Source organism: Pleurodeles waltl, chromosome 3_1 (genome assembly GCF_031143425.1).
Source record: "Pleurodeles waltl isolate 20211129_DDA chromosome 3_1, aPleWal1.hap1.20221129, whole genome shotgun sequence".
Lineage (NCBI taxonomy): Eukaryota > Metazoa > Chordata > Amphibia > Caudata > Salamandridae > Pleurodeles > Pleurodeles waltl.
In genome coordinates, this window is record NC_090440.1 from 1,394,111,773 (window position 1) to 1,395,265,205 (window position 1,153,433).

At 44.4% G+C, this 1,153,433-nt stretch overlaps 1 protein-coding gene and 1 long non-coding RNA gene across 2 annotated transcripts; both read left to right on the forward strand.

The window, feature by feature from the left end:
- The first annotated feature begins 176,391 nt into the window (after positions 1-176,391).
- SDC3 (syndecan 3) lies at positions 176,392-657,267 on the forward strand. The gene is made up of 6 exons (XM_069224924.1): positions 176,392-177,024; positions 349,164-349,238; positions 516,730-516,850; positions 522,452-523,044; positions 617,347-617,605; positions 650,469-657,267. Exons 1-6 carry the CDS (start codon positions 176,968-176,970, stop codon positions 650,633-650,635), a joined length of 1,272 nt encoding a protein of 423 aa, XP_069081025.1. The 5' UTR covers positions 176,392-176,967; the 3' UTR covers positions 650,636-657,267.
- A 263,811-nt stretch (positions 657,268-921,078) lies between these two features.
- Positions 921,079-925,289, forward strand: LOC138283358 (uncharacterized). The gene is made up of 5 exons (XR_011201215.1): positions 921,079-921,259; positions 923,436-923,529; positions 923,646-923,771; positions 923,866-923,980; positions 925,040-925,289. It is a non-coding gene; the product is annotated as an uncharacterized lncRNA (long non-coding RNA).
- The last annotated feature ends 228,144 nt before the right edge of the window (positions 925,290-1,153,433 follow it).

A 1,153,433-nucleotide genomic window follows, 5' to 3' on the forward strand; every position in this document is an offset into this window, starting at 1 on the left:
ACTAACCTGTTTCCTCTTCGTGCTTGATTTCAGTTTTCCATTTTACAATGATCTGTTGGTTTAAAAGAGAAAATGAAAAATCCTGAGTGCAATGTAATAAAAGTGTGCATTATTTGCGTTGACAAAATTGTGTCTGGTAAGAAAAAATATATTGTAGTTGATACAGTCTGTTGAAGGGTGAAAATAGTAAACTTGTTGGAAAAGAGAGAAAAGTATGTGCTTGCTAGGGTTATATTCTGTGGAAAGAAAGTTGTTAAGATTAGAAAGAAAAGCATGAAATATTTGCTGATTGTGTTGACGTTCTGTTTTGACTGCAGTTAATATTTTTATGGAATTATTTACCTCTGCACTGTTGAATTTCTTGAAATATGATGTTTGATGTTTTACAAAATTTGATCCCCAGTCACTGAATTTTCTTACATTGTAATGCATGGAAGTCTAAGGAAAAGGAAAAAAGGTAAGTAGTAGGTGAAGTTAAGTTATAATAGTAATCTTGTCACCCAGTCACTGCCCAGGACCTTCCCTGAGGTAAATACTTAGAGGAGTTAGAATAGTAATTTTCCCCTCAGTCACTGTCCAGCAATTACCCTGAGGTGAGTACTTGGTGGCCTTAGAATAGTCATTTTTGGACCCCAGTCACTGTCTAGTGCCTTCCCTGATGTAAGGCTGTGGCAGACTTAGAATAGTAATTTTTCCCCCAGTCACTGTCCAGCAACCCCAAGGTAAGTACTTTGTGGAATTAGAAAAAAATAATTAATTCCTCAGTCGCTGTCCAGCACCTTCCCTGAATAGGTCATAGTTTCTACCTAAATTATAATTTTGATATAGAAAAGGGGGTGATTGGTAACTTAAAATGTTCCAATAGTTGTAAGTGGATCAAAGATAGGGGTTAAAGATAACCTTCAGAATGTCTGTAAATTTAAAATATATTTTTTTAATCAATTGATCTGGTTTTCTAGTTAGTATTGTAATAGGATGATTAATGGTAAGGATATACTTAACTGAGTAAATAAATGACATAGTTTGCAAATGGGTAGAATGCACTCTCCTGCTCTCAGGGGTGTGTGTGATCACGTTAGGAGGCAGTATACCACTGAATACAAAATGGTGGAAGGCTTATTCTACATGTTTATAGGGGGTATTCGATAATTTACAATAAAATATGTGTGGAAAAGTGTTTTTTGTGAGTTAAACTGTCGCGTAGGCTCTCATTATTCTAATGAGACTACTGGATTTTGAGCAGCAAGATCGTCCACAGTGTGGGAGACTGCGTCTGACCCACAGTGGGTGACACCTGTCGCTCTAAATCCGGGTTTTGCTCCGGCTAACTAGCAGTGCCTCGTCTCTCCCGAAATGTAGAGATGATTGGGCAGCCGAGCGCATGACATATCATACTTCTCAGGGAAGTCGTGGTCACTCAGGTCGCATCCGGTTCTCTCATCCACAATTCGGTCTCATATATAAATGACAATAAAAGCAGTATAAGTTTTAAAGACTGGTTTAATAAAACGACTGCATTTTAGATAGCAAAGCGTGAACTGCAATAACCAGAATGACACAACATGACAATATTAAAATGGTGACGATGAGAGTGAAGCATAAGAACAACGCTATCATATTGCCACTAGAATCGATGGACTATTTCCTATCTGAGTCTTAATTTGAGCACAGCATGTTAAACTCTAATCCTGCCCTTCTGGTTCCCCCGGGAGGACATCGACCCTCATACCTGAGCAAAGGCCTGTAGCCTGCGTTAGTATCTGCAGCAAAGCATTCAGCATACAGTCGTGGTTCCCTGGCTGGAATCTCCCTCTTGACGTGTAATGGGACTAGGAAGTGTTTTTATAATAACACAGCTAATGTTCTAAGAAAATGTCCCTATGTAAGGATGTGTATTTTCTACGAATGTTGGAGACTAAACTTCTACCACGTTCACCGGCATTATACCAAACTGTAGCCTTGACTGAAGCACAAAGGGATCAAGAATGTCTTGTTTTAGAACACAGTGCTGGGCTAAGCAAAACAGTTAGATAGAAGAAATTAAAACAAGACCGTAAAACTGGTTATTGTAAAAATAACAATGTGAAGCCGAATAAAATATATCTAGGTCATAGTGCACAGCGGCGTAGTGTATTAAACTAACGTGCATGGAGCTATAACTAAAATGGCTACACAACACCCTCCCCTAGACGGTTGAAACTGGTTCAATCAAAACTAAAATTTATCAACCTAAGATATATATAAAACCCTAGTCAATTTTGACAAGCTTAAAGTGACACACAGGCACACTACTTGGCAATTTAAAACATGAGCATGTGGCTTATAATTCAATGATAATGTCAATTTAGAAAAGTTCCAAATTAAGTACGAGTCATGGAGAGCAGGAGATCTTGTACTTCGGAAGGGGACAGAACTGGAAAGTCCACACCAAAAATGATCGAGGAGCAAGTGTGTTCCACAGCCCCAGTGTCAACCAAGGAGGCATCCCGTGGAGTGCCCATAGATGAGTTGCTGGCGACTTCCTCCAGGAAGGGTAACTCATAATTAGCTACACGTAGCAAACGCAGCCTCGGTGCGCATGTCTGGTAATGAACCCTCAGCGAGAACATCAACAAATCAGCATCTATTGCTGGGGGGCACTGCTGTGAAAGACAAACTTCCAGTGCATGTTCAAAAGAGCACCGGAACAGGGCTGCACACAATACAAAACCGGTCTGAATGACAAAGACCAGTCACACTCCAAATGCTCCAGGAGTGTTGCTCCAAAATGCAGCCTCATACGTTCATGACACAGCTGCGCTGATGGGAGCGCCATCATTTGTCCTCGTTGAGGCGGGACAGCCATTGCGCATAAACAACAGCAACAACAGGATGCCAGCTAATAAAGCCAAAGTTATCGGAAATCCCCCCAAAATACTACCGAAAATTGAGTGGATAGCTGAAGGTATCAAACCGAATATGGAGGAAAAGGTGGGAACAAAACCAGAACCAACAGCTTTGAAAAAATGTGCTATTCCAGTCGTGCTGGACGCATTAAATATCTATCCCATGAGTTCACCAAAGTGTCTCGGAAAGTTCATATTTAACAGGGACTGCATTTCTGCTGATGACCTTGCCACTTGAAGTGCGTAGGTCTCGAGTGCATATGGAAGGGCCACATGCTTTTGAAACAATAAAGCCTTGAGTCTACTTAGCTTGTCAAAATTCACGTTTGAAGTAGCAATGTAAGGCCAGATATCAGCTACCTCCTTAAATTTAGTGGGGGGAAACAGTACGTTCCCGCAGCATGTAACAACCTTAGAGACCGAAACAACGTAAACTATTCCGGCTCACATGCCACAACAGTCTTCACTATTGAGAAGGACGTAGCTACCATTTGAAAGAACCTGGAACGTAGGTCTAATCAAGGGGACTGGAACTCCCTTAAGATAACAATCCAAGTTTGCAGCCGAGGCGTTACACGCCCCATGCAAGGACAGCTGTTTACAAATCATCGAATGACTGACTGAAGTCTTGCTTTCACTGCCGCTTAGCAAGACCTCTTTAATGCCATTGAAGCATTTGTACGAGAAGGGAAGCTCCCACACCTCATGGATGTAGCTATCTCCCAGCTTTTCATATCTGCCTACTGGAATGTGTTTTAAACAGGAGGTGAATTGTAGTGTTGAAATAGGCAGATTAATAACCTGTGTATTAACCGCTCTGCCGATGGTATTTCGGCCACAGTGAAAGGCAACTTTTCTAATTTCTCAATGTTAAGCATGACATAAGTCGCTTCTTTTTTAGCCATTAGTTGTTGTTGTCGCGTTAGATTAAAAGAAGAAAATATCTCCCTTGCACTGACGTGCTGCCATGGAACGCGACCCGCCTTCAATGTTTGAAGCGTCCAACCCAACTGCATAATGGACCTGATCTGACTGTGTCCATGGTATAAAGAAGACATTTGAGATTGTATAATGACTATAGCAGAAGAGACAATGGGGGTCATTCTGACCCCGGCGGGCGGCGGGAGCCGCCCGCCTGGAGGGAACCGCCAGAATACCGCTGCACGGTCAAAAGACCGCCGCGGGTATTCTGGGTTTCCCACTGGGCTGGCGGGCGACCGCCAAAAGGCCGCCCGCCAGCCCAGTGGGAAACACCCCTCCATGAGGATGCCGGCTCCGAATGGAGCCGGCGGAGTGGAGGATGTGCGACGGGTGCAGTGGCACCCATCGCGTATTTCAGTGTCTGCAAAGCAGACACTGAAATACAAAGTGGGGCCCTCTTACGGGGGCCCCTGCAGTGCCCATGCCATTGGCATGGGCACTGCAGGGGCCCCCAGGGGCCCCACAACACCCCTCACCGCCATCCTGTTCCTGGCGGGCGGAACCGCCAGGAACAGGATGGCGGTGAGGGGGTCGGAATCCCCCATGGCAGCGCAGCTTGATTCCCAGGGCAGCGGAAAACCGGCGGGAGACGCCGGTTTTCCTGTTCTGACCGCAGCCAAACCGCCGCGGTCAGAATGCCCTGCGGGGCACCGCCAGCCTGTTGGCGGTGCTCCCGCCAACCCCGGCCCCGGCGGTCAGAATGACCCCCAATGTTGTTAATTGTATATATCTGGTTGGACAAGGTGTTAATCCCATTATCCACAACAGCTAATGCCTTTTTTTAGATTTTCCTGATCTATTTGCCTTAACCGGGCAGCAGCATCTTGATGGGAAAGTTTCCATATTTCATTGTATACTGCATATAAGAAAAGCTTCCTATGTGGTGTTCTGGGGCCTGACAAGAAATCTTGTAAGTCAGTGGAATTAGACAGAAGACTGAGGTGTTCTTTAACCGCGTTCAGTGAGGATGATTTTTGCCATTGTTGGCATAATTTTCCTACACTATGGGGGTTATTCTAACTTTGGAGGAGGTGTTAATCCGTCCCAAAAGTGACGGAAAAGTGACGGATTTACCACCAGCCGTATTACGAGTCCATTATATCCTATGGAACTCGTAATACGGCTGGTGGTATATCCGTCACTTTACCGTCACTTTTGGGACGGATTAACACTCCTCCAAAGTTAGAATAACCCCCTATATGTTGTAATGATATCTGCATGTTCTGGAGATATATAGTGAGGGTCTGGCCTACTCGTCCTAAACCCCCGGAGGAGTTAATAAAACGTTGATGACACCCATTGGTATCTATTGGCCACAATAACCACCCGCCTGGACGTGTCAGTGAAGCATTAAACGTACCATTCAGGACCCACTCATCGAGCTCATCTTTAGTTACATTCGTGTATTTTTGCCATTTGTAAAATTTCGCAGGGGCAGGTATACTGGGTGTGTTTAATTCCCTGATTGTTGCTAAGCCTAAACAACTCGTTTGGTGCACTGTTTCATTTAAGAAGATCATTTGAACAGGAATAAGACATGCTCTAAATAATGTTTCCTTTTCCTTAATTTGCCAATTTTTTGTTCCTCAGACACTTTTCAGATCAGTTGATTTGGACCAATATTCATAGCCTTCTATCGATAGCCGGGAAACAAAGGATTCCGAATATATAAATTTCGTATTAGTCAATAACGTGTATATCCTTAGTAGGTGGTACCTTAAAGTAATACGACTCAGCATTCTTTTGGTTGTGCCCAGAAAAATATGCAAACTTTTTAGAACACGTTTTAGAACTCTCTTTCGGTGGAGTTGGACAATGTTCCCATTGCATGTAATTAAATACCATTTTGGGACTGCTCGCTCTATGTATGAAGTGGTGCCCATAATAATTATAGCAAAATATACCACCATAATTTTCTTTGAATTGGTAAACATCTTCATTTTCAAAGACAACATAATATTGCAATTCTGTCATCATAGAATCAACTGTTTTCACATCCCAATCATCAGATACAATGCCTGGTATCACTATATCATTCATTGATAATTTGAATACATACGGTATTTGAATAATTTCCGTGGGACCATATATATCAAACATTACTTTGTCCCAAACAATCCCATCAGGAATTGGCTCTGCGGAAATGTTCACAAAGGATAAATCTCTTCAGACTTTGTGTGACGAAAGATGTGGTTTCAAAACCTCCTCCACCTGTTCAACTGTTGATCTTTCAGGAAGAAAATGACCATGTTTTAATAAGAAAAAGGTAATAACAAAACCAATCTCAAGTAGAAAGGCTAGGACAGTCAGAAAAAGCCATATATAGTTCCATGGAAAAATGAAATACGTTTCTTTAAGCCAATTTGTTAGCTTACGTGCACTTGACAAATCAGCTGTCGAAGAGGCGAATGAGTCTGAGAAGTCATCGTTGAAGTCGGCAAAATAACCAGAGACAGTTTGTGCAAATGGTATAGCCGTTGTCAGTGGTGGAGTTGGTGTTTCCTGTGGTGGTACACTATAGACCGCACCATCCGCTTGGCTTGTAGTCGAGTTGACTTGGTCAAATGTTTCTAAGTTAGTTGACATTAGTGGAACTAATGCAAGATCATCTTCCACCCTCCCCAAGCTCGGAGAGGTATTGGTGTTGGTATAAACAACTTGTAGTGGAACTTCTTTGCCAGTAGTGGAAGGGATTCGGGAACTACTGGATGTTCCTCTTGGTCGGCTGTGCAGGATCGGCCACATGGTGTAATTTGACATTGTCAATAGAGACAAAACGATTTTCTTTGGCACCTGCCAAAGGTGGTAGCTGGTACCGTGTATCCTTAGTACAGGGACTGGTGCTCGATAAGAAGGGCCAAATTCCTTTTTCACTGCGACTTTTTCACGTACAAGATCCCCAGCTCTGGGAATCCAGCCGGTAGATGTTACTGGCACATTCTTAATTCCTGTGGAGGCGGCACTTTCTGAAGAATTATCATCACGGAACTGTTGCAATTCCTGTAAGACAGTGACACGTTAATTTATGTCAAAAGGTGTTTCTGCTGCCTCAACGCCAGGACCATCAAGATCCGGAACATACATTTGAGTTCTGAACAGGCACTCATATGAAGTATGACCCCCCCAGGGACCTTCTAGGCAGGTTATTTAGTGCTCTCTGGACTCCATACAGGTGATTAATCCAACTACGACTCGTACCTAGGACTCTGGGGGTCATTCTGACCTCGGCTGTAAAAGGCTCTTACCGCCGGTCAGAAGACCGCCATTCTACCACCGCGGCCGCGGTAACCCGCCACGGTCATTCTGACCAACAACTGCCAAGCCGCCAAAAACCCGACATCCACGGAAGGCCGCCTCATCAGCGGGCAGCGATAAACTGGAGATGACCAAACCTCCATCGCCACGCCAACACAAACACGCCCATGCCATTACGACCCACCAATCCACGCGGCGGTCATTCAACCGCGGTATTTCATTGGCGGTACACACCGCTGCGCTCAAAATACACCCCCAGCTCCAAAACCCAGCCACATTGGACAATTTGAAATACACACACCTGATACACATACAAACACCACCCCCACACATCCAAGCAACTATAAAACACACACCCACATCACCCACAAACCCCCACTAGTTGGAAATCGGAGAGAAGGCGAGAGAGAGAGAGCGAGCGAGCACATCAATTGAAAACCCCAACACACACAGGAACCCAACATCATCAACCACACCACATCTACGCACACATCACCACACACCACCACTCACATCACCGCAAACACCACCCCACACCTCATCCACACCACCCCATGGCACCCCAAAGACACCCCAGGTTTTCGGACCAAGAACTCCGGGTCATGGTGGAGGAAATCATAAGGGTAGAGCCCCAGCTCTTCGGCACACAGGTGCAACACACCACAATAGCCAGAAAGGCGGAGCTATGGCAGAGGATTGTCGACAGGGTCAACGCTGTGGGACAGCATCCCAGAAACCGTGAAGACATCAGAAAGCGCTGGAATGACCTACGGGGGAAGGTACAGTCGATGGTCTCCAGACACAACATCGCTGTGCAGAGGACTGGCGGCGGACCACCACCCACCCCTCCCGAATTCACAGCATGGGAGCAAGAGGTCCTTAACATCCTGCATCCTGCGGGCCTCGCTGGAGTAGGCGGAGGAATGGACTCTGGTAAGTCTAGTCTCAACTACTCCCCCCCCCCAACCACCAGCATGCCAACCCACACCCCCACCCTCACCCCCAACCCCCCAGCACACACTCTCCCTGCCAATGTCTCACCAGCACAACCCACCCAACCCAAAACCAAACCCTGAATGGCAACACAAACCATGGACACCCATCACCTATGCATGACCACTGCACATACCCATTCCCCCCACAAACCACCATCACAACTCCTGCCACAAGGGAATGCCAGCACTGGGGGGACAAGGGCACCCACAAATCGCACACCATGGAACACACAGAAGCAATAACCATACTCTTTCACCCCTGCAGGGCCCGAACGCCAACACACCGGCCAGGAGGGTCCAGATATGTCCATCCCACCCCCAGAACAGGCCCGCAGTGAGGACAGCAGCTCTGTCGACCTGGAACCTGATGACCAGCCCGGACCATCGGGGACCTCTGGACAGTCGGTTCCCCACACACAGACACAGGCCACAGCAGACCTAACCCCCTCTGGGAATATCAGCACCGCTCCCAACCCAGCGGGCCCATGCCTCTGTCTCCAGGACAGGTCAATCAGCGGTGTGTCCACCACTACAGGGCACCCAGGCTGACCCAACACCCCAACAACAACAGGGCACCTGGGGGCAGTGGTAGTGGGCACACCGTCCAGGGGACAGAGGCCCGGGGAAACAGGGCAACTGGGAGGGCTGCAGTGCGACGGGGGGGAGGACAGGCCCAGGGAACCGACTCTCCAAGAGGCCCTCACCACCATCATGGGAGCATACCACCGCTCCCAGGAGACGATGGCGACGGTAATGGCCAGGTTCCAGGAGATCCAGGCACAGCAGGAGGAACGGTACATGGGGTACAGAGAGGAGCTCAGGAACATCGTCCAGGCCCTGAACCTAATAGTCACCACATTGCGGGACCATGTGGCACCCCAAAGGGCCCCTGTCACCAGCCCGGACCAGGAGCAGCCTACCACGTCCGCCGGCGCTAGTGGACAGGAGGCCCCCACACAACGACGGGCCACCAGAACCCCATCTCCTGCTGAAGATCAACCACCCCGCAAGAGGAGCCTGAGATCACAAAGGAAGACAGAGTAGGATGCCAAGACCCCCGCCAGCCTAAGATCCCCCCGGATGTCATTCCACTGTCCCACATCGTCACCCTGTCCAACCTTGAACTGCCCCTGCTCCATCCTTCCACAGGCATATGGACAATGCACCTGTGCGACCGAGAACTGGACTCTGCCATGGACATCACTCCACCCCCACCCATCACCGTTTTACTATCATGGACCTATATGTAGCACTTTAAATAAATCACTTATTGCACTTAAAACACTCAGGAGTCTGCTTGTATTCTTAACAAATGTATTACACATAACGGTTCAAAAATGTACAGTTACATTGTGATGACAACATACCAATGTCAATTTGCTTTACTCCATGGCCGAACAAACCAGAAGTCACGCAGTGGGTCATACAGCTCTGAAAAGCCAAGGGAAAGTCACAATTCAGTTGAAAGGAACTGGGGGGAAACACAGAAAGTAGAGATGCAGGAGGCCAGAAGTAAATGTAAAATGCCGTGGGGGATTCTTACCTGGGTGCTAATGAAAATACTGTTGTATGACTGTGTCCCTGTTGTCCGTGTCGTCCCCGTCGACTTCCTCCTCTTCACTCTCCACAGGCTCCACAGCTGCTACAACACCACCATCTGGACCATCCTCCTGCAGAAAAGGCACCTGGCGTCGCAATGCAAGATTGTGAAGCATACAGCAGGCCACGATGATCTGGCACACCTTCTTGGGTGAGTACATTAGGGATCCCCCTGTCATATGCAGGCACCTAAACCTGGCCTTCAGGAGGCCGAAGTTCCTTTCTATGATCCTCCTAGATCGCCCATGGGCCTCATTGTACCGTTCCTCTGCCCTGGTCCGGGGATTCCTCACTGGGGTCAGTAGCCAAGGCAGGTTGGGGTAACCAGAGTCACCTATTAGCCACACACGGTGTCTCTGTAGCTGTTCCATCACATAGGGGATGCTGCTATTTCGCATAACATACGCGTCATGCACTGACCCAGGGAACATGGCATTTACATGGGAGATGTACTGGTCAGCCAAACAGACCACCTGGACATTCATCGAATGGTAACTTTTCCTGTTTCTGTACACCTGCTCATCGTCTTTTGGGGGTACTAAGGCCACATGGGTCCCATCAATGGCACCAATGATGTTGGGGATATGTCCAAGGGCATAGAAGTCAGCCTTCACAGTGGCCAAATCACCCTCCTCAGGGAAAATAATGTAGCTCCGCATGTATTTCGTCAGGGCAGACAACACTCTGGACAAAATCTTAGAAAACATAGGCTGAGACATCCCTGATGACATGGCCACTGTTGTCTGAAAAGACCCACTTGCCAAAAAATGGAGGACTGACAGAACCTGCACCAGAGGGGGAATTCCTGTGGGTTGGCGGATGGGGGACATCAGTGCTGGCTCCAGCTGGGCACACAGTTCATGTATAGTGGCTCGGTCAAGTCGGTAGCGAAGTATAATATGACGTTCCTCCATTGTCGACCGGTCCACCAGCGGTCGGTACACGGGAGGATTCATCCTTCTCCTCGCAAGTCCCAGCGGACGGTGCCTAGGAAGGACAACATGGAGCACAGAGTCAAGCAACCCACAGGTACGTAACTACAGCTTGCACAGTACACGATTGTCAATGCATTGAATGGCTTGTATGAGTGGCAATGCAAGGCCTAGGCCTGTGTGACGCAGTAGTAATTAAGCCCTGTGGTCCCTTGTAATGGCGGCTGCCTGACCTGAGAAGTGTGACAGTGGGATGTGAGGTCAATGCGCTGGCGTGACACACCGTGGCGGTCGAAGACCGCGGCGCAAAGCCGCATTGGTTAACATCGAGCCCTATGGGTTTCACGAGCCAATGACTAGCTGCACTGGCGGTCGCGGAACGCACCGCGGCGGTACGCGCCGCGGCGGCCGTGACCGCCATTTTCTATCTGGTTAATCACTCGAGACCTGATCATCCACAGGAGAGGACCTATACTGCAAGTGCTGCTGTGACCTCGGTCTGGGAGATACAATGGCTGCTGCGACTGGGTAAAGGGCCCCTGCCTTCACTACAGAAGAGTTGGAGAAACTTGTGGATGGGGTCCTGCCCCAGTATGCGCGACTCTACGGTCCTCCAGACCAACAGGTAAGTACACTGTGTGCACGTTGAATGGGCTATGCCTGGGTTGTGTATGGTGGATGTAAGATGGTGGGGTGGGGGGACAATGACGAGTGCAAGGCACGACAGATGAGAGCATGTGCCACATGGCAAGGTTGGGGAGGGGGGGACAATCGCATCTATCATGCGGAAAATTAATGATATTTCAATTTCCACCCTGGACATGTCAAATAGGTCAGCGCCCATCAGAAGATCGACATTTGGCGTGCCATCGCCAAGGAAGTCCGGACCCTGGGGGTCCACAACAGACGGGGCACCCACTGCCGCAAGAGGTGGGAGGACATCCGCCGCGGGACCAGGAAGACCGCAGAGTCACTGCTGGGGATGGCCTCCCAACCTAGGAGGGGTGCCAGTCATACCCTGACCCCCCTGATGTCCCGGATCCTGGCCGTGGCCTACCCCGATTTGGATGGGCGCGTGACGACATCACAGCAGACACAAGGGGGTGAGTACCAGCACATTCAGCTATCTTTACGCGCAGTGGAGGTGCCTGGGTGGGGGAGGAGGGCTGTGGGTGACATTAGGCCAGGGCGCTTTCTGTATTGTATTCCTCTCCTTTAGCCATGTCCCTGTGCCCCCGCCCCCCCACCTCTGTACGGTGACAGGTACAGCTAGCCATGGTCCTGCATCACCCATGTGCGCGTTTGTTGTCCCTAGACCTGTTGGCCCAGTCACAAGTACTCAGTAGTGTACCCCGATTGCGCGGCTTAGTGCATGAGGCTCCTGTGTCTGTCCTCTCCGCCAACGGTGTTGCCAATGCATGTACTCAACCTTTTATTATGTCTCCCCCCACCCTTTTTCTTTCTCTTCTTGTGCATGTGTGCTTCAGCATCATCAGGCGGAGGAGACTTGGCACCGGAGCACGAGGGAGCTGCGACTCACAAGGCCCCGGTGGGCCATGGCACAGACACCGAGGCCACCAGTGATACGGAGGGCGAGGGGAGCTTCACAACGGGGAGCCGTGGTGAAACCAGCGACACCGACACGTCCTCGGATGGGAGCTCCCTAGCGGTGGCGGCAAATATCCGTGCCCCCGCCTCTACAGGTACAGCCCCCACCCAGCGCACCAGCTCCGCCCTCCCAGCAGCCCCTCAGCCTACGCTCTGTGCCCGCTCGCCCAAGAAGGCGGGCATCTCCTTCGCCCCAGGCACCTCAGCCCCTGCCCCTGTTACCCCTGCTGCCCTCAGTGAGGAGGTCATTGACCTCCTGAGGACCATCATTGTTGGGCAGACTACCCTTTTGAATGCCATCCAGGGGGTAGAGAGGGAGGTGCATCGTAGCAATGCATACCTGGAGGGCATTCATTCGGGTCAGTCTGCCCATCAACGATCGTTCAATTCTCTGGCCTCAGCACTGACGGCAGCCATTGTCCCTGTTTCCAGCCTCCCTCTTGTAACTGCCTCCAGTCTGTCTCTGTCTCCTGTTCCTCTGCCTATCCCATCCACACCATCAGACCAGCCTGCACACACCTCAACACCCAAGGGCAGCTCATCCAGACATAAGCACCACAGATCACACAAACATTCACCCAAGCAACACCCAGATGCAGACATGCCAACAGCCACTACCACCTCTGTGTCCCCCACCTCCTCGTCTCCCTCCTCCCTCCCTGTGATGTCTCCACTCACACCTGCATGCACACCACCAACAGCCAGTACACCCATCACCAGCACACCCTCCAGTACAGTCCGCACACGTGCAGTCACCACCCCCACTGCCATTTACGCGTCCCCTGTGTCCTCTCCCACTGTGTCTGTCACCCCCTCTTCCAAGACACACAAATGCAGGCAGCCACCCACCCAACAGCCAACCACCTCACGACAGCCTGCAGCCCATGCACCTTCACCCAAGGACAGCACACCTGACTCTCCTACAACCACCTCCTCTTCCTCCACTCCCATAACCACTGCACCTACCGTTTACCTTGGTCCTAAAAAGTTTTACCTCTCCAATCTTGACCTCTTTCCCTCACCTGACCCACCCCCTCCATCTGCTAAGAGTCCCAAGAGCACCTCAGCCACCACCAGCCCGGGTTCACGTGTCAGCGTAGTCCATGGATTGTGGAGTCCCCCCTTTGCCAGCAGTGAGACATCGGTCAGCAGCAAGGGGACAGCCAGCCCCCCCCCTGGAAAGAGGACCCGGAAAGTGAGGGGCCGCCGCGGGAGGAGTGCCACGGCTGCCCCCAAGGACCAAAGTTCGGACACTTCACCTGCCACAACATCCAGGGGAGGCAAGGCCCAGAGAGCCACAGCGAAGGAGGGCCAGGGCAGCAGGGCGGAGAAGTCAGGCAGCAGGAGCGCGGACCAGGAGGGCCCCACAAGCCCCATCCCGGGTGTGAGGGAGGACACCCAAGGGCCCAGGACACCGTCACCGAAGGGTCCAGCAACTGCACGGTCGGAGGGCGACTGAGCAGGGAGTCCTGCCCAGGTCTGACTCCCTGGAATTACAGGAGAAGCACTGCTGAAGAGGGCCCCGCCGTGCAGGCAGGCAACGCTGAAGAGGGCCCCGCCGTGCAGGAAGGCACCGCTGAAGAGGGCCCTGCCGTCCAGAAAGGCACCGCTGAACAGGGCCCCGCCGGGAGGAGCACCGCTGAAGAGGGCCCCGCCGTGCAGAAAGGCACCGCTGAAGAGGGCCCCGCCGTGCAGGAAGGCACTGCTGAAGAGGGCCCGCCAAGACAGGCCCCGCTCCGCTGGGCCCTTCCTGTCAAGCACCGCTCCGCTGGGCCCCGCCGTCTCAAGCACCGCTCCGGTGGGCCCCGCCGTCTCAAGCACTCCCCAGGATTGAACAGTGGGCATGGTGGCCCCTTCTTGGATCTTGCGTCGTGGACTCATGTGGCTCTGGTGCCCCCCCTTCCCTTCCCCCTGAGGTGCCTGTAGTTTTGTCATCTGATGCCCCTGCAGTGTTCTCTCCAACGGACTCAGGTCTCCTGTGTGGGCTTTGCCCATGTGTTGATACACTTTGGCCCACGGACATTTGCAATTTCTGTGACTGTGCGGGACTTTCTGCCTCTATTTCTCGGTCACGCAATGTTTACATTTGAAATTTTTTGCTTCATTTTCCTATTTTACCATGTCTTCAATGAACCTATTTTTAACATAAATGTTGTTTCTCACTTTAATCATATCTTTTCGTTATTCCGGGGGGTTTGGGTGGGGTCACTTTGACTTGGTGCTCTGCATTGGTGTGTAGATAGTTGGGGGGTGGGTGTGATGCGTATGTGTGTGCCCGTAACCCTTCCTCCTCCCCCCCTCCCCTGTGTCGTAGGTGCGGTACTCACCGTAATCGTCTGCGCCGGAGTTCGTACTCGTGGTAGATGAGCAGGTAGACGAGAGCGGGTAGGATGTGTAATTCGGGCTCCATGCTGTCCTCCGTCCTCGTGGAGTGTATAGAGGTGAGCGTTTTCCCGTTCGTAGTCTGTTTCCGCCGTGTTTTTATCGGCGGGGCTCCCGCCCCGGAAAAGGTGGCGGATTGGTGAGTTGTGATAGGGTGGGCGGTACATTGTCTGCCGCCTGCCTGTTGGCGGTGACCGCCGCGCTGTTTGTCTGTCCCGCCGTGGCGGTCGGAGTGTTAATGTGGCGGGCCCTGTTGGCGGTTCCCGCCAGGGTCAGAATTCCATTTTTTGAACCGCCAGCCTGTTGGCGGGTTGGCCGCCGCTTTATCACCGACCGCCAGGGTCAGAATGACCCCCTCTGGCTGTTAAGGACCACAACACTATTTCCCTCGGGATGAAATGGAGCCGAGTCATGGAGTTGGACCCCCAACGAAGCCATGGTGTCCCTGAATGCCCTTGAGGCAAAGGCAGGGCCCTGGTCCCAATGGAAGGCCGCAACTGCATATGTACAGATAAAGACTCGCAAATCTTTAATAACAGTCCGAGCGTCAGCCGAGCGTTGTGGCCACACCCATACAAATCTGGAGCATGAATCAACAGCGACTAGTATATATTTGTATGCACTATCAGGTGTTAGCGGACCACAGTGGTCCAAGTACACACACTGTAATGGTTTGTTTGAAATTAGGAGGGGTATCCGCGGCGGGCGCTTGGCAGTGGAAACTTTGATTTGTTGACAGATGTCACAACAAAGGACATACTGCTTAGTTTCTTTGTAGAGACCTGGCCACCAATAACGGGCCTGTAAGATTGAAATTGTAGCCGCCACACCGGCATGTGCAGATGCTACCCCTTCATGCGCTGCTTTAATCAATTGTGGTCTTATATCTTTGTTAGGGATGTCTCATACGCCTATGCCTGGTATCTTAACTTCAGCATTCAGCATACTTCCCATATGATAATGATATTTGTTAGAAAATCCTCTAGGATGGGGCGTGCCATCAGCCGTAGCTTTCACGGCAGCCCAAATGTCTGCGTCTGGTTTGGAACTCGAGCCAGTCACTGCAGCTAAAGTGACTACTGCCACTGCTGACTTTGCGGCTTCATCAGGCAATGTGTTTCCAGCAACATGTATTCCACGCGCTGGTGTCCAAGTGTAAGTACAACATGGACATTCGGTAGCGTCTCTTTCAGGTCAGCTACTTTCCCCCAAAGTAGTCTGTGTTTAATGGTGTTGCCTTTGGAGTCTCTGAACCCATTCTGGCACCAATAATGCAGGTATTCATTAAAGGACTGGACACAGTAATACGAATCACAAACGGATCCGTGTGTTCCAGTGCCATCAGCAGAGCTTTTAGCTCAGCCAATTGTGCTGTACAATCCCCCAGGGTCTGTGTAAAGGTATGTAGAGGACAAAATGTATCCCCTTCCATATAGCCACTTACAACTGCGTAAGCAGCAGAATATTGATTTTTAGTTCCAATTGCAGGTTGTGCAGAGCCATCGGTATACATGACTCTATGATACTGATCAATAGGCAAGGTATTTGCTGGAACTGGGTATTCTACTTCACATTGTAGGAATTCCTGAGTTTGTAACTTTAGATCAAAAATGTAGTCTACATCAGTGGCTGTCATAGACGTAGCCCATTGTATCCAACGTGGATGTAGTGCTTTTGTGTTTGGAACACTAGCTTTTGTAACAGCCTCTAAGGCTGGGATTGGAGAAACAACAATAATGCGTTTTCCTTGGGCAAGAGGTCTTTCTTTAATGACAGCCATCTGTACAGCAGTGAGTATATTCTCTGTGGGAGCATAGCGTTGTTCAGCAGCTGAATACAAATGTGATTTGTATGCAATCGAGACTGTCTCACCTTCATTAAATGTCACATAGGTGAAACCGATGGCCCCAGCTATTACCCTGATGACCAAATATGTTTTGTTGTCCCTTGTGTGTAAATGTTGTGCTGCAAGCATGTCTGTCTGCAATTCTCTAAGAATAAGTGTACGTTCAATTGTCCAGAATTTACTTGAAAAATCGGGCCGTATTAGGTCATATAAAGGTTTTATGCGCGTAGCATAATCTGGAATGTAGGTTCTGCCAAAATTTAAGAAACCCAATAATGATTGGAGTTTTTTAATCGTATTCGGTGGTTGTTGTAACTGTGCGCACTTTTAAAAGAATTGTGCCGTCAGGCTCTTCCCTTCACTTGACAGCTCATATCCTAGAAACAGGACGCTGAGGAAGGCTATTTTTGTTTTTTTTAAATTAAATTTGTAGCCAAATTCGCCAAACCCTACAACAATGCGGGCTACCCATCTTAAATGTTGTAGTAATTCATCATCCTTGAGATATTTATCATCTACATAGGACAATGCCTCAGGGTCGATCTTGTGTAAAATGGCAGTGACACGAGCCGCGAACAGTCCTGGGCTGTTCTTATACCCCTGAGGTAAACAACAGAATTTTTTCTGAGAGCCTAGTGCGCTAAAGCTTGTTAAGTCTCTGCTTTCAGGCGCTATATTCTGGCAGAAAAACCCATTGGAAATGTCTAGTGTTGTTTTGTACTTTTTACTCACTATGTTGCTCATTAGTGCAGTGCTTTGTGAGTTTTGTATAACATAGGTGCGTGTATGACTATTCAGATGTCTGTAGTCTAAGACTATTCTGTATGAATGGTCTGGTTTAGCTACGGGGAATAAAGGGTTATTCATTGGCGAGACACAGGGTTCAATAACACCCTGGTATTCTAATTGCGTGAGTATTTCTCTCACTGGTGCTTTTGCTTCATGTTTTATAGGATACTGCGGTTGTGGCTGAGGTTCACTTTTAATGGGAATTACATGGTAGGGGGATTTCTTATCCCACCCTACATGATTTCTGTACAATGCAGGTGCTTGTGCAAGAGCCCATTCAATGGAATAGGATTCAGCGAGTTCCTCTGGAACAAGCGGTGAGAAGGAAGGCTTAACGACATCTTCTCCATATGGGCAGGTACGGACAAAGTTAGGCGGCCAATCTTGTTCGGCCAACAAGACATCATACACTTTGACTATGCGATCCCAAAAGATTGCGTCTATTGTGCGTTCAATGTCTCCTTCTAATTGTAGTGTTACTTTGTACACGCTATCAGGCTTGGAGACATGCATGTCCGCTGTTTCTACTTGTATAAAGTCATCAGTTGCTTTCACCTCCAGATGCTCTAGAAGATTCCGGCAAACTATTGTGACCTCTGCAGCGCTGTCTAGCAATGCTAGAGCCCAATTCTTGGTCTTCAAGAGGACCCTCTTCCTGTGTTGCATGCCGGACTGCGACTGCTGCCACCTATTTCTTTTTAAATTGTTGTTTTTGTTGGGTGGGTTTCTCTTCCTTTTTAACAGAAACCTCCGAAGAGCGTTGTGATTCTTGTCTCGGTTTCACGTACTCTGTTCTTCGCTCTGATCGCCCACCTCTCTCATTTCTCTTTTCCGATGAGTCCTGAAAGGAACGAGATTGGCGTGTATCAGTATATTGATATTTATCAGGTGTTTTGATATTATCTCTATTTCTGAGATTATACCTTTTCTGTGGGGTCTCCGTACGCGGAGAGTCTCCCTTTTCTTTTTTAAGCATTTGTTGCTTTTTATCCCAGCGTTTCTTACTATCCTCAGGTGCTTGCTTAGGGTTGTCTTTATTTGATTTACCCTGAAATTTAGGTTTTTGTGGTCTGGCCCCTAGGCTATCTCGACCAATACTTGAATAGGTCTCTGCTATTATCTTAGGCAGGTCTCTTTCTTGATCTTGTTGCGGAACGTCACGAAGCCGCATGCACACTGCAAGTGCGACTGCTTCCCCTTTAAGATTACTTAAAATGATTGAGGATACTGTGGCAAAATTGCCCATCAATTGCATCTCCAAATCTAGGGCCGGGGCAGCCCCATATTCATCTTGACTTTGTTTCAGCACTTCCGGTAAATTGGCAAGTATCGGTGTACCATGTGCGGTTGTGTAGAGCGTGGCAAATACCGTGCCCCATGAATTACAGTTTTCTACTGTAGGGACCATCCCAAAGGGCAAGCACATTGTTAATATTCTATGTTTATCCTGAGGTCCCGTATGGGGAAACACTGCCTCCAGCGTACTAATTTTCTGTGCTAACCAAAACGGAGTTTCCTCTCGTTTGGCGGGTACTTTACCCATAATCGAATGTGCAGTCGCAGGATTTATACCTGGCATTACTGCATGTGGATGTGCTGGAGCAGCATGTGCTGGGTTTGTATTTAATGTTTGCATCACAAATTGTACTAATCGTCTATATATTGCTATTAATTAAATGTATAAGCGACGAACCTCAGCCACTGCTAAATTTCCAACCACAGGATGTGGTGTATAGGTGGCCAATAAAGGCCAGGTAGGACCATCATTGTTTAGTGGACCTAACCTTACTGGTAATATTGTATGGGGTAGGGTGCCATCAAGCCAATTATTATGTTCTTGATAAGATAGAGGTATCTCTAAATATGCGTATGCTCTGTATTGTCCAGGCGCATTCGCAGGTGTATATTAGTGAAATGTATTAGTGTTCCCATCAACTGCTGGAAATGTGACCCAAGAGTAAAAAAGTTCTGTTCTATAGGCTGCATGGGCGTCCACCACGAATGTGACTGGACCTCCCTGGGCCATTAGGCCATTTGCTAGTAAGTGTGCTGTTAGAGGTTGTCTCATATGAACAGCTATTTGTACATGTTGGGGATTTGCCATGATAGTAACTATTAGTTCAGAGAAGGCACACCAAAATGGGGTTTCCTTTTAAAGTTCAAGCTTGAACAACCTCCAGTTGTAGTAGGATTACCTACACAGCTGTGGTGGAAATCCTCAGTACCACGGACGTCTCCGGATACAGCATTGAGGTGTCATTATATATAATTAGACAGAGATACTCCGGAGGACCTGAAAATTAGAGCCTGACCAAACGTTGGCAGTGCCATGTCGCGTAGGCTCTCATTATTCTAATGAGACTACTGGATTTTGAGCAGCAAGATCGTCCACAATGTGGGAGACTGAGTCTGACCCACAGTGGGTGACACCTGTCGCTCTAAATCCGGATTTTGCTCCGGCTAACTAGCAGTGCCTCGTCTCTCCCGAAAGGTAGAGATGATTGGGCAGCCGAGCGCATGACATATCATACTTCTCAGGGAAGTCGTGGTCATTCAGGTCGCCTCCGATTCTCTCATCCACAATTCAGTCTCATATATAAATGACAATAAAAGCAGTATAAGTTTTAAAGACTGGTTTAATAAAACATCTGCATTTTAGATAGCAAAACGTGAGCTGCAATAACCAGAATGACACAACATGACAATATTAAAATGGTGACGATGAGAGTGAAGCATAAGAACAACGCTATCATATTGCCACTAGAATTGATGGACTATTATCTGAGTCTTAATTTGAGCACAGCATGTTAAGCTCTAATCCTGCCCTTCAGGTTCCCCGCAGGAGGACTTCGACCCTCATACCTGAGCAAAGGCCTGTAGTCTGCGTTAGCATCTGCAGCAAAGCATTCAGCATACAGTTGTGGTTCCCTGGCTGAAATCTCCCTCTTGACGTGTAATGGGACTAGGAAGTGTTTTTATAATAACACAGCTAATGTTCTAAGAAAATGTCCCTACGTAAGGATGTGTATTTTCTAGGAATGTTGGAGACTAAACTTCTACCACGTTCACTGGCAATGTACCAAACTGTAGCCTATGCTGAAGCACAAAGTGATCAAGAATGTCTTGTTTGAGAACACAGTGCTGGGCTAAGCAAAACAGTTAGATAGAAGAAATTAAAACAAGACCCTAAAGCTGGTCATTGTAAAAATAACAATGCGAAGCCGAATAAACTATATCTAGGTCAGAGTGCACAGCGGCCTAGTGTATTAAACTAACGTGCATGGAGCTATAACTAAAATGGCTACACAACAAAACCATGGCTGAATGTATAAATGTTTTTTGTGTGAAAAATTCTGCATTTTTGACCTTCTGCACAGTATGAGACTGTCATCTTGATTGGAGACAAGGGGAACAGCTTATGTTGAAATGAAAGAAAGATGAATATATATGTGTTAGAGACATTACACTGTGTTATAAAATGTTTGTACTGTGCTGAGATGTGTTTTCCAATTTTTACTTACATTTTGAAAATGTTGAGCAATTTTTTTAAAACGCTGCCATGATTTGCATTATGTTGCATCATTTTGTTTTAATGTTTTAGCAATCGCGTTGGGATGTATCATGTTCGATAGAGATGTGCCACACAATGCAAAATCGACATGCATAATTTTTAAATGTGAATGTTTTGCTAATAAACAATATAAAGTCTTAGTTTCATATATATATATATATATATATATATATATATATATATATATATATATATATATATATATATATATATATACATATATGTGTAGCATTTTACTATATTCACCTATTAGTATTTATTTGTTCTATGATTAGTACTATTTCCAAATAAACAAAAATGGCCTGGTAAAAGTTAGCATGGTCGTGGTATGCATGGTAAGGGTACGCGTGATAATGATACTTATAATGTACCCGATGTATGTTTGTGGTAATGACATGTATAGTAAAGACGTACATGTAGTGGTATATGCATGGTAAATACTGTGTGGTTAAGGCATGTGTTGATAGCCATCAACTATCATCACATCTGGAATCAAACAGCCTTCTCAGTGACTTTCAGACAGGTTTCAGACCCCTCGGGGGCACAAAGTTAACACTGCAGGGAAGCGCTACTCATTACCAGGACCAAGGAATACTCTGCAATCCATGACTTTCTTAAATCTTTTGGCCACATTTTGACACCATCAACCAAATGGTCCTTCTCGACAGTCTGTCTCATTTGATTGAAATCAGCATAATAGTGCTATTTTAGCTTACCACCTTCCTGTATATTGTTTATGTAAAGTACTGCATAGAACCTTCTGGTAGTCTCAGAGTGCCATGAATCAGATACACGGAATAAAATGTATTAAATTATGTTCAGTAATTGAACATTGCTTGGAGTGGCATACTCAAGTGAAGGAATCCATCAAACACGTATGTTGATAAAAAAGTGATGAAGCCTTGGTGAAGAATTTGCAGGACGAATGGGTGGAAGCTGTGTTTAGGCATTTAACCAAAAGACCTGAGGAAAGAGGGAGAATATTGCAGACAAAGGGAAGACTAGTCAGACGTCTGCTTCAAGAAATGTGTTTTTAGCAGTCTGCTTCTTAATGTGACAAACCCAGATTCCACTTAAAAGGACAGAGACAGAGAGCTCTAGACAAATGAGCCTTGAACATGAAAAGTAATTTCTTTGAACTACATGTAACAAGTTAGAAGTTAGTACAGTAAAATAAAATTGGAAGTCGGACTGAGGAGACAGAGGAGGCTCTCAGCACTTTAGAGAGCCCTCAAAAGACCAGGCGGCACTCATGGGACTCCCAGAAGACGGGTACAAAGAAGATGCAAAGTACTGTCGTCGCAGCACTACAAAGGAAGGTCCCACACCAAAGGAAACCAACTCAGCGAGTTGTGCGTCGCAGGTTGGTGTGCTGGGGACCTGGGCTACACTGTGCACAAAGGATTCTTGGAAAAAGTGCGCAGAAGCCCAAGGAGCTGGAGTAGACACGGTGCACAGGGGTACTGTTACAGCACAGGGAGGCAAGCTCTTACCTCCACCGAATTTGGACAGCTGGACCTTAGGACAGTCTGGGTCATGTCGGTCCACCACCTGTGTTCCAGGTAGCAAGCTCGTCGTCAGGAGAGGAGTCCCAGAGTACCCTCGTCATCGCAGAAGGATGCCTGCAGAAGTGAATCTCACTCCACGGGATATTCCTTCGGTTCTTCTGGTACAGGATGAAGACAGGCAGTCCTCAGAGCGTGCACACCTTGGAAACTGTTGCAAATGCTGGCTGGAGCTGAAGTTGCAGGTCACAGAAGTCGTCCTCCATACTTTGTTGCAGTTACAGCAGTTCCTGGAGCAATCTGCGGTTGATCCGACGGTCAGAAGCTGAAGCAGGGGATGCAGAGGATTCCTGGAGGAGTCCTGAAGATGAATCTGAGGAAACACCCTGAGGAGAGACCCTAAATAGCCCTGAGAGGGGGATTGTCTACCTACCCAGGTATGCACCTATTAGGAGGTTTCTCTGTCATCACCTGCTGGCACTGGCCACTCAGGGGTCTCCAGAGTGTCCCCACACCTTGGAATCCAAGATGGCTAATGCCAGGGACACACTGGAGGAGCTCTGGGCACCCCCCCCTAGGGTGGTGATGGACAGGGGAGTGGCCACTCCCCTTTTCTTTGTCCAGTTTCGCTGCAGGGCAGGGACTGGGGGTCCCCGAACAGGTGTAGACTGGCTTATGCAAGGAGGGCACCATCTGTGTCCTTCAAAACATTTCCAGAGGCTCTGGAAGGCTACCCCTCCCAAGCCTGTAACACCTATTTCCAAAGGGACAGGGTGTTACACCCTCCTCCCAAAGGAAATGCATTATTCTGCCTTCCTGGGATGAAGCTGCTCAGACCCCAGGAGGGCACAAACCTGTCTGTGAGGTGGCAGCAGCTGGGGCTGCAGTGCAAGCCTCGGAGAGCTGGTTTGACAATACTGGGGGTCCATGGTGGAGCCCCCAGGGTGCATGGGATTGGCCCCCCAATACCAGATTTGGAAAGGGGGGACAATTTCATGATCTTAGACACTTCATATGCCCATATTCGTTACCAGTGTGACGCTACATATATGTATTGACATATATGTAGTGCACACGTGTAATGGTATCCCCACACTCACGAAGTCCGGGGAATTGGCCCTTGACAACGTGGGGGCACCTGTGCTAGTGCAAGGGTTCCCTCACACACAGTAACTTTGTACCAAGCCTTCAGTAAATGACATATAGGTGGCTTATAAGTTACTTAAGTGCAGTAAAAATGGCTGTGAAATTGTGTGGGCACTATTTCACTCAGGCTGCAGTGGCAGCCCCGAAGAAAGGTTTGTCTGAGCTCCTTATGGGTGGGAAAAGAAATGCTGCAGCCCATAAGGATCTCCTGGAACCCCAATGCCCTGGGTATCTAGGTACCATATTCTAGGGACTTATAAGGGGGGTCCAGTGTGTGCCAATTGGAATTGAAATATGGAGTCACTAAACCATAGTGACAAATTTGGTAAGTTGAGAGAGCATAAGCACTGGAGTTCTGGTTAGCAGAACTTCAGTGACACAGTTAAGCATACGGACAACACACACATAGGCCACAAACTATGAGCACTGGGGTCCTGGCTAGCAGGATCTCAGTGACACAGTAAAAACACACTGACAAACAGGCCAAAAATGGGGGTAACCATGCTAGAAAGAGTCTACTTTCTCACAGATAGGGCCAGTGAGACTGCTGACCACACTCCTCTTCATGATGAGGTGTCACTGATTGACACTCGGCCCTGGGCTCTTTAGGCGTAAAACTAAAGCGCCCAGGTCCGGAACAATTGGTGATGTTCCCCCCTCGTCATGAGGGGGAGGGCCTCGAGGCACCTTTGTTAGGCTGAATAGGTCACATCCACAGGCCTGTGACTTCTTCAGCTCAGCAAAGTTCAACTCAGGCAAACAGGAGTGGTCGCAAACAGCATATGTCTTTCTCCTGGCTGCCTGACCTGAAAATGAAGAGTGTCTGTCAGACTGAACTTTGCTCAGCATGACAGACACTCTTCTTGAGGGGCCAAAGGTGGTGGGGGCTTGGCCTCTCAGCCCCAAAGGACGTGCCACGGCTGCTGCTACTTGTATGTTTAGCAACTAATGTTTTGGAAATCCTGAACCTGAGGCGATGTTAAATAGTGTGTGGGAGCCGCGCTTAACAAAGTATATTCCATGCATTTTTTTGTTTTTGTTTGAAAGTGTGCTTTTCCATAAGGTGTTCATTCTGTGAAGATGTGATATACCGCTGGGTTGAACTCCTTTGAAAATTAGAACTCTTCTAAAAATATAAACCACAGTGCTCTCATCTGCACATTTTGGAATTCTTGCATTTCCACTAGTACATTTAAATGTGGTGCTCTGTGATGAAAGGGGGGTCGCGCCAACAGCGTTTTTAAATTCACCAGATGAGCCTATCACAGGGTAGGAGGATTGGAAATAAGTTTTTTCAAGCTTATATGGAAGCAGCTGGGGAAGATATTTTTACCGCTTCTCATAAGTTGGCCACGCTTAAACATTGTTTGGGAGCTGAAGGATGATGCATATTGAAACACCTTCCACCTTTGTTGGAGGAGTGTCCCCACACCTTGGAATCCAAGATGGCTAATGCCAGGGACACACTGGAGGAGCTCTGGGCACCCCCCCCTAGGGTGGTGATGGACAGGGGAGTGGCCACTCCCCTTTTCTTTGTCCAGTTTCGCTGCAGGGCAGGGACTGGGGGTCCCCGAACAGGTGTAGACTGGCTTATGCAAGGAGGGCACCATCTGTGTCCTTCAAAACATTTCCAGAGGCTCTGGAAGGCTACCCCTCCCAAGCCTGTAACACCTATTTCCAAAGGGACAGGGTGTAACACCCTCCTCCCAAAGGAAATGCATTATTCTGCCTTCCTGGGATGGAGCTGCTCAGACCCCAGGAGGGCACAAACCTGTCTGTGAGGTGGCAGCAGCTGGGGCTGCAGTGCAAGCCTCGGAGAGCTGGTTTGACAATACTGGGGGTCCATGGTGGAGCCCCCAGGGTGCATGGGATTGGCCCCCCAATACCAGATTTGGAATGGGGGGACAATTTCATGATCTTAGACACTTCATGTGCCCATATTCGTTACCAGTGTGAAGCTACATATATGTATTGACATATATGTAGTGCACACGTGTAATGGTATCCCCACACTCACGAAGTCCGGGGAATTGGCCCTTGACAACGTGGGGGCACCTGTGCTAGTGCAAGGGTTCCCTCACACACAGTAACTTTGTACCAAGCCTTCAGTAAACGACATATAGGTGGCTTATAAGTTACTTAAGTGCAGTAAAAATGGCTGTGAAATTGTGTGGGCACTATTTCACTCAGGCTGCAGTGGCAGCCCCGAAGAAAGGTTTGTCTGAGCTCCTTATGGGTGGCAAAAGAAATGCTGCAGCCCATAAGGATCTCCTGGAACCCCAATGCCCTGGGTATCTAGGTACCATATTCTAGGGACTTATGAGGGGGGTCCAGTGTGTGCCAATTGGAATTGAAATATGGAGTCACTAAACCATAGTGACAAATTTGGTAAGTTGAGAGAGCATAAGCACTGGAGTTCTGGTTAGCAGAACTTCAGTGACACAGTTAAGCATACGGACAACACACACATAGGCCACAAACTATGAGCACTGGGGTCCTGGCTAGCAGGATCTCAGTGACACAGTAAAAACACACTGACAAACAGGCCAAAAATGGGGGTAACCATGCTAGAAAGAGTCTACTTTCTCACAGATAGGGCCAGTGAGACTGCTGACCACACTCCTCTTCATGATGAGGTGTCACTGATTGACACTCGGCCCTGGGCTCTTTAGGCGTAAAACTAAAGCGCCCAGGTCCAGAACAATTGGTGATGTTCCCCCCTCGTCATGAGGGGGAGGGCCTCGAGGCACCTTTGTTAGGCTGAATAGGTCACATCCACAGGCCTGTGACTTCTTCAGCTCAGCAAAGTTCAACTCAGGCAGACAGGAGTGGTCGCAAACAGCATATGTCTTTCTCCTGGCTGCCTGACCTGAAAATGAAGAGTGTCTGTCAGACTGAACTTTGCTCAGCATGACAGACACTCTTCTTGAGGGGCCAAAGGTGGTGGGGGCTTGGCCTCTCAGCCCCAAAGGACGTGCCACGGCTGCTGCTACTTGTATGTTTAGCAACTAATGTTTTGGAAATCCTGAACCTGAGGCGATGTTAAATAGTGTGTGGGAGCCGCGCTTAACAAAGTATATTCCATGCATTTTTTTGTTTTTGTTTGAAAGTGTGCTTTTCCATAAGGTGTTCATTCTGTGAAGATGTGATATACCGCTGGGTTGAACTCCTTTGAAAATTAGAACTCTTCTAAAAATATAAACCACAGTGCTCTCATCTGCACATTTTGGAATTCTTGCATTTCCACTAGTACATTTAAATGTGGTGCTCTGTGATGAAAGGGGGGTCGTGCCAACAGCGTTTTTAAATTCACCAGATGAGCCTATCACAGGGTAGGAGGATTGGAAATAAGTTTTTTCAAGCTTATATGGAAGCAGCTGGGGAAGATATTTTTACCGCTTCTCATAAGTTGGCCACGCTTAAACATTGTTTGGGAGCTGAAGGATGATGCATATTGAAACACCTTCCACCTTTGTTGGAGGAGTAAGATAATGAATCAGACTGGGATACCTAAGAACAAGAGTTGGTACAATTAGATCAAAACTTTGGGAAAAGGAAGAATGAGGCTGGAGAACGATTCAAGTTTTGAAAGAGAACTCAACTCCCAGGTGAACCTGTGTGTAATTTTGTAGTGGCATTGCAGATGTTGGCGTCCACTTGCAATTACAAGGATTTTTTGGATGACATTCTGTGAGATCAGCTGGTGCAAAAAGTGTATGACAAAAGAATACAAGAAAAACTTTTAAATACAGACAACACTACAGAAGGCCATATAGAGATTGCAAAAAGAGCAGAAATACTGAAGTAGGGCTAAAGGCGATGGTGGCTAGTGACTCAAAGAGAGTGGAAAGCGTGCAAGGGGTAGTTTGCAAAACGTCTGTGAAACAGAAACAAACAATGGTTTCTTCAAGGAAGAACAGTTAGCAGAATGGGAAAAATATCTTTTGTTACAAGTGGGGTTTGAAGGGGCACGTTGCTATAGACTCTTGCTGCCCTGTCATCGTTTGGATGAGCAGAAAATGTGAAAAGAAGGGGCATTTTGCAAGGATTTCTAAAGAGTAGGAGTGAAAGGTGGGCAATAGGTCAAGATATTGGGGTCTCTCAGTGTTTTAGATGAGGAAAAATCTCAAAATATACCTGAAGAATTTCTGTTACAGGTGGGTGAGGTTGGCAGTCCTAAAGATAGAGATCTCAATTTCTGTACCATCAGAATTGATGGAGTTGAAGTGCCACTGATGGCAGATTCGAGTGCACATTACACATTGATTGAGTAGTGTCTTGGTAAGTTTCCAGACTGGGTATTGAGCGTTCCTGACATTAAGTTGGTGGCTTGTGGTAATAAGCTGATTGATTTAGTGGGAGGGTTCACTGGAATCCAGGGAGTCAAATCTAATTCCAAGGTGTACTTTGCCAAATATGGTTAATGTCTGATGGGGATGGCCACAGCAGAGGTACTTAATATTAAGGTTGGTTCCTAACCACCTGGATGAGGTTCCGGGAGAACAGGCAAATGTGAGTGCAGTTGATAGCAGGATGTAGGAATAGAAATTTCCAAGCATATTTACAAATGGATTGGGTTTGCATAAGGAGTTTGTGCATGAAATTATGTTGAAGGAAGGTGAATGTCCCAAGGCGCATAAACCACGCAGGTTGTCGTTGGTTATGAGAGAACCTTTGCAGAAGGAACTGCAAAGATTGTGTGAGGAGGACATCATTGAAGAGACTGAAGCCTCCAAGTGATTGGCGCTGATTGTTTTGGCAAGGAAAGCCAACAAAGATCTACAAAGATCTTTGAGATCTCAATACGATCATTAGGGATTAACTTTTTCTCTACCTTGGATTTGTAATCAGCGTAGCAGCAGATCCCTTTGCATACAGATTCTAGACCACTTACATAATTTATCACAGTGAAAGAGGCCTATTAGTTCGAATGCATGCCATTTGGGCTAGCATCGGCCATGGCCGTGTTTCAAAGGGCGATGCACCAGCTTTTCAGGGAGGAAATAAATGTAACGTATTTCCTGGATGATATACTGGTGTTTGGAGAAAATGAGTAGGATTACATTCTGTGTTTGAAACGCTGCAATAGTATGGACTGATCATCAGGTTGGATAAATGTATAGGTGTGAGGGGAGTTGAATATTTAAGACACTGTTTGGACGAGAATGGAGTGGCACCTAAACTAAAGTTGGTGATGGCTACTGAAGATGCTCCTTCCCCACAGAACAAAGACCAATTTTGATTGTTCTTGGGATTAGCGGAAGATTATTCTTGATTTGTTCAAACGTTTGAATATAGGACCAAGTGCATGTGAAATTTGATGATTACAAAATTTCAAGTTTGGATGGGGTGAAGAGTGTGAAAATGAGTTGTGCAATTGAAAGGAAGCACAGCACAGGCTGCAGCTTTGGCTCCTTTTGACACATGTGACAAACAGCATTATTTGCATAGGTGCAAGCAGTGTGGGTGTGGGGATGGTCTAAATCCAGTACAGGGATGGCAAGGAGGTAACCATATTTTATGCTTCAGGACCTTTGAGAGGGGCAGAGTTGACATACTCCATGATTACAAGACACGGTTTGGCATGTTGGTGGGGTGTGAATCACTGTAGGAAGTTTATGTGGGGAACTGACTTTGTGATTCGCACTGACCTTCATCCTCTATTAGATGTTTTTGACAATAAAGATACTTACCAGGCCTATTCTAGGATTACGAGATGGGTCTTGAAAGTGCTTTAATTCAGGTACTATATGGAATTCGTCCCGAGCAAGAATAATGTTGTTGCTGATTGCCTGTTGAGGCTACTAGTAAATATGCTGGGTGAAGTTGGTGATAATGGAGAAGAGTGGCTTGTGGCAAGGGTAAGGTCACTCACAGAAGGACACATTTCCTATGAAGAGTGGGTTCAGGAAGTAAAAGAGGATGGCACATGGCAGGAGGCCACGAAATACATGGACAATGGTTGGTCTGCCAAAGGAAAGGCGTCTGATGGTGTGGAATATTTCCATAATGTGAGTGCAGTGTTGTTGGTAGAGGGTGAAGTGATGTTAAGAGGAGAGCTTTTGGTTGTACCGAAAGTGCTCAGGAGTCATAATTAGAGGTTGGAGAATAAGGGGCACACAGGCATGAGTTGAGTAAAGCTTAGGATGAGGTTTGAGTATTAGTGGCCAGACCTAGACAGAGATGTGAAAAGAGCAATTAGAGAATGCGTGCCTTGTGCTTGCAGTGACAAATCACAAAACACGGTGGAGTGTCCTTCAGTAGAAAGTGATAAGACTGATGCCCCGTCGAGGAAATTGGTCTGGCTATTTCTTGTCCCTATAAGGTTTAAGGTTCATGTCTCAAATATGCTATTTTAGTTTTGGACTACTTTTCAAAGTTGCAAGAAGTTAAATTTACTGATCGTGTAACCACGCAAGACGTGATCTAAGCAAACTGTTGTGAGGTAGTTTTAGCATTTACGTGGGCACATTATTTAGCCCTGGGCCGGAGGCCTGTACCCTCTCACCTAGTTACATTTTACTTTGATTCCTTTTATTATTTTAGCAAAGCTTTATCTTAGTGGAGATCTTTTTTCATTATTTTTATCATTTGCCCTTCCATGGATAATCTGTTATTCATTTCTTTGCACAACATTTTCATCCTGTGCTCAACCCAAAGCTGTACACAATATTTACTGGGTATTGCCGGTCCAAAGTGTACAGTGTCTACCCTACATAGAAAAATACGGGTCGTCACATCAGGGCAGTTCTTAGAGTATCAAATTTGTTATCATAAAACATCATACTGCCCACACCAGGGTAGAGGAAACATTCCAGCCAGCTTTATTTCATGCTGCATGTGGTTGCAGTTTCTGCAAAAACCTTTTGGTTCCCCTTCATCTATGTGGGAGGACTCCCAGCAGACTTCTTCACCTCTGAATGCAGGTATGGGGGTTGGGCTTCCTTCCTCAGACCAGAAGGGTGGATTAGGGCTACCACTCCTATTTGCTCTCATATAGAAACTTGGTAGGGTAAATAGGGATATTAGGGACACTATGGTGGAACTCTTTTTGTGTTTCACTTTCCTGGTCACTAATGTGATAACACTGTGTTTCATTATCCTCTGAATCACAATTCATGCCTGCTTAAGTAGAATGCAGTTGCTTCAGTAAACTGTATATTGAACCAAGATCCTGCTCCTGTTGTCTTTGCATGTATGAGACTTGTATAACTGAGAGAAAGGGTTAAGATCTGTTACACCATGACTTCCCTAAGGAGTCTGAGTGGCATGTGATAGGCTGCCACAAATTATTCTTGCCTTTGGTTTTGGTGAGGTGCTGCTAGCTAGTCAGAAGGGTTAGGCCAACAGCTGTCACACGGTGTGGGAGCAGACGCAGTCCTCCATACTTGGTGGGGCTGCCGCCCAAAATCCATGGGGAGTCTATGACAAAACGATGTGGAGCAAATAAGATCATCCATACATTACTCCCAATGTAATGGTCTCATGGAGAGATGGAATAAAACTCTCAAGGAGGGTTTTCAGTTGGCCTTGAGTCAAGGTAGCCAGTGCAGGAGTGCTATGAGGAAATTGGTGTGGGTTATATTGCAATACACTGAACAACATAACTGGCAAAGCCCACTTTGATGTCATGTGTAGAAGAACACCTAGAGGGTTGAAATCAAAGAGAGTGGAAAGGAAGAAGAGGATTGCAGGGGGTGTTGGCAGGCATCATGGAGAAATTTGAGGCCGGAGAGTGGGTGCGTTTACGGAAGGGGCTAGATTTTCAGAATCATTGCAAGTGAAGAAAGTGTATCCCTACACAGTGTTGTTGAGTGATGGGAATGTGTGGAATTACAAAAAAATAATAAAGGCTGCAGACTGTTTGTTGAAGAATGTGGTTAATGGGAATGAAGGTATGCTGTCAGGTGAAAGGAGGATGCAAGGGGAAATGGTTTGAGGCAAAGAAGGACCAGGCAGGCACCTGTCTGGCTTAGCGATTATGTGGTGGTTTAAATATTATTGTTAATAATTATGTGTTAATGTTTTTTGTTATGCTGATTGTTGTGTTTCTACAAGTGGGGAGATGTGTAACATCCTAGGGTTCTCTAGAGAATGTCAATGTGACGTATTGACATTCTCTTGGAGTGAGGTGTGTGAAATCTTGAAAGGAATGTAAGAAAGAAAAATATTGTTGGCGGACTGCTGGCTAGCACCTCCCTCCTTGTCTCCGACGGATTTTATACACTAAAGAACCTCCTACTACTCACCCTGTCCTGTGTGAGTATTTTTTACACTGGAATCTAGGAGGTAGGGCACAGGCTGGATGGAAAGAGGCAGAGTATGGGTTGAGGAGATAAGGTGCAGAAATGCCAAGGAGCAGCTGAACACAGGTTGGGTTAAAGGCTGATAGGCAGAAGAGGCATGAGAAGAAGCCTGACCCAGGCTGCACTGAGGATGGCCCAATACAGATTGCGCTGTGGGGAACCAAACACCTATTGAAGTGAAGGTTGCATTGCAGAAGGATCATTAGAAGAGGCTGGGCTCAGCTTGTACATAAACTAATTGCATGTAACTGGTCATATGCTTGAATACTTGGATAGTGCAGCATTTAAACCCATCTCCAAGACAACCACTCCTCTGCTCTAATTGTAAGACACCCTCATCACCCTCATAATACTTAATCTGGTAATAACGGCAGTTGTACATACTTTATCAAACTTCAATAAGCATTGTAACGTTTGCTTACACTTTTGAGCACACCAATGTTCACGTGTAATGTTGAGTTCATCAGGGTTTGCAATGGTTCTGAATCTGAGACCGGGTGGCACGTGGAAAGCTGACTTTCTGAGCCCTACTCGTGGATCCTTGCATTGGCTCCCTGGTGGGCAGAATGTAAGACATAAGGCATTCTGACTTGGTCACCAGGCGATCTACCAACAAAACCTCTCTGCTTCACCCACCAAGAATGTGCTAACCATGTGCCCGTGTTTGAAGGGAGGCCATCAATAGCCATTGATATCAAGGTGATAAACTGTGGATATGTCCAACCTCAACACGTCTGGGTCTCAAGAGACAGACACCCTGCTGCCAAAACGTATTTTCTCTTGGCGGTTCACCTAATTCCTAGAGGTGACATAGAGGCAGCAAGATCTCTTTTACAGTGAGTCAGCACTAAAAATTTACAAGAAATACAAAATCTATGCAGTTTAACTTGGGCTGTCTGGGCGTGATCCCTAGCAGTTTTGTTATCCATGACCTTCTGAGAGCCACAGCTTGCTATTAAAAAACACACCCTGACCTCTGAAAATGAAAGTCTGTAACGGAAGTGGTAGAAATTTCATTTTGTTCCACACCCTAACCCAGCGGTAAAAATAGGTTCTTGCACCATCAAAATTAGGGGATACAGAGGAACTACGTATTATTTTCACATACCATTTATAATTACATCTGCACATTCTTTCCTTCAATATTTTGAGTGCTAATGTTTGATATTTTTATTGACCTTATAAAAGGTGTCATGAGTGCTATAATATCTGGGGTAATTAGCAGTACTTGGCAGGGGTGCAATTAAGTTACCTTAGGCTGTGAGTTATAGTTACTTGAAGTAACTCGAACAATAACTGCTGAATTTCTCTGGTTTTGGCGAGTAAATTCAGAACCTAATTATAACATCCCTACAACCTTTGTTTTTTTCTGTGAATGTCTATGGCTTTTTTAACATAAAGTAATTTTCATTACTATACATTAATCCAACCACCACCGCACAGGTCTTTGGCTGTGCGTGGCGGGAGATGGCCGCCTGCAGCCAGTCCCCATAACCACCCAACCCTGCGCACTGCCTTTGGCCATGATCAGCAGGATTTGGCCACAGGGCTTTTCTCTGTGTGTGTGAGAATAGTTGTGAAAGGGTGTCTAGGGGTGTGAAAGTAGGTGTGACATTGTCTATATGGATGTGAGAGTGGGTATTGGAGGGTGTCTCTGGGTGTGAGAATGCCTGTAAGTGGGTCTGTGAATGAGTGCATGAGTCTCTGAGTGGGTCTGCGAGCGGGTGCGTGAGTGTCTGAGTGAGTCTGTGAGTGGGTGCGTGAGTCTCTGGGTGGGTCTGTAAGTGGCTGTGTGAGCCTCAGTGGGTCTGTGAGTGAGTGCATGAATGTCTGAGAAGGTCTGTGAGTGGGTGCATGAATGTCTGAGGGGATCTGTGAGTGGAGGAATGAGTGTTTAGATGGGTCTATGAGTGCGTGCGTGAGTCTGTGAGTGCATGAGTAGGTATTTGAGTGTCTGTGGGTGTGTCAGTAGATGTGTGAGTGACTCGACCACAAAGGAACCTCACCTGCCCTTTTATCCAACAAGAGTCCACAGCTTTGCAGAAAATATCTAACCAAGTGGAGTTCTTTCTACCTCCTTAGGTAAAGGTCCAATGTGTATTTTACACTACAGCTGCGTAATGGAGCATAAGGAAATGTCACCAGTGACCTTGCGTGCCTTTTGGCAACATGGTTGTTCTTAGTGCATCTTTTTCTTGGACCCCGTGATAACATGCATACTCGCTTTTATCCATATGAGGTAAGTGCTTCTTTGTAGAGATGTCCTCATATTCCTTGGCATCAAAAATGCACCACCAAAATCGGCAGCAAACTCACTGGGGGGCCCTTTGGTGAGCTGTCCATCATCCTGGCAAAATGTGTTAAGACCTTTTTATACTACTAAAGTTTACACTGTAGCTTCCAGGTGATTTGCACATTTGCATACTCGTAGCAGTTTAAAGGAAGAATCATGAACTCTGCTCTCACCATGAGAAGACAAGAAAGAACCCACTTGTCACAGTCACATAGAGAATGTACTCCAATAGATCAGTGATGCAATCACCTTCTCGAAATATTTCAGATTCTTAGAGAGGAGGGGGGACCCCCTCCCTGCTCCGATCTCAACCCCAGGGACCCCATACCCCAGGACCTCGGCCTTCGTTCAATAGGGGCAGGGGGGCATGTGCCACCCCTTCCCGGGCCAGTCTCTGCCTTATGGACCCCATCTGCTGGGGCCCATCCTTAAAATATTTATTTTTTTAATGTGGGAGGGGGGCTATGCAGCTTCCTCCCTGGGCTGATTAGAGACCCGAGGACCCCATCCCCGAGCGCCCCGCCTTTGAATATATTATTTTTATTGGGGAGAGGGGCTGTGCACCCCCCTCCCTGGCCCGATTTCAGCCCTGGGGACCCCATCCTCCGGGTCACGTCCTTAAAATATATTATCTGGTTTTGGGGAGGGGGGCCATGTAGCTCCCCTCCCTGGGCTGATCTTGGCCTCATGGACCCCATCCCCCAGGGCCCAGCCTTAAAATATATTATCTTTTATTGGGGAGGGGCGGCATGGGGCCTTGGCCCCTTTCCCCAAGGCCCGGCCATACCACCTGGGTGCCCTCCAGGGCACTCAGTCAGCAGTGGTGGGGACTGTGCGGGGAGTCTGAATACCTCCGCTGTTTCAGCCAGCTTCCCACCTCTTGCGGGAGCTGGCATTGCTGTCATGGACAGGGAGCTGATAAACATGCAGCTTCCTGTCTGTGAGAGCAATCCTCTCGTCAGTTTCCCTGCCCACATCTCTGCGGGCAGGAAAACAGATGAAAACTCCACTCCAAGCAAGTCAGAGCTGCTTGACAGCTCTCACTTCCTGGGAGCGGAGTTGTGTTTGCTCTGACATGGCGGGAGCTGTCAAAGCTCCCACCAAGTCAGAGCGAACAGACATGTCCGAAGGATAGACACCCCAGGACATAGCAGGAGCTGGCCGTACGGGTGGCAGTCCCTGTGGCCATTATTGGCTCCAGGAGGGGGGGCCGCGCATGCCCCACTCATTCTCTGAGCGTGGCCCCCCTCCTACTTTCAAAACATATTTTGTCCCTGGTAAGGGGTGGTCCCTGGGCCAGGAGGGGTCCGCGAGGCCCCCTATTTTTTTCAAGTTAGCCACCCCAGTGAGGTGGTGGACCCTGGGGCTCAGGGGGTCCGTGAGGTCCCTATTACTACTCATTTGGCCCTGGAGAGATGGTGGTCCCCAGGGCCCAAGAGGGTCCAGACGGCCAACCATTACAAATATTTAGCACCGCGAAGGTGATGGTCCCGGGGCTTATTGAGCCTCAGGAAGGGGGCCCTGTGCTCCCCCCTCATTTATTAAACAATGTCCCCAGGACCTGGCCAACCCAGAGACTTCTTCCAAAGCAAGCGTGAGAGCCTGTGCTTGTTTTTTGTTTTTGTACATTTTTGCCAGATCCGCGGATCTGCCGTAACTCTCTGTGAATTTTTTTGGAAACATGCTATTTTAACCTGGCGGGATCCCTCTGGGACCCCAGCACCAGAGCTTTTCCAGGGACTCAGGTGAAGTCGAGTCCCAAGATGGCTGCCATCACTTTCTTGTAGAAATGGCGTTAGCCAATCAGATCTCAGCACAAGATTGGGAGGGTTTGCAGAGCCTTCGTGTCACTATGTGTACAAATTTTGATTTTCTTTATTATCTCAATAACTACTCAACAGATCTACACCAAATAACAAAAAGGGCGCTTTCTGTCAAATGTGGTGTAATTCTGTCCAGCATCTGGGCTGTAGTCCTATTGAAGTACCCAATGAAAGAATGCATGGGAAAAACGTGTTATGGGACCCTCCTTTTTTGCTGGCCCCCGCTTGACGGATACAGCCCAAACTGCAGAATTGCATCAAATATGGCAGGAAGCTACATCTTGGTGCACAGATTATGTTATTTGGTGTAAATCAGTTCAGTAGTTTTTGAGTTGTTAAAGGAAAAAGAAGTTTGTGTATCTGGGCAGAGTCCAACACAGATCCCATGGTGTGATCTGATTGGCTGTCAGCACTTCAACCAGAAAGTGCTGGCAGCCACCTTTGGACCAATATACATGATAGCACCCATTGTAATGCATTTGTAGTGAATGGCAGGTTTTGAGGGTCACAAAAAGGAGAACATATAAGAGGTGAAAACAGATTTTAGTTCAAATATAAATCATTTGTTTATGGTACCATGCAAATTTTAGGAATTGCAGTGTGTTCTAAGGTGATTTTATTCTGTGAAAAAGCTTTCTGCTGGAATTTCATGAAACATGTTTGAGAGAAAACGGTTTTCTCATACTTTTCCCATAGAGCTTATAGAAGGTGCTCCAGAAACTAAAATTAGAGCATATTTTCTATAAATTCACATTATCCTTCTCAGTCATATGAGAATGAAATCTGACATTCACAGTAAAACATGTACTCCCAACAAGAACAGCCTGTCAGTTGATTCCCTTGTGTTCTAAAGAACAACAAGAGCGCTAACAGGCTTACTTATGACAAAAGTGTGGCACACCTGAAGCCATCTTGATAGAATCGAACTGGTAAAACTTAAAACATTTAGCAGGTCATTATGAACTCGGTGGGAAAACTCGCTGAGTTCAGCGCTGGCGGTCTACAAAAGACCAACAGCGCGTTGAAGACCCGCCGGCCACATAAAGAACATTCCGCACGGCCGGCGGATGGAAACAGTGTGTCTGCCAGCCGGCCCAGCGGAATGCAGGGCCTGTACATTGCGCCTGCTCCACATGGAGCCGGCGGCAATGTAGCAGTGCGGAGGATGCAGCAGCACCTGTCGCGCATATCACTGCTCTTAAATCGGGCAGTGAAGTGCGCGATAGGGCTGAGCACGAGGGGCCCCTGCACTGCCCATGCCAAGTGCATGGGCAGTGCAGTGGCCCCCATGGGGGCCCGGAGGCACCCATTCTGCCAGCCGTTCCCTGTCGGGGTAGACTGCCAGGGAAAGGCTGAGGGAAAAAGGTACATTATCTGGCGGGCAGCGCTGCTTGCTGCGCTGCCCTGTCCGATAAGGAACTCCTCCATCGTCAGGCTGCCTGGTGGCAGTAGCCCGGCAGTGGCAGAGTTCTGCCTGTGGCGGTCTCCACATGATCATTATGTGGCAGTCCTGACCGCCAGTGTTCGTAATGACTGCCTTAATTTGGAAAGCAACAAAATGAAGGGGTTCATTTTCTCATAGAAATTATGGGAAGTGCTGTACAAAGAAAAATTAGAACACACTCTAAGTGAGTTCTCAATTATCTTCTATTTCATCAAAACATTCTGACATACAGACTGAACCATGCATTTTCAACACCAGCAGCAGATTGAGAGTTAACTCCCTGGTGATCAGCAGCTTTACTACAGTGTTCTAATGAACAATTAGAGTGCTTACATTCAGAATTTCTTCTGAGGATACTGCAGAAATTGAGAAAATTAGGGAGCTCCATAACATATAAGTCTCCCAAGATGGCCACCACAGAAGAAAGAGTCCAAATATGTAACAAATATCACCCAAATGTAGCCCAAGTATAGCCCACTCACAGAAGTGGGCAAACACTTCATTTTTTTGTGTTTTTCTATGCAGTTTTAACAGAGGGCAGACGGTAAAGGAGAGTGTAGGAGTAGCAAGCTGACCATGGAGGGCAGGTAGGATGGTCACTGGAAGCACTCCATGGAGGGCAACAGTGAGACTATAATGGCATAGACTCAGACAATGGGAGGAGGATGTGAGGGGGTCAGGGGCAGCAAGCAGGCCATACTGGGCAGGTTGAAGGTTCTGTAACAGCACAGAAGACCATGCATGGCAAGCAGGAGAGTTAGTGGCACCACAATGGCCATGTTGGTCAAGAGGGAGGGGGCAAGGTCATGCACAAAGGACCATGGAGGACAAAAGGGAGGGGTAGGGGCTGGACACAGACCAGAGATGGCATGGGAAGGGGCTTCACAACAGACCATGTGAGACAGGCAGGAGGAGCAGTTGCAGAACAACAGAGCATGGATGGCAGAAGGGACTGGCACCTAAATGGACCACGAATGACAGGAGGGAGGGGGTGGGGCATGGAATACGGACAGGCGGGGTAGAGGTGGCAAGGACAGGCAGCAGTCATCTGACCCTGCAGGGCAGGTGGGGGGCATTGGCAGCTCAACAGAATGCTCAGAGTAGATCGGAGGGGCAGTGGCAGGTCCATGGAACATGGTGGGCTAAAAAGAGGGAGCAAGGGCATGCACACAGACATTGGAGGGCAGGGAGAAGGAGGGTAGGGGCACCAAGCTAAGCAAAGAGCCTAAGCAGGAGGGCAATGATGGGGCATAGAATTGGACAATGAAGGGTATGAGGTGTGAGCAGGGACATCATGCTAAATAGTGGGCAGTGGCAGCACATAAGACCAAGCAGGACAGGAGGGAAGAGGCTGGGACACGGGCTCGGACAACAGAGGGTTCAGAGGAGATGGATGGGACAGCAAGCTAACTGTTCAGGGTAGGTAGGAAGGGAAGTGGCTGGACAACAGCCACACAGCTGTAATAAGCGAGCTGGGCCATGGACTTGGACAATGGGTGGTAAGAAAGAGGGGGGTAGGAGCAGCAAGCTTGGGTTGGGCATTAAAATGCCAGGCCAGGCCCTTTGCCCATCCCCCTCCACCGTGCATTGCGATTGGCATCTCACTTAATGTTAAAAACCCTAGAAATTCACTGAAACAACCAAAGTTTACAGTAAATATGCAGGTGTATATTTAGAAACTAGTCCCAATAAATACAAATAATCACTAACCGCTGGATTTGCCACTAAACATGGGTGTTTCAACGTCTCTTCAGGGGGTAGTCAGCACTATTTCAATTCAATTACAATGCAAAACAATACATACCTTTGTGGACGAGGCCCTTAAGTCAATTCATTGCTCTCCCCTTTCATTTTAATATCTGACATGACTTTCTTGTACTAGAGACACTGAAACATGGAGAAAGTGCATTTCTGAGAAATTTCAGACAAAGTATTTTTTCCTCTATTTTTGTGCTGGCTTTGCATTGTGGTATCTATTGAAGGCACTTTTCAAGTGTGGAACTGCTTGTCAGCATTTTTTAGAAGTGTGTTTATGTTTGATGGGTATTTCCACTTCCCTACATGGTGTTATGTTTTTAAAGAAATCTTTACAGAGAAGTGGAATACACATTTTGAAAAACCTGAATATGTAGAATCTGTGCCAAAGATCCAGGTGGTGTCAGGTTCAGATAAATACAGAGACACCCACAGCTTGCAGATATAGAATGCCCACCCCATCATGAGTAATGGTTTCATTCCCATTTAGGCGGTGTTAATGCTGACATTCTTAGGGTAGTCTCACACCACACTTTTTGCCTTTTACCTCCTGTTTTGCTGCTGTATCTTTTTATTGGTCTTAGGACTCTGACACTTTACCACTGCTAACCAGTGCTAAAGTGCATGTGCTTCTCCCCTAAACACAGTAACATTGGTGTATCCACAATTGGTATACATAATTTATATGTACATCCCTTGTAAAGTGGTATTCCATACACCCAGGGCCTGTAAACTAAATGCTACTAGTGCCTGCAGCACTGATTGTGCCACCTACATGAGTAGCCCTGTAAACATGTCTCAGTTCTGCCACTGCAAAGCCTGCAAGTGCAGTTTCACTGCCATTTCGACTTGGCATTTAAAACCCCTTGCCAACCCTTAACAACCCCTTTTATTACATATATAAGTCAACCCTAAGCGAGGCCCTAGGTAGCCCATAGGGCAGGGTGCTATGTAAGTAAAAGCCATGACATATAATTTTAAGTTTTACATGTCCTGGTGATGAAAAGCTCCCAAAGTAGTTTCTCATTACTGTGAGGCCTACTCCACTCGCAGGCCAGCATTGGGAGTTCCTTAATATACGTTTAGGCTGTAATTCGTAATCAGAAAGGAGTAGCTGCATCATGTTTCACATCATTGGAATGGTAATAATAAATCCTCTTTGCTGGTGAAGTCAGATTTATTATTACTATTTTAGAAATGCCACTTTTAGAAAGTGGGCATTTTTCTGCTCTCACTGCGTTTTGTGCCATGCAAAGGTTCTCTAATACACGTCTGGGCTAGGTGACAACTGCACTTTGTGCCTTTCCCCTAGACAGCCACAAAACACAGGAACGGTGGATGTGACAAGGGCCTCATCTGCATTCTGATGGGCCTTACTGGGCTGAGGTGAGCTCTCAGATACACTTCAACAGGGAAGTGCCCGTCCCTACACAAAGAGCTGATTTACCCTTGCTGATAGTCTGGAGCCTGGGCTGGGATGAAAGGGAAGCCTATGTACTTCAAGGAGCTGCTTTAAAGTCACCCCACTTCAATGGCACTTTTTGGTATAAGTACTGGGGTTCTGGCCCGAAAAACTACTAGTGGACTTGGGAAGAACTCTGCTGGAGTAAGGACTGCTATGCTGTAAGGAATGCAACTCTGCCTGGACTGACTGTTCCAAGGAAAACCTTCTCTTCATTGCTGAACTACTATCTGTGAGTCCTATCCTTGCCTGAGGTGCCCCTCTCCAGTCCTGGGCATCAGAAGTGGGTTCTGCAGCTGAATTCTGCAAAAACTGGCACATTGCCTTGAATGCGTGTAACATTTCGCCACATCTCTCCTTCTACGCTGATGAAGAGGCTGCTCAATGACTTTGGATCCACAGCCTATGAGGTTCAACAATTACGCATTGCATTCATCTCTACAGAGCCCGACAATGATGCTGTGACCCAAATGCATAGAAAATGCTGAATCATCGTACCCTCTGCATCAACGCTTTGCTCCATACATGGTACTTTCTCAGTGGAACCTGCGTGGGTTCTGTAGCTGGCCTACCCTCCATCACAGTCAGCCTGAACTTTGGGTTTGCACTAGTCCCTCGTCACCTTTAATAACCTTTTGACCACTGGTGAATTCTAAGAACTGTTTCACATTTAGAGCCTCATTTCAACCTCAGCGGTCTTTTACCAAGACAGCCGAGGTACTGCCGTGCTGAAGACCGCCAGTGCAGGCAGTTTTCCGCGCAGCGTATCATGACTGCTGGCAGCCCTCCACCCTTTTCCGAACAGAGAGCCACCAGCAGCCATACTGGTGGTCAGCGGTGAAGTGGAGGCTGCTCCACCTCCACCACCACGTCATCAGAACACCGCCCACTGAATCACAACCCATGTTCGGTGTGGCAGTGTTCTCTTGACGGGGGAGCTGGCGGCGGAGCAGCCCCCATGGATCCCGTTCCCTCCCAGAGGATCACTGGACCAGGTAAGGTGATCGTCCGTTAGGGGAGGAGGTGGGGAGGTGTTGTATGTTGTGTGCGTGCATGGGGGTGTGTGTGTGAGTGTGTAGAGGGGTTGTGTGAGTGCGTGTATGCATGCAGGGGGTGTTGTGTATATAGAAAATGTCTGTGTATGTCTGTGTGTATGTGTGCGTGTATGTCTGTGTGTATGTGTGCGTGTATGTCTGTGTGTATGTGTGCATGTATATGTGCGTGTATGTGTGCATGTATGTGTAGTTGTGTAAGTGTGCCTGTAGGGGGGTGTGTGTGTCAGTGTTGGGGGGTGGAGAGGGGGGTCCTACCACCTTTGGGGGGTAGTAGGGGGGTTGTGGGTTTGGGGGGAGGACTCTGGGGAGGGGGAGGGGGTTGGTGGAGACCCCTATCAGTGCCAGGGAATGTGTTCCCTGGCACTGATAGTGCCTACTGCCATGGATTTCGTGGCGGTACAGAACCCCACGAAATCCATGGCGGTATGCAGGGTTGTGATACCGCCGGCGGTGTAGTGACGGCTGCCGTGCTGGAGACCGAAGTCTACTACACTGGCAGTCGGAGTGGAGAAGTGGCGCTTTTGCATGGCAGTCACCGCCATGCTTGTAATTCCATTTTTTTTACCGTCGCCCTGTTTGCAGTATTACCACCACTTCTCCACCTACCGCCAGGGTTGTAATGAGGGCCTTAATCTTTAAATATTCATATCTTGACTTCTAATGATTGGATGTTTGTTGTTAGGCAACCTTCAAAGTAACGTCTTTTGGGTGGAAGTGTCCGCTCCTCCCTCCCCATTCTAGCTCAGGAGACTCATCAGGATATGCAGGACACTCCTCAGCTCCATTTGTGTCACTGTCTAGAGGGAATTCACAACAGCCCAACTGTCAGTCTGACCCAGACATGGATTCCAAAGGCAGGCAGAGGCACATAATAGTTAAGCAAGAAATGCCCACTTTCTAAAAGTGACATTTTCAAACTGACAATATAAAAAACAACTTTACCATAATATGTATTTTTAAATTGTGACTTGAGAGTCTAAACTCTATACATCATGTCTGCTCCCAATGGGAAACTGCACTTAAAAGATATTTAAAGGCAGTCCCTATGTTAACCTATGGGAGGGATAGACCTTGCAATAGTGAAAACTGAATTTGACAGTACATGTAAATCACACCAGTACATGTCCTACCTTTTAAATACACTGTACCCTGCCCATGGGGCTACCTAAAACCTACCTTAGGGGTGAGTTACATATAGTAAAAGGGAAGGTTTGGGCCTGGCAAGTGGGTACACTTGCCAGGTAGAATTGGCAGTGCAAGACTGCACACACATGCACTGTCAGTAGCAGGCCTGAGCCATGTTTAGAGGGCTACTCTTGTGGGTGGCACAATCAGTGCTGCAGGTCCACTAGTAGCATTTGATTTATAGGCCCTGGCCACCTCTAGTGCACTTTACAAGGGACTTGTTAGTAAACCAAATTTGTCAATCATGGAAAAGCCAATTAGAGTTACAATTTACACAATGACCGCTTGCACTTTAGCACTGGCCAGCAGTGGTAAAGTGCCCGGAGTACCAAAACCAGCAAAAATGAAGTCCAACACACCGTCACAAATACAGGAAGCAGAGTCAAAAAAGACAGGGGAAACCACACCAAGGATGCCAGGTCTAACAGTTGGCTCTCTGGAAAACATAGAGATTAGAGAATAGTATCTGACTGAGGATAAGATTTGCTCTTGCTGCAATCAGAAAGGAGAAAGGTGAGTTGACTGCATAGAGAGGAGAGAATGTTCCTAAATTCTGCCCAGCATCCAATGGTTCCAAAGGCTGCAGTGAGATTTGTATACTAAAGAATAAGGGCCTGATTTCGATATTGGCGGACGGGTTCCTCTGTTACAACTGTTATGGATAACCCATCCGCACAAATCTAAATCCCATTACATTCTATGGAATTTAGATGTCAGCAGACGGGATATCCATCACCATGGTGACAGAGTAAAACATCCGTCAATATCTAAATCAGGCCCTAAGTCTGGTACATATACTATTAGTTTCCTTGAAAATGGCAAATAGACAAGCACTTTGAGGAACTGAGCTGTAAGCTTCTGAGTGGATTGATCCCTATCACCACAAATGTCTCCATTTTAAGGTAAACAGGGGACCTTGGGCACACACAAGAACTACTTAGGGGACCCGTAATACCTAACCTACAAACATTGGTGGTGCCTTGTTATGTGGTTCCCACTAAAAGGATGAGTCCATCTACACCATCAGAAACTGTCGATCCAACTCCTAGCTAGTTCAAAGTGCATCACCTTTGGCACTCTTGAACATGACACTCTGATTCCCCACGAGAACATACCTCACCCTTTCGTTGTTTTACTCATACATGCCCAGGGTAAACACAAGAAAGATACAAATAAAGGTTTTCAAACATTTATTGAAACAATTGTATTCTTGCAAGAGGGGAGGAACTGGAAATATTAGGCAGATAAAAAACAAAGCATTATAACCAGTGTTACTAACATGGTGAAAAGAATAAACAGTCCAACCATGGTAATCCTAAATCTATATCTTCCTATCTATCATTACTTATACTCAGAGAGCAAAGTGGGTGTATCCTCTGATTTTGCCCAATCTAGGAGGCTAGCTTGAGACCCCCATTCCTGGAAAGCTGAGCCAGGGAGACGGTCTAGGGTGAAGTTGGCAATCTTTCTCTGCAAGATAGAAGATCAGTGACAACAGAGCTGCATGCCGAACACAGGATTCGTTCCAGGATGGTTATGGTCGGAGTGCTCCTCTGACTCCTATAGGGCAGTGCACCGTTTATAGAACCACAACCACACTGTGTTGGAGGAGCAACTTTGGTGTGATGATATGTCTAGGTTTCAGGAGCTGTTTTATGTTTCTAGCCTTGAACAGAGTGTACAGATTACATGTCAAGAAAGGCTTCCTAAAAACAAGTAGCGTATACAATGGATTCTCAGAATAGGATTGTGTAAGCAGAAATGTGTAAAATGTCATAGTTAAAAGCAAGGTCAACCTTAAATGTGTAAAATATAAAAATAAGCTAAGTTGGAGAACTAAAGTGGGTCCAAGAAGGCCTCATGACAGAGAGCAGCCTGTTGAGTCATCATGGTTAAGTATGAAGTACTGCATACGATATAGTTAGTGGCTGATCTGACGAGATGTTAAGAAATCCGTCCTACAACCACTACAAAGAGTCCATGCTTTGACTATGCTATCTGTCACCCCTGCATAGGATATGATCTTCACTACTTATACCATGAGGGACTATGTGACTACTGCGGCACTGTACAACTACATAGAAAAAATAACTAGGCAAGGTGCTGTTCACCTAAAAGTAGACCCAAGGAATGCCCCATACACCTACAATGTGGGCTGGCATGAATAAAGATTTTTTAGAGCGCAACTGATACCCAGGAAAGAGCCAGGGCATGTTAAGAAGCCAAGTTTTGAGTTTCTTTCTGAAGATAGGTTCAGACTTTTAGGGCGTAGGTCAAGGTAAAGGGGTTGCACTTTGGTGCTGCTCCAATTCAAACCCCTTTTTTTTTTAAACAAAAAAAGGGAGAGAGGGGTGCTGCAGAAATTAGAATTGGATCATCTCAAAGGTCAGGTATGCTGGTGGGATAAATGTGTCCTGGAGCATTTTCATCCTTCACAGGTATCATTTCTCATTGAGTTCAAAGGACCTTTGGACCCATCTAAGAGTGTGGTAGAACCATGTTACAAAATGTCAATACAAACCAATTACTTTACACAATATGACTATTGTGGCCATACAAGCAAAACTCCAGTCAGGAAAAAAAGTTAAGGGGAATTATTAGAAACATAGGCAACGAAATAGGTTAAGATCAACTAACATTAGGAGAACTAGACATTCAATAAAGATAACACCAAACATCAACAAAAGGATCTGATAAACAGAAAACAAGCATTGCTCAGATTAACAAGCTTCAAGGCAGTTCAAATCATCAAAGTTCAATTGGTCTGGGCACAGGGAAACCCTACAGATTAGCCAATCAGGGGAAAACATGTGTGGGGTTAAACACACCTGGGCAAAAAAACAAAAGAATTTGGAAAAAGATAATCTCAGACATCAGAACACTAACTAAGGTGGACAAAAGAAAAAAAGGGGGAACGTCAGCATGTCAGAATCTCGGACTTCTCTTCTGTGCTAGGGAAAAATCTCTAAATATCAGCAGGACATTTCAAAGGGGCAGGAGCAGAGAGGAAGATCCTCTCCAAGGGGCTCAGCATACCAGGAAGAATAGCAAGGAAGGTTTTGTTTTCAGTTTCAGGGGATTTCTCTCCTCCAATTCTCTCTCTGACCAAAGTCCGTCTGGGTATCAATATTTAAAGTTCATATGGCAATCTGATTTATCATGGAAACAGTTCATTTGACGTTGGCAGGGCATCATCCAATAGCAATCGATCATATGACTACGACTTGAAACAGTTCAATATTTTCCCAAGTCCATCATGGGAACAACATTCATCTATGCAGCTCCACACGAGATTGAAACAAATATTTGAATTGCTCATCCACAGTCCAGGATGTCCACATCCAAGGTCAAATACTTACAACTCGTGTGTAAAGCAATAGACATCTATTACCAAACTAGTCTTCTCATGTAAATGAAATCTGAAAGAAAGGTACACGTTTACAGAATGATTTAAGATTTTTTGTATAGTCATGAAATACAGGTCCTAGCAGACCTCACTTAGACTAATGCAAATTAATTATTACAGCTCATTATTATATTCAAATAAAACACATTTTAATACACAAACTGTTATTAATAATTCTTCATTAGCATTCATGTTACAATAACTTATACCAAAATACCTTTGTCAATACATTTACATTAGTATGGTGCATGAACTGCATTTTCTCTAACTTTGCACACATTTTTGAAACACTATTTATTAAACATTCACTATTGTTTCAATGCAGACACTTAGTTTAGAGTTGAAAACATAACATAATACCATTAAATCCTCCAAACATTTAGTTAACCTTTAATACCACTTATGTCGAAGTCTAGTCTAAACAAATGCACACTTAAAAGGGCTTCTCAGTGTTTCACTTTACAAGCATTTATTAGTACTTTAATTAACACGATGCATATGCTGTATGCTCCTTCTAGTCTCCATCTCAATCTCTTCCTTTCTCTGTTTACTCTTGGATCTTTTCTCTTTCAACTTCTTGAATAATTTGTAAGGTTCAAATGCAGCTAAGGCACACAAAGCCATTGCCATTAGGGGTCTCAAAATGGTTCCTACAATTCCTTTCACTAGATTTCCAAACCACTTTCCAATCGCTGAAAATCACTGTCTAATGCTTCCCATGCACCTGTCACTGTTTACTTTTTCAGGTCCTGCTTTAAGTCAGTCATGTTTAAAGTGTATTTTCTTATCTCCTTACCATTATCAGGAATGTAAGTACAACACTGTTGAGCATATAACATCTTGCAAACCCCACCTTTCTTTGCAAGAAGAATGTCTAACACAAGGCAGTTTTGTAAAACCATTGATCTTACGGCAACCACTTCTGTGTCCATTAATAACATGGCACCTGCAGTGTCTGTAGGTAACTTATTTACCATCCTTGACAATTTCCTAATCTTGAGATCATTCAGGATGACACCTACTGATGGAATCATGGCACCAAAAATATCTCCTACAATCTCTGAAGCGTTAGCTTCTCTCTTAACTCTGGTGGTTGATTTCTCATTCCAGACTGGATCATTAAAATAATCCACATGATAAATCTTTGGAAACACTGCTATTAGGTAACATGTACCATACCAACATTTCAGCATCTTGTAATAGGCATTCCTTCCACATGTGAAATGAACACCTGATATGGTGCGGTCTTGTCCAGCTAACGCAAAACTCCATATACTTAAACAAAAATACATGTCTGCAATCACTAGTTCCTACAAAATGTGTCAGTCTTTGATCTAGGCTTATATATACATAGCTTCCCTACTTGATGCCATTCTAAAGCCAGTAATCCTTGATTCCCAGCTACTGAATGAGTTTCATCTTTTCTCCAATTTTGTAAAACTATTCCCTTTTTTATTTAAAACTTCATAGCTCTTCTCTTCAACTTGTCCGATGAACTCCTTCTCCACAGGGCTAAAAATGCAGGTCAAATTATTCTTGTGAGCAAAAATTATACCAAATGTCAATGTGGACTCAAAGAAACTGTCTGTGTCAATGTTTCCTGTTTGTGCTGTGTTTCTCAAATGTTTCATGATTGGGACAAATGAAAACACAAGGTCATAATTTGATTAAAAATATGATAATACTCCTGCTGATACAAAAGTGTTAGTAACAAATTACAGGAAATGCCATAGGTTAGGGGAAACCTGTGATAGGTGGTTCCTTCGCTCACCGAAGAAGGCAACTGTGTGCATACGCATCAATCTCTAAATTACATGTTGTCTGTGTATTCATATAGCAACTTATAATAAACTTTTGCACATAAATCTCCTCTGTGTGTAAATATTTCTCATCATTGTATAAGGGATCCTGATCTGCTGTGAAATTTTCTAAGTTCAGGGCACTTGTTAATTAAACCTTCTCTTAATCACTTGTTGTGGGTTGGCTCAATCTAATGAGCGATAATATAATCATGATAACTGTCACTACCACTAAACCTATACCTATGTATTTACATTTACTACCTCTATTTCAATTCGAATCCTTGAGTTCTCTAATTGCAGATCAAAAATCCAAATTCAAAAACCAAAAATATCAAACATGCAAAGCGGCTTTAATGAATCACTGTCTTTCTACAGTTCTTTTTCTTTGTGAGCAAAGCAAAAATCAAAAATAGTTTCTTCAGAAGTTAAAATTTTCCACAAAACGTTTCTTGATCTTCTAGAAAGTTCATCAAGAGTTTCTCTATTTTCAAATGTTCAACAGCTTCTACTAAATGTTCAAATGTGTCTAATAAAGGCACAGCTCATAATCACTAATAATCACTTCCAAAATGTTCTGTGTTTGTTCATCAAGCGGCAATGAGATCTCAAGGGTCAGCTCCACTACAGTTTCAAACTCAAGAATATTGAATCTAGATTCGAATTGCTAATGCAAAAGGTTGCAAACTCCTTCTCCCAGTCATTTGCAGCAAGATATGTCCATTCATGTGCTAAGTATTTTTGGCTTAGTACTCTCTTTTTTTTTGGATTTTCTGTTTACCTACTCCTCAGCATCACTATCATTTTCACTTGTGTCCTCCGTTTCTTCAGCAATTGTTTGAGGCACTTGTACTGCTGGCACTGTTTGTTCACTTGGCCAATTGTCTCCTGGTACAGCTCTTTTACTCATAGCAAATGATCCTTCATCAGCATCCGAGCTCACATGAGTCAACTGATTCTGTCTCAACCCTTCTGTACAATCCACTGTCGTTGACTCCCCCAGGACCCTATCAGACCATACTTGTGCTGTAGCAGCCACTTGTCCAGCCCCAGTAGCATGACTAACCTTATCCCTCTCTCTCACTGTAACCTACCCTTCTGGAACAGATGCTGTATCATCTAGGAAACCTGGAACTTTGTGAGTATAGCCCGCGTGTACCCAGTTAGGGAGGCCTGTGCTCTTCACAGCTGTAGTAGTTACCCAAACCACCTCATAAGGACCTTTCCAATGTGGTCCCATCTGTAATGTTCACAAGCACATTCGCTGGCAATCTCATGGCCCTTCCCATGATAACCTCACGAGGGGACAAATCAGTCTTTCTGTCTGGTGTACTGTGCATGCTCATCAAGACAAGAGGTAACACGTTTGGCCATTTCAAGGTGGTGGATGCTCATGCTTTTGCCAATGTGGACTTCAGTCCAGAAGCCTCAGATCTGTAACTGCAATGAAGTCTTTGCTCAACTTGCAATGCTGTACACAATATTTTCAGGACCTCACTAATGAAGTGTGTCCCTCGGTCTGACTCTAGAGAAAGTTGGGAATCCAAACTGTGGAATCAGCTCTCTCAGTAACAACTTTGCTCCTGTGAGACTATCGTTCCTCCCAGTCAGATAGGCTTTGACCCAGTGTGAAAAAATGCATACAATAACTAAGACATATCTTGATCCATTGCACATAGGCAGCTCTATGAAATCCAGCTGCATCAGGTTGAATGGTCCTCCTGATCTGACATATATGACTCAGTGTAACAATTGTGCATTTTCCTACATTTATCTGCTGGCATGTGACACATCTGTGGCTCACAACTTCTGATCATTGCATCCCTACCTATATGTGGCCATCCATTATAATATCTAACCATGGATGACAACACACTATTTGGCAGCACTGCGCTTCCATTACATGAACCCCAAATATCATCTTCATCTCTCTTGATGCATCCTGCTCTAACTCAACTTTGCTTCTCTTTTTCTATCACTTTTTCCTGCAATAATTTAACTTCCTCCCACATATCAGCAGCAGTTAACAGGAAATTTTGACTTGTCCCATCATTTGTCTCAATATTCCATTCTCTATTAAAGGAAGTACAACTTAGAGTGCAATATATCATCACTTCATCAGCATGCGTTATTACCTAAGGTTACATAGTCAGTAGATTTCTTATGTGGAGTAATTTAATGAGAGCAATTTTTGCTGGCAGCGGCAATGCATTCAACATATTGTAAATCTTATCACCGTTGCAGATAGTGGCTCCAGAGAAGGTCATAAACCCTCTCTGGGACCATAACTCTCTGAAATTATGAACAACACCAACACCATACTGATTATCAGTGAACATTTCCACTTTCAGCTATTCAGAAACACAGCATACTCTAGTAAGAGCAACTAGTTTGGCTACTTGGGCAGAAAACACTCCTTGAACCCAGGAGGTTTCAATCACACCTGAGACCATGCAAACAGCATATCCAGCTCTCAGGGTACCATCTTTATCTCTTGAACAGGAGCCATCAACAAACATGACATAAGGCCTAATTTAGAGTTTGGCAGACCGGTCATTCCATCACAAAGGTGACGGATATCCTGTCCACCCTATAACGATCTCCATAGGCTATGATGAGATACCCATCATGTTTGTGATGGAGTATTTCCTCCACCAAGACTTAAATCAGGCCCATAGTCATTTTCAGTTAGGGGAATATCAGGTCTTGGTTTGGAGCACAGTTCAGTCACATCGAGACAGTCATGCTCAGCCTCATCCACCATTTCATTTACATGTTCAACCGGATTTGGCAATAACATAGCAGGATTCAAAACAGTGCATCTTTTCAAGTTGACATTGGGTGAAGCAAGGATAATCTGCTCATAGCGGGTCAAACACGCACTGGTCAAGTGTTTGGTCTTAGTTCGGGTTAAAAATATCTCCACACAGTGGAGCACAAAAACATTCAGGGGATGACCCATAACAATGTTTTCGCACTAGTCGATGCTGACGCTCAAAGCAGCAACCACCTTCAAACAACCAGTCAGCACAGAAGCCACAGGATAAAGTGTGGCAGAAACATAAGCCACTGGCTTATTTGCAATCCCATGGAATCATGTCAAAACTGAGAGAGTACATCCATCCCTCTCACAACAAAATAAAACAAAATATTTGTTATAATCAGGTATTCCCAGAGCTAGGGCTCTACATACAGTTTATCTCAGCTCTGTGAAGGCACATATGCAGTTGCTATCCAGTGGTACCGGATCAGTCATTTCCTTGTGGGTCAGCCTCTGTAAAGTCTTGGCCAAATAGAAAAAGTTTGGAATCTACTGCCAACAGTAGGCAACCATTCACAGGAACATTCAGAATTCTTTCTGTGTGGCAGGGAGATTAATTTTCATTATTGTTGAGTTTCTTCCTTGCCACACTTTCCGCACGCCTTTCTCAATATGGTGACCTAAGTAAATGGCTTCTTTCTTGCAATACTGCAACTTAGCTGGGGAAACTTTATGTCAATGTTCTCCTAAATGATTTAAAAGAGCAATTGTGTCTCCCCTACATGCCTCTTGAATGTTTGATGCAACCATTGGGTCATCAATGTACTGTACTAAGATTGAATGAGAGGGCATTTTAAGTGAGACAAGATCTGGTTGAAAATGGATGGACTTTCGGTATACCCTTGGGGAACTTGGCATCATGCCAAAACACATCTGCCAAATTGAAACAAACTTTCCTCATGCAGCTATATTGAGAAACCCGCTTGCCACAGATCGATCTTAGTGAATCATTCTGCTTCACATGGAATTTGGAATAAAATCACTGCAGGATTCGGTACCTTGGGACAACATGGAACAACAGTTTCATTTATTTTTCTCAGGTCCTGGACTATGCAGTACTTTCCAATGGGCTTCTGCAGCCCTAGAATGGGAGAGTTACATGGACTTCCCATTATCTCTTTCAGGTACATTGATCAGGTAAACTATTATGCAGGGGAGTAAATTCAGCAATTGTCTTGGGTGTCATATTATATGGGGATGTTTTGAAACACTGCATTTGGCTTCACTGTTATTTTATTGGGCTCAACTCCTTTGATGAGTCCCATCTCCTTTCCTGAAAACTCCCAAACCTCAGATGTCACTGTGTCTTTTAAGTCTTTGGGCAATTCATTCCATGACAACGTTGGGTACAGTGTGACACTCAAGTACTGCTTCATAATTTTACAGGGCACATATTCTTTATTTATTACTCGAAGTGTGAAACTAATGAAACAATTTAGCTTACACAGTTGTGTCCAAGCAAGCTTACTGGACTTGAATCACAGACCACAAATTGGTGCTCATCTTCGAATCAATCTATTTTCAAAGGGACATTTTCTGTTACAGGGTTGGTTAACTGCTTATTTGCAATTCCTACCAGTTGTATTCTTTTTCCTGAAAGAGGCAAATTTGGCACTTCTGCTGTTCTGACAGTGGAACATGTAGCTCCAGTGTCAACTAAGAATGACACATCATAACCAATAACATTGGCATTTACATAAGGACCACGTTGATCTACTTCTAAGGATGCACCTAGCATGCAGTCCTCTTCATCCGAACTATCTGCATGAAGAATCTCTGAAAATTCCTCATTACTCAAATCTAATAGGGGAAACTGTGATATTGTTTGATCCACATTTGCATTTGCAATTTGATTTGAATTCTGTTGAGGTACAACCATTTGCTGTTGAGTCATTGGGGTGTGCTCTGTCTGCATCTGCTGTCCTGGGGACACATTTACATTTTGCACTCGGGCCTTTGAAATCTTTGAATTTCAATTTGATTATTGTCTTGTACTTGAGCAACTCCAGTATTCTGTACTGAATATTTACATTACTAAAAGAACTCTCCCTTCGCCAATGACCCAAATTTTCTCACACGTGAGATGTATTAGTTCTCTTCAAAGTCTGGACATCAAGACCATCTTCACTTTGATCTACCTGAACACCACGTCCTCTACCTCTAGGCTGTACAACATTTATCTTCCGAAGCACTCCTTGTATACCACCAGTGTTCACTATCATCTGTGGACTCTGACTTGCTTTCTGTGCAGCGTTCAATTGCATGACCATCACTTTCTATTTCAACTTTTTCTGTTTCAATTCCAAATCCTTGCTACAGGATTTTGCATACCACAGGATTTCATTAATTTTTTTGTTCTGCCAACAAATCAAATGCTGCTGAACCATCTCACTTATGTCCGGTTTCAATCCTTGCACAAATCTGAACACAAAATGACCCATATCTATTGTGTCTCTACCATTATGATGCTTGAAAGCCTGCAGCAATCTTTCATAGTACCCATGGAATGACTCTTGGGCTGCCCTATCAATCTTCTGCCAATCGATATCTTTTGGTGACACCTTGTTGTTCAAAAAGATGGTGCACCGTTACTGGGTCTCTTCAAGGCTCACAGTCAGGCCAATCTACATTCACTTTACATTCAGTCCACAAATCAGTTGAAACCACAATGTCAAACAATGTATTCAAAACCAAAACTTTCAAATTTTGAAAGTTTCACAAATCTGTGTGCTTGTACCATTCCACTGGTTTCTCTCTCAATCTGAGGTAATCATTTGTGAATGACAAAATATCACTCCTACTCCAGGGTACATGAACATATCCTCCACCTGGAATTTCCCTCATGGGCAGCATTTTTACATTTGCCTCAGCTTGGTTCACTCCTGCCGGAAGCACATTTGGCTTTGCTTTCTTCTGATCTTGTTTCTTTGCACATCTACCGTCCCACTTGACTGTAGCTTCCCGTTTCTGAGTATATGTAATCAATTCCTAAATGTGCAGTTTCATTCTAGAGGATCTCATGTTGACTATATCTTTTGTGCTAAGCTCCAGTCTGTAACATCTCTTTAAGGGCTTTGATTTTTCCAAATCCACATCGTCTTCCTCAGCTGCTTCAGCTAACTTTTCTTAAACCTGTCCTGCATGTTGAGTAACATCTTTATACATGAACTGTAGTTCATCTTCAGTGTAAGACTCCAATTAGGCTGTATCTAGCATCCCCAATATCATTTCATTGAAATCCCATTAAATTCTAATTCCATTTTCAGACTGGGCACATTTACCGATCTATCTCTCTCTGGTGTCTCTTCTGTTCTAGCATTGCAGTTTGTTATACCTGTTGCACCTTCAGGACTCCAATGGTTCAAGCAATTAGTCAGATGTTGTGCAATGAAACCTCACAAACCTATATTATTATTCTGCAATATTTTTGTTCCTAATGGTTCTATATTCTGTTGATTAGGAGTGTTAAAAATAGACATATTCTCTAGAGTGTTAGAGGGTACTCCTTGTGGAGTACTGCAATTTGCATTTGGAATCTGATCAGGTCTGGGAACAAAATATAGTGAGGTTCCCTGAGGTAACCTTGCATTAGGGGTAAGTCCTGTCTGACTTGTCATTAGATTTGGATCTGCAATTCGTGTAGCGGTTAGCAGTCTCACAAGAGTACAGGTTCTCTCCCTCTCTGAGTTGCTAGAATATACTGATCTCTGCATTCCAATTGGTGATATCCCAGCAGAGGTAAATAGTGTATCAGGAATGGTCAGGGCATTTATCGACTTACATTATTACCATAAGTACCTGCAGCATACAAGGGAACAACTGGATCTATAGTCACAGGAACTGTGAATGCACCTGGACCAATATGATTTTTCTGATTCATTCCCACACTCTGTCTTGAGAAGACAGTACTGAAACTTTGTCCAGCTTGTGTCGGCAAAACATTTAATATTGCCTGGACGGAACATTTGCACAGGTTGGTTCGGAATATAATTTGGCACAGGCGGATTCACATAAGGTGTCTGCATCACCTGGTTCACATCAGAATTCAACACACTCTGATTCACAATAGCTCTGAACTGGTTGATTCCCTCCAGAAATTTGTGTCACTAAAATAGCCGGTGTACCTGGCGCTATCGGATTCAGGGCCTGTGTAACAAGAGCAGTTGGCACATTTTGGGTTACATTTTGGGCAGCTTCACTTCTTGCTCCAACCTCAACTGAATGGTACAGAGGCAGACGATTTATCAAGATCTGATTTATAAACTTGGCATCTGAATCACTCTAGTATGCCATTGTCTTTCTCTTCTGTATCTGCTGTCTGTTGTGCCTTTCCAGTCTTTTTCTTAGTCTTAGGTTTATTTCTTTCACCATCTTCATTCCAAATAATCAGATACATTTTGACTCCCTCAATTATGTCTGTTCTCTACATTTTCTGTTCTGCATCCCATCTAGCCTAAGCAAGTCTTGTGATTGCTTTCTGCATTCTTTTCTCAAATTTGTTTGTCATTCTCTCTTGTGCTATGAGTTCCCAAATACTAATGGATTCAAATTGGAGGTGGTTTCATCTCATACAACATTTGCCTCAAATTGCCTTAAATTTTCATGTTAACCTTTCCTTATTTGGAAATGCTAAAGCACCTTCTTTCCCAGTAATCCTGCACCATCGTTCAAGCCAAAAGCATGCATGAAATCCTTTTACAGACAACACATAATGACCAGGAGTACCTTCAGGTGGGGTCTCTAGAATAAACACATCTCCTCTTAAGACACTCTTCAATACTTTAAAGAAATTAATTTTATATCAAATTCAACAAATCACAATAACTTTTTGATCGAATAAGAAAGTAATTTCAATCTAACGATTCTTTTCTTTCGATGTTCTCGACCAATAGCAATAAAGCACTGTCCACTAGCACGGCTTCACACTAACCGACCTACACCAGCACAACTCACAACAGCGTCACACTCACTCTTTCAGCAATTCAGTAGCTTTGAAATTGTCTCTCACACAATTGCTCACACATACCTAATGCAAAATATTGCAAGCAAAATCCAACAACCTGTCTGCACTCTATGGGATAGGAACTCAAACACTTCAAAGCCATACAGATGTACACTTTCCGGCTGTAGCTTTCACAATTATGCAATGAGTGAAACTTGACCAGCAATTCTCACTCTGATTGATACAGATCCTCCATGTGCACTCATGATTCACCTTATACCAACCAATAACTAACACTCACTCAAGGAAAACTATTGGCGCTGTCAACGGCGTTTCATGACATGCACCTCGCTGCAGACAATAAATTAACCAAGTGTCTTCTACACTTGTGCGTTATCCTTGGATCTTAGGCCACAACGGGCCCATCAACAACCGCAGACATTTTTCAGCAACAAACAACACAATGAAACGAGTATGACTACTCCGCAAAACACTTCACAACGAAATCTTCAGGCCAAAAGCAATGCAAGTGCAAAACCGTAATAATACTCACACTTTCGTCTCTCGCAGGAACGATACTGGAACTTCATCAGTCTTCAGAACCAACCATGGGACAGAATTAGGGGTGGAAAGACTTTGGATGGGACATTTGCAGTGGACAAATCCTATTTCCCTAACACTGTACATAAACGGTTCTCCCTCTTGTGGGACAAATGCCACTGCACTGTTTCCATTGGGCCTGACCATCAGAAACCTCCTAATATGGAGGTTTCTGCCGGGAAGCCCAATGAAAACAACATAATAGAGCCGGGGGAGACCGCCAGCTCAGCGAAACTCTCCTCCCCATGGGACTGGCGGACCGGTGGTCAGCCCACCAGCCTCATAACGAGGCCCTAAGTTTTTAACTACATTATGAGTTTTTGACTGGATATAGGGGCTCTATTAGGGAGTGGGGGCTTAAATTACAAACAAAGAGAATTGAAGATAGGATGCCTATGTATTGAGAGCCAGTGGAGCATTTTTAAATATGATGCAACCCACTGTCTGTGAGAAAAGTTAAGAATGAATAGTGTTTATCTTCAATAAAAGATTTTAAAAAAAGAAAGAATGAATAATGCTACTGAGTTTTGACTAATTTGAAGCTGCTGCATCAAGTACTTTGGAAGCTCGAGGTGGAAATAACCGTAGTCGACTTGTGCTATGATTGATTAAGGCTTGGACAGATAATTATGATGAAGAGCATATTTTATGGTCTGAGGCCATATTGAGTGTAATCAAGTAATGAATTAGACTCTAGGTAGTGAGATAGTTGAGTGGTCATTTTTTGAAGGATTTAGAAAGCATGGGAAGCAGATGGGATGAAAGGTGCTCTGGGTCAGACTTTTTAAGTAGGGGAATTACAATTTCCATTAAACAGGAAGAGTAGGTAAATTGAGGAAAGAGTCATACAGGTCAGTGAGAATGGGCTTTAAGCAGTGGCATAACAAAAGTCCCTGCAGCCCCTGGCGGTGGAGGGTGGTACGAGCTCCAAGTGGCCTCCTCAGCAAAACTGGTAGGTCGTGGGCAGGGGAGGAGGGGGGTCCCCTCAATGTAATCTGTAGGGGGCCACCCTCAAGTTTTGTTATTCCACTGGGTTTATGGTGTCAAAGATGAGGTACATTTTCAGAAGATGAACCCTGAAAGAGTTATGAATATGGACTCACAATTAGGGAGAGAAGAAACAGATTGGTAGAGGATCTAGTGCCAGTTCTGCTGAGAATACATTATAAATGTTAGTGATTTTATTCTGGAAAAAAGGGAGCCAGATCTTCACAAAGTTGAGTGGCAGGGTGATCTTCTGACCAATGGATGTAGGATTGAGAAAGATCTGAATATAGTGAGGCTTTCACAAGAAGGGCTGTTTGCCACCTTGACTCTTACAGAATAGTAAGATGTTCGGACAGCAGGATTTTGTTTCTGGTAGTTTTTAATTGCTGTCCTGTGTATTTGTTTGGCTTCCTCATCATAATTAGACCTCCATTCATTTTCAAAACCTTTGCAGTGCTGTATGACTGTGTTAAGACTTTCTCATATGTAGGGAGCTGATGATGTTTTAGGATCAAAACGAATACTCTTGTGAAGGGCAAGTGAATTAAGCACTGAACTGAAACAGTTTAAAGATATTCTACGTCTACAGCTACCTTTGCCCCACTGACACTACATTTTCCCTAGGTGAAGTAAAAAGTTGTGAACATGTACGATAAGGCACTGTATCACTACTAAGATGCTACACAAAAACATGGAGATACAACAAAATCCTCAAACACCTTCAAGGAGTGTAACATGGGTGAACCCCACTTATGTTAATGCTATAACTAGGCTGTACATGGAGTATGATATTTGCAAACATAAACCTTAACCCCTTCGCTGCCAGGCCTTTTCCCCCTCAGGTGCCAGGCCTTTTTTTGGCTATTTGGGGCAGTTCGTGCTTCGGCCCTCATAACTTTTTCTCCACATAAGCTACCCACACCAAATTTGAGTCCTTCTTTTCCAACATCCTAGGGATTCTAGAGGTACCCAGAGTTTGTGGTTCCCCTGAAGGAGACCAAGAAATTAGCCAAAATACAGCAAAAATTTTGTTTAAAAAAAGAAAATGGGGGAAAAGGGCTGCAGAAGAACGCTTGTGTTTTTTTTCCCTGACAATGGCATCAACAAAGGGTTTGCAGTGCTAAAATCACCAGCTTCCCAGCTTTCAGGAACAGGCATACTTGAATCAGAAAAACACATTTTTCAACACAATTTTGGCATTTTACTGGGACATACTCCATGTTTACTATTTTTTGTGCTTTTAGCCTCTTTCCAGTTAGTGACAGAAATGGGTGTGAAACCAATGATGGATCCTGGAAAGCTAAACATTTCTAAAAAGTAGACAACATTCAGAATTCACAAAGGGGTCATGTGTGTAGATCCTACAAGGTTTTCCTACAGAAAATAACAGATGAAATACAAAAATATTGAAATTGAGGTGAAAAAAACAGCAATTTTTCTTCACGTTTTACTCTGTAACTTTTTACTGTGAGGTCAGATTTTTGAAAGCAATATACCATTATGTCTGCTGGACTCTTCTGGTTGTTGGGATATATAGGGCTTGCAGGTTCATCAAGAACCCCTAGGTATGCCGAGCCAATAAATGAGCTGCACTTTGCAATGGGTTTTCATTCTATACCGGGTAAACAGCAATTCATTTGGTGAAATTTAATGAGTAAAAAATAGGTATCAAGAAAACCTTTGTATTTCCAAAATGGGCACAAGATAAGGTGTTGGGAAGCAGTGGTTATTTGTACATCTCTGAATTCTGGGGACCCCATTTTACCATGTGAATTACAGGGCATTTCTCAAATAGACGTCTTTTTTACACACTGTCTTACATTTGGAATGAAAAAATGTAGAGAAACACAAGGGGCAATAACACTTGTTCTGCTAGTCTGTGTTCCCCCAAGTTTCCCGATAAAAATGGTACCTCACTTGCGTGGGTAGGCCTAATGTCCACGACAGGAAACGAAAAACATGGACAAATCCCATTTTCCCAAAGAAAACTGACATGTTTTTTGAAAAGTGCTTTGCTGTAGATTTTGGCCTCTAGCTCAGTTGGCACCTAGAAAAACCTACCAAACCTGTGCAATTTTGAAAATTAGACACCGAGGGGAATCTAGGATGGGGTGGCTTGTGGGGATCTCACCAGGGTCTGTTACCCAGAATCCTTTGCAAACCTCAGAATTTGGTCAAAAAAACACTTGTTCTTCACATTTCGAAGACAGAAAGTTCTGGAATCTGAGAGGAGCCACCAATTTCCTTCCACCCAGCATTCCCCCAAGTCTCCCGAAAAAAATGATACCTCACTTGTGTGGGTAGGCCTAGCGCCTGCGACAGGAAATGCCCCAAAACACAACGTGGACACATCACATTTTCCCAAAGAAAACAGAGCTGTTTTTTGCAAAGTGCTTAGCTGTGGATTTTGGCCTCTAGCTCAGCCGGCACCTAGGAAAACCTACCAAACCTGTGCATTTTTTTAAACTAGACGCCTTGGGGAAACCATGATGGGGTGACTTGTGGGGCTCTCACCAGGGTCTCTTACCCAGAATCATTTGCAAACCTCAGAATTTGACCAAAAAAACACTATTTCCTCACATTTCGGTGACAGAAAGTTCTGGATTCTGAGAGGAGCCACCAATTTCCTTCCACCCAGCATTCCCCCAAGTCTCCTGATAAAAATGGTACCTCACTTGTGTGGGTAGGCCTAGCGCCTGCGACAGGAAATGCCCCAAAGCACAATGTGGACACATCACATTCTCCCAAAGAAAACAGACCTGTTTTTTGCAAAGTGCCTAGCTGTGGATTTTGGCCTCTAGCTTAGCCGGCACCCAGGGAAACCTACCAAACCTGTGCATTTTTTAAAACTAGACACATAGGGGAATCCAGGACGGGGTGACTTGTGGGGCTCTCACCAGGTTCTGTTACCCAAAATCCTTTGCAAACCTCAAAATGTGGCCAAATAACACTTTTTCCTCACATTTTGGTGACAGAAAGTTCTGGAATCTGAGAGAAGCCACAAATTACCTTCCACCCAGCGTTCCCCCAAGTCTCCTGATAAAAATGGTACCTCACTTGTGTGGGTAGGCCTAGTGCCCGCAAAAGGAAATGCCCCAAAACACCATGTGGACACATCAAAATGATCAAATACTAAACTACCTGTTTTTGCGGGGAGTGCGGACCTACATTTTGGGTCCTGGGCTCAGCAGCCACATAGGGAAACCTACCAAATCCAAACATTTCTGAAAACTAGACACCCGAGGGAATCTAGAGAGGTGTGACTTGTGTGGATCCCCCCAATGTTTTCTTACCCAGAATCCTCAGCAAACCTCAAATTTAGCAAAAACAATTACATTGTTCCCACATTTCTGTGTGGGATCATCGCACCGGGACACATTTTCTACCACCCAACGTTCCCCTCAGTCTACCAGTAAAAATGATACCTCACTTGTGTAGGTGGGCCAAGTGCCTGTGACAAGGAAGAGACAAAAACATGTTGAAATTGAGGGGGAACCAAAGCGGGGCCAAAAGGGCAGTTTGGAAAAAAGCATTTTTAGGCTGACAAGTGTGGCAGAATTTTTATTGGTATGGATGAGACAATGCTGGGTGGTAGGAATTTTGTGGATTCCTGCAGATTCCGGAAGGTTCCAACACAAAAATGTGGGAAAAATGTGTGATTTCCAAGAAAGTTGGAGGTTTGCAGGGCATTGTGGGTAAGAAAATGGAGTGGGGTGCATGTGAAGCACACCACCCTGGAGTCACCCAGATGTTTAGTTTTCAGATGTCCCTAGGTCTTGTGGATTTTTTTACATGCCAGCGTCCCAAAGTCCAAAAAGTGCGCAGCCCTCACCATTCCAAGTGGGACGATTTTGAGAGGTAGCTACGCTGTCATGGCCTAAATGTAGAACCAAAACCCAAAATAATCAAACGTCCTCTTGGTTGCCGTAGGATAAGATGTTTTAATGTGCAGGGGAGAGCTGAAAGACTGTTACCCCCTTCAGTTGGGGTGAGGTCATAACCAGGCCCATACTGGTTGGTAGCCACCACCCCACAATTTAGTTTTTTTTTAATTCCCTGGCGTCTAGTAGACTTTCTGCCCCCCACCAGGGTGTGGATCGGGGGCAATTACCCCATCTGCCCACTGGTGGGGAGAACAACTTTGGCCCCATTTATTTGGGGTGGGGATATGGCCATACCTTCTTATTTTGAAAAAACTAAATCTTCCCTGATCTCTGGTGGGCTTTCTGCCCCCTTGGGGGCAGATGGGCCTTCCAAAAATAGGCCGATCTCCCCCTAAGGGGGACAGATATGGCCAACAATAACGTGCCCCCATGGGGAACGACCCTGGCCTAAAATAAATTTTCCTCCCCAGGGGAGCGACCGTTCCCTAAGGGATCGCTCCCTTTGCGTGAAATTGGCACCAAAAAAAATCCCTGGGGCCTAGTGGTTTCTGCCCCCAAGGGTGGCAGATTGGGCTAATAAAAATAGGACGATCTGCCCCCGAGGGGGGCAGAAATGGCCTAAAATACGTTTGCCCCCTAGAGGACCGACCCTTGCCAAAGGAGTTGCTCCCCACATATAAAAAAAATAAAAATAAAAAAAAATCCCTGGTGTCTAGGGTTTTCTGCCCCCGCGGGCAGATCGGCCTAATTACAATAGACCGATCTGTCCCCAAGGAGGGCAGAAAGGGCCTACAACAAATTTGCCCCCCCATGGGAGCGCGCCTTGCCTAAGTGGTCGGTCCCCTCACATAAAACTGACAAAAAAAATCCCTGGTGTCTAGTAGTTTCTGCCCCCCTTGGGGGCAGATTAACCTAATAAAAATAGGCCGATCTGCCCCAAAGGGGGGGAGAAATGGCCTAAATATAATTTGCCCCCCAGGGGAGCGACCCTTGCCTGAAGGGTCACTCCCCATTTATAAAAAAAGAAAGTAAACATTAAAAAATATATCCCTGATGTCTACGGTTTTCTGCCCCCCGGGGGCAGATCCGCCTAATTATAATACGCCAATCTACCCTCAGAGGGACAGAAAAGGCCTAAAAATATTTTGCCCCCCTGGCGATCGGCCCTTGCCCAAGGGGCCCTCCACTTATGTATACATATAAATAAAAAACAAAACTCCCTGGTGTCTAGTGGTTTCTGCCCCCCTTGGGGGCAGATTGGCCTAATAAAAATAGGCCGACCTGCACCCAATGGGGGCAGAAATGGCCTAAAAGTAAATTTGCCCCCAAGGGAGCGACGCTTGCGTAAGGGGTCGCTCCCCACATATATAGAAAAAAAGAAACAAAAAAAATTATCCCTGGTGTCTAGCGGTTTCTGTCCCCCCCGGGGGGCAGATCGGCCTAATTATAATAGGTCAATCTGCCCCTGGGGAGGCAGAAATGGCCTAAAAATAAATTGCCCCCCCGGGAAGCGACCCTTGCCCATGGGGCTGCTCCCCTTATTCAATAACAAAAATAAACAAATTCCCTGGTGTCTAGTGGGCATTTCTGCTGCCCGATCGCATCGCAATCAGGCAGCAGAAATGCAGAGAGAGACATCAAAGGAAAGGAAAGTCCTTTCCTTTCCTTTGATGCCTCTCTCGGCCCCTCCACATGATCAGAGGAGAAATGCTTTTGCATTTCTCCTCTGATCCGCGCTGGAAGCTCTCATGAGGTCAGTGCGCGATCGCGCGCTGACTTCATCAGACGCCGAGGGGGTGGAAGGGGAAGCAATTCTCCTTCCATCCCTGCCCAGGGGAGGGGGGTGCGAGGCCCCCGGGGTGGGACGCTAGCGCTTCCCCGAAGGGCCCCTACTTGGACGTAACGGTTAAGTCCTAGGCACCCGAGCGGTGCTGCTCAGGACGTAGCCGTTGCGTCCAAGGCACCTGAGGGGTTAAGAGACTATACCACAAACAAGGCACTATACATCAACTTAGGAACATTAAGTAGAAGCAATTTTCGACATGTGACGAACCCCCTTTTAGGGTTAACTAAGAGCTCCTCAGTGAGTGGGTCCTCAGATTCATTGAGCTAGACTCTACAAGGAACTGTGTGCAAGACATCTTCTGCTCCTGGCCTCCGAAACCGCTGCTGGTCTGCTTTGGAACTGAAACACATCTGCTTCTGGTGGGAAGGCTCCCACTGCAACATTGTTTCTCTGGATCCCTCAAGCATTTTGCATCATCCAAGGCTATGCATCCTCCTGGATCACAAGGATTCTGTTTGCACCTGGAAGAACGAAGGAATCTCCCTTGGAGTGAAGGAGTCACTCCCTTGCAACTGCAGGCACCTCAAGACGCCGTTGATCGGATGGGGGGGCCTGCTGTCCCACTGACTGTTGCACTTGCCAAGACTTGTTGACTCTTCGTCCAGGAAATCTTTAGGCACCAACAAGCCCCAACCTCCAGCACTCTGCAACGTGAAGATCAGCCCTTGTCCTTGAACTCCAGCGACATGGGACATCGGTTCTGTTGTGCTGGTGAGGTCTCTTTGTGACTCCCTATGACCATCGCCTGTGGTTCACTCGTGGGCGCTCCAACAACTTCTGCTGGCCTTCCTGTGTGCTGAGGGCCAACCCTGAGTCTACCTTCTGGTAGAGTTTCCTGTATCTTGCTGGTCCCAAAAACTTTGCAAACTCTTCCTTAGTTCCTGTTTGCATTTGCCAGTACTTGATGGTGACCTTGCTGGTCACTGACCCTCCTGCAACCTGCCGACCGTCAAGGGACAGCTCATAGGTGACTCCTGGGATCTTCTGCAGCTCCTGGACCCAACAGCTGGATTTCTTCTTCCACCAACTTGCAAGAACTTCACCTTTAAGAGTGTGGGCATTGCCACCTGCACCACCTGGGCACCTCCAAGAGTGCTTGACTCTGTCCCCTTCCTTTGCAGGTTCTTCACATCTGGAATCCATGTCTGTGTTCATCCAGCCTGGTCCACGGGTCATGACAGCAGCTGGACAATTTGAGGCTTCCACTGACTTCAGAGAGAGTCCCATCTTCCCTCTGCATCAGGGTCCCTGGTGTAGGTACTCCTGTCTTATGAGTATCCTAGGGTAGAGGCACAGTGCATCCATCCTCCTGCCTGCTGGTTTCCTCAGGGTCCACTGGGAAGAGTCCTGAATTCCACAAACTCCAACCACTACTTTCTGTGTTAGCCTATGGGGCAACTGGGTGGGTAACTACCTTGCACCTGGTTGCTGGGGACACTTACTGTACTTACCTCTGGTGTTTCTGTCTGCCCCCAGCCCCTAGCTATCTACCACACGTACCTTGGTTGGGGTCACTATTTCGGATTACACTGTTTTAGTATATTGTTTGGTCCTCCCTTAGGGCCCTGTGAATCTTTATGCTATTTCTGTTGGTTATTTTGTGTACATATTGTGTGTACACAAAATAACCAATCCTAGTCTAATAGTAGTGCTGTATTTAAGTATCCTTTATTATTGCAACACTTATGTGGTTCTTTTTTGTAAGTGAGTTACTGTCTGACTACAGTGCTATTGCAAGTGCTTTACATTCCTCCTGGATAAGCTTCAGCTGCTCGTCTTAGCCACCCCTAGAGATATTTTGCTATCTGGACACCTATTTACTATCACTAAGCGTTGCCTGGACTCAGTATAGGGTGCCACACCATAGGTGGACATCATAAACAGGGCCAACCTTCCACATGCCTCTTCTGCTCCTGCCCATTTCAGTAAGTCTTTTTTCCAGAATGTTATCTCAGGGGGGTGAGAACTCAACCAGTGTATAGCAACGTGCCTTTTTGCTACTATGAGGCCTAATTGTTCAAACTTCCTGCTTAACATTTTTTGGCTCTATCTGGCAACAATGCCAACCAATACTGCTTGAGGGTGTGTGCAATCTCCCACCCTGTGATTGTTTTTATGTGAGCCAGTATTTCCACCCAATATATTTTAATAACTGAGTAGTTCCATGTCACATGAAGAAAATCGGTATTTGACTCTCTGCATCTAGAGCAGTCAGAAGATCTGGTTGGGTAAATATTGTGTAGCCTTTTTGGCGATAGGTATGTCATATAAACAAAATTATATTAAACCAGTTTAAACCTAGTATTAAGTGTGATGATTTTTTGTACTGTTTCATGTATTTTACTCCACTCCTAGGTGGTAAAAGGCTTATCACTGGCTTGCTGCCAGACCTCTTCCATTCAGAGCGGTGGTAGTTGTATCTGCCCCTAGGGCCCGATACATAGTGTGGTTAGTTTATGACCTCCCAAGTTGACAACTACACTTGTCAGTCCCTCCAAACACCCACAACACTGGATACTCAACTACATCTGCATTCATCTGCATACTGATGGGTTTTCCTGGGGAAGAGGTTGGGAAGGGCTCACACTTACACGTCACAGGGTAGTGACCAGAGTCTACACACCTCCCACTGGTAGTATGGAGCCGGGGCTGTGCTGAAAGGGGGACCTGTGCACTTCACAGAAACCTTTGAAGCCACGCCCCCCCCCCCCCCCCCCCCCATCAAACGCACTTTCCAGTATAAGTACCGGTTCTCTGACCCACTCAAGGTAGTACACTTCTGCACTGAAGAAACTTGCTGGAGTAAAGACTGCTGTGTGCCAGGATGGCCACCTTGCCAGGACTGACTGTTGCCAAGAGACTGCTACTCTGCCTCCTTGTGCTGCCCTGCTGCCTGCTGATCTCTGCCTGGCAGGCCAGAAATCAACCCCTAACCTCAAAGTGATTCCAAGGGCTTGCTGACTTGCCTTTGGTTCTACTAAAAGTCTCCGGGACATTAAAGACACAGAGCGGCTTCAGTGCACTTGGCCGCCCGCTTCCACCAAAAACACTGAGTGGCTTCATTGCACTTGGCTTCCATCTTTTACCAGGAACCCCGAGTGCCTTTTTTCAAGTGTTGCTGCCTTCTTTCATCAAAACCCCTAACTAGCTTTGTTGCACTTTGCTGCCTGCTTTCATTAAAAATCCCACGCGGCTTCGTTGCTATTTTCTGCCCACTTTCACCAGGAACCCCAAGCGTCTATGTTGCAATTTGCTGCCCGCTTTCACCAAAATCCCTGAGCGTCTTTGTTGCACTTCACCACCCGCTTTCATCAGGAACCCCATCACCTTTTTTGAGACTTGCCGCCTGCTTTCATCAGAAACCTCGAGTGGCTTCTTTGAGGCTTGCTGCCCGCTTTCATCTAACACCCAGCACGGCTTCCCTGCAGCCTGCTGTCCACTCTCTTGAGGATTGTCGAGCGGCTTCCCTGCAGGTCTGTTGCCCGCTTGTCAAGGAGAGCAGCCAGGCTGACCGCCGCCAACCTAAACCTTCAAATCATGTGCCCGTGACTTCTCCTGGTGCCGCCGGCCCCCCTTTACAGTTCCCTTGCGGTCCTACCAGCTCCCTTGCGACCACTCAGGAGAACTACCTTATTTGAGGACATAACTTCCAGCTCCTTTCAAGGAAAAGCGCACCCTGGATGCTCCTGTTTTATATTGCAACAAAGCGCAGAGTGCACAGCCTCATCTTTTTTTGTCAGATAACCGATAATCTGCACTGTTTTGGTTTAACCTTAAAAAGTGAATCTTTAATAATTGACTAATTGGATTTTTGTTGTTTTGGTCTTGATTGATATAGATAAACAACCTTTATTTCCCTACACTTGTATGGAGTCTTTTTGTGGTGTAACTATTGTGATTGTGGTTTGTGTGTTGCACAAATACTTTACACATTGCCTTCTAAGTTAAGCCTGCTTGCTCTGCACCAAGCTCCTAGAAGATGAGTGCAGGTTAATTTAGGTGGTGTAGTTTGGCTTACCCTGACTAGGATTGTGGTCCCTACTTGGCCAGGGTGCATTACCGCTGCCAACTAGAGAACTAATTTCTAACAGGCTGTGACTATTGGGCTCATATTTAGGAACAATTCATGCAATGCAGACAGGAACTAAAATTGCTGCACTCCGCTGTGTGAAATGGTAGCGCATCGACTAAAATATGCTGCTTTTTTAATCTCTACCAGCACTTAAGGCTGCCATGTGCCAATACACACAAACTTGTGCAATAGGGCAAGCATGTGTGTGTTCTATAAGGAATCATTTTGTATTGGAAGGAGAGCCTTCCAGTACAGAAACTATCCTTTAACACTTTTCCTGCTTTGTTATGTGTGCTCTATAAAGCAACATTCAAGCAAAGTTTAAAGAAGAAGACTACTGAAAACATTTTTCCACGTTGTGGCTGCTTCGAGGCGGATATGATTGTGGCGGATATCCCTAGTAACGGATGTTTGTAGATAGGGATGTGCATCAAAACCAATAGGTGGTTACTTGGGAATGCCCATGTGCCACCCATGGAATGGCACCAAGATGCAGTGTAACACAAAGCAGTGCATAGAGCAACTTTGCATCACTTTAGGAAGCTACCCAACACAAATCCTGGTTTGGCTTGGATAGTAAATGTCAACATAACACAATGCGCTGGGGTTGCAATACAAAAGTATTGCAAAGTGCCAGTAAATAAGGGCCTTGGTTTGTCATGCTTACATGGGCAGACCCTAAAAAAGAGACCACAACTTCCAGAACACTCCACAAGGCTCATAGCATGTCTCTCAGATGTGTGACAAAGCAAGAGCGAAAGTACAAGAAAACAGAGGCACGCAAGCAGGCTCACTTAGAGAGAATGATTGCAGCATCAACGAGTGTGAAGAGCCGGTACTGGACACCATGGCTGGTAAAGCCACTGGCTTCCATTACGTGCCTGGTATGCATGCTGTAACTTGAATTAAGTTTGAAGCTGGGTTGAGTCCCTCTTTTACCATATTTATGTAACTTAGTAAGTAAGATTACTTGAACTGAGGCCTCCTGTTCTGAGGGCACTGGAATTTTGGGGTCTGCAGGACAGCAGACACAGAGTGGTGAGGTCTTACTAGACTGCTGTCACTTAAAAGAGGGCATACCCACAGCGCTTCTCTCTCTAAAATTCTATATGAGTGATCCACACATTACTCTAGGCCAATAACATTTTGCACTGTCTGTCGCACCGACTCCAACAATTTGGGGCGACTGGTTGCAGCTTTCTGCACATTTCGATGGCTTCTTTTATTGCTCAAATCTAAGATGGGGGTAGAGAAGAAACCTTAGAACACTACATGCGAGGAAGCATGGGCGCAGTACCAAACATTGGCCCCAGGCAGCAACAGCCACAATGCCATGTTGCTTGTTGCAGAAATCCCCATGGTACCAGACTTTGAAGTGAAAGCCCAGTTTAGGTACTCATAGAATGACATGTACAATTTGATTTAGTCAGGCACACATTTTAAATTCAAGATAACCCCTCTGAACTAGTTGTCTAGCTGATCCTGCAAGGACATGCGCAGTTCACTGTACTTGTGTGCCCAGTGAGGGCTGGCTTTTGGCATGGGCAGGCTGGGTCCGGGCCCAGGACACCTTTAGGTAGAGCAGGGCACACATAGATTTTACTCTAGGCCACTGGTTCAATTCATTGCTTCCAGGCTGTCTATAAAGTGGTGTTTTCTTTACTCTGATAAGTTTCCCCCTCTTACGTACCTCCCACTCCCCATCCCTTCTCCTTCTCGCACTCCCATGGACTTTCACCTCCAGTTTAGATACTGAATAGCTGATTAAGTTGAGAGGGACAAGGGGTAAATGTCTATTAACAGGTTGGTCACTGATATGGGGTATTCAGCCAGGAAATTACCTATGAGCACAAAAGGGCCCCCACTATGATCACAAATAGGAAGGAATTAATGAGAAAGGGTGGGGGAGGATGTGCTCTTCAAGTGCTCATTTCTGGAGGAACATCATGTGTGGTACTGGCTGTGATTCTGAATTGACATGTACTCTATTGATGTAGTGGATGCTTGTTCTTTGCGTTACATTAATATCTGATAGTTTACAAATGCACAACTAGTAGTCACAACACTTCTGTGCCACTGGCCCTGTGTCCCACTCCGGAACAGGAACCAAGTCACATACCAGATTTTTTTTTAGAAGGGTCCTCTCCTCAAGGAGATTGCTACACACTTAGACAGAAATAATCATTTTTCAGGTCCACATCTCTTTTCATATCCAGTCTTTAAACCAACCACTATGATTAGAGCATTCCACTCCCTAGCATGATGATGTTAGAGAAGGTACATAGCTGTGAGAAGAGGGGATAATGCCCTACATTTTCTGGAGGGTTGTAGGCCACTCTTCAAATCAAACACAGCAACCACCAGAGGAAAACTAAGCTGATGGCCACCAACTTCAAGTACAAGAAACAAGATTTCTTGCTTGAATGGACATTCCAACCCCTTTCTGAATTAAGAAATACTGAACGGTGCAGGATCTAGAGGTTTCAGAGAACCTTTACATCAATGCCAAGAGTTTATCAGAACTTGGGAGTAGCAATATGTTTACTGCAGTCAGGCAGTATGTTGTAAGATGCTGTACTCAGAGCATGGCAGGGTCTTTTTAGCCTGGACTACACTACCTTTCCATTGTCGTGGTCACCTGTAGCGTTGTTCTGCATTCAATGCCAACTGTCATACGGCAGGGCAGCCATAGGTCTTTAGACTGTGCCCCTGGCAAAGTATGTCAAACGTGGAGTTCTTCTTTACAGAAAAGAAGTTGGTCTGTTCTAAGAAGCAACCCGGCACTTGCTAACCACTCGGACTCTTTTTAGTCCGTTTTTTATTTCCACGAGCCAACGTTGAAACAACGCGGAAGCAACTAGCTTCGAAACCGCGTTTATAATGTGCCGACCGAACATCGGCTCTCCACTTCCAGGGTGAGCACGCGTGCGGGTAGGTGTCTCAAATTGAAGACGCCTAAAGCAAAGTAAGTGTGGGGGTTTTTTTACTTCGAGGATAGCGCTCGACAAAGACTAGCTCTGCACTTTTTCACCAAATCAATCAATTCTTGACCGAGTGAGACTGCTCTATCCGAAACGATGGACGAAATATACTTTGATTCAGATTATTACTATTAACATATTGATTCAGTTGCCCCACCAGATATTTGCTAAAGACAAAAAGGAATTTATATATGGCTCTGTTACAGATATGAGATTTAGAAACTATGATGATGTCAGAACGATGTAATTTAACGTTGCACAGTATATTAACTTATTTCGATGCCAATACCTTTTGTTTAAAGGGTTTTTCTACTGCAGATTTCGTCAGCCACTTAAGTTTGACATATTTATATAGTTTTCCATGTACTAACAACTCGTTACCCCTACCAGAAGCTATAGGCTGGACCGTGCTACTCCCTAAGGGGCCCCCTACACGAAGAGGGCGGGTAAGCAAATGTTGTGTGTTTTTATTTGACACCACTTTTTGCACAGATTCACATTGGGGGTGAAGGCTAAATAACCGTGCTCTCAGTTTTGTGTGTATTATATGTTTTTGTTTTCTAGGGTGACCTTTTTTGTTTCAGACTACTGACGAGACAGTTCACATAAATGTAAGTGACTGCTATGTACCTTCCATACACATAATTAGATAGTGTTTCTTTCTTTTTGTATATAGCCAGGAGAAGTCTAGTTTGATGTAGGTCCTGATGAAGCGTTAGAGGATCTTTCACGACCAATATTACGCGAAACATGTTGACCAGACCCTAGGGGGCAGGTGACAATTTCCCAGTACTCCAGGCTTTTCTTAAGTGGTCGAGCATTATTCTCAGATTCCACTTAATAGTGTTTTTAATCTTGATCATAACCCCTCTGGATAGATATTAAACAGAATAAGTTTAGGGGTTTCTAATCAATCTTAAATTCTTTTCACTCTCCTGCCATTTATAGTGTCTGACCTCCACAACTTCAACGGCAGCCACCACATACCATAAAAGATCTCCGGCAAAGAGCCACCGAAAGGGGAGCCCGTCAGACATTGCACCAGCCGGTCTGACGAGGAGCTTCCCGATGATGAAGCATGACACCCTCTTGGGTGTGTGAGGGTTCTAGCTCCTAAACTTTAACTGTTCACCCTATATTCAGGAACAGTGTACCTTTGTTGTTGATTACATGTATAGGGAGCATGTACACTGGACCTTTAACTCTCCCGATCCCTCTCTTTGTTGATACTTCTGCACGGTGGCCCGCAGGGCATTCTGACCGCGGCGGTTTGGCCGCGGTCAGAACAGGAAAACCGGCGGTATCCCGCCGGTTTTCCGATGCCCTGAGGAATCCCCCATGGCGGCGCAGCTTGCTGCGCCGCCATGGGGGATTCCGACCCTCTCACCGCCATCCTGTTCCTGGCGGTTCCGACCACCAGGAACAGGATGGCGGTGAGGGGTGTCGTGGGGCCTCTGGGGGCCCCTGCAGTGCCCATGCCAGTGGCATGGGCACTGCAGGGGCCCCCGTAAGCGGGCCCCACATAGAATTTCAGTGTCTGCATTGCAGACTCTGAAATTCGCGACGGGTGCAACTGCACCCGTCGCACCCTTCCCACTACGCCGGCTCCATTCGGAGCCGGCGTCCTCGTGGGAAGGGGTTTCCCGCTGGGCTGGCGGGCAGCCTTCTGGCGGTCGACCGCCAGCCCAGCGGGAAACACAGAATGGCCGGTGCGGTCATTCGGCGGTTCCTGCCAGGCGGGTGGCTCCCGCCGCCCGCCGGGGTCTGAATGACCCCCTAATAAATGTGATGTTATTAGCACCTAATTCTTAAATAAATCTCTGTAGCAGAATTATTTTTTGAGAGGGACATTTTATTCAGCTGAATGACAGCTCGATGTCAGTTGTTCCAGTAACGTATGACACACAGGTAAATATACCCTACTTCTGCAATGGAACTTTACCCAACATTTTGCTCTCACACAAGGAGAACAGGTGAGCATTAATTTAACAAGTAACAACTCCTTCTTGGTATAACAAATAACATTAGCAAAACAGGATATCCTTCTTCTGCAGATACAAGTCTTGAGAAACATTTTTGAAGGCTGAGACAAGAACATCATGTCTCACTTCCTAATGTTCCCAGGCTGCAAGTAGCCATGCTGTGTAAAATATAATTTTAATGATACGTTTCTGAAGCCTATGTGGGCATTAGTGCTGCAGCACTGCAGTCACATGATTTAAACAATATTGAGTTGGTTAGGTATCATAATTTCTGCTTAGGTGCTCATCACAATTGTCTCCTGTTGCCACTGTGTGTCAAAGTTCACCATTCAGTATCAATTAAATGCCTATCCTCCTTGTGAAATTCATAATCTATTTTCAGTTCTTCTTCCCTAATCCCTGTCTGTATCTTTTGGAATCTCTACAGCACTTTCCCACATTAAGGCACGTTAAACTTAAGGTAGCCTCTAAGCATGTTAGTAATAATAAAAGAAGGAAAACCATAGCTACTGCCCTAGGAGTCCTAAAATCCACTTTCCTAGTACCTAGGTACCTAACCTATCCTCTAGCTTTTCCCGAAATTCTGGCTTTGTCATTTCATGTTGTTCCTGCTGAACCACTGAAATGTCAAATATAAGATTGTGCACATTCCAAGTGCTATGAGGAATAAAAGTGGAGCACTGGGTGCTTATCATTTTACCTACCCCGCACTGTTTGCGATCACTGCCGTATTCCCATTTTTTAGCTTATAGGGTCCGCTATTTTGCCGCGCTGCATTGTGTTTTGTGAATTTGAATTTGAATTTGTATTGATTAATTTATTGGTTTTTTAGGAATGAGAACTATTGTATGTTTACTTCTTATAAAGTGCTTTTAATTTTGGGGCTGATTTAATGCATTTTAATTCATATTAACTGCTGGGCTAATTACCGTCCTCCTTCCCTGAACAATACGGGATACGGGATTGAGAAAGGGAGATACGGGATTGAGAAAGGGAGATATTTTGAATTGATGGTCCGTTGAGACCTTGATCTCTTCGGTGCAGGAAGTGGGGCTGATTACAGCCCACTTCCGGTTTCGGGGCAAAAAACCGCGGTTCGCGGTCTAGTGGTTGCTGTCACTCCAAAGGGGGTTAAATGCCGGCTCAAACGCGGCCGCGCAGACTGAGGTGAGTGCATTGTTTGCGATCACTGCCGTATTCCCATTTTTTAGCTTATAGGGTCCGCTATTTTGCCGCGCTGCATTGTGTTTTGTGAATTTGAATTTGAATTTGTATTGATTAATTTAATGGTTTTTTAGGAATGAGAGCTATTGTATGTTTACTTCTTATAAAGTGCTTTTAATTTTGGGGCTGATTTAATGCATTTTAATTCATATTAACTGCTGGGCTAATTACCGTCCTCCTTCCCTGAACAATACGGGATACGGGATTGAGAAAGGGAGATACGGGATTGAGAAAGGGAGATATTTTGAATTGATGGTCCGTTGAGACCTCGATCTCTTCGGTGCAGGAAGTGGGGCCGATTAGAGCCCACTTCCGGTTTCGGGGCAAAAAAACGCGGTTCGCGGTCTAGTGGTTGCTGTCGCTCTAAAGGGGGTTAAATGCCGGCTCAAACGCGGCCGTGCCTAAGGCAAGCCCGTCTGTGCCCGTCCGCGCCAGGACGGGCCAGAGGGCCAGGTACCCTGCATCTTGCTCGGGAAAAATTAGTTACACCTTAGCAGAACTTAAGAAGCTGGCAGGCCCCCGGTGTACCCACACCTGGATCCCTGACATTGCGCCTGATTACGCCTGGAGGTGTGCGCAGTGTAACTAGATGGTATCTACACCATCTTTGATGAGTAAGCAGGCATCGCAGGGAAGTTGGGGAGCAGGAGGGAATAATTGTGAATATGCTGCGGGTGGAATCGAAAGGGACGGTAGAGCGGTGGGCTCTTTCGCTCTTATAAATGTTAGATCCCTCCCTAAACATAAATTTGAAATCAATGATCTGATTCTCTCTCTCGACATAGACTGTCTCTTCCTTACAGAAACATGGGCAAGGCCGGATTCGGATCCTGATTTCATTGAGGCAGCCCCAACCGGCTTCTCTTTTTATAGGGTGGATAGGAATACGGGCAGAGGCGGAGGCCTGGCCATTATCTGCAGGTCCAAGTTCACATGCACCTGGAATAGTGCTAGTCACGTTCCAGAGGTCTGTGAAGCTATGATCTTTAAATTATTTCTTGACAAATGCCTGATCTTAGAAGGCCTGTTAATTTATCAGCCTCCCGGCCCCGTTTCTAAGTTCCTCTCGATATGGCCCTCTATCCTGGAACCTTTAATTATGGCCCCTAAAGCAATCATTTTGGGAGATTTTAATATCCATTTTGATCATACGTGTGATCTGTTGGTGGCGGAATTCCTCAACCTTATGGAGATTCTGGATTGGGTCCTAAAGGATGGGATGGCCACTCATAGAGCTGGCCATACCCTAGATGGGATTTTCACCCACCCTGAGGAAGATCTGTATCTTTCTACGACCCCATTAGAGTGGACGGATCATGCTCTCCTAATGTTCAAATTTCTGGCTAGACAGCAGCCCATAATACCCATTCCCCAGAAAAAACTGATAAGAGCCTGGAGAAATATTGAAGCAGAACAATTGAAAGTTACTCTCATACATAATTGGAATGATCCAAAGGTGTCCATGCTGTCACCACTTGCTAGATTTAATCTGGGCATTAGTCAAGCTATGGACACGCTAGCGCCGGCGAGGATTTCTGCTTCCGGCACCAGGAAGAAACTCAATCAACCTTGGTACTCTCAAACCCTTAAAATTTTACAGAGGAGATACCGGCAGAAGTAATGCTGCTGGAAACTTAGCCGGGGTGAAGCCGAGAGGGTGGATCTTAAGCTCGCACTAAACAGTTACAAAGAAGCTTGTCGGGTAGCCAAATCAGACTACTTTACACGTAAAATTAGCGAAGCAGTCAACTCTTCTAGAGAGTTGTTCAGAACCGTTAATGTTCTTACCACTCCCTTAGGCACTCCTAAAGTTGAAAACTCTCAAGATTTTTGTAATAAAGTAGCCAAATTCTTTGAATGTAAAGTTCTTGATATTTACTCTAGCTTTAGGGTGGATAAGAATCCAGCTAACTTGGTCTACAGGCTAACTAAGAATCTGTACCCAGGGGTGACAATGAATGAGGTGCCAGACAAGCCATTTTTACTCTCAAAGTTCAAGATGCCCTCTCAGGAAGCTTTGTGTAAACTGCTCTTGGAAGGTAAATCTGGCTCCCCTAGGGATCCTTGCCCCCCTGCTATCCTCCAATTAGCACCAGAACTAGTGGTTTCTATGCTTGCCCCTATTTTTCAGGAAGTGCTTGTAACGGGCTTTTACCCTAGGGAATGGAAGGAAACCACTATCATTCCGTTAAAAAAGAAGGCAGCTGGTAAACCTGATGACCTGACGAACTTACGCCCAATAGCCCTTCTTCCTTATGTGGCCAAACTTTTAGAAAAACATCTTAATAAAGAATTGGTTGATTTCCTGTCTGCTTCTAAGGGCTTAGACAGCTTGCAACATGGCTTTCGGAGGTCCCACAGCACTGAATCAGCTCTCATTGCATCTTCAGACACTATACGCAGATTGGTGGATAGGGGGCAGGGAGTTTTTTTGGTGCTGTTGGACCTGTCGGCAGCTTTTGACACCATTGCTCCCCACATCCTGTTAGACCGCTTATATCAGGCAGGTATTAGAGACCAGGCTCTGAAATTGATTGAATCTTTTCTGTCTGACAGGTGGGCCACAGTTAGCAGTGGTGACTTTAGATCCCCTGCCTATCTCTTGCCGTGTGGGGTTCCGCAGGGCTCCTCATTAAGCCCGACACTATTTAACGTGTATGTAGCTCCGTTGGCAGATCTGGTCCGCTCTTTTGGCTTTATTCCTACTTCATATGCAGACGATACTCAAATTATTATCCCTATTGACAAAGATCTTGAAGAAGTGGCTTGCCGCTTCAACGCCTGCATGACAGCAGTGAATCATTGGATGAAGACCAACTGGTTGAAACTCAACTGTGAAAAAACTGAGATTCTGTGTTTTGGTACAGGAAGGATACATTGGTCTTCTAGCTGGAGGCCTGAAGAATGTGGGACGCTTCCTGTTCCACGGTCTACCTCAAGAAATTTAGGAATAGTATTTGATGAGCAATTGTCATTTAAACCTCAAGTTAACTTGACAATTAAGACCTGTCTATGGACTATGAAGAAATTTAAAAAAAAAATTCCTTTTATTCCTCAAACCTGTAGAACTACTGTCATTTTGGCTTTAGTCATTTCCAGATTGGATTATGGAAATGCACTTTTACTCAAACAATCTTTGCACAAAATGCAGTTGATGCAGAATACTGCTGTTAGGCTACTATTAAATTTACCTTGCGTGGCCTCTGTTAAAAAGTGCCTTAAAGATTTACACTGGCTTCCGGTAATCCAGCGGATCTCTTTTAAGGCTCTCTGCATCACCCATAAGGCTGTCCATGGGATTGGGCCTACGGATCTAACCACAAAGCTGCAATGGCATAGGCCGAAGCGATTGTTGTGCTCGGCCTATGCCCACCAAATTCATATATCCCGCACGAAGAAAGTAAAGTGGGGAGACAGAGCATTTACCAATGCTGCGGCAAAAATTTGGAACTCTCTTCCATTGAACATACGGCAAGAACATAACTATCTAACTTTTAGGAAATTGGTCAAGACTTGGCTGTTTCCTCAATAAGTTCGGGAGTTTCTTGGTTAGTCACCCCGCCTCACTCAGTTAGCGCTTCGATGCCCTTGGGCCGGAACGCGCTCTATAAATACTTCATACATACATACATACATACATAGCCAGGGTCAAATCTAAAGTCATTCTATTCTGTACAACCATACTACGCATTGCTGCCATCTCGATTGGTAATATTAGAAAGGTGGTGACTGTGTCATTAGCCAGTCACTAGCCATGTTATTAGCCAGTCTATCAATCAGCTGGGCTTGCTTTATTATCCTTGATACATTCAAAGCTACCCCCACAATAGGGTTTATTTCTGGAGAAAAAGGTCAAAAGTATCTTCCTCTGCATCCCCCCTCTCACTTTAAAAATAGATATGTTTGAATTGTTTTGTTTGGTATATGTGTAAAGCCACCAAAGCTAAGTATCAGGAGCCACTCCATTCTAATGATACTAAGAAGTGAGCTCTTTTTCCACACACATGATAGATATCCCCATAACTCCCTACCTTGTTATAATACATAAAACTTGGAGGCATATTAAAAAGGTGCATGCAATTACTTTTGCATTCTCTTATAATTCTCTTACGGGATATACAAAGGTTTCCTGTACTTTAATGGTGTAGATTTAGAGCTATAAGTGTTAGTAGAAAATCTTTCTCCCTTGAAACCGGTTCATTGTAGAATCGCAACACCCTTTCTTGTAGGTGTGGATAACGTCTAGTATCATGTTCATAATCTCCTTCTCCCCTCTGGGCAACATGCATTGCCTATCTTTAGTGTGAGGAATTGGGTTGAAATCCTACTCAAGCAACAGCCACAATCCTTGTCAGGGTGACCACACAAAGTCACCAAATTGATCTATGTTTAACTGTGTGTTACCTTGGCACAAAATCAGTCAGGCTTACCTTAGAGGCAATATGTAAAGTATTCATGCAGCACACAAACAGCAATAAAGTGACAACACAACACATGAAAAACCCCGGACCAATTTAGAACAATAGAGTACAATTCAATAAATTATTTGACACCAAAACAACAACAATCCAATCATTAGAACCAGAGATATGCAAATTCAAAGTTTTAACGTAAGCATAGTGCTAAAAAGCACTGGGGATATCTGGTCACGCCTGACTGGAACAAATACACAAATTTAGGCCAACTGCGAAGGAGCATGGGCTGGATACAGTGACAAGATTAGACCGACTGACAATTTTACCTTATGTCCTTGATAAGGGGTGTTATTTTGGCTGTGTTGGTTCCAATGAGAGCACTGATCATGGGCTGCAAGGTGTTGCGGTGCGAAGTTGTTGGGTTGAGCTGCGTTGAGTTTTCATACTGCATTGGTTGTGAGGGATCCCACAGTTGGGCCAGAAGGGGTAGACTCTGATGCCAGCCAAGAAACCCCCATGGGCACCTCTTGGCATCAGGCCTCACTCCAGCAGAGCCCAGCATCAGGTCTTAGGTATGTCCAGTTGACTCTGGGTAGCTGGACAGATGCAGGACAGGTCTCTGGAGCTTGTGATGCCCCTGTAACTCAGAACAGGAGGCCAGTCAGCTAACCCTTGTGTTAGACCTGGCATCCTTGGCATGGTCTCCACTGTCTTTTTTTTGCCTCTGCTTCCTATGTTTTGGCTGTGTGCTGGACTTTGTTTTTGCTGGTTCTGGTACTCTGAGCACTTAACCACTGCTGACCAGTGCTAAAGTGCAAGTGCTCCCTATGTACATTGTATGTGTAATTGGCTTTCCATGATTTACATATTTAATTTACTGGTAAGTCCCTACTAAAGTGCACTAGGGTGCCCAAGCCCTGTAAATCAAATGCTAATATTGGACCCGCTGCACTGGTTGTGCCACCCACATGAGTGGCCCTGTAAACATGGCTCAGACCTGCCACTGCAGTGTCTGTGTGTGCAGTTTTAAACTGCCAATTCTACCTGGTAAGTGTACCTACTTGCCAGGCCCAAACCTTCCCTTTTTATACATGTAAAGCAACCTTAAGGTATGCCCTAGGTAGCCCCATGGGTAGGGTGCAGTGTATGTTAACGGTAGGACACATAACAATGTGTTTTACGTGTTCTGACAGTGAAATACTGCCAAATTCGGTTTTCACTGTTGCAAGGCCTATCTCTCTCATAGGTTAACATGAGGGCTGCCTTTAAATAACTTTTAAGTACAGTTTTTCTTTGGGGCGGATAGAGTTGTGGAGTTTGGTGTCTCTGAACTCACAATTTAAAAATACATCTTTTGGTAAAGTTGTTTTTAGATTGTCATTTCGAAAATGCCACTTTTAGCAAGAGGGCATTTTCTTGTTTAAACCATTCTGTGACTGTACCTGCTTGGTCATTCCCTGTCTGGGTCAGACTGAAAGTTGGGCTGTTTTTGAATCTCCACTAGACAGTGACACAAAGGGAGCTAGGGTGTAGCGTGCATATCCTGATGGGTCATCTGGGCTAGAATGGAGGAAGGAGCTGACACTTACACCTGAATAAACTGTGCCTGCACTCACAGAAAGCAGTATCCAACGCCATGGTGTGTGTCTAGGGCCAGGCCTGGGAAGAGATAACTATTGTGGGGGTGAATAATGAGTATTGGGCGCTCTTACTCTCAAAATCAATCTCTACAAAAGTACTATGCCACATGGTGCCAAATACCAGGGTTGCACCCTCTCAGTCCCCATACATGATAACGTATGTTATCCCAGTTACTCTATGAGTATTAGCACACGTGAACACCAATTATTATAGAAGATTTATAATCTCCAAAAGTAACTAAACTCATTTACAAGATCTCTGTACATTAGCAATTGTACATATTTACAAACTAAAATGTTCTCCTGATGGCATAGTTTCAAATAATAAATTGTAAATTTCAAATTTTTTATTAATCGAGTCCTCCACAAATTTGTCAGTCCATCAATAATCAAGATTTAAATGATCCAAATTTACTCCATTCATCCAATACGGTCCATTGTATACAGTTGCCACTTCCCGTTCATCCAACTCCGTCCCAACTCCGTCAACACGTGTTTCATCCGGGGCGTACCCCTGGATTTCATCAGGACTTCCTTCCAAACTAAAATGGGATGTTGAATACATAAATCAGTGCTCCCTGTTATTTTCAAAGTCTTCAATGTATCTAGCCATTTAATTGTATCCTCCAACTTGCATTTATATCAATGTAAGGGGCCTCTCAGTTCCAGCCTCGAGTGTGAGCGAGTACCAAGGCGGAAATCCACTCACAGGATCGGTGCAGGGAAAACTTTGTCACACCACCTGCAACGTGGCTGTAAACACGACGCACCACCTGAATCGTGGCTGTGAAATCGACGCACCACCTCCATTGCGGCTGGGAAATCAATGCATCACCTGAACTGTGGCTGGAAAAACGAACCAACACCTGCGTGGGGCTGCTGAAATCGACGCAACCCCCAAGCAGCGCGATTCTCCATCACTGTATGGCCGGATTTTGGCTCGCATCATCGCTGGCATCTAAATCAACATGAACTTGCCCAGACCCAAGGTGCCCGTCTGGAAATTGATGCATCGCTCTCTTGTGGGAGAGAAAAAATTACGCATTGCCTACCCGACCAGAGAAGAAACAACTCACGGCCTCACTTGCGAGTGAGGAATCAACACTTTGCTGACTTTTTCAATGCACGCTCACCCTGGTGGCTTTATTTTTTATGCAAACCAGGTACTTTGTGTAACAACAATACATCCATTGTTTTCTATGAATTAAGACTCTTTTTAATTACAAAATTCATAACTTTACTTGTGAGTGTTGTATTTTTGTTGTTTTGATCTTGTATGATTTAGATAAATTTTGGCTATTTTTTAAATTGGTGCGGTGTCCATTTTGTAGTGGTCTCACTGTATCACTGTGTGTGTTGTTACACACACTTTACACATTGCCTTTGAGACAAGCCTGACTGCTTGTGCCAAGCTACCAAGGAGGTGAACAGGGGTTATCCTAAGTGTGTATCTCCATTACCGTGACTAGAGCGAGGGTCCCTGCTTGGACAGAATGCCTAGTGACTGCCAACCAGAGACCCATTGCTAACACCTTGTAATCACTCTGGTGGTTCTGGGTTCAGGGAGCAGGCCCACTCATCCTTCTTTAGGCAGCAGGGAGTCCTTCTTGCAACAGGACAGTCCTTCCACCAGCAGGGCAGCAGAGCAGTCCTTTTTCTGAGTCTTCCACATTTTCAGAAGTGATCTGAAGAGTTGGTCAGAGGGTCCTATGACCCTACAGAGGCGTTTGCAATGTACTGTCTCCCTGCCCTTGTCGAAGTCTGTCTGCAGTCACAACAGGCTAGTGTGAAGTTATTTGTGTATGAGTAATGAGACAGTTTCTTTGTATTAAAAATGTGACAGGTGACAGCTCCGTCCCCCTCATCAAGTTAGAATGGCCCATCATGCCAACATCCAGACCCTCTATTGTGTAACTGTCTGGGAGTAATGTACAAAGGTCAACTACACCTAATCATGTGACCCAGAAACAGGCTGCATACGCCAAATGGTTACTATAAGAAAATGCAACTTTCTAAAAGTGGCATTTTTAAAATTGTGATTTAAAATGTGAATGAATAGTCAGCATGGGCCCGCTTGACATAAGTGTTTTCTTTGTATTCACTTTGACGATGAGTGTGCATGCCATTTCAAGGGCCCAAGGATCATTGGCATCCTCATCTGGTACTTTCACCTTCTTTGTATGTCATGCATGTACTCAGGTTGGCCGCTTTTCACATTTCACAAAGTGTTCGTAATGAGGAGGACTTGGAATGATCCTTTCCACCTTCCATCTTCAGTAGAACTCAATCTCCAGGCTGTGACATACAACAGTCAGTGGAATCAGGGTAGCTTGTTGGACCCGGGGGCTGGGACTCTGCTCATTAGAACTTCATGTGGGGATATTCTTGTCTTTCTGTTTAGAGTTCAACAGATACTCATAAACACCGGAGACAGGGCATCAGGCCACTTCGAGGTTGTGGATGTGCCCAGTGTTTCCCTCAATGTCCTCATAGCTATTTTCAGTGTAGCAGGGTTAGCTGTAGATTGGAAAGCACTGAAATACAATATTAAGGTTAATACATTCTATTGCCTACTAGGAAACTCCTGCAAATGTGGACTTTTGAAATATTTATTGCAAGACAAACTCATGAGTGAAGTGTGATATGTAATACATATTTTGGAAGTGGATTCCAAGAATCAAAAGGCTGACCTGTTTCTGTTCAAGCTACAATGATACGACAAGTTACAAGAAGTATTTCCTGCAACTGCCCAGCTGATCAGTGATGAGTAGACCCAGACTTGACTCAGTCTACTTCCCTGTCGGTGTCTAAGTGCCTACCTTGAGGCAGTGTACTGCTTTGGTGTACTGCTGTGGTGGACTGAAGAACTAAAGTCAGAAAGTAAAGTCTTTGTCCACAGTGTACCTTGTTAGTGTATCCAGCCCAAGATCAATTCTGGTCAGCATCAACTTGCACCTAGGTCCTCTCCTAATGCAGTCATTGACTATCATTGGTACTTTGTGTTTATTGGCACTATCCTTTATTTAATTCTTTGAAAAGTCATATCTCCCGTTCTCGTTTTTGGATTTTGCCATTTTGGTGTCATTGTGTGTCTTACATTCTACTCTATCTTTCTAATACATTTTTTACTTTTATTGCTTGCATTTTAATTGTATTACTGTTTTATTACTGCATAATTACTTTACAAATTACCTTGTGTGCTATGTGTCATAGTTACTAGCAGCTTGAGCTCAGTTTTTTTTAGTGAATTTAATAGTTGTCCCTCAGAAGAATGGTGATTATGACCCAATTTCTTACACATAGGTCTGGTTGCCTTCTCCCTTTACTCCGCCCTGTGGCCCTTTGCCTTCTTTGGCCACCTCAACTTCTCCCCCCAACACCTTTGGGTTGGCCTTGCTGTACATGCAACACTATTGTCTATGGGCTTGTGGCACTTGTTGGAAGAATTCTGTTTTCACTATTATCAACTTGTCCTTGTCTTTCCTCCTTTACAAATCAGGATTTGGTCTTCAACAGTGGTTCCAAACCTGTGGTCCGGGGACCACTTGGGGTCTGCAAAACCTCCTCAGGGGGTCGGTGACTGCTTAGAAAATTAAATAATATTAGCAGATTAGGTCCCCAACTTTCAGTAATGACTCAGTGGGGGGCCCTGGATTACAATAATGATTCAGTGGGAGTCCCCAGGTTCTAGTAATGATAAAGTGGGGGTCCACAGAAGTCAAAAGGTTGGGAACCACTGCTCCACAATAATGTGAACATGCCAACATTTCCTCAATTGTTTTTATCTTGCCAACACATTACAGACTGTTGCACTTGGGTCCTAATATTGGGTTACAGGCCCATCACAAAAGCTAACTCCAAGACCAGCATTCCCCACTGAGTAGCATATTCTACTGGGTTTCATATACACCTGTAATAACTTCTCATAATATGCATCCACGCTCTCATTCTTGTTTTATGTAGTTTGCATACCCTTTAATCAAGCCACACATTGCAGCAGCACATTTTCCCTCAGATATTGATTCACCACATTATACTTTTCCATTACTTCTGGAAAGGGTTTAAACTTGGGACCCGAATGATGTGGCTCTGTCTCCAGCCATCTTACAATCACCTTACAACTATCCCACAAATCTTTGGGTACTACAATAGAACATAATGCATCCGGATTCGTTCACAACAATTGTGTTATCGTTTTCCCTTGTGTACCACTTCTTGAGGGCTTCCTGCAAACTTTGTGAATCCTTAGTAAAAGACTACAAATGATAACTGGTCCAAGGCGCATGAATATGTACTGATTGACTTTCTGGCTCAGGTACCTCTCTAGGATGGTACTCTGGTTCAACTCATTTAAGTACATACACCTCTGGGATATCACTTTTATCACTGAATCCCAGAGCATGCTCCTTTGACCCTCTTTTGCTCCATCCTCCAATTTTCTTATCCTTTCTATAGGTCATCAAACCAGTGCCACAGCATTATCAAACTTTATTTCCTAATTTCTCCTTCATTCAAGTGCAAGAGTTGTGACACCTAAATCCTTTTTGTCTGCAAACTCAGTCCCTATTTTACTGCCAGAGCGAGAAGTTGGTGATACGCTGTTCTTGCTCTTTCACTGGCTTACACAGTAAATTCGACAAATTCATCTCCCATTAAACATTCCTGTGCTGGCCTCTTTTTCCACTGAGCCTTTCAGTAATTTTCTCACCTACTTTTTAGGCACGTGCAGAGGGTGAACATTCAACAAATCTTCAACAAGTTGGTCTTCTTTGCCCTCCAGCCCCTCTGTAGTCGAATGTGTCAACAGGGAAGGAAAGAATATAATTTCTTGCACAGCATTCTCTTGCCAGCATTCTTTTCACTTTTGAAGTGCTTCCTGTCCCATACCTTTCAGCACCTTGCACACCTGTCCTTTACCTTGCTCTCATTTGCTTTGTCTTCTACTCGCTGTTCTCATTCATTCAATTCCTTAAATCTCTGCAGGTGGTAGAGGTTTTGTCCCATTATTCTCACATCTACGCAAATAATGCAGTCACTTCACTTTCAATGTACCATTTTTAGGGATTATAACTTTGGATCCTTTCTAGTGAGTTCATTGCATTATTTGAACCACAAACAGGCATGCATACTGACCTTCTCAGCATTTATTGTGCTAGCATCCCCCTGGGGGGACTTCTGTGCTTCAAATAACCTAGCGGCGTCCACCGCAAATGTCAAAGGTGGGGACGACGGGAGACAATTATCGTTCTCACTGCCGCCTCCTTGCTCCTCTTCTGGTGCCCCAGCATTCACTGGGACACCAGCACAGGCTCCCCAGTAATCCTGGCATTACCCTTGTGCTAAACCAAGCATGAGAGCAGCGTCAGGATTGGTCTGAGCGGCTTGGACTGCCGCTCAGACACTGCCCTGGGGTCTGTGCAGTTTCTCCATCCTTGCTGTTCAAACCAGCTGGGTTGGAGAAACCTAAGTGCGAATGTGTGTTTGGCCGGAATGTGTGTTTGTCCGACCTGAGATGGCTGGCCAAATACACATGCGCACGTAGGTGCACTCTCTCCTCCTCCCCCTCCCTTGGCTCAGCCCTACCACTCCCGGCTGGCTGAGCCATCAGATGAAAAATAAAACAATAGTATGCAATAGTTTTATTTTTTATCTGCTGGCTCCTAGCCAGGGGGGCGATGCTTCACCGCCATTGCGGAGGAGCCACCCCACCTACCTTTACTGTTAAACTCACCCATTACTTCCAGTGGGGAACTGACTGCTCATATACCTGGAGGGTAACCGCTCCTCCTAAAAAGAAAATTGCGCTCTCACTTGTAGGGGAACCGTCCTTTCTAAAATGCTTTCACACTCTCACTTCTAAGGGAAACAGGGTCACAGTTCATTTATCCTCCTGCCTGTGAGTTCACCTGGGTATTGGAAAGGTTCTCAGTCAAGCCTGTCTGTAACCTCTTATCAACTTTCACACCTGAATGGCCTACTGCTTCAGCAGGTTCACTCAGACTCCTGGAGAGGTACCACCTCTCCTCAGAAAAAAACGCACACACTTTTTATTCAGAAGTCTGCCCTTCCAGTTTTATTCCATATGGGATGGGAAAAGGAAGAACAAACTAATTCCTTTCACCTCCCATAGCCCATCTACTTATTCCTCAGTTATCCTTTACTCCTATCCCCCGCCATGCATCTCTTGCTGTTCTCAAAGTACTACTAGTGTTACATGCGTGCCTCTTACCCATGCAACCAGGTCAGGACTAGGAGCAGAGGTCAGAACATTAGCGGAATATTACTTTGTTTGGTGCACCTCCCGTGTCTGCTGGGATCACCACGATTTGGCTGCGGATCCTCCGATCTGACGATGTGTCCAGGCAAACGTGCGCTTCTACACCAACCAGCATCTACTTCTTAAATAAATCTTGATAGCAGGATTATTCTTTAAGAGCAAAGCTGTATTCAGCTGAATGCCATTGGGAGCTCTGTGGCTTCAGCAGTGTCTGACACACAAACTATGAGCACAGACACCTTCCCTCAGCAATGGAAATGTAACCTACAGTTTGGCCCTCAGGCAGGGAAAAGAGTTGTGCGTTGATTAAACATACAACTCCTCCCTAGAGCTACTGATAACATTAGCAAACCAGAGCATCCTCCTCACTGCAGCTAACACCTTCAAAAACATTTTTGAAGGCTGAGATGAGAACATTATATCACTCTCCTCAGTCTTCCCAGCTAACCAGTAGCTGAGTTCTGCAAAATACAATTGTATTCATTAGTTGCTAAAGCCTATGGATGCATTAGTGCTGCAGTAATGTGTTCATGTGATTTAAACATGAGGTATGTAGTTGATTAGGTGTCATAGTTTTGATCTATATGCTCACAATGTCATTTCATGTTTCAATCATGGATAATTGAGGATTTTACAAGTGATGGATGGATTGCAACACATTTCTTGCATTTTTGACACATTTATCACCTGCTTTCACTCTTTGTCCCTTATAGTGGAAGTTTCCTTTGAATCCCTTACTGGATGTCTTTGCCCAGGTCTTTCTTCCTCTCTGGTGTCGGGTAGAGGCTGGTACCTTGCTATTTACTTCCACATCACCCTTCATCTTCAATCAAGAACTACAAGATGGCCTGGGACCCTCAGAGGAAGTTATGTGATACCTTTTACAGGAAATATTCCGTGCATGTGGTTGCATGCTGGCTACTACGAAAAGTCACCCTTTTCTCGGATGATCAATAAAGAAACGTACCACACCTTCTCAGCATCTGGATCTTGGCGAGAAGTACAATATGACCGAACATGCAGAGACTATGGGGGTCATTACGACCCTGGCGGCCGGCGGTATGTTGGCGGTAACACCGCCAACAGGCTGGCGGTGTTGCGCCAGCAATTATGACCGTGGCAGAATTGCCACGGCCATACCGCCGGCCCCTCCATTATACCGCCAGGATTCCGCCTGGCGGTCATAATCCCCAGGGCAGCGGGGATTATGAGTCCCCGACCGCCGGCCTGTCCGTGGCGGTACACACTGCCATTGAAAGGCCGGTGGTAAGGGGACTTGGGGTGCCCCTGGGGGCCCCTGCACTGCCCATGCACTTGGCATGGGCAGTGCAGGGGACCCCATGCATAGCCCCGTCGCGCATTTCACTGCCCGAATTTCGGGCAGTGAAATGCGCGACGGGTGCTACTGCACCCGCTGCACATCAGCATTGCCGCCGGCTCTATTACGAGCCGGCTGCAATGTTGATGTGACATTTCCGCTGGGCCAGCGGACGGTAACACTGTTACCGTCCGCTGGGCCAGCGGAAATGTCATAATAGGGAGACATGAATACCGCCAGCAATGGCGGTATTCTGTCTCCCGCGGCCTCGGCGGTCTTTTGAAAAGACCGCTGAGGTCGTAATGTCCCCCTATATCTTAGTCTGTGCCCCTAGTTGGGCATATAATTAGCTAGCTTAACTTTTTTTAGGCACTAGAAGGCTTTTGTATTCCCTTCATCTTTGAGAGCACCATATTACAGCTACTTCGTTATACTCACAGGGAAGCCCTAATACTCAAGGGAGGTTGACAGGTTGCAGCATCAGGCACCTCAGAAAGGGTCCTGCACGCCCTTTATTTTTCTTTAGGCAACCATATATTTCCTCCCACCCTGTCTTTTTCAGTTCCTCTCAGATGAGATGCCTTGTTTAAAGTCAACGAACTGTATTCCACTTGTGTCATTTCCTTCAGTGGGAACAATGCTCTTGTCGGTGGTAGGGGTCAAGGGGGTCCTTGTTGGCATCTACAGAGTAGGCTTCCATTCTCCCAGGGCTAAGCCAACAGTCTGACAATCACCTTATGTTTGTATCTATGTCTGCTCTGCCCTGACATTTCCATGGTGCCAATCTGTAAGTATCAAACACTCCATAATAAAAACTACGATTGAATCAGTCCTTGGCATATATTATAAAGTAGCTTTTTCTCTCGGCGTCTGAATTATGTGTATTAAAAAATAGAACATTCGCTGGCTTACTGAGCGGACGGTGCATGCAAAATACTCACGGGCCCAAGCACCTACTGTGTGAAAAAATAATAATGCTTAAGTTGAAATGTAATCTTGAATTATTTCATTATGCAAATGAGGTAAAGACGCCAATATGCTGGCACAGTGGCTCTGTGAGTGAAGATTTTTCTGCTGACATTTAAGTATGACCTGCAGGTCAGATCTGATTGAAAGTTCAAAATTGAAACTGAGAAAAGCCAAAAGTTGGAACGAAGAAGTGAAAAGCTGAGAGTTTGAGTTTGAATTAATTTCATTCATATCTAGTTTTAACGTTGGGTGTGGCATAACGGCCAGAGCTGTGGACGTTAGAACTGATGATCCAGGACCGACTTGTAGACACGTGGCGCAGCGCTGCATTCAAAGACCATGCACAGACCCTTTTGTGTTGCAGCCACACTCGGAACTGCGTCACCACAGTTCCGTCCTTTATTTGTACCCTCGTGCTCCGTGCCCCTCCCGGACACGTTGAGCACGTTAACGTGATACAGAGAGCCCGTACGGCTCTCAGTTCCTCTTTACATCTCCCCCATGTTTTACTCCACATGGGGAGAGCTTAATCACCGGAATTTAAATAAACAATAAACGTAATAACGCTACACACTTTTAAATGCCACCCCCATTCTGTTCATCATGCAGGGTATTTATGCTGTAGCAAACTGTTCACCAAACGAAATCTTTTAGATGACTACTCGGCGCCGGATTAGGGCGTAAGTTATATCTTCCCTTTCTGGTGTTAACACTTCCATGTTCCGGAACCGAACCAGGTCCCACCGGGTCGATCCCAGCAGGCTCGAGGCCATTTTTCCTCTCTTCACTCAGAGTAGGTGACTCCTCAAAGGTGTCCTCCATCTCTTCACTTTCGCTGGTGAACTCTCGTAGACCAGCCCTTTTAAAATGTGACACATTTCTCGTGACTCTTTGTCTCCCTCGCGCTGCTGTTATCATGGATCCTTTTATGCCGATCACCTCCCACACCTCAGGCTCAAAAGGCGTTCGGAACTTCCATCCTCCGCGGCGACATCGCACAACCACTCGATCTCCTTCTTGGAAACCCCTAAACTTTGATCGACGTTGGCTACTCGCCCTTAGGTTGGTGGCTTTTCGCTTGTTTTGAGTAGCTTTTATATCCAATGCTGGAGGTTTCCATTTAGGGTAGGCGGGAATGTAATCGCGCGGAGACACCTTGAACATCAACGATGAGGGAGCACAACCAGTCGTGCTATGAGGGGTTTGACGGTAAGCACTTAAAAATTGATAAAGACATTGTTCACTGTTCTCATTTTTCTCCACTCCAATCCTAAGAGCCCTATTCAGAGTTCGCATGAACCTTTCTACGTCTCCATTGGCTTGAGGCCAATAAGGCATTATCTTACGATGACGAATCGCCAGTCCATCGAGATATGACTTAAACTCTTGTCCATGAAAAGGGGGACCATTATCCGTTCGGACTTCATCCGGCAGACCAAACAAAGCAAAAGTCTTTTGTAGAATGGGTCTTATATTTTCAAACGACGTCGACGCCACCACCTCCACCACTGGGAATTTGGTATAAGAGTCGATTAACACTACCGTCAGTCTTCCATCTGGGAAACTCCCAAAGTCCATGCTTACTTTAGCCCACGGTTTCAGAGTGGCCGGTTCAGTTATTACTGGGCAAGTCGGAGGTTCTATAGACGTGATGACACACGAATGGCATTTCCCTACCATCTCATCCACCTGCGTATCCATTCCTGGAAACCAGACCTTAGCTCGTAACCTCGCTTTTGTTTTGGCAGCCCCTTGATGTCCTTGATGAGCCAAACCGATGACCCTTGACCAGAGACACTGTGGAAGCACAATTCGTCGTCCTCTTAGAACTAACCCATCACCATCCGTAGACAGCTCATCTCGCACCCTCCAGATGCTCTGCATGGCCACCTTTTGCACAGGGCACGACACCTGGGTCTTCTCTAGAAAATACTTCCATTGTTTGCGACCTAAGGCCTCTTTGATGCTATTCAACAGCATATCGTCCCGTGTGGCACTCACAATGTCAGTCACGAGGAGAGCATTTGGACATGCCGACTGTACCACCATGCTCACAAAAACTTCCGTATTCTCTTCTTCTTGTTTCTGGTGACCATCAACAATATCAGGAGACGGATGTCGAGACAGATAATCCGCTGGATTATTAGCACCAGGCCGATACACCACTGTGAATCTATACGACTGAAGCAAAACAGTCCACCGCTCTATTCTCGGAGGTGCAAGACGCGGACTTCCCATAAACAACGGGACCAGAGGCTTGTGATCGGTTACTACTGTAAACTCATGTCCATACAAATACAGATGAAAATGGCGGCATGCCCATCGAATTGCCAACGCCTCCCTCTCGATCTGAGCATATCGGGTTTCCACCGCCGACAACGCCCGGCTGGCGTATGCAACAGGGATCCACTCCTGATGTCGCTGTTCCTGTAAGAGCACGGCTCCAAGCCCAACGGGGCTCGCGTCAACTACCACTTCCGTTTTCCTACTTGGGTCAAAATATGCCATCGTTGCTTTATCTAGTAAGGCATTTTTAATCTCTATAAAGGCCTGCTGAGCACTGGAAGTCCATTCCCACCGGTGCTGCCCTTTCGTGAGCTGTCTAAGCGGTTCAGACATGGTGGCAAGTTGGGGTATGAATCTTCCACAATAAGTAGCCATTCCCAGAAAGCTACGAACTTCTGTTGGGTTCAGCGGAACAGGGGCTTGACGGATGGCTTCAGCCTTCCTGGGATCCACTTGCAAACCTTCTTTAGAAAACACGTACCCAAAAAACTCTACCGAGTTTTGAAAGAAAGCACACTTCTTCTTATGCAGTGTTAGCCCTGCTCCAGCCAATCTTTTCAAGGTCGCCCTCAGATGACGATGGTGTTCTTCTCTAGTTTTAGAGTATATCAGAATGTCATCACTCAAGTTAATGACTCCTGGTAATCCGGACAGTGTTTCTCGAATTGCATTCTGAAACACTTCGGCAGCTGACGACACTCCAAAACTTAATCGTTTGTACCGTCGCAGCCCTACATGCGTCGAGAAAGTAGTAATGTTCCGACTTTCCGGCTCTAGTTCTAGCTGATGGTAACCGGCATTAAGATCTAATTTGGAAAACCATTGGGCTCCGTTCAAATCGGCAATAATATCGTCCATAGTAGGGGTTATATGTCTCTCTCTCTTGATAGCCTTATTAGGCAAGCGCATGTCTACACACAGACGGATCGCCCCCGGCTGTTTGGGTTTCGGCGCTATCACTAACGGTGACACCCATGGTGTCGGCCCATCCACTTTTTCAATGACTCCTTGTTCCTCCAAAGACAGCAGCTCTTTCTCAACAATCGGGCGAAGATGAAACGGCACTCGACGATGTCGCAAAGCCACAGGGACTACATTGGGATCTATATGCAATTTGATGCACCTTCCTTTCAAACGACCCAGTCCTTTAAACAGCTGCGGAAACTCCTGGAGAAGGCGTTCCACTTGATTATCATATATTTGACGCGCAAAGAACACCAACTCCAAATCTTCGGCCGTGTGACATCCTAGCAATGTGCCAGGATCTCCAGCTACCACATAAAACTTCGCCTCTGTCGATCTGTTTCCACTACTCACAGCCACTTCTACCGTTCCTTTAAGGGGGAGTGGATCTTTACCCCCATAATTGTATATTTTAGTTGCTGTCATGGTAAGTGGCGGGGCAGGTACCAGCTTTTTGAAGAGGGTTTCATCCATGACATTGACAGACGCTCCCGTATCAATGAGTACAGACACCAGCGTGCCATTGATGTGCACCTTACTCATGGGTGGGGGTCTCCTTTTCCCCGGCTTTCCTCCCGTAAAGGATATTACAAAAATGTCTTCTTCGTCGTCCTCTTCACAAACTGGACCACTCGCCATCGCTTGATCCCTTGCATCCTCCACACTTTTCGATACAGCCCGGACATTCGTGTCCCTTCCTTTCGGCTCTCCTGGCTTGTTCCTCCTGGATCTGCACACCTTCGCAAAATGATTAGCTTTCCCACAGCGATTGCACGACTGACCTTTGGCCGGACACCCCGCATTCTGTCGATGTTCATAACCACAACTCCCGCAGACTCTCTCACCGGGTTTGCTGGGGTTCATCTTGCGAGGTGTGGCCGGACGTGTCTGGATAGCCTCCACTTGTTCCTCTTTGACTTGAACTGCACGAGTCGAAGAAGCAGCAGCCAACGACTGTCCTCTCACCGCCGCCATCGCATCAGCTCGCACTGCCGATAACTCATGTGACCTCGCTAAAATCAGAATATCGTCAAGGGACATGCCCTGTTGCCGAAGGATAAGCTTTCTTAAGGCATTGGACCGACATCCTTGAATAATCTGCGCTCGGATTTCTTCTTGCTGGTTCAGTCCCGTGCACGAACTCGCTAGTTTCCTCAATCGGGCGTAAAACATATCCATAGACTCTACTTCAGTCTGTTGCGCCTGTCTCAGTTTGAACCTTTCATAATCCGAGTTAAGCTGAGGATCAAAATATCTATTCAACGCAGTCACTGCTGCATCAAAGTCCGACCTTTCACCTGTATCCGGCAAAGAATCAAACAACTCTTGTAGCTCGTCTCCCCCCATCAGCAGCATCACCGACCTGCGCACTTCACCATCCGTTTCTCGGGTTGCACAAAAATAGTTTTCTAGGCGATTAATCCATAGACGCCACCTTGGCGCAGCAGTGGCCGGGTCAATCAGTTGGCTAAACGGTGGCAAAGAGGTAATCGAGGAGTGAACGCTATTGTTTAGTGGAGCTGGCAGACGGGGATTCCCTGGTGGTTGAGGGGGATTGGCATTGTTTGCATTGTCTGGCGGTGGTGCACTCATTTTTACACCCCTTCAATATAGTGTCTTTCCCGAGTCAATAATGTTCTTTTCTATTCTTTTCTTAACTGTGTTTAAACTCGTTGTTTTGTTTGTTGTTCTTATTTTTTTCCACAAAAAAAAAATTCTTTTTTATTTTTTTTTAATTTTATTCAACACGCTCCCACATGCGTGTCAGTTTTACCTCTTCAGCACATCCGCTGCCTCCTCCAGCAAGCGGAGTGCTTTTTACGGCCTTCCAGCCCCACGTGGCAGACGCGCTGCCTCGCTCCAGCGAGCTGAGCGCTCTTCAGGGCCTCCCGACCCCACGTGTCAGACGCGCTGCTTCGCTCCCGCGAGCAGAGCGTTCTTTCCTTTTTTTGTTTTTGACGCGATCACTGCCCCACGTGGCAGTCGACACAAAGGCGGGGCCTGGGCCGGGCTTCAATTTTCAGCTGCTCCGATAGCAGCGAGGACACGCCCGACGGGGCGGGGCAGGGCTCACCGTCTTGGGCTTCCCCGATCGGGAAGCCAAACCGCACCGCTTTCGCCGACGTAGGACTCTACACGAGGCGCCCGGGCACCACCAGCGGCCTTCGCCTCCTCCCAGCGGCCGACACCACACCACGTGGTCTTCTTTGTTTTTTTTTTTCCGGGGCCAACACCACACCACGTTTCAGGTATGTGTTACACCTCAACCACCTTACGATAGTCGCTTAAGTGTAACGCAATGTCTTCGATTCCAATCGTCGCCATTGTAGACACGTGGCGCAGCGCTGCATTCAAAGACCACGCACAGACCCTTTTGTGTTGCAGCCACACTCGGAACTGCGTCACCACAGTTCCGTCCTTTATTTGTACCCTCGTGCTCCGTGCCCCTCCCGGACACGTTGAGCACGTTAACGTGATACAGAGAGCCCGTACGGCTCTCAGTTCCTCTTTACACGACTCTCGTTCTTAGCCCACCATCCTTATTCTGTTTAATCAGTTAATATCTCCATGCCTAGAAACATGACTGTGTAACTGGTGATCTTGTAACCCTCTCCAATACGCCTTATGTAAAACTGAGAATCAATAATCAAAAAAGTAGACAGTTCTGTATATTTCCATTCTTCTAGAACGAAGTATTGCTTTTACAGTCACTCCCCGGTGATGTAAAGTGCCATAACAATGAACTCCACCTATTGCTCTAATAACAGTTTTCAAATGTACTTGTTCGACCAGGTAGACCTGTGGTACAATATGCAAGAGCACCACACGGCCAAGATGGCACTATTGTTATCGTCCTCAGTATAAAGGCTGGTTTCAATTTCCTCTGCAGGCTCGATCCTGCCTGCAAGTCCCAGCATGCAAAGTGCTAGGGGGTCAAAGGCAATACAGGGTTAAGACGCATTCTGATGACAATGGAGGTTTTCAGTGATATCCACAACCCTCTTGTATAAGAGATAAAACGGGTAACTAGGGAGTCAGTAAAGCCCTCGGGGTTCCAGCATACGGTGGGGGGTAGGCAGACTATAAAGGCGTGGTGGTCTTTGAATGCTGGCAATGTCTATTTAGCTCTTTACAACAATAGCACGACACAAGCTGCACGCGGCTTCTGTCCATTTTGATTCACCCTAGCTGGGTGTCAATGGTCCCGCTAAATGTTAGGGCCCTTATCATTTATCAGCTTCCTAGATGTCTACAATTATGGAACGGTTCGTTAACGGTGGACTGCTGTCCCGCCAACGGCGACGATTTCCTCGCCCCGCTACAGACAGGATTCCCAAGTATCTGATTGAATCTACTCTGGTTGAAGTATAAGGGGATGGCTAGCATTGACATCATTTCATAAGAATGCCAGGTGTGCGAAAGTGTCACCCACACTTCTTTTGGACCATCGATGACATCGAAGAGTTGACCCACTGAAGGACTAGGTGAAGGGCAGAGACTGAAAACTACTGAATTTCAACAAGGTGCAAAAAGCCTTCTTTCCTTTTTAGATCTTGCTTAGACAGCATAAGCGCTGTCTCTTCAAAACATTTGTTTACTGTCAGTGGACTCACAGTCTGCCCGTCTCTTACCATTGGTTTGCTCTATTTTCACTCTCATATGCCTGCTTCTATTGTGGTCAGCGCATGCCAGCCCGACTTCCTTTTTCATCTCCTGAACTCTCTCTTGGAGCATGGCCCGAGTAATTGTGACCTTCCACTGATTCTCTCTCGAGGGAGCTACTCGAGCTGTAAACAGTCCTTACGAGTGCACATCACCCACTTCCTGAGTTTTAGCCTTTTTCCCGACATTGCCCATTAATTTCTTTATGCTTATGTATTTCTTTATTTTTAAACCGTTTTTCGTGCAACCAAAGGCATCATCATCATCATATAATCTTTATTAGTTTTTGACCAGTGCTTTATTTGGAAAATTAGAAGTGCCGGTGCTTAAAGCGCTGCTCAGACAGTGATGGTTGGGGCTATAAATTGTCAGATCGTGAATAGCAAGGGTTCAAGCAAGGCACTCCCTTCTCCCATATCTCAATCTTACAGGTGTCAGCTTTCTCTGTTGGCAACGCATTTTCTGTATTTCTCTTCCGCCATTTTTTTTGTTTTTCACTATGTTGGTCTTAGGAAATGTCTAATGTGGAGAAATAAGTGCTGACCCCCAAAAATAAGTGCTGGTGCCCCCCATGGCAACACATGGCTCACATTAAGCACTGGTTTTGACAGAGTAAAAACATAAAAGACAACAATAATAAATCAAATACATCAATCACATAGTAAAAATGTCCTTAGTCGGACAGCAAGTGATAACAAGTATTTGCAATGCAATAGGGTCTTGCATTTCTCAGAGTTACAGCTATTAGCAGTTATAAACTCCCAACCCGACTTTTCTTGCCACATTAAATGGAAAAAAACAGCGCAATTGCGCTGCTACAGTCCACTCGTACGGACAGTTGAAGACGGCATGCAGGTAGAAAAAAAAAATGCAAAAAAAGAGTGCGATCGCACTGTCATAGTTCACTCGTAGTGAAACCTATCAGCAAAAGTGCAATTATGTACGAAACTGGCAAAAGTGCAATTAACTATGTAACAGGGTCGATGTCATGCAAAGCGCTGGACTTATGCTAAGCGAGATCACACTGCGAAAAAAAGATAAAAAGTAGTAGTCCACAAACTGACGGGAAACAGCAAGCATCGCATGTTTTCAGTACTTGGTCGCTGCGCTCAAGGAGGGCTAACCACCGGAAAAGGCATGACGTATGCGTGCCTTCCACCAAGGAAAGCAAGCAGTTTTTGAAAGGCAAGCCCACGAACCAATGAAAGACACTGACGTTACATGGACGGGGCTTTTGTATCTACTAAAGCGTCTCGCAAGTGAAACGCATGCGCAAGCACATGCGACGCAGGCTCGACCCTAAAAAACAAGCCAAATTAAAACAGGTATGCACACCAGCCCGTAAGTGTTAATAAAACACAGCAGGTCGAGCTTGTTTAAAATGCTTGACGCAAAGGGAAAATAAACGACCTAAAAAGTGTTTTTTTTATAAAAAAAAGAACAAAACATGATAAAATGCAGGGTGTCATGGATGGAAAAACAGTCACATCTTCATGGGACAAATGTGGAATCAAACGATCTCCCCAGAGGGATAGTCAACTGGTGATGAAATAAACTAAGTCAAAAGTGAGCCAAAAGAATCAATGGTGATTTGGCATATCAGACATTAAGTAAGGCTCCATCGCCGAAGTGATTTGTAATGGTACAAAGGCTCTGATGGAAAGCTTATCCATTTCAGTTATGGTTCTGTCTTTTGCTTCCCAAGCCTTTAGTGACGCCTTGGTGCATGCAACATCACCAGTAACTGCAGAATCAGGATTACTAAAAATTTCAGACCATCTCCATTTGCTACAGTACACTTTAACAGAGCATAGCCAAGCTATAATAGACACTCAATCAAGGAACAGACAATCCCTCAATATAAGATGATTAAGGCTCTTTTCAGGTCTCAGCAATACAGATAGTCAAAGAAATAACAATCGCATCTGCAGACTATCAGTCAAAAACCTTAATCCAAGTTCCACAAGAATAATATAAGATGAGCAGCTTTCATCTAAATAAGTGTGTAAATGTGAATGATAATATTACCGTTAATCCAAAAGGTTCTGGTTTTAGTAAACCAAGGGCCAATCACCATAACATGAGATGTAGTAAAATTGGTGCTCAGGTGAAGGCTGTCTATAAAGTGCACAAAAGGTTAAACTAGCACTCCAACCCCAGCTCTGTCCTAGAAATAAGGACATCATTTTGGGCATAGCTCAACGCTGGGATCCAGGGATGCCCAATCTAAATGATTTATATATAGGGAAAATATAGGGTAAATAGGAACTGTGTCAGAATACGGCCTTGGCGCACCCACCGATTCAATGTAAAGTGCTCAGTGCATTTGCCATTAAGCCGATAACAGACTGAAGTTTTTAGTTTTCTATGCCCGGGTAGTGAAAAACTCTTAAATTCAAATTTCACTACTGAGAGGCCTCCCCCCTCTGATTGGATAACATTGGGGATTCTGTATTACATTTAATAAGCTGTCATTCCAAACTGAGAAGGTGCAGATATGTCATATTTAGTACCTATGGGATTGTAATAACAAATCCTTTTTAATGGTAAAGTAGGATTTATTGTTACAATTTTGAAAATACCACTTTTTTAAAGTTTGCATCTTTCGGTTCCTAGCCCTGTGTGCCTGCAGCCTGTCTTCAATACACGTCTGGGGTGGGGGTGACAGGTGGGCTTTGTGCATTCCCTCTAGGCAGTCACACACAAAGGAAGCTTAGGTGGGACTGATGGGCCATCCACATCCTGATCGGCCATCCTGGGAAGAAGGAGCTGGCACCACTTACACTCACAGCTGAATAGGCTGTGTTCTGTCTCCACACAAAGAATTGCTTAACCCCCTGTAGTGAGCCTGGAGCCAGGGCAGGAAGGGAGGATCTCTGTGCACTTCAAAAGCCTTCTTTGAAGTCTCCACCACTTTAAAGGGACCACTGGGTTTAACAATTGGAACTCTGAGCCTACCAACTCAGTACACTTCTGGACCTTTAGATAAACTGCAAAGAAGAAGGACTGCTGTGCTGCTACAAGGACTGCCACTCTGCTGAACTGCTGCTCTAGAAGAACTGCTTTCTTGTTGTGCTGACCTGCTGCCCTCCTTACTTGGGTGAGAAGGACTGGACCCACATCACTTGAACCTAAGACCCAGAGTGAATCCAAGGGCAGCTGACTGATCTCCTGTTTTCTGAAGTCTCAGGGACACAAAAGACTTCAAATTCACCTGCTACAGCACCTGGACTCTGCCAACTGTGAGTCTTGCCTGCCAAGTTCACCCCTTGCGGCTTTGCTGCCTCTTTGGTTACTGAATTGTTCACTTTGGTATTGTGTTATTATGCTCATCCTTGTTTAACTCATCTTTGTTTAATCTTGTTCGAGTCGTTTAGTTTTGTACTGCCTTAATTAATTTCTTTTGTTTCTCCGAATGCTCGCTTTCCTGACGTTTTTCACACGGCATTTCCCTCCCCCTTCGTGCTCTCGCAGGCTCTGCCCAGCACCTTCCAGTGCCTCTCACTCCTCCCAGGACCTACTTAATGGAGGCTGCAGCATGGCCACGTAGCGGATGTGAACAGCCGGCATGCTGCTAGCGCATCAAAGGCGTACCAAAGGCAAGCTCATCTGTGCCCTTCCATGCCTAGACCCAGTGCCAGGAACACCCTGGCTCTCCTGCCAAACGCTGTTACACCAATGCAGAGCTCTGAGCCCTGGACGCCAGATTCTGCAATAACTGCTGCTGCACTTCTCCACGATCAATGGTAGGATCTTTTATCTGCCAGCATTGTCTCGTCTCCTGCAACACCAGAGCAGCCACGTACACAAAGACCACCACCACGTGACCACTCCAACCAAGACGGCTTTGGAACAACTCCACTGCCTCCTGCTCAATGCACAATCATTCTGAAAGCAGGCCATGGAGATTTGGGACACCATCACCTAACCCACCTTTGACATCGTCTTCCTCACCGAGATCTAGCTTAACTCCACATCGGCTGTGAACGTCACCTCAGCAACTCTGGATGGCTGGAACGTAGCCCACCCGGACCATATCCACAAACATGGAGCTGGACTTACCATCATCCACAAAGAACCCAACCACTGCACCACCGCCACAGACGACATCACACCAATTGTGAAACACCTCAATTTCCAACTTCAAATCGACAGCAAATCCACCATCAGGGACACCCTCGCCTACAGACCACAGGACCACACCCCAATTTCTGCGACAGTATCCCCAAACCTGCCAACCTCCTCCAAAGCATGTGCAACATCTGCCTCACCCAACTAGTCACCAACCCTACACACTACGCAGGACACACGCTCAACCCCATCTTAAAGACCAGCGACAGGGTCAAGTATAGCCATGTTAATGAGCTCACCTGGACAAACCACGCCATCGTCCACTTCACCATCACAGCATCCCCCGGCACAGCAACTAATCCTCCCAGCACCTTACACTGCAGCTGAAAGAAAGTATCAGAGAGCCAGTGGACCGATGCCCTCAACACTTCCCACCCTCACATCACAACCAACCTAGAACAGACTGTCAAGAACTTCTCCGCCTGGATCACCAATTGCGCCAACAGAGCCGCACCTGTCAAGCCCCTCAAACTCGAGAGACCCACCAAACAAGACAGTTCATACACCACAGAACTGAGAACTGCCAAAAGCAACTGCAAACAACTAGAAAGGGAATGGTGCACCAGCAAGGAGCCCACAGGGCGAGCCATCTTCAAGTCGTCCCTCAGCCAATACCACCAACTACTGAAAGAGATGAAAAGGAGTACCCTGGCTGACCGCATCGAAGCCAGCTCTAACCATAGCAAAGAACTCATTAACATTGTCAGGGAGTCCCCCAACCACTCAGCCACCAAAAACATAATTACCCCTTATCAGGAACTCTATGACGCCCTGGCAGACTTCTTCCATGACATGATCTCCACTATCTACAAAAACTCTGAACCCCAACCCACCGCCGCTGACACCCTCAGCCTCCTCGCTCCAACGGATGCAAACCCTGATGCTATCTCCAAACACTTGCTCACCGTGTGGGACTAGCTCATCACACAAAACACCACAGCCATCATGAACTACGTCCATTCAGGAGCACCCACAGAACCCTATCCCCACCACATTTTCAACCTCAGGAGCAAGATGATCAGCAGAGAGCTCACCGTTCTCTCCAACTCATCCATAACCACACCAGGAGCAGCTCCTTCGCAATGACGAAGGAGCATCGCGCCACTGGCTAAGAGCCAGCAGCTGACAAATAAAACAATAATCTATTATCATCTTATTTTTCAGCTGCTGGCTGAGCCAGCATGTGCAGGGAGGGGCAGGGCTGGGCCACGGGAGTGGGGAGGAGGAGGAGTGGAGTGCTCTTAAGTGCACATGTCCGTTTGGACGGCCGTTGAGATTTGTGGTGACTGCCGATGAACCACAGCCACCATCCCCGAAGTATGGAAACACGCCAAAGTCAAACCCCTTCTCCAGAAAACTTTTGCTGACCCTAGCGAACTCAAGAGCTTCTGTCCCATCTGTCTGCTTTTCTTGGCTGCCAAAGTCCTCTGAAAGGCCATCAACTGCCAAGTCACAGAACACCTGGAGATAGGCAGTCTTCTCGACCCCTCCCAATCTGAATTCCACATCAACCGCTGCAGCAAAACTGCCCTGATCGCTGCCACTGATGACATCGGAACCCTCCTCCATTGGGGAGAAACTACAGTCCTAATCCTCCTTGACTTCTCAGCAGCATTCAGCCCTGTATCCCACCACACCCTTATCAAGAGGCTTCATCACATTGGAATCCAAGGAGATGCCCTCAAATGGATCACATCCTTTCTCACCCGAAGAACCCAGAGAATCTGCCTACCACCTTTCACCTTGTAACCAAAAAACATCATCTAGAGCGTCCCTCAACGCTCGTCCCCCAGCCCTACACTGTTCAACATCTACGTGACCCCCTTGGTTACATCAAGAGAACCCATGGAATGAACATCATATGCTACACAGGCGACATCCAGCTTATCCTATCAAAATCAGAAGAGCCCTACACCACGAAGGCCATCTTCTGCAGGTCCATGACAGGCATCGCCAACTGGATGAATAACAACTGCCTAAAGCTCAACACAGAAAAAACAAGAGTGTTGATCTTTGGGAACACCTCCCTTTTGGAGGACTCCTGGTGGCCTAGGACCAGCACCCAATCCGACAGACCACGCTTGCAAACTTGGCATCATCCTGGACAGCAACATCACCATGAAAAACCAGATCAACGCGGTCTCCTCTGCCTGCTGCCTCACTCTTTGCATGCTTCGTAAGATCTTCAAATGGCTCGCTGTCAACATCCGATGAACTGTCACTCAAGCCCTAGTCACCAGCTGGCTAGACTATGGCAACACACTCTACATATGAATTACCACGCACCCCCTGAAGAGACTACAGATCATACAGAAATCAGCAGCCAGACTCATCCTCAACCTCCCCCCCTTCAAGAAGCTCCATTGGCTCCCCATTCTGACGAGATGTCAATTTAAGATGCTGATCCACACCTACAAGGCCCTTCACAATCAAGGACCAGCATACATCAACTACCGCCTAAATTTCTACCAACTTCCCAGACACCTGCGCTCCACTTCCCTCTCCCTCACACACACCCTGCATCTGCCAGAGCAACAGTGGAGGGCGCTCCTTCTCCCACCTCGCAGCAAAATTTGGAACAACCTCCTCTTTTACCTATGGACTTCATCCTCTCTTCTGGAATTCAGGAAAGGGCTCAAGACCTGGCTGTTCAACTGAACCCCTTAGCAGTTATGTTCTCGGCACATGGATACCTGTGCGGGTAATTAGCCACACTCTATAAATCCTGTTGATTGAGTGACTGAAGTGGTGCCAATCCAGTCCTCAGACCTTGGAAGTGGGTTTGAAGTGCTGCTCTAGCCAGAATAGAAACACTGCCACTATAACCCCTGCATCGCCTCTACTACGAGGATCAACTACGACACATCGCCGCTCCTGCAAGGACAGAAGCAGCACATTTCCTTTGGAACCGCCTCACCCTGAGCCACCGCACCTTGTTACCTTCGCTGCTCCATGGGGAAAATTGATGCATCTCCTTGATTGTGTGGGAAAAGTTGGCACATCTCCTCTGCTGCAGGGTTTGACACCAGTGTATCGCCTCAATTGTGCCCTGCATCTTCACCAACACAACCAGGATTAAGGTACTTTTGTTACACGTGCCTCACTGAACCTGGGTATATGGAGCTAGCGCATGCTCAATAGCGGTCAGCCTGAACTCTTGACTTTGTTCTGGTCCAGCGCGACCAGATATCCCAAGTAAGCCCTATCTTACCTTCATTCTTTAAAAATTCGCGAATCAAGTTCTGCTTATTGAATGTTTTTTGTTTTGGTCTTGTTTCATATATTATATTAATTTCTATTTTTCTAACCAGGTGCGTTATCTTTTTGTGTAGTGTTTGAAGTGTTGGACAGATACTTAACTCATTGCCTTTTAAGTTAAGCCTGACTGCTCTCTGCCAAGCTACCAGGGAGTGAGCACAGGTTCACTTATGTTGTGTTTGTGACTTACCCTGACTAGGATTGTGGTTCCTGCTTGGACAGGGTGCATACCTTTGCAAACCAGAAACCCAATCCTTAACAATACAAATGAACCATCATTCGCTTGGAGGTCACATGAACCAGGAACAGGTTTGGGCACGTCATATATGGCTTTTAAATGACTGATCCAAAGCTCTGGCAAAATAGAACCAAAAAAAACGGCAGGCTCCCCAAAGGTCTTAAATAAGGGTTGTTTAATAATTTCTAAAGATCTGGAGATATTCCTGAATCTGCTAACACACAGAAGTTAATCCCATGCCTCCTCATGCAGAAACCTTTCATGATCCTTTAAAATTCTCTTATAGGAGGCACAGCAAGTAGCAACCCATGTACAATCTCGAGAGGTGGCCTTGGCTGCCTTTCAACAATACTTGGTCTGACCTAGAACATTGATTGTCAAGCCATTTATAGGGTTGAAGAAGTTGTGTGGGTTCCACTGGGTAAATTTAGTGTCTTTCATATAGGACTCTAAAAAAGCTAACCCTGTCCGCCTTGCTTTGGATAATGTTAGATTTGTTGTGTTATGTGAAAATATGAAATCCTTGCTGACTTGTAATTATACATCCTCAGGCTAACCTCAAAATTAAAAAGAAAGTTAGCCATGCGTGAGGAGATAAAAAAGGTTATCAATCACACTGTAACAACCTCTACCTACGAAAGTGAAAAAAAATTCAACAAACGAGACCTCAGTGTGAAAAAAAGTTGAAGATAAATTATAATCACACATGACAGAATTCATAAGTTCCCCTGTGGAGTATGATTAAAATAACGTGACCGTGAAAAGAACATCACCCCCAAGAACAGGGGTGTAAACTAAAATCACCAGCTAAAATAATAAAGCTGTTATCATGATTACAAATTGTTTATCAAAAAAATCTCTAAGGACCTGAGCTTGACCAGGAAATCTACAATGAGAAAAAGCAAATTACTACAAATCAACTAGAAGATTTAGAAAATGTTGGCAAAACAACAGCCAGATTTGGTGAGTTGATGTTAATCACCTGAGCTTTAAGCCTAAGGCCCAAGTCTACAAGAAAATGATGCAACGTGGCACCGCATGCCAGCTTGCTGTGCTGTGCCATTAGGAAAGTGCAGGGATGTGTTGTATTTACAGCAATATGATGCATCACTGTAACTTTCCTTTGGGTTGGCGCACAATTGGCTGCCTAGCACCAATGCAGGCACCCTTGCACCATGGTTCAAGGGTGCCTGCATTGCAGGGATGATTGTTTATGTGCAGGAAGGGACACATTAATGGTGTTTTTCTCCTTCTATGTCTTCTATGATCCACCCCTGGGGTGGCGTAGGAATGTGACGCATTTCAAGGTTTACAAAACCTTGTAAACCTGTGAATGAATTAGATTCCATGGGTGTTACGTGACAACACCCACAGCAACACCCACGGAAAGCCCCTTTCATGCAGAATTATGTGTGAAAAGGGGCCATACTTGCAAGGCCATGAAAAGCCACGCAGGGTGGCTTTACGTTGCTTTGTAAATATGTGCAGGCACACTGCACTGCCGGAGCATCAGAAAAATGACGCTCCAACAGGGTTGTTGTGCCGCAGTGCTGTTGTACATATACCTCTAAGTTCAAAGAAATCAAGTCAGGAAGACCACCAACTGCCTGACCATGGGTTGATGGTGCAGAAATAAATGAAAAAGAAGAGTAGATTTAAAAAAATAAATTTAAGCCTACATCCCTAGTTTCTTGAAAGCACACAGTTTTACATTTCTGTGAGAAAGAATACAAAACCTCACTACCCACTTTGTTGGCAAGCCCGACAATATTCCAACTTAAAAATGTTAAGGTGTCAGGAGACTCAAAATGAAGTGGGTTACCTCCCAAACTACAGGACAGGCTCTCATCTTGAATAATAAGTAGTCAGTCGTTGTCATGCAAGGAACTCAAGGGTGTATATATATTGGAAGTAGAAATGCTACATTCAAGCAGAGGCCTGATGTTGGAAATGGATGGAATAGTTGGAATAACTCGAGCCATGCTGTCGACTAAACCACTTAATGAGAGGGGTTTGTGAAAGGAATCTAAGGGAAGTGGAAAATTGCCAGTAGATGTTGCAATACTAGGCACCAAATTGGATAGCAAGAAGCCAGCAGTATTAGGATTATCAGAATTAAGCACAGCACAATCACCGTATAGATATCAAGTTTGAGAACCCACCCACGGGACCCTCCTCAGCATGTTAATGGACTTAAACTATTGTAGGCTGCACCCCAACTGCTTGTGTATCCAGTGAACCACTTTATTTTTTGCTGGTAATAGTTCCTCATGAGAAATAAGGTTAGTAGGCTTCTGAGAAAAATGTGATTCCACAATGTTGTTTTGCCCTCGAGCACCTACACTCAAACGTGAACTACCCACCGATGGAGCGCGGTCAGAAGGGTTAGGGGCATTAGATAAGAGCTTTATTCCAGCAGATGGGCAGGTGTAGCAGAGGAAACACAGACTTCTAATCAGGCAATTGAATAACAGGTAACCAACCCAGGCCCTGCTCCACCATTAATAAACAGAGTCTTAAATTGATTGGAAAATGTGGATAGCATCTCCAATCCTTGAAAGTCTCTAACAGAATGCAAGATAGAGGGTCACCAAAGACTCCAGCTTCATGACAATCATGAGTCTATCAATAAAGAAATCACAGCAATCATCAGTAAATGGAAGAGCTGAGGCACCTCCTGAAGGAGGCTTTTGACCAACTTAGTCAAAGGGCCCCTGGCAGGTTTCTTTTTTGTGAAATGCAAAGGAACAGCTAACAAACCATCTACTGCTGCATGCACATCGGCTGTGATTAAAAAACGTGAAAACCAAAAGCTAGAGCATCCTGAGAACTAGAAGAAATAGAAGGACTTTTGTCACGAGGTTGTAGGCAGTTCCATGGTTGGTGGCACCAACCTCACCTTTACTGGAGGCCTGGGCACCTAAACCAAGCTCTACCTCCACTGCACTGATTTTCTCGGAGACAGCCCCCACAGCAGATGTTAAGAATGTCATAATGTTCTGACCATTGCGAGGGCGCTTAACTTCGCCAGGTACAGTGTTTAATTTAAGCTTACCTATAGTGGAGAGGTTCGAACACCCAGCAAAGATGGAGGGCTGGCTGCAGGCAGGCACAGATAGGCCCGGTCTTTTCTCGGCATGTCCCATGCCACGGCCTAAGGTGCCAAACTAAGGCCCATTTTTATACTAAATGACTCAAAACTGCGCTAACACAGTTTTGCATAATTTTATTTAGCACGAGCTAGCGCTATTCCATAGCATCAGCCGTGCGCCATTTTTAAGGTATGATGCACAACCGCGCCAAGAAATAGTGAACATCCAAAAAACTGACTGTAACCATTGCACCCTGTTGTGAGGAAAAATTACGTTAAGTGGTGCAAGAGTGTCTCGCGGCATGTAAATATGTCCCAAAAGGGTCAATGCCGTTTTTACCCGGCATTAGCGTCAAATTTATATGTACAAGCAGGAAAGAGTGCAATTGTAAGAGAAGATGGAATCATTAGGGAAGGAGAGACCCCAGGGAGACCCCAATCGCCCATGCACCAGCCAGGAGGATCCACAGAAGTCCCTGGAGAAGGAGAAGAAAAAGCACAAGTGTTGCTTTAGTGAGGAGCACGGCATCCTTGTCAGAGAGGTGACGGAGCACCAACACCAGCTCTTCGTCACCTCCAAATTGCCAATTGGTAAGAGAGAGACTATATGGCAGCAAATAATGGACGAAATCAACAGTGTGGAAGAAGTGAAGAGAACTGTCACTGAGTGCAAGAAGCGCTTGCATGATTGCAAGTGCAGAACTAAAGAGAAATTGGCCAAGAACAGAAAAGCAGCACTGTAGACTGTAGGTGGAAGACCTGCAACACAGGAGGGCCTGGATGCGTTGGAGGAGATGGCTGCAGCGGTCATGTCGGAAGAGTTGGTCACAGGAATCCAAGGACAGTACAGCGCATACTTCCAATCACCACCACAAATGCAGGGTAAGTTGCATAGGGGAAATGATTGGAATCTTACAAATGCCAGAAGAGGTTGGGGTAGATAGGACACACTCAATGCATGCCAAAGGATTGCATGGAGACACATTGGACATGAATCAAGATGCCCCATCCCGACACAAACAACACATGTACACACGCCTTGGTTGTGCTATACACTTCAACATATACACAACATGGACATACGCCAATCACCAGGGCTATACTCCACCATGTAAATATACAGAACATTGTCTGGAAGGGACGTGTAATAACTGTGCCTGTGCCATCACAACACCCCTTGCATATTGTCAATGCTCCTGTACTTACACAACTTAGACATCTGAGACTAGGACGGAAGTCAATACCATTGAGTGGGGTCAGGCTAGGGTATCTCACAAAAATGCTCCCCTACCACCTTGTTGCATTGTCATTACATGTGTGCCTCATCTTGCAGCACACCTTGAAATGCCACCTTAGCTATCATGACTGGTACATGTGCAGGAACGGACACCACCCTGCACATAAACAATTCATCCCCTCAAGGCAGCCACTCCTTCATGATGCTGCAACAATGCCTCTCTCGGTGCAGGGAGAACGAATCTGTGCAGCCGAAGGGAGAATTGCAGGGCTGTTTCGTATCCCTGTGGTAATGGCACTTCCCTGTGTAACTAACCTGGTACAATGTTGAGCTACACATATTGGTGCTGACTTGAACAGTGCCACAAGAGAAAAATCTGCACTAAAGCTTGCCGCCTATGGAACAAAACACATACAGGGTAAACCCACAACAACTCAGACACAACCATATTACCCACATGGGAATGGGCAAACAATAAAACAAATACAACACATGGTATATGTCTGTGAACATGATGGTGCCCATTACGACTGAGCCGCCCGTCAAAGTCCTTAGTTGGAAAGACCACCAGTGCAGTCTTCCCTCCACAGCAGTCATTACAAGTTTCCCGCTGGGACGGTGGGTGGAAACTGTTTCCATCTGCCAGCTCTGTGGGAAACTCAACACAACATTGATGCTGCCTCGTAATATAGCCAGCGCCAATGTTGGCATGCGCTTTTCACTGCCCGTAAATTGGACAGTAGAACACGCAAAAGACCTGCCCATGGGGGTCCCTGTACTGCCCATGCCAAATGCATGGGCAGTGCAGGGGGATCCAGGGGCACCCCAAACCCCATTACCACCAGCCTTTCCATGGCAGTCGGACTGCCATGCAAAGGCTGGTGGGAAAGTGGGATCATAATCTGGAGGGCAGCGCTGATTGCAGTGCTGGCCTGGAGGATTAAGACCGTGGCACCGCCAGCCCATTGGCTGGCAGCAACCTAGCAGCATTGGACTGCAGCGCTTTCACCATGGTCCTAATGTGCCAGTTGGACCACTGCTGTTGATGGTAGTCCGATCGCCACGGCAAGTCTGGCGGTCATAGGGCAAGAAACTGAAATTGCAATCTGTTTGGTCCATGTGGCCTATGGAATGCAGCACACATAGACAAAGGAAAACATGAGGAGGAATTAAAGTATACATCATCATTGTGCCTTACTAATGCCACCCCTGGGGTGGTGTTAGATATTGGCGCTGCCTCAGGTCTACAAAAACACGTAAATCTGGGGCACCAACGAAATGGAATGGGTGTTGGTGTGGCCCACCCACAACAACAGCCATTGCATGCCCCTTCCACGCAAAGTGCTGCATGGGAAGGGGCCGTATTTACAAGGTGGGTCAAGCCACAATAAGTGGCTTAATGCCACATAGTAAATACGACGCAGCCCATAGTGCCACCGGAGTGTCCCTTTACGTGACTCTCTGGTGACACTAGGAGCTCAAAAATATGCCCCATAATGTACAATAACAGCCTTGGTCCTTAAACTTGTCACTGAGCCTCCATTACCAAATAAATGATGTGCCATGTCAACTGCCACAACAATCTAAGATTGATTTTACAGTATCTCACTGCAGAGGTTACTGGCTTTACTCCTGCCAACCTGCCTGTCCTGGATTTCATTGATGACCTGGATGACCAGCTGACAACGATCTATGAACCAACTCTCCAGGATGTCTTAGGATGCTTCCAGACACCACCTCCAGAGGACACACAGCATTGCAGGGTCTCCACATGAACCACCCAAAAACCAAAATGTATGCTACCTGCCAGTACAGACAAAGCCCTGGACTCCGAGGACCCAGAGACCAGCTTTCAGAGTACAGTGGTAGGAGTCCAGCAGGAGCTGGCCAAGCAGGTGCCGGTGGGGAGGGAGACCATGGCAGACAGCCTAGAGGGAGTGTGGACGTGCCTCATTACACCTAATAAAAAGACAGCTGCCATCCGAGGCACACACTCCCCACTGAATGGACTCCAGCAGTCCCTGACGGAGATAGCTGCTGCCATGAGGGAGAGGCCACAACAATTGTCCTCCCAAACTGGCAGCAGCATAGCAGACAATAGGCTGGAGTTCATTTAGCGGGAAGTGGCCTCCATCAGGGAAGACATGGCTGCCTACCACTGCAATGTTGCAGCTATTTAGTGTGTGTGGCCACCTCTACCTCTACAACAGCATCAGCTATGGCACAGGAGGCACCACACACATCAGAGGATGAAGATGTGGAATAAATAACTTTCAGTAGGAAAAGTACCCGGTAGCACCAGCCTGTGCCACATGAACAATTTCTCCTTAGTTCTGGGCTTAAGATCATGCCAGTATTGTGACAGTAGGAAATGTGCTCTCTTCACCAACCCACTGTTGACTTGTCTGCTATGTACTGTCATTGTGTCTGACATACCAATTGGCAGTTTTTGTTCCTCCTCACTAATGGACACTAGTCCTAAGTATATCTCATGACATGTCCCGCAACCCTGGACTCTGATTGTGTCATATATCTATGACTTTCACTAATGGGGCTCTTATACCTGGACATTGTAAATAATTCACTTTAACACTTCCTCCTGTAAATAAACACCTTGTACACATTTAACATGTCTATGTTTTCTGTGATCCATCTACTCAGCTAAAAGATTGTATTGTGTGAATCCATGTCAATGATTACAGAATAGCAGTACATGAGTGCAGGACTGTGGGACACAAAGCTACACACAAGGATCCTAACAAGAGAAAGGTGTATGATGGTGTTGTCTGATACAACCAATTCACTGATTATGAAAACAAAAATAGATACATATATAATTTCCTTTTGATATATGGCAGGTATGGCTGAGAACCAGGTCCATGGCAATATAGCCAGGTGAGAGTTCCAGAACAACTCATTTGTGTGGTACAGAGGTAGCTAAGCTCATCAGTGATGGGCACCTGTCAGTGTTGCAGGATACAGTTCCAGTTGTGCCTTTTGTCAGATGTGTCACAATTTCTAGAATTGTAACTGCAGGACCCCACCAATGACAGCTGAAGTACCAGACTTACCTGTCCAAGGCAAAGTATACATAGACATTGTGAATGGCGGGTACACTGGATGGAAAATGCATGGACCAGTAGATGTTACGTTGCAGCCAATGTGACAGCTCCTTCGTCAATAGGGGAAACACATGATAAATCAGGGATTTCAAGACAGTAAGGATTCCATAGGCCATTCCTCCAAATTGCCCAGTGCACTCATGAGAAGACACAGATACTCAAGCAACATATACAAAATGTTTGCAATTATAAACAGGATTTATTATAAACCCATTAACCTATGTATTAACTAAAACCTACCTTACCCTAAACTAACCTATACTAACTATACTTATCAAACAACTACATCTATCTAGCCTATTCTAAACTTATCTTACACATGGAACACCACACTCTAAACATTGGCCTCCCACCCCCTTAAGGAACAAGATACAAGTAGGACAACAATTACTATAACTATACATGTACTAACTTATCCTATGGCCTCAACATATATACATATTTCTTATATATTTTTTATATTTGTTTTATAAACATAAACATGAACCCCCACCAATAAAAATATAATAAGAAGCCCCCCACTATACTTGACCTAACTTATGCCTACAATACACTAACCTAATACTAACTATTTAAAGCCCAACCTAAAATTTATCAAAACTTTAAAAGGGAGGGGAAGGAACTGGGAGGTAGTCCACAAGTTTAATTGTTCATTTCTTTCCCTTTTTGTACTACAACATCCTCTTGTTGTCTGCTGATTCCTGTCCAGTCTCTTGAGGATATTATTTAGGTCCCTTCTGAGGTCTAGCTCATATTGTGTAGGACCACTGGCTGCTGGTGGCAGTACTTGTGGCTGTGTGGAGACAGGTGGAGCTGATGTGGAGGGTGTAGGTCCAGCTGTGACCCCCTGCATCCCTGAGGAGCTTGCTCCTGTGTCCTTTGGTGCCTGCTTTGTTGGTCCGCCATGTGCAAAGGCTCGCCATTCCCCTGAAGCTTTCTCATGACAGAATCGCTGGCCCTTTTTGCAGTATCCCGCTTCCACCTCAAGAATGTGGCGGTAACGTTCTGCCTCTGCTCATGAGTCATGTTGGATGCTGAAATATGAGGACAAGAAAGCATCAGTATCAGCATTGGGTGGAGTTTGTCAGAAATGTAAAGTACACTGCAACAGCATATAACACATACAGTCCAACACACATTCCTCAACAATGACTTCCTCCTCATCTATGTCTATTTCCATCCAGACATCACCAGTATCATGTACATGTCAGTGAGATGATGGCAATCCAATGTTAATCTAAAGGGCCCAGAGCTGATAGGAACAAATAAAACCCTGATCAACATTTGTGTCTTCTAACTGGTGAAGATCAAGTGCCTCTACAGGTCTGGATTTCCTGTCTCCCTGGGCATAAAGGGGACTGGGCATGCAATCCATCACCTCGACACCCCTGGTGATACATCAAGGCTTGGCCACTTGTTTTAGAGTCAAGGTGTGGCCCATATGATTCTAATCTGAGGTTTGGTAAATCTACATTAATGTGTCCTGGTGTAAGATCTGTCCTGAGCATATGATACAAGGGGCCACGCCATTTCCAATGATGTGCTCACAAATACAACTGATGGAATGTTGGCAGAAGAAAGGTTGGGCAAAGCCTGAGCTATACATCACAGTTGTCAACACATTATCGAACTGAAGTCCCCTACCCTGTGATATGTAGTCCTACATAGGTTAAGTGGCACACACATGGTGGCTGTATGGATGCCCTTAAGCCTAAATTGATTTTGGCACTGCATTGGGTGCTGCAACTGTATCCTGAAGCGTGTTACACCATTCGAACATGCATGTCAGACATCATCAAAGTACCAGGTACACACACATTTCACATCAAATGCATTTGTGTTGTGACCTACACCAGTCACAATTACCATGGTGGCAGGACCATGTTGTGAAAACATAGACTTTTCCCACAACCATCTGGAGTTGTCAACAATTTGTGTATACTACTGACTGTTGTGCAGCACATTATGGCTCCTTGCAGTACTACAAACCCAATATACTGAGGCACCTGTGGTGTGTGTGTCTCCTATAAAAGTACCATCTTGTCAATAAGTGTTTGCTATGTGTGTCACACAGTGCTGACAATGGTGCTGTGACAAAGTGGTTGTCAACAGACATGCTATTTACATAAACAGCTGCCCTGTGACATATAATGGTAGACAGCAATGAATATGTGGTCAGCCATTACTATTGCTATTACACACAATTCCATGCTAACACATGTTGGCCCTTGAACTACATGCAAGCTATTCTCACTGCACAACATTCCAACATACATGATGTCCCCATCCATCTTCCTATGATATCAGATCATTGGTCAGCCAAAAATGTCTGTCATTGCATTCCACACTTCTGACTGACACAATTCCCTGGACTTGCTCACAGGACGCACAATATGACACTTACTGGATGCATCAGGGTCTTGAAAACGCACCACCTCTTCTATTGTGTAGGGTGCTGATCCACCTGCAAGACATGAATGGAAAACGTTGCTTAGTGTAAATGCTACGTTTCAGTAAATGGACAACATTGTTCAGTCTAAACTTGAAGGGCTGAGTGAGGAAATCATCCCAGTGGTAGAATATAGTAACTGACAAACATCTATGATCACTGAATCACACATACTCTCAGATAAGGTAGACCCACGCACCTACAAACCATCGCTGTCCCTGGCACTCCTGTGGTGCTTCTCACTGCACCATTTATACATGGCATTCTCATGCAGCTGACTGTTGCATAACACCTCTATGACTATTTGAGACTGCTTGATTATGTGTATTCCATTTGAGGGGCATGCATTGGTTGTTGCAGTGCCTGGGCCATTGTAACACCCTTAGCATTTCAGCCTGCATCAGATATTGTATACATCTACATCATTGTCACAGCAACTGACAAACTGCTACCCTGATGTTGTGTGGGTGTTCCAAGGTGTTGAGGAATGGCATTATACTTCCTGTAATGAAGTAAGTAACATGTGTGTGACATCAAAAGGCACACATACTTTCACAATTGCTAAGGGAGTGTACTCATTTAAAGTTGGTGTACCTACCAGCACATTTACTGAATTAAATCATGGCCATAGTGTCAATAGTGTGCCGCCTGCCATTGTTGCCATGGTATACCATTGTTAGTCCAGTGAGGGATAAGAAAATGGACATAGGAATACAGCTCAACACAGGCACATTTGCTCAGTGGTCAAAGGATGCATCTGATGGTGCAAGTTAGTGAGTGATGTGCCAGTGATGGAGGTGATGCAGGGCAGCCCCATACTGTCAGTGAAAAACTGCAGGCCTGTGGAACTGACTCTGCACATGTGACTGGTTATAGACAATATATAGGCTGTCTGTGATACACAATGAACTGGAAAATGGAACTGCCAGTAGTCTGGGCCAGTGCATGATCAAGCACCCTTACATGGCCTTGGCTAATAACACAAAGAGGCCGATAGAACTACAGTGGTGCAACACCAATTGCATCTATACTGTCCTTGTGGCCCTCAGTGCACCCCTAACTCACCGCCATTTGTGTGCGTAGTCAGAAATAAGTCACAGCATGATGCAGGTGTTGTCCAACATCATCTATTCACGTGAAGGTCAATGATGCACTCAGCAGGAGATGCAAAAGATCATCACAACTTCTGCTGAGTACATGGGGGCCCTTCTCATACATTTATATGCCCACATTACACAGCTTCTCTCAGCAGCCGTTCTGAGTGCTTGAAAATGATACATAGGGTATTATCTTCTGACTCAGAGGATAATACTTTGTTATCCCAACAATGTTTTTGGACCCCCATTCATGCATGTTGCATGGCACAGGCCTCATTTGTAGCTGCTCATTACCTAGTTACACTATGCATGCATCACACCACTTTCTGATGGTTGTGCAGGGTAAATGATACATCTGTCCTGCATTTGCTTCATTGTTGCACATTTGAAATGAAGCCCTAACGTGGGGCAGGGATTCTTCATACAGGACGCACGACATGTCCACAACCATTGCATGCAGCACTCAAACTTATCTGCAGCTGTCATGAACATGCAAAAAAAAGAAGATTGATTAGCTATGGGAGACTTAACAACTGTTACACCAATCTGAGTTTCCAAATGTTTGAACAGATCCTGCTCCCTTGGCACCAGATCTGCCCAGCGAAGCATTATTTGGTGGCTGTTCCTTCCAATAGCAAATATCCAGGTAAGGTGGTGGAGCACCTTTCCCCACCGCAGCCGCCTTGCCTCCGTAGGGTAGCCAAGTATCACCCGGCCATCCAGTTGCAGCATCATGGGGAGGAAATGTGCCACAAGCCAGGTGAAACCCCAAGCTCATCTGCAGACATCCGGCTCATCCTCCCTTTGCCAGACATTCCTTGTGGTGAATGGAGTTCACCCAAAAAAAAAAAAAAACTTAACCCTTACACCTACCCCAACTACCCAAACTACCCCAACAACTAAACTACCCCAGACAAACACCCCACAATACAGAGACAAAAACAGTACACTTACTGTACAAAATACAATTTATAAGACAATTAATGTACAAAAAACACATGACACAGCACAATGTACACTACAAACACAGCAAACACTCCACAACTCCACCAGCACCTAAACCACACAACCTCACACAGTCACAGAGAAACAGACTGTGAAGAGAAGGTGAAACCACACTCACTGTAGCATGTTTGCATGCAGGATGTCCTGGTACATCACTTCCTGGGCGCGTGCGTCACGTTTTTCAGTCATGCGATGTTTTTTTGACGCATGACGGTTATGCATTGTATTTTCTCACCATTACCGTGAAAAGGCTGGTGGATGTGCAATAGACGCAGAGGGGCTATGCGTCTATTAGCTTAGGGGTATTATATTGGATATGTGCATGCATGAAAAAATGACAATGCATGGATTTTTGCATTGTGTGCCTTGAGTGAACCCTGAGTGAATTCACATGTTACATGGGGTGTGCAACAATGGTGTATATGTGGTATGGCAACATGTTGGTGAATGTCCAGTGCTGTCATTACGGTGACAATGGTATGTTGGACCTATGGGTTTGTTTGTGAGTCGACTGCATGCAAATACTCAATACCTCATGCACGTGTGCATGTGTAGCTACACTGGGTCTACAGACATGTTGGCACATGTGTGCTATGTGTGTATACATGTGTACGTAAACTAATTTGGGGGTGGACTACATTGTTATGTCAGAGATACCGATCTACACATACCTACAACACCAAACGTGTTTGGTGGCCTATGTCTAACACGTGGTAATGCATGTGACAACCATGAAAGTTTCTACACACAGTACTCAGTGGACTTGGACTGCATTGCCATCACGTCAACCGTGCCAATTTGCCTTTGCATGTGTGTTCACTCTGTGGTGTGTCGTTGGATTTCCCTTCATGTTGCTCTGCTACACGTGTGCCATTTGTGCCCCCATGCACCGTAGTTGTAGGAGATGTTATGTACCCATGTGGTGGGGAAGATTGATATCTGCTGTGTGTGTATGGACATGTGTTTTGTGATTACAGTCACATATGACAACAGTGGTGTGTTCATGGGATGTGAAACCTCACATTACTAACTTCCTGCATGGACACATGTTGCCATTTGACAAATGCATGTGTTGTCACATTAGTGCCACCTATGTTTACGTATGTCAGAACACACATGAAGCTCATTTCTGACAGACACTGATCTAGTGATACCTATGCCCTTATTTTTGTGCTAGGTTGTCTTTTGCTCTCAATCCTTACACATTTCCATGCCTGAGCCAATACAGTGGTACATGTGTGCTGACATATGTAGCATATGTGTGCATGCCATCAATTAGGTACCCATATTTGTCCACATCATGTTTGTATTGACTGTCACAAACAATGGCATACCACTGTGTTACAGTGTTGCAGTCGGCAGAGCTGCCAGCCTACTCGTTATCACAACAGTGTGGGTTTCTATAGCAACACAAATCCATGGTTGCGTGTGAAGGGGAAAGTCAATGGAGTCCCAGTTTAATCACCCCCCTGTGCACATGCATCAGGCTCCTGACAATGTGATACATTCACGTAGCTAGAACAGTGGTGTGTGGGTTCATTGAGCAGGGACCTAGCCTCTTCATGTTTGCTACTCAGCAGTACTATGCACCCTCCCCAGCAGACAGACACATGCACAATTGTGATCTTACAGTCCAGGGTCTCATACTTACCTCTACCATTCTTGGTATCAGCTTTCCCCTCTCATGTACAACACTCGGGTCTTGCTCATTTTGAACATGTGGCATTTGTTGATGTCCTCAGCAGTTTCCTTGGGCATCTTTTTGGGCTTGTATCTCTGTTTTGACTTCAATATTGGAAACGTGCTAGGGTACAGATGGTGTTGTTTGTCACAGCCACCTGTCATGGTGGCATGCGATGAGCACATACCATGGGATGCTAGTGGCCAACATGACTGGGTGATGTACTGACGTGGCCATCCTCTCTGTACATATGTGAAATGTTGACATGTAGACATTGATGTCTTGTACAGTCAGCGTTGGTCTATGTGTGTCCCTTCTCCATGTATTCCTGCACTACTGGGAGGCATTTATTATCACCTACATTGCTTCCATTCTTTAGTTTGTCTGCACTTTGTTCACATCTTCTACAGCAACATTGTCTATTCATACATGGACATAATGCAACATGTGACATGTTCATCGAAGATGTTTACATCTCCTTCTCCTGCCAACTTGATAGGTACGGTTCCATTGACGGTATTCTTGAGTTGTCATGAGTTACACACACACAACATCACTCCTGCCACACCACTTGTGTTGTCTGCATTTCATCTCCTGTGCTGTATTTGCAAGTATGTGTGGGTGTCTGGAAGCAGTCCATCCAGAATGTCCATTGTACGTGTGTTTGCATTCCTTCCAGAATGGCAGAACCTTGGTAACTCTTACCATGACTTACTGAAATTGAGGTATCACATCTTCTCAGTGCTGGAGAGTTCATTTGCCAGATGCAACATATATGGGTAGGTCTACTCCCACTCAGTGTGGCATTGTGTCTCAGACATATTTCAACAATGCTGGACAGAATAGACATCCCACACCTGATTGCGATGTTGGAGGCCACGACATGTATAGACTATTTGTTAATGTTGCTATCATGCACTTGTTCTGTCATGTGGGTGACAATGGGTGGTGTGTATTGCTTTGTGCTGCGTGATGTAGTTGTACACAGCATATTAGATATACATGCTGACACATCAAGCATTGTTGATGCTAGCAAACCCGTTGCTACCTAAAACATACACTCATACATCAGTCTGCACATGTTTACCTAGATTTTCTCTAGCCACATGTCAGGACAGCAGATTTGTGTGACAAGTGTGCACCTTATGTAGATAGTGAATATTTGCAACTCTGCCTGCATGCAACCCAGTTGAATATGTGGTGGTACTTTGCCCCAAACAATCCATGGATGGTGATCATGGGTCATGTGTTTGGATAGTTATTCTGCATCCATAGCTGATTATGTAGTCAAGCCAACCCATTGCGCGCTCCACAGCCAACGTCTGTGTGTCATATCTGAGGTACAGTCAAGCATGTGCCAGGATTGTGCACATTGGCAGTGCTGGGACACAATCCCATGGATGCACTGTGCAGGCTCAGCATTGGACATTGGTTACAATCTCTGGGCATTTACTGAGGGACCACAGTTCACAATGATGTTCCACCCTTGTCACACATGTACCATGCAGGCAGTGCTATTGTCACCATGAGTTGTGACAGTGCTATGTTCCTACATAACTTGATATCTATTTGTTGACAGCCCCTACCTCATGTGTGCCGTCTTGCATTTATCCTGTTATGCATGGTATTATTGTGGTGGATGGGCTAGGTATTAGCACCTTGCCCACTTGGAGGGACAATATATGTGGTGGTGCATGGATCTAGATCTTCAGGAGTCACATGCCCGCAAATTGTGTGTCACTGATATTTGAAATGGTGGCAGTAGACCTACTTAGACCACAAACGTTATTGCTAGCATACTGGTCACCTTTGTGTTACCTACCTGCTCACTGAGGTTTAAGTCACCTTCCAATGGTGTATGTAGTGGAGAATGAGTAGACCAAGGAGATTCAGACGCAGAGTTATTTATTTGTGCTATTTGCAATGTGATGTTTAAAGTATTGTGATTATGTATAGAAGATCTCCACAATGTGGCGTCTCCCACAAACTCTTGTGGCAGTGTTCATTTGTTCCCCCTCCATATTATCTGCTCCATAGTCATCCTCATCCTCATCCTTACTAGGTACATCATCCTGTTCATCCCAGGAGATATTTGTTTGTAAACAAATGCTGTGCAGGATTGCACATGCCAGGATGATCTTGCAAACAAGTGGTGGAGCATAAAAGAGGCTTCTTCCTGTCAGGGCCAGGCACCTGAACCTGGATTTCAGTAGGCCAAATGTCCTCTCCACCACATTGTGAGTTTTCATGTGTCCCTGGTTGTAGGCCCACTGTTCCTCCTTTGTTGGATTGGCCAATGGGGTCATCATCCACGTCTGTATGCCATACGCTTGGTCCACTGCAACGGATAGAGAGGAGATGTGTTGGTAAGTGTTGATACTGGTTTGGAACATCCCATGGCAGTTGTACTTTTTAGTTGGAGTAGTGACACAGACTTCCTTGTGGTGTAGTGTATGTTCCTGTTCTTGTATAATGGTTTATTTGGACTGTGTTGATGGACATGACAAACTTGGGTAGTGGCTCAAGGGCCTGGGAAGTTTTTATGTTGCTCCCAAAAGTGATGATTATGATTTAGGTACATGTATTGTGTAGTCCATATTTGAAGCAGTGTTCTATTCTTACATGGTACATACCACTTCCTAGCAGTACAATGGTGTCAGATGTTCATACAGCATAGCTGCCCTACAAAGCTAGACTGTGTCATCCATATTACCATGTTGCACTATGCATGCAGCGTGAGACTTAGGGACATACTTATGAGCCCCTAGCGCCACCGGAGCATCACTTTTAGTGATGCTCAGGTGGTGCTATGCCCTGCACCGTATTTACAAGTTGGAGTTAAGCCACTTTTTGTGTGTGCTGCTTACAATCTGCAGCACACACAGAAGTGCCAAATCGCCATTAGTGATTGTTTATGGGACACCTTCCTGCACATAAACAATCACACCCCTCAATGCAGACATGCTTGCACGATGGTGCCAGATTGCCTCCATTGGTGCTGCCAGCTAAATTTAGCATCAGCGCAGGGGATAACACAGGGGTGCGCCATATTCAATTAAATAAGGTGCCTCCCTGTGTTGTGAAAATGACAGATTGTGGCGCTGCCAATTTTGGCACAGCGTCACGCTCTGTCATTTTCTATTAAATATGGGCCCTATTGACCCTTTGTGGCAGATGATGGTTGTGCCAGCCATCAAGTGTACAGGAGTGTGTGTCCCACATTGGTAGGATGATGTAATTTGGTACAGTAGTATCTCCTAACTTCTACTACATGATTTCTGACAGACACTTTCTACACATGCACAGTGCAGGCTCTGGGAGGGGACACAGCTATTTTTCACATGGGTCCCTTAGTACGGCGCATGTAAGGTCAGGTATCTTCACTATACTCTTACCGCATCAGACTTCCCCCCTCCAAAATACCGCTCCGCGGTCGCAAGACCGCTGAGGGTATTTTGGCTTTTGCACTGGGCTGGCGGGCGACCGCCAAAAGGCCGCCCCGCCAGCCCAGTGCAAAAACCCTTCCCACTAGGACGCCGGCTCAGAATTGAGCCGGCGGAGTGGGAAGGTGCGACGGGTGCAGTGGCACCCGTCGCGTATTTCAGTGTCTGCAATGCAGACACTGAAATACAAAGTGGGGCCCTCTTACGGGGGCCCCTGCAGTGCCCATGCCATTGGCATGGGCACTGCAGGGGCCCCCAGGGGCCCCATGACAACCCATACCGCCATCCTGTTCCCGGCGGGAGAACCGCCAGGAACAGGATGGCGGTATGGGCTGTCAGAATCCCCCACATGGGGGATTCCCAGGGCAGCGGAAAACCGGCGGGAGACCGCCGGTTTTCCTCTTCTGACCGCGGCTGAACCGCCGCGGTCAGAATGCCCTGCGGGGCACCGCCAGCCTGTTGGCGGTGCTCCCGCCGACCCTGACCCCGGCGGTAAGGAACCGCCGGGGTCAGAATCACCCCCATGGTGTTCTTAGGGGTGCTTGTGAGGTGGAACTGGAGTAGGTGCTGCCCCATTTCTCATGATTCAGCCCCATGGTCTTCAATGGCAGACATTTTTGTATACATATGTGTTGGACACAATGCAGCAGACAGGTGTATGTGCGCAGACTACAGGTATGTCAGGTATGTGTAGCTGATATATAATTGGTTATGGCATCAGTTGGGTGGCATTGAATTTAGCTTCTGCCCGAGGCTTGCACACCATGGTTTACGTGAGACTATGCCTATGTGTGACTTCCTCAACATGACAATAACCTATGCCATGTACATGCCTGTGCGCTTCTTTGTTTTGTGTAATGTGGTGTGTGTGATCTGCTTTTAGTTGTCAACCTGTGGACACTTGTAGTGGTTTGTGAGTGGCTTCTTTAAGCAAAGGAGACTTGGCTCCACCTGTCCACACATGGTTTGCCAGTCAGGGTGTTGCTGTGTTATGTAGATTTGGGTATGTGTGTTTGTGACATGCAATGTGTGCAGTGTAGTGTGGCATGTGGCTTATGTGTTGTTGCCTGTACATCTCTGTGGACCTGCCCACGTGTATTTATTTTGGTGTTTGTCTTGTTTGTCTTCAATGGTTAGTGTGTTGTGTGGTATGATTGGTATGGTGGCTTATCTACGAGTAGCCCATTGCCATATTCGCCTTCCTGGAACCACTGGTTGATGGTATAATGGTGAAAGATGTATGCATCATGGACGCTGCCAGGATATTTGCCAGGATGTTGCTTAAGAGCCCACAGTGGTCCACGATGGCCTACACATTGATGGAATGTGTGTTCTTGCGGTTCCTGTATAGGTGTTGTGTTGCTGCAGGTGGCACCAGTTGGACATGAGTACAGTCCATTGCATACAGCACATGCGGAAACCAAGCAATCTGACAGAAACCTTGCTTGGTCTCCTGCAGCAGCTGCTGGCTGTTTGGGAAGCAGATGTGTTGGGGCGTGAGGCGTAGAATTGCGTCCGGGCCCTTTGGTAGACAGACGGAGAAGGATGACTGGGAGATACCAGCCACTAGTCCACCCGTTGTCTGGAATGATCCTCACGCCATCATGTGGAGGACAGCGAGGAGCTTTGTCAAGGGTGGAATGTTATCGGGAGTTTGCAGCCTTGCAATGATGTGTGGCGCTATCTGGTGCAGCAGGCGTACGATGGACTCCCGGTTGAGTCTGTACATCCGGACCACATCTTGTTCCCTCATTCCAAAGATTGTTATGCAATATTTAAAGATTCTCTCCCTCCTTCTGCTCTGCCTCTGTGGCTGCTGTGGTGGGGTTTGAGGTTGCTGCGGTGGTGGTGGTTGGATTTGCTCTCTTCGCTGACGTCTGTGGCGTGTACCAAACTAGAGCAGTAGCACTTCCATGTTGTCCTGGCAGTTTCCAAGACTCCTTCTGTGTTTTTTCCTTGAGTGGTGGTGTGTGAGCCTCTTTTTAACGCCTGGTCTGACCAGCTGTTAAAATTTGGTGCTAATTGGACTTTGGGCCATTTTTTGAGTCTGCTTCTTTCGTTAGTGTTGTTTTTGCATATGGCGCTAGCGGGTTAGCGTTGTGTTAGGATGGGAACCCTACCTTGCATCTCATTGACGCAAGGTGGTTTCGCGCATTCTAAACATGGCACTAACTCCAATATTTTGACACTAGATAGGTCTAGCATCAACATATAAATATGTAGTTAGCTATGCACCATTTTAACGTCAACATTTTGGATGCTAAAATGGCACAAGCCAAGAATAAATATGCCCCTAAATGCCCCCGCACAAAACTGCAGATCCCCCTCCTTCTCCTACCTATTGCTTAGTGTGTGGTGAAGTTCTTCCTCCAGCAACTCTGTGGAAAGTATCCAGCGCCGTGGGGTAGGGTGCCAAACTAAATGCACCTGCAATGCGCTACAGCTCCTCCTCCTCCTCCTACTCCACCACCTGTCTACTGCCTTGTGGGGTGGAGTCCTTCACCCAGCGTCAATTCAAGAAGAAGCGAAGGGTAGCAGAAGTGACATCACATACCCTTTGACCCTAATGACATCGCTGGATGTGACATACTATGACTGTTGATCCTGCTGATATCCTACCAAGTGGCGACACATGGCCTTTGTTGTCATGGCTGCAGCCAGTCAGCACGCCCCCTCAACAACCACCTTTGTCCCCTTCCATGAGGCTAACATCTTTTTATGCCATAGTCTCCAATGATTCCCCAGGGAAAGGGAATGGGCAGTCCTATGCAGCTCTTATGTTTCCACTTTGGAACATGGACAATGCTCTTTTTCATGGAGAAAAAGGTAGCATTTAGAAATCCCACTTTGAGAGCAACACGTGTGTTCATGGAGAACCCCTGGAGACTGTGCCATTGGCTTTGGCAGCATCCAAAAAGGCCAAAGTCAACAAAAGTCTTCATGTTTGTACTCTTTACGTTCCATTTTTTTAATTAGTAAAACTTCCTTTAAATATGCCAGATTCTTCTCTATGCCACTCCACACTATGCCAATCCCTTCTACGCCACTCCACTCAACGCCACTCCACTCTGCGTCACTCTGTGCCACGCCACTCTACACCACTTCACTCTGCGCCATTCTACTCTACGCCAGTTCAATCTGCCACTCTACTCTCTGCCACTCTGCACCAGTCTACTATATGCCACTCCATTCTATGCCACTTCACTCAATGCTGTTCTACTCCATGCCACTCTACTCTAAGCCATTCTTCTCTACTCTACATGATTCCACTCTGCGCTACTCCTTGCTAATCCATGCCATTCTACTCTACGCCACTCCACTCTACTCCACTTTATGCCACTCCACTCTACTCCCCTCACCGACACTCTACACCACTGCATGGCACTCTACGCCACTATACTCTATGCCACTCTACTTCACTGCACACCACTCTACACCATGCCACACCACTCTATTGCACTCCATGCCACTCTACTATATGCCAAACCAATAACCTTTAGTCATGGTAAACAGCAGCCACGCAAGGCAATTAGATCTTGTGTAAGTAAGGCCTATTGGCATTGCCAGTGCTTGTTAGGTTGATGAGTAGTGCTGGCCAGCAGACGCGGTGTGAAACACGTACACTCTGTACTCAGGCCGTCTGGGTAAAACTATGGTCATAAAGACACAGGCCCACCAGTGACAATGATGACATATCTCTCTGTCCTGCTCCTTATAACCCGTCGTTCAAGTACCCCGAGTGGAACCCCGACAGCTATGGAACAAGGCACACTTTGCACTCTAGCGCCGTAGCACACCAGACTACACAAACAGGATGACAGAGTACAGGCTTCTGACCCACCTCGCTGCACAGACCGTGATACTCAAAGAGGGCAGTAATAGTGCTTAGAGATTTACAGAAGTCCACTGCCCTGAAGCAACCTGCTATTAGTTGAGCTGAGAAGGAACGCCCTGGCCCTGACTTCCCCAGTGGCCCTGACTTCCCCAGTGCCCCCTCACTAGGTCGAAGCACTTGCTGACACAGCAGCGAGAGCTCGGGAAGCGTCCCTCGTGCTTGAAGCCTGCTTGCCTTGTGCGCTCCCCTTCCCCGCCGACTCTGTATGATCGATCCTGCTTTTATGCAAGGATCGTTACTAGTTTTCAGGTTGTTTCTAAACGCAACCAATTATGGCAAATAAGGGAGAACGGACCCCCAGTATCAGATGGCCACACCTCTTAATTCACCCTCCTTGGGCGTGTCTCTACTTGTGATCATCCGAAGATGGTTAACGTCTCCGATGAACTTAAGTGGTACCCCTCCCAAACATTGCTCTTTCCATTAAGTTAAAATCCCAAACTGAGCAAAAAACACACACGATCACACAATTGAGCTAAGCCGGAAGTCAGCATTAGAATGTAGGTCTCCTGGATACACAACCATCAAGATGATCACTAGGTTCCTGTGAGGGGGACTAAATGGGAACGCAAAGCAGCACTAGCAAAACATGTTCATAGCATCCTCGGGATGCACCAGCAAGGGATGCAGAGGCTACAGGGAGCTTTATTCGGGGCTCACCCAATATTGAAGCCACATATTGCAATTTACAGCATAATTTGACGACTATGGTGTTTATTACCGCTAGCTCTTAAGGAGAAGTAAGGGAATAATGCAGTCCTTTAGCACCCGCCACAGAGTGCAGGCCTAAGGATGTATGTTAGTCTGTATGTGGTATTCGTGTGAACCTGCCCAAAAGGTAGCAGAGCGCTATACCCGGTCAAAGGAACAGATAAAATGATTAAAAAGAGGGTCTGAGAGAAAGGTGGACTGTTACTTCATTGTAATGTAGTGTTCTCTACAGACCTGTATCTTCAGTTCTTTCCTAAATTGAAGCAGTGTCCTGGCTGTGGTAGTGCACTGATTGTGAGCTTGTCAGCCAGATAAGCCTGGGTGTTGGTCATGCTGGCTTTGTTAGTGATGCAGCTGGTTTTGCAGATGTTGTGGTGGTGACCGGAGGCTGTGGAACATGGCCTTGCCACCAGCCAGCTGCGAGAGTATTAGGGCTTCTATAGCAGTTCTGAAGTCACTTACTGGGAGTAATGGTTTCACTTTCTTCAGCAGGGGGAGCTGACTCCAGACTCCTTTAGCCTTCCTGATGATGAGTTCCTTAAAGAGTTGGGTTTGTGACCAGGGAGAATGAGAGTGAATTGGCATTGGTTGAAAGTTGGGGTCCATACCAATCTGTTGTTAAGCCAGGTTTACACCTGTTGTTGCGTATTGCTCTTGGCATCTAATAGGAATTCTCTCTTGGTAAGGTTGAACTTCAGGTAGGTACTAGAAATCCCTGTGTGAGTGTAGTGCAGGCAGTGACTGTGATGTTGGATATCTGGAACAGATGAAACGTTTAAGTAGAGTTGTGTGTCATTGATGAATTGATACATTTTCATGTTCTTATCAGTGAGTAGAATCCCAAGGTATTCCAGGTGGAGGCTGAAGACACAGGGCAAAGTGGAACTCTGGGAGACTCCTCATGTAAAGGGGACTTTCTTTGACCCTAAGGAGCCCAAGTGAATGAAATAGTGTTGTAGAGTTGGTTTGATAAATAGGATACGAACAAGTGAAGGACATTATCAGTGATTCCCACTTGAGGCTTTCAGGGTGTTGATGAGGGTGTGATAATCAACAATAGTATAGTTGGCTGAGAGATCGTCACCTTTATATGTGGCCGGGGGGGTATTGCCTATAATCTGTAATATAGCTGTTGCCATGCTGCAGCATGGTCCATTGCCAAATCGGTAACCATGGAGGAGATGATTGGCACTGATATGATCTTGCAAATATGCATAGACCTGTTTTTCATTGATCTTACCAAAGAAGAGCACGTGAGTGGCGGGCTGGTGGGTTGTGAGGTCATCTGGGTATCATGGGGATTTCTTCAGGGGACGTAATATCAGGCCTGTAATAAGATCTTCTGGGAGGAAGCTTTGAGTGAGGGTGGTATTGACATTAGTGAGCAATGGTGAATGACATTTTCTAATCGGAAAGGACTTTGATGAAGGACACCTTCATAAGAGGGAGCTTTAAAAGAGCACAGGATGTCAGTGAGGTCTGCAAGAGACAGGGATTTGAAGGATGTCTGTTGTCCGATGCAGAGTATTGGGGTAACTGTCAGAGAAGAAGTAGGTTTGGTGTTGTCAATGAGCTGTCAAAACGTATGTATTTCTTTCACTGATGGGTAGCTTGATGACAATGAATGTGTCGTGGAATGTGGGATTGGTGAGTCAGGTAAGGATTTTATGCAGTGTTTGTTTTGAGAAGTATCCTGCTTCTTTTGGCAGCTAGATTGATGGTGGTGTTATACTACTTGGCTGATGCGATTTGATGAGTTGTCTGGGTTTTCTTTGGAGGAACTTCAGGAAATTGAGTACCACAAAGCCGTCTACCTCTGTTTTTAATCCTTATCTGTTTGCAGATTGAGCATTTGTTGTTGTCAATGTATTTAGAGTATCATGGCGTTGAAGGGTGTGGTTTGCACTGGTAAGTTTTAGTTTGAATGTGGGCTAACAGAGGTGTTTTCAGAAATACATTGTGGTTGTTAAGAAGGATATTGACGTTGACTGAGGAGGTAGCAGGATGAAAGAGAGGAATTTGAGATTTAGGTTGTCACTGTGGAGTATTTGAAGGGTCTGAGGGTTTGTTTTCTCTTTTGCATGAACCTGTATGCGTTAGCTGGTTGATATGGATGATGAGATAGTTGGTCCGTTCGATGGCTATTGCTGTACTCTTTCTCACTTTCAGCACATCATGCACATGCCTAAAGATAGTTTACATAGCTAACAAACGTACAGAGTGCTTAGGAGGAACATGTATTTGTGCCAAGGAAGGAGTAGCTGCCAGCCTACTCGTTATCACAGCAGTGTGGGTTTCTATAGCAACACAAATCCATGGTTGCGTGTGAAGGGGAAAGTCAATGGAGCCCCAGTTTAATCACCCCCCCGTGCACATGCATCAGGCTCCTGTCAATGTGATACATTCAGGTAGCTAGAACAGAGGTGTGTGGGTTCATTGAGCAGGGACCTAGCCTCTTCATGTTTGCTACTCAGCAGTACTATGCACCCTCCCCAGCAGACAGACACATGCACAATTGTGATCTTACAGTCCAGGGTCTCATGTTTACCTCTACCATTCTTGGTATCAGCTTTCCCCTCTCATGTACAACACTCGAGTCTTGCACATTTTGAACATGTGGCATTTGTTGATGTCCTCAGCAGTTTTCTTGGGCATCTTTTTGGGCTTGTATCTCTGTTCTGACTTCAATATTGGAAACGTGCTAGGGTACAGATGGTGTTGTCTGTCACAGCCACCTACCATGGTGGCATGCGATGAGCAAATACCATGGGATGCTAGTGGCCAACATGACTGAGTGATGTACTGACCTGGCCACCCTCTCCGTACATATGTGAAATGTTGACATGTAGACATTGATGTGTTGTACAGTCAGCGTTGGTCTATGTGTGTCCCTTCTCCATGTATTCCTGCACTACTGGTGAGGCTTTTATTGTCACCTACATTGCTTCCATTCTTTAGTTTGTCTGCACTATGTTCACATCTTCTACAGCAACATTGTCTATTCATACATGGACATAATGCAACATGTGACATGTTCATCGAAGATGTTTACATCTCCTTCTCCTGCCAACTTGATAGGTACGGTTCCATTGACGGTATTCTTGAGTTGTCATGAGTTACACACACCCAACATCACTCCTGCCACACCACTTGTGTTGTCTCCATTTCATCTCCTGTGCTGTATTTCCAAGTATGTGTGGGTGTCTGGAAGCAGTCCATCCAGAATGTCCATTGTACGTGTGTTTGCATTCCTTCCAGCATGGTACAACCTTGGTAACTCTTACCATGACTTACTGATATTGAGGTATCAAATCTTCTCAGTGCTGGAGAGTTCATTTGCCAGATGCAACATATATGGGTAGGTCTACTCCCACTTAGTGTGGCATTGTGTCTCAGACATATTTCAACAATGCTGGACAGAGTAGCACATCCCACACCTGATTGCGATGTTGGAGGCCATGACATGTATAGACTATTTGTTAATGTTGCTATCATGCACTTGTTCTTTCATGTGGGTGACAATGGGTGGTGTGTATTGCTTTGTGCTGTGTGATGTAGTTGTACACAGCATATATTAGATATACATGCTGACACATCAAGCATTGTTGATCCTGGCAAACCCGTTGCTACCTAAAACATACACTCATACATCAGCCTGCACAAATTTACCTAGATTTTCTCTAGCCACATGTCAGGACAGCAGATTTGTGTGACAAGTGTGCACCTTATGTAGATAGTGAATATTTGCAACTCTGCCTACATGCAACCCAGTTGAATATGTGGTGGTACATTGCCCCAAACAATCCATAGATGGTGATCATGGGTCATGTGTTTGGATAGTTATTCTGCATCCATAGCTGATTATGTAGTCAAGCCAACCCATTTCGCGCTCCACAGCCAACGTCTGTGTGTCATATCTGAGATACAGTCAAGCATGTGCCTGGACTGTGCACATTGGCAGTGCTGGGACACAATCCCATGGATGCACTGTGCAGGCTCAGCATTGGACATTGGTTTCAATCTCTGGGCATTTACTGAGGGACCACAGTTCACAATGATGTTCTACCCTTGTCACACGTGCACCATGCAGGCAGTGCTATTGTCACCATGAGTTGTGACAGTGCTATGTTCCTACATAACTTGATATCTATTTGTTGACAGCCCCTACCTCATGTGTGCCATCTTGCATTTATCCTGTTATGCATGGTATTGTTGTGGTGGATGGGCTAGGTATTAGCACCTTGCCCACTTGACGGGACAATATATGTGGTGGTGCATGGATCTAGATCTTCAGGAGTCACATGCCCGCAAATGGTGTATCACTGATATTTGAGATGGTGGCAGTAGACCTACTTAGGCCACAAACGTTATTGCTAGCATACTGGTCACCTTTGTGTTACCTACCTGCTCACTGAGGTTTAAGTCACCTTCCAATGGTGTATGTAGTGGAGAATGAGTAGACCAAGGAGATTCAGGCACAGAGTGATTTATTTGTGCTATTTACAAAGTTATGTTTAAAGTATTGTGATTATGTATAGAAGATCTCCACAATGTGGCGTCTCCCACAAACTCCTGTGGCAGTCTTCATTTGTTCCCCCTCCACATTATCTGCTCCATAGTCATCCTCATCCTCACTAGGTACATCATCCTGTTCATCCCAGGAGATATTTGTCCGTGCACATGCCAGGATGATCTTGCAAACAAGTGGTGGAGCATAAAAGAGGCTTCTTCCTGTCAGGGCCAGGCACCTGAACCTAGATTTCAGGAGGCCAAATGTCCTCTCCACCACATTGTGAGTTTTCATGTGTCCCTGGTTGTAGGCCCACTGTTCCACCTTTGTGGGATTGGCAAATGGGGTCATCATCCACGTCTGTATGCCATACGCTTGGTCCACCCCAATGGATAGAGAGGAGATGTGTTGGTAAGTGTTGATACTGGTTTGGAACATCCCATGGCAGTTGTACTTTTTAGTTGGAGTAGTGACACAGACTTCCTTGTGGTGTAGTGTATGTTCCTGTTCTTGTATAACGGTTTATTTGAACTGTGTTGATGGACATGACAAACTTGGGTAGGGGCTCAAGGGCCTGGGAAGTTTTTATGTTGCTCCCAAAAGTGATGATTATGATTTAGTTACATGTGTTGTGTAGTCCATATTTGAAGCAGTGTTCTATTCTTACATGGCACATACCACTTCCTAGCAGCACAATGGTGTCAGATGTTCATACAGCATAGCTGCCCTACAAATCTAGACTGTGCCATCCATATTACCATGTTGCACTACGCATGCAGTGTGAGACTTAGGGACATATTTATGAGCCCCTTGCGCCACCGGAGCATCACTTTTAGTGATGTTGAGGTGGTGCTATGCCCTGCACCGTATTTACAAGTTGGAGTTAAGCCACTTTTTATGTGTGCTGCTTACAATCTGCAGCACACACAGAAGTGCCAAATCGCCATTAGTGATTGTTTATGTGCAGGAAGGGACACCTTCCTGCACGTAAACAATCACACCCCTCAATGCAGACATCCTTGCACGATGGTGCCAGATTGACTCCATTGGTGCTGCCAGCTAAATTTAGCAGCAGCGCAAGGGATAACACAGGGGTGCGCCATATTCAATTAAATATGGTGCATCCCTGTGTTGTGCAAATGACAGATTCAGACGCTGCCAATTTTGGCACAGCGTCACGCTCCGTCATTTTCTATTAAATATGGGCCCTATTGACCCTTTGTGGCAGATGATGGTTGTGCCAGCCATCAAGTGTACAGGAGTGTGTGTCCCACATTGGTAGGATGTTGTATTTGGTACAGTAGTATCTCCTAGCTTCTACTACATGATTTCTGACAGACACTTTCTACACATGCACAGTGCAGGCTCTGGGAGGGGACACAGCTATTTTTCACATGGGTCCCTTAGTACGGCGCATGTAAGGTCAGGTATCTTCACTATACTCTTACAGCATCATACTATGTCATCCATGAATGTTAATGTTTTTTCAAAGACTCAGCACCATGGTGGACCATTTCTGGTAGTTGGAACAGACATGGTGTTCTTAGGGGGGCACTAGGGGTGCTTGTGAGGTGGAACTGGAGTAGGTGCTGTACCATTTCTCATGATTCAGCCCCATGGTCTTCCATGGCAGACATTTTTGTATACATATGTGTTGGACACAATGCAGCAGACAGGTGTATGTGCAGACTACATGTATGTCAGGTATGTGTAGCTGATACATAATTGGTTATGGCATCACTTGGGTGGCATTGAATTTAGCTTCTGCCCGAGGCATGCACACCATGGTTTATGTGGGACTATGCCTATGTGTGACTTCCTCAACATGACAATAGCCTATGCCATGTACATGCCTGTGCGCTTCTTTGTTTTGTGTAATGTGGTGTGTGTGATCTGCTTTTAGTTGTCAACCTGTGGACACTTGTAGTGGTTTGTGAGCGGCTTCTTTATGCAAAGGACACTTGGCTCCACCTGCCCACACATGGTTTGCCAGTCAGGGTGTTGCTGTGTTATGTAGATTTGGGTATGTGTGTTTGTGACATCCAATGTGTGCAGTGTAGTGTGGCATGTGGCTTATGTGTTGTTGCCTGTACATCTCTGTGGACCTGCCCACGTGTATTTATTGTGGTGTTTGTCTTGTTTGTCTTCAATGGATGGTGTGTTGTGTGGTATGATTGGTATGGTGGCTTATCTACGAGTAGCCCATTGCCATATTCGCCTTCCTGGAACCACTGTTTGATGGTATAATGGTGAAAGATGTATGCATCATGGACGCTGCCAGGATATTTCACCAGGATGTTGCTGAAGAGCCCACAGTGGTCCACGATGGCCTACACATTGATGGAATGTGTGTTCTTGCGGTTTCTGTAGAGGTGTTGTGTTGCTGCAGGTGGCACCAGTTGGACATGCGTACGGTCCATTGCATACAGCACATGCGGAAACCAAGCAATCTGACAGAAACCTTGCTTGGTCTCCTGCAGCAGCTGCTGGCTGTTTGGGAAGCAGATGTGTTGGGGCGTGAGGCGTAGATTTGCGTCCGGGCCCTTTGGTAGACAGACGGAAAAGGATGACTGGGAGATACCAGCCACTAGTGCATCCGTTGTCTGGAATGATCCTGATGCCATCATGTGGAGGACAGCGAGGAGCTTCGTCAAGGGTGGAATGTTATGGGGAGTTTGCAGCCTTGCAATGATGTGTGGCGCTATCTGGTGCAGCAGGCGTACGATGGACTCCCAGTTGAGTCTGTACATCCGGACCACTTCTTGTTCCCTCATTCCAAAGATTGTTATGCAATGTCTAAAGATTCTCTCCCTCCTTCTGCACTGCTTCTGTGGCTGCTGTGGTGGGGTTTGAGGTTGCTGTGGTGGTGGTTGGATTTGCTGTCTTCGCTGACGTCTGTGGCGTGTACCAAACTGGAGCAGTAGCACTTCCATGTTGTCCTGGCAGTTTCCAAGGCTCCTTCTGTGTTTTTTCCTTGAGTGGTGGTGTGTGAGGCTCTTTTTAACGCCTGTTCTGACCAGCTGTTAAAATTTGGTGCTAATTGGACTTTGCGCCATTTTTTGAGTCCGCTTCCTTCGTTAGCGTTGTTTTTGCATATGGCGCTAGCGGGTTAACGTTGTGTTTAGGATGGGAACCCTACCTTGCATCTCATTGACGCAAGGTGGTTTCACGCATTCTAAACATGGCACTAACTCCAATATTTTGACACTAGATAGGTCTAGCATCAAAATATAAATATGGAGTTAGCTATGCACCATTTTAACTTCAACATTTTAGATGCTAAAATGGCACAAGCCAAGAATAAATATGCCCCTAAATGCCCCCGCACAAAACTGCAGATCCCCCTCCTTCTCCTGCCTATTGCTTAGTGTGTGGTGAAGTTCTTCCTCCAGGAACTCTGTGGAAAGTATCCAACGCCGTGGGGTAGGGTACCAAACTAAATGCACCTGCAATGCACTACAGCTCCTCCTCCTCCTCCTACTCCACCACCTGTCTACTGACTTGTGGGGTGAAGTCCTTCACCCAGCGTCAATTCAAGAAGAAGCTAAGGGTAGCAGAAGTGACATCACATACATTTTGACACTAATGACATCGCTGGATGTGACATACTATGACTGTTGATCCTGCTGATATCCTACCAAGTGGCGACACATGGCCTTTGTTGTCATGGCTGCAGCCAGTCAGCACGCCCCCTCAACAACCACCTTTGTCCCCTTCCATGAGGCTAACATCTTTTTATTGCATAGTCTCCAATGATTCCCCAGGGAAAGGGAATGGGCAGTCCTATGCAGCTCTTATGTTGCCACTTTGGAACATGGACAATGCACTTTTTCATGGAGAAAAAGGTAGCATATATAGAAATCCCACTTTGAGAGCAACACGTGTTTTCATGGAGATCCCCTGGAGACTGTGCCATTGGCAGCATCCAAAAAGGCCAAAGTCAACAAAAGTCTTCATGTTTGTACTCTTTACGTTCCATTTTTTTAATTAGTAAAACTTCCTTTAAATATGCCAGATTCTTCTCTATGCCACTCAACACTATGCCAATCCCTTCTACGCCACTCCACTCAACGCCACTCCACTCTGCGTCACTCTGTGCCACACCACTTCACTCTGCGCCATTCCACTCTACGCCACTTCACTCTGCCACTCTACTCTCTGCCACTCTGCACCAGTCTACTATATGCCACTCCATTCTACACCACTTCACTCAATGCTGTTCTACACCATGCCACTCTACTCTAAGCCATTCTTCTCTACTTTCCATGACTCCACTCTGTGCTACTCCTTGCTAATCCATGCTATTCTACTCTACGCCACTCCACTCTACTCCACTTTATGCCACTCCACTCTACTCCCCTCACCGACACTCTACACCACTGCATGGCACTCTACGCCACTATACTCTATGCCACTCTACTTCACTGCACACTACTCTACACCATTCCACACCACTCTATTGCACTCCATGCCACTCTACTATATGCCAAGCCAATAACCTTTAGTTATGGTAAACAGCAGCCATGCAAGGCAATTAGATCTTGTGTAAGTAAGGCCTATTGGCATTGCCAGTGCTTGTTAGGTTGATGAGTAGTGCTGGCCAGCAGACGCGGTGTGAAACACGTACACTCTGTACTCAGGCCGTCTGGGTAAAACGATGGCCATATAGACACAGGCCCACCAGTGACAATGATTACACATCTCTCTGCTCTGCTCCTTATAACCCGCCGTTCAAGTACCCCGAGTGGAACCCCGACAGCTATGGAACAATGCACACTTTGCACTCTAGCGCCGTGAAACACCAGACTACACAAACAGGATGACAGAGTACAGGCTTCTGACCCACCTCGCTGCACAGACCGTGATACTCAAAGAGGGCAGTAATAGTGCTTAGAGATTTACAGAAGTCCACTGCCCTGAAGCAACCTACTATCAGTTGAGCTGAGAGGGAACGCCCTGGCCCTGACTTCCCCAGTGCCCCCTCACTAGGTCGAAGCACTTGCTGACACAGCAGCGAGAGCTCGGGAAGCGTCCCTCGTGCTTGAAGCCTGCTTGCCTTGTGCGCTCCCCTTCCCCGCCGACTCTGTATTATCGATCCTGCTTTTACACAAGGATCATTACTAGTTTTCAGCTTGTTTCTAAACGAGGCCAATTATGGCAAATAAAAGAGAACGGACCCCCAGTATCAGATGGCCACACCTCTTAATTCACCCTCCTTGGGCGTGTCTCTACTTGTGATCATCCGAAGATGGTTAACGTCTCCGATGAACTTAAGTGGTACCCCTCCCAAACATTGCTCTTTCCATTAAGTTAAAATCCCAAACTGAGCAAAAAACACACAAAATCACACAATTGAGCTAAGCCGGAAGTCAGCATTAGAATGTAGGTCTCCTGGATACACAACCATCAAGATGATCACTAGGTTCCTGTGAGGGGGACTAGATGGGAACGCAAAGCAGCACTAGCAAAACATGTTCATAGCATCCTCGGGATGCACCAGCAAGGGATGCAGAGGCTACAGGGAGCTTTATTCGGGGCTCACCCAATATTGAAGCCACATACTGCAATTTACCGCATAATTTGACGACTATGGTGTTTATTACCGGTAGTTCTTAAGGAGAAGCAAGGGAATAATGCAGTCCTTCAGCACCCGCCACAGAGTGCAGGCCTAAGGATGTATGTTAGTCTGTATGTGGTATTCGTGTGAACCTGCCCAAAAGGGAGCAGAGCGCTATACCCGGTCAAAGGAACAGATAAAATGATTAAAGAGAGGGTCTGAGAGAAAGGTGGACTGTTACTTCATTGTAATGTAGTGTTCTCTACAGACCTGTATCTTCAGTTCTTTCCTAAATTGAAGCAGTGTCCTGGCTGTGGTAGTGCACTGATTGTGAGCTTGTCAGCCAGATAGGCCTGGGTGTTGGTCATGCTGGCTTTGTTAGTGATGCAGCTGGTTTTGCAGATGTTGTGGTGGTGACCGGAGGCTGTGGAACATGGCCTTGCCACCAGCCAGCTGCGAGAGTATTAGGGCTTCTATAGCAGTTCTGAAGTCACTTACTGGGAGTAATGGTTTCATTTTCTTCAGCAGGGGAGCTGACTCCAGACTCCTTTAGCCTTCCTGATGATGAGTTCCTTAAAGAGTCGGGTTTGTGACCAGGGAGAATGAGAGTGAATTGGCATTGGTTGAAAGTTGGGGTCCATACCAATCTGTTGTTAAGCCAGGTTTACACCTGTTGTTGCGTATTGCTCTTGGCAACTAATAGGAATTCTCCCTTGGTGAGGTTGAGCTTCAGGTAGGTACTAGAAATCCCTGTGTGAGTGTAGTGCAGGCAGTGACTGTGATGTTGGATATCTGGAACAGATGAAACGTTTAAGTAGAGTTGTGTGTCATTGATGAATTGATACATTTTCATGTTCTTATCGGTGAGTAGAATCCCAAGGTATTCCAGGTGGAGGCTGAAGACACAGGACAAAGTTGAACTCTGGGAGACTCCTCATGTAAAGGGGACTTTCTTGGACCCTAAGGAGCCCAAGTGAATGAAATAGTGTTGTAGAGTTGGTTTGATAAATAGGAGACGAACAAGTGAAGGACATTATCAGTGATTCCCACTTGAGGCTTTCAGGGTGTTGAGGGTGTGATAATCAACAATAGTATAGTTGGCTGAGAGATCATCACCTTTATATGTGGCCGGGTGGGTAATGCCTATAATCTGTAATATAGCTGTTGCCATGCTGCAGCATGGTCCGTTGCCAAATCGGTAACCATGGAGGAGATGATTGGCACTGATGTGATCTTGCAAATATGCATAGACCTGTTTTTCATTGATCTTACCAAAGAAGAGCACATGAGTGGCGGGCTGGTGGGTTGTGAGGTCATCTGGGTATCATGGGGATTTCTTCAGGGGACGTAATATCAGGCCTGTAATAAGATCTTCTAGAAGGAAGCTTTGAGTGAGGGAGGTATTGACATTAGTGAGCAATGGTGAATGACATTTTCCAATCGGAAAGGACTTTGATGAAGGACACCTTCATAAAAGGGAGCTTTAAAAGAGCACAGGATGTCAGTGAGGTCTGCAAGAGACAGGGATTTGAAGGATGCCTGTTGTCCGATGAAGCGTATTGGGGTAACTGTCAGAGAAGAAGCAGGTTTGGTGTTGTCAATGAGCTGTCAAATCTTATGTGTTTCTTTCACTGAACGGTAGTTGATGACAATGAATGTGTCGTGGAATGTGGGATTGGTGAGTCAGGTAAGGATTTTATGCAGTGTTTGTTTTGAGAAGTATTCTGCTTCTTTTGGCAGCTAGATTGATGGTGGTGTTATACTACTTGGCTGATGCGATTTGGTGAGTTGTCTGGTTTTTTTTGGGGAGGAACTTTAGGAACTTGAGCACCATAAAGCCGTCTACCTCTGTTTTTAATCCTTATCTGTTTGCAGATTGAGCATTTGTTGTTGTCAATGTATTTAGAGTATCATGGCGCTGAAGGGTGTGGCTTGCACTGGCAAGTTTTAGTTTGAATGTGGGTTAACAGAGGTGTTTTCAGAAATACATTGTGGTTGTTAAGAAGGATATTGACGTTGACTGAGGAGGTAGCAGGATGAAAGAGAGGAATTTGAGATTTAGGTTGTCACTGTGGAGTATTTGAAGGGTCTGAGGGTTTGCTTTCTCTTTTGCATGAACCTGTGTGCGTTAGCTGGTTGATATGGATGATGAGATAGTTGGTCCGTTCGATGGGTATTGCTGTACTCTTTCTCACTTTCAGCACATCATGCTCATGCCTAAAGATAGTTTACATAGCCAACAAACGTATAGGGTGCTTAGGGGGAAGATGTATTTGTGCCAAGGAAAGAGTAGTGTCTGTCAAATATGTTTTTATGCGCCAGATGCAATTTTGGCAGACAAAAATCATGTCTCAATAAGTAACAAACATTTTAAATCCTGCACAAAGACATAATGCAAAACTCTGTTCCCATCCCAGTTATTTGTAAATGAATGTTCCAAAGAATAAAACTCATAAGGGGTGAAACCAATACATGCTATATTGTCAGATGACATCAGAGATGCTCAGATATTCCATGGATCTGCTCCAATATACACTGTTTCCCTCCCTTGCAGGGGTGTCTGATGCACCGGTCGTCTTTCCTATGTATGTAAGTTCAAAGGAAAGGTGACACTGGTATACAGCTCCAGGAGACCAGTGTTGGGATCATCTCCCAGTAATCACAATTATCAGCAGAGGTAAAGGTGCAGTGCCTACGCCTCTGAACTATATTTCCCAGAATCCATTGGCCACGATAACACCTCAGGGACAGAGGAAGCACGGGAAATATAACAGAGGTGTTTATCCTTTACCGCATGCTCCAGACCTTTTCTTCTGGATTTTGTCAACTACCCCCACCACTTACTTGCTTTGTACTTCGGGCTTTATTTCTACAAATGAACTTCCAATGTCTGCGCCTGGCTTGTTTCTGCTGAGTCGTCTTTCTTGAAGTGCTATTTCTGAATTTTCCCTGATGAGCCTGCTCGTACTGGGTGTTCAGTGTCCTAAAACGTATTTGAATTCGTTTTCTGCCCATTTTATAACTATTATTATCGACTGCACTTAGGATTAAAACTCTGTTGACTCAGGATTTCTCGGATACGTGTATGTATGTACATTATGTATGGGGGTACTTATATATCACAAACCTAGTTAAGAAAATAGTCTTGTATAGTCCTCCTGTTGGTCCTTGTGAAGACCAGGTACCTCTGGTCGCTGGAGGTGACTCTGGTACTCACCTCTTGGGGTTCCTTGTTCCTCCAACTACCCTCTAACAACTCCATATTCTTGGATGGGGTACTGTATCTTGCATACCACTTTCTCAGTGCATGGTGTGGTCCTCCCCTGGGGCCCTTGCTATTTTTACTAAGTATTGCCAATGCTTGTTGTTTCTATGCAATTTACTGATTGCTATTGTGTACATAATCAGTGTGTACTTACCTCCAGTTGGGGGGAACTGCCTATGCGCATTCTAGTGTTGTATTACTACCAGTGCTTAATTTGTAAATAAAAACATGCGGGTGCCCAAAGCCCTCCTCTTAAACACACGGCGGCTGCAATTAAATGTGGGAACACGGAATACTGAGGTAGCGTAATCCGGAAGCTATTTCGGGCCTCTTAAATCCATATAAAACCACTCGCTGCCCCTTCAGCTCACTCTAGCAGCTTTCTACTTTCTTCCTTTGTGAAGCTTTTTCGTTTTTCCCTTCTTCTGTCTTTCCCATATGTGTCTTTTGCTCGCAGCAAATGCTTTAGGAAGAAGAATAAGCCCCTGCCCTTAAAAATAAGTGCTGGTGCTCAGCACTGGAAACAACAAGCACAAATTAAGCACTGATTACTACAATAAAGTACCTTTATTTTTGTAACACTGTGGTTATTTCATGTGTGATACGTTGCTGTGCGACTATAGTGGTATTGTATAAGCTCTGCATGTCTCCTAGATAAGTATTGGCTGCTCATTCACAGCTGCCTCTAGAGAGCCCTGGCTTCCTAGACACTGCCTACATTCACTACTAGGGGATCCCTGGACCTAGTATAAGGTGATAACACCATAGGTGCTCACCACACACCAGACCAGCTTTCTACAGTGAGCTCCTCCCACCCCTGTGCCATCGACATGCACTGGGCACTGCTGTCGCCAAGCCCTGGTCCTGCCAGGAACCTATTGCTGTGATCACTGTCAACTATGCCTCTACTCCATCAGGTCACTTCCTTTTCTGTGCCTCAGCCACTGCACATCTAATTGGCACTCCCTTTCACTCCTCCCAGAGGGTTTCCACTTAAATAAGGCCTGTTGGTCTCCCAAGACACCTGATGCCAGCAGCTGTACACAGGCAGGCAGTGGGAGTGACCGGAGGGATGCCTAAGTACCTGTAGAGAAGAGGAGGTGCATGTCCTTTCTTCGTTCTTTTGGTGCAGGATTATGTGAACTCCAAAGCAGTCAAGGACCTTCTCTGGTGTATGTCTGATGTGTGGCAGACCATTCTCCCCGGTATCTCTGTGCTGTTGGATGCCTCCACTTTAGGCAGAGTGGCACTGAGATGACATGGAGTTCGGGGACCTCTGGTCTCCCCACAGACAGTGGCATCACATCAGCCTTGTGGCTCTTCATGCCATTTATTTGGCCATCAAGGGCTTTGGTCTTCCATTAAGGCTGGTCGATCCACGTGCTCATAGATGACTGCCATGTGGTAGTTCGACTTGCAGGGTGAAATGGAGACCTTTGCCCTCTAGCAGGAGAGTATAACGCTGTGGTGATGGCTAGACCTTCACAAGGTCTCCCTGACAGTGAATCACCTAACTTGATCTCTCAATATCTGAGTGACTTAGCTGTGCATGGGTTGTTGCAGATCACAAGGGAATCTGGGAGTTGCACAGAGTGACTTTGCCAGATGGACTTTCCCTCACTAGGTCTTTTTTTCTGCCTCTGAGAATACTCTGGCCTTCGTTTTGTGCTGTAGAGTTTCCACCTCGAAGGTCTCTAGGGGATACCTTCCGCCTTCATTGGAGTCATGGTTTCCTGTATACACTCTGAAACCTTGCATTTTGCCAGGAAGGCAGGATACTCATAATTGCTGGCCCTCTGCATCAGCCGCTCCTTGAGCTTCCTCAAAGGGAGTGTTTACTGTCTCAGCAACAGGGGAATGTGTTACACCCACACCTCCACTATCTACATCTCATTACGTGGAGACTGAGCAGAAGCAGTTAAGACCTGCCATTGGAAGTGATGGATGTGTTTTTGGCTGCTTGCCACCCAGCCACAAAATTGATTGAATCTTTCTGTTGGTCAAAGTTAATCACCTTGTTCAAGGATAAGAAGTGTGGTGCTCTACAAACTAGATCGTCCTTTTGTTCGTGTTGCCTTTGGTCCAGCAAGGCTTTGCCGTGCTCACTGTTAAAGGTTATTTTTTGGCCCTTTTGTCCTTTGTTCTTTCACCATCTCAGTCCTCTTTATTCAAAACACTTGTGATGCTTTTCTTGGAATGGCTGCAAGCAAGCATTGGCAATGCACTGGTGTTACTCTATGTGATTGACACTTGCATTGCTATAGCTTTTGAGTGATGTTCCTGGAATGAAGCTTGCTCTGGTGCTGCTCTGTGTGATAACAGATTGTAGTCTATGACTTTGAAGTGATGTCCCTGGAATGAAGCTTACTCTGGTGCTACTGTATATGATTGATGCTTGCACTGCTATGGCTTTTAAGTGGTGTACTTTTAAGGAAGCTTGTACTGGTGCTACTCTGTTCGAATGACACTTTCACAGCTATAACTTTTAAGTGATGTACTTTTAAGGAAGTTTGCACTGGTGCACTTCATTTTATTTAACTAAAGTATAAATATTACAAAAATGTTATAATGTTTGTTTCAAAATTTGATAAACCATTAACGGTTTATTAAATTTAAAACAAAAACTATTATAACATTTTTCTAATATTTTACAATCCACTTAGAAATAAAAAAACAAAGGCGAAACCTATTGGCTTTGCCAATGCTTGTTATATAGTGCACTCTTGAGCGAGAAGGTGTTGGAGTACTTTACATGAGCACCAGTTAGAAACAAAAATTAATGTGTCCTTTTGTTGTGTGAGTTCCTCCCCGATATTCTGGAAAGCCCTGGACATTCTTATTCTGTTTGTACTCTGTCTTTTTCTGTGGCCAACATCTTCTTCAATCAATCAATCAATCAAAAAATGTATAGAGCGCGCTACTCACCCATTAGGGTCTCAAGGCGCTGGGGGGTGATGGAGGGGGGGCGAGGGAGGGAGGGAGGCTCACTGTTTGAAATGTCTTTAGTTTTTTTCTGAAGAGCCGGAGGTCCTGGGTCTTGCAGAGGTTGGTGGGGAGGGAGTTCCAGGCCTTGGGGGCGAGGTAGGAGAAGGATCTGCCTCCTATGGTGGTGCGTTTGATGCGGGGGATTGTGGCGAGTGCGAGGTCCGCAGATTGGAGGTGGCGGATGGGAGTGTGGAAATTCACTCTTTGGTTGAGGTAGGCTGGGCCGTCGTTGTGGAGGGATTTGTGCGCGTGGATGAGGATTTTGAAGGTGATCCTCTTGTCGACGGGGAGCCAGTGAAGGGATCTGAGGTGTGGTGTGGTGAGATATGTTTGTGGCTAGGGAGGTCCAGGATGAGGCGTGCGGCTGTGTTCTGAATTCTCTGGAATTTGCATTTGAATTTGAGTGTGATGCCGGAGTAGAGGGCGTTCCCGTAGTCTAGCCTGCTGCTGATGAGTGCGTGGGTAACGGTCTTTCTGTCTCTATGGGAATCCATTTGAAGGTTTTTTTCAGCGTGCGGAGTGTGTTGAAACAGGAAGAGGTGACGGCGTTGATTTACTGGGTCATGGAGAGGGAGGGGTCCAGGATGATGCCGAGGTTGCGTGCGTGGTTTGCAGGGGTAGGGGCGGGGCCTAGGGCAGTGGGCCACCAGGAGTCGTCCCATATGGTTTTGTTGGGTCCAACAATGATTATTTCGGTTTTGTTGGAGTTGAGCTTGAGGTGGTTGGCAGTCATCCAGGTGGCGGTGTCGAGGAGTGAAGCGTGGAGGTTGGTTTTGGCGGTAGTAGGGTTGCGGGTGAGGTAGATGATGAGTTGGATGTCGTCTGCGTAGGACAGGATGGTGATTCCGTGTGGTCGGAGAATGTTGGCAAGCGGGGTCATGTAAATGTTGAAGAGGGTGGGGCTGAGGGAGGATCTTTGGGGGAACATCGCAGATGATTTTAGTGGCAGTGGATTGGAAAGGAGGGAGGCAGACTTTTTCGGTTCTGTCGGTGAGGAAGGAGGTGAGCCAGTCTGGGGCTTTTGTGTCGAATCCCTGCATTGTGGAGGCGTGTGTGGAGTGTGTGATGGCAGACAGTGTCAAAGGCCGCGGAGAGGTCTAGGAGGATAAGTGCAATGGTCTCACCCTTATCGACTCTGGTTCTGATGTCTTCAGTGCATGCGATGAGGGCGGTTTCCGTGCTGTGGTTCTTGTGGAAACCGGACTGGGAGGGGTCGAGTGTGTTGTTTTCCTCCAGGAAGTGGGATAGGTGTGTGTTTACTAGTTTTTCCGTGACCTTGGCGGGGAAAGGGAGGAAAGAGATGGGGCCGTAGTTGGAGAGGTCGTCCGGGTCAGCTTTGGGCTTTTTTAGGAGTGCAGTGATTTCTGCGTGCTTCCAGGGGTCTGGGAAGGTGGCGGTGTCGAATGATGTGTTGATTATGTCGCGAAGCATGGGGGCAATGGTTGGGCTGGCTTTGTTGTAGATGCGGTGGGGGCAGGGGTCAGAGGGGGATCCTGAGTGGATGGAGTTCATAGTTGTTTCAGTTTCTTCGATGGTGGTTGGGACCCAGGTGGTATGTAGGTTGGGGGGAGGTGAGGGTGGTCTGTGTTGGGCGGGTGGGGGTGTGTGCAGTGGGTGAGTGTGGTGTGAAACTATTGTGTATGTCTAGGATTTTCCAGTGGAAGTGGTTTGAGAGGGAGTCGCAGAGGAGTTGTGTGTGCGTGGGGTCTATGTTGCTGGCTTTGGAGAGCTCTTTGATGATGGTAAAGAGTTCTTTGCTGTTGTGGGAGTTGCTGTCTATGCGTTCCTTGTAGTATGCTCTTTTGGTGGTGCGTATGAGTTGTTGGTGAGTGCGGATGGTAGTTTTGAGGGTGGAGAAGTTAGTGGTTGAGTGTTCCTGTCACCAGGCTTTCTCAGCTTTGCGGCATTTGCGTTTGGAGTCTTGGAGTTCAGTGGTGAACCATGGGGCGTTCTTGATGTTGCGGGTGGTGGTGTTTTTTCTGAGGGGAGCGAGTGTGTCTGCGCAGGTGGTGATCCAGTTTGTGAGGTTGTGGGCAGCAGTGTTGGGGTCGTTGGTGTGGGGGGGTTCTGTGCCAGTTGGGAGTTCAGGTGCTCTGTGGGGATCTTGTCCCACAAGGGGCAGGGTGTGGTGTTTTGTTGGTGGTGTGTGTGGGGTTTGGCGAAGGAGAAATGTACGCAGTGGTGGTCGGTCCAGTGGAGTTCGGTGGTGTGGGTGTAGGTTATGTGTTAGCTCGAAGCGAAGATTGTGTCTAGGGTGTGTCCTGCTGAGTGGGTGGGTGCTGTGACTAGTTGTTTGAGTCTGAGGTTGTTGAGGTTGTCTAGTAGGGAAGAGGAGTTGTGGTCTTGGGGGTTCTCTAGGTGAAAGTTAAAATCACCAAGGAGGATGTAGTCTGTGGAGATGAGTGCAGGAGGGCTGATGGTGTCGGCGATGATGTCGCAGAAAGGGGTGCGTGGCCCTGGGGGTCTGTATATGAGTGTCCCTCTGAGGGTGGTATTATTATTTATGTGGATTAGGAAATGCATGTGCTTTGCACTGTTTTGGGTGTTGTGTGTGTTGGTGGTGACCTTAATGGTGTCTTTGTGCAGGATGGCGATGCCACCTCCTGGTTTATTTAGGCGGTCTTTGCGTTGGAGTTTGTATCTGTTAGGGGTGGCTGTGGCTATGTCGGGCTCAGATGAGTGGTTAGTCCAGGTTTCTGTGAGGAAGACGATGTCAGGTGAGTGTGATGTGATGAGGTCCCAGAGTTCTATGGCGTGCTTGTGTTGGGATCAGGTGTTGAGGAGTAGGCAGTTGAGATGGTTGTGGGGGTTTTTGTTGTTGTGTCGTGTGGTGGTGTTGGTGTGGGTGCCTGTGGTGTTGTTGTGGGGGTGTTGTAGTGCCTTGTGTTGGGGGTGTGTTTTTTTTTGTGGTGGGGCCTGTTGGGGTGTGGGAGGGTTGTGCATGAGTTTGTTGTGTTGAGTTTGTGGTGTTTGGTGTGGGGGGTTGAGCCCTGTTATAATTCTGTTTGTACTCTGTCTTTTTCTGTGGCCAACATCTTCTTGCCCCTTGGGTTGTGTTCTTTAGCCCCAAGAAACCTTTGGTAATGGTTGCAAACACTCATCTCAAACTCAAGTGGCAACAAATCTTTCTTCACAAGCATCTGGAAATTCCACTACTTTTACTTGCCCCACTACAATTTCCTGAAGCTCAGTGTCCATACTACTTACATTTATTGACCGCACTACTCCAATAATACTGTATCATTTCTTTTTCGGTGCCATATGGATTCTGACCACCCGAGCCAATCCTTTCAGTTGATGCTTTTGCTGGCTTACCTGCCTTTGCCTATCAGGCCCTTTAGTCATACGGTAGGAACAGCTTTGGTCAAAAGACACTTGACAGTGAACGTGTTTCTGTGGATGCGTGAGTAAGTGTTTGTGAGAACACCCGTCTGTTTATGTGCATGCAACTATATGCATATATGTGCGTGATAGGGTCTTGGCGTAGACATTGATCCCTCCCTTGCGTCTAGCAGATAACCCTGCCAGCTGACGGGTAACCTGTGCATACAGGACACTATGATATATGGTAACCACCCCTATTATAATGTGTGAGCCCTGTTATAATATTGAAGCCTCTGGTTAGTATATTTACCGCTGAGTGATCATTGTTGGCATAATATAGCCATTCCTGTCATAGGTAGCCCAGTACAGTGATAGGCTGTGCAACAGGGTATATTATTTACGTTGGATAACGTGATTTTTTTTAAAACTCCACAAAACAGATTTTAGAATTAATTGACCGTGACTTGTAGCATATCACAGTTACCATCGTATGAAGGAATTTCGTTAGCGCACTCTTTACTCATATGTTCACATTTTATTCATCACATTTTTGTTACTGTGTGTGCGTTCTGGTAAAAGATTAACAATATCCAGTGTTTGAACTCGATTTGGACAACAGATGCTGTGTCTTTTTTTTGTTTTTATCCCATAATTCTGGTAACCCTGAGAAAATGGTACCACTAAGTCAACTCAGTAGCCTTAGTGGCTAGAGTTTAACACGTGTTGGTACTTACATGTTCAGTTAAGAGACAAATTTCAACAAGTAGCGTGGGTACTTATGCAAAATAAATAAGGAAAAAACTGCTGTCAGTAAATACATCCATCAATGGACTAGTGATTATTTAACATACTGTGGGAGTGCTTGAACAACTGACTCACAGGGATCTCCTTGTTACCAGGTAGCCATGCCAGGCCCAAGGGAGAGTAGCACCTCAGCTTGACAAACAATCATGAGCGCACACAACAACAAAGATTGGGCAGTTCAACTACTGGAGTAGTCACAATCCTACACAGCACACTGAGTACACAGTTGTTTTGCTGTTTTGGGCTGCTTTACAGAGCAGGATCACAGGACTACCCATTTCCTGAATTCACAACAGTGTCAGGCTGTGTGGATGCAGCAGAGGTTGCAGGATAATTCTTTATACACAGTTGTCGTATTATGTTGTATTGGATCATACCAGACTTGATTATGGCAAAGCACTCTGGGCAGAAATCACCAAGCAGCTCCTAAAAAGGCTCCAAAGCATCCAAAACGCCGCAGCAAGACTGGGTCTTAAGCATACCCTGTCGCATCCACACCACCCTACACCTCAAGTAACTTCACTGGCTCCCCATACACAAGCGCACTCAGTTCAAAGTCCTCCAACATAAGTACAAAGCACTACACTACACAGGCCCTGCCTACCTCAACAGCCGCGTACATTTCTACTAACCTTCCAGGCACCTCTGCTCAGCCATTCTTTCACCAGCAAATGTTTCCCGCATACACAAAAACAGATCCAGATGCCACACCTTCTTGTTCTGCTCCCCAAAGGATGGAACGACCGCCCACATGACTTCAGAGCCTCCTCATCGCTTCTTGAGTTCTACAGGAAGCTGAAGACCTGGCTCTTTAAATGAGAGCATCAGGGAGACAGCCGCCATCCGCTGTGCAAAGCACCTGGACACCCCCATGAGTGGTTAGTGTGATATACAGATCGACATTCAACATATTGCATAGCTGCCCCAAGCACACAGCAGTATTGCCGTGTTTTTTTGTCTGCAATTTGGTAGGACGATCTTGAATATGCAGCTGTCCTGTATTCTATTTCAGAACATATTTGTTCTGAATACACAATTATGTTGGTATGTTGGAGAACAGAATGGTCATAAATAAATAGTTTGGTTGCTGTGCTTTGTTAGCCAGTGAGTTTCCCCTGAATACACAATAGTGTTGCTGCGCTTGGTTGTGTATGAGCACAGAAAGGTCTTGGATGTGCATTTGTGTATTTGTCGGGTGTTGGAGCCCAGGATGGTCCAAAATACACATGTATCTGGTTAGGCAGTGTTGGTGCGAGGTATTGCTGGTCTCTTCTGAATACACAGTAGGGTTGTTGTTCGATGCTGTGTTAGGATTATAATTTAGAATACACAGTTGCGTTGCTATGCTTTGATGGAGCACAGAACTCCAGCACAGCACTGGATTCATGTAGCAAGGTGAAGGCATATGGTATGACTAGGTGGTCTTACCATGGAATACCAACAAAATACCCAGTAGTGGACCTCAGATTCACTCTCGGCAAACCCTAGCTCAGTCCTTGTAGTGTGGCAAAGAGCAGTCAGGCTATTTAGAGGAACATGTGTAAATCATTACACATTACCAACATGGATGAGAAGTAAATGACACGACTCAAGAGAAATCTGACACCAATTTAGAAAAACAGATTTGATTTTAATCCTCCTAAACCTCCTTACTGCTCAGGCTCTTTGTCTAACTTCCTGCCAAGGTGCTGGCACTATTGGCAGGAGGTCCGACTCTTGTCTGTGGTAGCAGCAGCAAAGGAGAGCTGGCCAAAAAAGTACGGGACTCGATAACTTGGTGGGCACCCTCTAAGGGTGCCACCTGGGCATCTGCTTTTTAATCCTAAACATGGGCATCATGTTCAGAGTTAAAAAGCACAATGTTTGATACCAAACATAGTGGGATTTGGCTGGGCCATTGCAGAGCTGGACATTTGAACAGTGGTCAGCTGCCAGTCCATGTTATCCAACGGACCACTGGTTACTCGGGCCAGCATCCCATTTTAAATGCCAGCACTGGGGCATATGTGTTCCTGCACATATGTCCTCACTCCTGGTACAGTGCACCCTGCCCACTGGGATAGAACAGGCCTGCCTTAGGGGCGGCTGACCTATCCATGGGCAGTAACAGCTACTCTGCTGGCACTTGATGTGGGCAGAGTCTTACTCCATCTGGTGTGTGCAGAGTTTGCCTTTTTTATGCACTCTGCTGTGTGAGAAAGCAGGCCTAGTACATAATCCACAATGACTTTCTTAGGCTGCTTGAGAGGCTTTTCCCATCCCTCCTTCACAATACTCAGAGGACCCCCTACAGGGTGTCCAAACAGAAGTACAAAGTGGCTGAATCCAATCCCCTTCTGAGGAACCTCCCTGTAGGTGGGCAGGAGGATTCCAATCTCCTTCTGAGTCTCTCTGGGAGTCCCATGATTATGCCCTTAAAGGTCTTGTTCAACCTTTCAACTAAGCCATCAGTCTGGGGGTGGCGAACTTGTAAATGTCACACCACATTCATCCCACATAACTGTTAAGTATGCCGATATGAGATTTGTCCCTCTATCAAAGACCACTTCTTTAGGAAACCCTACCCTGGTGAAGATACCCAGAGGGCCTTGGCTACTGCAGGTGAAGTGGCAGTCCTAAGTGGGTTTGCCTCTGAGTACCTAGTGACATGGTCCACTACCACTAGGATAAACATGTTTCCGGATGCAGTGGGTGGGTCAAGGGGACAATCCATGTCAATCCCTACCAAATCAAAGGGGGTCCCAACCACAGGCAGTGGAATTAGGGAGCCTTTGGCTGAGAGCCTGTTTTGCCACTGGCTTGGCAGGTCACATGGGAGTGACAAAACCTCTTCACTCTCTCAGACATTTGAGGCCAGTAAACATGGGCCACTAACCGATCCCAAGTCTTGGAATGTCTCAGATGTCCAGCCATTGGAATATCATGAGCCTAAGTGAGGATGAATTCTCTCTACACCTGGGGGACCACCACTCTCCTGGCTGACCCTGGTTTGGGGTCCCTGGCCTTAGTGAACAGTAGATCATCCTCCCAATAAACTCTGAGAGTACCACTGGCATCTCCTTGTTCTTGCCTGGCAGCTTGCTGCCTAAGGCTCTCAAGGGTAGGGCAACTTTGTTGCTCCTTGCAAAGCTCCTCCATGAAGGATCCCCTTGCGCCGAGTAGCTCTGCGTGGCATGGCCAGGCTTCCTCCGTTGTAGTTCCCTCCTCAGGCATCAGGGGCCCCTTTGGGGTTCTCCCACTCATCCTGTGTGGAATTAGAGGCTGGGTCAGAAGTCCTCTTGCCCTTCTTCTTGCTCTTATGGTGCTGGGCCATAGTTTCAAGCTCCAGTTCCGTATCTTTACCCTGACATTCAGCCTGTGCCCTTATACTCACACACACTCATCCAGGGAGGCCCAGCTATCTGAATGGAACCTCTTCTCAACTTCTGCTCAGGCAGAAGTTTCCAAACCATTTCCCAACAGACACTCTACTGGGATGGCAGGAGACACAGCCACCTTCTTTGGGCCAGTTACTTATCCCCCACTCTAGGTTAACAAAAGCCATTGGGTATGACCTACTCTCATTATCAGCTTTGCTAATAAGGTGATTCTCACCAAGAATCATCTGGTCTGGGGAAACCATTTTGGCTGTCACCATAGTGACACGGGCACCTGTATCTCTGGGAGCCTCTACCTCAGACCCATTGATTCTTGGCCACTGTCTTTACTTTTTCAAGTTGGAAGGTAAGACAGGCAAGGGTTCAATGCCCACTCCATCCAGGGAAACCAAAGTAGCTTCAGTGTAACCTCTGGCCTCTCCAGAGTACACTGCTACTTCCAACCCAACACTAACAATGCCCTTAAGCTGCCCCTCAGTGGGGGCTTTTGGTGGAAACTGAATCCCCTCACTTATGCACTGGCTGATCACAGTCAAAGCATGCCCCAGACTTCTTGAGATCCTAATTCTCACCCTGATACCCAGTGACTTTGGTCTGGGAAGAGTCTCTGGGCCCACCCTCCCTGGAAGTTTTGGGGGACTGGTGAGGACTCTGTCTTTTTGCCCTTGTCAGTGCTATTACCCTTCCCCTGCTGATAAGTTTGTGAATCCTTCTTGGAGTCACCTCCACATTGGGATATGGCCTGGTTTACCCTGGACCTAACCCACTGTAGGAAAGGTTCCTCTTTCTTGGCATGGTTACCCCCATTTTCTGCCTGTTGTCGGTGTGTGTGACTGTGTTCACTGGGATCCTGCTAACCAGGACCCTAGTAATTATGCTTTCTCCTCTAAATTTGGTTGCTACTAACCTTTTCTCCCCACAATTGGCATACTGGTGCCCCCATGTACCTCCCTAGTACATGGCACCTAGGTACCCAGGATATTAGGGCTCCAGGGGATCCCGATGGGCTGCAGCAGTTATTCTGCCACCCATAGGGAGCCCATGCAAAGGTTTCTGCAGGCCTGCCATTGCAGCCTGCGTGAACCGGTTGCACGCACCCGGTTTCACTACAGGTCACTGCACCAGGTCACTGTAAGTCAACCCTATGGTAGGCCCTCTCAGCCCGAAGGGCAGGGTGCAGGTACCTTTGTGAGGGCACCCCTGAACTAGAAGAGGTGTCCCCATGAACTCCAGCTCCATTTTACTGGACTTCGTAAGTGCAGGACACCATTTTACGTGTGTACTGGACGTAGGTCACTACCTATATCCAGCTACCTAATGGTAACTCCGAACCTGGGCATATTTGGTATCAAACATGTCAGAATCATACCCCAATACTGTTGCAAGTATTGGAAGTATGATCTCATGCACTCTGGGGGCTCCTTAGAGGACCCCCAGCATTGGTACCACCAATCTTACCGGGTTTTCTGGGGCAGCCCAGCTGCTGCCACTCCTCAGATGGGTCTTTTCCCTCCTGCTGCTTGTTATGATCAAGCCCAGGAAGGGAGAACTAAGGATTTCCTTTGGGAGAGGAGGTAACACCCTCTCCCTTTGGAAATAGGTGTGACTGGCTTGGGAGGGGTAGCCTCCCCAAGCCACTGGTTTTGCTTTGAAGGGCATATTTGGTGCCTTCTGTGCATAAACCAGTCCACACCAGTTCAGGGACCCCTAGTCTCTACTCTGGCGTGAAACTGGACAATGGAAAGAGGAGTTACCACTCCTCTATTCATCACCACCCCAGGGGTGGTGCCCAGAGCACCTCCAGAGGGTTGCTGGGTTCTGCCATATTGATTCCAAGGTTCCTGGAATCCAGAGACACTTCTGGACTTAGTCCCCTCTCTCCACAGGTCTCCATCTTCGGTTTTGCACTGCTGGTTCCTTGCAGGGTGTTCTGGGTGTCTTCATTTTTTTCTTTTCATCCTTTGCAGTGGTTTTGGGGGAAATCCAGTGTTTTATTCCTGCATTCCTGGTCGCTGGGGTGTACTTCATTACTTACCTGTGTGGTTACCTAGAACTCCCAGGTCCCCTCTACATGGTTTACTTACCTAGGTGGGAGCCCTGTGTTTGCATTCCACTTTCTTAGTATATGGTTTGGGCTCCCCCTTGGGCTACTATTGCATATTGCTATTATTGCTATTTTACACTGTTTATATATATATACATTTATTTATATATATATATATATATATATATATGTATATATATATATATATATATATGTGTGTATCTATGTGTGTGCATGTATGTGGAAGGATAGAATCCTTGTGTTAGTAAAACTTTTTTACATTCATCTGGAAGTGTCCTGACCTTTCTTGTGGTTACAAGAAGTTGTGGTGATTCATTTGATGGGTATTCCCGAATCCATGATCGGACCGCTACTCTTTTTAGAGCCTCAGTATTTCGGGATTTGTTTTTGTATATATATATATATATATATATATTTATATAGTGTATTTACTTACCTCCTATTGGATGGTTGACTCTCTAGTATTTTCTGATACTGTGTTCCAAAAATAAAGTACCTTTATTTTTGTACAACCAAGTGTTTTGTTTCTTGTGTGTAAGTACTGTGTGACTGTAATGGTATTGCATGAGCTTTGCATGTCTCCTAGATAAGCCTTGACTGCTCATCCACAGCTACCTCTAGAGAACCTAGCTTCTAGACACTGCCTACACTTCAATGAGAAGGGGATACGTGGGCCTGGTATGAGGTGTAAGTACTATAGGTATCCACCACACACCAGGCCAGCTACCCTACACCCACGTATCAGCTATCTTTACCAAGTCTCTGAGGAGAAGACAACTCAGACTCTACCAGATGCTGTCACAATTTCTCCATATAACAATTAGTCAGGATATGCTCTTTCATCAAAAGATTGTATAGCCCCTCATAAGTGTCAACTTTATTGTCCTTTATCTAGCCCTCTAGTGATTTGATTGCGGAGTCTTCAAAGTCAATCCAAGTATGGTCTTGGCCTTTTCAGGTGTCCCTAAACTTGACTCTGTACTCCTCTGTGGTGGATGTAACTATCTCCCAGCTTTTCATATCTGTCTACCGGAATGTGTTTTAAACAGGAGGTGAATTGAAGTGTTGAATTAGGCAGATTAATGACCCCCTGTATTAGCCACTGAGCAGATGGTATTTCAGCCACAGTAAAAGGCAACCTTTCTACTTTCTCGCTTTTAAGCATGACATAAGCTGCTTCCTTTTTAGCCATTAGTTGTTGTTGTTTTCGCGTTAAATTAAAGGAAGAAAATATCTTCCTTGCACTGACATGCTGCCAGGGAACGCGACCCGCCTTCAATGTGTGAAGTGTCCAACCCAACTGCATAATGGACCTGATCTGATTCTGTCCATGGTGTAAGGAAGACATATCTGATTGTATAATGTCTATAGCAGAAGAGACAATATTATTTATGGTATATCTCCGGTCGGACAAGGTGTTAATCCCATTATCCACAACAGCCAATGCCTTTTTTAGATTTTCCTGGTCTATTTGCCTTAACTGGGCGGCTGCTTCCTGTGGGAAGCTTCCAAATTTCCTTATATACTGCATATATGAAACGTTTCCTACGGTGGCTTCTGAGGCCTAACAGGAAGTCCTGTAAGTCAGTAGTATTAGACAGGAGACTGAGGTGTTCTCTAACTGCGTCTAACGAGGATGATTTTAGCCATTGCTGGCACAATTTACCCTCACTATATGTCGTGACTATACCCGCATGTTCGGATGATATATAGCGAGGGTCTGGCCTACTAGTTCTAAAAAACCCCGAGGAGTTAATAAAACGTTGGTGACACCCATTGGTATCCACTGGACACAATAACCACCCGCCAGGACATGTCAGTGAAGCATTGAATGTACCATTCTGGACCCATTCATCGAGTTCATTGTCAGATGCATTTGTATATTTTTGCCATTTATAAAACTTTGGGGGGGGGGCAGGTATACTGGGCATGTTTAATTCCTTAATTTTAGCTAAGCCTAAAGAACTTGTCTGTTGTACTGTTTTGTTTAAAAAGATAATTTGTACAGGAATAAGCCATGCTCTAAACAAAGCTTCCTTTCCCTTAATTTGCCAATTTCTTGGTCCCCATGTACTTTTCAGATCAATCGATTTCAGCCAATATTCATAGCCTTCTATAGACAACCGGGAAACAAAGGATTCTGAATATATACATTTCCTATTGGTCATTACATATGTATATCTTTAGTAGGTGGTACCTTAAAATGATATGGCTCAGCTTTTTTCACATTGTGCCCAGAAAAATATGCAAACTTTTCAGAGTATGTTTTCGAACTCCCCTGTGGTGGAGTCGGACAATGTTCCCATTGTGTATAATTAAAAACAGTTTTGGGGCTGCTAGCTCTAAGTATGAAATGGTGTCCATAATAATTAAAGCAAAACATATCACCATAATTTTCTTTAAATTTATAAACATCTTCGTTTTCAAAGACAGAATAATAGTGTAATTCGGTCATCATAGAATCAACTGTTTTCACATCCCAATCATCAGAAACAATGCCTGGTATCACTATATCATTCATTGATATTTTCAACACATATGGTATTTGAATGACTTCCGTGGGACCATATATATCAAACATTACTTTGTCCCAAACAATCCCATCAAGAATTAGTACTGCAGAAATGTTCACCAAGGATAAGTCTCTTTGGACTTTATGTGATGAAAAATGTGGTTTTAAAAGCTCCTCCACCAGTTCAACTGTTGATTTTTCAGGAAGAAAATGACCATTTATTAGTAAGAAAAAGGTAATGACTAAACCAATCCAAAGAAAAAAGGCTAGGAGAGTCAAAGAGAGCCGTAGATAGTTCCATGGAAAAACAAAATAAGTTACTTTAAGCCAGTTTTTTAGCTTACGTGCACTTGACAAGTCAGCTGTCGAAGAGGCGAATAAGTCTGAGAAGTCAACATTGAAGTCCACAAAATATCCAGAGGCAGTTTGTGCAAATGGTGGAGCAGTGGTCAGTGGTGGAGTGGGTGTTTCCTGTGGTGGCACACTATAGATAGCACCATCCGTCTGTGTTGTAGTTGAATCAACGTGGTCAAATATTTCTAAATTGTTTGATGTTAGTGGAACCAATGCAAGATCATCTTCCACCCTCCCCATGCTCGGAGATGTGTAGGTGTTGGTATAAACGACTTGTAGAGGAACTTCTTCACCAGTAGTGAGAGGGATTTGGGAGCTACTGGATGTTCCCCTTGGTCGGCTGTGTAGGATCGGCCACATGGTGTAGTTTGACATTGTCGATGGAGACAAAACAATTTTCTTTGGTACCTGCCAACGGTGGTAGAATTACAGTTCTGGTACCGTGTATCCTAGAACTGGGACTGGTGCTCGATAGGAAGGGCCAAATTCCTTTTTCACAGTGACTTTCTCACGTACAAGATCCCCAACTTTGGGAATCCAGCCGGTAGATGTTACAGGCACATCCTTGATTCCTGTGGAGGCGGCACTGATAGAAGAATTATCATCACGGAACTGTTGCAATTCCTGTAAGACAGTGACACGTTCATTTATGTCAAAGGGTGTTTCTGCTGCCTCCATGTCAAGACCATCAAGATCCAGAACATACATTCGAGTTCCGAACAGGCAGTCATATGAAGTACGACCCCCAAGCACCTTCTAGGCAGATTATTTAGTGTTCTCTGGACTCTATACAGGTGGTTAAGCCAACTACGACCCATACCTAAGACTCTGGCTGTTAAGGATTGCTTTAAATCACGGTTTAATCGCTCCACAACACTATTTCCCTTGGGTTGAAATGGAGATGAGTACTGGAGTTAGACCCCCAACCAAGCCGTGGCGTCCCTGAATGCCCTTGAGGCGAAAGCAGGGCCCTGGTCCGAATGGAAAGCCGCAACCGCATATGTACCAATAAAGACGCGCAAATCTTTGATAACAGTCCGAGCGTCAGCCGAACATTGTGGCCACACCCATACAAATCTGGAGCATGAATCAACAGCCACTAAATATACTTGTATGTACTGTGCGGTGTTAGGGGACCACAGTGGTCCAAGTACCTACATTGTAATGGTTTGTTGGGAATTAAGATGTGTGTCTGCGGCGGGCGCTTGGCAGTGGACACTTTAATTTGTTGACAGATGTCACAACAAAGGACATAATGCTTGGTCTCTTTGTAAAGACCTGGCCACTAATAACGGGCCTACAGGATTGAAAGTGTAGCCACCACAGCAGCATGGGCAGATGCCACCCCCTCATGTGCTGCTTTAATCAATTGTGATCTTATGTCTCTACTTGGAATGTCTTGTACACCTACGCCTGGTATCTTAACCTCAGCATTCAGCATACCTCCCTTTCGATAGTGATATTTGTTAGGAAATCCTTTCGGATAAGGCGTACCATCAGCCATAGCTGTCATGGCAACCCAAATGTCTGCGTCTGGTTTTGAACTCAAACGAGTCACTGCAGCTACAGCGGCCACAGCTTCATCAGTCAATGTATTTCCAGCAAAGTGTATCCCAACGCGCTGGTGTCCAAGTGTATGTACAACGTGGACATTTGGTAGCGTCTCTTTCAGATCTGCAACTTTCCCCCCAGAAGTCTGTGTTTGATGGTGTTGCCTTTGGAATCTCGGAACCCATTCTGGCACCAATAATGCAGGTATTCATTAAAGGACTGGACGCAATAATATGAATCACAAACAATCAGCGTAGGCTGTGCAGGATTCGTGTGTTCCAGTGCCATCAGCAGAGCTTTTAGTTCTGCAACCTGTGCTGTGCAATCCCCCAGGGTTTGCGTAAATGTATGTAGAGGACAAAATGTATCGCCCTCCATGTAGCCACTTATGACTGCGCAAGCAGCAGAATATTGGTGTTTAGTACCAATTGCAGGTTGTGCTGAGCCATCGGTGTACATGACTCTCTGATATTGTTCAATGGGCAATGTATTTGCTGGAACTGGGTATTCTATTTCGTATTGTAAAAATTCTTGAGATTGTAACTTTGGGTCAAAAATGTAGTCTACATCAGTGGCTGTCAGAGACGTAGCCCACTGTATCCAAAGTGGATGTAATGCTTTTGCGTTTGGAATGCTGGCTTTTGTAACAGACTCTAGGGCTGGGATCGGAGAAACAACAATAATGCCTTTTCCTTGGGCAAGAGGTCTTTCTTTAATGACAGCCATCTGGACAGCAGTGTGTATTTTCTCTGTGGGAGCGAAGCGTTGTTCTGCCGCTGAATATAGGTGTGATTTGTATGCAATCGGGACTGTCTCACCTTCATTGAATGTCACATAGATGAAACCGATGGCCCCAACCATTACTCTGATGACCAAATGTGTTTTGTTGTCCCTCATATGTAAGTGTTGTGCTGCATGCATGTCTGTGTGCAACTCTCAAAGAATACGTGTATGTTCAATTGTCCAGAATTTACTTGAAAAATTGGGACGTATTAGATCATATAAAGGTTTTATGCGTGTAGCATAATCTGGAAGGTAAATTCTGCCAAAATTTAGGAAACCCAATAGAGATTTGAGTTTTCTAATCGTATTTGGTGTTTGTAACTGTGTGCATTTCTCTAAGAATTGTGGCACTAGGCTCTTTCCTTCACTTGACAGCTCATATCCCAGGAACAGGACGCTGAGGAAGGCAATGTTTGTTTTTTTGAAGTTGTATTTGTAGCCAAATTCAGCAAATCTGAAAAGAATGCGGGCTACCTGTCTTAAATGTTGTAGCAATTCATCATCCGTAAGAAAAATATCATCTACATAGGACAATGCTTCAGGGTCAATCTCGTGCAAAATTGCAGTAACACGAGCCGCGAACAGTCCTGGACTGTTCTTATACCCCTTAGGTAAATGACAGAATTTTTTCTCAGAGCCTAGTGCACTGAAACTTGTTCAGTCTCTACTCTCAGGCGCTATATTCTGGCAGAAAAAAACATTTGAAATGTCCAGTGTTGTTTTATATTTTTTACGCACTATATTGTTCATTAGTGCTGTGCTATGTGAATTTTGTATAGCATTAGTGCGTGTATGACTGTTTAAATGTCTGTAGTCTAAGACTATTCTATATGAATGGTCTGGCTTAGCTACTGGGATTAATGGATTATTCATTGGTGGGACACAGGGTTCAATTATGCCCTGGTACTCTAATTGCATGAGTATTTCTCTCACCGGTGCTTTTGCTTCATGTTTTATAGGATACTGCGGTTGCGGTTCACTTTTAATTGGAATTACATGGTAGGGGGATTCTTTATCCCATCCTACGTGGTTTCGGTATAATGCAGGTGCTTGTGCCAAAGCCCATTCAGTGGAATAGGATTGGGCTAGTTCCTCTGGAACAATGGCCGAGAAGGACGGCTTAGTGACATCTTCTCCATATAGGCAGGTACGGACAAATTCAGGTGGCTAATCTTGTTCGGCCAACAAAACATCATATATGTTTACTACGCGATCCCAAAAGATTGCATCTATTATGCGCTTAATGTCTCCTTCTAACTGTAGTGTTACTTTACACACCCTATCAGGCGTGGAGACACGCATGTCCGCAGTTTCTATTTGTATAAAGTCATCAGTTGCTTTCACCTCCAGATGCTCTAGACTCCAGCCAACTATTGTGACCTCTGCCGCGCTGTCTAGCAGTGCTAGAGACCATTTCTTGTTCTTAAAGAGGACCCTTGTCCTGAGTGGCATGTCGAACTGCGACTGCTGCCACCTTTTTCTGTTTGAATTGTGGTTTTTGTTGGGCGGGTTTCTCTACCTTTTTAACAGAAACCTCCGAAGAGCATTGTGATTCCTGTCTCGGTTTCACGTACTCTGTCTTGTGCTCTGATCGCCCACCTCTCTCATTTAGTTTTTCCGATGAGCCCTGAAAGGAACAAGATTGGCGTGTATCAGTATATTTATTTCTATCAGGCGTTTTTATATTATCTCTATTTCTAAGATTATGGTGGTCATTACAACCTCGGCGGTCTTTTAAGAAGACCGCCGAGGGACTGCCGTGTGGAAGACCTTCAGTAGTGGCGGTTTGCCGCGCGGCGTATTATGACCGTTGGCTGCCCTCCGTTGTTTTTCCGACGGAGAGCCGCCAACAGCCATACTTGCGGGCGGCGGGGAAGTGGAGGTTGCTCCACCTCCACCGCCACGCCAACAGAACACCGCCGAGCTAATCACATCCTGTGATTCTGCGCGGCGGTGCTCTGTTGGCGGTGTGGTATTGGCGGAGCTGCCCCCATGGCTCCCGTCCCCTCCCGGAGGATCGACAGAACAGGTAAGTCAATCGTCTGTTAGGGGAGGGGGGTGGGGGGTGTTGTGTGGGTGCATGGGCGTGTGCATCTGTGTATGTAGGGGGTGTGTGTGCATTTATGCTTGCGGGGGGTGATGCGTGTTTCGGAAATGTGTGCATGTCTGTCTGTATGTATGTCTGTATGGGTGTGTGTGTGAATGTGTGAATGTGGGTGTATGTGTCTGAGTGTGTGTGTGGATGTTGGCATGTATGTCGGTGTGTGTGCGTGTATGTGTGTTGGTGGTGCCTGCGTGCGTGTCGGGTGTGTGTCAGTAATGTTATGTTGGGGGTCAGGGTGGGGAGGGGGGCCCTGCCACCTTTGGGGGGTGGCAGGGGTGATGGGGGGTGTAGGGAAGGGAATCGGGGTGGGGGTGGGGGAGACCCCTATCAGTGCCAGGGAAGGAATTCCCTGGCACTGATAGTGCTTACCGCCATGGATTTCATGGCGGTTCCTACCGCTGGAAATCCACGGCGGTAAGCCGGGTCACAATACCGGCGGCGGTATTGTCACGGCCGTCGGGCTGGAGACCCAGGTCTTCAGCCCAGCGGTCGTCTCCGCCCTGGCGGGCGGAATGGGGAAGCGGCGGATGACCATGGCGGTAACCACCATGGTCATGATACTAAAAAAAAGACCGCCAGCCTGTTGGCGGTCTTACCGCCGCTTTAACACTGTCCGCCAGGGTTGTAATGACCCCCTATATCTATTCTGTGGGGTCTCCATACTCAGAGATTCTCCCCTCTCTTTTTTAGGAGTTTGTTGCTTTTCATCCCAGCGTTTCTAATTACCCTCAGGTGCTTGCTTGGGGGAATCTTTACTCCATTTACCTTGAAATTGTGTGTTTAGATGGTCTGGCCCCTAAACTGTCTCTACTGATACTATAATAGGTCTCTGCGATCATTTTGGGCAGATCTCGTTCCTGATCCTGTTGAGGAACGTCACGGATCCGCATGCGCACTGCAAGCGCTACCGCTGCCCCATTAAGATTGCTTGAAATTATTGAGGACACTGTGGCAAAATTGCCCATCAATTGCATCCCTAATTCTAGGGCCGGGGCAGCCCCATATTCATCTTGAATTTGTTTCAACACCTCCGGTAAATTTGCAAGTGTCGGTGTACCATGTGCGGTTCTATAGAGCGCGGCAAACACCGTGCCCCAGGTATTACAGTTATCTACTGTAGGGACCATCCCAAAGGGCAAGCACATTGTTAATATTCTATGTTTATCCTGAGGTCCCGTATGGGGAAATACTGCCTCCAGCGCATTAATCTTTTGTGCTAACCAAAACGGAGTTTCCTCTCGTTTGGCGGGTACTTTACCCATAATCAAATGTACAGTCACAGAATTTATAACTGGCGTTGCTGCATGTGGATGTGCTGGAGCAGCACGTGCTGGGTTTGTATTTAATGTTTGCATTACAAATTGTACTAATCATCTATATATCGCTATTAGTTCAGTATATAAACGACGAACCTCAGCTACTGCTAAATTTGCAACCGCAGGATGTGGTGTATAAGTGCCCAATAAAGGCCAGGTAGGACCATCATTTCTTAGAGGACCTAACCTTACTGGTAATATTGTGTGGGATAGGGCACCATCAAGCCAATTATTATGTTCTTGATAAGATAAAGGTATTTCCAAATATGCGTATTCTCTGTATTGTCCAGGCACATTTTCAGGTGTCTATTCGTGAAATGTATTTGTATTCCCATCAACTGCTGGAAATGTGTCCCAAGAATAGAAAAGTTCTGTTCTATAAGCTGCTTGGGCATCCACCACAAATGTGACTGGACCCCCCTGGGCCGTTAGGCCATTCGCTAATAGATGTGCAGTTAGAGGATGGCTTATATTAACTGCTATTTGTACCTGCTGTGGATTCGCCATTGTAGTGATACTATAAGTTCAGAGAGGGCACACCAAATAGGGCTTTCCTTTTAAAGTTCAAGCTTGAACAACCTCCAGCTGCAAATAGGATAACCTACGCAGCTGGGGTGGAACTCCTCAGTAACACGGACGTCTCCGCATACGGTATTGAGGCGTCATTATATATGATGAGACAGAGATACTCCGGAGGACCCGCAAATTGGAGCCTGACCAAACGTTGGCGGCGCCATGTCTCGTAGTCTCTCATTATTATAATGAGACTACTGGATTTTGAGCAGCAGAATCACCTGCGGTGTGGGAGACTGAGTCTAACCCACTGCGGGTGACACCTATCGCTCCAATCTGGGTTTTGCACCAGCTAACTAGCAGTGCCTCATCTCTTTCAAAGGATAGTGATGATTTGGCAGCCGAGCGCATGACATACTAGGCTTCTCAGGGAAGTCGTGGTCACTCAGGTTGCATCCGGTTCTCTCATTTACAATTCAGTCTCATATATAAATGACAAACAGAGGCAGTATATGTTTCAATAACGAGTTTTAATAAAACGACTGCATCTTAGATAGCAAAGCATAAGATGCAATAACCAGGATGATACAACATGACAGTATTAGAATTGTGACGAGAAGAGTGAAGCATAAAAACAACGCTATCATATTGTCACTATAATCGATGGACTATTTCCTATCTAGGTTGTAATTTGAGCACAGCATGTTAAGCTCTAATTGTGCCCTTCAGGTTCCCCTGGGAAGACATCAACCCCCATACCTGAGCAAAGGCCTGTGGTCTGCGTTAGCATCTGTAGTGAAGCATTCAGCAATCAGCATATAGTCGTGGTTCCCTGGCTGGAATCTCCCTTTCTCCCTTTCACGTGAAAGGGACAAGGAAGTGTTTATATAATAACACAGCTGATGTTCTGAGAAAATGTCCCTACGTAAGGATGCATATTTTCTACGAATGTTGGAGACTAAACTTCTACCATGTTCACCGCCAATGTACCGAGCTGCAGCCTTGAATGAAGCACAGAGTGATCAAGAATGTTTTGTCTTTGTTTTGCTGGCCTAGGCAAAAACAGTTAGATAGATGAAAATAAACAAGACCGTAAAAATGGTCATTGTAATAATAATAAAGCGAAGCTGCATAAAATATATCTAGGTTAAAGTGCACAGCGGCCTAGTGTGTTAAAATAATGTGCATGGAGCTATAACTAAAATGGCTACACAACAGTGGTAAGCCCAAACCCTCCAAATGGGGTCTCTTTCATATGATGCTAGGACTCAGCCATTTCGTCAGGTAGGGTCAGAAGATTATATGACGGAACACCGAATTAAAAACAACTACTAACCTTAACAACGAGGTCGGAACACCGACCTCGTCCTTACTACTAATGATTTTACCACGAATGCCTTAACAACGATATTTCGTTGTAAAGGCATTCCTGATAAAATCATTAGCAATAGGCACCATTCACCCTACATCCCTCACCGCACCCCCGACCCCACCCTAAAACCTAAAACCCCCTGACCCCCCACCCACTCCCCAAAACCAAAAACGCCCCACCCCCTAACCCCACCCTAAAACCTAAAACCCCCTGACCCCCCACCCACTCCCCAAAACCAAAAACGCCCCACCCCCCAACCCCACCCCAAAACCTAAAACCCCCTGACCCCCCACCCACTCCCCAAAACCAAAACCGCCCCACCCCCCAACCCCACCCTAAAACCTAAAACCCCCTGACCCCCCACCCACTCCCCAAAACCAAAAACGCCCCACCCCCCCAACCCCACCCTAAAACCTAAAACCCCCTGACCCCCCACCCACTCCCCAAAACCAAAAACGCCCCACCCCCCCAACCCCACCCCAAAACCTAAAACCCCCTGACCCCCCACCCTCTCCCCAAAAACAAAAACGCCCCACCCCCCAACCCCACCCCAAAACCTAAAACCCCCTGACCCCCCACCCCCTCCCCAAAATCTAAACCCACCACTTACCTTTGCCAACTCCCTTCTTTGTACCTTAACTACGCATGTTCGTTGTTCAGAACATACGTAGTTAAGGCACAAAAATACGAAGTCGTGGTTAAAAAAAGCGTTGTTACGCTTTCGTTAACCACGACTTTCGTAATAAAAAAGTCGTAAAAAAGGATGTTTCCCGGGTCAGAAGTCTATCTCTGTCCTTGGCTGGGAATAACTCCCAAAGTAGAGAGCCTTAGTGCTGTGGATGAACCTTCCTCATTCTGCACCATCTCTCAAATGCTGGAAACCATTTATCTATGTCATCTCCTGCACTATATGCTGGGACAATCCCTTTGGGGATCTTAGGGCACAAGAACCCTCACTTTTCTCACTCTCTTTGCTGCCACCATCTCTGGGAACTAGTTCCAACTAGCCCTCTTCTCTTCTAAGGCTAGTCTCTTTTCGTCAAATTCAAGCCTCTTCTCCTCCAGGGAGAGTTGCTGAAGCTTGTCATCAAGGACCCTACTCCTTCTACCAGTGGGGGGGGGGGGGGGTTATTAGAGTTACTCAGGACACTTCCACTGGAGAGGGAGGTCTGGGGAAAGATAGAAGGTCAATGTCCTCTCCACATTCCCCTTCATTTACTGGGACTAAGCCCTCCTCCTCCTCCTTCAGACTCTGGTTCGGAGGAGAATGCCTCTTCTCTATTTCTTTCCTTTTCAAAAGAGGCTAGGGCCTCTACAAGGTCTCCTCTCTTGGCAGTAGCCTTACATCGAATACCCCTAGCTCTGCACATTGCCCTTAGATCATTGATTTTGAGGATGGAGAGGATGGGATGATCGAGACTCAGGATCCTCTCCATTGTGCACTGGTTTATCTAAGCAGTTGGTGTAGGAAGGTAACCTCTTTCTAGCCTTGTTACCCCCACTTTTAGCCTGTTTGTGAGTATATGTCAGGGTATTTTTACTGTCTCACTGGGATCCTGCTAGCCAGGGCCCAGTGCTCATAGTGAAAACCCTATGTTGTCAGTGTGTTTGATATGTGTCACTGGGATCCTGCTAGTCAGGACCCCAGTGCTCATAGGTTTGTGGCCTATATGTGTTCCCTGTGTGGTGCCTAACTGTATCACTGAGGTTCTGCTAACCAGAACCTCAGTGTTTATGCTCTCTCTGCTTTCAAAAAATTGTCACTGCAGGCTAGTGACTATTTTTTACCAATTCTCATTGGCACACTGGAACACCCATATAATTCCCTTGTATATGGTACCTAGGTACCCAGGGTATTGGGGTTCCAGGAGATCCCTATGGGCTGCAGCATTTATTTTGCCACCCATAGGGAGCTCAGACAATTCTTACACAGGACTGCCACTGCAGCCTGAGTGAAATAACGTCCACGTTATTTCACAGCCACTTTTCACTGCAGATAAGTAACTTATAAGTCACCTATATGTCTAACCCTCACTTAGTGGAGGTTGGGTGCCAAGTTACTTAGTGTGTGGGCACCCTGGCACTAGCCAAGGTGCCCCCACATTGTTCAGGGCAATTTCCCTGGACTTTGTGAGAGCGGAGACACCATTACACGCTTGCACTATACATAGGTCACTACCTATGTATAGGGTCACAATGGTAACTCCGAACATGGGCATGTAACATGTCTAAGTTCATGGAATTGTCACCCCAATACCATTCTGGTATTGCGGAGACAATTCCATGATCCCCAGGGTCTCTAGCACAGAACCCGGGTACTGCCAAACTGCCTTTCCGGGGTTTCCACTGCAGCTGCTGCTGCTGCCAACCCGTCAGAAAGGATTCTGCCCTCCTGGGGTCTGGGCATGTGAGAAAGTAGCCTCTTTCTAGCCTTGTTACCCCCACTTTTGGCCTGGTTGTGAGTGTATGTCAGGGTGTTTTCACTGTCTCACTGGGATCCTGCTAGCCAGGGCCCAGTGCTCATAGTGAAAACCCTATGGTTTCAGTATGTTTGTTATGTGTCACTGGGACCCTGCTAGCCAGGACCCCAGTGCTCATACGTTTGTGACCTATATGTATGTGTCCCCTGTGTGGTGCCTAACTGTCTCACTGAGGCTCTGCTAATCAGAACCTCAGTGGTTATGCTCTCTCATTTCTTTCCAAATTGTCACTAACAGGCTAGTGACCAATTTTACCAATTTACATTGGCATACTGGAACACCCTTATAATTCCCTAGTATATAGTACTGAGGTACCCAGGGTATTGGGGTTCCAGGAGATCCCTATGGGCTGCAGCATTTCTTTTGCCACCCATAGGGAGCTCTGACAATTCTTACACAGGCCTGCCACTGCAGCCTGAGTGAAATAACGTCCACGTTATTTCACAGCCATTTTACACTGCACTTAAGTAACTTATAAGTCCCCTATATGTCTAACCTTTACCTGGTAAAGGTTGGGTGCTAAGTTACTTAGTGTGTGGGCACCCTGGCACTAGCCAAGGTGCCCCCACATTGTTCAGGGCCAATTCCCCGAACTTTGTGAGTGCGGGGACACCATTACACGCGTGCACTGTGCATAGGTCACTACCTATGTATAGCTTCACAATGGTAACTCCGAATATGGCCATGTAACATGTCTAAGATCATGGAATTGCCCCACCAATGCCATCCTGGTATTGGGGAGACAATCTCATGATTCCCTGGGTCTCTAGCACAGACCTGGGAACTGCCAAACTGCCTTTCCCGGGGTTTCACTGCAGCTGCTGCTGCTGCCAACCCCTCAGACAGGTTTCTGCCCTCCTGGGGTCCAGCCAGGCTTGGCCCAGGAAGGCAGAACAAAGGACTTCCTCAGAGAGAGGGTGTTACACCCTCTCCCTTTGGAATAAGGTGTCAGGGCTGGGGAGGAGTAGCCTCCCCCAGCCTCTGGAAATGCTTTGATGGGCACAGATGGTGCCCATCTCTGCATAAGCCAGTCTACACCGGTTCACGGATCCCTCAGCCCTGCTCTGGCGCGAAACTGGACAAAGGAAAGGGGAGTGACCACTCCCCTGACCTGCACCTCCCCTGGGAGGTGCCCAGAGCTCCTCAAGTGTGCTCCAGACCTCTGCCATCTTGGAAACAGAGGTGCTGCTGGCACACTGGACTGCTCTGAGTTGCCAGGGCCAGCAGGTGACGTCAGAGACTCCTTCTGATAGGCTCCTTCAGGTGTTGCTAACCTATCCTCTCTCCTAGGTAGCCAAACCTCCTTTTCTGGCTATTTAGGGTCTCTGCTTTGGGGAATTCCTTAGATAACGAATGCAAGAGCTCATCAGAGTTCCTCTGCATCTCTCTCTTCACCTTCTGCCAAGGAATCGACTGCTGACCGCGCTGGAAGCCTGCAAAACTGCAACAAAGTAGCAACGACGACTACTGCGACACTGTAATGCTGATCCTGCCGCCTTCTTGACTGTTTTCCTGGTGGTGCATGCTGTGGGGGTAGTCTGCCTCCTCCCTGCACTAGAAGCTCTGAAGAAATCTCCCGTGGGTCGACGGAATCTTCCCCCTGCAACCGCAGGCACCAAAGAACTGCATCACTGGTCCTCTGGGTCTCCTCTCAGCACAACGAGCGAGGTCCCTTGAACTCAGCAACTTTGTCCAAGTGACTCCCACAGTCCAGTGACTCTTCAGTCCAAGTTTGGTGGAGGTAAGTCCTTGCCTCCCCACGCCAGACTGCATTGCTGGGAACCGCGTGTTTTGCAGCTACTCTGGCTCCTGTGTACTCACCGAGGATTTCCTTCGTGCACATCCAAGCCTGGGTCCCCAGCACTCTAACCTGCATTGCACGACCTCCTGAGTTGTCCTCCGGGGGCGTGGGACTCTCTTGTGCAACTTCGGGTGAGCACCGATTCACTCTACTTCGTAGTGCCTGTTCCGGCACTTCTGCGGATGCTGCTTGCTTCTGAGTGGGCTCTTTGTCTTGCTGGACGCCCCCTCTGTCCCCTCACGCAATTGGTGACATCCTGGTCCCTCCTGGGCCACAGCAGCATCCAAAAACCCTAACCACGACCCTTGCAGCTAGCAAGGCTTGTTTGCGGTCTTTCTGCGGGAAAACACTTCTGCACGACTATTCACGACGTGAGACATCCATCCTCCAAAGGTGAAGTTTCTAGCCCTTGTCGTTCGTGCAGAATCCTCAGCTTCTACCATCCGGTGGCAGCTTCTTTGCATCCACAGCTGGCATTTCCTGGGCATCTGCCCACTCCCGACTTGATCGTGACTTTTGGACTTGGCCCCCTTGTTCCACAGGTACTCTCGTCAGGAAATCCATCGTTGTTGCATTGCTGGTGTTGTTGTTTCTTGCAGGATTCCCCTATCATGACTTCTGTGCTCTTTGGGGAACTTAGGTGCACTTTGAACCCACTTTTCAGGGTCTTGGGGTGGGCTATTTTTCTAACCCTCACTGTTTTCTTACAGTCCCAGCGTCCCTCTACGAGGTCACATAGGTTTGGGGTCTATTCGTGGTTCGCATTCCACTTCTAGAGTATATGGTTTGTGTTGCCCCTATGTGCCCCCATTGCATTCTATTGTGACTATACATTGTTTGCACTGTTTTCTATTGCTATGACTGCATATTTTGGTATTGTGTACATATATCTTGTGTATATTTGCTATCCTCATACTGAGGGTACTCACTGAGATACTTTGGCATATTGTCATAAAAATAAAGTACCTTTATTTTTAGTATATCTGTGTATTGTGTTTTTCTTATGATATTGTGCATATGACACTAGTGGTACTGTAGGAGCTTCACTCGTCTCCTAGTTCAGCCTAAGCTGCTCTGCTAAGCTACCTTTTCTATCAGCCTAAGCTGCTAGACACCCCTCTACACTAATAAGGGATACCTGGGCCTGGTGCAAGGTGTAAGTACCCCTTGGTACTCACTACAAGCCAGTCCAGCCTCCTACAGGGCAGCCCTGGCCCAGAAAGGCAGAACAAAGGATTTACTCTGAGAGAGGGTGTTACACCCTCTCCCTTTGGAAATAGGTGTGAAGGGCTGGGGAGGAGTAGCCTCCCCCAGCCTCTGGAAATGCTTTGATGGGCACAGATGGTGCCCATCTCTGCATAAGCCAGTCTACACCGGTTCAGCGATCCCCCAGCCCTGCTCTGGCGTGAAACTCGACAAAGGAAAGGGGAGTGACCACTCCCTTGACCAGTACCTCCCAGGGTAGGTGCCCAGGGCTCCTCCAGTGTGTCCCAGACCTCTGCCTTCTTGGATTCAGAGGTGTTGGGGGCACACTGGACTGCTCTGAGTGGCCAGTGCCAGCAGGTGACGTCAGAGACCCCCTCTGATAGGCTCTTACCTCTCTTGGTAGCCAAACCTCCTTTTCTGGCTATTTAGGGTCTCTCCTCCGGGGTATTCTTCAGATAACGAATGCAAGAGCTCACCAGAGTTCCTCTGCACTTCCCTCATCGACTTCTGCCAAGGATGGACCGCTGACTGCTCCAGGACGCCTGCAAAACCGCAACAAAGTAGCAAGACGACTACCAGCAACATTGTAGCGCCTAATCCTGCCGGCTTTCTTGACTACTTCCTGGTGGTGCATGCTCTGAGGGCTGTCTGCCTTCACCCTGCACTGGAAATCCTGAAGAAATCTCCTGTGGGTTGACGGAGTCTTCCCTCTGCTAATGCAGGCACCAAACTTCTGCATCACCAGTCCTCTGGGTCCCCTCTCATCTCGACGAGCGTGGTCCCTGGAACACAGGAGCTATATCCAAGTGACTCCCACAGTCCAGTGATCCTTCAGTCCAAGTTTGGTGGAGGTAAGTCCTTGCCTCCCCACGCTAGACTGCAAACCTGTGTACTGCGTGATTTGAAGCTGCTCCGGTTTCTGTGCACTTTTCCAAGGATTCCACTGTGCACAGCCTAGCCTGAGTCCCCAGCACTCCGTCCTGCAGTGCTCAACCCTCTGAGTTGGACTCTGACGTCGTGGGACCCTCCTTTGTGACTCTGTGTGGACTCTGGTTCACAAATCTTCTAAGTGGCTGCTCTGGTACTTCTGCGGGTGCTGCCTGCTTCTGTGGGGGCTCTCTGAGTTGCTGAGCGCCCCCTCTGATTCCTCCTCCAAGGGGCTACATCCTGGTCCTTCATGGTCCCCAGCAGCACCCAAAAACCTTTACCACAACCCTTGCAGCTAGCAAGGCTTGTTTGCAGTATTTCTGCGTGGAACACTTCTGCAACCTCCAGCACGCTGTGGGATATCATCCACCCAAAGGAGAAGTTCCCAGCCCTTTTCGTTGTTGCAGAATCCTTGGCTTCTTCCACCCAGAGGCAGCCTTCTTGCACCTTCATCCAGGGTTTCCTGGGCTCCTGCCCCCCCGGACACTATCGCGACTCTTGGACTTGGTCTCCTTGACTTGCAGGTCCTCAGGTCCAGGAATCTGTCTTCAGTGCTTTGCTGGTGTTTGTGGTTCTTGCAGAATCCCCCTATCACGACTATTGTGTCCTATTGGGTTAGTAGGCGTACTTTACTCCTACTTTTCAGGGTCTTGGGGTGGGGTATCATGGACACCCTGACTGTTTTCTTACAGTCCCAGCGACCCTCTATAAGCTCCCATAGGTCTGGGGTCCATTCGTGATTCGCATTCCACTTTTGGAGTATATGATTTGTGTTGCCCCTAGACCTATGTTCACCTATTGCATCCTATTGTAATTCTACACTGTTTGCATTACTTTTCTTACTATTACTTACCTGTTTTAGGTTTGTGTACATATAATTTGTGTATATTACTTACCTTCTAACTGAGGGTAGTCACTGAGCTACTTTTGGCATATTGTCATAAAAATAAAGTACCTTTATTTTTAGTAACTCTGAGTATTGTGTTTTCTTATGATATTGTGCTATATGATATCAGTGGTATAGTAGGAGCTTTGCATGTCTCCTAGTTCAGCCTAAGCTGCTTTGCCATAGCTACCTTCTATTAGCATAAGCTGCTAGAAACACCTCTATTCTACTAATGAGGGATAAGTGAACCTGGCACAGGGTGTAAGTACCACAAGGTACCCACTATAAGCCAGGCCAGCCTCCAACAGTTGGGAACCTTTTAAACTTTTTTGAAAACTCTTATTACCTAACTACCTTAGCTTCTTTTGAAAATTCTTTTGTAAAATGTATGGCCTATTGTAAAGGGGATGTAACACAGGGCCCTGGCATTTGCAATTACCCTACTTTTTTAGAAAAAATCTAAAAAATATTTTTTGAGTCTTAAAGTCAATGAGGATTTTGAGAGTAGTCAAAAATATACTTATCTCTCAGTGGTAAAGGGAAACACAAGTTCAAGATCTTAACCGCTGTAACACCAATTTAGCAAAGTGAAGGCATTATAGGGTATGACTAGGTTGTAATACCAACACAGTACCAAGTAGTGGACCTCAGATTCACTCTCAGCAAACCCTAGCTCAGTCCTACTAGTGTGGCAGTCAGAACAGTCAGGCTACTTAAAGGAACATGTGTAAAGCATTTCACATTACCAACATGGACGATAAGTAAATGACACGACTCAACAGCTGTCGAAGGCAGTTCCTGGTGCTTCTGGCTGGCCTGAATCCACATTTATCTGGGTACACTAGGGAGGGTAGCACCCTTTTCAACCTGGTAGCCAGTATTGCAGATAGAATCTTTATTTCAATATTAACGAGTGAGATGGGGTGGCAGGCGGAGCAGTGCATTGAGGGAGGATGGGTCTTTGAGATCACTACAATAGTTGGCTTGGTCAAGGTCCTAGGGGAAACTGCCTGTCTCCTCGGCTTCTGCAAACAGGCCCAACAAGTGTGGGGAAAAAAGGTCGCTGCACTTACGATAACCCACCTGGGCCTGGGGTCTTACCCGGGGCTAGAGCTGAGATAGCTTACCTAATCTCCTCTAGCACTGGCCTCATCACGGTCCTGCATCTTGAGATTCTAGGGAAGGACACGTCAATCAACAGGGGGGCCTCCCTCTCCAACTGGGGCCTTGAACGCTCTGCATAAAGTCTTGCGTAATAAGCAGCAAAGCTCTGAGCAATAGCTTGGGGTGTTCTGGAGGTAGTGCCTGAGTCGTCGATGATTTCGGGGACCACCCCACCTGCTAGGGGTCGGGTTGCCAGCCAGTGTGTTAGCTTTCCATTTTTGTCAACCCACCCATACATGCGAGCTGTCGAGGCGTGCCACATGTTCTTTGTAGTTTCGAAGGTGAGATGATGGATTTCTTCCCTAATTAGGTCTAACTGTCTGGTAATAGATGTATGAGTGGCGGGGGAGAGCTGTATTTCCAGGTGCAGTGCCTGGGCCTTGAGGCCTATTATCTGCTGGTTCCTTACTCGCTCTCATACCCGGAGAAGATGCCTGGAATGCCCCCAGAGGGTGGCTTTGCAGGCAGCCCATATCATGCATAATGACAGCACGGAGCCTAGATTGTTCGTGAAGTATTGGGTGAGTTCCTCTCTCAGGGCCTGGACATAGTCACGGTCCTGGAGGTACCAAGCGTTCAGCCGCCACAGGGGGCGTTGGGCCTTGCCAGTGTCATCCATCTGTACAAGGAGTGGTGCATGATCAGAGATTCAGGGGGTCATTCTGACTCCCGCCGGCCGCGGTATCCGCAGTGCCGGCGGGAGCCGCCAGAATACCGCTGCGCGGTCACAAGACCGCCGCGGGTATTCTGGGTTTCCCGCTGGGCTGGCGGGCGACCGCCAGAAGGCCGCCCGCCAGCCCAGCGGGAAACACCCTTCCACAAGGATGCCGGCTCCGAATGGAGCCGGCGGAGTGGAAGGGGTGCGACGGGTGCAGTTGCACCCGTCGCGATTTTCAGTGTCTGCATGGCAGACACTGAAAATCATGGTGGGGCCCTGTTACGGGGGCCCCTGCAGTGCCCATGCCATTGGCATGGGCACTGCAGGGGCCCCCAGGGACCCCACGACACCCCATACCGCCATCCTGTTCCTGGCGGCAAAAACCGCCAGGAACAGGATGGCGGTATGGGGGTCGGAATCCCCATGGAGGATTCCCCAGGGCAGCAGAAAACCGGCGGTACACCGCCGGTTTTCCGTTTCTGACCGCGGCTGTACCGCCGCGGTCCCCGGCCCTGGCGGTCCATGATCGCCAGGGTCGGAATGACCGCCTCAGTGTGGTAGTATCTCTGCACTCGTGACCTGGGGGACATCCAGGGCAGGCATGAAAAGGAGGTCTATTCTCACTTGTGTATGATGCGCCGCCAATCTGTGCTTGTACTGTCGCATTCTGGGGTGCCAAACCCTCCAGACATCACAAAGGCCCAGCCCATCTGCCCAGCGGCTCAGCCGCTTAGCTCAACTGTTCTAAATCACCAACGGTGTACCCATGGCATCGACCTCCAGGTTCATGACAGCATTGAAGTCACCTCCTAGGATTGTCAAGCCTGGTGGGAGCTGTGCTAGAACCTCCTGGAGGATCTCCAGGAATTGTTTGAATGCCCTAGGCGGGTATATGCACTCAGGAGATTGACCGGCTAGCCACTGAGTGTACCAGACACAGCAACATATCGCCCTTGTGGGTATAGCTTGGTTGTAGTGATCACTATGGGTAGCGAACGGTGCAGTAGAACTACCACCCCCTAGAGCCTCTAGAGAAGCCCGCGTGGTACAGTATACTCTGTCATAGCCGCCTCGCAAGAGCATAGAGCAACAGGTGCCAAGTAAGTGGGTTTATTGGAGCAACACTATAGAGGGAACAAAGCGGCGAGTGGTGCCAAAAACCGCAGAGCACTTGATCTTGTCTAGGAGCCTATTAACATTCCAGGAAAGAACGTTTTTAAGAAGCTCCAACGTGTGCGGGGAACCAGTATTTGAATACATATAGTGCTTTGTATGCCGTGATTTCCCCTATGGGAGAAAGCCACAGGTAGGAAGCCCCTCTGGGAGGGTTGTGTGTGTGATGCAGACCTAAGGGTGTGATGTGACCACATGGAAGAAAACCGTTAATACATCCGAAACACAGCCATAACATGACTCTAAAATAGTCTGCAAGTACTTCCCCACGTGCCCCCAACTGCCCTCCACCCACACTTCCATCCCTGAAGCATCTGTCGCACATGGACACATCTGAAAACACAAAACCAAGGTGTTGATAATGGGTGTGGAGTGGTGGACCCCTCTATATAATCGGAATTCTGCAATGACAAGGCCCCTGCCCCCACATACACTCTCGATCAGGAGATCTACCCCCTGCTTTTATATCTTTAGGGATTAGTGTTGTCTCTGGACCTCACAACGAGGGGGGTGTCTGGCTAAGGCGGTCTCCCACATGGTCCGGCACTGGTCGCTCCTCCTCCAGGTAGCGGCTGGCCTCTCCAGAGCTGATGGTCCCGTCGACTCCGCCTCAGGGGACCGGGCAACATCACTTTGACTCCTGCAGCAGGACCGGATGCGCCCCAGTCTGCCCCTCAATCCCAGCAAGTCTTTGCGCCGGGTGGGAGGGGGTCCTGTTTGGGCAACACGGTGCTCCTCGGTGAGCCAGTCCCAAGCAGTTTCCGGTGAGTCAAAAAAAGAAGGATTTCCCATCCATTAGGACTTTGAGGCATGCAGGGAACAGCAGCATTTAGGACAACTGCATCGCCCTGAGCTTTTACTTAACTCCCTCGTAGGAGTAACATTTATTTTGCACCTCACGCATGTAGTCTGGAAAAATGAGGATTCTATAGTTGAATGTCCCAACGGAGATCCGGTTGCGCTCTCGCTTCCCTGAGGATGGCATTAAGGAGCCTAGCAATAATTGGACTTCTGGGCCCCCCACCCCACAGGGGGCCTGGGTGCCAGTGCTCTGTGGGCTTGTTTGATTGCGAACCAGGGTGACAACTTTTGCTCCGGTATCCAGGACCGAATACAGTGTTCCAGAAACTCGGCCGCCTTGGTCTTCTCAACTCCTTCTGGAAATCCAACGAAGCGCAGATTGTTGCACCTGGAGCGATTTTCGGCATCCTCAGCTCTATGAGGAAGTTCATTTGTACTGGTTAGTAGATGGACAACTTTGGTCTTGAAGTCTGTGATTTCATCTTCCGCTAAGGAAACTTGGTCTTCTAGTTCTTTGATGTGGCCCACTGCTGTCCGCAAGTCCTGCCGCAGCAGGCCTACGGTCTCCTGTACTTCGCCAATTTTGGTCTCTATGGCTAGCTGTGATGATCGGATAGCTTGCAGGATAGTGTCCAATCTTCTTCTGCAGGGGTCCCTAGCGCCAAGGCGCCAGCTCCCTGGGGTGCTGGCTGGGTGGTGAACTGGTCAATGCACTGCTGGGACGCGGGCGGCTGTCTGCCAGTTTTGTCTTTCCGCATGTCAAAACCGCGGGCCTCGGGCGTCACGGGCCCACTGGCGTACAGTAAGGGGCTATCACCCTGGAAGCTCTGACCACATTTTGCCTCCACAGGGGAGGTGCCCCGAGGTCTCATCCAGAGGAGTCTGGCTCCGGATGGGAGGGTCAAACAGCTGCCAGTTGCCAGAAGGAGGGGCAGGGGTGGAAGGAAGGCCCCCAAAGTTCCTGGAATAGCAGCGGGCCCACTGCTGTTTCCATAGCCCATTCTTGATTGGGCAGCATCCCTCACCAATCCTCCAGCCTTGCTCTCACTGCCGCTCTCCAGCCGCCGCAGTCCGCCTTCTTGCACTATCCAGCATGCGTCACCGGGGGGCATGGTGCGTGGTTCTCCCTCAGGCCCGCTAGGACACCGCATCCCTCATCGCCTTGGCCCCATTGCGGGCTCTGCTCATGCGCTCCTCAACTGCGCTCACATGGTTCCGACCCACCGGGACATGGGCCTCAATCTGGCATCTGCACCCACGCTGTGGCCCTGTCACAGGCAAGCCACCCCCGGTCTCGTCTCTGCACGGGGCCACACAGCACAGGTGGATGGGTCACTGAGGCACTCTACCAGCCTCTGAGCCACTACACACTGAGCTTTACGCCTCCATTTTGGCCCGGCCGGACCAACCAGGCCCTGGACCCAGGACAGGCCTGGCAATCTCTCCTCAATAGACTAGATTTTCATCTTAATTTAGACACCAAAATGAACTTTGTATCTTTTGTATAACCAGAGTTGTGAATTTTTAAGTCTTTAAAAAATACAGCACTTTGTAGATTTAAAGGGCTTCCATTGATGTCAATGGGGAAAATAGCAGTGTGCACACGGGCACTTGTAGGATGAGTTCAGACGAACCCACGGGAATTTAAGGTTCTGCGGATTCCTAGACCAAGATTCAACAGTCAGACTTTTATAACCTTGCCCAGAGAGTCCGGTTGCAGAGGTGACTTGGCTGTCCTTGGTGCTGAACGATCTGCAGTGGCTGGTGCATTTTGCACTCCAATACAAGACTAGAGTTGAGGGTGGACTCACACTCTACCCTTCGGATGTAGAGGTCTACGGGGAGGCAGGACCAGAAATCGACAGTAGGAACTTCACCACCTCGTCCGGTGGCTCCGGGTGCAGAGGTGGCTTCTAGCTGTCACTCACCGGGCTGTTTGTGCCAAAGAAACTTTGCTGCTCCAGTCAAAGTCACTTCCTTCAGGCTGCAAACCCACAGGAGACGGGTCGCTAGCGACGTCATTCTCTATGCTGGGGAGGGGGTGCCCTGGAGTCAATGAACATTGTGTGGCCGTCGGTTTATGGGCAGGCGACAGACAAGCCTTAGTAGCTGCAAGGGTGGTCCACAGGCTTTCTGGCAGCTGGAGGTCCTTTAGTGGGGAGTAAATGCTTGAAACTTGGCATGGGCCTTACTCCCACTGTTTAGATGCTGGGCACTGAGTTTCTTTAGAGCTCAGACTTGCAGTTCTTCGATCTCAGCCCACCTTTACTCCTGCAGGTTACAGGGGACAGGTACTACCAGTCAGGGGAGTCTTACTTGGATTCTCTGTGTCCACTGGGGTCCCTCTTGCTGGGACGAATGAGTCTTCACCTCGGGCACACGTTGGGCACGCAGTTCCAGTACTGGCCTCCTTAAGTCTCCTTGTGTCCTCTTCTTTGTGCTGGGGCTGAATTACAAGTCCTGTTGTTGGAACGGACATCTCTTAGTGCATCTGTCTTCTTTTCCGAGTAAGATCTGAGTTCTGGTGCCAGGGGAGACCCTTAAATCCTGGTTTAGGGGGTGTTTCAAGGGTGTGAGGGACAGTGGCCAATGGGTTATCTAGTCCTTGTGGCTAATTCGCCCCTGAAGAGACGACTTCCTGTGGGAGTACATCACTTTTCTACTCAGAACACACTATTCTTAGGGTCTGCCAAGATGGCAAGACCCTCCCTCGACTATGCAGACCTCCTAGCCCACCCTCAAGGTGTGGCTAGTCCTTTGGAGATGCACACCTCCTGCATAGCTATTTTCCTGTCTGCCTTGCTGGGCAGGGCGGGAAGGGCTTTGTCCTCCACTGGGGAGACAGTTACTTATGCATCAAAGGCGGGAGAACCCTTTGTGGCTCACCACCCTGATGCTTATCTCACTTGCCAGCCCGGGTAGGAGGAGGTGTGACCTCCTTCCTGCTCAGGCCCTTTGTCTTAAGTCCTGCTAAGGTTCTTGCACCACCAGCAGGAGGTCAGACTCTTGTCTGTGGTGGCAGCGGCACCACCAGCAGGAGATCAGACACTTGTCTGTGGTGGCAGCGGCACCACCAGCAGGAGATCAGACACTTGTCTGTGGTGGCAGCGGCTCATGAAAGCCTGCCAAAACAGTACAGGACTTGATAACTTGGTGGCACCCTCTAAGAGTGCCACCTGTCCATCTGCTTTTTAATCCGAAACATGGGCATCATGTTCAGGGTTAAAAAGCACAGTGCTTGATACTAAACACGATGGAATTCAGCTGGTTCATTACAGAGCTGAACATCTGAGCAGTGGTCAGAGCCAGCCCATGTTATCCAATGGACGGCCAGTTACTCAGGCCAGCATTGCGTTTCAAATGGCAGAACTAGGGCACATGTTCTCCTGCACATATGTCCTCGCTTATGGGACAGTGAACCCTGCCCCCTGGGCTGGAGGGGGCCTGCCTTAGGGGTGACTGACCTGTCCATGGGCAGTCACAGGGATTCCCCTTGCACCTGGTGTGGGCAGAGTCTTACTCAAGCAGCAAGCTGCTCATGTAGGCTGACATGGCAGCTCTGCAGTCTCTCTTTTATTTGGGGTACCTAGGGTTGCACAATCTGTGCAGCGGCCCTGGTGATCCCCTTTACCACCCTTGCCCTGTGTACCCTGGGTACCATTTACTCAGGACTTACACGGGTGGTAAGGTCCTTGCCAATTGGTCTATGCAATTAAAGGGAAAGAGCATTGGTACTGGGGCCTGTTTAGCAGGCCTCTGAACACTAGCAGGTCCAAAACAACAGCCTTTGACAGCAAAAAGTGTGGGGGGGGGGCATCCAAGCAGGGACACTTTACAACAATCCTCAACTTGCATGTTTGCAGGAATATCCCATTCTGTTGCTCTGCTGTGTTGGAGCATGGAGCTGCAGGCTTCCCTTGGGGTTACCATCTGGTCGTTTTTACCAGCCTTTTGTACCCCTGCTAGTAAAAAAAGATGGGGAAAAAGTAAAATCTGGTATTTTTTACCTATTTAAATATAAACCTAAAACAGCAAACGAATTAAGAAATCAGATCAAACGCCTGTTATCGCGTTTTAAATAACTGTAAATGATTACTAAAATAAACTGAGAGTTACAAAGAAATACTGAGAATTTTACACAAATTCTGTTCTACCTTGCAACGCTTAATCCGTCCAGTATAGCAAACCGTAAATGGTACTTTTACTGACCAAAGTGGCAACTTTACATGGTGTAAACACTCACTGCAGCACATATAATTGCAATGCAAGCTTCACTTATTCATAGTACAAGTCTGGAACATGCGGCAGCGACACAGATACCGAACGGGCGCCGGCGTTAAAGCTTCGCTCACACACAGATATTGCTCGCAGGGAGCACACAGAACACGTGTACTTTTCCCACACACCGCGATCGGGCAGTCTTTGTTAGAAGGCATGAATCTCCTCCCTTGCCTCGCTTAATCTTCCGTTAATTTGATATGAGACAAAGGCGCCAGCCTATTGGCTTTGAGGCACTTATCTCCGGAGAGGCATCACGTTGCTTCGGGACAGGCAGCAGGGGGCAGCATTCTCCTGCATCCTTCTGTCCCCAGGCCAGCATCTTTGCTTTGCCTAAGGCCGTGCGGCAGGGGGCAGCGTCCTTCGGCATCCTTCATTTCTCAGAACCAGGCATCCTTGCTCTCTGGTTGCAGGAGGCGGGGCGGGAGCAGCTTCCTGCAGGAGGAGGGCTCCCAGTCCCCAGGACAGGAGTGAGAGGGAAGGCAGCAGCCTGCTTCCAGGCACCGACCGAGCTGCTCCTTCATCGGCCGTCCAGTCGAGGGAAGAAGAGTCGTGGACTGGGGGGCTTGGACACATCGGAATCAGCGCAAGGCCTACTGTATTTTCCTTGTTTATTTATTTTTCTCGTGGGTGGAATTTACGTGTCCCCATCGCTGATAATTTTCCGACTTTCCTTCAAAAGCGAGCTCCGAGAAAATCCTCATCTCCACAATCGGAGGCGCCTCTGGGGGATTGGATTCCTCTGGGAGACAAAGGGTTGAATTGCGGAATTCGCGGTCCGGTTGTTGCCGCTGCTGGTGGTGGTGCTACTGCTGGTGGCTGTTATTTGTGCCACTGCTGGTGCTGCCGCTGCAGATCCTAATTGACTGTTACTGGTGGGATTTCCTGCGTGGGACCATCTTGTGTTTCTTGTGCAGAGGGCCTCACTGCCCCATCCCACCTCACGCCAGCATGGTGCTGCTGCCAGGGTCCCTTGCGCTGTTGCTGGTCGTCAGCAGCGCCTCGCTGGTGAGTTGCGTTCTTTATATGCATTTATATATTGTTATTGAAGCTGTGTTATCATTTAGGAGCATGGGTGCTGGTGGTTAGGTGGCGTAAACTGGAGGGCACACCTGATTCAGATAAAACCCTCTATTGATTTCCTCGAATCTCATATCCATCCTGAGGGTGACTCCCATCCTAGATTCCATCACTCACTCCTCTCCGCATGCAACACATGCATGAAGGTTCCACCACTGCCTTCCTGGTTTGTCTACAGCTTCCTTCCCACCGCGCGCACGCACGCACGCACCTGAATTCAAAGACATACCTGCCTGAAGCTCTTGGGGGCATCTGCATCCTTAATCATACCAGTCATTGATCCTAAGGAACACCTTCACTTATGGTCCGCTGCCCCACACACCTCTCCTCACCCCCGCACCCACAGATCCCATCACGCAGTACCTCACACACTTCACCAGCTCCTGAGACTCTTAACTCCCCTCTGGCCGTTCATTTTGTCTCCTACTTCTTTTTCACTCCATGGCACACTCAAACCTCCAATCAAACTACCCACTCAGACCTCCAGCCCTTTTCATCACCATCCCATGACCCCACATTTCCTTGATCTCACTCAGTTCTCTGGCATATTATTCCGCACATCTCCCGCCCGCTGAACTCCTTCTCAACTATAAACCATCATATCCGCACGGCGCACCCCCTTCCTTCATGGTGCATGTGGTCCATCGGACGCCCTTGACCCTCACGCCACCATCCTTTGATTACAGCCCGAGGCTTCCATCCCTTCATCTCCATATATCCCACACACCTCTAGTCCCTGTGTCCCTTTCAGACTTGCTGCACCCTTACACCCTCAAACATGCAACCCTCATACCCTTCTTAACTCCAGCCTTCAGGAGCCCTTATAGCTGCATTTCCTGCTCACCTCTATCTTCCACGTCTCCCTCACTCCTCCTAGCGTCATTGGACCTTTCTCAATCTGTCACCCTCACAGACCCACTCTACACTGCCCCTTCCACCCCCCGGCACTCTGATCGGGTGCCCCAGCCAAGGCTTGAATTGCCTGTAATCTTCTTCCTGGTTCTAAAAGTTGAGTAAAAATGTTTTATTCATATATGCAGTAAAAAATAATGTCTACTGTTAACCTGTAGGTGTGCGCCCCATGCAGCTTTCCTCGGGTGGGAGAAGGATCATGGGACCCCTGGATTGTTGATGCCCGACAACACCTCTCTCGGGTGCAGGGGTCCAACTGTGGAGTTGTGTAGTGGTGATCCTCAGTGTATTGATGTTTTCACGAGGCAGTGGGTGTGTTTTTCTTGTGTGTTTTGGTGGATAATTTTCTGTGTGTTTCCGTTCACCTGATGTGTGTTTCCATACACTTGATGGGTGTTTTCCGTGCTTCTGAAGTGTGTTTCTGTGCCTTATTTATTTGTGGGCTCCTCAACTCTGGTGTATGCTTTTGTGTATCCAGTGTGTGTTGCATGGACCTCTGTTGTGTGTTTCTGCTGATTGTTTCTGATATATATGTGTGTTTCCATGCCAGCACATGATGTCTGTGTCTATGCACCTGATATGTGTTTCCATACAACTGGTGTGCTTCCATTCAACTGGTGTGCTTCCATGCACCTGATGTGCGTTTCCATATACCTGAGGTGTTCCCATTAACCTGGTTGTGTTTCCGTACATCTGATGGGTGTTTTCCGTGCATGTGATGTGTGCTTCCGTGCCTCTGGTGTGTGCTTCTGTGTATCCAGTGTGTGGTTCTGTGAAGTATATTGTGTTGCATGGACCCTCTCTGGTGTGTGTTTCTGCTGATTGTTTCTGCTATGTATGTCTGTAGAGTTTTTTTGGAACGTGTTTCCAAGCATCTTTAACTGTGTGTGTTTCAGTGGATGGTTTATGGTGCTTGCCTCCATGGATCTGGTGTCTGTTTCTATGCCTCTAGCACACGTTTTCTTGGATCCAGTGTCTGTTTTATTTTGTCCAGCGTGTATTTTGGTGGATCTGATCCAGTTTATTCTTCAGTGGATCCTTTCTAAATTGTATTTCTGTGGATCTTCTAAGGTGTGTCGTCGTGGATCACATGTGGTTCCCAGGAGTCTGTGCGTTTTTTCCCATGCTCGTACCACGATTATTTAAGGGAACTCTAGAGCCCCTCGATTTGTTTTTAGATGAGGTTGTGCTCAGTGTGGCCACCAAGGAAACATTAGAATATGCATTTTATTGGATTATGGCATCTGTGCCTTGCGCATATCCCCGATTATAGAGTGTGGGTTTAAATAAAGGCCAGTGACTGCCACTGCTCTCCATCCACTTTGTTCCTACGGGAGCTGCCAGTTATTTCTGATCCAGATCTATTCATGTAATATTTTCAGGAGTGGCAGGCTGTAGGAATATATATGTGTATCAGCCTCCTCACTGCACACGGGTACTTGTCCTTTCAGCATGAGAGCCCTAAGAGTGTCGGTCAGAAATGTTCCTTTCTTGGAGCAGATCAGCAAGGGAGGAACTCGCTGGGAGTCACATTTCACATGTATGTGCAAACCAACAGATCATGATGCCTCTAGCGTGCAAACCACACAGATCACACATCTCGTGTTCGAAGCACATAGATCACGTGCAAACCACACAGGTGTCACATTTGAAATTAGAACCCTAAAGATCCCTCATCTCATATTGGAATGACAATGAACACACATTTCTTGTGCAAACCACACAGATGGCACATATCACGTTCAAACAGTTCGGACCACGTACCCAGCAGTATGTGCACATCGCACAGATCACACATCTCAAATTAGAAGCGCGCAGATAACGCATTCAGTGTCACGTGAAAACCACACGTCGCATATGCCAACTAAGCTAAACACATTTCAGATCGGAAAGAGAAATCATATGTAGTAACTCATTGCTTTAAATGGAAATATCTTTAGAGTACATGTTTGCTCATGAGACGTGTTTGCACTCTCCTATTAAATATAATACAGCAGTGCTGAGAAGTGCAGGTACTCACCCATTAAATGTATTACAACAATGCTGCGAAGTGCCGGTACTTTACCTTGCAAAATAAAGAGGTGCAGGTTCTCGATACCGGACAGAGCCTGTTCATCTACGCACTGTAGTGACAAGATACGCCTTGGTTTGACGTTTTGCATGCCTACCATGTGCAAGAGCACCTTGAAATCACAGAACCGTCGTTTTTAGCCTTATAAAACACTTACACAAACATTTGATTAAACAGTTATTTATATTTACTTACTTTGTGATAAAATGAAATCTGTTCACATTAAAGAAAACACCTGTTGAACAAAGTGTGAACTGTTTTACGTTTACTTATTGTTGGAAATTGCCCTTTCTGCAGGGTTATCCCCAAACCTTTTGCCTTTCACCTCCTATTCTTCTGACCCTCTTTTTGCTGGCTTTAGGACTCTGGGCACTTTACCCACTAATAATCAGTGCTGTAGTGCATGTGCTCTCTCCCCTAAAACTTGGTATAATTGTCTTGCACCTGTTTGGCATATTTAATTTACCTGTGTAAAATGATATACCATATACACAGGGCCTATAAATTAAATGCTACTAGTGGGCCTGCGGCAATGACTGCGCCCCCCTACCGAAGTAGCCTTTCAAACTTGTCTTAGGTCTGCCACTATAGGGCCTGTGTGCGTAGTTTACTGATGCATTGACTTGGCAATTCAAAGTAATTGACAAGTCCTAAACTCCCCTTTTAGTATACCTAAGGTCAGCCCTAGGTAGCCTTATGGACAGGATGTTGGATATGTAAAAGGCAGGACATATACTCTTACGTGTTAAATGTCCTAGTAGTGACAATTTGCCTATTAAATTTTTCACTACTGTGAGGGCTGTTCCTCCCATAGGGTAGCATTGGGAATTCCCGTATATATGTTTAAGTGGTAATTTCTGATCTGAGAGAAGTAGCGTCGGCATGTGTGGAATGGTAGTGAGAAATCCTACCTACTGGTGTAGTTGCATGTTACCTTACTGTTTTAGATATGCAACTTTTAGAAAGTGGGAATTTCTCTGTGCTTGTAACTTTAGTGTTTTACAACCTGACTCCAATCCACGTCTAGGGCAGCAGAGTGACAGCTACACTTAGTGCATACTTTCCAGACACCATAACACAGCAGGGGCTGGTTGTGACAGAAAAGGCATTTACATCCATCTGCATACTGATAGTCACCCTGGGCTGGGGAGAGGGAAGGTCATTTACATCTTCCATATCAATAGGCTGTGTCCTGCCCTCACACAATAGGCTGATTACCCCCTACTGATATTTGGAGACATGGGTGGTTCGAAAGGGGGTTATGTTTCATTTGAAAAAGCTTCCTTTGAAGTCACCACTTTCTTCAAAGACATTTTGGAGTATAAGTACAGGGGCTCTGACCCCACGATTTTTAGAGCACTTTTGGAACTGGGACTGAACCTCTGTCACAAGGACTGCTGCACTGCCCCAAAGGACTCATCCGGACTTCTCTCCCATTGTTGCCCTGCTACCTACTATTTGCTGGGTGGCATAAAGGACTCACTAGATTGCTTTTCTGCTTGTTTCCCTTCTGCCAGTGGCTCCCTGACTTAGAATTCACTGGCACTGCTGGAATGCCCAGAGGAACCGTCATTTGGACTATCTGCTTTTTTGTGTTGACCTGCTGGATTGCAGGAGGAACTGCCACCTTGCATCTTGTCCTATGTGCTGGCCTGCCACCTGCCTGTCTGATGCTGCCCTGACCCCAGTGGTCTCAAAAAGAGCTTGTTGGCTCCCCTGTTCACAAGGTCATAGAAGAGTTCATCCGGTGCAGCAGTGTGTTTTGAGGGAGGACTGTAATTGCCGGCTCTGGGTTTCTGCCTGCTTCAAATCCAGAGCATATGAAGCTCTGCTCATTGTTAGCACCAGCACTTGTGCAGCTCTCAGGGCGGCGTGTTCATGTGGGTCAGACCTCGTGTGATACATCAGCCGCTGCCTCCACATTGCGAGACAGGCGCTTTAGTGTTGCGGGCCGGCACTCAGAAGGAGAGAAGAGGTTGTGCCGCGTGTAGGTGAGTATTGCGGGGAGTTGGCTCTGAAATCCCGGGAGTCACAACATAGGAGCACCTCTCCCGATCCCAGGGACTGTCTCCCCCGGCTTGCAGTCAGAAGGGGCGGCCTCGCCCGAAGGAAAATACTAAAGCCCTGCAGCTGCACAGCATGACAGCACGCAGCAGAGTTTAGACGTTGGGGGCAAGGTCTGCCCACGCATCTGCATGTGGGCGCTTTCCCTATGCCGGAGGGCCTGCTTCCAGGAGATGCCACTAGTCAGCTCCTCCATTATAAGAGAAAAACCTCGGGTGGGGACCCCAAGGGAAGTGTGGAATCGCTTTTAGGAAAGCCCTTCGTGTATTTGGAAACCACACTACCGTATTATAGGTAGTAGGTGACTCGAAACGCGGGTGCCCTACCCCCACCAGGCTTTCTCTCAGAAGTACTGTAACCCCACTAGTAGGAGGGCAGGGGTCCCTGGTTCTATGTGGGCTCGTTATTCTTGGTACACTAGTGAGGATACCGAGTGATTTATGGACCTGTGATTGTGACCAGTCATTGATGAGTGTTTTCTAATTTAACATCTGCATTATCTACCAGGATGATTTGATCTATGTTGTTCTGAATACCTGCATGCCAGGATAATGGGTACTACATCAGGTGCCCAATGCTCATGATTTATGTAATGTTTGGTCTAAGATGTACATATAGATATGTTTACAATATAAGGAGCATATTTTTATACATAACCCTGAGTGGAGTCTCCTTTGTTGTGTATTTATTGTGTCACTGGTGTGAGTGTGTTGCAGAAACGCTTTACACACAACCTCTGAAGATGAGCCTGACTGCTCTGTGCCAAGCTACCCGGGGGTGAGCATAGGTTATCTTTGGTATGTAACTTTCTTGCGCTGACTAGAGTGGTGGGTTCTGCCTGGCTTACGTGCATATCCTAGCCAACCAGAAAGACATGAGGTAAAGCTTACATGTTTACACCCCTTTGTAATGTTTGATTGTCTGCTAAAGGATATGAATATAGGGAAAGTGGACAGTGCTACAGTACATCCATCACACATTATGTTTCTGGCCAGTACATACCACTTTCTATCGTTGTTGCGCCATTGCTACTCAACCTTGTTTTGAGCTCTTTCGAACTGACCTGGGAATGTCATTGTTAGAATTAGTCTGTTTGTTGGTGTTTGGTTATTTCAGGTTAGTAGGAAGTTCGTTCGGAGTTTAGCTTAAAAGTGGTTGTGTAGGTTTGTGGGATTGTAAAACAAGTGAGATTGAGGTAAATATCTTTGTAGTGTTTTATATGTATCGATGGTTGTGCCAAAAGGTGCTAGAATTTTTTATACAAAACTCTTAAGATGTGTGATTTCAGATGTATAAGAAGAGCTGCTGTTCCAGGTGAGGGGAATAGGTCCTTAGTGCACTACCTGGTACTAGCACACAAGCGCTCAGAATAGTCGCCTGGACTGCTTATGCTTTTATTTACTGTGCTATATACAATATAATAATGTGCTTATTCTTCATCATCTCAGTTTAAATCTTCAGTGTTATAACGTTATGATGTCATTCAAAAGCATGATGGCCATCCAGTAGATCATGGTGTGTCCTCAGTGCTTTTCGGACTGGGTGGCCCCTCATCAGGGCAACACGCCTACTGAATCTTACACAAGCTTAAGGTTGGCGATGGGGTGGGTCACAGAGTAGGACGAGGATCCAGGCACATTGGAAGAACTCCAACACCGGTGCTCTATCTGAGGATTAAACCGGTGTCAAGATGGTGGGCCACCCGCCATCCTCCATTGTTAGAGCTGTTTCAGTCTGCACAGAGTAGCTGACACTAACACCGCGGGGAAAGCAATGCAACTATTGGAATTGGTCCCAGGAAGGGGAGTCCATAGTAGGGACCTGTGTGCTTGTATTTGGTTACAATTTCAGGTATGTAACCACATTTAATGGTAAGTAGGACAGAACGTGGAAGATAGGTTGCAAGTTTTTCTACTGTTTTGTTTTAATTCTTTCGTCCAGCCCAGTCCATTGTGAAGACTGATGCAAAGTAGGTGAGTTGTAGTCCATTTTGAGGAATTATAATTTTATTAGCAGTCTAATCTTCTTGTGGGATGTCTTGCCAAATCTTCAGTGTGTGGTCAGAGTGGATCTTTATTTAAAATGTGAGGTTTTAAACAATGGTCTTGTTTTGCTTCGAAAATCTGTATGTCCGCATGATGTGGCCTTATTGTTAATCAGTTTGAAGGGTTCATTCAGTGATATATGCCCTTTTGAGAATGTGGCACGATTCAAGAAGTAGCCATTTCAAGGTCTTTAGGTCAGTTGTTATTAGGTCATTTTTAGGTGTGACTTTTGAGACAGATTAGCCGCCATGCAAGAATATAGTTTTTTCCCAAAACCTCATACATGATTGGTTAGCGGGCTTCGTTCATTGGGTTGTTAAATTGTTTTTCACACTTTGCTTACACCCGCCACAGCGCATGCCTGGGGCAATGGGTTAGTCCAGTTTACCCAGTTCTCCCTTCAATTTGATTGACTGCACAAAGCCTATGCATGTTGTTCCTATCAACTTTAAAATAGCATATTTCTCTTCAGTTGAAAAGCCGTTTCAAAATGTGTTTTTAATTGGTTCATATTAACCTTAAATAAAGGCTATTTATTTTGCCTGTTTTTCTTTTAAAATGTATCTTCTAAATCTAATGTGTTTAATTGACATTGGAACATTGCAGCTGCCTGCAATTTGAGTGCTTGGTTCTGTGGTAATTTATTCTTGTCTCCTTCACAAGTAATAATATTTTAATGCATGACGCATTTGAAAGCTTGTTTAAAAACATCACTCATTACGCAGCGTCTTCAATGAATGGGTATTATATTTTGAATTTGTATGCGAGCATAAGGTGGCCACATTTAGGTGGCATCATGTTTTCATTTTCTCCTTTTCTCTTTATTTGGGCATGGGTTTGCAATAAAAAACACAATCACACCAACTTTCCAAGCGCAGACTTATTGGCTTTGCTAATGCATTTTTTGGAATGGGATGACAAAATTAAACGGAGAGGGGGCGTGGGATGCAAGTTGGCTGCACTCGAGCCTTTTTTACTAAGGTAGGTTCTGTAGTCCATTTGGGAGATGACCTGGGCAGGTAGCTCATTTCCAGAGGAAATATTTGATGGTTATTTGACGTTTCAGATGATAGTAGACTGTTTTGTCATGGATTTTACTTGAGAGGCCATGTGTAGTCTCTTATTAAGTAATGTGATGCTGGTAATGGCTTGAGGGCACATGTCCGTACTTTGGAGTATCTTAGCTGTTGGTCTTGATATTAATGAAAAGAGCTACATTTGGGGAATGGAAATATGTTTTATAAGCACGGCTGTGTGAGCTACTCACAGCGGACAATCTTTACATTTTCCTTGGCAGTCACAACTGTGAGGCTAAGCAGTTGATGGCTTCTTACCATACCTTACCATGACCATACTTCCGTCTTACCGCACCACACACAGCAGTTTTGGGTCTTCTGACAGAGCCTTGAGATGTGGCTATGCAAGCCTACTGTCCTAGCTCTCTGCATTAGCACCCCGGGAGCTGCATTACGGAAAGTGCCCCGGGGGCTCAACGGCATGTTCGCCCGCTTTGCATGCCGCTGGGGCACTTTGGCATTAGAGAAAGGGCCGCAAATGCTTGCGTAGCCCTTTCTGTGATACAGAAAGCGCTGACACTATATGTGCACCAGTGCTATCACCAGAGGGTATTCCCTCCTTAGCATGGGGTTGTGGCCTTCTAAAAATGAGGGAATCCCTTTGCCTCTGCCCCCTCTCATGTTAAAAGTGCGGGCGCAGAGGCAAAGTAGCCGTCAGGAGGTGCACTGTCATTGTGCCTCATAAAAGGTGGCGCACTGTCAGTGGGCTCCTGATGGCAGCCCTCTGGTGGGAGAAAGGGGTCCTATAGAACACCCGGACTTCGACTTACAGGCGGGTGTAGTCACCCAATGCACCCGCCTGCGAGGGGCTCTCTAACCCCCACTTAAAACTGCAGGCAGGTTACTTCCTGCACAGTGAAATGCGTAGCGGCTTTAAAGCAGCTGTTGCGTTTTTTACTTGAATGCGCTGCCCCCCCGGGCAGCTTGAGTTGCCGGCTACCCTAGGGGCAGCACATTCAAGGTAATAAGGTGCATTTTCTCTGTTTGCGCCTGGCGCACCTGTTTTAAGAGAAACTGCCTTCTCTCTGTATTCTGGCCCTTGGCATCCTAGATTGAGGGATCTTGCCAGCACGTCCCTGGGGTTAGCCAGGGTTAACAGTTGCAAATCCATTTGTTTCCCTTTGGTACTTTTGTCACAGTGCTTGCTGGCCCCTAGTCTCAGCAGTAAGCAAGGCAGGGCAGGAACTCCAAGTGAACCTGGCTCTGTTCATGTTGTACTTTCCACTACTGCACTTCCTCTATCACTTCTCTACTTTCAGCAAATATGAAGCTTTTTCTGAGCATGGACTGCCTCAAAAGGTCAAACATAATGTGATTGTGTGTGGAAGGGTGTGTAACGTTACTTCCACAACCTGTGCCCTTCCTGTGAATAGGCGTCTGTGAGGTCTTGCGTTGCACCATGTAGTGGATAATTAGCTCGTCGGGTCTAGTGTTTCATATGGTCTGGCTCTTGATGAGACCTTTTGATTTTACTAAAATTGTATGTATAATATACTTACTGATAGGGGCCTCAGCCAGCCCTCTTCATCCCGTGGTCTCTTATTGTGTCCTTCACATTGTACTTCTGCGTACTCCAGCATACACCATAGAGCGGTAGGTCAACCAACTTCAGCCACTAGTCAACATCCCACTGTGTGGTGTCATTCTGCCCTTTCACAACGACCTCATCTGCACACAAAAGTTGTTCCCTTCAATGCCAGAGGTAAATATGGCAATGTGTGCTTTTTTTTTAGACTAAAACTATTTTTTTATTTTAGCCATTTGTCCTATTTTAGAAGGATGAGGGTCCAGCAGCTTTTCCAACCATAACTTCCTGCAAAAACCCTGACAAAACAAAACTGCACTGACAGAGTCAAAAGAGAGCGTCAGCCAAAACCAGAACTGTTGGCTTTGGCAATGATTGTTTACTTTTTAGGACCAGTCTACCCGTCCGCCCCCTCATCTTACTATCTTTCTGTCTTTTCTCACTGTATCTCTGTCTCTTTCACTCTCAATAGACAGTACCTGCTTTGAATATGAATATACAGATATCTGCATTAGCTTGAAAGGCTATACAATGGGGTTCGCTTGACTATATTTACCGACCAAGGGGTAGTTAAAGCCATAGGGGGTTGTTGCTTGCTCACAGGGCTGTATCCTTCAGCCTGGTTCATAAATTGCTTCTCTCTGCTAACCCCCAGTAACTTTGGCTACACCCAGTGAGGTGCCCAGCACAAACCATAAAGCTTTCGATCTGCATTGAATGCACCACCTAACCCATGCAGGCAATCCCCTACCTGCCGTCCTGACCAAATAATGGGCATCATCTGATTTACAACAACTTTGGTGCAACCCTGTGATTTGGGCAATGACCCAGACTGGCACGACTGACTGCGTCAGCTCAGAGATCGTAACTGCTGCCACCCGTGACCACGGCCTCCCCACACAGTTGCCCCAACAGGCACACTCAGAATCTATATCTTGACCTGCCAGTCAATTCACCTGTGACAAGCCCAACTCACTCTAAGGGAGGAAGTTGGAGAATATGACTACTCCCTCGCCACCATCCGCTTGCTGTGCAGACATGCAGGGCAAGGAGGAGAGGCATCCTAAGATTTAGTCGGACACCTACAGATCCTGCAGTGGAAGGGTCTTTGTGTACCACTTCTGGTGGTCATGGCCTTCACTGGACAAAACCCACCATCTTGGCCTACTGGTTGAAGCTAATGCTTATCTGAGAATGTTTAAGTCCCTTGGGACTGGACTGCCTGTTGACTATACGCATTTGTGTAGCACAAGGGCATTCGGAGTCCACCTTGGACAGGTGATCACCTTCCAGCACATTCCCTCTGATGCATGGAATGTACCCGCACCTCACATGAGACAGCTGCAGATCGCTCCTTTCATCCACATTGGATGCAGACATATCTTATTTTTTAGCATTAGGGAAAGGTGCCCTGTGTTTTAATTCCCTCACCAGGTGTTGTTTCCAGGTGGCAAAGCTTGACAAAGAAAACTGACATAAATATACTTAGAAAACAGATAGGGCCTGATTTAGAGTTCTACGGATGGGGTTACTCCCTCACAAATGTGACGGATATCCAGTGACTTATCAAAGACCCCCCCCCACCACAGCCTCTGCAGTGCAGGGGGCACCCTAAGCACCAGGGGGACCCTCAGCACAGTACCCTGGCGTGAGGGCTCCTGAGTGCATCCGGTGGGGGGGGGGGGCACAAGGTACTTTGCAGGGTGGCCCCTCGAGTATTGTTACCCCACTGCAGATATCCCATCCAGTGTGTTCTGATTCCATTATATCCTATGGACATCGAAATACAGCTGATGGGATATCCATCACGTTTGTGACAGAGTAACCTTTCTGCCAAACTCTAAATTAGGCCCATAATATTCTAAGGGCGGCTTTGAGTAAAATTTGCAAAATGTGAATTTAGAACTTGGAAACTAAAAGTGCATTCAGTCAAATGTGAAAATTAGGAAGTGCAAACCACCACATACCAGTGACGGAAGCACTATCCAAGGACGGCTATGTTCGTGCAAGGTTGAGCTTCCCTCAAAATAAAGATCAATGACTTTTTGCTTGTCCTGTGTAACCGAGGCTTAAATAAAGCCATTAGGCCTAGTTTTACCCTCACTAGTGGAAACGTCCAAAAGGAAGATTTTGTTTGTGTAAGAGTACGGTCGGGTAGAGCAATTAACCGCAAAAACAGTGTTTTAAAATATTTTGTGTGTAACACTAGAGATCTTTCCAATAATTGTATCCAGAAGCACTTTATAATGCCATTGAGACCGCTTGTCTTTGAAAGCCAGATTCAGCATTTGTGTTGCATTTGCTAGCCAGGCGAGCTGCGCCCTGGGTTTTTGCTGCGGCATTGTTGTCGCCATGGTTACCTCAAGCGACCCTCTCTCTCGGCGGGGTGGGCACATAAGTCTCCTGAAAAGGGTTTAGATCTTACGAGAGAGCGTTGTTCAGTCATATTATTGCACAACAGCATTACAATCCAGTGGCACAGCAAGGGATATTGGTGAAGCAAGGGAACCATGGGCCCTAATGCAAACAAGGAAATGGACAATTCTGCCTCATTTTCAGTAGTAAACAAGCATTGGCAAAGCCAGTAGGTCTAGTGTGGCTGTCAGCCTTTTGACGTTGTTGATATTTGTAAGACTTTATCTTAGGGCATGGGTACTCACAAACTTTTTCTCGGGGGCCAAAATTGCAGCATGGTTTGTGGCCGAGGGCCGCACTGAAGTGACAGCGGGGGGGGGCGGGGCTTAGAGGGGGCGGGGCTTAGAGGGGCTAGATTTGGCACGGATAGACTGCTTGCTCCTGTCACCCTGATGGACACAGATGGCACAGCTCGGAAACACAAATATCACGTGCTCCCGGGGCCATTTTACGATCCTGTTTTCGCTGGGTCTGCTGTTCGTGTTTGTCCAGCGCGTGCATTAACTCGAGAAAACTCCCACTGTGCATGAGCTGCGGACAGCCACTGCCTCTTTGCATCAAAATAGAGCACTTTTAACTATTTTGGATGCTAGTGGTAGAAAAGTGAATATGATTCATAAGGGAAATTCTGTCACGCTTGCTCTGGGTGGATTGTGAGAAAGCGTGAGCCTCACAGCACAGTTGACCATGTAATTGGCATTAACAAGGAACCATAAACACCACAGAATTCATGGAAGGGTTGGTAAGGGCTGACTCTGGTTGACAGTTCACTATTATTACAGATACATATTTTTCTGTAACGAGGAAATGAAAAAAAAGAACAAAATGATATAGGGTCTTTAATGTTTGAGAACAGTAGGATCCGAATTATTAGATTCTAAGTATTTAGTATTTGTTCACAAAATCTGTAGATGTTTGATAAACGTTATTTGACAAAATGGGGAACGACCCGGGGAATCCGGCTATTAGAGCTGAACTAGAGCCGAAAATGCCCGTGTACTGCATGAGCACTGGTGAAGCTGGTGTTGAGTACATTCTTAACAGGTATACAAAACTTTCCTGCAGCGAGTTAGCGAAAGTTGAGAGTGTTTCACACTCTACTTAACTACTCAAAAATCATTACAAGAAAAGACCACTGGAGCGGGTAATTGAAAAATGTGATGCTTCCGGGTGGATTTATTACTTTCTATGGGGCTTACAAATATGTAAGGATGCCACTCACTCGCGGGCCGCCAAGATAGGTCCGTGGGGCCGCTGGCGGCCCGCGGGCCGTACTTTGAGTAACGTCGTCTTAGGGGGAGCTGTCAGGCACTGGCCAGTATGGGAAAAAAGTGGCTAAAAGTAAAAATATTTTTTGCTTGCACAGCACAATTTTTTGAGGGCCGGTGTACTCCTCGTAAAAGAACAGAATGCTGTCTCTCACACTGAAGTTAGCCAGTGGCTGAAGTGGACTGACCCCACTGCCTCATTCCGTGGACACTGTAGTGGGCATAAAAAATATTTGAATGACATAAGGCGGACCAATGGGTGAAGAAATCTGGCTAAAAGCCCCTGTAGGCAAGGATTTTTTATATTTGATTTTAGTAAAATCAAATTTTTTGTGTGACGGGAGACCTAAAAATACATTCTGCCCACTTCCTAAAAATGGTTAATAAGGATGTTGCTATGTTGCAAGAATGTGGCGACACTGTTCATGGGGGCTGCGGCGCTGTTATGTGACCGGAGTTCATTTTCAATCATTGACAGCATGCAAGGTATTCACTACCGAGAAACTATCTAGAGTGGACTAGACGTTTCAGACGTGTTTTTTCACACATTTGTTCGAGTGGGGCTGAGAACTGTGAAATAAGAAGAGGCCGCTTCGTTTCTACTGGACGGGCGAAGGCGGGAAGCGGGGAGGGCTGAGCAGGAGAAGGCGGAAGTAGGCCGAGGTTGTATTCCCTGTAGAGCAATATAGGGGCGTAATGGAGAGCAGCTGCTCATAGATTACCGAAACAGCAGGATCTGTGCTGCGCCCTCGACCCACACTGGCCTCGTGTGGGGAAAACATATTCCGAACTGAGCCCCAATCCCCTCCGACTGCTAGGCTGGGGCTGTGACGCCAACCCAAGGAAGCTGTTCACATTCCCGAATATTACATTCGCTGCTGTTTCATTACAAATTAGAGCATGAGTATTGAAATGCGGCGTGAGGGGTCTGCATAAGTATAACGATGAGAGCAGCAAAACAGGCACCTTTTTGGGTGGCGGACCAAGGGAAGCCTGGTCTGAACAAAAGACCTGCTTACCCACAATTCTGTGTACAATCTGATGTCCAGAAATTCGCCCCTGTGGCATCGTTGCTGTGTTTGGAACAAATATCTGACTTTCTTAAAATTAGGCAACAAATCTTGGCGTGTCTCTTGAAAGCTACAGTTCTTAATATAATGTGTGAGTGTGGTCACTCTTGCAAACTTTTTTTTTCTTGTTTCTACCTCTCTAAATGGAGAAAATGTTTCTAGGTGAGAACCAGTTTCCTACGCCTGCCACAACTTTTTGGACCATTCCATCCATGAAAACAAAGGGGTTTACTCCTGCTGTTAAGAGGAATAAATCTCCAACCGCTTTCAGCGTTAAACTACCTGCAAATGTTTTGTGAATTCCAACCAACTTTCAAGTGTGTGTCTGTCCACCCACATTACAGGTGTTCACCGTTGGAATACCTACAACCTACCCCTACGAATAAATGTAATTGCAGTGAAAATTACACCTAATCATGCAGTTTTACTTGTGTCGACGAGCACAGCCACGTCTTGTGTATAAGAAAGTTACATTTTCACTCGTCGATGCTGCTAACTTTGCCCGTTGTCACTTTGAGTCTTAAAAAGCTTTGTGAATCCGACCCCTAGATACTTCACTTAAATACCATTTAGAATTCAGTGTGAGACAGAGGCAGACTTCAGTCGGATAGAGCGGCAGTTCAAAATTAACCCTCATTTGATGTTAAATTTGAGTTATTTCAGAGAGAAGAGTGCATTTAAGAGATGTTCTTGTTAGTGCGTCAGTCCTTAATACGTAAACTTACAAGAGGACGCGTATAGGTCGATGAACCTTTTACTCATTCAAGATGTTCTTACCATAGTTCCAGAACAGAAACCATAATCAATACACAATTGGAGTCAGTAATTATCACACACCATGAGTTTTCGGCCATGAAAAACCACACCTTTGGTAAAAGTTTAGTAAGTTTATTTCCCTTATATTAACAATGCTAAAGTCATGTAGATTAATCTCAAAATCAAATGAAACACATATAAAAACAATACTGGTTGACCAATGGACAAAAGAAACGCAATCAAATCAAGGGTTGAATCTCCATACATTCTAAAGCAAAGGTACAGATCAATAGCAAAGTCAGTTGCGATGAAGTAATCGCATACATCGAATTCAGCAAGATAGCTTGTCAAACATTTGTCCCTGTAGTTTGTCAGTTGTCATGTGAATAGCCTCAACTAACCCAGATTAGCATCAGCATGTGGGGCTTCATGCAAAACAATTTAGAACACAAATTTAGGAAAAACATCTAGCTAAGGAAAACTATTAAGATAGCGCAATTGGTACCTAGAAAGAAAAGGCATAAAAATACAATTCAGTCATATTGTCATATCTACCTTTCCACGGTATGGGTCAGCAAACAGAATCAATCTTCGTCCTCAGGTCATCAATCGATAAGCAAAACATCAGGCTCTCAGTCAGAGTATGAGCCCAATGACAGAATCTCGAATCTTTTGTAAACTCTCTTCTTCTCTCAAAATCTGCATAAGTCGAATCTGAATCAGGTCTCCCTGTCTTTTCGCTCTGTCACGTTGTCAAAGTCACCCAAACTATCCCCTAATTCTCAATTGGTCAGTTAATTGTACATTATTACTCTACCCAGTAAAATTCTATACCAAATCTATGAATTCTAATATTTCTTCCTTCTCACAACATTGATTGGTCTGTTTTACGATGTTCTCATCATCCAGCTCGTCAGGTATCGAATTTGTTGCATCTTCACCAGTCAATGTCTTCATTGTTCATGTCCTGGAAAAGAACCTCTTGCACATATTACACACAGCTCGATACATTTTAAGGAAACTGTCTGCTGTTAGTTGGTTCTCATGGAAAGCTTCTGCTAAGCATCTTAACAAGACAATGAGCATTTCACAGTTAGTTCACTCTGTCAGCATTTTTATTCAGCGCTAAGAAATACAGCTTCTGCATGAGGCCTGGCAAAACTAGGCCAAGACTCTTGCTAAGTTAAAGCCTACAATTAATAAACTAGAGTATACTGCACAACCCTAAATATGACGTATTACTACATTAATCTAATACATTTTCAATATTTCATAAGTGTTAATCATTAATTAGTGAAATTCGTGAACACTGATGGCCATTCTTCGAGGACACAATTTCAAATGTGTACATTATTTTCTCTACGTTATTTATTTTATACATAAGTCATTATTCAAAAATACATAAACACTCAATTTTCTAATTGAGACATCTGCTTCAGCATTCTTAATCACCATCTTTATATTTTTTTGCTTAATGTATTACGTTTTAGAAACCTAAAGGTTCAACTGATTGAAACAGATACCTTTTTGAAGTACCGCTCTTAGTCTGGTGGCGAACGTGATAGAATAGAATCTCTGATGTGAATGCTGCCAGTGCAGAGTTTGCAGTCTCAAGTACCCCAGAGCGCCGCCATCTTGCTTCTCAGGAGATCTGCGGTGCACACTTCCGCACTGGAATGGCTGGATTTTTCCAGGCAGAAGTCCCCACGTTGCACTAGTGACCTATGTTGGACGCACATGAGTGGCTAGAGTTTGTTTACTAAGTGACTGAGTAATTTCCTGCAACACAGAAGGTGTGCCTCTAAACTCCACTTTCTTACTTTATTTCATTAAGAAGGAATGTAATCGTCTGTATTGAAGCTTCACTGAAGCAGCCTAGGATGGAGTCTCAAAACCTTGAATGTTGCTCTGCAATCAATAGTAGATTGAGTTGTCAGTCCGCCCTTGCTTTTCTTTTCCCATAGCCACCCCTCTATCATTTCACTGTATTTTTTGAAACTGCATAAAACAGAGAAAGTGAATAATCAGTGGAGGAGGCTTCTTTGCAGAGCAGACTAGCAATACACAAAACACCAACTAAGCACGTTATAATGAGCGAGGACATGAAAAATTATTTTCTTTTCAAAATCCACACTATTCCTGTACAGCCAGGAAAACCGACTTCTATATTAAAAAAAAAAACTTTTGTGAAGCTATTTTTGTCACGCAAAAGTCCTAAAATAATCCTATGTTTGGATCCAGGATTTTTGTTGTCACCATTCCTGTCGTGGTAACCCACCTGCTGCAAAAGCTTTTACCAGCTCTCGCGGAAAAAGGAAAGAATCAAGTTCGTGGCTCTTGAATATGCGCCCTCGGCCTCAAAGTTGAAGCTGTGCAGAAGCACAGGCACGCCCCCTAGAGGGAACTGTGGTCGATGGTTTTTTCTCCACTAGGCTTTATGAATGATGCCCAGACATTTTGAATTGCATTCTTGAGTTCACCAGGAGCTAGTGTGGAGCCTTCAATGCTTCTTGAAACTTAGCTGACCAATCTGATTTTGCATCCCACTGATAAGTTTCTTGAGGCCATATGTATTAAACCTTTTTCCCATAGACCCAGAATAGGTAAAACCATTTGATACATCTGGCCCTTAGTTCGCCAGTGTATACGAAGAAGCTTCTGTAAAGGCACTGTGTTCTATAGCTCGTGTTAGCTGCGTTCTGTGTTGGACTTGAGTGAGATTGAGGCTATTCCTACTGCATGGACAGCTGGAAATTGACAACTTTTGCCACTTCATTGGTAGAGGAGGCAAAGCAGAACTCTGTGTGACACATGGCCCCTGCACCCAGGGTTTTATGCCCTGCAACGTGTTCTGCAGCGATTATGGTTCTAGCTCTAACAAGCAGAGGAGGCTTCCTTTAATTCAATGGTGTAGCATGCCTTTCTACTCATTCTGCAGGCTGATGAGAATTTTGATGTCAGATGTGTACTTTTTTAAATGGACTTTAATGTCTGTGCCAGAATGCAGATTTTGAGCATTGGTGAGAAAGAGTCTGAGGCACACTGCATGTCCACTTCCGAGCATAGCAGCAGATCACACCTGTTAGCTACATTGAACGGAGTGGACTCATTTGATGCAGTCTGTCAGGCTCTCCGCTGAGTACAGAAGTGTTGTCCATGTATCGTATGCCAGTGAATCAACCCGTTTGAAGGTGGCTAGGTTGCCTTCTTTCCAGGGAGGCAAGGAGGTCTTCCTATGCGTCAGCTAAGGTGGTGCCAGTTCTCCTCTTTGGACTGAGATCTGATTGCTGATCTTTTAGAATTATTTTTTGCTCTTGGTGTTCTTGCAATTGTGTTGTAATTGCTTTTGTCCCAAGTGTTGCGTTAGATTTGGCACTTGCCAGTAGTTTGACAAGAGGGGAGTGCATGCTGTCAGTTTAGTCAAAAATGGAGCGAAGTCTTCAGATTTTAGGGTGCTCAGTACTGTACCTCTTGAGAATGATCAGTCACTCGTTTAGGAAGAAGTTGCTTCAGAAAGGATGCTGATGACTTTGGCCCTCATTCTGACCCTGGCGGTCTTTGACCGCCAGGGCGGAGGACCGCGGGAGCACCGCCGACAAGCCGGCGGTGCTTCAATGGGGATTCCGACCGCGGCGGTAAAGCCGCGGTCGGACCGGCACCACTGGCGGGGTCCCGCCAGTGTACCGCGGCCCCATTGAATCCTCCGCGGCGGCGCAGCTTGCTGCACCGCCCCGGGGATTCTGACCCCCCCTACCGCCATCCAGATCCCGGCGGTCGGACCGCCGAGATCCGGATGGCGGTAGGGGGGGTCGCGGGGCCCCTGGGGGCCCCTGCAGTGCCCATGCCACTGGCATGGGCATTGCAGGGGCCCCCGTAAGAGGGCCCCTAAATGTATTTCACTGTCTGCTGCGCAGACAGTGAAATACGCGACGGGTGCAACTGCACCCGTCGCACAGCTTCCACTCCGCCGGCTCGATTCCGAGCCGGCTTCATCGTGGAAGCCTCTTTCCCGCTGGGCTGGCTGGCGGTCTGAAGGAGACCGCCCGCCAGCCCAGCGGGAAAGTCAGAATTACCGCCGCGGTCTTTCGACCGCGGAACGGTAACCTGACGGCGGGACTTTGGCGGGCGGCCTCCGCCGCCCGCCAAGGTCAGAATGAGGGCCTTTGTCTCAATAAACCCAAAGCATCAGATCTGGCCAGTCTATTAACATGCTCCACTTTCACTGATTTGGATAAAGTCAGCTGATTAATTCAATGGACGGGAACAAGGTGGGGCTGGTTGTGACAAATGCCCTGGTAGATCAAGATGGGTTCCCAGATTCCTTCTGATTTTTGTTCAGAAAATTAGAATTGGATGTGTTTGTTAGTTGATTAAAATAATAAACATTTTCTTGGAGGGGATGCCTCATTGACATGATTAGTAAGAATGCGTTTTCTGCTCATTAGGTGTCTGTCACAACCTGTCTGTGATCTGAGTTATTGCTATCCCAATTGGTCTGTCCCTGTGCAGTACAGACAATTTTGTATTATGCTTCTTGTGTTTTGTTTGTCCGACAGATTCCAACAAATCCTATGCGGTGGTAATATTGATAAGATATTTTAGTGCTCTCTTAGGGTCTGTAGTGTTAAGGTGTTGAAATGCAATTGATTTGTGGGCTTCAGCTCAAGTGCTCCTTTTGTAGATAACTCTTACGTTGTACATATGCCTGATCAGAAAGGACTTTATTAAGTTTTAATGCAGGGTGCTGTAGGTTAACTAGCTGAGGGGGGTTAGTGCATAGGCCGTTCAAAGTTGCAGTTCCATTCCCATTGAGATATAAATGGATGGTGAAATCGTCAAAAGGTCCTGACAAAACATCATGCATTTCTTTCTTTCGTACCAGGCAAGGCTTCTGTGTGGCCAGAACTTAAGATGAGTGGAGGTGGCAAGTTGTTTCTTATGAGCGTTTAAAGTCTAGTGGTTGTTTCAGATGATAGAAAAAATGACATATTCCTCTGGATGCTGGTAGTTGGTGTTAATTTTATTGTCCCTGACATTGCTTTAGTCACTGCTTAGGCAGCATCTTTGATTGCTGCATCGTGACTGCTGTTGTTGCTGCTGGGGTACTTTCTGCGGTGTTAGATGTGGTTGCTGCTGTACTCACCACAACAAATGCATGCCAACGTTACAGGAAGGCCTGGGGCCAGGAATATTGGACTGGTCTGTCATGAGGACATAGAACGCAAATGACCAATTGACCAGTGTTGTCTATGTAGGATGTGGCTGCACTTGTCCCTCCTAGAAACCAGGATGTACCAAATTAAAATGGTGACAAATTGTTGGGGACCGGATGACTTACGTGGTAGGGGGACAGAAAGGACACCTCTTTTTTCCGGTAATATGAAATAAAGAGAGAGCAGAGAAGATTAAGGGCCTGAGAAGTGGGGAAAGAACATCAACAAGGAGGAGACTGGGCCTGTTGCAGGTACACAGGGAAGGAAGCTGATTGAGACTGACATTTGAGGAATAGAGCTTAGTAAGTATACCAGTTATAAGTGTTAGTCATTAACAAAGAGGAGGTAGCGTAGACAGTTATATGGGTTATAATTCACCTGTTAGTTCGTCTTGAGGGCTTTAAGTATGTAGTATGGTGCCGTCTGCTTGCTTCAAAAGACAGAAACCTTTCCCATAAAACTAAAGTATCAGAAGTTGTTCTTCCCCAAATCACTGTTAGAATCTGGTGTCTGTGTTTGGTTGTGAACATTGTACCCAAACACAGAGTTGCTCATTTTCCCTCTCTTTATTCCCATGTGTTAGTGTCTGGTGACACTGAGATGGGGTGACTGACTGTGACCCCTGTACCAGAGATACTCCTGTCAGCTCAGCAGCCTTCTCTGTTTCCAAGGTCAGTGTGTCACTGTGCACCAGCAACTGATGAACACATCTTCAGGAGGGTTTGTTTTCGGAGTGCAAGGGGGAGCCCCCTGTACCTGTGCCTTCATTGAATCATCTTTGGGGTCAGAGGTTGAGCAGCCTCTGGCAGATGAGCAGGTGTTCCAGGTGGCAGGTAACTGGAGCCCTTGTGTGTGACCTGACACTCCTGTACAGGTGGCACAGCAGCGTCAAGGTGCACCCTCCGTAGACCAGGGAGCCAGGCTCTGGTTACCTGACACTGGGAATATCTGTCTGAGCTCCTTTTAAGGTGATGCTCTCACCTCCTCTCTGCACTGTAAGAACGCCCCGATAGCCAGCACAGTGCCATCTCAGGAGGTGAACTGTGCAGTTTCTAGCACGTCATAGCCACAGCCTGGCCCGATTCTTGCTGTGGGAAGCCAGACAAGCAGACACCTTTGTGCAGCACAAATCCGTCATTTTTTCTAGGATTGAAGTCAGGCCTCAGCACTTACCTCTGAAGACCCCTATACTGCAAACAGCGTGGCGTCGGGACACTAAGAGCAGGCTGTCCTGGGTGCTTCACTGCATAGGCGGCGTGCTGGACTTAGTCAGAATAGACCCTTGCAAGGCAGGATCCTGCTGCCTGGGCGGGCTAGCCCTGGTCATGCTTGCCCGGCTCTCCTACTGCAGTCTGAGTGCTGGTACTCCTAAAATGCAACGCCACCGTACGTTCACTGGTGATGCTACTGGGCTGATAGGAAAGAGATGGAGCATATAGACCAGCCAGCTTAAAACAAAACGGGGTGGCCCTCAGTGCTGACAACTGCCAAGTAGGCACTTATGCCCACTTCCCTCACCAAACCCCTCCCACCCCTTAAATAAAAGCTTGCTGAGTCTTGTGCCGGTGTCCTGGGGTGATTTCACTCCCCTTAATGGTCGTTGACTTTTAATAGTCTCCAAAAACAAGCTGAAGTCCACTCTTTGTAGCGGTTTCCAGTTCATTTTTCCTACCGCCCTGTGAAATTGGCTCCTCACCTGGTAACCACGTGAAGCAGTTGCAGTGGCACTCCAGGCTGTCCAGATGTTTATAAATACCGAGCACGCCTGGTTCCTGACTACATGTTTACACTTCAGACAGACTGGAAGGGAGAGAGGTACAGATGGAGTACAGGATACGAGAGAAATTAACAATAAAGAGAAAATACATAAAAGAAAAGGAGAGGGTTGAAGAACAGAGAGAAGAGTAATAAGTGACGCAATAAAAGAAGGAAATAAAATAAGTATGTGTGAGAAAGAAGATAAGGATGAGGAAAATTGAGAATAAGAGAAGAAAGCATCCAGAAATAGGGATGCCGGTAGGGAAGGGAGGAAGGTGATGAAGATGGGAGAAAGACATGTAAATGGGAGAGATACAAAGGGAGGGGATAAGAAGAAGAGCATCAAAGTGATGAAGAAGATGAGAAAGGGAGTAAGAGAGGCAAGATGGAAGGGAACGTGGAATGAGGATCTTAGATACCTGTAAGCAGGGGTGTAGCTATTGTTAGTGCAGCAGCTGTAGTGACTTCAGGATGCAGGGGTGTCATTGAGCGACTGCAACCTCATTGATATTAGTAGGGTCATGTTTACTTGTTGAGCGTACAATTGACCCTGGTTGGGCATATTGGCGCTTAGAGAAAGGGAAGATGCCCTATCCACGGCCTATTGGAAGACCCATAGGCTCTTCTAATGCTGACCGTGCAAGAGGGCATGGCTAGTTTACTTGTACCATGTCACCCAGGTTAGCCACTTGGGAGATTGCTATGGTAAGGGAAGAGGACCATCTGTGGTGTGCACTGGCAAAGACAAACGAGGAGGGTAGTTGACATTTTCCCTATAATTCCAATGGTGCCATTAAGCAGCCTTTTCGTTTTGTTACTCTTGTATTGCTTATATTTACTTTTTCCATCAACGCACAAATAAATGTGCAGCTAATGCCTTATGCTTATGCTTATGCTAATGCCTTAGATGGCCTCACGGCGCACTAAACACATTTTGTGCAAATGTCAAAAATTGCTTCCAAATCTGCTTCTGTTGCACGATAAGTAAAGTGAGAAAATGAAAATAAACGCGATGCTGCAGAAGCGTGGGTGGGGTTCTCTGCTTTTGGTTTAGTTAGATTTTAGCGCCTCCCCACTGTTATTTTACCAACCGCTACTGTTTTTATCACAGCCTTCACATCCTCTATCCATTAATTAGTTAATTCATTCTCTCTCTCATTAATGCACCTGTGCGTGAGCTCTTTTTGGGGGAAATATAGCTTCTCTTGTGATTATCACTGACCAGCCTGCCTCCTGTGGACTGAATACAAAATTCTGGAAGCTTGACCATCATGTAATGATCTTTATTCTGTGGGGTTCCAGTTTTACGGAACTTCATAGATTTGAGGAGGACTTTCAGCTTCCTTGAAGTTTGTAGACCACCAGCGGCTGCTTTGCTGATTAGTAGAGGTGTTAAAATCTGTTTCAAATGTTTAACTTTAAGATAAATGTGGAGTCATCCAGTAAAAGTGGTTCTGCTTTTGTGGTGAGAATGGTCACAATGAATGGTCGGTCTGTTATTGTTTAGTTAGGTTTTGTTTGATTTGGAGGCAAGTGCTATTGAATAGTGGCTACAAGACTATTGTATTGATTAGTGATAGATATGGTCGATGTTATGAAATAGTAGTCCGTTAGATCCTGTTATTCATCCGTGTGGAGCATTGTGTGCTTGAATCCATGTGCTGTAGGGGATTGCTGCGTGTTTCGTTCTGCCGGATATATTCTTGTCAGTTGCCGGGCTTCTGTGCGCATTATGAATTAGATTGCTTTGCTGGTATTCAATTTGTTTCTGGGTGTTGCAGGTTTAAGTTAGCTTCTACAGGATGGTTGATAGGAAGGTGGTGAAAAGACAGAGATATGACATTGGAACTTGAATGAATGTATAGCTCAGGTGGCAAATCCCTAGCTAGCTGGATGGCTTATAACTGTTTTGTTCACATGATCGTGCGCAACAGTTTTTCAATGTGTACTATTGTTGTAGGCCAATGTGACATAATTGCTTGATATGAATGTGCTGTTGAAGTGCAACTGCTTTGTGAACTAATTGACTTGCAGTGTTGCACCACAACTCTCATTAAAGAATCCCTGTGCATTTATCACGTGTGGCTCCTCCGCTATGGCGGAGGAGCATTGCCCTCCGCCCACTAGCAGCAGCAGCTGCAAACCTTTTACTATAAAATGATAATAAACTATGTTTATTTATTGTTATGTAGTAAAAGGGGCTATGACGGGGTTGGAGGGGGAGTGCTCAGCATTCCCCCTCAGTGCGAATGTATGTTTAGCCGGCCATCTCAGGTCGGCCAAACACACATGCGCACTGGGCTCTCTCTAACCCGGCACTGTGTTGTCGGGCTGGAGAGAGCAGGCACAGGCTCCTAGTCTGCCTGGGAGCGCACTGGCTGGGCGCACCAGGCAATCCAAACACTGCTGTCATGCTGCCTGCAGCATGCCAGCAGCATTCGGATTGGCCACAGGGCAGGCTGGGAGCCCGTGCCTGCAGCTGCACCAGAGGAGCGGCATGGTGGTGACGGCGGCAATAAAGGTAAGTTTTTTTTTTTTTTGCTTGTTGTTTTTTTTTAAATTCTTTTTTGTTTTTGTTTTTGTTTTTTTTAAACAACCCCCCCCCCCCCTCCTCACTCCACATCCCTACAAAGAGCCGCTCCTGGCATTTGTATAGGAAAACAAAATGAAGAATGTGTATTTGAGTCTTTACATGGCATGGTATGTTTTCAGTAAGAGATAGAGAAAAAGGAACAAAACTTTTAAAAAAAATCCAATTAGAGCGAAGTGTTGAGCGCTAAAGTGCGAGTGAGTTATGCCACCTTATTTTTAGCATGTATTGATGGAAATATTCCTCTTTTAACATTTATACCCTGGAAACTAGGCTTTCAACAAAACCCTCTAGTGTTTCAAAAAAGGTCTGGAAGAAATTCACACCATGAACTCAGAGCTGCATGTCAAATAATCTGAAAGATCCTCTGCTACAGTGGAGAATTTAATTAGGGTTTCACATTATGGTGCGTGACACTGCTGGTTAGCTCTGGCTCACTGCAGAGTCCTTCACTCTTGCTTTATTCGTTGATGGTCTGTCTCTTGAAGTGCGGAGTATGATTTGTCATGCACCTTCACAAAAGAATTATGGTTTGGAAGGGTGGTGCAGCTCTTGAGTTTGGTAGGGAAGCACAGATCTATAGTTTGGAAAGATGCTGCAGATCTGCAGTTTTGAAAACTTGGTGCAGATCTTCAGTTTGGGTGGTGGCGTAGAGCTGCAGTATGGTAGGGAAGCACAGATCTATAGTTTGGAAAGATGCTGCAGATCTGCAGTTTTGAAAACTTGGTGCAGATCTGCAGTTTGGGTGGTGCAGATCCGAGGCCCTGCAGTTTAGAAGCGTGTCGCAGACCTACAGTATGGAAGGGTGGCATGGATCTGCTGTTTGCAGATGTGCAGTTGGAGGTGGATGCTGACACAGATCTACAGATCCTGCTTTGATCTGAATGCAGCACAAGCTTGTTTTGACTTAATCTGCTTCATTGCTGGTAGTTGTCTCACTTACTACTATTGTCCCCAAAAGCTTGGCTCCTTGCAGTGTAGAATGTTGGTCTCTGCTTCATTTATTCTGTTAAATTGTTGTTTTCTTTCACCTCTGAGATCCCGAAAATTCGTACATTGGCGCACCAGAACTGATTTTCGGTTTCTTGAAGTGGGTAGCCTTTCTGCCTGAAACTGCTCAAGTTGGCTCATCTCTGCTAAACTCCTCAAATAATTTCAATCCTTCATGAGTTCTTCATCCTCCGTTAGAACGCATTTATTACTTTAACATCTTTCTAGAGTACTGCTGCACTCAAAGTTCTTATTGTGTTTTTTGGTGAAACAATTAAACTACATCGAAATTGAAGATGTGGTAGTACATGGAATTGTAGTAGAACATTTCTGAAACTGAGATGTAGCAAGAATGGAAATAAGACATGACAAAGAATTTCGTAGGTACAATTCAGAAATTTTGAAGTAAAACTAAATTGAAGGAGGAATACGGAGGAGATTTTGTTTCTGTTATGCTTACCTGGTAGTCAATAAATATGAACTTTCAGCATTTTACAGAAAGGCAAACGGTTGGTATAGCCTCTAAGCTGACAGAAGAAACACATATGGCATCGCTCCACCCGCTCACTCTCCTAAGGCGGCACCACTTGGGCACCTTTCCAAGCTTTGAATGGATTAAGCTTGTTTAGTCTGACAAATAGAGCTAATTCTTCAGCCAAACGATAGTTGTGAATAGAAAGTTCTTTATTTGCTGCGTACTCGAACTTTTTAATTGAAAGCACTGAATGATAAGCCAAAACCAACGTGTTTTTTGCGACTTAAAGAATCATAATGTCGCTTCACCAGGGCTTTTAAGCAAACGTAAACACAGCACGACATACCTTGTTTGATAAAACAAAACTGAAAAGTTACCTGTAAAATAGAACAATTGAAATTGATGTAGATAATACTTGTATTCCGTTAAATTCGGTGTTTTTTTTATGCAGAAAAATGCTTTTTAACGAGCACAGCGGCAATTAGCCTTTCTTAAACAAAGCTAAAAGTGTCCGAGTATTTCTTTAACTTGCCTTTTTCATGTGGCGTTTGGGGGCAGGGTTTTCACCCGACCTCCTAAAAGTGTGCTCTTATGGGGGTGGGGCTTCTGGAAGGGGAAATGAGGATACACTCTAAACTTCTGTTTACCTCTCATCTCTGCTGGGTCACTTGAGACATTCATGTAGCAACAAGGGCATGGCCAGCCAGCCCTTAGCTTGAAACTCTGGGAGGCTGTCCTTTAGAACCAACCATGACCCATGGTGTTGCCTCTTACCCCTAACAGCCAAGAAAGGACTCTGGCTTTTCTAAAAGCTGTAGTGCCATCCCCCTCTGCATCCCGCAAACTCAGTTTCACAAACTTAGATATGAACTTGACGAAACAGATTACATAAACTACCGTAAATCCTGACAATTTAGCAGCAGTCAAAAAGTGGGAAAACGACATTTGCGCAGACAGAGGAAAAAACTCAATTTTGCCCAAGTCACTCGTGCTCAGTGTTGTTTTTGCACTGGATGGTTGGTGCAAAAGAAAATCAAAGGGAATACTATGTGCATGCAGTCTGTTTGACAAAATGTGTGAGATTAACAAAAGATGTCTTCCGTGATCACTAGAGAGGCAATAGCATGAGATGATCGTCTGTGCAGGTTCTTGATGTTTTTGTGTGTGCGAATGGTAGGTTCTACATATTAAAGCCATTGGCAAAGCCAATAAGTCTCGCCTTTGTGGCCTATTGGTTTTGTCAATAGCTTTTTCCTTTGCCTTACAGTATCCCAGATGCTGTGCAGAATGGATAAATAAAAAAAATAGTGTATTACATCATTTTATAGATGCTGCCAAAATGATGCTGCCACTTGTTTTTCATTTGTTGATCCATAACGGATCAGCAAATAAAAAGGAAAAAAAACTTGTAAACATGTTTTTTTGGTAAGCAGGCAGGGAGAGCATAAACAACATGGTGGCAAAGTGTGGGGGGCAACATATGCGGGAATGCTGACGCACAAGGGGTGGGGTTATTAAACAACACAGGGGTATGGAAGCATCACAGAGGGCACAAGTGGGGGGAAGCAATATGGAGGGTGTGGAACAGCAAACAGTTAAGAGGGAGAACCCTGTGTAGCATAGAAGGCAGAGGGGAAAAGCAAATGGGTGAGAGAGACAGAGAACATTTGGAGCTGGGAGAGGGTTGAAGCATACAGGTGAAAAAACAATCGGGGGGAGAGCACACAAGGGTAAGCGCTTCATGGAAGGGGGGGAGAGAGCAGTGTGGAAAAGGGAAGCACCCTCAGAAGGCAACTAGAAAAGACATGCACTCTTATACAGAACCTCAACAAAAAGAACAAGCATTTACATAGCAATAGATCTTGCATTTGCTTGAGTTAGAGCTATTGGCGTTATAAATACATTACTTTTCTTGCCACATAAATTGGTCAAACCTGTTGCATATTTGGGTCCTTTTTGCCACATAATTCCAGTGGCCTTGCATATAGCTAAAGCACTTCCATTTACCTTCTCCCTAAAGCAAAAAATGGAAAAAAAATGTAATTATTTGTTACATTTTTTATATTATTATTTTGGGGTCCACCACCCTAGTGTAGGGACTCTGAAATGACCTAGACAGAAAGAACAGGTCTTGCAGTGAGTTATAGGCAAAAATGTTTTGTAAAAGGAATGTCCTGCAAACAGAGTGCAGTGAATATCGTAGTATCTCAGAACAGCCCCTAAAGGGCACCTCTATAAATAAACATTTGTAAGAAACATGGTCATGTAACTTGTCTATAATGTTTTCCTCTAACCTCCGATTATTGATCTTGTGCTGAATTTCTTTTTTGCTGGCTTTAGGACTCTGGGCTCTTTACCACTGCAGACCAGTGGGCCTGCAGCACTGATTGTGCCACTCGCATGAGTAGCTCTGTAAAGATGTCTCAGGCTTGCCATTACAGTATCTGTGTGTACAGTTTTGTACTGTCATTTCCATCTGACAAGTGTACCCACTTGCCAGGCCCAGCCTTCTCTTTTTTACACGTAAGTCACCCCTAAGGAAGGCCCAAGGCAGCCCCATGGGTAGGGTGCAGTGTATATAAAAGGTAGAACATCCATTGGTGTGTTTTACATGTCTTTACAGCGAAATACTGCTAAATTATTTTTTTCACTCTTGCAAGACCTATCTTTCCTATAGGATAACATGGGGATTGCCTTGAGATGTCCTTTAAGGGCAGTTTCCCATTGGGAGCAGATAGAGATATGGAGTTTGGGGTCTCTGAGCTCACACTTTAAAGAAACATCTTTTGGTGAAGTTGGTTTTTAAATTGTAAGTTTGAAAATGCCACTGTTAGTAAGTGGGTATTATCTTGTTTAATCATTCTATGCCTCTTCGTGGCTGCGGAATACACGTCTGGGTCAGACTGACAGTTGAACTGTTTGTGAATTCACTTTAGAAAGTCAAACAAAGGGAGCTGGGGTGTGTCCTGCAGATCCTGATGGAACTTCCTGAGCTAGAGTGGTGGGAGGAGCTGACACTTGCACCTGAATAGGGCTGTGCCTGTCCTTACGTAAAGCAGTCTCCAACCCCCTATAGTGTGTCTGGGGCCAGGACAGGGAGAGGCAGGGTCTTGTGCACTACAAAAGTCTTTCCTTTGATGTTTGCCTACTTCAAAGGCAGACATGAGCATAGGTATTGGACTGCTGACCACACAACTTCAGAACACTCTTGGATTGAAGACATTCTGCCCGGGCAAAGAGCTGGATGCTTGAGGAGCACCTGCCACTCTGCCTGTTGCTTTGCTGTGCTGGCCGGATGCTGCTTCTGCCATGGGAGTGAAAGGACTGGACTTTGCTTTATAGATCCTGGTTTCCAAGGTTCTTCAAGCACTTGAACTGAACTTGCCTCCTGTTGTGAAGTCTCAGGGACATCAAAGATTTCATCTGCCAGTGCCTGGGCTCTTCTGCTGAGAGTCCTGATTTGCTAAGTGGTGCCAAATCCAGTCCCATGGCCCTGAAAAGTGGAATCTGGAACCCTGAATGAAAATCCACACACTGAAGCCGTTGCAGCAGGAAAATTGACGTAGCACCTTTAAATCTATGCAGCGCCTGTCTCCTGGCTGCGAAATCGATGCAACGTCTGCCTCAGCACAGGTGCATCATTACCATGCATTATCCCTGGTAGTCAGATCTTCAACATCACCCGCATGGACAGAGGATGCATGTCTGGAAATCGATGCATCGTCCTTCTGCGGGGAAAGAAACAATGCTTTGCCAGCCCGGCAGGGAAAGAATCAACGCACAGCCTCACTTGCGAGTAAGACATCGAAGCATTGCTTGCCTTTCTGATGTATCCCCTCTCTAGCGGCTTTATTTTTGATGTTCACCATGGACTTTGTGATAAAACAATGCAAGCATTAACCTTAATGGGTTAAAACTCTTTTAATTTTAAACCGGGATATCTTTACTTGTGTGTGTTGGATTTTGTCGTTTTGGTCTTGTTTGATTTAGATAAATATTGGCTTTTTTTCCAAAGTGGTGTGGAGTCATTTTGTGGTGTTTTCACCGTGTTACTGTGTGTGTATGTACCAATACTTAACACATAGCCTCTGAGATAAGCCTGGCTTCTTGTGCCTAGCTACCAAGGGGGTGCGCAGGGGTTGTCTTAGGTGTGTGACTCCTTTACCCTGACTAGAGTGGGGGTGCCTACTTGGACAGGATGTAAATTGACTTCAACTAAAGACCCCATCTAACAAGAGGTTACTATTTTGCCCCCCCCAAACCTAGTGTGGGGACTCAGAGGTGCTCTTGACAGAGTGCATTGTGGTAAACATTTTGATGGTGATCCCATTGTCCTAGAACCACCACACAGTGAGTTATGGCCAACAATGTTTTGTAAAAGGAATGCCCCACAGAGCATTATGGGGCGATTTTTCAGGTGCAGCAAATATTGTAGTATCTTGATTGTAATGCTCAGAACAACCCCTAGAGTACACCATAATAAAAATAGCATTTGCAAGAAACATGTTCATGGAACCATAAATAGTCAGCCCCTGGAGGGCCTAACGACATGAAAACACGATGGCAGAAAGTAATGCAGCGTAACCATATATGTTGCCCCAGAGGGCAAAGTGCCTTACACGTTTTCAGGCCTAGAAGGCCTATTGCAATACTATTACAAAGAATGTCCTTAAAACTCAAAAGTTCTAGCTGTAACAAAGCATAAAAAGACACTATATGGTGGGAGAGGTTACTAATTTGCCACCCCCTCAACCTAGAGTAGGGACCCAGAGATAACCTAGATAGAAAGAAAGAGTGGGTTGTGCTAAACGGTTTGGTGGTGGGCCCATTGTTGTAGGACCACCACAGGCCGAGTTATGGAGGAAAATGTTTTGAAAAAGAAATGTCCCACAAGCATTATGTGATGAGTTTCTCGAGTGCTGTGAATATTGAGTATCGGCTCTCCCTCTGTGCAGGTAGAGCCGCTTTGAGGATTTCTGTGTTTATTTTTGTTGTACATGCTCCAGTTTTGTATATTTTTAAATTGCTAAAGTTGTAAGGTGGTCCTCACATAAAGCACTCTTCTGATGGAGGTCGTGCTATATGAAACTTCATGTAGTCATGTAAAGCGCTTTTCCGATCTAGTTCACGCTATATGAAACTCCATCGCTCCTTCGATCGAGTTTGCGCTATATGAACCTTTTACAAAATGTATTGAATAAATTTAAACGAACCCCTTTACAGCTTGTAGCCTTTGTACACAGACACCAGAGAGAAACAGCGGCATGCCCAAAACAAGGAAGAAGATGAAACAACATACAGCCATGCAGCAGCAAAAGAAAAAAATTATGCGCCACACTAAGGTATCTGGCCAATGGTGCAAAAATCCATGTAACCGGATCAGTCTGCAGGGTGTAACAAAGTAGCCTCAAGGCGGGACAAACGGCAAGCATTTACTTACAAAATCAAAGGAATTTTGAAAGGCAGGGCCAGGAACAAATGAAAGTCATTGGCATGAGATGGGCGTGGTTAGAGCCCACAGACTAGATTACTACAGGTCGAAGAGCAGCACTTGCACACTGCTAAGCTCGACCTAAAAAAGGTGGCACTTGAAAAAGTGATCAGTGTAAGGACATAGTCATGCATCCACGCCCCAGGGGAGGGACAAACACAAGAAGAAGGAGGAAAGCCCACAAACGCTAATGAATAAGAAGCAAGCAAATGAGATTTACAATAAAGTTTAGCAATGGTAAGCAGTGGGTGGGCTCAAAGCCTACTGTAGGCTAATACTCCATCTCACAACATTCGCTTTCTAGTAGGCAAGAGCTAATAAAGGACAGATTCTATGCAGCTGATTCATTTAACCCCAGCTTGATGTGACAATCCATCCCAAGGCACTGTGACGTTTAAAGCCAGGAGCACTGTGCTACAAATTGTTGGCCTAAATTACCTGTCACCATTAGAATTAATGCCTAAGATTTGCTTCTGCTAGGTTTCAAGATGGGACAAACTTTAAAAAGCCTCACAAATGTCTGATTTGCATCACAATAAATGTCAGGTGGTTCCACTGGATTTAGTGTCAATAATTGAAATGTTTTGTGAAACAGTTTACATTGTCATTAAGAATTGTTTCAGAGTTTGAACAAATGATTTGTGTTTTTCAAAATAAAACATTTATTTTTGGCATCATCCCAGGTCAATTGGAGGTGACTTGTAATCCTTTACAGCGTGAATTTTAGAACAACATCCTACCATTTTTTTTGTGTTTATTAGATTGACCCATCCTTTGTTGCTCCTTTGGAGGTGATCAAATCCCCAAAGCCACCCAACTCTGGGCAAGCGGAATCAGTCACGTGCCAGCCTTGTCCTGCCCTTCCCTCCATGGTCAGAAATGAGCCACCGTAATTTGGGACGAAATCTTACTGCCCCTGATTGCTCTGAGCCAATGTGTGTCCGACTTATGCTATCCACCCGCAGGCCGCCCAGGGGCATAATGTAGGGCCTGCAGCACTGGGGGCCCCTTGGCCCTACATTGAGGCCCCATTCAGGCCAAGGCCAATAAATATCTGCAAGACAAGGTAGACTCGGGGCCCTCACCAGTTTCTGAAGGGGGGGCATCATTTTGTGTTACTCTACTGTGTCTGTCCACATATTTCCATTGTAGAAGTGCCTCATTCTCTTTCCATTCCTGGTTCTCTGCCTGCAGGCAAATTAGTGATTTATCTGCCCATCTGGCCACCTCTGTTGATCCCCTGTAACACACCAATCGTCTGGGGGATGGGAAACTCCCCCATCCCTGCCAGCAGCTGCTTTGGGTGGGTAGTCCCCTATGCTGGCGGGTGGTGGTTTGGGAGAAAATGTTGAAGTAAAGGTTTTCAGAGCACAGAGAATTAAGTTTTAGCAACTGCTTTTTAAAACAAGCTCTGACTAAACATAGAGCCCTGACTTTGGCAAGCGTGCGCATGTTATTTTTTTTTTACAAATAAAGCCCAGCCCTGGCACTGAAATGCACACTTTTTCAGGTGGGTATGCACAGTGAGGAGAGAGGAAACGGGCTGTCTCCTTGCCACATGCTATATGCTGAGGAGGACAGAAGCAAAATGTTAATGATAGTTATGAGTGGACTTAAAGGGCTGAATAAAAGTTCACTTTTTCATTTCTTGACGCAAAAGCGGTGCAAACTTATAAAATTCAATTATATTTTGTAAGTTTGCGCCGCTTTTGCATAAAAAATAACACAAATGCGGTGCTAAGAAGATATAAATCAGGCCCCCAGGGTGTGGCCTAAAACACGTGGACTAGAGTGCTGTCTTTGGCGCAGTATTGTACCGGACCGGTACTTGGGCGACAGTAGACGCGTTTACTGCTAGTTCATCAAACGCATCACAACACAATGAGCACAGATGGCTAAAACAAGCCATGCCCATTTGCTTTCTAATTCTTTGGCCCATATTTATACTTTTCTAGTGCTGCATTTGCGTCATTTTTTGACGCAAAAGCGCCGCAAACTTACAAAATTCAATTCTATTTTGTAAATTTGCGCCGCTTTTGCTTCAAAAAATTACGCAAATGCTGCACTAGAAAAGTATAAATATGGGCCTTTGTGTGCTAATTTTTTAAAATCCCTAATACCAAATACACGGGCGACAAAAATGGTATTGCTTTGAATAATTAGATTTGAAAAAGGTCCAGTACTCAAAATGAAATGCTGAAAATTTCAGAAAACTGGACTGTGAATCCTACATTATGAAGGTCTGTAGAACGGAATGTACCCCGAGTGTCTCCAGCACTCCTGTTCACATCACTTTCCAATGCATTCTCTCTCCTTGCGTTTCCCCTCACATCGCTTTGTGAAATTCTTCCATCTGATTGTCTCGCACTTAGGGGGTTATTACAACTTTGGAGGAGGTGTTAATCCGTCCCAAATGTGACGGATATACCACCAGCCGTATTACGAGTTCCATAGGATATAATGGACTCGTAATACGGCTGGTGGTATATCTGTCACTTTACCGTCACTTTTGGGACGGATTAACACCTCCTCCAAAGTTGTAATAACCCCCTTAATCTTTTTTATCGCTGTCTTTTCACTCTCTCCTTCTGCATGTAATTCCATTTGTCTCAACTTTCCCATGCCTTTTCGCTCACAAACACAGCTACTCCCCATCTTTAAGCACTACATGTCATTTTCCTCCGGTCAGTTTTTTAAATACAAATATACCTTAAAAGGGACTTGGAGGACGGAGGCTTTGGTCTCCCGGACATGCAACTATATTACTTTGCAGCTCACCTGCAGCAAGCAGCACATTGTTTAGCAGAGCATGGCAATTGGGAAAAGAGGCTGCTCCGAGGCATGCTTGGAAACGACACATTGGATCAATTCATAATTCAAGGGGGTTGATCGGGGTACCCTATTGCGTACTTGCTATGGCACACCGTTGCAATATGGGAAACAGTGATCAAGAGAGTGCTGCGCAGGGCACCCCTCGACAGGGAATTGTAGCTCTGGGATCTGGCGCCGTTTCGGGTGATTGCCACTGACCCGTCCATGGATCAGTGGAGAGCAGGGCGTGGCAGGAGACCTATAGGGTCACACCTATAGAGGTGTTTCTTATCTGCCATGAGGCCCTGGAGGCATTCGGTGTGAGACCTGGCCACTTTCTGCATTATGCTAAACTGGAATGAGTGGCAAGGAAGTGTGGAGTGGGTTCCCCCTGACACCGCATCCTTTTCGGGTTTTGGGGGATTAATTCAATGAGGGTAGGGACATCACCTAATTATTCTCTTTTATAGGGCCCTTAAGGTGACTGTGATACAACCTTCCTAAAAAGCCAGGTGGACGTAGGAATCAGAGCTCGGGGGACCCACCACAGATATGGACTGGGTGCATGCCTGCGAACTTGTGAGAACCGTGTCCTGTAATAACAGGTTTCAATTTCTGATCTGTAACTATTTGCACCACACGTAGTTAACCCCTTCTCAACTCAACAAGATGGATCCCACTAGGGCAGCAAGATGTGTGGGATGGTAGGTGCCTCCTTTCTGCACCTTGCCTGAGCCTGTAATACGGTTCAGGAGTTTTGGAGGGAGGTGGTCCCTAGGATCAAGGTGGCCACTGGCATCAAGACCCCCCATGCTCCGACTGCTGGGTATGGTGAGGAAACCCTTATTAGGGATGGAAGATCCCATACATACACTCCCAGCTTGCACTGTTGCTGGCCAAACACCGGGTTGCCATAGGGTGGTTGGGGATGAAACTGATGCAGATGTCCTCTTTGCTTATGGATTTACTCCAGTGGGTGGTGGCGGAGGAGCAGCATATGCATCTTTCCCTTACGGATGACAGGGCTACAGATGATGTGTTGGCATGGAGGAAGCTCTTAGACAAATGTAATGATGAAGGGGAATTCAGTTTTGGACCCTGGCTAGGAGGGTGAGGTGTGACGTGTGCATGCTGTGTATTGTTGTGACCAGATGATGTGCCAGACAAGTGTGGTAATGTTCGGTCTCCTTGTGTGAGCCATGCTTGGAAACTTCGATAGAGTGTTCTTGTATTCCTTAATGTGTTTCCTGGCTGTGCTATACTGCCTTGTTTGGAGATGTTCTTCATATATACATGTTGCATTATTCCACTGGGACATAAGTGCTTGTGCAAGAGACGTTTGCACTGCTTCTTGTGTTGTTTTTTTCTTTGTTTTGTTTTTTAAAAAATCACATCTATAACTACAGGCATTCACTCTTTGGAGTACCTGCTTGCTCGTGATAAGTGCCGGAACTCTCCTATTAAATGTATTGAAGGAGTGTTGAGTTGTGCAGGTACCCTCCCTTTCAAGTAAAATAAGTTCAGGTACTCAGTACCAGACATTGCCTGCCCATTTAAAACACTGCCTGTGGCACTTATGATATTTTAAGCTGTGTATCTCCTTCACACACTTCCCCGTTGGCTTATAATTACAATTGTCATATATCTGATCATTAAAATGTGCGCTCTGCATTGAGGCTAAAGACTGCATGAGCATGTACCTGGAGACTTTTATGAAGGAGTGACAGGCACTGTGAGAAACTTACACTGCCATCAACTTGAACCCTGTAGCTCTCACTCTTGCTGCTTTATGCACACCATCCACACCCGGGACTCATTCAGGCACCTAGAGGCAACTCAGTTTGCAGTATGTTATTCAAGTCTCCCACAGTGCGTGATAAAAAAAAAAGAAACCACAGGCATCTGGGAAAAGAAAATGGTCTTAGGCAATAGGGACATGTATACCATGCTTCATGAAGTAAACCATGCAAAATGTAAATGGACTGCATTGCTGACTTCCTAGAGCAGTTGTTGAGAAATGGCTTAGTGTTTTTTGTAAAGTTAACAACGTGAGAGCCTGCTACTTATATTAAATGCCAGTTTTGAGGTCACGCGCACAAGCGCTCTGACCTGTTGTAAGTACTGTGGGCTTTTAACCATGCCCACCTCATGCTCATCACTTTCACTCGTTTGTGGGCTTGCCTTTCAAAAATCACTTGGTCATTGGTAAATGCTTTGTTTGTCCTGCCTTGAGGCTGTTTTTGTCACGCCTTGCAGGCTGCGACTGTTACATGGATTATTGCCTCACATCACCAACAGCGCAAACTCCATGGGTTTTGGAGCGCTGGTCACATTGTTCACACTGTTACCTAATCAGAGACATTTGTTTTGGCTCTTCCCCTCATGCACCATAGCTTTCCCAAAAACACTTATAATTGATAAATGTTTTACTAAAAAACATAGAAATCTGCAAGGGTGCTTTCCTGGCACGGTGGGAGAGCTGATACTACAATATTCTCTGCACTCGGGAAAAGTCGCCCCATAATGCTTTGCAAGCATTCTTTTCAAAACAGTTTTGGCCGTAACTCAGCTTGTGGTGGTCCTAGGACAATGGGACCACCACCAAAACATTCAGCATGACGCACTCCTAATCAGGTAATCTCTGGGTCCCTATACTATGTTAGTGGGGATCCCAAAATAATAATCCCTCCCACCATTCATCCCCTTTCTAAGTTCTCTAATGGCTGGAACTCTTGTTTTTACAGCTTGGAGTAGTGTGTGTTTTACGGGTTTTAGTATTGCAGTAGGCCTGCTGTGCCTGAAAATGTGTAAGGCACTATGGGCCTCATTACAATATTGGCGGGGGCAACCGCTGCCCGCCAAGTTGTAACTGCTGTACGGCCGCACTCCCGCGCTGCCCATTATGACATCCCCGCTGGGCCGGCCGGGGAAACAGAGTTTCCGCCGGCCGGCCCAGCGGGGATGTCGGCCGCAACATGGAGCCGGCTCCTAATAGAGCTGGTGGTGTTGCGGCCGTGTGACGGGTGCAGTTGCGGCCGTGTGACGGGTGCAGTTGCACCCGTCGCGCTTTTCACTGTCTGCACAGCAGACAGTGAAAAGCAGTGTGGGGCTGTGCCATGGGGCCCCTGCACTGCCCATGCCAGGGGCCCCACAACTCCCCTTCCTGCCAGCCTTTCCATGGCGGGTCCTACCGCCATGAAAAGGCTGACGGGAAGGGAACTAGTAAACCCCTGGGCAGCGCTGCAAGTAGCGCTGCCCTGGCGGATTAAAACCGCCGGGACCACTGTGGCAGAAAACCGCCGGGACCACTGTGGCGGAAAACCGCCGGTCCCGGCGGTGCGACCAGGGCGCTTCCACCGCGGTCGTAATACGCGAGTTTATACCGCCAGCCTGTTGGCGGTACAACCTCCTAAACAGCCCTGGCGGTCTTTGACCGCCAGGGTTGTAATGAGGGCCTATGTCCTCTAGAGGCCAAATATATGGTTGCACTACATTATGTGATTATGCCTTCCAGGGGTTAATCATATGCTTACATGGCCATGTTTCTTACAACACATTTTTACTGTGGTGTTCTGTAGGGGCTGTTCTGAGCATCACAGTCAACATATTACAGTGTTTGCTGCCCTCAGTCGTCCCATAATGCTTTGTGGGGCATTCGTTTACAAAATATTTTTGCTCATAACTCAGCCTGTGGTGGTCCTAGGAATATGGGACCACCTTCAAAACGTTCACCACAACCTGCTATTTCTGTCTAGATCATTCCTGGTTAGTGGGGACCCCAAAAGAATAAACCATCCCTCCATTCAGTGTGTTTTTTAATCTCTCTGGTGGCTGGAACTTTTGTTTTACAGCTGAGAGTAGTTTGTTTTAATGGCCTTGTTTGTAATATCATTGCAGTAGGCCTGCTAGGCCTGAAAATGTGTAATGCACTAGAGGCTAAATATATGGTTACACTGCAATACTTTGAGACATTTTCTTTTCAGGTGGTTATCCCCTCTAGAGGCTAACTATATGATAACATGGCCATTTTTCTTATTTCTTAAATACTATTATCATTGTGGTGTCCTCTAGGGGCTGTTCAGACCATTACAGTCTAATGCCAAATGTTTATTTCTGATAATGTTTTTTATTGGTTTATATGATAATTGTATATGTTTTATTATTCTCTCCTTATTGCCTTTATGACCATGATTCAGGCCAACTTATCATCCTTATTTCACTATGACTGTTGGAACACTCTTGATATGTTTGGGTGACCCTTCTAATTTATTTCTCTCGTTTTCCTTCGTGGCTGTCTTGTTTTGGGAATTGTGTTAGCCAGCCAGCAACTCTGGTGGTGGGGTGGTGAAAGTAATATTCTATTGGAATTAGCAGGGCAGTTTTAAATCAGGATTCTAAATGGCAACATTTTCATTTTTGGCTGCAGACAGAGGAAGAAGGTAAATGGAAGTGCTTTAGTTATATGGAAGGCCACTGGAGTTATGTGGCTGGAAAAGACCAAATTATGAGGCAGGGTTGACCACATTTTTAGTGGCAAGTTAAGTCCAGTTATGAATTTACACCGCCAGCAGTTCTAATTCAAGCAAACGCGTGATACATTGCATTGCAAATGCTTGTTTATTACTACCAGTGCTGAGCTTAGGCAGCACCCACCACAATCAGTCTGCTTACCTGTTGTATTGCACCTCATACCCTGACCAGGCGCCAAGGAGCATGTGAGCAGTTGAGTAAGGGGTGTACTCTGTTTCTCGTGTTTGGGCGGTCAGTGTTTTCAATGTATCCTATGAAATGGGCCCCTCCTGCAATGATTCCTCAGCGGGTGAGGCCTACCACATTTATGTAATGTCAGTTAATAAAGACCGTCACACACTGGTATTATGATATGGGTGTAAATACCCTGAGCAGCCTACAACTTTTATTTATAACCTCTGGCCACGCACGGCCTGAGGGTGTATACCATTCATATTCGGGTCACCTGTAACAGTCCGGGTGGCTCACTACAGCCGTGGGAAGCACTGGGTGTCGTGCGTGAGTTCAAAGGGATGCTCCAATCCTGTCACGTGAACTGCGGCTGCGCTGTGCGTGAAGGGAAGCGGACACCTGTAATAGCCATGGAATCCCACTCGTGCTTCCGTTTTTTTTTTTTTGGGGGGGGGGGGGTGGGCAGGTGAGTTATATAGTGTGACCCCAAGTCGAGGGTACGGGGCACTTTACATGAGTCCTTACGCAACATAATCTCCATGGTGCTTTAACTTTATATCAGCCTCGCCTGTGGCATGTTCCTCGCAGGCATGCAGCGTGGGCAACGTCAGAGCCGTCTGCACAGCGCTTTACGCGCTCTTCGCACGGTTTTCTTTCCGTTGTGAGCCCTGTGCTCCGAGTTTATCCCACGGGGAGCCAGCGCGCCTCTATTTTAAGCCCCAACGACGGTAGCGCCAATTAGCTTCCTACACCCCGGAAAATGCGCCTTAGCTGTGATGTGTGCTTATTTTTAATTCAGGCGCTTATTATCACAGAATATTCAGAGTCGAGTCAACAAAAGGCGGTCTCGTCCCACTCACGTCTCTGGAGCTGACAATAGGCTGCAGAATAATTAAAATTCCTGCAATATTTATTCTGATCCCGGGGAATGCGAAAACGTGTAATTCCAGAAAAGCTGTAGACCGTTGGGCTCCGATATATCAAAGCCCCACAGTAGCTTTTGAAGACTTCGCTTTATCTTAGGTAGTTTATTTTGCCCGTGACATTTTTTTCGAGGTTCTCTAATAAGGATACGCCCATTGGTATCTGAATGTGACCTCACCTTGGGTCACCGTGCCCCCGAGAACCTTAAGCAGGGCCTCATGAATTATGTGGCATTTGAGGACCAAATTATGCGACCGTGTTAGCTAAATTATGGGGGCAAAAAAAGACCAGTTATGTTGCATAATGTGTCACATTTTGTGACAGAATTGCTTCATTATTTTCTCATTTTGATACTGTCTGGGCAAATATTTCACTTTATTAGTAACAGTTTAACATGCCAAATACAGCAGCAAGTACTTGAAAGATGACAAGTCAACCCCTGGGAAGGGCTTTCCAGTCCACAGGACGCGTTGCCACGTTTTAGTAACTTTTGATCCGTTCGAGCTATAAACAATTTTTCTTTGTTAAAGATTATTTGTCAGATGTGGCAAATCCATAAATATGCAGAAAACGATGAGGCCTCAGAATCGCGTCAATCCAGCGGACACGCCCCTTAGCGTCTCTCTCTCTCTCTCTCTCTCTCTCTCTCTCTCTCTCTCTTCTCTCTCCTCTCTCCTCTCTCCTCTCTCCTCTCTCCTCTCTCCTCTCTCCTCTCTCCTCTGCAGATTTCACATGGGTACCAGTGTCACCCTGATTCTAGTTGGGGGGTGGGGGGTATAGTAACTCAATGGAACACGATGCATTGTTTCTGGGATTTCACGGAATGCACTAGGCTCAGGGCACAAGTCGGGAGTACACAAGGGTGGACAGTGTCCGCCTACTATTTTTATAGGGTGGACGCCGTTCACCCTGCTAAGACGTTGGTCCACGCTTAAAAATATGCAGGGGCCCTTCTTGTTTGAAACTGCATCGGCGCCCATAACAGATTTAATTTAAGGGGCCATCAGGCCTCCTTTTGTTGGAATATCCTGCCCTGGAGCCATCTGGGGCTTTACACCTAGATGCAAATGCAGTGGAAGGGAAGGAAAAGCAGACAGCTTGCTAGCACTTCACATTTACTCAAGAGGGACTAAATTTTGACTTTGTTCAGTCCCTAAATATGCGTTCACTGTAAGCATGTCAGATATCTGACTCTGTCCCAGTGTTTACACAAAGTAATTTAAGTACTTCTTTTAATTCTTTTATAGTGCTATTCATTCCAATGCAAGGGTCTAGAAGGCTTTACATCACGCGTACACATTACATTGACAACCAATCATACAAGTTTGTAAATCAATGTACAGAATGTATATCATAAGGCAGTAAAGGTTACAGTGTGTGGGTGTAGGCTATCGTTCATAGCTCACTGTGCTATATTGCGATTACAATGCAACTGCAAGTAACAAAAAGATCTCTGTTTAAATGTTGTACCCCGCTTACATATGTACATAAAATAAAAAGCTATTACAGATCTTGCTCACAAATGCATTAACAACTAGACTTATCTTACTATTATTATTTTTCCCTCAGATTTACGGGGAACACTAAGATCTCTGCAACAGGTGCCATAACCTGATGAGATATTTTAAAATTCAGACTTTGCAACCATCCAAGCAGAACAGATTTACTTTCATGTTTCTCCTTGTTGCCTATTTTTTATTTGTGGCTGAGTTTTTAAATATTAAATATGTAACATGAGGCCCAGATTTTGCAGCTGCATTGTCACTTTTCTGACACAACTCAGATGCAAAATCCCTCTTGGATTTTAAAGTACCAAACACAAATCAAGTTTGCTTTGCTCTATAAAGAAAAACAAACTAACACAGGCAGCACATTACCCTGCCATGCATTACCTTACACCAGGTAGGCACTGCATGCGTGATGCCTGGGTGTTCCCATGCATCTACCCATGTATATTGACGCAAGCCCATATTTGCAAAGACTTGTAAGCATAGATTTGCACCAAGCTGCCTGAGGTTGACAAAACAAAGAGACATTTCTTTATTTCTTTTTGTTATTTCCTTTTTGCATGTATGCTGCATCAGACAGCACACATACAAAATAGCCTCATAGGATAGTTTTTGCGTAGCTTTGTAAAAAAAAAAAAAAAAAAAAAAAAAAAAAACTAACACAAGGCAGAACATTACACTGCCTTACATTACCATGCATCAGAGACGCATTGCATGGGTGGTGCATGAGCTTTCTCATCCATCCATCCATGTATTTCGTGTATAAATAATATTCATAGTCTTCCTAAGGCAGGCATACTAGCTTTCTCTGGATTAGCTCTCCCATCCCACTTCCCTGTCAAAAGATCATGATTATTCCCTGTGTATGTGAGGCGACGTTCCAGCTTCGCCCTGCTAGTGAGTTCAAGTCTTAGAAGTTCCATGATTGCTTTGGGATAGTCAAAGTACCTCCCCGCCACAGCAGGTCAGTCAAAGCAAGTTGCCCCAAGGCCTAGCAGCCCGGTATTTAGTCTTACCCGCTCTCGCTGGAGAGGAGGTTCGGAATACCCCAGCCCTGGATGCTACTGTAGAGGTGCTCCGCTGCCTGCAGGTGAGCATTCCTGAATTCTGTGTCAGGTCTTGGATCCTTCTGAATTGTTGATTAGTTGGAATCGGTGCTCTTCTTCTGTGGGCAATTGCTTGCTTCTCCTTCAGAACTTCACACGTCTTCAGGGTGACAACCTTTTCACTTCATCACTGCCCCTCCTGGCATAAGGTTTTTATAACAGCTCACAATCAATTACAGCCCCCTTCTAGTCACCGCATTGCACAGGACAATGGTTTTCTTCTTGTTAGAGCAATGCACCAGAGCGACAGCCCTCAACCATCACAGCCCCCACTTGGCATACAGCGATCATGGGCAGCACACAGGTTTTTTCCATTCACTTTGTGCAATTTATCCACTAAATGGACATCTCTTTATTTCTCCTCTTTCACATTAATGGTTAATGATTTGTCTTTAATTCTTGGTGCATTAGGGTAAAGTGAGGTTGGCAGACAGAACCCACATGAAAGTCAAGTGTATCCTAGATTCTCATTATACATGATGCAACATTACAGCCAATTAAATCAAACATAAGGGATAGATTTTGCCTATGTTCATACAATTTGGTCAAGCTGAGAAGCTGGGATTGATCCCAGGTTTTCTGCTTTCACATTGTCATTTTATTTATTACAGATGTACTCATGGTGTATATCTTACTTCTCATTAGGGCCAAACCCATGTGTGGTTATGTGCCCTCAGGTAGTTTGATTATTAGTGAATTGGTATACTGTATAGGCACCATGTTTTTAGTAATGCATATTTTAAAAAATGTTTCTGTTTTGTGTTTTAGATACGATTGCTGTGAACAGTATTTTAGTTTTTGTTTATTGTGTTTTATATGTTTTTCATCAGCCCTGAAGAAGCACCTTTGTCTTTGTGTCGAAATGCTTTGGCTGCGTTTGTCACCCACATTGTGGCTGTGATTGCCATCTATGTTACAAGAAAGAACTACATAATGTCACTTTGACTATCTATTTGAAGTATTGATCTATTTAGTTTGGACTTAACATATGGAACATTTAGCTTCTTCTTTGACAATTTAAGAGTTGTGCCATCATTCAAGGAGTGCCTCTCCCTTATTTTTGTATATCGTCCCTGGTATGTTTTAGTTTTTCTGAACGGTTAACCAAGGCATTGGAGCACCTGTGTTGTGGAATGAGTTGGAGTGCATGTACACATTCCACATCCGTTAGCAGCTTTTGAGATTTTCATTAAATTTTGCCTGGGGTACGAGTGGTCTTGTTTTTTGCCCTTCTCACGCGTACATGCTGAAGCGACGCTGCAAAGTTTGCAATGTACTGCGTTATAACACAATAACGGAAGGTAGTGTTGTTGTTATGATGCTCTTAGGTCTGGGGAGAATGTTGTCATTCAGAGTTATGCCATCCATGAAGTGAAAGATCATGTGTGCTTACGCAGGGCTGACTCTTTCAGTTACAGTGAATAGGCGAGCCCACAAGTCAGTGTAACTATAAACAAGTAGGGTAAGTAGACTGTCTCCAGCGCACCATTTTGGTAGTGTAACATGTTTAGGATATGCACATTCTTATTAGTGAGCCCAGTCTAGTGTATATTCTGATTACTGGCCATAGTTTGTGGTGTTTCTCGCTGTTCCTGCGTCTCTCCACTTGGGTAGTTGTTCTATGCAAACTAGCAGTATTTCCTTCTGACGGCCAATATCTTCTTAAAAGTGCTGGGTGGGACTAAAATTGCATGTGCATTTTGCTTGTGAGTTACTTTTTTCACAATTCCCTTCTTATTTTTGGATGCTAGTTGGCTTACACTGATTTAGATGTGAACTACTCATACATCTTACTTTGGAATCTATAGTCCATTTTTTGTATGGTTGTTCTGGTTGTACTGATTTCAAAGTGAGCTGTAAGGATGCACTGGTGAATGTGAGGCTGGCTTAGATATAGTTATGCCACCTATAAGAACATGAGAGATGCCTGTTGCTAAATGTGGAGGAGACCCTTTTAGACAGCAGCTTGTAGTACAAAAAACATAAATGCAGAGCCCCAAATTTTTCTCATGGCCCCACTTCTGAATGCCAAAGCTGCCATATCCTTTTTCTTTCAGTAGTGAACACTTGCTTGTTCTTTTTTTTTCATTCCCTTTTCTGCCTTCACCATTGTTTTCTTATCTCTGTTTCTCCTTTTTCCCCTTTCTGTCTTCCTTTGGATCTTGGTCTGTTGGTGAAAAATGAGCCTTAATCTTCTAAAATAAGTGCAGGTGCCCACCACAGACACATTAAGTGGTTGGTAGGGCTGAATAAGCATACTTTGCTTAGGAGAGCGGTCTCACCTCTGGAGAGCACAGGCAGCCAAACAATCACATCTACATGGAATTATGCTGTATATGGAATATTGGAGTAGGCTGGCGGTGGAGTTCATTTATTCAATCCATGGGCAAAGGGTCCTTTGCGCTGAGAAAAGGCATCATTGTTTTATGTGTAGCCTACAAAAGCATGAGTCTTCTACCTAAATCAGGAGTGTTTGCATATATACTTGTAATGCACTCAAATGTACCTTTGAAAGACCTGCTAAGCATATGTGTGAGGTCTTAAGATCTGATGTCCCTTTTTGTGATGTCACTTCCTGTATAGTCCTTAATTGTGATGTCACTTCCTGTGGTGCCATGTGCGATGTCACGCGCCATGATGTCACTTGCATTATGCTTAAATTTGTTAGTCTTCCCACTTTTTTTTAGGACTTGTGCCCTGACTAAGCCTGGTACTGTGGTTGCCACATATTTGCACAGCTAATTCTTTATACACAATCTGGATGTGGTCCTGTTCCTGGGTTCACTTTACAGGCACTGGGTAGAGGGCAGGTGTTAGTGGACTGGCATTCCTTCCAGTTTGCTGTCACTCACGGCCATCCAAGTACGCTTTGCCGTCGATTCCCGTCATCACTTTCCCAATAGGAGGGGTATTCTGGTTTAGCCTGAAGGAGTTCCTATTTTGTTCATATATATTTCTTAACCATGCATGGAGTTTGTAATGAATTCTTACAATTAAGGGGGTCATGAGGGACCGCCGTGCGGAAGACCGCCAGTGGTGGCGGTTTGCCGCTCGGCCTATTATGACCGTTGGCAGCTCTCCGTCCTTTCATGGACGGAGAGCCGCCAACAGCCATTCTGGCGGTCAGAGGGGAAGTGGAGGTTGCTCCACCTCCACCGCCACGCCAACAGAACACCGCCCAGCGAATCACGTCCTGTGATTCGCCGTGGCGGTGTTCTGTTGGCGGTGTGGTGTCGGCAGAGCTGCCCCCATGGCTCCTGTCCCCTCCCGGAGGGTCGTCGGACCAGGTAAGTCGATCGTCCGTGAGGGGAGGGGGTTGTTGTGTGGGTGCATGGGGGTGTGCGTGTGTGTATGTAGAGGGGGTGTGTGAGTGCGTGTATGCATGCGGGGGTGTTGTGTGTATGGGAATGAGTTTGTGTATGTCTATGGGTATGTCTGTATGGATGGATGTGTGCGTGTATGTTTGAATGTGGGTGTGCGTGTATGACTGTGTGTGTGGATGTAGGCATGTATGTCGGCGTGTGTGAGTATGTAGGTGGTGCCTGCATGCGTGTTGTGTGGGTATGGGTGAAGTGATGTTGGGGGTCGGGTGGGGAGAGGGGCCCTACCACCTTTGGGGGGTGGCAGGGATGGTGGGGGGGGGTAGGGGAGGGAGTCAGCGTGGTTTTTTTTTGAGACCCCTATCAGTGCCAGGGAAGGAGTTCCCTGGCACTGATAGTGGTTACCGCCATGGATTTCATGGCAGTTCAAACAGTGGAAATCCACGCCTGTTAGCCGGGTCCAAATACCGCCGGCGGTATAGTGATGGCCGCCGGGCTGGAGACCCAGGTCTCCAGCCCGGCGGGCGGAACGGAGAACCGGCAGATGACCATGGCGGTAACCGCCATGGTCATAATTCCACAAAGTAAGACCGCCAGCCTGTTGTCATAATGACCCCCTAAGTATTTTTGTTGGGGTTTAACCTACAATGCACATCTAAGTTCCATTGACATGCTTTATTTCAGAAAATATCATGGCAGAACTGATGAGACACCCTGGTGGAGGAGCCGTGCCTGGTAGAGGCGGCAGAAAATATGTTTTTTCGCCTTACAATGTGTTTAAAACTACAGTACATCATCGTATTCGTGCAACATCAAGATACGGTTTATAAAGTGCAGTTAGTACCTAACTCAGCTCAATGATAGAAAGTGCAAACAGAACAAAAATGTATCTTTATTCAGTCCTCCGTGTGGTAGAGACTTGGCCATCTCATGACCTTCCATGCTGCATGTATGTAAACAGCTTAAGGTAAAAAGATAGCTTCAGTGTCTGATTCTTAGCAAACTGACCGGGCCTCCCTGCAACATCTGATGTTATAACTTATAGACAGTGGCCGCAGGTAGAGCCTCTTCAAGTAGAGCGACACAAAGTGCAGAGTAAAGTGCATAGTGGGCCTCCAGTGGGGCAGTAGCATAGGTGAGTGCCAACAGGCTTCTTATGCCAGGCTTTGATCTAGGCAAGGACAGGAAGTGTCCCAGTTCTACATTTCAAATGCAATGCCCTTGTTTCCTCTGGACAAATATGATCAATATAAGATTCATAAGAAGTTCCTTTTTATATTTCCAAAAATTGTGGCAGCAGTTTTGATTTATTTTAATTAGATCTCTCCTCTGGATGAAGGCCCAGTGTTGTCTCTTAATTAGCTGACTGCTTGCTTTTGTCATTAGCTCTGGCATTTGTCGTAGGTCATAACACCCTGTGAGCGAGTAGTTTGGCGACATGCCTGACCCAGGGTACTGAAATGTACTCTGCAGTTCCACGAAGGTCCTAAAGACCTAAAGATCTTTAATATAAAATTGAGAGTTCGGTATTGGACCACAAGTGGGCCTAGTACAAGACAGGCTGGAATGCAATAAGGTCTTCATGTTTTTTGCATGATAAATACAGCTGTTAAGGCTGTCGTAGATGCTCCTGGGCTAAGGCGTGAAAGGCAACTGAGGGTGTTATTCTCCATTGTTTGCAAGCAGATTGGCCTTTTGTATGGAAAGTATTTTAACCACATCTTTTTAAAACAAGTAAAACAAATTTGGGGCAAGGACTCATTCTTGCATAACTCGAGTATTTATGCTGAATATCCCGTGTACGCTCATCTTTTGGACTGTACCAAACCCTTGCTTTGTCCTCACTGTGATGGTTTACCAGAAAGTTACGCCGCGTATCTCTTAGGCTGAAAGCTTTGAAAGTTTTCCAGGGACATTGCTCTATTCACAGAATCGATAACAGTCATCAGCTCGCTAAACCCCATGTATAGAGATTCATTTTTCAATACAATGTGCTTGGAACAAATGAGATGCAACCTCATGACCATGTGAAGCCGGCTGGTAGAGGTGTTAGGTTCTTGCCGGCATCCATCCACTTTTCCATCCTTGCAAAGAGTAATTTGGCAAGAGTATTCCAGCTCCATCCAGTAGTGAAGTGGGTTGGTAATAAGCGGGGCCCTTCCTTTGCCCTTTCTTGCACACAATTATGACAGACCTCATTGAGACGGGCGTCTCCTTGGTTGCCCAGATACAAAGAAAAAGAGATGGCATATGGCGCAGAGCTACCAATCGTTAGGTCTGGCCTGACAGCCCAGCCAGCCATATGTAGACTTATTGCTATCAATTCTTTTACATATATATAGTGGCCAGCCATGCAGGACTACTACCCTCTCATCCCATGCTATTGGCAGTTTGGTGTATCATTACACTCCTATGGAATTCTCGCATTTCAATGCAAAGGGGACTATTTTCCATCTCAAAAGTACACAGAGTTATCACAAATTATCTTCTTTATCTCATAGATGCATGTCCACATAAAACATTTTTTCATTGCAGCAGGATTTTAAAAATATGTTTAGTTGGGACTCGAAATGCAAGCCAGACCTATTGGTTTTGCCTATTTTTGCTTGAAGATTGGTCTTTCCCCTACAGTCACGTTGGCTCGGCCATCATACACACAGAGTACTGAGACAGTATGTCACACTTTGTGAGTTGAGGAGAAAGTGAAAGGGGACAAACTAACAAGCATTTGTAATGTAATGGGTCTCTCATTTGCTTGAGTTAGAGCTATTGGCATTGTAAATTCATAACTGGACTTTTCTTAACACATACATTGGTCAACCTTGCCTCATAATTTGGTCTTTTCCTGCCACATAATTCTGCTGGCCCTTCATATAAGTAAAACCCTTCCATTTACATTCTTCCTCTATCTGCAGCCAAAATGAAAATGTTGCCATTTAGCATCCTAATTTAAATCTGCCATGCTAATTCCATTAGAATGCCATTTTCACCACCCCACCATCAGACCTCGCTGGATAACACAATTTCCAAAACAAGACAGCCATGAAGGAATAACAAGAGACATAAACTCTAAGGGTTACCCAAACATATCAAAAGTGTTCAAACAGTCATAGTGTAATAAGGATGTTAAGTTGGTCTGAATCATGGTCCTAATTGAAATAAAGAGTGATGAATAAAGTATATACAATTATCATATAAACCCAATATAAAACCTTATCAGAAATAAACGTTTGGCGTTAGACTGTAATGTTCAGAACAGCCCCCAGAGGACACCACAATGAAAATAGCACTTATAAGAATCAAGGTCATGTTACCATATAGTTAGCCCCTAGAGAGCATAACCACACGAAAAGAATATTGCAATGTTACAATATGTTTAACCCCTAGAGGCTGTACATTACACATTTTCAGGGATAGCAGGCTTACTACAATGATATTACAAACAAGACGCTCAAAACACAAACTCCTCGCAGCTGTAAAATAAAACGTTCCAGCCATGAGAGAAGTTAAGAGGACACTGAATGGAGGGGTGGGTTATTATTTTGGGGTCCCCACTAACCTAGTGTGGGGACCCAGAGATGACCTAAACAGTGTGTGTCACGTTGAACATTTTGGTAGTGGTCTGATTGTCCTTGGACCACCTCAGGCTGGGTTATGGGAAAAAATATTTTGAAAAAGAATCCTTGCAAAGCATTATGGGGCGAGTTTCCAGAGTGCAGTAAATATTGTAGTATCAGCTCTCCTGCTGTGCTGCGAGAGCTGCGGTGTGGATTTCTGTGTTTTTTAGTAAAGCATTTATCTATTATAAGTGTTTTAGGGGAAGCTGAGGAGCGAGAAGGGGAGATCCAAAAGAAATGACTCTGATTATGTAACAATGTGACCAGCGCTCCAATACCGCTGGTGGAGTTTGCGCTGTTTGCACTGTGAGGGCCATGGCTGCTATGGAGCACAAAGGGGAGAGACCAAAGAAAAAAATAGTTTGCCCACGCTGAAGTATATTGGCAGTCATGCAATAATCCATGTAGCAGGGTCGGTCTGCAAGCTGGTAACAAAACCGCCACACGGTGGGACAAACGTAAAGAAATTACCAATTAAATCCAGGGATTTTTGAAAGGTAAGCCCACAAAAGATTGAAAGTTACAGGCCTGGGGTGGGCGTGGTTAAAAGCCCATAATACTTATAACAGGTCAGAGTGCTTGTTGGCTCGACCTAAAAACTGCTCCTCAATGGGGTCTTCTGTAGCTAATCCATGATTAGTCAACATTTGATGCTCTCTTTTCTGGAGTAGCATCCCCATAAACAAGGAGTCATGCCCTTCGAGAAGAGGACAATAAGCCAAGCACTGTTGCTGAGAAAAATGGGAATGTGATTGGTTAAACAAAGCATATATACATTACAGCTTTTTTACATTAACAGCGTATGACATTTTAATGGCTATGGTGGTATATTCTGAAATTTATAAATTTACACTGCATTAAATTGTGGCACTGATCTTTTCGATATATTTACACATTTGTTAAAAATTCCAGTCGAAAACATGTTTACAGAAAAAATCTTCTGCTATAAAAATCAGTGTGTGCATTTTTCCAGCAAAATGAGTGGAAAAACTCCTTTAGGGTGTTTTGCATATTATACTATGAATCGCTACGGTTTAACCTAACAGCTGCCTGTTTTTACAGGTTTTGTTTCGTTGGCAGCAAAACCCTTCAACTGCAAGGTGATGAAGCAAAGTTATACAATTTCGATGGCTTCTAATGTATTTTCCAATGAAGGAATCATACATAATAATTTAGCTTGGAATTGCTTGTGATAAATAAGCTGCAATTAGTGTGGTATTGACAGTGTAGAAAATGCAAACACGAGCGGGAAACATTATACGCGCAGGTTTCCAGCTCCTGCTCTGTTCCACCATCTTCACAATGTGAAGGGAGTCGATATTGTGTGCGCTCTCTGTGAATCTTGTGTCCAGTGAGGCAGTAAATGGTGAGAGGTTGCAGAGTGCGGCTGGGGAACTGTGATGAACAGTCACTAGATTCCACATAGCGGTAATGTCATTAGTGTATTTATTAAGTCGGAAGTCAGGAAGAATAAGGGTTTATTTTATCACACAACAAGAGCGGTGATGCAAAACGGCTCTATCCACTCGCACCTCAAATCTGAGTTCCAGAACACAGAATGGTGCCATAGACTACCACGAGGGACCGACGGTGTAGGGTAAGTATTGGAACATTACATTATTCAAACAAGAAGAGGAAGCAAGTATGATGGCCAGGGATCAAGCCAAGTGTCTGAAGTACAAGGGAGCTGCAGAGCGCGGAAGGTTCGCTGTGGTGATGATGGTGGAAATCCAGGGTGCAAGCTGGGGAAGAATGGAGGACCACATTGTTTTTGTAGCACTGAGTTTATTGTAGACTAGTTCCATATTGGAGGATTGTACTGAGTGGACCACGTTTTACAGATGTTGAATTACTTGTGGGTGGTAGACGTTGGCACTGAGATGATCCATTTAGAGAGGCTCTCTTCATTGCCAAAGTGAAACATAAGGATTTGGGTGCAGGGGCGCAGCAGATCTGGTCCAATAGGAACAGAGATGGATCTGTGGAGGACAAGTAATTGATTTTCTTCTTGGCAGGTTTGAGCAACCAGCAGCACATGTTCCTCCGGTACCTGAAGGTGAAGGTGAAGGGGACCTGAAGCGAGACGTCAGGGAGAGGAAGGAGACCAGTATTTGAGTATGATCTGCAAAGACATGGTAAAAGTTTCTTTAGAGACAGTACTGTGGGTAGAGAATGGTGTCCAGGACAGAATCTTGGGCACACTGACTGTGGAAGGTGGGCACCTGTTCAGTCATGTACCCAGGAATTGAGTTGGCCCATCTGTAATAGAAGGAGAGCTGGGAATGCTCTCCCGGTGTTGCCAGGGTGGGACACATTTTTCAAGAATATGAGGTGGTTGCTATGTTAAAGTCAGCAGAGAGCTGGAAAACGACATGGACGGTTGTGGCTAGTAGCCGTGGTACTGTTGGAAACGCAAAGGTCATTTACGGAAATCGGATTATAGTGGGCTGTAAAGGAGAGTGGTGTGGATAACAAGTCTGTTAAGGAACCGATGTCTTGTGGATTTTAGCAAGCAGGGTCAGAAAGCACTGATCCACTGGAGCAATGTCTGTAGATCCCATTCAGTAGGAAGGTGAGTTTTAGGTACAGGGGGTTGCTTCACAGTAGCATCTGTTTTGTTCTGGTACTGCTGTGCCAAAGGTAAAGTAGCAGAATATTATGGGGGTTATTCTAACTTTGGAGGAGTGTTAATCCGTCCCAAAAGTGACGGTAAAGTGACGGATATACCACCAGCCGTATTACGAGTTCCATAGGATATAATGGACTCGTAATACGGCTGGTGGTAAATCCGTCACTTTTCCGTCACTTTTGGGACGGATTAACACCTCCTCCAAAGTTAGAATAACCCCCTATGTGTCTATTGCATTGCTTGCAGCTTTTGGCATAGTTAGGGTTTATAGGGGTGGGTTTTATGCGATATTGCAGAGAAGAATTTGTGTTTTGACAAAGCTGTCTGGGTCTTTGGAAGATGACTGTGTGATCTGACATAGATGAGTATGTTGGTAGAGGCGCGTTTGTGATTCAGCATGAGTTGTTAGTGTTTGTCTTTTGATGGAGGTAGTTTTGGAGAAGAGTGTTTGTATTTGAATTTACGGCTAGTTCTTTTTGTTGAACTGAATTTTGTTTAAAATATGACAGCCGTAGAACGAGATGAATATGACAATTTTCTGAGCTAGTTAAAATCCCATCTCCATAGTCCCATAGCTTTCCGCTGTCTCTATGAACACCATTATTGTATTACATAGTGATGTACATGGATATTGATGGCACGTGAAGACCATTGGGCTCAACAGATCCATTCATCTCCCTGCCTTGTTTTACCTCAAGGATCTACATGGAGCCTCTGTCATTGCTGAAGGTGCTTTGAAGCTGCCAGTATGTACAGCTTGTCTAAATCTGTCTTTGTGCTTTTGTGTAAAGGTACAAAGTTAAATATATATTAGTCAAATATAGGGGCCACGGGGTCCACCTGTTTTGATACTGTTCTTACCTGCATTGACTTAATATACTTTATCTTCCTTTTAACACTATTTGCTCTAGCACTACAATGATGCCTTATGTACAGAAGAGTAAGCGTGTGTCTGTGATTGTGCATGTACCTGTTTACTTGGTCATTTTAGGACTACCCTTTAGCAACAGTCTGCTGTTGCTAGCTCTGTCTTTTGACCTCTGGCTATGATTACGCCTTGTGTGTGTGTGTTTGTGTGTTTTTCCCTATCTTTCTCTTTCTCTCCAATAGGCTCTCCAACAGGCCCTTGTTAGGTCGAGCGTTAGCGTTCGGCCTGCTGTATACTTTTAAGTATACTATAGAGTGAGTTCCAGCGTTCTCATTTGTTAGTTGCAGTGTCCTTCAAAAATTCTTGCTTGCTAGTGGTCAGTTCTGCCTTTTTTCACTTTGGGAGCAGCACAAAGTACTGTGTATTTACGCTATGTCTTGTTTATCTCTTCTGTAAGGGTCTTTTTTCGGCATTTGCCTGTTTCACCTCAACAGTGTGAGTGCTTGTTCAGTTACTCCTCCCCACCAGCTCCCTCTGTAAACATAAACCAACAGCAGAGGGGGGCTTTTCCAGGGCCAGCTCACTCTCGCTCTCTTCCTTTTGTTATTTTCAGTCTGTGTGGCAATAAAAGTCCAGTCAGTAATTTACAACGCTATGAGCTCTAACTCGAGCAAACACAAGACTATTGCATTCCAAATGCTTGTTTTTCTATTGTCTCCAGCACTATCTGCAGTCACCAGCGCTGTCTTTGGTGCTGTATTATTATTACATTAAATAAAGAGATATTGCTTAATTCAATGTCACATAAGTCCGTGCAAACCTAATGAGGTTTCCAGTCTTCTTGCCTGCTGTTACCCTATAAATCCAAGTTAGGCCTTCATTATGAATTTACCGGATTTGGATGCGAGGATATGAGAGACGGCTCTCTGATTCCCGCTGGCATCCCTGCATCAGAATCCAATAAAGTTTGGAATGAGGAATAACTATCTCCAGTGCTTAATTTGTGCTTGTTGTTTCCGGTGCGGAGCACCTGCACTTATTTCTGACGGCCGGCGCTTAGTTTTCTGCCTTAAACATTTACTGCGAGCAAAAGACACGTTCGAAAGACTGAGGAAGAGAAAAAGGAAAATGCGTCAGAAAGGTGAAAAGCAGGAAGCTGACAGATGCAGCTGAAGTGGCAGGGAGTGGCTGTAAATGGACTGAAGAGGCCTGAGGTGGTTTCAGGATTATGCTGCCTCAGTATTATGTGCTCGCACTTTTAATTGCAGCAGCCGCATGTGTCAGAGGAGAGCTTTGAGCTCCGGCACCTTTTTATTTTCAAATTAAGCACGGACTATCTGTACCCAAGAATACTGTGTCCTTTTTCAGTGCTTATTCCTCTGAATTTGGGGAGAAATCTGTTGATATTTTCTGTCTACTTGGAGCAGGATGAAGATGTCTGTGGGACGGGTGGTTGGGCAGGGTATCTGGTCTGGATAGGAGGGTTTGTGGTGGGCCAGGGGACACGATCTGCTCTCCCGTGGTGCTGCAGGCATCGAGTAGAGGCCAGGCTCTGCTCCTGCCTGTCCCTGCAGCACTTTCATTGTCACTGAATGTAGATCTGCGCCTGGCAGAATTATGCCTAGAATTATCCGAATCAGAGACACCAGGCTATCAGTTTCGGCCAGTCGCGGTATCCCTTTGCCTTTGCTCTTGGTGCTTTAAAGCTGCCAGTATGTAGTGCATGTATATGCTAAGAAAACAATAGTAAATTATCTGATGAACAGCCAAGCAGATTTCATTATAGGGCATAGCGGTGTGGAGTCATGTTAGGGTTGTGAGGTTGAGGTCATAGAATAGAAAACAGAGCAGCCCCCCACACCTCTACACTACAAAATGCAAAGTAAAGCACTTACAATCGGTGGTAGTTAAGGACATTTCAAAATGGTGAGGTTTAGATCAGTGACGGCCGTTAATGCTGGATGCATTTATATGTGCTGCCCCCGCAGTCACTGCACAAAGCGACATTCCAGGAGAGTAAATCAGTGGCTCTTGGTACTTGTAGCATGGGGAGGGGCAGACGCAACATAATTTGAACACATAAACACTGATTCACACCTATGCATTCACACACTTGTGCGCGCACACATATCCATTCACAACACTCGTTCCCATATATTCATGCATGCAGGCACACACCAGACATTAAAAAATAAAAAGTCACACTTACCTGCAGCTCTGCCTCATAGGTCCCAGAAGCGTTGGGACTGTTCCTACTCATCACAGAGTGAAATGGGACCAGTGAGAGTTGTTGACACCACCCCACTTCGTAATGAAATATCACTGATTGACACTGTCTTGGGCACTTAAGGGCTTAGGACTGAAGCACCCAAGTCTGAGGCAATCAGTGATGCCCCCCTCGTCATGAGGGCGACGTACCTGAGGTGCTTTTCCAGGCTGCAGAAGTCACGCTCACAGGAGATGTGACATCTTCAACCCAGCAAAATGTAGGTCAGGCAGACAAGAGCCTACACATTTTAGTGCATGTCTAGCTCCTGGCTGCCTGACCTGAAAATAAAGAGTGTCTGTCAGGCTGACCTTTGCTCAGCCTGACAGACACTTCTTTTCAGGCAAAAGGGCATGGCTCCTTCACCCATGAGGATGGACCATGGCTGGAATAAATACTGCTGCCCTACAGCACAAGAGCAAGTGTCAGGGTCACGGTAGAGTGTTCTCCCAGAGGCATTGCATTCAGAGACATCTATGAGCATAAACTCTACGACCCATCAGAGCACAGTGGATGTCATGGTCACAGCAGTGGGAGGATGGTATAGGAGGACGGGATAAGCAAGAACAGAAAGCGAGAAAAATGGACTGCAAGCACATCTACTCATATAGTTCTACACCTATAGTAAAAAAAAAAAAAAAGTACCTCCAAAAGTGAGCATGGAAGGACACTCGACAAGGAAGAGGTACTTGGCGCATGCTCCTGGCAAACCAGAAGCACATGAATAGAAAATGAATCTGGCAGTCACTGACCAAAGAGTCGCAAAGAAAGTAGTGACAGTGTAGCCAACCAGTGGTAAGTAATGGGTGGCCTCTAAGCCCTTCTTAACGTTTTTGTCTTTTATATTAACAAAAGATTTTGCAAAGTGTTAGTGCATGCACTGTCTCAGGCGAGACCTAAATATACACTATCAAGCCGCACATTTTTAATTTAAGACTGTTTGAATTAGATTGTATATCTGTACACTGACACTTGCCTTTTCAGCAAAATTATGAAAGAAACCTGCACCTCCACAAGTCAAACAGTTCGACTTAATGAATCTTTCTCCCACTTCTCATTCAGATAAAAGCCGGACTTCTGTGGATGCATTTCTCTTTCATAGTGTGCCATGCTGTGGTGCAGTTTTCCTGATCAGTCTGGTTGCAAATACTGTGGTGGCATTGGCAGACACGGTGCTGGGGCACAGCGCATGCAAGAAGAAATGCAGAAAGGGCACGGGTCCCATCTGGTCCCACCCTTGCAATGCAAGTTACTAGGCATGTGGAGAGTCAGGGGTGCTTGGGTGCACAGAGGATTTTTGATTTTTTTTTAAACTAAATCTCTTCGTTCGATTGGGATGGGGGTCTCCTGCAGCACTGCCTTCAGTTTTGGAAGCTGGGACTGTTGTGCTCGGTACTTCAATGCCTCATTTACAGTACCATGCTCAGCTCTGGCAGCCTTACTTCCGGTGTTTACCTTGATTAGGATGTTTCACCTGTGCCTTCGTGTCCAGTTCGGAAGACCTAACCTCCATTATTGTAGCTTATCCTAGGGCCTCGCGCAATGTCAATTCAAGAACATTTCGAGGCCTCATTTGGTGCATTTTGACCACGTAACAGGTTTTTGTTCTTACAATATTCCTTGTGTTCTCTTGCTGGTTCTGTCACAAGGGGTGTCCTTCTTGGCTCTAGTTCCCTTATGTCAGTGCTGTCACAGAGGATCTATAGTCTAGGCTGTCAAGCCACCAGTCACTGCTCGCGGAGGTTACTGGGGGCGGGACGACGTGGGGGGGCAGCGGGGGGAAATTGGGAATATGAATAATCCTAAAAAATATAATTTTACCTGCACACTGCACCACCAATTCTTCATCAGCAGCAGGCAGGCACAGGCTCCCAGCCTGCCCTGCGGCCAATCCTGATGCTGTTCAGAGCAGTGTTAAGATTGGCTGGGAGCACCCAGCCAGGGCGCTCCCAGGCAAACTAGGAGCCTGTGCCTGCTCTCTCCAGCCTGGCAGCACAGTGCCGGGCTGGAAAGAGCACAGTGCGCATGTGTGTTTGGCCAGCTCGAAACGGCCGACAAACACACGCGCACGCTGAGGGGAGTGCACAGTGCACTCCTCTCACTGCTTGCACCCCCAAAGCCCCCCCGCTTTAACAACGAAAGGATAATAAACTTAGTTAATTGTCCTTTCGTTGTTAAAGGATTTGCAGCGGTTGCTGCTGGCAGGGGGCGACGCTCCTCCACCATAGTGGAGGAGCCGCAACTGCAAGCCAGATGGTGCTTCTCAGATGTTGGGTTCCCCTGTGGTGCTGTCCCAGAAGTACTGCTTCCTATGCCCTCCTCACTGGTGCTGTCATTGGGCTTGTGCCCAGGACCATGTATGTCACAACTATTCCACTCGGGCCTTGTACCACTCTGTCAGTGCTGGCACACACGGGCTTCCCGTGCGTTCTGCCCCCATACAGGTGCTGTGAGAAAGGCAGTGCTGGTATTTCGGCTCCTTGGCCCCGGTCCTCTCATGACTCCACTCCCTGGGTCCTGTTCTCTCACGTCTGTGCTCCAGGGGCCTTGTTGTACCCATGTGTCACTGCTGTCTCACACAGTCTGTGCTCCCCTTGCACTGTGTCCACTAGCAGTGTTGTCACAGAAACAGCCCCCCGCGATGGAACTCCAGTGTAGTGCGAGTCTGGGAAAGAAAGCTCCGACCTGGTTACGTCCGCAAAAATGAAACTGCAATTGGAAACTAAATATAAGAACACGCAAAATTCGTAAATATTAGTCTTTTCTCGTGAAGCCGAGTATTTATAGATCTTTTAACTGGTTAAATGAACGTTTCTCGTCTAAAATAGATGCACCTCTCTGCAGTAGTATCATTTTGTATGAATTCTAAAATATTTATGTTGTGTTCGGAGGGTTAATCGAGGGCACCCTCCCTCTTACGGTGCTACCACAGAAGGGAAGGGGAGAATGTTTCTGCTGAGTTTAGCAAGTTTGCCCCTGTTTTCCCACGTTGTTTCCAGCCCTGACTGAAAATGTAGCTATATTCTTTTCTCAGGGTTTTGTTTATAACTTTTACTGTGACATGTCTGCGGATTGCACATTTTCAGAAATTGGTGCCGGCTCTCCGGCGTTTGCATTTGCTCTAGTTATTGTTTCTGGATTTAGTTTGTGACTTTCCGGAAGTAGAAGGGGCAGCTATGCAATTAGGTGCACATAGGGGGGAAATCACTTTCATGCCTACAGCCAGCTTTGTGCTGTTTGTTGTTGAAGGCTTGTTCTGGACAATACTAATACTTACAGTGGGCGTTGGGTTAACCCATCGCTCACTATTGGCTACCTTTCTTGTCACTCTCATTTGCTTGCTTCTCATTCGATGGCTTTTCTTTCTCTACTTGTGTTAGTCCCCTCCCTTAAGCATAGCTTCTTTACCATCCTTTTGATTAGATGATTTGTATCCTTCTACTCCTTAAATTGGGTTACGTACTTTTTTCTTTTGCCTTTAGCAGTCCACATAAGTGCAGGTCTTCTTGCTCAGTCCCTCATGGTGTGTGTGGTTCCCCATTGAAATCCCCTCAATCCTTGTTCTTCCTGTTGGCCATTGCTTCTATTCCACACTCGTCTGTTGTTTCTCCTGCCCCCATAGGTCCTGGAAGTAGGGGTGCAGATGGTGCTGCTGCACCCCCAAAATAAAAAAAAAGCAGGAGTTCAGAAGTTGAATAAACAATAAAGATGACTTGAAATGTTTTTTTTGTCGCATTTGTTATGTGTTCAAAAACAGAGGACGACTGTCGGGCTATGTCCTCTGACAGATTGCTGCTTACTCATTTAACATGAAGATTGGTGTCTACTTTTCTTAATCAGACTGCAAATTTAAATTATTTTGCAAAGTGAACCACTGAACAATCTTGCTGTGCTAAAAAGAGAATGAAAGGATGTAGAATGTCAGAAGTATGATGAAGGGGTGGCTCCTCCGTATGGGCAGAGGAGTGTTGCCCCCCTCCTCCCCAGCAGCCGAAGCTGCAAACCTTTCACCACAAAGGGATAATAAACTGTGTTTATTATCCCTTCCTGGTGGAAGGGCGGGGCCATGGGGTGCCGAGCACCGAGGGGAGTGCACTGTGCACTCCCCTCAGAACGCATGTGTTTTTGGCCGGCTGTCTCATGTGCTGTAGGCTCTCTCCAGCCCAGCAACTAAGAGTCTCTGAGCAGCATCAGGATTCGCCGCAGGGCAGGCTGGGAGCCTGTTCCTGAGAAAGAAGACTGAGGAGCGGCGCATGTGGAGCTGGTACGTTTTTATTTTATTTTTATAATTAATTTTAAGACTGCTCCGCATGCCACCTCCCCCTCCCGTGCGCCACCCGCCGCCCCTGCCCCCTCCTCATTAGGGAAGCAAGCCACGACTGGTAGGATGTCACTTTTTTTCTAACGCACAATAACATTTCAATACCTGTAAATTAAATGTACATATACTCAAAGACACATCAGCAGTTAGGAAAGCACACACGGAGCACATTTTTTTGTAATTTTGAAGTGTGATGGAAACAAACATGTAAGATCAAAACAAATCAAGACACTTCACTCGATGATGTGCAAATAAATATTTGCTTAAACTTGGTTTCAACACATCAGATGTGTGCTACTGTTATCAGTAAAAGTGCATGGCAGTTCTAATTCTGTTACTATTTCAATTGAAAATGTGCAGTCTGTAATTGGCTGTGCGCTACCACACCATATTTTAGTAATGTTTTTGCAACAGTGTGCTCCAAAAGGCGCCACCAGATACATACTAAATCATTACCACTCTACTGCGGAATGGGTGTGGCTCATTTGCTATACTTGCTATTTGTATGACACTTGGAATTTTAACAATCTCTTTGACTTCAGTGATGTAACATTGATTATCAGCACAACCCTTTCTGTCTGTGCCCCGTGTTCTCCATATCTCTCTCTTTACTTCCCTATGCTGCTTCCACTGCTCGCTTCATCCCATCACTGCTCCACCATTGCTACCCCTGCTGGTCTAGTTTTTAAAACCCTTTTGGAGGCGTGGCAGCTGCAGTTTGCTGCCTGGGTGCTTCTTTCTAGTAAAAAAATTGAATTGATACAGTTGTAATGTGTTTTTGTTTTATGCCTTCATGATGACATGTGTATCACTAACTTTTATTTTTTTTGCTGATGCTGGTTATCAGCAAAAAATGTTTTTGTTTTTGCCGATGATGATCTTTATTGACAAAAAAGCACTGGCAAGGCCAATAGGTCTGCATTAACATAGCCAGCAGGGGCGCTATATTAGCTTTGCAAATGCATGCTCACTATACCTTTTGCAATGTCGTTGAATTCATAGGACAATACCTGGCTGGATAATATAGTTATAGTTTTTCTAGAATGGATTTTGTCGGATTTCCATTGAGAAAGAACACCAACTCCAGATATTGGAACCGCAGGCTGTGAAAGATCTGTGTGGATGAGACTGAGTCATTGACATGCAAACATCAGCATGCACATAAGAGCAGATGAAAAAAAAATGTTCCTAAGAACGAAGATTCCTGCCAAGTGAGATACGTTAATATCAATTAATATTGCTAAAGCAAGAAAACGTTTTATCAAAAGCAGAGTTTACCTAATTTACTGAGATTATGTTTCTGATTTTAGATTCAGGCCCATATTTATACTTTTTTAGAGCCGCATTTGTGCCGCTTTTTGATGCAAAGGGTTACAAACTTACAAAATACAGCTGTATTTTGTAAGTTAGCGCCACTTTTGCGTCAAAAAGCAGCGCAAATGCGGTGCTGAAAAAGTATAAACATGGGCCTCAGTCCTTAAAATCAATGAAATGACAATTGACAACAGCCACGTATTTTCAGGTTTGAATAGAGAAATTAGACCTAAATCTGACCATAATTGATACTTAGTGGATACAGTGAAGCTTTATTAAATCTAAAAACAAATCAGACCCAGTCTGTAAAGGAAACAGCGGTACCATGGATTACTGAAAGGTGCTGCAGTGTCATGCGTATGGCAAATTGTGCGTTGTACAAGCTCTAAATAACAATATTAGTTCTTCACAGGAATTACTTTTGGAGCTGAACACAAACAGTACTGGCACAACGCAACCAGGAAATAATGTGAGCAGAACTAGAGAATGTTCAAAACAAGCCTTCAGCAATAGAAACTATAATGCACTTCTGCTCATTAAGAAGTGTACCAGAGCTGCCCAACAGTGTCCCTTACACATAACCCACCCTCCTGAGTGTGATTTCATGAACCCAGGAACAGTAGCATTCTAAGCAGTGCATGTGTGAACAGGCGGAAATGTAATCTATGACCAAGAAAGGCCGGTTCAACCAATGGAGAAACACAATAGGACGAGTACAGAAAATGTAATTTCACTTTGTGATGCACAGTAAGAGATAAACAATGGAAAGGGTGTTTGTACTCAAGGCTTTTATGTCGAAACAGCCAATTTTTCAGAGGAATCTAAGCGGTGCAGGGTAGGTCATGGTTTTGCACCTTCGGCCCATGCAAAGGATCTAAGCCTTAGTTCTGTGTCAGATCTCGGCTGACCAGCTCACTGTGGAATCCACCACCACGAGAATTTCTGTTTTTGTAGAATTCAGTTCAAGGAAGTTGGTCATCATCCAGATGTTAATCACTATAATATGTGAGCAGAAGGTTTATTTCAAATCCACTGTGCAGTGATGCAGTCTGAAGCTCAGTTCTGTATCATCTGTGAAGCTGTATGTCCTAAATTCGAAAAACTGGACCAGGAACAGAATAGATTGCAAATAAACACTTGGGAAAAGAGAGCAATGAAACGGCTGAATCCTGAGACATGCTGCTCATCTCTAGATAAGGGAAGACAAACGATGGTATTGTGGTTATCTGGGGTCTGTTGGATCAGCTCTTCTGATGTGAGTCCCATGCCTTCAGAAAGGAGGATAATGTAGCTGATGGTGTTGACAGCAGCAGTGAGAGAGAGTTAATGGAATTAGAGTGCGCTATTATCAGCGGCTTGTCGCTCAAAGATCTGGTGACACGTACTGGTGTGTGGTATAGAAAGCAGAACCTCAGTGATGAGACTCCGGAAACTGTATTCTCTATAAAAGTCTTCAGTTGATTTATAAACCAGTGGTTTACTAAAATAAGATAAATTAGATATTGACTGCTAGCTGGAAAGGTCAGCAGGATCAACTGTATGTTTCTTTAGCAAAGGACTACCTACTGTCAGCACCACCAACTTAAGGGAGACAGCAACCACTAGATAAATCCTTTAAGAAAACCGATGACCTGTGGGTACAGCTCTTGCTGTTTGACACCAGTGGCAAGATATGCGTCTCCCATAGAGCATGAGAGCTTGTGCATGGCTGCAATAACACTGAATGTATTGAGCTGCAGAGGCGAAGACTGATGGGGCTCTTTCACTCAGATGAGAGGGAGCTGGTCCAGGGAAAGGTTAATTCGCCTATGCGCTGAGCTTATCCTCCGTGTTTGAGAAGATTCTCTCATTTTTGTTGAACGTTACATGTTATCCTACAGCTGACATTTAAGATCTTTTATGTAAATGTTTAGATGATGTGGTACAAGATGTTGTAGAGCAAGCTATGGTGTGCTTGTTAGTTGTCAGTAGCTTAGTTTACTACTTTGCAATATACATTTTTATAATAGCACTGTATTTGGCAATATATACAGTACAATTAAGTGGGCACAAATGATTAAATGAGTAAATGAACACTTTACTACAAAGAATAAGTAAACATTTTAAAGGAGTTTAAACAATGGGTATGTTTGATATCTTAACAGTTTAAGGTGAGATACAAGTTCTAAAATAGATGTTACCACATGGTGGTAAAGTCCAAATAAAGTTATGTTATTATGATCTGCTGTCAAAATGAGACTATTAGCTGTTGGATCAGTAAAATGGCAGTGGCTGTGGTTGAATGGACCAGGCACAAAATTTGGTTGATGTATGTACACTGAGTGGCATATAACTAATGAGCACACGATTTCCTGTGAAACAGTCAAGTCATCCAATGAATGCTGGTTTCTGACACAAGCATCCAATGGGGAGGTCAATGACATAACCATTCAAATGGAGTTATTACTGGCATAACCATCCAATTGGGTTTGATTACTAATGGAGCAGTGCAAAATACAAAATTAATTAAATACTTCACGCCACTTCTGGCCCTTCAGTGGATAGACCTTGGAAATCAGAGCTAATAGCTGCAATACGAACTTGTATTATGTGTGCATTTTATCTCTATTTGAGTCAATAATCAGGGTTTTAGGTTGTAGTTTTAAATTGTATTTAAAATAATACAATTCATCTTGTTTTATTAATCAAATAAGTTTCACAGAATATAGCATGAAGTGTCCAGAAAATCTATCCATATTCTAATATTCCAACACTTCAGTCTAGTCAGTAAAAGATATCAGTACTCTTAAAAAATACCATGACAGACTTTGATAGAAACAGCCTAGCCAGCTGAAAAGAAAGTATGAGAAAGCTACTTCTCAGAAGAAATCAAAATGGTTATTCTCTACTCTATCTTCCTCTCATTCAGCCTCACAGTCTATCAGCTTGAAAGTTTGTTCTGATCTCTTCTCTGATATGGTCCTTGACTGACTATTCCAGCAGCAGCAGCAGCTCACAGCTTCTTTCTTCGGACACTTTTCTAATAAAATTTTGAAAGAATTTTTTTTAACACAAAGTAAAAAAAAAATCATGTTCTGCTTTCTCCATGATATCAGAAGACATTTATTTGGTGTAGCTTTTCACAAACAAAGAACGGTTCAGAAATGGTTTCTTTGACAATGAATTCGCACATGCGCCCAAATTCACGTACGCTCTGCCTTCTGAAAAACAAAATACTTGTATAAATTCAGAAGTTTATTTTCTCTCTTCATCTCTCTTTCACACACTTCCACGCTATAAGCCTGTTCATAAAGATGTATTAATATAGATGAGTTTAACTAATTCATGAATTCTAAAGGAGGTCAGGAAGGAAGAAAAAATAAAAGAATACTTATGTTTGTGTTATAACAGGAAGAAATGATATCATGCATAGGCCATGCAAATTTTAGGACAGAAACATTTATGTTGAGTTAAGTTTTAAAGAATATGTTAATGTTAGCAATTTAGCAAGTCAAGCAACACAAGTCATGCAAAGTGCACGATTTTGCAAAGGTATTTTTGGCAGTCCTAGTTGTCACTCATTCAGGTTAAGTATATTCATTTTTATATTTTAATGAAAGAGTTCGTACTAACACAACCATCCATTGGGGGCTACTTACTGACACAATGGAGGCTAATCTTCGATGCAGCTGGCTAATGGGTGCTGGTTGAGGACACACCCATGTTTTAAGGGGTGATTACTGACACACCTATCCGAGGGTGGTAGGGTAGGTGTAGCTAGCTGAAACAATCTAATATGTAGCACAAAAACTTATGAGAATTGATTAAAGGCATAGTATTAGATGATTGCTGACAGATGTTGTGTACTTGTAGATGTCACCTAAGTACTGGTGCAATAATGATCTAATTTTTAGGTGGATAATTCTAACAAAAAATATGATCGGGTTTGACTGTTTGATTGAACTCTGACACTTCTTCTGCCTGTTTGGGATACGTTGTGACACTTTGGAGTTCATTCTGGCACTTTACTTGCCTATTGGGTTGTATTCTGGCACTTAAGCTTCCTGAATAAAGTGAATTATTGCTCATCATCCGCCTGCCTGGAACTTATTCTGGCATGTCCTCTATCCTATATAGTTTGAGCAGATGCAATTCTGTAATGGTTGTGTGTTCACTGGCAGAGATACGATCGAACATAATACCTTGTCCAGATGTCTAATGAGAACACCTAGTGCTTCCTCGGAGACCTTCAGCAGTATTGTTTCGTGCCTCACTTTTGATCTTTGGCATATGTATTTTGTATTTATGCAAGTTGAAAACATAAACCGAATATAGAAAATCACTGCCTATAAAAGTTTTCGTACAAAATATGGAGCGATAATGAAAAACGGACCCATGTTATAGTCTTATGTTAAATCTTTCAAGGACAATAGGCCGACCTAGTTGATATGGTGTTCGTCAATTACTTGACGAAAGGTTATACAATAAGTAAATGCATTTGTCTGATTTATTTTATCAATATTATTTTCCAAAGTTGTATCATGTAAATTATAGATTATTCCAATATTGCATTTGCATTTTTAAATCTGATCGGTTTATAAGGCTTTTGGTGAACGAAAAAAACGTATTAAAGGTAAACATGGTAAAAACTGGAATCAGAGTAAAAGAAAATAAATTATATGCAGACTTTTTTTCAAAATGTTTGTTTATTCACAGGTAGAAAACGTCATACATACAATAAGTCTATTTTGACAATCCATTTTAGTCTACACCTGGAGCGAGTTACCAACATGATTCATATAAAAGTTGAAAAAAAACACATTTTAATCATTCATTGAGATTTTCATTCAACCTCGTCCTAGGTATATATTTCCAACATGATATAAGATACCAATAAGGGTCCTCCAATCTCTTCTAAGCACAGAGGACTGCTTCTATCAAGGACCATATCTTCCTGCTAGCCAGTCATACTCGATCATGCCAGTCATGCCAGATCTCTTTGAACTTTTTGAGAGCTCCCACCCTTTGAGCATAGAGCTCCTTAGCATGTCTAACCAAAGTCATCTTCGCCTGTCATGAACTTAAGGGCGGGACTTCAGAAGACCTCCACTTTTGGAGTATCAAAGATTTGGCAATCAATATGGCGAAAGATTGGTGCTTGCGCACCGTTAGCTGGGGCAGGCTGCGTAGCTGGTCGAAGAGAATACTACACAAATCCACATCAATCTTAACTTCAAGCTTGTCACTAACTGAGTCTAATATCGCCTTCCAAAACTTTTGAAGAGTGGGATAAGTTGCAAATACATAAGGTCAGTCAACCTTCTCATGCCACCATCTAAAGCATGGTGCAGAGACAGAGGGGAATATTTTTTGCAATTTTGCAGGGGTAAGATACAGCATCCATCTGGAGAGAAAGATGGTTCTTTTAAAGTTGGCCCCTCGGATTGCTTTACATGCCATTTGATTATAACAAAGCACTACCTGCCTGTAAAATCCAAAGTCCATAAGGGCTTGAACATTATCCAGAAAGGTTGGAAGCACAGTGTTGCCTAAGTCCTGGGAAAGTAAATGATACCAATTTCCTATCCCAATGAGGCCAGTCACAAAATACGCCCAACTAATATCCTCCCACAATTAATTTTGGGGGAAACTGTATCCCCTTACAAATTGCTAATTTGTAGAAAGGAAAATATCAAATTAGGGGACAGGGGTGAGATTTTAATATTAAATTGTTTCCAGGACATTACCTTATCTAATAGCATAAAATCACAAAGCCTTAAATACCCCACCTTTTTCCACTCCGTAATAGATGAACTCTCCAGCTGCAGAAGATAAAAACAATCTGAAGGATTAGAGATATCCGTGGAACGTACAGCCAATCTAGAAAGGCCACAGAGTAATACTTTTTCAAATTCAGGAGAGCAAGACCCCTCCTCCTTGTGCTTCAACTGCAGTGTAGTCCGATTTGTGTGCGATTTCTTACCCTCCCACAAAAAGTGGTGAAGGATAGTATCAAAATCGCTAAAAAAGCATAGGGAATTTTAATCATAACATTTCTAAAGATAAAGATGCAGAAGGGGAGACTTGCCATTTTTACCAAAGGTATGCGTCCTTATATAGAAAGGGCCAGATGTTGCCATTGCTGCAGCAGGCCACGAGCCTTATTGATGGTAGTGATGTAATCAAATCAATACAAGTCTGCAAAGCTATGAGTGACATATCTACATAAGTAGCTGATCAGACATGTGGCAGAATATTGAGGCGCCATTCCAGTAGCTAAGAACCAAAATTAACTTTCAAAAGGAACGTCAAATTTAGTATGATTTATTTTATATCCCCAAAGGTCTACAAATTCTTGAATCCTAGCCAGAGCGTTGATGATATTGTACTCTTCTGCCGCCAAGTAGAGAATCAGATTGTCTGCAAATAATTTCAGCTTCATTGCTCCTGGCATCGGGGACCAGATCTCTACGTCTAGTCCCAGGTTTAATGAACAAGCAAAACAGAACTGGTGACTTCGGATACCCTTGCCGTGTGTCTCTCTGTTTAGAGACACAACCTAGCATCTGGGAGTTGATTATGATTTCCGCTCAAGCCTTCTGATTAAATTGTTTTTCGATTAAATTGACAAACTTACGAAGGAAACCAAAATTCAGCAAGATTAAAAACAGAACTTGCCATTCAATGAATCAAAAGCCTTCTCAGTGTTTAACATTATAATTGTTAGTCTGGAAGTTCTTATTTCCGTAAAGGTTAGAAATTAGGTCTCTAGTTGGCAGTGGTTTGCACCTTATCCAAGTAGGGACCCTCACTCTAGTCAGAGTAAAGGAGTCACACAGCTAAGATAACCCTTGCTCACCACCTTGGTAGCTTGGCTTAACTCAGAGGCAATGTGTAAAGTATTTAAACACACACACACCACACCAATTTAGCAACATACCCTATATTTATCTGAGTAACACAAGACCAAAACAACAAAAATCCAACATACACCAGTAAAAATATGAATTTTCAAAGATTAAATCTTAGTGTAGCGCATAGAAGCAACATAGCTCTAACGGGGCATTCATGGTGTCTTAAGGTAGTTGCTCCCAACAGTCCAACACCACTCGCGACACAGCACTCAGGTCTCACGCTGTGGCGGGACTTCAGAGGCGGGCCTGGGTAGCAGGTCACAGTTGTTGCACTCAGCAGGGATCACGGCTCCGGTGCAGGCAACGGCGCGAAGTCGGATAGCAGCGCCAGTTTCGAAGTCGCTCTGGAGTCGATGTGCTTGGTTTCTTCTTGGTTGCGCCAGAGCTCACTTCCAAAGGCCCAGGAACAATTTGGCACCACTTGGCAAGTCAGGACCCTCAGCAAGCAAGCCCAGGCGCTGGCAGGGGAAGTCTTTGATGGCCCTGAAGCTTCTTAACAGGAGGCAAGCACAGTTCAAGCCCTTGGAGAACCATGGAAAGCAGGATGTGGAAAGCAAAGTCCAGTCCTTTCACTAACAGGACAGAAGCAGCAGGCTAGCAGAACGAAGCAACAGGCAGAGTGACAGTCCCTCTTACAGCACCCAGCTCTTCTTTCTAGCAGAATGTCCTCAAGCCAGAAGTGTTCTCACTATGTGGTGTTAGAGGTCCAGTACTTATACCCTTTTCTGTCTTTGAAGTAGGCAAACTTTAACGAGAACTCTTTGAGGTGCACAACACCCTGCCTTTCCCTGCCCTGGCCCCAGACACACTCCAGAGGGTTGGAGACTGATTTGTGTGAGGACAGGCACAGCCCTATCCAGGTGCAGGTGTCCGCTCCTTCCACCACTCTAGCTCAGGAAGACCTGTCAGTCGGGTGATGGGCCATCAGGATATGCGGGTTAACCTCAACTCCCTTTGTGTGACCATCTAGGGTAAATGCACAAACAGCCCAGCTGTCATCCTGATCCAGAGGTGTATTGCACCGACAGGCAGAGGCACAGAATGGTTAAGCAAAAAAATGCCCACTTTCTATAAGTGGCATTTTCAAACTTACAATTCAAAAATCAACTTCACGAAAAGATTTTTTTTTAAATTGTGAGTCCAGAGACCCCAAGCTCCATATCTCTATTTGTTCCTGATAGGAAATTACACTTAAAAGATATTTCAAGGCAATCCCCATGTTACCCTATGGGAGAGATAGGCCTTGCAATAGTGAAAAACGAATTTAGGAGTAAACACACCAATGCATGTCCTACCTTTTAAATATACTGACCCTGCCCATAGGGCTGCCTTGGACCTACTTTAGGGATGCCTTACATGTAGTAAAAGGGAAGGTTTGGGCCTGGCAAGTGGGTGCCGTTGCCAGGTCAAAATGGCAGTTTACAACTGCACACACAGACACTGCAATGGCAGGCCTGAGACATGTTTGCAGTACTACTCTTGTGAGTGGCACAATCAGTGCTGTAGGCCCTGGGAACGCCTGGTGCTCTATAATAGGTACTTATTAGTAAATCAGAAATGTCAATTATGGATAAACCAATTGCCAATACAATTTAAACAGAGAGCATATGTACTTTAGCACTAGTTAGCAGTGGTAAAGTGCCCAGAGTCCTAAAGCCAACAAAAAAGGTCTGTAAAAATAGGAGAAAGAAGGCAAAAGTTTGGTGCTAACCCTGCAAAAAGGGCCAAGTCCAACAGTAAAAAATTTATAATCGCTCTTTAATAAACTTACGGGGCAATGAGAGTCAGGTGTATCTGATGGCTTGTCCTTTTAAAAAAAGCTTAAGATGACAGCTTGGTTAAAGGAACTAGGTAGCTCACCCGCTGCTATGATTTCATTGAAGAGGATAACTAAGACCTTGAGTATTTGGGCTTTATAGACTTTATAAACTTCTGCCAACAGACTGTTGCAACCACGGGCTTTGCCGTTTGGTGAAGATCTAATAGCATTCTGCACTTCAAAAGACAGAATGGGCAAAAGTATGCCAGCCTGGGCTTCACCCGCAAGCATCCCCCCAGAAGAAGCATAAACATTAGTATAGTGGTTCAAAACAATTTGCCCACCTGTTCCGATTGAGTAAACTCCCTGCCACTCCCCCCACCCCCGACTCATCATAAATTGCCTTAATGGTCTCAATATTTCTTTTTTTGCCAAAAAACGACCTATATGTTCGCTTTCTTCATAAGGTTTTTGAAAGCAAGTTTGCTGGTTTATGATTTCTATAGATATTAAAAAATCCTTAAGATTCTGGCGTGCTTGGAGAAGCCTAGTATATATTTGTGATGATTGGCTAGAAGAGTGTGCAATTGAAGCCTGATCGAGTTCGAACTGGAGAGCCGTCACCATTATAGGCAGACTTGTTCAGAAAACGAAACAGTTTTCCAAGTTAAGAATTTCTATGAACAAGCTTTGACTTTTGAAGCAAATTTCCACAGATGGGTCCGAGGTGTAAAGGATGGTTGTCAGAAGAAATGCAGAGTTTACATCTTCGAGAAGTATAGAACTGGTGCAATGCTGCCAGAAGGCATGATGCAGTTGCTACAGCTGTGGGCCATACTTTTTTCTGCATCATTTAGGATTTTCACAAATAATTGAAAGAACATCAGTTGACTGCTGATGGTGTTCTGGGCAGAACCAGGTCTAGAGGTTTGGGAGACGAAGTCTCGTCCATAGATTTCTTTTAATCGTTTGTAGAACACATCAAATGAACCTACAGTACCATGCATGTAGAATACATTTCTAAACGGGTATGCAATATATAACACAGGATACATTGATGCCGACCATGGACAATATAAGAGTGAGGCTCTGAATATGTATTCTGTTACCTCTCTCTACCTTAATGACCAAATTGAGCTTTTATTTTAGTTCCAAGCGAGTTAAAAACTAGATAAATGTGACAATGCAGCTGGGGAGAAAATGTGCGGACTTTTCAAAGTCTGTCGATGAGAGGTTATTCGGGGAAGATCAGCAGGTGGTTGTATTCAGATTCAGCCACTGATATTTCTGAGTATGCTTAAAAACACAAACCTTTCTCCCCGATGAACAACAAGCTATCATAATTCGGGCAAACAAGCACTGGCAAAGCCAAAAGGGAGCATCATAATGCCTTTTTCAATATTTTTTAACCATGCACTCCCCCAAATCCCCCCCCCCCCCCACCCCCGCCTGTCCTCTCTCACACCTGCTTCCTTCCCTCTGGCTTTGCCCTTCCTCCATGTTGCCTCGTCCCCCAACCCACTCCCCCTTTTATTTTGGGAATGGTTTGGGGGACGAGGCAACACGATGGAGGGGGAGTGGGAGAAAAAGATGCAGGTGGGGGATACGACAGGTGAAATGAGAGGGGGAGCACGTGGACAAGAGCTAGGGAAGAACACAGAAAACAAAGGGCGGACAGGATGGGTGGATCAAGTACATGGACAATGGAGGGTGGGCGGCAAGGGAAGCAAATAGAGAAGCACAAGGACAATAGAGAATATGAGGGGTTGGGAGAAGCACATGACAATGGAGAGTGTGCAGAAGGTTAATGGGGAGAAACATCAAAGGGTGAAAAGTACACAAGTAGGACAGCTGGAAAAAATACACTTGCATAGAAACGCTCAAACCAAAAGAAAAAGAAATGGCTGAAAAAACTAGTAGTGGAAGACAGAGTAATGAGGCCATGCTCCAGGTAGGGGACAAAAATAAGAAGAGGAAGGAACCCCCACGGAATCTGATAAATTAGAAGTAAGCAAATGAGTGACAATGAAGCCAAGCAATGGTTAGTTTTGTGCAGGTTCTAGGCCCACGGTAAAATAACAAAATGTCTCACAAAAGACCGCGCATAGAGGTCAGACCGAAAAACTACTATTGCCACACTTTTTATACTGCGATGTAAAAGAGGGTTTTCATAGCCTGAAACACTCGAAGGTCATGAAGGCCACATCCGAGTCACACCACTGATTCTTAATCAATCAGAGAAGAAATTTAGTGCACTCTATTTAGTTCACAAAGCCCTGAACGGTGAGTGCCCCTCTATCATCCGTGACTAATAGTGCTGTAGCAATGGGCCTGCTGCCTTGAGACGGCCACCTATTCCGCCACCAGATCCCTAGACGTACAAGGCACCTCCAAAAAGCTTCCTGCATAGAGGCACACTTTGTTAAAATTGCAGAATGGTTGTAAAAAGTCCCCACTTCATAGGCTTTTGGATTGCCTATGTTTAATCCCCTGAAGAACAGTGGCGGCCGGCAGCTTTAGGAGGGAGGGGGGCTGGCGGGACACACACAAACACACACACACTCTCATTCTTTCACACACGGGCATGCACGCACGCACATCCATTAACATCACTCATACCATTCAAACATGCACGCACGCACCAAACATTCATTTTAAAAGATCACACACATACTCACACACACATTTACCTTCAGCCTCCAGGTCCCAGGAAGGTTGGGACTGCTGCCTTCCCCAATGAGGGAAGGCAGCAGTCCCAACCTCGTCACAGAGTGGGATGGGGTCAGTGAGACTGCTGACCCCACCCCACTCTGTGACGAAGTGTCACTGATTGACACTCGGCCTGGGCACTTCAGGGCTTAAACTGAAGCGCCCAGGGAGAGTGTCAATTGGTGACACTTTCCTCGTCACCCAGGGGAGGGTCTCGAGGCACCTTTGCTGAGCCAAGGAGGTCACGCCCATAGGAGCTGTGACCTCCTCAGCCCTGCAAAGTTCAGCTCAGGCAGCCAGGAGTCTGCACAAATCGCGCATGTCTGCTCCTGGCTGCCTGAGCGGATCATGGAGAGTGTCTGTCAGGCTGACCTTTTTTCAGCCTGACAGGCACTCTTCATGAGGGGCAAAAAGTTGGGGGGCGTGGCCCTTCCGCCCTAAAGGACGGGCCGCCACTGCTGAAGAGATGTTCTTTTGGGCCCTGGCCAAACAATGTCAGTGGGACTTTGACAGTGGCATGTTGAGCCATGTGTCCGCCTCCCCCTCACCAAAACTTACTCCCACGTAGATGCAGAAGTGGAGTATTCTGCACAGAAGTTGTGATAGTTTTCAACACGCCTGGGCTTATTAAAGGCTAGATGGGTTCAGGTAGAATCAGTCACAGGTCATGTGGCTTGACTGCCTCTGCTCGACTAAACTTTTTAGAACCATCAACTTGCCAGGAATTCTTTCGATAGCCTCGTGTATCAGTTTTCCACGTTAGATGATTACATTTAGTGGATCATCAAAAATAAGAGCATAAGAGTGTGCCTTTTGCTCAGGCCCTTATGGCTTGTCGAGGCCCAGAGGTACTTCCGAGCGGCCATTTAAGGGGCTTTGTTTGTTGTGTGTGAATGGGAAGCATTGGGGTTTGAGCGCGAGGTTCGAAGGGATTCTCCAGTCGTTTCATAGGTGGATTGAGGCATCACTTACCCATAGAGGGTGAAGAGAGATGTGAGAGACAGAGGTTACATTTCAAGGTGCACACCCTACGTGTATAAGAGGCTTTCCCGATTGCTGTGCTTGGTTCGAACAGTAGAAGTGTGTAAACTGCCCTGTGGTGATATACAGTGGACTGCTCTACACCAGCATCATGATTAGGCCCAGTTTAATTTTTTGTTATGCCATTGTAATCTTCTATGATTTCTGGCTTTTTGTGTTATGTTTGTTATGCAACATTTCTGAATTTACGCCACATTGCGTAATGCAAGCCATGTTTGGTTAAAAACCCTATAACATGAGCATGGGAACCGCTTAAATGAACAAAACGTGCACGGCTGTTAACGTCACCTTTGCTGTTTGCCAGTGCTTTAAATGGGCCGGCACTTTTTTATTTTGAGAGGGAGAGTACCTGCACTTCTCAAGAAAAACGTAATACTTTTAATTGGAGAGTACCGGCAATTTTAAGAAAAAAAATAGGTGCTCTGGTACAGGGTGCCTGCACTTCTATTTTTCCATTTCAAGCACTGCTGTTTGCTCTATTTATATAGAAAGAAATGCACCCTCGCGTCCAAAAAGAAATGCAGGGACTCAGTTCATACTAAAATCTAGCTCTAAGTGCCAGATTTGCATTTCATGTAATTTTGTGTACACCCCGCCTATACTCCCTTTTGTTTTCTCTCCATTATTTTAATTGGAGTGTACCGGCACTTCTCAGAAATAAGCAGGTATTTTTCCATTTCAAGCACTGAGTTCCGCCAAAGATTAGCGCGATAGCAGATGACTTTAGCCAGTAGATTGAAGAACTGTATACCCAGAGCGTGAACCTGCTGATCTGGCGAAGACCAGCCTCGGCTCGCGGGGGGTGAGGGGCAGCGGGATGATAAACTTGGCACCCGACTTTTACATTGGCCTGACTCCACCATACCAGGTTTGGTCGAACGGAGTGACGTGTTCGCTAGCTTTGCAGACTTGAGTGTTTGATTTATCCTGACTGACTGACTCGCTGTGTGCTTTTGGACTCATCCCTTTACCTGTGCTTTAGTCACTTAGCTGTACATTACTGCATTGAGCAGGCCGCAGGGCCTGGCAATGAGAATGGTGCCAAACAGAAACCACCTGCCCTAGCCGTGAATACTCTTGGCCTCAGAGGCTGCTCTAAAAGCCTCACACCGCCTTTAAACCGGTCTGTGTTTTAGCCCTGGTGCCCCCTACAGCTGCTCGTGAATGTGACCTTTGGCCTTTCCACGGCAGGTGAGATGAACGCATCCTGGCTGCTAGTGAGCACAGGAGCTTCATTGCTGGGGCACAGAGAGGGTCGTGTTTCAAGCCCTTCATGGAGGAGCCTGACAGAGGGCTCTTTGATGAGGGGTGGATGGGGTGGGAGGGTTCTCCCTTTAGGGCTTCCCTCTGCAAAGTGATGTCATGAAGCGATGGTGCGTTAGAAGGAAGGCCCCAGCAGGGCCTCAAGATTAACAGTTTACGGGGGGGGGGGCACGGTTTGCTCCTGAGAAGTGTACTTGTTCTGTGTGTGCCACAACCGCGGGTTGATTTAATACTGTGAAAGAAACCCACTGTCTTCCCGCCCGAGAATACTTCTCTAATTTTTATAATCAGTTCTGATATTTCATACATCGAATTGCAGACCACTTACAGAGTGGATTCACCCCTGTGCTTGCTGTACACATGCATCCAGGAGCCCGGACACCAGTCACAAACGGAGTTGTATTTTGGTACTTGAATAATTTGTGTTAACCTGTGTTTTGTTTTTGGGATTTGCACAGCGCACGCATACCAGTGGTGCGGTCACTTATTTTGACTGAAGTTGGCGTTGCTTCACACCTTTGCTAACTCAGCCTTCGGTCTGAAGAAATGAATGAACGTGTGGGATGAGTGTTGGGAGTTGCGTTTGTGTTACATGCTTTGAATGCACAGCTTTATGTGCCTACTGTGCGTGAGTTTGTGTCAATGCGCCGAGTGCTTTTTCGATAGGTGTAATTGTTCTCTCAAGTAGAGCGTGACCAGGGTCCGGGTTTATGGGGTTGATGAACATTGCTGCTTGTGCAGTGCTCTGCTTCTTGTTTGTAGCCAGTGGCTTGGAGAGAGCCGTCTAGTTCATCATGCTGTTGGAGGTGATTGCTTGTGCAGTGCTCTGCTTCTTGTTTGTAGCCAGTGGCTTGGAGAGAGCCGTCTAGTTCATCATGCTGTTGGAGGTGATTGCTTGTGCAGTGCTCTGCTTCTTGTTTGTAGCCAGTGGCTTGGAGAGAGCCGTCTAGTTCATCATGCTGTTGGAGGTGATTGCTTGTGCAGTGCTCTGCTTCTTGTTTGTAGCCAGTGGCTTGGAGAGAGCCGTCTAGTTCATCATGCTGTTGGAGGTGATTGCTTGTGCAGTGCTCTGCTTCTTGTTTGTAGCCAGTGGCTTGGAGAGAGCCGTCTAGTTCATCATGCTGTTGGAGGTGATTGCTTGTGCAGTGCTCTGCTTCTTGTTTGTAGCCAGTGGCTTGGAGAGAGCCGTCTAGTTCATCATGCTGTTGGAGGTGATTGCTTGTGCAGTGCTCTGCTTCTTGTTTGTAGCCAGTGGCTTGGAGAGAGCCGTCTAGTTCATCATGCTGTTGGAGGTGATTGCTTGTGCAGTGCTCTGCTTCTTGTTTGTAGCCAGTGGCTTGGAGAGAGCCGTCTAGTTCATCATGCTGTTGGAGGTGATTGCTTGTGCAGTGCTCTGCTTCTTGTTTGTAGCCAGTGGCTTGGAGAGAGCCGTCTAGTTCATCATGCTGTTGGAGGTGATTGCTTGTGCAGTGCTCTGCTTCTTGTTTGTAGCCAGTGGCTTGGAGAGAGCCGTCTAGTTCATCATGCTGTTGGAGGTGATTGCTTGTGCAGTGCTCTGCTTCTTGTTTGTAGCCAGTGGCTTGGAGAGAGCCGTCTAGTTCATCATGCTGTTGGAGGTGATTGCTTGTGCAGTGCTCTGCTTCTTGTTTGTAGCCAGTGGCTTGGAGAGAGCCGTCTAGTTCATCATGCTGTTGGAGGTGATTGCTTGTGCAGTGCTCTGCTTCTTGTTTGTAGCCAGTGGCTTGGAGAGAGCCGTCTAGTTCATCATGCTGTTGGAGGTGATTGCTTGTGCAGTGCTCTGCTTCTTGTTTGTAGCCAGTGGCTTGGAGAGAGCCGTCTAGTTCATCATGCTGTTGGAGGTGATTGCTTGTGCAGTGCTCTGCTTCTTGTTTGTAGCCAGTGGCTTGGAGAGAGCCGTCTAGTTCATCATGCTGTTGGAGGTGATTGCTTGTGCAGTGCTCTGCTTCTTGTTTGTAGCCAGTGGCTTGGAGAGAGCCGTCTAGTTCATCATGCTGTTGGAGGTGATTGCTTGTGCAGTGCTCTGCTTCTTGTTTGTAGCCAGTGGCTTGGAGAGAGCCGTCTAGTTCATCATGCTGTTGGAGGTGATTGCTTGTGCAGTGCTCTGCTTCTTGTTTGTAGCCAGTGGCTTGGAGAGAGCCGTCTAGTTCATCATGCTGTTGGAGGTGATTGCTTGTGCAGTGCTCTGCTTCTTGTTTGTAGCCAGTGGCTTGGAGAGAGCCGTCTAGTTCATCATGCTGTTGGAGGTGATTGCTTGTGCAGTGCTCTGCTTCTTGTTTGTAGCCAGTGGCTTGGAGAGAGCCGTCTAGTTCATCATGCTGTTGGAGGTGATTGCTTGTGCAGTGCTCTGCTTCTTGTTTGTAGCCAGTGGCTTGGAGAGAGCCGTCTAGTTCATCATGCTGTTGGAGGTGATTGCTTGTGCAGTGCTCTGCTTCTTGTTTGTAGCCAGTGGCTTGGAGAGAGCCGTCTAGTTCATCATGCTGTTGGAGGTGATTGCTTGTGCAGTGCTCTGCTTCTTGTTTGTAGCCAGTGGCTTGGAGAGAGCCGTCTAGTTCATCATGCTGTTGGAGGTGATTGCTTGTGCAGTGCTCTGCTTCTTGTTTGTAGCCAGTGGCTTGGAGAGAGCCGTCTAGTTCATCATGCTGTTGGAGGTGATTGCTTGTGCAGTGCTCTGCTTCTTGTTTGTAGCCAGTGGCTTGGAGAGAGCCGTCTAGTTCATCATGCTGTTGGAGGTGATTGCTTGTGCAGTGCTCTGCTTCTTGTTTGTAGCCAGTGGCTTGGAGAGAGCCGTCTAGTTCATCATGCTGTTGGAGGTGATTGCTTGTGCAGTGCTCTGCTTCTTGTTTGTAGCCAGTGGCTTGGAGAGAGCCGTCTAGTTCATCATGCTGTTGGAGGTGATTGCTTGTGCAGTGCTCTGCTTCTTGTTTGTAGCCAGTGGCTTGGAGAGAGCCGTCTAGTTCATCATGCTGTTGGAGGTGATTGCTTGTGCAGTGCTCTGCTTCTTGTTTGTAGCCAGTGGCTTGGAGAGAGCCGTCTAGTTCATCATGCTGTTGGAGGTGATTGCTTGTGCAGTGCTCTGCTTCTTGTTTGTAGCCAGTGGCTTGGAGAGAGCCGTCTAGTTCATCATGCTGTTGGAGGTGATTGCTTGTGCAGTGCTCTGCTTCTTGTTTGTAGCCAGTGGCTTGGAGAGAGCCGTCTAGTTCATCATGCTGTTGGAGGTGATTGCTTGTGCAGTGCTCTGCTTCTTGTTTGTAGCCAGTGGCTTGGAGAGAGCCGTCTAGTTCATCATGCTGTTGGAGGTGATTGCTTGTGCAGTGCTCTGCTTCTTGTTTGTAGCCAGTGGCTTGGAGAGAGCCGTCTAGTTCATCATGCTGTTGGAGGTGATTGCTTGTGCAGTGCTCTGCTTCTTGTTTGTAGCCAGTGGCTTGGAGAGAGCCGTCTAGTTCATCATGCTGTTGGAGGTGATTGCTTGTGCAGTGCTCTGCTTCTTGTTTGTAGCCAGTGGCTTGGAGAGAGCCGTCTAGTTCATCATGCTTCTTGGAGGTGGTTGCTTGTACGTTGGGCCGCTTCTTGAATGCAGCGGGTGGCTTGGATACAGGGGTTATATCAAGGTGCTTCTCGAATGTGATTGCTTGTGTTTCCTCATGTGATCCTGTTTTGTGGTATTTGCTTGGGGTGGTATGATAGTTTATGGTACATACGGGATACATTGGGGTTGCACTTGCAGGGTTCATGGGGGCATGCAAGCATAAGTCATCAAGAGAGACTAGTGGGGCTTTGTTGGGCCTGGGGGAGCGGGGGAAAATTTATTAAAGTGTGAGAAAAAAAATCCAAGGTGACCAACAAGTGTCAGCAGGCGTGCACCTGTCCACGGTCGAATGCTTTTTCTTCCGGTGAAACACCGTTCCCAAATAGCTGCCACAGCATAAGCACATGAATGCGTGCTGATGCCCTGGATCCATCTTGGAACTGTATTGCCTAAAGTATTATGAAAAGCATTTGAATGTGGCACCCGAATGAGCAGCAGTGGCCTTCTTGGATTACTTGATTTACACTTTAATATTAATTTACTGTTCCAAGGTGACAAAAGGCTATTTTCATATAGCAAAGTAATAATAATAAAGAGTACTTCATGGTATTGGAAAAAGGATATTGACAAACTATAGCTCTGCACCTGACTACCAGATTAGCTTTGTCAATGCTTGTTTTGTGAATGGGAATGTTCAGGCAGACCCTGGGGTGTGCTACAGCAGTTGTCACAACGGATACCAGAAACCCCCAGGGGTCTATCTATAGTGGGCTATTGTCCGGGTAGGATCTCAGGAATCCTCAGCCTTGACGGAGTAGCACACACTTTTGTTGGCACTTAAATAGCTGAGACGCGTTGCTCAGGAAATGCTCCCGGGTGCGCGTGAAGCTCTGAAGAATTTAATTATTTCAAGTGTTTCTCTATAGTACTGCCTGTTAAAACTGTGACTTTTAGTCAGTTATTTAAAACACGGTGAGGGTGTTAGCGTCGCTCACTACGAGGGCTTGTTTTGTGCCGGTGGAGGTCCATATTTTTGGGCTTACCAATAGCTCAGTCCTGTTTTTTTTAAAAAAAAATACGTAAAATCATCTAGTGTCTTAATTCCAAAGGGCCATACAGATGGAGGGTCTGATTCACAAAGGTAAGTTAAACGTTTCAGTAAGTTTACACCTGGTAGTATGTTTACCACTGTTTGTATTTACAAACACCGAGTGTCAGCAGTCTACTGTAAAACCAAGAGCTTTCGGATACGACAGTGTTGTTTCTGAATATAGCACTCAGCCATCCCACAGAGTGCGATAATCATTCTGTTATACTGTACACCCCACAAATTCTGACACAATGTGAATAAACCCCCCTGGTTACAACTCACACCAGTTGGGTATACTCAAACCTGGGCATTGCTCACAGTCATCTCTGCAAGGGCCGGACAGGCCTTTTATTCCACCTGACATTTCCCCAGTGGACTAGAGCCTTTGGAGGCAGGCCTTGAAAGCCCAAGGCCGACCCTGGAGCCTCTATCGACCCCCAGGCTATTTCAAGCAAGGATGGAGAGGCATCCAGAGATTGGGGGGGGGGGTAGAGAGACAGCGATCAGAGAGGGAGAAGAGAGCAAGGAGGGAATGAGAGAAAGAGAATTAATGGATAGAAAGAGACATTGCAAGAGGAGAAAAAGGGAGTGACGCTGGTTTGAACGTTTTGCCAGGGCTGCTTTTGGTTCCCCAGTCCGGCCACTGTCACCCTAACAAGTGTGGAGATAGTCATTGCTTCAGAGTTCCAAGGGAGCATAGACACCAAAAAGACTAACAGACTACAACACATGCACTCTGCTGAGGATTCCTGCATGCAGGCATGGAGCATGCTTGACACACAGCTACCACTGCGCACAAGGCAAGTGCCATGGGTTTACAGTGTGTCACTGTAGCAGAGCACCTCCGGTGGCACTAAGCCCCGGATCATCCTTAAGCTGTGATCAGGGTGTGCACTGATCTGCACGGGTGCCATAAGAAGAAGCTGCAGTGGGTGGGGACTGCAGCCTATACTTAGCTTCTTCTCCTTCTCTAACATTCAAACCTCCAGTGACTTTTGTGTTTTTGGAGTTTTATATAGTGCACACTTGACCCGAAGATATTGGAGCGCTTTACATGAGCATCAATTACATTACACAAGGTTGCATTCATTTTTTTAGATATGGACAGATTAAGTGATTTGCCCAGAATCACAGGATGTTGAGCCGATACCAAGACTCGAACCTGGATCAACTAGTTCCTAAGTCAGTCTTCACTGTAACATTGACAGCAATTAACTGAGTACTCCTGTTTTGAAAGTATATATCTGGTGAAGGTAGTTTTTGCTGCATGTATGTCTGTACAACTCTCTGCTTTCGGGAGTCTTTCAGTGCTGTGGCGGTCCGTGTTTATCTTTTGTAGTATTGTGTGTACATGAAAATGTCTGTGGTTTTGGACTCAGCATTTCAGGCTGTAGGCCTGCCTGCATGTGGGCACGTACACTTGTGAGTTAGCTCTACGTGCTTGCGTGTAGACTTGTGATTTGCATCATCACGCACAGGAACAGATGTCCATGTGCATGAATAGGTGGGTGTCCAGGGGCGTAGGAGACAATACATTTCTTGGGGTGACAGCAACATCCTGGGGGACTTTTCAGTTAACCCTATACAAATTGCCCGTTGTTTGTGAGCTGCAGGCTCCAATAGTTTGGAGGTGAAATAGGGAGCAAGGAAAGCATTTTGTCACATTTTGAAATAACGTTTTATTGTTATTTACATTCACAAAGTATTTGGACCAGATGTGAAAAATACATGTTGATTAACCTTGCATCTTCATGCACCAAGCAAATAAAGGTAGGAGGGAGAAAAGGAAGAACATCCCTTTTGTGCACCCCCACCGATCGTGCCCCTCGCCTCATGCAAATCGCAACCACACTGGAGATATCAAAAGCGATCAGGTACAATAATTGTGAACTGTGCTCTGAAACTGTAGTTCTAAAAACACTTCTCCTATGTGCGATTTTGGCCAGCTCCACATCAGTCAAAACTGGGAGCATTTACACTGAAGAAGCTCTTGGTGTTAGAGGCTATTTATTACATGGGATTCTGTGATCCCTGTACAAACAGCAGTCAATAATTTCTATATAATCAGATACTTCTGATACATCAAGTCACCGATTATGAATAAAAGACATCAGAACTCCACTTTTATAATGTTATTACAACTGAGTTCTGACTCACAATGCCTTCTGCCAGAGCCAGCAGCCAAGGTGAAAGGCAGGTCAGGTCACGGAGTATACTTAAAGCAGCTGTTTAAAGCAACAAATGCTTTTCTTTCTTCTGCTCTATTTTAATAGCTTACAGTGACAGAAGCTACACAGTAAGGTAGTGGTTCCCAACCTTTTGACTCCTGAGGACCCCTACTGAATCATTACTGGAAGCCGGGAACTCCCATGGAATTTGTACGATTTAAATTTCAAACATTAAAACAGTAATCCACAAAAAATACACAAACAAGTTCACACCAAACTAATACTTGAATTACCAAAGATACAATTATTTTATATTGAAAACATATGAAAAAAAACAAAAAATGTTAATGGGAAGGTTGGCACTGCATCTCAGGCGACTATCTTTTCAATGTTTGGTCTTATTTAGGAATGCTGAATCCTCATGTCAGATTCTACATTTCCCAAGCGATTTCTGTTTTTATTTTTAGGTACCTAAGATCTGAGAAGGCTTTGTTCACATAAATATGTGGTGGGGAAAGGAAGTAAAACCATAAGGGCTTCTAATCTCTCCAAAGCCTCTCTGTCACATGTAATTAATGTGTTTTATAGCACCTCTCATAACAATGTAGGGTGTCAGAGCACTTTACAGGGGACTACAAGGTGTAGGATTCACATGTCATCCACACTGGTAGGCATTTTCTAATAGTGCTTGGTCTGGAGATGCACAAACTCAGGATTCAGAACATAACACAGTGACTTTAATAATAAGAATACATTTTTACACAAGCAAACCTTTTTTAGCAGCATAAGGAAAATTAAAGGCTGGGGAAAAAAAAACTAACTTTCTAATTTGTGACATGCAGTTTGCAAGCAGCTCTTTGACAGCAGTTCATAGCTTACTGTGATAGATTACGATTCTTTGTGACAGAAGTAGTAACTCACTGTGCTATGCACATAAAATACTTTACTTTGCATTATACATGTTCCTTGCAGCAGGCATATTAACCATCTGCACTACCTTAAATGAGTCAAACCTGCCACTAGATAAAACTCCAATCTCTCTCCAGCAGGTAAATTAATCCAAGTATCAGTTACTGACCTACACAGTTATCTTGATGCTTTTATTTTTGCCGTAAAGCAGCGGTATGTACAAGGAACTTCACAGTGCTTTTAAAACTGCTGCACAAATGAAGTAATAAATATAAAAATGCACCTGTTTCTAGAGGCCCCAGCTGGAGAAGTGCCTTCCTGCTGGCCCACGCCTGTGAATCCCCTGGGAATCTGTCACTGACCCCTTGGGGGGCCTCAGACCACAGTTTGGTAACCACTGCACTAAGGTTTTAAGTGGTTTGTGGGAAAGTTGATGGTGTTACCATGTATAATATGGACTATTGAACCCCCTGGCATAGGTGATAAGGATACTGCAAGTCACCTTGAAGTTCCATACTTCATAAACAAGCATTGGCAAAGCCAATAGGTCTCACCTATGAAGAGCTATTGCCTTTGCCAATGTGTTTTAACCATCTTGTAACTAGCATGGCTATAAGTTAAAGGCATAAAGGAGGATGACGTGTCATAGAGTGCCGTTGATTGGTGTGGCAAAGAGTGTTGGAGGGTGAATAAAGTGTTGTAGAGTGGAGCAGCGTCATAGAATGGAGTAGAGTGTTATAGAGTGGGGAGGCGTAAAGAAGAGTGGAGTGGCTTAGGGCGGAGTAAGTAACGTGGAGGGTGTAGAGAGTTGAATAGGGTGTCATTGAGCATTGTACATTTATATAGTGGAGTGGAGTAGAGTATCATAGAAAAGAGTAGAGTGAAGTGGCATGGAGTGGCATAGAGGAACCTGTGTAGAGAGTTTCAGAGTTGAGTAAAGTGTCCTAGAGTGGAGTAGAGTTTAATGTCGTAGAGTGGCAAAATTGAGTATCATGAGTGTAACGTCGTACAGTGAAATGCCATAGAGTGGTCGAGTGAAGTGGTGCAGAGTACAGTGGTGCAGAGTAGTTTGCCATAGAGTTTTGCATTGGTTTTTAGTAAAGTGGTGTAGAGTGCATTGGTTTAGAGTAGAGTGCATTGCTCTAGCAGTGAAGAGTAGAAGGGCACAGAGTGAAGTGGCACAGCATAGATTGCAGGGCTCAGACTGCAGTGGTGCAGAGAGCTGTTTCTCTGCGTGATGCAGAGAAGAGTGGCGTAGAGTGCAGTGGTATTGAGTGCATTGGTGTGGGGTGCAGTGGAGTGGCATAGAGTTGGGCGGTGGCAAGTAGAGTGCATTTGGCAGAGTAGAGTGGCGCAGAGTTCAGAGGCAAAATGTGCAGTGTTACAGAGTAGAGTGTCATACAGGACAGTGGTGTAGAGTAGAGTGGCATAGAGTGCACTGGCCTAGAGTGCAGTGGCATAGAGTGGTCTAGAGTAGAATAGAGTAGCGTACTGTACAGTGTTGCAGAGCAGAGGGTCGTAGAGTGCAGTGGTGTAGAGTGCAGCGGTGCAGAGTAGAATAGAATTGCATACAGTGCAGTGGTGTAGAGTTGAGTGCTGCAGTAAAGTACAGTGGTATCTACTAGAGTGGTATAGAGTGCATTGCTTGAGACTGCAGTGGTGCAGAGTAGAGTGGAGTGGCCTAGACTTGAGTGGGGTAGAGTGCATTGGCATAGCGTAGGGTGGTACAGAGTAGACTACAGAGGTGCAGGATGGAGTGGTACAGAGTAGATTGCAGTGGCATGGAGTGGTGTAGAGTAGAGTAGAGTGGAGTCGAGTGACAAAAAGTGGCGTATGAATAGTGTGCCATTACAGGCAACAAATCTTCAATTGAAATTGCCATTACATTTGAACAGACATAACATTTTACTGCTAAAAGTATACAGCTCACAGATGTTAATGTGTGGAAAGGTCATTACCAAGTGTACTGAATTGTGTTGATCATCTTAAAATATTTGTTTCCCCCACACTTATATTCTTAACTACCTTCATATTTCATTTACAGACATTTAAAGTTTGTTGTATGGTGGAAAAGATAGCATTTTAAAGCCTTCCTCCACTACACCCCCAGTAGCCAGCATGATTGTCACATAAGTCCTCTAATTTTGAAGCCAGATAAAGACAGATAAACACCAAGCCCCATGGGAAGACCTTGACAAGTGAAAAAAGATACCAAAAAGATTTAAAGACTTACAGAAATCAAACTCTGGTGGGAGTATAGAGTAAACAAGGGATGCTCTATGGGAGGGCCTAATACAAATACAGCTAACAAACAGAAACCAAGCAAATGTGAGTTACAAACCACAAAGTCAAAGTTAAGCAATGGGTGGAATACATTCCTAGGGAAGCTTTCCAAATGTCCCCTGAATGTCTTTAGCATACCATATAGATGTGCTGTCTGGTAGGCTTTGACCTAATGAACTCAGCCTTAAACCTTGTTCCTTTATATGTTTATGGAACTCCTCAGTGACTTGCAATATCCTTATACTGTATGGCAGGGGGTACTTTATCTTGGGTGCTCTCAAACATCTACCCAGGAGTCACAAGGTTTGGTCTGTGATGTGACCAAGGGCTGCATTGATACTAGCAGAGTGCCAGGGGAGAAGATGAGAGAGTGCTGGAGGATGGTGGGGGAATGATAGTATGATGGGTGTGAGGTAAGCGAAGCATATACATCTAATGCCTGAATTGCACAATTTGGAACCCGAAAACCTGTGATTAATCCTGGCTTCCCCACTATACCAAATTGCATGATCCTAGGCCATTGTTTATTTCCCTTTCCCTTCTTTTTCTTTATTATTGCATGTAATAAAACCTCAAAATACATACCTTCAGTATTTACGCTGTACAAAACCTTTTCCTGTGTTTCGTTTGATAAACGACATTGTTGTTCATGTATAAAAGGAGCCCAGGCTGCCCATAGAGTGCACATAACAACTGACTCGCCTTTGTTCACTATTGCCATTTTTTTCAAGGGGGAGGTAATGAATATTTCAGCATTTATGTTTGAAAACTATCACTTAAAAAGAAAATACTTCTTAATGCACTGATATACTAAGATGAAATGTCTCTTCATGTTAATGAAATACACTTTTTGAGTTTGAGAGAAGACCTTATCATAGTTTTACACTTTAGCTGCAATATGTCTTTAAAAATAAAGGTGTTCCCAAAGTTAAAGGTGCATGACAACCTAGTTCCTTTCTTTCTTTACCTTCAATTAACATTTAAATCAAAGTGTTTCTGTTTATTGTATATCCTTTTGATCATAGTGCTGCGTCGAGTAAACAGCAGCCCAGTGCTGCTTTTGACCAGGGGGCCACATGTAAAGGTCAGGAGGGCCGCATGCGTCCCCCGCTCCGTACTGCCTTATTGTCAGAACTGTGTATTGAAAGTTATAACATCATGCAAAGCTTGGTGAGCTTGCACACTGACCCTCCGTACCCCCTTAGCATCCACCACCCTCTACATCACTTGGAGAGGCGCTGTGTGAAATGGAAAATTCATGATGAGCCAATTAGGATACACGTCAGAAAATTGACTTAAGGGATCTTGCCCTCTATAACACAGGCTAAAATATATACAGAATTACCACTTCCTTCTTTGAGACACAAAAAGATATCTGAGGTCCGCTATGTACCTTTTTATTCCACGTTGCTGAAGATGAGGATGTTGAACCATCAACCTCCTCTGGCCTAACCCACACATCAGAGTAAGGTGCTAAGCCCATGAAATAAATGCTGCCACTACTCGGAGATCTGACGTACTAGAATACAGTATGCCAACTAAACACTGCAGCAGTGAAACAGTATCTTGCTATTTAGGGCCTTTTACACACTCTCTTATGGGCATGGACTGCACTCATTGTATTTTCCAGTAATAATATGAAATGTGTGCAGATTTATGCAAATGCATTGATACAAACACTGTATTACTGATGCCTTATTTGGCTATTACCAGGGCCACTTGACTAACGCGATTCTGCTCGGCAATCCATAATTGTGCGAGTTTTTCCGCATAATTATGGATTTGCCCCATTTGCCATAAAATCTGTAGGGTTAAACAAAAAAAATGTTTCTACCTCAAACGGTTAAAAAATTACTAAAAGGGCAGCAACACATGTTGGTGCACAGTGGAAGGCCCCTTTGCAAAAGTTGACTGCTAACCTTTCTTTGGCTTGTTGCTATATAAAGGTGTTAACCTGATACTAATGAGGTGCAACCTAAGCCCAGAGAGTGTTAACAAGTGTAACAAGCATTTGCAATGCAACGGGTCTCGCGTTTGCTCATGTTAGAACTGATAGCGTTGTAAACTCCTAACCCAACTTTTCACCTATCGGCAAAAGTGCATTTATGTACATAACCCGAAAAAGTGCAATTAACTGTGTAAAGCGCTCGACTTCTGCCAAGCGAAATCGCGCTAGTAAAATAGAGAAAAAAAGTAGTCCACGAGCCAGACAGAAAACAGCGAGCCTCGCATGTTTTCTGTACTTGGTCGATGCGCTCGAGGAGGGCTAGCCACTGGAAAAGGCATGGAGTATGCATGCCTTCGACTAATGAAAGCAAGCAGATTTTAATAGGCAAGCCCACGAACCAATGAAAAACACTGATGTGACGTCGACAAGGCTCCGAGCCCTTTTCTAAACCCTAAAGCGTCTCGCTGCGACATGCAACGCAGGCTCGACCCTAAAAATGACAGAATAATGAATTACTATGACAAAATGTGTTAGTTTAGGCCGCATAATTTGCCTCTTCTTGCTGCATAACTTAGTCAACCCTGCCACACAATTTGGCCCTCTCCTGTTGCATAATTCTAGTGGTCCTGATTATCATAAATATATCCTTGTGTAACTGTTATTCTTTATTTGCCATTTTTTACTGTCTCTACTCATAAAAAAGAAAATTATTTAAAAAAACTTATAATTCAAGTAATACGAGAATGTTAAAAACAGAAAAAATAATATACTTCAGAATACTTCGACATGCTTAAGTATGTAACAAAATCAACAACATAACTAATAACGCTAGGCAAAACTGCCCAAAATGAAACATGGCTTCTCCCTTTTAGCCACGCTGTCATCCAACTAGTCATTACTTACATAAAAAAACATTATGTGTAAATGTTAGAAAGATATACCCTTCTAGTAGCTAAATTGTACAAGTGTGAAAAAGTAAAATCTCACCATCCGTTTCACCAAATGGTGTGACCCTAGGCAACTACAATACTAAGGGCACAAATACTAAAAAAAGAAGTAGGGGACTAACCAAGTTAGGCAGTATGCAAGTGACATCACAGCGTATGATATAATAGCGCGTGACATTGCACTTAGCATCACAACCCATGACCTCATAAGAAGTGGCATCAGATATTAACACCTCAGACATATTTTAGGCAGGTCTATCATGAGCACATTATTATATTTACCAAATTAGATTTTGCTTTGGGGTTGTGCCAAAAAAGTTATGCAACCTTGACACAAAATCTGGGCATCAATTTATAATTGTATTTTTTAAAGGCTCTGCCACAAAGAAATTTGCAGAGAAATGTGGCAAATCAGCTCTGCTTAATTTGTTGTAAGTCTGCATCTTAAAATATCTTGTGGGGTTAAGGCACTTGCTGAAGAGATCTTTGTGTGCCCAGTATATCTCAGGGAATAATAATATTAAATAAATAATAATGTTTATGTATGATGTAAAGCGCTTAGACACCCTGCATTGGGATGAGTAGCACTATAAAAGAAATAAAGCAAAATTGTGGTATTTATATTATTTGTGTAAATACTGGGGGAGACCAACACATCAGATATTCTTACAGTGTATACATATCTCTTATATGCAGGGACTGAACAAAGTGAAAACCATGTTTCTCCTAGGTACCTGTGAAGTAACACAGCTGTGTGCCTTTTTTTCCTCCATGGCAGCAAGGTGTGAGGCTCCAGACAGCTTCCTGTTAGAATAAACAAACAAAAGGAGGCCTGATGGCCTCTTACTTTTAGCCTTTGTCCTGGGCCAGCAGGAGTTTCAAATCGGAAAGCCCTCTCCCATGCTGCCCAGAAGGAAGTGCTTGTGAAAGTGTGTGCAGGCGCTACTGAAAATGTCCCGCTACATCTGGACAAATGTGCCATAGTTTACTAGGGCCAAAGTTCTTGGAAGGGTAGACAGCGTGCACCCCTGACTTGTGCCCTGCAAATACTGTGTTTCACAGAGTCTCCTTTCTAGCCTGCAGAAGTCAGGCTGAGTGGGACTCTACCCTCTTAAGATCTTCCTCATATTCCCTGCAGGGTTCGACTTCAAGGTAGCAGGTGGGGGTAGGGCTGAGGATGGCCGGATGCAGACAGCAATCAGCAAGCAGGTCCATTCTAAGTAGCGCTTTTGCACAGTATATGGCCCTGCGAATAATACAAATAAATGGGGAAATTTTTTGTCCCGTTCTCACCCCTCCCCTCATCACCCCCCCTCCCCTGATTCCGTGGAAGGGCATATTCACATTTTTATTACACTAATAATAAATAGTGCTTTATTTTTCACTATTAGTGTAATAAAAACTGGCAGAAAACAAAGAGAGCGGAGCCCCAACTGATGTCCATATGTCTGATATCACTGTGTTCCTGTCACTGAATTTGCCACCGTTGTACCCAGGATCTTAAAGACCGTGCCAGGGGTCGCATGCATGAGTGACTTTAGGTGTCTTTATCGGGGTGGCTCTCTGTGAAGGCATAGGTGTGTACAGATGGCTGGCTGGTAAGCATCGTTTTGTGTAGGTCTATTCTATGCCTGCCGGATGAGAGGGGGGTCCGCAAAGGTCGTCTCTCAACAGGATTCCGCCTTTCGTTTCCCATTCATCCGCATCCGGTGCAGTGCGTGTGAAATGACATTATACGAATGGAAATGATATTAAAGGCACACGGGTGCCCAATTACCGCTCCCTCTGATCCCACCGCTGGACCTCCTCTTCCGCCAGTCAGAGCGGCCCAGGTGAGCCCGGGTTATATAAAAACATGCACAGACCCTAATTACCGGCCCCCTAGATCCTCGCCTCAGTTCCGCTCCATCCAGGCCATTCGTCTGGGGCTCATTAAATTCCAGGACTCTACGGTTAATACATGCAATTCCCTGACCAAATCTTGGGGGAAGGGTTACCATGTAGGACAGTTGCCATGCCAACAGGCGCCATTGTATAAAGCGATTAATATCCAAGGGCCGCCAGGCCGTAGATCACATTCCGCCACTCTGCGGCATGTGGAAATTATGGCTAATGGCATCACTGCCGTGCAGCATGGCTTCAAAAAAACATTGGCAAAGTCAATAGGTCTCGTCTCGAGGGCCATTGGTTTTGTCAACGTTTTTAGCCACATTATACAGCAGTCATGTCTGAAAATAATAAAACAAATAGAGCTATGATGCGGCTATCGCTGGTTGCATCATAGCGCTTTTTTTTGTTTAAATAGCTATGCTGCAGAGCAGCTATACATTATTCAAATTACCTGTCTGCAAAGGGTAGGGTTGCTGGAAATAACGGGGCCAGCAGGGATTGTAGCAAAGCAAATCACACAGCACAACATTATACAGATATTTCCATAAGTCAAATAGTATAAGTTTCATGGAACAAAATTAGCCAGTCTTTTTGATGTGAGTTAAACTCTTCAAGCCCTAATAATTTGCGCCAGTCTTAATTGCATATCGAAATCCCTTTATTCATGTGTGATAGCACTCCACATTAAGCAATATTATGTATGAATAAATAACAATCAAGGGGTAGGGAGAGGGCATTCCGGAGAGGGAGTTTCCCTTGAAATTTTGGGCACCCCATAGGAGTTTCTCTAACTCCTCAACACACATAGCCAGAGATACACTACTGACAAGGCAGGAGTGTACCACGTAGAGGAAGGAATTTGTACACGTAGAACAATTTTATTGACATGGAGAAAAAACACATCCCATTCCTCAAATTGATTATTTTCACCAGGTGTAAGTGCGCCATGTGTGCATGGAGATCTGCCTCCATGCTGTGGCAAGCAAGAATTCACAGAGGTTGTCCAGAAGTACGCCTGCAAACCTGCAGCAGTAGTACAGATTGAAATCCACAGCTAGTGCGGGCTTTCAAGGGTACATCTAGGAAATGTGTGTTTCAGAAACTCGTAAATGTACATCCAAACCTGGTCCTCGATGTACAGTTGTGGATTAACCACGTATTTTGTGGATCGGGCTCTCTAGCTATGCGGGTCTGGTAGTTTAGGGGTGGTGTAAAAAAACAAACACCCTGTGACAGCAGTGTCCTGCTGAGAAGGTTCCTTATTGACACCCGGATCCAATAGATGGTCCTTATCTTCCTTTGATGCTGGAGGAAGTCCACATTTGGTCCCCTCATGCTGCTGCATACCCCTTAATCATTACACTCTTACTGCCCCACTTCATTTCTGAGTATTGTTATACCAATACTGACCCACGGCGCACCCTTGCATCCTTACACAGCTAGTAACGTGCAGTAGTACCACTGTTCCTACATTTGTAGTGCCTAGGATGCCCCCCAGAGTCCTTGCAGCTGTAATATCTGCTGTGATTCCTTGCTCTCTTTACAAATCTATTGACACAAAAATTCTAATTGTTCCTTTACATGTATCACTCCGCGCAGTTACCTTTGGCGACTTTAAACCTACTTTGTAAAAAGTTCCCAGTGAGTCTTACAATAGGAATCTCCCAAGGTGTTCCACGTTGATGGGTTTCGACACAATAAGGCCCCCATTGGCATGTATCATTAATCTCACAGAGACCAAGGTTCACAATTCCGTAGTCAGAGCTGTCTCCTACAGAGGCAATAAACTGGGCAGCTCTGTGCTTTAGCTGATGTCATCTCCTGGTGGCTAGTACTGGCCCATCACATAAGGGGGTTTGACCTGGATCCACAGTGCGATAGCATACAGTACTTAGAAACATGTGCATGTATCCCAATCCTGTGAGAATTGCCATGGTCCTGTGGCATACTGTACCTATTGTGTAGGAACGCCTACTACGCAAATTACTCTCTCTACCTCTCCCCTTCCAATGCGAAATTTTCCCAGTTATGTTTGTACCACTGCTTGGGAGGTGTTAATGTCTCCCTGGCACGAGGGAATCTCTACCTGTCCTGTGTGAATCTTACCCTAGACTTTGTGAGAATCTCACATATATGCGGATCTCTTCCTATTCTCTGTGAATGAAAATAGGTGGAAACTTAATCAATTTCTATGCATGTTAAAGAAGAAATGGTATGCACAATTGACAGTTTCGAAATGTAGGCAGTACGATGCTGAGCTGAGGCACTTAGGGCCATATGTAAGAACACATTTTCCCATAGACACAGAATGGGTAAAACCCTTTGCTACATCTGGCCCTTAATCCTGTGACACCCACATCAGAATATGTGAATAGCACTTACATAACAGTACGATTTTCAACTTATTGTAACGGAGGATTGGTCTTTCCAGCAGTTCAAGAAACACTTTTTAAACTATTCATGTAAATGTGATATTGATTTATGAATTATGCATACTGTAGATTCCTTTTCTGTAGTGCACATTTAAATCGTGAAATTGCGACGCCAGTGAATACAATGTGACTTCTTGAAAGACTCCCTGCTCTGTTTACATCTCTCATTATCATATTCCATTACATCTCCATGCAATTAGCCTGTACGACTGACATTGCACCCAGAGTGAATGTCTCCCTGCCCTGTGCAGACCTCTCGATATTGTCGTGAGTCTCTCCATAGCCTGCGTGATTCTTTTCCTATCTTTGTGGATCTGTCCACAGCCCGTGTGAATGTCATCCAAACGGATGTAAGCATGTACCTGCCCTGGGTGAATACCTATGCTTGTGTGGGTCAGAAACAGAACGATTAGAGCTTTCCACATTGAAAGTATTGGTGCAAACGGGAAGTCCCCAGAGCAGGACCCTGGCAGAGTCAACCGCATGTCCAATGCTTCTAACAGACAGCCCTGCAGCTCCTAATTTAGGAATATACCACTCTTTTCTAGGTCACAGGTCGACACCACCTACAAGACTACACTGCAGCCCTTCTGATGACACCACTCCAGCACTTGCATGGGGAGAACCCAGCTTCTCTCCCGTATTTGTAAAATACCCATGCAGCCCTTCTCCTTAGGACACATCACCAACCATTATATCTAGCAAACCTCTCCAGCCCTGATGTGTAGGGCTTCAGCCCAATCCACATTTGTAAGACACCGATGCTGCCCTTCTCTGTAGGATAACAGGGCATCCCTTCACTATAGTACATCACTACCAGGCTTTATCTGTAAGATACCACATCACCCTGTACCTAAGCACACCTCATACCCCAAACCTTATCAGTACCCTTCCAGGACAAGCTGTATCTGTATCACCAACATACCACCTGAACCCTTGCACGTAAAATACCTTTTCAAAATGTCCAGGGGTCTCCAACTTTTTTCTGTAAGAAGAGCTACTTATACTCAATGGAAATCATGCAGAGCTACTAATTTTATCAGTGTTATATAGACAACATTATGCTTTGGCCACCCAAGGCCGCCAGTTGTGATTACCTCAGTCCATCAGGCAGGTTTGCAAGCAGTAATGAAAGAAATGTTTAATCCCCTTGGAATACAGATATATTTTGGAAATTTGACACTTTCTCTAAACAAAAATTTAGGAGCTCTGCAAATGCACACAGTTTCGTCTTGAATACACATTTTTTATTTTTGGTAAGCATATATTAATTCATCCAAGCAATAACCTCAAATTTAGTAGGCTGGGCTGCACAGAGGAGGGCTACTTATAGGTAACTGGACAGCTGCCAGTAGCTCATGAGCTACTTGTTGGAGAACTTGACCTATAGCATGCTACCTCAACCTTTGTCTGTGAGGTACCATTTCAAGCTGTGTCTATGATATTACAAATATTTTTGTATGATACTGCTGGACGCTGCATCTACAACATACCACCGCAACCCAGACACTTAAGATACCACTTCAAGGTGCAACTCTAACATATCTTCACATCAACCCCTATCTGTAAGATTCCTTTTTAGCCTGCGTTTGCAACATGCTAACCAGTCGCGGCTGCTGACTTTAAGAATGGTGGGGCATTACAATAATTCAATAAAATATAAATACATGAATACAATAAAAGAGACTTATCGAGACATTCTTCTACTGCAAGCACTCATCGTCCTGAGGTTAATCCTTCCACCTTGCGATGTGTTTCCAGTCCTGGACGGGAAAAGTAAGCCACAGCTTCCCAGCCAATCCAAGCACTGCTCTTATGCTGCATATAATACTAAGCAACATAATAGCAGTGCTAGGATTGGTAGGGGCATGCACGCACAAAGCTCCATTGAAGACCAATGGAGCTGTGTCTTTGCTGACAGAGTTCCATGGTAGTCTTCAATGTAGAAGCCTGAACTGCGCATGTCAGGTTGACCACAGCTAAAATACCGGGCAGTCTGACATGCGCAGCTCAGTTTCACCCTCAGCTGCTCGTTCCACCCACTGAGAGCTCTGTAGCCCTGCCCCAATAGGAATTACAGTTGGATGGAGGTACGTATGGGGCTAATTTAATTTGCAAAAAAGAGCCTGGGAGTAGTGGCTTGCAGCAGTAGGGGGCCCACGCTGCTGATGCTAACTCAATCCTTACCTGCAAGATATACATGTCTTCAACGTGTGTCACAACCATGGCAACTCAACATTTGTATGTAAGATACCTCTTTAAGCAGTGACTACATGTCGATTGAATCCTTATCTGCAAGATATGTCTTCAACATGTGTCTATATGATGTCAGTTCAACCCTTATCGATAGCACACCACTCGGGTCTTGTCTGTGGTATATCACTGCAGCCTTCAGATGCAGGGTACACCAGCATTTATTAACTGGATTACTGCCTCACCTGTTACCTGTATATCACCACCTCAAACCATACCTGTGCTGCAGGGTGTTTCAGCTGCCCTTACCTGTATGGTAGAATTATAGCCTGGTGTGTATAAGGCCACGTCTGCTCTCTTATGCAGGGTCCCACTGAGTCTCTCAGATGCAGGGTACCAATGCAGCCTTCACACATAAGCGACCAGTCACACCCATAGATTTAGGGTACCACCCACATCCTTCTATGTACTGCTTATATATGCCGGGTGCCACTATTGCCCGTATATGCAGGGTTTAACAGTAGCCTTTGTTTGTGGGGTACAACTGCAGCCTGCATAGGTAGTATATCATTGCCACCCTGATATGGAGGGTACCATTGCCACCCCTATGTGTAGGGTACCACTGCCATCCTCCTTCGTTGGGTACCACTGCCACATTTACATGTGGGGTACAACATCAGTCATAGAACATCACTGCTGCACTCCTATTCAGTGTACCACCTATTCTAAGCATCAGTACTCCCCTCTTTTTGAGACCCCACCCAGCCTCTGTTGAGCAGGGACCTCACCTGCCTGCTTGCAGTGATGCCACAAGCGGAAGTCAGGTTTCAGTACAGTGCCTTCTGACTCACCTTCTGTCATCTCTAAGTTATTCTGGAGTAACGCTCTGCATAGGCTGTACTGTTGACTCTTCGTTTTACTCGAAGATGACTGTTTATGTGCATTGCTGCCATGCTGATCTTCAAAACCTACAATTACAGAAGCGAGGCGTGGGTTGCCAGATGACGCGCACTCCTGGGATGCACTCTATGCCATCTCATTCATGCTCCCTGCCAGTCTGCGCCTCTTGCCACCTTCTACCAGGTAATGCATCATCCGAAGTGTCCTCTGTGGCAAGTACTGTGCCACGGAAACGTGCAGTTTGGCTCCTGATACACAGTCTCTTTACTGTGAACAGTGCTCGCCGAAACACACAAGGTTCCCTCTGTAACATGCGTTTATATCCCACGTAATATGTGTGTCCATGTACCCATTATGTTCCATGTACGAGGCATTCTGCAGCAAGAAACACTGTTCTTGATAACATACAAGGTGCTCTCTGTAAAAGGGGTTGTGCACCCTCATATGCACTATGGCTGTGAATAGTGTTAAGGGAAACGTGGCTTCTAATACCCACGAAGTGCACTTTTTATCATGAGTGGTGCTCTCTGTAACATCTTATGTTAAGTAAAGTCGAAGGTACAGGTGCCTAGAAATGAAAATAATTTATTAACACTTCGCTGCCAGGCCCTTTCTCCTCCTGTGCCGAACCTTTTTTTTGGCTATTTGGGGCAGTTTCAAATTTGCGTCCTTTTTTTTTCCAACATACTATGGATTCTAGAAGTGCCCAGAGTTTGTGGGTTCCCCTGGAGGAGACCAAGAAATTAGCCAAAATACAGCTAAAATTTCGTTTTTTATCAAAAAATGGGGAAAAAAGTGCTGCAGAAGAAAGCATGTGTTTTCCCCCTGAAAATAGCATCAACAAAGGGTTTGCTTACAATGCAAGGGTTTATCCAGCTTTCAGGAACAAACAGACTTGAATCAGAAAACATTTTTCAACACAATTTTGGCTTTTTACGGGGACATGCCCTATTTTTACTATGTTTTAGCCTCCTTTCAGTTAGTGACAGAAACTGGTGTGAAACCAATGCTGGATCCTGGACAGCTAAACATTTAAAAACATAGACAACATTCTGAAATAATTTGTGTGGATCCTTCAAGGTTTCCCGACAGAAAGTAACCACTAAAATAAATAAAATATTGACACATCACATATTCCCAAAGAAAACTGACCTGTTTTTTGCAAATTGCCTAGCTGTGGATTTTGATCTCTAGCTCAGCAGGCACCTAGGAAAACCTACCAAATCTGTGCATTTATGAAAACTAGAAACCTAGGAGAACCCAGGATGGGGTGACTTGTGGCACACTCACCAGTTTCTGTTACCCAGAATCCTTAACAAACCTCAAAGTGTGGCAAAAAACACTTTTTCCTCACATTTCGGTGCTGCAAAGTTCTGGAATCTGAGGGGAGCCACAAACTTCCTTCTACTCAGTATTCCCCCAGATCTCCCAATAGAAATGGTACCTCACTTGTGTGGGTAGGCTAGTGCCCGCGACAGGAAAAGCCCCACAACACTACATGGACACATCAAAACTTATCAAATACAAAACTACCTGTTTTTGCTGGGGTCACCTGCGTCTTTGGTCCTGGGCTCAGCAGCAATCAAGGGGAAACCTACCAAACTCAGACATTTCTGAAACTATACACCCAAGGGAGTCCAGGGAGGTGTGCCTTACGTGGGTGCCCCAGTGTTTTCTTACCCAGAATCCTCGGCAAACCCCAGATTTGGCTAAAAAATCACATTGTTTACACATTTCTGTGTGAAATCACCATTAGCGGCACAAATGTATTACCACCCAATGTTCCCCTCATTCTCCCGATAATAATGATACCTCACATGTGTTGGTGGGAAAAGTGCCTGTGACAGGGAAGAGCCAAAAACATGTCAAAATTGAGGGGGAACCAAAGATGGTCCAAAAGGGCAGTTTGGAAAAAAATGTTTTTAGGAGGACAAGTGGGGCAGAATTTTTATCAGTATAAATGCGACAATGCCGGGTGGTAGGAATTTTGTGGATTCCTGCAGATTCCGGAAAGTTCCATCCCAAAAATGTGGGAAAAATGTGTGATTTCAAGCAAAGTTGGAGGTTTGCAGGCCATTGTGGGCAAGAAAATGGTGTGGGGAGCATGTGAAGCACACCACCCTGGACTCACCCAGATGTTTAGTTTTCAGGTGTGTCTAGGTCTCGTTGATTTTTCTACATGGCAGCGTCCCAAAGTCCAAAAAGTGCAGCCCTCACCTTTCCAAGTGGGAAGATTTTTAGAGTTAGGCAAGCTCTCATGGTCCAAACGTAAAACCAAAACCCAAAATATTTAAATTGTCTCTTGGTTGCCATTAGGATAAGATCTTTTAGTGTGGGGTGGGAGAGCTGAAAGACTGTTACCCCCTTCAATTGGGGTGTGGCCATAATTATGCCCATACTGGTTGGTAGCCACCACCCCACTATATATATATATATATATATATATATATATATATATATATATATATATATATATATTTTTTTTTTTTTTTTTTTTAATTCCCTGGCATCTAGTTGGCTTTCTGTCCCACCCAACCCCACCCCCTAGAATCGTGGATCAGGGGTAATTGCCCCATCTGCCCAACGGTGGGCAGAACAACTTGGTCACTATTTATTTGGGGTGGGGGTATGACCATACCCCCACCCCCGTTTAAAAAAAAAAAAAAAAAAAAATCTTCCCTGGTGTCTTGTGGGTTTTTTGCCCCCCTTGGGGGCAGATGGGCCTTACAAGAATAGGCCGATCTGCCCCCAAGGGGGGCCGAATTGGTCAACAGTAATGTGCCCGCATGGGTAGCGACCTTTACCCAAGGGTCTGCCCCCCCCCCAACAAAACACACACACCCCCCAATCCCTGGTACCGAAGTGGTTTCTGCCCCCCCCCCAGGGCAGATTGGCTTGATAGAAATAGGTTGTTCTTTCCCTAAGGGGCCAGAAATGGCCTAAAATAAATTTGCCCCCATAGGACGCTCCCCTCCTGTAAAAAAAAAAAAAAAAAACAAGTAAATAACCCCTGGTGTCTAGAGGTTTCTGCCCCACAGATGGGCCTAATTAATATAGGCCAATCTGCTCCCAAGGGGGACAGAAATGGCCTAAAACATAATTGCTCCCCTGGGGAGCGACCCTTGCCTAAGGGGTCGCTCCCCTTATGTCAGTTTCTTAAAACACAAAAATCCCTGGTGTCTAGTGGGCATTCCTGCAGCCCGATCGCTATGCAATTGGCTGCAGGAATGCTCAGAGAGACATAAAAAGGAAAGGAAAAGCCTTTCCTTTCCTTTTCATACCTCCCCTGTCCCCGTAAAGAGGAGAAAATAATCTGTTTCTCCTCGGTCACGCTGGAAGCCATTCTTTCTGCATGATGGGGTCGGCCTCTGATGAGGGCAGTGCGCTGACATAATCAGACGTCACTGGAGGGGGGTCAGGGGTGGCAGGGAAGTGCTTCTCCTGCCATCCCTGACCGGGGGAGGGCGGTGGGAGGCCCAAAGGGGTCTAGTGCTCCCCCGGTTGGCCAGGTGCAGGACGAGCTGGACTCGACCTCGGAACAGCAGCGTTGCAGCCGAGGGCAAGCCCAGCTCATCCACGGCACTGAAGAGGTTAGGCACAAACAACGACCCCAGAGGGTATCCCGGTGCTAAAACACGGTTCAAGCCTGAAGCTCAAACTTTGCATGTCCTTTTTGCTCTGCTCCCACCAGTGAATCAATAGTTGTAGGCTTGGAGACGGCTGTGCCAGTGTTTTGGTATTCTTTTTTCCTTGAGATCAGCAGCACTCAAAGTCCTGATACATGTCCTCAAAATCAGTGATGACATATTCATTTTGATCTCCACCTCAGTCCTACACATGCACACCCCACAGGGCAAGGACAATAGAGGAACTTATTGTAGGAAGCTGGCTCTGCATATACTATTCCAAAATGAGGTATTGTGTGCACAGAGTCCAGTGGATCCCCAAAGGTCATAACAGAGGCTAAAGTAGATAGTACTAATGCTCTCTTTTGTTAGTGTGGCTGATCTGAGAGTAGTGCGAAACATTTTCTGACAAGAAATGAGGCACATACTCAATGACTAATTCCATGCTATTGTTTTTATATAGCAAAAATATATGTTGTTACTTTATTTCTAGAGCCAAAAGGATCTTTGCTGCAGTTAAGTACAGTTGTGAGTTCGTATCAAGCATATATATATCAAGTGCACTTTGTTTGGGTTTTGCAGATGAAACTGTTTACAAGTAAAACTTTTCAATTTCAAAAGTAGACACAAAGCAAATTCTGCAGTTCTAGGGAAGGAAAAGTGTTAGCACAGTTTACAGTTAAGTACTCAACTTACGATCCCAGTCTTCGGGGTTAGGATGTCCACAGGTCAAAGTTCAAGTTGACCTCAAAAGTGCACCACCAGCAACACAGGGCGGCCCGGTGCAGAGGTCAAAGTTGTCAGGTTTTTCAAAAGAATCCTATGAGCACTGGGGGCACTCAGAAAGAAACAAATTGCAGGTAAGTATCTGTGACTTCAGGGCACAGACCTGGGGGGTTTAGATGAGCACCGGGGGGGCCACAGGTCAACACTAAACACAAACCCTCAGCGGCACAGCTGCGGCAGGGTGCAAACACAGCGTCAGGCACTGAATGCTTTTCAAAGGGGAACTCCGGGGGGATCACAAAGATGCTGTAGGCTGGGTCTAGGGGGTCGGTTATGAAAAAAACAAAGGCTAGACAAGTAGAAGAGGCACCTGCTCGACGTTGCTGGACCATCGGTCGGATTCTCCAAGACCCGGAGGGCAAATGCAGGAGTATCTTTGGGCATCGGGAATGTTCGTTGGATCTGGTCGCGGTCAGGGGGTCCTCTGACTTTAGGCTGCAGGTGTCATCGCGCTGGCCAGGAGGGATCAACCCAGGGTGGACTCAAGGTTGGAATCACCTGGGGACCTTCTCTAGATCGGTGGGCCACCTGGACTCGGGTCATGGGCATCTGGTGCAGAGTGGTCAGGGATTGCGGATCCGGAGCAGTCCTGGAGTCCATGGATGTTTCTTGTGGACAGGGCCTTTGTCCTGAGGGGTTCTTGGTCCTCTAATGGGCAGGCAGTCCTCTGGGGGTTTGTAGAGGTTGCTGGTCCTGCAGGATGAATCACCTTCTTGTAGCAGGAGTCTTGCAGCTGCAGACAGGTCGGTAGGGCTGGTGCCAAATCAGTTGTCGTCTGGAGTCTTCACTGCTGGGGTCGATTCTTCAGTCCTTTTTCTTCTTCTTGAGGTCACCGTGAATCTGAAGAGCAAGGTTCGAGGGTCCCCCTAAATACTAGATTTAGGGACATTACAGGGGTCAGAGGGCAGTAGCCAATGGCTACTGTCCCTGAGGGTGGCTACACCCTTTCTGTGCCCACTGAGTCTTATCCCTTTTGGCTACTGTCCTCCAAAGCAAGATGGAGGATTCTGCAAGAAGGGGGTCCCTTCAGCTCTGGACACCATAGGGGTGGTCCCAGCTGCCAAAAGTGGGGCCTGGTCCGGGGGCGGGCATCTCCACTGGCTTGAGTACCCTAGGACACTGTAACAGGAGACCTGAGCCTTTGAGGCTCACCGCCAAGTGTTGTAGTTCCTGCGGGGGTGGGGTGATGGAGCACCTCCCACGAGAGCAGGCTTTGTTACCGACTCCAGAGAACACAAAGGTTCTCACTCCATGGGGCCAGAAACTTATCTGGTAGTGGCCAGCCAGCACAGACTGGTCAGCCTTACACTAAAGGGTTGGGTGGAATACAGGGGGCATCTCTAAGATGCCCTCTGTGTGCAATGTACAATAAATCCAACACTGGCATCAGTGTGGGTTTATTGTGCTGAGAAGTGTGATACCAAACTTTCTATCTTTAGTGAAGCCGTCATGGAGCTGTGGAGTTCGTAATGACAAGTTTCCAGCCCATGCACTTAATATGGCCACATTGTAATTACAATGTCTAAGAATGGACTTAGATACTCATGCACCTATGCCCTCTCCTGTGGTGTAGTGCACCCTGACTTAGGGCTGTAAGGCCTACTAGAGGGGTGACTTACTCATGTCAGAGGTGGTGGTTGGTAGGCATGGCACCCAGAGAGGAATACCATGTCTCCCCACCAGCACACATAAGCTGCAATGGCAGTGTGCATGTGTTTGGTGAGTGGTCTCTTAGGGTGGCATAATACACGCTGCAGCCCTTAGGGACCCTCCCTGGCCACAAAGTCTTTGATAACACTGGTAGCTTTTAGAAGAGACTTAGCTGTGTGCCAGGTGTGTGCCAATTGTGGAAAGAATGGTTTAGGGAAAGAACAGTGTTGCTGGTGCCTGGTTAACAGGATTCCAGCACACACTCAGTCAAGTTAGCATCAACATCAGGAAATGAGAGGGGTACCCATCGAAAAGGGGTACTCTCCTACATTTATGGCCTAATCTAAACCTTTGAGAACAGAATAGAGTCTTCTGCGGTAGTGGAAGACATTACGTCTGACACTGTGATTTAACGATCACCAACCAAATTCAAAGATCACCACTGGTCCATCCGTCATTGCGGTTCCTATCTAGGTACAAAACGTTTGTTAAATGGCTGCCTTTGGTTTTCACGGCAGCTAACAAAACTGTACCAACCTTTTTGTTTTTCATCTGCATCGTCATCAGTGACTTTATTTCGATCATCGAGGATCATAAAAGTGCTGATAAGAACAAGGTAAAACCAACAGTTGTTATAAGACAGAACACATACAAATGGGAGTCATTAGCAAGAGGTTTTTACAATAGGGTCAAAAACTCTTCCTACAATACATCATATCAATTGCATAATTTGAGTATAGAAATAGTTGTCCTCTTAGATAAATTTGTAGTGAAATTGTAAAGTTTCCTAATAGACCAAAAGAGAACCCCCACTGGCAGCATTTTTATACCAAGATGTCCTTTGCAAAATAACAAGAGGCCACTGTACAATAAGGTGCAAAAATTGCATTGGGCTTCTTGGCAAAAGCCTGTCAAACCAGGTGAGAATAAAATGCCATTTGATTTAAAACATTGCTGCGGAAGACCTTAAAAACATTGATTAAAATACAAATAAAAGCAAGGAAAAATTATTATGCATTTATCCTTGCTTTTATTTGTATTTGAAAGAGTGTCTACTGGGCTGCCTACATGGGCTTGCGGGGGCTTGGATACAGTATATGAGCAGCCTCTGCCTAGCCATCACATATGGTATACACAGCATCTCAGAAGCTCCTATTTGCACGCTTGGATGTACTTTAATCACCATATCCGGCATACATAAGGAGCCTGGAGCAGTAGGTCCTTAGGATCCTGAAAGCCTCCAAGCGACTCCAGTTGTGCCCAACCTTCTGCACATGGCCTTTTTTTCCTCTGTTGGCCTTATGCTGCGCAGAAAAGAGGAATATGGGCAATGGTCTCTGAGGGCCTTTTACAGGGCGGACACCTATTTCCCCAGATGAGCCCGGGCCCATTTGGTACAGAAGACTCTGGTGGGGAGAGATTGGTACCTGAACTGCAAATACAATTTGCAGGTCAAAGGGGGCGAAATTTTATCAATAGGCATCTCATACACTGGAAACGGTTTACAATAAATAAATTGTGTAGCTAAAATGCCTCTATTTCCACGAATGACTTCAACAGAAGCATACTCTTAGTACAGTGATTTTATATCCATTTTAGACCGTCAATTGGAATTCCCCCGGAGCGCTCCCAAAGTCTCTCTAGGCCCAGTTTCCTAAGTAGAAGCCTAACATGCATCAGCCAAGGTATTTCTTGAACACCTGGAGAGGCCATAAGATCCCTTAGGGGTTCTCTGTAGGCTCCAAGAGCTGTTGAGGTCCAGAGCCTATGCCAGTGTAATAAGGGACTGTACTCAGCTTTCAAAGAGATTTGCCTAAAGGCCATATCCAGATATAGGGGGATCAAGGACGAACTCTTTGGACGAACAAAGAGGGATCTAAGAAATCTGTTTTCCCCGTTAGTTAATATGTTGCAACTGACATGCCCCCATATCTCGGAGCCATACAAGACGGCTCCCAGGGGTATTTGCTTTTCAAACCCAGCTTCCAAAGTGGGAGCTTGTCCTTGAAGTACAAATAACAATGAGCCCCCACACTCAAGGAGTTTTTAGCTGGGTGTTGTGGCCATTATTTTTTTTTGTTTCTGTCTCTCACTGCCAGGCTTTACCTGGTGGTGTGCTACAAAAAAAAAAAGAAAATTACACCATTTACTCTAAATAGGGCATACAATGTGATGCCCCTCCTCCAATGCCCGTACTCCGTCATGCTATCTGAAGAAGATTTCGGTCGACAAAGCCAAAGGGAGATTCACCGACAGAAAGCTGGCAGTCCATACAACCCTGAATTGGACTGGTGGACCTTTGGTTTGGTGAACAGGATACTCTGTCACTTTTGTGACGGAGTACCCTGTCCATCACTTTTTAAATCCAGACACTTAATAACACATACGGAAACCTTGCTATGGGTATACTGAGTTACACTTGAGAAACAGTCCAGGTTTTAAAGCATCTTCCTGCCATTTCCACCTTTAAAGAAGATCAGTGATATTGTTTGTTTTGATCAGCTACTTGGAGGTTCACAGACACTCAAAGTAAAATTATTTTTGTTCTGACGTAGAGGTGGGAGGGGGAGTATACTAATGTCGCTCTGTGTGTTGCATTGAACAACAATATAAAATGCTCTCCTTGTATTTTTATGATTAGGGCTGGCATACTTACTTCTATATGGCCTGTGGTTACCAATTAATTAAAAATTATATTGAGTGGGCATTGCCTCCACCCAGAGGAATACTCTATCATGTTATGCGGCTGTTTGATGTATTGTCCCTCCTCCTATGGTGTGTTCAAATTGCAAAACACAAGTAGCTAAGTATTTGTATTTCAAAGGTACACTGAGGCATCACACATTAAATATTATATTTTATATGCATTGTATTAAAAACTGTCAGTTTTATTTTTTGTTCCACTGTGGCAGGCTTTTTAAAAAAAGTTTTAGGTCTGAAAATGCAAGTAAGACCTTTTTTTATAACAGAAATTTGAAATATAGCTAGAGCCGTCCATATATATGATTCTTTCTATCTGTTGGCTTTTAGCCAGAAAGGCCTGACCTTTTGACCTGCACACTAGAAAGTGTTTACCCACTTTACATCTTGTATTTTTAGGTCTTCCTTAGCACATAGCTTAGACTGTCTGGTTTAAAAAAAACTATTGTGTGCCTACCAAAACCGTACAGGGTGATTACTGTTGGTCGGCCTTAAGGTCACTGTCATTCACTTGCTTCTTATTCAGTAGCCTGCCTTTCTCTTTCTCGGTTTTTCCCTCTAGCATATCCTCCCCGGAGCATACACTTTTTACCATCTTTTTTTGTATCAGATAGCTTGTATCATTACTCTGCCCGCATTTATGAAACTGTTTTTTTCTTTTGCTTTCAGTATCCCATGAGAGTGTGTCAGTTTCCCTGCTCTTGCAATCTCTCATCCTTATTCTACCTCTCTCCCCAAACACCTGCTGCCCCACACCCTTTGATGGTTTCTATCGTATGCTGCTCTCTCTCACATATGCTTCTCCCACACCCTGTGCTCTGCGTTTCTCCCTTCCTGTTGTGCTGCTCTGCACCCCTCCCCATCTGCTTCTTCCCCCTAACTAATTGTTGCCCTCCTATGCTGTTCTACTTAGACCTTCCACCACTTGACTTTATTTTTAGGTTTTGCCTGCACTATGCACGCTGTTCTTGCGAAGTCTTTTGTTATTGAAAAAAAAAATCTTAAAAGGGGCTTAAGAACCCTCCCCTTACCTACACGAACTTACCATTGGTTTCCACCAACGTCGCTCTAACTGACGTGCTTCTCATTGGCCAGCACATCGTTCTGCACGTCGTTGCTTGCACTTCCTCCCACTGTTACTTTGCTGTTCTTGCCTGCTTGGCTTTTGGATCAAGTACTGCTTCAGTGGCCAGTGTCCATCTGCTGCCTACATGCCCTGAAGGTACCGGTAAACTCACAACAGTTAGCAGGCAAGGGATAAATTCAATGATTATTACGAACTACCAATATTAACTCTTGGTTTCAAGGGGTAAATTATTTGCCCTTATTTATTCCATTGATTCACAACATACAGCATCAAGCTCATTTGGAGAGTAACTTGACTCTTATTCTAACAACATGGCGAAAATATATACAATTCTAAATGCATTCGTATTTACAACATCTAATTCTTATAAACAATACACCAATAATCACAAACATAACAAAAATCTGGGCGAAATTAAGAGAAAACGTGCGCCCATTTACAAGATTTTTTACAGATAGTCACATAAATACAACTCACAATGTGATCTGATCTCATCTGGTAACCAAGGGTCTTGCACCCAGCTGTACAATACCTTAATGTTTTTTTGAAAAGGTATTATGTAGTGCTAAACTACTTATGTTTAGCAATTCATTATCACTCCAAGCCCTTGATTCCACTAGTAGGATGTCGACGCGTTTCGGCCTTAACACTCAGGGCCTCGTCAGGACTGTCAGGGGGCACTGGCACCACTACAAAGATTAACGAACACATTACAATCATCCTCATTCGATAAATACTTCCACCAACCAACACCAACTGTGTAAAGTATCAGTAGCAAACTTCCACCAATGACTCCCAGTGTGCCTTAGCAAAAATCTATGGCATGCTCTTTAAAGGGGAGCCCAAACTTCCATTAATATCTATATACCATTAATTTATGTCAATTACTGTTTAGAACAGCATCACCAAATCTTTAACAAGTGTCTGAAATAGTCACCCATGCAACTTTAGTCATAGATCCCATGTACTCATTCCAGCTGTAAGACATACCTTTCTCTCCGTTATGATGTATATCCAACCTTATGAGTTAATATCCTCTTCCTTTAGTGATTCTACTCCCCCCAAAAAATATAGAGAAGGAAAGGACCATACTTATTATGTAAAAAGCAACACTGTAGGTGCCATCCAGAGAGATGTTATCATATTCTTACCTATTTACTCGATCTTAATATAACCGTGCATATACTGGGGCGTAGACTTCTGTAAGCAACATAAACACAACTGCATCAAGCCCCTCAAGTCTTTAGAATCATTCTATACCCTCATTAATGGCATTTCATAGCTTCCACAGCTCGGCGCTCGTACACTTACTTTAGATGCTGCTCCAATCTCTATGCGTTAACGGGCCTCGCGTCGCCTGGATAATGCAAACCGCTGCCTTCTATTATTTTGAAAAGTCGCGTAAACTTGACCCCACATGCGCATGCGTTTTATGTTGTTTTCCAGCTTAAAGCTAGTCCGCGTTTGTTTTTTTATTGTTGTAATATCATGGGCGCCATCTTAGAAGTACTGCGCCGCTTCTTATCCAGTGTGTGGCCTCAGGCATCCCGCAGATTTATCAGCTTCCTCTTACTAGACGGAGGCTGAAGTAGTTGGTACGGTCACTGCTGCTCAAATGCAGAGTGAACACAACTTAAACTGTTTACCTATTATGGAAGTAGCTGGCTCACAAAGAAAAGCTAACAAAGCAAGCAAAGCTGCAGATCTACTACTATTTATGGCGGCCATCTTAAACAGGCAAAGATCGCATTAGTCACATAGGAATCTTACTTTAAAACTTATTATCCTGACACTCCATTCCACTTATGTAAGTCTACAAACAGCGAATGACAGACATTCGTATGTGAAACCTCCCTATTTTGTTCAATATTACAAACAATTATACAATGTGCATGAAGGTACTTTCTCAACCCTACTTTCATTTCACTACCGGTAGGCCTTCTGTTTCAAACACAGCGCCCCTTTCCTTGTTCTGATAGAAATGCATATTTCCTCCTTTAGAACCTTACCATTTGCAAGTTTTCAGAAAAGCAAGCAACGTGTAGGGAGGACATGTTGTTCAAATAGTGAAATGCTTACATTTTTCAGTGGTGAAGCAGACAGACCTTGATGCACAGTGGTATAGCAACAGTTGTCGTGCCCGATAAAAAAGAATGGTACTGCTTTTGCATAAGATTAAGTCAGTGCTTTAAATGGAAAAATAGAAGTGCAGGTACTCTATACCAGAGTACCTGCTTGTTTCTGAGAAGTGCCGGTACTCTCCAATTAAAAGTATTACGTTTTTCTTGAGATGTGCCGGTACTCTCCGTCTCAAAATAAAAAAGTGCCGGTACTCAGTACCGGAGAGTACCGGCCCATTTAAAGCACTGGATTAAGTATAAAAAACAAAGAGGCGATGTTGCCCAGTGGCCAGAGCTGCCGACCCTGGAACCAAGGAACCTAAATCTAATCCCCACCCAATCTGCGTTTCTCCATAATCTGTCCAGTCACTCCCCCGGGAAGGGGCTCATACACGTTTTTATTTTGAAACTCCCTTTTATACCTTGTTGCCCAGGGGCACTTCCCGCAGCGATAGTAAAGGCCTCCTTTTCAGATTTTTCTTTTCCAGTTATGCTCTTTCCAAAATCTTGTGAGATTACAGGAACTGCGGCAATATTGGGGGCGTGACTGTTTATAACCACACCCTAAAGGCGGTGCTTGGCTGACTCTGTGAGGTGGATCCCTCGAAAACACAGAGCACCCTGACCTGACAACCTTGTACTTCCTGCCTGAGGACTCCCACCCCGCTCTTGCACCCAGTATCTCTCAATACCGTCTCTGGCCCAGAAAAACCTAAAATAAAGAAATACAAAATCATTACCTCACCCTCGTTTCTGTTATGCAGCAGCACGTTCAGGCTGCTTAATCCTATTTCGTGACAGTGAATATTGCCTTGATAAGAATGTGAAGCAACAATTTCAACTGGCATAAGGATTAACAAAAAACACAGTCAGAACCAGGATGAGGATTCAATGGGAAGCAACAACTGGAATTGGCATACAGATTAATTGTGAAGCAACACTTTGATTTCATACGTGGATACATTGAGCAGCTCCTAAAGAGTGGTGGACAAAATTGGCTATTGCAAGGTAGCCCTGTGGATGCGCACTTTCCCGAATGAGTCCTCAAAAGTTTACCCCTGGAGCAGCCACATGAAAGGTCCAAAACCCACCCACATGTAGTATACGCATCCAGTCAAGGGAGAGCCAGTTGGGTGGTATGGTATGTGGCTAAGATATGGAACCCTTCAATGTTAACTCTAGCGTTTGTGTTTCAGGGGCATCGCTAGAAGACCCTTTCCAGACCTCCGAGGTGGAATCACACGTAGGTCCTGCCCTCTCCTCTCACCATCCTGAGGTTCAAGCTCCAGTATGAAGCACCTCTCTTTATTCAGAGGCAGGACGTTCTGTGCAGCTCAGCATTTATTTTAAGCTCTTGAGAATAATTTGACTCAGTCAATAGCATGGTGGACCTTTTTATATTGTATTTGTTCAACACCGTGCACCTGCGCATTCATTTTACGCAACAGAAGTCTCCGTAAATGCAACACAATGCAAGCCTTTGTTATTTGTATGCAGTTCAATTCCCCATTAATTCTGTGCAATGTAGCTCCTTGTGAATTTTAAACAGGCCAAGCCCACGTTTAACTGTACGTGATGCTTGCGGCCTGCATACAATGCACTCTGTATGATTTGCTTTCAAAATGCCACTGAATGAAATGTTTGCAGTGCAGCGCTTGGTGAATTGTGTAGGTCACAGCTCGACATTAATGGTTTGTAATGCAGTTCTCTTTTTAGAGTACACAGCGCAGCTCTCCTGGAATGGTTCGTAATACAGCTCTCCCTGAATGGTTCCTAATACAGCTCTCAATGATTTGCATAAAACGCAGGAACTTATGATGGAACAACGCATGTGCCAACTATGCATGCCTGAACAATGCAGTCAGAACAACGACTGCGCTGTTCCCACAAATGCCTTTACCACGCATGCCTTTACAATGATTTTTCGTTGTAAAGGCATGCCTAGTAAAGGCATGTGTGAACTCATGCCATCCCCCCACCCGCCCTAAAAATACAACTACCCCGACCCCCCCACCCACCCCTAAAAATTACCCCGATACTCCAGCCCACCCTGAGCCCTAAAACCTACCCCGACCCCCTCACCTACCTTAAAAACTGCCCCACCCCAAAAATAAAACTGCCCTGTCCTAAAAATAAAACTACCGTAAACCCCCACCTGCCTTAAAAATAAAACTACCTGACCCTCCACCCACAAAATAAAACTTCCCCCTAAAAACAAAATATCCTGATCCCCCACCCCCAAAAACACTAACTACCCCGTACCTCTCACCCCCAAAAACCAAACTACCCTGACCCCCACCCTCAAAAACACTGACTACCCCGTACCTCTCACCCCAAAAACCAAACTACCCCGACCCCCCACCCCCAAAACCAAACTTCCCTGACACCCCACCCCCAAAAAACTACCCCAAAAACCGACCCCCAACCCCAAAAAAACAAATGACCCGATCCCCACCCCAAAAAACAAACTACCCTGATCATCCACCCCCAAAAACAAAAGTACCCCGACCCTCCACCCCCTAAAACAAAACTACCCTGACACCCCACTGCCTCCCCTAAACACAGAACTGCCCTGATCCTCCCCGCCCCTAAAAACCAGAACTACCACGATCCCCCCCACCCCTGCACCTAAAAAAACAAACTACCCTGACATCCACCCACCCCAAGCCCTTAATCCACCCCACCCCAAAAAACTACCCCAAACCCTGCCCCAGCCCCACTTACCTCACCGCGTCCTCTCCCGATGGTGACTTCCCTTTTTCTCTGCCTTAACCTTGCATGTGCGTTGTTCAGCACATGCTTGAGGCAGAGAAAAAGGGAGTCGTCGTTAACGCAAGCATGGTTCCGCTTGCGTTAACAACGATGTTGGGGTTCCTGAGTTATTCCGGATCTTCCCCCTAATTAGTATGTGATGCTGTTGGTGCGATTTGTAATGCCACAAGTATAAGGTGTGAACAAGTGACAGCAAAAATATAGCAAGCATTGGCAAAGCCAATAGGTTTCACCTCTATGAAATCTATTGGTTTGTCAAGGTTTTTAGACGTCACATACCAGCGTTTACTGTGTCATAGTGCTTTTTTAAAAAACTTTAAGCCATGTTGTACAGCAGCTTGCACTGCTGTATAACGTCTCTAATTAAACACTGACAAACCGTGTGGAATTGACTAAGGCAAAACCTATTGACTTTGCCAATGCTTTTTTATTTTATCCCCTATTGCTACCTATTGCTTCATCACCCCATGTGGGCATTTTTTTATTATGTATAGTTTTCTTGCGGGGTGGGGGCGGGTGCGGCAGATGGCATTTGCTGCCAGGTGGTCAGCTACATTAAAACAGCTTTTTTGCACTTGGCATTTTTTTAAATTCAAAATCTATGTGGCATCTGAATCGGTCAATAAGAAAAAGGAAAATGGCACTTGCGTCATTCTGTTGTGGTGAGTCATGTTTGCCTACAGAATTATGCATCTGGCAACAGCAGTTGCATCATCATGCCTTTTTTTAATTTATCCCTTTTTTTGGTGATGCAGTCAGTCGAGGCAAGGGGGGCAAAACAAAGGAAAACATTAAATAAAATAAAAAATTGTACCTGACTTCACGCTACCGCGCTACTCTTCTGGCGCCACTTGCAGGCACAGGCTTCCAGCCTGCCCTGCAGCCAATCCTAACACTGCTCTCATGCTACTGGCAGCATGAAAACAGTGTTAGGATTGGCCAGAGCGCCCTGGCTTTGTGCCCCCAGGCAGACTGGGAGCCTGGGCCTGATGTCTCCAATCCGGCAATACAGTTCCGGGTTGGAGAGAGCTCAGTGCGCATGTGTGTTTTGCCAGCCCGATATGGCAGGCCAAACACACATGGCCCACTAAGGAGAGTGAACAGCACTCCTCCTCCATCTCCCCCATGACCCTGCCCCTTTAAAAATAAAAGGATAATAAACATCATTTATTATCGTTTTGTTTTTAAAGGTTTGCAGCTGCTGCTGGCGGGGTGCAACGCTTCTATAACATAGCGGAGGATCCGCCGCTGAATGCAGTACATCACCGGCTAAAAACATTTGCTTTTGACCAGTGCTGGACAGCATCAGCAGTCAGTATTGGCAAAGCCAGTAGTTCAAAAAGGCGAGAGGTATTTTGCTTTGGTAATTCTTCTTGTTCCTAGGAATTCATTGTGTTAAATGCTAGAAGACTCCTTTTTCTACCCCTTGATATCGGATGGAAGTGAAGTTTGCTTGCATCCTTCCTCATGCTTCGGGAGTTCGCTTTCATTTCTGCCATTTCAAACGAACACATTTTGAATGTTTTTCTCTCTACTAACCTCTGCTCTCACAAGGGACCAAAAAGTATGTTTTTTGACGAATCACCGTACCTACCTGTTCATCAAACTTTGCAGTGTAAAAAATGTTTAATGTACAAGCTAACTGTAAAGTATACTATCTAGGGTTGTCAGATTTAATCTCCTTCTGTTTTGTGTAATCTTTTGTCAACCACACCAGTGTGGATAATGTTCACACCAGGTTTGCCCTGCTTCTAAGGCTGTCTTATGATACTAGCTGGAACTGATTTGCTTTCAGCAGATGTGGACACATCTTACACGTGAACAGACGTCAGAACTTTTGTCACCGATATGACGCGCTGTCCAGGACTGGCTCGCGGCACACCTTACCCGGGTGCACACCTGCTCAGTGCACCGTCTCCAGAGCAGACACGAGCTCGCGCCTCCCATGTGGGCGGCACATTAATGGCAGACAGACGTGCTACTTCAGACCAACGGGTGGCATTTCACAGTGCAGCTGGCATTCCAGCCTGCTTTTCAAATGTGAAAAGAGATTCCACCAAAGGCGGATGCAGTGAATGACCGCGCCACTTGTAGGTGGAAGCCTTGGCAGTGGGGTCCATGGAGCCCCCTGTCTCCCTTTACAAGGGTAACCCAGAAGCGAGGGTGTGGTGCACTAACTGTAGGTAACCTGAATGTGTCGCACCATGTGTGCTCCGACATCTGCTTGGGCGCTGCACCCACATCTGTAATACAACCCGGACACAGACGAGAAGTGTTTCCTCATTTGGGTCACTCCCGATGCACATGGAGGGATGCCCCTTGTGATTGTGTCTGCATGCAACACTGGCGCGATACGAATTACAGAACAAGCTGTGGAAGCGTCTGTCGCCACTTCTGTGATACCCAGGTACCCCCAGGGTTAAAAAAAAATGGGCGCACAGACCAGTTGCACTCCAGTGAACGTCATGCGAAAGGGCCACACCAAGCTACTGAGCTTTGTAAAATGTAGTGCGTTTGTAACCAATAAAGAAACCCAGCTTTATCTTGTTTTCTGTGTTTTCGAGGGCACATTTGAAAAATGAATGTGAATGTATATGTAAATGGCCCAGACTTCAGAAATAAATAAAGCAAATACTCTTATTTATTTATACGTGCTGAAGATTGCTGAAGACCTATTTACTTTACGGTACCCATTTCTTCTTCTTGGTATCGAACTGTCCGTTGTAGGGTGGCCAGTGCAAGCACATGGAAGCCTTTTTTATTGACATTAAGCACTTTAAACTACTTTTGTTCTAAGTTGTTTATAATTTGCGCACTGTGTTTAGTGGACAATACATAGGTATACCCATTTGAGGTATTTCAAACTTGCAGGGCTCGGACGTGAATTTCATGTACACCCTAGTAGGAAGGAATGTGAAACGGGAGAGGCGAGAGCTAGCTCTGCTGTAGTAAAGCACTTTGAGGGTGCCAGAAGTTCGTATTTACCTAGGGTGGTTCGAACTAGTAGCCACTGAGTGTTTAGCAGATCTGTTGAAATGGCAAGGAGTAAGATACTTTTGTGCCAGCACGTTTCGCATATTGGTAAAATAATGTGAGAAAGTCCATTGAAATCTCCAATGGTGACGGAAAAGTGGGAATTGGGCAGTAAAATGCATAAATATGCAGAATAAAATTGTATTTTCAATGTTTTAGTGATGAAAATACTCATTGGTGTAGATTTGTGTTTTAGAAGGGGCGTGAAGTGATCTTGAATTTTAAATATCAATGCAAATCCATGATATGTTTTATGCACCAAATTAACCAAACCAGCTCTATTTTGACTGTATGACCCAGTGTAGCACGGGTGATTTCTTTTCATGTTTGTCCTAACTTGTTTTATTTGAGAGATTTATTCAACGCAGTGTTTAAAATTGGTTATAACTGGTTAACGCATGTGCTGTTAAACAAGTGAGGTACTTATTCTGCAACTGTTGGCGCCCAACTGGTTGTATGGTATGATTTTTTAATTAAAAATGCCTAGCAGTAGGGAAACAACTTGATTTCATATCAGCAGGATATCAGTTTTCCAGGCCTTCTTTTTAGGTCGAGCGTGCAAGCGCTAGGACCTGTTGTAATCTAGCTGTGAACTTTTAACCACTCTCAGTGCACGCCCATCACTATCACTCGTTCGTGGGCTTGCCTTTCAAAAATCCTTTGTTATAATTGGTAAATGCTTTACGTTTGTCCCTGTGTGGGGCGGTTTGGTTACCACCTTGGACATCAAACCTTTTACATGGATAATTGCACAATTGCCGATATATTTGACTGAGTGAAATTATTTTTCCTTTTGTGTCTCTCCTTCGCACTCATGCTCATGGCGGCCATGGCACTTTGAATTGGCTCGCTTATGTCAACTGTTTTACTTTTCATTTTCAATTTACTTGTCAAGAAAAGTCCAGTTAGGAATTTACAAGATTAACAGCTCTAACTCGAGCAAACACAAGACCCATTGCATTGCAAATGCTTGTTGCAAATTGTAGTCATCAGAAGCATTGGCTTGAAGCTCTGAAGACTTCCATTTATTTGTTAAGGGCTGCCTTGGCCCCCAGAAATCGTGTCCCCGTTATATGGCATCATCTATTAAACACCCCCTAACCCAACGTCTACTTTCCAACAGGCGCACCTTTTGAGCCTCCTTGCTTTGAGGTCGAATGTATGTGATTTTGGTGAAAATCATACCCGATTAAACCTGTTCTGAACTGACTAACCCTTTTCATCCAATTTATTTAATCTAATTTTTCAACTTGAATCAAATTTATCAAAATGACTAACCCAACAGGGCGAAAGCCCTTCTTGGTGAAAGTTTTTTTCCTAGCAACTGGCTGTTCATTCATGTTTTCTTTCTTTTCTGCCACGTTCCCTCCCATAAGCCATTGCTTGATTTTAATTTTGGATGGTGTGTTCCCAAAAACGATTTCCTCTTCTCCGTACATTTTCTTATGAGCGTGGTTTGCAGTGCTGAATTTGTAAAAGAGTAAGTGTTGGTGCCCAAAGTTTTGCTCAGAAGTCGGTGGCTGGTGGTGTGAATTACGGGGGTGCTGGCAATATGAATATCAGGATGCCGAATACTAGACTTGATTCCACTTCATGCCTCTTTTATCCATCACCAGTAACTCTTGAAAGTTCTTTTCGTCCCTGCTATCTCCATTTCCTACTGATTTCCATCCTTCTCTTCCTTTCTTCTTTCCCCCGTTTGGCTTTTTCTCCATTTTGCTATGGATCAAAGCCTGTAATCACTTGCACGAGTTAATCACTGGTGGTACGGATCACTTCATTCCTCCTTATGCCCCCTTTTAAATTTATGAGCACTTTACCCTGGTGTCCCTCCCTGCCAAATTACTGCCATTCCGCACCCCATGTTCACAATTTTCCATTCCTTTTCGTTGGATAGAGCTTGCATGGCCTCATGTCTTCTGCCTCTCTTGACTCCTCCTTTCCTATTGTTTACCACACGTCTCTTATCTCTTTCTACTCATGGTTTTGGGAGCACCGTGTGGCTTTTTTATTTTTCCTCCTTATGCTCCACTTGCCCCATTGCCTCTAAACCCCTGTGTCCCATTTTTTCTTACCTTTTTTTGTCAGGTCAGCTATGTTTGAATCTGGTAATATTAAAAGAGTTACTATTTTTAATGAAAATGTTTCCAGCAGGGGCGGCTCCCCTGCAGTGGTGGAGGAGCACCTCCCTTCTGGCTAAGAGCCAGCTGGTGCAGGGAGAGTCGGGACTGGGCCACAGGAAGTTGGAGGGGGGGGGATGAGGAATTGAGTGCAATAAGTGCGCATGTGTGTTTGGACAGCCTAAGATGCCCGTCCAAACACACATGCACACTTAAATTTCTCAGCCAGTCTGGAGAAATTGCACAGGCCCCAGGGTTGTGCCTGAGCGGCAGTCCAAGCCATCCAGACCAGTCCTGACACTGCTTCCGTGCTAGCTTGAGCATGAAAGCAGCGCTGGGATTACTTGGGAGTCCGTTCTGGTATCCCAGTGAATGCTGGGACACCAGAATAGGAAAGGAGGATGCGCGAGGCGGCAGAAGAGGATGGCTGCGGTGACGAAAGGCAAGTCTTTTTTCTTTTACATTTATTTAGTCCCCCCCCCCCTTTGATATTTGCGACAGCCGCCACTGGTTTTCTGTTGTGTTTTTGTCAGTATAAGATAGACCCTTCTGGTCGACTACTACATTTGAAACAGGAAGTGCCTTGTGGCACACAGGATTGTCATGAATATATAGGCACTACGAGCAGTAAATCAGCACCATTTAAACAAACTTGTTAGAGACAGTTCATTTTGTTGCATATACCCTTTAGTTGAAACATTTCTCATCGTTGGGAGCGAGAGACGCAAATTTTGTTTCTGATTAGTATAGCTCGTCTGCTTTAGCTATCCATTTTCAGATCTTGATAGATATCCTCCAACAGGAGCTTTGTTTTTTCTGTTGTGCAGCTAGTCACATCAGTGACGAAGGGTTGAGGGTTAGTAATATCGATGACATGGGGTCCTTAAAAGTGGTTAGTTGGTCGAGAGTAATGTTTCATAGATGAGGAGCCATTTTAGCTGCCCTTGGCGTATCAGCCAAGTTTTGGTGAGAAAAAAAGCTCTACAGATTGCATCAAACCATCAAAGAGAGAGCGCGTACTTCAGATGTTGGCAGGTGTGAAGTAAGCATCCTGACATGTCCCTGCTGATGAAAGCTGCCTCGGTGAAATGGACACGGTGTAGCGAGCACCTGTGCCCGCGCCTGGCTCTGCAGGTGATCTCTGTGCATGTCTTTGCTTCACATTGATGTCTCTTTCTTCTAATTGATGGATTCTTTAGAACATGCAAGTCTTTGTCGGCTTTCAGAGCCAATGGGTGTATTATGTGCTGACATCCAGAGCAGCGTCAGTGAAGACAGAGATGAATACACCTTATCAATGGAGCAGTCGGTGAGGCTGAAGTGTATGTTATAGAAATATCTAAAGATAGACACCGAAAAGCCACCGTATGTTTCAACTGCTTGGGCTCTTTAGCACAAAGATGTGCAGCAGCCTGGATGTGCTGTTCACACAGAGCTCTAGAACCTTCTACCTGCCAGATGTCTACGTCACGAACACAGGAAAACCTAAAGCGCACAGGATATGGAGTAAAATTAGGTTCACCAATTTTTTGAATTAGAAATTGGACATTTTACAAGGAGAGAAGAAGAGCTACGTTTTTGCAGCGAGAGGGCTGCAGAGAGTCACTTAATTGACAGCCTTCACAAACATAGAAAATACAGAGATTGTGCCATTTGCCGATAGTTAAATGCAGCGTTTACACAAAGTATCATTTGCGTTCACTACAGTCCATTCTGTTAGAGGCGGCAAATTCTGCAGTGGAACACATCAAAAGTGGTTGATTTGGCGAAGTTACTAAAATTTGCCAGAAAATATGTTGAAAAACCAGGACTGTCTCAGCAAATTCGGAAAGCCTGGTCACCAGTACTCAATTTGAACCAGTGGTTGCATGCAACGCCCACCAGCACTTATTTTTGGGAACTGGCACTTATTTTTCCTCATCAGTTTGGCCCAGAGCAAGCGTGAGACAAGCACAAAATGGGGGAGGAATAAGAAAGAAAAAGATGGATAAACAGTGACAAAGGAAAAGCAGGAATGAGTGATATAAAGGAGCATGGTGTATCTGGTGGATGAAAGAGGCATGAGGTGAACTCAAGACTACACAGCCTTGGTATTAAGCATTCTGACATTTGATAGCGCTGGCTTACGGCTTCTGAGCAAAATCTAGGGCTCTGGCACTTATTTGTTTACAAATTAAGCACTGCTGTCCCCCAGGTAACAACGGCTCTCGCCTGTCATTTGTACACACCAAAAAGTGAGGCTCAAGTTGCCAAGATGCAACATATTATTTAACAGATACTGCTGCTGCCCATGTAAGAGCACTTGGGATTGTGTATGTGCATGCATAAGCAGGGCTGCACCACCCTCACGGACCAGCAGGTTTTTCTGCCACTGTTTGCATATTTGTTTGGGTTGCACTACAGTTAAGCAGTGGACTCACTCCTAGATGGCACTTTGGCCCTTTCTAGAGGTGGGGTGGGGAACAGGCGTGTACACCACGAGCACCCTTTGGCAGATTTTTTAAAAGGAGATGCCAATGTTGAGCGCTCTGCTCTACCATTCCCTTTGGAGAGAGCCCAATTGGTCAATCCATCAATCAATCAATCAGTCATTTGTAGATTGCGCTACTCACCCGCTAGCATCTCAAGGCGCTGGAGGGGTGGTGGGGGAGGTGCTACTATTCGAACAGCCAGGTCTTGAGGCGTTTCCTCAAGGTCGGCAGGTCCTGGGTCTATTGTAGGTGGATGGAGAGGGAGTTCCAGGTTCTTGGTGGCAGGGTGGGAGAACGATCTGCCGCAGGCTGTAGGTCGGTGGATGCGAGGAACGGTGGTGAAGGCGAGGTTGGCGGAGCGGAGTTGACGGTTGAGAGTGTAGAAGGTGAGTCGCTTGTTGAGGTAAGCAGGGCCGGTGTTGTGGAGTGCTTTGTGAGCATGGGTGAGGAGCTTGAAGGTGATCCTCTTGTTGATGGGGAGCCATTGTAGATCTCTCAGGTGGGCTGAGATGTGGTTGCGGGGTGGGATGTCGAGGATGAGTCGTGCGGAGGTGTTTTTCTGGAGCTTGGCCATGGTTTCCGCGTAGAGCGCGTTGCTGTAGTCCAGTCTGCTGCTGACGAGGGCCTGGGTGACCTTCCTTATGGTTAGGATGAATCCTAAGTTGCGTGCGTGGTTGGTGGGCGTCGGTGCGGTTCCTAGGGTGGCCAGCCACCAGGAGTCGTCCCAGGCAGAGGGATTGGAGCCGAGGATGAGGAGCTCCGTCTTGTCTGAGTGCAGTTTCAGGCGGCTGCTCTCCATCCAGTTGCCGATGGCCTTTATTCCGTCGTGGAGGTTGATGTTGGCGGGGTCCTTGGTGAGTGAGAGGATCAGCTGGGTGTCATCGGCATAGGAGATGATGTTGAGGTTGTGTGATCGGACGATGCTGGCGAGCGGTGCCATGTAGATGTTGAAAAGGGTTAAGCTGAGTGAGGAGCCTTGGGGAACGCCGCAGATGGTCTCGTGGCTTAAGGAAGGGAGGGAGGCAGACTCTTTGGGTTCTGCCGGAGAGGAAGGATGTGATCCAGTCCAGGGTTATGTGGTCGATCCCTGCTTCGTGGAGGCGTGAACGAAGGGTGTGGTGGCAGACGATGTCGAAGGCAGCTGAAAGGTCTAGGTTGATAAGGGCCGCAGTTTCGCCTTTGTCGAGCATGGTCCTGATGTCGTCGGTCGTGGCGATGAGGGCGGTCTCGGTGCTGTGGTTGCTACGGAAACCAGATTGAGAAGTGTCCAGCGTGGTGTTGTCTTCGAGGAAGCGGGTCAGTTGGCCGTTGACTATCTTCTCGATGACCTTTGCCTGGAAGGGGAGGAGGGGGATGGGCCAGTAGTTCTTGAGATCTCTTGGGTCTGCTTTGGGTTTCTTTATTTAGCAGGGCGTTGACTTCGGCATGCTTCCAGCTTTCCGGGAAGGTGGTGGTCTCGAAGGAGCTGTTGACGATCATTCGGAGTTGGGGGGCGATGATGGAGCTTGCTATGTTGAAGACATGGTGGGGGCAGGGGTCGGAGTGTGAGCCGGAGTGGATGGTGTTCATGGTTTTGATGGTTTCCTCATCATTGATGTGGGTCCTGGAGAGCAGGAGGTTGGTGTGGCTAGGGTTTGGTGAGTCGGGGTTTGTGGTGACAGCGGCTGTCGTGGGGGTCGAGGTGTTGAAGCTGTCGTGGATGTCCGTGATCTTGCGGTGAAAGAAGGTGGAGAGGGAGTCGCAGAGGTCTTGCGAATGTGGGGTGTTGTTGGAGCAGGACCTGGGGTTGGCGAGTTCCTTAACGATGTTGAAGAGCTCTTTGCTGTCATGAGCGTTGTTGTCGATGCGTTCCTTGTAGAAGGATCTCTTGGTAGTTCGGATGAGCTGGTGGTGCTTGCGGATGGTTTTCTTGAGGGCGGTGTGGTTGCTCTCTGTTTGTTCATGGTGCCACTTCTTCTTGAGTTTTCAGCACTCCTGCTTTGAGGCCTGAAGGTTGGCAGTGAACCAGATGGCCTTAGTGCTGGTGCGTTGTTGAAGGGTTTCTTGATCAGGGCGAAGGTGTTGGCGCAGTAGTCTATCCATTGTCTGAGATTGAGGGCGGCTTGTAGGAGGCTGGACTGGCTTTTAGTGAGTACCAAGGGGTACTTGCACCTTGCACCAGGCCCAGTTATCCCTTATTAGTGTATAGGGTGTCTAGCATCTTAGGCTGATAGATAATGGTAGCTTAGCAGAGCAGCTTAGGCTGAACTAGGAGACGTGTGAAGCTACTACAGTACCACCTAGTGTCATATGCACAATATCATAAGAAAACACAATACACAGTTATACTAAAAATAAAGGTACTTTATTTTTATGACAATATGCCAAAGTATCTTAGAGTGTACCCTCAGTGAGAGGATAGGAAATATACACAAGATATATGTACACAATACCAAAAATATGCAGTATAGTCTTAGAAAACAGTGCAAACAATGTATAGTTACAATAGGATGCAATGGGGACACATAGGGATAGGGGCAACACAAACCATATACTCCAAAAGTGGAATGCGAACCACGAATGGACCCCAAACCTATGTGACCTTGTAGAGGGTCGCTGGGACTATTAGAAAATAGTGAGAGTTAGAAAAATAACCCTCCCCAAGACCCTGAAAAGTGAGTGCAAAGTGCACTAAAGTTCCCCTAAGGACAAAGAAGTCGTGTTAGAGGAATAATGCAGGAAAGACACAAACCAACAATGCAACAACAATGGATTTCCAATCTTGGGTACCTGTGGAACAAGGGGACCAAGTCCAAAAGTCACAAGCAAGTCGGAGATGGGAAGATGCCCAGGAAATGCCAGCTGTGGGTGCAAAGAAGCTTCTACTGGACAGAAGAAGCTGAGGTTTCTGCAGGAACGAAAAGGGCTAGAGACTTCCCCTTTGGTGGACGGATCCCTCTCGCCGTGGAGAGTCGTGCAGAAGTGTTTTCCCGCCGAAAAAACGCCAACAAGCCTTGCTAGCTTCAAATCGTGCGGTTATCGTTTTTGGACGCTGCTGTGGCCCAGGAGGGACCAGGAGGTCACAAATTGGACCAGGAGGTAGAGGGGACGTCAAGCAAGACAAGGAGCCCTCTTAGCAGCAGGTAGCACCCGGAGAAGTGCCAGAAACAGGCACTACGAGGATGCGTGAAACGGTGCTCACCCGAAGTTACACAAAGGAGTCCCACGTCGCCGGACACCAACTTAGAAAGTCGTGCAATGCAGGTTAGAGTGCCGTGGACCCAGGCTTGGCTGTGCACAAAGGATTTCTGCCGGAAGTGCACAGGGGCCGGAGTAGCTGCAAACGTCGCGGTTCCCAGCAATGCAGTCTAGCGAGGTGAGGCAAGGACTTACCTCCACCAAACTTGGACTGAAGAGTCACTGGACTGTGGGAGTCACTTGGACAGAGTTGCTGGATTCGAGGGACCTCGCTCGTCGTGCTGAGAGGAGACCCAAGGGACCAGTAATGCAGCTTTTTGGTGCCTGCGGTTGCAGGGGGAAGATTCCGTCGACCCACGGGTGATTTCTTCGGAGCTTCTAGTGCAGAGAGGAGGCAGACTACCCCCACAGCATGCACCACCAGGAAAACAGTCGAGAAGGCGGCAGGATCAGCGTTACAGAGTTGCAGTAGTCGTCTTTGCTACTATGTTGCAGGTTTGCAGGCTTCCAGCGCGGTCAGCAGTCGATTCCTTGGCAGAAGGTGAAGAGAGAGATGCAGAGGAACTCGGATGAGCTCTTGCATTCGTTATCTAAAGTTTCCCCAGAGACAGAGACCCTAAATAGCCAGAAAAGAGGGTTTGGCTACCTAGGAGAGAGGATAGGCTAGCAACACCTGAAGGAGCCTATCACAAGGAGTCTCTGACGTCACCTGTTGGCACTGGCCACTCAGAGCAGTCCAGTGTGTCAGCAGCACCTCTGTTTCCAAGATGGCAGAGGTCTGGAGCCCACTGGAGGAGCTCTGGACACCTCCCAGGGGAGGTGCAGGTCAGGGGAGTGGTCACTCCCCTTTCCTTTGTACAGTTTTGCGCCAGAGCAGGGCTAAGGGGTCCCCTGAACCGGTGTAGACTGGCTTATGCAGAATTGGGCACATCTGTGCCCAAGAAAGCATTTCCAGAGGCTGGGGGAGGCTACTCCTCCCCTGCCTTCACACCATTTTCCAAAGGGAGAGGGTGTAACACCCTCTCTCAGAGAAAGTCCTTTGTTCTGCCATCCTGGGACAAGCCTGGCTTGACCCCAGGGGGGCAGAAACCTGTCTGAGGGGTTGGCAGCAGCAGCAGCTGCAGTGAAACCCCAGGAAATGCAGTTTGGCAGTACCAGGGTCTGTGCTACAGACCACTGGGATCATGGGATGGTGCCAACTATGCCAGGATGGCATAGAGGGGGCAATTCCATGATCATAGACATGTTACATGGCCATATTCGGAGTTACCATTGTGAAGCTACATATAGGTAGTGACCTATATGTAGTGCACGCGTGTAATGGTGTCCCCGCACTCACAAAGTTCAGGGAATTGGCCCTGAACAATGTGGGGGCACCTTGGCTAGTGCCAGGGTGCCCTCACACTAAGTAACTTTGCACCTAACCTTTACCAGGTAAAGGTTAGACATATAGGTGACTTATAAGTTACTTAAGTGCAGTGTAAAATGGCTGTGAAATAACGTGGACGTTCTTTCACTCAGGCTGCAGTGGCAGGCCTGTGTAAGAATTGTCAGAGCTCCCTATGGGTGGCAAAAGAAATGCTGCAGCCCATATGGATCTCCTGGAACCCCAATACCCTGGGTACCTCAGTACCATATACTAGGGAATTATAAGGGTGTTCCAGTAAGCCAATGTAAATTGGTAAAATTGGTCACTAGCCTGTTAGTGACAATTCGGAAAGAAATGAGAGAGCATAACCACTGAGGTTCTGGTTAGCAGAGCCTCAGTGAGACAGTTAGGCACCACACAGGGAACACATACATATAGGCCACAAACTTATGAGCACTGGGGTCCTGACTAGCAGGGTCCCAGTGACACATAACAAACATACTGAAAACATAGGGTTTTCACTATGAGCACTGGGCCCTGGCTGGCAGGATCCCAGTGAGACAGTGAAAACACCCTGACATACACTCACAAACAGGCCAAAAGTGGGGGTAACAAGGCTAGAAAGAGGCTACTTTCTCACACAACCCCCCCCCCCCAAACGAAGGACAATAAGGCTAACCTTGGCCAGTTGAGACTTTATTGTCTAAGTGGTGATAAGTAGAGAGTAGCTCTGCAATAGACTGGTTACTCCCTTTATCATCCACTATATGGTTACTTCCCTGTGGGGATGTAAACCACCCTGTTTGAAGTTTTTTAGCTAAGCAACAATGTGAAGATGTATTTTCAGAGTTTCTATCAGTAAGTTTTAGTTTAGAGCAGTGGGAATTGTCCACTGAACCTATTTGTAGTGATGGAAATGCCAGACAGGGATGCTGTCTCAGAAAAGCCATAGCTGGGCAAAAACTTTGTCCATATGGCTGGAAGAGAGAACAGGCATGCTGTTTCTCTTGAGTTGGAGCAGGGCAGGGATGCTGTCCTATGAGCTCCACACTAGGGCAGGGATGCTGTCCTAAGTGTTGTGAGGCAGTGCAGGGTTTCTGCACTAAAGTTTCTCTGGGAGGGTTGGAGGGATGCTCCATGTTTACTGAAATGGTGATCTTTTTCTCACCAATGTTAGTTATCCCACAGAGAGGTACTTCTACCTCAGGGAGTACAGCTTTGCCAGCTGATGTTTCCCTTGGAACAGGTGCCACTCCAGGAGAGGTTTCTCCCACCACAGGAATGGTATCCTGAATGGTAGGGTGGTTAGGGGATACTGTGATACCCTTTTTACCTGTTGATGGAGAGGGATCCTGAGTTTTCAGGCCTTCTCTCCTTTGCTTTTTCATTTCAGTAGAAATGAGAGGGAACAATTCCTCTGGGATGCCCAGCATGGCTGCATGGGCATAAACCTCTACATCAGCCCAACCTGAGGCCTCTAGGTCATTACCTAAGAGACAGTCTACAGGTAAGCTAGGTGATACCACCACCTGCTTAGGGCCAGTAACTCCACCCCAACTAAACTGAATTATAGCTAAGGGAAGAAACTTAGTGGAGTTATGGACATCAATAATCTTATACTGTTGTCGAATGATGTGTTGTTCAGGAGGCACTAGGTTTTCAGTCACCAAAGTGATACTGGCACCTGTGTCCCTGTAGGCCAAGGCCTCAACACCATTTATTGAAACTGTCTGCCTATACTTATCCATTGTAAGGGGACAAGCAGCCAGTGTGGCAAGGCCAATGCCACTAGGTGTGACAGAAACTGTCTTGGGACTGACTACCCCAGTTTCTACTATGGACCCATAAGTGAACCCAACTACACCCTTAACTTGACTGTTGCCAGCAGTCCCACCACTAGTACCACTACTGCTAGGGGCACTAGAGCTTGATGTATTAGTGGTGGTAGGCTCAGGGGGTCTACCTGGACAGGACTTATCCCCTGGCCTATGGCCTCTATTTTTACACACAAAGCACCAAGGCTTTTTAAATTGTGTAGGTTGAGAAGAAGAGGAAGAATTTGTTTTATCCCCACCCCCTGAAGAGTGTTTAAGATTTGAAGTGGAATCTTTGGTTTTACCCTTATCCCCATGCTTATCTTGAGATTTTTCACCATCTTTCCTCTTGTTGTTCTCTTTGTCACCCCCTGTATGAACTTTTCTGTTCACCCTTGTTCTGATCCATTTGTCTGCCTTCTTTCCCAATTCTTGGGGAGAGGTCAGATCAGAGTCCACCAAGTACTGGTGCAACAAATCAGACACACAATTATTAAGAATATGCTCTCTCAGGATCAAGTTATACAGGCTGTCATAATCAGTAACTTTACTGCCATGTAACCACCCCTCCAAGGCCTTCACTGAATGGTCAATGAAATCAACCCAGTCTTGTGAAGACTCCTTTTTGGTCTCTCTGAACTTTATCCTGTATTGTTCAGTGGTTAAGCCATAACCATCCAGGAGTGCATTCTTAAGAACTGTAAAATTATTGGCATCACTTTGTTTCACAGTAAGGAGCCTATCCCTACCTTTTCCACTAAATGATAGCCATAGGATAGCAGCCCACTGCCTTTGAGGGACATCCTGTACAACACAGGCCCTCTCAAGTGCAGCAAATCACTTGTTAATGTCATCCCCCTCCTTATAAGGGGGAACTATCTTGTGCAGATTCCTGGAATCATGCTCTTTTGCAGGATGACTATGGGGAATACTGCTGCTGCCACCATGGGTTTCTAAACCCAGTTTCTGTCTCTCCTCTACTTCTAAGGTCTGTCTATCCAAATCCAACTGTTGCTTCTTGAGCTTCAGTCTGGTTTGTTCCACTCTCAATCTATTGAGCTCCCTTTCTAACAATCTGTCATCAGGGTGGGTGGGAGGGACATGTCTTGAAACAGAAGTATGGTGAGAATGGACAGAAGGAGACCTGTCCCTTACAGAGGGCACCCTAACAGCTTGGCTAACAGAAACATCAGTACCACTGTGGTGAGAATAAATGCTTTTGCTATGATGTGAGACAACACTATTTGTATGGTGTGGCTCTCCATCATTACCAACTATGCTAGACTGTCTAGTAATGGGCAGGCTAGGGAGTTTCTTTCCTGAATCTTTTCCTGGGGGAGTCCCTGGATCAGATTGGGAACCATTAGCTACTTTTTCTACAGATGGGGCACTTCTAGCCTTATCCTGTTCTCTAAGCATGTTAAGTAACAGTTCCAAGGAAGGATTCTTCCCTACACTCAAACCTCTCTCTACACAGAGACTCCTTGCTCCTTTCCAGCTAAGGTGGTCATATGCAAGTTTGGACAGATCAACATTTTGGCCTGTGCCAGACATTTTTAGAGAGAGTTAAAGTGATAGAAAAAGAGAAAAAAGTTTGTCAGAGCTTTTTGGAAAGACAGAAAAAAACTTTTTAAACTTTTTAGAACTTTTTGAAAGTTTAGAAGTACTTTTCAGCACTTTAGAAAAGAGTAAAAAGAGGAAATGCAAAACTTTTTAGCACTGTGTACACACACTGACCTTGTTTTGTATAGTTTTCTCTTATGAAAAGTACAATGACAAGAGTGGTAAGTAGTCTCAAAGCACTTATCCCACCGCTGCACAACCAATGTAGGAGGCTGGACTGGCTTGTAGTGAGTACCAAGGGGTACTTGCACCTTGCACCAGGCCCAGTTATCCCTTATTAGTGTATAGGGTGTCTAGCAGCTTAGGCTGATAGATAATGGTAGCTTAGCAGAGCAGCTTAGGCTGAACTAGGAGACGTGTGAAGCTACTACAGTACCACCTAGTGTCATATGCACAATATCATAAGAAAACACAATACACAGTTATACTAAAAATAAAGGTACTTTATTTTTATGACAATATGCCAAAGTATCTTAAAGTGTACCCTCAGTGAGAGGATAGGAAATATACACAAGATATATGTACACAATACCAAAAATATGCAGTATAGTCTTAGAAAACAGTGCAAACAATGTATAGTTACAATAGGATGCAATGGGGACACATAGGGATAGGGGCAACACAAACCATATACTCCAAAAGTGGAATGCGAACCACGAATGGACCCCAAACCTATGTGACCTTGTAGAGGGTCGCTGGGACTATTAGAAAATAGTGAGAGTTAGAAAAATAACCCTCCCCAAGACCCTGAAAAGTGAGTGCAAAGTGCACTAAAGTTCCCCTAAGGACAAAGAAGTCGTGTTAGAGGAATAATGCAGGAAAGACACAAACCAACAATGCAACAACGATGGATTTCCAATCTTGGGTACCTGTGGAACAAGGGGACCAGGTCCAAAAGTCACAAGCAAGTCGGAGATGGGCAGATGCCCAGGAAATGCCAGCTGTGGGTGCAAAGAAGCTTCTACTGGACAGAAGAAGCTGAGGTTTCTGCAGGAACGAAAAGGGCTAGAGACTTCCCCTTTGGTGGACGGATCCCTCTCGCCGTGGAGAGTCGTGCAGAAGTGTTTTCCCGCCGAAAGAACGCCAACAAGCCTTGCTAGCTGCAAATCGTGCGGTTAGCGTTTTTGGATGCTGCTGTGGCCCAGGAGGGACCAGGAGGTCGCAAATTGGACCAGGAGGTAGAGGGGACGTCGAGCAAGACAAGGAGCCCTCTTAGCAGCAGGTAGCACCCGGAGAAGTGCCAGAAACAGGCACTACGAGGATGGGTGAAACGGTGCTCACCCGAAGTTACACAAAGGAGTCCCACGTCGCCGGAGACCAACTTAGAAAGTCGTGCAATGCAGGTTAGAGTGCCGTGGACCCAGGCTTGGCTGTGCAGAAAGGATTTCCGCCGGAAGTGCACAGGGGCCAGAGTATCTGCAAACGTCGCGGTTCCCAGCAATGCAGTCTAACGAGGTGAGGCAAGGACTTACCTCCACCAAACTTGGACTGAAGAGTCACTGGACTGTGGGAGTCACTTGGACAGAGTTGCTGGATTCGAGGGACCTCGCTCGTCGTGCTGAGAGGAGACCCAAGGGACCGGTAATGCAGTTTTTTGGTGCCTGCGGTTGCAGGGGGAAGATTCCGTCGACCCACGGGAGATTTCTTCTGAGCTTCTAGTGCACAGAGGAGGCAGACTACCCCCACAGCATGCACCACCAGGAAAACAGTCGAGAAGGTGGCAGGATCAGCGTTACAGAGTTGCAGTAGTCGTCTTTGCTACTATGTTGCAGGTTTGCAGGCTTCCAGCACGGTCAGCAGTCGATTCCTTGGCAGAAGGTGAAGAGAGAGATGCAGAGGAACTCGGATGAGCTCTTGCATTCGTTATCTAAAGTTTCCCCAGAGACAGAGACCCTAAATAGCCAGAAAAGAGGGTTTGGCTACCTAGGAGAGAGGATAGGCTAGCAACACCTGAAGGAGCCTATCCCAAGGAGTCTCTGACGTCACCTGGTGGCACTGGCCACTCAGAGCAGTCCAGTGTGTCAGCAGCACCTCTGTTTCCAAGATGGCAGAGGTCTGGAGCACACTGGAGGAGCTCTGAACACCTCCCAGGGGAGGTGCAGGTCAGGGGAGTGGTCACTCCCCTTTCCTTTGTCCAGTTTCGCGCCAGAGCAGGGCTAAGGGGTCCCCTGAACCGGTGTAGACTGGCTTATGCAGAATTGGGCACATCTGTGCCCAAGAAAGCATTTCCAGAGGCTGGGGGAGGCTACTCCTCCCCTGCCTTCACACCATTTTCCAAAGGGAGAGGGTGTAACACCCTCTCTCAGAGGAAGTCCTTTGTTCTGCCATCCTGGGACAAGCCTGGCTTGACCCCAGGGGGGCAGAAACCTGTCTGAGGGGTTGGCAGCAGCAGCAGCTGCAGTGAAACCCCAGGAAAGGCAGTTTGGCAGTACCAGGGTCTGTGCTACAGACCACTGGGATCATGGGATGGTGCCAACTATGCCAGGATGGCATAGAGGGGGCAATTCCATGATCATAGACATGTTACATGGCCATATTCGGAGTTACCATTGTGAAGCTACATATAGGTAGTGACCTATATGTAGTGCACGCGTGTAATGGTGTCCCCGCACTCACAAAGTTCAGGGAATTGGCCCTGAACACTGTGGGGGCACCTTGGCTAGTGCCAGGGGGCCCTCACACTAAGTAACTTTGCACCTAACCTTTACCAGGTAAAGGTTAGACATATAGGTGACTTATAAGTTACTTAAGTGCAGTGTAAAATGGCTGTGAAATAACGTGGACGTTCTTTCACTCAGGCTGCAGTGGCAGGCCTGTGTAAGAATTGTCAGAGCTCCCTATGGGTGGCAAAAGAAATGCTTCAGCCCATATGGATCTCCTGGAACCCCAATACCCTGGGTACCTCAGTACCATATACTAGGGAATTATAAGGGTGTTCCAGTAAGCCAATGTAAATTGGTAAAATTGGTCACTAGCCTGTTAGTGACAATTTGGAAAGAAATGAGAGAGCATAACCACTGAGGTTCTGGTTAGCAGAGCCTCAGTGAGACAGTTAGGCACCACACAGGGAACACATACATATAGGCCACAAACTTATGAGCACTGGGGTCCTGACTAGCAGGGTCCCAGTGACACATAACAAACATACTGAAAACATAGGGTTTTCACTATGAGTACTGGGCCCTGGCTGGCAGGATCCCAGTGAGACAGTGAAAACACCCTGACATACACTCACAAACAGGCCAAAAGTGGGGGTAACAAGGCTAGAAAGAGGCTACTTTCTCACGCGGCTGTGTTGGGGTCGGTTGTGATGGGTGGCGGGGCGAGGGTGGAGATCAGTTGGTCTTCAGCGATCTTGTTCCAGCTGCGGTGGGGGATCTGTTGTGGGTGGTGGTGCGTGGTGGGCTTTTTGAAGGTGAAGTGGATGCAACGGTGGTCGGTCCAGTGGAGTTCGGTGGTGTGGCTGAAGGTGACGTGGCTGCTGGCGGAGAAGACTGGGTCGAGCGTGTGGCCAACGGAGTGGGTGGGTGTCGTGACGAGTTGTTTGAGACCGAGGTTGGTGAGGTTGTTGAGCAGGGCGGTGGAGTTGCTGTTGTTGGCGTTCTCGAGGTGAAAGTTTTCGAGGTGAATGGTCCTTTTTATTCACAACCGAAAGCACATGGGTAGTTCTCTCGACGTTCTCCTTGTCATGGGTGGCAGATATTTCATGTAGCTCCTGGGGTGCCTCTGTCTTACAGTGCATGCATCCGGAAGCTGAGTATGTGCAAGTGCCAAAGGGATTCATTCATTTCATAGATTCATCCTATTGTTCCTGAGCATAGCTACCATTTTGCCCCACATACATTATTGACAGCTTTAGGCAATTCTGTTTTCAGCTAAATCACCTTTGTATGCTGGGACTTGTAATTTTATGTCTTCCATTACACATCCAGCTAAGAAATGACTTTCGTCAGAAACACAGCTCACCATCTTGCACGGCCGAGTATTTTGAAAAATAGTCCCCACACCAAAGGAAGAGTAAGACACACTAGCGGGAAATCCAGCTTTCAATGAACAACTCAAAAACAAAAAAAATCTAAAACTCCTAATAATAATGCATTTTCTGGTGCAGCTTCAAGTATGAGTTCTACCCTCCAGCAAAAGGCCTTGGGTAGTTTTTTGTTAACGATTCCAGACCTGCCCTAATCAAACATCAGCTTACAACCATCCTTCTATATGTCGGAATCCCATAGTATGGGTGAGCCTCTGTCACGAAGAAATTGCGCTCCTTTGCCCCTAAACACCACACCCCCTTCTTCCAGCACCAACAGGCTCAAGCCAGAGAGGGCATTCCCCATTTAGCTGTCACTGCGCATCGCAACAAGACTTATGCCCTTTGCATTGACCATAGTGTTAGTAAGAGCTGAATCATCTCTTCTGGTGACCCTGCACTCGGCACCACATAGTATGCAGAATGCTTTTAACAAGCACTTACAGAGATCATATGGTATCCCACTCAGACTCAATCAGGCCTCATTAGCTCACCAGGGTTGTTGCTTGTCACTTGGTGCACGACCATCTAGGCAGAGCTTGTGCCTCCCAACAGCAATGAGCGGCTTGTCTGTGATGTATGAGTCCAGCATACATGATGCTTGAATTCGAATGGAGCAATGTGCTGTATCTTGTGTTTCTGTGTTTGTATAAGAAGTGTGGTGTGTTGCATATTGTGTATGTATTAGAATGCAGGTGTCTTGTGTTTGTAAAAGGGTGGTGATGCGCTGCATTCTCTGTTCCGGGTATTTTTATAGGTATTGATGTGTAGTATTTTTTTGTTTTCTTAAGGAGCAACATTAGCTGTGGTACCCATGACTACCGTCTCTGTGTGATGATGCCATGCGGTTTTGATCCTTTGGAATGGTGAATAAATGGCTGCTTTGCCGTACCGTCATGTGGAGAGTAGAAACGAGAGGCTTTGGGGAAAGTGTGCTTGCTCCCACTTGGACGTGCTACTGCCAGCTTAGTTAGAGCACTATAATAGAATAAATAGATAAAATGGATAAAGATAGATACCATTTTTAGGTGTCCCTCAGAGACAATTGTTAGCTATCTGTTGAATAATTACTTTTTTGTGGACCAAAACAAAAACTTACAATGGCTTACAGCTAGCCCACTGCTTACGATTAGTTGCGTTTCTTGCCATTCACATTTGCTTGTTTCTAAGTCAGTAGTTCTCCACTCTCTTCTTGTATTTATTCACTTCCTGCAGTATTGCGTATTTCTTATCCTTTTTGGGTGGCCTGTATCATTCTACTGCTCACAATAGGAAGGGTGCTTTGTTCTCTAAGCACTTAATAAGAGTGTGGTATGTTTTCTGCATTTTCTAGATTGCTGCCTGGAAATTATGCTTTGTAGACCTCTTGGAACAGGACTTTGTCAGTGTGCCCAGACAGAAAGCCAGTTGGAACATTACACCCCAGACCTCTGATCGGTATTTAAGTGGGATACATTTCAGGAAGCAATCAATCTTGAGAAACATCCCAGAGATGATTAGAGGAACCTAAACCATTTTTCATAGTAGAAAGCCACACTTAAGAACGCTAGGACACAATGGATGCATTTTAAAGATTTATTTTAAAATTAAAATCTTATCCTAGTGCTCACTACATGAATTGTAACTGTAATAAAGCCAACATTAATAGTTGCTGCAGTGTTTGCGAGCAATGTGAACAGCAGACAATTTTATGCGCTATTTCGCTTTATATCAACCGATTTCCCAAATCTTTGGATTACCAAGCTAAACACAGCACCAAAAGAAAAGCCCAATTTAAGTTTAAAAGATGGTTCACACTTTAATAATTGCATGAAATAATGAAGTTATTGTTCAGTATAATAGCGCAGCCTGCTATTCAGGTCTCTGCTGGAAGGAAGGCTGATTAGCCCCCAGCAAGTGAAGGCTGAATGTGCCTCCTATTAGCCTTCAGCGAAAGTAGGTTAGGAAATCGTCATGGCCTGTCTTGTCTTGGTTTTCTGGCACCAAGTCCTCTCCCCCCCTTCACACTGTTCCAAAAATATAACATCAGCAGGCCATTGTTGAATCTTTTAGAATAAGCAAATAGGAGAATGTGGTCTCATGCTCTCTCACTTATTTTCATTCTGTGAATCCATGCTCTTTAAACAATGAAAATAAACGCGAAATTAAATTATCAGTTTTCATGAAACCTTATTCACAGCTCATCAAACTTATTTCAGAACAGAGAATTCTGCTCAGATTAAATAATGTGAGCAGACTTGATTATCACATTGCGAAGAAGTGATGTTACAAACATACACTCTATATTTGTCATTCATACGTAAATGAGTAACAGATGTAACTTTAAAAAAGGATATCTGGAAGTAAAAATATCTGTATCATGTGCATTCTCGCTCTCTCCAGCATGTACTGCTCCCCCCGCACAAATAATGCCCTCACTGCTACCACTTGCTTCCCCATCAACTAGTCCTATGGCATCCCCCCCTCTTATTTTTTGTTTTTTTCTGTACTTTGTATTACCTGCCCAACCTTAAGTTCCTCAGTTGCTCTCCCCCAGGGATGTTCTTCCTTCTTATTGATTTCTTCCCCACTGACTCCCTGCACCTCGTTTACTCCTTACCCCAACAAGCATTTCTTTTTGGTAATACTGCACAACGTCAGCAAAAAACATTGTCAAATTCAATAGGTGAAAAAAAGCGATATCTATTGGCTTGTCAGTGCTTGTTTACACAAACTATACATAACAGGGTGTCTCTCTCAGCCAATGGAGTGCAGGATATTTCACAGCTCGTTCCGTGTAGGGTCTCTCAGCCTCTCATCCAGCACAGTGCGGGGTAATCCTCAAAATGCACATTCCAGGCTGTCTGTTGTCAACCTGCATCGTAAAGGATGTCCGTGAATTTGGAAAGCGCAGAGTAGCTCTCAACCTGTGGGATGCAGGGGATCACCCCAACTGCTCAGCTGATGGATGTCTCAGGTAGACAAGGCTTGGTATCTCTCAACGCATACCGCTAGAGATTTATGAACATGTAGTGTTGGGGTTCTCAACCCACAAAGCGGGCACTCTTCAGCTCATGCATGGCCGGTTATTATTTCACAGCCAATGGATCAGGATACCTTTAAACCTGCATACTACGGCGTAGCCCACCGTCCTGACAACGGTCGGCCGTGGATGCAGTGGGAAGTCGCTCTGTTGGCCTCAAGCTCTTCCGGAGCCCGGCTTCACATTGATTTGATTCCTGGTGGCCTTGGTGCTTCATTACTTGTGATCAGATCGATGGCTGGAGCAGAGGCAGGACAAAGGCTGGCTGCCAGGTGGACATTGAACGGTATTGACTTTTGCTGCAAATATTTGACCGAGGAACCGTGCCAAAACTTGCTTCGGGCCCGGACCCACTAGAGGTCATTGAGATCGGAGGATGTCCCCCTGTGCCATAGATACCATTGAGTAGGCGCAGTTGTGGCAACGAAAGGCTGCAAACAGTGCTTAATTTGTAAATAAAAAGGTGCCGGTGCTCAAAGCCCTCCTCTTAAACACGCGGCTGCTGCAATTAAATGTGTGAACATCGAATACTGAGGCAGCGTAATCCTGAAGCCACTCGGCCTCTTCAGTCCACATAAATGCACTCCCTGCCCCTTCAGCTCACTGTTGCAGCTTTCTATGTTCTCCCTTTGTGACGCTTTTTCGTTTTTCCCTTCATCCATCTTTCCCATATGTGTCTTTTGCTCGCAGCAAATGCTTGAGGCAGAAGAATAAGCCCCGGTCCTCAAAAATAAGTGCCAACAACAAGCACAAATTAAGCACTGTCTGCAAACCACCCCAGCCCCTTACCTTAGTATGGTGGTTGGTAAAACACAACTTGCAACCATGGCCCAAGGGCAGTGGTTGAACATATTGTTTAGCGGTGGGATACAGACTAGCAGATTCAGTACCAACAAGCTGTGTAATCTACTGGACACACATACTGGGGCGTGTGGGGCGTTAGTATTGACGCATATCACTCTGCTGTCTTGGAGTGCTTTTCTACACTGTTTTGTTCAGTCTCACAATCTCAATGCCTCGTGCTGTGGTACTTGAATATTTTTTGACCAGCAGTATGTAATCATGTGCTGTTCATCATAGGCCTACGTAATAGTTGTTATTGGTTTACTGGAGTAGAGCCTAGGGGTGCTTTTGTGTTTTTGCAGTGTTCTGGATTGTGTCTTTTCTGCCTGAATGAAAAGATGTAGGGATTTGTTGTTTCTCTCCTTCTGACAGAATGTTTTTTCATGCTTGGCCAGTTGTTTTTTGGCTGTCTTGTTGGGGGCCACCCTGTTGACAGAAGAATGCTGTGGTCCTGCGTTGTGTGCTGGAGGTTGGGTGCACTGTCTCTTGTTTCATGTGCTTCTCGCTTAGCATTGGTGTGTGAGAGGCATGTGCTGTACACTTAGGGCCTGATTCACACAGGACCCCCGCACTCGTGGTGGGACCTCCACAAGGGGTAACTGCAGTACAGAGGTCTCACCACGAGTGAAGAGGCCCTTTGTAAATTAGGCCTTTAGAGAGTAGCTATTAGTTGGCTGTACCTTTTGGTGCTACTGCACGTGTGCAAGGGTGCAATGAGGTCTGTGTAACATGTTGTCTCTGTTCTGTGAATGTTGGTTGTGTGACGATAAAGCTGTACTTTCGCGATCCTTGGTTTGCCAACTGTTTGGGTTTGGTGCATGTTTAGCACTCTTACACTGGCATCTCCAAAAAATGGAAGTGGGAGAGAAAAAAAGCAAAAATAAAGATGTGATGAGAAGAAGATAAAGACCACTCAGATACAGAAGAAGAGAAGAGACACTGAGGAAGGGAAGACAGACAGACGAAAGAGAGGGAGGAGAAAGGAAAAGCAGGGAAGCAGATGAGTGAGAGAGGGACTGAGAGAGGGAGGGAAGAAAAGGAAAGATGTGTAGGGTAGACTTACATAAGCAGGGGCACAGAAAGCATTTGTGCAGCAGGTGCAGTGACATTGGAGTCCACAGTGCGAGGGGCCCAGTGCACCCCAATTATGTTGGTATTTTTTACCACCAACCCGGAGGACGCAGAGGAAACCAATGGGAGGAAGGCAGAGGGTGATGTGACAAGCAAAATAACCATGGATCAACCCCAGATCTGTGACTGAGGGTGAGTGTTTGAAAAGTTTCAACACTCCGTCCATCATTTTATATTGTGGTGTTGCTATGTGTGCCCTAAGTGGCTAGGGTGTGCCCTGACGTAGGTCCCTTACTAGCTGCACCACTGTATTCATGCTAGCCTGGCTGATGAGGAGTGATACCCTGAAACTGGTAGCAGGATGCTTGTTTCTGGTCAAGGGAGGACCTGGCTTGGCAGTTCGGGCTGGACTGTTCCTCTGGGGAGCAGGATCAAGACTGATTTGCATATGGCTTGGGCCAAACTTGGGTGATGTGACGAGCAAAATAATAATGGATTAAACCCAGATCTGTGACTGGAGGTGAGTGTTTGAAAAGTTTCAACACTCAGTCCGTCATTTTATTTTGTGGTGTTGGTAGGAGCTGGTAGAGGGCTCATCTAGTACAGACCTGCACTGTCACCTTACATCCATGATCAGAGACTTCTAAGGGGGTAGTTTTTACTCCCAGGCACCTACGAGCATTGGGCCCTGGAGAAGTTGGATGGAAAGGCAGAGTCCAGCTGAAGGCCCTGCTCAATGAAAAATGTATTTTATTTTTAGTTTTTAGGTATAGTTCAGTCTACCAATGTGTGAGATGTAAAGGAACTGTGAAGGGATTGCCAAGTGAAATGTTCCATTCTTCCAACTAAATTTCCATGCCCTGCCGAACCCTCTGGAAAATGGATGTCCTCCTCTACACAGGCCCAAGCTTGAGGCAGCATTTTAAAGTTTTTGCTGTGCGGAAGCTGCCCCTAGGCGGGATGCCTATCAGCTTCCCAAGGAAAATTAAGTGCAGAGGCCTGAAGCTGATTTGGGTTAGGGGTGACCCTTCTTATTCTTGTAGAGGCGGATGCAAATCTTTAAAGGCACCCAAGGTCCATCACAGCGAGGCGATAACTAACACATGAGTCAAAGTTTTTGAAAGGCTTGGAAAAAAAATATGTTACTCCATCTGTATGCAGAAGTGGTTGGTGCCTATGCCTGGTGAACTATTTCCTGCACTGAGCCACCTTTAATTATTTTTCTCTCTCCATAATCTGGTTTGATGCAGAGGGCCAACTTTTTCTTCCCCAGCGTGCTGGCCACACTATGTTCTTGTGGTTTAGACTGTTGCCTCCCCGCTTTTTATCTTCAATAGTGGACCTCCACTTTCCCCTTAGAGCAGTGGTTTTCAAACTTTTTAATGTTGCGCCCCACCAGTTGCATATGAGTCAACCCCCTTCAGAATTTTTCACAATTATTTTATTAACATGACAATGTTTAAATACCTCTTTACGTATTTAAACATTGCAGTTAAATACTGCTACCTTTTAAAAAATGCAATAACATGTTCCTCCTTAAAACAAAGCACAGTTATCTGTATAATGTTTTTTTGGGCCAGAGCCTGGCGCACCCCCTTGGATCACTTGAGGCTCCCCGGGGCTGGGGGGGATGCCCTTTAGTTTGAAGGTCCCTGCCTTAGAGTGTGGAGCCAGTGCCCCGTAATCTCTAGGTCCACCACATTTTGTAATATCATTGCCATACAGGGCCGACATCTAATCAAAACCGGGGAGTAGGGTTATCACTTTACTTTCCAGAACTTCAAGACAATCCCTATTTATTTTGTAGGTTGTTGTTGCACTTTGATGAATTGTCACAGTATTTCCCCTTGTCTCAGCCATTTTGTCAGGATTCATTATCAACAGGTTGTCCAATTGCAACATTTGCAAATTCGTCAAGAAGAAACAGGGCTTTGGGAGGAGAATTGTGGTCCTTATGTTCTTGCTGTTTGCTTTGTGCTCGTGAACGATACTTGTTGGTGAACATGGCTTACTACCAGTGTTGAAGTGTTTTGCAGAGTGACCACATTCTTCAGAACCGAATGTTAAATGTAAATAGGTAGTAAATGAAGTAATCTGTGCCCATTTTCCTCTGTAGGACTAGTTACGGTAATTTTGTTAAGTTTGTGCTCTTGTGATGGTATACATTTACTCAAGTGTTTTGACCATGGATAGGCTTACTGAGGTAGATTAGAAAAGGGAAAGAAGTGGGGTGTTACAAGGAGTGGTGGATCATCCCACTATTGTGTAGCATTCCCTTTTCCATTGTGTGCTTTTTCCCAGTTCACCTTCACTTTCACTGTAAATACATTTCCGTAATTCGCTTCTTGTTCTTAAAGTGTTGTGCATCAACAAAAATGCAGAATCCTGCCAGACACTTGGGGCAGTTAACTGCGCTGTTCTGTACCTAGACTCATCCTATACCTTCCCCTAGAGCTCGGACTTGACTGCTAGTCCAGGACAGCCGGAGAGTCAAGAAGGGTGAGGCCAGCTTTCCATCACAGGCCCGGATACCCAGGGTCCCGGTTAGCGGCACAACAGGCGTGATAGCGTTGGTGGTGGACGATTGTCCCTGCAAGACAAAGGATTGATGGGTGAGCAGGGCACCTGCCGGGTGTGAAGGCCCTGTGTGTATACTGTGCACTTCACTTTGTAAAAGTCGTCTTTTCTTTCGGCACAGGCTGCTGTTTATGATTGGAAATCTCATGCATTACGCCTATAGAAGAGGGAAACTGCAAACAAAGGCAGGGGCGTGTAATACACGGCTCGTGCTCTTTATTTCCATGAGCGCCTGTGGGACAGGACTGTCTGGGCCCGCCCTTTCGGAAGCTGAGCACTGTAAGGTTAGCTCTCAGCTCCCTAGGCCTGCGGCCAGTCGCCTTTTGCTGAGCTGCCCCCTACAGGAATTAGGATAAGACCTCTTGGCGTCCTGCCAGGGTGCAGGCCCGGCTTCTGGAGCAGGTGCAGTCAAGTGACAGGCGACGGAGCACGGAGGTGCAGGCAGATAACCACTCCGGCAGGCCTGGCGATCAGACCTTTATTTCAGGCGGGGGTTTCCAGTGCTCGGCACCTCCACTTAATTGTCAACACTTGCGACAGCTGACATGGTAACGCTGTTTGGGAAATGTAAAGATGAGCAGAACAACAGTTGATTATTATTTCAATATAAATTATTATCAATTAATACCTGCCTCCAAGCTATTCTTATAGCTTTGGGAGCCTAGAACAGTCTGAACCGGCACCCTTGTAGCAGTGTGATGGTTAGTAGTTATGTGGACACTGTCATTGGCGCGCTGGCAGTGGCAATGGGTGGTCCTGTCGAGGGCCCTGGCACTTATTCTCTTTTATTTTTACTAATTAAGCACTGCTGGCGACGGAGCACCGAGGTGCAGGCAAAAGCACACTCTAGTGGGCCATGGCGACTGAGCACGGAGGTGCTGCAAATGCACACTCCGGTGGGCCCCAGAAACGAATCAGGCAGATGCACACTCCAGTGGGCCCTGCCAATGGAGGTGTAAGCAGAGGCACACTGGTGACTGAGCGTAGGCAGATGTACAGCCCGGTGGGCCCTGGCACCTGAGCACGGATGTGTAGGTAGATACACACACCGTGGTGGGCTCTGACGACTGAGCACGGAGGTGCTGGCAGATGTACAACCCGGTGGGCCCTGGCAGCTGAGCACGGTTGTGTAGGTAGATACACACACCGTGGTGGGCTCTGACGACTGAGCACGGAGGTGCTGGCAGATGTACAGCCCGGTGGGCCCTGGCACCTGAGCACGGATATGTAGGTAGATACACACACCGTGGTGGGCTCTGACGACTGAGCACGGAGGTGCTGGCAGATGTACAACCCGGTGGGCCCTGGCAGCTGAGCACGGTTGTGTAGGTAGAAACACACACCGTGGTGGGCTCTGACGACTGAGCACGGAGGTGCTGGCAGATGTACAGCCCGGTGGGCCCTGGCACCTGAGCACGGATGTGTAGGTAGATACACACACCGTGGTGGGCTCTGACGACTGAGCACGGAGGTGCTGGCAGATGTACAGCCCGGTGGGCCCTGGCACCTGAGCACGGATGTGTAGGTAGATACACACACCGTGGTGGGCTCCGACGACTGAGCACGGAGGTGCTGGTAGATACACACTCCGGTGGGCCCTGGCACCTGAGCACGGATGTGTAGGTAGATACACACACCGTGGTGGGCTCTGACGACTGAGCACGGAGGTGCTGGCAGATGTACAGCCCGGTGGGCCCTGGCACCTGAGCACGGATGTGTAGGTAGATACACACACCGTGGTGGGCTCTGACGACTGAGCACGGAGGTGCTGGCAGATGTACAGGCCGGTGGGCCCTGGCACCTGAGCACGGATATGTAGGTAGATACACACACCGTGGTGGGCTCTGACGACTGAGCACGGAGGTGCTGGCAGATGTACAACCCGGTGGGCCCTGGCAGCTGAGCACGGTTGTGTAGGTAGATACACACACCGTGGTGGGCTCTGACGACTGAGCACGGAGGTGCTGGCAGATGTACAGCCCGGTGGGCCCTGGCACCTGAGCACGGATATGTAGGTAGATACACACACCGTGGTGGGCTCTGACGACTGAGCACGGAGGTGCTGGCAGATGTACAACCCGGTGGGCCCTGGCAGCTGAGCACGGTTGTGTAGGTAGATACACACACCGTGGTGGGCTCTGACGACTGAGCACGGAGGTGCTGGCAGATGTACAACCCGGTGGGCCCTGGCACCTGAGCACGGATGTGTAGGTAGATACACACACCGTGGTGGGCTCTGACGACTGAGCACGGAGGTGCTGGCAGATGTACAGCCCGGTGGGCCCTGGCACCTGAGCACGGATGTGTAGGTAGATACACACACCGTGGTGGGCTCTGACGACTGAGCACGGAGGTGCTGGCAGATGTACAACCCGGTGGGCCCTGGCAGCTGAGCACGGTTGTGTAGGTAGATACACACACCGTGGTGGGCTCTGACGACTGAGCACGGAGGTGCTGGCAGATGTACAACCCGGTGGGCCCTGGCAGCTGAGCACGGTTGTGTAGGTAGATACACACACCGTGGTGGGCTCTGACGACTGAGCACGGAGGTGCTGGCAGATGTACAGCCCGGTGGGCCCTGGCACCTGAGCACGGATGTGCAGGTAGATACACACAGTGTGGTGGGCTCCGACGACTGAGCACGGAGGTGCTGGTAGATACACACTCCGGTGGGCACCGGCAGGCGGCCCTTGTTACCTTGGTGATAAATGCAGGAGTTCCCGCTCCCGAGTAACAGATCCGTAAGCAGTGGAATGGGTCTGGTTCGAAAGTCTGCTCTAGCGGAGACACCCTGGGCGGGAAAAGGAGTTCGCCCTGTCGAACTTTGTAGATTTGCCGTGCTGTCAGGCCACCTATGTTTCTTAACCAGATCCTGCATTTGAGCGTAGTCTGTTGGCCCTCTCAGAAACTCATATATAACAGGGCATCCTCCCTTAGGGCGCATCCCTCCCGGTGCAGTCTCGCTCCCCTCAGGTAGTTCATCCATGTTTTTTCATTCTCACACCTTCCCTTCCGACTAAAGCCATCCAGCGCATTCTCGCTCTTACTTCTCGGCATCTGCATTCCAGGGCAGTCTCACAACACCTTTACAACGCATGCATTCCACTGAAGTCTCACCCCCTCACCTCCCAACCTGCCAAGCATTTCAGTACAGAGGCTTTCTCTAGCTGATACCTCAGTGCGGTCTCACTCTTGCCTCGCTGGTAGATGCATTCCATCACAGTCTCACTTCTCCGTCGCTGCTCACGCATACCAGTGCAGCCTCACTCCGGCTCACGCTTTTCAGTAAGGTCTCACTTCCGCTCATTATTTCCCGTGGAGTCTCGCTCCGGCTCACGCTTCTCAGTAAGGTCTCACTTCCGCTCATTATTTCCCGTGGAGTCTCGCTCCGGCTCACGCTTCTCAGTAAGGTCTCACTTCCGCTCATTATTTCCCGTGGAGTCTCGCTCCGGCTCACGCTTCTCAGTAAGGTCTCACTTCCGCTCATTATTTCCCGTGGAGTCTCGCTCCGGCTCACGCTTCTCAGTAAGGTCTCACTTCCGCTCATTATTTCCCGTGGAGTCTCGCTCCGGCTCACGCTTCTCAGTAAGGTCTCACTTCCGCTCATTATTTCCAGTGGAGTCTCGCTCCGGCTCACGCTTCTCAGTAAGGTCTCACTTCCGCTCGTGATTTCCAGAGAGGTCTCACTTTCTCAAGCATTCCAAACCAAGCTCACTCCCTTCAACCTGCTCGTGCATTCCAATGCAGCCTCACTCAAACTGACTGATTCATTCCAGTGCATTGCCCTTCCTTCCTCACTGACAGATGCTTTCCAGTGCAGTCTCACCGTTGAGGTGCTCGGGGAAGAGTCTCTCAGGTATGTAGGACTCCACATGCTTGTCCTGCCAGGGTAGCATCTTCTCATAATCTGTACTTGACATTTTGTTCCCTCTTTTTTTTTTACTGTGCTGGGCGTGGCCTATCAACCCAGAGACCTTGTATGTGAGAGGATGGTGTCAGTCAAAGCTAATATACATAACTTGACCCACTGCTTTAAACCGCCTTTGCCTTTCTAGACAGTCCAGTAAGATGGAGGACATTGTGGTAATCTACACCCTGCTCTGAATTGAGTAAAATATAAACTAAAGCTTGGGTGTGTTGGGATTGACTTCTCTGACAGTGCCTCAAAGCAAGATAAGTACTGGCCACCTTGAGCCAGGATCTTCTACATAGTGGAGCAATGATTGGGATTTTAGGGTGTTAGGCATTTTCTTAGTTTTGAATTTCTTGATTATTTTGAATGCCATTGCTAATTGATTTCTCATCATTATTGGTATTGGTTCATTTGTATGTTTCTTCATTACTCCTTCTTCATTTTGACTTGGATGCCTACTGGGCAGCAGACCAAGGGGAATGGTCACTAGATAAACAATCATTAGTCCCTATCTGTTATGTTAAGTTTACTTGTATAGCGCACAACTCGCCCGAGGGTATTCTGGCTTTGATGCGGGGGTTGCATGGGCCGATCCAGGATCGGAGCTAAGGGAAGACCAAGGTTTTCAGTTTCTTTTGGAATTGAGGAGGAGGCTGTGATGTGCAGGGCAAGGTTGTTTGAGGCTTTAGGGTGAGGGTAGGAGAGGGCACAACTGTAGGAGAAGACTAGAGAACTCATGCTACCAGTTGCTGGATCCCGCAGAGATTTCTGATGACACAGAGCACTTGAGGAAGACCAGAATGCTGCTTTCACAGAACAATGTAACAATGTGTTGCTACTCATATGATATGGGCCACATTGCAAAGATCTGGAAACCACAGCTGCTACAACTTCTTTAGGAAACAACGGATCCCTTGCGAAATCTATAGTATTATATCCACAAAACTATGTGTTCCCAACCATCTCTCAAAATCCACATGAAGGGTCGCCAGGAAGAGGAAGGATTCATTTGAGGGCAACATCCAAAGTTCAGCACAGTGAAGAAGGCGACAAGGGAGAATCAAATATATTTTGCGACTATGGCTGACTTCCTGCGCCCATGCGCTCTCTAGACGTTAAGCCCCCACCCCCACTCTGCCAGTGATAAGTAAAATATCACTTGTTCTCGAAGTTAATTATTATGGGATGCAAACGCAATATTGCAGTTCCTGAAACTTACCTGACTCCAAAACGCAAACAGTTTAATATTCAAAGTAACCCTTTCACAAGTTGTGCTGAGCTAATATAAACCATATCACTTTCATTTTATAGATCTTTTCTGTCTTCACCAATGACAATAATCGGAAATAGTGCAGATGGATGTTACTGACTACAAAGTACATTTTAAATGTTTTTGCATAACTCTTCATTATTTTTTAAATTAAATAAACATGCGACATCGTACAGGCACCAGTGATCAATCACAGTGTACGAGCACATTTTTGCCGTTACAATTAACCCTCTAATTCCAGACAGGCTGCAGCTCCCACATAAACAAAACACTCAATTTCCATCAGGTAACTAAACAAGGCACCGCAATCCCAAATTTCCCCCATTCAGACAGTAATGAGTGCCCTATAAGGGTCAAGAGGGTTCTGCCAAGTATATTTGTAATTATATTGTTAATGTAAAATTTGTTGTCAGTATGCGATGCGAAATGTTTTACGTATACTGCTAAATGTAGTTCCTTCTTTTATCCACGATCACAACAGGAAATAATTGGGAGGCGCAATCTTGAGAGGGACTGACTAGATATATTTAGAAATAGGTGGGCCTTTTTGCCCCTTGTAAGCAGTGGGCGAATGGGCTGGGGCGGAAGAAGAGAGATCGCCGAGCTACAGGGTCCCCCGTAAGTTGGGCTCAAGAGCATTGTAATGTTTTCCCAGCAGAGTCCTGCCCTCTGACCTGCCTCCATGTGACGCAGGCTGGTGATGGGGACGCCATCTTGGCATATGTTAATGTCCTCCTTTAGGGGGGGCCTCGTTTGGCTCTGAAGCTGTAGGAATGCCTTGTTAACTGAATTGTGGATGCGGGGGGGTTGGAGCTCCCCCACGATACACTTTAATGCCTCTCTGCAGGGGTCCCTTGTGACTGCGGCTGTTGTCTGCAGATGGATTGAAAGGGGACGGGCCTGGGCTGCCTCATTAGGGCTGGGTCATCTGCCTCCGTGCCGGGTCGCCCCCCTCGGGAAGAGATGCTCATTTGTGATTGGGGTAGGAAGGCGCAGACTCGGGCACTTGTTGCTCCGGGCCTGTGGCGAGGCCTCCGAGTCTGAGGGCCTCCTTCTGGGGAGCCTGAGGCCTTCCTTCGGCCGAGGGATTGCCGCCTGCAGGCCGTACTGCTGCGAAGAATACATCTGGGCGCACAAAGGAGAGTTGTTCCTTACAGAGTAAGACCGCTGTGCACACGGTAGAGCGGTGGAGGTCGTTGTTGCACTAATGCACAACTGATGAAGCTTACGTTACACACTTTTTTTGGGTTTCTTTCAACACAGATACAACTGTGCATGGTTCTCCCAAGCATACATATGCACACAGCGAGTACACTCCTTTCATGTATGCAGATAGGGTTTTGCAGGCCCTCAAATATAATAATTTTCTGAATTTTTTGCATAGTGCTTCATATCAGTGCCAATCTCTGTGCGCTGTAAAATTACACGTTGCCCAATTTATTGCCTGCCCATTAACTCGTACAAGCTTCTTGCACAGAGACATAATGTACAGATGCGGTTTGCTCCTGCTTGTACAGCGTGTAAGCGTCTGTCACACAGGCGTGTTTGCAAAAGCTTCCTACACACATGGGTATAGTCTGCATGCTTCTCTCGCGCACGTGCCACCAAGCAAGCTTATCTGAGAAGCACATGAAGATCTGTGCAAATTCTTTAACAAGTTTGTACATTTAGTTGAAGCTTCCTGCACAGATGTGTATATCCGTGCAAGCTTTGCTCACACACACACACACACAGCTGTGCATCCATTAAGTAGCCTACATTTACAGTCTTGCAAGCTTCGCTCGCACACATTCGTATATTTTATAAATAAGCGTGTAGGCTTGGCTTATGTGCAAATCCTATAGCATTTCAATCTTTCCACGTGTGCTGTACATTTTCAGCACACCTGGTAAAAGTAAGGAGCTCTTCAGAGAGTAGACATTACAGCACAGGCAATGAGGGAAAGTAATACTTTTAACTCTTAAAAGATGTGTATTACACTGATTATACAAATTTACAAAAAAAACCTTTGTGTGCCTGATTTGGCCTTTCAGAAGTTCACGTCTTAGAAAATATTGCATTTTCAGCCACTCCTCTTCACAATAGCAGTTGCTAGCACAATAAGTATTTTTCGGATCTTTCTCTTGTAAATATATCTATACGATACACTGCACCCTCTTAAGCGTTCTTTATTCATGCTCGGCCTGTCCTCGTTATTTTTCCGCTGTTGTTTCCGGAAACTAGGCCACGGCACTATGGAAAGGAGCACGTTGCTCGTCCCACATATGTAAATCATATCTTATGCCGTCTCCCAGACATGACAGCTGCACACCCCTACCCCGGGCAGTCAGCGCTTGCAAAGGCCTCATTTGAGGTTGTACGTTGGGGCTGAGTGACACGGGTTGTCCAGCAGGTGATGGCCCATCGGGACGATCCGGCCAAGCGACAGATGTGCCCTCAATGTGTCTTCCTCAATTGGGGTGGTCCGACAGCTGCGCAACATCAGTGCCCTGCGGGTTGTCACATAAGAGACCCCGTTTGCTGCCCGACGTTCAAGGCCCGGTCTGAACCATCAATACTGCTGAGGTCGATCCGAGGCAGCGCTACCACATCCGAACCAATTTTTATGCAGAGCTTCTAATTTGCATTAAAGTAATTCAGACAGAGAGAGATGAATAATTGACCCAAGAGCACGCTGTGCGTCACTGGGGTATAAGGACATAAGTGCATGAAGTGCTATGTAGTGCATGAATTATTCATCTTCTTGTGTTAATGTGATGGCCATGCTGTGGGATGTCCACTCAAGGGTGTTTTTTAAGGAAAGCAAGATTAGATACACTATCTGCTACCTCATAATTCTGAGATCACCTTATGTAATGCTATGTCCCATACAGGAGTGAAGCCAGTGAGTTTTCATCTCTTTAGGGTAAGATTTCTGGCACTGTTTCAAGACATACTAACTATAGAAGGCATAACATGACTGGGTGGATACTCACTATAGAAGGCAGAACATGACTGGGAGGCCTCGAGTGGCCCCGGTAGATGCAGCCTGCACACTTGAGACCAAGAGCGCTGCAGTGGTGCTTTTGAAGGAGTAGTGTTTCACACACACTAACTGGGAGGCTGAAACTGGCCCAGAGTAGATGTCCTGCATAAGTGTGCTTAGACCTTCACAGGGCCAGGCTGGCCATCTCACTCTCAGTCTGAGCCCTCGTGATCATAGACTGCATGCCTATCCTTTGGCCCTCAGTCTGATCAAATGCCTAAGACGAGACCACAAGACCAACCACTAGTTATTCCATTGCACGCAGTTCTTCATCCTAACCAGCCCTTCACTATCCTGTCCACAGTGGTAGCTTGGTGAATTGCTTTAACTCGGAAGTAGACACTTTTCTTGTCTTATCTTCATTAGTGTTCTTTTGATGGCTGTCTTCATGCCACCCCCTAGCCCCCGCCTCAATGTGCTTTGTAAATACATTATATAAATAAATACATATATGAATAAATAATGTGAGCACACTTGCAGTGAAGCAGCCCCAAATCTGTAGGGGAGAGGCTCAAAGTTGCTAATACTGTCTACCGGTCTAGGATTAGCCAGATTGAGTTAACAGTCAGTCTGTCCCTGGTGGGAAGAAGTTTTGTGGTTTGTACACGGCTGGAAAAGTGCTTTTGAGGTTTGGGAGTCTGAGAAGTTTGACCAGGTTGCTCTTTGACTGGAGGATGGACAGCTGAAACAGTGCTGGAACTCTGAGCTCTTACAGGTTCTGCAGCGTCCTCGCAGAGGCACGAGGTAGATGCTGTCATGCTTTCTCGCGGTACTGGGGGCAGTCCATGTTGGTGTATGTCCACTATGTACATGTGATAGAAGTCAGTGATGGGGTATATTTTGCTTGTCGGCGCCTATGATATTATAGGCGATTAGTGATGGCACCACCGTCCTACAGGTACATTCTCCTGTGACTCGGGTGACCATCTCACTCCAGGTCGTTACAGAATTCCACCCACGAATCATTGTTTTCAGGTTTATTAATTTAATTAGGTCAATAGAAACAAAATAAGACCACAACACCAAGAATGCATTCGGATATCACATAAAGGCCCAGGACTGGAAATAGTATCTTGAATGACCTGAAGGGAGGAGTTACCCTGACCCACACCGACCTCACCCTCTGGCAAAAGCTCCTTTACTTTTATTTTCTTGGTTAATCGTTATTCCAGGGAGAATCAAATATTAAAAGATTTCGAAAGGGAAAATAGACGCTGTCAGCATCATATTCTTATGTCAGGCAACCTGTGCTGTAAAACCGCACATTAACAGTAGCAAAGTGCCCCAAGTTTGTTCCTAAAGTCAATTGTTTTTTTGTGGAACATCTGTGAGCCTTCTGTCTCCACCAAAAAACACACCCTTGTACCTGGTGTGGCTAATAATTGTCCTCATATTTCTGCAAAAAACGATTGTCCTCCATTTCTTTTGTATGTACGTATTGAAACAACTATGTAGGAATTATTAACTCTCGATTCCATTCCAGCATTTTGTTAGAAAATGTTACTCTTGATGTTTTTAAGATATGCTCTTGGCGAACTGTACTGGAAGAATAGAGGAGTATATGCCTGGCATTGCCTCTATTCCATTCCAGCATTTTGTTGGAAAATGTTAGTCTTGATGTTTTTAAGATATGCTCTTGGCGAACCCTGCTGGAAGAATAGAGCAGTATGTGCCTGGCATTGCTGCACAATGCTGGTAATAAATAAGCAAAAAAATACTGCAGCCTATAATGTTAAAGCATTTGACTTTATTTATTTCTTGATATTTGGTGCCTAGGATCCCAACTTCACATGCCCGTGTTCCATGATATTATTTGTTAATTGGAGCTACTTAAATCTCTGTGCCAGATTTGGGGCGTAGTGCAGGTAGATTAATACCCGCGGGTAACCCTCCCCCCATGGCTTTTGATGCAAAACGGTATCTAATAGTAGACAAGGTTTTGCGCCAAAAGTTAACGCCATTTGAAAGCAGGCGTTAAAAGGAGAAATGTTTTAATTTCTCCTTTCTTTTCCGACTTTGCGTGCGTGCTGCACTGTGCAGCACGCATACAAAGTAGAAAAGGTTTTAGAAGTTGTCTAGGCCTAGGGTGACCAGATTTTGAGGAGCAAAAACCGGGACAGGGCAGACATAAAAGAAGGACTAAAGACATTACTCTCACTTTTATACCTGGCCTGTCCCATTTTTTTGCGTGTGTGTGTGTGTGTGTGTACGTACATATGTATACACACACACACACACACACACATATGTACAAACACATTTACAAGACTACATATATAAAATAAGCTATGCCATGATCTCCTACCCTGCACCCCCAACCCGCCCCCACCCACCTCTCTCTGCTCCCCACTCCCTCTCTCTGCTGGGAGCAGACAGGGGACTGTGTTGCCTGACAGTAACAGATAAAAAAAGCTAAAATACTTTAATTATTTCATACTATGTAGACCTCTTTAACTTATGCTCCCATGGATGATCTAACCTTTGTCCCCAAAACCGGGCCATTTATTTAATAATCTGACCTTTGTCCCAAAATACCGGGACATTTATTTAAAATTTAGAGTCGGCACTAGAGAGAGGGGGGCGAGAGCCATCTCTTTGTAGCTTTGGTGCTCTCCTGCTCCCACCCTGCCACAAAGCGCTGCGTTCTATGCATTTTGTATATCTGGGCCTGAAAATGAAAATGAGTGTTTATATCCTTCTGTCTGCATGACTGAAATCGCATTTTGTACACAAACGCTAGTGTCTTTTACATATGTTTGCAAAAATGTTTTTTAAATAATCGCAGGCTTTCCATGAGTGTTAAAGTGAAGACGTCGTTGGTATTTAACTTTAGGTCTGGCACAAGATATGACCTCTTGATTTTTTTAAATTATTTGTGTAATATACTTAGTTAAATAGGCTTTCAGCAAGCTTTCTTCACCGATTCATCTGTTCTCATCCAAATTTCACTTCTATCCAGAACAGCATTTAGCATGGAGCAGCGACCTGTCTAATTCAGCCGCTACCTAGCTCCATTTTTTACCCTGTTACAAGGAGTAAATCCGCACATAAAGTAGTTCATTTCAGTGCTAGAGAATAATATAACAATGTGTGCTTTTAGAGACCAAAAATTATTTTAGCTTTTAGCCGTTTTTTTATATTGGAAAAGCCAGGTAGCTCCTCTGAAAATAAAGTTTTATGTTAACCATGAGAAAACAAGCATTGGCAAAATGCCTGGTCTGTTACCTTTGACAAAGCCAATAGTGGCAGTGCCTGTTTGCGGAGGCACTGTTCTTGGTGAGTTCATGCCTGCACTTTTTGTCTCGGTTAGCCTGAGCAGAGTTTGAGCTGCTAAAGGCAAGTAAGAGACTTGGTAAATATATCTTTGCCTAAATGTTGAGCGGCGTGTCACCTCTGGAAGGCGCTCTGTCGTTTTGACAGTGGTTCACCGAAGTCTTGAGTGTATTGAAGTGAGCGCTTTTCGTTACTGGTTTCCATTTTCCTCTTGAAACGTTCACATCTCCTCAGTGATTGCTCAAGAGCCTCTGGGGCTTCTTGCTGATTGCCCGAGACACTGCAGAGAGAACATTGAGTGGTGGTTTATGCGTTTCTGAATTCTCTCCTCTTTCGCCGAAACGCACAGTGATCTGTTTTTTGTTAACTAATTTAAAGTTCAGTCATTCCATACATCCACTTCTTGCATGTTCCCAATTACCTGCAATTATAGAAATGGAAAATAAATATCCAAACCTTTTAGTTCTTCCCGCCTCCTCCCACCAGAAGAGTTGAGTAAACTGATGCTAAGCTAGAGAGAAGAGCATTACAGGGGAATGTGCAGAATTGCAAACATGAAGTGCCATGGGTACAACTTTCAGGCTACTTCTGCTCAATTCTTGGGCTAACACTGCCCTCATAGTACCCTTTGCATGAGCACGGGCCTGGCGTACCTCTTGCCTTACCCAAAAAAGCCTCACAATAGAGGTTCCTCGTCTTGGTCTCAGCTTAGCACCGCCACAGATGCAGTCTGTGTAGAGGCTGCAGACTAAGGACCTGATTTGGATCTTGGCGGAGGGAATAGGCTGTTGCAAACGTGATAGATATCTTGTTTGCCATATTACGATCCCATTCTATCCTTAGGGGATAATAATATGGCGGACGTGATATCCGACACGTTTGTGATGGAGTATTCCTTCACCAAGACCTAAATCAGGCCCTGAATCTTCATATTGTGAGCCAGGCGGAAGAGGTGATGGTAAAACTGGTTTTGCACATAACTGGAGATAGTCTGGTAGGTGCAAGACACAGTACTCCCAGGAGGTTCTGCACTTCTAAGGCACATTTAACAAAGTTGTCTAGATGTCATTTGAATACTGTGACTTAAAGTACATTGGAATTGCAGAGACATGTAGTTTCCCAGAAACAGAGGCTAGGAAGTTGTTCACAAGCACTGCCCAGAGATGCACACAGTGACAGCCTGCAGCACTGGCTACATTAACAGTACAATATGAGGAGGAGCTGAGAGAGTATTGTTTGTAGAGTTTGACTTATTCACTTAACCAAGAGACGCATAATTGATATTTGGAAACCCACAAATATTCCACAAAAAAAGAAAAACTGAACTTGTGGAAGAAATAATCCAGGGCATGTGGAGGGTCCCAGTAGAATGGTGGTGCCTGTACAGTGGAGCATGGAATCCAGGGCCAGGCAGCAGTGTGGTGCGTATAGTATGTAAAGTACTGCCAGTGACTGATCGAGACATGGCCAGCCACGGGATGAACTGCGATGTACACTGCCTCACACAGGCAGTCTGCAAGACACGTCAGAAACTGACTGGACGGGCAATGCCACAGAGGAAGTTCTTGGTGTCACTAGAATAACATGTGAGTTTATAGTGACTTTATACTTTGTATAGACAGTGTGGTGGCATCCTCACAGTACCATGCTAATCTCCAAGAAGCTTCTGGACTCAATACCTGGCTTATGGTTAAAGTGAACGTAGGTCACGAACGTCCACAGCGGTGAGGAAAATTCTGGAAGTGAATGCTCGCCTTTAGAATAATTAAAATGTAATATTAAGGAACATTTGAAGGCTCTAATTGATCAATGTTGGTTATGGTGATGGTCTCTACCATGGCTTACAAAAGCAGACCTTGTGTAGCGTTTGGAAACCTGCAGTGGCACATAGTATAGGACATTCAGGGTTGACGGCCATATTAATTTGAATCTGCAATTATTTTTTGCTTGAAACTTTTATTTTTTATTTCGGGTAGGAAAACAATCACAATTTGTGTACATTTACTGCAGTGAGGAAAATCTGAAGCACAACTCCTGTTACAGGTTATTTGGTTTGTAGGAAAATGCCACTGTTGGCATGGTTACCCCCCAGCACATTTTGCCTAGTGTTGATGCCAACTTTGATTGAAAGTGTGCTGGGACCCTGCTAACCAGGCCCCAGCACCAGTGTTCTTTCCCTAAAACTGTACCTTTGTTCCCACAATTGGCACAGCCCTGGTACACAGTTAAGTCCCTTGTAAAAGGTACCCATGGTACCAAGGGCCCTGTGGCCAGGGAAGGTCGCTAAGGGCTGCAGAATGTATAATGCCACCCTGGGGACCCCTCACTCAGCACATGCACACTGCCTTGCAGCTTGTGTGTGCTGTTGGGAAGAAAAAGGCTAAGTCGACATGGCACTCCTCTCAGGGTGCCATGCCCACAAACCACTACCTGTGGCATAGGCAAGTCACCCCTGTAGCAGACCTTACAGCCTTAAGGAAGGGTGCACTATACCACAGGTGAGGGCATAGCTGCATGAGCAATATGCCCCTACAGTGTCTAAGTCCATTCTTAGACATTGTAAGTTCAGTGTAGCCATATTAAGTATATGGTCTGGGAGTTTGTCATTACGAGCTCTACAGCACCATAATGGCTTCACTGAATACTGGGAAGTTTGGTATCAAACTTCTCAGCACAATAAACCCACACTGATGCCAGTGTGGGATTTATTGAAAAATGCACACAGAGGACATCTTGAGATGCTCCCTGTATATTAGCCCAACAGCTAGTGTAAGACTGACCGGTCTGTGCTAGCCTGCCACTTTCAGACGAGTTTCTGACCACATGGGGTGAGTGCCTCTGTGGTCAGAAACAAAACCTGTCCTGGGTGGAGGTGCTTCACACCTCCCCCTTCAGGAACTGTAACACTTGGCGGTGAGCCTCAAAGGCTCTAGCCTTGGATTACAGGGCCCCCAGGGCACTCCAGCTTGTGGAGCTGCCCACCCCCCGGACACAGCCCCACTTTTGGCGGCAAGTCCAGAGGGAAAATTAGGAATAACAAGGAGGAGTCACCCTTTCAGCCAGGACCACCCTTAAGCTGAGAAATCCTCCATCTTGCTTTGAAGGATTAGGACCAATAGGGATAGGAATGTGCCCACCCTCCCCAAAGGGATTGGGCACAAGGTGGGTGTAGCCACCCTCAGGGACAGTAGCCACCCGCTACTGCCCCTGCTACTAACACGCCCCTAAATTTAGAATTTAAGGGCCCCCTAGCCCAACTCACCAAGATTCCTGACAACCTCAAGAAAGAAGGAGGACTTCTGAGCTGAAAACCCCACAGAGGAGAGAAGGAGACAGCAACTGACTCGGCCCCAGCCCTACTGGCCCGTCTCCTGCTTCAAAAGCTGCAAAAGAAGAGCGACACGTTCTGCAGGTCCAGCGACCCCCTGAAAAGCCTCCATGGGATGGCCTGCATCACAGAGGACCAAGGAACTCCTGTGGACAGCGGACCTGTCCAACAAGAAGGAAGAAGAAACAGCTTCTAAAGGACTCCCAGCGAGCCTTAACCCACTCTGCACCCGACGCCCACGACCTATGTCCAGGTGGTCCAACTAGCCAGAGAGGATCCCCAGGTGATTCTGACCAAGTATCCACCCAGGGCTGACCTCTCCACCCGTCCGCGCCGCCGCCTGCAGAGGGAATCCCAAGGGCCCCCCTGACTGTGACTGCCCGGAACAAAGATATCCGATGCCTGGAAAAGCACTGCACCCGCAGCCCCCAGACTCGAGAGAAACTGACCACCGGTGCAGCTTCAACCAGCAGGCGGCCCACCTCCCTATCCAGTGGTGGCTTGCCCGAGAAGCCCCCCTGTGCCTTGTCTGCAGCGCCTAAGTGACTCCCAGGGCCCTCCTATAGAGTTAATTTGGAAACCTGACGCCCTGTTTGCACTCTGCACCCGGCCGCCCCTGTGCAGCTGAGGGTGTAGGATTGGTACCTACTTGGGGCCCCTCCAGTGCTCCTCTAAACCCCCCCTGTTCTGCCCTCCGACAACGCGAGTACTTACTTGCAACCAGCCCGGAACCTGAGTATCCCCTGTCTCCATAGGGGCCCATATTATTTTGGCTCTTGTTTGACCTCTGCACCTAACCGGCCCTGTGTTGCTGGTGGTGGGTGCTTGGGGTTTTCTTGAACCCCCAAAGGGTGGCTACCTATGCCCCGGAGACTAAACCTGTAAGTTTGTTACTTACCACAGAAACGGTACTTTACTTACCTCCCCCAGGAACTGTTGAAAATTGCAGTGTCCACTTTTAAAATCGCTTTTTGCCATTTTTAAGAAAACTGTGTACATTGTTGATTCCATTCAAAGTTCTAAGTATTACTATGCAAAGTACCTTTCCTTTTATGTACTTACCTGCAAATAGAATCCTGTGGTTCTAGAAATAAATTAACAAAATATATGTTTCTATATATAAACCTGGAGTTAAGTCAGTGAGTGTTTCTTCTATTGCTTGTGAGTGTACAACAAATGCTTCACACTACCCTTTGATAAGCCTAACTGCTCGACCACACTACCTCAAATAGAGCACTAGTATTATCTGTTATTGCCTCTGTCAAGTCTCTGGGGAATCCCTGGACTCTGTGCACACTATATCTCATTTTGATATAGTATATACAGAGCCAGCTTCCTACATGGTTCAATCGCACTAACTTACAGAATACGTTACATCAGTTGGTAATTGGGATGTGCAGCCAGAGCTGATAGAGTGGTATATCAGGGCTATGAGCTATTATGTGCCTCCAGTCAGCGTTATGGGGTATATAATTCACTGGGACGTCATCCTAATGTGCAGCTGTCACATTCAACATAGTCCTTCTATTTCTTTTTTGGCAAGTCCCTTTTTTATTTCTCAGTCATTATTTAAATGGCATACTCAATGTATGCATGCAAGGAATACGATCGACACCAGCCATACTGGCATAGGACACCAACAACAAGGTGAGCACGCTGTCCGCTATTATCGTAGGCATGAGGACAACCTCGCTTTTTTTTTGTGCTTAAATATGGCAATTTTTGCCACCAAATTTTGCTTTCACAAATACCATGCCATTTCTTTGTGAAGCGTTCCAAATTGCCCCTGTACAGGTTACCATCCCACTTGCAATAACGAGGAATACTATCCTCTCTTTCAATTGTTTAGTTTTTTACATGACTAGTTAATGTTTGTTGGCCTCCGCCTCAGTTGGACTCTTTTGTTTGGCTACCGCGCCCTCGCTCATTTTCACCAATAGCCTTTCGAGAGCGACAATCATATCGGCTAATGCTCCCGGTTACAGTCGGAGATACTGGTCACTATGCATTTAGCCAATTGATTTTTACTCTTCTACTTTTCTGGGAATCGCAAGTCCTTCTTTCTGTACTGTTTGTATGCTACAATCAAAAATTTCTCTTCAGGTTTACACTTACCTTCGAATAATATGTTACAATTTCAGATATATACTCCACACACTAGCTTCAAGGCCTTTACGTTTTTTTGCTATCTAGGTAGCTCCCTTCAGACCAACTAATCTATTTTTGTGTACACACCCTCATACTAACGTAAATACTACACATTTACACCACTATGCGTATTAAATCTCACAACTCTTAGACCTCTCCTTTCCCATTCAAATTGTTTTCTTTAGGCTTATCATGACCATACTATATAGATTTACTCTATAAAAGACAACCAGGAATCTGCTTCTGAAACTACAGCAATTATTTGCTACGGACCCACAATTCTCATCCTCCGAATGCAAACGGGAACCTACTTGATTATCCCATTGCTTGAACATTTTCTTCTAAACAACATGTCCTTAGGTATGTTTACTACATTCCTTTGAATTTTTTAACTCTTCACCTGATCTTTGGTTCACCACAACCACAATAACATTTTACTTAATATATGCACGTTTAGTAATTCTATCACATCCACATCGGCATCTTCTATGATCTCTTCCTTCACAATGGTCTGTACTTCACACGGAAGCTTTACAATATTAACCATCTTTCACACTGCTATTTTCTTACTACTAGAGGGCATGATCATCATCATAGTCTCTTGCTTTCCTTCATGTCTACACTTTGTATCACAAAAATCGCCTATCTTTTTTGTTATTATTCTTATTGTCATCCTCTGTTTTTGCATATTTGATTTACAGCCTTGAGAAAGTCAATGTGACAAAACACGTATTGGCTGTTTGATGGACGTACCACTTTTTAAAAGGAATAAACCTTAATCAACCAAATACCAGTGTTTTTTTAACTTTTAATTTACTTCTCCACTTGAATTTACACGTTTGGACTACATTGGTGTGCCCTTGTTTATATTAACATAATACCAGAGAACGTTTATGGTTTCTCTTATTTAAGTTTACATAGAGATACCATAGACTATAAACTTTTTGAAATCGTGATATAGGAGTCCCTTTTCTTAAATCCCTTTGGGAGGTTCAGGCTATACTATCAGAAGCATACAGTATATCATACCATCCGAGAGAGACTGATTTGGAAAACACCAAATGGAACAGAGTATAAAGCTGGATCTACAGTCAGAATTGGCACTAGAACATAAATTGTAATATATTTAAGGCATTGTGCACATAGGGACATGGGTTTTAGGTGGTGGGTTCGGGTTGCAAGAGTGTGGATATCATAGCTGTGCATTGCTTGAGCTTCTTAAGATAGTTGGTGGCCCAACATCTGCATTTCAGTCATGGGTCTTGGCGTGTACAAGGAGATTTCCTAGAGTTTCAAGAAAGGGGAGAGCAAGATTTTCATTCTCATCTTTAACTTCATTCACAAAGCAAGAGACTTCATTGCGATCAGACCAGTAGGGGAAATCCTACACAGATTTCTATAAGGTAAACACGCTGGTCGTATTTTTTTTTTATAATTTCCCCAGTATGGAACACAAATTATATTGCCACACTGAAGCCTGATGCTCTCATGTCTGTATTTTGGCCAACCTTCACTCCTAGCTATCAGTAGAATCCAGATCCCCTAAAGCCGGCACCACTGTAAGATCCAGAACCAATTATTGTTGTGCTTTGTAGGAGTTATAAAGATATTCTGTCCCACTTACAAAGAATTGAAGGCCTAGGAACTTGGGTATTAGTGGGACTTAAGTAGTGATACAGTATTACCCCAACATGCATAGACTTGATTGACTAGCAGTGACTGAAAGAGCAAAATTCAGCACCCTTAGTCGAATCCACATAATTCTTCAAGAAGATTGGCATCTCTGGAAGAATTGAATCAAAATGGATTCTCCCTGACAGTCTTTCCAATCCCAGGACAAGACCTGATTAGAGATCACTGGCATCAAGCAGAGACAACTGCTTCATGGTATGCGGTCCAAATGGTGAAGTGCTCCTCAGGAGCTCAGAAACACTGCGGGGTTTGAAAACGTTAAGAGTAGGTTAAAACGCTTCTTTTTCAGATCTCAATTTATAAAATGGACTTTCATGCTGTGACTCCTTGATAGAAAAGGGTATTTTGGCCTTATAAATGACATTGACCTGACATGTCTTTATGATATTTTCCTGTTTGAGGGACTAAAGGGATGGGAATGGAGGTGGCGGGGCATTATCTCAGGTGTGTGAAAATGTGGAGCAGTGTGTAGAAGGGCAACTTGGTCAAAGTTACTTTGGGTTCAGGCTGATTTAACAGCTTTGTATTATGAGCAGAACTGAATTACAGATATCGATGTCTGAGGATGAGTTGGATTGGTATGGTGGACTCTCTTCCCCCTTCATCTGAAGGCACGTTTTTGGTGTTTTTGCAAGCGGAGAGACAAAGACTTTAAACAGTAGACTGGAAGGATATTTAGAACACCCCACTGCCAGTTGACCAAAGAGTTTAGCAAAGAGAAAATGGTCAAAATACTATGGTAAGAGCATGCATTGTGGAGAACTATAGCTACGACTCTGAGCTCCCCTGGACTCCAAGCCATTGGTCTCAGGCCCTTGCCCCTACCCTTACCCTCACTCTGATCCTGCACCCCTCTGAGTTATTGGCTTTGCAACCATGAACTGTAGATGTATCTCCCGTGGACTGTGGGTCTAACCCTCCAAACTCTGGTTAAACACCCCTGGACTGATTCCCACTGCACTTTGGGACTAGCCCCCAAACTTGAGCCCTCAGCCTCTGTACCTAGCCCCTGGACTATGGGTCTCATCCTCTGCGCTCTGGGCATAGCACCTCCCAAACTTGGGTACTGGCCCTTGCCCAGTGGGCCTAGCCTCCCTGGAATCGAGGCCTAGAAACACCCCATCCCAGGGTTTCAGGCCTTAGCTCCTTTGATCTCTAAGCCTAGCACTCAATTCCTTTATCTTTAGTCTTTACCGTCTTGGACTCTTGGTCAAAACCCAAGGCTTGACATTTCACCTCCCGAACTCTGGATCTCAGCCTATGGGCCTAACCCCTCTGGAATGCGGAAATCCCCTTCCCACCCCTGCCGAAATCTAGGCCTCAAATCGACCCACACAAACTTAGGGCCTAGCCTCTCACTACTGAACTCTGGTCTTAGCCATCTGGAATTCGGGTCCAGCCACCCTCTCGAGCCTGGGCCCTGCAGTCCATGGTCGTTTGCAGAGGCTATTGACTTTGACAATGCTTGTTTATTATTTCTTTAGTCAGCCTTGCGAGTTCAAACTATGTTCCCAGGTTACTGTAATCAAAGCATTTTCTTTGCATCAATGAGAATCATATTTTCCTCAAAAGTGTAATTAAACTGTTAAGGGTTTTTATAATTTTAAGTTCATCTGCGTCCTAGGAATCACGCCTTCCGTTCAATTAAATGAATAACTCATTTATTTATAATTTATTTTTTATTGCGAAATATGGCTGCCGCGTGTTTTCTTTTTTTTCCTTCGTTTTTATTTTCGTTTTAGAGCTGGCCAGACCTTATATCATAGCGAATGCTTGCTCCCCTCGGACGAACTCTGGGAAGTTTCCTACGGAATCTCCATGGTGCCATGAGAGCAGCTTCGCAGGCAGCCCTTGCAAGGCCCGAAATCCCATGACCGCCCATTATCCTCCGACTGGAGCGCGCCGCCGGTAATTATGGTGTAGCCATTCTTAGCGCGGATATTAGATTATCGCAGCTCCAGCTCAAAAGCCAGACCCCCCTCCCGCCCCCACAAGAAGCCTTTCCCGCCTCAGTACACCCTAATTAATGCCTCTTACTTAGAGCCAATAAAGAGCACGTTATGAAACGTAATTTATGCGGCAGGCATAGTGCACGCTCTGTTTAAAGTGCCAGCGGTAGTGTGCCAAAGGAACTCACGGGGGTGAAGCGCTGCCTTCTCCGCTCTGTCACTCCTCCATGTCGCTGATTTCTTCATCCATACAGTATTCTCTTCCCTGCTTGGGAGATAGTGGTGGATATGTCATAGAAACTCAGTGCTATTGCACCAACGTAATCAGGCAGGCTGCCACCTTTTGATGAAACACATGCATATTTCCAGCATTTGATTGGCTGAGCAGCGCGAAAGTGATAGCTTTGGTATATAGAACCGGTTGTATGAACGATTTTATCTGGGCCTACTTTGGTCTGCGGAAGGATTTCCCATCGGCCACCTACCTGCCTCGCACTTATGTGATTGTGCGCGGGCCATGGAAAGACATTGCGGAATGCTCAGTGCGCAGAGAGACAACGGTAACACCATGTGGAATGACCCATTAGGGAGGGATTTGGGCCTTAGAGGGGCGTGGCCTTGTGCCAAGAAGTACCCAAGAGATACTTTTACCCCCACCCAAGCCCTAAACCCCCTTCTCAAAAGAAAATCATGCTGAGGCTGCTACCCATGTCCTGAAGTTTTTTCACACCCATTAATGGATATCTGTAGGTGAAAGCATCCCACAACGAGCGGAATTCATCTCGTTTTCCCTGCCACTGTGTGATATTGGTTCCTCACCAGGAGACTATGTGAGGGGACCTAATATCGTGTGTCACATGTGGCACTGTGTGAGATTGTAGGTCTGCATTAGCAAACATCCAATTGTAAGACTTTGGGCAATGGTCAATGTGCAGAAATGAAACAAAGACAGCGCAGAATGCACAAGAAGCAGACAGGCAACGGTGAGGCTGTGCAGTATTTTGGGGGCCTGTTCGGAACAGGTTTGAATTTATGATTGTTTCAGCTCTTTCATGCCCTCTTTGGCTAGCTCACTAACAGTCCACATACACTCTCATCCAAATTTGAAATGTGTTGGAATTTAATATTCAGGATAGTGATGTGTGTTTTTAATATTGTAACACAGGAGCAGCTCAGTAATATCACTGCAAATAATCTCTGCTACACCCTCCCAATTCTCATGTGTGACTTCCGGTTTTCATTTTTCAGATAAGGACTGGGACACTCTTTTAGCATACCCTGCTAAAGTTTCTCAAAATTCGAGGTTTAAGTTCATTCAGTGTTCCATAATATCCAGAGCATCTCTCACCCCACACAGACTCACCCAAATGTTTCCATCGACCTTTTCCGCATGCATCAGCTGTTCTATGGAGAACTCCAACATCCTACACATGTTATGGTCCTGCACCTCCCTAGCGGCCTACAGCTCCAAAATCACTGAATCCCTGACTGACTCGAAGGGCATCTTACCCTGGGACACCCATGCATGTGTTCTCTTAGGACTCTTTCCCAGACCTAAAAGCTTTAAAGTGGCCCTGCGTTTTATTGATTTGGCTCTTTTATTAGCAAAACAACTGATAACTAGGTCCTGGAAATCCCCTACTGCCCCATGAGTTTCCCTGTGGCTATAGGAGCTCCTACACAGGGACAGGCAGAGAGTAGCGCATTAAGAGGAATACAAGGGACGGTGGAGAATGCCTATCTCCCTTGAATGGGACACTGTCCTAGAAAGGTTCTATTTTTAAGATGAGGCCTCAGATGAAGAGAAGTGACTGCCTAGACTGCACTTATGGTGGGGATATTGAGTCTGGATTACCCTCCTGGTATCCCCCCTATGGAAATAAAAGTGCACCCTTCCCCCACCCATCCTTCCTAGTGATCTACTGCATGTACTGCCGGATATTCTGTATCACTGGGACACCTGATACCCATCATTACATTTGTTGAGACACCATGCTCCAAGACCACCACTAACATTTGTTGTTATCCAGCGAGATTAGCAGGTGACAGTGTCCATTTACTGGGTGGGTCTGGTTAATTGTTATTGCATGGATTTATAACATGTATGATAATCATGTTTGCAAAACCTGTACATAGCATTCTTGCTATGTCCCTTATGTACACATGGTTTACAATGCAGTTTGTAAGATGTGATTTGACACCGATTGTAGGAAGTTGGCTCTGTATATACTATCTCAAAGTGGAAGATAGTGTGCACGGAGTCTAGGGGTTCCCCTTAGAGGTTGATAGTGGCAATAATAGATAATACTAATGCTCTATTTGTAGTAGTGTGGTCAAGCAGTTAAGCTTATCAGAGGGTAGTGTTAAGCATTTGTTGTACACACACAGGCAATAAATGGAAACACACTCAAAGACTTAACTCCAGGCCAATAGTTTTTTATATAGAAAAATATTCTTTTCTTAATTTATTTTAGAACCACAAGATTCAGATACCAAGTAAGTACATAAGTTGTAAGGTACTTGGCATAGGTAAATATAGAACTTTCAATGAAAACAGTAATGCACATAGTTTAGCATAAAATGGCAATCAGCTATTTTAAAAGTAGACACTGCAAAATTCAACAGTTCCTGGGGGAGGTAAGTAAAGGTTAGTTTGTCAGGCAGATAAAGCACTTACAAGTTCAGTCTCCGGGGCATAGGCAGCCCACCGTTGGGGATACAAGTCAACCCCAAACACCCAGCACCAGCAACACAGGGCCGGACAGGTGCAGAGGTCAAAAGGGGCCCAAATAGCATAGGTGCCTATGGAGACTAGGGGTGCACTGGTTCCAGTCTGCTAGGAGGTAAGTACTTGCGTCCTCTGGGAGCAGACCAGGGGGTTTTGTAGAGCACTGGGGAGGTCCCAAACAGGCACACAAAATACACCCTCAGCTGCACAGGGGCGGCCGGGTGCAGTGTGCAAAGTAGGTGTCGGGTTTTGAATAGAAATCAATGGAGGGACCCGGGGGTCACTCTGGCGATGCAGGCAGGGCACAGGGGGGATTCTCGGGCCAGCCACCGACTGGGCAAAGAGGAGGGCCAGCTGCTGGTCACTCCTGCACCGGTAGTTGGTTCCTCTCGGCCCTGGGGGCTGCGGGTGCAGTGCTTCTTCCAGGCGTCGGGTTCTTTGTTACCGGGCAGTCGTGGTCAGGGGGAGCCTCTGGATTCTCTCTGCAGGTGGGTGCAGGGAGGCCATCTCAGGGTGTCCATGTCATGGGAGTCGCCTGGGGGTCCTCGCTGCAGTGTTGTTTTCTCTGGACATGAGCCAGGGGCGTCAGGTGCAGAGTGTTGGGGACTCATGCTTCCAGAGGGAGGCTTGAGTCCCTTTAAAGTTGATTTCTTCTTTGTTGTTTAGACAGAGCCGCTGTCCACAGGAGTTTCTTGGTCCTTTGGGTTGCAGGGCAGTCCTCTGAGTCAGCAGAGGTCGCTGGTCCTGCTGGATGCCCGCTTTTGCATGTTGAGTCTGGAGACAGGCCGGTAGGGCTGGGGCCAAGTCAGTTGTCCTCTCTGTCATCTCTGCGGGGCTTTCAGATCACCAGTCCTTCTTCTTGAGGTTGTCAGGAAATCTGAAATCCTGGGTTCAGGGTTGCCCCTAAATACTGAATTTAGGGGTGTGTTAGGGTCACAGGGCAGTAGCCAATGGCTACTAACCTTGAGGGTGGCTACACCTTCCTTGTGCTCCTTCACTTTGGCGAGGGTAGCACATCCCTATCCCTATTGGGCTAAATCCTCCAAAACAAAATGGAGGATTTTGCAAGGAGAGGGTCCCTTCAGCTCTGGTCACTTTAGGGGTGGACCTGGCTGATGGGGTGACTCCGCCTTGTTTTTCTCATTATCTCCCCGGACTTGCCACCAAAAGTGAGGGCTGTGTCCGGGGGGGGGGGGGGGGGGGGGGCAATTTCCACTAGCTGGAGTGCCCTGAGGCATTGTAATTTGAAGCCTGAGCTTTTGAGGCTTACTGATAGGTGTTACAGTTCCTACAGCGGGGAGGTGTGAACCACCTCCACCCAATGCAGGCTTTGTTTCTGGCCCCAGATAACACAGAGGCTTTCACCACACGGGGTCAGAAACTCGTCTCTCAGTGGCAGGCTGTCACAAACCAGTCAGTGCTGCACTGAAGGACTGGCTAAAATATAGTGTGCATTTTTTTTTCTATAAATCCAGCACTGGCATCAGTGTGGGTTTATTATTCTGAGAAGTTTGATACCAAACTTCCCAGTGTTCAGTGTAGCCATTATGGAACTGTGGAGTTTGTTTTGACAAACTCCCAGACCATATATTTAATATGGCCGCACTGTACTTACAATGTCTAAGAATAGACTTAGACACTGCACAGGCATATTGCTCATGCAGCTATGCAGTCACCTGTGGTATAGTGCACCCGGCCTTAGGGCTGTAAGGCCTGCTAGAGGGATGACTTACCTATGTCACAGGCAGTATTTTGTGTGCATGGCATCCTGAGGGGGGGTGCCATGTCGACTTTGCCTTTTTCTCCCCACAACACACACAATCTGCAATGGCAGTGTGCATATGTTAGGTGAGGGGTCCCTTAAGGTGGCACAACACATGCTGCAGCCCTTAGGGACCTTGCCTGGTCACAGGGCCCTTGGTACCACTGGTACCGTTTACAAGGGACTTATCTGTGTGCCAGGGGTGTGCCAATTGAAGAAACAATGGTTCATTTTTAGGGAAAGAACACTGGTGCTGGGGCCTGGTTAGCAGGGTCCCAGCACACTCTGTCAAGTCAGCATCAATATCAGGCAAAAGGTGTGGGGGGGGGGTAACTGCAACAAGGAGCCATTTTCCTACACCGATATCTTAAAATACAATAATGTTTGTATTAAAAAATGGGGCCTGTTTTGATCTAAACTAACATTTTTATGGATGTTGCATGAAACATAAACGCAACATTTCTGTGCAAAATGTCTATTATAGACTACTTTACATCACACACATTAAAAATAATTGAAAGGAATTTAAACCAATCTTTAGGAATTATTCAAGATCATCAGGGCAAGACTCTCAGCAGAACAGAGCTGACCCTATCGGGGATGGAGGTCTGAAAGATCTGGGTCCCTGGCCAGAGCCCCCTTTGCCCATGCCTTAAAACATCTCTGCTATACATATTAGTAGTGCACCTCTCTGTAAAACGTTCTACTTTTGGGAACAGCTAGTACACGCAGCCCCTACTAAGTCTGCTATCCATGAAAGGGCAGGAGTAGTCACAGGGAGCAACCGCTTTGATTAAATCACCCCTTTCCTCATCATGTTCCAGTGCCTACCAGTGGAAGGGCATCTTGGTGCACAAAATCCTGTACATTGATTCTGCCCTGGAAAAATCAGGTGGGTTTATGTTTTTGGGGGGGAGCCTCCACTATCCTGCGAGCTTCAAGGCTCTTATTTTCAAGCTCTTTTGGAGCCTCTGGAGTTTAAAACAATGTATCATGGCTTAAGTCTTTCTCTGATTGTACTACCAAAATATGACATTTATTCCTTCCTTCTTTCAGGACTAATTCTGCCTCCAAGAGTGATGTAAATTCCTTTTATATTACCAGCATTTCCAAATAATTGCACTCTAGTCCGCTCACCCCTATGATCTCCCTTACCTGTCTGCACACAGATTTCTTTACACGTGTTTTACCTTGCTTTGTCACTGAATTTCTCATTTTAACTTATGAAATGTATTTTTAACATCTGATCGCTTTAGGTATTCCCATTAAGTCTCATTTGTTTTGACGTAATTCTCTTTATAATGATATTGGTACTTTGTAACTAGATGCTCGTATGTCCTCCTTGTCACCATGTAAAGCATTCTGATGCCCACGGGCCTGGTCTACACTATACCTAAAACTACAAATAGATATCTAAGTGTCACTTGTGGTTTAAAAGCCCTCATCGGGAGATCCATAATTTCATTATCCTGTAGGCCGGAGCGTCCTTATGTATTTTTTGAAGGGGAACACTATGAAAGAGAGGCAGGAGCTCACCAAGGTGACTGCCACAGACTGTCCCCATCGGACATAGGAGAAGGCTGAGAATGTGATATTGGAATGCCCACCAAGGTGATCACCATGACTTGCCCTCCTTCAGGTGTTATTTAGTGGGTGGCAAATGTTCGTCACCTTGACCCTTCCTGGATAATGTTTTCTTTAGGAGTGAGCAAAGAGAGAAACACTGCCTGGGTGATAGCTCTAACTGTCCCCTCTATAAAGTCGTCTTGTACAGAAGAGCCTTCCTTAGATGATTAGATGATGAGAAGCGGCCTTGGTACTGTCCTGGCCATGCCTTCTTGAAGATCTTATATAAAGCTAATCAGATGGTGAGAGGCCACTTGCATGACTGCCCCTACCATGCCCGCTACAAAGCCTACTGAATAAGTGGGCAGACAGAGAAAAGTCTTATATAGTGGTAGACTGGGTGCTAGATGTGTTAGATCTTGCATAGCTGGTGAGCAGAAGCTTGTTCCATCCACGATTTTAGCCTCATATTCTGTCCTGTATATCAGCTCTTCCCAAGTTAAGGTGCTGTCTGTTCTGAGACTGTATGTGATACAGACTGTATATTGTGTAGGAGGTTGATTGTGGAAGGGCCAATGTAATCTATAGCTGCGCAACTTGTTGAAAATTAAAGGGGAGGATCCCAGCTAAATTAGTTTTGATCTGGCCTAGAGACAGCTTTGGATATTGTTATCCTTTTCATCCATTGGCCTGACTCCTGTCATAAACGTGTTGCTTCCCTCACCACTGCATCCAGCATGGGGCAGTTGGTCGGCATTGGGTCTCTAGCAATGTGAGTGACATCATTATATCTGAATACTTCTGCCCATCTACCTAAAAAGGAATGCACTTCTATTGCAGGTCTGGTAGGACAATGCTTTTTCATTTTCAATATTCAACTTTTTTCCACTCAACATTTTTTGTCCAAACTATGTATTCAGTTTACAAAAAGAATCATCTTTCCCTATGAAGTGAATTAAATCTAAAAAGGGGTCTATACCTGTTCGAAGCAGACCTACCTACCAGGAACCAGGAGACACCCTCTTTGTCAAAGTGATACACAACGGTTAGTTAAAAAAGCATTTAACGTTTGTATTGTAAACATACGGCTTTCATGTTTGAGAAGGGGCATGTCTTATTTGTCATGGTACATGCTTGCAAAAAATATATAATAATCACACAGGCTCGTTCTGGCCAGACCATTTGGTTTTGATAATGCTTCTTTTAAATAGCTAATGTCCTCTCTATGGGGGTCATTCTAACCCTGGCGGTAAAAACCGCCAGGGCGAATGACCGCGGTAGCACCGCCAACAGGCTGGCGGTGCACTGCTGGGCATTCTGACCGCGGCGGTTCAGCCGCGGCCAGAAACGGAAAGTCGGCGGTGTACCGCCGACTTTCCGCTGCCCTTGAGAATCCTCCATGGCGGCGGAGCGCGCTCCGCCGCCATGGGGATTCTGACACCCCCTACCGCCAGGATGGCGGTAGGGGGTGCCGCGGGGCCCCCATAAGAGGGCCCCAAAAAGAATTTCAGTGTCTGCATAGCAGACACTGAAATTCGCGACGGGTGCTACTGCACCCGTCGCACTCCAGCAACTCCGCCGGCTCCATTCGGAGCCGGCTTCATCGTTGCTGGGTCTTTCCCGCTGTGCTGGCGGGCGGCCTTTTGGCGGTCGCCCGCCAGCACAGCGGGAAAGCCAGAATGGCCGCCGCGGTCTTGTGACCGCGGTGCGGTCATTTGGCGGTAACCGCATGGCGGGCGGCGACCGCCGCCCGCCGCGGTTAGAATCACCGCCTATATGTCCATCCCCAGAGGTTTTACATTTATTTTTTGACAACTTATGGGAGAAGATGTGTTTTTGCTCAAGTTTTGGAACTGAGTCTGGAGCCCTCATGTTAACTGAGGCCACTTTGGTGCTGGGGTAGATTTTCCACTGTTTGTGCTTTGGGGGTTGGAAGAAGACCTCTACGTTGGCCCGGGTGATTCTGTCTCTGGCGGGCTCGGGTTCACCACCGCTGCAGTGTTCTTCATAACATTTGTCCATGACTTGTCCACTTTTGCACGGCTATTTGTTGTCCATCTTTGCAGTGTCTGTAGGGTTTCCGCTCTGCGGTGCTGTCTAGTCATCTATGGCACTTTGGCTGTCCACTTCTGCAGTGCTCTGGATTATCTATCTCTGCAGTTATCTCCATTGTCAACATCCGTGGTGCTCTGGTTTATCCACCTCTGTGTTGTCAAGCTGTGCAGTGCCATGTTTTTTCCACTTTTGGAATGCTCTGTGTTATCCACCTGTACAGTGTCTTGGGTTGTCCACTTCTGCAATTCTAAGAGGTTTTTTTCGCTGCAAAGTTATGTGTTGTACATACAAAGTCAGATTTAAGCATATATCTGTGTGTGCATGTATATTTAAAACCTTTGTGGGTGCCCTCGCTTGTTAAAGGAGTATCGGTACTTAGTAGCTGACCATACTTGCTGAATTTAAAGTAGTGGGTACTCACAGGCCGAAAAAGCTTAACTATGCTTTGTAACGCCCGCTACTTATCCCTTGCGTGAGAGTTTACCCGCCATATTTGTCCGCTGTCTTGGCGTAGATTAATAAAATAAAATATATTTGTGGAATGCCCCACGCCACTCACAGCTTAATCTGGGTTTCCATCAAAGCTTTTGAGTGAAAGTCTCGGCTGAGCCATGTGGCTGGCTTGTGAGACTATCTTGGTTCTCTGCTGAACATTATTACCTCGGCTATTCCTTCAGAGCTTGTGGAATCTGCATTGAACCGTGAATACAGGCCAGCGACACTCGTAATATGATATGCATGGACTGGCACTGTGTAACTGAGCGCCCCAGATTTCCTCCAAAATCACGTCACCTAGGCCACGGTGACCATGGACATCGAAATATCACCATGTCGGGTAACAAGTATAGCTCCTTCGACTGTATTAGCAGAGCGGCCAAGACCGGATGGAGCATGGAATCATAACTCCCCTCCCCCACCACATCTGTGGTAGTGCTCACTGCGCAGGCAGGGGCACAAAGGAAGCTTCACGCCTCTTTTGAAGAATTCGATGTTTAGTTAATAAAACACACACACATTTAGGTACAGCCTGGCGTGCAGGCCCACAGTGCAGTGTAACTCGATGGCCGCCAGTGTGTTATACTGTTCCTGGTCGGAGGATGGATGATGGTAACATTGTGCCTCCCCCCAATCCACTCCCGAAAAAACCTTGAAAAATTTTTCAGAGGACGTCCATGATTCCGCACAGAAGAACAGTTCACCCATTCATAGTCATGGCGTGAAAATAAGTGTAATTTAGTTTTTGACGTCTGCTGGGCCTTTCTGAGCCCTAACGCGTTATAAAGAAGTACACATTACCTCTAGAATTGTGGCAGCGCCGAGCCTGGAAATGTGAGGTTGATGTAGCCTGGGGCAGTAGTCCCACGCTGAGATGTATAAAGTGTTTCTCCAGCGCGGAAGTTGTAATTTTGCCCGTTATTTACTGCTGCGTTAAGGACAAATCCTTTCGAGCGGCCTCAGCCGCCGCGTCCTCCGGCATGCACCGCTCTGCCTCCCCGTCTCGCTACCGCGCCCGTGGCCGGCTGTTTCCCTGACCGAAGCCGTAGCCTGCTGTTTGCTGAAAGAGGCATTAATCCGTTGCTGTAATTCCTTTTCTAATCCTGCTGCTGGCGCTATTGAGCTGCAACCCCCCCCCCCCCCCCCCCCCCCCTCTCAGTGACCGTGGAGGAGAAATGAGGTCACAGCTACGTTCGGAGAGGACCACTTCATACCTCTGTCCTTGCCAGGGGACGAGCTTCCATCTCGTGCATTCTCCAGAGGAGTTTGAATGGTGCAGCTTTGAGGTCTGGGGTTAACCAATACCTTCTGATTTTACTAAAGGTTTATGTTAAATATAGTGGTAGGAGCTTGCAGCTAGACCTCTTCAGTTAGTCTTTTATTGGATCATTCACATTTTAATTCTGCCCACTATAGCATACAGCTTGGGAGAGTGGGTCATGCCAGCCCACTTTAATCACTAGTTAAATTCACTGGGAGTGAAGGAATTCTGATGGAATGCAGACCGTGTGCAGTTTTTTTTGCCAATGGACATTTTGCCGCCTGCACTACTAATTAAATAGCGCTGGAGCTAGATGTGGCAAAACACCAGTGGGCAGGGTGGGGAAGAGCGCGAGGGCACCATTACTGAGTTTGGTGTTTGTTGTGAAATGTCCAATCGATTCTGCCCTTTCACAAGGAGCACATAGACATAATCTAGCCAGTTTCGTGCCATGGATTATGATTGCAATACTTGCTTTTTTGAGACCAAAATATTATTGATTTTCAGATTGATGAGGCCACGTAGCTTCTCCCATAATAAAGTTTTGCTAAAACCATGATAAAACAAACCTTGTCCAAGCCAAATGTCTGAAGGACAGTGCTAGATATATTGTCCTTGCCAATGCTTGTTGCCTGTTTGGGCTAGTGACCTTCATTACTGGAACAGGCTCCACCTTCCACCTGCCTAGAAGTCCTGGCCTGGATGAAGTGGAACAGTGCCACCCTTCTCCTCCACTGCCCCTTGAAGTCATCAGCTTTACCTTGCACACTTTCATCGATTTACTGTGATCCCCTCTCATCCTCCCAACGACCACCGAGAAGGTTAGTCAACCACACTCCACCTTCCTCCATGCTATTAACAAAGTCCTTTCTTAAATGGTTTGCAGATGTCTTTGTCAATCCACGAACATTCACCTCCCTTACTCGGCAGACAAGCTTATATAACCTCCAGTGCCATGCTTTCTGGGGAGCATCAACTTCCCTCCATCCGGTGCCCTGCGTTCGGGGAGACACAGGGCTTTAAGTGGGCCATGTCCCCTCCGGATCTCAGGCCCTAAATTCATGTTCTTAACTTTAATGACAAATAGCACTGACCTATTTTTTAACACTTCGTGTAAAAACATTAAGGTAAACCATATCCGCGATTTATTACTTGTTTATTTTTCACGTTTTTACTTCACCTTGCACCAAAATACTGGTTGGGCAGCACACTATAAGGATCACAGAAATGTAGTTTGCATGTTTAAGCCATGCCCTTAATGATGTAGGTTACGCCTCTTCTAGAACCCCCCACTGTTTGCACCGCACGTAAAGCCCCGGTGACATCATTTCCTGGCCATGCACAGGTGCAGCATCAGTGTCTGAGGCTTTACTGCCCGCTGGTAGAATGCTTCTGCTCTGACGCCGCCATCTCTTGGCTCGCTGCTTCACTTATTTGTTCCTGGTTTCCACCAGGAGCATAAGTCTGCTCCCTTCGGTGGTCATTGTTCTATTCAATGTTTCGATTTGTGTGCATTTCTAATGTGCAACTTATTAACGGAATCTCAGGGTCGTTAAAATTCATGAAAATGTACTTTATGTTCTCATTTAAGTAATCGGGGGTTGTACAACACCCTTTTTTATAAGCGTGGAATTGTAGCACTGTATTAATCGGAGCCACCTTGTAAGAATAATGTAAAAAATATAGTACACACAGTATCTCCCTCATTCTCTTGAAACCACCGACGACCAGTTGGTTTGTACCCTATTCAATAAACAGTACACCGTGTCTTGTCCATGTACGACATTCTGTAAATTAATCCTATTAATGACAAAATGTATAGTGATTTGGTATGATCCTCTTTCACAAGTTACTGCTTCAGTACATAATTACTGTGAGTGGTGTGGTACCGTGCACCTTACAAGCTAGAGCTGAAGTACACTTATGCTTAAAGAGGTGTATTACTACACTCCTCAAGGGCTAGAGCTGTGGTACATTTAATATGAATGATATCAAACTTCTTTACAGGCCATAGTAGCGCACATTTGCTGTGGACGGTGTGATGTGCTCTTCCATTGCAGTCTAAAATTTGACCATGTTCCTTCTTTTATTAAGAGTCGAAGTTCATCACATTTTCTTACAGGCTGCGACTAGAGTAGATGTGTACTGTGAGTGAAGACATGAAGCTCTCTGGCATGTGCCCCCTCTACTGCCTTCCACTCCAAGCCACACAATTCTACACAATGCCACACAGTTCCATGCAGTCCCACAAAATTTCACTCCTTGCTACACAATGCCTCACAATTTAACTCCCTGCCACACAACTCCACTCCACACCGCACAATGGCATTCCAATCCACTCCACGCTGCACATTTCCGCTTCGCTCCATGTGACAGTTTCACCAAATGCCACTCCACTCCACATAATCCATGTCCACTCCCCTCAATAACACAGTTTTACTCCACTCCTCACAATTCCACACAGTCTCTCTACTTCACACCACACAGTCCCACTCCATGCCACTTCACTCACACAGTGCCACACAATTCCACTCCACGCCACACACTTCAGCTCCACTGCATGCCACACAATTCCACTCCATGCTACTCCATTACATGCAACACAGTCACTGAAGTCCAGTCCCCTCTATACCACACAGTGCCACTCCACGCAATTCCACTCCACGTCACACAGTTCCACTCTACTCTACTGCTTGTCACAAAATATGACACAGTTCCACTATAAGCGACTCCACTGCATGCCACACAATGCCACTCTTCCACTCCGGGCCACACAATTTCACTTCACATAATGCCACATAATTTCACTTCTCTACTCCACACAAGTCCAATCCACACAATGTCACTAAAGTCCACTCCACTCCATTCCATGCCTCCCAATTTCACTCCACGCAATTCCTCTCCACTCTGCACATTGTCACATAGTTCCACTCCACACAATGCCACACAATGTCACTCCACTATGCAAAATGCTACACAGTTCCACTCCACACAATGCAGCTCCACTCCATACCACACAGTTCTACTTCATGCCACACAATGACACACAGTTCCGTTTTACTCCATTGTACTTCACACAATACCACTTCATGCAATGCCACTCCACACCACACAATTCCACTCCATGCCCCACAGTCCCACACAATACAATGTCCCTCTGCTCCACACAGTTCAACTCCACACTATTCCACTACACTCCAGACAATGCCACACTATTGCAATTCATGCAGCACAATGCGACTCCACCTCGTGATACACAATTCCACTCCCTGCCACACAATGGCACTCCATCCCACTCCATGCCTCATAATGCCATTCCATGCCACACAGTGCCATTCCACTCCACACAATAGCACACAATTCTACTCCATGCCACTCCACTCAGTGCTGCTCCTTACCACGCCACTCAGTGCCACTCCACTCCCCCAGAGTTCTACTCCAATCCCCCACAGTTCTACTCCAATCCTCTTCACTCTACCCCACTATTCACAGTTCCACTCCATGCAACACAGTGCCACTTCACACCGCACAATCCTTGCCACAGAATGCCATTCCACTCCACAGAATGCTGCTTCATTCCACTCCACTCAGTGCCAGACAATACCACTCCACTCCACCTAAGGCTGTTCCACTCCAGAGAATGCCACTTCACTCCACTCCACACAGTCCGACTCCATTGGGAGACAGTCCACTCATCTCTGTGCCTCTTCCCTTCACTCCAGTCAGTGCCACTCCACTCAATTGTAATTTTATCTATATAGTGCATCCCAACCCTGATGAGGCATAGAAGCACTTTGGGCATGCAACTGCACTCTACTCAATGCCACTCTGTGCCCTGCAGTGCCACTCCACTGTACTCACTTCCACTCCACTCAGTGCCACTCAACTCCACGCCACTCAGTGCCACTCAACTCCACGCCACAAAGTATCACTCCATGCCTCACAGTATCACTCCATGCCTCACAACGCCACTCCACATCTCACAATGCCACTCAATGCCACACAATGCCACTTCACTCCACCCCCAAACAAAAGGACTCCACGTTACACAGTAGAACTCCACGCCACACAGTGCCATTCCATGCCACTCAATACCACACCACTCCATGACATTCCCCTACACTCCTCCAAAGCCAATAGAGCTCGCATAGGCCTTGCCACTGCTCGTTTATTTTCATCCTTACGCCATGTTCATATCCTCCACTCCGTTTTCATCCCAACAGCGTTTGCATGCACAGTTTTCTTAGCTAATGGTAGATTTTTCTGCCATTGTTCAGCCCCACCTTCGCATCGTTCTCCTGCATGGAAAAAAAAAACTGTTGTTGCCCCAGTTTGCCCCAACTGTGGCCTCGCAGAGGCAAGTCACATCACATGATCAAACACTAATTTTATCAGGCACAAATCCTCTGAAGTGTCTGAAACGCGATTTCAGCGGAAATTCTGATAAAAGTATGACCTCACTTCATTTGGGGGCAATGTTGCAATGTACTGTAACTATAGAGCTGGAGGCTTCATGGTTAATTTGCAGGGTCTGATGAGTAACATCCCCTGGGACTAGATGTGAGCTGTAGATGGGGGACCAGGGCGCTACTTCACCCATTTCCTAACATTTCCCCCCCCCCTCTTTTCCCCCAGATGGAAGCCCAGATGATGAGCCGAAGAAGGGGGCAGTTTTCCAACCTGGACGGCGGAGGAAGAGGTGTCATGATGGTCAGTTTACTTAAACTATTAATATATTTATGATCGTCTATATTGGTCCCCACGTCATTAATTCGGTTGCAGTCCGATGATGTGGCCCCCACCATCAATAATGGAGGGGAACTGAGCGTTGAGCTGTGTGTTTCGGCCATCAGAAGAGGAACAGTCGCACTCAAAATGCACCTTTTTGTCTAACAGGCCTTAGCATACCTCAGAAGTCCCTAGAAACCCGAGGTAACTGGAAAAGAGGCCAACCTTCCGGGCGATATGTCTTCGTGAGATTGAACGTTAACATAAGTTATGGTATTTCTTTCACCCTGGTCAGTGTTTTCGCTTGTCTCTACATTTTTTTGGGGTTGGCACTTAAGGAGTGAATTCAAAAATAGTCCTGCCTGTATTCCGAAGTACTGTCCTGTGGGCCGCTATGGAGCTGAGAGCTTTGCGCCCATTGACAGGTCCGGGTGACAGAAACCTGTGACGTTTGCTTTTGAAAATAAACATGGGTGCCATGGCTTGGGCGGTCTCTTCCAGGGTTCGACGGGGCGGGAAAGAGGTGCGACTTTCACTCCATTGGTGGACACAGCACTCTGTGAAAAGATACCCGAGAAACATGGAAACATATTTGCTTACACATACATGCAAATATTGGTAAAATGTAAGAAAAGACCGACTCAAGGAGCAGAATCGAAATTACACTTCAACGTTTAGCTCCTAAAATGAATTTAGCTCTTGAAATGAATGGAATGCAGCTCTACAGGGGACCTTTTTCTAAAACCATTTTTATTAGATAGTAGTGCAATTTTTCTCTTTGTCTCAAGGGCCAATCGCTTAAAATTCCGCATGTCCAAATATATCAGTATCTCAGACACACATTTCTAAATTGACGAAATGTACTCCCTCAGATTACCTCAGTTAATGGGTTCCTGCGCACATTATTCTCTATTAGTGTTCAAACAAAGAAACAACATTGGAAGGTCTAGGTTATTTGTAGTCTGTGAGTGCGATTTATTTTCCTAACTCCAGAGTCAACGTAATGTGCTGGAGGTAATGATGTGCGGCGAAGAGAAAGCAATAGACCTCTCCAATACTTTTCTGGTTTATGTTCTGTTAAGCGACGTTTCTGTTGTGCCAACCACGAGATTCCCAAAGCCATTACAGCGTATGGGTTAGTAGACAAAGCACGGGGTTGTTTATAATACGGGGCCCTAATACACATCGATCTAGCACATGTATGGCAGGCAGTGCGTTCCAGAATCGTGGTGTGGGTGTAGCATGGAGGGCGGGGGGGGGGGGGGTAGCTGTCACTAACTCTGAATATGAAGGCCCCTCTACTACAACGGGAGCATCAGAACCAAATATTTCAGCAACGCGTAATCTGTGCCCCCTTTCTGGTTTATTGTGGTTCGCATGCGTACGTAGGATTTTTAAATGTATGTTTGCGGTTTTCAGTTAATGTCATGCCTCGGCTGTAAGTCTGTGTACTTCTCTGAGGACTACACATATGTTGCTGCTGGTCGTCTTATGCAGCTGCTTCTCTTGTTCCGCGCTGATGATGAGGATGGGAGTGAGTACTGTGAGCTCCAGTCATTCAAGTCATCACGCAGTTTCGTTGGTTGATTCAGGCGGCAAAGCTTGAGCGGATTATCCTCATCTGCCAAGAGAATGAGGCCAGTTTCAATTACCGAGTAGTGTCTTGGAGTAATTGGAGGGAGGCGCGTGCATTGCAGACCTTCCACGTGGGCTCATGGCTTCTGTCTCCGTGTGGCTGTTCCGTGATGTGCAGGTGTGCAGTTTGTCCTACATATGTTGCCTCTGCAAGAAGGGCATCAGCAGGACATCATTTATTTATAATGTCGACATATAAATACGATCAAAGACTTAATAATCAACAAACAACGGAATAGTTAAGTCAACTTAGACAAAAATAACAGATATTGTACGGTTTAACTGCGCCAGTCCTGAGGTTGAAATTGACTTTAGCAAAACATTGACTAAATCGGTAACAAACACTGCAGTCGTGTGCATACAGTGAGGTCACGATCACCTGTTGTATTCTAACTGTCCCTTATGTCACTCACTCATGTATTTGCTAAACTGGATCTTTATCTAATGCAGAATAAATCGCAGGCAGCAGAATAATGCAAAATGATGTGACGAGGAGTGACTTGGATTCCTGCCACCATGTTGTTACTACCCAAGAGCCAGCATGGACAACCCTGTAGCGTCATCTCATTCATATGTAACAGCTCCAGGGCAAGCCTCTCTGAGTGTTGTCCACTCGCATTGCAGAGTTTGCAGGGTCACATGATCACAGTGTACTTCAGAAGCCTTAGCAAGTGCCACATTCTTTCTGTGCCTTAGCTACAACACCACGCAGCACCTATTTTGTGCCGTACATTTCATATGGTGGACATAGGTACTTATTTTTAGGTTTCGCCTGCACAGCGCTGGCATTGTGCTTGCGAAGTATTATCTTAACAAAAAAATATTTAAAGGGACTAAGAACCTATCCCTACTTCGCCCCTTACGTACCTGAACTTCCTGTTTGTTCATTCAAACGTCGCTCTAATATCGCTTGAATTTACTTGCTTTTTAATGGCTTGCAGGTCCCTCCCTGCCCTTCTGTTCTGCTTTTGCCATCGTATGGAGCGTCGTCGTAGTATACCTTCAGTTTTTTGGTGATTGGTTTATTTGTTAGTGTTTGTACCCTAAAAGATGAACTGCAAGCAAGTCAATTTGCTTTGAAATGTGCGTAAACGTGTCGGCCATCTTTCAAAGTAGAATAAAGTGCAGATTTAAAGCAAGCAGCGAGTGGGCTGATGTTGTTGTGTTTTTCATTACTTAATAATTACATTTCTGATGAATAATAGTTGTAAATATTAAAAGTATTTGTGTGTTTCTTTCTTAAATTACCCCTCACTCATTTTTAAAGAATAGTAATTTGTATAATTGGGTGACGTTTTATTTCGAATTGTTATTCTCTCAGTGACTTATTAATAGGCAGTCAGAAGTGCACTTATCTTGCCAGCACTAGGGTCATGCTTTAAATGGTGCAGCAGGTGCATTTGCATCGGGCCACAGGGTGTCACAACGTTTCTAAACACAGATTGCCAAGTTTTACTATCAAACAGGCTGTCACAAGTGCAGCTATCTAGCAGGCACCTGATTCATGATTTCAATGGTGCAGCAGGTGCAGTGGCAGCGGGAACAAACGCTCTAGACACCTCTCTAAACACTTATTATTGCTATATTTTACAATTAAACCGGCAGTCACAAATGCAGTTATCTTGCAGGCACTAGGGTCATGGTTTGAATGGTGCAGCAGGTGCAGTGGCACTGGGACCAAAAGTTGTCATAACTCTTATAATCACCAAATATTGCAATATTTTACTGCTATACAAGCAGTCACAAGTGCAGTTATCTTGCAAGTACTAGGACCACGATTTTAATGGTGCAACAGGAGCAGTGGCACAGCTGCCGCAAGGAGTTGGAATCCGTCTAAGCACAGATTATTGCTAAATGTCACTACTTAACAGGCAGTCACAAGTGCAGTTACCTTGCAGGCATTAGGGTCGTGGTTTGAATGGTGCAGCAGGTGCATTGGCATCCGGCCCAAAAGTTGCCAGAGCGCCTTTAGGCACCAAGTATTGCTATATTTTATTACTAAACAGGCAGGCACAAGTGCAGTTATCTTGCAGGCAGTAGGGTCATGTTTTTAATGATGCAGCAGGTGCAGTGGCATCGGTGGCACACAGTGTCAGTACCCTTCTAAATACAAATTACTGCTAAATTCTACTACTAAACAGACAGTCATAAGTGCAGTTACCTTCCAGGCACTAGAGCCTGATTTTAGTGGTGCAGCAGGTGCAGTGAAATTAGGGCCGAAAGCTCTAGGAACCCCTTTAAGCACCACATATTGACACATTTTACTGCTAAACAGACAGTCACAAGTGCAGTTATCTTGGAGGCACAAGGGCCATGATTTGAATGGTGCAGCAGGTGCAATGGCACCATGTCCTAAAGCTCTAGGAAGCCCTCTAAACACAAATCATTACTAAATTTTACTTCTAAACAGTGCAGTGATCTTGCAGGCGCGAAGGTCATGGTTTTAATGTTGCAGCAGGAGCCATGGCACCAGTGTCACAAGATGTCAGAACCCCTATAGACACAGATTATTGCTAAATTTTACTACTAACCAGGCAATCACAAATGCAGTTATCCTGCAGGCATTAAGGTCATGATTTGAATGGTGCAGTGGCACCGGGGGCAAAAGTTGTCATAGCTTCTCTAAACGGTTATATCTCGGAACCACGGGTGCCTAAACCACCCGTGGCTCAACAACGAGGTTGGAACAACAACCTCGTTCTAACCACTAATACCTTTACCACGAATGCGTTTACAACGATTTTACCGTTGTAAACGCATTCTTGGTAAAGGCATTAGCAATCAGCATGCACGACCCAGCATGCTTCCACCCCAGCCCCCCACCCCACCCCTTAAACCTAAACCCTGAACGCCTCGTCCCCCCTAAACCCTAATCAGCCCCACCCCAAAAACTAAAAATACCCTGAGTCCCCACCCCTGCCCCTAAAACCTAAACCCTGCTCCCCTAAACCCTAATCACCCCAAAAACAGCCCTAGTCCCAACCCAACATACCTCCTCCTTCACCGCGTCCACTCCGACTCCCTTCTTCTGTACCTTAACCACACATGTACGTTGTTCAGACAAACATGGTTAAGGTACCAAAACCAGGAAGTTGTGGAAAACGAAAGCGTTGTTTCGCTTTCGTTTTTCACAACCTTGTGGTTCCGGACTTGTTCTTCTGGGTGTTTCCCCCTCTAAACACCAGAAATTGCTATATTTTACTACTAAACAGGCAGCCACAATTCCGGTTACCTTGCAGTTAAAAGGGGCATGCTTTGAATGGTGCAGCAGGTGCAGTGGCACTTTACTAACTACACATTACTATACAATGCCATAAGGTACAGATTACTACTTTGGAACCCTGGGATATGAATTCAACATACGTCACAATATAAACAGCTAATAACCGTTTATTACATTTAAAAGAAACACTATTATAACCTTTTTCTAATATTTATAATCCAGTTAGTAAGACAGAATGCAAAAGAAAAAGCAAAGGCCAAACCTTTTGACTTTACCAATGCTTGTTTATCATAAGAATATGTCCCAGCACAAGAGCAAGAAAAGCTGAAAAGGGAGAATGATGGATGAACTAAAAAGGTGAAAATAGGGAGAAGGAAGAAATAAAAGAACCCACAAGAGTACAGAGACAGTGTGATTTGGATGGATAAGAGGTGTGAGATTTAATCAAAACTAGGCAGCCTTGGTAATCAGTAATCCAGCGTTCAGCAGCACCAGTGGTGGGCTCCTAGAAGAATCTTTGTGCACCACTCGTTATTTTCTTTTTTTAACAAGATAGGCACCAACACTGCTTGACCAACTCACCTTAGAGTCAAGCTCAAATTTCCCAAGTGATCATTAAGAGTAGAAATAGGTGCTGCCTCGCTACACAACAGCTAGCATATTTCCAAATACATTGATTTTGAATTTGTTTCTGTTGTTGCCCAATACAACCAAGGAAAACACACCTTTCTGTAAATTATTAAAGGAGCCAAGATTGCCCAAGATTTTGAGTTGCATTAAAAGGCATAAATATGGCAGACAGAAGTGTCCAATAACTCTCGGCTTTCAATTTCTGACCATAAACATCGTGGGTGCTGGGCCATTTCCTGAAGAGAAGCTGTATTTCAAGTCAAGAGATTGTGTTTTAAATGAAGGGTACTGGTGCTCAACTTCAGTAGGCCATGTCTAAAACATTAAACTATTGGTCTTTGATGATCATTGATCAAATCTTAACATCTGCAGACTATATTTAATATAATCAAATGTTGTTACTTGATTAATGTGGACACATTCTTAAGCCAACTAGGCTTTATTTACTGTATTAGAAAGTTACGACTTTATTATTGACCATCTGTCCCGTATTCCTATTGGCTATATTCAGTATGCTAAGAAATAATTATTTGCGTACTTGAGAGTGACCCTTTAGTCCTGTCATCTGTATTTATCATATTGTGAAACTATAGCTTCATTAATGGGTGTTGGTTTTGAATTCTCTAGACAATGCAGCATTGAACTTGAAGATTGCATGTTGATTGCTCATCATTGTTTCTGGTCATAAGTATTCATTTAATCTTAGATAAGGTTCTTAGACTCGCCATTTGTGTAAAGGACCTTAATTCCGAAATTGTTTAAGGTCAGTGGGTTGTGCTTCATCCTTTAATGTTAATAGGATTAACAACCACTTATTTCCTAATCTCACCCATTAAAAAAGCTCTATTTTGCTATAGTTAATACTTTTCTTTTGATAATCCAATCTGCAGTGTTATCAGACGCTGACAGTGGAAATATTGTTTTGCCATATCAATATTTCAGATTCATATTTTGACAAGGATTTGAAATGCATTGATAAATCATCTCCAGGGCAAGCAGAACAAAACATGTTAGCCAATGGTGAGTCCTGATATTAGCTTTTGGAGTCCTGGAAGTGCATAGCTCCTTGCACGTTATCTTGCTTCTATCCATAACTTTTCAGTAAACCCAGTGCAGAAAACCCTACAATCCCAAGGAACTAGGGTAATTGAGTAATTATAATTTATTCTGTTCCAAAAGCAATCATGCGAAAAAATATACAATTGATAGAAAAAAATAATTCCTACTCATAAAAACTGTGACAAGCAAAGACATTCAAGATTTAATGATTGGATTAATCATATTCAAACATCTTCATATGTAAATTCCAACAGATATCCTTAGGGGAGACGTAGATGTACTGTTAAGAGGAGTGGAGACTTTGCCATTGGCTTGAACGGCAAAGTCAAACTCGCAGTGTTACCACTACCCTTCCAGTCCCCAGTGGCAGGCTGGGAGCCATTATGTACTTTGTCAAATACAAGGTGACACAATCAGTGCTGCATCCCTGAGTGGACACTCTGCCTTACATGCCCAATGTACCATATGCTAGGGACTTATAAGTAAGTCATCTTAAGCCAATTGGGGGTGGCCAATTCATACATACTTTGCAAGAGGTTAGAACTCTGGCACTGAGGTCTGGTTAGCAGGCCTCGGCGGACTCTCAGAGTGAGAAACTAGCAGCATCAGTCAAAAAATGTAAAGGTGAACATGCAAAAACAGGCATTTCCTTACATTGTCCTTCTCAGTAACAAGAATACATTTAAAATAAACATTATAATAGTTTAGTGTTGGTATATATGAATATTGTTGCATTTATTATGATGAGTAATGTTGTGATGCTAAATGAAATAATTATATTTACTGCAACAGTTATAATAGTGTTCATTGTTATAATTAAATTAAAAAGAGAGCACATAGACACCCTTGGGCCATGTTAATCTACTCTAATTCATTTTTTTAATTACATAAAAAAGACAGGACACAGGCAACCTTAGGCCATATTAGTCCAGTCTAATTATAAAAATTGTTCAAGTATGTTTTTTTGGGCTAAGAATTGTATGAACAGGTATTGATATACACAAGTTTTCGTATCTCACAAATTATGTCTCCACATGGTTTTTGTGAGAGGTCGGAGGCTCAGTAAAAATATGAAAATAGTTTTTTCCCCCCAACAGAGAAAAAACTCTATTGAGTGTTGGATAAAATATAAGTAGAAGACAGAAAGAGTCAAAATATTCTATATGTTTTCTGCATATGCTTGGTCAAAACAAAGCCGGGATGGATTTAAAGTTGCAGGACGTGTGGCACGTAGACATGTTGCTAATTAATAGTGTAGCAATTCTATATTTGGAATAGTATCTGGAATGTAATCCATTTAGGGCTACTGAGACACTTTAGGTGCATTTCAGACCTCTATAACAAGATTGTTCCATGTAGGTCCAGGAGGGCTGGATCAATGACAGATTTGCAGGATATCTAGATAACATACATTTATATTCGATTAAACACACTGGAATTCATTTACGTAGTGGTCATCGAAAAAATATGGCATGGATCTGGGTGTACGCTGGACAGCTATTCCTTATATCTTTCTATCACATTTACTTAAATTTTAAGACCTTTGATGGAGAATCTGTCTGTGTGGAGCTCCACATTTAGCAATTATACTCCCACCTTCTCGATTTTAGGAATGAATCCACCATTCTCTGACTGGCATTTTTAAATATTAGTAAGACTAGCCAGTGCATAGACATAGGCACATTCAAAGGATTTTAATTCCTTCTTTCAGGCCGTTCTAGATTATATTATAATTTTATTGTCTCACACAAATCGCTCCACATTCTCTGTTCAGCGAGAAGAAGCAGCTGCTGGACAGATGTATAGGTTTCCAATTGTTATGAAGCTATACAGTTGTAATTTCAACTCCCAAAATATCTCCAACACAAGTGGCGTCACCTAAAATATCTGTTACATTATTCTGGATATGGCATGAGTTATCTACACGCTAAAATATCAACGTGAAAAAATTGTCCAAACACACCATTAATCAGATGTCCATAACTATGCATAAACGGGAAGAGGAAAAGTAGTTTAGCAAGGATTGAACGAGGAGGGAGTACTTTTGAGGGATTTCTAATTTTTTAACCTGTTAATGTAATTTATAGTAAATTCAGTTCGAGATTATCGCCGTAGATTCATTTGCTGACAATATTTGTGTAGTAGTAGAAATATTGTATTGCCTCTGTTATCCTACAATCCTCAAGTAGCTTGATGGCCTTCAAGGGTGAAACTCATCATACTTGCCATATAATCAAAGATGAATCACTCGACTTTTGTATTTTACAACCATTGTTCTAAGTTACTTGCGCTGTGGTGGAAGATGGTTGTTTTTGCAGCTCCATAAGAGATTTAGGAAGACTCCTATCACTCGGGATGCTGTTGCCCAGAGGCGGCACTGCTTGGAGGTCTGAAGTAGGATTCGGAGGAGGAGGTGGTCTTGCAGGGGTCTGCGCTCCTCATTTCAGTCACTTGTAAGTAACTGAGCACAAAACTCCACAGATGCACCATTCTTAGAAGTTGCGCCTTAGCCCACGCAATGCCTATTGTAGAACAATAGCAGCCTCGGCCCAAAGATGGTAGATAATATTGGTATTGGTATTTTTATTGTTATTATTCTTGTTGTTATCAGTTACTGATATTTTCTTCATTCGTTGCTGGAACTGTCATGCATCATAGGAGTGGTTGACCTTGGAAATCTTAAAATGTGTTTTCCTCATTGCATCGGTACGTGGTTTAACAATACTGATGCGATGGTACACAAAGCTGACCATAAAACTCAAAACTTCAAATAAAACTGGAAAAGTTTGGATCCAAAGTTACAGTAATAAGACAAATATTTTGATTCGAGAGTAGTTATATTGTGGGCTTTTGTACAGCTTAGTATTCTCTATTTCCTTGATTGATAGTACTTTTGGGTTCTAGAGAAAGCAGGTGGAGTATGTGATTTGTGGGTTTTCACAAAAGAATTTCTCTGTAGGACAGATGGGGTCATCAGGGTTTTTTCCTGTCCCAACTGAATGTGGGTGAAGTGGCTTTTAGGGTGAGTTTTCCATATGAGGTGCATCATAGAGGGTAAATCTTGCAACGTTCAACCTACATCAGCTCTAGCAGTGTTGCTTGACGCTTTTGGGCTCTCGACAAACCACGATCTTGTGCCCCTCTATATTTCCTGTGTTAGAGCATGATATATTTATTGTAGTGTTATTGACATTTGTTTCCGATTGAGAAGATCTTTGTTTGCCGACCCTTGTTGTGTTAGTATCTGTATCAGCCTAACTCTTTGTCCCTGAGACTGACCTGCCCACTACTCTTACTAAAGCAACAACAGTAAATCAAAACTCTTGAGGGATGGATTATGACATATTCAATATATCAACAATAACACATTAGTTATTTTTGGATCTGTAATCGTTATTTAAACATATTTTATTCTAAATTCAAGCTTATGTCTAACCAAATCACAATACAAAGTCAGCACGTCGTACTTCAATGCCGTGGTTTGGTGAAAATTGGAAAAAATACATTAAAAACAAATCAAGAAATGCACACTTGTGTCAATAAATCAATAAAACAATCGCACCAAGTGTAAAGAGAAGATAAAATACACACTAGTCCTTATAGTAATAACATTCTGAGACAATGGCCCGCAAATTTCAGTCCTTTTGTGTCCTTTTAACTCTACTCTTTCTAGGTCCATAATGTTCTTCAGTTTCATGCATGCCCCAGTGTCCCTCCTGTACTAGTGTCTTCTGTGAAAATATGCTCATCTCCGTCTCTGCCTGTCCAGTGATGCCTTTACACAAAGGCGTGGTGTACCTGGGCTCAGTGTCCAGACACAATTCCATCTCCATATCTTTACCATCCCAGGATCTCCCTATCTCAGTGTTTTCTTCTGTCCCAATGTTATTATTTCCCTGTGATTGCGTATCTGACCAGAGATGTTTAGTTATACCTTTACTATGATATCAGGTTAATTAGAATGAGCATCGAATGCCGGAGTTAGGCACCACACTGGCATGACTACACTGCTGCATGAGAACCAACATGTGACCAGAGTAGGAACATAGTGGCAGTGTAGACTACTGAAACTAGTTTTTGTAATAGAGGTGATGTTGATGGTCCCTAGGGATCACTAAAGCGGCAGAGGACCGTTCACCTGCATTTTCTGAGATAGGCAGAGAAAGCTGGCATCCTGAAATGATGGATTACCATAGCAACGTCATTTACCTGCCAATACTTTTTTTTTTACCTTGGTGCATTTCAAGCTGTGTGTGGGTGGGGTGAGCAGGAATTCCTTTGCTTGCCAGGATGGACGGTACTGTGGCCTGTAGCCGAATGTGAAGATTCTTCAAAGGCCGTGGCCTCTGGAAGACATGGGCTTGTCTCTGCCCAGCCCTCCCATGCTTTCAACGGCACCAACTGTACTTGCCTGAGTCCTCATCTTTGCCATCACTGACAAGACCACTACAATCAATGCCAGAGAGTAGCTGACAAAAACCCCACGGACAAATGTTTTTAATAACAGTACTGTGCCTACCACAAGAAATCTGCTGCAGTAGATTAGAACACTGGAATGTTGGGAGCTCTCTTGAAAACAATAGTGCTCCGGTCTTCTAATGGCCGGCAGAAGCCTGGAGCTCCAACATTCTAATGTTGTTCACAACTATTGCTGTGAACAAAGGCCTCACGGGGCCAGAGGGAATTTTAACCCCCTCGAGTAATTAGTTCTTAGTAATTAGAACATTCGTCCCCCTAATGGTAGAATATTCTAATAGCCTTAGAGCCTGCCGTAGCGGGCTATACCGACCATTAAAGGCCTGCTCCCTTAGCATGCCTTTAATGGCCGTTATAGCCTGCTGTGACGGACTCTAAGGCTATATTAGAACATTGGAATTTTGAGAGTTCCATTGAAGACAACAGAGTAGCTCAGGCTTATAATGGCTGGTATAAGCCAGGAACACCAACATTCCCATATTTGTCTTCACGTTTCTCCCTTTTTAATTCAGAACTTTCTACCCTTAGTGGGTGGAATGTTCCAATAGCTTTATAGACCTTTTGTCTCTTGATATACCGTTTGTTAGAGGGCCTCATTATAGTCCATCGCCGCTTGGGTTTGGGGCCTTTAACAGCTGCCACAGCCCTCGGCAGTGGGCTTTAAGGCTATATTCCACTACCACTGTTTGGGTTTGTACTTTATATCAACTCACTTGCCTTAGTCTTGACTACAACCCCTACTAAGATCCTTGAACATACATACTCTACCTCACATCTGAGTCTGAAGGGAATCTCACTCTCTACCAAAAGAACCTGTGAATGTAAACCTTTTCCTTGAAGATCCAGTTAATAATGCCATTTGCGCTGTCAAATGCTGAGGAACCCCATCCTTTGCGTGGAAGGGCCTTGGAATTACACCGTCCTCCAAGGAGGGTCATCTGGTAGCATAGGGAAGATTTATTGTTGGGAGTGGTGAAGGTTATGTCTCCCTGAATCCAGAGAAAGTCGGGAGAGATATACAGTTTTCAGAAACTCAGAATCAGACACTGAACATTAGAAAACAAAATGTGAAGATCAACTATCGGTGTAATGTGTGACTGTGGAGCACACGTGGAGCATGGCCCCTTGCACCAAAGAGTCCATTGTGGGCGCATCCAATTGCCCACCCCCTAAGGCTGCTTGGGACAAACTTGACTTTGTCTGTAAATCTGTGGCAAAAACAGCCAACACCACAAGCCTAGCACAAAGCTCAGAGCATAAGCGGTCTGCAGAGCACAGCCGCTGGCCCCCTTCTGCTGAGTAAATGAAATAAAATATAAATGCATGAACTGCGCTCTTCACCGGACGTCCAAGGCCCTAACGAATGTGAGGCCGACCACGGGGGAACATTGTGACAGAGAAGCTCCTGCCAGTAACCTACTTTTCAGGTTTCGCCTGAATGTTCTCAATTGAGCAAATGAAAGAAGAAGGAAGCAGAAAGAGCCAAAGCCCGGAGAGTTATTGAAGCAAACGCTCTACTGCTCTGTGGGGAGAAGTGCAGCGTGGCTGGAAGAATCAACTTTTAATGTGATATATTTGCACTGGAGGAACCCAAGTCCGCTTGCCTAGAGTCATCAGTTACTGGCCCAACAGGATTGATTATGAGGGTCCGGCAACATTTTATACCCGGGCATAGGCTACCCAGAATAGTGTTCCGTATATGAGTGAGCAAGGGGAAGCGTATAGTGCAACTCTACAGTGTGGACTTGGTGGTGGACGTAAAGTGAGCAAGGCTTAAGTTTTTAGCAAGTGAAGAGAAGAGTGTTTCACTGTTGACCTGGTTTTGTGGAAAAATGTCCTCTTTTGGGGGTACCCCATACTCTGATTGTGTTGAAGTATAGTTTTGTAAAACAGGGTAATGATGTGATTTTTGTTGCTAGATGATTGGGTGCTTTTCTCTGGAAGCACTCATGTTTGAGGGAGATGCTGTGATGATCATATGGAAATTCACCAGGTGCCAGTGGGCGACCGACAAGTTGACAACATGGAGCGAAAACATTTCATGGCTATTATTGCATTTTCTGTTGTGATTTTCGCCTGCCCTGATAGGCACATGACTTTGTGCAAGTCTTAGGAGACGGGCGTTTAAAGAATGTATTGTGGTGCATTCATTTACATCAAGGATTGTGCCTTAATGAAACACCAGTACTAAACAGATTGTGTGCAGCAGTAATTGAAGAATGATGGCTGCCGATCTGGGGTGTTTATTTGTGTTGCATTTAGGAGTTCCACCTTCCTTTACTATATTGCGCTGTGATAAGGCAACTGTGAGTTCGCAATATAGGAACGTCTGGATAATATTTGCCTTGCCATAAAAATAATCCACTAGCCACTGGCCTATGATCTCGGAATGTCAACTTGAGGATTCTACTCAGAAGCTGTTTTGCATTACTTTGCACACCATGATCACATTGCTGCTAAATTTCACATACATCCTTATGCCACGCCATTATAGCCATGCCTCTATCAGCTATTCCATTCTACAGCACTCCACTCTGAGACTCCACTCTATACCACTCCACTCTATTGTATTACAGTGTATGCAACGCCTTTCTACGCCACTCCAATCTACTTCACTCCACTGGATGCTACTCCATTATACACCATTCCACTCTGCCATTCTACTGTACGCCACTCCACTCTGCCCTATTCCACTGTATGCCACTCCACTCTACAACATTCCAGTGTACGACATTCCACTGTATGCTACTCTGCTGCATGCTACTCCACACTACGCCACTCCAGTGTATGACACTCCACTCTATGCCACTTCATTTTACGCTATTCAATTAGATGCCACTCCAGTGTACGCCACACCACTGTATGCTGTTACAGTCTACCCCATGCCACTGTACACCACTCCGGTCTACACCACTCCATTATATGCCACTCCACTGTACGCTATTCCACTATACACTATTACACTCTGTGTAGCACTCCACTGTACAACACCCAGTCTACGGCACTTCACTCTATGCTATTACACTATACACAACTCCACTCTACGCCAGTCCACTCTACACTATAACACTGTATCCAACTCTACTTTACCACTCTTCAGTGTGTGCCATTACACTGTATGTCACTCTGCTATACACTATTCCAGTATATGCTATTCCACTCTGTCACTCCACTCTATGCTGCTCCACTCTAGGCCATTCCAGTGTATGTCACTCCACTGTACCCCACTCTGTTCAATGCCATTCCATTGGATGCCACTCCACTGTGCGCTACTCCACTGTTACATACTACCCCATACAAGTGTGTGCCATTCCAGTTTATACCACTTCACTGTACACCACTGCACTGTAGGCTACTCTACTATACTCTATTCCAGTCTGCACCACTCTACTATACACCACTGTATGCTATTCCACTATCTGCCACTCCACTATACGCTCATCCACTCTACAACAGTCCAGTGTACACCACTCCACTGTACACCACTCCATTCTACACTAGTCCACTAAATGCCACTCTACCCTTCGCCACTCCAGTTGTAAGCTATTTCACTCTACCCCACTCCACTGTACAGTACTTCAGTATACACCACTCCACTGAATGCCACTCCATTCTACGCAGTTCTACTCTATGCTATTCCTCTCTATGATGCTCTACTCTACGCTACACCACTGTACTCCACTCTGTGCTATTCCACTGTACGCCATTCCAGTCTACACTATTACACTGTATGCAACTTCAATCTTTACCCCTCTACTGTGTGGTATTCCACTCTAAACCACTCCACTCAATGCTATTACACTCCACCCCAGTTAGTGTTGACTGGTTAGCGAGCTGAAAAGAGTGCGCAACAAGGTCCTCCACTTATAATAATTGGGAGGTGGTAGGTATAGTCCAAAAGATGTACAGGAAGGGCAGATTTCTAGGTGGTTCAACTGGCACAGGTTACAGTAGGGACAGCAAGTTTAGCTGAACTTGTGCGAACACACACATGCTTCTGATATCTTCTCAGGTTATTGTTACAATGGGTTTCTTCACTGCAGAGCTTGGAGATAGTTGCTGTTCGTTTAATGGAGTACTGTCCTGTGTAAGATTTCGAAGACATTTTTGTCATGTACTTTTATAGCGTAAGCCAAAGTGATTTGTCATTTCTTTGTTCCACAAGGTCAAATAGATGTTTGTTCCCCAGTGGTTTGTTTTATTGTGCAGTTGGGGTCATCCTGCTGCTCCTTATAACGCTCAGCTGGTGTGTTGCGCGTGTGGTGGCATAGATGTGTGGTCTAATATTTAATTGTATCAATTTGAATTAGTATGTCAAGGAACATTGGAGCACCTCTTAGTTATATACATAAGGGAGCAGATGGGCAGACTTCTCTTTGTGCGAACTGTCTTTGTTTTGTATGCGGGTGTGAGTAGACTGTCCTTGTGCTGTGTGTGAGGACTGACATTGAGACCTACACTATTACATCTTGGTGCACATGACTATGACTTGATTACTGACTCACCTGATTATTGACTCTGTACTTGGTTTTATTGCACATGTTAATGAAAACACCATCTCCTGTGATAATGTATAAGTCCTGAAGAAGTTCCAGTATTTGAAGGAACGAAACATGTTGGCTGATTTTGATCTTTTATTAAATGAAAAATAATAGAAGATTCAATGCCTTGATTCTTTTACAGTGTGCTCTCCTTACCTCTGATTTTACTTCCTTCCTGGAGGTGATTGAAAGTTGTGTTGCCTTCCAACTTTCTCTACCCATCCAATTGAACAGTCTCTTTGTCACTTTTCTATCTGGATTCTGACCAGGATGTAGCATGAGAAACCGCCCATCTACAAGTTTACACTGCGCTTACTGGACTCAGAACATTCCAACTTACTTTTATTCTAGATATATCAGCTCCCTTTGGTAGGTCAATCACATCTATCTTATTAATATCACTAAGAAACATATTAGCATTGAAGTTGTGATATTAAACTGGTTGTTGTCTTGTCAAACGGAACTCAAATTGTTACATTTGGTAATGCTTTAAACAAAAATGTCAGTGTACAACTAGAGGTTCTCAAGGCTCCATCCTGTTTCCAACTCTTTTTAATCTTTATCTAGAACCATGTGAATTTACCATGGGAAAATCTGGGATATTGTACCATCAATATGCTAGCAATATCCATATCGTTCTGAAGATATTGGTCTCAAATAACATTTCTTCTGAAACACCCTGCAATAAATGCAAAGATGAGTTTCACCTACAAATCAACCACTCAAAAAGAGTTTTTTTTAATATCAAGTAAAAAGTTCAACCTATTGTAAACTTTAAATCATATCCTGTACTTTCCTCAGTTGTTATATCGGCTGTCTTGAGCACTGCTAAATTGCTGGGTGTCATCACAAAGTTAATCTACCAAAACAAATTTCTTCTATGGCCAAAAATGCACTGGTGTACCTGACAGTTTATTCCTGACCATGTTTTGAAGACTTTAGCAATGGCATTTGTTCTCTACGGACCTAAATACTGGAATTAGCTCCTCATTGGCTTCCCATACCTCATCTAGTCCTCCTTAGGTCAGTTACACGTGCTGCTGCTGCTCATTTTGTTTTAGGTTGCAAGAAACTCAACAAGATTAGTGTAGTCCAAACTGGTGTCACATTGAAAGAGCACAATTTAGAGCATCCTACATCTTACACTTACAAAGTCCTGACCACGGTATTTTTTCTTCTGTTTGGCACAGAACCTGAAAATCTCTGTTGGTGAACTTGACTAAAGAAATGCTCAATCCTATCTCGCCCAGCATCCCACATTTAGACAAGAACAACGAATTACCAATCCTTCTGGCAGAATGTGGAATTCACTCCCCGAGATCTCTATACCAACCCTTGTGTTGCAGTTTTCGAAAAATAACATAAATTCCACCTTTTTTTGGTTATTTGAGGCTGGTTAGTTCTTACCTGAAAGTAGATTTTTCCCCTTTATTCACATTGATTTATAACCTTCATTTAATCTGTTCTGAGTGTGTTTCTTACTTGTTCAATTCATATATCAATATGTGTGTTTTTACTTGGGCTCATGTGCCATGGTTGCGCCACAGAACACTACATAAACCTACATTATGTTTTCTGTTACCTGTAAGTGTTTATGTGTTCTGCACTCAGAATATCGCAGTGTTTCTTTTTGCTGTTCTGTGTATGTAAGGGTATGTTAGAAATGAGGTCTCTGGTTGGCTAGGGTATGTACCTCAGCCAAGCAGAGTCCACCCACTGTAGTTAGGGCAAGTCAGAAATACATCTCAGATTAACTTGTGCTCACCCTCTTGTTGCTTGGCGCAGAGCAGGCAGGCTAAACTTAGAAGGCAGTGTGTAAAGTTTTTGTGACATTTCCCCTCACGGTAATCCAATGTATGCCCCACAAAAAGATTCCACATAGTAATTAGAGAAAATATGGAATATTGTATATATTTAAAATGTCCTCAAAATAACGATATTGATTAATGATAAATATATGCGTTGATGTTCAAAAATGATAATAATTCAATTAAAAAGTACTTTAGGATAGGTCACTCGATAATAACTCAGGTTAGCAGTACTTCAGGAGGTGCCACACTGTATTATTTTACTTAGCACAGTGTCAGGCGCATTCACAAAGTTGTAAGAGCATTTTTTAAGGCGCTTTACCCCTGGGGAATACGGTAATTCCTTCCCGCTGTGTTCTCTTTCCCTTGGCCGGTAAGGGTATCCCCAGCTGAGCCCGGCTCCTCGGTGATTATAGGAGGCGCTTCACCTCAGGTTGTTGAACTCTGTGCTGATCTCGCTCTCCTTGCTGGAGCGGCCGGAAAAGGGCGCCCCGCTAGAGTCAAGTGATGAGGGGGTGTGCAAGCGGCAGAGATGCTTTGCCTCATGTAAATACGGGCGGGCAATTGGTGGAGGCGCTTCGCCTCGAGGAATTACGACCGTACTCCGGCTGCGCATTCTCCTCTGGAGCAGCCGGGAAGGAGTGATGGGAAAGGCCGCTGCTGAGGCTCGTGTGATGCAGGCTCAGGGAGTCGTGCATAGGCCGCCCCCGTAGGGGGCATAGAGGGCCGGCGCCTTAACGGCCGCCTTCTCCCGGAAGGGACCGGTTAAACCGGTTTGTGGGGAGGGCGCGCACCAAGTATGTGCCAACTCACCCCCACCCCTGTGGAGGCCAACAGGGCGGTCTGGTCAGCTTGAAGCGACCAATTGGGGGGGTTTGCTGTGGTTCAAACCCCTCAATGGAACCAAAGTATGGGGGGGACCAGGGGGCTAAGGAAGGGGATTTAAAGCGCGTTGCCTGCATGGCGCCCAAGTCGAGACCAGGACAACGCGCTCGCTACACTGCTGCAGGAAAGAAATACAGGAATTCAGGAGGACTCCGGAGGGTCCTGCCTTCCCCTCGCCGTTTGCTATTGCCTTCCTTAGCCTACCCGTGGGGGTTCCACACGCCGTTCCACATGCCACGGGGTACCGGTTTTTAAAGCGACCCCGCAGCCAGGAATCCCCCGGTAGGGCTGCGCAGGATCAAAGCACTGCGTACTCTCACGGTGGGGGGACCGCTTTTTTAAAAGCGCCGCGCCCCCGCAGTGAATTGGGACGGGTGGCAAGCACCGGGCACGCTCGTCCCGGAAACGACTCCTCTGTGTTTCTCTGCCTGTGGGGGACCGCTTTTGAAAAGCGACGCGACCCTGCAGCGTAACCAAAGCAGCAAGGGCTAGCAACAAGCACCGCGCACGCTCGTCTCCGAGGCGAACGATCGTCTCTGAGGCGACTCACCTTTGCCAGCAGCACACCACGTTATCTCTCAGCCTGCGGGGGACCGCTTGGAACAAGCGACGCGACCCCGCAGCGAATCCAGGCGGCTAAAGACCGCCGGGACCGGCAGCGCGCCGGCGACGCGCCACGAGGACGGCACAACACGGGTTCTCAACGCTGCCGGGGAAACGCGACCGACCCCGCAGCGACCCCTTCCGGTAAGGAACGACAAAGAAGCCCGCCGCTCAAAAGCAGGGCCCGGCAGGCACGCCACTAATCTGCACCAGCTGCGGGGGACCGCTTTACAAACGACGCGACCCCGCAGCGACCCCTTGGACTACACGCGCCTCACAGCGAGCCTTTCCCCTTAGGAAAGGAGGCTACAGCAGAGAGACCAGTGGCCCATAGCCACGACCCCAGACAAAGGGAGCAAGCACAAACGCTTCAGAGTTGCCCCCGTGGTTTCCCCACAACAGGCACAAGGGCCTGCAACACCAATACAGAACCCTGAGCTGCATCTGAAGCGGACTAGACTCTCCCCTGAGCTGCAACTAAAGCTGATTAGACTCACTTCTGTACATCGTGGCCATAAAGCGGGCAGACTCAAGCTCTAACTACTCACCAGGGGCTTCATAGATCATTGATGAAGATCAAGTGGTCGAGCAACAAGATGACCTTGAAAGATTGATCGCGCACATGAGGGCGGAGGCACTGAAACGCGGCAAGGACTGGCTGCGGGCAAAGATGGAGGACAAAGGGGGTGACTCACAAGGTCGCAAGGTGGTACCAGCAGCCCCCCTGAACTTGATTGACAACGCAGGAGCATCAGAGCATACTACGCCCCCACAACAGAAGGCAACCAAGCGGCAGAGGTCCAAAGGAAAGCCCACAAGGAAACCTGCCAAGAGGGCAAAAGTCGTGGCACAGGGCACCGAGGAGTTCGCAGCAGCAACACCAGAGGCCAGCAGACCGCGAGCGCCAGCAGAGGGTGAGCATATAAGCGCGTTAAATAAAGAATACATTAAATCACTTGCGCCGCTGCTGATGAGGGGCGAGGGGGCTGGGCTAGTTACAGAGGGAAGTACACCCACAAACAAACAAGCAAGCACAGTGACAGTTAATGGAGATCGCCATTCCCCAGGGGACCCCTCACCAGCCTGGAGTGCAAACACTAAGGTAGTAGATACAATGACAAACAGAGGTAATCCGCCCGAGTCTTACACACGCCCATCCCTGGGTCCCCCCTCCATGACAACTAGAGCTGCCGGCCTGGCGACAGCCATCCCCCTGACAGTAAAAGAGAGAATTTGGAGAAAATAATTTATAGATATCTTCACACTGTTAGAAATCCAATTAGAAGGTTTAGACCTTACTGTTTGTGATAAAAAAGATGATGACGGAAGGGAGAGGAAGAGAGCAAGAAAAGAGAGGAACTGTGAAAACTGGTTAGATGCTTTTAGAATTATGGCCTGTGTCAGAGTGGAGAAATTTCCACACTGCGCCGCCGACCTCTGGCTATACGAGTCCAAAATACATGAAGCACATCGCCACTTCCCGGGGGACGCATGGCTAGAGTATGACAAGAGCTTCAGATTAAAAATGCAGGGGCACCCAGAGATGGAGTGGAACCAAGAGGATCTCTCTAGTTACATACACAAAATGATGGTAGCAAAAGAAGTTAGCTCATGGGCAGGTAAAGGGGACCAGTCCTTTCGAAGCACACATCACAAAGGGAGGCAGGACAAATACAAAACACCATATAGACACAAGCCCTGGCATAGCGGCAAAGCACAGGGGGACAAGGGACCACAGGCCATTTGCTTGAAGTTCGAGACGGAGAGTGCACCTGGGGGCAGAATTGTAAATTTAGACACTCTTGCTCCTCGTGTGGGGGCGAACACCCAGCATCAGCATGTAGAAAACACAAGCACAAGTCAGAGAGAAAAGACAAGAAGAAAAAACAGTAGATCCGCCCCCTCAACGTACCCCATGACCAACCAATTGAACGTAAAACTGGCCAAGTCCCCAATCAATACAAAAATGTTGAGAAAATTAGCTAACGAATACCAGAACAAACAAGATGCAATCACGCTAGTGAAAGGTTTCGAGGAAGGCTTCATTATCCCAGTAAAGGGGCGGGTAACTGGAGGGACCCACAAGAATTTAAAATTAGCCATAGAACAACCAGAGGTAGTCCAGCAAAAAATCGATAAGGAATTGAAACTGGGTCGCATTGAGGGCCACCTCACAGCATCCCTGCCTTTAGACCTAATCATCTCCCCACTGGGGGTGGTACCCAAGAAGGAACCTGGTCAATTCAGACTAATACACCACCTATCATTCCCTGAGGGCACATCAGTAAACGACAGCATACCAGAGGAGGCATTTACAGTGGGTTATGCCACACTGGACGATGCAAAAGACATGATCAAAACCGCAGGCCTAAGGGCGCTGCTAGCAAAGGCAGACATTGAGACAGCATTCCGCCTGCTGCCAGTCCACCCGGATAGTTATCACTTGTTGGGGTTCCAACACAACGGGCAGGTGTTCATGGACAAGGCCATGCCAATGGGGTGCGCTATAGCATGCGCATACTTTGAACAATTCAGCTCATTTTTGGAATGGGCACTGCACAAGAAGCATCCCGCGGGGGGAAGATGCACTACTTGGACAATTTCCTATTCATAGGGGGGGCTGATGATGGGGCATGCGCCAGCCTATTAAAAGCTTTCCAGTCATTGACAGAAGAATTGGGGGTCCCCCTAGCAAATGAGAAGACAGTAGGCCCCTCAACGTCATTAACATTCTTAGGCATAGAGCTAGACTCAGTTGCCGGAACCTCCAGATTACCAGCTGAAAAAGTGGCGGACCTGAGGGCAGACATCAAATACCTGTTCAGTAAGCAGAAGGCAACCCTCGGGGAATTGCAGAGCATGGTGGGCAAACTTAACTTTGCAACAAGGGTGATCCCAGCTGGCAGGGTTTTCGCCAGGCGGCTAAGCAGGCTGACAGCAGGGTTGCGTGAAAAGCATCACCAAGTGAGACTAGGCAGAGGGGTCAAAAGAGACCTAGCCATGTGGTACTCCTTTCTAAAAGAATTCAATGGCCAACTCATTTGGAGAGACGGCTGGCTGTCTGCCAGTGAGATCTCGCTCTACACGGACGCTGCAGGGGGATGCGGTTTTTGGGCCATTTTAGGTAGGGAATGGTGCGCAGGTAAATGGACGCCAAATCGGCATCAGTCAGGGATCACCAAAAATATTACATTTTTGGAACTATTCCCCATCGTGGTGGCCCTGACGATCTGGACAGCGCAGTTACAAAACCTAAAAATAACTCTGTGGTCTGATAACCTAGGGGTGGTCATGGCCATTAAAAGAGGGTCCGCCTCATGCCCCAACACATTGAGGCTGCTAAGGCGCCTGGTACTCATCCAGCTTAAAAGCAACCTTGACATCAGGGCCAGGCATGTCCAGGGCACAAAGAACTCACAGGCAGACGCCCTTTCTCGTTCCCAGATGGACAGATTCAAGATTCTCACGCTGGATGCAAGCAACAAGATGACACCTTTTCCAACAGAGCTATGGGATCTGGCGGAGCAGACCTGTCCTTACTAGTACAGAACGCATTTACAACTGAAACACAACGTAGATATACTAAATACACCAAAGTACTCATGGACATTGGGGGGCTGAGGTCATTAAACGACCCAGCTGCGACCAGAGCAGCAGCAGCACATTTCATTATGTGGGCTTTCAAGCAGGGAAAATCAAAGTCCTGGGCCCAAGCACACTTGGCGGCAGTAGCTCACCACTCAAAACTGCAAACGGGCACAGACCCTACCGCCTCTCACTACATCAAGACGGGGATGAAAGGTTGGAAACGCATCGAAGGGCCCAAAAAAGACACAAGACACCCCATAGATTTTAACAAACTGACTCGGTTAATAGATTCACTTCAAACTATTGTGGTCAACCAGTACGAGCTATTAGTTTTTCGAGCAGCGTTCGTCACAGCTTTCTTTGGGGCATTCAGAGTGAGTGAGATAGTTGCAGCGGCCAGGAACGCCGGGGGCAACAGTTGTCTGCAAATAGAGGACTGCCGGCTAGATTCTAGTGGGGTGCGCCTCACACTAAGACGATCCAAGATGGACCAACTGGGAAAGGGCACCGACATTGTGCTAAAGTGCATAGTATTGCCCTGTGTGCAGTTTAAGAGATTATGTAGAGGTACGCCCCGCGGGACCAGGCCCTCTCTTCAGAGATGCCAATGGGGACCACCTGAGCCGATTCCAATTTACTGCGGTCATGCGGAAAGCAATAGGGAAAGGAGGCCTGCTCCCATCAGAATTTAGCGCTCATTCTTTCCGCATTGGGGCAGCCACCACAGCCACCAGTCTGGGGTTAGACGCAAACGCAGTCAAAACGGTTGGCAGATGGCGTTCCAAAGAATATAAATGGTACATTCGCCCACATCTCCTATGATGGTATCTTGTCATTACAGTGGCAGGTGCAACCACCAAGCTCGTATGGATTATAGGCCACTCATTCATATCCAGGCTTCAAACATGGTGGAAGCAAAACAAGAAACCCGGCACAAGAGGACGACCGGCGGTTGGGATCAGATGGTGGGGAGTCCCGGGTATGAAATGGTCACAGCTCCAACCGACCATACAAAACATAGTGAAGAATACTCAAAGGCAACCGGACACCATAATCGTGCACCTGGGGGGGAACGATTTGACAACCCTAGGAAGAAAGGTACTCCTGAACAACATCAGGGAGGCGCTATGGGCTTGCACCAGGCTGCTTGGGAAAACCACCATCATATGGTCAGAAATAATCCCCAGAATCACGTAGCATGGGGCAACATCAGACAGAGCAATAGATCACTCCAAGAGGAAGCTGAACATCGCAGTCGCCAAGTACAGTAAATTCAACGGGTTGGAAAGCATCCGCCATGGGTTGATCCACCCCAGGCGTCCTGAACTTTACACGCAAGACGGTGTCCATTTGTCATCAGAAGGGATGAACATCTTCTGGTCCAACCTGGCAACAGCAATGAACTACCAATGAAGAGAGTAAAAAAAAAAAAAAAACAAACCCAGGAAGAGGGGAGCAGCCAGTAGACGTGAGCCTCTCTGGCTGCGTGGCGGAAGTTAACAAGGTTTTACCAAAGAATTGATTGGAAGACACACCTAGTAAGGGGGTGTGTGAGCAAAAACCACACACCTGGGGATGCCTTACGGCAGGGTGTAAGGTGGCCAAGTAAGGGGAGTAAGCGGAACACGGCACTCACAGCCCAGACCCGCCACTTCGGATGGTAGGGCATAGGATACGCCAGGTAGCGAGTTGGGCCTAATGCAAAGAACTGGAAGCTACCCCCTGAAACAACACAAACATGGTAAAACAAACTCTATTGGAGTGAGCCCCTCCAAAATCAAAGGCGGGACTGCCTACAAATCGAAGGGCAAAAGGAGGCAGGACAAATGGAGGCCAGGAGTTGAAGGCCCACCAGTCACTCACTGTAATCTTTGAAAATCATAAACTGTGATGTATCAAATGAACAATATATCTTACTATCATAGGTACAAAGTTTATTGTCAGTGATAAGGCCTCAGGCCCAAATATCTCATAGCATTGGGCAGTCACACGCTAGTCCACAGTAATAAAGCGGCCAACTGTTATCCACTATATAAAATGTGTCAAAGTCTGTTTCATGCATGTATGTCGGTACAAGGCGTAAACATGATATGTAAAGTTTCAGTAATGCCAGCTCTGTAGTGTGACAAGTGCGGGTGTTAAAGCCCCTGACGGTGCAGGCAGTGACCACAACTCCTTGGGTCGAGCCTGGCCACAGAAGGAGGCTGTGCTTCAGGGACTCGGGATAGCGCATGGCTGGGTTAGCCTTCTGTGCTTGTGACAGTCTCCTTGTGGCCACCACGTAGCGCCGCTGTGTCCCTGCATCCTCCAGACGGGTTGATTTTCATCAGGGGTTTCTCCAGTAACTCTGTTAGTAGGGGAAGGGACACAATGGAAGGGGGGTCTCCCTGCCTACAGTGACTGCTCGCTGGGCAGAACCGGCAGTGGAGACTCAGGCTATGGTGCCGACCAGCAAAGTGAGTCTCTGCAGTCCTAGGAGACGGCCCGGCACCGCTGGTCGGGCCTTTAGGGGATGGAGATTTTAAAGGGATATGCATGCTACAAGGCTTTGAAGTCACCTGGACTATATCTTGAAAATTGTGTGTGCGGGACAAAGCTCAGCAGGCCACAGGGCAGCGCAGAGCGACAGAGCAGCAGCTCCTGGGAATAGTCAGCACTTTGCCGGGGCAATCCTGGTGTCGCAGCACTCTGTACTCCTGGCAGGGTCTCTTCTGGGTGCAGTAGTGATCTACTGAATGAATCAAGGGGCCCACTACTTCTACAGAAAAGTGCCTTTGATGTGGGGGATGACTAACAAAGAAGGCTTGTGAAGTGTAGAGGCTCCTTTTCAACTCAGTCTCGGATCCTGACAGCCAGTGGAGGGTAATCAGCCCTTTTGTGTGGACCCCAGCCCTTACCCTTTGAGACATAAGTGTAAGATCTTCCCCATCCCTTCCCCAGGAAGACTGATGAGTATGCAGATTTGGCTGAGTGTTCTGTGTAGTGGGTGTCTGAAGGGAATGCACAAGTGGAACTGCCACCCCACCCAAGCCAGACATGTACAAGAGGCTCACAGGGCAGTGAACGCAGAGAAATTACCACTTTCTAAACGTGGCATTTTTACACTAGTAGTAATAAACCAAACTTACCAGTAAAGAGGATTTATTATTACCATTCAAATGGTACTAAACATGACCCAGCCACTCCTCTCAGATCAAGAATTTCAACTTAAGGTTATGTTAAGGAATTCCTAATGCTGGCCTACGAGAGGGGTAGGCCTCACAATAATGAAAAAGCACTCAAGGGGTTTTTCATTACCAGGACATGGAAACGCCGAGGTGCATGTACTGCCTTCTACTTACGTAGCACCCTTCCCCCCTGGGCTCCCTAGGTCCTACTTTAGAGTTGCCTTACATTTAAGCATACAGGGAGTGTAAGATTTGGTAAGGGGTTTCAAGTGCGAGCTCAGGGTGGCAGTGGGACTGTGCACGCAGGCTCTGCAGCTGCCGGCTTGATAGAGATTTATAGGGCTACTTAGGTGCGTGGCACAATCAGTGCTGCAGGCCTACTAGTAGCATTTAATTTACAGGCCCTGGGTGTATGATTTACCTCTCTACAAGTGACTTACAGGTAAATTAAATATACCAATTGTAAATATACCAACGTTACCATGTTTGTTGGGGAAATGCACGTGCATTTTCGCACTGGTTAGCAGTAGCAAAGTGCTCAGAGTCCTCAGGCCAACAAAAAGATACAACCACAAAACAGGAGGGGAAGGCAAAAAGTCTGGGGTAACACCACCCTTAGGATGTAATAGGGTACAAGCGGACGGTCTGTTTTCTCATGCTTCGTCAGGTGTTGGCATGTTTAGAGAGTGCATTTTGCCGATGGTTATTAAAGTAAAAGCCAGAAATCCGATTGACACCACACCAAGGCACTCGCAGGAACTGAACCATTAATATTAATGAAAATAAATATAGCTGGAATCCGCCATTGGAGACATTTTACCATAAGAATCTGGGCCGCCTCTCCCCTTTTCAGCAGAAAGGGACCATTATTTCCTGTGCTGTATTCTAGTAACCAGGACCCCAGAGGCTGCTTCGAGTAAAATGCCTGGGAAATGCCTCCATTCTGCGGTTTGAAGCCTGTTAAATTTAATTACTCTGTCTTTACGATTACAATAAAATCCCAGTTGTGCAGAGAGGCCTTTCCCGAGCCATATTACGTCAGAGCAGCCGTGCAGCTGCAGGATGGGTGAGTAAGTAGGGGTGCCCAGCTTCCAGGGAGGTGTAACCGGGGCCCATGGTGTTATGTGACAGTGAGGATCAAACTACGTAGAAGGGTTGACTAAATTATGCCACAAGAAATGGGAAATTAGGCATTTTCTTGTTTTTTTTTATACTAACGTTTGTGATATAGTGTTGCCATTTTAGCATATGGACACTGTCTGGACAGTGGTTTCTCATCATTAGTACCAGTTTAACACCCAAATGCAGCAATATTGTACTGAAACCCGACAAGTCGACCTTTGTGAATGTATCGCCATGTTTTTTTTAGTAACGTTTGATCTATTTGAGCTGGACGCCTTTTATTAAAAAAATCTGTAAAGTATGCAGCAGATGAGTGATTATATGGCATATGTGGTAAAATCTATAATTATTGAGCAAATGCCACAACTGCAGAATTGCATAATTTCAGGGGTCTTGAGTGAAACCCATAGATCTTGCGGAGGCATCCAGTAGAGTTAACTCTGAGGTACCCTACCAGAACTGGAGGCGGCTTGAAGGTTGGACAGAGGTATCTTCAGTAGAGGATCTCCAAAGGGTTATCTGGAAGGGAGGACTCCCAGCTCTGTAGAGGTGCACAGCGCGGAGAACTGGAGTGTGCCTCCCAACTCAGCAGAGGTGCCCAGCACGGATGTCAGGCGCATTACCCCCAGCGGTAATCCTCTGACTCCGCCACCCCGGAGAGACAGGCCTGTCTGTCCTAGCCTCGTGGGCGGGAGCTCAGTCCAACCTTCCTTCTATGAAAAGTAGAAAATACTTTTAGTTGGGTTCGACACAGAAGGGCGATTGCTTGCTGGTGGGCACAACTGGAAGTCACACGGCTTTGGGGGCTCCAAAACCAAAATACCAAACCGGATGTTATCAATCAGAGGGAGGATAAAATGCTTAATTGATGCAGGGCTGGAAAAAGAGAACTGGAACTTTTCTTGGCTGTGCCATTTAATAGTGGTACGTGTCAACATATTCCAAAAGGTGCAGAAAGACAATACTGAGGCCTAGTTGGGAACAGGTACGTTTTGAAATCTCTAGACCAGCCCACCGCTGCTGTAGTGACTAGCACAGGAAGGTGTAACGCAATTTATGTTTACAAATTCGGCCATATAATGCGTTTCCTTCACGTTAATTCAGTGCTGTCCGTTCCCGATTACAATCATCAACGCTCCATTGATCCAAGCGTCCGGGGACGGAGAGGCAGGTGCTTTGCAGAATACTTTCCCTTCAAGTCACGGCTGCTTCCTAGAACCACATTTTATTGAGCTGTGATGGAAGGTCCAACCGGTGCCGGCCACGGGGGACGCACGCTTGAGAAATCAATTGCGTATGTTTCCAGGCCGCATCTATGTGATAAATTACCCCTTCCCAGAATCCGAGTCTTTCTGTTTTACAGCTTCACAACCAAGTGTGCAGCGCTTCCTCCTGGACAGACGCATTTCTGACAGACTGAGAACCTGAATGTGACGCAAGCTCACTTGAAGCCCGTGCCCTGACCGGAGTCCTTTTATTTCACACCGGTCAATTATTAATATTAATTAACGGAAATGACACAAAAAGAATGTCAATACTCGGGGGTTGAGGGGAGTGGAGGCGGGCCGGAGAGTTGTTCGGGTGAGAGTCAGGTAGTGACTGAACGTTTTAGCCCTGTCCGGTCTAGAAATGTAGTTGTATTTTCGTTTTTTTTTTCTCCTGGAATTAGGCGGTAATAGAGGTTTAAATTATGATGCAGGATTGAGTAAATTATGCAGCGGAAAAGGCAAATTATGTGGCATAATTCGGTACATTTTGCAATAGCATTACTTCATTATTTAATAATGTCACCTCCTTAACTCTCAAATATGGCTATATACAACAGAAAGGTGAAAAGGGGCTTTCACTGCGCAATAACCCCTGTCGCTGCATTTTTAAAAACTTTTGAAACGTTTGAACTACAAAAATGTTTTATGTTAGATTCTGCAGATTATGTGGCAGATGATGGATTATGTGCTGAAAGCAACAAATCTCTAATTATGTTAAAATCGCAGGAGCTGCACAATCGCATAATTCCAGTGGCCCTGAATATAAGTGCCAGGCACCAAGGTATTCTACAGAAGCTGGCACCGTCCACATCTAATGGCAGTGTGACATTTTAGTTTGATACACGTCATCCCTAAACTGTAGTCACCCCTAAACTGTACGGAATGACCTAGAAGTGAAAGTTGAAACATTTATTTAGAACGCTGAGTGCCTAATCAATAGTGTGTGCTAAAAAATTAGGCTGAGGGCGCCACCATGTGGTATGTATACGCTCATAAACAATTGTTGTTGTTTTAAAAACAAGTGCCAGTGTCAAGCACCAGCAAACACTTGCCCAAATTAAGGGCTGCTCTGAATTTGGTTTTCACTAGATGTGGGCAAGCCACTTAAAGCTTGACCTTGAATCCTGGCTCTGGCTCAGCTTAAGGTCCCTCAGACCCATCACAAGCCAAGCTTTCATGTGGCATCTGACTGCCACCCACCTTCCCTCTACCCAGCTCTGGCATTACGGCCAAAGCTGTTGACTTTGGAGCTGGGGAACCAAGTTTGAGCCTCTGCATTGGTTCAACAAGCAATCAGTGTGACGTTGTGTAATGTAATTGGGGTCATGTAAAGCACGCCAGTACCTTCAGGTCAAGTTTGCGGTATATCGATACTGCAGAAAAATGCCCAAAGAGGTAAAAGCAAAGCACCATCACAAGGAAAGACAAATATATACCTATTTACTGTCTGATCTGTACAAAGAGAGATTTGGATAAATATTTTATTTCATCAGAATTCCTTTTCTTCATTATCGTGTATGAAAGCACTTTCAAATACGTGAGTTCAGAATACCAGTTGTACAAAAACCTATTGTTTGATTTAATAGACTATAATGTTGCTCTATAATAACGTGGGCCACGTACGTTGTTTATTTGACAACTGCTTTGCCTCTCAGTTCAATAATGGTTCATGTTTAAAAACTGTTGCTTTTATGAAATACTTCTCAGTGCATTGCTATAATGTAGCTTTTTAATGGTAAATCTTTTACATGGTAAGACATACTTTTTGAATGTTGAAGAGACTTTATTCCATTTTACGTTTGTTGTAAGATTTACATAGTCAACTTTTTCAGGGCTCGGCTTGTGCTCAGGCTCTAAAAGCCGAGCCAGACCCTTGGCTCGGATCTGCTCTCCCAGTTAATTTGTTGGCTGGCCCACCTCCAGTTTTGAATAATAGAATTAGGAAGTGCTGGACACATGCTGAGGCCAAATATCGTGCAAGTCAATGTGATTTTTTTGTTTGTTTATATTCTCTGAAGTACTTGAATTTTCTGCAGATTTGTAGGAGTTTGGAGGACTTTGTTATGAGATGTGTGGACAGACATACATTTTTGTGCAATTTTATAAAATTATTCGAAAAAAATCATGAAATTACAGTTTCAGAGCAAAATATGGTTTGCCCTATATCTTATGAGTTTTTCTTAGTGATGTCCACCACTCATGGACAAAAAAATAAACAAAAACAAACAAAATTGCACAGTCTGTAATTCTTATTCATTTTTTGGAAATTCACAAAACATGAAATGTGCAAATTTCGCTGTCATAATTACACTTTTGACAGGCCTACTTTCAATTTGGATTTACATCCCAAAGAGGAATCGTGTCCCAAAGTGGTGCAGGATGACCCTTGCACTGGCTGCAAAGATGACACTGTGGGCAGGGTCATGTTGCTTGTGTTGGCAGGTTTTCAAGGCCATAGATGACAACGCTCTCCTGGAATGTCCGAAGGTCAGCTGCTTTCAGGAGTCTGTCTTTCCCTCGTTTGTCTTTATTTGACTGTCTGAAGCTTAACTTTTTCCTTTCCTTTCTAGTTATTGTATTTTGCCATATGTGGGGGTCACCATAGTTCCCCCATTTCCTCAGGCCTGTTTATTGATCACATGAGCTTTATCTTCACCAGTATGCTGACAGCACTCAGCTCGAGCTGAATCTTAAGTGGCAGAATTAGGCCAATGGTGCGATCTATTTAGCCATCTTTTCATGTATGTTGATGATACTTGGGTTCGAGCGATTGAGGCGTGGCTTATTTCGTTCTCTGAGCTCCATCTTTACATGTATGCAGATGACCGCTCACCCTGAATCTTCACAAGGGCATCGAAACCTCAGTGGCAAGTTCCAGACTTTGCATAGCTGTGATAAGGAGCTCAATGGGCACTCATTGACTCAAGCGGTACACACATGAAATGGAAACCATGCGCAGGGGTAATGGGACCTTGTGGAACCGATGTTTCTTTCCTTCCGAGATGCAAATAGGCCACAGAATATCAAACCTGTTCAATTGGCTTCCTATTAATTTTTAAATTGAAGTTTAACCTATTTTGCTCTTGGCTGTCTTTACCCAGTATGGCACATCTTCTATTGTTAAGGTGTTAAGGAGATTTTTTTCAAAGTTTTCACACTGTACAACTGCAAACATACAGGCACGTGTACTTGCATGCATGAAATTTCACCACTAAAAACAATGTACATAGACATTAAAAATGTTTTAGCGTAATATTTCTCAATAAAGGGCTTGCGTTTGTCAAGGCATCAAAGTATCATAGTCAAAATAATTTGAACAAATCAGTTGCAACCGTTAAATTAATACTGTATACATCATATGTTGTTAAGAACTTTTATTAAAGTGGAAAGCAAAAAAAAAAGAATAGAAAAGGTTTAACAAATCGGCATCCAATTGTATAGGAAAGAGAATGGAATCATTATGAAATCATCTCAAACCCAGGTTCAATTTTGAGGTGTAAGATTTGTGAATCTCCAGTTATGGTGGAAGAGTAGTAATATGCTTTAATGTGAACATCTAAATACAATTGCCTTTAGTTTGTGTCCATATTTGTTTATATCTGGACCACCGCTCTAAACCAAGACTTTACACTGGCCCTAAATCCCAGATCCTCCTCTAACTGGACGAACAGTGACTGCCGCACTCAGAGATTTATTCTACAATGGCAACATCAAGTCGTTGGATCAACGCTCCCAAGAATTCTGCATACCTGAAAGAACAAGACTCCATTGCCGCTGAGCTCTTCATTGGACTACGCGAGAACTGAGGCCGTTTGAGACCCTCACAAGGTCTTGCTCCGGTACCAAAAGGCTGATATCTCAGACTTATAAAACTATTCAAGCTTCCAAGCGACCTTCCCTAACACCTGCCAATCCTGTTGAGACCTAGCCCTGGGGAAACAGATTGGAATGAAGGCTTGGGATCATCTATGGAGGGACATCCCTAAAACACTGTGCAGCACACCACAATGTGAACCTGCCTACAAACTTATGCATGAGTGGTACCTTACTCCAGTCTGCCCCCACAGAATGAATCCGAACTCTGCGATTATCTGGAGATGTGGCCGGGCTGAGCGGACCTTCCTGCACATTTGGTGGGAATGCGCTGTTATAGCCAGACATTCTGGAAGGAGATCCCAGGCCACATTAGAAGTAAGTTGGGTTACCCTATACCTACCTTCCCCCTAACCACCCTTCTCGGCATTAGGCCTACTACCTTGAAAGGTGCCACGCACCATGATAACACCCTCATCTTTCTAATGCTAGGGGGTGCTAGGCAACTCATAGCACTTCTTTGGAAAACGTCAGGACCCCCATCTGAGATCCACTGGTTTCACACGATTTGGCAAGTGCTCACCATCTGACCTAGATGATCATTTACTAAAGTGTGGCAGCCTTTTATCGATTGGATAGAAAGTTTAGAGATCCACTATTTTCAAACCCAGACGCTTCAAGCCCTCCTCCTCTTACTCTAAGTTTCACATTATTGCTCTCCTCAGAGCTGTACTTTATAACCTCCCCCACACCTCCGGGTCAATGGGCTCTGGAATCCCCCCTCGCCTACCACCTCTTTTGGTTAAACACCTAGTGCTGGCCCCGTGTCTACCTCTCTCTTGCCCATCCCCCCTTACACTCCCGGGAGGCCAGCCCACACCTTCCCTTCATTTAATCTAAAAAACGGGCCTAAACCACCAACAATTTAGAAGCTTGGGCTGCACCAACCACTCAGTGGTACCCCCTTGATCCCCCTCTCTTCCTCTCCTATCTCCTATATTTTTCTTATTCTTCCAATCCTTTGCATTTGTTCTTGTAACTGTTCAAAGAGCTCTGCAGCGGCTGCCAGGTGTGCCATGTTATTGCAGATACACCCATGTTCCACCTCCGGGATCATTGCCCTTTGTCATACTGTGCTAGAAGTTTTGGAGCTGATTTCTTCTGTTTATCGTATGTATATTTTCTGAAAACCAACAAAAATATTTTTGGGAAAATCTATGAACCACACGCATTCATTTGGATGTGAGCAGAATTTTGAAGTTTTTGCAACAGTCATTGCCCCTGAAAGACCTATGGAAGTAGCACCACAGAGCAGTAAGCAGGGCTTGCAGCACATCTGAAGATCTGCGTGTGTTCGAGTATTTCCACAAAGCATTGGTCATCATGAGCAGCAATATTTCTATAGTGCGACAAACCCAAAGTCCTGTTAGTAGCATTCTGGCGGTATGTGGTGGGTACATAGTGAAGTAACTCAGAATCAATATTTTACTTTATGGAGTGACTCTTTGAATCTTTTGTCCACAGGATTCTTAATATGATAAGCTCTTCCCTTTCACTGGATATAGCCTGTTGTGGTCCTTTGAAATAGCTAAGTCTTACTGTCTGAGGACAGTCTGTTATTTATATGGTTGTTACGAATAACCTTGTTGGAGAGGATCCTGATATTAATGCTGTGTAACTTCAGCATGTGGACGATTGGTCTTGTGATGGGACTTCCTGCACATCCACCGCTTTGTAACGAAGAGGGGCTGTAGATCTGATGCAGTAGGTTTGTATAGGGGAGGGTCCATGTGCCTGCTCTGTAATGGATGAAAAGTCACTCACTGTATGCTGCATCTGTTATGGTTCTAAATATGTCTACTGCGGGGATTGCCCAGACTTTAACTCTAGGATGGAGAGCCCTAACTCTGTCAAGGGGTCGAGCATCGCCAAAAGCCTTCTTCCATCCCGAAGACCCCCAGCATTCCCAATCTATCATCTGCATGTTACATGATCTGTTTTGCAGGAGACACATTAACCTTCTATCCTACTTTGATTCAAATCTGGGTCTGCATAAAACACTGATCTCTCCAACAAATGCGTTAAACTCAAGAGTTATCTCACCATTATTATTATTCCCTGATAATTCCTGGACACCTCTTCAGCTGATGCTTTAATCACATGATATATTTTAAAATGCAGAATTTGTAAACAATTAAGCAGAAGAGAGCTACTACCACACTTTTCCTTGTTGCCAATATCTTTGTGGCAGAGTTCTAAAAAAAATACATGTATTAGTTGAGGCCCAGATTTTGCGTGGGAATTGCGCCACTTTTTTGGTAGAACCAGACGCTTAATCTAATTTGTTAAATCTAATATTGTGCTTAAATGTACTCATGATATACCTGATAGACATATGTGTGAGGTTTTAATATCTGATGTCACCTCTTGTGATGTCACTTCCAGTGAAATCACCTCATCTGCAGTGTCACGCGTTGTGACGTCATGCGCTGTGATAGCACACACCATGATGTCACTTGCATACTTCCTAACTTGGTTAGTCCCTCCACTTCTTTTTTTAGGACTTGTGTCGTGACAGAGATTAAACATGTAAAGCGCTGTGACCTCTAGCGAGGTTTCCTGACTTAATCACATGTAATCACTCAGCATGTTGGTCTGAAATATACCAACTAAGGTGCTACGACACCCACTGGGGTTAAGAAGCGCTACATAAACAACGAAGAGAACACCATCTCGAGCATGTAAACTCTAGACCGCCAAGAACCTGCTGGCCACAGCCCCTTCTCCCGTGGCACTCACATCTGTGAGCAGAGAAGAGTGCTCAGGGGGAGAAGGGCTTGTGGCAGGGAGGTGGGAGAGAGAGGCATACTCCTCCCACCGCCATTAAATCACACCAGCCAGGCAGCTCCCAGAGACGTCTGAATGATTCACTCACAGCATAACCCCCCTTTAAACCTAAAACTCATCATTTACAGCCAGAGCTCTCTGGGGACTCGTTCGTTTATATTCCGGGGGCGTCTTGGAGCTGGCAGTTGGGAGGGCTGGGGGTGTTAATGTATTTTCCGATGCCGGGGAGAAGGGGTGTGGTGGGGGGCGGGAGGAGAGGGGTGAGTTACAGTGCTGGAAAGGTCCCTTGGCAGACTGAGTAAGTAGCGGGGAGGGGGGTGGGGTCGCGTCTGAGGTGGGGGTAGGAAGACACTTGTTTAATTGCCGGCCTGACTCTGGCTCGCCTTTATGTGTATGTTTATCTTTGGGGGTGGGGATATCCTTTGTGCAAGATTAATATATTATATGGGAAGCTAGTGTGCTGCAGCCCCCCAAATGTTCTCAACAGTAAATATTTCTATCTTAAATCATCTATGATTTTTTTCGTTCTCACCTTTTTTTGTACACTTGATAGCTTCAAAATTTGCGATACTACTACTGGACTAAAGATAGATATTATAAAAAGGTATCAGCGGTGCAGGCCTCCGGGGCCCATTGCCAGCAGTCAGAAGATAACCGAGTTCCATGTTTTCCCTCACACTGTACAACTTGTAGTACTCCATTTAAGATGACTGTATCGAGACGCAAGCATTAGGTGACCTCTCACCTCTGACATGGGGTGTTTGGAGGTCTTCCAGTTTATTATTTTTCGTGCACTGTGGTGGCATTTGATTAATATAGCACTTGCCACAGCTTAATTGAGCTACAAATATGAGCTGTGGTCATTTTATCGACTTCAGAAATGCTATAGATTGAATTGACCCAGAAGGCATTGGGAGCTCGACCTGGCATATTATAGAAGAATAATACAACCCCTACATCACCAGACAGGACTCTGTGCGTACCAAATAGTTTGGTGTCAACGTATTCACAATAGCAGTAACCACCAGTTAGAGCCGGATGAGACACTCACGGTGACTCCGGCTCAGGTCAAGTGAGAAACGAGCCAAGCCTCCATTTGGCTTCTGCTAGCTGCCCAGCCGTCCTCTTACTTCAATCATCATGGCCCCCGCCACTCACGTGGCAGAGGAGGTTCTGCCCAGGGCTGTGCTTGTTTTGCAGATTAGTTAACAGTGAAGACCCTGCAGCACGATTTGAAAGTGCTGGGAGAGGGATGTTATGCTAATTATTTTTTCCTAGCACATTCAAAGTGCTGTGCAGGGTCTTCTCGGTCAGCACATCGGAAACGCTGCCCCCACCTGATAGGATACATGAAAAAAATTGAAAAAGCCAGCAGAATGGGGATTTTTGGGGGGCAGCTGACCACAGGTAGGTCTGTCCCCAGGGTTATTGGGAGGGTGGTGCAGTACAGCGACTGTCATTTTGCTTGGACTTCATCTCTATAGTAATATATCCCAAGGATTTTATAACAGGATTTTTTGGACACCCTGCCATCATTTAAGGTACAGGTGACCTGGTGACCGGTGGCATGGAGCGTCAGCTGGGAATCAGTTTGTCTCACCCAGCATCTATCCTTTTCCTTAATTTTGGGGGCCTTGATTTTCGGCTAGTAATTTTGTGCCCTTCGGGCTCCTGGCTTGGACAAGTGCACAACTGGGGGTCGTTTGGCTATAAATAAATGTTTGTCGCTTGAGACATACTTGGCAATGGCTTGGAAAGTTTTGCATGAGTTTACAGACGTTTGATTGGCTTTGCCATTGGCAAACCACATGGAAAGGGAGGGGGTGAACAACTTCTCACGTAGACTAGGCAGGAAGTTAAAGGTTAAGTATAGCAAGTTAAGTTGGTTTGATGTTAGGACATGCAGTCATAGGCTGCAAGGGAAAGTTAAGGTGACAAACTGTAGAACTACAGTACATTAGGAAGTAGATCGTTGTGGGGTTATATATGTGGGTCGAACGGACAGGGTGAGTGTAGAGGAATGGATAATTAATTTGATGCATAGCGATCCTTTAGTTTTGTAAGGCAGAATGCCCAGGAAAATATTGTGATGTGCACATGTCTCGATAAAGTGGCCTTTTTCACACAATACAAGTGGTCAGTGACCTGCGCTACACCCCTCTCTCCCAATGAGGAGAAGATATGGCGTAACCGACAAAGCTGCCGACTTTGGAACTGGGGAACCAGGTTCGAGATTTGATGTTGGTTAAGCATCTTGTAATTCTGGGCTAATTGCACTATATAAAACTGCCAAAAATGTAAGCTCTGTGTGAGAATCTGCTGGCAGCTAAGCTCTGGACTTAACTTGTGTTATATGAACGGCATGGGCTCTCCCTGACTTTTGTTTCCTTAATGCGTGCTATTGCTTTCTCTCAAGGTGTTGAGCCTTTGCTGGAATCTCCTGAAATCGCCAATGTTAAGTCAAAAGAAGCAGGTGATATCAACATTGAATAAAATATCATGCTTTTCCTTAGTGTTGTATTATTTGTCTTGAAAGACTTCTTATTGCAATGTGATTTGACATTCAGTACAATATTTTGATGTATCGCCCTAAAATAATTAAAGGCACAGCTTTAACTTTTGATGTAAAATGGGAGAGAGAAGGAGGTGCCCGGCTCGTGGCTTAATTGCATGTGAAACAAGAAACCTGACACTCATCCCGGCTTCATGACTTAACCAAAGTGAGTGATCTTAGGCAATTTCTTTATTTCACTGTGTCTCTTTTTCTTTATCATTACATTTGATAGGACTTATTTACATACATAAGTTTGTGCGCTTTACAAAAACCTCTTGTGTATATTGTTTAATAGGCTATAAAGTTGCTCCATCTATCATCACAACCCACCCCACATACATGACCAATTACCTGCTAACTAATGGTATAGAGGCCTGGGCAGTGGAGGGAAGGTCATGTATAATTGTGAGTTCATGTTTAGAAACTATCAGTTATGGTAAATGCCTCTAAATGCATTGAGAAAATTTAGTGTACCAAGGTGAAACACATAAAAATGTTAAAGAAATACACTTTTTTGAACTTTGAAGAGTCGTTCTCATTTCCATATGTCGGTTTATTGTATGCATGACATGCCAAATATGTTGATGGCTCAAGTTATGGCTCAAGCAACAAAGCCAGACCATTGGCTCAGCTGAGCACCCCCTATTAACTTGCTGACTCCCTGCCTCCACTATTATTACATACCAAACACCTCATCATAAAATGACATATTAAGACCAGTCTCCAATTATATACCTAGTTTCAGCCTCAATATACAATTACCTGTTTTTTTTAAAGGAATCGAACATCACTTGCTACCATCCTGTACCTAACACTTATGCATTTTCTGGGCAACTGTTACTCTTACTGCTCAAGGATATGCATAAGCAGTTTGATACATCCTTTCATATGCTGACCACTTTTACAAAACTGAATCAGACTCGTGTCTGTGATGGAAATGTTTGGGAAGTCATACCCCAATCTACCAAAAGATGCTGCAATGGCATAATAAAGGCACTCTGTTTTCTGAAGAAGTGTCAATCAACATTAAATTACATTTTCATTGGAAGTCTTAAAACACTAGACTTTCTCCCTGACGAACAAGCTACTTACCTTTGGTAGTGCCTTATCTGGTAGAGACACAGACTAGTTGCAGATTCCTTATTCTCCCCCAGGCATCAGACTGGATCTGGAAACTGTTCTTCAGCAGCACCTCTGCGTGTCAGTAGAGGGTGTTGTGCGACTCCGTAGTGACGTTGGCCCCAGATATGACATCAACAGAGTCCATATTGTCCCTCCCCTGACGCGCTGATGTCAGTTTCTTCTGTGACTGAAACCACACAACTATGCGGTGCCACATAGAAACTGGCAATGGAACAGTGTATACTCCAACAACAGTGGACATAATCATGATGTAATAACCACCAAAATTAAACAACACAACAAAAGAATGCTCCGAAGCGAGACTGAAGCCAAAGAACCCAGTTCGCAAAGCGGGGAGGATGGGCGGGTCGATAAGGAATCTGCGGCTAGTCTGTGTCTCTACCAGATAAGGTGTTACAGAAGGTAAATAACTTGTTTATCTTATAGAGGCAACTAGCCACGGATTCCTTATCTCAGAATTAGATACGAAAGCAGTAGCAACCCAGAAGGAGGGCTTCGAACACATCTCACCCAGTCTCCCAAGAAGGAACCAGTCAACTAAGGAGTAGCAGACCAGCTATGAGAAAGACAAAAGTGAGAAGTATGTAGCGCACCCACAGAAAGTAGAAGACCCACATATCACAAGCAGAAATGAAGAGTTATGGCCGTTAAAGAAATGGCCATGAACTAGAGGTGGAGCCACAACAGGTAAGGACTTAAGGTACTCCCAAGAATTAGCTGGATGAATAAGGAGCAAAATCATCCATTATGGAGCTATACAGAACACTGCTTGCACCAAAATGGTTGTTGAAATCTGCAAGAAGCAGAAGCATCACACTGAAAGGATGAACCTGACAGCAAAATGGACGTGTGTAGGAACACACAAAGAGAAACAAGCATTTGCAATTCAGTGGGTCTTGCATTTGCTCGAGTAGAACTATTAGCATTGTAAACTTCTAACCAGACTTTTCTTGCCACACAAACAGAAAATGTCAAAAGTAAAGCAGTTTAACATAAGCGAGCCGACGGCTACCATGAGCGTGAAGGAGACACACAAAAGGAAACCGAAGATCATTTGCAGTCAAACGTATTGGCAACAGTACAATTACTCATGTAACCGGCAAAAGAGCAATTATCCATGTAACAGGGTTGATGTCATGCAAAGCACTCGACTACTGCATAGCAAGATCGCGCTGGGTAGGAAAAAAAAAAAACCAGTCCAGAAACCATACGGAAAACATGGAGCCTCGTATGTTTTCAGTGGTTTACCTGTGCTCTCGAGGAGGGCTGAACAGCAAAAAAGGCATGATGTATGAATGCCTTTCACTAATGAAACCAAGTGAATTTTAAAAGGCAAGCCCACGAACCAACCAAACTGATGGGCAAGGTTAAAAGCCCACAGAGAGATTACAACAGGGACAGAGTGCTTGCATGTTCGACCCTAAGAAGGGGTTTTAGACAGAAAGCAAAAATGGGAGGCATTTAGACAGAACACCCTAAAGGTGCACCAAATGCTCGTACCAATGGGTAAAATAGGATTACTGGAAGACCAGCGATGAAACCCATACAGAGGGGTGGACTTGTAAGAACATGGATATAACGAAGCAGAAATTGTCCAGAGACATACACAGGCTCCAGACAACACCAATAAACAAAACAGAACATCATAAAAGGGATTGATCGGAACCTTCAACTCTAGATGCATAACATCAAAGGCACAAAACCTGAATATAGAGTTGTGCTCCTAATGCAAGAAAAGAAGAAAGTAGAAGGTTGTGGAGGAGCGACAACACAGGAGGAAAATGAAGAGGGGAAAAATAAAATATCCCTCAATACAGCAAAAGCAACGAAGGCTGAAAACAAGGCAAGTACATCAAAGGGAGTAGATGGTGGAGACCACCTGCTCTGATAAACTGACCCATACTGTGCGATACAGTAAGAACAGAAAGACAATGCAGAGAGACAAATGGAAGGAATTTGATGAAAAAGAACAGACGGAAGAGTGGTAATTCCCAGGGAAGAACCAGCGCAGAGATTAGCGGCCAAGTGCAGACCGCACAGAATAGTGCTAAAAGGACTATAGAAAGAACGATTACCAGAATGGAATCTAGATACCAGACCATACAAAACCTGCAAAGTCAGATGGAATGTGTGATAGAAAAAGAATAAAAACCTTAACGTCCCTGACCCAACAATAAAGTAGCAATGCTAGGGGTAGAAGCCTTTAGTGAAATACCTGCAGTAAGTGACAACATGTAACTAAGAAGATACAGACTGAAGGGGAAACAACACTGAAGGACAGACACAAAACCAGTCATGAAAGAATAGGGGTCAACAACATCCCCTAGGTGCACTATATCCCACCCTTATGGAAGGAAGGGAACTAACGGCAAGAGCCATCGCATAAACCAGTGGTGGTATACAAGTATAACCCTGCCACAGAGGACTTAATAATCAGTAAACATGTCCATGGAAAAGGTGGGGTATGCCTGAAAGGAAAAAGGGTTTTGAAATCAAAGGTGAAGTGGGGAAATTACTGAAGCATATGCAGAGGAGAACCCTCACTACTCAGTGGGAGCATCTGTGAGCCTGGCCACGAAGTCACTCAGGAGCGCCCCATATATTTCCCGTGAGGGACTGCCACCATGACCACAACTTCACTGTAAATTACCATGCACAAAAGGAAAATATGACACTAAAGATATTGTTGTGCAGAAAAACAGAACAATAAGGGATGGCCGTCACAACCACACTAAAAAGGGTAACAGGAAGGGGAAAGTAGGAACCTCATAGGGCAACTGCCGGGGGCCCTGAGTATTGAGAAAAGAAAACCAGAAAGAAGATCTGGAATAAAAGTAGAAAATTAATTGACTAATGGAAATGTCGTGGAAAATTAACAGGAAAAAACCTCTTCCATACAAAGAATGGAAAAAGAAAACATGCAAAAGCAGATGTAGAAATACTTAGGATAATAGGAAACAAACAGCTCCAGTAGAAGTACCAAGGAAGTTCCCCATAGGGAACAAGAAGCAGGTAAAGAGTAGCGGAAAACGTACACAATGGCTCTGAAGAGCAGTGTATCAACACAAAGCACCATAGAAATCATAGAGATTGTAGGCGACCCGCCTATAAGTAGACCACAACAGAAATCATGCCATAGGCGGAAAGAGACTCAGACCTCGTGTGAAATAACCACAAAAAGAACCACCATGTGTGGTACGACAAGGCGAAAAAATGTATTATAAATGTCATTAGTGGAACAACCGCTGAACAGAAATGGTCAGCATCACCAGATGCACGTAATCGTGCCGCTAAGTAAAATCTCCATGATGGAGGAGAACATGATATTAACTAGTGAATGTACAAGGAGCAGGAAGTACTCACTGCAGGTGAACTGACAACAAAAACACACTCCAGAATGACAATACAACAGCTAAAGGTGGTGTACGTGTACGGACACTCATAACTTAGTGGGAGGGTGTGACACCATGAGCAGAATGTCATTGTAAATGCTCCTTACAGAAGCACTAGAAGAGGATCTAACATTAAGTCCCACCATGAGCATCTCTGAAGCGACGCAAAGCTGAATCGGCATGCACGCTAAAAAGGGATTTGCCATCAAAGGGCATATCAAGCAACAAACCACGTCCGGGTTGTGAGAAATTAGAAGAACGCAGCCAAGCCCTTCGCCATAGCGCTACCAAGGAGGCCATTATCTGCCCAACAGAATTGGTGGTGTCCATATGACAGTGAACACCACCTTTGGCAGCCTGCTGACCATCCAGTATCAGAGGTTTAAGAGCAGTTCTATTCTCGTCAGGCAGAGAAGGCAAAATACTCTCCTTTGAGTCCCACAGAAGATGGGAGAATCGAGCAAGTACACAAGAGGTGTTAGTGTAATGCATGGCCAAACTAAATGAGGTGAATATCCTCCTACCAGAAGCGTTCAGCTGCCTGGCTTCTCGCTCTGGTGGAACAGGATGAATCTGCATAAGGCTGTGTGCAGCCAAAGCAGTTTGCACCACAAAACTTTGAGTCGAGGGGTGCCTGCGAAAGCATGATGAATCCTTTGAGGTTGGCCTGTGTCTGTGAGAGACAAAGCCCTCCACAGGGGACCTGAAACTGGCTGGGACCAGACTCCTAAGAGGATATTATAAAGAGCCTCACAATAAGGAAGGACTGGCTCTACAGAAAACTGGTCAGGATGTAATATGTCAAGTAACGGATCCGTGGACAATCGCACCGTAGGAAGCTGTAAGTGCAACACCTCCGAAACCTGTTTCAACATATCTGCAAAAGCAGAACTAGCCTCAGTAGCCAAACCAGGGGAGAAGTAGAGGACCCAGTAAATGAAGGAACATCCAACTCCAACGGTGTCGTTCCCGACGTCAGTGTTGATGCTGAGAGGGAGAGACCTCGACCTCGGAGATGGCGTCGTCCGACTCCAGGGAAACAACAATAGGGGCATCGGCCGAAGTCGTATGCTCCACCACTGCCGAGGACAGCTCCTGAAGGGAGGAATCCATTGCAGTCAATGGGAACTGCAAGAGGCTGTGCATCAGCGCAGATCTGACTCCGGAGTCGAAATCGAGGTGCTCAATGGGCACCGAGGATGAAGCCGCCAGTGAGGACTCCGTCGGAGCACCTGCCACCTCCTTAGGGCCCGAAGGCACTCCAGAGGGAGGAGGAGACCCAAAATCAGCATGCAAGGATGAATAACAGTCCTGCATTTGGGCCAGAGTCGCCCCAGCGCCAGGATAAGGCACAAGGGACGGGGTCAACTCTCACACAGACTTGTCCTCAGAAGATCTGGGTGAATCGTGCAGGGGGTGGTAAAGTCAGCGGGGGACGCGACTTCGCCTGAGGACACCGCTTACCTGGAGGCATTGTCGGAACAGGAGACGTACAGAGAGCCACACACAAACGACTCTGAAAACGGTCTCTGGGATGCAAAGAAGAAGATGGACTACAACGCCTTCGAGAGTCTTGGGAAGACTGCAACATCACATGCAGACGGAGTAGGGGTCCAGGACATCTGTCGAGCACGTGATCTACAGGGCGGGCATAAACATTGTTCCCAGGAAAAAATACTGTGAAAAAGGTGAAGGCCAAAAATGGCCGAAGGAACTGCTTCTCCAGATCCACGTTGCTGCGTGGAAAAGCGGAAACTGATGTCAGTGTGTCCAGGGAGGGACTACATGGACTCCATCAGAGTTATATCGTGGAACGACATCACTATGGAGTAGCACGACGCCCTTTACTGACACGCAGAGGTGCTGCTGAAGAAAAGTTTCCAGATCCAGTCTCACACCTGGGGGAGAATTCTAAGATAAGGAATCTGCATCTAGTTGCCTCTATTAGATAAGGCCACCACATGATTCGGATAGTCCTCTTTAGGAAAGGGATATGTCAGGAGGACACACCCCTCTTTGAAATTCACCCCATTCAATCTTTTCTTGCCACAGACAGTGGTGGTCACTCTTTTGGATAATGGATCATTTCCTCTGAATATATATGTATATTCATATACCATAATGTGTTTTCTTTTATTGTATAACTCGGTTACATACATATGTGATTGATCAGTGGTGCGCGTGATTGCTTTGTGGCCCACGACATTGGTTGTTACCTTCCGGGTGTCAGTTGTCTTGGTGCATATCACTTTCTGTCAGTTTCCACATTACTGAGTCCATCAGAACTAAGGCTGATTATCAGGGCAGACAGCCTGCATGGATACAGTTGGTGAGCTAAGTGAAGACAATTCTTTGGTTTAGTTCTTCAAGGAATGGGCCATTTTGCATCATTCAGTTGCTGACTAGATCTGCTGGATCAAGGTGGGCCTTGGTGATCGGTCTAATGTAATACATTTTGAGGATGGATTGAAGATGCCTGCCATTAGAGAACTGTTGAGGGTGGGTCAAGCTGGGCTTTGACAAATCTTATTAATAGGATTGGAAAATCATATACTTTACCAACGGAGACTGACCTTTCAAAGTACTAAGTACCCCTTTTAAAGCAACATGTGTAATTTACAGAGATTGTTTTTCGTTGTGTTTAAGAGAAAAATCCGGAGTACTTCCATGACGAGTTTCAGCATTTCTTTTGTGTTGTGAGGTATTCTAGACAAATGTATGCATGATGGCACAACCAGGATGGTCCATTTCAGTGCAGGACCAGTGGTGTAATGAAACTTGAGGCGGGGGGCTTTGCAAAGTACATGGAGAACCGCCCTCCAAACTCACTCGGGAGCTCTCAGGGCAGGGCACTGTGCTGAAGGCCCCCTCCTTCACCACTGGGGGCCTTTGTTACACCACTGTGCAGGACACACCAGACGCACTTGTGGGAAGGTCTGTCATAAGTGCCGGTGCGGACAATAAGTGCTAGGGCCGAGCACTGGTAACCACCAGCTCAAATTAAGCACTGGACTAGTTTTCTAGTTTTTTTTTTTTTAGAGCTTTAGAGGTTAAGTGTGTCTTTGTATATAAGTATACCTTTTTTAGGCTAGGGTGTGTTTGTGTTTATGATTAAGGAGTTTTAGGGGTTACCCTCAAACGTTTAAATATTTACATTTTAAAAAGTTTAAAACATTAAATATATTTAATGATTTTTTTTTTTTTTAAACACAACAATGGTGTCTGAAATTGTGGTACATAATTATGGTAATAAGTTGAATTTTCAAAATAATGGCATCAGAAATAATGGTATGCAAAATCACGACATACTACTGCAGACATAATTAGAACATGAATCAGACCTGGTTAGGCCACAGCATTTTACATGTGGCCCATTATGTGCTTATTGTAAGGAGTTACAAATTCCCACTGTTAGAAATTGGGCCTCTGGTTGGCAGAGGTATGCACCCTGTTCAAGTAGGGACCACAATCCTAATCAAGGTAAGTCAGTTATATACCATAAATTTCCCTGTGCTTACCCTCTGGTAGCTGCACAGAGCAGGCAGGCTTGACTTAGGAGGCAAAGTGTAAAGTATTTGTTCAACACTTCAAACAGTAAAACTGTGAAAACACCACACAAAAATAATCCACACCAGGTTCAATTCAGAAAAATATAACTTCATTTAATGAACAAAACAAGACCAAAATGACACAATTCCAATAAGTAGTAGTCACGATATGATTTTTTAAAGAATAAACTGTGGCTATCAGGTCGCCCTACACCAGGTGAAATCTGAAAAGTCAGACTGACCGTGATGGACTGTGGATTGGTTATAGGGACCAACCTTGTCCCGCTGAAAAAGTACCTTGTTGCACAGTCGGGGGGGGGGAGGGGAATGAAGAGTGGAGCAGAGGAGGCGCTGCATCAGCGTCAATCTCACTGGATGTAGAGGATAAAATCTGTTCTGAGCCCCACAATCGAGGTGCGGTGGTTGCTTCCTTCAGTGTAGGTGATGTGTTGTCATCGGGACACACAGTTGGCAATGTGATGTCCTTGAAGCAGGCGATGAGTCGGCGCCAAAGGAGATTGTTCGGTTCCTGTTGGCACAATGGCATTGATTCACAGGTTCTTTAAATTCTTTAAATTGTGATTCCCGAGACACCACACTTGGGAGTCCTATCTCTTACCAATTGGAAACTGCACTTATAAAATGTTGTAAGGTAATTCCAATGTTGACATATGGGAGAGACAGACCTTGCAGTAGTGAAAAACGAATTTAAGAGTTTTTCAATAACTGAACATATAAAACTAGAAAGTACATGCCCAACCTTTTAAATACACTGCACCCCACGTATGGGGCTGTCCAGGGCCCACTTTAGAGGTGATTTATAGCTATTAAAAAAAGAAGGATTGGGCCTGGCAAGAGGTTTATATTGCCAGGTCAGCATGGCAGTTTGAAACTGCACACACAGGCTCTTTAATGTCAGGCTTGAGACATGTTTAAAGGGGCTACTGAAGTGGGTTGCACAATCAGTGCTGCAGACCCTACAGCATAATTTAATGTACATGCCCTGGCCACATGTAGTGCACTTTACCAGGGACTTATAAGTAAATTAAATATGCCAATTGTGGATAAGCCAATATTGCTGTATTTTAAGTAGGGAGCACATGCACTTTAGCACGGGTTAGCAGTGGTAAAGTGCCCAGAGTCCTAAAGCCAGCAAAAATTAAGTCAGCTTAACAGGAGTTCAGAAGGCAAAAGTCAGGGGAGACCACGCCAAGGATGCCAGATCCAATGTCCACTGACAACCTTTTTTTACTTTAGTTTCTCTTTAAATGTTCTTCTTGTCTTCAGCTTCTCCAATAGACACCACTTCTAATGCTGTATTTGGTGTTGTCTCCAAAACACCTCCACACTACTTTCTTCTATGCTATGCTTACAACGCACCAGTTGGGGAAGTATGTCAAGGAAGCTTTTGTCTACCCCTGAAACCTCCATACCCCCAGATGGAGAACAGTTGTCCTCTTGTTTAGGCATGTACTTGTGCCAATGGCATTGAGCATCTCAGCACCAAAGCTCCCAGTTATGCTCAATGGGGAATCCCCGTCAGTAATCTTATTGTAAATCAGTAGTTGTCTTCTTTGCTTCCTGGATAGACCAAAGGCAGCACACCTTGGCCTATGTTGGACACTGCCTGGATATTCCCGCCTTTGTCTTGTGGCTGTTTACATTATTGAGTTTCCGAGTTGAAGGCTGAAGGGCTCTGGGCTGGGTGCCAGTCCTTGGCATGATGCCCACATGTGAATAACTTTGGACTGTTGTAGAGGCACTCATTGACCCAGTTTAATGCCAGCACCTCTGAACATGGCACCCGTGCCAGACAAGTGCCTGTATAAAAAGTCGTCTTAGATCAATTAACAAAGGACTGTTTGCTAGGACAACTTGGGGAGGGTGTCAAAGGATAAGACACCTGACTGGTTGGGAACAGTGGGCGTTGCATGGCTGCTTTTTATAGCAACTAATGGATGCTGGGTGACATGGTTGGTCATTGCGGATACTTTTGGAGCAAGAAGAATGTGAGCGATACAGTTTGATGTCCAATTCAATTTTCTGGCTCTAGAAAAAGTGCAGCTCGCAACATGTAGCATAACTCAACACTGAATCTCAACTGCTCAACCTCTGAACCTCCCACACAAACATGTCCTCTCTCAATATCGCTTCAGCTCATTCATGTTCACTATCACTCATTCCTCAAGCTCATTTGTAAAGGAAATAAAGCATTGGCAAAGCCATTAGGTCGCACTAATGTTTTTTGGCATTGTATATACAACATCGTGGCTGCAGAGCAACATCGCTAAAAAACAAAAGCACAGTGACGCCTACAAAATGACACAGTTGTTGTTTTCCTTTTTATATATCAATCATAGATGATCCGTAATTTAAAAAAAACAGATAGTGCAAATGCACCTTTTTTAAAACAGTGCAAAAGCAATTAAAAAAACTAAAATATATGAGTGGGCTGGGGAAAGGGTGTGGCGTGAAGCAACACGTCTGGCAAGGGCAGAAGCATCACGATGGATAGCGCACGAACACAAAGGGAGAAACACACAGGCTCAAGAGAAAACGGTAGAGCATGGCGTAAGAAGCACAAGGGTGAGAAAGAGCAACACAAGTGCAGGAGTGGAAGAGAAGCATGTGCAAAAAGAGCAATGGTGGGAGAAAAGCACACAATGGAGACTGCAGGAAAACACAGGTACTCTCACGGAGTGCTTAAACAAAACAAAAACAAGTTGTTCTCCAAAAGAAAGCAGTGGAAGAATAGAAGCCAGCCAATCAAGGAGCTGATCAGGAGGCTATGCTCCAAAATGGACAGGTTGAGACAAGGAAAGCCATTAAATACAAAGCAAGCAAATAAGAGTGACAATTAAACAAGTTACTGGTTGGGCTTTAAGCCTAAGTAAGATTTTGAGCAACCACAGTATGGCTTTGCAACCAGATTGCTGTGCTGTCTGGTAGGCTCGACCTAAAAATACATTAAAAAACATTTGTTTCTGGTGTGGTGTCCATGCTCACGAGAAATTACTTCATGACCTTAATTCTATTTGTTCTTCACCTTTTTACGTTGTACGTGAAGACCTTCCTCTATACATCCCATTGCTGACCTTTCTGGCCTTATTCTGCTATACATATGGAGTAATTGATCTTGAAGGCGAAATATAGGGTATAGAACTGGCAGCCTTCATTACATGCACTCCCGATTTACTCATTCTCCTCCTACCATGATACGCATCACAATGTAGGTCCCATAAGTGTTGCTCGACACCCAACTTCAGCTCGAGGACATTTGGGGCCCTTGCAAACTGATGCCTTGACATTTGGGTGCTTCCTTTCCTTTATGAGCTGGGCCATTCCTGGGGTCATTGGTTGTAATCTGGTACCCTCTTGAGGTGGCGCCAAAAGGTAGCTTACTATAATTTTTTTGTTCATGTGGTGGTGCAGCCAGCAGTGGAGGGAGGGGCAGGGCTGGACCACGGGAGAGGGGAGAGAGAGGAGGAGATAGTGCACCTAAATCTGCATGTGTGTTTGGCCAGCCGTCTCAGGCCGGCCAAACACACGTGCACTTAGGTTTCTCCAACCCGGTTGTGTTGAACAGCGGGGCTGAAGAAATTCCACAGCCCCCAGGGCAGTGTCTGAGTGGAAGTTCAAGTCACTCAGACCAGTCCTGACGCTGCTTTCAAGCTACGTGTAGCATGAGGGCAGCGCCAGGATTGCTGGGAAGCCTGTGCTGGTGTCCCAGTGAATGCTGGGACTCCAGAAAAGGAGCGAGGTGGCAGCTGGCAGTGACAGGAGGCGGCGGCAAGAACAGTAAGTGTGTTTTTTTTTTTTTTCAGTTGTTTCCCCTGTCGTCCGCCTGCCCCCTGTTGACATTTGTGGCCGCCACCGCTGCTTGCAAAGTTAAACATATAGGTATTTGTAATTCAATTCACCATCTGGTGGCTGTGGATAGATTCACCAACAGGGTGAATCCAGAGATTCCATGAATTAAAAAGCTAATGAAGGAAGAGCGAACGGTAAATAGCAACAGCATGAAAAATGCCTGCCTAATGGGGAACTACCCTCAGGAATGCGAAAAAATAACTAAGGTGCAAATGGAAGGGAGGGGGGATGCAAACGAGAATGAAGAAGCCCACCAACACAAGGTTGCTGGGCAAACCCCATATATAAGAACAGCCCTTATATACTATTCCCTCTGTTGTGACCCGAAAGAGGAAACTGGCCCTTTCTTGCATAGGTATGAATCTTATTTCCTACCCACTAACTTCCACCATCTTAGAGTGGTTAAGATGTCAGTACTTGCATGCACGATTCTCTACCCTTCATCTCTGTGGTAGCCATTGTTGTTATGTCACCAGACTGAGGGATGTACCCCTTATTCTACTGTGCGCTTGCAACCCTGTCGAGTCTGAACTGCGAACTTCGGAATCTGTCGTCATGCGAGTCCTGATTCAGAGTTGCCCAAAATGTCTGGAGGCATTGTTATGTTACCTTGATTTGTAGAATGCAGCAACTCACCCAGGAGGGTATCCAGGCACCAGAGCATGTGAGTGAGGGTGTAGTCTCCTGCGGAGTTATTGGAAGTGCCAGGTCTTCAGCTTCTGGTGGAACTCAAGAAGCGAGGAGAAGGCTCTGATGCGTTAGGGGAGGTCGGGCTATGTTTTGGGTGTGATGTAGGAGAATGAGTGACCTCCTGCCCTATTTTTGAGAATGCAGGGGGGGTGTGCGAGCGAGAGTGAGGTAGAGTGAAGGTTTCTCGGCTGGTGAATGTGTATGAGGTTGTTGGGATATGTGCATTCACCAGCACAAAAGCAAGGTAACATAATAGAATTATTATCGTTCGACGGCAACACAATTCTTGGATTCAGCCCAACATATTGTTCATATCAGCTATTATTTATTGAGTGACCATTCTCAATACTGGCCCATGAAGGGTTAGGTGCCGGTCCTGTCCAGCAGGAATGTCCGGAGGTGGCTGCACCCTTTCCTTGAGGAATGGGGAATTGAGTTAAACGAGACTAGACTCTGAAGAATCAGGCGCCAGCCCTGCAAACCCACCACTGTGCTGGAGACCTGTACTTCTGCCTCTCTGATAAAGGGAGGGCAGGAAGGAAATGGAGACAGTTTCAATTCTTTATGAGACTGTAGCAAAGTTTAGCACCTTTTCTGCATGGATCTGGTGCACAAAAATCTCATAGTCAGTGTTTGCTCTCTTCGTGAATGATTGCAGATGCTGTTGTAGTCTGACTTTGTTTGCTTTTGAGCCAGTTTGCCAGTTTGATGTCAAGAAGTAGGGTTGTGTCCATCACCAAACAATTTGAGTACAGTGATGCGAAGTCTTTGTGGTGTCAGTAGGTCTTTACAAGTGGTTCACAAACCTCTCTGTGCCTGTGGAACAGTTCCTGGCTATGTGTAGGGCAGGAAAGACTGTTCTCCACTGCAGTTTCTGAGTCTGTGGAGGTCACTGGGGTTCTGGGCAGGCGAGATATAATTTCCACTTTTCGTGACCATGCAGGAAGATCACCGGGTTACAGTGTTTAATTTAAGCCGATGAGGCTCAAGAATTTTTCACTTTGGTCCTGATGAAGCGTCGAGGGATACGGACGGACCATTAGATGCGAAACATGTAGACCCTTACTTTAGAGGAGCCACTTTTGGGTTTACCCTCTTTTACATATTGTATGTGCGAGTAGATGAGCATTATTACTCAATTTTTACTCCCAGTTTGTTTTTATATTTGGTCTCCATCACATTAGTACTGATTAAAATCATGATTCTTGATTGTTGATGGATAACCAATTTTATTTTTGCTATGTTTTCTCTCCTATATTGCTCGGGCATCTAGTAACCAGATACCCTTCTATATTGATGTTTTTCTAACCAACTGTAGAGCATATACGGTTTAGAGCCCCCTCAGTGGAGCCCGTTAGGCATTGCAGCACCGGCCTAACGAGGAGCTTTCCCAATGATGAAACCATACATCCAAAGTGATGCTTGAGGGTTCTCGCTCCTGTAGAAACTAATCCCAGTGATTTAGTGTTTGGAACAGTGTACCCCTTTTTTCTTATTACTGTACATGGGAGACTGTACACTGGACCACTAACCTCCCAGGTCCCTCCTCTTTGTTTTTTTGGGGCTCACATCACTCATCTTTGGGGACAGGCACTTATTTTTCCTTATCAAATATTCAACGAGAGCAAGAGAGTGAACGCACATAAACAGGAAAGAAGGTGGAAGAGAAAGATGGAAAACCGTTACAAAGAGAGAACGCAGGAGCCTACAAGAGTGAGATAAAGGGGGAGGGAGTGTTTAATAGTTGATTTAAGAGGCATGAGGTGGATTCACAGCCTTGGTATTCGGCATGCCCGCATTTAATAGTGCTGTAGCAGGCTGCTGAGCAAACCTTTAGGCACCAGCACTCATTCTTTTACAAATGAAGCACTGCCAGGCTATAATCAGTGGGTCTGGGACAGGTGCAGAGGCTCACAGCCATAGAGTAATATTGTTCCAGTGACCACAAACCTGCAAAATGTCATTGGGGTGAGTCTCTCCCTCAGTGTTCAGTGGATTGCAGCAGGTGAAGGTGACCCCTAGGTAAGGTGCTGCATTGTAGTCACATATACCGGCCTTGCACCCGCCATTATTCATGTTGGAGTGAGTTTCTTGCTCGGGGTGGGCTCCCTGCAAGAGATGGTGATTTTCCAAGACAAGGTGTGGTAACGGAGCCACACTTGCCAGGCTCTCATCTATGATGATTCTCTTTATGGAGGGGGCCAAGTGATGGGTCAGTTTCTTTGAGATGGACCGGGCAGTGGTGGAGAGACTTAGTCCGCAGCCGCATAGGTCTTGTCCTCATTCCTAGGGGTATAGTCCTTGTCCCGTATAGAGAGATCGCTTGTCCTCGACTCCTCTACACAGGTGTGCAGACCATCCTAATTAAAAGGTGACCACTGGATGAGCACAAAGCGTCAGCTTATGTCCAGTTGTGGGAGGTGAGCCTGAGACCGACCGTTCTGTCAGATTCAAAGTTAGCCACATACATATGATGCTGACACAAATGCTGACAGTGCATTTTCTCTTTAGATGTGACACAGCTCCCGAGGTCCTAGCAGCAGGAGGACGGCTTCTGCTTTTGTTTCTGTATTTGTTCAGACAACTGTCTGGCTAATCAGGTGTTATTGCTGTGGCACGCTCCTACAGAACATTTTTGGGGATAGGCAGGTAGGTCATCTATGTGCACATTTGTTCTCAGTACCTTTGGTCACTCAATTATTCAGGTGTTGCTCAGATAAAGCCGGGGACTGATCCACCTGGAACTAGCTTGTTTCAGACGCAGAGACCAACATAAAATGCTCTCTGCTCCATTCACTGGTCATGTATCAGAAAGGAGACGTGCACAATGAAATATACAGGGTAATCAGAGCAGCAGGGCAGGGGGCAGGTGGGAGAAAGGAGACCGCACTTCCTTCCAGTAAACATTTTGCAGCACCCCACAGTTTGCTAAGCTATGATATGGTATTTTTTCAGTGTTCCTAGCACTGTGCAGGTGTGGTGCTGGACTCCGTGACTCTTAGTCGAAGACCTAGGCCTTCAGCTTTTTGCGGAGTTCCAGAAGGGAAGAGGCAGGAAGGTGAGCTTCTCTTTGACTACATCCATCCAGAAGGACCCCCATACTCCATAAGCCCTCAGGAGTTAACCAGAGGCCCCATTCTGGCGTACTACCCAGATCTACCAGGTAGTGTCAGTATGAAGTCTCCTCACTGGGGTTCAGATGCAGAGGCATGCCCCAACAGATATTCTCACGAGGGTTAATCTTGCGTTTAACAGATATCCCGGAGATAGATGCTATAATCAGCTGGCATCAACCACTAGTCAAGTCTTAGCCTAGTCTCCATTATGGTAGCCACCCGTGTTAAAAATAATATCACATGGGGTATTGCCTAAACACTTGTGGTACTTTGTTGGTGGGTGACATACAAAGTCATCTCTGAGCACTTTTTCAGATGACTTGTGACTGGGGGTTCCAGCAGAAGAAAATACGCCTGGTCTGCTAGAGTGATAAAATGAGGAGCATGTTGTCACATGGACACACCACCAGGAACTTTTGACCCGATAGTCTCTGTCCTACCAGTGGCCACCATGGGTGGGAGAGAAAACGTGGGAGCCTCTGGTTTTTGGTGGATTTTCTAAAGGTGTCTGGAAAAGAGGCATATGTTAGCTTGAGGGGAGGACCTTCCAGGGGTTAGGCCTCAGGAGTTATTTCAGGTAGTTTATGACACAATGATAAAAAATAAAAAAAATCCCGTCAACTGAACGTGGCATCTTTGTGTTACAATTGAAAAAACCATAATGGTCGCATTTAAGTCTAAATAGACCATTACTGGAGCTTCTAGTGGGCAGATGTCCTTACAAGAGAATAGAAGTGCCCTTTAGTTTTGATGCACTTCATAAGCAAATATTATTGTTATTGGGGCAAGGAAAGGGTAGGATTGGCTTTGAATGTTTGTTAGCTGAAGACATACTTTAAACACACAGAAAAATAAAAAAGGATAAAGAATGAAAATAATAAAAAAAAACACTGCAAAGTAAAGCATTAGCCCACCAATCCCGATAATGAAGTAAACTTCTTTTCATCATCAAAATCGGGTTTCAATGTACCTATAAAACAGCAAACCGTAAAAATATTACCGTAAAACATTCAAACCATGCACAGAACAATAGAAAAGATGAGAAGACAGCAAAACACCCTAACTGGTATATGCATAGGGTACATAAAAGTGTTTGCACTTATATAAGAAATGTCCTTCAATGGCTAGCATAGTACACTAGTTAAAGCGCTTGTACTTCTAAAAATTGTCAGTGTAATACTGTAACCATTACCTAAGTGTTACAATAAAGTTAGAACAATACAAGAATAAAAACGATAAAATCAGGTCCTAAATAAAATAAGTATTCAACACTGATTATAATAATAATGGAACAAACCCAATTTTCAAGTTTCATATGCCCTTGAAATATACATATATAAAGTGGAACAATGAGGTAGCTATTTAAAGTGGGCTACCTCAACTTTTTCTTATGAGCCAAACCTGCATATAAGTACCTGCTAACAATGAATGTGATAAACCTTTCAGTATTTGATCACATTATTTTCGAGGCTGTTTGATTGGTTCTTACCCCCAAGTTGTTACGGGGGGCTTCACCTATTTCCTTTGAGGATATTTGTACAGAGGACAAAAAAAAAGATGATCAATATCTTCACGGTTTGCTCCGCATAGGCAACAGCTGTGCGTGCCAACCAAGGGTTAGACCAGTTTTTTGTATAGTGGCCAATCTGAAGTATACCCAATCTGCACTTCTTTTCAGGTGAATCAGGTAAAATGTAGTCACTGATTGTTTAAAAGAGCCAATGGCTAAAGTGGACTGACTCGTGGCCCCAGGCAGTATGCTGTGGTAGGCAGACAGTAATGTGAGTGAAAGCTGAACAGACCAATCAATGAAGTGGGCTGGCCCCAGAGCCCTTCCGCTGAAATGTGTTATTTGTTCTATATTTTTTTAATCACATCAGGCTGGCAAGACCTTATAATGGCGCTCTCTGATGACTTTTGTTGCTTACTGGAGGTCACAAGTTTGAACCCAGTACGGCCATCTCAGGTTTTGATTCTTCCATGGTGGACAACTGAGTAACAGTACCTTCAAAATGTTCAATGATTACAGCTAATATTTTCAGGACTTCGAGCCCGCATAATGTCACTCACAGACGTTTCAGCTCTAAGCAGGATCCTAACTGGAAGAGAATGGAAACCGGATGAAAACTAGTAGCTATTCTTGAGCTAGAACAGCATTTCAGGCCATCCCCAGTACCATGAACCAATGCCTGGACATGGAGCGGGTCTGTGCGTTCAGGTTACTGTTTAGTATGACAGCCTAGGTATGCCTCACCTTCGTGGACAGTTTTATACGTCATGTTCAGGTGTTGTCTGGGAAGAGAACAGTTGGGGATAAGCGCAGCACAGCAAGAATATCACAGCTCACCCACCCCGAGCCATTCTAGCCAAACAAAGGAATCTCTTGTGCATAAGTTCACATGTTGCTCAAAGATAAAATGAGATTATAAATTGTTTTTGACTTTCTCAAGCTCTGGGTGTATTTACAATAAGTAGGTTTGTAATCCTGTTAAAACTCTTGGTTATGCCGTTCTGTGGTTGTAAGTACACAAATCTTTATTCAGCACATAATGCCATCTGATTTCGATTTCTTGGCACTCACTAATAAGTGTTTACTAATGCCAATTGGAACCAATTTTATTGATATTCAAACAATTGAGTTCGAGCTTGCAAGGTTTCTAACGTATTTATGCTTTGCATGTAGGTTAAATGGAGCTGTTTGAAGCAGATACATAACTGAGTTAATTTATCAGGATTATAAATTGAGATAAGTGAGGATCTCTGGAACAGAATGAACCTATAATTCAAAGGAGTGACCTGAACATACCTGCTATGCTCTGCATCACAGATATGCTTCCAGTGAGTGCATGCCTACCTCGGTAGAAAATGAATTAGCCACTAAAGTTATCTACCTATCATTATATATTAAAACTTGCTGGAAGTACCTAGAGCTCTTGGCAGGAGATGCTTTAACAACCTAAATTATCTAAAAAGTATCCGGGTTGTGACCAGTTGAATAGGCCTGAAGAGTTTTCCTCTCACATTCCACATTGCTACCAGTGTCTCTTTAGGGGCAGAGTTTGTAAAACAAAAAAAAATAGTAATACATAAAGCTGACTGTTTTTCACTCCACCCTCCAGAGAATTGCCCCTTATAACTCTGTCCTCTAAGACTCCAACCCTTCTACCACACCCCTTATTTATTAGTTCTTGTAGTCAATCTTAGGTCTCGTTTACTAGACAGGGCTTACCATTGGCCTTTGTTGTCACTCTTATTTGCTTGCATTTTATTTGACAGCTTCCCATATCTACCTTGTGTTTGTCCCTCCCCTTCTTCTGTTTGTCTCTCCTTGGAGCATAGCCTCTTTACCATCCATTTGATTTGATGATTTGTATCTTTCCACTGCTCTGATGTAGGGAACTACTTTTTCTTTCAGAACTCCATGAGAGTTCATGTGGTTTCTAGCTCTCTCCCTTGTGTGCTTCTACCCTCCACCTAATACCTGCCACCTCTGCTCTGCTGACAGATACCTGCCCCTGTGGTGTGTGGTGAAGTCTCCCCTGGGTGCTACTCTCACAACAGCTCCCTCACAAGCCTCCCACACACCGTTTTGCTCTCGCTCTCAAGTGCTGCTTTTCATCTCCTCCCAACACCCAGTTTTATTTTTATATTATACCTCCCACTCCCAGTTGCTTCCCTCCTACCTCTCTTCCATTACTCCAACACTCATCGATCGGGGTGTTTCAGTTTTTTATAAGTTTCAATTTTTTTTAGGAGCCCCCACCCCCAGCTGCCATTTACAGTTGGACACTCCACTACAGCAAAAGGTCTTTAGTAAACATAAACCTTTATTTTTTCATTTATCTATCTGCGTGGCATCCAGCATTTTAGATTAGTCAATTAAAAAAAATGGAGCCCATATCATTCTGTAGAGGTGCCCCGTGCATAGTGATGCAATAGCAATTGTCTTTTGTTTTTTGGCCATTGTGGCACAGCATCAGAAAAAGCAATAGCACAGCAGATAGGTCTGTAAGGCGAGACCTATTGGCTTTGCAAATGCTTGTTGTACATTTCCAACACGAGTAGGCCTTGGTGTGCCATTGTAAGAGAGGAGGAAGGGGGCTGCTAGACCGTGCAGCATCCATTGCTTCACAGCACGCAATTCCTATTTAGACTTTTGGCAGATGTGGCTGTGCTAGGCCTGTTTGTCAGAGTGGCGTGAAGGAGTGGAGGCAGTAGTTTTAGGTCGCAATCATGAGCTGAAGGTCAGGCATAGCGATATTAAATCTGCCCTCTTTGTTTGGGGTTCAACAGATTGGTCCGCAAAGGCGATTTTGCGCAGCACAGTTTGGCATGAAAGAGACCTCCTCCTACTCAGTAGGAATGCCGGAAAGGACCTTGCAGTGCTTTGTGTTTGAAATAAAATACCTTCGGTCGTGAGACACGTTTGGGATTTTTATGTATTTATTTGTATCAGTTTTTATATAGCACGGTCCCTACCAAACGGACAGCAGAGCGCTTTATAGTAGATCACTGTCTGCCCTCGCTTCTTGTCAAGAGAGAACCGCGTGTTATAATACCGGAAATGAACCTCTGTTCTCAGTCTACAAGCAATAAAATACATAGGTTAAAGTGCGTTGAAAACGACGATATGAAAATACATTGAGGGAGGAATAAAATATTGGCAAGGGGATTGCCAACAACGTTGTCAATGCCACTAGGTTTGGCTGTTTTATGGTGCATTTACACAGAGACTCCTAACATCTACCCATAGATCAAGAAAGGTCATCATGTATGCGCTTACACACATGCACACATAACCGAGAAGCATGTCTAAGAAAGCCTCTCACTCACAAACCAACATACACAACACACTCAGGCACCCATGGACCATAACCTATAATCAGTCGTGCAAACAAATCAATTTTTTTTGCTACCCTATACAAACCTTTTTCAGTTAGGAATCAAATTTCTTGGTATCCATACAGATTATATAATTTCCTCATCTCTCTTCTATGCATAATTTAGATTTAAAATTGCACACCTAACTCATAATGAAATTAATATACTCACAAGAGACAATAAAATAGCCTTTATATAAAACAGAAGAAAATGGCAGGTCCAATCTTTCATTCAAACCTACTGGGGCCACGTATCTGGCTTATCCATCCACCACTGCTCCTGCTTTAGGGGGAGGACAGTGGCTTTATCGGGCCGTGGGTGCGAAGTGTTTTCACCAGTCACGGGGGGCTGAGAGCCGTCTGCTGTGCGAAGGGTCACGGAGGGTCAGACCAAATCTGCGTATCCTAGGCGGGCGGCAGACTCTGACACGGCCGAAGAGGGCCAGCCATGCCACACCTCTGCGGTATTGTGCTGCGAGCACACACGGGCCCCCCTCGGCGGCGAGATGCTCCCCATCACGGATGTGTGCCATCTGCCCGGGTCTGCCGGTGAAAGTGAAGCTTTTCCTCTGTGTGCGCGACCATTAATCACATCCTTATGGCCATTTCTCCATTTCAATCTAGGGCGGACTTTCATTCTCTCCCCTGTGATTGATTCCTTGCTGACGCTGGGCCTTTACCTCTGTGAGCTCAGTGGTTTGCTGAGCTGAGACCAGCTCTCCAGCTGCTGGTGCCCTCGGCCCCTCATCTTCGGCCATTCACCCTCGAAGTGCCTTTCAAATATGGAAGCGATCTGCTTTGTTCACCAGCAACTTTTCCCTCTGTTTCCCCCTCTTTCTGTTCCTTCCCTCCCATTTTACCTGCGTATCCCTCACACTTGTTCTCTCTCTCCCTCCCCATACCTGCTTCAGATCATCTTTCTTCCCTTTCCCTTCATCATTCACCCTCCAGCCTCCGCCTTTCATCTTCTCTCCCGCTTTTGCCAGTTTTCTCTCTACTTTGCACACTTCTCCATTCTCTCACGTTCTGTGTTCCCTCAGTTGTGCGTCCCTCACCTCCTCCTCTCCTTCCACCTTTTCCTTACCAGACAGACATCTTATGTTCCCTTGTTCTCCCCCTCACCTCCTCCTGTCTTTACCGTACCTGACAGACATCCTCCGCTTTGAGCTGGTGCAGCCGTTTTCTTTTACGCATGCCCTTCCCCGTCTCCTGAAGACTCCGTTTCCATGGCAGCCACTGGTCCCGTATTGTTTAGGGCCTGACTGATGTACATAATTTTAGGTTTGTGCGCTGTAAATGCAATAAGTCACTCCAGCCCCCCCACAAGACCCAGGCGAGGGCCTGCGAAGGTGTCCGGATTATCCGAGGTGTCAACAAAGTATGCATGGGAAGAACATAGACCAGCCCCGAACTTCTTGTCTATAGCCCACGTATTACTGGTGGATTGTATGGAACTACTTTTTGGGTTGGCCAAGGTCTAGCTCTCGAATGCACCCTGGGGATCACAGTCTGGGACGTCTAGCACTGTAACCCCCTGTTTATCTGTGGCTATGTGGGTGTGATCAGAGTTACAAACGAGAGTTTTTGATTGTGGTCTGCAAGGTCGAGGTTTGCTTCCCCAAGGATGTTGAATGGAATGAGGCGTACAATTGGTTGAGCCAGGAATATGCGCCTTCAAAGGATGACTGAAGGTGCCAGCTGGGAAACAGGAGGATACTGTGTGAATTTTGAAAGGAACAGGGACAGTGTAGTTTACTCATAGAGGGCTGGAGAGCCACAGGGTATGAGGGCTGCCCATCCTCTAGCGGAATATGCAAGGTGAGTGTGAGAGGGTGGCATGGCATGGCTGCTATGGAGAGTCTTGCCTGCCCTGGGCGGAATTTTTAAAATATGTGCCCTCGCACCTCCCTCTTCAGGGCGTTTGGAGAGATACCCCCTCCTCCCCTTCCAAAGTCATCTTCACCTTTTCTAAATAGTGTGCATCTCCTTCACACTTGAAACCATCACACGCCCAGGGAAACTTTTTTAAATACACAGCAAGGTATGTTTATTATCCCCCTTAAACTTGAATTTTTCACTGTCACTGAGTAATGTGCGTTCTTTGTATTTTTATAAAAGCAAGGATCTGTGCAGAAAAATACATTCTGTTTTATGTACCCGATGACAAACCTATGAACACTGTTATTGCGATGCACAGACGCACAATTGCTGCCGACCCCTCATACATGATCCTTGAAAAATCACAGGAGTAAAGTAATCAGCCAGGTAAACAGCTTTTCCTGGAGGGAGACGGGCCAGGTCAAAGGGCCGGCGCTGCGTGCAGCAGATTCTTGGGGTAGACACTGGGCTGTCTGACTGTGCAGCCGAGAAGGGGGCAGTGGGAGTCAGAGGGATTTGTGATACATGCTGCTTCAGTGTCTTCTCACATAGCACTCCACAGGCTTGGGGAGATATTTTGGGAACTTGCAGCTACTGTGTAATAGGCAAGAGTTCCTTGGTAGCTGAGCTGAGGTGACGGTGTATAAACTAGTGAATGTTGCAGTTTTTAGGGGGATGTCGAAGTTGGTGGCTAGGAGAGCAAGACTAACCCAGAAGTCTCAAGGATGGCAGAGAATGAGGACCAGCCAACACATAGGAGGACACCGGTGCTGGACAAGCCTTCCGGGCAGTTTGGCGGTCACGCACTGCCAGATGAACCAGCTTGAAAGGTTTTGTGTGTTGGCTCCTTTTTATGGTTGGTCTTTGCAGCAGCTGTCGTCAGACAGTTATGTGAGCATCGCAAGAGAGGGGCTTTGGCCCCACCCACATGTTGAAGCTAGGAGTACATGTATTGATTGGGTTCATTTGTTTATTTATATAGCTGCTTGAACTTTCAGGGGGACACGTGTTGTAAATATGTCTTAAATAACATATTTGTTTTTGTCTGGCAGCGACACAGATAAGAAGAGGGCAGTCATTTACCTACATGGATTTTAAGGGTCGAGCCTGCATTGTGATAGAGCGGTCCGTAGTAATAATTTACCTGTGTTCGGACGCTCTTTAGGCCGATGAATCTTTTGACTAAGTGGGAACTCTCTGTACTCTTAATCAATCAATTTCCTGAACTCAATAATCAATAACGAACATAAGCAATACCTTGATCAACATAACACTTAACAATTAATCCAGAATACATTTCGGCGAACCCTGACCTTTCAGTCAGGAATAACCACACCAGTTTATTGCAAAGTTAGTGAATTTATTTCCCTATATTAACAAAGCTAACACAATATATATATTTGTCTCAACACCAAATGATAAACCTAAATGAACATTAATAGCTGTCCATAACGGCGAAACAAGTGTAATCTATGTAGCATTTGAATCACAAGGCATTCGATAATGGCAATGCAAAGCACTAATACGATAATCTGTAATGAACTAATTGCATACATTTAGTCAGCATAACAAAATCTCAAATTGCATCGTGCGACATATGGAATCCTCATCTAACCTCAAATTAGCATCGGCATGTGGGACTTCATGCAAAACAATTTAGCAACATTAATTTAGAAAAACTCCTAGCTAGGGCTCTTATCAAAATCAGCAGTTGGTTACCTAAAAGAAACAATGCAATTTTACAATTTCCTTTCATATTTACCAATTACGATCAGCATACAAGGAAGTCTTTGTCTCACAGGTACCGTTCTTCGGTCATCATGGGTACCGTTTCGATCAGCATAGGACGGGGCAAAGGGGCAAGGGTGGACGGGTCAATTGCCTCACGGCGGCAAGGGTAAAACTACTACTTCATGCAAAGGGATCAAAGTTAAAGTCTCTAGGGCAAGAATCATTAAAGTCTCTTTCTCTCGATTAGAGAAAGCACCAAAGTCTCTCAAAATGGCGTCGCAGCAAAGTGGGCCACAATAGCTACGAAACGACGCAATGTCGGGCAATAGCTGGTAATGGCTGATAATAGCTACCTTCTTCTCGTGCACCTGGTTTTTATAGACAACAGTTCGAATCCAGTAGGGTCTTCCATTGGAGGGTTCATAGGTTAGCTTCAAATTGTCCAATCAAAAACGACAATTCTCAAGCTTTTACTTAAGCATACATTATCCTTGGAGATGGGTACGCAAGTTGCAACATTGTATACCAATTAGTTCACTTTCAGAGCCTCCATTGTCCGCACCTGCAAGTCGACCTTGAAGTAAAGAGAAAATATGCCAGGCTGGCACGAAACTTTAAGACAAGCATGTGAACAGTTTCTGTGGAAAAGTACAGCTTCAAGCAGAAATACACGTTTAATAGCACATTGGAAAAATACGAGCATCTAAACCGTGAGACCAGGCCACTAGGCCAAAGCCTCCATTAAAGTAATGCTAAGCTAAAGCATTTCAAACAAGCAAATCGTAGCACACGTTTATGATTATGTCGGATTAGTGCAATTCTAATACACCACGTTATATAAAGCGCGCTTATAAATGTTGGCAAACTACTCTAAGGGCACATTTTGTCCCCGTACAATCTTTATTAGTTCGGTTAGAGTCACACATAATTATTTCACACTACGTTTAAGCGCTAATAAATCAAAACCTTCATTTTCTGCTTCATCAATCCCTCCTCTGATGACTACTTGTCATCACACAAATTAAGCCCACAAATTTTATTCCATTAAAATTCTGTCAGTTCTCTTTTCCTTTTAGTTCCCCTAGTTTGCGCTTTGTATTCTTCTGCCATTCTTTTCATAATTTTCTCCTCCTTTCTTCTTTTTATTCTTTCCATAACCATTATTATTCCCCTTTTTATTCCCCAAATTCCAAATACACAAATTATCATTATTAAAATTCCCTCTATTATTTTTATCAATATTCCATTCCAAATTCCCCCAATCCAATGTCCCACTGAAGCAAGTCCTTTTCCGACCTTCTCCCACACTCCTGGTTCTTTCAGTTCCTTCAAATCTGCACTTTCTTTTGTTAGATTAGCAAGCATAGTTTTAATTTTCACACTATTGTCAGGTATATAGGTACAACAGTGTCGTGCAACAAGCATTTTGCAAACACCGCCATCCTTTGCTAAAAGAATATCTAAAGCAAGCCTATTTTGAAGAGTCATAGCTCTTTCCGCTGCAAGTTCAGCATCTATCAGGATTATAGCACCTGAAAACTTTGTCAACATGTTATCCACTATAGTAGACAACTTTCTTATTTTGATGGAATTCAGCACAACTCCCAATGAAGGAATCATGGCTCCAAATATATCACCTACCACAGCAGCTGCGGTCTCTCTCTTCTGGATACGATGGGATCCAGATGTCTTTTGAATCATCGATAGGTCATCCAGTTGATAAACTTTTGGGAACACTATACCCAAATAACATCTTCCCCACCATCCCTTCGGAAGACGATAATAGGCATTATACCCACAAATGTAATATACACCTGGAATGACAGGGTCAAGTCCGTCCATCATGAATGTCCATTTGGCCTTAAAGATAAACGTGTGTTTACACTCACTCGTTCCTACAAAAATGTTGTCATAATAAGATTCACCTCGATATATACAAAACTTCCCTACATGCCAAGCATCTAAAGCAATTTTCCCTTGTGTCTTTATTGCAGCAAAATCATAATTATCTACTGAAGTCCTCTTATGTAACTCCTTTTCCAATTTCGCCTTCATTTGAGCCCTTCTATCATCTGTGCGATCTAAAAAGCTTATTTCTACTGCAGAGAGCGAGCAGGTAAGATTTTCCCTATGAGCGTGAGCCGTTTCAAAAGGTTGCATTGGCTCGAAAAATTCCCTCATTATTTTAGCATCCCAATCTTTAGCAATCTGGCTTAGCTGCGCTATTATAGGAACATAAGCAAAGGTAACATCATAATTTGAGTAAAAATACTGTATGTTAGTTTGACCATAAAACCTAGACATTACTATACTACATGTAATCCCGTATGTAAGAGGCATGTGGTGATATGTCACCCCTTCCTTCACTGATGTCGGTATCTGGGTACACACATAACAATCTTTCGCATCCATTGTCTCAACATATTCTGTTAGTAAGCGATAGAAAACATTATACGAAAGCTCTTTCCTATCATGCAAGAGTCTCTCATCCAGTGCTAGGCTTTTCAATGCGGTTAGTTCAGTGACAGTAACAGGAGCAAAAGTAGAAGCCTCAATTCTCTCATTCTCAGTTTTACCGCGTATTCCAAGCACAATTGCCATTACTATTAGTACACATGTAATTACCAAGCCTATACACACATATTTACAATATTTCTTTCTATTGTTTTGCGTCATGATCTGTATAGAAACAGAGAGCTAGAAGCACTTATAAATGAAACTTATTTAGCAATTCAGTTACAAAGCTGAGCGAGCGCAATGTTCACACCGTCTTCTCCAAAGGCCAATCACTTATCGGTTAGCAGCATTTGTCTCAATTCGGCAATAACTCAGTCTTTATCGGTTTAGCAAATGTCTCATCCGGTTTAGCAATGTCTCAGCTGGTTGTTTGTTTCACTTTAGATTGTAGCAAGCAATATCATTTATCACCCTTTCAATCAACACTGTCCATAAAACTTTTCTTTTCTATTGGTATCTCTTCCTCTTCTTCGTTCTCGATGCTTAGAGATACAAACTCGTCAGTCCAATCGTCATTGACTGCATATGCCCATTCTGGACCGGAATACCTTCTGTTCAGTATCCTTTTCCTTTTCAATTTTGCTTCTCTTTTCGATTCTGCCTCGCTGGTACTTTCCTCTTTTGTCAAGTCTTTTTCTTCACTCGAGGTTGGTACCACGACAGACACTTCTTTTCTTTTCTCTTTTACTTTTGGCCTTTCTCCGTCGTTCAAACCTTCTCCAGACCTTTGTTTTACTGGTGATATACTTAGTCTCCTCTTTGCACCATGTCCATTTGATGGACCTGCGACCTTTTCTGTAGAGGTTTGAACTTTTTCGTTCTGCTCTGCCTTGTCCCCTCCTTCAGGGGAATCGATCACGTTCTCTTTTTCTTTTTCTGTATCGTCTGTTTCTGGGAAAGCCCTCTTCTGATCAGTCTCTCCTGCTTTTTCACCTTTTTCGAGCCCTTCCTCACCGTTACTTTCGTCAGGCTCTGTATCGCTTTCAGCTGCTTCAGGTTCTTTGTCACCTTCGGCTGCTTCAGGCTTTTCGCTACCCTCAGCTGCTTCAGGCTCTTTGTCACCTTCAGTTTCTCCGTCGCTGTCTGAACTTTCTCCTTGGTCTTCCCCAAGTGTTTCGGACTCTTCGTTCTCCAATAATATCTCTCTCTCTCCTGCTTCTGCCTGTCCGTTTTCAGTTCGATTTTGTTCTGTCTCAGCACTCAGCACTGTTTTATCAGGCACTGGCAGTTTCAGCGCTTCAACTTCCTCATCTGTGGGACACAACACCTTCTTTGTGTGACTGGCGTGAATCCAGTTGGGAACCCCTGCACACTTCACAGCGGTAGTTGTCGTCAGGATCACTTGGAAAGGGCCTTTCCAACGGGGTTCCAGACACGACTTTCTCACGTGCTTCTTTACCACGACCCAGTCACCTGCTTTCAGTGCGTGTCCTGGACCTTGGATCGGTGGCAAGGTGGTTGCTTCCACCTGGTGTGAGAAAGAGCGAACCACGTCAGCCAGACCTTTGCAGTAGTCTAACACCATATCATCTGTAATATTCAAAAGCGCGTTTGCGGGAACTGCAGGAAGTCTCATAGCCCTGCCCATGAGAATTTTGTGCGGAGATAATCCAGTCTTTCTATCAGGGGTGTTTCTCATTGACATTAGCACTAAGGGTAATGCGTCAGGCCATTTCAAATTTGTTGATGCACATATTTTCGCCATTCTTGATTTCAGTGTACCATTCATCTGCTCCACCAGTCCTGATGCTTCAGGGCGATAGCTACAATGCAGTTTTTGCTCAATGTTCAGCGCTTCGCAGAGTAACTTTATCACCTCGTTATTGAAGTGACTTCCCCTATCTGATTCTAAAGAGATCGGGAATCCGAAACGTGGTATTAACTCTCTCAACAATAACTTTGCAACTGTAAGGCTGTCATTTCTACGTGTTGGGTATGCCTCTATCCAGTGACTAAAAATGCACACAATCACCAACACGTACTTCAGACCTCCATGCACAGGCATCTCAATGAAGTCCATCTGCATTCGACTAAAAGGCCCGCTTGCCCTACCAATGTGGCTCGCGTTCACAACTGTTCCCTTTCCTGGGTTCATCTGCTGGCAAGTGACACATCGATGGCAAACTGCTTCTGCAGCTTGACGAAATCTGGGGTTAAACCAATCAGTTTTGAACAATCTTATCATGGCATCTCTCCCTAGGTGAGCTTGCCCATGATAGAACCGCGCAAGCTGTGATAAGAGACTGTTTGGCAAAACAAATTTTCCCTCATTTGAAACCCATAACTCGTCTGGTCTCTTTATACACTGTGATTTAATCCAGGAATCTCTTTCATCCTCCCTGACATTATTCTGTAGTGCTTTTAGTTCCTCTATTGTATCTACGACCTTCAAGGCAAATGCTTCAGCTGGTTCGAGTTCTGGCTCACTTATTGAATTCCATTCATCTCTGAGTAATATACAGTTCAAGGCACAAAATCTTGCGACTTGATCCGCATATGCATTTCCCAGAGAAACATAGTCCTGTCCTTTCGTGTGAGCACTGCACTTTACCACTGCGACTTCAGCTGGCACTTGAATGGCATGTAACAATTCCCTTATCCTTTCCCCGTTCTTCACTGGGGATCCTGAAGAAGTCAGGAAACCTCTCTGTGACCATAGTTGTCCAAAGTCATGCACAATCCCAAACCCATATTGGCTATCAGTGTAAATGGTGACTTTCATCAATGCAGACAGTTGACATGCTCTGGTAAGGGCTACAAGTTCTGCTACTTGTGCAGAATAGACTCCTTGGAGCCATCCCGCTTCCAAGACACCTGTTACAGTACATACAGCGTATCCTGCTTTCAAAATCCCCATCCCGTCTCTTAGACATGAACCATCAACAAAAATAATTTGGTCATTTTCATCAAGCTTAGTATCCTTAATGTCCGGTCGAGGTTTTGTGCAAAATTCAGTCACCTGAAGGCAGTCATGCTCGACGTCTTCAGCGTTCTCAATTTCAGCATTTTCTCCAGGGAGCAAAGTTGCTGGATTCAACGTAGTGCACCTTTTCAGCTGCACATTCGGTGAGCCCAGAATTATCGTTTCATACCTTGTGAGTCTTGCTCCGGTCATGTGTTGCGTTCGGGAGCGGGTCAAAAGTATCTCAACTGAGTGAGGGACCATGACTGTTACTGGGTGTCCCATCACTATTCCTTCACTCTGAGTGAGGCTGATACCAACTGCTGCTACGGCGCGCAAACACCCTGGGAGTGCTGCTGCGACCGGATCCAAAGTAGCTGAAAAATACGCTACTGGTCTGTTTACGCCACCATGGGCTTGAGTCAAGACAGACAAAGAACATGCATCACGTTCATGACAAAACAATGTGAAAGGCTTTGTGTAATCAGGCATACCTAAAGCTGGAGCCCTGCACATGCACTCTTTCAATTCAACAAAAGCATCCATCTCATCTCCTTTCAGTTCAATTTGATCCAAGGCATCCTTCTGGGTCAGTTTCAGTAAAGGCTTCGCTAGAGTCGAGAAGTTGGGAATCCACTGGCGACAGTAGCCCACCATTCCCAAAAACTTCCTCACCTCCTTTCTCGTCTTGGGCGGACTCATTTGAAGTACACTTGTTATTCTTTCCTTCATTATTCTCCGTGATCCCTTCTCTATCTGGTGACCCAAGTATTTCACTTTCTTCTGACAGAACTGCAATTTGGAAGGAGAAACCTTGTGTCCATTCCTTCCCAAATGGTTCAACAGAGCAATGGTATCGGCCGTGCAGTCGCTTTCTGTCTTTGATGCAACCAGTAAGTCGTCAATGTACTGTACTAGGGTTGACTCGAATGGCAATTCTAACTCTTCCAAGTCTTTCTTTAGAATCTGATTGAAGATTGACGGTGACTCAGAAAACCCTTGAGGAATTCGACACCAACTGTATACTCTGTCTAGGAATTTGAAACAAAAGAGGAATTGGCTGTCCTCATGAAGAGGCACAGAAAAGAATGCTTGTGACAAATCGATGACCGAGAACCATTCGGCATCGCAAGGAATTTGAAACATTATCACAGCTGGATTCGGTACTACTGGGCAGCATTTGACTATGATGTCATTTATTTTCCTCAAGTCCTGCACAAGTCGGACCTTTCCACTCGGCTTTATTAGTCCCATTATTGGTGAATTACATGGACTGCTTAACACTTCTTTCAGTACCCCCTGTTTTACAAATTCGTCAATGAGTTGGGCAACTTTCATGAGGGTATCTTGTGCCATGTGGTATTGTGGGGTCTGGGGAAAGATTGCATTGGGCTTTACAGTCACTTTCACTGGTTCCACTACTTTCATCAATCCCACCTCTTTCCCTGTCATGTCCCACATCTCCTTTACGACTGTTTCCCGTAATTCAGCTGGAATATCTTCTTCAGTTATCATCGGGAAAAGACAAATCAGAGGATATTCTTCATCTACCGTTTCCATCTCATCCCCCTCTACACTATCCTCTTCTTCCCCATCACTGCTCGTCTGTATCGTTATTCCTTCGTTCGAACACATGATCGAACAACCCAATTTGCACAATAGGTCTCTCCCTAACAGTGCTATCGGGCTTGAGTCACATACCACAAACTGATGTACCCCTTGATAGTTACCGATGTTGACTGGTACCAGATCTGTTATTGGGTTCGTCAGGTGCCTGTTTGCTACTCCCACCACTTGAACTGTCCTCCCTGAGAGTGGCAAATTTGGTACTTCACTGCTCTTAACAGTTGAACGTGTGGCTCCCGTGTCCACCAAGAATGAAACACGATGACCCATTACTCTTCCCTCTACGTACGGACCCTTTTGATCAACTTCCAAGGATGCTGCAAGCACACAATCTCCTTCTTCTTCTGAGCTCTCACTCTCCCATACATTGTTTATTCCACTCTCACTGTGTAATGGGAACTGTTGTACGGTGCCATTTGTACTCATTACCTGACCCGAGACCTGTGGAGGAACCATCACTTGCTGCTGACTCATTGGTGCCAAGGGTATTTGCATTTGCTGATTAGGTACCATGGGTAACTGCTGTTGCATTGGCTGCATTTGCGTCATCTGCATACGAGGCATCTGCATCTGCTGCGGCTGCATAGGTTGCAATCCCTGCAATTGATTTACGGTCTGAAAATTTGGGTTTGGACCTCTCATTTTCGGTCCCCTCATTGTCTGAAATGCATTGACATCATTGTTTTGCTGACCAACACCTACACCGGCACCTGCACCTTCCTGCACCACCATCGGGCACTCGCGTTTCCAATGACCGACAATTCCGCACACGTGACACGGCATCACCTTCTTCATTGCCTGCACACCCGTCACAACAGTGTTTAAATCCGGACCATTATTCACAAAACCTCCTCTGCCTCTGCCTCTGGCCTGTGGCTGAAACGACATGTTTCCCTGCAACTGCGGCTGCGGTTGCGGTACCTGCTGTTGGAACCCTTGCATCCCTTGCAAACCTTGCAGACCTGTCTGAGCTGCTTTAAGTTGCATCATCATCACCTTCTCTTTCAGCTTTTTCTGTTTCACCTCAATTTCGTCGCTACAGTATTTCGCATAATTCAAGACCTCATCAATCGGTTTCGACTGCCAGCAAATCAAATGCGACTTTATCATCTGACTTATCTCTGGTCTCAACCCTTCCACAAATCTGAACACAAAATGAAGCATATCCTTCGCCTCGATTGTTTCCGTGCCACTGTAGTTCTTAAACGCCTTCAACAACCTCTCATAGTAACTATGAATCGATTCTTTAGCCTCTTGGGCAGTTCGATCAATCTTCTGCCAATCCACATTTTTCGCGGCAACCTTCGTCTTCAAATGCTCAATCACCTTATAGTACAAGCTCATCACCATGGGTGATGGTGCACCCGTCTCCCTGTCTCTCTCTGGTTCACTTGTCGGCCAACCTACAGCTCTTTTGCAATCCTCCCACAAATCTGCCGGAACCACGATCTCAAAGAGAGTGTTCAGGTCTTCCCAGAGGCATTTTGCAAGCTTCACAAACCTATCAGTCTGTTGATACCATTCAATCGGCTTCTCTCTCAGTTTGGGAAAATCATCCGTAAATGACTGAATGTCGCTTCTGTGCCATGGTACATGTATTAATTTTCCCCCTGCTGTCTCCCTCATTGGTAACATGGTTACTGTCTCGCTGCTTTGTGGTCTTTTCTCATTATGCTCTGTAGCACTGTCCCTCCTCTTTTCCTTCCTCTTTACCCATCTGCTTTCCCACTTGTCTAAGCACCTCCACACTTGTGCACTCTGTAGCAATTCTCTAAGGTGTGTCTTCATGCCTGCTGACCTCATGTGTTCAAAATCTGTGGTCCCAAAATCCAACCTGTAGCTTCTGCTCAAGTGTTTCATCTTGTCTATGTCAACCCCGTTTCTGTCAGCTGCTTCCTGCAAGCTCTTATGTAGCTTGTTCACTTCCTTCGTAATCCTGGGACATAGATACCTCAGCTCTTCTTCCGTGTAGGACTCTAACCTATTTACACCCATAGTCCCTTCCACCAATTCTTGTGCTTCCATGTTCAACCTGACCCTATTCATATAGTCTTCTCCTTTCCCACTGGCTGAACTTTGTGTGGAATTTAAACTGTTGAACCACTGTGTCAGCTGTTGCGCATTTACCCCCATCAGTGTAGCATTCACATCGACTGCCATTGATGGTTGCGGCAACTTTTCAGTATTCGATGTTAGAGGTATTATCAGTGGGGGACTCGACCTCACCAGTGTAGACTGAGCACATATGGGACTAAACTCCATCAAGGATCCGGGTCCAGTTGGCTGAGCCGCTATCGGAGTTATCCCTGGAGTGTTTTCTATGCACCTCCTCTCTGTCCCATTCTGCAGCATTGATCCCTGGCTGCTCATACCTAAGTTAGGCTGACTATACAAAGGTATTGGTGGACCTACAGTAATGGGTAGCGATATCGCATCTGGGTTCTGTCCATTTCCCATGTTCTGAGGCATGTTCATTCCCATACTATGGGTCATCATTGCCGGCATGCCCATCTGACTCCCTGTCATCTGATCATATGCGTTTCCCCCCTGCATCTGCTTCTGAGGCATCATAAACTGAGTTGATTCAGCCTGTGTCATTGTTGGATTGTGACCATTCTGTACTCCCCTTACGGTTTGTTCTAGAACCATTCCTCCACTATTGTCACTGCTGTAGTACCCTGGCATCTGCGGCTGATAATTTTCTGCTGGTTTCAACATGGGCACATCTGGATATATTCTCCTAACCTGCGGTATCTGCGGGGTAAACAGTAAACTCGGGTCCTTAGATCCCGATGACGCTCCTGAACTCTGAGTTTCACTGTTCCGTACCGATGCCGGAGGGGCAGAACTGGTACTTGGACCTTGTCCATTCTCCGCATAAGGTGGTGGACGGTCGTTCAGTAATTGCATTATTAACTCCTCATCCTCTAACTCCTCTTCTCTTCTCAATTTTTCCTTGTCCTCTCTATCCTTGGAACACTTCCTGTCTGTCTTACAGGTAGCTTTCTTACCTGTCTCCTCTTCTTCCTTAGTAATTGCGGGAAACAATTTTATCCCCTGCAATACATCTGACCTCCACACCTTCTGCGCATTATCCCACCTAGCATCCGCTAGTGTCTTTTCTACCTTCCTCATCCTTGTTTCAAACTTATTTTTCTGTTGCTGTCTAGCCATTAATTCCCAGATTGCTAGAGCCTCAAACTGGGCTGGCCTTGGAGGCACCTTGATGTCATACATCGTGAATCTCAAATTCTCTAGGATCCTTATATTGAATGTCCCATGTATCGGGAACGCTACGCTCCCATGTTTCTCTGTCAGTTTGTGCCATTGCTTTAGCCAAAGACACGGAGCTACCCCTTTTTCCTCCATTACAATGTAAGCTGGTGTGCCCTCGGGCGGCGTCTCCTCTCCTACGCTCGCTTTGATGTAAGACTCCCCCTTCATCGCGCTCCTAAATGCTTTAAGGAATTTCATTTTCTCGTCTTTTATTTCACAAAGTTTATAATCAATAGGTCACTTTTATTCCACAAAATTTGTAATCAATAGGTGACTTTAATTCCCGGAATACTCTTCGCCTGCCTTTCCCCTTGCAATCGAGCCCCACGGACTGCGCGACCCTTCTCTCCAACCAACCTATCCCAGCGTGGCTCCTAGTGACGTCACACTCACACACACTGCGGCTGACAAAGCCTCGCGGCTAGTCTTCCTTCACTCAGCTCCTCTCGTAACAACTTCTTGCATGTATCGCGAGCTACCAAAAACTAAAACAGATCTGTCGGTTTACTACAGGAAGGGTAACACAGTCGCTTCAGGACCTTAGGGACCTTTCACCAGCCACGGCCGCTATTCCGTCTTTCTCGGTCCCCACGTTCGCAAGCAAATCTGACCTGCAGACCTACTCTCAACTTGTCAATGATCTATTCTAGTGCACTTAGAATCTTGTCAAAGCCCGAAGTCGAAGTTTCTTTCACTCCCTAACACACGTACCGACTCGTTGACCACGCCCGATCAACCTACTAAACCGCCCAGACCACAACATGGATCAACATACTCCGGAGTCTCTTGACCTCGCAGGGCCCGTCTCAACAACAACAACCACGTGGACCTTTTTTTATGCACAAAGCGCCACACGCACATGAAGTTCGACGACTTCCCTACTCTCACACTCGGAGCCGCACCTCCGCTATTTCTATGAAGTTCGACGACTTCTCTACTTCTACACTCGGAGTCGCACCTCCGCTATCCTCTAAAAGAAAAAATCCCTCGCACCCTTTTCACACACCCTGCGGCAATAAGCTGTGCAAGCGCAAAACCCTAACTTCACTCATACCATCACTAGTACCGCCAACGCTGTTTCCACACCTCCGTTCTCTCCATACGCAAGCTCCGAGATCCCGGGAAAGTCGCGGTGGACCTAGCCCATCATCATTCTGTCAATCAGTTTTATCCAAGAAAAAATCTAATTCAACTTCTCGAATAGGGTCTGAAAGGGCGTAACCGTTAATTCAACACCATGTACTTTAAGAGTACAGGGTCCCAAAAGACGTAACCGTCCTCTGCTACCATCTACTGATAGAGCGGTCCGTAGTAATAATTTACCTGTGTTCGGACGCTCTTTAGGCCGATGAATCTTTTGACTAAGTGGGAACTCTCTGTACTCTTAATCAATCAATTTCCTGAACTCAATAATCAATAACGAACATAAGCAATACCTTGATCAACATAACACTTAACAATTAATCCAGAATACATTTCGGCGAACCCTGACCTTTCAGTCAGGAATAACCACACCAGTTTATTGCAAAGTTAGTGAATTTATTTCCCTATATTAACAAAGCTAACACAATATATATGTGTCTCAACACCAAATGATAAACATAAATGAACATTAATAGCTGTCCATAACGGCGAAACAAGTGTAATCTATGTAGCATTTGAATCAAGGCATTCGATAATGGCAATGCAAAGCACTAATACGATAATCTGTAATGAACTAATTGCATACATTTAGTCAGCATAACAAAATCTCAAATTGCATCGTGCGACATATGGAATCCTCATCTAACCTCAAATTAGCATCGGCATGTGGGACTTCATGCAAAACAATTTAGCAACATTAATTTAGAAAAACTCCTAGCTAGGGCTCTTATCAAAATCAGCAGTTGGTTACCTAAAAGAAACACAATGCAATTTTACAATTTCCTTTCATATTTACCAATTACGATCAGCATACAAGGAAGTCTTCGTCTCACAGGTACCGTTCTTCGGTCATCATGGGTACCGTTTCGATCAGCATAGGACGGGCAAAGGGGCAAGGGTGGACGGGTCAATTGCCTCACGGCGGCAAGGGTAAAACTACTACTTCATGCAAAGGGATCAAAGTTAAAGTCTCTAGGGCAAGAATCATTAAAGTCTCTTTCTCTCGATTAGAGAAAGCACCAAAGTCTCTCAAAATGGCGTCGCAGCAAAGTGGGCCACAATAGCTACGAAACGACGCAATGTCGGGCAATAGCTGGTAATGGCTGATAATAGCTACCTTCTTCTCGTGCACCTGGTTTTTATAGACAACAGTTCGAATCCAGTAGGGTCTTCCATTGGAGGGTTCATAGGTTAGCTTCAAATTGTCCAATCAAAAACGACAATTCTCAAGCTTTTACTTAAGCATACATTATCCTTGGAGATGGGTACGCAAGTTGCAACATTGTATACCAATTAGTTCACTTTCAGAGCCTCCATTGTCCGCACCTGCAAGTCGACCTTGAAGTAAAGAGAAAATATGCCAGGCTGGCACGAAACTTTAAGATAAGCATGTGAACAGTTTCTGTGGAAAAGTACAGCTTCAAGCAGAAATACACGTTTAATAGCACATTGGAAAAATACGAGCATCTAAACCGTGAGACCAGGCCACTAGGCCAAAGCCTCCATTAAAGTAATGCTAAGCTAAAGCATTTCAAACAAGCAAATAGTAGCACACGTTTATGATTATGTCGGATTAGTGCAATTCTAATACACCACGTTATATAAAGCGCGCTTATAAATGTTGGCAAACTACTCTAAGGGCACATTTTGTCCCCGTACAATCTTTATTAGTTCGGTTAGAGTCACACATAATTATTTCACACTACGTTTAAGCGCTAATAAATCAAAACCTTCATTTTCTGCTTCATCAATTGCATGCGCTCGCGCATGTGTATCGCAGCGAGACGCTTTAGTGTTTAGAAAAAGGCTCCGAGCCCTGTCAACGTCACGTCAGTGTTTTTTATTGGTTCGTGGGCTTGCCTAATAAAATCTGCTTGCTTTCATTAGTCAAAGGTACGCATACGTCATGCCTTTTCCGGTGGCTAGCCCTCCTCGAGCGCAGCGACCAAGTACAGAAAACATGCGATGCTCGCTGTTTTTCATCGGGCTCGTGGACTTCTTTTTCTCTAATTTACGAGCGCGATCTCGCTTGGCAGAAGTCAAGCGCTTTACATAGTTAATTGCACTTTTTCGGGTTACGTATATAAACGCACTTTTGCCCGATAGGTGAATAGTCGGGTTAGGAGTTTACAACGCTATCAGCTCTAATATGAGCAAACGCGAGACCCGTTGCATTGCAAATGCTTGTTAGTTCTGTCATGGCTTGAGGCAGGTTACCTGACCTATTAACATAAACCAATATTATTCTACAGATCTTTGCTTACACACAAATACATATTAATTCCCATGCTATTTACTTGTAATGCTTCACTTTGCCATACAACATTCCTTTAAAGCTAGACCAATTGGCATTGCCAGTGCTTGTTTTGTCCTGGTGGGCCATGACAGGATAAAAAATAGCCCACGCACTTGCCCTTCCGAGGTGGCTCATCTGGATTGCCCCAGAGTCCAGACCAGCCAGGGGCGGCTCCTCCAAGGGGGCGGAGAAGCGTTGCCACCCCCACCAGCATTGGGGGTGACGAGTAGTGAGGGGAAGTGCTCAGCACTCGTAAACTGCTGACTATGCAGACCTTTCAGATTTCAAAGGTGCAGTCTTCAGTTCACAGGTGTACAGGTTTCCATTCAGAGGTGCAGGTCACCAACCCCGTTGTTTACAAAGAGCACAGGGTGCAGGCTTCAGTTCTCAATGGTGTAGGATACCAGTCACTCAGTTTACAAAGAGTCCCAAGCAAAGGCATCAGTTTACAAGGGGTTAGAATATTAGTTTCTTAAATGACAGACTGTAGCTGTGCTGATGGATCAAAATGGTACTCAGGTGCATGAAAGCAGGGTGGGACTGGGACAGAAAATAGGCCGGGGCACCAAAGTATAAGTGGTCCACATTAGTGAACTAGATAGCTAAAAAGTGACCCCTGTTTGCACATTGGAGTGGTTTTGAACTTGTAAAGGCCCTGTATGAGTGTTTTGCAGTATGTAAGACTGCATGGATTTGAGCTATCTGCAGACTGTATTTGTTTAAATATCTTGGAAATCTAAAGTAAAAACCAACCCAATGGACAATAAAACAGGCACACAAAAAGCCAGAAGACTGTCCCACACACAGACCTGTCAGACCAGCCCTTTGGGCTCTGCCTGATTGCCCTATAGGGCAGTCCAACACTGCATTAAAGTGGGGGTACTTCTTACAATTGTTATGCCCATTCTTTATAAGAAATGGGGGTGCACCTATTCCTCCACATAGCCAGAAAGGCCTAGCGCAATGCGACTTGCCCACTGCTCTGGTATGGCTTTTACAGGTGTGTGGCATGTCCACTGTTGGAATCTGGATCGCCTGGTGGGAAAAATGCTTCCAGCACAGCCCAAGCCTAACTCCTAGTCAGGCAAAAACAGATTCACCGAGACAGCCTCATCTACCACTTAGAAGGGCAGAGGTGAGATTGAAGCCCTCTTCATAGATTGTGTATTAAGGGTTAGAAGTACCAGCACAACACTTGGATCAAGAAACCACTCAGTAATGCCACCAGCCCACTTTAATAAAATCAAAAGTATTTTATGTTTTAAAAAGGCCAAAATGACAAACAGTGACTCAGTCACTGCTAAGTAATAGTGTTTGAAGGTAATAGTTACTCTCTGCATGGCTTCTCCGTTCTACAGGGATTGTCAATGAGAGTTCCTGTGTAGTGCTTACAAGTGGCCACTTGAGGCTTCTTCACACTCAAGTAACACAGCACGGCTCCCAGCTCCAGGCTGCCTTTTGAATTCAGTCAGATTGGAGGAGCAGGATGAGAGTTAGTTTGTGTAGGCAGGCACAGTTTACAACTTCCAAACTTCAGAGAGTTCTTTTGGGGGTGTCTCTTGCGTGTGTCAATGGGAGACAGAGTTTCTTTAGTCATTCTGGGTCAGCCCAAGTCAGTGCATGGTACCCTCTCCTTCTCAGCTATCAGTTCCCTACTTGGTGTTGGCACCAGAGTCCTTGCTTTCCTCTTCCCAGATACCAACTCGCTGTGAGGGTAAGTTGGCCTTGCCATTCACTGTCCAGTTCCAACAAATAATCTTCACCAAGTTTAGTGACAGGCCGATCAACTGCTCTGCTTCATGGGAAGAGTCTTCTCGCTGACACTGATCCTTTTTTTTTTTTTTGTATTTTTTTTTTTTAGAACAAACCACACAAGTCTTGTTCCTGCACACATCCTGCTGTGCTCTGTCTCTTCGCATCCGTACTAGTGTCGGGTCGGTAGCTAACAGACCACAAACAACCTCTCACTACTTCTTTCTGTGCAGAGGGACTGTGTTTCTATTTTACAAGCGACCGGCAGATAAATTATATCTAAGGTACCCTTGGGTAGGTCATTTGTATGGTTCCCTCCCATAGATCACCATGGAATACCAAGGCTAGTCCTCCCCCCCTATGGTTTGGTGAACCCCGATCTTAGGCTTTCGTGAAAGAACAGGCCAGAACTACATTTCTCCCCATCCGCGGTCCTATAGTCCTTTAGGTTTGTCTGTAGCAGTGGCCTAGCTCTCTCATCAGGGCTTCTTAGCAAGGTGCAGTCACCCCGTTGTGCAAAGAAGAGGCAGGTTGTGTGCCTGCGGGTGAGACACTAAATACAATCACCACACATATCACAAAGGAAAAACGCGAATTGATAAATAGCAGCAGTATCTAGAGAAAATGGAATGGGAACCTTGGGGAAAAGGGTATTTTGTACACCTGCCTCTTATTCGAGGCAGTAAGCAAAGCTGGTGGGGAGGGCCTGGTGAGCTGATTGTTCTCACCCGCTTCCTCTGAGGGGTGCTACTCCGCAGCCCCTCTTGTTCATAACGCAGGGTTTAGAGGGCTGGAGATCAAAGTGGACCTACTTACTATGCTACTTAAAAAAGCAGAAAGTCATAATTAAATATACAAAATTGGCTTAGAAATAGTATTCGATATCTACAGGAGCCATTTACTCTATAATACCAAGCGGCATCCTTTTGTTCGTGCTTTTAAGATGAAGGTAGTGCTGTGGAGTTCTATAGCAAATGGGTTACAAATTACCAAGGATATCCTGGCACAGTGAGCATTAAATAATAAACTCTTATTTAATTCTAAGGATCCGGCATAGATATTGCTAACAGCTGTAAATACCCAGAGTTTCTGATGGACAGCAAGATCACTTGAAGGCCTTACGTGGATTAGTTAAAGCTACTTTAAAATAGTTTAATGCATTTACCTCTTGAGTCCACAGTATAGAGTTTATTTCTTACGCCTGTCAATAATAGTTTACGGAGCATAGATATCCTGACAATCCTGTACGATACAATCCTGACGTAATGAGCCCACGTATTGCATTACAAAGTGAATGATCATTTTAAAGGGCCTGTAGGGAAACAATTGGGACGAATGAGGTCCACTCTTGTGCTTAGGAGGTCGGCTCATCGATTGCAAGTCAACTCGACCAGCTCTATGGACAGCTCCATGCTGATTTGTGCTTTATTTTGAATTAATCAATAATGTCCAAAAGACACAGAACAGAGATATTTGCATCATTCTGCAGTCTTTTGTTATCCCTTTAAATTTAGTCAGATCAGTTCCTAGATCCTTAGACGTCCACTCAAGCATTCTAAAAGGGTATTATTAAGACCGGATTGATTTGTAAAGAACCCTAATCTTGTGTCTTCCTTGTGTAAGTTCTGTGTGCATCCTACTTGAAGGCCTGTACTGAAAATATTTACGTTTCTGTTTTGATGAAGGAATGTTAGCACATACCCTAAAGTTAATTTATGGAATGTTTGTTTGATGATATCACCACACCTAGATAACTGAGGGCTTATTTTTATAATTACAATAGGTTACTGCTGCAGAAGGTGAACATACCTATTCCAAACACCTCTTGAGAGCTGGAGTCTGTATGTAGTCATAAAACTGCAGGTCCTCAACAGATGTCTGCTCCAAAGCTGATGGGACAGACGACAGAGCATCATTCGTGCTGAGAATATGAAGGACTCAGAATTATTACTTCTCAAATGCTTGGTCCCAGTCAGCTCTGCAATGTTCTAGGTGAGCGGGAACAAGGAGTTTTGTTGTTTGGAAAGTTTGTGAGTCAGGCCAATTTGTGTGTTTGGACTCCTTGAGGAGATCTGTGGACTGAGGCGGTGAGCCGCGTGTATGTGGTTTGGACTGTGGCTCATGCCATTGCTGATGCCCAGGTATCGGCATTGGAGATCTGAAGCCAGGAGCACTGGAAAGGAAATAATTTTGATGTGTGTCCTATCTTTTTAAGTGTAGGTAGACAGTGTAGGTAAACAGAGGGAAGCAAAGTGCACAAAGATAAAAAAAACTGTGATATAGTGGGGAGAGGAAATTGAGATCAAGTGTGAAGAATAATCAGTTATCAGTTGCCACAATAAATGTTGCAGCCCATGGGGAGAGCACAATCACTGGGGTCCTAGTTAGCAGGATCCCAGTGAAAACAGTCAAAGCATACTGATAGCAGGCAAAAAGTGGGGGTAACCATGTCAAAAAGAGGGTACTTTCCTACACCCAGGGCCATGAAATGGTGTAACGTGGGAGGCTATGGACAATCGCTGTAGCAGGCGTCCCAATCCTGTCTGTACACCCCACAGCTCCCAAATCCCCGGTTTGAGCCAAAGGCTTCCAATTCCATTTTGAATTTGCCTGCTCTTATATTCTTGATACCACGGTTGTCCACCTGCTTTGTGTCCAACATGACTCCTTCCCTGCCAAAATGCTTCCCCGAGTGAGGCTATCTACAGGGATAGGCAAAAGTAAAATTCTTCCTGGATCCCAAGGAAAAGAAAGGTCTGGGATGCAGGCGCATCGGAGGTCATCAGAGTCAACCAGGCAAAAACCAGGTAAGGTGAGTGGGGATGAGATCCCCTTTTTAACTCACCTGGCTGCCCCTGCCAACTGCCCAGGCACCCCCATTACCCATCTGCCAGCTAATCACAAAGTTTGCAAGATGCCTGCGAAAACTTGAAATACAGTGCCTACAGTTGGCCGCAGCCCAGAACTGGTCCAATCCGGCCCAAACCTGTCTTGGGCGCCCGCCATCAGTTGGCATTGCCCCTGGGCCAGAGGCGTTGTCCCACAGTGCATCATGCTTCGCTAGGAGTCCACACTGACACTGTTCGGATGAAACATATCTGTAGACCAAAGTCATACGTTCTCAAACTCCATTACATTTCGACAGCCTTCGAAATTGTCAACCATTGCAAACTCTTACCAGCTACATGAAGCCTGTCATCACTAGCTGTGCTCTCCAGTTCTAACTCTGCGACCAATCCTTTTCTATGTCCTGGCGTTTCTTCAACACTACGCTCACCACACTACTAAATGGTGCTTTCGATGGGTTGTCCTCTGACCATTCTTTTTGTCAATCTACACAAGCTCTCTATGTGAGGTCATCTCATCATTCATCTTGAAATGCTATTTTTATCCTAGTGGCATTCGAATAATCTTTACTACTTTCATGCACAATTAGTCCAAAGACAGAGGGCAAACTGCCTCTGTGTGGTCCTATAAATAATCCTGGTTGGTCCAAACAAGACCCAACCCTCATGTTCTCTTTTTTTCGCTGCTCCCAGGAACAAACATTATTGTATCTTCCACTCCCAAGAACGTACCCTACTGCCACTACCTATTTCTTCACATCAACAATGGAATTAAGATTTTTGTGAACACCATCTCTGCCCTCTGTTCATACATCACCACCAAACTATACCAACATCTCACCTTCCTGCCAGCCACAATCCTTGTGTACTCGCACATTCTGGTAAACCGGATGGCTGCTACAGGCTTCTGCTTCACTTCTTTACCTACTCGCTGCCCTTGGAAAAGAACTCCGTTTAGCTCCTGACCACTGCTTGATCTCCTAGGATCCTCCTAAATAGATTCGCGGATGTCTCTCTTTTTTTCTCCGGAGTTTTAATCACTTTCACTTTCGCAGGCGACTGCGTTTGTAGCAATAATCACTGGAACCTACTTTTATAATTATTTTTTCTGCAATCTCTGGAAAATATGTAGTCTTTTTTGTCCGACCTCTTATCCATATGCTGTTTCAGTCATCCCCTTTATTCACTCATATAAATCTTTTTATCACCCATTGTTTGCCAATATTCTTGCTTTTAATGCTACCTTTAATGGGTACCTGCCGGCTGACTTTTAACCTCCCTTGTTTCTGCTGTCATGTTTTTATACCTGGAGTGTTTTGGACCTCTCAAGATTAGGCGGTGATCAAGTCATGTCACGGTTCTGTGTTCTAATGCACACTGCATACACTGCCTGCCTCCACCATGTCGTGCATAAGAAGTTTCCCTGTGCATTCCACATATCTTATCACCACCATCCCACAGTTTCTCAATATTCAGGTTATTTGTCTTCCCTGGTTTCATTTCACTGAAATGCCTAAGCCCTCGAGAGAAGAGCTTCCACTACACCCAGCACCTTGAAAATCAGCCTCAAACACCCCATTGTCCCCTCTGCTGCAGAAGAGGTTTCACCTGCTGACTACTCTCTAGTGTGGCAAGTCTGGACTTCTAGAGTGCTGCAGAGCCCTAACAAGTACTCAGCCAATGTATTCTGTGTTAAGGCTGGACATGAGCGGCCCGCCTCACTTTATTAATTTCCTCTTCTATGCCCAGCCTCTGGGGTGGGTACAGCTGAGATCACTAACTTGTGTAGGGGCTGGTGTCACACTACATCTGTTCCCAAGCTGGATCACAATTGTAATCAGAACAAGACAATCTGATTAATCGATTGTCATGCACGTGTGACGGGGGACTGGTTCCCTCTGAAGGAGGGGCCTCATGTGGTCTGTCAAGTGATTGACCTCTTAAAACTGCTTTGAGTATCTCAATGTCATGGAAACTTGGTGGGTTTCCATTAGGAGCATTATTAGGGTTTCACTCACATTCATTGTAACCTTCCACCGGTTTTCTTGGCTGGCTTTTTTGAATGTCTGGTTTCTCAGTGATCTCAGTAGTTTTCAACATCTTAATTGGAGGTACGTTGCTAATAACCACTTCAAAGCCTTGTGTTGCTGTGATCATGGTTCTCTTTTCTGCAGTGAGGATTATGTGACCCCTCTCAAATGGTTTTCTTGACTTCCACTCAGGATGTCGCTCCTTGATAAGGAATGGTACAGAGGTTTGTCCTGTGCCTCTGACAGGCCAGACGGTCAGTCTTTTCTTTCCATTCTTCACTCACCGTGGTATCTATACAAGGGATTTCACTGAGGTGTTGCTGGGATGGTTTCTTTGGTCAGCTGCCCCAAAGCAACAACAAGAGGAGAGGGGGCCCAATTGCCAGAGTTACTGACTTTGGAACTGAGGAGCCAGTTCTAAGTCCAAGTGCTGACTCAAAACCCTGTGTTTCTAGGGAAGTCTTAGTCACCCCGTGTTTTAAAAAAATAATAAGAAGAATCTGACTGGGTGTAATGTTATATATGGTGCTCATGCAAAGTGCGCTAATGCCATTGGGACAGGTTCATGTTATATATAAACTGCAAAAATAAGACCAAGCCAGGCAAAACCCAATGCAAATATTGTGGTGCAAATATACACCAACTCAAGTGTGTCCCATGCAGGACAAGAGGTACTTAAATTGTCTGAAACTCAAGCACTTTGCATATATTTGCAGAGGTAGCTGTTGAGGAAAAGGGCTCAGGCTGGGGCGTAGCTTGGTCAATGTGATTTGGGGTTGTGAGTTTAAGATTTTCCAACAATCACACTGCGACATCTTGTTAAATCATATTATATGAGAGGCAGGACATGAAGTGGGCTGAAGCAACAGTGGAAAGAGAGGGGACTGCGGATTGCTGGGGCACTTAAAGCACAGTATGTTTTTTAAAGCTATCCACATTTTCAAGGCTTTAAAAACATAAGAGGAGAAAGAGAGTTTGTGTGTTTTTGTCAGTGTGGCATGTAAAAATCCCAGGTCAAATCCGACATACACTTCACATTTTTTAACTGAAAGTGCTTGACCCACCTATTTAGTATAGTTTTTTTTTTAAGGGGGTGTAACACCCCAAACACCCCTCTGGAGCTATACCCCTGGGCTCAGGAGACATCTGCACCAGTCAAGTCCTAGTGCACTATATCCAAGAGGGCTAGACCTGAACAGAGGCTTCATCAGCCTCAGTAGTGAATGGTGATCTTGAAGAGAAGGACGAGGAGGTGTTCCTCATCTCATATGCCGACAGGTCAGAAAGTGGAAGAAGGCGTCAACCCCAAATCTAAGGATTTTTTACAAAAGTTCTCTTGGTCTAAGAAGCCTCAGTCGGTGTAATGGACAAAGCCCAGTTTATGCAGTTGAAACCCATGCTAAATTTAACGCCCATCAACCCAAAGGGTTGACCTCACCTTCCCTTGCTGGAATGTACACAATAATGATCAAATAACAGAACACTAGTGTCAGGGTAAAATTCAGCAGCACAAATCAATTAGCCGGTGTATACCAAAATTGGGACAGCTTAACATAATAGACTAGGATGGATGTCTTGTGTTTGTCTCCCATATGTTGTGTTTTGTTTCCTAGATGTATTGTTTTTATTAATCTTTTTGCAGTAGTTTTCTGTCAGATTTTTAATAGTGGTTTTATCTTTTTTGTATTTATATGGGATTATTGATTCAATAACTTTCTAGTATATTCCTTTGAGACTGATCATTTGAGTGAATGAGTGTTTAAAGTGGTATATTGAGTGGTGGATAATTTTCTGTTCCCCCTGGCGATTTTTTCTTATCACTGTGTAATGGGGCCCTCTCTCCCTTTCTTGGAATACAATGAAAACTTGCACAGCTTCTCCGTGTGCCGTCTGCTCTATATGTACTAGAAGCTTGCACTGCTGCTGCCTGTGCTGTATATGATGAAAGTTTGCACGGCTACTGTACATGCTGTGTCTGCTCTCTGTGTACGTGAAGCTCACATTGAGGCTGCCCGTGCTTTATACTATAAAGGTCTGCACTGCTGCTGCCTGTGCTATTTATGATGAAAGTTTGCACGGCTACTGTACATGCTGTGTCTGGTCTCTGTGTACTTGAAGCTCGCATTGAGGCTGCCCATGATGTATATGATGAAAGTCTGCACTGCTGCTGCTTGTGCTCTGTCTCTCAAGGCTTGTAATGTGGCCCTGCTACATCCACTCTTTCTGAGATGGAAGCTTGCACTGCTGCTGTATCTGCTTTGTGTGTACTAGAAGCTTTCATTGCAGCTGCCCATGATGTACATGATGAAAGTCTGCACTGCAGCTACCCATGCTGTATATGATGAAAGTATGTGCTGCTGCTGCCTCTGCTGCACCTGCTGTTTGTACTAGAAGCTTGCACTGCAGCTCCTGTGACGTAAATAATTAAAGCTTGCACTGCAGCTGCCCATGATGTATATGATGAAAGTCTGCACTGCAGCTGTCTGTACTGTCTGCTTTGTGCATGCTAGAAGCTTGCACTGCAGCTGCCCATGCCTGTGCTTTCTCCCCGTGTGTGCTAGAAGCTTCCACTGCAGCTGCACGTGGTGTATATGATGAAAGCTTGCATTGCAGTTGCCCGTGCTGTGTATGATGAAAGTATGCACTACATCTGCTTCCTGCATGACTAAAGTCTGTAATGCTGCTTCATATTCTGTCTGCTCTGTGTGTACTAGAAGCTTGCACTGCAGCTCTCTGTGATGTATATGATGAAAACTTGCACTGCCGCTGCCCGTGCTGTATATGGTGAAAGTCTGCACTGCAGCTGCCCGTGCTGTATATGATGAAAGCTTGCATTGCAGCTGCCCGTCCTCTATATGATGAAAGTCTGCACTGCTGCTGCCCGTGCTTTCTCCTCCGTGTGTGCTAGAAGCTTGCACTGCAGCTGCACGTGCTGTGTATGATGAATGCTTGCATTGCAGCTGGCCGTGCTGTATATGATGAAAGCTTGCATTGCAGCTGCCCGTGCTTTGTATGATGGAAGTATGCACTACAGCTGCCCGTCCTGCATATGATTAAAGTCTGTAATGCTGCTGTGTGTGCTGTCTGCTCTGTATGTACTATAAGCTTACACTGCAGCTGTCCGTGATGTATATGATAAAAACTTGCACTGCAGCTGCCCGTGCTGTATATAATAAAAGTCTACACTGCAGCTGCCCGTGCTGTGTATGATGAATGCTTGCACTGCAGCTGCCCGTGCTGTATATGATGAAAGCTTGCACTGCAGCTGCTCGTCCTGTATATGATGAAGGTCTGCACTGCTGCTGCCCGTGCTTTCTCCTTCGTGTGTGCTAGAAGCTTGCACTGCAGCTGCACGTGCTGTGTATGATGAATGCTTGCAATGCAGCTGCCCACGCTGTATATGATGAAAGCTTGCATTGCAGTTGCCCGTGCTGTGTATGATGAAAGTATGCACTACAGCTGCTTCCTGCATGATTAAAGTCTGTAATGCTGCGTCGTATGCTGTCTGCTCTGTGTGTACTAGAAGCTTGCACTGCAGCTCTCTGTGATGTATATGATGAAAACTTGCACTGCCGCTGCCCGTGCTGTATATGATGAAAGTCTGCACTGCAGCTGCCCGTGCTGTATATGATGAATGCTTGCATTGCAGCTGCCCGTGCTGTATATGATGAAAGTATGCACTGCTGCTGCCCGTGCTTTCTCCTTCATGTGTGCTAGAAGCTTGGACTGCAGCTGCACATGCTGTGTATGATGAAAGCTTGCAATGCAGCTGCCCACGCTGTGTATGATGAAAGCTTGCAATGCAGCTGCCCACGCTGTGTATGATGAAAGCTTGCAATGCAGCTGCCCACGCTGTGTATGATGAAAGCTTGCAATGCAGCTGCCCACGCTGTATATGATGAAAGCTTGCATTGCAGTTGCCCGTGCTGTGTATGATGAAAGTATGCACTACAGCTGCCCGTCTTGCATATGATTAAAGTCTGTAATGCTGCGTCGTATGCTGTCTGCTCTGTGTGTACTAGAAGCTTGCACTGCAGCTCTCTGTGATGTATATGATGAAAACTTGCACTGCCTGTGCTGTATATGATGAATGCTTGCATTGCAGCTGCCCGTGCTGTATATGATGAAAGTGTGCACTGCTGCTGCCCGTGCTTTCTCCTCTGTGTGTGCTAGAAGCTTGCACTGCAGCTGACCATGCTGTATATGATGAAAGCTTGCACTGCAGCTTCCTGTGCTGTATATGATGAAAGCTTGCACTGCAGCTGCTCGTCCTGTATATGATCTATGATGAAAGCTTGCATTGCAGCTGCCCACGCTGTATATGATGAAAGTCTGCACTGCTGCTGCCTGTGCTTTCTCCTCTGTGTGTGCTAGAAGCTTGCACCTTAGCTGGCCGTGCTGTATATGATGAAAGCTTGCATTGCAGGTGCCCGTGTCATGTATGAAGGAAGTCTGCGCTGCGCCTGCCCCTTCCCCCTGAAGTTTGTACTGCTGCTCTGCCTGCTCTGTGTGACGGAGCTGACACAGTGCTCTGCTGCGCCTGTACTGCGTGGGATAGCTTGCGCTATGGATGCATTGATGAATGAATGGGTGATAGCTGTTTCCAGCATCCTGAGCTCTAAATTAGAGTCCCATAAATAACCTGCCTCTCTCCTCTCCAGGGCGAATTAAATCTTCACGGAGGTTTCACCTTAATTACTTGGGCAGACAGCCAGGGTTTTTAGCAGGCGTCGTTATCTCGGCGTTGGCTCGGCGGACACGAAGCCACGCACCCCGTGTTAATTTCATGCTGCCTGATCCCGGAAGCTTACAAGCGGCCGTACAAGGCATGATAACACCGCCGGCAGGTGACGGAGCTGCAGGTCGCTGCCCCTCCCCGCCCCCCGACACACCCTCGAATATCCAAACATACACTCACAGTGCACTGGTAGAAATGGCAAAAATACTCGGATATCCCATCTCAGGCACTGGGAGAGTGACTGTCAATTTTGATATTTATTTCGGTTTATTTTTAAACTCTGCCTTCCAATGAAATTGGCAACAACACCGAACGTGATAGTATTTCGTTTTATCTGTCCTTTGTTGTTCAATTGGTCACAAACAGACTTAAAATGGTCTACGGCGTTGAGGCACCTGCTGCAGAGATGTGTGCGAGCCCAGCAAGGTTGTTGGTATACTACCTGTATGATCATTCTTTGGTTTAATGCGCTTGTTTGAGAGATCTGTGCGCGCCTAGTTGGAGGTTTGATTCCACGAAATGTAGATGGCTAATGTGTGAGAGCATCATGCGGGCCACTGCAATTACTGTTGAGCCGGAGGACAACCTTCATGGAGCCCCAGCAGCCTGTCCACAGGATACAGGCGCAGGGACCCCTCACCAAGTTCTGCGGGGGGTCTTTATTATTTTGCCTTATACCAGTGCTGACGTGCCTGCTCCAAAGCACAGAACTGTAACATGCAGTTGACAGGTTTGTATTTTATGTGGATATCAATGGGCTACTGCTTTCGCTGCAGATATCCTGGCGATACCCGCAGGTCACAAGTTACAATTCCCGGAAGCATGACTTAAACATGACTTAATGGGCATAACGAGTCATGAACCAACACCAAGGATTAACATGCATACTGCAAGGCTTCAGTTTACAAACGTACTCATCTTTTTCTAAATATTTTATTATGCTAAGGTTACTAAAAAGTATTCATTTGGGTAGTAGTAATCACTTCTTGTAAGTTCTATGTAAATTGTTAGTGGTACAGTTACTCCTATGTCCATATACATTTGACATTTCTGAATTGCTTTGTTTGCTCGATGGCTTCAGAGTGTTAGTTTCCTCTAACCTGTTCCCAGTCAGATGTGGCCCTGATGAAGTAAGAGGACTCCCTCCCTCCACAGAGGTTGCTGCTCCGCAGTGGCAGAAGATTGCGCTGGGACAGGGTTCACACACATCGGTGGGACTCGGTAGATCCCGTATCTGTCAGTAGTAGTTGTCGGATCTGTGATCGAAATGGATCTCCCTCATTTACAGCACTTTTACAGGTATATACGAAAGACATTTACCAGAATGGCACTATTTTTGGTCAAGTGCTAAATCCATCCTCTTCCAAGGAGTGCAATTGAGCTACAAGGACGCAGCCAATCCTCTCTGTTAAAAACGATTATGTAAAAAAAACCTAAGAAGTTGCACCATGTAATATTCCCACCATTCTAACAACTAGGTAAGCTGTGATTTAATTGTTCTTATCAGAGCTGGTCGCACATAAGTGGGGCGGTGTACACAGGGCCGGCTTTAGCGTTGGTGGCGCCCGGTACAACAGTCTTTGTTGCTCCCTCCCAACCCCCAAAAAACCTCCTTCTCCACTAATTTCTTCACTACTAGTCTACACTGGGGCTCCTAATCTCTCCATGAATTTCTATTTGCTTTATAGTGTTACTCATACCAGTGTAGGGTGTCAAAGCACTTTATATCATACACATTATACCGAGCCTATCAACCCTACATGTGCAAATCAGTCTATACAAAATGTTACGTAAGACAATGTTACGTAAGACAAGAAGGTGTATGAGCCGTATGTCACTGATATTAGTAAGCAGTATATTTTAAGAGTGTTTGGTCTGAAGAAGCACAAACACAGGATTTAAACATTCCACAGTGTACGGCTTTACTAATAAGAATGTTTTTCTACCCAAATTAACCCTTTTTTGCAATATTCGGTTAATGAAAGACTGGGGAAAAAACATAATGCTCTAGCCTATACTGTGCAGTGTGCATGCAGCTCTTTGATGACAGCTGATAGCTTTTCTGTGCTATATTAAGGTTTTTTTATGAACTGTGACAAAGCAGTAACCCACTGAGCTACTGCCAAGAAATTAAGTTTGGTGGTTTGCATGGTACACGCTATTGGCAGCAGGCATAATAACTCTCTGTGCTACTTTATCATGTGTGGAAACTACTAGACAAAACTCCAATCTCTCTCCAGCAGGAACGTTAATCACCAGAGTTATCTTGACATTTTTATTGTTGCCTGAAAACTGATGGATACAGAAGGAACTCTGTGGCAGTTGCTTTTGAAACCCATGTTATTTCTAAACATGGGCCCCTATCCCCTTGAAGTCAGCGCCAGGTGTGGCTGCACCAGACACACCGCCCTAGAGCCAGACTGGGGTGTACAGTTACAGACTGAAAAGTAAAAAATTCTTTAAAAGAACCCCACTTTAATTTCTCGAATAGCATCATTAGGTGTCCTTGATGAGACTTTTTACAAAGACTGTTGAGAATAAAGTTACACTTGAGCGAAATCTGTAGGTCAGATTAGGAAACTGGGCATGAACACTACACCAAAAGACCAAACCATAAGGCCACAAAATGGAACCCGGACCAGTGACCTTATCCAAAGTTAATGCCAAGATACCATATGAAGCAACATACAAAGGCGCCAAGCAATAATATCACAATACCAAACGAGCACCTACCTCAAGACACATTCAAATGTGCCACACCAAGAGACATTAGCAAGAGAACAGGCAAACTGTCCATACCAAGGAGCTGTATGAGGAAGCCACGACAAAATATCAGACTGAGACACAGACTCATGAGCCAGGTCCAGAACACCATGCCAAACGCTCAAGTGAAAAGTACAGATCAAGAGATCAAGTATAGACGCTATAACAAGAGGAAGAATTAATACAGCAAGACAAAATATCCATACCAAGATATCATGTAACAAGACTGAGCCAACAGACTGGCTTATGAGAAGGCACACCAGTACCACAGACAAGAGAGCATATCAAGAAACTGGGCAAGAGGCAGTACCGAGATACCAAACCAAGAGGCTAGGACAGCTTGCAAAACAGTAATTGGCCAATAAAGCCCCCAGTTGGCCAAGATATTTTAAACATATTGGGTGCTGTGATGCTTACTGCTTCCCGGCTGCTTTGGCTTGGTTGACAACTGTGCCCTTCCAGGGCTGAAGCTGGCTACCCTAACTGCACATGAAGGTCTACGACTGCTGTAGAAAAGCACTGCTGCACTCGTTTGACATATGGATTTAAGTCATAGACAGTGACGGTAGAGCCCTCGATGCACAAACCAATGAAATAGCCAGGGCAGTATTTAGGCACCATATTTTTTACAATGTTTTGGCTGACCTATGCAAGGCTATTAAAAGACTCCAACCTTTTCACCTTGGAGAAAGCCGAGCTATGTCCAATTTTTATGTCAACGGGTAACACAGTCCCTCTAGAGATCATGTCCTCCAGTTTCAAGCACCCAATGAATGTTTGCTCTTAAAAAGTAAGTGCTGAAACTTTATTGGCGAACATCTATTAACCAACGTTAAGACCAATGACAGTGATCGGACCAGATTTACTTGGAGGATGTGTAGATGCCAACACAAATCAGACCAACTCTGGAGCAATGTTCAGTTTTGGACCTTACATCTGGGGTGTTTTGTCCGTACCTGAGGTTACATTGCATATTGTCCATTTCTTGGCACATCATCTGTAGTATTGTTCAACACTAGAAGCCTCATCCCTTAGAGTTGTCCAGTTCTGGAGGGTCATCGGTAGTATTGTCCAGTTCTTTAATCTTACTCTTGTCCAATTCTGGAAGGCTCGCCGTCAGCATTGTACATTTCTAGTGACCTCATCTGTAATACTCTCCATTTCTAGCGGTGGCTTTTAAAATGGCATTGTTGGTTGTCGGTCCATAGGCATCACATCTGTAATTCACCAGCACAACTTCTTGGACAGTGATCTGTCAATTATTTTTTCCTCTAGAAGTGACTGACTCACAGCTCAACTGTTCAAGGTCTGCATGTGTTGAATTGGGCTGTTGTGCGTGGGTTAAGGGGCTGTCTGCATCCTCTAGGGGAGATATTGGTGCATTCATCTACATGGGGAAGAATAGTGTTTGTTCTTATCATCCTGATTTCACTATGAGATTTTAATTTGTTCATTTTTTGGATCAGGAACTTAAATCTATACCTAGTGACTGTTTTATCAAAAAAGTTGTAAATCTACACCCATATATTCCTTTAATGGATGCAAATGTAGTGCTTTTTTAGAATTCACAAACATTGTCAGTAGTAGGCATGAAAGGCATGAAAAGCTGCTCCACTCTAAGGTTTTCAGGCATACTATTGGCAAACACTCAAAAGTTGATTGGACGAATGCTTTCAAATAGTCTAACCACTGCCAATCCCTCTGGGTAGCATTCCAAATCATTGTTTTTTCACCCACTGCTCCAATCTAGACAGAGGGCTTGATTTAAGGCAGAACGGGTGGCAGAGGACTTTACAGTAGTCACCCTGCCTTTACTCGGCCCACAAAATTTCAAGATACCCACATGCCCCAAAGGTAAAATAGGACGGCTGGCCATCAACATTTTTCCCAAGTTTTTTTTATTTCTCAAAAACAAACTCCTAAAGAGAGATGTTTGTTTAAAAAAAAAAAAAAAAAAAAAAACGAATGACCTCCACAGATCATGGCATTATCTCCGATGGTGTGGGTAGTCATCTTTTTTTAAAAAAAAATGTTTATTCTCCCTCACTGCCAGGATATACCTGGCTATAACAGACATTTACTAAAAAGCCGCCCGACTGTCCACTCTAATAAGGGTGGACCTGTCGGATGGCTAACCTTGTTGCCCCCTAATCTGTTGGATGAAGTTTTACTCGGACGGAATAAAGTTTTCTACATTGGCAAAGAAATTTGGGGTTTGCCGTACTCAAAATCAGGCAGGGTGACCTTGAGTTTGGCAGACAGGATACTCTCTTGCCATTGTGACAGAGTATCCTGTCTGCCAAACTACCAATCAGCCCCAGAGGTCCATTTAATGTAAATCAGTACTGCCCCTGCCCCTGATGGGTACAGTCAATTCCAAACCTTGGTCATCTCATCCAGACCTGGCCACTGCTCGGTTATCTCCCTTGGCGGAAAAACAATTGGTGTATTCACTGCTGCATGTGAAGAAAATGAAGCAGCAGGGGGCTCATTTTGTGTTCAGAGGTCAGTCACTGGGTGATTACATCAAGGCAGTTTCTGGCCTCTGATAACATACATCTTGGCACCGCCCCTAACTCATCTCAGCCAGTCACAGCTTGGCTCCAACACAATATGGTGGCAAGTTGTTGGTGGGACTGATGGGGTTATTGGTGCTTGGCAGCATGGGATGAGAGGTAGATGAAAGGGGAATGAAGGGAGTTAATGGAATTTTAAAAACGACAATTGAGGTGAATAAAAATGATCAAAAAAGTTTATTTTGAACCATTGGAGGCAAATGCGAGGGATGCTGCTGCTTCCATGACCTTAATACAGACAGCTTCCTGCGCCCCTCTGAAGGATGGCACCCTGGGCCCAGCTCGCCCATGCCAAAAAGTCAGCCCAGATCTCACCCATTCACCCTGTGGCTCACCACTTTTTTAGTAGGGAAATTTGAGACTCACCTTCCAGATCTCACTCACTAAGCTACGCCCCTGCCGTCCCTATTTTCTGTTCCAGTTTGACCCTTCCATGCAATAAGTTCCAGGTGTGGCGGGTGAGCGGACTCGTTCACCCTGGTTTTGCTCACACTTTTAATAAAAGTGGAAGTATTTGTTGTTGACTCCAGAAGACTGCGATATGTAGCGACTGCCGCCTCCGAGGCAGCGGCCCGGCCTCAGCCTGTAGCTCTTGGACCCCAGCCCAAGCAGACACTGAAGCCCTTTGACGGGACCCCGCTGGGACTGAATGGGTTCGTTCAGGAAAGCAATGAAGATTTTAAACAAGACCAGACTGTTAAAAAATCCGTCTTCCACGAGGGACACAGAGCCACACTGCCCTGCTCTGTCTTAAGCAGATAGGACACCCAACTGTGCGAATTACACAGTACTGAAAACACAGTAAGCGGCATAGCCCGCTGATGTAGGCCAAGATTCCTCTGGTGTTAGGAGAAACCCTGTTCTTAGGGGGCATATGTTCGGGGTTACTAGATAGGCCTTTCTACAGTCGCTCTTGCCTCAGCTCTGGGGGTTTCCTAGATAGGCCTTTTTTGTAGAGGCCTGTGCCTCACCTTGCTGGGTTTCCTACTTGGCCCTTCTATAAACACCTGCGCCACACCCCAATGGGGTTACTAAGTAGGCCGTTGTAGAGTGACCTGTGTCAGAACCCACAGAGGTACCTAGACCACCTCTTCTTGGTTCGCATATGCCAGACCCCTCTGGTGTTACTGTAGGGGCGCCATTGTAAGATTGTTCTCCTCTCGTTCACTGCCTGAGGCTCTGTCATCGATTGTGCACATAGTTGTTTTATGTTCTAGCGCCACGTTACCCTGTACAGCGTCATGGTGGATGTTAAATAGGCTTGACGGAGGATGGTTGAGACCGAAGATGGGGACGGGCAACCAACCACGAAAAATCTGCTGTTGGAGAAGAGTTATGCCTGCTGCACTTTGACTGTTTAACACTTTGCACCCACCAACCCCCAGTGGCATAGTCAGAATGCCATGGACCTTAAGGCAAGCAAGAAATTGACCCCCACCCCACTCCCGTCTTGGCTTTGTAGTAAAATAAAAACCATTCCCCTCATTGAGGTTAACAGGGATACTCCTTTCTCTGGGTCCTGGTGCCACAACACCTACTGCCCTTTCCATAACTATGTACTTGCTTGAGACCCCTTCTGCAATGATTGCAGAACAGTGTCCAAAATCAACTTCACAAAACAAGAGGTGCTTCTCTAAGACTTCAAAATCCATGATGGCTTCCCATTTGGCTTGAGTGAAGGGTGTTGCTTTGTTTAGAGAAGTCCACTTATCCACCTCTCTGTAGCACCAATCAGTAACTCCATGGTTCAGTGCTCCCACTACCTAGCATTGTGGCGGCTTCGAGCTTGTGGGGCTGTGTTGGCCTGTTTACTAATACCCTCAGGGTCGGCCTGGCAAAGTAAATAGGGCAGAGCACCAAAATAAAAGTTGCCCCCATTAGCAATTCAGGTAGCTAAAAAAATGACCAATGTTTGCAATGTCGCCAGTTTTGAGCTTGTACAGGCGCTGTATAGGTGTTTGCAGGGTATTGAAATATAAGACACAGTCTTCTTACTGCAGGAAATGTTGTTGGTAATATCGGGGAAGTCAACCATAAAACCCGACCCGCCAGAAGATAAGACAGGCCCACCAACAGCCAAAAAACGGCCACATACTGATCTGAAAACCAGCCCTTATAGCACTGCCAGATGGCCTCACTGGTCAGCCCAACAAGAGTATACCTTATGAAATAGCATTGAAATTCATATAGGTGATCGTCAGAAACTCGCATATTGGTCTTCAGATGAACACTTCCAAGGTAGCCTACCAGAGGGTGAATTTTCAAAGTTGGTCCTCATCAAATGCTGGTTAAGATTAAAACTAGAATTTAGTTTAGAGATATCATCTTTCAAAATGGAACCTAAACTGTATCTCACTGAGAACGTCCGTTTTTTTTTTGTTTTCTCGCTTTCATCAATACGTGCAGAACAAGTGCAGGGGGACAAACGTGTACAAGAGCGGATTTATCACATTTAGAACATGCGTATAAACAAGTTTGGAACTGGCGAAATGCAAAACAAAATCCTATCACAAAGATTGAGAAAAAAATCTAAAATAGAATCTGTGTGCATCTACAAAGCAGGCCTAATGATGAGTTACTATGTATCTCATGACTCAAAAGAATTCTTGAAAAAAAAAAACAGGTTGTAAACAAACGAGCTCAGCACTAGTTTGTAGGAGTATGCAGAGCATGTGAATCTACAGCACTACGAACAGGTTAAGTAACGATTTCCCTATTTGGCGATGCTAGTTGCTCAGCTATGCATTGTTCATTTGTTGGAACAGGGTTTCGAACTAGAGATGTAGAATAGCCCTAGTTGTTTTTCGCAGTAAGCGATGGGCACACACAGATTCAGTAAGGGCTGAGCCATGTGGAGCAGCTGGTAGCAGGCTATGGATTGAAGATTCACTCCCTCTCATCGGCATAGCCCGTCAACCTGTAACAATGAAGTCTCTTGCCAAAAGTAATCTATGATTCCTTTTGTGCGACATGTAACCTGGCCCCTGGCAGGCGTCCGGAGTCAAATGCTGTACACACCTACACCATGTTGTCAGATTCAGCAGCCCATCTGGGTAGGCACAAATGTACTGTGCACGTTATTTCACATGTGGGCCAACGGATAAACCGATATATGAAAGCATTCTACTTTTAAACTATGTGTGTAAAGCCTATATATATACTTATATTAATAATTACTATTTACATAGTAAAAAGGGCACTTTGTTTTGGCAGTTAATAAGCAGTGTTAACTATTGTCCAAATCAGTTATACTGATTTCAATAGTCTTAGAAGAATGAAACATTGAGTAAAAACGACACTTATCTAATTGTAAACCTTGCAGGTTGTGTGCAGGCATTTGCAGCGGGTGCAGAGCCCACTGAGCTAATTTATATTTGACACTGCAGAAAACAAGGAACTTTACAACAAAGGGACTGAGCTATCATACTAGGATACAAACCTGTGATCTGCAGGTTACATGAATTGCACTGGTTGAGGCGCATTAACCCCATAAGCCTTTTTATGATGATTCAGCACTGTGACCAGAGATCACACATAGTTCTCTGCAGTGAGTACATCAACCAGATTAGCTATTCTGCCTGTATTATACAAGAAGGCCACTGCAATAACACAGCACTGGAAGGCCAAATTGTGCCTCAGCGTGTCTAAATTGTGAAGCAAGTAATGGCAATTTGTGCTGTCTATTTCAACACATTCTGCGGCAGTATTTCATTGATTTTTCATTTTAACAGATAATAATACGATCTGGGCTAAGGTTTCAACTCAATTTCACACCTGACTTCAACAATCATGACCTGAAAAGTGACCAGCTAACAATAACCCTTGCAAAGTGTCTGCTGACTCATGGAATCATGTGTTTTTTTCTCTTTACTAATTTGAGATACCTTTGAAATAGAAATAAGCGTTTTTATCACCAGATTATGCAGCAGATAGTGTATTATATAACATGTACAATCAATCATGATCATTCGAAAAACACTTCATCCACAGAACAGCTTATCTACAGAGGGCCTGATTCTACCTGAGACTTGCCGGACACACATGGAAGACTGCAGAAGTTGCCTCATCCCTGATAGCTATCTCAAAATATCGCGTGTTTTTGATGAAAAAAGAAACTAGAATAGGTTCACTACCCCATTTTTCTAGTTTCAAAGGGGGACCAGAGGTTTAAAATATAGCTATTGGCAAACAGTAGAAACACTGCCATCGACTTTGCTCTTCATGAATCTGCTTTCCCAAACTCTGCCGGGGTTCTGCCGTCCCGACTCTCTCAGGAGCTAGATCCCACTTCCTAAACTGTAGAAAACATTATCTTTTGGTCAAACCCCTCAGATATTCCCTCTGTTGTCTGTAACCCTGATATAATTATTTGCCCTATTTAAGACCTTCCTTCCCTGCCCTGTGTCTCAAGCAGTCTCTTTGGGCACGCAAACCGCTCCCGGTCTTGTGTTGAGAGTGTACAAATGTCATAGAACCTCATCAATATCACCCCTGCACTATTGTTCGGGGTCCAGTTATAAAGATGGCTATATATGGCACTTATACATTTCCAAAATAAACAAAAAATACACCCTTGCCAGAGTACGCCCATTCCAAATCAGTCTACTTTGAGGAATAAAATTGCTTATCCCAGTGGAAGACTTCAAAAAAGTGCTTCACTCTCTAGTCCTCTGTTGTCTGCAACTCCTTACTGGCTTACCCTAATCCAGTTTGACTCCATCAAAGCATCCCTACACCCTCTGCTCCGCTGATATCAGGAACCAGAATATCGGAACACATCACCCCAGACAGATCAATCACTCGGCCTCTCACTGGATTCAGGAGTATATTCAGGGATAGTTTACAAAATGATTTGTGATTGGGGCGACAAACTACCAAGCCCAAAAACTATTATTGGAGGTGTCTCTCTCAATACCAAGTGTGGATTCTCTACCATTGGAACCTTCTGCAAATCTAAAATTTAAAGCAGCTGTTCTTTGCAATCGTATTGCGTATTGAATGCACCCCTCTTGTGATCAGGGCAATTACTTCCTGAGATATCACTATGAAAGACTTTCATTTCCTGCTCTTTCAACAGCACTTCATGTTGTCTTTGCCTGAAAAGAGCAGGTGTAGATGTCCGTTTAGTTTTGTATTTTGCTTATCTTGTATAATGGTTATTTTTCAATACTGTTTTAATTTTCTCCTAGCAACTGGCATTTTTTTACTGTGTATAAAACCTCAAGTTAAAATAAATACATTAATTAAAGAAAAAGTTACGTTTCAGTCCTGCAATGGCTAGAATCCTGAGATGAGGATAATACAAGAATGCATTTGGAAGTGGGTTTTATAGAAAAAGGAGTCCGCTTTAGTCATTGCGTTTGCTTTAATTCCGCACTCACCCACACTGTTAAACTGGGAAGAGTTGATTCGCCCAATCATTGACTCTGTGGAAGTCTAATGGTAAACCTCGGTTGGAGCTTTGACACAAGATTCAACCATGTTTTTGTCAAAGGAAAAGGTCGAGCGAGCATGAAAGTCTGAGTTTTAAGTATGACATCATCTGACTGTCCTTTCATGAGCCATTACTGCTTTTAGCTATAAAATGTCTGGATTTGTCCTTGTCTAGTATGTCTCCTCTGCTTGCGTTTTATCTTTTCCTTCTGTCTGCTTTATAATTAAACTTGAATATGTACTGAATACGAAGTGGCTTGCTGTGATCTCTTCCAGTAATAGCAAGGTGGCTATATCTCCTTCACATTGGAAGTCTTACAGAGTCGTGGGTAATGTGTGCTATATTATAGCTGTTTTTTTACAGTAGAAAGTTTTGAAACAACAAAAGCGAGGGTCTTGTATCTTGTAGAACAGCTCCAAATCCTGCCAGGGGAGTGTTGAGGAGGAGGAAACTGGCAACAAGATTGGTTCTTTGATGCTTGATGAATGGACACTGTGGATTTCATGACGGAGACAGGTTTGTAACAATGGGAGAGGGGGTGAGAGATTATCAAAGTAAAATGAGCGAGCACACTGAGCTTAAGAAGAGTTGTGTGAAGACTTATTATCCCCAGATTGTTGTTGCACAAAGGGTCAGACTCGGGGAGTATGGACTGACATCCAAGAGAGAGCCTTGTTGACGTACAGATCCCATGAAAGTGGAGGAGATGTTGAAATCATCAGTGAGGGTGGAGGATAGAATAGTTTGTAATTTGGGTAGGATCTCAGTGTGCTGCAGTGTTGTTAGCAAATGGAAAGGCGGTGTCAAGAATCGCAGTGTGGTGCTGTTGAAGATGGGAATGTGTTCCTCAGTTTGGATGCACTAGGGAATTCCAACCTTCCATGGAGTGTATGGCAGTTCCTATTGACTATTTGGAATGGAGATGGGTGTGTCATCAGGGAGCAGAGAATTCCTTGAAGGTACAAGAATTTGTCTTAGGGTGAATTTTACCTAATGCATAGAGTTCCTGTTTTTATTTGTAGGTGCGGGAGTGTATGGTCATGTGTTACATGCATGAGCGTGTTGTGACAGTGTTGGGCTGTAGGCTTGGTATGAGTGGTGCATATGTGTATAGAACATGATAGGGAATGTTGGTGAGGTGCGATGTGGGTCTGTTTATAGGCCAGGGAGCCTACCTCCTAGGAAGGCTGCTCCTGTCATCAAAGTGTTGATGCTGGAATTCTTAAGAGGAGGAAACTGGTGGCAAGACTGATTCTTCGGTGGTTGATGGATAGACATGGTGGCTTTCATGATGTAGAAAGGTTTGTAATGATGGCAGGAAAGGCGAGAGAGTATCAACATTAAAATGAGGGAGCACATTATTGATCTTTTTAGGCATTTGTCTTCCAGTCTCGGAAACATCAGTGTTGCACTGCATTGTAGCATAGTATTCATATAACACTGTCAGTGCCACTCAAGTTTTATAAGCTGTAAGTAAAGGCAAGACTGAAAGATCTCCAAAGAGGCAAGTAAAGTGTGTTATTGCTCTCATGGCTGCCACTGACTTAGAAGGAGCAAGTTTCCTATTTGTCCCCTATGTCTAGAGGAGTCTGAATAAAGATTCATCAGTTCTCAGTGTGTGGAGTGATACGTTGACTTTTGCGGAATACTTTTTTTTGGGGGGGGATACTCATTGCTATTTCCAAGCCATCAGGCAGACCAGACAAAAACAGAGACAACAGGGATGCTTGAGCCTATTCAAAGGTTTGATCTTCTTTTAATTCAATCCATTGTTAGGCCTGCGTCCAGGTTAACATGTCATGTTATTGAATTGGCCTCCAAAGACCCTGGTGTATTCCATCTCCTCGGTTTTCCGCGCAGAACACAATGGTGTACTGTACCAAAGGCTGCATGGAAGCGTACAAAGCAGATACATGGTTGACTGTCACGGCCTCCCATGGATGGGCATGCAGAAATAGCCTAAGACTGCAATTCAGATATTAGTACTCTAGCAAATGTTTATCTCTTGCATTCCTATGCATAATTAATCCAGGATCCGGCTTACATTTTGAGGAGAGGCTGAATATGTGATCAAAACTAACTTCACTATTAACTAAAGGCTGGTTTGTTAAAATTCAGCTGACCACTTTGGGCACCGATTGGGGATGACACATTGTAGCCTTTTAGGGCCAAGTCCCTGCTACACTTGAGAGGTTCAGATTCAGCTAAGTTTAGCAGAAAAGATAATCCGCTAAAGTTTCATTTTAACAATATTCCTCAAGAGAGACAGGAAAAGGTGATTCTTTGTGTGTTACGGGCAAATTAGCTACTCAGGAGGCTTCAGCGATCAGGAGATCAGTGGAAGACTTTCTACAAGACGTACCTGTTGCAGCTAGCAGCTACAGTTTTTGATCATCCCTGCAACAAATTGTTTCCACCATCTCAATCCAGGTAGTTGACCATGACTCACTTGCGCTGTAGTCACATTTCACCTTCTTTCTTCTTTTATCCCACCTTCTCACTCTTCTCCTTTCCTTCCATCACTCTAACTCAGGTCTCTTTACTTCTCTGTCTCTTCCCTAACTTACTCTGTCTCTCCTCTCTTTCCTCACTGTCCCTTCTCCTCATTCCCTTCCCGCGTTGCCCTCACTTCCCTCCCTGTCTCCTCTTCACTCTCTCCCCCATTTCCTTTGTGTCCCTTCCTTATCATACCCTCTTCCTCTCTGTCCTTCTTTCTTTAAAACCTCCTCTTCACCTTTCTCTCCCTCTCTGACCATCCTGTTTTGACTTGAGAGCTGAAAGAGTCGCACTAGACAACCTTGAATGTCAGTGAGGATGCCTGAGAGCCTCCTCTGCACTGCCAGTTGAGTAACAGGTGGCACAGGTCACAGGATCCTCCTAACAAAACTTACACGGGGTTTGGGGGATATGACATTAGATCAGACCAGATTCTCATTTTCACTTCCTCCTCTTTAACCCAGAAACCTATGAGTAAACCGGTACACATCATGGCAGGCCTGTGGTGCTAAAAGTCGGTGCGGTCGGGAAGAGTTCTGGCCCCAGCCTCTACCAGCCTCACAAATGTGCCATCCTGTGAAGATAATGCTTCATTTTGCTACGGGCCAGCCAACCTCTGGTTTCACCCCACCTGCCTCGTTGATTCCCCTAGGCCAGTCCACTTCCGCTTTTCCCATCTCCTCCAAATCCCTCCGCCTCGGAGTTCCCACCTAAGGCCCGCAGTTGCGGCTCAGATGAGAGCCCTCTCCGGCTCGTCTTTCTGCGCAGATTAAGTCTTTGCACCAGGGAGAGCCCTGGCCAGCTACATTAAACAGAAGATGCGAAGGGAGGGGGGGGATCCAAGGCCTCTTCCAGTTTCCATGGTGACGCACTCTCCCAGTGGGTCCTATGGGAACGTGAAACTGACTTATCTTTAGAAGGAGGAAGGGGTTGGACAGGTGAAAAGCAAAAAGCAGGAAGGGGGTTTTCAGAGCTGAGCATGTGAATGTAACAGTTTTGTCAAACCCTTCCACCTGCTGGGGGCAGCAGGGTTTGTCGGTGCAGGGTAAGGCTGGGTTGGTGGGTCTATACCAGGATACAAAGGTAGATTTTGTAATTGGGAACGTGAGAAAACAGTACAAATATTGACTATGTCGATTGTATTACACTCTGTGAAGGCAAACGAATTTCACACTGGTCACACTGGGATTAGAACTAATGAATATCTTGGGGTCTCTCAATGTAAGGGTGGAGGATTCCACCCTGCAGTGCTTAATTTGTAAAATAATAAGTGCTGGGACTGAAGCACTACTCAGAAGCCCACGCCAGAGCTATTATATGTCTGCATGCCGATTACCAAGGCTGCATAGTCTGGAATCCACCTCATGCCTCCTTAATCAACCATCATGCACTCTCTGGCCTTTCTCACTCTTGCAGGTTCCTACTTTCTCCCTTTGTGACAGCTTTTCCCTCTTTCTCCTTCTTTCCCCTTTGTGTGTTTTTTCCCCTTTTGTTGTCGGAAATGTCAGTTGTGGAAAAATAAGTGCTGCTCCGCAAAAGTGAGTGCTGGTAGACCCCACCGGTAACCACTAGCTTAAATTAAGCACTGCCAACATGAGAGTACATATGCCGAATATTTTGCCTATGGCCCATCCTCTGACGCGAGGAATTTCCCCCAGAACACATTTTGGACATCAGGTCTGCCTTCCACCCTGTGAGAGCGTGGGGACTGGGGTAAGGGTCAACTCTGAGAGTATAAAGGTTGAATATCATACTTGTCTACAACCTAGTAGGGATGGAGCTTTCCAAGCTCGAGGAAGACACCTTTCTTATGCTTGGAGCCTTCGCCCTCTAATTTTAGGCACTGTAGAGCACACTGAGGCCCTAATTAGGAGTTGCACGGAACTAGGGCCATGGTAAAATCGCTGCAGTACTGTGCAGTCCATGGGATGGGAAATCGCTGTGTTCTACTGATGTTCCTGGTTATTACCACGACAATTCACCATTTCCTTTGGGCTTTACTGCATGGATTTACCACCTTCTCTAAGCAGATGATTAAAGTAGGCACTGGCCTTTAGGGGTGTTGCTGGGAATGGGGTGGAGAAATGAAAGGTGTTTTCTTGAACGTGGGAGCGTTGTATGCAGGAAGGAGGCTTGGCTGCTGCAGCCAAAGCCCTGTGTGATTTTCTGGACGGACTTCCCTGTTGGAAAGTTGGCTCTGGTTCTCCCACACCAGGAAAGCCGGTGTGGAAAAACTGACCCACTTGGAATCAAGTGGTGAGGTAATCTTTACTGCCCCAGCCCCATCCATCCCCCCGTCTTGTAATCAATCCCTTAGTCTCAAGAGCATTTTTATTTGGCCTTTGCTGGCAACGGGCAGTCCTGCTCTTTGTGGCACCATAGGTCAGATTGACATCTATTCTTTGATTTCACCTTTTGAACCCCAGTTGTATGTGCCACTGTCACCCCTAAATTCACCCCTCGGAAACCGCATTTGTTCACAGAAAAAAAGCTTTGTCAATCAGACCCTCTGTGACCATAGGCACTATACAAACGTTTAATCATTCAAATTAAGTATCTCCACCAGGTAAATGATTGTTTTTTCCTTCCGAAAACATTTTCAGGCTCAAAATTCCAAAGCTACAAGAATGCCACTGTTTTCCCTTTACAGTTTCCACCTTAGTGGCTTCTATATATTAAGATAAACACACATATTTGAAACAACCCCTGGTCTCATCACACACATACTTCCCCCTTCAGCAAGACATCATGCACAATCACCATTCTTGGCATCAGCTAGCCAGAAAAAGTTAATTTAAATTTACCACATTCATTTCATAGAGTATGGCATCGAAGCACCATAATCTCCAAAGATGCCCCTTAACAGAACAGTCTGCAGATGCCGAGTAACCACAATCAAACAACAAGACCCGCCCAGAAGAATAAACCCAACTGCAATGTCCTCCAGCTCAGGCATCCTTGCAGATAATGATCCACGCAGATCCATAACAGTACACAGAGGCCACTATCCATCATGATCCATCAGTAACCAATACCCTTGTCTACTCTTACAACCACAGCCACTATGATGCATAACTCGCCTTTAAACCACACAGACACAACTACAGTGCCGACAAACAACTGTTCTAAGCTATTAGTTCAGAAGTCCCAACACCCTCAGCATTTCATTCTCGCAGTTATTTCGTTTTTAGCTCCTACTAAGTTAGGACGTATCTGTCTGTTTTTGATATTTTCTAATGTTCTGCTTAATTTCACAGGGGATGTCGGTGACCTCTTAACCCATCCTTCTGCAAGAACCAGTGTAAATGACACAAGACAGCCTAAAATGCAAATACCATAGATAAATCAGCGTAAACATTGAAATGCTTTAGTCATCGACTTACCAGGCAACATGGAATCCTCATAGATATGGCGTTTCCTGGTTGAGTCTGGCTGTGAACAAGTTTATATATATTTTTGTTGACCTTTTGTTTATATAACAAGATATGAAGTGCACTCGGCTAACTGCTCTCCACCTGCATTTCTCTGTCACTCCTCTGCATGCGGGCTGTAACTTAGCTGCATTTTCGATTATGCAGGCTTCAAGAGAGAATAGGTAATACCAATTCTAACATCACCTGAGTATAAAATCGCTTCAGTATTTGCAACTTAATTGACAGTAACCAATAGCACATTTAAAAATGTTAAGCAAACAAATCTTAGTCCTTAAGAGACCAATGTTTCCACTATAAACACAAAAGTCAGATCTAATACCCTTCTCTGTGCTTGTTTTTAGTTGGGCTTTTACTGTGCCAGTCATCACTGAATCTCCTGTTTTTGCTGAAGATTTTTTTTTGATCAGGTGCTTAAATATATATATAGTTTTAGCAAAATAGTAGTAAATCGCATCCATGAATGGGTGCAATTTTACTGTTTTTTTAAAAAATTTCAAACATTGGCAGTAGTAGGCTTGGGAATCGGCTCCATTGTCTAGTTTCTAGTCATACTAATGGCAATCAATCATCCAAAATGTGAAGGGACAAATACTTGCAAATAGTCTAACCACTGGCAATCACTCCAGGTCACGTTCCAACACATCATTTTTTTACTCACTGTGAGCACTACATTGTTCCACATTGCACTTGAGGGCCTTATGTAGGATTTGGCAGACCGAGTAAAGGCAGATAAGATGGTGGAGGACTTTACATTTGCCATCCTTCATTTACTCTGCCTGCCAAATTTAGACATATCTGGCCTCGTGGATATCTCTATCAATCAATCATGGATTTGTAAAGTGCGGCTAATCACCCATAGGGTCTCAGGGCGCTGAATGTAGGTATGCTGCTCAGTCGAAGAGCAAGGTCTTGATGTGCTTCCTGAACTGCTTCAGTGATGCGGTCTGCCTTAGCTTCAGGGGAAGTGTGTTCCTGTCCATGCTGCTTGGTAAGAGAAGGATCTTCCTCCTGCTGTTCTTTTCTGGATCTTAGGGAGGCTGCAGGGGCAAGCTGGGAGGAACAGAGACTTCTGTCGGATACGTAGAAGGTGAGACGGTGGTTGAGGTATGTTGGCCCGACGGTGTGGATCAGGAGTTTGTATGTGATACGCATGTTGACTGGGAGCCAGTGTAGGTCTCTGAGGTGGGAGGAGATTTGGCTGTGTTGGGGGATGTCCAGGATGAGTCTGGCTGCTGCATTCTGGACTCTTTGTAGTCATGAATGAATTTTCTTGGTAGTGCCGGCATAGAGTGCGTTGCCGTAGTCCAGTTTGCTGGAGATGAGTGCATTGGTGACTGTCTTCCTCTTGTCTTGGGGAATCCGACGTAGTGGCAAATCCTGCCAGTGTAGAAAAAGTTTGGTTGACTGATCCATCAAACGTGACGGCCGGCCATCAAAGATTTTTCTTTTTTAAAAATAGGCTCTCAAAGCCACTGTACACCGTGGCCCACATAATGCAAATCATTATGACCCTATCCCTTATGGGAACAGTCCATCCCGTACCTTTATCATCCCACCTCTACACCCTGCAGCCCACCACTTTTTTTAGTTGTGAAATTTGAGATTAACTTCCCCATCTCATTAACTATGATGTGCCCCTGTTTGAAATGGAAAAGAGTTGCACGACCTTTGCCCTGCTGCACAAGCCTTCTGAATTTAATAAACACTCTCTGCCTCTGAAGTTTTCCTCCAAAAGCCTATAATGTATATCAAAGAGAGGGCCTGGGGCTAAGGATGTCTTTCATGTGTGTGAATAGCAGGCAGGAATGATATGAGATACCATTTTGAGTGACTGTAAAATAAAGGTATCAAAAGTGCACCTGCACAAATGTGAGAACCGCTGGGCTTAGTGGGTCTGTCTACCACCGTTTCTGGTGCAGCACTCTAAGCTCTACCTAGTCTCTGTTTTTCCACTGTGATCATTTCCCCAGCCCAGCCTTTATCGCTATATTTATACTTTTTTTGCGCTGCATTTGCATAAATTTTTTTATGCAAAAGTGGCGCAAACTTACAAAATACAATTATATATTGTAAGTTTGTGCTGCTTTTGCGTCAAAAAATATCGCATCTGCGGGGCAAAAAAAGTATAAATGTGGGCCTTAATCTTTTGTGGTCGTGGGCACGGTAAGAAAGGGTGACTAGTAGGCTAGAATGAATGCACCAGTTATAGGGCCTTGAAAAGACATGACCTTGGCAGTGTGTGTTTTCAAGGTCCTTGGGCGTAGCAGAGAGGTGTTGCGGCACACAGGTTATCTGCTTGCTATGACTCCCCCCGCACTTCTTGTTTGTGACCTAGCGGCACTTTAAGAAATGTCAAACACTCATTTTCTCACAGAAATGAAGCACAAATGTGTGTAAAGGGTGCTGTCCAGTGTTTTATTTGCTTTGCTTATTTCTTGGTAGCTTCTCGCAACGGCGGCTACTGATCTTTGACAAGATGGACTGTAATACTTGCCCTGAATTCTAGCAAGTTTCAGGGTGAGGAGGGTGAGGAGTGGGATGGCGGGGGGCTATCTCGTAAGGCAGACTCACAAGCATAGCACACTCACATGCACACGCTTACTCACATTCACTCACTCATTCTTATCCCACTCACGCTCCCCTAGTCTGAGCCCTTCACTCTGCCTTACACTTATTCTAACAACATGCTTACTCCCAGTCACTCTCGCAGTCTCACCCCTGTGCCCATCACTGTGTGCTCAGCAGAGGAGCCTTGCATCGGATGAGCACATGGTCTACACACCTTTATGATCCAATGGCAGTACCTGCGAGTAGACTGTGTAGTGTTGGGGCCCTAGGCCCCCATGCTACTAGAAATAAGTGATGTGGACACGGTTGCTTGGTATCTGGAACTGGCCCTGGGCACGTGCGCCCAGCCCTTTTTATTGCCAGGGTCACCTGACCGGTGACGCCTGTGTTGGGTGGGTGTGGGGTGTGTGTGGGAGGCCAGCCCTCAGCAGAGAGGCTGGCCAAAACACTAGAACGTGTCCAGCAGGACACTACATTCCTCCAAAACTTTGAGGAACAAAAAACAAAGTCCAACCTGCAAGAGAAAAACACAGTAACAAAAACACCACCATCAGTCTCTCGGCCTCGAGAAGGCAGGCCGCAGGATTGCAGTGGGCAGGTGCAGCTGGGAGCACACGGATCCTTCTGCACGAGTTCATGATTTAACCGGGAACAGCCGGGCACGAACACTGTGTGGAAGAAGTCCGGACTCTGACAGTCAGATGGTTGGTTAAGTGTCCACTGATGCGCCGTGGTTCAGTCCAGTGGGCACTCATGTCGAGGCTGGTGGTGTTTACAGTTCAATTTGTTCGAATAGGGCATATCATTCGAATTGGGGGTGTCATTCGAATTGGGTGCATCACGAGCACTGGTGGAGTCCACTGTGAATCTGCTTGCCGAGACATCCTGGCTTCACGAAGGCCAATCCCTTGAAGACGGATGACATCTGTGATGGCGTGAGGTCCTTCCTGAAACCTTTATACGTTCTGACCCTCTGATGGCAGAGCTGCTTCCAGACCACCTCTCGGTTTTGGATTCTTCACTATGGACCTTCCTCGAGGCCTTTTCGATGGGTTTGCCACGGGATTGGCATGGACTGTGCTGGGCTGCGTGTGGGCCATCTGCCGGCCGCTGCAGGCTCTCCGACAGGAGCCATGATCAAATCATTCGTGCAACCACAAGGGTGGATGTTCCGTGGTCAGGGCGCTTGCCGACATGGATCAGGTGCATGTGGGCTCTCAGACGGTCTCAGGGCAATTGTCTATCACGTTGCCAGGAGGGTGTCTAGTTGGTGTCATGTTAATTCACTGAAGACAGTCTAGGTGTGCTGTGACCTGTTGGGAGTCTCAATTGCATAGCCCTGTTTGTCTCTTTGACTTCATCGGTGGGGCAATGTCCAGTCCTCTCTCAAGCTTGAGAGGCCCCTTGTCTGGGTTGTCACAGGACTGCTTGTGATCTGCGCTGGGGCTGCTTGTGTGCCACATAGGGCAGCTGCAAGACCTCCTAGGAGCCACTGCCTAGTCGCTCGTGCAATTACAGGGGTAGATGGATCTGGGTCACGACTTGCTCTTGTCACCGAGAGCAGGATACCGATAGGGCGAGCAGTTGGTCATTGGTTGAGTAGTTCTTCAGAGCATTAAAGCAGAGGTGTAGGACTCCATTCTGGTTGTTTAACTGCTCCTTTGATGGATACCTTGATGCACATGGCAATGATGATATTTGCCGTTGGGAGACCTGGACGACAAGTGATGTTGCTGGAGTAAGGGTGATTGGAGTAACTTCGTCACAGCAAGTGCAGTCTTTCTTTGTTGTGGGAGTCCTCCATCTCTCCACCCTGTTGATCTTCCGTTCTTGTTCTTCTGTGGTCGTCAGGTGTTGCAGTGTGACAGGTGATGTCTCAGTCTCCTTTCTTCCTCCTTCATAGCTTGGTGCTATGCCACGCTTTCTTCTCCTTTGTTGTGGCGCCTGGCCACCTGTCTTCCTTTCGTGTGGAACTTTTGAAGGTCCTGTCCTGTCGAAGGACTAGGGGCTCATCCCCGTGTTGCAGTGGTGGCGTCGTGCCACTCAGGGTGTGCGACTCTCCTCTTGCCTGTTGCGAGTCACTGCCGACTCCGTCTTGAGGCAGTGTGGGGGAGGACACTCCTTGTGCGACTCTCCTCTTGCCTGTTGCGAGTCACTGCCGACTCCGTCTTGAGGCAGTGTGGGGGAGGACACTCCTTGCTGAGTCTCTGGCCCGTTGCAGGGCAGTGACATAGGGTCACTTTCTTTTCTGCTTCCTCTTCACTTGAGGGCACAGTGCTTGCACCTTAAGGCAGTGCCTTCTCGGCACTGGGTCCTGCTTGAAGTCTTTGTGTGCTTTGCAGGGTTGGTCGCTTCTGATGACCTTCTGTGTGATGGGCCAACGGTGGCCATCTTGTGTTGCTGAAAGGCCGGCTGGCACAGCCTCTTGTCCCGTGCTTTACGTCACGCTCTCGGGTGCTCTCTCCAATTTTGCGGGCGTTTTTCCGTGTCGTCACGTTCTCTGGTGCAGCTCTCTGCACACGTGACATAGTCTCTTTTTTCTGGGCGTCCTTTGATATTGCCTGGCATGTCCCTTTCTTGTTCTGCTGTGATGTCCATCACTGCTGGGGCATGTGGCGTGCTTTCGGCGGTGGTGGCGGACGGCTGGCAGGGGCTGCGCAGTCCATGCACGCTCTCCTCGTACCTCACGTGACGCTTGCGTCCATTTCTCGCCGTTGTAGCTTGGCTGGGACAGCCGCAGTCTTCTCCTTCCCTTTTCAGCGTCGTCCACATCGCTTCCTTCCTCTTCGCCGTTTCTGTCTTCTGCGCCGTTTCTGCCCACGGGCGCACTCTTGGTGTGGAGCAGTCACTTTCTGAAGGTGCTGCTGTAAACTTGCCTTCATCCAATCTTGTTTTCCTTTAAAATGGAAATAGGGTGCAGTACCAACTTTGGCCACTGGATGCCAGCAGTGCACTTCTTTTCCAGCTTGAAGACAGTCTTTCCTCTTATTGTGCCTCGTTTGTTGGAGACAGACACCGGAGAGGATGCAGGCTGGAGGGGGCTCTGGAGGGGGCTGCAGAAGCTTTTCTGTCTTCTTTTTTTCCAAAATATTTATTTATTTATTTTCTTCTTTTAGCCTCGTTGACAGAGGCTGTGAGACACTACGAAATTTTCAGTGGGGGGTTTGGGGGCTCCGGGCACTGTTCTCTGTGGGTGCGTGTAAGCACCTCACTTCTTTATTCATTTCTTGGAGGTGGGGGCGCGGCCCTGGTCACCTGGTGCTTTGGTGCGTGTCTGCACCATGTTGTTTGCAATTACTTTTGGTGCGTGTCTGCACCTTGTATTTCTCTCCTGTTTTTCCTTGTTTTCTTTTTTTTTCATAATGGTGGTGGGGCGGCCTTTGGCAATTATCTTGTGTTTGGTGCGTGTCAGCACCATGTACTTCAAGTTTTCGGTGCATGTCAGCACCATGTATTTCACTTTGTTTAGGTGCGTGTCTGCACCTCGTATTTCGAATTGTTCCCAGTGCGTGTCTGCACCGATATGCTCTCAGACCACGCGGCAGCTGGGGGCCGGCTCTGGGCATTTTCATTTCTTTACTTTTTGGCTTTGGTGCATGCCAGCACCATTTCCTTTCTTGTACGCGGCCACAGCCTGGCACGCTCTGCGGGACTCCTTCTTTTCCTGGGGCGACCGGCCCCGGCCACATTTTGCCACTTTATTCGAGGGGGGGGGGGGGGGCGGCCCTCGGCTTTATCTCCGTTCCGGTGCAGGTCAGCACCGAGCGCTTGTGCGGAGGGGCGCCCCTGGGCATTTCTCTTTGTTTTCTTTGGTGCCTGGGAGCACCATTATTTACGAGTAAACGGGCGACGGCCCCAACCATTCTTTTGGCACTTTCCTTTCTTCACGGCGCGCAACAGCGCCTTCTGCCCATGTGCTGCGTGGACCTCCGCGCTCTATCCGACTCTGGGGGGGGGGGGCCTGGGCATTTTCCTCGGGGGCACGGGGAACAGCAGCACTGCGCACCTCACAGCGCTTTAATTGTTTTCGGCGCCCGCAGCCATTCTGGCAGTGCTGCGGACTCTCCGATTGGCAGCACTCACCCCCTCATTGACACCGGTGGGGCTGGGACTGCGACGGCCTTCTTCTCCCCAAGCACATCGCAGAAGATGCTCCTTGCCACGTGGGATCGGACCCTCTCGTCGCCAATGTAGTGTTGGGGCCCTAGGCCCCCATGCTACTAGAAATAAGTGATGTGGACACGGTTGCTTGGTATCTGGAACTGGCCCTGGGCACGTGCGCCCAGCCCTTTTTATTGCCAGGGTCACCTGACCGGTGACGCCTGTGTTGGGTGGGTGTGGGGTGTGTGTGGGAGGCCAGCCCTCAGCAAAGAGGCTGGCCAAAACACTAGAACGTGTCCAGCAGGACACTACAGACTGCACTCTGCAGCAGGACATACGGAGGACTGAGGCACACTGACTGCAGGGGGCGACAGATGGCACTGGGAGCACAACTTACCTCTGTTTGGGAGGGGAGTCACATAAAGTATTCTTCTGAATGAGGTGATGAGGTGCTCAGTTCTCGACATGGTTGTGTCCTCTCTGCAGGCTCGACCATCTGGGAGGCACAGCAGCAGCCGAAAGACAGTGAAATCCACTGTGTGTGCATACCTAAAGCATGTCTGCTTACTGTAAGTGACCTGACATCACAGTCATCAGAGGTCATGACCCTATCGCCAGGTCACATAGTCATAGACTCGCCCACCCTCTGCTTCCTACAAAGGGAGCCTCCAGGATCACTCGGATAGGTAGCCCAGGCAGTATGGGGCTGAAAGGGTGAGTAAATAAGTGACGCTTGCTGTGCGTCATCACGCGGTGGCGCAAGCAGGCCCTGAAGGAAGGCAGCCCGGGATCAAGGTAAGCCCTGGCTTAGCCACTAAAGTTATGCTGTATGGCATGCTGAAAAGTGCCTTGATGCCTGACCCTCGCCCAACCGACAGCTTGACAGGCTTTACTATTTTTCTAATTACTGTTATAACATTATAATTAGAAATAGAAAATTACTGTGTTTATGATAGAAGAAATTGCAGCTCCTGTTCTCGAGGTGGGTTGCCTGGCAATCCTCAGCATGCGTTGAAGGATGCAGGACTGGCTTTTTTGGCAGGAAGAGGAAAGGCCGCACAGGACAGAATACATCTCCTGCCCTAACTGAACATTTACAACGATACCGGACACAGGGCACCTCCGATCTTAAAACAATCTTAAAATAGTCGCAAAAGAGACAAGTTGTACAAAGTACCTCCTGGTCTTAAACTCCTATTCACAACACCTGCTAAAGCGATATATTAAAACAGTAATTCTTATAGCATTATATATGTTGTTCAGGTTTCACTTTGGATTATTTGACTTCTAGAATTTTGAAAGATGTGAAAAATAACACAAACTGATAAAGTTCTATGATTTGATATGTTTAAAATGATAATTTTGCGTCATATGCTGTTTCCAAGCAATTTTAAATGAGTTTAAAGTGTTGCTTAAACATCCCTTCTTATGAAGTTGACAGTTTGCTCAAATCAGACAGCTGTTATAAAGTATTTTAGTAATATTGACGCACTATTAATTCTTCGTTCCAAAATATATGTAGAGAAGGTTCAAGCAAAGCCACACTTGAAAGCCAAAACTAAGTAATATTTGCCACGAGTCAACCCAGAATGATATTAAAGGTGGTCGTAACACCACCGAGGCTGACCTCCTTCAAGATGTCTGCCGCTTTATTCCCAAGCCCACAAAATATCGAAATTTGTATTTTGCAGGTGTGGCTAAAGCACAGATTGGAGGTGGCTGTGTGTGGGACCCAACTACATTAAAAGGTGTGTCTGGATCTGTGCAACCTCTTTTGCCACCATCCTTGTTGCCACCGCCTGGTCACGTGCCTGCTCGCCAGAGCCTTTTTTCTTCTGTCTGCTTTTTCCAACCCGCCCTAGCACGTTAGTTTGTGCATCAGGAGGGGTGTTATGTTGTGTTCAGTTTTCTTATATCTTTGCATTATTAACTATCTGATGCTTTGTTTGTATTTAAGAGGGGTGGGTTCATGGTTGGCAGTGACACTTCTATTCACTTTGACATCTTCCAGATAATAAGCCACATGATTGGTTGTTTCATTTCAACCTAAAAGGTGGATGTTTGGAGCATTCATTTCTTTTTTTTATGTCGAGTGCAGAAGTGCTCTGGCCTTTTGTAATCTATCTGTCGGCTTTTAACAATGCCCACCGAACGCCCTTCACTATCACTCGTTCGTGGGCTTGCCTTTCAAAAATCCTTTATTATCATTTGTAAATGTTTTACGTTTGTCCCTCCTCGGGACCCTGTTACATGGATAATTGCACATTTGCTGATACATTTGACTACAAGCAAACTTCTTTTTCCTTTTGTATCTCTCCTTCGCGCTCATGGCAGCCATTGCGCTTTGAATCGGCTTGCTTATGTCAACTGTTTTACTTTTCATTTTCAATTTACGTGGCAAGAAAAGTCCAGTTAGGAATTTACAATGCTAATAGCTCTAACTTGTGCAAACACAAGACCCATTGCATTGCAAATGCTTGTTTCTCCAGGGGTGGGTGTGGATGCTGTCGTGGTTTTACTGACCTTCCCTTTTAGCTGGGTGCTGTTTTTCTGTTGGCGTTTGATGCAGTCTGCTGCAGGGGACCAAGTAATTTATGGCCAGGTAGCCCAGCCCATCTATCCGATGCCACAAGGCCTGTGTTAGTGGGGACTGGGGGGATGCCTCTGACATGGATAACTTGCACATCTGAGGGGACATTTATTCCCAATCTTAGCGTTTTGAGGAATCTAAATTTAGGTTGGCCTTTCACAGTACTAGTTTGGGTCTAGGATTGATTTTGAAGATACAAAAGATGCAAGCCTAAAGAGGAGTCAGACCATTGGCTCACAAAAATGTGAAGGTGTATGCTGAGGGATGGATGGTTAGGAATTTGTTTGGGTAGTGTGCTCTGTATGGGTATCAAATAATGAATAGATTTATACTTTTTTTTCACAAGCTTGATTTTGCCTAATTTTGAATATGTACAGTTTTTCCTTATTAAATGTTCAAATAATAAATATGAACTGGCATGCTTTTCTGTAACCAAAAAACAATTTCTTGGTTTCGGGCTCGTTCTGTTGGTGTCTTTTTAGTTAGTCATGGCATTCACGGGTTCTCCTCCATATGTGTATTTGCTATTTCTTCCCAGCAAATCTATGACTTATGTCTTGTTTTTAGTTTATGTATTGTACACAAAAATGAATTTGTTCATTTATGCATAGTTCATTTCCTGCATTAACTGAACACACAGCAGCACAGGCATCAACACACCTCAGTCAGTCCTTTTAAAAGCCCAGTATGGTGTGGATTTGTCTTACCACCCCTTGGGATGCACCAACGTATCAGGAATATTCCTGATTTACCTTTGTCCTCTTAGGCTTTTTCTGCTTCTGCCTGATAGAGCGGGTAAGACTGCCCCCTTGTGGTGGCACCACATGTTTGTCTTGGGCCCTGTTTGTAGGCAGAAAGGTGCATTATTGACGGTGCAAGTAATGCTCGTTTGCAACAGTGTCAGTACTAGTCACAGGCGCCTTCTGCAGATTATATGGTAGGAGCTTCACAATTTGTGCCTGGTCCCCTGGGCCCATTAATTACAGTATGCTTTTCGTGACCTATATTCTTCATAGTTACACAGAGGGCTTTGGTGTGGAGTTCTCGCCAACCAAGAAGCTGGGAGCAATAGAAGGTTCAGTGGTAAAATATGTGTTTTATACCCTTCGTTCAAGCAGAAATCCGGTGTCCACAAACTCACTCTTTCCGTGTTTACTTAATCATTTAAAAATCTAGAGTATGGTGGATTATTTGTGTTATAATTTCAAATCTAGCCAGCGCCGCTGGGGTTTTCTTTAGTAGGTCAGTGTTCCAACCTTCCCTGCAAGCCAGTCTGACATGGCGTCGGTGCAGCCACTGAACTGGCTCTTGGAAGTTGTTCCTGAGATCGCATGTCCCACCTTTTAATTTGGGTAGTAAGTATTGCTTGCTAATTCTAAGATATATTTTTTTAACTGCTTTATCCTAAAGGATTGAGTTACTTTGCTGTATGCTATTGGTCGGTATCATTCGAGTCCTATAGTAATTGAAAGAACATACAGTTGATCAGCTACTGCTCTGTACGTGATTTACATTTATTGATTGTGAATATATCTTACATGAATATTCTTAAAATCTGGCGTGGATCCGACCCTACTGCAAATGTACCGGTCCCCTACATTTTAGGGGCTTATGTATGCCTGTCGGGGCATGTGGATGGTAGGTAATGTAAAGTGAGTTTAAATCGGAAGGAAATATCTCAAGGAAAATGACTCGAGTATAAAAAAAAAGTTGAGCAGAGTTTGGCACAACACGAGAATCCAGACCCGATGACAGTACTTAAGTACATAGATGGGTGGTTATTGAGAATAAAAGGACAGTGAAGTGTCAGAATGAAAGGTCGGGTAATGAAATTCCATGACATGTTAGGAAACAAAGTAAGATTAAATTAAAGATAAGATTGGCAGCCATGGACCTTGGGAGCAACACCAAATAGTGCATCTTGAAAGAAATCTAAAGGCTTTGTGATAAGAAAGAATTTCATTTCAAGGGAAGTGTTGAAATAGAAGAAGCAATTGTAAGAAATTAGAAGTGTTTTTGATTACTTACATTCCTATTGCACCAGATTGCTATCAAGGAGAAGCTGTTGATTGTCCATCCTCGGGAGCTTTGCGTGCTGTTACAAGAGAGTACTTGAATCGGAGCACATAGGGATACATTGCTAGTAGATGATGTTATGGTAGAGGAAGTATTGTTGAAGCTCTATGTTGCAGTGGTGTCCCTGGGACCAACACCTGACGTCAGGAGATTCAATAAGAAGATCCTGCATGGTGGGTGCACATACTTGCACGAATGCATAAGTGGGTCGTTCTGAATTTAAAGATTACAATTTCCTTGAAAGGGTCTGTTTTAACCCAAACCCACAACAAAGCGGGCACGGATGATCCCTTTGTTTACAGGGTGATTTTCCTTTTGGACAGATGAGAAAGTTTTAATTAAATTGCAGATCGAGGGAAAACAGTAGCATCTTACTAAAGCAGGCGGGTGGAATTCAGTATTGCTGTTTTGAGGCCTTCTGGGGTGCTCTCAGTGGATCGATGGGTCAGTATTGTAGAGTTACCACAAGATTATGGGAATCCAAGAGGATCTTCTGGCATTATTTGGGCTACTACATGATGAGGATTGGATACAGGGCTTGCTATGCGCTGCCAGACAGTGCAATATTAAATCCATGCTGAGAATGGCCTGCGACCTTGCTGCAGTTTCATTTACCCTTCACTTAATGGCGTGACCCGGGAACTGACACGGTTCCTGCTAGGATTGGTTTGGATAACAATAAATGCACTGTGCATGCAGATATTGACTCAGTCTGGGGCAGACAGCTAAAGGGCTACAGACAAACCCAAAGCAGATGACACGTTCTATTGGATTAATACATTTATAGGTAACACAAATAAAAATAAGGTGTTTGCGAGGAAAGCTGCAATTGAGGGCTGGAGATTCTATAAGAATTTATTGTAAGTGGTGAATAAACGTTTACTATTTCAACTTATCTGTGAAACAGTCTCTTCCTGTTAAATCACTTGGCTGGTCAGCAGTGGAAGGTTTGCACCATTTAATCTCATTGTACCTTGACCTGTCTCTAATGCCCTTAAAATAAGATCTCTAACATAGGCTGCCCCTCAATAATGTATGGATTCTTAATTATTGATCTCAGTGGTTTAATGGACCATTCCCTACCGAAAGTCGGGTTTTAAGGAAATTGTTGGGGCTGAAAATGTCATTAGTGAGTTAAGGGATAAGATTGGACACCAAAAGAGACTAGGGCACGGCTGTTATGAGTGGAGCAGTGCAGACATCTTTTTCACCCAGTGCTTTAAATGGCCAGGTACTATCAGGTACTCTCTTTCGGCACTTCATTAATTTGGAAGGGACAGTACTAGCACTTCTCAGCACCCTGAGAATGACGACCGACGAGTGTTACTTGGAACACTCTAATGGTGTCATCAGAGTACCGTGGACAAAAGGGACCCAGACACTGCTCACTGATGCAGAAACAAGGTACAACATAGCAACAGTATGTTTAATGTTAACTTGATTCACTATTGTACTCACTCAAAATTCTCTAAATTAGAGGTTTCCAACCTTTTGACTTCTGTGGACCCCCACTTTATCATTACTGGAACCCGGGGACCCCACTGACTCATTACTGAAAGCTGAGGACCTAATCTGTTAACATTTTTTAATTTTTTAAGCATTTGTGGACCCCTGAGGAGGCTTTGCGGACCCCCAGGGGTCCCCGGACCACAGGTTGAGAAACCACTGCTCTAAATGCTATAAAGGACCTTCAAATTTAGTACTCTGAATGGATGAACTGCGTGGTTCCAACAGCAGCGGACAGGATCCACTGGGTCCCCCTTCTCAACACAATCTTTCACAAAGCAGACCTGTAGAATTATTATTATTTTGGAGATGATGTTCAGTGTCTTTTAAAAACGGCTGGCTCAGTCTTCTGTGAGTATAGTTTCAACTTAACACTTGCAACTGCAAGCAAAAAAAACTCAGGGAGATACCATGGTAGACAAACGCATCAAATTTCAATATCTGCATGTAAGAATGCCTGACCATGTTGCCATTACAGTATATAGCGTGAAGATCCACCCAACCTTTAATCCAGCCTAGTTGAAGAGAATGAGGGGTGTTAAGTTGGCGTTGGGTAGAGGGGAGTATTAAATCCCTTGTTCAGTAACTTGATGCTTTTCAGGTAAGGGTGCCAGGTAACTGCATTTTTTAAGTTTAAAACAAAGATTTGTGCATAGTATTAGTTAAGGTTAAGAATGCAATGGGACTTTCAAACAAACGCCAACCTGGTGACTGTGCGCAAGTTTGACACATTTAAACATTAATTCTCCAAGTTCTATAATTTGTAGGCGTTGCTTGGGTACTAGGCCTTCATCAGAGAACACTCACTTGTAGTGTCATCTTTGGAAGTCTACCTTGGTCACCCAGCTTTGATCTTTACTTGTGAATGTCTTGGCAGATGCAGCATAACTGTCAACTGATTCCAGGTCATAAGGGTGACATATTGGTCAACTGTTTCACGTTTTTGTATGGTAATTTTACTTGCATTTTTTAATTACTTTAAATAAATATTCATTATTGTGCTTTAGATGTGCTCTATTTTATGTCCCCTCCTGTACATATATTGCTTTGTATTAAGGTGTCTTCTCCCAGGAGCAGAACACATACTGCCTTTTTAGGTTGAAGCCTACGAGACAGGGCAGCTGTCTGGTTTGCTAAAGACATGTTTGAGACATTCTGAAAGCTTCCCTGGAAATGCATTCTGCTCATTGCTTACCATTGGCTTTGTGGTTTGTAACTTATATTTGCTTGTTTTCTGTTTGCTAGCTTTGCTTGTTTTAGGCTGTTCAGCTTCAGTTCGTCCCTTCTGTAGGCCATACCAAATTTATGGTATCCTTCACCAGTGCTCGGTTTCTGGCCTTTAAATCTTATCGGATCTTGTCACATTTGCTGTGCATTCAAAGAAAGAAGACAAATGTCAGGCTCTGTCTTCCCAGGGAGCTTGGTGTTTATTTTACTTTCTCTGACTTCAAAGTGAGAGGATTTATGTGATACTCTTGCTGTGAAAGTGATTTCTAGCACACAACAAAGTTTAAATGCCTGTAATAAATGGTGCAGACATTTCAGAATATACCAGAATTAGGAATATGCAGATAAAGCACATTTTTCGTAAATCTGAAGTGTGGTGGAAATAAATATTTTAATACGATCAAAACAAATCAATACGCCAGGTAGTAACATTTCCACACATTTATTGTTTGTGTGCTGCATACTTTTATCATTTGAAACTGATTGTGCAACTGCGATGGTCATTTCAATTGAATTTGTGTTGTTTATGGCAGTGCCCTACCACACCATGCATACTTCACTTTACGCCACTCCACCTACTCTGCACCACTCAATGCCACTGCACTGTACTGTGCATCACTCCAAGCCACTGCCTTCTACTTTGCGCCACTCTACTCCACTCTCCATCACTGCACTCTATTCTGCACCACTCCACTCTATGCCACAGCACCCTATGCCACTTCGCTCCTATGCCACTGCACTACACACCACTACACTCTTCACCACTGCACTCTACACCACTTTAGTCTAGGCTACTCCACTGTACTCTAAACCACTCCATTCTACTCTACTCTACTCTACGCCACTCCACCCTACTCTGCAACACTGCCATGTATGCCACTGCACTCTATGCCATTGCACTGTACTCTCTGCAACTCTAGTCTATGCCACTGCACCCTACTCCAGTCCACTTTATGCCCTTCTAATCTACTCTGCACAATGCTATTGTATGCCACTCTATGCCACTACATTCTACCCTGGACCACTGCAGTCTGTGCCACTCTACGCTGCGCTATCCCACCCTATATGCACTGCTCTACACCACTCTACTCTGCACCACTCTACTCAATGCCACTGTACTTTAGACCACTGCACTCCGTGCCAACGGCTAAAACACATTGGCAAAGCCAATAGCTCTTGCATACGTGTTACCAATTGGCTTTTCCGATGCTAGTTTCCTAATATTTGTAACCATGAGTGGGCTGGCTTTCCTCTGCTCCACGTGTTTGGGAATAGAGCTGCAGCTCACTGATGATGTCCAAAAAGCAGGAACGAATCATGATGTCTTCTCTTCTGTGGAGGAGTGTAATTACTATCTTGTGTTTGTATTTATTCACGGTCAGGTAGTCATAAAGATGTCACATAAGTACGGGTGAAAAGTCTGATGGATAATGTAAAGTAGGTGTGATAGTTGATAACGTTTGATGGGTGATAAACAGTTACATATTGACATATTCCTATTTACAAAAGTTTACAAACAGAGAGAGGAGACAGCAGCCTTGCTCATTCATACTCATACACAGTGCTTAATTTGTAAATAAAAACGTGCCGGTGCCCAAAGCTCTCCTCTGAAACACGCGGCTGCTGCAGTTAATTGTGCGAGCACAAAATAGTAATCCTGAAGCCATCTCGGGCTTCTTCAATCTATTTACTGCCACACTCTTCCCCTTCAGCTCACTACTGCAGCTTTCTACTTCCTCCTTTGTGAAATTTTTTCTTTTTTCTCTTCTTCCGTCTTTCCCATATGCATCTTTTGCTCCTAGTAAATGATTGAGCCAGAAACATAAGTGCCAGCTCTCAAAAATAAGTGCCAGTGCCCCACACCGGAATCCACCGGCTCAAATTAAGCACTGCTCATACAGAAACCCTAGACATACTAAAAGGAAAATACTGATCGTGGCTCTATACAAAACAGGAAGGAAATGTGTTCATTTTACTCTAGAAAATCAAACCCGCACCTGGTTTCGAGTATGAATTGGGCCAATTATTTCCAGCAGTAAATAGTCCTCTTCATAAAATCCATGCTGGGCTGTCTCCCTGTAATGGAATTTACAAGTAATTGGTCGATTTTCAATCCAGTGGCCGCATATCTGTGTCGCATGGAAAATTATACGATGCTTACTCAAGTAGGCAAAGTTCTGTAAACCTTGAGCAGCAGGTATCTACCCTGGAACCCTAAATTGTAATTTGTAATACTTTTGTTGAGGAGTCATAGAAGTGTCTTAACTAATTTATCACGAAATGTACGAAGCACTTTTGTATTGTCCTATGGCGACCCCAAAGTCCTATGGGTGAGACCGCAATAAGTTTGTATACTTTTTGATCGTTCCTAATGACACCAAATTGTATAATGAACTATCTGCAAGTTCCAGGTATCCTTTAGGTAGTCTTGCTTGCCTAAGAAGAGCAGTGTTTTAAGGATGCCTTTGTTATGAAATTTAAAATATGCTACTTTCACTGAGTTGATCTCCAGACTCAAAATTATTTTTAAGTAGACAATCACTCATTGTAGAAATCTCTTAAGTGGGAACTATGGCTATTATAATGTGTCACGGGCGAGACAACGTCACTTTGCACGTTTTTGGTCCCTAATTTAAAAATCACATTTTTTATGTAACTTAATGTCTCAAAACTGCCTAGTGGATCATTTGCTAGTTGTAGCCAGCATTCGATTAGGATCGTATTGTGGTTTTCAGATGACATGAATGAATCTGCAATGTGTTAACAATTACTTGGTTGATATTCGTTTTTTACTAGAATACCGTATGAATTCACTGAAGTAATTTTCGATGTTTTTATGTATTGAACTGTGAATCGTTTTTTTTATATTCTATGGCTTACATTCTTTAGCGGAAACAATGAACTAAAATTTGAAGCTGTAACCTTTGCAACTTTAAACTCGTGCAGTATTAGCAGGTGATAAAACCGCCTGTTAGCACGTGGTCACGGGATTTACCATGGTGTTTTTAGATCGAGCATAGCAGCGCGCATGCGCTGCTTTTCCGAAGTGTTGGTATGTGTCTGGGCTTTTAGCAACGCCCACCGCACACCCATCACTGTCACTTGTTCATGGGCTTGCCCTTCAAAAATCCTTTGACATTGGTAAATAGTTTCCATTTGTCCCTCCTTGGGGAGGTTTTGTTAAGCCTTGGCCATGGCCCCTGTTACATGGATAATTGCACTTTTGCCGGTAAATTTGACTGCGAGCGAACTTCTTTTTCTTTTTGTGTGTCTCTTCACTCATGGCGGCCGTGGCGCTGGGAATCGGCTCGCTTATGTGAAACTGTTTTACTTTTTCAAGTAATTTGGCAAGAAAAGTCTGGTTAGGAGTTTACAACGTTATTAGCTCTAACTGAGCTAATGCAAGACCCATTGCATTGCAAATGCTTGTTTATATAGGAGACCAGTTTTGAGCCTCCCAAGTGTTAATGAGGAAACGGTTTTACTGACAGGAACAGTCTTTCTCTTCCTGACCTTTTAGTGGACAGTATTACAGATAATGCCTGCGGGGACGATAAACCAGATAATAAGTGTACCCTTCACTTCCAACTCTGGATGTGAAATCAGGCGCCAACCCCGATTTCACTCCCACCAGAGGACTCTAAATGAGCCTGGACGTGTTTTCACATTTCTCACATTATGCAAAGTCGGGGGAGGGTTTATCCGAGCTCCCGGTGATTGGTCATTCCAGTGCCTCATGATTGGTGCTTCCACTGTCCATTGATGGGTTCCGTGACTGGTGCCCTTCCTCCACACGTATCCTAATTTCATTGACGCAACATACTTGGGACAGAGCATTCATAAAGTAATGGATTCATAAAACCATGTGTTGTTGGTGTGATAAACCCAACAAAACAAACGTGAGTGTAAGCTGTTAAGACTGCATGCAATACATAAACACTGTACCCTGTATATACATTTAAAAGGCCGCATTTTGTCGTGTAAGTTGTTGCTCGAGACTGTCACTGTGTAAACCATACATGTATTTTCAGTACGAAAAGCCGAAGAAGTGTGCCATTAGGCCTTGGTGCACTCGTATTCACTGGCTTGATTTGGATGGTGCATCATATCGTGGTTGTCTCGTGGCTTGCATGTGTTTTTCCCGTGAAATCCCAGGCGGTAGTATATTCAGATTTTACAATCTGATAATTGATCCGTTGTAAGTAATTGAATAAATAAAGGTTCCGTGCCAAACGACCCATTAACAGTCTAGCGCTGCCATGGAGTTCTCAAGCAGAGCTGTGGGTGCACTCAGTGATGTGTAGCGCTGTGGGCGCACTAATAAGCAATGTTCTGGGTATTATCATTGAAGTGAGGTGCTGACATTCTGAGAGCAGGGTCTGGGATCAGAGCTGTGGCCTCATCCAATAATTTCTTGCCGTTTTGTGGGGGCCATGCATAATGTCGTGCAGGGTTGTCAGTGGCCTTAATGACGTAATTTAATGTGGTTAAATATTTATTGATGTGCAGTGGTTAGGGTTGCCATCTGGCTGTTTTTCTACTGGCACTACTGACATTTTGAGGTCCTGGATGGTGCAGAAATAAGCGAAATCACCTAAAGTCGGTATTTTTTTAAAATCTTTGCACGTACTTCAAACAGTAACTATATAAGTAGGACGCACTTTCAAATGTTTTTCAGTGCTGCATTAAAGATCCATGACAAACAAAGTACCACAAAAGGATGATGGCTGGAGTGCTGAAACTTATCAAAAACACACTACCAGTCACAGATCTGGGTCTTCTCCATCATTCTTTTGATCACCATGCCACCCCAGTTTGGGGCCAGCCATGTGCAAATTAGTCTTCACCCTGTTCCCCATGGGAACAGTCCAGCCCGAACTGCCAGGCCAGACCCTCCCTGGACCGGAAACAAGCATTCTTGGACAAGTTACAGGCATCACCCCTCATCAGCCAGGCATGCTTGAATCCAGTGGCACAGTGAGGACGGGACCCACGTCTGGGCATACCCTTGCCACTTAGGGAGACTTTAGCAGCAGAAAATGATGGCAACTACAGTTTTCAAGTTTGTTTTACTCCGAGCTATTGGCACTTAAACCAAAGGCTTCTTTGGGACCCTAAGTCTAATGTATCCAACCTCCGAAAGCCTCATCTGCTAAAGTGTCATGATTGCCCTGCTAGGGCATTTTGAGCACTTAAAAAAGACTACATACACGTACTGTTACAGCGGGAAAAGGCCTGCCAGGTGGTACTGAGAAGTAACCTCGGCTGCAATACATTTCCGGTTGGTCCTACTTGGAGCTTTTGTTGCAAGTCTGTCGGCAGCAGTAGTAACATGAGTTCAGTATGGCTGACTTTGTGGAGCCCTAGCTGGCCACGGTTGCTTGCCGTGCTGCAGGATATTAACTTACATCTAAGAGGAAAGTCAAAAGGTAAAACCATTGATTGTGCAGAACCTCTAGGCTCTGCTTGACATGTGCTCGGCTGTAGTTGGCCTGATGGTGTTTTTCACATTTTACTTTCAACTACTACATTTATTTGAGAATTTTAACACTTGAATTGACTTTGTTATTGTGGATCCTGCTTAAACACTTCACTCACATCTTTAAATAAGAGAAACTTTGTAGGCTTCTGGGGTAAGCCTAGGATTTTGCATTAAAACCTGTTTTTTTATTTCTTGGAACTTGGTTTCTTAACTTTGTGGGAGCGCTTCACTTTCTCTCTCCTCTAGCCAGTAATCTGAGTATTGGCATTAGTGATGTGCAGTGCTGTAGGTATCCTCCATTTGGTGCAGTGCTCTTGGTATAGCCAGTGGTGTACTGTGCTGTAGCTATGCTCAGTGCTATTATGAAGGGGCCTTGTGCTGGGTAAACTTTGTGATGTGCAGTGCTTTTGGTGCATCTCGATATATGGTACAGTACTGTGATGTATTCAGAGATGTCTAACAGTATTCTGAGTAGTCACGGGGATGTGCAGGTGTCCTGGTGAACCTAGAGATGTGCAATGTTATGGGTGTGATGAAAGTCCTGCAGTGCTCTGGGTATGCCCAGCAAGTGTCGAGTAGTGCTTTGGGTACAGCTAGTGTCGTCTGACAGTGCTATGGGCATGATCACAAATGGCTCTGGGTATGCCTAGTGATTTTATGCAGTGCTCTGGGTATAACTAGTGATGCTGTGCAGTGCCCTGGGTATGGCTAGTGATGTTGTGCAGTGCTCTCTGTATAGTTAGTGTTGTGCAATGGTGTGGGTATGGCTAGTTATGTTGTGCAGTGCTCTTGGTATGCCTAATGATGTTGTGCAGTGCTCTGGGTGTACCTAGCGATGATGTGCATTGCTCTGGGTGTACCTAGCGATGATGTGCATTGCTCTGGGTGTACCTAGCGATGATGTGCATTGCTCTGGGTTCGCCTAGTGATGTTGTGCAGTGATCTAGGTATGGCTAGTGATGATGTACAGTGCTCTGGGTAGACCTAGTGATATTGTGCAGTGCTCTGGGTATGTCTAGTGATGACTTCCAGTGCTTTAGATATGTCTAGGGATGTTGTGCAGTGCCCTGGGTGTACCTAGTGATGTCGTACAGTGCTCTGGGTATGGCTAGTGGTGTCGCACACAGCTCTGGGTATGTCTAGGGGTGTTGCGCAAAGCTCTGGGTATGGCTAGTGATGCACAGTGGTCTGCGTATGGCTAGTGATGTGCAGTGCTCTGGGTATGGCTAGTGATGTTGTGCGGTTTTCTGAGTCTGACTAGTATTGTTGTGCAGTGCTCTGGGTATAGCTAGTGTAGTTGTGTAGTGCTCTGGGTATGCCTAGTGATGTTGTGTAGTGCTCTGGATATAGCTAATGTGGTTGTACAGTGCTCTGGGTATAGGTAGTGATGTTGTTCAGCGTTCTGGGTATGCCTAGTGATGTTGTGCATTTGCCCTGGATATGCCTAGTGAGGTTGTGCAGTGCTCTGGGTATGCCTAGTGATGTTTTGCAGTGCTCTGGATGTACCCAGTGATGGTGTGCAGTGCTCTCGGTATGCCTAGTGATGGTGTACCCAGTGTTGTGTGGTGCTCTGGGTGTACCTAGCGATGTTGTGCAGTGCTCTGGGTATGCCTAGTGATGTTGTGAAGTGCTCTGGGTGTACCTAGTGGTATTGCGCAAAGCTCTGGGTATGGCTAGTGATGCACAGTGGTCTGCGTATGGCTAGTGGTGTACAGTGCTCTGGGTATGGCTAGTGTAGTTGTGTAGTGCTCTGTGTATGCCTAGTGATGTTGTGTAGTGCTCTGGATATAGCTAGTGTTGTTGTACAGTGTTCTGGGTATAGGTAGTGATGTTGTGAAGTACTCTGGGTATGACTAATGATGTTGTGCATTGCTCTGGGTATGCCAAGTGATGTTGTACATTGCCCTGGGTATGCCTAGTGATGTTGTGCATTGCTCTGGGTATGCCTAGTGATGTAGTGCAGTGCTTTGGGTATGCCTAGTGATGTTGTGCAGTGCTCAGGGCATACCTAGTGATGTTGTGCATTGTCCTGGGTATGCCTAGTAATGTTGTGCAGTGCTCTGGCTATGCCTAGTGATGTTTTGCAGTGGTCTGCATGTACCTAGTGATGGTGTACAGTGCTCTGTGTATACCTAGTGATGTTGTGCATTGTCCTGGGTATGCCTAGTAATGTTGTGCAGTGCTCTGGCTATGCCTAGTGATGTTTTGCAGTGGTCCTCGTGTACCTAGTGATGGTGTGCAGTGCTCTGTGTATACCTAGTGATGTTGTGCAGTGCTCTGGGTATACCTAGTGATGTTGTGCAGTGCTCTGGGTATACCTAGCGATGCATTGCCCTGGGTATGCCTAGTAATGTTGTGCAGTGCTCTGGCTATGCCTAGTGAAGTTGTGCTGTGATCTGGGTGTACCTAGTGATGTTCAGTGCTGTGGATACACTCAGTGTTGCCTTGTAGTGCTCGGGTACATCCGGTGATGCTTTTCAGTGCCATGGATATTCACAGTAGTGTCTTGCTGCGCTCTTGGTACTCCGTCATTTCTTGGGGTGTTCTGGGTACACCAAGGGATGTGCATTGCTGGCTGTGCGTAGAATGTTGTGCAGGCGCTGGGGTTTGCACTGATTTTGTGCCGCGCTTTTGGTTCGTGCAGTGATATTGTACAATGCCCTAGTTGTCCCTAGTAAGCTCAGTAATGCCGCACAGTTCCGGGGTGCGCTCAGTGGCGCCGTGCAGTGCTGTGAGTACATCCAGTGATCTGGATTAGCGCAGGGGTAGCTTGCAGTGTTGTAGATTCCTTAAGTGGTGCATGCAAAGCTCAGGTTGTGCCAGTGAAGCTTGCAGTGATGTGCGCTGTAGTGCTCGCTGCGCTTGGGTAAGAGCAGTGATGCCTTACATTGCTCTGGGACATGGGTGTCTCGCAGTCACGACCTGGGGTGACACAGTTGTGCCTCCAGTGCTCTGGTACTCAAACCGATGCTGTATCGGGCTCCGGATCGCTCCGTGGTGCCTTACAGCACTCGAGGTAGCTGCAGTGATGCCCCTGCAGTGCTATGGATGCACCTATTAATGTGCATCGCTGAGGGCATGCGCATTGATGCCTGTCATTACCTTGGCTATGCCTATGAGTAATGTTCACTGTAATGTGCAATGCCGTTGGGTTGGAAAGGGGTGACTTGCAGTAATCAGGGTATGGCCAGTGATTTCGTATCATGCGTTTGTATACCATCAGATGGACACTTTTAGGGCACGCAGTTCACACCGCCTTCTAGGCACTTTGCTCGTTCAGTGATGTGTAATGCAGAGTTCGGTGGCTCACACTGGCCTTCGAGGCACCTTGCTCATTCACTCATGTGGCCCTGAAGGTGCAGCTGGCTGCCAATGATCTGGTAGGTGTTCCTGGGACGCGTTGCCATGGTGATGCTGCCTTCGCTGGGTCATGAGGGAGCCAAGCTCCATTAACATTTACAGAAAGCTGATGTAGAATAAATTTGCAATTAAATTTACTGGCAATATGTCTTGGATCAACACTGCTGCACGATTTCTAGTTGTTCACGAGATTTTCTGTGTACTCCTTGCATTCTCCTCCCTTCCCCCATTTTCCCAACTACCCGCATCTCCCCCCTCCGTCCCCCCTCTACCCACCCAACCACACACTATGGCCCCCGCCTTAGCTCCGAGCACAGTTATATATCCCCTTTTTTTTAAAAAATCGCAAATCCTTTTTTATTTGGAGCCTCTCGCACTTTCTCCATCCTAAAACAGTACCATCCCCCCACCAACTAGCGTCATCCTTTCTCCCCACCCCGTGTCTTGATCCTGTTTCTTCCTTTCCAGTGCTTCCACGTCCTTCCTCAACTCTCTTCTCACCTCTTAATCTCTCCTCTCCATGACCTCACGGCCTCTCACCCCTCACTTCTTCCACTCACTGCCTCCTGCTCTTCTCCCAGCAGCCACATTTCCCCACTTCCTTTCTCCACTTCCTTTCTCCACTCGCCCCCACCCCCTCCCCCGCGCCACTACTCTCCACTTATTTCCGCTTCCCCACTTAACTTCCGCCTCCCGCGTCCCTTCGTGACGCTTCTCTCTGACAAGAGACCAGAAAGGATGCAGAACTCCAGGCGGGAGAAGCAGCTGCCGCCCCCTCAGACATCATTTCCATTTAATGGGATGCTTCCACCGAACCCCCCTGTCTTTTTCGCACAATGGCAGCTGATTGAGAAAGATGACTGCCCGGCCTCTCCTGTCTGCAGGCGAAGCAGGAACAGTCTCTCTCGCTCGCTCTCATTCTGGTTCTATCTCTCTCTCTCCCTTATTCTGGTTCTATCTCTCTCTCTCCCTTATTCTGGTTCTATCTCTCTCTCTCCCTTATTCTGGTTCTCTCTCTCTCATTGTGGTTCTATCGCTCTCTCTCTTATTCTGGTTCTTTCTCTCTGTCTCTCCCTTCCTCCCTCCCCCAACCCCCCCCCCCCCCCACTTATTCTGGTTCTATCTCCACCCCTCTCCCCTCCTAACCCCCATTGTCTCCCAGTTCCCTATCTCTCACTCTGTCTTTTCCTCACCCCTCTACCTGTCTTCTTTCTCGCTACCCGTGATTCGTCCATGAGGAGCCAATAAATGAGTCGAATATGATTTAAACTTCCTTTGTATTGATTGCATATAAACATATCAATGAAAAGCAACCACTTAGCCTGGTAAAAGGGTCTGCAATGTAATTACATTTAAAAAGCGGCAAAAGTCCCTAAGCATAAATATCGGAGTTATTTCTTCCTTTTTATAGTCATATCGCAAATGTAGAGCTCACCTCCTCCCACAGACCCGTTAGTAGTCCTTCCTCAGTATCACTGTCTAGTGGTAGTTTTGACTCACCAAAAAGTGGCGCAGAGAGTTGATATGCCAGAGCCAAAGACCAGAGCTGTATTTTATGTGGATAGTTGAGTTGATTAGTAAAGCCGGCTTTTACCAGCGCTTTAAAACACATGAAATGTATGTGAGAAGGGGGCTATAGTGAGATGCAGGGGTCATTGCTGGGTGGTAGTGAGTGAGGAAATCCAAGAACAAGGTCATGCTTTGTGTGTGTTTTGGGGGGGGGGGTCAAAAAAGATTGTCGCTCCAACCCCACCAGGGGTAAAGCCGGACCTGGTCTGCAGGCTAGATTAAGTTGTGAGATTAGTTTGTGACTAACAGGAGGAACAATTGAAGAGATGGCCCCCTTCATGGGGGTGAGGGTTCCTTACCCTAAAGCGATACTGATGAAGGAGTAGTGACTACCAGTCTGTGGGAGGAAGTAGCTCCCTCATGTGGTGTAGGACTCTAATGAGGAGGTAATGTATACACTGCTTAATTTGAGCCAATGCTTGCATATGAGTGCTCACCAGCACTCATATTTTTGGGACGGCACAAATTCTTCCGCAACATACTGATCCAGAGAGCAAGAGAGAAAAAAAAGTGAGAAAGAAGGGGGAGGAGAAAAACAGGAAACTCAGCTACAAAAGGGAGAAACAAAGATGAAAAAGAATGTGTGAAAGTGAGATGAGAGACAAGGAGTGCCCGGTGGTGCATTAAAGAGCCGCGATCTAGAACCAAGACTATGTAGCCTTGGAATTCGGTGCCACAACCGTCGAAAGTGCTGGCTTCTGAGCAAAACTGGGCCCCGGCACTTATTCTTTTACAAATTAAGCACTGATTGTATTGCTGGCGCTTCAGTGAAGAGAACAAGGTTACATTTCTAAATTTGCAAATGCAAGAAGGTGGGATGATGCAGCAGGGATGCGCATATGAATCTCCACTTGAACATATGACTTACTCTGGCTTACTCTGGCTAGTGTGAACAGGTCTCCCTGTTCCTTCCAGTGCAGTCCTTACCTCGCTGCAGTATCCTGGAAGCTATTAAAGTATGCACATTTCAGCGCTAAACCATCTATGTTTTAGCTCTACTTGCTACACGAACAAGATCAGAATGTCGGATTCTAGAAGCATTTTCATCTGAACATGTTTTTATCTCCAAAAGGCTCGTGTCTCATGAGGCGGGCCACATGACGTCAAGCCTTCATGATGTCCCTTCTTGCACGTTTCAGTACGTAGGTTTTAGTGCTTTGGTCATATGACCCCTGGCCTTTTCCGTTTGTCTTGGACTACTTTGCATGTCCCACATGTCAGTTTTCTGGGGTGGCAGTTAGGATGCCCTGGGCGTCATTTTATATGATTTGGTTGTCAGTTTCTGTCCTCTGTGGTAGTGTGTATGTTCCTTGATGGTGTGCACTTGGACGTGGTATGTGTGTCCCGATGGCTGACAGTGTCTTGGTCTGTAGTTTGGGTGCCATGCCATCGTTCTTGGTGGCACTCTTCACCGCGTCCTTCAGCAATCGACAGCCCGAGGAGCATCACAGCTCCATTCTCTTGATAGGGAGTAGCACATACCAGTCATTGGGATGGAGACGAGGGTTGCCATGGAAACCGTTGTCATGCCGAAGGATACAGGGTGCGGGCTTGTGCTGTGCGTGCAGGTGGCACCGATCTGTACACAACAGGCACGCAAAGGCTTAAAAGATTACCTTAAAGGTATCTCTCTCTTAACACCTCACCGGAATTTATGTGGGTCACTTGTATTGCGCTTCCTAGATTAAGAGGCGCGGCCTGTGTCCGAAGGGCCTCTGAAGAGTACGCCGTTGACGTGCACAGAGGACGAGGCATCGCCAGTTTGTACCGCCCACGGCGAGGCCTGTCTGAAGTGTGCAGCCTGGCATATCCGGAGTGAATTTCTGGTGTGGGCTCGCTCCAAATAGTTACAACCGTCACTAGAAAAAGTGCCTAGCGCTGCTGTGTACCTGCACCGATCAAAGTTACACAACGGAAAGTGAGTCTAACACCAGGGCGCAGTGCTTAGTTTGTAAAAAAAAAAAAAAAAAGTGCCGAGACCCTAAGCTTTGCTCAGAAGGTGAAAGCCAGTACTATCGAAGGTCGGGGTAACGAATACAAAGGCTGGGTGATGTAATCCCACTTGATGCTTCTAATCTCCCACCAGCCACTACCTGCTTCATTATCTCATGCTTGTAAATTGTTTTTTAATTCCTTCTTTCTTCTTTGTCACTGTTTTCCGTCTTTCTCGTCCTCCTTCGCTGCTTTTGTGTTATTCTCTTTCTTGATCGGGATCAAAGTCTGTTGAGAAAAATAAGTGTCGGTTCCCTAACATCAGTGCTTGTGGGCCCAAACTGCAACCAGCAGCTGAAATTCAGCACTGCCGTGGTACGGGAAGGGTCGGCCTACGACACTAAATAGCCCCGGGCTCCAAAATAAAGTGTGCCCTATTGGTGAATAAGATACCTAAAAAAGTGGTTCACATGTGCAAATCGGGGCAGTTGTGGACTTGTACACAGTGTACAGGTGTTCTTCAAGGGCTGCGTGTGTGCATTCTCCTGGCAAAATTGTAGTGATATCCGGGAAAAGCCCTCTCACCACTCATTAAACAGGTCAGAAACCCGACCCACGCACTGACCTGTCCTACCAGCCCTCCTGGAACTGCCAGGTTGCCCCGTGTGCCAGTCCGACTCTGAGTGTAGCCCTAACAACTGCAGCATAAGCAGCGGCACCAGGACCAAGTAAACCCAATCATAGCCGTGTTTTACTACCCAAGTAAAGGGCAGTTTTCTTTGCTCGCTTTAGAGCTGAAGCATTCTTGCTGTGCCACAGTAAACGGTCCCTGCTGCGCTGGCCTCCGTGCTGCACAACAATTCACTTATGCGAAGCCTTTTGTGCATTAAGGCAGGGTTCACTATAACCACACGAATAGGATCTCAGTACACCCTTAAAGTCCCAAAACCTGTCACCTGCGATCAGACTGATGGCACGAGGAAATATCTCATGAGGTATCATTCCCACTCTACTTCCTACTTCTCCGCAATGTATGTAATATGGTCGATGCAGTCTAATTTACTCACAATTCAGTTAATTTTGCACTTAACTGTACTCAACTTTTATTAATTTTAGCTGGCATTCGTCACCAGAAAATATGATTTCCATTGAGGTTTGCTTTCATGCTTGTCATATTGCTCCAGTGAAACACCACATTAAGCAAGGTGCGTGCCACCAGATTAGGCAACCAATGTAGGAGTTCCCTCCTGCCCAGGAGCCCTGTTAAACATCCCACAGTGTGGCTGGCACTCTCACACATTGCACTCGTCTCCTCTCAGTGCGTTATGGGAGACGTAGTTCTCTTTATGCCACAAAACCCATTACTAACATCAGCATTGCTTTGTACCAGTAGCCCTCCTAGAGAGTGCCCACAGCAGCAAAGCAGTGCCCTGAGCGAAGAAGTAAAAAAAAAACAAAGGTTTCCATCACTGAGATTTAGGTCGCCAGGTCTCACCAGCGGCTCTACAAGGCCATTTGCTCGCGTACCCACTTCAAAGAAAGTGTGAAAAAAACATGTGTAGAGGTGCATTCTCGGATGAACTAATCATGCACATTAGGTGACAACATTCCTGCTTGATGATGATGAGCAACTATTTTTAAAGTACACTGCGCTACCCAGGCACTGGAAACTGATGCCAAAGCAACAACGAAAAAGTTTGCTGCCCATTAAGAGGTCTCAATTTGTTTTTCTTTTTTTTGCTGAAGGGCACCAGATCAGAGAGAAATTATAGTTCTGAAGACGTCTTCTTATAATGATGAGTTGGACACCAAGAAGGACTGGCCACTCGCGAGGGATTTTGTAAATAAGTGACTATAAGCAGGCTTCTCACACTGGATCAGAGACAGAGCTCACTTTGTAAACCAGGCCCATAACTAAGTATTTTTGAGGTCTTGAAACGTGTGATATCCAGAGGCACAGGCTTTGCCTCTCCAAAAATGCAGGTTTCATTAGACAAAAGCCTAATGGCGAAACAGCGGCCCTCATCCTCCTGGACCTCTCAGCTGCATTCAACACCATCTGCCACCACACCCTACGCTCACGTCTCAGCAATGCAGGAATCTGCGACAGAACCCTGGACTGGGTCACCTCCTATCTCACTGGCAGAACCCAGAGAGTCTACCTTCCCCTATTTCCCTCGGAGGCCAATGAAATCATCTGCGGCGTACCCCCGGGTTCGTCCCTCAGCCCGACCCTCTTCAACATCTACATGGCCCGCTTGCTAACATCGCCTGATCCCACAACCTCAACATCATCTCATAAGCCAAACACACCCAGCTGATCCTCTCCCTCACAATGACTCGGCTAAGACCAACCTCCACGAAGGAATGAAGGCCATCGCCAAATGGATGAAGAGCAGCTGCCTCAAACTCATTTCTGACAAGACAGAAGTCCTCATCTTCAGCTCCACCCACTTCACATGGGATGACTCCTGGTGGCCTGCCACTCTCAGAACCGCTCCGACTCCCACCGACCACGCACGCAACCTAGGATTCATCTTGGACTTCTCATTATGCATGACCCAGCAAGTCAATGCTATCTCCTCCTCCTGCTTCAAAACCCTCCGCATGCTCCGAAAGATCTACAAATGGATACCCACCGAAACCAGAAGAACAGTCACCCAAGCCCTCGTAAGCAGCAAAGTGGACTACAACAATGCCCTCTACACAGGAACCACAGCCAAACTCCAGAAGAGGCTGCAATGCATCCAGAATGCCTCCGCACTCCTCATCCTGGACATACCCCACCACTGAATGAAGGCACAATTCTAAGCTACTTATTTCAATTTCTGTTAATTCTCTGATCCTAAAGTAGCTGAATGCAGCATGGACAATGTATTACTAACTGTAAGATCTGACTTTATATTCTTTTCTGCTTGCTTTCCTCTCACAGGTCAAATCAACAAGCCACTGGTAAAGAGCAGTTTTTACAATAAAATCAATTCACCTTCACCCCAGTCAAAATGTGCTTTTCAATCCTGACATGACCATTCACTTACAGTTCACGTAAGACACAACCCCTGCCACCAGCACACACACAAGACAGCTTCAAACAGGGGTGTAGCCAGATAATTAAAAAAGCCAGTCTTTGAAACAAAGCAGTGTGCCATCCAAGCAAGCGAAGCAAGTGCGCCGAACCCTTTCTAGAACAGCTTCTTTGTCTCTTTCATCCATTCATCTATCCATTCATTTTTTCACCCTTTCGCCCATCTGAGGATATCCACTATTTCACATTTAAATTCTGTCATCCATTCATTCTTTCATCTATCATTCAATCTTTCTCCATCTATCATCCAATCTGCCATTCAAGCATCCTCCCATTCATAATAACTACCATCCATTCATTCAGCCATCTATTCATCAACTTTACCATCATCCATCCACTCTGGCATCAATCAATCCATCCATGCACTCTGCAATCCATCCACTCTGCATTCCATCCACCCAGCCATCTGCCCATCCAGTTTGCCATTTATCAATCCCTCAACTCTGCCATCCATCCATCAATTCCACTCTGCTATCCATCAATCCACTCTGCCAGCCACCCACCCATCCATCCATCCACTCTGCCATCCATTCACTCATCTTTTCACCCACCCATCCCTTTACTCTGCCAGCCACTCATCTGTCCATCCATTTATCATAACACCTTTCTCATCCATTTGCCCATCCATCCCTCCATCCGAGCAACCACCATCCTTTCACCTGCCCATGCACCTATCCATCCATCCCTTTAATCTGCCATCCTTTTGCATGTCCATCAACCTGTCCATTCACTCCCAACCATCCGTCATTCCCCTTACTCTGCTATTCGTTCACCTTTCCATCCATCATTTTACTCTGCCATCCTTTCAATCCACATATCATTCACTCATCCTTTCATTCACATTCTTATTCATCCACCCACTCATTCATCCATACTTCTTTCTACCCTTTCTTCCAGTATTCCTGTTTTCCTTTCCTTGTTCTATTGACCCAGCTGTTCTTTTCGTTGCTCTCCAGCGCTAGTGATGAGCTTGTGTTTGCCCGGCTGCAGACAGAACAGGCCTATTAAGAACCCCACCTCCCCTATGGTTGCTAAAACTGGGGGTTCAAGCCGGCGACCCCGTCTTCAAGCCTTACTCTGCCAAGTATTTGCCTCGTAAATAACGCCTCTATATCATGTCACCAGCCTACCTGTCACCCAGAAGCTGTTAAACTTCCCACAAGCTTGTAGAATTATGTCAGAGGCGCCTCAGGAGCCAGCCAGAGCTGGGCACTGGACACATGTACACGCCTACCAGTGCCTAATGTGAGCCGTGACTGCCAGTGGCTCAGCAACACTCACTTTTGGGGACCAGCACTTATTTTTCCTCATCAGACACTAACCGAGAAGAAGCGAGAGAATAATAAAGGGGAAAGAAGGTGGGAGAGAAAAATTGGAAAATTGTCAGAGCAGTAGAGAACTTTAATCTGCAAGAGTGATATAAAAGTCAGGGTGTGTCTGGTAGTGGATTAAAGAGGCAAAGGATTGACACGACACTGCCTTTGGCACACCAACATTTAATAACAGCAGGCATCTGAACAGAGATTTGGGCAGCTGCACTCTTTAAAAAAAAAAAAAAAAAATGCAAATTAAGCACTGATGCCAACAGAATAAAAGAAACAGCAGCGTCCATCAGCACACAGCTCCACCCGCTTCTGTCTAGCCGGCCACTATCCAGTATAATTCAAAACTAATCACTATACTATCTTTTACCCTTGCTGCTGACTATTTGATACAACGTGTCTTTAAGTAATATGTACCACACACATATACGTTGTCACCAGACCATTTGGTCTATAGACACAGGTACCTCAGAACTGAAAAATAAACCTAGATAATGAAAAGCCTATGAAACCATAAGCATGATCTGGAAGAAAGGGAGTCTGTAGCTGAAATACTACAAGAAATATGTAGAAACTGAAACTTGCCTACGTTTATTTGGTGTTGATTTGCTTTAAAATGAGTATGTATTGTTCTGCAGTATTTTATATAATGCTTAATTACATCTATGTGGAAGCTGCCTGTATATGTAGCATGTTACACCAGGCAGTGTGTGTTTAGAAGTGTGTTGTAGTTGTGTTGATCCTATGTGGGAAGTCCTCTGCGGCATGTGGCAGATCTCTTTATTTATTTCACGGCTGATTAGATGGTAATGGGTGGTTTATTGCTGTGGACTAGTACAGTGCTCGGTGATGGACATGACCCTGGACAGTTTTGTCTTATGTGAGTGTAAGAGTAAAAGGAATCATGCACAGCCTGCATGAACCGTGTGTCAGTGCATGAGGTTGAATGCTTGCGTTTGAAATCTCAGTCCTTGTGGGGATTCCACCAGACCTCTTTCCATCCTGTTAGTGTCCTGATGAATATTAATTGGCTTTGGCTGCTGGCCTTGTGCTATAATGGTCTTTCGTACCCTTTTAAGTGATAGAGGCAGATTGGCGTATGTGTAGCTTTCCAGATGGGCTAGCGCCTCAAATACTGGAATGGGTGAAGCGGAGCCTAACTGTGGCCAGATCTACCGCAGCCCAATAGTCTGTCAGGGACAGCTAAAGAATGGCGTTTCACTGCCTCTGCATCTCCCACATCAGCCTAATTTTCTATGTCTGCGGTTTTGGAGGCTTCCAAAAGACTCATCAGAAACCATCTTTCTTGCTCCAGCAGGGCTGATGAATCAAGGTCAAAAATTGTATGTGATTGTTGAACACCTTTTCACTGCATCCTTTTTTGGGGAACCCCAGTTGTAGAATATTTAAATGAATTAGAATGCCCAAAGCTACCTTGGTTATGAGATTAATCCCTTGTTAAAACTCTGTATAGTAATTGGCAAGGCAGCCTGTGCATCACTGCGGAGAATGTACCTTTTGTATTCCTACAGGACTATAGGGTCTAAAAGCAGCATGGATATTAGAAACCTGTTAGAATTTGCAGGCACACATTTGTACAAAAGATAGTAAGATTTGTTGCAGCAAAAAACAGCGATTTAGGTGTCAAAATCGATCACACATTAAATTGTGTGATATTAGCAAATAAAAACAGGTCATGTTGGCAACATCACAAATACGTTTTTTATTTTTATTTTTGAATCATGCAATCAATCTGTCACTTTGCCCATGTACGTACCCACACCCATCTGTCCACTCCTTCCTGTATGCATTCATCCATCCACTGCTTAATTTGTAAGACAATGTGAGCTGCTGCCCAAAGCGCTGGTCAGAAGCCTGCGGCCTTGTGCTCTTAAATGTTGGCCCTCGCAATCCCGGCGCTGCATAGTTTTAAACCCACCTCAAGGCTCTTTAATCCACTATCAACCACCTCCTGTCCCTTTACCTCACTGTTGGTTTTTCCATTCTGACAGCTTTTCCGTCTTTCTATTAATCTATCTTTCTATTACACCATCTTTCCACTTTATGTATTTTTTCCTTTCTTTCTGTCTGTGGATGTTTGATGAAGAAAAATAAGTGCCGGTCTCAAAACTGAGGGCCAGGGGGGCCATCGGCTCAGATTAAGTTTTGGATTCACCCGATCACTCTCTCATGAACCCATCAATTCATGCATGTGTGTCTGTGAGTATGTTGTGTGTACTGACTGTGTGCTGGTATGAAGCTGGTTCCCTTAGCCTGGGTGCTTGTGCGAATGTTGGTCTGTGTTTGGTATGTAGCTCTGTCTGCAAGCATGTGTGCTCCTGCCCCTCTGTTACATGTCCCGTTTGATTTCACATTACAAAGCCTAAGTGATTTATTTGCCTTTGTTGGCGCGTATGTTTCTTCTTCTCCTAAGGTTAAGCTTATATATGGCAGGATCTCTCCTATAAAAATGAAAAATGTCCTTTCAGATCAAAACTTGAAACCAGCAGCCAGGGGAGTTCCCCGGGGTACTGTAAGTGTGCATTGCTGTGGCGTTTTCTACAGTTATGAGCATGTGTTATTTATTTGTGGGTTAATTGGGATTTAGTAGACGTTAAAGGGGGGTGATGCGATGAGGAGTGAGAACATGGCCCCTTCTAGGCCTGAAGAGGACAGTGAGGGCCAGGCCCCGCAGGCCAGCACCCCCTCATGTGTATGTTGTACTGAATCTGTTCCTGGTTATTACATACTTTTTTTAAAGCACAGGCCTGCTGCGTTAAACTAATTACAAACAAACGGTGCAGAACGCATGGGTTATTGCATGGAGATACCAAACACGGGGCAGTGCAATTAGCAAAAGTGAAAAAGGCAACGTAACAACACAGGGAAATCCAAGAAGAGAATTTATCATCTGCACACCCATAGCTACGAGAAGGTCGGCGCAGTTTACCTATCCTACAAGAAGAACGTGTGACTATGCAACCACTCATTCATTAGCAGCGCGGGGGCCCATTTCATTTCATCCTAGGAGGACATGTCACTGGTCGCTATAGCTGTAAGAATGTCCCCTTAAGCTCCTCTTCGGACAAGAGTGCATGCACCAGCACAGTATGTAGGGACAATCTCTATCTGTGAACAGACCACTTTAATCTCCTAATAATATAAGGAGCGCCTGTAGCAGCATGCGAGACGCTGTAACCCCCTCAGATTACAAGAACCTGAAACTCTATTCAGGCATAGACTCTCTGGCAGTGCCAAGGCCATTGTCATCTCATTCTGGAAGTAGAAGGTGTAACAGCATGCAGGCACTGCCCACCACACCTGTGCGAAAGGCACTGCAGTCGCCTCCTCCTACAGGAAGAACCTGTCATAGTATGCCGAGAAGTTCCCCTAGCTATAAGGGCACAGCAGACCCGCATCCCACCAGGAAAGCATGGGCCGGTATCTTGTGACCGTCTCCCATAGCTGGGAAGAGACCACTGTAATTTTCTCGTCGTCCAAGGAGCACTTGTCAGAGAATGTGCCTGCGTGGAGCCCACTGTGATCTCATGATCCATACAGGGAAATCTCCCGAAGCATACATTCAGTGCTTAATTTGTATTTGTTGTTTCCGGTGCTGAGCGCCAGCACTTATTTTTGATGACGGCTTATTCTTCTGCCTCAATTATTTGCTGTGAGCAAAAGACACAAATGGGAAAGACAGAGAAAGGGTAAAAAGCGTGATGAAGGGAGAAAGTAGAGAGCTGCTAGAGTGAGCTGGAGGGGCAGGGAGCGGTTTCATATAGATTGAAGAGGCCCGAGATGGTTTCAGGATTACACCTCGGTATTTCGTGCTCCAACTTTTAATTACAGCAGCCGCATGTTTAAGCGGTGGGCTTTGGGCACTGGCACGTTTTTATTTACAAATTAAGCACTGCATGCTTTCGTTGTCCACGCCTTTCATATTCCAAGATGTACTCGCTGCTTCTTACGAGCTATGTATGCTGTCGCCTCGTTTAAGGCATTTTATAAGGTGCTGTGAGTCCACGTCTGGTAGCTTCAGAGCACCATGGATGCTCACCACGATGAACTGACGTTAGAGTTCATTCTAAGTAGTTTGTATACCCTCTCACTGAAATGCTTGTGGCTCAGTTATAAGGTTTGGATTTTAAGTCTTGAACAGCCTGGAACCCTGGAGTCCCAGAGTTCTGCTCCCATATTTCATTCAGGGACGTAGCTTGGTCAGTAAGATTTGGGGGGTGGTGAGCTTCAGCCATCCAAACCATCACATTGGCACATAATGGGAGAATATATTATAAGACACGCAGGGTGCACGAGAGGGGCTTAAGGGGCAGCGGAAAGGGAGAAAAATGCAGGTTGGTAGGGGTACTAAGTGAAAGAAAGCACATTATTTTGTGTAATCATCAATATCTTTGCCTTTCCAAATGGAGAGAGTGTGTGCGATTTTGTCTGTGTGTTAATCCTGGTGAAATAGGACAGATACCATACCCGACTGAAAGCTCCTGCACCCAACTGTTTATCGCAAAATGCATTTATTATAAGGTGTAACACCCTCCTTGAGCTACGCCCCGATTTAATTCACTTGACAGTTTGTGTGCTCTGATGTGCATTGCTTGACTGTAGAGTCACGCTGAGCACGTAGCAGGAGCCTCGCTTCTGCAGACATCTTAAAGCTTTCTCCAGTAGGGGATGTCCATGCCGTATTTAATGATATCATTTTAGCGAGGACCAGTTTGGGTGTCTGTAGCCCTTCCGTCCACTGAGTACCACCTATTAACTGTCCCCACCCCAAAGCCACCTTGGTTAACTTAGCATATTTGAGTGTCCAAGATAGCAAAAATCATTCAGAAGCTAAAGTGTGGCAATCAGAGACTTCCATGGTACCAACATGTCACATTTCTTCTCTCAGACCTGGTTGCCGAAGGGGCACATAGCCATCGTTTGGGCATGAGTGAACCTGGCCCAGAAGAGATGCACAGACCACAGCTCTCTACCCACTGCCAAAAATATTCATGTCTACTGTGCATGCGCCACCTGAGCCAGTACGTCTGTGTGTGCCTAGAGCAACAGTTCCCAACCTTTTGACTTCCATGGACCCCCACTTTATCATTACTAGAACCCGGGAACCCCCACTGAATCATTTCTGGAATCTGGGGACCTCCTCACTGATTCAATCTTGAAAGAGACCAAATCTGTTAATATTATTCCATTTTCTAAGCAGTCGTGGATCACCTGAGGAGGCTTCGCTGACCACAGGTTGGGAACCACTGGCCTAGAGCATGAAGGACAGAGATCCAAATCCGTGGTCCATCTCCTTTTTGGTTTAATCGAGTAGGTGCTCTCAGGCCCTTGGTGAGTGACAAGAGGGCACCAAGGGTGATAGGTGTAGTCGCAAACGGTACCTACCCCTCTGGGTAAATTCAAGGCCCCTCTTTATGTTGAGTCCAGTGTGCATTTACTAAAATAATAGCGGCTGGGCTGTGCCATAGCCCGACTCTCGTTTTAAAGAGGACAGGCACCGCTGAAGGCGGGATGTCTGTGACTATACTCCTACAGCAAGGGGCTTCGGATCTGGGGGGCGTTGACTTGATTTCAAGGGACAAGAGAGCAGGGAGCACCTGACTCAGGCCAGCAAGAACATTTAACATGTCTCTGGGTAAGAGAGAGACACCATGTCGAAAACAGAGCTGTTAAGAGAGCGACAGTGATCCCTCCTGTAATGGGTGATCAGTAAACTCATTCATCATTCATACCCTGGCAGGGGTAAGTGTCAACGCGGGAGGTGGTGGTGAGGTCCTAATTACACCCAGCCCCCTCCCCCCAATTTCTGCTATAGGGTCACACCGTGGATACTTTTACACTTGTAGGAACACCAGGCTGCTAATACCATAATAACATATATTTGATTGCATTTTTAAAAGGAATAACAAAACATAACTGCAATGGCTGAATTGTTGAATGTGTTAAGATCTGCTAATGTTATGAAATAATTGTGTGAAAATATGTCATTCTGGGGGCAGGTATTTTTTTTTTTACACGGGCCGCTGTATTAAAAAGGTTGAAGACCATTGCCCTACATGATTGAAGATCCAAGGCACTTTCAACAGTATCTCTCTCAAAAGGCGGACCTTGCGATTCTGCTAAAACCATTCCACCTCCCTGCGATGATTGTTCTTGTGCATGCTTAGATAACATACGACATGAGCAGGGGCCAATTGAAAATCTCATTTGCAGGAGCAATCACCTGGATTTAAATGCTCGCTCATTGTTATAGAGACAGGCTTTGGGGAGCACTGCAGAGGCCTTGCAGCTCCCTCTGTAATACGAGGATGAGTCCTCTGCTTTGCAAATGGAAGCATGGCAATGCTGCTTCTCAAAGTAGGGTCATTGCATTCTTTACTTCTAACTTTGTATTTGAACCCAGGTCATTCTGTTCCTACCTGAATTGAGTGTAAACTGAGGCCCAGGACTGAAAACTTGGGACTCCAGTGACACTGAATTCCTTGATCACCCTCGTTAAAGATTTCTTCAACCTACATGATTGCTTGTCCAGCAACTGTAATAAAGCAAGTGGTGCAAGACCTGGGTGCATTCCATTTGTAGATAGTATACTGGAATTAGGGGAGATGGCATCCATTTTAGAATATGCCATTGTTCCATATCTTAAAAAAATAAAGAAGCACCAGGAGATCCTTCAGAATTGAATGTTACAATGATGTCTACTCTTTTCAGTGAAAAATCTTGAGACTTGATGACAATCTTCTATTGGTTCACTTTATATGAGATTTGTTTCCATATCATGGTATGGAACCAGGGTCAGGCTTGCCATGCTGACACTCTTGTATTTTCCTGGTGGACTGCAGGCTACATCATAGCAGAATGGACAGCCTTGACTCATCAAGCATTGGCAATGTCAATTGGTCTCATTATTTGCCTGACAACTCAGACTTACTGGCAACCATTTTAATTTACCAATGCTGTGCAGCATCACTAAACAGAGAAAACAATGTGTTTTGCTGATGCTGTGCTGCACAGGCAAAGGAAAAAAGCCGAACGAAGGCATGAACCACTAGGCACGCACATATATGCGTCATGAAATTATTGCAGTCACTGTGATGAGGTTTAGGAATGCATGTGAGTGCACGCTTACAGCTGCCATTTATTTGCCATTCCAAGATGGCGAAAGCCAATCTTGGAGCAGTAGATATAATGAAAAAAAGTTTGCTAATGTACGTTTTGAAAAACGAGTGGCCCAGCAGAAAATTGCAGCTCCCATGCTTGAATTCTTCAATTTTTTGTTTTATGTTGTTTAATAAGCATTTTCTAAAGAATACAAAGACTGCAACAAAAAAGTAGGAGGAGCAATTGGGGAGTCAGTGGGAAGGAAACAACGGGGTGTCCAGTGGGAGAGAGTAGATAGGGGTGGGAGAGAAGCAATGGGTTAGCTTGAGACAGGTAAGAAGGAAATAAAAACAACAAATAATAAAATCACAAACTAAAGCACATGGGGGTAGGAAAAGCAACTGGGAAGGAGGAGAAGGGAGCCACATGTAGCATAAGGTGGGTATTTGACGGGGGAAGCAGACTATAGACCTGAAAAAAGAAGAACGTACGTAGACTGTGAATGTGAACAGGGCAAGGACACAAGTCATCGAATCAAAGTGATGGTAAAAAAAACAATGCTCCAGGGAGGATAAACCTAAAGAAGAGGAAGGAAAGCCATTGAATAAGCAGCAAGCAAATTAGATTAATAAGAAAGCCAACTAACAATAAGAAATGTGCTGGCCGGAAGCCCACTTTAAATATTGATATTGTCCACAATAGGTCTTCAACAAATAGATCTACAAATGGCCCACAACGTGATTGTAGACATGGCATGGTAGCGGTTGGGCCTGGTTTGAACATTTTTGGCAGGGCTGTTATCAGTTTCCAGTCAAAAAGCCACCTGTATGCATGTAAATGGGCGATATGTAAAGGCTTTTGTGAAGAAGCATCCTTGCCCTTATTATGAAGTCCTCCGGTCTCCTCTAATGAATGCTTTTAAGTTTTGGACTTAAGTGTCATCTCTGAGCCTCAGATGAATTTTCCCACTGAGCAAATGATGCAAATGATGTGCTGGTCTGCGAAAGAGTGCACGTTTTTTTAGTTTCACACATTTGTAAAGCATTAAGAATAACCATTACAATAAGCAAAGCGTAATTATAATGGTGATCCAATAAAAGACCTGAAATTCACACTAACATGAAAAACTATTAATAAAGTCATATAAAATTCCGATCTGTTAAATGTGACTGTAAGAACAGCCTAAAAAGGGACATAAAGGAAAAAAATGAAGGAAATGGAAAATGGATGTCACTGAAAAATATAGGTTTAATGGAGTATCATCATAATATCAAATGAAGATAAAATATCAAATTATTTTTTAATTTTGAATCGAGTCCAAAGAAATTAAGAGCATCTTGAAGGAGGTTTAGCAAATTCTTCATTTGCAATTGCACAAGAATCAGAAGATAAAGATGTTTTTATTTAATCAAACATAACCACAATGTACTAGTTTTATGAACATTTGAATTCAAGAACCATCAATAGTGTTAATGTTACATGCATAACATTTACCGTTCCACCATGCCCTACAGAAATGTTTGGAACAATCTTTCCAATGTAGTGATATTTGTGGTAACGCAGTCACACACATTTTATATCATAATTTACCTTTCATTGGGCGAGACTGAAAATCATCAGCTATACTTCCAGGAAAAATGATTTGCAAAGATAAGTGAGCACTAGTTTGGTGTGTAATATTTATGTTTTCCCAGACAAGCTTCCAAAATTGCTGAACTAAACTACAATCAAACACCAAGTATTTGAAAGCACTAATATTGCATGAACATGACCAACCGCAATAGGGGTTAGAGTAGTACATTTATTAACAGCAACTGAAGTCAAAAAGCCTCATTTGTAAAGATGATTCATAGTTTGGGTGATATAGGCAGCAGACGAGGCTGACAATCTTTGTGCAATGTTTTCTTTTTTTCCAAATGAAAGGTGAAAAGGTTTTTTAATGTCCCTCTCCCATTCATCCTCTATTTTGTACTTAACATAAATCCCTGCAGCAGCATTTGATAAAGCATGTTTGCTACACTTCTGGCAACAAGCAAGAAGGTGAAGAGTCTAAGGACTGGGTGCATCTTGATGGGACAGACATGCTTCACAAAAACTTGGGAAGAAGCAGAGGCTCTGAAGGAAAAGAGAAAAACCGACATCTCTGTGATATTGGTGATGGCCTGGTGGACCCCTGGCAGAGGCCTGACTGTATCCCATGAATTAAATGCCACCGCAAGGGTTTTCTACTATTCAAAGACACACTGGAGCACTGTTTGTGGGTACAGGTGGTTATCAGTGAGGCAGAGAGACTTAGCTGGAAAGTGGGTTGATGTGAGCGATGGAGCCCGATGACTTAATCTGCAGCTTGGGCGATCGGACTCAAAGGGAGAGGCGTTTAATGCACTCCTGTTCCGCTGCACATTGGTAATGGACTCTGAACTATGCTGCATTTCTCATCCTTCAATGAAACTTAATAAAGAATTTTCAAAATAACATTATGTCTATGCTAATGATATCCCAATCTATTGCAGTACCTGGCAGGACACAGAGTAAGTAGCAGAATGGCTAGCTGAAATCCGGTATTAGATGCAGAAGGATTGACTCTTTTTCAATGCTGCAATGATAGCTGGTTCTCATGAGCCCAACAGATCCATATATCTGGCTGCTGTAATTATGTGACATGGGAGGACCAGATTATACAGTAGGGTTGACTAAAGTGTGCAGCAAGAAAAAACAAAGGTGTAATGTGACATATTTTTGTGATAGTATTATTTCATTATTTTGTCATTTTTAGGTCTTGCCTGCACAGCGCTTACACACTGCTTGCAAACGTTTTTGTAAATAAAAAAATTGTAAAGGGGGCATAGACCATTTTTTTACCATTGGTTGGCTCCCATGTCACTCTGGTTTCTTTGCTTCCTATTGGTCAGTGCCTCATCCTCTCCTATGGCTTACTCTTGAGCTTAGTTTTTCATCCCTACCGTGGAACATGGACCATGTACAACTTCCTGTGGCCAGTGTCCTCCCACTGGCTGCAGGCTCCTGCATGTACTCTTTTATTTTTTATTTTAACCTTTTTGGCATGCTCTCCTAGAGAGTCCATGCCTTTGCAGTCCCTTTCCTTCACCCCACCCACCTCCTGCTCTCTGTTGTGTTAACACTCCCTTCCCCCCTCCTCCCACGTTCTGTGGTGTTAATCCTTCTACCACCCTCCTCCTGCCATCTGATCTTTTTCACCTTCCCACTTTCAATTATTTTTAAAACATCGCCCTGCCATTAGTTTCTTTACCTCACCGTCACCTCCTGCTACACATTCTTAGGTCCCTACCCTCCTCCTTCTTGTTGCTTGCCACCCTAAATTTCCCCATGCAGCTTCTAAGACGTACGGCACAGCATTGCAAGTTGCTGTGCAACATGGCTTAAAGTAAATAAAAACAAAGTGCTAATGTGTGTTCAATGCTGACCGCGTCATTGCCCTTTATTTACCTTCAGCAATATTGCACAGCAGCCTGCGCTGCTCTGTAACATCTTTAAAAACATTCACAAAGCCAAATAACTTGTGCAGAGCACCTTGGCGTTCAAACAAAACAAGGGCTCCCCAACTACATGATCTGAAGTGGGACAACACTGAGATGAACCCACCTTCAAGCCTTGGTTCCTAAGATACAGAATCCCCAGCTATGAAAGAGATGATACATCAAGCCAGCAGTTTCAAAATACATATATATATATATATATATATATATATATATATATATATATCTAACGTCAAAAACAATATTTCTGACATTTTTATTCAAATTATTGGATTGAATTGTATAATACAAGTCCTATACCCCCTGGAAAGCAAAGCACAAATAAAAAACCCACAGTCACACCAACTCAGTCATACAGTATAAAATGCAACTAGAACAAAAGATATATATCAGTAGCACTTAAAGGATAAGCATAAAATACTCTCCCAATGGGACTACCACGTCCCAATATGTTAATCCAACATATTTGCAATTCTTCAATTATCACAGCTTCAATGCCCAGAAAAGTGTTTTCATTATTTTTAGAGTGCTTTATTTCTGTTAAAATGCTCTTGTTTGATAGAATTTTTTTGTTTGTTGACGAAAATATAGCGCTTTATTTTTATTTACTTTGAGTCATGTTGCACAGCAGCAAGTGCTGCTGCGCAACATCTTTAAAAAACATTGACAGAATTTATAGGTCTCACATAGGCAAAACTTATTGACTTTGCCAATGCTTCTTGCACAAGTTAACACTATCTGGACAAAGGCTTCACCTCATTTGTGCTAGTTTGTCACCCAAATGCAGTAACAAGGTAGCCACTAAACTTTTGCAAAGGGCCATTCAGATGTGTGAAAAGGGTTGCCATGTTTTTAGTAACCTTTGATCTGTTTGAGCTAATATGTTTTTGTTAACATCTGCGAATAATGCAACAGGTGAGGCATTATGGGCCTGATTACGACCTTGGCAGAGGGGATTACTCCATCACAAATGTGTTGGATATTCCGCCCGCCGTCTTACAAGTTCCATTATATCCTATGGAACATTGAATATGGCGGACGGGATATAAGTCAGAAACGTGACTGATATCCCCTCTGCCACGGTCGTAATCAGGCCCTAAGTGGCTAGTGCATCAAATCTATTATTGTTTGAAAACTGCTGCATCCGCAGAGTTGCATAATTTCAGTGACCATACTTGTAGCAAGTCTTGGTTAACATGGCATTTTTTTCTCAAGCTGCAAAATCTGTATTGACCTAATCAACTCCGGTATCCTAACATTTAATTTGAACGTAATAAAAATCTGCTTCATTATTTCACTCCATACACCAGGCTTTCAGGAAAGACTTGTTTTAGGAAAGATTTTTGTTGTTGGATTTTTGTTGCTGCTCAGGGACATTTTACAAGCAAGAGTCCGATTTTGGCCAGTATTGGTAATACTAGAAAAGAATAGATGACTGCATAGAATGTTTAGCTTTTGCATCTTGGATTGATCGCTGATTAAAAAAGACATTTAAACTCTGGATATCGTGTTTGGTGTTCTGATTTCTGACTAGCATTGTCATGGTAAGAGGCCAGTTGCTTGGTGAGGAGGGACTCGATCAGATTATTTAATTTTCTGTGTTTACCTTTTGTTAAGATCCATAATGTTCACTTGATTTTTACCACCACGGCTGTTTGCGCAAAAAACATACGCAGATGAAATACTGCATTATGACACTCAAGCACTCGCGGTATTTTGGGATATCTGTTGGGTAGCTTCGTCTTCGTGTGCCACGGCCATTCGCCTCCCCGTAAAAGCCTGCTGCCAGGGAAAGGCCTCCCTCCATTCGACACCTGGGAGGGCTAAAAAGGAGGAGACTCCGCTGATGGAAACTGTCAATCCATCTACTCCGCGCCAGAAGATGTCCCTATGAAAGATTAAATTAATAATAATAATTTCAGGCTATAAATATGGAACTTCGGTGTGGTAGCGGTTTACCTGGTAAATTGCTGTTGTGAGCCGTGCCTACCCTGTAGCTCGCAGTTTCTCGGTTTCCAGCAATGTCAGCTAAGCTTTCATCCTTCCGAGGAGGGTAAAATGTTACCAGTTACAATTGCGTAAGGCTAATTGTACACATTAAACGTATCTAAAATGTTTATTTAGAGGTCTTTAGATAGATAAAAGTGCCTTACAAACAATTGCTACTATTGCTAAGGAGGGGCGTCACCACATAATTTTGCATTAAATTCGGGTGCGAAAACAGAATATTAAAGGTACTACTTCTCAGTAGTTTAGACTTTAGAAAATTGTGCGCTGTGATGCCAATGGAGTGACCACGTGTGCAGTTGGAGCTATCTCTCCGCAGCATCACTGGCAGAACAGAGTTTACTGCCCTCCAGTGCCAGCTCAGCACCAATACTATTTGTTGTTTACGAATACAGAGTAACTAACACCTGCTACCAAGCGCCAAATGGCCAATTTGTATGAAAGCATGATTTAGAAATGTGTATGTTAATATCTATCATGCCTTTCCGATTTCTTATTTAATTTCGCATCCTTTTCAGATCTTTCTGTGTTTGATGAGCCATTCATCTTTTATTCTTTACCTTAAAGCCGATCTCCATGTCCATCTCCCACTTTTCATAGTAAACTCACCCTCTTTGTACGTTCAGTTATGCTAATTTCCCAAAATAAATAACGCCTGGATTAATATATAATATTGAAACGTTATACCTATTACCTCTAATGAGCTCAGTGCAGCACCAACGGCACATAGTGAGCGCTTAGTATAAAACGTCTTGCCTACTTACAGTGCTTAATTTGAGCCGGTGGTTTCCGGTGCAGGACACGGACACTTATTTTTCTGCCTCAAGCATTTATTGCGAGCAAAAGACATATGGGAAAGAAGGAGGAAGAGAACAAAGAAAAAGGGCCAAAAGGGGAGAAAGCAGAAAGCTGCAAGAGTGAGCTGAAGCGGCACGGGTTGGCTGCAAATGGATTAAAGTGGCCCGAGATGGCTTCAAGAGTACACTGCCTTAGTATTCCGTGCTCGCACATTTAATTGCAGCAGCCGCGTGTTTCAGAGGAGAGCTTTGGGCACCAGCGCCTTTTTATTTACAAATTAGCACTGGCTATTTAACTACTTCTTTGTCTTTCACACGTTGAATTTGCTCCCTTTGCATTCATTAAACAGTTCAATAAGCTGATATAAACACTCCTAAAACAATTTTATTATACAAACCACAGGATTACGGGTTTAGTCAATTTCTGCAAGTGCTTCGGATTGGGCGGCCTGCTCCAGCATAGATGACCCGTAAGTCATTCTTTATTAATTTATGCTGCTGTACCCCACTCTGCCTGCACAGGAAGATGGCATCAGTTATTGACCTAGCGTTCTTGAACATGAGTCTACTAGACTTTCTCTGCAATGGGAAGAATAGAAGGATTCCCCACACACTACAATTTTATCCTGTTTATTGCAGCTTTTAGATCAGTCATACTTGATCATCTTCAAAGCATATGTGATCCCTTTGGTAATGTTATCCGCACAAACAAAATCAACATCTCCTTTGCCAATGACACACAACTCATACTCTTCCTCTAGCAGTAGCAGCACGCAGGGCGGGGTGGCACGCGGGTGGGGGGATTTTTTTTTTTTTAAACCAACCACTTACCTTCACTCGCCGCCGCACCGCTCATCTCCTCTGTCGCAGGCATAGGCTCCCAGCCTGCCCTGCGGCCAATCCTGACCCTGCTCAAAGCAGCTTCAGAATTGGCTGGGAGCGCCCAGCCAGACTGGAAGCCTGTGCATGCTGTCTCCAGCCCAGCAACTGTGTTGTTGGGCTGGAGAGAGCCTACTGCGCATGTGTGTTTGGCCAGCTCGAGACAGCCGGCCAAACATACTTGTGCAGTGAGGGGGGGTGCTGTGCACTCCATCTCACTGCTCGTCACCACAGTGGCCCCGCCCCTTTACCAGAAAACAAACTCCGTTTATTATTGTTTTCTTGTAAAGGTTTTGCAGCTGCTGCTGCTGGCGGGGGGGGCGACCCTCCTCCGCCCTAAGGGAGGATCTCCCCCTGTCATCTTGGACAAGACCCCCAACACAAGAAATAAGTTCACTGCATGCATGACTGAAATCGCTAACTGGATGAAAGCCACATGTCTTAAGCTTAACACTGACAAGACAGAAGTGGTTATCATCATCAGATACACCTTACTATGGGCCGCCAACTAATGGCCTGTTGAACTCGGATCCACACCCACACCAGGAATCTCGAAATCATCATCATCATCAATAACAACTCAGCAGCCAGACTCATCCTCAACCTCCCACACAGAGTTCACATCACACCACACCTCAGAGAGCTCCACTATTTCCTGATACACAAACGTACTCATGTCAAGCTCCTCACATACACATTCAAGGCACTACACAACATAGGCCTCCCTTACCTAAACAGCTGCATCTCTTTATTCCAACAACCACCCAGATACCTCCTCTCCAGAGGACTCCTAATTGCACACATCCCACGCACACACAGAACCAGATCAGGAGGACGGGCATTCTCTTACTCGCTCCTAGAGGGTGGAACGTCCTCCTAATCCTCATCACTCCTTGCCTCTTCTTGAATTCTGCAAGAGGCTGAAGACATGGCTTTTCAAAAAGCAACCTACTCCAGGTAGTGCTAGGCGTGCACACACACACACACACACACACACTCACACACAGCACCAAGCTACCCTCACGGGTGATTCGACAAGAAGCTAAAGACCTAGCTTTTCAATTAAGCAATCTAGACTTTACAGTGCTAGGCACACACACCTGCTCAGTGCCAGGATACCCTCACGGGTGATAGTGCTCTTTACAAATACACATAACACAACATGTGACGTTGTTGCCACATTTACCTATGAACTTGCTCTGCTTTGAGACTTAAGCCAGAAATATTTCACACAAGCAATTCTTAGGGTTTGTGGATCAGCTTTTTGCTCAGATCTAGTCCTTGTGATCTGTGGCACACATTGCCTGATGTGCATACCCACCCATGAGTTTACACAGTCAGTGATATAATACTTTTTAACTATATATTGCTAATTTAGTGCTAAGAAATACAGTAACGTAGCAAGGATGCCATAGGCTCTGGTGCAAGTAGGTAAAATGGTCTCTGACAATATTTGTGTTAGTAAAGTACAGCAATTATCAGTGTCCAGTGCCCCCCCCAACCCCCATGGTTCTGCCCCTCATAACACCGATGAGATGACCGAACTTCAAAGTGCCTCTGAGGAGCCTTACTAAGAGCAAACTCTGCTAAAAAAAACACCAGGGCTTAAATGCTTCACCACACCAGGAAGCCAGTCTTTAAAGTGGGCATCTAGTGACTGATGTCATGTCTCAGAACCTCACCAGACATCAAACTAAGGGATATTCTGAAGTTCAAAGCTAACCCAGAGGTCACACAAAGGACCATTCTGTAACCCGACATCACACAAAGGGGCATTCTAGTTTCCGATGTCACACAAAGAGGCATTCTGGAACCCACCACTGAACCAGACATCACACAACAGGGCATTGTGGAATCTAAAACACATCCAGACTTTTCAAATAAAGAAGCATTCTGGAATCCACCACTGAACCAGACATCACACAAAGGGGCATTTTGGAATCCGAAACACCACTATATATCATCAAAGTAATCAGTAAAAATCAACCCATATTCCCTACTGAACCTGCTGCAACCCTTGTAGGGAAGAGGATGCAGCGCAACAGCCAGAGCTGCCGATTTTGGAACTGGGAGACCCGGTTGAGAACCATTTTAGAGCACAGCATAATGGGCAGAGCTGCCGACTTTAGAACCTGGTTTGAGTCTCAGCGTCAGCGCAACATCATGTGCTTCTGGGCAATTCACTTAATATCTCTGTGCCTTAAAGAAACCCACAAAAATGAATGTGTCCTTGTGTAATGTAACTGGGGTTCATGTAAAGCACTCCAATATATTCGGGTCGAGGTTGTGCTATATAAAAGCTTGGGAAAAAAACCCTCTTGGGTTACTGCATTTCTGCATTGCATAATCTGTTAAAGAATAAGTGCTGGTGCTCGAAGTGTTTCCTGAAGACCAGCACTGGTTCTGCGGAATGCTGGGGTTGTGGAATATCAAAGCTGCCGATTCATGATTCCACTCCATGCTTCTTTCATCCACCTCCATACCCTGTTGATGGCACGGTTATGTGTTATAATAGGCAGTAAGAAGAGTATCACCTTTACTGGTGGCAGCATTTAACAGGAAGGTCCTGGCCCTCTTTTGTAGGCAGTTATATCCCATCTTCTCCTCCACAAGAAACACCCATCCCTCCCATTGAAGGGAATGCCCAGCTCCTCTTTTGTAGACAGCATTCCGCCCCCTCCTCTACATGCAGTGTGCACTGCAGCCCTCCGTGTACAGGCAGGGCCCACCCACTCCACTACATGCAGTTTGCAGCCCCTCCGTGGGTAGTAGTCAGCCCTTCGTCTATGGAAAAGGCCCAGCCCCTTCTCTAGACATAGGCCCTCATTCTGACCCTGGCGGTCTTTGACCGCCAGGGCGGAGGACCGCGGGAGCACCGCCGACAAGCCGGCGGTGCTCCAATGGGGATTCCGACCGCGGCGGTAAAGCCGCGGTCGGACCGGCACCACTGGCGGGGTCCCGCCAGTGTACCGCGGCCCCATTGAATCCTCCGCGGCGGCGCAGCTTGCTGCACCGCCGCGGGGATTCTGACCCCCCCTACCGCCATCCAGATCCCGGCGGTCGGACCGCCGAGATCCGGATGGCGGTAGGGGGGGTCGCGGGGCCCCTGGGGGCCCCTGCAGTGCCCATGCCACTGGCATGGGCATTGCAGGGGCCCCCGTAAGAGGGCCCCTACATGTATTTCACTGTCTGCTGCGCAGACAGTGAAATACGCGACGGGTGCAACTGCACCCGTCGCACAGCTTCCACTCCGCCGGCTCGATTCCGAGCCGGCTTCATCGTGGAAGCCTCTTTCCCGCTGGGCTGGCGGGCGGTCTGAATGAGACCGCCCGCCAGCCCAGCGGGAAAGTCAGAATTACCGCCGCGGTCTTTCGACCGCGGAACGGTAACCTGACGGCGGGACTTTGGCGGGCGGCCTCCGCCGCCCGCCAAAGTCAGAATGAGGGCCATAGTGTCCAGCACATCCTATACACGCTGTGACCAGCCCTCCTCCACAAGCAAAGCCTAGTCACCCTCTTCATACAGGTTACACCACCCCTCCTTCACTGATAATGGACTAGTCCTCCTCTACACGCGGTACACAGCCTTCCTCTACAGGCAATGCCTGGCCCTCCGCTTCGCTCCAAGTAATGGCTATCCCTCCTTTACTGGTCTGTGGGGGCTTCCCGCTCTCCCTGTACAGGCAATGCTGAGTCCCTCCTCTTCATGCAGCGTACCCCACCACCTCTGCGGCAGTGCACGCCACGCACCTCCGTGGGCATCCTACAGTCACTGTCCAGATAATGCCTTGCCCTCTGGTGTGTTGGGAATTGGGTGGTCCCAACATGGAAGCGATAGGAGGGGTGCTTTTGACTAACCACCTTGCACGGGCACGGTCACGGCCCTCCTACAGGTGGTGGTCGGCCTCTCATCTTTATGCAGCGGGCCGTCCTCTTATACTGGCTGTGCGCTGCCAAAAACCAAGCGTAACCGATTCCCCCCTCCACCCGAGTGGAATGGGTTTGACCCACTGCCGAGGACACCCCTTTATGCTGCAGCCCATGCTCCGAGCCCCACTGAGAGACGTCTTCCTGCTGGTAGCTGGAGGCCATGAATATTTCAGCGAGGCCGCGGCGCTGCCTGCATGCGAGCTCTAGGCTGTCAGCATGGATGTCTGCCCCTAATGCGATCACAAGTCAAGCTGAACAGCGCGCACTGGTGGCCTGGCTCGGAAATCGGAAGCCCCCGGGACGAGCCATGACGTGCGCTGGCTGCACCATCTGCTCCCCTCCTCTTACTCCTCGATGTCTCGGAGGCAGGCGCCCCATCGGCATGCCGACGTATGCCTGTTGCCCGATGAGGTGGATTGAGTACGTAAGGGCGGCGAGGTACTCCCAACAATCCGCCTAGGAGAGAGTGGGCAACCCACAACACCATGGGAAGGGGTTAGGGCTGGACTGGGAAAGAAAGTAGCCTTACCAAATGTAGTCAAATGAGCCCTATACTGAATGTAGTGTTCGAGCCAGACCGTTGCAAGGGTTGGGGGAATTCTCTATCGTTTTTTTTTTCTTTCCGAAAAAGATGTGTTTGGAACACATTTTCCATTGTCGAATCTTTGAATGGACGGAGATTGAAAATAGGGACGCATGCTCAATGAATAAATAGTGTTATGTTGAGTAGTGGGTAGATGAGTGAGTTCAGGAATGGTTGTCAATGAAAAAAAAAGACTAAGGTGGATGCTCCGGTTTTCTTTTTAGCTTTTGCCTTAAAACATCACTCTCCCTTGATACATCCACGCTAAGCCTGTTTCACAAGCACTGGTAGGTGGTAGTATCTTAGCAGCACTCTGATTTAGCACCTCAAAGAATAACACACACGGCACTGTGCTTTCGTCTAACAGGACAGCGAGCGAGATAACCATGTAGTGGCCGAATTGCACAAAAAATGTGCATGTATCCCATATTCCACTTGACGACATTATGTGACCCTGGGCTATTACTTTTTTTCGCCGTGCATTCTTTTTCTTCAGCATCTCACAAGAGCTCCTTGAAATACATCAGTTAGGAGTGTGCTCTGCACAAAGCAAAATATTATAATGTTACTTCATCTGTAGTAACTCCTAGGCCACATATAGGCGGCAAAAGACAGCTTTCCTCATGGCTCACCAATAGCATTGTCATCAGGGTGATGGGGCATAAATGTTTCTAAATTCATGACCAGAAACTTTCATTTCTACCAATTGCAGTATTTGGCTGAGAGTGCCAGTGCAGTCCTGGAGAGGGTCTGTGGAGAGCCCTCATGTGACTACATGGATTAACCAGCAGAGAGATGAGTCTGAGGAGCTCCCCCTTCCAAAACTGACGAGAGAGGGAGGGGGTCTGTGGAGAGCCCCTGCACTGACTGACACGATGACAGCAGGGTTCTGAGTAGATAGATTTGCAATCCAGTACTGACCCTGTGGAAATGTGAGTCTGTGGATAGCCACATTACTGACAGTAAAGGAGCAGTGGGGTCTGAGGGATACAGCAATACTGATCTCAGGAAAAGAATTAGGATGTGGGTAAAACTGCCTATATAGACCCAGGGGAATACTATGGAGAGCCAGTGGCATTTATAAGAGTTATTTTGAGGGTGGGGACAGCACACACTGGGCCAGAGATAAAAATGGTGAGGCTACCTACAAAGGAGCTTTCCACAATGGGGGTTCTAGAGTTGGACCAGATGGGGCTATATGCACAAATACAAATTCAGATATAAACATTTTAGCAAACATTCTAATCATATGTATTATTACGTATATATATTTTTATTGAAAAAAACAAAGTTTAAAGGGTGTTATAGTTAGATGAAATTTAACCTAACAAAACCACTGCAATTCAACAGTTATAGTTATCTCAAGTAACCCACTCCCTAACCATGCACTTCTAGTTACCTTTGTTATTACACCACTCTTGGCATGTTCTATGACATCACTTATAACATCACTGCAACCTCTGTAATGACATAATTGATGCTGACCCGGTGCAGGGCGGGGGACCGAGTTATTCACTTCAGGGCACAAGTTATAGGTACTTGAAATAACTGGTGAATTTCAGTGGTTTTGTTCATTAGAACAGGTATGTTTTATCTGACATTTTCATCTAACTATAATATCACTTTAAAAAAAAAATTTCAGTGACTCGTTACTTTTTAAAATTCAAATTAAGATATTAGCACAATTAGTACAATTCCTACGTATAACGTCACTTTACCATTTTTTTTTTGTGAATTTCTATGTGCTTTTTGACGTAAAGTAAGATTTCCATTGTTGTGCGCGACATTGGGTTGGGCGCTCAACACCCGCGAGTGCACACGACTGAGTATGTGATGTCAAAAAGTCACCAATAACAATAATCAAATGTATATTTTATAAATTCACACATTGCAGTGTTTATTAAAAGTGACTGTCATCAAACATTTTCAGTGAAGCCTTATAAAAAATAAAAAAAATCAACATGTTTCGGTCTTTACTTTTTAACATTTTTCAGGCCACAAAATGCAACCCTAGTACCAACCACACGGGCTCCTGCACTCCAGCTGAAGAACACACAGCTTCAGCTCAGAGTACTTAAAATATGGTAACAAGGCCCCCACAGCCCCACCTGCTCCCCTGCTATCACCCTTCCTGGTGTGCTGGTGAGAGCTGGCTTCTATTCTTTGCTTCCCCGGGAAGAACAGGTTTTCTTTCTGCTCCTACCAGGGGAGCAAATCTTTGTTTCCTGCTCGCCTCATTGCAGGGAGGGAGAAAGAATGAAATACTGTCCGCAGGGACCCCATTCTCTGGTGTCGAAATACATTTTTAAGGGAGGGGTGCACAACCTCCGTGCCCAAGGCAGTATTGGTCCCCAAGACCCATTCCCCCGGGGCCTAAGGTGGGTGCCCCAGTACCCACCCGAAGCGCACACAATGTTGGGGGCTGCACCTGGGAGCCTCAGCCCCTGCTGTCCTGCTGACTGGATGTACCCATCTATGGTGCAGATAAAGCTGGCTTTGCTCTAGTTTTTTTTTTTTCCCCTGCTTTCGCCAGGCAGGAGGAATCTCAGTTTCCCTGCACTCAAGAGTGTGGGCAGGGAAAAAAACGTGCTTTCCCATCTGCCGGGAGCATTTTTGCAGCTTCCTCCAGGTGGGGGATTCCAGCACAAATCTATGGTAAAATTTAATTTCAAATATTTTTTGGGCCCAGAGGGACATCTCACCAGATCTAGTGGGGCACGGTAGCCAGACCCTGCATATCTTTTTGTAAAAATATTTTTTCAACGACAAGGGACTGAGTCGCAAGTACTAAGATGCCTACTTTCACATCATTGTGGATGTGGTAGTAGCCAACCAGATCTCATCTTGAGATCTCTCGGCGCATGGACCCTCTGCGGTGTGAAATATACAAAGATTTTAAGCCTTAATTTCACAAAAAATACTGAACAGATTTAAACTAAATCACAAAAAAACACCAGTTCCGGACCAAGTTCTAGCTTTCTGCAAAATATGGTGTAAATCCATTAAGTCGTTTGAGCTGTAGCTGTGTATAAATTTCCTGTGGAAAAATGTATAGGGAAAATGCATTTCTTGGCCCCTGCTTCACGAATCACTCTGAAACTTCTCAGGATTAAAGATAAGGTGGATGAGTTTTTTTTTAAAGTTTAGTGAAGGTTCATCAAACTGTGCCAAAGTTATAAGCAAAACAAAAATGCTTTAACTATAGGAACTCAATCATAACTATAACTAACCAGTGGTATATAATGCTCCAGAACACATTGAGAAATTATGAGGCTAGAAGAGTCTCAAGTGCCCCTGTCTCCGGGGGCTCCTTAAACTTGCTTGAAGGGCAAAGAAATGTGAACATCTTTACAGGCACTCAGCAGGATTCATGGCTAATACATCGCCACTGTGGCCTACATTTTGTTATGTAGTTATGTGTGTTTAGTACAATTGGGCCTAGGTTAACGTAGAGGGAAGAACTGCAGCCAGAAAATCACTTGAAAACAAAAACAAGTCCAAAACAGGAGAGTTATAGCCAGGGGTCTACAATGTGTCCTTTTTATCCTTTGAACTACGGTATGCTAAGTGAACAATCTAGGAATATATCTACAGTGTGTAGTCTTGTGGACAGAGGGAGTTTAACTGATAATAGCAAAATGTTGCTTAATGGTTGGGGGAACCTTTTAACAAGTTGGGCTTAACTCTTCTCCTTCTCAATGGGAAAGTCTGCAAAGTGCAACCCACGAATCAAGGCGACCGGTATGATTCCACATTGGCCAGAATGAAGAGATTTGTGATTCAATAGAAAAAATATCTTTACATTTTTAAAGACATCATGGGCTCTTGTGGGCTTTAACAGCATGAACAGTGTGGTATGGACCACAGTCTGGAACGGCACATGTTCTGAAGGCTGAAAAGTGAACGGTGAGATGCAGTAAGGGCCTTTACCTTGATGCTGCCTTTCTCGCCCTGCTTTAGAATTTCTTCTGTGGAAAGTGTGGCGAGCTAGTGGTCGCCAAATGGGAGGTGAAAGACGTTCTCCCAGTCATCGGTTTTAATAATAGTGGATTTTAGCGATGCCTGCCTTCCGTTTCAGGCTCCAAAAGCTCTACTTCTACTCGCCATTTCAAATGGTAGCTTCTTCCGTCCTTTGGGTGCTTGCATGGTTTTAAAGTCGAAGAATTTGAGTTCCCAAAGGATTCATGAGGAGGAACCCCAACCACTGTGAGTTTTCTTTCTGTAGGTGCTTGAATAGTTTAGATCTCACCCCAGACGCCTGATCGGTGTTTTGGTAATTTTGATGGAGTTACAACTTTTCAGGCCTCGGGCTCCATATCCAGAAATGTTGACCTGCTGAGCATCTGCAGACTTTTCATTCAGCATTGTGTTGATGACAACGGTTGAAACTGCAGGTGTCATTGTAAGCCTTTGGCTTTTCAAATAATATGATAAATCATTTCTATAGTGTAACAATCACTTTAGTTGTGTGGTTATCAGAGATCGTACACAGTGAGAATTCTTGCATGCAATAGGGAGTAGATGCCCCTGGGTTTGGGGCCCCAAGACACCATGGACCTTTCTTTTCGTGCTATTTTGTCATCTGGCTGTAGGAAATTACATTTCTCCTGTAGTAATCATAGGGGATGGGGCTCCAAGACCAGAATGGTAGCAAGATGTTGAATGTTTGAGAGTCCCCTGATGTTCCTGTTGGCGGCCCTCAGATTTTCTTTAGCTCAACGTATGCTGCTCACCCTCCACCACACACAAAAGTACACACTTGCGTATACACACGCTGGCCGCCTATACACAAGCATTCATTTCCACAAAGGCTGTTCCAGCTGGGAAAAGTCTACTGTCAGAGCGCAGAAAAGAAAGATATGAATGGCGCATTAACGGCCTGAGCCTCCAGGGTGCGATTATAAAAATTAAATTGTTACTATCAGAAGAAACGACTTTGGCTTCAGAAGGCTTGCTCCAGGCTTGGCGCCGGCCCAGGACTTGAGCAAACGACCAATATAGGCATGCGCAAGGCACACTTTGTGGAGCGCATTTACACTCGGCCTTTGCTGCTCTGGGTGCAGGAGGCATATTTTTGATGACGACCACTTAATAGAACAAATTTGCGGACTCTGTTTTAAAGAATTTACTTTAGTATGTTTGAGATTGGAGGTTGCAACTTATCCTTATTATGTTCTGGCGGATTTTCTCACTCAAGAACAGGGAAACTGAAGACATAGTTGACAAGAAAGAGAGTGGAAAGTGTCATGCACCGGTGACCGCGTGGTCTTAGAAGAGAGCGGAGAACAGCTGACATGCTGAAGATATTGTAAACATGGAAGAGATAGAGGAGAATGAGTGACATGCTGGAAAGTAGGGAATAGAGAATGGGCAACATGCAAGGACATGGTGGACACACATGTAATGGAGGAGAGCATGTGATACACCTAAGAAGGCAGACTTGGAAGAAATGAATATTGCATACCCCTCTTTTAATGGAAAGCTTTTAAGCCCTTTCTTTGGTTCTACAGTGGAATGTTTAAGTCCCTCCCTCTGGTGTTAAAAACCTGGCATGCCCCTCAGGTGAAAAAACAACTTGCCTGTCTCTCTTGCCCAGGAAAACCTGTGCACATTCTTGTAATGGAAAGCTTAAGTATATTATTACTACTATTTGAAAATTGCGTATGTTCCTGAGATGAAAACATGTGCTTCCATACTCCTGCGATTGAATACTTTGAAGCCACACATGCTTCAAAGAAAACATCTGTTTTTATATGACGGAAAGCTTGTGTGTGTTACTTTGATGGAAAGCTTGTGTGTTTTTCTGTGATTTAAATCTTGAATGCCTTCTTGCCTTAAAGAGCTTGCACGAATTTTTAAGAAGAAGATCTTGCATCCATTCCAAAGATAAGCTTGCACGTGTTCCTGCCCTGGAGAACTTGTGTGCATTAATGCCTTCAATAGGAAATTTGTATCTTGCAATGGAATGCGTGCATGCCAATGTTGTGATGAACAAAAAGTTGCAAGCACCTTATGGGATTGAAAACTTGTGACTCCTGATGCTGAGCAAAGCTTGAAAACCTTCATCGCTGCAAAGGCAAGCGTGCGTGGATTCCTGCCATGGAAAGCTTGCACACTCTTCCGGAGGTGGCAAGCTTTCATTCTGTGTGTTTTCCTTATGGAATGAAAATCTTGCATGCACTACTCTCTCTTTTGATGGACATCCTGCATGCTTCTCCTGCATGGTTAAACATTGATGCTCCAGCTGTGATGGAAAGATTGCATGGACCTACAGTGAAAAGCTTGCATGCTGCTACTGTGATTGCAAGCTTCCATGCTCCTTTTGTGATGGAAAGCTTGTGTGTAATGCAGCGTTTCTTATAGCTTCTGTCCGGGCCAACCGTTTGTGGTTGTTTGGATGATGTGAGATTGCTGTTCCAGTTCTTCACTGATGCAATTTTGGGACAAAATTTGATAGATATGCTGTTTCCCTTTTAGCTGTTGTCATCTGGAACAGGTAGTCCACATATAGAGAGTTCTTGGTAGGCCTTCGGGAGTTGCTATGACACAATCCATGTGGTGTTGAATTGTGTATTGCTGTATACATGTAAGAAGATTGCTACTTTTCTCCTCTAATGGTTGGACTAGGCTAGATACAAGGTTGTGAGTTCTTCCTTTTGTCAAAAGATCATTAGTGGTTGTGGCTGTCCAGGCAAGATCTCAGTATGTAGCAGGGACGGATTCCTTTTATTGGGCTAACTCAGCATTAACATCCCTAAATGAGCAAGATTTTGCCGAGGACAGTCCAAATGCCGGATAATCACGCCTTGCGGTTTCCACTAAGTTTGTTGAATCAACTGCGTTCATTTCAGGAGATGCTGAAAATCATGGCGCTCTGTCTTTTCTGTCACATGCATGAACTGAATTCATACCCATGGGTCTCTTTGTCAGCTACTTGTTTCAAAGAGCACTTTGCTGACTCCTCCCCATACACTGAAAAGTGCTACGAAGATGCAGTGTTGCAGTGTGAGAGCTACACAAAGACATCAATTAAATAAATGCTCCAGCTTGCTCACAAATAAAGTTGTTTTCCTTGACAGTGGTACATGGCAGATTTGCATGATTTAGGACAATCCTAACACATACAGTTGCTTCGGTACAAACAGCACGATCACGTCCTTCCACATGTAACATTTATAACACCACTGTGTGTACTGGCTCTAACACGATATTAGGGTTTCACGTAAAAATATCAGTAGCAAAAAATCTTGTGCAAAAACATACACAACACAATGAAGTGTTGCAATATTTTTCCACGCATACTGTCAATATCACAAGTGATGATTGGTGCTCAAAACAGACGTGTTGTTTTCTAGCAAGTTAAATTAAAAAAGGGTTTCCTCAAGTCTCTGAAACGGGGCGGATGTTGGTGATTTTTTCTTCTCACAATCTAAAATGGGTGTGAAAATCCTAATTTTAGGGTAACCTTGGAGAAGAAAACTTTTGCACCCTTAGCTGTCACAACCTACTTAGATGACGTGTTCTTAGTCCTACCAGGGGTATACATACACCTTACCTGCTCTAAAAAATACATCTACGTTTGTCACAGCGCTGTAAGCTGCAGGGTTTTCTGAAAACCACAAACTGCGCAGATGCAGAGGAGGTGGAATTTGGCAGCCATGCTGATGGGTGTCTGGCAGCAGTGGAATGCACAGTGTTCGGCCTTGTACTGTCGGCATTCCATGTCAGTGGAGGTCAGCAGCCAGCCCCAGACCTTCAGCTTGGTTCACAAGGCTATCCCTGACACAAAAACATTTGTACCAAGATGTTTGCATGCTTTTTTGTTCCCAGTGATCGAATATCGTAGGGACTTAGCCTAAACACCCGTGCGTTGTACACACGTGGGGAGAGGCAGATCTTTTAACGCTGTCTGCATGTGACTTAAAGAGTGACTTTATTTATATTGTGCCTACTAACACAGTAGTGACAAAGGGATGCCATTTAAGGTTGTGACCGGAAAGCCCTTAGAAGTGAAGGATTTGGTACATTGGGAGATTGGTGAACAGGCCAGCGCTTCTTAAGCATCACTAGGACTTAGATAGGGGTGTCCTCTTTGAAGAAATTGCTTTTTTTTTTTAGCCTTTCCAAAGGAGGGAGTGAGGCCTATTGGTATCTTGAACGTGCCGTTACCAGATAGACTTCATATCATAATAGGCCACTTCTTTCAGCCATTGACACAAAATTACCTGCCCAATGCATTTTGGGAGCTGTAGTTCTTTTCACCTCAATTAAAACGCTTGGGGGGGGGGGGAGGGGAGACTACATTATTGTATTGGAACATTTATACCATGCTTTCTTCTCCTGTGTGAATACTTAAGCAATTGTCTAAATCTTATGGTCCCGCACAGTCATAGGTTGGAGGGTGAAATGGTGGCGAGATCTGCTTGGATAGACTGTGTTAATATCACCCCATATCTGATTGTCATTGTGAGGTGTCAAGAAGTGGTCCTATCTGCAGTGGTGACTAAATTAAAGTCCTCCATTGACCAGCGGCACTGGGGGATCTCCTTGTTTATTCCAAACCTGTTCAGTTGGTGATGGGTGGTTTATTGCTGTGGACTGTTATAATACTGGATCATGGACATGACCCATAGCAATGTTATCTTATTGAGTGCAAGAGTGCCATGCAGTGTAGGGGAATTATTATGCAGGCTGTATAAAATACAATCAACTGCCCGACTTCTGACTGTTATGGTACTAGTGTGAGCCAAAAGGATTATGTATTGTATTGTAATTGCATATATATAACACTTATCACGGTCAGTGAGTCATTAAAACGTTTTGCCCTGGGAAGCACACTGCTTGACGACCCAAAGTTAGTGGTTTCTTTTTCCCATGTTTTGTTCTATTCGTTTTTCGGATTAATTTTGTGCTCTTAAGAAAACCATTTGATGTATTTACTCCAGTTTCTAGGTAGCCGATTAAATTAATAAAAGTTCCTTATGATCTTTTGTGGGAGAGGTGGCATATGAATTCATGCAAATGGTTGGCGGTACCAATAGATTAGTAACAGGCAATAAGTTATTAGGTTGCAGGGGAAGGACCTTTTAAAGGATAGGATATGAGCTTTGAAATTCCTGAGCAATTTACAGAAATAAAATCATAGAAATTAAGGCAAACATGCATGTGACTTAGAGTAAGCTGTGCTCAGAGAGAGGAGATATGGAGTATAGAAAGCAAGTGGACGTCTTTTAAAAGAACAGTGGAGGCAACAATTAGACGTTTTAAGTCAAGGTCTATTTTATGGGAATATTAAGTTTTTTGTTTTTGTTTGGGATGCTACACAATATGAGGGAGCACAACTGTTCAAAAGAAACATTATTTGTATTTGAGACCGTGGTATAGTATGTAATTTTGATAAGTGCTAGATCCCCTGCCCTTCTTAAGCCTTCGGGGAAAGCAATACTTTCCTCCAGGGCTTAATTTACAAAATAATAAGTGCCGGTGCCCAAATAGTTCTCAAACGCTCACAGCAGAATCACAGGGTTTCTGAATACCAAGGCTGCAGAGTCCTGTCTCTACCTCATTCCTCTTTCATTCACCAACAACCACTCCCTTCCATCTCAGTATTGCAGGTTCATTTTCGTCCCTGATTTCCCCCTTTGTCACTGTTTTACCTTTCTCCCGTCCTGCTCCTAGCCCCTTTCTGAGTTTTTCTCTCTCTTGCTCAAGGTCAAAATCTTTTGAAGATAAGTACTGGTGCCCATAAATACTTTCCAGTTGGCCCCACCTGCTCAAATCAAGCACTTCTTTTCTCTTTGTGTACATTCTTGTTTGCCCAAGTCCAAGATGGAGACTGCAGCGCTTAACTTTGTAATGTTTGAAGATTGCACAAGAAGGCTCTGGTGAAAGACGTCTGAATCGCAGCCAAGCGTCGCCATCTTTCTTGAACAGTAGCCGGCGAGTCACTTCGTCGAAGTGGCCTCCTTGTTCCATGAAAGGAGGAATGAACTTGAGGGGGCGATGAGGGAGCCTTCCTCTGCACCCGACTCTCGTTAACGAGAACTCCTGCAGGGTCACAGAGATAGCACGTGACCTCAAGGGGCGCTGCCTTTCATCTTGCACAGCCAGGCCTGCTCTTTCCAGGCCTCTTCATGTGACTTCTCAGCAGCCTGTAGTGGGAAGAGATTGTACCAGAGACAAAGGGTGCTGCTGACAGGGCTTCCTTCTGTAACACTTCAAGAATGAGAGGAGGGAGCCGGGGGTCTAAAGTTGTTTTTCTCCAGTTAATCTTGCAGTTCATTGAAAGGACATTTTGAGAGGGAAAAGACCTATGGCCCACTAGTTCAGGAGCTATGTTTCACAGAAACCAAAATCAGTGCTGATAGCATCAATCACACTGAATTTTAGAAAGAAAGCAGTACCAGAATAGGCGTGGATGCCAGGGAAACCTGTGGGTTCAGCGTGACAAAAGGTGCCACCCGTCAGTTATTTTTTAAGACGCATTTACCAAAAACAAAACATACATAGGCATGAACTGGAAGCCCCGAGCGACCAGCAGAGAGACAGTAACCGAAAGAGTCGGTCTGTAAGCATGAATGAGTCGTATCTGAAATGAATGTGTATTGCACAAACACACTTTGATAAAATGATTTTGGGGGATCCATTTGGTCCTGAAGAAAGTGGGATGACCTAGGGGCAGTGTGAAAAGCCAGCTGAAACATGTCGACCTTAAATGGACTCGGGGAAAATAGTTATCTCCAAACACGTCTTTTTCTGTTTTTAAAATAGACATAAGACCCTCAGATATCAAGGAGCATAAGGTGCCTTATCAGCTATTTTTAAATTGTAATATAAAATTAGTCAGAATGCCCCTCCCTGTTGTCTAGGGGTTAGGATTGAGTCCATCCGGGAGTACTAGACATGTCCAATGAGGACCCAATGATGAAGCATACCACATACATTTTGAGTGGTTGACTGCCCTTTTCAACCATAAAGCAAATGTCTACTGAGTAGGCTTTGTTCGGGCAGGGCAGTGGGGGGAGGAGGGGCGAATTAATTTAAATAAATCTTTAAAAAAATCACTTACCTGCTTCTCCGCTGCAGCCGCCATGCCTCTCCTCCCCTGTACTGCAGGCACAGGCTCCCAGCCTGCCCTGCAGCCAATCCTGACGCTGCTTAAAGCAGCTCTAGGGTTGGCTGGGAGAGAGCCTCCTGCTCATGTAGGTTTGGCCGGCCCGAGACAGACGGCCGACTTACATGCACACTGAGGGGAAGTGCCAGCCAACCCTAGAGCTGCTCTAAGCAGCGTCAGGATTGGCTGCAGGGCAGGCTGGCAGCCTGTGCCTGCAGTACAGGGGAGGAGAGGCATGGCGGCTGCAGCGGAGAAGCAGGTAAGTGATTTTTTAAAGATTTATTTAAATTAATTCGCCCCTCCTCCCCGCAGAGGAGCTGCACCTGAGAGCGAGTAAGGAACAGAATAGATTGAGTGGTCGTTCTTTTTTGGTGAGGTTTAGCTAATGTCTGGGGAAGATGAGACAACTGTCCTTAGGAGACACTCCCCTCTGTGTTGGGTGAATTAAACCCGTGTGTATGAACATGTAAAACATATAATCACATATCTGGCTCATATGCCAGTAAGAGAAAGCATCAGTGCATCATATTTACACATACACATACATATTTACACATATTTACACATGCATAGGGTTCTTGCATCACTACTGTCTATTCTATTTGACTTTGATAATGATATGAAAGTAGTATAGCTGGAATTGGCATCTCCTTGGCCCTCATAAAGAGTTGGCCGCATGTTGGTTCGGAGATACCGGGATATCGGAATTTTAATTGCTCGATCCTGTCTCTGCAATGAAGTCGCTATTACAAGTATTATCCTTCAAATGGGGAATAACTGCCCACACCCAGTTTTACTCTGTGCTTTACTGGGTGGTTTTCTCTTTCCTATAAAAAAGAAAAAAAATTCAACCTGCTTTGAGCAATCAATCAATCAATCAATCATTCGCATTTATAAAGCGCGCTACTCACCCATTAAGGGTCTCAAGGCGCTGGGGGGGGGGGGGACAGTGCTCAAAGAGCCAGGTCTTGAGCTGCCTTCTGAAGGAGAGGTGATCAGGTATGGCGCGAAGGTGGCTGGGCAGAGAGTTCCAGGTCTTTGCTGCCATGAAAGAGAAGGATCTTCCTCCGGCGGTGGCTTTGCGGATGCGGGGGACGGCTGCCAGGGCTTGTCCGGTCGAGCGTAGCGTGCGCGGAGGAGTGTAGAAGGAGACGCGGTTGTTGATGAGTTTGGGTCCGAGGTTGTGCAATGCTTTGTGTGCGTGGGTGAGGAGTCTGAAGGTGATCCTCTTGTTGACTGGGAGCCAGTGGAGTTTCTTCAGGTGTCCGGAGATGTGGTGGTGGCGGGGTATGTCCAGGATGAGTCGTGCGGCCGCGTTCTGGATCCGTTGAAGTTTCTTCTGCAGCTTGTTGGTGATGCCGGCGTACAGAGTGTTCCCGTAGTCCAAGCGGCTGGTGACGAGGGCGTGGGTGACGGTCTTCCTGGTGTCGATGGGGATCCAGCGGAAGATCTTGCGGAGCATGCGGAGGGTGTTGAAGCATGCTGAGGTCACTGAGTTGACCTGTCTGGTCATGGAGAGGGATGAGTCCAGGATGAAGCCGAGGTTGCGTGCGTGGTTGGTGGGCTGGGTAGTGCTGCCTAGGGCGGGAGGCCACCAGGAGTCGTCCCAGGCGGTGGGAGTAGGGCCGAGGATGAGGACCTCCGTTTTCTCTGTGTTCAGTTTCAGCCGGCTGTCTGTCATCCAGTTCGCTACTTCCTTCATACCGTCGTGTAGTCTGGTCCTTGCTGAGGTGGGTTTGTTGGTGAGGGATAAGATGAGCTGGGTGTCGTCGGCATAGGATATGAGGTCGAGTCCGTGTTTGCGTGCGATGTTCGCTAGGGGGGTCATGTAGACGTTGAAGAGAGTGGGGCTGAGGGAGGATCCTTGGGGTATGCCGCAGATGATCTCCGTGGCTGTAGATCTGAAGGGGGGGAGGCGGACTCTCTGGGTTCTTCCGGAGAGGAAGGAGATGATCCATTCCAGGGCCTTGCCTCTGATGCCGGTGTTGCTGAGGCGGCGTATTAGGGTACGGTGGCAGACAGTGTCGAAGGCCGCAGAGAGGTCCAGGAGTATGAGGGCCACGGTTTCTCCCTTGTCGGTCAAGGATCTGATGTCATCCGTGGCTGCGATGAGGGCGGTTTCGGTGCTGTGGTTAGCTCTGAAGCCGAACTGTGTGGGGTCGAGGGAGTCGTTGGCTTCCAGGGCGGAGGTGAGTTGGGCGTTGACGATTTTCTCAATCACTTTGGCAGGGAACGGCAGGAGAGAGATTGGCCGGAAGTTTTTGAGTTCGGTGGGGTCTGCTGTAGGTTTCTTTAAGAGGGCGTCGAGCTCTGCGTGTTTCCAGCTCTCTGGGAAGGTGGCGGAGGTGAGAGATGCGTTGATGACGTCCCGGAGGTGGGGGGCGATGATGTTGTCGGCTTTGTTGTAGATGTGGTGTGGGCAGGGGTCGGATGGAGATCCAGAGTGGATCGAGTTCATGACGTGGGTGGTTTCCTCAGTGGTGGTTGGGGTCCAGGTGAGGATGGTGGTGTCGTTGGTGGTGGGTTCTGGTGGAGGGTTCGTGTTGTTTGTGGTGAAGCTGTTGTAGATGTCGGTAATCTTGTGGTGGAAGAAGGCTGCGAGGGAGTCGCAGAGGTCTTGTGAGGGAGGGATGGAGTTGTTTTCTGCGTCGGGGTTGGAGAGCTCTTTGACGATTCCAAATAGTTCTTTGCTGTTGTGGGCGTTGTTGTCGAGTCTGTTCTGGTAGGCTGTTTTTCGTGCGGCGCGGAGGCGTTGGTGGGGTTGGCGGGTGGCGTCCTTAAGGGCTGACATGTTCTCTTCGTTCTGGTTGAGGCGCCATGTCTTCTCGCGGGTGTGGCATTCTTTCTTGGAGTCCTTGAGGTCGGGGGTGAACCAGGAGTTTTTTTGTGGTTGTTGGTGTTAGCTTGGGTCTTCAGGGGGGCCAGGTGGGTGGCGCAGTCGGAGATCCAGCTCGTGAGGTTCCAGACAACCAATAGCATGAGGTGAAAGAGAAATACTCCTCTTGGTGGAGCCGAAGCCCACTCTGTATTTGAAACAGTTAACAGTGGGTCTAGCAGTCAGCTGTATTGTAAAACCAGGTCTTGACATGAGAATCCTGCCAGCATAGGTGTATTTAATCTGTTTGCTCTACAGTGTGTGTCAGATCTTGGTGTCTACGTCAGAATACAATTTGGTTGTTTCCTGGTGCTTGCCAGATTGGTAACTGACCCAGCATCGAACATCTGCCTACATATTAACTTATGTTTCCCTCTTACTCTTATTGTATTAATATTTTTGTACGATTTGGGATGTTTACTTTAACAAAATGTTCAGTAATTGCTTATAAGCCCCCCTTTGTGTGTTGTCCTAATGCTCAAAAGTTAAAGGCGACAACATAAGTACCTACCAGTTCTGTTATGTCTGTTTTTCAGGTTCCCCACTACAGACAACCATTCGAAGAAGAAAAACCGATTGACCTGGAAAGCTCTGGGGACGAAGACTCATTTGAGGATGATGGAATTGACGACGTGTATTCTGGATCCGGATCTGGAGGTCAGTGGAAGAGAGGTGTGCCTTTGAGAGGGTGGAAAGAGGGGGTGCTCAAACAGGGACTTCCTACCAAGGTCTTGCCAGAAGGTCGTGTACGGCACACGTCCCTGCCTTTAAGTGCCAAGGAGGTGATCTAATAGACCTAACACACCATGGAACGGATCCTTGCTAGATATTGTACTGACAAAGTGCATCATTCCCATTTCTATTAATGCAATGTAAATTTGTCTTATGCACATATTTTGAGAATCTGCATTCATCTAGCTGTCTTGCACCCACGCTGGACACTCTTGAGCTCAAACAATTTGGCCTCGGAGCACGACATCTCCAGTGCGTGCGCCCACGATGAGCTATAAAATAGCCTTCAGTTAATGTTTTTAAATCTTGCTTGGTCCTTTAGTTGTTTTGTCACTGACATTGCATAGTTCTGAAAAGCCCCACTGACAAACCTGTTTGGGGGCCGTGCTCTTCAAGGTGGAATTTTGTGCACGAGGTACAGGAAGGCCACACATCCTCGCCACCTGAAAAAAACATTCATCTGTCTTCTGAAAAGACCACACAGCCTGCAGTCTAAAAGAGAGGACACTACCCCTTAATCTCAAATACCTCCCCTTCCTGTCATCTGAAAGGGAATGCTGCCTCTTTGTAGGAAGCTGGCCTGGTGTGTGGTGAGCTCCTAGGGTGTTATCACCTTATACTGGGTCCAGGTATCCCCTATTAGTGAAATGTAAGCAGTGTCTAAGAAGCCAGTGCTCTCTAGAGGTAGATGTGGATGAGCAGCCAAGACTTATCTGGGAGACACGCAAAGCTTAAGCAATGCCACTACAGTCACACAGTACTTTCACACATGAAAGAACCACACAGTGTTACAAAAATAAAGGTACTTTTTTAATATAGTAACACAAACACTAGACTACTGTGAGGCAGCCCCCCCTCCCCAACTGGAGGTAAGTAAAAATTATATTATATAGACATCAGCAAAGAGCGTAAAAAGCAATAAGCATTGGCAAAAGCAATAGAAAATAGTGTAGGCCCTAGGGGAGGACCAAACCATATACTAAGAAAATGGAATGTGAGGAGCAGCCCCTCACCCAAGGATGTGGAATCGTTAGAGGGGAGCTGGAGGGAACTAGGAACCCCAAGAGCTGAGTACCAGAGTGACCACCAGCGACCGGAAGAGCAGAGGTAAGAACCTGGTTTTCCCAAAACTAACAGTAGGACTTTGGGTTCCCCCAGTCTTGCCTGGGTCTTGCACGGGTCTTGCACATTCCTTTTCTAAAGGTGGATTCTGCAGAGAAGGACCTGCAAAGGAAGGGGACTAAGTCCAGTTTGGGATGGAGTGTCCGGTTGTGGCTGGAGCCACTACCCACACTTCTGTGGATGCAGGACCAGGTCGACAGTGGATGAAGAAGGCCAGCTGTGCAGCACAGGAGCTGAAGAGGAGTCCCTGAAGTGATGCAGATGGTGTTCCACATCTGCTGTTGGGTTGCAGTGGGTCATTGGTGCTGAAGAACCACCAAACAAGCCTTTGCAAATGCAAGCAGGAAGAAGATGAGTTGCAAGGCTGAAGAGGACCACAAGGCCCAGGGGACTCTACCCAAGGAGAGGAGTCAGGGGTGACAGTCGGGAGAGTCAGAAGAGGAGGCAGCCCCCACAGGCTACTGGCAGCAGGCACAGCAGTCCGAGTGAGGCCTACTCAGCACACCTGAGGAGTCTCACATTGCTGGAGCAGCAGAGAGGAGACTGTGCTTGGCAGGAAGAAGGGCTGGGGGCCAGGCTACACGAAGCCTGAAGATCCCTTGGAGCAGGCGCAAACAAGCCCTGGTAGCTGCAAGAGTCGCAGTGCACAGGGGTACTGTCCCACAAGGAGAGGCAAAGGCTTACTGTCTCCCAAGTTGGACAGCTGGCAGAGAGGACCAAGGGGACCACTCCAGACCATCACCTGTGGTGCAGGATCCACGCAGCGCTGGAGAAGAGAAGATCCATGCAGACGGTCTTTGTTGCAGTTGTTGCGTGCAGATGCAGGGGAGTGACTTCTACACTCCAACGGAGATTCTTTCTTACTTCTTGGTGCAGGCTGGAGTATTCTTGACCTCTGAGGATCCACAGCCAGGGAAATGTTGCAGTTGCTGGAAGGAGCCGGAGAACCAATGCTGCAAAGCAGAGTCATTGCTGAAGTTGCAGATTGTTGGTTCCTGAAGAGTCCAGTTGTGATTCCAGTGGCCAGAAGATGAATTAAACGATGCAGAGGAGTCCTGCTGGAATCTTGTACATCGAATCTGAGGACCCACCCATGAGGGAGACCCTTAATAGCCCAGGGAGGGGATTGGTCACCTAGCAGGGTGACCACTTTTCAGGAGGGGTCTGTGACGTCACCTACCTAACCTGGCCACTCAGATGTTCCTACCTTGGATTCAAGATGGAAAAATCAAGTGGTCACTTGGGGGAGCTCTGGGGTGGTGATGGACAGGGTAGTGGTGACTCCCCTTTCCTTTGTCCAGTTTCACGCCAGAGAAGGGACTTGGGGTACCTGGACTGGTGCAAACTGGTTTATGCAATGAGGGCACCAAATGCGGCCTAAAAAGCATACAGGTGGCTCGGGGAGGTTACCCCTCCCAAGCCTTCTCACGCCTATTTCCAAGGGTCCTGGTTAGCAAGATCCCAGTGAAGACAGTCAAAGCATACTGATGATAGGCAAAAAGTCGGGGTAACCATGCCAATAGGAGTGTACTTTCCTACACTCATTACCTGGAAACCACACTCTTCTGACACATTAAAATGACCATCCCTCCCATATTCTGAAAACTGATGTAGCCCATGATCTCAGAGACCGCTTCTCCTGGCATCTTGCACTCCTTCCAGAATCTTTTTTAAGGAATGCTGCAGTGTTTTGTGCATGAGTACCCAGTGCTCGGGCATTGACAGAATGGCTATTATTTAAGTAAACAGTGCATTGGAACTTTCTAATTTGCTGATTGCTTCTTAAGCTCAAGCAGTATATAGACCTTTTCTGGAATGTCAGTACTTGTAAATACAGATCTCAGTTGTTTAGGTGGTTTCATTGGCCACACACCATTATTTCACATCTTATGTGGGATGAAACAGTCACTGCCTGACTTCAGCCTTGATCTCCATCTGGAATCATATTAAGATTGTGTGCCTCAGATAGCTGAATTTTTCGTCACCCTAAAAAGTAGATGATTTTTCCAATTTCACCTGAGTTGCTTGTTTCCCTCAGTCAGCTTTGACACCTTCCGCCTGTTTTGGCTTTTTCGGCAACACGACTTTACACGTTGGGTGTACCTGCACCAGGTTTCTCTTGAGAATAGCAACATTACAAATCCAAGCATGCAAAACCAGTACGGTGAAGAAGAGACACATGGGACTGGCCCACATGGCATCCATTCATTAAAGAAGGGTGCATTTTGTAGGCCTGATCACTTTTCTTCTACAGAAACCCAATACACCATAAAAGGCCTTTTAAGAGAGGATAGTCATATCAATGGACCCAGCACCTACTTCAGAAGTCTGCTTGTAACCTTAAGATCACAGGTGCTGAATCTTGTCATGGGAAATTCAGACCTTTATGCTTCCGAGGTTGATAACATGAGGGTGTACTAAGATGTTTGCTGGTGACTTATATTTTAGCATTATTTAACATTTTCTTGTACATTGTATGATTATTGTATTGCTTATTTCAATTGAGATGAGTACTAATTATGTAAAGTATATTTATTTTACTATGTAATTGTTATACATATGTTTATACATAAGTTTGTTATCCGTGAGGTGAGCCACTAATTAATAGTATAGCATTATTTCACATTAGTAGTTCTATTATAAAATGTGTTGCTTACAAGCCAGTTGTACAAATCCCCAGTTAGTTTGTTTTCTTTTTATCTATGGCTATATCTGTACGGATATCTCTTATTACAACATTATTTTCTATTTGTTTCCTTTTATTATGTGATATATATATATATATATATATATATATATATATATATATATAATTATATATTCTTTATTTTGCACTTAACCTTGGCAATAATTCATTTTATTATACAAGTGTGTATAATTGTTTTTTATTTTATACGTGACATGCACTTTTTCATAAATTATTTAACGTGCATATCAATCACACGTGTGCAATCACTTGCAAATGACGCTCATATCTTTAGCAAAGGGAAAGTTTAATTTTTGACAGTATTTTTATAAAAGTAAACATTCTTATTGTAGATTCAAAGTACTGCTTGATAGGTTTGGGTATACGGCCAGTTAAGATGTGCAGTGCCTTCTCAAAAGAGTGCGGTTGGCTAGCAGGCCCTACTCTAAGGGCCTGAATCAAGTTATTTGTGGATGTAAATCTTAGGAGCCAATAGACTTGTAGTCTTTTGAGGAGTCTCCGCAGATCCTTTCTATTTGCCAGAAACGGACAAGAGAATAGCCTGGAAAAGAAAAAGTATGTTTGATGAGACTGGAGCTGAGTCAATAATGTGTTAGGTACGTCTGTCATTTGACGGACTCTTCAGCAATCCTGACAGTTTTTGTAGGAGCCATAATAAAACTCTGTATTTGTCTGTCGGCCTGCTACCGCAGGCTGAAAAGGAGGGTGGCTGTGGTGAGGGTTGTGGCGCTTCGAGTGTTGGCATTGCAGGTCATGGTCGGGTAGTAAGGTACAAATGCTGTAGGGAGAATTTCGAGCAGGTACAAAGACCATTTAAAACACATTTGTGCTTGCTCTCTTTTTATTTTGAATAGACAAGCCATTGTTATCTATAGCTTCCCTAGATTGACCATGTTTTCCGCTTGTTTTTGATGAGGTGTTTACCAGCGTCTGGATAGTCTCACTGTTGACAAGTTGCACTTTACAAGACCACTGGTTGAGTCCAGGGTCTCAGTCAAAGAGCAGGTTTTCATCGTCCTCCGGAACTCCTGCAGAGTAGGGGTGAGGGGTCCTGAGGTGCAGGGTAGCGGCTGCTCCAGGCTTTGGCTGCAAGGTAGGAGAAGGATCGTCCTGCTTCTGTACTGCATTGTATGCAGTGTATGGATCAGCATGAGGGAGACAGAGGAGGTGTCTGGAGGGCTTGTGCAATCTCAGGCGGCTGTTGATGTAGGTGGGTCCTTAAATGCATGGGTAAGGAACTTGAACTAGCATCTCCTCTGAACCAATAGCCAGTGGAGTTTTTTGAGGTGGGGGGTGATGTGGGTGCGAGGAGGGAGATTCAGGATGAGTCTTGCTGCGCCGTTCTGATGTGTGGACAGCCTTGAAAGATGTGTAACATACAGAATAAAGTAATGTATAAAGTGATATTGCCTTTGGACCGGAACAATATTTTGAGGTTTCTTTGATTTTGGAAGGTTTGGTACCCACTTCCCTCGCCTATATTTAATGTGGTGTGAAATCCATTATTGAGGCGGTCTATGGGGTGTGTTGCTTGTTAAGGGGGAGGTGTATCTTTTTACTGCATGTTACTCTCAAGCGATAATAATTTTTTAATAGGCTCATGGATATTGAGAAATTGAACAAGATAAAATTGCAACATAACTATTGAACTTCTGCCTTCTCTGTGCTTCAAGTGATAATTTTCTTTTTTTTCTCAGATTTTGAACTGGAATCTGGAGTGAATACAGAGGTGAAGAGCACGACGGAATCAACTAAAATATTGTCTACCACACCAGCAGTGCTGCCTGTGACGTCAGTACAGCCTGTGGAGACACCGTTTGAAATGCTACCCTCCGAGGACTCAGTCACAAATGGGCGACCAACTAGTGCCCCGTACACAGTTAGAGGAACCTCAGCGTCAGTCATAACAAGCCACAAAGTGGCCACCACCGTAACTGCCACCCCAGCCCCCACCACTGCCACAGCACCAGTGGCTGTAGCCACCTCTGCCCCCATTACCCCAACCACGGTCACAGTCAAACCCACCACCACCACTGTCCGGCGGGTGGTGCCGCCTGTTGTCACTGTGGCAATGACGAGGCCAACTACGCCTGAGGTGACCACAATCAGTGAAGAAGTGACAGAAAGCTTAACGGAAGCAGCTACCTTCATGCGTGTCACCACAAGCAAACCACGGCCACGGGTCATCCCCAGGCCCACAACCTCCAGAACCCAGGAGGTCACATCAGTAATAGAAAGGAGCACAGCACCTAGCACCACAACCACATTGGCGACCACAGAAGCACTCCAGGTAAGTCAGATGCCGCAGGTGTTATGCATGCTAGCAAATAAGGTTAATTTAAAAAATATTTTCTTATCCACAGGATAGGGGTTAAAACACAGGTGTTACTTGTAAATGGTTAGTGCTATAGAAATGCACAGGAAGAGGGTCTCCGATGCATTCAGTAATTGCAGCCATTGAGCCCTTAGAGATACACAGGTGAGTGGGCTTTATATTAAGACAGTATTCACTGCCAGCAGGTCTTTCAGAGATGCTTTGGGAGGGTGACCTTGATGGATGCAGTACTCCTAACTGGTGTACCATTCAAAAATGCACAGTCCCAACTCAGGGTGAACTTGTAGGTGGTGCGTCCTTTGGAGGTGCTCTGGCAGGGGGGGAGGGGCAAAGGATTTCAAATCCATACCGTTGTTGTAACTGGTGTATCCTTCAGAGATGCACAGGCGACAGAGGGTCAAATGCGGGCAGAAGCTAAAACCTCTGCTCAGAGATGTGCAATCTTTGATTCACCTGTGGACATACGTCATGTGGAGTGGCTAGCTGAACAGTGCCAGGCAAGGAAGAGAGGGCACTCTGGAAATAGCCTCAAGTGCAGAGGACAGAAGATAGATTCTGTGGTTCTAAAGTGGAGTGATCTTTGAAAACTGCGCAAACACCTCTAAAGAGCTGGGTTGCAGCTCACTGAGCAGTGGGGGGTTTTAAAAAAGTTTGCCTCTCCTAAGTTCAGCCTACTTTGACATTTTGCGGGATCTACAGCAAAACATGCTGGTGCAGTGAGAGACGAACATGCTACAACAAAACTGGGAGCTCAGGATTGTTCTATATTTGTTATAAGTATGTTGAATGTCAAGCATTTAGAGCAGCTAGACACAGAAATGTATAGTAAAATGTACACTATTTTTCATCAAGCACTGTGCAGTCAGACTCCAGTGATGGCTGCAAGCTCTGCACTGTTTACATGATGTACTTATGCTGGAGAGAAGAGCATAATCTGTAGACAATGCAATCTTTGTATCATAGTCTCAGTGTAGCAAGCCCACTGAGACGTCAACCTTGTACTGCATCATGACTTAGTGAGGGTAGACACATAACTCAAACAGCTGCTTGTCACTATTTCGAAGTCAACAATATCATCACACGATATTTTATCTACTGTATCGATTGCCCCTGGATCGCATGGTGACTGTATAATTACGATTATTAAAGTGGGAGGTATGTGTAAATGCGATCACCAATTGTAATTATATACTTCCCTCGCAAAGTAGGTTAGGTCAATGCAATGAATATGATAATATTGCCATGGTTTATACCACTTACAATGTAGTGGCCCACTACAGCTGTAAACACAATTTGGCATCACTTTAATTATACATAACATGTTAATACAGCCATATCTGACACCCTGTCATAGGCAGTGACATGTTAGAAACAAATTGATTAGGGCCATTTGCCAGTTTCTCGCGTAGGCGCTATCAGTATTAAGTTGTACACACTTGTAACCAGGAAAAGGTGCTAGCGGGTGGGAGTTGAGTAAGAGAGGAGGTAAGTCTGTAATTTCAGCTTACTTCAGTGTGAGAGGATAATGATCAGTTAGGGTGTGTGCTCCAGTGCTCAATTAGGGAAGAATATGTACAGGATCCCAAGTTTTTGTTAGATGCCCGCTGCTGGTTCTGCCGAATTGTGTGGTTGCCAAACACCGATGCTTAGCCTTGTTACTATGTCGTGCCTCTTTCTTCTACCACCACACACTTCCTGTCTCTCCAGCTCACTTCTGCAGGTTTTTTCAGCCATGCTTTCTCTCTTTGTCATAGTTTTTTTAAATCTTTCTCTACTCCCATCTTTATCAATTTTATGCCTTTCTCTGTCTTGGTCTGGGTCAAAGTCTAATGATGAAAAATAAGTCCCTGTCCTAAAAAAAAAATGAGTGCTGGTGCTGACCATCTGCCCCGCTTGCACGGATTACGCACTGTGTGTGATGTAAGCATTGACTTTTGTTTAGAGTATTGAAAGAGTTCTTGAGCTGACTTTTGGAACAGTTGACTTGAAGAACCTGAGGTGGGCACACGCAGGGATAGCATTGTGTCCTAAATATCTGTGAACCCGGAACTAAATCCATGAGTAGGTCTACCTCTATGGATCCATATTCTGCTGTGGGAGGAGGGGCACCAGACATCACATCTACCACCTGTGAGGAAGCCAAGCCTCAAGAGGTATGACTGGCTGAAAGTTGACTTCTTTATAAAAGGCTTCAGAATGCTGCTAACTTTCCGGTTTGCACAAGATAGATTCTTGAAGGGCAGATTCACGCACTATCTAGTGTGGTTGATTGCTGACGAACTGTAGGGGTTTTTCTTGATGAAATTGTCATTCGGGCGACTTGATACTCGTGGTTAATCATTACACGCTAGCAAAGATAAAACAATTGCTTAACCCCGTGGAATTGAGGGTATGTTACATAGTAAAGAGAACAGTTGCTGGAAGGTATGTGACTAAGAGTTAGAGAATCGGTATGTGAAGCGATTATTTTTATCTTTGCATCTCGGGGAGAAGAGGCAGGAAATCAGTCCAGTGCACTTGTCCCGCCTTTCTCCTTCATGAATTAATTGCCCACCCACCAGCTTTTCGCAGGTCAGGCCGCATCTCACGTTGCGTATGCCATCAGGCACTTGCATGGACCGTCGGATCTTCTCTTTTCAACATGACCACGTCTTTACCAATTAACTTGCTATGGTGCAAAGAGGACTTCAGAAAGCAGTCATATGTCCAGGCAGTGAACCACCGGACGGTGATATCATTAATTTTTCATACTGCCTGTACTTGCCACGTCTCACTCTTATTACATCCAAGCACTTAGAAACGGTGTATAGTGCTTTACAAAAACTGTGCATATAAATAGGATAAATTAGAGCTGGCAGATGGGTACTCTGTCAGAAATATGACAGCTATGCTGTCCTCCTTTTGTCATAGCATACAATACAGTCGTAATATGAGGGACATGATATCCGTCATGTTTGTCGTGGAAGAAACCATCTGCCAAAGTTTAAATCAAGCTCTTACTTTAGAAGTGGAAACCACTGATTGGGACATTTCTAGGATCAATGAGCAACATACTTGAAACTAATTATGTTGTTGGTGACAGTTTAACTTTAATGAAGTACACTTTAACTACACAAATGGGATTGCTATAAGTTTGTCTTGTTTAGGCAAAGCAGCATGTACCATGAAATGTTTAGATGGTATGGTATGTCTCTGTGAAGCTAGGGGAGCTTACAAATACATTTTTCCTTCCATGTGTAGATTTATTGTAATAAACATTTAAAAATATATTTTAATGATTAAGAAATACTGGTTCAATTAAATTCTTTAGACATAAAACCTGCTAAAATGGACACCCGTATGTGGGTCAATGCACAGCTTGAAGTGGGATGAAAAAGGTGGAGAGTTTCTCAAAGACTCATAATTGAATCCTTTCCAGGAGGTGTGGCCTATGTAATCAAGAGTGTGGCATAAAAGGTGTAAATTAAAAGCTTGTGCATCACTCAGAGTGCCATTTCACTAGCATATAAGTTCCTCTCTTTGAGATTTCTATTATTGCATCCTGACACATCACACAATTAGGAACATGTGCCTAAAAACAAGGAAGACCTATTGGCTTTGCAGTGCTTTTTGTCAGTAGCTGATAACTGAGTGACAATTATATTGCTGTAAAAACAAACATTTCAAATATTTCAATCTTGAAAATATAAGACTGTGAATTAATTTTCACTGAGGTTTGTGAAAGGGGGGATGTGGGCTTCAGACACATTAGTGGAACTTAAACGTACACACGTCAAGACTATCCTCCACGGAGCAGTCTTGACGGAATATCTACTTAGTAATACAGCACCCAATGATCTCATTGTCACCAGTGAACCACAAATTTTTCTGGAAGATCTAGAGTTTAGAAAAGACTGGCCAGTAATTGCATGAAAATGTACATGGAACTGCTCATTCTTATAATCAAAACAGCGACTAGACTATCAGAAGTATTGCTAATACAGATTAAAACTAGCGAAAGCAATCTGAAGACAGGCCTATGTATCCTCTCCTTCAAAAAGAAACCAAAGGAAAACAATAAAAATATGAATGAGTACAAAGAGTACTTGACTCAACAAAAAATCTCCAAATTCCAAAAAGATTTAACCAGATTCTCCCATGAGAAAATGTACCCCTACACAAAAACCGGCTATGTAGCTAAGTCTAACAATATGTCTGATACATCGTCAGGAAAGAACACTAGCTCAGACTCTGATAGTGATTCCTCTGGGATCACACAACAGCACCACGGACATCGTGGCCAGTATCGGGGGAAGTGGAAGTATCCACCTATGATGTTCCCCTTTCCCCTGTTCAACAACTAATGGGGGTGGCCAACTCAATATGGACCCCCACCCCACTATCAGGCCCCTACATACCAACAACATCCAGCACAATGGTCGTTTCCTGAACCCCCACCCTCTTTTTTTAGACGGAGGCCAAGGGAGGGGAAAAGGAAAAAAAAAGGGTGAATTGGAGACCAAGAGAGGAGGTTCCAGAGAGCGAGACACTGTGAGAGAATGTCCCAGGCACAAGCAAGATGTAGCAACTGCAAATATGACAACTAGAAACAACAGCATTATAAATTTAAGCAATAGAAACATTGACACCATCGAATCAAAAGCCCTGAACAAGGGTTTGAATTTTGTTCCAACCCCAAAAGTAGACTTGTTCAAAACCAGAACTGAACTTACAGACTTTTTTCATAAAATCCAACTTTAAATATTCTTCTTGGAGAGAACCACTGACGAACTAGATAAAAATACAGGACTATGCCCTAAATCCACATTCTGTCCTGCGACAGGGCAGATGCCACCAGAGATCTTAGCCTTCGAGAAATCAGTATCTCGAAAAATTGGTGGCCTAATGGAGATACGGAACAACTCATTTCATAATATGAGTTTAGATGAACTAACAGCCTTGAAACTTCTCACATCAGATCCCACCATTGTGATTCAATGGGCAAATAAAGGTGGGGCGACGGTGATTTTACAACGGAATATGTATAAAGATGAATGCCAACGCCTGTTGAGGAACACACAACATTATAAATGCCTGTCTAGGGACCCAACACCAGAGATCTAGGAAGAAATATCTTTCCTAGTGGCAAGAGGATCTGAGAACAACTAGCTAACCAAACAGGAAACAGCCTTCCTGATACAAACCAATCCAAAAGTGCCTTACTTTTATATTCTCCCTAAGGTACATGAAGGGAAAATCCATCCCCCGGGAAGGCCTATTGTCTCTGGAATCGGCTCCATTTTAGAACCCCTCTCTCAGTTCTGTGATTTCTTCTCACAACCCCTAGTCAAACAGATCCCAACCTACTTAAAAGACACTACTGATGTCCTAGTTCTGTTAGACTCCATGCCCTTTGACAAAACCACAGAACTTCTGATCACGTTGGATGTGGAATCTCTCTATACCAATATTCCCCAGGAAGCTACCCTGGGAGTCATCTGTGACCAACTGGAAAAGACAAGAGGTAACGCACGTACACCTCCAGAATTCATACTAGATCTGGTCCACGTAGCATTAACAAGGAACTACTTTGAGTTTGAAAAAACATTCTATCTACAGATACAGGGAACATCTATGGGCAGCACGTTTGCTCCCAGTCTGGCCTGTCTTCATGTATGCTTTGAAAAACAAGTGGTACTCCACGATGACAACCCGTTCCTGGGGCAGATCAAACTGTGGAAACGCTACATTGATGACATCTTACTGATCTGGACAGGTACCAGGAACGAAGCCCAGGCCTTTTCGAATTGACTCAATACAGCAAACCCTTTTTTTTAATTTACGATGACGATAGGCAATAGTCAATTACATTTCCTTGATCTACTCATTTTTTAGAAGAATGGAACATTAGCCACAGAGGTCTATTACAAATCTACAGACCGCAGTAATCTGCTTCAGTTTCAGAGCTTCCACCCGAGGTCTCTATGGGAGAATCTACTGGTGGGCCAATTCTTACAATTGAGACAAAACTGCTTGGATCTGCACACGCACAAAGATTATCTACAAAACTGCAAGAAAAAGACTATCCTGCACACCTTGTCAGGAGAGCAAACAAAAGGGCACGTAATAACAATAGAGATCAATTGTTAGAACCCCGCCAAAGCAAACCAAAGACCGAACAGATAGTGTGTGTGACAACATTTAACCCTCTATCTCACAAAATCCAGAAAATAATCAGGGATGACTGAAAAATTCTGACCTCTGGCGGCCTTCTGTTCCAACAACCTTTACATGCCTACAAGAGGGCCACAAACATATGAGACCTGGTGGTCCACACAAGACCCATTGTGAAACCTTTAAACAACCAGACAACACTGTGGCAATTACCACCTCCAACAGGTCACTATCCCTGTGGAAACTGTAGTGTTTGCCAGTTGACGCAGAGAAACACCACGATGGACTTAGGTTTAAAAACACCATGGATATTGAAATCTCTCATGAATTGCAACAGCAGGAATGTGATTTACATGATCAAGTGTCCCTGTCAACTTAAGTACACTGGGATGACAACCAGGAAGATGAGCACCCGCATCTGTGAACACAGGAGTACCATCCGTACAAACGGGACGCCACTAAACTCACAAGTCACTTCACCATGAGTAACCATATCCCAGATGAGCTGGAATGGATAGTTTTAGACAAACTACCACAAACAACAAATAACTTGAACCAGAAACTTTTTTATTACGAACAACGATGGGTCTGGAGACTACACTCAGACACCAAAGGATTGAATGACGAAATTCCGTGGTCATTACTAAGTGATATGACAATCAACCAGTACTCATTTAGCACCAACAGTGCTAACTCATCCCCCTTATTCAAACCCCTCCGCCCCCAGTTCCCAACCTCCTAACGCCTTTCATACCTTCACTACCCTCCTTCCCCCCACCTCACGCAACCCTCCCTGCCAAAACCCCCCCTCCCTTTCTTCTTTTCTTTCCACCTATCAATAATTGTCTATCTTTAATCTTTCAATTCCCCCCCATGTGTTTCTCAGATCTGTCTACCTCTCTACCTCTGACCTGGAAATTCATTCTGATTTTACTGCACTTCCTTTCCTCTCTTGCTCCCTTCTCTTCTCTTCTATAGGTATCTCCTTCTCATCTCTTTCTCCCCTCTGTCCCCCTTCCTCCCCCTCTTCTATTCTTTCTTCTTCTTCTTCTTTTTTCTTCTTGTTTTTCTTTTCTCTAACTCTCCCCCTTTCTTTGCCCCCTCTCCTACCTCTTTTTCATCCTCTTTTCTTTTTTTCTCTTTTTCTCCTTTTTCCTCTTTTTTTCTTGCTCTGCCTTTTTTTCTTTGATTCTTTTTCTTTGATTCTTTTTCTTTCCTTTTCTCTACCTCTTCCCTTGTGTGTTTTGTACACCCCCTTTCCGCCTTCCCCTATTCTCCCCTCCTTGCCTGCCCCCCGCACCCAACACCCCCGACCTCAACCCCCCCCACCCCTCCCCGCTCATATTCCAAGCCGCACCAGCCATTCTGGTCAGTTTCTTGTACTCTGACCGGGCCTGCGCATACAAGGGCATGGGGCGTGGAGCAGGGAACTACATTTCCCAGACTCCTTGGCCCGCAGGTCAACGCGTACTCGCGTTACCTACGTAAATACTTAAGTTACGTCCCGCTGCCCACCACACCCCGGGATCCGGTTGGGGCCAGCGGTAGGGGACCCGTGCTCTCTCCCCTTTACTTACCGTCCTCTCGCTAAACCCGCTACCACAAGCGGTCTAGAGAGGGGAACGGAGTAGGTGCTGAGCGAGTGCCTCCTTTGGAGTTGTGAGTCTTTTGCGAACCCTCGCACAGCGGTGACTTCCACGGCACAGATAATACCTAGATATTTTCTTAATTGGTTGTGTGTTTGTCCCCCTTTTGGGTTATATAGCTGGATATCGCTGGCCTGAGAATGCCCATGATTCATGTGTACTTTGATGTTCACATTTATTTTATGACATGTGTGCTTGAGTCTTGAATTTACCGCCTTTTGGCTCTTACATTACCCTCCTGGGCATCAGCTATGTAATATACCTCAGCCACCACTCGGCCCTCTTAGCAAAGGGCATCTATGGCTACCATGTAGTGGACCAGTTCCTGCCTTCATAATACTTACTGACTGTTTCTTATTCTGTTTTGCCTTATCTTCCTATTTTAGTGTGTGAGTATAAGGGGACACTCCCCCTCCTTTTGACCTGGGGCCTGTAGCCCTTCAGGTTTAGGGTAAGAAAACTATACTTTTCCCTTGGACACGTTTTTCTCACGTTTACATTGCATGACTTTTTGCTTGCTGTGTCACTCCTTTGTGTGCTGTGCAGTGTTGTGTGACACGGATATGTATATTTTCCCGTTTTGTTTCCTTTAGGCCTCCATAGGGCATCTCCCCACAGGTAGGCCCCTTATCTTTATAGTATCTGCACTCCTCCTAGCGGAGTAGTCCATCATTTGTAATGCATGATAATGAGGGATCCTAGGCCCTGAAGAATGCCCCAGACGTCCTTTGGCTCTGAGTAGCGGGCAGAAACATTTTGGGCAGTAATTTTTAGAAAGGTGACCCAGTGAGTCTTAGTTCTCACATAGGTGTCCCATCATCTGTTCTTAACCACACCAGCAGACACCACGAATAAAGGTGTACTATTACACAGGTGACTAACTAGGTGTTTTTACTTTTTCCTTAGTATAGCTGGATCCCATATACTTTATGCACTCCCTCCTATTCTTTTAACGGTGAGGTTGAGTCAGCCCAGGTGGCACTGTCCTACCTGGGTGGGGCTAGGTGGTCATATGATGAAGCATGACACTATATAGTGTGTGAGGCCACCTAGTCCGTCTTATAAGTAAACCCCATAATCTTTGTGTTTATGGCTTCAGAGTCTCACTATCTCTCCTGTTCTCTCTTTCACACAACCTTCTTCCTCTGCCGCCTTTGTGAGGGACTGACCCACTTTTCTAAGTATGTCTTCCTCCTCCATATCCATATTTCACACCTCATACCTTTCCTCTTCGCACCCTCTTTTCATTCTCTTCTTTTGTACATGCTTTCTTGTATCTCCTTAACTTCACTGTCCCCTTCCACATGTTTGGCTGCAGACACTTAATTTTCTTTTTCCCTATCTGTAGTTCAGCAGCTCTGTACCTCCTTCACACACTATTTCTATGTTCATAAGCCCGAGTGAAACAAGTCACAGTTGGTTTCTGTGCTCTGCAGTGGGGCCAAGTATTGATGTGCATGTATTCTGAACATCTTTATGACTCACTGACAGGCACTGTGAGAAACTAACAATGCCTTCGACTTCAGAGCTCTCAATTGTGGCCCGCTGTAAACACCCACTCACAACCTAAACATACGCAGACACATACTGATGGCCCAGTTCACAAAAAACTCTATTTAAGATTAATATGCTATATAAAAATGCTATAGGAAAACTGCATCCTGAAAAAAGCAAATACTCTTAGGGACGTATATTAAATAAAACATTTGAAATTCAAACAGCAACTACCTCACAAACATGGATTTTATAGTCATTGTTGAGATATCCTTGTTAGGAAATAGACTAGTGTTTTCCACATAAGGCATCAATACAAGAGCCCAGTAGGGATCCGTTTCGAAGCTAGATATTGATTTGTGCTGGGGTCACAGATGGACCCATGGCGCTAAAACTCCTTTTTTTCATAAGACCTCTAGGCTACCATCCCACAGCCCAATGTTCCTGCTTCACCAAAACCATGGTGGCAAGCTTGGCTGCACAATCCATCTGGTCACTTTGGCATTTCCTGAGTGGTCGCCAGACTAGGAGGCTGTTTTCAAAGTATCATGGGCTTTCATAACCCAATCATGCCCTCCAGCTACATACTAGTCCTGGACTTTTGCGGGGTAGGACTGGTTGCAACATTTTGGCCACAGTTGATTTTGGTTCTCAGTCCTGTCCTGGTGGCAAAAGTCAAGTCGTGGCACATACACACATTAGACTGTAAGTGCAACTTTAGGTGGATCCTGTGCTTAATGTAGGAAAACACACAGGGAAGAAAGGGTGCTATACAAGTACGGTCCTCCTTCAGTGTGAAAGTATTGGTTCAGTTTTTCTTGCCTCGAGGCGAAAGCCTGTTGTGGTGGGTGCCGTTCACATTACCTTACTAATAGTCTCTCTGAAGAGCCAATGCCACTCGCAGATAGTACTGAAACAAGATATATTTTTGCATCTGATTTCTTGTGACCTATTTAGTGCATGATATTTTATACCTGCAGACTCAGACAAGCCTACGATATGTGGCTAGAACTTGCGTGTACTCCCAACACCTAAAACAGCATCTTGATGATGCTAGGGGGTGAGGGAGTTCTGTGTGCTGCCAGTAAAATCTGACATTCAGAGTAAACATAACATGCCCTCCCTCCCCACTCATGGAAGAGAGTAGGCTCCAGGGGCAGATTAGATGCTGTTTGAAGCTGTTTGAAGCTGTTGAGGCTTCAAGTGCCAGTCGGTCTTTTTCTAAGCAGACCGCAGTCGCTCTCTACGGCACTGGTGGCGCCCCGTCTTCCCCCATGAATCCTCGTGTTTGTGAGATGTTTTCAAAGACTCCTTTATACTTATTTGTGGCATCTCTGAACTTAGCTCGCAGTTACAGGCTCCCAGAATGGCCCTGTGTTTGCAGGGCGCTCGAACCGGAACTCTGGCCGGAAGTGCTGGAACGTTGAAGACTTGCTGCATTCGAAATAGTCATCCCGAAGCGATCACTCTCTTCATATTTTTTGTTCATTTACATTTTAAAGTTTGAAGTGCAAGTGCAAGTGAAGGAAGTGACTGGGAAGGCTGACACGTTTTTCTTATTCAATGTTCAGTAGAAATGTGTTGGTTTGAACGTATTCAACAAATGAAGAGTCTCGTCCCTAACGTTTGTCATGCGCTATCTAAAGTGGCGAGCTTTCCCGAAAGGCCGACTATTGCTTCATCTAGGTTTACCAAGCAAAAATGTGTATTAAAAAAAACAAATCAATCTCAATTTGCAGTGGTACAGCGCATAAGCTAAAAACCACGAAGGAATATTAACACTCAATTAAATGCAACATCCACAATACAGCTCATAATTAATAACTGCGAACTGCCTGACAAGTGCTAAATTGGGAAAATCTATTTACTTAAATGACTCCACCTATCACTCTCAATTTGTCTGAGGGTTAATTGGAAAACAATCAAAAAACGTATTATGCTTGAGCTTATATTAATGCAAAGGAAGTTCATTATGAAATGCATATGCCCCACACTTGGCGAACACCACAGATATCAATTGTATTTAACATTTGTTTAAAATACAATTTCATTCAATTTTACATTTCCTCATATTTGATCAAGATGTACTTCGAGCATTCAACACTGCACCAGCAACATTTATGTATGGGATCATCTAGGACAAAGAGATTTCAATATTTAATGTGCTTCCTTTAAGAAGTAGCTCGTAAACTTAAGGCCTTATTTAGAGTTTTGTAATGATAGTTTGGCAGACTGGATACTCTGTCACAAATGTGCTTAATGTCTTGTCCGCCATATTACCAGTCCATTATAGTCTATGCCATTTGTACTATGGTTATCTGTCAATTTATGACAGTCCATTCCATCTGCCAAAATCTAAATACGTTCCTTAATCATTTTAACCAACATTATTGGAAGAATGTGCTTTTTGACCCAGTTATCCATAACAGCAGTTTGAAAGGTTAACCTTTGTGAAGCCCTTGCACTTGGCTTACTTGTCTGCATGGCTCACTGATTGACCTGAATCTAATTTCATAAATTGGGTGAAACTGGAAGGCAGGAGATCTTTTTTGGTAAAATGGTCCTCTTATTACGAACACTAATATGGCACTGATTTCCATTCCAGTAACCCGCTGTGTGTGACAGAGATGAAACAAAAAGTCAGAAACTTAGCACATTTTTGAAGCCTTAAAAAGAACAACAAGGACCAAAAGGAGCTGAAGAAAGGTGGACCATAAGAGAGAGCTCCAAAAAAAAAAAGAGAGTTCAATAGGGAGTGACCAAGGTAATAAGACTTGAACAAAAAAAGAGTTAAAGAGACAGTGACTGAGAACCCAAGGCATGAAAAGATGGAGCGTTTTAGAGTTAAAGGCTGAAATGAATAGACTTGAACAAATGGAGGGTTCAAGTAAGAGTGACTGAAATCCCAAGACTTGAAGAGTTACACTGTGCCTTAGAGTACTCCAAAGGTGCTGAGAGGAGGGGGTTGTTCCCGTGCATCAGGTGGTTGTCCCCTCAACACCATACTGCCATGTCTGCTTACTACCACACGTCATGGCACCCCCGTGACGTACAAGCTGTTATCTTGGAATAACCGGGGCATGCATTCCATGGACAAATGACACAAAGTATTCTCACACATGACACGGCGAGGAATCCAGATTGCACTGCTCCTGGAGACACATATTAACACCAAAGAAGGACTTGCACTTAAGCGCACATGGAGGTGTCAACTTTAGTACACTACATACTCCTCATATGCTTGAGTAGCCCTGATATGCATCAGGGTGGGCATCCCTTTCCAGTGCACTAGTCAAGTGATAGATCCACAGGGGAAATATGTGCTTATAAATGGGAGGTTGGATGGTCGGGCATTGCAATAGGAAGCATCTGTGGCTCCAATACAGACCAGACTGCATTCTTTTCCACACCATCCAGGTTCTCAGCCCCTCACATGGTCGGATTTATCAAACTGAGTTAGGACTATAACTGTGTGACTGATCCAATTAAAGGCCGCTCCCATCCTCCCTTACAAGACTCCCCAATTTGTATTCTCTGCTTGGCAGTTGGAATAGGGCTTGGTTGACTTCTGGCGCTTCCAACACAGAGAGGAACAGGACTATTCGTTCTGCTTGCCAATGCACGATCTACATGTGCGGCCGGACACTATCTTATGTTCCCTAGATATCCACAAGACCAAGGCACTCACTGACTACCTGACAAGAACAGTCTCAGATCATGATGCCCTTTTGTTGGGACTGCATTGGTGCAGACCCAGGCCCGCTATAGTGGCCTGGCGATTACGCCCAGAGTCCTTGGAAGACACAGTGTTCCACAACACTCTTGGAGCCACCATAGACTCTTACTTTGCTGAGAATACCGGTACCACCTCGTCCCCATTGATAGAGTGGGAGGCCATCAAGGCTGTGATTAGAGGCCGCTGTATATCTGAGGTCACTGGGTTGGGACGGACGCTACTTCAAGATATCGGGGTGGCAGAAAGAGATTTGAGGGCCCTCGAAAGGCAGAGGCCAGACCACCCGGAGATCTAAGCGGAGCTTTTGGAGGCCAGGGAAAAGGTAGCATGGAGGTAGAACGTCTCCGGTGCTTCGATTACAAAGTTATATGATACTGGAACATTCTGAACGGGATCATGCAGGGGCACTACTAGCACGGCTGGCAAACCTGGCCAAGAGTGGCCCTGTGCTAGTTGAACAGACCACCACTGGGGACAGATTGTATAAATAGAGCAATATTAATGAGGCATACCCAGTGTATTACTCTACTTTATATACACCGCCATTAACGGAACAGATGCACTAACTACATTCTTAACGGATGTCGCCCTCCCAGTGCTGCCTCTGCAGGCAGCTGCAGACATCGGCTTGGACATAACGCTCCCAGAGATTAGGGCTGCAATAACGCAGATGGCAAAGAGGAAAACACCAGGCACGGATGGCTTTCCTGCGGAGTTTTATTCCAGCTTCGCAGAGCGCTTAGCCCCTAAATTTTTAGCCATGTACCAAGCAGCCAAACAGGAGGGTTCCCTCCCGCTTTCCACTAGGGAAGCACTTGTAGTACCCCTGCTAAAACCAGGGAGGGAAGCTGCGGACGTAACATTGTACTGCCTCCTGTCGATGTTGAACATTGATTATAAGATACTTAGCAGTATTTTGGCCACCAGACAGACGCAATACATGACTGATTTAATACAGAGAGATCAGTCCGGGTTCATCCCAGGTTGAAATACAACTTTGAATATCAAACGATTGAAGTCGGTACTGGAAGCTGATATTTATGATAAGAACGCAGCGGCGATCTTCACCGTTGACATTGAAAAAAGCATTTGACAGTTTAGAGTGTCCATACATGTAGGAAGTAATGAGACGCTTTGGGCTGGGGAAAGGATTTGGAGCCTGGACAAAACTCCGGTATACAGATGCATGAGCACAGGTCTGCAAAGAATACGTAGTAGAGCGGGTAACGAGGCAGGGGTGCTGTTTGTCACCCCTGCTTTTTGCACTCATGTTTGAGCCACTTGCTTGCAATGCCCGGAGGGGAGGATCACATGGCGGAATAAGGGTGGGAGATCAAGAGCATCATATTGCACTCTATGCTGTTGATCGCCTCCTTTTCCTTCAGGATACGAGAGGACCTCTTGTGGGATCTTGATACCTTCTAGAGCGCTTTGGAGAATTCTCTGGCCTGTATTTTAATTGGCGAAAATCCTGTATCTTCCCGGCGGCACCTTTGAAAGACCCACCACCCAACTTAGGGTCCCTACGCTAGGAACCTCAATACACACCATATCTGGGAGTGTGCGTATACCACAACCATGAGGATGTCCTCGAGAGCACAGTGGGAAAAGCTATCTGGGGGCTCAGGTCTAGCATAGGGTTTTGGAGCTCACTTCCACTATCAGTAGCTAGTCGGGTGCGCTCTTAAAGATGGTAGCATTACTGCGCCTTCTCTATTTTTATGTAACATTAGCGCTATGATCACACAGTCTTGGTTCAAGGACCTTGACACACTTATCACGGGGTTCCTTTGGGGCGCAGGCTGTAGGAGAGTGGTACTTACTGTGTTCCGAAGTCCAATAATGGAGGGCGGTATGTCCATACCAGACTTTAAATCATATTATATGGTAGGACCACTACAGTGGTTGACCCAATGGATAGCAAGTAGACTTTTGCCTGATGGTGATTTACACATCAGAGTCCCGGACATCCATAGATTGGCTGGTATCCTTCTTAGACCAAGATCCCCGATTACGACGGGTACTCTATAAGTCTCAGTCGTGCATTACTGTTGGGACCAGTGCCTTCAAAGGAACTAATTTAAAATGCCATATGACCCTGACATCCCAATTCAGTTTCTAATAGTGCTCCCACATGACGGTGATTGGAGGGGAATCCATGATTGGATAGCCGCAGGAGCAAAAACAATGGGGGCGTTATACATAGCAGAAACTCTTCTGCCCTTTGCAGATTTTCAAGAGCGCTACTCGCTGGCTCCGGGGCAGTTTCTTTTGCACGGATTGGCAACATCCAAAATCTGCCGATACACGAAGCAGAGGTTAGTGGAATCACCCCATTCTGAAGTATACCAGTACCTGGTCACTGCATGTGGAGAGTTCAAGGCAGTCACTTGCTTGTATAAGCGACAGACACGCAAATTACTGACGCCGCTGATGGTCCTTAATTCGCAATGGCAGGAGGACCTGGGAAACCCTATTGAGGACAAAGACTGGTAGTGTATTCTGGAGCGCATACCTAAGGTATCCTGCAATGCCCGCTTTAAGTTAATTTATTTTTATGCACAGAGCATATCTTATGCCAGGTAAACTCAGCGATATTTTGATCAGGAAGAGGAGAAATGTCTCCGCTGCTGGAAGCTCAAGCTGAGTTTTTACATATGTTTTGGAGCTGCACCTACTTACTTGAATACTGTGAGGAAGTCACTAGAACCCTATCTTCGATCATGGAAAGGGAGATCCTTTGCACACCAAGAGATTGTCTCCTTAGCTGGTTTCCCCACCCAAACAAAAACTACAAGTCAATTCCAAGACTTAGCGATCATCTTAGCCAAGAGGGAAATAGCTCAGCTATGGAAGAGCTCCTGAGGACTGTCCTATGATAGCTGGGGGCGGGAGATGCTGAAATGGGCTGTCTATGAGAGTTTGATCAGGTTGCAGGAAGTCAGGAGGGGGCAGTCAATGGATGGAGCCACAGCCTGGGAGGCACTGGTGACGGCACTTGACAGCAGGATACATACTCCTCAAAAGGTGACCTACTGTCTCCCTAAATAGCTACCCTTAAATGCTGGAGGGGTGGGGACGAGGCTACTACGCACCACGGCAGTATGGTGGCACTGTAGTGAATCCTAGTTTGTTCTAATGCGATACAGGAGTTAGCATAGCGTTCGGCTTGCAGACTCGTGCCCCCGTCACCTAGTGACTTTCACCCTACTTAGCTTGCTCTGTCTTAGCTCATTTAATTAATTAAATCTTTTAAGATGGCTGCCTCGTTTTTAGTTAGGCTCATGTTTTAGTTTGCTTTATCAGTGCCACCGCGCTAAGGCGTCAATATCAAGCGACAAAGATAAACAAACTGTAGGTGTTCACATTAGGTACTTTCCCTCTTCATGCTTTCGAGGGAATTGTTTATTTATATTACCATCCCAAGCATGTCTTGTTATCTATTGTTTGGGAACAGACCTACGTCAGGGGTCCAAGCAGATCAGTATAAATACTCCTCACTTAAACAGATAGAGGAATTCTGACCAGATGCCATCGCTGCTATTGATGCTGCACGTCGCCTTGACGGTGACCCAGCCTTCGGGTCCCTACGGAGTCTAAGCTAGAGACCTCATTCAAGGTAACAAGGGTTAGGGGGGCTCTTCTCATGGACATGGCATTGGAAGATTAGGTTTAACATGCCTAGCTCTCTTTTAGGTTAGCGGTTAGGCTCATTATGGTAGTGTGTTAGGACATATTTCACATCTCATGTCATTTCATGATATTGCAACATGGCGGCGGTCTTTGTTTTAATGACTATTGTCTTTCACATTCTGTTTCTTACACTGTTCATTATCCTAATCATTGCAGCCCATGCAACCTATCGCAGATTGCAGTTTTGTTAAATAAAACCTATTGAAACCTTACTGCATCTTCTTCATTGCCTGTGTTTGATTGAGATATGGTGTTTATGTGAGAAAGGGGTAATCTCCGTTTAACCACAAGACTCCCTGAGATATCACACTCTTGAGTCCATGTGTAAAGGTTCCCACAAATCATCTTTTACTATTTAGGTTTTTGGTGAGGTGCTGCTTGTGAGCCGGGAGTGTTGGGACGAAAGTTGCGACTTGTTGTAGGACTGGCATAGTCACCTACAAAACATAAGTACTGTCACCCTTAAACCAGCAGTCTTGCCTAGAGCAAGAGTTAAAATACGACAGCACATGTTTAAGGGAAGCAGCCTAAAGCACGACTCCTGAACAACAAAGTCGTGGAAAACGAAAGCAGAACAATGCTTTCGTTTTCCAGGACTTCCTTTGTCGGGGCCTTAACCACGCATGTGCTTAGAAGAAGGGAGTCGGCTGAGGAGTAGGACACGATCAAGAAGGAGGTAAGTGGGGCTGGAACTGGGGCTGCTTTAGGGGTGGGGTGGGGTGGTCGCAGTATTTTTGGTTTTAGGGGGTGGGGGTCGGTGTGGTTTAGGGGCGGGGAGGGGGTTCAGGCCATTTTTAGTTTTTGGGGGTGGGGGTTTGGGGTGGTTTAGGGGCAGGGGTCGGGCATTTTTAGCTTTAGGGGCACGGTGGGGGGTCAGGGTATTTTTAGTTTTTGGGGGTCGGGTGGTTTAGGGGTGGAGGAGGGAGGACGGAGCATTTTTAGTTTTAGGGGTGGGGTGGGGGGGTCAGGGTATTTTTAGTTTTTGGGGGAGGGGGTGGTTTAGGGGCGGGGGATCGGGGGATTTTTAGTTTTAGGGGTGGGGTGGGGTTCGGGGTATTTTTAGTTTTAGGGGCGGGGTGGGGGGTCTGGGGTATTTTTACTTTTTGGGGATGGGGGTTGGGGTAGTTTAGGTTTTAGGGGCGGGGCGGGATATTTTTAGTTTTTGGGGGTGGGGGTTGGGGTGGTTTAGGGTCAGGGTATTTATAATTTTAGGGGCGTGGTGGGGGTCTGGAGTATTTTTACTGTTTGGGGGTGGGGGTTGGGGTAGTTTAGGTTTTAGGGGTGGGATGGGGGTTGGGGTGGTTTTAGGGGCGGGGTGTGGGGTTGGGGTGGTTTTATGGGTGGGGTGGGGGTCGCAGTAATTTTAGGGGCAGGGGGTTGGGGTGGGTTTTGGTTTCAGGGGCGGGGGTGGGGGGGTCGGGGTAATTTTAGGGGCTGGGGTGGGAGGTTGGGGCGGTTTTAGGGGCAGGCTGTGGGGGGGTTGCGGTAATTTTTAGGGGTGGGGTAGGGGGCAAGGGAGGGTCACATGCTGGAACCACGCATGCTGTTCACGCATGCCTTTACCAGGAATGCCTTTACAATGAAAAATCGTTGTTAAGGCATTTGTGGTAAAGGCATTAGTGGTAACAACGCGGTCGTTGTTCCGACCGTGTTGTTTAGGCAAGCGTGGTTCCAGCATGCGTTGTTACGACACACATTCCATGTTTAAGGTACCTGGGATGTCTTTCAGTGGGTGGAAAGCCCCCTTCGGGGACATAGTCTCATCTACAACCTGGAGGGACACAGTTACAACATTAGGGAGACATCAGGCACAGAGGGAGGGAAGGGAGGTTGGGAATACCTGGTTATTACCAAGCACTAGAAGGTGTTGCATGACTTTAGATAGAAGTGTGAAAGGTGGTGTGTATGAAAGTGTGAGGATTTTGTTTTTTTCATCCTAAAAACCTGAAATGTATTGATATGCAGAACATTCTCACTGCATTGTCAAAATAGCGGAGCCACCACTATATCTGCCTCCAAATCGAATGCATAATCGCCAACAGAGTCCTGGAATAAATGTTACGTGTGTTGTTATACAATATAAAACTTAATACACTCAGTTAAAAAAAATGTTGTGGAGGGGCTGCAGAGAGTTCATCAGTGCCCCAGCACCATAAAAAAAGAAAGTCTCCTGAGTCATTAAATCCATGACCCCAGGAAAGTTAACTACATTTTTAAAGCACCTCTAGCTGGATCTTTATGCTCTTCAGCTGTAGTGCAGAGCCCCCCTTGTGAAGCATTTTTTATCTGCATTTTGTATCTTAAAAATGTTAAAAAAGAAACTCAAAGACATGTTGATGCCTTTTCTTTAACAAATCTTTATTACATTCTTTTTAATGACGGCCGTGTGTAGCATTGGTTTGTCTGCAAACCAGGGGTTGGGCCAGGGCCTAGCCGTAAGCCAGACACTGCAGCTAATTCCATGCAATGCATGGCCAAAGACTGTGTGTGACATGGGGTGGTGGGCTGGACGCAGGGGGTGGAAGTAGGGTCTACTCATTATAGTTAGATGAAAATGCTAGCTAAAACATACTGAAATGCACCAGTTATAGTTATCTCAAGTAACTAACCTGTACCCTAAGGTATCTAAGTCACGCCCTAAGTATGCACTGCGAATTACCCCACATATTACATCACTGATGACAGGTTCTATGACTTTATTGATTATCACTGCAACATTTGAAATGACATCCCGAATGACAAAACTGCACAGCAGGACGAGAGTAATAGTTACCTTAGGGCGTGAGTTACAGTTACTTTAGATAAGTATAACTGGTAAATTTCAGCGGTTTTGTTAACTTAAAACTCTGTTTATTAACTGACATTTTCACCTAACAATAACATCCTGTAGACCGTTGTTTTTTCAGCTAATTTCTAATTTTTTATGGAAATTAAGATATTTTTACCATACCGGCCTTAACCTTTGTTTTTGTCAGTGAATATTTATATATCTTCAAGGTACATAGATATGGTGTTAGGATTAGTAAATCTATACTTCCTCCAGGTGCACACACCTTTCGATATTTTGGTCTTCGATATTTTGCCCACTATATTCTTCTGTCTCGATATTGTTAGCTTGATATTTAGTAGTATAATCCTTTTGATAGGTTTGCACATACAAATACCAATATATACCTAAGTACTTACATACATAAATACATACATACTTGGTTGGTTGGTTGGTCACATCACTTTGCTTGAAAATTATCTCTCACTTCTCAAAATATCACTCTTATGAACACATGTCGGCGTGGGATACCCTGAAAGTTTAGGCACTCCAAAATGTTACCTCAACCAGAATGCTCACATTCAATGGATGGGAGACAGCGTTAAACCTCAGTTTCATGAGGCAGTGTGTTCCCATGTAAAGTCACAGGTAAGCATCAAATTAAGTAAATGGGCCCATTCAAACACTAAGGGGGTCATTCTGACCCTGGCGGCCGGTGGCCGCCAGGGCCACCGACCACGGGAGCACCGCCAACAGGCTGGCGGTGCTCCCACGAGCATTCTGACCGTGGCGGTTCAGCCGCGGTCAGAAGCGGCAAGTCGGCGGGCTCCCGCCGACTTACCGCTGCTCGGGGGAATCCTTCATGGCGGCATGAGGATTCTGACCCCCCCTACCGCCATCCTGTTCATAGCGGGAAAGCCGCCATGAACAGGATGGCGGTAGGGGGGGTCGCGGGGCCCCTGGGGGCCCCTGCCGTGCCCATGCCAATGGCATGGGCACGGCAGGGGCCCCCGTAAGAGGGCCCCGCAAAGTATTTCAGTGTCTGCCTTGCAGACACTGAAATACGCGACGGGTGCCACTGCACCCGTCGCACCTTCCCACTCCGCCGGCTCGATTACGAGCCGGCATCCTCGTGGGAAGGGAGTTTTTCCCTGGGCTGGCGGGCGGTCTTTTGGAGACCGCCCGGCCGCCCAGGGAAAAACTCATAATACCCTCCGCGGTCTTTTGACCGCGGAGCGGTATAATGGGGGCGGAATTCTGGCGGGCGGCCTCCGCCGCCCGCCAGAATCAGAATCACCCCCTAAGTTCTAGATCATTAAAAAGTTAAAGGGTTTCAGTAGAAAAAATATAAAAAGGAAGCAATACAGAGTCAATGCCATAAAGGCTCTCAACTGGAAGTAGTGCAGAGAAATGCAGAATCGTGAATTATTCTAAGTCCCACATGGGCGTAGAATCGGGAGAGTAATGGACACAACATCCCTTGTAGAACAGGAAAGTCTTCTGGCTCATCCCCAAAGTGAGGGTTTTTATACAGTATTTTCTCATATGAAATGACAGACAATTGCAGAATCACTGTGGTTTTAGCAAATGTAACATTTAATCAGCAAATCAAAGCACTAAAAATTAAACTTCAGATTGCCTTAACACCTCAGCATTCTCCCACTACATGAATAATAATTCAGCTAATGTCGCCAGGAGCTGCTAGAACAAACAAGAATCCTTAACAATAGTGTGTTAAATTAATGGATTGGGCATAGTGAACCAGCAGAAGGACCTTGGGGTAAATGTTTCAGCTTGTTACTGAGCTCGGGTAAGTTCATCAAGAGCAGCATAAACAGTGACAGTGGAAATAAAGAAGTGCACTTCATCTCATCTCTGCTGCTGAAATTGTGAGGAGAGAATGTGAGCAGAGTGGGAAAACAAGAGTGACAGGGTAACTTCCATCGTGAACAGGGTGGCATTCCTACTAAATTGAGGCCGAATTAACAATTATCAGAAAAACACACTTCTACACATCATAGAGAATGTATTTGGAAAGCAACAGTAATCTATCAGTGTTCACAAATGTAATCTGTACTGAAAATGGTCTGTATTTTATCAATAATACACCAACATATAAATACAGATAGCTCTTTCACAAATCTCCCCCTATGAATATTTATAATCACCAAAAACATAGTCTGCACCATTCTCGGCTTCTTTTTAGGAGATTCTTCTATCAGTTTTAAGTGAAGACTTGATCTTTGACATCCTCAATTTTGAATAGTTCTCTGTTGCTCTTTAATGATTTTTCTTTACTTTTCACCTACATATTAATGTCCGATACCCAGAGAGTGAAAACAAGAGAAACAGGATAATTGCACAAGTCATCATAATCATTAGATGTGTTTGACTTGATCTCAAAATCCCCTGTTCCGGACTATAAAACCATTCACCAGCCCTACTAAAACATTTCCCTATCTCACTAACCTGGGAGCCTACTGCTTCCCTCAGACCACGATTGAAACGCTTGGACTTCACAAGAGATCCTAGTGATGTCATTCACGTGTGTATTAATAAACTTACTGTTATCAGGTATGAAGGTACAACCTTCCTTACTTTCAATACCTTGCAAACACGACCTTCCTTTGCAAAAAATATATCTAATGCTAAGTGGGTTTGCATAAACATTACTCACATTGAAATTATCTTAACATTGATATGAGTTAAGACATCTCCTGTGTTAGAAGCTAGCTGGTCCACAAGTGTAGACAAACGTCTAATTTTCACACCATTCATAGCCATGCCTATAGATGGAATGATAGCCCCTAATATATCTAATCCTACCTGTCCGAATCCATGTTTCACTTTCTTCAAACCAACAGCATCACTCACTCCTCTCATGTGTTAAACTCTATGAAGCACCAAGGCAAGGTAACATGAACCAATCCAATTACTTGACAGCCTATTATGCATAATAGAGTCCCCTCAAAACCTTGCCAATCAGGAAATCACCATTGATGACATACTTTTTTTGACAGTCATTCTAACCCGCATATGCAATTAACCTAACTCATGTAGGTTTACTTGGCCACATACATAATTCACCTTTTTCTCTCATGCTCCATTCTCAACCTTGGATGCAAATATGACAATCTAAATTTTTATTCAGCTTTTATCTATTCTCTTAACATCTTTTCACATTTCCAATCTTTCACATTTTGAACTTTTCTTTCATTATGTTATTTAATAAACTCATGGTCTCCGTTACTTAAACTGCACACATGCTCTTGATTAGTCTTTGATTTTCAGCTTAATTTGTGCATCTGTATTCAGGAATTTACCATATTTTAAACCATTATTGACATTTTCAGGAAGAGGTAGGTTTTCGTGTGAGGCACTGAAAATCAACAAATAAGGAGAGAAAAATAATGTTTAAATTAAACTGCATTTATATAGCACTTACTATCCATGATGAGGCATTTCATGTTTGTTAAAAATACTAATTAACCTATTACATGAGACTTCATAAAATAGCAGCAGTTGTAAGTAGGTAGTGCCTTCATCTACAGAAGAGGTACTACAAACAGACAAAGCAGCCTTTGACCCCATCATTTTGACATACTTGTTCAACATTTTATTAAAAATATGATCAAGAAATCCCCTAGCTAAAGTTTTCCTAAGTGTCAGTATATTGTATTTGATTTGATGATGTACTATAGTTAATTTAACCTTTGTGGAGTCATTCCAAATCGAAGAAAGGAGGCGCAACAACAGGCCTGCTAACATTATTAGTGTAATTAGCAACATTATTAGACTGAAAATACGTGCAGCATTTGCTGTACACCATTTTCTATTGAAATCAAAAACTATCATGAAACTCCAAAGATTAACAGCATTTTTCTTTGAAACACTAATAAGCTTGCTTTCTTATTTCTTCTCAAGCAAAAAACTAAAATATCAAAATAGATTTGGAAAATGTTTCTTTTTCACCAGATCTCTTTCACTTAGTTAAGTTAATACAGTTCAGACACTTCATCATCAAGATTCTTTTGCAAAGTTCATCTCTATTTTTGATCTTTCAGTCTGTACAAAATTCAAGGTGGTTCTTCTTCAGGCTCACTGTTGAGGGAGCATTAGCAACAGTTTATTGGACTGTAAGTCTCAGGTTCTGACTCTTCTTCAGATACTATTGCTAGAAACTCCCATTCAGGGGATGTATACTTTGGCCCTAAATACAACATTGGCGGTAAAAACGCGTGGTGACGGCTGGCAAAAGACCATCACCGCGGCTACCATCCGTCCGCCATATTATGAGCACTGCCGGACTTCCGCCACAAGAAGGGCGGAAATCCAGCAGTGATCATAGTGCCGGATGGTGGTAAGGTGACGCTGCTACCAATGCCAGTAGACCGTGGCCAGCCTTATCATGTCCTGTGATACCATGACGTGGCGGTGTTCTTCTGGCGGTAGCAGCGCCCCTTCCCATTCCCTGCCGGAAGACCACCTGGAAGAAGGTAAGTTGGGCTCCCGACAGGGGATGTGAGTGGGGGGTGTTGTGTGTGTGTGGAGTTGTGTGCACGAATGTGTGAGTGTGTGCGTGAATGTGTGTGTAGTGTTTGTGTGGGTGTATGCATGTGTGTGAATGCGTGTAAGAATGGTAATGTGAGTGCGTGTCTGCATGTCAGTGTAAATGTGTGAAAGTATGTGTGCGATCATGACTGGATGTATGCGTATATGAATGCGTGTATGCCAGTGTGAGTGTATGCGTGGTGTGTGTTTTCCGGTGTGTGCGTGTAGGAGGGGGTGAGAGGATCGGAAGGGGGGGCGGAGTGTGGAATGAGGAGGGGGTGGGGGGGTGCGCCACCTACCAGTGACAAGGAAGGAATTCCCTGTCCCGGTAGGGCCTACCGCCATAGTTTTAGTGGCGTTGCTAACGCCATGAAAACCATGGTGGTAGACTGGCTCATAATGCCTCCGGCGGTACTATAGTGGCCACCGGGCTGGAGATTGACATCTCCGGCCCGGCGGCTGCTACCACCATGGCGGTCTGAGTGGAGAAGTGGCGGGTTGGCTGCATCCAACTCGGCATTCTCATAATGTGGCGGTATGTACCGCCAGATTACAACTCACGACCCGGGTCTTAATGACCCCCTTTATGTTTGCCGTTCTTTCCCTGCTGGTACTTTACCAACTGGTGATTCACTTTCACTAATCTCTGTGTCTAGTCCACTTTGGGTTCTTAATCGATTGGTCTCGATGTTTCATTCTGCCAGTTCATTCTTTTCAAGTTCTTTTCAGTGACTTGGTTGTTTTGACTCTTGTGTCTTCACTTGTGACCACTGCTGAATCTACTCTGCTCAATGATGGACTTGAACTTTGATCAGCATCAGAAGCATGACTTACTGTGAAATGTTTTCTTCCTCCAGTTCTTGTGAATAAAACTTTTGAGTGGAGTTTTTCACTGTTTGGATCAGAGACTACTATTTCTTGCTGCCACTCATGCCTTAGACTTTGATATTGTAACAGCTCTTTCTTTCAGACTGGACACTGCTGCTGATAAAATTCACACGGATGTTCAGTTTCATCAGGAGGTTTTTCTGTAACTTCACTATCTTGACCTGTTTCACTCATTTCACCAGTTTCACCTTCAAAGACCCCCTCCTCACAGATCCATCCTTCTTGACTGTGGTTGTTTTCATCATGTCTTCATCCACGCCTTTTCACTTTTCTAGTGAGTGGCATGGATCCACTGGCCTTTGAATGTCTCTCAGTCGCTTAAAGAATTCTGAATTTGATTTAATAGGAAACAACTCACATCTTACGTGTTAATCACATACCTAGAATCACAATTTCAATCTCGCGTGCATAGTATCTGGCCGCTTGGTCGTTATATTTATTTCCAAGAGTGACCATAACTTTTCCAGCCATATAGACAGCACACTTGTCCTAAGCAATCCTGTTTGGCTGTTGTATTGCTTTCCTTCAATCAAGAATATAGAGACTGTTCGTGATGGGAGTTCCAGGGGATGTCATAAAACTCAGTGGGATCACAGTTTTCCAAAATCATGGTCCACTCCTTACCCTTGCTGTCTGTGTAGATTACCACATTCAAATTCTCTGGCAGGCAATATGCTCTTGTCAATGCAACCATCTCTGCTACTTGTGCTGAAGTTACATTTGGCAGGTGTGATGGTTCAGGGACTTACAAAATGGGACATACTCCATATACAACCTTCAGTGCTCTTAAACAGAAACCATCAGGAAAGTCAGATCAGCCTGAGAAATGTCTTTTATATTTGGTCTTGGTTTAGTACATAATTCTGTGACACGAATGCAGTCATGTTCTGGTTCATTATCATCGTCCTCACTCCTGTCTTTGTCTTCACATTTGTTGTTTGGAACAGGAAGCAGTGCTGCAAGGTATAAAGAAATTACATTGTTTGAATGATATAATCTCAGCTGCCAGTATGAATTGTTCATATCTGGTTAGATGACTGTTTGTTATGTGCTCAGTACGAGACAGCAACATCTCAACAGAAAGTGGAACAAACACATTAAACCTATGTTCGTTACTTTGCTAGGTTGCAATGCAAGCAGCTACTGATGATTTATAACAACCAGGAAGACGTATAGCTCCTGAATCCAACATAGCTGAAAGATAAACCACGGGCCTCATGACTCCTCCATGTTTCTGTGTAAGCACATATAGCGCACAGTAGCCTCTCTCCCAGGTTTTGGAAAATGGGTTATTGGCAAGGGCAGGTAAGTACCTACACTTAGCAATAGGCCACTATCCTCCACTTAGGTCCAGTTAGGTCTCAGTAAATTAAACCTAGCTCAACCCTTGGTAGCTTGGCAACGAGCGACGACAAGGCTTAACTTAGGAGACAAAGAGTAAACCATTCAAATATCACAAAACAGTAATTAAATAAAACACATGAAACCGTTTAAAAATCCAAAATCAATTTATAAAAATAGATTACATGTTTATCTTTAAAATGACACCAAAACTAATAGAATCGGATAAGGGGAACCGGAGATATACATTTTTAAAGAATTAATGCTTTCTAGCGCATAGAAGCAACTAGTGCTCAAAGGGTTAAAAAAGGTCACAGTGGAAAGGAACGGAGTTCAGGCCACCCGCGAGGTAACACTGTCACACTTACTTTCAGAAGTGTTTGATTCAGGAAAGTGGTCCACAGCACCAGCTAAGGGTTCAGAGGCTCTGGTGTGCCTCTTGGGGTCTGGGACTACAACGATGCACCTTTTCAACTTATGGAGTTGCTCCAAATGTCTCCAAACTTCTGGATCTTCTTCCAGAGGTCCTTTTTGTGTCCTGGAAGTGTCCACAACTTGATCCAAGGTTCCAGAAGCTCTGAGTTGCTCCTTGGGAGTTGGGACTACAATTCCCAGAATGCACCTGGTCAGAATCCTCAAATGGACGCTGGTCAGCTGGGCTCTGCTTGCTGGACTTGATGCAGGGGACTCTGGGCAGCTCCTTTGTACCTGTAGCAAACAGGGTGTCCCTTCTTGAAGCAGTAGAAGACAGGTAAAGTCCTTTTAGTGGTGAAGCCCAAGTGTGCAGCTGGTGCAGTCCTCCAGAGTGCAGTGTCCTGGTGCAGGTCAGGGGTCCAACAGGGCAGTCCTTCTTCTCTTGTAGTTCTCCCTTGTTGGAATCTGATAGGGATCTGAGGTGTGGGAGCAGGTCTGCCAGTTTTATCCCTGCTCATGGGTGACAAACAAGGGGGTCCTGGTTCTCCAATCAGGTGCAGGGTCCTTCCCCCTGTGATGACCACTTCCTGGGAAGTGTGGCAAAAATCATACCCAGGGAGGAACATTCCTCAAAAATCCATTATGGCTGAAAGTGATATTTGGAGGTTAAATCTGTCTGAGGCCACCCACTGGTGTGGCTAAAAATCCTAAACACCCCCCTGTCCTGCCCTCTCCTAATCTAATCAAGGGGACACCTAATTGTCTGGGTTTGCAGGATGTCAGGGTGTTGCTGGGTTGCTCCAAATGTCCTTTCCTGCCTTTGAAGACCAGTTTGGCAGCCCTCCCCCTTCCTGCTTCACCATCTGCTGAGGGGAGATCTCCTCCCCCAGGAACATCTCTTTGTGTGGAGCCAGGCCACTTCACACCTCATCAAGCAGCCTGGCCAGGCTGCCAGAAGATGGCCAATCAGAGCACAGCAGCAAAAACACTACAGGGCTGAAGTTGGCAACCTTTCAGGTAAAGTTTAAAACTCTTTACCTGGACAAGTTATTATAAATCCAACAACTGGAAGTTGTGGGATTTATTATAAAAATTAATTTGATACCAAACTTCTGGTATCTGTTACTTAAAGGGACTTTAAAAATTAAAATAAAGCCTCCCCATTCTAGCCTATGGAGGCCATTCACTACAATGAGGGAAAGACAAATTTGGCTGTTTTACCTCACCAGGGCTTATAAAACTATTTTTATAAGGTCCCTGCTTATAGTTACATGGCACCCAGTCTAGGGGCACATAGGGCACACGTTAGGGGTGACCTGTATGTAAAAATAAGGTAGTTTAAGACTTTGGAACTACTTTAAATTCCAAAGCCAAATTTGCATATAACTTTAATTGAAATGCAGCCTGCAAGGCAGGCCTGCCTTTAAAATGACGCTGGGCACCTCAGTTGGGGTCCCTAAACCTACATGCCCTACCATATACTAGGGACTTATAGGTAGGTTGACTTAGCCAATTATAATTAGCCTAATTTGCATACGAATTTTACACAAAGCACAGGCCCTGGGACTCGTTAGCAGTACCCAGGGCACCATCAGAGTCAGGAAAACACCAGCAAAAAGTGGAAAATGGGGGCAAAGAGTTAGGGGGGCTCTGCAGTCAGCCCTGTTCTCTCACACCAGGAACATCCTCACCTCCTTCTGGGTGGTAGAAGACTCATTTTTATAATTGCAGAAACCTGTTCTTTTGAGAATATCCACACTCCCTTTTTAATGTGGTAACCAAGATAAAGCCCTCGATTTTAACAGTACTGCATTTCTTGGGGGAAACTTTGTGATCATTGTCAGCTAGATGCTTCAACAAGGCGATTGTGTCAAGGTTACGGTCATCTTTGATCTTAGATGCAACTAGTAGGTCATCTACATATTGTACCAAGACAGAGTTACAGGGCAACTATGCATTTTCTTGATCTTTCTTTAGGATTTGACAAAAAAAATCGAAGGACTTTCTGCATTCCACATGGAAGGAATTTAACTCCAAATCAGAAGTTTATTTTGGAGTTGAAACACAAATAAGTTTTGACGGTCTACGTGCAGGGGGGCGGAGAAGAATGCTTGGCATAAGTCAATGATTGTACACCATTCTGTATCTTTTAGAATGTGTAGTAGAATTCATGGGGGATTCCGTACCACTGGACAACATAGAATCACAATTTTCTTTATTGTTCTCAGGTCCTGGACGATTCTCCATTTACTACTCTTATTTTCAATGCCCATCACATGAGAGTTGCAAGGAGTACCAAGCACTTCCTGGAGAATTTCTTGTTCAGTCACTTTTCCGATAACAGATTTAATTCCTTCTTCAGTGTCTCTTAAACGTTTTGTTCTGGGGAAACCTGCATCTGGTTGAACATTTATCCCAATAGGCATTGCACTTTTAATTAATCCTATCTCTTTATCATAGAAATCACATACCTCTTCCTTGCAGCATGTCTTAAATCAAGGGATAAATCGTCTTTTGTCAGGACTAGCAGCAGCTGAAATCTTGAGACGTGGGAGTTAACTTTAAACATAAAATCTTGATCTTGGGTTTCAGTTGTGACACCATTCTGGGTACAATAAATCACACAGTTTATCTTGCAAAAGCAAGTCTCTGCCCAACAAATTTACAGTACTCCAATCAGACAGGATGGGCTGATGATTATTCTCTATTGATCTTATTTTAACTTGGACATTTGCTGTAACCTGGTTAACAATCTGTTTATCATTAATATCTACAACTCAAACATCTCTTCCCAAGAGGAAAAGGTTTGGAACCTCCATAGAAAAAACTATAGAGCTGGTAACCCCCATATCTAGGAAGAAAGAAACAGGGTGCCCATTGACTTCACTGCCACTATATGGGCCATTCTGGTCTACCTCCAGGACTGTTCCAAGTAAGCAATCCTCCTCTCCCCTCAGGTACCATCATTGGAAATTATTTTTTGAGCGAACTGGGGGAAATTAATAATCAGACTCAATGGATTCTGTTGCTACCGTGGGTTTATGGCACTTTGTTTTTCACATTTTGCTACAACACTAGGGCTACAGGCATGTTTATGCAAAATTCACTCTGATCTAGCATGTTCTATCTAGGATAATGACCAGGTTGCCCTAGGATAATGACCAGGTGTGCATTTGATTCACATTCCTCTGCATCGGGGACAAATTTAGAATTCAATCTAGATTTTGTCAACATACCCGTTTCCAGTGCCCAATTTTACCACAGCCATGACAAGCAGTGCTGTTCTTCAACACGTCAATATGTGCATTCATCCCAGAAGTATTCAAAACCCCTTTTCCACGACCTTTCCTCTGCATCATCCCATTCCCCATGTTCACACCTTTCATTGAAGACATCACATAAGCAACATCAGAACCACAGAACCCATTAACTGATTCCTCCCGTTTCACTCAAACTGCTTTGTCAGGGACACCACCATTACCTTCTCTGTGATTGTCTGTTTTGCATCAAAACGTCCACTCCTGTATTTGGCAAATTTCAGGATTTTGTCTGTACCCTTTGTCTGTCAGCACATCACACTCTGCATCTTCTTTTTCTCTTTTAGCTCCTTGTAGTTGTCAGCAGCCACTTCTTAAGGAGCATTATTTAGGGCAAGTCTAGCTGGTTCTTCAGTGGGTAAAGCGACAGCAGCCATATGTTCAGGCAACAAATTAGTGGGGGCTACAGGTTCACAGAACAAATTCAAATCGGTCCAGAACATTTTCAAGATAGTAGTCAACCTATGAACCTCTTTGTACCACTTTCCAAGTTCCTTCGGCAATTTTGGACGTTTGTCATAAAGGCATAAAGATCAGTCCTCGTCCAACCACATGTTCATAGTACCCTCTATGTACTTCTCTCAAGTGAAATTCTGATACTGTCCCTATTTCTGAAACACTCATTGACCCTTTCACTTTTCTCACTGTCTCTGAAGCTTTCTTTTTATTAGCCATACCTTTTTTTAAACTTTATTTATCATTTTTAAGAATATACAGCAATGTAATCAGCAAGTGGAATGTCAGAATAAGTAGCAAGCTATGCTATGAGGGTTCGAGCACAATGTATCATAGAGAAAAAAATAAAAGAATACCAAGGGGAAATGAAGATGGCAGGTAATTACATCCGGATGACTTTGCTCGCTGACCCTTTTCTGCTATCAATGACCTAAATGAAAACATTCAAAGTCATGCACAAACATTTAATAACAGAACCATGTAGATATATGACATTGAAATTGGCTGTGTGATGAGGGGAACTGGATGGGGTAGTGTCAAGAGTGCGTAAGTAGTCCCTGAGTGGCTGCCAAATATCACGTGATGGAGACACTGGGGGTTGGAGAGATGCATAAATTTCACTAGTGGTGTCACAATGAAGGAGGCTTCCAATCCAGCACTTGGTAGTGGGTGCCTTCTTGGTTCCCCAAAGGAGTGCAATTTCTCTCTTGGCAAGCAAGAGAGCAATAGCGGCATAACGCCTCAAGTTTTTAGGAAGGTCTCCCACATACTCAAAGAGAGCCATCAGTGGGTCATGGTTGATATGTATACCCAACATTATCAATAGCAGACCAAACACCCCACTCCAGTAAGTACTAATGTGGTAGCATGTCCATGTCATGTGCCGTAAGTCCACCCTTGGTGCAAGGCATTTAGGGCAGTTAAAGGATTGAGAAGGATCCATACGGGCCTGAGCATTCACTGTATGCAAGAATTTAAAATGCAACAGCTTTTGCCTGTGATTAAAGAACACACATCGGGTCTGAGCACAACAGGCGGACCATATGCTCCCCTAAAGCGGTCTACCTAGGTCCAACTCCGAGGCCTCTCTAAGTTTAGTATTCTCAACGGGTAATAGAGCTATGCTCGCCTGATATAGCCCCTGTGTCTGCTCTGTTGACTAATGTGAGGGGCGAAAAGTCTGCAGCTGCTAGGTGGGCACGGAGGTGGGCACGGAGAGCATTCTGCAATCAACAGAGCACAAAGTGCTCCAGATGTGTGGCGCCAGCAAAACGTATGTCCTTTTTGCACGAAAAAACATGTTCATCTGGAAACACATCGCCCAGCGTGAAAATGTGATTTGCCTGCACTGTGTACCAATACTTCCTGCGTGATAGGAAAATATGGGTTATTCTGAAGTGGAAGTGGAAGTGCAAGTGCGTACAGTACATCATGCCGTAGCATACGTGCAAGTTTACGCCATGACTAACAGGTAGTGGATAGAGTTTGGTAGTCACTGGAGTCCAAGGGAATGCCCCAGGGTAGCAGTGTGTGCAATGGTATAAGGGCAGCAAGGTCCCTCTTGGGGATAGCATACGGAATGCACATGTCTGGATGGAATCAGTGATAGGAGAAGTGACACTGTGCTGCCAGGAAATAGAGCTTCATATGGGGCACTCTTAAGCTGCTGCGTTCATATGGCAGAGTGAGGACGTCCCATCGAATATGAGGACGCTTGTCAGCCCAGAAGAGCCACGTCAATAAGCCATGGAGCGTATTGAAAAAATAGTTAGCAAGCGGAATCGGAACATTTAAAAATAGATAAAGAAACTGTGGAAGGACTATCATTTTAATAAGAGATATTCAGCCTGTCATAGACAGTGGGAGTCTCACCCAGCGTTCCACCTGTGCCTTCAATCTGTCCATAGGTCCATAATTAAGCCTTATAATTTGCTCCCTATCCCTATGAATATGAACACCAAGATATTTTGTCTAGTCATTACACCATTTTAGAGGATATTCTCAACGAGGAGATTAGTGGAATCAGTAAGGGGCAAGAACTCCAGTTCCCCCAGTTAATGTGTAACCCTGAGAGTGCACCAAAGTGGACTACTTTGTCCAAAATGGGATTTAGGTTGTCTCCAGGTGGACGCACAAACAAGATGCTGTCCGCATATAGTGATATGAGAAGCGGATCGCTGTTAAATTGTAAACCTTTGTAAATGTGCTTCTGCATGTGGCGCACCAATGGGTCCATTGCGATTATAAAAAGTAAGGGTGAGAGCGGGCATCCCTGACAAGTGCCCCCCTCAACGGGGAAGGAAGGGGATAATGTGCCATTGAGCTGAACAGCAGTGGTGGGTTGCAAATAAAGACGAGAGATCAAATCCATATAGCCCTCTGGGAATCCAATCTTACGCAGGAGTGGTGTGCAGGAATGGCCAAGAAAGGGAATCGAAGGCTTTCTCCACGTCCAACAATGCTATGGCTGCCGGGGTAGCAGGAGAAACTCTGTTCAACACTGAGAAGACAGTGCAGAGGTTCATAGAAGAGGATTGATGTGATACAAAGGCGATTGAGCTGGGGATATCATTTGTTTCAAGAGTAGCGAAAGACACATGGCTATCAGCTTTGCTAGAACTTTGTTATCAAAGTTTAAAAGAGAGAGTGGCCTGTAAGAGCCGCACTCTACAGGGAGTGCAGAATTATTAGGCAAGTTGTATTTTTGAGGATTAATTTTATTATTGAACAACAACCATGTTCTCAATGAACCCAAAAAACTCATTAATATCAAAGCTGAATATTTTTGGAAGTAGTTTTTAGTTTGTTTTTAGTTTTAGCTATGTTAGGGGGATATCTGTGTGGGCAGGTGATTATTACTGTGCATAATTATTAGGCAACTTAACAAAAAAAAATATATACCCATTTCAATTATTTATTGTTACCAGTGAAACCAATATAACATCTCAACATTCACAAATATACATTTCTGACATTCAAAAACAAAACAAAAACAAATCAGTGACCAATATAGCCACCTTTCTTTGCAAGGACACTCAAAAGCCTGCCATCCATGGATTCTGTCAGTGTTTTGATCTGTTCACCATCAACATTGCGTGCAGCAGCAACCACAGCCTCCCAGACACTGTTCAGAGAGGTGTACTGTTTTCCCTCCTTGTAAATCTCACATTTGATGATGGACCACAGGTTCTCAATGGGGTTCAGATCAGGTGAACAAGGAGGCCATGTCATTAGATTTCCTTCTTTTATACCCTTTCTTGCCAGCCACGCTGTGGAGTACTTGGACGCGTGTGACGGAGCATTGTCCTGCATGAAAATCATGTTTTTCTTAAAGGATGCAGACTTCTTCCAGTACCACTGCTTGAAGAAGGTGTCTTCCAGGAACTGGCAGTAGGACTGGGAGTTGAGCTTGACTCCATCCTCAACCCGAAAAGGCCCCACAAGCTCATCTTTGATGATACCAGCCCAAACCAGTACTCCACCTCCACCTTGCTGGCGTCTGAGTCGGACTGGAGCTCTCTGCCCTTTACCAATCCAGCCACGGGCCCATCCATCTGGCCCATCAAGACTCACTCTCATTTCATCAGTCCATAAAACCTTAGAAAAATCAGTCTTGAGATATTTCTTGGCCCAGTCTTGACGTTTCAGCTTGTGTGTCTTGTTCAGTGGTGGTCGTCTTTCAGCCTTTCTTACCTTGGCCATGTCTCTGAGTATTGCACACCTTGTGCTTTTGGGCACTCCAGTGATGTTGCAGCTCTGAAATATGGCCAAACTGGTGGCAAGTTGCATCGTGGCAGCTGCACGCTTGACTTTTCTCAGTTCATGGGCAGTTATTTTGCGCCTTGGTTTTTCCACACGCTTCTTGCGACCCTGTTGACTATTTTGAATGAAACGCTTGATTGTTCGATGATCACGCTTCAGAAGCTTTGCAATTTTAAGAGTGCTGCATCCCTCTGCAAGATATCTCACTATTTTTGACTTTTCTGAGCCTGTCAAGTCCTTCTTTTGACCCATTTTGCCAAAGGAAAGGAAGTTGCCTAATAATTATGCACACCTGATATAGGGTGTTGATGTCATTAGACCACACCCCTTCTCATTACAGAGATGCACATCACCTAATATGCTTAATTGGTAGTAGGCTTTCGAGCCTATACAGCTTGGAGTAAGACAACATGCATAAAGAGGATGATGTGGTCAAAATACTAATTTGCCTAATAATTCTGCACTCCCTGTAGAGGGTCCTTGCCAGGCTTAGGCAGCAGAGTTATGACCGCTTCCCACAACATTTGCGGGAGTACTCCAATATCAACTGCCTGCACGTATACTAGTAGAAGCAGTGGTGCCAAAAGTCCCTTATACGTTTTGTAAAATACCCCGGTGAACCCATCCACTCGAGGGGCACGCGTACCCTCCATGGCATCTAAAGCCTGTATAATTTCCTCTACTATGAAAGGCTCACTGAGGAACTGTTGTTGGGAGTTGGTTAACCACACCATTGAAATTTCATCAAGATATGCCTGCAACTCCTCGTGCGGAGGGGCAGGTGGGGCCGTGTAGAGACTGGAGTAGTAGTTAAAAAACATTCTGATAGGACCTCCAAGGAGCCCACGGTGTGTGTGTGCCATCCTCTCTCCTGACCACCAGTAGGTATGCAGACAAGTACGATGGGCAAAGTAAACGGAACAGTGTACGTCCTGGGCACTTGCCCTCACCATATCTGAGGGATGGAGTGCCTCTCTCTCCGGCAGTTGGTGAAACTCATCCAAAAGCAATTTACATCAGACTCCAGTGCCTGGCTCTCAACCACCTCCAGCTACGTCTCCACCCTAGCGAGGCTGTGCTTGATGTCTCACAGAGCTCAAGAGCGTTTAGAAATGCAAATGCCCCTAGTGTATACCTTGAAAGCATCTCACAAAATTGCCTGCAAGCCCACTGAGCCCTCATTAATCCTGAAGTATTCGATCATGGCCTCCCTCAGCTCCGATCTGAAGACTGTATTGTGCAATACCAGATCAGGAAAACACCAGGACCGCATAACACCCCCTGCACAGGAACGTTAAATGTGACCAATGCTGGGGAATGGTCAGATAGTGTGAGGGGGAGGTGCTTTACGACAGTAATCAGTGGAGTAGTTGGACTAGACAAGAGCCAGTAATCTTTGTGTGTCCAGGTACCGTGGGGCACTGAGTGAAACGTGTATGCCCTCATGCCCATATTATGGCTGCACCATACATATTTTAAGGAATATGTTGCGCAGATAGTGTGCGGTTTAATGGTAGGGACTGTGGCAGTGGTATCTACCAAGGAGTCTAGTACCATGTTAAAGTTGCCTCCCATGAGTACATGATCTGCTTCAAAAGTAGTCCATGTGGGCTTGTAAGTCATGAAAGAAGTCAGCCGAGCCAGTGTTTGTTGCATAAACATTTATAAGCAGTACCTTAAGGCCCGCAAGTGTACCTGCGACCATGAGAAATCTACCCTCTCTGCCCGAGTAGGATGAGGAGCATACAAAGGTGAGGCTGTTTTGGATCAGGATGCTAACCCCACAAGAGTATGTGCTGTAACTGGCAAAGTAGCAGTGTGAACCCCAAGCGGAGGCATATGTATGTGTGGAGCCCAAAGGTAAATGTGTTGCACCCCATAACTGGTCAAATACTGCAGCACCTGCTTCCCCTTATGAGGGTTATTAAGGCCTAATATGCTCCAAGACCTGAAGGTCACTGCCGTTGACTGTTCCCTGACACATGTGATGCCTGTCATTGACCTGGTGTGTTGATGCTTAAAAGTTGGCGAATCAGAAAAGATAGCAAGCATTGCAATAGCAAGTATACAGTAACGTTCTCAGACCTAAAGATCTGAAACAACCCCCTTGCCCCACCCACACCTGTCGAAGAACAGCTAAGTGAATTTCATAATTCCCAACTACGTAACACCCTCAATGGGGCAGTAATAACTTTGGTACCAACCATGAGGCGTAGCAACGCAAGGGCGAGTTACCCCCGTGGAAAAATAAAGAAAAAATAGTAAGTAAACAGCATAATGGAACAACAATAGGCGAACATAAGTATTAAGCTACCGGGTTTTCAGTATCTCAATCATCAGAAAATGATATTGCTTAGCTATTTGACAGGTATACATTGCAGAGCCAAGGGATACAGTTCCGCAGGCTGTGGCTGGAATATCAGTCTGGAGGAAAGAGGTCCATGCTGGCAGAAGGATCCGTGATAGATGCCTCATCCCCGGCAGTAGAGGCCTGGTCTGCAGTGTCCTGTCTGCGATAGTGCTTGCAAAAAGTCATGGCCTAGGTTGGATTGTCAAAATATTGTGGCTTACCATTCTTATCCACCCGTAGCCTGGCTGGTTGGAGCATGCCATAACGTAGGCCCAGTTTCTGGGGTGCTCTTTTCGCACTGGTGAATTTCCTCCGGGCTTCTTGGACAACAAGGTATAGTCGGGAAATACGAAGACAACCGTGCCCTGGTAATGGAGGGGCCCCTTCTCTCTGGGGAGACTGAACACTGTGTCACTATAATGAGTCGTACCGGGGCCCCAGATGCTGGACGCGGACCCAGAGAGCGGTGCACCCTCTCAACAAAAAACATAGCGGTGAAATTTTGGTGGTCCAGTAGATCCGCGAGCAGGCCTTCCACAAAAAGTTCCATCCTGCCAGTGTTTGTGGATTCAGCGATTCCAGCGATACACAAGTTATTTTTGCAACCTCTCACCTCTAGGTCTTCGTTCTTAATCGCTACTGTGCGTAGACTGGCCTCCACCTTTGCAGCTTCTTCACTGTTGTTGTGGCCCAATCCTCCAGTCCTGATATATGTTCCTCCACGTCTTCCAGCCGCATTTGGTGTCTGTCAAGACAATCTCCCATGCCATCCAGTCTGGTGGTTAGGGTGTTGAATCGGGTGTCAATTGTGCAGAAGCCCGCATGGAGCTCTGCCATGATGTCCTCTGCACCCGCCATCCCTGGTTTTGGCGACGTCGCTTTCTGCCAGTGGAGCTGTACTCATGAGCTCTGATGAAACTTTCTCAAAGGGAAGCTTTAGTTGTTTGGGGTCCCCGCACACCATGTCCGTATCAATCGCTGCACACTGTCCCCCCTAATGCCACAGATGAGGCAGTGGCCCTATATGAGTAGAGCCAATGGCAGTACAGTAATCCCAGGAGGGATGTACCCCAAGAGCGCTAGGAACAACAAGTTGGCGACAGCTCTTCGGTATTAAGCAGCGACTGGTTAATTAATGCAGCAATGTTGACCAGGCATGTTTGGCACAGGTCCCTTATGGGCTCCTAGTGAAAGTGTTAACGAGAGGGCACCATCCAACTCCAAGAGGTTCCCCGATGGCAGCATCCACACCGGTCCCACCACCATGTGCAGCTGAAAAATGAATGGCTCTGGTGCCACAGCATTCCACAGCTCCAATCCGCCACATGTATGAAGCAGCTGGAGCGCTCACTGCTGGTCATGCACTGTCTCCAATCTCTCCCTTGTCTCTTTCGATCATCAGCCCTCAGCTGGCAATGGTCAGGGGAGGGAAAGGCTGCCCTCAGCATCCAATCCCAGGCAGCACCATGCTGCCCAACCGGCAGCACGCCTCAGCTCACCCGATGCCCCTGTCGCTGCAGGGTCGCCGAGGGGCGCAGGCGAAGCACGGGCAGGCCGCTTAAGTCACACTGCCCGCTGCCGTTTAAATGGAGTCGCCATGGCCCCCCCCCCACAATCCCCTACCTACTACGTTGTTGGTTGAGAATGCCGTCCCGATCCGCCCATTGTCCGTTGCTCCATGGGGATCACCTTCAGAGCTTCACAGCTGAGCGGCCATTACGGTCGCCGGCTTGGCCTCGCCCTGCAATACCTTTCTTCAACCTTTCTCTGTATCTCTTTAAATCACTTCACTCCCTTGTCTCTTCAACTAGATCTTTAATGTGAGGTTATTAAGTTTGATTCTTTTATTTCATCATTTGTCAGATCAATTTTATAATTTTTCCCCACATATTTCATTTTACTGATGTCCACCTCACATTCACTAGACAATTCCAATGATCATGTGCTTCTTTTGCACATTGTAGAAAGCTGGCCTGGTGTGTGGTGGGTACCTAAGGTACTTACACCTTATACTAGGTCCAGGTATTCCCTATTAGTGAAGTGTAGGCAGAGTCTAGAAGCCAGGCTCTCGATAGATAGCTGTGGATGAGAAGCCAAGGCTTATCTAGGAGACATGCAAAGCTCATGCAAAACCACGATAGTCACACAGCACTTACACATGTGAAAGAAAACACTCAGTTGTACAAAAGTAAAGGTACTTTATTTTCAGAACACAATACCACAAAGTACCAGAGAGGCAAACCTCCAATAGGAGGTAAGTAGTACACTACATATACACATTAGTAAACAGTAATGGCCATATAAAATGTTAGAAAACAGTGCAAATAGCAATAACCAGTAGTGACCCTAGGGGGAGCCCAAACCATATACTAAAAAAATGGAATGCGAACACAGGGCCCCCACCTAGGCAAGTGGAATGTATAGAGGGGAGCTGGGAGTACCAGAAAACCACAGAGGTACGTAACGCAGTACAACCCAGCGACCATTAAAGCAGGAGTAAATCACTGGAATTTCCCCAAACCACCCAAAAGGAAGGAAAAGAAGAAAAGAAGACACACAGACAAGGCTCCAAGAAACCAGCGATGGATTCCTGGAGAAGAAGACCCGTGGAGAGAGTGGATCAAATCCAAAAGTGTCAGTGAAGTCCAGGAGAAGTAGGAGCTACTACCTACCCAGCTGCACTTGCAGGAGTTGGTTGACGGTAAGGAAGAATAGGTCAGCACGACAGCCCTGGGACCGGAGAAGAGTCCCTGATGGATGCAGAAGATGTCCCACGCTGGAGTGAAGATTGCAGACGGATGTCGTTGCAGGAACTCCACCAACAAGCCTTGGCAAAGGCAAATTCACGGTTAGTGGAAAAGTGGTGCTGACGGGGACCAGCAAGGCCCAGGAGGACTCAACCCAGGAGGGGGAGTCACAGGGGACCCTCAGCGACACAGAGGACCCAGAAGAGCTGAGGTAGCATCCACAGAAGTCCCACAGCACGGGGACACAGAAGTTGCAAAATGAGCCCAAGCAGCACTACAGAAAGGGATCCCACGCCGCAGGAGATCCACACCGAGGGCTGTGCATCACAAGAAGGACTGCTGGGGTCTGGAGCTACACATTGCCTGAAGATCCCTTGGAGGAGATGCAAATATGCCATGGCAGCTACAAGAGACACAATGTATGGGGGGTACAATGCTGCGTGGGAAGGCAAAGGCTTACCTCCACCAAGGTTGGACAGCTGGTAGAGAGGTCCAAGGGGACTACTCCGGACCACCACCTGTGATGCTGGATCCATGCAGCTCAAGATGAGGGTAGATCCAAGCAGCTGGTCGCCGTTGCAGCAGGTGCCTGCGGATGCAGGGGAGTGACTCCTTCACTCCAGGAAGATCCCGTCTTTCTTCTAGTGCAGACTGAAGACACGCCACTCTCAGTGGAAGCACAGCAGATGGATATGTTGCAGTTGCTGGCAGAAGCCTTGGAAATAATTTTGCAGAAGAGTTCTTATTCTTGGAGGCAGATTGTCGGGTCCTGGAGGGTCCACTCGCAGTTCCGGGGGCCAGAAGTCGAAGTGAAGGTTGCAGAGGAATCCTGCTGGTATCTTGCAAGCCAAATCTGAGAACCCACCCTAAATAGCCCTGAACGATGATTGGTCATCTAGCCAAGTAAACACCTATCAGGAGGGGGCTCTGACGTCGCTGGCCACTCAGATGGCCTGGCCTGGCCACTCAGATGCCCCAGAGTTCTCTGCTAACCTTGGCTACAAGATGGCAGAACCCAGGGACCCTCTGGAGGAGCTCTGAGTACCACCCCTAGGGTGGTGATGAACAGGGGAGTGGTCGGTCCCCTTTCCATTGTTCAGTTTCGCGTCAGAGCCGGGACTGGGGGCCCCTGAACTGGTGTGGATGGGTTTATGCACAGAGGGCACCAAATGTGCCCTTCAAAGCATACCAGTGGCTTGGGGAGGCTACCCCTCCCAAACCAGTCACATCTATTTCCAAAGGGAGAGGGTGTTACCTCCCTCTCCCGAAGGAAATCCTTTGTTCTGCATTCCTGAGCTTGATTAGATCAAGCAGCAGCAGGACAGAAACCTGTCTGAGGGGTGGCAGCAGCTTTGGCTGCCTGGAAAACCCTGGAAGACTTGTGGTAGCAATGCTGGGTGTTCTATAAGGAGCAATCAGAGTGCATAGAATCATACTTCCAATACGCAACAGTATTTGTGTATGATTCCAACATGTTTGATACCAAACATGCCCAGATTCCGAGTTACCATTATGTAGCTGGACATAGGGAGTGACCTATGTCCAGTACACACATAAAATGGCATCCCGCACTCACGAAGGCCAGGAAAATGGAACTGGAGTTCATGGGGGCACCTCTGCTAGTGCAGGGGTGCCCTCACACACAGGTACCTTCAGACCCTGCCCTCTGGGCTGAGAGGGCCTACTATAGGGGTGACTTACAGTGACCTGGTAGTGAAAGGGTGCATGCACCCTTTTACGTAGGCTGGAATGGCAGGCCTACAGAACAGTTTGCATGGGCTCCCTATGGGTGGCACAATACATGCTGCAGCCCATAGGGATCCCCTGGTACCCTAATGCCCTGGGTACCTAGGTACCATATACTAGGGACTTACATGGGGGCACCATTATGCCAAATGTGGGGTGAAAAAGGTTCCAGCAACCAGGTTTACAAGGGGAGAGCATAATCACTGGGGTGTGGTTAGCATGATCCCATTCAACACAGTCAAACACACTGACGAACAGGCAAAAAGTGGGGGTAACCATGCTAGAAAGAGGCTACTTTCCTACACACATCTTGCTGCTTCTTTGATTAAGTACCTCATTTGATCAACATTGTGCGTCAATAATCTATTTATAATCTATTCAGGTGTAACATGGTGCAGGGATCTGAGGCAGGTGAAGACATAGGCCCTCATTCTGACCCTGGCGGTCGGCGGAGAGACGGCGGTCGGACCGCGAACAGACCGGCGGTATTAAAAATGGCATTCTGACCGCGGCGGTCCCCGCCGCGACCGACCGCTACTTCTCCGCTCCGACCGCCGCGGCGGTCATGACCGCGGGGCTGGAGTTTGCGCACTCCGGCCCCGCGGTCGTCCCAAGACCGCCAAGGGTATTATGACCCTGCCTACCGCCGCGGTTTCTTGCGGGCGGGAACCGCCGTGCGAACCATGGCGGTAAGCACTATCGGGGCCAGGGAATTCCTTCCCTGGCACTGATAGGGGTCTCCCCCACCCCCCACTACCCACCCGAGTCCTCCCCCCACACCCTCCACCCCCCTGCCACCCCCCAGAGGTGGTACGAACCCCCTCCCCACCCCCACCCCGACATGTACATACATGTACCCCGACATGCACACACCCCCAACATGCACATATACACACCCCCTACACACACATACACAACGGGGACACATACCCGCACACATACATGCCGACATGCGCACCTGCCGAACAGCACACATTACCCATAGACACAACAGCACCCCTCTACACACTCACACGCACACCCCCATGCACGCACACATCACACAACACCCCCCCACCCCCTCCCCTCACGGACGATCAACTTACCTTGTGCGTCGGTCCTCCGGGAGGCGACGGGAGCCATAGGGACGTGACCGCCAACAGAAGACCGCCAACAGAAGACCGCCACACAGAAATGTGGGTCGTAATTCTGGGGGCGGTGTTCTGCTGGCGTGGCGGTGGAGGTTGACCAGTCTCCACTTTCCCGCCGACCGCCAGTGTGGCTGCTGGCGGTTTTCCGGCGGAACGCTCCCAGCGGTCAGAATGCGCACAGCGGCACACCGCCGCGGTCGGCGGTCTTCACCGCGGCGGTAACTCGGCGGTCTTGCGAAAAGACCGCCAAGGTCAGAATGAGGGCCATAGTGTGTATGTCTACCCTATAAATCCTTTATCCTTGCATAGCACTTAAAAGGAAGGACAAATGATTTGGGTGAACCATACATAACATACAATTGTTGATAGGTAACTGCAGATGTTTTTCACCTTGGGGTTGTAAATTACATCATGCTCAACACAAACCTAGCTCTCATTGTCTGATGTCACCAAGAACTCCTTTGTGAAGAACATCCCTGTTATTTACTCTTCCCGGACTATAATTCTACATATTAGTGTTAGGGTGACAGCTATGGACTGGCATTGGGAAAGCTCCTGCAGGGAATTGTGCCAGATGAGAGGGGCGAGACAGGTGTGAAGCACATTTAGAGACAGACAAGTCTGCAAATGGATATAGAAGGCATGAAGACACTTTTAATACAGCTCTAGTATCTCATGAGTATCTGGGAAGGGATTTGCTGGCATCATTTTTGCTGCTCTCCACCAAAAGGGGGGCATGAGTTTTGTGCATCACGAAACAAGGAAATAGAGTTTGGGAGTATTGAATTGAATGCATTTCAGTTATATGCTGTCATCCATCAAAACCCTACCCCCACACTTCTAACTTAATGGCTAGTGGTGCCAAAAACAAAATGTTTTATTAAAGGGCAGCTGCTCTGGGATCTACACCTGTACTGTATTTAAAATCTTATTGTAAACCAGAATAAGAAAAACCAAGGTGTAGTCTGGACAAGCTTACTCAGGTTTTTATATTTTTTGCAAACATATGCAAAAATTGAATAAAATATAAAAATAAAAGAGGCAGTGGCCCTGATGAAAATCACTCCTTTCCTGTGTAGTGTGCATTTGTAATCATGCAAAATGCTCTCCCTGAGTGCAGGACAGCCAGTCCTAAACCTAGTTTGACCTATCTCCAGTGCTTCAAGCTGTGATGGGCGGAAACAAAATATAAATGACACTTCAACAGACCAGTTGATTACACAGGTTGACTAAAAGCCTCTATATGTATATATATTTTTTATGAATGTTTTGAAAACATAAGGCCTGATACTAAACATAAAGGCTATTTGAACTTAATGTACATGGTACAACGAACCTAGAGTGAGGCAGTGCTCCCCAGTGGTATTTCCCACACTCTCTACACAACCAAGTGTGTGTCTGTCAATGTAGTATAACCCACTCTGCAATGTAGAGACTGATGAGAGTCCTCGTTAGGGCAGACGTATCATAATATATTATTATAATAAATATTTTGTAGGAAGCTGGCTCTGTATATACGATATCAAAATGAGATATAGTGTGCACAGAGTCCAGGGGTTGCCCCAGAGGCTTAACAGAGGCTAAAGCGTATAATACTAATGCTCTCTTTTGTGATAGTGTGGTTGAACAATTAGGCTTATCAGAGGGTAGTACAGCAGAATAAGTACACACTCAATTAATTAACTTCAATTGTTTTTATATAGCAAAATATATTTTGCTAATATATTTCTAGAAGCACAAGATTCAAGTTGCAGGTAAGTCTCTGGGGAGTTATGAAGTCCACAGGTTGGGGTTCAAGTAGACTCCAAACACTCACCACCAGCAACACAGGGGCTGCCGGATGCAGGGGTCAGGGATAAGACAAATTTAACCTGGGCACCTATGGAGATTGGGGACACTCGGAATCAGGCCTGCTTGCAGTTAAGTACCTGCGTCTTCGGAGGGCAGACGTGGGGGGTTTAGAGGAGCACCAAGGGGGCTCAGGTCAGCAACAAACACTTAGCGGCGCAGGGGCGGCAGGGTGCAACCACAGCATCGGGATCCCAATGCTTTTCTATGAGGGGACCCTGGGGGTCACTTAGATGCTGCAGGCTGCGTCCAGGGAGTCGGTTCTGGAAAACCACAGGCTGTACAAGTAGGAGGACTGTCTGCTGAACGTTGCCGCACTGGAGGTCGGGTTCCCGAAGGCCAGGGAGCTGCGGGTGCAGTGTACCTTTTGGCATCGGGTATCTTTGTCTGGTGCTGTCGCGCTCAGTGGATCCTCTGGATTCACACTGCAGGTATCGCCATGAAGGAAAGGAGAAGTCAACCCAGGGTGGGCACTTGCTTAGAATCACCTGTGGATCCTCTGTAATCGGTTGGGCCACCTGGACATGGGCCATGGGTGTCAGGTGCAGAGTGGTCAGGATTTTCGGATCCGGGGAGGGTCTGGAGTACTTAAGTGTTGTTTCTTCTTGAACAGGGCTGGTGTCCACAGGAGTTCTTGGTCCTCTGTGGTATAGGCAGTCCTCTGAAAGCTTGGCAGAGGTTGCTAGACCTGCAGGACGCTTCACCTTCTTTTGTGCGGCTTTTGAAGCAGAAGACAGGCCGCTAGGGCTGGGGCCAAGTCAGTTTTAGTCTTCCTTCTTCTCTGCTGGAGTTTCAGCTTAGCAGTCCTTCTTCTTTCTTCTTGTGAGGTCACCAGGAATATGTGGACTTGGCTTCAGGGTAACCATTAAATTCTGGATTTAGGGGTGTTACAAGGGTCTTGGGGTTGTAGCCAATGGCTACAGTCTTTGGGTGGCTATACCCTTCCTGTGTCCACTCCCTTTGGGGAGGGGGACACAGACCTAACCCTATTGGTTCCTGTCCTCCAAACTAAGATGGAGGATTTTGCAAGAATGGGGTCACCTCAGCTTTGGACGCCTTTGGGGTGGTCCCAGCTGGGGTGGTCACTCCTCCCTACTTTCCCTAATTTTCCCACCTGACTTGCTGCCAAAAGTGGGGCTTTGTCTGGGGGTGGGTGGGCATCTCCACTAGCTGAAGTGCCCCAGGGCACTGTAAGAAGAGGTTTGAGCCTTTGAGGTTCACTCCCAGGTGTTACAGTTCCTGCAGGGGAGAGGTGTGAAGCACCTCCACCCAGGACTGGCTTTGATTCTGGCCATAGAGAGCACAAAGGCTCTCACCCCATGTGGCCAGAACTCCTCTCTTAGTAGCAGGCTGGCACAGACCAGTCAGTCCTGCACTAAAGGATTGGGCAAAATACAGGGGGCAACTCTAAGATGCCCTATGGATGCATTGTCCAATAAATCCAACACTGCCATCAGTGTGGGTTTATTGTGCTGAGAAGTTTGTTACCACACTTCTCAGTATTCAGTGAAGCAGTTATGGAGCTGTGGAGTTCATAATGACAAACTCCGAGACCATATACTCAGTATGGCTACACTGCACTTACAATGTCTAAGAATAGACTTAGACACTGCAAGGGCATATTGCTTATGCAGCTATGCCCTCACCTGTGGCATAATCCCCCCTCCCTTAGGGTTCTAAGGCCTGCTAGAGGGGTGACTTACCTATACCACAGGCAGTGGTTTGTGGGCATGGCACCCTGAGAGGGGCACCATGACGAATTTGCCTTTTTCTCCCCACCAGCAGACACAAGCTGCAAATGCAGTGCGCATGTGTTTGGTGAGGGGTCCCCCAGGGTGGCATAATACATGCTGCAGTCCTTGGGGACCTTCCCGGGCCACCGGGCCCTTTGTACCCTGGGTACCTTTTACAAGGACTTATCTGGGTGCCAGGGGTGTGCCAACTGTGTAAACAAAGGTACAGATTTTGGAAAAGAACACTGGTACTAGGGCCTGGTTAGCAGGATCCCTGCACACTCTCAGTCAAAGTTGGCATCAATATCAGGCAAAAGGGGGGGGGAATAACCGTGCCAACAAGGGCACTTTCCTACATATTTATAATGCATGGGATTCAGCAATCCCTGTATATTTACCCGTCTCAAATTTCTTTGTAATCAGCGACTTTTGACACACCTAGTAGCAGATTATAAAGAAATGACATCAGAACTGAACTGTAATTACTTATTACAGTTCAATTTTGATGTCATAATGCCTGATGCCAGAGTCAATAGCCAAGAGGAAAGGCAGGTCATGTCCTGGAGCGTAATGAAAGCAGCTGTTTGTAGAACAGAAACAAAACTTAGCTTTTCTTATGTCTGCTCTGTTTTTATAGATGTACAGTGAGAAACAGAAAGGAGCTAATTATGGCAACATGTTTATTTATTGCAGTCTTTTGGTAATTATAGAAAATTAGAATCTTTGTGTATGTTTCTACACATTTTGATCTGCTGATCTTTTAAAAAAAAAAAGACTGGCTTGCATTAAACTGATTCTAATATGTTTTTGTAATAAATATCTCACCGTTGTTTTATATGTATAATCTGGGACTAGAGATTCTATTTTTCTTCTGCCTGTTTGCAAACATGCTCTTTTATATGAAAGACTTGTGTACCAAGGATTTAAGTGGTTTGTGGGAAAGCTGATGGTGTGACCATTTATTATAAGGTTTAGATTACCCCCGGCCATACTTAGTAAGGATATTGCAAGTTACCTTGGACATCCATAACCTTTTAAAGAAACTTGGCCTTGAGTCTTCTCTCTGTATGATCATAGAACTCATTGGTGACTTGCAGTATCCTCATATAGAAAGACAGGGAGCATTTTATCCTATATATACTCTTTATTCACTTCTTCCCCCATCACTGATGTGTGCCCCCCTATCAGCTCCCACCCTCACTTTCCAGTTCCTGCCTGGTGTGACTTGTTGGACCGTCAAACCGCCACCCACCTCGCTCTCCCTAACAGACTGTGCAAGAAATCTAAAGGGTGTGTAGACCTCAGGCGGACGCTGGGTCAGACAGAGAAGAAGGGTCACGTGTTATCACACAACAATACCAGACGTAATGAGGCTCCTTGCTGATGCTTCGTGGGATAACTGCGGGAAAGCGTGCTAGCTAATAACTGTTAAGTGGCTTTAATTAGATGTGAAAGAAAAAGCACTGCACAGCGGGTTCTGGTCGCCAGATCAGACTGCTTCTGGGTATATTCTGCACTGTGAAGCCCACCGGGTTCTGCGCATATCTGCAAACACACAAACACCCCAAGGATTCCTGAGGCATTTGGCAAAGCCCCTGTACGTGCTACCCTTGAGGAGCATGTGACATTGGCTGATAAACAGCCCCTGAAGACACAAGGCTCATTTGTCATTCTGGCGGAAAACTAAGAACATTGAAATAATTAGTTATACAGTGAACAAGCATTTGCAATGCAGTAGGTCTGGCATTTGCTTGTGACGTTGTAAATGCATAACTGGAGTTGTCTTGCCACATAAATCGGTCAACCCTGCTGCATAATGTGGCCCTCTCTACCACATAATTCCAGTGGCCCTGCATATAACTAAAGTACTCCCATTTACTTTGTTCCTATATTTGCAGCAAAAATTTAAAATATTGCCATTATTTGTTATATTTATTTATATTAATATTTTGCCCCCCCAACCTAGTGTGGGGATCCAGGGATGACCTAGACAGAAAGAGCATGTCGTGCTGACCTGCCCCGCATTATGGGGCGAGCTTACGAGTGCAGCGAATATTGTAGTGTTCGATGGCATCTGTCGCTGTAGATACGCATGTTCTGCAATAGCTCGCCATCTGGTGTTGGGCCGGAGTGTTACAAGTTGTTTTTCTTCGAAGAAGTCTTTCGAGTCACGGGACCGAGTGACTCCTCCTTTTGTCTCCATTGTGCATGGGCGTCGACTCCATCTTCGATTGTCTTTTTTCCGCCATCGGGTTCGGACGTGTTCCTGTCGCTCCGAGTTTCGGAACGGAAAAAATAGTTAATTTCGGAAGATTTTCGTCGGTATTGTTGCGTTCGGGATCGGCGTACTTAGATTCCACACCGCATCGAAGATCGAAGAGCTCCGGTGCCCTTCGGGGTAGTTTTTCGATCCTCCGTCGGGGCCTGGTCGGCCCGACCGCGTGCTGAAGAACGCCGATGGAACGGACCCCGTTCCGTTTCTGCCCCAAATGCCACAATAAATACCCCTACACAGACCAACACTTGGTCTGCAACCTGTGCCTGTCACCTGAGCACAGCGAAGACACCTGCGAGGCCTGTCGTGCGTTCCGGTCCCGAAAAACACTCCGAGACCGTCGAGCCAGAAGACTTCAAATGGCGTCCGCACCGACAGCCCAACAGGAGTTCGAGGAACAGGAAGAAGAAGGTACCTTCTCGATCCAAGACTCAGACTCCGAAGGATTCGACGATACACAAACCGTGAGTAAGACGTCGAAAACCACACAAAGAAACATTTACAAGGCCCAGGGGACGCCACTGCCACCAGGCCATGGCTCGACCCATAAATTCGGTGACCGACCGTCGGCACCGAAAAAGGCCCAAACAGTGCCGAGATCGTCCGACTCCGGTCGAGACACCGGCACGCAGCCTTCTCGGGACCGAGAAAGTGCTGGAGACAAGCCTCGACACCGAGATGCCGGTGTGGACACGGCTCGACGCCGAGACAGCGGCACCGAAACAGATCGACGCCGAGAGGTTTCGGCCCCGAAAAGGAAAAAAGTCACCTCGGAGCCGAAAAAACACGCAGACAAAGTTTCGATGCCGAAACAAACTGCAAGCGACCCAGCTTCAGGCTCTTATACAGAAGAGCACTCGCTAACCTCCCAAATGCAAAAGCATAGGTTTGAGGAAGAGCTACAAGCAACTGATGTGGACCATACGCAAAAGCGTATCTTCATTCAGCAGGGGACAGGAAAAATAAGCACCCTTCCCCCCATTAGGAGAAAGAGAAGGTTGGAGTTCCAGACGGAACAAGCACCACAACCAAAAGTGGTGAAAAGAGTTACACCACCACCCTCTCCTCCGCCCGTGATTAACGTTTCACCAGCACAAACGCCATCACACTCCCCAGCTCACACCACCATGAGCCAGGGTGACCAAGATCAGGACGCATGGGACCTATACGACGCCCCAGTGTCAGATAACAGCCCGGAGGCATACCCTACAAAACCATCTCCACCAGAAGACAGCACCGCGTACTCTCAGGTGGTGGCTAGAGCAGCACAATTTCACAACGTAAGCCTCCACTCAGAACAGGTCGAGGATGATTTCTTGTTCAACACACTCTCCTCCACCCACAGCTCCTACCAAAGCCTGCCTATGCTCCCTGGTATGCTCCGGCACGCAAAAGGCATATTTAAGGACCCGGTCAAAAGTAGGGCAATCACACCAAGGGTGGAAAAAAAGTATAAGCCGCCTCCTACGGACCCGGTTTTCATCACTACACAGCTGCCACCAGACTCTGTTGTTGTAGGAGCAGCTAGGAAAAGGGCCAACTCTCACACATCTGGAGATGCACCACCCCCAGATAAAGAAAGCCGCAAGTTCGATGCAGCTGGTAAGAGAGTCGCAGCACAAGCTGCAAACCAGTGGCGCATCGCGAACTCCCAGGCACTACTTGCGCGCTATGACAGAGCCCACTGGGACGAGATGCAACATCTCATTGAACATCTGCCCAAAGACTTCCAAAATAGGGCAAAACAAGTGGTTGAGGAGGGACAGACCATCTCCAACAACCAGATACGTTCCTCCATGGACGCTGCAGATACAGCTGCACGGACAATTAATACATCTGTAACTATCAGAAGGCATGCATGGCTCCGAACGTCTGGATTTAAACCAGAGATTCAACAAGCAGTTCTCAATATGCCTTTTAATGAAAAAGAACTGTTCGGTCCAGAAGTGGACACAGCGATTGAGAAACTCAAAAAAGATACGGACACTGCCAAAGCCATGGGCGCACTCTACTCCCCGCAGAGCAGAGGGAATTACAGCACATTCCGTAAAACGCCCTTTCGAGGGGGGTTTCGGGGTCAAAGCACACAAGCCAGCACCTCACAAGCAACACCGTCCACTTACCAGGGACAGTATAGAGGAGGTTTTCGGGGACAATATAGAGGAGGGCAATTCCCTAGAAATAGAGGGAGATTTCAAAGCCCCAAAACCCCTACTACTAAACAATGACTCACATGTCACTCACCCCCTCCACACAACACCAGTGGGGGGAAGAATAGGTCATTATTACAAAGCATGGGAGGAAATCACTACAGACACTTGGGTTCTAGCAATTATCCAACATGGTTATTGCATAGAATTTCTACAATTCCCTCCAAACATACCACCAAAAGCACAAAATTTAACAACACACCATTCCAATCTCCTGGAGATAGAAGTGCAGGCACTATTGCAAAAGAATGCAATCGAATTAGTGCCAAACACACAAATAAACACAGGAGTTTACTCACTGTACTTTCTGATACCAAAGAAGGACAAAACGCTGAGACCAATCCTAGACCTCAGAGTAGTGAACACTTTCATCAAATCAGACCACTTCCACATGGTCACACTACAAGAAGTATTGCCATTGCTAAAACTGCACGACTACATGGCAACTTTAGACCTCAAGGATGCTTATTTCCATATACCAATACACCCATCGCACAGGAAATACCTAAGGTTTGTATTCAAAGGAATACATTACCAATTCAAGGTACTGCCTTTCGGATTAACAACCGCACCAAGAGTCTTTACCAAATGTCTAGCAGTAGTCGCAGCACACATAAGAAGGCAGCAAATACATGTGTTCCCATATCTAGACGACTGGCTAATCAAGGCCCATTCGTTAATAGAGTGCTCAAATCACACAAATCATATCATACAAACCCTCTTCAAACTAGGGTTCACCGTCAATTTCACAAAATCCAAAATTCTGCCACGCAAGGTACAACAATACCTGGGAGCCATAATAGACACATCAAAAGGAGTAGCCACTCCAAGTCCACAAAGAATTCAAAATTTCAACACCATCATACAACGCATGTATCCAACACAAAAGATACAGGCAAAGATGGTATTACAACTCCTAGGCATGATGTCATCATGCATAGCCATTGTCCCAAACGCAAGACTGCACATGAGGCCCTTACAACAATGCCTAGCATCACAGTGGTCTCAAGCACAGGGTCACCTTCTAGATCTGGTGTTAATAGACCGCCAAACTTACCTCTCGCTTCTGTGGTGGAACAACATAAATTTAAACAAGGGGCGGCCTTTCCAAGACCCAGTGCCACAATACGTAATAACAACAGATGCTTCCATGACAGGGTGGGGAGCACACCTCAATCAACACAGCATACAAGGACAATGGAACGTACATCAAACAAAACTGCATATCAATCACCTAGAACTTCTAGCAGTTTTTCAAGCACTAAAAGCTTTCCAACCAATAATAGTTCACAAATACATTCTCGTCAAAACAGACAACATGACAACAATGTATTATCTAAACAAGCAGGGAGGGACGCACTCCACGCAGTTAAGCCTGCTAGCACAAAAAATTTGGCATTGGGCAATTCACAACCAAATTCGCCTAATTGCACAGTTTATACCAGGGATACAAAATCAACTCGCAGACAATCTCTCTCGAGATCACCAACAGGTCCACGAATGGGAAATTCACCCCCAAATACTGAACACTTATTTCAAACTCTGGGGAACACCTCAGATAGACTTGTTTGCGACAAGGGAGAACGCAAAATGCCAAAACTTCGCATCCAGATACCCACACAAACAATCCCAAGGCAATGCCCTATGGATGAACTGGTCAGGGATATTTGCTTACGCTTTTCCTCCTCTCCCTCTCCTTCCTTACCTGGTAAACAAACTCAGTCAAAGCAAACTCAAACTCATATTGATAGCACCAACTTGGGCAAGGCAACCCTGGTACACAACGCTGCTAGACCTATCAGTGGTACCCTGCATCAAATTGCCCAACAGGCCAGATCTGTTGACACAGCACAACCAAAAGATCAGACACCCAGATCCAGCATCGCTGAATCTAGCAATCTGGCTCCTGAAATCCTAGAATTCGGGCACTTACAACTTACCCAAGAATGTATGGAAGTCATAAAACAAGCAAGAAGGCCATCCACCAGGCACTGCTATGCAAGTAAATGGAAGAGGTTTGTTTGCTACTGCCATATTAATCAAATACAACCATTACACACAACTCCAGAACATGTAGTGGGTTACTTGCTTCACTTACAAAAATCTAACCTAGCTTTCTCTTCCATTAAGATTCACCTTGCAGCAATATCTGCATACCTGCAGACTACCTATTCAACTTCCCTATATAAAATACCAGTCATTAAAGCATTCATGGAGGGCCTTAGGAGAATTATACCACCAAGAACACTACCTGTTCCTTCATGGAACCTAAATGTTGTCCTAACTAGACTTATGGGTCCACCTTTTGAACCCATGCACTCCTGCGACATACAGTTCCTAACCTGGAAGGTGGCATTTCTCATCGCCATTACTTCCCTGAGAAGAGTAAGCGAGATTCAGGCGTTTACTATACAGGAACCTTTTATACAACTACACAAAAACAAAGTCGTCCTAAGGACCAATCCTAAATTTTTGCCAAAGGTTATTTCACCGTTCCATCTAAATCAAACAGTGGAACTTCCAGTGTTCTTTCCACAGCCAGATACCGTAGCTGAAAGGGCACTACATACATTAGATGTCAAAAGAGCATTAATGTATTACATTGACAGAACAAAGAACATCAGAAAGACTAAACAACTCTTTATTGCATTTCAAAAACCTCATGCAGGAAACCCAATTTCAAAACAAGGTATAGCCAGATGGATAGTTAAATGCATCCAAATCTGCTACCTTAAAGCTAAACGACAGCTGCCCATTACACCAAGGGCACACTCAACCAGAAAGAAAGGTGCTACCATGGCCTTTCTAGGAAACATCCCAATGCAAGAAATATGTAAGGCAGCCACATGGTCTACGCCTCACACATTCACCAAGCACTACTGTGTAGACGTGTTATCCGCACAACAAGCCACAGTAGGTCAAGCTGTATTAAGGACATTATTTCAGACTACTTCCACTCCTACAGGCTGATCCACCGCTTTTGGGGAAATAACTGCTTACTAGTCTATGCAGAACATGCGTATCTACAGCGACAGATGCCATCGAACTGAAAATGTCACTTACCCAGTGTACATCTGTTCGTGGCATCAGTCGCAGTAGATTCGCATGTGCCCACCCGCCTCCCCGGGAGCCTGTAGCAGTTTGGAAGTTACCTTCAATTATTTATATATGTATCATCTCAACCTTAAATAGGTGCATACTTAGTCACTCCATTGCATGGGCACTATTACTACAATTCAACTCCTACCTCACCCTCTGCGGGGAAAAACAATCGAAGATGGAGTCGACGCCCATGCGCAATGGAGACAAAAGGAGGAGTCACTCGGTCCCGTGACTCGAAAGACTTCTTCGAAGAAAAACAACTTGTAACACTCCGGCCCAACACCAGATGGCGAGCTATTGCAGAACATGCGAATCTACTGCGACTGATGCCACGAACAGATGTACACTGGGTAAGTGACATTTTCAATCTTGACCATAATGCTTAGAACATCCTCTGGAAGACATCACAATATAAATAGCATTTGGAAGTACATGGTCATGTAATCATATAGTCAGCCCCTAGATGGCATAACCACTTGAAAAGCGAATAGCAGAAAGTAATGCAGTGAAAACTTATATTTAGCCCCTAGAGGGTGTAGTATCTCACATATTTTCAGGCCTAGCAGGCTTATTGCAATGATATTACAAACAAGGCACCCAAAAACACAAATTACTCCCAGCCATAATACAAAAGTTCCAACCATCAGAGCTTAAAAAGACCCTGAATGGTGGGAGAGGTTACTATTTTGGGGTCCCCCATACCCCTCACCTAGGGTGCGGACCCATGGATGCCATAGAGAGAGAGAGTGTGTCATGCTAGACAGTTTGATGGCGGTCCCATTGTTGGAGGACCACCATAGGCTGAGTTATGGGCTAAAATGTTTTGCAAAAGAAATGCCCCACAAAGCATTATGGGGTGAGTTTCCTGAGTGCAGTGAATATTGTAGTATTGGCTCTACAGCGGTGCCAGGAGAGCCCCGTTGAGGATTTCTGTGCTTTTTCTGTTTAAAATCGACCAGTTTGTATATTTTTCAACCTGAACTTGTATGTAAGTGGTACTCATGTAAAGTGCTCCTCCGATCGAGTTTGTGCTATAAAACCTAATTAAAAAAATGAATAAATAATAAAGAACCCCCTTCCAACTTGCTCCTTTTGGGCGCAGACACAACAAAGAACCCACAGCATGCCCAAAAACAAGAAAGAGAAAGAAACAACGTACTGACACGGAGCGCAAAGTAGAGATGTAAAAGAAAAAAGAAGTGCGCCACACTAAGGTATATGGCTGATAATGCAATAATTCATGTAACAGGGTCTGTCTCTGAGGTGGTAACAAAGCAGCCTCAAGGCGGGACAAACGTAAACCATTTATCTACATAATCAAGGGAATTTTGAAAAGCAGGCGCAAGGAACAAATGAAAGTGATGGGCGTGTGAAAACCCACAGAAGTAGATTACAACTTTTCATGCGACCTGCCCGTTCGCGTTCTTGTAATATTACAAAGAGGAGTGAAAGAATGCAATTGGGAAACCAGCCTGGCATCTTGTCAAGGCAGACTGGTTGTTAAGAATGAATGAATACACTGTATTGCTTAGTTAATAACAAACCATTGCAATACGCATTATAAATATGATGTGGTGGACAAAATCATCGGTCATGTTAAAGTCAAACATGGCCTAATATTGAAACTACATTGCAAATCAGCCTATCAATTCCCTGCTTCGATGTACTGAAGACACAAGAGCCAAACACCCAGAACTTGATTTATAGTTGGGTAGATGGGTTACTCCATCACAAATATAAATAACCCGATTCAGAAGGGACACTTCTGATTTTTTAAGCCGAAAAATGCCTTTGTTTTGGTTGTCTGCCACCTGAAATTGCCTCTGCTTCAATAGAAGTCAGTGGAAGGAAGTACATTCTCCCGATTCTTTTTTTTAAATCTACAACTTCCCTCTTCCAAAATGTTGCCACGTATGATTACAAGTACATGAGAATTCAAGGTGAACAGGATATCCATCACGGTTGTAACGGAATAACTCGTCCCCAAACTCTAAATCAAGCCCTCATTCTCCAACTAAACCCTACTGCTAAATGTAAAGCATATTAAAGAGGCCTACAAGCGGCGTGAGGCAGACAATTGTAACTTAATAAAGTCCCTCATTCGGATCAACAGGGCGTGTGCCGGCCCTCGGTACAGGTTCTAAAGCTTGTTAGTAACTTCTCTAATTCTATAGAGAACAGAATTAGTGTTCATTAGCTGTGGAGCTCATACTCTTACCCGTTACTGCTTTCAAGAATTTTACCAGCCCATTAGCCAGCTGCATGTCTGTGCTATTGAAGCTTCTTAAAGGCTCTGTTCTTCCTGAAATCTTGTGCAACAACAAAGTACGTACATTAAACTTCCGAATTTATAGTAACAGAACGTGCAACCTCTACTTCTTCTTATATATACTAATGTTCCAAACCTTCTGTTAGGTATATGGTACATACAATAGCCACACCTACATCCATTCTGTCTCAGGTGTCTACTTTCCATACGCCTGTGGTGCTGGAGGATGTAATCTGTATAAGCAAACTACTGCGCATGTCAAGTGTCATTTTTGTGGTGATGTAAGTATCTGCCGCCTCTTGAAAGTTACTCAAGTGTCTCTAGATAGACTGTTATATACTATGAAACAAAGCCACATACTTTCTTTTACAGTACAATTTCAAAAGTGTGTTTTCTACAGGCTTGTATCCACAGATTGCATGCTATGCAAAAATCCTTCTGATATATTCCTAAAACCCTGCATGAAATATAACTGACTTAAACTCTTATTTTTTTCCTCCCATATTTCTTTTGAAAGCCCCTCTCCTTCTCTTCTACCTTATGCATGCCTCCTGTATAAATAGACTACAAGACACTTAGGTGCACATGCCTGCGTAAAGACCGGGCCCATCAGCTGCCAGAAGAGGCTGGCAACGCCCTCTTCTATACAGGTGCCTTGTGTGGTTGTGAAGTTGTGCCCAGCATATTCCATCATATCTCTGTGACTGCGATCTTAAGTTAGCTGGAGTTACATTTTATGTAGGGCAACTAGACTCTTTCGGTTAAGACCGGTGTAGCATAGGTGGCTTGCAGTACTGGAGCTTTTATTTCCAGCTTGTATCTTTTATCGACTTACTTCAATGGGAAAACTGAAAGCAAGGTCTGCCGTGCCACAGGCCCAAGGACATACAGCAATCAATATATCAATCAATATCTTTCTGGCTAGGGCTATGGGGGTGATTCCAGTGGAAATCAAACTGGCAGAGCGGCGACTTTTCCTGCTTGCCAATGAAATTGTCCTATATCAATCTTGGGGCCCTGAGTCACAGAGCACCGGCAAAAAAAATGACACCTTGATACCTAAAGTGACACCTTGATTACAGCAGGTGCCCCAAAAGAGGGAGAGGTGGACTGGAGCCAGCCCTGCGGCCAAACCCAGAAAGAGAATTCAAAAACCCAAAACAGGGGTGCCAATTAGTTTGAGTTCAGATCAGTCTACTGTGACCACCAATACAGTGTCTCTAGACACAGCCTTTTGGGATACTCTGGGTGAAAGGCTTGCCATCCTCCTTTACGCCAAGCTACATCCAATCCATGATCGCCTCACTGCTATAGAGATATCTTTAAGTATCTGTAGTGAGGGACAAATGAGTTGACCTGCAAGACGGCACTCCGGGTAGATGAAATTTCCACCCAAATACCTCCCCAGTCTCCCACAAGGAAAACCGATACAAACGGGCATGAGCTGGAGCTATTTGGGCCCTTCTCTAGTTCTGCCAGTCAAGGATGAAATCGCTACATGATACTGCCTTGAGAACATGGAAAACAGATGCTACCTATTGATCAGCCTCACGTTAACTCCCCTCCGCTCCGTGTGATTCACCTCCCACCGGATTCATGCTTGTACGTGGTAGTACTGGCAAATGTACCAAGTCTGGTCTCCAGAGTCAAAGTCTGAATTGAAAAACAAGGTGACACATTGGTTGCATTCCAACATAAAGTGTGGGGATAATCTTTATAAAGAGATTATTTTTGTACCTAGGGTAAGAGGAGTGTGACCATTGCCTAGAAAGTTCTCAGGGAATTGCATAATTGTCAACTTTTGTTATCCCATGGTTGCAGGAGAAATTATGGCCCAAGCCAGAGCAGGTTCTGTTTGGTCTAAAGTAATACGGATTTTACCCTTCAGTTTTTTTTTTTTTTACAAACATCATCTGGATCAGGCTAACCCCGGTCACACGCTAATAGAACAAACTAATTTCAGCCATTGTATCAGGCTGATAAATGGTGATCTAAGAACACATTTATGGTTATATCTGGTCTAGAGGATAATGATTGCCATAGCATTTGGGAGCAGGATGGAACCCATGCCCCTGGGCCCCTCTGTTTTCCTGTTGATTTAGAGTTTGTTGCCCTGTAGTGTGAGTACTTCCCCCTCCCACTGATTGATAATGGTAGGCTGGGTCCGATGAGTGTTCAGGGCAGAATAGAGATGGCAACTTAATCTCTGTCCGAGAGAGGATGCCTATAGCACCAGTACACAAGAGCCTCTAGGGGCAAAAGCTAACACAACCGAGACTAGAGAAGAGGGTAGGCCACCCTTACTACTGCAAGCACCCAGTATCACAGAGATCCCCACAAAGATGAAAACACTTTCCTGGAATGTGGCACCATTGAGGTCAAAACTGTACAATGTGGAATGGGGGAAATGTATAGACTGTTTACACACCTGTCTTTTTTCAGGAGTCACGGGCCTTACATCCGGTCTATAGAACAGGTTTCTTGAATTACAGCATGGAAGCTTCCCCGTCACCAGTAGGGCGTCCATCAAGTGGGTTAACTATTTGGATTAAAACGACCCTGAAATGTAACGTTCGAAATTAAGTCCATTGACACATTAGGGTTAATTACCCCCTCACCTAGCGGAGATTATTCTATTTGCCTGCTCGATATTTACAACAAGTTTCCAGCGAAAAACCAGGGCTCATCTATCTATTTTAGACGAGCACCTCGAACAGGCCAACACCGTAAACCACCTAATCTTGGCACGCAAACTAAATGTAACATTTGATCCCCTGGATGTGATTCAAAATTTGTCTGAGGAAGAAAATGGAGAGGGATTTACCTAGTCTAAGCATTACATGAACAGTCAGGGATTCCAAGGTAGCAATGCAGGTTGCATCCATAACACTAAAATACAGCCTGAAAGTGTGTAATGGACGTACACTATCTGATAAAGGGGCAGGCCACATGTTCAAAAGGGCTTCCAGCAGGTCTAGAATCGATCATGTACTCCTAGATGTATCCTTATAGCCTTACCTAATTGATATGGCAGTTATCGAACGCCCCGATAGCAACCACAGTGCCCTGGCGTTAGACATGGCACAACTGCTAGTTTTCCTTGCTGTCATTCCTTGCAACAGATTGAAATTCCAATTATACTCAGCAATGATAGGAGAAGGGTGAAAGGGGCTACGATAGAAAACAATGAAGATACTATATTTGTTCCTTTGTTATGTACGCATTATATGAGATTAACAATCTGGAGCAAGACGCACAAATTGTTGTATGCACTTTTATTAAATTAACAGAAATTATTAAAATGCTTATCTTTGAAGAAAGAAAGGGGAAAGCAGTACATCCCAATGTGGCACCGTGGTCTGACAAACAATGTAAGGTGGCCATGCAAAGGTCGATGACTGTCAATAAAGTTGCCAGCAGGGACGCCATAGCTGAGGAAAGGAAAACAATAACAATTCAATCCAATTCAAAGAAAAAACTGGGAAGAGAAGCTGTGGCAGGATCTGGCCAAGGCAGCATTAATGAAGGACAGTAAGTCATTCTGGCATAAAGGAACCCCACACCAGATTGGGGAGTAAGATTTCCTCATTCAACCAAAAACATGGGTTAATCATTTTAGTACACTATATTTAACACAGTGTGAAATGATGGAGGCCAGAGGAGCAAAAGACCTAATGATCGATGACAGAAATATGGAAGAACCAGGCAATAATTTGATCACCTTTACTTTAGATAAGACACTTGAGGCACTTGACAGCTTGAAAAAGGTAAAACCCAAGGTTTAGACAAAATACAGGGAGACCATTTTGCCAGGGCATATTTTAAATCAAACCTTTAATGCCATAGTAAAAGGAGCAGAAATATCAGATACTTGGAATGGTGCCAATGTATAAGAAGGGAGACAAGGGGGACCCAGTAAATTTCAGGGTTAATCAGCCTGATTGATAACTCTCAAATGTTATCCTGCAGAAAGCTGCTGGTTAGGTTCAAACATGGATGAAGGAGGAGCAGGTTTTATCTCATCAACAGGCTGGTTTCAGAGCCAATACAAGCACTATTAACCAAGTATTTAATTTTGTACTAATATTGTGGAAATTTATAGTCCTAAAGAAAGAGCACATGTATGTAGTGATCGTAGATCTCTGTGCAGCCTTTCATCTTATCCCCAGGTACAGACTATGGGTAGCACTTGAAGAGATGGGGATGCAGATAAGCCTTCTAAACATTATAATGCTGCTCTATTGCGATAACCAAGCCCAAGTGAGACGGAGAAGAAATGGTGAGCTAACTCAGCTCATCAGAGTAAACAGAGGAGTCTGACAAAGATGTGTATTAGCCCCCACTCTGTTTACTATGTGTGAATGGGCTCATTACAACACTATTTGACTGTAATGGAGACCCACCCAAATTGGCAGACCACAGTGTGCCAGCTCTGCTTTTCGCAGGTGACACATTACTGATATCAAAGATACCTATGGGGCTGCAAAATCTACTTAATCGATTTGTATTTGTGTTTGAAAGATGTTGCTTGAGAGTGAGTCTCTCTAAAACAAAATGTATGACGTTTAGTCCACATAAGACATTCGAAGGTAGGGTCAAGCTAGGGACAGTTTATCTAGAACAAGAGAGCAACTTTGACTGCTTAGGGATAAGAATTGCAAACACGCTTTTTTGGGGACTTGAGCGAGTAGAAAATAACTCTATAAAGTCAGTATTCCTGTTACACTGGAATGCCCCCTTGGCCCCAATGCATCTAGACTTTGGCCTAGTATATGTTTCTGATTTTAAACCATTGGCCTATTGGTTCTAGCAATTCCCCACTATCATTGAGACAATTGTTCAGAGAAGTCAAATTGTTAGATACAAGGGGACGGCTCCCTTGATTCAAGTACATCAAAACCAGGTTGTCCAGGCTAGGAATTAGTGAAATTGGGGATAACCCTGAGCAAATTAGGAAGAATGCTTTGGGATGTTTAAAGAGCAGATTTTGGAACTATGGGCCAGATGTATCATCACGGCCCTTTGCGAGTCGGAAATAGCGATTTCTTAAAAATCGCAAATGCTATTACCAAATCGCAAATTGCGATACCGGCCCCATTCGCAGCTATGGGCCTGTTGGCCCATATCTGCAAATTGTTTGCATTTTCAAAATTGCGATTTCTGAACCAGAAATCGCAATTTTGGAAATGCAAAAGCCCAGGGTGCTGGGGGCCTAAGGCCCCCTCTGCTGCACCCTAAAAATGTTTTGGGGGACATGTAAGGTGCACACATGCCAAAAGGGCATGTGTGCTGTACATGTTCAATTTAAAAATGCATTTTAAATGCATTTTAAAATTTTGCACCAGGTTACCACCTGGTTTCATTTCATGGTATTTTGCATGTGCAAAATGTCATTCTGCGAAAAATCGAAAAACTCGCAAAACCAGGTCGCAACACAAGAAATCACAATTTTAGCGATTTCTTGTTTGTGGTCTGCGAATGCCTTTCATGCATCACAGACCAATTTTTTGCACTCGCAAACAGCCGAATTTTGCGATTCGCACCGTTTGCGAGTGCAAAAAATGTTCATACATGTGGCCCTATATCTATGAAAGTTGCCTCCATAATAATGATGCTGGTATGGTAACACTGCGTTTCCTAGATTTTAAGGGCATAATTATGTTTGAATAATTTTTGGACAGAACTAAAACTCCTCAAGCTAGAACCTAATTCTTCGAATTTAAGTACGGAATTCTGTCAGTAAATAAATTCCATAGTAGATGGAATGATTATTACATGCAATCATCATGCCCTTCTTGTGAAGTGAGCAGTAAAACAGTGGAACATGTAATCTTTTTTGCCCCACTTATACTTCATATTGGAGGATATGGATCATCCCAATTGTCCGTACCTTAGCTATACCACACTTGAGGGAAGTCATTAGGGCATTGAAAAGTGACAATACGGAATGGCTAGTCTTTGCACTTTCTAGATATTTACTGTATGTTTGGCTATTGAGATGTAATATAATGAAGCAGATTACAAGACTCTGAAATATATATTAAGCATGTTTTAAGTTCTGTAATTGTTGGGTTGAACCACCAGGAACAGTGTTCCTAGGAAATAACCGAATGTATTAGCACTTTACTGTAAAAGCATCTTAAGTGAACTAACTCTTTATAATGGCACTTTATTGCACAAGCACTTTACGTGACCCAACTTATGGTCATTTCTATGTGTATTGCACAACTATAATTGATCATACTTGAACGGATTTTATTGTTCAAATGCCAGTGTGTTGTGGCGCAGATTCTTGGCATATATCAATGTTGTTCATTTTTTTTAGTCAATGCTGCTACTAGATAGTTACACTTATTATAACACTATATTATTATAACTAACACTATATATTATTGCATTATGAATATTTAGGGTTATTATCTCAGTACAAACTGGTTAGTGTTAGCAGGAAATCCTAGGACATAGTTACTATGATTGCTGGCACTTCTATGTTCAAGCACTTATTAGATTTTGCTTCCATCGCCTGCTCACAGAATTGAAAATAGTTAAGTGACTATATATACTAGTCATTATTAAGTGAATAATTCCTGACAGTTCTCAATTTAGTCATATTACACTGATTATGGACAAATGAATTATTTGTACTTATATTAAGAATAATTGTAATATAGGGTTGCATTTAGATGTAAATCTATGCAGGTCATGTACATTGACAAGGTTGACCATAACCACTAATGTGATCTTAATTCAGGGTTATGTTTTTAACAATTTTATTGTCAATTATTTTAGTGTTCATATAAATGTACATGCTTTTATGGTTTATTCTAAACTGAATAACGTTACTGCTACTACTACTACGAAATAGACTACTCTAAATCACATCCCCTTTCTTTAAAACCATATCCGTGCACCTTAACAATATTTATTAATTCCATCAAGCTTTTCAAGAAATTACTTCTAATTATCACACCAAGACATTAATGTACAACAAAGAAACGAGTAAATGCATTGAATATTTTCTTCAAGAGCACAAGATTATTTCGAAAAAAACAATGGTTTGACTTCTTACTTTGCGCCCCCGAGTAGTGTGCTACTCACCATAAAGCACTTCAATGCCTCAACAGAGGTAGTAAGCGCTATACAAATTATATCTCAACACATACATGGAAAGGAAAAAATTCACTTGAAAGGTGCTAGCAGTGCCTCCATCTTGGCACCAAGGTGATTAAGTTCAGGCTGTCCCTGTCTTGTCTCCACTCAGGGACGACTCATTTAAAGATGCCCTAACTTCCTCTTTTTGTACTTCTTTTGATGAAAAGGCTTCATTTGAGGAATTTCACCATGATCTTCTCCATCTGGGTTATTACTACTATTTGGTATGAAGTGGTTCATGTGTAAGGCACTTGGCTAATGATTGCGTCAGAGTTGGGAGCAGCAGTAGCTTGGCGAGGACTGGATCTTTTGAAGGGTAGATTTGATAGAGGTATCTCAATCTTTAGGCGAACCAGTTCTGAAGTAACTTGGTCCAGAGAAGGGCTTTGTGTGAAGCTTGGGATAACTGGGAAGTGGCCCTGCGCTCCCACCCACAGTAGTCAGTTTATACCCACATCTAAATATTCCACTATACCACAGAATTGTGGGGAGAAAAAAAACTCAATACTAGAAACATTTACACAAAAACGAAATAAATATACCACAAATATTAAATCATTGATTAATATAATAATTATTTTTTAATTAATGCAAATTCATTGTATCAAAAAGTCAAGACAAGTCACTATGTCTATCATCTATCTGATCATGAGAATTGTTTCCCATATAACATAGTAGTGAAATGCACCAATAATGTTCATCACACATACATCATAATTGCACCTATAATGTTCATAGCATGTACATCATATATTGATTATAGTTGCCAAAATGTATCCATCCACAAAACATAGCTGAAGTTGCCATCCATCGCAGTTGGTTTGATATAATCTTGATCAATCTCAAGTCAGAAGGGTAGCAAAGGAACATCCGTCCTCCACAGTAGTGGAGTTGTGAGCACAGAGGATTGAGGTATACTGCCCTTTTTTGTAAGTGCATTTTTATGCTCATACCAGTCAGAGAGATATCACATTGAATGCCACAATATGTGCATGAAATGAATTTGTCAACGGCAGGAAGGAGCCTTAGTAGGAGGTTGGTGCTGCTTCTGGCGAGGTGTTTGCTTCCTATCCTGTGCCCTCGTCCCAAGCAGGGACGAGTAGCCTGATTTGCATTTACAAGTCTGCTGCATGCTTAATCTTTGTGGCTTTCACTTTGATATGGTGCTGTCAATAAGGCAGTCATACCCTTTGTGTGTGGCAGACTTTACATGGCAGCAACTAGCCTTTGTGCCTGCAAAGTTGGCCAGGCGCCCTGAGTTTCTTTCAAAGCTTCAAGAGGTATCACTTTATGGTCATCATCTGGCTTTGTGGCTTGTCTGCTTTGTTCTCTATCTACATGACAATCTTTATAGATCATAACTTGTTTTTGGATAGATTAAGGTTCAAACTCTTGTTAGATATAGCATTTGCTGTTCTAGTCGAGTGTTTCTGTTTAGAACAACCTCTGGAGGAGAATCAGTGTTGTCAGGTAACGGAGGACTGCATTGCTCAGATAGACTGTTTAAATTTATGCTAAAGAGAAAGGTAAACTTATAGCTGTGCTGTTCATGGCATGATACAGCATTTAGATTTGTGGTGGGCATGTGCACGTTATTTTACAGAGGAACTCACCCTTTTCTGCTGAAGGAGAGAGCCACATGTTGATGTGTGGTGTTCTCTTTTGAAGTATGTGGTAAGCCTTTCTGTTTAGGGGTGAAATGATTACTTGCAAGTTATATGTATGGTGCCAGGGAGATTACAACTTTACATGGACGTATACACGTATGTTTCAATGTATGAGTGAGACGCTTTTTGTTGTTTGAAATGATGTACATGGCCATGAAGCACTTGTTGTGGCACAAATGCTTGCTTCTGTGCGCTAGTCGAGTATCCGTCCGTCCATAGATTCCGTCTTTAGTAGTGTCCATCTATGTGAGGGAAACTGGATGTAATATTGTTAATCTCCCCATTAATCACTTAGGTTAATGTGGTTGATCGGGTAATTTACATGGATGTCCCTCCGTCCCAGCTCTGTGCTATGCTCTTAGTTCCAAATGATTAGTTTCACAGTAATGGAAAACTTCATGGGGAATGTTAGTGAAAGAATTGAAGCAATGTAAAGGTCTTGTGAAGTTCAAGCACCACTTTGGTGTTGGTCCTGTAAAATCGTGTTTAGGTTTGTGGAACCCATATGTTTTATGTTACTAAATTAAGACTGTAGCATTAGTTTTGTGTTGCTTGCTGGGCCAACTTCTAGTGTCTGTTGAGTACTATGAGAAAAATGAAAAAGTCTTGCCCGTAATATGTCCTTCAATCAAGTAAGTTGCATATTTTGTATACACTAATTACAGAACTTCAGGAAGGCATATTCTCCACCACCCTGGCGTGTTACTCCCCCTCACGATTAGAAACATCTGCCTGCCTGGCAGAGATCTCTATGCTTTCAGAGTAACTGCTGCCACTGAGGCTCCTCTGAAAACATTGAAAGTTTGCTGAGTAGCCATGTTAGCAAACTTTTGTTTTTCAAAAAACAATTTCCAAAGCATGAGTTAGTCTTTGAAAAGCAAAATACTAATGACGCTGAAAAGTAAATTATGTTTTTTTCTGTTCTGGACCTCTAGCTTTCCCTGGTGGTTATGAACAGAAAACAAAGTACACAAGAGAGTTCGCTCTAAATAGGGCAATAAGTCTGAGGTACTTACAGCGATGGTCATAAGTCCGTTGGTTCATCGGTGTAAGGTTTCCAACAGTAGAAGCAGTGGAGCCTCCACCAGTGGAAATATGACTCTCTGCCCGTCTCTGGTGGACCATCAGTTGGGCTAACGAGGTACTCATCCATGTTACTAACATGGCAAAGTGCCAAGCCCACCAGACCACAAATGAGGCCCTTCTTGCGGTCTGGCTTGACAGCACAGTTGCTGGCAGACAATTATATTAACATCATTAGAGAGGGGTTTGGTCTCTGCCCACATGTTGGGAGCTAGGAGTACATGTTTTGATTGGACAGACGTTCTGTGCTTTTACAACAAAAGTGTTTGCCCTCCATGACAGCTGTGATCATTATTTATCCAGCTGCCTAAACTTGAATTTTCAGGGGCACACACAGGACATGGCAATGCTATTGAAGTGTCTAAGCTAACTAGATAATTTAAGTTTTTTTCTCTTACAGCAGCACAGACAGGGGATGACTTGACAGATTTTGAGGTCTGGCTTGAAAGAGCAACTGTCGTCTGATGTTTTAACTTAAACCAATATTATTCTACAGTTCTTTGCTTCCACACAAATACATATCTGTTACCATGCTAGTTATTTGTACTGCTTCACATTACCATACAACATTCCTTTAAAACCAGACCTATTGGTATTGTCAGTGCTTGTTTGTTACTTTAAACCGTTCTGGTAGCTGGTTGAGATAGAGAAATGTAAGAGAGGACAGACACATGGAGCTTTTATTACTAGTTACAATAGCCCATTCCTGGTCAGGATACTGAGTTGGGAAATGTATGGGTAAGGGTGATGTGCTGACTTTCTTGGTCAATTGGCTTTTCGGGCACTGGAGTGTAGTCAGTGAGGAAGTTAGTCCCCAGAGCAGATGCCAGTGAGGTCAGGAACCTTTGGGGATGCTTTATTGAGGAGTGCTTGTTTTTCTACGAGGATGTTTACTTCTGTGGGTAATAACTACAGTATTATTTTATTCTTCTGTCACTCATGGTGGAGTTTAATATTCTATTTTATTGTCACCAAATTGGTTGGGTGGAAGAGCACAGAGTGAACCAATGGCAGTGGCCTATTTGGTGTGCTGTATAGCATGTGTTGGACCTCTGGCACTGGGCTATTAGTTGTATGCTACAGGACGGTATGAATTGGTACCAGTAGCTGTGGTATTAGGAGAGCATGGAACATGTTGTTAGCAAGCCCATGTGACATGGTTCTTTGTTGACATGAAAATATGTTATGCCGTGGCTGATGTAGTTAGCTGTGTAGCAAGGTAGTGTACTTTGTGAAAAATAGATGCTTACAGAAGATTTTTAGTTCATAAGATTAATGAATATATGTGTCTACCTTTATATTTTTCCATTGCCATTGGGGTTATATGAATTGAAGATGTGTGAATGGTGTCATGGCGTTCCCGTATCTTTACTTCTGATCCATTGTCAAATAGATTGGAGAAGGTAGTCTTGCCTCAATGTGGGTGATGTCACATGGAATATGGAGGTGTCGTAGAACATGCAAGATCTGCTGCTGGACTGAATATTTATATTTCTACTGTGCAGTTACAGTTAGGTCAGAGTTTCGATAGGAAGAGTACTTTTTGTTTTGCTAATACCTTTGGTTCCATTTAACGAATCTGCTCAAAACTTTCAAAAGGAAAAGTTAATTAACCTCAGATCCTTCATGGAAAATTTGTATCTATAAAAGTGGGGGCAAGAAAATGATGGGTTCTAAAAATTTTGATTTCCCATTTCAATTCACGTAGAAAACTTCACTCTTCAATGCAGAAGAAAACAGCTGAACGGAATTACATCAAATTTGGATAAGGGGTTGAACTTGAACCAGAAAGTGTGGCTTTTGTGATTTGGTGTAAATCCAATCATAGTTATTCTTTAGAAAGTTCATGTTTTAAAAAATGTGCTCTTTTGGCTTGAGGGAATTAAAAAGTTAGTTATAGCTGGTCGGTTGGTTTGGTACCACAGGAGTCTTGTGATACTGAAAATGTACACAAAAGAAAAAGATACTAGGACCTTTAATTGACCGAGAGATCCTTCTCCCATCAACCACTTTGGTCCCGCAGTACAGAGTGATCTGATTGTCTGGCCGTAACTGAAAACAAAATGTTGGGGTCACCATTACACAAGTCTGGGATTCTGTTCCTGTGTCACCCTGACTCCCAGGCACATGTAGGGGGATCTAGTAGGGGGATCTAGAGGAACCTAGAAAAACGTAAAAAAAACTATTTCACTGTGCTTCCGTGGCACCCGGTTCAACCCTCCACTGAGTCACCATTGTACTCCAGGAGGACCTGTCTACCATGCAAGCTTCCTCAGGGAGCCATGTATGGCACTACAGTAGCATGGAGGTGAAGCTTGAGCGGTGGGAATTGCAGGAGTACAGATGAATGATGTCGGTCACAATCTGCGGTACAGGATTTGACTGTAAGCCTCAACCTTCTTTCAAACATACTTCTGCACGCCACATGAAGTGTGTTCAGCCTTTATTTACTTGGACCATGGACTAATACTTACACCCAAACGTTAGTGAATTGTAAATGGTGCACCATATAACTTTCAACATGCACCATTCCACAACAAGGCTTGTGCTATTTCCATGCTATGGACCCACATGTGTAGACTCAGTAATTTTAGGCTGTATAAGTCTATGGTGTTATCAGTGATGTCATCAATGCTGTCATTTGAGATGTCATGAATGATGTAATATGTCACACCAGAAGCGGTAAAAATATAATCAACTCTAACTAGTGAATGTCAGTTTAATTGTTTTTAAATGAGTCTTTATCTTAATTCAACACGTAACTGTAACACAACTTTAACCTTTGGTCTTTTTTTTTTAGTTAAAAAATGATTTATTTTGTAGCACAATTTACACCTACAATTGCCAAAAAGCCCCAGACTGTGAACAGCACTTTGGAAAGAGCACTGGTCAAATGTCTCAGTATGTTTCTGTTACATAAAGCAAGTCTAAACAATGAAATGTAGTAGAACCATTTCCAGTAGAGCCTAGCATCGTAGGCAAGTGATACAGACTTCACAGAGATGAGTGATGTGCAAGTTTATGAACAGGTTGATAGTGAATAACCTATAGGAGCCAGGGAAACACAGTGAAAAGACCAGGACCAACAAGTGTCAGATTTTACATCCAGCTTAAAGACTGCAAATAGCTTTGCTAATAGACCATAAAATCTGACCCACAGCACCCTGCTATGGCACTGTGAAGGCCCACACTCTCACCTGCCAATGCATCTCTCTCCAGAAAGGTAGCACGCTGCTACTGCAGTACTAGACCAACACAACTATCTTGATGATCCTCACTTCTGCCCTGCAGCAACTAGTTTTTCAAGCACTACGCTGCAAAGAAAGCCAAACAGATGTATTTCCTTCCCATTTTAATGCATACCCAGCTACTTCAGTACCAGGTGTCTGAAACAGTGACCACATAGACAGAGCTCTGCTTAAATGTATTCATGCAGCAGTAATCAAAACCATAAAAGCATGCCAGCCGATTGAAACATGTAAAGAAATGCCTCTTTTGGGTGATCATACCCACGTTTTTGCCTAATGCTGCTGGCTTTTTGACTCTTAAGATGCACTGAGCCCTGCCAAACAGGCCTCGTGCCAGTGTTCTAATTGGTTAACCCACAATTGACATAATTTATCTTATTATATGTACCAGGTGTACCTAGGACCTTTAAGATAAATATCTCTTGTGGACCGCAGCACTTATTGTGCAAACGTGAGTGTGGTAAAGCATGACTCCCAGTCCGCCATTGCAGACCGGAAGAGGAGTTTAAACTGCTAACTGGTCCTTGCCATAGGCTTGCTAACAACATGTTTCACATGGGCTTGCTAACAACATGTTTCACATGGGCTTTCTAACAACATGTTCCATGCTCACCTAATACCACTGCTACTGGTTCTACTGGTAACAATGACAGAGCTCAAAACCTTTCTCTTTAATAATGTCACCCATAAGGCAAAGCTACTGAGCCCTAAAGACAGACTGAATTACATTAACAAAATGAGCATGTGTTTTATGAACTTTACATGTCCTGATAGTAAAACCACTAATTTTTACTGTGGAAAGGCTAGTGGCCCTATTGACAAGTTTGAAGTTACACGCTGACAAGTCAGCATTGCCAACTTCCAAATGGGGCTACTAAATATGGGACTTCAGTGTATCAAATGAATAGTTGCATTAAACCTGCCTTGTTATTCAAGTCAAATTCAATCTAACTTTTGCACAAATGGCATCTTTAGAAAGTTTCCAGTAGGCGTTTATGGTTGCATGCAAGTTGCTGGCCTCAAGACTGCATTCTGCCTCCTGGAGAGAGATGTGAACAACTCTCAGGATTGGAAACAAAGAACATGCTGTGGGAAGAGTTGTGACCTCCCTCTGGAAGGATGGTCAGCATGGGTGTGAGCCCAAAATGCAAGCTTCAAAAGGAAAGGGCTCTTTGAAGGGCAAAATGTAGTCACACTTGGAAGGGATGCCTTTTGTTTTAGCAGATAGGCTGGCATCTCAGGGAGAGATAGGGAGAAACCACTGTCAAACCAGTTTTCAGAGGGCATGAAACCCCTATGTAGCCACATCTCTGGGTTAGGCTAGGGAGTTCCACACACCAAGAGAAGGGTTTTGTCATGTTGGGAGTGAGTAGAATAGTGCATTCTGGGTAAGCTAGATGACACATTTTGCAAGAAGCACATCTTCAGTAGGGAGTGGACCTCTCCCTAGGCTCGTAGTGGGCATAAAAGTGTCACCCGCCTCTCAGATCGCAGTTGGACGGGAGAGGGGACTAAAGAAGGACTGTCCTGTTTATCCTGGACCCAGCAAAGAGAGGCTGCACCCAAGGCTGGATTGCATCCGCTACATCTTGAGCTAGCGAAGAACGGGCTGTACTTGTGGTGTCTTGCTTGTGGAATTGTCATCTATGAGGCCCAGACCCATGACCTCCAGAAAACAAGCCCAGCAGGTAAGAGAAATGCCAGAGAACCTATAGCCAGAACCCAAACAGTCGCTGATAAGTGCAGGTTCAGCCCTTGCCTGTGCCCAACCAAAGGCGCAGAGCGAACAAGGTGACCAGACCTCACACCAGAAAAGGGCATGGGAACGAGAGCATCAACGAATGGATGCATTAGCCTGTAAAGCATGTCCATGGCAAACAAAGGGCCAAGCTCAATGAGGGAATAGCAAAGGGGGAATCCATTAGTAAAAAAACACTCCAAAATAGATAAGGTAGCCAAAAGACTAAACAAGAAAGGGTTCAGCAACCTAAATAAGCTCACCCAGGGCACTCCACATCCCAAGCACTAATGTCCAACATGCAGTGAGTACCACAGAACCCCAGAGGAGTCACAGGATCGGACCAAACAAATAACCAGCAGCCTAGACCACCGGAGGAAGCAAACTCTTGCAGCAAGGTTTAAGTAAGTACAACAGAAGTAGAAGGGCAGGAACCGGTATAGAATGCCACCAACAACTAAAACCAAGCACTTGGTAGGAGCAGGGGGCACACAGTGAACAAGCCTGCCAAATGAGCCACCCTACAACTGGTGCTTCAGTCATCCATCAAAAGACCCCCTAAACTAAAAGGAGGTGGGCTGAAGGTCTAAGAATTAAAAAGCCACATTAGCATCTACAAGCGCCCCTATGCAAACAGAGAGAGGAGGCAATTGTAACAAGCATTGGCGAAGCCAATAGGTCTTGCCTATACAAGAGATAATGGCTTGCCAATGTATTTTTGCCATGTTGTATATCAGTGTGGCTGCTGTTCAACATGGCTAAAAGTTAGTGGCACATAGTGGGGTAGTAGTGTTTTAGAGTTGATTTTTTGGAGTAAAGTGTGGTAGAGTGGAGTGGGGGAGTAGAGTTGCGTAAAGGTGAGTTGAGTTCAGTGGGAGAGAGTGCTGTTGAGTGGAGTGCTGAATAGTGGAGTGAAGTGGGCTGGAGTGGGTTGAGGCAGTCTGGTGGATTTGATTATAGTAGAGGGCTGTAGATTGGTTTGGGCTAGAGTGGGGTGGATTGTGTGAAGTGGGATGGATCGGAGTGGGTGGACTGGATGGGGTGGATTGGAAAGGGCTGGGTTGAAATGAGGTGAGGTGGGATGGATTGCAGCGGGGTAAATTAGATTGGATTGGAGTGGGTGGATTGAATTAGAGTCAATGAAACTAGGTCAACTGTATTGGTTTGGATTGGGGTAGGGCCGATTGATTTGGGGTGAGGTGGATTGGATTGTGGTGGGGTGTATTTGAGTGTGGTGGAGTAGGGTGGCTTAGACTGGACTACAGTGGGGTGGTTTAGACTGAACTGGAGTGGGGTGAATTTGATTGCACTGGAGAGGGTGGATTGGATTGGAGTGTAGTCGATTGGATTGGGTTGGGGTTGATTGGGGTAGAGTGGAGTGAACTGGGGTAGATTGGATTGGGGAGGAGTGGGGTGGATTGGGGAGGAGTGGGGTGGATTGGAGTGAGTGGAATTGGGTGAACTGGATGGAATGCATTAGATTGGAGTGGTGTGGACTGAAATAGGGTGGGGTGTATTAGAATGGGGTGGGGTGAACTGGAATGAACTGGATTGGATTTGAGAATGGGATTAGGGTGGGGTGGGATAGATTGGGATGGATTGGATTGGAGTGGGGTGGACTGGAGAGAGGGGAATGGAGTGCATTGGATTGGTGTGGGACAAAGTGGATTTCAATAGGATGAATTGGAGTGGGGTGGATTGGATTAAGTGGGATAGATTGGATTAGGTGGAGCAGAGTGAGCTGTATTTGAATGGGCAGTATTGGAGTGGGGTGAATTGGCTTGCTGTGAGGTGGGTTTCATTGGAGTGAGGTAGATTGAAGGGGTCAGATTTGAGTGGGGTGGATTGTGGTGGATTGGGCTGGAGTGGGGTGAATTGGATTGGTGTGGTTTGGTGTGAGGTGAGGTGGATTGGATTGGAATGAGGCGGATTGCAAGGGAGTGGAGTGGAGTGTGCTTCATTTTAGTGGGGTGGATTGTGGTGGATTTGACTGGGGTGGGTTGTTGTAGAGTGGGTTGTAATGGGGTGAGTTGGATTGGAGTGCGGCTGATTTTTGGGATTGGGTGGGCAGGTTAGAGTGGGGCAGGTTGTTTTGGATTGCAGTGGGGCAGATTAGAGGGGGCAGATTGTTTTGGACTGGATTTGCATAATTGGAGTGATGTGCAGATTGTTTTGGATTGGAATGGGGCAGATTGGAGAGGTGGTGGATTGTTTTGCACTGGAGTGGGTAAGATTTGTTTGCACTCGAGTGGGGGCAGATTGTTTTGAATTGGAGTGGGGAAGATTGTTTTGGACTGTAGTAGGGTGGATTGTTGTGGATTTGATGGGAGTGGGGTGGAGTGTGTGAATTGGATTGGGGTGAGGTGGATTGAACTGGATAAGGGTAGGAGAATTGGGGTGGATTGGAGTGGGGTGGATTGCAGTGAGGCAGAGTGTTTTGGATTGGTGTAGCACAGATTGGAGTGGGATGGATAGTTTTGGGGCGGATTGGAGTGGGGCAGATTGTTTTGGATTGGAGTGGGCAGATTGGAATGGGACAGATAGCAGTGGGCTGGATTGGAGTGGGCAGATTATGTTGGATTGGAGAAGGGCAGATTGTTCTGGATTGGAGTTGTTTTGGATTGGAGTGGGGCAGGTTGTTTTGGGATTGGAGTGGGGCAGGTTGTTTTGGGATTGGAGTGGGGCAGGTTGTTTTGGGATTGGAGTGGGGCAGGTTGTTTTGGGATTGGTTGTGGGGCAGGTTGTTTTGGGATTGGAGTGGGGCAGGTTGTTTTGGGATTGGTTGTGGGGCAGGTTGTTTTGGGATTGGAGTGGGGCAGGTTGTTTTGGGATTGGAGTGGGGCAGGTTGTTTTGGGATTGGAGTGGGGCAGGTTGTTTTGGGATTGGAGTGGGGCAGGTTGTTTTGGGATTGGAGTGGGGCAGGTTGTTTTGGGATTGGAGTGGGGCAGGTTGTTTTGGGAGTGGAGTGGGGCAGGTTGTTTTGGGATTGGAGTGGGGCAGGTTGTTTTTGGAGTGGAGTGGGGCAGGTTGTTTTTGGAGTGGAGTGGGGCAGGTTGTTTTTGGAGTGGAGTGGGGCAGGTTGTTTTTGGAGTGGAGTGGGGCAGGTTGTTTTTGGAGTGGAGTGGGGCAGGTTGTTTTTGGAGTGGAGTGGGGCAGGTTGTTTTTGGAGTGGAGTGGGGCAGGTTGTTTTTGGAGTGGAGTGGGGCAGGTTGTTTTTGGAGTGGAGTGGGGCAGGTTGTTTTTGGAGTGGAGTGGGGCAGGTTGTTTTTGGAGTGGAGTGGGGCAGGTTGTTTTTGGAGTGGAGTGGGGCAGGTTGTTTTTGGAGTGGAGTGGGGCAGGTTGTTTTTGGAGTGGAGTGGGGCAGGTTGTTTTTGGAGTGGAGTGGGGCAGGTTGTTTTTGGAGTGGAGTGGGGCAGGTTGTTTTTGGAGTGGAGTGGGGCAGGTTGTTTTTGGAGTGGAGTGGGGCAGGTTGTTTTTGGAGTGGAGTGGGGCAGGTTGTTTTTGGAGTGGAGTGGGGCAGGTTGTTTTTGGAGTGGAGTGGGGCAGGTTGTTTTTGGAGTGGAGTGGGGCAGGTTGTTTTTGGAGTGGAGTGGGGCAGGTTGTTTTTGGAGTGGAGTGGGGCAGGTTGTTTTTGGAGTGGAGTGGGGCAGGTTGTTTTTGGAGTGGAGTGGGGCAGGTTGTTTTTGGAGTGGAGTGGGGCAGGTTGTTTTTGGAGTGGAGTGGGGCAGGTTGTTTTTGGAGTGGAGTGGGGCAGGTTGTTTTTGGAGTGGAGTGGGGCAGGTTGTTTTTGGAGTGGAGTGGGGCAGGTTGTTTTTGGAGTGGAGTGGGGCAGGTTGTTTTTGGAGTGGAGTGGGGCAGGTTGTTTTTGGAGTGGAGTGGGGCAGGTTGTTTTTGGAGTGGAGTGGGGCAGGTTGTTTTTGGAGTGGAGTGGGGCAGGTTGTTTTTGGAGTGGAGTGGGGCAGGTTGTTTTTGGAGTGGAGTGGGGCAGGTTGTTTTTGGAGTGGAGTGGGGCAGGTTGTTTTTGGAGTGGAGTGGGGCAGGTTGTTTTTGGAGTGGAGTGGGGCAGGTTGTTTTTGGAGTGGAGTGGGGCAGGTTGTTTTTGGAGTGGAGTGGGGCAGGTTGTTTTTGGAGTGGAGTGGGGCAGGTTGTTTTTGGAGTGGAGTGGGGCAGGTTGTTTTTGGAGTGGAGTGGGGCAGGTTGTTTTTGGAGTGGAGTGGGGCAGGTTGTTTTTGGAGTGGAGTGGGGCAGGTTGTTTTTGGAGTGGAGTGGGGCAGGTTGTTTTTGGAGTGGAGTGGGGCAGGTTGTTTTTGGAGTGGAGTGGGGCAGGTTGTTTTTGGAGTGGAGTGGGGCAGGTTGTTTTTGGAGTGGAGTGGGGCAGGTTGTTTTTGGATTGGAGTGGGGCAGGTTGTTTTTGGATTGGCGTGGGGCAGGTTGTTTTTGGATTGGCGTGGGGCAGAGTGTTTTAGATTGGCGTGGGGCAGAGTGTTGTTTATTGGAGTGAGGTAGATTTTTCTTTATTGAAGTGGGGCAGATTGGGATTGGAGTGGGACAGATTGGAGTGGACTAGGTTGGGAGGTTTGGAGTGTGGTGGACTGGAGTGGATTTGAGTGAGTGGTTTGATTTGGAGCGGACGGATTGAATTGGTCTGGGGTCAGCTGGATTCAGAGTGGGGGGTTGTTCTGGGTTGAGGTGTGGTGGATTGATGTGGATTGGAGTAGGGTGGATTGCATTGGAGCTGGCTCTTAAAACATAATTTTGAACATTACACATAAGTGTGGAGTGGTGTATAGTGGAGTAAAGTGGGGAGTAGTAGGGTGGAGTGGGTTGAGGCAGTCTGGTGGATTGGATTGTAGTAGAGTGGGGTGATTTGGTTTGGGATAGGGTGGGGTGGATTGTGTGGAGTGGGGTGGATCAGTGTGGGTGGACTGGATGGAGCTGGGTGTTAAAGCATCATTTTGAAAATTACACATAGGAAAGAAACAATGTTGTTTTGCAATATTTCGACCAAGATAATAGTCATCTTTTGAGGACACACCCTCAGGCAGAAACAAAACAAAACATGAGTGCAAAGTGAGAAAAGAAGACTTGGCAAAATAAAAGAAAGTTAACTATAGAAAAATGTTTTTGCAAGCCCCACCCCTTCTATTTTCAGGGCCCTAGAAGTTAAAAAAGAAGTACCTCAATCACGGTGGCAGCAGAAGTGCATGGATTAAGCTGAATCAATCAGTGCTTGTCCCTGCTCCACAGAGAGGAATGAAAAATTATGCTTGACTTGCAGTGATGAATTACGATGCATTAAAGACAAGTTCTACACAAGCCGACAAATGGTAAAGAATGGGCGGGCTCTAAGCTCTTTTTAGATAACAACAGTGTCTCGCTAGTGGAATGCTTGCGCTAGCGCATGCTCTCTCAGGCTTGACCCTAAAAATCTAGAATTATCAAGGTCACCCAATGGATAAGACACACAAAACACAAATTTCAGCATGGAGCGAGGACACTAGTTAAAAGATGTGCAAGAATCCAGCACTCAAAAATTATGTAAGCGCCCAATCCCAAAAATATTGACACTCCACCTCATGCCTGCAGAAAGCAAGAAGGGTGGCCTGTACAAAGCAAACAGCCTGGATCCAGACTTTGGTCAATAAAGAAGTGTCACATACTTGAGTCCTTCAACAACTCAGCAGGACAGGTATGCAGAAACCTGTCAGTCAGAGCAAAGGGGCTAGCCACATCACCTGTGAGTGTGGGTAGCACTCCCAAAAGGACTTAACCAGTCCATACGTGGGGAAGGTCAAGTCCCAGCATGGTGCATACAGGCAGCCTTCCACTAGCTTGCAAAAGCCAATCAAGAAAGAACTGTGACCACTGTGGAAGAGTCAGATCGCAAACTGAGGCAATCACATTATCTTAACTCACACAGAACCCCAAATTGTCCACACAACTGGTTTGGTGGAGCAGGGCGTCATGTGTAACTCATGAAGAGGGGACAGGAATTACTAAAACAGAGCTGATCCCCACAGACTCCCAATTGTAGAAAGTGCACAAGTGAGGGACCTCCACAATATCTCACAACAAAAAAGTGGTGAGGGTCACAAATGGCCATTAATCAGGACAGAGAGCCAAAACCTCACATGCACCAAGCTGCCTAGCTATTCATGCAGAACCGACCCGAGAAGGGCACAAATGAGTCCCATAACAAACTACGAATCGAGTAAACATAAATGGGGTTAGGGAAAGCGAAGTGTAAGCCCCCTAGATTAATGGTCACCAGTGGAAAAAAGGGTGGGCACACACGTATCCTCCAGTGCCATACGAGGAGCAGGCAAAGCCAACCTCCAAGTCCAGTGATTAGCCAAGGGAGGGTAAATCAAACAGCCCCAACCATCCCAACAGGGAGGCAGTGGCATACAACCTAAACAAGGTGCCATGAGAGAGGAAGCCCATGCTATATCCCAAAAGTCCAGTAGGGAGCATAGTGAGAAACCCAATCCAAGCTCACATCCCAAGTCGAAAAATAGGCGGCACTCACTAGCTATTGGGACTGAAGCAATGCAAATCCTCCAGTCACAACATAGCCCAACGCCAACAGAAAGCTTCCTGGGGAAATCCTACACTCAGTCGTCCTAATCTAGCTGAGATGAAGCCACATCCATCAACGAATACCCACAGAAACATAAACAAAAATAACCACAACCTCTGGCTGAGGCCTACCAGGCAGCCAGGAATATGTGATGGAACAACTAGGTCCTAAACAACTACTTGCCTAAACCACTACTGCTAAACAACTAAAACGTCTCTACAACAAAGTACTGAACAACTACTGTCTAAACAACGATTTTACCTGAATAATGATTGCCTGAACACCGAATTTTAAGGTACTTTTTTTTTTTTTTTTAATGGTTTATTAGTTGTTTCGAATTTATATATATATATAAAATAATCCTCAACAGATGGAGCAGTAACTATCCGACGGCTGCACCAGTCCCTTAGTTAAATCCCGATCATTAGGACGAAGTTACGTTCAACGATTCAGAGTTAAATTGTATCGAGTTTATTCCATATAATGGTTACATAGAATCCATATATATATATATCAAAGAAAGAATTGACTCTAACAGATGATCTCACTAAAGAACAAAAATATATTTCTACTGCAACGTTTCAGCTTCCGCCTTCCTCAGGTAGTACAAGATGGTTTGCTCAGTGGCTGCACAGCTGACACTGCTGGATTTTCAAAAAGCATCACGAGTGAAGGATCCAATTGGAATGTGGAATCAGTGCAGTCCTGAGAACTCTTCAGATATGCAGAAATCAAGTGGTATTGTCAGTGATGTTCAGTCCATCTGGATGCAGTGATTTTAAACTGTACATCCAGAAATGTTCTCTGATGTCCAATAGTTCTTTCTTTAAAACATGTTCCACAGGGAAAATCTTCAAATCTAACAGTAAATGATTTGCACGATTCAGGAACCACAAATCAGCAATAATTAACAAGAAACTTGACCAGCATGTAGCCAATCATTTTAACCTTGTGGACCATTTACTATCAGGTCGTCAGTAGAGTGGTAAAAAAAAGGGGGCTAGCACAACGGGAGGGCGGGAGAGGGGTAAGTAAAGATAAATTACTTTGATATATTACCTGTTCAAAAACAAGTGGATCAGCACGCCCAGGTAGGAAGTGTAGATCAAATACTGAGTATAAGGAAGAAGGACCTTGGTAAGTCCTTACGTAGTCCTGGAAAAAATATATACGAATAGTAAGGAAAAAAGGGTTGCAAGGTCCGTCAATAAAACACTTGCATCGGAGCGCTGGTATGGATATACTGTGTCAGAAACGTAATGTCAAAAGGAACAAAAAGTACCAGGGATCAGTAAACCACCGATCGGGTCGCTACACAAGATACAATAACAGTAGTATAGACATAAGGGGGATACCATTGAGAGTAGTGGTCACAAATCCATTTGTAGTAAAAACTAACTTACGTTAAGAATACATGTAGTTTCCTGTCAATGTTAAGACCCTTTTCTACGGCCTGTAATTTCAGTATCCATTTCGCCTCACACTTACGTAAATCCTTAGTTCTATCCCACAATCTGGGTGATGTGGATATATGGGAAATACCATGAAATCTGATATTAAGAATGTAATTCTCTTCATGTTGTGAGTTGAAATGTATTGCAAGGGGATATGTGGCAATGTGGTGTCTAATCGCTCTGATATGTTCTTGTATGCGTTCTTTGAGAGGGCGAATAGTACTGCCCACGTAGATGAGACCACACACACAGATAATACAATAGACTGTGTATCTAGTATTGCAGTTGATGAACTGTCTAACGTGGTAGATAACCTTTGTGTTATACGTAAATGTCAAAGTTTTAGTGAGAGCCAATTGGCATGAGACACAGCAACCACATTTGTAGAAACCCACAGGTTTGTTGGAAAGCCAAGTTGGCGGATGTGTCCGACTCAGAGGTGAGAGAAAGCTAGGACAAAGGGTGTTCCTTTAAGTCCGACCCCTACTATGTGTGATAGAAGGTGTTTTATCAATAACAGAACCTAGTCCAGGATCTAGAAGTAGTAAGTGCCAGTGATTTTTAAGTATTCACAACACTGATTTGCTTGCGGGACTGAATCTGGTAATAAAAGGGATAACTCTACTTCTATTGGTACTAGTTTTCTTGTACCCTTTGATAAGTAAGGAATGACATTGTTTGGAAGATATACGTTTGCTAGCCGAAGAGATTACGTCTTCCGAGTAACCTCTGTTTCGGAAACGTTGAGCTAGGTGTTCCAACTCCTGTGTAAATGTCACATCATCACTACAGTTTCGACGGGTTCTCACCATTTCGCCATACGGAATTGCTTTGATTTGGGCAATAGGATGTGCAATATGGGGATGAAGGATAGAGTTACAGGCAGTCGGTTTTCCAAAGAGTCTAGAAGAGATTTTACTGTTAGTAATGTAAAGTAAGAGATCAAGAAACTCAATTTGGGCACAGTCAACTTTATGTGTAAAAACCAAGTTAAACTCATTACAGTTGAGGTGGTCTATGAGTGTGTTAAGGTCCTGTCTGTTACCCGTCCAGATGGTGAGTATGTCATCGATATACCTCCCCCAAAAGAGAATATGTTGGGTAATGTAAGAAGGAAAATTTGCCCAAAGATGTTGTTTTTCAAACTGTCCCATGTATAGATTTGCGTAAGGAGGAGAGAATTTTGCTCCCATGTCAACCCCTTGACATTGTTGGGACCTCTGCCCATCATGTAGGAAGACATTATTCTCAAGAACTAATCGCGTAAGGTCAAGTAGCATTTGAGTGTGTTCGTAGAGAGTGGCGTCTCTATCAGCAAGTGTTAGAGAGAGCATGTCCAAACCCCGTTCCAAGGGGATGGATGTGTAAAGTGAATTGACGTCAAGGCTAACGAAGCTACCGTCATCAGTCCAGTCAACATCTTCCAGTTGATACAGTAGGTCCCTTGTGTCTTGTATGAAGGAGGGTAAGTTGGAGAAATGAATCAATGTATTCAGATATTTCTTCTGTAGGTGAACCGATGCCTGAGATGATCGGTCTACCAGGGGGGAAGGTCCCAAGTTTGTGAACCTTGGGTAAAATATATATACAGGGTGCTCGTGGTGTGTTGTTGTACATGTATCTATATTCATGGTCGGAGAGAAGGCACAGGTTTTTCCAATAGGCCAGTCTGTTACCAATAGTACCAATAATCCTTTGCATAGGATTGTCAGATAGATGTATATAGGCTAGGGTGTCGCTAAGTTGTCTATTAATTTCGGACATGTAGCCTGATCTGTTCATAATAACCACATTACCTCCTTTGTCCGCCTCTCTAATGACAATGTCAGTGCAGGAAGAGAGTTTTTTAAGGGCCAGAAACTCCATATGGTTGAGATTGTTTTTCTGTCTGGGAGCTTGAGTCATACGTTTATCCTCAAGTAAAAAGAGATCAGCACTAACTGCCTTGTTAAAGACATCTATGCTAATGTCAGGTGGTAAAGTAGGTGTAAAGGTGGATTTGGGTATCAGACCACTGTCAAGATCCAAATTGGGTTGAATATCAAGGTGAAATAGTAGTTCCTCAAAACTAAGAGTTGGGTGAGTAGTAGGATCTAGGGACAGGACAGTGTGAATGACCTGTATGTCCTTTATTGTTTGTTGCAAGAGCGAGAAGGTAAGTTGGGAATCGTACTACGCGCTGGTTTGTTCAAGAAAAACTTTTTAAGTTTAAGGTGGCGTATGAACTTAAAGAGGTCAATGTGTATGTCAGTAAAGTCAGGTTTAGAAACAGGACAGAAGCCCAAGCCTTTTTTCAACACATTTATTTCATCATTCGATAGTGTGAGAGTAGACAGATTGATCACCTGAACTGAATCTTCATTCAAAGCAATTTGATGTAAAGTACTGCAGAGGTTTATATTCTCTGAATTCTTGCAATTGAGCGAGTTGTTACGCCCTCCCTTTTGTCTAATGTTGTGTTTCTTCCCCACCCCACGGGTGGGTTTATGCTTAGACTTGATCTGTTGTAGTTCTGTTGTACACCCCTTCTGTAACGTCCTAGTTCCTCTAAAAAAGAAGATGTGTGTGTAACGTTGGGAGTGGGTGGATTGCGAGAGGTCCCTTCAGTAGAGGGGTCCAAGCTGTTGCTAGAAATACTTGAAACATCCAATAGAATGCTAGGTGCTGACACATCCATTGAGGATCCTGGTATGCCTTGGCATACCATCTGTTTGGACTTCATTGGTCCCATTTCAGAACTTCTGCATCAGCTTAGATTTGCAGTTGTTGTGATGGATGTACATTCAAGGTGGCTGGTTGTGAAATTCATATGGGATATCACCACAAACACTGTGATAAAGGTTTTGGATGAGATTTTCCTGGAGGAAGGTTTCCCTTTGGTTCTAATTACCAACAACGATACCCAGTTAACTTCTAATGAGATGTGTTCATTTTTAACTTCTTTGTATTATCATCAGGGCAATGGTATTGTGGAAAGGATCAATAAATAGGTTGGTTAAGGGCACTGTACAGTTAACTCTTACGAATCATTGCTGTGTGAGGAAAATGATTTCTGATATGGTGTGGGCATATTGGTCCACAATTCACAGTGTTGCCAAAAGGTGTCCTTTTCAGTTGATGATGGGGCGTTCAGTGGGTTCAAAGTTGGTTCCCTTGTGGCTTCAGGAATGGGTTGCCTCTGGTGGTGAGAAGAGTGTGAGCTCACCAGGTGTGATTAGACTGGATGTAGGAGATTGGGTCAAGATAAAGTCTGGCAGAATCAAGAGTGGCATCTCAAAATTCACGGGGCCTCTTTGTGTGGTGAGGGTTGGAAAGTTCCAGATTGAGGTAGAAGGTGGAGAGAAGTGGAATATTAGTAATGTGGCACTGTACCAGAGGGGTGAGTCGTGTACTAGGAGGTCAGAGGAAGGATGCTCTGGTGCTCTTTTCATGTGTAATGAGAGGGACAAAGTGAATGCCAACGCTGGTACGAGTGGGAGTACTCTAGAGTTGCCAAGAGAGGACGATCTTCAGGATGCACCGGAGATAGAAGTGGACACACAGCAACATCCTGTGAGAACACATAAGCCTCCAGCTTACTTGGATAATTATGTTAGAGTGTGATGTTCATTTTGTTTATTTTACCTTCTCCGTCTCAGGTTCACAATTATTTTATATTTCATGTCTTTTTTCTCATTCATCTTAATAATGTGAAGGAAAGAGGATGTGTTATGTTTATCTCACATGTAATGTGCGGTTGGAATGTGCGCGTCCTGACATTCTAGAGGCAGCAGTTACTGGCCTTTCTCATGAATAGCTGGGCGCTAGGTCGTGTTGCTGGATTAAACCTTTTTCATCAGAACTCACCCGTGTGGATATTGATTCTTAATCACCACACGAGGCTTAGAAATTAAGTACAAACTCTTATCCAGAGACAGGAACCAGAGGGTGACTGCATCCTAAAGGGCACAAATAAACAGCCGTTTTATGAGGTGTTTTCTATAACCACTTCTGCAGGAGAAGAAATGTGAACATTTTTTCCCCTTCCGTTGGTATTCTGCAGGGTGCTTGTCTCTATGGTGGGGCAGGGGGGTATATGTTATGGTGTAAGATGTGAAATGGGGAATTGATGAACAGGTAATTCCTACCTAGGGTTCCTATTTTACTTTGCTCCGTCCTGCTTCTTTTCCTTGGATCATAACTCAAAAACAATGTAACATTTAAATCAAACCAGTTGTTAAAGTTGACATCAAATGTTGGTTGAATGTATGATGTACTATCAGGCCAGTTTCTCCTTTGGCTGGTTACTCATCCGGATCTCCTCTCCGGGCCCAGATCCGTCCTTCTGACTTCGTATTGGCTCTCTCGGAAAATCAGCATTTTCTGACTCTACCTGCTTTATGCCAGATTGTTAGAAGATTTTGGCAAGGCCAGCAGAAGAGCAGACATCTGTTCAGAGAAATAGTAACACCTCCAGCTCTGAGCACGGATCAGGAAGTGGTGGTGTCGCCCTGGACAAGTCTTTGCTCTTCTTGTGTTCCTGGGCCGCCTGTAACCTTTCTTGACTTGACGGGTGGCTGTGGGTCACCCATGTTCATCAACATGGGCTGTTACTGGCTCTGATGCAGCTTACCAGCCTTGCGTAGACACTGGCTTGCTTTTGACAGACCTAGCTTTTCTTAAGGTACCAACATACAATGTGATTGCTGGTTCACCACTCGTCAGCACCCACAAGTATAGCCAGGCAAGTGACCGCCACCATGTTCCTTCATGAAGCACTGGTACATATTGGACCATACCCTCACTAGCCACATGATTCTAAAGTACCACATATGCTACATTAAACCATGTTGCCTCAGTTTGCTTTAACCGTCCCAAGGTCACCTGTAACGACCTGTAACATTTGAGGAGTGTTGGCATAACACCTGAGTGACCAGACGGTTGTGCAGTTGTCTCTCAGAAACATCAAATTGCAATTTAATCAGTTCTGCCCAGAGTGAACAGCTTTCTGGAGAAACCAGGCACAGGACTGGCTCTGGCTTATCCATACATGGCTGTTAGAAAGGAACTGGCATGTGATTGGTTACACCCCCAAACATCCTTACTTTACTTCTATGCTTGACAGGTAACAGAATTAAAGGTGAGTATAGCATGTTGCAGACTGTTGCTAAGCCCACTAGGCTTTAAAATCTTGAACTTAAAACCACCCAAACTTGCACCTCTTTTATTCCCTGGTTTCACTTGTTACTGCCATTGCCTCTTATGCCTAAGTCTACAGTAAAAGATCGTTAAATGAGGGTTTTTATATCTTGCACATACAATTCTAACAAATGTGGCAGCCATTGATGATTAGTTGTTGTTGACTAGCATGTATAAAAGAGACTTTTCACATGAGGTTGGGCGTTGGAAGGGAATGCCTGACTTCTCAGTGTCACCTGGCCTGGTTGGCCTTCTGAGTCTTCGTTATTAATTACACAGCCTCAAGGAAACAGCCAAGTCCGGTCACGGAACTGTTGTTCCTATTTATTTGAAATATTGAGTTAAATAAGTTCCTCTCTGTGATGCGTTCTGCTTTATAAAGTGTGTAAATGTAATATTTTTGTCTGTACCAAGATATGAACCCCAATCACCAAGGCTCTGAAAATTGTGCATATTGTTGTGGGAAAACTGCAATCCCAATATCCTGAAATCTATGGTACGAGGATTTCAAAAAGGGGCAATTTAAAACCCTCCTCTGTGAGGTGCTGTAAAACAAACATATAAGAAACGTAATCTGACATCTGCATTAAAAATGATTATGCCCTGGTTCTTAGGTTCCCGTTATAGCATAGTACTTTTTGAGTGAAATGTTAGACTATATCCCGGTTTGGCAACCGGATATACTCGTATTCGTTTCCCTTTCGTAATTTTGCCTGTGTTAGGAGGGCCATTCCAAGATGGCTACCCTTGTTTTATTCATTTTTTGCTCTACCTTTTCCATTTTCACTGGGTAATCCGTTCTCTGCTAATATATTAGGTGCAACTATACACAGTCCCTTACCATGATTAAGGCTGGTGCCTAGTATGATTATTAAGTGGCCACTATGGTTGTTTTTGGGCATGAAAAAAACAGAGTAATTCGCTACGTTCCTCCAATATGATGCTCACAATATTCCCAGCCCTTAAATTGTGACCCTCCCTAGTCTCCGCTTTTAATATCCACATCCGCCGCATGTGCAGGCATTTTACTGTATTCCCCCAATATGGTGCTTACAAAATTCACAGCCTTCAAATTGGGATGCGCCCTAGTCTCCGCTTTGATTATTCGCGGCCGCCGCATGTTCAGGAAATCGGCTTTGTAAGACCGATACTTAAAAGGCAGGCTGGCCACCTGTTCTTCCACTTCTGAGGAAGCAGAGGTGGGTAGGCTTGACCACTGGACGCCATATCACATTCCTGTGAGTATCGCTCTGTTTTATTTTCTTTACAGGACTCGTATGAGCCTACCTGGGCACTCCGACTGAGGAGATCCTGGTTTCCTTTGTTGTTAAACATTTTTTTATTTACTTTTCATAGAACGCTAATTAATTAGCGTTGACTCTGCCTTCACTCTAGGATAACTACAGATACCCAAGTAGGGTGAGTTAACCCTATTGGACACAGTCTATGCTATCTGTGTGTTATGGATTTTAACTATGCTGTCAAGTGTGTTTTTATGGTGTGGGTAATAATGTAGATTTTCCTAGTAATTTATGACGGAAAGTCTTAATTTTATTAAAGACACGGAGGCGAATATTATGCGTTCTTTTCTTACTTTATTTCAAATAGCAGCAGTCAAGAAACTACAACTCCCAAGAGGGTTAGTAACAGACTAACCAATGGGAGTAAAACAAGAACTAATGATGGACCAATCAGCTGAGGCCATAACCATAGAGTGTACACTTGACTGCAAGCAGCCCTCTTTTCTTGAACGAGCAAGTCAAAGAGAATCATAAAACAAAGGGTAAATGAGTCCCACAATCGCGAAAGCCAAGGAAACGGAACAAACTTCTTGAACCACAGCAATAAACCAGGAGTATAATGGTACAGGAAGATGATCTTGAGAGGGTTGTGATGACACGTCTCGTGGATTCTTCTCGAAAGGTGCGATGATGGCGCCAGCAGCGTTATCCGGAAGCTGGAGGTAATGCAGGAGTCGCTGGGAGGGAAAGAGAAAGTACATATTAAAAAGTACAGTGGTGGGATAATATTCGCCTCCGTGTCTTTAATAAAATTAAGACTTTCCGTCATAAATTACTAGGAAAATCTACATTTTATGACAAGACCGGAGGCTCTATTATGCGAGTTTAAAGCATATCAATAACTACTGAAGAAGCAGTTCTAACAGGTTTACAATAGAAAGTTTTGAAAACATTATCATTAGACCAATCTGCCGACCTGAGAATGTCCTCCAAACTAGATCCCAAAGCGAACGCTTTAGAGGCCATGGCTCCCCTGGAGGAATGGGCACCAAAAACAGAAGTGTCAATTCCCGCTAGGGACATAATCAATTTGACCCAACGAGCCAGGGTTGCGGAAGTCACCGGACTGTGAGGTTTGCGAAAGGAAATCAATAGTTGGTTAGAGGAGGACGTTCTCAGGTTAACAGTTCTTTTTTTCGTATTCTTTTAAACAAAGACCCACACATAATTTTGGTTTATCGGGGAAAAAGGGATAGAACACCGAATGTAAATTAGTTTTGGTGCGTTTGGCAATGTGAAATAAAACACCTGATGGTAGAAACTGGCGGGCAGAGACATCTAGGGACCTAACATCGGAAACTCTTTTGATAGAAATTAGGCATAGGAGCATAGTGTGTTTGGCAGACAGCATTTTTAAGGAAAGACTCGGATTGTCTGGCCAAGAAAGTAGAAGATTCAGAACCACTGAAACATCCCAAACATGGGAATATTTGGCAGTAGGAGGTTTAGAGAGTTTGACTCCTTTTAAAAGGCGACAAATTAAGGGATGGATCCCGATAGGTTTGCCATCGATATTAGAATGGTTCATAGAAATAGCGGATCTGTAAAGATTGATTGTACAATATGATTTACCCAGACCCGCCTGGGCCGCTAAGAAATTAATAATTAGGTTTAAATCTGCTGAAAAGGGATCGGCACATTTTCCCACACACCAGCTTGACCAAAGAGACCAAGCTGATCTGTAAGCTCGCCTTGTGCCAGGCGCCCATGCATTGTTGATGAGCTCTGAAGCTTCTGACGAAATAGGGAAGGACCGCTGGGTAGGCCGGAAATGTGCCAGGCTGATAGGACTAACGATTTGTTGAGAATCAGATTGTGTGGCCGTCCGAGAGGGTCTAGGAGGAGAGACGGAAATGAGGGGAGTAAGATTGGAAAATCTGCAGTGAGTTCGAGGAGGGGTGGAAACCAAACTTGAGATTGCCAAAAGGGGACTATCAGGACAAGGTACGTCATTTGACGCCTGACTTGATTTAATACTCTGTTGATTAGAATAAAAGGAGGGAAAGCATAATTGAGGGTGTTGGACCAATCCTGTAGAAAGGCGTCTGTAGCTAAGGCCAACGGATCCGGACGCCAACTGAAGAAACGAGGAAGTTGAGAGTTGAGTCTGGATGCAAAGAGATCCACCTGAAAGGGGCCCCATTTCCTTTCTATTTGGCGAAAGACAGAATGGTGTAATTTCCAATCGCTGGAATCTGAGATATGTCGTGAATGCCAGTCTGCATTGGAGTTCAGAGAGCCTGGGAGATACTCGGCAAGAAGAGAAAATTTGTGGGACAGACAAAACTCCCAGAGGCTCTTGGCCAGAAGAGCAAGGGGTCTGGACCTGGTGCCTCCCAGATGGTTTATGTAACGAACTGCGGATATGTTGTCCATGCGGAGCAGAATTGAGCAATTTGCTCTGTTTTTCGTAAAACTTCAGATCGCAAAGGAGCCTGCAAGAAGCTCTAAACAATTTATGTGCAATCTGGACTCCTCTGCGGACCATATACCGCCAGTCGATATCGAACCACAACGGGCGCCCCAACCCGTGAGACTTGCATCTGATTCTAACACAAGATCGGGCACAGAGGGGAAGATGGATCTGCCGTTCCAAGCCTCTAAATGGGATATCCACCATTGGATTTCGAGTTGAGATTCTTGGTCTAGAGACACGAGGTCGGAGAAAGCCAAGCCTCGACGAAGATATAGAATCTTGAGGCGCTGAAGGGCACGGTAATGGAGTGGTCCTGGGAAGATGGCCTGGATGGAAGAAGAAAGAAGGCCGACGACTCTTGCTAGAGTTCTGAGGGAAATAGAGTCTTTTTGGAGAGTTAAAACCAACTCTCTTTTGATTGCGGAAACTTTGGCCCGGGGAAGAAACAGAGATGCCGAAACCGAATCTATTTGGAAGCCTAGAAACTCTATTTGTTGTGAAGGAACCACCACAGATTTTTCGTGATTTATGAGGAAGCCGAGCTCTGCAAGGAGAGTAGATCTTATCTGTAGCTGAGACAGAAGAGAGGATTTGCTTTGATGCATAATTAGAATATCGTCGAGATAGATAATGTGTCTGAAGCCCAGAGATCGAAGGTAGGATACAACCGGTTTTAAGAGCTTCGTGAAACACCACGGAGCCGACGAAAGGCCGAAAGGAAGGGAGGAAAAGTGATACGTTTTTGAATTCCAAAGAAATTGCAAATATTTTTTGTGAGAAGGATGGATCGGGATGGTCAGGTATGCATCTTGAAGGTCTAGTCTGACCAGCCAATCGCCTTGGAGTAAAATATCCCTGAGATGGATAATAGTCTCCATCTTGAAGTGTCGATAGACGACGAACTGGTTGAAGGATTTTTGATTGATTACTGGTCTTAGTTTTTTGTTCTTTTTGTGGACGAGAAAAATAGAGCTGATGAAACCGGAAGAGTCCGGGATGCAACTTTGGATGGCATCTTTTTCTAGCAAGGATTGGATTTCCGAAGAAATTAGAGATGACATTTCGAGAGAGAACCTTGGAAGAAGAGGGGGACCTGATTGGTAAGGAGGAGAGAGAAGTTCGATGCGATAACCCTGGACAGTGGAAAGCACCCATGGGTCTGAAGAAATTGACTTCCACTTTTGAAGGAAGAATCGAAGGCGACCTCCCACGGGAGGGCCAGAACGTTGGCTTACCTGAGGTATTGGCCGGTCTGGAGATGCGCTGGCCGCGATTGCGGAAACCCCTTGATCTTTGAGGGTAGAAGTGGGGTTTAAACTCTTGGTTGTAGTAATAGGAGGGGTTGGAATATCCTCTGGAGCCTTGGTTTCTATATTGGCGGCCGGTAAAGCGACTCCTACCTCTACCGGCCCGGGAAAAAACACGCTGGTTGAAAACCTTCTTTAGAGATTGTTGGGCCTTGTCAATGGACGAAAACGTGGAGACGAAACGACTAAGATCCTTGATGAACGAGTCTCCGAAGAGTTTACCATCGGCCTGCATGCCGGGATCTCTGGTAGCCAGATTAGCCAGCTTAGGGTCCATTCGGAGAAGGAGACCCTTACGTCTCTCGTGGATGATGGCAGAATTAGCATTGCCCAAAAGACAAAAAGCTCTTTGGGTCCAAAGAGAAAGGTCCAAAGGGTCGATAGGAGAATCCTCCAATCTAGCCGACTCGGCTAAGTCAAGTATTCTTGCTAGAGGGCCGACCATGTCGAGGAGTTTGTCTTGGCACGTGGTCCAAGCTTTGTCTACCCCTTTACGGGGATCTTTCCCATATTTTGTAAAGAATGTGATGAGGGACTCATCAATGGCTGGGGTTACAGTAATGTTAGAGTCCAAAGACGGTCTAGGGCATTCAGATTTGAGTTTGGAGCGTGTCTGTTTGTCTAAAGGAAGGCGCAGACGGGAAGAAATATATTCAGCTACGTGATCCAAAGGAAACCACTCCGTGGAATTGGGGTGATGAATGAACATGGGAACACCCTCCGCGTCAACGACACTGGTAGAGGGGTCACTAAAAGGTAAATTTGATACGTTTGGTGGGAGGAGAAGAAGGGGAAAACGTATCATCAGGATTATCTGACAAAGATAATTCGTCCATGCCCTCTTCATCCGTGTCCAAAACCTTTGCAATAACAATCTTTTTTGGCGCTGGAATATGTTTCGATTTTGATTTACATTTTGCATGTGAGGTCGGCTTTTTGGAAGAGTTCCCCTCCTTAGAAGGAGGCATGGGAGGAACCAAGTCCTCAGTCTGGTGTGAGGCAAGCTCACTCTCTGTATGTGCGCCTTTTGTTGTTTTAAAAGAAGAGCTTATTTTGCGTTTTCTGCCTTCCCCCGCAGAATGGGCCATAGGTTTGGACATCATGGACATTACTGAACTCTCAATGTTCTTAGACATTGTAACCATAGATGCCTTTAGGGCATTTTTCACTGAGGATTGAATAAATTTGTTTAAATCCTGTTTAAAGGATTCCTCATTTTCCTCAGAATCAGAGCTGAGGGATGAAACATCAGGGTTCATAGTTATCTGCCAAAAGTGACAATGACTGAGCAAAATTAGTTGGAAATAGCTGAGAAAATGCCTCGAGAAAAACGAGGGAAACAAGGGGTTAATAAAAGAGCAACACGCTCTCTGGAATTTGCAAAGCTCCTCCCTTGGGGCGGGACCGAGAGGGAGGGCCAGAGAATTCAGTCGACGCGTCGGGAGAAAGGAGACCGGACTGCCCGGGAATTGGCACGGAGCCGGCGTTCAGCTAGGGCTGCTTCGGCAGCCTACGAGCGCACAGGAAACCGGAATGCCTCGTCTGTCAGACGCGCGTAGCGGAATGCGCTGACAGAACGAGGCGAACAGTCTAGAAGAACGCGCGACGGTTAGCGCGCGCGCCACAGAGAAACAACGGTAACACGAAGGAGCGAGGGGGGGGGTTGTGGGGGGGTCGGGGAAAGGGATTTAAGTGTTACGAAGCCGCCGAGAAGGCGACGCTATGCCTACACGGAAAACTATCCTATATATAAAACGATATTCTTACTGGAATAATAAAAATAGACAAATAAATAGACGGAAGACCAAAAGAGTGTACTTATCTTGACTGCGAGCAGCAAGAAAAGAGGGCTGCTTGCAGTCAAGTGTACACTCTATGGTTATGTCAAATAAAGAGAAGGGATCGGAGGATTTTATGGTCCAGTGTACACCCTCCAGTTAACCTGATAATATAATATAATACACTGTTCCAAAATGAGCGAAAGGAAGAGGGGAAAGAGTCCTGATAATCAGGAGCACAAGTCCTCACACACCATATTTGGTGTCATGCTTCATCATCGGACAGCTCCTCGTCAGGCCGGCACTGCAATGCCTGACGGGCACCCCCCGAAGGGGGGCTCTTTGCCGGAGATCTTTTTGTTAATGATGAAGCCGTGGGGCCAAGTGTGGGTCCCAAAAAGAGGGAGGACAGAACAAGAAAAAAGGTAAAATTGGCTCAAAACCCTCACTAAATCATTTATTGCTTGCTGTTGGGAATTGGTCAAGATTAAAAAAATAAACAAGGGAGTGAAACAAGAGATAATGCTCAAACACTCGTACAAAAAAATTTGAGGGCAGAGGGAGACGGTGCTTATCCGCAATCCCTCAATATATGGTCATATGGTCGACATGTTTCGCGTCTCTTATGGTCCAACAGGATCCCCTGACGCTTCTTCAGGACCTAATTTATCATTGGACTTCTTCAATTGAAAACAGAGGAAAAAGGAAAAAATCATCAGCTCCTGCAATCTAGACGTCATCAGTCACTTACTGGAGGTAAACTAGACTGGCTTTCCTTTCCTATCAGTCACCCTAGGTACAGGGAGAAAACTGTGGTTAGTAAATGGCGTGACTACTTCATCTGCACTCGGAGAGTAGTACGTTTAAGTGAAAAGTAAAACATAGTGACAAACTGTGCAACTCATAGTGATAAGGTGGATGATAGCAACCCATGCTCATAATATATAGGAGGGCTTACCATCTCCATTAAAGAAAGGGTATCATGGGATCACGCAGGCCTGTTGCCCGGTTCACAATGAATCTAGTTATGAGATAAACATAGATACATGACAATGGAACAAGATGTCTCTGTTACCAAATCATCCGTTAAACCTATAACATGGTCACTGGAAGTAAACAAAAATTATGTATAGTTGGAAGTACACTCTATGGTTATGGCCTCAGCTGATTGGTCCATCATTAGTTCTTGTTTTACTCCCATTGGTTAGCCTGTTACTAACCCTCTTGGGAGTTGTAGTTTCTTGACTGCTGCTATTTGAAATAAAGTAAGAAAAGAACGCATAATAGAGCCTCCGGTCTTGTCATAAAATTATCTTAAGGACTCAGTGTTTGATGCATATACAGTAACAGTGACATGTGACTGCATTGTTACACTTCTCTTTTAAGGTGTGACTTTTAGCTGTAAAAACGCAAAGCTATATCATTGACATTGTTTCTCTCTATTTTAGGTAGGTTATCACAATGATAAGGTTTCAAACTATACCATTTTGGGTGACGTGTGATTGGTAATCGCTGAAAACATAAATTAAGATACCAACCATTGTTTCTCCTGATAGAAACTATCCTTTTAATTACACTTAATCTATTCTAGTCTGTACTTCCTTCACGTTTACCTTTTTTTACACTAATCTACAGCATTACACCACACCCACAGCATTCTAAATGAAAGATCTGTGGCAAAGAGGTTCCTTGTGGGTGCCCTTCAGCATTGCAATGCTGGCCTGATGAGGAGCATGCCCTATGATGAAGCATAACACCCTTCTGAGTGTGTGAGGGCTCTTGCTCCTGAGGTATCAGACCCCTCTTTGTATCTCAGTCCATAACCATATCTATTTCTTCTGACTTAATTTTTTCTATAAAAGGAATTACATAACCTTGTTGTGACATTTTGTCTATTTAGGAGCATGTATGCTGGACCCATGAGTGCTCCTGGTTCTCTCTCTTTGTTGATAATAATAATAAATGTACCCCCCCTGGTAATCTACTCCCTCCAGGACCCTTTTTAATGGGCTTTTACACCAGCCTCATGATACCAGCAAAAGCTGTGGGTAGGGAATGAATGTTTGATTTACTTGCTCAATTGCTTCCATGCATGAACTGTATTATCCATGGCGTTCATATTGTATCTGTTCAACAACATTATAGCTCAGTTCATTTGCTGCCTGTATTAAAGTGTTTCATCATTTGAACATCCCTCTTTAAGAATGGTATGCTTCTTTTGTAAGGAGAGACACAAAGAAGCCAGTAAGTAGAAGTGAAGGAAACAGGAAGAGGATAATAATGAGAGAAGCTTTTGAGGGTTAGGTGGTGTCAAGGGGGATATTAAGGGTATTAGACAGAATAATATGCACCCATCCTATGTAAATTAGACTCCTAAGGGGACCATCAAGTGTTAAGAAAAAAGGTCTGCCATCTATAACGATCACCACCATATTCCAGAATGTTCCCTTGTTGCAAGATCTTTGCTTGGGATTTGAGACCTATTGTAGCATAATACACTGGGCAGCCTGTTGAAATGTTACAATTTTTCCCCATAGAAAAAAGGCTTAAAATGTAAACGCGAAGTTGAGGTGGGCAACCTTCTGAATTTATGGAATCTCTATGTGAATTTTCGTAGCCTGACTATAAATAAAGTTCTCTTTATGTTATGTTTTCGAGTATGTTCCAGTTACCGTTTGATATGAGAGCATGCATAAGAATCAGTAAATATTGACATGAAGCCCTACAAAAATAATGTGAGCTTAATTAAGCCAATATTTTGGTGAATAATTTTGTTAGTAATTTAGAAGGCTTGATTGCCCATCCATCCCCATTTTCACACAGTGAGACGATCCTACCCAACTCCCCGTGCTCATTTCGTTTTTTTTAATTTTACATTATTTTGGATGGGCGTTTTCGTTCTCTGTTGCCACTGTTTTTTAATGAAACCTTCTAAAGTCCCACAAGGGCTTACAGGCATCAGTGCTATTTTTGCAGTTTTGCTGAACATGCACATAGCTCAGTGTGCCTCCTGTCTAATAATGCTGGTAAAGCCCACTTAATGCTTTGTAACTGTATGCAGGAATAGGAGCTCTTTATCATAGGCCAAACACCTACCTCCTAGGTCCTTATTTCTATACACATGCAGCAACCCCACCGAGGACAGTCTTGGCCCTGCTTTTGTCATTGGGGAGACGTACACTTGATTAGCAACAAGGCACAGAGGACCAACACCTACATTGTGCTTATTGACCATCAATGATACCAAAAGGCAGCCACTGCCCCAAGGCGCTGTGCAATTCTCAGTCCTTCTTGGCACCATGCTGTTCTCTGGCCTTTGACCCCTATGGGCAGCCACTGCTCCATGACATCATCCACCTCTAGGAAACCTCTATTTGGGAAATACAAAACGGGCCCATTGACACAAGTGCAATGGGATTCCACGTTTAAAATTTCCTTATAGCCATTCCTACTTTGTAGGAATGGCTATAAGGAAATCGGGATCTCTGTACAAGGCATTTTGCATTTCCTAAATAGTGATTTCTATAAAGTCGCTATTTAGGAACTGCAAAATTCAATTTTAGTACATCTGGCCCTTAGACTTCTATGGGCAGCCACTGCTGCATGACTCTGTGGCGTGCTGCAGCCATCAGACCCAGCCGGAAGCCATTGCTGCATGGCACCATGCTGTTCTCTGGCCTTTGACCCAACACGTGACCATCTCTTTCTTCTTTCTTCCTCTCCTAGACCGAGCTCCTGGACGGGGACAATGAAGTCGAGGCTCCAGTGACCGGAGGTCCCAGCGGTGACTTCGAGCTAGACAAGGAGGAGGGAGCGACTCGCCCGGAGCTCAATAATGAACTGGTCCCTCAGGTTACCCGGGCGCCGGACCATGGTCGTGGCAGGAATGCGGACACTGGCATCTTGGACAATACCATAGTCTCCGGGAACACAGCGGCCCAGTTACCCCAGAAAAACATCCTGGAGAGGAAAGAAGTTTTGATAGGTGAGTAGGGGCCTGGGAGGGCTGATTCGGGTTGCACTGTTCTGGGAAGGCAGTACGAAAGCTCTGGTAGGAATGTGTCGGTGAGCCAGTGAAGGCTGGCGAGGTGGGAGAGGGAGCTGAGAGATATAAGCTTACAAGGAGATGTTATGAGACCGGGGCCTCTGGCTCAAGGGAGGAATGTGTGTGTGTGTGTGTGTGTGGGAGTGGAGGCAGGAGGCCGGGAGTGAATGTATGTGGTATTCAAGAGCAAGAAGTGTGTAAGTATGTCTGTCTAAGCAGAGCCAGTGTGTGTGTGTGTGTACACACAAGGGTACTTGCTTTATTTATCAACGAGCAGAGCGTGTACGTAGAATACATATGTACGCTCGTGTTCCTGTATAAGGTGTTTAAATGTTCACTTTGCTGTTAGTGTCTGAGCACAGAGAGTGTGATGCGTGTGAGAAGTGTGTGCTTTACAAAATGCTTAAAAAAGGCACATACTAAAAGTTTACATGAGCAGTTTCTGTGCCTCTCAGCAGGGAATGGTGTATGAATGTTTATCAGTAATCGGGACGTCGGTAGGTAGCTGGCAGCCACGTAAGATCGTATCTCCAAAAGAGGAGCTTTCATGAATCTTGCTTAGTAGTGCACGTGTGCAGGTCTCAGCTGGGAATGTATGTAGATGTATCCACAAGCGCGTTAGGTATGTCCACTGAGATTCGAAAAACAGCTAACGTGTAGGTGGCATCTGCGAGAAGAAAGTGAGAGCACTGTGTGTTTGAGCAGCGTACATATCTGTAAACAGTGTGCATGTGAGCAGTGTATGTTCAGTGTGAGTAGTTTGTATGCACTGTGTGTGTCTACAAGCAGTGTGGCAGTAGGTGTTTCTTTTGTTCAATTGTATGCATCAGTGACTACTGTATATTTGTTACAGGGCTGTGTGTATCTGTGAGCACTGCATATGCCTGGAGGAGTTTATCTGTGAGCACTGCACATGTGAACAGTGCATCAGAGGAATGATGCATCCCTGGGAGGAGATGTGGCCTAGCAGCTAGAGCTACTGACCATGGAACCCGGGGACCAAGCTTCGAATTCTGGCTGCGGGGTTAAGTCAACATCCTGTGACTGTGGGCAAATCACTGAGGGCTTGATGGCGGCTTGTTTACTTTCTCACAACGGTGACGGATATACCATGCGCTGAAATATAAATCCCATAGGAAACAATGTGCTTTGTATTTCGGTGGACAGGATATCCATCACTGTTGTGAGGGAGTAACCCCGTCTGACAGTATCTCCTTAATCTCCCTTTACTATTGAGCTACGTTCACGCTTTAGAAATACCAATACATACATACTTGTGAATGTGTATTTGCGGTGTCTTTCTTGGCATTAATCTGTGAGTAGCATATGTGAGCAGTGTCTGAGGTCGTATTGATGTGGGAGCAGTGAACAGTAGGTCTGTGAGCACTATGTATGTAAGTAGTGTGTATATGAGCAGTGTATTTGCCCGTGAGGAGGATATATGCCCACGGGCATTATGTCTGTGAAGAGTGTATGCATCTGTGAGCTGAGAGTATGATTGTGCATGTGTGTCTGACTAGTGTAGGATCTGTGAGTAGTGTGCGTTTCTCTTAGCTGTATGCAACTGTGAGCACCACGTGAAAGCGGAGCATTTTTCTGCTTGCAGTATTTTTGCCTGTGATCACCGTATGCCGCAGTGAGCAGTGTGTTTGTCTTGTGAGATCGAATGCATCTGTGAGCAGTGTATGTCCTGTGACATTTGAATGTGTCTGAGACGAGTATGTCTGTGAGCAGTCTTCTTTAAGCTGCAAATGCAACTGTAAGCAGTGCAATCATCTGGGAGACATTTATGGGAGCTGTGTGTCTAGATGCCAGCAGTGCATGCATCTGTGAACTGTAGATATGTGGGCGCTGTATGTGTCAAAGCAATGTCTGTAAACAGTACTTGGGTTTCTGCGCAGTGTCTTTGTTCGATGTGCATGAGAGCAGTGTATGTTTTTGTTAGCAGTGTAGGCATCTGTGAGCATTGTGTGTCAGTAGTCAGCAGTTTTTATGCGAGCGGTGTATCTGCCGGTGAGCTGTGTGTGTGAGAGAAGCATATGAGCCTTTGTGTGGTGTGTATCTGTGAGCAGTGTATGCGGCAGCCGTGTCTCCGTTGGCTGTGCAGGCAGCCGTGTATGAATCTAGAGTATTGTGTGAACGTTTTATATGAAGGGTGTTTGCATCTGTGGGCTGTGCATCATTCTCCGAGCAGTGTGTATGTGAGTCCGAGTTTTAGCAGCTCTTTTGGTATGTTATGGTGGCTTTGGTGTTTTATTCACTTACTCCTCCTGACGAGGCGCTGACGTGGTTTGTGGAATCACAGGACACGGATCTGTGCCAAGTGATAGTGATTTGATTGTGCACAGTGGTTACTTTGTCATGCTGTTTTTTATGCAGTTGCCCTGCAGTGTGTTAGTCTCTCTTCTTATACAAATATATTACGCAAAGTATACATTGCTGTCACTTATTAGTGTTCTTGATGCACAGTATTATTGACGTCGTGAATCATATGCCCCGCCTGCAGCTGTTATGCTGCATAGTGCATATTACCTGTGGAGAGTTCACCTCTCTAATAAACTGTGACAGTCTCGCCGTCATGTAGTTCATTGTATACGGGGAGCAGTATTGCAGTATTCCTTAGTGGCCATTCCTGCATAAGAAAGTCGAATTAGTTATCGACGTGTTTGTTCTGCGTATTAAAAACAATTAAAATGCAGCCATAATCGCTTTAGCCTCATTCTTGTTATATGTTGCAAACAATCATACCATTATTTGTTGGAAAAAAATGTGTTGTGTATAAACTTTGTAATGTTGTTATTAGTTGGCTATTGTTTTAGGTGACCTGACACCAGGAAGCATAATACTGTGCATGCTATGCAAATACTGAGATAGTACTTGTTATCCTGAGCAATGCAAGAATCAAAACCACATACATCATAACATCAGTGCATGTAATTCCAGTCAGGTTGGAGGAAAATCCCATAAATCACAAAGTATCACCATAAGTATATGGATGCACCTGCACTCCTTCTACACTTTATATGGCCATCAGGCATCCCAAGTAGGGCACAGGAACACCTGCAAGCCTCCTAACTATACTAGGGTAATTTTTAGGTAGTTTCCCTAAGTGCAGTAAGTTCCTGATCAGGGTCCTCCATCAATGACTTAACCTGTCATGCCACAAGCCAGCAAGTGCCCCCCTTCAAGGTATGTCCCCATGGGGTCGCACACTGCAGAGATCGGGGGGAGAGCTTGATTGGTCCCTGGGGATGCATACAAGCAAAAAGCAGCTGCCCACGAGCGTGCAGTGCAGCTGCTGAAAGCACGATGCAGTCCCTGCTGTCCCGGACACCCCTGATGTTGCTTCTGACCTGGGGATCAGCCATGCGAGGGGCTCCTTGGTCAGGGAACCCCTTGGTAGAGCACAGCTGACGGGCATTACTGATGGCCCAGATGAGACAGCCTTACACTGTTGAGCTCCGGAGCCCTCGTTGGCAGAGCCTGGCAGTACTGACGAAAGCAGGTGTCCTCCGCATTGCAGACATTCCTCTCCGGCTGTTCAAGGCAGGGCATTCTTGGTGCCGCAGCAGTTCTTAGACTTTGCAGAGCGTGGTATGGTGTGAAGCCTAAACACTGAGGCATGCGGGGGAGGCTAAACACAGAGGTACATGCAGGCAGGGTAAAGCACAAGGCACCCACACCCGCTTTGACTTAGGCACAAGCCGGAGGAGTGAAGTCAGAAGTATTCGACTTCCAAAGCTCTGAACATGCACTGGTGCAAACACGAGGGCCCCACATACGCTGGCAGCCTTGAGGAAACTAGAAGTGCTCAACATGCACTTTTCTCATAGGGAGCAAAGCGATGATCTTGGCAATAGCATTTTTAGGATTTAAACATCACGGTGCTTTAGCTTCTTCCACAGTATGGTGTTGATCGAGCACCCTCCTTTTTGGTCAAGGTTGCATGTTACTCGACTCACTAGTGGCAGAGTTCCCTGGTAACAGTAAACCGAGGGAGTCTTTTGATATCCCTGAACTTTCCTTAAACAGTGGGTGTAGGGCAAGCCAACAATCCCTTGAAAAACACTTGGGGCCACACAGGGAGCAGCAGACAGGTCAGCACATAAAGGTCCTTGGCAAAGTGACAGTCCCTCCAGCAGGCTAACACAACAAACCAGGTAGTCCTAATGGTGGTTCCTCCTGGCAGCACAGCAGTCCTCTGTCAATGTGCAGTATGTAGAGCCAGCAGCGTCTGGTTACAAGTCCCAAGCAGTGTCTAAAAATATGGGATCAGAGACCCAGTACTTATACGCGAAAATGTCTTTGATGAAGGGGTGACTTCAAAGGAATCCTTAGAAGTGCACAACAATTCCTTTCAGCCCAGCCCTTGCGCCAGACGATCAGTAGGGGGTAATTCAGCTCTTTGTGTGAGGGTAGGCCACAACCTATTGACATGTAAGTGTGAACCACCTCGCCTAGCCCAGAAAGACTATCAGTTTGCAGTTGTATCCTCTGTCAGTCCTAGCCATTTCTGTGTTGTGGCTGTCTAGAAAGTATGCTCAAAGTGTAGCTGCTACCCAGGACAGACGTGGATTGGAGACAGGCTGCAAGCACACAGAGTTATAAGCACAAAGAAATGCCTACTTTCTAAAAGTGGCATTTCTAAAACAGTAATGTAAAATTCAACTTCACCAGTAGGGCGGAGGAATTATCATTACCATTCTAAACATACCAAACATGACCGAGCTACTCCTTTCTGTCAGGAATTACCACTTAAAAGGGTGTAAGGAATTCCTAATGCTAACCTATGAGAGGAGCAGGCCTCACACTAGTGAACAACAAAATAGGCTGTTCGTTACAACTAGGGCATACAAAACAAACTACATGTCCTACCTTTTACTTATACAGCATCCTCCCCATAGGACCACCTAGGGCCGACATTAGGGTGCCTTATGCAATATAAAAGGGGAGTATAAGGCTTGGCAAGTACTTTAAATGCCAAGTCGAAGTGGCAGCTAACTCCACATGCAGGCACTGGAGTAGCAGGCCTAAGACACGTTTGAAAGGCTACTTCTGTGGGTGCACAATCGGTGCTGCAGGCCCACTAGTAGCATTTCATTTACAGGCCCTGGGTATATGGTATACCACTTTACAAGAGACTTACAAGTAAATGAAAAATACCAAACCGGTGTAAGCCAAATATGCCATGTTTAGAGGAGAGTGTACATGCACTTTAGTCCTGGTTAGCAGTGGTAAAATGCCCACAGTCCTAAATCCAACAAAAATGTCAGATAAATAGGAGGAAGAAGTCAAAAAATGTGGTCAACCCTGCCAAAATGGCTAGGTCCAACAGTAATGCAAAAAATGTGCGTGCCAAAAGCTTTAAATACTCCAGAACACAGCTGCCAGACTGATCCTCAACCTGCCCAAGAGAACCCACATCACCCAGTATCTTAAGGACCTCCATTGGCTCCCGATCCAGAAAAGATGCCACTTCAAGTTCCTGACCCATGCCTACAAAGCCCTTCATAACCAAGGACCTACCTACCTAAACCACTGCTTTCCCCTTCACCAACCGGTCCGGAACCTCCGATGTGCACATAACGCCCTTGCAAAGATACTACACATACGCTGCTGCATTGCCAGAGGACGCTCCTTCTCCCACCTCGCCGCCAAAGCCTGGAACAAACACCCCCCTCCACCTCACACCCTCACTTGAGTCAGAATGGGACTGAAAACCTGGCTTTTCGAATAAACACCTCCAGCAAGAGTCTGGATACCCACTAGGGTGTCAAGCCGTGCTATACAAATAAGGATTGATTGACTGACTTTCATAAAGTGTCTGACACACCAGAGCACCTTGCTACTGCAATTTAGTAACGTTTGATCTGTCTGAAATAGAAACATTTTTATTAACATTTACAAATTATGTGACAGATATTGTATTGTAGAGTGCAGCTAAATCGGGGAGGTCATAATTACATTTTTTAGAGAAATTTCAGTAAATGACATAGCTATGCTCAATTGTCAAAAAATCCACGTCAGGTTATTTTAAATGAAAATTGACCACTAGGTCATAGCTCGCAATTCCAAAGTCACTCAACCTAATGGCAAAGGAGAACATGGGGCCCAAAAGACATTTTCTGCTTGTACTATTCTCCTGGAAGGTATTTTCTGCTTTAACTAGCACCCTGGGCAGAAAAAACACAATTTTGCACCTATCAAATTGATCAAATATCACGAATTTCTGAGAAAATCGTGGAATTTTGTCAATTTCATGAGAGTAATAAAAATGTCACTCTGGTACAAGAAAATTCGTATTTACAGGGAAAATGCTGTAACGCAATCTAGTTTCTCTTCTGGCCCACTCTAATTCCTCTTAGACCTTTCACTCTCACTGGGCTGAATAGAACGTGATCCATCGATCTCTCATCCCTGTGGATTTGTAGTGCGGAGTGCTAAGAGGGATCCAGCTTGCATTAGCACTTGCAATCAAGGCATGAGCAAGCGGGTATTTTATGCTCCGGCAGTCTTTCTTGTCGAAAACGTAAGATTCCAACCACCTTAGCACCATGCAGGCATGGGCAGTCACTCGTGTTAGTACAGACAGATCCCTCCGCGCACGTGGGTCTGGTAACCGTCCTTCCCATCCACTGTGAAGGACTGACATAACTGCAGGGCTACACAATGATGTAGGCGAACCAAATCCGTCACCAATACAAACTAACAAGGGGCATATTTTGTGGGGCGAGGCAGGCGAAATAAACGGACAGCCTCTCGCCGACCACAGTGCATGTATGTATGCCTGTGTGACGAGCAGTGACTGGATACCAGCAAGCAGTCCCGTTATGTCTCAACAGTTCTTGTATGCGTGAATAATTCTTCTATTTCTATAAGCAGTACTTAGAGGCATATAAGCATGCAGTGGCTGCTCACATGCACCTACATGTTTATAAACAGTGTATGCGAGCAGCGCCTACATTCGGCGTTTGGGTTGCACAGCTCTTCTCAATGGATGCTCCTTTCTCGCATGTCAGTGCCGAGACTCGATTTAGCCTGGTTTAGGTCAGCGTTTTGCAGGCGGTGGGTGCATTTATCCTTCACAAAGGCAAGGTTGACTGTCTGTTGTTATTGATTTCCCCCAGTATTGCTTTCCGACCGCCGTCTCGTCTGTAAACCCTCCTCCCCCTTCGCAGTAGTTCAAGCAGGAGACCATCCTCATCTCTTGCCTGTTGAAGGCGGCACACCTTTGATCAAACCCACAGCCTTCGATTTCCCGCTCATTCTCTCCGTTTCTCGCGTTTCCGTGGCCTTCTTTGTTTTCCGGCTTCCCTTCCGATCTTCTCCCTACCAGGTGCGTTGTGCTGCCTGTGGCAGGGATCGTTTCATGCCATCGTTTTGCGGTATCCCACGGCAGCTGGGATCTTCCATGCCTGCTGCGCTATGCCTGCAGGAAACAGGAGGGATCGCTCCCTTCTGTTGTGCCTGTAGCTGGGATCCCTCCGCCTTGTTGGTTGTGCTCGTAGGAACGATCCACCCTGCCTGCTGTGCAGTGGCGTGACTAAACTTGAGGCATGTCGGGGATGAGTCCAATTCAAGTATTTATTCGGGAGAGTAAACCTACATCTGTCGCATCTTCACTCCGCTGCAACTGCTCTCTTTCTCTTCCCATTCTCGAACTTGGTGTGCGGTCACCATGGAGTCAGTAACCCAGACACCACATCTCCCTTCTTTGATAATATAAACAATATCATGCAAACCTATTCATACAGAAAAACTTTAACCCCTTAGCTGCTGGGCCTTTTCCCCCCCAGTGCTGAGCCCTTTTTTGGCTATTTGGGGTAGTTCGCGCTTGGGGCTTAATAACTTTTTGTCCACATAAGCTAACCACGCCAAATTTGCGTCCTTTTTTTTCCAACATCCTAGGGATTCTAATGGTACCCAGAGTTTGTGGTTTCCCTTGGAGGAGACCAAGAAAATAGCCAAAATACAGTGACAAGTTTGTTTTTTCCAAACAAATGTGAAAAAAGGGCCGCCGAAGAAGGCTTGTGGTTTTTTCTCCTGAAAATGCCATCAGCAAAGGGTTTCTGGTGCTGAAATCACTATCTTCCCACCTTTTAGGAACGGGCAGACTTGAATCAGAAAACCAAATTTTTCAACCCAAATTTGGCATTTTACTGGGACATGCCTCATTTTTACTATATTTGGTGCTTTCAGCCTCCTTCCAGTTAGTGACAGGAATGGGTGTGAAACCAATGCTGGATCCCGGAATGCTAAACATTTCTGAAAACTAGACAAAATTCTGAATTCAGCAAGGGGTCATTTGTGTAGATCCTACAAGGTTTTCCTACAGACAATAACAGCTGAAATAAAAAAATATTGAAATTGAGCTGAAAACAACAGCCATTTTTCTTTATGTTTTACTCTGTAACTTTTTCCTGCGATGTCAGATTTCTGAAAGCAATATACCGTTTTGTCTCCTGGACTCTTCTGGTTGCGGGGATATAAAGGGCTTGTAGGTTCATCAAGAACCCTAGGTACCCAGAGCCAATAAATGAGCTGCACCCTGCAGTTGGTTTTCATTCTATACTGGGTATACAGCAATTCATTTGCTGAAATATGAAGAGTGAAAAAGAGGTATCAAGAAAACCTTTGCATTTCCAAAATGGGATCAAGATAAGGTTTTGAGGAGCAGTGGTTATTTGCACATCGCTGAATTCCGAGGTGCCACACTAGCATGTGAATTGCAGGGCATTTCTCAAATAGACGTCTTTTTTACACACTCTCTTATATTCGGAAGGAAAAAATGTAGAGAAAGATAAGGGGCAATAACACTTGTTTTGCTATTCTATGTTCCCCCAAGTCTCCCGATAAAAATGATACCTCACTTGTGTGGGTAGGCCTAGTGCCCGCGACAGGAAATGCCCCAAAACACAACATGGACACATCCTATTTTTTGATAGAAAACACAGCTGTTTTTTCCAAAGGGCCAACCTGTAGATTTTGGCCTCTAGCTCAGCCGGCCCCTAGGGAAACCTACCAAACCTGTGCATTTCTGAAAACTAGAGACCTAGGGGAATCCAAGGAGGGGTGACTTGCGGGGTTCGGACCAGGTTCTGTTACCCATAATCCTTTGCAAACCTCAAAAAGTGGCTGAAAAAAACATGTTTCCCTCACATTTCGGTGACAGAAAGTTCTGGAATCTGAGAGGAGCCACAAATTTCCTTCCACCCAGCATTCCCCCAAGTCTCCCGATAAAAATGATACCTCACTTGTGTGGGTAGGCCTAGCGCCCGCGACAGGAAACGCCCCAAAGCGCAACGTGGACAAATCCAAATTTTGGGAAGAAAACAGAGGTGTTTTTTGCGAAGTGCCTACCTGTAGATTTTGGCCTCTAGCTCAGCCGGCACCTAGGGAAACCTACCAAACCTGTGCATTTCGGAAAACTAGAGACCTAGGGGAATCCAAGGAGGTGTGACTCGCGGGGCTCGGACCAGGTTCTGTTACCCAGAATCCTTTGCAAACCTCAAAAAGTGGCAAAAAAAACAAGTTTTCCTCACATTTCGGTGACAGAAAGTTCTGGAATCTGAGAGGAGCCACAAATTTCCTTCCACCCAGCGTTCCCCCAAGTCTCCCGATAAAAATGATACCTCACTTGTGTGGGTAGGCCTAGCGCCCGCGACAGGAAACGCCCCAAAGCGCAACGTGGACACATCCACATTTTTGGAAGAAAACAGAGGTGTTTTTTGCGAAGTGCCTACCTGTAGATTTTGGCCTCTAGCTCAGCTGGCACCTAGGGAAACCTACCAAACCTGTGCATTTCTGAAAACTAGAGACCTAGGGGAATCCAAGGAGGGGTGACTTGCGGGGCTCGGACCAGGTTCTGTTACCCAGAATCCTTTGCAAACCTCAAAAAGTGGCTAAAAAAACAAGTTTTCCTCACATTTCGGTGACAGAAAGTTCTGGAATCTGAGAGGAGCCACAAATTTCCTTCCACCCAGCGTTCCCCCAAGTCTCCCGATAAAAATGATACCTCACTTGTGTGGGTAGGCCTAGCGCCCGCAACAGGAATGGATCACAAAAGGGTCAATGGTAGTCATTGCTTGAGGTCTACTGTTAACCCTGGAGTGATTCATACCTGAAGCATGCACTAGGCGCAGGCACACAAGCGGGGTTGTGTTTTTATCAGGACAAGTGGGGAAACACTGGGTGGTAGGAATTTTGAGGATCCCTGCAGATCCCTGGACTTCTGCTCATTGGAATGCAAGGAAAATGTGTTTTTTAAGCACATAATGTAATTTCAAGGGGATTCTGGGTGAAGGAAAACTGGTGAGAGCCATGCAAGTCCTGCACCCTTGGACTCCCCTGGTACTAGTTTGTTAAAGTTAACCCACCACTCACACTGGTTGGTTTTAGCACCTCCAGAAATTATGGTTTCAAAGCATGATTACTTATCAAAGTATCTGAATATTGAAACCAAGCCTTCTGAAGGTGGGCCATAAAGCCGCGTCCAGGCACCAACCTCTTTATGGTCCATTCACACGCCATTCATGCACAACAAACAACCCTTTCATATCGCCAGCCACTGGCCCAATCCAATCAATCACTCCACTCACATTAACTTACCGCTGCCAGACAAGGGCCCATCACATTCACATGCAACAGAACGGAATAAGTTTGACTACATTTTACCACCTGTCAAGTAACTGCCTCCTTCTTCCTTAACATTACCAAATGCATGCGTAACAAACCTTTACTAATGACTCCTGTGACAGCCACCTGAGGCTCAGGAAGACATGTTTTTCATGCGCCTTTAACGCACTCTCTGTGCTAAATCCAACTCCTTCCAGTTTGTGGATGCAAGTTGGGGGTGTCCAAGTATGCCGTACAAAGCGATTCCTCGAACTGAGTGAGCATATCTACCTTTGAAACTAAGGGAGACATGCTGGGGATTTCTCATGCTGTTACCTAAAGAGAAGGTCATAGGCTACCTGCCTCCTTCTTCCTTAACATTACCAAATGCATGTGTAACAAACCTTTACTAATGACTCCTGTGGCAGCCACCTGAAGCTCAGGAAGACATGTTTTTCATGCACCTTTAACGCACTCTCTGTGCTAAATCCAAATCCTTCCAGTTTGTGGATGCAAGTTGGGGGTGTCCGAGTATGCCGTACAAAGCGATTCCTCGAACTGAGTGAGCATATCTACCTTTGAAACTAAGGGAGACATGCTGGGGATTTCTCATGATGTTCCCTAAAGAGAAGGTCATAGGCTATGGAAAAGGGTAGTGTTTGGTACATAGGGGAGTCCATGAGAACGTAGCATATGTCCCAGCCAACATTATGTGCAGTGATGTGACTATAATGCACTTATACAGCAAACTGAACATCTACTAAGTTCTGATGGAGGATGAACATGAAAAGCAGGTCAAACACTGATCTATACAAGTCATTCTCCTTCAGTGCTGGGATGGCACCAATGGGTTTGAATCCATAGGTGTAGATGATGTACATCTGTACTACCTTTACTATCTGCCTTCTACCTGTGCAATAACCCTGTGAAGGCACTCCTACCATAAGCTTTCCTTACCCATCCATGTCTCTGTTCTCATCAGAGTCCTGGCTAATCCTGTATAATAGCCAAGTGAACCTATACTAGTTTGTGGAAGCAAGTTGGGGGCTTCCAAGTATGCCCTACAAAGTGATTCCTCGAACTGAGAGAGCATATCTACTGTTGAAAGTAAGGTAGACATGCAGGTGAAGAAAGGGTACTCCGTGGCAATGTGGCATATGTTCTGTCCACTAGTATATGCAGTAGGGGGAAGAAAATGCATGTTAATTGAACAGAACACCGACCACGCCAAAAGGAAGTCCATGATGAAGTAAAATTCTGTGGCTCCTTGCCTAACGAAGCAGTGGCCCATGGACGTTCGGTATCCATGCACTGCCACTGAAAGGATTACCCAACAGCAGCTCAATCTCAGTCGATTTCCCAGAACTTTGCTTTAGTAGGATACAACGTAAAGCAAGTAGGGATACAGAGGCCTGGTTGTGATGGACACTGGGGACAGTAATACTGACTCTCCTGCCGCTTTCCATGCTTTGAGCACACTTTACAGCGACGACATGGACGATCCTTTTTGGGTGTTTTAGGTATGTGATCAGCAAAGTGTCGCTCCTGCAGCCTTGCCACATCCTCCAGGAACATATGAGGTGGAGGCTGCTGCTTCTTCTGTAACAGCAGTGAGGCTTTCAATTACAGACAACTGGAAGTCAAGGAAAGTCATGAGTCTTCCTGTTGTTGTCTGACGGTAAACAACATACGCATTATATGTTGCCATCTGAATCAGGTGGGTAAACAGTTTCTTGTACCAAGTGCGAGTTTTACGACACGCATTGTATGGTTGAAGAACCTGGTCGTTCTTGTCCACTCCACCCATGTACTTATTGTAATCGAGTATACAGAGGGGCTTGTGGACTTCTCCCATCAAGGTTTGGGGTCAGATGGCCGAAGTGCTCTCATCATGAATTGTAGTGAGCACGTATACATCACGTCTATCTAGGAACTTGACTGCGAGCAGTTCGTTAGAACACAATGCAGTACTCTGTGATTTCTGGAGCTTCTTGCAAACAAGCTCCCGCGGGAATCCTTTGTGGTTACAACGAACTGTACCGCAGGCCACAGTGCCAGCTTTGTAGAGCTCACTGAACAGCTCTACTCCTGTATAGAAATTGTCCACATAAAGGTTATAACCTTTGTGAAGAAGTGGCTGGACAAGTTCCCATACAATCTTACCTGTGACCCCTAACACGGGAGGGCAACCTACAGGGTTTAGGGTAGAATCCTTCCCTGTATACACTCTCAGGCTGTACACATAGCCAGTAGAGCTCTCACACAGAATGTACAGCTTTATGCCATAGCGAGCTCTTTTGCTCGCAATGGACTGTCTGAAAAGCAGCCGTCCTTTGTACAGGATCAAGGACTCATCGACTGCTATATTCTTTCCAGGAGTATATATCTCTGGAAACCTGGCAGACAAATGTTCCACGACAGGCCGAATTTTTAACAACCTGTCATGATCTGGATGGTCCCGGGGCAATGCAGCAGAATTGTCATTGAAATGCAGTATGCGCTGCAGTAGCAAAAAACGATCTCTGCTCATGTATGGTGTGAAGATGGGAGTTACCCAAACCGTGCGAGTCGTCCAGTAGGACTGCAAGGTAGGTTTCTGTACTAACCCCATTTTGAGCGTAAGGCCCAAAAATATCTTCAACTCCACCAGCGAAGTGGGATTCCACTGGCGTGCCCTAGAACGGGGCCCTAGAGTGCCTCCGCACTCCCTCAGAAATTGGTCTGCACGCAAATTTGTTTGCTGCACAACTTTCTGAAGAAAGTCAACATCCAAAAACAGATAGATGTAGTCGACTGGCAAAAAGTTAGCTGTATCGACTTTACATCCAGCGTCACCAGTAAAAGGTGGAATTTGGGGCTGAACAAAACAGGGGGGCTTCCAAGAGAGCACTCTCTCTGTGCTTGCGGCAGCAAGCACGTGCTCTCTGGGTTCGGCTAACCCAATGTGGTCCCGCTGCCCAGAATGTGCTTGCGAAGGGACAGCACGGATGTCGTCATTGTCTCCTTCAGACTCACTGGAAGAGGTGTCGTCAGATGGGACTCTGCCGACTGAAAAATCACTCCCAGAATCTGCCCCATTGTCCTCTCCCTCAGATGCTGTCTCAGTGTCTGCTGTCTCAGTCTCCGAGCCTACATCAGAACTGTCCTCCATAACCCGAGCTAGGGCTTGATCAGCAGTCATCCAACGAGACGCCATCTCTGCAACTGGCTAAACTGTCCCTCTAAATTACTAGCCTACGTAGAAGGCAGATAGTCACAAAATTGCTTGTGGGTATGTTTGTTGTGTACAACAGGAAATGTCGTCACCTTACCTTCGCTTCTTCTCCAATTCTGCAGATTCTCTGAAAACACTGAAAAAAACAAAAAAAGAATGTATTACTTCACCTTACCACACACCCTGTGCAACAGTCATTTTTGGTGCTCTGCCTCCCATTACCTCCTCTTCTAATTCCCTCAGTACTACCCAGCAAAAGTGCCACTCATATCTCCATAGTCCCCCTGGCATTACATTTGTTTTAAAGCGCAGGTAACGCTTACCTTTACTAATCCACTCAGCTACTTTATGGCAACTGCCACTACAGAAAAGACATGCATGCATGCATATATATATATATATATATATATATATATATATATATATATATATATATATATATATATATATATATAGTGTGAACAAGATTCTCACCCCACTCCACGAGGTTCAAATTGGCATCTTTTATTGCAAGCAACAGCCACGTACACGTTTCGACTCTCAAGGATTCTTGATCACAGTAAATGAGTCCCTCTTTTCTTTCATTGTTTATACTTGCAATAAAACATGTCAATTTGAACCTCGTGGAGTGCGGTGAGATTCTTGTTCACAAAATATTTTCGAGGTTGCTCTCCTCCATCACTGAGCACCGGCAGTGGAGTGCGCAGCGCAACAATCTTTTTAACCAATTTGTGTTGCATATCTATATATATATATATATATATAATAATATATATATATATATATATATATGTTTAGAAACAAAGTGGTTGAAGGGTTGCTGGGCGGCACACTCCACTGCCGGTGCCCAGTGACAGAGAAGACCAATCTAGAAATTATCTAATGCCGAAAAATGTCACCGCACTCCACGAAGTACAAATAAACGTGTATTTTATTGCAGTCAATAACCACCAACGTGTTTCAACTCACCAAGGAGTCTTGATCAATGTCCTCGTGGAGTGCGGTGAAATTGTTCACCATTATAAAACAACACACACAAGAATAACAAGCATTTACAATGCAATGGGTCTCGCATCTGCTCAAGTTAGAGCTATTAGCGTTATAAACTCCTAACCCAACTTTTCTTGCCACATAAATTGATAATTGAAAGTTAAACTCTTTCACATAAGAGAGCCGATTCACAGCGCCACAGCCACCATGAGCATCATATGAAGAGTTACACAAAAGGATAAGAAGTTCGCTCGCAGTTAAATGTAACAGCAAAAGTGCAATTAGCCATGTACCAGGGGCGATGGCCAAGGCGGTAACAAAACCTCCCCAAGGAGGGACAAAGGTAAATAATTTTCCAATGTCATCAAAGGATTTTTGAAGGGCAAGCCCACGAACGAATGGTAGTGATGGGCGTGAGGTGGGCGTTGTTAGAAGCCCAGATACACACCAACAAGTCAGAAAAGCAGCACATGGACGCTGCAATGCTTGTCCTGAAAAAAAAAAAAAAAATATATATATATATATATATATATATATATATATATATATATATGTGTGTATACATATATACACATATATATAAGAGAGAGAGAGAGAAAGAAAACAAGACACTCATGTCACAAATCTTTTTTTTTTTTATACATGTGTGCTTGCCCTTGGCAAAGCACACATGTATAAAAAAAAAAAATGGCCCCATTGATGGTCACCCTAAGGGCTGACCACCAACAATTTTTTTCTTTTCTTTTTTACCCTGGGGAGGCGATCGGCCCCCCAGACAAAACTACATGTTTTTTTTTTTCCCCCCTGGGGTCGGCCCGTGTTTCAAGGGCCGACCCCGCCATTTTGTTTAAATTTGTATTATTTTTTTTTTATTGTGGGGGGCGCGATCGCCCCCCAAATCCGTGTAAATACATAATTATTGCCCCGGGGGGGGGGCTTTTACGAGGGGGCCGACCCCCCCAAAGAAGATCCCTGGTGCCTAGGGGCGTTTCCTGGCCGTGGATCGCAGCCGCGCTGCGATCCACGGCCAGGAAACGGTGCCAGAGAGCCTCCCCTTTCCATCGATGCCTCCCTGGCATCTGGGGAGGCCGTTTTGGCCTTTTTTTCCCCACCGGAGAAAGAGAGAACGCTTACCTGCTTCTCTCCTTCTCCGGTGGGGAAAAACTGTGACGTCAGCGCGCCTCGCGGCGCGCTGACGTCATAAGGGGGCAGGAGGGGGGTGGGATGGAGACGCGGAAGCTCTTCCGCGTCTCCTACGGTAAAAAATAAAATAAATAATCCTCCGGAGGATTTTTAACCCCCTCCCTGGTGTCGGCCACTGGTCGTGACCCGCACCAGGGAGGGAGTGTGGGCGTCGGCCAGTGGCCGACACCCGTATTCAACAGGTTAATAGAAAATATAAATTATAGATAACCTATCCATAAAACCTACAGCAGTAACAATACAACAAAATCAACCCCAACGCCCATTCCTATCTATCTCAAGATTCCTTCCCTATTTACAGTATGTAAAATCTAAATATTCTCATATTCTTCACATAACAAAATCTTTACATTTCTTTGGTTAACATAACTTCCCTTCCCCTACAAGTTGTCTTAAATGAATGAGTACTTGGTTCATTAGCAGATTGTCGTAAATTATAAGAGGTATTCACACGAACGCTTGGAACTATACCCCTAGACTCAGAAGTGTATCTATGCTGTGTAGTTTTGTTCGTAATATCATCCCACAGCCATTCCATGTTATAAGTATGTACATTTTCCTTATTGTGGAATTCCTGAACCATCAATTTATTACATTTAGTCATTCTGTTAAAATGCCATTTTTTTATCACTTAACAAAGCAGACTTGTATACTTCACATACTCATAGTGGAACTGAACATTTTCTACCGCCCTTTCTTGTCCTGTAACCAAGTTTCACTTTAACCCAGTCATTCAAGTATTTATTCGGGAGAGTAAACCTACAACCATCTCATCTTCACTCCGTTCCAACTGCTCTCTCACTTCCCATTCTCTAACCTGGTGTGCGGTTACCATGGAGTCCGTAACCCAGACAGCACAGGGGCTGCAAAGTACAGGGTGGAGCCCCCTCCCCAATCCATTCGGGAGCTCTCAGGCCAGATGCCCGCCGCCCGTGCACTGTGTACTGTGCTGAGGAGACCACCTATGTACTATGCCTGCAGTAGTGATCCTTTGCACCTGGTGCACTGTGCCCTTGGAAATGATTTTCCCTGCCTGTAGCGCTGTGTTTGCAATAGGTATCTTCCCTCTCAGAAAGCAAGAGTTGTCGCTGAGCGCTTTGCCTGTAGGGGGGGCACTGGACACCAACACCCACATTGTGCTATCCTGAATACCATGTGTGTGTGTGTCCAGACAAGTCTCCCCAGCTTGTGCATCTCAACCCCTGGTAGCTCAGACTGCTCCTTGGCCAGTAAGTAGCACATCGCAGCGTGGAGTACCATACAGTTTCACACTTCTTTTGAAAATAAGCAGTTGTATGATGGAACACCTAATGTTAGAACCACGCATGCCTGAACAACGCTGTCGGAACAACAACCAAGTTGTAACCACAAATGCCTTTATCACGCATGCCTTCACAACAATTTTTTGTTGTAAAAGCATGCCTAGTAAAGGCATGTGTGGGAACGGCATGCGTGGTTCTAGCATGCTCCCACCCCCACCCGCCCTAAAAACATAACTACCCCAACCGGCCCTAAAAACAGTACTACCCTGACCCCTCAGCCCCTGCCCCTGAAAACAAAAATACCACAACACCGTCGACCCACCCTGAGCCCTAAAACCTTCCCCGACCCCCCACCCGCCCTAAAAACTGCCCCATCCTACCCCTAAAAAAAAACTACCCGACACCCCTAAAATCAAAACTACCCCAACACCCCCCACCCTTGAAAACAAAATTACCCCAATGCCCCCCACCCACCCTGAGCCCTAAAACCTTCTCCGGCCCCCACCTGCACTAAAAACAACCGACCACCACCCCCCAAGAATAAAACTACCCCCCCAAAACCACAATTACTCTGACCCCCACCACTAAAAACCAAACCACCTCACCCCTCACCCCAAAAACCAAACTACCCCGACCCCCACGCCTAAAAACAAAACTACCCCACCCTAAAAATCAAACTGCCCCTGACCCCCACCCCTAAAAACAAAACTACCCTGAATCCCCTACCCCCACCCCTAAACACAACTACCCCGATAACCCCCATCCACCCTGAGCCCTAAAACCTTACCCGGCCCCCCACCCGCTCTAAAAACAACCGACCCCCACCCCCAAAAATAAAACTAACCCACCTGTAAAAAACAAAATTACCCCGAACCCCACCCCTAAAATCAAACTACTCTGCCATCCTCCCACACCCTAATTACCACAACCCCCACCCCACCCTTAAAAAAAAAAGACTCCAATCCCCCACCCCTAAAAACCAGCTATCCAACCCCAACCTAAAAACCAAACTACCCCACCCCTAAAAACCACACTACCCCGACTCCCCACCCGCGCCCCTAAAAACCAAACTGCCTCTAAAAACCAAATTACCCGCCCGCCCCTAAAAACAACTACCCAATACCACCCACCCACCCTAAGCCCTAAAACCTTCCCCGACCCGCCCTAAAAACAACCAACCCCACCCCCAAAAATAAAACCACTCCGCTCCTAAAAACAAAATTACACCAGCCCCCCCAAAACCAAACTATCCACCCCCATCCCTGCCCTAAAAACAAAATTACCCCAAACCCCCACCCTGCTCCTAAAAAACCCCCCAAAAAAACAACCTCCCACATCCCTAAAAACTATCCCCATCCCCACTTACATGACAGCGTCCTCTCCCAATGCACTCTTTTTCTCTGCCTTAACCATGCATGTGCGTTGTTCAGAACATGTGTGGTTAAGGCAGGGAAAAAGAGAGTTGTCGTTCCTGCAAGCGTGGTTATGCTTGCATTGTCAACGTAATCATTGTTCTGGAGTCGTTGTTCCGGACTTTTCCCAAATAAGCATCTGGTGCATACACAACCAAACTCTCAATTTATCTCTTCAGGTTTGTGGTAACCATGAGGCCCCCTTTGTCACTAAGCAGGAGGCATGTGCTTAGCAGTGGTAGTAACATAGCCAAGGTGCTGTGGGGGTTTCTGATGTAAGCAAAGGGCTCCTTTGTTAGGTAGTAACAAGAAACAACCATAATTGGAGTGCATTTAGCTGCTCATTCCACCGGGACCCCGTGTCACTGCACTGGCTACACTAATGATTTCCATATAGGTTTTAAGTTTATAGAGTAATGTGATCTGAATAAATTATTTTCATTGATTTTGAATGCACTTTTTGGAGACTGAGGACATCCTGATGAAATACCGACCTCCTTTCATTATGGGAATCACCGTCACCTTTTTTGTTAGGGTTGAGCCTGAGAGAACATGCGCTAGCGCATGCGTCTCACTTGCGAGAATCTGTTTCATACAAAAAAGGGCTTAGGGCCTGCCTGTTGCTCACCATTTATTGGCTTGCATGGCACTCTTCTTTACAGCCTCGAAATTAGTCACTGCAGGCCTAGCATCATTTCCATTCCTCTCTGCAGCAGGGAATAGGCACTGATTCATTAAACTTAATCAGTGTCTCTCCAGTGCTCCCTACGTCAATGAGGTACTATTGAACAAGTTACTTACCTTCAGTAACAAATTATCTGGTAGAGACTCTATCTAGCTGCAGATTCCTTACCTTAGAATTCCCTGGCGTCAGCTTCGAATCACAAATTATTCTGCTGAGCAGTACCCTGCGTGCGCCGTCGGATGGCATCGTTCGGACACACGTGAGTCGTCTGACTCGGCGTGGCATCTTCAGCATCTGTGACATCACAGTTGTCTATATAGACACCACCTTGGCGCACGTAGGTCAGTTCTTTTTCCACAACTTCCAACGCCAGAATCGCAGTCATGGATGAACCAACAACTTGTTACTTTAAAAAAAAAAAATTACGCTTGATTGTTTGAAGGAAAAAGACATGCCTTTGAGAAAGGCAAAAATATAAAAACACGACATATATATATATATATATATATAGATAGATAGATAGATAGATAGATAGATAGATAGATAGGTAGATATCCTCAGAGCGAGGAGGCTTGGGTGGGTGTAAGGAATCTGCAGCTAGATAGAGTCTCTACCAGATAATTCGTTACCAAAGATAAATAACTTGTTCATCTGATAGAGACTTCTAGCTTCAGATTCTTTACCTTAGAATAGATACCCAAGCTATATCTGGTGGTGGGTCTTGGGGATATATTTCACACCAGGAAGTCCTGCAGGTCCGAGCAGGCAAAATGCCCCTTTCTCTTCACCTGGCTATCCAGGCAGTAGTGTCTCACAAACGTGTGCAGAGAAGCCCACGTTGCTGCTTGGCAGATGTCAAGTACCGGCACGCCATGAGCTAACGCAGTGGTAGCAGCTTTTCCTCTGGTAGAGTGAGTCTTCAAGCCCTTTTGAGGCTGATGCTTGGCCAAAGCGTAGCAAATCTTTATACAGAGAACGACCCAACGCGAAATGGACCATTTCTGTGCTGCCCGACCCTTCTTTGCACCAACGTATCCCACAAAGAGTTGGTCGTCCACATGGAACTCTTTTGTGCGGTCAAGGTAGAACGATAACGCTGTTTTTGGGTCCAGCCGATGGAGACGCTCCTCTTCCTTAGAGGGATGCAGTGGTGCAAAGAAGGGAGGCAGGGTGATATTTTGACCCAGATGGAAATGGGTTCACAACCTTGGGGAGGAAAGAGGCACGAGTTCTGAGGACTACTTTATCAGGATATATCGTGAGATACGGCGATTTTGATAATAAAGCCTGCAGCTCACTCTCCTGGCAGATGTAATTGCCACCTAAAAGGCTGTTTTGATAGTGAGCAGCCGTAGAGGACAGTTGTGTAAAGGCTCAAAAGGAGCACACATTAGGAAATTAAGAACAAGGTAAAGATCCCACTGGGGCATGACAAAAGGCACAGGTGGAAACATATGCACAAGCCTTTTTAAAAATCTTTGTACGATGGGAGACTTGAACCAAGATGGTTGGTAGGGCAAGCATAGAAAAGCCGATAAGGCAGCAAGATTGCCTTTGAGAGTCCCTAAGGAGGAACCCTGTTGGGCGAGAGCTAGAATAAACAAAAGTATATTAGATAGAGAAGAAGAAAGAGGATCAATAGACCTCTCTGTATAATATGAAAGAAAACATTTCCACCGGCAGGCATAAATCGACTTAGTAGAGGGATGCCTGGCTGGCAGAATGACATCACAAACTTCGGAAGGGAGGTCTTAAACCATCAACTGTCGCCGCTCAACCTCCACTCATGAAGCCTCGAGGTTGACAGGTTCGGGTGAAGAACCTTCCCCTGCTGCTGCAACAGAAGATCCTCCCAAAGAGGCAACCTGATTGGAGGACTGATGCTCATTTTGAGAAGCTCTGGATACCAGATTCTCTGTGCCCAATCCAGAGCCACAAGGATTACTTAGGCCCGGTCGTTCTTGATTTTCTAGAGAACTCTGGGCAGAAGTGGTATGGGCGGAAAGGCGTACAGGACACCTGAACTCCACTCGTGACGAAAAGCGTCACCTAGCAATAGCCCCCTTGGAAACTCCAACGCGCAAAACTGCTGACATTGTGCATTCTCTATGGAGGCGAACAGATCTTACCAAGGCTCTCCCCACTGCTGAAAGAGTCCTTGCGCCACCTCTGAATGGAGATACCATTCGTGATCAAGCTAAGCATCTTCGGCCGAGTTGTCCACCCTGGCGTTCAGAGAACCTGCCAGGTGTCGAACCACCAGGGTTATAACCTGCTGTTCCAGCCATGTCCAGAGACGCAAAGTCTCTTGACAAAGGGTCCACGACCCTACACCGCCCTGCTTGTTGCAGTACCACATTGCGGTGGTGTTGTCTGTGAACACCTGCACTACCTTCCCTTTCACAACTTTCACAACAGGACGAAATGCCTTTAATGCTAGTCGGATCGCTCGAAGCTCCAACAAGTTGATATGGAGCCCGGATTCCGCCGGAGACCAGAGACCCCTGATCTCCACCTCTTCCAAGTGGCTGCCCCATCCCAGAAGTGACACATCTGTCACTACTGTAAGATCTGGTTGGGGAAGGGAGAGAAGTCTGCCTTTGACCCAATCGCGGTTTACTAACCACCACTGCAGATCCTTTGCAGTCCCCTCCGAGATCTGAACCACGTTGGTAAGATTTCCCTGATGCTGTGCCCATTGGAACTTCAGGTCCCACTGCAGAGCCCTCATATGCCATCTGGCATGCTTGACCAATAGGATGCAGGAAGCCATGAGTCCCAACAGCCTCAGAGCATGTCTCACCGAAATCCAGGATAGAGGCTGAAACATCGGTATCATAACCTGAATAAACTGGACTCGATGCTTGGGAGGATAGGCCTGATACTGCACTGTGTCCAGAACAGCTCCACTGAAAGTGAGCTTCTGAGAGGGAGTCAGGTGTGACTTCAGCACATTGATAGTGAACCCCAGTGAATGCAGGAGGTTCGCCGTCGTCTGGAGGTGGGTGACGAGAGCCTGGGGCGTCCCAGCCTTCAACAGCCAATCATCCAGGTAGGGGAAGATTGAAATCCCTGACCTGTGCGGATGAGCTGCTACCACCGCCATCACCTTTGTGAACACCCGAGGGGCACTGGTGGGACTGAAAGGGAGCACGGTAAACCGAACTGCAAGTAACGCCTGTGGGCAGGCAGGATGAGGAAAATACGCATCCTGCAAGTCCAACGCTACCATCCAGTCTCCTTGGTCTGGGGCTGATAAGACCTGAGCAAGAGTGAGCATCTTGAATAACTTCTTCTTGAGGAAGAGATTGGCGTCCCTTAAATCCAAGATAGGGCGAAGACCCTTGTTCTTTTTGGGTATCAGAAAGTAGCAGGAATAACAACCACTGCCTACTTCTGACATCGGGACCCTTTCTATAGCTCCCTTGCCCAAGAGAGCTGTAACTTCCTCGCGGAGCAAAACCAAATGGTCCTACAACAGCTGATCCTTTGTCGGAGGGATAGAGGGAGGAAAAGACTGGAAGGGGAGCGAATAACGCTTCCGTTTGATCTGCAAGACACATTTTTCTGTTGTGATGGAATGCCAGTGAGGGAGATGAAATTGAATCCTTCCTCCAACTGGATGGACATGGTCCTGCAGAACCACACTAGGAGGGCTTGGGCGCAGTGGAGGGGGACTGTGTGGTGGCTGAGAGCCTGAGGACGGTGGCTAGCGTGGTACTGCGCCCCTTCCGAAGCCTCGAAAGGGAAGGAAGACAGACTGCTGTCGAGCTGGCGCTGAGAGGCTCAGTGATTTGGCCGTAGCTTGAGAATCCTTGAACCTCTCAAGCACAGAGTCTGCCTTCTCATAGAAAGGCGAGAGCCATCAAAGGGCATGTCCATCAAACTTGACTGGGCACCCCCTGAAAAGCCAGTTGAAAGTAGCCAGGCGTGGTGACGTAGGGCCACTGTCAACGCAATTGCTCTGCCCAGCGAGTCGGTCGTGCCCAATCCACACCGGATTGTAAACTTGGCTGCATCCCTCCCATCCTTGACAGCCTGAGTGAGTGTGTCCTGTATGCTGTATGGAGGTTCGTCCTGACTGACACCATGGGCAAGTCTAGGTCCAAGACCTCAGCTGCCCTATGCACCACCATAGTATAAGAAGCTCCCTCCTCCGTAGCAACATTAGGAGGAGAGAGCATACCAGTATCTGGAGACGTGTCCTTTCCACTGGCCTCCACTAGATCCTCTTCCCAGTCCTGTTTTTGCTCCAGGTCGTACTTTAAAGGGTCCTCAGACTCTTTCCACTCCTCTCCTGTGCCTGGCTGTTCAGTATAAGGCCAAGGCAATGATCTGGGCTAACATGGCGCCGTCGGAGTCGGCGTTGTACTACGTCGCTCCGATCATCCGGAATGAGGATGGGGCTACCACCGGTGGGTGCCGGTGGTGGAGGAAGTTTTGACGTCGGACCCAGAGGAGGTTGACTGTGTGGGACCGGTGCTGGTCCAGATCTGCTGTCGGATCCTGGGTCCCCAACGGTGCCGTGGCTGAAGTCGCTGACGTCAAACTCGATGGGGCCCCTGCTGACACCGTGGGGCCCTAAGACCCACCCGAGGGTGCATCCTGCTCAAAAACTAGGCACATGGCCTCGTAAAATTCCTTTATTTGAGCGGTGGTTGCTCTGGTCCCCGGAAAAGGGGGAAGACGCGGAGTCGGCCCAGGCGACGGCTCTGCAGAATCGCGCTCGGAACGTCAATGTTCCCTAGACGCCTCTTCGGCTGACGGGCGAGGCGAAATCAAAGTCCGCTTGGACTTCTTCTTCATTTTGTGCCTCTTACCTGAGTGATCGGATGACCTCGAATGCGAGGAAAAGGACCTGGGGCTCCGGGAGCGGTGCCGTGACCACCTCCTACTGCGGGTCCGTGACCTCCTCGGAGTCGCGCTGACCGAAGACTGCTGTCAAGACGCAAGAAGTTTGTGGGCTCTCTCCCTGAAGGCCTTCGGAGCCATTGCCCGACAGAACACGAAGTCGACTCGTGATCCTTCTCAAAACACCAGAGACACATTCTGTGTGGATCCGTGACCGACATGGTGCGATGACATGCACCACACGGTTTGAATGCAGTCTTTCTAGAAGACATGCTTCAAACAATCAAGATGAAAAAAACCTCGACGTCTGTCGAAGAAAAGCGTAGCTCTTTCCGGATCTGCACCTAACCGGCGTGGTAGGAAAAGAACCTACGTGCGCGTGGCGAGGAGGCGCCTATATAGACCAACGTGACATCACAGACGGCTCCAACGACGCTGACAACGCCACACAGAGCCGGATGACGCATGCGGATCCGAACGACGCCACCGACAGCACGCGCAGGGTACTGCTCAGCAGAAAAATTCCGGATTCAAAGCTGACTCTAGGGAATTCTAAGGTAAGGAATCTGCAGCTAGAAGTCTCTATCAGATTTGTTCTTTTTAACTTTTAGTGCCATGCAAACAGAAGATCTGTGTGACTGGAAAAAACCGTCCCAGCAGGACAAACAAAATTGCAGAGACTTATTTTCTATAGTAAACTTTCTTTTATTTTGCCAAGTCTTCTTTCCTCACTTTGTACTCATGTTTTGTTTTTGCTTGTGGGATCTGTTCTCAAAAGATAAGGATTATTATTGCAAAGTGACATTGTTCCTTTCCTATGTGTAATTTCTGAAATTGTGCTTTAACACATATTCAAGCAGTACGCCCCAATCCACCTCACTCCATTCCATGCAAATTCACCCCACCTCACCCATACCACTTCACCCTACATCACTCAGTCCAGTCCACCCCACTCCAATCCAAACCACTCACCCCAATCCAGCCCATCTAGTTTACCACACTCCAGTCCTCCCAACCAACAACACTTGAATCTGCCCCACTGCAATTCTCCCCACTCCAGTCCTAAACAGTCTGCCCCACTCCAACTTCTTGCACTCCAGTCTGCCCCACGCTAGTCTAAAACTCCACTCCAGTGCTCCACTAACTCCAAATCAATCTGCTCATTCCTATCTACCCCACTCTAATCCAAAAAATCTGTCCCACTTAACTTGAAAACAATCTGCCCCACTCCAATCCAGAACAATCTACCCACTCCAATCCAAAACAATCTGCCCTTCTCCAATCTGCCCCACTCCAATTCAGTTTGCCCCACACCAATCTGCCCCACTCCAGTCCGCTCCACTTCAATCCAAAACAATCTGCCCCACACCAATCCGTCCCCCCTCCAGGACAAAAAATGTGCCCCACTTTAATCTGCCCTATGTCAATCCAAAACAATCTGCCTACTTCAATCTGCCCCACTCCAATTCAAAACAACCTTCCCCACTCCAATCATCCCTACCCCAATCCAAAACAATCTGCCCACCCCACTCCAAAACAATCTGCCCACTCTAATCCAGCCTACTCCAATCTACCCCTCTCTAATCCGCCCACTCTAATCTGCCCCATTGCAATCAAAAGCGATCTGCCCACTCCACTCCAGTCCACTCCAACCTATCCCACTCCAGTCTAAAACAATGGGCCCCTCTCCAATCCATCCCACTCCAATCCAAAACAATCTGCTCCACTCCAGTCTGCTCCACTCCAGTACACCCAACTCCAATTCGCCACACTCCTATCAATCTCACCCCAGTCCACCCACTACATCCCAGTTTACCCCATTCCAATCCACCTCACACAATCCAATCCAGCGCGATCCAGTCCAATCCAATCTAACCCACTTTAATCCAATCCACCTCACCCTAGTCCTATCCACCTCACCCCAATCCACCCCACTCCAGTCCACCGCACTTCATTCTAATCCACCACAATCTGCCAATTCCAATCCAAAACAATCTGCCCCACATCCATCTGACCCACTCCAAAACAGTCTGCCCCAATGCAGTCCTAAACAATCTGCCCCACTCCAATCCAAAACAATCTGCCCCACTCCAATCCAAAACAATCTGCCCACTCAAATCCAAAACAATCTGCCACACTCCAATACAAAACAATTTGCCCTAGTCCAATCAGCCCTACTCCATTCCAAAACAATCTGCCCCACTCCAATCCACCTCACCCCACTCCAGTCCAATCCATCCCACTGCAATCCAATCTACCCTCACTGACCCAATCCACTTTAGGCCAGTCAAATCTAGTCTACCCAACTCCAATCCACCCCACCCCACCTCAAGCCAATCCACTTCATCCCACCCCAATACAATTCACCTCATTTCAGTCCAGTCCACCTCACTCAATCCTGTCCACCTCACTGCCATCCAATCTACTCCACTCCAGTTCCCCCCACCCCACACAATCTAATCCACTCCACTTTACCTCACTGCCTTCCACCTCACTGCCTTCCTCCTCACTGAATTCCTCCTCACTGAATTCCGCCTCACTGAATTCCGCCTCACTGAATTCCGCCTCACTGCATTCCGCCTCACTCAATTTCACCCCACTCCAGTCCACCCACCCCAATCCAAACCACCCCATCCAATCCAGTCTACTCAACCCCACTACTTTTCACTCCACCCCACTTCAATCCAATCCACCTCACCCCATTTCAATCCTTATCTAATCCCCTCTTCCAGTCTGCTCCACTCCAGTCCACACTACTCCAATCCACTCCACCCCACAGCAGTCCAGTCCACCCACCCCAATCCAATCCACCCCACTCTATCCCAATTCAGTCCACCCACTTCACACCACTCCAGTCCACCCCACCCAATCCAGTCCATTCAGCCACCCCACCCCACTCCTATCCAACCCAGTCCACCCCACTCACTCAAGTCCACCCCACTCCAGTCCAATCCACCCCACCCCAATCCAGTTAAATCCACCACACTCCAGTCCAGTCTAATCCACTCCAATCTAATTCACCCTACTCCAAAACACTCTAATACAGTGCACCCCAATCCACTCCACTACAGTCCTATGACTCCAATCCACCCACCCGAAACCAATCTAATTCACCCCACTCCAGTCCACCCCAATCCAACCCACTTTACCCCATTTTAACCCACCCGACTTCAATCCACCCCATCCATTCCACCCACTCCATCCACCCTCCTCTATTCAATCCAATCCAACCCACTCTAACCTATCCAAGCCACCCCACTACCTCAATCCACTACAGCCCACTCCACCCTATTCCACCCCACTCCATTCTATGCCACTGCACTCTACTACACATTTTGCCACAGAACCACTGAACTCTATTACTCTCCCCTCTACTCAACTCTACGACATTCTACTCCCCTCCTCTACTCTGACACTCTACTCGAACAAATCCAGTCTACAACACTACTCCCCTCTACTCAACACTAGAACACTTTACTAACTTTCAGCCGTGCTGAACAGTAGCCATACTGGTGTACAACATGGCAAAACACATTGCCAAAGCGGATAGCTCTTGTATAGGCGAGACCTATTGGTTTTGCCACTGCTTGTTGCTCTTCCATTCATTGGTTAGATGTTGTAGATTGCCGTTATGTTTTTTTCTCTAGGATATCTGCTTATTACTAGTACTAAATTTCAGACATGTGCAGTAGTTAGTGTGGCTTGTGTGTTGCTGCTGCAGACCAAATAAAACCAGCACTGGCAAAGCCAATGGTTTCTGTCTATGCAAGAGCTATTGGCTTTGCCAATGTGTTTTAGCCATCTTGTACACCAACTTGGCTGCTGTTCAGTATGGCTAAAAGTTATTGGTGCAAAGGAGTGTGACTGTACTGGAGTGGTGTGTCAGATAGTGGAGTGGCATATAGGCTCAGATTTAAGAAAAGTAGCACTTCATGTCATGATTCGCCACTTTTCTTGCAGGCCATTGCACCCCCTAACGCCACCATGTGTGCACCATATTTAACATACGGCGCACCATAACGCAGGTTAGGGACAATAGCGTCATCATTTTTGACGCTATTGTTGTACTTTGCAGGATTAGCTCCAAAAATGTTGGCGCTAATCCTGCAAAGTAAATAAAGGCCCATTCAAAATAAAGGTGTGCCTCCTTTTAACACCTGCTCTGTGCAGGCGTTAAAACTGCTGCTAAAAATGGCGCAGTGGAATCTCACAGATTCCACTGCGCTAATTTTGCAGGCCCCCTAACAGGGGACTGCCACCCTTGCATACATTATGCCTGGCGCAGGCATAATGTGGCACAAGGGTTTACAAGGTGCCGCAATGCAAGCATTTCACCACTTTGTAAGTATGGCGCAGCATTTTTGCCACACTACCGCCACATTAGCGTAAAAAAATGACGGTAGTGTGGCGATAGTTGGCGCTAGGCCCAAGTACAAACTCCACCACTAGATCATTTGGGAATTCATCTACCAGCAGGTATAGTTGACTGGGGTGTGAGCACATGTTACTGTGCACTTTGTGCTACGGATTAAATTCTGTGTCAGGTGAGTATATGGGATTGGGTTGTTCCACCAGTTTGAGAGCTTGACATACCACGCATGTTGCTATTGCATCCTCCACAATTTTATCAATGTACAGGAACCTTGTTAGGGAGGCTGCCATTTTAACCATTCTTTGATGTCAACAGTGGGCTAATTGAGTGGTTCCCAACCTGTGGTCCAGTGTCCGCAAAGCCTCCTCAGGGGTTCTGCGAATGCTTGGAAAATTATTACAAACAGATTAATAAAGTGTATATAAATCAAATGGCTAAATGTACATTTGAAAAATATAAAACATACCACAAATGTCAAGGAATTTGAAATTTGAGGGTAAAAATTAAATTAGTATCATCAGATTGATTCGTAGGAGCAGTGTAGGTGCATCAACCAGAATATAGTATGGATGATGTGTGGCTTTAATTGAATTTAGAAAAGCTCTAACCTTACTATTAAAATTATATATATATATATATATATATATATATATATATATATATATATATATATATATATATATATATATATATATATATAGATTTGTAAATTAAGTAAAATGTGCTATCATTTGTGTATTTGTTTGATGAATGCTTGTTTCTGTATTTTTTGTGTATTGTTCTGTGGTCCAGATCCTTGGCAAAGTTTGGGCAGTGGTCCCCGGATTCCAATAATGATTTAGTGGGGGTCCCCAGGTTCCAGTAGTGATAAAGTGGCGGTCCACAGAAGTCAAAAGGTTGAGAATCACGGGGCTAATGCATAGATTCAGTGGGCAAAGGTCTCCATTTGTTGGGTTAATGAGTGCCTGATCACCAGTCTGGTGCTTCCCAGGATCAGACCCTCTTAAGACATCACAAATCAGAAGCAAAAAGTATTCACTTCTCTTGGACCATGATTGGCATTCTGCAGCAGAACATTTCTGCTTGCAGACCTGCTGATGGCCTGTGAGACAAAAAAAAATATATTGTGAAGTGGTGGTAGAGTCATTTCTATTGCTCCAGCACGCTGTTCCCTGTGATACGTTTCTAGAGATATTTTCACCCGGGGCTCTGGAAAAAGAATATATTAGCATGGCCTTTGGCAGCAGGGAAATATTGGACCTTGAAATTCAAATTTCCGTATGGAAAGTCATTTTCTCGATTATTGTGAGTGGGTGTGGGGAAAAGCCTTGAGATGGGAATTAAGGACTACTAGCCTGCCTCCATCCTTGAATGGGCAACCATAATAATATGAGTAGATATTTTAGCATTGTTGTAGCAAGAGCTTCAGACTCGATCTGAGAGTACCTCTTTTGTTGGTGAGCGTGTCTGGACACCTGAGAGGTTTAGTGTGGCTAAAGCAACCAGAACACATGCTCTTGTTCCCACCATCAGTGACTTCTCTATAGAAGGTCAAATATGCTACAATAATATTGGTTAGAAGAGCCTACGTATCCCCTTGAAATGTAGCTTTCTTTTTGGAATTAGGCCTGAAATTCGGATACAACAGTTAAGTCTACTAGCCTTCGAGAAGGATGGGACTCTCGCCTAATTGCCTTGCCATGTGCATGTCAACACAGATTTCTTTTCCTCATGTTTTTGCTTGCGCATGTGAGTGAAGACTATTGGGGAGACCAACTGTGTTGGTCTGTGAATGTCATCAATGATTTCTCACAACTCCAGTGTCTTAAGCTCTTTACCGCTCTAGCTCTTAGACAAAAGAGTATGATGTGGTGCCTCGGGGTAGTGGTTTACATGATTTGGTTAATGTGCAAATCTTCCTGTTACCCTCTTAGGCAGCTTGTAATACAAAAAAACATACGTCATCAAGGTGGTTCTAATGGTGGAAATAAACAAATGGAGCAGACCATGTGATCCCACAGTGTGATAGCAGAGCAAGATTTCTGCACCAAATTAATTCATATAAAAACATGGGCTCTACCTTTAAGTGAGCGAGACAGATTGGGTGATAACCTGCTAGAAAGCAAATCTGGCTGTGTACCACTGAAGAGGCATATCCTATCCCTAGTCTTCAAAAGGTTAAGTTTTATCCTTGACGAAAACTTGTGTTTTAGTTAGAAAATTGCCTTTTATCATCAGTCAACACTTTGGTTGTTTCCTTACTTTTTCTCACCCCAATGCCATTGCTGAAACCATGAAAATAGTCAAGTCTATTTTTCTTGCCTTGTTGATTTCTCGCACAGGGCGTACCACAGTTTGGTTTTTACACCTAAGCAGGCATGACCTGACCTGCATGATTGAAATTAACTAGTTATACATACCCTAGACACAGTGGGCCTGACGAAGGAATCAACTTCCACTGCTGCTATGTAATCTACTTCAGGGCTGTAATAAACAAGACCTCAACTTTATGTGGGTCCACCCTGAGAGGATGTTCGGGCATCAGGAATGAATGTTTTCAAGAATCAGAGATAGATAAGAGACTTTGTCGGGGGAAGAGATTTTCTGATATAGCTGGGTATCATCAGCATGACATGGTAAGTCGAGTATCATCAGTGTGAGATGATAGGTTTCTACTCAGGTGATCTATTATTACTTAAGTCTTCAATGTAAAGTTTGAAAGGAGTTGGAGCAATAACCGAACCTTACAGATGCTGTCGTGTTGGCTCTCATTGTACCAATGAGACTGATGGATTTGGTCAGCAGCATCACCTGAATTGTAGGGAACTGAGTTCGACCCCACACCATGTGACAACTGTCAGCCTAATCAGTTTCCGGCAAGCTAGCAGTGCCTCACATATGCCGAAGAGCAGGGTTGACTTTTGGCATCCGGGCGCATGACTTGACTTCTCAGGGAAATCGTGGTGGATCAGATCTCATCCTTTTCTCTCAGTTACATTCATCTCACACATGCAAAGACAAACAGAAGCATGGAATGGGTCAATAACATTTATTGAATCAGCTGTGTCTTTGATAAAATAACAGAAACTGCAATAATTAAGATGATAAAACGTACTAGAAGCAAAATGGTGACAAGAAAAGTGAAACACAAGAAAAGCCCCACCATAATGTCACTTTACAAGATGTATGATTCCTACCTACGCCACTAATGTTCTGTGTTAACGCCCAGTACGATAAGCCCTAATCCTCCCTTCAGGACCCCCTGGGCAGTCTCGGCAATAAGCTGTAGTGAAGTCAAACAGCATACGGTAGTAGTCATCTGGCTGGAACCGGGGGCAGAGAGATGTTAATATAACAAAACAGCTAGTGTTCTGCGAAAAGTGTCCCCATGTAAAAATATGCATGTTTCTGTGAAATGTTAGGGTTGCAGTCACAAAGTGGTACACAGCATCTCTATCTTGTTGCAGCCTTGAATAAAGTACAGATTGCTTAGGAATGCATTTACATTTCTTGCGCAGCACTCTTTCAAAGGGACAGCAAGATAGAGGAAAATAAAACATCACCACAAATGTGATAGTTTCTAAAAGAATACAATAAAATGAACCATTACAAGACTAAAGGGCACAGACAGCAGGCCTAGCTGCTAAAATAATGTGACCACAAATATCACTAAAATGGCTTCACTACAATGCCTTGAAAGAGAAGTAGGGAAAAAGTCTAACAGAAATGCTATTATTTTTATTTGTTGTGAGCTCTTCTCTAGGAAAGAGATGAACCAGCTAAGAACAATCCTATTTACTTTTATACATTTCTTAATGGCTTGAATAAGTACAATGTGATTTGCCGTACACAGTGTGCTTGATGTTGGAGCAAGTCCTTTGGATAGAAATGGCATCTGGAGAACTTTAGTAGAGCACAGCTACTAGCAGTGCAACCTGTTTTGTGTGTTTTCTGTGCGCATTTGAAAAGTTGCTGTGGTTGTTTTAAGTGGTCTGTCTGCGTCTGCTTTTCCATCATATGACTAAACTAGCTAAACAGTGACTATCCAGTATATTTAACCACAACAATTTTTTTTAATGATAAATGCATGTTGTGTCCCGTTAATAGTTGTGTCTGCTTATTTTTGCAGACAGAATTGAGCATTTGTGCGTTGTTCAGATTTAAGTAGATAATGGCATGTGTTTTCTCTTCCTCTTGCAGCGGTGATTGTAGGTGGGGTGGTGGGAGCCCTCTTTGCTGCTTTTCTCGTCATGCTGTTGATCTACCGGATGAAGAAGAAGGATGAAGGCAGCTACACACTGGAAGAGCCGAAACAGGCGAGCGTCACGTACCAAAAACCAGAAAAGCAGGAGGAATTTTATGCATAGACTCGGACACTGCCTCGAGTGCCTCTTCTTGATCCCTCTCACACAGTTTCTTTTCTGTCCTTTTTTTTAATCTATTTTCTTTAATTTTTCCATGTTTTTAAATTGTCATTTGTTTCTGATTGGACTGTGAGTCAGGTAACAAATATAATTTTCTATTGTTTTCATATTTTAATTAATGGAACAAGAAGTACCTATTCCACTGCTTGACACATTCCTGATGCACCACGTTCTCTGAGGCTGCAAGGTGGTGAGAGGAGATCCAAGGGGCAACGGATTTTTGTACTGGATCAACGGCACGCTGCACCCATGGGCCTCACTCTCTGCTCTGGCAATTGGTACGACTTTGGCCCACCCATGGCAGATGATGGCGCAGTGCTGGCCCAGAGCCACTGAACTGTGTTTGGTGATAGGAAAAAGCCACCGTCTTCCCATCCGAGTCAAACCTTTAAAAAAGCACAACAAAGTCTGCCAACGCCGCTGTGGGAAAGAGGTGGTGGTGAATTCCCAGACTGCCTACAATGTTTCACTTGTATGGATCACTCACTTGGAAAGGTGGCTGTTGTTGTAACTTTTTCCACATCTTTGTCCACTCCAACGCTTTCATGAGATCTTACTCATTCTGATGATGGTGACCGTGTTATATGGTGCTAAACTCCTACCAAGCGCAGTTAAAAAGATGGCAGCCCTTTGTCAGATTCATGTGTTCCTTACCGAGGAACTGGGGGGTGATGGAGCACCCCAGTTTTGTATTTTTTTCACTTTCACCAGGTTCCTTTTGATCAATCTGCTACACAGCGAAAAAGACCTATATGGATGTGAATGGCTAAAAAATGTGAGCTGGTTCAGCTATTTACTTCTGCAGCATCTTTTTATCCCGAGACACTGTCCAACCCTTAGATCCTTTTTTGCTTAGACCTTCCATCGCCAGATCCTGCCAGCCTCATGCCAGACTCTTGCATCCCCAGTCCATCCATTCCAAGATCCTGTCATCACAAAATCCCTCTATTCCTTAAAGTCTATCCATCTGCCACTCGCACTCCCATTCCACCTTTCCCCCAGACCACCATTCCTTTCTCTCATTAGCTTTCTCCCTTATTCCTGCTTTCTTTACATTTCTTCGTGAGCTTTATTGTTTCTGGCTGGCTTCTCCCCCTGTTTGAAATAACTGGGTAGGGTAGGTCTTACCTTTGTTGTATTTAAACAGAACAATCTTTACTATTTGTTATTCCCTGTTTATTTTTTTCTCTTTTTATTTAATTGTTTCCTAGAAGCTGAATGTCTCCACTTCTCACCCCTCAACTCCATGGTAACCGCATCCTAGAAACGCAGTTCGCACATTGTTTTGCATGGTCCATAATGTTAGTGTGCGTCCTAGGGCATATTATTATGTCCTTTCTGGTGAAAATGAGCAAGATTTGTCTAGTGGCCTGCCTTTTAGTGATATTATCTAGCAATGGCTGCATGTCTGAATATCGTTGACAACAAAATCGTGAGGCATACAAATAGTCTCCTAAATATCTCTTCCAAATAGATCGTCTCATTGGGCGTAGATTTTCTACTATTAATTGCAAAGAGGTGACATTTTAGTAAATGTTATTTTGGTACCATACCCTGACAGTAGCAATTTGCCTGTGATCATGATTGAAAAACTGTGTGTGTGTATATATGTATGTATATGTAGATATATATGTATACATACAAACACACACACACACACACACTCTCTCTCTCTCTCGCTCTCTCTCTCTCTCATACAGAAATGTAGTTGACTTCCTGTCTTCAGAGCAGACAAGTTACAAAGGAGAATGCCACACACGCTACTGTGAAGAAACAGAGGAAGATATTGGGACAAGCAATATGTTCTTTCTAGCAGATAGTGACAAGGTGACACAGGGGACAACACTGCTCTATTCAGTTGGGGGAGATATATGTAGCACTGCAGTCCAGCAGGATCTTGTAAATAAGGGTGGGCAATCAAAACGGATTGATTTTGTTTTTGCCAGATATCTTTTTCCTCTTGAACCCTTCAGTGCAATTTTCTTCTTAGCCCTCGGCAGTAATGGCAACTTTATATCCCTGCTGTCTAAATTGTGAACTCCAGATTTTTTTCGTCTTAGGCACCTCATTTGCTTCAAAAGTCCCCCAAGCCCTGTTTGTTAGTTTTGTAAAGATTCACAGAGAAGATGTACATCTTTTTAAAAGATTAGACCACTGAGCTGGAAGAGACTCTTCAAAGGCATCTGACAATTTTTAGATCAGAGGTAAAATTTTCAAGTTGCTTTGGAAGTGACTGGCTCCACCAAGCCCACGGTTCACACCCAAGGTTACTTTACTATGTCTAATGCAGGGCAGAATAAATGTAACCGATCATTTTGGGAATCCCATCCTCATGCTCTGCCTCAAACTGGCAGTGCCAACTGCTTTAAAATCATTGCCTTCAGGTCAGTGACCAAAGCTTGTGTCAAGATGTACAGATGTATTACATTTTTGGTGATGTAAAACATATAAGGTAGTAATAGTTGATGAAAATTGGGAGTCAGCAAAAAAAAAAATTCTCTCCCTTTCCTGAGGGATAACTATTGGATGTTCAAGCCACAGAAACTTGCTGTTCATCATATCGAAGAGCAACAGCAACAGCGGCCAAACAGTGCTTAATCTGAGCAGGTGTTTGCCAGTGCCCGGCACTGGCACTTAATTCTCAACATTGGCATTTATGGCAGTCTGCCACATAGTGGCTCTGTTGGTGTGTTCATATTAAAATTAGAGAAACAGAGTGTTTAATACAATATACTTTAAAAATGTAAATCTTCCTGCCATGCATGTCATTTCTATAGCTTTGTGTGGCCTGGAATAATCTGAATTGTCACACTTGTAAGAGTGTGATGGTTAGTAGTTGTGTTGGGAATGGCAGCGCTGGTAGGAGCAATGGGTGCAGCAAGCAGCAGTGGCCTCCTGAGAAGGGCCCTGACTCTTATGTTTGTTACAAATTAAGTACTGTGGCCACAGTAAATACACATGTAAAATACACGTGTTCAGTCATTTGAAAAATAGCAAAGGTAAAATATGGAATTAATAGGATATATTGAGTTTTGTTTAACAGCCACCAACCATGAACATTAGCAGATATGGAATAATAAACAAGACACGTCATAGGGTTCACCTTGCCTGAATTATTCAGCAAGATGTGCAAGAAGATTACTTGGGAAATACATTACTCCACCTGTGAAATGGCTAAGAAAGTATATTTTAATCACAAACATAGGATTGCCACTGTGGAATGCACATCTAGCTGTGTTTTGATGGGGATCAAATTCAATGTTAAAAAAATGAAATGCATAATGAAGTCGATGTTTTATTGAGACTAAAGTCGTTCACCACTGATAAATACAGTATCCTTTCAGTAATTGAGCCTTAAAATGCTTATTTGTATTTGTAAAAATAGTGTGTAGCGTTATGTTAACTTTTTTCACCACGGGTCGTGGAACTTCTGATGATCCTCTATTTAGAAATGCCCATTTTGGCTGGATGACGATCTTCTTTGTAGTTCCAAAGTTAAAAATAAGACTTTCCATGTGTTCTATCTTCCAACGGAATCTTAAGGTAACGTTGATAACTTGACTTTTTGTAGTCCTTTCTCTTCATCAACATATTTTATGGTCTAGCGTTGGGAATCCCGTTAGATATCAACTTTTCTAAAGTACACTGACATTCCATTCATTCATTCATAGAAGTGTGTGCAAGGTAGATGTGTGTACATGACTTACCCAGAGACTTCAATGGGAGAGGGAATGCCATTAGAGACCCTGTTTCTGTTTTCCCTTCAAAATATAGTGGCTTTACCAGGGAGCCTATAACATTTCAATTTCAATCAGTTTGATAGCTTACATTATTTTAAAGTGGTGTTGAAAAATCCCCATAAAAGTCTGCCAGCGAGGACAGAGATAATTCAAAATTTGATGAGACGAATCCAAGATGGCAGATAGGAGAATGCAACAACTATCGTTTGAGGACTAGAACCACGGTAGCTAGCTGTCCTGCTCTTAGCTATATTCCAGAGCCAAAGACCAGGTGTGCCAGTCACTTCTTGTTATGACCAGGCCACTGCAAACTTTTTCCCCTCCGTAAACAAGTGGCATTTTGTCACTTGACATTCTACAGCACTGACACCCTTTAATGCTTGAGCATGAAATTTAAAATCCTTCTGGTGATGCCGTCAAACGTAGCCACCTAGTCTTACCCGACATTACAAATTACCTAGGTAACGCCCTTTCCAAAAGCTAGGTGGAGCTGCTGAGCTCCTTTAACTCCATAGGTAGGAGTTTGATTGTTTAAAAATCATAATATCCATTTAAAGGCAAACTGATATGTATGTCAGCAACGTAAAGATTATACCATGGAGCTCAAGCTTTGGCATGTGGGGGTGGGTGAAATGTTTCTCACTCTTTCGTTTAGTGTGTCTGAGCCTGTAATGTAAATATCTGACTAGTTTACAGATTGACTGGTAATAGCTGTGGGCATGAGTGCAGTATTCAGGGTCTTCAATAAATATCCAAGCAATTTTGGTGATATCATGTGTTTTGGAAGATTAGTTGACTTCCCTCATCTCATCTGTATTTGCAGTTTGTTCTACACCATCATCACAATAGCCACGAAAATATTACTCACGTTATTCCTATGATATGTAGATTTTGTAAAATTTCCACCATAAGAAGGCTTGTCCCACACTTTGAGGTATATTTAAGAGTTCCTAGCGCCACCAAACCGTCACTTTTAGTGATGCTCTGGTGGCGCTATGCCCCGCACCCTATTTACAATGTGGCATTAAGCCACTTTTATGGCTTAACGCCACATTTTAAGTACAGCCCCTTCACACGCAGCCCTTTGCGTGGAAGGGGCGTGCAATGAGTGTTGCTGTAGGTGTGCCACAGCAACACCTATTGCATTTTGATGTTGCCTCAGATTTATGAATTTCGTAAACTAGAGGCAGCACCAACATCTAATGCCACCCCAGGGGTGGTGTTAGAGCAAGGCGCAACAAGGAGGAATACTTTTATTCCTCCTTGTTTTTAGCTTTTTATGCGTGCTGCATTCTGCAGCACGCATAGAAAGAGCAAAATGCCAGACATGATTGTTTATGTGTGGGAAGGTGTGCTTTTCTGCACATAAACAATCAAACCCCTCAACGCAGACATCCTTGTATGATGGTGCAAGGATGCCTGAGTTGGCGCAAGCAGCTTAATTTAGCACCAGCGCAGGGGACAACACAGGGGTGCGCTGTATTCAATGAAGTACGGAGCATCCCTGCATTGTGAAAATGACAGAGCGCGAGGCTGCCAATTTTGATGCAGCGTCGCACACCGTCAATTTCTTTTAAATATGGGCCTTTGTATGTATATCTTATTAAAGAAACAGCAACTGCGAAATAGTGTCCCTTCATGGGATGACGCCCAAGTGGGCTTAGGGTTATCCTTTCTGTCAAAAAGTCTCAATTCCTCACTTTCAATTTCCTTACCTTTACTTTTTTCACGTGTTTCTCTCATTTTCACCAGCTTGTTTCTCTCTCATTTGCAGGGTATCATGTGCAAACAGAATTTTTACCCAGAGTATCAGTGAATCCCTCCCATAATGCTGCAGCATGTTTCCTGATTTCTGCATCACATCCTGTCAGCGGAATGTAAACACACTGTACCACATTATATTAAAGAAAGCTTTTACATTCTTATATTAATAATTTTTACTGGGGGGTGGGAAGGCTGTGGTTCCAAATCGGTCAACTACCATTTCGAGGCCTAATAGAGGGAAATTTTGGATGTTTTGGAGAAGCCTTTTAGATCCCTCAAATATGTAATTGTGGGAGCCTTTTAGATCCCTCGACTATCTCATTGAATTCACTGTTTTTTTGTGTTGCAACACAGTGCAGGGAATATATTTTTTTCCTCCGGAATTAAAGCACTGCCACTCCAAGCAAAAGTGGTAGGATGACCATAGTTTAATGAAATGCCAGCACCGTCACTTGAAGTTCCCTAATTATAGAAACAAGAAGCAGATTTCTAATCAGTGCTGTTTTTTCCAGGTATGTGCGTTTTTTGTGAACCCGCTACTTTACACTGTAAATAAACCGGAAGAAAAGACATTTGGGGAAAAGACATGATGTGGACACTAACACAGTGATTTCCCAAGAAGATTGTAAAACAAAATATAAGAGAAGTGCATCTAAATTCTCTTATGACGTTCTTCAGGAGTGGAGCCACGCCAGGAGAAAATTCAGTTCTTTAGACGTAGTCAAGTTGTAGGAAAACTTATCATCACCCAATATGAAGCATTCGAAAACTGCATGTACATATTTTTATTAGGAACCATATCTTAAATAACATTTTTGTATGTACGTAACTCTATCCTAGAGTTTAGTATTCAAAAAGCTTAAAAGCGTCTGTTAAATCTGTCTAACTGTCTTGTTTTTGTTCAGAGACAATGGCCAAACACTTAAGTAAATAAATAAACTAAATAAAACGGAAAATATTGACATTGCCAATAAATCTAGCACTGTAATAATGGTACCGTATTTTTATTTTATTTTATTATTTCTGTACCGTGCTCATTTATAAAAATAAATAAAGTTGATTGAAATTATATCCATTTTGACCCACGTGGTCAATTTTTATTGTTTTTTTAATAAAAAAATATAGATTTCCTAACAATAGGCATACAGTACACAATAGTATAGCTAAGGGTTTCACTACAGAACCAAAGAACATGCAAAGGCTGTTGATGTTTGAAGTATCACCAAAGTATTCTCACCTATCACATTAGGAGATTCCAAGAAATGGCCCATGGTAATTTTGGACAAATGCACAATTCAAAAATACTGATGGAATGATTTACAGCGTAGGAAAGTCCTCTCATGTTTGTATACTGCACCCATCCTAGAATGCACAGCCGCATGACTTTAATAATGGAAAATAATGCAATGGACTAATTTCATCACACTTAGCCGAGCCCTTGCAAAACAGATCGAAATGACGAATAATTCTGTGACCCAAAAGTCCACTGGTGAACCAGCTGGAACCAGGAACCAGTCAGTGAAATCTGACCACCATGCTAGAATACGGCTAATGGTGTTAGATGGGGACAATACAAAAAAGAAAAAAACAATACTAAGTAAAGTAATACATGAGTGATTGACAGAAGTGAAAATAAGCATCAGAAGAATGGGGCCGAGTGCCCAGGAATCAGAATGGCAAGGCCGAGGCACTGCATCTACCCTCGCAGTAGTATAGGCTAGACTGATATCTCCCTAAAAAGATTCTTCATGGCCAAAGACCACAGCTCTAGGATTAACAAGGCCCTCTCCCTGAGCAGATGTGAGCTTCAGTGTCCAAGAGACGGCTTTGATGGCTGGACTGCGCATTTAGAGAGTTTGAATTAGGTGTCATTTCTTGTTCTAGATAATTCTCTTTGGCTACTGTTGTCTGGATGAAAGGTCTTTCGCTAGAGGTGAGACCAGAAGATCTCTTGCTAGAGAGTGAGACTGAGGTTAATGTGGTGAGAGGGGCAAGAGTGTGAAGTGACGAGGAGAGGAGAATCAAAGTTAATATATGGAGAGACGTAAAAAAACATTTTTCTCACAGGTCAGAGAAAGGCTGGGTAAAGGTTAAACAAAATGCTGTTGTCCTAGCTTAAAAATAGAAGCAACACTGGAACTAACATTTCACCACATTGTCTTTATTTTTACCCTGAAGTGTCATTCACTGGTACCAACAAAAAGTGGAAGTTGTTTGTAATATGTTTGCCTGCCCTTCTAGCATTTTTTTCCACTTATAAACATGAAATTTGGGGGCCGATTTATGAAAAGTGGCACTGCACCTAGTGAAGTGCCACTTTTTTGCATCCCTTAGCACCCTCTAACACCACCATGTGTGCACCATATTTAAAATACCGCACACTGTGGCAGTAGTAAGGGGAGTAGTGTCATTATTTTTGACACTAGTTTGGCGCTTTGCAGAATTAGCATCAAAAATATTGATGCAGCAAAGCACCCAGGGGCCCTTTGAAAACAATGGGAGCCTCCCTTTAACACCTGCCCTAAGCAGGTGTTAAAAATGCAGAAAAAAATGTCGCAAATGAATATCTTAATTTGTTTGTGCCATTTTTTTCAGCCCCCCTAATGCCGGAACGTCCCTCTTGCATACATTATGCCTCATGCAGGCATAATGTAGCGCAAGGGGTTACAAGGTGGCGCAATGCAAGCATAGCTCCACTTTATAAATATGGCACCGCGTATTTGGCCTTCCAATGCCACATTAGTGTTAAAAACAAAATGACGCTAATGTGCCTTTGGAATGGCGCTAGGCCCTCTTAAATTTGGGCCTGAGAGTCTCTGGTAACTAAGAAAATAATTGGACTCTAATGGAGGTGTGAGGACAGCAGGTTAACTGGTGTAGAATTATTCATTCTTGTGCTGGTAAGGACAGCAACCGACCAAGAGCATCGTCTGTTACACTAGTCAGATTAGCACCCTGCATATGGGAGGGTGTTATCCAAGCCTTTTAAGGATTGTGCAATTCATGCTTAGGTATATTTTTATAGCAGTAGTCATGGCTGCTGCTTCTGGTATCAATTCCCACTTATGCCTACTTTTCTGCCTTACACATTCTGCCATATTGATTATAGGGCCTTTTCTGATTAACTCCCCCTTTTTGGTGTATGTGCACACAGCACCCCATTGCCCCTTAGGGTAGATTGGTGCTGTGAAGGTGCCTATATGTATTAGTCCCCAAACTTTATTTCATCTCCAACTTGAGCATCCAGATTGATTCCTGTCTTTTCCACCTACCTCTAGCAGAATAGAAACTATGACACACAACTCAAAAACCCCACCATCAATTATATCCCATTAGTTGTAAAAGGTACAGTTATTAAGCCCATATTCTGTTCAACTGTGAAGTAAAGGGTCGTCAATTTTAAAATCATTTGTACCAAAATATTTAACAATCCCTTGAAGGTGTTCCTTTCTCCATCTTGCCCATCGTAAATCACTCTGCGCCAAGGAAATATGACAGCTTATCAACACTTTTAATTTGGTAACAGTTAGCTTTTTATGCAAGACAACATGCATAGATTGGTCGCAATACAATTCCAAGAGCTCAGCTTGGTTTCTACTCTAACCACTTGAACCATGGCACACAGGAGAAGACCTAAAAGAGTCGTGAGGTATTTTGCTGCTAACTTTTCCTATTTACGTTTTGAACCAGCTACAAGATCTCTGTCCATTATAGCATTTGTGGAGGATCCGTTGCTTTATATGCAGTAAGCACTAGGGCCCATATTTATTCATTTTTAGATCCGCATTTGCGTCATTTTTTTACTCAAAAGCGGCGCAAACTTACAAAATACAATTGTATTTTGTAGGTTTGCTCTGCTTTTGCGTCAAAAAGCGGCGCAAATGTGGCGCTAAAAAAGTATAAATATGGGCCTAGATCTATGAAAGGGACACCAAAATAACTTTTGAATTTCTTTAGTTCTCCCATGGTTGTTGGTGCCTGAGTTGTTACGGTGTCTGTGCATTCTCCAATTCAGTTTAACTACATAAGAATTTTAATAATATTTATACTAGGTGGTTTCTTCTAGAATCATTTTTCCAATTGACCATGTAAAGGAATTGCCTTTCCCCTATTACCAAAATGTTCCTTTTCTCTTTAGTAAATACTGTGGGGCAAAACTATAACAATTAATAGTATAAATATGCCCAATATTTCTTTAATTCGGTGCAAAACTGACGCTAACTCGGTGCAAACATAGAGTAAAAAAAATAACTCCATATTTATACTTTGTTGCTAGACCCGTCTAGTGCCAAATTTATGGAGTTAGTCATTTTTTGGAAGTAGAAACCTACCTTGCCTCAATGAGATGCAAGGTAGGCGTTCCCGTGCAAAAAATTACTCTATGGCCTTAATGCCATATTTATACTCCTGTGCAGAAATGGTGCACGGGAGGGAGGAGGGTTCAAAAAATGGTGCAAAGCTAGCTTTGCCACATTTTTTTAACTCCTTGGTCAGGGCAGGCGTTAGGGAACCTGTGGGCCTAATTCCATGGTGGAACACCATGGAATAAGCCCACAGGTGCCCACCCCAGGGGCACCCCCACCCACACCAGAGGAACTGCGGAGGATGGGGGACCCCATCCCAGGTAAGTACAGATAAGTAGAGGTAAGTATTGCATTTTATTTTTTAAAGTGCCATAGGGGGCCCTGAAATGGGTCCCCATACATGGCACAGGGTACAATGGCCATGCCCGGGGGACCCTTGTCCCCTGTGCTGGCCATTGGGGGTGGTGGGCATGACTCCTGCCTTTTTTCAAGGCAGGAATCATGTGGCATGGTAGGTTTAGCACCATAAAATGACTATAATCTGGTTAGAGTCATTTTTTTCTACTCTAACCTGCCTAGTGTCAATTTTTGGTGCTAAACCCCCTTCTTCTATACCACCAGCCCCACCCGACTAAAGTCATTTTTTTTTTTTACTCTAGCCTACACTTTGCACCGGCTTGCACCATTCCATAAATATGGTGCCTGGCTGGTGCACAGAAATGGTGCAAGCCGGTGCTAAACTTTTTGGTGCAAAACTAAGTTAGTGCAGTTTTGCACCCAAAAATATAAATAAAGGCCATAGTTTCCTTTGAAGGCCCATTTGCGTCCAAAATAACTAAATTGTCTGCATATTGTAAACATAGCATATGTCCCACCCCCCTATCTTTGGGAAGGATGCGTATGTGTTCTTTAAGATCACAGGACAGTCGGTGAGAGACAATGTGAACTAGGTAGAAGTTAGTATACATTCCTGCGGTAAACCATTTTCAAATGGAATCTTGCTGGATAACGCTCCATTTTTATCTAACTCTACCTTGTAGCAGTTCCCTTGATGTAATTCTTTTCATACTTTAATAGGATTCTAGGTATATTCATAACTTCAAAAATGAAAAGCTACCTTTGTCAAAAGCGGAGCAGAAATGAACATAGCAACACAATAAGTTCCTTCGTGTCTCCATTGCTTTCTGGCCCATCAGCCAGAGGCTAAAGCAATGAGCAATGATCTAGTGCCAGTCGAGCCAGGTGGCTATAAAGAGGGCCACTCAGTAATCGCTATTTATCCACTGCATCATGTATTGGAATATTACTTTTGCATAGATGTCTTGCTCCTACATCTATTAAACTAATAAGGCGATCATTTGTGGCTCAAAGGGATCATTTAAAAAAAAAATTTTGATTATCACACCTTTTCAATTTGAGGGCTAATGTCCTGAATTAGTGGTTGAAAAAAAATGTCCACAGATCTATATTTGTTTTTATAATGATAGCGGGCAGGTTATCTGGTAAGACTGAGCAAGGATGTTATCTTTTTACATCATGTTTTTGTCAAGTATGATAATTCCTCATCTTGCCTCTGCTACTCGTTATGAAAATCCCATTTTTATTTGCATAAATCTCAGTCAGTCTTTTTCTGTGACCATACAGCTTGGGGCATTCTGTCTTTGTACCTTCCCTGACGAGTTTCCCAAATGTTTCCATATGCTTTTAAGCTAGTATATTTGGCATTTCATCCCAATTTGATTTATAACAGATTAATCTATACTAATTCTATACTAATTAAGAAAAACAAGATAATCTGCCATTGTTTCACGTGTATTCCTATGCCAATTAACGTTTCACATGTATCACTTTTTTGCCTGAGCTTTCTCAGTTTCCTTCTTTAATCATATCACTGGGCCTTATACGAAACACTTGATTTGGAGGTTTTTGATTTCTCTTTTGTTATAATATTATAGTTTTATTAAGAGTGAGTGCTGGGCAATCAGCAGCTCTCTTTAACGTCAGTGAATACTACTATAATAGACATAGACCAAAATTATATATGTCCCTACTGCTCAATCTCTCTGAAATGTGCATCAGCGCAAGCAACGTTAGTTGCTTCACATCTATGTCAGCTACTAGGCGCTTTGGGTAGGTGATTTGCAGGGAAATCATCTGTTCCTGTGCCCTAATTTCCAAGTTTAGTGCCACAGATAAGGGTCAGTGATCACTACCTTTGACACCTGGAGGTCTTTGACTATATATTTATATAACAATTGTATTCTGAGATGTGTAGTGGGACATTTCTGATTACCTTGTGGAAATGTTTGTGGATCTGGAATGTCTTTTCTTTTGAGAAAAGTTAAACTCCCATCTCCTTAACTCGAAAATTGCATGGAGGATGCAAAAATTTTAATACATTTAGGAAAAACCGCTGAAGATATGTTGCATACTTCATGTGTATCTGCCGGAGCTCTATGATCCTGTCGGTGGTTTAGGCGTAGATTGAAGTATCGGAAAATTAAACTTGGGGTATTTTTGTACAAAGCCCATAAACGGCATAAATCAACGCCGAGCAGATGCACCTGCTCCATATTAAAATGATTACCACCCATTAAAACATTCATCACAATTATAGCTTCAACTAGTGTAGCGTTTGTGCACTACTCTATAGCACATACCTGTACCATTCGTTCGGCTCTTAGTTGCCTTGTTATTTTTTGTGTGCAATTTTAGTTAAGTTTAGGGTTAATAAACCGACGGAGTGGCACAAAGGGCCCATTTACCTTGCTTACATAAAGATTTGGACAAATTCATCAAACACATGTATTTCTCCATATAACCAAGTCTGCGGAAAACAAAATCTTAAAACTCTAACACTTGCAGCTAAAGATGTATTTAAACAGCCTTCTTGGTCCATGGACATTCCAGGGATAGACCCCGAGGTTATTTGGTGGGCACATTTCGCAATCGATATCACTTATGCTTGAACGATCCTCTTCCTGATGACACCTTAAGCAGAAATAACTGTGCTTCGCCCTAGGATCTTAGGGCCAGATTTAAGAAAAGTGGCGCTGCACCCAGTGCAGCGCCACTTTTCTTGCGCCCCCTTAGCGCCCCCCCTAACGCCACCATCTAAGACACGGTGCATCACGGCGGTAGTTAGGGAAGTAGCGTCAATATTTCTTTATGCTAGTTTGGAGCTTTGCAGGATTTGCATCAAAAATGTTGACGCTAATTCTGTAAAGCCCATTGTAAACAATGGTGTGCTTCCTTATAACGTCTGCTCACAGCAGGTGTTAAAAGTGGCAAAACAAATTATGCAAAGAAATCTCTTAGATTTCTTCGCACCACTGTTCGGCCCCCCTAATAGGTTAAAGCCCCCTTTGCATACATAATGCCTGACACAGGCATAATATAGCGCAAAGCGTTACAAAGTAGCGCAATGTATGCATTGCTTCACTTTGATGCTAATGTGGCCCAACAAGGCCACAATCTCTAGCATTATTTTGTAAATTTGGGGCAATGTGGTGCAAGGAGGTACTAGGGGCTCATAAATCTGCCCCTTAGTCTTTCTTGCTCTTACTAAGTTGGGGGAAGGAGATTTTTAGGTTCCCTGGACAGAAACCCACTAACCTTTTTTGCACCTCTTAGGGCCCTTCTTCGGATGATAGATCAATTTCATGACCTGCATGATTATATAAATACTTTTACTGTCATTTTCACTCTATCCTTCTTGGTGTGCTACCCTTAGGCCTTGGAGGTTTAGCTAATTCACTGAATTCAGAATTATATTTTTTATCAGTAGCTCGTGGAATCATGGCTTGAACGCCTCTGTCCCTCATTACTGTTAAGAAAGGCTACCTGTTCAATATGTGTAGAGGAAAGCGCTTATAGGGATGGGCAAATTTGAAACGCTTGTATGGTGATGTAATGTGTTTAGTGAGCTAATTGTTTTCATTTTCCCATTTCTTAAGGTGGCAAAATACAGAAAGATGTTGTTTTCCTCTTCTCTGGGTTTTAACTTTAAGAAGTGATAGAGAGTGGGGTTATACATTTTGGCATCTGTATCATTCAATAGGAAGCTAGAGGTTAGGGCAGGTGACACTTGTTCTGAGAAGAACATCAAGATCTATACCCAAATATAACATTGAGGGTGGCATCAGTTGTAGAGTCACTAAGTCCATCTCTGTTGACTGCAACTAATGTGCTCACATTGCGTTAAGTGAATATGAAGTTCAAGTTAATGTGATTGCATCAGTGTTGGACATAGAGTGGCCTACTGACGGCAAAGATTGCAAACCTTGAAATAAAGATCAGTGCAATTAAAGAAACTAGGGGCAGTATGAGCTGCGCCTGTGCCCCATTGTAGACAAACTGTAGTATTCCCTTGATTGGAATATGGCTTTCCACAAGTAGTTAAAGTGGCTCCGAAAGGGTACAGTCTTTACAGAGCTGCCTACTGACTTAGAGGATTGTTACATCTTGGTAAAGCAGGAGGGCTGATATTTACCTCAGCTTCTATTGATTTCAAAACCTCTAGTGACTCAAGAAAACCTCCATGAGGGGTTGAAGTGAGGGACTGAATTTGACACAGGGCATCAACAGTAGTGCAGTACTGACGTAGCCAATAACACATACAATTAAACTGATAGCTAGGAGGGCGAAAAAGGCTAAAGAAAAATTAAAAAAAAAAAAAATCAGCCCAAAAGGTTAGGCAAGCTACGTATACAAAGGCCGGCCAACATAGTCAATCAAAGTGACCAAGCCCAATTGAAATTTTTTCCAGTTTTCATTAACCTGAAAAAGCAGGATGAACATACATACATGAAGCCTTTTTGAGTTATGAACCATAAGCTCAGAAGTTAACAGTAACCCAGTCCTCAATGGGTGCATGGCACCCAGCAGCCTATGATCGCTTATGATGCCGACCCCTAAAACTTTGAGCTTCATGATCCAAGTATCTTTACAAAGGGTATTCGAATCCCAAACTAAAACGCATGTGCCTGACAGAATTGAGTGTTGGTATTTCCTGACATTGAGTGCCCAACAATTGGCATATTGTTTGTTTTGCAATCTAACCTGTTATTATCGGTCATCACGCGACATTAGAACATCGCCAATGGGGTTGACACCAAGGGCCATATGTATGAACACATTTTCCCATAGACATATAGTGGGTAAAAACCTTTGGATGGCTGAATGGGCCCTGGTTTTGGGGCCAGATGTATCCCTCAAAGGAACAACTTGGAACACTTGTCTAAGCAACCATCAAGAGACATTACCAGGAGTTCTCAAGTTATCGCAAGATAACCAAAGGTTGACAATACCAATAATTTGCCGGAGCCAGACAAGTAGAGGGGCCATGGAGGTATCATGACTCAACTCATCTTGCACCCGCCATATATCACAGGGGGGAAAAAGACAATAAATAGAGCAGACATCTGTGCCTGCTTCAGCATATCCCCCCTTTTACACATATTCAGTCTGATGACATAAACAGAGTTCAATTTGTGCAATCTCACTGTTTTCCACAACAAGAAGAGATAATTGTGATATGAAGCACAGTGATGCAAGTCTTGAAAGAACGTGCAGCGTTCAATCAATGGAGCATTGCAATATCCAATTTATACGGGTATTTTGCTGGCTTAGCTTTTATCAAAATGCCTGGTGTTTAGCTATCTTTTTGCATCTTAGGATGCTAAGAGGGGTCTCACCATGCCTCATACCTTGGTGCATATAAAAACACTCCAATCTGGGTCTGCTTTCATAAGGAATATCAAGGCACGTGTACGGTCCTCCCACTGACTGATCTGCACAAAGAGCGAGACCGGCGCTGGCCGCTGGCTAGCGCCAACTCAAAGCTGAAGGGTAGGCTGAACACATACTCTTAATCTACAAAGCAAGGTAGCACAATGGATGCAAGGCCTTCCATTACCACACATGATTGGGAGGACTGCAGGGTTAAAAGGCTCCAAGGGCACAGGTCACAACAGAGACGCACTCATAGCATCATCAGTGAGTTATGGGAGAAGGTTGCAACCTTCAGCCACAACTCAGTAATCCTGAAAGGGAAGGCTATTACTCTTAAATAAATTATCACATTAATATCATGGAATGTTGTTGGCCTTCGTCACATACTGACACACCAGGAGCTTAGCAGTTTATATAATAAGTGGAGATATTACAGTCCAGATTTACAAGGCCCTATTGCCACCAGGGCGTCACATTTTGCAACGCTCCGGTGGCGCTAATCACTGCTCCATATTTACAAGGAAGGTTGATAGCACTTTTCTTGGCATTACACCTCCTTGTAAATATGGGCCACTCCGATTCAGTTTTCGGCGTCAGAGAGGCATGCAATGGGTCTTGCAGTGGACGTTCCATTGCAACACCCATTGTTTTTTACGCTGCCCCGGATTTACAAGAAATCGTAAATCTGTGGCAGTGCCAAAAACTAACGCCATCCCTGGCATGGCGAAATGAGGAGGAATGCTTTTATTCCTCCTAATTTTTTGCTTTTCCTGCATTATGCAGCACATATAGAGCTATCATCCATGGCATTTTGCTTCTTCTATGTGAAGGAAGGTGTCCCTTCCTGCACAAAGGAATTTACAACGCTAATTGTTTAAGTCAAACAAACGCGAGACCCATTGTATTGCAAATGCTTGTTAAACAAAAGTCTAGTTAGTTGACATGAATAATTGTCTGTTTACATTTTCAATTTATGTTGCACGAAAAGTAAGTCAATTCCAAGCACCATGACCACCATTAGCGTGAGCCCGAAGGAGAGACACAAAATGAAAAAGAATTTCACTCGCAGTGAAACATATCAGCAAACGTGCAATTATCCAAGCAACAAGGTAGGTCCCCAAGGTGGTATCATCATCACACGTTTGTCCCACCTTAGGGAGTTTTATTGGTGAATGCTTTTAAGGATTTTTGAAAGGCAAGCACACGAATGAGTGAAAGTGATGGACATGAGGTGGGTGTGGTTAAAAGCCCACGTAGATACCAACATGTCGAAAAAGCAGCAATTGCACGCTGCTATGCTCAATCTAAAAATTACGCTTTGGCACCTCCTATGTGTGCTGCACAATTCAGCACACAAAGTACCAAATTGTTATTGTAGATTTTTAATGTGCAGGGGGACGTGGAGTACGTGGAAGACGGAAGTACGTGTCTTAAGAAATTCACATCGTAAATTGGTAAGGACAAATCAGGCTAAATACTTAGAGACGGAATGGGCACATGCTCACTCTCTCCTAGCGCCACATAACTAGGCATAATTCTGGCAGTATGTCAACAAATTGTTGCCCTTTACACTAGCTTAAATCATTTGAGTCACTATGGAAGAATGGATCAAACATCTAGAAGGATTGTACAAAGAACATGAAGGGGCGTACAGGACACCGGGGCACCAAAAAATAAAAGGATTAAATAAAATCAATAAAACATCTCAAGGCATACAATAACCTTTTTTTTGGCAATCTTGAGTACAAGAAGAGAGAGTGGGAACTTGGTCAATGCACGAAAAATCTGTCCACCCTGTGTGCATCTTTGGCAAATGAGCTGTCTACAATGCTCTAAAACCACAGGAGAAAATGAGGCACCAGGTCCCAGTTGCTTGCCAGGCTGTGCATTCAGGTTTGACACAGACTACTGGGGTAATAGTCTCTCAGCTGTACCATCACTGCTTTCAATTGGCCCAAATTCCACACTCCAGGAGAGGATCCATATTACATCGGATTCATAAAAAACGGCCCAACACTGACCCATCTAACTATTGATTATTTAGCCTCTACATCTAACAAGGCTAAGCCAATGGCAAAATTCTGTTGCACAAACAAGATGCTTAGTCAGCTGATGAAAACATAATTCCATACTACCAAACCAGGTTCAGGCCAAAATCATTGATAATATGAGAAGACAACCATGTTATCTACCTGGTTCATCGCACCATCCTGCTTTCGGCCCCCTTCCCTCCACTTCATCTGCTTTAAAGACTACTCCACTGCAGTTGATGGTGTGGACCAGAACATACTATGTTCAAATCTAGCACAGTGAGGTATCTCTGCTCTTCTGAAGGCAATTATCTCCCTAGATGTTAACAAATGGGTCTAAGCAATGGAAACAAGGGCTCATTTGAAATACCAATGTCTTGTGGCTTGTAACAGGGATGCGTGTGGGCAATCATTTTGTTCAACATTTATACAGCTGACTTTGGCCAAGACTTATTCAAAGCGAAAACTGTTCTTCCACAGAGCAGCACACTTAGACCCTGATTTATACTTTTTGGTGCAAAACTGCACCAACTTAGTTTCGCACCAAAAAATTTAGCACCGGCTTGCACCATTTCTGTGCACCAGCCGAGCACCATATTTATGGAATGGTGCAAGCCGGTGCAAAGGGTAACCTAGCGGCAAAAAAAATGACTTTAGTCGGGTGGGGCTGTCAGTATGGAAAAAGGGTTTTTTGCACCAAAAAATGATGTTAGAGTAATTTCTTTACTCTAACGTGTCTAACCTGCCTAGAGTCATTTTCTGACACAAAACCATCCATACCAAATGACTCCTGTCTTTGAAAAGGCAGGAGTCACGCCCACCACCCCAATGGCCAGCACAAGGGACCAGGGTCCCCTGGGCATGGCCAATGCACCCAGTGCCATGTAGGGGGGCCAATTTCAGGGCCCTCAATGGCACTTTAAAAAATAAAATAAAACACTTACCTGTACTTACCTGGGATAGGGTCCCCCCATCCTCCGCTGCCCCTCTGGTGTGGGTGGGGGTGTCCCTGGGGCCTGGGAGGGCACCTGTGGGCTTATTGCATGGTATTCCACCATGAAAATAGGCCCACAGATCTCCTAATGCCTGCCCTGACCCAGGTGTTAAAAAATGGGGCAAAGCAAGCTTTACACCATTTTTGACCCCTCCCATGAACCATTTTTGCACGGGAGTATAAATATACCGTTTAGGCTATAGAGTCATTTTTTGCCCGAGAACACCTACCTTGCATCTCATTTTTTGGAAGTGGAAAGCTATCTTGCCTTAATAACTTTGGTGCTAGAACCCTCTAACTCCATAAATTTGGCGCTAAAGTATAAATATGGAGTTTGTTTGCATGAATAAGAGTCATTTTTTTTTTAAACTCTAATTCGGTGCAAAACTTACTATAAAAATGACCCTTAGACTTCCAATTTCCAATATGCAGGAGACTTGATTATTCTGGACAACACCATATGGATTGCAGTGAGCACTGGATCAACAAGGTTAAGCTTATAGCCAATGCAGGGAAGACAAAGGTCATGGCATTTGTTTAGATTGATGTATATATTTTCAAGACATGGGGGCTTTATAAATATGTCCCTCAGTTTGCACTCTGTCTGGGCCGAATGTGAGTCAAAGATTCAGCACAAACCTTGCCCCATATTTATATTTTGACGCCCGAGCCCGCGGACGTCAAAATCCTGCCGTGTGCATAATTATTTGGATGCGGCAACCCGCCTTGCGTTAATCATATGCATGGTAGGCATTCCCGTCCAAAAAATGACTTAAACGGCCGCGCGTCCTATTTATGCTTCTGGGCAAAAATGCGCACGGCCGGGAGGTGGAGCCAGAAAATGACGCACAGCCCAATTTGCGTCAAAAATGAACGCCTGGGTCAGGGCAGGCGTTAAAATGGGGCAAACACACCTGTATTTAATCAGAACACACAGAAGCAACAGCAGAGTAGCAAAAGGGAGACATGGAGGTGCTTCACATCCAGCGTGCACGCAGACGCAGAGCCCAGCAGCAACAACAGCAGCTACCACAACACCAGCAGGGACCCCAAAGGCAGCACAGAAGGCAGGAGAGGATATTCCTCAACAGAACAACCCTTCATGGCCTCAAGGAACATGACATCATCCAGAGGTACAGGTTGTACTGGTAGGCCATTCGGCAGCTGCTGCGAAACATAGAGCCACAGTTGGCACCCACTTTGCTGACACCCCGCACCATCCCAACAGAAACCAAGCTGCTAGCTGAAAAGAGCCACATGCCAGCATGTGAAGTACAAACAACTGGTGCCCTGGTTGCCGGAATATCAGAGCCATCATTTTCTGCCTTTTTGCCCAAAGTACTGGATGCCATCATTGGACTCACACCCCGCCACATCCGCTTCCCAAACACACTGCAGAAGCAGCAGGAGACAAAACAGGGGTTTTACCTCATAACTGGCTTCCCACACGTCCTTGGTGCCATCGACTGCACACATGTACGCATTGTGCCACCTGCTGCAACCGAACACCTCTACCGTAACAGGAAGCACACACATTCCATCAATGTGCAGGCCATTGTCGATCACCAAGGATTGATCACCAACATCGTGGCAAAATATCCTGGGAGTGTCCATGACTCATTCATCTTCCGTCACTCTACCATCAATCAGCACTTCCAGGATGGACGGTATGGAAATGGACTACTTGTTGGTAAGTACCGAAACCTACTTATATACACACTGCACAGCAACCCTCTAGGACACACAACACATACACCACGACAGCAACATGTGGACAGGAACACACTGAGGTCGTGACATCACTAACCATGTTTCATAGGTCTAATTTCAGATGTGTGACAGGTTCAATGCAGTGTACAGTCTAATGTTAAGACGTCAATGCTCACAACGTTTGGAGTGGTTTGCCTAATTCTAACATTTTGCAAGGTGACAATCTCATTGATGTTTAAATTAATCCATTGCATAAGTCTAATTTTGACAGTGTTGTTAACACGTTCACATCAATGTACCCTGGACATCCCATACCCTTAATCTGTGTATGGAACTATCTCACCCCCAGTGAAGACACAGGGACACCTGTATCACAAGTCACAAAGCTAGGAGTGCACACTGTACTGCAAATCCCAAACCACACTGCTGACAACCGGTCAGCAGCAACACTCGTTCAGCCAAGGAAACAACACAATGCAGATGTTCCTTCTTAGGCTTGTAGGATGTAACACTATAATACAAAAGAGTCACAGACAACACAAGACAACTACTGCCATGCAAGGTGATTTAAATGGGGCAAGCTACATCAACATGATCCCATTCATTTTCTTTTTCAGCTGATCAGGGGTATGGGATCCAGCCATGGATAATGACACGTTCTGCTGCAGTGCTCGGGTTGCCAAATGGTACCTTCAATGGCGCACATAGGAGGACACGCAGCATAGTCGAGAGGACCTTCGGCATCCTCAAGTCGAGATTCAGGTGCCTCGACATCACTGGTGGTAGCCTCCTATATTCCCCTGAAATGTTAGAATGATCTTACAGACCATGTGCCATCCTGCACAACATTTGCATAAGAAGGAACATTCCCCTCTTGGAACCAGAGCCACACATGCCTGAAGAGGAGGAAGAGGAGGATGGTGGCCTGCAACATGAGGGGGAACAACAAAACACGGCTGCTGGAGTGCGTAGGCGCCAACATATCGTGAACAATTTATTTTCAAACTAATCACCATCACCACTGTATTAACTAATGTAAATAAACACCGATAATAATCACCATATCATGGTCTGGCTAATCATTTTTGCTCAACTTTATCTCTAACTATCAGAATAAGAGTGTAGCCTCATGGAGCATTGCTGAAATACCGATCAAGACACAGAAAATCCCAGAGCAATTGTGATGCGTATCATACAACAGTCACATACACACACACACTGTAAATGACCTATATCCTGTACATTTCACCTTTGAAGAGCAATAGCAGAGGACCACACCTATTTCACACATACATGTTGGCAACATGGTTCATCGCAGCATATGGCACACAAGTAAGACACCATCACTCATGTATGAGGCTTGTTTTCCCCATATTGAGGCAGTTGATGTGCTATTGCATTGGTAACAGGAATGTATGACCAGACCCTTGACAGCAGTAAGTCCAACTGCACCGATCTTTAGTCACAGATAGTCCTTGCAGAGTTCCATATAAGCAGAACATAGGTGTGGCACTTGTACATGGCATGTCATGTGCGCAATGCTTGTCATAGGAAATGGGCTGACATGTGCTGTCTAACTCCTGACACATCCATGCTCCTGGTCACAACCCTCCTGTCTGAAGAGGTCCCTGGAATGGTAATATGTGTACCCCGATATTCCCTCCTCTACACACACAAACAATACTAATCCTGTGTGCTACACCCTTTCTTATGTTATGCCATTGTCATAGTACATCTGACTGGCTTGTAGTTTCTGACTTCCATGCAGTGTATTAATTGACCTAAGCCCTGTTATCACCTGTAGATTGCTTCCCGTGTGAAATGTACTGTTGGCCATTTGAATTCAAATCTCACATACAGGACTTGTGAGAAACTGATGCAGCACACACCTGTGATCACCTCCATGCACCCCACCCATTTGAACATGCACTGCCCCTGCTGATGCCTGGAACAGCATAGAAGTTTCCATTTTGTCAAATACACGGCTTAATTAGTAGCAATGCATAACGGTGTAACACAGCCCTTGGGTTTGTGTTTGTCCTGTGTTTTGGAAGGTGACACATAGTTTTCCATGTCAACTGTCTTGTTCTTCCTCCGACCAGTCTTAGTCAGACCACTGATTATGTACCTCGTGAAATTGCTGGATCCAGATTGACCCTGCATCCTGTCAGCCTGACTGGCACCTGTCTGTGCGTTACCCTAAAGGTTCCTTATGGCTACACATGTACCACACTTGCATTAGCAAACCTCTCATTCCTCAGAGGGTATTTTGTCATGTGCTTCATCAATGCGTACCCAAATTCACTGTGTACCGTCATCTGCTTTTTAAATGTACCATATTAGTAAAATTGTCTTTGAATACCAAAATCATGGCCCATCCCTTGTCTGGGTCTCATGTATGCATGAACGTATGACAGTGCACCAGGGCTGTATGCAGGGATTGGGTATGGTGCCTCCAACAGAACCAGCTACTTCTGATAGGGTCCTAATATGTGTGGACTTTTCATGCACATTGACAGTTCACACGCTGAATCACATTGCTCACAACATATTGATGGGCTGTGCATGCTGAATAGCTGCTACATTAATCAACACAGAGGCTATGATGTTCTCAGATGCAGTGGGAAATTCACAGGCCAACCTGTGTACAAATGTAATGACACCTGCCGGAACATGACTCCAGAGACATTATCTCACTCAGCACACCAAGGTTGCCCTGTTGACAGTCTCATTACACGTCTTCAATGACAGGGTGGGACCATCCCCATGTAGGTTCTCATGTCCTCATCCACTTTACTCACTTTACTGTGCAATTGCTCACTGGAAATATGTGGACACCTGCTGCCTCGTCTGCTGGTCAACACTGCCACTGGAGAGTAGTGGCTCAGTCATATGACCATAACTGTTGCGTCATATTACATTTGTGGTTCACCTTTGGCTGTCTGTGCCAATAACATGGTACCCACTTCATCTATGCATGTGCCTGACTCACTGTGGGTTCACCAACAAGTGCCTAGGAAGCAGTTACCAAAATTCTAGGACATGGGATGGCCAACTTGTGGACCATTGACATAAAGCAGGCACCGGATAGATGGCAGATGCTTATTTGCAATAATGCATCTTGTGATGCACAAACACTGGGTCGACAAATACATTAGTAGCCAAAGTTTGGGGATAGTTGCGCTCTTTTAGTTGTTAAGTTTACTTTTTTGTACTTCTACTTTTCTCCTTTGTTCTTCTTTATCTCCTATTCCCCTTTTTGGTGCTAAGATGTTGGGTAGGCCACATCTTGGCAGGATGGGTGAGGAGGAGCTCAGGGGGTTTATAAGGCTGGCGTGCCATTTCCTCCCACTGATGATCGAGGCTGGGGGCATGGTGATACAGGGGTATCACACTGAGGCACGACAAATCTGTTGGGGAAAGGTCCTGCATCACTTGCAGCGCGTGTATGGGAGCCAAAGGAATGACCACCAGCTGAAGCACCGCTGGGCTGACCTCATCACCAGGAAGCAAGATCTGCTGGACCACCTGGGAATAGTGATTGGTGGCCCTGTTGGGGAGTACAAATCATGTAAATGTGCACAATTAAAAGCTCTGTAGTGACATCAGGTGATTTGTACATTATCTGCCGGCTAAGTTGCTGACTGTTTCCGCAGTATTCCACACATACAGGTAATTGATGCACTATGTGAAGGATCACAATTGCTAGCTGTCAGGAAGCACGTGCTCTGCAAACTTACAGAATACCTTTGCTTAATGTCATTTGGTGCCACCTTTGTGTCAGACAGCAACACAAATTAGGAGCCAATCATGTCTTTATAGGTCACATTTGGCAGTGACTCACAGACATCATGCTGAACAGTCCATCCAAATAAGTAATCATTTGTGACAAACTCAAAAAATTCCATGAATTAAGGTGTCTGGGTGTTTGCTTAGATTTGTGGGCACTGGTATATATATTAGTACTGTATGGTGACAACATTTTGCTGCCACTATTTGATGACTTGGACAGAATAATGCTTCCACAAGGGATATCTAACACAGCATGATGGTGTATGGTTTCTCTTTTCATCAGATATTACCCTCAGGAAGGGCAGAGTATGGTGCAATCCAGGCCACTGAGCATAGTTATCAGACTACATAATTTCAGGACAGTTGTATTGACAAGCAACTGAAATGTGCCTCCTGTCAAATAACGTAATCTGCTGCACAGTCGATTGTCTCTGTGTAATGTGACACAAGTGGTTGTGTAAGTGCTATTTATTGAAAAGTGGTGTAGTGCTATATGTACATTATAATGGACTCACAATCATGGACAGTGACATCTTCCATTGTGATCCTACACAAGTGGTAAAGGAAAATGCATTTGACATGCTGGGGTGATGTGTCAGACAGTGCAGAGGGACAGGATTTGCCAATGAGTAAGTGAGAGACAATCACTGGGCAGGCTGACAAGATATACAGTGGTTTGCAGAACAGTCATTGAGTACAGTTGTTGTAAGACTGGAATGTTACAAAGCGCTGGACCTTGGTAATAGTTGGCCATGTGGCAGGGACTAGTGCTTCCGGGTACTTTTCCGTGTGAAGGTGATCTGTTCCATGTCTTCTTCTTCTGATGTGTGTGTTGCCGCCTCTCTTCTTGGTGGTGGTGGTTTTGAAGGGGCAACACACACCTCAGTGTTAGAAGACGTGGAGTCAGACATCCCGGTCCCTGCTACCTGTGAAGGTCTTAAGGGCAGTACTGCTGCAAGGAGGATCTGCTGATTCTTCAGAATAGCAGCCACATCACGATGGTAGGCAGCCAGTCGGCCCTGAGGGGGTCATGATTGCATTTGTGCATGCAGTGGATGGTTTGAGGTGCGAGGTGTTGTGGCAACTCCCTTACTGCAGTGGTGGATTCCTTGACAGTTTGTTGTAGTCCTTGCAGGATGGATGTTATCTGCAGATCAGGCAGCAGCCATGCAAGCGCTGACATCATGCACGAACGTACCCCCTCTAGGCTGGCTTCCATAGTTTGCATCCCCACCCGCACCTCCTTGGCCAGCTCCTGCTGTACTCAGGCACCAGCTTTGAGAGAACTGTAGTCGGTGTCGTCTGAGTCCTCAGCTGTATTGGAGCTGGCAGGTCTTATAATTGGTGTTGTGGGTGGATCCTCTGTGATGGCTGCTTGTTCTGAGCTCATCCTTGTGACTGAAGGTGGGGTCTGGAGGGTTCCAAGGACATCTTGGAGGGTCTGCTGGGGAATGTTTGTCAGCTCGTCATCCATGTCATCAGGGTATTCTGGGACAGGCATATCCGCAGGAGATCCATTGTCCTCTGCAATGAAATGGGGTACAATTAGTGTGTCTGTGTTGTGGCATTGGTGATGTGACATGCCTGCCTTGTGATGAATTCACATTGTGATCTTATTTCCTGTTCATTGCTCCAGTCTTTCAGATGGGCATTCTCCCAGGCCTATGGCCCACCTCCATTTCACATGTATTGTATTAAGTTATTAGACTTGTCGGCATCATCTCCTCTAGTGTTGTTTTAGGCCAAAGAGTGAATTGCCACCTTCTTGTCCTACTAAAGCCTCCGTCTACATCCATTCTCATGGTGAAGCCTTTCACTGGCTGGGGCAGGTCCAGATTGTTAAGTGTGCTGCTAGTGCCATCAGAGCACCCCCAGTCTCTGATCTTTCACATCCACTTATATGTAGTTGACATGTAGCGTATCCTATGCATAGCATTGTTATGGCACGATATGGATGTTAGCATTGGTAATGTGTACAGCTGATGTTGGGGAATGTGTTGTGATTGGATTGCCCTGATAGTAGTAGCAGTGTCCTATTGCCGCCTCTGACTGTGCAGGTGTATGTCAGTGACCAGTTACATGTGTCCTCCCCCTCAATGCTGTTGTCTGCCTGGGTCACAATGCAACATCCCAAATGTCATAATGCTCACAGGATGGACCCTGGCATATGCAGCATAGGTGTGTCCTTAGTGCTGTGTAGCTCCTACTGTTGATGACATTGGCTGATGTTTGCGGCAACTATGGGCATTCACATTTGACAGGATTGGAGCCTTTGTCTTGTTTCAGGGGATTTGTGAAGTTGTCATCCTCAAACCACTAATTTAGGTGTGTATGATCCAGGGGGACGTTACTGCCATTGGCTACTTGACTAGCACACACAGAGGAAGTGGTGGTGGCAACTGTTGTCACTGTTACATTCCAGTTGTCGGTATGGCTAGAGGTTGTTAATTGGGCCCTAGTTAATGTAGGGGGTATAGTGGCTGACGTGTGCCAGGATGTAAGTTTGACGTTGTGCCCTTCCCTCCTGGCGTGGCTTTACCTTTGCTCCATCGTTGGCATGGCAACATGCCCCCATGGGACTGTTGTTGGTGTACTGTAATGGTGTGCCCCAGCTTCTCTCTGTGCAGGCCACGCCCCCATGCCATACCCCTTTACCCATGCCACTCCATGTATATGATGACTTCCATGCATTTTGTGGTCGGTATCCCCCTCCCCTGCTTACAGTTGACATTAGTGCATTTTAATTCCCCATGCGACTTACCCTGCATGTGCGTTGTCTCCTGGTAGTCTGCGCTGTCCTGTCCTTGATTCCCTGTGACGATCTCCTCAGGGATGATGGCTGCCATCATCTCCTCCATGTGATCCAGGGCCTCCTGGTGTGCTGGACTCCCACCTCCAGTCTGCAGTGCTGCCTTCCTGTTCCTGGCCATCTTTTCCTTGGTCCTGCGCTTGCAGTCATGCCAGCGTTTCTTGCACTCGATGACTGTTCTTCGTACTTCTGCCACACTGTTATATCTTGTCAACAATTTGTTGCCATATTGCCTCTCTCCTACTGATTGTCACCTCAAAGTTTCCAAACAGTTGGTGCTGGTGTTCCGTCACCTCTTTAACCAGAATTTCCTGTTCCTCTGCACTGAAGTGACACTTTCTTTTCTTCTTAAAAGTGTCCTGGGTCTTGTGTGGGTCCTGCTGACTGGTTCCAGGTCTGTTGTCATCTTCCTGGGGTCTGTACAGGCATCTGGGATCCATTTAGGCCCTCCTCTGCTGAAATGGCTGTGTTTGCGGGGAATATGACGATATTGCGTCAAAAAACGCCGCATATCTGGTGTGCAGTGTCGTTAACACAGCGGAAATGACTGTGGGTCGATTTACGTCGTTTTGCTTTACGACTTGACGCTGCGGTGTGCGTCCAAAAAAATGACTGACACCCTGCGGCGCAAACCACAGGTGTAAAAGTATAAATTTGACGCCCGCACGGTGCACAGAAATGGCGTAAGCCAACGGTAATTTTTTGGGCGCAAAACTGCGCCGGCGCAGTTTTACGTCAAAAAGTATAAAATGGGCCTGAAAATCTACAACACAATTACTTGGGAGTTTGGTTTTTGGACAATCGTATTTTAACATCAAAATACACATTCAGTACTTCACAAAGAAAGCTTTGTCCTCTGTAAATTGTATATACATCTACATGGCCCCTTGGCAGAAGCAATCTTACGAGTTGTACATACAAAACTACTACCACCACCTCTTTTGGCCATTTAGCCTACTGTGGGAAACTGTCGGTTGCATTAGTCTTGCATTCGGTTGCACTGCCTTTAGGTGAATCTTCAGTTTACCTAACTACACTTCAACGTCATTCCATATCAAATACTACCATGACCTTGCCACAGCAGACTCGGGAACTCAAAGATCTCCACCAGTTTTAAAGGACACAAATAAACCCCTGGGAGCATGTCTAAAAAAATAAAAAGCCGCCAATGACCTAGCGATTGGCCCAGAGACAGCCTGAGTACTTCTGAAGATATTAGTTACTATCAAGACAATGCTGAAAAACCAGGTCGTGGCCATTTCTCGAAAAGCAAAAACGAAGAAAATTCGGGACACACCGTATGAACGCATAAGTGCAAGCTCTTAAATAAAGCTAAATCTTTGTTGTTTCATAAAAGAGGCATTAAGTAGGACGAACCGACACTTTCCATTAATCCTGCATTCAGTGTTATTGCCCATTGGAGAAAATAGGACCAATTGGGCAAGTCAGGCTTGGCAGCATGGGTGCAGGTTTTGCAACTACAGGTGAGAAGCGATGCTTCATATCTTATGTTGCTGCCCAACGTTCTAATCGGCTCTCTGCTTTATATTGAGGACAACGTTTTTAACCAAGAGAATCTCTTCCTGTTAAGATGCACGGGCTTTTTGTCTAGATACAAACAGACCGATGAACTTAGCTCGGTTTGGCAGATTCAAAAACATCTTGCACACCGTGATAAAAAGATTGGGGAGGGAGGCTTTCCTGCTAAATCAAATACATCCCAGTTACAGTCCGATGTCCCAAGACTCCTGTTTTAGGTATATTGGTTTTAAAATATTTCGGTTTCATAATTAAATAATTATTAAAATACTTACAAACATTTTCATATTTCACGTAACGGCGTTTTTATTGGGTATAGTATCAATTTTTATTAATTTAATACCTTCTTTAGTGTGTCATTCATTCATGCCCTTTGGTCTAGCGTTCTTCCTGTCCCCTGTTCGACCTTTTCTAAGGGCTCCTTTGCCCCTCCCAGTCACTTCCTCTGGATTGACGTCTCTTACACCCTAACGTTGATTGCCAACGAGAACTCCAAGTGTCAGTTTTTTTGATACACAAGTTGATCAAATTAAGATATATCTGGGACAATCTACTATTGGTGTCTGGTCATAATTGGATTATACTTGCTTTGTGAAATTAATCTTTAATGTTCTGTTTTTAATTATTAGGATTTTAATTTGATATAATTATGTAAACATCCAAATGCCCGGTTCGGTCTAAAACGAGCGTTGGCAATGCCAATAGGTCTGGCTTTAAATGAATATGATAGTGCACCTGTAATGCTTCACATTGTCAAGCCAAACCTAAAAGTCCACGTAGATTTCTGCCTTCCTTCCATTTGTGATGCTGCCAGAGAAAAACACCATACATTATCTAGTTATGCTATTAGTCTAAGTGTTTTAAGATTACAATATGTGCCCATTTGCAGATTGGCCAGTTGAGCGCATTTAAGGAAGCAGGCACCCTGGCAAGAAGACTTGTTTAACCCTCTGCCGCTCCCTTCGTCTCACAGCACAGGAGACTTCCTGCCTTGCACTTCAGCTAAAGCATTTCAACTCTTGAATTTAGAATTAACTGTCCCAGGACAGTTGTTTTTAAAATGGTAGAAAAACTGTTCCCATAATTTTTGTTAAAAAGTATGGGCATGTCGTGCCCCTAAGAATCCATCCACTTCGACCAGTACAGTAATTGCAAATACTTTTTCTGCACCTAACCAGGGCAGGCTATAGCACTGTGCAACAGTCTTTTTTGGCGTCCCCCCATGACCACCTCCTCGTATTACCTCACCACCACAGGGCAAATGTGCCCCTCTTCTCTCCATAGCACCCCCCTTTCACATACATTCATTTGTTTTAAAGCGCTTGTAAAGGCTGGCTTTACTAATCCACTCAGCGTAAAGAATAGAACTAAATTTTATGTGGCTTGCTACTTCAAGGCAAGTCAAAGTGCCTGCTGCAGAGAGTTAAAGCTGCCACTGGAGAAACTCCGATCTGTCTCCCTAGCAGGAACATAAAAGGTCAAGATATCTCTTGTGATTAAATTGCTTCCTGAAGGCTGGACCACAAGGAAATTTTCAGCAGGTGCTTTAAATCGCAAGTTTAGTAAATTATTGCTAAACACAGTGCCCCTCAATTCAGGCCAGCGCCCGGTGCGGCCGCACATCTCACACCGCCCTAAAGCCGGCCCTGTGCCTAGCACTCACCCTAAATGGACCTGGAAGTGCTGGATGTGGTGTAAGAACACCTCTCAGGTCACTCAAGCATGACACCAAAACGGTTTTCACATAAGATCACCCATAGTATGAAAAGTCTTCAGTGCTACCATACATTACCAGATGATAGTATTGAGTCAGATGTAACTATAGAAGAAATTTTGACTGAATGAATGCTGCAACCTGACCGTCTTGCTACCAACAATGTGGAAGAAGGGACCTCTTTCATCTGACATGCAAATAAGGATAGATATGTAATGCTCACCACACCTCAAGGCTTTGGGAGAAAGACTGGTGCTGTTGTATGAGGAGAAATTTCAGAAAAGAACAGAACCGTTTGCATTTTAAAAACTATGCATTCACATTTTACACTGAGTTGAAGATTGTAACAGTAAATATCTTCAGAAGATCTCTACATCTCACTGCACAATCTGCAGTCATGGATTTGAATAAGATCTGGTGATGCTCTATATCTGGAGGGTTGTGTGGGGCAGTTTCTGGTACTGGCATAAATCAGGGCCAATATTTATATTACCTATTTTTGAACCCCAAGTGTCGGGGCTCGCTGCTGCGCCAAAAATAGCAGCGCTGCGCCACTATTAAAATGCGGGGATGTGCTGTATTTACAGACATATGGTGCACCCCTTCGTTTTCCCCTGTGCCAGTGCTGAATTAAGCTGCATGCGCCAACACTGATATCTATGCACCAATGAAGGTCCATGCACCATAGGGCAAGGGTGTCTGCGTTGAGGGGATAGACCGTTTATGTGGAGGAAGAGACACCTTCCTGCACACAATCATCCATCCATGGCATTTTGCTTCTTCTATGTATGCCGCAGAATGCAGCACACATAGAAAAAAATGAGGAGGAATAAAAGTATTATTTTTCTTTCTTGTTTTGCTATGCTAACGTCACCCCTGGGGTTGCGTTAGTTTTTGGCGCTGCCACAGATTTACAATTCCTCCTAAATCTGGGGCAGCATCAAAAGCAATGGGTGTTAGAGTGGCGTGCAATGGGTGTGGCAGTGGAATGCTCACTGCGACGCAGAAAACTGCGTTGGAGGGGCCTATATTTACAAGAAGGCATAACGCTACAAAAAGTGGCATTACACCTCCTTGTAAATATGGATCAGTGATTAGTACACCAGAGCATCACGAAAAGTGACGCTCCAGTGGTGCTAGGGGCTCTTTCATCTGCCCCATGGAGTCTGGAAGGCCAAGCTGGGGCATTCTAGTTAAATCAAGAGACTAGACATCAAAGATCTATATGTATTGGGGTTGTGCACAGATCACCTTTGAAGAGAAACATGCGTCACCTGCACAGTGAGGTGGCTGATTTAAGATGACATCCAGAGAATAGGATGTTGCAGCAAAACTGCAGGTAAGATTCTTGTCAGTTGGGAACTTGACCAGCTGCGGCACAGTGTATGGACTTCATTATCGGAGATTATTCATGTTTTTGATGCACGAATTGTGCTTGTAGTGCAAGCAAAGAAGATATTCAAAAGAAATTGTCCTTGAAGTAATCAACATGAGTCTTTCGTGGAGCATTCTTTTCATTTTGGCCTACATTACCCTAGTTCCATTGGAATAAAGGGTGCCTCGTTTCTTCTTTTTGACCCAAAATAAATGGACACAGGAGCACTGCCATAAAGTATGAATGAAAACTGACAGAACCAACAACTGAACCAAAAGGAGGGACACCAGCTTCCAAAAATGGCACCAGGGTCTCCTGAACTTCCATTAAAGAAAGAGGTGGGCAAAATAAGGTCTGTGGCAATGCACCTCCTGTTATCAACCAAGAACAGCCAAAATGCGGCAGATGTAAGAATCATATCCTAGCCAGCTGACCCACAGGTACAAAAGAAGCAGAGAACTTAAATACCCAGATTCCACCAAGAAATGAGAGAAGAAAATAGCAGACACCAAGAGAATGGAAATCCAGCTCCGCACCAGAGAAAGGATCAGGGTAAAACTGACAACAGCGCCCCGGAAGGAAGATGGGAAATGGTAAGAGGGCTAATGGCAAACCCAAGATCATGGTGAAGGCCAATCCTAACAGCCAACTCTTAGATTGCACCGTTGGCCTCAAGGACGCTAGCACAACTGCCAGTGGTCACCAGTCTGCTAGAAAAGCAACCATCATAGACAGGCAAATATTTATGGAAAGTCGCACAGTTTTAGAATTTTTAAAAAATGACGATAAGGCGGCGCTAACTTGACTCCATATTTATATTTTGAAGCTAGACTCCTCTAGCGTCAAAATATGAGTTAGCGTCATTTTTAGGAAGCACCAACCCATCTTGCGTCTCATTGTGACAATGATATGCAAAGGTAGGCGTTGCCTTCCTAAAAATGACGCTAGTCCCCAGCACCATATTTACCTCCCAAAGCTAAAATGACGTGCACCTAGGAGTGGCCCTAAAAATTTGACGCTAATAAGCCTTAGCGTCATTCTTAACACCTGTCCAGACCAGGCATTAAAAGAATGAGAGGCACATTTCCTCAGGGAAACACCATTCCACCATGGTGTCACCGTCATAGATGCCCACCCCAGCGTCACCACCTCCCACACCACAGGGATACTACAGGAGGATGGAGCCCATCCCAGGTAAGTTTACGTGCTTACCTGTTAGTGCCAGCCTGGGGGCCCCATGTAAGTGGGCCCCAGTGGCACACATTTCTGCTGGGGTTGTCCTAGGGACACTGGTCCCCTGTGGTGGGCATTGGGGTTTTGGTAATGTCATCTGTTTATACTTAGACAGGTGTCATTGTTAGAATTTTTGCTGATAATCAGTCTGCCTGCTGGTCAGCAAAGCATCATTTTTGGTCACACAAGCAGCCAATCATTTTTAGCCCAGGAGTGTCATTTTCCCTAACGCCATCCATCACCAGCTAGCGTCTTGTGTGGACGATAACCATTCCTTCACCCCATTGTGCATCATTTTTAGGGTTGAGCCTGCGTCGCATGCGCTTGCGCATGCGTATCGCTTGCAAGACACTTTAGGAGTTAGAAAAGGGATCGGAGCCCCGTCCACGTCACGTCAGTGTCTTTCATTGGTTCATGTGCTTGCCTGTTAATATCTTCTTGCTTTCATTAGTGGAAGGCATGCATACGTCATGCCTTTTCCGGTGGTTAGCCCTCCTCGAGCGCAGCGACCACGTACTGAAAACACGCAAGGCTCATGGGTTTGTGGACTACTTCTTCTCTATTTTCGCAGTGTGATCTCGCTTGGCAGAAGTCGAGCGCTTTGCATAATATGGACCCTGGTACATAGTTAATTGCACTTTTGCCGGTTATGTAGATAATTGTACTTTTGCCGATAGGTTTCATTACGAGTGAACTGTAGCAGCGCGATCACACTGTTTTTTTCTTTCAATGTGGCAAGAAAAATCCGATTGGGTGTTTACAACTGGTAATAGCTGTAACTCGGACAACCGCAAGACCCTATTGCATTGTAAATGCTTGTTTAAATATGGCGCACGGATGGAACTAGGGAATTATGTTAGCCTGCGTTAAAAAACATGACGCACAACTGCAAAGCACTGTTGTGCGTCATTTTCCATAAATATGGGCCGGAATATCGGCCAAGTCAGTATGGTGGAAACTGTAGTTTCTAATGGAGGAACAAGGAGACCTAGCAAGTCTAGTAGAGGACCTAAAGTGAAACTTGTAAATTACATTTCAAACTGATTGCTTTTAGTGCTTAAAAAATACACCCTGTGCATTTTGTTTAAACTTGCTATGTGCAATAATGTTTAATGTCCTGCTCCTGATCACAAAAGAACAGCAGCAGGACATGACAGTAGAATGAACCGCAAACGTGAAGCACTTTAAACCTTCTCTTGTTTAAATCTCTTTTCTGAAGCTTTAGATTTCGACATTATTAAATACAGTTCCCTACAGGGCAATTCCGACAAATAAAGGGATAGTGTGATCGAGGTTTACAAACATCCCCAGTGAGGTTACACACTTACAGTGTTTACCAAAGCAAGCGGACTCATTGCTGGTGCACAGGATGACCAGTGATGTAATTTAGAGGTCACCAGGGGTCGCAACTGCTTGCCCTTGAAACCCCTGGTACTGCCTATGCAAGCCCTAGCCTGGTAAAAATGGTTTTGAATATAGGTTGTATGTATGCTCTCGTGAGAGGGAGTTTAAATGAGCGAGCACATGCGTTTTTGTGAGCTAGCATGTCTTTGTAAGCATGTGTGTGATTGAAAGAGAGTGGTGCAGCTTTGAGAGAGGCCCAGATTTACTATTCTTCAGCAATAAGCAACAGCAATAAGCATCGTCTTTGTGACATAAAGAAAGCGAGAGGCGAGAGGCGTTTCCGGTTCCGGGTCCCAGGTCAGCAGCGCGGAGCCAGCGCGTCGGAGCCAGCGCCGAAGCACTGAAGCAGAGTGGTGCCGCGCACAGCTCACCACCCGCACCAGTGCTCCTCCGGCCCCCGGATCACGGGATCGCCCTGTCCGTAGCTCCCCTGTGAGCTGAGCTGCCACCGGTGCCCCCAGCACCCTGACAGCGTGCGCAGAAGACAGCGCCCTCCCCTCCCCTCCCCCCCCTCTGCGGACCCCTGCAGAAGCGGCCCGATCGCCCGATCGCGGGTGCGGCTTGCGGGGGGGGCATAGGGGCACAGGGGCTCCATTTCCTACAAATCTTTGGGTGGCAAGCAAGGACCCCTCAAGGACGGCACACTGGGCGTCAGGCATCAGCCTTCAGGACACAGGCTACCGGCCCCCTGCTCCAGGTGCTGCCCGTGACGTGACCCCCAGCAAGAGGCAAGTGAGACAAGTGAGACAAGTGAGGCAAGTGAGCAACAGAGGGCGAAGGGGCCAAGAGGGGCAAGGAGGGCAACAGGGCGGAGGGAAGCTGGTCCAGGTTCTGGCATTGGTCTCACTGCCAGGGTGCACAGCACCCCCCATCCCGACCCATCTTGGTAGATCCACCAGGCAGTACGTGGCCTCACCCCGCCCTTACCCCCCGCCCCCTTTGCCCTGCTTCTCCACCCACCCTTGCACCTTGCCCAGGGCAGCAAGGGCCAGGAGCGGAAGGGACCAACACGGCCCAAAAAGGACTGGCACGGTCCAGCATCTCCGGACTCCAGGACCCAGGCCCTCAACAGCTCCAAATTCCCCTGAGGGTGATCGTACACTCAGATATCAACATCCGATTAGAGCCTCTTTTAGGAGGACGGCACTCCTAACTGCCTCAAAAACAACAAAAGGCACAACAAGGCTCAACAAGGCCCTTCTCCCTCACTCCAACGGCCCGCCCAAAATCATCCTGCTCTAAGGCAGCAAAACATACCGATCATGAGATCAGGCAAAGCAGGAGGCAGTACTACCAACCGTCCAGCAAAACAAGGAAAGAGAAAAAGGAAGGGAGACCTGGTTCTGGATGAAGCAATCCCAAAAAGGAGAGCAAGCAGCGAACAGGATCTCCCCCACCCCCTCCCATGCAGGAGGCAAAACCTAACAAAGGGCACACGCGGGGGAGGCGACCAAAATTCCAGCATGGAAGAAACGATCTGGGGAGAGCCTGGCTTTTGGAAACCGGCGACCCCGCCGGAGGGGGTTCCAGAGACCGTAGCCTCTCCCAAGCATCACAGGATAACTGATTATTTCCCTACTGCTGGTACCATCGCCACCAGAAAAAGGATTGACTCCCTGGCTCCAACCCAAACAAGTTTTGGGGAAATAACCTCACCCAGGCAAGACCGGCAACAGCAAGGAAGCAGCGAAAAGAAACTCAGAATGAATTCTCCTCCTCCCCCCCCCCTATCGCCAACAGTAGTGATCAGGAAAAATCACCCTACGAAAGTAGACGCATCAAGTATAGTTCAGGACAATGCGATGCCAGCTACCCCTTCACCAGGATCCCTCTACAATCCTAGGCAAGACTTAACTCTATGTAATAAACCCCTAGACGCCACTAAGTACCAATGGACATCTAGTCCAGCGAAACTACCCATCCTGGACTCAGAACAAGAATCTCAGAACTGGTAGCAATCGCAGAACATTTTGACAGAATGGGCCACCTTCCTAAGTCCAAAACTTCACTCATTCCCAATGTATAACTGTGAAAAAGAAGAACAGGACCTCTGGGGTATAGAACAGGTCATCACAAATGGGTCAGTAGAAGCAGAAATAGTGACATCCGCACATAAAGTCCCCCATAAAACAACAATAAACAAAGTACTATCAAGTGGTAACCAAGAGCCCGACTTAAAGTCACAAGCCCCTGTGGCAGTCAGGTCAGAAGAAATGTGGGCTGCAATCCTAAATTCAATGCAAGCAATGGTCATGGCGCTGCAATTTCATTCAAATAAAATGGACATTCAAGTTGACTTGCTAAACACCCTGGCAGTATTTGTCTCCGGGATTGACAGTAAGTTGGAAAAATTTGCGCCCTTGTTATAAGTGCGTTTAGTCACTCACTCTAATGACTTTACAATTTGTTCCTGTAAAGAGGTAGTAGAAAAGATATCTCAACTGCCGCAAATCTTAGAGGGAATACTTCAAGAAATCCGCTCAACCCGGAAGGATGAACATACATGGCCTAAACCACTCGCCACCATGCTAAAATCTACTCTGAGGGAGCAGAAACAAAAAGAGCAGCAGCCCCTTTCCTCCCTAGCGCCCGCCGCATCGATTTTATAGTGAGGAGAGAATATTGGCTGACAGCCGCCAACTAGCAAGTGCCCATAGGGAACCCATGATGAACCATCCCCCGCTACAGTCCATCAATAAGCCTGGGAACCCTGAGTTTCCCACAACCCGGACCCTCTCTAAAAGAGAACGAAAGCGGGCAAGGAAGGGAAGGAAGTCCGCCCAACCCCATCAACTCAACTCATCAAAGGATCCATCTAAAGACCAGGCAACGTCATATGGAGGGTATAATAGAGACATTACTACCCACACAAGTACAAGCTCTAACACAATAATAGATGTGACAACACTCCCCGCCACAGCAGACATCACCCACTCAACAAGGTCCCCCCTGAGACCTCCCGAAGCGATTGGCACTATAACGAACTTAAGACCAAGCCCCACAAGGGACCAGCAGAGCACAAAACCAAAACCCATTACGCCTGCGCTGCCTCCCCAACTAACACTGGTCAATAGGGGCAGCAAGTCTGATTTTGCTCTATGCGCGGGTCTTGCTCCATATAGCCGTCTTCCCTCTGACTAATGGCAGTCACGTATAACAGACACGAATACCCTCCAGTTACTCTGGATTCCAGAATTCACCTCAGGGTCCCCCACAGATGTTCTTAAACGCTCTTCGATCTTAAGAATCATAAAAGCCTTACCGGATCTTCAGTTTGTAGCCTCAGAGGACCTGGCAGCTATAAAATGTATCAAAGCAAGAGGCAACCAACACACGGATCCAACACTCACCATCTTCTCGGCACCAGATATCCCAAAGCGGATCTTGAAAAGAAAGGACCTTTTGAAAGCCTGGGGCATTGAGGTAACCACCTACAAAGGAGACGGCTACCCAACTCCGTTACTAGCCTCACAATACCTGGGAACTCCCAAACGCACATGGTCGGTTCTGAAAGGAGTACATCAGGCCGGCAGACCCATTGAAGAAACACCCGCTGACAGTCCAAGTATGGAGAGAAGAAGGGAGGGAAAGAGTGGTCTTGGGGCAACAAAAGTATCCAGAAAGGGAACGGGTAGCGACGGTTTTACCCCCAAGACCGATGGGCAACAATTGAATTGGTAAGGATCAACCCGCACACGGCATTTTATCCATTTGCTCCTAGAACGTCGGTGGCCTACGGTCAAAACTGGAGGATCCTGCAGTAATACATTTTTTCAGCTCCTTCGACATTTTACTCATACAGGAATCCTGGGCAATGGAATCAATACCGATAATCGGATTCATGGAATATCTTAGCCCAGCAACGAAAACAAATAAATGGCAAGGCCTCCCTTTGGCCTTCCAAGCCTATGTTAGCACCAGCCTTTTGGTAAAAATATCTGAGTATAAGGAGGAAGACCAACCTTTCCAATTTCTCCAGCTAGACGATTGGGGGAAAAACACTCAGGAGCCATTGATTCTGGTCAACACATACATCAATCCTAAAAATAAAAAAATTGAAGCAAACAAACTTTTAACTCAACTATTAAGGATAAAAGGTACAATAAAATCAGCATTCTGGTTAATGTCCGGCGATTTCAACCTCGGCTTATTCCACAACCCCAGTGAGGATCACATCCAAACAGTTGTAAGAATGCCCAGCCAATCCCTCCCAAAACAACTTAGGAAAGACAAAATTGGGGAGAGTTTCATACGCACCTGTGAATTAGTGGGCCTCTTCGCGCTAAACGGACGGAAGTGCCCGGATATTCCACCGGCATGGACAAGATTCTCCGGGAAGTCGGTCTCCTATCTAGACTACACTTTGGTGTCCCCTGCTCTACATAAATTAGTAAACACCTTTACCATCATGGACCGTACGGAAAGCGACCACAAACCACAGGTATTTGGGATCTGTGCATCACCACAAAAACCGGAGAAAGTGGCAGCCCTAAACGGGACACTAGGCACCGAAAATCTAAAGCGACTCAAATGGTCCTCTGACACCATTGAAAGGCAGGCAGAAGAGGCCCTACAGAAGCTAGAATCAACTATCACAAGTGGGGCAAAGTTGACAACAGTCTGGGAGAACTTTGCCCTCAACCTCATAAAAAAAGATTCCTTAAGTAACACGAGAAAAGGAGCACAATTGAATCACCGCCAAAGTTCACTTTTACCGCTGCCAGTGCGCAAAAGGAAAGCAGCAGTAGGTAAATTATTAAGGTCACTGCGTAAATGCCCAGATAATGGATCAATATTGACCGCCCTTAGAGAGCAAAGGAAATTGTATAAAAGGGATCTATGGACCTTTAAAAAAAAGGCCAACAGGAGGCCCTGTGGGCCAAACTACATTTTGCGACCAAAACATCTGACTCCAAAAGATTCTGGAAAATCATCAATACAATAGACAATGGTGCAAAAGCAGGCAATAACGCAAACATAACAGAGGAAGTATGGGTATCCCATTTAAAGTCACATCTAAAAGAATTGACCATCGAAGAAGGCCCCCAAATGCAGTCACATATGATTGGTGGGGATCCCAATACCCCTGAACCTTTGAAATTTACGGCGCCAGAACTATTAAAAATCATTGGAAAGTCACGAATGGACTGTGCCCCTGGCCCCAATGGCTTACCGCAAGCACTATTTAAACAAGACACAGAAAGATGGGCCAATTTCCTGGCAGCAATGTTTAATGACGTGATCACAACAGGCATTGTCCCGGCATCCTGGAAAGGCTCAATAATCCACCCCATATATAAGGGTGGGAGCGCGCTCTCCCCAAGCAACTACAGACTAATCGCTCTTTTAGACGTTGACCTCAAGTACTTTTCCTGCTGTGTGCTAAAACATCTAGAAGCCTGGATTACAGAGAACAATATTCTACCCTTTAATCAAACCGGGTTCACCAAGCACCAAGGAACATTAACAAATCTTATGGGGCTAGGCTTGATCATAAACAGAGCAAAAGCAAAGGGGACTCCAACTTATTTATGTTTTGTTGACTTTAAAGCTGCTTTTGACTGTGTCTCCCGCGGCAAAATGTGGGCCAAATTACTACAGTGGGGGCTGCCACACTCTATATCATTTTGATGGCATTTAAAATACTCTGATACTTGGGTAAAGGTTAAATTGGGGGAAGGCTCTCACCTATCCAGGGCAGTCAAAACAACAGTGGGGGTGAAGCAAGGCTGTGTATTGGCTCCAACACTCTTCAACCTGTACATAGCAGATCTCCCCGCCAAGTTAAATGGTCACTCATCCCACTCTCCATCACTGGGCGGTCAACAAGTATCCAACCTACTATATGCAGATGACCTACTACTAATCAGTAATACCAGAATAGACATGCAGAAATTGTTAAAGGCATTAGAAGAATACTCAGGTTCTAATGATTTAGAAATTAATTATAAAAAATCTAAAATGATTACCTTAAACCGCAGGCCAACCACCCAAGGTAAATGGCATATGAATGGGAAAACCCTAGAGGAAGTAACATCATACAGATACCTAGGATTGGTGGTGGATGCTAGAGGTAATTACATGCCACAAAAAGAGGCTATAAAAAACAAGACGCAGGCCCTTACTTACGCCTTTTGCAAGCTAGCAAATTCAATCTGTGGTCATGCTCTGAACCCATTAACAGCAGTAATGAGAGCGAAGCTACTTCCAACTATCTCCAATGGGACCGAAATAATGAGGGGGATGGAAGTAGGTCTTCTGGATAAGCTTCTGATAAAAACAAATAAGCGCGTTTTTCGGCTGCCCGGACGTGCATCGCCAGCCCAGGTCAGACTGGAATTTATGCTGGTCAAATAGTCGTTAGCCCGACCGGCAGCATACATTAAATGCTGCTACAAACTGAGCCGCGCATCAAAAGGGTCTTTAGCCAATCTAGTCTGGCAGGAAATTATCCTAGAAAGAGGGAACCCCAACTACATAAGGTATCTAGAAAAAAGTAAGAATCTTTTGAGCTTAGATGAGGTATGGAACCGGTCTCTACCCATCTCCGCTTTCAATAAAGCAGTGAATAAAGCAAGTAAATTACAGAGCTTGTTAGAAGATAAGATCTCATTGGCCAAAAGGGAGCATAGTTGGTTGATCCTTAACTCCTACAAAACATTTAAAGAATCACCACTGATGGCTGGCTCCTACTCACGGAAAATAAAGCAATCCTTTCTCAGACTTAGGCTGGGTGAAGCCCCTACTTTAGACCTCATGCCAAAATGGAAGAAGGAGCGGCAAGTAGGCTCTCGGGAGTGCCGTCTCTGTCATCTAGCAGATGAAAACTTGATGCATGTGGTCTGCATTTGCCCAGCCCTGGCGGCCGAAAGGAGACTCCTACTAAAAAAAGAATTTAACGGTTTAACAATTAGATCATGCAGACAAGCATTAATTGCAGCCTTTAACCCTCGAAATACAATATTGAACATTAGGCTGGTTCCATTTTTGGAAATTTTCACTCTAAAAACCACAGCCTCTCGAAATAACCAACTCAGAGGGAGGGCGGAAACTATAGCGAAATCCCTATAACCCACTTTGAACATCTTAAAGAAGGGAAGGCTCCTAGGTAGTCCATTAGGTTGTTTAGCTTGTGTCATAATAAAGTCTGGTACCAACAACCAGACTTAAGTAGGGGTAAATAAAATCGATAGAAGGCCTCCTCCCACTTAGCCCAATGAGGTATTGGTAAAAATGGGACAGTCACTGTTTTCTTTATATTTCTTTGTGGAAGGAAACGTTATATACCATTTCATTTTAAACACAAGATTTTATTTTGCATTGTATTTTTCTTACCTTTAATAGTTTGTTCTGTTGCCCTATTATTAATGCCTTATAGCACTAGTATGTTTTTTTCTTACAATTTTTATGTGGAAGGAAATTTTACTTACCATTTCACCCTAAGCCAAAGAACTGTAATTGTCTTTTTGCACTAAAATTGTTCTGTTAAATGTTTACGTGGAAGGAAAAGTTTTATGGTTTTAATTAACTAATAAACTTGTTTTTACTTTGTCTTAATTACAATTCTTCCTGTTATGCCATAGGGCAAATTCTTGTCTACTAATGTTTATACATAGGGATTTGTGTCATAACCAATAGATGGTTGCAAGGGAACACCCATGGAGCCACCCATGGAACCTCCCCTGATGCAAAGTTGCACTTTACATTATGTTGCATTACTTTGGAATACTATCAAAAACACAAATCAAGATTTGCTGTGAAGTATTTCCCCCCTAACACTTCACTAATATTTTCTGCTGTCACTTTTGTTACAGGCCCAAGTTTACACTGGGTTTGTGTCAGTAGGTATGAATGAGTGACAATCACACTCACACTCATTCTCACACACTCATTCTCTCACTTACACTCATTCTTAATGAGTAAAATGATATGAGAATCACATCAGATTCTCACTCACATGAGTGTGGTTGTTGATTGTGGTATACTGAAGGTAAGCATTGTCTTTTAGAAATACCAGGCAAAACAACTGGTGCTGGCATACCTATAGCAATCTTCACCATGACAGTTCATGGCGTATTTTGTCACAGGTGTCTATCAACAGTGTACATGGTGAAATACAGGTACTGGCATACCAGAGTTAGTATATTGGACAACAAAGGGAAATACTGGCATACTCTATCAAGTAAGAGATTCTTGGTATGTGGATACCAGTGGCAGAATGCGGGTACTAGCACAATAGAGGTAATTCTTGCCATAAAGGTGCACAACCTGGTACCTGGGAGTGTGGCAATCCTGACAAAATACTGGCCCTGACATACTGGGGAAATTTTGGACATAAGGGCTGCCTATGGTATATGGAAGACAATTTACAAAGTCCTGGTGCTGGCATGTTTTGTGTCATTTTTGACATTGGAGGTAATTTTTATCATGGGTGCTTCCTAGTGTGCCAGGGCCAGAATATTGACATATGGGAGTACACATAGCACATTGTGAAACAAATGCCATCAACTCTGGGGAACATCAGGTTTTATTGGCTTGACACACCATGAAGGGATATGAATATTTAATGATGTGCTCTAAAATTCCATAGGCGCAGAAAGAGCAATTTTTCACATAAATTCGCAAAAATGCATGACCTCACCCCATTCTTTCCAAATTTTCCCCTTGAGAGAAACCCCCTATGTCTGGCTTATACTTGCCATGAACCATTGTGAGCAAGCAAATTCGAATAACGCCACAGACCTGTCAAAGATCAAGTCAGCACCATAATATAGGTAAATGTCTGTTTCAGATTCTGTCTGTGTTATGTTAATCATGCAGTTATTATGGAACTTCATTGATGTAAACTGTTGTGCTGTTAGGGTTGTGTGAGATGGCTTCACGTGAAACAAGCAGGGTCAAGGGTCATATTATGACACTTCCTGTGTTGGCGTTAAAGTCAATGGGTGTGTGATGTCACTTCCCCTACCCCAGGCATTTTGGTGAATCGAAGCACTTGACGGTGACACCTCTCAGCCTTGGCTAAGTGAACGAGACTCGTCTTCAAGTCCGACCACTTTTTTTTTTTTTTTTTTATCTACCCGCATCCACCTCCGCCTTGTGCTCTGGTCCTCCTCAGCCCTCCCCCATTATTGAATACCTTGTACATCCTAGAGGTAATGCATTTGCTGCTGCATTAGTGTTTGTCGTTGGTGACCTTTCACGTTGTGAATGTTAACCATTCAATATCAGAGCAAATTAAATGAGTCTCTCGTGTCACATTAGATCTTGTTCATAACGAATAACCTACATCTCATTCTCCTCGCCAGATCCTTAGTTTACTTGGGGTTCTGATTGTTGACTGTTGAAAATGGGGAACGGTAACCATGGCGATAGGTGTGGGAGCTTGGGAGAGATACAAGCAGGAAAAATCGTTTCTCTGTCTCTGGTAACAGCTTGGTGGACCTGTTCCCAATGCGAGTTGGAAGAACTGGCTTTAACTGTATGCAAGGCCTGCTGTTTGCTGCTTTCTCTCATTAGTTGCGTGTTTGTGCCAAAATCCAGCGAGCTCTCTGCAAGACAGGCATTTTGGTCAGTTGTGATTCCAGCATATGGAGTCAAAGACCATAAACAGCTTGGCTAGTGTTTACAACCGGAACTAGTGAGCCAAAGTGTGTTGTTTATGGCATTTCTAGAAAGTATTATTTCTACTGCTCCCGGAAGGTTTTTCAAGGCCCCGTAGTGTTTATTTCATGCATCAGCTTTACATCTTTTTTCCCACCTCAGTTAAAGAGGTGGCCCCTTCGAGGATCGGGTGTGGCATTGGTGACTTGCGCAGCACTACTAGGGTACATTTCAGTACAGGTAAAACGAAATAAAAGCAAAACAACGAAACTTGGGCATAATTTGACACGCATCAATACTCTGTGCTCTAAAGATGGAAGGCCACATACAAAATCTGTGCGGGCGAGGGGAGGTGGTTGGTTCCTTAGAGGGCACTACTGGCAGACATTGCACAGTCCATCTTCTTCTGACATTTCGGCCTGACGAGATGCAGCTCCTCCTGCGGTATATGGTATATGCTTCATAAGAAAATACCGGTCCTGTCTGATTTTTTAACCTGGCAACACGCAATTTGCCAACGATAGATTTAAGATTTAACAGGAATCTGAAGGGCACTCCTGGAAGTCCAGCAGTTCTAGTGACTATTCAGCACAAAGGTGCTAAGGATTCAATTGATTATTTTTGGTCTTCGTGTGTCTGGGTAACAAGATGATTGTTTTGGGGCGGTGGGATTGTGAGTATGGGTGTGCACAATTACAGATTTGCGACATTTATCATGCTTAGGGTTGTGCAAAATTGTGAAGCCAGCGAAACTGATGATGTCTTGTGAACAAGGAGAACGAGTGCCACACGTGGTTCACAGGACTTTAACGATCGCTCAGAATTCTTAACTCTGATGAGTGCTCATTTGAAAATGTATCATAGCCAGAGCAACATGAGGTCAGAGGCCCTTGCCCAGAAGCCACTTGTGAGTAGGCTTTCTTGTAACCTGAGTCCCGGTGACCTTTCTTTATATAGTAATTTTTTGGGAAAGGAAGGACTGCGGTACTAAGCAGATTCTTCTTCCAGGTAAATTACACTGCTGCCCTGGTCAAGTATAAACAACATTCATGCCTGGCTAAGCAGGACTGTCATTCTGCTCATGTTTTGCAAGGTTAGGGACATGGTTGAGTTGTTTAGAGTTGCAGGGTGTGTTGCTGTCCCCTTCACAGTGCGTCACATTTGTTCATCATTCTTTATTATCAAAATTGATCTGGGGACTGGTGTTATCAAAGAGGCTACAGCACTATTTGCAGCACAACAGGTATATCCTTTACATCAAGAACACCATCTTTTTGTTTTGAAGAAGTAGATTTCCAGCACCAAGGGTGCAGAGACCATTTCTATAATAACCTGCTTCTGGTTTCTTATGTCAGATGGTGAACCAGAAGGTCTATGAGTTGTTTGAATCTGGTACGCCATAAGAGTTGACCACGCTCTTTAATTGCTCAGTGGTGCAGGGTGCATTAAGATGGAGATCTCAAACAATTGTACACCTACTAAAGAATCTTACTCACATAAGGAAAATGGGGTGAAAATTGTTATGATCATTTTCAATATATTGAGAACAATTTTAGAAAATCTAGGGGCATATTTATACTCTGTTTGCGCCGGATTTGCATCATTTATTTTTTTTACACAAATCTGACGCAAACAAACAACTCCACATTTATAGTTTGGCGCTAAAGACGTGTCTAGCGCCAAAATATTGGAGTTAAAGTCATTTTTTGCCTGTGGAAAACTACTGTGCGTCAGAATTATTTTTTTCACGGGAACTCCTACCTTGCATGTCATTAACACCCTAGCGTCTTATTTATCTTCCCATGCAAAAATCACGCACGGGGGAAGGATGGGGCAAAAACGCCTTGGTCAGGGGTTAGGGGACCTGTGGGCCTATTTCCATGGTGGAACACCATGGAATAAGCCCACAGGTGCCCTCCCCAGGGACTTCCCCACCCACACCAGAGGGACAGCGGAGGATGGGGGACCCCATACCAGGTAAGAACAGGTAAGTATTTTATTTATTTTTTCAAAGTGCCATTGGGAGCCCTGAAATGGGCCCCCCCTACATGGCACTCGGTGCAATGGCCATGCTCAGGGACCCTGTTCCCCTGTGCTGGTCATTGGGGTGGTGGGCATGACTCCTGCCTTTTCTAAGGCAGGAGTCCTTTAGCATCATTTTATGGCGCTAAACCTACCATGCCAATCTGGTAAGAGTCTTTTTTTTTTTGTCTAACCTGCCTAACGTCATTTTTTGGTGCAAAATCTCCTTCTTCCATACCGCCAGCTCCACCCGACTAACGTCATTTTTATTGACGCTAGCCTACCCTTTGCACCATTCCATAAATATAGTGCCCGACTAGCACCAGCTTGCACCATTTCTGTGCACCAAACATTTTGGTGCAAAACTGCATTAAATCAGGGCCTAAGAGTCTTAGGGCCATATTTATACTTTTTGACGCAAAACTGCGCTAACGCAAAATGCAAAAAAATTAGCGACGGCTAACGCCATTCTGAAGCGCCATGCGGGCGCCGTATTTATTCAATGACGTTAGCCGGCGTTAGCCGCCGGCGCTGCCTGGTGTGCGTGAAAAAAAACGTGTGCGGATTTTTTACGCAAATCCGATGCAAAGCTGAGTATAAATATGCCCCATTGTATTTTGTAAGTTTGCGCCGATTTTGCATCAAAAAGCGATGCAAATGTGGTGCTAAAATACTATAAATATGGGCCTAACTGGTCTAACTGGATCCATAGCTAGAGGTTTTGTAGGCCCAGGCCAACATTTTTGAGCTTTGTTTTCCGGCCTGTAGAGTCTAAGGCCCATATTTATTCTTTTTTTGCGCCGCATTAGCGTCATTGTTTGATGCAAAAGCGGCGTAAAGTACAAAATGCAATAATATTTTGTAAAGTTTACGCCGCTTTTGCGCCAAACAATGATTCAAATGCGGCGCAAAAAAAAGTATAAAAATCGGCATAAAAGTGCCTAGGACAGGGTTCTGCAAGCCCAGGAAGGGTACCAGTACTCCAGCGGGGAGTAAATCTCTAGCCACGCTCCAGTTAGAGGGAGACGGGGCCCAGTGCTTGTGCCCAGTTCAGCAGCCTTCAAATGTTCTGTCAGCTTTTTGCCCGAGGTGTCCTGGTGCCCCACTAACTCTTCGGGAAGGTTGTCTGTGGTCTGGTGATAGCGAAATGTGGCCCTTGCACCAATGTCAGAGGTCCAGCTGGCCACCTAGGGCCCAGGCTCCAGCCACCAGCCTCAGGTGTCCCTCTGTACCATGCATTCCACTGGGTTGAATGCAACTTTCTGATGCACTCCGGATTTTGGAGGCAAGCTGGGTCCAGACACCTCTTTGAAGTCATCCATCTAGTCTAACTCCATAGGAAATGAATAGTACGACCAGATGGACAGGCTAATATGGAACTCCGTATAAGGGCTCATTTGAAGTTTTGTGCAGCCAGGATTTAGGAGATTGGGTACATTTGTTCCAACAACATCTTGTATTACCCACTTACACAAAACTAGTAAACGTCTTACTGTTTAGTAGGGGCAGAATGCTCAGAACCTGCTTGCTATATGTAAACTTGGTGCACCCTCTTGACATGTATCTGGTCGATTTGAAAGTCCCTCTAAGTGGAAATCTGGGATCTGATTGGAAATCTGTGACTTTCTTGGGTGAATAGCTTAGGACATAAGGGACTGATATCTCCGGAGGTCTGCTTGCTGCAGGCCCTTGGTTGTAGGTTTTGACCTGCAGCCCAAGATGTTCCAAAGCATCTAGAATGGAGATAGCAGGGGAGCCTACTGCTCCTGCCTCTCGCAAAATGGGAATATTGGAGTGGGTCCCCAGTCAAATCTGCAGCAGATCTGTCGCTTGGAATGCAAGCCTTCTCCTTCGTGCCTAGCAGACACCTGGGGTGCCCCCAAGCTACCCATGGTACACCTCTGCCTGGGGAGGCTTCCTCACCTTGAGTTGGGTGAAAAGCTCTTAATTGATTCCTGATCAAAACTCTGGGGCACAGGGGCAGACAAATTGGCAGGAACCCGGTATGGTTCTTGGCCATGGGATCAAAGTATCCAGGACAGGCTTCCACAGATGTGACAAGGGCTCCAGCAGTTCTAAAAGCACTACTCCTACAAGCCTCCAGTGTGGACCCAAGGTCCTGTGCTCCATATGTTGGCCCATGGAGTCACAAGGAGAGAGAGTGTTTAATCAGGACCTGTTAGTTCCTCTCCCCGGTAAGGTAAGAGTTCCAGAAGGCTTGAGGTGCTTGTGCCTGGGCCCCATTTGCTGCCCTGTGGTACGATAAAGTGAACAAGATGGTTTTCTGCATGAACAAGAGGGTTCCACTCCTTGAGCGAGATTGACCTGTTCCTGTCACAGATTTCCAAGATCCAGCAGGCCCGTTGTGCATTTCACTGGGCCTAGGCTATGTGACAGGAGAGCTGGCAAACAAAGTGCTCAGATTGGGGTTCCACTGGCCCAGGTAAGGTACCTCTCAGGATGGCACGCAACCTGGGACCTGCCAGAACTTTGCCACAAGTCAGATTGGGTGAAGACTGCCAGCTCATGCCCAGCAGTGATGGATGGAAGAAGGTGTCTCAGTTGCACCTGAGGTGGAGCCTGAGAAAGACTTCAGGGGTTCTGGACAAACCATCAGCATAGATGGTGGGGAGCCTAATGGGGCAATTGTCTCGAGCTGCTGCAGAAATATGCTGTTGCCCTTTTTCGCCCAGTACGGCATATTGGGCAAGGACCATCGGGCATCATCCAGGGCTAACATCTCCCCCAGGTGTCCAAGTTAAGTGGATGGGGTTGGGTGGTGTCAGAATGCTTGCCTTTCACTCTACTGGGTGGGAGGCACTAGCTTCCCCAAGGCACATCCATGAGTCGGATGGTATTAGACAAGAAATTCCCAAAGACCTTAAACCATTCCCAAACAGGCAGGGTGGGTTTGATTGATTGAAACCAAAGTGGTGCAAGCAGATTATGGTGCTGGGTAGACAACCTGGGCAGGGGTACCTGCTTAGGGAGGTCTGATTTTCATCACTGCCTGCATTCCGGGAGGGCATTGTTATGGAAGGGTCTCATGTTTATATCTCCTGGGCAAGGGCTGGAAGCTAGCTGACGACATGGTGGCATAGGGCTCCCACCAGCCTGTCCCAGGCTCCCTGGCCCCAAGGTAAAACAAATAGATGAAAAACATAACCGAATACATTGTGCCTACTAATCCTGAGGAAAGTAACTAGGTTTCCATGTAATTTGAAACCCTGGGTGACAAAGAATGATATTTGGAGTTTCTGTCCCACTTAGGGCTCCAGGAGCTTACTTTTGCTCAAATAAGCCCACATCAGGACTTCCAAAGTAACTTGGCTATCTGTGCACCACAGTAAATAAATGGTACAACCAATCAGATAGCCAGCTTTAAAGAATGCATATCTGGTTGTCCTATGCATCACAATAGGAGGGGGATCAGACTTTGCATGAATTGGCTGGGCACAAAGAGGGCCACCCAAGGCCAGTTACTACAGCTGGGGCCCTGGGGGCTAGGAGTCAGTTCTTACCAGATCCCACGCATATGGATGTCCCTGCCTGGTTTCTGTGACAAACAGCATACAGCATACTTTCTATCTCCAAAAGACAGACAAAATAATCCATTTAAATCTCTGACCCCATGCTCAGGGCTACTGCCCTGGGCCTGCAGGAAGTCTCATAATGCTCTGCATGGGGTCTGGTTATAGCTTTCCACCCTGGTGAAGCTGGAGAGCCTTCAGTGGACCTACAAAATCCTAAACTGGGCACTTTGCTACACTTCAGACTGGCAAATGGAGCCCATGGCAATCCACATAGACCTGCTCAGAGAACCAGCAGGGACAATCTGACCTTTAAACCCTGGAATGGGGTTTCCTCACAAGAGGGACCCAGGTCTTGGAAAGTGTCATGGTCCCAGAGGCATCCTGTGGGCTCTTGCTGATCTTTACAAATCCAGGAAAAGTTGGGATGAATCTTGCACTGGGCCATACCCATATCTGCAGCAGATCTCCAAGAGCAGTACTCTTGCCAACTTCCCTTACCTACAATGTTCCATTATGCCAGTCAGATGAATAACTTTGGGATAAGGATTGGCTCTAGGGGCTGGGTAGCTGGATGTTCACCGGGGCTCGACACTCTGGCCTGGACTTCCAAGTCCAAAGGAGCTTCTGATCAGCCACCAACCAGGTGTGGGAAGCCACAGGTGGAGAGCTAGTCAGCAGCAGGCCATGACAATCTGGTTAGTGACTGATAGCTGGAGAACTGGTTGATGCGACTATCTGGTCTATCTCCATCTTCTTGCTCTTCCCACATTCCATTAGCCATTTTCCTCAACTATTAGGCACCCATGAAGTACAGACTGTCTGACATAGTCGATGGGTATGCCTAAAGGGTGCAGGAGCAGTTAACCAGGCCTTGGCTCCAAAAAGTCAGGGCATTCATGGCTGAAAAACAGGAGTGGCAGACTAACGAGGGGATAGAGCATTACATGCTCGAACAAGCCCCAGTGATAAGGTCGTGACGCCTGTCCTGATACATAGGGCACGGTCCATGGATCCAGGGCACTAGGCAATAGCCAGAGCCACCCTCACTTCCAAGGACAGGGTGTCGTCAGACTTTGAGCTGGTCAGCTAGGAGGAGGATCTTAAGACTTTCCAAGAAGCCCCAGTGAGCGGTACACAAAGGTTGAGAGGATGCCTGAGGCTTAGTGCCCTGGGCCAGGTCTAAAGGCACTAGGTGCTCCAGGCTGACTAAGCCCAAGGAACCCAGGCAGGGGTTTTGAGCCTCTAGTTCTAAGAAGTACCAGCAAGTCTCAGGGGCCAGGCAGGGGGAAGAGTCACCTTCCATACCTAGGTCATTGTGCTCCCAGGCCAGGAAGGAGTATTGTGATCCTCAGGGCTGACCAGTCTAAACAAGCCTCATTAATATAGCCGTAAAGCCCTCATGAGTTCTTGGGGCCAGGTATCCTGGGGTGGGATTCCATGCACTTGTCAGTGCCACCTTCCCTACCAAGGACATAAGGTTCTCAACAGTCTGGGGGAGTATCTCACCTCATAGGCCCCAGGTAGAGGGCTATAAAGCCTGGGCAGATGTGTGGACGTTGGTCCCCTGGTCCAGGGCTCCAGGCACTGGCTGCTCAGCTCAGAGAGGCCACAGTGACAGCACAGAGAAGCCTGCATGAACGCCTGTGGCTTGGCCCCCACAGGGGAAGGGATACAGGTACCATGCCAGAGCCACTCAGGTCTGACAGCTCCCCACTCTGATATAAGTCTCACTAGGGCCGCTAAAAGCTGTTCACAGATCTTTCCTGCTTCTCTGAGCTGAAGACTGGTGAATGGTCTCAGGACCGACTGCTTTGGGGTAATAGCTCAAAGAAGCCTCCATGTGAGATCTGGAAAGCCCACACAGGTGTCTAGCCCCTGGTTCCCTGCACCACAACTCCAGGCACCAGCCAGAGCCACCATCCATAAACAGGGCAGGGTGCTGATTGACCAGAGAAGAGTCTGTATGAGGTCTATCAGCCCATTTGGACGCCTGAGTCTTGCACCATGGGCCAGGGCTCCAGGCATTAGCAACAGCTAAACTTCCTTACCCAGAGAAGCGTGCCGTCAGACTTGGGAGGAGTCTTATGCACCCCTGAGCTGTCGATCTAGAAGCCCCAGTGCGAAGTCTGTGAAGCCTTTATCAATACCTGGTAACTCGCCCCCAGGCCTGGCAGCACCAGCCAAAGCCACCTTGCCTACCAAAGAAGCAAGACTCACCAGATCGCCAGGTTAACAAACACATCACTGGTTGCTTTTGGGTAAAGCTGACAAGCTAACAGGCAAATATCTTTAGATTTTGCTAAGTCCATTCACTCTAAAGGCAGATCTGGACAATGGCCAAGGTGATGTGTGCCACTTGTAAGACCCACACAAGATTCATGTGTTCTTTTTGTATACAAAATGTTACGCCGCCAAGGAAGCATAATATATTTCCAACACCCCTAATTGAGAGATATTGTCTATTTCGCACAACCATGGCCTCTCTCTTGTATTTGTAGAGACAGTGTTGCATTTAATAGTTTGACTGTATTTTTGTGGAATGTGAAAAGATACGAAATTGGCTGTTCTCAACAGCTGTGATTTCTCCACTTTACTTATAGAGGGAGTGTTGTATCTATGCAGCAGGTTGGATGTTTTAGGAATGTTGGTTGTTGTGGACAGCCAACATCCATGTGAAGATTCCTGGAACAAAATATAAAGTATGGACTAGAGTTGGTGTTGGTAGTAAAACTATGAGCTCATTATGAAAAATGGACCAGCCTTTATTATGTGTTTCAAACCCTGCTACATGTGTCAATGACAATCTTGGATGCCACATGTGAGTGAACCCAAAGGGCACTCACTAGATATCTGCAAATCAAGAAGATACATACTGCAGGATAATCCTTGTGCGAAAAGTCTATATAGGGGCATCATCACTTCGATCTGTATGAGACTGTGCCAGGGTTGGAAATTTAACACCCCAAAATGTACAAAATGTTACAACAGTAGGTTGGACTCATGTGTGATTCTAGTCCCCGTGTGCACATATAACTGTGGGTCAATCAGCTTGTGGTCTGGGCAATGTCACGTGTCCCTCTGGCTGGCAATAACACTTGTGAATCAGAGTTGTTCTCCTCTTTGCGTCCCCCTGGAATTAAAGCCAAGAGGAGAGACCTGAAAATCACACAAATGTCTCTGCAAGAGCTTGTAAATGAAGATTGTCGTGTTTCCAGGCTATCTAAACTTGCAGGCAAATAACAAGGTCGCGTTTCCACGCAGTGATAGACGTGCATACAAAACGTGCATGGAAACTTTGCCCAAGTATCAGGGGTCAAGGTCAGTGACTGTGGTGGCAAGGTCAATCAGTAAAAAGATATTTTGATCTTTTTAGCCGCTACTTTGATACTGTTTTGTTTTGTACACCGTGGGTATCTGCTTCTGAAATAACACCTTAAGTAAAAAATAAATGCGTTTGTATGTAAGTTTACCTACATTGGTAGAAAATATCTGCTGTGATCGCTTGAACAAGTTGAGGTTCCATAAAGTATAACTGTATGTGTGTGTCCCCAGAGATTCACAGGAGTGAATTCTGGTTGGCACCGTGGGAAACAGTGACTTGTGTGGTTTGTATAGAACAGTGAGCTCTAGGCCTTTGACAGCAAGCACTGTGAGGATGTAAGTCATAATTTAAAAATTATATCACACACAGGCTTCTGTGAAAAGATCAATGCTGATATTTATACTTTTTTAGGGCTGCATTTGCGGCATTTTTTGATGCAAGAGTGGCGCAGACTTACAAAATACAATTGTATTTTGTAAGTTTGCGCCACTTTTGGGTCAAAAAGCGGCGCAAATGCAGCGCAAAAACAAGTATATATTTTCAAAGCAGGTCTTTAAACACTAGGGCCCATATTTAATCTCATGGCCCTAAATCATCTTGTGTATATTTAGCATTATTTGATGCAACACAATGCAGCAAAACAACTTGCTGCACCGTGTCAGATTTGGCACATTCCTATTCTCTCCATTTATCAAGATATGGTGCTCTTCCTGCTCTTTCCCTGTGCTGGATCTAGCGGCAACACATGCACTCTTGCACCAGGCAAGATTGTTTTTGTGCAGGAAGGAATACCTTTCTGCACAAAAACAACCCTTAGAAAGAGGAAAACTCCTCTAAGTGTGCTGCAGAAAATATTGATATTTCTTCTTGCTTCACCACTATTGGGAAGGTGAACAATTTTGACGCATCCACCCATACTTATCATACTTGGTAAATCTAGGATTGCACCTATAAATATGGGTGGATGCGTAGGAACACCAATGCTCCACCTAGTATAACTGCACGCCATGAAGGCATTACAAAGACAGCAACTTGCACTACTGAAGATTTATTGAACAATACGGGCCACGCATGGTGGCCTTGCATGGCTTGGTAAACATGATGCAAGGGAACTACAATCCTTAAGTCGTCTTGTGTGATGCCAGAACAAGGCAAACCTTTTATCTTAAATCCGGGCTATAGTATTTATCAAACTAATGGTTTCAACGTATATATTCTAGTAATATCCTATCAGACTTAACCTAATGCAATAGCAGCTGAATTCTGGAGTGGTCCTTCTAATGGACAGTTAACACCATTTCATTATCTCTCAAAAAGAATAAAACTTATTCACCATGATACATCAAATGACTCTAACCAATTGCACACATTTATGTTTTCATTGATGATCACCAAATGTAAAGGGTGCTTTGGGCCCAGTATATGTTTCTTCCAGGTATGCTGATGTTAAGGCCTGCTTCCTGTTTAGCTTGCTTTCTCTCCATTGGCTTCAGAGCGCAGGGGTGCGGTATCATTGATGCTGCTGGTGCAGTGGCACTAGGGCTCAGGAGTATGAAGAGCCAACAAAACCATTTTTTATGGCTGTTTTACTTTCCTTTCTTGCTTCCATTAAGGCCCAGTGCACCCTTGCTGTGCCAGTGTTGTTTCAAGATTAAAGTGAAGGACAGGCATTGTTGGGAAGGGGGAGAAAGAGGCAGAGGAGACAGTTGCCCTGAGCAACAGGCTATCAATTGTGCACCAGGTGCAGTTGCAGTGGGGCCCAAGAGTGTGAGCTGCTTACAACAGCCTAATTATGAGGAGCAGTGGTTTGTGGCCAGTTTCTGTTTAAAAATGAGGCTCAGAAAAAGGAAAATGTGTTGATTATGACCAATTCAGAGGTACTTTTCATCACTAATAGATCTCATGAGCCCAGCCCCTTGTGCTCCTTCAATCCTTGCTATAAAGATAGGGAATAGGGGCCACAATTTGACAACAATTTGCTTGGGGGTGGGGGTTATGGGGGCTTAGAGCAAAAGGTTTGAAGACCTCTTTAGTAGACCGTGCATGCGCTGCCTATTGAAAGACATATTGTTGTCTTCCCAAGAAAATACAGAGGAAATCCAACCAATGGTAGGCAGTGGGTCAGCTCTAAACCCGTTACTCTGATTGGTCTGCTTCTCCTTTGTGTCCCAGCTTGTTAATCTTGTGTTTCTCCCTCCCAGGGAGCATTGCCTTTTTATCATCACTTTTGATTAACTGGCTTCTATGCTTCCACTGCTTGCATTTCAAGCACTACTTTTTTATTTTCTTTTAAGCATTTAATGAGTGCATGTTTTCCCTGCCTCCCTCACAACCTTCTCTCCCTCTGCACTCCATTTTGCTGTCTGTTCTCCATGTGCTTCTCCCTGCCCTTTTCTTGTTGCACTCACCATCATGTACATCCACCTGTTGCTTTCATGCCCACATGCTTCTTCCCAGTCTGCTGCACGTTGCTGTTTCGCCTGTTCTTTCTGAGGCTTCTCTCATCCTCTGTGATGCACCGGGGAAGAAAGGAGGACATGGGTTGGGAGAAGCATCATTTTCCCTTTGCCATACTCCTACATTGCTTGCTCACGTTTGCTTCCCCCAAACCCGATCCATGTTGCTGTCACACCCGTTGCTTCTCGTCCTGCCTACTGTCATGGCGTGTGTGCTGCCTGGAGGGGTCCAAAGAAAAACACACAACACTTAGTGTGATTGGCACCAAAACCGTAAATCTGTCTGTCTATTTTGCCTTACATGATATTGATGACCAAGAAGTAAGGAAAGGAGTATTTATTGATGATTATCACCGGTGTATATTGATAATAAGTTCATGAGTAGCAAGACATGCTATTCAATCTAATAACAAATAAAATTCCGGATAGGTCTACAGGACTTTCTTCTATGCTTATGTTTTTGGGCATTTTTTGTAAAATAAGTTCCTTATCATTTTTATATTTTTATGACAATAATATGATTTACCTATGCAATTAAAGTATGTTGTCTAAGGTTGATGCAGTTCAATAATAATCTATTTATTATTTATTTCTTTGATGAATGTCACATATGTTCATAAACCATATCCGTTTTATCGAAAGCATGTGATAGTACTCTTCAACATGACAATGCGTTTCAGCTACCCAGTAGCCTTTGTCGTGTTTTTCGTACCAGTAAACTGGTGCAAGAATACGATGTGGCTTAATCAAATGCTGGTCGGTATTGGTGAAATAGTTTGCACTCCGTCCCAAATTCAAATGTCACTGGCCCTTGCATCGTCAGGCGAAAAGTGGCTTTCTTGTGGCAGCGACAAGCTGACATGAAAACTATTGTAGTCTAAGGTTATTAAATAATATTGGGTAAATAGATTTTGTAGCATTAATTATTTACTTGTTTTCACTATATATTTTTTGTTTTCATGCATACATTTATTTTAATGTTAATACAATAAACAAAAAATGTATAATATAAAAAACAAAACACATTTACAAACGATACTATAAAGTTATTTTTTAATTCGATTATTTATAATTTTTATGGTTGTTTTGTGTTTTATAAATACATACATACATAATTAAATGTGAAATATTATAAAATATTTGTATTATTACTGCGAATATATGTATTTAAACATTACATTTATTGATATGAAAATGTACAATAGTTTTGGGGGTTACATTTTCTTATATTTTGTAAAAAATATTTACTGCAAATTTGTAACTTTTTAAACATAAAAGGAGTACAGTGCATGTATAAATTCATAATACAACGATGTAATACCAAATTTGTTTATGATTTGTTTTGTTCAAACAATAAAAGTCATACTATTATAAAAAGGAGAGGAAAAACAAAGTGCACTGTGCAGTAGCTTCCTTACGTCATATTACTCCAGAGTTCAATAATAAAAATAGCAACCATTCTCAATAATTATGTGGACTCATTTTAACCCGAAATTCATTGGTGGACAGCCAACACCTTACACCCAGTGTTGGCTGAATGGATCAATGGGCAAGGGAGCCTAAATCATGAAATCCCTCTCTGGTGAAAGAGCCCTGTATGTACGGAAGGGAAAAAGAACAACATAGGTTGGCTGCTGGCAATACACAACCTTGAAACACTGGAGGCTTGGGGTCAGGCCAGGCCGAGGCAATACACAACCGTAATACCGCCATGGCGATAAACAAAAATGATTTTGTATAATTGGGAACACTTCCCCCTGTTTGCCAAGCAGGATCAGCGGGGGTTAGGGATACCTTCAGGTTACGTTTAAAGTTGAAATTTCAGTTTTTTTGTAACAATAATAACAGCTAAGACAGGACAAGAAGCACACATACGAGTTAAATCTGCCCCAAAGAATTGACATTGTGGACACCGGGTCCTTTTATTCCCACCCCATTTGGCAATTTTCCCTCGTGTGAAACACAAATCAAAGCATGTTTTATAATGTTGCACTTGAAGATTAGCGGAAAAAAACAACAGAATGAGCAAGGAGGAGAGAGTCTGGGAATGTTGGGCCTAAGGTAGCCGGTTTCTCCTGCCACTTTGCCGAGTGCTTATTTATGAAGGACGTTCTTAATGAGTTCAGGAAACCAGGGGCCATATTTATACTCCATTTGCGCCGGATTAGCGTCGTTTTTTTTAACGCTAATTCGATGCAAAACGAACTCCATATTTATACTCTGGCGTTTGCCGCTAGACGCGTCTAAGTCCATGGAGTTTGCGTCATTTTTTTGCGTGGACACCTACTTTGCGTTAATGATATGCAAGGTAGGCGTTCCAGTCTAAAAAAGTGACTCCGAGGCATGTGCACCGTATTTACACTCCCGGGAAAAAATGACGCCCGGGAGTGGGCGGGTCCAAAAAAATGACGTCCAGCCGTTTTAGCGTCGTTTTTTAGCGCCTGGTCAGGGCAGGCGTTAAGGGACCTGTGGGCTCGGAAGGAGCCCAGAGGTGCCCTCCCATGCCCCCAGGGCCCCCCCGTCACCCTTGCCCACCCCAGGAGGACGCCTAAGGATGGAGGGACCCATCCCAGGGAACATAAGGTAAGTTCAGGTAAGTAATTTTTTGTGTGTTTTTTGTTGGCATAGGGGGGCCTGATTTGTGCCCCCCTACATGCCACTATGCCCAATGACCATGCCCAGGGGACAGAAGTCCCCTGGGCATGGCCATTGGGCAAGGGGGCATGACTCCTGTCTTTGCTAAGACAGGAGTCATTTCAATGGGGGTTGGGAGTAAAAAAAAATGGCGCAAATCAGGTTGAGGCGAAAATTTTGCCTCAGCCTGACTTGCCCCATTTTTTGGCGCCTAAGCTCCATATTCCCCTACGCCGGCGCTGTCTGGTGTATGTCATTTTTTTTCACGCACACCAGGCAGCTCCGCTGGCTAACGCCATTGAATAAATACGGCGCCCGCATGGCGCTTCAGAATGGCGTTAACCGGCGTTAGATTTTTTGACGCACAACTGCGTTGGTGCAGTTGTGCGTCGAAAAGTATAAATATGGCCCCATATATTTTGCAGATTGGGCAAGGCTTTTCATTAATTAGCAAGTTGACCAAAACTACAGACGGGCCCCCACCGTTTGTTTTAAATCCGTAACCTCCTCTACCCAGTCGATTGGAGGATTTTTTTCTTGTACTGGTATTGTTTCTTTTGAGGAACTTAAAGATATTTTAAAAACTCCCTTTGTCCGACATTGTATGCTGAGGCCGTTGCCCCTTCCAACAAGGAATACAGGGATCCTGAAATATATCTTTAATAACATCAAATTGTTATACATGGGTGTATGAGTTCAGCCGGCAGATACCCAGATCTTAACATTATATCCAGATTCATTTGTAGTCTACTTTTTTCGACCCATCCTTTTGGAGGTCGGGAGTCAATGGTTCGAAAAACTAAAGTACTTTAGGGAAAAAATTTAATTTTCACAAACTTACACCCCCCTACAGGAGAAATATGTAAGTTATTTAACCTACAGTAATCTTTTTTTAGGTTTCCCTATTAGGGTGTCCAAATTATTCTACAGAATTATATTCACATCCCCAGAGATATTAACCCCTAAATACGCTGCATTGTAACAATTGTGTGGTGGATTTTTTTATTAATTACCGCCTGTGTCTTTTCTTTATTCAGTAGGTATCCCGAAAGTCTCCCAGAAAGATTAGCCTCTCTTAAAGTAGCAGCAGGATCAGATGTAACTATGGCAAAATCGGCAGCATAGGCTAGGATCTTTGTGTCCCACCCCTGAAAGCAGATAGGACACCAACCCCGTAATTTGGTCAGGCTTCCTAAAAAGAGGTTCATATAAATGGAAGAAAAAAAACAGGGCGCAAGAGCAACCCTGTCTTGTTCCCCTTTGGATCCTAAGTGGCTCTGATAGACAACCCAGAACTATAATCATAGCCACCGGATCTTAGGTATCGGGTCAGTATTTATCCTGGCAGTCATGGCACTATCCCACTATTCACATTGCATCCAAAAGGTTCTGCCAGAAGACCCTGTCAAATGCTTTTTCTGCGTCCAATAAAATCAAAGCCATAGGGTCTCGGGCTACTGTGGAGGCATCAAAGAGAGACAGCTGACCATACCTGGTGAGTGATGTCCCTCTCCCAGGGATGAACCTTCGCTGCCTAGGAGATAGAATTTTGCTTCTCATTCTAGAAAGGCGAGTGGCCAGGACCTTAGAATAAATGTTAGTATCCCTGTTGTTCCGGGTAATTGGTCGGTATGGACAGAGTTCATACACCGGCTTGGTTTTTTGGGGAAAAACAACAATGTTTGCAGAAGACCAGGATTTTGGAGAAGTAGCTCCACTGTGTATTGCGTAAAAGATCCATTAGATAATCTTTTAAAATGGGGGAATAGACCCGATAAAATTTAGTGGGGATATTTTCGGTACCAACCGCTTTACTCAACAGAAGATTGAGCATAGAAAGGAGGATTTCCTCCCAGAAAAAGGGCCCCTCAATGATTCATGATCTTTCTCCCTAAGTATATTATGTGAAATCTGTTCCCAGAATTGATGTACATCACCTTCTGCCGATATTGTACTTTCTGTATTAAGGTTTTGATAGAGATCCCTTTTAGAGGCTGGTTGTGGATCCCGTGGGTATACATACTACCTTTCAAAGATTTTAACTTCCCTAATCTTACCTTGTACCTGTTTCTGTCTAGTTTGAATGGTGAGTAGGTGACTAACCCGCTCGCTATACTCATAAAATGTTTCCTTCCAGACCATGGGGCATATTTAAGAGCCCCTAGTGCCTCCTTGTGCCACATTAGCATATATATTTTTTTTACGCTAATGTGGCCCAGCGAGGTTAAAATCCCCGTGCCATATTTACAAAGTGACACTTTGTAACCCTTTGTGCTACATTATGCCTGCGCCAGACATAATGTATGCAAAGGGGACGTTCACCCGTTAGATTTCATTGCACCATTTATTCGGTCCTCCTAAAGCCTGCTCAGAGCAGGCATTAAAAGGAGGCTCCCATTGGTTACAATGGGCCTCTGACGCTAATCCTGCAAAGTACCCAATTTTTTATGCTAATCCTGCAACGTGCCGAACTAACGTAAAAAATAATGATGCTAGATCCTTAACTACCACCATGGTGTGTGGTATATTAAATACAACTCTAGAAAAGTAGCGCTGCAATAGGTGTGGCAACACTTTGCTAAAAAGGCAGCTGATAAATACATGGGGGCATATTTATGAAGTTATTTCCGTTCTTGCTGCTTTAGCAATAGCAACCCCATGTTGGACCTTTAGAACATCGTCCCCCTGTGAGGTAGCAAGAGCTAGTTTTGCTTCTGCTGTAGGCAGGGCGACATAGACGCTGAGCATCTTTTTGTTTTTCCCTTTTTTGGAGGTTCAGGCTAAATCATAACATCTCCCCGCAGAGACCCGCCTTGAGCGCATCCCAACCAACCACAACAGAACTACTAATGTTTCCTTTCATGAATATAGGTATCCATTTAAAAAAGTGTTAAATATAATTGAGCTTGCTTTTCTGTTGAATGACAAAGCTCCAGTTTAGGTCCCTCCTTACCCATCTTCTAGTTTTAGAAATAGTAGTTAGAGGATTGGAGTCCAACAATACCTTTAGCATTTTCACAGTCTTGAAGGAGGACATGTGAAATGAAAAAGAAATCCAGAAGTGCATAAGTCTGATGTGGTGTTGAAAAATATGTGAACTCTAAGGCTAAAAGAGCCGCAGAGCCAAACAACCACTACACTGTGTGTTGGCTGAGCACAGACCAGAGATTGAAACACCTTAGGTTTGTGACCTAGATAGGAGTGAGAACAATCAGGAGGCCTATTCCCTGTTAAATTTATATTAAAATTCCCACACACACAGTAATGGGTAATGCTCAGAGATCCAATTCATTATTAAGCCAATCAAACAGCCCTGGATCATCCCATACACGGAGCAAAGGGTGAACACACCATTCGAAAAAGTCACATTCAGTTATACCCACTGTCCCTGATTATCCACCCACATTCCTTCAAAATGCAAGGGGCCTGGACACAAGGAGTTGCGATCCTTGCACACACTCAGTTATTCCAATGTCCCGCCAGTCAACCGGTACCCTAAATACTCGAGAATCCTCTGCCTTACCCCTTCAATGTGAGTCTCTTGCAAACACAGTATATCAGCTTGTAGCATTTGAAGCTTTATAGATACCCCCTTTTTTTGTCTACATTAATATATTTTTTCTTATCGAATTGTTTACATTTTTTATCGTTTTATTTTGTATATATATCTATATATATATATCTATTCATATATATATATATATATATATATACACACACACACACTTGCAAATGTTACATTATATTTTACATTTATGTGTATTATTACTGTGAATATATGTATTTATACATGTATATTCTCATATTAATAAATGTAAAATAGTATTTCAAATTATAATGTAAAATAAAAAGATTAAGAAAATAAATATTTTATTATATATTTATGTTTTACATGTATTACTATTATAATGTAAAATTAACGTATTTATATAAATAATTAATAAAAATAAACATTTATATGTGTTTGCATGCTTATATTCCAATAATAATTTACTAGTATGTATTTTTAAATAGTAGTACATAATATAAATTTTATGTAATGTAAATGTTATAGATCGCAACATTTTTAACTTAAAAAAACGATATTTCGTCTAATAGAGTTTAAATAATATTATAGTGTCAATATATTGGTAAGTAGAAAAATATCTGAAAAAATAGGAATAGGAGCACGATATTGTATTAAACAATATTTTGACACAATATTTTTGTCAACAATATTGTTTACCATGATATTGTGCCAGTAATTCCTTTTACCCATCAAACTTTCATTCAGAGCAAGAGAGAGAAAACCTCAAATGGGGGAAAGGAGAAGGAAGAAGAAAAAGATGGAAAAACAGTGAAAAGGGTGAAAGCGAGGATGAACATTAGATATAATCCGAGACAGGGAGTGCTTAAAGGCTTGCATTTTTTCATATACAACAAGTTGATTGATGATACATTATGGCATAATTTATTTAAAAGCACATCTGTCAGAGAATTTTGTGGAAAGCTCAAAAGCAAAAAATATGACTCAGGAGGCAAAGTGCTATTTGCTATGCAGCAACAAATAAGAAAGTGAGGAAAGAATGCTTGACTATGTTAAAAGTGAGGTGCCACCATACACAAAAGTATGATGGGCTGGGGTGCGGCCTGAGTAACTACTAATGACTGAGTTCAATTCATGCATTCCACCCATCACTTTTTTGTATACCTCAGTGTGATGCCGTAAGTGTGGCAAGTATGCACAGGTGTGGGTCACATGCTCACAGTGATACTGGAACGAAGCCACGGTCAACAGAAAAGCCTAAATCAGGCCTATACTAGTCTCAGCTTGCTTACTTTTTGGTTCTAGGAGAACTTGGAGCAGAGTAAAGTCAAACCTAAACTGCCAGACCATCAGGAACAGACTAATTTACTTATGGCTGGATCGAAAATGAGGTGGTATGGTATGCAAAATAATGGTGTACTGGGATGCAGTCCGAGAAATTAGCAGTGGCTGGGATTAAGCATTCCACCTATCACATTTTTGCATACTCGAATTAATCTCAGTCACTGTTTTCTGTTTACTCAATTTTGTTTTACACTTTAGACAGAGACGATTTATATATAAGAAAGACTTCAGGCTGGATCATTCCCTTTAGATCAGGACAGAACTGCCAGGCCAGGTGCCCTCCTGTAAGGAATGCAAGCAAGGCTGGTTTTAGCACACTTAGGGGGTGATTCTAACCCTGGCGGTCAGTGTTAAAGCGGCGGCCAACCCACCAACAGGCTGGCGGTAAAAAAAATGGGATTCTGAGCCTGGCGGGAACCGCCAACACAGACAGCCACCTTAACACTCCGACCGCCACGGCGGTACAAACTGTTGGCGGTGACCGCCGCGCTGTTTGACAGGCGGCAGACAATGTACCGCCCACACTATTCCAACTCACCAATACGCCACCTTTTCCGGGGCGGGAGCACCGCCGATAAAAACACGGCGGAAACAGACTACGGACGGGAAAACGCTCACCACTACGCACTCCAGGAGGAAGGAGGACAGCATGGAACCCGAATTAAACATCCTACCTGCTCTCGTCTACCTTCTCATCTACCACGAGTACGAAGTCCGGCGCAGACGACAACGGTGAGTACTGCACCTACGACACACGGGAGGGGGAGGACGAAAGGTTACGGGCACACACATATGCGACCCCCCCCCCAACTATGTACTCACCAATGCAGAGCACCAAGTCACAGTGACACCACCCAAACACCCATGAAAAATGCTAGGACATAATCATATTTGGAATAAATATTTATGTACCAAAAAGCTCCAGAAAATTATCGTACAACCATGAAAGATATTCACAACAAAACTAATGACATACACATCAGTGTATAACTGAAGTACCAAGTCCTGCACATCCTACGAATTCAGCATGTCCGTGGGCCAAAGTCTTGAGAAATAAGGGCAAAGCCCACACAGGAGACCTGAGTCCTTTGGAGAGAACACTGCAGGGGCATCAGATGTAAAAACTACAGGCACCTCAGGGGGAAGGGAAGGGGGGGCACCACAGCCACATGAGTCCACGACGCCAGATCCACGAGGAGCCACCATGCCCACTGGACCATCCTGGGGAGTGCAAAGCCACAGTCTCTCAATGTCTCTACAGTGGGTGGGCTGCCCACTGGACCATCCTGGGGAGTGCAAAGCCACAGTCTCTCAATGTCTCTACAGTGGGTGGGCTGCCCACTGGACCGTCCTGGGGAGTGCAAAGCCACAGTCTCTCAATGTCTCTACAGTGGGTGGGCTGCCCACTGGACCATCCTGGGGAGTGCAAAGCCACAGTCCATCAGGTGGATGACAGTCTCCACTGGTCAAGGAGGAGGCATGGTGGGCACAGTGAACCATAAACGGTGCTTGAGACGGCGGTGCCCAGCGGAGCGGTGCTTGAGATGGCGGTGCCCAGCGGAGCGGTGCTTGAGAGGAAGGGCCCAGCGGAGCGGTGCTTGAGAGGAAGGGCCCAGCGGAGCGGTGCTTGAGACGGCGGTGCCCAGCGGAGCGGTGCTTGAGAGGAAGGGCCCAGCGGAGCGGTGCTTGAGAGGAAGGGCCCAGCGGAGCGGTGCTTGACAGGAAGGGCCCAGCGGAGCGGTGCTTGAGAGGAAGGGCCCAGCGGAGCGGTGCTTGAGAGGAAGGGCCCAGCGGAGCGGTGCTTGAGACGGCGGTGCCCAGCGGAGCGGTGCTTGAGACGGCGGTGCCCAGCGGAGCGGTGCTTGAGACGGCGGTGCCCAGCGTAGCGGTGCTTGAGAGGAAGGGCCCAGCGGAGCGGTGCTTGAGACGGCGGTGCCCAGCGTAGCGGTGCTTGAGAGGAAGGGCCCAGCGGAGCGGTGCTTGAGACGGCGGTGCCCAGCGGAGCGGTGCTTGAGACGGCGGTGCCCAGCGTAGCGGTGCTTGAGATGAAGGGCCCAGCGGAGCGGTGCTTGAGAGGAAGGGCCCAGCGGAGCGGTGCTTGAGATGGCGGGGCCCTGTTCAGCGGTGCTCTTCTCCACGGCGGGGCCCTGTTCAGCGGTGCTCTTCTCCACGGCGTGGCCCTGTTCAGCGGTGCTCTTCTCCGCGGCGGGCCCTGTTCAGCGGTGCTCTTCTGCACCGCGGGCCCTGTTCAGCGGTGCTCTACTCCACGGCGGGCCCTGTTCAGCGGTGCCTATCTCCACGGCGGGCCCTGTTCAGCGGTGCTCTTCTGCACCGCGGGCCCTGTTCAACGGTGCTCTTCTCCACGGCGGGCCCTGTTCAGCGGTGCCTATCTTCACGGCGGGCCCTGTTCAGCGGTGCTCTTCTGCACCGCGGGCCCTGTTCAGCGGTGCTCTACTCCATGGCGGGCCCTGTTCAGCGGTGCCTATCTCCACGGCGGGCCCTGTTCAGCGGTGCTCTTCTGCACCGCGGGCCCTGTTCAGCGGTGCTCTTCTCCACGGCGGGGCCCTGTTCAGCGGTGCCTATCTCCACGGCGGGCCCTGTTCAGCGGTGCTCTTCTGCACCGCGGGCCCTGTTCAGCGGTGCTCTACTCCACGGCGGGCCCTGGTCAGCGGTGCTCTACTCCACGGCGGGCCCTGTTCAGCGGTGCTCTTCTGCACCGCGGGCCCTGTTCAGCGGTGCTCATCCAGCAGGTCAAGGGAGCCAGACCTGGCCTGGACTCCCTGCTCAGTCGCCCTCGGACCGTGACGTTTCTGGACCCTTCGGGGACGGACTCCTGGCCTCCTTAGTGTCCTCCTTCCCAGCTGGGATGTGGCATGTGGGGTCCACCTTCTCCGCGCTCCTGCTGCCCTTCCGCTCCTTTGATGGGGCTCTCGGGCCCTTGCCTCCCCTAGATGGTGTGGGTGGTGAAGTGGCCGCACATTGCTCCTTGGGGGCAGCCCTGTCGGTCCTCGCACGGCGGCCCTTGTTTTTGCGGGTCCTCTTGCCGGGGGGGGGGGGCTGGACGTGTCCTTGCTGCTGATCGATGTGTCACTGCTGGCAAAGGGTGGGCTCCAGAACCCAGGCACAACAGTGACACCCGAAGCTGGGCTGGTGGTGGCTGCGGTGCTCTTGGGACTCTTTGAAGATGGATGGGGGAGCTCATTGGGGGGAAAGAGGTTAAGGTTAGCCAGGAAAAGTTTTTTAGGGCCAAGGTAAAGGGTAGGAGAAGTGGAGATGGAAGTGGAGGTAGAGGAGGTGGTTGTAGGAGAGTCAGGTGTGCTGTCATTGGGTGAAGGTGCTGGTGCTGTAGGCTGTCGTGAGGTGGATGGCTGTTGAGTGGGTGTCTGCCTGCGTTTGTGTGTCTTGGAAGAGGGGGTGACAGACACAGTGGGAGAGGACACAGGGGACGTGTAAATGGCAGTGGGGGTGGTGACTGCACGAGTGTGGACTGTCCTGGAGGGTGAGGTGGTGATGGAAGCACTGGCTGATGTTGGGGTGCATGCAGGTGTGAGTGTAGACGTCACAGGGAGGGAGGAGGGAGACGAGGAGGAGGGGGACACAGAGGTGGCAGTGGCTGTTCGCATGTCTGCATCTGGGTGTTGCTTGGGTGAGTGTTTGTGGGATCTGTGGTGCTTGTGTTTGGATGAGCTGCTCTTGGGTGTTGAGGTGTGTGCAGGCTGGTCTGATGGTGTGGATGGGATAGGCTGAGGAACAGGAGACAGAGAAAGGCTGGAGGCAGTAAGAAGAGGGAGGCTGGAAACAGGGACAATGGCTGCCGTCAGTGCTGAGGCCAGAGCAGTGAACGCTCGTTGATGGGCAGCCTGACCCGAATGAATGCCCTCCAGGTACGCATTGCTCTGTTGCACCTCCCTTTGCACACCCTGGATGGCATTCAAAAGGGTCGTCTGCCCAACAATGAGCGTCCTTACCAGGTCAATGAGCTCCGCACTGAGGGCAGCAGGGGCAACAGGGGCAGGGGCTGAGGTGCCTGGGGCGAAGGAGACGCGCGCCTTCCTGGGCGAACCGGCACGGAGCGAAGACTGAGGGGCTGCTGGGAGGGCGGGGCTGGTGCGCTGGGTGGCGGCTGTACCTGTAGAGGCGGGGGCACGGATGTTGCCGCCACCCCTAGGGAGCTCCCATCCGAGGACGTGTCGCTTTCGCTGCTCTCACCAGCGGTCCCCGTCGTGGTGCTCCCCTCGCCCTCCGGATCACTGGTGCCCTCGGTGTCTGTTCCTGGGCCCACCGGGGCCTTGTATTCTGCAGCTCCCTCGTGCTCCGATGCCAAATCTCCTCCGCCTGATGATGCTAATGCACACATGCACAAGAAGATGAAGAGAAAGGGTGGGGGGAGAAAAAAGAAGACCAGGTTGAGTGCATGCAATGTCAACACCGTTGGCGGAGAGGACAGACACAGGTGCCTAATGCACTAAGCCGCGCATTCGGGGTACACTACTCAGTACTACTGACTAAGACAACAGGCCAAGAGACGTCACACGCACACATGGGAGATGCTGGACCTTCAATGGCTGTACTTGTCACCCTACCGAGGTGGGGGCCGGGGGCACAGGGCCATGCCTAAGGGAGAGGACTACACTACAGAAAGCGCCCTGGCCTAATGTCACCCACAGCCCTCCTCCCCCACCCAGACGCCTCCACTGCGCAGAAAGATAGGAGAATGTGCTGATACTCACCCCCTTGTGTCTGCTGTGATGTCTTAAAGCGCCCATCCAATTCAGGGTAGGCCACCGCCAGGATCCGGGACATCAGGGGGGTCATGGTGCGACTGGCACCCCTCCTAGGTTGGGAGGCCATCCCCAGCAGTGTTTCTGCGGTCTTCCTTGTTCCGCGGCGGATGTCCTCCCACCTCTTGCGGCAGTGGGTGCCCCGTCTGTTGTGGACCCCCAAGTTCCGGACTTCCTTGGCGATGGCACGCCAAATCTCGATCTTCTGATGGGCGCTGACCTATTTGACATGTACAGGGTGGAAAGGAGGAAATCATGAATGACCTGCATGTTAGATGTGATTGGCCCCCCCCCACCAACTTTGCCATATGGCACATGCTCTCATCTGTCGGGCGTTGCACTCCTCATTCGCCCCCCACCCCACCAACTTACATCCACCCCAATCCACACAGGCATAGCCCATTCCATGTGCACCCGGTGTACTCACTTGTTGGTCTGGAGGACCGTAGAGTAGCGCATACTGGGGGAGGACCCCATCCACGAGCTTCTCCAACTCTTCAGACGTGAAGGCAGGGGCCCTTTCCCCAGTCGCAGCAGCCATTGTATCTTCCAGACCGAGGTCACAGCAGCACTTGCAGTATAGGTCCTCTCCTGTGGATGATCAGGTCTCGAGTGATTAAGCAGATAGAAAATGGCGGTCACGCCCGCGGCGGTGCGTACCGCGACCGCCGGCGCACTTCGTCATTGGCTCCTGAAACCCATAGGCTTCAATGTTAACCAATGCGGCTTTGCGCCGCGGTCTTCGACCGCCTACCGCCACGGTGTGCCCCGCCAGCGCATTGACCTCACATCCCATTGTCCCACTTCACAGGTCAGGCAGCCGCCATTTCAAGGGCCTACATGGCTTCATTTTGACTGCGACACACAGGCCTAGGCCTTGCATTGCCACACATACACGCCTTTCAACCCATTGCCATTCTTTAACTGTGCAAGCTGTCTGTACGTACCTGTGGTTTGGCTGACTCTGTGCTCCATGTTGTCCTTCCTAGGCACCGTCCGCTGGGACTTGCGATGAGAAGGAGGAATCCTCGCGTGTACCGACCGCTGGTGGACCTGTCGACAATGGAAGAACGCCATATAATACTTCGATACAGACTTGACCGTGCCACTATCCATGAACTGTGTGCCCAGCTGGAGCCAGCCCTGATGTCCCCCATCCGCCAACCCACAGGGATTCCCCCTCTGGCGCAGGTTTTGTTAGTCCTCCATTTTTTGGCCAGTGGGTCATTCCAGACCACAGTGGCCATGTCATCTGGAATGTCTCAGCCTATGTTTTCTAAGATTTTGAGCAGAGTGTTGTCTGCCCTGATGAAACTCATGCGGAGCTACATCATTTTCCCAGAGGAGGGTGACTTGCCTACAGTGAAGGGTGATTTCTATGCCCTTGGACATATCCCCAACATCATTGGTGCCATTGATGGGACCCATGTGGCTTTGGTACCCCCAAAAGACGATGAGCAGGTGTACCTAAACAGAAAAAATTATCATTCGATGAATGTCCAGGTGGTCTGTTTGGCTGACCAGTACATCTCCCCTGTAAATGCCAAGTTCCCAGGGTCAGTGCATGACGCGTATGTGATGCGAAATAGCAGCATCCCCTATGTGATGGAGCAGCTACAGAGACAACGTGTGTGGCTAATAGGTGACTCTGGTTACCCCAACCTGCCGTGGCTACTGACCCCAGTGAGGAATCCCCGGACAAGGGCAGAGGAACGCTACAATGAGGCCCATGGGCGTACTAGGAGGGTGATTGAGCGAACCTTTGGCCTCCTGAAGGCCAGGTTTAGGTGCCTGCATATGACAGGTGGATCCCTAATGTACTCACCAAAGAAGGTGTGCCATATCATCGTGGCGTGCTGTATGCTTCACAACCTGGCTTTGCGACGCCAGGTGCCTTTCCTGCAGGAGGATGGTCCAGATGGTGGTGTTGTAGAAGCCGTGGAGCCTGTGGAGAGTGAAGAGGAGGAAGACTCAGAGGACGACACAGACAATAGGGACAGAGTGATACAACAGTATTTCCAGTAACACCCAGGTAAGAATCACCCACGCCATTTCACAATTGCTTCTAGCCTCCTGCATCTGTACTTTCTGTAGTTCCCACCAGATATTTTTGGGTAATTTTTGATTTTCCCTTCCCTTCTCAGTGCTGTATGACGCAGTGCCTGACGTCTGCTTGGTTTGCCCATGAACTACAGCGTATTGACATTGGTATGTTGTCATCACTAATTGACAGAACAGATATTGAACAGTAATATGTAATACATTTGCTAATAATACAGCATGACTCCAAACTGATTTGTGTGCAATATGTGATTTATTTACAGGGCTAGATATTGGTACATGTGATTATAAGGGTGATGGGTGGGGGTGGAGTAATGTCCATGGCAGAGTCCAGTTCTCAGTCTCACAGGTGCATTGTCCTTTTGCCTGTGGAAGGATGGAGCAGAGGCAGTTCATGGTTGGACAGGGTGGCAATGTGGGACAGTGGGAAGAGTTCAGGGGGTATGTCCTGCTGGCGGGGGTCTTGACATCCTACTCTGTCTTTTTTTTGGATCTCAGGCTCCTCTTACGGTGTGGTTGTTCTTCAGCAGGAGGTGGGGTTCTGGTGGCCTGCCGTGGTGTTGGGGCCTCCTGTCCACTAGCGCCGGCGGAGGTGGTAGGCTGTTCCTGGTCCGGGCTAGTGACAGGGGCCCTGTGTGGTGCCACATGGTCCCGCAACGCGTCTTCTATCCTGTTGAGGGCCAGGACGATGGTCCCCATTGCGGTCCCGATGATTCTCAGCTCCTCCCTGAACCCCATGTAGCGTTCCTCCTGCTGTGCCTGGATCTCCGTGAACCTGGCCAGTACCGTCGCCATCGTCTCTTGGGAGTGGTGGTAGGCCCCCATGATGGTGGTGAGGGCCTCTTGGAGAGTGGGTTCCCTGGGCCTCTCCTCCCCCCCCTGTCGCACAGCAGCCCTCCGAGCTGCCCGGTTTCCCCCGGCCTCTGTCTCCTGGACGGTGTGCCCGCTCCCACTGCCCCCAGGTCCCTGTTGTTGTTGGGGTGTTGGGTTAGCCTGGGTGCCCTGTAGTGGCAGACACACCGCTGATTGACGTGTCCTAGAGACAGAGGCATGGGCCCGCTGGGTGGGAGCTGTGCTGGTGTTGGCAGAGGGGGTCGGGTCTGGTGTGGCCTGTGTCTGGGTGAGGGGAACCGACTGCCCAGAGGTCCCCGATGGTCCGGGCTGGTCATCAGGTTCAGTGTCGACAGAGCTGCTGTCCTCACTGTGGGCCTGTTCCGGGGGTGGGATGGACATTTCTGGACCCTCCTGGCTGGTGTTTTGGCGTTCGGGTCCTGCATGGGGTAAGAGAGTTTGGTTATTGTTTCTGTGTGTGCAATAGCGTGCGTGTTATGGGTGCCCTCGTCCCCCAGTGCAGGCATTCCCTTGAGGGAGGTGTTGTGAGGGTAGTTAGTGGGGGGGGGGTAAGTGCGGTGGTCATGCTTGGGTGATGGGTGTCCATGGATTGTGTTGGCATGCAGGAGTTGGTGTTGGGATGGGTGGGTTGTGCTGGTGAGACATTGTCAGGGAGGATGTGTGCTGGGGGGTTGGGGGTGAGGGTGGGGGTGTGGGTTGGCATGCTGGTGGGGTGGGGGGGATCTAGTAGTTGAGATTGGACTTACCAGAGTCCATTCCTCCGGCTACTCCTGCGAGGCCCTGAGGATGCAGGATGTTGAAGACCTCTTGCTCCCATGATGTAAATTCGGGAGGGGTGGGTGGGGGTCCGCCGCCAGTCTTCTGGACCGCGATGTTGTGCCTGGAGACCATCGATCGGACCTTCCCCCGTAGGTCGTTCCATCGTTTGCGGATGTCCTCCCTATTCCTGGGATGCTGTCCCACCGCGTTGACCCTGTCCACGATCCGCTGCCATAGCTCCGCCTTCCTAGCTATACTGGTGTGCTGCACCTGTGAGCCGAAGAGCTGGGGTTCCACTCTTCGGGTCATGGTGGAGGAAATCCTGAGTTCTTGGTCCGAAAAGCGTGGGTGCCTTTGGGGTGCCATGGGGTGGTGTGGGTGAGGTGTGGGGTGGTGTATGTGATGATGAGTATGTTGGTGTGTGGTGCTTTGTGCTACTATGTGGTGTGTGTGATGGTGTAGTGTGCCTCAGTGTGTATTGCTATGGATTGTCTGCTGTGTCTCTCTCTCCTTCTCTCAGTAATTGTGGTCGTAGGGGTTTGTGGGTGATGTGGGGGTGTGTTTTATAGTTGATTGATTGTGTGGGAGTGGGTTGTGTATGTGTATCAGGTGTGTGTATTTGTAATTGTCCAATGTGCCTGTGTTTTGGTGCTGTGTGTGTATTTTGACCGCGGCGGTATGTACCGCCAATGGAATACCGCGTTGGAAAGCCCGCCGCGTTGATTCCTGGGTCGTAATGGCATGGGCGTTTTTCTGTTGGCGTGACGGTGGAGGTTTGGTCATCTCCAGTTTATCGCTGCCCGCTGATGTGGCGGCCTGCAGTGAAGTTCGGATTTTTGGAGGTTTGGCCGTTGTGGGTCAGAATGACCGTGGCGGCTTTCCGCGGCCGCGGCGGTGTTATGGCGGTCTTCTGACCGGCGGTAAGCGCCTTTTACCGCCGAGGTCAGAATGACCCCCTTAGTTTGCTACATCTGGCCCTGTTTGCGACTCGCAAAATGCATTTCCGAGTCGCAAATAGGAAGGGGTGTTCCCTTCCTATTTGCGAGTCGCAGTGGTATGCAATTCCATTTGCGACCGCGTACGCGGTCGCAAATGGAGTCGCAGTTACCATCCACTTGAAGTGGATGGTAACCCACTCGCAAACGGGAAGGGGTCCCTATGGGACCCCTTCCCCTTTGTGATTGGACCCAAAATTATTTTTTCAGAGCAGGCAGTGGTCCAAGGGACCACTACCTGCCCTGAAAAAATCCGAAACTAAAGGTTTCGGTTTTCTTTTCTAAGTGCAGCTCGTTTTCCTTTAAGGAAAACGGGCTACACTTGGAAAAAAAAAAACTGCTTTATTTAAAAGCAGTCACGGACATGGAGGTCTGCTGTTCCCAGCAGGCCTCCATCCCCGTGAGTGCCCAGAGTCGCTATGGGTGCGCAAATTGCGACCCACCTCATTAATATTAATGAGGTGGGTCTTTGCGACCCCATAGCGACTCGCAGAAGGTGTCTGAGACACCTTTCTGCATAGCAAATTGCGACTTGTAATTTGCGAGTCGCACGGACTCTCAAATTGCAAGTCGCAATTTGCTAGTTTCCTACATCTGGCCCTTAGCCCTTTTTAATGAAGGACAGTTTCAGTCACTCCGAGAACATGGGACCACTTAGACACCCTGTGTGCAATGGAAGGGCACATAATTCAAGCATTCCTTCAATTACCTTGTTGGTTGTTGCAGTAATCAAAGCCACTGGTGATCACTTGGTCAATTTCTATCAGTGCTTGCTGTTTAGCCATGTCATCTTGAGCTAAATTCTAGGTATGCTGGGCTGGGTGTCACTACTAGTTTGAGATCCTGTCACACTATTCAAACACAACACAAAACCCAGGCCAGCATGACAACCTTTTTTGGTGGCGTCTACTGGAGATGATTTCAAACATCTCTCTCTGCTTAAAGGCTAATATGTGGCCGCCAATCATAGCTTGCTTGACCGCCTAACCAACAGTAAAGCACTGGGTTTATCCTAACAACTCCGGCGGAAAACACAATGAAATTACAGTTGCTAATAAGCTCGAGGCCCTGGTTAGGCCTCCTGCACTCCCTCTAGTTAGACTGTTTTGGACACAGTACAGCCAGAGGTAACGAGCCTGGATAAGCTCGCCCAGCTGCTGCAGATGTTTACTTCTTGCCTGAGAGCCCAAGAATGTATGGGACTGACCCAAATCCCTAATGGGCAGTTTATGATCTGGACTGGCAACAACAGAGGCCAGGTTTTAGACAGGCCGGATGTTCTCATTTAGGGATTTAAAATACTACAGCCGGGAGGAAGAGTGGTGAAAACTTTATAGGCCTCTGCTCACAAAAGCTTGCAATGGAGTGATAAAATTAGCCTAATTAAGGCATTTAAAAAAAAAAACTTCTACTCGGTTAACACTATGAGCATACTGTAATACCTAAATATATGCACCATGACACATGCTACAGATGTAGAGAACTCTCATCACTGCAATGGCAGCGTGTTACATTCACACAGAGAACTACAACTCAGTATAAAGGGAAGGATCCCTCAGGTTCTCCATCTACTGGTATGTAAGTAAGTGGTTTCTCTAGCGGTGAGGGCTTGACTAGTTCTCTAGAGTTGCTACCTTTTATGTCATTCATAAGTGACCACTCCAGTCTTTGCCTTTTATAAGACACTTTTGGGCATATTTCTGAGATCCCCTAGCGCCACCTTGTCCATATTTGCAGCACTTATTTCAACGCAAATGTGGCATTAAGGTGGCATTTTCCACGCAACATATTTACAAAGTGGTGCAATGCTTGCATTGCGCCACTTTGTAAACCCTAGCACCACATTATGCCTGTGCCAGGCATAATATATGCAAGGGGGGTGTTCCCCCATTAGGAGGACTGAACAAAATGGCACAAGGAAATCTGTAAGATTTCCTTGCGCCATTTTTTTCGACACTTTTGACACGCTTTGAGCAGGTGTTAAAAGGAGGCTTCCGTTATTTAGAATGGGCCCCTATGTACTCTGCAGGAGTACCGCCAACATTATGGTGCTGCTCCTGCTGAGTACATCAATAGCATCATTAGAAATGACATTATTGCCCCCTACCCTGCGCCCTGGTGCACCGTATTTTAAGTATGGCGCACACATGGTGGCGGTAGGGGGGCGCTAAGGGGTGCTGGTAAAACCATAAATTATGTCAGGGGTCAGAAAGGAAGACTTTTCCCAACCCACACACAAGATATTTACCAAAATACAAATATCCACTCTAGTGGTGAGCCTGCAACATACCATCCAATGACATTGTGAAGCAGGAATACAAAGTAATGGCTACATCTTCGTTGTTTGCTCGTTTACAGTTCAAAAATCAGCGCCTGAACTCGCCATAAAACACACAAATTAAATAAAAGGACCAAGATTGTTTGCCATTATTCTAAGACCTAATCACAAAGACGGTTGACGAAATAGGTCTCCTTTTTTCTCCTTCCTCGCTTGTCTTCCTTCCACTCTCTTGCTTTGGGTCAAAGTGAGAAAGCAGGGATGAAAACGATCCTGCAAGATAATGAAAAAGGAAGTGTAGGGTGTTAGATGCAAAAAGATGAAATCAATCTTTTTCTATTACTCAATTCCAGCATTCGCCAGTGCCGGTGGCCGGCTCCCTAGAAAAACTGAGCACCCCAAAACCTTTTTTAAAAAAATGAATAAACTTGCACGGTCTATATACAAATCACTTTTGGGTACTGCACAAAGGGGAAAGTGCAGCATGAGCTGCTGCTCACGCATGTCCTTCTTGAATGCGCCTCAATTAAAGAGCAGCGATTAACATAAATTCATGCATTTCGATGCATGAATTTTTTCTCCCTCGAGGCATGCTAGGTGAACTCAGAGGGGGGTTTCCTGACTCGCTGGGCCACACTGACTTAAGGGGCACCTCAAAAGATTCACTTAATCAGGCCACAACGCAGAAGCGTAACGACACTTGAGCCCCTACCCCCTGCAAAGTACTTCGAGGGTTTCCCTCCCCCACTGGACTCTGCACGGGCAGCTGGCCCGTGACTGTGTATTGTGCTGAGGGTGCCCCCCCCCCCGAAGCTGCTTCCCCCGCACCCCGAGGGGCCCTTAGATACGCCATTTCAACAACTTAGGTAGGTTACGTGTACTCTCTCGCTGACTTGCAAGTTCAGATTGCGAGAGATAATTTAGCACCCTTCACTCCATTTTGTGTGTAAAAGGCCGCTTTATTGGAAACAGGTGCACTCACAGTATTTTATCCCTTGGCCTTTGCCTTACAAAACTAAATCCTCACTAAACATAAACTCTCCTGCCAACCGCTCCCCCCTTTCCTAAGCCCCCCTCCCCCCTCCCTTTATCCTCTTTATACTTGCAGCTCATTAGTCCAGTCCTCCTTATCTCCCGCTCCTGTTTTATCTGTCTAGTACCTTACTAGTCAGGTGCTATCATCTTGAGCGTGCAAGTCACCAGCCCCTAAATGTCCATCTTATCTTCGTAGCCCTGCTACTGTCCATCCTCTTCCAATCTGTGTTTGTCTTGTCCTATTTTCGCCCCGCCCGTTCTCCACTGTCATGTGCCCGTTCTCGGTCTCCGCCACCAGAAAAGAAGGGGATCCGGCCCGCAGGGACGTCCCCTTCTTTTCTGCCCCCCCCAGCGTCTAAGGTCACTTCTGCGCATCTGCCTAAGGTTCTCTGAACATTGCTCGAAGAGCTTCCTTTAATTGGAGCAGGTACAGCTCCATGCCCATAAAGGACAGGTGTACTCCATCGCCCCTGAAAAATTCCTTATCCTCAAATCGGATATCTGAGTGTTCCAGATATTCCAAACCCTGCTCCACACAAAAAGTACGCATTTCCTTATTAATCTTCCTCCTCGCTTTTTCTATAGCCCCCGGTTTCCTCGCCCCTCTCCAAGCTAATCTAGGAACAAATGTTGTCCAAACGACATGGCACCCATGCCACTGTTGTCTCACCATGACCAAATCCCTCTTCATATCCTTCAAAATGTCCAGTCCAGTCCGTCTTACCAAGTCGTTCTCACCCAAATGGATTATCAATACGTTGATGGGCCCCTCCCCTTCAACCTTTCCAAAGTCCCCACTAATTCCTGCCAAGACATTCCTCCTTTTCCTTCCCACCTTACCCTATACCACCCTCTATCTAATCCCAGATTGGACCCCAAAGTAGTTGACTGTGCTTGCTTCGCCGCCCACTTCACAAATGAGTGTCCCACCAGCCAAATCGACAAGGACTGCACAGCCGGCCCTGGAACCGAACCTGCATCGAGAAGAAATTTCGTTACTGGCCTTCTCCTTAACTCCATTAACGCACATACCTCCTATATGCATCTGACTTCCATCTCCCTAACTTTAAAACTGCCGCTTTTTGCCAGCCCCGCCGCCCTGCTTCTGTCGCCATGCCAATCCTGAAGGAATGAGTGCCATATTGCGCCTCGTTTAAACCTAGGTAACGCAAGCATGCCCTCAAAACTGACATTAACTGGTAAGCTGACACCGCTTCCCCACCCACGTGACGAAAAACCAGACCCTCTTTGACAGACAAATTTTGCTGCCATCTTAAAGCTAAGCGCAGCGGGCATAACTCCCCCTTTGGGTAAGCCCTCAAAAATGCTTGTCTCCCTTTGCCTTGCTGATCGGTCTTTGACCGTACCAGCGATATTGCCACCCCACTAGGAGAGAGATAAACGTCCCGCCATAAAACCCCCGACCAGTAAACGGAACCCAATAGCTCAGACACCCTGAAAGCTCCAAAAAACATCCAAGACATCAATGTCTTGAACAAAACACATTCAGCCGCATCCTTACAAACCTGCTCCGCCGCCTGCAACAGCTTCCTTAGTAACTCCAAGTTAATAGGTTGTCTTTTCTTAGACTGATTCCCTTGTTCCCTAGCCCAACCTTCCAAAATGCGCTGCCCCAATTCCCCTGCTGAAGGAGCATAACCCCACAACAACTTACCCATAAAAGCCACTCCAGCCAACTTCCCTGCCATTGATATTCTGGACAGTCCTAAATCCACCATGTCCATGATGAAGTTAACCACATCATCTACCCTTTCTTGCTGCCGTCGCCGCCGACGCGCCCCCGAATCCAGAAAAGCCCACCAGGCCCTTACATACGTGTGTTGCGTCGACGGGGCCAAGGAATTCACCACCAGTCGCAGAATCCTCTGCTGCCTATACTCCAGAGCGCCACTGGCATCGCCGTCCTGCTCGTCCACGACCAACCCACGGAATCTCTCCCACTGCGAATGAGACAACGCATCCGCAATGTCATTGTTCACCCCTGGCACATGTTTTGCCCTGAAATAGATGTTGCGGCGCAAACATTCTAGAACAAAAACACGAAGTAGTTGCAGGACCTGCGTATCTCTAGCCGATTGCCGGTTAACCACCTGCACCACTGCCTTGTTATCCACCCTGAAAAGCACTCGTTTGTGCTGTAGATGCTGTCCCCAAATACACACTGCAACCACCAATGGAAATAATTCCAAAAAGGCGATGCTCCTCCCTCCTGCGCGCCACGCTTCCGGCCACTGTTCCGCACAATACTTCCCCTGCCAGTAAATGCCAAAGCCCGACGCACCCGCCGCGTCCGAAAATATCTGCACATCCCAATCGCATAGCGGCCATGCTTGAATTGGAATGCCGTTGAACGAATCCAAAAAAACACACCACATCCGCAGGTCCTCTTTCGAACCTGCGCTGAGCCTTACGTGATGGTGCGGCATAGTGCCCCCCGACAGGGCCATGCCAAGCCTCATGCAAAATGTCCTACCCGCTCGTACCACCCGGCACGCAAAGTTTAAATGGCCCAACAAAATTTAAATTTCCCTCACTGTCGCCTTCTGTTTCTTCACCACGTGTCTCACCATGTTCAACATGGTCCTCTTTTTATCCTCGGGCAACCTCGCCACCATATCCACTGTATCCAGTTCAATTCCCAAAAAGGATAAGGCCGTGCAGGGCCCCACCGTCTTTTCGGGGGCCAAGGGCACTCCCAGGTCCCCCATGATGCTTTGAAATTTTTGCAATGCCACCTTACAGGATTCGGACTCCTTTGGTCCTGCAAAGAAAAAATCGTCCAAATAATGGGTCACCGCCCTATGGCCCGAGAACGTCACAAAAACCCACTGCAGAAAAGTGCTGGAGCATTCAAACAGTGCACATGAACTGGAACACCCCATGGGCAGAGCCTTGTCCACATACCAGCTGCCCTTAAATTGGATGCCCAACAACTCAAAATCTCGCTGGTGCACTGGTAACAGCCGAAAGGCTGACTTAATATCCGTTTTTGCCATGAGGGTGCCCGGACCCAATTCCTCCACCAATGCCATTGCCACGTCCACTGAGGCATATGACACCTTCGTAAATTCCTCTGGAATGAAATCATTCACTGATGATCCTTCCGGCCATGACAAATGGTGAATCAACCTGTACTGACCTGGTTCCTTTTTGGGCACTACCCCAATAGGCGACACAATCAGATTTTCCATAGGCTAATCAGAAAATGGGCCTGCCATTCTTCCTTCCGCCACCTCTTTAGCAAGTTTGAGCCGCACTAGCTCCTCCTTGCCATTTACGGACCGCAAATTGTCCGCCCACCGACGCTGCCGCGGACCCCGATATCCCAGCTCGAACCCGTCCGAAAAACCGCGCAACAGCAATTGACCCTGACTCTCGTTGCCGTAAAAACCTACCCAGAACGCCAACTTGTCCAGTTTAATTGGCGTAATAGCTTTTTCCCAACAGTGGCCCCTTCTGCTTGGACTGACCCTGATTTGCACTGGTCCCACCCCCCCTGACGCTGACTGTTGACCCACACCGGCTCCTCCATAGCAACTGATAAGGGGGTGCCTTCCCGCACACCTGGAGCACTCATGCCTGAACTTACAGTACGCCCTTGTGCATAATCCCTTATTAAAGTCCCAGCATGCCCCAGACTTCTTCCCCGAACCCGTAGTCCCGGACGCTCCTCTATCTCCTGTGTTGCCAGTAAAATTGTCCCCACCCTGGGTGGGGCGATCCCGAAAGGGCCGATACGTAATTGGTAAGCCACTGGCTGTGAAGATTGTTTTCCCGAATTTTGCGGGACCCATCGTATGTTGCCGAAGGTCCGCGTCTATTTCGCCCCATTGGGCTTCTTCGTCCGCTGCCATATGTGCCCGAAACTCCTCATCATACTGGGCCCACGCATAACCCCCATAGTTCAAGTAAGCCTTGCGTATCACGTCCATGTATTTCAACATCGCCACTGACCGCTCCGGGAACTTCTCACAATAAACGCTCGCAAATATGAGGAACGCCGCCGTCCAATTCTCGATCGTTACCGGTACTCTAGGCCTCTTGGCCAATTCAAACTCCTCCTCCTTCGAACCCTCTTTCGCCCGAACCTCTCGGTGTAACAACTTTAAGATCTCAACATACTCCCCTTTCCATATTTTTTCCTTTGTCGCCTGCATGAGATGGGCGCCAAGAGGCTTTGCCGTCCCCATATAGGGCAGCTTCTTACATTTGCCCCCAACTTTTCCTACCCCGTGCTCCGACTCTGTTTTTTCAGCCTCCTCCCCTTCTTTACCTACCTGCTCCTTCCTTTCCTCCGTGGTGACCCCCATATCTCTTACATAAACACCCTTTCGCAGCCGCTCCCCTGAAATCGCATCCGTCCTCGCTGCCACCCCTATTGATTTTAACTCTTTCTGCTCGTTACCTGTTTGCAGCGACGGCGTGCATTCCGCCTCCCTCCGTTTGGATCCTTTCTTCGACTTCGCCTCCGACACCTGTAACATCTCACCACAAGAATTAGACTCCCCCCCCGTCGCCCACCATGCCTCCTCATCACAAATCTCTCCCTCCTCCACGCTATCCTCGTCATAATCCAGCTGTACCTCCCTCGCGCCGTCCTCCCTGTCACACCACTCCACTCTTGTCCCCCATCGCGCCTTCTTTACCAAATCCTCCACTGGCACCGCCGCAACGTACGGTCGCCGCAAAGCCGCTGAGCCCCCTTCTCCTGTGCGCCGCCAGACCAGGCCGCTCCCCCTTACTCACCAAATTCCTGGAGGGCGCAAGACCCAGTCCAGGCTGGCGTTGTTGCCCTAGGACCTTGGTCTGTCCCGTCGAACCTTCAAGCTGATAGTCGGTCCAGCCAGCCGCGCTGGGCCCCGCCTTCTCTTCTTCCCAGGGTTCAGAGCCTGCCCATGGCTCCCCTGGGTCCCCCTCATCACTACTGCTCCTCTCCCCCTGCAACATTGCAAAAGTGTCGGTAAGCAGGAACCCTTCCACTGGCCCCACCCCTACTGACCTGCCCTTGTTAGCTCCTCCCTTCCTAGGCTCATCTTGGACTACCCTGCCTGCACTGGACCCTGCCTGCCCCTTCCTTTCACTCCTGACCCCCCCGTATGTCCGAAGAGGCGGCAGCACCTTAAGGGTAATGCCATCCTCCTCTACCTCCTGGCTACCCTCCTCCAGCCCCTCATCCTCACTCCCGTCCCACCGAAAGCCCCATCCACCTTCTGCATCCAGGCCCCACCTGCCCCCTGTCTCCTGCTCCCACAGGTCCTCCCCTCCTTGCACCTCAGGTAATCCCCCTGGCCCCCCCTCGTCCCCCCCTTGTTTGTACTTGTGCCACCTCCCTCCCCTTTTTTGCCGCCCCTCCATCCTCCTCCCTGTCCTGACTTTCTCCCAGACTCCCCCCCTTTGCCCCCTTTCCAATGCCCGTGTCATTACTGCCTGGGTCGCTCCCCCTGCCTCTCTCGGGGTATCCCCGTGTGTTTGCTCCTCCCTCCTTGCACCCTGTCCGTGGCCCGACCTCGCAGCGAGGCCTCCACGCATTTGCCGCGCCCCAAATGGGCGCGGCTCGCTTAATACTGCTCCTCCGGCCCTGCAGGCTGGGGGCGGATCGATCCCGATGCCGCCCCCAGCCCCGCCATACGCTGCCTTCACTTGCGGCCGCGCCCCCAAGGGGCCCGGCCGCTTCATTTGGGCAGCACCACTCGGCGGGCAGGCACGCCTGCCTTTCCCGCCCGCCCTCTTCCAGCCCCGCTCCCCCTTACCTTAGGGACCCGCCTGCTCCTGCACCCTCTGCCTCGTGGGGGGGAGCATGCCGCCACCGCAGCCGCTACCCCGCTCGCCGCTTGACGCGCTGGGCGCTCGCGGCGAGCCCCATCCTCCGCCAGCAAATCCAGCCGGCCCGCCTCTTCGAGTAATCGGAGTGCTTGGCGGACGCGAGGATCCATCGCCACCGGTAAGCTAACGGACTTTTGCCCCCTTTTCTCCCGACTAATTCCGATGTTTCCCTGCTTAATTTTCAAATGTTTTTTTAATTTTTTATACGCTTGCCGCACTGGCAACACGCCGTAACACCAGAGCTGTCCCACTAAGTAAAGCCTGCCTCCCAAAACGCCTTCGCACTAACAGCTGCAAAAACTTGCCACACTGAAAAAGCCTGCCGCACTGGCAAACTACCACTACAAAATGGTGGTTCCACAAAATGTCCGTGCCCTTTTATAGGGTAGCCCAGCTACCCAATTCTCCCAGCCCAAATACAGCCCAATAGCGCCCAAAAACGGCGCAAATGGGCTAACCCACTCTCGCAAACTCCCCGGGGGGAGACCGCCAAATATGGCGCTCCCCCCCAAAACCACCTTGAACTGTACCATTTTTTAGCCGTGCTTGGCAATAATCATTTGCACATAGTTGGTTCCTCTCTATGATGGGAGTGCGACAGAAAGTGAAATAAAACAATGTAATAGAATTCGATAAGCAGCAGTATCGGTTATTTGAAAAAAAACATACATTTTAGCCTGGCTGATGTTTTCACTTCAACCAATAAAACTATTGTGGGGTTTGTGTTTGAGGCCCCAGGGTGAGTGGCACACGACTGTTCACACATAACTGCAGTATGTAAATTAAGGTCCAGATTTACTAAAAAGTGGTGCAGCGCGGTGCTGTGCCAAAATTGGCAGCGCCGCATTCCATCACCCATGCATTGGTGCTAAATTCAGCTGCCAGCGCCAACGTAGGCATCCTTGCAACATCATGCAAGGATGTCTGCGTTGAGGGGTTTGATTATGTGCAGGAATGTTTCCCTTCCTTTACATAAACAAGCACTAATGGCGATTTGGCACTTCTGTGTGTGCTGCCACCTGCAGCACACACAGAAGTGCCAAAGCGTCATTTTGAAATGATTGTTTATTGTTTATGTGCGGGAAGGTTTCCTTTCCTGCACATAATTTCTTGCATTTTGCTCTTTCTAAGGCGCAACTAGGAGGAATACTTTTATTCCTCCTCGTTTTTTGTTTCGATTTTGGCGGTGCCTCAGATTTACAAATTTTCAGAAAGCTGAGGCAGAGTCAAAATGCAATAGGTGTTGCTGTGGCATGCCCACAGCAACACCCATTGCACGTCCCTTTCATGCAAAGGGCTGCACGTGAAGGGGCCGTATTTACAAGGTGTTGTTAAGCCACAAAAAGTGGTTTAACGCCTCCTTGTAAATACAGTGCAGGGCATTGCGCCACTGGAGCGTCACAAAAACTGACACTTCAGTGGTGCTAGGGGCTCTTAAAACTCCCTTAGGGGCAAATTTGAGTCACGTAGAAGTGTACTCAAATGTCAGGAAATTGGAGGCGGCACAAATTGTTGGTACACCTTTGCAATTTTACAAACCTGCCTCCTACTAATATTTATTTCACTGGTAATTCAATATCTGATGTGCAGGCAGGAGGCCAATCTGACAAAAAATTTCCACAATTGCCCTGGCATCCTGCATGTGGCTGTTCTGGCGAAGCTAAGGGGAGCTCCCTCCACTCTGCGAGGTTTTGAGGTGGGCAGTGCAGCACAATATATTATTTAAGCACCGATGATGTCTCACCAATCTATGACATTCATATATGAGAGATGTTTACGTGCTACTTTAGTTATTGCTTCCTGCCTCCCCAGTAATGATGAAAATACAAAGGAGTTTTTTACAAGTAAAAAACAATTAAAACAAAAAAAAAAATCAGTCCTCAAGAGACACATTTCAGAAGCACTTAGGGGCATATTTATAAGCCCCTAGCACCACCTTGCGCCACATTTGCAGCAGTTATTTTGATGCAAATGTGGCGTAAAGGTGGCATTTCCCATGCACCACATTTATAAAATGGTGCAATGCTTGCATTGCACCACTTTGTAAATCTTTGCGGCACATTATGCCTGCGCCAGGCATAATGTATGCAAGGGGCGGGCGTTCTCTTATTGGGGGGGCTAAAAAAAAAGCACAAGGAAATTTATGAGATTTCCTTGCACCATTTTTTCTGCACTTTAAACGCCTGCTCAGAGCAGGCATTAGAAGGGGGCATACCATTATTTAGAATGGGCCCCTATGTACTCTGCAGGAGTATATCAATAGCGTCACATAAAAAGATGCTCTTCCCCCTACCCTGCGACATGGTGTGCCGTATTTTGAATATGGCGCACACATGGGGGTGGTAGGAGGGCACTAAGGGGCGCAAGGAAAGTGGCGCTGCACTGAGTGCAGCACCACTTTCCATACCCCTGCCACTTAGAGATTTATATTGGCCTGTAGTAAAAGCCAGCGCAAAAGTTAAAATTGCCCATAGAGGAGTTTATTTAGGTGGTTTGATGATTGTTACTGTTGTCCCTAATTGTATCACACCCCAGCACTCAAACAGGTCTTTTCACAGTTGTGGCAAAGACCTGCAGAGTAAGGCCATCCACCAGCTCGGGTGCTAGTGAATTCAGCAGGATCAAGAACCTACCGATAGCATTTGGAATGAACCATACATTTACATTTCTGCCTGACCTATAAACCCTTTTCTTTCAAGAATTCCCTTACTACATTTCATGTCTAAATTAAAAGGAAATGGTTTTAATTGCTTGTTTGCCTCAGAGTTTAAGCGCTCTTCTAATACTGATGATGATATCAAATATACGCATGGAGTTTATGGCTGCCTCCTGTGCATGACCCTTGTATGCATGCAGTGCCTGCACCGGTTGGTGATGCAAGGAGCCATAGTGCACTGTCTGATACGGTGTAAAATGTTTGTAAATCTGGCCCCCATTATATCACCTTTGCCCTACTTTTGTGGTGCATTCATGATGCAAAATGCTAGTAGATATTTACAAAGCCAAAGAGCTTTTTGCGTGGCTTCGTAAAAAACAAATGTAACACAATGCAGCAGCTATGCTGCTGCATTGTGTTACATTTCATACTGGTATGTAGGAAGATAGCTCTGTGTGCACACTATATACTATCTCAAAGTGAGAGATAGAGCCCAAGAGTTCCCCTTAGAGGTTGATAGTGGCAAAATTAGATAAATCTAATGTTCTATTTTGTGGTAGTGAGGTCGAGCAGCAGGCTTATCAGAGGGCAGGGTTAAGCATTTGTTGTACACACACAGGCAATAAATGAGAACACACACTCAAAGACTTAACTCCAGACCAATAGTTTTTATAAAGAAAAATATATTTTCTTTATTTTAGAACCACAAGATTCGAAATTTAAGGTGAGTACATAAAATGCAAGGTACCTAAACTGTGTGTACTACTGTTTTAAATCAAACTTACCTGAGAAACTTAAGCTATTTTAAAAGTGGACACAAAAAATCAACAGTTCCTGGGGGAGGTAAGTAAAGCACTTACACAGTCAGTCTCCTGGGCATAGGCAGCCCACCGTTGAGGGTTCAGGGCAACCCCAAAGTCACTGCACCAGCATCACAGGGCCGGTCAGGTGCAGAGGTCAAAGGAGGGCCCAAATCACATAGGTGCCTATGAAGAACATGGGAGCTCTGGTTCCGGTCTGCTGGCAGGTAAGTACCTGCGTCCTCGGGGAGCAGACCAGGGGGCTTTTGTAGAGCACGGGGGTACAAACAGGCACACTAAACACACCCTCAGCGGCACAGGGGCTGCCGGGTGCAGTGTGCAAAGTAAGCATCAGGTTTGCTATTGAAAGCAATGGAGGGACCCGGGGTCACTTAGGTGATGCAGGCAGGGCACAGGGGGGGCTTCTCAGGCCAGCCACCAACTGGGCTAGGAAGAGGGCCGCCTGCTGGTCACTCTTGCACTGGAAGGTGGTTCCTCTCTGTCCTGGAGGCGGCGGGTGCAGTGCTTGATCCAGGCGGTGGGTTCCTTGTTACCAGCCAGTCATGGGCAGGGGAGCCTCTCGGTCCTCTCTGCAGGCGTCGCTGTGGGGGTGCAGAGGGGTCGACTCAGGTTACTCACGTCATCGTAGTCACCTGGGAGTCCTCTCTGTGGTGTTAGTTCTCTGCACCCGACGCCCCTGGCTCGAGCTCCAGAGTGCGAAGTCTCATGCTTCTGGCAAAAAGAGAGTTCTTTGCAACTTTTTTTAGCAACTTTTAAAGTTGTTGCTGTTTTTGAACAGTGCCGCTGTTCTCTGGAGTTTCTTGGTCCTTCAGGTTCAGGGCAGTCCTCTGAGTCCTCAGAAGTCACTGGTCCCTGTCAGATGCGTCGATGTGCAGGTTCTTTGAGTCTGGAGACAGGCCAGTAGGGCTAGGGCCAAGACACTTGGTGTCTCTGTCGTCTCTGCGGGGCTTTCAGGTCAGCTGTCCTTCTTGTTGTTGTGGGTTGGCGGAATCTGATTTCTTGGGTTCAGGGTCGCCCCTAAATACTAAATTTAGGGGTGTGTTTAGGTCTGGGGGGCAGTAGCCAATGGCTACTGTCCTGGAGGATGGCTACACCCTCTTTGAGCCTCCTCCCTGAGGGGAGGGGGTCTACACCCCTAGTCCTATTGGGGGACACCTCCAATCTCAAGAGGGAGGATTTCTAAAGGCAGGAGTCACCTCAGCTCAGGGCACCTTCGGGGCTGTCCTGACTAGTGGGTGGCTCCTCCTTGTTTTTCTCATTATCTCCTCCAGCCTTGCCGCCAAAAGTGGGGGCAGTGGCCATAGGGCCGGGCATCTCCACTAGCTGGGATGCCCTGGGGTGCTGTAACAAAAGGCATGAGCCTTTTAGACTCACCGCCAGGTGTTACAGTTCCTGCAGGGGGAGGTGAGAAGCACCTCCACCCAGTACAGGCTTTGTGGCAGGCTGGCAGAAACTGGTCAGCTGAGTTTCTGGCCACGTGGGGAGAGTGCCTTTGTCACTCTGTGGCCAGGAACAACCAGATGAGCACTAGGAGTCAGAGATGCCCGCTGAATACCATTCTAAGATGCCAGAGTGGGATTTATTGTAAAATACACCCAGAGGACATCAGTGTGCATTTATTGTGCTGAGAGGTTTGATACCAAACTTCCCAGATTTCACTGTAGCCATTATGGAACTGTGGCGTTCATGTTTGACAAACTCCCAGGCCACATACCTTGTAAGTGCAGGGTAGCCATAACATGTCTAAGGTTTTTCTTAGACACTGTAGGGGCATAATGCTCATGCACATATGCCCTCACCTGTGGTATAGTGCACCCTGCCTTAGGGCATTAAGGCCTGCTAGAGGGGTGACTTACCTGTGCCACAGGCAGTGAGAGGTGGGCATGGCAGTCTGAGGGGAGTGCGATGTTGACTTAATCTTTGCCTCACAGCTTGTGTGTGCTGGTGGGGAGAAAGTGTGCATGTGCTGAGTGAGGGGTCCCCAGGATGGCATAAGACATGCTGGAGCCCTTAGAGACCTTCCCTGGCAACAGGGCCCTTGGTACCAGGGGGTACCATTTACATGGGACTTATCCGTGTGCCACAGCTGTGCCAATTGTCGGAACAAAGGTACAGCTTAGGAAAAGAACACTGGTGCTGGGGCCTGGTTAGCAGGGTCCCAGCACACTTTCAATCATAACTGTCATCAACAAAAGGCAAAAAGTCAGGGGGTAACCATGCCAAGGAAGGAATTTCCTTACAGGTAGGTAGTCCATGGGTGGAACATGGGTGTTCCCATGCATTCACCCATGGATTTCAGGCAATCCCATATTTACAAAGGTTTGCCTCCCAGATGATGGCATGACAAGGAGAAAAATATTTTTTTTCTACTTGGTATTTCCTCCTCCTTTGTGTGCTGTAGAGTGCAGCATACAAAGAGAATTGTTTGCTTTTGTGCAGGAAGGTGTTCCTTCCTGCACACAATCTCTCGGGTCCTGTTCCCCTTTCTCTGTAATGCAGGCACTAGGCTGGCTGAAGTGTGCCAGGAGTATGAGAAGGAAGAAGTGCACAATATCTTGTTAGATATGGTGCATTTCTCCGCTCTCCCTTTCATGCAACGTAGCTCAGCAAGCTGCCTTTCTGTGCTGCATTGCGTGAAAAGTTGGGCATTGTCCAATCATAAACAGATAGGGCCAGATTTTCCAAGACCAGGCACATGCAATGCACTTCCCAGGAGCTTTGGAGAACAAGGCGGTGGCATTCCCTATAGTTACGTGTCAGCTCAATAAGAAGCTGGTGGGTGTTGTCACAGTGAAGACTGCCCCTTGGCAACCTGACTCTACCTACATGAAATAGTAATGAGAAGAGATACAGAGGTGGGAGATGTATTTTAGGAGAGGCTGCATGCTACTGCAAGACCACCAAACCAGGAGCAACGGACTAGGTAGGCTTAGAAGAAAGACTAAGTCAACCAAGCCACAAAATCCAGCTGTAAGAAATTGCATTATTAATTGGCAGGGGTGACTACCCAAGTCATGAAGTAATCACAACCACTGTCAGGGTGAACCTGCAATGTCACTAAATGAACTGAGCTCAATCCCCAGTACCTATAGCACAGAAAGAACAGGGTTTACTTAGGGCAAATAATAAAGTATTTATTACTGTTTTGGTGCTGCATGAAGTCAAAATGCAAAGCAATAAAAAAACAAATGTGTTAGAAAAGTGGGGTAAAATTAAAAAAATTATAACTCCGGTTCTCCTTATTGAGTATTTGTAATTTTGGTGTAGTTTTTTTATTAAATATTTACCTAGTCCCCAAAAAGCACAAATCACCATTGATATTCAATGGCTCCGCTAGACTGGGACCTAGGCCCAATTCGAGGCTGACCGCTATGGAGTGCAGGTCAGATACTCCACTTAGGAAGAAAAAGCTTTGACCAGGACTAACCTGACTTAGTTTATTACGTCCCACCACAGGAGTACATTTGTGAATCCCCCCAGAATATCAAGGGTGGCCCTTGGCCCATGCATGCCACCCTGTGAGTCTCCAACAGCAGGGTCCAGTCCAAGTTCACTTACCACTGGTCAGTAGGGTAGTTGCAAGAAAGGCTTCTTGTAACTTGTTGATTGCTGTGGATTGAACCGGAGGTCAGAATTATGACCCTTGGAGTTCACTTCTTTGTCATCACTACAAGAGCTTGTAGGTGCAGTCCTTCTGGCCTCCCTTCAGGTCACTTACAGCAGGTCCTCATATATTCTTCCTCAGGTCCAGCTCTGTTGAAAAGTGGGTGACTCAAAATGCCACATTTAAAGTTGCAACCAGCTAATGGGTGGTAATTACCCTATTGGTTAGGCCGTGCCAAGGAGTCAAGGTCCCTGAGGCCAACCCTATCCACTTTGGGCATATTCAAGATGGCAAAAGTCTTCAGGAACACTAAACCTGAGCCCTGTGGGCTGTGTGTGTGTGGGGGGGGGGGGGAATATACTGTGGTAACCTAAGTGTCCTCCAACATCTACCCACAATAAACTCCAGTTTGAAGCTCTGGGTTTAAGTGTTAGAAGTCTGAAAGGAAAAAGGCAGGCTTCTTCAACAATCAGACAGTAGAAACACAAAATTTGTTGTGCAGCAAGTTTGGGCTTTACATATAATACTTGGTATCCTGTTACTTTCTATTTCAAACACATAAGTCTCTTAGGACAAACCAGGGTCCTTCAGCAACCAGATGGTGATTAAAATGTTACAATATGCAAAGGCAACTCTTCTGTAAAGGGAGAAAACATCTGGCTCGGCAGACCTGTGAAGCAGGATTTGACAGTGTGATGTCAAAAGAAGGCCCACAGCCCTCATCCTACATATTCTGGGAGGTCTAGCTGAGCCGAGTGCCCATTCAGGCCAGCCTATTGTTTGCTCCTTGGAGGCATTTCAAATCTTTTTTTTTATTTTTTTTTACACACCATCTAAAATGCTCATCACTGGCTGGAAGAAGCTGGAGATATAATTAGAATAAGCCACTAGGAATTTCAGGTAGAAAAAGGTTAGCTTTCTAAAATTATTTTTTGATTATTATTTATTTTTAAAATCACAATTGAGTGGTGAAGTCAACTTTTATGTCTATGTAGGGACCTAAAGTAGGGGGCACTATGCTGATAGTCCAGGACGACCCTTATTGGTTTACAGGGGTAAAATGACTATGCAAACTGCTCATCCACACAATCCCAAAACCTGCATTTTGTGGTATTCAACAAATGCTTAGGCTTATCAGAGGGTAGTGCTGAGTCAATAAATGAGACGCAAATTGTCCTGAGTTGCTCCTTGAGTGTGTAAGTAAGAAACTATTTTTCTAACCAATTGGTCTTAAGAACTGCAAGAGTATTTATTTTTCTGCAAGTGTTCTGGTGTTTATATATACTGCAAACAGAGTAACACTTTTTTAGATAAATGCATTTTTATGCAGCACGGGCTCCTGAGTATTGTGTCTGCATAGTAGACCTTATACTCAGTTCCTGGGGGTCCCCTGTAGGCAGGAGGGTGCGGGGGTGCAAAGTTATGGACAAGACCAGCAGTTCATGTTTACCTGCCCAGGAGCATCCGGGTGCAGTATTGTTGGTTGTGTCGGGTTCCTGTGCACTGAGCACTTGGCGACGAGGGGTACACCTGGAAAGAATGCAAGGGGGACTTCAGGACAAGTCCCGGAACTCCCAACAGGGGGGGGCAGTCAGTGGGCATGCAGAGAGCAGGGGGACACCATTGGGAGTCATAGACTTGAGCCGGGGTGCTCGGTTGCAGTGGATCCTTAGCAGTGGTGTGCCTGCGTCAAGGCGCACACTGTTCTTTGGGTGACCTGCAGAAGGATAGACAGAACAAGTTAACTGGACAATTGAGAAGGCTGTCCTCCGCGATGCTGATGTCCCTAGCAGGCAGGTCTTAGGTTCTGCTGTAGGAGTCTGGGTTGGGTTTCAACAAACTTTGGTTGGTGCAAAGGGTCCAGTACCCCAGGTGTTGGTGCAGTTCTGCTCCAGTGGATCCTTGGGTCTTCTCACTTTGTGAGCAGACAGGACTGACTTTTTGGAGAAATGGGACCAACTCCTGGATGACTGCTATGACGGTGGACCTGGGGGTCAGCAGGAAAGTGAACGGGACATTGTGGTTGGTGCTTGCAAAAAGCGGGGAAGTGGCTCCTCCAGTCCAAGGGAGATGCTGATGGGCTGGTGAAGTGCTGGAGAACCTCTGAGGCTTTTGGAGTCCCCACAGTTGCAGGACGAGTCATGATGTCGCAATTGTCAGGACAGCAGCAGGAAAGCAGGCAGGGTTTCGTGCCAAAAGCTTTCCAGGTGTCCACAGTTGTCGCTCTTCTGTGTCCTCTTCTTGTTGTCTGGGCAATCTGGCTTCTGGTGTCAAGGAGCCACCTAAATACTGAATTTAGGGGTATTTTAGGGGAGTGTAGGGTAGTAGCCAATGGGCTAGTTACCCTTTGAGGGGTTCCTGCACTCTGTTATGACCACTTCCTGGTGGGATAGGACATATCCCTATCCCAGAAGACCTAGTTCTAACCAAACCAAGATGGTGGAACCTTTCTTTGCGTGTCCACCTCGGTTAGCCCGCTTTGGGGTGTGGTTCTCCCAGGGTTGGTACACGCCTACTTACCAGCTAATTTTCCCACCTGTCCTTGTGCAAAATGGGCCTCAGGGCAGGGGGTGGCTACACCGAGGACTAGAGAAGCCAGGGGTGTGCATACCAAAGCCATCCTGTTGGAGCGGGTGGTATCACCCCTCTCCAAAGCAGACATTGTTTCTGACCTCCGAGAGCACAGGCTCTCACCTCCAGGGTGTCAGAAAAATGTCTAGTGGTGGCAGACTGAACTAAACTAGTCATTCAGCACACCAAGAAACTAGTGGGCTTCAGGGGGCACCTATAAGGTGCTCCCGGGTGCGTGTCCGCATAAGTCCGAGGCTGACATCAGCACAGATTTATCAAGATGAGTGTTTCATACTAAACAACATATGGGTTCTGTGAAGCTATTATGTGACTGGGTCACTCATGTTCACGAGTGTCCAGCACATACAGTAAAATGACTTTCCGGGTTCACTTGCAATGCTCAGCAATGGGGCTGAGCATCACAGGGCCATACCCACCATTGTGTGCAGATATGGCCATGCATTAAGTGTTCTGCACCATGTCTTAGGGCTCTCATGCTTGCCTTAGGGGTGCCTTACATATACTTATCCCACCATCGGTGTGCCATGTTATGTTTTCACCTGGCTTGCTCCACAGCACGCAGACTGCAATGGCAGCTGGTGTGCTTCTCATTTTCAGGGGGTTCCTGAGGGTGGCACAATCGGTGCTGCAGCTCTTTGGTACCTAGGCCCTGGGTAGAGGAGAGGGTTCCTGAGGTACCACCTACTAGGGACTTACCCGGGTGGAGGAGTGTGCCAATTGTACACCATGTTAGCTGTTTTTGGGGAAAAAAGCACTGACACTGGGCCTTTTAAGCAGGATCCCAGTGCACCTCAGTCAGAAAACCTCAGCACCAGTGGCATAAAGTGGGGGGACCATGTCAAAAAAGGGCACTTTCCTACATCTATTAAACATAGTTGTTCCATTTATTTCTAGCTAGTCTCATTCCAGCATTTATATTTTATTCTGCACTCGGGTTTTCCATCTGGGCCAGCCAGCCTTCCTACATGGAAAATAGCTTTTGGGTGCTAGTCAATGTAAGGACACGTAGGTCCAGATTTACAAAACACTCACGGAATGCAGCACAGCATCCACAAATGTTTCACTGCATTGTGAGACAAGGAGGGAGAGCACCATATTTACAGAGATACGTCTTTCTCCTCCCCTGTCCCTAGCTGCAGTGGAGATTTTAGCTGCTATGCTACACACACATACACACCCCCTTGCACTATAGCGCAAGGATGTGTGTGTGTGTAAGGGTGTGTGTGTGAGTCAGCATAGGTTTTGTACTGAAAGGGTACCCTTCCAGTACAAAATACTATGCTTATACAAAGTAGAAAAGTTTGTCTGAGCGCTGCACAGTAAAGTATGCATACAAAGTAGGAAAAGAAAGTAAAAATTAAAACATTTCTTCTTTTAACAGCTCTTTTCAAATAGTGTTAACTCTTTGAGCAAAACCCTGTCTACTATTGTTTGTAGATATGCCTTTTGACGTAAAACCCTGAGTGGTTGCATGGGAACACCCAAGTACCCCACATGTAACACCCCATTGATGCTAAGTAATGCAATGCAGTGCTTTGCACTGCTTTGTGTTACTTTTGCCCTGAAAGTACCCTCAACATACTCTAAAACAAATTTTGCACTGGAAAGTAAATTAGGAAAAAAACATTTTGTGCTGGTTTGTGTCACTTTTACAAACATTTTGCTGGGCTAGCATTACAAATCTACCCCGTTAACCTTAAAAGTAGGAGATGTAGAAATGTAAATGCCACCCACTCTGCCTTGGAGGCAACAATGCCTAAATAGGGGTGACAATATTTATAAGAGAAGTTTTCATCTGTCAAAAGGGTTTACTTTTACAGGTCAGATAGCAGTTTTTACACTGGCTCCAGTCATGGCTTCAGGCCTACCATTGTAGCCAGTTATATTATGCCATCCACTACATTGGCAGTGGCGTGTTAAATGTCACTAGGGGACTGCAACTTACAGACCAGAGGTAAACTGTATCATACATAAGGGACTTATAGGCAAGCTAAGTGTGTCAAATGGGAGTATACCAATTTAATCATGTTGTAAAGTGCACAGAGTTCTACAGCCAGCAAAAAGAATTAAAGCAAACATCTGGGGGTAGGCCTCACAAATGATGGTCTTTCCGTTTTTTTCTGCCTTAGCCATGAGAAGCCCCATGAGTGTGGGTAGTCCTGCCTGCCTTCTAGTGGGAAATCTGTGTAGAAAATAACTATCAGCATTGGCACGGAACACGGTCCTAGGACTGACCATTGTGAAGTCCATACCATTTAGGGAGATGGACAACCTCAACAGTTTATGATTCTCACCTTTCATTTGCATTAGCCTCCTGGGTGGCCTGTGGTTTGTTGGAGCCTGGGTAAGAGTCCCAAACACGTATGGACGCAGTGGTCTGGCCATTGAAGAAACACCCAAGGAGAAGAGGTGAAATACAATTCAAAAGTATCAGCCATCTACTGATTGCTGCCCTAATGGCATGCTCTTAAGCATCTCTCTCACAGCTGAATGTGTAATGCCTAGACCAACCAATTGCCTCTGTCTGCACAACAAATTCCTTACTATTGCCAGGTTCCTTGAGTACAGATACTTTTGAAACACTGAAGAAGGTCATGTGCAAAGGTTTTTGACACACTTCTGTCCAGATGACAATCATGGGTTACTTTTTGGAAGTCAGCTCGGTCAGGGAGGCAACAATGGTGTCATACCACTTTACACACCTCCAGTAGTATTCAGTGAGGCCTAAAAAGGCTCTCACATAAGTCTGTCTTGGGAGACTCCCAGGCCCTAATGGTTTCAAACTTTGGGATGAAGATGCCTCTATAGGTAGGCCTGCCTGCTACAAGGCTTGGAGCCCTTTCTGCAGGGGGATCAGGTGGGTCTTCCCAGCTGAAGACAGCAATGCTGTCCAGATGAGCAGCACTGAATTGTTTAACCCAGCTAGGATCTGTCGCCTTCCAAAAGTTGATCAAACAGAGGCATTCTTCAATCTAAAGGGTGTAGCTCTGAACTAGAAGTGCCTTTCTGGTGTGGAGAATTCAGACCTCTCCTTGGCCTTTAGGGCAGTCAGCAATACCGTGATTTTTAGTCACAGGTTAGGTATTGAGGTACTTCACATGTCCCGAGTTGATGAGCTACCTGACGGGAACTGCCGTGTGCATTAGCCCTTGTGAATGAAATGTCCATTTAATCCACACAGAAGCAGTCTTGGGATGCTGTCCGGTTGGGCAGCCTTTAGTATCAATACCACTTGGCTGGACCATGGACTGCTGGAGGGCTCATTCTCACAGCTCCATCATCTTGGAAACCTCATCCTTGATGCTGGCTCTCATCATATCAGACAGCCTGTACATTTTGTTTTTGCAGGCATGTTGCCCTCTGTGTCAGTCTTGTGATCACCAGTTGGTGTATGCATCTCTCTATCCATGCTGACCTCAGGGAACTGCCTCAGCAATTGTCAACATTTCCTCTGCTGACCCTTCCGGCAAAGTGGTTGAGAGGACTTCTCCCTTCCCCCATCTTGCTCCTTGTATGACAGATGATGGAAGGGAGGATGAAAGTGACCCCTCTCAGTCCTCCTGTCATCATGAGCATGGTGACTTCAGACCTCTCATACTGTAGCTTCATTCTGTTGACATGCATGACCCTTGAGGAGTTTCTGGAGGTTAGTCAAGTAGGTGACCACACTCTTTTTTCCTTGATTTCATACAACCAGTCCACTGATCCTGCAGAGCTTGGGGATCCAAGGGGCTCCATGACCTACACTGTCTGGCCAGTTTGGTAGTCTACCAGATTGGCCTTCAGGTCATACCCTCATTTCCTGACTGGCCTATAATTTTTTTCTGTAGCACCCCAACATGGCTCTGAGGGCTTACAATCAACATCTTGGGAAGCTTCTCTGGAGGCTTTCTCCCACCACTCTGAGCTTCTGTTCTGCGCACGACTGCAAGGTCCTCACAGCAGGTGCGCAAAGTGGCTGAATCCTACTCTCTTAACTGTTGGTACCACCCTGTATGTGAACACTAAAGACATAATTTGAACATCTTTTTGCCATAAGTGCTCGGACAGGCCAGTGATCATGCCCCGAGGGTCTTGTTTAATCTCTCAGCAAGCCTATTAGTCTGGAAATAGTATGGTGTAGAGAACATATAAGCAGTCCCACATTCATCCCACCTAGCCTTGATGCATCTGACTTTATCAATGTACATGAAGTTCAACACTACCTCCTTGGGGAGCAACACTTGGGTAAATATCCCCATCAGTGTACTGGTTACCAAAGGTGCAGTTTCTGAGGATGTGGACTCTTATCTATTCTGGACTCTCTAATGATTTCTGAATGGTGGCAGTTAGAGGACCTCAAGTCCACCTGGTGCTGAGTCTGACTCATCTCATTAGCCAGAAGGGGCTTTTTCTTATCCGAGGCCAGGGTCAACTTTTTCTCTTTTAGTGCGAGAGTTTCTGCTGCTTTTTCTCAGCAAATAGGGCTGCTTTCCTCTACTCAATAGCTATCTTTTTCTCTTCCAGGGCCAGTGTAGCCAGTTGCAACTTCAATACCTTCTGTCCTCCCGCTTAGATGTGGACAGAGAGGTGCAAAGCGTGGGAGGACACACTGCTCCCTGCCCTGGACAAGGCAGGGGATGCTGCTCCGAGGCATACACCTTCCCCTGGCACTGGTGATTCCTCAAAGTCATCCTCATTTTCTTCTTCCACATCAGCTACATTGCAAATCATTGGCAAATGAAGATAATCAACTTAGTCCTAGGCTTTGAGGGCACTGTGATACTCCCACTTCTTGGGTTGCTTGTTCAGCTTTAGTTCCTTTTGCTTGCATAAACTTCTCAGTTTTGCCATGGTAAAGCTCTTCACATTAGCCAGACCCACCTCATGTTCCTAAAAATGTAAGGTACAAAGATTGAGGGCACATACTCCTTTATGGTGCAAACCCCAAAATTACCCAATTAAGACCAAACATTGATTAAAAATCAAAAAAATTAGATCTTGCTTTCAATTTAATAAGGGATTTAAATTTCAACTTGAATTCATGTGTGGTACTGCAAAACACAAGTCCTGAATCCCACAGCTGAACACCAGTGTAGGAAATTGGATAAGTAATTGGGTGGGTGACTAGCCACCTCAAGGAGCAACACGCCTTGTCAGGCTCACCCACAAAGTCACTAAAGGGCTTTTATATGATGGGTTTACACCATGTTTGCACTACGCAATGTGCTACATGCGTCATATTTTTGAAGACACATAAAGCCACTTTCTGGAGTTTTGAATGACTTCAAATATATGGAGTAAGGCAACACAGTGCAAAATGCTGTGTTGCCTTACTCTGCTCTAGGAAGGCATTCCATGAGCATTGCATGGGTGTTCCCACACAACTCCATGGTTCTTGATGCATTACCATATTTACCAACCCTTATCAACATGGGAATGCACCAAAAAAAGCACACATAGGCTTTTTTCCTCTTTCTCTCTGTATTGCTTTTTGTGCAGGAAGACGACCCTTTGTGCACAAAAACAATCCTACAAGCAGCGCAGGCACACTTGTACAATGCTACAAGAGTGCCTGTGTTGGCACTAGGCAGCCAAAAGGGCACCAGCTCAGGGGTAAAGGACAGGAATGTACTGAATTGGATAAATACTCACATTCCTGCCCTTTCCCTGTGACGCAGGGCAGGGTAGCGCAGCAAGGTGACTTGCTGCCCTACCCTGTGCCACGAAGCCCATAAATCTGGGCCTAAATAACCCAGAGGTCAACTGCTGGTTGCTGTGGCACAGAGACAGGATTAACTTAGGGCAATGTGTAAGCACCGAACTGAATTAGAACAAAAATCCAATAAGGGGAACCAGAGATATGATATTTAAAAAATTTCACTATTTCTTCTGTTAGTGTTATGTTTATTACATTTTAGGTGGATATAGCACCTAAAAGCATGAAGCGCCAATGATAGCCTCACATTGCTCCTTGGACTCAGTCTACAGCGATTATTGACTGGTTAATCAGACCTATGCTCCATTGCTGTCAGTCAGGTTTGTCCAGTCAAAAGTGTTGAACTGGGACTTAAGGAGTAAGTCAGAAGGTATCACAGGAGTATATTTTGAAAGCACCTCAGGGTGCCTCACAGAGACCAACAGCAGGAACCAGTCCAGGTCCTACTGGTCAGCTGCAGAAAAGGCCTCTTGTAGCTCGGTGTATCCATGTAGCTTGAACAAAATGCCAGCCTTATGACCCTTGTACCCAGCACAGGGAAGTGTACTCCAACAGGGAGCAGGTCTACTCCTTCAGGGCTCCTCTCAGGCTACAGAAAGCAGTTCCAGTGCTCTTCTATTATTCCTCGGCCCCAGGAATTTTTACCCCATTAATTAGGGTGTGTCTCTAGCTGATACAGGCATAAACGTGTCATCTCCAGGCACTCATTCAGAATACTGCTGGACCTAACACTTCCAAAGTTGGCCATTTTCAAGAAAGTGAAAGTCTTTGTACTATGGTAAATCTGGATTCTATTCTCATAACATACCCCTAGCGCTCCAAGCTTGTTTATTGTGGCCAGTGTTATTGTGGTCAGTGTTAGATGTGGGAGAACACTAGTTGGAATCAGGTATGTACCAACAACAATCCCAGTGATATAACTGTTTGGTAGGACAAAAGCAGGGTCCTCCTACAGACATCTAACAGGGGATCTACAAAAATAGTTTTGGCTTTCTATGTGGCTCAACAGACCCGTCAGGCAGGATTTGCCAATGTGGTGTAAGAGGATGCCCACAGCCTCCACTCTCCTGAACTCTGCAGGGTAGTCAAAGTCATCTTTGCATCTTCAGGTGAGCCTATTGTTAGCTCCTGAAAGTCATTTCATACCTATTTCGTACCTATTCAAGGCTGAGCGCAGGCCGAGGGATGGCAGAAGCTTGTGTTAATTAGCTGTCTGACAACTGAGGAAGGTAAATGGTCACTTTCTAAAATGTAATCTAACTTCACCATTGAATAGCATTTCTATTTTATATTAAAATAGTTCTTTAAAATACCAATACTGTATTACAGGAATGGGACCAGCTAGAAAAATACTAATCTGAACTCTAGTTTTTGACATAGGAGACCTAGACAGTGACATGCCACAGTGAAAAAGATTTTTTGGGCCTTGGCACTGTAGGGATATAGTAAATTTAAATGTGGGACATGTACAGAATTAATAACTCATCTACATGAATGCCTTGCAGTCCAAAATTAGGGGGCATGGTATTTAATTGTTAATAAGAAAGTTAACTCCTGCCAAAACGGGTTATTTTGACACCTTTGCTGCAGCGGTATAGCTGCAGTACGACAGGCTACACAGGATAGGCCTGAAGCCATGCTTGCCTTGCCATGTAGTGGATGGCACAATAGATGCTGCAGTCCACTAGTGGTACTATCAAGCCCTGGGCACATTTTATACACTATATACCAGGGACTACTTGACAAGGTAAATATACTAATTAAGAATAAGCAATTCAACCATGTTTAAAAGGGGAGCACAGGCACTTTTCTAGCTTTAGAAGTCTATCTTTGTCTTTGGTTAGCAGGTGTGAAGTGCACCGAGGGTCCAGCAAAAGGCAGTAAGACATCAGACAGGTGGCTTGCCTAAAGGCAATCCCATGCAACATCTATGTATGTAAGCTGCATGAACTCTTATGTTTGGGAAAAGTTTGCATGTACACTGCACAGCACTTTGTAACAGTTTTTGTAGTAGAAAGCTATACTTCAAGTACAAAATCTAGGCATGGCAAAATTCAAGAAATAGTGCAAGGCAGCTTAAAGTGCACCCACGCAAGGATACAGAAAAACGCCCTACATCTTTGTATATGGACGCAACTTTAGTCGCTACTGTATTGTGCTTGTGCCAAAACCTAGTAAATCTGCCCTCTGCAGTGCAGGTATCTTCTGTGTGGTATGACTCTGCTCACCATCCCTAGTAGTGGGGCTAGGAGCGAGAGAGGACTTAAGGGGGTAAATTTAATTGTACATTGAAATACGCAGTTCATCGTGCCTGAGCCTACTTTACCAAGAGTACATTTAGACGGAGTAAGCATGGATTTTTGCTCTGCATGCAGGAGCCAGGAGACTCGAGAAAATGCCCGTAGCCTGCGTTTAATTAGCACGCTCGGCGGTGTTCCATTAATTGATCCATTTTCTCGTTCCATTAGACGTGGTGGCGTAACTGAAGGCACGTGACTTGGCCCCGCTTAGGCCCTACAGAGAGGGGTGTGGGGTGAGCAGGCGGATTCATACACCAATGCCCTTTATGTTGTTATGCCCACTGTGTTCAAAATGTAACCAAATGAATGTGTAGATTGACGACTTCTCAAGTTATTTATGTTCAAGCATGTGGGAAACTGACTTCTACGCTCCTGAGGTGTCGAGGACTGATGACCATGATTTGACCTTTTTAAACATCTATTAAGCCAGTTTAGTGTTCCGAATATGCCAGTTGTGCAGTGAGAACAGTAAGCCCTGTGGTAGAAATAATGGGAAGTGTTTTGCTTTGGTATGAAAATCATTAACAGCTAGATTTTTTTCAGGGCATGCAGACATACAAAGCACCAGTTCAGAAATGCCTGCTGCAGATATATTGACTCTATTAGTCAATAGAGTGACTTGAACCCTACATCGACATTGTTAAGAACGCACACTTAATAACACTGCAACTCGCTTTCAATTTGCTTAAAATGAAATCAAAATGTTTCTATACTGAGTACTGCCAACAATATACTACATTACAGAAGCATATGGCAGTGACATTTATTTTCAACGATAATCTGAGGTCGATCTCTTTCCTATTTTCAGAGCTCACGCCCAAAAATGGAACTGGCAACCGATTCAGGTAATTATGGCAAAAAATATACACGCCCACTATATACATGAGGCACATAATATGTGCATGCCTCAAGGTTTCGTTTGTTGCCAAAGTGCAATCATGCCATTTTATCCAGGGCTGGCTTTAGCACTGGTGGCGCCGGGGCTCGACTGGGAACTCAAAGTAGCCCTGAAAAGTTTGTCAGACCAGCCCCCCGGTCGGGGGTGCAAGTGCCACTTTTGTTACTGGGGGCGGATATTGCATTACAGCTGCAAAACCAGCCCCCAGCAGCAAAACCGGCCCCCACCACTGCAAAACTGGCCCTCCCCCTTCCAGCCTCACCGGGAAGCACCCGTTGCCCACTACTACCAGTCCTGCCCTGGGTGAAGCCAAGTACATTATTTGTTGGCATCCCACTAAAACCACTTTCTCCATGAATTCTATGGCAGGACCGGAGCCTTTTGATTATACTTTCTCTTTCTGTACTGAGAAAATCACAGCAGCCAATAAATGTTAAACATACAAAAAACTACGTATCCCACCATTCCCAGTAGTCCATAACATGCCCAATCCCAGGCCTGCTCTCCATATAAATGTGTCTGCCTCCTTACTCCTTCCTCTTTCTTTGCTGCTCACAGTGAAAAACGCTGGATATTTATCTCTGGCCGTCATAAACGATCTGCATTTTAAGTGATTTTATTGATTTAAATGTCTGATCGTGAAGCGAGAGTGGGGTTCTGAATGGCGCTTCGCGGAGGACTCTGTTCCTCCAATTATTCACCCTCTACACACTTGACATGCCTTTTCTGTTGCAAAGTTTTCCTCCCTCGGATCGGCGTTCACGATCGTGTGTTCTGACATAATTGCATTACTGGAGCACACCCGGTAGGCACTCTGTATTTCTGGAGAGTGCGGCTGGCCACTCGTTGAGGCCAGGCGAGCGCTTGACTGGGAGGCTAGTCCTCTCTCTCCTTCCATACGCACGCATGTGTGAGACTATCACTGAGGAACACGACATGCTGCACAACAGACGAACCTCCGAGTGAGAAAGGACCTCAGAGTTCAAATTCCCCTAAGGCATTTAGGGCATATTAATGTGCAGGTGCTCCCTCCACTCCGATTTGGGTCGTTTTGAGAGTTTTTGCTCTCTTTTGTGATTAAGAGTTTCTCCTCATTTAGGGGGTGATTCCAACTTTGGCGGGCGGCGGAGGCCACCCGCCAAAGTTCCCCCAACAGAATACCGCTACGCGGTCAGAAGACCACCGCGGTTATTCTGTGTTTCCCGCTGGGCTGGCGGGCGACCGCCAGAAGGCCGGCCGCCAGCCCAGCGGGAAACCCCTTCCCACGATGAAGCCGGCTTCGAATGGAGCCGGCGGAGTGGGAAGGGTGCGACAGGTGCAGTAGCACCCGTCGCGATTTTCAGTGTCTGCTATGCAGACACTGAAAATCTTTTAGGGGCCCTCTTACGTGGGCCCCTGCAGTGCCCATGCCATTGGCATGGGCACTGCAGGGGCCCCCAGGGGCCCCAGGACACCCCTCTCCGCCATCCTGTTCCTGGCGGTCACGACCGCCAGGAACAGGATGGCAGTGAGGGGGTCGGAATCCCCATGGCGGCGGAGGATTCCTCAGGGCAGCGGAAAACCGGCGGGAGACCGCCGGTTTTCCGTTTCTGACCGCGGCCATACCGCCGCGGTCAGAATGCCCTTGGGAGCACCGCCAGCCTGTTGGCGGTGCTCCCGCAGTCGTTGACCCTGGCGGTCAATGACCGCCAGGGTCAGAATGACCCCCTTAATCTGCAAAGGCTGAGTAGTTCAAAAGGGAGGAGAACAATCTCCTCTTGTGATAATATTCATTCTCTTCAGCGTAGTACGCCATTTTTTTTTCAGGATGAACCTAAGATTCCATACAAAAATCAAATGGAGGAGAGACTAGTACATACCCTAGGTCACCAGGTACAGAACTCTGTTAACCAAGGCTCTAATAAAAGCTTTAACACCTTTCAGTCAACACCTGGTGAGATTTGGCCAAAGAAAACTGATGGGGAGGACCCCCTCTGAGACACGGGTTCAAGATATCTTTCTAACATTGGCCTTGCTCATAGAGCCTCAATGGGTACTGTTTCCTCAGTGGACATTTTAGCTTAAATGGCCACTTCAGTCCTAAAAGAGCACGAATAACGGCATAGGGGCTCCTTGGAATCTCAGAGAATATTTCCTACCCCCTCAGCACCATGCATTGAGGTGTCCCAAACCTCTGACTTCATCCAGTGCTCTTTCTGAATCAGAGGATTGGGAAGCAATCAACCGACTAAGCAAAAGCATAAGACCATCATACCACTGAGGAGACGGTGGCTCAGAAGAATTAATTTTTAGATCCCGAAAATATTATCCATCCAAAATCCACGGAATGGGTAACCTCTGTGAGGTGGCACACTATGTGCAAGAGTGAATTCGTAAAGGTTTCAACAAAGACGTGCGTAATACCCTGCGATCTGACTGCCACATTGCCTAGGAGATGGTGACTTGGGCAGATAGCCCAGAACTGGATCCTAGCATGGCCACTTTCCTCAAAACATTTGCTTAAGACCCAAAGAAGGGCCTACATCGAGCCAGGAGAGGTTGCCAGGACAAATTATGGGACATATAAGGACCAATCACAAATATTTTGGAGTTGGCCTCTTTTGCTTTAACTGCCAACACGCCACTAGACCCTAAAGAGGTTGGGGAATAGGCGCAAAGAGCAATTGCCTCCTTGGTAATGCCAATTGTGCCAAAGTCCACGGAACGGCATAAATCTTTTCTAATGAGGATCGATCCTAAACTGGTCGAAAATGCACCATCAGATCCTGGAACTCCAGCTAATGGTCTTTTGTTCCGTGACAAATTTGTCAAAGATTTAGGGAAATATGTTACCGCCTTTTCCGCCCTTGACAAGGCCCAGGCCTCAATGAAGATAATGTTCAGTGGTGGCCATTTTCACAGGGCTGGATGCTATCGAGGCCGAGCCCCAGGCCGAGGTTTCTATCAGGCCTCTGCACATCTATCCCCAAAGAGGTCGGAGCTCATACCAAGCCACTTCAGGATTCTGCCCCTCAAGGAACAGGAGAGGCAGAGGTCACGCCTACAGGAGTGGTGGTGTCAACATCTCAGACATGGCAACAGCAGGTGAGAATAATCCCCTTTTCAGAGGTTGTTCTGGGTGCGGAGGGGGAGACTGAAATGGCATTTACAAGCTTGGGAACACATTTCTCAAGACCCATGGGTTCTTCAACTGGTTCAGGGGTACAAACTGGAATTTTACTCCACTCCCAGGCAAGAATACCCCCATTCTGCATTTTTCCCAAGCAGAAAGCTCTTTCATAGATGATGAAACTGCTTCTCTTCTGCGCAAGCAAGCAATAATAAGATCAGCCTCTCATCCTACAGGTTTTTAGTGCAGAAAAAAGGTGGAGGTTACCGTCTAGTCCTAAACCTAAAGATTTTAAATTCTTGTATAGTATACCACCATTTCAAAATGGAGGGCATACATCTGTTAAGAGATCTCTTGCAGGAAGGAGATTGGCTTGTGCGGCTAGATCTCAAGGACGACTATTTAATGGTGCCAATCTTTGCACCTCATTGTCGCTTCTTCTAATTTTGTTGGCAAAATCTATGGTTCGAGTTCTCAGTCCTTCCCTTCAGTCTGGTGAAGCACCATGGGGCAGAAGACAAACTACAGCGGCCAGTAGTACAATTCCTTCGGGAAAAAGGTGTGCTCCTTATCATTTACCTAGATGACATTCTGATCATGGCCCAAACCAAGGATTTGGTTTTAGAGCATCTAGCGTGGACCATTTAGCTTCTTCAGGAGCTAGGTTTTCTGATAAACTCAGAGAAGTCAATAACAATTCTCTTACAGTGTATAGAATTCTTAGCTGCGCTTTGATGTAATCTACCTGAAAGCCTGAGATTATTTCTTGATCAGAGATCATTTCGAAGAGGTAGTTGGAGAGGCAAGGGCACTCCGTATTCTATCATTGAGAACCCTTGCTCAACTTGTGGGTCTTCTGGCCTCCTCTATCCAAGCGATATTCTCGGGGCCTCTGTTTTCCTGGGCCCTTCAACGGTTGAAGATCTTTCATCTTCGCAAAGGGTTATGTTATTCAGAACAGATTTCTCTGACAGATCTCTGTACTGGCTTGGTCTGTTGGTGGCTGGATCACATGGATGCCTGGAATGACAAAGCAATATTTGCGTCCTCTCCGGAGATAATAATAGATTCAGATGCCAGTCAGCGGGGATGGAGAGCCCAATGCGGAACAGTGGAAACGGGAGGCCGTTGGTCTCTGAAAGAGCTTACCCTTCACATCAATTGCTTGGAGCTTCTGGCGGGAGCTTTAGCGATTTGCTCCCTCTCTCCTCACAAGGCCAGTTGTTGCATACTATTACCTATGGACAACATATCGGCAGTGAGGTACATAAAATCGACTGGGGGGACCAGGTCTCACTTCCTGGTGGAAATTGCCAAGGATTTTTGGCATTTTTGCCTTCAATGCCAGATTTCAGTGACTGCAGAGTACATTCTGGGATGCTCCAATGTGGTAGCGGATTTTATCATGCAGATGAGTATCTGATGTAAGAGCGCTGGACTTAGCAGGTAGAGTACTTATTCCTAAGGGAGTCTCCTTCACTAAGTCTAGACGCACAAAGTCTGCTACTCAATGTATTTCTTACCCGGCTTTTTCCCATCTTCAAAATGTGTGTGTTGAAAAATGTTTGTGAAATTCCTGAGTGCTATCCTTATAAGGCTTCAGAGATGCTTAGGAGAAAATGGCTTTTGTGATGAAATGAGTAATTTTCCTCGTTACATTTGAGGTCTTTTATCATAAGCCTATTGTTGATGTAGCTTCTGTTGTAGTGGAACAACTATGAACTAGCATAATCCAAAACCTCCAATCCTGCCATAAAATAAAACATTTTCTAGCTATTGCGTCAAGGATTTTCAATTCTATTAAGGACACAGAGGTGAGGATTATCCCACCCTTTATAATTAAGATATTACTATCTTCAAAACACATTTAATAATCATTGTTATAATTCATATATGATGATTTTGCATGTATTATTGAGATTCCCACCCATGTTTTTTCTCAATAGTGGATTATTAGCACTGTTACCGTTCATTAATAGGATCGGATAACAAGGGCGTATGAGTACCATGAGGGAGGATAGGGGCATGAAACGCACACCAGGGTTCAGTTGGTGGCTTCAATTCGTTTTCTTTGTTGGAGTTGGAAGAAGACATTTACATGGAGAGCAGGCCTGGGATTGGGCATGTTATGGACTAATGGGAATGTTGGGATTTGTAGTTTTTTCACACTGATTGGCTTCTGTGATTTTCTCAGTAACGAAAGAGAAAGCATAATCCTCGCCTCCATGTCCTTAATAGAATTGAACATCCTTGATGGGATAGGCACTGTTAGATGGAGCAAAGTTGTGAGGGAATAACATTTTTTCTCTAATCTCTCCACAGCCCCACCTTCACATGCATTTCATTTGTTTTATAGCACTACTCATGCCATCTTAGGGTGTCAGAGCACTTTAATTGGCTCTTTACATCCCATACACGTTATAATCATATTGTAGGAAATAATATATTCCAGACAATGAGGCTTACAAGGTGTAGGAACCACATGTCACCTATACTAGTAGGTAATATATTTTAGGAGTGTTTGATCCAGAGAAGCCCAAATGCAGGACCTAAAACGTACCAAAGTTTACTAATAAGAATGTATTTCTACCCAAATTAACTCTTTCTAGCCACATTAGGATAATGAAAGACCAGGGAAAACTCATAACGTTCTAACCTATACAATGCAGTTTGCATGCAGTTCTTTGATGAAAGTTCATAGCTCACTATGCTACATTAGGGTTGTAACTTATGAACTGCAAGTAACAAAAGGATCTCTGTGACAATAGCAGTAACATTCTGAGTGATCCACGTAAAATACAGTTTGGTGATTTGAGTGATACACATTCTTTGGGGTAGGCATATGAACCCTCTGTGCTATTTTATCATGAGTTGAAACGTCTATTGGACAAACCTCCATTGCTCTCCAGCAGGATCCGTATTCACCAGAGTTATCTTACCATTTTTACTGTTGGCTGAAAACTGCTGGACATATAAGGAACTCTGCAGCAAGTGCTTTCTAAACCCTTTTTAATGACATCCCACGAAGTCACGTATTCACAGACTGCACCGCCATCGAGCCTGCCCCCCATGTATCCTCATGAGGTAGCCGATAACAACCTCATCCATTATTGCACTTCCATCTGGGTCACTGCACACACAAGAGCAGTCTCTCTTGACCCTTGCCCAGTCAAGCAAAGGAGGCTCTTCCAGTGTACGAAGAGAGAACCTTCTTAGGTGGGCAGGGGAGGTGCTCTGTATGGGAAAATTGCCTACAAAGAAAGGTTTTAAAGAAGACCTTTCCATTATGAAAATGGATGCCTCTCCTTTGTTTGTGAACAAGAGCGACCCTTCTATGTGAGCAAAAAATATGTCCCTGTGTGTACAAAACAGATACTTCCTTTCTGCAGAAGAAAGAACCTTCTGGTGGGGGTAATGGAGAACACTACTGCGTTTGCCTACACATTAATGGTCTCCATTGCATGGACGGACCATAGTGTGTGCACAAAGAAGACCCTTCGTGTCCAATAGAAAGGGTCTCTTTACTCAAAGGAATTGCCTCTGTATCTGCACCAGGTCACCCTTCTTGTCCTGGGGAAAGAAGACCAGATAAGTGTGGGCAAGAGAGACACTTCAGGCCAGATTTAAACTTTTTGACGCAAAACTGCACTAATGCAGTTTTGGCGTTAAAAAGGTTAGCGCTGACTAAAACGCCTCTTGGGCATCAAATTAAACTGTGGTGCTGGGTGGCAATGAAAATGTTTAGAGTCATTTTTTCCAACATTAACCATTGCACCTTGTCGTAAGGCAAAATGAAGTTAACGGAGGAAAAATGACTCTAATCCGGTTTACGACATGTAAATATATCACAAAATGGAAATGACCCACGCTAACAGAGAGAATAGTGCAAAGGAGCCCCAAAATGGATCGAGGAAGCCAGGAGAGACCCCAAGGAGACCACATTCAACCGGGAACCAGCGAAGAGGACACAAGCAAGACCCAGGGGAGGAAGAAGAAAAAGAGGAAGTGTCGCTTCAGCGCAGAGGAGCATGAAATACTGGTGAAAGAGGCGACGGAGCATCAAAATCAACTCTGCCAACTGGAAGGAGAGAGGAAATTTAGAGGTGACGAAATCTGACAGCAGATTGCCACACTGTTGATCTTTTCCACAAAGGTCAGGAGAACTGTGACAGTGCTGGCATGACTGCAAGAGAAGAACAAAGGAAAAAATGGCACGGAACAGGAAGGCAGCACTGCGAACTGGAAGTGGGAGTCCAGCACTGCAAGAGGACTTGGACGAGATGGAGGAGATGGTTGCAGCGGTCATCCCGGAGGAAATCGTCACAGGGATACAAGGACAGGACAGCGCAGAATACCAGGATACACCACAAATGCAGGGTAAGTTGCATGGGGGAAATATATGCTTAAAAGTCAAGTGCAAGAAGAGTGAGGCACATAGGACTCACACAATACATGTCAAAGGAGCGCAGAGTGACCAAATGGACATTAAGAAAGTTGCACCATGACAACGTAAGGTACACATGTACCTATGCCTTGGTAGTGCCTTGCACCACTGACTCATACACAACCTTGACATATTTAGAACACCAGTCCTAAGTACCTACATGTACATATCATGGATTGCATGTATTTTCACTGTGCCACTGGTTGTGACATCACAGTATTCCTTGCATGTATTCACAACAACACCACTAATACGACCAAGACCTCAGATACCACGTAGTCAGTCAACACAATTCCTGGGGTTACTTCATAGCGCTGTCCCTTGCAGTAGCACCTTGCAACTGCCTTGTCTCATTGCCCAAACACATGTGTGCTGCATCTCACAGCACACAAGTCATTGCTACTGTCCCAACAGTACCCAGGCATGTGCCGGTAGCACCACCACAGTGCACATAAACAACACATTGCATGATGTAGGGATGGCTGCCTCATGTGAGTCGGGATGTCCCCTGGGTGCATGGAACAATTAACTCAACAGGCGCTGGGGGAATAGCAGGCTGAATCGGTATCATTGGCAACATGCCACTACCCAGACCAACTAAAATGAATTTGTGTTGAACAACACATCTTGATGCTGAACTGAAATGTGCCACTACAGAAAATATGCACCACAGATAGCCTGCGACTGATGTGGGCTCAGAAAACAGTAGGTCACAACTATTCAGACACAACCATGTCAGACACATGGGAATGGGGAAATAAACACACAAATACAACACATGGGGTATGTCTGTGAACATAATGGCGGATAAATCCACATCAATGGGTGGGGGTGGTGCATGGGAAAGTCCGGTGTTGGTAAGACTGCCAGTGCAGTGTACCCTTTGCAGTTGGCAGTATGAGTCACACGTTGGGATGGTGGCTGGAAATCTGCATGCTCATGGGAGCTCTGTGGGGCACTTTATTAGTAAACATTGTTGATGGGTGTAACAGGACATGCTGCAAACTGGCACTGACTCTGATCCAATGCAGCCCCACTCAGCAATGCAAATCAGGCAGTGGAAAGGGCAAAGGGCCAGGGTATGGGACCCCCTGCACTATCCATGCCAAGTGCATGGGCTGTGCAGGGGCACCCAGGGACACAACACACCACATCACCAACAACCATTTAATTTGGGTTACACCGCCATGCAAAGGCTGGTGGAAACGCAGAAACAGACCTGGAGAGTAATGTTGAACGTAACACTGGCTATGGCATCTGTCCTGTGACACTAGACCAGTCTGTAAGCTGCTGGAAACCTGCCATATCCAAGCCATTGGCCCATGGGGCATTCCACATTGACCGCCCCCAATAGCATAGGTGGTAATGGCAAATATACAATGGCAGTCAGGTGCCCCTTAAGTCAGGGCCGGAAGCAAGTTCTAATTTCATGTGCATCAGTCTTACCATTTCACAGGAGTTGCAGTCAATGTGTCTATGGACATAGCCATCAGGCACTGTCACATACAGAATGATGTACACAGCAGAAGTTTTATACCAATACTGCCCATCCCTGGGTTCAACCCTGAGCTTTTGTCACATGAGCTGTAATGTCACCAAGATGCACTCATGTATCACAGTGCAAGGAGGGCTGCATTGAGGGGGAGGACATAGGTGTTTAGTAACTCAAACAACCGACACCGGCAGGAGTTGAAACTGAACTCAGTGTTTGTGTGCTACATTGCATAGCACTCATGGACCTGGCAAATGACAACAAAAGGAGCCATCAATGGCAACAAGAGCACAGTGTCCCGGCAATGCCATTCCTGGGATGGTGCAAGGTCTCAGCACAGCATGGGTGAATGTGAAACATGTAAGACTGGGACAGGTGAAAAATGCCATGTGTGGTGCAGTGGCATGTGCACAGCAACACCCATTGCAAGGCCTCACCATGCAAATGGATGCAAAGGGAAGGTAGAACATGAAAAGATGGCGTCAAGCCACAATAAGGATAGACAACACATTTAGAAGATATGAGGCAGCCAATTGTGTCAACTGTGCTTCCATTCATGTGACATGCAGGTGGGGCATAGGGCGGTAGACTGCAGCTATGATGTACAGGAACAATCCTTTGGAACTAAGGGGCGCATCATAGGACCCTAGCTCCACAGGAGCGTCACTTTCACTGCGCCATATTGACAAGGTAGCGTAAAGCCACTTTTTGTGGCTTAATGCCACCTTGTAAATACGGATCCTCCTGATCATCACTGTGCGTGGAAGGTGGTGCAATGGGTGTTGCCAACACCCATTAAATTTTGATGCTGCCTCAGATAAATAGAGTTTTGGCCCTATCTCAAGTTGACAATATTCCAAAGCCAGACCCAGGGGTGGCATTAGCAAGGTACAACGAGGAGGAATACATTTATACCTTCCCCTTTTCTTCTTTTCCAATTTGTGCTGTATTCTGCAGCATGCATAGGAAGAGCATAATGCCAGAAATTATTGTTTGTTTATGTGCAGGAAGGAACACCTTCACACCCAGTCGCACCATCGTGCAAGGATGTATGCGTTGAGGGGTGTAAGGATGCCTGCGTTGTTACCTGGGCTGGTGCAAGATTCAGCTGCCAGCTACAAAACCGGGGTGCCCTGTATTCACTTACATATGGCGCATCCTTGTGTTACCAAAGTGAGGCAGTGCCGCACTGACAAAGTGGTGCAGCACGGTGCTGTGCAAACATAGTCATATTAGGGCCATATTAATGTAAATGTGCCTCAAATATCAAGTCAGTGATGTGACTTGTCAACTGCCACAACACAGATAGACAGATTTTACACCATCTCATTGCAGAGGATGATGGCTCTCCTGTGGATCTGCCTGTACTAGAGTACCCTGATGACCTGGATGACCAGCTAGCAACTATCAGCCACAAGACCCTCCAAGACATCCTTGTAAAACTGCAGACACCACCTCCAGTCGGAAGGAGGAGTATTGAAGTAGCAGACATCCCACAGGCTCCACTTAGCACCCCAACAGTACGACTTGCCAGCACCCACACAGCAGAAGCCTTCGAGGACCCAGGCACCAGCTTTGAGAGGACAGTGGTAGGAGTCCAGCAGGAGCTGGCAAGGAGGTGTGGGTGGGGATGCAAACTACGGCAGCCAGCCTTGAGTGGATGCGGATATGCATGGTCACGGCAACAGAACAGACTGCAGACAACCGACCACGCATTGGGGGGTGTGTGCCAGTCCAGGAGTGTCTGGGAGGGCAATTGTTAAGGTCTCTCCCTCATGGCAGCAGCTATGTCCTCAAACTGGCATCAGCATGCTCGAGGACAAAATGGACTCCATGCACCGGGAAATGGTCCCCCTCAGGGCAGACATGGCTACCTACCACAGGAAGGTTGCAGCTATACTTAAAAATCAGTGGCTCCTCCTTGCTGCAGTGATGCCATATGTAGTGCCACAGATGGCAGCTGCCAGGAATTGAGAGCCACACCTCAAACCACTGATGGTAGTGGGGAGGTAGAGGGGGCCACACACACGCCATCAAGGGTAGAGAAGGCACCACACACATCGGAGGATGAAGATGTGGAACAGGTCATCTTCACCTGTAGGAGATCCTGGTAGGACCAGCCCATGCCACCTAGGCAGTGCTTTCCTTTGGCATGATGTCAAGCAGAGGACAGTGTTAGTACTGTTGAAGATATGCACTCTTCCTCAACACACTGTTGGCCTTTCTGCTATGGACTTTAATTGTCTCTAACTTTTCAATTGGCAACTTATGTTCCCCTGCACTAAAAGACACTTTACCAGATTTTTCGTTACTGAAGGTAAGTAACTAGTACAAGTGTAATAGTGCAATATTTCCAATGTCCAAGTCTGTGACCCGATTCGTGGAATCCAGCCAATTGTCCCTCAACCCTGGATTTGTGTTGTGTCATATGTCATGGGACATGTTTGGGTACAGACATATTCTAGTTGCAGATTCCTTACCTTTGGATCGAGTCTGACGCCTGGAGGAAATTCTGCGATTTTTTTTCAAGCAAAACCCTTGCGCGACTGTAGGTGGTGTCGGTCGACTCCACGGGCGTCGTCGTAGTCGCTGTGATGACATCGGGAGTAGTACATTGACGTCACTGCACTAAGGCGGCGTCTGGCGTGGAGAGTCGTTAAAAGAAACAAAGCGCAGAGCCACTAAGAACACAGATTGGTGCGCCAGAGCTAAGGACCTGAAGGGGGAATCCCTGTCCCTAAAAATCAGGTCACAAGCAGGAAGGATGGGTGGGTCAGTTAGGAATATGCAACTAGAATATGTCTATACCAGATATTTTGTTACCGAAGGTAAGTAACTTGTACATCTGATAGAGACTTCTAGTTGCAGATTCCTTAACTTGAAATACATACCCAAGCAATGCCATCCTCAGAGGTGGGCTGCAAACCAAGATCATACTAGAAAGTTCTGCAGGACCGAATGACCAAAGTAGCCTAACCAGTATAGCCTCCTCTACGGACCTGACAGTCAAGGCATTAATGTTTAGTAAACGTGTGCAGGGATGCTCACGTAGCTGCCTGGCACATATCCAGGACAAGAACTCCATGTGCTAACTCTGTGGAAGCAGCAGTAGCTCTGGTGAAATGAGCACACATGCCCCCAGGGGGTTGCTTCTTTGCCAAAGAAGTACCCATCAAGAGATGGTAGTTTTTGCACCACTTTCTCTTTCTTTGCGCCCACATATCCAACAAAGAGTTGATCATCCACCCGGAAATCTTTAGTACAATTGAGATAGAATGCCAATGCTCTTTTTGGATCCAGGCGGTGGAGTCTCTCCGCCTCATGAGGGGCATGTGGAGGTGCATAGAAAGGAGTTGTAGGAAAATGGCTCCCTGTTGCAGTTACCCCCCCACTTTTTGCCTGATATTGATGCTGACTTGACTGAGAAGTGTGCTGGGACCTTGCTACCCAGGCCCCAGCACCAGTGTTCTTTCACTTAAAAATGAACCATTGTTCCACAATTGGCACATCCCTGGCACACAGATAAGTCCCTTGTAAAAGGTACTGTGACCAGGGAAGGTCCCTATGGGCTGCAGCATGTAATATGCCAATCTAAGGAACGCCTCACCTAACACATGCACACTGCCATTACAGATGGTGGGGAGAAAAAGACACACAAATACTAAGTCGACATGGCATCCCCCTCAGGATGCCATGCCCAAAAAATACTGCCTGTGGCATAGGCAAGCACCCCTTTAGTAGGCCTTACAGCCCTAAGGCAGGGTGCACTATACCACAGGTGAGGGCATAGACACTGTAGGGGCATATTTCTCATGCAGCTAAGTCTATTGTTAGACATTGTAAGTACAGGGTGGCCATATTAAGTATATAGTCTGGGAGTTTGTCAAAATGTACTCCACAGTTCCATAATGGCTACACTGAATACTGGGACGTTTGGTATCAAACTTCTCAGAATAATAAACCCACACTGATGCCAGTGTTGGATTAATTACCAAATGCACACAGAGGGCATCTTAGTCCTGCACTGAAGGATTGGGTTAATTACAGGGGGCATCTTCTGACTGGTCAGTGCCAGCCTGCCACTGAGAGGAGTTTCTGCCCCACTGGGGTGAGAGCCTTTGTGCTCTCTGAGGCCAGAAACAAGCAACTCCACCCAGTGCAGGCTTTAACACCTCCCCCCTGCAGGAACTGTAACACCTAGCAGTGAGCCTCAAAGGCTCAGGCTTCATGTTACAATACCCGAGGGCACTCCAGCTAGTGGAGATGCCTGCCCTCTGGACACAGCCCCCAATTTTGGAGGCAAGTCCAGAGGAGATAATGAGAAAAACGAGGAGGAGTCACCTACCGGTCAGGACAGCACCTAAGGTACCCTGAGCTGAGGTGACCCCTGCCTTTAGAAATCCTCCATCTTGGTTTTGGAGGATTCCCCCAATAGGAATAGGGATGTGACCCCCCCGCCTCAGGGAAGAGGCACAAAGAGGGTGTAGCCACCCTCAAGGAGAGTAGCCATTGGCTACTGCCACCCAGACCTAAATACATCCCTAAATTGAGTATTTCGGGGGGACCCTGAACCCAGGAAATCAGATTCCTGCAACCTGAAACAAGAAGAAGGACTGCTGACCTGAAAGCCCTGCAGAGACGACGAAGACAACAACTGCTTTGGCCCCAGCCCTACCGGCCTGTCTCCTGACTCAAAGAAAACTGCACAGCAACGCATCCAGCAGGGACCAGCAACCTCTGAAGCCTTAGAGGACTGCCCTGAAACCCGAAGGACCAAGAAACTCCAGAGAACAGTGTTGCAAAGATGTTGCTATGGGTGAACAATGCCAAAGAAGCAACTTTTAAAGAACTCACTCTTCCCACCGGAAGTGTGAGAATTCACCCTCCGCACCCGACTCCCCCTGCTCGAGCTCCAGAGAACCAACACCACAGGGAGGACTCCCAGGCAACTGCGACCTCATGAGTATCCTGAGACAACCCCCCTGGACCCCCACAGCGACGCATGCAGAGAGAGTCCAGAGACTCTCCCTGACCGCAACTTCCTGTAGCAAGGAACCTGACGCCTGGACCAAGCACTGCACCCGCAGCCCCCAGGACCAGAAGGAACCGAACTTCAGTGCAGGAGTGACCACCAGGCGACCCTCTGCCTAGCCCAGTCAGTGGCTGGCCCGAGAAGCCCCCCTGTGCCCTGTTTACACCACTAGAGTGACCCCCGGGTCCCTTCATTGTTTCCTATACAAAATCCGACGCTTGCTTTGCACACTGCACCTGGCTGCCCCTGTGCCGCTGAGGGTGTGTTTTGTGTGCCTACTTGTGTCCCCCCAGTGCTCTACAAACCCCCCTCGGTCTGCCCTCCGAAGACGCAGGTACTTACCTGTTGGCAGACTGGAACCAGTGCACCCCTGTTCTTCATAGGCACCTATGTGTTTTGGGCCCTCCTTTGACCTCTGCACCTGACCAGCCCTCTGTTGCTGGTGTGGTAACTTTGGGGTTGCCTTGAACCCCCAACGGTGGGCTGCCTATGCCCAGGAACTTGAAAGTGTCTTACTTACCTGAAAAACTAACCAATACTTACCTCCCCCAGGAACTGTCGATTTTTGCACTGTATCCACTTTTAAAATAGCTTATTGCCATTTTAACTAAAACTGTATATGTTACTGTTCTAATTCAAAGTTCCTAACTTACCTATGTGGAGTACCTCACATTTTATGCATTTACTTCAAATCTTGAACTTGTGGTTATAAAATAAATTAAGAAAATAGTTTTTATATAGAAAAATATATTTGCCTGGAGTTAAGCATTTGTTTTACACACACAAGTCTTTGAGTGTGTGTTCCTCATTTATTACTTAACACTACCCTCTGATAAGCCCGCTGCTTGACCACACTACCACAAAAAATAGAGGTAAGATAGAGCATTAGAATTATCTAATTTTGGCACTAAGGGGAACCCTTGGACTCTGTGCGCGCCATCTCTTACTTTGAGATAGTATATACAGAGCCAACTTCCTACATCTAGGATAGGACGTAAGCCGTTGTTATTCCCGCTACTTTCTGGTGCCCAAAAAAAGACAACCATGACCCACTTCTGGCGCAGGGACCCTCTCTATGGCTCCCATGGCCATGAGAGCCGCAACTTTCTGGTGGCCAAGTGCCAAATGATCCTTCGGAATATGGTTGACTGAATCTGCCCCACCAGCCAAGCTTCCATCAAAGGGAAAGGAGTAGCCCCTTCAAATGATCTGCAACACCCACCTGTTCATAGTGATGGATTCCCAGTGGGACAGGTGATGGTGAATCCTGCCGTCAACTGGACCGGAGTGAGTGGCGGACTAGGAAGTTTGGAGGCTGCGCAGGGGCAGGGGTGGGCTGGGCAGACCTCTGGTTCTCGGTCCCCCATGGGATTCCACGTCCCTTGCCATGCATCGGGTGCACAGCATGGGTTGGACAGTGGCTGGGAAAGGGACATGACAGGGAGCCCCTTCCGTGGCCACTAAAGGGGTGACAGGTGGACTGTTGGGGACGAGGGGCAGTGGAAAGGCAGAGGGACCGAGCCGTAGCCCAGCATTCCTTGAACCTCTCCAAAGCCGAGTCTGATGGCTCCCATCTCTTTGGAGACAAGGCGAAGGGCATGTCCATAAGAGTCTGTTGGACATCCCCTGAAAAAACGGACAACGTGGCCTTGAGGCACCACACCTGGTTACGTATGTCGTGTCCAGCCCACATCTGATAGTGAACTTTGCCTCGTCCCTCCCATTGGTGACACCTTGTGAGATGATAGCACAGGCCTCCTTCGGTATCTGCGGCAGAACTTGCGTGGCCGTAACCCACAGAGAGTGGGTATAGCGGATAAAAAGCATGCAATATTCACCGACAGCAGCGCAAGACTGGAGGAAGAAATCATCTTCTTCCCAAATTGTTGCAGCCTTTTTGATTCCCTATCCAGTGGTGCGGAAGGGAATACGCCAGAGCATGAGGATGCCTGGATGACAAGGCTCTCAGGGTGGTGTGTTGGTACAGGAATTTAGGGTCGTTCAGGGCGGGCCGATGGCAGTGTGCGATAACCCTGTTCACAGGAGCACCTGTGTTGGGTCTGGACCAAGTACCTAAAAGGACATTGGTGAGGGCTTCATTGAATGGAAGAAGAGGCGCAGATGTGGAAGCCCCTGGTTGAAGCACCTCCATCACGAGATTAGGCCTGACCTGAACAGTAGGCAGTTCAAGGCTGAGGCCCTCAGGTCGATGGTGGACACCACTGATTGTCGACCCTCCAGACGTCAAACTGGCACCAGGGAAGGTCTCAATGGAACAACTGGCGCCTGTGCGGATCTGAGAACGGATCCGAAAGGACTTCGGTGGCCAGAGCTGCTGGTGTGGAACCCGAAAGCCCCCTAACTGAACCCCTTGGGTCGGCCTGCCCAAAAATGAGGCACATGGCCTCCTAAAACTCCTTTAATAGGGCAGGGGTAGACCCGGCCCCCGGAAATTTGGGGAGGCATGGAGCGGACCCAGAAGCAGGCTCCAAAGACCGCGGCCATGAGCCTCGACGCTCCTCCTGCATAGCATCAGCTGAGCAACAGGGTGAAGTTAAAGGATGACAGGATCTCTTCAAAGTCTTTGGGTCAAGGTAAGAAGTCGAAGAAGGAGAGTGGTGGTGGCTCCGCGACTGGTCTTGAGACCTTCCCCTTGAGCGAGACTGGGACCTACCCAGAGTGAAGTGCCGGGCTGCCATAAGCTTGAGGGACCACTCCCTCAAGGCCTTTGGGTGCATGGGCCGGCACTCGGAGCACGCCTTCAGGTCGTGGTCGCGCTCCAGGCATCATAAACATAACCGATGTGGATGAGTCACGACATCATACGGTGACAGTCCTCGCATGGTTTTAACCCGGTCTTCGGGGGACATCCCTCGACACACCAAGAAACTCACCAAAAACTCAACAAAGTCGAAGTCGGTCAAAAAGTGACCAAGGTTAGCTCCCTCCGGAGTGGTGCGGAAAGAAAAGAACTGACGGACGCCGCCACAGCGCAGTAATATGTAGTATTCCCAACATTATCACGGCAACTATGACACCATCGACGCCTGCAGAGTCGACCAACGCAACCTACAGACACGCAAGGGTATTGCTCGAAGAAAAAATCTCCGGGTCCAGTCTGGCGCCTGGGGAAAATTTCTAAGGTAAGGAATCTGCAACCAGATGTCTCCATCAGATACATTACACAGGGCTTTAAACGAAGGATTAACTTTAGTCATGTTCATGTAGGCTCAATCTTAATACTGATTATTAGATCTAAATGTGAATTAAAATGTCTTATATTATTGGTCACGTTATTCACAATAATTATTAGAAATAAGTCACAAGACATTTCTACATTAAAAATTAATTATTACTATATAGGTGTATGGCTTATGGGGTCCACCACCTTTGCCATTTTACCTGATACAAGTTTCAACACACATTTTATCTTATTAATTAGTCCTTGTAATACTGAAAGTTATTAATTAATTTGCTCTTTAACACTCCTCTAGCACTCGGTGGAAATGTATACCATCTTGGTGGAGGGACAACTCCTGTACGTTTGCTGTTGGAAGCGATTTGTATCAAAGTCCATTGTTCCTCTTTCTGCCTCGCTTTCTGATATTTTGCTTTTTATCCTTGCCTAGCAGGGGTCTGCTTTTGGCACTCTGAATGGTTATCTTTCTGCCTTCTTGAAGCTGCCTGACCAACCCTCTTTATTTAAGTCTCCTATTATATGTACAAGGCGCTTCTAAAATGTATTTACATTTCCCTGTTCTCCTTTTATTATGCCTCAGTGGGGACCTTAATTTGGTCCTCACATACTTGAGGCTTGCTCCTTTCAAGTCTGTCCACAATTGTTCTCTCCAGCTGCTCACAATTAAAACAATCTTCCTCATGGCCATTACATCTGCCCGGAGGGTGAGTGAAGTGAAGGCTTTTATCTTCCAAGCCTCCATTCTCCTCAGTTTAGGGTCTCTTTCCGGCCAAAAGTGGTAACACCATTTCATGTGGGCCAATCTGTAACCTTGATCACTTTCTATGCTCCTCCACATCTCTCTAAAAAGGAGGAGCAATGTTAGCGCCTGGACCTAAAAAGAGCATTGTCCTTCTTTCCTTGACCACACAGAAGAGTTCCAAGTGGACAACCAACTCTTCGCGGGGTATGGTCATGCAAAGAAAGGTTGGGGGGTGCAGAAACAGACCATCCCTCAATGGGTCGTTCTCTGCATCAAGATGTGTTACGCACTGAAGAAACAGCCCCCTGAAAGCCTACAAGCTTATTCCACCGGAGCTTAGGCTGCAACCCTGTGTTAGCATGTGGCGTCCCAATCCTGAATATCTGCCAGGCAGCAACTTGGGCTTGTGTGCACATGTTTACCAAACATTACTGCCTGGACAGTCAGGTCTGTACGGATGGGCATTTCACCTCTTCGGTCCTACAGAACTACTCAGCCTGCCAACAAATTCAGACTGACTAGATAACCAAGCAATACAAGCCCAGTGGTAGAGGTAAGGAATCTACCTAAATGCTATATCTAGCTGCAGATTCCATGCCAGCCCACTCATCCTCCCCACTCTGCAGACAGATTTCGGGGGTCAGGACTTATTCCTTTTAGTTTGGACACACCAGTGTCATAGCTCTTCATAGCTCCACGTCTCTGGTGTGGATAGTCGTGAAAAGTAACTGATGTCAGTGCGCATATGTAGGAAGCTGGCTCTGTGTATAAACTATATCAAAATGAGATATAGTGTGCAGAGTCCAGGGATTCCCCAAGAGGCTTGACAGAGGCAATAATAGATAATACTACTGCTCTATTTGTGGTAGGGTGGTTGAGCAGTTATTGCTTGTGTGTGTACAACAAATTCTTAAGACTACTGTAGGAAGTTGGCTCTGCATGCACTATTTCAAAGTAAGGAATAGTATGCACAGAATCCAAGGGTTCCCCTTAGAGGTAAGATAGTGGCAAAAAGAGATAATACTAATGCTCTATTTTGTGGTAGTGTGGTCGAGTGGTAGGCTTATCAAAGGAGTAGTGTTAAGCATTTGTTGTACATACACAAAGGCAATAAATGAGGAACACACACTCAGAGACAAATCCAGCCAATAGGTTTTGTTATAGAAAAATATATTTTCTTAGTTTATTTTAAGAACCACAGGTTCAAATTCTACATGTAATATCTCATTTGAAAGGTATTGCAGGTAAGTACTTTTGGAACTTTGAATAATTACAGTAGCATATATACTTTTCACATAAAACACAAATAGCTGTTTTAAAAGTGGACACAGTGCAATTTTCACAGTTCCTGGGGGAGGTAAATTATTGTTAGTTTTAGCAGGTAAGTAAATCACTTACAAGTCTCAGGTTTGGGTCCAAGGTAGCCCACCGTTGGGGGTTCAGAGCAACCCCAAAGTTACCACACCAGCAGCTCAGGGCCGGTCAGGTGCAGAGGTCCAAGAGGTGCCCAAAACGCATAGGCTTCAATGGAGAGAAGGGGGTGCCCCGGTTCCGGTCTGCCAGCAGGTAAGTACCCGCGTCTTCGGAGGGCAGACCAGGGGGGTTTTGTAGGGCACCGGGGGGGACACAAGTCAGCACAAAAAGTACACCCTCAGCAGCACGGGGGCGGCCGGGTGCAGTGTGTAAACAAGCGTCAGGTTCTCTGTAGGTTTCAATGGGAGACCAAGGGGTCCCTTCAGCGGTGCAGGCAGGCAAGGGGGGGGGGCTCCTCGGGGTAGCCACCACCTGGGCAAGGGAGAGGGCCTCCTGGGGGTGACTCCTGCACAGAAGTTCCGTTCCTTCAGGTGCTGGGGGCTGCGGGTGCAGGGTCTTTTCCAGCCGTCGGGACTTTAGGTTCAGGCAGTCGCGGTCAGGGGGAGCCTCGGGATTCCCTCTGCAGGCGTCGCTGTGGGGGCTCAGGGGGGACAACTTTGGTTACTCACGGTCTCGGAGTCGCCGGAGGGTCCTCCCTGAGGTGTTGGTTCTCCACCAGTCGAGTCGGGGTCGCCGGGTGCAGTGTTGCAAGTCTCACGCTTCTTGCGGGGATTTGCAGGGGTCTTTAAATCTGCTCCTTTGAAACAAAGTTGCAGGCTTTTGGAGCAGGGCCGCTGTCCTCAGGAGTTTCTTGTCTTTCTTGAAGCAGGGCAGTCCTCTGAGGATTCAGAGGTCGCTGGTCCTTTGGAAAGCGTCGCTGGAGCAGGTTTCTTTGGAAGGCAGGAGACAGGCCAGTAGGACTGGGCCCAAAGCAGTTGGTGTCTTCTGTTCTTCCTCTGCAGGGGTTTTTCAGCTCAGCAGTCGTCTTCTTCTTGTAGTTTCAGGAATCTAAATTCTTAGGTTCAGGGAAGCCCTAAATACTAAATTTAAGGGCGTGTTTAGGTCTGGGGGGTCAGTAGCCAATGGCTACTAGCCCTGAGGGTGGGTACACCCTCTTTGTGCCTCCTCCCAAGGGGAGGGGGTCACATCCCTAATCCTATTGGGGGAATCCTCCATCTGCAAGATGGAGGATTTCTAAAAGTTAGAGTCACTTCAGCTCAGGACACCTTAGGGGCTGTCCTGACTGGCCAGTGACTCCTCCTTGTTATTCTCATTATCTCCTCCGGTCTTGCCCACAAAAGTGGCGCCGTGGCCGGAGGGGGCGGGCAACTCCACTAGCTGGAGTGCCCTGTGGTGCTGGAACAAAGGGGGTAAGCCTTTGAGGCTCACCGCCAGGTGTTACAGCTCCTGCCTGGGGGAGGTGATAGCATCTCCACCCAGTGCAGGCTTTGTTACTGGCCTCAGAGTGACAAAGGCACTCTCCCCATGGGGCCAGCAACATGTCTCAGTTGTGGCAGGCTGCTGGAACCAGTCAACCTACACAGATAGTCGGTTTAAGGTTTCAGAGGGCACCTCTAAGGTGCCCTCTGGGGTGTATTTCACAATAAAATGGACACTGGCATCAGTGTGCATTTATTGTGCTGAGAAGTTTGATACCAAACTTCCCAGTTTTCAGTGTAGCCATTATGGTGCTGTGGAGTCCGTGTTTGACAGACTCCCAGACCATATACTCTTATGGCTACCCTGCACTTACAATGTCCAAGTTTTGGCTTAGACACTGTAGGGGCACAGTACTCATGTACTGGTGCCCTCACCTATGGTATAGTGCACCCTGCCTTAGGGCTGTAAGGCCTACTAGAGGGGTGACTTATCTATACTGCATAGGCAGTGTGAGGTTGGCATGGCACCCTGAGGGGAGTGCCATGTCGACTTACTCGTTTTGATCTCACCAGCACACACAAGCTGGCAAGCAGTGTGTCTGTGCTGAGTGAGGGGTCCCCAGGGTGGCATAAGATGTGCTGCAGCCCTTAGAGACCTTCCCTGGTATCAGGGCCCTTGGTACCAGGGGTACCAGTTACAAGGGACTTATCTGGATGCCAGGGGGTGCCAATTGTGGATACAAAAGTACAGGTTAGGGAAAGAACACTGGTGCTGGGGCCTGGTTAGCAGGCCTCAGCACACTTTCAATTCAAAACATAGCATCAGCAAAGGCAAAAAGTCAGGGGGTAACCATGCCAAGGAGGCATTTCCTTACAACTACCCTCTGATAGGCTTAGCAGAGGGTAGGGTTAGGCTTAACTCAGGGCCAATAGGTTTTTATATAAAAAACATTATTATTTTCTTAATTTATTTTAGAACCACAAGATTCAAATTGCAGGTAAGTACATTAAATGTAAGGTACTTGGCATAGGAATACTTAGTAATGTACACAGTTTGAACCAAAACAGCTTATTGCCATTTTATGAAAAAGTTCTATTTTAAAAGTGGACACAGTGCAAAATTCAACAGTTCTTGGGGGAAGTAAGAACAGTTTGAACTTGTAAATGCTTTACTTACTGCATTAGTCAGTCTCCGGGGCATTTGTAGCCCACTGTTGGGGGTTCAAGTCAACCCCAAACATCCAGCACAAACAACACAGGGCCGGTCAGGTGCAGAGGTCAAAGAGGAGCCAAAATAACATGGGCGCCTATGGAGACAGGGGGTGCTCCAGTTCCGGTCTGCTGGCAGGTAAGTACCCGCGTCCTCGGGGAACAGACCATAGGGGTTAAGTAGGCCACTGGGGTGGCCTCAAGTAGGCAAACAAAACACACCCTCACCGGCACAAGGGCAGCCGGGTGAAGTGGAAAACAGGTCATTGGGTTTTCAATAGGATTCAATGGAGGGACCAGGGGGTCACTCAGACGTTGCAGGCAGGGCACAGGGGGCTTCTCGAGTCAGCCATTGACTGGGCAAGGTTGAGGGCCGCCTGCTGGTCACTGCTGCACTGGTGGTTGGTTTCTCACGGGCCTGGGAGCTGCGGGTGCAGTGCTTCTCCAGGCGTCAGATATCTTCGTCACGGGCAGTCGTGGTCGGGGGGGTCCTCAGGATTCCCTCTGCACCCCCACAACAACGCCTGCAAAGTGGTCAGACCAGGGTGAACAGGTCATCGGAGTCACCTGGGGGTCCTCTCTGGGTCATTGGTTTCCTCTGGACGCGGGCCAAGGGCGTCGGGTGCAGAGTGGCGGGGACTCACGCTTCTGGAGTGAGGGGAGAGTCCCTTTAAAGATGGTTTCTTCTTTCTTTGGTTGGACAGGTCCCCTCTCCACGGGAGTTATTGATCCTTTGTAGTTGCAGAACAGTCCTCTGAGTCGGCAGAGGCTGCTTGGCCCACGGGATGCGTCACTGGTATAGGTTCTCTGAAATTAGAGACAGGCCAGTAGGGCTGGGGCCAAAGCAGTTGTCGTCTTCCTTCTTCTCTGCAGGGTTTTTCAGCTAGGCAGTCCTTCTTAGTAGGTCATCAGGAATCTGAAGTCCTGGGTTCAGGATTGAGCCTAAATACTAAATTTAGGGGTGTGTTAGGGGCAGTAGCCATCTAACCCTAAGGGTGACTACACCCTCCTTGTGCCTACTCCCTCTGGGGAGGGGAGCACATCCCTATCCCTAATGGTCCTAATCCTCAAAAGCAAGATGGAGGATTTCTCAAGGAGGGGAGACACTTCAGCTCTGGACACCTTAGGGGTGGTCCTGACTGAGGTGGTGACTCCTCGTTTTTCTTACTATCTCGTCTGGACATGCCACTGTAGAAGCAGAATCTTTGAATCCTGAGATGGGTATCTAACAACCATTAGCCAGCTCTTCCTGGTAGACAAAAAGCTTTATTTAGAAACAAAAGGTACATGTACATGGAGACTGTTTGAGCTTGACTTACGCTGCTCAGTCTGAATAAGGAAGTAATGCATGATCTTTTATAATATCATATGTCAATGTCAAGGACCAATGAAATGCTCGATTCTGTTTGTGGTTTGATCAGTTCTTCACTATTGCCAAAGGTGCTGCAGTCAATTCTTCGTAACGCACCATAAGTAGTAAATTGAAGCACAGACAAGGAAGTTACCTAATATGTCCTACCTGTCTAATATCGCGTGATACATCTTGTGACAGAACTGAGAACAGCACGTACAAAAAAAGTATCTTCAAGAAGGAAGACTGCTTCAGCTAGCATGCAATGACAATGATATTTCATGGTGGCTGTTCTAATGGCAAGCCTTGCAATATAGTGCGTTTCAGGCAATATCAGGAACACACAATGTACAACTACCACAAACTATGCTTACTGATATATCACAGGGCCCATCTCTGTGGGACAAAGACAATTGGGCCTATTACGCCCAAGTTGATGAAGAACCAAATGCGATTCCACACCACCAAAAGTGGGGCTTTAGCTAGTGGAGATGCCCAGCCCCCCGGACAGAGTGTCCTGGGGCTCTGTAACACGAAGCCTGAGCCTTTGAGGCTCACTGCTAGGTGTTACAGTTCCTGCAGGGGGGAGGTGTGGAACACCTCCACCCAGAGCAGGCTTTGTTTCTGGCCCCAGAGAGCACAGAGGCTCTCACCCCAGGGGGTCAGAAACGTGTCTCTCAGTGGTAGGCTGGCACAGACCAGTCAGTCCTACACTGAAGGATTGGATAAAATACAGGGGTCATCTCGAAGATGTCCTCTGTGTGCATTTTATAAAAAGTCCAACACTGGCATCAGTGTGGGTCTATTATTCTGAGAAGTTTGATACCAAACTTCCCAGTATTCAGTGTAGCCATTATGGAACTGTGGAGTTTGATTTGACAAGCTCCCAGACCATATACTTAATATGGCCGCACTGTACTTACAATGTGTAAGAATGGACTTAGCTGCATGAGCAATACGCCCCTACAGTGTCAAAGACCTATGGCAGGGTGCACTATACCACAGGTGAGGGCATAAAGGCCTGCTAGATGGGTGAGAAAACACTGCCTGTGGCATAGGTAAGTGTGCATGGCACCCTGAGGGGGATGCCATGTCGACTTTGCCTTTTTCTCCCCACCAACACACACAATCTGCAATAGCAGTGTGCATGTGTTAGGTGCGGGGTCCCTTAGGGTGGCATAATACATGCTGCAGCCCTCAGGGACCTTCCCTGGTCACAGGGCCGTTGGTATCACTGGTACCTTTTACAAGGTTCTTATTCACTAAAAATTTACCATTGCTTCCACAATTGGCACACAGATGTGTGTGTCCTGGGATCCTGCTAACCAGGCCCCAGCACTAGTGTTATGTAAAGTCAGCATCAATATCAGGCAAGAAGTGGGGGGTAACTGCAACAAGGAGCCATTTTCCTACAGCCGAGGTGACACCTACATGGGTGAAGCGGATGTCACTTCTGGCACGGATGACACCAACAATGCCACGCTGAGCTGAGTGCCACCTACCGGCACACAGGGGAACTTACGAAATAATCTTCTGGATCCTGTCTGGAGCCTGGGGAAAATTCAGAGGAATTCGCAAGTAAATGTAGTCTATACCAGATAAGACGTTACCAAAGGTACGTAACTTATTCATTAACACTGAAAACAAAAGCGGCCGTGTGTGAAGGCACTCAGTTGAGACCTTCGAGTGGAGAGCCAGTAGTTTCTGCCACCCCGCTACTTCGATTCGAGGTCTTGGCATTGATGCATTATCTTCAAGCCCAGTATTAGATACTTAAGTAAAATACCTTGATGTGTGACCTCATATGTAACCCAAGAACCAATGCTCTAATCTCCATCCAGGAACAATGTAGCAAGGAACAGCATAAAGAGTGCTATGAGGAAAAACCTTGCACCCAATATGGTCTTGCTGCCATAGCTCTATGGCAGGAATTGATCTTCTTCTGCATCCTTGATGGATCGCTTGCAGTGCTCCCTCTGGGCTCGAATTACACATATAGATTTATTGTCATAGCTCTTTGAAGCAGCCCATGAATTTTTCGTGGACATCGATTCGGCCTGGGAGAACCACCCCTGCCTCGTGCCACTTCCAACCCAGAAACCAAGCTCTTTATGCTCATCTCACACTACATCGAATCCCGACCATGCCGTATTATGTTGACTACAAGCGCACCATAAGCATGGACCGCCCTATATATGGGCTTCCAAGGTGCTCATAGCTTCTACCTCATCCTCACTAGATATTTCAGGAGGCGCAAGTTTTAATGAGAAAAAAGTGCATCCGTATAAACTGTTTTTGTGATCTGTTTTTGTACACTACGGAGACAATTATCACCATTTTCAATACATCACTAGCACAGTATAAAGGGGAATAGATAATGAAAACCATATGTAAGTAATTATTAAACAAATGTTGCTTAGTTAGCGGTGATGAAGCTACACTAGTGTTTTATTTTGCTTATAGTTCATGGTACCAGGTGTATTTTTAAAAAGAAAAACTGAAATACTTATTATAAGATCAACAACTATTTTGTTAAAATGTTAAGGATTTGGAAAGTGATTGAAATATATTAACGTTTTTTACTGTGTCGTCATTATTTAGCACAAATTACCTTGGACGGTTTGCTGCTTTTTCGATTTAGATTATTTTTTTTATGTGGGTTGGGAGTATAGAATGTTTGATGCATATAGTTATATTTCATACCGGCCCCTTAATTTTGCTCAAATACTGTCAAATAAAAGTAAATCAATACACATTTTTGAATAAGACACTCTGAAGGCCGTCTAACTTCACAACAGCGCCTCACAGAGGAGGTGATTAAGAATGCGATCTGGAAGTGCCAAACTTTCATGGTGGTCGCACTTAAGGACCTCAAAGCCTTCTGGACTTTGTCATAATGTCAAAGCCTTCCAATGAATCTAGATCGCATATGTAATATTGAATAAGTAAGTGAACAGTGACACGCGGAGCATCTCTCTTTCTCCCACGAGATAGCTTAGTGGCTTGGCATCAACTACTCAGAAGTTTCGATTTGATTAGAGGATATTTAGGCCCATATTTATACTTTTTTAGCACCGCATTTGCGTCATTTTTTTACGCAAAAGCGGTGCAAACTTGCAAAATACAATTGTATTTTGTACGTTTGCGCCGTTTTTTCGTCGAAAAGAGGCGCAAATGCGGCGCTAAAAAAGTATAAATATGGGCCCTTGTGTACTAAGCACAGCTTTAATTTGGCTTTACTTTCTTGCCTTTCATTAAGTCTTCCCAATCATTAAAGGCATATTCTTTACATGCTTTGCATTGCGTGACAACTTTCAGAATCTGCACATCTGAACGAGACTAAGGTACAATGCACCAGCCAACAATGCTGTGCTGCGTGACAAGGAGTGAACAGGAGAGCACCATATTCACATAGAAATGGCATTCTCTTTCTCTCTCCCTAGTGCCCGCGCTCATTTCAGCTGCAGTGCGCAACGCACACACCTTAGCGCCATAGAGCTAGGGTGTATGCGTGAGTCTAGCATAGGTTTTGTACAGGAAGGGAAGCCTTCCTGTACAAAATACTATGCCTAGGCAAGTGGAATTGTTTTTCCGACTTTGCATGTGTGCTGCATCGTACATCACACATGCAAAGTCGGAAAAACAGGGAGAAATAAAAACATTTCTGTTAAGCCTTTGAAAAGCAGCTGCTAAATTTGTGGCGCTAAACCCTTTCTTCTGATGTTTCAGAATGGGGTTTACCATCAAAAAGCAAGGGTGGTAGCATGGGTACGCCCATGTACCACCCATGTAATGTCCCCTTGACCCAAAGTAATACAAAGCAGTATTTCGCTCTGTTTTGCGTTACTTTGCATTGGTTTGTGTAGAAAATAGGTATTTAGGTTGGTTTGTGAATGGCACAAAAAGTTTCGCTTTGGTTTAGCATTACAAAAACAGGCCCAGATTCTCAATTCTTTAGCATTAAGGATCTCAAAATGTTGCACCAGGTCCCATGATTTGGAAGGAAGGTGTGCACCAATGATCCATGCAGATTTCTACCTATGTCGTCTAGATGTCTGCGTTTTGTTAGAATGGGCCTGTAAAGAATATATGATAGCATCTTGTTTAAAGAAGCTGTATTATTAAATTATTTGTGCATGCCACACGTGTGTGTTTGCTTTAAAGAGGACCATCTGATGAAACAGTCTTTTTCACATTTTGGAATCCTAATTGATGAAAAGGATTCCAAAATGGCTTTATTTGTGGTATATATATATGCTACTATATATATATATATATATATATATATATATATATATATATATATATATATATATATAGTAGAATGAACAGAGCACATGATTTCTGACTTTGAGGCCCAAAGAGATATTTTGGAATCCGTTACAAGCAAGTGGCACCAAAATAGTGCATCCCAGCGTTTCTGATGTGACGCAGTGTGGTGCTGCCAGTTTTTTTAAAAATACAGCACACCCGTGTTTCCCCTAGCGCTGGCACAAAATTTAGCTGCCTAGCACCAACATAGGCACCCTTGCACCAAAATGGAAGGTGCCTGCATTGTAGGAACTGATTGTTTATTGATTATGTGCAGGAAGGTGTCCCTTCATGCACATAATGGTGATTTATCATTCTGCAGCACACATAGAAAAAGCAAGGATGAGGAGAAACAAAAGGATTTCTTCTCATTGCATCATGCTAACGTCACCCCTGGCGTGGCATCAGTTTTTGCGCTGCAACAGCTTTGCCCCAGATTTACAAGGAATCGTAGTGTCAAAATGCAATGGCTGTTGCAGTGGAAGGTCCACAGCAACACCCACTGCACTCCCCTTCCACACTAAGTGATGCATGTGAAGAGGCTGTATTTACAAGGTGGCATTAACCCACAAAAAGTGGCTTACCTCTACTTTGTAAATATGGTGCACTGCACAGCTCCAGCAGAGAGTCGCTAAAAGTGACATTCCGGTGGCACTAGGTCCTCGTAAAGGAGGCCCTTTGTTTGATAATGGAATGTTAAACCATAAATGATCTAACAAATACTTGTTCTAGAATTATCAGTCTGTGTCGATTCCTAAATTTCCGTTTAGATTGTGAATTCCGATTTTGTTTTGCATTGCACAATTTCCTTATTTTGATGATATTTGGTTGTGGCCTGAAGACCACTTGTAACAGAAAATTCCTTTGTATAATGATATTTGGTTGGGTGCTAGATTCCAAATTATCTCTTGGTTTGATAATGCTTGATAGGTTTTGAAATTCATAATGTATGCCCATTTATGTTTCATATAATGCCCCACGTACAGCTTAATGTGTAGTGCAGACCTATTTATCCCTCCCTCCTGGCTAACAGTAGAATCTAGAAGACAGTACAAACAGAGGAGTGAGGTGTTAGATGTAGCAGCAAAACTCAAGGCAACATTTGAAATTCTGCACCCATAGATTAAGTGGAGCTACCTGGATTTTGGGAATTCCACAAAGCAGGGAATTATTATAAACCAGTCTTGAAAGACCTAGTGTCTACACTGCTTGTTTAAGGTTATCTTCTGGGATGAGATGTTTAATTCAATGTAGAAGTTTCAATTGGCCTTGCATTCTTTCAGCTAGTACATCCATGTCTGATGAGATAGAGGTGCTTGTCCTGTAACACACCAAAACAAATTGCAGATTGGCCATTCTAGACCACAATCCAGCAACTGCACAAACTGTTGAGATATTTTTGTATAGCATTGGCATTGTTGCCTTTTGAGGAGGTGATCAGTAGAAATTCAGTTTTGAGAGGGTTAAGTTAAAGGTGGTGATATGTTTACCCTGTAGTCACTATACTCACAGATATTCACATACCACATAAAGGGTCAGCATCCTACAAGTAAAGGATCCAGGGGTTCCCCCTGTGAGTGGACAGGGCTTGCTATGCAATCCCAAAGTGCTCTATTTAGGGGTAGTGTGATTGAGCAGCTTAGGCTTAACACAAGTTCAAGATATTTACAAATACACATAATAGTCAATAATGAGACAACTCAAGGAGATGAACACCGATTTATATAAATATCAGATATCTTTATATATGTATCTGCATGAGAGAAAAATCATTCAGGTATGTATGTTTTTAAATAGGAATTCTTTTTGATTTAAAAAGTGGACACACTGCAGAACTTGTTTTTCCTCCCAAAAGATAACATTGCAGACCTCAGAAATTGCAAACAGGTACAGTACAGTAACTTATCTCCTGGTTCAGAATGGTTAGTCTTGTGTCTCGGGTGGCAGGCTGGCAGAAACTGGTCAGTGAGCACACCAGAGGCTGGTAGGTTTTCAGGGAGCACCTCTGAGGTGCCCTCTGGGTGCATGCAATGGTGTATCCAACAGTAGCATCAATGTGGGTTCACCAATATGAGATGTTTGAACCAAACATCCCTATCTTCAGTGAAGCAATCACGTAGCTGGGTAACTCATATTGACCATTGTCTAGCACATGCATTTAAAATGGCTTCCCTGGTCACTTACTATGTTTGAGAATTGATAGACACATGTGAGGGCATATCTGCACAAGCAGATATGCCCCTGCTATAATATAGTGCACCCTGTCTTACGGCTGTAAGGCCTGCTAGAGGGGTGACTTACACATCATGAATGTAGTGTTAGGGGACATGGCACACAGGCTGTGCCATGTTGTGGTTTTGTTTTGTCTACACCAAGACATGCAGCCTTCAATGGCAGCCTGTCGTGCTTGGTGAGGGGTCCCTTAGGGTGGCACAAGGTGTGCTGCAGCCCTTAGGGACCCTCCTTAGTACCACAAGCCTTGGATACTAAGTGTACCATTTACTAGGGGCTTACAGAGGGTGCAAAAGGATTTTGCAAAACGGCACAGTTGTTTCCCCAATTGTCAAAGAGCTCTGGCACGGAGGGCCTGATTGAAAGTTCACTGGATTCCTGCTAGTCAAAATCACATCATGTACCAGGCAAAAGGTGGGGGGTAACCATGTCAAAAAGAGGCACCTTCCTATACTACCACTGAGATAGCACTACATGAGAATATCTTCACCATATGATGAGTATCATGTTTACAATGTTTGTTTAGTGATAATTTGTACGTATACATGTCAGGCTAAGACTGCATATCTTCTGAAAGCAATTTGTTTGTGTATTAAAGAAAGAAAAGAAGAACTGAAATGAATAACAGAGGGGTAGAAAAGGAAAAGAGGGAGAAAGAAAGCAAAAAGGAAGAACGAAAATAAAGAAATACAGAAAGAAAAATAAAGAGAAGAAAGAAGAAGAATGCAAGAAGACAAATGGAAGAAAGCTCCAATCAAGAAAAACAAAAAAAGAAATTGAAGGAAAAAATAATGAAACACAGAAAGAGGAAGAGAAGTAATAAAGAAGAAATGAAGGGAAAGAAACATGTTTCAGAAGAAGGTGGGTAAGTCTGTTCTGTGAGGATGGGAAATGTCACTGTGTAGAGTGCAGGCTGTTTTGGAGAGCTGCCTTTGCGGGAGGATATCTGTGTAGTCTCTGACTAGCATGCACACTGGAATTGCTTGTTTAAGACAGCTACTGATTTTTGAGCTACCAGTTGCTCCTGATCTAAGTGGGCAATGACTCAGATATAAATTGGAGCTGGAAGTGTGGGTGCTGAGGTCTTATGTACCAAAGCTGATGAAATAGCAGGAGAATATCCACAGGAGGTTTGGGGGCCATGATGGACTGGAACGGGTTCACTGTATATTGTCTATTTTGAAAACAAAGCATGTGTATACTCCCTTTTAAGATAGTGCCTCCGGATTTCAGAAACATTGAGAAATTGTATAGTGGCATCTCTGGCATTGGAAGGGAGAAGCAATCGACATTTACTCTTTAACTTCATCTTCTGCAATAGGATGAGCCTTGACGTGTAATCCCTTCATACTGCATATCCAATGGAACGTGGCATTAGTCACCTGCGCAGTGTGACAGGCAGGGGCTTGTTCCACAAAGCTCCACAATGGAGGAAAGATCCTGACTCCCATGCTTTCACTGAGCTTGTGATGATCACAAGATAGCACTCTTGGGACAGCCGGTCACCATGGAGCTGTGATCTCTTTGATGAGGACAGCCCATCTCTCTGAGGTCATCAAGGAATATCTGCGACATGTGGCATTTGATGAAGTTAATCTACCCATTTATGTGCCTTAATACATATATGTTTGCTATGAAATTACTAATTCTCATGTGTGCCTTAAGTTGCACTGTTACATTTTAATAATCAAGCTGGTACAAAATCAATATTGAAATTAACAATACTAATGTTTAGTGGTCTTCAAACATTTACACACATTTTAAATGTAATACGGTCATGTTATTTTATGTTCATACTGCACAATCCTGCTGAAAATTGTTAACAATTAAAGGAGCCAACTATTGATTTCTAAAATTCTCTCTTCGTTGTACCAGCTTCAATATGAAGCTACACTTGGTAAGAAAGTACAGTTAACAAAGAAATTCTCACATTCCTTTCCACAGGAAGATCCTAACACCTGCTTATTAGATACTACCAGTTAGTCCTACTCATGTCACATGTGCCACTTCAATTCACTTATACATAGATTTTTTTCTCAATACGATTGAAAAATGCACGGATTTGAGCATTACATTTAGCATTATAGGCTTCGACTGATCAAAAGGTGAATCTCTGGTCTGTTAAAATGGCAGTTGTTTTGCATTAATTTTTTTCATCAATTGATAACTGCTTTACAGGATATATTTGCGCTTTGGTGACTATACATTACAAAGAAATTACATATCACTGGTGAAAGCCTTTTTATGTTAGATCTTACCATGTTTTTTTTTTTTAACAAAAAAGCAAACAACTGCTCACGGAGTGTTGGTACGCATCCTCGCACATTGTCCGGGTCCTACCAGACACATCCACAAGGAAAGCAAGAATTCAGCGCAAGAATGTGGTGATCATGAAAAAAGGCACAAGGGCAATCAAGCACCAAGAGGTCAAAGGAATCTCTACATCTCATATGTATGCAAGGAGAAATCAGGGAGCATGCACGCTGGCAGCCAAAGGGTCCAAAAAGGGGTGCCTTTTATGTGAGAAAGTTTTGCAAATTTTGCCAAAACAAAGCAAATATTAATGAAGTCAAACGTCTGGCAGCCAACACCAGATTTATTGGCTTTTGCCAAAGATTGAAACATTTTCCGCAAAGTTTAATTATAGGATACAAAAATCAAAGAGGAAACAAAGATGTTAGACGATATCCGCATAGTAAATATGCTATATGTGATTACATTATATGGAAATTACATGGTTTTTGATTGAAAGGCGCAGAAGGATAACCTTGATATATTTCTGAATAGAAGCTTAATGTAGCTAAGATTGAATTGGTTGTTAATGATGGTGGTAACAAATAATTATCTGTTTGAAACATTGATTAGGGGACTTATGTGCCTGCACTATGCGCCACCAGTGCGTCACAAAAAGTGACGCACCAGTGGTGCACAGTGCTTGTGAATATCTACAAAGCTACACAAAACCACTTTGCCTTACACCATATCTACAAGGCCATGAAAAGCCAGGCAATGCAGCGACTTCCGCTGCGTTGCCTTGCACTGCACCAAGGAGGCGTTCCATGGGTGTTGCAGTGGGTTTTCGCACGCAACACCCATAGGTTTTGACGCATTCACAAATTTACAAGAATCTGTAAAGCTGGGAATACATCAAAATCATATTACTCCCAAGGGGAGGCGCAACGAGGAGAAATATCTGTATTTCTCCTTGTTTTTTCCCCCTTTCCAAGTGTGCTGTATTCTGCAGCACACACAGAAAGAGGAAAATCCTCCATGGATTGTTTTTGTGCAGAAAGGCGACCCTCCCTGCATAGAAACAATCCTCTCTTTGACACAGGTATCCTTGTACCATGGTGCAAGGCTGCCTGCCTTGGCACAAGGCACCCCTTTTGCACCAGTGAAGGGGGAGAGGACAGGAATGCGCTGTATCTTCTAGATATGGTTCATTTTTGCCCTTTCCCTGGCGCAGGGCAGTGCAACAAGGTCACTTACTATGCTGCCTAGCGCCACGGGGCATGTAAATAAGCCCCTAGGTGACTAGGCTTCCTACAACCCATCAAGTATAGAATTTAATGGATGCATCTCATGAGTATGAACTATGTAGAATTTACTCAAATTGTGTTTTTTTCTGCAGTAATTACTTTTAGTTCAGGTACTACTGTATTTAGTTCTTTAAAAGCTGAAAAGAACTTTGAGGGTACTGTCTGTAGAATTCAACTTTGGGATATAGGCGGATAGCATGTGCTATTATAAGTTAAGTCAGATATCATTAATGGATGGCTGGACAGTGCTACAATTGCCAAATTATAATAAAATAAAAAATAACTACTACACTTACATAGCACATTCTACCGTTTGGTCAAAGGGCGCTGCTAACAGATATTGCTTGTTACCCAACTCAGACAGTCACTCATTATGAGTAGCCTATTAATTCTGATGGGGCTGGTAACAGGAGCTACTTGCCCTTTCGGAGTTATAACAACACCACAGATCTCTAATTCTAGTGGAGATTTCAGGTCCTAAAATCTGTTTATATGTTCGGTGAAAGTTGCCCCAAAAATTGGGAATTAGGCGGGAAATTAGGCTGAGAATTGCTGATTCGCTGGTAATTCCTTATTTCCTGATGAATCCTCAGGGTCCAATTTGTAATAGGCTGGATTTTCTACGCAATTTGGCGTTCCCGTTACCCCCAGGAATATCCAGCCCATTTACTGGGCCTGTCATAATGAGGGCTTCAATGGTACTCATTTTATCGACCTCGAAAGGATGAAAGGCTGCACTGATCTTCCAGGATTCAAACCAAAACCTTCAAGTGACTAACACATCTACAGTGGTCGAACTGGTCTACTAAGCTATCTTACTCGCTTCAGAATCGGGCTGCTTCACTGATATTCTTGAGGCTGTTTGTGGCGGGATATGGAACAATAGAAATAACAAGGCCACAGGATATAATAACCCCAGTGGTATCACAAAGGTTCTGATCTAAGTTTAATATTCTGGAATATTTAATAAACAAAGGTAAAAGAGGAGATGATTGTGATTTGTGTGCCACATGGAGACAGGTCCGTAGGAAGTTTGTGTAGCCATATGAAATTCTCTTCTAACTATCTGATGCAGAGCAGGGCTGTGAAAGATTAAGATACTCGGTGTGAAAATTAGAAGGATGCAGGAGTTCAGTTTGGGGATGCTTGAACAGTGCAGAAGTCATGAGATTCGTGACGCAGTCATGGAACAAACTGAACGCAAATACAGCACTTATTTTAAAAGAAACATTGCAACACACATGTTCCCAATAATCTGGAAATATAAACTAGTTTAGACATAATAAAACTAGAAATCCCAATTTTTCGAATTTAAGGACGAATAAAAACTGAGGCTGATCATAGCAAAATGAAACGTCTTCGAGATGGGGCAGACAGAAAATAGGCTGCATTTATTTTATTTGCTGGCTATAGCAATTTAGTAAGAACCTGTAGGAGTATCAGACTTCCATTCGTATTGCTGATTTTAGGCATCCTAAGTATAATATCATTTTTAGAATAAACTACATGTTTAAAAGGGGGATGCGAGATATGCCAGCTATTAGCAAACACCTGCATTCGTTCACCCTCTAACATTAACATTATGGAAATACTTAGAGATTTGGTTTTCAATGTAGGTTTTGTCGTAGAACACATTTACTTAAAAAACAACGCCATTGTCATATTTATTTGTTTGCTGTAACCATGTGTGAATGAAAACCGTGAGCCAGGTCCGCTAACTGGGCATCAAGATACAACTGACTGAACAAAATATAGTAGGACTGGTATGAAAAAGTGCATCACACTTAAGTATTCACCATAAACCCGATAATCATCAGTCAGGGTCATCATCACCACAGAGTGGTTATAGCATTTTGTGTATGTTATCTTCATAAAAACAACTGTCAACAGCTTTGGCATACTTTGTAGCCATCGATAATTGTGTGTATTTTGTAGCAATAGCATTGTTTTTTTAATATAACATTTTATTGATTTTGACGTAAGACATTACATTCATAGTTAAAACCACAAGGCCAAAGCGTCTTATGCCGTACTGTATTGGTATGTGTCGGTCACCTGTTTGTATCATTCCAGTGGATCCCTCACAGATAGGGTGGTTACTCTTAGGATACCAGTCTTTCAGTTTAAGCTTTGTTGTTGCAGCATCGGATTTAGTCCTCAATAAAATGTCAGGGATCTTCACTTCTTTGAAGGGTGATGGCCCATTATTGACACCACGAAGCCCATATTTTGTAATGTTTCTGATGACAGCCTCTAGCTTTATAAGTGGCAATTTCCAAGCTCATGCAGCGGTTGAGCCTAGCTTTCCACCTCTCCAGGGGCCGAGGACCCCGTAGCCGTTCATGCCTTGGCTATATATCTGGTTGGGACTAGCAGTGGTAAACACATTAAAGCAGCACAGTATCTGTCGGTGTCTATCGCCACCGTGTCACGATGGAGATAAAGTTTGCAATCTGGAGAAAACTCCAACACGTGTTCCAGGTACGATAACACCCTCCCACGAAAACAGTGCCAATATGACCAGACTGTGTTGAGGCAGTCCTGTCTCCCTGGCACACTGGGTCAATCGCCTCACTGATGTGTGTACAATTTTCCATTGCTTGTCCCATGTGTAGTAAACTCTACTTATACAGTGGAAATACATACACAGACATTGTGAGGCTATGGTTGTGTTGCGGAGGGAGTCACAAGCCTCTTTCCCAGTCATCATCCATGAGCTATTCAATATCACTTACAAATGCCTCCCAAAGACAATCAGATGAGTTGGGTGAACTGATCACCAATTTCTTGTCTGTCAGTTTGTCAAGGATGATCTTGGTCTCCAAGGGACTGTTGTCTGCTATATCCATGACCCCCACAAGACAAGGTGTGAGTTTTTTTTTGCATACCTCCAAATAGACCAAGCGATGAAATCCTTTACAATTTGAGGTTGTATTCCATCTTGAAATCTCCAATTGTTTTGACACAACATCCCCTAGTTTGGAAGTCTCATGATTTAAAGCTGTGCAGGGAAGAGACTTGATTTAATGGGGTCCCCTGCCACAACAGAGTCCCCTTTGTCATGTGTCGCGCCCACCAGTGAGCTCTCTGGGTGTCTCTCCACACTTGAAGAGCCACTTTTGTGGGTGTTGGGATGGTACCAGGTAGGGTCCACCATACAGCAGATGCAGATGGGGGGTGTCTTGCATTGCCCATTTCTCTGTTGCCAAAACAGGGTCCATTATGTTGTTGAACCACCACTCATTCACAATTATAGGATGCATTTCTCTGTAATATGATGGTAGCATTGTGCCCCCATACATGTCGGCCTGTAACATTTAGAGAGGGCTACTCTCAGAGTTTAGTGGTTCCACAAAACCCCCAGCAGGAGCAAATCCAGTTTCTTAAAGAAGGTGTGTGGTAAAAGGAAGTGGTAGGTCTGTATTTGGTAAGGCAAATGAGCAGGACTACCATTTTGCAAACGAGGATATCGGTAGAGTATACCAATAACACTGTTGATATATAAGTACATAAAGTAAAAAGAAATCATGAGGATTGTATATTTGTATCCCTGATGGTAATAACGCTCACATAACACTTCTGCCATTTCTAAGCACCCTAAGTAGCAGGGGTTGGTAGTTAGATCTTTAAAAACTACACAATCTTCTCAATCCTTTTCAATGGCCATCATGCATACCTTCACACCTTAGCCGAAACACCATTTAACTGTTTAGAGAATGCAGTGAACCTTAGGAGAGATTGATATTAAAACATTGTAGGAAGTTGGCTTTATGTGCACACTACATACTATATCAAAATGAGATATAGTCTAGGGGTTCCCCAGAGGCTTACCAGAGGCTAAAGTAGATAATTCTAATTCTCTCTTTTGTGGTAGTGTGGTCGAGCAGTTAGGCTTATCAGAGGTCAGTGTGAGTACAACAAATGCTTTGCACTACCAATAGAAGAAGCACACACTCAATGACAACTGCAGACCAATGGTTTTTATATAGCAAAAATGAATCTTGTTGTTCTAAAATTAAGAAGATCTAAGTTGCAGGTACGTACCTTAAACATTTCGTAATTCACATAGGTATCAACAGCACTTTGTTTGAAATAGGTAAGTAATACAGTTTTTTAATTATTGGCAATAATCTTTTTTACAAATGGACAGTGCAATTTTCAGAAACAGTTCCTGGGGGGGAAGAAATGTTAGTGTTGTACTTACCTGTAAAACGACCTTACAGTTTCAGCCTCCGGGTTTTAGGAAGTCCACTGGTTGGGGTTCAAGTTAACCCCAAACACCCACCACCAGCAACATGGCGCTGGCCGGGCGCAGAGGGCAAAGATGAGCAATTTTAACGTGGGCTCCTATGGAGACAGGGAGCACTGGGAATCTGGTCTGCCTGCATGTAAGTAAGTACCTGTGACTCGGAGGGTAGACCAGGGGGGATCAGAAGAGCACTGAAGGGGCAACAAGTAGGCACCAAACACGCACCCTTAGGGGCGGCCGAGTGCAGGGTGCAAACAGGATGTAGGGTTTTCAATGCTGGTCCATGAGGAGACCCGGGGGTCACTCAGAGGCTGCAGGTGGGGTCCAGAGGGGTGTCTCGGGGACACCACTGGTCTGCACAGAGGAGGGCCACCTGCTGAACGTAGAGGGACCGGTGGTCGGTTTCTCCAAGGCCTGGGGGCTGTGGGTGCAGTTTGTTCTTATGCGTCGGATATCTACATCCAGAGCTTTGCGGTCGGGGGGTCCTCGGGATTCGCTCTGCAGACGTCATCGTGGACGGGTGGAGAGGTCAACCCAGGGTGGGCACTTCCTGGCAATCGCCTGGGGACCCTCTTTGGCTGTGTGGACCACCTGGACACAGACCGTGGGCTTCTGGATGTATCAGTCCTGACCCCTGTGCACCAGAGTGAGGTGGGAGTCCTTGGTTGTTGATTTCTCTCAGACAGAGCAGCTGTCCTCTGGAGTTCTTGTTTTTTTTGGGTTCAGGGCAGTCCTCTGGAGTTGGGCAGAGGTCGCTGGTCCCACTGGACGCATCACGTGCTTCAAAGAACCAGCAAAAGACCAGTGACAGGCCGGTAGGGCTGGGGCCAAACAGTTGTCATCTTCCTTCTTCTCTGCTGGGGTTTCAGCTTAGCAGTCCTTCTTCTTTTTAGGTTGCCAGGAATCTGGTGAACTGGGTTCAGAGAAACCCTTACATCCTAGATTTAGGGGCGTTTTAGGGGTCAGAGGGCAGTACCCAGTGGTTACTGTCACTGAGGATGGCTACACCCTCCTTGTGCCCACTCCCTTTGGGGAGGGGGGCACAAGCTTAATCCTATTGGTCCCTGTCCTCCAAACCAAGATGGAGGATTCTGCAGGGAGGGGGTCACCTCAGATCTGGACACCTTAGGGAGGAGTGACCACCTCAACCAGGACCACCCCTGTTTTCCTTAATTTTCCCGCCAGACTTGCTGCCAAAAGTGGGCTGTATCCTGGAGTAGGCATCTCCACTAGCTGGAGTGCCCTGGGCCACCTTAATCCGAGGCTTGAGCCTTTGAGGCTCACCACCAGGTATTACAGTTCTTGTAGCACCTCCACCCAGGACAGGCTTTGTTTCTGACCACAGAGTGCACAAAGGCACTCACCCCATGTGGTCAGAAACTTGTCTGAAAGTGGCAGGCTGGCACAGACTTGTCAGCCCAACTGATAGTGTAAGAGTAACATACAGGGGGCATCTCTAAAATTCCCTCTGTGTGCATTTTTCAAAAAATCCCACGCTGGTATCAAACTTCTCAGCACAATAAACCCACACTGATGCCAAACTTCCCAGTATTCAGTGAAGCCATTATGGAGCTGTGGAGTCCGTAATGACAAACTCCCAGACCATATACTCAATATGGCTACACTGCACTTACAATGTCTAAGAAAGGACTTAGACATAATAGGGGCATACTGCTCATGCAACTATGCCCTCACCTGTGGTATAGTGCACCCTGCCTTACAGCTGTAAGGCCTGCTAGAGGGGTGACTAACGTATGCCACAGGCAGTGATTTATTGTCCTGGCACCCTGAGAGGGGTGCCATGTCGACTTTTACTTTTTCTCCCCACCAGTACACACAGGCTGCAAGGCAGTGTGCATGTGTTGGGTGAGGGGTCCCCTAGGGTGGCATAATACATGCTGCAGCCCTTAGAGACCTTCCCTGGCCACAGGGCCCTTGGTACCATAGATACCTTTTACAAGGGACTTAACTGTGTTCCAGGGTTGTGCCAATTGTGGAAACAAAGGTACAGTTTTACAGAAAGAACACTGGGGCTGGTTCCTTGTTAGAAGGGTCCCAGCCCACTTTCAATCAAAGTTGCCATCAACACCACAGAAAAAGTGTGGGGTATGTTGGGGGGGGACTAACCATGCCAACTGTGGCACTTTCATACATACGCTTTATGAACTGTTGATCACGTTGTACAACTTGTAGAAAGGGAAAAGGGATTGCCTTGATGAATGTGATTAAATAGAAAATGAAGATGTATATTTATGATGAACGACAAAAGGATGAAATGTAAACTTTTTTTGTGTAGCTTATAAGCAATACTATGAATTTAAATATAATATAAATAAATACGAAGAGACCAAAAGCCTCCGAGAGGTTAGCTCTGGCCTGTCTCTCACTTCCTCCGCCTGCCCCCCATTTCATTGTCTTACCTGCTGTGCGACCCAGTTCCTGTATTCATATCTACTTGTACCAGTAACATTTCGTAATCTTAAAAAGAAAATAAGTGTGAAAGGAAACGTTGTCGACGAGAGGGACTGATCTATAGAAAAAGAGCGAACAAGGAGGTAAAATGTAGAGCCTCAGGGAAGCCCACTGAAAAAGGCGGATGATCTGACAGCACTTGGAGAGTAAAAAATTGCCATTGGATTAGATCCGGTGGAACTGGGAGTACGTAGGCGATTTAGGACCGATTCATAGTTGAGAAGAACAGAATACTCTGTAGAGGTCTACTCAGCTCAGTCACAAGTTGGACAGTGTCCCTGCACTGTAGGTTTCCAGGGGCAGGAATACAAGATCTGATTTTACCAGTGAGAAAATACAACTAGTAAGATCGCATTTAGCTCAGGCTGCTGGTAAAGCCAAGCACGCTCACAAGGCCACGAGCCCTATTCCCCTGCTTCCCCCTTTTCATCAGCCTCCCATCTCACCAGCTCCCAACTAACCGTTCCACCTTGCACCAACCCCTTCATCACATTCACCATCTGCTCGGAGCATTTATTTTCAACCTAGAATTTTTTTCTTTTTTTTTTACATCTCCAGTCCCTTTTACTTCAAAAAAATAAATGTCAACTTTATCTTTTAACCTGAAAAGGTACCTATAGATTTCAAAGGGAACCTTTCATGTTTTCAACTTTAACTCTGGCTCATATTCGTTGCTTTTAGTATGATCTGAAATAAAAACTATTTTAATTTTAGACACAGACACGAGGCAGAAGCCTCAAAGAAATGAACCACGTTTCCCACCTTCAGCACAACCTCTCAGCCTCTTTGTCCCCCTGTGACGCCCGGTCCCTTTGATATTTTCAAATCAGGTCCCATACCTATGTCTCTGTAACTTTGTCTATCTTTTTCAGACCTTTGTATCTGCCTCCCTCCGTTATATGTGCCTCTGTCACGTGGCTCTATACCCCTTTATCTTACGATCCCATTGAGATTTGAACTTTTGTAAATTGCATTAAATTCCTAACTTTCCACTTTTCAACTTCCAATATAAACTTTGTTCATACAGCTATGCATGACACAATTAGGTACGTTAGCTTTCTCGTGGAAATTAACGTTTTATCTTCAAAAATAAAATAATTCCAGGTTTAGCGGTTAAATGCTAACTTTTTCACTTTACTGAGATTTTTAACAGTTGTAACACTTTTTATTGTTGTACAATTAAATGAATCGAATTAAGGTAACATTTTAGTAAGTGAAACATCTAATCATGCATATAATAAACAACAATCAGTTTTCAGTACTGACTTTTTTGATCCACTGCTTCCACGTTTTCGCTAATTATTTTACATATTTTCATATACTTCTGCTGACGAGTATATTTGCTATCAAATTGTTGAATCTCATTGGCTTAGAATGTCACTGATGCAAAAAAATATATAATTGGATTAAATATCTTGTGCCAAAAACTATGTCATTGATGCCTACCATTAGTGCAAACATGTGTGCGATGACAGTGGTAGCTTACGTTCTGACCTTATACGACTAACCTTTAATTCAGTTTTCAGTGTCAGCTTATCTAAACACTATCAGAGTGGATGAAGGTTCACAAATGTAATAGGAAAGTTCAAGGCGATCATACTCTATGGGAACGTGTAATATTCAGAACAGACCAAGCACACCATTTTCTGTAAGGGAAAAGTATCACATAAAATTAATGACATAATATACGCAGCTATTTAATTTGCATGTACAGAGCACAAAAATATCCAGAAAAATGTCATGGTGTTTACAGGAGCTAGCAATTGCACATTAGACCACCCCCTGTGTGATCCAAGAGGCAAATAGCTTGCTTTGTAGGATTTAGGAAAGGTAAGGGGATTAGCAGGGGTATATCCTCCATTAGAGTGGAGGAGCGCCATCCCACTGTTCAAAAAGCCCCTAGACACTGGCCAGAGATGAAAAATTAACTTTAGCATCATTTTATTTATCACCATTTTAATTTTTGTCCTCTGGCCCGAAACGAGAGTCAGGGTGGGTGTGTGGGGGAGGGTTAGGACAGCTAGGCAAGTGCCAGCAGCAGGGAAGATTGGTGGGCTGCCTGTGCACATGTTGAAAGCATGTATGTCCCTTTGGCGGGCTGTCTTGCAAAGGCCATCCAGACATCCGCACTATTAACCTCTCAACCCTGCTGCCTTAGACAGCTGGGTTGAGAGCAAGCACAGGTCTCTGGAGCACCGAGAGAGACAGAACCACCAGGATTGTCGAGAGCGCTCAAGCTGGTTAACATGAAAGCAGTGCCAGGATTGGTTTGAGCCTGGACAGAAGATAGAAACCCAGAGGGAAGAGGATGTCACCTTGCAAGCAAGGTAAGCTATTTTTATTTTATTTGTTTTATTTACCCCCTACTTGCACCACCCCAACTCATTTTCCCACCCCACCACTCTCTGTAGCTGTCAGCCGCCCCTGGTGATTAGGTTACTCACGCAGAGACAGTCTTTCATAAGTGACATGTGGTAAAAATCTCTAAGTACAGCATCTACTGAGAATCTTGTTGACTTTAGATTTCTCATAGTAGCTACAGGAAGAAAAATAAAAGGTTCTATATGGAGCATATAAGAAAACTATTTTGCAAAAAGCTGTGCTACTTGCCATTCATTGCCATAAATATGGCCTTAAGTGTATAAAAGCTTCTACATCTGACACAAGGCAAAGTCACGCAGCGCAGCAAGTCACCTCGCTGAGCTGCCCAACAGGGAAAGAACAGGAATGCTCCGTATTTAAAATAATATGCTGCATTCCTGCCTTGGTCCCTGTGCTGGTGCCATTTTGGCAGCTTAGCCTCAAAGCAGGCACCCTTGCAGTATGGTGCAAGGGTGCCTGCGTTGTGAAGAGGATTATTTGTATGCAGGAAGGGGCACTTTCCTGCACAAAAACAATTCCCAGAGACATTTTCCTTCTTTCTATGTGTGCCACAGAAGCAGCACACTTAAAAAGAGGTGTGTAATGAGGTGTGTAATAACGATTGATAAAATGGCAAATTAATATCAGCCATGGTAATTACTAGCAGCCACAAAAAGTGATAAACTAAAGTACACAACTATTAGTCTGCAATACAAGGTCGTGGGATGATGTCAAATGAATTGCCCCTTCCCTCAGCAGTAGTAAATAATGAGTTGCAATGCTTTTCACTGTGTCAGTTGTGTATTTTCCTTATGGTACTGTACCAAAATTACTGGCACAGTGTTAGTAGCCTCTGAGATGGGCAAAGCTTTCATGGCTGGTCCAATATTGTAGGCACATTTCATAGGTGAGAAAAGCATGCTTCTCTGCAGGGTAACTGTAGTGCAGGGTAACTGTAGTACAGGGTATGAAATGACGTAGCCAGAAGCCATGATAGTAATAACAATTCTTGAGGATTTATTCCAGTAGAAGAACCTCCAGCCACAGGTACTAAACAAACACACAACCTTCATGCCCTTCCTACAATTCAAATACAGACTTTCCATCAGAGAATCATGAAAGAACAGTACATTTCACTAGGGAAAAGGGGAGAGGAGGAAAACACCAAATGCAGGGAGAAAACTAGTAATACAATGACCCAAAATGAAACAAGATTAAGAAAAGAAAATCTTAATATGATCAAGACAGCTTCACAGCCTGATTCATCTTCCAAATGTGCCCATCATCAACTTTAAAGTGCCCAAGGGGCCAGTAAATCACTTTATATGATTTACTGAAGTGTGATTGACCATTTCCAATTTTATGGGGTGACTTTATTTTCACCCAATCACCCACTCTAACTTACAAGAGCAAAGGAAGTTGAAATATGAATTATGCAAATCAGTTGAGGAAGTGATTGTGAATTTCTTTTAGTGGAACAGGAGGACGGTGCTAAGATAAATCTGAAAACTCTTTTACATATACCTTCACCCATGGTGGACTCATTTTTGTATGCAGAACATGTTTTATGAATAGAACAAAATAAGCTATTCCAGTAGTAGTAGTGTGAGGAGCGTACCGGTACTCTTCAACTCATTTCAATCCAATTTACACCTTTCTGTTTTGCAATTTAAACAGTTTCTTTAGGAGTACTATCAAATTATTCCACCATGCCATTTGTTTCTCGGTGTAGGAAAATGCCACTGTTGGCATGGTTACCCCCCATTTTTTGCCTAGTGTTGATGCCAACTTTGGCGCTGGGGCCTGGTTAGCACTTTCAATCAGTGTTCTTTCCCTAAAACTGTACCTTTGTGCCAGGGCTGTGCCAATTCTGGGAACACAGTTAAGTCCCTTGTAAAAAGCACCCATGGTACCAAGGGCCATGTGGCCAGGGAAGGTCTCTAAGGGCTCCAGCAGGTATTATGTCACACTGGGTACCCTCACTCAGCACATTCACACTGCGTTGCAGCTTGTGTGTGCTGGTGGGGAGAAAAAGCCTAAGTAAACATGGCACCCCTCTCAGGGTGCCATTCCGACAAACCACTGCCTGTGGTATAGGTAAGTCACCCCTCTAGCAGGCCTTAGTGCACCCTGCCTTAGGGCTGTAAGACACTGTTGGGGCATATTGCTCATGCAGTTGTGCCCTCACCTGCGGCAAAGCTCATAGTTAGACATTGTAAGTGCAGTGTAGCCGTATTACCTATATGGTCTGGGAGTTTGTCATTACGAACTCCACAGCACTATGATACCAAACTTCCCAGTATTCAGTGAAGGCATTAAACTTCTCAGCATAATAAATCGCACACTTGCATCAGTGTGGGTTTATTATGCTGAGATTTATTGAAAAATGCACACAGGGCATTTTAGAGATGCCCCCTGTATGTTAGCCCAACTGCTAGTGTAAGAATGACCAGTCTGTGCCAGCCTGCCACTTTCATATTAGTTTCTGACCACATGGGGTGAGTGCACAAAAAGGTACTCTGTAGTCAGAAACACAAACTGTCCCGGTGTAGGTGCTTCACACCTCACTCTGCAGGAACTAACACCAGGCTGTGAGCCTTTAATCTGAGGCTTGAGGCTTGAGGCTTTCAGTGCCCCCAGGGCACTCCGGCTAGTGGTAATGCCCATCCCCTGGACACAGCCCTACCTTTGGCGGCAAGTCGGGTGGGAAAATTAGGAAAACAGGGAGGAGTGACCACCTCAGCCAGGACCACCACTAAGGTGTCCAGAGCTGAGGTGACCCCCCTCCCTGCAGAATCCTCCATCTTGGGGTGGAGGACAGGGGCCAATAGGGATAGGAATGTGCCCCCTCCCCAAAAGGAGTGGGCACAAGGAGGGTGTAGCCACCCTTAGGGACAGTAGCCATTAGCCACTGTCCCCTGACCCTAATACTCCCCTAAATTTAGAATTTAAGGGCCTCCCTGAACCCAGCTCACCAGATTCCTGATGATCTCACAAGAAGAAGAAGGACTGCTAAGCTGAAAACCCCGCAGAGAAGAGGAGACAACAACTGACTCAGCCCCAGCCCTACCGCCCCGTCTCCTGCTTCAGCGACGCGTTCTGCAGGTCCAGTGACCCCTGAAAAGCCTCCAGGGGACTGCCTGCATCACAGAGGACCAAGAAACTCCTGTGGACAGCAGACCTGTCCAACAAGAAAGAAGAAGAAACTGCTTCTAAAGGATTCCCACCTCACTCCAGAAGTGTGAGGTCTAAACCACTCTACACCCATCGCCCACGGCCCATGTCCAGGTGGCCCAACTAGCCAGAGAGGACCCCAGGCAATTCCGACTGAGTGTCCATCCTGGGCTGACCTCTCCGCCCCTCCACGACGACACCTGCAGAGGGAATCCCGAGGACCCCCCTGACCGCGACTGCCCAGGCTGAAGATATCCAATGCCTGGAGAAGCACTGCACCCGCAGCCCCCAGACTTGAGAAACCAACCACCGGTGCAGCTACGACCAGCAGGCGACCCTCCTCCCTATCCAGTCGGTGGCTTGCTCGAGAAGCCCCCCTGGAAACCCGACGCCCTGTTTACACTCTGCACCCGGCCACCCCTATGCCACTGAGGGTGTGGGGACCCCTCCAGTGCTCCTCTAATCCAAGTAGGCACCAAACCACCATGGTCTGCCCTCCAACAATGCGGGTACTTACCTGCAAGCAGACCGGAACCGGAGTACCCCCTGTCTCCATAGGGGCCCATGTTCTTTTTGCTCTTGTTTGACCTCAGCAACACAGGTAGCTCACCGTTGGGGGTTCAAGATAACCCCAAGCACTCTGGGGCTTAGGGCCAGTTAGGTGCAGAGACTAAACCTGTAAGTTTGTTACTTACCTCAGTGCAATTTTCAACAGTTCCTGTGGAAGGTAAGTAAAGTACAGTTTCTGCGTCCACTTTAAAATGGCAAAAAGTTATTTTAAAAGAAAACTGAATCAAATCGATAGTACATAGGTAAGTTCAGGACTTTAAATGAAAGGTACTTTGCATAGAATGTACTTTGCAAACTGAATCTTGCAGTTCTAGAAGTAGTTAATTAACAAAATATATTTTTATATATAAAAACCTATTGCTCTGGAGTTAACACTACCCTGTGATAAGCCTGTGTGTTCATCAAATGCTTAAGTCATTGAGTGTGGGTTTCTTCTATTGCGTAACTGCTCGACCACACTACCACAAATAGAGGCAATAATAGATAATACAATTGCTCTGTCAAGCCTCTTGGGGAACCCCTGGACTCTGCACACATCATCACATTTTGATACAGTATATAGAGAGCCAGCTTCCTACACTCTGTGATAGAGCGCACATTTTTAATGAAAAATTCCTTTAGAATCTAGAAATTCCTCCATTACCTTTGACAATGTGGTGCAATTTACATCAGTTAATATGCTCTTGGGGTTGCCTTCACATGCAAATACCTCAGTTAAAGATTTCAGAACTGACAACCGTTATTTCAGAAGTCACCATAACCTCAGGCCATCTGGACAGATCACCCATCAAAACCACCACATACTTAGTCGAAGATCCACAACTTATGGGACCCATAATGTCCAACTATACTTCCTCCCATACCTCCTTGGGAATTTATTTTTGTAAAATGTCATGACAATTGGGTTAGCTCTGACTTTTACAGATTAATAGATTTGTGAAGAATGACACTCTACTTTCCACTACCAAATCTATTCCAGCTCACCAATAATTAGTCCCTGGTCTTTTCTTTGTTTTATTTCTTCCTTGATAATTTCTGTGCGCCAGACAAACCAGGAGCTCTCTAAGACCGCTGGGAGGAATCAATTTACACCCTCTCAAAATTACATTTTCTATAGAGAGCTCCTGTTTGATCTTCTCATAATTCAACAAACTCTTGTGACGACCTAGAGATTTTTTTCCTGAAAGAATATTGTTTCTATCTTCTTCAACTCCTCATCTTTGTGTTGTGATGGAGGGTTGTATTTCTGAAATTGAGTGGATGGAAGAATTGAACACACTTCTGACGTTCACTTCTCAATCTGGACATGCAAAAACAGGAGACGGGGAATTATCTTGGCAGATTAATTTCCTCATCAACCCACCAACTTGTTCTCACATCATGGAATATATTTGACCACAAATTGAAAATCCTGCAAACCTACAATCCATTTACAAATTTGTGAAGAGACACTATCTAATCCATTTTTACCAAGTATTTCTTGTAATGGCCTGTGATCTGATTGTACAACAGATCACACACCCCATAGAATATAGCTTTTTCCTGGGTTCGTAAGAAATTGAAGCAAAGCTTCCTTTCTAATGGTGGAATCATGTTTTTCATACTGTATTTGCTTAAGAACAGTTATCACACAGCAGGGTAATCCTGGTTGAAAGCTTTAAAGCGATTGTGCAGATAAAGCATATTATATGTCATCAAAATCTTTTTGACAAGATTGACCATAGAAGTTCTGACCCTTTTCTGAGCAGTTCTCTGATGCAACTTGAATGTTTGACAAAGTTCTGCCATGCCTAAGAAAGCTTGATTTGTGCCCAATTTTAAATCCAGAAAAAAGGTGTTGTTCTTGCATAGTGGAGACTATAGTAAACTTAACCTATTTGGGTCATGTAATTTCAGCAGAAGGAGTGAGGCTAAAGGATGAGTTATTTCAGAACAACCAAATTTACATTTTTTACTTCTCATAGTAATCATTTTTGAGCGGAAGATGCCCAAACCCTCCTTCACTTTTGATATGTGATTTTCTAATGTGTCAGTGAAAATGAGGACATCGCCTTGGTAAAAAATGTGACTCCTTCTACACTACCAAGCATGTCATTCATTAATCTCTGGAAGACGGATGCGACTGAACATCAAAAAGTGTCATTAAACCTGTAAACTCAAAAATGTGACTGCTTTTGTAAGATGCCTTTTGGTTTGAATCATCACATAACTGTACTTGATAGTAAGCAGAACTTAAATTTTCGTTGCCCAAAGTTACAGAGATGGTCAGTTTATTGGGCAATGCCAGATTTTTGACTACATTAAATCTATCTTCTATAATGGCTTAATTCAAATGCATGACAGCCACACAAAGTCTGATATCCCCAGAAAGTTTGGTAAGCACTACAAGGGGAGCTATCCATCGAGCAGCTTCCACTGTTTGAATTTAAGCGATTACGGTCTGAAGGCATTATTGAGTGTGTTCTGCATCTTGCAAACTAAAAGGTATGTTTCTTACCTTGCAAGAAACAGGCAAAGCATCTTTCTTTAAGCCAACATGATGTTTGCTTCCTTTGATACAACCTAGTCTTAAATCAAATACATAAGGAAATTAATCTATCAATTCATTATTCACAATTCTAACTTTGCAAACCTATACCCGAGAGACCGAGTTGGTATCAGGAATTTATTTAGATCCTCTTTGTTGGTGTGGCCAATTCAAGTTATCTCCCTTTACTGGTACATAAATGTACAAGTTACTTACCTTTGGAAATGATATATCTGGTAGAGACATATTCTAGTTGCAGATTCCTTACCAACCCACCCATCCTCTTCCCCACTTGCAAACTGATTTCTAGGGACATGACTTCCCCATTCAGGGCCTTGGCTCTGGTGCACCAATTTCAGTGTTCTTTGCGGCTCTGCGCTATGGCATGGAAAGTCATGAATAGAAACAGACACCGCCTCAGCACAGTTATGTCAATGTACTACTCCCAATGTCATCATGGTGACTACAATGCCGCCGCCCGCGAAGTTGACCGACTCCACCTAATGACACGCTAGAGTATTGCTCGAAGAAAACATCTCCGGATCCAGTCTGACGCCTGGGGCAAATTCTGTTTTCTTCTGCCAATACCCTTGCGTGTCGGTAGGTGGAGTCGAGACCCTTAAGGAATAAATAACCTTTAAGTCTCCTTATTGTTAGTTGATCGGCTATTTCAGCCTTTCTTAGGTTGCCTGATCAGCCTTCACTCTTTAAGGGTGCCCAAAGAAGAGTCTTGCTAGGCTAAAGAGAGAATGAACAAAAGAGCCTCAGAAAGAGGAACAGAGAGGGGATCAACAGATTTGTTGGTACAACATGCCACAAATTTATGCCAATGACAGGCGTTCCTCCATCAAAATGTTATCTTGGCAGCCAGGCGTATACCATCACAGACTTCAGGTTGCAGGCCACAAACCGTCAACTGCCACCACTCAATCTCCACGCATGAAGACGGAGATTGGACAGGGTCAGGTGGAGAACCATCCCCCTGCTGCTGCAACAGAAGATCCTTCTGAAGGGACAGTCTGAGTGGAGGATCGGTGGCCATGCTCAATAGCTCTGCATACTATACCCTTCATGCCCAGTCCAGAGCCACCAAGATGACTTGGTCCCGGTCATTCATGATCTTTTTGAGAACTCAGGGCAAAAGTAGTATAGGTGGAAAGGAGGGTGGAGTTCCACTTAAGATGAAAAGCATCTCCGAGCAACTGCCGCCTTAGCTGTTTTGCGTGTTGGAGTTTCTGACATTGCGCATTCTCTGGGGAGGCAAACACATCTAACCAAGGCTCTCCCCACTGCTGAAAGAGGACTTGTGCCACCTCCAGACGGAGACACCATTTGTGAATGAATGCCAGGGCATACAAACTCAGCTGTTGATGCATAGCCAAAGAGCCTGCCAGTTGTTGAACCACCAGGCTAATGTCCTCATGTGCCAGCCATGTCCAGAGGCGCAGTGCCTCAGAGCGGAGTAGGGTCCTGGACCCTTTATCATGTTTGTTGCAGTACCACATGACGGTAGTGTTGTCTGTGAACACTTGCACTACTTTCCCTTTGAGAGAGGAAAGAAATGCTTTCAACGCAAGCCCGATCTCCCGGAGATCCAGAAGATTGATATGGAGCTCAGACTCAGACTAATGGAGGAATGGTTGGTGGGGCAGACTCGAAGGGGAGGGAATAGCCCCTCTGAACTATCTGCAAAACCTACCTGTCCTTAGTGATGGATTCCCAGTGAGGCAGGTGGTGGTGAATCCAACCGCCAGCTAGACCACAGGAAGGGGATGGACTAGGAGAATTTGGAGGCTGCAGCAGAGGCAGGGGCGGTCTGGGCAGACCTCTGGTTCCCTGTCCGACAACCACGTGGGATTCCACGCCCCCGGACACACAGAAGCTGAACAGCATGGGTGGCACGGTGGCTTGGAAAGGGACGTAATAGGGGGCCCCTTCTGTGGCCACAAAAGGGGTGAAAGGCAGGCTGTTGGGGGCGAGGGGCAGTGGAAAGGCCGAGGGACTGAGCCGTAGCCTGGGAGTCCTCTAACCTCTCCAGAGCAGAGTCCGCCTTGTCGCCCTTTTATGGACATTCCAGATGGGAGCCATCAGAGTCTTTTGGACCTCCCCTGAGAAACCAGATGTATGTAACCAGGCGTGGTGCCTCAAGGCCCCCGTCGTCGCAACCGATCTAACTAGAGAGTCAGTCCTGTCCAGCCCACATCTGATACTGAACTTTGCCACATCTCTCCCATCGGTGACAGCTTGGGAGACCATACCGGAGGAGGCCCGTGTTATCTGCGGCAGAACTTGCACGACCGTATCCCACAGAGGGTGGGTATAGAAGGCCAAAAGGCATGCGTTCTTCACAGTCTCACACTTAGATCAGTGAACAAGATGTTTTCTTCCTCCAAATTGTTTCAGCTTTTTGATTCCCTATCCGGAGGTGTGGAAAGGAGTGCACCCAAGGATGAGGATGCCTGGATGACAAGGCTCTCATGCAATGGTCCAGACCCAACACCCCATGCCTGCTACCATGCGCCTGCCCTGAACAACCCTAAATTCCTGTTCCAACACAGGGGCTCCCGTGAAAAGGACTAAGTACCCTAAAGGACATTGGTGAGGGCTTCATTGAAGCACCTCTGAGTCTCTTCTTCCATTCAACCAGGGGCTTCCACATCTGTCAGGAGATTAGACCTGACCTCTAAAGTAGGAAGCTCAAGACCAAGGACCTCAGCTGCCCTACTGAACACCAGGCCATAAGTTCCTCTCTCCACCGTAGCCATGGTAGGAGGAGACAGCATGCCAACGTCAGGAGAAGTATCCAGACCACTGGCTTCGCCCAATTCCTGTGCCCAGTCCATAGTAGTGACTGGGCCCTTATTCATAAGGGTCCAGGGACCCCTCCAATTCCTCACCATATTTGTACCCATAGGAAAAAGGGTCCGAATCCGACCTGGGGTGAAAAGGCCCCTTCACAGCTGAAGGTAGCATCGGCCGACGCCGCTCCGACTCAGAGTCGTCAGGGATAAGAATTGAGTCGACGTCGATAGGGAGCACCACCAATGTCGGGAGCGTCAATAATCGACCCGGTGCCGGGGAAGGTCTCAAGGGTGTGACAGGCATGGATCCACACACAGATCTGGAGGTGACCTCGGTGGCCGGGGCCGAAGCTGCCGGCGCAGAACCCGAAGGCCCCTCAGCCGAACCCCTTGGGCCTGAAGGTGCCGTATCTGGGTCAGCCTGCCCAAATATGAGGCGCATGGCCTCGTAAAACTGTCTTAGTTGGGCGGGAGTTGCTCTGGCTCCGGGAAACTCGGGGAGGCCTGGAGACGACCCAGTCGCAGGCTCCAAGGATGGAGGCCTAGTGCGTGGACGCTCTTCCCGCGTCGCGTGGGCTGAGCGACGGGTCAAAGTCAGAGAGCGATGGGACTTCTTCTAAATCCTCGGGTCAAGGTAAGAAGACAAGTGGTGATGACTGCGACCAATCTCAAGACTTTCCTCTCTAACGAGACCAGGACCTACGCGGAGTCGAGTTCCGGCCTGCCATTAACTTTAGGGACCCTCCCTCAAAGCATTCGGGTGCATGGCCCAGCACACGGAGCACGACTTCGTATTGCCTCGAGCGCGACCACGACCCGGTGACGGATCCTCATCGTGTTTGTCTGACATCGTCTGATGGCAGTCCTCACAAGGCTTGAACCCGGTCTTCGGGGGACATCCTCGACGCACCAAAGTCACACAGAAAAAACTCGACAAAACAGTCGAATTTGGCCAAAAATTTGCCAGGGTAGCTCTTCTCCCGATCAGTGCGTGGCGCGGAAAGAAAAGAACTGACGTCACTGGGAGTAGTACATAGACGTCGCCCTTGTGCAAAGTCAGTAGGCGTTGTGGTCGCTGAGATGAGTCGACAGACGCCACCTACCGACGCGCAAGTGTATTGCTCGAAGAAAAATCTCCGGATCCAGTCTGACGCCTGGGGGAAAATTCTAAGGTAAGGAATCTGCAACTAGAAGTCTCTATCAGATATGCCAGGCAACTTGATAGCCTGGTCAGAGAGGAGAATATTGTAGATGCTATATAATATGAGCTGACCTGATGAATCATTAAGCCCAACTGTGATTTTAATGTTTACAAATGCAAGCCGTACAATAAAACATAACTTAATGCAAAGCTCAAACAATAAAGGTTCTGGAAAGTTTGTTATTCAACTCTCAATAAACTTTCAATGTCACAAATCAAAACATCCTTTTGCTGGTTCACCGTGGCCTATGTAATCATATAACACGTTATTGTTCATGCATCTAGTTTTGTTCTAGCGCCTCTGAAAGACATTAGTATAGAGGGTGCTGAATTACAGTAGTAAGGTCATATAGAGGGTTACTGGTTAGGTGTTATGGCAATATGGTGTTATGTTTTCAGCCAATCAGCTCACATGAAAAATAGCTGAATCACTGGTGTAAGCAAAGAAAACATTTCTGTTGATAAGGGTTTTTATACTTAATTTCATAGAACACTGATTTGGGGGGGAGGGGGGGTGAGAATACTTTTCTGTTCTAGTAGTGATGCCGTCCCTTACTCTCCCGATTTGGATGACCACTTGGGACCTAAAATAATTTCTGATTCGGCAATCTCTGTATAACTTTGCCATGAAGGCTCTCAATGAAGTGTTACTTTCTCTCTTAATTTTGAATTATGTAATGAAACCCTCTAACTTTCCCATTGATCTGCAACTCTATACATGGGCCCACTCAACAACTAACTTAATTGTATTTTCTGCTTTTTTATGGATTTCATGAAATTGAGGTTTAACGCCGTCTCCGATCCATTGAATGTAGGGAGTCTGTGGATGAGGGTACCCCGAAATTGTTACACAAACCAATCAAACTTTTAATACAATGTCAACTTTGGCCCCGCTATATGTGTGGTGATAATTCTAGAGGCGGATTGGGAACCCACTAATGTCTGCAGTTATTACAGGGTGAAGAATCTGCACTCAGTTGTAAGTTGAGCAGACTACGATGAGGAATTGTGCACAATATACTCATGTTGGTTGAAGTTGCATGAAATTCTAGTTTTCACAAGATGAAGTTTTGCGCAATCATTTTACCTTCCATAAATTATGGCTTCAAACTCTCACTTCTAGTTCAGGTTGTCCCTAATTTGTAATCTAATTTTGAGTGAAAACCTAAAGGTTGCACTCTCTTTCTTCATGCCTCTTGTGTCATTCCACTTGTGAGTTTGCAAAGTTGACTTACACCCCTTGTGGCAGAATAATAGAGGTTAGTTCCAAGGTCAATACATGCATACCCTTGAGCTGGGGAACAGAGAGCAAGGCTGGGTCGGTCCTTCAGGACTCAAACAATATGTTTGACTTCATGATAATAGCTTTAAGTCTGTGCATTAGCCTGCTGAGCTACCCGTCCTAACTTAAAAAGCCGATCCTCTCTACTGTGCTTTCATGCAATCATTAACAGCTATATCTAAAAGCCAGGAAGACACAAGCTGCTTGACATTAACTTCATGCGCCTTGACCCAGGAGGGGAGGAAAGCGGCGAGCCCGAGTGTGTTCAAGAATGACTTCATTGCTGGAGGCAGGCCAGGGATTGCATTCCATCTCCCCTCCTCATTTATATAATGTGCGTCCGTCTGTCAGATGACATCATCCTTCTTCCTCTGATAGAATGTACCACCGGCTTCCGTGAGGTTTTTGGTTGCTGCTCAGTGTTTGTAGGTCTAGATACGGATGCGATTGGGTAGGTGGGGGAGGGCATGAGAAAAACAAACCATCAGCAAGCTCTGTAAGTCCGAAAATATCTGTCACTTGGAAGACAAAGTATGTCGGCAAATTGGTCGGGCATGTGTTCCAGTTCTGTGCCCGCCTGCCTAATTCCGTATAAAAATCAGTCTCGCATGAGAATAGTAAATCGAAGCGCTTCCCGACCTATAGCTGAATTTGACAGTAGAGGGCCCTCGTGTACTGTCATGTCCAACATTATAAACCTGAACAAGGAAGTAGAAGGCCCGTCCTAGGGTTTGAGGTGCCCCAGGCAGAATAGGAACATGTGACGGCCCTGTCAAATGTGACAAACAGGAAGTAACAGTATAGGAAGGGACATTAACTAAAAACAGATTCTTGCAAAGCTGCTTCAACAATTCCAAAATATATCTACATCGTGTATATTTTTATAGCCATTTTTGTGATATCTAAATATTAATGCTAATATTATCTATGTCCACATACAGCTTTAAAATAAAATTTATATTTTTTTTAATCAAACTGGCAGAAAAAGCTAGGCCTAGGTCTCTCCAAAACTGATATGATTTCTACAATGTTCACCAATAATTATGCCATAATCTGGAAACAAACATTTTAAGTCAGATTGTTCCAGAACTATACAGTGTGGCTTCAAGTGACTCCAGAGCCCCTTTATGCTAGTAAAGTTCAAGATAAGGTATTTGTGTTGATTCCTCATGCCTGCTGAAACTCATCCCATCTAGCATGTAGCTGTTTGAGTGACCTGCAAGAACTGCAGCAAACAGAATATAAGAGGAGACAGCCACTCAACACAAATGTCATACACAGGTTAATATACTGGCAGGCAGAAGCACCAAAAACTGGCCCACACCTGCTCACAGAGCACGTAAACATAGTTCTGTTCTTTACTTTCAAACTCCATCTTTAAAAGATGCAATTGCTAACTTTAAGCCATCCATTACATACATCTTTGGAGACAAAAAGGCTGGCTCACACTGTGTTTTCCTCAGTCACAATGGCTTTGACAAACTATCACTAATGTACATCATTACCAAAAGTAAGTAACTTTTACAAGTTACTTACCTTCGGTAACAATATATCTGCAACTAGAATGTCTCTACCAGATTCCTTACCTTCGAATTTCCCCAGGGGTCATACTGGATCAAGAGATTTTTTCTTCGAGCAGTATCCCTGCGCGCTGGTAGGTGGCGTTGGTTGACTCTGCGGGCATTGTTGGTGTAGTGGTCGCCATGATGATGTTGCGGTCGTATATAGGCGCAACCCCGGTGCACTGACGTCAGTTCCTTTTCCCGACCTTCATGGCTCCGTGCTACTGGCGTGGAAAAACACTGAGAATGATGTGTCAAAACTAAGGCCTTTAGAGGGAAGTACCTGTCCCTAGAAATCAGTTCGTAGTGCAGGGAGGATGGGTGGGTCGGTAAGGAATCTATCAGATGTACAAGTTCCTTACCTTCGGTATTGAAATATCTGATTGCAACTAGAATATGTCTCTGATTCCTTACCTTCGAATAGATACCGGAGCAATACCATCCCCGGCGGTTGGCCGCAAACTAAGCTCACTCCAAAAGGTCCTGAAGGACCGAATGGCCAAAATAGCCGTCCCTGCGGATCTGACTGTCCAGGCAGTAATGCTTGGTGAATGTATGTAAGGACGCCCACGTTGCGGCTTGGAAGATAGCATGCTGAGTTCCAGTCCCGGATAACGCTGTGGTAACAGCAGTTACACTGGTTGAATGAGCACGCAAACCCTCAGGGGGTTGCTTTTTCACCAAAGCGTAGCACATCTTGATGCAGAGGACTACCCATCGCAAGATGGTCCTCTTCTACACCACCTTCCTTTTCTTCACACCTACCTAGCCCACAAAGAGTTGATGTCCACCCGGAAGTCTTTGGTACAATCAAGGTAGAACACCATCTGGATCCAAAAAGAGCGTTGGCGGAGTCTCCCCTCCTCATGAGAGGGATGTGGGGTTGCGTAAAAAGTAGGCATGGTGATAGATTGGTGCTTCTTACTAGGCCTCCTTTCTTCCCAAAGTGGTCACGCCCTTTCACGTAGGCCACTTTCTTCGAAGCCACCATTCCTATCGGCGCGTCCTAACAAAGAGCCTGAAGCTCACTTAACATGGCAAACAACCCTTAAAACAGCTATAACTTTTGCTTGCAGGGTAAGAGCCATAAAGAACTGTTGTGTGCCCTTTTCTAGCCGCTCGACATGAGGTATGTGAGGACCAAGTTCAAATCCCACTGGGGCATGATGAACAGGAGGAAACATACGAGTGAGGACTTTTCAAATCTCCCACTGGCCGTTCAATGTGCAGGCTCAGCCAGCCATCTGAAAATGCAGAACGCTAAGGAAAAGCATCAGTATTTCAAGTGTCTGTTTTATGAAGTAGCTTTTAGATTGTTAGCCTCGAATGGAATATTTCTGTTTATGCCAGTTTTCACACACCTGTACAATCCCGGGCACAAAAGAAGGGGGCAATTTAAAAACAGGAATTTAAGCATTTTTTCCAGAAGGGAGATAAAGAGTTGAATTGGTGCTAGGTAGATCTGTAACGGAAATATTTTGGAGAACACAGGGGAGGCTTTTGTTCGTGCGTGCGCTACATATGCCAAGCAGACCAAGTCTGGCAGGAATGCAGTGTGCAGTTAAAAACAGAATATCCCCAATTACTTTGTTTGAGTGTATAGATGCAAGACGTTTTTGGGAAATTTATTGAAGGGATGCATCCAAACGACCATCGTAAAGTGCCATAAGGTCTTGTTGCTGTTAGAAAGCCCTGTATAACTGCAGGAATTTTTTTTTTACACACTGTAATGAAACCGCAGAAGCAATGTGCTCCTCCTATAAGAGATTCTATTGTGGGTTCACAGGTGCCATTGTTTTTAAATGAGCAAAAACAAAACAATTCAGCAATTATTGCCAAGTCTTCTTTTCTCACTTCAAAAAGAAAACAATCTGCACTTTTTTTTTGTCCACCTCTTCTTCTGTTTTGCCAGTCACACGCCTTCAGTTTGCAGGGCACTAGAAGTTAAGAGAAGAAAATAGTACCTCAATCACGTTGGGTGCAGAGGAGGGGCGCTGATTAAGTTGAATCATTCAGTTCTTGGTCCCTTCTCCACAGATGGGAACGGAAATGATATTGCCTCCAATGATTAATTACAAGCCTGTAAAGAAGAGTGCCAGCAAGCTAACAAATAGTAAGCCACAGGCGGGCTTCCAAGCCCTTTTCTAATTATAACAGGCCTTCTTTAGGGTTGAGCCCGCGATAGGCATGCGCTTCCGCATGCTTATCATGAGCAAAATGCTGATCTGTTGTTTCTCAATTTAGCCATCTCAGCAACACCACTAGGTGGCACCAAATGCTGTTTTTCACTTTTCCTAGAATTACATTTCTCTTCAAATATGACCCTGTTTCTTGGATCATAAACCTAACAGAGGAAACTCTGAAGTTAGAAGCTGTAGTGGGCGTGGACCAAAACTATCAACTCACATGCAGGAATGAGGAATGGGAAGAGAGAGACCTGTCCCGTTGTTCAGTCATCTGGTTATGCACCTGCCTTGCGTTATTTGGATTTAATGTTATCATCTATGTAGCAGAGTTTGGTGGCCTGCAAAGGTGTAAATGATCTCCTTAGTATGTGCTTTAGTTACCAGTGAGGCGTAGGTCCTCACCTCTGATAACCCGATGGTAGACACCCGGTTACAGGCATTTTATTTTAAGATTCAGCAGGCACTCATCCGAGTCAAGAAAATGCTGAATCAATGCAAATCCGGGGAGATTTTATGGCTATCGCCTCGGTTACGCTTCATCGCCCGAGCCGACAAACCCATACCCCCAGGGCACTCAGGAGAGGAACGGCATTGAAGGAATGGCGCATTCTGCGTCTGACGTCAGAGGAGAGCTTGAAATGGAAGACGGACACCGGACTAAGTCGTCGGAGAAGCAGGAAGGAACTCTGCCATCGAGGACAGCGGAGAAGGAGACGCCGCTAGTGCCGAAAGACGGGGAGTCCAAAGAGAAGGAAGCCCGTGACGAGAACCCGAGGGAGCTGGAGGATGGAGAGCCACTGTACCGGGCGCAAAAGAACTTCAAGGAGACGCCGGGGAACCACGGAGGGGCCCGCCACGTCCCAGGAGGGGCGTGGTGTTCTCAGGTACGATCGTACCTTAAGCTTCCTTTTCTACCTAAATGGTTACCGGGCAGGAGGAAGTCTAGTGGGGCTGAAGGGAGGAGTGGGGAAAGGTGCTGTAAAGAAGAGTAGGTACTTTGTGGGTTTAATCGTTTCAAGTGGCTCAAACAACTGTGTTAAAACACCACCCCCAGCTATAAAAAGTCACTAAAAGAGAGAGAGAGAGAAAATACTCACGGGAAGGTGAATTCACTATCGAGATAAACACCCCACCACAACCCTGCACCCCTACCCTCCCACTACCCCTACTAACCATCTTAAAACCCCCTGAAACCAACCTCTACACTTACCTGTTGTCCCGTTCTTTCTGTTTTGGGGAAACCGGTCCATCATCACGGGAGAGAAGATCAGACCCTATTCCAGCAACGGACAGACACAGTTAGGATGTTTTACTTCTTTTAGGTGTTTGCTTGCTAGTGAGTTCACCAGGGCGATAAGATCTCCATCCAAACAAGAAAACCCAGCAAAGAGATAAGAAGGAACTGGAAAACCAATAATAATCAAGAAATTATCCAACCAAAACCCGGGGCCTATGGCATTATTCCAATATCCATCCCATATAGACTTAAAACCCATTACAATGCCATAGTATGAACCTTATATCTAATGGCGCATGCCAGCCAAGCCTGAACCGCCTTCCAACAGTCACTTTGCCCTTGCATCAATTCATGCATCCCTATATCTAACCACCCATCTATTATTCCATAAATCATCCATCTGTCCATCCAACCATTCATCCATTGAACCAGTCAAACATCTTGACCTCCTTACAAAACTTTCCTTCCATGCAACCATCTCTTCAACCATCCATCCTTACACCCTCCAATCCATCATTTTACCCATTCATCATTTCACATTTTCATCCATGTTTTCACCAGTCCATCCTCTCACTATTCCATACACCCTTTCACTCTTCCATCCGCCCTTTCTCCCCTAATCACCTTCCCATCCACCCTACCACCCATTGATCCCTCCATCCTTTCACCTATCTGGTCTTCCCCCCATATATCCATTCACCTCTCTCTCCAGGATTCTTTCTTTACCTCCCACCTTACTTTTTTTTCTCACACTTCTCTCCACCACCTCTTCTTCTGTTTTGCATACGACTAACAATTTTTGTTACTATTTCACAAATTACCTTTATTGGTCTCTGTGAGCTTCTGCTCGCAAAGGGCTGCCAAGTGCAAATTCCACTATATAGGAAAAATATGACATGAGGGTGGATGCAGACAGAAAAGGCCTCTCAATCTGAGCTAGTCAACCTTTTAGTGAGAATAGCCTTAGCAGACCACCAGCCCAAGTGGCAACCCAAACATAAGAAGCTAGAGTGGTGAGCTCAAGATGCTATTGGATAGAAGTGAGCTGACATCTTTCGGTGGCGTACTGCTGCTGCCTGTGCAACAGGAAGGGCGAGATGTCAGACCAGACCTCACCATCTGGGACATTGTGGTCTCTAGAGTGTCAAAGGTGCGGCAGAAGCGGGGCGTGACACATTCTGAAGGGGGAACCCATCATTTTATGAAGGGCCCCTTAGGTTCTCATAGCGCACTGATATTCATTGTTTTGGGATTTAATGGGTCTCTCTGGGACTGGGGCAACACAAAGGGTTGGAGCCCCCTGTAGCTCGGAGGCCTGCCTTATGCCCCTGGCGTTGCCCGGACAGGATCCTGCAAGGCGAGCTGAGCTTCAAGGGCTGTCCCGACATCTACATTGTGAGCACCTGTGACAAATTCGCCCAAAACAACCAAGTAAATAGTGCTCACAGTAGTCAGTACCCAGAGTTTGTTGGTTCCCCTGGAGGAGACCAAGAAATTAGCCAAAATAGAGCGAAAATGTTGTTTTAATTGTATTTTTTTTTTTTAATGGGAAAATGGGCTGCCGAAGAAGGCTTTTTTTCCCCTGAAAATGGTGATTTTAGCACTGCAAACCCTTTGTTGATGCCATCTTCCCAGCTTTCAGGAACAGGCAGTAAAAATGGGGTATGTCCCAGTAAAATGTCAAAATTGTGTTGAAAAATGTGGTTTTCTGATTCAAGCCTATTTTTTGTGCTTTCAGCCTCCTTCCAGTTAGTGACAGAAATGGGTGTGAAACCAATGCTGGATCCCGGAACACGTCTACTTTTCAGAAAGGTTTAAACATTCTGAATTTACCAAGGGGTCATTTGTGTAGATCCTACAAGGTTTTCCTACAGAAAATAACAGCTGAAATAAAAACATATTAAAATAGAGAGAAATGGCTGTTTCCTCACCTCAGTGTTTGACATCTCAGGAAAAAGTTACAGAGTAAGATTGTTGACAGTAATATACCGGTACATCTGCTGGACTCTTCTGGTTGTGGGGATATATAAGGCTTGTAGGTTCATCAAGAACCCTAGGTACCCAGAGCCAATAAATGAGCTGCACCTTGCAATGGGTTTTCATTCTATACCGGGTATACAGCAAATCATTTGCTGAAATATAAAGAGTGAAAAATAGGTATCAAGAAAACCTTTGTATTTCCAAAATGGCCACAAGATAAGGTGTTGAGAAGCAGTAGTTATTTACAGATCTCTGCTATTTGAGAAATGCCCTGTAATTCACATGCTTGAATTCGGGGGTGCCCATACAGTCTTCTTTCATACACTGTCTTGCATTTGGAAGGAAAAATGTAGAGAAAGACAAGGAGCAATAACACTTGTTCTGCTATTCTGTGTTCCCCCAAGTCTCCAGATAAACATGGTACCTCACTTGTGTGATTTATTCCTGTTGCGGGCACTAGGCCTACCCACACAACGGTCAATGCTGGTCCTTACATGAGGGCAACTGTTTGCATCAGGAAAGGATCACCCCATGGTCGACACTAGGTACAGGCACTCAAGTGGGGTAGTGTTTTTATCAGGACAGGTGGGGAAACACTGGGTGGTAAGAATTTTGTGGAACCCAGCATATTCCTGTAATTAATTTTTTCTTGCATTTCTGTTACACAGAGTTTTTATTCAACATTTCAGCTTTGCAGGGTATTCTGGGTAAGAAAACTTTGGGAAATCCCCACAAGTCACACCTCTGTGGACTCCCCCGGATGTCTAGTTTTCAGAAATGTCTGGGTTTGGTATGTTTCCCTATATGGCCGCCTAGCCCTGGACCAAAACGAGCATTGGCCTGCCTTACAAAACCAGTTTGTTTTGTGATAGATCAAATCGTATTGTGGAGACATGAAACTGGTCAGTGGAATTTGGGGCTTAACTAAATTGGAGCGCTCCCAAGAGAGCACTCTCTGTGCTTGCCACCGCATGCACCTGCCCTCTGGGTTGGGCTAACCCGCTATTGTCCCGCTGCACAGACTGTGCTTGATGAGGACAGTCCTGCTGTCCCTTCGCAACTTCTTCAGAATCACTGGAAGAGGAGCTATCGAATGGGACTCATCCAACTGAAAAATCACTCCCAGAGTCTGCGCCATTGCCATATCCCTCAGATGCTTTCTCAGGATCAGAGACTTAAGGCTTGAGCAGCAGAGGACAGCTCTGACATAATATCTGCTTCCTAACTTGGAATCTCATTGGATGACTATAACCCATCTCTTCTACTAGCTAAACTGTCTCTCTAAATCACTAGCCTATGTAGACAGTCACAAAATTGCTGGTGTGTGTGTGTGTGTGTGTGACGACTGGTATGTGAGTAGGTAAAGAAATAGTGTGTCTCTTCTGTTTTTTTGTGTGTCTTGAGAGAACATGCTGAATGAGGGAAGAAGCGAAGGTAAGTTGACCTCTACTGTTGCAGATATCTCACACACAGTCTTTAGCGCCTCTAGCGCCCAGTCCAACAATCATTATTGGTGCTCCCACTCCCATGATTCCTCCTCGGATTCCCTCACTACCACCTAGCAAAAGTGCCATTCATCTCTTCATAGCCCCCCAGCACATACATTTCATTTGTATTATAGCGCAGGTAATGGCTGGCTTTACTAATCCACTCAGCTATTCAGATATAATACAGTTTTGCTCTTTTCAGTAGGCGTATAAACCTTCTGCGCTCCTTTATGGCATCAAAACTGCCACTAGACAAAAGTCAGATCCAATCCTTTTCTAGCAGAAACATAATATCAAGAGTTACTTGACTTCTTTATTGCTGCCTAAAAGCTACAGTTGAAACACGTCGGTTGAAGTATGTGCATTGCTTTGAAGACGCAAGCTGCAACTGCAAGAGAACGGGTGGCGTATAGATATAAAGAGATCAGTTTTATATTTATATATATGTTTGGGTGCGGTATTCCTGGGGGCCAGTCGCAGCCACCAGGGAAACCACACACGTTGATGCTCTCCCCCTCTCTCTCTATATATATATATATATATATATATATATATATATATATATATATATCTATATAGACAGATAAAAAAATACATATGTATATGTGTGTATATATATATATATACATATATATATATACACACACATACACAAACAGCTATATGGTTTCCTTGGGGTGATAGTGGCCCTTAGGGAAACCATAAAGCTGTTTAAAAAAAAAAATATTCCCCCCCCCCCCTCCGGTGTCGCCCTGCCTCCCGGTCCATTTCATTTTATTTTATTTTTTACCCCAAGGGATAAACCTACCTTTTAAAAAAAGGTTTGCAGAGGGGGCCGTTCCCCCTCCCCCTAAGTGAAATCCCTGGTGTCTAGTGGGGTTTTCCATCGGGAAGGCCGTTTGGGGCAGTTTTCCCCGCAGGAGCAGGAAGCGGTCACAAGGCTGCTTCCTGCTCCCGTGGGGAAAACTGCCCCAGATAGTGACGTCAGCGCAACGACACAAAGGGGTGGGTGGTGAGGCTGGAGGAGGAGACACAGAAGATCTTCCGTGTCTCCCAGGGTGTTTTTGAATAAAAAATAAAAATCCTTGGGTGTGATGCATCCAAGGGATTTTTTAACCCCCTCCCGGTGTCGGCCACTGGTCGTAACCTGCACCAGGGAGTTGGCCACTGGCCGGCGCCTACACTGACGCCCGCTCTAAAGCAGTTAATTAAAAAAGAATGCCACCTTGGCCCAAACGGGTTCATTAAGGGCGTGACCAATCTCTCCTGGGCAACACTAGGGTAGGCCTAGAAAATGTGGACCATCAAAAGGCCCCTCAAGGCTGCCGGGTACCAAAACAATCTCTAACAAAGAAAGTGTATATGAAGAAAGAGAAGCGCGTAACGCTTTCACCTGCGGCACCTGAAGCCCAAGCCCCAAAGGGGATGCTAATTCAGAAGAAGGTCAGTGAACATCTGTAAGATAGTGTCACCCTACAGGGGAGGTTCTGGGGCACCTTAGCTCATTCTACCATTTTACGTTATGCCACAAGAAAAATAGAAAACCAAACTCTTTTTGCTCTGAAGGCGCGCTACTTACTTTCCAACACTGGTGAAACACTATGGGAACAAACAAATGACATGATATCTCACTCATCCATGCCATCTCCATGTGGCCCTGCTTGCGGTGGTGTCATGAATAAAAGAGGGCGATGCCAGTCCTTCTGAGGCTTACAAACTGTAAGCCACCGCCACTCCTCCTAACGTGACGTCCTGCATTAAGTCCCACCTTGCAGGTGGATGTGCATTTTCAACGCAGCAGCGTAAAAGCCGAGACAGGAGATAAGTGGAAACAACTGCTGCCTAACTCGCAAGATTCCACTTCACCCTCTCGGACCCGTTAATGCCCCCTTCTGCTAAACTGGGTAGGGTGACAACACGTCCCAGATTTCCCCAGACAGTCCCGGTTTTTAGAGAACTGTCCCAGTGTCCTGACGTTTCTCTTAATTTTAAAAAAATGTCCTGGTTTTTGGGACAAAGCTCAGATCTTCAAATGCATTTCATACTTACCTAGGTGATCTGACCTTTGTCCCAAAACCGGGACATTTAAGTTAAAAACACCTACAAAGTATGAAATAGTAACAGATACATTATTTTAATTGTCTGGGAGCAGAAACTGCTCCCCACCTAGACAACACAGAGAGAGGTGGGTCGGGGCGGGTTGGGGCTGCAGGGTGGGAGGTCATGCCATAGCTAATTTTATATATGTAGTCTTTTAAATGTGTGTGTATATATTGCTCGAAACAATTTCTCCATCCAGAAAAAGGGAAACCGGACACCAAGGCCATGCAATATTACATTTATTGACACGTTTCGGCCGTAGCCTTGCTCACAATACTATTCAGATTCATTCTGGTGACATATAAGCCTAAAAATCCCAAAGACACAGACAAAGGACTAATTTTGAAGACAGATTTCTCAAAAGGGAAAATATTGCAGCCATTTTGAAGTGTGTCTATTCACATACAAAAGATTTTTTTATCAAAGAACAACAAAATGTTTAATCCAACTTTTCTTAAGATAATACATTCTATTCATCGCAATTTGTTGTCTCTCTTGTATCCATTTTTAATAACTAATTTATATATAATGGAATAAATTCCTTCCACCCTCTTTAAATTAAGCCATTCTAGTTCTCTTATTTTGTTCTCACAATCAACTCATATGAAAATACTGTCTTCCCAAAACATCACAAATCATCTGCTCATACCTACAGTACTCAATATTTTTAAATTTTTATATTTTACACTTCTATTTATATTTATATATATTTGTAAATATTTGTAAAACCAATTCCCAGTGCTTAGAAATGTAAAGACAAGATGATTAATAATGAGTCATAGAGGTTGGTTTTTTCTATTATTTAGCTAATCTATCTTAACAATTGATACTGATATAATATCCAAGCTATTTATAAATAGTAATATAAATAAAGATATTTAAAAAATATATAAATATTAATTAATCCAAGAATAAATAAATAAGTCTACAAGTTGGTGACTCCTAAAATAACCGTGCTCTCCATGTTGCCAAAATACCTATTAAAATACCTATTAATCATTCGCCCCAAATCGTCCCAACAGTGCAATAAAAAACTATAAATAGGTGTTAATTAAATCATCTTAGGTTCATATCAAAAAAGCTAGGACATAAATTTAGTTTCCTCTCAAATGTACAGCTAATTCCTCACTTATATTATTGACTTTGAGACCCTTGCCCCACAAGGACTAAATTTATTTTGACTCCAGAATCCTCAGTTTCACAACTCTGAAATTTTTAGTGATTGTCCCCTCCACGTGGGTCCTTTTTCACCTGATCAATCTATTCATATCTCCATTATGCATGATCTGAAAATGTCTTGCCACTGGGTACTTTTGATCATTATGTCCAATGGCTCTCATATGCTCGAGACCCTCTTTTTTTGCTCGGTGAATTGTACTGCCTATATATAACTTGTCACATGGGCAAATTAGGCAATAGACAAAGTAATCAGTGTTACAGTTAAAGAATCCTCTAATCTTGAAAAGTCTATCTCCTATTTTAAGGGTATTGGAGTTCTCACTTTTCCTACATGCTTTACAATTCAAGCAACACACAAAGCCTGTACTTATGTTTATATCAATCTGTCTTCAAAAGTAGTCCTTTGTCTGTGTCTTTGGGATTTTTAGGCTTCTATGTCACCAGAATGAATCTGAATAGTATTGTGAGCAAGGCTACGGCCGAAACGCGTCAATAAATGTATTATTGCATGGCCTTGGTGTCCGGTTTCCCTTTTTCTGGATGGAGAAATTGTTTCGAGCAATACATTTTGGGCTCCTGGAACCCGTAACGGACCGCTTAAGAATCCGCCTCGACATCTTGCCAGGATTGTGTTTGTTTGTTTCGATTTGATGTCGTGCCGAGGCGGCTATACGCGTGTGGAATCGGGTAAATCTACCATTTTAATCACCGCTTAATCAACAAAGATAAGCCTGGTTGTACCTCTGGACTTTGGATTTGGGAGGTAGAACTGCGGCGTTGCGGCGAACTTTGTCAACTGAGCCCTTTTGACTGTTTGCCGGTTTCCGCGTTGTGGCATATGTGCGCGGGAGCCGACGGGAGAGGACTGCAGGATTAGAGGAGACGAGGACGGTGGCTCCTCATTGAATGAATCTGTCCGCTCTCGTTTAGAAGTGAGTCCGTCATATACGCGCGATTGTGGGATCGAGTTTTAGAGCGCGGTAAATTAACTAATCAAGACGGTACATGCATTTAAAAAACTCCCGCTTACTCAAAGTGAAGTGGATCGGAAGGAGAATTCTCTGATAATCGCAAGTACCGATTAAAGCTATGTGGGCTCGCTGATATTTTTCGCCCGATTTGACAAAAGAGCAAAGAGAGAAAAAAACACGGGATAAAGCAGTAAGAACATTCTGGATTACAGTGTTGATTAAAACGGGGCTATGAGTATAGACATTGAATGTTTTCAAGGAATAATTATTGTGACATTTACATATATATATATATATATAAAAATAGAAGTTGATCTAAGCAATATATTCCTTGAAGATTATTTGATTCCAATGCGCCGCTACAGTTAAGATCTGTATCTCTGGCTCACTCTTGACACTCACCTTGGCCAGTATTTTACATTATTGTTGGAATTTTAGTGGTAAGACATGGCGTCTGCTTTGGAGGTACAAAGAAAAGAAAAGTCTAACAAATTGATACTACCATTGTCACTGTTGCTTGTACTCTCATTGTTGGCAACGGAGAAAAACAATCTAGGCATGAAATCACAGCTGTTATGTGAAAAGTTGGAAAAATTACATATAAAAGAACTTTCCAAATGGTGGGAAGCGGAATCCCTACAAAGATACTGTGATGTTGAGAGAGTTCCAAGGGGCCTCAGGATTTTCACTATACCAACTTATGATGAACCAGATACAATTATGTTAGAAGAGTGGGCTAACAATTTGAACTGTTGCTCACTTAACATGATGAAAATTTTGATTAAATATGCCATTAAAGATAGAGAGAAAATCTTGGACGAGATTGAAAAATTAACAGCAGAGTTAGTAGCTTCAGTATCAAAAGAAGTATATGAAGAATTTAAGAAAAAAATCGAGATTAGATTGGCAAAGTTAGAAGAAGAAATCACTACCAAGAAACAATGGAAATTCATATGTGATTTCAAAGATTACAATTCAGGAAGAATTTTGACTTTCCATCGGAAATTTGATCATCTGTATAATGAGGAATCCAACTTATCAAGAGAAGTACAAGCGGGACAAAAAGTTGTGATCTCACACGATACTAGTGAAAGTGATAAATTACTATTCGAAACATCAGATGTGTCTGAAACTACACTATCTGCTACTAATCGAGGAGGACATCATTCAGACAAGTCACATTTTTTAAAACTATTTCAAGTATTACACAAGGGCAGGACAGAGCAACGAGGGTTTCAGCCCTCACAAAAAGGAAGGGGGAGAGGAACGAGAGGAAGAGGGAGAGGAACAGACAGGCAAAAGCGAGAAGCAAGAAAAGAAGAACAAGAGTCAATGGGAATGACAACCAGAGCCAAAACGACAACATTATGAATGTAGTCAATTTATCCAAAAAGGCGTTAACTGTTATTGAACATAAACTCCTCTCACGTGGCCTCTCTTTCTGCCCCTCAAGTAATTTCGATTACACACAGACAAGAATAGATTTATTTAAATTTGTCAGAAAATTTAAATTGAAAAAATGGTTTAACAGTACAATTCGACCAAGTAAGCCTGAAAGTATTTTTAAACCTAGCAATTTATGTATCAGTGATGTTGAAATTTTACATACTTTGGCTGAGCTGGATGATGATACATCAGCACATCAAGATTCTTTGATCAATCTTGCTGTTCTGGGGGTAGAGGTAGATAGATCATACCCTGGGCCTTTTAAAGTTAAATCTCGATTTTTACCCACAATCCAGTGTGTTTGATAACATCCTTTTCAAATACTTCTATTGAAACAATTGAGACAGTTGAAGGGGAAACAAGGTGAGAATAGGAAGAACAACTTGAATACAGCAGAATTTCAAGCATTGCAGGAATTGAAAAAGGACAATGACATTGTTATTAGACAATCCGATAAAGGAGGCAATGTCGTTGTCATGGATAAGACTTGGTACATCAAGGAAGGCTTAAGACAGTTGGGGGATTCCAATTGTTATATGAGAGTAAACCATGAGTTGTTAAGGCAATCTGATAATTTTTTTAGAGATAAATTACAGAATTGGAGAGAGCAAGGACTTTTGGAATGGGATGAATATTGTTTTCTCATTTGTGAACATCACAAAATTCCGGTTCTATATTTGTTACCGAAGTTGCACAAGGATAAGACTAATCCCCCAGGGAGACCGATTGTGTCTGCTTTAGGATCAATGCTTGAAAATACATCCAAATATATTGATTTTTTCATCCGTACCTTTGTGGAGGGGTTACCCTCCTATATAAAAGATACAACTCATTTTCTCAAGATTATAGATGGAATACATTGGGAACAAGACTTTCTATTAATGACACTAGATGTGGCTAGCCTGTATACATGCATTCAACATGATGTAGGCTTAGCCGCTACCAGACATCACATGAGGGCAAGACCAATTTCCTACTTGTTACATACTGAAATGATATTAGATATGATTGATTTCTGTCTAAAGAATAACTGTTGTCAAATAGAAAGAAATGTATATAGACAACTACAGGGGACTGCGATGGGCACTTGCTTCGCCCCCAGCTACGCGAACTTGGACATCCGCTCCTCCCACCAGCCCATGAACGTCTGCTTACCTGAATTTGAGAACCATGTAATTTTATGGAGTAGGTACATTGACGATATATTCGTCATTTGGAGAGGTGACATGATCTCAGCGAACAATTTCATATCTAAATTGAACATCAATAATTGTAATTTGACCTTTAGTGGAACAGTTAGTAATAGTGGCATTGAGTTTCTAGATGTTATGGTTACTGTTGAGGAAGAAAGACTCACTACAAAACTATATAGGAAAAAAACAGCAGGGAACAGTCTCCTTAGTGCACAGAGTGCACACCCGGATAGTCTCATACGTAGTATCCCTTATGGGGAACTTCTTCGAGCAAAACGTATATGTAGTACTGTTTCAGATTTTGAAATTGAACAGAATAAAATGTGTCTAAGATTTAAAGTACGAGGGTACAGTGAACATTTGGTGGCTCAAGCAATGGACAAAGTCAGTAGAATTACGAGAGAAAGTCTGCTCTTTGATACCGGCAATAGAGAAATTGTGGAGGAAGAAAGAATAAGATTTATTACTACCTTTTCCAAACAATCAAAGAAAGTGAGATCCATATTAAATAAGAGCTGGCATATCCTACACACAGACTCTGTATTGACACAATATATACATGAGACACCGTAGATTACTTTTAGAAAAAGTAAGTCTCTGCGAGACAATTTGAGTCATAACATGATTTTATCTAATCCTTACGTTGATATAAACATAAGTACAGGCTTTGTGTGTTGCTCGAATTGTAAAGCATGTAGGAAAAGTGAGAACTCCAATACCCTTAAAATAGGAGATAGACTTTTCAAGATTAGAGGATTCTTTAACTGTAACACTGATTACTGTGTCTATTGCCTAATTTGCCCATGTGACAAGTTATATATAGGCAGTACAATTCACCGAGCAAAAAAGAGGGTTCTCGAGCATATGAGAGCCATTGGACATAATGATCAAAAGTACCCAGTGGCAAGACATTTTCAGATCATGCTTAATGGAGATATGAATAGATTGAAATTTTTAGTGATTGATCAGGTGAAAAAGGACCCACGTGGAGGGGACAGAGTTGTGAAACTGAGGATTCTGGAGTCAAAATATATTATTGACTTTAGTCCTTGTGGGGCAAGGGTCTCAAATTTAAGTGAGGAATTAGCTGTACATTTGAGAGGAAACTAAATGTATGTCCTAGCTTTTTTGATATGAACCTAAGATGATTTAATTAACACCTATTTATAGTTTTTTATTGCACTGTTGGGACGATTTGGGGCGAATGATTAATAGGTATTTTAATAGGTATTTTGGCAACATGGAGAGCACGGTTATTTTAGGAGTCACCAACTTGTAGACTTATTTATTTATTTATTCTTGGATTAATTAATATTTATATATTTTTTTAATATCTTTATTTATATTACTATTCATAAATAGCTTGGATATTATATCAGTATCAATTGTTAAGATAGATTAGCTAAATAATAGAAAAAACCAACCTCTATGACTCATTATTAATCATCTTGTCTTTACATTTCTAAGCACTGGGAATTGGTTTTACAAATATTTACAAATATATATAAATATAAATAGAAGTGTAAAATATAAAAATTTAAAAATATTGAGTACTGTAGGTATGAGCAGATGATTTGTGATGTTTTGGGAAGACAGTATTTTCATATGAGTTGATTGTGAGAACAAAATAAGAGAACTAGAATGGCTTAATTTAAAGAGGGTGGAAGGAATTTATTCCATTATATATAAATTAGTTATTAAAAATGGATACAAGAGAGACAACAAATTGCGATGAATAGAATGTATTATCTTAAGAAAAGTTGGATTAAACATTTTGTTGTTCTTTGATAAAAAAATCTTTTGTATGTGAATAGACACACTTCAAAATGGCTGCAATATTTTCCCTTTTGAGAAATCTGTCTTCAAAATTAGTCCTTTGTCTGTGTCTTTGGGATTTTTAGGCTTATATGTCACCAGAATGAATCTGAATAGTATTGTGAGCAAGGCTACGGCCGAAACGCGTCAATAAATGTATTATTGCATGTCCTTGGTGTCCGGTTTCCCTTTTTCTGGATGGAGAAATTGTTTCGAGCAATAAATTTTGGGCTCCTGGAATCCGTACCGGACCGCTTAAGAATCCGCCTCGACATCTTGCCAGGATTGTGTTTGTGTATATATATATATATATATCGAAACAAACACATATATATATATATATATATACATATAAACACACAGCTGTTAGGCACACATTCACAAAGCTATGCAAAAGAAACGGGACAGGCCACATATAAAAGTGAGAGTAAAGTCTTTAGTTCTTTTATGTCTGACCTGTCCCGGTTTTTGCTTCTCAAAATCTGGTTACACTAAAACAGGGGCTGTTTTTTCCAGGAGCACTCAAAATGGCCCCCTATGCTGGGAGAGCTGGGGACTGGAGCTGACAGCGGTCTGCAGGACCTCCAAGGGTAACAGAACTCTCAAAGCAGGTGCTAACGTTGCAACCACAGTACCACGTTGATCCTACCTTTCGCGGACAAATGATTCTATGTCAGGACTGGAGGCTCCGATTATGCTTCTTTGGCTGCTAAAAACTTAAAAGCATAGGAAATCAGAAAACAAAACACTATGTCACAGGAAGTGATGTTTTATCACATCACCACCATAGAGCCTAGCCCTATATAAACCCCTTAGGGATATAACTCCTCCTCTTTCTTTGCTGCTTCGCAGCAGTGAAGTGTTTTTGAAATTTTTCTTTAATCTTGGTGCATACTGTGATCACGGCTTATGTTTATGGTATTTATGGCACTTTGCAATTGTGCTGTGTTAACCTTTCATTTGGAAGCTTGGGAGCGTGTTAAACCTCCCGGGGGCGGCTGCTCGGCTCGCACCCTGTTTTGGTGGCGTGGGAGCAAGGGAGTGAGGATCGGCAGTGATGCAGCGCAGTTATCTTTCTATTTCAACACAGCCTATTTTACCGCACATGCGTGAAGCCCCATAATTATGTAACACGCCGAGATGCGTATCCCCCCTCATATAGGCATACAGCTCTGTTTTTTTCTCCCTGCATTACGCCCCAGGTGTGCTCTCCTTGGGGTTGCAATAATATTTACACAGGTTGGAACTGTTTATGTTTGTGGACGCACACCAGCATGGAGGGAGCTCTGCCCAGTCAAGGTCCCGCTCAAATAGGCCTGATAGCTTGGGCCAATGAGTAACACCATCTCATTGGTTTTGCCGAACAGCAGGGATGGGAGGCCCCCTCTGGGTATCAAATAGCTGAAGATCCCTCCCTGTCTGGCAGCTCACAGGCCCTCATACAGGGCAAGAATCCGCATGCTGAGGACTTTGAGAGTCGTCTTAGACTTCGAGATGGCCGAAGCATTATAGTCATGACCCCTTCCAGGGATCTAGGTCCAAGGAGAATTTGGCTTCCTCTTCCTCATAGCATTCCTCTGACCAGGGAGATGATCTTCCACAAAAAAGCAAAAAGAAGATGCACCACTGGGATGGTTCTACTCCTACCCCAAAAGTTCTTACTTTTGAACCTGAGAACATTATCCATCCCCCCTCTACTCTATGGTTGACCCTCGCTAAGTGGTGGACTATGTGGAATCCTACATAAGGCATGGCCTCCAGAAAGAGATATTTGGCATTCAGAACGTAATCTGGAACAAAGACCAGATTTTTCCTAAGGTGACTGAGACACCTGAACTGGATCCTACTCTTGTCAAATATTTGAAAAAATTCTCAAAGATCCTAAGAAGGGGATTGATCGTGCCTGGTGAGGTTGCCAGGACAAGCTTCTAGATGTGACTTGCCCATTGACCAAGATTTTGGAGATGGGGTTACAGGCCAAGGATTCTGGTGACGCTATTGACCCAGATGTTCTGCTTGGTTGGGCACAAAGGGCCCTATGCTTTCTGGGGAATGCTAATTGTGCAATTTCCAATGAACATCGTAGCTCCATCTTGATAAAAATAGATGAAGCAAGGTCTGCCAAATTTGGATGCGAGTCAGGTCCTTTGGCCTAGGGTTTGCTTTTCAGTTCTCCTTTCTCAAGGGGCTTTCTAAGTTTGTGGCAACTTATGCCAATTTGGACAAGGCCCAAGGGTCTATTAAGAAGATTCTTGGTCCACTTTGTAGTGTCCGGCCCCACGAAAGAGTGCGTGCCTTTTGCCGTTTCAGCCAACAAGGTCCTCAGCGGGGATAATATCATCAGGGGAGAGGTGCTTTAAAGACTACGATTCCTCTGTGTCCACCTTCTACCCTTGCCGCCCAAGAGCAGGTCACTCCAGATTCCACAGAGGGAGATCTAGAGGCACCCAATCCTACTCCCAGGACGAAGGATCTACAGGTGAGCCTAATTTTAAGCTCAGAGGTTGTTTTAAGTGACAGGATGGTGTGTTTTCTGCAAGCATGGTGCAAAATTACTTGCAACGTTTGGGTCTTCAAAACTATTCAGGGCTTCAAGTTAGAGTTTTCTGAGTCCCCATATCAGACATCTCTTCCCCGTCTGACGTATTTTTCCCTTCAAGAACGCAACTTCCTTTCCACAGAAATCGCATGACTTTTGAAAAACAGGTGCTATTGTCAAAGCTTCCACTCATCCGATGGGGTTTCTCAGTTCGGTATTCCTAGTGGACAAGAAGGGAGGTGGCTCCTGCCTCGTGTTAAACCTCAAAGAGTTCAACTGGCGTTTGGATGCCCTCCATATTGAAATGCCAATACACCACTTATTGAGGGATGTTTTCAGAAACGAGACAGGAATGGTCAATAAGCATCCTTTAAATCTAAATGAACCATCCAATTTTTCCTCCCCACCGTTGATTCCTCCAGTTTCTGGGGGAAGGTATTTGTTAGGAATACAAGGTCCTTCCTTTCGGCCTCTCATCGGCCCCTTGGTGCTTCACAAAAGTGATGAAGCTGGTGGTAGGGTTCCTCCGTGCTCGAGGGGTCCGTCTTATAATTTACCTCGACGACATTCTCATTTTCGCTCAATGTCTCCGCCTAGTCCTCGACCATCGGGAATGGTCCATTTCTCTTCTCCAGAGTCTGGGTTTATTCTGAGACCGACTTCTGGGTGTTGATAATTAGAGGTTGGATTTTCTGGGTTTTCGGATAGACTCAGAAGTTCTATTAGTTCCGTCTCAGAGGGAGAAGGATCGGTCTGGACAACAGTAACCTCAATTCTCTCTTAGTCAGACAGACTCTATCATTGAGGGCGATAGCAGGCCCACCATGCGGGCACTCTTCTGCCATTCAAGTGATCTTTCTGGGTCTTCTACACACTACTGGGCTCTGCAGAGTAAAAAATTTTCATCCTCAGAGGGGTCTCAAATATGTGGACCAGATTCCCATCTCTGAGGAGGCTCGCTTGTAGATGCATTAGTGGTTAGACCACATGGAGGCTTGGAATGGCAGGGCCATCTTTGGTTCTTCCCCAGAGATTGTGATGGAGTCCGACGCCAGTCTTTGGGCCTTGGGGGCTCGTTGCGGGTCGGTTTCCACAGAGGTCCAAAGAGGAGCTCGACCTCCATATCAACTGTCTGGAGCTTCTAGCGGGCTTGTTAGCAGTGTAAGGAGACAGGCTCTTGATTGCAGAGATATTGTCCCTCTGGGCAGGACCAATTGCCAATCCACCACAAATTGAAGGATAACAAAGTCTTGCATTCTAATGGAATGTCAACAGAGTTGCTGCTCCCCGGAAGGTATTCTGCTACCACTGAAATCCAGAGCTGCAGACAAAAATGACATATCTCAAGACACTCTTGTTACCTTTGGGATTTCAGCGACTGGAGACTTCATTCCAAGGTTTTTCGAGTTCTCCACTCCATGTGTGGTCCCTTCTCAGTCGATCTGTTTGCATCCTACCTCAATCAGCAGATGAAGACGTTTTTCAGTTGGAGGCCAGATCCGGACACTAGCGACAGATGCATAGCCCAGATCCATGGACCAATTCTGGAGAAAAGAGTTTCCTCCTTTCTCAATGATTCCCAGGGTTCTAGCTCAGATCAGTTGTCAGCAGGCGGATCTCATTCTAGTGACTCCTCTCATGAGGTCCCATGTTTGTAACTCAACTCCACAGCTACCGGAAACCAATATTGATTCCGTTCCGACCCAACCTACTTCTGGATCCCCAGGGCCTTTCCTCATCCTCCAATTCTTTCGGGGCAACTGGCCCTAGTGGCTTGGTGTTTTTTAGGGAAAGATGGAGTACCCCAGGACTTGAAAGCAGAAGATTCCTGTTCATTTCAGGCTCCTGGTCTTCCAGTACCCACAAGAGATATGCTTCCGCTTGGAAACAATGGTGTTCTTGGTGCAGTGCATGGAACGCAGATCCGGCTTCAGGGGATTGCAGTCTGGTCCTAAATTTTTTGACCTCTCTAGCTTCATCTGGCTTGGCTTATAGATTGGCTAATAATTATTGGTCGGCCATTTTCGGTGGGTCATTTGCCAGTAGATGGTAAACCCGTGGGGGAATTACCCATTGTAAGCTTTTGAAAGGCATAAGGTTAGCTAGTCTCCCTCGTCAGCATTACGCTACCCTATGGGATGTGAATACATTCTTGAGATTTTTAGAGTCATGGCTGGCTATTAGCTTTCGGCTAAACTCACTAAGTTGTTTCCTGGAAAGGAATTTATTATGGTTACTCTCCTGCAAACAGGTTTCTGATGTTTGGATTTGGCTGGTGGAAAAAGTAACTCCTTCAGGAGAAAAAAACCCTATGCCCTATTTCCTGTCATACATGTGTAATTTTCCTATCCTAGTTTTGTAACCGTTTCAAACAATCCCAAATTGTGTGTAGTGCAATGTCTGAAGAATGAAATTCTTCTGTACTTACCTCATAAGCTCTCAGTTAGTGATTTCATTGGTTAAACCTTATCACCCTGTTTCATATGCCACTCTGGCCAGATGGGTTTGCTAGCTCTTGGGTGAACCGGGCATTGATATTTCTAAATTTGGGGCTTATTCCACTAGAGGGGGCATGGCCTCAAAATCTTTTGCCTTGTCCTCTAATCGGGAACCCATTTTAAGAGCTGCGGGTTGGTCTTCTGAATCTACTTTTAAATAGTTTTATTATAAACCCATTGTGGATATTGCATCTGTGGTTGTGGGTCAGCTTTAAACAAACCTATGTAAGGACCAGACGCTCCGATTATAATTGGAAAAATCTTAATGCGAATGCTAGAATTTTTTTTTATTCTACTGAGGACACTAATCGTGCGGGTGGGATAATCCTCGCCTTCAAGTTTTTTTCCTTTATTGTTTATTATTGTGATTACTGTTTCCTTGCAATGATTACTGTATTTCAGAGCTTTTCCCTCCCTGTTGCTATCTTTAGGATTATTTTATCCAACCTCAGGTTTGTGGCTTTGTTTTCATCTCTTTGCAGGTACTGAGGACAAATGATTTACTGGGTGTTTCCAGCGCATTATTTGGAGGATTCCAATGGATGTTGGTCTTCGTTCCTTGTTATCCGAGATCTTCGTCTTGGATCCGGTCCGTTGATCCCTTCTGTGTGGTTTGCAAAGATCCAACCAGCGGACTACAACAATCCACCAGTTTCTTTCTCCCGTTAGTTAAAAAATCTCAAGATTAATCTCCGTTATTGGACTCTCACAAAGAAAGAGGAGGAGTTATATCCCTAAGGGGTTTATTTAGGGCTAGGCTCTATGGTGGTCTTGTGATACTATGGTACAGGAAGTGATGTTTGGTTTTCTGATTCTATGCTTAAAATTTTTTCAATTCTATTAAGGACACAGAGGTGAGGATTATGCTTCTCTTTGGCTGCTAAAAATGTAAACGCAAATGCTAGAATTTTTTTTAATTGATCTTCATGGGAGCTCTAGGCAAACATCCTCGCGACATGAGTGCCGGGAGGGCTGGCACCACATGGCCACTAAATGTATGGAGGCATCAAATAGTACAACAACAAGAAGCAGCTACCAGCACTCGTTTATCAACATATTTACCACAATTAAGATGGTAGATGACTGCTGTAACTATTTCTCCAGAAGTACACATTTTTACGGCCATAAACGCGGGAAAGCCCAAACTTTCCTCGCTTGTGATATCATCATTCATCAGAATTTGCTCCAGTCCATCTGGAAGAGAGACAGGGTTGCACTGGAATAAATTGACGTTTACTTTATCTAAATTGTGTAGCTCTCAAAGTGCGTCCTGCCCCCCAGCACAGGGGCTCGACTTTGGAATTAGGGGTAAACGTGAGCTAGAGAAGGGGCTTCTCTATCATTTGAGGTGGGCGTTCCCCTACATGTATAGGGGAGTGACTCATTCAAATGCGGTAACTCCCCCCAGGGAGGGCTGAATATCCACGGGCACTCTCTGAGTAAACCCCTGTCTGTGCGGCAGTGTTGGCACAGAAGCACTCCTCACAACTAATGCCTGCACCTGTGTACGCCACCAGCAGTGGCCACCCTTGAGTTCTGCATACCCTACCTCTTGCTGCTTGCTTAGACCCTCAACTGAGAGGCAAACATTGCCAGCTTAGGCGCTAACAACCAACCTGGTTAATGGTGCCAGGGGCGTGCGTGTACATCTGTTCATTCTGGCACAGCCACGTGCTAGCGCTGTGAACCAGATATTAGAGCCTGATGCAGAACGGATACAGGTCGTGGAGATGCCTTCTCTTGTAAAAAGGAGCAACTAACCTTTACGTCACAAGCAATAAACCCCCAGAAAGGTCTCTGTGTCTGAGCTGTGATTGCATCTGCATACTTAAACCCAGAATGAGTTAGACCGCATAAATATATGCTGTGGATTTCGAAACGTCAAGTACAATCTCCTTTTACTTTCACACAATTAGTTAGTGCATTACAAAGGAGACTGTACAGGCATAAATTCTCACTTCCTGGGCAGAGCAGAACACACTTTATCAATGGTATACACCCGCCGAAATACATAGAGTAAAAATAATCCGAGGGCCAATATAAATAGCTTTGTTAGATATTGTGGCATTATAGTGTAATTGTTTTAAGTTTCTTTCCATTTTCTAGGAAACCTAGATGATCCCAACAATTATTATACTTAAGTAATTTCCACAAGTAATTTCCACTTGAAGCCACTCCAATTTATTCCTGCTTTCATTCTGAATTTGTATCCCTTTATTCTTCCCAGGTGGAATGGGTGATTGTGGACCTATTGTTTAAAAATAAAATTTACTATTAGAATGTCAACGCTATTATAGTTCCTACTACCCATGATGAAGCATCGACGCGCTTTGTGGTGAGTAGCACGCTATTCTGGAACCCAAGATGAGAGTGGATTAGTAACATGTAATGGGTTTTTAACTATTTGTCTTGTGGATTAGTTGTGGTACGGTTGTTACGTTTTTGTCCAAGAGTTCTGAAGCGTTTATTATTTTAACCCTACTCAAATTACTACTGGAGGAGGATTAGAAAAGGGCAAATTGTGCGTTGTTATTCGAGTAGTGGGCATGTGCACCCGTTAGTGGGGCGAAATGGATGAAAAGGAGGTGGACGTTTACTATGAAAAGGATGTTTGGGAGTTCAGTCAGAACTGTTTGGGATAGGTCAGAGAGAGAAGGGATTGGAGAAAGAATTTATTTTTCTTAAATTGTAACTAAAATTAGCTTCATTAACATATACATGTATAGAGGAATACCCACACATCTACGTATGAAGTGATATATATATATATATATATATATGCATGCATATTTATTTATACATGATGTGTGGAAAGTGTTATGTAGTCATAAAAACAAAATGGTATTACAGTCACCAGAGTTCACATGTTAGGAATGTACAGCCAAGAAGCGTGAACGTACTGGGTACTGAGACAGCTTAATTTTGAATTACAGACATAATACCACATCGAGCTTTTACGTGTTCTGGGGTTTCCATCACATTGTTCTTTAACATTGTTGACTATGAACAGGATGGTAATATGATTATGCCATAATTTGATTTGCACTTGTAAGACAGCGATTTGTTAATAAAAATATATTTAAAAAAAAAAATGTGTGGAAAGTGTTTTTTTGTATGGTGTGTTACATGACATCACTTGCTCAGTCCTGGGTAGCAGTGGCTCAAAGTTTTCAAAGAAAGGCAGCTGGACCGGATACCGGATTTTGCATTTATTACAAAAATGTTGGGGTCGTTTATATTCTCTGTGTAATAACATGAATGCACATTTCCTACCTAAAAGCCTAATCTCTAGCCCCTAAGCGAGAGCATGGCGATGTCTGACACTGTATGGGCAGATTAGGCTATGACATGTACTAAGGTAACTGGTGGCCTAGCCTTGGACACCCCACCCATGTCTCCAGATGAGGATCCATGGAGAGATAAAAGGCTAAGGTCTACTGAAAACCGGCATGCAGTATGGATGGAAATTCTATCTGGAACCCCCCTTTCAATGCCCTTTGTCATACAAGATGTTTTTATAGGGGAAATGTTCAGAAGCCTGACACAGGTATGCACCCAAGTGTTCAGCTGGGGCCGGTGTAGGAAAGTATCCTCTTTTTAGCTTGGCTACCCCCAACTTTTTGCCTGCTATCAATGTGCTTAGACTGTTTTCACTGTTTCGCTAACCAGGACCCCGGTGATTGTGCTCTCTTCCTCCAAATTTGGTTGCTTAGGACTTTTGTGCACTCCACAATTGGCATACTGGTGTGCCCTTATAAGTTCCTAGTATATGATACTTGGATACCTAGGGAGTAGGGACCCATGGGTCTCCCCGTGGACTGCAGCATGTATTGCGCCATCCATAGGAGGCCATGCAAAATGTGACTGCAAACCTGCCATTGCAGCCTGCGTGAAAAGATGCATGAACCCTTTCACCACAGGTCACTGCTCCTGGTCACTGTAGGTCACCGTGATGGTAGGCCCTGCCAGCCCAGAGGTCAGGATGCAGGACCCTGTGTGAGAGGGCAGCCCTGCATGAGCAGACGTGCCCCTACAAACTCAAGAAGTGCAGTGCAATGGAACTGAAGTGCTGAGAAGCCATTTTACTCATGTACTGGATACTTGTGCCCAGCTACATAATGGTAACTCCGATTCCAACATCTTGGTTGAACCTGGCCATGATTGGTATCATACAAATACAGTATTGGGGTATGATCCCATGCACTCTGGGTGCTCCTTAGAGGACCCCCTAGTGTTGCTCCTACAAGTCTTCTAGGGTTTTCCAGGCAGCCTGTGCTGCTGCCACCCCTCAGACAGGTTTTTGCCCTCCTGCTGCTTGACCAGCTCAAGCAGGGGAAGGCAGAACAAAGGATTTCCTTAGGTGTTACAAGGCTTGGGAGGGGTTGACTCCCCATTTCTAAGGGACAGGGTGTTGCCTCCCTCTCCCAAAGTCACTGGTTTGCTCTGAAAGGAAAATTTGGTGCCCTCCTTGCATAAACCGGTTTGCACCAGCCCAGGGACCCCTGGTCCCTGCTCTGCCGCAAAACTGGACAAAGGAAAGGGGAGTGACCACTCCCCTGTCCATCACCCCAGGGGTGGTGCTCAGAGCTCCTCCAGGAGGGCATTTGATTCTGCCATCATGAAACCAAGACGTGCAGAGACATCAGAGAGGATCTGAGTGGCCAGGTGTGATAGTGCGCCGTGATCGGCGCTGGAGTGGAAGTACCCGGGGGGCACTGTGTCAAGCAGGGATGAGGCGGAACCACGTTTGAGCAGAAGTAGCCCGAAAGAGACTGAAAAGGTGGGGTTTTTAAACCCCCTGTGTAATGGCACCGGCTGGGAACAAAAGAGATCAAGGGACGGCGGCGTATAGAGGAACACAAGCCCCAGGCAAGGACGAATCCCTGGTGACTAGAGACACAGACGCGCTGGAGGACAACGGTGGTCCCGAGGACTAATCCAACTGAGGGAGAAGACTCACAGAGGCCGGCCACATTCCAGGAAGAATGTGGCCCATTTAGATACGGGACTCATCAGGTAAGGGATATGGGGAGAAGGGTATGGAAGGATAAACGGGGGGCAAGAAAAGGGAGCACAAAGGATTGAAACACACAAGTCTGAGCACCGGGCATGTTGAAATATAAGAAAAAAAAGTAAAACCGAGGATCGTTGAAAGGAAAGAAAGGTATGGGAACGGAGGGGAAACTGAAAACAAAACAAAACCAAAATGTCCTTGTCTTTTATAAAGAAAGAAAAGAGGCTAAATAAAATAATAGCCCAGGGCGATAAAGAAGAGTAAGGAAGAGAACTGCTGAAAATAGATCAGTAAAAGAGAGCAGGGAGACAGGGGGAAAGAAAAGAGACAACCAGCAGATATAAAACAATAAAGAAGAGAAGACAGGAAAGGGAAACAAAAAGACACAGGGAGGAATATGTACCTTCTAAAATGGCTTTCTTTTCTTGTAGGTGGGTATCTCAGAGGCCAGCGGTGGAGGTTACATAGGAGAAGAAAAGAAGAAAAGGAAGAAAGAAAAGCCAAGAACCGGAAAAGATCTAGGAAGAGTTCCAGACAATATCCCATAGACTGTCAATATTGAGAAAAAGAAAGCAAAAGTGTGGAAAGAAAGCAATAAAAAGAAACCATACTAAAGCCATACCATAAGCATGAAGGCCTCCATTATTACTGTACCAGTCACACCAGGTCAGGCAGGTGACGTCAGAGACCTCTCCTGAAAGATTGTCACTGTTCAAGATGACCAAACCCCCTTTTAGGGCTATTTAGGGACTTTCTTGTGAGTGGGCCTCCACCAGGACTCCTCTGCATCATTTACTTCTACTTCTGCCACTGGAACCGCAACAGGACTCTGCAGAAACCAGAAAGTCTGTTGCCAGGTTGTCTAGGGAGTTGCATTGTTTCTCTGGCTCCTTCAAGCAACTGCAACATTTCCCCGGCTCTGCATCCTCTGGGATAGGCAAGATCAGCTGCACCAAGAAACAAGAGGAAATCTCCCTTGGAGTGAAGGAGTCGCTCACCTGCATCTGCAGGCACCTACAGCAACAGCGTCTGGCTGCATGGATCTGCTCTCCTCTGGAACTTTGTGGATCCGGCATCACAAGTGGTTGTGTGGAGTTGTCCCCTTGGTCCACTCTACCCACTGTCCAACTTGGGAGATGGTGAGCACTTGCCTGTTCTTGCAGGACAGGATTCCTGCTCCAAGAGTCGCAGTGCACAGGAGTAAACAAACCCTGGTTGCTGCAAGGGATCTTCAGACTTTGAATAGTTCCAGCCTCCAGGACCTCATCCTTGCAAGGACAGTCTCCACTCTGGTGCTCCACCAACATGGGAACCTCCCTAGGTGTGCTGATTGGACCTCACTGCAACTTACAGTGCCTGCTGCCAGTGAGTTGTCTGTGGGGTCTGTGACCTCTTCTGCTGGCTCTCCCAACTGCTGAGGGTCAGCCCAGGCTCCCCTCTAAGGGTTGAGTCCCCTGGACCTTGCTGGTCCTCTGCACTCTTGTAACTCTTCTTTTGATTCTTCTTGCATCTGCCCAGGCTTGTTAGTGGTTTAGGAGAACCACCATCTGACCGTTACCCGGTGATCAACGTGGGACATCATCTGCACACTCCAAGGACTTCTCTTCAGCTGTGGAGCCCATGAGCTAATCTATTTCATCCCTTGTCAAAACAGATCTTCATCAACAGAAGGGTGGGAAATTACTCTTGCCCCGAGTGGACACTCCATCATGGACTGCACTCTATCCCCTTTTTCTGGCAGAAGAGGACCTGCAAAAGAACACCTTTGGGTTCCTCTGATCTGGCCCTGTTCTTGCACAATCCAAAAAGTCCTCTGGTTAGTCCTGGGAAGACCAGGCACTTGCCCCTGCTCTCCTGGTGGCTTGGGATCACTTAGGTACTCACCTCCTGGGGTCCCTAGTTCTTCCAGCTTCCCTATAATGACTTCATATCCTTGGGTGGAATACTTCACTTCGCATTCCACTATTTTAGTATTTGGTTTAGTCTTCCCCTAGTGTCCTAACTATTTGTTTTCATCAACACTAGGCAAAAAGTCTCACTAATTGTAGGAAAGTGACAGTGTGTGTGTGTGTGGGGGGGGGGGCGATAACCATGCCAACATTCACTGAAAGTGTGGTGCTGGGGCCTGGTTAGCGGGGTCCCAGCAATGTTCTTTGTGGAAACAAAGGTATAGTTTTAGGGAATTACCTGTGTGCCAGGGCTGTGCTAAGTCCCTTGTAAAAGGTACCCATGGTACCAAGGGCCCTGTTGCCAAGGAAGCTCTCTAAGGTGGCATAATACATGCTGCTGCCCTTAGTCTTTTTCTCCCCACCAGCACACACAAGTTGCAAGGCAGTGTGCATGTGCTGAGTGAGGGGTCCCCTAAGTCGACATGGCACAGCTCTCAGGGTGCCATGCCCACAAACCACTGCCTGTGACATAGGGCAGTAAGGCCTGCTAGGGGGGTGACATCGTGAACCATGCCTTACGTAAATCACAGGTGAGAGCTGCATGAGCAATATCCTCTTACAGCGTCTATGGCAAGTCCATTCTTAGACATTGTAAGTGCAGAGTAGCCATATAATCTGGGAGTTTGTCATTACGAACTCCACAACACCATAATGGCTTCACTGAATGCTGGGAAATTTGGAATTAGTGCGAGTTTATTCTGCTGAGAATTTTGATACCAGTGTGGGATTTATTGAAAAATGCACACAGTGGGCCTCTTAGAGATGCCCCCTGTATGTTAGCCCAACTCCTAGTGTAGGACTGACTGAAAGTGGCAGGCTTGCACAGACCAGACAAGTTTCTGACCACATGGGGTGAGTGCCTTTGTTCCTGACCACAGAGTGCACAAAGCCTTTCCTGGGTGGAGGTGGTTCACACCTCCCCCTGTAGGAACTGTAACACCTGGCAGTGAACCCTTAAAGGCTCAAGGCTTGGGTTACAGTGCCCCAGGGCCCTCCAGCTAGTGGAGATGTCCGCCCTCCAGACAAAGCCCCAATTTTGGCGGCAAGTCCAACAAGAAAATTAGGGGTGGTCCTGGATTGGGTGGTCTCTCCTCCCTGTTTTCCCTAGGGTGTCCAGAGCCGAGGTGACCCTCCTCCCTTTAGAATCCTCCATCTTGGTTTGGGGAGGAGGGCACATTCCTATCCCTATTGGTCCCTGTCCTCCAAAGGGAGTGGGCGCAAGGAGGGTGTAGCCATCCCCAGGGACAGTAGTCTTTGGCTACTGCCCTCTGACACCTAACACGCCCCTAAATCTAGTATTTAAGGGCTTCCCTGAACCCAGCTCGCCAGATTCCTGGTGACCTACAAGAAGAAGGGCTGCTAAGCTGAAACCCCCAGCAGAGAAGGTGGCAGACTACAACTGCTTTGGCTCAGCCCTACTGGCCTTTCTCCTGCTTCAAGGAACCTGCACAAAGACCAGCGACATGTACAGTGGGCCAGCAACCTCTGCACAACTCCAGAGGAGTGCCCTGCACCCAAAAGGACCAAGAACTCCTGAGGACAACAGCTCTGTCTGAAGAAACCTACAACCAAGGACTCACACCTCATTCCGGTTGCGTGAGTCTTGACCCCTGTGCATCCTCAAAATAATGCGCTGGAAACACCCAGTAAATCATTTGTCCTCAGGACCTGCAAAGAGATGAAAAACCAAGCCACAAACCTGAGGTTGGATAAAATAATCCTAAAGATAGCAAGAGGGAGGGAAAAGCTCTGAAATACAGTATTATTGTGATTAAAGTTGTTTTTGCTTTATTGTTTACTGTTTCCTTGCAATGATTAATCATGCGGGTAAGTACATAAAATGAATCTAGTGGTTCTAAAGATAAAGACCTAACTCCAGACAAAATATATTTTTCTATATAGAATCCTATTGGTTACATTGAGTGTGTGTTCTCACTTAACTGCTTGACCACACAATACTAATGCTCTAAGCATTTGTTGTACACACACAAGCAATAACACTACCACAAATAGGCTTATCCGAGAGTAATCAGTCAAGCCTATGGGTAACCCCTGGACTCTATATGCTATATCAGAGGCAAAAATAAAGAGCCAGCTTCCTACAAAGTGAGGTATATAATGCACAAATGCCATCTACCATCGCGCAGGGGTACTGCTCGAGAAAAATCTCCAGATCCAGACTGAAACCTGGAGGAAATTAAAAGATAAGGCATCTGCAACTAGATGTCTCTATGAGATTGATCATTCCCCTATTTTCCATCTCCTGTTTCTGTAAGTTTCACATCAAGATCTGTAATGTTTTGCATCATGAGCACTTAGTGTGTAGACTCAAAAGGACTTTAAGCTATCTTAAAAATGTGATGAATTAGATTTGAATTTGTCTTTCGTAAACAGTGGTTCCCAAAATATAAGATGGCCCTGCCTGGGGGTCACTCACCTTGCCCCCTGATGTGCCCTTTCAAATTCTTTTCAAGAATATGTGGCAGCTATTGCACGATGCAGGGATTTTGTCACCAACATTCTCCTGATGTTGCGGCCAGACATTCAAACGGCTTCGGTTTCACAAACCTGACTCTGGTTCAGAGAGCCGAAATTGATGAGGAGAAAAAGCTCTCTCATCCATGAAGATTTGAGAGCCTTCTTACTGTTCCAATTGCAGAGCACTGCAAACTTGAGATCAAGGAATTACAGCAAAGCAAACAATGGCACTTTCTTGAGTAAAGTTCTACCTTCATGACAAACTTTTAAAAATTTCCTCCTCGAAAAAATTTATGATATTATTCCAGTCAGAGTTATATTGAAAAGTCCAAAGAAGGTGGGGACCCAAAAGTGACATTTTCATTTTAAGTTTCACACCATCTCTCAATCGAGGACCAAAAGTAGATATAACTTCTTTCAGGGAATTTCCTTGCAGCACCGTAAATTTCTGATATTATCTGTGATTTAATATGTGGGGTCGTAAGCAGTGCATCATAGTGGTGCAAGTTATACTTACGTCTGTTACGTGTAACTGGTGAATTTCAGTACTTTTTGGTTTTTACATAGTTTTTTATTATTAGAAGACCTACATAGAAATCACTTCAACTGTTGCTTGAGTGTGAGTTATATGTCTTTTTTTTTTAATATAAGTAAAAAAAAACCTATATTTTTCCAATTAATTGTTCAGATTTTTTTAAGTGAAATTATATCTAAAAAGATAATACCTAACAAAGAAATATCTGTGGCTAACCCCTCACTGTGCACAATCTTCGGACATGTGGCCGTTTGTCCAAACTCCACTGTACGCCATGTACCCAACCCCATGCCTGACCTGCGACCAGGCCCTGCATCAAACACTCATGGGTGGCCAAGCACCCAACCATTCACAGACATCCAGCCCACATTCTCCCTTTTTTTTGTTTTACTTTTTTTTTAAAAATCCTTTGGGATTCCCACAGGAGCACTAGGGTCTGTGCTGGCACCTGAGGGAGCCTCGGGACACCATGGTCTCAGTGACTTCTGCCTGAGTCATCACATGGGATCTTGGTGGCTCTATTTGATTTCCTAGTTCTTGTTGAGTGGGTCCCAGATTAACTCTCCGTGGTCACAAATTTAAAAAACAGAGTATCCATACCCCTTCACCTTATTTTTCAGGTTTCAGGGAGGGCAGGGATACTCTGACAGAAGTAAAGGACTCAGGCCCCGAATCCTGAAAAATAAAGTTAAAATATGAGACACATATTTCTTTGTTGTGGTGGCCACAACATTTCTCTGCATGCTGCAACCAGTCAATCACACTGCTTGTGCCCAAAAGTAACTATAACTTGTTCCCTCGCCATGCACTGCTTCTACATCACTGACATCAATGATGAAATTCCAAAGGTCATGGATAACACTGTGCATGGCAAGGACACCAGTTATATTCAAACATGGTTTTAACTAACAGTTATCAATGCAATCATTAAACAGTTCTATATAAAGGGATGTTATACTTAACAAAACCACATACATTCACCAGTGAGGTAAAAATGTCACTTTAGATAACTATAACTATACATTCCACTTTGCAGGCAAGGATGCATCTTCATCAGTGCTGGTGCCCTGAAGGGGTACCAAACGCCATACATTTTCATAACACTATAAAACCTCAATAACTCTTGGTGGAAACTTTGCCCAGTGTTTTAATCCAACTGCAAGCATCTTTCTTCCAACACAAGAATGTGTTTTCAGCATTGCTGCCTTTTCGGAAACAAGTCTTGCATTGAGTGTGGATTAAAACATTGGGCAAATCATCCACCGACTTTAAACATCTTTCTTCCAGGAATTGTGGAATTGTGGAGGATGTGTGTGTATATATATATCTATATATATATATATATATAGATATATATATACACACACACACGGGAGCAACTTCTGTGGTGCTGCGTGGCCTCCATCAGCGACTTCTATGTCCCAGTCTTGTGGGACACCTGTGGGTGCTGCCTCCGCTGCTGCGAACCTTCTCTGATGTGGAGGGTCCCCTGTGACTCCCCCTCCTGGGTAGAGTTCTTCTGGACCTTTGGTGGTCCCCAGCAGCACCTCTTTCCCTCCAACTGCAAATTTGCCTTTGACAAAGCTTGTTGGTGGAAATCCTTCACAGACACCCATCTTCAATTCACCTTCCATTGTGGGACACCTTTTGCACTCACCAGAAACTCTTCTCCGGCTTCTGTGCTGCAGTGCTGACCTGTCTTCTTTCTTCATCAACCAACTCCAATAAGTACCTCTGTGGAGTCCAGGGGGAGTAGGAGGTACTACCCACCCAGATACTTCTGGACTTGGTTCCCTCTCTCCAGAGGTCTCCCTCCTCTGTAATCTATTGCTGTTTTCTTGCAGGCTGTTCTAGGTGTCTTCTTTTAAATCCTTTGGATTTTCCTAAAACCACCCCAGTGTTTTACTACTTACTTACCTGAGTGGTTTCCTAGCACTCCAAGCCCCCCTTCTATAAATTCTACTTATTTAGGTGGGGATACCTTGTTCACATTCCATTTTTTTTAGTATATGGTTTGTGCTCCCCTTAGGGACACTATTGTTTGCTCGTATATACATATATATATAATCAGTAATGGGCATAGAAAAGATCAGAAAGCAGTGCAAATAGTAATAAATAGGTGACCCACCCTTAGAAGTAAAGTAAAACACTGTCTAGTGTTTTTTGGTGATTTGGGCCAAAAATAAAGTATCTTTATTTTTGTACAACTGAGTGTTTTATTTCATGGGTGTAAGTGCTGTGTGATTACAGTGGTATTGCATGAGCTTTGCATTTCTCCTAGATAAGCCCTGGATGCTCATCCACAGCTACCTCTAGAGAGCACTGGCTTCCTAGACACTGCCTACACTTCACTAAGAGGGGGATACACCAGGACCTGGTATAAGGTGTGTGGTGGGTACCTATGGTACTTACTTGGTGGATATCAGGATATATATATATATAAAATCACACATATAGTGTGTAGGAAGCTGGCCTGGTGTAAGTCCCGAAACGCTGAGGCTCAAAAAAGTGGCAGTCCGACCATGGTTTCGGGAAACCATTAATTAAATCACAAAATTCTTGTTACCACAAGAAAAGTCAGGACAACTTCTAGTGAAGATAACAGTTTTACTATCACACAGATTCTTCCTCCCAACGCGTTTCAGCCCTAGCCTTGTTCAAATAATCTTCAGACTGGACACTGTTATGCTCATTGGTGTATGGTAGGTCTGGATGTAATCTGTAAAAAAAACAAGACAGATGTAATTGCCAACATGCACCGGATAAGCCAAAACATCTAAATGAGCAACATCAATTAATTTGCTGTGATTACTCAGAAATAACAATGATTTAGACATTTTCAACGTTTGTCGTATTTTGTCACTCTCAATTCTAAATGGTGGGAAGTATATATCACTCCTGAGCCCTCAATGTGAAAGAATCACTGTTCAAACCTAGCACAAGTGTTTGAGATGGATGGGGGCTTGGGAGGGAGCAGGGGCTTGGGAGGGAGCAAGGGCTTGCCCGGTCTCCCCCCCGGGTATATCGGCAGGGGATGGTGCAATCCACCACGCGGGCAAAGGGGATTGGCCATGGGTTGGGGTAGGGTGAGGTTTTGTTATGATAAATATAGGAAAAATCCTCAGGATGGACTGGCAACAATCTAAGCTAGAGATATTCAGTCTGCTTTTACACATCCACACATTCCTACCACACCTTCTACTTAGATGAATTGCTTCATCAACTGACTAGTAATTGCACAGGAAGATTCTATGGTCCATCAAGTCATTGACAGACTCCACCGTAGGCCATGAAAGGTGATAAACAGCCTGGTGAGTTTTGATTGACTCTTCTCAACCACTTCCAATGGTGAAATGAATCAGAATAGTGGGGCCTTCAGATTTTTGGCCTTTTTCTAATCTGTCTGCCTTCAATTCTTTCACCAATTTCCCCTTCACAACATCAGGCCTTTCACATGGCGACTTCAAATTTTTAGCCCATCTGTGCACTGTCGGATCTTGATAACACAGCCTGAAACCTTCTGCAAAACCCCAAAATAACAGCTTCGCCTCTTCTCTCTTTGGATGAAACTGTAGCCAATAAAACAAAATCTTTAATCTAATGGGAAAAGGGCCCTACTTCTAACACTTGCTGAAATTGTCCCCTTTCTCTATCGCCCCCCACTGCCTCCATTTGCCTGCCAACCCCACTGCATTCCCCCAAGCACTGAACGAGGTGATGCTTAGCTCCACAATGGGAGCAGTCGTGTCTATGGACGAGATTACAGTGCAAATTTTATCCCCTGTTAGATGGTCATTCCTCCAGAAAGGTTTGTGCTGGTCATTTAACTGAATTACCACCCCCCCCCCCCCCCCCCCAAAAGGGATGACCTTGAAAGGGCTTATAATGGACCGGAAGACCACTAGCTGTATGAAGTGCCTGGGCCGTTTTGGAAGTGCTTAACCATTGCATCCAAAGCTTGTTGTCAATATCGTCCCACTCCTTATCTGGAAATATTGGCATGATGATGGATTTAGGGCTCAGATATCTAAACCAACCAAAACCTCCATAATCCATTTGAGGCCACCGAACAACATCCATGTATTTAAAAAGAGAAACTGCTTAGGGTGCTTCTCACAATAATGTAACACTAGCAAAAATAGAAAATTGGACATCAGCATTTTTAATTGTAGTGGGAACTTTCGGTCGCCTAGATAATTGCATATTTTCAAGTTAATGCATAGAGAGGTAAAGGTGAGTTTGTGGATATTTTCTCCTTCATAGCTTGGGTAAGATTTACCCCTTATTTAGTGGCCTTTGGGGGTGCAAGGCTGCTTTAATAAAAAAGGTCTGGTTACACTAAAAACAACCTTGCATAAAGCCTAATAAAACTAATTCATGACCTCACTAATACTTAACAAATCCACCTAATCCCACCCTCTAATAAAATCCATTGTTCGCCCACATCATCTTGACCCAAAACCAGTACCCCTGTGCCTTAGTGTCCCCTTCGTGTTGTTGCCCTTGCTCCTCCATCCCGTTGGACCTTCTCAATAACCTTGCCCTCTCATCATGGTGTTTTGTCTCACCTTCCCTTCACCATGCTCCTTCTCTCTCTTTATCAGACACACACACCCACACTCTCTCTCCTTGCCTGTACAAATATCATTTGCTTTCCCTTGGCGTTTGTAGTGATGTATTGGTTTGTATATAAAAGAAGAATGCTATGACATCAGGGGCAGTGGAATGTTGGGGCAGTGGAATGTTGGGGCAGTGGAATGTTGGGGCAGTGGAATGTTGGGGCAGGCTGTGACTGGGGATTGGAATGTTTTCATATGAAAGGTCAGAGTTGTGCCGGTTTGGGGATGGCAAGCTCATGTATCTCTGTCTGTACATTATAACTGGAAATGTTCTTTCCTTAAAAGTTTAAGAAGAGCCAGTGTACTTACTTCACATGGCGACGAGCAGGATCGTAAAGCAGCAAGCATTGGACTGAGAAAACTGCAATTATTGGAAGGCAACGCTACAGACATCAGACTGAGGATTGGAGAGCAGCTATTTTCGGACCTGCTTTGTTAAAGGCAACTTATTTTAAGCAAGTGAGGGAAGTTTTTTTTAATTTTTTTTTATTATTTATTTATTTTTCTCTTTCTCTAATACAGTTGCCGTTTGTTTACTTTGTTTGAGGCGCGTGTGTACTGCTCAAACATTAGATTTTTCATCGCCTCGGTCCTCGCGTGCTCCCCCGCTTGGTTACTGGTTGCCTGGACAACATAATGCTTAATAACAATGTCTTGTGAACGTGCTGGTTCTTGCGCTGGAAGTTACATGGGAGCAGGAACAGCGCCCTTTTAATGTTAATTAGTACCAAGTACATGGTATTATTTTTACTATTCTTAATTTTTTAGCAACTTCATTGCTGAAGTTTATCCGGCACAAAGGAAAACTAACAGAAATTATTATAACAGAGATACATGTCTTGCTGAAGAAGTAAGCTAAAGAGTTATATTTTACAGCTATAATTTTTAGTACACCATGTCTTCGAGTGGAGATTCTTCTGGTACAGGGACGTCGCTTTCTTTGCAGTTGAGTACACCAAAGGAATTTTTAGCGTCTCCTGGTGAACCAGCTGTACAATGGAAGGAGTGGAAGGAATATTTTTTGAATTACATCGCAAACTTAGAAGATTGCAATGGTTTAATCTCTGCTGAAAGAAAAAAAAAGGATCTTAATGCACTGTAAATACGAAGACCTTCAGGGCCTAAACAATCAACTACAAAAACACGATAGAGGCGATGAAGATGTGTTTCAAAGTGCTATTTTGGATTTAAATGATAATTTTTCTCCTGCCGTTTGCATTGCGGTAACTCGTCACACATTTTTCCACAGGAAACAAGAGAAACACGAGGACATAGAGAGCTACGTTTCTGCTTTAAAACATTTAGCTAGCTCATGTAGGTTTTCTGGTCTACATGATGAACTGGTACGGGACCAGATTGTAATGTATACTAAAAACAAATCTATTCAAGAGAGGTTGTGGATTGAAGGCGAATCCAGTCTAAAGGATATTATTGCTTTAGTAAAGAAAGCAGAATTATCCGAAAGATGTGCGAAAATCACTTTGGCACAGGATAAGAACTTTGAAGAAGTCGTTGCCAAAGTTAGTGATCGCAAGCACAACAAATGGTCCATGGATAAGCGGGATAATGACTTTAAAAAAGAGAAAAATCAAACTTTTGCAAAAAATCAAAAGTCTAACATGCCTGATCGATCCAGAAATGAGTGTTTCCGTTGCGGGAGTTCCTTTCATTCTGCAAAATTTGATGGGTGCCCAGCTAAAAATGCTAAGTGTTTGGAATGTGGAATTGTAGGCCATTTTGCTAGGGTGTGCATGAAGAAACAACTGAAGAAGGTGAACAGTAAAGTGGCCTGCATTAAGGAAGTGGTGGAAGACTGTTCTGATGACAGTGATGAAGATGTAAATTATAAACTGAGGGGTCACAAAACTGTGACGTTTTGTCCTGAAATGTTCAAAACCAAACAAACCCTTGTGTTGGATATCATTTGGGGAAGTTATGTTGCAGGTGGCAGCAGACTCTGGTTCCCCATACAGTATTTTTTCAGAATGCACATGGCAAAAGCATTTTGTACATAGAGGTTTCTAAATGTTCCCCTAAACTGACATTTCGCCTGAAAGTTACACTGTTTAAATTTGAATACCAGCAATCTAAAACCAATAATATCTATTCTATCACCAAAGACAAGCCGTATGTAAATTATATGTGGCTAAGGATGGTCCGTCGGTATTAGGATCAAGCACAATATGCAGTTTCTTTTGGTCTTTCCAGCATAACAGTGTAGAGCAAGTCTTAGTAATGTGTGATGAAGAAGACACAAAGAAATGGGTCACACAAGAGTTTCCAGGAGTGTTCAATGGGCAAGTAGGTCAACTGAAAGGCTTTATACATCAGATTAGACTAAAAAAGGATGCCAAACCAAAAATTCATAAGGTACGGAATATTCCGTTTATTGTCAGGGAAGAGGTAAAAAAAGAGTTGGACAGGTTACAAAATTCACAGATTATAGAACCAGTTGAAGCTTCTGAGTGGGTTTCACCTTTGGTTGTTGCGCGTAAAGCTAATGGCAAAGTGCGTTTGTGTGTGGATTTGAGAGGTTTGAACAATAATATCATAGTAGATCAGTTTCCTTTGCCTCGTATTGATGAGATGTTGTCTGCCACGAGAGATGCTAAATGGTTTTCCACTTTGGACTTGTCGAATGCTTACCACCAGGTCAGGTTGGACTATCATAGCAGACATCTTACAACTTTTTGTACACCATGGGGTTGTTTTCGTTTCAAACGTATGCCATTTGGTTTGGCGTCGGCGGCTGCCGTCTTTCAAAGGTTGATGGCGCAGTTATTTGGACATTTGCCTAATGTTACATTCTTTCAGGATGATATTTTAGTTATGGGAAGTAGCAAGAAACATCATGATAAGGAATTGAGGAATGTTTTGAACATCTTACAAGAAAAAGGTTTGACCGCAGAGATCAGTAAATGTAGATTTGCACAGAGAAAAGTAACGTATTTAGGACATGAGATTGATCATGAAGGCATAAGACCTAAAAAAAAAAAGTTGGTGGAAGCTATTAAGAATGCCCCATGCCCCACATCTAAAGATGATTTGAGATCCTTTTTAGGTCTAGCCGAGTTTTATTCGAAATTTGTAGAAAATTTTTCAGCTAAAACCTACCAAATGAGACTGTTACATTCCATACAAATTTCACTTTGTTTTTTAGTAAGTTGTCAGAAGGCTTTTCAGGAAATTAAGAATGCAATTGTGAGTGCTCCAATGTTGCATGGGTACGATCCAAAAGCTTGTTCTATTATCACTACGGATGCGAGTGGTAAGGGCCTTGGTAGTGTATCAACACAAAGTGACAATGGGGGTAAAGAATATGTGGTTGCATTTGCATCCCGTTCTTTGTCTCCCACAGAGGAAAAATACTCTGTAATAGAGAGAGAAACTTTGGCATGTGTATGGGCATTAGAACACTTTCGGAAATTTGTTTGGGGGCAAAAATGCATCATACGGACTGACCATAAGCCTCTTACTAAATTGTTAACTACAGAAGGTTTATGTAGAGCATCTGCGAGAATAGCTAGACTATCTATGAGACTACAAGATTTCTTATATGAAGTGCAGTATGTTCCTGGGGTAAAAAATGTTACTGCAGATTTTTTAAGTAGAATGTCCTTACCTTTAAGAGAGTTGGATCAACATCCATGGAATGACTGATGTGTAGCTGGTGTGTTTGATGAGAATACTTTAAGCTCATTGCAAAAAGAAGAATGGATCATGGAGTATGAGAAAGACGAAGTGTTGAAAGAAGTTAAAAACAAAGTGATGTTCGGCTGGTATAATGACAAGAAAGTCAAAAGCAGTGATATGTTAAGAGCTTTTTGGGAAGTGAGAGATGAATTGAGCATTGAAGGTGATTTTGTGTGTAGAGGTGGGAAGATTATTCCCCCCTGTGGTATTAGAAATAAACTTATTGGTATTGGACATGAAGGTCATTCAGGAATATCTCGCACCAAAAGAGGAATTAAAGTACTTTATTGGTGGCCAAAAATTGATGTAGAAATTGAGAGATATGTACGTGACTGCATGGAGTGTGAGAATAGTGACAAATCTCAAAAGACACTTAACCCGCCAATTTCTTCTTCAAGTTGTCCTAATATACCATGGGAAGAAGTTGCCTTAGACATTATGGGTCCTATTACGTGGCATGATGGGACTTCAAAGTTTATTGTGGTTTTAGTTGATTTGTTTTCAAGGTGGATTGAATTTTCTGTGTTACAAAAAATTGATACCAAGGCAGTGATTAATTTTTTGGAGGAAATATTTTTGAGGGAAGGATTTCCCAGAATTTTATTGACGGACAATGGTGTTCAATTTAAATCTGAGGAAATGAAAACTTTTGCTAAAATGACTGGTATTGAACAAAGGTTTACAGCTTTATATCATCCCAGGGGGAATGCTGTAGTGGAACGTATAAATAGGATTTTCAAGGGCATCATTCAAATTGCAAAGCATGGAAACAAAAGTAATATAGATTCTGAGTTAAGGAAAATGTTATGGGCTTATAGAGTGACACCTCATGAGACAATAGGTCAAAGTCCGTTTGATATAATGCGAGGTAGAATTCCATTTTCGAAGATTAACCCTGGTTGGATGCAAAGAAGCAGACAAGTACTTTGGAGCAAGGAACATGTGAATTCTTTATGCACTTTCTTACAAGAAAAGAACAAGGAATATTTTAATAATAAATATGGCACTAAAGAAGCACATTTGAATGTGGGAGATTGGGTGAGAGTGAAATCCGTAAGGAAAGTGGCTAAAGGTGAGAGCAAGTTTGGCGAGCCTATAAGAATTAAGAAAGTGATGAGAAATACTGTCATTTTGGATGATGGCAGTGTATGTCACATGAGTCGCGTTGCTATTGCTAAGCCTTGCAAACAACAATTTGTGCAGTATGATTTGATGGAAGGTAATAATAACAAATATTGGTGGTTGGAGTGTGATATTGATGGTAACAAAGATTCTAGAGTTATTGGGGAATTGGGAGCTAGGGGCTGTCAGGAAGGTGTCCAGACTCGTATTAATATGGGAGAATTTGAATGTAATGTGAATGAGCGTGAACAGAATAAAAATGTAGTTTGTGGTGAAGTGAAGAAAAGTTGTTTCGGCAGGGTTTTGAGAAAACCTAAGGTATTAGAAAATTTTGTGTGTGATTATTTATATACATATTATATTTTTATTTAAATATATATATTTTTTTTTTCTTGTTTTTTGGTGTTTTTTTTTAAGGGAAGGGGATGTGTAGTGATGTATTGGTTTGTATGTAAAAGAAGAATGCTATGACATCAGGGGCAGTGGAATGTTGGGGCAGGCTGTGACTGGGGATTGGAATGTTTTCAAATGAAAGGTCAGAGTTGTGCCGGTTTGGGGATGGCAAGCTCATGTATCTCTGTCTGTACATTATAACTGGAAATAAACTTTTAAGGAAAGAACAAGAAGAGCCAGTGTACTTACTTCAGCGTTCTTACTATTTTGACACTTCTGTACATCCTTCACACAGTTTTAAACAACAATTATTGCAGTTGCCATATATGTGACCATTACTTTGTGTGACTCGTATAATGCATACTGTGAATCAAGTGTCAGGCGTCGCATTAAAACTTTAAAAAATTGAAATAAGAAAATATGGTTATTGAATGCAAGATGAAGTAAAACATGAGAAATATAAAGAGGCTGAATCTTTGTATTCATATCCTTGTCAATCATTGTTGAGATAATTTTACAGGCAAAAGTTAGTAAAGCCCTTGTTATAATAACATTTCAGTCAGAGATTGTTTCAAAATCGGTATTTTAAACACCGATGGCCTTGAGAACTGGCAGGACCCAACGCACTTAAATGTTCTGTCCTGGTATGGCGAATAATCTCAACAGTAAGTTTAATTCGACAAAGTTCCCAAACACTCCCCATCCCCCAGGCATGCTTTTCCAGAAGCAGCACTTCCTCGGCAATGAAAAGGGTGTGTGGAACCGTAGGCAGTGTTCTAATCTACAGCGTCTATTGTGACCTCGAGAGCGGAGTCCATCAAGGCTTGATTGACTGATGACAAAAATACAGCTTCCCTCACTTACCCACTACTGTTCTGAAACAAGCTGCTTTTGTTAGTGCTTCAGCTCCCAACAATTACCTGGTCTTCCAGACACAAAATCTGAACACGCACAATCTGGGGCAGAAAGCCGAGATACTCGTACATTATTTATACCTTTGATGTGCCTAACAGGATATCGACGTCAAACGGATGGCAGAGGCATGGTGCGGGAGGAGGAGACAAGGATGGGCATGAGAAAGAGGTGTTCTCTTGGAGGCCGGGCAGAGTTTATTCAAGGGGGGGGTCAAATGGTATTAACTGGTAGTTCTGACAAGTGAGATCGTAGTGGTGGCACGCCCAGTATTGTCCTGCAGTCTCTGATAAAAATCTTATGGCTTTGCAGGTGCCTGTTAAATCTACAAATATGTATGGATTTATATTAATAAATGAAGACGATTGAATTGTAACCCAGTATGAATCAGTAGGTTGGTTAACAAAATACCAATACTTAGGTGGTCTTCAGGTTGCACCCACTTCTTTTACTGAATTCATTGGAAATGTGTGAACCAACCTGACAAATACATCTTGGTAGAGTCCTAGAAGAAGAAGAAGCTTTATTCGGTATGAAAAGGATTCATCCATTACAACAAATAATCACCAAAACATTGTAAAAATACAAATAAAAACCATGTATAATAAACGTACCCATCGTAAAAACACATGTACATATAAATACATATATATAGATATATTTATATATATATATAGAAATAAAAAACAGAAGAAAATTAAAACCTCAATTCATAAAAGCTGAAAAAGATAAATGAAATCATTCTAAAAATTCTACATTTTTGCGCAACGTAGTAGCTCCCTTCAGGAATGAGCCCAGGCCCTTCCATACCAGTACATCTGAGGCCATTTGCAGCCACATGAAAGCAGGACGGTATTGCACAAAACCCTTAGGACTAAGGAGCAGTAGTAAAAATCGGGTTCTAAATTGATCCATTTTACACTGTTCTGTGTCTTCTATGCTCTAAGTCTGATGGGATACCCCATCATAGGGGCAGGGTCTAATACACTTCTCCCCATACTGACCTAGGGGGAAGCACAAATTGCTTCTAATGATCCCCAGGCGAAATCGTGTTATGAGAGACCTTTCCCTCACATCCTTGATTTCTAAAAGATATTGCTCAGGACCCACCCACATCTTTAGCATAGTAAATTCCCTGATCGATTTTTTCCTTAGAGCCTCCCCCTCCCTCTTGGTCTCCTGGATTCTCTGATAGTTATCCTTAACCCATTTTTTATCATAGCTAGTTAGGTCTTCGGGATAATCAAACAATTCAGGCCGCCCCAGGTCATGAGCCATCTTCCTTATCCCCTGGTTGTCGCACATATGTTTTACATGGTCGCAGGCCAAACAATCCCTTAGGATATCCCTATTAAGAGAGGCATGTTTGTTACTCCAAACTGAAATCCATAACAAAAGGGGAGCCAGCTGGGTAGTGTCCTGTACATACTCAAGGTCCAGTTCCAGGTGGAGGCAAAATCCAGGAATATTTTGACCAACACCCAGAAGCCTTCTACAGAAACGATTTTCTTCCACCATAAGGGCTCGGGTATCCCTAAACCCCCAAAGTGCTGAACCATACAGAAGGACAGGTAGGCATTTCCGCCTAAATATTTCAAGCAGGGGTTTGATCGGTTTGCTACCTACCCTAGCCGCGAAGTCAAAGGTTGCACCAACTGTTGCATGAAAAAGCACAATCCTTCTGGCAATACAGGGTTTCCAAGAACCTTTCGCATCAAAGATGACCCCTAAGTATGGGAACTCGTGGACTCTGCTAATAACTTGATCCTCCACCCTTAGCTCCCCAACCCTGCTCATAGGTTTACCACAAACCATAAAGTGCGACTTCTTAAAATTGACCTCCATCCCCAGTGCTGACATAAAGATGACATAAGCTCTAACTAATTCTCGGAGACCATTCATCGTGCGGGCCATAAGGACCGCGTCATCCGCATACGTCAGCACAGGGATATCAATACCCTTCACCTTCGGGACATCCCTGCAGTATTCCATCAGAAAATCTGTAAGTCCATTAGCAAATTTATTAGGACTCTACTGTTCCTTTTATATACTATTTGCAATTGTTATTTGATGCAATCATTAAGATTTCTTAAAAGGAATATTAGGGCATCAGGCCCATAGTCCTGTGCGTGGTTTAAATTAGTATCAAGGAGGCCACCAAAGGATTCTGAAAATACCCATGTTCAAAGCTATGAAACTCAGAACTTGGAAATGTTTTATGCCCTTGTCAAATTTCCAATTAGAGAAACATTCAAATCACACGAAAGCCAGGGAAGTATGATGGAATTCAGTACCGGATGATTTGCGCAGGATCGACTCAGTCTCACCTGAGATTACAAAGTAGCTCCCTTCAAGTCACTAAAGAGAGGGATGCGTTAACAATGGCGTACACAGTCAATGTCAATTTATACACATTAGGACTCGTTTTAGGCCGATGAATCTTTTGACCCAGTGGTGAGACACCGTAGAATGAGATAACTGATCGATATGTCAACCAATATATCAATGATATTATCAACATATATCACCACAATATACTTCACTTTAGACATATGGTTGCGCCGACAGTTTAACCAGACCTTTCAGTCATGAATAACCACACCTTTATGGGAGTTTTGTGAATTTTATTCCCTATTGATTACAATCTAATAGTCACGAAATGGCAACTGTGATAAGATTTTGAGATTAATACTCTTGCTATGCTCTTTTGCTTCATGGTTTTGACAATGCAAAGATCACAAACACATTGGTGCTTTTATAAGAGATACACAGATCAGAATGCATAAAACCTCATTGACGTTGTGCTATGCTGAATTGAGACGTATGTCGCGTTGGTTACGTTAGTCAAGGTGAATGTCTAATCTAACCACTAATTTGCATGAAGTCCAACATGCTGATGCTAAACAGTTTAGAACACTAATTTAGAAAACATCTGACTAGGGTCTCTATCCAAAAATACAGCAGTCGGTACCTAGAAAGGAAAAGCAAATATACGAATTACAATAGCAATTGCCATTCCGAGGAGGGTAATTATGAGTCAGCATACAGGATCAGTCTTCGTCTTCAGGACATCAGTTAGATCACCGTCAACCTATTTCGTCTAAGGAACAGGGGACACTTCCCTCATAAGGAGGAAAAGTGTAATGGGGCAGTCTATAGATAAGGATGGTTTATTCAAGTCTCAAATCACCAAACAGAGTGACAGAGTTTCTGGATGCAATCAATATCATTCCCTACCTAGTTCTCTCGAGTCTCCTGTGTCATGGGTTTTTATTCTTCTTTTGCAATACCTTCCCCCAAAATTCTATTGGATAGTCGCTACACCCCACTATCTTTAACCTATCAAATTATACATTAAGTAATGCAATTGTCACCCCACGATAATTTATAACACTTTGATTGGTCTGCATAATTGACATCTTCGTAGGTGGCACATCTGGGGTTACTTCATTCTCTGGCACGTTCTTCGGGTCAAAAGTTCTCTTTTCCATGGTCGATTGTCCTTGGATGTTTCAAATAATGTTGCAAAAACGTATACAACTTTTACTAAAACAGCTAAGTTGCGGGTGAGAAGAATCCTCACTTGCAACATAAAACAAAGAAAAGAACACATGCTGGGTCATGGCCTTTTGCGAATCAGCACACTGGAGAAACAGAAAAATATGCTTTAATATGCGAGCTACACAGCTAAGTTTTCAGCTCACGCTAACTTAAGACTTATGGATTCTAATAAACGCAATCTTCGTAGATGTTAACATATTCAATAAATCACAATGCAAGCAATTATTTCTTATTGTACACATATACTAATGTCGACTATAGAATACATTCAGAGTGAAGAAATTAAACATACTGATAAGAGGAATAATACCTTATGTCTTGTTATTTCAGCATTGGTAAATATAAGCATTTCACATCTACAGTATGTAATATTTAAACTACGCTCTCTCACCATCAAAGGAAGACATAATTCTATAATGCCATCAGGACTTTTGTCATTTGAGAAGTTAAAACATTGCTTAATGTATGTACATTAACTGATGAATCTGCAAGAAAATGTAGCAAGTGAAAACAAGTTTAAGTGTCATGTTGCACCCAACTTCAGTCACTGAAAAAGTCTGAATGTATTATTCATAAATGTAGAGCTAGGCGAAAGGTCCTGGGTGTGCATGGCCATTATTTGTTTGATATGATTGTGGAAGTCTTTAAGCAATACAGTTAAAGACTTTTAAAAATAGAAATAAGTATCCAAAGCCAAGATAATTAAGAAAGACTAGCCACAGCACAAATAAACCAAGATTATGGAGGATAATTGCTAATTGATTTGCTATGCGCTGTCCAGAAAGCAATCACCTGATGGTTTGCATGCTCATTCTACCCAATCTTAATGCAGAATATGACTGTAGGAAAGTGCCCCTTGACATGGTTGCCCCTACTACTGACAGTTAGCAGGAACCCAGTGCACTAGGTCCCCAGTGCCAGATCTCTTTTCCCAAAATTGTACTGTTTCCCCCCAATTGACGCAACCTTTAGCACCCTCTGAAGGTCCCTAGTGAATGGTACCCCTAGTACATAGGACTTGGGGTACTAGAGAAGAAGCTACTTACCTTTGCAACTAGAATATGTCTCTACAAGATAAATCATTACCAGACTTCTTACCTTTGACACCTGGGGGAAATACTGACTGGATGCAGACATTTTACTTCGAGCAGTACCCTGGCGCATCGTTAGGTGGCATCAGTCGACTCCGCAGGCATCGTTGGCATTGTGGTCACCGTGATGACGTCAGGAGTGAGACACCACCTGAGCACGATGACATCAATGGTGTGGAAAGTCGTGAAAAGAAACATACAAAGCGCAGAGCCATGAAGAACACTAAAAATGGTGCACCAGAGCAAAGGCCCTGAATGGGAAATCTCTGGCCCTAGAAATAAATTCACAAATGGGGAGGATGGGTGGGTCAGTAAGGAATCTGCAACTAGAATATGTCTCTACTGACCTTTGGTAAACCATGAACAAGCTATCAGATTATCTGGTAGAGACTTCTAGTTGCAAATTACCTTATCTCAGAATAAGCACTACTTTGGGAAGGAATGAGGTCTTGGTGTTAGAGCCTGAAGCTCACTCACGCACTACTTTGTCAAGGTGCACAGACAAAAATAGGGGCTTTTTCTTCACTCGGCGAGCAGAGGTGATGGCAACAAGAAAAATTGTTTTGAAAGTAAGGAGCCGTAAGGGACAATTGATGTGCATCTGCTCAAAAGGAGCACACAAGTAAGGACAAGATTGCTTATCATGTTTCCTCCCACTTTGAGGTCCCGCTGAGGCATAAGGGTGAAACCCTTAATAAGCAAAGTCTCCTATTTTTGGTAGATTCCTTAAGTTCGTTATTGTATATTGGTAACTGAATAATTTAATGCGTGTTGAACTTCCAGTTGTAGTTTTTCTTAACAAGGCACACCAGTTATTAGATGAGGTAATGATTTCCTCTTGACTGTCTTTGAATTAGTTTATAACAACGGCATTTAAACCATAAATAACTATGTATATATATACATACAGCAACCCAACAGAATAATTAAGAATGTGTAGAGAAACGTATGCAGAACTGAAAATCTCATCACGAGTCAAGAGAAAGACAACTCTTTGTGTTGAACTTCATTATGAATATGATAATAATCTGAGAACTATTTCACAATCAATTACATAGGCAGAGAGAAGCAAGACCTCAGGGTGAGTGAATAGAACATTAAATGTCCAAGAGAATTAAATATTTCTTATTGTATGTCCCTAGTAAAAGATAATAAAGTATAGTAATTTCGAATGTGATTTTTCAGGAGCTGTTACTCAGTCTGACGAAACATCATCCCTGCCACCTCAGGTCTTATTTGACTGCCTCAAATATCCAGTCTCTCAGAATCTCCGTATTGAGCACCCTGGAAGGGGAAAGGCGAATGGGATTGAAATTCATTGCGAGTAGTCTGGGTTGGGTCTGAAGATATATCTCTTGCTCCTGAGGAAATCAAATCAAGGTACTCTGACAGATAAGGAGGTCCCTAAGGGCTGCAACAAAAATTGGTGAGGGGTCTCTTAAGGTGGCACAAACACAGTGTTGCCAATGCAGGCTGTGTGTGTGTGTCCTGGTGCAGACAAAAGGAAAAACACAAATCTCATATGCAGTGGTAGAGGACCTGGCACATAGGAATATGTGAAAGGTTGTAAGTCACCCCTACAGAAGTCCTCACTGCAGAGGTTGGCGGGGGCTCAAATGCTACTGGGAGGCTCCAGGCTGCGGCCAAAAGAAGGGTTATGCAGATAACAGTGATGGCCTATTACAAAGCCCTGAGTGGTTTACTGCTGCCCATTTTTTTCAGCTTAAAATAAACATGTTTTGTCATTTATACCCAAGCTGGGAGTGTGTGTCAAAAGGGTCACTAACCTGTAAAAGTATTTGGAGTCCCTTCCATTAGAATTGTGGTTCGTGAAAAGTATACTATCCTGGTCAGGCAGGCCTTAGCTGCAATGTTTTGTGACAAACATCCACAGTGTATGTTCTAATAATGAAATCAAATACATGATGCCAGAGTAATTGAGTAAGTCCAGACACATTTAAACATTGTGAAAAATGTGATTTGTTGACAAACTGAGGGTGTGGTCCGATTTTAATTTTCAGGGGGAGAGGAGGCGGAAGGGTTGCAGCATTAAAGTGATTGAAGACCACTACCTTATTCCCCTGCTCTATGTCCTCACATGTGATATAATACACCTACCGTAGGGCTAGATCTGCTCATGCAGATGACTTTTACTATGTCTCGGCTTCCCTGGTTACTGTCAATTCTATTTTAAACGCATGTGCTGGACGCTGGTCGATACAAGTTCCCCAGCTACATGATGGCTTCACTGAAGACAGGGATGATCGGCATCAAACATCTCATATTGGTGATCCCACACTGATGCCAGTGTTGGAAGGTTTTTCAGGGGCACCTCTCTAAGGTGCCCTCTGGGTGCATGTTTTGATAAATTGGACTGCAAGTGTGTTGACTGGTCTCAACTGGTCCTGCCACCATAGAAACTTCAATTTCTAACCTCCTGAGATGAGAGCCTACGCTCTCGGGGGCCAAGAACAAAGCCTGCTCTGGGCGGAGGTATTGACACCTTATCCCTGCAGAATGTGAATTTCTGGGCAGGGTGCTTTAAAGACCCAACCATCTTTGTTATGCGACGCAGGTCTCTCCAGATCATGGAGATGACCTATCCCTAATCTTACTAATTTTCCTGCCTATCTTGCTGCAGAGAAATGGGGTGGAGGTGTGCGACAGCTAGTCCACCTTGGGACTGGCTGGATGATGTGGTTGTCACTTTTCTGATTCCTCCATCTTGCTTTAGATGGAATTAGCCTTCTAGGGTCAGGGTTATGCCCACTTCCCACCAGAAGTGGTCATATAGAGGGTGTAGACACCCTAAAGTATGCCTAATGGTAGGCAGGCCATTGGCTGGTGCCTGTTACTCCCCTTAACGCCCCTAAATTGAGTATTTAGGTCACACCCCTGAGCCCAAGAACCCAGATTGATGGGTCAGGAGAAGGGCAAAGAAGAGTCACTGCCTGGCGAGAACAACAGTTGTGATAACCTGCCTGCTCACAAAAGTTCTCAGCTCTTATGCTGAGAGAGTTGGCTCGAAAGAGTGGTAGTCCTCCAGTTTGCAGGATGAGTCAAAGTCTCGGGTAACCTGCCAGCACTTCACAAATCGCCTTTAATCTCCCTTGGAGTAGAGGAGCTGTTTCCCTGCAGTCCGGAGGGACAGCCAAGCACAGCCTGGTCCACCGTATTTCAGTTCCATGCCACAGATGGTGGGGAGACAGATGTGACCCTCCAGTGTCTAAGGACCTTCTCCTGGTCGAGTGTGAATACATCAGTACCAACCAGAGCCATGCCGCATCAACCCCTGGGGTACTGGACGCCCTGCACCAAGCACCAACAGTGAGAGTCCAGTCCAGATTTCCATTGCACCATAACCATGTAGCTGTCGAGGGACGCCAGCATCACTGAGACCCACTTAGATGCTCCTCGTAACTGTGAGTGGCCCAGCTGTCCTGAATTCAAACCGATGGCAGGGGTGGAGACAGTGTGCACCAAAAGCTGCCATAGCCACTCGGATAAAGGGGGCACAGCCAGTTCACCGGAACACAGGCTGGGCGGCTCAGGTGCATAGCTCCCAAATGGGGGTTTGGGTTGCAAGGGGTCTCTGCAAAGGGGACAAATCTGAGTCTATTCCCAGGTGCCCCCCCTTCACTGTAACGCACCCAGCTACAACCTCACCAGAACCCTGCTCCCAGTGAAAAATGGGCAGTTCCCAGAGAACTGGTGGCAGTATCTTGGACCATGGCCCACTACAACTCCAAACCCTGAAGGTGAACCCCAGAAACAAAGCTGCATAAAATAGATGCAGTCTGACTCACCACAACCCCCGTAGGATTGCATTGTGTATAAAAACCTGTGCACTTTCTCTCCCGTATGATTTAATTGTGCGTATAAGGGCACAGGGTTGAATGTTTGTACTGTTATTGTTAGCAATTTTCACAGGTCAGTAAAAGTTCTTTATTTATATATGTTTTGTGAGAAAACAGGGCTGATTGGAAAATGAGGGCAAATCGTTAGGGGGCCTCTTCACTTTTTGCTGGTGTTAGCAGTACCCAGGGCACCATCAGTGTAAAATCAATATATAATTGGCTAAGTCAACCTAATTTGCAATTAGCCTACCTATAAGTCCCTAGTATATGGTAGGGCATGTAGGTTTAGGGACCCCAGCATAGGTAGTGCACCCACCGGTGCACTGCTGAGGTGCCCAGTGTCATTTTAAAGGCAGGCCTGCCTTGCTGGCTGCTTTAATTTAAATTTCAAAGACTTATAACTTTAAAAGTAGTTCCAAAGTCGAATTTGCATATATGTACAAATAAGGTAGGGCACACCTTAGGGGTGACTTAAACTATGTGCCCATAGGGCTGGGTGCCATGTAACTATTTTTATAAGGTCCCTGCTTATAGTTTTATCAGCCCTGGTGAGGTAAAACAGCCAAATTAATTTTTCCCTCATTGTAGTGAATGGCCTTCATAGGCTAGAATTGGGAGACTTTATTTTAATTTTAAAAGTCCCCTTAAGTGACATATTAAATCCCACAACTGGTATCAAATTATGAGTTGGCAACTTTTCAGGTAAAGTTTAAAACTCCAGCCCTTCATTGTTTTTGCTGCTGTGCTATGATTGGCCAGCCTCTGGCAGCAGGCCAGGCTGCTTTGATGAGGTCTGAAGTGGCCTGGCTTCACACAAAGAGATGTGCCTGTGGGAGGCGATCTCCCCTCAGCAGATGGTGAGGCAGGAAGGGGGAGGGCTGCCAAACTGGTCTTCATAGGCAGAGAAGGACATTTGGAGCAACCCAGCAACACCTCCACATCCTGCAACCCCAGACAACTAGGTGCCCCCTTGATTAGATTAGGAGAAGGCAGGAGAGGGGTGTGTTTATGATTTTTTAGCCACACCAGTGGCCCAGCCAGATGTTACCTCCAAAAATAATTCTTCAAAAATCCATCATAGCTGAAAAGGTTGCCTCCTGGGATTGATTGATGTCCACTTCCTGGGAAGTGTGGCAAAAATCAGATGCAGGGTCCTTCCCCATATGGAGAATCAGGACCGCCCTGTTTTTCACCCAGGAGCAAGAATAAAACTGGCAGACCTGCACCCTCACCTCAGTTCCCTACCAGGAAGAACTACAGAAGAAAGACTGCCCTGCTGGACCCCTGGCCTGCCCCTGAAACCTGCACTCAGAAGGACTGCACCAGCTGCACACTTGGGCTTCACCACAAGAAGGACTTTGGTTAGCAATTTTTCACCTGTATCAAACAGGAGTCCCTCCTTGAACCAGTTGAAGCCAGGCAAAGTCCCCTGCACCAACTCCTGAAGAAATCAACCAGCTGACCACTGCCCAGTGGCCAAAAAGGAGTTTGCGGCAGGTGCATTCTCTGAGTTGTAGTCCACACCCCCAAGGATCATCTCAGAGCTTCTGGACCCTTGGGGTGAGCTGTGGACCCCACAAGAACCTTACAAGAACATCTGGGAGAAGATCCAGAAGTTTGGAGAAGTTTGGAGAACTTTTGAAAAAAAACTCCATAGAGGGACCGGCCCGCCGCAGCCACTCAGGCCGGGTCGCGGTTGAGGCAAGCCGGCTAGATTTACAGGTTCATCCCAGTAAAGAAAATCTCCAAAAAAGAGACTAAGTCCGAAGGTAAAAAGTTGACCGGGACCTCCCAGCCAGCGTATCCAACCGGGGTAAACCTGGATCTTGATCAGACGTCCTTGGAGCCCTCCTTGAAGGATTTTCACCTCAAAAAAACTACTAAGTCCGAAGGTAAAAATCTCCACCGAGGATTGCTGCGACACGTATCCAGAGAAGAGTTCCAGGAGGTCGGATTGGACAGGCAGGTTCGTCCCGCGGAAGAAAATCTTCAGAAAAACGACTAAGTGTGAAGGTAAACTTTTGACCGTGGCCTCCTGCGGCCTGTAGCCGAGCCGGGCTCCATCGCAGTCGGCCTTACACTTTGGCTTTGGTTGCACCACGACCGGGGCAGATGACCCGATTGGCGCTTTTTATTTCTAGACACTAAAAAAAACAATAATTCTTCAAAAATTCATAGGTCCAGTCCCCCTTATCCAATTTTAAAATGACTAAAAAAAAATCCAAAACCAATTTATATCTTTGTTTCCTGTGTTTTATTTAATCTATTATAAAAACAAATAGAGTGTAAAGCATTCAAATATCACAAAACAGTAATTATATTTTTAACTGTCTCCTAAGGTAAGCCTTGTCGCTCGTTGCCAAGCTACCAAGGGTTGAGCTGGGTTTAATTTACTGAGACCTAACTGGACCTAAGTGTAGGTTAGTGGCCTACTGCTAAGTGTAGGTACTTACCTGCCCTTACCAATAACCCATTTCCCAACATGTTTTAAAACCAAATGTTATTTTTCCTAATTTGATCTCAGAGATTTTTGAGTGGGATTGAGTGTGTAGGGAGCTGGCACTGTGCACATTTAGATATAGTATATATAGAGTCGGGGGTTCCCTAAGAGGCTTTACCTATTATTGCATCTGTCAATACTAATGCTCTATTTGTGGTATTGCTTAACTTCTCAACCACACTAAGACGTACCCACACAGGCTTATTAGAGGGTAAACAAATGCTTAAGTGGAAACACACGCTCAATGGCTTAACAAAAGAAACATTTTCTATATAAAAACTTATTGGCCTGGAGTTAAATGAATCTTGTGGTTCTAGAAATAAATTAACAGGGAAGTACATTGAATAAATATTGTACACAGTTTTCTTAAAAATGGCAAAATAGGACTTTGAATGAAAGGTACTTTACACAGTAATAGTTAGATTTTTAATCCTAAAGTGGACATTACTTACCTCCCCAGGAACTGTTGTACTTTGCAAACGTATGGCTTCAATTTTCAGTTTCTGAGGTAAGAAAATCTCCAGAGCATAGTATCCCACCGTTGGGGGATTGAGATAACCCCACACATCCAGCACCAGTAACACTGCACCTGACCGACCCTGAGGTCAAACAGGAGCCAAAATAACGCAGGCCCCTATTGAGACAGGGGGTACTCCGTTTCCAGTCTGACTGCTTGCAGGTAAGTACCCGCATTGAGGGCAGACCAGGGGAGTTTGGAGGAGTACTGGAGGGGCCCAACGTTGGCATAAAAACCACACCCTCTGCACACAGTGGCACGGGGGCGGCCGGGTGCAAACATGGCATTGGGTTATCAATTGGCCACTGGGTCCCTCCATAGAGTTCTCTTAGGCGCTGCAGGCAGGGTACAGGGGGGCTTCTTGGGCAAGCCACCGACTGGGCAAAGGTGAGGGCCGCCTGCTGGTCGTTGCTGCACCATTGTTTGGTTTCTCTTGGGCCTGGGGCTGCGGGTGCAGAGCTTCTCTAGGTGACGGGGGTCTCCGTCCCGGGCAGTTGTGGTCAGGGGGGCCTCAGGATTCCCTTTGCAGGTGTTGTCAGACGACGTGTCCACCCTGGCCTGACCTGAGTTGCCTGGGGGTCCTCTCTGGATAGTTGGTTTCTTTGGACACTGACCGGGGGCATTGGGTGCAGAGTAAAGGGACTCGCGCTTCTGGAGTGAGGTGTGAGTCCAACTAAAGATGGTTTTTTTGTCTTTCATGTGGACAGCGGACCGGTCCAAAAATAAGTTTCTTGGTCCTCAGTGATAGAGGCCTCTGAACTCTTTTTCGAGGGTTCACTGGTCCTGCAGAACGCGTTGCTTCTGCTTCAAAAAGCTGCAAGAAAAGGAGACGGCCCCAGCCCTTACGGCTCAAGTCAATTGGTGTCTCCTCTTCTCTGCGGGGTTTTCAGCTCAGCAGTCCTTTCTTGAGGTTGTCAGGAATCGGATGATCTGGGTTCAGGGTCACCCCTAAATACTAGTGTAGGGGTGTTTTTGGCTACTGCCCTCTGACCCAAAGGCACTCACCGCATGTGATCCGAAACTCATCTGGAAGTGGCAGGCTGGCAGACTGGATTTTCAATAAATCCCATTCTGGCATAACACACTTACAGGGGGGAAGGCTGACCAGAGGGTAAGTGTGGATTTATTGTGCTGAGAAGTTTGATACAAAACTTCCCAGTATTCATTGTAGACATTATGGTGTTGTGGAGTTCGTAATGACAATAGTGTAACTGCAGTGTGCCATGTCTATGGTCTGGGACATTGAGTATAAGAATTGACATACACTGTAGGGGCATAGTGCTCATGCAGCGAAAAGTCTTTACCTGTGGTATAGTGCACCCTGCCTTAGGTCTGTAAGGCCTGCTAGAGGGGTGCCTTCCCTTCACTAGCACACACAAAGCAAAGTCAACATGGCACTCCCTCAGTATATGCACACTGCAGCTTGTCTTTTACCTATGCCACAGGCAGTGGTTTGTGGGCATGGCACTCTGAGTGAGGGGTCCCTTTGGGTGGCATAATACATGCTGCAGCCCTTAGGGACCTTCCGTGGCCACAGTGCCCTTGGTACCAGGGGTACCTTTTACAGGGGCCTTAAATGTGTGCCAGGGATGTGCCAATTGTGGGAACAAAGGCACAGTTTTAGGGAAAGAACGCTGGTGCTGCAGCCTGGTTAGCAGGGTCCCAGCAGACTTTCAATCAAAGATGGCATCAACACTAGGCAAAAAGTGGAGTGTGACCATGCCAACAGTAGCATTTCCTACAAGTGGCAACCTAAGCCAACTGGTCCCCGGATCACTAGGGACAGTATGTAGCCCCAATCTTGACTGGTAACTTGCAAGTTGCCTATCAAGCGGTAAACCCAGGGGGTGATACCCCTAATATTTTCATATTAGAGAGGGTGATCAAGAGAGCTGAGTTTGACACCGAACATTATCGATTGAAAATCCCAGAGCTCTCTTGGAAATTTCGTTGTACTCTTATAGAGGGAACCCACTTGGTTCAAGACCTGGGGCTAAAATGGTTAAAACCCATAGATAATACGAAAGAGGAGGTCATTCAAACTATACTCCTAGTGTAATATCTGGAAGCCTTACCAACCTGTACTAGAAATTGGTCACTCTGTTTAATCCGTTTCCTCTACAATAAAATTAGCCTGTGCATTCCATAGGGCCCCTGATTTGAAATTACTTCTGCCCATGGTGGGTGCAGCTTTCCCTGCATGTAGTCTTCCTGCTCCGAAGACACGTTCTTCAAATCCATCTGAGAGTATTCCTAATACACGCTTCCCCGCAAGAGAGCCAAGTCTGAGGGTTCTGAGCTATAATTGTGGTCAGTTATGGGCGATATGTCCCCATTCAGCACAAACTACCTAGCCCCAAACCTATGGATATAGGACTGACCAGAGGTAGGGTATTGCGGTCAGGAGGAAAGGCTCCGCAATATGTAAAGCTAATGAAAGTAAATCAAGCCCCCCACAAGAGTGGCAAGAATCACTGATTCTGGATGTAATCAGTAGTCAGACAATGATCGGCAGTTATCCGCGTGGCATTAAAGAGAGAATGTGATCATCTGCTGTATCCACGGGGATAGTAAATCCTACCTCGTGGCAGAAGTATAAAACTGGAAAGGTCACAAAGAAAAAATTAAGAGTAGGGGGTGTGTCACAACTGGTAGAGGACATGATCATTGGAATAGATTATTATGACTTTCAGAATCTGTTAGATAGCATAAGGGAACCGGAACCAGGAAGAGGGAAGAACCTGGATAGAGGAGGCTCCTTTTTCTGACACCCATATTGAGGTAAGTAAACAGAAGAAAAGTGTTTTGTTCTAAATTAGGTAAGGGCAAATCTAAGAAATAACTCATGACCGTTTTCTCTGTGAAAGCAAGATGGAGACTATGTTGTCGACCCCGGGATGATTTAAAATGTGCCAGTGGGAAGATCCTTCCCTGAAACACGCCTGGAACTCCACTGTTTCCAAACAAACATAAAGGAGGGTTCTATATAAGGACCCACCTGACCTAAGGAAATAACAACTCGTTCAACAGAAAGAAACGCTAAAGACCAAACTGGTTGTGCGCACTCCCGTCAGAGTACAGGTCCTACATCTGGCGCCTGGGCAGGTGGGGGGTGGCCACTATGGTCGGGTAAAAAACAGAACTTCCATACATCAGAAAATACCCCACGCCAATAAAACCAATGTAATAGGGGCCGACAGAAGAGTATCTATATGTCAACTGGTCAACCTATTGTCATAGTTGCCCTAAGGCCCCGCTATATCCTTTACCCATCATAGATGTACCTTTTTCCCGGGTGGGCATGGACTTGGTAACCTCCGGTTGAGGACAAAAGGGAACCTACCCATATATTCTGGTTCTAGTGGATTATGCCACCCGCTATCCCGAAGCTATTCCGCTCACCAGTATGACCACCAAAAACATAGTCCATGCTATGATTGGGTTTTTTTCCTGGGGGTTTTTCCACAAGAACTGCTAACAGACCAAGGTACTTCTTTTATGTCCCACTTAATGTTTCAGACTGATGTACGTGTGTTTTGCCTCTAAACCATCCGTTTGTGAATGATATATTTCTTGACTAAAATCTGGCATCTAACAGATAGGGCCATTAAGACCCTCCTTAAAAAGAACATGCGTCAGGCAGATACTGGGACATGAAAACTACCCCTTGTCCTATTCACCATTAGAACGCACAGACAACTCTCAACCGGACATGGTTGAAATGGTTTTTGGCAGACAAACGGACTATGATCAGATGCCATATCTAGGAGAGATCTATGGGGAGAGAGGGAGGAAAAGAGTTGTCCTTTAGCTGGTGAGCATACTTCAGCATATCACAATATGCACGCCATATGGGAAGATCGGAGGGTACATTTAGAAGAAGCCCAAGAAAAACAAAGGAAGAGATACCCATAGGTAGTAATCCCTAAATTGAGAGATATATAACCTAAAGTATTATTTTCAGATGAAGGCAAGAGAACCAAGTTATTTTCTCTAGAACCTTTTATGATCCCTGCCACTTGACTAATGTTTCGACTTGATAGGTAACTAATGTGATATCTGGGTCTTCCTAGGGGCAGTAGATATAACTCCAACCTTCTTAAAGTCTGGGAGGAGGAAATTCCCTCAGTCCCTACCGAAGGTACAATATTACATATAAATGAGACCAAATCCCTAGAGATATTGTTATGTCCACGTTCTGGAGGAGAGGAAATAGGATTAGGCCACAATGGGGTAATACTCACAGAAGCACAAACATCCCAAATAACCGCCCTCTAAACAACGTAAGGGTGTTTTTTAAAACACTATGTTGGACCATTGTGATTTTTCCGGGGTTATTTGAAAACTCAGTACGTTTTAAACCTTATCGCATCACAATCTTTCCCTCCTGAGGCCTGAAGACAGGTCGTAGAAAAAGAAGTACAGGACATGCTGAAATCTGGTATAATAGAACCATCCAATAGCCCCTGGTGTTCTCCGGTCGTTCTAGTACCAAAACTATACGATTATGCATTGACTTCCTGTCATATCCACCCGTGGCATTGGATATGTATTGAATTGAGATGAGTTATATTAAGCTCCTAATTGTTGAATTATCACTGCCAGTATCCGTTTGTAAGATCTAGGGTAGATTCCCCTTAATCCCCAGAATGAAGTGATACAGTCCTGAAGGATTGGCAAAAGCGGTCTTTTCTTTACAGTCCTACCATTTGGGTTACATGGAGCCCCAGCAAGGTTTCATCTTAGTGACAAATGTCATCCAGGGATATGCCGCACCATATTCTTTATGAGGTCTCAGTATTTTATCCATTACTGTGGCTGTGGATGACGATAAGGTTTACTCCAGAGTCCCTTAACTCAAGGTCTGAAGAAGCGGAATCAACAGCCAACCTGGAAAAATAACCCAGAAAAAGGACAGATCCATCCTCATGACGTAACATCGCTCGGAATTCCATTGACTATCTAAGTAGACGAAACCGAAGCAATCAGAAAGTTATATCTACCTAAAACAATATGAGATATGGTCCTTCTTGCGTATGGTGGGATATATTATTGTCTATTTATCCCACATTATTCCACCCATGTAGCGGCACTGACGGACATGCTGGGAAAAAACCAACCCAATAAGATACTGAGGACCTGTTAAGGAGATGCTGTTAGTTATATGACACTTAATCTAGATGTATGTTCTAGTCCCGTGTTGTGGTGTCCCGACTAAAAAACAAAAACATTTACCTTATGACAACATCAGGACAGTGCGCGTTCTACGGGCGACAAAAATGCAAAAACCCAGTCTTTGCAATGCAAAAGGTTAATGCATGAATTATGCTCTGGCATAGAGTTTAACCTTGACAAACACTATTAATGATGTTTGCAATAACAGTAAGTCTGCAGCAATACCTTGCAAATGAACAGAGTGTGTTAGGGTGTGGTCCCTTTCTAGGACCTTCTAGAAGCTTTCCCTGCAGCATGCCTGGGTTTGACTCTGAATAGTGAGCGCATGGAGCTGGGCTGGCTCCCTTATATAGAGGTCCCGGTGCAGAGCAGCAGCAACTTCCTGAGCTCCTGTTCCAGAGGCCTACATTAATAAAATGAGGGCGGGCCAGGAACATCAGATTGCCTTACCACCCTGCTCAAGGATGAGGTCGGGCTGGGCCCCCGACCCCATTCTCAAAGACTTTCGAGTTTTGAGCCTAGTTATGAAACGATCACGTACACTGAAAAGAATGTGCAAATGTCGCAAAACTGTTGGAATCAGCAGTGTGCGTGATTCATTCCTGGCATGTAAACCGTGACATTCAGATCGGCAACTTTGTGCACGATTATTTCATGGCATTTGCCAAGGTTTACATGAGACAAATGAATCGCGCACTCTGACGATTCCAACAAGAATATGCAAATGCCATGAAATGATTGTTGAGGTGCACACAAAGTTTTCAATGCCATGAAATGATCGTGCACACTATGCATTCAGATCGGCAACAAACACAACACACCATTTATCCCGAGCTTTTGGATTTTCTGTGAAGATGTTTAATTCAAAGTGCAACATTCTTTGTGCATATTAGTCCCTGTAAACAACAGGAATTGTACTAGGGACTTGTTTCAGATTGCATTTGTACATGAGGACAAAGGCTATGTTTAAAATACAAGAACCTTCTAGAATAGACAGTGTGTTTCAGAACAATGTGATATTTCATGAAAAGCTCATATGAAACATTGTATTACCTGGAAAAAATCAAGAATGGGTTATGTAGATTTCTGGAGGTCTAGCTATACTGTAACCATGGATAACCTAAGAAATGTCTATGAGAACTCTTATAATCACATTGATTTTCAATAGAACCATAGTCTATCTTGATATTGTGTTGTTTAACCTCTTGCTTCCTACAGGTCTCCTTCCCAGCTGTTCCCTACCAAATCACCTTTTTCCCCACTTAGCTCCAAAGCTCGGTCTCTCAGATAGAAATACCACAGCGCCTATCTAGTGGTGGACATGTTGGGAACATGCGCAGGCCCCGAGGATCTGGTCTCCCGGACACCTTACAAACGGATGCCTCATATCAGGGACTGGGAGCAGTGTTATCACAGGATGATGAGGATGGGAGGGAACACCCCGTTGTGTTTGTAATAGTTTTCTACTGAGAGAGAAAGAGAGAGACTACCCTACCTTTGAAAAGGAATGCCTTGCTATTAATACCGGAGGGCCTCAACCTCCCATTTATCTACTAGGTCGACCCTTCACAATTTTAACAGATCATGCCCCATTAACGTGGCTAGCTCATAATAAGGACACCAACCCCAGAGATCTACACTGATATCTAGCACTCCAACCTTTTCTGTTCCAGATCCGACACAACCCTGGTACTTCTCAAATCAACGTGGATTTTCTCTCCCGATACCCAATAGACTGGAGTGGACGATTCGGCCACATGAGGGGGAGCGTATGTAATGGTACGTCCGCCCCTGTGGTCGGAGACGGCGACACCAGAAACCCCAGGCCTTCAGATCAGTACCTTCTGGGTGAGTCAGGATCTCTCTCTCTCTCTCCGTAGTGGCCCGGAGGGAGTGATGACATCATGGGGAGGAGGCGCCAGGAGAAAGAAGCGCGGGATTGAGGAAGAAAAATGCAGACCAGGGACAGACTGATGTCGTCGGAAAGTCGAAGGAGAAGGCGATGTTAAGGCTGTGGGATCAGACGATGTTGGCGAGCGGAGCCATGTAGACATTGAAGAGGGTGGGGCTGAGTGAGGATCCCTGAGGGGACTCCGCAAATGGTCTTGGTGGCTTTTGACAGAACCCAAAGAGTCATCCTTCCTCTCTGACAGGAACGGGGGGAGGCGGTGAGCCAAACCAGGGCTCTGTGGTGGATTCTGGCTTTGTGGAGGCGAGAGCAGAGGGTGTGGTAACAGACGGAGTTCAAGGCTGCAGAGAGGTCAAGGAGGATGAGGGCAACGGTTTCACCTTTGTCGAGCCTGCTCCTGATGTCGTCGTTGCAAGCGATAAGGGCGGTCTCGGTGCTGTGGTTCTTGCGGAAGCCGGGCTGGAAGATGTTGAGTAGGCTGTTAACGTCCTCCAAGAAGCGTGAGAGTTGGTTAACTCCCTGCAAAGGTCATTGAAAAGATGAAGGGAGTAGGGAGAAGGGCCGGTAGTTTTTGAGGTCTTTGGGCTTTTTGGATCAGGGCGTTGGTCCGGAGCTGGGGACCGAAGTCATCATCAACAGCTCCTTCATGACCAGCGTGTTTCCAGCTCTCTGGGAAGATGGCGATGTCCTGGTTGGCTTTATTGAAGATGTGGTGAGAGCAGGGGTTGTCGGTGAATCGGAGTGGATGGTGCTCATGGTCTTTGTGGTCTCGTCGTTGGTGGGGGTAAAGGCACTCAGGATGTTGGTGTGGGTGCGTGCGTCGGGTTCGGACCGGGCAGCGGTGGTGGTGGGGGATGGTGGTGCGAAGCTGCCATTGATGTCTGCGATCTTGCAGTGAAAAAAGGTGTTGAGGGAGTCACAGAGGTCTTGCGAGTGGGCGGGTCGGCGGCACAGGACTTGGGGTTGGTGCGTTCCTTGATGATGCTGAAGAGCTCCTTGCTATTGTGTGCGTTGTTGTCAATTCGTTCTTTGTAAAAAGATCTTTTGGTGGTCCAGATGAGCAGGTGATTGAGGACGGCGTGGTTGCTTTCTAAGCCGCCATCCGCAACCGTTTGTTCTTGGCACCAGATCTTTTTGGCTTTTCGGCATTCCTGTTTGGAGGCCTGAAGGTCTGCGGTGAACCAGGGAGCTTTTTTGTTGGCGCAGTCATAAAAACCACCAACATCCGCACCAACACCCTTGCTCCAGTCGTCGAGCCATTGCTTGAGGTTGAGGGGGGCGGTGCTGGGGTCGCTGGTGTTGGGTGGTGGGGCATGGGCGAGGTTGGAAATCAGTTGGTCCTTGGAGATCTTGTTCCACTTGCGGTGAGGGATCCGATGCTGTTGGTGGTGAGCGGTGGGTTTCTGGAAGGAAAAATGGATGCAGAGGTGGTTGGTCCAGTGGAGTTCGGTGGTGTGGGTGAAGGTGACGTGGCTATGCTGAGTGGGTATCTTCTCCACCAGCAGAGTGTGTGGCTGGCTGGGTGTGGTCACAAGTTGCTTGAGGCCGAGGTTGTCGAGGTTGTCCAGTAGGGCTGAGGATTTGCTGTTGCTGGTGTTCTCCAGGTGAAAATTCAGGTAGCTGAGGAGCATGTAGTCCGTGGAGACGAGGGTGTGGGTGCTGATGGAGTCTGCGATGGCGTCGCAGAATTGAGGGCGGGGCCCGGGGGTCTGTAGACGAGGGTTCCTCTTAGGGTGGGGTTGGTGCTGATGTGTATCTGGAAGTGCAGGTGTTCAGAGGCATCTAGGGCGTCGTGGGTGTCAGTCCTCAAGAGCTCCATCAGAATCTCAACTGAGGCAATTCCTCCTCCTGGTTTGTTGGTGTGGTCTCTTTGACATCACCATAGCCATCTCTGAGGGCTACAAAATCACCCAGCCTTCCTCACCAAAACCTGGATGAACCCTCATCGGAACCTATGTCTGGGGAGGGAGATGTGCCAGCACTCGACGGCGTGCTTGTGGACGGAGCGGGTGTTGAGGAGGATGCAGCTGAGGTGGACGAGGTGGGTGGTGGTGTTGTGGTGCTTGGTGGCTTGAATGCAGGTGAATTGGCACATACGGCATGAGAAGGGTCCGTGGGTGTGCCCAGGGGAGGTCTGGACGCAGGCGGTGGGGCGGCTGGGGTTGAGCGCGTGGAGTTCTTCTGTAGTGAAGTGGTGTCTGGCGGCATGAGCTGTGCGAGGGGCAGGGGGACTGGCGCTGGGCCCAGGCGGGCTTGCCTCCGGCGCGCCAGCGGCACGGCTGCACAGCGTCCGCCATTAAGAAGGGGAGGGGGGAGGCAGGAGCAGCTGGGAGGCGGGAGGGGTGGGCAAATGGGGGTTGGGGGGGGCTGCAGGGGAAGCAGTGGCGGGAACAGGAAGAGCCAAAATCAGCTGGAAATGGGCAAAAAGACAACAAAGGCACAAAAAGACGAGGAGAGTACTTTCTGTGCCTTTAGGCACTTTTCTGTGAAAGTCAGAGAACGGAAGGGCACAAACTGTCCTGTAATTGTTAGGCAAAAAAGCATAACAAGAGGAAAAACTGCACAACTAACGCACTGACATCCCTGGTGTCTAGTGGTTGCCGTAAGTATTGTATGAGGCACAGGTGTGTGCCTGCTGGTGGTGGAGGGCCTTGAACTCGCGGCAGCACCGAGGGCGTGGTCAAGGGCACGGAGGCAGGCAGGTGGAGCTGCGCAGTGTGTAGAGACTGTAACTGGGCTCCCTGGTGTCTGTTCTGGATATCCATGGCTGGGAGCACTGAAACCTGGCCTTAAAACAAAGTGAAGTTGTGTCCGAACCTCAAGCTGAAGTCAATGGGGACTTTGGTCCATGGGTCACAACAGTAACTGGACAACCGGATTGGTGGAACCCAGCTATGGGTTCCTGAGAAAGAGGACCTAAGGAGAGAGGGGACAGAGTCCAAACCAAACAGTGGTGCCAAGGCAGTGCAGAGGGCAATGCCTACCCTTCTCGGTGATGCTTCTTTACAGTACAGTGGACGAAGAAGTGCAGCTGAGGAGTCTAGGTGATGCAGGAGGATCCGATGAATTGACATCCATGGGCTGTCCCACGCTGGTCAGATTGCAGAGGGGGGTCAGTGGTTAGCAGGACCACCAACAAGTCTTTGCACAAAGCTTTTTTGCATTTGCCGAGTTTGCAGGAGTTTTGAGGACCAACAAGGTCCAGGTGACCCAACCTTGGTAGGTATGTCAGGGCCAGCTCTGAGCAGACAGAAGAGCTAGGAGGAATTGTTGGAGCCCCCCAGCAGGACACACTGCTGTGCTGCTGAGGCCACCCCCAAAGAGCGATGCCCCCTTCCCAGGAGTAGTAGCGTGGATGTCATTCTTGAAGCTGTAGAATGCTGGAGGCTGGGGCTTCTTGGAGTTAGGAGTTCTTTGGACTGAAGAGACAACAATCCTTGGCAACGACCAACAGACACAGTGTGGTCCCTTGCTGGAGCTGCTTGGCTTAAAGCCCTGTGCAAACTTCCCAGTTGCAAGGAGGATAGTTCAGACCTCTAGAGCCACAGAACCACCACCTCCTTTGCAGAGCCTTAGAGAGTCCGTGGGACAGCAGGATCCACAAGATGGAATCGCCCTTGGAGTGAAGGAGTCACTTCCCTCAATGACGATGACCCTGCACTTAAGAAGGCAAGACGAAGAGTCTGCAGAAAGAAGAAACAAAGACTTCTGCAACCCCATGGCTGTGCATCCTCCATAGTTACTCAAAGTTGCAGCAGGAACCATCCTACTGGTGACAAGTTTGCTCTTGAGTCCCGAAGTACAGCAGCGGTTCCGGTGTCCAGGCTGCAGAAGTGTCTCAAAGAGGAGACTTCCAGATGGTTCCTGAAGTCTTGCAGACAAACCTAGGACCCTATCCTCAGGGGAGCCCTTAAGTAACCCAGAAGGATGTTGGACACTTACTGCAATTATGTCCCTTACCCCCTCTGACAGGTAGGTCACCAAGCTGGACTATAAGTCAAAATAGTACACTGTTCCAAACAAAAGTTATCATTTAGAGCGAACCGAATTCTATAGGAGCAGGAACCCTCATGCATCACATTGGATGACTAGCTTCATCATTGGGAAAGCTCCTCGTTAGGCTGGTGCTGCAATGCCTAACGGGCTCCCCCGGAGGGGGTGCTCTTAACCGAGGTGCTCAGACGGTAGCACATACAATAGGGCACCCGATCGAAACAAATTGTTTTGTAAGTACCCAAGCATAGGTGGAGAGAATAGAATATTAAAATTGGTTCACCATCAGCAAATATCAATCATAATTTAGTCAGTTATTGTGTGATGGGGACCAAGGTTAAAAACAGACAAGAGAGTAGTGGGTGATAATTAATGATCACCTACTCTCACTAAAAAGAGGAGGATAGGTACCATATTTTGTTCTCTCTGACTGGATCCGGCTGGACCACTTTGGTCCTGAAGAAGCGTCATTGGTCTACATGTTTCGCGTCTCAAAGAAAAATCTACTCCAAAATCTCAACTCAAATAATCATCAATGTATAAAGGTAGGTAGTCACTTACTTAGAGCTCATAAAGGATCACATGTCAGGATAAGGAACTATCCTGATACTGGGGATGGGCGACTTTGAAAATATTAGTTCTACTCGTTAAATAGATTCCTATTGCGTAGGCAGTTTCACCTACCCTTCCGACATGTATCCCCGAGGAAGCTGGACTAACCAGTCAGATGCTCCCAGGGGCCTCTCCTCATCCTATTTTCAAGATGGCAGAATTAAGAGGCTACCTGGCAGAGCTCTGTGCATCTCCCTAGGGTAGAAGATGGGCAGCGGGTGGTCCCTTCCCTGTCCTTTGCATGGTTTCACGCCAGAGTGGGAACTGGGGGTTCCTGTACTGTTACCAACTGCTTTGAAGGGCACATTTGGTTGTGCTGGGATGGAGGTGGCTCTGAGCACCAACTGGTTTATGCAAGGAAGGCACCAGAGACGCAAACTCTTCTTTAGAAATAGTTGTTCATACCTTTGTCCCTCAGGAAATCCTTAGGATCAGCAGCAGGAGGCCAGAACAAACTCTGTTCTACCTTCCCCTGACCGTGTCTGGGGTTGGCAGCAACACGGGCTAGCATGCAGACCTTGCAAGACTAAACAGGCAGACACTGGGGGTCCCGAGGGTAACCCCAGAGTACATGGAATCATGCAACTACACCAATTCCAGTGTTAGTTACATGCTACAAACATATTTTCACCAAACATGCATGTTTGGTCAACAGGAGTTGTCCAACTCCATATAATGGCAGGGTGTGTAGTGGATACTATAAGTGTAGTGAAGCTATCTTTGATATCAAAGCCCAAGCAATCGAGTCTGACCCTGTATGAGCAGAGGTTCCCCTACAATGCCAATGTGTAAGGACACTCCTGCAAGACACCTCTAAGGTAGAACCATGCTCCCTGTCCTTGTGCTAAAGGGCCTGACTGCTTATGTCCCAATGCCCTAGATACCGGTGACTTATTCCGGATACACCATTTCAAACAGGCTGCAAAGATGCATGCAACGTTTGCAGTGACCATAATATAAAGCAGTCACCCAAGAGCTGCAGCATGTATTGTCACCTGTGGGGGCCCATGAAAACTAAATGCCATATACTAGGGACTTGGCATGCTAGTGCACCCATGTAATTGTGGGGTGTAAAAATTACCTTACAACTAAATTTAGGGGGGGGGGGGAGAGCACGGACAATGGGATCCGGCTAGTTAGACTGTAGTACACTGGGGTCCTGTTACCCCCGCTTTTTGTGTGGTATCAGTGTGTTCTATGTAGGAAATGTGGCATGATGTCATGTTGAGAAAATCTCAGCTCTGGAGGCTAGTCTGTAACACTTATTACAACCCTGGGGTACTTCTGTAACATGCTTCATTGCAAAGTGCCCCGAGGGCACACAAAAGGGTCTCTATTACAGGAGGGACTGCACTGTTATTATTTGAGCTACATGTTTGCAAGTGTTATCTCAAGAGGGCATTGCCTCCTTTGCATGGGGTCCCACCCCCATGCTAACAAGGGAATCTCTTTGAATTATGAACCAGGACGCACAGGCAGTGTGCCTCCTAAAGGCATGTTTGCACCCGCAATGTAAGTCCACCACAAAAAGGTGGTGCAGAGGCAGTTTCCATTCACTTGTTAGGCAGCCCTCAGGGGGATCCATGGAATCCCCTTTGCTTCTATGCCTGCAATGGGATGTTTGGAGAAATGAGTGACTCACTACATCCGCCTGCAAGAAGACCTCTAATCCCTCTTAAAAGTGCAGGTGGGTTGTTGTCTGCACAGAGAAACACAAGGTGCAGCTTTTAAACAGCTGCTCCATTTCTCTTGATTGTGCTGCCCTCAGGGCAGCATAAGTTCATGGTCTGTGTGAGAACAGCGCATTCTGCATAATAGGGCTCAGTATAATTGCACCGTCTGCACCTGCTTAAAGGTGGGCCGTGGTGTGAACAAACAGGAACATAGGATCCCCAGATGGTCAACCATTACCTAGTTGAGGATGCATGCAATGCTGGTCGACTAGAACCCGCTGTTCTCCCATACTGACAGAGCCTGAGAGGAACTTCACTGAAAATACCAACTTCTTCAACAATTTCTAAGATAGGGTCTCAAAAGTAATTAACTTTTCAGGGGGTACTCCTAGAAGAATTTACAAATGCCATTTACAACGTGTGAAAAGAGCAAAGTATATATGAATTACATGTACAATACATTAGAAGTTAGGGCAATGATTATGTGTGGTACTGTACAAGTGTAGGAAAATGCCACTGTTGGCATGGTTACCTCCCACTTTTGGCCTAGTGTTGATGCCAACAGTAGCATTTTCCTACAGCTCCTTTTCAGACAGACCCTCCCTTATTTTTGTGGCTCACTGCTCTTCGTCACCCCACTCTCTCGTTCTCTCTCGCTTCCTGCTGCCTCCGTCTGTGGCCTATGTTTGCCTCTTTTCCTTCACGACTCTCCGTTTCTTGCTATCTCTCTTCTTGCACCCTCCATCTGTCTGTACCTATCATTATTCTCCTTTCACTTTTAGCTTTACTCTCTCATCTAGCTTCATTTATTCCTTCTCCTCCTCCTCCCTATCTACTTTCGACTCCCAATCACCTACCATTTGTGTAGCAGCATAAAAAAACTGTCCAGTGGAAACACTACAGAACGTACATACAGAGATAAATCACCTGGCAGACACGCCCACGCACACCTACACAAATGTAGCACGAATTATGGATTTCTCAAATTAAAAGTGGCCCTTTTTTTCTGTTGGCACTCAACCATGTTGCTCTGCAAGAAAAATAACTACGATAAAGACCATGTGTATTGGAACATAAATTAACACATTAATATTTCACGTCGCCTGTACTGTCCTGCAGCTTCTCCTGAAGGAATCCTTCTTAATTTCACTGCAGAAAGTATTCTATGCGGTGATGAAAAGAAAAATGCAAAAGAGGAGGAATAGACCACGAAAGTATGATTGCTTTTTTAAATTCGCTAAACAGCGTTAAGGAAAGAATATTTTTACATATTTTCACATTGATGTTACCTTTGACGTTACTGTGGTACTATAGTAGCGCACGACTCGCAGGTAAATGGGGAGAATGGAGGGGTGCAGAGATGAAAGCACCGTTATGCTTCTCAATTACCTTTCGTCCTCAGAGTGCCAGCAGCGGTGCTCAAGAAAGTTTCTGGATTCAGACCCGTTCTCATGAGATGAAGATGTTACAAATATGCTTACCTTCATTTACAACTGTTAGATCTCGAATGAAGATGCTTCCAGCTTGTTTTTATGTTACAATTACCTTGTAAATTACAGTCCAAGTGCTGTAAAGGGTGATTAATAATAATTTCATCCCATTGGGTTGCTCGATGTTTTGCACATCACACAAGTGATATTTTGAGTGCTACGTTAGTGCCTCATCTGGTAACTTTTTCATTTGCAAAGTAGAGACCTATTCTAGTGGCAGATTCCTTACCACAGATTTTCCCTCAGGCATCAGTCTCGATAAAGAGATTTTTCTTAAGCAGTGCTCCTGCGCACCAGACGGTGGTTTCGGTTGACTCCAAGCACGCAGGACATGACATATATGCAGCACAAGTTTCTAAGACATGCAATGTCACAGTGCGCTTTCACGACTTTCCACGCTAGAAGCGCAGAGCTATGAAGAACACTGGTGCATCGGAACTAGGGCCCTGAAAGATTTCTAGGGACAGGAACTTCACTGATCTAAGTTTGCAGAGCTAGGAGGATGGGTGTGTCTAATATTCAAGTTGTCTGGTAGAGTATAAGGAACCTGCAAGGCTTTACCAAAAATAAGTAACTTGTTCATCTGATAGAAACTTCTAGTTGCGTATTCCTTACCTTAGTTTGATCTTGGTTCGCAGATCCACCTCCAGGGATGTTATTGACTGGGTATCTAGTCGAAGTAGTCCTACAGGACCGAACAGGCAAACTGTTCACGTGCTATAGCTAGTGCCCGGAGTTCCAGTCCTGGACATGTGTATGGTGAACGCATGCAGGGATGCTCACATAGCTGATCACACAACCACTGCGATAGGCACTCTACCTGAGTGATGTGCATAGGCACAAACCCTTTGGGGGTTGCTTTTTAGCCAATTTTAATGCAGGGAACAACTCATTTGGAGATGGTGCCTTACTGCACTGCCCAGACTTTATATGCACCCACATAACCAACAAAGAGTTGATCATCCCCCAAGAACTCTTTAGTACAATTGAGGTAAAACACCAATGCTCTTTTTGGGTCCAGCCGGTGGAGTCTTTCCTCTTCTCTCTACCGTTTAGGCACCCCCACATCCTTCTAAGGAAAAGAAGCCCTATAAGGTGGAAAAGCCCTTTTATGTAGGCCAATCTGTCACCTTGTCTATCAGGATAGATGGTGAGGTAGAGAGGCTAGATGGTGAGGTAGGGAGGCTTAGAGTGAGTGAGCTGCAGGCATTTTCATCTGTGGGCAGAGGTAAGTTAAAAGCCTTGGAGGACACGTATGGAGTGGCTCAAAAGGAGCACACATTAGGAAGGTCTGAACCAAATTTGAACCCTATTGGGGCATGATCAAAGGCGATGGAGGAAACGTGGCTGAGGCTCTTGTGGAACCTATAAAACATTGAACACTCAAACACAGGTTATTTGAGATTATCTGTTCAACCATCTTTGAGTGTGCCCAAGGCACACTCACTTTCTTTGGCCCAGCAGGGCTCTGCTGACAAATATGCAATGTCCAAGGTCTTTTCTGTGCAGAGGGGGTTCAACAGAATTGTCTATGCACCATGCCACAAATTTCTTCCTGCGACATGCGTATGTTATCTTGGAACCCAGGTGTCCCTCCACCAAAATAACAGACTTCACAGCTTTTGACCTTCCGCATCGACTGTGCCACTCTATCTCAATGCAAGAAGATGGAGACTGGACAGGTTCGGGTAGAGAACCCTCCCCTGCTATTACGACAGAAGATCCTCTCGAAGGGGGCAGCTTGATTGAAGGATTGATGGCCATGTTCAACAGCTTGAGATACCAGACTCTTAGTGTCCAGTCCAGGGCCACAAGGATTACATGGCCCGGTTGTTCTTGATCTTCTTGAGACCTCAGGCAGAAGTGGTATGGGTGGAAAGGTGTACAGAAGGCCTGAACTCCACTCAAGATGAAAAGCATCATCAAGCGAGTGCCAGTTTGGAAATTCCAAAGTACAAAATAGCTGACATTGCTTGGCTCCACTGAGAATGCACAGATCTAAACAAGGCTCTCCCCATTGCTAAGAGACCGGCTGCTCTGGCAGTCAGAGGTTGCGCACGAACTCAGCCGACAATGCCTGGTTGATCATGAATGGCATCTCCAACATTTGGCAGACCCTCTGGATGAACCACCAGGGAGATGCCCCAATGTTCCAGCCATGTCCAGAGGAGCAGAGCCTCATGACAAAGGGCCCATGACCCCCACTCCACTTGTTGCAATAGCACATGGCAGTGGTGATCTCTCAACACTGTCAATGTGATCGCTCAGAGCTCCCTCTCTTAGCATTCCTTCCAACAAAGGGAAAGTATTGCCAGACACCTCTGATCTATCTGGTCTCCAATGTCAGAGGAGTCCAGGCTCCACATCAATGCCTCCCCCATGTGGCTGCCCCATCCCAAGAATGACACATCTGTCACTACTGTGAGGTCGGGTTGGTAAAGGGAGAGGAGTCTGCAGTTCCCTCGGAGATTTGTACCATATCAAAGGACCTGCAGTGGTGGCTAACGAACAGTGACTGGGTAAGAGGCAGAGAGATTTTCCTGATGCTGCACCCACTGGAACTTCAGGTCCCACAGCACAGCCTGCATATGCAATCTGGCATGACCAGAAGGATGCAGGATGCCATGAGGCCCAGCAGCCTCACAGCCTATTTCATTGCACTGTTACTCTGAGTAACTCCCCTTTCCTGGATTTCAGTGAGACCAGGATATTCAGGCTCTTTCAGGCTTATCGTCCCAAGCAGCGAGTCCAGAACAGCTCCAATGAAAGGAAGCATCTGTGCGTAAGTCACCCCTGACTTACTCTCATTTATAGTGAACTCCATTGAATACAGGAGGTCCACCATAGTCTGGAGTGGGAGAGGAAGGTGGTCTCACCCCAAGCTGTTAACAGCCAGACATCATGATAGGGGAATGTCAACATCAGGGCAGTGCGCGCTCTACGGGCGACAAGAATGCAAAAACCTAACAATTTCAAGCTAACATAATTTATGCATTGTGCTGATATATATGCATGCTGAACATAACTCTGCAATGCAAAAGGTTAAACAACATCATAAGTCTTCAGGATTAAATACTGTTCACATGTAATGTACTGCCACAGGCTTTCAGACTGTCAGCTTCTACAAGGCTCTAGAAGGGGACCACACCCTTTCCCTACAGCATGCCTGGGTGTGGTTGGTGGGCTGGGCTAAGACTCTATGAAAGGGAGCCAGCCCAGCTCCACGTGCTCACTATTCAGAGGTCCTGGTGCAGAGCAGCAGCAACTTCCTGAGCTCCTGTTCCGGAGGCCTGCTTTGATCTTCCAGGCCTCGCCCTTTCACTTGGCTGGGTGATTCTTGATAAGGGCGGCAAGACGGAGGTCAGGCTGGGCCCCCGATCCCGTTCTTGAAGTATTTAGAGTTCTTGGGCCTAATTAGTATGATCAATCTATTTGCTCTTGTAAGTGCCATAAAATGTCAAGCGCACTTTCACACGCACAAGGTGGCATTCGAGTCGGCAAGACGCGCAATTAATTTCTCGGGCTTTAACCCTTGATATTCACTGTGCGCTACCATTCCTTGGCAGTTACACACAAGAAATGAATTGCGCGTCGAATGCCACCATGTAATTCATGTTATTCATTGTACGTTACCATTTTCTGTGTTTAAAATCACGGTGTTCATTATGCGCTACTATTTTAAGGCATTTACTTGGTGGCTTTCGAGTTGGCAAGACGCGTGATTGTGCACCATGAATTACATGAATTAGACTTGAGAAAAAAAACATTCTATGGTGTTTTGCAGATTTGTACAAAGGTTGTAATGTGCGCATTCATGTTCCGGCAATTTTGAGAGAACAAAAAAGCTAGAGTTCTAGATGTAATGTTGGTTTTAGACGTTTCTCAAACACATAATCTGAATGATTTATTATGTACACATGATTCATATGATTTCCTGATCCTTATGCAAAAGATAATACCTGTGAGGGAATCAAGAAAGATTAAGCTTCAAGTATCAAAATTACCAAGATGACTTAAAATTTAAATGCAACTTTCAGTCTATACTTAGTACTAGGCTATGACTCAGGTTGTCCATGTTTTCAGAATGACAATATCAAGATTATATCATATTAAATCTTTGATTGTGTGTTTTAACCTTTTTGCTTCCTACAGGTCTCCTTCCCAGCTGTTCCCTTCCTAATCCCCTTTTCCCCACTTAATTCTAATCAAAGAGGCTCTTTGACAGAGTCAGAGTATTGGAGCTGTCTTGTGGTGGGGTCTGTGCACGTTCCCAACACTTCCGAGGATCTGGTGACCCTGAAACCCTTGATCTGTGCAGTCTTCCCTGTCAGATTAGCTGCGAGCACTGCTATCACCTTGGTGAACACCCAAGGGGCAATGATAAGGCCAACGGAGAGCACATTGAACTGAAAGTATCCTGTGGTTCAAGGTAGGCCACAAGCAATGTCCGTGGGCAGGCAAGATGGGCAGGTGGAAACATGCATCCTGCAAGTCCAACGCTACCATCCAGTCTCCTTGGTCTAGGGTAAACAAGAAATTCAGGATGCTCACTTTGCCTCTGGTCTTATTTTGAGGAAGATATTGAGGGTTTGGAGGTCTAGGATAGGCTGAAGCCTCTTGTTGTTTTTGGGTATCAGTGGTTGCTATTCACGCTACTTTCTGATTTTGAAACCCTCTCTATGGCTTGCTTGACAAAGAGAGCCATGACTTCCTTGCAGAGGAACCAAAGATATGATCGTTTGTTGGAGGTGTGACAGAGGATCATATGGGAAGGGGAGAATTTGAAAGGGAGGGAGTGACCCCTCTAAATGATCACCATTGTCTTCAACACTGGCAGTCCATTACATCGGACAGGTGGGTCTTACAGGATTTTCCCATCAACTAGACACCCATGATCTTTTAGGGTCAGATTAGGAGGGCTCAGAGGCTGCAGCTGTTAGGCTTGGTGGTTGTGGCAGACCTCTGGCTACCTGACCCACGGGGTCAGTATACACTGTACCCACGTATAGCTTAGGGAGCTTATGCAGGACAGTGGCTGGCATAGGGTTGGTGCTGTGGCACACCCCTTCAGTAGGGATGAAAGGCTGACTCGGGACATGTTGCCACTGAGAGGCCCAAGGATGTGGCCATAGCCTGCGATTCTCTGAAGAAAGGCAACGATTGCACTGGAGCACTTTAGAGAGAAGACCAGTCTCAGAGACTACATGTCTATAAGGTTTGCATGGACATCCCCTAAAAAGCCAGATGTTGTCAACCAGGTATAACATCTAAGTGCCACTGTCGATGAAACTGCTCTGCTCAGTGAATCAGTCATATTCAAACTGCACCTAATGGTGAACTTGACGGCATTCCGCCCATCTTGCACAGCCCTGTCCCACAGTGTTAAAGTGCTGCTACAGGTCCCGGAGGAGGTCCGGGCCTTTCTCTGCCAAGCAGTTAGCCGCCCAAAAGGTATGCAATTCCCAGTTTTCTCCTTGAATTCCTTGTCTGGGGCAGAGAACGCGCCATGAGAGGTTGAGACTTGGACTACCAAGCCATCAGGGGTGGAGTGTTGCGTGAGGAAAGTTGGCGGCGGGCAACTGTCCTGTTCAAGGAGCCCTGGTACTGGGCCTGGACCAGGTTCTCAGCAGGACATCAGTAAGTGTTTCTTTAAAAGGGAGAGGGGGTTCTCAAAAGGAAGCTCCTGGCTGAAGCACTTCTATCAAGATGTAAGTATGGGCCGCCACCAAGGGCAGTTTGAGGTCGAGGACCTGCGCTGCATTCTTTATCACCATTGCATGTGATTCTTACTCTTCCGTAGCCATGGTATGAGGAGAAAACAAATCAGATGTCAGTGGACTGGATACCTCTCCAGAATCTATGTACTGGTGTGAGGAACAGGAAGATGGCTCCTGTCCTTCTAACTGGTGTTTCAAAGGGTCCAGTGACCCACTCCCATTCTTCACCCATGCCTGGCCCCTTGGGCCCCTTGGCTCAGCGAGCAACCTAGGACACATTTTCTGTTGGCACCAGAATCGGCATCAAGCGACATCCCTGATGACTCAGTCTGAATGATCAGAATGGGGGTGGTGCTGCTGGTGGGGAGCATTGGAGTCCGGATCGGTGTCTGGGAAGATTGTGTTGCCATGACTGGCTTCAGTCTGGATCTGTGAGGAGGTCCACAAGGTCCCACTGGAGCAGAGGTCAGAGTTGTCAGTGTGGTACCCGATATAGCCCCCTACTACTGGAGGGGTCAGCCTGTTTAAATACACAGCACATGGCCTCATAGAACTCCTTCACCTGAGCGGGGGTCGCTCCAGCTCCTGCAAAAGCGTGGAGGTGCAGAGTCAAACCTGGCAATCGCAGAACCATGCCTGGAATGCCAATGTTTGCTTACTCTATCGTCACGTCAGCTGACGGAGAAGTTACTCTTTGACTTCTGTGTCCTTCCCTTGAAGTCCTCATACCTCTTCCCGGAATAGTCAAAGGTCACGGGATGCCTCCAGGAGCCCCAAGTCCCCTCCATCCCACTCGATCGGGACCGAGAGCTCAGAGGAGACGAGCGACGTGGTGATGCCTGCTGAGCTGCAAGCAGCTTTAGGGACTGCTCTCTCAAAGCCTTCGGAGCCATGGCCTGGTAGTCTGAGCATGACTGTTTGGTTGTGTTGGACTTGTGGTCGTCCTAAAAACAGTTGGGGGGAGTCTAATCAACATGGTGTGGTGGCAAGATAAGAAAATGTCAACCTTCTAAGCGTGGCATTTTCAGAATTGTAACTGAAAACACAACTTCACCATAAGTTTGGAATCGAAATGAAATACCCTGCACATGTCTAGTGTCTCAGGATACCTGATCCCATTTGTAAATTGGAATCATGAAATGTAATAAGGTAAGTCTAAGGTTATTAAAGTTTTGCATGTCATGGACATGTACCTTTAATAAGCCTTGCAGTAGTGAAAAACTAATCTTTCCCTTAGTATAAAGAGTTTTTCACTACCAACGTTTTACACAGCACCCTGCCCTCTGGGTTGTCCAGGACCTGCCCCTAGGAGTGACAAATCTTTTGCCACATTGAAAAGGCAATCAAATTGAAACTGCACACATATTTTGCTAGACTGTAGCCTATGTATGTATTTACTTAGGCAGGTGGCACAGTTTGAGACATGTTTGAAACCTTCGAAGTAGAACTTTAATCACTACCTGTGCCTGGGCCTGTAAATTAAATTCTAATAGTATTCCAACAGCAGTGTCACTAATTTACTTGTAATTCCCTGGAAAGGAGGCCAATTGGATATAAGCCAAACATGTTCCAAGGAGGGAGCACAAGCAATCTAGCACTGCGCAGACTCCAAGGGCCAACAAAAACTAATTCAGCAAAAAAATTGGAGGAAGAAGGCAAAAGGTCTGGGGATCCCCCTGCAGAAAAGGTCGAACACTCAACAGATGAACATATTCCTAGGACTCCGCACATTTTTGGGGATCCACTGGACTCTAGACCTATCTATTTCTGCCTCTGCACAGTGTACTATAGAGCTCTATATGCCGTAGTGTGGACAAGCAGCAAGGCTTGTCAAGGAGTCATATGAAGCATTTGTTGTACTCACAGAGGCAATAAATGAGACACACACAAAGTAAATACAAGACCAATTTAGAAAAAATATAAAAACTGCTTACCTTTTAACAAATATTTTGAAGACTCTCAGCAATGTTAACCTATGTCAATTTTTGTTTGAAAACTGGAACCGTAAGTCATGTACTTACCTTCAAAACTGAAAATTGCACTAAGAAGGGAAACAAAGATGCAGAGGTTTACAGTAGCATTGGACAAGGTATAGGTTGGTATCCAAGGTGCATCCACAGTGGCATGAGGGAGGCTGGGTGCAGAGGTTGAAGTTGAGGTTGTGCCCAATGTTAGACAATGGAGGCTGAGGAGGGGAGGGGGAGTTGATGTGCTGCTCACAGGTAAGTAGCGAAGGGGCAGAGGTTGATCTCCAGGGGTTAAGATGACCACTGGAGGGGTCACAAGTTAGCAGCAAACTTAGTGGCTCAGGGGCAGCCGGGTACAGAGGGTGAGAGTGCCAACAAAGCATTGGGCGCCCAAAGTTTTTTAAAGGAGGAGATGGCTTCCAGAAACAGCCTGCAGACTCTGGCCAAGAGGCCCAGGAGGGGTAGGGGGGGCTGTGGAATCAGTTCACCCGGCAAGTTGCAGTCAGGGGGAAGGGAACCCTCAGATCTAGGCTGCAGGCTTCGTTGGGGGTCTGGTAGATGTCAGCCCACAATGGACTCTTGGTCAGAAGGGTCGGGATGCTTCACTGGACAGGTGAGCCACTTGGACTCAGGCCAAGGACGCCGGGTGCAGTGGTCACTTCTAGCGTCGGGTTTCCGGTTTCCTCGGGCAGGCTTCCTTTTCTTTAAAGATGATTTCTTCTGGACAGGTCCACTGTCAACAGGAATTTGTGGACTTTTTTCGAAGACATGCAGTCCTCCCAGAGCTCTGGAAGTCGCTGGGCTGCAGGACGGTCGTCTTCCGGGTGCAAGTTTCTTTGAAGGCTGCACACAGGCCGGTAAGGGTTGGGGCCGAGTCAAGTTTCTAGGTGTCTTCAGTCTTCTCTGCTGGTGATGGGTCCAGTTCTTCTTAGGTTGCAGGAATTTGATTCTAGGGTTCAGGGGTGCCATCTAAATACTGAATTTAGGGGTGTTAAAGGTGAGTGGCTCATTGGCTACCACCTGCCACTCCCTGTAAGATGACTACATCCTTTCTATGACCACTTCCTTTGAGAAATAGGCCAATAGGGTTAGGGCTATGCTAATTTAAATAAATTATAAGTAACCACTTCAGCTCGTCCACTCTAGAGGTGGGACTGGCATGAAGTGGACACCAGTTTTTAATTTTCCTGCCAGTTCTGCCTCCGAAAGTGGGTCTGGAACTGGGGGTCAACCTCTTCCACCATTTTGGAGAAGCCTGGGCCGCATTTCAAAGGCGGCAAGGCATTTGAAACTTCCCGCCCAGGAATGTCCATCCTGCCTGGAGAGAGGAGGTCACGCCTCTCACCTCAGCACTGACTCTGATTGTCCTAGGCAGGCCTTTGTTCTGCGCACTCAACAGGCAAAGTTCTGGCCCCCTGCGGTGGCTGTATTCGTAGGCTTTGCAGGGGGCACCATTAATGTGGGCACTGGTCACAACCAACTTGTAAGGTGCCCTCTCAGTACATGTATTAATAAACCCTCACTGGATCCAGTGAGGGTTTATTGTTTATTAATACAAGTTTGATACCAATCTTCAGTGTAACCATCATGTATCTGGCAAACGTGCTTGAAATGGCTTCACTATTCACTTACTATGTCGGAGAATCGACAAAGACGCAGCAGGTATGCCCTTACAGGTCATATATACAGGTCATCCCTCTGGCAGGCCTTCCAGCCCTAAAGGCAGGATGCATCGTAGTGCAACTGGACAGGGCACACTGCATGTCTTAGGCTGTCTGCAAAAGGCAACACTGTGTGCCATGTTGTGTTTTCATCTTGGCTCTGCACCAAGTGCACTTGGACACCCTCAGAGACCCTGTCACCTATCTGTGCTGCAGCCCTCATGGGCCTTCCTATAGTACCCCATGCCTTAGGTACCAGGGGTACCATTTATTAGAGACGTTTACAGCAACACTCTTTTTGGCATGGTTACCCCCACATTTTTGGTCTGTTGTCAGTGTGCTTAGGCTGTTTTCACTGGGAACCTGCTAACCAGGAACCCAGTGTTTGTGGTCTCAGACTCTTCTCTTACAACCCACAATTGGCAGAGGGTACCAAGGCAACCATAGTGGTGTACCCCTGTAAGTCCCTAGTATATGGCACTTTGGTGTACCAATGCCCTGTGTACCAGGCTTCCCCATCCATGGGCTACAGCATGTATTATGCCACCCATGGGAGTCCATGCAAACTGCCGGCCTGCCATTTGCAGCCTGCATGAACAAAGGTGCATGCACCCATTTACTGCTGGTCACTGCACCAGGTCACTGTAAGTCACCCCTATGGTAGGTTAGCCCAGGGGGGGCGTGGCCAGCAGCCGATGAGGCTGCACGCTTAGAGCGGAGCTCCGGGGCAGCAAACGGGGCCCGGCTAGCACTATCACACTGAAAAACCCCCAGAATTGAGAATTAACCAGAACAATCGATATCGGAAAGCGGGTAGCGTTCAAGCGAACCGCTTTTGATAAAATCTCGTCGGGACTGCTGGCAGAAACGAATAAACTTCTCCGGCGACTGCAGAGGAACAAAATGGCAGCCATGTACGATCGGCTCTTCACTTAAAGAAAAGTACTGAATCAGGGAGTCGGAACCCCCGCATCAATGGCGAACAGACCCCCAGTCTCTTGAGGAGCCCAACCGCTTCGGTCCCCTGAGGGTGCATAAGGGGTCCAAACGGTGAGTGAGATCGCGCAGCCGAGGACAACCCGGGGACCCCTCTCGAGCGCATGGAGTGTGCGCGCAGGGCAGTGGTCGGCTCGGGGGGACCCCAGCGGTAACACCAAGGCTGTGGGGGGCGCGAAGGGACCCTCGCTGAACCGCTGACTGAGGGCACCGCCCGGTGAAGTCTCTGCCCGGGAGGCGCCGCGGCCAGGGACAAAGTGCGGCCCTCCGGTGGCTCAATAGCCCTGAAAAGGAATATCTGGCGGTGCACCCGACCCGGTCCCTCCCGATACGGGCTGGGTCGCGGGGCCCCTTCTGACGGCCCTGGGACCAAAGGCAGAATATACTGGGGAGCGAGGGGACTTTGCCCGACCATTCTCAACACCGGGGGTCGGTTAAGTGGACCCAGGAGAGAGGGATCCTCCGGCCCTCGCCAGCAGGGGGGGAGCCCCTGAATTGGATGATCGCTCTGGCAATCCGGAGGAGAACAACGGGTCAAAGAGAAGAGAACAGGGAGGGGGCCGGTTCGCGTGGAAGAACCTTTAAATGCCCATCGAGCACTCACCCAAGCACAGCAGATATCCTGAGGGGCATTTAATTATCCTTCAGACAAGAAGCACAGGAAGCCTGTGTCTCCGCCTCCAGGCGGCAGACACAACTCTCACACCCTATTCACCCTGAACAGGACAAGAAATCAAGGACACCTTCGACCCTGTTCACCTCAGAAAAGGAAAAAAGAACCAAGGATTGCTAGAAAGACCCTCTAGGCTGAAAATCCAAACAGAGTTTCGCACACCTCCCCCAACAAAGCGTGAGTCAATCTCCCAATCAAATACCTGTATTAAGTACGGGGAAACCTAAAAAACGCGAAGAACAGAGCCAAACGAGGTCCACAATTGCGAAACCCCCTAACCAACCTACAAATCCATCCTCCATAGAAAACCTGCTGCGTCAAGAAACAACACTGGACACAGTCCTTCTAGCCATTAAGGAATCCCGTGAAGCACTTGAGAGGTCCGTTGAACAAAATAATCGACAATTTATCATTACTACGAGATGATCATCGTAAACTAAAAGATAGTTGCTGTGTGAGGGTCACAGAGTGGGTACGAATGAAAAATCCCTCGCAATCTGCATCTACAGTACTAGTGGATCTTTCCACCCGGATTAAAACCTTGGAAACTAGAGCAGAAGATGCGGAAAGTCGAGCACGCAGGAGCAATCTCAGACTGATTGGGGTACCGGAAGGCTCAGAACCCTCAGCAATCAACATGGAATCATTTCTGGAAGATTGGATCAGAAACAGAAAGAGCCCATAGGGTACCCATTATATCGCAAAAAAGGACAAGAGGCCTTCTGTGGCTAACAGGATACCACCTCCAGGAGCTAGACCCCGACTAATTGTGAAAGAATATAGTCTCTGTCTTTATAATGCAACAGTTTCGCCACAATCACGTCAACTTGGCGACACCATTAGTCGTTGATTATTGCACGTGATTTTCCCAGACTTCACCAAAGAAACACAGGCACAAAGGGCCACCTTCAACGAATCCAAACGCACACTGGCGGGGAAGAGCATTGCATATTTTATATTCCACTCTAAGTTTGCTTTGCCCTCATACCGTTCTCGCGCATAGTTCTTCGTATCATCACAGTTGGTAGAGGAATGGCTGGAAACCCTGAATCTCACCAATTTAACCCCCCCCCCCTCCAGAACCCACCGCAAGCTGGGCAGGAAGCGTAGCAGATCCTTCAAGCGAGTCACAGAGGCAGCCCTCCCAAGACAACAATCCCTCCAAGAAAGACTGCTGCAGCTGCATCCACTGCATTTCATGAGTGGGGGGAAATGCCCTCAATCCCGGACCTCCAGCAGTGTATCAGACCCTGACTCTAGTGGTTAGGTCCCTCTGACACGCCACCCACCTATAGGTTATTTGATTAGAATTGTTTATGGTTTGGACGGGGAGAGTTCTAGTTACCGGTCCTGGGGAGTGGGAGTTGGGATTTAAGTTTGTTCACGTAGGTTTAAGGGGAATTCGTGCACTAGTCCTAAAAACGATGAGTAAATCTCGATCCAGATCCTTGACAGATAAATATAATCGCAGTACACACCAACGGTATCTCCCCCCCACAGCCTACAACTTAACATGGAATTTCAGAGGTCCAAATATTTTGAAGCCGTAGTTTGTGATATTTATTATTTTATAATATGTCCAAGCGATATAAAGTATATAACTATCTCAAATGCAGGGGAGTACACATAGCACTACTGCAAGAAACACATCTACTTGAACAAGAGGTTGCAGCCCTTAAAAAAAGATGGAGGCCAAACGTTCGCTACTAGTTATTCGGCATTTGCCAGGTGAGTACTGATGTGGATCCGCCCCGGAGTACCATTTCAAGCACTGCACACAATCACAGATAAAGATTGGAGGTATGTCATGGTCACTGGAAGACTAGATGGAAGGGAAATAACCATCGGTGGCCTGTATGCCCCAAACTTCTATCGAAGAATTTCCTTTGTTCTATTATCTCGGGAATTAGGTCCAACCCTGGCGGGTCCGAAGATAATTCGTGGAGACTTCAATTGCATAGCTGATATTAACGTGGATAGATCGCACCCTCCCCTATTACAATCGCAAACTTTAAAAACCGCCAAAGCATTTACAGAATGGCAACAACACTGACAAGTAGGGGACTGTTGGAGACAACCCACACAGCAGGGACTATTCTTAAGTTATTACTCGGTAGTACATGACCTACACGTCAGATTAGACACTGTATTAATATCCCCAGAAATACAAACCACGGTGATATAGCAGCCGAATACCTGAGCCGCACTATCAGACCATTATCCCCTGTTAGTTTCATTAGCATGGAGTAGAGAGAGACCACTGATCCCTACTTGACGTCTGAATGCTTTGTCTCCGAGATCCTCCGCTCTAAGCAAAACTCAATGTTTTTGTGTAGTAGATGTCTTAAAGTATTCTTCAGAGTGCTCTAGAGGTAGCTGTTCCTAATGGGAAGCTTTCAAGATAGTAACCAGGGGAAACTGTATCGGTGAGGGTATTGGGTCCAAAAATCGATTGAGGGAGTCCTCAAGCCATTTATTTCGGATTCGGAGACATAGCCTAGAGTTCTCTTCAGATATTTTTGTTTTGGTTTCGTTAAGAAGGGGGTTACGGTGTGCGGGGTGCCTGCACTCAGAGCTTTCTCGCTTTGCTTAGGTACTGCTTATAGTCAGACAACATGCTGAAGGGGACAAAGCTGGCACCCTTTCAGCATGGCTTGCCAAACCCCTTAAGCAACAAACAATCATAGTCGAAATTGAGGTGACAGAGCGCTCTGTCCATGTTAAACCTAGATTATAAAATACTATGCCGGAACTTAGCTAACAGACTCTGACCCTTCATGTCCTCACTGATCCACCAAGACCAATCGGGATTAATGTTCTGCGCTGTGCTGCACTGAGGAATAAGACGCCTGATTTGGGTGCTGCACTCGATGCCCTCATCTATGCCTCATGCAGCAATAGTATCAATAGACACAGAAAAAGACTTACCTGTTTGATCGCGGTAGTCCCATCTAAGGCTCATGTTAAAACTTTGGACTGGGCGAAGGCTTCACCCGATGGACAAGCTTTTATATACCAATCCCACAGCTAGAGTGCGCACAGGCATCACAATATCTGACCCTTTTTTAGTGGGTAGGGGGACCAAGCAAGACTGTCCATTATCCCCCCTCTTGTTTGTTTGAGCAAGAGGCTCCACTGCTAACGCAGCTAGATCCAAAAAATACATTGAGGTTATCCCAATTAATAGTTGGACACATTATATCGCCCTTTACGCAGACGACATGTTTCTAGGTTCTTAAGAAAAAGGAGCATATCTATTACTCCAGGTAGATCAGCTGGAAAATTTCGGATTAGCCTCAGGACTTCGAATCAATTGGAGAAAATCTTCCATATTTCCACTGATAAAAGGTACTCCAGTTCCCACAGATACTAAAGGTCTACCCTGGTCTTCAAATACATTTAAATATCTAGGAATTAACATTTACCACGAGATGGATGACCTATTAGGGGCAGGGTGCTCCAGAAGTGCATACTGGCCTTAATTCCCCTGATTTGTTCTATGAATATTCCCCTCTAACGGTCTTTGGGAGAATTGCCCTACTCAAAATGATAGTATAGTAGTCTTGGATAGTGGAGAAACAGCATTACCCACTAATAATCCCGAAAACAGTGTTAAAAAATATAGAGTCTTTAGCTGCGAGTTTCATTTGGGGACCTAATAGGCACAGAATAGCACTCCGAACTCTTCCAAGACCCACCACAGAAGGAGGCCTAGCTGCCCCAGACCTAGAAATGTACTACTGGGTGGGGCAATTGCAATGGTTAGTGGCAATTGCAAGTCTTTTGTGACTGGGGTACTAGTAATTAATTTTGCTAAATTGCCCCTTAGGAAAAATCCTAAGTATTCTAGTGAACCCCAGAATATCAAAACAACTACTCCCGATAGAATGGGAAGCAACGAGACACAGTGTGGGTGCGTTTTAGGCACTGTTCCCAGCAAAGACCCCTTATGCTCCTGAAATTCCCCTGATATCCTTTAACCATCTTCCTAGGGGCCCTATCACTATGCACACTAACAAATTAATAGCGTGTAATATCACGAACCTAGGAGACTTAGCTCCTATGTAGAAATACGTCATTAAATAAGTTTTCCAAGATCAATTCACCCTCCCAGCTGGCCTGTTTCTCACCCACAGTACTTAATTTTTGAATATTTTTAATTAATGGGGCACAAAATCATGCGAACCGCCTACTCACAGAAGCTGTAGCCTCATATATTCCTGAGATCAACCCCTTTTGATCCCCTATTGAGAATATAAGTCCATACAGAATAGCACATATTACCACTGAACAAACTCAAAACTAAATGGCAGGCAGACCTTGACACTATCCTGGACAGCCAATGGGCTACGATTATCTCACTTGTTTGAATCTTGCGTTTCTAGATACAGAGTAAACTGATAAATAGGCTCTGTGAAAAATATATATATTTAACACCCCACGTAATACCCAAATTATACAACACTAACAACTCCAGTTGCCCCCGATGTGCTACAATAGCAGCGGACTTAATGCACATGTTTGGAACTGCCCACAAATCAATCCATATTGGGCAGAAGTATTCAGGAAGATACCTGCATGGAAAGATCATTCTCACTAAACCCATTAATGGCAATCCTGGGGGACTTCCCCTGCCTCTCCGCTCATAAAATATCTCTCCCATTGCTAGTATCAGTGCCAAGTCTGCAAATCTACTCGATAACTTCGCATAGGAAAGACCCGGGGGCCCCCAGGTGAGCAGGTGGCAAGGTGCACTTCTGAAATGGGCCAAGACTGAGAGCACAGTGCTACTGAAAGAAGCTCTACAGGGACAAAGACCTAGAGACAATGCCACACAATGGGATTCAATGTTGGAAAACCTAAGAACAATAGACTCGCCCTCCTCAGAGGACGATACTTCACTGTGACCAGACAGCGCTTTGGAGTCAGTAGTAGATCTCAGTCCCACGTTATTTTATGTGGTGTTTGTCTGAACAGATAAACACAATTACAGTTCTTGATAAGAGTCAGTACTGCAAAGTGCACGACGGGGGGAGAGGGGGGGTTTAAGAAATTTTGTTGGGGTCCATTTTCGTAATTCAATTGATATTTGTTATATCTTTTATTGCATTTATATTTAAAAAAAACAAATGGTAGGTTCGCCTAGCCCAGAGGGCAAGGTGCAGGTCACTGTGTGTGTGTGGGCACCCCTGCAGGAGCAGAGGTGTTCTTACAAACTCCAGTTCCAATTATCTGGACCACTTAAGTGCCAGTGACCCATGGTCAGTACATAGCTAAAATGGCTTCCTACCTGTGGTCCAGCTACATAATGGTAACCCCCAAACCTGGTGGGAGTTTGGTATCAAACATGTCAGATTCATATCCCAATACTGATGCCAGTATTAGTGGCACGATTCCATGCACTCTGGGGGTTAGAGGACCCCAGTATTGCTCCTACCAGTCTTCCAAGGTCTGAGAGGCTGCAGCACATGGGCTGCTTGCAGAGACTATTCTGCCCTCCTGCTGCTTGACCAGCTCAAGCAGGGGAAGGCAGAACAAAGGATTTCCTGTGGGAGAGGAGTGCAACCTCCTCTCTCTTGGAAAATGGTGTTACAAAGCTGAGGAGGGCTAGCTTCCCACAGGCAAGGTTTGAAGGGCACATTTGGTGCCCTCCTTGCATAATCCTGTTTGTTTCATGCCAGAGCAGGGACTAGGGGTTCCTAAACTGGTGCAGAGGAGTGGTCACTCCCCTTTCCTTTATCAACAACCCAGGGGTGGTGTCCAGACTGCACAGAGCTCCTCTAGGTGGCCACTTCATTCTGCCCGTCTTGCTCCCAAGGGCCTCTTTCCATCTTGGTTTCATCTGAGTCATCAGGTTAGGCAGATGACGTCAGTGACCATCACTTGACCACCTATCAGAGGCAAACTTGCAAAGCCCCTTTTTGGGCTACTTAAGGACTTCCTCGAGGGCGGGTCCCCAGATTCGGCATGCAAGACTCCACTTGGACTTCTCTGAAGTTATCTCTTCTACTCCTGGCCACTAGAACCACTGCTGGCCTCCACAGGAACCAAAGAAAACTGCAACACTGAGACATACTCGCCCTGCAACTTAGGAGCCGCGGAAACAGTCAGCTCTTTGCTGATGAAGGAGAGTGACTCCTTCACTCCAAGGGAGATTCCTTTCTGCTTCTTTGATGCAGCTGAAGTTTTGCGGACCCCATAGGATGCACAGCAGTGGAAATGTAGCAACCACCTAAGGTAACTGCCAATCTAGAGGACAGCAGATCTCTGCAGAAATACCACCTGTGTTGGAGAATCTTTACATCCAGCTGCTGTGTCCTTGTGGTTCTCTCTGCCTTCTGTCTAACTTAGGAGATGGTGAGCCCTTGCCTCTTCCTCCAGGACAGAATCCCTGTGCATCGTGACTGTTGCAGCAACCAAGGCTTGTTGGAGCCTGAAGTTCCCTTGGAGTTCTGGGGGCCAGGGCTACTCGACCCCTGCTCCAACTCAGCATGGACAGTCTCCTCTCTGTTGCTCCAGCGACGTGGGACTCTTCATGTGTGCTGCTTGGGCCTCACTGAGGCTTCTGTCTGTTTGACCCCCCACGAGCAACATGCTTTGCTTCTGCTGGCTCTCCTACCTTACTGAGGGTCGGCCCAGTCTGCTGACTCCCCTCCAAGGGACGAGTTTCCAGGCTCTTGCTGGCCCCTCTCCAGCCCTGCAAATCTTTTTCACCTCTGAATTGCATTTGCTTGCGTTTGTTGGTGGTCCTTCTGGAGTCGTCGGATTGCAGATGGGTCAGTGGTCCAGCTTCCAGGTAACTTCAGGACATGCAGAGAAGTCCCTGGACTCCGCAGCTGGCCTTCATCCATCATCTTTCTCGGATCTTCACCCACAGAATGGTGGGCATTGCCTCAAGCCCCACCTGGACACTCCTCTGTTTGTTTTATTTATTTTCTTAGAGTCCAATCCACAAAGCAAACACTTCTTCTTTATCCGGAATCCTCCGTTGGGTACCACAGAACTGGAGTAATGCAAGAACAGGACCAGACCAAAGTCCCTACATTAACCTATGGGGCGACAAGGCAACTTCCCCAGCAACCAGGAGGTGTCTTCTAGATACTCACCTCTTGGGGTTCCATACTTTCCCAGCCCTTGGGGAACTACTCCATATCCTCTGGTGGAGGACCCATTCTTGCATCCCACTATTTCAGTATCTGGTTTGGCCCCACAATAGGGCTCTTGCTATTTCTAATCTAAATTATACACAGGAAAGTGCTAGGAATTAGCATAAATATTTTGGGTGAATTTATCTCCAGAGAGGGGGCATTGCCTATAGTATTCTAGTTCAGTTTCACTGTAATAAAGTACCTTTATTTTTACAACATTGTGACTACTCCGGTATTGTATTGCACATGAAAGGAACCACACATAGAAACGTAAGTGCTTTACACTCCTCCTAGATAAGTCTTAGCTGCTCACTATAGCTACTACTAGAGAGCCTTGGCTTCCTAGACACTCCACCTTATACCAGGTCCAGGCAACCTCTGGTGGACACCTTTGGTGTTTGTCTCACTATACACACCAGGCGAGCCTCTTACACACCCTCTTGTGACCTAGACTAGGGCAGTTACGTAAAAACAAAAAAGGGAAAGTTTTAACTCCTTGAGGAGAGCAGAAAGTTGCATTTGGCAGGCTGCCACTCAGGTGGGTCATTTTATTTTTCATTGGGGTCTTTGAATAACAATATAGAAATTGAATAAAACAAAGGACACAAAAAGTCTTATTGTTTTTTGTAGAGTACAATACCTGCTATGCAATACATCCCCTTTTGGACCACATACAGACCATATCAGGAGTGTAATGTGAGGTAAATAATGTATAGGACTTGCTTGACAAAATCCTCGTTTAGCGTTGCGTATACCTTAACAGGCACTGGTGGATTCCTCTTTCTTCCTCACGTCTTCTTCAGTCCTTCCCTAATTTACTCTTTCACTCTAGTTCTTTTTTCTATCCCCCATTATGACTCATTTTGCCCACTCCTGGTGTGCCTCCAGCTTACTCGAGGCGGAAAATTTCATCATGTTCTCCCGCAGCGTTCTCTCGTTTAAAGAGAGATCCCATCATCCACAATATGCTGAAGCCCATTGATATTCAAGTGTCAGATGTGTAAGGTCCTTGAGTATAAGGAGCGATTCTCGAAACCATGAGATGTAATCACAGGTTATAGAGCTGAGAATGAAAACGCAGTGTTGCTTCAACTGCGGGTGCGGACTTCCCTTATAACCACAAAAGCAATTTCACAGCGTTTCCCCCCACCCCAAAACCCGCTCACTGCTTGCATACTCGATTTTACACTTACACCTGAAGCCTGGGAGCTGTGTCCGACAGAGACAGGAACCCCCACGACATGAATAGTGGCTGCAAAAAGTAATAAACAAAAACCAATATGTACATAGACGACATCTATAACAAAAATGTTGTAACTCTTGTCATGATGTGTTTTAAAGATCATAAATTCAGTTTCCCAAACCAGACCTAGAGCTCAGCAGTGCTGGAGCTTTCAAGATTTACCTTCCAGCTGCACTTTTTAATCCGATAATTGGTGTTTGGTCTTGCATGAGGTGATTAACAAGTGCTGCTTGTCCACCCAGGCCTGTTGGTTTTGTACTGCGCTGCTGCTTAACATGTAAAGGCTAGGAGTAAGCCAGGTGTAGGCGCTTCACCTTCATAGTCTCCTTTGCCACAAATTTGCTTGTCGTTTGAATCATGCAAAAAAGTGTGTTTTTTTGCCATGAAATTTAATTTTCAATTTTAGGAGTGAAATGTCTGATCTATGTACTTTAGGTGGTGCCCACTATACTCCTACAATTTCCTCCCAGAGACCCTTCCTAAAGAACAAGTTACCAGATACCTCGTTACCGAAGGTAAGTAGAGACTCTATCTAGCTGCAGATTCCTTACCTTCGGATTCGAAGCTGACGCCAGGGAATTCTGAGTTTTTTCTGAGCAGTACCCTGCGCGCGTGCCCTCGGACGGCGTCGTTCGGATCTGCTTGCGTCGTCCTGCTCCGAGTGCGTTGTCAGCGTCATTGGAGTCGTCTATGACGTCACAGTTGTACGCGCGCCGAGACGGCGTCTATATATACGTCAGTTCTTTTCCACAACTTCCCGCGCCAAAAGCACAGAATCATGGAAGAACCGACCAATACACTTTTTCTCCAAACAGTCAAAGAGGTTAAAACCCTATCATGCCTGTAAGAAAGGCAAAAGTTGCCAAAATGAAACATGTACATATGTTCACAAAGAAACATATATAGATATATATACACATATGCACATGAGAAAAAATTTCCCCAGAGCGGGGAGGCTTGGGTGGGTGTAAGGAATCTGCAGAAGTGTGGCTCAAGTGGAGAAGTGTGGCTCAAGTGGAGAAGTGTGGCTCAATGGTTAGAGCGGCAGACCCTGATGCAGAAATCTGGCCCGGGACCAGGGTTCAATTCCCGCCTCGGCGGGTCTTGCGAGAATTATCAGATCCAAGGAAACAGATTAGGCACAGATGGGCTCAAATTCATGGGTCCCACTCTGGGCAATAGCTTGCTTAGAGTTACAATCTCCACAACGGCCCCAACAGCGCTGGGATGCCTGGCTTCACCTTGGAGGTTGCCCAGGAGTGGGCACCTCACAGGGAAAAGCCAGGAGGGGTTCCACAGCGGTATGCGTACAGCGCCTTGAGACCCTAACGGGTGAGTATCTAGCTGTAAAACTGTGTACTTGTATTCCGCACTAGAGTCTCTACCAGATACCTCGTTACCGAAGGTAAGGAAGCTGCAGCTAGAATAGATACCCAAGCTATAACCCATGGTGGTGGGTCTGTAGGAGATTTATTTTTATATTGTTTTACACTAGGAAGTCCTGCAAGACACCTGGCTATCCAGGCAGTAGTGCTTCGCAAACGTGTGTAAAGAAGCCCACGTTGCGGCCTGACATATGTCCACCACCGGTACGCCACGTGCTAACGCAGTGGTAGCAGCTTTACCTCTAGTGGAATGAGCTCTCAAGCCCTCGGGAGGCAGCTTCTTCGCCAAAGCGTAGCATATTTTTATACAGAGAATGACCCAGCGCAAAATGGATCGTTTCTGTACCACCCGACCCTTCTTTGCACCAACGTACCCCACAAAGAGTTGGTCGTCCACCCGGAACTCTTTAGTGCGGTCAAGGTAGAACGAGAACGCTCTTTTTGGGTCCAGTCGATGGGGATGCTCCTCTTCCTTAGAGGGATGCGGTGGTGCAAAGAAGGTGGGCAGGGTGATATTTTGACCCAGATGGAAAGGGGTCACCACCTTGGGGAGAAAAGAGGCACGAGTTCTTAACACCACCTTGTCAGGATATATCATTAGATAAGGAGGTTTAGAAGATACATCTGCCAGGAGAGTGAGTGAGCTGCAGGCTTTAATTGCCACCAAAAAGGCTGTCTTAATAGTGAGCAGCCGGAGAGGACAGTTATGTGTGCTCCTTTCGAGCCCTTGCATAAGGAAGGTAAGAACCAGATTAAGATCCCACTGGGGCATAACGAAAGGCACAGGCGGGAACAGATGTACAAGCCCTTTAAATCACCTATAGTACAGAGGTTTTTGAAACAGAGATGGTTGATCAGGCAACTGAAGAAAAGCCGATAAGGCTGCAAGATAGCCCTTGAGAGTCCCCAAGGAGGAACCCTGCTGGGCGAGAGCCAAAATAAACAAAAGGATGTTAGATAGAGAAGAAGAAAGAGGATCAATAGACCTCTCTGAACAATAAGAAACAAAACGTTTCCAATGGCAGGCGTAGATCGACTTAGTTGAGGGACGCCTGGCTGGCAGAATGACATCGCAGACCTCGGGAGGGAGGTCATAAACTATCAACTGTCGCCGCTTAATCTCCACACATGAAGGCGCAGAGTTGACAGGTTCGGGTGGAGAACCTTCCCCTGCTGCTGCGACAGAAGATCCTCCCGAAGAGGCAGCCTGATTGGAGGACCGATGCTCATTTTGAGAAGCTCTGGATACCAAACTCTCCGGGCCCAAGTAATCCTTGTGGCTCCGGATTGGGCACAGTCGTTCTTGATTTTCTTGAGAACTCTGGGCAGAAGTGGTATAGGCGGAAAAGCGTACAGGAGGCCTGAACTCCACTCGCGACAAAAAGCGTCGCCTAGCGATAGCTGTTTTGCACGTTGGAGTTTCCAAGGGGGCTGACAGATCTGTTCGCCTCCGCAGAGAACGCGCGATAACCAAGGCTCTCCCCACTGCTGAAAGAGTCCTTGCGCCACCTCCGGATGGAGACACCATTCGTGATCCTGTAAGCATTTTCGGCTGAGTTCGTCTTCTCTGGCGTTCAGAGAACCTGCCAGGTGTTGAACCACCAGGGTCATGCCCTGCTGTTCCAGCCATGTCCGGAGGCGTAAAGCCTCTTGACAAAGGGTCCACGAACCCACACCCCCCTGCTTGTTGCAGTACCACATTGCAGTAGTGTTGTCCGTGAACACCTGCACCACCTTCCCTTTCACAACAGGAAGAAATGCTTTTAATGCTAGTCGGATCGCCCAAAGCTCCAACAAGTTGATGTGGAGCCCAGATTCTGCCGGAGACCAGTGACCTCTGATCTCCACCTCCCCCAGATGCGTCACTTCTGGGATGAGGTGGCCATCTGTCACTACCGTTAGATCTAGGGGAAGGGAGAGGGGTCTGCCCTTGACCCACTCGCAGTTCACTAACCACCACTGCAGATCTTCCGCAGTCCTCTCCGAGATCTGAACCACGTCGGTAAGATTTCCCTGATGCTGTGCCCATTGGAACTTCAGGTCCCACTGCAGAGCCCTCATGCGCCATCTGGCATCCTTGACCAACAGGATGCAGGAAGCCATGAGTCCCAGCAGCCTCAGAGTCTATCCTGGATCTCGGTGAGACAGAGGCCGAAACATCGGAATCATAACCTGAATATCCTGAACCCGCTGATCGGGAGATAAGCCCGATACTGCACTGTGTCCAGAACAGCTCCGATGAAAGCTTCTGAGAGGGAGTCAGGTGTGACTTCGACACATTTATAGTGAACCCAAGCGAATGCAAGAGGTCTGCTGTCGTCTGGCTGTTGAAGGCTCCTACACCCCAGGCTCTCGTCACCCACACCCCAGGCTCTCGTCACCCACCTCCAATCGTCCAGGTAGACTAAGACTGAAATCCCTGACCTGTGCAAATGAGCTGCCACCACCGCCATCACCTTTGTGAACACCGAGGGGCACTCGTGAGACCGAAAGAAAGCACGGTAAACTGAAAGTGCTCGTGGCCCACCTTGAACCGCAGGTAACGCCTGTGGCTTGGCAGGATAGGAATATGGAAATACGCATCCTGCAAATCCAATGCTACCATCCAGTCTCCTTGGTCTAGGGCAGACAAAACCTGAGCAAGAGTGAGCATCTTGAATTTCTCCTTCTTGAGGAAGAGATTGACGTCCCTTAAATCCAAAATAGGGCAAAGGCCTTTTTTCTTTTTGGGAATCAGAAAGTAGCAGGAATAACAACCACTGTCTACTTCTGATATCGGGACTTTCTATGGCTCCCTTGACCAAAAGAGCCGTAACTTCCTCGCGGAGCAAAGCTAAATGGTCCTCCATCAGCCATTCCTTTGTTGGAGGGATAGAAGGAGGAAAAGACTGGAAGGGAAGGGAGTAGCCCTTCCGTATGATCTGCAGGCCCCACTTGTCGGTGGTGATGTCCGTCCAGTTGGAGGGACGATTCGTTTTCATCTCCCTCACTGGCTTTCCGTGATCCCGCAGAACCACACTAGGAGGGCTTGGGCGCAGTGGAGGGGGGCTGTGTGGCAGCCGACCTCAGACCCAGAGGGTCTGGCCAGATGGTACCACGACCACGTCCTCTTCCGGGATGCTGTGAAGCCCGAGGATGGTGGCTAAACTGTGGCTGGCATGGTACCACGCCCCTCCCGAAGCCTCGGAAGGGGCAAAAGACAGACTGCTGTCGTGCCGGCGTTGAGAGGTTCAAGGATTCTCAAGCCACGGTCAGATCCTTGGGCCTTTCAAGCGCGGAGTCTGCCTTTTCACCAAAAAGGCGAGAGCCATCAAAGAGCATGTCCATCAAGCTGGACTGGACATCGTCGCCACGCCTGGCTACGTTCTCAGGGGAAGGGCCACTGACGATGACCGACTCGCTGGGCAGAGCAATTTCGTGTCCAAGCCACACCGGATTGTAAACTTGGCTGCATCTCTCCCATCCTTTACAGCCTGGGTGAGAGTGTCCCGTACGCCCTCCGGGATCTGGGGCAGCACTTGCCTATTGGGCCGTTATTCCCATACTTTATGGGATACGGTGGCGCAAGAGGTGTTTACAGACCTCAATGCCAGGCTGGAGGAAGAAAACATCTTCTTCCCAAGCTGATCCAGCCTCTTGGATTCCATATCTGGGGGAGCGGAAGGGAAGGCACCACGTGAAGTAGCGGCTTGGACAACCAAGCTCTCAGGAGTGGGGTGTTGTGTCAGGAAACTAGGGTCGCTGGGAGCGGGTCTATAGCGGCGGCCGACCATCCTATTCACAGGAGCCCCTGTGCTGGGTTTGGACCACGTACCCAGAAGGACGTTGCCCTTCAATGAGGCTCTTACAGACAACGGTTCCGATGTTGACACCCCCCGCTGAAGCACTTCTGTCAGGATATTTGTCCTCACTGGCACTGTAGGCAAATCTAGGTCCAAGACCTCAGCTGCCCTACGCACCACCATAGCGAAAGAAGCCCCCTCCTCCGTAGCCACATTAGGAGGAAAGAGGATACCAGTATCTGGAGATGTGTCCAGTCCACTGGCCTCCCCTAGATCCTCATACCAGTCCTGCTGCAATCCTGATTCTAGAGGGTCCTCAGACCCCTCCCATTCCTCTCCTGCGTCTGGCTGTTCCAAATAATGCTCAGACAATGATCTAGGCCGAAGTCCGACTCGACGTCGTACGATGTTGCTCCGGATCATCCGGAATGAGGATGGGGCTGCCACCGGTGGGTGCCGGTGGCGGACTCGTCGAAGTCGGACCCAGTGCCGAAGGAGGTCGACTGATCTGGACCGGCGCCGGTCTCTCACAGTTATCGGATCCTGAGGTCCCCAATGGCGGCGAGGCCAAAGCCGCCGGCATCGAATCCGAAGGGGCCCCTGCTGACCCCGCGGGGCCCAAAGACCCACCCGAGGGTACAGCCCGCTCAAAGACAAGACGCATGGCCTCGTAGAATTCTTTAATTTGAGCGGGGGTCGATCCGGTCCCCGGAAAGGGGGGAAGACGCGGAGTCGACCCTGGCGACAGCTCCGCAGAACCACGCTCGGAACGTCGACGTTCCCTAGACGCCTCGTCGGTCGACGGGCATGGCGAAGACGAAGTCCGCTTGGACTTCTTTTTGTGCCTCTTACCTTCCGATGACCTCGAATGCGAGGAAGAGGACTTGGGGCTCCGGGAGCGGTGCTGCGACCTCCTCCTACTGCGAGACCGTGACCTCCGCGGAGTCGCGCCAACCGAAGACGAATGTCGGGCCACAAGAAGCTTAAGGGATCTCTCCCTCAAGGTCTTCGGTGCCATGGCCCGACAATCGAAGCAGGAGCTGGAATCGTGGTCCTTGTCCAGGCACCAAAGACAAACTCGGTGCGGATCCGTCACCGACATGGTGCGATGACAGGATTCAAGCCGTGTGGTGCATGTCTTTCTCGACGACATGACTCCAAACAATCAAAAAAGCATTGACAAACGGTCAAAGCAGGGTAGCTCGTTCCAAAACTGCACTTAACCGGCGCAGAAGGAAAAGAACTGACGTACGCGCGCCGAGACGGCGTCTATATACACAACGTGATGTCATAGACAACTCCAACGATGCTGACGATGCACACGGAGCTGGTCGACGCACGCGGATCCGAATGACGCCGTCCGACGGCGCGCGCGCAGGGTACTGCTCAGAAAAAACTCCGGATTCGAGGCTGACGCAAGGGAATTCTAAGGTAAGGAAGCTGCAGCTAGAAGTCTCTATCAGATTAAATTTTCTAAGAACTGATCTAGCCTTTGATTTTGGTTTCTAGTCCGGGCCAGAGCCTGCCTCATGTTACCCCTCCCCACTCCCAGTCATGGCAAAAAATGTTCAAACCCCCTCCACGGTTGAGGTGGCCACATCTAGAATAAGACCACAGGCCTTTGGTCGTGACAACCTACAATAAAAGCAGACTGCAGCCAAACAACCAGGAAAATGGAAAACTAGTAAAGTTAGAACAAAAATGCAGCGTACCCAGGGCTGGACTGAAAATTCCGCTGCCAGGACAGCAATCTACCAAGAGCTTCTCATCTTACACTCTCACGTATCAAATCCTAGCCAGGCTGGCACCCTGCACATCACCTGGACAGTTCACTTTTGGTAGACCCCACTCAAATTGGCATCGTTGTTTAAATGTATAATTCCAAAATCATACACAATTAACCTTTTGCAGGTAGGGATGGTGCCTACTGATGTTACTTATCAGCTTTGATTGCTCTCAAAGTAGATCTTAACACTTAATAGTGGGCAAAATAAATTGCTGCTTCAAATTTCAATTTTCCGTATTACTACCTTAAAAACTTGGCAGAATATCTGTTCTGTAGTATGCTTACCCAACACAATTCTTTATCTACTTCAAACAATGAAGGATTCAAGTTTAACCAAATGAGTAAGATCCTCCAAGCAAGTGACTAAATGCAAACAGCACTAGACTGCCAATGCATTTTTTCTGTTGTAAAACCAGAAGGTCTTGCCTATACAAGAGCTAAGGCAGGGTTCTCTATACCACAGGTGACGGCATATGTGCAAGAGCACTTTGCCCCTACAGTGTCTAAGCAAAACCTTAGACATTGCAGGGTGGCCATAAGAGCATATGGTCTGGGAGTTTGTGTTTGTAAGTGACAAACTTCCCATTTTTCAGTGTAGCCATTATGGAACTGTGAAGTTTGGCATCAGTGTGCATTTATTGTGCTGAGACGTTTGGGTGTATGTTACAATAAATTGCACAATGGTATCAGAGGGCATCTTAGTGTAGGCTGACCAGTTCCTACCAGCCTGCCACACACCAAAGGCAGATTGGTATTCAGGGGGCATCTCTAAGACATGTTGCTGGCCACATGGGGAGAGTGCCTTAGTACAGGCTTTGTCACTCTGTGGCCAGGAACAGGGTGGAGGTGCTTGTCACCTCCCCCCTGCAGGAACTAACACCTGGCGGTGAGCCTCAAAGGCTCACCCTTTTTTTTTTTACAGCGCCCCAGGGCATCCCAGCTAGTGAAGATGCCCCCCCCCCTCCGGCCACGGCCCCCACTTTTGGCAGCAAGGCTGGAGGAGATAATGAGAAAAACAAGGAGGAGTCACCCACCAGTCAGGACAGCCCCTAAGGTGTCCTGAGCTGAGGTGACCCCTGCCTTTAGAAATCCTCCATCTTGATTTTGGAGGGTTCCCCCAATAGGATTAGGGATGTGTCCCCCTCCCCTCATGGAGGAGGCACAAAGAGGGTGTAGCCACCCACGGGACAGTAGCCATAGGCTACTGGCCTCCCAGACCTAAACACACACATACATTTAGGGGCCCCCCCAGAAGCCAGGAAATCAGATTCCTGCAACCTGAAGAAAGGGGAGGACTGGCAGGTCTCTGGTTCTCTGTCCCACGACCTTATGGGATTTCACATCCCCGGCCATGCAGCGGTTGACAGCATGGACGGCACAGTGGCTATAAAAGGGACGCGACAGGGAGCCCTTTACGGGGCCACAAAAGGGGCAAAAGCGGACTGTTGGGAACAAGGGGCAGTGGAAAGGCAGATGGATTAAGCCGTAGCCCGGGAGTCTTTGATGACTCCATCTCCTTGGACCAATCCAAAGCCAAGTCCGCCTTGCCTCCAAAGGGCATGTCTATAAGAGTCTGTTGGACATTACATGCATCTGGTTTTTCAAGCATCCAGGTGTGGCACCTCAAGGCCACAGTCATCGACTCTAGGTAGATCTATTACGGCCGTGTCCAGCCCACTTCTGATAGTGAACTTTGCCGGATCTCTCCCATCGGTGGCAGCTTGGGAGTTGATAGCACGGGCCTTCTCCGGTATCTGCGGCAGAGCTTGCGCAACCGTATCCTACAGAGAGTGGGTATAGCGGCCCAAAAGGCATGCTTGTTCACTGACCGTAGCGTGAGACTGGAACAATATGGGAAAAAAAATCTTCTTCCCGCCAGGCTGATTCCCTATCCAGAGGTGCAGAAGGGAATGCACCAGAGAATGAGGATGCCAAGGCTCTCAGGCGTGGGGTGTTGGGACAGGAATTTAGAGTCGTTTTGCATGCTGCCATCGGCCCACCCCAAAGTCCTGTTCACAGGAGCCCCTGTGTTGGGTCTGGACCAAAAAGGACATCATTAAGGGCTTATTTGAAATGGAGGTGCTTTAACCAGGGGCTTCCACATCTAAGCCTCTTCTTCCATCAGGAGATGAGCTGCCTACTGTTCAGGTCAGGTCTAAAAGCCAAGGCCCTCTGCCGCTCTACTGACGACCGTGAAATAAGTTGTTCCCTCCGCCGTAGCCACGGTAGGAGGAAACAGCATGCCAGCATCACGCGAGGCCAGTGGTCTGGATACCTCTCCAATCTTCTGTGTGCCGTCCAAGTTAAGGTCATTCTGGTATTCATAATAGTCCGGGGACCCCTCCAATCCTTCCCCGAATTCGAACCCATAAGAATAAAGGTCAGAATCCAACCCGCTGTGAATAGGCCCCAGTCGAAAAAGGAGGTGGCGTCGGCCGGTCCAAGTCATCAGGGATCAGGATTGGGTCGACGATGGTGGGCACCAACAACGTCGGGAACATCGACAATCGAACTGGTGCTGGGGAAGGTCTCAATGATACGACTGGCGTTGGTGCGGATCCAAAAGTGGATCCGGAGGGAACTTCAGTGGCCGGAGCCACAGACACAGAAACGGGACCCAAGGAGTTTGGTCGGGGGCCTTCTAACGCGCTGTATTAAGCTGGCCAAAAATGAGGTGCATGGCCCCATAAAACTCCTTTAATTGGAATGGGGTCGCACCAGTTACCGGAAAATCTGAGCGTTGCGGAGTGGACCCCAGAAGCAGGCTCCGAAGACTGAGGCCTGGAGCGTCGACGATCCACCCTGTCGCTTGGCTGATGCAACGCGGGAGAAGTCGAAGGGTGACGGGATCTATTCAACTTTCCTTCTTCTTCGTCTTACCTTGACCCAAAAACATCAGTAACGGGGCCAACACCTTTAAGACTGAAAAAGATGAGTCTCCCTCGAGGGGGAAGGTGACTTGTGTCATGGCAGCCCGGCGCTTGACTCCACATAAGCTTGAGGGACTGCTCCCTCAAGGCCTTCGGGTGCATGGCCCAGCACTCTGAGCACGACTTCAGGTCCTGGTCGTGCTCCAGGCACTATAAACAGACCCAATGCATATCTTTCACCGACATCATGTGGTGACGGTCCTGACACAGTTAGAAGGCGGTTTTCAGGGACATCCCTCGATGCACCAAAGCTCACAAAAAGTCGACAAAAGTCTAAGTCGGTCAAAAAGTGACCAAGGGTAGTTCCTTCCGGATCACCGCGTGGCGCAGAAAGAAAAGAACAGACGCCTCCGCAGCTCTTGTGACGAATGTACTACTCCCGATGTCATCACGCCGACTATGATGCCAACGATGCCCACGTAGTTGACCAAAACCACCTACGACGCACAAGGGTATTGCTCGAAGAAAAAATCTATCAAATACAGTCAATCATTACAAAATGACAACATGGGTTTGGAAAAATTGGTCTTTATTACTTTTTCTAAATAAACACTAATAAGACAAAAGCACAAAACTAGCACTTGCAGCATTTGTGCCTCTAGGCACTAAATTCATATTTTTAACTGTGTATTGTGCATTTTTAAGTTAGTATTAAGCGGCATGGTGGCGGAGTCATTTCCTACAATGCGATGCCAATGGCGCCATTTACGGATTTGTTCGACCCCCTGGTACAGTACCTTAGCAAACAAGTTGACTCATGCACTGGCCTGTTTTCTGGGAGCGAGGCATCGCTAGATCAGATGTAGCGTTGGTTCCGGTGCGGCGGGGCAGTAGGGCAGAGGATTCGCACAGCGGCATTGGGTCCTTACTGCAGAGTGGTGGAGGTGAAGCGGCATCGGTTGCAGAGTCTGTACCTGCCAGAACCAAGGGACCAAATCCAGCAAAGTCACAATGCTGCGGGGCAACCTCACGGGGTCGCGATGACATCACAGGGCCGCAGGCGCTGGAATTGTAGTGTCGTAAGTCTGATGTCCGTGACATCGGACTCCCATCGCAGCGTAGTCAGGCAGGATCATTGGCTGCAGTGACGTAAAGCCTACAGGGTCATCGGGGTCTTCACACTTCTGCGAGGTGCGCAGCCTCGGGGCAGGCAGCATCACTGTAAAGGATGCTGCTGCCTGGAACCAAGTTGTATGGTGGCTTTAGACAGGTTTTTATTCAGAAATTCACTTCCAGGGGCCCAGGAACTGGAATGGCACCCACTGGCAAGCCAGAGTCCACAGCAGGCAGACTCAGAACTGGGGGGGTCTAGCCGTTTGAAGCCTCAGAGACAGCAAACAGAAGGCAAGCTCTACTCCAAGCCCTTGGAGATACCTCTCAAGCAGGAATGTGAAACAAAGTCCAGTCTCTGCATCTGCCTGTGCAAGGGGACAGCAACTTCAGAATAGCCCAACACAGCACAGTCACAGGCCAGGACAGCACTTCTCCTCAGGTCTTAAGCTCTTCACCAGGCAGAGGTTCCTCTTGAATCCTTGAAGTAATCCGATTTGCAGGGGTGTTTCGTCCAAAGCAAAGGTTGAAGTTGGTAAACTTCAATACTTATACCCCTTTCTAAGTCTCTCTTGTTTGGGGTCTGGCCTGGGCAAGGCAGGATCTTGCAGAGACACAACAGGTGGTTGGAGTCAGAGCTGTGCCTTCCCTACACAACGCATTCAGGTGAGAGGGACCATTCCTCTCTCCCCTCCCAGCACAGATGCTCATCAGGATATGCAGACTACACCCCACCTCCTTTTGTGTCACTGTGGATCCCGTGTCTGTCTAGAGGAGAGGTGAAAACTGCCTGTTTGGGTTAGTTTGTAAGTTGGGCTGAGTCACTGGCATTTTCTTGCTTAAACCATTATACTTTCTAAAAGTGGCATTTTCAAACTCACAAATTAAAAATACATCTTTTAATGAAGTTGGAAATAAGGAGTTTGGGGGCTCTGAACACACAATCCAAAAACCATCTGCTCTCAAAGGGATGTGAACGTTAAGAATATTTAAAGGCAGCCCCGTGTTAACCTATGAGAGAGATAGGCCTTGCAACAGTGAAAACCGAATTTGGCAGTATTTCACTGTCAGGACATGTAAAACACATCAGTCCCACCTTTAACATACACTGCACCCTGCCCACGGGGCTGCATAGGGCCTACCTTAGGGGTGCCTTACATGTGTAAAAAGGCAAGTGTACCCACTTGCCAGGCCTTAACATTTAAACTATAAACTTGGCTCAGACCTGCCACTCCAAGTCGAATTTGAAGTGTCTGTGCCATCAACACAACTGCACGCACAATCAGAGCCACAGGCCCACTAGTAGCATTTGAATTACAGGCCCTGGGCACCACTAGTGCACTCTACTGGGGACTTACTAGTAAATCAAATATGTCAATAATGGATATCCAATTATACATACATTTTACACAGGAGCACCTGCACTTTAGCCCTTGTAATTGGCATCCTTGTAGTGGTCTTCCCTAACTTTTTGCCTCTAACAGTATAGTACTAACAACTTCTCCTGTTGAAAACTACAAGCAATGCTTGCCAGATATCTTTATTAGTTTGTCAATAATGCCTTACTGAAAATGTTCCAGCAACACCAGATTACCCAATGCCTACCATCAGACAGGTTTATGTAATTTTGTCACACTATTTCATTTTGACAGTCTGTGTTTTGGTGGAAAAACTATGTAACCTTTTGGAATTTCATGTTCTTTACCATGATTCAAGGGCCAACTTACACTTCTTTGGTTAGTTGGCATTACCAGGGGAGATTCAAAGAAGGGCATAGATACTGTAGGAAAATGGCCCTAGTTGCTGTAATCCCCTTACCCCCCACTTTTTGCCTGATATTGATGCTGACTTGACTGAATGTGGTGCTGGGGCCTGGTTAGCAGGATCCCAGCACAGTGTTCTTTCCCTAAAAATGTACCTTTGTCAGAGGTGTGCCAATTGTGGGAACATAGCGAGAGGTACCAGTGGTACCAAGGGCCCTTTTACAAGGGACTTATGCTGCAGCCCTTAGGTACCCTCCCTGGTCACGTGTTGTGCCACCCTAATGAACCCCTCACCTAATACATGCACACTGCCATTGCAGATTGTGTGTGTTGGTCAGAAGAAAAAGGCTAAGTCGACATAGCATCCTCCCACAGGGTGCCATGCACACAAAACACTGCCTGTGGCATAGGTAAGTCACCCCTTTAGCAGGCCTTAAAGCCCTAAGGCAGGGTGCACTAAGACACTTTAGGGACATATTGCTCATGCAGCTATGCCCTCACCTGTGGTAAAGTCCATTCTTAACATGGCCACACTGCACTTAAACTCCCAGACCATATACTTTGAATACTGGGAAGTTTGACATCAGTGTAGCCATTATGGAACTGTGGAGTTAGGCATTGTGTCATTACAAACTTCTCAGCACAATAAACCCACACTGATGCCTTCTGGGTGCAGTTTTCAACAAGTCCCACACTGGCATCTTCCAAATCCAAGTCAACACTGGCATCAGAGGGCATCTTAGAGTTGCCCCCTTTATTTTACCCAATCCTCCAGTGTAGGACTGACGTCTTCTAGTGGCAGGCTGGCACAGACCAGAGTTCCTGACCCCCTGGGGTGAGGGCCTTTGAGGCTCACCACTGAGGCCAGAAACAAACAGGGGGGAGGTGTGAAGCAACTCCACCCAGTGCAAGCTTTGTGCCCACTAAGTGTTACAATGCCCCAGGGCACTCCAGCTCTGGACACCTTAGGAAAAACAAAGAGGAGTCACTACCTCAGCCAGCACCACCCCTAATTATCCCTCTCTACTTGCCGCCAAAAGTGGGGCTTTGTCTGGGGGCTGGGCATCTCCATTAGCTGAAGTGACCCCACCTCCCTGCAGAATCCTCCATCTTGGGTTGGAGGACAGGGACCAATAGGGTTAGGAATGTGCCCCCCCTCCCCAAAGGGAGTGGGCACAGGAAGGGTGTATCCACCCTCAGGGACAGTAGCCATTGGCTACTGCTCTCTGACTAGCTTGGTTCAGGGAACCCTTAAATACAAGAGTTAGGGGTGTTTCAGGGGTCAGATTCCTGATGAGAAGGACTGCTCAGCTGAAACCCCAGCAGAGAAGGAAAGGAGACAACAACTGACTTGGCCCCAGCTCTACCGACCTGTCTTCTTCTGCAGCTTCTTTGAAGTAGGAAAGCGGCGCGTCCTGCAGGTCCAACGACCTCTGAAAAACCTCCAGAGGACTGCCTGCATCACAGAGGATCAAGAATTCCCGTGGACAGCAGCCCTGTCCAAAGAACAGAAGAAGAAACACGCTTCTGGAGTGAGGTGGGAGTCCTTCAGAAGAGGAGTCCTCACCACTCTGCACCAGACGCCCACGGCCCGAGTCCAGGTGGCCCAACCGACCATAGAGGACCCCCATGCGACCAAGTGCCCACCCTGGGTTGACCTCTCCATCCCTCCATGACGACGACTGCAGAGGGAATCCCGAGGACCCCCCTGACCGAGACTACCCTGGACAAAGATAACCGGCACCAAAGGACCCACTGCACCTGCAGCCCTCAGGCCTCGGAGAAATCGTTGCTGAACCGGGTGTTGATCAACAAGCAGCCATCTTTCATGTCCAACCGGTGGTGTGCCCGAGACACCCCCCTGGACCTCGCCTGCAGCAAGTGAGTGACCCCCAGGGGTCCCTAATAGTTTCATTGAAAACCCAACGCCCTGTTTGCACCCGTCCACCCCAGTGCCGCTGAGGGTGTGGGATTGGTGCCTACTTGGGGACCCTCCAGTGCTCCTCAATCCCCTCCCCCTGGTCTGCCCTCTGAGCTGCGGGTACCCCCAGTCTCCAAAGGAGCCAACGTTAAAATTGCTCAACTTTGCACCCTGCCAGCCCCATGTTGCTGGTGGTGGGTGAGGTCAGTTTGAGGTTGACTTAAACCCCCAACGGTGGACTACCTATAACCCGGAGAATGGAACTTACCTCTAACACTGTACTTTAAGTAGACTACTTAATTTTCATCCCCCAGGAACTGTTCTGAAAATGCAATGTGTCCACTTTTGAAGAAAACAGAGAATATCTGTTTCACTTTAACTGCAACAGAATTTATTTTAAAACTATTTACTTGACTAAAGTTACATTGATGTCAATGCTAAGTACTTATTTTATTACTAGAACTACAAGATTCAGTTCAGAAATAACGCCAGGCCAATACGATTTTATATAGAAATAAATATTTTTGTTAAGTCATTCAGTGTGTGTTTCCTCTATTGCTTGTATTTGTACATCAAATGCTTAACACTACCCTCTGATAAGCCTAACTGCTCGACCACACTACCACAAATAGGCAATAATAAATAATACTAATGCTCTCTGTCAAGCCTCTTGGGAAACCCCTGGACTCTGTGTGCACACTACATCTCATTTTGATATAGTATATACAAAGCCAGCTTCCTACAGGTACCAATGATGAAGTATGCCACACATTATTATTCAGAAGGACATCGCCTTCAGACTAAACAGCTCATGACAAATGTGGACGTGCGTAATAGTCCAATGGAATGATTAGTAATGTACCGACTTTTATTGTTGCAGTCTTGGTGGCTGAGTCAGAGATGTGAGGATTTCTAATTTTCCTGTGACTCTTCTCTGTGGTTTAATAGAATGCTTTATAAGTTTACTGTCTGTGGAGAAGGTGGAGACTGGTCACTGCACCACAACAAATACTCATGCACCTTCTTGGAGTTACAGCGTGTAACAATTTGATCTCTTATATATTGGTCCATGTTATTCTGAAAATGTCATGCTTACTAGCCAGAGTTCTCAGGGCAACATAGTCGTCTAAGTATACCGGTGGACGTGCATAACTTTTATTCATGTAAGCAGTCTAGCATGGAGAGCATAGAGAAGCGCTTCACTGATGAACTAATCTCTTTACCACCTTAAAATATTCACCCCACTGTCTGAAGTGGACAACATTCATGGTTTATTTTGTACTTCTGTGACCAAACAGTTAGCATTTTTTTTTTCTAGTACATATCCCTCAATCTTGCCTTTTCCATTTCTGCATCGGTTTACTTGGGGTCCACAGACCGTAAGGTGGACGCTGGACATTTGCATTGCCTGTGAATTATTTTTATACACTTAAACATCAATACCGCATTTTTGCTGAAATCTTTGTGCATTACATTTGTTGCTAAACTTCGGTGTACCGGTCAAAATATGGTGCACCTTAGAGAAAACTAATTGCTCAACCAACTACCCAACTTAGTCATAGTATCTGTAAAAGAAATTAAGTAAGTTCCTGGGTGATATTTTTCAAATATGAAAATATTGAGCTATCAAGATTATGTTTTATTTCTTCAAGAAGCTCCAATTGCCATCTAGCCCCCTATGGCGGGCACTAAGGCTATATTAAAGGCCCTCCTTCAGCTCAGGGCTTTAACGCTGGAGCGAGCCTTTAATGGATGGTGCAGCCCGCTAGGACGGGCTCTAAGGATATAATATTATGTATTTTACATGTAAGCACTTGTTTTAAGTAATTGGTTGTGTTGTGCCTCTGCCAAAACAGAGGTGCGCACTCCATGTTGTGTATGTAACGTCAAATGTTTGATGATAGGACTTGAGCATTCTATGACTTTGCTCTGGTGTGACGTCCAGGCACAAGGCTACCCCAACGCTTCAGTGACTTATTTCTTCTCACCTATCAGTTGTTAGGGCACCATTGGTCCATATTCTTTTTTCAGCAGCTTTTTGCTAGCCGCCACGCTTAATCGTCTAAGTGTGGACTGAAAGCTGCTTATGCTTAATGGAAGACTCTGGATGCAGAGCAGAGAAGGACCTTCCATTGCAGTTTCTATGACTTTTTCAAAGAAATGCTCCTCGTCAAATATGTTGTGAATTAGTGCAGAACAAAGAAACATTATCCGGTCTCCAAAATTAATCAAGTAAGGACCTACCAGCCAGCAACCGAACTTGAGTTCTGTCTTCAAGATAAAGTACTAAATACAAAGAGATAGCATAAATACACAATAAGAAAAGCTTAAACTCGAGGTGCAGCATCAGGAAGTAAGAAAGGGTACCTAGTAAACACTAAAATAAAACCATAAGTGTATATTTGATGTTTCTTATATTGTTTGTGTGTGACCATACAGATTTCTGCTTCTAGCATGAGTGTGCCCTTTAGGTTGGCGCTATGTTTAAGTGCTTCACTGTCTCTTTGACTTGATATGAGCTTACGCTAGTGTAAGAGAAGCCGAATACTGCTTGGTGGCAAGTCTTTGATACATTCTCTGAACATAGAGACACAGGTGGCTTTTCAGACACATCGCCTTATATCCAAACACAGCACAGGTATGCCATACAATTGTTTTGAGTGATGATCACTTGATTAGGATCATGTTCACAACACTTATACTTACACATAACAGAACGCACAAGGCAGCACTGTTCCAATGTCACTCAATTTGTCTTTCTAAAACAGAACATGCTACATGGGAACCGCTGTTAATTTGTCAGGGAGTTTAAACAAACTTCATCTGATATTGTTTTGTATGTTTAAGCACCACAGAAAGAAATACGTCCTTAATAGTGCAACATTGTTTCAAAATGTTTATGTTGTTGGTTAATATTAAAGTAAAATGAGTTAAAAAAAAAAAAAACTTTCATAGAATAGTGTGTCATTAGTGTGATGTAGGACTTTGCTCTGTTTCATCATCCTGTATGGTCGGTTGATCATTGGCCAGCTTGGGCAGTATCTGGCAAGTGATGCTTTGTAGAAGACAAATAGCCATGCTGTAAATAACTAATGTGAGTAAGTAGACATATCTTTTTCATACAACCAACCACACACAACCAATCAGCAGAAATACCAGTGTTGTATTTGGTTGTCTAGAGTAAGAAAGCACTTAAGGTCTGACGAGCTAACACACTAAAGTAAACTTACAAAGGAGATGCATATAGGCTGCCATGGCCCAGCGCTGCCTCCCTGTTTGCTCGTGGTGCTTGAGGGGGAGAGAGGTCCAAGCAGGCGGTAGAGGGCTTCCCAGCATGTGGGCTAAGTTAAGTTTCCACACAGGGATGAAAGGCCTTTGTTTCTCTGCTCTATTATTATGACTGATTATTTATGCTTGCACTGAGTTTATAACCTGATGTATTCAGCTCGCTTATATTTTGCTTTCTAAACCTCTTAGTGTGAACTGCTGCAGTAATTGAAACATGCATTTTGGTGTGCAGTAAATCAAAGCTTATCTGAAGTATTCAACTCAATCATATTCTGCTTCCTGAATATCGTAGTGTGATGCATTTTAGTATACAGTTAATCAAAACTTGTATCTATCAGCGAACTCTTTGCTTATATATATATACATATATATATATATATATATATATATATATACTTAGATGCTCCTTGTAGTGTACATATATATATATATATATATATATATATATATATATATATATAAATAAATAGATGCTTTTCATTGCTATTCTTATTCTACTATTGTTAATGTGCTAAATGCCTACATTTTACCTGCAATTCTAGTAAAGCTAAATTGTATTTATAATTGGCGTGTGGTCCTTCATTGAGCGTCCTTATTGACTTTCCAGGTGACTGGTTGACACCTGTTCGGTATAAGACATAGGCCGATGGACATTTTGACTCGCTTCAAGGTTTTCCCACCATATATCCCGTACCAATACAGATCAATAGCATCAACAATCAAGAACATCAATAATCAATAGGAGTCAGTAATTTCCACTCACCATGACCTTGAGGCAATGAATAACCACAACTTTGTGTAAAAGTTAAAATGTTTATTTCCCTATATTAACAATGATAATATCACGTAGCTCAACCTCAAAATCAAATGATTAAAATACAGAAACAATACTGGCTGTCCAAAGCGGCGAAAGAATCTCAATCTAATCAAAGCTTGGACTACTACACATTCTAAAGTTACAGTACAAATTAATAGCAAGAATAACTGCACAAACGATATTACATACATTTAGATTCGGCAAAGAAAAGACAAACTGTTATTACGTTTAGCAACCTTCATCAGTGAGAACCCCAGCTAGCATCAGATTAGCATAGCTTGCTTTGGCTTCATGCAAAACAATTTAGTCAACACAAATTTGGAAAACCTCTACGGCTCTATCAAAAAAGCAGTTGGTACCTAGAAACAAAAGCAAATAGACATAGGTATACACTGATATTACTGAATGCTGTCCTCAATAAGGTTCAGCAGGCTGTGACATTCTTCGTCATGAGGAAATCATTTCTGTTAGCTAGACATCAGAATTCAGCATCAAAGTTCAGAAAAAGCAAAGTCTCTCTAAGCAGTAAAGTTAAACATGTTTCTTCTCAAGACTGTCAAGAAACTAACAGGCCATTCACCCTTTCCCTCTAGAAAGTCTAGTCTATCTTCTCCTGCTGAAGTCTGGCTAATTTAGATTTCCTAAAACTATTTCCCACATTCTAATTGGTCATGGATCACATGTTCACAGTTTGTCCAATAAAACTAAAACTTAAAATCTATAGTTCTGCTAGTAAATGGTTCACATGTTTACGTTTGGCTCCTCTTCTCCTGCTCTCGTCATTTGGCTCATCAGGTATCAATATTGTTGCTGCTTATACTCCAGTCAGTGGCTCCCTTGTCTTCTCGTGTGAAGGTCCGTCTTACACACATTACATTAAACATTGCCTGCTAGAATACGCTTTACTTGCTAGGGTAACAGTTTCTCATGAGAAAGAACTTCTCCATGTGCTCATAGCTGAAGTACAGTGGAAAAATCACAATTTAATCTCTAGACAGACATTTTATTAAACGCCTAAGCAATGCAGCTCGACATGAGGCTGTGCAACTAGGCCAAGACCTCGCTAAGTTAAGGCCTACAATAAACCTAATATATTAAGGGTTATTCATTATGTGACACATACTTACATTAATCAGTCATAAGCTCACCATTTCCTATTAATAGCCATTAATAAGTACACTTCGTGAACATTGGTGGCCACTCACATAGAGAAAAATAATGCATGCTTTTGAAGGTGCGCCTAAGTTAGTATAATTTCTACGCAAATCCAACACTCAAAATACATGAATATTCATGAATAAACTCATTAATAATTTGGCATTAACAAGTGCATTCTGCCTCACTGTTACAGTATCAGCATTTGTACAAACAGGAGGATCAGTTCCTTTAAGGTTCCTATGTTGGTAGGACTGGATTACATGCCAGGTTGCTAGGAGGACAAGTTAGGTAGGCAACACCAAATCTTGCTTGCACTCACCAATTTATCGTTCTAAAGCCCCGAGCGAGAAACAAATTCACCATGGGGTGACTGCCAGATTTTGGCCAGAACGCCATGTTACAAGAGTAACTTGGGTGAAATATTATGCTCCGCCTTCGGAATTGGTGGAATTGTGGCGACTCCATCTCTACCTGTAACAACTTTGCAGCCTTGAGATTTACTTCCAGTTGCATTGGGAAGAGTGCACGGATTATCAAATGTCGTATCTATGTACCAGGACAAAGACCAGAACGCAAATATCAGTTATTGAAACTCAAGCAGTTTTGGTGCTTTAGCAATGCGTTCACAAGACACAAGCAAGAGGGAATAGGTTTCATTTTTTCCCCTTGCGGACCAGCCTGTGATTTTTTTGGGGGGCAAATGATTGGTAGGCAAACATTTATAAACTATTATGATTATATTACAGAATTGATGTGTGTGTGATTGCCTGTCTTATACACATAGTAATTGAATTGACTGTGATTTAATGACAGTGATTGTCTTTCATATACCGAGTTGGTTAAATGTTTATGGGACTTTACCTTTCTCTTATAGCAAATAATGTAGGAGAGTAGAAAATCTCATTTTGATGATGAATTCGTTAAAAGGTTTTTAATCTCTTAAAAACATTCACACTAAGTACAGAATATATACATATTATTAAAAAGGTTATTTAGGAAAGTACCCTCTCTTTGGCATGGTCATCCATACTTTTTGCCTGCTGTCAGTGTGTTGTGACTGCACACCCCACAATCACTACTGGGGTCCTGGTTAGAAGGATCCCAGTGAAAACAAAGTCCTAAGCAACCAATTTTAGAGGGAGAGAGCACAGTTGGTATACGGGTGCCCCCATGTAAGTACCTAATATATGGTACTTAGGTACCCCGGACATTGGGGCACCAAGGGTTCCCCATGGGCTGAAGTCTGTATTGTGCCATCCATAGTAGCCAATATAACATGTGTCTGCAGTCCTGCCATTGCAGCCTGTGTGAAAAGATGTATGCACCCTTACAGTGACCTGCAGAGAGTGTCACCCCTATGGTAGGCCCTCCTAGCCCAGAGGGCAGGGTGAAGATACCTGTGTGTAAGGGCACCCCTACATGAGCAGAGGTGCCTCTATGAACTTAATCTCCATTGCACTGGACTTCGTTAGTGCAGTGAAGCCATTTTACCCATGTACTGGACACAGGTAATTACCTATGGTATCAGCGTTACCATTATGTAGCTGGACAAACATACCGAGGTTCAAACTTGTCAGAATCACACCTCAATACTGTTGCCAGTATTGGTTGTATGATTCCATGCACTCTGGGGCTCCTTAGCAGCAATGCTGGGGGTCCTCTGCCATTCCTCAGACAGGATTCTGCCCTTCTGCTGCTTAACCAGCTCAGGCAGAACTAAGGATTTCCTGTGGGGACGGAGGTAACACCCTCTCCTTTGGAAATAGGTGTTACATGGCTTGGGACCGGTAGTCTCCCCATGTCACTGGTATGCTTTGGTTTATGCAAGGAAGGCACCAAATGTGCCCTTCAGTTTGTCCAGTTTTGTGCCAGAGCTGGGACCGGCGGTCCTTGGACTGATGCAAAGGAAATAGGAGTGACCACTCCCCTGTCCATCACCACCCCAGGGGTGGTGCGCAGAGCTCCTCCAGGGGGCAACTTGCTCAAGGTAATAAGATGGCAGCATGCTCGCCCACCTTGGATTCATCTGAGTTGCCAGGTCAGCACCCTCCTGATAGGTGGTCAACCTGATAGGTGACCAATCCCCCTTACTGAGCTATTTAAGGTGTCCCTTTTTGGTGGGTCCTCAGATCTGACATGCAAGATTCCAGCAGGACTTCTCAGCAATGTTTACTTCATCTTCTGGCTACTGGGACTGCAACTGGACCCCCCAGGAACTGACAATCTGCAACTCCAGCGATGTCTCTGCTCTGCAACATTGTTTCTCCGGCTCCTTCCAGCAACTGCAACATTTCCCTGGCTGTGCATCCTCTGAGGGGTGATGAGTCTTAATCTTTCGCAAGAAGCAAGAAGGAATCTCCCTTGCAGTGAAGGAGTCACTCCCCTGCATCAGCAGGCAGCAACTGAAACAACGACTGAATGCGTGGATCTTCTCTTCTCCAGAGCGTGGATCCTGCATCACAGATGGTAATCTTCCAGCTGTCCAACTTGGGAGAGAGAGGACCAAGGGGACCACTGTAAAGTAAGCCTGTGCCTCTCCTTGTAGGACAGTACCCCTGTGCACCCCAACTCATGCAGCTACCAAAGCTTGTTTGTTTCTCCTCCAAGGTACCTTCAGGCTCTGTGTAGTCCCAGCCCCCAGCACTTCCTACTGCAATGCAGTCTCCTGTCTGCTTCTCCAGCACCATGGGACACTTCTTCAGGTGTGCTGAGTGGGCCTCACTGCAACTCCTGTGCCTGCGGTCTCCTGTGGAGGCTGCCTCAGCAGCTGGAAGAGTCACAAGAAGATGAAGGTCACCCTTGATTCCCTTCCTTGGGTCAAGTTCCCTGGACCTTGCTGGTCCTCTTCAGCCTTGGCAAATGCAAGAGTTGGGGTGAAGGTTTTGCAAGTCTTGTTGGTGGTTTTCCTGCACCACTGATCAACTGCAGCCCAACAGCCGAAGTGGGACATCACTTGCATCACTTCTAGGACTCCTCTTCTGCTCCTCTGTGTCACTGCTGACCACCTTCGTCCCCCGTCAACTGGTCCTGCATCCACAAAAGGAGTGTCTTGTGGAAGGAGCCACTACCCACCCACCTCGATCTGGACTTGGGCCCCTTCCTATGCAGGTCCTCTTCTCTCAGGATCCTCCTTTGGGTTCTTCCAGTCTTGGTTGGGTCTTGCACAATCATTTTCCAAGCCCTCCTGTTGGTTTAGGGGAAAACTAGGAACCCTGAGAGGTGAGTACCAGAGTGACCCCCAGTGTCCAGAAGAATAGAGGTAAGTACCTAGTTTATCCAGCTCCCTTTTACTGATTCAACTTCCTTGGGTGGGTGACTGCCTTTGACATTTCACTCTTTTAGTATGTGGTTTGGCTCTCCCCTAGGGCCCTCACTATTTACTAATGCTTTTATCAGTGCCTATTGCTTTCTATGCTCTTTACTGATTTCTAATGTGTATATAATAGTGTGTTTAATTACCTCCAGTTGGGGCACTACTATAGTAACGAATATTAAAATACTGTATAGATAAAGTCCCTTTATTTTTTGTAACACTGTGTGGTTCTTTCATGTGTTATAAATTGCTGTGTGACTATAGTGGTATTACATAAGCTTTGCATGTCTCCTAGATAAGTCTTGGCTGCTCATCCACAGCTACCTCTAGAAAGCCCTGGATTCCTAACACTGCCCACACTTCACTAATAGGGGATCCCTGGTGTAAGGTGGCAACACCATAGGTGCTCACCACACACAAGGCAAGCTACCTACAAGTATTTAGTCTGACAATAAAAAAAATAGTGCATTGAAAAAAAAATGTCACTCACAACATTTATTAATTTTTTGAACATTTTCTAAACATATCAAGAGATCAGTTATAGGATACCCAATTCCAATCTCCTATTGAAATACTTTTGAATATTAAGCCGCACCATATCTTGATCTCCACTCCATCTCTTCGGAGGTCTTTTGTCCAATAATCTTTAACTCTGTAACATTAGTGTCACTTGTAGCATAGAACAGGTAAGCGTCTAAGCCCTGAACCACATTAAATATTGCAGTTCAAGTTGCTGTGCAGCGTCAATAACCACATTTCAGTATATCTCTGCATTGCAGTAAAGCAGCGTTTATTATCTGTGGCAGGAAATAAAATCCAAAGGCACTTTAAGTTGCAGTGAAGCGTCAATAATCAAACACTTCCAAAGATCACAGTTCAATATAGTTAAATTTATTTGAATTTTACTTCCACTGTGCATTGTGGGAAATTAAGGATCCATAGACTAGAAAGCTGGACTACTCCGTGGCATTGTGTATGTCACCAGTGACTCTTTCCAATGATTAAGGCTGATTGAGCAGCCGAAACGTGTTTGGAGGCAACAAGTGCTTTTGCTGATTAAGAGGCTGCAGGTTGTAATTACTTCCAAAGTCGGGCGTCGGCTGATTGCTGCTTTTGATGTTGTCACGGCAGTGCAGGAACCGAGCATCCTGCTGAGGCCACACTATCCGAAACAGGGAGCCCTCAACCCTGACAAAGTTTGTATTGCATTACATAGATACACGTGCACAGCTACAAAGGCTAAATCTCAATTTTGCAGTTTCCTTTTAAGTTTAACCAGTTCACAAAGCTTGCATCTCTTAAAAAACAAATACACAATAGTTTAAAAACTGGCCACGCATTACAACTCGGGCTGTTCTCTTGGCGTGCTGTGATATCTCAAACATTTTCTGCAGTCAGTATTCTACCACACTACAGTACCAAACAATAATACATTTACTATTCTCGTCAATATAACTCTACCTCTACGTATCTTACATATATATTACGTCAAATTACTTATATTTTTAACGTATATAAAACCCATACTTACAAACATACCTTACCTCGTTGATCGTTTGGTCATCGATAATTTTGCTCGGATAATTTTATGGCTCACTTTTTACAACTCCGGCACCACACCCCCCAGGTCAAACAGGATTACTTTAGAAGCCATCTCAGAATCATTGGATGATCATCCAACTACTGTAGAAGTCATATTCATGTCATCCAATGTCATCAGCCTCCTGAAGTCATCACCAAACTTTAGAAATGTGGCCCGATGATCTGAGGATGACTTGAAAATGACCACCTGATTACTTCACAAGGTGGGATTGTTCCTGAGGACTTGAGGATGATTTCAAAATGACTTTCTGATTACTCCAGCAAATAAGATTGTTTCTGATGATTTGAGGATTAGGTTGTGCTTATACAATGTTGCTACTAAATAGAAATAAGAATATCAGTAGTAACTTGGTGCACAGTACATTGTGAGTTATGGTAAGTATATCAGGAGTATATTTATATCACAGTGTTTTTACATCGGGTGCCTTTACTTTGTATGCTTAAATATGAGTCCTTTTTACATTATTCCTATATGTGTGCAGTAAAATAGAACTATATATAAATGCCTTTAATTAATTATGTCAATTTATTTTAAATGATTTTACATATGTATTTGCACCTGCTACCTAGCAGGAGGGAGTGTGTGTTTATACATGTATATATATGTACATATAGAGGGAGAGAGAGTGAGTGACAAAATATTTATGCATATATTTTATTATATTATTAAGATTAATTTAATTTATTAGTACCTTTACACTAATCTTTAAAAAAAATGTAAAATTTAACTATCAATAAATTACCATAATGGTATAAACGTTTGTGTTTGTTTTTAATAATCTTTTATGTATCCCTAACAAACCCTTACACTCCAATTACATATCCAATCTTAAAGCCTAAAATAATAGCATTACTTTATTTTTGCTGTGCCATACCCAGTAGTGGTGAGGCACACAGGGATTCTCCTGGTAACCTAATCCAGTTTGCTCATGCTCGTTCAAGGCCCCAGGTCTCAGAACCACTGTGTCTTTTAGTAATTTTCTTAGGAGTCCTAAGGCCTGGACCCGGAGTAAGGTAGTTATTTCCCCATTTATGTACTTTAGTTAGGTATTCTTATAACAAATATTTGGAGCATATGATTTCAGTCTTTGTAGTATTCGGTTTTAGGAGAGACCATCACTAGGTCACTAAAAGGTTTCAGAATGGCAGAGGCTCTCGTCTAAATTTCTCTGAACGAGGGTGCACATTCCACCATACCGGCAGGTAAGTACTAGAGAACGTGCCTCTGCCATGTTGAGGTTATTTGCAGTTTATTTACTCATATACAGACACCAACATTTGGGGTAGGCAAGCAGACCTAGATTTTTGAAAGTTGGTATTCTTTATCAGCAGCAGACAAAATAAGTATCTATTCAGTAGTTAAAAACATTCGAACGGGGTAAAATCACCTTATTCAGAGATTGGATGAATCTGAATGTGCAATGCTTTCCTTTGTGCAGACCTGGGTGTTATTTCTGGGACTGTTAAAGGAATCGGTGCTTTGCTTTTTTAACTTTCACCAAGGGATGCTGGAGACACTTTCAAGGGAGTCTGGAAGAATTGCTAGGCTAAGACTGGGACCGCTGGAATGATTTCCAAAAGGCATCGGCCAAACAAGAACGATGACAACATTTTATGCCCTTTGAAAAAGAAACAAGAGTAGGCAAAGGGATTTGGAAACACGCGCTGGGTGACTTACAGTGAAGGCACAATGGGAAGAATTCATTAGTGGACATACTAAAAATGAATTGTGCACATTACAGGTATGGTTTCAGTCTCTTCCAGATAATTGTAATGCACTCAGGTGGCTGGATGGGAAATGTAAATAAGGAATACTTCGCACTAATTTAATACAAAAAATATATGAAAGCCAGGAAACTGATTGCTGAACGCCAGCTGAGCCAGTAGGCCAGCTTGTCTCTAAAAGCCAAACCATCATCTAATCTATCAGATGACTACAGGACACCAAAGGATGTGGTGTACAACCAAAGTTGCTGATTTTGGAGCTCGGGAATCCGGTTCAGGTCACGGCGTCTGTTTAACAACCCGTGATTCTGGCCAAATTACTTAACACACTTGTGCCTATAAAAACTAAGGTGTCTTTGTTTAATGTAACTAGTGCTCGTGTAAATGGTGCAGGTACGTTTCAGTTGAGTTTCTGAAATATAAAATTGCAAACAAAAAAAGCAAACGTTAAGTAAAAACGCAAGTAAGAGTATTTCCGATTAAAAAAACATTATTTCATTATTGCGTAGGTTTCACTTTAGTGCACTAAATAGCCTTGCATTGACAACTGTTAAAGGTACGTTTTAACTTGAGCTGTTTTCCACAGCTACAATACCATGAGAATACTGATATCTATAGATCAAGCGATATTAATTTGTCATGCGCTCTGCAGACAAGACCAGTAGGGTTTTTGTATATGTAGTAACAAGGTTGTCCACTAAATGAAAGGTGAGAGATGTGGCACAACGTCGAGAACTGCGGGTTTTGGAAATGGGGAACCCAGTTTGAGTCTCGTCTCGTAGTCTCAACACCTGGTGAGTATGAGCAAATCGCCAAATCATCTGTGCTGGAAAATAAAATAAACGTGACCTTATGTAATATAACTGGTGATCATGTAAAGCTCTATATAAAAATTCGCTCTTTATAAAACCTTTGAAACAAAAAATATTTTCATAGGGTGTACAATTTGGCTAAATGCGGAAATATGGTTGTTCTGATCAGGTTACCAAACAAATACGCATATCCCAGTTTGTTTTCCCTAAAAGCTTACGTTATTTTTATATACTTTATATTTATATAAAGTTATCAGGCAAACGCGCTAAATAAAATTACAGATGCAGCGCTGAGAGAGCTGTTGCAGTGGCAGGAAGCCCCTTTGGCAACATTCAGACGCTGACAGTAGTCTCTGTTTGCTATAAGAACAAAGCAAAACATTTAGCAAGTGACTAATTGTGTCATTTTCATCGGAGCGTTACCTGACCCGTTTTTCATGGATTTATATCGGTTACACACGCTCCTACAATTAAAACTACATGTCCCATAATGCTATGTGAAGAAGGCACTTCGGAGCAGATTTTTTTTTACTCATACACTTCCGGTGGGGCCGGAAGTACGTCAGTTGTAGAGCCATGTTTAGCTAACGTTGTGTTTCCGAGGGCAAGTAAGAGCCCCTGAGAATGAGACCTTTGAGAGAGAGAGAGGATGGTGATTACTCGTCTTTGTGGGTCTACGACCCGGTTTTCCTGACTGCTGAGGAGAGTCTTTACAAATGAAATAATCAGAGATTTGGTTTATTACACCGGGAGGTATCAGGTAATGATTGCGGGGTAGGGGCATGCTATTATGATTGGTTTGTTTTACGAATTTCAAGGGGTACAGCCAAAATAAGGCAGAAACGCACCCAAAACACGTGTTTTATAGCAATGAATGTGTTTTGTTATTTAAAAAGGTATCCATTTGTTAAGCTTAGCTCGCTTTCAGCACCAGATGGAGTGAGTTAATTGCATTTTTTAACACAGGCAAAAGCAGCTTCGGCGGACCCATTTTATATTTTTTTCAAGAAAGTGGTCTGGATGCAGAGGTCCGAGAGTGATGCTTCAGCTAGACAAAATAATAATTCCCCTTGTATTTGGCAAGGGGAGCGAGGACATGCTAAAATGCCACAGAAAGCTGTGTTTCAGGCTGCAACTTTTAAGATAAGAGGAGATCTATGGTTCTGCTGATATTTTGGGCAGCATAGACTTTACTTGACATGTAAGGGTTAAAGAGCAAAATAAAAGCAGTCACAATGCGCTCCAACTGTCTTCAGCTCTCAGTGGCACCTCCTTTTAATAAACACCGTCATACATGTGCCTTTTGGCTACGATTTTAATTGTAATACCTGTACTATTTCTGAGCACTCTTGGAAACTGGCCTTCTGCTTATGCTTGTGCTAGGGTGCATCCAGCTGTTGTTTTCCACAACCGTTTTATACGTGAAATGGCTGGTTTTGTGCTGAGGAGCCATACCACCCCCCACACACACACAACAATTTTCTCCTTGTGGGAGCCTTGAAGTTTGATCTGAAAAGCTCATTTACCCTTTTCTGGGAGATCTGGATCAGCACAGGTTTCAGGAAGGAGAATATGTGCCTTACCCCCATTCTCCCTGCCATTTGATGCAAGTTCCAGAAGCAGGCCATGAGTCTGGACCCCATCGTGCCTGCTGCACATTCATTGGACTTGAACCTGCCTGAAATGTTCATTTTCACATCTTCTGTAACCTTTGAGGCTCTGCTTATTTTTGACCAATGTCACTGCATTTGTATCAAGGATTCTAGCTAAATTAGTTACATAAGTGGATCTTTGCCCTGACTGCAAGTACGTTTTGTGTACTAAACCACAGGTGTGTGCATGTTTCTGATATTGCCCCACCTGTTCTGCCTATTTTCATTCTCTTTACAAAGTTCTGCAGCCATCAATATTCTCCACATTTCTGCATTTGCTCTGATTATGTAATCCATCAACCACTAGCATACACCAACACTGGCACTTTTGTATTTGCACACAACCATCATACTTCAAAATCACCCTCCTCCGTCACATTCCCCCACTATCATATGTTCACACATTCTCCGTCTTTCTCCAACGCATCCTCCATTATAGGTATATACAACCAACATCATATGACAACCTATCCAACATTAAACTACCACATAGACAGCAGTCTATGTCAACACAAGCAACTTCATATGGCCACACACTCGCCCTCATACATCCTTACATCAACAGTAGGTCAGCAAACCTACCACATGTCCACACACTACCATATGCTGAAAACACCCACCATCTTATGGCGACAACCCGTATTTTTACAACACACCTACCATAATACTCCAACACAACCAGCATCATCCACTAGTACAACTACCATCCTTTGGCAATGCGCAGCATGGGGTTTGTGTTTTTTTTTTTTTTCCTTAGTTTAAAAAAAAATTATTTTTCTCTGGATCTGCAGATCTGTCATACATTTAAACAGGGGGTGTCCCTGAGACCCACGGCAGATCCGCAGGCAAACCCGCAGTCCAACAGAAAAAAAATATTGGGCAATTTTGTTTGCCCACCAGGGGTCCCTCTATGTGCCCTATCTAGGCAGGATACTTTTATCTTGACCCCTTATGTTTTTGCACTCTTCTTTTTTCATCCCACAGCCAATGCAAGAAACAAAATGGTGGATAAAACTGTTCTGCCAGTTTGCGTCCAGCCAATCAGGGCCTTGCTTTCCCTCCAGATCCATAGAGGTTCTGCACCTTTAGAAATACAAGTTTGGTATTCATTTAATAACTACCAAGGTACTGCCATAATCTACATACCGAAAGCTTTCTTTCTGCCAAATTTGGTGTAAATCCGTACCACAGTTCGGGCTGTTTTTGTGTTCAAAGCTACTGTGGGAATTAACATGGGAAATGCATTTTTTTGACAACTCCTTTTTCTTTGCCCTCACTTGACAGATCACCCTGAAACTCCCCACGTCCAAGAAGATTCTCCGTCACTTTTTGGAAAATTTTGTGAAGATTCGTCAAACAGCGACAAAGATATAAGCGAGTAAAAAAACGCTCAATCTATGGAAACTAGGTCCTAACGATAACTACCTACTGGCAATCGCCAGTAGGTTTTTTATATATATATATAATAATGATTTATTTGCTTTTTCCCTCAAGGAAATCACTGCCATTTATTAATGGAAATGACTGCTTTTGAACTGATTCCATTGCTGGTCCCATGGATGAAGGCTAATTCTTACTGGGAGAAGTGAGAGCTTTATAAGCTGAGTGAGTCTTTGAAAGGTAAGTGACTGATAATATATTAAGTATCATTACTTGTGCTGTGTATAGCTGCCAATAAATCATTAATCACAAACCACCACTTTTATTTTTACAGTATATGTAAAGTAACACAAGTGCGTGTTTGAAGATGTTAAGGCTGCCCAACAAGATGAAGGTTTTCTCAGGCTCAATCTCCCCTTAACCAAAAGAGCCTGCATTTGTGAAAAGAGGTAATTAAGGTTTTGTATTAGAATAGCTTCTTCTGATGTACACTGGATTGATGTTTAATTGCTAAAAATGCAAATGTTTCAGGTGAAACTATTTTAGACCAAACATGTATATTGTTGGTGACACACAATAACATACATCAATGGCCAAAGCTTCTTTAGGGCAGCATTAGACGCCTTTAATTAGGTGTGCCAGGTGCAAACGGGTACAGTACACCCTATTACATATAATGCACAGCATCCAGTACAGCAGTTTAGAAAAGGGCAGTGCAGCTGTTTGAAACAGCTGCTTTGTTTTTTTTCACAGTGAAAGCAGGGAACAGAGCTCCCCCTCCATTCAGGTGCATTGAATGGCTTCACCCCCTTGCAGGGGGATGTCTGGGGTATCCATTGGGAAGCCCTTTTTAGAGGGGGGCACAGTCAAGTATGCCTCCTGACGGCCTCTTTGCCTCTGCACTGACATCAGTAATGCACTTTGGGAACAGAGATAATTTATTTTCCTCACTGCATGAGGTTATAAGGTAATATAATTTAAATGAGGGAATGACACCATATGATAGCACTGGCAGGGCCAACATTACAGAAGGAGCTTCACAACGGTCTTCTGCTCTTCTTGTCATACTAAAATGCCCACATGGGCATGAGAAGTGACTGTAGGTGTCCTTTGTGTCTCTGGGGTGCTTTAGGTAATAAAGCCTCTGGTGTCCCATAATCCTTGTAACTCTGGGAACCTAATGAGTTGCTTTAGGTCACATCTTCTCATCATCTGTAATTTAGCCCACGTCTTCCTTCCTCCCTTGACCTTTACATTTTAAAATTGAAACTATGGGTCCATATTTGGCAGCGCTTGAAACCCCTCATTTTCTGTTTGATTATGAAGAAAAACAGTTTGAAACATAAAAAGGAGCACAGCTGTAGATTGTACTATAACCATATTATCTCAAGCTTACACGCTGTCCAATGCATGGGGTTTCTTTGCTTTTTTTGAAAGTGGACAGCTTATATAAAAATGTAAAATAAAGTGTAGAGAGCAAGCTACTAATGTATGCGTTTATTTTTCAGAAATGAGAATTCTTTGTGCATGGCTTACAGCTGGTTCTTCTTGGAGAAGAGAACATGAGGAAGAAGCATGCCTCAAGAATCTGCAATTCTAAAAGAGGCGTAATGAAATGTCAGATTGTGGAACTGCGCATTGCATTTCTTTCCTTCAATGATTCTTTATATAATTGTTAATGGTATTATTTTCTGCAGCGTCATGCGTTGCTTTTGGGCCAAAGTAGCTTTTTACCTAAATAAATATAATGTTCACTCATCATTGAAGATTTTTTTCATTTTAATCAGTTGTTTCTGTCTTCTGCCAGAAAAAGTCACCATATTTGAAAACAAAAACCTCTAGTTAATACCTTGCACCCCCAATGAAGGAAATACCCAAGGAGCATAGTATGAAGATGCAAGCTGTCAGGTGTCTTTTAAATACGGAATATTTGTCTGTTTTTGCTTGAATCTCATTTTATTGCAGCTGCATTTTATGCCATTGTCTGATGCATTTCATCCCACCACATTTCCCTTTTTGGTACAGACCCAGTAACCTCCCTAGTATTTACTTACAAGAAAAAGGGGGTTCATACCTTTTGCTTGAGGAACCATGAATGGGAAGTGACATTTGCGGAGTGTGTTCTTGTAAACAACAAACTTCAACAAGTTAATTACCCTTGCTGAGATTTATTCTTTCAGGAATAATCCCCAACAGCTCCTGGAATAATTTACACTTATTGCTCAAAATCTTCCCAAGTAATTCAAGTTTGTCTTGAAGTTGTCAGGAAATCATCCTATAGTAATCCATACTCGTTTTAAAGTTGTCTTGAAATCATCCAGAACTAATTTGACCTCATTGTTAAGTTATCATGAAATCCTCCTTGAGTAATCATCACTCATCCTAAAGCTGTCCTGGAATCATCCATTAGTAATCCACTCTCATCCTGAAGTTGTCACTGAGTATTCCTAGAGTAGTAGGAGATCATCACACACTTTTAATTGAAGTCATCAGGTCATCATCCTGGGGTAGTTTTACTGATGACTCTAGAGTCATCTCATTTAAATATTTCGCCCTCTACACATACTTCAGGATGGTTTTGGATGACTTCACCAGATCATTACAGGAATAGCCCAGCTGAAGTCATCAGATGACTTCAGAATGACTCCAGGAAGATCTTCCTCTTTGACTTGGGCCTGCAGCACAGGGCCATTTCCGTGAATCGCTTTCCTACTTAGTGGATGATGCCACACTCTTTCTGCGGCTGGGAATATATAGTTTAAAGGCAGAACTTTGAACAGAGGCTTGATGTTAGAAATAGCACTTGTTTATTTATCTAACTGCTAAACAGAAGTATTTTTTTAACACATGTTCATGCCTATTAAAGGGACTAATAGCCTACCAGCCCAGCACTCCGGCATAACCTTCAAAATGCGCTGGTCCTAAATAAACTATTTCTTTTACAGAGAACAAGTGAAGTCACGGCACACTTGCTGCTAGCAATACAGTTTTCCTAGTGCAGATGCATTAGTAAGTGAAGACCTTGGGGTTCTGGTTTGGGAGGATTAAGGCACTCTCTAGGACTTCCCTGACTTGCTGGGAACGAAGGTTAAACAACAAGCACACTAAAAAGTCTTGATTCATTCAGCACAAAGTCCAGTATATCTCAATCTAACTTTGGGTTTTGACATTGTCCTGAGCATTTGTATAACAAAGCTATCGGCTTTTCAATTTTGTTGATAAAGTGCTGAGATCAGCCGGATCAATTGTATTAAAAGAACACACTTCACTGCTGTGTTATTGATTATAAGTTGAAGAACCCCTTGTGGCAAGCAGACTAGTACTGCACTGTTCATAGAAGTGGGCATTTTTGTGTAGCAGCTGTCGCCCTAATCCAATTCTCTAACTGAAATAACATTTTATCTAATATTTTATCTGACATTAAGTAGTGCTATCATGCTAAACTTTCGGTGATAATTTTGTAAACTTTAATAGGCTGCCAGAGATTATACAATCAACACAAACACAGAGAAGGGCGATAGGTAAGCCACCCTCAGCCATTGCCTATTGGAAATATTTTCATCTCCTAGTGGCTGAAGTGAGGTCTGATCCAAAAATGTAATGATGTTATATGTTATGGCTAACTATTACATTTTGAGGATGAATTAGAAGATTGATATCTGAGAGACTACCTCCTTATTACACTTTAGAATGTTGAGTCGGTATATAACAGTGCAGCTCTATAGAAAAACAAATTCTGACCACCTCTCAGTACAGGCATTTAATATGTCTGATAGTTAACACCACCTATACAACAATTAATGAAGACATTTACTGGTAAAAATGCAATTATCGTTGACTCTCCCTGAACCTTCCAGAGGATCTGCTACATTTCCCAACACAGCCGTCTTTATCTGCTTCGAGAAAGCTACAACAAAGAGCAGCAAAGAGAAAAATGTCAAAAGGGTGACCCATTTCAGTGTTGATATTTAAAGAAATATTTTATATAACAAAATGCACTACACACCAGCTCAGAGTGGAAGCTTGCTTTCTGACCTTTGAATCAAACTCGGCTTTGACTGACAGCTCCCGCTGTACTGCAAAGCTTTGCTAAGAGCCCAAGACCTTTCTAGGAAAGTGTCAACAGGAGCTGCAGGAAATGTCCTGGGCAACTGCATCTCACAATCGGTAAATTTACCTCCTGCAGTCTCAAAAGCACCTTCTGAAATGATACGGAAAGGTAATGTGGAGTATACGGCCCAAAGAACCGCGCTGCATATATTGACAGTGACCAAGCATAAATGCAACTAATTAGAGGAATAAGTCTGATGGCCTGATGCTTGACAAGGCCTCAGAATTCTGAGAGAGTTTTCAATCCCGTTTCATGTGCATGAGTGAGTATTTTAGTCTCTGGATGGTGGACCTTCCTATGTGGTGAACTTTCAGGTGCAAATATGTATGTTGTCCATATTTAAAGAAAAAATACAAAAATAAATCAAATAAATGTTCAACTTGTAATGCATGACAAAGTAGTTACAAGTGTAATATCCAGTTAACTATGGTAATGTGCAGATTCTATAGATTCCTGCTTTTCTGTCCCAAACTCCTGCAGTGCCACTACACCACATCTATAGTTGCGCGCAAACCCAACATGAACAAACTCAAACTCCAAATACTCAACTTTAGTGTGTGTTTAGTGTGACGCTTGGACCTCTCCTGAGGTCTAGTCTTTTGTTTACCAGGCCCCTAGACTATATGATATTGTTTTATTAAAATGAGGGAGGCCCTGGTGCTGGAGCCCTTGGCCTGATGGGTCCAGAGGAGCCCACTTATGCTGCGTCTGTGCTCGGGAGAGGGCTGGGTGGACCAAATGTTCCTTTTACGTAGATGATAGGCTATGCTATGTGGAGGAGTATGACATGCAAAATCCTGTGTATAGTAATGTTCCCTGTCTGTTCGGCAATTAGTCGGGTCCCAGAATTAAATGGGCAATGTTACCAATATTATAGCTCACTAAATGGACCCATAGAACCCTTTACTTAGAGAAGGAAAAAATTGAGGAGGGTTTTCGATACATTGGTATCTATATGACAACAGACTTACAGATTTCCTGCTAAGAAATAGTCAACCATCTTAGAGCAGCTCAAAAGAGAGGTCATGCACTTCTTTTTTGGGGGGGGGGGGGGGGGGGGGGGGGGGGGGGGGTGTTCCTCTCCTTGAAGAGCCGTTCATCACTGTATAAAATAATGACCCTTCCCAAGCATCTCTATCCACTCCAAAGCACCCCATTTAAGGTTCCCTGTAAATTCTTTAGGTGGGCGGATCAGAGCTTCGTCTTCTGCTTTGGAACAGAGGAGGGGCAGGCAGCTAGATTGCTCTGCTTAAATGGATGCATAGGGTCAAAGTAGGGGACATGGCACTTCCAGATGTTTGAAAGTATTACTGGGCCTCATAACGTATTGTGATCCATCGATGGCCATTAGCTCTCAAACATATCTCCTCCTGGGGAGCAGATAGGAGGGCCATGGGAGCGAGGGGATATCCGGCTGCCTTATATAGCACAAAACCAGCAAAGAACCTACTGATCCATACAAAAGTGGTAGTTGACGCATGTGAAATGGCCACCAACTACCTGGGGTGGGATAATAAAGTGACAGCGCACCCAGTTACTGTATAGTGATGTGCTGGCAGAGGCAAGACAGCGCTCCAGGTTCTCGAAGTGGAATACAATAGGGATAAGCATATTTGGGGCTATGTTGAGAAATGAGGCCCCAATAGCTTGGAAAACCCTGCAAGAGCAATAAAGCTTAGTAAATAGCTGCATGTATCTGCAGGCCTCTCTAAGGCACGCCCTTCAGGTGCATCTTGATGGGAGAGCTGTGATAGATGAACTCTCTCCCTGGAGGAGAGCTCCTTGAATCTGTCTGGCTTGATAAAAGGTTAGGAGAAGGGCCTGGGCGCACTAAATGACGATGAATAGGGGGAGGCTCTGAGATCCCCAAGTGAAGCGGTGACCCGCACAGGATTTTGTGAAAAGTGCAGCAGTGCATATTACACTGATCCTACCACACTAAAGTTGCACTGCTCAAAATGGGGTGGGCTACTTCCGATAGATGTATAAAAGGATGTGATCAGAGTGGAGCATTTTTTCGCCTGCTGTGGGCGTGCCCAGCAGTGGGGCCCTTTTCGGGGATATACATATGTGTCTGGGCAGAGTCACGATGGGGCAGGCAATAACAGATTTGCTTAAGGCTGCTATGGGATATTTTGGTGAGACCCCTCCGGCAGTTTCCCTCCCCTGACCCACGTGGGCAAATGTTCAGCAGACTGCTAATTAACCTAATAACCTGGGACTAATGCTCGCCCAAAGAATAAGCACGCCAGTAGACGGCTCCTGGTCCACCGCCAATGAACGAATGTGAAGCAGACATGAATTGGTGCATGAGGACTATATGTGAAGGACGGGGCTGTCCAATAAATGGGCTAAAATATGAGGACATTGGCAGTGTTATAGTGAAGTATGATACACCAAATGTTAACTTTGCAGCAGGTGTCTTGCTGGTCCTCCTGGTTATGTTCATGCAGTACCCAGGGGAGACCGCTCGTCCCTGCCATTACCCAAAGGTATTTAAGAGCCATGTTTGCATTTTCATACAGTATTATGTTAAAAAAACATTATTTGTTTTATTTTTTTTATAAAACCATTTGAAGGAGGGCTGGTTTCTACAGGGCAGTGCAACTATCTTTCGAGGAAATGTTCTATTGAGTCATCTGATCCGTGTGGACCATTCCATATTCCCATTAAAGGGAGAAGTGTAGGAGCTGATTTGATGATATTTTTTATTTTTGCCAAGTTTTACTCCCCTTGTCTTTTGGGCCAGTAGCACATCTAAAGTATGCTTCGCTTCACTCGCTGCACTGCTGTTGAATAGCCACACTAGTCAGCACATCTGGTTTCTAGGACCATCTCTTTTTAACTGGGCACTACCTGTAGTGGTGTTGTAAAGCCATTTTATTGATGGATGTGGGCAGGTTCTTTTAGCAACTAGGCCTGCTGCCTATGCCCTTTAGCCTAGTAAAATTTAATTTTATTCTTTTAGAATTGGCCACACTTGTGGTGATGTTTTATTTTCCTTTATCTTGCTGTCCTTCCGCCTAGGAGCGTTTACATTTCTTAGCACAACATTGTTTTACATGGGGACACTTTCTCAGAACATCATGTGTTTTATTTTAAAAACATTTCCCTGTCCCATGCACATTAGACAGGTTCCAACCAGATGATCGTTTGCAAGCTGTCTGCCTTCACGACAGCGAGCAGCTGTAGAGACCACCGGTTCCCTGGTCAATTTGGGGATGGTATCTATAGACAACAGGCATCGCCGCAACCATCATACTCCGGTATGGGGGATGATGTCTTCCAGGGGGATCCTGAAGGGCTGATTAGGGCTTATCCTACTGTGCTCTAACATAGAACATTAGTAGCATAAGTATGAATCACACATCATAGCAGCAGTATAGTGGGACTTTTCTTGCGGTTCACTTTCCTTGTCACCATTTTGCTTCTAGTAGGTTTCATTATCCTAATTATTTAATTGAATGTTTTTTTTATTTAAGATGCAGCTGATTCAATAAATCTTAGTGAACCATTTCCTACCTCAGTTATATTAGTCTCCCACATGCAAATACAGAGAAAAGGATGGAATCTGATCCACCATGATTTCCCTGAGAAGTCACAATGTCATGCGCCCGATTGCCACAATTCATCTTGGGTAGAGATGAGGTGCTGCTAGCTGGCTGGAAACTGATTAGGCCGACAGTTAGGTGATGCTATGTCCAGTCCCACACCATGTGCTGAATTGTGGGGAACTGCCTCCCAAATCCAGCAGCCTCACTGGTACAATGAGAGCCTACGTGACAGTGGTTGTTGTCTTGAAGCACTCTTGTACTAAGCTTCAGGTACTAATGAATTAATTGGATAACCAAGTTAGTCCCTTTCTGGTATTGAATCTCAGAGGCTGGTGAGGTCGAGCGGTCACGGTGTATTCTCGGAGTAGTAGTGTAGACTGTAATAATTTGTCGTGCAGACTGAGTTTTCAACCATCAATTTTTCACGGGCGTAGCTCTTATCGAAATTGGAGTGTAAGTCTAATTTTTAAAATTCATTTTTTTCTATGTGTAAAGTGAATTACAGTACAGAAAGCTTTTGATTCTAAGCAATATATCAAGGTGGCCTGAGGCCAGTGTTAGAGTGTCTCCTGTTGTCACTGAGCAGTGCAGACACTGCTGAACAAATTATGTTTTTCGATTGGTATTTGTTTTGGGTGTTCAAGGCATTATTTGTGAGCTCTCTGTTCCACTATGTCTGTAGTTGAATGAAGCACTTCAAGGCCAGGCACAATGCTACAACATAATTCCAGAAGCCCAATCATAGCCAACTTCTCGAGTAATGTGGCAGGGTAGGACCAAGTATGCAGCAGCGTTTACTAAATTATGCAGCCAGAAAATGAAAATGATGCAGTATAAGGAGGTACCTTTTTGATAGTATTAATTAATAATTGTAATTTTTACATGTGTTAACAATTTTTGGACAAAGGTTTCACCTTATTAGTTCTATTTTAATCTTGAAAAGTCAATATTTGTGAAGTACTTTGTCCTGCACAAAAATACACATCACATCATTTTTAGTAGCTTTTCATCTGTTTAAGCTAGACACAACATTTTTTTGTTAATCTATGATCAGTAGCATCATTTTCAGATTTTATGTGGCAAATCCATAATTATGCGAAAAATGCCACGGCCGCACAACCATTTATTTCTAGTAGCCATGGCTATGATATGCCCGATTACCGCACTTGTTCTCAGATGCTCTTTTACAAAGCTGGATTTGTGCCTAGGTGGATTTGTGCCTAGGTGGATGAAACTACAACTAGATTTCCAAACAAGTGGTGTTTTTGTGCGTCACTTTTAGGGAGAACAAGGACCCAGCAGTAATTGACTAGCTACATGGTTTGCTGGTACATGGGAACCTAAGCCAGGGCACACAGGTAGATGGAGGGCATGCAGAAGGAGGCCCCTCTTAATGTCTGCCGGTTGCAACACAAGTACAGCTGAGCCATGACTCGCCAGCTAAAAGATTAACCTCTGCCTTTTCGGAGGCAAGCCGACCATATCTGAAGAGACCAACAAGATGAGACTAGTTTCAAACATGAAGAGAAAGGAAATGATGCTTATATGGGGATGCGAATATTTAAATAAAAATGTTGCGTATCCTGAAATTCATCAGGCCAGGAAAAATGAAAACTCGTGAACCAAGAGGGTCGAGTTTGTGTGAGATGGAGCCATAGCAAAGAAAAATAAACTGTCTCAGGCCTTTCGACAGTTTAAGTTATGATGCAAACCTCTGCTCACGGGATGCTGGCAAGTATACATCAGTTATCACAAGGTAGATATGCTAGCATTTAATATATTTTCCAATGCACGATTTTTCTTTTAAAATCAAGATTTTGAATAAATGATGCAATTCCATTACCAGAAACACCTTCACCTTTTTGCCAATGGCGCCATCATACAAAATCGCATACACATGTTGCTCAAATTGTTTGTTATGCTTCTAAGACAGCTCTCTTCTTGTAGGCCAAAGTAGTCCCAAGAGGGGTGGATTCTTATCAGACGTTGTTTAATCGTGGATATTCTTAATGTAAGTCTTTTATATAACCAATGATAAATATAGCATGGGTCTGTTGCTCCTGGACCTACATTGATCTCCCATGCCCTAAGGAAATGTAGGGTTCATATATGTTGTTTCAGCGAGGGATGTATTCTTGTACAAACGTTGTTCACCTAATTACTTTTAAACCAGCCTAATAAAAAGTATATGCGTGCGGAAAAAAGTGAAAGAGGGGTATTTCCCAATGGAATTGGGAATTTTGTTTGAAAAGCTAGTCATTGGAAGTGGACAATGGCTTAGCCTTTTGTCCGAATATTTTTTTTCAGCTTGAAATAAATGCGAGTTTTAATACTGGATTGCATTAAAGGAAAATATTTACTCCCCGCATCTCAGGTTATTTGGATAATCATGAGTTAATGCCTTTCCAAAAGGCACCACAAGATAGCATTGCACAGTGATTCCGAGACTTTTTTTGGAGCGACCGACGAAGATTTAGAATGACAAACTTTTGAGACTGTAAAGAAATCGCTGCACCACAGATGCTTCTTTTTCTTCTTTATTCTTCAGATAAGAAATACACATCCAACCCTGGCAGGTCTTATCAACAACTGCCTGCCTTACAATCTAATCATAACATTCCAGTTTCCTCCCAGTTGCTAAGCAGCCCACTAAGATTCCTTTGAATAGAATACAACATATCTCCCTTCTTACAATAACAAAATTATCTAAAAACAACAAGAAAAAAACAATAAATAACATAAACTAACACAAGAAAACACGTAAACACAACTACTCTGTATAATAATCTTTCATATATTCTGGTTTCTTGAATACTCTCTGTGACCTTCTCACCCCTCTTGACTCCTCGACACCACGGCCACACCCAACCTGCTTCTTCCACTCAGCTACTTCCATTTCACTGCATCTGACAACATCAGCCATATTCCATCTTTTACCGTCGCTTAAAACCACACTATAACACTTCACTCCCCCAACCATTTTTGGTTCTGACCACTTTGACAAACCCTTCCTGCCACCATGCCATACTCTGGTTCGCACCCAGTCCCCAACTGCAACCACACATTCCTTCGATTTTCCCAATACACTTTCGTCATACTTCTCTTGCACCCCCTCCACTCTAAATGCAAGATTCCTTACACTTACACGTTTTTTACCAGCTTTCCCCATCCAACCAGGAACAGCTTTGGTACACGGTTTCCTTCCCTTCAACAAAACAAACAGGGTTTCTCGCGTCGTCAAATGCGGAGTCGTCCGATAATTCCATAGCATGTTTTTCACTTCAGTCCTCCAACACAAACCAGTCTGAATTGACAGTTGAATATTGTCACACAACACTCTGTTAAACCTTTCTACTAACCCATTCTCTCTTGGATGTGCCACAGCTGTCCTCACATGGTTTACTCCACACAATGTTAAATAGTCCTCAAACTCAAACTAAGTAAATTGTGTCCCATTGTCAGTCACCACCTCCTCGGGATAACCTTCCCTTTTCCAAATTTCCTCACAAAATTCAATCACCACTCCAGCTTTAGTGTCTTTGACGATACTAACTTCTGGCCATTTGGAGTGGTAATCTACCATAACCATGGCATAAAACTTTCCACCATCACCAAAATCAAACGGGCCACACACATCTATTGCTATCTTTTGCCATGGTTTAACAGGAAAAGGTACAGGAATGGCAGGTGTCCTCTCACACACGTGTGTTTTGTCACTACAAGCACAGCTTACACAATTCCTAACAAATCTTTCAACCTCTTTGTCCATGCCTGGCCACCAAAAATCTTCCCTGGCTTTCCTCTTCATACCCGACATACCACCATGTCCCTCATGTAGAATCTCTATAACAGTCTGCCTCAACTTATTTGGCACTACCAACCTATCACCTCTCCTAAGTAAATTACTCTGTAATGACAACTCAGACCACACACTTTTGAAATTTGAAAACATACTGGTTTCATCACCCAATTCAGACCAACACTTATGCAAATTCCTTATTATTGCCTGAAGTTCAGTATCCTCCTGAACCGCCGCCTTCCAAACTTCCTCACTGATAGCCTTTGTCTTGATGTCTTGCAGGTCAGCCACAACCCATTCTTCCTCTTCTTCTCCACATACATTTTCTAATGGCAACCTCGACAAACAGTCCGCATTTACATTCATTATACCAGGCAAGTATTTTACTGTGAAAGTGTATTCCTGTAACCTATATAACCACTTGGCAATCCTAGAAGAAGCATAACTTGCACCTGCAGTAGTGAAAATGTCCACAAGCGGTTTGTGGTCTGTACGTAATTCAAAACTTCTACCCCACACATAGTTTTTAAAGTACGTGATGCCCCACCAACAAGCAAGAGCTTCTTTTTCTACAGCAGAGTACGTTGTTTCCGCTCCCTTCAATGTACGTGAAGCGAACGCTACCACACGTTCCTTTCCATTATGCACTTGCATTAGTACCGCACCCAACCCGTACATGCTTGCATCCGTTGTTATTATAGTGTGATAATGAGCCACAAAAGGGTTTAATTCAACTGCTTCTATAATGTTTTTCTTCAATTTATCAAACGCTTGTTGGCACTCATCCGACCAGATATATTTTTGATTTTTTTTCATTAACACTCTTAAAGGATATGCTATGTCAGCGAAATTCCTCACAAACTTAGCATAATATTCCGCTAATCCAAGGAATGATCTCAGTTGATCTTTGTTAACTGGACTAGGTGCCCGCTCAATTGCTTCCATAAGATTAACCTTGGGTGTTATACCCTTCCATGAAATAGTATGGCCCAAATACTCAACACTGTGACATGCAAATTTACATTTGCTAGCCTCAACAGTCAAACCTGCATTCTCAAGAATATGGCATACTTTCTCCAGAATGGTATCATGCTCTTGTAAATCCTTTGCCCATACTAGCACATCATCCTGAAAAAACCTCACACCCTTTACACCACCCAGTAGATTTTGCATAACCTTTTGGAAAACAGCTGAGGCAGACGCAAGCCCAAACGGCATGCGCACAAATCTGCACGCTCCCTCAGGCGTTATAAACAATGTGAGATGCCTGGACTCTGGGTGCAACATTATTTGGTGGTACGCACTGGATAAATCTAGGGTTGAGTACACCTTTCCCCCTTGAATACCACTCAATAGTTCATTAATATTAGGAATAGGATGTCTGTCTACCCAAATATTACTGTTAAGGTCCCTCAAATCTACACACATTCTAATCTTGCCATTAGGTTTGCGGGCCAAAACCACTGGACTCAACCATTCCGACGCTTCAATTCTCTCAACCACACCCAAACTCAATAATCTAGATAATTCAATTTTTAATGCATCTCTCAGAACAACCGGCACACTCCTGACCTTATGTACACTGGGAACAGCCCCACTTTTCAGCACAATGCGATGTTGGAACTTCTGCAAACAACCTAACTCGCTATTGAAAAGATTTGGAAACTTCTTACTCCATTTTTCTGAACTCTCTTCCCCTACTGACAAAACCGGTCTTTCACTATTTGGATCTAACACAATCTTCAGCGTTCTTTGTTCATTCCATCCTAACAAACATCGACCATTTTCAACCACATACACATCACATATTGCCTGTCTTTGATTAAATAACACCTCCCCTTGAAAATATCCCAACACAGAAATTTTGTTGCCTCTATAACCCACCAAATCCACTTCCGCTTTAGCCAATTCGCACCCTCCACTGCTTTCCACGTTGCTTTGTCAATTATGGTATAAGGTGAACATGAGTCAGCCCACACGTTTATCACCACACCATTTATGCTTATCGCACACTTAGGAGGTTTATAAGCAGTCTCCATGCATAAAACATTAAGCATTAAAATTTCAAAATGGTTATCCACTTCCTCACCGGAACACAACATCTGACCGTTAGAATACGATTGTTGTCCTTGATTACCATCTTGTAAACAATTTACATTTCTTCTGTTGTAAGTACTTTTTTTCTGATTACACATTTTCGAAAAATGTCCCCTTCTGTCGCACTTGAAACACTTAGCCTCTCTTGCAGGACAATTCATCGAGGATGCCAGATGTTTTATGCTTCCACATTTAAAACATTTCTTTCTTTCATCCATTAGAGTCGTATTTTTGCTGATTTTCACAGAATTTACAGCTTGTACTAGTGCAGCCTCGGTATCATTTCTACTTAACTCCTTAACATACCTAGATGTGTTTTCAACACGTTTAGCCACTGCTATGGCCTCCTCCAAAGATGGATCTTTTAAATTTAACAACTTTTCCTGAATTTTCAAACAACATGTACGATTTATTAATTGATCTCTAATAATTTCTTCATGCAAGTCTTTAAATCTACACGATTTAGCCAGCGTACGTAACGAACACACAAATTGATCGACCGATTCATGAGACGCTTGGGTCCTAGAAAAAAAATTGTGGCGTTCTACAACAATGCTTACTTTCTTGCTAAAATGCTCCTCCAACACCCCCAACGCCATCATATACACATCGTCCTCACTGTCATTCTCCTCATCCTCAGACCTTCCATCGTTATTCGTTACAAAATTTGCAAATGGCAACGTTTTCAAAATCTTTCTACCTTCCACACCCAAATTGTGTTTTAACAAAGCCAACTTCCTTTTGTCTGTAAAAATGGCACCTCCCAAAGCCTCTAAATATGTTTCAAACGCTTCCCTTCAATCTTCCCATGACATGGTTGGTTCGCCAGGCATGCTCAAAAATGTAGGTGGTGGTGCAATCGACTGCATGTCTGCTACGTAAGTTATTTAACTATTATGAGCATAAATAATCCCATAAATAATCTAAAAAACTAATGAAATATGACGAGAGAAGAGAAAAAAAGAATTAACATAAATAAAGTAGTCACCGTTGTCACCGTCCTCAGGCTGATTGTTTCCGTTGTCACCGTTGAGTAAACTAAAATACATCACTGCAGAGTTGAAAGTTGAAAGCGCTGCAAAGTTAAAAGTCGAAGGCAATATGTTACAGTTGTTATGTTTTTACTGTTGCTTCGACCTCTTTCTACAAGAGGTTTCCCTTGTTTTGCCGCAAACACCGCTGACGTCACATCCAACTGGGCACCGGTCTCTGGGCAGCGTACGCGAGACTCTTCAGGTAAGTGCCTCATTCAAAATGCCAACCCAACAGCACAAACTTTTTTCTTCTTTTTTTTTTTTCTTTAAGAAAGAAAAAAAAAACGCGCTACCTCCACAACTCGGTCAACTTGACAAACCGAGTTCGGAATCCATCACAAAATCCACCATTCAATTTATGGTCATTAAGATCACCGCTTTCTCGCACCACCAGTCACAGTACACCGCTGCCAGGGTTGGTCCACGTCTTATTCCTTATGATCCCATCCTTCGTCGCCACTGTAAAGAAATCGCTGCACCACAGATGCTTCTTTTTCTTCTTTATTCTTCAGATAAGAAATACACATCCAACCCTGGCAGGTCTTATCAACAACTGCTTCCCATGCCACTGGATTCAAGCTAGCCTGGCTGATGAGGGGTGAAACCCCGAAACCGGTCCCAGGATGCTTGTTTCCGGTCCAGTGAGGACCTGGCTTGGCAGTTCGGTCTGGACTGTTCCCATGAGGAACAGGGTCAAGACTGATTTGCAAATGGCTGGGTCCAAACTGGGGTGGCATGGTGAGCAAAAGAACAATGGATTAAACCCAGATCTATGACTGGGGGTGAGTGTTTGACAATGTTCAGCATTCCGTCCATCACTTGTTGTTTTTGCTTTGTCGCCCTAAGTGGGAAGGGTATGCCCAGACGTGGGTCCCGTGCTTCCCATGCCACTGGATTCAAGCTAGCCTGGCTGATGAGGGGTGAAACCCCGAAACCGGTCCCAGGATGCTTGTTTCCGGTCCAGTGAGGACCTGGCTTGGCAGTTCGGTCTGGACTGTTCCCATGAGGAACAGGGTCAAGACTGATTTGCAAATGGCTGGGTCCAAACTGGGGTGGCATGGTGAGCAAAAGAACAATGGATTAAACCCAGATCTATGACTGGGGGTGAGTGTTTGACAATGTTCAGCATTCCGTCCATCACTTGTTGTTTTTGCTTTGTCGCCCTAAGTGGGAAGGGTATACCCAGACGTGGGTCCCGTGCTTCCCATGCCACTGGATTCAAGCTAGCCTGGCTGATGAGGGGTGAAACCCCGAAACCGGTCCCAGGATGCTTGTTTCCGGTCCAGTGAGGACCTGGCTTGGCAGTTCGGTCTGGACTGTTCCCATGAGGAACAGGGTCGTGACTGATTTGCAAATGGCTGGGTCCAAACTGGGGTGGCATGGTGAGCAAAAGAACAATGGATTAAACCCAGATCTATGACTGGGGGTGAGTGTTTGACAATGTTCAGCATTCCGTCCATCACTTGTTGTTTTTGCTTTGTCGCCCTAAGTGGGAAGGGTATGCCCAGACGTGGGTCCCGTGCTTCCCATGCCACTGGATTCAAGCTAGCCTGGCTGATGAGGGGTGAAACCCCGAAACCGGTCCCAGGATGCTTGTTTCCGGTCCAGTGAGGACCTGGCTTGGCAGTTCGGTCTGGACTGTTCCCATGAGGAACAGGGTCAAGACAGATTTGCAAATGGCTGGGTCCAAACTGGGGTGGCATGGTGAGCAAAAGAACAATGGATTAAACCCAGATCTATGACTGGGGGTGAGTGTTTGACAATGTTCAGCATTCCGTCCATCACTTGTTGTTTTTGCCTTATCAACAACTGCCTGCCTTACAATCTAATCATAACATTCCAGTTTCCTCCCAGTTGCTAAGCAGCCCACTAAGATTCCTTTGAATAGAATACAACAGAGACCCACCATGCTTTAATCACATTTTTAATCAAATGCCCACCTTATTTCCATTAAAGTATTGTGTGGTATTGCACTACCATTTTTAAACAGCATATTTCCCTTTTAAATGGCCACTATTATTTGTGTGCAATATAGTTTTCTAAGTAAAATTGTAGGTCTGTGCAAATTTAATGTGTGGTAATTGGGTTTCCAGTAAATGTAGGAAGCCGGCCTGGGAGGTGGAGAGCACCTATGGTGTTATCACCTTATACCAGGTCCAGGTATCCCCTATTAGTGAAGTGTAGACAGTGTCTAGGAAGCCAGTGCTCTCTAGAGGTAGCTGTGGATGAGCAGCCAAGACTTATCTAGGAGACATGAAAGCTTATGCAATGCCACTACAGTCACACAGTACTTTCACACATGAAAGAACCACACAGTGTTACAAAAATAAAGGTACATTATTATAGTAACACAAATACTAAAATACCCCAACTGGAGAAGAGTAAACACTATTATATAGACATTAGCCATCAGCCATCAGTAAATAGCATAGAAAGCAATAGGCATTGACAAACGCAGTAGCAAAAAGTATATGGGTTGGTCACCCCCCCAGGGCCGTCACTAAGAAAGTGGAATGTGAATGGCAGTCCCCCACCCAAGATGTGGAATCAGGATAAGGGAGCTGGAGGAACTAGGAACCCGAAAAGGTATGTACCAGGGTGCCCCCACTGACCTAGAGAGTAGAGGAAAGTACCTGGTTTCCCCCCCAAACCCAACGAGAGGACTTTGGGTTCTTCCAGTCTTGTATGGGTCTTCCACAACCCCTCTCCAAAGGTGGATCATGACTGAGGAGTACATGCAAAGGAAGGGGACAAAGTCCAGTTCGTGGTGGAGTGTCAGGTTGTGGCAGAAGCCACTACCCACCCTTCTGTGGATGCAGGACCAGGTCGACAGTGGATGAAGAATGTCAGCAGTGCAGTACAGGAGCAGAAGGAGAGTTCCAGAAGTGATGCAAGTGATGTCCCACTTTGGCAGTCATGATGCAGTCGGTCAGTGGTGCTTAAAAACCACCAATAAGCCTTGGCAAATGCAAGAGTCGAAGGAGGTTTTGCAAGGCTGAAGAGGACCAGCAAGGTCAAAGGGACTCGACCCAAGGAGGGGAGTCCGGGATGACCCTCAGGAGTTGGAAGAGCCACAAGAAGAGGAGGCAACACACTGGAAGCAGGCATAGGAGTCACAGTGAGGCCCACTCAGCACGCCTGGAGAGGAGTCCCACGTCGCTGGAGCAGCAGGCAGGAAACTGTGCTTTGCAGGAAGGAGTGCTGGGGGCCGGGGCAACATGGAGCCTAAAGATCTCTTGGAGGAGGAACAAACGAGCCTTGGTAGCTGCAACAGCTGCAGTGCCCAGGGGTACTGTCCTGCTAGCAGAGATAAGGGCTTAACATCTCCCAAGTTGGACAACTGGTAGAGAGGACCAAGGGGACCACTCCAGACTACCACCTGTGATGCACGATCCATGCAATTCCAGAGGAGAGAGGATCCACGCAGCCGGTCGTCGCGCCAGTTGGTGCCTACGGATGCAGGGGAGTGGCACTTTCACTCCAAGGGAAAATCCTTCTTGCTACTTGTGTAGGCTGAAAACTTGTTGCTCTCAGAGGATGCTCAGCCACAGAAATGTTGCAGTTGCTGGAAGGAGCCAGATAAACAATGTTGCAGACCGGAGTCATCACTGGAGTTGCAGATTGCCAATTCTTGGAGTGTCCAGTTGTAGTCCTGGTGGCCAGAAGATGAAGTAAACGATGCAGAGGAGTCCTGCTGGAATCTTGCACATCGAATGTTAGGACCCTCCCGGGAGGGAGACCCTCAATAGCCCAGGAAGGGGGGTTTGGTTATCTTGTAGGGTGTCCACCTATCAGGAGGGGGCTGTGATGCAACCTGCCTGACCTGGCCACTCAGATGTTCCCAAGGGCCTCTGCCCAGCTTGGATTAAAGTTGGCAGAATCACGTGGCCACCTAGAGGAGCTGTGGGCACCATCCCTGGGGTGGTGATGGATAGGGGAGTGGTTATTCCCCATTCCATTGTCTAGTTTCAAGCAGGGAAAGGGGTCTCTGAACTGGTGCAAACTGGTTTATGCAAGGAGGGCACCAAATGTTCCGGTGGCTTGGGGAGGCTACCACTTCCAAGCCATATAACACCCATTTCCAAAGGGAGAGGGTGTTCCCTCCCTTCTCCAAAGGAAATCCTTTGTTCTACCTTCCTCTGCCTGAACTGGTCAAGCAGCAGGAGGGCAGAAACCTATCTGAGGGGTGGCAGCCACGCAGGCTGCCCGGAAAACCCCAGAAGACTGGTAGAAGCAATGTTGGGGGTCCTCTAAAGAGCCCCCAGGAGTGCAACAGCATTGGGGTATGATTCCAACATGTTTAATTCCAAACATGCCCAAGTATAGAGTTACCATCATGACCTGTGTCCAATACATGGGTAAAATGGCTTGCCCCCACTTACGAAGTCCAGGGAACTGGAGCTGGAGTTTGTAGGTGCACCTGTGCTCATGCAGGGGTGCCTTTCAACACTGGTACCTACACCCTGCCCTCTGGGCTAGGAGGGCCAGCCATAGGGGTGACTTACAGTGACCTATTGCAGTGACCTCTAGTGAAAGGGCGCATACACCTTTTCATGCAGGCTGCAATGGCCGGAGACACATTTTGCATGAGTTCCCATGGGTGGCACAATACATGCTGCAGCCAATGGGGAAACCGTGCTGCACTGGGTACCTACGTAACATTTTGTAGGGACTTGTATGGGGGCGCCAGTATGCCAATTGTGGGTGTGTTAAGTACTACGTGACAAAATTTAGAGAGAGAGAGAGCAGTCCGTGGGGTCCTGGTTGGTAGGATCCCAGTGAACACAGTCAAAACACACTGACAGCAGGCAAAAAGTGAAGGTAACCATGCCAAAAAGAGGGTACTTTCCTACAGTCTAATTTAGATAGGATTAATGCTGTCACTACCATCACCTGAACTTCATGAAGGAGGAAGTGTAGAAATGCCTTCAACATCCGCATAATCCGTCATCACATTTTCACTACCACTGATACCTGGGCCCCAAAAGAAAGCAGAGCATCTAAAAGGACTCCTAAATTTCTAGCAGACATTGTGGGGGAGGAAAGGGTGCCTGCTCTGGCCAAGCTCCCTTCTGTTCCAGGGATGGATCTCAGCCAAATAACAACACACTGACTTACCTGGATTACATTGGAGAGGTGCTAACATTTAGCCAGTCAAACACTGCCATCATACATCCTGAAAAAGTGATATTTGCCTCAACAGAGTCCCCATCATACGAAAACAGATGTTGGGTATCATCTGCGTATGAGATGACTCTGATGTCAAAGGATTCCACCACTGCACCGGGCGGAGTGGGGGAGGTTGGGGCATATAGATATTAAAAAGAGTGAGGCTGAGGGAAGAGACTCTGATGCAAAGGGTTTCATCCAAACTACCTGTTCCAGGTCAGCCAGAAAGGATCTTAGCCACTCAGCAGCTGTGCCAGTAACATCCTGTTGCTCATGTTAAAGCAAATGGGGGTCATGGTCGACCGTATCGAATGTGGCAGACAAATCCAACAGCACCAAGGCAACGTTAAGGCCAGAGTAGAGATTAGCTTTCATTAGATTCAGTTTCCTCAGCCAGCACTTGAGATCTCGGAGTCACTCGGTGCAGGGCGATGGAGAGGGGCAATTGTCCTATTTACAAGAGCCCCTGGTGTGGGTTTGGGCCAGGTTCCCAGCAGGATGTAAGCGCCTTATTAAAGACAAAAGGGATTCAGAAGCAGAAGCCCCAGGCTGAAGCATTTCTGTTAAGAGATTAGTCTGGACAGCCAATGAGTGAGGTTTGAGGTCAAGGTCCTTCACTGCCCTATGCACCACCATTGCATAGGAAGCTTCCTCCTCCGAAGCCACGGTGGAAGGAGTGGGGAGAGAGCATTCCAGTATTTGGAGATGTCCAGTCCACTGGCCTCTCCTAGTTCCTCATACCAGTCCAATGACCGCTCTAGCTGGTGCTCTAAGGGGTCCAGTGATCCCTCCTAATCTCCCACGGCTGACTGTTGAAAAAAATGGTTAGATAATGGTCTGGCACTCATGGGCGCTGCGCCTATGCTGAAATAGGTAGCAAGCAACAACATTCCACCTCTGGATCATTGAAACCAGGATGGAGCAGGCAGTGCCGGTGGGTCCCAGGAGAAATGGCATCTGGTCGGTGGCAGAGAAGGCAGCATGGCTATGACTGGTGACAATCAGGATTCGGATTCATGAGACCTCATGCCGAAGCCACAAGCGCAGATCCTGATGGGACTTCTCCAGAGCACCTTCAGGCCTCACAGAGTCAGAAGGAGTCGGTCCACATGAATATGCAGCACATAGCCTCGTTTAAGTCTTTTAGTTGAGCAGAGGGCGCTTCAGGTCCTGGAAATTGAAGGAGGTGCAGAGTCAGACCAGGCATCAATTCCACAGAGCCTTGTATGGAACGCCAATGTTTCGAACTTGTCACGTTGGCTGACGGACGATGTGAAGTTGAAGTTCTTCCCAGAGTGTCCAGAGTACCTTGAGTGGAAGGAAGAGGATGTGGGGCTCCTGGTGCAGTCCTGCGACTTCCAAGGCCACAGTCCCGGTCAAGGGGAAGGAGTCACGCTTGATGGTGCTGACTGTCGGGCCACAAGGAGCTTTAGGATCTGCTCCTTCAAAATCTTCCGCGCCATGGCCCGTCAGTCTGGGCACGACTTTGCCTATGGTGTCTCAAGCACGACCATGATTCAGATAAGATGAGGGTCCATAACCGACATGGCACAGTGACAGGCGCCACATGGCTTGAAGTACAAGTTACTTACCTTTACTAGATATTTTGTTACCAGAGACACGTTCTAGTTGCAGTCTGATGCCTGGGGGAAAATTCTAAGGTAAGGGATCTGCAATTAGAAGTCTCTATCAGATTCATACCTTTCTGGATGAAATCCTCAACACACTTTCAAAAAGACTTGACAATTAAAAAAAAAAAAAACTTAAAAAAAAAAAAAAAACAGCGTGGTAGCTCTCTCCAGATCATTGCTAACTGGCACGGAAAGAAAATAACAGACATCCACGCACCCGGGTGACACCTATATAGGTGACAGCAACATCACAACCGGCACCAACCATGCCGATGGCGCCACGCAGAACTGAATGGAGCCACCCGACAGGCCCGCAGGGATACTGCTCAACCCAAAGTTTCCGGATCCAGTGTGGTGTCTGGGGAAATTCTAAGGTAAGGAAAGCAGTATTGTAACAGGATGAACCTAGCGGGGAAGCAACAGAGCTCTGTACATTACATGCTAGAGCAGGGTGAATTTACAGGATCATGTGCATCAAACTCAATGTCTTTTTAAGCGTTTTGGTAAATCAAGGTTGCTGGCTGTGCACATGTAGATAGGGGCCCCGAAATGTGACTTGCTCTTTGGAAACTATATATAATTGCCCTGAAGAAGTTCCAAAAGCATATCATTGAGCTAGCCAATGAACTTCTGATACCTCACACATTAAGACGGACAATCTTTGAGTGAATTGCATTATCTTTACTACAGTGGAGCCTTACACTTTTTAGTTAATACAAGGAATCAATGGAGTTTGTAAATAACCATAATATAGTGTGCTTAGGGGAAATGAGTTTTATCTTTGTTCTTTGAAAGTGAAAACAATCACTTTTTGTGCATTCTTTGCGGTTGTGTGGCGAGTAAATAGGGTTAAAGTGTCATAACGGCCTTCAGAATGATAAGTAGGCCTTAAATTGATGGACATTTTGTATCCGCCAAAATCTAAATAGTGTATTGAAATCGATTTCAGCACTGAAGGCTATCACAAGGTGCTGCTGCCTGACACCCCTATACAGAAGGGTCAGCACTGACGCTGTGTTGCTCTATTTCTTTTTTTAGGCGGTGAGGGTTCACTTGCAGTTAGCGCCGGGTTACATAATACAAACACTAACTAAAAGGGGTGCAGCCAAATGCAGCCAAGGGGTGCAATCTTTATAATCATGCCAGATCTGCAGCATGTTACCCGCAGATGGCTTACCTTTCTTGCAAACGAGATTCTCTGCAAAGCGGCTGTCCCTGCACTGCACGAATGGCTGCAGAAAGTCATCAGATTTGAAGGGATGTTTTAAACCAATACCATACTAGCTGTCAGCATAAGATGTTTGTATGAAAATTCATTTCTGCTTGTCCTGTAGCCCATTTTGTGCTGAAGCAGCACTCAGGGTCAGACATCAGGGGACAGACGATCTGCCCTTTGAGTGCAACTTAGAGCTATAATAAATGCCTAACCTTTCCACAGCCACACAAAGAAAAAAAACACAACAGATCCAGCGAAAAAAGAAAAGGCAGCTGGAAGTAAATGCTGCATTACTTGACGAAAAAATAAACTTAAAGAAAATAGTGACCTTTAATAGCTTTCCACCTCACTGACTCAACCTTTAAAATGTGCGATACCTTTAAAATGTTAACCTTCCTCAAATATTGAATCCGCAGCCGCTTTTCTTCTCTCAAATATGTGAGCCACTTGCTGGCTAAGACGTTACTGCTGTGTACTGACATCCAGGATGCACAAGGATGCATGTGGACATATTTATCAATCTTTCACGTAGCACAGCGCAACATGCGTTAAATGGAATGGGCAGAAATGCACCATTTGTAACATTATACGGTGCATTCCTGTCCTTTTCTATTGCTGGAGCACTTTTGGCTGCCCAGCGCCAACACAGGCACCCTTGCGTCACACTGCAAGGGTGCCTGCCTGCACTGTAGGCAGGATTGCTTTTGTGCAGGAAAGGGCACCTTTCTGCACAAAAACAATCCTAAGAGGCATTTTCCTCTTTCTACGTGTGCTGCAGAATGCAGCACATATAGAAAGAGGACAAAACGAGGAGAAAAAAAAAGTTCCTCTTGTATTCTAGCATTTTCATCCTTTGCATGAATCGGTGCTCTTCAAGGTGGATTAATCTTTGGACCCAGTAGGTAGTGTGGTAGAACCAATAACAGAATTGAAATACCACCTGAAACAATTAACACCATTGTAGTAAAATGCCCTCTTTTTGGCATGGTTACCCTCACTTTTTGCGTGCTACCCGTATGCTTGGAGTGTTTTCGCTGGGATCCTGCTAACCAGAACCCCAGTGATTGTGCTCTCTCTCTAAATTTGGTTGCTTAGGACTTTATGCACCCTACAATTGGCATACTGGTGCCCCCATATAATTCCCTAGTAAATGGTACTTAGTAGTCATGATACGTGGTCACCTTACTAGGTGACCAATCCCCCTTCCTGGACCCTCTAGGGAGGGTCCTCACCTTCGACATGCAAGATTCCACCAGGACTCCTTTGCATAGTTTACTAAACATTCTGGCCACTGGATGTGCAACTGGACTGTTAAGGAACTGTCAATCTGCAACTCCAGCGATGACTCCGCTTTGCAACATTATTTCCCTGGCTCCTTCCAGCAACTGCAACTTTTCCTCAATTGTGCATCCTCTGACGTCGACGAGACTCCAGCCCACATCAAGAAGTAGTTCTTATCCTATAAGAAGTAAGAAGAAATCTCCCTTCCAGTGAAGGAGTCACTCCCCTGCATCTGTAGGCACCAACTGCAACGGCGACCGGCTGCGTCGATCTGTTCTTCTCCGGAACTGCGTGGATCCTGCATTACAGGTAGTGGTCTGTAGTTGTCCCCTTGGTCCTCTCTGCCTGTTGTCCAACTTGGGAGATGGTAAGCCCTTGCCTCTCCTCGCAGGACAGTACTCTGTGCACTGTGACACTTGCAGCTACCAAGGCTTGTTTGCTCCTGCTCCACAGGATCTTCAGGCCTCATATAGCCCTGGCCCCCAACACCTCTTCCTGCCAAGCAGTCTGTTCTCTTCTGCTCCAACGACATGGGACTCCTCTTCAGGTGTGCTGAGTGTCCCTCGCTGCATCTTGCTGTGTCCGCTGCCAGTGGGTTGCCTGTGGGAGCTGCATCCTCTTCAGTTTCTCCTGCATTTGCCAAGGCTTGTTGGTAGTTTTTCTGCATCACTGACCAGCTGCAGCCCGACAGCCAACGTGTAACACCATCTGCATCACTTCAGGCAGTCCTCTTCATCACCTGTGCTTCACAGCTGGTCTTCATCCCTCGTCGACCTGGTCCTGTATACACAGAAGGGTGGGTATTAGCTCCTGCCACGACCGGACACTGAATCCCAAACTGGTATTGGTCCCCTTCCTTTGCAGGTCCTCCTCTGCAAGAATTCACCTATGTGCAAGACCCAAACCAGACTAGAAGAACCCAATCCTTTTTCTAAGTACTCCTGTTGGGTTTGGAGAAAACCAGGTACTTACCTCTGCTCTCCTAGTCACTGGGAGTTACTCTGGTACTCAACTTTTGGGGATCCTAGTTCCTCCAGCTCCCATCTAATGACTCCACATCCTTTGGGTAGGGGACTATCTCGCATTCCACTTTCTTAGTATATAGTTTGGCCCTCCCCTAGGGCCCTCGTTTTCGGTAACTTTTGCCAATGCTTGTTGCTTTTATGGTCCTTCCTGATTGATATTGTATATATAATTAGTGTGCTTACTTGCCTCCAGTTGGGTGACTGCCTAAGAGTATTCTAGTATTTGTGTTACCATAATAACACTGTGTGGTTCTTTCATGTGTGAGAGTACTGTGGGACTATAGCGGTATTGAATAAGCTTTGCATGTTTTCTAGATAAGTCTTGGCTGCTCATCCACAGCTACCTCTAGAAAGCCTTGTCTTCTTAAACACGGCCTACACTTTACTAATAGGGGATACCTGGAGCTGGTATAAGGTGATAACACCATAGGTGCTCACCACACAGCAGGCCAGCTTCCTTCACTTACAATTTGTTATTTGGACAATTTTACATTCATAATTGTAAACAAAACATTTTTGGGGGTATTACACAAAATGTACTAACACGTTTCACCCCCTTTTGACAAGCAGGCTTGGGCCTTCCTCAAGGCTAAAACTTCATCGTATATGGGTCCATGGTGGTCATGCCTTCAAATAGAACCACATCAATATGAAAAAGCACCAGAAAGCATTGTGTGCTTTGTAAGTAAAGGATCACAAACTGCACCTTTTTTTTTATATTTGGGAAAAAATTGACCTACAGTGCACAGCTTTCATAGCAGAAGGCCAAGCCCGACTCAGCAGGACACACTCTTAACCCAGTCTTCTCCGCCGGCAACAACAGATCATTCTCACACACCTCCGAGCTACACTGGACCGACCACCACTGTGTCCACTTCTCCTTCACCAAGAACACTGAACACTACCACGCCCACCCCCACAGAAAGTGGAGCAAGGTCTCAAACCCAAATCACCGAAGCCCACGTCCCACCAGCAGACACCAACGCCTCAGCACACAACCTCCATCGATGCATCTCAGACGGAACCAACACTATGGCCTCCGTCAGGAAACCCTCCAACAATCAACACCACGAGAAAACCAGCTGGTTCTCCCTTGACATCCAAGAATCCAAGCGCATCTGCAGACAAAGTGGAGCAGCACCAAAAACACGGCAAACCACAAAGCCTTCAAAACCTCCATCATTACCCACTACCACCTCATCAGAACAGAAAAAAAAAAAAAAAAAAAATCGGCCACTCATGAACGCATCAACACCCACAACAGCAACAAACTCTTCACAGTGGTCAAAGAATTTACCAAACCCAGCGTAGACATCCCACCCTACCAAGACCTCTGTGACAACCTTGCCACTTTCTTCCACCGCAAGAGCCAGGACATTTATGACAGATTCACAACCCAAGACCCACCACTCCACCCACTGCACCCAAAGACTTCACTCCCCACCAACCCTCCACCACTGGACCCCCACCTGAGTAGACACCCTCAAGATCATGAAATCAATACACGTCAGGGCACCCTAGAACCCCTGCCCCATCCACATCTTCAACCGAGCGGGTGCCACCATCACCCCCGAACCGTACCGCACCATCAACTGCTCCATTGATTCCGCCACCTTCCCAGAAGACTGGAAACGTGGAGCTCAACCCTTTATTATAGAAGTCCTCTGCAGACCTGACGGACCTGAAAAACTACAGACCCTTCTCACTGCTCCACTACCCAGCCTAAGTCATTGAAAAGGCCATCAATGCCCAGCTCACCAAATTCGAGACAAACCACATCCTGGATTCTTCCCAATCCGATTTCATCAGCAACCATAGTACCAAGACTGCACTCCTCACAGCCACAGATGACATCCACACCTTCCTCAACCATGGCGAAACAGCAACCCTCATCCTCCTGGACCGCTCCACCGCCTTCACCCGAGTCTCCCACAGCACCCTCTGCACCAGAATAAATGATGTCGCCATCCACAGCAAAGTCCTCGAGTCGAGTGGATCCACTTCTTCCTCACCAGCCAAGCCCAGAGAGTCAGGCTCCCACAACTCACCTCTAAACTGATGGAGACCAGCTACGGAGTCCCCCAGAGCTCCTTCCGGTGCCCAACCCTCTATAAGGTCTACATGACCCCACTCACTAACATCGTCAGGCACTGTAGGAAGCTGGCCTGGTGTGCAGTGAGCACCTATGGTGTTATCACCTTATATCAGGTCCAGGTATCCCCCATTAGCAAGGTGTACGTAGGTTCCAGGAAACCAGGACACTCTAGAGGTAGCTGTGACTGAACAGCCAAGACTTTTCTAGGAGACATGCAAAGCTTAAGCAAAAACACTACAGACACACAGCACTTACACACATGAAAGAACCACACAGCGTTACAAAATAAAGAGACTTTATTATAGTAACACAAATACTACAATACTACATAGGCAATACCCGAACTGGAGGTAAGTAAACACATTATATACACATTAAAAATCAGTAAATAGCATAGAAAGCAATAGGCATTGGTAAAAGCAACAGCAAATAGTGAGGGCGGGGGGGGAGAGAATGGGGCAAACCCTATACTAAAAGAATAGAATGTGAAAGGCAGTGCCCCATCCCAAGAAATTGGGATTAGTAGAAGGGAGTGGGAGGAACTAGGAGCCCCAAGAGGTAAGTACCAGAGTGACCCCCCAGTGACCAGGAGAGCTGAGGTAAGTAGTGGTTTTTCCCCAAAACTATCATGAGGGCTTTGGAAAAGGATTGCGCAAGACCCAACCAAGACAGGAAGACCCCAAAGGTGGATCCTGACAGAAGACAACCTGTAAAGGAAGGGGACCTAGTCCAGTTCGTGGTGGAGTGTCCGGTTGTGGCCGGGGCCACTACCCACTCTTCAGTACATGCAGGACCAGGTCAACGGGTGGACGAAGAAGGTCAGCAGTGCAGCACACGAGCAGAAGAGGAGTTCCAGAGGTGATGCAAGTGATGTCCCAGGTTGGAGAAGGATTTGCAAAGCTAAAGAGGACCAGCAAGGTCCAGGGGCTCGACCCAAGCAGGGGAGTCTGGGGTGACCCTCAGCAGCTGGGAGAGTCACAAGAAGGAGGCAGCCTCCACAGGCAACCCACAGGCAGCAGGCACAAGAGTAACAGTCCGGCCTACTGAGCACACCTGAAGGAGTGTCCTACGTCGCTGGAGCAAAAGGCAGGAGACACTGCTTTGCGGGAAAAAGTGGTGAGGGACGGGGCTACAAGGACCCTGAAGATCCCTTGGAGGAGGAATAAACATTCCTTGGTAGCTGCAAGAGTCGCAGTGCACAGGGGCACTGTCCTGCAAGGACAGGTAAGGGCTTCTTGTCTCCCAAGTTGAACAGCTGGTAGAGAGGACCCAGGGGACCACTGCAGACCACCACCTGTGATGCAGGATCCACACAGCTCCAGAGGAGAGAAGATCCATGCAGCTGGTGGTCGTTGCAGTTGGTACCTGTGGATGCAGGGGAGTGACTCCTTCACTCCAAAGGAGATTCCTTCTTGTGCAGGATGAAGAGTTGTCGCCTTCAGGGAATGCACAGATGTAGAAATGTTGCAGTTGCTAGAAGGAACCTGAGAAACAATGTTGCAGAGCAGAGTTGTTGCTGAAGTTGAAGATTGCTGAAGGGTCCAGTAGCAGTACCAGTGGCCAGAAGATGAAGTAAACGATGCAGAGGAGTCCTGCTGGAATTTTGCATGTCACATCTGAAGACCCACCCAAGAGGGAGGCCCTAAATGCCCCACAAAGGGGGATTGGTCACCTAGCAGGGTGACCACCTATCACGAGGGGGCTGTGGCATCACCTACCTGACCTGGCCATTCAGATGCTCCCAAGGGCCTGTGCCCACCTTGGATTCAAGATGGCAGAATCAAGTATCCACCTGGACGAGCAGTGGGCATCATCCCTAGGGTGGTGGGCAGGGGAGTGGTCACTCCCCTTTCCTTTGTCCAGTTTCGTGGCAGAGCAGGGACCTGGGATCCCTGGAATGGTGCAAACCGTTTTATGCAAGGAAGGCACTAAATGAGCCCTTCAAAGTATACTGGTGGCTTGGGGAGGCAACCCCCCCCCCCCCCCCCCCAAAGCCGTGCAACACCTATTTCCAAGAGAGAGGGAGTTCCCTCCCTCTCCCACAGGAAATCCTTTGTTCTGCATTTCTCTGTCTGAGCTGGTAAAGCATCAAGAGGGCAGAAACCTTTCTAAGGGGTGGCAGCAGCATGGGATGCCCGGAAAACCACTGAAGCTGTAGGAGCAAGGCCCTATACAACAACGGACCCGCCTACCTCCGCCACCGCCTCTCTTTCTATAATCCACCAGACAGCTCGGCTCCACCTAGCTGGCTTTCCCCTCCACCTCCACCTCAAGGATCCATAGGAACTCGGCTTGAGGAAGATCATTCTCCTACCTCCCTGTGCAGACCTGGAACATGCTGCCTCTCCACCTCAGGCAATACCCTCTCACTGATCCAGTTTAGGAAGGACTTCAAGACCTGGCTTTTCAGCTGATATGCATTAGTCTCCCCAGCGCCTTGAGACCCTACGGGTAATAAGCCGCACTTTATATATTTTTTTCAAACAATCAAGTATGGATACTTTTGGCTAGGGTCTGCTGTTGACGCTTGTCTTCTGTTTTGCTTATGAAATGGAAACTTAGGTTGCACCCGACATCACTAATATTGCAGCACACATTTGAGGGTACATTTGCATTTAACCTTCCTTCGATCAGACGGGTGTTATCTGTATTTCGGTACAGGGAACCTTGGAACTTGACTTTATGTTGCCCCTGCTTTGTCGTCGCAGTGAAGGAGGGAGACCGAGTGACCGTGCTGTCACTTGCATCGGTTGCTTCTTTCCCTCAACACGTCTCACTGGAGCCGAGGGCTGACTCATTACCCTTTACCTCTGACGAAGCATAAGTGGTGGGACCTCTTCAGTGATACAGATCGGATGGTGTTGGAGAATGGGTTATTGGTAAGGGCAGGTAAGTACCTACACTTAGCAATGGGCCACTAACCTCCAGTTAGGTCTCACTAAAATAAACCTAGCTCAACCCTTGGTAGCTTGGCAAAGAGAGACAAGGCTTAACTTAGGAGACAAAGCATAAAGCATTCAAATATCACAAAACAGTAATTAAATAAAACACAGGAAACAGTGTAAAGCTAAAAATATTTACTATTTTTATAAATTGATTTTGGATTTTTAAAGTACAAGTTACTTACCTTCGGTAACGAAATATCTGATATAGACATATTCTAGTTGCAGATTCCTTACCTTAGAATTTTCCCCCTGGCGTCAGACTGGATCCGATTTTTCTTCGAGCAATACCCTTGCACGTCGGTAGGTGGTGTTGGTCGACTCCGCAGGCGTCGTAGGCGTTGTGGTCGCCGTGATGACGTCGGGAGTAGTACATGGACGCCGCCCTCGCGCAGTGACGTCAGTTTCTTTTAATGACTTTCCACGTCAGAGCGCAGAGCCGCGAAGAACACTGAGTATGGTGCGCAAGGCTAAAGACCTGAAAGGGGGAATCCCTGTCCCTAGAAATCAGTTCGCAAGCGGGGAGGATGGGTGGGCAGTAAGGAATCTGCAACTAGAATGTCTCTACCAGATATTTCGTTACCAAAGGTAAGTAACTTGTACATCTGATAGAGACTTCTAGTTGCAGATTCATTACCTTAGAATAGATACCCAAGCAATGCCATCCTCAGTGGTGGGCTGCAAACTATGGTCGTTTGGTCCTGCAGGACTTTCTAGTATGATCTAAGTAACCGTCCCGATGGACCTGACTATACAGGCAGTAATGCTTAGCAAACGTGTGCAGAGACGCCCACGTAGCTGCCTGATAGCACGCGGAGTTCCTGTCCTGGATATCTAACGCAGTGGATGCAGCTGTGGCCCTGGTAGAATGAGCCCACAAGCTATCAGGAGGTTGCTTTTTTGTAAAAAGCGTAGCACATTTTGATGCAAAGAAGCACCCATCGAGAGATGGTACGTTTCTGCACCGCCTTCCCTTTCTTCACACCCACATAGCCAACAAAGAGTTGATTGTCCACCTGGAAGTCTTTATTATGATTGAGATCGAACACCAACGCTCTTTTTGGGTCCAGACAGTGGAGACTCTCCTCCTCATGGGAAGGATGTGGGGGTGCGTAGAAGGTAGGCAAAGTGATGGACTGGCCTACATGAAACGGTGTAACCACCTTAGGAAAGAAGGAAGCCCTAGTGCGTAACACCACTTTGTCGGGGTGCACAGACAAGTATGGACCCAAGGGTAGGTCGCTCCCCCTGCCGCTGCAGCTCCACCAGCCCACGCTCCTGAAACCTCCCAGCAAGTCCTGCTAAAAAACAGTAAGTACTCCCCCGCCCAGCCCCTCGCCCAGCCCCGTGCTACTCACCTCTTCTCCTGTGCCTCTGTCTTCTGCCTTCCGCTCTCCCCTCCTACCTCTCTCCGCTCCTCCGCTGTCCTTCTTCCCTTCGCTCTCTGCTCCTCTTCTGCAGCCCTCTTGCTGCGTGTTCTGCTCCTCTTCGGCCCGCTCCTCTTCCTCACCGCGTTCTCTTCCTGCTTCTTTTTTCATCTGTGGCCTTCATCTGTGGCCTTCATCTGTGGCCTTCATCTGTGGCCTTCATCTGTGGCCTTCATCTGTGGCCTTCATCTGTGGCCTTCATCTGTGTTTCTTCCTTCTCCTCTGCACCCCGTCCTGCGTGTTCTCTCTTCTTCTGTCCTTCTTCTTTCTTCCCTGCACCCCGTCCTGCGTGTTCTCTCTTCTTCTTTGGTCCTTCTGTGTTCTTCTCTTCTGCACCGCGACCTGCGTGCGCTTTCTTCTTTCTTCATCTGTGTTCTTCTTTCTTCCCTGCACCACCTCCTGCGTGTTCTCTCTTCTTCTTTGGTCCTTCTTCTGTGTTCTTCATCTGTGTTCTTCGTATCCTCTGCTTCTCAGGTCTCTCCTCTTCTGCCTGACTCCTCTTCCTTGACTCTTCTCTACTCCTCTTCTTTACCCTTCTTCTTGGCTCTTCTCTCTTCTGTTCTTGACTCCTCGCTCCTCTTCTTCTTTACCTTTCTTCTTGGCTCTTCTCTCTTCTGTTCTTGACTCCTCGCTCCTCTTCTTCTTTACCTTTCTTCTTGGCTCTTCTCTCTTCTGTTCTTGACTCTTCTCTCCTCTGTTCTTCTGCTCCTGACTCTTCTCTCTGTCCTTCCTTACTCCCCTCCACCTCTGTAACTCCCCCTCCCCTATCTTCCTATCTTTCTTCCTTACTCCCCTCCACCTTTAAACCCCCCCTCCCCTGTCTTTCCTCCCCTCCCCTCTACCTGACCCCCCCCACCCTCGGCTTTCCCGCCGCCACCTCCTGCTCACCCCAGCCCCCCCTGCTCCCATTCGTCGCCCCCCTCCCGCCCCCAGCTGACCCCTCATCCCCCCCTGCTCCCTCTTATAGCGGCCGCTGCGTGACAGAGTTAGCGACCCTTGACCCAAGGGTAGGTCGCTCCCCCTGCCGCTGCAGCTCCACCAGCCCAGGCTCCTGAAACCTCCCAGCAAGTCCTGCTAAAAAACAGTAAGTACTCCCCCCGCCCAGCCCCTCGCCCAGCCCCGCGCTACTCACCTCTTCTCCTGTGCTTCTGTCTTCTGCTCTCCCCTTCTACCTCTCTCCGCTCCTCCGCTGTCCTTCTTCCCTTCGCTCTCTGCTCCTCCTCCGCAGCCCTCTTGCTGCGTGTTCTGCTCCTCTTCGGCCCGCTCCTCTTCCTCACCGCCTTCTCTTCCTGCTTCTTTTTTCATCTGTGTCCTTCATCTGTGTCCTTCATCTGTGTCCTTCATCTGTGTCCTTCATCTGTGTCCTTCATCTGTGTCCTTCATCTGTGTCCTTCATCTGTGTCCTTCATCTGTGTCCTTCATCTGTGTTTCTTCCTTCTCCTCTGCACCCCGTCTTGCGTGTTCTCTCTTCTTCTGTCCTTCACCTGTGTTCTTCACCTGTGTTTCTTCCTTCTCTTCTGCACCGCAACCTGCGTGTGCTTTCTTCTTTCTTCATCTGTGTTCTTCTTTCTTCCCTGCACCCCGTTCTGCGCGTTCTCTCTTCTTCTTTGGTCCTTCTTCTGTGTTCTTCTCTTCTGCACCGCGACCTGCGTGTGCTTTCTTCTTTCTTCATCTGTGTTCTTCATCTGTGTTCTTCTTTCTTCCCTGCACCCCGTCCTGCGTGTTCTCTCTTCTTCTTTGGTCCTTCTTCCGTGTTCTTCATCTGTGTTCTTCGTATCCTCTGCTTCTCAGGTCTCTCCTCTTCTGCCTGACTCCTCTTCTTTACCCTTCTTCTTGGCTCTTCTCTCCTGTTCTTCTGTTCTTGACTCCTCGCTCCTCTTCTTCTTTACCTTTCTTCTTGGCTCTTCTCTCTTCTGTTCTTGACTCCTCGCTCCTCTTCTTCTTTACCTTTCTTCTTGGCTCTTCTCTCTTCTGTTCTTGACTCTTCTCTCCTCTGTTCTTCTGCTGCTGACTTCTCTCTGTCCTTCCTTACTCCCCTCCACCTCTGTAACCCCCCTCCCCTATCTTTCTTCCTTACTCCCCTCCACCTTTAAACCCCCCCTCCCCTATCTTTTCTCCCCTCCCCTCTACCTAATCCCCCCACCCTCCGCTTTCCCTCCGCCACCTCCTGCTCGCCCCCGCCCCCCGCTCCCATTCGTCGCCTCCCTCCCACCCCCAGCTGACCCCTCCTCCCTCTTATGGAGGGTGCTGCACGGCCGCGCGCAGCGAGAGCGCCGCTGGCACGCCGAAGGCACGGCAAAGGCAAGCCAGTCTGCGCCCGTCCGCGCCTGGACCACGCCCAGCGCCACGACCCCTGGGCCCCAGCACTCCCAAACCCCGCAACACCGCTACGACCCCATCACCCTGCACGCCCTCAACCCGGGGCGATCAAGCACCTGCGTCCAAGCCAACCCGAAACGTACCCACGGACCCTTCGTATGTCACACCTGCAAACTCACCTTCCACCGCGAAACCACCACTCCCGCCAGCCCACGCGCCAACAACCACCTCAAATGCATCCTGATCAACGCACGCTCCGTCCACAAGCACGGTGTTGAACTATGGGACCTCCTGGACTCCATTGCACCGGACATCGCTTTCATCACTGAGACCTGGATGAACGCCTCCTCGGCCCCCGACATCGCCATAGCCATCCCCGACAGCTACAAGATTTCCAGGAGAGACCGCACCAACCAAGTAGGGGGAGGAATCGCCATAGTCTTCAAGGACTCCATCAACGTCACCACCTCCACCGAAGACACCCCCCTCGCCGCCGAACACCTGCACTTCCAGATCCACACCGACCCCAGGACCACCCTCAGAGGAACTCTCATCTACAGACCCCCTGGACCACGCGCCCTCTTCAGCGACTATCACTGACTTCATCTCCCTGCACGCCCTTGCCTCGTCGGACTACATCCTCCTCTGTGACCTCAACTTGCACCTGGAACAGAACAACGACCCCAACACCACCGCCCTGCTCGACAACCTCGGTCTCAAGCAACTGGTGAACACCCCCTCCCACATCGCCGGACACACGCTCGACCCCATCTTCTCCGCCAGCAACCACGTATCCTTCAGCCACTCCTCCGCTATACACTGGACTGACCACAGATGTGTGCACTTCACCTTCCGACGCAAGACTTGCCACCTCCGCACACAACCCATCCCACGCCGACATTGGAACCAAATCCCCGCGGAACAGCTTCTCTCCACTCTCAGCGACAACCAACCCACCGCCTCCACCGACCCCAACGACGCAGCCCTCAGCCTCACGCATTGGATCACCAACTGCGCAGACAACCTCGCTCCCCTCAGACGCCTCCCAAGACAGACCAACACCGAAAAACCTCTCTGGTTCACTGATACCCACAAGGAATAAAAAAAAACTGCCGCACCCTTGAGAAAGCCTGGCGCAAGGACCACACCGCAGATAACATGACTGCCCTCAAGAACGCTACCCGCGAACACCACCAACTGATCCGCGCCACCAAAAGAAATTCCTTCACAGACAGACTGGACAAAAACACTCACAACAGCAAAGAACTCTTCAACATCGTGAAAGAGCTCTCCAACCCTAACGCCAATGCCAACACGCCCTCACAAGACCTCTGCAACTCCCTCGCCACCTTCTTCCATCGTACGATCACCGACCTACATGACCGCTTCGGACACCAGACCCAGCCAACCACCACAGAACCTACAACCCCAGCCATAACCCTCAACGCCTGGACTCACATCAACACGGAAGAGACCAAAGCCACCATGAACTCCATCCACTCTGGTGCCCCCTCGGACCCCTGCCCACACTTCATCTTCAACAAAGCCAACGGCATCATCGCGCCGCATCTCCAGACCATCATCAACAGCTCGTTTTCTTCTGCCACCTTCCCCGAGAGCTGGAAGCACGCTGAAGTCAACGCCCTACTGAAGAAACCTATGGCGGACCCAAGCGACCTGAAGAACTTCCGCCCCATCTCGCTCCTCCCCTTCCCTGCCAAAGTCATAGAGAAGACCATCAACAAGCAACTTACCAACTTCCTTGAAGACAACAACCTACTCGACCCCTCTCAGTCCGGATTCCGAGCCAATCACAGCACAGAAACCGCCCTCATCTCAGTCACAGACATCAGAACTCTGATGGACAACGGAGAAACAGTCGCCCTCATCCTCCTTGACCTCTCGGCTGCCTTCGACACCGTCTGCCACCGAACCCTAATATCCTGCCTCCGCTCCACCAGGATCCAAGGACAGGCCCTGGACTGGATCACCTACTTCCTCTACAACCGCTCCCAAAGAGTCTACCTCCCACCTTTCCGCTCAGATCCCACCGAGATCATCTGCGGCGTCCCACAAGGCTCCTCGCTCAGCCCGATTCTCTTCAATGTCTACATGAGCCCCCTCGCCGACATCGTACGCAAACACAGCATCATCATCACCTCCTAAGCCGACGACACCAACTGATACTTTCCCTCACCAAGGACCCCACCAGCGCCAAGACAAACCTGCAAGATGGAATGAAAGGCGTTGCAGATTGGATGAAACTCAGCCGTCTGAAACTGAACTCAGACAAAACGGAAGTCCTCATCCTCGGAAACACCCCGACCGCCTGGGACGACTCCTGATGGCCCATAGCCCTTGGCACCGCACCAACCCCCTCAGACCACGCACGCAACCTCGGTTTCATCCTGGACCCACTTCTCACCATGACCAAACAAGTCAATGCCGTATCATCCTCCTGCTTCCTCACCCTCCGCATGCTCCGAAAGATCTTACATTGGATCCCCGCCGACACCAGAAAGACCGTGACCCACGCCCTCGTCATGAGCCGTCTGGACTACGGCAATACCCTATACGCAGGAACCACTGCTAAACTCCAGAAACGTCTGCAACGAATTCAAAACGCCTTTGCCCGCCTCATCCTCGACATACCACGCAACAGCCACATCTCGGCCCACCTGAGACACCTGCACTGGCTTCCCATCAACAAAAGGATCACCTTCCGACTCCTCACCCACGCACACAAAGCCCTCCACAACAAGGGACCCGAATACCTCAACCGCCGCCTCAGTTTCTACACACCCACCTGTCAACTTCGCTCCGCCAACCTCGCTCTCGCCGCCGTCCCTCGCATCCGCCTCACCACGGCAGGTGGGAAATCCTCCTCCTACCTGGCGGCCTAGACATGGAATTCCCTCCCACCAACCTCAGGACCACCCAGGACCACTCCGCATTCCGGAGGCAACTCAAGACCTGGCTCTTCGAGCAACAGTAACCCCATCCCCCTAGCGCCTTGAGACCCGCACGGGTGAGTAGCGCGCTTTATAAATGTTTATGATTTGATTTGATTTGATGGAGGCATTGAAGAAAGGGCCTGAGGCTCACTCACCCTGCGAGCAGAGGTGACGGCGATGAGAATGACAGTTTTGAATGTGAGGAGCCATAAGGGACAATAATGGATTGGCTCAAAGGGGGTACACATCAAGTAAGTCAGTACAAGATTAAGATCCCACTGAGGCACGATGAAGGGGGTGAGGGGAAATAAGTGGGTGAGCCCCTTTAAGAACCTACTCACAAGAGGAGATTTAAAGAGTGAAGATGATCAGGAAGCCTATGAAAGGTGGAAATGGCAGACAGATACCCCTTAAGGGTGCCCAAAGCAGAGCCCTGCTAGGCTAAGGAAAGAATGAATAGAAGAACCTTTGAAAGAGGGGCAGAGAGGGGGTCAATAGTTTGGTTGGTGCACCATGCCACAAATGTATTCTAACAACAGGTGTATACAGTTTTAGTCAATGGACACCTGGCTGCAAAGATAACATCGCAGACTTCGGGTGGAAGGGCAAATGCGGTCAACGGTTGCCGCTCAATCTCCACGCATGAAGGCGGAGGTTGGACAGGTTCAGGTGCAGGACCATCCCCTGCTGCTGCGACAGAAGATCCACCGAAGAGGCAGTCTGAGTGGAGGATCGATGGACATGCTCAATAGCTCTGGATATCACACTCTTCGAACCCAGTCCGGAGCCACCAAGATAACTTGGGCCTGGTCGTACTTGATTTTCCTGAGAACTCTGGGCACAAGAGGGATAGGCGGGAAGGCGTAAAGGAGGCCGGAGTTCCACTCAAGACGAAAAGCGTCTACGAGCGATTGCTGCCTTGGAAACTCAAACGTGCAAAATAGCTGAAATTGCGCGTTCTCTGCACTTTTTTAGAGCCTTAACAAGGACGTACATGGATGTGTGAAATAATGTGATAATCCACAGCTCAATTCAAATTCTAATCTCAACTTGTGTTTTTAACCCATTATATATCTCCCAATTCCATGCCACCTTTGCTACCACTTTTATACCCAACTCTAACACTTCTATATTGACAGAAGAAAAGATCGTATTGCCACCCAAGGACAGCGCAACCTTCTCACTGCACTTCTTTTCAGGTTATGGTAAACTGATAGCAATTAAGTGAGGTGTTTAGATGAGAAAGAGAAAAAAAGGTTATGCTACTGTTAGTGGGAATAGTATGAATAACACATGCTAACAGCTTCGATTTTTATAAACTCCTGGCAGGTATGCAAAGGTGAGGCTGACAATATTAGGATCAACCTCACTTCATACAAATTTGTAAATCTCAAATAATCCTCTGATTTCCTCATCTCGCCATCCTAGTGTTCAGCTGGGTGTCCTACATAGCATATCTCTTGGTCAACACCAAAGTGTATCCTATTTCATGCTAGGCAATCAATTGCCTCCATGTCACATGGCATCTTGCTCTAGTTAATGATGTCGGGCACAAACTGAGCTACTATCGTGCGTGATGACACACAGGATGACCAGATCAGCAACTATGCAACAGATTACTATCTTTAATTATAACTGCCAGGCATGTAGAAGGGGTAATGGGTAAATACTCTGAACCATTCAAAGCATTATGGCCTTTTTCAAAGTGGGACGGATCTACAACAATCTAGCGCATCTTCAACAACCCATCTTGAAGATCACACTCCACATACAGAGTGCAGGGGAACAGGTTAAAAGAGCCTCCCTCAATGAGAAATTAAGCCAATCACTAACTTAGGAGACCCATTCCGCCCTCAAAAACAGTTGTTCCCCTGATGACATTTTGTTAGCACAAGAATTGGAACCAGCTTTGTCAGCTTCAGAAGCAGTCAAAGTTTTTAACTCTTATGAGCACCATAACGTAATGCACATCACTACCAGCTTGATAAAAACGACGTGCATACAGAGAACCCTACAATAAAGATAATGAGGACTTGCCAATGCCATGAACACCTTTTAATGACAAATTAAAAGAGTGAATCCAACTTCCACATACCATAAAAATTGATGAAGAATCCAGAATGCTTGCAGTCGTCTTTTTCTTTTTTTTTTTTTAATCTCAGAAAGGCAGAGGAAAGCTTGTGTGCAACACTGCCACCGCTGGTCATTCGGTATATTCTGCAGATGGAAAAGTCCACTGTTCATGCATAAACCATTATTAGGACTCGAGTATTTTCAAACAAGTGCAATATAAGAAAGTCCTGAGTTTTTTTTAGAGCCTTAACAAGGACGTACTTGGATGTGTGAAATATTGTGATAATCCACAGCTCAGTTCAAATTCTAATCTCAACTTGTGTTTTTAACCCATTCTATATCTCCCAATTCCATGCCACCTTTGCTACCACTTTTATACCCAACTCTAACACTTCTATATTGACAGAAGAAAAGAGCGTATTGCCACCCAAGGACAGCGCAACCTTCTCACTGCACTTTTTTTCAGGTTATGGTAAACTGATAGCAATTAAGTCAAGTGTTTAGATGAGAAAGAGAAAAAAAGGTTATGCTACTGTTAGTGGGAATAGTATGAATAACACATGCTAACAGCTTCGATTTTTATAAACTCCTGGCAGGTATGCAAAGGTGAGGCTGACAATATTAGGATCAACCTCACTTCATACAAATTTGTAAATCTCAAATAATCCTCTGATTTCCTCATCTCGCCATCCTAGTGTTCAGCTGGGTGTCCTACATAGCATATCTCTTGGTCAACACCAAAGAGTATCCTATTTCATGCTAGGCAATCAATTGCCTCCATGTCACATGGCATCTTGCTCTAGTTAATGATGTCGGGCACAAACTGAGCTACTATCGTGCGTGATGACACACAGGATGACCAGATCAGCAACTATGCAACAGATTACTATCTTTAATTATAACTGCCAGGCATGTAGAAGGGGTAATGGGTAAATACTCTGAACCATTCAAAGCATTATGGCCTTTTTCAAAGTGGGACAGATCTACAACAATCTAGCGCATCTTCAACAACCCATCTTGAAGATCACACTCCACATACAGAGTGCAGGGGAACAGGTTAAAAGAGCCTCCCTCAATGAGAAATTAAGCCAATCACTAACTTAGGAGACCCATTCCGCCCTCAAAAACAGTTGTTCCCCTGATGACATTTTGTTAGCACAAGAATTGGAACCAGCTTTGTCAGCTTCAGAAGCAGTCAAAGTTTTTAACTCTTATGAGCACCATAACGTAATGCATATCACTACCAGCTTGTCAAAAACGATGTGTATACAGAGAACCCTACAATAAAGATAATAAGGACTTGCCAATGCCATGAACACCTTTTAATGACAAATTAAAAGAGTGAATCCAACTTCCACATACCATAAAAATTGATGAAAAGAATCCAGAATGCTTGCAGTCGTCTTTTTCTTTTTTTTTTTAAATCTCAGAAATGCAGAGGAAAGCTTGTATGCAACACTGCCACCGCTGGTCATTCGGTATATTCTGCAGATGGAAAAGTCCACTGTTAATGCATAAACCATTATTAGGACTCGAGTATTTTCAAACAAGTGCAATATAAGAAAGTCCTGAGTTTTTTTTAGAGTCTTAACAAGGACGTACTTGGATGTGTGAAATATTGTGATAATCCACAGCTCAGTTCAAATTCTAATCTCAACTTGTGTTTTTAACCCATTATATATCTCCCAATTCCATGCCACCTTTGCTACCACTTTTATACCCAACTCTAACACTTCTATATTGACAGAAGAAAAGAGCGTATTGCCACCCAAGGACAGCGCAACCTTCTCACTGCACTTTTTTTCAGGTTATGGTAAACTGATAGCAATTAAGTGAGGTGTTTAGATGAGAAAAAAAGGTTATGCTACTGTTAGTGGGAATAGTATGAATAACACATGCTAACAGCTTCGATTTTTATAAACTCCTGGCAGGTATGCAAAGGTGAGGCTGACAATATTAGGATCAACCTCACTTCATACAAATTTGTAAATCTCAAATAATCCTCTGATTTCCTCATCTCGCCATCCTAGTGTTCAGCTGGGTGTCCTACATAGCATATCTCTTGGTCAACACCAAAGAGTATCCTATTTCATGCTAGGCAATCAATTGCCTCCATGTCACCTGGCATCTTGCTCTAGTTAATGATGTCGGGCACAAACTGAGCTACTATCGGGAGTGATGACACACAGGATGACCAGATCAGCAACTATGCAACAGATTACTATCTTTAATTATAACTGCCAGGCATGTAGAAGGGGTAATGGGTAAATACTCTGAACCATTCAAAGCATTATGGCCTTTTTCAAAGTGGGACGGATCTACAACAATCTAGCACATCTTCAACAACCCATCTTGAATATCACACTCCACATACAGAGTGCAGGGGAACAGGTTAAAAGAGCATCCCTCATTGAGAAATTAAGCCAATCACTAAATTAGGAGACCCATTCCGCCCTCAAAAACAGTTGTTCCCCTGATGACATTTTGTTAGCACAAGAATTGGAACCAGCTTTGTCAGCTTCAGAAGCAGTCAAAGTTTTTAACTCTTATGAGCACCATAACGTAATGCACATCACTACCAGCTTGATAAAAACGATGTGCATACAGAGAACCCTACAATAAAGATAATGAGGACTTGCCAATGCCATGAACACCTTTTAATGACAAATTAAAAGAGTGAATCCAACTTCCACATACCATAAAAATTGATGAAGAATCCAGAATGCTTGCAGTCGTCTTTTACTTTTTTTTTTTTTAATCTCAGAAAGGCAGAGGAAAGCTTGTGTGCAACACTGCCACCGCTGGTCATTCGGTATATTCTGCAGATGGAAAAGTCCACTGTTCATGCATAAACCATTATTAGGACTCGAGTATTTTCAAACAAGTGCAATATAAGAAAGTCCTGAGTTTTTTTTAGAGCCTTAACAAGGACGTACTTAGATGTGTGAAATATTGTGATAATCCACAGCTCAGTTCAAATTCTAATCTCAACTTGTGTTTTTAACCCATTATATATCTCCCAATTCCATGCCACCTTTGCTACCACTTTTATACACAACTCTAACACTTCTATATTGACAGAAGAAAAGATCGTATTGCCACCCAAGGACAGCGCAACCTTCTCACTGCACTTTTTTTCAGGTTATGGTAAACTGATAGCAATTAAGTCAGGTGTTTAGATGAGAGAGAGAAAAAAAGGTTATGCTACTGTTAGTGGGAATAGTATGAATAACACATGCTAACAGCTTCGATTTTTATAAACTCCTGGCAGGTATGCAAAGGTGAGGCTGACAATATTAGGATCAACCTCACTTCATACAAATTTGTAAATCTCAAATAATCCTCTGATTTCCTCATCTTGCCATCCTAGTGTTCAGCTGGGTGTCCTACATAGCATATCTCTTGGTCAACACCAAAGAGTATCCTATTTCATGCTAGGCAATCAATTGCCTCCATGTCACATGGCATCTTGCTCTAGTTAATGATGTCGGGCACAAACTGAGCTACTATCGTGAGTGATGACACACAGGATGACCAGATCAGCAACTATGCAACAGATTACTATCTTTAATTATAACTGCCAGGCATGTAGAAGGGGTAATGGGTAAATACTCTGAACCATTCAAAGCATTATGGCCTTTTTCAAAGTGGGACGGGTCTACAACAATCTAGCACATCTTCAACAACCCATCTTGAATATCACACTCCACATACAGAGTGCAGGGGAACAGGTTAAAAGAGCATCCCTCATTGAGAAATTAAGCCAATCACTAAATTAGGAGACCCATTCCGCCCTCAAAAACAGTTGTTCCCCTGATGACATTTTGTTAGCACAAGAATTGGAACCAGCTTTATCAGCTTCAGAAGCAGTCAAAGTTTTTAACTCTTATGAGCACCATAACGTAATGCATATCACTACCAGCTTGACAAAAACGATGTGTATACAGAGAACCCTACAATAAAGATAATGAGGACTTGCCAATGCCATGAACACCTTTTAATGACAAATTAAAAGAGTGAATCCAACTTCCACATACCATAAAAATTGATGAAAAGAATCCAGAATGCTTGCAGTCGTCTTTTTCTTTTTTTTTTTAAATCTCAGAAATGCAGAGGAAAGCTTGTATGCAACACTGCCACCGCTGGTCATTCGGTATATTCTGCAGATGGAAAAGTCCACTGTTAATGCATAAACCATTATTAGGACTCGAGTATTTTCAAACAAGTGCAATATAAGAAAGTCCTGAGTTTTTTTTAGAGCCTTAACAAGGACGTACTTGGATGTGTGAAATATTGTGATAATCCACAGCTCAGTTCAAATTCTAATCTCAACTTGTGTTTTTAACCCATTCTATATCTCCCAATTCCATGCCACCTTTGCTACCACTTTTATACCCAACTCTAACACTTCTATATTGACAGAAGAAAAGATCGTATTGCCACCCAAGGACAGCGCAACCTTCTCACTGCACTTTTTTTCAGGTTATGGTAAACTGATAGCAATTAAGTCAGGTGTTTAGATGAGAGAGAGAAAAAAAGGTTATGCTACTGTTAGTGGGAATAGTATGAATAACACATGCTAACAGCTTCGATTTTTATAAACTCCTGGCAGGTATGCAAAGGTGAGGCTGACAATATTAGGATCAACCTCACTTCATACAAATTTGTAAATCTCAAATAATCCTCTGATTTCATCATCTTGCCATCCTAGTGTTCAGCTGGGTGTCCTACATAGCATATCTCTTGGTCAACACCAAAGAGTATCCTATTTCATGCTAGGCAATCAATTGCCTCCATGTCACATGGCATCTTGCTCTAGTTAATGATGTCGGGCACAAACTGAGCTACTATCGTGAGTGATGACACACAGGATGACCAGATCAGCAACTATGCAACAGATTACTATCTTTAATTATAACTGCCAGGCATGTAGAAGGGGTAATGGGTAAATACTCTGAACCATTCAAAGCATTATGGCCTTTTTCAAAGTGGGACGGATCTACAACAATCTAGCACATCTTCAACAACCCATCTTGAATATCACACTCCACATACAGAGTGCAGGGGAACAGGTTAAAAGAGCATCCCTCATTGAGAAATTAAGCCAATCACTAAATTAGGAGACCCATTCCGCCCTCAAAAACAGTTGTTCCCCTGATGACATTTTGTTAGCACAAGAATTGGAACCAGCTTTGTCAGCTTCAGAAGCAGTCAAAGTTTTTAACTCTTATGAGCACCATAACGTAATGCATATCACTACCAGCTTGACAAAAACGATGTGTATACAGAGAACCCTACAATAAAGATAATGAGGACTTGCCAATGCCATGAACACCTTTTAATGACAAATTAAAAGAGTGAATCCAACTTCCACATACCATAAAAATTGATGAAAAGAATCCAGAATGCTTGCAGTCGTCTTTTTCTTTTTTTTTTTAAATCTCAGAAATGCAGAGGAAAGCTTGTATGCAACACTGCCACCGCTGGTCATTCGGTATATTCTGCAGATGGAAAAGTCCACTGTTAATGCATAAACCATTATTAGGACTCGAGTATTTTCAAACAAGTGCAATATAAGAAAGTCCTGAGTTTTTTTTAGAGCCTTAACAAGGACGTACTTGGATGTGTGAAATATTGTGATAATCCACAGCTCAGTTCAAATTCTAATCTCAACTTGTGTTTTTAACCCATTATATATCTCCCAATTCCATGCCACCTTTGCTACCACTTTTATACACAACTCTAACACTTCTATATTGACAGAAGAAAAGATCGTATTGCCACCCAAGGACAGCGCAACCTTCTCACTGCACTTTTTTTCAGGTTATGGTAAACTGATAGCAATTAAGTCAGGTGTTTAGATGAGAGAGAGAAAAAAAGGTTATGCTACTGTTAGTGGGAATAGTATGAATAACACATGCTAACAGCTTCGATTTTTATAAACTCCTGGCAGGTATGCAAAGGTGAGGCTGACAATATTAGGATCAACCTCACTTCATACAAATTTGTAAATCTCAAATAATCCTCTGATTTCCTCATCTTGCCATCCTAGTGTTCAGCTGGGTGTCCTACATAGCATATCTCTTGGTCAACACCAAAGAGTATCCTATTTCATGCTAGGCAATCAATTGCCTCCATGTCACATGGCATCTTGCTCTAGTTAATGATGTCGGGCACAAACTGAGCTACTATCGTGAGTGATGACACACAGGATGACCAGATCAGCAACTATGCAACAGATTACTATCTTTAATTATAACTGCCAGGCATGTAGAAGGGGTAATGGGTAAATACTCTGAACCATTCAAAGCATTATGGCCTTTTTCAAAGTGGGACGGGTCTACAACAATCTAGCACATCTTCAACAACCCATCTTGAATATCACACTCCACATACAGAGTGCAGGGGAACAGGTTAAAAGAGCATCCCTCATTGAGAAATTAAGCCAATCACTAAATTAGGAGACCCATTCCGCCCTCAAAAACAGTTGTTCCCCTGATGACATTTTGTTAGCACAAGAATTGGAACCAGCTTTGTCAGCTTCAGAAGCAGTCAAAGTTTTTAACTCTTATGAGCACCATAACGTAATGCATTTCACTACCAGCTTGACAAAAACGATGTGTATACAGAGAACCCTACAATAAAGATAATGAGGACTTGCCAATGCCATGAACACCTTTTAATGACAAATTAAAAGAGTGAATCCAACTTCCACATACCATAAAAATTGATGAAAAGAATCCAGAATGCTTGCAGTCGTCTTTTTCTTTTTTTTTTTAAATCTCAGAAATGCAGAGGAAAGCTTGTATGCAACACTGCCACCGCTGGTCATTCGGTATATTCTGCAGATGGAAAAGTCCACTGTTAATGCATAAACCATTATTAGGACTCGAGTATTTTCAAACAAGTGCAATATAAGAAAGTCCTGAGTTTTTTTTAGAGCCTTAACAAGGACGTACTTGGATGTGTGAAATATTGTGATAATCCACAGCTCAGTTCAAATTCTAATCTCAACTTGTGTTTTTAACCCATTCTATATCTCCCAATTCCATGCCACCTTTGCTACCACTTTTATACCCAACTCTAACACTTCTATATTGACAGAAGAAAAGAGCGTATTGCCACCCAAGGACAGCGCAACCTTCTCACTGCACTTTTTTTCAGGTTATGGTAAACTGATAGCAATTAAGTCAAGTGTTTAGATGAGAAAGAGAAAAAAAGGTTATGCTACTGTTAGTGGGAATAGTATGAATAACACATGCTAACAGCTTCGATTTTTATAAACTCCTGGCAGGTATGCAAAGGTGAGGCTGACAATATTAGGATCAACCTCACTTCATACAAATTTGTAAATCTCAAATAATCCTCTGATTTCCTCATCTCGCCATCCTAGTGTTCAGCTGGGTGTCCTACATAGCATATCTCTTGGTCAACACCAAAGAGTATCCTATTTCATGCTAGGCAATCAATTGCCTCCATGTCACATGGCATCTTGCTCTAGTTAATGATGTCGGGCACAAACTGAGCTACTATCGTGCGTGATGACACACAGGATGACCAGATCAGCAACTATGCAACAGATTACTATCTTTAATTATAACTGCCAGGCATGTAGAAGGGGTAATGGGTAAATACTCTGAACCATTCAAAGCATTATGGCCTTTTTCAAAGTGGGACAGATCTACAACAATCTAGCGCATCTTCAACAACCCATCTTGAAGATCACACTCCACATACAGAGTGCAGGGGAACAGGTTAAAAGAGCCTCCCTCAATGAGAAATTAAGCCAATCACTAACTTAGGAGACCCATTCCGCCCTCAAAAACAGTTGTTCCCCTGATGACATTTTGTTAGCACAAGAATTGGAACCAGCTTTGTCAGCTTCAGAAGCAGTCAAAGTTTTTAACTCTTATGAGCACCATAACGTAATGCATATCACTACCAGCTTGTCAAAAACGATGTGTATACAGAGAACCCTACAATAAAGATAATAAGGACTTGCCAATGCCATGAACACCTTTTAATGACAAATTAAAAGAGTGAATCCAACTTCCACATACCATAAAAATTGATGAAGAATCCAGAATGCTTGCAGTCGTCTTTTACTTTTTTTTTTTTTAATCTCAGAAAGGCAGAGGAAAGCTTGTGTGCAACACTGCCACCGCTGGTCATTCGGTATATTCTGCAGATGGAAAAGTCCACTGTTCATGCATAAACCATTATTAGGACTCGAGTATTTTCAAACAAGTGCAATATAAGAAAGTCCTGAGTTTTTTTTAGAGCCTTAACAAGGACGTACTTAGATGTGTGAAATATTGTGATAATCCACAGCTCAGTTCAAATTCTAATCTCAACTTGTGTTTTTAACCCATTCTATATCTCCCAATTCCATGCCACCTTTGCTACCACTTTTATACCCAACTCTAACACTTCTATATTGACAGAAGAAAAGATCGTATTGCCACCCAAGGACAGCGCAACCTTCTCACTGCACTTTTTTTCAGGTTATGGTAAACTGATAGCAATTAAGTCAGGTGTTTAGATGAGAGAGAGAAAAAAAGGTTATGCTACTGTTAGTGGGAATAGTATGAATAACACATGCTAACAGCTTCGATTTTTATAAACTCCTGGCAGGTATGCAAAGGTGAGGCTGACAATATTAGGATCAACCTCACTTCATACAAATTTGTAAATCTCAAATAATCCTCTGATTTCATCATCTTGCCATCCTAGTGTTCAGCTGGGTGTCCTACATAGCATATCTCTTGGTCAACACCAAAGAGTATCCTATTTCATGCTAGGCAATCAATTGCCTCCATGTCACATGGCATCTTGCTCTAGTTAATGATGTCGGGCACAAACTGAGCTACTATCGTGAGTGATGACACACAGGATGACCAGATCAGCAACTATGCAACAGATTACTATCTTTAATTATAACTGCCAGGCATGTAGAAGGGGTAATGGGTAAATACTCTGAACCATTCAAAGCATTATGGCCTTTTTCAAAGTGGGACGGATCTACAACAATCTAGCACATCTTCAACAACCCATCTTGAATATCACACTCCACATACAGAGTGCAGGGGAACAGGTTAAAAGAGCATCCCTCATTGAGAAATTAAGCCAATCACTAAATTAGGAGACCCATTCCGCCCTCAAAAACAGTTGTTCCCCTGATGACATTTTGTTAGCACAAGAATTGGAACCAGCTTTGTCAGCTTCAGAAGCAGTCAAAGTTTTTAACTCTTATGAGCACCATAACGTAATGCATATCACTACCAGCTTGACAAAAACGATGTGTATACAGAGAACCCTACAATAAAGATAATGAGGACTTGCCAATGCCATGAACACCTTTTAATGACAAATTAAAAGAGTGAATCCAACTTCCACATACCATAAAAATTGATGAAAAGAATCCAGAATGCTTGCAGTCGTCTTTTTCTTTTTTTTTTTAAATCTCAGAAATGCAGAGGAAAGCTTGTATGCAACACTGCCACCGCTGGTCATTCGGTATATTCTGCAGATGGAAAAGTCCACTGTTAATGCATAAACCATTATTAGGACTCGAGTATTTTCAAACAAGTGCAATATAAGAAAGTCCTGAGTTTTTTTTAGAGCCTTAACAAGGACGTACTTGGATGTGTGAAATATTGTGATAATCCACAGCTCAGTTCAAATTCTAATCTCAACTTGTGTTTTTAACCCATTATATATCTCCCAATTCCATGCCACCTTTGCTACCACTTTTATACACAACTCTAACACTTCTATATTGACAGAAGAAAAGATCGTATTGCCACCCAAGGACAGCGCAACCTTCTCACTGCACTTTTTTTCAGGTTATGGTAAACTGATAGCAATTAAGTCAGGTGTTTAGATGAGAGAGAGAAAAAAAGGTTATGCTACTGTTAGTGGGAATAGTATGAATAACACATGCTAACAGCTTCGATTTTTATAAACTCCTGGCAGGTATGCAAAGGTGAGGCTGACAATATTAGGATCAACCTCACTTCATACAAATTTGTAAATCTCAAATAATCCTCTGATTTCCTCATCTTGCCATCCTAGTGTTCAGCTGGGTGTCCTACATAGCATATCTCTTGGTCAACACCAAAGAGTATCCTATTTCATGCTAGGCAATCAATTGCCTCCATGTCACATGGCATCTTGCTCTAGTTAATGATGTCGGGCACAAACTGAGCTACTATCGTGAGTGATGACACACAGGATGACCAGATCAGCAACTATGCAACAGATTACTATCTTTAATTATAACTGCCAGGCATGTAGAAGGGGTAATGGGTAAATACTCTGAACCATTCAAAGCATTATGGCCTTTTTCAAAGTGGGACGGGTCTACAACAATCTAGCACATCTTCAACAACCCATCTTGAATATCACACTCCACATACAGAGTGCAGGGGAACAGGTTAAAAGAGCATCCCTCATTGAGAAATTAAGCCAATCACTAAATTAGGAGACCCATTCCGCCCTCAAAAACAGTTGTTCCCCTGATGACATTTTGTTAGCACAAGAATTGGAACCAGCTTTGTCAGCTTCAGAAGCAGTCAAAGTTTTTAACTCTTATGAGCACCATAACGTAATGCATTTCACTACCAGCTTGACAAAAACGATGTGTATACAGAGAACCCTACAATAAAGATAATGAGGACTTGCCAATGCCATGAACACCTTTTAATGACAAATTAAAAGAGTGAATCCAACTTCCACATACCATAAAAATTGATGAAAAGAATCCAGAATGCTTGCAGTCGTCTTTTTCTTTTTTTTTTTAAATCTCAGAAATGCAGAGGAAAGCTTGTATGCAACACTGCCACCGCTGGTCATTCGGTATATTCTGCAGATGGAAAAGTCCACTGTTAATGCATAAACCATTATTAGGACTCGAGTATTTTCAAACAAGTGCAATATAAGAAAGTCCTGAGTTTTTTTTAGAGCCTTAACAAGGACGTACTTGGATGTGTGAAATATTGTGATAATCCACAGCTCAGTTCAAATTCTAATCTCAACTTGTGTTTTTAACCCATTATATATCTCCCAATTCCATGCCACCTTTGCTACCACTTTTATACACAACTCTAACACTTCTATATTGACAGAAGAAAAGATCGTATTGCCACCCAAGGACAGCGCAACCTTCTCACTGCACTTTTTTTCAGGTTATGGTAAACTGATAGCAATTAAGTCAGGTGTTTAGATGAGAGAGAGAAAAAAAGGTTATGCTACTGTTAGTGGGAATAGTATGAATAACACATGCTAACAGCTTCGATTTTTATAAACTCCTGGCAGGTATGCAAAGGTGAGGCTGACAATATTAGGATCAACCTCACTTCATACAAATTTGTAAATCTCAAATAATCCTCTGATTTCCTCATCTTGCCATCCTAGTGTTCAGCTGGGTGTCCTACATAGCATATCTCTTGGTCAACACCAAAGAGTATCCTATTTCATGCTAGGCAATCAATTGCCTCCATGTCACATGGCATCTTGCTCTAGTTAATGATGTCGGGCACAAACTGAGCTACTATCGTGAGTGATGACACACAGGATGACCAGATCAGCAACTATGCAACAGATTACTATCTTTAATTATAACTGCCAGGCATGTAGAAGGGGTAATGGGTAAATACTCTGAACCATTCAAAGCATTATGGCCTTTTTCAAAGTGGGACGGGTCTACAACAATCTAGCACATCTTCAACAACCCATCTTGAATATCACACTCCACATACAGAGTGCAGGGGAACAGGTTAAAAGAGCATCCCTCATTGAGAAATTAAGCCAATCACTAAATTAGGAGACCCATTCCGCCCTCAAAAACAGTTGTTCCCCTGATGACATTTTGTTAGCACAAGAATTGGAACCAGCTTTGTCAGCTTCAGAAGCAGTCAAAGTTTTTAACTCTTATGAGCACCATAACGTAATGCATATCACTACCAGCTTGACAAAAACGATGTGTATACAGAGAACCCTACAATAAAGATAATGAGGACTTGCCAATGCCATGAACACCTTTTAATGACAAATTAAAAGAGTGAATCCAACTTCCACATACCATAAAAATTGATGAAAAGAATCCAGAATGCTTGCAGTCGTCTTTTTCTTTTTTTTTTTAAATCTCAGAAATGCAGAGGAAAGCTTGTATGCAACACTGCCACCGCTGGTCATTCGGTATATTCTGCAGATGGAAAAGTCCACTGTTAATGCATAAACCATTATTAGGACTCGAGTATTTTCAAACAAGTGCAATATAAGAAAGTCCTGAGTTTTTTTTAGAGCCTTAACAAGGACGTACTTGGATGTGTGAAATATTGTGATAATCCACAGCTCAGTTCAAATTCTAATCTCAACTTGTGTTTTTAACCCATTATATATCTCCCAATTCCATGCCACCTTTGCTACCACTTTTATACACAACTCTAACACTTCTATATTGACAGAAGAAAAGATCGTATTGCCACCCAAGGACAGCGCAACCTTCTCACTGCACTTTTTTTCAGGTTATGGTAAACTGATAGCAATTAAGTCAGGTGTTTAGATGAGAGAGAGAAAAAAAGGTTATGCTACTGTTAGTGGGAATAGTATGAATAACACATGCTAACAGCTTCGATTTTTATAAACTCCTGGCAGGTATGCAAAGGTGAGGCTGACAATATTAGGATCAACCTCACTTCATACAAATTTGTAAATCTCAAATAATCCTCTGATTTCATCATCTTGCCATCCTAGTGTTCAGCTGGGTGTCCTACATAGCATATCTCTTGGTCAACACCAAAGAGTATCCTATTTCATGCTAGGCAATCAATTGCCTCCATGTCACATGGCATCTTGCTCTAGTTAATGATGTCGGGCACAAACTGAGCTACTATCGTGAGTGATGACACACAGGATGACCAGATCAGCAACTATGCAACAGATTACTATCTTTAATTATAACTGCCAGGCATGTAGAAGGGGTAATGGGTAAATACTCTGAACCATTCAAAGCATTATGGCCTTTTTCAAAGTGGGACGGGTCTACAACAATCTAGCACATCTTCAACAACCCATCTTGAATATCACACTCCACATACAGAGTGCAGGGGAACAGGTTAAAAGAGCATCCCTCATTGAGAAATTAAGCCAATCACTAAATTAGGAGACCCATTCCGCCCTCAAAAACAGTTGTTCCCCTGATGACATTTTGTTAGCACAAGAATTGGAACCAGCTTTGTCAGCTTCAGAAGCAGTCAAAGTTTTTAACTCTTATGAGCACCATAACGTAATGCATATCACTACCAGCTTGACAAAAACGATGTGTATACAGAGAACCCTACAATAAAGATAATGAGGACTTGCCAATGCCATGAACACCTTTTAATGACAAATTAAAAGAGTGAATCCAACTTCCACATACCATAAAAATTGATGAAAAGAATCCAGAATGCTTGCAGTCGTCTTTTTCTTTTTTTTTTTAAATCTCAGAAATGCAGAGGAAAGCTTGTATGCAACACTGCCACCGCTGGTCATTCGGTATATTCTGCAGATGGAAAAGTCCACTGTTAATGCATAAACCATTATTAGGACTCGAGTATTTTCAAACAAGTGCAATATAAGAAAGTCCTGAGTTTTTTTTAGAGCCTTAACAAGGACGTACTTGGATGTGTGAAATATTGTGATAATCCACAGCTCAGTTCAAATTCTAATCTCAACTTGTGTTTTTAACCCATTATATATCTCCCAATTCCATGCCACCTTTGCTACCACTTTTATACACAACTCTAACACTTCTATATTGACAGAAGAAAAGATCGTATTGCCACCCAAGGACAGCGCAACCTTCTCACTGCACTTTTTTTCAGGTTATGGTAAACTGATAGCAATTAAGTCAGGTGTTTAGATGAGAGAGAGAAAAAAAGGTTATGCTACTGTTAGTGGGAATAGTATGAATAACACATGCTAACAGCTTCGATTTTTATAAACTCCTGGCAGGTATGCAAAGGTGAGGCTGACAATATTAGGATCAACCTCACTTCATACAAATTTGTAAATCTCAAATAATCCTCTGATTTCATCATCTTGCCATCCTAGTGTTCAGCTGGGTGTCCTACATAGCATATCTCTTGGTCAACACCAAAGAGTATCCTATTTCATGCTAGGCAATCAATTGCCTCCATGTCACATGGCATCTTGCTCTAGTTAATGATGTCGGGCACAAACTGAGCTACTATCGTGAGTGATGACACACAGGATGACCAGATCAGCAACTATGCAACAGATTACTATCTTTAATTATAACTGCCAGGCATGTAGAAGGGGTAATGGGTAAATACTCTGAACCATTCAAAGCATTATGGCCTTTTTCAAAGTGGGACGGATCTACAACAATCTAGCACATCTTCAACAACCCATCTTGAATATCACACTCCACATACAGAGTGCAGGGGAACAGGTTAAAAGAGCATCCCTCATTGAGAAATTAAGCCAGTCACTAACTTAGGAGACCCATTCCGCCCTCAAAAACAGTTGTTGCCCTGATGACATTTTGTTAGCACAAGAATTGGAACCAGCTTTGTCAACTTCAGAAGCAGTCAAAGTTTTTAACTCTTATGAGCACCATAACGTAATGCACATCACTACCAGCTTGACAAAAACGATGTGCATACAGAGAACCCTACAATAAAGATAATGAGGACTTGCCAATGCCATGAACACCTTTTAATGACAAATTAAAAGAGTGAATCCAACTTCCACATACCATAAAAATTGATGAAAAGAATCCAGAATGCTTGCAGTCGTCTTTTTTTTTTTTTTTAAATCTCAGAAATGCAGAGGAAAGCTTGTGTGCAACACTGCCACCGCTGGTCATTCGGTATATTCTGCAGATGGAAAAGTCCACTGTTAATGCATAAACCATTATTAGGACTCGAGTATTTTCAAACAAGTGCAATATAAGAAAGTCCTGAGTTTTTTTTAGAGCCTTAACAAGGACGTACTTGGATGTGTGAAATATTGTGATAATCCACAGCTCAGTTCAAATTCTAATCTCAACTTGTGTTTTTAACCCATTCTATATCTCCCAATTCCATGCCACCTTTGCTACCACTTTTATACCCAACTCTAACACTTCTATATTGACAGAAGAAAAGAGCGTATTGCCACCCAAGGACAGCGCAACCTTCTCACTGCACTTTTTTTCAGGTTATGGTAAACTGATAGCAATTAAGTCAGGTGTTTAGATGAGAAAGAGAAAAAAAGGTTATGCTACTGTTAGTGGGAATAGTATGAATAACACATGCTAACAGCTTCGATTTTTATAAACTCCTGGCAGGTATGCAAAGGTGAGGCTGACAATATTAGGATCAACCTCACTTCACACAAATTTGTAAATCTCAAATAATCCTCTGATTTCCTCATCTCGCCATCCTAGTGTTCAGCTGGGTGTCCTACATAGCATATCTCTTGGTCAACACCAAAGAGTATCCTATTTCATGCTAGGCAATCAATTGCCTCCATGTCACATGGCATCTTGCTCTAGTTAATGATGTCGGGCACAAACTGAGCTACTATCGTGAGTGATGACACACAGGATGACCAGATCAGCAACTATGCAACAGATTACTATCTTTAATTATAACTGCCAGGCATGTAGAAGGGGTAATGGGTAAATACTCTGAACCATTCAAAGCATTATGGCCTTTTTCAAAGTGGGACGGATCTACAACAATCTAGCACATCTTCAACAACCCATCTTGAATATCACACTCCACATACAGAGTGCAGGGGAACAGGTTAAAAGAGCATCCCTCATTGAGAAATTAAGCCAATCACTAAATTAGGAGACCCATTCCGCCCTCAAAAACAGTTGTTCCCCTGATGACATTTTGTTAGCACAAGAATTGGAACCAACTTTGTCAGCTTCAGAAGCAGTCAAAGTTTTTAACTCTTATGAGCACCATAACGTAATACATATCACTACCAGCTTGACAAAAACGATGTGTATACAGAGAACCCTACAATAAAGATAATGAGGACTTGCCAATGCCATGAACACCTTTTAATGACAAATTAAAAGAGTGAATCCAACTTCCACATACCATAAAAATTGATGAAGAATCCAGAATGCTTGCAGTCGTCTTTTTCTTTTTTTTTTTTAAATCTCAGAAAGGCAGAGGAAAGCTTGTGTGCAACACTGCCACCGCTGGTCATTCGGTATATTCTGCAGATGGAAAAGTTCACTGTTCATGCATAAACCATTATTAGGACTCGAGTATTTTCAAACAAGTGCAATATAAGAAAGTCCTGAGTTTTTTTTAGAGCCTTAACAAGGACGTACTTGGATGTGTGAAATATTGTGATAATCCACAGCTCAGTTCAAATTCTAATCTCAACTTGTGTTTTTAACCCATTCTATATCTCCCAATTCCATGCCACCTTTGCTACCACTTTTATACCCAACTCTAACACTTCTATATTGACAGAAGAAAAGAGCGTATTGCCACCCAAGGACAGCGCAACCTTCTCACTGCACTTTTTTTCAGGTTATGGTAAACTGATAGCAATTAAGTCAAGTGTTTAGATGAGAAAGAGAAAAAAAGGTTATGCTACTGTTAGTGGGAATAGTATGAATAACACATGCTAACAGCTTCGATTTTTATAAACTCCTGGCAGGTATGCAAAGGTGAGGCTGACAATATTAGGATCAACCTCACTTCATACAAATTTGTAAATCTCAAATAATCCTCTGATTTCCTCATCTCGCCATCCTAGTGTTCAGCTGGGTGTCCTACATAGCATATCTCTTGGTCAACACCAAAGAGTATCCTATTTCATGCTAGGCAATCAATTGCCTCCATGTCACATGGCATCTTGCTCTAGTTAATGATGTCGGGCACAAACTGAGCTACTATCGTGCGTGATGACACACAGGATGACCAGATCAGCAACTATGCAACAGATTACTATCTTTAATTATAACTGCCAGGCATGTAGAAGGGGTAATGGGTAAATACTCTGAACCATTCAAAGCATTATGGCCTTTTTCAAAGTGGGACAGATCTACAACAATCTAGCGCATCTTCAACAACCCATCTTGAAGATCACACTCCACATACAGAGTGCAGGGGAACAGGTTAAAAGAGCCTCCCTCAATGAGAAATTAAGCCAATCACTAACTTAGGAGACCCATTCCGCCCTCAAAAACAGTTGTTCCCCTGATGACATTTTGTTAGCACAAGAATTGGAACCAGCTTTGTCAGCTTCAGAAGCAGTCAAAGTTTTTAACTCTTATGAGCACCATAACGTAATGCATATCACTACCAGCTTGTCAAAAACGATGTGTATACAGAGAACCCTACAATAAAGATAATAAGGACTTGCCAATGCCATGAACACCTTTTAATGACAAATTAAAAGAGTGAATCCAACTTCCACATACCATAAAAATTGATGAAGAATCCAGAATGCTTGCAGTCGTCTTTTACTTTTTTTTTTTTTAATCTCAGAAAGGCAGAGGAAAGCTTGTGTGCAACACTGCCACCGCTGGTCATTCGGTATATTCTGCAGATGGAAAAGTCCACTGTTCATGCATAAACCATTATTAGGACTCGAGTATTTTCAAACAAGTGCAATATAAGAAAGTCCTGAGTTTTTTTTAGAGCCTTAACAAGGACGTACTTAGATGTGTGAAATATTGTGATAATCCACAGCTCAGTTCAAATTCTAATCTCAACTTGTGTTTTTAACCCATTCTATATCTCCCAATTCCATGCCACCTTTGCTACCACTTTTATACCCAACTCTAACACTTCTATATTGACAGAAGAAAAGATCGTATTGCCACCCAAGGACAGCGCAACCTTCTCACTGCACTTTTTTTCAGGTTATGGTAAACTGATAGCAATTAAGTCAGGTGTTTAGATGAGAGAGAGAAAAAAAGGTTATGCTACTGTTAGTGGGAATAGTATGAATAACACATGCTAACAGCTTCGATTTTTATAAACTCCTGGCAGGTATGCAAAGGTGAGGCTGACAATATTAGGATCAACCTCACTTCATACAAATTTGTAAATCTCAAATAATCCTCTGATTTCATCATCTTGCCATCCTAGTGTTCAGCTGGGTGTCCTACATAGCATATCTCTTGGTCAACACCAAAGAGTATCCTATTTCATGCTAGGCAATCAATTGCCTCCATGTCACATGGCATCTTGCTCTAGTTAATGATGTCGGGCACAAACTGAGCTACTATCGTGAGTGATGACACACAGGATGACCAGATCAGCAACTATGCAACAGATTACTATCTTTAATTATAACTGCCAGGCATGTAGAAGGGGTAATGGGTAAATACTCTGAACCATTCAAAGCATTATGGCCTTTTTCAAAGTGGGACGGATCTACAACAATCTAGCACATCTTCAACAACCCATCTTGAATATCACACTCCACATACAGAGTGCAGGGGAACAGGTTAAAAGAGCATCCCTCATTGAGAAATTAAGCCAATCACTAAATTAGGAGACCCATTCCGCCCTCAAAAACAGTTGTTCCCCTGATGACATTTTGTTAGCACAAGAATTGGAACCAGCTTTGTCAGCTTCAGAAGCAGTCAAAGTTTTTAACTCTTATGAGCACCATAACGTAATGCATATCACTACCAGCTTGACAAAAACGATGTGTATACAGAGAACCCTACAATAAAGATAATGAGGACTTGCCAATGCCATGAACACCTTTTAATGACAAATTAAAAGAGTGAATCCAACTTCCACATACCATAAAAATTGATGAAAAGAATCCAGAATGCTTGCAGTCGTCTTTTTCTTTTTTTTTTTAAATCTCAGAAATGCAGAGGAAAGCTTGTATGCAACACTGCCACCGCTGGTCATTCGGTATATTCTGCAGATGGAAAAGTCCACTGTTAATGCATAAACCATTATTAGGACTCGAGTATTTTCAAACAAGTGCAATATAAGAAAGTCCTGAGTTTTTTTTAGAGCCTTAACAAGGACGTACTTGGATGTGTGAAATATTGTGATAATCCACAGCTCAGTTCAAATTCTAATCTCAACTTGTGTTTTTAACCCATTATATATCTCCCAATTCCATGCCACCTTTGCTACCACTTTTATACACAACTCTAACACTTCTATATTGACAGAAGAAAAGATCGTATTGCCACCCAAGGACAGCGCAACCTTCTCACTGCACTTTTTTTCAGGTTATGGTAAACTGATAGCAATTAAGTCAGGTGTTTAGATGAGAGAGAGAAAAAAAGGTTATGCTACTGTTAGTGGGAATAGTATGAATAACACATGCTAACAGCTTCGATTTTTATAAACTCCTGGCAGGTATGCAAAGGTGAGGCTGACAATATTAGGATCAACCTCACTTCATACAAATTTGTAAATCTCAAATAATCCTCTGATTTCCTCATCTTGCCATCCTAGTGTTCAGCTGGGTGTCCTACATAGCATATCTCTTGGTCAACACCAAAGAGTATCCTATTTCATGCTAGGCAATCAATTGCCTCCATGTCACATGGCATCTTGCTCTAGTTAATGATGTCGGGCACAAACTGAGCTACTATCGTGAGTGATGACACACAGGATGACCAGATCAGCAACTATGCAACAGATTACTATCTTTAATTATAACTGCCAGGCATGTAGAAGGGGTAATGGGTAAATACTCTGAACCATTCAAAGCATTATGGCCTTTTTCAAAGTGGGACGGGTCTACAACAATCTAGCACATCTTCAACAACCCATCTTGAATATCACACTCCACATACAGAGTGCAGGGGAACAGGTTAAAAGAGCATCCCTCATTGAGAAATTAAGCCAATCACTAAATTAGGAGACCCATTCCGCCCTCAAAAACAGTTGTTCCCCTGATGACATTTTGTTAGCACAAGAATTGGAACCAGCTTTGTCAGCTTCAGAAGCAGTCAAAGTTTTTAACTCTTATGAGCACCATAACGTAATGCATTTCACTACCAGCTTGACAAAAACGATGTGTATACAGAGAACCCTACAATAAAGATAATGAGGACTTGCCAATGCCATGAACACCTTTTAATGACAAATTAAAAGAGTGAATCCAACTTCCACATACCATAAAAATTGATGAAAAGAATCCAGAATGCTTGCAGTCGTCTTTTTCTTTTTTTTTTTAAATCTCAGAAATGCAGAGGAAAGCTTGTATGCAACACTGCCACCGCTGGTCATTCGGTATATTCTGCAGATGGAAAAGTCCACTGTTAATGCATAAACCATTATTAGGACTCGAGTATTTTCAAACAAGTGCAATATAAGAAAGTCCTGAGTTTTTTTTAGAGCCTTAACAAGGACGTACTTGGATGTGTGAAATATTGTGATAATCCACAGCTCAGTTCAAATTCTAATCTCAACTTGTGTTTTTAACCCATTATATATCTCCCAATTCCATGCCACCTTTGCTACCACTTTTATACACAACTCTAACACTTCTATATTGACAGAAGAAAAGATCGTATTGCCACCCAAGGACAGCGCAACCTTCTCACTGCACTTTTTTTCAGGTTATGGTAAACTGATAGCAATTAAGTCAGGTGTTTAGATGAGAGAGAGAAAAAAAGGTTATGCTACTGTTAGTGGGAATAGTATGAATAACACATGCTAACAGCTTCGATTTTTATAAACTCCTGGCAGGTATGCAAAGGTGAGGCTGACAATATTAGGATCAACCTCACTTCATACAAATTTGTAAATCTCAAATAATCCTCTGATTTCCTCATCTTGCCATCCTAGTGTTCAGCTGGGTGTCCTACATAGCATATCTCTTGGTCAACACCAAAGAGTATCCTATTTCATGCTAGGCAATCAATTGCCTCCATGTCACATGGCATCTTGCTCTAGTTAATGATGTCGGGCACAAACTGAGCTACTATCGTGAGTGATGACACACAGGATGACCAGATCAGCAACTATGCAACAGATTACTATCTTTAATTATAACTGCCAGGCATGTAGAAGGGGTAATGGGTAAATACTCTGAACCATTCAAAGCATTATGGCCTTTTTCAAAGTGGGACGGGTCTACAACAATCTAGCACATCTTCAACAACCCATCTTGAATATCACACTCCACATACAGAGTGCAGGGGAACAGGTTAAAAGAGCATCCCTCATTGAGAAATTAAGCCAATCACTAAATTAGGAGACCCATTCCGCCCTCAAAAACAGTTGTTCCCCTGATGACATTTTGTTAGCACAAGAATTGGAACCAGCTTTGTCAGCTTCAGAAGCAGTCAAAGTTTTTAACTCTTATGAGCACCATAACGTAATGCATATCACTACCAGCTTGACAAAAACGATGTGTATACAGAGAACCCTACAATAAAGATAATGAGGACTTGCCAATGCCATGAACACCTTTTAATGACAAATTAAAAGAGTGAATCCAACTTCCACATACCATAAAAATTGATGAAAAGAATCCAGAATGCTTGCAGTCGTCTTTTTCTTTTTTTTTTTAAATCTCAGAAATGCAGAGGAAAGCTTGTATGCAACACTGCCACCGCTGGTCATTCGGTATATTCTGCAGATGGAAAAGTCCACTGTTAATGCATAAACCATTATTAGGACTCGAGTATTTTCAAACAAGTGCAATATAAGAAAGTCCTGAGTTTTTTTTAGAGCCTTAACAAGGACGTACTTGGATGTGTGAAATATTGTGATAATCCACAGCTCAGTTCAAATTCTAATCTCAACTTGTGTTTTTAACCCATTATATATCTCCCAATTCCATGCCACCTTTGCTACCACTTTTATACACAACTCTAACACTTCTATATTGACAGAAGAAAAGATCGTATTGCCACCCAAGGACAGCGCAACCTTCTCACTGCACTTTTTTTCAGGTTATGGTAAACTGATAGCAATTAAGTCAGGTGTTTAGATGAGAGAGAGAAAAAAAGGTTATGCTACTGTTAGTGGGAATAGTATGAATAACACATGCTAACAGCTTCGATTTTTATAAACTCCTGGCAGGTATGCAAAGGTGAGGCTGACAATATTAGGATCAACCTCACTTCATACAAATTTGTAAATCTCAAATAATCCTCTGATTTCATCATCTTGCCATCCTAGTGTTCAGCTGGGTGTCCTACATAGCATATCTCTTGGTCAACACCAAAGAGTATCCTATTTCATGCTAGGCAATCAATTGCCTCCATGTCACATGGCATCTTGCTCTAGTTAATGATGTCGGGCACAAACTGAGCTACTATCGTGAGTGATGACACACAGGATGACCAGATCAGCAACTATGCAACAGATTACTATCTTTAATTATAACTGCCAGGCATGTAGAAGGGGTAATGGGTAAATACTCTGAACCATTCAAAGCATTATGGCCTTTTTCAAAGTGGGACGGGTCTACAACAATCTAGCACATCTTCAACAACCCATCTTGAATATCACACTCCACATACAGAGTGCAGGGGAACAGGTTAAAAGAGCATCCCTCATTGAGAAATTAAGCCAATCACTAAATTAGGAGACCCATTCCGCCCTCAAAAACAGTTGTTCCCCTGATGACATTTTGTTAGCACAAGAATTGGAACCAGCTTTGTCAGCTTCAGAAGCAGTCAAAGTTTTTAACTCTTATGAGCACCATAACGTAATGCATATCACTACCAGCTTGACAAAAACGATGTGTATACAGAGAACCCTACAATAAAGATAATGAGGACTTGCCAATGCCATGAACACCTTTTAATGACAAATTAAAAGAGTGAATCCAACTTCCACATACCATAAAAATTGATGAAAAGAATCCAGAATGCTTGCAGTCGTCTTTTTCTTTTTTTTTTTAAATCTCAGAAATGCAGAGGAAAGCTTGTATGCAACACTGCCACCGCTGGTCATTCGGTATATTCTGCAGATGGAAAAGTCCACTGTTAATGCATAAACCATTATTAGGACTCGAGTATTTTCAAACAAGTGCAATATAAGAAAGTCCTGAGTTTTTTTTAGAGCCTTAACAAGGACGTACTTGGATGTGTGAAATATTGTGATAATCCACAGCTCAGTTCAAATTCTAATCTCAACTTGTGTTTTTAACCCATTATATATCTCCCAATTCCATGCCACCTTTGCTACCACTTTTATACACAACTCTAACACTTCTATATTGACAGAAGAAAAGATCGTATTGCCACCCAAGGACAGCGCAACCTTCTCACTGCACTTTTTTTCAGGTTATGGTAAACTGATAGCAATTAAGTCAGGTGTTTAGATGAGAGAGAGAAAAAAAGGTTATGCTACTGTTAGTGGGAATAGTATGAATAACACATGCTAACAGCTTCGATTTTTATAAACTCCTGGCAGGTATGCAAAGGTGAGGCTGACAATATTAGGATCAACCTCACTTCATACAAATTTGTAAATCTCAAATAATCCTCTGATTTCATCATCTTGCCATCCTAGTGTTCAGCTGGGTGTCCTACATAGCATATCTCTTGGTCAACACCAAAGAGTATCCTATTTCATGCTAGGCAATCAATTGCCTCCATGTCACATGGCATCTTGCTCTAGTTAATGATGTCGGGCACAAACTGAGCTACTATCGTGAGTGATGACACACAGGATGACCAGATCAGCAACTATGCAACAGATTACTATCTTTAATTATAACTGCCAGGCATGTAGAAGGGGTAATGGGTAAATACTCTGAACCATTCAAAGCATTATGGCCTTTTTCAAAGTGGGACGGATCTACAACAATCTAGCACATCTTCAACAACCCATCTTGAATATCACACTCCACATACAGAGTGCAGGGGAACAGGTTAAAAGAGCATCCCTCATTGAGAAATTAAGCCAGTCACTAACTTAGGAGACCCATTCCGCCCTCAAAAACAGTTGTTGCCCTGATGACATTTTGTTAGCACAAGAATTGGAACCAGCTTTGTCAACTTCAGAAGCAGTCAAAGTTTTTAACTCTTATGAGCACCATAACGTAATGCACATCACTACCAGCTTGACAAAAACGATGTGCATACAGAGAACCCTACAATAAAGATAATGAGGACTTGCCAATGCCATGAACACCTTTTAATGACAAATTAAAAGAGTGAATCCAACTTCCACATACCATAAAAATTGATGAAAAGAATCCAGAATGCTTGCAGTCGTCTTTTTTTTTTTTTTTAAATCTCAGAAATGCAGAGGAAAGCTTGTGTGCAACACTGCCACCGCTGGTCATTCGGTATATTCTGCAGATGGAAAAGTCCACTGTTAATGCATAAACCATTATTAGGACTCGAGTATTTTCAAACAAGTGCAATATAAGAAAGTCCTGAGTTTTTTTTAGAGCCTTAACAAGGACGTACTTGGATGTGTGAAATATTGTGATAATCCACAGCTCAGTTCAAATTCTAATCTCAACTTGTGTTTTTAACCCATTCTATATCTCCCAATTCCATGCCACCTTTGCTACCACTTTTATACCCAACTCTAACACTTCTATATTGACAGAAGAAAAGAGCGTATTGCCACCCAAGGACAGCGCAACCTTCTCACTGCACTTTTTTTCAGGTTATGGTAAACTGATAGCAATTAAGTCAGGTGTTTAGATGAGAAAGAGAAAAAAAGGTTATGCTACTGTTAGTGGGAATAGTATGAATAACACATGCTAACAGCTTCGATTTTTATAAACTCCTGGCAGGTATGCAAAGGTGAGGCTGACAATATTAGGATCAACCTCACTTCACACAAATTTGTAAATCTCAAATAATCCTCTGATTTCCTCATCTCGCCATCCTAGTGTTCAGCTGGGTGTCCTACATAGCATATCTCTTGGTCAACACCAAAGAGTATCCTATTTCATGCTAGGCAATCAATTGCCTCCATGTCACATGGCATCTTGCTCTAGTTAATGATGTCGGGCACAAACTGAGCTACTATCGTGAGTGATGACACACAGGATGACCAGATCAGCAACTATGCAACAGATTACTATCTTTAATTATAACTGCCAGGCATGTAGAAGGGGTAATGGGTAAATACTCTGAACCATTCAAAGCATTATGGCCTTTTTCAAAGTGGGACGGATCTACAACAATCTAGCACATCTTCAACAACCCATCTTGAATATCACACTCCACATACAGAGTGCAGGGGAACAGGTTAAAAGAGCATCCCTCATTGAGAAATTAAGCCAATCACTAAATTAGGAGACCCATTCCGCCCTCAAAAACAGTTGTTCCCCTGATGACATTTTGTTAGCACAAGAATTGGAACCAACTTTGTCAGCTTCAGAAGCAGTCAAAGTTTTTAACTCTTATGAGCACCATAACGTAATACATATCACTACCAGCTTGACAAAAACGATGTGTATACAGAGAACCCTACAATAAAGATAATGAGGACTTGCCAATGCCATGAACACCTTTTAATGACAAATTAAAAGAGTGAATCCAACTTCCACATACCATAAAAATTGATGAAGAATCCAGAATGCTTGCAGTCGTCTTTTTCTTTTTTTTTTTTAAATCTCAGAAAGGCAGAGGAAAGCTTGTGTGCAACACTGCCACCGCTGGTCATTCGGTATATTCTGCAGATGGAAAAGTTCACTGTTCATGCATAAACCATTATTAGGACTCGAGTATTTTCAAACAAGTGCAATATAAGAAAGTCCTGAGTTTTTTTTAGAGCCTTAACAAGGACGTACTTGGATGTGTGAAATATTGTGATAATCCACAGCTCAGTTCAAATTCTAATCTCAACTTGTGTTTTTAACCCATTCTATATCTCCCAATTCCATGCCACCTTTGCTACCACTTTTATACCCAACTCTAACACTTCTATATTGACAGAAGAAAAGAGCGTATTGCCACCCAAGGACAGCGCAACCTTCTCACTGCACTTTTTTTCAGGTTATGGTAAACTGATAGCAATTAAGTCAGGTGTTTAGATGAGAGAGAGAAAAAAAGGTTATGCTACTGTTAGTGGGAATAGTATGAATAACACATGCTAACAGCTTCGATTTTTATAAACTCCTGGCAGGTATGCAAAGGTGAGGCTGACAATATTAGGATCAACCTCACTTCATACAAATTTGTAAATCTCAAATAATCCTCTGATTTCCTCATCTCGCCATCCTAGTGTTCAGCTGGGTGTCCTACATAGCATATCTCTTGGTCAACACCAAAGAGTATCCTATTTCATGCTAGGCAATCAATTGCCTCCATGTCACATGGCATCTTGCTCTAGTTAATGATGTCGGGCACAAACTGAGCTACTATCGTGAGTGATGACACACAGGATGACCAGATCAGCAACTATGCAACAGATTACTATCTTTAATTATAACTGCCAGGCATGTAGAAGGGGTAATGGGTAAATACTCTGAACCATTCAAAGCATTATGGCCTTTTTCAAAGTGGGACGGATCTACAACAATCTAGCACATCTTCAACAACCCATCTTGAATATCACACTCCACATACAGAGTGCAGGGGAACAGGTTAAAAGAGCATCCCTCATTGAGAAATTAAGCCAGTCACTAACTTAGGAGACCCATTCCGCCCTCAAAAACAGTTGTTGCCCTGATGACATTTTGTTAGCACAAGAATTGGAACCAGCTTTGTCAACTTCAGAAGCAGTCAAAGTTTTTAACTCTTATGAGCACCATAACGTAATGCACATCACTACCAGCTTGACAAAAACGATGTGCATACAGAGAACCCTACAATAAAGATAATGAGGACTTGCCAATGCCATGAACACCTTTTAATGACAAATTAAAAGAGTGAATCCAACTTCCACATACCATAAAAATTGATGAAAAGAATCCAGAATGCTTGCAGTCGTCTTTTTTTTTTTTTTTAAATCTCAGAAATGCAGAGGAAAGCTTGTGTGCAACACTGCCACCGCTAGTCATTCGGTATATTCTGCAGATGGAAAAGTCCACTGTTAATGCATAAACCATTATTAGGACTCGAGTATTTTCAAACAAGTGCAATATAAGAAAGTCCTGAGTTTTTTTTAGAGCCTTAACAAGGACGTACTTGGATGTGTGAAATATTGTGATAATCCACAGCTCAGTTCAAATTCTAATCTCAACTTGTGTTTTTAACCCATTCTATATCTCCCAATTCCATGCCACCTTTGCTACCACTTTTATACACAACTCTAACACTTCTATATTGACAGAAGAAAAGATCGTATTGCCACCCAAGGACAGCGCAACCTTCTCACTGCACTTTTTTTCAGGTTATGGTAAACTGATAGCAATTAAGTCAGGTGTTTAGATGAGAGAGAGACAAAAAGGTTATGCTACTGTTAGTGGGAATAGTATGAATAACACATGCTAACAGCTTCGATTTTTATAAACTCCTGGCAGGTATGCAAAGGTGAGGCTGACAATATTAGGATCAACCTCACTTCAGAGGATTATTTGAGATTTACAAATTTGTATGATTTCCTCATCTCGCCATCCTAGTGTTCAGCTGGGTGTCCTACATAGCATATCTCTTGGTCAACACCAAAGAGTATCCTATTTCATGCTAGGCAATCAATTGCCTCCATGTCACATGGCATCTTGCTCTAGTTAATGATGTCGGGCACAAACTGAGCTACTATCGTGAGTGATGACACACAGGATGACCAGATCAGCAACTATGCAACAGATTACTATCTTTAATTATAACTGCCAGGCATGTAGAAGGGGTAATGGGTAAATACTCTGAACCATTCAAAGCATTATGGCCTTTTTCAAAGTGGGACGGATCTACAACAATCTAGCACATCTTCAACAACCCATCTTGAATATCACACTCCACATACAGAGTGCAGGGGAACAGGTTAAAAGAGCATCCCTCATTGAGAAATTAAGCCAATCACTAAATTAGGAGACCCATTCCGCCCTCAAAAACAGTTGTTCCCCTGATGACATTTTGTTAGCACAAGAATTGGAACCAGCTTTGTCAGCTTCAGAAGCAGTCAAAGTTTTTAACTCTTATGAGCACCATAACGTAATGCATATCACTACCAGCTTGACAAAAACGATGTGTATACAGAGAACCCTACAATAAAGATAATGAGGACTTGCCAATGCCATGAACACCTTTTAATGACAAATTAAAAGAGTGAATCCAACTTCCACATACCATAAAAATTGATGAAAAGAATCCAGAATGCTTGCAGTCGTCTTTTTCTTTTTTTTTTTAAATCTCAGAAATGCAGAGGAAAGCTTGTATGCAACACTGCCACCGCTGGTCATTCGGTATATTCTGCAGATGGAAAAGTCCACTGTTAATGCATAAACCATTATTAGGACTCGAGTATTTTCAAACAAGTGCAATATAAGAAAGTCCTGAGTTTTTTTTAGAGCCTTAACAAGGACGTACTTGGATGTGTGAAATATTGTGATAATCCACAGCTCAGTTCAAATTCTAATCTCAACTTGTGTTTTTAACCCATTATATATCTCCCAATTCCATGCCACCTTTGCTACCACTTTTATACACAACTCTAACACTTCTATATTGACAGAAGAAAAGATCGTATTGCCACCCAAGGACAGCGCAACCTTCTCACTGCACTTTTTTTCAGGTTATGGTAAACTGATAGCAATTAAGTCAGGTGTTTAGATGAGAGAGAGAAAAAAAGGTTATGCTACTGTTAGTGGGAATAGTATGAATAACACATGCTAACAGCTTCGATTTTTATAAACTCCTGGCAGGTATGCAAAGGTGAGGCTGACAATATTAGGATCAACCTCACTTCATACAAATTTGTAAATCTCAAATAATCCTCTGATTTCCTCATCTTGCCATCCTAGTGTTCAGCTGGGTGTCCTACATAGCATATCTCTTGGTCAACACCAAAGAGTATCCTATTTCATGCTAGGCAATCAATTGCCTCCATGTCACATGGCATCTTGCTCTAGTTAATGATGTCGGGCACAAACTGAGCTACTATCGTGAGTGATGACACACAGGATGACCAGATCAGCAACTATGCAACAGATTACTATCTTTAATTATAACTGCCAGGCATGTAGAAGGGGTAATGGGTAAATACTCTGAACCATTCAAAGCATTATGGCCTTTTTCAAAGTGGGACGGATCTACAACAATCTAGCACATCTTCAACAACCCATCTTGAATATCACACTCCACATACAGAGTGCAGGGGAACAGGTTAAAAGAGCATCCCTCATTGAGAAATTAAGCCAATCACTAAATTAGGAGACCCATTCCGCCCTCAAAAACAGTTGTTCCCCTGATGACATTTTGTTAGCACAAGAATTGGAACCAACTTTGTCAGCTTCAGAAGCAGTCAAAGTTTTTAACTCTTATGAGCACCATAACGTAATACATATCACTACCAGCTTGACAAAAACGATGTGTATACAGAGAACCCTACAATAAAGATAATGAGGACTTGCCAATGCCATGAACACCTTTTAATGACAAATTAAAAGAGTGAATCCAACTTCCACATACCATAAAAATTGATGAAGAATCCAGAATGCTTGCAGTCGTCTTTTTCTTTTTTTTTTTTAAATCTCAGAAAGGCAGAGGAAAGCTTGTGTGCAACACTGCCACCGCTGGTCATTCGGTATATTCTGCAGATGGAAAAGTCCACTGTTAATGCATAAACCATTATTAGGACTCGAGTATTTTCAAACAAGTGCAATATAAGAAAGTCCTGAGTTTTTTTTAGAGCCTTAACAAGGACGTACTTGGATGTGTGAAATATTGTGATAATCCACAGCTCAGTTCAAATTCTAATCTCAACTTGTGTTTTTAACCCATTATATATCTCCCAATTCCATGCCACCTTTGCTACCACTTTTATACACAACTCTAACACTTCTATATTGACAGAAGAAAAGATCGTATTGCCACCCAAGGACAGCGCAACCTTCTCACTGCACTTTTTTTCAGGTTATGGTAAACTGATAGCAATTAAGTCAGGTGTTTAGATGAGAGAGAGAAAAAAAGGTTATGCTACTGTTAGTGGGAATAGTATGAATAACACATGCTAACAGCTTCGATTTTTATAAACTCCTGGCAGGTATGCAAAGGTGAGGCTGACAATATTAGGATCAACCTCACTTCATACAAATTTGTAAATCTCAAATAATCCTCTGATTTCCTCATCTTGCCATCCTAGTGTTCAGCTGGGTGTCCTACATAGCATATCTCTTGGTCAACACCAAAGAGTATCCTATTTCATGCTAGGCAATCAATTGCCTCCATGTCACATGGCATCTTGCTCTAGTTAATGATGTCGGGCACAAACTGAGCTACTATCGTGAGTGATGACACACAGGATGACCAGATCAGCAACTATGCAACAGATTACTATCTTTAATTATAACTGCCAGGCATGTAGAAGGGGTAATGGGTAAATACTCTGAACCATTCAAAGCATTATGGCCTTTTTCAAAGTGGGACGGGTCTACAACAATCTAGCACATCTTCAACAACCCATCTTGAATATCACACTCCACATACAGAGTGCAGGGGAACAGGTTAAAAGAGCATCCCTCATTGAGAAATTAAGCCAATCACTAAATTAGGAGACCCATTCCGCCCTCAAAAACAGTTGTTCCCCTGATGACATTTTGTTAGCACAAGAATTGGAACCAGCTTTGTCAGCTTCAGAAGCAGTCAAAGTTTTTAACTCTTATGAGCACCATAACGTAATGCATTTCACTACCAGCTTGACAAAAACGATGTGTATACAGAGAACCCTACAATAAAGATAATGAGGACTTGCCAATGCCATGAACACCTTTTAATGACAAATTAAAAGAGTGAATCCAACTTCCACATACCATAAAAATTGATGAAAAGAATCCAGAATGCTTGCAGTCGTCTTTTTCTTTTTTTTTTTAAATCTCAGAAATGCAGAGGAAAGCTTGTATGCAACACTGCCACCGCTGGTCATTCGGTATATTCTGCAGATGGAAAAGTCCACTGTTAATGCATAAACCATTATTAGGACTCGAGTATTTTCAAACAAGTGCAATATAAGAAAGTCCTGAGTTTTTTTTAGAGCCTTAACAAGGACGTACTTGGATGTGTGAAATATTGTGATAATCCACAGCTCAGTTCAAATTCTAATCTCAACTTGTGTTTTTAACCCATTATATATCTCCCAATTCCATGCCACCTTTGCTACCACTTTTATACACAACTCTAACACTTCTATATTGACAGAAGAAAAGATCGTATTGCCACCCAAGGACAGCGCAACCTTCTCACTGCACTTTTTTTCAGGTTATGGTAAACTGATAGCAATTAAGTCAGGTGTTTAGATGAGAGAGAGAAAAAAAGGTTATGCTACTGTTAGTGGGAATAGTATGAATAACACATGCTAACAGCTTCGATTTTTATAAACTCCTGGCAGGTATGCAAAGGTGAGGCTGACAATATTAGGATCAACCTCACTTCATACAAATTTGTAAATCTCAAATAATCCTCTGATTTCCTCATCTTGCCATCCTAGTGTTCAGCTGGGTGTCCTACATAGCATATCTCTTGGTCAACACCAAAGAGTATCCTATTTCATGCTAGGCAATCAATTGCCTCCATGTCACATGGCATCTTGCTCTAGTTAATGATGTCGGGCACAAACTGAGCTACTATCGTGAGTGATGACACACAGGATGACCAGATCAGCAACTATGCAACAGATTACTATCTTTAATTATAACTGCCAGGCATGTAGAAGGGGTAATGGGTAAATACTCTGAACCATTCAAAGCATTATGGCCTTTTTCAAAGTGGGACGGGTCTACAACAATCTAGCACATCTTCAACAACCCATCTTGAATATCACACTCCACATACAGAGTGCAGGGGAACAGGTTAAAAGAGCATCCCTCATTGAGAAATTAAGCCAATCACTAAATTAGGAGACCCATTCCGCCCTCAAAAACAGTTGTTCCCCTGATGACATTTTGTTAGCACAAGAATTGGAACCAGCTTTGTCAGCTTCAGAAGCAGTCAAAGTTTTTAACTCTTATGAGCACCATAACGTAATGCATATCACTACCAGCTTGACAAAAACGATGTGTATACAGAGAACCCTACAATAAAGATAATGAGGACTTGCCAATGCCATGAACACCTTTTAATGACAAATTAAAAGAGTGAATCCAACTTCCACATACCATAAAAATTGATGAAAAGAATCCAGAATGCTTGCAGTCGTCTTTTTCTTTTTTTTTTTAAATCTCAGAAATGCAGAGGAAAGCTTGTATGCAACACTGCCACCGCTGGTCATTCGGTATATTCTGCAGATGGAAAAGTCCACTGTTAATGCATAAACCATTATTAGGACTCGAGTATTTTCAAACAAGTGCAATATAAGAAAGTCCTGAGTTTTTTTTAGAGCCTTAACAAGGACGTACTTGGATGTGTGAAATATTGTGATAATCCACAGCTCAGTTCAAATTCTAATCTCAACTTGTGTTTTTAACCCATTATATATCTCCCAATTCCATGCCACCTTTGCTACCACTTTTATACACAACTCTAACACTTCTATATTGACAGAAGAAAAGATCGTATTGCCACCCAAGGACAGCGCAACCTTCTCACTGCACTTTTTTTCAGGTTATGGTAAACTGATAGCAATTAAGTCAGGTGTTTAGATGAGAGAGAGAAAAAAAGGTTATGCTACTGTTAGTGGGAATAGTATGAATAACACATGCTAACAGCTTCGATTTTTATAAACTCCTGGCAGGTATGCAAAGGTGAGGCTGACAATATTAGGATCAACCTCACTTCACACAAATTTGTAAATCTCAAATAATCCTCTGATTTCCTCATCTCGCCATCCTAGTGTTCAGCTGGGTGTCCTACATAGCATATCTCTTGGTCAACACCAAAGAGTATCCTATTTCATGCTAGGCAATCAATTGCCTCCATGTCACATGGCATCTTGCTCTAGTTAATGATGTCGGGCACAAACTGAGCTACTATCGTGAGTGATGACACACAGGATGACCAGATCAGCAACTATGCAACAGATTACTATCTTTAATTATAACTGCCAGGCATGTAGAAGGGGTAATGGGTAAATACTCTGAACCATTCAAAGCATTATGGCCTTTTTCAAAGTGGGACGGATCTACAACAATCTAGCACATCTTCAACAACCCATCTTGAATATCACACTCCACATACAGAGTGCAGGGGAACAGGTTAAAAGAGCATCCCTCATTGAGAAATTAAGCCAATCACTAAATTAGGAGACCCATTCCGCCCTCAAAAACAGTTGTTCCCCTGATGACATTTTGTTAGCACAAGAATTGGAACCAACTTTGTCAGCTTCAGAAGCAGTCAAAGTTTTTAACTCTTATGAGCACCATAACGTAATACATATCACTACCAGCTTGACAAAAACGATGTGTATACAGAGAACCCTACAATAAAGATAATGAGGACTTGCCAATGCCATGAACACCTTTTAATGACAAATTAAAAGAGTGAATCCAACTTCCACATACCATAAAAATTGATGAAGAATCCAGAATGCTTGCAGTCGTCTTTTTCTTTTTTTTTTTTAAATCTCAGAAAGGCAGAGGAAAGCTTGTGTGCAACACTGCCACCGCTGGTCATTCGGTATATTCTGCAGATGGAAAAGTTCACTGTTCATGCATAAACCATTATTAGGACTCGAGTATTTTCAAACAAGTGCAATATAAGAAAGTCCTGAGTTTTTTTTAGAGCCTTAACAAGGACGTACTTGGATGTGTGAAATATTGTGATAATCCACAGCTCAGTTCAAATTCTAATCTCAACTTGTGTTTTTAACCCATTCTATATCTCCCAATTCCATGCCACCTTTGCTACCACTTTTATACCCAACTCTAACACTTCTATATTGACAGAAGAAAAGAGCGTATTGCCACCCAAGGACAGCGCAACCTTCTCACTGCACTTTTTTTCAGGTTATGGTAAACTGATAGCAATTAAGTCAGGTGTTTAGATGAGAGAGAGAAAAAAAGGTTATGCTACTGTTAGTGGGAATAGTATGAATAACACATGCTAACAGCTTCGATTTTTATAAACTCCTGGCAGGTATGCAAAGGTGAGGCTGACAATATTAGGATCAACCTCACTTCATACAAATTTGTAAATCTCAAATAATCCTCTGATTTCCTCATCTCGCCATCCTAGTGTTCAGCTGGGTGTCCTACATAGCATATCTCTTGGTCAACACCAAAGAGTATCCTATTTCATGCTAGGCAATCAATTGCCTCCATGTCACATGGCATCTTGCTCTAGTTAATGATGTCGGGCACAAACTGAGCTACTATCGTGAGTGATGACACACAGGATGACCAGATCAGCAACTATGCAACAGATTACTATCTTTAATTATAACTGCCAGGCATGTAGAAGGGGTAATGGGTAAATACTCTGAACCATTCAAAGCATTATGGCCTTTTTCAAAGTGGGACGGATCTACAACAATCTAGCACATCTTCAACAACCCATCTTGAATATCACACTCCACATACAGAGTGCAGGGGAACAGGTTAAAAGAGCATCCCTCATTGAGAAATTAAGCCAGTCACTAACTTAGGAGACCCATTCCGCCCTCAAAAACAGTTGTTGCCCTGATGACATTTTGTTAGCACAAGAATTGGAACCAGCTTTGTCAACTTCAGAAGCAGTCAAAGTTTTTAACTCTTATGAGCACCATAACGTAATGCACATCACTACCAGCTTGACAAAAACGATGTGCATACAGAGAACCCTACAATAAAGATAATGAGGACTTGCCAATGCCATGAACACCTTTTAATGACAAATTAAAAGAGTGAATCCAACTTCCACATACCATAAAAATTGATGAAAAGAATCCAGAATGCTTGCAGTCGTCTTTTTTTTTTTTTTTAAATCTCAGAAATGCAGAGGAAAGCTTGTGTGCAACACTGCCACCGCTAGTCATTCGGTATATTCTGCAGATGGAAAAGTCCACTGTTAATGCATAAACCATTATTAGGACTCGAGTATTTTCAAACAAGTGCAATATAAGAAAGTCCTGAGTTTTTTTTAGAGCCTTAACAAGGACGTACTTGGATGTGTGAAATATTGTGATAATCCACAGCTCAGTTCAAATTCTAATCTCAACTTGTGTTTTTAACCCATTCTATATCTCCCAATTCCATGCCACCTTTGCTACCACTTTTATACACAACTCTAACACTTCTATATTGACAGAAGAAAAGATCGTATTGCCACCCAAGGACAGCGCAACCTTCTCACTGCACTTTTTTTCAGGTTATGGTAAACTGATAGCAATTAAGTCAGGTGTTTAGATGAGAGAGAGACAAAAAGGTTATGCTACTGTTAGTGGGAATAGTATGAATAACACATGCTAACAGCTTCGATTTTTATAAACTCCTGGCAGGTATGCAAAGGTGAGGCTGACAATATTAGGATCAACCTCACTTCAGAGGATTATTTGAGATTTACAAATTTGTATGATTTCCTCATCTCGCCATCCTAGTGTTCAGCTGGGTGTCCTACATAGCATATCTCTTGGTCAACACCAAAGAGTATCCTATTTCATGCTAGGCAATCAATTGCCTCCATGTCACATGGCATCTTGCTCTAGTTAATGATGTCGGGCACAAACTGAGCTACTATCGTGAGTGATGACACACAGGATGACCAGATCAGCAACTATGCAACAGATTACTATCTTTAATTATAACTGCCAGGCATGTAGAAGGGGTAATGGGTAAATACTCTGAACCATTCAAAGCATTATGGCCTTTTTCAAAGTGGGACGGATCTACAACAATCTAGCACATCTTCAACAACCCATCTTGAATATCACACTCCACATACAGAGTGCAGGGGAACAGGTTAAAAGAGCATCCCTCATTGAGAAATTAAGCCAATCACTAAATTAGGAGACCCATTCCGCCCTCAAAAACAGTTGTTCCCCTGATGACATTTTGTTAGCACAAGAATTGGAACCAGCTTTGTCAGCTTCAGAAGCAGTCAAAGTTTTTAACTCTTATGAGCACCATAACGTAATGCATATCACTACCAGCTTGACAAAAACGATGTGTATACAGAGAACCCTACAATAAAGATAATGAGGACTTGCCAATGCCATGAACACCTTTTAATGACAAATTAAAAGAGTGAATCCAACTTCCACATACCATAAAAATTGATGAAAAGAATCCAGAATGCTTGCAGTCGTCTTTTTCTTTTTTTTTTTAAATCTCAGAAATGCAGAGGAAAGCTTGTATGCAACACTGCCACCGCTGGTCATTCGGTATATTCTGCAGATGGAAAAGTCCACTGTTAATGCATAAACCATTATTAGGACTCGAGTATTTTCAAACAAGTGCAATATAAGAAAGTCCTGAGTTTTTTTTAGAGCCTTAACAAGGACGTACTTGGATGTGTGAAATATTGTGATAATCCACAGCTCAGTTCAAATTCTAATCTCAACTTGTGTTTTTAACCCATTATATATCTCCCAATTCCATGCCACCTTTGCTACCACTTTTATACACAACTCTAACACTTCTATATTGACAGAAGAAAAGATCGTATTGCCACCCAAGGACAGCGCAACCTTCTCACTGCACTTTTTTTCAGGTTATGGTAAACTGATAGCAATTAAGTCAGGTGTTTAGATGAGAGAGAGAAAAAAAGGTTATGCTACTGTTAGTGGGAATAGTATGAATAACACATGCTAACAGCTTCGATTTTTATAAACTCCTGGCAGGTATGCAAAGGTGAGGCTGACAATATTAGGATCAACCTCACTTCATACAAATTTGTAAATCTCAAATAATCCTCTGATTTCCTCATCTTGCCATCCTAGTGTTCAGCTGGGTGTCCTACATAGCATATCTCTTGGTCAACACCAAAGAGTATCCTATTTCATGCTAGGCAATCAATTGCCTCCATGTCACATGGCATCTTGCTCTAGTTAATGATGTCGGGCACAAACTGAGCTACTATCGTGAGTGATGACACACAGGATGACCAGATCAGCAACTATGCAACAGATTACTATCTTTAATTATAACTGCCAGGCATGTAGAAGGGGTAATGGGTAAATACTCTGAACCATTCAAAGCATTATGGCCTTTTTCAAAGTGGGACGGGTCTACAACAATCTAGCACATCTTCAACAACCCATCTTGAATATCACACTCCACATACAGAGTGCAGGGGAACAGGTTAAAAGAGCATCCCTCATTGAGAAATTAAGCCAATCACTAAATTAGGAGACCCATTCCGCCCTCAAAAACAGTTGTTCCCCTGATGACATTTTGTTAGCACAAGAATTGGAACCAGCTTTGTCAGCTTCAGAAGCAGTCAAAGTTTTTAACTCTTATGAGCACCATAACGTAATGCATATCACTACCAGCTTGACAAAAACGATGTGTATACAGAGAACCCTACAATAAAGATAATGAGGACTTGCCAATGCCATGAACACCTTTTAATGACAAATTAAAAGAGTGAATCCAACTTCCACATACCATAAAAATTGATGAAAAGAATCCAGAATGCTTGCAGTCGTCTTTTTCTTTTTTTTTTTAAATCTCAGAAATGCAGAGGAAAGCTTGTATGCAACACTGCCACCGCTGGTCATTCGGTATATTCTGCAGATGGAAAAGTCCACTGTTAATGCATAAACCATTATTAGGACTCGAGTATTTTCAAACAAGTGCAATATAAGAAAGTCCTGAGTTTTTTTTAGAGCCTTAACAAGGACGTACTTGGATGTGTGAAATATTGTGATAATCCACAGCTCAGTTCAAATTCTAATCTCAACTTGTGTTTTTAACCCATTATATATCTCCCAATTCCATGCCACCTTTGCTACCACTTTTATACACAACTCTAACACTTCTATATTGACAGAAGAAAAGATCGTATTGCCACCCAAGGACAGCGCAACCTTCTCACTGCACTTTTTTTCAGGTTATGGTAAACTGATAGCAATTAAGTCAGGTGTTTAGATGAGAGAGAGAAAAAAAGGTTATGCTACTGTTAGTGGGAATAGTATGAATAACACATGCTAACAGCTTCGATTTTTATAAACTCCTGGCAGGTATGCAAAGGTGAGGCTGACAATATTAGGATCAACCTCACTTCATACAAATTTGTAAATCTCAAATAATCCTCTGATTTCATCATCTTGCCATCCTAGTGTTCAGCTGGGTGTCCTACATAGCATATCTCTTGGTCAACACCAAAGAGTATCCTATTTCATGCTAGGCAATCAATTGCCTCCATGTCACATGGCATCTTGCTCTAGTTAATGATGTCGGGCACAAACTGAGCTACTATCGTGAGTGATGACACACAGGATGACCAGATCAGCAACTATGCAACAGATTACTATCTTTAATTATAACTGCCAGGCATGTAGAAGGGGTAATGGGTAAATACTCTGAACCATTCAAAGCATTATGGCCTTTTTCAAAGTGGGACGGATCTACAACAATCTAGCACATCTTCAACAACCCATCTTGAATATCACACTCCACATACAGAGTGCAGGGGAACAGGTTAAAAGAGCATCCCTCATTGAGAAATTAAGCCAGTCACTAACTTAGGAGACCCATTCCGCCCTCAAAAACAGTTGTTGCCCTGATGACATTTTGTTAGCACAAGAATTGGAACCAGCTTTGTCAACTTCAGAAGCAGTCAAAGTTTTTAACTCTTATGAGCACCATAACGTAATGCACATCACTACCAGCTTGACAAAAACGATGTGCATACAGAGAACCCTACAATAAAGATAATGAGGACTTGCCAATGCCATGAACACCTTTTAATGACAAATTAAAAGAGTGAATCCAACTTCCACATACCATAAAAATTGATGAAAAGAATCCAGAATGCTTGCAGTCGTCTTTTTTTTTTTTTTTAAATCTCAGAAATGCAGAGGAAAGCTTGTGTGCAACACTGCCACCGCTGGTCATTCGGTATATTCTGCAGATGGAAAAGTCCACTGTTAATGCATAAACCATTATTAGGACTCGAGTATTTTCAAACAAGTGCAATATAAGAAAGTCCTGAGTTTTTTTTAGAGCCTTAACAAGGACGTACTTGGATGTGTGAAATATTGTGATAATCCACAGCTCAGTTCAAATTCTAATCTCAACTTGTGTTTTTAACCCATTCTATATCTCCCAATTCCATGCCACCTTTGCTACCACTTTTATACCCAACTCTAACACTTCTATATTGACAGAAGAAAAGAGCGTATTGCCACCCAAGGACAGCGCAACCTTCTCACTGCACTTTTTTTCAGGTTATGGTAAACTGATAGCAATTAAGTCAGGTGTTTAGATGAGAAAGAGAAAAAAAGGTTATGCTACTGTTAGTGGGAATAGTATGAATAACACATGCTAACAGCTTCGATTTTTATAAACTCCTGGCAGGTATGCAAAGGTGAGGCTGACAATATTAGGATCAACCTCACTTCACACAAATTTGTAAATCTCAAATAATCCTCTGATTTCCTCATCTCGCCATCCTAGTGTTCAGCTGGGTGTCCTACATAGCATATCTCTTGGTCAACACCAAAGAGTATCCTATTTCATGCTAGGCAATCAATTGCCTCCATGTCACATGGCATCTTGCTCTAGTTAATGATGTCGGGCACAAACTGAGCTACTATCGTGAGTGATGACACACAGGATGACCAGATCAGCAACTATGCAACAGATTACTATCTTTAATTATAACTGCCAGGCATGTAGAAGGGGTAATGGGTAAATACTCTGAACCATTCAAAGCATTATGGCCTTTTTCAAAGTGGGACGGATCTACAACAATCTAGCACATCTTCAACAACCCATCTTGAATATCACACTCCACATACAGAGTGCAGGGGAACAGGTTAAAAGAGCATCCCTCATTGAGAAATTAAGCCAATCACTAAATTAGGAGACCCATTCCGCCCTCAAAAACAGTTGTTCCCCTGATGACATTTTGTTAGCACAAGAATTGGAACCAACTTTGTCAGCTTCAGAAGCAGTCAAAGTTTTTAACTCTTATGAGCACCATAACGTAATACATATCACTACCAGCTTGACAAAAACGATGTGTATACAGAGAACCCTACAATAAAGATAATGAGGACTTGCCAATGCCATGAACACCTTTTAATGACAAATTAAAAGAGTGAATCCAACTTCCACATACCATAAAAATTGATGAAGAATCCAGAATGCTTGCAGTCGTCTTTTTCTTTTTTTTTTTTAAATCTCAGAAAGGCAGAGGAAAGCTTGTGTGCAACACTGCCACCGCTGGTCATTCGGTATATTCTGCAGATGGAAAAGTTCACTGTTCATGCATAAACCATTATTAGGACTCGAGTATTTTCAAACAAGTGCAATATAAGAAAGTCCTGAGTTTTTTTTAGAGCCTTAACAAGGACGTACTTGGATGTGTGAAATATTGTGATAATCCACAGCTCAGTTCAAATTCTAATCTCAACTTGTGTTTTTAACCCATTCTATATCTCCCAATTCCATGCCACCTTTGCTACCACTTTTATACCCAACTCTAACACTTCTATATTGACAGAAGAAAAGAGCGTATTGCCACCCAAGGACAGCGCAACCTTCTCACTGCACTTTTTTTCAGGTTATGGTAAACTGATAGCAATTAAGTCAGGTGTTTAGATGAGAGAGAGAAAAAAAGGTTATGCTACTGTTAGTGGGAATAGTATGAATAACACATGCTAACAGCTTCGATTTTTATAAACTCCTGGCAGGTATGCAAAGGTGAGGCTGACAATATTAGGATCAACCTCACTTCATACAAATTTGTAAATCTCAAATAATCCTCTGATTTCCTCATCTCGCCATCCTAGTGTTCAGCTGGGTGTCCTACATAGCATATCTCTTGGTCAACACCAAAGAGTATCCTATTTCATGCTAGGCAATCAATTGCCTCCATGTCACATGGCATCTTGCTCTAGTTAATGATGTCGGGCACAAACTGAGCTACTATCGTGAGTGATGACACACAGGATGACCAGATCAGCAACTATGCAACAGATTACTATCTTTAATTATAACTGCCAGGCATGTAGAAGGGGTAATGGGTAAATACTCTGAACCATTCAAAGCATTATGGCCTTTTTCAAAGTGGGACGGATCTACAACAATCTAGCACATCTTCAACAACCCATCTTGAATATCACACTCCACATACAGAGTGCAGGGGAACAGGTTAAAAGAGCATCCCTCATTGAGAAATTAAGCCAGTCACTAACTTAGGAGACCCATTCCGCCCTCAAAAACAGTTGTTGCCCTGATGACATTTTGTTAGCACAAGAATTGGAACCAGCTTTGTCAACTTCAGAAGCAGTCAAAGTTTTTAACTCTTATGAGCACCATAACGTAATGCACATCACTACCAGCTTGACAAAAACGATGTGCATACAGAGAACCCTACAATAAAGATAATGAGGACTTGCCAATGCCATGAACACCTTTTAATGACAAATTAAAAGAGTGAATCCAACTTCCACATACCATAAAAATTGATGAAAAGAATCCAGAATGCTTGCAGTCGTCTTTTTTTTTTTTTTTAAATCTCAGAAATGCAGAGGAAAGCTTGTGTGCAACACTGCCACCGCTAGTCATTCGGTATATTCTGCAGATGGAAAAGTCCACTGTTAATGCATAAACCATTATTAGGACTCGAGTATTTTCAAACAAGTGCAATATAAGAAAGTCCTGAGTTTTTTTTAGAGCCTTAACAAGGACGTACTTGGATGTGTGAAATATTGTGATAATCCACAGCTCAGTTCAAATTCTAATCTCAACTTGTGTTTTTAACCCATTCTATATCTCCCAATTCCATGCCACCTTTGCTACCACTTTTATACACAACTCTAACACTTCTATATTGACAGAAGAAAAGATCGTATTGCCACCCAAGGACAGCGCAACCTTCTCACTGCACTTTTTTTCAGGTTATGGTAAACTGATAGCAATTAAGTCAGGTGTTTAGATGAGAGAGAGACAAAAAGGTTATGCTACTGTTAGTGGGAATAGTATGAATAACACATGCTAACAGCTTCGATTTTTATAAACTCCTGGCAGGTATGCAAAGGTGAGGCTGACAATATTAGGATCAACCTCACTTCAGAGGATTATTTGAGATTTACAAATTTGTATGATTTCCTCATCTCGCCATCCTAGTGTTCAGCTGGGTGTCCTACATAGCATATCTCTTGGTCAACACCAAAGAGTATCCTATTTCATGCTAGGCAATCAATTGCCTCCATGTCACATGGCATCTTGCTCTAGTTAATGATGTCGGGCACAAACTGAGCTACTATCGTGAGTGATGACACACAGGATGACCAGATCAGCAACTATGCAACAGATTACTATCTTTAATTATAACTGCCAGGCATGTAGAAGGGGTAATGGGTAAATACTCTGAACCATTCAAAGCATTATGGCCTTTTTCAAAGTGGGACGGATCTACAACAATCTAGCACATCTTCAACAACCCATCTTGAATATCACACTCCACATACAGAGTGCAGGGGAACAGGTTAAAAGAGCATCCCTCATTGAGAAATTAAGCCAATCACTAAATTAGGAGACCCATTCCGCCCTCAAAAACAGTTGTTCCCCTGATGACATTTTGTTAGCACAAGAATTGGAACCAGCTTTGTCAGCTTCAGAAGCAGTCAAAGTTTTTAACTCTTATGAGCACCATAACGTAATGCATATCACTACCAGCTTGACAAAAACGATGTGTATACAGAGAACCCTACAATAAAGATAATGAGGACTTGCCAATGCCATGAACACCTTTTAATGACAAATTAAAAGAGTGAATCCAACTTCCACATACCATAAAAATTGATGAAAAGAATCCAGAATGCTTGCAGTCGTCTTTTTCTTTTTTTTTTTAAATCTCAGAAATGCAGAGGAAAGCTTGTATGCAACACTGCCACCGCTGGTCATTCGGTATATTCTGCAGATGGAAAAGTCCACTGTTAATGCATAAACCATTATTAGGACTCGAGTATTTTCAAACAAGTGCAATATAAGAAAGTCCTGAGTTTTTTTTAGAGCCTTAACAAGGACGTACTTGGATGTGTGAAATATTGTGATAATCCACAGCTCAGTTCAAATTCTAATCTCAACTTGTGTTTTTAACCCATTATATATCTCCCAATTCCATGCCACCTTTGCTACCACTTTTATACACAACTCTAACACTTCTATATTGACAGAAGAAAAGATCGTATTGCCACCCAAGGACAGCGCAACCTTCTCACTGCACTTTTTTTCAGGTTATGGTAAACTGATAGCAATTAAGTCAGGTGTTTAGATGAGAGAGAGAAAAAAAGGTTATGCTACTGTTAGTGGGAATAGTATGAATAACACATGCTAACAGCTTCGATTTTTATAAACTCCTGGCAGGTATGCAAAGGTGAGGCTGACAATATTAGGATCAACCTCACTTCATACAAATTTGTAAATCTCAAATAATCCTCTGATTTCATCATCTTGCCATCCTAGTGTTCAGCTGGGTGTCCTACATAGCATATCTCTTGGTCAACACCAAAGAGTATCCTATTTCATGCTAGGCAATCAATTGCCTCCATGTCACATGGCATCTTGCTCTAGTTAATGATGTCGGGCACAAACTGAGCTACTATCGTGAGTGATGACACACAGGATGACCAGATCAGCAACTATGCAACAGATTACTATCTTTAATTATAACTGCCAGGCATGTAGAAGGGGTAATGGGTAAATACTCTGAACCATTCAAAGCATTATGGCCTTTTTCAAAGTGGGACGGATCTACAACAATCTAGCACATCTTCAACAACCCATCTTGAATATCACACTCCACATACAGAGTGCAGGGGAACAGGTTAAAAGAGCATCCCTCATTGAGAAATTAAGCCAATCACTAAATTAGGAGACCCATTCCGCCCTCAAAAACAGTTGTTCCCCTGATGACATTTTGTTAGCACAAGAATTGGAACCAACTTTGTCAGCTTCAGAAGCAGTCAAAGTTTTTAACTCTTATGAGCACCATAACGTAATACATATCACTACCAGCTTGACAAAAACGATGTGTATACAGAGAACCCTACAATAAAGATAATGAGGACTTGCCAATGCCATGAACACCTTTTAATGACAAATTAAAAGAGTGAATCCAACTTCCACATACCATAAAAATTGATGAAGAATCCAGAATGCTTGCAGTCGTCTTTTTCTTTTTTTTTTTTAAATCTCAGAAAGGCAGAGGAAAGCTTGTGTGCAACACTGCCACCGCTGGTCATTCGGTATATTCTGCAGATGGAAAAGTTCACTGTTCATGCATAAACCATTATTAGGACTCGAGTATTTTCAAACAAGTGCAATATAAGAAAGTCCTGAGTTTTTTTTAGAGCCTTAACAAGGACGTACTTGGATGTGTGAAATATTGTGATAATCCACAGCTCAGTTCAAATTCTAATCTCAACTTGTGTTTTTAACCCATTCTATATCTCCCAATTCCATGCCACCTTTGCTACCACTTTTATACCCAACTCTAACACTTCTATATTGACAGAAGAAAAGAGCGTATTGCCACCCAAGGACAGCGCAACCTTCTCACTGCACTTTTTTTCAGGTTATGGTAAACTGATAGCAATTAAGTCAGGTGTTTAGATGAGAGAGAGAAAAAAAGGTTATGCTACTGTTAGTGGGAATAGTATGAATAACACATGCTAACAGCTTCGATTTTTATAAACTCCTGGCAGGTATGCAAAGGTGAGGCTGACAATATTAGGATCAACCTCACTTCATACAAATTTGTAAATCTCAAATAATCCTCTGATTTCCTCATCTCGCCATCCTAGTGTTCAGCTGGGTGTCCTACATAGCATATCTCTTGGTCAACACCAAAGAGTATCCTATTTCATGCTAGGCAATCAATTGCCTCCATGTCACATGGCATCTTGCTCTAGTTAATGATGTCGGGCACAAACTGAGCTACTATCGTGAGTGATGACACACAGGATGACCAGATCAGCAACTATGCAACAGATTACTATCTTTAATTATAACTGCCAGGCATGTAGAAGGGGTAATGGGTAAATACTCTGAACCATTCAAAGCATTATGGCCTTTTTCAAAGTGGGACGGATCTACAACAATCTAGCACATCTTCAACAACCCATCTTGAATATCACACTCCACATACAGAGTGCAGGGGAACAGGTTAAAAGAGCATCCCTCATTGAGAAATTAAGCCAGTCACTAACTTAGGAGACCCATTCCGCCCTCAAAAACAGTTGTTGCCCTGATGACATTTTGTTAGCACAAGAATTGGAACCAGCTTTGTCAACTTCAGAAGCAGTCAAAGTTTTTAACTCTTATGAGCACCATAACGTAATGCACATCACTACCAGCTTGACAAAAACGATGTGCATACAGAGAACCCTACAATAAAGATAATGAGGACTTGCCAATGCCATGAACACCTTTTAATGACAAATTAAAAGAGTGAATCCAACTTCCACATACCATAAAAATTGATGAAAAGAATCCAGAATGCTTGCAGTCGTCTTTTTTTTTTTTTTTAAATCTCAGAAATGCAGAGGAAAGCTTGTGTGCAACACTGCCACCGCTGGTCATTCGGTATATTCTGCAGATGGAAAAGTCCACTGTTAATGCATAAACCATTATTAGGACTCGAGTATTTTCAAACAAGTGCAATATAAGAAAGTCCTGAGTTTTTTTTAGAGCCTTAACAAGGACGTACTTGGATGTGTGAAATATTGTGATAATCCACAGCTCAGTTCAAATTCTAATCTCAACTTGTGTTTTTAACCCATTCTATATCTCCCAATTCCATGCCACCTTTGCTACCACTTTTATACCCAACTCTAACACTTCTATATTGACAGAAGAAAAGAGCGTATTGCCACCCAAGGACAGCGCAACCTTCTCACTGCACTTTTTTTCAGGTTATGGTAAACTGATAGCAATTAAGTCAGGTGTTTAGATGAGAAAGAGAAAAAAAGGTTATGCTACTGTTAGTGGGAATAGTATGAATAACACATGCTAACAGCTTCGATTTTTATAAACTCCTGGCAGGTATGCAAAGGTGAGGCTGACAATATTAGGATCAACCTCACTTCACACAAATTTGTAAATCTCAAATAATCCTCTGATTTCCTCATCTCGCCATCCTAGTGTTCAGCTGGGTGTCCTACATAGCATATCTCTTGGTCAACACCAAAGAGTATCCTATTTCATGCTAGGCAATCAATTGCCTCCATGTCACATGGCATCTTGCTCTAGTTAATGATGTCGGGCACAAACTGAGCTACTATCGTGAGTGATGACACACAGGATGACCAGATCAGCAACTATGCAACAGATTACTATCTTTAATTATAACTGCCAGGCATGTAGAAGGGGTAATGGGTAAATACTCTGAACCATTCAAAGCATTATGGCCTTTTTCAAAGTGGGACGGATCTACAACAATCTAGCACATCTTCAACAACCCATCTTGAATATCACACTCCACATACAGAGTGCAGGGGAACAGGTTAAAAGAGCATCCCTCATTGAGAAATTAAGCCAATCACTAAATTAGGAGACCCATTCCGCCCTCAAAAACAGTTGTTCCCCTGATGACATTTTGTTAGCACAAGAATTGGAACCAACTTTGTCAGCTTCAGAAGCAGTCAAAGTTTTTAACTCTTATGAGCACCATAACGTAATACATATCACTACCAGCTTGACAAAAACGATGTGTATACAGAGAACCCTACAATAAAGATAATGAGGACTTGCCAATGCCATGAACACCTTTTAATGACAAATTAAAAGAGTGAATCCAACTTCCACATACCATAAAAATTGATGAAGAATCCAGAATGCTTGCAGTCGTCTTTTTCTTTTTTTTTTTTAAATCTCAGAAAGGCAGAGGAAAGCTTGTGTGCAACACTGCCACCGCTGGTCATTCGGTATATTCTGCAGATGGAAAAGTTCACTGTTCATGCATAAACCATTATTAGGACTCGAGTATTTTCAAACAAGTGCAATATAAGAAAGTCCTGAGTTTTTTTTAGAGCCTTAACAAGGACGTACTTGGATGTGTGAAATATTGTGATAATCCACAGCTCAGTTCAAATTCTAATCTCAACTTGTGTTTTTAACCCATTCTATATCTCCCAATTCCATGCCACCTTTGCTACCACTTTTATACCCAACTCTAACACTTCTATATTGACAGAAGAAAAGAGCGTATTGCCACCCAAGGACAGCGCAACCTTCTCACTGCACTTTTTTTCAGGTTATGGTAAACTGATAGCAATTAAGTCAGGTGTTTAGATGAGAGAGAGACAAAAAGGTTATGCTACTGTTAGTGGGAATAGTATGAATAACACATGCTAACAGCTTCGATTTTTATAAACTCCTGGCAGGTATGCAAAGGTGAGGCTGACAATATTAGGATCAACCTCACTTCAGAGGATTATTTGAGATTTACAAATTTGTATGATTTCCTCATCTCGCCATCCTAGTGTTCAGCTGGGTGTCCTACATAGCATATCTCTTGGTCAACACCAAAGAGTATCCTATTTCATGCTAGGCAATCAATTGCCTCCATGTCACATGGCATCTTGCTCTAGTTAATGATGTCGGGCACAAACTGAGCTACTATCGTGAGTGATGACACACAGGATGACCAGATCAGCAACTATGCAACAGATTACTATCTTTAATTATAACTGCCAGGCATGTAGAAGGGGTAATGGGTAAATACTCTGAACCATTCAAAGCATTATGGCCTTTTTCAAAGTGGGACGGATCTACAACAATCTAGCACATCTTCAACAACCCATCTTGAATATCACACTCCACATACAGAGTGCAGGGGAACAGGTTAAAAGAGCATCCCTCATTGAGAAATTAAGCCAATCACTAAATTAGGAGACCCATTCCGCCCTCAAAAACAGTTGTTCCCCTGATGACATTTTGTTAGCACAAGAATTGGAACCAGCTTTGTCAGCTTCAGAAGCAGTCAAAGTTTTTAACTCTTATGAGCACCATAACGTAATGCATATCACTACCAGCTTGACAAAAACGATGTGTATACAGAGAACCCTACAATAAAGATAATGAGGACTTGCCAATGCCATGAACACCTTTTAATGACAAATTAAAAGAGTGAATCCAACTTCCACATACCATAAAAATTGATGAAAAGAATCCAGAATGCTTGCAGTCGTCTTTTTCTTTTTTTTTTTAAATCTCAGAAATGCAGAGGAAAGCTTGTGTGCAACACTGCCACCGCTGGTCATTCGGTATATTCTGCAGATGGAAAAGTCCACTGTTAATGCATAAACCATTATTAGGACTCGAGTATTTTCAAACAAGTGCAATATAAGAAAGTCCTGAGTTTTTTTTAGAGCCTTAACAAGGACGTACTTGGATGTGTGAAATATTGTGATAATCCACAGCTCAGTTCAAATTCTAATCTCAACTTGTGTTTTTAACCCATTCTATATCTCCCAATTCCATGCCACCTTTGCTACCACTTTTATACACAACTCTAACACTTCTATATTGACAGAAGAAAAGATCGTATTGCCACCCAAGGACAGCGCAACCTTCTCACTGCACTTTTTTTCAGGTTATGGTAAACTGATAGCAATTAAGTCAGGTGTTTAGATGAGAGAGAGAAAAAAAGGTTATGCTACTGTTAGTGGGAATAGTATGAATAACACATGCTAACAGCTTCGATTTTTATAAACTCCTGGCAGGTATGCAAAGGTGAGGCTGACAATATTAGGATCAACCTCACTTCATACAAATTTGTAAATCTCAAATAATCCTCTGATTTCATCATCTTGCCATCCTAGTGTTCAGCTGGGTGTCCTACATAGCATATCTCTTGGTCAACACCAAAGAGTATCCTATTTCATGCTAGGCAATCAATTGCCTCCATGTCACATGGCATCTTGCTCTAGTTAATGATGTCGGGCACAAACTGAGCTACTATCGTGAGTGATGACACACAGGATGACCAGATCAGCAACTATGCAACAGATTACTATCTTTAATTATAACTGCCAGGCATGTAGAAGGGGTAATGGGTAAATACTCTGAACCATTCAAAGCATTATGGCCTTTTTCAAAGTGGGACGGATCTACAACAATCTAGCACATCTTCAACAACCCATCTTGAATATCACACTCCACATACAGAGTGCAGGGGAACAGGTTAAAAGAGCATCCCTCATTGAGAAATTAAGCCAATCACTAAATTAGGAGACCCATTCCGCCCTCAAAAACAGTTGTTCCCCTGATGACATTTTGTTAGCACAAGAATTGGAACCAACTTTGTCAGCTTCAGAAGCAGTCAAAGTTTTTAACTCTTATGAGCACCATAACGTAATACATATCACTACCAGCTTGACAAAAACGATGTGTATACAGAGAACCCTACAATAAAGATAATGAGGACTTGCCAATGCCATGAACACCTTTTAATGACAAATTAAAAGAGTGAATCCAACTTCCACATACCATAAAAATTGATGAAGAATCCAGAATGCTTGCAGTCGTCTTTTTTTTTTTTAAATCTCAGAAAGGCAGAGGAAAGCTTGTGTGCAACACTGCCACCGCTGGTCATTCGGTATATTCTGCAGATGGAAAAGTTCACTGTTCATGCATAAACCATTATTAGGACTCGAGTATTTTCAAACAAGTGCAATATAAGAAAGTCCTGAGTTTTTTTTAGAGCCTTAACAAGGACGTACTTGGATGTGTGAAATATTGTGATAATCCACAGCTCAGTTCAAATTCTAATCTCAACTTGTGTTTTTAACCCATTCTATATCTCCCAATTCCATGCCACCTTTGCTACCACTTTTATACCCAACTCTAACACTTCTATATTGACAGAAGAAAAGAGCGTATTGCCACCCAAGGACAGCGCAACCTTCTCACTGCACTTTTTTTCAGGTTATGGTAAACTGATAGCAATTAAGTCAGGTGTTTAGATGAGAGAGAGAAAAAAAGGTTATGCTACTGTTAGTGGGAATAGTATGAATAACACATGCTAACAGCTTCGATTTTTATAAACTCCTGGCAGGTATGCAAAGGTGAGGCTGACAATATTAGGATCAACCTCACTTCATACAAATTTGTAAATCTCAAATAATCCTCTGATTTCCTCATCTCGCCATCCTAGTGTTCAGCTGGGTGTCCTACATAGCATATCTCTTGGTCAACACCAAAGAGTATCCTATTTCATGCTAGGCAATCAATTGCCTCCATGTCACATGGCATCTTGCTCTAGTTAATGATGTCGGGCACAAACTGAGCTACTATCGTGAGTGATGACACACAGGATGACCAGATCAGCAACTATGCAACAGATTACTATCTTTAATTATAACTGCCAGGCATGTAGAAGGGGTAATGGGTAAATACTCTGAACCATTCAAAGCATTATGGCCTTTTTCAAAGTGGGACGGATCTACAACAATCTAGCACATCTTCAACAACCCATCTTGAATATCACACTCCACATACAGAGTGCAGGGGAACAGGTTAAAAGAGCATCCCTCATTGAGAAATTAAGCCAGTCACTAACTTAGGAGACCCATTCCGCCCTCAAAAACAGTTGTTCCCCTGATGACATTTTGTTAGCACAAGAATTGGAACCAGCTTTGTCAACTTCAGAAGCAGTCAAAGTTTTTAACTCTTATGAGCACCATAACGTAATGCACATCACTACCAGCTTGACAAAAACGATGTGCATACAGAGAACCCTACAATAAAGATAATGAGGACTTGCCAATGCCATGAACACCTTTTAATGACAAATTAAAAGAGTGAATCCAACTTCCACATACCATAAAAATTGATGAAAAGAATCCAGAATGCTTGCAGTCGTCTTTTTTTTTTTTTTTAAATCTCAGAAATGCAGAGGAAAGCTTGTGTGCAACACTGCCACCGCTGGTCATTCGGTATATTCTGCAGATGGAAAAGTCCACTGTTAATGCATAAACCATTATTAGGACTCGAGTATTTTCAAACAAGTGCAATATAAGAAAGTCCTGAGTTTTTTTTAGAGCCTTAACAAGGACGTACTTGGATGTGTGAAATATTGTGATAATCCACAGCTCAGTTCAAATTCTAATCTCAACTTGTGTTTTTAACCCATTATATATCTCCCAATTCCATGCCACCTTTGCTACCACTTTTATACACAACTCTAACACTTCTATATTGACAGAAGAAAAGATCGTATTGCCACCCAAGGACAGCGCAACCTTCTCACTGCACTTTTTTTCAGGTTATGGTAAACTGATAGCAATTAAGTCAGGTGTTTAGATGAGAGAGAGAAAAAAAGGTTATGCTACTGTTAGTGGGAATAGTATGAATAACACATGCTAACAGCTTCGATTTTTATAAACTCCTGGCAGGTATGCAAAGGTGAGGCTGACAATATTAGGATCAACCTCACTTCATACAAATTTGTAAATCTCAAATAATCCTCTGATTTCATCATCTTGCCATCCTAGTGTTCAGCTGGGTGTCCTACATAGCATATCTCTTGGTCAACACCAAAGAGTATCCTATTTCATGCTAGGCAATCAATTGCCTCCATGTCACATGGCATCTTGCTCTAGTTAATGATGTCGGGCACAAACTGAGCTACTATCGTGAGTGATGACACACAGGATGACCAGATCAGCAACTATGCAACAGATTACTATCTTTAATTATAACTGCCAGGCATGTAGAAGGGGTAATGGGTAAATACTCTGAACCATTCAAAGCATTATGGCCTTTTTCAAAGTGGGACGGATCTACAACAATCTAGCACATCTTCAACAACCCATCTTGAATATCACACTCCACATACAGAGTGCAGGGGAACAGGTTAAAAGAGCATCCCTCATTGAGAAATTAAGCCAATCACTAAATTAGGAGACCCATTCCGCCCTCAAAAACAGTTGTTCCCCTGATGACATTTTGTTAGCACAAGAATTGGAACCAACTTTGTCAGCTTCAGAAGCAGTCAAAGTTTTTAACTCTTATGAGCACCATAACGTAATACATATCACTACCAGCTTGACAAAAACGATGTGTATACAGAGAACCCTACAATAAAGATAATGAGGACTTGCCAATGCCATGAACACCTTTTAATGACAAATTAAAAGAGTGAATCCAACTTCCACATACCATAAAAATTGATGAAAAGAATCCAGAATGCTTGCAGTCGTCTTTTTTTTTTTTTTTAAATCTCAGAAATGCAGAGGAAAGCTTGTGTGCAACACTGCCACCGCTGGTCATTCGGTATATTCTGCAGATGGAAAAGTCCACTGTTAATGCATAAACCATTATTAGGACTCGAGTATTTTCAAACAAGTGCAATATAAGAAAGTCCTGAGTTTTTTTTAGAGCCTTAACAAGGACGTACTTGGATGTGTGAAATATTGTGATAATCCACAGCTCAGTTCAAATTCTAATCTCAACTTGTGTTTTTAACCCATTCTATATCTCCCAATTCCATGCCACCTTTGCTACCACTTTTATACCCAACTCTAACACTTCTATATTGACAGAAGAAAAGAGCGTATTGCCACCCAAGGACAGCGCAACCTTCTCACTGCACTTTTTTTCAGGTTATGGTAAACTGATAGCAATTAAGTCAGGTGTTTAGATGAGAAAGAGAAAAAAAGGTTATGCTACTGTTAGTGGGAATAGTATGAATAACACATGCTAACAGCTTCGATTTTTATAAACTCCTGGCAGGTATGCAAAGGTGAGGCTGACAATATTAGGATCAACCTCACTTCACACAAATTTGTAAATCTCAAATAATCCTCTGATTTCCTCATCTCGCCATCCTAGTGTTCAGCTGGGTGTCCTACATAGCATATCTCTTGGTCAACACCAAAGAGTATCCTATTTCATGCTAGGCAATCAATTGCCTCCATGTCACATGGCATCTTGCTCTAGTTAATGATGTCGGGCACAAACTGAGCTACTATCGTGAGTGATGACACACAGGATGACCAGATCAGCAACTATGCAACAGATTACTATCTTTAATTATAACTGCCAGGCATGTAGAAGGGGTAATGGGTAAATACTCTGAACCATTCAAAGCATTATGGCCTTTTTCAAAGTGGGACGGATCTACAACAATCTAGCACATCTTCAACAACCCATCTTGAATATCACACTCCACATACAGAGTGCAGGGGAACAGGTTAAAAGAGCATCCCTCATTGAGAAATTAAGCCAATCACTAAATTAGGAGACCCATTCCGCCCTCAAAAACAGTTGTTCCCCTGATGACATTTTGTTAGCACAAGAATTGGAACCAACTTTGTCAGCTTCAGAAGCAGTCAAAGTTTTTAACTCTTATGAGCACCATAACGTAATACATATCACTACCAGCTTGACAAAAACGATGTGTATACAGAGAACCCTACAATAAAGATAATGAGGACTTGCCAATGCCATGAACACCTTTTAATGACAAATTAAAAGAGTGAATCCAACTTCCACATACCATAAAAATTGATGAAGAATCCAGAATGCTTGCAGTCGTCTTTTTCTTTTTTTTTTTTAAATCTCAGAAAGGCAGAGGAAAGCTTGTGTGCAACACTGCCACCGCTGGTCATTCGGTATATTCTGCAGATGGAAAAGTTCACTGTTCATGCATAAACCATTATTAGGACTCGAGTATTTTCAAACAAGTGCAATATAAGAAAGTCCTGAGTTTTTTTTAGAGCCTTAACAAGGACGTACTTGGATGTGTGAAATATTGTGATAATCCACAGCTCAGTTCAAATTCTAATCTCAACTTGTGTTTTTAACCCATTCTATATCTCCCAATTCCATGCCACCTTTGCTACCACTTTTATACCCAACTCTAACACTTCTATATTGACAGAAGAAAAGAGCGTATTGCCACCCAAGGACAGCGCAACCTTCTCACTGCACTTTTTTTCAGGTTATGGTAAACTGATAGCAATTAAGTCAGGTGTTTAGATGAGAGAGAGAAAAAAAGGTTATGCTACTGTTAGTGGGAATAGTATGAATAACACATGCTAACAGCTTCGATTTTTATAAACTCCTGGCAGGTATGCAAAGGTGAGGCTGACAATATTAGGATCAACCTCACTTCATACAAATTTGTAAATCTCAAATAATCCTCTGATTTCCTCATCTCGCCATCCTAGTGTTCAGCTGGGTGTCCTACATAGCATATCTCTTGGTCAACACCAAAGAGTATCCTATTTCATGCTAGGCAATCAATTGCCTCCATGTCACATGGCATCTTGCTCTAGTTAATGATGTCGGGCACAAACTGAGCTACTATCGTGAGTGATGACACACAGGATGACCAGATCAGCAACTATGCAACAGATTACTATCTTTAATTATAACTGCCAGGCATGTAGAAGGGGTAATGGGTAAATACTCTGAACCATTCAAAGCATTATGGCCTTTTTCAAAGTGGGACGGATCTACAACAATCTAGCACATCTTCAACAACCCATCTTGAATATCACACTCCACATACAGAGTGCAGGGGAACAGGTTAAAAGAGCATCCCTCATTGAGAAATTAAGCCAGTCACTAACTTAGGAGACCCATTCCGCCCTCAAAAACAGTTGTTGCCCTGATGACATTTTGTTAGCACAAGAATTGGAACCAGCTTTGTCAACTTCAGAAGCAGTCAAAGTTTTTAACTCTTATGAGCACCATAACGTAATGCACATCACTACCAGCTTGACAAAAACGATGTGCATACAGAGAACCCTACAATAAAGATAATGAGGACTTGCCAATGCCATGAACACCTTTTAATGACAAATTAAAAGAGTGAATCCAACTTCCACATACCATAAAAATTGATGAAAAGAATCCAGAATGCTTGCAGTCGTCTTTTTTTTTTTTTTTAAATCTCAGAAATGCAGAGGAAAGCTTGTGTGCAACACTGCCACCGCTAGTCATTCGGTATATTCTGCAGATGGAAAAGTCCACTGTTAATGCATAAACCATTATTAGGACTCGAGTATTTTCAAACAAGTGCAATATAAGAAAGTCCTGAGTTTTTTTTAGAGCCTTAACAAGGACGTACTTGGATGTGTGAAATATTGTGATAATCCACAGCTCAGTTCAAATTCTAATCTCAACTTGTGTTTTTAACCCATTCTATATCTCCCAATTCCATGCCACCTTTGCTACCACTTTTATACACAACTCTAACACTTCTATATTGACAGAAGAAAAGATCGTATTGCCACCCAAGGACAGCGCAACCTTCTCACTGCACTTTTTTTCAGGTTATGGTAAACTGATAGCAATTAAGTCAGGTGTTTAGATGAGAGAGAGACAAAAAGGTTATGCTACTGTTAGTGGGAATAGTATGAATAACACATGCTAACAGCTTCGATTTTTATAAACTCCTGGCAGGTATGCAAAGGTGAGGCTGACAATATTAGGATCAACCTCACTTCAGAGGATTATTTGAGATTTACAAATTTGTATGATTTCCTCATCTCGCCATCCTAGTGTTCAGCTGGGTGTCCTACATAGCATATCTCTTGGTCAACACCAAAGAGTATCCTATTTCATGCTAGGCAATCAATTGCCTCCATGTCACATGGCATCTTGCTCTAGTTAATGATGTCGGGCACAAACTGAGCTACTATCGTGAGTGATGACACACAGGATGACCAGATCAGCAACTATGCAACAGATTACTATCTTTAATTATAACTGCCAGGCATGTAGAAGGGGTAATGGGTAAATACTCTGAACCATTCAAAGCATTATGGCCTTTTTCAAAGTGGGACGGATCTACAACAATCTAGCACATCTTCAACAACCCATCTTGAATATCACACTCCACATACAGAGTGCAGGGGAACAGGTTAAAAGAGCATCCCTCATTGAGAAATTAAGCCAATCACTAAATTAGGAGACCCATTCCGCCCTCAAAAACAGTTGTTCCCCTGATGACATTTTGTTAGCACAAGAATTGGAACCAGCTTTGTCAGCTTCAGAAGCAGTCAAAGTTTTTAACTCTTATGAGCACCATAACGTAATGCATATCACTACCAGCTTGACAAAAACGATGTGTATACAGAGAACCCTACAATAAAGATAATGAGGACTTGCCAATGCCATGAACACCTTTTAATGACAAATTAAAAGAGTGAATCCAACTTCCACATACCATAAAAATTGATGAAAAGAATCCAGAATGCTTGCAGTCGTCTTTTTCTTTTTTTTTTTAAATCTCAGAAATGCAGAGGAAAGCTTGTATGCAACACTGCCACCGCTGGTCATTCGGTATATTCTGCAGATGGAAAAGTCCACTGTTAATGCATAAACCATTATTAGGACTCGAGTATTTTCAAACAAGTGCAATATAAGAAAGTCCTGAGTTTTTTTTAGAGCCTTAACAAGGACGTACTTGGATGTGTGAAATATTGTGATAATCCACAGCTCAGTTCAAATTCTAATCTCAACTTGTGTTTTTAACCCATTATATATCTCCCAATTCCATGCCACCTTTGCTACCACTTTTATACACAACTCTAACACTTCTATATTGACAGAAGAAAAGATCGTATTGCCACCCAAGGACAGCGCAACCTTCTCACTGCACTTTTTTTCAGGTTATGGTAAACTGATAGCAATTAAGTCAGGTGTTTAGATGAGAGAGAGAAAAAAAGGTTATGCTACTGTTAGTGGGAATAGTATGAATAACACATGCTAACAGCTTCGATTTTTATAAACTCCTGGCAGGTATGCAAAGGTGAGGCTGACAATATTAGGATCAACCTCACTTCATACAAATTTGTAAATCTCAAATAATCCTCTGATTTCATCATCTTGCCATCCTAGTGTTCAGCTGGGTGTCCTACATAGCATATCTCTTGGTCAACACCAAAGAGTATCCTATTTCATGCTAGGCAATCAATTGCCTCCATGTCACATGGCATCTTGCTCTAGTTAATGATGTCGGGCACAAACTGAGCTACTATCGTGAGTGATGACACACAGGATGACCAGATCAGCAACTATGCAACAGATTACTATCTTTAATTATAACTGCCAGGCATGTAGAAGGGGTAATGGGTAAATACTCTGAAAAAGGCCATAATGCTTTGAATGGTTCAAAGTGGGACGGATCTACAACAATCTAGCACATCTTCAACAACCCATCTTGAATATCACACTCCACATACAGAGTGCAGGGGAACAGGTTAAAAGAGCATCCCTCATTGAGAAATTAAGCCAATCACTAAATTAGGAGACCCATTCCGCCCTCAAAAACAGTTGTTCCCCTGATGACATTTTGTTAGCACAAGAATTGGAACCAACTTTGTCAGCTTCAGAAGCAGTCAAAGTTTTTAACTCTTATGAGCACCATAACGTAATACATATCACTACCAGCTTGACAAAAACGATGTGTATACAGAGAACCCTACAATAAAGATAATGAGGACTTGCCAATGCCATGAACACCTTTTAATGACAAATTAAAAGAGTGAATCCAACTTCCACATACCATAAAAATTGATGAAGAATCCAGAATGCTTGCAGTCGTCTTTTTTTTTTTTAAATCTCAGAAAGGCAGAGGAAAGCTTGTGTGCAACACTGCCACCGCTGGTCATTCGGTATATTCTGCAGATGGAAAAGTTCACTGTTCATGCATAAACCATTATTAGGACTCGAGTATTTTCAAACAAGTGCAATATAAGAAAGTCCTGAGTTTTTTTTAGAGCCTTAACAAGGACGTACTTGGATGTGTGAAATATTGTGATAATCCACAGCTCAGTTCAAATTCTAATCTCAACTTGTGTTTTTAACCCATTCTATATCTCCCAATTCCATGCCACCTTTGCTACCACTTTTATACACAACTCTAACACTTCTATATTGACAGAAGAAAAGATCGTATTGCCACCCAAGGACAGCGCAACCTTCTCACTGCACTTTTTTTCAGGTTATGGTAAACTGATAGCAATTAAGTCAGGTGTTTAGATGAGAGAGAGACAAAAAGGTTATGCTACTGTTAGTGGGAATAGTATGAATAACACATGCTAACAGCTTCGATTTTTATAAACTCCTGGCAGGTATGCAAAGGTGAGGCTGACAATATTAGGATCAACCTCACTTCATACAAATTTGTAAATCTCAAATAATCCTCTGATTTCCTCATCTCGCCATCCTAGTGTTCAGCTGGGTGTCCTACATAGCATATCTCTTGGTCAACACCAAAGAGTATCCTATTTCATGCTAGGCAATCAATTGCCTCCATGTCACATGGCATCTTGCTCTAGTTAATGATGTCGGGCACAAACTGAGCTACTATCGTGAGTGATGACACACAGGATGACCAGATCAGCAACTATGCAACAGATTACTATCTTTAATTATAACTGCCAGGCATGTAGAAGGGGTAATGGGTAAATACTCTGAACCATTCAAAGCATTATGGCCTTTTTCAAAGTGGGACGGATCTACAACAATCTAGCACATCTTCAACAACCCATCTTGAATATCACACTCCACATACAGAGTGCAGGGGAACAGGTTAAAAGAGCATCCCTCATTGAGAAATTAAGCCAATCACTAAATTAGGAGACCCATTCCGCCCTCAAAAACAGTTGTTCCCCTGATGACATTTTGTTAGCACAAGAATTGGAACCAGCTTTGTCAGCTTCAGAAGCAGTCAAAGTTTTTAACTCTTATGAGCACCATAACGTAATGCATATCACTACCAGCTTGACAAAAACGATGTGTATACAGAGAACCCTACAATAAAGATAATGAGGACTTGCCAATGCCATGAACACCTTTTAATGACAAATTAAAAGAGTGAATCCAACTTCCACATACCATAAAAATTGATGAAAAGAATCCAGAATGCTTGCAGTCGTCTTTTTCTTTTTTTTTTTAAATCTCAGAAATGCAGAGGAAAGCTTGTATGCAACACTGCCACCGCTGGTCATTCGGTATATTCTGCAGATGGAAAAGTCCACTGTTAATGCATAAACCATTATTAGGACTCGAGTATTTTCAAACAAGTGCAATATAAGAAAGTCCTGAGTTTTTTTTAGAGCCTTAACAAGGACGTACTTGGATGTGTGAAATATTGTGATAATCCACAGCTCAGTTCAAATTCTAATCTCAACTTGTGTTTTTAACCCATTCTATATCTCCCAATTCCATGCCACCTTTGCTACCACTTTTATACCCAACTCTAACACTTCTATATTGACAGAAGAAAAGAGCGTATTGCCACCCAAGGACAGCGCAACCTTCTCACTGCACTTTTTTTCAGGTTATGGTAAACTGATAGCAATTAAGTCAGGTGTTTAGATGAGAGAGAGAAAAAAAGGTTATGCTACTGTTAGTGGGAATAGTATGAATAACACATGCTAACAGCTTCGATTTTTATAAACTCCTGGCAGGTATGCAAAGGTGAGGCTGACAATATTAGGATCAACCTCACTTCATACAAATTTGTAAATCTCAAATAATCCTCTGATTTCCTCATCTCGCCATCCTAGTGTTCAGCTGGGTGTCCTACATAGCATATCTCTTGGTCAACACCAAAGAGTATCCTATTTCATGCTAGGCAATCAATTGCCTCCATGTCACATGGCATCTTGCTCTAGTTAATGATGTCGGGCACAAACTGAGCTACTATCGTGAGTGATGACACACAGGATGACCAGATCAGCAACTATGCAACAGATTACTATCTTTAATTATAACTGCCAGGCATGTAGAAGGGGTAATGGGTAAATACTCTGAACCATTCAAAGCATTATGGCCTTTTTCAAAGTGGGACGGATCTACAACAATCTAGCACATCTTCAACAACCCATCTTGAATATCACACTCCACATACAGAGTGCAGGGGAACAGGTTAAAAGAGCATCCCTCATTGAGAAATTAAGCCAATCACTAAATTAGGAGACCCATTCCGCCCTCAAAAACAGTTGTTCCCCTGATGACATTTTGTTAGCACAAGAATTGGAACCAACTTTGTCAGCTTCAGAAGCAGTCAAAGTTTTTAACTCTTATGAGCACCATAACGTAATACATATCACTACCAGCTTGACAAAAACGATGTGTATACAGAGAACCCTACAATAAAGATAATGAGGACTTGCCAATGCCATGAACACCTTTTAATGACAAATTAAAAGAGTGAATCCAACTTCCACATACCATAAAAATTGATGAAGAATCCAGAATGCTTGCAGTCGTCTTTTTCTTTTTTTTTTTTAAATCTCAGAAAGGCAGAGGAAAGCTTGTGTGCAACACTGCCACCGCTGGTCATTCGGTATATTCTGCAGATGGAAAAGTTCACTGTTCATGCATAAACCATTATTAGGACTCGAGTATTTTCAAACAAGTGCAATATAAGAAAGTCCTGAGTTTTTTTTAGAGCCTTAACAAGGACGTACTTGGATGTGTGAAATATTGTGATAATCCACAGCTCAGTTCAAATTCTAATCTCAACTTGTGTTTTTAACCCATTCTATATCTCCCAATTCCATGCCACCTTTGCTACCACTTTTATACCCAACTCTAACACTTCTATATTGACAGAAGAAAAGAGCGTATTGCCACCCAAGGACAGCGCAACCTTCTCACTGCACTTTTTTTCAGGTTATGGTAAACTGATAGCAATTAAGTCAGGTGTTTAGATGAGAGAGAGAAAAAAAGGTTATGCTACTGTTAGTGGGAATAGTATGAATAACACATGCTAACAGCTTCGATTTTTATAAACTCCTGGCAGGTATGCAAAGGTGAGGCTGACAATATTAGGATCAACCTCACTTCATACAAATTTGTAAATCTCAAATAATCCTCTGATTTCCTCATCTCGCCATCCTAGTGTTCAGCTGGGTGTCCTACATAGCATATCTCTTGGTCAACACCAAAGAGTATCCTATTTCATGCTAGGCAATCAATTGCCTCCATGTCACATGGCATCTTGCTCTAGTTAATGATGTCGGGCACAAACTGAGCTACTATCGTGAGTGATGACACACAGGATGACCAGATCAGCAACTATGCAACAGATTACTATCTTTAATTATAACTGCCAGGCATGTAAAAGGGGTAATGGGTAAATACTCTGAACCATTCAAAGCATTATGGCCTTTTTCAAAGTGGGACGGATCTACAACAATCTAGCACATCTTCAACAACCCATCTTGAATATCACACTCCACATACAGAGTGCAGGGGAACAGGTTAAAAGAGCATCCCTCATTGAGAAATTAAGCCAGTCACTAACTTAGGAGACCCATTCCGCCCTCAAAAACAGTTGTTGCCCTGATGACATTTTGTTAGCACAAGAATTGGAACCAGCTTTGTCAACTTCAGAAGCAGTCAAAGTTTTTAACTCTTATGAGCACCATAACGTAATGCACATCACTACCAGCTTGACAAAAACGATGTGCATACAGAGAACCCTACAATAAAGATAATGAGGACTTGCCAATGCCATGAACACCTTTTAATGACAAATTAAAAGAGTGAATCCAACTTCCACATACCATAAAAATTGATGAAAAGAATCCAGAATGCTTGCAGTCGTCTTTTTTTTTTTTTTTAAATCTCAGAAATGCAGAGGAAAGCTTGTGTGCAACACTGCCACCGCTGGTCATTCGGTATATTCTGCAGATGGAAAAGTCCACTGTTAATGCATAAACCATTATTAGGACTCGAGTATTTTCAAACAAGTGCAATATAAGAAAGTCCTGAGTTTTTTTTAGAGCCTTAACAAGGACGTACTTGGATGTGTGAAATATTGTGATAATCCACAGCTCAGTTCAAATTCTAATCTCAACTTGTGTTTTTAACCCATTCTATATCTCCCAATTCCATGCCACCTTTGCTACCACTTTTATACCCAACTCTAACACTTCTATATTGACAGAAGAAAAGAGCGTATTGCCACCCAAGGACAGCGCAACCTTCTCACTGCACTTTTTTTCAGGTTATGGTAAACTGATAGCAATTAAGTCAGGTGTTTAGATGAGAAAGAGAAAAAAAAGGTTATGCTACTGTTAGTGGGAATAGTATGAATAACACATGCTAACAGCTTCGATTTTTATAAACTCCTGGCAGGTATGCAAAGGTGAGGCTGACAATATTAGGATCAACCTCACTTCACACAAATTTGTAAATCTCAAATAATCCTCTGATTTCCTCATCTCGCCATCCTAGTGTTCAGCTGGGTGTCCTACATAGCATATCTCTTGGTCAACACCAAAGAGTATCCTATTTCATGCTAGGCAATCAATTGCCTCCATGTCACATGGCATCTTGCTCTAGTTAATGATGTCGGGCACAAACTGAGCTACTATCGTGAGTGATGACACACAGGATGACCAGATCAGCAACTATGCAACAGATTACTATCTTTAATTATAACTGCCAGGCATGTAGAAGGGGTAATGGGTAAATACTCTGAACCATTCAAAGCATTATGGCCTTTTTCAAAGTGGGACGGATCTACAACAATCTAGCACATCTTCAACAACCCATCTTGAATATCACACTCCACATACAGAGTGCAGGGGAACAGGTTAAAAGAGCATCCCTCATTGAGAAATTAAGCCAATCACTAAATTAGGAGACCCATTCCGCCCTCAAAAACAGTTGTTCCCCTGATGACATTTTGTTAGCACAAGAATTGGAACCAACTTTGTCAGCTTCAGAAGCAGTCAAAGTTTTTAACTCTTATGAGCACCATAACGTAATACATATCACTACCAGCTTGACAAAAACGATGTGTATACAGAGAACCCTACAATAAAGATAATGAGGACTTGCCAATGCCATGAACACCTTTTAATGACAAATTAAAAGAGTGAATCCAACTTCCACATACCATAAAAATTGATGAAGAATCCAGAATGCTTGCAGTCGTCTTTTTCTTTTTTTTTTTTAAATCTCAGAAAGGCAGAGGAAAGCTTGTGTGCAACACTGCCACCGCTGGTCATTCGGTATATTCTGCAGATGGAAAAGTCCACTGTTAATGCATAAACCATTATTAGGACTCGAGTATTTTCAAACAAGTGCAATATAAGAAAGTCCTGAGTTTTTTTTAGAGCCTTAACAAGGACGTACTTGGATGTGTGAAATATTGTGATAATCCACAGCTCAGTTCAAATTCTAATCTCAACTTGTGTTTTTAACCCATTATATATCTCCCAATTCCATGCCACCTTTGCTACCACTTTTATACACAACTCTAACACTTCTATATTGACAGAAGAAAAGAGCGTATTGCCACCCAAGGACAGCGCAACCTTCTCACTGCACTTTTTTTCAGGTTATGGTAAACTGATAGCAATTAAGTCAGGTGTTTAGATGAGAGAGAGAAAAAAAGGTTATGCTACTGTTAGTGGGAATAGTATGAATAACACATGCCAACAGCTTCGATTTTTATAAACTCCTGGCAGGTATGCAAAGGTGAGGCTGACAATATTAGGATCAACCTCACTTCATACAAATTTGTAAATCTCAAATAATCCTCTGATTTCCTCATCTCGCCATCCTAGTGTTCAGCTGGGTGTCCTACATAGCATATCTCTTGGTCAACACCAAAGAGTATCCTATTTCATGCTAGGCAATCAATTGCCTCCATGTCACATGGCATCTTGCTCTAGTTAATGATGTCGGGCACAAACTGAGCTACTATCGTGAGTGATGACACACAGGATGACCAGATCAGCAACTATGCAACAGATTACTATCTTTAATTATAACTGCCAGGCATGTAGAAGGGGTAATGGGTAAATACTCTGAACCATTCAAAGCATTATGGCCTTTTTCAAAGTGGGACGGATCTACAACAATCTAGCACATCTTCAACAACCCATCTTGAATATCACACTCCACATACAGAGTGCAGGGGAACAGGTTAAAAGAGCATCCCTCATTGAGAAATTAAGCCAGTCACTAACTTAGGAGACCCATTCCGCCCTCAAAAACAGTTGTTGCCCTGATGACATTTTGTTAGCACAAGAATTGGAACCAGCTTTGTCAACTTCAGAAGCAGTCAAAGTTTTTAACTCTTATGAGCACCATAACGTAATGCACATCACTACCAGCTTGACAAAAACGATGTGCATACAGAGAACCCTACAATAAAGATAATGAGGACTTGCCAATGCCATGAACACCTTTTAATGACAAATTAAAAGAGTGAATCCAACTTCCACATACCATAAAAATTGATGAAAAGAATCCAGAATGCTTGCAGTCGTCTTTTTTTTTTTTTTTAAATCTCAGAAATGCAGAGGAAAGCTTGTGTGCAACACTGCCACCGCTAGTCATTCGGTATATTCTGCAGATGGAAAAGTCCACTGTTAATGCATAAACCATTATTAGGACTCGAGTATTTTCAAACAAGTGCAATATAAGAAAGTCCTGAGTTTTTTTTAGAGCCTTAACAAGGACGTACTTGGATGTGTGAAATATTGTGATAATCCACAGCTCAGTTCAAATTCTAATCTCAACTTGTGTTTTTAACCCATTCTATATCTCCCAATTCCATGCCACCTTTGCTACCACTTTTATACACAACTCTAACACTTCTATATTGACAGAAGAAAAGATCGTATTGCCACCCAAGGACAGCGCAACCTTCTCACTGCACTTTTTTTCAGGTTATGGTAAACTGATAGCAATTAAGTCAGGTGTTTAGATGAGAGAGAGACAAAAAGGTTATGCTACTGTTAGTGGGAATAGTATGAATAACACATTCTAACAGCTTCGATTTTTATAAACTCCTGGCAGGTATGCAAAGGTGAGGCTGACAATATTAGGATCAACCTCACTTCAGAGGATTATTTGAGATTTACAAATTTGTATGATTTCCTCATCTCGCCATCCTAGTGTTCAGCTGGGTGTCCTACATAGCATATCTCTTGGTCAACACCAAAGAGTATCCTATTTCATGCTAGGCAATCAATTGCCTCCATGTCACATGGCATCTTGCTCTAGTTAATGATGTCGGGCACAAACTGAGCTACTATCGTGAGTGATGACACACAGGATGACCAGATCAGCAACTATGCAACAGATTACTATCTTTAATTATAACTGCCAGGCATGTAGAAGGGGTAATGGGTAAATACTCTGAACCATTCAAAGCATTATGGCCTTTTTCAAAGTGGGACGGATCTACAACAATCTAGCACATCTTCAACAACCCATCTTGAATATCACACTCCACATACAGAGTGCAGGGGAACAGGTTAAAAGAGCATCCCTCATTGAGAAATTAAGCCAATCACTAAATTAGGAGACCCATTCCGCCCTCAAAAACAGTTGTTCCCCTGATGACATTTTGTTAGCACAAGAATTGGAACCAGCTTTGTCAGCTTCAGAAGCAGTCAAAGTTTTTAACTCTTATGAGCACCATAACGTAATACATATCACTACCAGCTTGACAAAAACGATGTGTATACAGAGAACCCTACAATAAAGATAATGAGGACTTGCCAATGCCATGAACACCTTTTAATGACAAATTAAAAGAGTGAATCCAACTTCCACATACCATAAAAATTGATGAAGAATCCAGAATGCTTGCAGTCGTCTTTTTCTTTTTTTTTTTTAAATCTCAGAAAGGCAGAGGAAAGCTTGTGTGCAACACTGCCACCGCTGGTCATTCGGTATATTCTGCAGATGGAAAAGTTCACTGTTCATGCATAAACCATTATTAGGACTCGAGTATTTTCAAACAAGTGCAATATAAGAAAGTCCTGAGTTTTTTTTAGAGCCTTAACAAGGACGTACTTGGATGTGTGAAATATTGTGATAATCCACAGCTCAGTTCAAATTCTAATCTCAACTTGTGTTTTTAACCCATTCTATATCTCCCAATTCCATGCCACCTTTGCTACCACTTTTATACCCAACTCTAACACTTCTATATTGACAGAAGAAAAGAGCGTATTGCCACCCAAGGACAGCGCAACCTTCTCACTGCACTTTTTTTCAGGTTATGGTAAACTGATAGCAATTAAGTCAGGTGTTTAGATGAGAAAGAGAAAAAAAGGTTATGCTACTGTTAGTGGGAATAGTATGAATAACACATGCTAACAGCTTCGATTTTTATAAACTCCTGGCAGGTATGCAAAGGTGAGGCTGACAATATTAGGATCAACCTCACTTCACACAAATTTGTAAATCTCAAATAATCCTCTGATTTCCTCATCTCGCCATCCTAGTGTTCAGCTGGGTGTCCTACATAGCATATCTCTTGGTCAACACCAAAGAGTATCCTATTTCATGCTAGGCAATCAATTGCCTCCATGTCACATGGCATCTTGCTCTAGTTAATGATGTCGGGCACAAACTGAGCTACTATCGTGAGTGATGACACACAGGATGACCAGATCAGCAACTATGCAACAGATTACTATCTTTAATTATAACTGCCAGGCATGTAGAAGGGGTAATGGGTAAATACTCTGAACCATTCAAAGCATTATGGCCTTTTTCAAAGTGGGACGGATCTACAACAATCTAGCACATCTTCAACAACCCATCTTGAATATCACACTCCACATACAGAGTGCAGGGGAACAGGTTAAAAGAGCATCCCTCATTGAGAAATTAAGCCAATCACTAAATTAGGAGACCCATTCCGCCCTCAAAAACAGTTGTTCCCCTGATGACATTTTGTTAGCACAAGAATTGGAACCAACTTTGTCAGCTTCAGAAGCAGTCAAAGTTTTTAACTCTTATGAGCACCATAACGTAATACATATCACTACCAGCTTGACAAAAACGATGTGTATACAGAGAACCCTACAATAAAGATAATGAGGACTTGCCAATGCCATGAACACCTTTTAATGACAAATTAAAAGAGTGAATCCAACTTCCACATACCATAAAAATTGATGAAGAATCCAGAATGCTTGCAGTCGTCTTTTTCTTTTTTTTTTTTAAATCTCAGAAAGGCAGAGGAAAGCTTGTGTGCAACACTGCCACCGCTGGTCATTCGGTATATTCTGCAGATGGAAAAGTTCACTGTTCATGCATAAACCATTATTAGGACTCGAGTATTTTCAAACAAGTGCAATATAAGAAAGTCCTGAGTTTTTTTTAGAGCCTTAACAAGGACGTACTTGGATGTGTGAAATATTGTGATAATCCACAGCTCAGTTCAAATTCTAATCTCAACTTGTGTTTTTAACCCATTCTATATCTCCCAATTCCATGCCACCTTTGCTACCACTTTTATACCCAACTCTAACACTTCTATATTGACAGAAGAAAAGAGCGTATTGCCACCCAATGACAGCGCAACCTTCTCACTGCACTTTTTTTCAGGTTATGGTAAACTGATAGCAATTAAGTCAGGTGTTTAGATGAGAGAGAGAAAAAAAGGTTATGCTACTGTTAGTGGGAATAGTATGAATAACACATGCTAACAGCTTCGATTTTTATAAACTCCTGGCAGGTATGCAAAGGTGAGGCTGACAATATTAGGATCAACCTCACTTCATACAAATTTGTAAATCTCAAATAATCCTCTGATTTCCTCATCTCGCCATCCTAGTGTTCAGCTGGGTGTCCTACATAGCATATCTCTTGGTCAACACCAAAGAGTATCCTATTTCATGCTAGGCAATCAATTGCCTCCATGTCACATGGCATCTTGCTCTAGTTAATGATGTCGGGCACAAACTGAGCTACTATCGTGAGTGATGACACACAGGATGACCAGATCAGCAACTATGCAACAGATTACTATCTTTAATTATAACTGCCAGGCATGTAGAAGGGGTAATGGGTAAATACTCTGAACCATTCAAAGCATTATGGCCTTTTTCAAAGTGGGACGGATCTACAACAATCTAGCACATCTTCAACAACCCATCTTGAATATCACACTCCACATACAGAGTGCAGGGGAACAGGTTAAAAGAGCATCCCTCATTGAGAAATTAAGCCAGTCACTAACTTAGGAGACCCATTCCGCCCTCAAAAACAGTTGTTCCCCTGATGACATTTTGTTAGCACAAGAATTGGAACCAGCTTTGTCAACTTCAGAAGCAGTCAAAGTTTTTAACTCTTATGAGCACCATAACGTAATGCACATCACTACCAGCTTGACAAAAACGATGTGCATACAGAGAACCCTACAATAAAGATAATGAGGACTTGCCAATGCCATGAACACCTTTTAATGACAAATTAAAAGAGTGAATCCAACTTCCACATACCATAAAAATTGATGAAAAGAATCCAGAATGCTTGCAGTCGTCTTTTTTTTTTTTTTTAAATCTCAGAAATGCAGAGGAAAGCTTGTGTGCAACACTGCCACCGCTGGTCATTCGGTATATTCTGCAGATGGAAAAGTCCACTGTTAATGCATAAACCATTATTAGGACTCGAGTATTTTCAAACAAGTGCAATATAAGAAAGTCCTGAGTTTTTTTTAGAGCCTTAACAAGGACGTACTTGGATGTGTGAAATATTGTGATAATCCACAGCTCAGTTCAAATTCTAATCTCAACTTGTGTTTTTAACCCATTCTATATCTCCCAATTCCATGCCACCTTTGCTACCACTTTTATACCCAACTCTAACACTTCTATATTGACAGAAGAAAAGAGCGTATTGCCACCCAAGGACAGCGCAACCTTCTCACTGCACTTTTTTTCAGGTTATGGTAAACTGATAGCAATTAAGTCAGGTGTTTAGATGAGAAAGAGAAAAAAAAGGTTATGCTACTGTTAGTGGGAATAGTATGAATAACACATGCTAACAGCTTCGATTTTTATAAACTCCTGGCAGGTATGCAAAGGTGAGGCTGACAATATTAGGATCAACCTCACTTCACACAAATTTGTAAATCTCAAATAATCCTCTGATTTCCTCATCTCGCCATCCTAGTGTTCAGCTGGGTGTCCTACATAGCATATCTCTTGGTCAACACCAAAGAGTATCCTATTTCATGCTAGGCAATCAATTGCCTCCATGTCACATGGCATCTTGCTCTAGTTAATGATGTCGGGCACAAACTGAGCTACTATCGTGAGTGATGACACACAGGATGACCAGATCAGCAACTATGCAACAGATTACTATCTTTAATTATAACTGCCAGGCATGTAGAAGGGGTAATGGGTAAATACTCTGAACCATTCAAAGCATTATGGCCTTTTTCAAAGTGGGACGGATCTACAACAATCTAGCACATCTTCAACAACCCATCTTGAATATCACACTCCACATACAGAGTGCAGGGGAACAGGTTAAAAGAGCATCCCTCATTGAGAAATTAAGCCAATCACTAAATTAGGAGACCCATTCCGCCCTCAAAAACAGTTGTTCCCCTGATGACATTTTGTTAGCACAAGAATTGGAACCAGCTTTGTCAGCTTCAGAAGCAGTCAAAGTTTTTAACTCTTATGAGCACCATAACGTAATGCATATCACTACCAGCTTGACAAAAACGATGTGTATACAGAGAACCCTACAATAAAGATAATGAGGACTTGCCAATGCCATGAACACCTTTTAATGACAAATTAAAAGAGTGAATCCAACTTCCACATACCATAAAAATTGATGAAAAGAATCCAGAATGCTTGCAGTCGTCTTTTTCTTTTTTTTTTTAAATCTCAGAAATGCAGAGGAAAGCTTGTATGCAACACTGCCACCGCTGGTCATTCGGTATATTCTGCAGATGGAAAAGTCCACTGTTAATGCATAAACCATTATTAGGACTCGAGTATTTTCAAACAAGTGCAATATAAGAAAGTCCTGAGTTTTTTTTAGAGCCTTAACAAGGACGTACTTGGATGTGTGAAATATTGTGATAATCCACAGCTCAGTTCAAATTCTAATCTCAACTTGTGTTTTTAACCCATTCTATATCTCCCAATTCCATGCCACCTTTGCTACCACTTTTATACACAACTCTAACACTTCTATATTGACAGAAGAAAAGATCGTATTGCCACCCAAGGACAGCGCAACCTTCTCACTGCACTTTTTTTCAGGTTATGGTAAACTGATAGCAATTAAGTCAGGTGTTTAGATGAGAGAGAGAAAAAAAGGTTATGCTACTGTTAGTGGGAATAGTATGAATAACACATGCTAACAGCTTCGATTTTTATAAACTCCTGGCAGGTATGCAAAGGTGAGGCTGACAATATTAGGATCAACCTCACTTCATACAAATTTGTAAATCTCAAATAATCCTCTGATTTCCTCATCTTGCCATCCTAGTGTTCAGCTGGGTGTCCTACATAGCATATCTCTTGGTCAACACCAAAGAGTATCCTATTTCATGCTAGGCAATCAATTGCCTCCATGTCACATGGCATCTTGCTCTAGTTAATGATGTCGGGCACAAACTGAGCTACTATCGTGAGTGATGACACACAGGATGACCAGATCAGCAACTATGCAACAGATTACTATCTTTAATTATAACTGCTAGGCATGTAGAAGGGGTAATGGGTAAATACTCTGAACCATTCAAAGCATTATGGCCTTTTTCAAAGTGGGACGGATCTACAACAATCTAGCACATCTTCAACAACCCATCTTGAATATCACACTCCACATACAGAGTGCAGGGGAACAGGTTAAAAGAGCATCCCTCATTGAGAAATTAAGCCAATCACTAAATTAGGAGACCCATTCCGCCCTCAAAAACAGTTGTTCCCCTGATGACATTTTGTTAGCACAAGAATTGGAACCAGCTTTGTCAGCTTCAGAAGCAGTCAAAGTTTTTAACTCTTATGAGCACCATAACGTAATGCACATCACTACCAGCTTGATAAAAACGATGTGCATACAGAGAACCCTACAATAAAGATAATGAGGACTTGCCAATGCCATGAACACCTTTTAATGACAAATTAAAAGAGTGAATCCAACTTCCACATACCATAAAAATTGATGAAGAATCCAGAATGCTTGCAGTCGTCTTTTTTTTTTTTTTTTTTTAATCTCAGAAAGGCAGAGGAAAGCTTGTGTGCAACACTGCCACCGCTAGTCATTCGGTATATTCTGCAGATGGAAAAGTCCACTGTTAATGCATAAACCATTATTAGGACTCGAGTATTTTCAAACAAGTGCAATATAAGAAAGTCCTGAGTTTTTTTTAGAGCCTTAACAAGGACGTACTTGGATGTGTGAAATATTGTGATAATCCACAGCTCAGTTCAAATTCTAATCTCAACTTGTGTTTTTAACCCATTCTATATCTCCCAATTCCATGCCACCTTTGCTACCACTTTTATACCCAACTCTAACACTTCTATATTGACAGAAGAAAAGAGCGTATTGCCACCCAAGGACAGCGCAACCTTCTCACTGCACTTTTTTTCAGGTTATGGTAAACTGATAGCAATTAAGTCAGGTGTTTAGATGAGAGAGAGACAAAAAGGTTATGCTACTGTTAGTGGGAATAGTATGAATAACACATGCTAACAGCTTCGATTTTTATAAACTCCTGGCAGGTATGCAAAGGTGAGGCTGACAATATTAGGATCAACCTCACTTCAGAGGATTATTTGAGATTTACAAATTTGTATGATTTCCTCATCTCGCCATCCTAGTGTTCAGCTGGGTGTCCTACATAGCATATCTCTTGGTCAACACCAAAGAGTATCCTATTTCATGCTAGGCAATCAATTGCCTCCATGTCACATGGCATCTTGCTCTAGTTAATGATGTCGGGCACAAACTGAGCTACTATCGTGAGTGATGACACACAGGATGACCAGATCAGCAACTATGCAACAGATTACTATCTTTAATTATAACTGCCAGGCATGTAGAAGGGGTAATGGGTAAATACTCTGAACCATTCAAAGCATTATGGCCTTTTTCAAAGTGGGACGGATCTACAACAATCTAGCACATCTTCAACAACCCATCTTGAATATCACACTCCACATACAGAGTGCAGGGGAACAGGTTAAAAGAGCATCCCTCATTGAGAAATTAAGCCAATCACTAAATTAGGAGACCCATTCCGCCCTCAAAAACAGTTGTTCCCCTGATGACATTTTGTTAGCACAAGAATTGGAACCAGCTTTGTCAGCTTCAGAAGCAGTCAAAGTTTTTAACTCTTATGAGCACCATAACGTAATACATATCACTACCAGCTTGACAAAAACGATGTGTATACAGAGAACCCTACAATAAAGATAATGAGGACTTGCCAATGCCATGAACACCTTTTAATGACAAATTAAAAGAGTGAATCCAACTTCCACATACCATAAAAATTGATGAAGAATCCAGAATGCTTGCAGTCGTCTTTTTCTTTTTTTTTTTTAAATCTCAGAAAGGCAGAGGAAAGCTTGTGTGCAACACTGCCACCGCTGGTCATTCGGTATATTCTGCAGATGGAAAAGTTCACTGTTCATGCATAAACCATTATTAGGACTCGAGTATTTTCAAACAAGTGCAATATAAGAAAGTCCTGAGTTTTTTTTAGAGCCTTAACAAGGACGTACTTGGATGTGTGAAATATTGTGATAATCCACAGCTCAGTTCAAATTCTAATCTCAACTTGTGTTTTTAACCCATTCTATATCTCCCAATTCCATGCCACCTTTGCTACCACTTTTATACCCAACTCTAACACTTCTATATTGACAGAAGAAAAGAGCGTATTGCCACCCAAGGACAGCGCAACCTTCTCACTGCACTTTTTTTCAGGTTATGGTAAACTGATAGCAATTAAGTCAGGTGTTTAGATGAGAAAGAGAAAAAAAGGTTATGCTACTGTTAGTGGGAATAGTATGAATAACACATGCTAACAGCTTCGATTTTTATAAACTCCTGGCAGGTATGCAAAGGTGAGGCTGACAATATTAGGATCAACCTCACTTCACACAAATTTGTAAATCTCAAATAATCCTCTGATTTCCTCATCTCGCCATCCTAGTGTTCAGCTGGGTGTCCTACATAGCATATCTCTTGGTCAACACCAAAGAGTATCCTATTTCATGCTAGGCAATCAATTGCCTCCATGTCACATGGCATCTTGCTCTAGTTAATGATGTCGGGCACAAACTGAGCTACTATCGTGAGTGATGACACACAGGATGACCAGATCAGCAACTATGCAACAGATTACTATCTTTAATTATAACTGCCAGGCATGTAGAAGGGGTAATGGGTAAATACTCTGAACCATTCAAAGCATTATGGCCTTTTTCAAAGTGGGACGGATCTACAACAATCTAGCACATCTTCAACAACCCATCTTGAATATCACACTCCACATACAGAGTGCAGGGGAACAGGTTAAAAGAGCATCCCTCATTGAGAAATTAAGCCAATCACTAAATTAGGAGACCCATTCCGCCCTCAAAAACAGTTGTTCCCCTGATGACATTTTGTTAGCACAAGAATTGGAACCAACTTTGTCAGCTTCAGAAGCAGTCAAAGTTTTTAACTCTTATGAGCACCATAACGTAATACATATCACTACCAGCTTGACAAAAACGATGTGTATACAGAGAACCCTACAATAAAGATAATGAGGACTTGCCAATGCCATGAACACCTTTTAATGACAAATTAAAAGAGTGAATCCAACTTCCACATACCATAAAAATTGATGAAGAATCCAGAATGCTTGCAGTCGTCTTTTTCTTTTTTTTTTTTAAATCTCAGAAAGGCAGAGGAAAGCTTGTGTGCAACACTGCCACCGCTGGTCATTCGGTATATTCTGCAGATGGAAAAGTTCACTGTTCATGCATAAACCATTATTAGGACTCGAGTATTTTCAAACAAGTGCAATATAAGAAAGTCCTGAGTTTTTTTTAGAGCCTTAACAAGGACGTACTTGGATGTGTGAAATATTGTGATAATCCACAGCTCAGTTCAAATTCTAATCTCAACTTGTGTTTTTAACCCATTCTATATCTCCCAATTCCATGCCACCTTTGCTACCACTTTTATACCCAACTCTAACACTTCTATATTGACAGAAGAAAAGAGCGTATTGCCACCCAAGGACAGCGCAACCTTCTCACTGCACTTTTTTTCAGGTTATGGTAAACTGATAGCAATTAAGTCAGGTGTTTAGATGAGAGAGAGAAAAAAAGGTTATGCTACTGTTAGTGGGAATAGTATGAATAACACATGCTAACAGCTTCGATTTTTATAAACTCCTGGCAGGTATGCAAAGGTGAGGCTGACAATATTAGGATCAACCTCACTTCATACAAATTTGTAAATCTCAAATAATCCTCTGATTTCCTCATCTCGCCATCCTAGTGTTCAGCTGGGTGTCCTACATAGCATATCTCTTGGTCAACACCAAAGAGTATCCTATTTCATGCTAGGCAATCAATTGCCTCCATGTCACATGGCATCTTGCTCTAGTTAATGATGTCGGGCACAAACTGAGCTACTATCGTGAGTGATGACACACAGGATGACCAGATCAGCAACTATGCAACAGATTACTATCTTTAATTATAACTGCCAGGCATGTAGAAGGGGTAATGGGTAAATACTCTGAACCATTCAAAGCATTATGGCCTTTTTCAAAGTGGGACGGATCTACAACAATCTAGCACATCTTCAACAACCCATCTTGAATATCACACTCCACATACAGAGTGCAGGGGAACAGGTTAAAAGAGCATCCCTCATTGAGAAATTAAGCCAGTCACTAACTTAGGAGACCCATTCCGCCCTCAAAAACAGTTGTTCCCCTGATGACATTTTGTTAGCACAAGAATTGGAACCAGCTTTGTCAACTTCAGAAGCAGTCAAAGTTTTTAACTCTTATGAGCACCATAACGTAATGCACATCACTACCAGCTTGACAAAAACGATGTGCATACAGAGAACCCTACAATAAAGATAATGAGGACTTGCCAATGCCATGAACACCTTTTAATGACAAATTAAAAGAGTGAATCCAACTTCCACATACCATAAAAATTGATGAAAAGAATCCAGAATGCTTGCAGTCGTCTTTTTTTTTTTTTTTAAATCTCAGAAATGCAGAGGAAAGCTTGTGTGCAACACTGCCACCGCTGGTCATTCGGTATATTCTGCAGATGGAAAAGTCCACTGTTAATGCATAAACCATTATTAGGACTCGAGTATTTTCAAACAAGTGCAATATAAGAAAGTCCTGAGTTTTTTTTAGAGCCTTAACAAGGACGTACTTGGATGTGTGAAATATTGTGATAATCCACAGCTCAGTTCAAATTCTAATCTCAACTTGTGTTTTTAACCCATTCTATATCTCCCAATTCCATGCCACCTTTGCTACCACTTTTATACCCAACTCTAACACTTCTATATTGACAGAAGAAAAGAGCGTATTGCCACCCAAGGACAGCGCAACCTTCTCACTGCACTTTTTTTCAGGTTATGGTAAACTGATAGCAATTAAGTCAGGTGTTTAGATGAGAAAGAGAAAAAAAGGTTATGCTACTGTTAGTGGGAATAGTATGAATAACACATGCTAACAGCTTCGATTTTTATAAACTCCTGGCAGGTATGCAAAGGTGAGGCTGACAATATTAGGATCAACCTCACTTCACACAAATTTGTAAATCTCAAATAATCCTCTGATTTCCTCATCTTGCCATCCTAGTGTTCAGCTGGGTGTCCTACATAGCATATCTCTTGGTCAACACCAAAGAGTATCCTATTTCATGCTAGGCAATCAATTGCCTCCATGTCACATGGCATCTTGCTCTAGTTAATGATGTCGGGCACAAACTGAGCTACTATCGTGAGTGATGACACACAGGATGACCAGATCAGCAACTATGCAACAGATTACTATCTTTAATTATAACTGCCAGGCATGTAGAAGGGGTAATGGGTAAATACTCTGAACCATTCAAAGCATTATGGCCTTTTTCAAAGTGGGACGGATCTACAACAATCTAGCACATCTTCAACAACCCATCTTGAATATCACACTCCACATACAGAGTGCAGGGGAACAGGTTAAAAGAGCATCCCTCATTGAGAAATTAAGCCAATCACTAAATTAGGAGACCCATTCCGCCCTCAAAAACAGTTGTTCCCCTGATGACATTTTGTTAGCACAAGAATTGGAACCAGCTTTGTCAGCTTCAGAAGCAGTCAAAGTTTTTAACTCTTATGAGCACCATAACGTAATGCATATCACTACCAGCTTGACAAAAACGATGTGTATACAGAGAACCCTACAATAAAGATAATGAGGACTTGCCAATGCCATGAACACCTTTTAATGACAAATTAAAAGAGTGAATCCAACTTCCACATACCATAAAAATTGATGAAAAGAATCCAGAATGCTTGCAGTCGTCTTTTTCTTTTTTTTTTTAAATCTCAGAAATGCAGAGGAAAGCTTGTATGCAACACTGCCACCGCTGGTCATTCGGTATATTCTGCAGATGGAAAAGTCCACTGTTAATGCATAAACCATTATTAGGACTCGAGTATTTTCAAACAAGTGCAATATAAGAAAGTCCTGAGTTTTTTTTAGAGCCTTAACAAGGACGTACTTGGATGTGTGAAATATTGTGATAATCCACAGCTCAGTTCAAATTCTAATCTCAACTTGTGTTTTTAACCCATTAGATATCTCACAATTCCATGCCACCTTTGCTACCACTTTTATACACAACTCTAACACTTCTATATTGACAGAAGAAAAGATCGTATTGCCACCCAAGGACAGCGCAACCTTCTCACTGCACTTTTTTTCAGGTTATGGTAAACTGATAGCAATTAAGTCAGGTGTTTAGATGAGAGAGAGAAAAAAAGGTTATGCTACTGTTAGTGGGAATAGTATGAATAACACATGCTAACAGCTTCGATTTTTATAAACTCCTGGCAGGTATGCAAAGGTGAGGCTGACAATATTAGGATCAACCTCACTTCATACAAATTTGTAAATCTCAAATAATCCTCTGATTTCCTCATCTTGCCATCCTAGTGTTCAGCTGGGTGTCCTACATAGCATATCTCTTGGTCAACACCAAAGAGTATCCTATTTCATGCTAGGCAATCAATTGCCTCCATGTCACATGGCATCTTGCTCTAGTTAATGATGTCGGGCACAAACTGAGCTACTATCGTGAGTGATGACACACAGGATGACCAGATCAGCAACTATGCAACAGATTACTATCTTTAATTATAACTGCCAGGCATGTAGAAGGGGTAATGGGTAAATACTCTGAACCATTCAAAGCATTATGGCCTTTTTCAAAGTGGGACGGATCTACAACAATCTAGCACATCTTCAACAACCCATCTTGAATATCACACTCCACATACAGAGTGCAGGGGAACAGGTTAAAAGAGCATCCCTCATTGAGAAATTAAGCCAATCACTAAATTAGGAGACCCATTCCGCCCTCAAAAACAGTTGTTCCCCTGATGACATTTTGTTAGCACAAGAATTGGAACCAGCTTTGTCAGCTTCAGAAGCAGTCAAAGTTTTTAACTCTTATGAGCACCATAACGTAATGCATATCACTACCAGCTTGACAAAAACGATGTGTATACAGAGAACCCTACAATAAAGATAATGAGGACTTGCCAATGCCATGAACACCTTTTAATGACAAATTAAAAGAGTGAATCCAACTTCCACATACCATAAAAATTGATGAAAAGAATCCAGAATGCTTGCAGTCGTCTTTTTCTTTTTTTTTTTAAATCTCAGAAATGCAGAGGAAAGCTTGTATGCAACACTGCCACCGCTGGTCATTCGGTATATTCTGCAGATGGAAAAGTCCACTGTTAATGCATAAACCATTATTAGGACTCGAGTATTTTCAAACAAGTGCAATATAAGAAAGTCCTGAGTTTTTTTTAGAGCCTTAACAAGGACGTACTTGGATGTGTGAAATATTGTGATAATCCACAGCTCAGTTCAAATTCTAATCTCAACTTGTGTTTTTAACCCATTCTATATCTCCCAATTCCATGCCACCTTTGCTACCACTTTTATACACAACTCTAACACTTCTATATTGACAGAAGAAAAGATCGTATTGCCACCCAAGGACAGCGCAACCTTCTCACTGCACTTTTTTTCAGGTTATGGTAAACTGATAGCAATTAAGTCAGGTGTTTAGATGAGAGAGAGAAAAAAAGGTTATGCTACTGTTAGTGGGAATAGTATGAATAACACATGCTAACAGCTTCGATTTTTATAAACTCCTGGCAGGTATGCAAAGGTGAGGCTGACAATATTAGGATCAACCTCACTTCATACAAATTTGTAAATCTCAAATAATCCTCTGATTTCCTCATCTTGCCATCCTAGTGTTCAGCTGGGTGTCCTACATAGCATATCTCTTGGTCAACACCAAAGAGTATCCTATTTCATGCTAGGCAATCAATTGCCTCCATGTCACATGGCATCTTGCTCTAGTTAATGATGTCGGGCACAAACTGAGCTACTATCGTGAGTGATGACACACAGGATGACCAGATCAGCAACTATGCAACAGATTACTATCTTTAATTATAACTGCCAGGCATGTAGAAGGGGTAATGGGTAAATACTCTGAACCATTCAAAGCATTATGGCCTTTTTCAAAGTGGGACGGATCTACAACAATCTAGCACATCTTCAACAACCCATCTTGAATATCACACTCCACATACAGAGTGCAGGGGAACAGGTTAAAAGAGCATCCCTCATTGAGAAATTAAGCCAGTCACTAACTTAGGAGACCCATTCCGCCCTCAAAAACAGTTGTTGCCCTGATGACATTTTGTTAGCACAAGAATTGGAACCAGCTTTGTCAACTTCAGAAGCAGTCAAAGTTTTTAACTCTTATGAGCACCATAACGTAATGCACATCACTACCAGCTTGACAAAAACGATGTGCATACAGAGAACCCTACAATAAAGATAATGAGGACTTGCCAATGCCATGAACACCTTTTAATGACAAATTAAAAGAGTGAATCCAACTTCCACATACCATAAAAATTGATGAAAAGAATCCAGAATGCTTGCAGTCGTCTTTTTTTTTTTTTTTAAATCTCAGAAATGCAGAGGAAAGCTTGTGTGCAACACTGCCACCGCTAGTCATTCGGTATATTCTGCAGATGGAAAAGTCCACTGTTAATGCATAAACCATTATTAGGACTCGAGTATTTTCAAACAAGTGCAATATAAGAAAGTCCTGAGTTTTTTTTAGAGCCTTAACAAGGACGTACTTGGATGTGTGAAATATTGTGATAATCCACAGCTCAGTTCAAATTCTAATCTCAACTTGTGTTTTTAACCCATTCTATATCTCCCAATTCCATGCCACCTTTGCTACCACTTTTATACCCAACTCTAACACTTCTATATTGACAGAAGAAAAGAGCGTATTGCCACCCAAGGACAGCGCAACCTTCTCACTGCACTTTTTTTCAGGTTATGGTAAACTGATAGCAATTAAGTCAGGTGTTTAGATGAGAGAGAGACAAAAAGGTTATGCTACTGTTAGTGGGAATAGTATGAATAACACATGCTAACAGCTTCGATTTTTATAAACTCCTGGCAGGTATGCAAAGGTGAGGCTGACAATATTAGGATCAACCTCACTTCAGAGGATTATTTGAGATTTACAAATTTGTATGATTTCCTCATCTCGCCATCCTAGTGTTCAGCTGGGTGTCCTACATAGCATATCTCTTGGTCAACACCAAAGAGTATCCTATTTCATGCTAGGCAATCAATTGCCTCCATGTCACATGGCATCTTGCTCTAGTTAATGATGTCGGGCACAAACTGAGCTACTATCGTGAGTGATGACACACAGGATGACCAGATCAGCAACTATGCAACAGATTACTATCTTTAATTATAACTGCCAGGCATGTAGAAGGGGTAATGGGTAAATACTCTGAACCATTCAAAGCATTATGGCCTTTTTCAAAGTGGGACGGATCTACAACAATCTAGCACATCTTCAACAACCCATCTTGAATATCACACTCCACATACAGAGTGCAGGGGAACAGGTTAAAAGAGCATCCCTCATTGAGAAATTAAGCCAATCACTAAATTAGGAGACCCATTCCGCCCTCAAAAACAGTTGTTCCCCTGATGACATTTTGTTAGCACAAGAATTGGAACCAGCTTTGTCAGCTTCAGAAGCAGTCAAAGTTTTTAACTCTTATGAGCACCATAACGTAATACATATCACTACCAGCTTGACAAAAACGATGTGTATACAGAGAACCCTACAATAAAGATAATGAGGACTTGCCAATGCCATGAACACCTTTTAATGACAAATTAAAAGAGTGAATCCAACTTCCACATACCATAAAAATTGATGAAGAATCCAGAATGCTTGCAGTCGTCTTTTTCTTTTTTTTTTTTAAATCTCAGAAAGGCAGAGGAAAGCTTGTGTGCAACACTGCCACCGCTGGTCATTCGGTATATTCTGCAGATGGAAAAGTCCACTGTTAATGCATAAACCATTATTAGGACTCGAGTATTTTCAAACAAGTGCAATATAAGAAAGTCCTGAGTTTTTTTTAGAGCCTTAACAAGGACGTACTTGGATGTGTGAAATATTGTGATAATCCACAGCTCAGTTCAAATTCTAATCTCAACTTGTGTTTTTAACCCATTCTATATCTCCCAATTCCATGCCACCTTTGCTACCACTTTTATACCCAACTCTAACACTTCTATATTGACAGAAGAAAAGAGCGTATTGCCACCCAAGGACAGCGCAACCTTCTCACTGCACTTTTTTTCAGGTTATGGTAAACTGATAGCAATTAAGTCAGGTGTTTAGATGAGAAAGAGAAAAAAAGGTTATGCTACTGTTAGTGGGAATAGTATGAATAACACATGCTAACAGCTTCGATTTTTATAAACTCCTGGCAGGTATGCAAAGGTGAGGCTGACAATATTAGGATCAACCTCACTTCACACAAATTTGTAAATCTCAAATAATCCTCTGATTTCCTCATCTCGCCATCCTAGTGTTCAGCTGGGTGTCCTACATAGCATATCTCTTGGTCAACACCAAAGAGTATCCTATTTCATGCTAGGCAATCAATTGCCTCCATGTCACATGGCATCTTGCTCTAGTTAATGATGTCGGGCACAAACTGAGCTACTATCGTGAGTGATGACACACAGGATGACCAGATCAGCAACTATGCAACAGATTACTATCTTTAATTATAACTGCCAGGCATGTAGAAGGGGTAATGGGTAAATACTCTGAACCATTCAAAGCATTATGGCCTTTTTCAAAGTGGGACGGATCTACAACAATCTAGCACATCTTCAACAACCCATCTTGAATATCACACTCCACATACAGAGTGCAGGGGAACAGGTTAAAAGAGCATCCCTCATTGAGAAATTAAGCCAATCACTAAATTAGGAGACCCATTCCGCCCTCAAAAACAGTTGTTCCCCTGATGACATTTTGTTAGCACAAGAATTGGAACCAACTTTGTCAGCTTCAGAAGCAGTCAAAGTTTTTAACTCTTATGAGCACCATAACGTAATACATATCACTACCAGCTTGACAAAAACGATGTGTATACAGAGAACCCTACAATAAAGATAATGAGGACTTGCCAATGCCATGAACACCTTTTAATGACAAATTAAAAGAGTGAATCCAACTTCCACATACCATAAAAATTGATGAAGAATCCAGAATGCTTGCAGTCGTCTTTTTCTTTTTTTTTTTTAAATCTCAGAAAGGCAGAGGAAAGCTTGTGTGCAACACTGCCACCGCTGGTCATTCGGTATATTCTGCAGATGGAAAAGTTCACTGTTCATGCATAAACCATTATTAGGACTCGAGTATTTTCAAACAAGTGCAATATAAGAAAGTCCTGAGTTTTTTTTAGAGCCTTAACAAGGACGTACTTGGATGTGTGAAATATTGTGATAATCCACAGCTCAGTTCAAATTCTAATCTCAACTTGTGTTTTTAACCCATTCTATATCTCCCAATTCCATGCCACCTTTGCTACCACTTTTATACCCAACTCTAACACTTCTATATTGACAGAAGAAAAGAGCGTATTGCCACCCAAGGACAGCGCAACCTTCTCACTGCACTTTTTTTCAGGTTATGGTAAACTGATAGCAATTAAGTCAGGTGTTTAGATGAGAGAGAGAAAAAAAGGTTATGCTACTGTTAGTGGGAATAGTATGAATAACACATGCTAACAGCTTCGATTTTTATAAACTCCTGGCAGGTATGCAAAGGTGAGGCTGACAATATTAGGATCAACCTCACTTCATACAAATTTGTAAATCTCAAATAATCCTCTGATTTCCTCATCTCGCCATCCTAGTGTTCAGCTGGGTGTCCTACATAGCATATCTCTTGGTCAACACCAAAGAGTATCCTATTTCATGCTAGGCAATCAATTGCCTCCATGTCACATGGCATCTTGCTCTAGTTAATGATGTCGGGCACAAACTGAGCTACTATCGTGAGTGATGACACACAGGATGACCAGATCAGCAACTATGCAACAGATTACTATCTTTAATTATAACTGCCAGGCATGTAGAAGGGGTAATGGGTAAATACTCTGAACCATTCAAAGCATTATGGCCTTTTTCAAAGTGGGACGGATCTACAACAATCTAGCACATCTTCAACAACCCATCTTGAATATCACACTCCACATACAGAGTGCAGGGGAACAGGTTAAAAGAGCATCCCTCATTGAGAAATTAAGCCAGTCACTAACTTAGGAGACCCATTCCGCCCTCAAAAACAGTTGTTGCCCTGATGACATTTTGTTAGCACAAGAATTGGAACCAGCTTTGTCAACTTCAGAAGCAGTCAAAGTTTTTAACTCTTATGAGCACCATAACGTAATGCACATCACTACCAGCTTGACAAAAACGATGTGCATACAGAGAACCCTACAATAAAGATAATGAGGACTTGCCAATGCCATGAACACCTTTTAATGACAAATTAAAAGAGTGAATCCAACTTCCACATACCATAAAAATTGATGAAAAGAATCCAGAATGCTTGCAGTCGTCTTTTTTTTTTTTTTTAAATCTCAGAAATGCAGAGGAAAGCTTGTGTGCAACACTGCCACCGCTAGTCATTCGGTATATTCTGCAGATGGAAAAGTCCACTGTTAATGCATAAACCATTATTAGGACTCGAGTATTTTCAAACAAGTGCAATATAAGAAAGTCCTGAGTTTTTTTTAGAGCCTTAACAAGGACGTACTTGGATGTGTGAAATATTGTGATAATCCACAGCTCAGTTCAAATTCTAATCTCAACTTGTGTTTTTAACCCATTCTATATCTCCCAATTCCATGCCACCTTTGCTACCACTTTTATACACAACTCTAACACTTCTATATTGACAGAAGAAAAGATCGTATTGCCACCCAAGGACAGCGCAACCTTCTCACTGCACTTTTTTTCAGGTTATGGTAAACTGATAGCAATTAAGTCAGGTGTTTAGATGAGAGAGAGACAAAAAGGTTATGCTACTGTTAGTGGGAATAGTATGAATAACACATGCTAACAGCTTCGATTTTTATAAACTCCTGGCAGGTATGCAAAGGTGAGGCTGACAATATTAGGATCAACCTCACTTCAGAGGATTATTTGAGATTTACAAATTTGTATGATTTCCTCATCTCGCCATCCTAGTGTTCAGCTGGGTGTCCTACATAGCATATCTCTTGGTCAACACCAAAGAGTATCCTATTTCATGCTAGGCAATCAATTGCCTCCATGTCACATGGCATCTTGCTCTAGTTAATGATGTCGGGCACAAACTGAGCTACTATCGTGAGTGATGACACACAGGATGACCAGATCAGCAACTATGCAACAGATTACTATCTTTAATTATAACTGCCAGGCATGTAGAAGGGGTAATGGGTAAATACTCTGAACCATTCAAAGCATTATGGCCTTTTTCAAAGTGGGACGGATCTACAACAATCTAGCACATCTTCAACAACCCATCTTGAATATCACACTCCACATACAGAGTGCAGGGGAACAGGTTAAAAGAGCATCCCTCATTGAGAAATTAAGCCAATCACTAAATTAGGAGACCCATTCCGCCCTCAAAAACAGTTGTTCCCCTGATGACATTTTGTTAGCACAAGAATTGGAACCAGCTTTGTCAGCTTCAGAAGCAGTCAAAGTTTTTAACTCTTATGAGCACCATAACGTAATGCATATCACTACCAGCTTGACAAAAACGATGTGTATACAGAGAACCCTACAATAAAGATAATGAGGACTTGCCAATGCCATGAACACCTTTTAATGACAAATTAAAAGAGTGAATCCAACTTCCACATACCATAAAAATTGATGAAAAGAATCCAGAATGCTTGCAGTCGTCTTTTTCTTTTTTTTTTTTAAATCTCAGAAATGCAGAGGAAAGCTTGTATGCAACACTGCCACCGCTGGTCATTCGGTATATTCTGCAGATGGAAAAGTCCACTGTTAATGCATAAACCATTATTAGGACTCGAGTATTTTCAAACAAGTGCAATATAAGAAAGTCCTGAGTTTTTTTTAGAGCCTTAACAAGGACGTACTTGGATGTGTGAAATATTGTGATAATCCACAGCTCAGTTCAAATTCTAATCTCAACTTGTGTTTTTAACCCATTATATATCTCCCAATTCCATGCCACCTTTGCTACCACTTTTATACACAACTCTAACACTTCTATATTGACAGAAGAAAAGATCGTATTGCCACCCAAGGACAGCGCAACCTTCTCACTGCACTTTTTTTCAGGTTATGGTAAACTGATAGCAATTAAGTCAGGTGTTTAGATGAGAGAGAGAAAAAAAGGTTATGCTACTGTTAGTGGGAATAGTATGAATAACACATGCTAACAGCTTCGATTTTTATAAACTCCTGGCAGGTATGCAAAGGTGAGGCTGACAATATTAGGATCAACCTCACTTCATACAAATTTGTAAATCTCAAATAATCCTCTGATTTCATCATCTTGCCATCCTAGTGTTCAGCTGGGTGTCCTACATAGCATATCTCTTGGTCAACACCAAAGAGTATCCTATTTCATGCTAGGCAATCAATTGCCTCCATGTCACATGGCATCTTGCTCTAGTTAATGATGTCGGGCACAAACTGAGCTACTATCGTGAGTGATGACACACAGGATGACCAGATCAGCAACTATGCAACAGATTACTATCTTTAATTATAACTGCCAGGCATGTAGAAGGGGTAATGGGTAAATACTCTGAACCATTCAAAGCATTATGGCCTTTTTCAAAGTGGGACGGATCTACAACAATCTAGCACATCTTCAACAACCCATCTTGAATATCACACTCCACATACAGAGTGCAGGGGAACAGGTTAAAAGAGCATCCCTCATTGAGAAATTAAGCCAATCACTAAATTAGGAGACCCATTCCGCCCTCAAAAACAGTTGTTCCCCTGATGACATTTTGTTAGCACAAGAATTGGAACCAGCTTTGTCAGCTTCAGAAGCAGTCAAAGTTTTTAACTCTTATGAGCACCATAACGTAATACATATCACTACCAGCTTGACAAAAACGATGTGTATACAGAGAACCCTACAATAAAGATAATGAGGACTTGCCAATGCCATGAACACCTTTTAATGACAAATTAAAAGAGTGAATCCAACTTCCACATACCATAAAAATTGATGAAGAATCCAGAATGCTTGCAGTCGTCTTTTTCTTTTTTTTTTTTAAATCTCAGAAAGGCAGAGGAAAGCTTGTGTGCAACACTGCCACCGCTGGTCATTCGGTATATTCTGCAGATGGAAAAGTCCACTGTTAATGCATAAACCATTATTAGGACTCGAGTATTTTCAAACAAGTGCAATATAAGAAAGTCCTGAGTTTTTTTTAGAGCCTTAACAAGGACGTACTTGGATGTGTGAAATATTGTGATAATCCACAGCTCAGTTCAAATTCTAATCTCAACTTGTGTTTTTAACCCATTCTATATCTCCCAATTCCATGCCACCTTTGCTACCACTTTTATACCCAACTCTAACACTTCTATATTGACAGAAGAAAAGAGCGTATTGCCACCCAAGGACAGCGCAACCTTCTCACTGCACTTTTTTTCAGGTTATGGTAAACTGATAGCAATTAAGTCAGGTGTTTAGATGAGAAAGAGAAAAAAAGGTTATGCTACTGTTAGTGGGAATAGTATGAATAACACATGCTAACAGCTTCGATTTTTATAAACTCCTGGCAGGTATGCAAAGGTGAGGCTGACAATATTAGGATCAACCTCACTTCACACAAATTTGTAAATCTCAAATAATCCTCTGATTTCCTCATCTCGCCATCCTAGTGTTCAGCTGGGTGTCCTACATAGCATATCTCTTGGTCAACACCAAAGAGTATCCTATTTCATGCTAGGCAATCAATTGCCTCCATGTCACATGGCATCTTGCTCTAGTTAATGATGTCGGGCACAAACTGAGCTACTATCGTGAGTGATGACACACAGGATGACCAGATCAGCAACTATGCAACAGATTACTATCTTTAATTATAACTGCCAGGCATGTAGAAGGGGTAATGGGTAAATACTCTGAACCATTCAAAGCATTATGGCCTTTTTCAAAGTGGGACGGATCTACAACAATCTAGCACATCTTCAACAACCCATCTTGAATATCACACTCCACATACAGAGTGCAGGGGAACAGGTTAAAAGAGCATCCCTCATTGAGAAATTAAGCCAATCACTAAATTAGGAGACCCATTCCGCCCTCAAAAACAGTTGTTCCCCTGATGACATTTTGTTAGCACAAGAATTGGAACCAACTTTGTCAGCTTCAGAAGCAGTCAAAGTTTTTAACTCTTATGAGCACCATAACGTAATACATATCACTACCAGCTTGACAAAAACGATGTGTATACAGAGAACCCTACAATAAAGATAATGAGGACTTGCCAATGCCATGAACACCTTTTAATGACAAATTAAAAGAGTGAATCCAACTTCCACATACCATAAAAATTGATGAAGAATCCAGAATGCTTGCAGTCGTCTTTTTCTTTTTTTTTTTTAAATCTCAGAAAGGCAGAGGAAAGCTTGTGTGCAACACTGCCACCGCTGGTCATTCGGTATATTCTGCAGATGGAAAAGTTCACTGTTCATGCATAAACCATTATTAGGACTCGAGTATTTTCAAACAAGTGCAATATAAGAAAGTCCTGAGTTTTTTTTAGAGCCTTAACAAGGACGTACTTGGATGTGTGAAATATTGTGATAATCCACAGCTCAGTTCAAATTCTAATCTCAACTTGTGTTTTTAACCCATTCTATATCTCCCAATTCCATGCCACCTTTGCTACCACTTTTATACCCAACTCTAACACTTCTATATTGACAGAAGAAAAGAGCGTATTGCCACCCAAGGACAGCGCAACCTTCTCACTGCACTTTTTTTCAGGTTATGGTAAACTGATAGCAATTAAGTCAGGTGTTTAGATGAGAGAGAGAAAAAAAGGTTATGCTACTGTTAGTGGGAATAGTATGAATAACACATGCTAACAGCTTCGATTTTTATAAACTCCTGGCAGGTATGCAAAGGTGAGGCTGACAATATTAGGATCAACCTCACTTCATACAAATTTGTAAATCTCAAATAATCCTCTGATTTCCTCATCTCGCCATCCTAGTGTTCAGCTGGGTGTCCTACATAGCATATCTCTTGGTCAACACCAAAGAGTATCCTATTTCATGCTAGGCAATCAATTGCCTCCATGTCACATGGCATCTTGCTCTAGTTAATGATGTCGGGCACAAACTGAGCTACTATCGTGAGTGATGACACACAGGATGACCAGATCAGCAACTATGCAACAGATTACTATCTTTAATTATAACTGCCAGGCATGTAGAAGGGGTAATGGGTAAATACTCTGAACCATTCAAAGCATTATGGCCTTTTTCAAAGTGGGACGGATCTACAACAATCTAGCACATCTTCAACAACCCATCTTGAATATCACACTCCACATACAGAGTGCAGGGGAACAGGTTAAAAGAGCATCCCTCATTGAGAAATTAAGCCAGTCACTAACTTAGGAGACCCATTCCGCCCTCAAAAACAGTTGTTGCCCTGATGACATTTTGTTAGCACAAGAATTGGAACCAGCTTTGTCAACTTCAGAAGCAGTCAAAGTTTTTAACTCTTATGAGCACCATAACGTAATGCACATCACTACCAGCTTGACAAAAACGATGTGCATACAGAGAACCCTACAATAAAGATAATGAGGACTTGCCAATGCCATGAACACCTTTTAATGACAAATTAAAAGAGTGAATCCAACTTCCACATACCATAAAAATTGATGAAAAGAATCCAGAATGCTTGCAGTCGTCTTTTTCTTTTTTTTTTTAAATCTCAGAAATGCAGAGGAAAGCTTGTATGCAACACTGCCACCGCTGGTCATTCGGTATATTCTGCAGATGGAAAAGTCCACTGTTAATGCATAAACCATTATTAGGACTCGAGTATTTTCAAACAAGTGCAATATAAGAAAGTCCTGAGTTTTTTTTAGAGCCTTAACAAGGACGTACTTGGATGTGTGAAATATTGTGATAATCCACAGCTCAGTTCAAATTCTAATCTCAACTTGTGTTTTTAACCCATTCTATATCTCCCAATTCCATGCCACCTTTGCTACCACTTTTATACCCAACTCTAACACTTCTATATTGACAGAAGAAAAGAGCGTATTGCCACCCAAGGACAGCGCAACCTTCTCACTGCACTTTTTTTCAGGTTATGGTAAACTGATAGCAATTAAGTCAGGTGTTTAGATGAGAGAGAGACAAAAAGGTTATGCTACTGTTAGTGGGAATAGTATGAATAACACATGCTAACAGCTTCGATTTTTATAAACTCCTGGCAGGTATGCAAAGGTGAGGCTGACAATATTAGGATCAACCTCACTTCAGAGGATTATTTGAGATTTACAAATTTGTATGATTTCCTCATCTCGCCATCCTAGTGTTCAGCTGGGTGTCCTACATAGCATATCTCTTGGTCAACACCAAAGAGTATCCTATTTCATGCTAGGCAATCAATTGCCTCCATGTCACATGGCATCTTGCTCTAGTTAATGATGTCGGGCACAAACTGAGCTACTATCGTGAGTGATGACACACAGGATGACCAGATCAGCAACTATGCAACAGATTACTATCTTTAATTATAACTGCCAGGCATGTAGAAGGGGTAATGGGTAAATACTCTGAACCATTCAAAGCATTATGGCCTTTTTCAAAGTGGGACGGATCTACAACAATCTAGCACATCTTCAACAACCCATCTTGAATATCACACTCCACATACAGAGTGCAGGGGAACAGGTTAAAAGAGCATCCCTCATTGAGAAATTAAGCCAGTCACTAACTTAGGAGACCCATTCCGCCCTCAAAAACAGTTGTTCCCCTGATGACATTTTGTTAGCACAAGAATTGGAACCAGCTTTGTCAACTTCAGAAGCAGTCAAAGTTTTTAACTCTTATGAGCACCATAACGTAATGCACATCACTACCAGCTTGACAAAAACGATGTGCATACAGAGAACCCTACAATAAAGATAATGAGGACTTGCCAATGCCATGAACACCTTTTAATGACAAATTAAAAGAGTGAATCCAACTTCCACATACCATAAAAATTGATGAAAAGAATCCAGAATGCTTGCAGTCGTTTTTTTTTTTTTTTTTAAATCTCAGAAATGCAGAGGAAAGCTTGTGTGCAACACTGCCACCGCTGGTCATTCGGTATATTCTGCAGATGGAAAAGTCCACTGTTAATGCATAAACCATTATTAGGACTCGAGTATTTTCAAACAAGTGCAATATAAGAAAGTCCTGAGTTTTTTTTAGAGCCTTAACAAGGACGTACTTGGATGTGTGAAATATTGTGATAATCCACAGCTCAGTTCAAATTCTAATCTCAACTTGTGTTTTTAACCCATTCTATATCTCCCAATTCCATGCCACCTTTGCTACCACTTTTATACCCAACTCTAACACTTCTATATTGACAGAAGAAAAGAGCGTATTGCCACCCAAGGACAGCGCAACCTTCTCACTGCACTTTTTTTCAGGTTATGGTAAACTGATAGCAATTAAGTCAGGTGTTTAGATGAGAAAGAGAAAAAAAGGTTATGCTACTGTTAGTGGGAATAGTATGAATAACACATGCTAACAGCTTCGATTTTTATAAACTCCTGGCAGGTATGCAAAGGTGAGGCTGACAATATTAGGATCAACCTCACTTCACACAAATTTGTAAATCTCAAATAATCCTCTGATTTCCTCATCTCGCCATCCTAGTGTTCAGCTGGGTGTCCTACATAGCATATCTCTTGGTCAACACCAAAGAGTATCCTATTTCATGCTAGGCAATCAATTGCCTCCATGTCACATGGCATCTTGCTCTAGTTAATGATGTCGGGCACAAACTGAGCTACTATCGTGAGTGATGACACACAGGATGACCAGATCAGCAACTATGCAACAGATTACTATCTTTAATTATAACTGCCAGGCATGTAGAAGGGGTAATGGGTAAATACTCTGAACCATTCAAAGCATTATGGCCTTTTTCAAAGTGGGACGGATCTACAACAATCTAGCACATCTTCAACAACCCATCTTGAATATCACACTCCACATACAGAGTGCAGGGGAACAGGTTAAAAGAGCATCCCTCATTGAGAAATTAAGCCAATCACTAAATTAGGAGACCCATTCCGCCCTCAAAAACAGTTGTTCCCCTGATGACATTTTGTTAGCACAAGAATTGGAACCAACTTTGTCAGCTTCAGAAGCAGTCAAAGTTTTTAACTCTTATGAGCACCATAACGTAATACATATCACTACCAGCTTGACAAAAACGATGTGTATACAGAGAACCCTACAATAAAGATAATGAGGACTTGCCAATGCCATGAACACCTTTTAATGACAAATTAAAAGAGTGAATCCAACTTCCACATACCATAAAAATTGATGAAGAATCCAGAATGCTTGCAGTCGTCTTTTTCTTTTTTTTTTTTAAATCTCAGAAAGGCAGAGGAAAGCTTGTGTGCAACACTGCCACCGCTGGTCATTCGGTATATTCTGCAGATGGAAAAGTTCACTGTTCATGCATAAACCATTATTAGGACTCGAGTATTTTCAAACAAGTGCAATATAAGAAAGTCCTGAGTTTTTTTTAGAGCCTTAACAAGGACGTACTTGGATGTGTGAAATATTGTGATAATCCACAGCTCAGTTCAAATTCTAATCTCAACTTGTGTTTTTAACCCATTCTATATCTCCCAATTCCATGCCACCTTTGCTACCACTTTTATACCCAACTCTAACACTTCTATATTGACAGAAGAAAAGAGCGTATTGCCACCCAAGGACAGCGCAACCTTCTCACTGCACTTTTTTTCAGGTTATGGTAAACTGATAGCAATTAAGTCAGGTGTTTAGATGAGAGAGAGAAAAAAAGGTTATGCTACTGTTAGTGGGAATAGTATGAATAACACATGCTAACAGCTTCGATTTTTATAAACTCCTGGCAGGTATGCAAAGGTGAGGCTGACAATATTAGGATCAACCTCACTTCATACAAATTTGTAAATCTCAAATAATCCTCTGATTTCCTCATCTCGCCATCCTAGTGTTCAGCTGGGTGTCCTACATAGCATATCTCTTGGTCAACACCAAAGAGTATCCTATTTCATGCTAGGCAATCAATTGCCTCCATGTCACATGGCATCTTGCTCTAGTTAATGATGTCGGGCACAAACTGAGCTACTATCGTGAGTGATGACACACAGGATGACCAGATCAGCAACTATGCAACAGATTACTATCTTTAATTATAACTGCCAGGCATGTAGAAGGGGTAATGGGTAAATACTCTGAACCATTCAAAGCATTATGGCCTTTTTCAAAGTGGGACGGATCTACAACAATCTAGCACATCTTCAACAACCCATCTTGAATATCACACTCCACATACAGAGTGCAGGGGAACAGGTTAAAAGAGCATCCCTCATTGAGAAATTAAGCCAGTCACTAACTTAGGAGACCCATTCCGCCCTCAAAAACAGTTGTTGCCCTGATGACATTTTGTTAGCACAAGAATTGGAACCAGCTTTGTCAACTTCAGAAGCAGTCAAAGTTTTTAACTCTTATGAGCACCATAACGTAATGCACATCACTACCAGCTTGACAAAAACGATGTGCATACAGAGAACCCTACAATAAAGATAATGAGGACTTGCCAATGCCATGAACACCTTTTAATGACAAATTAAAAGAGTGAATCCAACTTCCACATACCATAAAAATTGATGAAAAGAATCCAGAATGCTTGCAGTCGTCTTTTTTTTTTTTTTTAAATCTCAGAAATGCAGAGGAAAGCTTGTGTGCAACACTGCCACCGCTAGTCATTCGGTATATTCTGCAGATGGAAAAGTCCACTGTTAATGCATAAACCATTATTAGGACTCGAGTATTTTCAAACAAGTGCAATATAAGAAAGTCCTGAGTTTTTTTTAGAGCCTTAACAAGGACGTACTTGGATGTGTGAAATATTGTGATAATCCACAGCTCAGTTCAAATTCTAATCTCAACTTGTGTTTTTAACCCATTCTATATCTCCCAATTCCATGCCACCTTTGCTACCACTTTTATACACAACTCTAACACTTCTATATTGACAGAAGAAAAGATCGTATTGCCACCCAAGGACAGCGCAACCTTCTCACTGCACTTTTTTTCAGGTTATGGTAAACTGATAGCAATTAAGTCAGGTGTTTAGATGAGAGAGAGACAAAAAGGTTATGCTACTGTTAGTGGGAATAGTATGAATAACACATGCTAACAGCTTCGATTTTTATAAACTCCTGGCAGGTATGCAAAGGTGAGGCTGACAATATTAGGATCAACCTCACTTCAGAGGATTATTTGAGATTTACAAATTTGTATGATTTCCTCATCTCGCCATCCTAGTGTTCAGCTGGGTGTCCTACATAGCATATCTCTTGGTCAACACCAAAGAGTATCCTATTTCATGCTAGGCAATCAATTGCCTCCATGTCACATGGCATCTTGCTCTAGTTAATGATGTCGGGCACAAACTGAGCTACTATCGTGAGTGATGACACACAGGATGACCAGATCAGCAACTATGCAACAGATTACTATCTTTAATTATAACTGCCAGGCATGTAGAAGGGGTAATGGGTAAATACTCTGAACCATTCAAAGCATTATGGCCTTTTTCAAAGTGGGACGGATCTACAACAATCTAGCACATCTTCAACAACCCATCTTGAATATCACACTCCACATACAGAGTGCAGGGGAACAGGTTAAAAGAGCATCCCTCATTGAGAAATTAAGCCAATCACTAAATTAGGAGACCCATTCCGCCCTCAAAAACAGTTGTTCCCCTGATGACATTTTGTTAGCACAAGAATTGGAACCAGCTTTGTCAGCTTCAGAAGCAGTCAAAGTTTTTAACTCTTATGAGCACCATAACGTAATGCATATCACTACCAGCTTGACAAAAACGATGTGTATACAGAGAACCCTACAATAAAGATAATGAGGACTTGCCAATGCCATGAACACCTTTTAATGACAAATTAAAAGAGTGAATCCAACTTCCACATACCATAAAAATTGATGAAAAGAATCCAGAATGCTTGCAGTCGTCTTTTTCTTTTTTTTTTTAAATCTCAGAAATGCAGAGGAAAGCTTGTATGCAACACTGCCACCGCTGGTCATTCGGTATATTCTGCAGATGGAAAAGTCCACTGTTAATGCATAAACCATTATTAGGACTCGAGTATTTTCAAACAAGTGCAATATAAGAAAGTCCTGAGTTTTTTTTAGAGCCTTAACAAGGACGTACTTGGATGTGTGAAATATTGTGATAATCCACAGCTCAGTTCAAATTCTAATCTCAACTTGTGTTTTTAACCCATTATATATCTCCCAATTCCATGCCACCTTTGCTACCACTTTTATACACAACTCTAACACTTCTATATTGACAGAAGAAAAGATCGTATTGCCACCCAAGGACAGCGCAACCTTCTCACTGCACTTTTTTTCAGGTTATGGTAAACTGATAGCAATTAAGTCAGGTGTTTAGATGAGAGAGAGAAAAAAAGGTTATGCTACTGTTAGTGGGAATAGTATGAATAACACATGCTAACAGCTTCGATTTTTATAAACTCCTGGCAGGTATGCAAAGGTGAGGCTGACAATATTAGGATCAACCTCACTTCATACAAATTTGTAAATCTCAAATAATCCTCTGATTTCATCATCTTGCCATCCTAGTGTTCAGCTGGGTGTCCTACATAGCATATCTCTTGGTCAACACCAAAGAGTATCCTATTTCATGCTAGGCAATCAATTGCCTCCATGTCACATGGCATCTTGCTCTAGTTAATGATGTCGGGCACAAACTGAGCTACTATCGTGAGTGATGACACACAGGATGACCAGATCAGCAACTATGCAACAGATTACTATCTTTAATTATAACTGCCAGGCATGTAGAAGGGGTAATGGGTAAATACTCTGAACCATTCAAAGCATTATGGCCTTTTTCAAAGTGGGACGGATCTACAACAATCTAGCACATCTTCAACAACCCATCTTGAATATCACACTCCACATACAGAGTGCAGGGGAACAGGTTAAAAGAGCATCCCTCATTGAGAAATTAAGCCAATCACTAAATTAGGAGACCCATTCCGCCCTCAAAAACAGTTGTTCCCCTGATGACATTTTGTTAGCACAAGAATTGGAACCAACTTTGTCAGCTTCAGAAGCAGTCAAAGTTTTTAACTCTTATGAGCACCATAACGTAATACATATCACTACCAGCTTGACAAAAACGATGTGTATACAGAGAACCCTACAATAAAGATAATGAGGACTTGCCAATGCCATGAACACCTTTTAATGACAAATTAAAAGAGTGAATCCAACTTCCACATACCATAAAAATTGATGAAGAATCCAGAATGCTTGCAGTCGTCTTTTTTTTTTTTAAATCTCAGAAAGGCAGAGGAAAGCTTGTGTGCAACACTGCCACCGCTGGTCATTCGGTATATTCTGCAGATGGAAAAGTTCACTGTTCATGCATAAACCATTATTAGGACTCGAGTATTTTCAAACAAGTGCAATATAAGAAAGTCCTGAGTTTTTTTTAGAGCCTTAACAAGGACGTACTTGGATGTGTGAAATATTGTGATAATCCACAGCTCAGTTCAAATTCTAATCTCAACTTGTGTTTTTAACCCATTCTATATCTCCCAATTCCATGCCACCTTTGCTACCACTTTTATACACAACTCTAACACTTCTATATTGACAGAAGAAAAGATCGTATTGCCACCCAAGGACAGCGCAACCTTCTCACTGCACTTTTTTTCAGGTTATGGTAAACTGATAGCAATTAAGTCAGGTGTTTAGATGAGAGAGAGACAAAAAGGTTATGCTACTGTTAGTGGGAATAGTATGAATAACACATGCTAACAGCTTCGATTTTTATAAACTCCTGGCAGGTATGCAAAGGTGAGGCTGACAATATTAGGATCAACCTCACTTCATACAAATTTGTAAATCTCAAATAATCCTCTGATTTCCTCATCTCGCCATCCTAGTGTTCAGCTGGGTGTCCTACATAGCATATCTCTTGGTCAACACCAAAGAGTATCCTATTTCATGCTAGGCAATCAATTGCCTCCATGTCACATGGCATCTTGCTCTAGTTAATGATGTCGGGCACAAACTGAGCTACTATCGTGAGTGATGACACACAGGATGACCAGATCAGCAACTATGCAACAGATTACTATCTTTAATTATAACTGCCAGGCATGTAGAAGGGGTAATGGGTAAATACTCTGAACCATTCAAAGCATTATGGCCTTTTTCAAAGTGGGACGGATCTACAACAATCTAGCACATCTTCAACAACCCATCTTGAATATCACACTCCACATACAGAGTGCAGGGGAACAGGTTAAAAGAGCATCCCTCATTGAGAAATTAAGCCAATCACTAAATTAGGAGACCCATTCCGCCCTCAAAAACAGTTGTTCCCCTGATGACATTTTGTTAGCACAAGAATTGGAACCAGCTTTGTCAGCTTCAGAAGCAGTCAAAGTTTTTAACTCTTATGAGCACCATAACGTAATGCATATCACTACCAGCTTGACAAAAACGATGTGTATACAGAGAACCCTACAATAAAGATAATGAGGACTTGCCAATGCCATGAACACCTTTTAATGACAAATTAAAAGAGTGAATCCAACTTCCACATACCATAAAAATTGATGAAAAGAATCCAGAATGCTTGCAGTCGTCTTTTTCTTTTTTTTTTTAAATCTCAGAAATGCAGAGGAAAGCTTGTATGCAACACTGCCACCGCTGGTCATTCGGTATATTCTGCAGATGGAAAAGTCCACTGTTAATGCATAAACCATTATTAGGACTCGAGTATTTTCAAACAAGTGCAATATAAGAAAGTCCTGAGTTTTTTTTAGAGCCTTAACAAGGACGTACTTGGATGTGTGAAATATTGTGATAATCCACAGCTCAGTTCAAATTCTAATCTCAACTTGTGTTTTTAACCCATTCTATATCTCCCAATTCCATGCCACCTTTGCTACCACTTTTATACCCAACTCTAACACTTCTATATTGACAGAAGAAAAGAGCGTATTGCCACCCAAGGACAGCGCAACCTTCTCACTGCACTTTTTTTCAGGTTATGGTAAACTGATAGCAATTAAGTCAGGTGTTTAGATGAGAGAGAGAAAAAAAGGTTATGCTACTGTTAGTGGGAATAGTATGAATAACACATGCTAACAGCTTCGATTTTTATAAACTCCTGGCAGGTATGCAAAGGTGAGGCTGACAATATTAGGATCAACCTCACTTCATACAAATTTGTAAATCTCAAATAATCCTCTGATTTCCTCATCTCGCCATCCTAGTGTTCAGCTGGGTGTCCTACATAGCATATCTCTTGGTCAACACCAAAGAGTATCCTATTTCATGCTAGGCAATCAATTGCCTCCATGTCACATGGCATCTTGCTCTAGTTAATGATGTCGGGCACAAACTGAGCTACTATCGTGAGTGATGACACACAGGATGACCAGATCAGCAACTATGCAACAGATTACTATCTTTAATTATAACTGCCAGGCATGTAGAAGGGGTAATGGGTAAATACTCTGAACCATTCAAAGCATTATGGCCTTTTTCAAAGTGGGACGGATCTACAACAATCTAGCACATCTTCAACAACCCATCTTGAATATCACACTCCACATACAGAGTGCAGGGGAACAGGTTAAAAGAGCATCCCTCATTGAGAAATTAAGCCAATCACTAAATTAGGAGACCCATTCCGCCCTCAAAAACAGTTGTTCCCCTGATGACATTTTGTTAGCACAAGAATTGGAACCAACTTTGTCAGCTTCAGAAGCAGTCAAAGTTTTTAACTCTTATGAGCACCATAACGTAATACATATCACTACCAGCTTGACAAAAACGATGTGTATACAGAGAACCCTACAATAAAGATAATGAGGACTTGCCAATGCCATGAACACCTTTTAATGACAAATTAAAAGAGTGAATCCAACTTCCACATACCATAAAAATTGATGAAGAATCCAGAATGCTTGCAGTCGTCTTTTTCTTTTTTTTTTTTAAATCTCAGAAAGGCAGAGGAAAGCTTGTGTGCAACACTGCCACCGCTGGTCATTCGGTATATTCTGCAGATGGAAAAGTTCACTGTTCATGCATAAACCATTATTAGGACTCGAGTATTTTCAAACAAGTGCAATATAAGAAAGTCCTGAGTTTTTTTTAGAGCCTTAACAAGGACGTACTTGGATGTGTGAAATATTGTGATAATCCACAGCTCAGTTCAAATTCTAATCTCAACTTGTGTTTTTAACCCATTCTATATCTCCCAATTCCATGCCACCTTTGCTACCACTTTTATACCCAACTCTAACACTTCTATATTGACAGAAGAAAAGAGCGTATTGCCACCCAAGGACAGCGCAACCTTCTCACTGCACTTTTTTTCAGGTTATGGTAAACTGATAGCAATTAAGTCAGGTGTTTAGATGAGAGAGAGAAAAAAAGGTTATGCTACTGTTAGTGGGAATAGTATGAATAACACATGCTAACAGCTTCGATTTTTATAAACTCCTGGCAGGTATGCAAAGGTGAGGCTGACAATATTAGGATCAACCTCACTTCATACAAATTTGTAAATCTCAAATAATCCTCTGATTTCCTCATCTCGCCATCCTAGTGTTCAGCTGGGTGTCCTACATAGCATATCTCTTGGTCAACACCAAAGAGTATCCTATTTCATGCTAGGCAATCAATTGCCTCCATGTCACATGGCATCTTGCTCTAGTTAATGATGTCGGGCACAAACTGAGCTACTATCGTGAGTGATGACACACAGGATGACCAGATCAGCAACTATGCAACAGATTACTATCTTTAATTATAACTGCCAGGCATGTAAAAGGGGTAATGGGTAAATACTCTGAACCATTCAAAGCATTATGGCCTTTTTCAAAGTGGGACGGATCTACAACAATCTAGCACATCTTCAACAACCCATCTTGAATATCACACTCCACATACAGAGTGCAGGGGAACAGGTTAAAAGAGCATCCCTCATTGAGAAATTAAGCCAGTCACTAACTTAGGAGACCCATTCCGCCCTCAAAAACAGTTGTTGCCCTGATGACATTTTGTTAGCACAAGAATTGGAACCAGCTTTGTCAACTTCAGAAGCAGTCAAAGTTTTTAACTCTTATGAGCACCATAACGTAATGCACATCACTACCAGCTTGACAAAAACGATGTGCATACAGAGAACCCTACAATAAAGATAATGAGGACTTGCCAATGCCATGAACACCTTTTAATGACAAATTAAAAGAGTGAATCCAACTTCCACATACCATAAAAATTGATGAAAAGAATCCAGAATGCTTGCAGTCGTCTTTTTTTTTTTTTTTAAATCTCAGAAATGCAGAGGAAAGCTTGTGTGCAACACTGCCACCGCTGGTCATTCGGTATATTCTGCAGATGGAAAAGTCCACTGTTAATGCATAAACCATTATTAGGACTCGAGTATTTTCAAACAAGTGCAATATAAGAAAGTCCTGAGTTTTTTTTAGAGCCTTAACAAGGACGTACTTGGATGTGTGAAATATTGTGATAATCCACAGCTCAGTTCAAATTCTAATCTCAACTTGTGTTTTTAACCCATTCTATATCTCCCAATTCCATGCCACCTTTGCTACCACTTTTATACCCAACTCTAACACTTCTATATTGACAGAAGAAAAGAGCGTATTGCCACCCAAGGACAGCGCAACCTTCTCACTGCACTTTTTTTCAGGTTATGGTAAACTGATAGCAATTAAGTCAGGTGTTTAGATGAGAAAGAGAAAAAAAAGGTTATGCTACTGTTAGTGGGAATAGTATGAATAACACATGCTAACAGCTTCGATTTTTATAAACTCCTGGCAGGTATGCAAAGGTGAGGCTGACAATATTAGGATCAACCTCACTTCACACAAATTTGTAAATCTCAAATAATCCTCTGATTTCCTCATCTCGCCATCCTAGTGTTCAGCTGGGTGTCCTACATAGCATATCTCTTGGTCAACACCAAAGAGTATCCTATTTCATGCTAGGCAATCAATTGCCTCCATGTCACATGGCATCTTGCTCTAGTTAATGATGTCGGGCACAAACTGAGCTACTATCGTGAGTGATGACACACAGGATGACCAGATCAGCAACTATGCAACAGATTACTATCTTTAATTATAACTGCCAGGCATGTAGAAGGGGTAATGGGTAAATACTCTGAACCATTCAAAGCATTATGGCCTTTTTCAAAGTGGGACGGATCTACAACAATCTAGCACATCTTCAACAACCCATCTTGAATATCACACTCCACATACAGAGTGCAGGGGAACAGGTTAAAAGAGCATCCCTCATTGAGAAATTAAGCCAATCACTAAATTAGGAGACCCATTCCGCCCTCAAAAACAGTTGTTCCCCTGATGACATTTTGTTAGCACAAGAATTGGAACCAACTTTGTCAGCTTCAGAAGCAGTCAAAGTTTTTAACTCTTATGAGCACCATAACGTAATACATATCACTACCAGCTTGACAAAAACGATGTGTATACAGAGAACCCTACAATAAAGATAATGAGGACTTGCCAATGCCATGAACACCTTTTAATGACAAATTAAAAGAGTGAATCCAACTTCCACATACCATAAAAATTGATGAAGAATCCAGAATGCTTGCAGTCGTCTTTTTCTTTTTTTTTTTTAAATCTCAGAAAGGCAGAGGAAAGCTTGTGTGCAACACTGCCACCGCTGGTCATTCGGTATATTCTGCAGATGGAAAAGTCCACTGTTAATGCATAAACCATTATTAGGACTCGAGTATTTTCAAACAAGTGCAATATAAGAAAGTCCTGAGTTTTTTTTAGAGCCTTAACAAGGACGTACTTGGATGTGTGAAATATTGTGATAATCCACAGCTCAGTTCAAATTCTAATCTCAACTTGTGTTTTTAACCCATTATATATCTCCCAATTCCATGCCACCTTTGCTACCACTTTTATACACAACTCTAACACTTCTATATTGACAGAAGAAAAGAGCGTATTGCCACCCAAGGACAGCGCAACCTTCTCACTGCACTTTTTTTCAGGTTATGGTAAACTGATAGCAATTAAGTCAGGTGTTTAGATGAGAGAGAGAAAAAAAGGTTATGCTACTGTTAGTGGGAATAGTATGAATAACACATGCCAACAGCTTCGATTTTTATAAACTCCTGGCAGGTATGCAAAGGTGAGGCTGACAATATTAGGATCAACCTCACTTCATACAAATTTGTAAATCTCAAATAATCCTCTGATTTCCTCATCTCGCCATCCTAGTGTTCAGCTGGGTGTCCTACATAGCATATCTCTTGGTCAACACCAAAGAGTATCCTATTTCATGCTAGGCAATCAATTGCCTCCATGTCACATGGCATCTTGCTCTAGTTAATGATGTCGGGCACAAACTGAGCTACTATCGTGAGTGATGACACACAGGATGACCAGATCAGCAACTATGCAACAGATTACTATCTTTAATTATAACTGCCAGGCATGTAGAAGGGGTAATGGGTAAATACTCTGAACCATTCAAAGCATTATGGCCTTTTTCAAAGTGGGACGGATCTACAACAATCTAGCACATCTTCAACAACCCATCTTGAATATCACACTCCACATACAGAGTGCAGGGGAACAGGTTAAAAGAGCATCCCTCATTGAGAAATTAAGCCAGTCACTAACTTAGGAGACCCATTCCGCCCTCAAAAACAGTTGTTGCCCTGATGACATTTTGTTAGCACAAGAATTGGAACCAGCTTTGTCAACTTCAGAAGCAGTCAAAGTTTTTAACTCTTATGAGCACCATAACGTAATGCACATCACTACCAGCTTGACAAAAACGATGTGCATACAGAGAACCCTACAATAAAGATAATGAGGACTTGCCAATGCCATGAACACCTTTTAATGACAAATTAAAAGAGTGAATCCAACTTCCACATACCATAAAAATTGATGAAAAGAATCCAGAATGCTTGCAGTCGTCTTTTTTTTTTTTTTTAAATCTCAGAAATGCAGAGGAAAGCTTGTGTGCAACACTGCCACCGCTAGTCATTCGGTATATTCTGCAGATGGAAAAGTCCACTGTTAATGCATAAACCATTATTAGGACTCGAGTATTTTCAAACAAGTGCAATATAAGAAAGTCCTGAGTTTTTTTTAGAGCCTTAACAAGGACGTACTTGGATGTGTGAAATATTGTGATAATCCACAGCTCAGTTCAAATTCTAATCTCAACTTGTGTTTTTAACCCATTCTATATCTCCCAATTCCATGCCACCTTTGCTACCACTTTTATACACAACTCTAACACTTCTATATTGACAGAAGAAAAGATCGTATTGCCACCCAAGGACAGCGCAACCTTCTCACTGCACTTTTTTTCAGGTTATGGTAAACTGATAGCAATTAAGTCAGGTGTTTAGATGAGAGAGAGACAAAAAGGTTATGCTACTGTTAGTGGGAATAGTATGAATAACACATTCTAACAGCTTCGATTTTTATAAACTCCTGGCAGGTATGCAAAGGTGAGGCTGACAATATTAGGATCAACCTCACTTCAGAGGATTATTTGAGATTTACAAATTTGTATGATTTCCTCATCTCGCCATCCTAGTGTTCAGCTGGGTGTCCTACATAGCATATCTCTTGGTCAACACCAAAGAGTATCCTATTTCATGCTAGGCAATCAATTGCCTCCATGTCACATGGCATCTTGCTCTAGTTAATGATGTCGGGCACAAACTGAGCTACTATCGTGAGTGATGACACACAGGATGACCAGATCAGCAACTATGCAACAGATTACTATCTTTAATTATAACTGCCAGGCATGTAGAAGGGGTAATGGGTAAATACTCTGAACCATTCAAAGCATTATGGCCTTTTTCAAAGTGGGACGGATCTACAACAATCTAGCACATCTTCAACAACCCATCTTGAATATCACACTCCACATACAGAGTGCAGGGGAACAGGTTAAAAGAGCATCCCTCATTGAGAAATTAAGCCAATCACTAAATTAGGAGACCCATTCCGCCCTCAAAAACAGTTGTTCCCCTGATGACATTTTGTTAGCACAAGAATTGGAACCAGCTTTGTCAGCTTCAGAAGCAGTCAAAGTTTTTAACTCTTATGAGCACCATAACGTAATACATATCACTACCAGCTTGACAAAAACGATGTGTATACAGAGAACCCTACAATAAAGATAATGAGGACTTGCCAATGCCATGAACACCTTTTAATGACAAATTAAAAGAGTGAATCCAACTTCCACATACCATAAAAATTGATGAAGAATCCAGAATGCTTGCAGTCGTCTTTTTCTTTTTTTTTTTTAAATCTCAGAAAGGCAGAGGAAAGCTTGTGTGCAACACTGCCACCGCTGGTCATTCGGTATATTCTGCAGATGGAAAAGTTCACTGTTCATGCATAAACCATTATTAGGACTCGAGTATTTTCAAACAAGTGCAATATAAGAAAGTCCTGAGTTTTTTTTAGAGCCTTAACAAGGACGTACTTGGATGTGTGAAATATTGTGATAATCCACAGCTCAGTTCAAATTCTAATCTCAACTTGTGTTTTTAACCCATTCTATATCTCCCAATTCCATGCCACCTTTGCTACCACTTTTATACCCAACTCTAACACTTCTATATTGACAGAAGAAAAGAGCGTATTGCCACCCAATGACAGCGCAACCTTCTCACTGCACTTTTTTTCAGGTTATGGTAAACTGATAGCAATTAAGTCAGGTGTTTAGATGAGAGAGAGAAAAAAAGGTTATGCTACTGTTAGTGGGAATAGTATGAATAACACATGCTAACAGCTTCGATTTTTATAAACTCCTGGCAGGTATGCAAAGGTGAGGCTGACAATATTAGGATCAACCTCACTTCATACAAATTTGTAAATCTCAAATAATCCTCTGATTTCCTCATCTCGCCATCCTAGTGTTCAGCTGGGTGTCCTACATAGCATATCTCTTGGTCAACACCAAAGAGTATCCTATTTCATGCTAGGCAATCAATTGCCTCCATGTCACATGGCATCTTGCTCTAGTTAATGATGTCGGGCACAAACTGAGCTACTATCGTGAGTGATGACACACAGGATGACCAGATCAGCAACTATGCAACAGATTACTATCTTTAATTATAACTGCCAGGCATGTAGAAGGGGTAATGGGTAAATACTCTGAACCATTCAAAGCATTATGGCCTTTTTCAAAGTGGGACGGATCTACAACAATCTAGCACATCTTCAACAACCCATCTTGAATATCACACTCCACATACAGAGTGCAGGGGAACAGGTTAAAAGAGCATCCCTCATTGAGAAATTAAGCCAGTCACTAACTTAGGAGACCCATTCCGCCCTCAAAAACAGTTGTTCCCCTGATGACATTTTGTTAGCACAAGAATTGGAACCAGCTTTGTCAACTTCAGAAGCAGTCAAAGTTTTTAACTCTTATGAGCACCATAACGTAATGCACATCACTACCAGCTTGACAAAAACGATGTGCATACAGAGAACCCTACAATAAAGATAATGAGGACTTGCCAATGCCATGAACACCTTTTAATGACAAATTAAAAGAGTGAATCCAACTTCCACATACCATAAAAATTGATGAAAAGAATCCAGAATGCTTGCAGTCGTCTTTTTTTTTTTTTTTAAATCTCAGAAATGCAGAGGAAAGCTTGTGTGCAACACTGCCACCGCTGGTCATTCGGTATATTCTGCAGATGGAAAAGTCCACTGTTAATGCATAAACCATTATTAGGACTCGAGTATTTTCAAACAAGTGCAATATAAGAAAGTCCTGAGTTTTTTTTAGAGCCTTAACAAGGACGTACTTGGATGTGTGAAATATTGTGATAATCCACAGCTCAGTTCAAATTCTAATCTCAACTTGTGTTTTTAACCCATTCTATATCTCCCAATTCCATGCCACCTTTGCTACCACTTTTATACCCAACTCTAACACTTCTATATTGACAGAAGAAAAGAGCGTATTGCCACCCAAGGACAGCGCAACCTTCTCACTGCACTTTTTTTCAGGTTATGGTAAACTGATAGCAATTAAGTCAGGTGTTTAGATGAGAAAGAGAAAAAAAGGTTATGCTACTGTTAGTGGGAATAGTATGAATAACACATGCTAACAGCTTCGATTTTTATAAACTCCTGGCAGGTATGCAAAGGTGAGGCTGACAATATTAGGATCAACCTCACTTCACACAAATTTGTAAATCTCAAATAATCCTCTGATTTCCTCATCTCGCCATCCTAGTGTTCAGCTGGGTGTCCTACATAGCATATCTCTTGGTCAACACCAAAGAGTATCCTATTTCATGCTAGGCAATCAATTGCCTCCATGTCACATGGCATCTTGCTCTAGTTAATGATGTCGGGCACAAACTGAGCTACTATCGTGAGTGATGACACACAGGATGACCAGATCAGCAACTATGCAACAGATTACTATCTTTAATTATAACTGCCAGGCATGTAGAAGGGGTAATGGGTAAATACTCTGAACCATTCAAAGCATTATGGCCTTTTTCAAAGTGGGACGGATCTACAACAATCTAGCACATCTTCAACAACCCATCTTGAATATCACACTCCACATACAGAGTGCAGGGGAACAGGTTAAAAGAGCATCCCTCATTGAGAAATTAAGCCAATCACTAAATTAGGAGACCCATTCCGCCCTCAAAAACAGTTGTTCCCCTGATGACATTTTGTTAGCACAAGAATTGGAACCAGCTTTGTCAGCTTCAGAAGCAGTCAAAGTTTTTAACTCTTATGAGCACCATAACGTAATGCATATCACTACCAGCTTGACAAAAACGATGTGTATACAGAGAACCCTACAATAAAGATAATGAGGACTTGCCAATGCCATGAACACCTTTTAATGACAAATTAAAAGAGTGAATCCAACTTCCACATACCATAAAAATTGATGAAAAGAATCCAGAATGCTTGCAGTCGTCTTTTTCTTTTTTTTTTTAAATCTCAGAAATGCAGAGGAAAGCTTGTATGCAACACTGCCACCGCTGGTCATTCGGTATATTCTGCAGATGGAAAAGTCCACTGTTAATGCATAAACCATTATTAGGACTCGAGTATTTTCAAACAAGTGCAATATAAGAAAGTCCTGAGTTTTTTTTAGAGCCTTAACAAGGACGTACTTGGATGTGTGAAATATTGTGATAATCCACAGCTCAGTTCAAATTCTAATCTCAACTTGTGTTTTTAACCCATTATATATCTCCCAATTCCATGCCACCTTTGCTACCACTTTTATACACAACTCTAACACTTCTATATTGACAGAAGAAAAGATCGTATTGCCACCCAAGGACAGCGCAACCTTCTCACTGCACTTTTTTTCAGGTTATGGTAAACTGATAGCAATTAAGTCAGGTGTTTAGATGAGAGAGAGAAAAAAAGGTTATGCTACTGTTAGTGGGAATAGTATGAATAACACATGCTAACAGCTTCGATTTTTATAAACTCCTGGCAGGTATGCAAAGGTGAGGCTGACAATATTAGGATCAACCTCACTTCATACAAATTTGTAAATCTCAAATAATCCTCTGATTTCCTCATCTTGCCATCCTAGTGTTCAGCTGGGTGTCCTACATAGCATATCTCTTGGTCAACACCAAAGAGTATCCTATTTCATGCTAGGCAATCAATTGCCTCCATGTCACATGGCATCTTGCTCTAGTTAATGATGTCGGGCACAAACTGAGCTACTATCGTGAGTGATGACACACAGGATGACCAGATCAGCAACTATGCAACAGATTACTATCTTTAATTATAACTGCCAGGCATGTAGAAGGGGTAATGGGTAAATACTCTGAACCATTCAAAGCATTATGGCCTTTTTCAAAGTGGGACGGATCTACAACAATCTAGCACATCTTCAACAACCCATCTTGAATATCACACTCCACATACAGAGTGCAGGGGAACAGGTTAAAAGAGCATCCCTCATTGAGAAATTAAGCCAGTCACTAACTTAGGAGACCCATTCCGCCCTCAAAAACAGTTGTTGCCCTGATGACATTTTGTTAGCACAAGAATTGGAACCAGCTTTGTCAACTTCAGAAGCAGTCAAAGTTTTTAACTCTTATGAGCACCATAACGTAATGCACATCACTACCAGCTTGACAAAAACGATGTGCATACAGAGAACCCTACAATAAAGATAATGAGGACTTGCCAATGCCATGAACACCTTTTAATGACAAATTAAAAGAGTGAATCCAACTTCCACATACCATAAAAATTGATGAAAAGAATCCAGAATGCTTGCAGTCGTCTTTTTTTTTTTTTTTAAATCTCAGAAATGCAGAGGAAAGCTTGTGTGCAACACTGCCACCGCTAGTCATTCGGTATATTCTGCAGATGGAAAAGTCCACTGTTAATGCATAAACCATTATTAGGACTCGAGTATTTTCAAACAAGTGCAATATAAGAAAGTCCTGAGTTTTTTTTAGAGCCTTAACAAGGACGTACTTGGATGTGTGAAATATTGTGATAATCCACAGCTCAGTTCAAATTCTAATCTCAACTTGTGTTTTTAACCCATTCTATATCTCCCAATTCCATGCCACCTTTGCTACCACTTTTATACCCAACTCTAACACTTCTATATTGACAGAAGAAAAGAGCGTATTGCCACCCAAGGACAGCGCAACCTTCTCACTGCACTTTTTTTCAGGTTATGGTAAACTGATAGCAATTAAGTCAGGTGTTTAGATGAGAGAGAGACAAAAAGGTTATGCTACTGTTAGTGGGAATAGTATGAATAACACATGCTAACAGCTTCGATTTTTATAAACTCCTGGCAGGTATGCAAAGGTGAGGCTGACAATATTAGGATCAACCTCACTTCAGAGGATTATTTGAGATTTACAAATTTGTATGATTTCCTCATCTCGCCATCCTAGTGTTCAGCTGGGTGTCCTACATAGCATATCTCTTGGTCAACACCAAAGAGTATCCTATTTCATGCTAGGCAATCAATTGCCTCCATGTCACATGGCATCTTGCTCTAGTTAATGATGTCGGGCACAAACTGAGCTACTATCGTGAGTGATGACACACAGGATGACCAGATCAGCAACTATGCAACAGATTACTATCTTTAATTATAACTGCCAGGCATGTAGAAGGGGTAATGGGTAAATACTCTGAACCATTCAAAGCATTATGGCCTTTTTCAAAGTGGGACGGATCTACAACAATCTAGCACATCTTCAACAACCCATCTTGAATATCACACTCCACATACAGAGTGCAGGGGAACAGGTTAAAAGAGCATCCCTCATTGAGAAATTAAGCCAATCACTAAATTAGGAGACCCATTCCGCCCTCAAAAACAGTTGTTCCCCTGATGACATTTTGTTAGCACAAGAATTGGAACCAGCTTTGTCAGCTTCAGAAGCAGTCAAAGTTTTTAACTCTTATGAGCACCATAACGTAATGCACATCACTACCAGCTTGACAAAAACGATGTGCATACAGAGAACCCTACAATAAAGATAATGAGGACTTGCCAATGCCATGAACACCTTTTAATGACAAATTAAAAGAGTGAATCCAACTTCCACATACCATAAAAATTGATGAAAAGAATCCAGAATGCTTGCAGTCGTCTTTTTTTTTTTTTTTAAATCTCAGAAATGCAGAGGAAAGCTTGTGTGCAACACTGCCACCGCTGGTCATTCGGTATATTCTGCAGATGGAAAAGTCCACTGTTAATGCATAAACCATTATTAGGACTCGAGTATTTTCAAACAAGTGCAATATAAGAAAGTCCTGAGTTTTTTTTAGAGCCTTAACAAGGACGTACTTGGATGTGTGAAATATTGTGATAATCCACAGCTCAGTTCAAATTCTAATCTCAACTTGTGTTTTTAACCCATTCTATATCTCCCAATTCCATGCCACCTTTGCTACCACTTTTATACCCAACTCTAACACTTCTATATTGACAGAAGAAAAGAGCGTATTGCCACCCAAGGACAGCGCAACCTTCTCACTGCACTTTTTTTCAGGTTATGGTAAACTGATAGCAATTAAGTCAGGTGTTTAGATGAGAAAGAGAAAAAAAGGTTATGCTACTGTTAGTGGGAATAGTATGAATAACACATGCTAACAGCTTCGATTTTTATAAACTCCTGGCAGGTATGCAAAGGTGAGGCTGACAATATTAGGATCAACCTCACTTCACACAAATTTGTAAATCTCAAATAATCCTCTGATTTCCTCATCTCGCCATCCTAGTGTTCAGCTGGGTGTCCTACATAGCATATCTCTTGGTCAACACCAAAGAGTATCCTATTTCATGCTAGGCAATCAATTGCCTCCATGTCACATGGCATCTTGCTCTAGTTAATGATGTCGGGCACAAACTGAGCTACTATCGTGAGTGATGACACACAGGATGACCAGATCAGCAACTATGCAACAGATTACTATCTTTAATTATAACTGCCAGGCATGTAGAAGGGGTAATGGGTAAATACTCTGAACCATTCAAAGCATTATGGCCTTTTTCAAAGTGGGACGGATCTACAACAATCTAGCACATCTTCAACAACCCATCTTGAATATCACACTCCACATACAGAGTGCAGGGGAACAGGTTAAAAGAGCATCCCTCATTGAGAAATTAAGCCAATCACTAAATTAGGAGACCCATTCCGCCCTCAAAAACAGTTGTTCCCCTGATGACATTTTGTTAGCACAAGAATTGGAACCAGCTTTGTCAGCTTCAGAAGCAGTCAAAGTTTTTAACTCTTATGAGCACCATAACGTAATGCATATCACTACCAGCTTGACAAAAACGATGTGTATACAGAGAACCCTACAATAAAGATAATGAGGACTTGCCAATGCCATGAACACCTTTTAATGACAAATTAAAAGAGTGAATCCAACTTCCACATACCATAAAAATTGATGAAAAGAATCCAGAATGCTTGCAGTCGTCTTTTTCTTTTTTTTTTTAAATCTCAGAAATGCAGAGGAAAGCTTGTATGCAACACTGCCACCGCTGGTCATTCGGTATATTCTGCAGATGGAAAAGTCCACTGTTCATGCATAAACCATTATTAGGACTCGAGTATTTTCAAACAAGTGCAATATAAGAAAGTCCTGAGTTTTTTTTAGAGCCTTAACAAGGACGTACTTGGATGTGTGAAATATTGTGATAATCCACAGCTCAGTTCAAATTCTAATCTCAACTTGTGTTTTTAACCCATTCTATATCTCCCAATTCCATGCCACCTTTGCTACCACTTTTATACCCAACTCTAACACTTCTATATTGACAGAAGAAAAGAGCGTATTGCCACCCAAGGACAGCGCAACCTTCTCACTGCACTTTTTTTCAGGTTATGGTAAACTGATAGCAATTAAGTCAGGTGTTTAGATGAGAAAGAGAAAAAAAGGTTATGCTACTGTTAGTGGGAATAGTATGAATAACACATGCTAACAGCTTCGATTTTTATAAACTCCTGGCAGGTATGCAAAGGTGAGGCTGACAATATTAGGATCAACCTCACTTCACACAAATTTGTAAATCTCAAATAATCCTCTGATTTCCTCATCTCGCCATCCTAGTGTTCAGCTGGGTGTCCTACATAGCATATCTCTTGGTCAACACCAAAGAGTATCCTATTTCATGCTAGGCAATCAATTGCCTCCATGTCACATGGCATCTTGCTCTAGTTAATGATGTCGGGCACAAACTGAGCTACTATCGTGAGTGATGACACACAGGATGACCAGATCAGCAACTATGCAACAGATTACTATCTTTAATTATAACTGCCAGGCATGTAGAAGGGGTAATGGGTAAATACTCTGAACCATTCAAAGCATTATGGCCTTTTTCAAAGTGGGACGGATCTACAACAATCTAGCACATCTTCAACAACCCATCTTGAATATCACACTCCACATACAGAGTGCAGGGGAACAGGTTAAAAGAGCATCCCTCATTGAGAAATTAAGCCAATCACTAAATTAGGAGACCCATTCCGCCCTCAAAAACAGTTGTTCCCCTGATGACATTTTGTTAGCACAAGAATTGGAACCAGCTTTGTCAGCTTCAGAAGCAGTCAAAGTTTTTAACTCTTATGAGCACCATAACGTAATGCATATCACTACCAGCTTGACAAAAACGATGTGTATACAGAGAACCCTACAATAAAGATAATGAGGACTTGCCAATGCCATGAACACCTTTTAATGACAAATTAAAAGAGTGAATCCAACTTCCACATACCATAAAAATTGATGAAAAGAATCCAGAATGCTTGCAGTCGTCTTTTTCTTTTTTTTTTTAAATCTCAGAAATGCAGAGGAAAGCTTGTATGCAACACTGCCACCGCTGGTCATTCGGTATATTCTGCAGATGGAAAAGTCCACTGTTAATGCATAAACCATTATTAGGACTCGAGTATTTTCAAACAAGTGCAATATAAGAAAGTCCTGAGTTTTTTTTAGAGCCTTAACAAGGACGTACTTGGATGTGTGAAATATTGTGATAATCCACAGCTCAGTTCAAATTCTAATCTCAACTTGTGTTTTTAACCCATTATATATCTCCCAATTCCATGCCACCTTTGCTACCACTTTTATACACAACTCTAACACTTCTATATTGACAGAAGAAAAGATCGTATTGCCACCCAAGGACAGCGCAACCTTCTCACTGCACTTTTTTTCAGGTTATGGTAAACTGATAGCAATTAAGTCAGGTGTTTAGATGAGAGAGAGAAAAAAAGGTTATGCTACTGTTAGTGGGAATAGTATGAATAACACATGCTAACAGCTTCGATTTTTATAAACTCCTGGCAGGTATGCAAAGGTGAGGCTGACAATATTAGGATCAACCTCACTTCATACAAATTTGTAAATCTCAAATAATCCTCTGATTTCCTCATCTTGCCATCCTAGTGTTCAGCTGGGTGTCCTACATAGCATATCTCTTGGTCAACACCAAAGAGTATCCTATTTCATGCTAGGCAATCAATTGCCTCCATGTCACATGGCATCTTGCTCTAGTTAATGATGTCGGGCACAAACTGAGCTACTATCGTGAGTGATGACACACAGGATGACCAGATCAGCAACTATGCAACAGATTACTATCTTTAATTATAACTGCCAGGCATGTAGAAGGGGTAATGGGTAAATACTCTGAACCATTCAAAGCATTATGGCCTTTTTCAAAGTGGGACGGATCTACAACAATCTAGCACATCTTCAACAACCCATCTTGAATATCACACTCCACATACAGAGTGCAGGGGAACAGGTTAAAAGAGCATCCCTCATTGAGAAATTAAGCCAGTCACTAACTTAGGAGACCCATTCCGCCCTCAAAAACAGTTGTTGCCCTGATGACATTTTGTTAGCACAAGAATTGGAACCAGCTTTGTCAACTTCAGAAGCAGTCAAAGTTTTTAACTCTTATGAGCACCATAACGTAATGCACATCACTACCAGCTTGACAAAAACGATGTGCATACAGAGAACCCTACAATAAAGATAATGAGGACTTGCCAATGCCATGAACACCTTTTAATGACAAATTAAAAGAGTGAATCCAACTTCCACATACCATAAAAATTGATGAAAAGAATCCAGAATGCTTGCAGTCGTCTTTTTTTTTTTTTTTAAATCTCAGAAATGCAGAGGAAAGCTTGTGTGCAACACTGCCACCGCTAGTCATTCGGTATATTCTGCAGATGGAAAAGTCCACTGTTAATGCATAAACCATTATTAGGACTCGAGTATTTTCAAACAAGTGCAATATAAGAAAGTCCTGAGTTTTTTTTAGAGCCTTAACAAGGACGTACTTGGATGTGTGAAATATTGTGATAATCCACAGCTCAGTTCAAATTCTAATCTCAACTTGTGTTTTTAACCCATTCTATATCTCCCAATTCCATGCCACCTTTGCTACCACTTTTATACCCAACTCTAACACTTCTATATTGACAGAAGAAAAGAGCGTATTGCCACCCAAGGACAGCGCAACCTTCTCACTGCACTTTTTTTCAGGTTATGGTAAACTGATAGCAATTAAGTCAGGTGTTTAGATGAGAGAGAGACAAAAAGGTTATGCTACTGTTAGTGGGAATAGTATGAATAACACATGCTAACAGCTTCGATTTTTATAAACTCCTGGCAGGTATGCAAAGGTGAGGCTGACAATATTAGGATCAACCTCACTTCAGAGGATTATTTGAGATTTACAAATTTGTATGATTTCCTCATCTCGCCATCCTAGTGTTCAGCTGGGTGTCCTACATAGCATATCTCTTGGTCAACACCAAAGAGTATCCTATTTCATGCTAGGCAATCAATTGCCTCCATGTCACATGGCATCTTGCTCTAGTTAATGATGTCGGGCACAAACTGAGCTACTATCGTGAGTGATGACACACAGGATGACCAGATCAGCAACTATGCAACAGATTACTATCTTTAATTATAACTGCCAGGCATGTAGAAGGGGTAATGGGTAAATACTCTGAACCATTCAAAGCATTATGGCCTTTTTCAAAGTGGGACGGATCTACAACAATCTAGCACATCTTCAACAACCCATCTTGAATATCACACTCCACATACAGAGTGCAGGGGAACAGGTTAAAAGAGCATCCCTCATTGAGAAATTAAGCCAATCACTAAATTAGGAGACCCATTCCGCCCTCAAAAACAGTTGTTCCCCTGATGACATTTTGTTAGCACAAGAATTGGAACCAGCTTTGTCAGCTTCAGAAGCAGTCAAAGTTTTTAACTCTTATGAGCACCATAACGTAATGCACATCACTACCAGCTTGACAAAAACGATGTGCATACAGAGAACCCTACAATAAAGATAATGAGGACTTGCCAATGCCATGAACACCTTTTAATGACAAATTAAAAGAGTGAATCCAACTTCCACATACCATAAAAATTGATGAAAAGAATCCAGAATGCTTGCAGTCGTCTTTTTTTTTTTTTTTAAATCTCAGAAATGCAGAGGAAAGCTTGTGTGCAACACTGCCACCGCTGGTCATTCGGTATATTCTGCAGATGGAAAAGTCCACTGTTAATGCATAAACCATTATTAGGACTCGAGTATTTTCAAACAAGTGCAATATAAGAAAGTCCTGAGTTTTTTTTAGAGCCTTAACAAGGACGTACTTGGATGTGTGAAATATTGTGATAATCCACAGCTCAGTTCAAATTCTAATCTCAACTTGTGTTTTTAACCCATTCTATATCTCCCAATTCCATGCCACCTTTGCTACCACTTTTATACCCAACTCTAACACTTCTATATTGACAGAAGAAAAGAGCGTATTGCCACCCAAGGACAGCGCAACCTTCTCACTGCACTTTTTTTCAGGTTATGGTAAACTGATAGCAATTAAGTCAGGTGTTTAGATGAGAAAGAGAAAAAAAGGTTATGCTACTGTTAGTGGGAATAGTATGAATAACACATGCTAACAGCTTCGATTTTTATAAACTCCTGGCAGGTATGCAAAGGTGAGGCTGACAATATTAGGATCAACCTCACTTCACACAAATTTGTAAATCTCAAATAATCCTCTGATTTCCTCATCTCGCCATCCTAGTGTTCAGCTGGGTGTCCTACATAGCATATCTCTTGGTCAACACCAAAGAGTATCCTATTTCATGCTAGGCAATCAATTGCCTCCATGTCACATGGCATCTTGCTCTAGTTAATGATGTCGGGCACAAACTGAGCTACTATCGTGAGTGATGACACACAGGATGACCAGATCAGCAACTATGCAACAGATTACTATCTTTAATTATAACTGCCAGGCATGTAGAAGGGGTAATGGGTAAATACTCTGAACCATTCAAAGCATTATGGCCTTTTTCAAAGTGGGACGGATCTACAACAATCTAGCACATCTTCAACAACCCATCTTGAATATCACACTCCACATACAGAGTGCAGGGGAACAGGTTAAAAGAGCATCCCTCATTGAGAAATTAAGCCAATCACTAAATTAGGAGACCCATTCCGCCCTCAAAAACAGTTGTTCCCCTGATGACATTTTGTTAGCACAAGAATTGGAACCAGCTTTGTCAGCTTCAGAAGCAGTCAAAGTTTTTAACTCTTATGAGCACCATAACGTAATGCATATCACTACCAGCTTGACAAAAACGATGTGTATACAGAGAACCCTACAATAAAGATAATGAGGACTTGCCAATGCCATGAACACCTTTTAATGACAAATTAAAAGAGTGAATCCAACTTCCACATACCATAAAAATTGATGAAAAGAATCCAGAATGCTTGCAGTCGTCTTTTTCTTTTTTTTTTTAAATCTCAGAAATGCAGAGGAAAGCTTGTATGCAACACTGCCACCGCTGGTCATTCGGTATATTCTGCAGATGGAAAAGTCCACTGTTAATGCATAAACCATTATTAGGACTCGAGTATTTTCAAACAAGTGCAATATAAGAAAGTCCTGAGTTTTTTTTAGAGCCTTAACAAGGACGTACTTGGATGTGTGAAATATTGTGATAATCCACAGCTCAGTTCAAATTCTAATCTCAACTTGTGTTTTTAACCCATTAGATATCTCACAATTCCATGCCACCTTTGCTACCACTTTTATACACAACTCTAACACTTCTATATTGACAGAAGAAAAGATCGTATTGCCACCCAAGGACAGCGCAACCTTCTCACTGCACTTTTTTTCAGGTTATGGTAAACTGATAGCAATTAAGTCAGGTGTTTAGATGAGAGAGAGAAAAAAAGGTTATGCTACTGTTAGTGGGAATAGTATGAATAACACATGCTAACAGCTTCGATTTTTATAAACTCCTGGCAGGTATGCAAAGGTGAGGCTGACAATATTAGGATCAACCTCACTTCATACAAATTTGTAAATCTCAAATAATCCTCTGATTTCCTCATCTTGCCATCCTAGTGTTCAGCTGGGTGTCCTACATAGCATATCTCTTGGTCAACACCAAAGAGTATCCTATTTCATGCTAGGCAATCAATTGCCTCCATGTCACATGGCATCTTGCTCTAGTTAATGATGTCGGGCACAAACTGAGCTACTATCGTGAGTGATGACACACAGGATGACCAGATCAGCAACTATGCAACAGATTACTATCTTTAATTATAACTGCCAGGCATGTAGAAGGGGTAATGGGTAAATACTCTGAACCATTCAAAGCATTATGGCCTTTTTCAAAGTGGGACGGATCTACAACAATCTAGCACATCTTCAACAACCCATCTTGAATATCACACTCCACATACAGAGTGCAGGGGAACAGGTTAAAAGAGCATCCCTCATTGAGAAATTAAGCCAATCACTAAATTAGGAGACCCATTCCGCCCTCAAAAACAGTTGTTCCCCTGATGACATTTTGTTAGCACAAGAATTGGAACCAGCTTTGTCAGCTTCAGAAGCAGTCAAAGTTTTTAACTCTTATGAGCACCATAACGTAATGCACATCACTACCAGCTTGATAAAAACGATGTGCATACAGAGAACCCTACAATAAAGATAATGAGGACTTGCCAATGCCATGAACACCTTTTAATGACAAATTAAAAGAGTGAATCCAACTTCCACATACCATAAAAATTGATGAAGAATCCAGAATGCTTGCAGTCGTCTTTTTCTTTTTTTTTTTTTAATCTCAGAAAGGCAGAGGAAAGCTTGTGTGCAACACTGCCACCGCTGGTCATTCGGTATATTCTGCAGATGGAAAAGTCCACTGTTAATGCATAAACCATTATTAGGACTCGAGTATTTTCAAACAAGTGCAATATAAGAAAGTCCTGAGTTTTTTTTAGAGCCTTAACAAGGACGTACTTGGATGTGTGAAATATTGTGATAATCCACAGCTCAGTTCAAATTCTAATCTCAACTTGTGTTTTTAACCCATTCTATATCTCCCAATTCCATGCCACCTTTGCTACCACTTTTATACACAACTCTAACACTTCTATATTGACAGAAGAAAAGATCGTATTGCCACCCAAGGACAGCGCAACCTTCTCACTGCACTTTTTTTCAGGTTATGGTAAACTGATAGCAATTAAGTCAGGTGTTTAGATGAGAGAGAGACAAAAAGGTTATGCTACTGTTAGTGGGAATAGTATGAATAACACATTCTAACAGCTTCGATTTTTATAAACTCCTGGCAGGTATGCAAAGGTGAGGCTGACAATATTAGGATCAACCTCACTTCAGAGGATTATTTGAGATTTACAAATTTGTATGATTTCCTCATCTCGCCATCCTAGTGTTCAGCTGGGTGTCCTACATAGCATATCTCTTGGTCAACACCAAAGAGTATCCTATTTCATGCTAGGCAATCAATTGCCTCCATGTCACATGGCATCTTGCTCTAGTTAATGATGTCGGGCACAAACTGAGCTACTATCGTGAGTGATGACACACAGGATGACCAGATCAGCAACTATGCAACAGATTACTATCTTTAATTATAACTGCCAGGCATGTAGAAGGGGTAATGGGTAAATACTCTGAACCATTCAAAGCATTATGGCCTTTTTCAAAGTGGGACGGATCTACAACAATCTAGCACATCTTCAACAACCCATCTTGAATATCACACTCCACATACAGAGTGCAGGGGAACAGGTTAAAAGAGCATCCCTCATTGAGAAATTAAGCCAATCACTAAATTAGGAGACCCATTCCGCCCTCAAAAACAGTTGTTCCCCTGATGACATTTTGTTAGCACAAGAATTGGAACCAGCTTTGTCAGCTTCAGAAGCAGTCAAAGTTTTTAACTCTTATGAGCACCATAACGTAATACATATCACTACCAGCTTGACAAAAACGATGTGTATACAGAGAACCCTACAATAAAGATAATGAGGACTTGCCAATGCCATGAACACCTTTTAATGACAAATTAAAAGAGTGAATCCAACTTCCACATACCATAAAAATTGATGAAGAATCCAGAATGCTTGCAGTCGTCTTTTTCTTTTTTTTTTTTAAATCTCAGAAAGGCAGAGGAAAGCTTGTGTGCAACACTGCCACCGCTGGTCATTCGGTATATTCTGCAGATGGAAAAGTTCACTGTTCATGCATAAACCATTATTAGGACTCGAGTATTTTCAAACAAGTGCAATATAAGAAAGTCCTGAGTTTTTTTTAGAGCCTTAACAAGGACGTACTTGGATGTGTGAAATATTGTGATAATCCACAGCTCAGTTCAAATTCTAATCTCAACTTGTGTTTTTAACCCATTCTATATCTCCCAATTCCATGCCACCTTTGCTACCACTTTTATACCCAACTCTAACACTTCTATATTGACAGAAGAAAAGAGCGTATTGCCACCCAAGGACAGCGCAACCTTCTCACTGCACTTTTTTTCAGGTTATGGTAAACTGATAGCAATTAAGTCAGGTGTTTAGATGAGAAAGAGAAAAAAAGGTTATGCTACTGTTAGTGGGAATAGTATGAATAACACATGCTAACAGCTTCGATTTTTATAAACTCCTGGCAGGTATGCAAAGGTGAGGCTGACAATATTAGGATCAACCTCACTTCACACAAATTTGTAAATCTCAAATAATCCTCTGATTTCCTCATCTCGCCATCCTAGTGTTCAGCTGGGTGTCCTACATAGCATATCTCTTGGTCAACACCAAAGAGTATCCTATTTCATGCTAGGCAATCAATTGCCTCCATGTCACATGGCATCTTGCTCTAGTTAATGATGTCGGGCACAAACTGAGCTACTATCGTGAGTGATGACACACAGGATGACCAGATCAGCAACTATGCAACAGATTACTATCTTTAATTATAACTGCCAGGCATGTAGAAGGGGTAATGGGTAAATACTCTGAACCATTCAAAGCATTATGGCCTTTTTCAAAGTGGGACGGATCTACAACAATCTAGCACATCTTCAACAACCCATCTTGAATATCACACTCCACATACAGAGTGCAGGGGAACAGGTTAAAAGAGCATCCCTCATTGAGAAATTAAGCCAATCACTAAATTAGGAGACCCATTCCGCCCTCAAAAACAGTTGTTCCCCTGATGACATTTTGTTAGCACAAGAATTGGAACCAGCTTTGTCAGCTTCAGAAGCAGTCAAAGTTTTTAACTCTTATGAGCACCATAACGTAATGCATATCACTACCAGCTTGACAAAAACGATGTGTATACAGAGAACCCTACAATAAAGATAATGAGGACTTGCCAATGCCATGAACACCTTTTAATGACAAATTAAAAGAGTGAATCCAACTTCCACATACCATAAAAATTGATGAAAAGAATCCAGAATGCTTGCAGTCGTCTTTTTCTTTTTTTTTTTAAATCTCAGAAATGCAGAGGAAAGCTTGTATGCAACACTGCCACCGCTGGTCATTCGGTATATTCTGCAGATGGAAAAGTCCACTGTTAATGCATAAACCATTATTAGGACTCGAGTATTTTCAAACAAGTGCAATATAAGAAAGTCCTGAGTTTTTTTTAGAGCCTTAACAAGGACGTACTTGGATGTGTGAAATATTGTGATAATCCACAGCTCAGTTCAAATTCTAATCTCAACTTGTGTTTTTAACCCATTAGATATCTCACAATTCCATGCCACCTTTGCTACCACTTTTATACACAACTCTAACACTTCTATATTGACAGAAGAAAAGATCGTATTGCCACCCAAGGACAGCGCAACCTTCTCACTGCACTTTTTTTCAGGTTATGGTAAACTGATAGCAATTAAGTCAGGTGTTTAGATGAGAGAGAGAAAAAAAGGTTATGCTACTGTTAGTGGGAATAGTATGAATAACACATGCTAACAGCTTCGATTTTTATAAACTCCTGGCAGGTATGCAAAGGTGAGGCTGACAATATTAGGATCAACCTCACTTCATACAAATTTGTAAATCTCAAATAATCCTCTGATTTCCTCATCTTGCCATCCTAGTGTTCAGCTGGGTGTCCTACATAGCATATCTCTTGGTCAACACCAAAGAGTATCCTATTTCATGCTAGGCAATCAATTGCCTCCATGTCACATGGCATCTTGCTCTAGTTAATGATGTCGGGCACAAACTGAGCTACTATCGTGAGTGATGACACACAGGATGACCAGATCAGCAACTATGCAACAGATTACTATCTTTAATTATAACTGCCAGGCATGTAGAAGGGGTAATGGGTAAATACTCTGAACCATTCAAAGCATTATGGCCTTTTTCAAAGTGGGACGGATCTACAACAATCTAGCACATCTTCAACAACCCATCTTGAATATCACACTCCACATACAGAGTGCAGGGGAACAGGTTAAAAGAGCATCCCTCATTGAGAAATTAAGCCAATCACTAAATTAGGAGACCCATTCCGCCCTCAAAAACAGTTGTTCCCCTGATGACATTTTGTTAGCACAAGAATTGGAACCAGCTTTGTCAGCTTCAGAAGCAGTCAAAGTTTTTAACTCTTATGAGCACCATAACGTAATGCACATCACTACCAGCTTGATAAAAACGATGTGCATACAGAGAACCCTACAATAAAGATAATGAGGACTTGCCAATGCCATGAACACCTTTTAATGACAAATTAAAAGAGTGAATCCAACTTCCACATACCATAAAAATTGATGAAGAATCCAGAATGCTTGCAGTCGTCTTTTTCTTTTTTTTTTTTTAATCTCAGAAAGGCAGAGGAAAGCTTGTGTGCAACACTGCCACCGCTGGTCATTCGGTATATTCTGCAGATGGAAAAGTCCACTGTTAATGCATAAACCATTATTAGGACTCGAGTATTTTCAAACAAGTGCAATATAAGAAAGTCCTGAGTTTTTTTTAGAGCCTTAACAAGGACGTACTTGGATGTGTGAAATATTGTGATAATCCACAGCTCAGTTCAAATTCTAATCTCAACTTGTGTTTTTAACCCATTCTATATCTCCCAATTCCATGCCACCTTTGCTACCACTTTTATACACAACTCTAACACTTCTATATTGACAGAAGAAAAGATCGTATTGCCACCCAAGGACAGCGCAACCTTCTCACTGCACTTTTTTTCAGGTTATGGTAAACTGATAGCAATTAAGTCAGGTGTTTAGATGAGAGAGAGACAAAAAGGTTATGCTACTGTTAGTGGGAATAGTATGAATAACACATTCTAACAGCTTCGATTTTTATAAACTCCTGGCAGGTATGCAAAGGTGAGGCTGACAATATTAGGATCAACCTCACTTCAGAGGATTATTTGAGATTTACAAATTTGTATGATTTCCTCATCTCGCCATCCTAGTGTTCAGCTGGGTGTCCTACATAGCATATCTCTTGGTCAACACCAAAGAGTATCCTATTTCATGCTAGGCAATCAATTGCCTCCATGTCACATGGCATCTTGCTCTAGTTAATGATGTCGGGCACAAACTGAGCTACTATCGTGAGTGATGACACACAGGATGACCAGATCAGCAACTATGCAACAGATTACTATCTTTAATTATAACTGCCAGGCATGTAGAAGGGGTAATGGGTAAATACTCTGAACCATTCAAAGCATTATGGCCTTTTTCAAAGTGGGACGGATCTACAACAATCTAGCACATCTTCAACAACCCATCTTGAATATCACACTCCACATACAGAGTGCAGGGGAACAGGTTAAAAGAGCATCCCTCATTGAGAAATTAAGCCAATCACTAAATTAGGAGACCCATTCCGCCCTCAAAAACAGTTGTTCCCCTGATGACATTTTGTTAGCACAAGAATTGGAACCAGCTTTGTCAGCTTCAGAAGCAGTCAAAGTTTTTAACTCTTATGAGCACCATAACGTAATACATATCACTACCAGCTTGACAAAAACGATGTGTATACAGAGAACCCTACAATAAAGATAATGAGGACTTGCCAATGCCATGAACACCTTTTAATGACAAATTAAAAGAGTGAATCCAACTTCCACATACCATAAAAATTGATGAAGAATCCAGAATGCTTGCAGTCGTCTTTTTCTTTTTTTTTTTTAAATCTCAGAAAGGCAGAGGAAAGCTTGTGTGCAACACTGCCACCGCTGGTCATTCGGTATATTCTGCAGATGGAAAAGTTCACTGTTCATGCATAAACCATTATTAGGACTCGAGTATTTTCAAACAAGTGCAATATAAGAAAGTCCTGAGTTTTTTTTAGAGCCTTAACAAGGACGTACTTGGATGTGTGAAATATTGTGATAATCCACAGCTCAGTTCAAATTCTAATCTCAACTTGTGTTTTTAACCCATTCTATATCTCCCAATTCCATGCCACCTTTGCTACCACTTTTATACCCAACTCTAACACTTCTATATTGACAGAAGAAAAGAGCGTATTGCCACCCAAGGACAGCGCAACCTTCTCACTGCACTTTTTTTCAGGTTATGGTAAACTGATAGCAATTAAGTCAGGTGTTTAGATGAGAAAGAGAAAAAAAGGTTATGCTACTGTTAGTGGGAATAGTATGAATAACACATGCTAACAGCTTCGATTTTTATAAACTCCTGGCAGGTATGCAAAGGTGAGGCTGACAATATTAGGATCAACCTCACTTCACACAAATTTGTAAATCTCAAATAATCCTCTGATTTCCTCATCTCGCCATCCTAGTGTTCAGCTGGGTGTCCTACATAGCATATCTCTTGGTCAACACCAAAGAGTATCCTATTTCATGCTAGGCAATCAATTGCCTCCATGTCACATGGCATCTTGCTCTAGTTAATGATGTCGGGCACAAACTGAGCTACTATCGTGAGTGATGACACACAGGATGACCAGATCAGCAACTATGCAACAGATTACTATCTTTAATTATAACTGCCAGGCATGTAGAAGGGGTAATGGGTAAATACTCTGAACCATTCAAAGCATTATGGCCTTTTTCAAAGTGGGACGGATCTACAACAATCTAGCACATCTTCAACAACCCATCTTGAATATCACACTCCACATACAGAGTGCAGGGGAACAGGTTAAAAGAGCATCCCTCATTGAGAAATTAAGCCAATCACTAAATTAGGAGACCCATTCCGCCCTCAAAAACAGTTGTTCCCCTGATGACATTTTGTTAGCACAAGAATTGGAACCAGCTTTGTCAGCTTCAGAAGCAGTCAAAGTTTTTAACTCTTATGAGCACCATAACGTAATGCATATCACTACCAGCTTGACAAAAACGATGTGTATACAGAGAACCCTACAATAAAGATAATGAGGACTTGCCAATGCCATGAACACCTTTTAATGACAAATTAAAAGAGTGAATCCAACTTCCACATACCATAAAAATTGATGAAAAGAATCCAGAATGCTTGCAGTCGTCTTTTTCTTTTTTTTTTTAAATCTCAGAAATGCAGAGGAAAGCTTGTATGCAACACTGCCACCGCTGGTCATTCGGTATATTCTGCAGATGGAAAAGTCCACTGTTAATGCATAAACCATTATTAGGACTCGAGTATTTTCAAACAAGTGCAATATAAGAAAGTCCTGAGTTTTTTTTAGAGCCTTAACAAGGACGTACTTGGATGTGTGAAATATTGTGATAATCCACAGCTCAGTTCAAATTCTAATCTCAACTTGTGTTTTTAACCCATTAGATATCTCACAATTCCATGCCACCTTTGCTACCACTTTTATACACAACTCTAACACTTCTATATTGACAGAAGAAAAGATCGTATTGCCACCCAAGGACAGCGCAACCTTCTCACTGCACTTTTTTTCAGGTTATGGTAAACTGATAGCAATTAAGTCAGGTGTTTAGATGAGAGAGAGAAAAAAAGGTTATGCTACTGTTAGTGGGAATAGTATGAATAACACATGCTAACAGCTTCGATTTTTATAAACTCCTGGCAGGTATGCAAAGGTGAGGCTGACAATATTAGGATCAACCTCACTTCATACAAATTTGTAAATCTCAAATAATCCTCTGATTTCCTCATCTTGCCATCCTAGTGTTCAGCTGGGTGTCCTACATAGCATATCTCTTGGTCAACACCAAAGAGTATCCTATTTCATGCTAGGCAATCAATTGCCTCCATGTCACATGGCATCTTGCTCTAGTTAATGATGTCGGGCACAAACTGAGCTACTATCGTGAGTGATGACACACAGGATGACCAGATCAGCAACTATGCAACAGATTACTATCTTTAATTATAACTGCCAGGCATGTAGAAGGGGTAATGGGTAAATACTCTGAACCATTCAAAGCATTATGGCCTTTTTCAAAGTGGGACGGATCTACAACAATCTAGCACATCTTCAACAACCCATCTTGAATATCACACTCCACATACAGAGTGCAGGGGAACAGGTTAAAAGAGCATCCCTCATTGAGAAATTAAGCCAATCACTAAATTAGGAGACCCATTCCGCCCTCAAAAACAGTTGTTCCCCTGATGACATTTTGTTAGCACAAGAATTGGAACCAGCTTTGTCAGCTTCAGAAGCAGTCAAAGTTTTTAACTCTTATGAGCACCATAACGTAATGCACATCACTACCAGCTTGATAAAAACGATGTGCATACAGAGAACCCTACAATAAAGATAATGAGGACTTGCCAATGCCATGAACACCTTTTAATGACAAATTAAAAGAGTGAATCCAACTTCCACATACCATAAAAATTGATGAAGAATCCAGAATGCTTGCAGTCGTCTTTTTCTTTTTTTTTTTTTAATCTCAGAAAGGCAGAGGAAAGCTTGTGTGCAACACTGCCACCGCTGGTCATTCGGTATATTCTGCAGATGGAAAAGTCCACTGTTAATGCATAAACCATTATTAGGACTCGAGTATTTTCAAACAAGTGCAATATAAGAAAGTCCTGAGTTTTTTTTAGAGCCTTAACAAGGACGTACTTGGATGTGTGAAATATTGTGATAATCCACAGCTCAGTTCAAATTCTAATCTCAACTTGTGTTTTTAACCCATTCTATATCTCCCAATTCCATGCCACCTTTGCTACCACTTTTATACACAACTCTAACACTTCTATATTGACAGAAGAAAAGATCGTATTGCCACCCAAGGACAGCGCAACCTTCTCACTGCACTTTTTTTCAGGTTATGGTAAACTGATAGCAATTAAGTCAGGTGTTTAGATGAGAGAGAGACAAAAAGGTTATGCTACTGTTAGTGGGAATAGTATGAATAACACATTCTAACAGCTTCGATTTTTATAAACTCCTGGCAGGTATGCAAAGGTGAGGCTGACAATATTAGGATCAACCTCACTTCAGAGGATTATTTGAGATTTACAAATTTGTATGATTTCCTCATCTCGCCATCCTAGTGTTCAGCTGGGTGTCCTACATAGCATATCTCTTGGTCAACACCAAAGAGTATCCTATTTCATGCTAGGCAATCAATTGCCTCCATGTCACATGGCATCTTGCTCTAGTTAATGATGTCGGGCACAAACTGAGCTACTATCGTGAGTGATGACACACAGGATGACCAGATCAGCAACTATGCAACAGATTACTATCTTTAATTATAACTGCCAGGCATGTAGAAGGGGTAATGGGTAAATACTCTGAACCATTCAAAGCATTATGGCCTTTTTCAAAGTGGGACGGATCTACAACAATCTAGCACATCTTCAACAACCCATCTTGAATATCACACTCCACATACAGAGTGCAGGGGAACAGGTTAAAAGAGCATCCCTCATTGAGAAATTAAGCCAATCACTAAATTAGGAGACCCATTCCGCCCTCAAAAACAGTTGTTCCCCTGATGACATTTTGTTAGCACAAGAATTGGAACCAGCTTTGTCAGCTTCAGAAGCAGTCAAAGTTTTTAACTCTTATGAGCACCATAACGTAATACATATCACTACCAGCTTGACAAAAACGATGTGTATACAGAGAACCCTACAATAAAGATAATGAGGACTTGCCAATGCCATGAACACCTTTTAATGACAAATTAAAAGAGTGAATCCAACTTCCACATACCATAAAAATTGATGAAAAGAATCCAGAATGCTTGCAGTCGTCTTTTTCTTTTTTTTTTTAAATCTCAGAAATGCAGAGGAAAGCTTGTATGCAACACTGCCACCGCTGGTCATTCGGTATATTCTGCAGATGGAAAAGTCCACTGTTAATGCATAAACCATTATTAGGACTCGAGTATTTTCAAACAAGTGCAATATAAGAAAGTCCTGAGTTTTTTTTAGAGCCTTAACAAGGACGTACTTGGATGTGTGAAATATTGTGATAATCCACAGCTCAGTTCAAATTCTAATCTCAACTTGTGTTTTTAACCCATTATATATCTCCCAATTCCATGCCACCTTTGCTACCACTTTTATACACAACTCTAACACTTCTATATTGACAGAAGAAAAGATCGTATTGCCACCCAAGGACAGCGCAACCTTCTCACTGCACTTTTTTTCAGGTTATGGTAAACTGATAGCAATTAAGTCAGGTGTTTAGATGAGAGAGAGAAAAAAAGGTTATGCTACTGTTAGTGGGAATAGTATGAATAACACATGCTAACAGCTTCGATTTTTATAAACTCCTGGCAGGTATGCAAAGGTGAGGCTGACAATATTAGGATCAACCTCACTTCATACAAATTTGTAAATCTCAAATAATCCTCTGATTTCCTCATCTTGCCATCCTAGTGTTCAGCTGGGTGTCCTACATAGCATATCTCTTGGTCAACACCAAAGAGTATCCTATTTCATGCTAGGCAATCAATTGCCTCCATGTCACATGGCATCTTGCTCTAGTTAATGATGTCGGGCACAAACTGAGCTACTATCGTGAGTGATGACACACAGGATGACCAGATCAGCAACTATGCAACAGATTACTATCTTTAATTATAACTGCCAGGCATGTAGAAGGGGTAATGGGTAAATACTCTGAACCATTCAAAGCATTATGGCCTTTTTCAAAGTGGGACGGATCTACAACAATCTAGCACATCTTCAACAACCCATCTTGAATATCACACTCCACATACAGAGTGCAGGGGAACAGGTTAAAAGAGCATCCCTCATTGAGAAATTAAGCCAGTCACTAACTTAGGAGACCCATTCCGCCCTCAAAAACAGTTGTTGCCCTGATGACATTTTGTTAGCACAAGAATTGGAACCAGCTTTGTCAACTTCAGAAGCAGTCAAAGTTTTTAACTCTTATGAGCACCATAACGTAATGCACATCACTACCAGCTTGACAAAAACGATGTGCATACAGAGAACCCTACAATAAAGATAATGAGGACTTGCCAATGCCATGAACACCTTTTAATGACAAATTAAAAGAGTGAATCCAACTTCCACATACCATAAAAATTGATGAAAAGAATCCAGAATGCTTGCAGTCGTCTTTTTTTTTTTTTTTAAATCTCAGAAATGCAGAGGAAAGCTTGTGTGCAACACTGCCACCGCTAGTCATTCGGTATATTCTGCAGATGGAAAAGTCCACTGTTAATGCATAAACCATTATTAGGACTCGAGTATTTTCAAACAAGTGCAATATAAGAAAGTCCTGAGTTTTTTTTAGAGCCTTAACAAGGACGTACTTGGATGTGTGAAATATTGTGATAATCCACAGCTCAGTTCAAATTCTAATCTCAACTTGTGTTTTTAACCCATTCTATATCTCCCAATTCCATGCCACCTTTGCTACCACTTTTATACCCAACTCTAACACTTCTATATTGACAGAAGAAAAGAGCGTATTGCCACCCAAGGACAGCGCAACCTTCTCACTGCACTTTTTTTCAGGTTATGGTAAACTGATAGCAATTAAGTCAGGTGTTTAGATGAGAGAGAGACAAAAAGGTTATGCTACTGTTAGTGGGAATAGTATGAATAACACATGCTAACAGCTTCGATTTTTATAAACTCCTGGCAGGTATGCAAAGGTGAGGCTGACAATATTAGGATCAACCTCACTTCAGAGGATTATTTGAGATTTACAAATTTGTATGATTTCCTCATCTCGCCATCCTAGTGTTCAGCTGGGTGTCCTACATAGCATATCTCTTGGTCAACACCAAAGAGTATCCTATTTCATGCTAGGCAATCAATTGCCTCCATGTCACATGGCATCTTGCTCTAGTTAATGATGTCGGGCACAAACTGAGCTACTATCGTGAGTGATGACACACAGGATGACCAGATCAGCAACTATGCAACAGATTACTATCTTTAATTATAACTGCCAGGCATGTAGAAGGGGTAATGGGTAAATACTCTGAACCATTCAAAGCATTATGGCCTTTTTCAAAGTGGGACGGATCTACAACAATCTAGCACATCTTCAACAACCCATCTTGAATATCACACTCCACATACAGAGTGCAGGGGAACAGGTTAAAAGAGCATCCCTCATTGAGAAATTAAGCCAATCACTAAATTAGGAGACCCATTCCGCCCTCAAAAACAGTTGTTCCCCTGATGACATTTTGTTAGCACAAGAATTGGAACCAGCTTTGTCAGCTTCAGAAGCAGTCAAAGTTTTTAACTCTTATGAGCACCATAACGTAATGCACATCACTACCAGCTTGACAAAAACGATGTGCATACAGAGAACCCTACAATAAAGATAATGAGGACTTGCCAATGCCATGAACACCTTTTAATGACAAATTAAAAGAGTGAATCCAACTTCCACATACCATAAAAATTGATGAAAAGAATCCAGAATGCTTGCAGTCGTCTTTTTTTTTTTTTTTAAATCTCAGAAATGCAGAGGAAAGCTTGTGTGCAACACTGCCACCGCTGGTCATTCGGTATATTCTGCAGATGGAAAAGTCCACTGTTAATGCATAAACCATTATTAGGACTCGAGTATTTTCAAACAAGTGCAATATAAGAAAGTCCTGAGTTTTTTTTAGAGCCTTAACAAGGACGTACTTGGATGTGTGAAATATTGTGATAATCCACAGCTCAGTTCAAATTCTAATCTCAACTTGTGTTTTTAACCCATTCTATATCTCCCAATTCCATGCCACCTTTGCTACCACTTTTATACCCAACTCTAACACTTCTATATTGACAGAAGAAAAGAGCGTATTGCCACCCAAGGACAGCGCAACCTTCTCACTGCACTTTTTTTCAGGTTATGGTAAACTGATAGCAATTAAGTCAGGTGTTTAGATGAGAAAGAGAAAAAAAGGTTATGCTACTGTTAGTGGGAATAGTATGAATAACACATGCTAACAGCTTCGATTTTTATAAACTCCTGGCAGGTATGCAAAGGTGAGGCTGACAATATTAGGATCAACCTCACTTCACACAAATTTGTAAATCTCAAATAATCCTCTGATTTCCTCATCTCGCCATCCTAGTGTTCAGCTGGGTGTCCTACATAGCATATCTCTTGGTCAACACCAAAGAGTATCCTATTTCATGCTAGGCAATCAATTGCCTCCATGTCACATGGCATCTTGCTCTAGTTAATGATGTCGGGCACAAACTGAGCTACTATCGTGAGTGATGACACACAGGATGACCAGATCAGCAACTATGCAACAGATTACTATCTTTAATTATAACTGCCAGGCATGTAGAAGGGGTAATGGGTAAATACTCTGAACCATTCAAAGCATTATGGCCTTTTTCAAAGTGGGACGGATCTACAACAATCTAGCACATCTTCAACAACCCATCTTGAATATCACACTCCACATACAGAGTGCAGGGGAACAGGTTAAAAGAGCATCCCTCATTGAGAAATTAAGCCAATCACTAAATTAGGAGACCCATTCCGCCCTCAAAAACAGTTGTTCCCCTGATGACATTTTGTTAGCACAAGAATTGGAACCAGCTTTGTCAGCTTCAGAAGCAGTCAAAGTTTTTAACTCTTATGAGCACCATAACGTAATGCATATCACTACCAGCTTGACAAAAACGATGTGTATACAGAGAACCCTACAATAAAGATAATGAGGACTTGCCAATGCCATGAACACCTTTTAATGACAAATTAAAAGAGTGAATCCAACTTCCACATACCATAAAAATTGATGAAAAGAATCCAGAATGCTTGCAGTCGTCTTTTTCTTTTTTTTTTTAAATCTCAGAAATGCAGAGGAAAGCTTGTATGCAACACTGCCACCGCTGGTCATTCGGTATATTCTGCAGATGGAAAAGTCCACTGTTCATGCATAAACCATTATTAGGACTCGAGTATTTTCAAACAAGTGCAATATAAGAAAGTCCTGAGTTTTTTTTAGAGCCTTAACAAGGACGTACTTGGATGTGTGAAATATTGTGATAATCCACAGCTCAGTTCAAATTCTAATCTCAACTTGTGTTTTTAACCCATTATATATCTCCCAATTCCATGCCACCTTTGCTACCACTTTTATACACAACTCTAACACTTCTATATTGACAGAAGAAAAGATCGTATTGCCACCCAAGGACAGCGCAACCTTCTCACTGCACTTTTTTTCAGGTTATGGTAAACTGATAGCAATTAAGTCAGGTGTTTAGATGAGAGAGAGAAAAAAAGGTTATGCTACTGTTAGTGGGAATAGTATGAATAACACATGCTAACAGCTTCGATTTTTATAAACTCCTGGCAGGTATGCAAAGGTGAGGCTGACAATATTAGGATCAACCTCACTTCATACAAATTTGTAAATCTCAAATAATCCTCTGATTTCCTCATCTTGCCATCCTAGTGTTCAGCTGGGTGTCCTACATAGCATATCTCTTGGTCAACACCAAAGAGTATCCTATTTCATGCTAGGCAATCAATTGCCTCCATGTCACATGGCATCTTGCTCTAGTTAATGATGTCGGGCACAAACTGAGCTACTATCGTGAGTGATGACACACAGGATGACCAGATCAGCAACTATGCAACAGATTACTATCTTTAATTATAACTGCCAGGCATGTAGAAGGGGTAATGGGTAAATACTCTGAACCATTCAAAGCATTATGGCCTTTTTCAAAGTGGGACGGATCTACAACAATCTAGCACATCTTCAACAACCCATCTTGAATATCACACTCCACATACAGAGTGCAGGGGAACAGGTTAAAAGAGCATCCCTCATTGAGAAATTAAGCCAGTCACTAACTTAGGAGACCCATTCCGCCCTCAAAAACAGTTGTTGCCCTGATGACATTTTGTTAGCACAAGAATTGGAACCAGCTTTGTCAACTTCAGAAGCAGTCAAAGTTTTTAACTCTTATGAGCACCATAACGTAATGCACATCACTACCAGCTTGACAAAAACGATGTGCATACAGAGAACCCTACAATAAAGATAATGAGGACTTGCCAATGCCATGAACACCTTTTAATGACAAATTAAAAGAGTGAATCCAACTTCCACATACCATAAAAATTGATGAAAAGAATCCAGAATGCTTGCAGTCGTCTTTTTTTTTTTTTTTAAATCTCAGAAATGCAGAGGAAAGCTTGTGTGCAACACTGCCACCGCTAGTCATTCGGTATATTCTGCAGATGGAAAAGTCCACTGTTAATGCATAAACCATTATTAGGACTCGAGTATTTTCAAACAAGTGCAATATAAGAAAGTCCTGAGTTTTTTTTAGAGCCTTAACAAGGACGTACTTGGATGTGTGAAATATTGTGATAATCCACAGCTCAGTTCAAATTCTAATCTCAACTTGTGTTTTTAACCCATTCTATATCTCCCAATTCCATGCCACCTTTGCTACCACTTTTATACCCAACTCTAACACTTCTATATTGACAGAAGAAAAGAGCGTATTGCCACCCAAGGACAGCGCAACCTTCTCACTGCACTTTTTTTCAGGTTATGGTAAACTGATAGCAATTAAGTCAGGTGTTTAGATGAGAGAGAGACAAAAAGGTTATGCTACTGTTAGTGGGAATAGTATGAATAACACATGCTAACAGCTTCGATTTTTATAAACTCCTGGCAGGTATGCAAAGGTGAGGCTGACAATATTAGGATCAACCTCACTTCAGAGGATTATTTGAGATTTACAAATTTGTATGATTTCCTCATCTCGCCATCCTAGTGTTCAGCTGGGTGTCCTACATAGCATATCTCTTGGTCAACACCAAAGAGTATCCTATTTCATGCTAGGCAATCAATTGCCTCCATGTCACATGGCATCTTGCTCTAGTTAATGATGTCGGGCACAAACTGAGCTACTATCGTGAGTGATGACACACAGGATGACCAGATCAGCAACTATGCAACAGATTACTATCTTTAATTATAACTGCCAGGCATGTAGAAGGGGTAATGGGTAAATACTCTGAACCATTCAAAGCATTATGGCCTTTTTCAAAGTGGGACGGATCTACAACAATCTAGCACATCTTCAACAACCCATCTTGAATATCACACTCCACATACAGAGTGCAGGGGAACAGGTTAAAAGAGCATCCCTCATTGAGAAATTAAGCCAATCACTAAATTAGGAGACCCATTCCGCCCTCAAAAACAGTTGTTCCCCTGATGACATTTTGTTAGCACAAGAATTGGAACCAGCTTTGTCAGCTTCAGAAGCAGTCAAAGTTTTTAACTCTTATGAGCACCATAACGTAATGCACATCACTACCAGCTTGACAAAAACGATGTGCATACAGAGAACCCTACAATAAAGATAATGAGGACTTGCCAATGCCATGAACACCTTTTAATGACAAATTAAAAGAGTGAATCCAACTTCCACATACCATAAAAATTGATGAAAAGAATCCAGAATGCTTGCAGTCGTCTTTTTTTTTTTTTTTAAATCTCAGAAATGCAGAGGAAAGCTTGTGTGCAACACTGCCACCGCTGGTCATTCGGTATATTCTGCAGATGGAAAAGTCCACTGTTAATGCATAAACCATTATTAGGACTCGAGTATTTTCAAACAAGTGCAATATAAGAAAGTCCTGAGTTTTTTTTAGAGCCTTAACAAGGACGTACTTGGATGTGTGAAATATTGTGATAATCCACAGCTCAGTTCAAATTCTAATCTCAACTTGTGTTTTTAACCCATTCTATATCTCCCAATTCCATGCCACCTTTGCTACCACTTTTATACCCAACTCTAACACTTCTATATTGACAGAAGAAAAGAGCGTATTGCCACCCAAGGACAGCGCAACCTTCTCACTGCACTTTTTTTCAGGTTATGGTAAACTGATAGCAATTAAGTCAGGTGTTTAGATGAGAAAGAGAAAAAAAGGTTATGCTACTGTTAGTGGGAATAGTATGAATAACACATGCTAACAGCTTCGATTTTTATAAACTCCTGGCAGGTATGCAAAGGTGAGGCTGACAATATTAGGATCAACCTCACTTCACACAAATTTGTAAATCTCAAATAATCCTCTGATTTCCTCATCTCGCCATCCTAGTGTTCAGCTGGGTGTCCTACATAGCATATCTCTTGGTCAACACCAAAGAGTATCCTATTTCATGCTAGGCAATCAATTGCCTCCATGTCACATGGCATCTTGCTCTAGTTAATGATGTCGGGCACAAACTGAGCTACTATCGTGAGTGATGACACACAGGATGACCAGATCAGCAACTATGCAACAGATTACTATCTTTAATTATAACTGCCAGGCATGTAGAAGGGGTAATGGGTAAATACTCTGAACCATTCAAAGCATTATGGCCTTTTTCAAAGTGGGACGGATCTACAACAATCTAGCACATCTTCAACAACCCATCTTGAATATCACACTCCACATACAGAGTGCAGGGGAACAGGTTAAAAGAGCATCCCTCATTGAGAAATTAAGCCAATCACTAAATTAGGAGACCCATTCCGCCCTCAAAAACAGTTGTTCCCCTGATGACATTTTGTTAGCACAAGAATTGGAACCAGCTTTGTCAGCTTCAGAAGCAGTCAAAGTTTTTAACTCTTATGAGCACCATAACGTAATGCATATCACTACCAGCTTGACAAAAACGATGTGTATACAGAGAACCCTACAATAAAGATAATGAGGACTTGCCAATGCCATGAACACCTTTTAATGACAAATTAAAAGAGTGAATCCAACTTCCACATACCATAAAAATTGATGAAAAGAATCCAGAATGCTTGCAGTCGTCTTTTTCTTTTTTTTTTTAAATCTCAGAAATGCAGAGGAAAGCTTGTATGCAACACTGCCACCGCTGGTCATTCGGTATATTCTGCAGATGGAAAAGTCCACTGTTAATGCATAAACCATTATTAGGACTCGAGTATTTTCAAACAAGTGCAATATAAGAAAGTCCTGAGTTTTTTTTAGAGCCTTAACAAGGACGTACTTGGATGTGTGAAATATTGTGATAATCCACAGCTCAGTTCAAATTCTAATCTCAACTTGTGTTTTTAACCCATTAGATATCTCACAATTCCATGCCACCTTTGCTACCACTTTTATACACAACTCTAACACTTCTATATTGACAGAAGAAAAGATCGTATTGCCACCCAAGGACAGCGCAACCTTCTCACTGCACTTTTTTTCAGGTTATGGTAAACTGATAGCAATTAAGTCAGGTGTTTAGATGAGAGAGAGAAAAAAAGGTTATGCTACTGTTAGTGGGAATAGTATGAATAACACATGCTAACAGCTTCGATTTTTATAAACTCCTGGCAGGTATGCAAAGGTGAGGCTGACAATATTAGGATCAACCTCACTTCATACAAATTTGTAAATCTCAAATAATCCTCTGATTTCCTCATCTTGCCATCCTAGTGTTCAGCTGGGTGTCCTACATAGCATATCTCTTGGTCAACACCAAAGAGTATCCTATTTCATGCTAGGCAATCAATTGCCTCCATGTCACATGGCATCTTGCTCTAGTTAATGATGTCGGGCACAAACTGAGCTACTATCGTGAGTGATGACACACAGGATGACCAGATCAGCAACTATGCAACAGATTACTATCTTTAATTATAACTGCCAGGCATGTAGAAGGGGTAATGGGTAAATACTCTGAACCATTCAAAGCATTATGGCCTTTTTCAAAGTGGGACGGATCTACAACAATCTAGCACATCTTCAACAACCCATCTTGAATATCACACTCCACATACAGAGTGCAGGGGAACAGGTTAAAAGAGCATCCCTCATTGAGAAATTAAGCCAATCACTAAATTAGGAGACCCATTCCGCCCTCAAAAACAGTTGTTCCCCTGATGACATTTTGTTAGCACAAGAATTGGAACCAGCTTTGTCAGCTTCAGAAGCAGTCAAAGTTTTTAACTCTTATGAGCACCATAACGTAATGCACATCACTACCAGCTTGATAAAAACGATGTGCATACAGAGAACCCTACAATAAAGATAATGAGGACTTGCCAATGCCATGAACACCTTTTAATGACAAATTAAAAGAGTGAATCCAACTTCCACATACCATAAAAATTGATGAAGAATCCAGAATGCTTGCAGTCGTCTTTTTCTTTTTTTTTTTTTAATCTCAGAAAGGCAGAGGAAAGCTTGTGTGCAACACTGCCACCGCTGGTCATTCGGTATATTCTGCAGATGGAAAAGTCCACTGTTAATGCATAAACCATTATTAGGACTCGAGTATTTTCAAACAAGTGCAATATAAGAAAGTCCTGAGTTTTTTTTAGAGCCTTAACAAGGACGTACTTGGATGTGTGAAATATTGTGATAATCCACAGCTCAGTTCAAATTCTAATCTCAACTTGTGTTTTTAACCCATTCTATATCTCCCAATTCCATGCCACCTTTGCTACCACTTTTATACACAACTCTAACACTTCTATATTGACAGAAGAAAAGATCGTATTGCCACCCAAGGACAGCGCAACCTTCTCACTGCACTTTTTTTCAGGTTATGGTAAACTGATAGCAATTAAGTCAGGTGTTTAGATGAGAGAGAGAAAAAAAGGTTATGCTACTGTTAGTGGGAATAGTATGAATAACACATGCTAACAGCTTCGATTTTTATAAACTCCTGGCAGGTATGCAAAGGTGAGGCTGACAATATTAGGATCAACCTCACTTCATACAAATTTGTAAATCTCAAATAATCCTCTGATTTCCTCATCTTGCCATCCTAGTGTTCAGCTGGGTGTCCTACATAGCATATCTCTTGGTCAACACCAAAGAGTATCCTATTTCATGCTAGGCAATCAATTGCCTCCATGTCACATGGCATCTTGCTCTAGTTAATGATGTCGGGCACAAACTGAGCTACTATCGTGAGTGATGACACACAGGATGACCAGATCAGCAACTATGCAACAGATTACTATCTTTAATTATAACTGCCAGGCATGTAGAAGGGGTAATGGGTAAATACTCTGAACCATTCAAAGCATTATGGCCTTTTTCAAAGTGGGACGGATCTACAACAATCTAGCACATCTTCAACAACCCATCTTGAATATCACACTCCACATACAGAGTGCAGGGGAACAGGTTAAAAGAGCATCCCTCATTGAGAAATTAAGCCAGTCACTAACTTAGGAGACCCATTCCGCCCTCAAAAACAGTTGTTGCCCTGATGACATTTTGTTAGCACAAGAATTGGAACCAGCTTTGTCAACTTCAGAAGCAGTCAAAGTTTTTAACTCTTATGAGCACCATAACGTAATGCACATCACTACCAGCTTGACAAAAACGATGTGCATACAGAGAACCCTACAATAAAGATAATGAGGACTTGCCAATGCCATGAACACCTTTTAATGACAAATTAAAAGAGTGAATCCAACTTCCACATACCATAAAAATTGATGAAAAGAATCCAGAATGCTTGCAGTCGTCTTTTTTTTTTTTTTTAAATCTCAGAAATGCAGAGGAAAGCTTGTGTGCAACACTGCCACCGCTAGTCATTCGGTATATTCTGCAGATGGAAAAGTCCACTGTTAATGCATAAACCATTATTAGGACTCGAGTATTTTCAAACAAGTGCAATATAAGAAAGTCCTGAGTTTTTTTTAGAGCCTTAACAAGGACGTACTTGGATGTGTGAAATATTGTGATAATCCACAGCTCAGTTCAAATTCTAATCTCAACTTGTGTTTTTAACCCATTCTATATCTCCCAATTCCATGCCACCTTTGCTACCACTTTTATACCCAACTCTAACACTTCTATATTGACAGAAGAAAAGAGCGTATTGCCACCCAAGGACAGCGCAACCTTCTCACTGCACTTTTTTTCAGGTTATGGTAAACTGATAGCAATTAAGTCAGGTGTTTAGATGAGAGAGAGACAAAAAGGTTATGCTACTGTTAGTGGGAATAGTATGAATAACACATGCTAACAGCTTCGATTTTTATAAACTCCTGGCAGGTATGCAAAGGTGAGGCTGACAATATTAGGATCAACCTCACTTCAGAGGATTATTTGAGATTTACAAATTTGTATGATTTCCTCATCTCGCCATCCTAGTGTTCAGCTGGGTGTCCTACATAGCATATCTCTTGGTCAACACCAAAGAGTATCCTATTTCATGCTAGGCAATCAATTGCCTCCATGTCACATGGCATCTTGCTCTAGTTAATGATGTCGGGCACAAACTGAGCTACTATCGTGAGTGATGACACACAGGATGACCAGATCAGCAACTATGCAACAGATTACTATCTTTAATTATAACTGCCAGGCATGTAGAAGGGGTAATGGGTAAATACTCTGAACCATTCAAAGCATTATGGCCTTTTTCAAAGTGGGACGGATCTACAACAATCTAGCACATCTTCAACAACCCATCTTGAATATCACACTCCACATACAGAGTGCAGGGGAACAGGTTAAAAGAGCATCCCTCATTGAGAAATTAAGCCAATCACTAAATTAGGAGACCCATTCCGCCCTCAAAAACAGTTGTTCCCCTGATGACATTTTGTTAGCACAAGAATTGGAACCAGCTTTGTCAGCTTCAGAAGCAGTCAAAGTTTTTAACTCTTATGAGCACCATAACGTAATACATATCACTACCAGCTTGACAAAAACGATGTGTATACAGAGAACCCTACAATAAAGATAATGAGGACTTGCCAATGCCATGAACACCTTTTAATGACAAATTAAAAGAGTGAATCCAACTTCCACATACCATAAAAATTGATGAAGAATCCAGAATGCTTGCAGTCGTCTTTTTCTTTTTTTTTTTTAAATCTCAGAAAGGCAGAGGAAAGCTTGTGTGCAACACTGCCACCGCTGGTCATTCGGTATATTCTGCAGATGGAAAAGTTCACTGTTCATGCATAAACCATTATTAGGACTCGAGTATTTTCAAACAAGTGCAATATAAGAAAGTCCTGAGTTTTTTTTAGAGCCTTAACAAGGACGTACTTGGATGTGTGAAATATTGTGATAATCCACAGCTCAGTTCAAATTCTAATCTCAACTTGTGTTTTTAACCCATTCTATATCTCCCAATTCCATGCCACCTTTGCTACCACTTTTATACCCAACTCTAACACTTCTATATTGACAGAAGAAAAGAGCGTATTGCCACCCAAGGACAGCGCAACCTTCTCACTGCACTTTTTTTCAGGTTATGGTAAACTGATAGCAATTAAGTCAGGTGTTTAGATGAGAAAGAGAAAAAAAGGTTATGCTACTGTTAGTGGGAATAGTATGAATAACACATGCTAACAGCTTCGATTTTTATAAACTCCTGGCAGGTATGCAAAGGTGAGGCTGACAATATTAGGATCAACCTCACTTCACACAAATTTGTAAATCTCAAATAATCCTCTGATTTCCTCATCTCGCCATCCTAGTGTTCAGCTGGGTGTCCTACATAGCATATCTCTTGGTCAACACCAAAGAGTATCCTATTTCATGCTAGGCAATCAATTGCCTCCATGTCACATGGCATCTTGCTCTAGTTAATGATGTCGGGCACAAACTGAGCTACTATCGTGAGTGATGACACACAGGATGACCAGATCAGCAACTATGCAACAGATTACTATCTTTAATTATAACTGCCAGGCATGTAGAAGGGGTAATGGGTAAATACTCTGAACCATTCAAAGCATTATGGCCTTTTTCAAAGTGGGACGGATCTACAACAATCTAGCACATCTTCAACAACCCATCTTGAATATCACACTCCACATACAGAGTGCAGGGGAACAGGTTAAAAGAGCATCCCTCATTGAGAAATTAAGCCAATCACTAAATTAGGAGACCCATTCCGCCCTCAAAAACAGTTGTTCCCCTGATGACATTTTGTTAGCACAAGAATTGGAACCAACTTTGTCAGCTTCAGAAGCAGTCAAAGTTTTTAACTCTTATGAGCACCATAACGTAATACATATCACTACCAGCTTGACAAAAACGATGTGTATACAGAGAACCCTACAATAAAGATAATGAGGACTTGCCAATGCCATGAACACCTTTTAATGACAAATTAAAAGAGTGAATCCAACTTCCACATACCATAAAAATTGATGAAGAATCCAGAATGCTTCCAGTCGTCTTTTTCTTTTTTTTTTTTAAATCTCAGAAAGGCAGAGGAAAGCTTGTGTGCAACACTGCCACCGCTGGTCATTCGGTATATTCTGCAGATGGAAAAGTTCACTGTTCATGCATAAACCATTATTAGGACTCGAGTATTTTCAAACAAGTGCAATATAAGAAAGTCCTGAGTTTTTTTTAGAGCCTTAACAAGGACGTACTTGGATGTGTGAAATATTGTGATAATCCACAGCTCAGTTCAAATTCTAATCTCAACTTGTGTTTTTAACCCATTCTATATCTCCCAATTCCATGCCACCTTTGCTACCACTTTTATACCCAACTCTAACACTTCTATATTGACAGAAGAAAAGAGCGTATTGCCACCCAAGGACAGCGCAACCTTCTCACTGCACTTTTTTTCAGGTTATGGTAAACTGATAGCAATTAAGTCAGGTGTTTAGATGAGAGAGAGAAAAAAAGGTTATGCTACTGTTAGTGGGAATAGTATGAATAACACATGCTAACAGCTTCGATTTTTATAAACTCCTGGCAGGTATGCAAAGGTGAGGCTGACAATATTAGGATCAACCTCACTTCATACAAATTTGTAAATCTCAAATAATCCTCTGATTTCCTCATCTCGCCATCCTAGTGTTCAGCTGGGTGTCCTACATAGCATATCTCTTGGTCAACACCAAAGAGTATCCTATTTCATGCTAGGCAATCAATTGCCTCCATGTCACATGGCATCTTGCTCTAGTTAATGATGTCGGGCACAAACTGAGCTACTATCGTGAGTGATGACACACAGGATGACCAGATCAGCAACTATGCAACAGATTACTATCTTTAATTATAACTGCCAGGCATGTAGAAGGGGTAATGGGTAAATACTCTGAACCATTCAAAGCATTATGGCCTTTTTCAAAGTGGGACGGATCTACAACAATCTAGCACATCTTCAACAACCCATCTTGAATATCACACTCCACATACAGAGTGCAGGGGAACAGGTTAAAAGAGCATCCCTCATTGAGAAATTAAGCCAGTCACTAACTTAGGAGACCCATTCCGCCCTCAAAAACAGTTGTTCCCCTGATGACATTTTGTTAGCACAAGAATTGGAACCAGCTTTGTCAACTTCAGAAGCAGTCAAAGTTTTTAACTCTTATGAGCACCATAACGTAATGCACATCACTACCAGCTTGACAAAAACGATGTGCATACAGAGAACCCTACAATAAAGATAATGAGGACTTGCCAATGCCATGAACACCTTTTAATGACAAATTAAAAGAGTGAATCCAACTTCCACATACCATAAAAATTGATGAAAAGAATCCAGAATGCTTGCAGTCGTCTTTTTTTTTTTTTTTAAATCTCAGAAATGCAGAGGAAAGCTTGTGTGCAACACTGCCACCGCTGGTCATTCGGTATATTCTGCAGATGGAAAAGTCCACTGTTAATGCATAAACCATTATTAGGACTCGAGTATTTTCAAACAAGTGCAATATAAGAAAGTCCTGAGTTTTTTTTAGAGCCTTAACAAGGACGTACTTGGATGTGTGAAATATTGTGATAATCCACAGCTCAGTTCAAATTCTAATCTCAACTTGTGTTTTTAACCCATTCTATATCTCCCAATTCCATGCCACCTTTGCTACCACTTTTATACACAACTCTAACACTTCTATATTGACAGAAGAAAAGATCGTATTGCCACCCAAGGACAGCGCAACCTTCTCACTGCACTTTTTTTCAGGTTATGGTAAACTGATAGCAATTAAGTCAGGTGTTTAGATGAGAGAGAGAAAAAAAGGTTATGCTACTGTTAGTGGGAATAGTATGAATAACACATGCTAACAGCTTCGATTTTTATAAACTCCTGGCAGGTATGCAAAGGTGAGGCTGACAATATTAGGATCAACCTCACTTCATACAAATTTGTAAATCTCAAATAATCCTCTGATTTCCTCATCTTGCCATCCTAGTGTTCAGCTGGGTGTCCTACATAGCATATCTCTTGGTCAACACCAAAGAGTATCCTATTTCATGCTAGGCAATCAATTGCCTCCATGTCACATGGCATCTTGCTCTAGTTAATGATGTCGGGCACAAACTGAGCTACTATCGTGAGTGATGACACACAGGATGACCAGATCAGCAACTATGCAACAGATTACTATCTTTAATTATAACTGCCAGGCATGTAGAAGGGGTAATGGGTAAATACTCTGAACCATTCAAAGCATTATGGCCTTTTTCAAAGTGGGACGGATCTACAACAATCTAGCACATCTTCAACAACCCATCTTGAATATCACACTCCACATACAGAGTGCAGGGGAACAGGTTAAAAGAGCATCCCTCATTGAGAAATTAAGCCAGTCACTAACTTAGGAGACCCATTCCGCCCTCAAAAACAGTTGTTGCCCTGATGACATTTTGTTAGCACAAGAATTGGAACCAGCTTTGTCAACTTCAGAAGCAGTCAAAGTTTTTAACTCTTATGAGCACCATAACGTAATACATATCACTACCAGCTTGACAAAAACGATGTGTATACAGAGAACCCTACAATAAAGATAATGAGGACTTGCCAATGCCATGAACACCTTTTAATGACAAATTAAAAGAGTGAATCCAACTTCCACATACCATAAAAATTGATGAAAAGAATCCAGAATGCTTGCAGTCGTCTTTTTTTTTTTTTTTAAATCTCAGAAATGCAGAGGAAAGCTTGTGTGCAACACTGCCACCGCTAGTCATTCGGTATATTCTGCAGATGGAAAAGTCCACTGTTAATGCATAAACCATTATTAGGACTCGAGTATTTTCAAACAAGTGCAATATAAGAAAGTCCTGAGTTTTTTTTAGAGCCTTAACAAGGACGTACTTGGATGTGTGAAATATTGTGATAATCCACAGCTCAGTTCAAATTCTAATCTCAACTTGTGTTTTTAACCCATTCTATATCTCCCAATTCCATGCCACCTTTGCTACCACTTTTATACACAACTCTAACACTTCTATATTGACAGAAGAAAAGATCGTATTGCCACCCAAGGACAGCGCAACCTTCTCACTGCACTTTTTTTCAGGTTATGGTAAACTGATAGCAATTAAGTCAGGTGTTTAGATGAGAGAGAGACAAAAAGGTTATGCTACTGTTAGTGGGAATAGTATGAATAACACATGCTAACAGCTTCGATTTTTATAAACTCCTGGCAGGTATGCAAAGGTGAGGCTGACAATATTAGGATCAACCTCACTTCAGAGGATTATTTGAGATTTACAAATTTGTATGATTTCCTCATCTCGCCATCCTAGTGTTCAGCTGGGTGTCCTACATAGCATATCTCTTGGTCAACACCAAAGAGTATCCTATTTCATGCTAGGCAATCAATTGCCTCCATGTCACATGGCATCTTGCTCTAGTTAATGATGTCGGGCACAAACTGAGCTACTATCGTGAGTGATGACACACAGGATGACCAGATCAGCAACTATGCAACAGATTACTATCTTTAATTATAACTGCCAGGCATGTAGAAGGGGTAATGGGTAAATACTCTGAACCATTCAAAGCATTATGGCCTTTTTCAAAGTGGGACGGATCTACAACAATCTAGCACATCTTCAACAACCCATCTTGAATATCACACTCCACATACAGAGTGCAGGGGAACAGGTTAAAAGAGCATCCCTCATTGAGAAATTAAGCCAATCACTAAATTAGGAGACCCATTCCGCCCTCAAAAACAGTTGTTCCCCTGATGACATTTTGTTAGCACAAGAATTGGAACCAACTTTGTCAGCTTCAGAAGCAGTCAAAGTTTTTAACTCTTATGAGCACCATAACGTAATACATATCACTACCAGCTTGACAAAAACGATGTGTATACAGAGAACCCTACAATAAAGATAATGAGGACTTGCCAATGCCATGAACACCTTTTAATGACAAATTAAAAGAGTGAATCCAACTTCCACATACCATAAAAATTGATGAAGAATCCAGAATGCTTGCAGTCGTCTTTTTCTTTTTTTTTTTTAAATCTCAGAAAGGCAGAGGAAAGCTTGTGTGCAACACTGCCACCGCTGGTCATTCGGTATATTCTGCAGATGGAAAAGTTCACTGTTCATGCATAAACCATTATTAGGACTCGAGTATTTTCAAACAAGTGCAATATAAGAAAGTCCTGAGTTTTTTTTAGAGCCTTAACAAGGACGTACTTGGATGTGTGAAATATTGTGATAATCCACAGCTCAGTTCAAATTCTAATCTCAACTTGTGTTTTTAACCCATTCTATATCTCCCAATTCCATGCCACCTTTGCTACCACTTTTATACCCAACTCTAACACTTCTATATTGACAGAAGAAAAGAGCGTATTGCCACCCAAGGACAGCGCAACCTTCTCACTGCACTTTTTTTCAGGTTATGGTAAACTGATAGCAATTAAGTCAGGTGTTTAGATGAGAAAGAGAAAAAAAGGTTATGCTACTGTTAGTGGGAATAGTATGAATAACACATGCTAACAGCTTCGATTTTTATAAACTCCTGGCAGGTATGCAAAGGTGAGGCTGACAATATTAGGATCAACCTCACTTCACACAAATTTGTAAATCTCAAATAATCCTCTGATTTCCTCATCTCGCCATCCTAGTGTTCAGCTGGGTGTCCTACATAGCATATCTCTTGGTCAACACCAAAGAGTATCCTATTTCATGCTAGGCAATCAATTGCCTCCATGTCACATGGCATCTTGCTCTAGTTAATGATGTCGGGCACAAACTGAGCTACTATCGTGAGTGATGACACACAGGATGACCAGATCAGCAACTATGCAACAGATTACAATCTTTAATTATAACTGCCAGGCATGTAGAAGGGGTAATGGGTAAATACTCTGAACCATTCAAAGCATTATGGCCTTTTTCAAAGTGGGACGGATCTACAACAATCTAGCACATCTTCAACAACCCATCTTGAATATCACACTCCACATACAGAGTGCAGGGGAACAGGTTAAAAGAGCATCCCTCATTGAGAAATTAAGCCAATCACTAAATTAGGAGACCCATTCCGCCCTCAAAAACAGTTGTTCCCCTGATGACATTTTGTTAGCACAAGAATTGGAACCAACTTTGTCAGCTTCAGAAGCAGTCAAAGTTTTTAACTCTTATGAGCACCATAACGTAATACATATCACTACCAGCTTGACAAAAACGATGTGTATACAGAGAACCCTACAATAAAGATAATGAGGACTTGCCAATGCCATGAACACCTTTTAATGACAAATTAAAAGAGTGAATCCAACTTCCACATACCATAAAAATTGATGAAGAATCCAGAATGCTTGCAGTCGTCTTTTTCTTTTTTTTTTTTAAATCTCAGAAAGGCAGAGGAAAGCTTGTGTGCAACACTGCCACCGCTGGTCATTCGGTATATTCTGCAGATGGAAAAGTTCACTGTTCATGCATAAACCATTATTAGGACTCGAGTATTTTCAAACAAGTGCAATATAAGAAAGTCCTGAGTTTTTTTTAGAGCCTTAACAAGGACGTACTTGGATGTGTGAAATATTGTGATAATCCACAGCTCAGTTCAAATTCTAATCTCAACTTGTGTTTTTAACCCATTCTATATCTCCCAATTCCATGCCACCTTTGCTACCACTTTTATACCCAACTCTAACACTTCTATATTGACAGAAGAAAAGAGCGTATTGCCACCCAAGGACAGCGCAACCTTCTCACTGCACTTTTTTTCAGGTTATGGTAAACTGATAGCAATTAAGTCAGGTGTTTAGATGAGAGAGAGAAAAAAAGGTTATGCTACTGTTAGTGGGAATAGTATGAATAACACATGCTAACAGCTTCGATTTTTATAAACTCCTGGCAGGTATGCAAAGGTGAGGCTGACAATATTAGGATCAACCTCACTTCATACAAATTTGTAAATCTCAAATAATCCTCTGATTTCCTCATCTCGCCATCCTAGTGTTCAGCTGGGTGTCCTACATAGCATATCTCTTGGTCAACACCAAAGAGTATCCTATTTCATGCTAGGCAATCAATTGCCTCCATGTCACATGGCATCTTGCTCTAGTTAATGATGTCGGGCACAAACTGAGCTACTATCGTGAGTGATGACACACAGGATGACCAGATCAGCAACTATGCAACAGATTACTATCTTTAATTATAACTGCCAGGCATGTAGAAGGGGTAATGGGTAAATACTCTGAACCATTCAAAGCATTATGGCCTTTTTCAAAGTGGGACGGATCTACAACAATCTAGCACATCTTCAACAACCCATCTTGAATATCACACTCCACATACAGAGTGCAGGGGAACAGGTTAAAAGAGCATCCCTCATTGAGAAATTAAGCCAGTCACTAACTTAGGAGACCCATTCCGCCCTCAAAAACAGTTGTTGCCCTGATGACATTTTGTTAGCACAAGAATTGGAACCAGCTTTGTCAACTTCAGAAGCAGTCAAAGTTTTTAACTCTTATGAGCACCATAACGTAATGCACATCACTACCAGCTTGACAAAAACGATGTGCATACAGAGAACCCTACAATAAAGATAATGAGGACTTGCCAATGCCATGAACACCTTTTAATGACAAATTAAAAGAGTGAATCCAACTTCCACATACCATAAAAATTGATGAAAAGAATCCAGAATGCTTGCAGTCGTCTTTTTTTTTTTTTTTAAATCTCAGAAATGCAGAGGAAAGCTTGTGTGCAACACTGCCACCGCTAGTCATTCGGTATATTCTGCAGATGGAAAAGTCCACTGTTAATGCATAAACCATTATTAGGACTCGAGTATTTTCAAACAAGTGCAATATAAGAAAGTCCTGAGTTTTTTTTAGAGCCTTAACAAGGACGTACTTGGATGTGTGAAATATTGTGATAATCCACAGCTCAGTTCAAATTCTAATCTCAACTTGTGTTTTTAACCCATTCTATATCTCCCAATTCCATGCCACCTTTGCTACCACTTTTATACACAACTCTAACACTTCTATATTGACAGAAGAAAAGATCGTATTGCCACCCAAGGACAGCGCAACCTTCTCACTGCACTTTTTTTCAGGTTATGGTAAACTGATAGCAATTAAGTCAGGTGTTTAGATGAGAGAGAGACAAAAAGGTTATGCTACTGTTAGTGGGAATAGTATGAATAACACATGCTAACAGCTTCGATTTTTATAAACTCCTGGCAGGTATGCAAAGGTGAGGCTGACAATATTAGGATCAACCTCACTTCACACAAATTTGTAAATCTCAAATAATCCTCTGATTTCCTCATCTCGCCATCCTAGTGTTCAGCTGGGTGTCCTACATAGCATATCTCTTGGTCAACACCAAAGAGTATCCTATTTCATGCTAGGCAATCAATTGCCTCCATGTCACATGGCATCTTGCTCTAGTTAATGATGTCGGGCACAAACTGAGCTACTATCGTGAGTGATGACACACAGGATGACCAGATCAGCAACTATGCAACAGATTACTATCTTTAATTATAACTGCCAGGCATGTAGAAGGGGTAATGGGTAAATACTCTGAACCATTCAAAGCATTATGGCCTTTTTCAAAGTGGGACGGATCTACAACAATCTAGCACATCTTCAACAACCCATCTTGAATATCACACTCCACATACAGAGTGCAGGGGAACAGGTTAAAAGAGCATCCCTCATTGAGAAATTAAGCCAATCACTAAATTAGGAGACCCATTCCGCCCTCAAAAACAGTTGTTCCCCTGATGACATTTTGTTAGCACAAGAATTGGAACCAGCTTTGTCAGCTTCAGAAGCAGTCAAAGTTTTTAACTCTTATGAGCACCATAACGTAATGCACATCACTACCAGCTTGACAAAAACGATGTGCATACAGAGAACCCTACAATAAAGATAATGAGGACTTGCCAATGCCATGAACACCTTTTAATGACAAATTAAAAGAGTGAATCCAACTTCCACATACCATAAAAATTGATGAAAAGAATCCAGAATGCTTGCAGTCGTCTTTTTTTTTTTTTTTAAATCTCAGAAATGCAGAGGAAAGCTTGTGTGCAACACTGCCACCGCTGGTCATTCGGTATATTCTGCAGATGGAAAAGTCCACTGTTAATGCATAAACCATTATTAGGACTCGAGTATTTTCAAACAAGTGCAATATAAGAAAGTCCTGAGTTTTTTTTAGAGCCTTAACAAGGACGTACTTGGATGTGTGAAATATTGTGATAATCCACAGCTCAGTTCAAATTCTAATCTCAACTTGTGTTTTTAACCCATTCTATATCTCCCAATTCCATGCCACCTTTGCTACCACTTTTATACCCAACTCTAACACTTCTATATTGACAGAAGAAAAGAGCGTATTGCCACCCAAGGACAGCGCAACCTTCTCACTGCACTTTTTTTCAGGTTATGGTAAACTGATAGCAATTAAGTCAGGTGTTTAGATGAGAAAGAGAAAAAAAGGTTATGCTACTGTTAGTGGGAATAGTATGAATAACACATGCTAACAGCTTCGATTTTTATAAACTCCTGGCAGGTATGCAAAGGTGAGGCTGACAATATTAGGATCAACCTCACTTCACACAAATTTGTAAATCTCAAATAATCCTCTGATTTCCTCATCTCGCCATCCTAGTGTTCAGCTGGGTGTCCTACATAGCATATCTCTTGGTCAACACCAAAGAGTATCCTATTTCATGCTAGGCAATCAATTGCCTCCATGTCACATGGCATCTTGCTCTAGTTAATGATGTCGGGCACAAACTGAGCTACTATCGTGAGTGATGACACACAGGATGACCAGATCAGCAACTATGCAACAGATTACTATCTTTAATTATAACTGCCAGGCATGTAGAAGGGGTAATGGGTAAATACTCTGAACCATTCAAAGCATTATGGCCTTTTTCAAAGTGGGACGGATCTACAACAATCTAGCACATCTTCAACAACCCATCTTGAATATCACACTCCACATACAGAGTGCAGGGGAACAGGTTAAAAGAGCATCCCTCATTGAGAAATTAAGCCAATCACTAAATTAGGAGACCCATTCCGCCCTCAAAAACAGTTGTTCCCCTGATGACATTTTGTTAGCACAAGAATTGGAACCAGCTTTGTCAGCTTCAGAAGCAGTCAAAGTTTTTAACTCTTATGAGCACCATAACGTAATGCATATCACTACCAGCTTGACAAAAACGATGTGTATACAGAGAACCCTACAATAAAGATAATGAGGACTTGCCAATGCCATGAACACCTTTTAATGACAAATTAAAAGAGTGAATCCAACTTCCACATACCATAAAAATTGATGAAAAGAATCCAGAATGCTTGCAGTCGTCTTTTTCTTTTTTTTTTTAAATCTCAGAAATGCAGAGGAAAGCTTGTATGCAACACTGCCACCGCTGGTCATTCGGTATATTCTGCAGATGGAAAAGTCCACTGTTAATGCATAAACCATTATTAGGACTCGAGTATTTTCAAACAAGTGCAATATAAGAAAGTCCTGAGTTTTTTTTAGAGCCTTAACAAGGACGTACTTGGATGTGTGAAATATTGTGATAATCCACAGCTCAGTTCAAATTCTAATCTCAACTTGTGTTTTTAACCCATTAGATATCTCACAATTCCATGCCACCTTTGCTACCACTTTTATACACAACTCTAACACTTCTATATTGACAGAAGAAAAGATCGTATTGCCACCCAAGGACAGCGCAACCTTCTCACTGCACTTTTTTTCAGGTTATGGTAAACTGATAGCAATTAAGTCAGGTGTTTAGATGAGAGAGAGAAAAAAAGGTTATGCTACTGTTAGTGGGAATAGTATGAATAACACATGCTAACAGCTTCGATTTTTATAAACTCCTGGCAGGTATGCAAAGGTGAGGCTGACAATATTAGGATCAACCTCACTTCATACAAATTTGTAAATCTCAAATAATCCTCTGATTTCCTCATCTTGCCATCCTAGTGTTCAGCTGGGTGTCCTACATAGCATATCTCTTGGTCAACACCAAAGAGTATCCTATTTCATGCTAGGCAATCAATTGCCTCCATGTCACATGGCATCTTGCTCTAGTTAATGATGTCGGGCACAAACTGAGCTACTATCGTGAGTGATGACACACAGGATGACCAGATCAGCAACTATGCAACAGATTACTATCTTTAATTATAACTGCCAGGCATGTAGAAGGGGTAATGGGTAAATACTCTGAACCATTCAAAGCATTATGGCCTTTTTCAAAGTGGGACGGATCTACAACAATCTAGCACATCTTCAACAACCCATCTTGAATATCACACTCCACATACAGAGTGCAGGGGAACAGGTTAAAAGAGCATCCCTCATTGAGAAATTAAGCCAATCACTAAATTAGGAGACCCATTCCGCCCTCAAAAACAGTTGTTCCCCTGATGACATTTTGTTAGCACAAGAATTGGAACCAGCTTTGTCAGCTTCAGAAGCAGTCAAAGTTTTTAACTCTTATGAGCACCATAACGTAATGCACATCACTACCAGCTTGATAAAAACGATGTGCATACAGAGAACCCTACAATAAAGATAATGAGGACTTGCCAATGCCATGAACACCTTTTAATGACAAATTAAAAGAGTGAATCCAACTTCCACATACCATAAAAATTGATGAAGAATCCAGAATGCTTGCAGTCGTCTTTTTCTTTTTTTTTTTTTAATCTCAGAAAGGCAGAGGAAAGCTTGTGTGCAACACTGCCACCGCTGGTCATTCGGTATATTCTGCAGATGGAAAAGTCCACTGTTAATGCATAAACCATTATTAGGACTCGAGTATTTTCAAACAAGTGCAATATAAGAAAGTCCTGAGTTTTTTTTAGAGCCTTAACAAGGACGTACTTGGATGTGTGAAATATTGTGATAATCCACAGCTCAGTTCAAATTCTAATCTCAACTTGTGTTTTTAACCCATTCTATATCTCCCAATTCCATGCCACCTTTGCTACCACTTTTATACACAACTCTAACACTTCTATATTGACAGAAGAAAAGATCGTATTGCCACCCAAGGACAGCGCAACCTTCTCACTGCACTTTTTTTCAGGTTATGGTAAACTGATAGCAATTAAGTCAGGTGTTTAGATGAGAGAGAGAAAAAAAGGTTATGCTACTGTTAGTGGGAATAGTATGAATAACACATGCTAACAGCTTCGATTTTTATAAACTCCTGGCAGGTATGCAAAGGTGAGGCTGACAATATTAGGATCAACCTCACTTCATACAAATTTGTAAATCTCAAATAATCCTCTGATTTCCTCATCTTGCCATCCTAGTGTTCAGCTGGGTGTCCTACATAGCATATCTCTTGGTCAACACCAAAGAGTATCCTATTTCATGCTAGGCAATCAATTGCCTCCATGTCACATGGCATCTTGCTCTAGTTAATGATGTCGGGCACAAACTGAGCTACTATCGTGAGTGATGACACACAGGATGACCAGATCAGCAACTATGCAACAGATTACTATCTTTAATTATAACTGCCAGGCATGTAGAAGGGGTAATGGGTAAATACTCTGAACCATTCAAAGCATTATGGCCTTTTTCAAAGTGGGACGGATCTACAACAATCTAGCACATCTTCAACAACCCATCTTGAATATCACACTCCACATACAGAGTGCAGGGGAACAGGTTAAAAGAGCATCCCTCATTGAGAAATTAAGCCAGTCACTAACTTAGGAGACCCATTCCGCCCTCAAAAACAGTTGTTGCCCTGATGACATTTTGTTAGCACAAGAATTGGAACCAGCTTTGTCAACTTCAGAAGCAGTCAAAGTTTTTAACTCTTATGAGCACCATAACGTAATGCACATCACTACCAGCTTGACAAAAACGATGTGCATACAGAGAACCCTACAATAAAGATAATGAGGACTTGCCAATGCCATGAACACCTTTTAATGACAAATTAAAAGAGTGAATCCAACTTCCACATACCATAAAAATTGATGAAAAGAATCCAGAATGCTTGCAGTCGTCTTTTTTTTTTTTTTTAAATCTCAGAAATGCAGAGGAAAGCTTGTGTGCAACACTGCCACCGCTAGTCATTCGGTATATTCTGCAGATGGAAAAGTCCACTGTTAATGCATAAACCATTATTAGGACTCGAGTATTTTCAAACAAGTGCAATATAAGAAAGTCCTGAGTTTTTTTTAGAGCCTTAACAAGGACGTACTTGGATGTGTGAAATATTGTGATAATCCACAGCTCAGTTCAAATTCTAATCTCAACTTGTGTTTTTAACCCATTCTATATCTCCCAATTCCATGCCACCTTTGCTACCACTTTTATACCCAACTCTAACACTTCTATATTGACAGAAGAAAAGAGCGTATTGCCACCCAAGGACAGCGCAACCTTCTCACTGCACTTTTTTTCAGGTTATGGTAAACTGATAGCAATTAAGTCAGGTGTTTAGATGAGAGAGAGACAAAAAGGTTATGCTACTGTTAGTGGGAATAGTATGAATAACACATGCTAACAGCTTCGATTTTTATAAACTCCTGGCAGGTATGCAAAGGTGAGGCTGACAATATTAGGATCAACCTCACTTCAGAGGATTATTTGAGATTTACAAATTTGTATGATTTCCTCATCTCGCCATCCTAGTGTTCAGCTGGGTGTCCTACATAGCATATCTCTTGGTCAACACCAAAGAGTATCCTATTTCATGCTAGGCAATCAATTGCCTCCATGTCACATGGCATCTTGCTCTAGTTAATGATGTCGGGCACAAACTGAGCTACTATCGTGAGTGATGACACACAGGATGACCAGATCAGCAACTATGCAACAGATTACTATCTTTAATTATAACTGCCAGGCATGTAGAAGGGGTAATGGGTAAATACTCTGAACCATTCAAAGCATTATGGCCTTTTTCAAAGTGGGACGGATCTACAACAATCTAGCACATCTTCAACAACCCATCTTGAATATCACACTCCACATACAGAGTGCAGGGGAACAGGTTAAAAGAGCATCCCTCATTGAGAAATTAAGCCAATCACTAAATTAGGAGACCCATTCCGCCCTCAAAAACAGTTGTTCCCCTGATGACATTTTGTTAGCACAAGAATTGGAACCAGCTTTGTCAGCTTCAGAAGCAGTCAAAGTTTTTAACTCTTATGAGCACCATAACGTAATACATATCACTACCAGCTTGACAAAAACGATGTGTATACAGAGAACCCTACAATAAAGATAATGAGGACTTGCCAATGCCATGAACACCTTTTAATGACAAATTAAAAGAGTGAATCCAACTTCCACATACCATAAAAATTGATGAAGAATCCAGAATGCTTGCAGTCGTCTTTTTCTTTTTTTTTTTTAAATCTCAGAAAGGCAGAGGAAAGCTTGTGTGCAACACTGCCACCGCTGGTCATTCGGTATATTCTGCAGATGGAAAAGTTCACTGTTCATGCATAAACCATTATTAGGACTCGAGTATTTTCAAACAAGTGCAATATAAGAAAGTCCTGAGTTTTTTTTAGAGCCTTAACAAGGACGTACTTGGATGTGTGAAATATTGTGATAATCCACAGCTCAGTTCAAATTCTAATCTCAACTTGTGTTTTTAACCCATTCTATATCTCCCAATTCCATGCCACCTTTGCTACCACTTTTATACCCAACTCTAACACTTCTATATTGACAGAAGAAAAGAGCGTATTGCCACCCAAGGACAGCGCAACCTTCTCACTGCACTTTTTTTCAGGTTATGGTAAACTGATAGCAATTAAGTCAGGTGTTTAGATGAGAAAGAGAAAAAAAGGTTATGCTACTGTTAGTGGGAATAGTATGAATAACACATGCTAACAGCTTCGATTTTTATAAACTCCTGGCAGGTATGCAAAGGTGAGGCTGACAATATTAGGATCAACCTCACTTCACACAAATTTGTAAATCTCAAATAATCCTCTGATTTCCTCATCTCGCCATCCTAGTGTTCAGCTGGGTGTCCTACATAGCATATCTCTTGGTCAACACCAAAGAGTATCCTATTTCATGCTAGGCAATCAATTGCCTCCATGTCACATGGCATCTTGCTCTAGTTAATGATGTCGGGCACAAACTGAGCTACTATCGTGAGTGATGACACACAGGATGACCAGATCAGCAACTATGCAACAGATTACTATCTTTAATTATAACTGCCAGGCATGTAGAAGGGGTAATGGGTAAATACTCTGAACCATTCAAAGCATTATGGCCTTTTTCAAAGTGGGACGGATCTACAACAATCTAGCACATCTTCAACAACCCATCTTGAATATCACACTCCACATACAGAGTGCAGGGGAACAGGTTAAAAGAGCATCCCTCATTGAGAAATTAAGCCAATCACTAAATTAGGAGACCCATTCCGCCCTCAAAAACAGTTGTTCCCCTGATGACATTTTGTTAGCACAAGAATTGGAACCAACTTTGTCAGCTTCAGAAGCAGTCAAAGTTTTTAACTCTTATGAGCACCATAACGTAATACATATCACTACCAGCTTGACAAAAACGATGTGTATACAGAGAACCCTACAATAAAGATAATGAGGACTTGCCAATGCCATGAACACCTTTTAATGACAAATTAAAAGAGTGAATCCAACTTCCACATACCATAAAAATTGATGAAGAATCCAGAATGCTTCCAGTCGTCTTTTTCTTTTTTTTTTTTAAATCTCAGAAAGGCAGAGGAAAGCTTGTGTGCAACACTGCCACCGCTGGTCATTCGGTATATTCTGCAGATGGAAAAGTTCACTGTTCATGCATAAACCATTATTAGGACTCGAGTATTTTCAAACAAGTGCAATATAAGAAAGTCCTGAGTTTTTTTTAGAGCCTTAACAAGGACGTACTTGGATGTGTGAAATATTGTGATAATCCACAGCTCAGTTCAAATTCTAATCTCAACTTGTGTTTTTAACCCATTCTATATCTCCCAATTCCATGCCACCTTTGCTACCACTTTTATACCCAACTCTAACACTTCTATATTGACAGAAGAAAAGAGCGTATTGCCACCCAAGGACAGCGCAACCTTCTCACTGCACTTTTTTTCAGGTTATGGTAAACTGATAGCAATTAAGTCAGGTGTTTAGATGAGAGAGAGAAAAAAAGGTTATGCTACTGTTAGTGGGAATAGTATGAATAACACATGCTAACAGCTTCGATTTTTATAAACTCCTGGCAGGTATGCAAAGGTGAGGCTGACAATATTAGGATCAACCTCACTTCATACAAATTTGTAAATCTCAAATAATCCTCTGATTTCCTCATCTCGCCATCCTAGTGTTCAGCTGGGTGTCCTACATAGCATATCTCTTGGTCAACACCAAAGAGTATCCTATTTCATGCTAGGCAATCAATTGCCTCCATGTCACATGGCATCTTGCTCTAGTTAATGATGTCGGGCACAAACTGAGCTACTATCGTGAGTGATGACACACAGGATGACCAGATCAGCAACTATGCAACAGATTACTATCTTTAATTATAACTGCCAGGCATGTAGAAGGGGTAATGGGTAAATACTCTGAACCATTCAAAGCATTATGGCCTTTTTCAAAGTGGGACGGATCTACAACAATCTAGCACATCTTCAACAACCCATCTTGAATATCACACTCCACATACAGAGTGCAGGGGAACAGGTTAAAAGAGCATCCCTCATTGAGAAATTAAGCCAGTCACTAACTTAGGAGACCCATTCCGCCCTCAAAAACAGTTGTTCCCCTGATGACATTTTGTTAGCACAAGAATTGGAACCAGCTTTGTCAACTTCAGAAGCAGTCAAAGTTTTTAACTCTTATGAGCACCATAACGTAATGCACATCACTACCAGCTTGACAAAAACGATGTGCATACAGAGAACCCTACAATAAAGATAATGAGGACTTGCCAATGCCATGAACACCTTTTAATGACAAATTAAAAGAGTGAATCCAACTTCCACATACCATAAAAATTGATGAAAAGAATCCAGAATGCTTGCAGTCGTCTTTTTTTTTTTTTTTAAATCTCAGAAATGCAGAGGAAAGCTTGTGTGCAACACTGCCACCGCTGGTCATTCGGTATATTCTGCAGATGGAAAAGTCCACTGTTAATGCATAAACCATTATTAGGACTCGAGTATTTTCAAACAAGTGCAATATAAGAAAGTCCTGAGTTTTTTTTAGAGCCTTAACAAGGACGTACTTGGATGTGTGAAATATTGTGATAATCCACAGCTCAGTTCAAATTCTAATCTCAACTTGTGTTTTTAACCCATTCTATATCTCCCAATTCCATGCCACCTTTGCTACCACTTTTATACACAACTCTAACACTTCTATATTGACAGAAGAAAAGATCGTATTGCCACCCAAGGACAGCGCAACCTTCTCACTGCACTTTTTTTCAGGTTATGGTAAACTGATAGCAATTAAGTCAGGTGTTTAGATGAGAGAGAGAAAAAAAGGTTATGCTACTGTTAGTGGGAATAGTATGAATAACACATGCTAACAGCTTCGATTTTTATAAACTCCTGGCAGGTATGCAAAGGTGAGGCTGACAATATTAGGATCAACCTCACTTCATACAAATTTGTAAATCTCAAATAATCCTCTGATTTCCTCATCTTGCCATCCTAGTGTTCAGCTGGGTGTCCTACATAGCATATCTCTTGGTCAACACCAAAGAGTATCCTATTTCATGCTAGGCAATCAATTGCCTCCATGTCACATGGCATCTTGCTCTAGTTAATGATGTCGGGCACAAACTGAGCTACTATCGTGAGTGATGACACACAGGATGACCAGATCAGCAACTATGCAACAGATTACTATCTTTAATTATAACTGCCAGGCATGTAGAAGGGGTAATGGGTAAATACTCTGAACCATTCAAAGCATTATGGCCTTTTTCAAAGTGGGACGGATCTACAACAATCTAGCACATCTTCAACAACCCATCTTGAATATCACACTCCACATACAGAGTGCAGGGGAACAGGTTAAAAGAGCATCCCTCATTGAGAAATTAAGCCAGTCACTAACTTAGGAGACCCATTCCGCCCTCAAAAACAGTTGTTGCCCTGATGACATTTTGTTAGCACAAGAATTGGAACCAGCTTTGTCAACTTCAGAAGCAGTCAAAGTTTTTAACTCTTATGAGCACCATAACGTAATACATATCACTACCAGCTTGACAAAAACGATGTGTATACAGAGAACCCTACAATAAAGATAATGAGGACTTGCCAATGCCATGAACACCTTTTAATGACAAATTAAAAGAGTGAATCCAACTTCCACATACCATAAAAATTGATGAAAAGAATCCAGAATGCTTGCAGTCGTCTTTTTTTTTTTTTTTAAATCTCAGAAATGCAGAGGAAAGCTTGTGTGCAACACTGCCACCGCTAGTCATTCGGTATATTCTGCAGATGGAAAAGTCCACTGTTAATGCATAAACCATTATTAGGACTCGAGTATTTTCAAACAAGTGCAATATAAGAAAGTCCTGAGTTTTTTTTAGAGCCTTAACAAGGACGTACTTGGATGTGTGAAATATTGTGATAATCCACAGCTCAGTTCAAATTCTAATCTCAACTTGTGTTTTTAACCCATTCTATATCTCCCAATTCCATGCCACCTTTGCTACCACTTTTATACACAACTCTAACACTTCTATATTGACAGAAGAAAAGATCGTATTGCCACCCAAGGACAGCGCAACCTTCTCACTGCACTTTTTTTCAGGTTATGGTAAACTGATAGCAATTAAGTCAGGTGTTTAGATGAGAGAGAGACAAAAAGGTTATGCTACTGTTAGTGGGAATAGTATGAATAACACATGCTAACAGCTTCGATTTTTATAAACTCCTGGCAGGTATGCAAAGGTGAGGCTGACAATATTAGGATCAACCTCACTTCAGAGGATTATTTGAGATTTACAAATTTGTATGATTTCCTCATCTCGCCATCCTAGTGTTCAGCTGGGTGTCCTACATAGCATATCTCTTGGTCAACACCAAAGAGTATCCTATTTCATGCTAGGCAATCAATTGCCTCCATGTCACATGGCATCTTGCTCTAGTTAATGATGTCGGGCACAAACTGAGCTACTATCGTGAGTGATGACACACAGGATGACCAGATCAGCAACTATGCAACAGATTACTATCTTTAATTATAACTGCCAGGCATGTAGAAGGGGTAATGGGTAAATACTCTGAACCATTCAAAGCATTATGGCCTTTTTCAAAGTGGGACGGATCTACAACAATCTAGCACATCTTCAACAACCCATCTTGAATATCACACTCCACATACAGAGTGCAGGGGAACAGGTTAAAAGAGCATCCCTCATTGAGAAATTAAGCCAATCACTAAATTAGGAGACCCATTCCGCCCTCAAAAACAGTTGTTCCCCTGATGACATTTTGTTAGCACAAGAATTGGAACCAACTTTGTCAGCTTCAGAAGCAGTCAAAGTTTTTAACTCTTATGAGCACCATAACGTAATACATATCACTACCAGCTTGACAAAAACGATGTGTATACAGAGAACCCTACAATAAAGATAATGAGGACTTGCCAATGCCATGAACACCTTTTAATGACAAATTAAAAGAGTGAATCCAACTTCCACATACCATAAAAATTGATGAAGAATCCAGAATGCTTGCAGTCGTCTTTTTCTTTTTTTTTTTTAAATCTCAGAAAGGCAGAGGAAAGCTTGTGTGCAACACTGCCACCGCTGGTCATTCGGTATATTCTGCAGATGGAAAAGTTCACTGTTCATGCATAAACCATTATTAGGACTCGAGTATTTTCAAACAAGTGCAATATAAGAAAGTCCTGAGTTTTTTTTAGAGCCTTAACAAGGACGTACTTGGATGTGTGAAATATTGTGATAATCCACAGCTCAGTTCAAATTCTAATCTCAACTTGTGTTTTTAACCCATTCTATATCTCCCAATTCCATGCCACCTTTGCTACCACTTTTATACCCAACTCTAACACTTCTATATTGACAGAAGAAAAGAGCGTATTGCCACCCAAGGACAGCGCAACCTTCTCACTGCACTTTTTTTCAGGTTATGGTAAACTGATAGCAATTAAGTCAGGTGTTTAGATGAGAAAGAGAAAAAAAGGTTATGCTACTGTTAGTGGGAATAGTATGAATAACACATGCTAACAGCTTCGATTTTTATAAACTCCTGGCAGGTATGCAAAGGTGAGGCTGACAATATTAGGATCAACCTCACTTCACACAAATTTGTAAATCTCAAATAATCCTCTGATTTCCTCATCTCGCCATCCTAGTGTTCAGCTGGGTGTCCTACATAGCATATCTCTTGGTCAACACCAAAGAGTATCCTATTTCATGCTAGGCAATCAATTGCCTCCATGTCACATGGCATCTTGCTCTAGTTAATGATGTCGGGCACAAACTGAGCTACTATCGTGAGTGATGACACACAGGATGACCAGATCAGCAACTATGCAACAGATTACAATCTTTAATTATAACTGCCAGGCATGTAGAAGGGGTAATGGGTAAATACTCTGAACCATTCAAAGCATTATGGCCTTTTTCAAAGTGGGACGGATCTACAACAATCTAGCACATCTTCAACAACCCATCTTGAATATCACACTCCACATACAGAGTGCAGGGGAACAGGTTAAAAGAGCATCCCTCATTGAGAAATTAAGCCAATCACTAAATTAGGAGACCCATTCCGCCCTCAAAAACAGTTGTTCCCCTGATGACATTTTGTTAGCACAAGAATTGGAACCAACTTTGTCAGCTTCAGAAGCAGTCAAAGTTTTTAACTCTTATGAGCACCATAACGTAATACATATCACTACCAGCTTGACAAAAACGATGTGTATACAGAGAACCCTACAATAAAGATAATGAGGACTTGCCAATGCCATGAACACCTTTTAATGACAAATTAAAAGAGTGAATCCAACTTCCACATACCATAAAAATTGATGAAGAATCCAGAATGCTTGCAGTCGTCTTTTTCTTTTTTTTTTTTAAATCTCAGAAAGGCAGAGGAAAGCTTGTGTGCAACACTGCCACCGCTGGTCATTCGGTATATTCTGCAGATGGAAAAGTTCACTGTTCATGCATAAACCATTATTAGGACTCGAGTATTTTCAAACAAGTGCAATATAAGAAAGTCCTGAGTTTTTTTTAGAGCCTTAACAAGGACGTACTTGGATGTGTGAAATATTGTGATAATCCACAGCTCAGTTCAAATTCTAATCTCAACTTGTGTTTTTAACCCATTCTATATCTCCCAATTCCATGCCACCTTTGCTACCACTTTTATACCCAACTCTAACACTTCTATATTGACAGAAGAAAAGAGCGTATTGCCACCCAAGGACAGCGCAACCTTCTCACTGCACTTTTTTTCAGGTTATGGTAAACTGATAGCAATTAAGTCAGGTGTTTAGATGAGAGAGAGAAAAAAAGGTTATGCTACTGTTAGTGGGAATAGTATGAATAACACATGCTAACAGCTTCGATTTTTATAAACTCCTGGCAGGTATGCAAAGGTGAGGCTGACAATATTAGGATCAACCTCACTTCATACAAATTTGTAAATCTCAAATAATCCTCTGATTTCCTCATCTCGCCATCCTAGTGTTCAGCTGGGTGTCCTACATAGCATATCTCTTGGTCAACACCAAAGAGTATCCTATTTCATGCTAGGCAATCAATTGCCTCCATGTCACATGGCATCTTGCTCTAGTTAATGATGTCGGGCACAAACTGAGCTACTATCGTGAGTGATGACACACAGGATGACCAGATCAGCAACTATGCAACAGATTACTATCTTTAATTATAACTGCCAGGCATGTAGAAGGGGTAATGGGTAAATACTCTGAACCATTCAAAGCATTATGGCCTTTTTCAAAGTGGGACGGATCTACAACAATCTAGCACATCTTCAACAACCCATCTTGAATATCACACTCCACATACAGAGTGCAGGGGAACAGGTTAAAAGAGCATCCCTCATTGAGAAATTAAGCCAGTCACTAACTTAGGAGACCCATTCCGCCCTCAAAAACAGTTGTTGCCCTGATGACATTTTGTTAGCACAAGAATTGGAACCAGCTTTGTCAACTTCAGAAGCAGTCAAAGTTTTTAACTCTTATGAGCACCATAACGTAATGCACATCACTACCAGCTTGACAAAAACGATGTGCATACAGAGAACCCTACAATAAAGATAATGAGGACTTGCCAATGCCATGAACACCTTTTAATGACAAATTAAAAGAGTGAATCCAACTTCCACATACCATAAAAATTGATGAAAAGAATCCAGAATGCTTGCAGTCGTCTTTTTTTTTTTTTTTAAATCTCAGAAATGCAGAGGAAAGCTTGTGTGCAACACTGCCACCGCTAGTCATTCGGTATATTCTGCAGATGGAAAAGTCCACTGTTAATGCATAAACCATTATTAGGACTCGAGTATTTTCAAACAAGTGCAATATAAGAAAGTCCTGAGTTTTTTTTAGAGCCTTAACAAGGACGTACTTGGATGTGTGAAATATTGTGATAATCCACAGCTCAGTTCAAATTCTAATCTCAACTTGTGTTTTTAACCCATTCTATATCTCCCAATTCCATGCCACCTTTGCTACCACTTTTATACACAACTCTAACACTTCTATATTGACAGAAGAAAAGATCGTATTGCCACCCAAGGACAGCGCAACCTTCTCACTGCACTTTTTTTCAGGTTATGGTAAACTGATAGCAATTAAGTCAGGTGTTTAGATGAGAGAGAGACAAAAAGGTTATGCTACTGTTAGTGGGAATAGTATGAATAACACATGCTAACAGCTTCGATTTTTATAAACTCCTGGCAGGTATGCAAAGGTGAGGCTGACAATATTAGGATCAACCTCACTTCAGAGGATTATTTGAGATTTACAAATTTGTATGATTTCCTCATCTCGCCATCCTAGTGTTCAGCTGGGTGTCCTACATAGCATATCTCTTGGTCAACACCAAAGAGTATCCTATTTCATGCTAGGCAATCAATTGCCTCCATGTCACATGGCATCTTGCTCTAGTTAATGATGTCGGGCACAAACTGAGCTACTATCGTGAGTGATGACACACAGGATGACCAGATCAGCAACTATGCAACAGATTACTATCTTTAATTATAACTGCCAGGCATGTAGAAGGGGTAATGGGTAAATACTCTGAACCATTCAAAGCATTATGGCCTTTTTCAAAGTGGGACGGATCTACAACAATCTAGCACATCTTCAACAACCCATCTTGAATATCACACTCCACATACAGAGTGCAGGGGAACAGGTTAAAAGAGCATCCCTCATTGAGAAATTAAGCCAATCACTAAATTAGGAGACCCATTCCGCCCTCAAAAACAGTTGTTCCCCTGATGACATTTTGTTAGCACAAGAATTGGAACCAGCTTTGTCAGCTTCAGAAGCAGTCAAAGTTTTTAACTCTTATGAGCACCATAACGTAATACATATCACTACCAGCTTGACAAAAACGATGTGTATACAGAGAACCCTACAATAAAGATAATGAGGACTTGCCAATGCCATGAACACCTTTTAATGACAAATTAAAAGAGTGAATCCAACTTCCACATACCATAAAAATTGATGAAGAATCCAGAATGCTTGCAGTCGTCTTTTTCTTTTTTTTTTTTAAATCTCAGAAAGGCAGAGGAAAGCTTGTGTGCAACACTGCCACCGCTGGTCATTCGGTATATTCTGCAGATGGAAAAGTTCACTGTTCATGCATAAACCATTATTAGGACTCGAGTATTTTCAAACAAGTGCAATATAAGAAAGTCCTGAGTTTTTTTTAGAGCCTTAACAAGGACGTACTTGGATGTGTGAAATATTGTGATAATCCACAGCTCAGTTCAAATTCTAATCTCAACTTGTGTTTTTAACCCATTCTATATCTCCCAATTCCATGCCACCTTTGCTACCACTTTTATACCCAACTCTAACACTTCTATATTGACAGAAGAAAAGAGCGTATTGCCACCCAAGGACAGCGCAACCTTCTCACTGCACTTTTTTTCAGGTTATGGTAAACTGATAGCAATTAAGTCAGGTGTTTAGATGAGAAAGAGAAAAAAAGGTTATGCTACTGTTAGTGGGAATAGTATGAATAACACATGCTAACAGCTTCGATTTTTATAAACTCCTGGCAGGTATGCAAAGGTGAGGCTGACAATATTAGGATCAACCTCACTTCACACAAATTTGTAAATCTCAAATAATCCTCTGATTTCCTCATCTCGCCATCCTAGTGATCAGCTGGGTGTCCTACATAGCATATCTCTTGGTCAACACCAAAGAGTATCCTATTTCATGCTAGGCAATCAATTGCCTCCATGTCACATGGCATCTTGCTCTAGTTAATGATGTCGGGCACAAACTGAGCTACTATCGTGAGTGATGACACACAGGATGACCAGATCAGCAACTATGCAACAGATTACTATCTTTAATTATAACTGCCAGGCATGTAGAAGGGGTAATGGGTAAATACTCTGAACCATTCAAAGCATTATGGCCTTTTTCAAAGTGGGACGGATCTACAACAATCTAGCACATCTTCAACAACCCATCTTGAATATCACACTCCACATACAGAGTGCAGGGGAACAGGTTAAAAGAGCATCCCTCATTGAGAAATTAAGCCAGTCACTAACTTAGGAGACCCATTCCGCCCTCAAAAACAGTTGTTGCCCTGATGACATTTTGTTAGCACAAGAATTGGAACCAGCTTTGTCAACTTCAGAAGCAGTCAAAGTTTTTAACTCTTATGAGCACCATAACGTAATGCACATCACTACCAGCTTGACAAAAACGATGTGCATACAGAGAACCCTACAATAAAGATAATGAGGACTTGCCAATGCCATGAACACCTTTTAATGACAAATTAAAAGAGTGAATCCAACTTCCACATACCATAAAAATTGATGAAAAGAATCCAGAATGCTTGCAGTCGTCTTTTTTTTTTTTTTTAAATCTCAGAAATGCAGAGGAAAGCTTGTGTGCAACACTGCCACCGCTAGTCATTCGGTATATTCTGCAGATGGAAAAGTCCACTGTTAATGCATAAACCATTATTAGGACTCGAGTATTTTCAAACAAGTGCAATATAAGAAAGTCCTGAGTTTTTTTTAGAGCCTTAACAAGGACGTACTTGGATGTGTGAAATATTGTGATAATCCACAGCTCAGTTCAAATTCTAATCTCAACTTGTGTTTTTAACCCATTCTATATCTCCCAATTCCATGCCACCTTTGCTACCACTTTTATACACAACTCTAACACTTCTATATTGACAGAAGAAAAGATCGTATTGCCACCCAAGGACAGCGCAACCTTCTCACTGCACTTTTTTTCAGGTTATGGTAAACTGATAGCAATTAAGTCAGGTGTTTAGATGAGAGAGAGACAAAAAGGTTATGCTACTGTTAGTGGGAATAGTATGAATAACACATGCTAACAGCTTCGATTTTTATAAACTCCTGGCAGGTATGCAAAGGTGAGGCTGACAATATTAGGATCAACCTCACTTCAGAGGATTATTTGAGATTTACAAATTTGTATGATTTCCTCATCTCGCCCTCCTAGTGTTCAGCTGGGTGTCCTACATAGCATATCTCTTGGTCAACACCAAAGAGTATCCTATTTCATGCTAGGCAATCAATTGCCTCCATGTCACATGGCATCTTGCTCTAGTTAATGATGTCGGGCACAAACTGAGCTACTATCGTGAGTGATGACACACAGGATGACCAGATCAGCAACTATGCAACAGATTACTATCTTTAATTATAACTGCCAGGCATGTAGAAGGGGTAATGGGTAAATACTCTGAACCATTCAAAGCATTATGGCCTTTTTCAAAGTGGGACGGATCTACAACAATCTAGCACATCTTCAACAACCCATCTTGAATATCACACTCCACATACAGAGTGCAGGGGAACAGGTTAAAAGAGCATCCCTCATTGAGAAATTAAGCCAGTCACTAACTTAGGAGACCCATTCCGCCCTCAAAAACAGTTGTTGCCCTGATGACATTTTGTTAGCACAAGAATTGGAACCAGCTTTGTCAACTTCAGAAGCAGTCAAAGTTTTTAACTCTTATGAGCACCATAACGTAATGCACATCACTACCAGCTTGACAAAAACGATGTGCATACAGAGAACCCTACAATAAAGATAATGAGGACTTGCCAATGCCATGAACACCTTTTAATGACAAATTAAAAGAGTGAATCCAACTTCCACATACCATAAAAATTGATGAAAAGAATCCAGAATGCTTGCAGTCGTCTTTTTTTTTTTTTTTAAATCTCAGAAATGCAGAGGAAAGCTTGTGTGCAACACTGCCACCGCTAGTCATTCGGTATATTCTGCAGATGGAAAAGTCCACTGTTAATGCATAAACCATTATTAGGACTCGAGTATTTTCAAACAAGTGCAATATAAGAAAGTCCTGAGTTTTTTTTAGAGCCTTAACAAGGACGTACTTGGATGTGTGAAATATTGTGATAATCCACAGCTCAGTTCAAATTCTAATCTCAACTTGTGTTTTTAACCCATTCTATATCTCCCAATTCCATGCCACCTTTGCTACCACTTTTATACACAACTCTAACACTTCTATATTGACAGAAGAAAAGATCGTATTGCCACCCAAGGACAGCGCAACCTTCTCACTGCACTTTTTTTCAGGTTATGGTAAACTGATAGCAATTAAGTCAGGTGTTTAGATGAGAGAGAGACAAAAAGGTTATGCTACTGTTAGTGGGAATAGTATGAATAACACATGCTAACAGCTTCGATTTTTATAAACTCCTGGCAGGTATGCAAAGGTGAGGCTGACAATATTAGGATCAACCTCACTTCAGAGGATTATTTGAGATTTACAAATTTGTATGATTTCCTCATCTCGCCATCCTAGTGTTCAGCTGGGTGTCCTACATAGCATATCTCTTGGTCAACACCAAAGAGTATCCTATTTCATGCTAGGCAATCAATTGCCTCCATGTCACATGGCATCTTGCTCTAGTTAATGATGTCGGGCACAAACTGAGCTACTATCGTGAGTGATGACACACAGGATGACCAGATCAGCAACTATGCAACAGATTACTATCTTTAATTATAACTGCCAGGCATGTAGAAGGGGTAATGGGTAAATACTCTGAACCATTCAAAGCATTATGGCCTTTTTCAAAGTGGGACGGATCTACAACAATCTAGCACATCTTCAACAACCCATCTTGAATATCACACTCCACATACAGAGTGCAGGGGAACAGGTTAAAAGAGCATCCCTCATTGAGAAATTAAGCCAATCACTAAATTAGGAGACCCATTCCGCCCTCAAAAACAGTTGTTCCCCTGATGACATTTTGTTAGCACAAGAATTGGAACCAGCTTTGTCAGCTTCAGAAGCAGTCAAAGTTTTTAACTCTTATGAGCACCATAACGTAATGCATATCACTACCAGCTTGACAAAAACGATGTGTATACAGAGAACCCTACAATAAAGATAATGAGGACTTGCCAATGCCATGAACACCTTTTAATGACAAATTAAAAGAGTGAATCCAACTTCCACATACCATAAAAATTGATGAAAAGAATCCAGAATGCTTGCAGTCGTCTTTTTCTTTTTTTTTTTAAATCTCAGAAATGCAGAGGAAAGCTTGTATGCAACACTGCCACCGCTGGTCATTCGGTATATTCTGCAGATGGAAAAGTCCACTGTTAATGCATAAACCATTATTAGGACTCGAGTATTTTCAAACAAGTGCAATATAAGAAAGTCCTGAGTTTTTTTTAGAGCCTTAACAAGGACGTACTTGGATGTGTGAAATATTGTGATAATCCACAGCTCAGTTCAAATTCTAATCTCAACTTGTGTTTTTAACCCATTCTATATCTCCCAATTCCATGCCACCTTTGCTACCACTTTTATACACAACTCTAACACTTCTATATTGACAGAAGAAAAGATCGTATTGCCACCCAAGGACAGCGCAACCTTCTCACTGCACTTTTTTTCAGGTTATGGTAAACTGATAGCAATTAAGTCAGGTGTTTAGATGAGAGAGAGAAAAAAAGGTTATGCTACTGTTAGTGGGAATAGTATGAATAACACATGCTAACAGCTTCGATTTTTATAAACTCCTGGCAGGTATGCAAAGGTGAGGCTGACAATATTAGGATCAACCTCACTTCATACAAATTTGTAAATCTCAAATAATCCTCTGATTTCCTCATCTTGCCATCCTAGTGTTCAGCTGGGTGTCCTACATAGCATATCTCTTGGTCAACACCAAAGAGTATCCTATTTCATGCTAGGCAATCAATTGCCTCCATGTCACATGGCATCTTGCTCTAGTTAATGATGTCGGGCACAAACTGAGCTACTATCGTGAGTGATGACACACAGGATGACCAGATCAGCAACTATGCAACAGATTACTATCTTTAATTATAACTGCCAGGCATGTAGAAGGGGTAATGGGTAAATACTCTGAACCATTCAAAGCATTATGGCCTTTTTCAAAGTGGGACGGATCTACAACAATCTAGCACATCTTCAACAACCCATCTTAAATATCACACTCCACATACAGAGTGCAGGGGAACAGGTTAAAAGAGCATCCCTCATTGAGAAATTAAGCCAATCACTAAATTAGGAGACCCATTCCGCCCTCAAAAACAGTTGTTCCCCTGATGACATTTTGTTAGCACAAGAATTGGAACCAACTTTGTCAGCTTCAGAAGCAGTCAAAGTTTTTAACTCTTATGAGCACCATAACGTAATACATATCACTACCAGCTTGACAAAAACGATGTGTATACAGAGAACCCTACAATAAAGATAATGAGGACTTGCCAATGCCATGAACACCTTTTAATGACAAATTAAAAGAGTGAATCCAACTTCCACATACCATAAAAATTGATGAAAAGAATCCAGAATGCTTGCAGTCGTCTTTTTTTTTTTTTTTAAATCTCAGAAATGCAGAGGAAAGCTTGTGTGCAACACTGCCACCGCTAGTCATTCGGTATATTCTGCAGATGGAAAAGTCCACTGTTAATGCATAAACCATTATTAGGACTCGAGTATTTTCAAACAAGTGCAATATAAGAAAGTCCTGAGTTTTTTTTAGAGCCTTAACAAGGACGTACTTGGATGTGTGAAATATTGTGATAATCCACAGCTCAGTTCAAATTCTAATCTCAACTTGTGTTTTTAACCCATTCTATATCTCCCAATTCCATGCCACCTTTGCTACCACTTTTATACCCAACTCTAACACTTCTATATTGACAGAAGAAAAGAGCGTATTGCCACCCAAGGACAGCGCAACCTTCTCACTGCACTTTTTTTCAGGTTATGGTAAACTGATAGCAATTAAGTCAGGTGTTTAGATGAGAAAGAGAAAAAAAGGTTATGCTACTGTTAGTGGGAATAGTATGAATAACACATGCTAACAGCTTCGATTTTTATAAACTCCTGGCAGGTATGCAAAGGTGAGGCTGACAATATTAGGATCAACCTCACTTCACACAAATTTGTAAATCTCAAATAATCCTCTGATTTCCTCATCTCGCCATCCTAGTGTTCAGCTGGGTGTCCTACATAGCATATCTCTTGGTCAACACCAAAGAGTATCCTATTTCATGCTAGGCAATCAATTGCCTCCATGTCACATGGCATCTTGCTCTAGTTAATGATGTCGGGCACAAACTGAGCTACTATCGTGAGTGATGACACACAGGATGACCAGATCAGCAACTATGCAACAGATTACTATCTTTAATTATAACTGCCAGGCATGTAGAAGGGGTAATGGGTAAATACTCTGAACCATTCAAAGCATTATGGCCTTTTTCAAAGTGGGACGGATCTACAACAATCTAGCACATCTTCAACAACCCATCTTGAATATCACACTCCACATACAGAGTGCAGGGGAACAGGTTAAAAGAGCATCCCTCATTGAGAAATTAAGCCAATCACTAAATTAGGAGACCCATTCCGCCCTCAAAAACAGTTGTTCCCCTGATGACATTTTGTTAGCACAAGAATTGGAACCAGCTTTGTCAGCTTCAGAAGCAGTCAAAGTTTTTAACTCTTATGAGCACCATAACGTAATGCATATCACTACCAGCTTGACAAAAACGATGTGTATACAGAGAACCCTACAATAAAGATAATGAGGACTTGCCAATGCCATGAACACCTTTTAATGACAAATTAAAAGAGTGAATCCAACTTCCACATACCATAAAAATTGATGAAAAGAATCCAGAATGCTTGCAGTCGTCTTTTTCTTTTTTTTTTTAAATCTCAGAAATGCAGAGGAAAGCTTGTATGCAACACTGCCACCGCTGGTCATTCGGTATATTCTGCAGATGGAAAAGTCCACTGTTAATGCATAAACCATTATTAGGACTCGAGTATTTTCAAACAAGTGCAATATAAGAAAGTCCTGAGTTTTTTTTAGAGCCTTAACAAGGACGTACTTGGATGTGTGAAATATTGTGATAATCCACAGCTCAGTTCAAATTCTAATCTCAACTTGTGTTTTTAACCCATTCTATATCTCCCAATTCCATGCCACCTTTGCTACCACTTTTATACACAACTCTAACACTTCTATATTGACAGAAGAAAAGATCGTATTGCCACCCAAGGACAGCGCAACCTTCTCACTGCACTTTTTTTCAGGTTATGGTAAACTGATAGCAATTAAGTCAGGTGTTTAGATGAGAGAGAGAAAAAAAGGTTATGCTACTGTTAGTGGGAATAGTATGAATAACACATGCTAACAGCTTCGATTTTTATAAACTCCTGGCAGGTATGCAAAGGTGAGGCTGACAATATTAGGATCAACCTCACTTCATACAAATTTGTAAATCTCAAATAATCCTCTGATTTCCTCATCTTGCCATCCTAGTGTTCAGCTGGGTGTCCTACATAGCATATCTCTTGGTCAACACCAAAGAGTATCCTATTTCATGCTAGGCAATCAATTGCCTCCATGTCACATGGCATCTTGCTCTAGTTAATGATGTCGGGCACAAACTGAGCTACTATCGTGAGTGATGACACACAGGATGACCAGATCAGCAACTATGCAACAGATTACTATCTTTAATTATAACTGCCAGGCATGTAGAAGGGGTAATGGGTAAATACTCTGAACCATTCAAAGCATTATGGCCTTTTTCAAAGTGGGACGGATCTACAACAATCTAGCACATCTTCAACAACCCATCTTAAATATCACACTCCACATACAGAGTGCAGGGGAACAGGTTAAAAGAGCATCCCTCATTGAGAAATTAAGCCAATCACTAAATTAGGAGACCCATTCCGCCCTCAAAAACAGTTGTTCCCCTGATGACATTTTGTTAGCACAAGAATTGGAACCAACTTTGTCAGCTTCAGAAGCAGTCAAAGTTTTTAACTCTTATGAGCACCATAACGTAATACATATCACTACCAGCTTGACAAAAACGATGTGTATACAGAGAACCCTACAATAAAGATAATGAGGACTTGCCAATGCCATGAACACCTTTTAATGACAAATTAAAAGAGTGAATCCAACTTCCACATACCATAAAAATTGATGAAAAGAATCCAGAATGCTTGCAGTCGTCTTTTTTTTTTTTTTTAAATCTCAGAAATGCAGAGGAAAGCTTGTGTGCAACACTGCCACCGCTAGTCATTCGGTATATTCTGCAGATGGAAAAGTCCACTGTTAATGCATAAACCATTATTAGGACTCGAGTATTTTCAAACAAGTGCAATATAAGAAAGTCCTGAGTTTTTTTTAGAGCCTTAACAAGGACGTACTTGGATGTGTGAAATATTGTGATAATCCACAGCTCAGTTCAAATTCTAATCTCAACTTGTGTTTTTAACCCATTCTATATCTCCCAATTCCATGCCACCTTTGCTACCACTTTTATACCCAACTCTAACACTTCTATATTGACAGAAGAAAAGATCGTATTGCCACCCAAGGACAGCGCAACCTTCTCACTGCACTTTTTTTCAGGTTATGGTAAACTGATAGCAATTAAGTCAGGTGTTTAGATGAGAGAGAGACAAAAAGGTTATGCTACTGTTAGTGGGAATAGTATGAATAACACATGCTAACAGCTTCGATTTTTATAAACTCCTGGCAGGTATGCAAAGGTGAGGCTGACAATATTAGGATCAACCTCACTTCAGAGGATTATTTGAGATTTACAAATTTGTATGATTTCCTCATCTCGCCATCCTAGTGTTCAGCTGGGTGTCCTACATAGCATATCTCTTGGTCAACACCAAAGAGTATCCTATTTCATGCTAGGCAATCAATTGCCTCCATGTCACATGGCATCTTGCTCTAGTTAATGATGTCGGGCACAAACTGAGCTACTATCGTGAGTGATGACACACAGGATGACCAGATCAGCAACTATGCAACAGATTACTATCTTTAATTATAACTGCCAGGCATGTAGAAGGGGTAATGGGTAAATACTCTGAACCATTCAAAGCATTATGGCCTTTTTCAAAGTGGGACGGATCTACAACAATCTAGCACATCTTCAACAACCCATCTTGAATATCACACTCCACATACAGAGTGCAGGGGAACAGGTTAAAAGAGCATCCCTCATTGAGAAATTAAGCCAATCACTAAATTAGGAGACCCATTCCGCCCTCAAAAACAGTTGTTCCCCTGATGACATTTTGTTAGCACAAGAATTGGAACCAACTTTGTCAGCTTCAGAAGCAGTCAAAGTTTTTAACTCTTATGAGCACCATAACGTAATACATATCACTACCAGCTTGACAAAAACGATGTGTATACAGAGAACCCTACAATAAAGATAATGAGGACTTGCCAATGCCATGAACACCTTTTAATGACAAATTAAAAGAGTGAATCCAACTTCCACATACCATAAAAATTGATGAAGAATCCAGAATGCTTGCAGTCGTCTTTTTCTTTTTTTTTTTTAAATCTCAGAAAGGCAGAGGAAAGCTTGTGTGCAACACTGCCACCGCTGGTCATTCGGTATATTCTGCAGATGGAAAAGTTCACTGTTCATGCATAAACCATTATTAGGACTCGAGTATTTTCAAACAAGTGCAATATAAGAAAGTCCTGAGTTTTTTTTAGAGCCTTAACAAGGACGTACTTGGATGTGTGAAATATTGTGATAATCCACAGCTCAGTTCAAATTCTAATCTCAACTTGTGTTTTTAACCCATTCTATATCTCCCAATTCCATGCCACCTTTGCTACCACTTTTATACCCAACTCTAACACTTCTATATTGACAGAAGAAAAGAGCGTATTGCCACCCAAGGACAGCGCAACCTTCTCACTGCACTTTTTTTCAGGTTATGGTAAACTGATAGCAATTAAGTCAGGTGTTTAGATGAGAGAGAGAAAAAAAGGTTATGCTACTGTTAGTGGGAATAGTATGAATAACACATGCTAACAGCTTCGATTTTTATAAACTCCTGGCAGGTATGCAAAGGTGAGGCTGACAATATTAGGATCAACCTCACTTCATACAAATTTGTAAATCTCAAATAATCCTCTGATTTCCTCATCTTGCCATCCTAGTGTTCAGCTGGGTGTCCTACATAGCATATCTCTTGGTCAACACCAAAGAGTATCCTATTTCATGCTAGGCAATCAATTGCCTCCATGTCACATGGCATCTTGCTCTAGTTAATGATGTCGGGCACAAACTGAGCTACTATCGTGAGTGATGACACACAGGATGACCAGATCAGCAACTATGCAACAGATTACTATCTTTAATTATAACTGCCAGGCATGTAGAAGGGGTAATGGGTAAATACTCTGAACCATTCAAAGCATTATGGCCTTTTTCAAAGTGGGACGGATCTACAACAATCTAGCACATCTTCAACAACCCATCTTGAATATCACACTCCACATACAGAGTGCAGGGGAACAGGTTAAAAGAGCATCCCTCATTGAGAAATTAAGCCAGTCACTAACTTAGGAGACCCATTCCGCCCTCAAAAACAGTTGTTGCCCTGATGACATTTTGTTAGCACAAGAATTGGAACCAGCTTTGTCAACTTCAGAAGCAGTCAAAGTTTTTAACTCTTATGAGCACCATAACGTAATGCACATCACTACCAGCTTGACAAAAACGATGTGCATACAGAGAACCCTACAATAAAGATAATGAGGACTTGCCAATGCCATGAACACCTTTTAATGACAAATTAAAAGAGTGAATCCAACTTCCACATACCATAAAAATTGATGAAAAGAATCCAGAATGCTTGCAGTCGTCTTTTTTTTTTTTTTTAAATCTCAGAAATGCAGAGGAAAGCTTGTGTGCAACACTGCCACCGCTAGTCATTCGGTATATTCTGCAGATGGAAAAGTCCACTGTTAATGCATAAACCATTATTAGGACTCGAGTATTTTCAAACAAGTGCAATATAAGAAAGTCCTGAGTTTTTTTTAGAGCCTTAACAAGGACGTACTTGGATGTGTGAAATATTGTGATAATCCACAGCTCAGTTCAAATTCTAATCTCAACTTGTGTTTTTAACCCATTCTATATCTCCCAATTCCATGCCACCTTTGCTACCACTTTTATACACAACTCTAACACTTCTATATTGACAGAAGAAAAGATCGTATTGCCACCCAAGGACAGCGCAACCTTCTCACTGCACTTTTTTTCAGGTTATGGTAAACTGATAGCAATTAAGTCAGGTGTTTAGATGAGAGAGAGACAAAAAGGTTATGCTACTGTTAGTGGGAATAGTATGAATAACACATTCTAACAGCTTCGATTTTTATAAACTCCTGGCAGGTATGCAAAGGTGAGGCTGACAATATTAGGATCAACCTCACTTCAGAGGATTATTTGAGATTTACAAATTTGTATGATTTCCTCATCTCGCCATCCTAGTGTTCAGCTGGGTGTCCTACATAGCATATCTCTTGGTCAACACCAAAGAGTATCCTATTTCATGCTAGGCAATCAATTGCCTCCATGTCACATGGCATCTTGCTCTAGTTAATGATGTCGGGCACAAACTGAGCTACTATCGTGAGTGATGACACACAGGATGACCAGATCAGCAACTATGCAACAGATTACTATCTTTAATTATAACTGCCAGGCATGTAGAAGGGGTAATGGGTAAATACTCTGAACCATTCAAAGCATTATGGCCTTTTTCAAAGTGGGACGGATCTACAACAATCTAGCACATCTTCAACAACCCATCTTGAATATCACACTCCACATACAGAGTGCAGGGGAACAGGTTAAAAGAGCATCCCTCATTGAGAAATTAAGCCAATCACTAAATTAGGAGACCCATTCCGCCCTCAAAAACAGTTGTTCCCCTGATGACATTTTGTTAGCACAAGAATTGGAACCAGCTTTGTCAGCTTCAGAAGCAGTCAAAGTTTTTAACTCTTATGAGCACCATAACGTAATACATATCACTACCAGCTTGACAAAAACGATGTGTATACAGAGAACCCTACAATAAAGATAATGAGGACTTGCCAATGCCATGAACACCTTTTAATGACAAATTAAAAGAGTGAATCCAACTTCCACATACCATAAAAATTGATGAAGAATCCAGAATGCTTGCAGTCGTCTTTTTCTTTTTTTTTTTTAAATCTCAGAAAGGCAGAGGAAAGCTTGTGTGCAACACTGCCACCGCTGGTCATTCGGTATATTCTGCAGATGGAAAAGTTCACTGTTCATGCATAAACCATTATTAGGACTCGAGTATTTTCAAACAAGTGCAATATAAGAAAGTCCTGAGTTTTTTTTAGAGCCTTAACAAGGACGTACTTGGATGTGTGAAATATTGTGATAATCCACAGCTCAGTTCAAATTCTAATCTCAACTTGTGTTTTTAACCCATTCTATATCTCCCAATTCCATGCCACCTTTGCTACCACTTTTATACCCAACTCTAACACTTCTATATTGACAGAAGAAAAGAGCGTATTGCCACCCAAGGACAGCGCAACCTTCTCACTGCACTTTTTTTCAGGTTATGGTAAACTGATAGCAATTAAGTCAGGTGTTTAGATGAGAAAGAGAAAAAAAGGTTATGCTACTGTTAGTGGGAATAGTATGAATAACACATGCTAACAGCTTCGATTTTTATAAACTCCTGGCAGGTATGCAAAGGTGAGGCTGACAATATTAGGATCAACCTCACTTCACACAAATTTGTAAATCTCAAATAATCCTCTGATTTCCTCATCTCGCCATCCTAGTGTTCAGCTGGGTGTCCTACATAGCATATCTCTTGGTCAACACCAAAGAGTATCCTATTTCATGCTAGGCAATCAATTGCCTCCATGTCACATGGCATCTTGCTCTAGTTAATGATGTCGGGCACAAACTGAGCTACTATCGTGAGTGATGACACACAGGATGACCAGATCAGCAACTATGCAACAGATTACTATCTTTAATTATAACTGCCAGGCATGTAGAAGGGGTAATGGGTAAATACTCTGAACCATTCAAAGCATTATGGCCTTTTTCAAAGTGGGACGGATCTACAACAATCTAGCACATCTTCAACAACCCATCTTGAATATCACACTCCACATACAGAGTGCAGGGGAACAGGTTAAAAGAGCATCCCTCATTGAGAAATTAAGCCAATCACTAAATTAGGAGACCCATTCCGCCCTCAAAAACAGTTGTTCCCCTGATGACATTTTGTTAGCACAAGAATTGGAACCAACTTTGTCAGCTTCAGAAGCAGTCAAAGTTTTTAACTCTTATGAGCACCATAACGTAATACATATCACTACCAGCTTGACAAAAACGATGTGTATACAGAGAACCCTACAATAAAGATAATGAGGACTTGCCAATGCCATGAACACCTTTTAATGACAAATTAAAAGAGTGAATCCAACTTCCACATACCATAAAAATTGATGAAGAATCCAGAATGCTTGCAGTCGTCTTTTTCTTTTTTTTTTTTAAATCTCAGAAAGGCAGAGGAAAGCTTGTGTGCAACACTGCCACCGCTGGTCATTCGGTATATTCTGCAGATGGAAAAGTTCACTGTTCATGCATAAACCATTATTAGGACTCGAGTATTTTCAAACAAGTGCAATATAAGAAAGTCCTGAGTTTTTTTTAGAGCCTTAACAAGGACGTACTTGGATGTGTGAAATATTGTGATAATCCACAGCTCAGTTCAAATTCTAATCTCAACTTGTGTTTTTAACCCATTCTATATCTCCCAATTCCATGCCACCTTTGCTACCACTTTTATACCCAACTCTAACACTTCTATATTGACAGAAGAAAAGAGCGTATTGCCACCCAATGACAGCGCAACCTTCTCACTGCACTTTTTTTCAGGTTATGGTAAACTGATAGCAATTAAGTCAGGTGTTTAGATGAGAGAGAGAAAAAAAGGTTATGCTACTGTTAGTGGGAATAGTATGAATAACACATGCTAACAGCTTCGATTTTTATAAACTCCTGGCAGGTATGCAAAGGTGAGGCTGACAATATTAGGATCAACCTCACTTCATACAAATTTGTAAATCTCAAATAATCCTCTGATTTCCTCATCTCGCCATCCTAGTGTTCAGCTGGGTGTCCTACATAGCATATCTCTTGGTCAACACCAAAGAGTATCCTATTTCATGCTAGGCAATCAATTGCCTCCATGTCACATGGCATCTTGCTCTAGTTAATGATGTCGGGCACAAACTGAGCTACTATCATGAGTGATGACACACAGGATGACCAGATCAGCAACTATGCAACAGATTACTATCTTTAATTATAACTGCCAGGCATGTAGAAGGGGTAATGGGTAAATACTCTGAACCATTCAAAGCATTATGGCCTTTTTCAAAGTGGGACGGATCTACAACAATCTAGCACATCTTCAACAACCCATCTTGAATATCACACTCCACATACAGAGTGCAGGGGAACAGGTTAAAAGAGCATCCCTCATTGAGAAATTAAGCCAGTCACTAACTTAGGAGACCCATTCCGCCCTCAAAAACAGTTGTTCCCCTGATGACATTTTGTTAGCACAAGAATTGGAACCAGCTTTGTCAACTTCAGAAGCAGTCAAAGTTTTTAACTCTTATGAGCACCATAACGTAATGCACATCACTACCAGCTTGACAAAAACGATGTGCATACAGAGAACCCGACAATAAAGATAATGAGGACTTGCCAATGCCATGAACACCTTTTAATGACAAATTAAAAGAGTGAATCCAACTTCCACATACCATAAAAATTGATGAAAAGAATCCAGAATGCTTGCAGTCGTCTTTTTTTTTTTTTTTAAATCTCAGAAATGCAGAGGAAAGCTTGTGTGCAACACTGCCACCGCTGGTCATTCGGTATATTCTGCAGATGGAAAAGTCCACTGTTAATGCATAAACCATTATTAGGACTCGAGTATTTTCAAACAAGTGCAATATAAGAAAGTCCTGAGTTTTTTTTAGAGCCTTAACAAGGACGTACTTGGATGTGTGAAATATTGTGATAATCCACAGCTCAGTTCAAATTCTAATCTCAACTTGTGTTTTTAACCCATTCTATATCTCCCAATTCCATGCCACCTTTGCTACCACTTTTATACCCAACTCTAACACTTCTATATTGACAGAAGAAAAGAGCGTATTGCCACCCAAGGACAGCGCAACCTTCTCACTGCACTTTTTTTCAGGTTATGGTAAACTGATAGCAATTAAGTCAGGTGTTTAGATGAGAAAGAGAAAAAAAGGTTATGCTACTGTTAGTGGGAATAGTATGAATAACACATGCTAACAGCTTCGATTTTTATAAACTCCTGGCAGGTATGCAAAGGTGAGGCTGACAATATTAGGATCAACCTCACTTCACACAAATTTGTAAATCTCAAATAATCCTCTGATTTCCTCATCTCGCCATCCTAGTGTTCAGCTGGGTGTCCTACATAGCATATCTCTTGGTCAACACCAAAGAGTATCCTATTTCATGCTAGGCAATCAATTGCCTCCATGTCACATGGCATCTTGCTCTAGTTAATGATGTCGGGCACAAACTGAGCTACTATCGTGAGTGATGACACACAGGATGACCAGATCAGCAACTATGCAACAGATTACTATCTTTAATTATAACTGCCAGGCATGTAGAAGGGGTAATGGGTAAATACTCTGAACCATTCAAAGCATTATGGCCTTTTTCAAAGTGGGACGGATCTACAACAATCTAGCACATCTTCAACAACCCATCTTGAATATCACACTCCACATACAGAGTGCAGGGGAACAGGTTAAAAGAGCATCCCTCATTGAGAAATTAAGCCAATCACTAAATTAGGAGACCCATTCCGCCCTCAAAAACAGTTGTTCCCCTGATGACATTTTGTTAGCACAAGAATTGGAACCAGCTTTGTCAGCTTCAGAAGCAGTCAAAGTTTTTAACTCTTATGAGCACCATAACGTAATGCATATCACTACCAGCTTGACAAAAACGATGTGTATACAGAGAACCCTACAATAAAGATAATGAGGACTTGCCAATGCCATGAACACCTTTTAATGACAAATTAAAAGAGTGAATCCAACTTCCACATACCATAAAAATTGATGAAAAGAATCCAGAATGCTTGCAGTCGTCTTTTTCTTTTTTTTTTTAAATCTCAGAAATGCAGAGGAAAGCTTGTATGCAACACTGCCACCGCTGGTCATTCGGTATATTCTGCAGATGGAAAAGTCCACTGTTAATGCATAAACCATTATTAGGACTCGAGTATTTTCAAACAAGTGCAATATAAGAAAGTCCTGAGTTTTTTTTAGAGCCTTAACAAGGACGTACTTGGATGTGTGAAATATTGTGATAATCCACAGCTCAGTTCAAATTCTAATCTCAACTTGTGTTTTTAACCCATTCTATATCTCCCAATTCCATGCCACCTTTGCTACCACTTTTATACACAACTCTAACACTTCTATATTGACAGAAGAAAAGATCGTATTGCCACCCAAGGACAGCGCAACCTTCTCACTGCACTTTTTTTCAGGTTATGGTAAACTGATAGCAATTAAGTCAGGTGTTTAGATGAGAGAGAGAAAAAAAGGTTATGCTACTGTTAGTGGGAATAGTATGAATAACACATGCTAACAGCTTCGATTTTTATAAACTCCTGGCAGGTATGCAAAGGTGAGGCTGACAATATTAGGATCAACCTCACTTCATACAAATTTGTAAATCTCAAATAATCCTCTGATTTCCTCATCTTGCCATCCTAGTGTTCAGCTGGGTGTCCTACATAGCATATCTCTTGGTCAACACCAAAGAGTATCCTATTTCATGCTAGGCAATCAATTGCCTCCATGTCACATGGCATCTTGCTCTAGTTAATGATGTCGGGCACAAACTGAGCTACTATCGTGAGTGATGACACACAGGATGACCAGATCAGCAACTATGCAACAGATTACTATCTTTAATTATAACTGCCAGGCATGTAGAAGGGGTAATGGGTAAATACTCTGAACCATTCAAAGCATTATGGCCTTTTTCAAAGTGGGACGGATCTACAACAATCTAGCACATCTTCAACAACCCATCTTGAATATCACACTCCACATACAGAGTGCAGGGGAACAGGTTAAAAGAGCATCCCTCATTGAGAAATTAAGCCAATCACTAAATTAGGAGACCCATTCCGCCCTCAAAAACAGTTGTTCCCCTGATGACATTTTGTTAGCACAAGAATTGGAACCAGCTTTGTCAGCTTCAGAAGCAGTCAAAGTTTTTAACTCTTATGAGCACCATAACGTAATGCACATCACTACCAGCTTGATAAAAACGATGTGCATACAGAGAACCCTACAATAAAGATAATGAGGACTTGCCAATGCCATGAACACCTTTTAATGACAAATTAAAAGAGTGAATCCAACTTCCACATACCATAAAAATTGATGAAGAATCCAGAATGCTTGCAGTCGTCTTTTTTTTTTTTTTTTAAATCTCAGAAATGCAGAGGAAAGCTTGTGTGCAACACTGCCACCGCTAGTCATTCGGTATATTCTGCAGATGGAAAAGTCCACTGTTAATGCATAAACCATTATTAGGACTCGAGTATTTTCAAACAAGTGCAATATAAGAAAGTCCTGAGTTTTTTTTAGAGCCTTAACAAGGACGTACTTGGATGTGTGAAATATTGTGATAATCCACAGCTCAGTTCAAATTCTAATCTCAACTTGTGTTTTTAACCCATTCTATATCTCCCAATTCCATGCCACCTTTGCTACCACTTTTATACACAACTCTAACACTTCTATATTGACAGAAGAAAAGATCGTATTGCCACCCAAGGACAGCGCAACCTTCTCACTGCACTTTTTTTCAGGTTATGGTAAACTGATAGCAATTAAGTCAGGTGTTTAGATGAGAGAGAGACAAAAAGGTTATGCTACTGTTAGTGGGAATAGTATGAATAACACATGCTAACAGCTTCGATTTTTATAAACTCCTGGCAGGTATGCAAAGGTGAGGCTGACAATATTAGGATCAACCTCACTTCAGAGGATTATTTGAGATTTACAAATTTGTATGATTTCCTCATCTCGCCATCCTAGTGTTCAGCTGGGTGTCCTACATAGCATATCTCTTGGTCAACACCAAAGAGTATCCTATTTCATGCTAGGCAATCAATTGCCTCCATGTCACATGGCATCTTGCTCTAGTTAATGATGTCGGGCACAAACTGAGCTACTATCGTGAGTGATGACACACAGGATGACCAGATCAGCAACTATGCAACAGATTACTATCTTTAATTATAACTGCCAGGCATGTAGAAGGGGTAATGGGTAAATACTCTGAACCATTCAAAGCATTATGGCCTTTTTCAAAGTGGGACGGATCTACAACAATCTAGCACATCTTCAACAACCCATCTTGAATATCACACTCCACATACAGAGTGCAGGGGAACAGGTTAAAAGAGCATCCCTCATTGAGAAATTAAGCCAATCACTAAATTAGGAGACCCATTCCGCCCTCAAAAACAGTTGTTCCCCTGATGACATTTTGTTAGCACAAGAATTGGAACCAACTTTGTCAGCTTCAGAAGCAGTCAAAGTTTTTAACTCTTATGAGCACCATAACGTAATACATATCACTACCAGCTTGACAAAAACGATGTGTATACAGAGAACCCTACAATAAAGATAATGAGGACTTGCCAATGCCATGAACACCTTTTAATGACAAATTAAAAGAGTGAATCCAACTTCCACATACCATAAAAATTGATGAAGAATCCAGAATGCTTGCAGTCGTCTTTTTCTTTTTTTTTTTTAAATCTCAGAAAGGCAGAGGAAAGCTTGTGTGCAACACTGCCACCGCTGGTCATTCGGTATATTCTGCAGATGGAAAAGTTCACTGTTCATGCATAAACCATTATTAGGACTCGAGTATTTTCAAACAAGTGCAATATAAGAAAGTCCTGAGTTTTTTTTAGAGCCTTAACAAGGACGTACTTGGATGTGTGAAATATTGTGATAATCCACAGCTCAGTTCAAATTCTAATCTCAACTTGTGTTTTTAACCCATTCTATATCTCCCAATTCCATGCCACCTTTGCTACCACTTTTATACCCAACTCTAACACTTCTATATTGACAGAAGAAAAGAGCGTATTGCCACCCAAGGACAGCGCAACCTTCTCACTGCACTTTTTTTCAGGTTATGGTAAACTGATAGCAATTAAGTCAGGTGTTTAGATGAGAGAGAGAAAAAAAGGTTATGCTACTGTTAGTGGGAATAGTATGAATAACACATGCTAACAGCTTCGATTTTTATAAACTCCTGGCAGGTATGCAAAGGTGAGGCTGACAATATTAGGATCAACCTCACTTCATACAAATTTGTAAATCTCAAATAATCCTCTGATTTCCTCATCTCGCCATCCTAGTGTTCAGCTGGGTGTCCTACATAGCATATCTCTTGGTCAACACCAAAGAGTATCCTATTTCATGCTAGGCAATCAATTGCCTCCATGTCACATGGCATCTTGCTCTAGTTAATGATGTCGGGCACAAACTGAGCTACTATCGTGAGTGATGACACACAGGATGACCAGATCAGCAACTATGCAACAGATTACTATCTTTAATTATAACTGCCAGGCATGTAGAAGGGGTAATGGGTAAATACTCTGAACCATTCAAAGCATTATGGCCTTTTTCAAAGTGGGACGGATCTACAACAATCTAGCACATCTTCAACAACCCATCTTGAATATCACACTCCACATACAGAGTGCAGGGGAACAGGTTAAAAGAGCATCCCTCATTGAGAAATTAAGCCAGTCACTAACTTAGGAGACCCATTCCGCCCTCAAAAACAGTTGTTGCCCTGATGACATTTTGTTAGCACAAGAATTGGAACCAGCTTTGTCAACTTCAGAAGCAGTCAAAGTTTTTAACTCTTATGAGCACCATAACGTAATGCACATCACTACCAGCTTGACAAAAACGATGTGCATACAGAGAACCCTACAATAAAGATAATGAGGACTTGCCAATGCCATGAACACCTTTTAATGACAAATTAAAAGAGTGAATCCAACTTCCACATACCATAAAAATTGATGAAAAGAATCCAGAATGCTTGCAGTCGTCTTTTTTTTTTTTTTTAAATCTCAGAAATGCAGAGGAAAGCTTGTGTGCAACACTGCCACCGCTAGTCATTCGGTATATTCTGCAGATGGAAAAGTCCACTGTTAATGCATAAACCATTATTAGGACTCGAGTATTTTCAAACAAGTGCAATATAAGAAAGTCCTGAGTTTTTTTTAGAGCCTTAACAAGGACGTACTTGGATGTGTGAAATATTGTGATAATCCACAGCTCAGTTCAAATTCTAATCTCAACTTGTGTTTTTAACCCATTCTATATCTCCCAATTCCATGCCACCTTTGCTACCACTTTTATACACAACTCTAACACTTCTATATTGACAGAAGAAAAGATCGTATTGCCACCCAAGGACAGCGCAACCTTCTCACTGCACTTTTTTTCAGGTTATGGTAAACTGATAGCAATTAAGTCAGGTGTTTAGATGAGAGAGAGACAAAAAGGTTATGCTACTGTTAGTGGGAATAGTATGAATAACACATGCTAACAGCTTCGATTTTTATAAACTCCTGGCAGGTATGCAAAGGTGAGGCTGACAATATTAGGATCAACCTCACTTCACACAAATTTGTAAATCTCAAATAATCCTCTGATTTCCTCATCTCGCCATCCCAGTGTTCAGCTGGGTGTCCTACATAGCATATCTCTTGGTCAACACCAAAGAGTATCCTATTTCATGCTAGGCAATCAATTGCCTCCATGTCACATGGCATCTTGCTCTAGTTAATGATGTCGGGCACAAACTGAGCTACTATCGTGAGTGATGACACACAGGATGACCAGATCAGCAACTATGCAACAGATTACTATCTTTAATTATAACTGCCAGGCATGTAGAAGGGGTAATGGGTAAATACTCTGAACCATTCAAAGCATTATGGCCTTTTTCAAAGTGGGACGGATCTACAACAATCTAGCACATCTTCAACAACCCATCTTGAATATCACACTCCACATACAGAGTGCAGGGGAACAGGTTAAAAGAGCATCCCTCATTGAGAAATTAAGCCAATCACTAAATTAGGAGACCCATTCCGCCCTCAAAAACAGTTGTTCCCCTGATGACATTTTGTTAGCACAAGAATTGGAACCAACTTTGTCAGCTTCAGAAGCAGTCAAAGTTTTTAACTCTTATGAGCACCATAACGTAATACATATCACTACCAGCTTGACAAAAACGATGTGTATACAGAGAACCCTACAATAAAGATAATGAGGACTTGCCAATGCCATGAACACCTTTTAATGACAAATTAAAAGAGTGAATCCAACTTCCACATACCATAAAAATTGATGAAGAATCCAGAATGCTTGCAGTCGTCTTTTTCTTTTTTTTTTTTAAATCTCAGAAAGGCAGAGGAAAGCTTGTGTGCAACACTGCCACCGCTGGTCATTCGGTATATTCTGCAGATGGAAAAGTTCACTGTTCATGCATAAACCATTATTAGGACTCGAGTATTTTCAAACAAGTGCAATATAAGAAAGTCCTGAGTTTTTTTTAGAGCCTTAACAAGGACGTACTTGGATGTGTGAAATATTGTGATAATCCACAGCTCAGTTCAAATTCTAATCTCAACTTGTGTTTTTAACCCATTCTATATCTCCCAATTCCATGCCACCTTTGCTACCACTTTTATACCCAACTCTAACACTTCTATATTGACAGAAGAAAAGAGCGTATTGCCACCCAATGACAGCGCAACCTTCTCACTGCACTTTTTTTCAGGTTATGGTAAACTGATAGCAATTAAGTCAGGTGTTTAGATGAGAGAGAGAAAAAAAGGTTATGCTACTGTTAGTGGGAATAGTATGAATAACACATGCTAACAGCTTCGATTTTTATAAACTCCTGGCAGGTATGCAAAGGTGAGGCTGACAATATTAGGATCAACCTCACTTCATACAAATTTGTAAATCTCAAATAATCCTCTGATTTCCTCATCTCGCCATCCTAGTGTTCAGCTGGGTGTCCTACATAGCATATCTCTTGGTCAACACCAAAGAGTATCCTATTTCATGCTAGGCAATCAATTGCCTCCATGTCACATGGCATCTTGCTCTAGTTAATGATGTCGGGCACAAACTGAGCTACTATCATGAGTGATGACACACAGGATGACCAGATCAGCAACTATGCAACAGATTACTATCTTTAATTATAACTGCCAGGCATGTAGAAGGGGTAATGGGTAAATACTCTGAACCATTCAAAGCATTATGGCCTTTTTCAAAGTGGGACGGATCTACAACAATCTAGCACATCTTCAACAACCCATCTTGAATATCACACTCCACATACAGAGTGCAGGGGAACAGGTTAAAAGAGCATCCCTCATTGAGAAATTAAGCCAGTCACTAACTTAGGAGACCCATTCCGCCCTCAAAAACAGTTGTTCCCCTGATGACATTTTGTTAGCACAAGAATTGGAACCAGCTTTGTCAACTTCAGAAGCAGTCAAAGTTTTTAACTCTTATGAGCACCATAACGTAATGCACATCACTACCAGCTTGACAAAAACGATGTGCATACAGAGAACCCTACAATAAAGATAATGAGGACTTGCCAATGCCATGAACACCTTTTAATGACAAATTAAAAGAGTGAATCCAACTTCCACATACCATAAAAATTGATGAAAAGAATCCAGAATGCTTGCAGTCGTCTTTTTTTTTTTTTTTAAATCTCAGAAATGCAGAGGAAAGCTTGTGTGCAACACTGCCACCGCTGGTCATTCGGTATATTCTGCAGATGGAAAAGTCCACTGTTAATGCATAAACCATTATTAGGACTCGAGTATTTTCAAACAAGTGCAATATAAGAAAGTCCTGAGTTTTTTTTAGAGCCTTAACAAGGACGTACTTGGATGTGTGAAATATTGTGATAATCCACAGCTCAGTTCAAATTCTAATCTCAACTTGTGTTTTTAACCCATTATATATCTCCCAATTCCATGCCACCTTTGCTACCACTTTTATACACAACTCTAACACTTCTATATTGACAGAAGAAAAGATCGTATTGCCACCCAAGGACAGCGCAACCTTCTCACTGCACTTTTTTTCAGGTTATGGTAAACTGATAGCAATTAAGTCAGGTGTTTAGATGAGAGAGAGAAAAAAAGGTTATGCTACTGTTAGTGGGAATAGTATGAATAACACATGCTAACAGCTTCGATTTTTATAAACTCCTGGCAGGTATGCAAAGGTGAGGCTGACAATATTAGGATCAACCTCACTTCATACAAATTTGTAAATCTCAAATAATCCTCTGATTTCCTCATCTTGCCATCCTAGTGTTCAGCTGGGTGTCCTACATAGCATATCTCTTGGTCAACACCAAAGAGTATCCTATTTCATGCTAGGCAATCAATTGCCTCCATGTCACATGGCATCTTGCTCTAGTTAATGATGTCGGGCACAAACTGAGCTACTATCGTGAGTGATGACACACAGGATGACCAGATCAGCAACTATGCAACAGATTACTATCTTTAATTATAACTGCCAGGCATGTAGAAGGGGTAATGGGTAAATACTCTGAACCATTCAAAGCATTATGGCCTTTTTCAAAGTGGGACGGATCTACAACAATCTAGCACATCTTCAACAACCCATCTTGAATATCACACTCCACATACAGAGTGCAGGGGAACAGGTTAAAAGAGCATCCCTCATTGAGAAATTAAGCCAATCACTAAATTAGGAGACCCATTCCGCCCTCAAAAACAGTTGTTCCCCTGATGACATTTTGTTAGCACAAGAATTGGAACCAGCTTTGTCAGCTTCAGAAGCAGTCAAAGTTTTTAACTCTTATGAGCACCATAACGTAATGCACATCCCTACCAGCTTGATAAAAACGATGTGCATACAGAGAACCCTACAATAAAGATAATGAGGACTTGCCAATGCCATGAACACCTTTTAATGACAAATTAAAAGAGTGAATCCAACTTCCACATACCATAAAAATTGATGAAGAATCCAGAATGCTTGCAGTCGTCTTTTTTTTTTTTTTTTAAATCTCAGAAATGCAGAGGAAAGCTTGTGTGCAACACTGCCACCGCTAGTCATTCGGTATATTCTGCAGATGGAAAAGTCCACTGTTAATGCATAAACCATTATTAGGACTCGAGTATTTTCAAACAAGTGCAATATAAGAAAGTCCTGAGTTTTTTTTAGAGCCTTAACAAGGACGTACTTGGATGTGTGAAATATTGTGATAATCCACAGCTCAGTTCAAATTCTAATCTCAACTTGTGTTTTTAACCCATTCTATATCTCCCAATTCCATGCCACCTTTGCTACCACTTTTATACACAACTCTAACACTTCTATATTGACAGAAGAAAAGATCGTATTGCCACCCAAGGACAGCGCAACCTTCTCACTGCACTTTTTTTCAGGTTATGGTAAACTGATAGCAATTAAGTCAGGTGTTTAGATGAGAGAGAGACAAAAAGGTTATGCTACTGTTAGTGGGAATAGTATGAATAACACATGCTAACAGCTTCGATTTTTATAAACTCCTGGCAGGTATGCAAAGGTGAGGCTGACAATATTAGGATCAACCTCACTTCAGAGGATTATTTGAGATTTACAAATTTGTATGATTTCCTCATCTCGCCATCCTAGTGTTCAGCTGGGTGTCCTACATAGCATATCTCTTGGTCAACACCAAAGAGTATCCTATTTCATGCTAGGCAATCAATTGCCTCCATGTCACATGGCATCTTGCTCTAGTTAATGATGTCGGGCACAAACTGAGCTACTATCGTGAGTGATGACACACAGGATGACCAGATCAGCAACTATGCAACAGATTACTATCTTTAATTATAACTGCCAGGCATGTAGAAGGGGTAATGGGTAAATACTCTGAACCATTCAAAGCATTATGGCCTTTTTCAAAGTGGGACGGATCTACAACAATCTAGCACATCTTCAACAACCCATCTTGAATATCACACTCCACATACAGAGTGCAGGGGAACAGGTTAAAAGAGCATCCCTCATTGAGAAATTAAGCCAATCACTAAATTAGGAGACCCATTCCGCCCTCAAAAACAGTTGTTCCCCTGATGACATTTTGTTAGCACAAGAATTGGAACCAACTTTGTCAGCTTCAGAAGCAGTCAAAGTTTTTAACTCTTATGAGCACCATAACGTAATACATATCACTACCAGCTTGACAAAAACGATGTGTATACAGAGAACCCTACAATAAAGATAATGAGGACTTGCCAATGCCATGAACACCTTTTAATGACAAATTAAAAGAGTGAATCCAACTTCCACATACCATAAAAATTGATGAAGAATCCAGAATGCTTGCAGTCGTCTTTTTCTTTTTTTTTTTTAAATCTCAGAAAGGCAGAGGAAAGCTTGTGTGCAACACTGCCACCGCTGGTCATTCGGTATATTCTGCAGATGGAAAAGTTCACTGTTCATGCATAAACCATTATTAGGACTCGAGTATTTTCAAACAAGTGCAATATAAGAAAGTCCTGAGTTTTTTTTAGAGCCTTAACAAGGACGTACTTGGATGTGTGAAATATTGTGATAATCCACAGCTCAGTTCAAATTCTAATCTCAACTTGTGTTTTTAACCCATTCTATATCTCCCAATTCCATGCCACCTTTGCTACCACTTTTATACCCAACTCTAACACTTCTATATTGACAGAAGAAAAGAGCGTATTGCCACCCAAGGACAGCGCAACCTTCTCACTGCACTTTTTTTCAGGTTATGGTAAACTGATAGCAATTAAGTCAGGTGTTTAGATGAGAAAGAGAAAAAAAGGTTATGCTACTGTTAGTGGGAATAGTATGAATAACACATGCTAACAGCTTCGATTTTTATAAACTCCTGGCAGGTATGCAAAGGTGAGGCTGACAATATTAGGATCAACCTCACTTCACACAAATTTGTAAATCTCAAATAATCCTCTGATTTCCTCATCTCGCCATCCTAGTGTTCAGCTGGGTGTCCTACATAGCATATCTCTTGGTCAACACCAAAGAGTATCCTATTTCATGCTAGGCAATCAATTGCCTCCATGTCACATGGCATCTTGCTCTAGTTAATGATGTCGGGCACAAACTGAGCTACTATCGTGAGTGATGACACACAGGATGACCAGATCAGCAACTATGCAACAGATTACAATCTTTAATTATAACTGCCAGGCATGTAGAAGGGGTAATGGGTAAATACTCTGAACCATTCAAAGCATTATGGCCTTTTTCAAAGTGGGACGGATCTACAACAATCTAGCACATCTTCAACAACCCATCTTGAATATCACACTCCACATACAGAGTGCAGGGGAACAGGTTAAAAGAGCATCCCTCATTGAGAAATTAAGCCAATCACTAAATTAGGAGACCCATTCCGCCCTCAAAAACAGTTGTTCCCCTGATGACATTTTGTTAGCACAAGAATTGGAACCAACTTTGTCAGCTTCAGAAGCAGTCAAAGTTTTTAACTCTTATGAGCACCATAACGTAATACATATCACTACCAGCTTGACAAAAACGATGTGTATACAGAGAACCCTACAATAAAGATAATGAGGACTTGCCAATGCCATGAACACCTTTTAATGACAAATTAAAAGAGTGAATCCAACTTCCACATACCATAAAAATTGATGAAGAATCCAGAATGCTTGCAGTCGTCTTTTTCTTTTTTTTTTTTAAATCTCAGAAAGGCAGAGGAAAGCTTGTGTGCAACACTGCCACCGCTGGTCATTCGGTATATTCTGCAGATGGAAAAGTTCACTGTTCATGCATAAACCATTATTAGGACTCGAGTATTTTCAAACAAGTGCAATATAAGAAAGTCCTGAGTTTTTTTTAGAGCCTTAACAAGGACGTACTTGGATGTGTGAAATATTGTGATAATCCACAGCTCAGTTCAAATTCTAATCTCAACTTGTGTTTTTAACCCATTCTATATCTCCCAATTCCATGCCACCTTTGCTACCACTTTTATACCCAACTCTAACACTTCTATATTGACAGAAGAAAAGAGCGTATTGCCACCCAAGGACAGCGCAACCTTCTCACTGCACTTTTTTTCAGGTTATGGTAAACTGATAGCAATTAAGTCAGGTGTTTAGATGAGAGAGAGAAAAAAAGGTTATGCTACTGTTAGTGGGAATAGTATGAATAACACATGCTAACAGCTTCGATTTTTATAAACTCCTGGCAGGTATGCAAAGGTGAGGCTGACAATATTAGGATCAACCTCACTTCATACAAATTTGTAAATCTCAAATAATCCTCTGATTTCCTCATCTCGCCATCCTAGTGTTCAGCTGGGTGTCCTACATAGCATATCTCTTGGTCAACACCAAAGAGTATCCTATTTCATGCTAGGCAATCAATTGCCTCCATGTCACATGGCATCTTGCTCTAGTTAATGATGTCGGGCACAAACTGAGCTACTATCGTGAGTGATGACACACAGGATGACCAGATCAGCAACTATGCAACAGATTACTATCTTTAATTATAACTGCCAGGCATGTAGAAGGGGTAATGGGTAAATACTCTGAACCATTCAAAGCATTATGGCCTTTTTCAAAGTGGGACGGATCTACAACAATCTAGCACATCTTCAACAACCCATCTTGAATATCACACTCCACATACAGAGTGCAGGGGAACAGGTTAAAAGAGCATCCCTCATTGAGAAATTAAGCCAGTCACTAACTTAGGAGACCCATTCCGCCCTCAAAAACAGTTGTTGCCCTGATGACATTTTGTTAGCACAAGAATTGGAACCAGCTTTGTCAACTTCAGAAGCAGTCAAAGTTTTTAACTCTTATGAGCACCATAACGTAATGCACATCACTACCAGCTTGACAAAAACGATGTGCATACAGAGAACCCTACAATAAAGATAATGAGGACTTGCCAATGCCATGAACACCTTTTAATGACAAATTAAAAGAGTGAATCCAACTTCCACATACCATAAAAATTGATGAAAAGAATCCAGAATGCTTGCAGTCGTCTTTTTTTTTTTTTTTAAATCTCAGAAATGCAGAGGAAAGCTTGTGTGCAACACTGCCACCGCTAGTCATTCGGTATATTCTGCAGATGGAAAAGTCCACTGTTAATGCATAAACCATTATTAGGACTCGAGTATTTTCAAACAAGTGCAATATAAGAAAGTCCTGAGTTTTTTTTAGAGCCTTAACAAGGACGTACTTGGATGTGTGAAATATTGTGATAATCCACAGCTCAGTTCAAATTCTAATCTCAACTTGTGTTTTTAACCCATTCTATATCTCCCAATTCCATGCCACCTTTGCTACCACTTTTATACACAACTCTAACACTTCTATATTGACAGAAGAAAAGATCGTATTGCCACCCAAGGACAGCGCAACCTTCTCACTGCACTTTTTTTCAGGTTATGGTAAACTGATAGCAATTAAGTCAGGTGTTTAGATGAGAGAGAGACAAAAAGGTTATGCTACTGTTAGTGGGAATAGTATGAATAACACATGCTAACAGCTTCGATTTTTATAAACTCCTGGCAGGTATGCAAAGGTGAGGCTGACAATATTAGGATCAACCTCACTTCAGAGGATTATTTGAGATTTACAAATTTGTATGATTTCCTCATCTCGCCATCCTAGTGTTCAGCTGGGTGTCCTACATAGCATATCTCTTGGTCAACACCAAAGAGTATCCTATTTCATGCTAGGCAATCAATTGCCTCCATGTCACATGGCATCTTGCTCTAGTTAATGATGTCGGGCACAAACTGAGCTACTATCGTGAGTGATGACACACAGGATGACCAGATCAGCAACTATGCAACAGATTACTATCTTTAATTATAACTGCCAGGCATGTAGAAGGGGTA

Coding starts and splice junctions, on each gene's coding strand:
- SDC3 (XM_069224924.1), top strand. CDS start 176,968: ATGGTGCTGCTGCCAGGGTCCCTTGCGCTGTTGCTGGTCGTCAGCAGC. Junction 516,851..522,451: donor TTCTGGATCCGGATCTGGAG/GTCAGTGGAAGA, acceptor TTTTTTTCTCAG/ATTTTGAACTGGAATCTGGA. Junction 617,606..650,468: donor GAGGAAAGAAGTTTTGATAG/GTGAGTAGGGGC, acceptor TTCCTCTTGCAG/CGGTGATTGTAGGTGGGGTG.